This window comes from Meriones unguiculatus, chromosome 2 (genome assembly GCF_030254825.1).
Source record: "Meriones unguiculatus strain TT.TT164.6M chromosome 2, Bangor_MerUng_6.1, whole genome shotgun sequence".
Taxonomy (NCBI): domain Eukaryota; kingdom Metazoa; phylum Chordata; class Mammalia; order Rodentia; family Muridae; genus Meriones; species Meriones unguiculatus.
The window spans coordinates 141,974,258-143,127,690 of NC_083350.1; the positions used below are offsets into that span (position 1 = coordinate 141,974,258).

At 43.3% G+C, this 1,153,433-nt stretch overlaps 6 protein-coding genes, 1 long non-coding RNA gene, 1 other non-coding gene and 2 pseudogenes across 42 annotated transcripts; 7 read left to right on the forward strand and 3 right to left on the reverse strand.

Annotated features, from left to right (window-relative positions):
• The first annotated feature begins 25,148 nt into the window (after nucleotides 1-25,148).
• On the forward strand, nucleotides 25,149-25,814 carry LOC110556573 (60 kDa heat shock protein, mitochondrial-like; annotated as a pseudogene).
• A 50,203-nt stretch (nucleotides 25,815-76,017) lies between these two features.
• On the forward strand, nucleotides 76,018-86,009 carry Ttc14 (tetratricopeptide repeat domain 14). Of its 2 annotated transcripts, none has more exons than XM_021650418.2 (12): nucleotides 76,018-76,684; nucleotides 77,165-77,289; nucleotides 77,402-77,601; nucleotides 78,843-78,927; nucleotides 79,055-79,184; nucleotides 79,445-79,600; nucleotides 79,993-80,064; nucleotides 80,456-80,575; nucleotides 80,678-80,800; nucleotides 82,678-82,795; nucleotides 83,718-83,827; nucleotides 84,568-86,009. In XM_021650418.2, exons 1-12 carry the CDS (start codon nucleotides 76,527-76,529, stop codon nucleotides 85,475-85,477), a joined length of 2,307 nt encoding a protein of 768 aa, XP_021506093.1. In that variant the 5' UTR covers nucleotides 76,018-76,526; the 3' UTR covers nucleotides 85,478-86,009. The 2 variants fall into 2 exon arrangements, with proteins under 2 accessions (XP_021506093.1, XP_060234202.1); XM_060378219.1 differs by lacking the exon at nucleotides 76,018-76,684 and adding an exon at nucleotides 77,000-77,020.
• Nucleotides 86,010-86,765: 756 nt separating this feature from the next.
• Ccdc39 (coiled-coil domain containing 39) lies at nucleotides 86,766-127,196 on the reverse strand. The gene is made up of 20 exons (XM_021650417.2): nucleotides 126,986-127,196; nucleotides 120,080-120,199; nucleotides 118,081-118,227; nucleotides 117,078-117,236; nucleotides 116,031-116,123; nucleotides 115,809-115,937; nucleotides 110,740-110,931; nucleotides 106,342-106,445; nucleotides 105,495-105,627; nucleotides 101,367-101,561; nucleotides 100,400-100,564; nucleotides 97,767-97,904; nucleotides 96,142-96,350; nucleotides 93,189-93,312; nucleotides 91,728-91,887; nucleotides 91,234-91,340; nucleotides 90,502-90,642; nucleotides 90,213-90,389; nucleotides 90,059-90,132; nucleotides 86,766-89,085 (listed from the first exon to the last, which is right to left on the reverse strand). Exons 1-20 carry the CDS (start codon nucleotides 127,073-127,075, stop codon nucleotides 88,941-88,943), a joined length of 2,802 nt encoding a protein of 933 aa, XP_021506092.1. The 5' UTR covers nucleotides 127,076-127,196; the 3' UTR covers nucleotides 86,766-88,940.
• A 43-nt stretch (nucleotides 127,197-127,239) lies between these two features.
• Nucleotides 127,240-132,172, forward strand: LOC132652200 (uncharacterized). Its single transcript, XR_009589679.1, has 3 exons — nucleotides 127,240-127,319; nucleotides 129,521-129,586; nucleotides 131,752-132,172. It is a non-coding gene; the product is annotated as an uncharacterized LOC132652200 (long non-coding RNA).
• A 162,899-nt stretch (nucleotides 132,173-295,071) lies between these two features.
• Fxr1 (FMR1 autosomal homolog 1) lies at nucleotides 295,072-347,499 on the forward strand. Of its 6 annotated transcripts, XM_021650421.2 has the most exons (18): nucleotides 295,073-295,225; nucleotides 313,588-313,640; nucleotides 315,151-315,244; nucleotides 321,705-321,776; nucleotides 322,097-322,245; nucleotides 322,628-322,721; nucleotides 323,440-323,556; nucleotides 324,880-325,050; nucleotides 325,860-325,938; nucleotides 329,982-330,091; nucleotides 333,454-333,540; nucleotides 335,711-335,768; nucleotides 335,856-335,918; nucleotides 339,337-339,540; nucleotides 341,656-341,856; nucleotides 342,505-342,585; nucleotides 345,705-345,796; nucleotides 346,453-347,499. In XM_021650421.2, the coding sequence occupies exons 1-18, from the start codon at nucleotides 295,175-295,177 to the stop codon at nucleotides 346,621-346,623; spliced, it is 1,947 nt and encodes a 648-aa protein (XP_021506096.1). In that variant the 5' UTR covers nucleotides 295,073-295,174; the 3' UTR covers nucleotides 346,624-347,499. The 6 variants fall into 6 exon arrangements, with proteins under 6 accessions (XP_021506094.1, XP_021506096.1, XP_021506097.1 ...); XM_021650419.2 differs by having other exon boundaries at nucleotides 295,072-295,225; nucleotides 335,711-335,918; XM_021650422.2 differs by lacking the exon at nucleotides 342,505-342,585.
• A 7,203-nt stretch (nucleotides 347,500-354,702) lies between these two features.
• Dnajc19 (DnaJ heat shock protein family (Hsp40) member C19) lies at nucleotides 354,703-358,700 on the reverse strand. Its single transcript, XM_021650426.2, has 6 exons — nucleotides 358,562-358,700; nucleotides 357,679-357,730; nucleotides 357,532-357,605; nucleotides 356,609-356,688; nucleotides 356,092-356,162; nucleotides 354,703-354,861 (listed from the first exon to the last, which is right to left on the reverse strand). Exons 1-6 carry the CDS (start codon nucleotides 358,562-358,564, stop codon nucleotides 354,791-354,793), a joined length of 351 nt encoding a protein of 116 aa, XP_021506101.1. The 5' UTR covers nucleotides 358,565-358,700; the 3' UTR covers nucleotides 354,703-354,790.
• On the forward strand, nucleotides 358,563-966,350 carry LOC132652461 (uncharacterized). Of its 29 annotated transcripts, XR_009590060.1 has the most exons (8): nucleotides 817,859-818,181; nucleotides 818,330-818,397; nucleotides 898,139-898,413; nucleotides 913,112-913,225; nucleotides 935,638-935,828; nucleotides 937,958-938,153; nucleotides 942,209-942,268; nucleotides 959,893-966,342. XR_009590060.1 is itself a non-coding variant. In XM_060378221.1 (4 exons), the coding sequence occupies exons 1-4, from the start codon at nucleotides 358,563-358,565 to the stop codon at nucleotides 898,213-898,215; spliced, it is 399 nt and encodes a 132-aa protein (XP_060234204.1). In that variant the 3' UTR covers nucleotides 898,216-898,417. The 29 variants fall into 29 exon arrangements, 4 of the variants coding, with proteins under 4 accessions (XP_060234204.1, XP_060234206.1, XP_060234205.1 ...); XR_009590063.1 differs by lacking the exons at nucleotides 817,859-818,181; nucleotides 818,330-818,397 and adding an exon at nucleotides 937,678-937,756 and having other exon boundaries at nucleotides 897,980-898,413; nucleotides 959,893-966,344; XR_009590070.1 differs by lacking the exons at nucleotides 817,859-818,181; nucleotides 818,330-818,397 and having other exon boundaries at nucleotides 897,982-898,413; nucleotides 959,893-960,001; nucleotides 964,550-966,350.
• LOC132652626 (small nucleolar RNA SNORA17) lies at nucleotides 388,650-388,782 on the reverse strand. Its single transcript, XR_009590220.1, has one exon. It is a non-coding gene; the product is annotated as a small nucleolar RNA SNORA17 (small nucleolar RNA).
• LOC110556572 (small ribosomal subunit protein uS8-like) lies at nucleotides 478,977-479,339 on the forward strand (annotated as a pseudogene).
• On the forward strand, nucleotides 909,919-912,416 carry Sox2 (SRY-box transcription factor 2). Its single transcript, XM_021642036.2, has one exon. The coding sequence runs from the start codon at nucleotides 910,303-910,305 to the stop codon at nucleotides 911,272-911,274; it is 972 nt and encodes a 323-aa protein (XP_021497711.1). The 5' UTR covers nucleotides 909,919-910,302; the 3' UTR covers nucleotides 911,275-912,416.
• Nucleotides 966,351-1,153,433: the final 187,083 nt, after the last annotated feature.

Below are 1,153,433 nucleotides of genomic sequence, written 5' to 3' on the forward strand. Positions count from 1 at the left end.
CTCATTGGCCCTGAAATATTTTTCTATAAGTCTATTGTACACTTCTCAAAAATCGACTTTGTAGACCAAAGCATTGTGTCTCGGTATGAAAAGGATGGAGTCCCCTGTAAGGTTCTGCAACCTCTGAAAGCAGCATCCCAGCCTAGAACCCTGGGCCTGTTGGAAACAGTTACTATTTAAGCCACAGCATGGATTAGGAGGTCTAGCGTCAGACTTCTAAATACTATGTAACTTTCAAATGTTATTCTAGTAAACAACAAACCTCATTTTGCAGAAGAAGAATAGGGCTCTCTTAGGGTCCAAGTGAATTGAACCTGTGGAAAAACCGGAGACTAAACTCCCAGAAAAGGATAAAGGTCCGCAGGATGAGTGGATTTTAAAAAAGGGAAAGACAGCAGTCTTTATAACCCCTCATTTAAGGCAGTAAGTGAAAGAATATACTTCTAAAACACTGCATTAGTTACTTATTCATTAGCTATTCATTATCTAAAAATTACCACAAAATTTGCATCTTAACACACACTTATCTTAGAAAATGGATGTGGGTCAGTAATCAGGGCACAAGCTATTTCAGTTGTCTTAAGAACATATGGCAAATGGTCATTTATTAAAAAAAAGTCTAGTGAACATCAGCAAGAAAATCAAAAGACTGCACAGCTGAGTCATGGCTTGCTTGCTTCTCCCCAAGGCCAGCTCTGTTCTATAGATGCAGAAGCTCAGGAATTTCCTCTTCCCCCAGAATGTAATCTGTGGTGGCAAGTGACCCAGGAAGTGTTTCTGGTCACAGCCACACAGCCAAGTGTTACAGAGGCTCTTCTGGGTATCAGTAACAGGCGCCCAAGTTCTCCATCTTTCGGGCCCCACTCAGAATCAGAGGTTCTGCCCATATGCAATAGATGGAGAGTGTGGAGGCTACACGTGAGAGATCGGAATAAAAAGAAACCAAGGCTGCCTCTCTTTCCTCTGTGCCCACTACAAGAAGGCCTCCACCCCAGGCCTGAGTGGTTTTGAGATCAAGACTAAGCAGCTTCCTGAGATAACTGAATGTCAGAACAGGGAAAGTTCCATGTTTAAGAGGTTTTGATGAGGAAGTGGTTTGAAAATTTGAAGGACCGACCACCTCCAAACTGGCTCCAAGTTCCTTGCTGCTCTCTCACTTTACCACCAGGATGAGAAAGGCTGAGACAATGACCTTTAAGTATAGTCAAGATCTTAGTAAGAAAAGAAAACACCCACCTGGAAGTCATCAGGGTGGCCATGCAGTCTAAAAATACACTCTACTGAGTAAATTTCATTCCTGAAAACTATAAAATATAAGTAACTAGATTCACACACACACACACACAAAAAAAAAAACATTTTAGGGCATTTACATGGGCATTTTTTCATTTAATTTTAAAAACTGCATCAGTTATAGTTTTCCTCAAAGGAAAAACTATATCTGGTATTTATACTTCATTAGTTTTATTTAATTCTGAAATGTGATTTATTGAGTTGTTCATGTTCCTCACTGCCTGTATTTCACAGTCAAATTTGTATTTTAAGCTGCTCATAGTAAGGATATGTTTTTCTTTTATCCTACATTTATAAAATGAAAGAATAAGCATAGGTTTTATATTAACCTAAAACTGCACTCCATGAAAATTAAGGTCCTTAGTGGGAAAATCAGCAGCCCCAGCCAGCAATTAAATTATCACTGGTGAGGCACAAGCTTTGGCGATAAGGAAGGATACAAAGTTTCAGGTTAACCCACAGTTCCTTGAAGCAGCCATGGCCCCCGCACCACTTCTTCCCATGGAAACATGAAGTTACTTCCATTCAGAGAGATGAGTCAATTTTCATCATGCACATTCTTAACATGTTAACAAAAGGAACTTCCGTCTCAGTATTTGGCTCAGAATTTTAAGACTGAAAACCTCAGAGCAGGAAGTTCCGTCTACTCATTGTCTGGTGAGGAATTTCTTGGCTGCAGCATGGCATTGACGACAAACAGAAAGGGAACCAACTGTGTGAAGACAGGACAAGAATTTTGTGGCATGGTTTTGCAACAATTAACTCTTATGAGAGCTACCTGAAATCTTGCAGTGCTGCAAGTCCTTTCCAAGAAAGTTATCCAATCATCCTCTACTATACCCTCACACTTTTTAAAAATGTGTATTAGTGTATACTAATTACATATAACAATGTATATTATGACATTTCAATATATGTACAAAATATATTTTGATCATTTTAAACCCCATTTCTCCCTCTAGTTCTCAGATACCCCACTAATCTCTTTCTTCCATAATCTCTCTTCTATTTTAATATCTTTTGTTACTGTTTAATGTAATAATTTTATTTTTCATATTTTTTACTTTTATTGAAAAACAGATTCTTTTATCATAGAATATATGCTGATTATAGTTTGTCCCTCCCTCTAGGGCTACCAGTTCCCACCCACCTCCTTTCCCCACCAGATCCACTCTGTTGCTGTCTCTCATAAGAAGAGGTTTCTCATCTGTACAAAGTCCCAATTTATTTCTAATATCAGAGATCAGACCTCTACTCTTGCCTGATGCGTCTAAAACAAAAAGGGGGAACTGTAGAGAGCTGCAGAATGCTATGCCTTAAAGATGGAGCTGGTTTCCGCCCTCCCCCTTCCCGATGGTGAGTGCTCTCTGTCAGGAACAACTCCACATTTGGCTAAGGCCGAGGATCTGGCTTGCTTCCATGTATGTGGACCTATCTGCATTGCCCCCATGGCACGCCTGGGTTGGCTACCCAGAGGCTATTTAAGCTGTGGGCTGGCTTTCCCCGGGGTCCGAGGATTGTTCAATGTTCCTGAATAAACTGCATTGAAAAAAAAAAAAAAAAAAAAAAAGGTCAAAAAAAAAAAAAGAAGAGGTTTCTAAGAAATAATAGCCTAACAAGACAAAATAATATATAATAAGATGGAGCAAAAACTGTCATACCCATCAGAAGAGGAGAAAACAGGGAACAAGTGAGGAGCCTGCCACAGAGGGCTTCTGAAAGGCTCTGCCCTGCAGACTATCAAAGCAGATGCTGAGACTTATGGCCAACCTTTGAGGAGATTGCAGGAAATCTTATGAAAGAAGTGGGAGTTAGTAAGACCTGGAGGGGACAGGAGCTCCACAAGGAGAGCAACAGATCCAAAAAATCTGGGCACATGGGTCTTCCCTGAGACTGATAGTCCAACCAAGTAGCATTCATGGAGATATCCTAGAACCCCTGCACAGATGTAGCCCATGACAGTTAAGTCTCCTAGTGGGTTCCATAGTAAAGGGAAGAGGGACTGTCTCTGACATGAACTGATTGGCCTACTCTTAGATCACCTCCCTGTGAGGGGGGAGCAGCCTTATCAGGCCACAAAGGAAGACAATGCAGCCACTCCTGATGAGACTAATATTAGAAGGAAGGAGAGGGGGACCTCCCCTATCAATGGACTTGGGAAGGGATATGGGTGGAGGATGGGGAGGAAGAGAGGGATTGGGAGGAGAGGAGAGAGGGAACTACAGGGGGGATACAAAGTGAATAAAGTGTAATTAATAAAAAAAAGAAAAGAAAAAAACCCAAATCACAAAACAAAACAAAACCGTCATATCAAAGTTGAACACAGCAATCCAGAGGAGGAAAAGAGCCCCAAGATCAGGCACAAGAATCAGAGACATACTCATTCTCACATAATATTTATGCAGAGGGCCTGGTACAGACCCATGTGGGCCATGTGCTTGCTGCTTATTAAGTCTCATTAAGCTCATATGCACCTTGATTAGTTGATTCAGATGGCCTAGTTCTCCTGGTATCTTCCATCCCCTCTGGCAAAAATTGGATTCTTTGGGTGTTTTGATATGTAGTTTCTTAAGTTCTTTATATATTTTGGATATTAGTCCTCAATTGGATGTGGAAGTAGTAAAAATCTTTTCCCATTCTGGAGACTGCTGTTTTGTCCAATTGAAAGTATCTTTTGAATTACAGAATTTTTTCAGCTTCATGAAGTCCCATTTATTAATTGTTGATCATAGTGCCTGTGCTACTAGTGTTCTATACAGAAAGTCATCTCCTGCATCAATGTGTTCAACACTATTCTCCAATTTCTATAATGTTCAATGTATCTGGTTTTATGTTGAGATTTTTTGATCCACTTGGACTTGAATTTTGTTCAGCGTGATAAATAATAATCTATTTGGATTCTGCTATATGGAGACATCCAGTTAAACCAGCACTATTAGTTGAAGATGCTTTCTTTTTCCAATGTGAATTTCTGCCCCTTAAAAAAAAAAAGTATCCATAGGTGTGTGGAGTTATGTCTGGGTCTTCAATTCCATTGTTCAACATGTCAGTTTCTATGACAAAAATCATACGGAATATGGTTATTAGTTATTATTATAGTATTACTACAGCTCTGCAGTATAACTTGATATAGAGTATGGTAGCACATACAGCAATTCCTTCATTGTTCAGGATTGTTTTAGCTATCCTGTGTTTTGTTTTTCCATATGAAGTTGAGAAGTATCCTCACAAAGTCTATAAGAATTGTGTTGACTTTGGTAGGATGGCCATTTTTTTACTATGTTAATCTTACTAATCCATGAGCATGGAAGTATTTTCTTCTCAAAGACCAACTCTTTGTTTTATTGATTCTTTGTATTGTTTTCTTTGTTTTTATTTTACTGATTTCAGCCTTTGGTTTGATTATTTCTTGCCATCTACTACTTATGGTTGTAATTACTTCTTTTTGTTCAAGAGATTTCAGATATGTTGTTAGTTGCAAGTATGATATTTTTCCAATTACTTTATATAAACACTCAGTGCTATGAACTTTCCTCTTAGCATTGTTTGCATTGTGTCTTGTAAGTTTGGGTGTGCTGTGTATTCATATTGATTGAATTCTAGAAAAGTTTGAATTTTGTTCTATGTTTCTGCCTTGACCCATTTTTCATTCAGGACAAAGTTGTTCTGTTGAGTTTATAAGCTTTCTATTGCTTCTGTTGTTGATGTCCAGCTTTAATCTGTGATGCCCGATAGGATACTGGGAGTTATTTTAATTTTCTTGTAACTGTTAAGACTTGATTTGTGACTAAGTATGTTTTTAGTTTTAAAGAAAGTTCCATAAGCTCCAGCTAGGAAGATATAATCGTTTATGTTTGGGTAAAATTTGTAGATATGTTAGGTCCATAGTTTATAATATGTTATGTCCCGTATTTCTCTGCTTAGTGTTTGTCTGGATAATCTGTCTATTGGTGAGAGTGGGTATTGAAGGCTCCCATTGTCAATTTGTGAAGGTCAATATATGATTTAAACTGTAGAAATGTTTCTTTTTACAAACTTGGGTGTCCTTGCTTTGGAAGAATAGATGTTAAGAACTGAAATGTTATCTTGGTGGATTTTTTGCTTTGATGAGTATGTAGTGTCCTTCTTTCTCTTTGATTAGTTTTGGTTTGAAGTCTATTTTGCTACATATTAAAATGGCTATGTTAGCTTGCTTCTTAGATCTATTTGCTTGGAATAGCTTTTTTTCAATGCTTTACTCTGAGGTAAAGTCTATCCTTGATGTTGAATTGTGTTTCTTGATTGTGGCAGAAAAATGGATCCTGGTTTTGTATCCATTCTCTTAGTCTGTGGCTTTCTATTGGGTAATTGCGATCATTGATATTGAGAAATACCAATGACCATTCATTGTTGGACCTTATTAATTTGATGGTGGTGGTGAAGGTGGTGGAGTGTGTGTGTGTGTGTGTGTGTCTGCGTTTCTCTGCTTTTGATTTTGCTGGTGTGAGATTATTTCCTGTGTTTGTAAGGACTGAAACTTCCTTAGGTTGTAGTTTTCCTTCTAGCACCTTCTGTAGGGCTGGATTTGCGTACAGATATTGTTTAAATTTGAGTTTAATATAGAATATCTTATTTTCTCTATCTATGATGATTGAAAGTTTTCTGGGTATATAATAGTCTGGGGTAGCATCTGTGGTTTCTTAAAGTCTGTAGCCCATCTGTCCACACCCTTCTGGCTTTTTGAGTTTCCTTTGAGAAGTCAGGTGTAATGCTACTAGGTCTGCATTTCTATGTTACTTGTTCTTTTTCCCTTGTAGTTTTTAATATTCTTTCTCTTCTCTATATTTTTCTTTAAGAATTTTGATCATTATGTGACAAGGGGACTTTCTTTTCTGGTCCAATCTATTAGGTGTTATTTAAGCTTCTTAGACCTTTATAGGTATTGTCTTCTTTAGTTTAGCAAATTTTTCTTCTATGATTTTGTTGAAAGTATTTTCTGAGCCTTTTTCTCCTTCCTGTACACCTGATATTCTTAGGTTTGTTCTTTTCAGAGTGTTCCAGATTTCATAGATGTTTTGTGTCAGGATTTTTTTTTTTTTAGATTTAACATTTTCATTGACTGATTTATCTGTCTCTTATCATATCTTCAGTACCTGAAATTCTCTCTTCTATCTGCTGTATTTTGTTGGTGAAGATTGCTTCTGTAGTTCCTGATGAAATTCCTAAATTTTTTTATTTTGAAATTCCTTTGGTTTGTGTTTTCTTTTCTTTATGACTTCTACTTCCATATTCAGGTCTTGAACAGTTTTATTCATTTTTTTCCATTATTTGGATTCTATTTTGTTTTGTTGTTTGTTAGTTTTGGCTTTCTTTAATGGATTTATTCATTTCCTCCAACTGTTTATCCTTTCCTGGCTTTCTGTGAGGGATTTGTTCATTTCCCCCACTTTGTGTGTGTGTGTGTGTGTGTGTGTGTACACGTATGTTTGTGTATGTGTTTGAATTTCTCTAAGGAGTTTATTCATTTTTCTCTTTAAGGACCTCTGACATCTTTATACAGTTTTAAGGTCCTTTTTCTTGTGCTTCAATTAAGTTGGAATATTTGGGGCCTGCTATGGTAGGAAAGCTCTGGTGGAGACATTGCAGCCTTAACATTCTAATAGTTTTCCAATTCATCTCCTCGTGTACTGGTGGGTGGCTTAAATAGCAATGGCCACCTAGTTTCACATGTTTGAATGCTTGGCCCATAGGGAGTGGCACTAATAGGAGGTGTGGTCTTGTTGGAGGAACTATGTCACTGTGGGGGTGGCTTTGGGGTCTCCTATGCTCAAGCTACATCCAGAGATAATCTTTCCTTGCTACCTGCAGGTCAAGATATAGAACTCTCAGTTCCTTCTCCAGCATCTTGTCTGCCTGCGTGCTGCCATGCTTTCCACCATGATGATAATAGATTGTACCTCTGAAACTTTAAGTAAGCCTTAGTTGAATGTTTTGCTTTATAAAAGTTGCCTCCGTCATGGTGTCTTTTTGCAGCAATAAACCACGAAGTATGACAACTGGGCTCAAGCTGTCATCTCCTTTTGAGGTCCCATCGCTACGTGGTAAGAACCTTGACATCCACAAGGGCAGATCTGGGGTTCCTGGATCCCATGGCAAAGAATACATTTCCATATTCTTCACTGAAAATAGCCATACAAAACTATTTTAATAGATAGGAAAAAGCAGAAACAACAAAGCTCCTCATAAAAACAATTAATAACTACATAGCTCACACTGATATTGTTCTACTCGCTATACCCATTTAACTTTCACAGTCCTTAAACCTTCTGAATTATAGTCTATATCTTACCACCAGAGATACCACCCTCTTTTGCACGACAGCCACAGGTTGCAATCGAAATCTTCACCTTGGTAAAATGCCTGTACATACATGGCATAAGCCTTCCAAAAAAGCTCACAATAGTTTTAGGCCATGGATTCTTACTATATTGACAACGCATCTCAAGGCACCCCTACCCTACTTTCAACTCAAATGAAACTGTTAATGGATCACCATATTTTCATTTGGCCTCATTTCTTTGACATTTTCAGTAAGGATGAGGAAAAAAACAACAGTTTTAGCTCCAATTTAAAAAAAAAAAAGCTCTCTCAGCCAGTATTAGTAAAATTAGATATAAAAAGGAAACAATAATAAAAATATTGAGGCAATTCAAAGAATCATAAGGACATACCTTTAAAATATATATTATGGTGAAAAAAAATCTATATTACACTAAGCTGGAAAATGTAAAAGAAAGGATGAATTCCTAAATATATTTAAATATTTATAACTTACCAAAATTAAATCAAGATGAAGTAAATAATTTAAATAGATCCATAAGAACCAATGAGTTAGAAGCAGTAATTAAAACTCTTCCAAATGGAAAAAGCCCAAGAACTAATATCAGTGTTTCTCAAATTATTCCATATCAGAAAAAGAAAGGAGCATTTCCAAACTTTTTATGAGGCTAGCATTACCCTAGTACTAAAACCAGACAAAATATTCAACGACAACAACAAAGGAAAATATATGCCAATCTCCCTGACAACCATAGACACAAAAATTCTCAACAAAATATTTGCAAAGCAAATGGAGGACACATCAAAAATATCATATACCATGATCAAGCTCAAGGTATTTTTTAAGCTTTTCTTTTTTATAAATATTTTTATTTTTATTTTTTATATTAATTATAGTTTATTTACTTTGTATCCCAGCTGTATTGCCCTGACTCACTCCCTCCCAATATCACCCTCCCTCCCTCATCTCCTCCCTACCCCTCTCTAAGTCCACTGATAGGAGAGGTCCTCCTCCCCTTCCATCTGACCCTAGCTTCAAGCTCAAGGTATATACCAATAAGTGTACTCCACTACGTAAACAGACTAAAAGACAGAAACCATATGATCATCTCATGAGGTGCAAAAAATACAGCAATCTCTTCACAACAAAACTCTTGGTGAATCTGGGGATACAGAGGACATATCTCAACATTATAGCATATGCAAAGAATTCATAAAGCTAAATATTAAGAAAATAAATAGCTCAGTTTTAAAATGAAGCAGGGAACAGAGCAGAGTTCTCAAAAGATGAAATGCAAGTGACTGAGAAACAGTTTTTTCAGCGATCAAATCCATAGCTATTAAGGAAATGCAAACGAAAACTGCTTTGAGATGTCATCTTACCCCAGCTAGAATGACCAAGAAATAAATAACAGCAGATGCTGTCATGGACATGTGGAAAAGGGGATATTTATTTGCCACTAATGGGAATGCAAACTGATTCAGCCACTCTAGAATCTATGTGGAGATTCCTCAAAAAGCTGGAAATAGACCAATGGATCTACCACATGACTTAATTATTTCACTCTTGCTAGTATACCAAAAGAATTCCTATTTTCTATTATAAAGGTAGCTGATTGTCTATGTCCATATCTATGCTGCTTTATTCACAACAGATTAAAAGTGGAAGCAGGCTGAATACCCATCAAAGGATGGATGGATAATGAAAATGTGATAAATTTATGCAGTTAGACATCATTCAGCTGTTAAGAAAAACAAACTATGAGCCAGGAAATGGCAGCACATGCATTTAATCCCAGCACTCAGGAGGCAAAGACAGGCAGATCCCTGAGTTTGAGACCTGTCTGGTCTACAGAGTGAGTTCTTTTTTTATTATTTTATTAATTACACTTTATTCACTTTGTATCCCCTCATAAACCCCTCCCTCCTCCCCTCCCGGTCCCACCTTCCCTCTCCCTTCTTCACACATGCCCCTCCCCAAGTCCACTGATAGGGGAGGTCCTCTTCTCCTTCCTTCTGATCTTAGTCTATCAGATCACATCAGGAGTGGCTGCACTGTCATCTTCTGTGGCCTTGTAAGGCTGCTCCCACCTCAGGGGGAGGTGATCAAAGAGCAAGCCAATCAGATTATGTCAGAGGCAGTCCCTCTTCCCATTACTATGAAACCCACTTGGACACTGAACTGTCATGTGCTACATCTGTGCAGGGGTTCTAGGTTGTCTCCATGAATAGTCCTTGGTTGGAGTATGAGTCTCTGGGAAGTTCCTTGTGTTCAAATTTTCTGGTTCTGTTGCTCTCCTTGTGGGGTTCCTGTCCAGAGTGAGTTCTAAGACAGCCAGAAATATATGGAGAAACCCTGTCTTGGAAAAAAAAAAAAACATAAACAAGGCAGAGAGATAGAGACAGTGGGACAGTGGGAGATCACAGGAGAAGAGAAAGAGTGGGATGGTGGGGAACCACAGAGAGAGAAATTCAGATAGAGCAAAGAAGGGAGAGAAACCAAGGCAGAGAGAGTGGGTGAGAGTGGCAGATGAGTTATATCTGGAGCACCTGGCCCAGGTGATGACATACAATGCAAGTGATGACATAGGACATTGTCAGGACCCTAAAGACTCCTGAGGGCAGGCCACTTGAATTGTCTCCACAGCATAACATTCTTCCCTTTTTGTTTAATTTTTAAAAAATGAGCTAGAGAGGCATGTCAGGGTGAAAACGAGGACCATGGACTGCTTCTCATTAAAGGCTAGTTAAGGAATATAAATGTAGGCAGCTCTTGGCCACCATGCAAAGGCTTATGAAAGAGACAGACATAGAGAGGGAAGCATGAGCACCAAAATGTCCAGATTATGGTGAAGGAGAAGGGGAAGACCCTTCCCTGGAAATTTCAGGGTAGAGGGCAAGAATATGCCAGCCATGCCCAGCAGCAGATAAGAAGCAAGGAATGCTGGGAGAACCTGGAGCTGTCTGACCCAGGTCTGAAGCACACCATTCCAGTCTTTTGTTGATAATAAATGGTTAAAGGGTGAATAATCTTTTCTGGCTAGTTCTTGTGGACATTGGGGTGGCAATAGGGAGACAAAAGACTGACATGTTGGCCAAATTCAGGAAAAGTAGACTGTTTTGTTGCTGTCTATAATTAAGTCTATACTTAAAAGACAAACCAAAGAAGGTTTAAAATCTTGAGCTTGGAACCATGATAGTGGATATTATACTGGAATGTTTATCACTAGAGCTCTGATAACTCAGAGTTATCAGAGCTCTAGTGATAAATGTCAAAGCTCTATACAGTTAATATAACAGCAGCATATCAACAGGACGAAATATGAAGCACTTTTACCTATTTAGGATGCCTTAAATCACCTTAGACCTTCCAACCTTCATAACTTGCATTTACCAACCTTAAAACAACTTCTTAGATCCTGCAACCTTTGTAATTTGCATTTACCCACCTTTAAACATCTTCTTAAACCCTCAAATACTTTCTAAGAAGGTTTCCTTCATAGCTTTCATTTATCAACCTTAAACCATCTGCTTAGACCCTCAAACATCTTTTTAGATCCTCATAAGTTAAACTTCTGTATCCTTAGGCCTTTTTCTATTTGCCACGAGTCATAGGTGAGGCTGCTGTGAGTATTCATCATCCATTAGCTAAAGCAATGGTAAAAGGTTACATCTGAGGAATTGAACTGAGGGGGGAGGGGACAGAAATAATGTAAATATAGGACTTATATATGACATTATAAAAAACTAAGAAATAAGCCAGCATTTAAAAGTTTACTTCAATGATATTAAAGACGAGATTTCACTGATAGAAGCTGCAGCAGCAGTCCACATTTAACCACTGAGCCCTGGCTTTTGAGTCTGGTAATAAAGTAAACTGTATTTAGATCTGACAATGTGCATAGCAGTGACCCTCCCCCAATTACTTTCCCTCTGTAAAAGTCCCTGCTGTTATTTGCTGGATTACCTATTGTCACTTTTGTTTTATGTTTTAAAACTTCAAATTATGTTTCCTATTTGGCTCTTTTATCACTTGATGTAGTGACCACTGGCCGAAGTGAGGATAGATGTTGTACCATCAGGCAGCTAGCAGATCTTCAGTCCCTACATCTCTTTAAGACTGTGCCTCAGCCAGGCTTGGTGGTACATGTCTTTAATCCCCATACTCAGGGAGGCAGAGGCAGGCAGATCACTGCGAGTTCAAGGCCAACCTGGCCTACAAATCAAGGCTACACAGAGAAACCCTGTTTCAAAGAACAAACAAAGACTGTGCCTCTGTTTTTCATGGGAGGAGACTTCGTGTGCTGAAACCCCCACTAATTGGTCCTTCTAAATCTAACATCTATTTTTTTAATCTCAGAACATACTCTCTGAGTGGTGTGGACTACTGTTGCAGCTTCTATCAGTGGAATCTTGTCTTTAAGATCATTAAAGTTAACTTTTAGATGCTGTCTTTTTATTTATTTTTATAATGTCACATATAAGTCCTATATTTACACCATTTCTACACTTTCCTCCCCCCTTCAACTCCTCCTATTCCCCCCCCACTTCCTTTCAAATTCATAACCTACACTTATTTAATTATTGTGGTTACATACATACATACATACACACACACACCCTACTAAACCCATGTAGTGTAGCTCATATGTACATGTGCCCAATAATAACCACTTGGGAATGGATACCCTTATCAGGAATTTCATCCCAAGGCGAAAAAAATTATTTTCTTTCTCAAAGCAGCCATTGGTTGCCTGTAGTTCTTCATATCAAGGTAGAGCTTTGTAAAACTTCCCCATCCACACTGGCATGTCAACTGGTGATGTCTTTATTCAAGTCTTGTTTGGGTAACCACATTGTTGAGATTACATTGGTGAATTTATTTACCAGAATTTACTAACTTAGGAGCATTAAAACATATACTTCTGCCTGTACCCAGCACTCACGGAGGCAGAGGCAGGTGGATCCCTGTGAATTAGAGGCAAGCCTGGTCTACAAAGCTAGTCCAGGACAGCCAAAGGTACACCCTGTCTTGAAAAAAAAATACACCTAAAATATAAAGCACCTAGAAAGATGTATCTTTTTTTTATAAGTTACATTTTATTAACTCTGTATCCCAGCCGTGTCCCGATCCCTCATTCCCTCCCAGTCCCTCCCTCCCTCCCTCATCTCCACCGTGCCCCTTTCCAAGTCCACTGATAGGGGGGACCTCCTCCCCATTCATCTGATCCTGTTTTATCAGGTATCTTCAGGACTGGCTGCAAAGCCCTCCTCTGTGGCCTAACAGGACTGCTCCTCCCTTCGGGGGTGGGGAGACCAAAGAGCCAGTCATTGAGTTCCTGTTAGAAATAGTCCCTGTTCCCCTCACTTTGGGAAACCAATTGGTTACTGAGCTACCACAGGCTACATCTGAGTGGAGGTTCTAGGTTATATCCATACATGGTCCTTGGTTGAATGTCAGTCTCAGAAAAGACCCTGTGCCCAGACATATTTGGTCCTTGTGAAGCTCCTATCCTTTCCCCATCAGACTAACTCCCCTTCTTTCTTATGATTCCCTGTACTCTGCCAAAGGTTTGGTATCTTATGTATCTTTCTTAACTTAGAAAACCTTGGGACATGACTCTTGGCTGCTGTGTAGTTAAAGGCTAAAAAGAGAAGACAGAGGTAGGAGCATGGGCAACTGCTTCAAGCCAATCCTCCATACAACTGACCTAGGGGTGAGTATCTATCTGATAAGTCGCTCAAACTTTCTGTGCCATACTGACCCAACATTCTCTAATTTTAATTTGTTTTCAAATTATCTCCAAAAAGTCTCTGGAAAAAGCACAAAGTAACTTTCTTCCTATTGCCTGCTACTGTAGATCACTCTCTCAAAGACAGATGTTGACTATACAGATGAGAACAGATGTATATGCAGTATTCTCTGGGATTGATCAGAGAGCAAGGTAAGATTTTCCAAAACCCAAACTATTTACAGAGCAAGCACAGAAGTGTGTTAACTGTTCAGTTCCCTCTTGCCATTGCAGAAATTCTTGATTCATGAGCCACAAGCACCACCTTTCTCTAGAGCTTATTAGAAAAGCTAAACCCCAGAGTGTCCAAGCTTGCTGTGTTAGAAGCCACCATTCACTGTCACAATTTGGGAATTCTGTGATTCTAATGTACCTCTCCTAAATCACTTATGAGCTGCTTCCTCAGCAGTATAGGGAAGTGATATTTAATCAGAGGTGCCTGGGCACAAAGGTTCTGCCCTAATAAATGGATTCTTGCCAGTACCAACAGAGGGTGTCCCAAACAACCATCTTAATGGTCAGTACTGAACACACATCAGAAACCTTATTACTTTATAGGAACACATATTGAGTATGTGCATTCAGCCAATCGGCCTTTGCCAAACACAAGAGGACTCAGGTGGAGGTTATACCTGAGTTAAGCAGTTACTGAGTTATACCTCTGTGCCCGCCTGTCATGTGCAAGATCTGGGTTCAATGCCCAGTGCCAGAATGAGAGACAGAGACAGAGAGACAATGTAATACCACCAATGACCAATACAGGTATAATTATTTATAACAGTCCTCAAATCTGCAACTCTAGAAGAACCCGTAATTCTACAGTCACTATGGACCTAGGAACCTGAGTAATCATAACTTAAACCCAAACCTTTCACTTTTAATTGTGTGAACTTGAATAAAATCACTGTATGTTCCTGTATAAAAAGAACTTTTACATTTTTTCAAGAAAACTGTTCTGAGTAGCCAAAGATTATATGAATTTCTAAAATACTGATATTATAATGTATATTTATAATATTTTACAAGTAAATATTTTAAATCATGTAAATATATCATCTGAGAATATCTATCAAATAGCAATAATTAAGTTAAGAACATTTAATAATCCCATACAGTGTTTAAATGTACTTTTACAAATCATTTTTCTCTACTATGAGCTAAATTTGACATTTTGACTAAGACCGTAAAATTATATTCTTTGATATTGCCTCCAGTTACCTGCAGTGGAGATTGAAAACTAAATGGCTTCTTCCCCAATTCTCTCCCTTCTTCCTCTGAATGAACAATGGAACCTTAAAAAAAATGAGTAACCAGTAACCACTGCAGAAATTAACTGTTTCTTTTTCCTACACACTTGTTTTAAGTAAGCTTGTCATACCCATATATTTTATCTCGATGATCCAGTCATTCAAATGTCATCTATTACTGAACACATATATATGTCACTGTGTGGTAAGTGACGTGAGTGAAGAAAATATTCTTTTGAATTTAAGGGAAAAAATGAAAGCAAGAAGAGTAAAACTCTTAGTTCAAGCTTAAAGTCTTCTGAAACTGGTACACGTTCTTATGAAAGTGGTATAGCCCAGACTGAATTTTATATAGGATGTCCTTGTATCATTGAATCATACAAGCCTAGCAGATAACCACCAGGTCATCCAGCTTTTGCATCTTCTGCAAGATATGCAGATGAATGGAGAGAGTTTCAAAAATCTCTTCTTACCTCGGAAATGTCAAAGGTTGGGGGGTGGAGGTTCTAAGCATAAATATGCTTATAAGCAATTCCCAAAAAATAAATAGAGCCAGCTCTCAGGCCTTGTGTCTAGTTCCTCTCTACCTCTTTCCATCTCCTTCAAACTGACCTTTCAAAGTAATAGAAAAAAAATAATGAAGTTGATTAGTAAATAGGAATACTTAGGCTATTACCCCTAATATTTCAAGACCTTTTGGACCTGTTTTTATCCAAGCCCAGGAGACCACTGATTTGTTGTCACTCTCGTTTAAATGTATTGATTCTAGAGTTTGGTATAAACAAAATCAAATGCACAAGTAGCTGTTTGGGGATTCTATTATGCAGCGTAATAATTTTACAATTAAATTATATTTTACATATACCAATGTTTATTCCTTTTTATGTATGAGAAATATTTTATTGTATGATATATCACGTTGTCTACTTAGTTACACCTTCGTAAGCATTATGGAAAATCTCCAGCTTGGGGTTATTACAAATAAATCTGCTACAAGCACTGATGTGCAAATTTTTATGTAAGTGAATATCTTTGTTCATGTAGACAAAAGTCGAGGAGTAGAATTGAGGAATAGTTTAGCATATTTGTTTAACTTAAAAACTACCATTGTTGTTTAAACCATTGTTTAAACTATTTTACATTCCCACACATGACAGGTATAATTGTTCCAGTAACTTCCGAAAGTTAAGTATAACCAAAGTTTGTTGAATTCTTTTCCTTATTTGTAGAGTTGTTTTATTCAGTTTTAACCATTTTAAGTATATGCTATTCCAGTTATTATATTATTTTAATTCCTTGTATTTTGGCAATACAACTTTATTATTCTGCAAATTGGGGTTGTATAACAGAAGTTACATATGTAACTGAGAAGTAAGAACTGGTATGTTTTGTAAGTTATTACCACCAAAATGGTAAATCATTTATCATTGGCTTTTTTATTTCTCTTTTTCTAGAAAGGTTGTTGAAAATAAAGCCAAATGGTTAGAAATACAACTAACCAAAAAACAGATGCATAAGAATACCATTTAAAATTATGTATTTCTTGCATTGAAAATTAAAATTGTATTTAAAGTGATAAGTGTGGAGTTGGTAAGATGTGATGAGTTAACTTATTACTTATGGAACAGATCTTTCAGAAAACAATTTAGTCTCCACAACACTTATAAAATTTACATAATAATACTAGTTATATAGTTGTAAAGCTATAAATAACCAGATATGCACAAGAATTTCAACATTATTTATAATAATGGGAAACTTAAAATACACTATAACTCGCTGAAGAGGACAGGAACTCCACAAGGAGAGCAACAGAACAAGAAAATTTGAACACAGGGAACTTCCAGACTCATACTCCAACCAAGGACTATTCATGGAGATAACTTAGAACCCCTGCACAGATGTAGCCCATGGCAGTTCAGTGTCCAAGTGGGTTACATAGTAATGGGAAGAGGGACTGTTTCTGACACAATCTGATTGGCCTGCTCTTTGATCACCTCCCCCTGAGGGGAGAGCAGCCTTACCAGGCCACAGAAGAAGACAATGCAGCCATTCCTGATGTGATCTGATAGACTAAGATCAGAAGGAAGGACCTCCCCTATCAGTGGACTGGGGGAGTGGCATGCATGCAGAAAGGGGAGGAAGGATGGGATCGGGAGGGGAGGAGGGAGGGCTTATGGGGGGATACAGAATGAATAAAGTGTAATTAATAAAAATAAAAAATATATATTGTCTAAAAAAATACACTATAACTAATTTCATATCAGTTTTATTTTACCCTGAAAAATGAAACCGTGACTAAACCAATTACAATACATAGAGATGATATTTTGCTGCCTATAAAAAAACTATGTTTCGATATTATTCAGTTGTGTAGATAAGTGCTACTCATATAATGCTTAGACTAGAGGAGAGGAAAATAACAATTTTCCAAAGGAAAAGTGTAAATTAAAAACCAAGAAGGAAGCTTTTTTAGTGGTGACTGTCTTAGAGTGAACATTGTTGTGATGAAACACCATGACCAGAAACAACTTAGGAAGAAAGGTTTTATTTTGCTTACACTTCCACATCACATTCCATCGCTGAAGGAAGTTAGAGCAGGAATGCAAGCAGAAACCTGGGGGCTTAGAGAATTGTTGCTAACTGGCTTGCTCTATATGGCTTGCTCAGCCTGTTTTCAGTATCACCAACCCAGGAGTGGTACAATCTGCAGTGGTTTGGACACTTCCCCATCAATTACTAATTTTAAAAAAATGCCCTATGGACCTGCCTTCAGCAGGATCTTAAGAAAGTTTCTCAGTGGAGGTTCCCTTTCTTCAAATGACTCTAGCCTGAGTCAAGTTGACATAAAAGTTGCCAGCACAATACCTAAGCAAGTTACTGATGTAATCATATAATAGAATGTCATTAGTAATCAGTACATTGCTATATTTCTTCAGCAAAACAAAAGTATTTGGTTTTCCCCTGGGTTCATAGCCTATCCAGTCCCAGGTTCTTGGCCAGCTGATCAATGTCAAATATGGGTTCCATCTCATAGAGTGGTCCTTAAATCTAACCAGATGATGATTGGTTATTCCCACAACTTTTGTGCCACTAGTGTACCAGCAAATCATGTAGATTTGCAACTGCTTGCCAAAGCATTGTAGCTTGAAAGGTTTGCAGCTGGGTTGGTGTTTACCTTTCTCCTCTAGTAGCATGTAGTCGCTCTTCTAGTACCATGAACACTAACTGGTCAATAGGGGTGAAGACCCTAGTTAGAAATTGAACACAATTTCTCTGTGTTCAATGAGACTTGTAGGCAATGTCTTCAGCAATAGGGTGTTACCATCACATTTTGGTGAGTAAGCAATGGCCTTATCAATAGCCTGAGCTGTTAGGGTTTCCATGGGAACCCTTTGGCCAACAGCTCATTAAGTGTCTTGCTTAGCAATCATCAGAGAAGCTTCCACCTGCAATAGATGGCAACAAATATAGAGATCCACACAACTTCCAAAGAGCAAGAGAACTTGAGTCCTAAATGGGACATCTCCATCAAACCTCTCCCAACAGGGCTCAGGGAACTCTGCAGAGCAGAAGGCAGAAATATGCTAAGAGGACCATGTATGGATATAACCTAGAACCTCTGCTCAAGGACTATGTATGGATATAACCTAGAACCTCTGCTCAGATATAGCCCATGGTAGCTCAGTAACCAATTGGTTTCCCATAGTAAGGGGAACAGGGACTATCTCTGACAGGAACTCAATGGCAGGCTCTTTGACCTCCCCACCCCCAAGGGAGGAGCAGTCCTGCTAAGCCACATAAGAGGACTTTGCAGCAAGTCCTAAAGATATCTGATAAAACAGGGTCAGATGAAAGGGGAGGAAGTCTTCCCCTATCAGTGGACTTGGAAAGGGGCATGGAGGAGATGAGGAAGGGAGGGTGAAATTGGGAGGGAATGAGGGAGCAGGATACAGCTGAGATATAGAGTTAATAATAAAAAAAAATTAAATTAAATTAAAAAAATATGCTAAGAGTCAGCAGGTATGGAAAACACTATGGAAACACTGCCTTCCAGGTACAATAGGAACAATGCACATATGAACTCAGGAAGACTGTGGCAGCATGCACAGAGACTACATAGATCTAAGCCAGATGGGGTCCCAGCACTTGAGAATAGGGAGTGGACATGAGCTCCCACCACTAACAAAAAAGCTACCTCCCCTTGACAACTACTTGCAAAGGAAAAATTGGGGTTTTTTTTCCCCAGTGAAGTCCCACTGGGTATAAAAACCCCACTTAAAGACAGGCCCCTTATCCTGAAGTAGATAGACAACTCAAAATGAACTCAGTGGGATTAGGGGAGAATTTTTTGTGTCATAATGTTTTGTCTGGGCCTTTTGTACATTGCTGATCTTATGCTTATATAGTATTGTCTGATTTTCTGTTTTTATGGTTTTTATGTGTGTCTCTGCATGAATATGTGTTTCTCTTGCTTTTTCTTTGTTTTTTGTTTTGTTCTGTTCTCTTCTGCTCTGTTTTCTCATTGTTTTTACTCTACACTTCTCTGTTCGGGTTTTTTATTTGCCTGTTTTCTAAAGAGAGAAAGAAGGCATGGAGTTAGATGGGCAGGGGAGTGGGGAGGATCTGGAAAGAGAAGAAAGAGGAGGAACTGATCGAATATATTATATTAAAACTATTTTTTATATTTTAAAGCCTGAGAAGATATTAAGAGTTAAGTCTTCCTGTGAGAATTTGGAATTGGTGGAAACATTTGAGTAGTTAATGGTAGTATAATAATACACACAAGTAAAATACAAAGTATAGAAGCTTCACCAACTAGATATTTCTGAACAAGAAATTTCCTTTGGATGAAACTTAGTAGGGTTACCATTTTTCTAGATAGTAACTCACAGAAAGATGCCTTAGAGCAGTGGTCTCACCCTTTCTAATATTGTGACCCTTTAATACAGTTCCTCATGTAAATCATTTTATTGCTACTTCATAACTGTAATTTTAATACTATTATTAATTACCTGTGTTTTCTGCTGGTCTTAGGTGACCCCTGTGACAGGGCCAGACAATGCCCAAAGGAGTAGCCACCATTGTTTTAGAGGAAAAAGTAATACATATATCCCTAGTATGTAGTTCAAGGTTCAAAAGTTCAAGTCATGTTTGCAGAATACATTAATGAAGGACTATGCTTTCTATATCCATTTGCTAAAGGTCAACTGTTGCAAAACAATGATGCATTTCTGCCTTTTTCAAGCTGTGATTTTAAAAAAATGCCTTATATTGGTGATTTATAAGTAATGGGATGTTATTTCTCACGGCTCTAGAGGTTGAAAGACTGAGGCATTGGCAGAATTAGCATCTTTTGGAGATATTCTTTTTGCTATTTGGCCAGTACTTCTTGATGCCTGTTCATGTGCAGGATTAAATGCCTACCTTTTACTTCATTTACAAGGAAAACACGACGCCCATCTGCCAAGGTGAAGTGCTTTCACATGAGGCCTCACCTTTCATTTCTTTTTCTTTTTTAATTTTTAAAAATTATTTTTTTAAAATATCTGAGTTCTTAGGAGATTGGAGGGGCTCCAGGCCTCACCTTTTGAAACTGTCATAATAGGTACTGGTGTGTCAAAATTTAAATTGAAGGGACTCTATCATTTCAAAGTGCAAGAGTTAACATTTCCAAACTCACTAATTTGATATCAGGTATATTTTAAGATTTTGTTTCCTCTGATAACCTTTAAATTTCTTAGGCTAAATAGTTACTGATTTTCAAAGATTACCATAGGAGAAGTTAATTCTGTAAGATGCCAGTTGCTACCCCTTAAGATTATAACTTTCATTTCTTTTTTCCTATTATTTATTTATTTATTTAATCATTTACAACCTTATCCCAGGCCCCTCCCTCCTCTCCTCCCAGTCCTGCTCTCAGGGTCCCCTGTCCCCCATTTCCTCTCTCAGGGAAGTGGAGGGCCCCAAAAGGTACCAACCTACCCTGGTAGCTTAAGTCACAACAAGACTAACTGCATCTCCTCCCCCTGAGGCCAGACAAGGCAACCCAGCTAGAGGAAAGAGATCCAAAGACAGGCCACAGAGTCAGAGATAGCTCCTACTCCCATTATTAGGAGGCCCACATAATGACCATGGTGCACATCTGCTACTATGTGTAGGGGTCTAGGTCCAGCCCATGCATGCCCTTTGGTTGGTGGTTCAGTCTCTACGAGCCCCCTTCCCAATGGGTTAGTTGACTCTATGTCTTCCTGTGGTGTCCTCGACCTCTACAAAGAAGGGACATAAAAACCAAGAGTATATTGCCTAATCCCGGCTGTTAATCAAAACAATAACTGTAATTATTTGGGACACATTTTTGAGAAAAAGAGTGAGAGTGAGAAGGAAGAGGAAGGAAGAGGACAGAGACTACCAAGAAAGGCCTTTTGTGCAATTTAGGCTCCTCTACAAAGATATATCTGGTAGCCCATGACAGCTCAGTGTCCAAGTGGGTTCCATAGTAATGGGAACAGGGACTGCTTCTGACATGAACTGATTGGCCTGCTCTTTGATCACCTCCCCCTGATGGGGGAACAGTCTTACCAGGCCACATAGGAAGACAATGCAGCCACTGCTGATGAGACCTGATATACTAAGATCAGAAGGAAGGAGAGGAGGACCTCCCCTATCAGTGGACTTGGGGAGGGGCATACGTGGAGAAGGAAGAGTCAGACTGGGAGGGGAGGAGGAAGGGGGGATACAAAGTGAATAAAGTGTAATTAATAAACATTTTTAAAAAGATGTGTCTGTTGAAGCTTCTTCTCCAAATAATAATTGATGTCTTGGCAATGTCAATGGGAAAAATGATATTAAAAAAACTGTACTGCTACTTAATTCCTGAGTCATTACTAATTTTTTTAACACACATAAAGATACAAGTCCAACACTATTTTTTAGCAATTAAGAGATGGAAGATTTGGATGAATGTTTGACAATGTTCTAATCTAATGAAATTTAACAAAAACGAAAGTGTCTACTAAAAGAAAAAGTACAATGACACAACATCAACCCAGGCAAATTTTGAACCATGGGATAGAACTTAATTTCAAAGATTTATAAATAAATTAGTGGCAATGGTAAACTTCCTTTTACTGTTTTATTTATTAGTTACTCCAACACACGCTTCTGTATGGGAATAAGAATCATACCTTAGATAAGATGTAGGTCTCCTCCCCATGGGTAGGGAATCTGACAGAAGAGCCTCCACACAGATAGCTCTCCAAACACATATACCCCAAATCTATGGAAAGATGTGTTGGAGTTTGGGACAATTCTGCCTCCAGAAAGTCCCCTTTATTTGTGAATGAGATTCTACACTGATGTCTAACCTCTGTTTGAGAAGGTCCTACTGCTTCAATGTCACACCCATGCTGATAAAAAAGGGGAGAGGGGTTGCTCTATGCTTAAGAACAAAACTTTCTCTCTAGAAAGAATACAGAGAGACCTGGAGGAATCACACACATATGAGCAATTGTTCACGTTAACCTAAAACATTCTTCACGATTGAAATTAGCACCAAATAGTCAACCTACAACTTAGTGGGCCCCAAAAGCAAACAGCTAAAAAAATCTGCCATACTCTACCAGTGCTGCCCATTTACACGTCATGGGTTTCATACTTTAGATCTGATATTCAGTTGAGTTCCTATTTTGTTGTTAGAAGTAAGTGATGCCTACTTTTAACATGAAGTTGCTATGGTTAAATCTGTCTGAACAGAGGTGGGCCATGGAAGGAGGGTCCTCACTCAGAGTTGCCTGCAGCACACACTCTACAAAAATTTCCAGAAACCTCAGCTTACTCAGGGTCCCATGGGCAGCAGACTCTATAGGCATTTATATCACACCATCTCCGCTAATGAACTGGCATCACCTCCAACAGTAACCAGAGCCTTTCTACCCTCACAGCAATGTATATAACCCTCCTAATTTTGCTTCTAGAAGCCCGACTTCCTTATGCAAACCTGTAGACTTGCCATGGCACGCATTCTCATGTTCTGCATCTCTCAAATCAAATCTTTCTTTTGTATAGCATATTTCTCTGGGTTTCTTTTTAGGTTGACTCATATACATTTTAATGGTGTTTTAAACTTAAGAAACTTCTCTATGGATCTAAACGTACAAACAGAAAAAGTAGAAAAGCCAGGTAACACCAAGGTTGCTTAATAAAGCCTCAAAGTATCATATTATTTTATATTGACCTAAAATTATTCACAATATACATTGGTGTATGTGTAAACATACACACATATGTGTGTGCATACATATGCAACATACATTCACTCGTGTGTGTATACATACATGTATACCTTAAAGGAAGTTAAGCCATTCAGGCTGACAATGCCCCCCCACAAAAACCATAGATTAACAAAAACCCTAGTACCAGACGTGAGAAACCTCCTTTCAAAGGGTTGGTAAGGGTAGCCCAAGTAACTCCCAAAGTAATATTGATTAATGATGTAGCCCTTGTTTGCCACTCATGTTGAAGGGGGACCTTTTTGCTGAACAAGCTTAGGAGACCCAACTTGAATGACTTGAGCTGGGTCTTACCTGAAAAACCTCTTTCCTGAGGTCTAGGTCTAGCTACCATATTGTCAGAGGATATTATGCACACTGCCAAGGGAGGGAAGCAATTAAACAGTCCTATGCAGCTGCGGCTCCTACAGTTACCAGCATCACAAGATAACTATAAAGGTGAAAGACATGGTATTAACATCATGGTGACAGCCAACAACTTTCTAATTGGACATAAGGCCCACTCAGGAGAGAGGGAAAGCATGCTTGGTACCAAAAACCTAGCCAACTTTTCCAGAACTAGTGAGGTCACGGATCTCAGAAAAGAATCTGCTCCTGTCAATTTTCTATTCTTCACTAATTCTAAATCTTATCCTTATTCCCACAGACAAGTTCAGCTATCACTCCTCATTAAAGAAGTCTCTCTTTATACTAAATGGAGACCACCACAGAAAACCACAACTGTACACAGAGAGAGATAAACTGTGAGAAGCTCAACCTCAACAGATCCCTCTACATCACAGCTCCTATGTCTATACTCAGGAAATATCATGAAAGAAGCAGGGGAGATTCCAAGAGCCATAACAAGAAGTCTGTGAAAGCCTCTCTTAGAAATGGCTGCATAAACAAGACCAGAACAATAGAAATACCAATCAACATGTCGACGTGGATGGAGAAGCTTTCCCAGGGTATCACATCTAAACAGAGAACTATAGGCATCTATTGACTGATAGAAGGAGACTTAGCCTCTCCTAGGGCTGATCCTTCTTATTGGTTGTCCAGTGCAGAGCGGTCAGCCTTGAAATCATATACACACAAACAACAAAAACAAACTAAATAGGTTGTTTATATATTCATGTGTGTGCATGTGCAAACATATATTTATATGTTTATGTGCATGTACATATACAAACATACATATATGTATGTAACAAATATAATCAAAGAATAAGGGGCTACCAACTAGAGAGTGGGGGCCATGAGAGGGGTTGGAGGGAGGGTAGCTGGAAAGAAAGGGAGGGAGAAGTAATATAATTCTATTTCAATTAAAAAGATTTTTGTTAAGAAAGAAACATACGTATTCTTAGTGCGTTTGGCTTTTTGTTTGGTTTCTTCACACAGATTTATCTACGGGGCAGATCTGCCATCATCCACAACTGTGTACCAGTGCAGCTGCTGTGGTCTTGCAAGTTGTAAGAATAGGCTCTAGGTTACTCAACAATCTCTATAAACCTGGCTAAAATGGCTTCTTTCCTGGGACAGGAGTCAACCTGCAGTGGATGTGGGACTGTTAGCTCAACGGGATAATTAGCCAGCACTTTCTTGCCATGCATCCTGGTTTGGTTTCTCTTGTAATGATAAAGCATTATGACCAAAAACAATACGTGGAGAAGAGGGGTTATATGGCCTCTAGTTCATCATGTAAGGAAGCCAAGGCAGCAATTCAAGCAAGGCAGGAACCTGGAAGCAGGAGCTAAAGCAGAGAAATAGAAGAACCCACTGCCTACTGGCTTATTCTCCGTGGCTTGCTCAGCCTGCTTTTTTATGACATACAGGAATACCTGCTCAGGGGTGGCACCTCCCCAGGACTGCATCTCCTACAGTGGGCTAGGGCCTCCCACATCTTTCATTAGCCAAGAAAATACCCCCTTAAACATGTATATAGACAATATGATAAAGACATTTTCTCAACTGAGGTTCCCTCTACCCAGATGACCCTATTGTGTTGAAAAAAATTTTTAAAACTAAACAGCATACCATGTCACTTCATACATGTTCCGGACTACAGTACAGGCTCCCAAGCCACTATGAATGCATCTAAACAGAGAGCTCTGCAAAGTCAACTAAACTTCCCTGGTGTCACCGAAAGTAGTCAAGGCCATTCAGTCATGTTAGAATTAAAAATAAAAATGTCTCCTCTCACTCACTATATTAGTCTGACTCGATTCATGAACTCCCACCAGTTCCATGCAGAAATCTTTTCACTACTTATCATCCTTCTCCAAATGAAACCAGTGTCTGGGGCTTATGCCAAAGATATAAAATTTAGTGCAGATACCCAAGCCTTGTTGCTCAGGGTTGCATCAGTTACAGTGGGGCCAGAGGAAGAATGGTGATTATAAACAGAGACAAACAAGTCCCCAAGCAAGAAAATATGGTGTGACCTTTGCAAAGTCAATTGATTTAAAGGATAAATATAAAACTAGTAGGGTTAATTTGTTCAAAGTATTGCCAAGTTGAAGAGGCTGGGGATAGGACCAGCGCTGCTATTGTTCTTGCGTGCTCTCTTGCCAACGAGGGCTTTGAGAGGATCAGCAAAGATGCTAATACACTGGAAACAAGGGGAGGTATATGCTGCTATTGGTGCTGCAATTGCTGAACTGAAAAAGCAGTCTAAACCTATGACAACCCTTGAAGAAACTGCTCAGGTTGCTAAAATTTCTGCACATGAAGACAAAAAATAAAATAGAAACATCATTTCTGGTGCAATGAAAAAGTTTGAAAGAAAGTGTGTCATGGTGAAAGGTAGAAAAATACTGAATGATAAATTAGAAATTTTTTTCTTCATTTTTTTCATTTATTTGATTTTTTTACCACTTTTAATAGTCTTATAAAATGTTTTTAGATAGATTTTCTACAATTTGAAGCTGCCAAAATATCTTTAAGATAATTAAAAAAAAATAAGACTATTCTGTTGAAACCAGCCATTCTTCTACTACAGTTTCAACCAACATCTCTAGGTTTATATATGGAATTTCTTATGTTCGATTTCAATTTTTTAGGATTTGTTTTTGTTGAAAAAAAAAGAAACAAAATCAAAAAAAAATAAATAAATAAACAAGCCAAAACTGACAAAAAAAAAAAGAAAGAAAAAAGAAAAATTAGAAATTATTAAAGGCATTAAGTTTGATCAAGGATCAATACATTAAAAGGTCAAAATATGAGTTGCAAGATACCTATCTTTTGTTGTGTGAAGAGAAAATTTATACTGTCCAATTCATTGTATCTCCTAGAAATGGCCAGTGCTCATCGGAAGTTCTTGATCATGATCACTAAAGATATTGATGGAGAAGCTCTAAGCACAGAGCTGAAGAGGCGAAAAATTGGTCTTCTGGAGAGTGTTCTAGTCAGTTGTGCATCCTAGCCTTGGATTCATTAAAGCCTGCTAATGTAGATCAGAAACTCGGTATGAAAATTATTAAACGGGCACTCAAAATTCCTGCAATGACTGAGACTATAGGTGTTGAAGGATCTTTGATAGCTGAACAAAACACTGAAAAGTTCCTCTGAAGATGGTTATGATGTTATGCTTGGTGATTTTGTGAACATGGTAGGATCTAACAAAGGCTGTAAGGCCTGTTATATGGAATGTTACTCTGTTCACTATAATAGAAATTATAACCACAGAAGTTCCTAAAGAAGAGAAGGACCATAGAATGGGCTCAACAGGAAGAATAGGAGGAGTATTGAAGATGCTGTGTTCTAATTCCTAGAACATTGCTTGGGCATTATCAGTGACCTATGACAGGAAGTTCAAGGCAGGCTTCTCACCAATAACTTCAGAGAAGTAAGTTGAAGAAAATAGCTGAAGGAAAGGCTGGTAGATAATTATAACTCTCAGTTATCAGTTTCAGTTAACAGTACATCGCTACTGTCATTATCCATACCTACTTCATATTTTTGAATAAAGACATTTGGACATTCTTGATACTGGAAGCTGGAGGTCTGTACCAATGTCCTACTTTCACCGTACATCACTGAGGCTTCCCTGCTACTATTTATTCTGTTACAGGCAGGAGTTCAGTGCCTGTGATCCCCAGATAAGTAGTTCAGAAGTAGGCTTCCATGGGGAGTAAGAGAGCACAAAGTAGAAATGTGCCCAATCATGTGACAACCTTTGAGTAATAAAATTTTGTTTAAAGTTAAAATCATAAAGACGTCTAAAAAGGTGTTTAATGATGATAAATTCAGCCTGCTGAATATGTTAGTCCCACACAAATAAATAATCCCAGAAGGGATGTGCATTTTTTGTTGTGTTTTGTTGTGTTTTTTCAAGACAGGGTTTCTTTAAGCAGCCTTGGATGGTCTAGAACTTTCTCTGTAGTCCAGGTTGGCCTCAAACTCACAGAGATCCTCCTGTCACTGCCTCCCCAAGTTCTGGGATTACAGGCATGCACCACCATGTCCGGCCAGGAATGTGCATTTATAATTATAAAAGTGAAACTTGTTTGGGGAACTCATGAGCTATTGCTCAGGGATAGGTTATAAATTAACTCATTCATTTGTATAAAGCTATATCTGAAATACTCAGAACTCTCCTGAAGAGACATTAGTCAAAGCAGTTTTCAAGTAAAGTCCAATTTCCTATGTGTTTCCCATTAAAACCATATTACAATCTAATCACATATTATCCAGATTGTGTAGCCAGCCCTTTGTTGTTGTTGTTGATTTAAACAGGACTGTTGAGATGGATCAGGGGATAAGAAAGCTTGTTACACAAACCTGGTGACTTTTGCCCTAGTTAGGGTTTCATTTATTGTGATAAAACACTATGGCCAAAGAAACTTGGGGAGGAAATGGTTTATTTGGCTTACACTTCCAGGTAACAATCCTTCACCAAGGGAAGTTAGAGCAGAAACTGAAATAAGGCAGGAACCTGGAAGTAGGAGCTGATGCAGGGGCCGTGGAGGAGAGCTACTTACTGGCTTGCTCCCCATACCTGTTTTCTTACAGAACCCAGGATCACTAGCCCAGGCATGGCATCACTCACAGTGGGCTGGCCCTACCCCATCAATCACCAATTAAGAAAATGATTTACAAGCCTGCCTGCAGCCTGATTGTACAGAGGAATGACTGTGAGGTTCCCTCCTCCCAGATGACGTTAGTTTGTGTCTGGCTGATGTATCTACTGTCCAGCAGAGTTATGAACTAGGTGCTATTAGCATCTTAACTTTCAAGGAGAAGCTACAAACTGTGGATATCTTTCTCGGGCTCATAAATGCCGATGCTGGGGTCTGAGCTCACATGGGAAGTAGCCTATTCTGTTTACATTACACCAAAAGGGCCACTTAACGTGTTTGTAAGCTGTTGGGATGTGAATATTTATAGTGCGTAACAGTATTTAACAAGTCAATACTCTGTTAAAGCAAATATTAACCATGTTTAAGTTAGCCACCTAAACTTTATTTAGCATCAAAAGCATAAGTATTAAAGGTACTTTTTCTGTTGGCAGCATTTTCCAATCTCATCCGAAGCCCTTGCCAACAGCCAGCATCATGGTCCATTTTACAGAAAAGCCATTCCTGCTTTGGTAAGTGTGAAGCTTCCTGGCTGGCTCCTCTGGGCAGGCTTCAGCAAGAGTCTTACCCCTCAAATCTGAAACACCTAGAGTCTGTGCGACTCTTTTCCTGCCTGTTGGTCCAACAACAGAGGGGAGTTGCTGTTACTCAGTTCTAGTTGACCCGGGTGGCTACAGACTTAGCCAGGATCACATTATCACCATGTCTTTACTTACAAAATTAAACTCATATTGTATACCTATTGTTGTAATCTTCATGGCAGGAAATTTTGTTCATTTCCTTCAAAATAGTTTCATATATCCAAGGAAAATACAACCAAAAGTCTATTGCACACCAATCACTCTAGCATCTCAAAACCCTATCACTCAATTTGCAAATGTGCTTTGTGAAAGAAATCCAAAGAAAATCTGGAAGTATTTCCAAGACCTGTAGAACTGGAACTGATCGCAGGTGCTACATAGCTTTGTGGCTATTTTAACCTCTTCCCAAATGTCTGTCTGCAGCATAGTTTGTGATAAATAATAAGTTCACCCACACTCAAATAAGAGGGAAATCATGCCTGCCACTGGAAACCTGGCTGATTACCCAAAGCTAGTAAAGTCATGGCTCAGAGAAGAACTTACAATTTCCACTTCATAAACCAGCACAGTCTCTACACTCTAAACTCTAGGAAAGTGTAGGCTTCATCCCTCATCAAGAAAACATTCTTTGCAACAGATGGAGACCTTTACAGAGAGCCGCAACCAATCACAATGCTGAGCTGTTGAGCCCAGTTCCAACTGATTCATCTACCAACACAAGTTCCACACCCAAGGCTTAGGGACCATTGAAGAAGGAAGGGCAGAAACACCGTAAGAGTCAGAGGATCCCAAGTTTGCTGTGAGGTTTGTGGTGCCTTAGTAATGTCAGAGGCTACACCCATAAGGTCTCACCAATATGATAGCCTAAACATGAGCTGAACAAGTCCGAGAGCAATAGACATGCTAAAGTGGATGGCAGAAAAAACCCAAGGCCTCAACCATACACAAAGAAGTATGTGCGTCTAAGCTGAGAGAGGAAAAATAATATTCCCCAGGAGAGACCACACCAATTGGTAACCTGAAACCAAATGGCCATCCCTAAAAGCATAATAAAAATAATATTATACTGATTGAGCAGATTGTATTTGTGTATTTAGTAGATATTTGTGTGTGTAATAACACATGTAAGCACATATATGTGTGTGTGATAACAATTTTAAAAAGAGGACATGAATTTGAAAGGGAGAAGGAAGAAGTGCATGAAAGGGTTCAGAGGGAGAATGAAGAGGATAGTGTAATTATATTATAATCTCCAAAGATAAAAGAAACAATTAAAAATTAACAAGTTACTTATAATGGCTGCTTATGAAGGGTTAAAGACCCAAAAGCCTCAGGTGAGCTGAGACTCTAGTCGGGAAAGTTGATCTGACAGATAACCTGTGGGGATGTTAGGATGCAGGAATCTTCTGATAATAAGATCAACATGCTAGCCTCCATTGGTATCTCCTACTCTGAGACTGCAGGAGAGCTGACTTGCAACTGGAATCTTCCATCCTCCAAATTCTCTTTTATGCCTTCTAAAACTCCAAGGTCCTGTGCCACAGTGTACAAACTCTTCTCTCCGAGGAGAGATTGCTGCCCTTCACTTTCCTGATTAAAGGACAATTCTGCTTTGATAGAGGTTGGTCTCCTCTTTCTTTATTTCCATGTCACCTCAATTAATCTAACAGTATATCTTTTCAACTCTTAGGGGTGTCCTAAAAACACACACAGAGAGACACACACACACAGTAAACTGTGTATCAGGATCTGATGCTAGTCCTGATAACATGCCAAGTCTTCCATTTGAGGTGGGGTTTTTTTTGGGTTTTTTTTTGTTTTGTTTTGGTTATGTTTTTGTTTTTGTTTTTGTTTTTTGACAGCCCATGGTAGTTGACTGCTACCATGAGAGTGGGTGGAGCTGATTGGATGACTGGAGTATTGGGGGCAATGCCACATGCTCCCTAGTATGGCACTGTAGACCAAGCCCTCCATTGGAGATTTCATAGTAGGTAAGCACCTTTCCCAAGGCGGTCTGACAAGTGGTGGTGAATGCTCTAATTACTGTGGCCTGAGAATTATGCAGGAAGTGAAAGGCTTTGGGCTCTGCTCTCACTGAGAGCAGAGGTTCCACCTGGAAAGACTTCCCAAGAATTGGATGGACCCCCTCAGTGTGGGTAGCCTGGGAAAAAAGGAGAGGGGAGAAGAAGAGTAGGAAAAGGAGGAAGAGGAGGAGGAGGAAGAATAGGAAGAGGAGGAGAGGAGGAGGGGAAAGGAAGTGGGGAAGAAGGGAGGAGGAAGAACAGGGTGAAGAGGGGGAGGAGAAGGAAAAGAGGAAGGGGAGGAAGGGGAGGAAGAGGAGGAGGAAGAAAAGAAGGAGGGGAGGAGGAGGAGAAGGAGCCATAATGTACCTAAGATAGCCTGACAGGAGAGACGCAGATGGAGGCTTCAGGAAGAAAGCAGTGAGACCCTTCTTCTCAAGCAAGGCTTATTCTGAGGAACCTGAGAGCTTGTGTACCACAGACTGGTTAAGGGAGGAATGCCAGACTTCACAGTCAGTGACTACAAATAGCACACAAGGTCAGGAAAGGACATGGAACGACGGCAAGGTTAGAGTAATGTGGAGTCTGGCAGTCACAAAATTTCCCAGGAAGAGCTCTTAAAATCACCTCACTGCTCACCAGTCCTCAGATTCTGTGAAACTGATGAGTGCATTTTGCTCAGAGAAAATCCATTTATATTTTTAACCCTTTCTATCAACTTCTAAGCTATGCCCAATGTCTTTCAAAGGATTCTACAGGTAACTGTTTGGGTCACACACAGAGAACATATTAAAACGGGTAGGAAGCTGATTATCACCTTATGTTAGTGATTCCTTAAAGCACAGATTCCAAGACCATCTGGCCCCTTTGCGTTTTACATGTAAAGCACTAAGGTACACGGAAGTTGGAGGACTTCTTTGAAGGAACACAACTAGCTAAGACAAACCCTCTGTTATGAATTCACCCTAGTTCAGTTTCCCCCCTGCATGGTTTTGGTTCTATTGCAATATTAAATATGCAAAATTAAATATGCATTCTTTAATTATGGTTCCCTGTACTGTTCAAGATGTCATGAGCTAGTACTGTCAGCTTGTTTATTACATTTCTCTTATATGTTGAACTTCTGTTACTTATCACTTCTAAAAACAAAACAAAAACTGCAATATACAATAAACATATATCCATGAGGTCAGATGGCTCAAAAGCTGTCACATACGACTGATTATATACGGTAACCATTGCTAATGACTAACAGCAATATTACAGAAATATTGGGGACAATGAGAATGCTTATAAAATAAAGCAAAAGGTACTTGCCACCAAATCTGAGGACCTACATGATGGAAGAAGAGACCTGATTGCTACAAAGTGACCTCTGACATGTAAGTTCACACCATCATATACACACATATAAATAAAGAAATAAATGTACAACAAAATTTATACAAAAATTTAAATGCCCTGTTGATAGGGATATAAACTTGGATATCATGCAGAAAACTTGAGAAGATCACACTAAAACAACACCGGGATATAAAAATGAGTAAAAAGTATGGCCAAAGTATACATCCCAGCTCACTTAACCTTATTAGGACCTACATTCTACATCCATTTGTTTCTATTTTTAAAATAAGTTGAATCTGTTAAAATTAAATAGCCTAACTGATGCCTAGACATGAAGAAGGCTCTCAAGCTTTACACAAACTACTGCAATTGTTGATAATAATAGTCTAAAGCATAAGAATGGTTTGTGGGCAGAAACTGTGTGTGGTAATAGCAACAAAACCTTATAAAAATGCTCTAAGAACTACACATGAACTTGTGGAGAATCTAGCACTGGGTCTATATGGAGTAAGCCAATGTCTTTTTTTTAATTTAATTTAATTTATATATTTATTTATTACAACTTACTCACTTTGTATCCCTGCTGCAGCCCCCTCCCTTGTCTCCTCCCTGTCAGACCCTCCCTCCCTCTTCTCCTCCTATGTCCTTTCCCTAGTCCCCTGATAGAAGAGGACCTCCTCTTCTTCTAGCTGACTCTGGCTTATCAGGTCTCATCATCTTCCTCTGTGGCCTGGCAAGGCTGCACCCCCCCCCAAAGGGTTAAGTGGTTAAGACCACTGGCAGCTCTTGCAAAAAAGCCATAGTTCTGTTCCCAGCATCTACGTGATGGCTCACAATCATAACTCTAGCTTCAGGGAATCTCAGGCTCTCTTCTGGCCTCCAAAGGCACTGTAACCATGTGGTACACATATAGACAAAGACGCACGCACACACACAAACACACACACACACACAAATAAATAAGCATTTAAAACACTATGTTTGCCGCACTATGAGTGGCAAACCCAAGGGTTTAATTCAGCCTGTCTCCAGATCACAGAGAAAACACCAGGTGGCCACTGGCCCTTTAGTGAAGGATTCCCTTCAGAGTGACCTAGTGATGATGACTAGATGATGTGTTTAAGTAAAGTGGAATTGCATCTAATAATAGCGTCCAATTTGGACCAATTCCTTAGACTATCTATGATTGTGAAGCACCAATAATTTCCTAGTTTGCTTTCCTCCGTACTTGCCTACACCATCTTGCCTAGGGTGTCGGTGCTCACCTACTTCAGTCCTTCCTCCTTGCCTTGAATGCTCCTCCCAGAGGCATTTCTATGGTTGATGTATTTATGTCAGTTGTGTCTGAATAAATATTTTTTTATAAAAAGCAGTTTTGACTTTCTTCCCTAAAACAATTCAGCCTTTCATTCATGTACCCAAGCCCTCATATTCTTTTCTCTTCACAGTACTTTCTATTACCCAAAATCACATTAATAATTCATTTGATAATAACCTTAAGGTCAGAGATTATGGTGCCTCATTAACCACTTTATCTTCAGTGCCTGGGCATGCCAGCTATAATGGAAAATGCTCAATAAATATCAAGCAGATGAATTAATATCTCTGTGCTCCATCATTTTCTGATGTTATGATACTCAGAGGGTCAATGGAGGAGATTTACATGCTGGCCCTGTCAGATTCTGAATGGACTTATAACCTACCACTCATCTGTGTTCAGGCAGCCTGCCCATAATAGCACCTTGCTTCCTGACCAGAGGCATAGTTCACCCTTGCTGATGCTCATGCCCTCCCATTTCTTCCTCCCAGCAATGGTCTGAGATGTTTTCACTGATTTCCTTTCCTGCCCAGATTCCACATGTTTCTTCGTGTCTCATTATCTACTTTTTCTCCATGTAATATATTTAGCACGACTGAGTAAAACTTCCTGGAATCTTTGAACTTCTATTGTAATGGTCTGTATTTTTTTGTTGATGCCAAAATATAACTGATAAATATTTGTTGGCTAAAAGTTAACTCATTAGCATTAAACACTATGCTAAAGACTGCATTAAAATCCCACACCCTGTGAAGAAGGGGAATGAAAGCTGTCCCCTGCTTCTCTTGATCATAACAATTTTGTAAATGTTCTAGAATCCCTTTCTTTTTTGTGAGTGACAAAGACTACCTTCACAGCAGTCTTTTATCCTCTAGGTATTATCTATTCATTATAACAATGATAAGTTGCTAGCTACAACTGCAATGTGTCAGCTCAGATGGAAACTTTGGAATAATTATTGACAGTGCTTATTTTTTAAACCTGCAGTAATTAGATGATGTGCATACATAATGTATGGAAAGGGGAGAATGCTGAGTCCAGAAACTTCTTAATAATGGAAAATTAAATGGAAGCTTACCTAATATAGAGAGGTTGAAAATAAGCACTTATTCCTTGCAGTATTTTAGGAAAGGTGCTACAGGCCCTACAGTCATTTTCTAAAGGGGTCAATTCTTCACTGAACAATGAAGGAAGTCATAGCTTTCCAGTGAGTGACTTTGAAGACAATATAGTGGATATAAACCTTTCTTTTCATTAAATATCCCACGGTGATATTTATGACTTAGCATCCATATGTACACACAAACTAAAACTAAAAAGTTTCTAAGCTATCTCCTTATTCAGTTCAACCACAAGACTTAGCTCACAATTTTCAAAACAGTATTAAGAGCAATAGTCCTTTGTATTTGTTAACCAAGACAGAACATTTAATTCTCTGCAAAAGATTTAAAGTTGCTCTCTGCTAACCTTCTACTAAAATTATATCTATTTTTATATCTATTTTTATTAGGAGAATAGATTGGTTCCTGTGACTCTTTCATTAAAATAAGTAACTGCAAAGTAAAATATAATTGCAAAGAACCAAAGAATCAATGTGAAATAATAATTCTTCAGAGTACTAGTTAGTTAATTTCTTTGAGTTAGCTTCAATAGTCATAGATAACAAACTAGAAAAAGAAACTGAAAGTCAGGTAAAGACTAAGCTAGGTCACTTTCATTTTTCAATTTTATGTATCTTTCCCAGGAGGTAAAATAGATTTAACTGTGGGTTAGTTACGGTATCAAAGACTACACTGAAAATGTAAATTGATTTTGAGACAGAGCTTGTCTGGAGCTTAGTATAAAACCCAAGCTGGTCAGAAAAACCCCAGTTTTCCTGCTTCTACCTTATAGGTTCTAGGATTCTAAGCATGTGACATTCAAAATATTTTTTTTCTTTTTTTTTTTTTCAATGCAGTTTATTCAGGAACCTTGAACAATCATCTGACCCTGGGGAAAGCCAGCCCACAGCTTAAATAGCCTCTGGGTAGCCAGCCCCACCGTGCCATGTGGGCAATGCAGATAGGTCCACATACATGGAAGCAAGCCAGATCCTCAGCCTTAGCCAAATGTGGAATTGTTCATGACAGAGAGCACTCATCATCGGGAAGGTGGAAGGCGGAAACCAGCTCCATCTTTAAGGCACGGCATTACACAGCTCTCTACAGTTCCCCCTTTTTGTTTTAGACGCATCAGGCAAGAGTAGAGGTCTGGTCTCTGATGTTAGAAATAAATTGGGACTTTGTACTGATGTTCATTTAGGTGTCATCCACCCAAAGAGCATCAGACCCGACAGATACCTTTTTCTCAGAGGCGGGACCTGGGGCATCAACCCGCATGCAATCAGGCATGCTCTTCTCTGGGTCCAAAGCGGCTGAACCTGAGTGCAGTGCTTAGCCTCGCATCCTGAGCGTAACATTTTAGCTTTTTATGGTAGCCAACCATGCTTGGGGAGACTGTCCTGCTTCAATGGCTGTAAAGGCCTGAATGATCATGGCTGCATTACGCTGTTGTGAGACTCTAATCTTGCATATATACCACAAGCAAACCAAGGTGACCAACACCAGAAGGCCTGCTAACGCTCCCATGCCCGCCCATTCCTTCAGATGATTCATGGCTGCAGCAATCCATGATGATAGTCCTGTGGCTAGTCCTGTGTCCACTCTGGTAGAATTTACTGTGACAATGGCCACTCTCAGCTGCTCCATCGTAGTATCGAATTCTCCAGTCCAATTACCTAAAATATAGCTCGACAATTGTTTAGACAGATATTTTATTATAATTTATTCACTTTGTATCCCAGCTGTAGCCCCCTCCCTCGTCTCTTCCTAGCCCCACCCTCCTTCTCTCTTCTTTCCCTATGCCCCTTCCCTAGTCCACTGATGGGGGAGGTCCTCCTACCCTTCTATCTGACCCTAGCCTATCAGATCACATCAGGACTGGCTGCATCATCTTCCTCTGTGGCCTGGCAAGGCTGCACCCCCCAACACCAGGAGTAGGTGATCAATGAGCTGGCCACTGAGTTCATGTCAGAGACAGTTCCTGCTCCCCTTACTAGCGAACCCACTTGGAAACTGAGCAGCCTATGGGCTTCCTCTGAGCAAGGGGTCTAGGTCCTCTCCATACATGGTCCTTGATTGGAGTATTAGTTTCTGCAGATCACTGTGGGCCCAGGATTTTGGCTCTGTTAAAACCAATATGGCACCTGTGATGGGCTAACAGAGGAAATTGGCACCTGTGATGGGCTAACAGCCTGAGTTGAGGAGCTGGTCTCTCAAGACCCCTATTATGGCAGCGATGATTCACTTACTGATTGTAGAGGGGACTGATGAATTCTGAGAGAGAATGTTGGGCAGTCAATGCAGAAGAATAGTGGGTTCAAAGTTACTCTGCTACATTTTTTAATTTTTTATTTTTATATTAATTACAGTTTATCCTCTTTATATCCCAGCAGTAGCCCTCTCCCTCATTCCCTCCTAATCCCACCCTTCCTCTCTCATCTCCTCCCATGCCCCTCTCCAAGTCCACTGAGAGGGGAGTCCTCCCTCTCCATCTGACCCTAGCCTATCAGATCTCATCAGGACTGGCTGCATTGCCTTCTTCTGTGACCTGGTAAGGCTGTTCCCCCATCAGGGGAAGGTGATCAAAGAGCCAGCCACTAACTTCATGTCAGAGACAGTCCCTGTTTCCCTTACTAGGACACACACTTGAACACTGAGCAGCCAAATTGGCTTCCTTTGAACAAGAGACTCTACCCAATAGGGTATCAAAGAAGATGCTGAGACTCATGCCAAAGAGGCAGAATGCAGGGAATCTTACGAAAGAAGTGGGGGAGATAGATCTGGAAGGGAAGGAGCTCCACAAGGAGAGCAACCAAGAAACCTGGGCCTAGGGATCTTTTCTGAGACTGATACTCCAACCAAGAACCATGCATGGAGATAACCTAGAACTCCTGCACAGTTGTAGCCCATGGCAACTCTGTTACTTTGAAGTATAAATTCTTAACAACCAGTGTAAAATTTTTTCAGTACTGTTATCAAATATAGAACCATGCCATGCATGTTGGTTGCATATAAGTCTTGGTACTGTCATGAGCTTAGAGTAACAGAGGAAGAAGAAAAATATGAGACAGGCACAATGAGCATATTTCTTCTAGAACATTTTACCTGCCCATTTCTCTGCCCTTGGTGACATGCCACTCATCTTTCAGAATTCAAAAATCAAGTGTCATTTACAAGGATAAATCACTTACCCCAAACAAACTTCATACCTGATTTCATCTCTCCGGTTATGAAACTAAATGTGTCTGCATGGGAATTTGTTCAGCCTGTTTCTTGAAGGAGACTATGGTCTTTTACATAGAGATTTCTTTTTTTTTTTTCTTTTTTTGCTCAACAGCGTTTTTAAGGGGTACAATAGAAATCTTTAGATAAGCAAATTACTTTGACTCTAAGGTTTTCCATGCCACCTTAGGCAAAACAGGGTGGCACTTTGTCTACTGTAAGGGGAAGAAACAGAACAACTAGAAAAAAAAAAGTAACTGCAAAAATACTCAATTGAGTTATTACTGTGAAATTGTCACTGTCCTGAGTCAGAACCAAAGCATGAGTACTTTTAAAAATATTTAACTCATGTTAACTGTACATATTAATGAGGTCCAGTGTGCATTCCCACACGTGCATATGGTGTGTACAAATCTATTTGGTCTTTTCACTCTCCACACACATGCCATTCCCAATCTCTTCTATTCAATGCTCTACTTCAAATTCAGTTTCCGAGCTCCTGCATGAAAGAACATGCAGTGATAGTCTTTTGGCACCTGATCAGAAACTCTTGACTTGTATGTCCTTTCCTCATATATCTCCTCCTTCCTTTGGAGTCATAAGACAGTAGGCATGTTGTACTCCTGTTCAAAATCTATTATATATGCCTAAGAACAAAGGTAACTCATTACAAGAGACAAGAAAAACTACCAAAGATATTTTCTGGTTGCCTATTCTAAGAACAGATGGCGTGCTTCTGAGAAATATCAAGATATATGAAAGAAAACATTTAGGCAACTAATGTTCACGTGGGTGCTGATTTCTGGCTACAGAACATGCCTGTTGCTTCCTGACATCTGCGATATTCTTCTCTAAGTACCAGGGGAGAAAAATCAGAAAAATACCTATGACAAAATTAGACAGATTGTAGGTTTGCACACCAATGAGTTATTCTAGCTGGCATCAACTAACCAGAAACTCAAAGGATGACTTCAGATACTGTTGCATAACAGATATCATTCAAAGTACATTGACTGAAATCCAACAGGCAGTATTTGGGGCCTGCAACTTACATGCTGTGTGATTTTTTGTTAAATTTAGTTAGTTGTTTTATTTTCATCCTACAGCAATCAGCAGGTCAGGCATTTCTATATTATTTTACTGATAAAGAAACATTAAGTTTCTATGATGCTTAGGTAATTGTTGTCTTGACAAAATCTAGAGCAGATCCATCCATGAGAGATTATATAAGGGATTATGTTGATTAGGTTAACTGAGGTGGAAAGACCCACATTCAGGGCCATTTTGGGGGCTGGGGCCAAGCAAGCTGTGTGTCAGCATTCATTGTTCTCTGCTTATTGACTAAACAATCACAGGCACTTTAAATAGTGATTAGCAAATTTCCAAAACATACCAAGGCCCAGCATTGTCTGATGAAATAGAGCAAGACAAAACAGAGCAAGACAACTTTTCAAGGGAGATATTTAAATGAGGAGAAATGTGCCTGCTCAAGAGTAAGTTTCAAATGGAAAGAGTAGAAAAGTTTGCCATGGATTCTTAGGCTGAGTTTCATTAGCATAAAGGCAATCTCACTTTAGAACAGTCACAATCAGAAAAGGACTCAGGAGAACAGAAGGAGAGGCACACTTGCTGAGACACTAATCAGGAGATTCCAGGGCAGGCTGTGGACCAGGCACGGGCTCTTTCTTCTGTGTCTGTGAGGCTTCAAATCTCAGTCTGGCACTTTAATTGAAGCTCAGAGAAGAAATGGATGCAGTAAATCAAGGGCCACCAAGAGGAATGGGGGTTGAAGATGAACCTTTCTTGTCAGAAAATACTGGAAATCCCTTCAGTGGTCAACTTTCAGAGAAAGTACAAGACATCAAAGATTCCCAACATTCAGGCTCACATGACCAGTTACCAGAGTACTGGAAGCATTGTGAGAAGGCAACACAGCTTGAACAATAGAGTCTGAGATTAGGCCTCCTGAAGTTTCCCCTCTCTTTTCATTATGATCTTCATTGCCGTGTAGGACACTGAGGAAATCCAGATAACTGAGACAAGGCCTTTGTTTAAACCTCTCCTTGATTTGGAATTTCCTTTATTTTGGCCCAGAAACAGTCCAAGGCTTCCCATGTCCTACCCAGAGCAATAGGGTATGGTTCAAAATCATGAGCCCCTTATTTGGTTGTTAAGAATTGAGTTTATGAAATGAGATGCTATGTATTTATTCCTGAATGCCTGTGAGCTGCTTACTGGTGAGCTACCAGATAATTTATTAAGCATTATTTAAATTTGGTTATTAAAAAAAAACTGATTTAATACTAGAACTTGCATTATTCTCTGAGCTCTTTAGCTTTTTATAAATATATTTGTGTTTATATCTCTTTAATTATTCATATTATTCATAGACTTGTTACATTCTTCATTATTATAAGACTAATTTTATAACATTTTTTTTCTGGGGAAATGAGAACAAACAGGACAGGGTATGATAACAGATCAAAGAAATGGGTCTACCTAAGAGTAGCTTAGTGAACCAATGTTTTGAGGTAACTTATAGGAGTATGGCTAACTTGAGGGCAGCTGGGGTTTGTTGCACAGCTTGCAGGCAGCTCCACCAAAGGGTCACTCCAGTGATTGTTAATTGATTATAAAACCTCATGAAAGGGGCCTTGTGAGTCTTAGAACATTCTGAAGAGTTTTGTGAACTCTCTGGTTTTAAAAATCGAAAAAATTCCTTCTGCAGTCCAGGAGAGAATATTTCTGTATTAGTTGTTTTTCTATTGGTATGACAAAACACAAAACAAATCCAACTTAAAAGATAAAGGATTTTATTTTAGGCCATGTCAAGAAACAACAGCAGCAGGAGTGTGAGGCAGTTGTCACACCGTACCTACTCATGAGGTTGAAAGGGACAAATTCTGGTGCATACCTGTCTATCTTCTTCCCTGTTTATTCAGCTTTGGGATGGCATGGATGGTACCACCTGAACATAGGATGGGCCTTTTATTTTCAGTTGAACCTCTTAAAGAAGCCTCAGATACATATAGAGTATTGTATATATATCTAGGTGATTGTAAGCCCAGTCAAGTGAACAAAGACAATAGACAATGACAGATTCAATGCAGAGGGGAAAAAACTACCCAAAATGTCACCCATTCTTTAGTCTCCTGCATTGTTTCTACCCTGTTTTAAGATATCCCCTGAGCTTTGGAGGAAGTGAGATATGTATTTGGTTATTTTCTTCCATTACTGAGCATTGGGCCACTGGTCTACAGTAAGAATCACTTATTTTGACTGGTTATGAGTCTTTCATTGTAACCACTGCTCAAGGCAAAAATGAGGTTCCTTCGCCAAGACTGACAGAAGTAATAATCTGACCTATGAGTGTGAAATGCTGTCTTGGGAAGGAAATTTAACGGCACATGACATCCTCTAATCAAACAATACCAGCAGCCATTCTTCTGGGGTTTATTAAGTTCTGGGTCACAAGCTTTTTCCTTGGTTTATAGTACCAAACATGGGTTCCATATTATGAAGCAGGCTTTGAGCCCAATTTTTTAAAAAATGGTTTCACTGATAGTAATCATGCTATTATTGTACCAAAAAGCAAATTTTGCCTGCCCTGTTGAAACAGTAACATGCAGTCCATAGTGCAAAGAACCATTGTCAGAAATTCTCCCTGAGCAACTGACATAGTGCTTTTAGGCACTGTGAAAACCAGCCAAAGGGGAGAGCACTTCCAGAAGTGTTCCAGCTTAATTTTTCCATGCCCTACAGCAAGCTCTGACTTCAGTAATAGGGTCTTACCATGTACTTACAGCATTCAGCCAACAATGTGGCAACAGCCTCTCTAACCAGCATTACCTTGTGGTATAGTCTCATTTTGGTCTTGAGATTTTCATTCAATAAACACATGGCTTCAGGGAGTATCTTTTCCCACCCACTCAGAGTATCAGACCTTATCTTTGTATAAGAAACCTTTTTACAGAGTTGAGCAGAGTCTCTGAAGGTCCACAGCCATGCATACCAAGCAAGTGTCAATTAGTCTGACTAACTAAGAAAAAACTCAAAGTAAAACATGAACAAGGTCCAACAGAGCATAAAAAGATCCTATTACTTGTATCAGTTGTTTTTTGAAATGAACTATGTGGTTAAAGTAGCATGGATGGACTTCCATATCCTGAAACACTGCTTTGGGGCCAACCTTGCATCTCTTTGTTCCTTCACAAGCTCAACCTAGCCAGCTTGTACTGATCAGCTTAGCCCAAGGCCAAAGGGGAGCAAAGTCATATGCTCACCTTCATTCTAGCTTGTTGTAGCACCAGCTATACCTGGCTGCTAGAGAAGCCCTGGGCTGGACAAACAACCTCACCTCCAGGACAGAACTGTAGACAGAATACTCAGAGGAAACAATTGCCCAAGCTGGGAAGAAGCTTTCTTGCCTCTCAATCATTTATTCCTTTCACCTACTAATGAACTATTCTTCAGGCTTTAAAGTCTTCTAACGGCTTCAACACACTGAATTTGTCTTGCTACCATTTTTTTCCTAGGAAGTTCAGCTCCACATTTGCTTCTCAGTGACCTCAACATACCCCATTATCTTCTTTGCCTTCTTAAACCATCCCCTCCTGAATGCTTTTGGACCTTATATATTTTATCTACATTGTAATCTAAATCAACCCAGAGCCCCTTCTACCCAAACAAATACCATGTCCAACCATGAAGCCCAGCAAAGCCACCAAAATTCTATCCCAGTCCCAAAAGACCCTGTGGAACCAATATCTTCCTCAGCTCTCCTATGGATACAGTCCTAACTGGCTGGGTAAACTGGGAATCAAATACTGCTTCCAATGTCTAGTTCCCTCAATAATGTCTGTCCTTTCTCATCCTCCAACCCCTGATACTCACATGGAACACAGCCAGTGTAGCTAAGCATCTGTAATGGCTGGTATGAGCCAGTCTGTCAGGAACTTTCTTGATAGTGACTGATTATGAAACTTTGTCTCAAGAAAGGATAAATAATTATGTGACTCAATTTCTCTGCTTCCAGAGCACTCTGGCTGATCCGTCTTCCCCTGTGTCCCATAGCCTCACAAGACAGGCTATGAGAGACTCTTTGTTTTATTGATTGAAAGTCTCCCCAGTTTGAGCAATTCAGAAGGAGAATATTCCCAGTTCCCTTGTTACTTTCCTGGACCATTGTCAAGGGCTCCATTTTCATGCTGAGTCATAGATTTTTTTTTTCTGTTCTGTATTAAAGGTCAGACTTGAAGTGTATCATCTCTAGCTTTTACTTTGCTCTCTCTCCCTCTTCCCTGTTTAACTCTCTCTCTGGGTACTAAGTTTTTGGATGCCAAGAGTGGGGCTTCCAGCTCAGATCTAATACACTTATTTTCCCCTGAGCCCCTTTAGCTTTAAAAAATGTCAATCCAACACCTCTATCTCATTCTTCTTTTTTCCTACTTTTCCTGACAAATCAAGGGTAATACAGACCATAGCATTAATGTTTTTTCTCATTATAATTCCTCATACATGTGTTATTTCCATGCAAGTAGATGAGACTCAGTTGCATATTTTATTATCCACAACAAATGCCACACATTTCTTGCCATATCTTGCTTCTGGCTCTCCTATATGTGCTGCTGTCAGAGACTGCAGTATATTCTCCAGACCATCAGCCATTTGGGATGGCATCCTCACAACTTAGGTAATAGGTTTCACTCATGCTACATTCCTCTCAAGCTAGCTCGCACCACCTTTAAATGGCTCAGCTTCTGTTCTGTATATTATCACCCATCGCAGGGAATTATACAAGTACCGTTATAGCAAGGGGACACAACCATGACACACCACGTGGGATAAGGTAGCCATATCAGGGCTGTCCCTATGGATACTCTACCCTCAAACTTCAGTTTCAATTCTAGTTTCAGACCCTCAGCTTCACTTGCTTGTTTTGTCATCAATTACAGGGGTAATTGATCTGCTCCTATTCCAACTACTTTTTGTTGTGTTCTATTCAGGTGCCACGTGCTGTGTGACTTATTCTGAAGAGGTATGAATGATGAATGCTTATTCACAGGTCACTGAGAACAGATCCAAGAAGCTTCTCCACCCAAGTCTAGTTTAAGGTGGTGTATCATCAAAAAGTCCTGCCCAGAATGAGCAACTTCATGAAAGATACATCACTCATCACTGGCCTTCTCAGAAAAACCTGTAGGCAGTTCCACTGAAGGCTCCCTTCTCCACAATTGCTTATCAGTTATGCAACCTCCAGGAAGAACCCTGTGCATCTGGCACTTTCTGTAAGTTCCTGTAACTTTGCTTGTGAGTTTTGTGAGTTTACTGAGACTAATGAGCCTCTCTTCTCCCTGAAAAAAGAAATAAGCATGAGGAAATATCTACTAGTGTAATTAATTAATTTTTTATTATGTGTTTCTTTTTTATTTTTTTAAGCCTTTCTATTTTTTATAATTTTTTATTAATTACACTTTATTCATTTTGTATCCCCCCATAAGCCCCTCCCTCCTCCCCTGCCGATCCCACCCTCCCTCCCCTTTCTGCATGCATGCCCCTCCCCAAGTCCACTGATAGGGAAGGTTCTCCTCTCCTTTCTGATCTTAGTCTATCAGTTCTCATCAAAAGTAAGCCTTTGGGGAGACTGTCCTGCTTCAATGGCTGTAAAGGCCTGAATGGTCATGGCTGCATTACGCTGTTGTGAGACTCTAATCTTGCATATATACCACAGGCAAACCAAGGTGACCAACACCAGAAGGCCTGCTAACACTCCCATGCCCGCCCATTCCTTCAGATGATTCATGGCTGCAGCAATCCATGATGATAATCCTGTGGCTAGTCCTGCGTCCACTCTGGTAGAATTTACCATGACAATGGCCACTCTCAGCTGCTCCATCGTAGTATCGAATTCTCCAGTCCAATTACCTAAATTATAGCTAGACAATTGTTTAGACAGATTTGCAGCACAGGGAAAATTCTCATGTTGTATGCTAGTGATTCAAAGTCCAGCATACTTTCATTGACAGCCAAGTTGAGCGATTTGCCATAGGGTATCAATTTGCTCCTGCATGAGGTCAATCCTCTGATTGAACACCATCAAGCCTCCTTTTAGTTGAGCATTAATTCCTTTTTGTACATCTAAGGCATGAGCTACATTGGCTAAAAGGTTATTCAGGGTCTGAGCAGTCTGCCCAGTATGACTAATGCCGTGGTGGTAGGTCCAACAGCCGCCAATTAGATGGCAGTAACAATGGCAGCTGTAATTCCAGGATCCCTTTTCTGTCTGAAGAGAGTCATAGCGTGAGGGCATCAACGGGCACAGGCACCCAGCGAGGCATGCGAGTAACCAGCTAGTAAATTTACTAGCATTACAGCATTGGGCAAAAAAGCAAGTATCATTACCACAATTACTTGGCTCTATCTGGCTAATAATGAATAAAAATGGGGGATATAAACAAACAGGTGTGGGCTTATAGGAAATATTATGAGAAGCCTTAACCCCCTCGTTGGAACATCCTGCATCAGTTCTAGAACTAGCAGTGGTGGTGTCTGAGGTCTGAGTAGGTTCAGGAGACCATTGCCCCCAGGGGCGAGACGTGCTCCATGTAAATTGACTAACTCCATGTTTTCCTCCATTTTTGAAAGTTATTTAAGGTTCTTAAATTATTTTCCCCTTTTTTTTTTAATTTTTCATCAATTACACTTTATTCATTCTGCATCCCCCCATAAGCCCCTCCCTCCCCTCCCAGCCCCACCCTCCCTCCTCCCTCTGCATGCATGCCACTCCCCAAGTCCACTGATAGGGGAGGTTCTCCTCTCCTTTCTGATCTTAGTCCATCAGTTCACATTAAAAGTGGCTGCATTGTCCTCTACTATGGCCTGGTAAGGCTGCTCCCCCTCAGGAGGAGGTGACTAAAGAGCAGGCCAGTCAGTTCATGTCAGAGGCAGTCCCTCTTCACATTACTATGTAACCCAATTGGACTCTGAACTGCCTACATCTATGCAGGGGTTCTGGGTTATCTCTATGAATAGTCCTTGGTCAGGACAGTCTCCCCAAGCATGGTTGGCTACCATAAAAAGCCAAAATGTTACGCTCAGGATGCGAGGCTAAGCACTGCACTCAGGGTCAGCCACTTTGGACCCAGAGAAGAGCATGTCTGATTGCATGCGGGTTGATGCCCCAGGTCCCGCCTCTGAGAAAAAGGTATCTGTCGGGTCTGATGCTCTTTGGGTGGATGACACCTAAATGAACATCAGTACAAAGTCCCAATTTATTTCTAATATCAGAGATCAGACCTCTACTCTTGCCTGATGCGTCTAAAACAAAAAGGGGGAACTGTAGAGAGCTGCTTAATGCCGTGCCTGAAAGATGGAGCTGGTTTCCGCCTTCCACCTTCCCGATGGTGAGTGCTCTCTGTCACAAACAACTCCACATTTGGCTAAGGCTGAGGATCTGGCTTGCTTCCATGTATGTGGACCTATCTGCATTGCCCACGTGGCATGCTGAGGTTGGCTACCCAGAGGCTATTTAAAGTGGGCTGGCTTTACCCAGGGCCAGGGTCAGATGATTGTTCAAGGTTCCTGAATAAACTGCATTGAAAAAAAAAAAAAAACCAGCCTAAATCAGGATCCTAAATTTGTAACTAACAGGAAATCAGACACATAACTGTAAAAAAGAAGTGTTCATTTAAGGCTCTAAACCAAATTCACAGATGTTTTAATTTATTCATCCAGATGATGGTACATCAAAAAATAGTGAAAATAAACAGTTTTCTTTAAAAAGAAAAAAAAAGTAAGCCTTTCTTTTTTAATTTTTATTTTTTATTAATTACAGTTTATTTAATTTACCTTGTATCCCAGATGTAGCCCCCTCTCTCATTCCTTCCCAATCCCACCCTCCCTCCCTCATCTAAGTCCACTGATAGGGGAGGTCCTCCTCCCCTTCCAACTGACCCTAGCTTATCACATCTCATCAGGACTGGCTGCAATGTCTTCCTCTGTGACCTAGCAAGGCTTCTCCTCCCTTGGGGGTGGAGGAAGGTCAAAGAGCCAGCCACTGAGTTCATGTCAGATACAGTCCATGTTCCCCTTACTAGGGAATTCATTTCTTAAAGCCTCTGTTTCCAGACCATGTCTGATTTTTCATTTCCATGAACCCAATTTACAGGATATCTTACACATGGTAAGTATAGAAATGCCTGAATGAATGATGTCTACATTAACTGCTGTAATCTTGGTTTTCAGTTACATAGAAGGATAAATGTTTGTTTAGGCAGTTTGGAGTATATAATTCTGAAGAGATAATTACAAATAGCATGAAATATGATTCTAACAGAGATCATTTTTAAACACAGAATCTGTTTTTCCATGTTTTTAAACACAGAATCTGCTGTTAAAACAGCAACATGAAATCTCTACTGTGTGGTCGGGTAAGAATGGGAAGCAGCTAGCATGGGTGTTTTACAATTGTCTCTGAGTTCTTATGACACCAGCACACAGTCCAAAGATTTGCAATTCATGTGTCTTTCCTCTTGCTGCTGCTGTGTCTTAGTATTGGTATTAAACCCAGGGCCTTTTGCATGCTACTTCATGCTCAACCATAGAGCTGTAGCCCCAGCTTTTTCTATTCTTTTTATTGTTATTTATTGTAATATTAACTTACCCAGGCTAGATTAGAACTTGGAACCCTCCTGCCAGCCTCCCAGGTAACTAGGAGTACTGGCCTGCACCATGCAGACTGACTGAGCCAAGATGCAATTTGTAGGTGACAGAAGCTATATCATTTAGCTGACATTTTAGGGCTCAGGATTATAGGTGTTTCATTTTTACATATTTGTGTGTCCTCTCTGGGACATGTCCACTAATTATCTTACCCACTTGAGGTGATACAACTTTACTAGCTATTTGGGAAGAAAAGATTCTTCCCAGCCCAAGGTAAGTCTCTCCTGGAAAACTTATGGACAACTGGTCTGTACTCAAAACCTTCGGATACCATACTGCTCCAATTAACCTCAGTATTCTAGCATTTAATCAAGAAAGATCTCTCTGCTCTCTGAAACTCTTTATTTTAAACTGTTCCACTAAGAGCAGCATTAAGGTAATTTAGGTAAAAACAAAATTTAAATAAAACAAGGAAAGAGACTGTTAATTACCTCAGGGAAATGTGTGGACTCCTTCACTGTGTGATCAGTGACCATGTATTCTAACTGCTCCCTCATGAATATCTACTTATATGTTATGCAAGCTGTTCTTTAGAGCTGCTGGTTCAGAGACAGGGGGAGAGCTGCAAGACCGAAACAAGTTTGTCAAGTGAAGAGAATCTGGAAAGTCTTCACTCTTCTCAGTTCCTCTAGCAACCTTTGAGGAAAGGTATCAATAAATGTAATGACTCAGTTCTGTGAAACTGCAGCCCACCACTGTAATATGTGTTCAAAACAAAGAGAAATATTGATATTGCCCTTGGTTGCCCTCCCCCCCAACTGCCCTGCAGAGGCAGAAAGTAAGAAGGTAAGTTCCTAATGCTAAAGATATCTATTTCTGAAACAGGGCCCAGAGACTCTGAACTAGAACTGACCTGGTTGCTACTTCCTGAAGACTAGCTTTCATGGTAACAGAAGGTACCATACAAGTTTCCAAAGGAGGGAAGCCGCCAACAGTCCAACTCAGCCTTGACACCTATAAACCACATAAATGACCAGCGAGACATGATAACCCTAAGAATACAATAGGGGCACACCTATACTGGCAGCAACCAATAAGTCTCTAATTAGACTTAAGTACACTCAACAAGAGGAAAACTATGTCTGGTACTTATATTCAGAGGGAAAATAATTAATGAATGTAATATTATATATTATTAATTAATACAGTTTCAAATATAATATAATCTCAAAAATAAAAATTTAAAAAAATATTAATGTATCCTACAAGTCTTATACAGGTTGATCCAGTATGTAAAGTTGAAACAGGTGACTAAATTGTTCCAAACACCGTTAACAAGTTCTTAGAGAAGCTTTGTGTTTTAAGTGAGTGTACTTGTAAAGGCAGCTTGGATTAAACATCTGGCGGGTAGGGTGTCATTTTATTTTCTTATCTTTCTTTTTTCTTTTTTTTAAGAAAAAGCATCCTATTTTTTGCATACACACACACACACACACACACACACACACACACACACACAAGCTCTCAATGTTTGCCTTCTGCCTCTCCCCTAACTTGTGCAAGTTAATATCTTTTGAAGGAACTTGCTTCATTTCAATCTCCCTAGATCCCACCTGTTCTTCTATTAGCTACTAAGTAGGGCAGAAACCCTTCGGGGTGGGCCTCTGTGTTAGCATCTTTTCCTTCGTCTCCAGCTAGAACTTCTTGGTGTAAGCTAAGCACACCCCCGGGGCCCTTTCGGCCATCACTTTAATCTTGGACATATGTGCTACAAGGCTTTGAGATAAGCGCATCAAAAGCGTGTCTGCTACCTTTTTTTAATGGTGACTTTAACCTGGCATGTACAGGAGTGTATTCTTTAACTGAACATGATCAGGAATGGACCTATGACTACATGAATACATACAGGCTACCTGAATAAAGTTCCTATGCTTCCTCTGTTGCCTGAGAAACAACTCCTTTGCTCTCTACAAGTGCAGGAAATAGTCTGTCACGTCTTGACTGTGCTTGTTTGTCATCTCCAAAGAACAGCTTCTTTTGGTTGGTTACACCTCCAGCCCCAGGCTTGTCCTCTGCAGCTCCTAGGTGCAGTCATTCGTCTTGGTTTCTTTTTTGTCTCTAAAGCAAAATTATGCTAGCCACTCATTTCACCTTTCATTTCTTAGTTGTCCACTTTTATTAAACTGATATAAACCTCTGACGTCAGAGCACAGACTCCAGGAGAACTAGGAGATGACTGCCACTCCTTTCAGACCAGGCCAGAGATTTTTGCAGATGTTGGAAGGATACTATGCATGCACTAACACAGGCTTTGAGAGGCAGAAAACCGTTCCAGAAGAGATGCCCAAAGTGACATTCTCTCACACTTATCTAGGTCTCTGTCTAGTGCATTGATCCAGTGCAGGCTCTGGTTTTCTCTGCCTATACTTCCCTCTCTTTTTGAAAACACAGCCACCTGTCACCTAATACTTCAAGTTTTGCAAAACTGATTTAAAAAAAAAAAAAAAACTTTTCTTTCCTATAAGGGCAGAAAGAACTGATCCAGAAAAGTCTGTTACAGGCATAATAGGATTTCTGATGTAATTTTATTTTTTTCATACCTCTGTATTATGTCTGTGGTGTTACTGTATATGAATTGGTTCCAGGTCACTGGTTGGCAAACATGTACTCCAATTCTGGAATGGTATTTCACTTGCAGACTGCACTGTCTGTTGAGCAACTGCATTATTTGGGTCAGAGCAGGTGAATAAATAATGCAGGCCTACCACCAGAGAGTTTGTGTTTCTCAAAGAAGTAAGAGCACCACCCTCACTGTAGAGTATGTGGATAAGAAAGTCCAAGTATCTAAAAGGCACAAAAATCAACCACTAGCATTTTTTCTAAATTAGAAAGTTTTTCTTACTTAAACTGGTAAGTTGACACCCATGTTCACAGTACCATTTTGCACAAACATCCACAGGTAGATACAAACTATATTTCTTAATTATGAATGAATAAACAAATTTGGGTTTATATGTTCACAATGGAATATTATTCAGGAAGGGAATCTTAATGCACATTACAGCACAGATGAACCATGAAGACATTTTACCATGGAAAACAAGCCAATCACAAAAGGATAAATACAGTTACGGCTTCATTTATGTACAGTACAGTAAATAGGGTAATCATATTCAGAAAAACAAAAAATAGAATAATGATACACAGTGTGGTCCAGAAGCCATGGGAAGAAAGGAATGGGGAGTTAATGTTGAGTGGGTCTAGAGATTCCCTGGAAAAGATGAAAAAACACGGGAGACAGTAGTGATGATGGGTGTATAGTGAGGTGCATCTGATGCTACAGAAAACTGCACACTAAAGTGGGTAAAATGGTTTTGTGTTATTCCTATTTTATTGCAATTAAAGGTATATGAGGTTAGTGGTCAACCACAGTAACATTTCCTTCCTCCTCAAAATATATAAAAGGTGATGGCATGAGAAGTGGACCCTAACCATTTCTGCCCTTGGCTAAGTCTAGCCTAGATGTTGAACTGTCCAAGCATAGTAAGACAGACCACTGGTCCTATTAGAAGGAATCTTCTTTCTAAGAAGGGCAGAAGCAACATATCTCAACAGTTAAGAGCACACACCAGGCTTACAGATGACTCAAGTTCAGCTTGCAGCACTCACACTGGGTGGTTCATGACTGCCAATAACTCCAGCTCCAGCAATCTCTTCTGGACTTCATGAGCACTGTGCTTGTGCACAAACTTAAACATAAACACATACACATATAGACATGATTAAAATTAATAATTTTAAAAGAAAAGCTATTGTATTCTTTATAAAAGGAGAGAGAGCGCATGATTAAAGAGGCTGGCAAGATATCTCAGCAAGTGTGTCTGCCAGAAAGCCTCACTGCCTGAGTTCAGTCTCCCAAGACCCACATAGTGGAAAGAGAGCTGATTCAAGAAAGTTGTTCTCTGACTTCCACAATACATACCATGGCATGCAACACACTCTTTCTCTCTGTCTCCCAGTCTCTGTCTCTATCTCTCTCTTTCTCTGACACACACACACAAATATATTAACATAACAATCCAGACTGGCTTAAAGAAAAACAGGTCTTTCAACTGCTCATACAAAGAGCAAAAAACTCATCTTTAATTGATCCGTGCACCTTGCATATCTCATGCATTCATTAATTGCAGAACTGTACTTTAGAGCTTGTATATTTACAGGGAAAAAAAACACCAATAGAATGGAGATGTCTTTGACAAGATTCATCTGGAGGATGCTGAAACTGTGACATGTATTCCAGCATCTGCATAATACAGCCTCAGACTGCTTCAGTTGTTATTTCATCAAAACTTGCTCCTAGACAATTTCAAAACAGCTAGTTCATTTGGTTCAGCCTTTCAGACTGTTCCAAACAGGACTTCATTTAAGCTTACATTTTCACAGCCTATAAAGACTAAAGAACAAACGTTACTGCTAGATTTCTTAACCATTTTCCCAATTTTATTTGGGCCTTCCCCCAAAAAGAAAACTTCATCCAAAATCAGAAGGAAGAAATTTTAAGAGAATGTCACCCCATTTCCCAAAAGACGGGGTAGAGGCTTTTGATCTTCTGTTATGTGATGGAGGCTTATCATTAAAAAGGTGTTGGTTACAAGTTATTAATGGTCTTAATCAGAAAGGTATAGGAACTTTGACTCAGGGATTTCTCTCCTTCCTTCTCTTTCCTCTATCTTTCTTTCTTAGGTAAGGTGAAAGGATTGAGAAGGAAAAGGGGGTAATATATGAATATCATAAAGGAATAATTAATTGTTTAGAATAATTAAAGATATAGAGCAATAGTCAACCAAACTCCTGGTCATGTCAGGTACTACTCTAATTTATCACAGAAATATACATCTATGTTAAACAGAGAGTAAATGGTAAGAAACAATGTTAGCCTATTCAGATTTACTATAGATAAACAGCTAATGATTAACTACTTTGCAAATGTATACAAAAAGAAAAATTATTTCCAAAAACTTCACAGACCTACAGAATATGACATTTAAAGATGTTTATATTATTTTAAGGCTTTTCTCTCAATGAGATATGTCAGCTCCTGGCAGCACCCCATTTGATATGAAAGAAGATGATGAGCATCACAGAATCTTCATCAGGAGATTCAAATATGGCAAGCTAGCCACTGGCAAAATGAAAATGCCCTCACTTAGTAGCAGACAGAATGCTGTCCAAAATGGGCAAAACTGAAGGCGGGAAAGTTGACTGCCAAGCTCTGCCAAGACAGGGTAAGCAAGTTGTTCATAGTTCCTGCTTCACAAATATGTCTGTCACTTATACTGGACCAGAAGGCTAAAGACTGATGCTCCAATATTATTCTCAAATAGAGAAATTTGGGTGATAGTACAGCTGTCTATCAATGCATAGAGCCGCTTTCCTGAACTTCCTGCATACTCAGATAATACTATTCCTTCTCAAGTCTCTGATGGGGTTGAAGACTAGATAGTTATAGTCTCACAATTAGGCTTAGGTTATTTAGGATTTAGAAAATGTTTTTAGGTGTAAAAAATGTTTTAAGTTGGTAATGCAAGTTTGGATAGAAATTGAGTTAGATACAAAATTCTGAACCCACCAAGATAGACTAGAAAGTAGAGTTCTATCTCCAAAGATCACCAAATACAAATGGACTAACACTGTGAATATAATTCTTATATATGGTTTTCCTGATTGTTTTATAATTGTTCTTACTGTATGTGGTTTATTACTATAAAAAAAGAAAAATACCTTTTATTGGACTGAAAAGGGGAGAAGTTAGAGGAGGGTCATATACATTGTGTTTTTAGATGCTGATTTCAGTGCCCTGAGATGGGGTTACCTCCCTGCCAGGGCACTGTTATATATGTCAAACTATCTACTATATCTATGTGATATAAGGAATGTTCCCCAGTTATCTCTGATTGGTTAATAAAGTTGCTGACAGCCTGGACAAAAGAAAGGTAGGCAGAGTGAAGGTTCCCAGGTTTGGGGTCTGAGAAGGACCATGAGAAGAGGAAAAGGAGAAGGACAGAGACAAAAAGGTGACAGGAATTTGCTGTGGGATAACCAGGAGCATGTGGCCAAGAAGAGCTTGCTCTGAGGACTGGCCTGATAGAACAGATGCAGCTCAAATGAAACAAGTGCAAGTATTTAGGATTTTGGATGGGAAGCAGACAAGATAGCTTAAATGATCGATATCTGCCCAGCTCTAGTGTTGTAAGGCTTATTATAAATCTAACAAGTTCCTATGCCTTTCATTAGAAAAAAAAGCTGGTCTATGAATAACTAATGCCATAATAATTTCCTGTGTTAATTAATAAAACAAAATAATTAATTCATTTTACAATAAATTCTTTAAATACTAAAGACAAAAGTTGGAAAACATGCTAGAAAATGGAAAGATCTCCCATACTCATGCATTAGCAGATTAATGTTCTAAAAATGACTATATTATGTAAAGCTGCATATAGACTCAATCCCTACCAAAATTTCAACGACATTCTTCACAAAAGTAAAGGAAATACTAAAATTCATATGAATGTACAACAGACCCACAACTGGAATAATCCTGAACAGAAAGAACAATGCTGAAGGTTTTACAATATCTGAGTTCAGACTATATACTACAGAGCAATTGTAACATAAGCAGCATGGTTCTGGCACAAAAGCAGGTACATACAGCAACACAGTGAAACATAAAGTACAACAACTTGAACCAGGTGGAGATGTTCTGCTCAACCAGAGGCCACTCTGGCCACAAAAAGTTCAGGTAGGCTGAATGACACAGACCTCTCCCACTCTTCCAGTGCCCTCTGCCCTATCCCCAGTCTACTCACTCCTTGGGCAGAGACACTCCTGCCTGTCAAGAGGTGAAGTCAATCACCAGAAGTCCAGGTAGGCTACACACCTGCCTCAGTGCTCCCCTACTCTATCCCCAATACCCCATCCCTCCTCATCACCAATGCTCCTCAAATTATTTCACAAAACAGAAATAGAAGGAACATTGCACAATCTATTTTATGAATCCACAGTCACTCTGATACCCAAACCAAACAAAGATTCAACAAAGAAAATTACAGAGCAATTTCCCTTATAAACATAGATGCAAAACTACTCAATAAAATGCTTGTAAATCAAATCCAAGAGCCTATCAGAAATATTATCCACCATGAATGTTTTGGTTTAGATTAAAATGGCTCCATAGGTTCATAGAGAGTGGTACTATTAGAAGATGTGTCATTGTTGGAGCAGGTGTAGCCTTGTTGAAGGAAATGTGTCACTGAGGATGGGCTTTGAGGTTTCAGATGCCCAAGCCCATGCCCAGTGTTACTCACACTTCCTGCTGACTGCCAGTCCAGATGTAGAACTCTCAGCTACATCTCCAGCACCATGTCTGCCTGAAGGCTGCCATACTTTGTCATGATAATGATGGACTAAACATCTGAACTGTAAACCAGTCCCAATTAAATGCTTTCTTTTACAAGAGTTGCCATGGTCATGATGTCTCTTCACAGCAATAGAAACTCTAGCTAAGGCAATGACCAAGTAGGCCTCATCCCAGAGATGCAGGGATGGCTCAAAAATCAGCCAATTATTTAAAAAAAAAAACTGAAAGAAAAAAAATTACATGATCATCTCATTAAATGCTGAAGTGCTTGGTGTTTTCATGAGACTCCTAACAGTAGAAGTGAGGGTGTCTCTGACTCTTTTGCCTGTCCTTGAGAGCCTTTTTCTCCTACTGAGTCACCTGGCACAACCTTGGGCCAGGGTTTGATCTTGTGCCATGTTTGGTTGATATTCCTGGGAGATCTGTTCTTTTCTGAAGAGAAATGGAGGAGAAATGAATCTGAGGGGAGAGGCAAAGTAGATGCGGGAACTGGAAAGAGTGGAGGGAATGTGATCAGGATGTATTGCATGAAAGAAGAATAAATAAAAAATGAAACAAAACAAAAGAAAACCCAGAAACTTGATTTTAGACAAAATTACCAAAAGTGCAACTGCATAAAAGACAGTATCTTCAACAAAAGATTCTAGGAAAATTGGATATCCTCAGGCAGAAGAGAGAATGTCATGAGCTTTTGAAATCTCAAAGCCCACCCTCAGTGAGGCACCTCTTCCTGATTCTTCTCAAATAGTTCCACTAACTGGGAACCAAGTATTCAAACATATGAGCTTATGAGGTCATTCTCACTCAAACCACTACAAGGGAAAATAAGAAATTATAATAAATCTCAAAAATAAAAACAAATATTATACTTTTTTCTCATATGTTAGATAGATAGATAGATAGATAGATAGATAGATAGATAGATAGATAGATAGAAGATAGAAAGACAGAAAGCAATAGAAGAGAGAGAGGACAAGGAAAGTTTAAAGGGGTACAAAATAGTATGTATTATATATGTCTGTATGTATCAAAACATAATTAAACCATTATTTTGTGCGCTAATTTTAAAATACACAAATAAAATAAACAAAAAATTTTAAATTGAAGCAACCCAGATTGCAATCTATGAGCTAACAAAGTTCATGTGATCAAAAGTTAAATAGAATATCAAGTCAAATCTTGAAAAAATGAGAGTCTACTTCCCAAATTAACTGTACTGTGCTTTTGTGACAAACACATAATTCTCTCCACTTTAACCAAAGGCAAGACATGAACTTACAATCCTTGCTGAAAAGCTGAGTGACAAGGCACACTTAGGGTCATGCCTGAACTCGTGCTTTCCTTCCTTCACCCTGATATTTAGACAGGGAAAGCTTTAACCAGGTGGATTTTTAGATTACATTGACAGGAAGGATAAAGATTTTTATTGCAGCTGTGTATTTGCTGATTGTACAGAGTGAGGTATACAAAGTACTTCATCATCATATTTCCTCTACAATGATAGAGAAGATCATTTATTTTTAGCTGTCTACTGCAGTTCTTTTTCTCACCATTACTCTTAATAATGTACCTAAATATTAGATTTCAAAAAGCTCAGCTACACAAAGTTCATTAGCTTCGCAAAAGTTTGCAGACTGCTTCATGCTTCTTTTCTCTGTAGAAATAGCACGTCTCTAAAATTATCCAGCAATGAATCTGAAATTCCATGCTTAGAAGGGTGACTGGGGAGAAACAGATCATCTTCTGCAGCCTATGTAACAAGCTGAGCTGCACCAAGATGAAGGTTCCACATCTAAACTGATTTGCCTCCTTTCTCTTTGGTTACTGCTAACTGGAGACTTACATAATTACAACCATGACATATTTGTGGAAGAGCTGTGCACTTTTGCTCTTAAGTGGTCTTTTTCTTGGAAACTGGTATCCTTAAATATGCATTTCCATACTGTGTTAACAAGCTGAGATGTGGCAGCATTTTCTTCTAATCATCTTCCATCGTTTTTAGGGTCTTCTCATCCTGGTTGAGACACTAACAGAATTAGATATACCTTTCAAGGCGTGCTCATGAATTAACCACTGATAAAGCTAGTTGCCTCTGATATAATCAACTCTTATCAGTGGCATCACATGGGAACCAAATTTTTAATACATGGATCTTTGGGGGGACACTTCAACTCCAAACAAAAGTATTCATTCCTTGATCCTTATATATCATTTGTAATGCCTGCTATGTAAGTCCTTATTTGTCAATTCTATTATCTTGTTATTGTTTCTAAATAGCTCTTTTTGGTGGAATTCTCACTTGCTATGGGTCACACTCAATGCTTGATGTTCTTTTATGGATTTTGGATATGGTAAATTATACTGTGGAGTGGCAGAGTGTACACAGGACTAGCCACAGGACTATCATCGTGGATTGCTGCAGCCATGAATCATCTGAAGGAATGGGCGGGCATGGGAGCGTTAGCAGGCCTTCTGGTGTTGGTCTCCTTGGTTTGCCTGTGGTATATATGCAAGATTAGAGTCTCACAACAGCGTAATGCAGCCATGACCATTCAGGCCTTTACAGCCATTGAAGCAGGACAGTCTCCCCAAGCATGGTTGGCTACCATAAAAAGCTAAAATGTTACGCTCAGGATGCGAGGCTAAGCACTGCACTCAGGGTCAGCCACTTTGGACCCAGAGAAGAGCATGTCTGATTGCATGCGGGTTGATGCCCCAGGTCCCGCCTCTGAGAAAAAGGTATTGGACGGGTCTGATGCTCTTTGAGTGGATGACACCTAAATGAACATCAGTACAAAGTCCCAATTTATTTCTAATATCAGAGATCAGACCTCTACTTTTGCCTGATGCGTCTAAAACAAAAAGGGGGAACTGTAGAGAGCTGCTTAATGCCGTGCCTTAAAGATGGAGCTGGTTTCCGCCTTCCACCTTCCCGATGGTGAGTGCTCTCTGTCACAAACAACTCCACATTTGGCTAAGGCTGAGGATCTGGCTTGCTTCCATGTATGTGGACCTATCTGCATTGCCCACGTGGCATGCTGGGGTTGGCTACCCAGAGGCTATTTAAGCTGTGGGCTGGCTATCCCCAGGGTCAGATGATTGTTCAAGGTTCCTGAATAAACTGCATTGAAGAAAAAAAAAAGAACTGAGTTTTGTTCTGGTAGGCAATTAATTTTCTTGAAGATAAACTTGATCAATCTGAAACATTTTTGCAGCTTTGTTAACAGGCTATGAAATATTACAGTGGTACATTTAGCCCTTCTACTTGGTACTAAAACTAAGGTTATGGACTTTTGGAGTTCTGTAACAAATTGCCTGAGTACACAGTCAGATCTTTCTATATTCTGCAGACAGAATTCAAACACTCCCCCCCAAACACTATGAAACTTTGATAGTCAACTTACAACTTTCCTGTAGTTGTTCTTTCCCTGATCATTGTGCTTTTCTGGGCTTGGGCATTCTAGACAAGTATAGTTTAGCACTAAGCCAAATACTCAAAAGGATACCCATGCAAATTTCTAGTGATACCTGATTCACTATTTTCCTTTTGGTATTCTGCTCCATAAAATTCTAGTTGGTAAAATCTCTCACCTCAACCAAATGACATGCTGAGATAGCTTTTCTTGTTGTTAACTTGACTACATCTATAATTAACTAAAACTCAAGTGCCTGGGTACACCTATGAGGGCGTTTTCTTAATTAAATCATTTGCAGTAGGAAAAACCACCTTTAGTCTGGATCTTTTGAGGTGGAAACATGCACCTTTAGTCTGGACTATACATTCTGGTGGCAGCCTGCATAGGGGACATGCAAGAAGAAGGCTCTTTGCTCTTTACCAACTTGTCCTCACTCTGGCTGGCAAATCCATTACTTCACTAGCATTAGAACCTACTTCTTCAGGATTCTGGCCTGTACTAAAGACTTGCCTGTCCTTGAGAGCCTTTTTCTTATCCAGTCTCATTGAGTGAACTAGATTCTTGAACCTTCTGTTTCTAGACAGCCATTTTTGGACTTTCAGGCCTAGAGTCTGCAAGTCACTCTAATAAGTCCTAGATTAGTAGGTAGGTAGATAGATAGATAGATAGATAGATAGATAGATAGATAGATAGATGAATATATAGGTTCATTATATCAGCTCTGATCCTCTAGATAACTTTGACTAATACACATGCTGTCTGTGTTATAATTCTCTGTACCATGGTCTAAGTATCTATAGAGCTAAGAATACCACCCAGTGGCAGAGCATTTGCCTAGCACAAGTGATCAGGGTTTGTTTTGTTTTATTCTTATCTATTTGTCATTTTATTGTATGCAATTGTTTAATTTGCTTTGGAGTAAATGATGAATTTGGATAGAAGGGAAGGTATGGACAATGTCATCATTACTTTCCTATTGCTGTGATAAAACATTATGACCAAGCCAACTTAAAAAAAAAATAAAGCTGCTTTTATCATTTAACATACAATATTGTTGGAATCTTAGCATTTAGGTGTCACATGTCAGTGTTGGTCCTATCTGCAGTCTCCTGGAACCAGAATTGCTGTGGCAACTTGTTTGGGTTAGCTATTTGCTGATGTAAGCAATCCTTTTTTCATCAATTGATTTATTTCTTCACTTTACATCCCACTCCCACTCCCTCTAGTATATAATTGGCACTAAATATATATCCAGTGAAGAAAAAAAGAGAAGATAGCATATATTCTAATTTGCTCATATTTTAATCTAAAACATCACATGCAAAAGTGTTTTTAAAACTGTAAATCTATAAGAGAGGAATAGAGATAAATATAGGACCTTTCTTTTAGTATATGATTCTTTTTGTTTGGCTTTTGAGTTTTATGAATATATAACTTCAAAAATAAATTCCACACACACATACCAACATAAAAAAATAAAGCATTTAATTGGGATTCATAATTTCAAAGGATTAGAGTCTATGATCATCATGACAAGAAGCATGCAGCAGGCAGGTAGGTACGGTACTGGAGAAGTAGCTGAGCATTTACATCTGATCTACAAGCATGAGGCAGAGAGAGCTAGCTGGGAGTGGCTTGGGCTTTTGAAACCTCCACTCTGCCCCCAGTGACAAACTAGCCTCACCTCCTAATCCTTCCCAAACTGGGAAGGATTCCTAGTTCCACCAACTGAGAACGAAACATTCAAAGATATGAGCATATGGGGACCATTCTCACTCACTACCACATTCCACTCCCTGAACCCCATAGATTTACAGCCATATCATACTGCAAAATGTGCTTAGAATAACTTCAAAAGTCCCCATAGTATTTCAGAATCAAGACTGTTTAAAGGTACAAAGTCTCTCCTAAGACTCAAAGTAATATATTAACTGTAAACCCCTACAAAAGCAAAAAGCAAACTACATACTTCCAACATACAATAGCATAGAATATTCACTATAATCACAAAAGGGAGGAATCAGGGCATAGTGAGGGAATACTGAACCAAAGCAAGACTGAAACCCAGCATGGTAAACTACAAATCCTGTATTTCTATGTCTGATGTCAAAGGACGTAGATGGCTTTGCTCTTCCAGCTTTGCTGACTGCAGCACACTGTTATCTCCTGGGTTGGCTTAACTCCCTGTCTGCAGCTCTCCTTAGCAAATATTCCACAGCTCTGGCATCTCAAACATTGTGGGAACTCCAACCCTACCTAGGCCCCCTTTCACAGCTTCATGAAATGGCCTCTCCAGGTCTCCATGCAGGGACTCGGCTGCTGAAGGCCCGGCCTCAGTAGCTTTCCTTGAGCCTCAGAGGAATATTCCACAACCTCTTTACTCCTATATTGCTCATGACTATAAAGCCAGAACCACGTGGCTGATGCTGCTAAATTTGTCTGATTGCTTAGGATAGAACTTGAAGCCTTCCTTGAATTACATTTACATAATATTTGGTTTGTTGCTTTCCTTTGTTGTATATACTTTCTTTTAATTCCTTAGGTATTTGTGTGTGTGTGTGTGTGTGTGTGTGTGTGTGTGTGTGTGTGCAAGTTGGAAGCTTACCTGGGTGGGGTCTTGCCTATAGTACCACTCTCTATTCCATTTTGAATCAAGCCTCTGCTGATCTCTCTCTCAGCACAAGCCTTGATGCCAACATTAATTTTCCTGGTGTTCTTTTTTTTCTCCTCAAGCTGTATATTTTGTTCGCATTTGAAATCTCTTAATTCAGGTCTCCACAATCTTCATAAATTTCAGAAATATGGTCTCCAGTGCTCCTATAAAATGTCTCATTAAGCCCCACTTGCAGTATTAAATTTCTTTCCTCTTGTCCAAGTCCCAATGTCTTTCACATTCCTCCCCAAAACAGCATGGTCAGGCCTGTCAATAGCTGCAGCCCCACTCCCAATACCATCATTTGTCCTTGTTCCTTTTCTATTTTTGTGACATAACAGCATGAACAAGCCAACTTATAAAAGAAAGCATTTAATTTGGGACATATTTCCAGAGGATTAGAGTCTATGATCATCATGGCAGCAAGCATGGCACTGGAACAGTAGCTGAAAGCTTGCATTTAACCAACAGGAATAAGGTGTGGGTAAGGACAAAGGGAGGGAAATGGAAATGGAGAGGGTGAGAAGGAGGGAGAGAAAAGGAGGGGGAGAGTGCTAACTGGGAATGGCATGAGCTTCTGAAACCTCAAAGTTCATTACCAATGATATCTCCTCCAACAAGGCCACACCTCCTAATCCTTCTTAAACAGTTCCACAACTTGTGAACCAAATATTCAAATTCCTGAGACTATGATGGCCATTATCATTTAAACTACTACAGCCTGTTACCAGATACTCAGTCCAGCTGAAAATGGAAATCACAGCTTTTAAATTTTTATTTTAAATTTATTTTTTATTAATTACAGTTTATTCACTTATATCCCAACTATATCCCTTCCCTATCCCATTTTCCCTCCCTCTTCTTCACCCTTGCCCCTCCCCCTTGCCACTGATAAGGGAGGTCTTCCTCCCCTTCCAGCTGATCCTAGTCTATCAGATCTCATCAGGAGACCTGTCTTCCTCCATGGCCTGGCCTTTAAGGCTGCACCTCCATCATAGGGAGGTGATCAAAGAACAAGCCACTGAGTTCATGTCAGAGTCAGCCCCTGTTCCCATTTTTTCTATTTACAGTATTTCTGGCAATATCTAAAATAATGTTTATTAATTGTGGTTATAGTTCTATGTTAAGTGTTTGACTTAAGAAATGATTACCATTGAATCATTTGGGCAAGAAAAAGATCTATTAATAACTCATTATGGCCATGCCTTATACTGAATTTCCATAGCTATGTAAACTGGGTTTTATGGTCAAATGGTATTGCTACTTCAATGACTATACTGCAGATATGAGACATGGAAGAACAAGGCCAAAAGACTGCTTTAAGAAGACCTGGCAAATAAAAACTTACTAGAAGACAGTAACAAGATAGTGTACCAGCTACTTTTCTCTTGCTGTGGTAGAATACCATTAACAAGAGCAACTTAGAAAAGAAAATATTTTACTTGACTTATGGATCTAGAGGAAGAGCATGCATCATGACTGGCAAGGCATGACAACAGACAGAGGAAGGATGACAAAAGGATCAGGAAGCCAGATGATCACATTTTCATCCACACACAGGGTCCAGAGAGATAACAGGTAATGGGGTGAGGCAATAAACCCTCAAAGCCCTTACTCACAATGACATATTTTTTTTCCTTTAAGGTTCTTATCTTTTATTCTGTAAAGTAGACAGAAAATTTTAATTTACTCACTTACATACCCATATTTGTGAGTTTAAATTTGAGAAAAATTATTCAGGATGAAATAAACATTAGGAACAACCATTTATACCACATTCATACTATATAGTTCATACTACACATGTCTATGATGTGTTCATGACTGAATTTTGAACCTACAAGTATTTGGAATAAGTAGGTGTGTGAGAAGTATTAGAATGAACTAATTACAACTCTTGTATTCATGATAGTTACCATGCTAGTACTGAAACTGAATAAAGGGTGGATCCTCTAATAATAAAAATCACATACATACATACATACATACATACATACATATCAGAAGAGCATAACCAAAATACTTTCTTCACATGATGGATTTTTATTTTGTTACTGCTTGAGAAAGGAATTGAAATGTGGTCATAGGTAGGAATTAAATAGTTAATCAGAAATAGGAATGATGTTGGCAAGTCCACAAAATGGAGTTTGAAGACAACATGCTATGCAAAATAGAAATTGTTAAACATGGGTATGGCTTTTCAGAAACCATCATGGAAAAAATAAGGAATATTCTTAAATTCTATATCTTGCAAATAAAAAAGCATAAAAGCATTACAAACTTAGAATTTTTGCTGATAAGACTTTCAAATGCACTTGCTGCAATTTTAGAACAAAAGATTAAAATCTACAGTGTCACAATCCTGTTATAAATAAATATGATTCTACTTATGGTACTGAGTGCACAAGGGTGGCCCTCAGCAGACTGAATACAGCAGCATCTTGCCATTTTCTGTCTCCTCAGACCTTGCTCATAGCATAGTCTTTGGGCATTTCAACATCATGGGGCCTGCTCTGGGCAAGCTCCGAAGTAGAACACACATGGGATGGCTGCAACAGTGTCCACGCAGGTGAGCAATTACTTAGCACACTTCTGTGAGGATGTCTGCAGATAAGATTATCATTAACCACTGAGTTTTGAGCAACACGGATTCCCCTCCACAAGGTGTACTGGCCTCATCTAGTCAGTTAAAGGCCTTAATGGAATACAGACTGACTTTCCAAACAAGAAGGAAATTCTTCCAGCAGCCTCTAGAATACAGCATACATCTTCATAAAGCACTTTTAGTCCATTGACAATATAAACCACTTTTCTAGAACAATACCTTTGTCTGTTGCCAAACTTCTTAAATCTAGAGATGATACCACTGCCTCAAATATTTTACTTTTAGGTCTCTCTCATTGAACCTGTTAACTGAGCCTTGCTCAGACATATAAAGGACAGTAGATGTCCCTTACTTTACTCTAAATAGAATATATGCACGTGAATGTTGCATATAATCATCTATTCATGCAAACATTTATTTCACATGTGATATGTACCAGGTACATACTAAGATAATTATTGAGCGCAATATCATGAACAGAACAGAGGGAATGGTATTCATAGTTCTTAAATTTTTACTAGGGAGGACAGATAATCAAGAAAATAATTATCAGAGATATTATGATGGAAATAAATGGAGTAGTAAGAGAAAATGTATCTTTTTTTCTTTTTTTATTTATTACAATTTATTTACTTTGTACCCCAGCTTTAGCCCCCTACCAATTCCATCCTCCCTCTCTCTTCTCCTCCCATGCCCTACCCCCAGTCCACTGATAGGGGAGGTTCTCCTCCCCTTCCATCAGATCCTAGTCTATCAGGTCTCATCAGAACTGTCTGCTTTGTCTTCCTCTGTGACCTGGTAAGGCTGCCCCCACCTCTGGGGGAGGTGATCAGAAAGTATATCCTTTATGCTAAGGTGCAAAAAGAAAATAAAGTTAAATAAAGGAAGAACATTCTAGAAAATGTACCAACAATAGTTATGGAGTATGGGAAACAGAGGAGCATTTAAAATCAATAGAAAACTCATGCGACTACATCTTGATGTTGACTGATAGAAAGGACCAAGCATTAAGACATATATACAGAAGCCAAATCATGAGCAACTTTATGATGAATTCATTTGGGGAAAAAAAAAATAGAGCCCTCTCAGACTTGGAAACAAGATTGCAATCTAAGGAAGTGGAGCTAAGAAAGATCAATGCATAATGAACAAGAATCACCATTTATGAGGGTGAATGAATACAGAGCAGCATTTGCCTGTGTGTAAGTGTTTGGGAAATGTACAGTTCCAGAATGACTAAAGAACAGGCATAGAGAACAGTCAGCATATGATCATAACTTAGACTGAAACATAATCAATAACACAGAAGCCTGCCTGAAGAAGTCATCTGTTAACAAGACAAAGGAGTTCTCTAAAGCTTATGAAATTCTCCAGCCAGCACTCAAAGTACAGAAAGCCAAGGAGAAGAAATGAATAAAGAAAGGGGAATTACTGAGTTGAACCCTCAATTATCTTCCCATCAATGATTCTGCTAGGGCAGTTATTTATTTATTTATTTATTTATTTATTTATTTAATCACTTTGGGGCAGTTATATTCATATCTGTCTTGTATTCTGGGCTTCCATTCTTGAGATATTCAAAAATATTGAAAACTTCCTGGGAGGGCTGTTCTAAATATGTGCATCAACACTTATAAACATGTTTTGCACATTGTGTGTGTGTGTGTGTGTGTGTGTGTGTGTGTTATACATGAAGACAGAGTAAGCAGAACACTTGATCACTTTAGCAGGAATACCCACAGAGAGGAAATGAATGCATAAGTAACACTGAGCTAGTGAAGTTTTTCATGATAACATAATGGCAAATAGCATTTGTTTTTTGTGTTTTTTTTTTTTTTTCCATTTGCATTCATTCCTTTGTACTCCAGGCTCACTAGCAAACTTCTGACTACAGTTGTCTTTCCATGAGAGAATATGTTGGAATCAAAAATGAGTTTTTGATCCATACAGCAATGATATCTTACCATGAATACATTAGTAGTATGTTATCTAGATTGGTGTCCAGTCAGCTTGGTTAGTCTATACCAAGTATGTATGAACTGTTGGCCAAAACATACTTCAATTTTATGCTGAGGATGCATGAAATTACATGAATTCAAAACTAAGGATCTGTGCTCAGAGTTTGCCTTATAGAACTGCCACATTGAATTTCCTTACAGTAACTAGCCAACTCTGCCTTGAAATTCTGTGGCTGGTGTCTTTCCGAAACTACACCTGAAGGAACTAGAAAATCTCACTCACTTGCCAACCTTAAAATAGAAAAAATAGCTCTATATGATGTCATAGGAAAAAAATGTAGCAGCTTAAAGAGAGAAATGGAGTATTATATAAGACAAGGTTCATTTTTTTATATTTTTATTATCATTTATTACAATTTATTCAATTTGTATCCCAGCTGTGGCACCCTCCCTCATCTCTTCCCAATCCCACCCTCCCTCTTACTTCTCCCCTATGCTCCTCCCCTAGCTCACTGATAGGAGAGGTCCTCCTCCCCTTCTATTTGACCCTCGCCTATCAGGTCTCATCAGGACCGGTTGCACTGCCTTCCTCTGTGGCCTGGCAAGGCTGCACCCCACCCCAGGGGGAGGTGATCAGAGCCTGCCACTGAGTTTATACCAAGGAAAGACCCTGCTTTTCTTACTAGGGACCCCACTTGGAGACTGAGTCTATGGGCTATGAGCCGGGGTTTTAGGTTCCCTCCATACATTGTCCTTGGTTGGGGTATCAGTCTCTTCAGGGACCCCAGGACTCAGGTTTTTTTGTTGTTGTTGTTATTGTTGTTGTTTTGGGGAGGGTTTGTTTTTTGTCTGTTTTGGGGTTTTGTTTTTGTTTTGTGTGTGGGTGTTTTTTGTTGTTTTGTTTTGTTTTGTTTTGTTTTGTCTCTGTTGGTCTCCTTTTTGAGCTCCTGTCCCCTCCAGGTCTATCTTCCCCTTCCTTCATAAAATTCCCAGCACTCTGTCCAAAGTTTATCTGAGTCTCAGCCTCTGCTTCAATACCTCGATCAGTAGAGTATTTCAGAGGCCATCTGTGGTAGGCTCCTGTCCTGTTCCCTGTCTTCTCCTGCTTCCAATGTCTATCGCCCTTGCCCTTCTGAATGAGGATTGAACATCTTCCCTAGGGTCTTCCTTGTTGTTTAGCTTCTTTAGGAGTAGAGATTTCAGTATGTTTATCCTATATTATACGGCTAATATCCAATTATGAGTGAGTACATACCATGTATATTGTATAGAATATTAAGGTTTAGTTATCAAAGATCACCACATACAACACCTTGGGTTTTGAGTGACAAGAGAGCCATGGATGATTACGTTATTACCCAAATAGCTAGGACCCTTATGGCTAAAGTTATTCTCATTGTGATAAGTATCTATTTCATCGTAATGATTTTTCAAACTCTTAATCTTTTTTGAAACACTTAAACTCTATATTCTCATTTTATATGACATAGATTTTAACATTTTATTTTCTAATAAATATGAAGATACATTTAGCCTCCTATGAAATTTTTCTTGTCTCTTATGAACCACAGGAAGGCAAGCCCAGCTCAAATCTTTTCATAACGAAAGTCACAATGCCCATATGCGTAATACCTTAGTTACTCCAACCACTAACAGTGAAAGCCAAGTTCATATAGTGACCTTCAGAACTCTACCCCTGAAAGGTCACACGTTCTACCACAGAATTTTCCTTCCATTCCTCACATGTATTAAATGTGTCCTCCTTTAGACCCTCTGTCCTGGTTATTTCTTCTGCTTTTTCTCTCAGATAAATTGAATGACTAATGCCTTATCTCCTGGTATGTCTTGACTTAAACATCTTCTCAGTGAGAGCTTCCATAACTCTCATGTTGAAAAGGACTATACCAGTCTCCCTGCACTTTCAACACAGTTGTTCTTGATTCAGCTAATTTCCTATAGGAGGTATCACCAATATATGGCATAATGCACTTATGCTTATTGGTTACGATGTCTCCCTCTGGAATATAAGCTTCATGAAGGCAGAAATATTGGTGAATCTTTTCCATTATTATGTCCTTAACATTTCAAATAGTACCTAATCCCAAGCAATATTTGTTGAATGAATAGGCTGATGCAGTTCACAGTTTGATGCTGCATCTATGGACAATCAATGGTCATATCTAAAGGAGTGTTAAATCCTCTCCCTGATATATTGGTTCTTCCAGTGGGTTCCACTGAAAAGAGTGGTATACAAAACAACAAACGTATTTCTAATTCCTGGCATTCTCTTTTGGTGCTGCCATCAATAAAATTCAAAAATTACTATTTGGAACTAAAGGGTGATCAATTGTTCTGGTTTTAAAGCAACGTATAATTTGAATTTAAAATGATCATCAAAGCAATCTAGAATGTCTTGACAACAAATTCTAGTTATCATTTTACTTTTTCCATGTCTCTTAGGTAAAAGCATACTATGCTCTTTGGCATAGTCTTCTAAAATACTGTCACAAAAAATGAACTTAAGAATCTATCATGTACATATTTGTATGCATGTGTTTATGAATTGTCACAAACAAGTTTATTTTTAAAAAGCATATTACCCAACCTAACCCTTATCAGCATCTTTCAACTTTCTCCAATAATTATGGTGGAGTTAATTTGAGGTACTTTCATTTTATTTTCTAGTCAGTTATATAAACAAATAAAAACACCAAGGCTTCAGGTGGTCATTCCATTCAGTCAAGCACTGTATGTCTCCAAAAGTGTCATATAAATCATAAAGGATTATGTTATAAGGGGCTACAGAGAGTCACTTCATATGGCCAAGCACTGTAATTTCCAGGAGTACCATACACTGTGTCTCCCCAATATGTTGTGATATAAATATACCAATATTATGACTCCTTGCCCTGGACTATGCTTATTCTAAAGCTATTCAGAATTACTCAGCCTAGATTAAAACCAAAATCAGTGAATATTACTCTAGGGAAAAAACAAAAATATACTAAAATCTCAAAAATTCTAAGGTAATTAACGATGAACAATAGAATATAAATTTATTTGCTTTAAAATAATATCCTCATAATTTTTACCAGTCACTAAGAGATGAAGACAGTGTTAAAGACAGTCGTCCTGAAATAAGTCATAAATCCCCATCCTCGAATGCATACTTAGTTCCTGTGCTCTTTCAGACATGGTCACAATTTGATACTACAGTGATCTTATAGCACCCTCAAGTGGATTAAACTGACACAATTGCCTTTCTTGAGAAGTGTTCTGGTGTAGGAAAAAAGGTAGAATCCTTTCAACAAAGGCTCTTGGAATGAAACTGTACCAACCTTTACCAGATGGTGTATAGTTGGAAGTACTGTGCTAATAATGGAACTAAGTGTTTGAGGCTAATAATAAACAAGGTGATTGGGTAATGATTCTTTCCTTATTACTCCTTGTTCTTGAGTCACTCCACGGTGGCTTTGAATTGAGTGCTGAGTAGTACACAGCTACCAACATGGCAGCAGAACAGAACCCTCAACTCTAGTATCCTATGCTTAGCAGTGACGTTAAATGGCCCATTATTGGGAGAAAGATTCAGGGATATCCTTGGACATTAGACTATAATGAAACAGGGAAACAGAATGAGATACACGTATGTGTATATACATCCATATGTACTATTTAAAATGAACTGCCTCACAGGAATAACAAGTGTGACAAATTAAAGGGACTGGGAAACCTATATGATATCCATAAGATCTAGACCCAGGAGAGCTGGTCCGAGTCCACAGGCCTGAGAATGAGCAGTTGACAATTTAAATTCTACCCTGAGAAGAGGAGCAGATGAAATCAGATGTCCCAGTTCAAGCACTGAAGCGAAGGAAAGACACACATTCCTTTCTCCTCTGCCTCGTGTTCTTTCAGGCTCTCGCCATGTTGGACATCACTATCATAGTAGACTGCGGGGCTGTTTCACTGCCCTAAACAATGGTCAGTCTACTCTTCCTTCCCTCCCCAGAAGTCCTGAGAAGCAAAGAACTGTCTACTCTCTCTGTAGTTTTTCCTTTTCGAGATTATCATTAGTTGGGATAATCGGGTATGTAGCCTTTTCAAATTTGCTTCTTTCATTCATTAATATGTATTTAACCTTCCTCAAGTTTTGTTCATGGGCTGTTGACTAATTTCTCCTTAATGCGGAATAAGAAGTATCCTTCTGTCTGATAATACCATAGTTTATCCATCCACCAATGGAAAGACATCTTAGTTTCTAGTTTGGGGCACATATGATTAAAAAAGCTAAACATCCATGTGTAGGGTTTTTTGTGTGTGTAAAATTTCGGCAACTGAATGTAAGCTGAATGTAATCACTGGGTTTTATGGTAATACTGCTTTGGTTTTTGTGAAAGCGCTACAACTTTCGTCAAGTGGGTGTGCCATTTAGCATTCAAACCAACAAGTGAAAAAAATCTGTTGCTTCATATTATCACCATTGGTATTGCCAGCGTTTCAGAATCTGGTCTAATAAGCTTGTAGTGGTATCTCACTGTAGTTTTAATTTGCATTTTTCTGATACAATATGATGTAGCACGTCATATTTGTCATCTGTATATCTTTTGATGGTAGACAAACCGAAAGTCTGTAAATGTCTAGCTAATTTTAAAAAATCATTTTATTGGTTTTCTTATCATTATTTTAAAAGTTCTTTGTATATGCGTTTTGTAAATATTTTCTGCAGGTTTGTGGATTATCTTTTTATTTTCCTAATGGAATCTTTTGTAGGTTAGAAATTTTAATTTCTTAATTTTTTAGATTTATTTTATGTGTATGAATGTGTGTCTGGTGACCTTAGAAGGAAAGGCATTGGATAGCCTAAAAGTGAGTTACAGGTAATTGCGAGCCACTATGGGAATGGTGAGAACAGCACTGGGTTCTCTGCAAGAGCAGTAAATGCTCTTTACTGCTGAGGCATCTCTCCAGCCCCAGGAAAGTTAATTTCAATAAGGTCTAGCTTGTCACTATTTTCTCCATGGATCATGTCTTTGTGTGGTGTCTAAAGCCAATGTGCTCTGCGTTTTCTCTTGTGTTTTCTTCTTGGATTTCCACAGTATTGTGAACCATGAGCCATTTTAATTTTTTTGGAAGTGGTTCCTCCATACGTAGAAAAGTTTAACTGCATGGGGATGTTCTGTTACTGCAGTACAATTTGTTCATCTATTATCATAGATCAGTTGATGATATTTATAAAGTTGTATTTCTGGGCTTGTTAATTAGTGGCATTGAACTGTCTATTTCTTGTTCCTATAGAACACTGTCTTGACTATTACACTTTTATAGTAAAACTGAAGTTCTCCCAAATGTCCTTCCCTTTTTTTTATTACTTTATCTAACATAAATTGAAATGATAGTTTGGAACTAAAACATAATTTTTGTTTTGTTTTATTAGTTTTGATATAAAAAATCTTTCTGTGTAGTCCAGGCTAGTCTTGAGCCAGCATTCCTACTGCCTTAGCATCAAGTTCTGATACTTTAGGTGTGCAATAAGCACCATGCCTGGCTTGAAACTAAGAGTTGGTTATTACCAATTAGTAGTCTCTGTCTTTTCTTCTGCCACTTGAAAAATGAAGAAAGAGTTATGGAAAGATTGATAAATGTTTGACTCAAAATACTAACTTTAGAATTTGCATTATTCTAAAGTTTATAGTTTGTGTGTTTGTAGTTTTCAGAATTTTACCATTCTTGTAATTCATCAGGATACCTGAAACTATGTTCTTTCACATTTTTTTAAATATAGAAATAAACATGTTATGTAACAGTTTGAGGAACAGTATTAAGGAATGTCCAAAACATTGACTAAATTTTACTTTTGAATGTGTCTATGAGAATATTTTCAGATGAAAGTGCTATTTAAATACACAGTAAAGGAGACTAGCTTCTCCAGTCTCCTATAGGTTGATTTCGGCATCATAACACAAAGGGATATTTACTATTCAGCATTATGAAAAAATCAGTCACCAATGTAGATTATTTATATGGGGGGGGGACTTTTCTAATCATCTGCTCTAGCTTCCAAATAAATCAGAGACTTGGAAACTTATTAATAAGATTTAACTTATAAATAAGATTTAACAACTGGGCAGGTTAACTTTATTTTTTATTAATTTTAACTTTATTTTTTATTAATTATTTTTATTTTTATTAATTAGTTTATTCACTTTGTATCCCCTCTGTACCTCCCTCCTTCCTCCCCTCCCAATCCTACCCTCCCTCTTCCCCACCCGTGTCCCTCTCCCAGTCCACTGAAAAGGGAGGTCCTCCTTCCCTTCCCTCCGACCTTAGTCTATCAGGTCTCATCAGAAGTGGCTGCATTGTCTTCCTCTGTGGCCTGCTAAGGCTGCTCCCCCCATCAGGAGGAGGTGATCAAAGAGCAGGCCAATCAGTTCATATCAGAGACAGTCCCTGTCCCCATTACTATGGAGGCCACTTGGGTACTGAACTGCCACAGGCTACTTCTTTGCAGGGGTTCCAGGCCATCTCTATGAGTGGTCCTTGGCTGGAGTATCAGTTTCAAAAAAGACCCCTGTGCCCAGATTTTTAGGATCTGTTGCTATCTTTATGGAGCTCCTCCTGTTCCTCTCTAAGTCGTACTATCTCCACTTCTTTTATAAGATTCCCTGTACTCTGCCCAAAGTTTGACTATGAGTCTCAACATCTGCCTCGATACCCTGCAGGGTAGAGCCTTTCAGGGGCCCTCTGAGGTAGGCTCCTGTCCTGTTCCCTGTTTTCTCCCTCCTCAGATGTCCATCCTCTTTGCCTTTCTGAGTGGGGATTGAGCATCTTAGCCAGAGTCCTCCTTCCTGATTAGCTTCTTTAGGTGTACAGATTTAAGTTTGTTTATCCTATATGTCTAGTATCCACTTATGAGTATATACCCTGTGTGTCTTTCTGCTTCTGGTTTACCTCACTCAGGATGAACTTTTCCAATTCCCACCATTTACCTGCAAATTTCATGATTTCCTTGTTTTTTATTGCTGAGTAATATTCTATTGTGTAGATGTACCACAATTTCTATATCCGTTCTTCAACTGAGGAGCAGCAGATGCCCACTTATACTACTCCTTTATGTTAGTCTTGCTATTTCCCAGTGATGTGCCCTGATTTACTTGTCATATCTATCCTGTCCAGGCTGTTTCTGTTCCTCATGGCCAGCTCTTCTTGGTGACATCCTCTCTCTACTTCTTCCTTTTCTCTCTCTCTTTCTCTCCCCCCACCTTGAGATCCCTACCTGAGATCCCAAGACTGGGAACAGAAGTTCCGCCTACTCATCTCTCACCCAGCAATAGGGTGTTCAGGTTTTTAATTAATATATCAGAGATAAATGGGAAGCAAAGTTTATGCAAGTTGATCAATATACATGATGAAACCCTTGTCCAGACTGCAATTAGATCTTGAGCCCAGAATTCAGCATCTGAATACACAGAGCAGGAGACCAACTCCCAACAGACCAACCCATAAAAAGACACAGAGAAAACTTAAATATATATTAGGAAGCAAAAGAAACAAATTTGCAAAGGCTACGTACTGAATTATTTTAACAATAATCTCAAAAAGGAAAAATATAAAAACAGTAAAAAGTTCTTTGGTTATCAAAACTTCTGGGGAGAAAGGGCAGAACAGAAAATCCATAGAATATTTTTTGGGGGAAAGGCAGTGAAACTGTTCTATAGGCTGCTATGATGTGGAACACATGTATTTGTATATGTATTTTTCATATCGTAAAATATGAATTCTTTGCAAACCATGGAGTATCTGTGATATTGTATGTCAGTGTGGGTTCATTAACTACAACCAACATTCCTGGTGAAAAATTCTGATAATGAGGAAGACTATGCATAAGCAATACTAGGGAAATGTCTGTATCCTCTACTCACATTTGCTCTGAACCTAAAATTACTTTAAAATGAATGTCTTTTTTATTTGAAATTGTTTTCTTTAATGCAAAACATTCTGTAAGCTATGCTGCTAAGCATTTGCTTGAAATAAAAACATTTAAGTCATGTCTAAGCATTTAAATGCATGATTTCTTCCTCTTTGGCCTCAGTGTGTGTCTGATGCAGCTTGTTATCTTTATCTGTGTAGAGCCTGACAGCATTGGCCATCTACTGCTTTGGCTACTAGGGCTGTAGCTTGTTCCTCATTTCCCACAGCTAGTGCCCACTCTCTGCTCTGGTTTTCACCTCCCCAGGTCCTGTCTTTTTAGGGTGGGAGTGCTGTTAGCAAATATGTCACCAGCTATAAGTGGTGTGTCCTATGACCCCAGTCTCTGAGAGCTTCTCTAGTGATCTTGCAGCATCTCACACTCATCACCTCTATGTTCAGAAGACAACTGATTACAGTAAGGCCATCATCATAGACCAACAGGGTTGTTAGAGATAAACAGAAACAGTGATACAGGAACATAAAAAAATGATAACGCACATGTGAGCCTCTGGTGCACTAAAACTCAAGTTTTTTGTTACAGCTTCAGTATTAATTCTCTGAGAGTGACAGTGTAACTCAGCTGGCAGAGTGCTTGCTACATGCACAAAGCCTTAATTTTGATACTTACCACTGCAAAAACTGCATAATGGTATATGCCTATAATCCTAACACTCAGGAGGTGAGAGCAGGATTTAAGTTCACAGAGAGTCACCCTCAACTATACAGCTGATGGCTACCCTGAGCTACATGAGACTCTGGTTCAAGGAACCAAAACAAACATATAAACAAGCAATATCTACTTTCTTAAGTGGGGTGCAAAACATAAAAAGCTGAAAATAAAGAACAGAAAGTGCTAGAGTATTATTTGGTGTCTGCCTTCCTTGACCTCAGATGGGAATGAGGACTTGTTGACAGTTTGCAGTGGGATCAAGAACCAGAACCTATCTATATACATATGTATTATGAAGTTAAAAAAAATTACTTGTACAACCTTCAGAAATGGAAATACAGAATCTGTACATGCTATTTTGAGTAACTTTGGAGATCAAAAAATCTATACTAAAATACACTTCTGTTACTGCTCCATGTGCCTACCTTACTTCACCTAAATTTCTGTTCTCTGCTAAATAAATCATGAACTTAATCTTTTTCTGTGTTCCCTTTCTTTCTCTGCACAAAGGACATCAAAGGTCTCTTCTGGCTAATCTGCAGCCCTTCTGAAATAATGTGCTTATATATTTTGAATGTCTGTTAAGGGAAATAGCCCTACCTATTTAATATCATGTTGTGGTCTCCAGAAGGCATCTTGACTTCTCAAACTTTGCTTTTTAATTATATTGTCTCCTGCTTAGATTACACTTATGTATCTCCTCCTTCTCTAACTACCCCAGCAACTCTATCATCCTCTACCTAAAGAACAGGGATCTGAGTAGACCTTAGTGTCCTACATTAACTTACCATCATGTTATTGCTTTTTGTTTACATTCTTATGTCTATTCTACTTAGTTACTGAGACAGAAATATTTTCAGCTTTAGTCTACAGTGTTTGTTAAAGGATATAAATGTGTTTACTTAGAGGTGAAATTTGAAATCACAGAAAAAGTAGGCTTAGAAACAAGGCATTGAAAATCTGTTTGGGAGCCAAAAAATCTGGGCCCAGGGGTCCCAGTGACCGATGCGCCAACCAGGGACCATTCATGGAGATAACCTAGAACACCTGTACAGATGTTGCCCATGGCAACTCAGTTTCCAAATGGGTTCCCTAATAAGGGGAACAGGGACTGTCTCTGACATGAACTCAGTAGCTGGCTCTTTGATCACCTCCCGGGAGGGGGGGGGGCAAGTTTGCCAGGCCACAGAGGAAGAGGATGCAGCCAGTCCTGAAGATACCTGATAGTAGGGAAGGAGAACTTCCTGTCAGTGGACTAGGGCAGGAGAATAGGGGGAGAAGAGGGAAGAAGTGTGGGGCCAGGAGGAGATGAGGGAGGGGGCTACAGCTGGGATACAAGGTGAATAAATTGTAATAAATCATTAAAAAAGAAAATCTATTTGGGATATTCTGCATTCTTAATTTCCTTCACCATTTTCATCCCTCATTCAAACACACATACACACCACAGTTCATTAAATTACTCATATTACTTAAGTTTGTTGGAGGTTTCCTGTTTTTGCTGTTGTTGCTTGTCTGCTTGTTTTTTTGTTTTTATTAAATGTGTTTGTTTTATGACAGGGTTTCTCTGTACAGCCTTGGCCGTCCTGCACTCGATTTGTAGACCAGTCTGGCCTCGAACTCAGAGATCTGCCTGCCTCTGCCTCCCTGAGATTGAAGGCGTTTATAAAATTGTAGGCTGAGTTGTAGCTCAATAGTTGAACCCTTGGCTGGCACCCTCAAAGTATTAAACGCTCATACTCCCTCTTTATCCCTTATATCCAGTGCTCTACCCTTCTCAAGATCCGGTATTTGTCACAGAAGAAAATGCGTTCAAAACGCCCCTACAAAAAGCCTGGTCCTCTCTGGTGGGTGTGGTTCTCGGGTGAAGAACGAAATTATCTTTGGTGCTGCTGTTGCACTCAGCTTAAGGCCAGCACTGAAGCAAAGGCAGCAAACCCTGGCCAGAGTTCTAAGAAGGCCTACCTAGAGTTCTTCCCTCACAGTAGGTACAACAGGCATCCCTCAGACACCAGCCGCGACCGTGAAGCTCCTACCAAGCCACAGCCCGGAACAGAGCATGCGTGGTGCACTTGCACGCTCTCCTGGCTTGTGACAGTGAAAGCCTGCAGACAGTGGGGCACCTGGTGGACACGCCTCCAGCTGCTAGGTCGGTGTTAGGTCCCTGTCTCTCCGCTGCCCCCCAGTCCACCTGGAACCTTCCCCGGGAGACCGCCGCGAGGCAGAGGGCGCACGGACTTCCCGGACAACGCTGCGCCGCCCCAGCCGACGGCGGGCAGGGCTGTGGGAACCTCCTCCGCGGCCGTTCGCGCTCCCCCGGCGCGCACCCGAGCTCCGGCCGTTCTCGCCTAGGAGCCACACCACGATGTACGTATTGACCGCCGACGACCCTACAGGTCAACACACCTCGAGCCGTGCTCGAGCTCCACGCGAGCTTCGCGCCTCCTGCGGGTTTCCGTAGTCCCGCTGGGTCTCGCGAGACCGAGGCCGAACGCCGCCGCGAGCGCTTCCGGGAGGTTACCGAGTCGGGGACGCTTCCCTCGGCTTGCGGGAGCGCGGGCTCGGGAGCCGGAGCCTGGCGGGCTCGCCATGGACCGCGACTTGCTGCGGCAGTCGCTGGGCTGCCACGGCCCGGCGCTGCTGGCGCTGCTGCGGAGCGAGCAGCAGGACAACCCGCACTTCCGGAGCCTCCTGGGCACGGCGGCCGAGCCTGCCCGCGGCGCGGCGCCGCCTCCGGGAGCCGGCAGGTACGAGGGCCGGAACGTGGGCCGGGCCGGGCGCAGGGCCGACTGGAGAGCGGGAGCCCCGGGGCGTGTGGCCCGGCACTGGGTCCTGGCTAACAGGCCGGGTTGCTCCCTCTGAACCCGTGGCAAGGCTGTCACAGCCTCCCCGCTCACATTTCCAAGTAGGCGGCCAAGAGAGAATGGGCTGAAAACTTCTTCCGGAGCTCAGTGGGTAAAATCATTTCCCATCAAGCTCCGTGACCCGAGTTCGATTCCCAGGATTGCCGTGGTAGGAGAGGAGGATTCCCCAGCGTTGACCTGTGTGCACAGTGACACGCAGACGCCATACATCTGCACTAAGTAAATATGTGTTGAAAAGCCAAAATAATAAAAATAAAGCTTCCTCTAGGTTTACTGCCTGGAATGGAACCCGGGGAAGGTTGGTTTGGATGTATGAGAGCTTTGCTCATAAAACAGTTTTAACCGCCTGTTTTTCCTTTTAAGGAAAGAGAAGAGAGTTGACAACATCGAGATACAAAAATTCATCTCTAAAAAAGCGGACCTGCTTTTCGCCCTGTCTTGGAAATCTGATGCATCTACACCCTCGGAAGTACATGACGACAGTGACAGTAAGTTTAGTCTGGAAAGTGGTTCAAAATTGGTTGGTGGTTTTTTGCAGTTTACCAAAAGAGAGGAAACTCAAAATTATTCTGGTGATTTCAAATTTTTTTTTTCTGTCAGATCATTATGCAGTCATGCCACCTTTAGAGCAGTTTATGGAGATTCCAAGCATGGACCGGAGGGAGCTGTTTTTCCGAGATATTGAGCGTGGTGATATAGTGATTGGAAGAATTAGCTCTATTCGAGAATTCGGTTTTTTCATGGTGTTGATATGTTTAGGAAGTGGCATCATGAGAGACATATCTCACTTGGAAATCACAGTAAGTTGCTCCATACTCATCCCGTGCAGAAACTATGGGCATGAATTTACCTGTTGGTATACCTTCTGCTATTAAATATAAGAAGTGTAGTTGCTTCTCTTACTAAAAGCATTAGAAAGCTGGGCATTGACAGTGCATGCCTTTAACCCTAGTGCTCAGGAGGCAGAGGTAGGCAGATCTTTTGAGGTCAAGCCCAGCTCGATTTATGTAGTGAAATCTTGTCTCAAAAGCAGAAGTACTAGAGTGTTACATTTCCTCCAATTTTTTGTTTTTTTTAGGGTTTGGGGGACTCTGGTTGCAGGTCAGTTTTCTTTTTTACATCATAGAAATCTGTTAGTTGATATGATAATATTCATTGGTATTCAGAACATATCATCCAGCTAAATATATACGTAATAACTGGGCATTACATGTTTGCATATGAGTAATTTAGCAAAAACTCCCTAATAATAAGATACTTTACCTCAATTTGAAATATTTCACTTTAAAAAAAAAAACAGTTGATATTTGCTGTCATGCCATATACAAAGAAAAATACATAAAACTGGAGAATTCATATTTCATTTAGCAAATGCAAATATCTTTGTTTTCTTATCTTTGTTTTGATTCTTAAAACTAGAAAACAAGCTTTATTGTGTTTGGACACAAGTTGTAATTGAAAATCTTATAAAGTAACTGAGTGTTATCAGTTGTATAAAACCATCAGAAAGAATGATCCTATCTTTAATGTAGTAAGCTTGAACACAGGAGGACGATTACCACATGTTCACATCATGTATAAAAGCCAAAAAAAGCTGATTCTAAAAGAGAGTAGAATAGTGGTAACCAGGGTCAGAAAGGGTTAAGAGACTAGAAGGAAAGGAGACAACTAATGTCAAAGTACAGTTAGATTAGAATAAAAGGGTCCTGTAGCACAGTAGTATGACTAAAGTTTATAACTAGAAAAGAATTTGAAGACTCCAAACACAAAGAAATATTGTATTTCTATTACTAATTCTACCACTAGGATAATTGTACATTTGTATAAATGTATTGAATTGCCATCCTGTAAATATTGTGTAATTGTAACCTATAAATGTGTGTGATTATGGGTTGATTATAAAGAAAATAGTGTTAGACTTCAGACTTGTTAATGATCATGCGCAGTAGTATCACCAATTCCTCATGAGTAACTAAGGCAGAAGGAGGTACTGTTCTTCCAAAGTGAAATGTGTGCTGTTTTCAAATACTTCTCATTGCAGGCCCTTTGTCCCTTAAGAGATGTGCCTTCTCACAGTAACCATGGAGATCCTTTATCATATTACCAAACTGGTGACATAATTCGAGGTGATCAGTTTCAACATACTAATTAAAAATTTCAGATTAATGTTGAAAATTAATTTAATGGAGGTAGTGTTTGAAAAGTTTTTTTTTCACTTTTTTGTTGTGTTTGATCCTTTTTTCTTCTTTAAAGCTGGAATCAAAGATATTGACAGATACCATGAAAAGCTTGCAGTCTCTCTGTATACCTCATCTCTCCCACCACACCTGTCTGGCATCAAACTAGGTGTAATCACTACTGAAGAGCTTCCTTTGTACTACAGGTATTTGTCTTTTATCTGCTTCTAACAAAGTAGAACTGTAATTTTTGTATTGTCAAATGGGTTTGTATTTTTATAACCTTTAAATTACTTTAGGTTTGGTAGAAGGAACTATAAAATAATAGTGTACAACTTTAGTGTATTAAAATGGTGTTAGTATTTAAACCTCCTATAATAATGTCTTTAGTAGAACTGGAGTGTGCTAAAAGTTATTGTGCTGATGTGTCTGTGTTTCTGACTTTTTTTTTTTTCTTTTCACAAAGGAGGAGTGTTGAACTAAATAGTAATTCTTTGGAATCCTATGAAAATATCATGCAGAGTTCTCTGGGATTTGTTAATCCAGGAGTAGTTGAATTCCTTCTAGAGAAGCTAGGAATAGATGAATCTCATCCACCATCTTTAATGCGAGGCCTACAGAGGTAAAGGAGATCTGCATTCCCTTAAGTGGGAAGGGGACTGGATTAGCTCCGAGCTGCATAGCTGAAGAACATATTTGACCATACCAACAGGAATATGCTGAAAGTTGAATGAAATGAGCAGTCATATCTCCCAATCTGGACTCTAAGCAATGATAGGGATATGCCAGATGGCCAAGAAGTGAAGGGTACAGAAACTTTGTTTATATGCTGAAGAAAAATATTATTTAATATTATTTAATATTCATACCTGACAGTTCTAGGACTTTGCTATATAAATGTAATACAAATTCCCTGCTTGAAACTCACCATGTCACTGTTGTATCTACAAGAGACAGAATGAAGTCTATTTTTTTAAAGTATGTACATTTTTTTATTCTCATTTTCTTTCATAGCAAAAATTTCTCTGAAGATGATTTTGCTTCAGCATTAAGAAAGAAGCAGTCGGCATCTTGGGCTTTAAAATGGTATGGAAATTGTTCTAACAATGGCAATTATCTAGTATGAAAGTTTTGGTCAGGCACATGTTCACTCATTAAGAGTAAAATGTTTACAAATGAATGAAAACTTTTTTGACATATTTGTATAGGTATTATATTGGTCTTACATTGAAATCTTAGCAGACAAGCTTTGTTCAAATTTGTTTTCAAGAAATAATTAATGTCTTGATACCTGAGTTTAATAAATGTTTGCTATGAAAACCTGTAAGGGCAGGGTACTTTTTAAGTATATTGAGAATAATTTAAAAACTAAGTATTTGTCCAATTTAAAGGCCTTGTCTTTTAATGATCATTCATACTAACATTTTATTTAGATACTTTGTAAAATATTTGTGATGTTTTACAAATGTGTTTTCAGTGTGAAGATTGGGGTCGATTATTTTAAGGTTGGACGACATGTGGATGCTATGAATGAATACAATAAAGCTCTGGAAATAGACAAACAAAATGTGGAAGCTCTGGTAGCTCGTGGAGCATTGTAAGTGAATTGTGGATGTTAAGGAAATGTTTTTAAGAATGTGAAAAATAGGTAAATAGGTCACAAGATTAAATTTCTCTTAATTTTGTTTAATGTCTCTAGATATGCAACAAAAGGAAGTCTGAACAAAGCAATAGAAGATTTTGAGCTAGCATTAGAAAACTGCCCAACTCACAGGAACGCAAGAAAATACCTCTGCCAGACACTTGTAGAAAGGGGAGGGCAGTAAGTATGGGATTTCATTTAATAGTGAAAGCCAGATATGCAACCAATTCCTGGAAAACCCTGAGCTTTTTGTAAAGAAGTAGCTTCTTAGCACTCTTTGTTTCAGTTTTGGGTGGTAGGGTTTTTAGAATACAGTCTTATCCCTTTCCCTGCCTTCTCACTGAGGGAGGGAGTGTGTGTATGTGTGTGTGTTTTTAGATATTTCAGTGTCTCAGGGTTAATTTCTCTTGAGTGTTTATTTTTGTTACATAGAAATATAAATAAAAAAGTTCAGTAGAATAAGTAAGAGTTCTAGTCCAGAGTTTATATCAGAAGGTTTTGCTCTAATAAAGGACTTGATTTTAAAGTCATTTAAATAGTATATAATGTTATGAGTTGAGTGATTTCTAGTAAATTGTTATTAAGATTCTGCTGTTATATTCAGCTTGTAGCTCTGCTGATAAATCCTGCAAATTCAGGTTAAATGGAGTTAAGTATTGGGCAGTGTTGCTACACTGTTTGGCTGCATGAGCCTGGGAGAGTAGAGTCTAAAAGTGAGACAGACTAAAGTCTTATGCAACTTTAATAACTTAACAACTTGAATAAACTAAGCCAACTTTATTCAGAACATCAGACACTTTATAGTCTGAAGGTATTCTGGAGTCGGGCAGGGTCATATGAATTTAGGCAATAAACAGTCACAAGGGCAATCTGAGCTTGGGAATATTTTTGAATAATAAAAGCAAGCAGCAATGTGTAATAATTAAAAGCCACTTAGGATAGTAACATCATTGTGTTGTTTGTCTTTTCTTTTTGCAATACTGGGCATGGAACCCAGGGTGTCTTAAACATGCTAAACAAGCTCTCTAGCAATGAGCTACATCCCTAGCCCTCTCTCTGCTATTTCTGAAGAAAGATTGATCTCTTCTTTATCATAATCTGCCTGGCCATTCTTGTTTGGATGAGCATTCCACCCAAGCATTTGTGGGATGAGAATGCCCATAAGTTCTGAATTGATGAGATTTTAATTAGTGACTGGAGAAGCCTTTTTTATTGTTACTAAGTAAATAACTAATACCACTGAAATGAGGTTGTCTTATTCCTGGTGCGTTGGTATCTTCCAGCTGAGTGAATGGCTACATTAGCCAGTTAGACAAACACAAATATTGGTCATGATTGTACTTGTCCCTCAGCTCCCACATCCAGTCTCCTGACATGAAAGTACTCATTTTTTTTTCAGTAATAAGTTTTTCCTTCTGTTAACTTGAAAGAAGTATTTGGTAAAGTCCATTTACTGCCCTATGTCCAAACTTTGTTTTGCTATGTAGCCCTGGCTGGCCTGGAACTTGCTAGTTAGACCAGATTAGCCTCAAACTCATAGTAACTTTCTCCTGCTTTGCCTCCCAAGTGCTAGGATAATAGGTGTATGCTACCGCACACACCCAAAAATTCTAATTTATTTTTCATAGCTTAGACTTGTGATTATACAAAAATAATGATTGTAGGTTATTATGAGATCTACAACTGTTTATCAATTTCCAAAGACTTTTAATGAATTTCTAGGTGAAAATTTTTCCATAGAAAGGAAAACTTCATAAACTGTTTTTAAAAGCAATTTTATGTAATTCTGTGCTAAAGAGCAAAGTCACAAAATTTTTTTTAAGACAGCAGCTTATGTATTTTCCTGTATTTCTATCTTTCTAAGGAAAAATATCTGTATTGTTTAGGAACTAGTAATAAATTTTCATTTAAGGTCATCTTTTTAATAATTGTATACATGAGAAGGTAATTAGAAAATAATTTGCTATATTTACTTCAAATAAGTTCTGTCATAAGCCTCTGATGACTTCTGTGTGTATTTAAATCTTTTTATAAAAAGATGAATCTTCTGAATTTAGGTTAGAAGAAGAAGAAAAGTTTTTAAACGCTGAAAGTTACTATAAGAAAGCTCTGGCTTTGGATGAGACTTTTAAAGACGCAGAGGATGCTTTGCAGAAACTTCATAAGTATATGCAGGTGATTCTTTATTTCCTCTTTGAAATTTAATGGTTTTTAAAATTAATACTAAATGTCATTTTCTTTTCAGAAACATTAGGTTACCTAGGTATGAAGTATTATGAAAAGGAATAGCTTTTCCTAATTGGGTCTGCATTGCATTATAGTACCACTGCTTTTTTGTTTGTACTCAAAAGTATAAAATAGCCTTATAAGAAAATATCTATACTTAAATTCAGTGTGTGATTTTGATTGTTCCCCTTTGTAGAGAGCTTACCTGGTGGTTGTAAAATTATAAGTATTGCTATTATAATTGAACTAATTATGCAGACCTTTGTAGACTTTTGCTTGTCCTTTCCTGTAATACTGATGATGATGTTTTCTCATGCATTTTCTTCTGAATTGGACCATTGCTGCTGTGTCTGTGACATCTGGTGCTGCTCATCCCCATCCACAAACTGGAAAATGATTTCTTATGTAATCATGCATCCAACTGGGCTGTGCTATTTTTAAAATGGTTTGTATTTGTACATGGTGATTTTCCCCTCAATTCACCTCTGTGAAATGTCCTTATTTGAATTTTATTTGTAAATTTGTGTCCTGTTTACATTTTTCAATTTATATAAATGATTTTTCATATTTTTTTATCTTACTTGCATTCTGGGTCATTGATACTACTGCAATGGCTTCCCTGTTTTTCCTGGGATACCAACTGCAATATGGTCCTCAATACTGTTCTGGCCATTCAAATGATTAATGCCAAAATGTGTCCTTAATTTTTTTATTTGGAAAAATACAACTTGTTTAATACTGGCTGTATGGTGATTTGGTAATACTAAATTGGGTTTCTGGTTGGGGGGGCGGTTTTTAAATACTGTCTTTACCATATTCTGCTATTTTTATTTTTAACGTCTGGTTTTTTCCGATATCTGGGTTCTAAAAGAAATCTTTGGAATTAAGAGAAAAACAAGCTGAAAAGGAAGAAAAGCAGAAAACAAAGAAAATAGAAACAAGTGCAGAAAAGTTGCGTAAGCTCTTAAAAGAGGAGAAAAGGTAAACTATAATATTCAGTATTTTTAAACTTAAAAGCAACTACTGAGTTGAACCCAAAGTGCCATATGGAGGTAAAGTAAGTAAAAGCATCCCAAATGATTATTCTTAGCAAGCATATGTTCCATGTGTTAAGAAATTAAGCAAAGTAGATTTTAAGGCTGAAATTCTTTTTAAAAATTATTATTAAAATACAAAATAAGTAATTTGAACTGTTTCTAGGGGATAGGCTTTTAGAAGAGGAGCCATGCTTTTTAGATGCTGGTGGCCTTGTTCTCTAGATATTGTAAGTTGTGGAAGAGTATTAACATAAGTGTGTAGAGAACATCAGCATCCTGTTCATAAGCATACCGCAGTACATGGGGCCGTCCACTCCTAACTTCACTGAAGAACTGTTTGGCCCCAAAATATTAGTAGGGCTGAAGGGGAACAGGATGAAACTAGAGATAGCTAAATAGAAAATTCAGGCTGCTTCTTACAAGTTCAGATAGGTGTAAGCAACGCTGGGAAAGTCACTCTATCTTTCACAAGACCTAGGTTTGCTTATAGTAACATCTGTCTCTATAGCCGTCCTCAAAAGTCATGCTTCATGGTAAATTTGATGCTGTAATTTAGACTGTTAATGTTTGAGAGACAGCTAATAGAACATCTTCAAGTGACACAAAATAGGGTCAAATCGTGAGGAATATTTGACTGATGTTTTTGTACTTGATATGTCTGATGAGCCAACTACTTTTTTTAAGGCTAAAGAAGAAAAGAAGAAAATCATCATCTTCCTCTTCAAGTGTTTCTTCTGCTGATGAATCCGTTTCCTCTTCCTCGTCTTCTTCCTCTTCTAGTCACAAACGGCATAAGAAAAATAAGAGGAGTCGTTCAGAGTCTTCTCGAAGTTCAAAGAGGCCCTGGCCTAGGACATCTTCAGGTCACATCGATCAGAATAGGAAAGATGATTGCTACCCAGTTCCAACTAATACTTCAGCATCTTTCCTTAATCAAAAACAAGAAGTAGAGAAACTGCTGGAAAAGCAGGAAAAGTGTTCAAACGCACAGGGAAAAGAGAAAGAGAAATGCCTTCTCATATCTTCAGTTGAAGTACCAGATGATTTGGGAGGTAGGTCAGATCTTTACAATAGCTATAAAACCCAGGCAGGTACTAGCAAAACCGAAAAGCCATATAAATCAGAAAGACATTTCTCCAGTAGGAGAAATTCCTCAGATTCATTCTCAAGAAATTCAGAGGACAAGATGAAAGCATCTAGTTACCGGAGATTTGAAAAGGACACAGAGGGAAGAAAAGATTACTCCAGGAGGTGGGAGCCAAGTTCTGGGAAGTACTCTACTTCACCAGCAAGTTTGGACTACTCTTGGAAGTCACTTGAAAAACACAAAAAATGCACTTACTCTGGACCACATGCACATGATGTTAGTAAACATGAGCAGCGATGCCAGGTAAACACAAATCCGGGAGAACATGCGTATGAAAAGGGGGACAGTTGTGGGGAGAGTAACAAAACTGAGGCTCCAGAAGAGACACTGAATAGCAAAGAGCAATCAGAAAGCAGGGTTAAGAAAAATTTACCTCAAAATTTACTCAATATATTTAATCAGATAGCTGAATTTGAGAAAGAAAAAGGAAGTAAGCCCAAAAAGTGATCTGCAAAGGAAGTTTTTAGAAGTTTGGGATGCTTTAGTGCTAAAACAGTTCTGAGTCTAAAATTATTTGTAGCGGATTACAAGAAGCTCAGTTTTGTTTTAAGTTGCCAGCCCCTTTGTCAGTCAGTGTGGCCGGTATGTGGATACAGCTTTTAACTGTGACAAGTCAAACTCTCACCTACAGATACTTTCTGAGCACTTTGTTTCTTCATTGTATTGTGTTTTGTGAGAATCCTGGCCTATCATATCTCACTGTTGGAGAAAAATGTTTGCATTGAATATTTGGATTGTTTATCAAAAAATATTTTGTTCTGTTTTTTTGTTAAAAGCCCTTAGCTTTTGGTTGAATGTTCCTTGATACTATTTTAAATCATTTGTTTTTGGTATTAGATTTTTGTACCATTTTATTTTTATGTGATAAATTATGACTTGAGTTACCTCTAAAGCTTTATGTAAGTGGTTTGTGAACATTGTTTTCTTCCCAGCTTAACAAAATACCATAAGAATAAGACCTTGAAAAGTGGTTGCTTAATCAGTCTGTTTTCTTATTTCTCCATTATTTTTACTTAGTGGTTATAGTCATAAGAAAATTTTTAACTTTAAATATTGACAGAAGCCTTCTAGAATTCTAGACAAGACTAGATGAGAATAAAATATAACTGTTAGTGAAAATAGCAACAAAGAAGCACCCTATAAATCTGGTTTTCTTCTGTCTTAATATTGCACATGCTTGAGGAGTCAATATTTCTGAGTAGCAGAGGGCTGCCTTGTGGTTTTACTTTTCTTCTTATCTGTCACTTTCCTCCTTTATTGATGCCTTTCTCTGATTCCTAGTGAATACCACAGAGTAAATCCCAGGCCTGTGAGATGCCTCAGTGGGTAAAAGTACCATCCTACTCTGATAACCTGAGTCCAGTCCCAATACCCCATAGCGTATGGAGAGAACTGGCTCCTAAAGCTTGTCCTCTGGCAGCCAGACACACAAACACAGCACCATGTGTGTACCTGTACACACAAACAGCTAAAAAAAAAACATCTTGCACATTCAAAGAACCTCTCTGATTTACTAAAAACTGAGCAGTAGACTTTTGGAGATTTTAGTAGGTATCATAGCTGCTGTACTTCCAGTGCTCTTAAATTAGGGTTCTAGAAAATGAAAATGGCAGTTAGCTTTAAATCCTCATTGCCACTAGATTTACCCGCAGACATACATGAGGAAGTGGCAGAAAAAGAAGAGACGCATTGCATGTTGGTTTCAACTGGGAAAATACTAAAGCTTTAATGCTGAACTGTACTATTTGTACCAAATTATAGTGGTGGAAAACTACTGTAAAATCTGAAACTTGTTTTATAGTATAATAGAGAAAAAAAAACCTTAAGAACATTAGCATAAATTGCATAATCACTTCAACATTAGTTTTTGCACCAAGGAACTTTTTATTATTATTATTATTTTTATTATTATGGGGGGCCAGAGCAAGGGCGGTGATTATGTGTGCCACATACATGCAGGTTGGAGGTCAACTTGAGTTTCTTCTTCACCTAATGGGTCCCAGGAAAGAAATTTGGACTTGACAGCAAGTACCTCTATCTACTGAGCCATTTTGCTAGCCCAGTACCAAGAAATTCTTAAAGAATACTGTATGCTTAGCTGGGAGGTGCGGGAGAGTTATTGTTAAGAGTGAAAACTACCTTCCTACACACCCCTTGATCCTTGAGAATCTCTAGTGCACCTTATAACCTTGCACGTATCATCTTACATAACCCTTAGGGTAGAGCCTTGGGGGTTAAGCTACCAGAATTTAGAAAGTACATCTTTTCCTAGGACATACTAATTTAAGCAAACTACGCTAGTGTGAGCATCCAGTTCCTTGGGATATTTAAGGAGTCGTCTCAGGAAAAAATATCGGAGATTTAAACTGATCCTACGTGATGTCTTCAGGTAGTTTCTTTCACATTAATATATCCATAGTTTGTATGTACCCTGGCTAGAGTTATCTTGGTTCCCATGAGAAGAACTGTGGATTCGGACTGTTAACTCCAGATCTGCAAACAGAGGGGTAATCCTTTGTCTTACCATTAGCATTATTACATGTAGTTAGTATAGTGATTAAATGTAAACTTGGATGCTGGCCATTCCAGAAGTGACTCCAATAGGTAGAAGCTAGCTCTGTACGTGCAGTTACAACGTTCAAGGTCAGTGTGGTTTGCTTATATGTTATTTATGTGTTACTTTAAAAAGCCTGCGTTAATCATCTCTGTATTACAAGAAAATGCATAGAAAAGCATTCTCCCTAGCAAGAAACAAAACCTTGCCTTCGTCAAACAAAGTTTAATTTTTTAAGTTCCAAGTAACTTACAAACTAATAATACATGACTGAGAATCAAAACATTGGTGAACAAAATTATGATAGTATTAATCAGTTTTAGATCTTAAACATGTCATGCATTTAGGCAACGTTTCAACCAAAAAGTGCCCATGGTTTTCTTAGGCTTTCTAGTTACTAGAATTAACTATACCTTCCTATCTCTAAATTAAAGGTGCTCGTTGGTAGAAACAACCACTACTGCTTTTTCAGAAGTGGCTGAGCAGTGGTTCCGTGGTTGCTTACAGCAGTCGCTGCTGTAATGAATACTTTTCCAAGATTTAAGGAGGTGCTGATTACATACCGTAATGCTAATGTATCTGAAATCTAGCTTTATAGTATTATTTCCCACTCTAGTCCAAAAAGTTCAACGTGCTGGAAATAAAGTATTAGGTGGAAAAAGCAATTTTAAATACAGTATGCAATATATCCCTCAAGTGTAAATGTAATATGTTCAGTTCTTTCAAGGTCAGAATAGAAGCATTGTAGCAGCTTACATTGTACTTTATGCAAGCATATATAGAGATAAATGTATATGTAACCACATATACATGTACAGTGTTTTTCTTGCTAAATGTTTTCTTGAGGGAGTGGTAATGATGCTATATTTGGCTACATATTATAACCAAAACAAACTAACAGCCTTTAGCAGCAGGTCCACCCCACCTCCAAAAAAAAGAATCTGAGGATGGGATTGTTTGCTTTTTAAATTTTTTTAAAGTAATTTTGTAATCTAGAGTAAATGAAAATTTCTTAATTGAGATATAGACTAAATCTTATTCATGAGAGAATATTTGTTACTTCATAAAACATCTAACTGCAGACATCAGTGCTTTAACATGTGGCCTGGCTAAGGTTCTGCAGTTTTCCTTCTCTATAAATAAAGCAGTGGGGAAGAGAGAAAACTTCCTTTGTTCTTTTCTCAAACAGTTCTTATAGCCACTGTGCACAACTTTTTTCTAGTCTGTACTTCTGGTACTATTTTAGTAGGTCTGTACTGTTAATAAATGGAACCTGGAAAGAAGGAAGACTTAAAAATTAATGAGATTTTCATTTGTGTTCAAACTTTGTACAAGAGTCTTAAAAAAAAAAAAAGCTTATTTGCTGGGCTTTTTTCCTTTAGGCATGCCGGAGTTATTGCCATTACTAGGTGCCCTAGGACTGTTGCTTTCTGGCCAAGACCCTAACAAGCTTTGCTGTACCGTCTCATCTGTAGCTGAAGAGGTAGAACTTTCAAGCGACCTAGAACAAGAAAGGATTTACTATAAACTTAATGCAAAATGTACTTTAAATAGACCCTTTATTGGCAAAAGTATTTAATTCTGTACGTAATTAAAGAACTAGAAAAGCCACTAGTTTTAAAATTGTTTAAGAATTATTTCTTTTGAAAGGATAAGTATTTAAGTAAACAGTTCAGTAATATTTTCTATGAGAAAAATATTTTCAACTGTAATGCGTTTCTTAAAATTGGAAGCAATTGTTTGTAAGATGGCAACAAAGGGAGGAGCAGGTGCTTAAAAAATGATAAAATGATTGTCTTAACTGAAGCTAGAGAAGAAAGTGGGGTGTGTTGGCATGAAAAATGGTGAGATCATTTTAAAAATAGCCATTCAGTTCTGAAATAACGTTTTTAGAAAAAGTATAGAAATATTTTAATATATTTATGTGGGTTTTTTTTTTTAAGGTTAAAATGCTGTCTTTGAGGATCTCCTTTTTTTCATAAGACAGTTACACAGACTAATAAAAACTGGTAAATAGCTCTCAACTATAGGAGATTAGAAATAATAAAATCAGCTTTATCATTAATAAGCCTATCCACAAAGAGTTAGTGTCCATGACTTACCCCTACTGAGAGATTTCTGGATTGCATTAAGCTAAGTAAGACATCATAAATACAAGCTGGTTCCATGGAATTTCACAGAAGCAGCTATAATTACAAAATTAATTGTTCATGTAACTTGCCCTTTTACAGTTTAAAAAGATTTTAATTTCCTCAGAGTTGGAGTTTGGCCAAAATGTTTGTTGTATCACCCCAATTTCACCTAGCTTTGTTCCCTAAAATAGATTCTTAGTTACAGTGACTGTGTCATAATAGAATGTTGGCAGCCGCAGGAGTCTTGCTGGGCTGTGTGTCTGTGTAGGGAGGTTGCTAAAGGTGAACACTGTGGGTGCTGGCCAGCAGCAGCTGTGAGAGTTGAGAACCCACTTCTCTTACCTGATTGATGAAACTGAAGACTCTGAAGAAGATGCAGAGCTTGGGACTTTAGGTGTGGGTAGTTCTAACCCATTCTGAAAGAAGATTTTAATCATTAGTCCTACACATTTTGAAGAAGATGATACACAGACTTACTATATTATATTTTTATTACCTGCTCAAAGTATACTCGAAGAACAACATGGATTTCAGCATTTTCCATGACATTAAGTAACATTTGCTCAATGTCCTTGTGAAAGTGTTTAATCTCACGGAGTTTAATATCTTGTTCTTCCGGTGTTTCCTCATTTGTTTCTTTCAAAATGCGGATTTCTCTTTTGAGTCTTCCACACTGTTAATAAACAGCAGTCAAGCATTACATAAGCCTATTTTCCACAAGTTAAGCAAAGGAAGCTTGGGTCCATTTGGGACTTGAGATGTGACTACTAGGGTCATGTCAGTACCTGCTTAATTACTCGCTCTAATTTGGGCTTCTGCTCCTCAGTCTCCTTACGAAGTTGAAGTGAATAGGCTTGTTTCTCTGCTAATTTCTCTTCGGTATTATTTGCTAAGTGTTCTATAACTTCCAAAGTGTTTTCCATGCTCTGTAGAAAATAAAAAGTATAAATATACTCATGGTCAGAATAAAAAATTGACTTACTGCTTGCCATTTGCCAGCTGTCCCCTCAATTTGAATTAATGTTTTCCTATATGCACTATATTTACTGTATTAGTGGGTGTGAAGTATATTGACCCTGTGGATTGGTTTTGAGTATAATTCCACTGGGAACCTTTCAGATATTCACAGTTTGTATCATCCGCCACTTTCCTTTAACCAGGACCCACTTAGCAAAGCACATTCTCCTGTCTTCAGTGGCTTGCTTTAGTGGTTACTTTCACTAGATTTTCTGTTTTAAACTTGGTGTTTAAAATCATGATGAGAATTTTAAGGAATTCAGTGAGGTCACTAAGTAATAAGTCGTAATTATCTAGCTATGAGTGACAATAAAGTTGTTGCCTCCCTGCAATAGGATTTTAACTGATTTGCTTTATATTTCCTTCACTTGTTTTTCTTCTTTAAACGAGGTTTATGTTTCTAATGGCCTGCTTCCCTAAAGATACACTTTATGCAAGATTAAGTAGTTATAATAGTAGTTGACATTTATTTAGGGATTATTACAAGAGTTTAGATTCACCTGGATGTCTTCTTGAAGTTCTCTGATTTGCCTTTGTTTGTATCTGTATTTCTCATCCGCAGTCCTTTTTTGTTCTTCTAGTTGAATTTTTAATCCATATTCATCACCTATAAGAGAATTTTAATTTCTAATATATAGAAAGCTACCTTAAAGTAGTAAAGAAATAAACCTAACTTTTTTGTTATAAAAGGGTACATGTCCTAGATTCATGTGAAAAACACAGTATAGACATGTAATAGCCATTTCTTATTTAGTCAGCCTATAGTAGTAATATATATTTTCCAGATTCAAAAAAAATTCCCTAAAGAAAATGCCATATACAAAATAATAATAATAATGTAAATAACATCTCATACTGATTAAAACAAATAGGAACATAAATGATTTTTTTAGGTCCAATCATGACACATTTTTATTCTCCATGAATCATAATGTTCCTCCTCTACATTTATTTAACTGTAGTCTTTATCACATTGGTAATGGCTGCTACATACTTGATGGTGTCACTTTTTTGAAAGATTGCTTATAATTGTTGTTGCAGCTGTTCAGCACTTGCAAGGTGTTTTGCAGTGCATAGATTTCTTTTTCAGCTTTGTTGATCTTAGCATCCAAGCTGTCACCTTGCCTTTGAAGTTCTTCTTTTTCCTGAGCAGCCTATAAAATGCAGAATGGAGCTAAAGTTATTTGTCACAGTAGATATTGCTTTGAAGCAGAAAATACTTAATTCACAGCAATCTCTGCTCACCTTAGGGCCTGAACATGCTTGCCAGGTATCTACTTGCACTCAGTTTCATAAACAAGACCAAATCTTTAGGCTTTAAAATACAGCATATATAGGATACAAAACTATGTTGGAAATATAGCCAGCCTAAAATACCAGGAAGAAGGGATGAGGGGAGCTAAGCAGCTACCAGCTTTCTGGGATGAGTCAAAAGGGTAACTTTAGACTCTGGTGACTCAAAAGTTCTTGAAACTAAGAATGTTTTCATTTGAGAGGTTTGGAAACCCGATTCTTACTTGATTGAGATACAGGTAAAAAGGGACCAGAGTTATGTTCAGGAAAACAGTGTGGCTATATTGTCTAATACATTTATCACAATTTAAAAGAGAAATTGGGGCTCTTCCAGAGGGGACCCAAGTCTGCTTCCCCATACCCACATCATGCAGATCATAACCACCTGTAACTCCAGTTTATTCTTAATTATTTAATTATTCTTTATTATTAGTTTAATTTGTTCATCTTTATAAATTCCTGACTTTTTGTAGTTGTGTCTTTACATTCTAAAATAATTGTTCCTGCTCTTGGTACAATATCGGATTTTATAAATAACATCAGATGTTATATATAGATATTGTAGACTTTTTGGGGCGTTGGGAAAGTTGTTATTTTGAAACAGTTGCAACTTTTTAATATCTCACTTCATTGGACAGTATAACTCAAATTTGGTCAGAACAAGACTGTTGGCTTAAAAAGACTGAGTGTCTTGGGAATGACGTGTGAAGGATGCTAGCTCTTTGGTATCTTTTTTTAGTTTTGCTTTTAAGTAGAATCAGACATTAAAGTTGAAATATGGAAAACAACCTGGTATGTTCTACACATAGGCCAAAGGCTACTGCAGGACCAACACCAGGAGCTACCGTGGCCACGAATATGCTGACATCCTAACACGTAGGAACATGGTGTGACCTCATTCAGAAGTCAGGTCTTTGCAGATGTCAAGATGAGGTTACTATGTCGGGCATCAATACAACAGGACTAACATCCCTACAAAAACAGACACTATTTTTCTCCGTGCTCAGCCATGGATAATTTCTATTAAAAGCTAAACTAAGTTTAGTTACAGAAACACTTTGTTTGCATGTTTGAGATGTGAAGTATGAATATATGTATTTAATAATATGTAGTGAATGAATATATTTAATGCAATCGTAGATGTACATCAAGTAAATGGTACCTTTATTACGTAATAGGCCTGTGTTTTCTCCTCTTCTCCTTCAGGAGGCAGCATAACAACAGTGAGAATTTCATATCTGTTCTTAAGCTTTTCAATTTTACTTAACCGTTCTTGCAATTCAGTACTAATACAAAAAGAAAGAAATTAGAAATTAGTGTTTTTATTAAAGACCTTTGGACTTGTATTATTACTATCCTCAAGCAGGTTAAAGTGTTCTCCTGTTTTAATAATTCTGTGTGAAGGTCTCAGAGTTTACCCCACTTGAACAAGCTGGCTTGTCAGGTCCCTGGATGCTAGCAGAAGACATGAGAGGCTATTGTAACAGAAATGACACGGGAAGGAGCTTCCAGTCTGCATGGTTTTCTCCCACATCTCATGAGGACAAGAAGGGACCCAGATACTACACAAATAGTAGAGTTAGGTTACAGTTAGGAACCCCAGATATCTTCAAGCAGGAGATAAGCAAACAGCTAACTTGCTCTAAAGGGAAAAAATGACCTTTCACTCGCTATTCAAAACAGTAGAACAGGAAGGTAGTATCTCTATCTTTCTACAAGTCATTAAAAGAATTCACTTCCCAACATTTGTTGTCAGATTCTTAAATGGTAGTTACTGTCTCCTTTTGTTTCAGTAAACTTTTATGAGCTATTTTCAGGAGTTTTAGTAATACTAGTAATGGTGATGTCTGCAAGGCAGGATGGAGATTGACCCACCTGCTGTAACCTAGTGAAAGTAAACCACTTGATCAGCTTAAAAAGAAGTCTAAACCTACCATCTTCTAGAAGAAGCTGGTGGTAAGACATTTAGAATCAAAACTTAGCTTTTTAGAATTTTAACTATTCTATCAGAACATATTCAGTCTTGTGTGATCATAACTAACTTTCTCATCAGCTAAGGATGGTAGTCTAAGCAGAAGTTCATTCTTGCACCTCTCTAAACAAAAGCCAGGTATGGTAGCAAACACCATTAATCCTCCTTGGGAAGCTGATGCAAGACTGAGGCCAAAGTCAGCCTGAGCTAGGTATTAATATTCAGTCTCAAAAACAATATAATTTTTTTTTAAGAAAGGGAAGAAGCAAGAAAGACAGGAAACAAATGCTTTGGGAACAAGAAAAATATCTTCATGAGTTCATGAGAAAGATGCAAAGCAAGATTAAACAAAAATAGATACATGTAACATTACTGCAACATTATTACAAAGAAAATATATTTTATAAAAGCTGAATCAAGCTGGGTGGTAGTGGTGGTGCATACCTTTAATCCCAGCACTCAGGTGGCAGAGGCAGATGATCTCTTGTTCAAGGCCAGCCTGCTCTACAGAGCAAGTTACAGGACAGCCAGAGCTACACAAAAACCCTGTCCTCTGTCTTGAAAAAACAAACCCTGGGTCAAATAGAAACATAAAGTACAATTTTGAAACAAAATGAATCATCAGTTGAATACTGCACATCAGAAAATTCAACACTGCCCCCAATGACTTCATCAAGGAGGTCTTTGAATAGACTGTGAAGAAAAAAAAATACTTATTTTGCAAACTTAACCAGAATAGAGAAATCTAAGAAACATTATTTTATGAAGGTATACACACTGTAAAACCTGGTGATAAGAGCAAAGGGAGCCAAGGATCGTTTGTATACAGGTTAAAAATGCATAAAATACTATCAAAATCCAGAGTACACAAAAATAAGTTGACTAACTCCGGAACTAAATGAGGTCGGTAAACACAGAAGTATATAATAAAAGTTAATGTACGTGCCCAGTTAATAAAATTGAACCAAAATTTCAGCAAAATAAAAATAGGCTCTTTTAACATGGCGAAGGTCTCCAAACAGGGCCGAGGCATGGACTTCAGCTTGCCGAGCACATATGAAGCCCTTGTTTAAAGTCCCAACACCACAAAAAGTAAACAGTTTAATTGGACTACAAAAGCTCTTATAGTTAATTTTACAGTAAGAAAACCTTCCCCTTTGAGATCAGGCAAATACAAAGGTATCTGCAATTACTATTTTTTCAGTATTGAACTAAAGGTCTTAGCAAGTACAGTAAAGAAAAAAGCTGTATAGCTTGGAAAGAAGCAAAACTATTCATCCAAAAATGATATGTGAGGAGTGTCCAAAACATTAGTGCCTGTATGCATACTGTTAAAACTACAACCTTAGAATGTGCAATACTTAATACCTAGAAATTATCTGTGATATTCCTATAATACCCATAACCAATCGAAGATGGCATGCTTTAAAAGGAGTTAGTATTAACAAGAATAACACATGGCCAGAGATAATTTCATAAATGATACTAAAGCATCCGCAAGATAGTTGCTTCAGTAAGCATACCATTAGGACTAGATAAGGGAACTCTTTACTAGACTTTTGGTGGTGGTGAGTTAGTTGTTTTGTTTTTAGAAATCACATGCAAAGTAACAATTTTAAAGGCCCGGATTTGGCAAAGTGCTTGTCTTCCAAGCATAAGGACCCAAGTTGACCCCAGAATCTATACAGAAATGTCAGGTATAGTTCTAGGAACCTGTAGTCCCAGCACCGTGAAGATGCTAACAGGAAGATCTCTGGCGATCACTGGCCAGCCAGACCAGAACTGGCCCAGTGACAGACTTTTGTCTCGTGTGAGGACATTCCTGAAGGTGACCCCTGAGAGTATCCTCCGGCCTCCACTTGCAGGCATGCTCACAGGCATTGCATATATATATACAGGAATACATATGCATTAAAAAATAAATTCAAGTAGACTACTGATCTTTATAGGGATGTGCTTCAAGGATACAGGATGAACCAAAAGGAAGCATCTAGACTTGCAGCTCTATCTTACACTCAAGTCAGAAGACTTTTAGATGAGTCAGGCAAAGGTGGATATGAGGGTGGTGTCGGGGAGCAGATAGCTATCTTGACATTGTTTTGCAAAGTTCTTTAGCAGAGGAAAAACAACAAAAAAAAATTACTTCACAGTTTGCCGCTGCTGGTCAGCATATCTTATCTGTGCACTAAGCATGGATTTGTGCACCTTAATTTCTTCAGCTCTTTCTTCCATGGCTGTGCACAGCTCCTGTTTCCTTTTCTCTAGGGAATGGACTTCCTCTGCCCTGCTGTGAAGCATTTCTCGAGTGCGTTTAACCTCCAGTTTTAAAAGATTGTCGTCAATCATCAAATCCTGCCAACGTAACAAAAGTTTCATGTATTGAAATAAGTATTTCTATGCCAAAACCAAGGTATTTTTCTTTTTTACTGTGACAGAAGTCACACTTTAAAAAAACATACATTTTCCAATTAGACCACCGACTGTTATCAGCCAGGAAAAAAGACAAGAGTGTGGAGCTATGACTGCTCCAAACCATTTTTAATAATTCAAATTTAAGTTCAAACCTTACTAGAATATAGTAATTCCCACAATCAAAATGTCCTACAAACATTTTTATACTCCAAAGTATCTTCCACAAAATATTGTAGAAATATATCTGTAGTTTTAAACCATTTTGTCATGTGTAAAGTATTGCATAGAAGTCATCAAATCAATTGCCTTTCCAATGAAACAACATAGAACAAACAGCCTGGAGTGTAAAGCAGGCTGTTTCCCTGCACAGCTTTCAGGTGAAGAGATGACATCCCTACATCTCACATGCACAGAAAGATGCTCCTGATGAATGAGAAAACAAAGCAACAGACAAAAATCAATGGAACCAGCAGAAAAAGCAACCCCTTGTCCGATTTTAGCACAAGCTCCTAAGTATAAACAGTATAGAGTAAAAGCCCTGAGAATATTAAATGGTTTGTGTAAAAAGCACTCTAGAAAATTTTAAAGGCAAATGGGAAAATATTGGCAATATCAAAGCATTAATAACAAAATCATTTATAAATCAATTAAAAAGTGAAAATATGAACCCTTTAATGGAAAAAAATGGATGAAGAATATAAACTGGCTATTCAAAAACAAAAAAAAATGGAACACAATACAATGTTTTAGATATAAATATTTTAAACTTTAAAGAAATGCTTCTGAGTAAAAAGTACAAACTAAAATAATGTGATTACATATTTTTCCATCATGTTAGAAACATGATCCAGCCACAGTGGTGGTAAAATAAGTAGAGTGTTAAGCATGGCTGGTGGAAGACGATTAATGAAACTGTCTATTTGGCTTAAATAATAGTTTTGTGTCCTTAAAATACCCATTTCAACTTAATTACATAGATAGGAATTACTCTGAGCAACTAACTAGCAACTGTACAATATACTGTGGACCACAGCCTTATCAGAATATCAGAAACAAACAGCCCCAGACCGCAAGATACTTAAATAGATTATGCTAAGCTCATAAACTGTCCCCATAGGAAGTGCTGGAGAATTACTTTTTAAAGAAGAGTTGATGTTACAGGAAGCACATATCAAAACATTTGAAAATACAACATATAATAAAGAATTTTTTAAATAGGAAATAATATACGCATTAAACTCTTAATCTTGGATACAGCGGTTATCGTGGCTGATTTCCTCCTTAATTGTTTCACATTCTCCTATGATTTCCATGGAAGCATGTGGCTTATCAACTATGTATGCAGATTCAGCACACCTGTTTCATAGCTCTGGTTTTGTTCAATTCCTTCTCGGATCTGTCAACAAAAAGGCGCAGTTCACTTATTTTACTCATGAGAGACTGTTTCTCATCACTGTTTTTACTGGCTGACTTCTTAATGAAGTAGAGGTCATTCTGTAAAAAAGAAGGGAAGGTATATATGTTTTAAACAGTTAAATGAATTGCAACAGATATGCCTTGCACTAAGAATTTCGACCTCAGATCATTTTAAATACTCACATGGGTTCACACAGAAGCATTGTAATTTTTATCATTAATGGTTTGGGGTTAGCCTCAAAGCAATAATTCTAAGAAGTATTATGTGTGACTCCAATTTGGCCTGGTGTTCAAGGTGCTCATTGCTCAGGAGGGAAAAGGACTCTGCTAATAACTCATCACAGGGCACCAGGTGCTGGGTGGTAAAAATACTGAGGGTCTGAAGAGCATAGGACTATTGGCCAACAGAATGACTCTGAGCCCAGGTCGCCTAATCCACATTAGTCATCTGACTCTGGTGGGAAGCTAACTTGTCAGTTTCCTCATCTCTGAAGTGGGAATGGGACTGTTGTAAAATTAGGGACGTTGCTATGACAGCGTTCACAGGCAGCGTATACCTGTGAACATAGCAGCTTTATGTGATCACATCTGCCAGGGGGAAAATATTTGATAAGATTGAACTCCATCAGAAACATAGATCCAGGTCTTAGAGCCAGATGCCACTTCTCTAGTTTTAGGAATCCATCTTCCTGTTCAGGAATTCACCTATGTGATGTTAGTCCCTACTTGGTTCCTGAATCAGATTTTCTAATTCTAAGATATTCATATTCTTCTCCACTTCCCCATCCTCTCTTCTCTGCCTTTATCATTGTTTATATATCTCTTAAGTATCAAGACCTAAGATTGCAAGCAAATCATAAGAGGAAAAGCTTTGTTGACTCCATAAAGTTACCCCTAGGACAAAATAATGAAGTTAATGTCGTCTGTGGGACAGCTAGATGGCTCCGAGGGAAAAGGTGCATGCTATCTAATGATTCAAGCCATGAACTAAGTTCAAGTCCTAGATTCTATGTAAAGGTGGACAGAGAAAATTGATGCTACAGTACTGTTTCTCTGACCTCCACATAAACAGAGTGGCACACATCACAAATAAAATAACAAAACTATTAACAACATTTCAGCCTGAGGTTGGTTTCCCTTCTGGAAGGTAAGAGCTGGAATAGAGGAGACCCCACTCACCCGCAGAAGCCCTCGGCCTGACCACTGGTGGAAATAGCATACCTCCGTGGTTTAACCACCTTTAACCTGGAATTCACTTGCATTTCTGTGAGTATGTGTGTAAAACAGAGCTGGAATGGGCACGTGCACCAGCCGGCTTCATAGTGGTGAGAACAGCTGGAGGTGGTTAAGGACATGAAGACCACTGGGGGCTCCCCACAACGTGCAGCTAAAAAGCCTTCTCCTCGTGAAGCTTCACAATCATGTATTCGTGTTCTACTCCAAATGATCAACAGCACTGCGTGTGAATAAGACCCAGAGTGCATTGCTTCTGCTTTTCCCCTTCTTGTTAGCGAATGGGAAAACTAGCGCTCGGGAGCGTTAAAATAGCAATAGCTATGTTACCTGGACGTTCAGGCGTGCACCTGATCCCAAAGCCAGGGCCATTTTCCAGAAAATCGAGGTACCACTTGAAAACTATGTCATCAAGCTACAAACCATGAAGTCCAATCAAAAGCTGTCATTAAAATTTCATGTCCTTCTCGCAAGTGATTCGAGGCAATTCTACGTAAGACCACTAGAGGCCACTCATCACCAGCCTTTCTAACCTGCCCAGTGCTGACCTGGTGAGGGTCCATACCCCTCATCCTTGGCTCTTTCTCATAATTTAAACTTTAACAGATGTTTATCTTACACAAACAATCAAATCCTGAAAAGTTCAAAATTTCTTCCTTCTTACTGTAGTTGTTTAACTGTATATTTGAGTGGGAACAAATTAGACATAAAAAAAAAAAAGCTTCTTGATAGCCCTTCAAAGATAAAATTCAGTTACTGTGGCAAAAAGTGTGCTTTCCCAATATAGTTTTTGTTGTTTTTATTGTTTGGCTTTTTGTTGTTGTTGTTGTTTGAGACAGGGTTTCTCTGTGTATCCTTGGCTGTCTTAGACTCGCTTTGTAGACCAGGCTGGCCTTGAATTCACAGAGATCCGCCTGCCTCCTCTGCCTCCCTGAGTGCTGGGATTGTAGGGGTACACCACTCTGCCCGGCATTTTTTCCCCAATATTCTTAAACAGTGTTCTCTCTAAGAATTCATTAAAGTCAAATGGATCAGAGTTCAAACCCTACCTCTCCATACACTCACTGTGCAACCCTGAACGAATGTCTTAGCCTTAGCCTACTATAAGGGCAATCATCTTCTTTAGAAGAGATTTATGAGAGCTAAGCTAAACAAGATGGTAAAAACATGACCCAACAGTTGTACAGAGTAAATGCCTGAGTGAGCAACATGACGTTCTGAAAGCACGGACACACAAGCATTTCTTATGTGTGTGGGTAGCCAGGAAATCACTCTGGCCACAGCGGGAACATGATGAACACTCAGTAGCATGTGAAAACCACATGAGAAAGATGAGTTACATGGAGCTTCTTGATCTGCACTTCCAAAAGGGAAAGCGTGGACTTTTTCTCATCCAGTGACTTCTTAAGTTCAAGGATTTTTGTTTCAAGGGTTTGCTTCTCCTCTGAATTAATTTCGCCTTTTAATCGTGACATTCTGCGTTCTACTTGCTGAATGTAAAAATCCTGTTAATAGTTACAAAAAAAAAAAAAAGTTAGTGCGTCTATGCAAACATCAAGAGCCTCTCTGTAAATGTAGAAGCCGTAGATGGCATGTGCTCCTAACTTTGGTCTGGGCCCTATTAGTCACTAAGTCAACTTGGTCCTTCAGCAAATTAGGACAAAATCCTTCCTAGACTGAGAGGAGCAGCAGGACTGCTCGACAGTCAGGGTGCAGGACAGCACAAACTTCATCAGAAAACCACCAAGCGCCATTAGGGAGCTTAGGACATCACAGGATCTGGATGCATGAGGACTCGTAGGGGGCATTTTTCAAAACATACAAAAAAAAAAAAAAAACCCTGTCACAATAACCATGGTAAGCTCAACGTATAATGAATTGTTTTGATTCCATTCTAGCATCCTTAATATTTTGATATTGCAAAACTAAGAATTTTTTTTATTAAGAAATTAAGATGTACGGGGAAACAAACATGAACATGAAGGGGAAGGTAGGCAAAACTGAGGACAAGAGACTTCCGCTGCCTGTGGAGGTAAGGCTGGCGGGATGTGCTCAGATCTGCGACTTCTTTTGTTTGGCTCTGGGTTCCTTTAAAGTAGTCTTTCCTCCATTGTGGGAATGCCTGTCCCCTTTGCCATTTTATTTTAGATTGGGGTGGAGGCATAGCTTTTAGGGTTCTCTGGAGCCTCCACCATCCTCCCATGATGGACAGCTATCATCTAGAGAGCTGGCATATCCAGCTCGGTAAGTCAACCGCCACAATCATTAAAGTCCTTGCAGAAGGTATTCCCAGAGAGGAGCATCTACCTGACTGTACATAATTTCCTGCTGCTTCAGGGTTTCAAAATCCAGCTTGTGTAAGCGTTGATTAAGATGTTTCAGGGAGGAACGGGTTCCCTCGATCTCTGCTACCAAAGCCTTCTCTTTCATTGTCTCATTTTGTAACTCCTGAGATTTCTTAAATAGCACATCTTTCACTATGTTCAGCTGAATTTCCACTTCCTGATGAGAAATTGTAAGAATAACAGCAGTTATTTAAATTATAAAAACTTAAAATCTGTTCTTACATGAACATTAAAATGTAGGAGCTCACATGCAAATAAGACCCTCCTGCCAACATTTAGCCCTTGAAAGTAGAAAGTCTTTCCAGAGCTTCAGCCATTCCCCAAAGTCTCTTCTCTCTGGTGTTGGGAGACAAGGTTGGTAGTTTTCTATTCCTATGTCATATAACCTTTTATCCCGACTCCATCCAATATTGTCTTGGCCTCAGAACTAGAAACCCTGTGAATTCAGAGGTCACTAAATAGTCTTGAGGATGTAAAGGAAGAAATCATGCCATCCAATTTGAAGCTTCATAGGGCCACATTTAGCCATCATAGAGTGGATAGGGACTATGGGCAAATACTCCTTCTATGGTCTAAGTACTCCCCCAGTGGGCAATTTCAATCTACTGATATAGTGACAATATCATAGAGACAGCATACAGAGGCAAACCAACATACAGATGATATACGTAAGAGATGTCATTTTAACCTCAAGTTCACAGCTAATCAGAGTATAATTTACAAATGATGAGTGCTATTTGTTACTTATGATTTGAATATAATGTGCTTAATTATAAGTCTACATGCAAACTGGGTTTTAATAGTTGCTGTATTTGGCAGTAAAAAAAAATTTTTTTTTTTAATCCTGAAAATGTTAACTTCTGGCTCTTGAAATCCGCAAGGAACCAGTGCCCAGCAAACCTTGTGCCCAGCCCTTCACTAAGGCTTTGCATTCCTTGGTCTCCCTTCTGTGCTGGTCTCTAGGAAAGAGAAGGAAATCTCTCATCTTTATGTTTCTCAAGGGCACACTGTGACCTAGATGCTTCATGAGCAACACGTCCTAAGTTCCCTGTGACCTACCAACTCCAGACTAACTTCAAGTTACCACTTTCAAATACTGAAATAATTTTCACTCAGAACCACATTCCCCCTCTGTAGCCAATGAACTTCAATGTGCAACAAAACAAGCCCATGGCTAGCATGCGCAAATCCTCACGAATCAATAAGTAACCAATAACTGAATGTGGTGTTTCTCATGTGATTGTCGCTTCTCACTGAACTCAAGATCTTCTCAAAGATTGCTCAGCAGACTTTGAAAGCCTGGACCGAGTGGTGACAAAGTCCATTGAGTTTTTCCCAAAACAAAAACCGAGAGAAGCCCATCCTCTAACACAGCATTGGTTCCTCCCCACCAATACTCTTATTTTCAAGTTCGCCTCTTTTTCTCTGTTAATTATGAGAAAAAGAAAAAAGTCTTTTGTAGCCATTCACCACGTATGTCATGTCCAATCCTCTTTATAGCTTTATGGAGGCCTGGGCATCTACCTAGTATCATTTTCCTTCAACTTAAGAACTTCATTTCGCATTGCTCAGCTAGCAATATATTCTGATACCTACCATGTGTTTTCAAGTGATAGTTATTTATTTCTGTTTTCATTGACAGTTTCATACATTTATAGAAAGAGCTGTAGTCATTTCACCCTGATTTCTTTCCCTTATTCTCCTCCCTCTCCCACTGGCATCTTTCTTCTCAGCAAGTCTACCTCCTTCTTCACGACTTCTTGTTTGCTTGTTTGCTTACTTGCTTGCTTGCTCGCTTGCTGGTTGAGACAAGATCTCACTATGTAGTTCTGGCAGTCCCATAACAATGTAGACCAGTGGCCTCGAACTCACCTGCCTCTGCCTCTCCTGTGCTGGGATTAAAGGTGTGTGCCACTACATACAGCCTTCTATGGCTTCTTTTGGTGTGTGGTCCACTGAATTTAATTAGAGTCACTTGCCTGAGCATGAGTGGGAAGTTATTCATTGGCACATGAGCAACTTATCTGTGGCTATACCACTGAAGAGGGTAGCAGCTACTGCATTAAGCACTAATTGCCAGCAATCTTTCCAGGAGGGGTAGGCCTCACAGGTTCTCCCAATAGCCATAATGAAATGCTGGTGGACACACTTTTGTGAAAGTCTTGTACAGATAACTAACTGCAGTGGGCTCAATTCACTTGATTTCTTTTTAAATGCCACAACTTATATTATGCTGTGTAATCCAAATATCTATTTTATGTACTTTCAGTTTTTCAAAGATTTTTTTTCAGAAGTTCTCATAAATACCCATGTTTGTACAAAAGAAAACCATGTTCTTAGGAGAGGTGAAACAAAAGGCATGATTTGAACTCTAATGCCACTCAGGTTAAATGGCTTTGTTACTTGAGGATTCAGACACACTGAAGAACCAGGCATCATTGAGTATAAGCAGTCATATAGGAGCCTCATCAAATGCTCAAGGTTTGCCTCATATTATCCCTTTTCCTCCTCTATCTCCAAAATTACACAAAAATCAAGAACCAGGGCTGCCATTTTCAAGATTCCAAAGGAAAAAAATGGCAACGCAACCTCTTCCAGTCTCTTAAAAGTTGGCTTTACCGGCACACTGGAGACTGGTGAAAGAGGGGGCCAGTATAATTAGCGAGACGGCACATTACACAGGCCCCTTGCCACAAATGCTCCCAGCTTGTAAGAGGGCTGAAGCTAGGGCTTGGTCAGGGTCAGGTCAGGGTCAGGGTCAGGGTCAGGGTCAGGGTTAAGGTTGGTGATGAAATACTGACAGTGGGCCAAAGTATGAGGATGGGAGGATTTGATCACAAATCTAACAAAATGATCACAGGGCAGAATAAGGTGTAAAACAGGACACTTGTTAAAAATGTGTGCCTCATATATCCAAAAGTTACTCAAGTACACAACAAGGACATTTGCTCAACCATGTTTGTAGCAGCTTTATTTGTAATAGCCAGAACCTGGAAACAACCCAGATGTCCATCAATGGAGGAATGGATACAGAAATTGTGGTATTTTTACACAGTGGAATACTACTCTGCAATTAAAAATGAGGAAATCATGAAATTTGCAGGCAAATGGTGGGATCTAGAAAATACCATTCTGAGTGAGGTATCCTAGAAGGAGAAAGACACACATGGTATATACTCACTTATTTAGACATATAAGATATGATAAACATACTGATATCTATACACCTAAAGAAGATAAACAAGACCCAGTGTAAAATGATCAATCCTCACTTAGAAAGACAAATGGGATGGACATTGGATGTAGGAGAAAACAAGTGACAGGAAAGGAGCCTACCACAGAGGGCCTCTGAAAGACTCTACTGAAACTCATAACCAAACCTTCGGCAGAGTGCAGGGAATCATATGAAAGAAGGGGAGTTAGTCTGATGTGGAAAGGATAGGAGCTCCACAAGGACCAAATATATCTGGGCACAGAGGTCCTCTATGAGACTGTTTCTCCAACCAAGAACCATGTATGGATATAACCTAGAATCTCTGCTTGGATGTAGCCCATGGTAGCTCAGTATCCAAGTGGATTTCCATAGTAAGGGGAACAGGGACTATTTCTGACAGGAACTCAATGGCAGGCTCTTTGACCTCCCCACCCCCCAAGGGAGGAGCAGTCCTGCTAGGCCACAGAGGAGGGCTTTGCAGCCAGTCCTGAAGATACCTGATAAAACAGGGTCAGATGAAAGGGGAGGAGGTCCCCCCTATCAGTGGAGTTGGAAAGGGGCAGGGAGGAGATGAGGGAAGGAGGGTGGGATTAGGAGGGAATGAGGGAGCGGGATACAGCTGGGACACAAAGTTAATAAAATGTAACTCAAAAATATTAAATTAAAAAAAAATGTATGCCTCAGCACACTGAGCAAACATAGGTAGGGGAACATGGGCACAATAAAAACTTAAAAGGAACGGGCTACAGGGCATACTGAGGGCTCCCCTTAGAGGAAGTGCTCCTAAGACTCCACGGTCCTCTGATCCTAAGCATGAATTACTTCACTCAATTTGAAAACTGCTATACTTCTGTAAAACTTGAAAACAAACCTTACCTTCACACTTTTCTCCTCCTCCTTCAGCATGCTTTCCATGCTGGTAGCTTTCTCTTCAACAGATATGGTCTTCTCCGTTATCTTCTTTAATTTTTCCTTTACAACCTCATTGTGATGTTTAAGTTTTTGTAATCTAAATAGGGGTTTTAAGGAAATACAGAAAACATGCTTAAAAGATTATGGGGGTGGGAGGGCAGTTGCTTCTTTCCCTGCAAACATTTTCATTACCATCATGTACCTGGTAGGCTATAAAACTATTGCTCTGAGCCTCTCTGATTAAAAAAATAAAATAAAATTCTGGAGCTTAATAATGGAGCAAATGAGGTGGGGTGGAGCTCAGTGGGCTGGAGGAACACTGAGTGGTAAAATGTTCACCTAACATACATTCAAGGCCCTAGGTTTCATTCCTAGTGCAATAATAATAATAATAATAATAATAATAATAATAATGTTAACAGTTACAATCTTGCATGTATTTACAGAGATAATTGGTTTTTTCATTTTTTATTAGTTACAGTTTGTTCACTTTGTATCCCAGCTGTAGCCCCCCTCCCACCCCCTCCCAATCCCACCCTCCCTCCCTCTTTTTCTCCTATGCTCCTCCCCCAGCCTAATGATAGGGGAGGTCCTCCTTCTCTTCCATCTGACCCTAGCCTATCAGGTCTCATCAGGACTGGCTTCTTTGTCTTCCTCTGTAGACTGGTAAGGCTGCTCCCCGCTCAGGTGGAGGTGATCAAAGAGCAGGCCACTGAGTTCATGCTACAGAGATCATTGTAACCACTAATTTTCTAAATATAGATCATAAACATATTTAATATTCGCATACATTTATATGGGATTTTCTTACTTTGCTGCTTCATCGTGGATATCCTTCTTGACTCTGGAAATGTTTTTCCTCACAGCTTCTAACTCACTGGATGTTCTATTCAGAGTGGTTTTTAAAGTATCCAGCTGTTTGTCAGTAGACAGAAAAAAATTACACTTTCACATTCAATAAAATTATTTCATTCCTGAGAAACTTTGTTCTTCCTACTTTAAGTCCTAACCTTACAGCATCCATAAAAATAGCAACTTTGTGTGATTAACACACATCTGTAGATCTTCTTGGTTCCCACATCAAATCTTAAATGACTTTGTTTCATAACATGAGACAATGATATAGCCATATATAAGTTGAAAGAACATGTGAAAGCATGCAGTTCGTAGACCTGCTCTGGGGAGCATGTCACATGACTCTGGCTCAATGGTTCTCAACCTTCCTGGTGCTTTAATACAGTTCCTCATGTTTGTGGTGATTCCCAGCCATAAAATTATTTCTGTTGCCACTTCATAACTGTGATTTTTGCAAGTATTATGAATGATAATGTAAATATCTGATATATGGGATATCTGATATGTGACCCCCGTGACAGGGTCATTGGAACCCTAAAGGGGTCGTGACCCACAGTTTGAGAGCCAGTTCTCTAGATAACGTACTATGAATAGACAACCTGACAAATGTAGCTGATATGGAAAACCTCAAGATTCAACCCATCCTCTCCTCACTGCACCCACTCTACAGTGACACATACCTCACACCTGTCCTCCAGTGACTCACACCTCACACCCATCCTCCAGTGACACACAGCTTACACCCCTCCTCCTGTGACACACAGCTCACACCTATCCTACAGTTGCACATACCTCACACTTATCGTCCAGTGACATACCTCAAACCCATCCTACAGCAGCACACTTCATGTGCATCCTATGGTCACATTTCACACCACCCTCCGCACATTTGACTGTTAATCTAGATTGCTCCACGCAGAAAATGTAAGCTATCCACAGGGGGGGCGTCACTAGGCCATGGGTAACAGTAGTTCAGTAACTAGCTTTCTGAGGAACTCCACGCTGACATCCACGGTAAGTTCTCCTTCTCCCCAGCAGTGAATAAGAATTCCACCATCACAGAAAAACGTAAAACAACCCTAACGTGCACAAGAGACTACAAAAATGAGTGAATAAACATCCTAGAGAAATCTCGAGCATGAAAAATGGAACTTGGGTAATTACACTTCCTACTTTCCAGCTATAGCAATCAGAACAGCGTGATGCCAGCCCCCAGATGGACATGTGGACCAGCAGAACAGAGCAGAGGGCAGAACCACAGCCACACATGTGCATACATCAGCTGACTTCCCACAAATTGCCAACAGTCAAAGTGAGCCCCTCCAGAAACGGCTCTGGGGAAACTGGACACCTATATTCAAGATAATGACTTGCATTACTTAATAGAAATGATAAGTAACCGTACATTATTTCTCTTGGGTCATATATAGAATCAACTCAGCATAGACCAAAGCCTCGAGGTGAGATCTGCTACTTTTGGGCTGCTAGGAAAAAGACAGAAGAGCTCTGTGGCAAAAGCACAGGCCATACAAGCAAGGTGAAGAAGCAGGACTCCCAAAGTCACACTCCTCTGCAGAGCTCGGAACACCCACACAATGCACAGGCAACCTGCAGAACACTTCCAAACCACAGGGCTCATAAAGGGTTCATCTGCAAAATATACAAGCCACCCATGCTGCCCAACGGCAGTAAAAGCATAACAATTTAAAACGGGCAAAGGTGCCCAACAGGCATTTTCTGAAGAAAGTATCAGTAGGCAACAGCTATATGAAGACAGTCAGCACCACTGAATCTCAGTGAGCACAGCTCTCCGTCACCACCTCCAGTTAGAGCTGGGGCTGTGAGCTGCATTTGTCACACAAAGGCAGTGGCGGTCAGCACAAAAATAAAAAAACAAAACAGTGTGGAAGTTTTTCCACATACGGGAGACCTAGATGGGGAGGGGAGGAGAGAGAGAGAGAAAGGGGTGGCAAAGGGTGTGTATGAGTGTGAGTGAGTGGGTGTGGGTGTGAGTGTGCGCCTCTTCTGGGCAACACAGTGGAGCTGGCCCAGGGGCATGAAAGCAAGAGGGTTGGTCGTGCCTCCTGGCCTTGGCCACAGAGGGTGGTCTAGTTGGGGCAGGGCTGGAGAACATACCCTGGTGATGAGGCCAGGGAAAGCCAGCCATCTGACCATCTCAGCTACCACCCAGATCCGGGGCTCCGAGTCCGCCCACCCCAAAATCTGCATCATCTGTGAATGGCTGGCATGAAAGGGGCCGTCCTGCTGCTCTAAACCCGCAGGATCTCCGTGACACAGGGCAACAGCAGGAAAACCAGAGGATCCAATATTGATGGCATACAGAAGCCAGAGATCTCAAACCAGACCAACGACTCATTGCAATAAATATTTGCAAGTGAAGACGTGTGGACAGAGGGATGTACTGTGCGACACAGTGAAATACTACAGCTTCTGCAATGAGATATTTTCTATGGTTAGGGCTTTTTGTTTGTTTCTTTTTGTGGGTTTTTTTTGGGGAGGGTTGCAAGGGTGAAGGGCAGATATGAGGGGACAGGGAGAAGAGTGGGACTGGGATACATGATGTGAAACTCACAAGGAATCAATAAAAAAGTAAAACAACAAAACAAAACAAAAAAAGAGTGTGAAAGCCCCTCAGTATACGAAAATCTGAACTACCGTATGTTCTAGAAAACCCACTCCCATACACAGATGCAACCTATGTTAAAGAAATATCTAGACTCCACATGCCTTGTAATATTTCTCATAATAGTCAGGATAGGCAAACATCCTAGGTGTTCCTAGACAGATGAACAGACGAAGAAAATGCAATGTTAGCTTGTGGGGTGGCATAGAATAGAATATTATTCAGCCTCTAAAAAATAAAGAAATTCTGCCACTTGCAATACCAGTGACAAACCCTGTGTGTATGCTAAATAAACCAAGACATAAAAGGACAGATACCATGCTAAAAATGGAAGTAGCTTCAGTATCCAACAACTGATGAGTGAATTATGACGCATAGCCACGTGATAGGATAGTATTCCACACAGAGAAGATGAGGTTCTCAAAGAAACAGCATGCTGCATGATTGCATCGAGTGCTTAGAGTTCCTACTACATGGGGTCTAATATAAGAGATACAGATCTGGACAACCTAGAGGAACAGGAAGATCAGCAATGCCAGGTGTCAGGATGGGAGAAGGGATAATGAACAGTGACCAATGACCTAGAGCTTTGGGGGGGGGGGGGGGTGGAGGGCATTATAGTTAGATAGCAGGAACTATTCTCATAACTACACAGATGTCCTGAAAGCCACTCACTTGAAATCTGTGAGGGATGGGCAGGGCTCTGGGAACTACACCCCAGTGAGCAATGAGCTGAGGAAGACCGTGTCTTTCACTTATCTGCCATGGTTAAAGCTCTACAGCTCTCAGCACAAAGCAGAAATTGCTTTCTTTAGAACCTTACACAATTATCTCTTTGGACAGCAAAACTATCAGAGATGAAAGTACAACATACTGTATAATAAAATGATTTCTAGCATTCAACTTTTGGCCTAAGTAGTGGTAGTGTTGGATAACAGAGCTTCAGAACAGAAACATTAGGAAGGTTCTTCTATTGCTAAGAAAAGGATCATTAAATTTGCACTCTGCAATAGCCTAGTTATTACGGGAGCCTGTGAGAGAAGCTGAGGACAGGAGTCATGCTCTCTCTGTGTCAAGGCCATGCATCAGCAATCCTGTGGCCACACTCAACCACTGTCCTTTAACAAAGTGGAAAACAGCTTCGGAATCACTGGCAGAAGCTGTCAGCGATGTCACACATGTCTGGAAAGGCACCCTTCCACCCCGCCATCCCTCAGAACACTGCGGGAATACTCCTCCTCAGACATGCCCAGAGAAGTTCTCCTGATCCTGGCCTCATGCCCTCACAGACGCTAGATCTGGAAGGAGTGCTGGCAATGCCTAGCACGCATCCCTGCATAGGATGTGAGGTTTAAGGCATTCCCTATGGCCTCGCCATCCAAGGCTCAAGCAAAGTACACTAAAGTCCCATTATAAAGATGTAAGTGGACTGTGGTGGTCCATCCCCATTACATGGGAGGCAGAGATAGGCAGATCTCTGAATTCCTGGCCAGCTTGGTCTATATAGCAAATTTCAGGCCAGCTGGACCCTGCATAGAGTATATTCATCAAAATAGAAAGAAAAGGAAGAAAAAAGAAACATACACACAAACACACACAAGAAAAAAAAATTAGGGAAAAAAAGCCAGCAGGCCACTCCCTAATCAAATAGACCTTTGCCATGGACTGAGCAATCTACCCTGAATGCAGGGCAGGGTTTAGGTGACACACCTCATCCTTGAGCTGACTTCTGCTGGCTTCATTTCGCTGGTATTCGATCCTGCACTTTAACACTTTACGCTCGGAAGCAGCGATTCTTCTCTCAAATTCCGCATTGTTCCCAACCTCATTCTCCAGAAACTTGATCTTCTCCTTCACCAGGACTTCTTTTTCTCTTGCTTCCTGTTTTATCCTTGATAATTTCTAAGGATTGAAACAAATGCATCCATGTAACTATTTTTAATAAGTACCAACTAAAATAAAAGGAAATTTAGTTTTCAGTTTTAATATTCAATACTTATGTTTTTTTTAAAGTCTTTAAAATATTTTTTGCTGTTATTAGGAGTGTTTTATTGTTGTTTGGCACAGGGTGTCACTGTGGCCTTGGGTGGCCTGAAACTCTCTGTGAAGACCAGACTCACCTTAATATCACAAAGATCTGCCTGCCTCTGCCTCCGAGTTCTGGGGTTAAAGTGTGTAGCACCACATCTAGCTAAAGTAAGGTGGCTTGTCAATCTGTTACACCTGACTATCTATGAATTCACATTATTGAATGCCATTATACTTTGTTTCATCTCTCTGGAAGAGCTGAGGAGTGAGAAAATGATTAGGCCTTTATACAGAAGGGACTATACCTAAAAAAGAAACAACAACAACAAAATAGGACTCAATATTTTTCACATAGAATCTGAGGCCTCAGTGAAATTTTCCAAATACTGTATAGACAGACCTCCGTTTTTCATCTTTTAAAAATAGCATTTAACCAGACATGGTGGCACATACCTATAATCCCAGCACTCATGAGGGTACATGAAGAGTAGTTCAAGTTGCAGCAGCCTTGAGCTCATGGTTCAAGGCCAGCCTAGGCTACACAGAGAGACCCATATCAACAAAACAAAAATACATTTTTGGAATTGTTTTCAATGAAAATGTCCTCACTTGGGCTGTGTGATGGTCTTGAAATTACGATAGTAAAAGTAATGCTCAGAGTTCTGTATCTTATATAAAAGGAAAAGAAGGAGATCACAGCCCCTATCCAGCTGGAGCTGCTGCCTCCATCCTGAGAACTAGCCTTCATGGTAGCAAAAGGTGCTATGCAAGCTTCCAAAGAAAGCAGCCAACCAACAGTCCATCTATGAGGCCTATGAGGCACATCAATGAGCAGCATGGTACAATAACCCTAATGGTGCAGAAGTGTCACTCACACTTCCGTGGCAGCCAACAATTCTCCAACTGGACTTAAGGCCAACGAGAGGAAAATTGTTCCTGGTATTAGAAACCTAGCTGCCTACCCAGGGCTAGTGAAGTCATTGATCTTGGAGAAGAACATACAATCACTTTATTAAACCAGTATAATATACGTTCCAAATATTTGTCCTTATGCCCATAGATAAGCATAGTCTTCACCCTTCAGCAAGGAAACTTCCTTTTGTGACATATGAGACCATCACAGAAAACCACAACCAACCAAAATGTAGAATTGTGGAGCCTCGTCCACTCCCACACCTAAGGTTAAGGGAACATTGAGAAAGAGAGGGTGGAATTGTAAAGAAGCCAGAGCATCTGGGTGTTTGCTGTGAGATTGTGTCTCCTAGTAACATCAAAAGCTACAACAGGAAAGTCTCAGCAACATAACTGTCTAAACATGAGCTGAATGAGCACAACAACAGACATTCTGAAGTGAGTAAGGAAAAGACCATGAGGACCCAACCTTATATAAAAAACTATAAGCAACTAAGGAACACTGAGAGTGAGAGAAATAGTCCTTCCCAGGGAAGAGCGCACTAACTGGCTATCTGTTATCAAATGGTCAGTCCTAAAAACACACATATAAGAATCACCACACAAGTCAGGCACAGTGGCACATGTCTTCAATCCCAGCACTGACATGGACTCTGTTGCCTGGTTTTTGATCACTTCCCCCTGATGGGACTTCCCTATCAGGCCACAGGGAAGGAAGACAAACCCCGTCCTCATGTGAACAGAGGAGAAGGGGAGGCAGAGGCAGGCAGATCTCTGTGAGTTCAAGGCCAGGCTGGTCTACATACAAGTGCCAGGACAGCCAGAGCTATGTAGATAGACCCTGCTCAAAAATAAATAAAGAAAATTAAAAACTTAAAAAAAGATCCCCATACAGACTGAACAGGCTATAATTAAGTGTGTATATATATATATATATATATATATATATATATACACACATATACATATATGCACGGAACAACAATTAATGAAAAAAGAAAAGATGAATTTGAAACAGAGCAAGGAGGGTTATAGGGGAGGTTTTGAAAGGAATAAAGGGAAGGAATAAATAACGTACTTATATTACAATCTCAACAATAAAGGAAATAATTAAAAAAAACAAATGTGGGTAGAGATGTGTAAGTGTTTATTGTGGCTTAAATGTAGAGTGGGAAGGCTACTATGGGAAGGGAACAAAGCAAAAAGGGTTAAAATGTAAACAAAGAAAAATAGGCCAGCAAAGTAGGATTTTAGGGTCAGAATGAGAAGAAATTCAAATGCCAAGTTTAAAAGGGTCAGCTTGTAAACAATGCAGAACAGAGAAGACTGCAGACCTGGAAAGCAGAGCCAATGAGATTTCACCTGTGACTCGGGGCAATAGAATTAAAGGAAAGTTTTCCTAAGTCATATTTAAATTTCTCCAAATGAGATTCTATCAAGTAACTAATTTGGTTTTTTTTTTTCCTTTTTTATTAATTAACTCATAGGCTCCTCTCTCTTCTCCTCCCAGTCCCATGCTCCATCCTGCATCCCCTCTTCCCTATTCTAAGGAATAGGGAAGCCCCCTACCCAGACACCCCAGCTCATCTATTCACATGAGGACCGGGTTTGTCTTCCTCCCTGTGACCTGATAGGGAAGTCCCATCAGGGGAAGTGATAAAAAAGCCAGCAGCATAGTCCATGTCAGACATAACCCCCACTCCCCTAATTAGTGGGCCCACGTGAAGCCTGAGATGCCCATTGGGGTTATCTTCTTGGGGACTGTGCATTGTAGTATATCTATCCTGTACTATAGGACTAAAATCCACTTATAAGTGAGTATATACCATGTGTATCTTTCTGGGTCAGTGATACCTCATACAGGATGATCTTTTCTAGTTCCATCCATTTGCCTGCAAATTTCATGATTTTCTTGTTTTTAATGGCTGAGTAGCACTCCATTGTGTAAATGTACCAGTTTCTTTATTCATTCTTCAGTTGAGGGTGTTTATTTGTTTGTTTGTTTGTTTGTTGAGACAGGGTTTCTCTGTGTAGCCTTGGCTGTCCTAGACTCGCTTTGTAGACCAGGCTGGCCTCAAACTCACAGAGATCTGCCTGCCTCTACCTCCCAGAATGCTGGGGTTACAGGCATACGGCACATCACCTGCCAACTAACTGATTTTTAAGGTAGCATTTTTGTATGTTCTCCTTAAAACTTAACATTTTCTTAAAATGTAGCTTTATATGTCGCTATTGTGCTGGTACAACCAAAAGACTGTCAGAATCTCCTAAGCCTAAATGTTTCAGAAGCTCACTTGAAAGCCTTCTTCACCCTGGCTATTCAGCCACTTAGGCAGATAATCTCATACTCACAGCAGCATCCATGTTTCTTAACAGTGCTCTTTATTTGTTTGTTTGTTCATTCATTCATTTGTTCATTCATTCATCCATAGGATTTCTCTCTATGTAACATTACTAGCTGTCCTGGAACTCTCTTTCTCTGTAGACCAGGCTGGCCTCGAACTCACAGAGATCTGTCTGCCTCTGTCTCCCGAGTGCTGGAATTAAAGGTGTGCACTACCACTTCCTAGCAACAGTGCTATTTATGATTAAGTAGTACACGTGTTATTTTGGCAGCAAGATACAAACTGGAGAAAGGGCGAAGGATCAGAGAGAAGATTAACCTGAAGAGTCATATGCTATATGCAAATGCTGACCATAGCTGCCATCTTGGACCTGTTTGGCTTACATAAGGTAACAAACAGGACTTGATGTCTGAAAGTTAGAGGAAATAAAGAGCTAGACACTGACATCAGCCTCCAGAATGATGGGTGAGCAGGATGCAATATTTAACTTTAACTGCAGTCATTTTGTAGAAATGACCTGTGATTCCAATAGATCTTCAGAGGAGAGACTCGCCTCAACCTTCAAGGGCTGTTGCTATTGAAACCAGAATGGTTCTCTGTCATTTTCCTCAAGGAGGGATGGCTCTTCTCTCAATAAAACAAATATGCCAGCTGGATCTCAGAAGTCTAAACTGCCAGTCAGCTCGCTGCCTCTTCACGGGGTGCAAGAGGAGCGGGGTTAACACTTCTCCCTGCTGCATTTTCTCCCTCAGTTTCTTCTTTTCAAGCTCAGCCCTCCTGATCTCCCAACTGTGTCCGATATTGCATCCCTTAATGATTTCCCCAAACTTTCTCCTAAACGCCCCTGGAAAAGGAGATCCCAGGCCAGAATTACTACCACACCACCCCAACTCCCTTTGAGCATTCAGTCATCATTGGTGCTGTGGATCTTGCTGGCAGCCAAGGCTTCTCTTCTGTCCCTGTTTCCTTGCCCGCATTGTCTGCCACAGCCATGTCCACACACCTAGAATGTGGTGCCAAAGAGCAACATGTGAAATCCAAGTTACGACAGACAACCACAGGCCAGAACACTGGAAGTCTCGGTCCTCGAGGAGAATAACACTATAAACAAATGACCTCCATAGAGTCCCATTGCTAAATGCTTGACAGAGCTTGAAAACACATTTTCCAGAACCATTAAATGCTGCTGAAAAGTGACTTTCAAGCAACAGTATGATATACATTTTATTGTGTTGTGGTGGTGGCTTGTTAGTTGTGTTTGTTTTTGTTTTGTTTTGATTTGATTTGATTTGTTTTGTTTTGAGTCAGGGTTTCTCTGTGTAGCCCTGGCTGTCCTGGAACTAAGTAGCCCAGGCGAAGATCCGCCTGCCTCTGTCTTCCGAGTGCTGAGATAAAGAGCATGTACCATCACACCTGGCTATGACGTACATTTAAAATCAATGTGCTAAACAGGAGACAACAACCCTCAGCCTTGCAGGGGCTGAGCTAGCTCACCAGCGCGCAGTTGTCTATCTCCTGATCCCGCCTCTGCATCTGCTCGATAGTATTCTCCCACTGTCTGATGAGCTCCTGTCGTTCTAAGTGAATCTTCCGGAAGTCCTGTGAGGCTTTATCCAGTTCTAACTGCCAAACAGACAGATTACACTTCCATTAACCTAAATGTTTTTGCAAATATCACCTTGGAAGTTAGGAAGTAAAAAAAATCTCTAGACCAACCTGTGCACTTAGCGTCTCTGTGAGCTCATTGTCGAGAACCTTCCTCTTCTCATTGCAATCCATGGTCAGCCTTTCTAACTGCAGGGCCAGTGCCTGAGGTGGTGACGTGGAAAATATTTATAACTGGTATGGTATTTCCATTTTAAAACTGGTATATAGCATATCTAGCATTCTGTATCATTACATCTTATATAAACACTATCTAAACAATATAAAATAATATGTATTTTCCTTACTGTCTATCCCCAAAGAGTTAAGCTACTCTTTGTATATACCCCCATGAAAATGCACTTGTTTCTAAGATGGCTTTCTGTTTGGTTGGTTGGTTTTTGGTTTTTCAAGACAGGGTTTCTCTGTGTAGCCTTGGCTGTCCTGGACTTGCTTTGTAGACCAGGCTGGCCTCAAATTCATAGAGATCCACCTGCCTGTGTCTCCCCAAGTACTAGGATTAAAGGTGTGGGCCATAACGCACAGCTCAAAGATGGCTTTTAATGCAAATTAGGAGAAAAAAAGACAAATATATCCTGCTATTTTAAAATATTTAAAATAATGCATTTGGTATTTAATCTTCTACAGAATAGCATGTTTGTGACACTAACTTCATTATCACATGCAGATGAACTTCTAAGTGGATTTTACACAATGTTACAGTAACTTATCAACTGCAATATTATCTCAAATCAGTAGAACTTACATAAAATATTCAAATTAAATGTCAAGCAAAGTATCCAAAATTAACTAATAGTTCTAGTATGGCTAGAACTTTCTCCCCTAAAATGCTTTGAAAAATCCTCTGAAGTCATAACCCAGGTTTCCAGCGGGTCCTATGGCTTCCACAGATCTGCAAAGCAGAGGCAGCCGCACGGTGCAGGGTTTGGCTGCAGTCATTTTTCTAGAGAAAGGAGACTTGATTTCAACAGGTTCTTAGAGGAGACCCTGGACCCAAACCCCTCAAGGACAGTTGCCTTTAAAATCAGTAACTACAACTTCATGTTTTAAAAGTTGACTGGGGGGGGGAAGCCGTTCTAGCAATTTCTAACGTCTCACCCTGATTTTGTTATCATCTTGCTTCGCGTACTTCTCAAGGGTAAGGGAATCGTTGTCTTTGTGGGCAGATTCCTCTAACCAGGCCTCCAGCGCTTGCTGGTCCCAATTCATCTGACATTTCAAGCCATCCAGCTTTTGGGTAGTTTTAAATATGCCATTCTGATTTCCAAGGAAAGGGAGAAAACAGATGATGACAAAACATTATTTATTATGCAAACTAAAATAAAATATAACATTATACTTCCAAACAAATGAAGAAACCCAATCCCTGCTTTCCACATGTTCGTGACATAGTATGGTTTATTCTATCACTAATGTGCTTGTATTTTAATTCATCAGTTGTAAAACAGAGATGATCAGACAAAGTCAAGAACAGTTGGTTAAGTCAAAGTTCTTGTAAAAAAGCCTTAGGGCAGTTTTCTCATAGAGAACTCATTAGATCCCCCACCAAAACCACCCCAAATATGTGAGTATGTGGACTAGTTAAAATAGCTTGCTTGACATATGAGTCTGCAAGCAAGCCAGTACAGCGTGTTCCTCCATGGCTCCTGCCAATGTTCTTGCTTGAGTTCGTGCCCAGACTTCTCTCTCAGTGATCAAGAGATATCCAGATATGTAAACCAAATAAACCCTCTTCCCAAGTTGCTTGTGGCCGGTGTTTTATCACAGGGGCAGAAAAGCTAACCAAGACAGGTCCCAAGGTTAACCGATGAGTACAAAAGGTCAAATGTTAGGAGAACTTTAAACCAAAAGTGACGTCTGCACCACTAGGCAGGGCGCCTGTCCCAGGCGGGGGATGCCAGACTCCTTCCCCAAGAGGAAATAGCAACAAGCAGTGAAAAAATAATTAAGAGGAGGGATGTGATATTTCATCATTTCACTCAAAGCACAGCTGTGTCTTTTCATTGTTAAAGGAGAAAAAAAAACACATAAATAAATCACAGAGAAAAGGCTGGCTCTCCCTGGGGAAGGCAAGCCCTGGATTCCAGCGAGTCACACCCACTTCCTTATCACTCCTGCGCTCCCGAATGGTCTCCATTTCCTTCTCCAGATGTTGCATCTCATCCTTGACCCGTGCCAGTTCTCTTTCAGCAATGGCCTTAAAATGTTCTTCACTTTCGATTTCATTCTCCCTTGCTTTGTAAAGAGACTGAAGAATAATACACAAGATAGAAGTACTTTACATTTCTATACTATAAAATATAATATGCCACTTCACAAAACAGCCCTGACCCAATTGTTCAGATTAAGTATCATTAACTCCACCAGGTAGAATCTCACACCACCACCACCCCAACGTTAGCCTGTGGGTCCTCTGCAGTGTGGCTTACCACCCATGAGGAGGTTAGCCATGTCCTTCACAGAAGACTGCTGTCAGGAGGTCAGATATTATATGGCAGAAACTAAAGAAAAGAAACTGATAATGCTATAACTCATCCCTTACGGAAAAGTAAGAAATACTGGTTATTAGTAACTGAGAAAAGGATGTTTATATTGAGTTCATCACATACCCTACTTAAAAGAGACAAGTTCAAGATAGTTATTTACATACCAAGGGCGCACATCTCTTAGAACGTGTCAGTACAGAGTCACATCTTTGTAGCTAGCTCTGTCTATTAAAAGGCTGTCTTCTGGCAAGAGAGCCCTTCAGGGATGTGCTCTCAGCATTCATTTTACAGCAGCAGAGCTGCAAACCCTCGGGGAGGCTTACTGACTTTGGTCTCTACAATCCAGGTTTCCTGGTAATAAGATGTTCTCTTAGAGACTATCTGTCCCTCCAAATCCTAAGTCAGTAGCTTAGTGAGGAGCGGAGGACAAATGATTTCTCAATTACTCATCAAATCTTAAGGAATCCTAAGTATTGTTTAGAAAATTAATTAAATGTAAAACTTTTAATAGGGTTTATAATAAAATCCAATAAGGTTAGCAATTACCTTTATTGAATAGAAATTGTTTATAAAGCATGGCTTTGTTCACTTTAATGTAAGTAGTTCTCAAGAAGACACACTTAGTAATATTTTAAGTTGGAAATTAGAAAGTTCCCATGCTGCTGTGTGCTGGGGTCTGGGCTCCTGTGGAGTCTACACAGTCACTCTGTTTTAACTTAAGTGGGTTTGGACTAGTGTTGCTTTTATTTTATTTTTATATTTTATTTATGTGACTGTGCACATGACTACATGTCTCATGCATAGGGCTGCTTATGGAGGCCATTGCCCGGAGATCTGGGGAGCTGGAGTTACAAGCCACATTGCAAAATTTCAGCATGAGTGCTGGGAACTGAACACAGGTCCTCTGGGAGATCAGCAAACATTCTCAAGAGCTGAGCCATCTCTCTACTCCCAGTGTTGGCATGTCTAAAGGGAATTTTGCCTTCCCCCGTTATCTGAAAAGTCCCCCAAACGTAAGAACATCAAGTATTACCGTTAACATTTCAATTCCTAGAACCCACTGTGCTGCCACACGCGTGTAATCTCAGTACCTGGGAGTCTTGTGTGGGAAGAGCGCAAATGTGAGACCAGCTATATAGCAAGATGGTGTCTCAAAAAAATAAAAGTCCAGTTCTTGACCAATACTAAATACTAAAATACCAGGAAAAACCACAGGGGTTCTAGGAGACTGAAGATAATAAGCCTCTACCCAAAGTGAGCCAGAAGTCCATTCTGAACAGTTAACCTGCAGACGGAAGCTCTGCTGGGCACACATCAGCTGTGTTTGTCTACAGTCGTCACTCTGCTTTGGCCCCAGTGTGCCCTTCTTGTGCTGGACTCCCAGTTAACACTAGATGAGAGTTTGAGGCTGGCTTCTCTTTAAATGAGACTTTGCTGACAATTGATAAGACTAGTTAAGTTTCTCAGAACGTTCTGTCTATGCCGGTTTCAAAGCTATGTTCATAATAATTTTATTATATGGGTTTCCTGTTATATCTCTAACAAAATCAAATGTGGCATGCAATGCCCAATGGCTACAAACAATACTATCAACATGGGTCAGTATTTCTGTACCTGAGTAAATAAAAATTCTTGATTAACATTCTTAAGATGAGAAGACATCGAATTAATTCGATCTTCGTAGTCCCGAAGCTGATCTTGTAAGTTTGATTTTTCCTTCTGTAGTTTTGATAACTGTAAGTAATAAATACCATGATTAAAAAGCAAACTAAATATTCATTTGCTTTTGTATCATATTCAGTTTGTGATACTAGAGACCTGATGCCTTGAACAACAGAAATGTATCTGTCACAATTCTGAAGGCTAAGAGTTGCAAGATTTCTGGGGAGGGCATTTGCCTACTTTGAAAACAAATATCTTCTTGCTGTATCTAGACATAACAAAGAAATTATCTCTCACTTTTCTCTCCTTATAAGAGCACTAATATAATTTGTGATAGTGCCACCTTTGGGGTAGTTTGAATGAGAATAACCCCCATAGACTCATATATTTGAATATCTGGTCCTTAGTTAGTAGAACTGTTTAGGAAGGATTAGGAGGTGTGGCCTCAGAGGAGGTATGTTGCTGGGTGTTGGCCTGAGGTTTTAAAAGACTCATGTCATTTCTAGTGTGCTCTCTGCCTCCTGCTTATATTCTGAGCTTGAGTTTTTGAGATTTGAGACTCAGTGATTCTTGCTGCCATTGACTGTAACCCATATAAAACCTCTAACCTGCTAATCCCAATTAACTGTCTTCTTTAATAAGTTTCCTTGATCATGGTGTTTTATCACAGCAACAGAAAATTAACTAATGTAAACATCCCAGTGGAGATCCTATCTCCCAAACATCATCTCACTGGGCATTAGGACCTCAAATTAAGAGACTTGGAAGGACACAAACATCCAGTACGTGATGTCTGTCTTCTTTACATTTCCACAAGAAAGGCTTAAAAATCGACTGATCTTTTAAATATCAACAATGCTGCCATCTAAGGATTATTTGGGGGACATCAGTACTATAGCTTGTGTGACAGGATCTCCCCTCAGTCCGCAGTGTCAACAGCACTGCGTACCGGGGTGCACTTCTCATGGAGCAGGGTTAATTCCCTGTAGGGCAAAAGCAAAACTATTCCATGCCTACTCTGTGGGCTGTCATATCATCTTAGGTTTCTATCTCTATGATAAACACCTTGACCGAAAGCAACTGAAGAGGAAGCGGTTTACTTCATCTTTCACTTCCAAATAACAGTACATCACGGACGAACCTGGTGTAGGAATGCAAGCAGGGAAAGTTACTTGGAGGCAGGAACTGAAGCAGGGGCCATGGAGGAGTGCCGCTCACTGGCTTGCTCTTCATAGGTTGCTTAGCCTGCTTCTTATCCAACCTAGGACCACCAGCCCATGGATGGCATGACCTACAGTGACCCTCCTGCATCAATCATTAGTCAGGAAAATGCCCCAAAGGCTTGACTACAGGCCAAACTTATGGAGATATTTTCTCAGTTGAAGTTCCCACCTCTCAGATGATGCTAGCTTGTGTTGATGGGGGAGGCGGGGAACTAGCTAGAACACTTGGTAAATATGATCAGGAAAGCAAGGGGGCCAGTAAATGTTTGCTCTGCATACACACAAGCCAGGCATGGCAACATGCTCACAGAGATGGGAGGATTACCTAGATTCTTAGCCTAATCTGGGAGCTCCAGGTCCCAGTAACAGACCCTACCTCGAAAGATAGCATAGAAGGTGGGGAGTGACACCTAAGGCTGACCTCTGGCCCTGCACACATGTGCACACATGTACAGTATTCACCCACACCCGCCACCACACAGCCCAAACATGTGCCCCAAAAGAAAGAAGAATGATGCAAAGGAAGTGGGGTGGAACTGCAGAACAAGAGGCCTCAGTTCAAACACCGATGACACAGCCAGCAGGATCACTCTCCCAAATGCCCCTTCTACACTCATAAAGGTAAAATTGTCTGAGAGCTCAGGAAGCAGTGTGTGCGCACAGTTCTGGGCTAAAGTCCCCTCAGCTAGGGCACCTCCCTTCCATTAAAACACAGAAGAAAGTTTTAGAACTTTTACCTAGTGAAGAAAAAGAATACTAATTTATTCCTTTGTTTCTTACACTTTACTAAAGCTACGAATTAGCATTATTAGACCTTAATACTCCTGCATTTCCCTCAGAGTTTTACAGGCTTCTGCTTGCACTGGCTGTTGCATTAGCTTTTGGTCTTAGCTTTAATAGCATCTTTTGTTTACTTTAATATTATTTTCAATGTTTGTTTACTTTTCTATTTTATTTGCATTGGTGTTTTGTCTGTATCCATGTCTGCTCGCTGTGCACATGCCTCATGCCTGCAGAGGCCTGAAAAGGTCATCTGACACCCAGAATTGGAGTTACAGATTGTGTAAGCCACCGTGAGAGTGCTGGAAATCAAACCTGGGTACCCTAGAAGACTAGGAAGTGCTCTTAACTGCTGACCCATCCCTCTGGTCCCCCAATGTTATTTTTAAATTCATTTTGACTTACTGATTTAATTATGAAGGTTTGTACAGCTACACACGTAGCTGGATACAAAGAAGACCCCTTGAATTATTTTCTAAAGGCTATTTCTAGTTCAAGTTCTTGTTGATATAAAGTCTAACCCAGGATGTGTTTAGAGAATGATGCTTCAGTATATAAGATAAAGGATGACTTGAAAAAAAATTTTTTTTTTTTTTTTTGCAATTGCCTTTGTAAATTCTGTTGACTTTCTATTAGGGATAATGGTTTATAATTCTGTTTTATCTATTATTTCTGTTTTATCTAAGTTCTGTTGGTCTACTGTCAGAGAGTATGAGCTTTAAGATTTCTATTTGTATGGTATTTTAGGGACAGTAATGGTAAATGACAGAACAAAAATATTGCCATTGTAGCCATTTTGATATTATGGTTCCACAGCATTAAATGCACTCACATTATTTTACCACCACCACCATACCATCCTTTCCCACCACATTTTCAAGTTCCCATTTTGAATAATGAGCTCTTTAAACACAAACTCCCACTTCCTGGTCCCAGGAAATCACCATTCTGCTTCCTATACCTGTACACTGACTGTTCTAAGTCACTCATTAAAAAGATTGCACCATGGTCTCTGTCCAGCTGAGTGTTATTCATTTGAAGAGCATGATGCCTGCTTGCTTATCATTCACTTTCAGCATCAGGATCTTTTATTTTTTTTGGGGGGGGGATCCTATCACATTATTCATTCTTAGCATTTTTATGGATATCTTTCTACGATATGTGCCAAGGGATATATTCTCTCTACATTTTATACTTTATTGTATTGTTCAAGTTCTCTGTGCTTTGAACTTTGTCTATTCCACTTGTCTAATTCTGAGGAGGGCATTTAGTGAAGTCTCTCACGGCAGCACTAATTTGCCAGTGATGCTTGCACTAGAATTGGTCCTGCTTTGATGAGCTGGTTGCTGTATTGTTTGTTGTGATGGCTTCATGTCTTTCACATGAATCACCAGAGATGCCCTAATCACTGCATAAGGCCTCCAGAAGGAACCCTCTGCCTCTCCAATGAGAGCATAATGATTATCACTTGATAAGCCCTCACCGGGGTTTCTAAACTTTATCGCTTCTTTCATAAATACAAAAGGATATACAGCAGATGTTTGTTGAGAAATACAGCAACACATGAGATACCAAAACAAACAAACAAGATCTCAGAGGAAGAATAATGCAGAACTTAAAACCAAGAACTAAATACACATGGGGACATTTACAGAGAAAGGTTGGAAACACGATTAACCCCTGCAATGGTTTCATGAAAAGCAACAAGCAAAGAACTTGAATATACAGTTCATCACTGTGGTTGCCAGCACAAAGCAAACAACATGAAGCTAAAACTACAAATGCTTCCAGAGATTTTATTGTAACTTGTAAGAGAATAGAAAGTCCAGGAATGTATTATTTGCGAGTACCACTAGAGAATAATACAGCAATACATTCCAAATTAGGGAAAAATCAAGTCACAGGACAGGAGCCTACCACAGAGGGCTCGGAAAGACTCTACCTAGCAGTGTATCAAAGCAGATATTAAGACTCATAACCAAACCTTGAGCAGAGTGCAGGGACTCATATGAGAAACGGGGGAGTTAGTAAGACCTGGAGAGGACAGGAGCACAACAAGGACCAAATATATCTGGGCACAGGGGCCTTTCATGAGACTGTTTCTCCAACCAAGGACCATGTATAGATATAACCTAGAACCCCTGCTCGGATATAGCCCATGGTAGCTCAGTGTCCAAATAGATTCTCTAATAAGGGAAACAGGGACTATTTCTGACATGAACTTAAAAGCAAGGTCTTCGACCCCCCCTACCAAGGGAGGAGCAGCCTTGCTAGGCCACAGAAGAGGATATTGCAATCAGTCCTGAAGAGACTTGATAAGCTAGAGTCAGATGGAAGGGGAGGAGGTCCTCCCCTATTAGTGGACTTGGAAAGGGGCAGGGAGGAGATGAGGGAGGGATGGTAGGATTGGGAGGGAATGAGAGAGGGGGCTATGGCTGGGATACAAAGTAAATAACCTGTGATTAATATAAAATAAATAAATAAATAACAAATTAGGGAAAAATAATCTCCAAATTATCAAATGGGAAGATAAATATAGTCACTTTGAGATTGTAGTGCTATATCACACCCTGTTTGGGAATGTGAGCCAGGGTCTCTTAAAAAAAAATCTGAGCAAAACAAGTTAAAGGGGAAATACTTGCTTGAGCGGTCTTGAGAGGTGTTGGTCCCTGGTTGCTTGGACCTGTCATGTTTGGGAATGTGGAGTGAAGTGAAGTCACTCCTCTGGAAATGAGCAAGGAAAGACCTGGGAGCCAGGAACCTGCTTCCTGCATTTAGTCCCCACCTCCTAGGCATCCATCAATCAGCAAGTCATCAATAGGTTTATCTACTGATGAAGTTACTCCTCGTGATCCACTTCTCGGCTGAGGATCAAGCCCTCAACACATCAGCCTTTTGAGGGGATACCTCATATTCAAACCACAGCATGGAGGCACAAGACAGAATCTCATCAGAAAGAAGCACTAAGACGAGAGAGGTGGTCTAGGAACTGGAACCTCAGCCTAGCAGAGGAATCAGGGGAATCCCCAAGTCAACAGTGCATAGCAAGGCCTGTGGGGAGATTAATCCCTACTGGAATCTTCAGAGCCCCAGATGAGGGTCAGTACAAGGGAGGAGGAGATGGAGAGCCTTAAGCCTCTGCTTTGGGTTCTAAGCAAGGATGCAGACAGCTGAAAGCACAGCACTGTGTGACCTTCCTGAAATAACCAGAATGAACCCCAACCAGCAAGATAAATTCAGGAAGCATAAACTAGGTAGAATCAGCCACAGAGAGGACCGCTGTCAAGTTAAATATGAATCAAAATGACACTGGAATACACAGAAATACAACAAACAGATAATCTAAAACTAATAAAAACCACATTTTATTCTATTTGAATATCTTAAACTTACAAAGTTGCTTTGACAATGCCAGACTTTTGCTTTTTATTTGTTGGTTGGTGGTTTGGCTTGGCTTTTGGTTTGGTTTAAAACAAGATCTCACTATGTGACCCTGGTTGGCCTTGAACTCACAGAAGCCCACTGCCTCTGCCTTCCCAGTACTTAAGTTTAAAGGCACCATGCCCAGCTAATGTCAGTTTTAGTTGGACTTTGGTTTTCTTTCCACTACTGTATAGGTTTTTGTTTTGCTTTGTTTTGTTCTGTTGTTGTTTTTTTTTTTTTTTTTTTTTTTTTTTTTAAGCAGCTAGCATAGGTAATACAAAGTCCCATGAGACTAATATGGCAGCCATACTACAAAGCAACACAGTGAGTCCTGTCTATGTGCCTTGCAGGAATACTAAATTGAAAGAAGATTGTCTCCATTGATTTCTAGTTTGACAAAGACATACATCAGGTTGGCAGGCAGGCTCTATACCTACAGCTGGCAGCTATGACTCCTGATCTTTTACCTGACCTAGTGTTGACAGTCTCTACGGGGAAATGCCCAATCCTAAATGCCCAGACGAGGAATCAAAGCAGAGCACTCTGGTTTCCATTCTTTTCAGCAGATCCAGTAAGGGGGTGTGGGGTGTCATTCTCATTATTCATAGGGCGGAAAAGGTTCTCTTCTACTTTGCCAACTTGCACACATCCTTGGTTCTGGGGACCTCTTCCCCACACCGCAATACCAAATTCGTGGGACTTTGGGCTGGCTGCTAATGATGTGTGAACTTTGTGGAGCGGGTTGCAGATCTTTAACGTGAGGCTTAAACTGCCTGTATTCTAGTTGAGGCAAGCTTGTCTTAACGATGTCAAGTATTTCGACAGACAGTGACACCTTCATCCTCACTCTGAAACTCCGCAGTGCATACTTCACTGAAATGTTCCCCCTTGAAAGCGACTCGAGGCACTTTAAACATCACAGAAAGGCTAATGCTCCCGAGAAGGTGTGTTGCGTGTGCGCGTGCACGGATGGCGGTTACTGGGCAAACACCCAACAATGCACTTGCAACCCTTAACTGGATCGGGGAAGCCTGCTGGCTAGCACCTGAAACAGCTGGAGGAGTGAGATTCGGGTTTTACGACACTGAACAGAAACTGTTGTTTCCTTAAAACTTTCAAGTGTGTACTGTTTGGAGCAGCAGGGGAGGCGGGGAGGACGGGCTTCAGACCTAAGACACAAGGGTCGCAGATGAGCTGGGCAGCGTGGCACCCGGACGCGGGACTTGTCGGTCTTCCCTGCCCCCCGCCCCCGCCCCGATTCCCACTGGATACCCACCTGGTCCTGCATCCTTTGCTCAGTCTCACCTGGTCATCCATACTAGCACTGGTCCTCATCTGGCTGTCCTGGAGGAGCTCAACCAGTCCGTCCACCGTTCCTCAACCGCTCCTCTCCTGTCCGTCCGTTCCCTAACTCCCGCCCGGTTCTCCTCACCTGGTCCTCCAGCATCTTGTTCTCTTGATTGGCCACGGGGATGGCGAACCCATCTTCCCATTGCAGCTCTGACAGGAACTCGCTGCTCATAGCGAACGGACTCGAAGGGAGCAGAGCTAAGCTCCCCAAACCGCTCGCTGGAGCTCGCAGCCAGGAGTCTGCAGAGCCTACCTGATTGTTTTCCGCGGCCCTGGCAACAGCCAGGCGCCCTTAGTTACCAAACAGGAAGTACTCAGGCTGGTAGGCGGAACTTCCTTTAAGAACTCAGCGGTTCTTCTTGAAGCCCGTAGAGAGAGAACTTGTTTGCCTGACACTGTGAGGCTCAGCTTTCCTTGTAAGGATATGGTCACCCCTAAAACTTACAGAGGGTGTAAATCTGGGTGCTCGGTTGCTCCAGAGGACCACAAAATTGGGGAAATGGAAGACAGGGTTTCCGAGGTGCCGGGATGGTGGACTACAGGGTTTCAGAGTGGAGGACCTCAAAATTGCAGGGGACTCTGATACCCAAAGGAACTTCGAATTTATTATTGAGCCATATACGAGGGGATCATGGTCTGGGAACACGGATCCTGGCTGCCCCAAGTAGCGTGTTCTAGCATGGAAACTGTTTCATGACATGACAATTGCAGAAGAATAGGAAGACATAAATGAAGGCCTTTTTTTTTTTTTTTTTTTTTTTTTTTTTTTTTTTATGAGAACATCATCAGGGACCGCATAGCACAGTTGGGAAGTCAGTGCTACAGGTTTCAGATGCTATCTGATGATATTCTTAGCTTATGGGTTGGTGAAAGCTAGAGTATTACCTGGTAAAATGGGCAATGAATGGCTATTAAGGAGACCAGAGATAGCCGAGATGATTTGGCTCTGGGTTTCCAACTCCACAGCATCGAAGTTCTGATCAGATCAGTCATCCACAGGATGCCTGGATTGAAGTGCACCCAAAAGGCCGCTGACAAAGACAATGCACCAGCTCCTTTCCCGATGCCATTTGCTGAGTTGTGTGTGTTTCACAGACTGCTTTGAGAGTAAACCAAGAAGGATGCTGTGCATTGGTGTTTGAAAAGTTCATTCACTTCTTAAATTCTTTCTGGTTGGTGGGATCTTTGCCAGTTGCAATCCAAGCCCAACTGCAGCAATTCAGGCACCCAACCATTCCAGCAATACGGCTCCAGCGGCTCACTCTAGCCATTGCCCTGTGGCCTCTCTAGACCCATCTCTTACAGCTTCTGGTGACAAGGGCTAAAGGCAGTGATTGCAGCATCTTAATTATCCACAACAAGAGTCAGGGACAGGAAGGGGAAGACGCAGGATGCCAGTCGTCAGCTCTCAGGGCCAACCGTTAAAATGTGTGCGCTGTTCTCCAAACAGAAGCACAGTTAAAGGCAGCTAGCTCTAGGACACCTCGCACTATTATCCCGACAACCTCTAGTTCTGCAAAGGGAGCAGCTTAAAGATTAGCGGTCCTATGCAGAGCAAAGATACACCAGAAGTTCTCCAACTTCCTCCCCTCCTCACCATAAGCTCTCCTACCACAGATTGAGACACAACCACCTGTGTGAGGGCTTCTGACACTTGTTGGTCTATAGCTGAGACAGGGGATTACACAGAGTGGGCTTTCCTTCCTTCCTTCTCTCCCTCCCTCCTTCTCTCCTTTTTTCTTTCCTTTCTTCCTTTCTTTTTCTTTCTTTCCTTTTTTCTTTTTTCTTTTTTCTTTCTTTCTTTCTTTTTCTTTTAATCCATAGTAAACCCTACATGGGTCTAGTTTGTGTAGGTAGTGTATACACAAATATTCACTGTATTTAAAGACTAGTGACAGTTATCTGTAACAGACAGTGCAGCCCAGCCATGGAACACCTTACTGACTGTGCAGGTCTTTCTTCTGTTGGACTCTTTCAGGGCCTGTAAGTAGCTCTCTGAGTCTTTTGTGCAATGGGAATCCCAGTGTCAGAACTTAAAGCACTCTAGTCTTTGCTGTACAATGTCTTGGCCATTTGCTGCCATTCTAGTTATCAGCTTATTTCTGTCAGTTCCATGCTGGGATCTGGAGACAAAAGTTAACAAAATGTTTTGTTCATTTTTACCAGCTCTACAAGGAAAGACCAGGAAAACAAACAACTTACCAGACACTAAACTATTTATAAACATTTAGTGTTTAGTCTTAATTATATCTATATTATAAATGTGTGTTTATGGGCATGTATATACATATATAATTTTGTATTTGGGGTTTCCACAGATCAATGATACAGGGAAAAGTATACTGAAATACTGGCTTTTGAAACATTTTCAGAGCAGGGGACATATCCAAGACTTCTCCTATGTTAGATAATCCTCTACGACTGAGCTATGTCCCCACCAGGAAATTGCCTTTGATGATGGATAACACCACAGTAATTTCCAGCTTAGCTAATACTATCACTTTGCTAAATTTAGTTTTATATTTTTTTCCTTTGTTAATATTTTTTGGAATTTCATACAACGTATTTTGATCTTATTCACCCACGACTCCATTTCTTCTTACTGTTATTATTTAAGATGGGACCTTACCATGGCTTGAACTCACAGTGATCCTGTCTCAGCCTCCAAGTGGTGGGATTATAGGTGAGCACAACCATGCCTGGTCAGTGGTATGACTTTCGACCCTTTAAGTAACTTGTTTGAACTGTACTTGTTCATTCTGGATGATGTGCATGCTTTGTTAGTGAGCATGATTCCAGAGGCTGTACTCCAGAAGCCTCCAGAGTGCAGAGACCAGCACTGAGGATCTGCTTGAGCTCACAGACAGTTGGGAGAGCTGTTTCCCAGCCACCACGTCTTCAAGTTCATCTTCACTCACCTCTTCTAATCCTCACTTTCTTGAGAGGGAAATCTTCGAGATATGGCAGCCAGGGATTTAAGCATGGCACTGTGCACAGTGTCAGCCACGTCTTTGTTCTGCATCTTGGTAATGGTGGGTATGGTAAACTGGCCAATGTCAACCCTAATTATATCTGGGGCTACAAAAAAAAAAAAAGAAAAAAAAAAAACACGCTGTACAAGCAGACTGCATTCTGGGGACAGCATGTATCAGAAACATGAGCATCCCTTGGAAAGCTCTACGATCCCTAAGGATAGCTCATGAAGCAACAAGTTGTGTAGATCATCAAGAATGCTGTCTGCAGCCACAGTCCACCAGACCCCCCAGAAGGAGCTTGGTCCCAAGGCCTCACAAGTTGAGAGGCCTAGTTAATTGACTTCAGGTTGAATGAGTGAGTTCATTTATGAGTGAGAATCATTACCTTCGAATGTAATTTTGTTTCTCATAGATTTAATCCACTACTAAATTTGCCAGCTTTATCTTCAACATCTGTTCATCATGTTTGATCAGCCCCTGTTGTTTCTCAGCTGTTACAGCATCAGAAAGTGCCTGGTATCACCACTCACTTATTTAAAGTCTCTCCCTTCATGTAAACACCATGTTGACCTTCGTCACTGTTAGCTATGTTTCCATAATGGAAAGTACCTGAGATAGTCAACTTAAGAAGAGGGAAGGTTTATGTTGGCTCATGATAAGAAATTACATCCTACAGTTGATAAATCCTGTTACTTTAGGGCCTGGGGAAGGCAGTGCATCATTGGGATTGCCTGGTGGAAGCAACCATTCTCATTGCAGCTAGGAAGGGGAAGAAAGAAAAACAAGAGTGGCCAAGACCCAGTGAGTAAGGCAAGCATAGGAATGGCTTAGCAACCTGACTCCACTTGGCTTGGGCGCTGTGCAACTTTGTTTTAACAAGACACTGGGAACCAAGGACCTCATGTGCTATGTTCACACACTCTTTCCTGAAAAATGTCCCTAGCCACCTGTTAGAATGCAGGATATCCATCTGCACTGAGCTGTGTGTACCTTTATGTGAGAATAAGTTCTCCTCTCCTTACTACCACCAAACTGAGATGGTTTCCATATATACAGGTTCCTAACACATCTAGGTGTGAGGGTAGGAGGGCCGGCCTGACATGAACTGGTTTGGAGTGTGCACGTACAATAAGGCAAGCTCTGTCCTCTAAGTGAGATTTGAAGGAGACTCTCCTATTTACCATCCATTCCTATGCATAATTGGGCATGCCAATGACTAAAATTATGCCTCATGGGAAGAAGCCTGAACACTGAGCAAGGGCTTACATCATCCAAGCCTATCAATCAAAATACCCGATTACACCCCTAGACACTGAACCTTTTCTTGAACCCCATAAAATGTAGCCAAAAGCAATAATCAGGCCTTGAGTTCCCTCATTCATGTGGCCCAATGTCAGCCTTGACTATCTAACCTGAACTGTCACCTTGCTTCGAGTCAAGTCACCTTGCTGAAACTCCGCCTTTGTATCAGCTTTTTTAATGGCTAAGAAACTGGAAAAAGCTGGCCCAGACCCATTCACTGCTAACATGTTTAGCAAGCCAGCCAGGAATTGAGAAAACACATTCTTTCCGGTCTTAGTGCACATTTCCTCACTGCTTTCATTTTTTTTTTCCATTTTGATGCCTGTGTTCTAGTGAACTTTGTCAGTGAGCTGTTGGCCCTTTTAATTGTGCCATTTCAGTTCATGGGAATTGTTTTTACCTCTATGTGTTAGTTTATACCCTAAGAAGGAACTGTGTGACAAAAATGTATGTCCCTTTCATTAATGCCTTAAGACAAACTATGTGCTTTTCTTGACATATTATAATGAGAACTTTGGTGTCTTAAAAAACCCAGTTATGTTGTGTAAACATGTTTTTATCTTAATCCCAGGTATGGTACATGGAGCTACCTCAGATTGTCCACAGCGGCAGACTATTTGCCTCGTGAGTGCTCTGGCAGGTTCATGACTCTTCCAGCTGAAGATAGTTCAATTTTTGGGACCCTAGAACCAGAGCCCAGAGAGGAATGGAGGCACTCCAAAGAAGAAGGTGTGGCTGTTCCTCTTGCTAGTTCCTGCTCCTGCTGCTGCTGTTGCTGGTTTGTCTAGTGGTTGAGAGAAAAGAGACAAGAAGTTGGAGATGATATCCTGATGAGATGAAGAGTAGATTTCTCCCAAGAAACTCAATGCCCCTAATCAGCAGGAAGTAGTCTAAATAAGAACTCAACTCTCCCTCTCCCTGCTAACCTTCTTCCTCTCCTACCTGGTGTTGAAGTGCTGGAAGGGATTGGGGTTGAGAAAGGTGATAGATGTAAGAACCCAAATAAAAATTTTTTAAATACACCTACAACATAGGCCTAATTTTAAGATACATGTATGTGTGTGATGTGTGTGAGTACCCATGCATATATGAGATGGCATGCACTCGAAGGCCAGAGAACAACGTTCAGAGGTCAGGTCTCTCTTCACCATGGGATCCAGGGATCAAACTCATGTTGTAAAGTTTGCACAGCAAGAGCCTTTGCTCTCTGTGCTGTCTTGCCAGTGTAGAAATTATCTTTTTTCTTTAAAAAAAAAAAAAAAGTTTGTTTCTTGAGTCAAGGCCTCTCTATTATGTGCTCAGCTGTCCTGGAACTCATTATGTACACCAGGCTGGTCCCAGGCTTACAGAGATCTACCTGCCTCCACCGGAATTAAAGGGGTGGGGGGGTGGGGGGTGAGGGTGTGATCTACAGAGGTGAAAGGCAACTTTCAGAAGTTGATTCTTTCCTCCCACAAGATAGGTCCTAGGGATGGAACTCAGGTCATCAGGCTCAGCAACAGGCTCCTTTAACCACTGAGACATCTTGGCCAGCCAATAACTTGTCTGTTGAATAAGAATGTCCATGGGCTCAGGTATTTGAAATGGAACTCTTCGATAGGAGTAGAGGGACTAGGTGTGGCCTTTTGGAGGAAGTTTGTCACTGGGGATGGTCTCGGAAGTTTTCAAAAGCCCATACCCGACCAAGAGTCTTGCTCTCCTCCACTCAGCCTATGGTCAGGATGTAGCTCTCAGCTACTGCCCTAGCACCATGTGTGTCGCCATGCTCCTGCCATGATTAAAATGTGTTGAATCCTAGAAACTGTAAGCCCCCAGTTCAATGCTTTCTTGGTCATGTTGTCTCTTCACAGCAATAGAACACTGAGACATTGTCTTTGAATGGGGGAGTCCCAAGGACTTTCGATGAAGTTACATTGGAGGTGGAGGATAATTTAAGAGCTGACGCTTTTATTTATTGTCTTACCACACAGAAATGTACATTGCTCCATTTATTCAGAGCTTCTTTTCTATAGTTCTTAATGTAGTTGACCTGAGTAAACTGAGAGAACTTATCCACAGCAGAACTGTTGAAACGCTCTGAGCGTGTCTAAGCACATCTACAGAATGACACATTAGCCGGTGTGTGCCTAGTGCCCCGGGCGGTGCAGCCTGTTGCAGGATTGAAGATGAAGTAGATGCCAGTGTGAGAGTGCCACAATGACTGCTGTGCTCAATGTGTCTACTGGCTCTTGTCAGCGACCAGCACTCTGTGCAGGAGCGTCCATCACAGGCTCTGTCAAGGTTTCTCTGGGCACATTAATGTGGGCTCCAAGTTCTCGTCATGGAGCACTAACCTCACCTGTAGAGAAGCGACAGTATTTCTGATGGCATTGTTGGTATTGTCCCAATGTTTCAGTCATTGATTCCGGCACCTGTTAGCATCTTAATACTTGCTGAATTAATGAGCGGGTTGTCCTAAAAATGTATTTTTCTGATAAAAATGGCTATCCTTCTATTTTTACAAAAATAAACATTTTTGAAGCAGAAAAAATAGTAAAAAGACTTCTCTAATGACTAATTTTTTTTTTTCAGTACAGAGGATCAAAGCCAGAGCCTTCCTCATGGGTGATAACTGTTCCACCACCTTGCTACATCTGAGCCCTACGTACAGACTTTCTAATATCTTTCTCTGAAATACATAGTCACAGATTTCTTTTTTCAGTGTCAGCCACTTCTGTGTAGAGATACTATGTAACTGAGTTTAGTCCAAGTATGTTTGTGAGCAATGATGAAATCAAGCCAGAGTGAACTGTGTGTGTATCACGGTGGTGTGTGTGCATATGTGTATGTGTGGATATGTATGTATACATGGATGGATATGTATGTGTGTATTAGATATATATGTATTAGGTATATATGTATGTATATAAGTATGTGCATAAATCTATATGTGTATATGAATCTATGTTTGTATGTGTGTATACATAGTTTGTATATGTGTGTCTATGTGTGTACATGTGTGAATATGTACATACATATATGCCTATGCATGTATCTACATATGTGTATTGTGTATATGTGTGTATGTATGTGTATATGTGTGCATGTGTGTCTGGATGTATATGTGTATGTTTGTATAGTCAGTTGTGTAGACATATGACTTTAAACAACAGCTAATAATTTTCTCTGACCGTTTCCTAACACCAGGAACAGAAGAGCTGTTTATATCAAAGTATTTCCAACATCAGTACCCTGGAGTGTGAGGCCCTGAGTCAGCCAATCCCCTGCAAACCTGTGCTACTGAGCACTTCACTGCTGGCGGAAATGTGCATTCTGCCTCACTCATCTGTGGAATCCAGCAGATGGTGCTGCATGTCTGTATATGTAAGACACCACCACAAATGCTTTTTCCCTTCATCTCTTGTTGTTCACTCCAGTTTCATAAAGGTCTGCTAGTACAATGAAGACCATGATCCCCAACATCTGGGCCAAACATCTGGTTGCAGCATTGGAGGTGAGCTTGAGAAGTCCCTCCCCCAAATAACTGTGGACCAAATAGCAACCTAGCAGTCTGCTGCCATCTTCCCTTTGATTCCATGTTATGAATACCCCTGTGCAGGAAGCATGGTCTAGTCCCTCAAATGCCATGGCTGGAGAAGCAGCCATAGTCATGCTAATAATTAACAACAAAATAAAGGCTGGAGATTGCAACTCATAAATCAGTCTTTTACAGAGATTATATACGTTTTAACTTCAGGACTGCATAGAAATTCATAAACATGAACCAGTGATTAAGCTAAATATATATATATATGTGTTCATTATGAAGTCTCAGAGACCAAATCCTTTAGGAAAGTAAGGATGGTGTGCAGAAAGCACAGATAACTCCCATCACCTAGCAACCCATAATTAATTAATGTGACTTATTGACTCTAAACAGGACTAGGAAACATATAATTTAAGCCCGAAGTTATCTATTTCACTTTCTGTTATCTGGAGGGTTTGTAGCATGTTATTATTCACCATAGTCAAGAGGTCTTGTACGTGGCATCATATTGTAAATCAAGAATGAGCTGACATCGACTGCTTATAAAAAGTTATATTTTTCCTACTGCATTAGCATGCTGTCTTCTCTTTTGATTTGCTTCTCTGAGACATGATTTCATAAAGTGGGGTCTTTGAAAATTTCTTTTACTCCTTTTCATTGTATCAAAAGAAAAATGCAAGCAGTGGCTAGCAATGAGTGGCAGCCATGAGGTGGGTTTCCCAGTCTGCTCGCTGGGGGCTTAATGAAATGAGCTCATCCAATAGACAGTACTTCTTAATGGACTGAGGTTCAATACAGACACACTGAGTTGGGAGCTACTTTTCAGGTGACCATGTGCCCCTCTCTGTCCATGTCTTTACTCATCTCTTCACATAAGTTTTCTACCAACTAGTGAACACAGTCAGGATTGCATAGGTGAGGGGTTGGGTGAGACAGAGACAGAGGCAGACAGACAGAGACAGACTATTTCGTGGTCTATGTTAGAATCAGCCTTTCCTTCCTCTCCCCTCCCCCTTCTCTCTCTCTTTCTCTCCCCTCCCTCTTAGGATCTCACTGTTTAGCTGTCCTGGAACTTGCTAGGTACCACCTTATTCTCTGAGGCTTCTCAACATGAAAACAATCTTCCTTCTTGTCTTGGTTAGGGTTTCTATTGCTGTGATGAAACGCCATGACCAAACGAAGTAGGAGAAGAAAGGGCTTGTCTGACTTACACTTCCACAGCACTGTCCATCAAAGGAGGTCAGGGCAGAAATCTGGAGGCAGGGGCTGAAGCAAAGGCCATGGAGGAGCTGACTGGCCTGCTCCCATGGCTTGCTCAGCCTGCTTTCTTATAGAACCCAGAACCATATGCCAGAGGTCGGCCCACCCACAATGGTCTGTTTTCCCCACATCAATCACTAATTAAAAAAAAAAAATACCCTTCTGGCTTGCCAGATCTTATTGAGGCATTTTTTCAAATGAAGTCTCCTCTTCTCCGGTAACTCTAAGGTATATCAAGTTGACATAAAAGTATCCAGCACGGTTCTCAAGAAGCTTGCCATCAACTAGAAAAGTGACAGACGAAGCTGCCTCCGACCCGTCTCAAGCTTTGCACAGAAGACCTCTCCTGGAACTGCCACCTGGTGATTCTTTAATTCTCACATCTGAACACATCTGCTCCCCATGGCCTCTAAGCTTGGTTTAACCCTCACGAACTGATTGCCAACTGCCCCAAGCCTCATCTTTTATTCTCTTGTCCTGGAACTCCTAGTCCAGTTCAGCATGTTGTCGTCTCTTCAAGATCCCTTTCATGTTACCACGTGTTCACCAGCTCAGCTTCTGTCTTACCAAGTATCAGTGTTCTTACTGAACTTCTACTCTCTGGGTCCTCTATTGCATGACTATCAGTTTAGACCAGAGAGGCACTGGCTTATCCTGCTGTCCTCCCAGCACTAAGAATTGTGTAAACATTCATTCATTCGGTCGTTGGCCACCAAAAGTACATCAGGTACATTGTCTATTGTCAGTGACACACATCTGTGAAAAAAAAAAAAGACTAGAATTTGCCTCCACAACCCAGAAACATTTCCACCCAGGTGCTTGAGCTATGGAACGAGATCATGACTCTGCTGGAGCCTGTAATCTTCACAACCCACCCCAACGGCAGTGGCAGAATTTCTCAGAAAAGACATTCCCGTGAACACGGCAGCATTTTCAATAGGAGCCTGTGAAACTCTGCCGTCCCTCAGGCCTCACCTCGGTCTTCCTGAATGAGATGCTTTGCAGCAGGGATCCAGAAATCTGTGTTTTGACCCATTCCCTCATGTGCTGGTGACACGCCTGGCCCAACCCAGATCACTGCTAGAGAGAAGGTGGGGGATCTCTGAGTTCCCACGAGCCAGTGGGAAACCAGTCCCCGTTGCTGCAGAGAGATTCAAACTGCTTCCAGAACGTTTGTTAAGTACACACTGTGTGCTCACAGGATTGCAAGGCTATCAGGGTTCACCAAGTGGGGTGGGTGATTGATGGGGGTGGGATCAGGGACCAAGGAGCAACCTAGGAAGAAAGGCTCTTGCCTGAAACCAGGGCTTCTAGTAAACGTCCCTGTAGTGAAAGGGAGATTGAGAGGGGCTACAAAATAGTCCAACCTGATAGGCACAGGGTGGCATTTGCACAAGAGAGACATGAGATAAGACAGGAAAGATGGGAAGGTGCCAGATCATACTTTTTTTTTTTTTTTTTTTTTTACCTTACAGGCAGGAAAATTGAGTAGTTTTAAATTGGGACAAATGGGAATAAGTAACGATTTAAGCTCAGGGAAGGAAAAGGAGGAAGAGGTGCTATTCTGTGGGTGTTTAGAAGTAGTGTCCAAGGATGACCAAGAGGATGGTCTTCCCATCCTGCGGGAAGTCCCCAGTGTCCGGCCCCAAATCTTCCAGCCAAGCACATGATGACTGGCACATTGCTCACAACCTCCCAAGGATTACTTTGCAAATGTGTTTTTGCTTTTCGTTCTAAATGCTCTTATGTCATCCGGTCATCAGAGTTCCGTTAACACGGACATCAGGCAGCCAGATGTATGACTGTGCCTCATGAGCGAGGTCTCCCACTTCAGCACAGCGACAGGAAGAATGCGGACAGGAAGTGACCCATGTGATGTCTGGCACTTAGGACAAGACACACTGGGCGATTCGCTCTCGGCAGTTCTCTTCAGTGCACTACAGTCTTTTACTTCCTTCTTTGTTCTTTTCTGCATTTTCTTTACAGTGAGCATATTTTTTAATTTAAAATAGAAATTTACACTTATTTACTTATTGGAGGAGGGGGGCATGTCATGGGCCCATGCGTGAAGGTCAGAGGACAACTGGATATCTCCTTTCACCCTATGGCTTCTGGGGATCAAACTGAGGTTATGGGTCAGCAGGTAATGCTGACCATCTCATCAGCCTGGGTTACTTAATAATTAAAAGAAACATAACTTTTAAACATCCTTGGAGGTAATGGAGATGGTGAAAACCGCAAGCAGGAAACAAACCAACCAAGAAGCTAATGTGTGAATAAATGAATGGTCAGGATTCCAGGGCATGTGGCTTGTCATGGTACCATCACACCATCTATATGAACACACAGAGAAGCAGGACTGACGGGATGCTGCAGACGACAGACACCCCCTCTGCTCTGTGTAAAGGCCATCTGACAGTGGGCTGGGATGCTTGACTTTTTACTGTCAGGGGTTAAGACACCTGCAGAGAGCTGTGAACGATAGCTCTCTGCACAACACGTGGGTAAATTTCCTTAACATGCTTCCCATCAATTGGCAGTGTTTCAGCCTATATCTGGCTATACTTAAGGTAGCAGGGCACATCAGGGATTACTGCATGATTTCTTCCCTTGGGTGAGTAACTGTGTCTTCTTACTTGGGAGAATCATACACGAAGGAAGCCACCCGTCTCCTGGTCCAGTCTATGCCTCTTGGAATCTGTTCTGTCTGCTGTTGGCCTGCCTCGGGCCAAGCATCTTAGCAGTTCATTGGTTTTCTTCTCCAGCACTGACTTTGATTTCCTCTCATGTCCACAACGTTGTCTCACTCCCAACTCCCTTGTAAACTCCCTTGTTTCTCAAGTGTCAGTGAAAATTCTGAAGGTAGCAACCAGACTGTCCTTTAAGTTCATTGTAGGGTGACTAGGAAAAAGAGGAGAAAGGGAGAGGAATGAAGGGATGGAGGGAGGGATGGAAGGAGGGAGGGGGAGAGAAAGAGAGAGGGAGAAGGAGAAAGGAATGAAGAGAAGGAGGGAGGGGAGAGAAGGAGGGAGAAGGAGAGAGGGGTGAAGTTACGGAGGGAGAGAGGGAGGGAGGGAGAGATTAACCAACAGTTTTCTTTTATGAACAAGAAAATTGGCCGTTTTCCTATTAGCATATAAGGAACCTAAGACTGTCCCTTGTTGTCAAGGCAACAGCTGTTCCTTGGGTAGCTGCAATAGAAAGGAAGCCAGAGTGATCTCCATAAGATCAATTTTTTAAAATCACCAAATCATAGAATGAACAGAATCTTGAATGTCACCCAGCCTATTCCTGTGTCTAGTAAAGACCCGCTAAGATAATTTGAACAGCCCCCTACTCCCCAACCAAAAAAAAGTCCTGTTTTAAACACATCTGAAGAGCTTGAGTGAGTTTCTTTGTAATCATTTGTGGTGTCTTACAATGTGCACTACAAATAATGTTTTTCAGAGATTCTTCAGTGTTTCACATAGCAGCTGAGAGTTCTCTTCCCACTGTTCCATTCTCAATAAAAAAATAAAAACCTATATTGTTTCCTCTGCCTTCAGTTTCTGAAGATGACGAAAGCCAGCCCCTTTTCTCTTGCGGTCACTGGCACTGTAGGTCCATGTAGAATTCAATGCCATCTCTGAGGAAGAACTCAGTCCTGATTTCCTCAGAGAAGGCCAGTGTGTGAGAAGTGCTTCCCCACCCAGCTCTCAATACTTAAGCATCTGGAGGAAGTTATCCATGAAACCGTATTCCCCGTCAGGGTCATTTGTTCTTTGGTTTTTCACAACACATCTTGCTGCCAGGGTTGAGCGTTCATCTCTTCTGCACCTGCACCAACCAGCTGACTTTCCTGTCAGTACCCACTGCTTCTTCTCCCCTGCATTATTCTGTGTCCTTGCTTTTTCCTTCTAAGACATAGTTTTCTCCCTTCTGGGAGTCTGATGAGAAGTATCACAGGCACCGTTGATCCCGATGTGCCCATCACCATTAATACACACTAGGTATCTCTTCCTAACACATCCATACCTGTTGACCAGGCCCAACAAACGAATGACTTAGAACGAGGTACTCCCTTCTCTCACTGGGTTTCCCGTGTCATTTGACCTCAGCGCGTCGAGGATGCAGGCCTTGCCTTCTGAGCCTCCTTCTCTGTAAAATGAAAGGACTTGGAACAAAGACCAGCAACCTGCATTGATCCCTCGCCTTCAAGTGTCATGTCACCTGCTCCATTTCTGTCATCTCACCTCAGCTTTGTGACCGCTCTGTGGGGTAGATACTTATTGTCACCTTGTTTTACCGGGAATAAAACAGGAGTTTAGCATTTTTAAATTATGTTTTACCAAGTGGCTTAGTTACTTTCCTGACCAAGGTAATGTACAGAAGCATCACCTCAGGAAAGTCTGGCAGCAGCTCACTTCTTCAACCACAGGCAGAAGCAGAGAGGACATGGGAAACTGTGTGTGACATCTGAAACCTTAAAGACCACCCCAGTGACACACTTCCTCCAGAAACAACACACCTCCTAATCCTCCTCAAACAGGGTCACCACGGCAACCACGTATTCAGATGCCTGGGAATATGGAAGGCATCTTATACAAAACACCACACCAAGAGAACCTAGACAGGTTTAGGGGCAGGGGTGATTCAGCCTCCCATGCTCTAACCATAACTCTAGCTGTGCCACTTAGGCAAGCAGTTCTTATCTCTGTTCATACAGCCAAAACTGTTGAAAACATTCCCAGTGGCTGACAGGCTACAGAATCCCCAAGGTTCTCTAAAAATGAGCAATACTTTCTTGTGGAGGAATTATCAAAAACATTTTAGGCTATCTTGATATCATATACTCATACATTGGTAACAAAGGTAACAAATTAAAATATATTGCATATTTGTTTTTTAAAATATTTATGTATAAGCAAATAAACAAACTAAAAGAATCTAGGAACAAAAAGCAAGCATTGGTCTCTGGGGGAGGACATGGTTATTCTTTTAGGTATATTTATGTTTCCTTTTATTTTTTTTTATTCTTTTAAATTTTTTATGAGTGTGAATGTTTGCATGTATGAATATTGGTTCACTACCCGAATGCCTGGTGCTCATGGAGGTCTGAAGAGGATGTCAGACCCCTTACTAGAATTATAGATTGTGAGCCACTGAGTGAGTGCTGAGAACCTACCCAAGGGATGCAAGAGAAGCCAGTGCCCTTGCCTGCTTAGCGTTCTTGCTAGCCCTAGCTTCCCATTTGCGGTAACAGAAGTATATTTCTAGCAGCTCTTAGTTAAGAAGCAGTCAGCTGTGGGTGCAGCCCAGACTGTTGCCTAGCTTGAGTTTGAGGCTTGCTGTTCTATCCTCAGCACTATATAAAGTCGTATGTGAGTGCTCGCATCTGCCTGGAGCTTTGTAATTTCTAACAGTTGATGCTCACGTTACAGAAGTCTGTAAGGGCAGATCATGCGTGGACCAGATCTTCATGAAATACAGCCCTCCTAGTCAAGCTTTTGCTGAGAGAGTGCGTAATGGGCCACTTGATTTGCTGTAAGATGGCGTGTGATCTAGGCTTCATCCCTCAGTTCATTACCAAGTTTCCAAAAGCCACTCCATCAAATCTGTGCATGACAATGTACAATTAGTGCGTACACACATACTTGCAGATACCTCTTTTTAAAAAAATGACATCAAGACAGTGGTAGTTGACTCCTCCAAAGCCTATTTCTTTGACCTCTAAAGAATATCCATCGTAGGAAACTATTGTCTCTAGCCAATAGAGTCGTTATACCCAAATCTGAACCGGCATTTCAGCTGGCTCTGCTGACATGAGGCAAACAGAGCTGGCTTGTTACAGGTCTCTGGGATCCCCTCCCCACATTAGTTTAGCAGCACCACCCTCCACTGGAATCCTCTCAGTGCTCCAATAAGTAAAGCACTTCTTACACAGCAGTGGGGGAAGGGGTGGTCAGGGGCATTCAGGGAGCATCAGATAACAGTGACACCAACTCCAAAGTCCTGCCATCCTTCCAGGGGCACATTGGGAACTGCCCAAGTGAGACACAGCAGCATTGTCCCATCTTATCTGGTGTTGAATGGGGTGCAGCCTTCTTCGTGGTGAGGGTCTTAACTTGTTGCCAAAGAATTACCCTTTAGCGGGTTCAGACATTTGCTGAGTGCTGTCTCCTTGCCTCTGTTAACTGTTCTAGCTCCATCCTGCTCCCAACGGTGAACACTCTGCCCCCATGCATTTTATGAGGAGATGATCAAATCTGACTCCAGTTTAGAAACCCAAGTATCAAAGAGTTTCCCACACCTACAGGACCAGCTCTGTCTTCTCTTAGGGGACCCTGTAAGTCTTGGCTGCCTCATATCCCAGCAGGAAGGTGGTAACCACAAGTGGAGGCTGCACAAAATAGGCCTAAAGGCAGATTTTCTCAACCAGCTTCACCAGTGAATCTGGTACCTAGACTTTCTCTTGAGAAGGACATTCCTAGGGTTCCATCAAGGGACAAACTCAAGGGAAAGATAGCTCAACTCATGAGTCACTGTGGAAAAAAAAAAAGTGAGGCACATCCTAAAATCCAAAGTTCTCTCTGACAGTTGACAATAGTCAACCATCAAATATACAGCACTGGGCTCCTTTGATAGGACACCCACAGTGGGCACCTTACTTTTATTAAAGGCCATAAGTAGATGACATCATACTGTGTTATACAGAGTAGTACACAGACCACCAGGTCCTATACACAGAGATTATGACTGTGTGACCCAGAATAACACTACTTACAGTATCCAAAACTCAGTGTCAACATATGTAGAATGTATTCTCATGCTTGTACAACTTCTTTAAGAAGTGAAAGTAAGTAAGTCTAGCTGGGGAGTAAGCTCAGTGAAGTGTTTGTCTTGCAAACATGAAACATGAGTTCAGCTCCCAGAATCCATGTACAATGTCAAGCATGGTAGCATGCACTTATAATCCCAATGTTAATAAGTGAAAACAGCTGAAAAAAAAAAAACCCTAGGGCTCTCTGGACAGCTGGCCTTGCCTCATCAATGAGCCCAAGCCTTAGTGATAGACTCTCTGGAAAACAATAAGGTGCATGGCTCCTGAGGAACACCAGAGGCTGAACTGTAGCTTCTGACATGACATGGGCACACACCTGAACAAACATGCATCTGCACATGCTAGCATGGGTGCATCCACACGCACGCACACATGCCAAATAAAATAAAAAGTGAGTAAAGAGCTCAGCCCAGTGGGCAGCTCAAGTCTACTTCCTGTCTCCGTGCCCTCTTTGTGGACGAGTGGACTTTGCATGTCACTGGAGCAGACACTACAGATGGAAAGCAATGCTGCCATAAAGGGGATTCATAAAGACATTGCCCACTCAGTTCTTGGTCCAAAATGCTAAAATTGTCCCTCAATTTAAGGGCTTAGGAAATTAATGAACACATCTGAGGTTCTTACAAGTATTTATTTATGGGCAGCATTTCACTAAACTCCATACAGGTCTGATAATAAAGGAGGCAAATGGTTTTAACTTGAATTTTTTGAGTTTCTGTGCTTCCAAGAAAGAAAAAAAAAAAACTCAACAACAACAACCAGTCTGAGACTAAGATGTAATTAAGACCCATGATTTCTAATTCCCAGGCTTTGACTCTAACCCCTGAAAATACTTCAATTCAATGGCCCTTTGGTCTCTGGAATTAGATCCTGTTATCAATGACTTCCACATGGAAAGATCATTCCAAAATGTGTAATTAACCAAGAAAATGCAAATAAACCAATTTGTACCTGCTATTTAGAGGTAAGATAGACATGGCTTGAGTTCATTATTTCAAAATACGAGCCCTTTCCACTTCAAATATAGCTCGTGTTCTTCAGGGTTGTTTTTTTTTTTTTTTCTTTTTTTCCAGAAATAACATGTGAAGTGAAGTGTTTTAGATCATTTATGAACCAATTATCAGTACAGGATGAGAAAGAAATACAGGAATACAATAAGAAGAAACACCATCTTTTAGTGACCTTTGGCAGCTCGATTCAATAAACATTTTTCAAAACTCTTACATTTACAAGGCCCTGTGCAAAGAGGAGCAGGAGTCAAGTTCTATGCCCAGCATAGCTAAATGCGTGATCACACTTGTCCGGTGTTACTGAGTCAAAGCCACTCGTGAGTGGGTAAACACTTGTGTATACCTTCCTTGATGCAGACAGTGACAGCATAATCAGAGGTCTACAAGGGCACAGTCCAGAAAGGCCCCTTTCAGGGAGAAATCACTAAGCTGGACCTCGAATCTGCTTTGAAGTGACAGGCACAATTCTGAGTAATTTAATGGAAGCAAAACAAAGTAAGACCGCCTGCTTCATTGTTAGAACGGAGTCTGGGGTGCCCAGGCCCTCTCGTGCTCTGTCTCCCATTGCTCTGGTTCTCTTTGCATGTTAGCATCACCTCCCATAGGTGGGATTTCCATGTATGGTGGAGAACACGGCCATAAACAGCTCTCAGCTTCCGATTTAGTGACACAGAAAGAAAGAGCTTCTGGTCTACCTTCCATCAAGGAGGTGCTCCAGTTGGCTCCTCCGAGGTTCTTGCTCAACGTTAGACAACTCACTGTGGCCACATACATAAAGGCCTGTCATGCTTGGGTCATGTGGCTAGAGTCAGGGCACTACTGTGAAAAGCAATGGTTTCAACATTCTCAAAGGACGAAGGGCTCCAGGTGGAAGAAAAACTGACTTCCATCACTGCCTGTGAAGATGTGAGGTTGAGTCAGCCACCTCCACAATGACATGGTAAAGATGGCTGTTTCAGGCAAAAGAAAGAATTCTAGCAAAATCAAGAAAGGGGGAGGGTTTGGTATGAATGCGAAAAACAGGTGGGAGAGACTTAGGGAGGGGAAGAGGAAGGGTCAACATAGAGGAAGATAGAAGAAAGAGGGATAAAATAACACTAAAGATGTCTGAAAAAGACATAGAAAGTTACATTCTTTTATGCTCATTTAAAAGTATACACACAAACAAACAAATTTATGTGCACAAGCATCATTTGGGTGACAATGTTCTCCCAAACCATATATTACCTAATGAAACCCCACATGTGAGGCATGGGAAATGTCTGTTTGAGTTAGAAGAGACCAAGAAACCCCCAAAACAACATAGGCTATTGCTGCTTCCTTTGGTGCCTTCCAGAAAAGAAAGTAAGACCCTATTCCTGAAGACACCACTCACTTCAGACACAAGACTCGGAACAATCTGGCTGGGACTGACATGGAAGCCTTCCTGCCCAGGGATGAGCTTTGACAGCACTGAAATGCCCTATGCAGCTGCCAAGGGAGAAAAGCAATTACTAGTTCTGTCCACCCAGCTGTAATGCCTACAGACCACAACAGTGACCATCACAGGAAGATATGCAGAGAGAAGAATTAGCGGCACTTACATTCTGAAGGTTACCAACAGCCACCTAACTGGACTTAAGGTCCAATACTAAGATGGAATCCATGCACTCTAAAATTCGCCAGTGACCAGTGGCTGGTGATGCCTTGGAACCTGCACGAGAAGCCACCTTCCGCTGCCACTTCCCTAAAGCAGTGTAACTGCTACCCGAATTCTAAACCCTTACACTCACATTCACAGTAAGTGTAGCCCTCACGCCTCCGCAAAGAAGCGTCTTTACCCAGCAGACAGAAACCATCACAGAAAGCCTAAACTGACTGAAGGCAGAGATCAACTGATCATGGGGTACATGTATACAACGCAACTCCTGCACAGAAGGCTCAGGGAACCTCTTGGAAGAGGCAGGAAGAGCGTAAGAGCCAGAGGACCAAGACATTAATTACAAAAAAGTCTCTTTCTAAAGAAAGAAAGAGTAGAAAACAAGCAAGGAAGGAAGGAGGAAAATGGGCATGACGAAGGAACAGATAGAAAGGAGCTGGTGGATCTGAGTTGTGGGGAGCAGTGAGGAGTGGCCATGATCAAGACACATTGTATGAAATTCTCAACTAATAAAGATATCACATTACATATGTAAAAAGAGGGCAATGTGTGTTAGGGAAATGGGTATTGGCGAGACAGCATATAAGGGTACACAGCTGGTGGGGGTTGGTCACTGTGCATGCTTTAGATCTGTAAAGAAGTTCTAACCTGTTCTTTGTATGAGGTGCACATTTTAAAGGTTTTGAGACTAGTTAAACACAGTCCATACTCCTGTGGTGGTTTGAATGAGAAATGCCCCCCCCCATGGGATCAGGTGTCTGAACACTTGGTCCCCAGCTGGTGGCATTGTTTTAGAGAGGTGGCATTGTTATAGAACCTTAGAGGTGGAGTCTTGATGGAGAAATATGTCACTGTGGGTGGGCTTTGAGGATTTACATTCTCACGCATTTCCTGTTCTGTGTGTCTCTCTGTCTGTCTCTCTCTCTCTCTCTTGCCTGTTTCCTGTATATGGATGAAATTGAGATCAGCCAGCCTTCAGACCCTTCCACCACGCCATGTCTGCCATGTCTTCCGCACTGTATTGGACTCTCTGTTCGGAACAGTGAGCCAAAAGGAACTCTTTCTTCTGTATTTTATCACAGCAAGAGAAGAGTAAGTGATACAATGTAACAATAAGATGTATCACTACAATACATCTGGAAGGCAGGTCTGATCACACCTTGGAGGAGAAGCTGGACAGAAAGGTCAGTCGGGGAAACTAACTGTGTAAGAGGTTTGCGGTCTTGTCTGAAAGCATTCATCTCCTAGAGAGAACTTGTCTACTTGTGAGGCTTCAGAAGCACAGGTACATACATGACTGGTGCAGGGTGCACCTGAGTCCCTTCTTGTTGCCCCATATTGGATTCCTTCATAGGAATCTAATCCAAGAATGTAGACTGAGAATTTTCAATAGAAAGAGTCTCCGAAGACAAGTGACAATGAGGCTCCAAGTACGGTGCACCCAGAACTCCAGCCCCGGTTCCATGGTGTCTGCAAATTCCAAGTCTCATATATCAATTCATGTTTCCTTAGTTTACATTCATTTGAACTGTATGCTTTGGCTCAACAACTGAAAATATCCTGGCTAACATAAGAGATACTTGCCATTCACCGAGCACTTAACATGTAAGTGCTCATGGTAATGTGCATATTACCGTGCTTTTAAACCTATATAGCAGCCTCGGAAAGGAAGTAGGTAAGATTCCATATCTTATAAATGAAGAGGACATAAATTAAAGAAGTGAAAGAGAGTAGGAAAGTTAAATATGAAGTCTGGGGATGATGATATTTCTACAAGTTTCTACAAGTTTCGCTCAACTCCAAAACCTATGCTCTTTCCATTAACCCCTCTTTGTGCCATGTTGCTCCCAAACAGTTAGAAAGCAATACTCCAGTTGAAAAATAGGAAAGCGGTTTAAGGCAAGAATAGTGAGGATATGAAGGGAACTCAAGAAATACCCAAGAAACAGAAGTAATGGTTCCAGACACATGAGTCCTCCCCCCTACCCCATTGTTTAAAATGTTGAGACAACTATAAGAAATCTCAGAAGATTCTGAAAAATCAGGTTAACTTCAATAAATAAATTCTGGATGGAAAGGAACAAGTCATGTTTCTTCTTTAAGTGCTCCTTGACGCTCCAAGTGGAGCAGGCTTTCTAGTTAAGAAAGTGAGTTGTTAAGAACCCCAGACTTTGGGTCCCTAGAAGGTCACAATAAATACGTAGGCTTGAGAGCCATGTGTGTTATCGATGTTTACAGCCTCTTTAGGGGAGAAGATTGCTCACAGACACCACACACCGTAAGATGTAAGGCAGCACATGATAGATGATCTGTGTCCTGAAATATTAGCCCGGAAAGAAGAGCTCTGGGGCTGAAGAGGTGGCTCAGTAGTTAAGAGAACTTTCTGTGCAGCCCCCGGCACCCGCACTCTGCTCACCACCACTTTAACTCCAGTTCCAGGGGGCCCAACAGTCTTTTCTGACCTCTGTAGGCATTTGCACACACAAGGCACACATACATATACTCAAGACACATACACACAAAAACATAAACAAATACTAAAAGGAAGGAATAGACCTTTGCCCATGTGAATCCCTCATCTTGGAGTACTGTTCCTCTGTCTGACTTACGCTGCACATCTATTTGAATGACATTATACAAGCAGCGAATCTCTGTGAGACTTTGTTGGGTTTTTCATTCTTTGTGTTTGCATTCCTCTTCTATCTTGTTTAAGTATTGATTGTTTTAAATTAATAGACAAAGCACAGCTCTCGTTTTTTTTATCCTCTAGTAGAATAGGGCATTTTATAGTCTTTGTTGTCTGGCCTCCGGGTCTTTGAACAAGATTGTCATTAGAGGTCTTAAAAATACTTTATGCCACAGCACTCTGGAACCCAGAGTGCAAATGTTACACTTCATACAGACCTGGGCCAACTGTCACTCTTTAATCTACTAATCTTGGGCCTGGGTAGATTATCTTTGAGCTATGGTTTTTCCTTTGTGTAATAAAACGTGATTGGACAAATATCTCTCTCACTTTTGTGAAATAAAGTGTGAGTGAGGCAAATATCTCTCTCGAAGGGCATTTTAAGAATAAATGAGATGATCATAAAACTTTGAAATGCCTAAGACAGTCACTAGGTGCCTGCAAGTCTATTTCAGCCTGACATCTGACTAAACGCCTGTGCCTTCATCTTCGTATCACTGTTCTGTAATAAAGAACGTAAGATCTGGCGGTCAGCTGGGAAATGTCTCCTGCCCTAACACTAATCACGAATCATAGGAAGCCAGACACATGATTGTTGTCTCACTTGTTCTCCACTGAACACACTTCAAGATGCTAGAAGGAGATGTAGACATCCTTCTTCAACCTCACCCTGTGGACTGTGATGGGTTGTGGGTCCGGACGCATGGAGACACCAAGTATTTGTCATCCCCCAATGCATCTACTGTCCCAAACATCTCTCTCTCACTCACTCACTCACACACACACACACACACTCCCCACATATTAGAAGAATGTAGACTATTAAAAATACTCATATAAGCTCTGGGTCAATTTAGCATTTTATTTAGAGGCTTAAAGATGGAGTTTTTCAATCAGTGAGTCTACTAACGATTTTTCCTAAGGAAGAAAGCAAACATCTAACAGCCTGTAAAAACAAACACACGGTGTTATTCATCACGGTGAAAAAGTAGACACAACCTAAATACTCTTCAGTAGGGGCATGGATCAACAGTCTGTAGTGCAGTGGACAACAGTCAGTCAACACAATCATGTTTATCCATTTTTATCAGGACACAGGTGAGCTGGCCACATGGTTCAGTGAGTAAAGGCAGAGCCCAAGCCTGAGTTTCATCCCTGGGACCCACACGGTAAAGGGAACCAACTCTGCACGCCTTGCAGGCAGCTCTGCCACCCAACTAACTCTCCTCTACCTCTGCCAGGCAACCTCCTCCATGCTTCTCATTTATTCCTGTGAAGCTGGGGCAGAGCCCCTGAGAGTTTCCGGGTTCTGCTCCCAAAAACTTTGACCCACTGAGGCTGGGAATCTCTCTCTCTCCTGGAGGTGATGTTCGATTTGGACAAAACTGCTCTCCCACATCCTCCGCTCTCCACATTCAACGTGGCTCGCCTGCCCCAGAAAAATAAATGATTTCAAAAAGAGAACCACCCTCAAACAAAAGAACAGGAAAACACATGCAACCTAGTTCTCCAGAGAAAACCAGCACATGCACGCACACAGTTTGTATGTAATGCTGTGAAATGAATGAGTACATGAAAAAAATTGAAAGTAAACGCAAATATTCCATCTATCCAACCCCACCCAGTTCATGCCCTGAATTCAAGTAATAAGAACTTGGACAGTTAAAAAACACCTGTATATTAAAGTAGAAAGACTGCCTAGTTTCAGGAACGATGAGAATTTTTTTTCTTCTGTAGTAAATTATGCATATTTGCTAAGTTATAATGTTTTATTTATAATTAAAATTTTAATGAGATACACACACTTCAGTAAGAGAGCAAAAGATTTTTCCTTTGAACCTGTTATTTTTCTTTTTAACCTATATTCGCTGGTATTGCTGTTATTAAATCATCGCAGGTCTCACAGAAGGTGTTCTTCGTCCTTATTATGGGGCAGCTGGAGAAATACTGAAAGCCACAAACAGGAAATAGGTAATAACTTCCCAATGCCCCAGCCCTGCAAGTCACTTGGAGTCTGTCTCTTCCTGATCCACACTGTCAAGACAGCACCACTGAGAGTGGAGCATGGCTCCTTCCCCAGGATCCTGGAATCTGTTTATTTCCAACATTATCCAGAACTGTCCTAGCTCAGTTCCCGTCTCCTATCCCCTGGGTGACCTTGCATCCTGAAACTGTGGCCCTTCAGCCCTCTGGTTCATATCATCTGAAAGGGCAAAATCCAGCGGGAACTCCAGACTCGCATCTTATCATGTCTGTTTACTGCTTCAGCCTCCACTTCAAGCTCCTTCTTCATCTTCACAGGATGCCCTGGCAAGCTGCTGTAGTTGCTCCAGAAACCGCTAGAATGCCCTGTGCTATGGCTTATGCTAGAAGCGCTTCCACTGGGGACTTTCCTCCCTCTGCTCCCAGCACAGGCTTCTGGGTCTCCAGGGCACATCACGGGCTTTTGTGGTACATTCTGCTATCAGAAGGTGCGTTACTAGGATGATACAGAACCACGTAACCGCGAGTATAGCTAGTATAGTCTATCCCAACTGGTTTTTCCTCACTATGGTTACTTAGTCGCTGGTGTTCTTATTTGGTTGGTTTTAGGGCAATACCTTACCGATTTCTATAAATCCCACACTTAGCACAGTGTCTCGTATACAGCGTGAGCTCTGCCTTATGAAGGAATGATTGGGTGACACGTGAATAAGAATAATTCAAGTATTGATGCACAGGCTCTTGGTTTGGGGAGGGAGCTTAGTGGTAGAGCACAGCCCAGCTTAAGTGAGACCCTGAGTCCCACCTCCAGTGCTATAAAGAGGGGGAGGGGAGGGACTGGTTTACCCAGCAGTCCTTGGGTTAGCACTAGTGGAGCTCAGCCACTCTTGCCCCAGCAGCACTGATGGAGGACAGCTACCCTGGCACTGTCAGCTCTGCAGAGGAGCACATACTATCCTACAAAACATTCTGTCTAACCTGGAGATCAGGGCTCAGCCTAGAAGTGAAATAAACCAACATCAATAAAAATAGTCTCTAAGAGTCTTTAAAAAGCAACCCTCATTGTTAAGCAAGTGCATTCATTTAGCAGAGTTTGAAATCTCCTGGATTTTTCCCCCTGGTGGTTTCCTTACTGTTGCCTTTTCCTCAGGGAAGGTTGCTGCAGATTCTCCGTACAGGAGCCTGCTGTGTGCATCACTGAAGGAAGACTCCTAGGGCCAAATAACTGCCTGTTCCTCAAGGGCTGTCGTTCCCTGACTCCTGGGAAAGCGGGAACACATACTCAACTATGAGAAAAATGCCGTTCGCCCAACATTTGTGAAGCCTGATCTGTTCAAGCTTGGAGCCGAAGTAAGCCATGTCAGAAAACGCTGCCATGTGAATGTAGACACTGGGCTCAAGGTCAGAAGACAAAATTCAGATCTTCCTCCGGTTGCTCCATTTCCAGGGACCCGTTCTGGTTCTTAGAACAAGAAAGTTGAGCTAATGTCAGACACCTAACTTTGTATTTTCAAACACGTCAAATTCAATGCTAATCATTTTTGTATCAGAAATACTTAAGCTATGTCAAAGATTACCTAACACAAATTGGGGGGGAAGAAACACATTTTAATTTCACACCATCTAGATGGACATTTAGACATCTGGGACCTATTTGATCCTCAGCCATGAAAATAAATATAGCTAATTGGCCCTCTTGTCGATGTTCTTCTTCAATACCGTCTCTTCTTTTCCTTTCCCATAAGTAAGTGAGATTAAAAAGAAAAAAAAAAAAAAAAACTAATGGATATACAAGCATGGAGATAGCTCGGTATTAGGACCTCTGCGGCCGCCTGGCAGAAAGCTGCTCCGGCGACTGCAGCGAGCTATATAGACACATCTGGCTTACTTGAGCTCACAAAGGAGCCTTATGAATCGTGCTAAAAGGCACTGTTTGTACAAATGCAAATACTGTCCCATCTGCTCAGGACTCCCCACCACCACCTTTGGTAGCTTTTGTTCCAGCGTGGTAAAAGCCTGCTTCTTTACCCTGAAGTGCTCCTGCTGATGGGGAGTGAAGTGTAGGACAAGGGACTAACATCCATTATCAAACAAATACAGTGGCTTTTCAGCAAGTCATCGCAGGCAATGTTGCCTTTTTCTCCGGCATTGAGTTGAAAGTGGTTTGTGCTCATGCAAATAAGACAAACAGGTGGGTAGGGAGGGAGAAAAAAAAAAAAAACATACATGTGTTCCGCACGCTGCAGCCGGCTTTGTATCCCACACAGCACAGTTGGCCTGTAAATCTTCTACTTCCGTATCTCCTCTCAGAGCAGGAAGGGAGGCAGCCTTTTCGGATTTCCTTATTATGCTCTAAGTCCTGATAAGTTGAACGGAAAATTTTACTTCTGCCTCACGATTTCTTAAATATTTGACTTGTGGTGTGGGAGCACTGCTGTAATAATCCATGCCAACTCTTGAAGAAACTTAGCTCCCAGGCTTCTGGAAACAGTGACTTTCAAGGGCTTCAGGACTTGCTGGTGGGGACCTGAAAGGGAAAGTGTCCCTCCCAGTGCCATCTTCAGACCCTCACAAGTTCCCTTCACTCACAGCTGAGCTCTTCTGGACAGCACCAGTGACTCGGTGATAGCTCCAGTTTCAGGAGAAATAGACAGTTATATACATGCTCCACAAGATGTTGATAGCTGAGCCCAGAGGATGAGACCCTCAGACAATTGCTTCCGTCTACTCAGAGTGGGATGCTTGGCCCTCAGCCTGACGTTCTCACCCTGTTTTTAGATACAAATTTTTTAGCTTGACAAAACAGAGAGAAATTCAAGGGAACTTGATTCTTTCTTCCTAAAATCTGAGGTAGAACAGAATAAATGTAGATTACAAGCATAGACAAAAATGAACACTTTCCTTTAATACAAAAATATAAAGGTTTCATATAGCATTTCTTACCATTTCGTTTATGCCTGATAAATCTGTCATTAGTTGGCTTTTAAATAATCTAATAGAACAGGACTGTTAAAAGGTTCCCCCCCCCCCGGCTCTCTGGGGCTGTACTTTTCTTTTAGGTTTAGGTTTTTCCCTTCTTTTTGCAATTAGTGTTGGTTTGTGGGTGGCATCAGGAAGACAATGAAGCAGACATACATGCCCTTGGATTCAGGGGTGAGGTTGTTACAGATATTGAAGGGCTTCACATGGCTGGCCCACAACTGAGAACTCTGCGGAAAAGAACACCCTGGAATGGATGGTTTCCTTTCACACACCCCAGGAATGTCGGCAAATGGTTGGTTTCTTGCAGCTTATTTTCCTAGACAGTTCTTAACTTGCCTTCCCCAGGCCAAGTACTGAAGTGAATATTGGTGTCGCACAGTTACGCTGCTCTGTGGTTGTGAGCCCTCTGAAGGTATTAACGTTGCTGTCCAAACAGTTCGGTGACTAAAAATGTTATCTAAAATGAATTAATTATTTAGAACCAAAAGCCACTAAAGTGCAGCCATTATCTTGGCACAGTGTAGATAATTATATTTACAATCCTGCAGTCTATTTTAGAATGACTGACTGAGAAATGTAAAAAGATAAAAATAATATTGTTCCTAATAAGGCTACTTTTTATCAAAGGTGATTTCCTTTTATGTTAAGGCAAGATAACTTTTCACTCTTCCTCACTTCAAAGAGAAATGCATTATTCCAAATATGTTTTAAACTGTTAACATGAAATCCCTTATACATGAAACTATTAATATAAGGCTGGTCAGGAAAAAAAAAATGTCTAATTCTACTCATAATAATGTCTGGCTTTAATTAGACCCTGAAGAGTAAAGGATTTAAATTCAAATCTGCCCAACATTAATTACAGAGTTCTTAATATTGTACCATGTCTTTTTCGAAGTGTCTAGGATCTGCCCTGTGCTAAGTACAAAGAGAAATTAGCTTTGGAGACAAAGGCCCAGTTACCCTGGGCGTTGTAGGTACTGCTGCGTGTTACATCATTCTGGAGCCCTATCCCAACCTTCCGGGGCAGGGAAGAATTCTCTTCTGACCCAATGTGCTTGCTCCCTTTGCATGGGGAGCAGGGAGCTGCCCTGCACCCCATCAGCTCCGCAGCCCGCCCAGGGAAAGAAGTCTCCTTCTGCTATATCTGTTGAGGTCCCTCCTCAATCCTGTCAAGAGGCAGCTGCCGTTGGAGTATTTCTGAGTGTACCCCCTGAACAACAGAAGGGGGACCGATGAGGACGCACCTGCCAGGTGCCCCCCAGACCTGTTCCAAGCTTCATAGGGGGCTTCTTGTTTCAGTTAGTGAAGACGCCTTTCTTCATCCATATTCAGTATTCCCATCCATCAGTAGTTAATGTTTTTACTAGCGTGTTATTAATTATACACAATGGGGCTCATTTTAACATTTCATGCACGACTTAAGGTACTTTGATCATATTCACCCCATTACAGTTTCTTGTCCTGTCCTCCCACCACTGATCCCCTGCTCTGCCCCACTGGTCCCCCCTTTCTACTTTCCTGTCTTTTCGGGAATGTGAGTCAGTCGGTCTAGGATGGCGTACACGAGGTTTTACATAAGCAATCATGTTCATATCAGTCTTGTGAACCGTGCTGAAAGATGATGCCCTGAGCACAGCGAGCACTGAACAAGCTCCCCTTCTGGCTCAGTCCTGCCTCCTGTCCCCACGGCCCAGCCCTGGGCAGTCTTGATGTAGCTAGAACTTCTCTAAGAACTGACCGTAATCCCTGCTCCCTTTGCCTCCTGCCATTGTTGTGAAAGCTTAATAAGTAAAGGTCTAGAGAGAACGCCTTGGAAAAATACTGAACAGAGTTGGTTATTGGACTCCATTGTATGCCATTAATACACTTACATAACTTTGCATGGAAGGTGCTAAAATAACTTCAAAACTGTAAACCAAAAAAAAAACTATTATAAAACATACTTTCAATGTCAGGTGAACACTGTCAGTTCCGTTTTTGGTAAGGAGTCTGATAATTTCAAAATTATTGTGTTATATAAGATAAGCACACTTTATCCTTTTAATATTTTATTAATTTACCTCTTAGTTTATTTTAGGCAAAAAAATATAAGGAGCCACTCTGGTTGCTAAAAGCCAAAAATCAGCAACTCAGTGTGACTTGTTTTGAGAAACAAGAAAGTAGGTGATCTCGCAACATGTGACTCCCATTACTACAGGAGTCTCCTTCCTTGAGTACCAGGGGCCTGCCACACTTTTCCAACCCCTGTGTTCTGAGAAAAACAACTGAAAAACTGGGGGTGGGAGGCAGAAAACATGTTATAATTATCCTGATCGAGTTCAGACTTGACGGTGAACCTGAGACCTGAGGAGTTAGAAGGAACCCATCGGTGTGAACTCAACACAAAGCACACTCAATCTTGACCTTCACGGGTGGGAAGCCAGGACTCTGGCCTCCTCACCACCCCCACAGCCAGGATGACAAGGGTGAGAAACTGAGCTGTAAAGGCAATAAACTCCACATAGCCTGCTCTTAGGAGAAAGCTCTCATCAGCAAACAAAAACAACTGGGGCATGGCATGGCCTTGGATGGCATAGCCTTCCTAATTTGCTTCCAGGCCAGTGATGATTTGAAGCAGCAAGATGAGCAGAGAGAGGAGGAGGACTGGGCGGGGGGCCGACGCCATTTTCCACAAACAGAGCTCGGTATATTAAAAACGAATACAGTACAGACCAAATGGCAAGCGAAAACACCAAAGAACATGCGGCATTAGAACCGGAAGGGGTGGAGCAGCTTCAGCGGGCCTCGTGGGTCTCACACACTGTAGGGGCGCCCTCTGCTGAAGACTCGTGGGAACGTTTGGACACTTAAATGGCCGGAAGGCAGGAGAGGAAGTTCAGATGAGAATCATTAAAATACAATCAAAGTATAATGACACGTGTCTACGATAATGCCACAGCCCGTTACTTTGGTTGCTAAGTTTTTAAAATGTTTTAAACCCAAGGGGGAAAAAAAAAAACACACAACGAAAGGGTTGAAGGTAGTTTTCACAAATGCAGAGTTTGGCCACGTAGCGTAACTTTCTCGCCTGGGGAATCGAGGTCCCCAGGTGAATATACTTGGTCTCAGTTTCAAGCCAGCTTCTCTGTTCTTCAGGCAAGTAGAACCATCTGGGTGATTAATTGCTCCCAGCTGGTGAGCTATGGGTTCTAACCCCGACAAGCAGACTGGTCACGGGTTTGATCGGCCCCCAGGGTTTCCGGTAGGGCCACCTTTATCTTGTGTTGTGACTGAGATCATAAAATAGAAACATCCTCTGTCTAGAGTCCCAGGACCAGGACCTTCTTTTGTGTTGTTTGTCAGCTGGAATTTGACACCTTACCCCTTGCTGTCTATTTTGAGGGAAAAACTTAGGTGTGCTTAGGATTAAAAGCTCCTAATTGTCATCTAGCCAACGCGTTCCAAGACGGGTGCTCACACGTCATGTGGCTATAAAACAATTCCCACACATTTTTATTTCTATCAGTAAGATGAATGAAACCCGCGTGAGGAAAAGATGGCTTGGTTGGCAAAGTGCCTGCCGTGCAATCATGAGGACCTGAATTAGGACCCTAGTTTCCCCATAATAAAAACACTGGCTGTGGCTGCTCGTAAGTGTAAGCCTAGCTCTGGAAGGTGGGGTGCAGACACAGGAAACTCCGTGGCCAGTTAGTCTAGCCAAGTCAGCGAGCTCTGGGTTCACCAAGAGACCCTGCCTCAAAACGCAAAGGTGGAACATGGTCTGGGAATGCCAGCCGATAGCAACCTCTGGCTTCCACACGCTAACAACTGCACACAGCACACACATACAGAGTAAATAAAAGTGAACAAACGGGAATGAGATACGCTGGATGTGCAGTGGACGCTGACATTCCCAACTGGCCCACCCGTCATGAAAGTACGCCTGAGGAAGGCACGATCTCGGCAAGGCAGAGGACCGGCAGGCAGGCCCGATTCCCCGGCAGGCCGTCACAGCAGCAGGTGTCACGGTTTTCTGCGTGTGCAGACAGTACTGCAGGGGGCAGCACCTCACAGGATCCGAGTCAGCCTGCGGGTGACAGTGAGCTGCTAGTACAAGACAGCGATGCTCCCAGTCACTTCAAAGAGTGCTGGAAAGGATGGCGTTGAGGGTGAGTCGTAACCTTAAAAAGCCACCATCTCTGAGTGGGGTGATGGGCCTATCCTGAGCACTCCAGAGGCCTTGTTTACACAGTGAGACTCTGCCTCAAAACACACAAGAAAAGGTTGGGGCCGGGGGGAGGACGGCAGGGAAGGAAAAAGAAAGGATCCTCAATTTAGTGACTTTTTCTGAGGTTAATATTTTGGCTTTGGGGGTTTTACTGAGCAGATATATCTTATGAAACAAACTAATGTCATGATGAAGATTGGCAGGAAAACAGGATAATTAAGAAAATAAGTCTTTTTAGTTGTTAAAAACGATAACGGAATTTTCTGTCTCTAGGTCCTTTCTATTTTATGTGTATGTGCCTGTGTATGTTTTAACAGAGCTAATAATGCATGTTATACACACAACGTGTATTTAATATAATTATATACAAGTCAACTAGCTCTTGACAGTGGAAGTCCTTGCGCTTGACCTGAAACACCTGGGCCCCTGAGCCGCCCTGCTCAGGTATTTGGTCTGAGCGCTGTGAAACTGATGCCAAGCTGGTCACACATGAGATGCGTGGCCGGGAAGAGGGCCTGTGCAATCACAGTCATCAGAGGTGTCAGCACCCAGCAAAGGACACCGGGCTCTGGACACTCTGTGTCACCAGAGTCAGCTCTGGTCCTTAGGCAGAGCTGCCACCAGCAGCCAGAACACCACGCTTCCTCCACCACGTTTAAGGAAAAGAATACGAAGGCATGTGTGTCAGCGTGTGCATATACACATGTGTCTGTGGCTACATGTGTATGTGTATTTCTGTGTCTGTGCACATCCATGCATGTGCCTGTGTGTGTGTCTCTGTGTGTGCCTGCACACTGATGTGTATATATGTGCTGTCTGTTCCTATGTACGCACCTTGCCTCTGTCTTTGTGTCTGCATGCATGTATGTATGTGTGTGTGTGTACATGTAAACCCCTTGATGTGTGTCTGTACCTGACTGTTTCTGTATACTCGTGCCTGTGTGGAAGTGTTTGTAATATGTGTGCCTGTGTGTATGTGCCTGTGTCTGTGTGTGCCTGTTTGTGTGTACCAATGCGTGTGTGTGCCTCTGTATGTCTCCGTGTGTGTACGCCTGTGTATGTCTGTGCCTTTGTGAGTGTGCCTGTAAGTGTGTCTATGACTGTCTGTGTGTCTCAGTGTATGTGCCTGCGTATGTGTGCCTCTGTGTGTGCATATGAGAGAGAGAGAGGCTGTGTACGTGTGCCAAGCAAAGTTGAAGCAAGAAGAATCCTGTAGGACGCTTCGTTCTCACAGGGCTGGACCAAGCCTTTTCTGAGTTGTCCCCAGATGGCCTGGGAAGCACTAAGGAGCGGGAGCCTCACTCAGAGTCTGCTACGTAACACTCTCCCCATTTCACAAACTTCAGTCTTACTCTAACAGAGTGACTTACCCAGCGTCACAGAAGCGAGTCACTGAGATGGAAGGAAACGCTGCCACCATTGATCGCGACTGTCGAAGTAAGGACAAGGTGGCTCCGGGGGCGGCCACAGAGAGCACAGTCCACGCACGTGGTACACGGATGCCGCGGTAGTGGGGCAGTCAGTCAGGAAGCGTCTGAGGTCAAGGAGGCTCGCCCAACTCACGGGTTTGGAAAAGGCACGCTCTGTGGAAAGGTAAAGCCAGCCTCCTGCCAATCCCGAACTCAAAACAGATTGCGGGGGGGGGGGGGTGGAGTGTAAAAATTTAAACATAAAAACCATGAAAAGTTGCAATGAATTTTAAGTAGTCCTGCTTCTGTTCCTCTCTGATGAAACACGTGAAGAAATGTAGAAGTAATGAGATGAACGGCATTCCACATAATGAAAGGGCACGAATCCTCCCTATGAGAACTTAAAACTACGTGCTGCGGCCTGAGTGGGAGGGTTTCTAATGGGCACCTCTTTAACTGTGAACTCAAGTAAAAGTATTTTGCCACAGCAACAAGAAAAGTGACTGTGACACTTTTTGAAAAGCATCGTAAGACTAACAGACCAATAAGAACAAAACAACTGTGGTTTTGTATTTAATATGCCAAGTGTTCTCATAAGTAAAAAAAATATATATATATATAGGGAAAAATGACCCACTGAAGAATACAATTCCAATAACCAGAGCACAAAAACTCAAACCTAAAGCAACAGCAAGGTTCTAATAAAAAACAAATACGTCTTTCAATTTAAAAATCTAGTCAAGGCAAATAAAATGCCTTGTTTTATATTTATATTTAATTCTGAAGACCATTCATGAGAAATTGCTACTCATACACTTTAGATAGACATTAAAATCTTCCATTATTAAATTGAAAAAAAAAGGCTTCAAAAATTCATGAGCACCAACTTAAGGCCATTTCACTTGGCTTATAGGATTATAAAGTGACACAACTCTTTCAAAGTTGGGCTTCAAGTCCCAGTACCTCAAAAAAAAATTTTATATGCAGGCTGGGTTTGTACCTGAGTGGCAAAGCACTTACCTACCATGTGCAAGGGGCTGAGTTCAAACCCCAGCACTGGGAAGACATTCTCACAGTTTTAACAGTTATCTAGCCTCTGTACCGAGGTGCCACTCACACGTGCCCACACAAAGCATATGAAGGATGAGAAAGGTAGAGCAACAACAATGTTTTACGTAGCCACATTACCTCATGTGACTCAGACGATATGTAATGTATTATGTATGCTTTTATAACCTTGGCCTGGGAGTTGTCTCCTGAAATGGAAGAAAATGAAAACTAAAAGCCGTTACAGAGATGAGCAGAGATCAGCACCCCTTCTCTACTGATCTCTACTTCCTCAAGGGCCCCTTACTCCAACTTCACACATGCATCACAAATGCTCACTTATAATTTTATTTGTCTTGATTATTTCTCTATCAAGACACTCATTCATACTCTTCCTAGTTGTGTCCAAGGCTTCTGTCAGAGCACAGAAGGAAGAATCTCCCATCAGCAGCTGAGGTTCATGCTTTGTTTTTCCCAGAATTAGGTCAAAAGGCTGTTTGAGTAGCCAACCATTTTTCTTGCACGGTATGAATTTGTCTTTAAAAAATCATTTATTTACACTGAAAAATGCACAAAATGGCTTGGAAGCTCTCTTAATCTTTTCCTGGATGAGCCTGAGTGGAGGTTGCTTTTCAACATGCTTTTTTGGACCACTTTCCCCTTGTCAGGACTTTGAGACTGTATAGCATCATCACTGATGGTGTTCGTTTGGCCCTTGAAGGCATTCCTGGAACATCCTAGCAAACATGCAAGCCTCACTAGGAGTCAATAATTCACAAGAACTCATCTTAAATGATTGGGAGAGACAGACTTCAAAGCCCGCTGGAAACGAACTTTTACCTGCCGTTGACCAATAAAGATCCTTAGCCCTACGCTACAGCTGGGAAGCCTTTAACTCTTTCAGACAAGCAGCCCTCGTTTTCTCTCTTACCAGAGAGTTAAATACACCATCCCATACTCTGATAAAACTTAAGTTGTTCTGATCTGATAACTGTAAGATGTACTCTACGTATCTTAATTTGTACGTTTTTAATGCTGAAACTCAAGGCTGTTCAGATATAACAGGAGTACTGGAAATGAGGTACAAAATGCTGGAATTCAAATTAACCAATAAATATATTTTAATATATATCAGCAGGACTCTAGAGGATTCCATTAATGTTGAAAAATAGAAAGGATTTAGGTTAATTTGGTGAGAAGGCAGGTCAGAGCGTTTACAACAGTGGTATAGAATTGTATAGAGATGCAAAATTTTTCAAGAGAGCAGAATTTTTTCAAAAACGCTGACTCTAGCTGTCACAGCCCTGCCTTGGCTAAATCCAGTGGAGAGATAGGAGGACTTTCTAATTTGCTTTCCCTCTATTTTAATAATAGCTGTGCATAAGTAATTTATGAAAGGCCAACCAGGCAGTGGGCAACAGAAAATTAAACTCATTTTATCTGAAAGCAGGTGGATTTCTATATATCATTAGCATGCATAGAATTCTCACAATGTTATTTCTCATACTGATGGAATGTAACCAAATAATATATGAGTTTTTTGCTTATGCACGAGTGAAATTTTTAGATAAAAGTGCCAGCCCCAATGGCAATTTTCTGCAAAACGAAAACTAATTCTGCGAAGCTTCTTATTACTGGAAAGACTCATTTGGCTTGCATTAGAGACTGACATAAGTGACTTTAGGATTTTACTAACAGATTAGATGAGATGTGCCACACACTGTAATGTCATTAGAGAATGTAACAGCCCAGCAATGCTTAGGGCACTCAGTAAGGGTACCAATGCAAGGAAATTGTTTTCCTTTATGACATAAGCTTTTGAAAATTTTTCCCTGATTAGCATACTTTATTTTTATGATCATTTTTTGTGGCATTTAAAACAACTCTTATTTTATACTTCCCCCAAATTGCATGCAAATTACATTTTCTCATTCAGCTTGGTTCGCTAAGTGCATTATCTATGCCTTACTCCATGATATCACCTAGGTGGAGGGGGAGCGGTATTAAGAAAACAGCTTACACAATGCACAAGTCAGAATTCTCCCAACTCACAGCACAGGCTAATCTTCATGGTTCTCCAGGAATTTCTCCCATTAGTATCGTTCTCTAGCTCAGTGTTTGTGTGGGTTCTACTCTCAGCTTCTAGCTAAGATCGGCTCATTTAAAATGCCAAATGTACTATGAAGACCCCCATTGTTCTGCTTAACTGCTATTCTAATGCTCATTGAAGCACCACAGCTCTCTTTACTCTGATGAGTCTACCCTTGCCAAAAATGATGGGCCGAGCGAGATAGTTCCTGCTAAGGGAGACAAAAATTAGAGCCAAGATAAAATATTTGTCACCTTATGAAGAAGCTAAAGAAAACCTCGGAGTGTGCAGGGATGGTTTTCATGCTTGTTTGTTGTTGTTGTTTTTTTTTTTTTTTTTTGCAGTGGGGGGGTCTTTCCTAGGCTATTATTTCTGAGCACAAGGCTTTGCTTCTTCCTGGGTACAGCTTTGGGTGGTTTTTCTCTTTCTTTTTACGTCTCTTTAAAGATCTGGTAACATGTCGTCACCACAGAAGGAAATTAATGGGAGAATGAGTACACACAGTTACGTGTGCCATATACACGTAGTTATTGGCGATGCGGGAATGTTATTTGTGATGAGGGGTGGTCTTACTCTGTGTCCCAGGGGTGGAGTGCTAAGGTTGAGGGCCGAGAGTGACATGAAACTCCAGCTTTGTAACTTAGCTATCCTTCCGAGTTACACAAACTTGCCTTTGAGTTTTTCTTCCACATCTTTAAATGGAATGGTGGGTCCCCGACCTCTACCTGCCTGTGTAGACTCCATGTACCTGGGCCAACCCACTATGGCCACCCTCGCTCTGCGGTACAAATGAGGGGTCTAACAGGTTAGAAACCATTGCAGATCCGCTCTAGATGGCCTAGGTTTTTATAGAAAACTCAAGAAAGGGATGGTGAAAATGACCCACAAATCCCTTCTCCTTAAGGTGCTCCAGACCCAAGTCTTCAGTCTGTGGTGTGATCATGCCTTCTACCCTTTGAAACATGAACTTTTTAACCAACAGCCAGAGAGTGGAAGTCACTGAAATGTGTAATGTGTGCATGTTTCTACAAACTTAGGAAAAAAAAAAAAAAGCGTCTTACTTCTTTAAGAAAACGTCAGAGCATAAAAGAGAAAAACTTTGAAGTAAGTTAAGAATATGATGAAAATTCCGGTGGCTCTTAATGTCTACCTCATTCATTACCTGTGAAATTCGAGTCACTAAAAATCCACTACATAGAAGGGAGTCATGTTTCTTTAATAATTCAACCACACTCCAGGGCAGGCCAAGAGTGTTTAGGCCATACAATCAATGTGTTGAGAGAGAGCGCTAGAGAGATTGTAGGAGAGAGAGAGCAGGAGAGAGACGGAGACAGAGAGAGAGCAGAATGTGAAATTGGCTAAAGTGGTAAAGAGGAAGATGGATGTGGATCTGGGAAGAGTTGAGATGGCTATGATCAAAGTACATTGCAAGAAATTTTCAAAGAATTAATTAACATTTTAACTGAAAAATCTCCTACAGCAAAGAAAACAATGAATGTTTTCTCATTACAAGAACTGAGAGGCACACAGCCTCCAAGCAGTTGTTGTTTTAAACCTTAATGATCTGTTATACATAGCCAGATAATTTGGGGTGTATGAGTTTTAAAATTCTTTCAAATCGTTTTTACAGAAACGTGTGTGTGTGTCTGTCTCTCTCTCTCTCTGTGTGTGTGTGTGTGTGTGTGTGTGTGTGTGTGTGCATGCATAAGAGAGAGAAGTGAGAGACAGAGAGGTGGCCTCTCAGTGCATCCTCGTGCAATATGATGTGGGGTCTGTAAAAGTGGGAGTGCCTGAGCCTTTGGAGGTCTTACTCATCCTGATAACAGTGGGACCGAATTTAAAGAGGCTGAAGCATGGAGCGGCTAATCAAGCAAAGCTGCTTACTGGAAGGTTCCCTGATCTCCTCTGTGAAGGTGGGAGAGAGGTGGCCCGGGGAAGGGGAATTGTTCCCCGCCAGAACTAATCTCCTAAGGAAGCAGCATAAGGGATCAGGAGTGTTTTCCGAGGTGCAGACAGGACCCCTTGACTCACTCATGGCACCCTCGCTCCCCAAGAACTTTTCAAATGCTCTTACTTACCTAGCATTTCTTTCCTAAGAATAATGGTATCATCTAAACCTGAGTACAGATACTATATATGGACCCGTGGGTGTGGCTAGGGGATATAGAATTTCAAAAAAAAGTAATTTATTATATTATATTTCATAGTAAATAAAGGGCGGGCGAGTAGGTGTAAGACTGGAGGGGAGCTGGATACCAGATGCACTCCACTGCACTTGGGTTGTTTTCTTACTCAGAACACCAAACCATCTGCTTTGGAAGTGTGAGTGGTGTCTGAGCAAGAACCACAAGAGACCCACAAGCTCTGTGACAAATGACTGGTCACACAGGGGTAGCAGGGGACCTGGAGATGAACAAGAATCAGGGAAGATGCAGGGTGCTGAGTGGCTGCAAGGGGAACAGGTGTAAAGTGGTCCATTCCACCCTCCTGCAGCCAGCTGTTTTGAACACCAAGTTTACCAACTGGTCCGGTGTGTCTCAATTGTTAACCGTGTCTAGGAGAAACCACTGGTGTTTAATGGCTACGGGGGAATGCCCTGTAAACTAAGCAATACTGATGCTTTTACCCCAAGCTCTGTGGAAATCCCTAATAAGGCACTATACAGTATACCATATACCATATACAATAGACCATACCCTGCCCCGCCAGATGCTGGTCGGCAGAAGATGGTCAAGCATATCTATAACTTTTTCTGTCTCAGAAATGCCAGGGCCTCTTTTCTGGGCCTCACAGGCCCAAACTCACAGCAAGCTTTGAGTGATAACCACTCCTTATTAAACTGTAAGTTATAAATTGGCTTTATCCTTATTTTTTTAAGTGCCAATCTCTGCAGTTGTTCAGGGCTCTTTGTTCTTCATTATGGGTATTGTATATAGACCCTTTCTTCTCCTTGAGGAAAATGACCAATACCCGAGAGGGAATCCACGTGTTCCCATCCACGCCACAGCACTCAATTCCTCAATCACTTTGCCATGCTTTCACCATAAAATTCAAAGATCTCACATCCTGTAATACTCCATTTGATCTCAATCAAACTGAAGGAAGCATGAAAGTATTATCCCATCATTTGTCTCTATCTCTGATTTAGGGAGGAGTCTAATTATTGCCCTTTAAAAATTGCTTAGGAATAGTATGAAAATGAGTTACCACGTATTTCAGGATGCTTCGCTATGGCCTCATTGGAAACAAACAGCCTTTCCCTTTAAAATGAGGCAGTGAAGAAAGGTGGCATTTCTCCCCAAGTGGGACCGTGGCAAAGGCTTCTCATCGATTCATCGCCTGCAGATACAAACAACTTAGGCTGATCTCTGTTGTCTACAGAGCAAGGATAAAACGTTCCACCCAAATAGGTAATGACATTTTTGTGTCCATAAATGTGCATGTTCATCCAATTATGTATTTGTTGTCACTTAAACATCACCACCATTATTGGAACAGAAGTGCCAGCACTAATTCTTGCTGTCACATTTTCCAAAAATGAAAATAAGGCTTTTAAGTAAAATGCTAAGGTTTTCACTGTGAATTACGCATTCTTTGCATGGCCTCCACACAACACCCTCAGCAAAATAGCTAAACAAAGCCTACCAGGGTTCTGGTTTCTAATCTGGTTAAGAAATACATTATAGGATTTTTTTTTTCTTTTAACTTCACAGTTAATGGAAAAGTTTTTCCTTTCCTGAAACTCAGTGAAGAGTTCAAGAAAGCTTCTTTAACTGACACAGCCTCCATCTAATTGAAGTGCCATGAGCAGACCTTGAAAACAGTGTCGTTAATCACACAGCTAAACAAACTAGCTTTGATGGCACCAGCCAACCAGCCAAAGCCGTCCCCGGATGATCTCTGTGGAGTAGCAATCCATTAATAATAACCGAAGCAATGATCTCCCGTGCCACCTCCTTTCATGCAGCCCACTCCACGCCTAATCTCTCAAGGGAGCTATTAGCGACTCCAGTGTCCTTCGGAGAGGGCACTCGGCCTGTTCCAACACTTCTTTCCATTGTGACGTTATTTTCTTCTCTCTCCCTCTCCCACAGCAGAGCCTTTTAGAAATTAAAATACTTCTCCCAGTCACTCTAGCAGGTATGGAAGGGTAAAGAAAATAAGCCGTGGGTGGGAGAATAAATGAATCGAGGAGAAAAACGCCTTCACTCCCACAGTGTAACTCGAGTCCGGAAGCTCTCAGAGCCCAGTGGTGTACCGATACCAAAAGTTAATAGCGCTTCCTCTCCACCATCTGGTACCTAAAAAGACTTCATTTGTATGTCTCTAAATGGTCCAACTAAATACGAACATTTTCATAGCGCACACACACACACACACACACACACACACGAGGACGCAGTAGAGAGCAAGGTGGTGGTGACAGGGGAACACCCAGGCTCTTCTCTTGGCCCACCCGAGCACTCCACACAGGGGTCTGTATTCCACGTGTGTTCTTACATCCAATACCTTGCCTTGTGTGGGTGCTAAGCCAACGTTTTATATAAGCTCTCTGCCACAGGGGGCAAACCACAGATGAAATCAACCAGGACATTGCTAAGCCCCACAGCCTGCCCACGGGGCCTTCATGCCTGTCAGCACCACAGAATGATTATCACCGCTACACCTCGATTTTCCGCCAGACCACTATTGCATATAGGACCTCAGTATACTTTCCAGAGAATGGTTCGGTTCAGCTGCTACAAGCAATTGTCAATGAAAGTAAGAATTTGGTAAACGTCTCTCATTCGTTAAACTGTACAGATCACAGCATCCAAACCTGCTAGCTAACTGGTTGAATTTAAAAAAAAAAAAAAAAAAAAAAGAAAGAAAGAAAAAAAAAAGCTGCTTCCTCAGGAGTATGAAATGTTCGAGCAGTTTCAAATTTTTCACACCGGTAGCACATCTAATAGGGTAAGATAATAATACATAATAAATAATAATATATAATATTATAAATAATAATAAGTAACAACAACTATAGTAATAACCAAAGAATACTAGAGGTATGTCCATGGTTCATATCTGAATCAGCAAACACACCCATACCCAAAATTAAATTGGTTGGCCATATGTGTCTATGATTGCATGGTAGGATGAAAATTGAGATACTGTAGATTGTCGGCTTCCAGGGACCTTATTTTGCCCTGTGACCTTTCCATTGGCTCAGAACTATGTATCTGTTGGGGAAGAAAGGATGGCAAGAAGGAACATGAAGTACAAAGGGACAAATGAACAGGAGAAAATGGCTCAGTTGGTGATAAAAGGGCTTTTTGTCCAAGTTTTAGTTTGAATACCTGGGATGTGGTAGTTCATATCTATAATCCCAATGTTTCTTCCTGGAACTGGGAAATAGAAACAGAAAAAGCACTCAAAAGGTTGGAGGCCAGTTAGTCTCTATAAGAGCGAAACACACACACACAGACACACACACACAGACACACACACACACACAGTAGCGCTCGTGCACACAGCACAAAATAAATCCTGACATATGCCACACCCAGTTTAAACTTTCAACAGAAAGCCAGCCCTGACTAATATACATCTAATACTGCTTTTTTATCCTGAAGTTTTGAAAGCAAATGCCAGATATTGTATAATTTTATCCATAAATATTCAGTTTGTATCTCCAATAACAAAAAAAAAAAGCAAACAAGTAAATAAAGCCTATTTTCCACTCTCTCCTCCACCCATCTGTGCCTGTATGCCATGCATTAGTTGGGCTAGATTTATTTCTAGAAATATACGTACATCATTATCAGATTGTGCTGGCTATTTTTTAAGTCAACTGACATGGGCTAGAGTCATTTGGGAAGAAAAAACTTCAACTGAGAATAAGCCCCCACCAGATTCACCTGACAAGCCTATGAAGCATTTTCTTATTTAACTATTGATGTGGGAGGGCCCAGTGCATTGTGGGAGATGCCACTACTGGCTAGGTGGTCCTGAGTGCTATAAGAAAGCAGGCTGAGTAAGCCAGTAGGGTAAAGCCAGGAAGCAGCACCCCTCCATGGTCTCTACTTTAGTTCCTGCCTCTGGGTTCCTGCCTTCAGTTCTTGCCCTGACTTCCCTTAACGGACTGTGTCTCGGGGCATGTAAGCTGAAATAAATCTTTTCCTCCCGAGCTGCTTTTGGACATCAGGTTTCATCACAGCAATAGAAACCCTGACTAAGACACGGATTTAAAGAGTAAACAATAACTTCTTGATATCAGCAACTACCTAATCAGTCATGTTCCTTTGATCACCTTCTAACATCAAAGGTGAATTGTTTTGAATTCTATTTTCTGGAGGAATATGGATATCAATGTTATTTATATAAGGCAAGATTCTCAGAGAGATAAGGTGAACAGACTTACTGCCCTGTGCCAAATGCTGAAGAAACATCATTTAGACTAATAAAAGGAAAGGATCAGGGAAGAAAGCCTGTATGCTAAGTATTTAAGAAAAACTGGAGCGTGCCCCTGGCCCTGGAGAGCCGGGCTTCATAGACCAATGATAAGTGTCTTGGTCTGCTGAGGCCAATATGACCAGCCACCACAGACCAGCAGACTTCTCAGGGGAAAGCCATCTTCTCGCGCATCTGGAGGCTGAGCACCACAGTGGGTGTCTCACCTGATTCCGCTTCTGACCGGCCTCCTCATGTAGGAGAGCTAGGGAAGGAGCCATCACCTGGTGGTGCCCTCTTCTCAAAAGACACTAACCCTGCCAGCCAGAGCTTTCCCCAGGACATCATTTAACCTGCATTACTCCCCTACTCTCCAATAAACCCACCTGGTTAGGGCTGATCTGGTTAGGTGAGAAACAATAAGTGTCCTGTGGAGCCTCAGGGTTTAGGCGCAACCCTGAATTAACTACAAGGTTCATTTCTGCCTTTCAGTAGCAGCAGATAGTCTGGGGGAAACAGTACTTTTAACTTGCCTGGGTTTTTTGGCCTGTAAGTATATTTTCAATCCCCTTAGTTGGCTTTATAGTCTAGAACTGGGAGTGTGAGTTGACCAAAATTCATGTCTGGGTGGCCTCTTAGAAGATACAAAATAATATTTAATCACGTATCTATTCTGGTAGTGTGTTCTCCCTGGCTGCCCCCAAAGAAAGAGCTGTTGCCCTTAACAAAAGTTCTTTTGAGCCCCATGTGGAAGAAATTCTCCAAACTCCCCTCCCCAGGATCATTTGGTTTTAATCCTGCATAGAGCCACACTAACACAGGAAGGACCAGGACAACAAGCAGCCATCTTGATGGGTTTAAAACACCGTGCTAAGTACTTTACATGAACTTTACAGTTTATTTCTTTCAAAGCCCTTTACATAATGGCATTTTATAGATGAGAAAGCCGAAGTCACGTGTCTAATAAGTGAAAGGACCAAGAGGTGGACACCCAGTGCACAGCCCCCTAGAGGCACAGCTAGAAACATTAGACTCTGAATCTCTCTCCCGGTAATTAAAATACTAAATTCCCCTCACACATACAGCCCCTTGAAAGCAACATTTCCTTGAACTCTTGCCTCTTCACATGCGGATTTAAACTTTAAAGTACAGTCTGAGGGGGGGGGATGCTTCAAAACTAAATTCTTCAGAACGTCAACCGATAGTGACACTTCATTGTTTTTTTAATGAAAACAAGCTTTTCAGTTATTATTGAACAGCTCCTTCAAGCTACAAGTGCTGGATTTGACCTATTTTTCTGACTACAGTGTCTATAACTCCAAGTCAGGATTTAAAAGGAAATTATGAGACAATGGTTGATAATATTGACAAAACCCCATATTCACTAGAGATATGTTTCTAAGTTACTATTATGAGAAAGCTTTGGAAGAAGTTGTCCAACAGCACCTGAAGCAAAGCCTATTGATGACAACAGTGTGGCCATGTGAGAAATTATTAAATGAACTTTTTCCTCTCAGTTTGCCCAGAACTGAGTGCAAGAGGTGAATGAGGAAAATCAGGAAGCTACGGCTGCAGACCCATGGCTAGAATTTACTCGAAGCTGCAGCCAACGAAGGGGACCAGACTCTGCTTTTCCTCTCCGAAGTTGCCATATGCATTTGGGCCCTCAGAAACACCAAGGTTTTAACTTCAAAGAATCAATGGGCACAGAGATTTTTCATTACTGTTTTATTGCTATCATTTTAAAACTCTTATTTCCCAAGTCTTGGGAAATACAGAGTTGTTTAATCTGATCTCTTTTTTCTATTTTTTTTAAATACATTCAGACAGTGCCTTGCAGATCTGGGGCATCCGTTTCTCAGGGGTATGTTCCTGGGTCCTGGCTGAGGTTTTCACACTGAGACAGTGATAGTTTCAGTACCATACATACTTGCTCCCAAACCAATAAGCCAGCAGGGGCTAGATGTCCCACATGAGCTTTTGGCCTAAGATTTCATCGTTTTCTCTGGGTAGAAATCCCCATTTTTCTGTTTGCTGATGTATAGTTAAATTTGAAAGTGTGGTCTCTACTGACTCAGGGGGGAAAAGAAGATAGAAAAAAAAGAGAGAAAAATAAAGAAAACAGAATCATTATTAGTGTCTGAACCAGAGTCCTCTGAGCTCATCGGTTGAAACCTATATGCCTCCTTGGAGAGTTGAATTTCACATAAAAATACTGGTCTCAAGAACTCAATAGTCACAGGGCAGTGGTGGCATAGGCCTTTATTCCCAGCATTTGGGAGGCAGAAGCAGAAGGATCTCTGTGAGTCCCAGGCCAGCCAGTTCCAGGACAGCCAGGGCTACTGAGAAACCTTGTCTCAAAAAACAAAACCTTAACAGTCAAGAACTAGCCTGACAGACAGATGTAAGCTGCTCAATATGACCTTCTAAAAGTATCCATGAGCGTGAAGGACTTCCTAAACTGATCCTTGGGACTGCTGGCAAAGGCCAGAACCTCCCTGTCCATGGCATCCTGGGCATTGGCCTTTTGCCACTGTGTCATGCGTGGGGAACCCCACCCGACCCTGGGTTTCTGGGTATCACTGCTGTGGGAATTAATCCTCAGCCCTTCCTTAAAGGGCCCTAAACCTCAGATGGTCTGCCTGGCCCTGTTTCTAGCACAGGTGGTCTCCTTTCGAACTCTTCTTCGGTCTGCTTCTAAATCCTTGCCTTTCAAAGCCTTGCTCTCTCAAACATTGGCTCAACCAACATTTTCCATGTTGGTTCCTGACACTTCCTGTTACCTGGATGCCGCCTCCTCCCCGAACTGCAATGAGCTCACTTAATGAACTTAATTCCCTTCCCTACCCTACCCCCACCCCGTTCAGGCTGTAATCACCTACCCTGTGTCCTTTCAGAACTTTTCAACTCAATGGCCTCAAATTTCAGACCCTGGGGATGTTCTGGTGTCCTCTACTCTGAGGTTCTCCCTTGGCTCCCTCTCCACACACTGCAGCTCCTGCCCCAAACCTTTGCCTGCTCACTCTCCCACAGGTCTGCCAGTCTTTTATTAGTGTCTTGTAATTAGCTGCTTTCTATTACAGAAGCTAAAGCGTGGCTGTGTGGGAGTATGCCCCTGTGTCTGCTACTACGATCTGTAGAAGCAGATCCTCTCTTAGAGACTAAAACCATCCATCAACATCACGGCTCAGAGAATCTTACAGCAAAGAAACATTCTCCAGGCTTTGTGGCACACACCTGCAACTAAGTACTCAGAAGGTGGTCAGGACCATCCCAAGTTCAAGGCCAGTCTGTGTGCTAGGTAGTAGGACCAGGGGGAGAGAGAGACAGAGACAAAGACAGAGAGACAGAGAGATTTTGTTTAACCCAGTTTTTCAGAAAATTGTTTAACTATGACTCTCTTTAAAAAAATTTAAAAATAAATTAGAAGCAGTTAGTCTCACAGGACCCACTTCCGAGGGACACACCTCCCAAAGTACAAGGCAAGGATCAGAACTTCAGAGTGGTATACGGTTAACAGTGGGTGTTTTCTTCTTTTTTTTTTTCTCCATTAGTTTATTTATTTAATTACTTTGCAGCCTATTTGCAGCCCCCTTCCTCCTTTTCTCCCATTCCCACCCTCAAACCCCCTCCCCAACCCCCTCTTCCTCTCGTCCTCGGAGAAGGGAAGACCCCCAACATGGACTGCCTTGTCTGGCCTCAGTGGGAGAGGATGCAAAAATGGGTGTTTTCTAATGGCAATCTTTAACTCTACAGCCTGATCCTTTGGTAGGTACACCGGGTACAGACCTGGGTCACAGCATGATGAAGAAGCCCTTCGTGTGCTTGCTAACTGCCCAGAATGTTGTGTGTGTGCTTATATGCTCTTCCCCAGTCGCTCTGAAAAACAATGCTTACATAACAGGCTATATCTTCCCCAATTTTGAAAAGGAAGAATGTGGAGGCTGGAGAGATGACACACACTGCTCTTCCAATTCCCAGCATCCATGTCAGGCAGCTCAAAACTGCCTATTAATCCATGTCCAGTGGACTGGACACCTGTACTCAAGTGCACACACCCACAAGCAGACACATGATTAAAAACTAAAAATAAATCTTTTCAAAAATGAAGAGTGTGAACTCTTCCCCGTAGCCACACTGCCTGAATAAAGAGGTCAGTGAATCTCAAAGCCTGGTCCTAAGATGCTCATGAAACATTCTTGTCATTTTACCTGTGCCAGATGCATTGAGTCAAAGTTTGGGGATGCACAGCAAAAGGTGCTTTTGATATACTCCTCACTTGTTTGTCACGCACAGTAGCCTCCCTCCCTAGTGCTATTAACAGCTCTAGAAATCTGTTCTGCTGCACCCCCAGACATTCAGCGACTCAGTCAAGCAATATGTGGTAATGCTGGTGCCCTCACACCCCTACTCTGAATCCCAGTACAAAGATTACTTCCTACTCTGCCCTTCACATGTTACCTACTGGTCAGCTTCCTCGGTGAGACAACCCACGGCACCATGAAGATGAGTGTTTCTATGGTGAATACACTGGTTTTGTTGGCTATGGGTGGAACCCAACACTTCCAGTGGTTTAACTCATTACAAAAACGTTGCTGGGTTGACGGCAGTTTGTCAGTAAAAGACATTCAAGGAAAAGTAGTGTTTGAGGTAGCTAAGAAGACTCAGAAGGCTTTTGGCTTGTTGACTAGTAGTGTTTTGTTTTGAAGATTTTGTTTTCTTCCAAACATGATGCCTTTGCTGTCTTGCAGTTCCCCTCTGCACTAATGGTCTAGAGAAACCAGTTATTTTTTTTTCTCTGAAGCGCTCTGCCATGGAGAACAAAGAGCCAGCTAACTTTCTTCTTGTCTTTGCACTGTATGATAAGATACTTTACCCAAAACATAGGAAAAAGGGAGACCATGAGCAAAAGGACCAAAAGGCTTTTTCTGCCTCTTTCTCCTCTGCTTTGCTACAGACCGTCTCTACTGCTGGCTCCGGGGTGACTGCTTAATTACCAGTGCAACTGATGTCACATAGCCAGCTACTATGAGAATCCAAGGAAAAATATCAGTAAAGGTAGAAGTAAGGAAAGGAGTTAAGTACAATGATGGATAGATATTCCAATAAGCATCTAGTTTGGCATGTAACTGATGGCATTTACCCCACTTTCCATGAAACTCCTGTGTTTGGGCAGAAACATCAACGCCCAGAATAAAGAACATAATTCCAGCCTCCCTTGCAGCTAGGCTAATCCTGAAGTGAAACAATGACTTTTAAAACATAGATGGAACAAGGCAGCAGTTTCTGGTACTTGCCTTTGTGCTTTGTTTTCTACATCCCTTCATCACTCCTGATGGCTGGAATGTGAACATGGCAACTAGAGCAAGGACTGCCACTCTCAGGAACTCAGAGCAGCAAAACAGTCAGTGATCAGACAGCTACCCCATCAACCCTGAACTCATTTTGGTAGAGAAAGAAATATTCAGTCTTGTTCATGGCTTGATGATGAGGCTTGCTACCACATGTAGCCAAACCTGTACCAACAGAGCCTCTGTTCCCTGGACTCCACATACTGGTCCTGGATTTATTTTGTTATGAATCAATTATATAAAACTGACTCTATATTATAATTCTTTTTGTATACAAGTAAAAATATCTTATTTATCAAGCTGTTGAACATACAGCTAGAGTTGTGTGATTCTTCTATTCTTCAACAAAATAGCTTGAGGGCCTAAGGAGGTACTAGAAACCTCAGAAGAGACTGTGTGTTTCTCTATGATAAAGACAGCTTTTACTGCAGACTGCAAAATACACCAATTCCATTTTAACTTCATGATGAGATCACTGCTATTTGAAGTTTCTATTTGGCTTCTTCTATTTGTCTTAGGGTTTCGACTGCTGTAATACAGGACCATGTTCAAAAGCAACTTGGGGAGGAAAGGGTTTATTTCACTTCCATGTAGCAGTCCATCTTGGCTGAGGTTGGAACAGAACTCTAGCAGGCCAAGAACTAGAGGCAGGAAGTGAAGCAGACACCATGTAAAAATACTGCTTGCTTGCAGACATACTGGCTTGCTCCCCATAGCTCTCTCAGCCAGCTTTCCTATACCATCCAGGGCCACCAGCATCACCCACAATGGGCTAGACACTCCCAAATCAATCACTAATTAAGAAAATGCACCAGACGCTGGCCTATAAGCCACTCTTAAGGAGGCATTTTTTCTTTTTTTCAAATTCAGAGTCCCTCTTCCCAAATTGCTTGAGTCTGTGTCAAGTTGACATAAAGCTAGCAAGCACACGCTTTCTTTGTAAACGACATTATTTCCCTAATGGAAGTTGTGTTAGCTTATCAAAACTGAAAACTTGTAAGATAAAAACTCTCCCACCACCATCAGCTTTTCCTTTGTTTCTTCTGGCCTCTTGCCACTCCCAGGAGCACACAGCAAAGGCTAGCAAGATGCTGGGATCTAGAAAGTTCTAGGGAAGAGAAGAGAAGAAGGAGCTGCAACGGTTTAAAGAGGAGCTATTGGCAGGCCTGTGTTTTCAGAGCCATTCTCAGGGGCACCTTCCTCTGTGCTGGGTTCTCAGGAACTTTCCTGGGCTCTTTCTTCTTATGTAAATGTGAAAGTGCTCCGCCCCCCGCTTCATGCTTTATTATTCCCAAATAGCAAATGCATTAGGGCCTTTGATTCATCTGTGGAAAATGCATTATGAAGCAAAGCTTAATGCTCTAAAATGGTTAGTTCATGGGGTTTTCATTTGAGAAATATCAGAGAAGCATTAATTCGTGGTCTTCAATTGGCACAAGAATTCACTGGATCTCCTCACAAAGACTGGCCCCTCCCACCCTCCGCTCAGAAGTGTGCAGGAAACTTAACAGAAATCACAAGTCTTGAATGAACTTTTCTGTCCCCCTGGGCTTCTTGGGTGACAGTCTGGAAGGAACTATCCTTCAGGAGGGAAGTGTTTCAGTGGCCCAAAGCTCTTCTGTCTGGGCTTTTCAGGATGATTTTTCTTTTATACAGACAGGATATTAGGTAGCCCAGGCTTGCCAGGAATTCATTATATAGTCTAGAATGACCTTGAATATGATCCTCCTTCTTCTGCCACATCAAAGCTGAGATTGCAGGAGTGAGCCCCCAAAGCTGGTTTATACGGTGCTGTGCATGGAACCCAGGGTTTTACACATGGTAGGCAAGCATATTACCAACTGAGCCACAACCCCAGCCCTCAAGGCCAAGGGTAAGGCCTGGAAACCCTTATTTCTGCACTCATCAGCGGGGCTTTCTTTAGGACTTCAGCAAAAAATAGGATTCTTAGGTCCACATTCCAGGAATATCACTGAACAGCCCTTGGTGCCCATGATAACTGTGCAAAGATTGTTAATTAGCATGCCCCATTTCTCTATCTGCATCAGTATTATTAACTAGATATGCAGCGAATAATCTTCTCATGAGAAATAATTCCTCAAGAAAGAAAGAGTTAGAAATACTGGCTGCAAATCAAAACAACAACAATAAAAATCAGTGAATGCCAAAGCTTCTCAGATTGCCCCCTTTGTGAAACAAAATTAAATGTCACCTACAAAAATCCCCCAATAAACAAGTTCAGGATGAAAAAAAAAGCAACTCAGAAAACCATTTTAATAATTGACATTTGTCCTTCACTCTTTGATGCTGTGGCTCATCCTGCTATGAGCTAGAAGGGTGTGGTTCTTCCAATGTGTGAGGGAGGCAGAGACAAGAGGACCACTACAAGTTCAAGTGCAGCCTGGTCAATGTAGCAAGTTTCAGGCCAGTCAGCAGGGAAAGGAGACCCTTCTTGGGTAGGGCCAAGCAGCAGTTCTGAGAATGTACTTGCTAGAGGTCAGGCAGCCAGAGAGCCTGGCGCCTACTTTAACTAGCAGCTTGCATTCCTAAGACTGAATCTGACACCTAGAATCCCTGAGGTAGGGCCTTCTCCACTGACAGCTCATCCCTTTCCTGTACCTCACTAAGCCCCTAAAGTCACCTCTCCATGGTACCCTGACTCCTGCGGCCCCTCCTACTACAAAGGAGCTCTATCTCCTTCTTCCCTCCCAAGATCCCAACCAAAATAAACTTTCTAAATCTCACACTTCTTGTCCCATGATTTTCATTCTTCAGATTCACAAGACAAGCCCACAGAGCTACTGGCTTGGGATGGCTTTGGTGACCAGTGATTTTTTTTTTCTGAGACCACAGTTCCTCAAGATACTTTCTGTCACCACAAAGACGCCTCCCAATGTTTCTGCACCGCTAAGATGACATAAAGATACTCTATTTCAAAACAAACAATCAAAAGCCAAAACAAACCAGTAAGAAACAGGCTAGGGAAAGTCAGGATTAACCTCTGCCTGCTTGAAGATACAGACTGAAGTTAGTCTAGAGGGGAGCAATTTTAGAACCCTGGGTGTTATCTTAAACACTGCTCTCTCCTTAAACTCGGTTTCTGACCTTCTCTCTTGTGTTTGTCAGCATTAACTCCAACACAGAGACAAGTCCTTAAAAATCCCCAGAAAAGAAGGTCTTAAGTGTTTGTTTTGTTTTTTGGGTTTATTTTTTTGTTTTTGTTTTGTTTTTTCCACAAAAACAAGCTTTACAGAAGTAGAAGCTGACTTCTACTTTCCTGACTTCACCAACCCCTGGTACCCACAACAAGGATGGCACTACACACTGTACAGAAATGCCGCTTTTGTTAATCACACTTCAGGAAAGCTCGGGAGACCTTCACACACATACTCTCAGCTCTGGCCTCTCTCTCGATGTTAAAGGGATAGAGGTATCTTTCAGAGCTGTTGGAGCAGTTACAGAAGATTAAAACAGTTTTCTATACACTAGACAGATGATACATCAAGAGGATTTATAAACACAAGGTTGCACTGAGAATCTCATTCTGAGATTCACCCTTTTAAGAAGGTTAACACTGATGAGAGTGTATCACCTAATACTGACAGACTCCCAGGTTTTCAACAGTTTGATTATGAGAAAAGTTAGGGGCTAGAGGTGTGACTCCCCTGGTAAAGTGTTTGCCTGGCATGCATGGAGCCCTGGGTCCAGTCCTCAGCACTACAGAACCCAGGCCTGGTGGTGTACTCTTGTAATTCCAGCATTTAGGAACTAGAACTGGGGAATCAGGCTTACAAAGTAAGTTATAGTTCAGGCTGAAGCTACATGAAACCTTGTCTGAAGAAAACAAAGAGAATGAATGACGAGAGAGAGGGAGGGAAGGAGGAAGGAAAGGAGGTAGGAATGGAGGGAGAAAGGGAAGGAGGGAACAAGGAAGGGAGAAAAGTTGGCTTGTTGTACACATATTCTGAATGCAGAAGCAAAGTACTCTATGGTATTTTGGAAGTAAGTTGCAAGCTGAGGTAGGTTGGGGGGCCATTGTTTGGTTTTTCTGTTTCTTTCTCTCTTTCTTTTTCTTTATTCCTTTTTCATAGAATACATCCCAAATCACACCTTCTCTTCTCCCTGTTCCTGGTTAAAACATCTCCCCCAGATCCTACTCTATTTCCCTTTAGAAAAAAAGCCTTGAAGTGATGTCAATCACACACTGCATAAAAAGATGCAATAAGACTAGGTATAAACCTCATATCAAGGCTGGACAAGGCAGCCCAGGATGAGGAAAAGGGTCCCATGAGCAGGCAAAAGAGTCAAAGACAGCCTCACTCCCAGTGTTAGGATTCCCGCAGAAACCCTGCAGACAACCACAGCATGTATGCAGGTTTTAATGCTGAGCGTTGTGCACCATAGTGCACAAGGGTGCTTTCCCCATGTTTTCGTCTGTACTGGACCCAAGCAGGCTCTCACCTCTCTGCTGGCTGAATGGGTACACACTGATAACTTGTTTCATTTGCAGTTCTTCAAATGCCAGTGAAAGATCCATCCATATTTATTGCATTCTGAAGTTTTATGCCTTATTTAGGGAACTTGCACATTGTATCTAATGTGTTACAGATCTCCTAGGACTGGAGTTACACACAGCTGTAGGCTGCTACCTGGGTGCTGGGAATGGAAGCCAGGTCCTCTGGAAGAGCAGCCAGTGCTCTTAACACTGAGCCATCTCTCTAGCTCTTCTTCTAGGAATTTTACAATGTTTTGTGTTGGCATTGTTTTCTTTGCTTATTATATTAAATAATTCTTTTGGCCTTTCATTGTGAATGATAGGAGCAATTGCATTTTTTTTAACCCCTGAAATGGGTGACCTATTGTTTAAACACAAGTATCGAATATTCACCCATTGTACTTGTTTGGAATGTGTTTGTATTGTGACGGCCTCTCATATAGTACACACTGGCCTATTCTAGGCTTTGAGTTCTGCCGCACTGATTGCCTGATCTACGTTGCTTGAGTCCCTTTGCAATGTTAGTATATCTTGATGGACATAATTTACCTCCTGCCAAAAGGGAAAGTCTCCAGGCATCCTTCTCTCCCTTCAGTGCCTTCACGACTGTAACAGTTCCAAAGGAACCAGATATATAGCACTTTCTTTCTTATTTATACAGCAAATCCTACAGCTTACTCTTGTAACTTTTCTGAATTCATTTTAAGAGGTAATGCTGCCTTTAAGAAAATCATCATTAATGCTCACCATGCCCCAAAGGAAAAAGAAGACACAATTCTTTCCGAAGTTACCACCATGTACACTCCTGGCTGAGCAATCCTGAAAGCAGTGTTCCTTTCATCTTCCCTCTAAGTCATGTGACCAATAGATAGCCGCACTCTGATCCCCCTCCCTTGGAGAAAAAAAAAAAAAAACAACTGATTTTGAAATTAAAAAAGAAAGAAGGAAAGAAAGAAAGGAAATCTTGGGTCTGGGGTGGTAGCTCCTCTGGCCTCCTAAGGCACCTGCAGTTATGTGTGCACACACAATAATAAAGACAATGCAAACCTGTTTTTAATCCTCAGTATGGTGGCTGGGCATACACGTGAAATCCCAGCACTCAGGAACTAGAGTAGAGGCAGGAGGATTAGGAGTTCCATGTCATCCTTGGCTGCATAAAAGTTGGAGGCCAGCCCTGGCTACCTGAGAGCCTGCCTCAAAAGGCTCAAGTAAAAAAGAAAAGAAAAGAAACCTTAGTTAGTATGTTTAACTCCTTTTATACCTTTAGAGTGAGTTGGTGAGTTGTTTAGGGGGTGCTTAGCTGCCGAGGTGGCGCTCCAGTTCAAGCAATGGGTGGCTATATGTTTTCAGCATTGCACAGAAAATGTTTTTTTCTGCTCTTGTGACAAGAATGGTTTGCCTGGATAATTTGTGTGTGTGTGCCTCTAGTGAACTGACCATTGCACTCTGCTATGTGTGGAATTTAGCAGAGAATAACAAGAACAGAAGGAGCAAACCTGGATTTGATCATAACTAAGCTGCTACTGGGCCAGGGCAAATACTGTGTCTTTGGATAAATGAGGCTGAGCAAGATAGTAGTAATTATTCTAAATTTAAGGACAAACCATCTTCTGCCCAGTATGGGTCTTCTTTCTGACTCCTGAGATTATACAAACACTGGCTATAGAAGAGGTAAAACACACACACACACACACACACACACACACACACACTTCGGAAGTTTGGTATCTCTTGTTTTTTCATCTGAGTTTATACATCACTGTCCTCATAAGTGGCAATGTAACAGAAGGAAACAGTGCGATTTAAAACCCCTTTCTGAAGTGGTAAAAGTAATAACTGAATTTACATAGAAGAAAGAGCACTTTTTAAATTAATTAAAGGAGCGTTTGGTACATGGAAGGTCATATATTTTACACTTTGCAGATAATGAGGCTCTATAATAATTGTTACTGGCTTTCTATAGTGGGCAAAGCACAAATACAAAGTGTGCTCGGAGCCTGGCTGTAAGTAGATTATGAACATTTAATGTAGAATGTTATCATAACACTCAGGGTACCCAATCGCAGGCTCTGTCACCCACTTTCCGGCGCGCTTCTGAAGATCATAGTTAATTCTGCTGATTTATGGTAATGCTGCCGCCTATCGTCCACGGCATCGGAGACCACTAACAAGCTTAGGATAAGCCTGAGCTGGAATGGTTTGAGGTTTAAATTTCTGTAACGATTATAAAGTAGAAGGAGCAAAATCCTACTTCAGCAGAAAAAAAAAAGTTAGGGCATTTCCACTCCGTATCGCACCAATCCCCCGCTCCCTGCAGCTTCCCCACTGCAGCAAAAGTAACTTCTAACATTTCCAACCAGTGCAGTCTTCCCCAATGGGAGTGTTCCTGATTCAAAGACACCCCCTCGCCCCCGCCCCCGCCCCCGCCCCCGCAAGCTCTCCCTTGCTGAAGACGGTTCTGAGAGACACCTCCCCCACCCAACTTACCCTTTTGAAGTGATTGCTCTTTTCCAAACACATGCCATTTGAGAAGCCACCTATCTGAACATGAATTTATATTACATTCAGTCGTGGAAATCAGCGTGGTCGTCAGCCTCTTCTAGACAATCGACTGGCTCATTAGCACGTGGCCCTGGCACCCAAGGCCCTTCCTCCTTTGAAGTCAAGGCTTTAAAGCTGCATTGACGTGAGAGAAGCCAAAGCAAAAGGGCTAAAGGGGACAGGGCCCATCTGTGAAGTCTGCACCCCAAAGAAGACCACGATGAGCAGTCTCTGACAGCCACCAGAGGTAAAAGTGGGTCATTCTAAACATGAACAAGGAACAGGGGCACTGACTGACCATCCAAGACACAGGAGAGCAGTTGTTTTGGCCTGGAAAGCCAGTGTCATACTTGTGGCTGCAATGGCAATGCCCTGTTCCACACAAAAGCAGGCACAACAAGACTTAAATTCAAGCTTTTTTTTTTTCCCCACAAAATAAAGGCACACACCCTTAACACCAACAGCTGGGAGACTGAGGCAGGCAGATTTCTGTGAGGTTGAGGCCAGTCTGGTCAACCCATGGAGCTCCAGGCCAACCAGGGCCTGGAGTAAAACCTCGTCTCAAATTAATTAATTAAGTAGCACATACCGCCACAAAGCTCTTCAGCAAGCATCTTTCTGTGGCAAAGCCAGCCTCTACCTTGTGCTTCTTGGTAAACAGCCACAGTGACAATAGCCAAAGGGTCCCATGTGCCCACGCTCTGAGATAGGAGATGGTTTGGCTCAGGTGCACTACAATCCTTCCCCAAAGAACCAGAGATTGCCCGGTACCATATGCCTCTCTGAACTCTAATTTTAAGTCTTCATCCCACAAAAGGCTGCCCCTTCGACCATGGGAAGAATATGAGATAAAGAAAATGTGACCATGTGTGCCCATGGCATCGCTTCATCCTACCATCAAAAACCAACGGCAACTACCTCACCACTGTCATTACAAAATCACGACAAACGTTGCTTTTTTTTTTTTTTTTTTTTTAAGGCAAACCTTTGTTTAGACAAATAAGTAGATTTTCCTCGATGGTAGGCCGACTAGCAGACCTGAGGCCCTGGGTGCCAGCCCCAAACACAGCATGAATCCAGGGTGGTGGTCCAATCCTGCCTTCCTAGCACTTGAGAGGTAAAGGCCGGAGAATCGGGAGTTCAAGGTCGCGCTCTTCTCTATAAGGAGTTCTGGGCCAGCCTGGGCTGAGACTCTGTTGTGTAAGAGAGAACGCTCTGCGTGTTCTGACAGATGGCGTCTTTCGTGTCTAGGTATCTGCGGAGGCTTAGCTGTTGAGAGTTGTGGGGAGTGGAAGGCTGGAGCTCCAGTCAACCATGAAAGAGGAAGTGAGAGTGAGAGGGGAACGGGACGGTTAGCGGTGAGCGAAGGATGATGGCCAGGACAGCAAGGGAACAGAATATTATGATTCCCAGTCTACCACGTCCAAGAGCAGGCAGCGAGGGTAGAGTGAGTTCTTAAATAAAATGGGTGACGGCGTAAGCAAACAAACCAAAAAGAGAAAAGGCTGAAACCCGCGGAGGAAAGCCCGTTAGTAATCTCACACCTTTGGGAGCCGGGTGCCTAACGTGGAAGTGGAAGCCGAGTCCCCCGGAGACCCAGGCAGGCTCCTCGCTAGGGTTTGCTTTCAAGATGCCATCCTCCCGCCTCCACACTCACTACCAAACAAACACAGAAATCCACTACTGTTCTCCCCAGGCACTCCATTTTCTTCCAATCTGAGAGCCATTTGTGTGTATAATTGAAAATTAGCGGTGCAGCTGTTTGGAGAGAGTAATTTATCACCGCGCATTGTTCGCGCCTGACACTTAGACCTGGCTCTAACAAGCCAGTGCTTGCTGGGGGCTGAGCTACAGAGAGAGATTCGGGGCTGTAATGCTGCGTCTCCCCTGCGTTGTTGCTAATTGTAGCCTCTTTTTCTCCATTGAATTGGGAGTTGAGTAAAAGAGCCTGTTTGCTGTGTGGGTGAGGCTGCCAGGGCCGCCGGCTATTATCACAAGACACTCTTGATCTTTTGAAAAGCAGGAAATAGAATTTTTCTCCAACAGGGAAAGTAATTTGCGATGCGTCCATTAGTTCTTCATTAAAGCAAGATTAAATTGCACGGCAAATCACATCTGTGTTGGGATGATTAAAGGGTGGCATTTTAGAGGCCAAAACTAATTACTAGTCAGAATGAATGGGAGTGAAAAAACAGTCGTGTTTTTACATTAGATAGTGCGGCTTGTAATTAGATTCAAGCTAATTCCACTATTTCTTCTCCTTTAATGAGATGAGCCTGTCCTCATCTTTTTCTAGGCCATGCTAACAGCCCCAAATGTATAATTTTGATAATACTAAGAGTTTACTTTATTGAAATTTCTTTGCTACCTGCCACAAGTGACTTCTCTCCACCGTGCTTTATTCCCCAGAACACAAGCCTCTGGCGACCTAATTTACAGTGAAAGCCATTCTAAATGGGTATGTATGTACACTGTGGAGTTACTGGAATTAACTATCTGTAGAAATGTGTGCTCATCAAACCCTTCTAGGCTGGACAGTTAGGAGAAGCACGAAGGAAGGTGGTATAGAAGGAATGGAGTATCGGAGGCCTTCAAGTCCCCTGTGCTCTTGGGTGGGTTGTTTTTCTGTTTTTTGTTGTTTTTTTTTTCCCCTTCCCTTTGATACAATTGTTCTCATACCTTCTCTGTTCTCAGCTCTACCTACCATGAAAGCATGCTCTGATGGATTCCTGGCTGAGTTCAGTTTTTGTTTTCATTAAAAACAAACCTTAGGAATTATAAGAATCGCATTAAGAAACTTAAACTGTACAAGTCTTTAAACAGCTCTTGGTATTTCTCTGAGGCAGGTTAAGTTGGCTCTATTTTAGTTTTTTACAGTGGAAATTTTGAGGAGAAAAAAAAATCCCATGTCAGGTTTAGATGAATCATTAGATACAGTCATTAGCAAAAAAAGAAAAGCAAAAGGACATTGGCTTTGAGTGGGGAGCTCGGCCATCACTTGACCACAAAGCACTGACTGACTGAGCCTCAGTGGCGTTGGTCTTTCTGATGACAGATTCCTTGGAATCTCCAGACCAGTCATATGATATTCAAACCACTAACTCTTTGCCGCAAAGTCCCCCCGGACCATCAGGTCAAAGGCCATGCTTTCTTTCCCAGTGTCTTTTCAGAGCCTCAGACCCCATGATGGCGACAGGGCAACTAAAGAACTTCCCATGAGGTGATGAACAATGCATGGATGAATTGCATTGGAACTTTTTTTTTTTTTTTTTTGTTTTGATTTGTTTTGTTTTGTTTTTTTGCGGATCAAGTTTTTCTTCATATTTTTTTTAGCTAGATTTACAGAACAGCGGCTGTCTCCTACAATAGAACTGTAAGTATGTAGTGAGATAGAAAGACAAAGACAAAAGAATGCATTTTCAAACATGTGGATCAGTGGCCGGAATGCTTACCCAAACCGTAAAAACGAAGCATAGGACAAGTGTGGACGAGCTCCCCAAACCCCAAAAGCTGGGAGAGGAAGATGGAAAGTCCAAGGCCAGCTTGACCTACACAGTGGGGCACTCTCCCCCAAATAAAAAGAACAGACTCCATATTCCTGAAAGCCAGTGTCTAGACCAGACACACAGACTTCATATTATCATTTATTTGCCCATTTACGCTCTTTATCATCCATTCCCTGACTTTCCACACTGCAGTGTTAGGGTAACTATGACAGTTGTTGTTTGTTACCTGTTTTCCAGTCTCTGATCTTCTCGCCGTATCATAAAAACACACCAGAGGCCATCAGGCACCTGAAAGAGCATCATGGGAAAAAGCAGACAACATCAGGAGCTCAGCATAGTGGCCGCACAGAGCCACCGTCAGGTGTCCTGCTTCCTCTGTGGGGTGCCCTGGCCACAGGCATGTGAGCAGTAAGGGAGATGTCATTTGCTACTAATTCAAGAAAAGACCTCAGCCAGAGTTCATGCTGCGCGTGTATAAACCGAGTGTTACCCGGTTCTCATGTTAGCCAGCTCAGGACAGCATCAGAGTTTGAAAGGTCTCTCACAAAGGTCTCTCACGAGAAAGAGATCTGATGTCAACTTCCTCCCCTGGGAGGCTGTGTAGAGTGCCTCCAATGACTTGGAATGGTGCATGAGAGAGAGGAGATGCTGCCAAGGAATTAGAACTGAGGAAATTTTTATGGGCACTGAACTCAGCCTGAGTCTGCTGAGAATCGTTCTACCATGGAGCAACAGCCAAAGGTGCTTGGTGGTCACTCAAAACACATGGCAGTTGCTACCCTTATTGCTAACCTCCTTCTTAGGTTTATCACAGAAAGCCAATAGCTATTGTCATTGACATATACCTGTGTTCCAGGTACCTTTTCAAGTATTAGAGGTACAGCCAACTTTGGTCCTAGTGGAACCTACAAAATTTAGAAACACCCACCAACAATAACTTTAAAAGCGTTTTTTTTTAAAGGAGGCTTTTTAACAGCAAAATGGACTAGAGGTGTGAGAAGGCGGAGTGAACCAGACACATCTGCTGTCACTGCTTTGGTGAAGACCAAGGAGATGCAGAACTCAGCTGTACCTTTCTGTTCATTACTGATGGTTACCCACGCTGTTCTGAGCCGCAGGATCTCTACAGGAAGAACTATAGGAAGCGTGGAACCGAGCATCCTTTTGAGGGACAGGCTTCTGGCTGAAGGAAGAAGCCCACGTTCCATACAGGGCCAGATGAAAACAAGGTGTGAGAATGGCATGTGTGTGTGCATGTGCATGTGTGCATGTGTGTGTGTGTGTGTGTGTGTGTGTGTGTGTGTGTGTGTGTAGTTGTGTCCAAGACTTGGCATGCTACCCTGGGACCACACCAGGTGGCAGAGATTAGATGCTGCCTCTAGTTTTCCTCTGCTGGATGAAAATGCTCCCGCAGCCACCGCCCTCCCCTGGCTTGTACTGAAAGGCACAGGGCAGCTGTAGACAGCCCTTATGGGGATCCTTCTGCTGCATTCTCCCAGCGACATCCTGCTTTCCAGGAAATGTATCTGTTGGCTCCCAAGCACAAGCGCCACTCAAGAACCCAAAGCCCATTTGGATGTGATTATATTCCAATTATTGGCTTAATCAGAAAAATTGTGGACACAAATAGCTGTTCTTTGTGTCCTCAGAAACTAAGAGGACTAAACCTTAAATTGCAGCAGAAGGAACTTACTTTAGAAAAAAAAAATTAATACAGCTATTACATTGTCTGCCTGCAGGTAGGGGGCCAGAATTCAGTTAGTGCTGTGATTAGGGCCATGTCCATCTAATTTAGCCCTGCTTGTTTGGTTAGACACAAAATCAAAAGACTAGGATAAAATCCTTTGAGAACAGGCTTGAATCATTGTGAGAGGCAGGGAGTTTGAGATATGGGCTTTGCCATATAGCCCAGGCTGGCCTCAAACTTTTCTGACTACCTAAAGGCCCTCAGGGAGTAGAAGAAGCAAACATGGAAATGACAAAGATAACACCTAAGACAGTTGGAGGTTTTCTGTGCCAACTACAGCCTAGACAAGACATTGTCATCCTTGAATCTGTTGGCAAACATCCGGGGTAGATCTTGAGACCAGCCTATTCCAGACAGGCTGGGCAGAAGTTCCTATGTGTGGAACAACTGTTTTAAAGCAATGGAGAACGAACATGCCACTTGCTTTTCTATCCAGCTGCCTCAGCCTCCACTATCCTACTGCATACACGTGTAGCTTGATGGAGAAGGGAGGTTGAGAGTAGCCCACAGACAGAAGTCAAAAGTGTAAAACAGGCTAGCAGCCTCTTGTTCCAGGGGTGGCGGTTGTGGGGAGAGAGCGCGAGCACAGGCCACTTGCACCTCTAGCGCCACCTTTGCAGGGGCTGAGCACGGAAATCCAAGGTCAGCCGACACTACACAACAGGTTTCAGGACAGCCAGGGGTGCAGAGTCCCTATCTCGAGAGGCAAAAACAAAGGAGGCAGGGAAGGCTCTTCCCTTAAGAGCACTTGTTGCTCTTGCAGAGGACCTGGGTTGCTTCCCAGCACCCACATGACGGCTCACAACCGACCCTAACTATAGTTCCAGGGGATCCAATGCCCTCTAGTGACCTTCATGAACTTAGACATACCCTCGGGCACACACACGTACAGATAAATGAATAAACAAATAAACAAACATTAAAAAGTACTTTTTAAACAAAAAATAGAGTACACTGCAAAATGTGTGCAATATGGACTACATACATATTACACATATGTGGAGGTATGCATGTATGTGTAAATGTTTTGGTTTTTTGTTTTGTTTTGAGGCAAGTTTCTCCATGGAGCCTTGGCTGTCCCGGACTCACTTTGTAGACCAGGCTAGCCTTGAACTTACAGAGATCCGCCTGCCTCTGCCTCCCAAGTTCTGGGATTACAGGCATGTGCCACCGCGCATGTCTGTATGTGTAAAGTTTTATATATAGTGTCAAGATAGGATTTGGAAGATGCCATTATCCCACACAAACTCACTCATATGTAGGAAGGGAGCAAATACGGAAGCGTTCCTGTTGTTTTTTCACTTTTGAGTTGCATTTACATAACTTACAATTTCTAGAGTTATTTCTTCTTTCTTTATGAACACAAAGAAAGGCATGTGTTGCAGGGCCATGAACCCCTGGAGAAGCTGTGTCCAAGCCAGGGTAAAAAGCCAGGTCACTGTCTGAAGCTCCAGGGGGAGAGTTCCCCGGGGCAGATCCCCTGTACGGGACCCCTGCAGAGCTGGGCCTTCTGTGCACCCATGCCACACTTAGTCTGGGGACACGGCCAGAGCTGGGACCAAAACACATCAGCTTCTGATGTGCAGAACAGAGCAGAAAAGAACCCTTTACGGCTGCCCAGTGATGCCAGGGAAGAAAGCTCACCCTCAGAGCTGGCTCCATCCATTGCCAAAAAAGAAAAATAGTCCTTCCTTCTGAATGGCTTTTTTAAATGCCTGCACAACAGAACAAAGGAAGCAATGCACAGAACAAAAGCCGGTTCAACCAATGTGTAAACTGCCAGCAGAGAGAGCGCCGACGAATTTTCTTCATACTGTACCCAGATTCACAGAAGCCCTAAAAGTACAGGCAATCAATGTAATCACACATGAGAAGTTTGCTACAGCAGAATGCCATGTAGCAAACTCCTTAGCTCACGGAGTCCCACAACATGCCTCCTAGCATCTGGGAAACCTGAGCTGGGAGAATCAGGGAAACTGTTCAAATCATATCATCCAACAAGGTCTAAAAACTAAGTGTGGCTGGATATTGTGGCTCACGCCTTGAATCACAGTTCATGGGATGTTGAAAGACTGAGGGCTCATGGCCAGCCTGGGCTACGCAGAAAGACTATCTCCATAAAGAAAAGAAACCAGCCAGGCATGGTAGTACATGCCTGTAACCTCAGCACTCAGGGAGGCAGAGGCCAGTGGATCTTTGTGAGTTTAAGGCCAGCCTACTCTACAAAGCGATCCAGGACAGCCAAACTACACAGAGAAACCCTGTCTCAAAAATAATAATAATAATAATAATAACAAAACAAACAAACAAAAAATAACAAAACAAACAAACAAACAAAAACTAAAAAGAAAAGAAACCTTAGGTCTATGTATGTTTCTCTTAATATGTAATCTCTCCAAAAAGAGAAGGTGTGTCTCTGTGCATATGAAGTGACCATACTGACGAAGCTTCGGGTGTTACTTTGGTTCTGTTTACAGCTAAACTGCGTAGCTCTCCTGTCAGTTGTTGTTCTGTTCTTTCGGCAGCAGAGTTACAAAGCAAAACTGCATCAAAGTGAGGCGTGGGGGCTGTAGAGACGGCCCTGCAATCCTGAGGACTAGAATCGGGGTCCCAGCACCCACCGATAAGCCAGTCATCCCACGTAGGTTTGTAGCCTCAGTTCCAAGGCTATGTGGAGGCTACGTGAAGAAAGGAGGATTTCTGAGGTGTCCTGGCTCATGAAACCCAAGTTCAAGAAGAGATTCTGCTTCAAACAAAAGGCAGAAAGTAATGGGAGGGGAAACATGATGCCCTTCTGACCTCTGCACATGTACACAAGCATGCATATGTTGGCATATTCTCTCTCTCACACACACACACACACAAACATACACATATGGAAGAAAGCAGCCCATCACCTTACCAGCTATGAGAGAGACAACAAAGCAATTATTTATAAAAATAAGCAAGTTACCTACATTACCCATCAGCAAGAAATAAACATTTCATGCTCTGACTTATTTCCCTGTATGCAAATGAATTATTTGCTTCAAACCAAGTTTCTACTATGTTAATTGAATTATAGCACTGCCTGAATTTTTTTAATTTATTTTCTTTATGTAACTGCATGTGTGTGTGCCTGTACATGCCAGAGGGTCTCAGATCCCCGGGAGCTGAAGGTACAAGCAATTGTGATCCTACGGATGCTCCATCCAAATCTGCCACAGAAGCAGCAAGCAGTTTCTGCCACTGAGCCGTTTCCCCAGGCCCTTAAGAAAATGTAAAGGTAGCAATAGGCAACGAGAATGAGAAGAATCTTGACATCTTTTAACAGAGGATGCCACCAAAGAAGAATCTAAGTGCCTTTTAAGAAGAATGAAACGGGTTGGGGAGGAGAAAAGGGACTGGAGGGATGCCTGAGCATTAAGAGCTTCTGTTGGCAGAGGACGTGAGTGCCTTTACCAGTACCCACATCAGGTGGCTGACGAGTACCAGTAATTCTAGCCAGGGCATCCAACACTCTTGTTTGGCCTCCACGGGCGCTCCATCTATGTGCATACACGTATCCCCACACAAATGCACACACAAAAAAGAAGAGGAGGAGGAGGAGGAGTTATTGTTGTCATCACAACCAATGGCTGCTAAGAAAGGACAAGTCAGTCTTCTCCAGGGACAAGCCCCTTATAGATTATCCAATCCCAAGGGATCAGCCCTAAACACATATGCATACGAGCGACACTAACTGGACTTGGCAGGTTATATTTATATACGGATTTATATAGGTATGAATATGGAAGAATAATAATCAAGAGAGAAAAGGCCATGGGGTTGTGAGGGAGCCGGGAGGGTATGAGAGACGCTGGAGGGGAAGCATATGGTCTAGAAGTTACATAAACACAGTATGTGTACATGAAATTCTCAGAAAATAACGATTCTGTCAAACGTAAGAAGATTCAGATGGACCTGTACTGACTGAAAGTTGCTGAGAAATCTGTTGTAAAGTAAAAAAAAAAAAAAGAGCAATGCAGACACCACCAAGTATAATCACAGAACAAGAGTGTACATGTGACGTGGGAGTTTGTTCATGCGTGTACATGTCTTTCTCCCCACAGAAGTACAGAAGTTTCATGAGCAAAGAGGCTGAAACACTAGCACTCGGGGAGGCATGGAGAGAAAGAAAAAGGGACCCAATGTCACTACTTTATGTTTTCCTATGCACATGCATATTGCATTTTTATCATCAGTCTCTGTGTTATTTGCTGCCCTCTCCCAGATTCATATGTGGGAGTCCTACCTCACCAAGCATGGCTCCACTCAGAGTGAAGATGTAAAGAGGGTAAAATGAAGGCACAGGGTGAGGCGTTGATCTGACAGGGTGACTGCCCACGTGAGAAGAGGTACCAAACGGCCTCTCTCCTCTCTCTCTCTCTCTCTCTCTCTCTCTCTCTCTCTCTCTCTGTGCGTGTGTGTGTGTGTGTGTGTCTCCCCCTTGATGATAGACCAAGGAAATTCCACAAAAAGACAAATGAGAGACAAGCACACTCTACAGACTGGAAACAGCCATCACCAAAACAGAGCCCCCAGCCAGGATCTGATCTTACACCTTCCAACCTTCGGAAGCTTGGAAAAACAGTAAGTGCGGCTACGGAAACCGCCTAGCCTGTAGACTGTTACACGGCAGGCAAAGCTGAGCAAGACAGTACGTTGCTTTTGAACAAATGATGCAAACTAACTTGTAAGAAGGAATCCCTGACTGTTGTGGGAGGAGGAGAACAATGGTCCCCTGACCTTTCTCCTCTTAAAGGAACCTCATCCTGAAAGGCATGGAGCCTTTCAGCCGTTGTTCTAGGAAGACAAACATTGCTAACACCATGAAGACATTAGGTGTTTTACATTTTTTTCTTAGAAACCTTATGACCATAATCAACATTCCACACTTGCAATATCTGTGTTGGCACTGTTCTTTATTGGGTACAGGGGGCACACAGGATGGCTCCATTCCCACTGATCTCAAGACTTCTATCCCCACACTCGGAAGCCTTCAAAGAGTGTGTTCTCGCCTCTCTCTTTACAAAACAAACAAGCAAAAAAAAAAAAAAAACAACAAGAGTTGGGGAGTTCACCTTCATCGTTTTCCCTAATCTTATCAGCCAACCAAATTCCAGACAGCCCCATCCACAAGGCAGGATTCATTTAAGTTGGCTAGGATGTTCTGTGGAGTTGTTGACATTGTGAAGTTGAAGCTGTTCTTTGCTTCCACATGCAAATATGTAGACTATTTCTAGCAGAATGATCCAGGGCTAATAATTCAAACCTCACAGGGTCACCCGAGATGGTGGTGCTTCTCGGGTGTAAGATGTGGCTAAACAATCAGATGAAAAGAACCAGGGAAACTCACAGAGTACTTGACCAGTCACACGGCACAGAAAAGCCAGGAGTGCTCCACTGAGGTAATGAAAAGATGAGCTTCCAATCCTAACGCAGCCAGGCACTCAGCGCTCATTACAGGGTGCCAACCGCAACCGCGGCAAGAGTTCACTCTGACTCCATCTTCATCACAATGGAGCCCCACTTCTGAGCATTTATAATTCAGCCAAAATAATTTGCTGTCGGAGTGTTTCGGAAGACCTTTCTTATAACCCTTTCAGTAAACTCCAGCATCAGAAACTCTGAGCTCAGAAGAGCCTGCCACTTCCAAAGCGAGTCTCATGGGGTGTTAAGTTTTCAGTCACGTGGGCTTCATTCTGTTATATGAAGCCCTTCTAAATCACATCTTACTTTAGCGAATAGGTAACAATAGGAAATGGAAAGTTTCAAAACTGATTGGTTTGCCTATTTTTTTCATTAAGAGAATGACTAGAAAATGAATATAAAATGCTAATGCATGCTTGCTAGGAAGTTGTAGCCTGGGCCTGAAAATCTAGAAGATCTGTAGACTGTATTTCGCCTGAACTATACAGTAAAAGCCAAGTGCCTGGGAAAGTTTCATAACTTTTCGAGGTACTCAGGGAATTCTGGGAAATGCTACCAGGGAAATAATAAGCCACTTAACCCAAGACCTGCAAACTTTGTGCCTGAAAGCTCAGGTGTCCTCAGAGTGAAACAAACTCAACAGAGCAAGCAATGGAATGTATGACTCTGAATACACCACCAAATCCAAATTAAAATCCCTTCTTGGGAGGTTCCAACCATCTTAGTACAATTGTGAAGTCTGAGGAACACATGGGGCCTGTTTGCTCTTTGGCTTTTGTTCTGCGCATTTGCTACTTTTCCTGTTGCTGTGAACAAATACTCAACTTGGAAGGGTTTCCTTTGACTCTAGTTTGAGGACCCTCCATCACAGCAGGGAAGACAGATCACTGCAGGCACAGGAGGCATCTGGTCACATTGGGTCTACAGTCAGGAGCCCACAGAGCCCAGCGGGGTTCTCAGCTCTGTTTCTGCTTTGTGTTCAGTCCTCAGGGACCCCAGCTCATGGCATAGTGCTGTCAGAACTCAGAGTGGGGCTGCCCTCCTCAGTTAAACTCTTCTGGAACTGTCCTCAGAGACAGCTCAGGGGAGTGTTTCCTGGTTCTAAATCAGGCTGAGCCCACAGAAAGATGCCCATCATATTCTATGACTCCTATAGAACCATCTGCTGTCGTCAACAGCTGTCAATCACAAAACTAAGGCCAGTGGTCAGCAATGTAAACCCTGGAGCAGAGTTCCCCTTCAGAATGGAAACCAGGGGGCCACAACCCCTTGCTAAAAGCTGAGCTCCCGGCACCCTAACCTAGACTTGCTGACCCTGTGGAAGCCTGGCTGAATGCTGACACCCTTATCCCTGGATCGTTACACACCCTCTAGTCTGGCAGCCACTGAGACACTTGCCAGTAGTTGTAGATAATAGTCTCTCAAATGAAATAGCTTAGATATTAAAATAGCATTCAATTAGGCAGCAGACTGTGAAGGACACACAGTCAGAAGAGTGTAATTCAAAGGAGCCTCTGAGAAATGGCTGTGACACAGAAAAGAGGCCTTGCTGTCATGAGGTGACCAAGACCTCACTGTTGAAGGCCTATTCTTCTAAGAAGAGCACACTGACAGAAGGTTTTTGGCAAAAAAGCAATTCTGCATTGAGAATCAAGAGACTAAAAAACGTGAATGATCTTTAACTCGGTGATTCTCCCATAAAGATTTAAATTGAGGGGAGATTTAAATCTCTCCTGGTCTAGTGAGATGACTCTGTGTATAAAGATGCCTGCTGCCAAGCCTGACGACATGAGTTCAATCCCCAGGACTCGCACCGTGAAGTAAAAGAACCAACTCCTGCAAATTGTCTTTTGACCTCTCCACATACACCATGACACCTGTGTGCCCATCTCCCCCTGCTGAACACTAAATCACTGAATGGATGTAACTTTTAAAAAATGTAAAGCCTTGTGTTTACAAAGAGATCCGTTGCAAACTTAAAGTGGGGAAATTTCGGGGACATTTAAAACTGCTGTCAGCCATTAGTCAGGTGTTATTAGCTCTTTCTACTAAAGCTGATGATATGGGGAGCGTGTTGTGATATATCTATTTTACACTTCTACATTTCAATCATGCCTCTGTCCCCCAGTGCGCTGGTGACGGCCACGGCTCGGCCCAGAAGGGTGTTGAGAAACATCTCTGGCCTCTGCCCACTAGATGCCAACAATACACTCAGCTTCACTAGTAAAGTAATTCCCAGTGTCCTAGAGGGTAAATCCACCCAGTTTAAAACCACTGTTCTATGGCAATGGATAGGGTAGGGGCTCAAAGGGCTTGATTTAACACTGATAACAGTAACAAGTTACACAAAAAGATACAGCAGAAAAATGCACTAGAAAAGTTACAACGAAAAGGAAAGCGCTAAGACAGAACTAGAGGTGCCTTACAAATGCTAAAAATAAAAACGTGACAGGAAAGGACAGACCATTAATAAAGAAAATGTTCCATAGCATGACTTATCACAACTGTACCGCAATCCAGGGCATACATACTAGCCGTGCCAATAAAAATGAACAGAATGGACTCACCTTCAGTGAGAGGAAACCACAGCTCACATCAAATACAAGATCAAGCTTTAAATTTTAATATTTTTTGTTTTCATTATTATCCGTATGAATGTGGGTATTTTGCCTGCATGTAGGTCTTGCATTACCCAATGAGTCCAGCAGAGGGCAGAGGATCCTCTGAGATTTGAGTTACGGAGGGTCGGGAGCCTCTGTGTGAGTGCTGGGAATCGAACCTGGATCCTTGGGATGAATGATCAGTGCTCTAAACTGATGAGCCATCTCTCCAGCCCCAGAATTTTTAAAATATCAATCTTTAAAGTGTTTTGTTTTGCATTTTTAAGAGAGAAAAAAAAAGGAGTTAGAAAATTGCTTGTTAAATCTCACTGTTCAGAAAGGCCCTGACTTCCTTGGTTGATGATGGCTGTGACTCAGGACATGTATGCTGAAAGAAGCCCTTTTCCACCCAAGCTGTTGGTTGTGGTGGTTAATTACAGCAATGGGAACTCGAAGACAGCCCATAGGAACCAACAGAGCAGTGTGCAGCAGAAGGCACTCTTTCTTCTGAGATGGGCAGGCCTCAGGTAAGGAGAGGACTGTGTTAGTCATTTTCTCATTGGTAAAATACCAGACAAGATACTGGACAAGCAACTTAAAGGATGGCTTATTGTTTAAGAAGTGATACAGAACCAAAATATCTGGGCCCAGGGGTCTTTTCTGAGACTGATACTCTAACCAAGGACCATGCATGGAGATAACCTAGAACCTCTGCTCAGATGTAGCCCATGGCAGCTCAGTGCCCAAGTGGGTTCCCTAGTAATGGGAAGAGGGGCTGTCTCTGACAGGAACTCAGTGGCTGGCTCTTTGATCACCTCTCCCTAAGGGGGTAAGGGAAAGCCTTACCATCAAAGGCTCACATCACATCAGCAACAGGAAAGCAAAGCAGAGCAAAAGGAAATGCTGTCAGCCTCAAGGCCCGCCCCACATGATCCACTTCCCCCAGCAAGGCTCCACCCTTAGGGGCTCCACAAGTTTCCCAACAGTGTTCAAACACAGGAACCTGTGGGTGGTGTTTCTCATTCAGGCTAGGCAATGGCTCAGCAGCAAACATTTCTGTTTGTTTTGCTTCTTCTACTATTTATGCCAATAGTCTGTAACTCTGTAACTGCTACGTGTTCCGCTGTGAGTAATAAAGACAATGCAGAGCAAATGGGCTCTGTCCCTGTATTTCTTTTCCAGGGTTAATATGCAATAGAAGCTTAAGAGAGCTTCTAGTTTGGGTATTTGCAGACCAGAAAAAAAAAAAAAAAAGTAAGTGGTCATTTTGTGAAGATTTTTTATTTATTTATTTGTTTATTTATTTATTTAGCATACTCAAGGACAAAGGCAAATTGTGAGTAACCCTACAATACTTCATCTAGAAAAAAAAAACAAAAACAAAAAGAAGGGATTGAAAATATCCCATGAGTGATAAGTTCTACACTTTCTCATCGCTGCTTCACAGGGGAAAGGCTTTCATGCTTTTTGATCCAATTGAGGAGTGTGTATTTAACAGTACACCTAAGTAGCTGCAATGAAATTACTGCAGAAAAAGAGCCAGGAAGTTCCCTCTACTGAGAGCTGCTTTGGTAGGCCATCTCAGGTAGCATCAAGTCTTGGAAAAATCCAGGGGCCCTGGAAAGAAAAGAGCTGTAACAAAAAATAGAGCAGGAGGGTATGGAACAGAGACTATCCACACTGACTGGAGGCTAGACGCTGAGGCCTGGGACAGGAAATGGTTCCGGAGGACTTCGTTTTTTCTGGAGAAAGTCTGAGTTTTTGTGTGAGACCCATTTTTCTAATTCAACAAGCAAACAACTTCTGAGATCTGGCTAGACTGGCCTGCCTTGCATCAGACAGCCAACTGATGAGCTACAAGTCAGCATCTGGCTGTGTGTGTGTGTGTGTGTGTGTGTGTGTGTGTGTGTGGTGTGTTTAGGCATGGGGATGGCGTGACCAGATCGTTCACCCATGCTTGCCTTCATGTGCATGTGGACGCCAGAGCTCTCGCTGAGCCCAGACTTCCCTGATGGGCCAGGCTGGCTGGCAGCACTGTCTCGGCACTGGCAGCACCTGGCTTTTGTTTTAGGGTTTTCTGTTGAAAAGATCTGTAGGCACATCATTGTAGGAGCCAGACTGGCAGTTTTTGCCAGGCATAATTCTGTAGATAACTTTGATCTTCCTTTATGTCCTTTCACTTACCTTTCAGTGTTGAATATCAAACCAACGGCCTCCTCCCTCACACACCAGCATGAGTGCTCTGTCCCTGAGCACACGGAAGCCCCCAGCTTTGTTTCATCAAAGAAGTGAGACTGGCCTCCTCCGGGCGGCACCCTTTCCTCCACTCCTTCTAAAGGGAATCCCGCCTCCTTGGCCTTAAACCCGGTACATAATTCCTTTCTTCTGTTTTAGTAAAATATCGTAACATGTGTAATCCTCACACTTTCCTTGGTTCTTTTGTAAAATAAAGACAGAGAAACTAAAACGCATCATGTGTAACTAATTACTAAATTGTGCTTACACTTAAACAAACCATGGTTTCAATACATCACAGTAAGCACCCAGTCTTGAAGACAACGGTGCCCACTGCAGTTTTTCTGCACGTTATTTTGGAGTGTGTGGCCACAGTTCAGTTCTTGTTTGTTTGGTTTTTTTTGGGTTTTTTTTGCTTTTTTTTTAGGATTGATTTATTTATTTATTTATTTATTTATTTATTTATTTATGTATGTATATGAATGGTCTGTTTTCATGCACAACAGAAGAGGGAATCAGATTCCTTATAGATGGTAGTGAGCCACCATGTGGTTGCTGGGAATTGAACTATAGGACCTCTGGAAGAGCAGGCAGTGCTCTTAACCACTGAGCCATCTCTCCAGCCCACCCAGTTCAGTTCTTTAAAAACTCTTCTCCCTCATTTCTCCTGAGTAAACGGGTATTATTATTATTTTGCCATTTCAGATTATCCAGTGGTGCTGGTTCGGATAGGATGGTACTGGATGGTGCTGACAGACCCGTCTCCCACAGCTTCATCCCACCGCCAGCTTTTTAATCTCTAGCTATCCATACAGACACCATCAGAGGCGGAGCAGAAATCCAGGTACTGCAAGGGCTCTCAACTAAGACACAAAGTTAGCACCCGCCAGCTGACCCAGCAGGACTAATCCAGGTGCCAAGCAGCGGTGTGGCTCAGCTGGTAGCCCCGGGTTAAGCGGTGAGACGGTGTGCTTCTGAAATCCCGTCACCCCGGAGGTAGAAGCAGAGGATCGGATGTTCAAGGTCATCCTTAGCTACACAGTGAGTGTGAGGCTAGCCTGGACTACATGGGACTCAGTCTCAAAAAATAGATAAATAAACAAAGATGGTAGGTCTCTTTAAAATTAAAATTCCATAGCAGTTATTAACATTGTATCAAAAAGCCTATTGAATTTGAAGCAAAGTTTCAACCAGAAAACTGCGCTCCTCGTTTAGAATCGAACACAAAAACTCTAGGTCCTCCGTTTAGAGACGGCTGTAAACATTTGTAAATTTACAGATGAAAAAGGAAGGGGGCAGACAGTCGCTGGAAGAGGATTTGGGCCCCGCAGCTCTGTATGGACTTTCCGTCAACGTTTACTAGTGCCCCCTGGTGGCGGCACACAGAAGAGAACCCCGCGTTGAAACCCGCTTTGATCAGTAGATGCCTTTCCTTAGAAACGCACAGGATAACCATGCTACAATCCACAGAACCAAAGAAGCCAAGGAGCTCCCAAGGAAGGATCCATGAAACTCACTCGGAAGAGGAAATAAAACAGACATCTGAAATAGATTGAGGGAGGGAGCTGAGTCGGAGAGGGGATGGGCAGGGTAAAGGGAGGAGCTGGGTGGGAGAGAGGGTGGACAGGGTAAGTGGAAGGGGAGTCCGGGAGAGAGAATGAAAATCGGTAGGGGGCATCTCTGGGGCAGAAGAGGCTCCTGGGAGTTTATTGGGGTGACCCTGGCTAAGATTAACAGCGGGGACAGGGAGCCTGAAGTCAGCACCTCCTGTGCCAGGTGAGACTTCCAGCGGAGCGAAGAGGACACCAATAAAGCCTTCTACCCAAAATTTGTCTCGCCTACAAGAAGTGTAGGGGTAAAGACGAGGCGCAGTCTGGGGGGACGGCAAACCAATGACTGGCCCAATTTGAGACGCACCGCATTGGAGAGAGCCAACTATTCATGATGGTCTGCTATGCTTGCAGACAGGAGCCTAGCATAACTGTCTCCTGAGAGGGTTTCATCCTGCTGCTGGTGGAAACAGTTGCAGAGACCCACAGCCAGACGATAGCAGAGGGCAGGAGTTTGGTGGAAGAATCCGAGGAAAGATTGAAGGAGCCTTGAAGGAGCGGAGGAGTCAACACTCCATAAGAAGACCTTCAGAGTAAAGTAACCTGGACCAGTGGGGGGCTCAGAGAGGAACCACCAATAAAAGACCATGCATGGGCTGGACCTAGACCCCCTGCCCATAGATAACAGATGTGCAGCTTGGTCATCATGTGGGTCCCCTAACAATGAGTTAGGGGCTGCCTCTGACACTGTTCCCTGCCTTTGGACCCCTTTCCCTTAGCTGGGCTGCTGTGTCTGGCAGAAGATGCACTGGGACCCGCTGAGACTTGATGCATCAGGGTGGGCTGGGATTCATGGGAGGACCCCCTTTCTGTGAGGAGAAGTGGAGGGAGGAATGGGGGGAGTGAGGTGTGAGGGTGAGACTGGGAGGGGAGGAGGGAGGGGGCTGAGATCAGGATGTAAAATTAAAAAAGAAAAACGAAAAAAAGAAAAGGAAAGCAAATAAAGACTGTTCAGGACAGGCCATTCACCCCTCCTGAATCCTACCCCAGCTGCTCTAAATGTGTCAATAGGGATTCAGGGTTCTGCACCCACATCAGTGTCTCTACCACAATTCTGAACATTAATGAGCCGTGATGGACAAGGTGGTGATGGGACCACCATGATTTAACCATGTATGTCCTTCTCCTTTAGCCTGGCAGTATTTTTCATGCCTGCTTTCTTTCATACTTTCATTTTATCCAGGAAGGAAGAAAGGGATAGGGAGGATGAGTGTTACCACCTGACCTAGAGCTACCTTCATTTGAAGCTGCAGTGCCTATTTGCAACACCCTGCATCTTTTTTTTATTTTATTATTAATTTTTTTATCAGTTACATTTTATTAACTCTGTATCCCAGCCGTGTCCTGATCCCTCATTCCCTCCCAGTCCCTCCCTCCCTCCCTCATCTCCACCGTGCCCCTTTCCAAGTCCACTGATAGGGGGGACCTCCTCCCCATTCATCTGATCCTTTTTTATCAGGTATCTTCAGGACTGGCTGCAAAGCCCTCCTCTGTGGCCTAACAGGACTGCTCCTCCCTTCGGGGGTGGGGAGACCAAAGGGCCAGTCATTGAGTTCCTGTTAGAAATAGTCCTTGTTCCCCTCACTTTGGGAAACCAATTGGTTACTGAGCTACCACAGGCTACATCTGAGCGGAGGTTCTAGGTTATATCCATACATGGTCCTTGGTTGAATGTCAGTCTCAGAAAAGACCCTGTGCCCAGATATATTTGGTCCTTGTGGAGCTCCTATCCTTTCCCCATCAGACTAACTCCCCTTCTTTCTTATGATTCCCTGTACTCTGCCAAAGGTTTGGTCATGAGTCTTTGCTTTGAAAACACTGCTAGTTAGAGTCTTTCAGATGCGCTCAGTAGACTCTTGTCATACGTTCAATGCACATCCCATCTGTCTTTCTAAACGAGGATTGATCATCTTACCCCATGTCCGCTCTATTGATTATCTTTTTTAGGTGTATAGATTTCATTATGTTTATCATATCTTATACGTCTATATAAGTGAGTATATCCCATGTTTGTCTTTCTCCTTCTGGGATATTTCACTCAGAATGATCTTTTCTAGATCCCACCATTTGCCTGCAAATTTCATGATTTCCTCCTTTTTGATTGCTGAGTAGTATTCCATTGTATAAAAATACCACAATTTCTGTACCCATTCCTCCGTTGATGGACATCTGGGTTGTTTCCAGGTTCTGACTATTACAAATAGAGCTGCTATAAACATGGTTGAGCAAGTATCCCTTTTGTGTACTTGAACAAACTTTGGGTATATACCTAGCAGTGGTATAGCTGGGTCTTGAGGAAGCACTATTCCTATTTGTCTTAGAAAGCGCCAGATAGCTTTCCAGAGTGGTTGTACCAGTTTACATTCCCACCAGCAGTGGAGGAGGGTTCCCCTTTCTCCACAACCCCTCCAGCATGTGTTATCACTTGAGTTTTTCATCTTGGCCATTCTGATGAACACCCTGCATCTTGATGGCACATTCACCACGTGAGCTGAAGGAAACAGAAGAGACTGAATCTGTCTTGTTGTAATAAAAATTCTCGTTGCATGGTCAGAAGATACCATTGAATAGTTAAGAACCTATAGGACAAGGTAATTATATACAGATTACCAATACTGTGGGGTTGTTACATACAGACAAACAAACGGACAGGTTTAGCTACTATTGAAAAGAGCTATCTGTGTATAGGAGCAGTCTCACGTAGTAAACATTGTGAGGGTAAAACTACTGTGGACAGTCTCTTTACATACTGTCAACATTTGCATCCCTCAGAGCGGAAGAAAGCTGGGGAAAGTTTTGTCATTCCATGGAGCTAAGTCATGGATCCTGAAGATGGCCATTCCCTTGTCAAGCAGCAAATATTCTCTCAGGACTTCACTCACTTCGTATGGTTATTTATATTACTTGTTAATAGTGCAAGGAGGAAAAGAATAGTGATTATCATACCTATGTTCATTATAATTTTGTTCTATAATATTGACCATTACACCAATTTTACCCACTGGTGGTTTAAGGTTTTGCTAATTTCTGTAAATAAATTGATACTTCAAAAATTAAAAAAAAAAAAGAACCTATAGGAGTTCAAAAACCACACACACGCAAAAATGCCACACCATCATAATTCTGAGAAAGCATCTTCATCCACCTAGTTCAAACACAGAGAACCAGACAGAGCCATAGTCAGGCAAACCCTTGAGCAGGGACCTGGCAGAACCATGTGACTCAGGGATGTGCTCTCTCACAGCTGTTGGAGTGTTTCATAAATAACCGGACCACCAGAGAGACTCGATTGCCTCCTGTGTGCCGACACGGCCCCAGACTGTCAAATGTGGCTTCAGGCTGGATTTTCCTGCAATGATATGACTGAGATGAAGGAGGGAGAAGGCTTGTTGCTCATCTGTTTTTAAGGATGTGAATGTTGAGGTGCTTGGGTGCATTCTTAACTATTCATGCATGTTGGTATGTGTGTGCGTGCATGTATGCATGTGTGCGAGCCTGCATTGCATGCATGAGTGCATACTTATATACCTGCATGCAGGCTGGAGGACTGTTTGTGTGACATTCCTCAGACACTGTCCACAGTTCTGTTTTGTTGTTTTGTTTTGAGATGGGCATATTAGTTACTGTTTGTTTCTGTGGTACACGCCAAGATCAAAAGTGACTTACAGTAGGCGTTTATTCTGGCTCACGGTTCCACAGGGAGAGTCCCTAAGAGTTGCAGAAGCATGGTAGCCAGATCAGGAAGCTGAGAGGTTGTGTTTTCAAACATATTCAGAAGGCACAGAGAGCAAACATGCAGTGAGGCCAGACTGGAATCTCCCCAAGTCACTTCCAGAGATGCACTTCTTCCAGCAAGGCCGGAACTCCTAAAGGTCCCATGGCCTCTCCAAACAGTGCTACCAACAGGGACTAAGTGTTCCAATGTGCAAGCCTATGGGGGACATTCCTCATTCAAACTAACAGGTGTTTTTTGTTTTCTTGTTTTGTTATTTGTTTGTTTTGTTTTTTCAAGACAGAGTTTCTCTGTGTAGCCTTGCTTGGCTGTCCCGGACTCCCTTTGAAGACCAGGCTGGCCTAGAACTCACAGAGATCCCCAAATGCTGGGATAACAGGTGTGTGCCCCCAATCCTGGTTCCACCTCTGGTTCTTCCACTCTTTCTGCCTCTTCCTCCACACAGACTCCTGAGGCTTAAGCAAGGGGTGCTGATAGAGATGTCTTATTTAGGACCGAGTGCTCCACAGTCTCTCATTGCACTTTGTCCAGTGTTAATTCCCATTGCTGTGTTAATTCCCATCTACTGCAAGAAGGAGCTTCTCTGATGCGTTTTGAGTGAGGCAGTGATATATGGGTATCGTAGTCAGTAGGAGTCATTTTATTGCTATGTTTCTTTAGCAATAGTAGTAGGCGTTTCCCTAGGCATTTCCCTAGGCTCGTGACCAAGCTAGTCTCAGATTCTTGACCACTTTAGCGGAGTCGGGTACAGGTTCCATCTCATAGAGTAGGTCTTAAATATAATGGTAGCACCATGACATCTGTGCCTCTGTTGTATCAGTATATCTTGCAGGCAGGTCCCTGTTGTGGATCACAGTTTTTTTTTAATCTGTTGATATTAATGACTACCTTATTCTACTATCTTTGTATGTCTCTCTCTCTCTCTCTCTCTGTGTGTGTGTGTGTGTGTGTGTGTGTGTGTGTGTGTGTGTGAAGCCCTTGTGCTCTGTGTTCATAAGCACAGGGGCACAGGCGCATGCCATGTTCAGAAGATAGACTTCACAGCTCTGGCTCTTACAGTCCTTTCTCCCCTATTCCATGATTCCTTAAAGGGAGTGGGTAGATCATGTAAATGTCCCATTTGGGACCGTTTACTCACAGTTTTAAAATATGAAATAAGTATTTTTTTTCAGCCCCAGATGATCCAGAAGACAAAGAGTAATATCAGAAGACATGAGTTCCCTTCTTCATTTGTTTTTGCAAATTGTATTTGTTTGTTTGTTTGTTTTCCCTGTTTATCGAGGAGTGTGCACATGCCACTGCGTATGTGGGCATCAGAGTGCAGCTGGCAGGAGTTGGTTCTCTCCCTCCATTCTGTGGGTTCTACGGGTTGAACTTAGGTTGTTATTCTGGCTGCAAACACCCTTACCTGGTGAGTATCTTTCTACCTCCTTCTGAAGACAATTTTTGAATTATTTTAATTTTATTTATTTTGGTGGGATTTCATGTTTTTAGGTTAATATGCCAAGAACCACTTTCATTGCGTTTGTATGTATGCCTTGTTCTTATTCTCCTCCCTCCATCCTGCCCTCTCCTCTCTCCCTAACTGTTCTTGAATTCTGCAGCTCACCCATGTTTATCTAACATGCAGCAGTGGGATTAGAGCCAGACAACAGCAATGAGTGTAGAGACCTTGGTCCAGGGAGGCCCGTTTGCCTGGCATAAACTCTCCTAATTCTGGACAGCTACAAGGCGAGGGTTGGCCACTCCATTTATAACTATGCCACTCCACCCTGCACAAACTAAGAGCCAGTCAGAGTCAGAGAAACACATACACAGCATTTACTGGTTCTAAAATGCATATATCCAGGATTCAAAAAGTATCTATTTCTGGTCTTCACATATAAAATAGCAACATGGATTTAGTTTGTAGGGAATTTTCTTCTCACCGAGCTTTCATTTCGACAAAACACCATCGCTGCCAATGAGTAAAGTGTTATTTCATATTCAGTAAATCACAGTTGTGTAAGTGCTATGAAAAATACTTCAGGGGTATCTTCTCTAGTGTTCCTTAATTTCATGGTAGAAGCAAATTAAACAGTGTTTTTTATTGTATTTTTTATCTCAAAAAGCCACACATAATAATAAAGTATATATAACAGAATGTATATTTGAAATAATTTTTAAAAATTATTTCAAACAATGGAGCAGAAAAACTAGAGCAACACTGTGCCTGGCTGATGGCATGTTTGTTTTTTTAATGATATAGTGCCGTGTTGTGCTCTGTAACATGATAGATGTAAATCCCAAAATTAAACATCATCAAACTGACTCCGTTAATATTTGTTAAAGGATGACCACAGAATGTGGTAAAATCAATTAATATAATTCACCATGTTACAGATTGCGAAAAACAGGCTGGAGAGATGGCTCAGTGGTTAAGAGCACTGGCTGCTTTTGCTGAGAATCCAGGTTAGATTCTCAGCACTCACATGTGGCTCTCAACCTTCTATAACTCTAGTTCCAGGGGCTCCAGTACCCTCCTTTGGACACCGGTGGTATTGCACACATGTGTTGCACAAACATAACATGCAGGCAAAACCCCCTATACACAAGGAAAAGAGAGAGAGAGAGAGAGAAACAGCACTGTTTTCTGAAACAAGAGCCTTGTGCTTGCAGAGCGGTGATTCAGTAAGCCACACCCAGGCCAAGAGAAAACACCAGGACATCTCCTAGGCAGATGCAAAATATGGGTCTTGAAATCCAACATCTGACTGTGATAAAATGCATCACAGGCTAGAACTTAAGGGCCTCTTTGATCTAATATAGAGTATTAACCAATAAATAAGCCGCTGTAGGCAACAGAACACAGCTCTGTCTTTCATACGTGTTTGGTTTTCATTTTAGTTTGTCTTTGAGATAGGATCTCCCTTGGTAACCTGGTCTGTCTCAAGTCTGCCTGTCTCTGCCTCCTGAGTTCTGGGATTACAGAGGTCTGCCATCTGGATGCTATCTATGCACAGCATCCTAAAAGCTGTCCCTCTGAGACCAAGCCCAAGAAGACCTACTATGACCAATTTAGTTTGATATTGTATAAGGACCTCACGTTCCACAGCAGAGCACTTGAAGGAATTAAGAATTAATCCTCCCAAAATGAAAAAAACAAAGCTGTTGTTATTTACAGAAGAAACAATTATAACACACAAAAAAATTCTAAATTAGCAAGAGGTGATCTTAGATCATCAGTTTTGTGAAACTAGTAGAAATGAAATGAATTTATAGGGAAAAAAAAAACCTGTAATAAATCCTATATGTTTTCAATAGGTAGCTGTGAAAACACGAGACTGGCCTAGAACCTAAGACAAAAAAATTTTGAGACTCCTGTAAAGAAAACTATAAAACTTTATTAATCCGCATTAAAAGAAGGTCTAAATAGAGAGATATAGCATGTTCACCAAGTAGAGTGCTCATGGAATAGTTTTTCTTCAGTTAATTTATGCAATAAATAGAAAATGATGAAAAGCTTGGCTTTTGGCAAATTTTGACAGGCTGTACCTATATTTAATTTAGAAATATGTAAGAGCAAAATTAACAAGCACATTTTTAAAAAGAACAGAGTAGATGTGCTTCACGAAATAGCGAGGCATAAAAGGAGATTGTGCTCAAAGCCATGTAAGTGTTGATAGAGGAGCGGACCAAGAGATCAACAACCATACTCTGCACATATGTGAACACATGATTATCACAGGAATGGTGAGGAGGCCGTTGCATAGCAGTGGAAACACTGAACCTGTATCCTTAACTTACACCACACCCAGACTGAGAACCGAGGCCGGGGCTCCCTCGTCAGCACATAGAAGGATTCCATCACCAGTACAAAGAGGACTAAGGGCTTCTAGCCGCTTATCACGTTGTCATAAGTACATGAAGAACTGGGGAAGTGGCTCAGTGACCCGGTCTGGAGGGACAGTGTCCTGTCCTCAGTAACCCAGACTGCAATGCATAGTGACCTGAACCAAATCTCAGTCTGAAATTCTCAGCTAAGTCTCTGTGGCAGAAAAATGCCCCCAGTGGCTTTTGAAGGCCTCTGTTTAGATGCGCAGGACAGGACTCGGTCCCTCTGCACATAAGATGATCCAGAGCTTAGTGAGCTTAAGAAATCCCAGCTGGGAAGGGGTATCTCAGGTGAAGGCAGATAAGGAGGTTTTATTTAGAGTGCATAGTCAACTCTCCTGCCAAACAGACTGCCTGCAGATCTTCTTTTCTCCCTCTGTTCCCAAGCTCCCATTCCCCATTCTCATCCTCAGCTCTGCAACAAAACCCCTGCTGCAACCTTCCTTCCCCTCTGCCCACACCTCTGTGGCCCCCACAGGCCTTCCCCTCCTCACTACCCTCCCCACCTCACCCCTGGCTTGCTGCTTTATCCCAGCCCCAACTGCAGCAGGTGCCCCTCATAACCCATAGATCACTCCAGCCAAGAAAGGAGGTAGGCTGACGGCTGGTCCTCCCCTCCCTTCTGTTCCTCTAGATTCAACCCCCAGTCTCACTACCAGCCCTACAGCAGACTCTCTGTGGATTCTAAGGAGGTGAAAGAAGCATATTCTTGTTGAACATTCGGCTCTCCTATCTCCCATGGACCCCCCTCAGCCTCTCCCTATTCCTATGTGTAAGATCCCAATACCCCAAAATGCATTTTACCCAGATTCCCCACTGGCAACAGCTAGCAGGTCCAAAATTTCAAACTAGACAATACACAGGCACCACCCTCGGGAAAGCCAGAGAGGAAACAGAAACGCAGTAACAAAACAGCCACCCAAAGAAGGCAAATACAGAAATCGGCACCTAGGCCTAAAAGCAGACCAATCCCAGGTGCCCAGATGCCAGCTAAGAACACACTCAATAATAACCTGAGCGGAATGTGTTCATCAGAGTCCAGCTATCCTACCACAGCATACCCTGAATGTTTCTTTTGGTTTGGTTTAGTTGGTTGGTTAATTTTTTTGAGACAGGGTTTCTCTGTGTAGCATTGGCTGTCCTAGACTCACTTTGTAGACCAGGCTGGCCTCAAACTCACAGAGATCCACCTGCCTCTACCTCCTCAAGTGCTGGGATTATGGGCATTGTGCCATCATGCCTGGTGGCCCTGGATATTTCAACATAAATGAACCCACAAGATAAAAACCTTAAAAACCAATTTTGTGAAGATGATAGAGGTCCTTTAAGAGAAAAATGAATAAATCCCTTAAAGAAATCCAGGAAAACACAAACAAAATGTGTGAAGAAAATGAATTTATTTGTAAAAGACATCAAGGAAAACACAAAGAAACATTGAAAGAAATTTAATAAAACTGTTCAAGATCTTAAAGTGGCAATAGAATCAATTTAAAAAACCCAAAATTGAGAGATTTCAAGAAATAAAAAATTTAGGAAATCTAACAGGAACTACAGAGGCAAACTTCATGAACAGAATATAAGACATGGAAGACAGAAATCTCAGGCATTGAAGATACGATAGAAGGCATGAATTCATTAATCAAAAAATTTTGTTAGATCCAAAAAACTACTGACATAAAACATCCAGAAAATCTGGGACACCATGAAAATGCCAAACTTAAGATCAAAGGCCAGAAAAATATTTTCAAAAAAAATCATAGAAGAAAAATATCCTAACCTAACAAAGGAGATGCCTAGAAAGATCTAGGAGACCCGATAGGACACCAAGAAGATGGGACCACAAAACAAAGTCCAGTTGGCACATATAGAGACTTTAAAGATACAAAGCAAAGAAAAATACCAAAAGCTGCAAGGAAAACAGATGAAATCACATGTAAAGGCAGACCCATTAGAATTACTCCTGACTTCTCAATGCAGACTTTAAAAGCCCGAAGGGCCCATAAAAATGTCCTGCAGAATCTAAGAGAGTGTGGATACCAGCCCAGAACACTGTACCCAGCAAAACTTTCAATTGCCATAGATGGAGAAAATAAGGTAGTTCATGATAAAGACAAACTTAAACAATATCTATCTACAAATCCAGCTCTATAGAAGATGTTAGAAGGAAAACTCCAACATAAGGAGGTTAACTATATTCATGATAACACCAGGAATAAATAACCTCACACCAGCAAAATAAAAAACAGGGGGGCACACATACCACCACCACCACCACCACCACCACCACTACCATCACCACCACTACCATCACCACCACCAACAAAATAAAAAGGTTCATTGTTATTGGTCATTGATACCTCTTAATGTAAGTGGTCACAGATCCTTAACAGAAAGACTCAGACTAGAAGAATGGATTAAAAAACAGGATCCATCTGTCTGCTGAGTCAAAGAAAAACACCTCAGTATCAAGAATAGACATTACCTCAGAGTAAAGAGTTGGGAAAAAATATTTCAAGCAAATGGACCTAAGCAACAAGCTGGTGTAACCATTTTAATATCTGACAAAACAGGTTTCAAACCAAAACAAATCAAAAGAGCTGGGAAAAGACACTATATACACATCAAAGAAAAAATCCACCAAGAAGGCATTTCAAGTATTATTATTATTATTATTATTATTATTATTATTTAGTGTTTCAAGACAGGGTTTCTCTGTGTAGTCTTGGCTGCTCTGGACTCACATTGTAGACCAGGCTGACCTTGAACTCACAGAGATCCTCCTGACTCTGCCTCTAAGAGTGCTAGGATTGCAGGTGTGCGCCACTGTGCCCGGCAGCCTTTCAGTCTTAACATCTATATTACAAACACGTGGGTACTCAGGTTTATAAAAGAAACACTACTATACCTTAAGTCACATATTGACCTTCACACACTGTAATGGGAGACTTCAATACCAGACTCTCACCAATAGACAGTTCATTCAGACAAAACGAAACAGGAACGCTGGAGCTAACAGGCATTATGAACCAAAAGAACAAAGAGAAAACATTTCACCCAAACATGAAAGAATATACTTTTTTCTCATCTCTCATGGAACTTTCTCCAAAACAAAGCACAAAGCAAGTATCAGCAAATACAATAAAATTGAAATAACTCCATGCAGCCTATCAGACCACCAAGAACTAAAGTTGGATATCAACAACAACAGAAGCAACAGAAAACTTACAAACTTATGGAAACTGAACAGATCCCTACTGAATGAAAAATGGATCAAGACAGAAATAAAGAAGGAAATAAAAGGCTTTATAGAATTCAATGAAAATAAAATTACAGCATACCCAAACTTATGGGACACAATGAAAATGGTTCCAAGAGGCAAGTTCATACCACTAAGAGCCTACATTAAAAAAAAAATGGAAAGATTTCATACTAGCAACTTAACCTCACATCTGAAAGCTCTAGGACAAAAAGAAGTAAGCACACGCAAGAGGGCAGCAAGAAAGACTCAAACTGAGTCAATAAAATAGAAACAAGAACAATGAAACAAAGAGTCAGTGAAACAAAGAGTTGGTCCTTTAAGAAAATTAACAAAAGAGACAAAACTTTATCCAAACTAACTAAAAGGAAAAGAGAGAATATACAAATTAACAAAATCAGAAATGAAAAGAGGGACATAGCACCAAACACTGAGGAATTCCAGAGAATCACAAGGGCATACTTTAAAAACCTGTACCCTACTAGATTGGAAAAATCTCAAAGAAATGCATATTTTTCTTGATAGGTACCACTTAACTAAGTTAAATCAAAATTATATAAGCAATTTGAGTAGTGAAATAACTCATAGTGAAATAGAAGCAGTCATTAAAAGTCTCCCAACCAAAAGATGCCTAGGGCCCGATGGTTTTTAGCACAGAATTCTACCTGAGTTTCAAAGAAGAGTTAATGCCAATACTCCTTAAATTATCCCACAAAATGAAAATAAAGGAACATTGCCCAATTTATTCTCTGAGACCACAGTCACACTGATACTCAAACCACAACAGACCCAACAAAGAAAACTACAGACCAACTTCACTTATGAACATAGATGCAAAAATACTCAATAAAATACTTGCAAACCAAATCTAAGATCACATCAAAAAGGCCATCCACCATGGTCAAGTAGACTTCATCCCAGAGACGCACAGATAGTTCAATAAAGGAAAATCTATAAATGTAGTCTATCATATAAACAAGCTGAAAGAAGACAAGATCATCTCATTAGATGAAGAAAAGGCCTTCGACAAAATCCAGTATCCCTTTATGATAAAAGTCCTGGAGAGACTGGGGATGCAAGGGAAATATCTGAACGTAATAAAGGCGGTTTACAGCAAGCCTATAGCCAAGGTAAGTAAAATGGAGAGAAACTTGAAGCAGCTCCACTAAAATCAGGAATATGGCATGTGGGGAATGTCGAGGTAAGCCTTTTGGAGACCCTTGAGGAATGGCGAGCAAAGGGTCAGCGACTCCCAAGGCTCCTCGAAAGGTCCTGATCTGCTGCACACGGTGTTGATCTACTAGGGACTCCTAGCACACGAGTGAAGATTCAAAATGGATCCGAGGCTACGACGGTGACTGTTTCCCCTTCTTTATCTCCCGCATTTCCTTATAGTCGCACCAACCTGACTGACTATTACTGGTGCTTGAGGCTAGCACAGGATGATCTGACAGGCCTTTCAGTCATTTAAAGGCCTTTACACTGGACAATAAAGTGAGGTTTGCACCTTTGAGTCTGGTCTCCAGAGTATGATTCTGATTCCCGGGATTCGGGGAAGGGGCTCCTTTGCCACTCACTCTGTTCCCTTTCCCCTCAGTTTCTGATCCCCGAAAAGGCAAGGCTGTCCACTCTCTCCGTATCTATTCAATAGAGTCCTTGAAGTTCTAGTTAGAGCAATAAGACAACTACAAGAGATCAAGGGGATACAGAATGGAAAGGAAGAGATCAAAGTGTCTTTATTTGTAGAATATATGAAAGTGTATATAAATGACCCCAGAAATTCTACCATATATCTGATAAACACCTTCAGCAAAGTGAGTGGATGAAATTTAACTCACAAAAATCAATAGCTCTCCTATATACAATGACAAATGGACTGAGAAAGAAATCAGGGCAGGAACACCTTTCACAATAGCCACAAATGATATAAAATATCTTGGTGTGACTCTAACAAGCTAGTAAAAGAGTTGTATGAGTAAAGAGAACAATAAAGTCTTTGAAGAAAGACATTGAAGAAGCTATGAGAAAATGGAAAGATCTCCCACGCTCATGAATGGGTAGGATTAACATAGTAAAAATGGCCATCTTACCAAAAGCAATCTACAGATTCAATACAATCCCCACCAAAATTCCAACATGATTCTTTACAGACCTTAAAGGAGCAATCCCTAACTTCATATGGAAAACCTCAAAATAACTAAAACAATTCTGAACAATGAAAGAACTGCTAGAGGTTTTTCTATTCTCTAATTTCACATTGCACAACAGAATTATAGTAATAAAAACCTCATGGCATTAGCTTTATAACATTTGATAAATGGAATCAAATCAAAGACCCAAACATAAATTCACATACTTATGAACACCTGATTTTTTTGATAAAGAAACCAGAAATATACACTGAAAAAAAGAAAGCATCTTCAATAAATGTTGCTCGTCTAACTGGATGTCTACATATAGAAGAATGCAAATAGATCCATATTTATCACCCTGCACAAAACTCAAGTACAAATGGATCAAAGACCTCAACATAAAACCAGATACACTGAATCTGATAGGAGAGGAAAAGGGGAATAGCCTTGAACTTATTGGCATAGGAGAAAACTTTATGAACAGAACACAATTAGCACAATCACCAAGATCAACAATAAATGGGATCTCATGAAACTGAAAAACTTTTGTAAGGCAAAGAATACTGTCAATAGGACAAAACAGCAGCCTACATATTGGAAAAATTTTTTTTACCAACTCCACGTTCAATAAATGACTAGTATCCAAAAGATATATAAAGAACTCAAGAAATTGGATATCAAAAAGCCAAATATTCAAATTTAAAAATGGGGCACGGGTCTAAAAAATGAATTCTCTATAGAGGAAACTCAAACGGCTGAGAAACACTTAAAGAAATATTCAACATCCTTAGCCATAGGAGAAATGCAAATCAAAACTACTTTGAGATTCCATCTTACACTTGTCAGAATGGCTAAGAACAAAAACTCAAGTGACAACACATGCTGAAGAGGATGTGGAGAAAGGGGAACCCTCCTCCATTGCTGGTGGGAGTGCAAACTTGTACAGCCACTTTGGAAATCGATCCGGCACTCAGGGAACTCCGTGGAAGAAGAGGCAGAAAGAATGCAAGAGCCAGAAGGGATGGAGGATTTGAGAAGAACGAGGCCCTCTGAATAAACTGAGTGAGGCTCACATGAACTCGCAGAGACTGGAACTGCAAGCACAGTGCCTACCCGGTCTGCACCAGGTCCTCTGTGTGTGTGTTAAAGCTTTCAGCTTAGGGTTTTTAGAGGACTCCTGGGTGTGTGAATAAGGAGGTCTCTGATTCTTGTGCCTGCTCTTGTAGCTCTTTTCCTTCTGTTGGGTCGCCTTGTCCAGCCTCAAGGTGATGGTTTTTGTTTTATCTTGTTGTATTTTATATTGTCATGTCTGGTTGTTATCGCCTAGAAGCCCATTCTTTTTAAGATTTATATATTTATTATTTATACAGTGTTCTGTCTGCATGTATACCTGCAGGTCAGAAGAGGGCACCAGACTTCATTACAGATGGTTGTGAGCCACCATGTGGTTGCTGGGAATTGAACTCAGGACCTTTGGAAGAGCAGACAGTGCTCTTAACCTCTGAGCCATCTCTCCAGCCCACCCATTCATTTCTAAAGAGGGACAGAAAGGGAGTGGCTTCAGGTGGGAGGGGAAATGGGGAGTTACTGGAGGTAGTAGAGAGAGAGGAAACTGTAATCAAGAAATACTTTAAGTGAGAATAATCAATTCTAAATGAGTGAAAAAAATTTAAAAAGATGATAGTCTTCAAATATGTTAGTATGAAGAAAGATGACCAGAAGGGAGGAAGTCCAATAACCAAAAAATATAAATAAGTAGCTAGGTAGCTAGGTAGGTAGGTAGATAGATAGATAGATAGACAGACAGACAAGTAAGGAGAGAGATGGAAAATAAAACAGCCTATAATCCTGGGCTGGATTTTTGTCCTGAAAAAGACATGTAAAATACAATATGGGAACAATTCTCAGGATCAGAACATAGACTGTGGGTTACACAGTACGCTTGTGTCACAGAGCACAGACAGCAGGTCACACAGCACACTTGTATTAAATCCCATAGTTTGGTGTTGAGCTTCTGGTACTTGCTGGTCAGAGTGAACCACTCCTTTCTTTTTCAGGTATTTCTTTAATCTTATTTGTTTATATCGGGGCTGCATGTAAGTGCAGGTGCATCGAGAGATCAGAACAAGGCATCATATTCCCTGGAGCTGGAGTTACAGGCAATTGTAAGCTGTCCAACATGAGTGCTCAGAATGGAACTTAGGACATCTGTGAGAACACACGGCGCTCTTACTGCTGAGCCATCTCTGCAGTCCTCAAGTATAAACACGGTAATGATGTCCATCTTCCTCCATTCTGCCGTTATACCCATAATAATGGCAAATACTGAAAATCAGACAAATCAGTCATGTGGAACATGTCTTTATTCCCAGAACTTGGGAAGCAGAGGCAGGAAATTTTCTATGAGTTCAAGGGCAGCCTGGTCTGCATAGTGAGTTCCAGGATAGCCAGGGCTATAGAGAGAGAGACCCTGAAGATAAACAGTACTGCGTATTGTTGACGCTATGAGAAAATGGATACCTATTCCTGTGTGTGCCAGAGTGGAAGTGTGAGGCAGCCAAGTTTCCAGAGGCACACTGACAACACCCAGTAACCCAGGCTTCCATACAGGAGAAAATCACACACATCAGCAATTCCAAACCACCCAAAACCAGCAAATCCAACTTCATTGCTGACTGGTTGCAGACAAGTCATTCCTTCAGAGTCAACCAACAAAGATTCAGATGTGTAACAGCAGCTAAGCTAGACATGAACATTGGTGTTACAGAAACCTAAGTGTATTTAAGGAACTAAGTGAGTGCAAAAAGTTTCATTCTGGGTAGGTAGAGTTCAAAAGGAGACAGAACCGAACCTTATCTTTGTAGAGAAGTCAGCAATAAAGCAAGAAGAAATGCTAAAGACAAAACCCAAAATAAGCGTAGCTCTAAGGAAGATGACAAGAATAAGGTGTGAGACATGGGAGCTTCAGAGTTGCTGGCAAGCCTCTGTTTCCTCAGCAGAGTCGTGGTTCTGCAGACAGTTATTTAATTAGCAGCAGAATTTAACTGCATGTTCATACTCTCTTCTTGATGAGTGTAATTCAAATTGGCAGCTAAAATGAAAGCAATACTTCCAGAGCTATCTAGGACAAGCTAAGAGCGGACAGAGGAAGATGGTGGTATTTAAACGTGTGTTGTTTCTCTCTGTACTGTGCACTAACAGGCTTGTCTCAGAAAGTCCAGGTAAAGGTGATGAAGGCTAGGTGAGCATACAAGCCTGGGGGCTTCTCACTGGTTTACTGTAACGGCTTCATAAGAAGCCCCTCACTGTCAAAACAAATGACCACATCAAAAGCCGAACACCTTTAAAAACTAGAACACCATGTAAACGAAAGTCATTTATTACACGCGATAAATTTGGGAAGTGTCACACAAGTTGCAGTGGTGTAACCCCAGAGTCAAGGGCCTCAAGTTTAAGAACAGCTTGAGCTGCAGGGTGAGACCCTGCCTCAAAAAAAGAGAAGCACACAAGTCAATGGAGTACATTGTACTTCAAAACATACCACCCTGTGGATATAAAGTGAAAAGTGTCGCTGAAGGAAAAGGTCAAATATAACTGCCTTCAAGTTTTAAGGAACACATTGGTAGACTTTATGTAGGGGGCTTTTGAGAAATAGGACATAAATTATAAAACCATAAAGAAAACTAATGGTAAGTACTGATAAGCATGATTATATGAATATGGAAATCTGCAGGATGCAAGACACACTAAAGAAACCTACAAGATAAATTATAAATGGTGGCCTGGAAGAGAATGACGGACAAACTGGAACTGAACAAATTTTGCCATCTTGGTGGGATGGCAGAATGAGCAAACCTATTAACACCAGCTCTTGTCAATACTGGACCCCCACCCCCACCCCAAAAAAAACCCTGCTCATTCCCCAAGATGAGTTCTTCAATGAAATACATCACCCAAAAATGGATTAACAGCCCTTTTGTAGACTGAGTAAGCTGAAATTGATTACAGGAAACACAGACTAGAGCCAGGCGCAGTGGTAAATGCCTATAAGCCCAGCACTTGGGGAGGCAGAGGCAGGTGGATCTCTGTGAGTTCAAGGCCAGCCTCATCTACAAAGCAAGTCCAGGACAGCCAAGGCTACACAGAGAAACCCTGTCTCAAAAAAACCTGACGATGACGAAGAAGAAGAAGAAAAAGAAGAAGAAGAAGAAGAAGAAGAAGAAGACACAGACATAGGAGTAAGCAGAAATTTTATTTTATCATAAATTTTTACTTTATATCTTATAATTTTTAATATTTTAGAATTATGATATGAGTGGTTTTGTACAGATGTATTTATGTGCATCACATGCCCAGTGCCCAAAGAGTCAGAGGCTGAAATATAAGACATCAGCATATAACTAAGTAAGAACCAACTGGCGTGTTCCCTATAGCTGCAGAACAAGAGTGGCCTTCATAGTTACAAGTCGCTGAAGAAAAACGAATGAGCTGTGCAATACCAATTTTTAAAAATTGTTCGTGGAAAGAATAGCACAGGCAAAGTAAATGAGCCACCAAGAGCAAATGGAAAAACACACTCACTCATATCAAGGAAAACCTTACACTCCAAAACATGTATTAAGGGTCCATAACTCAATAAGAAGATGAGTAAAAGCACACAGGGGAACATGTAAGAAGAATATCAACAGGCTTTCAGAAACATTTGCGTGTGCACGCGTGTGTGGGCCCAAGCACGCCTGCCCCAGAGTGCGCACGTGGAGCTCACTGGAAACCGAGCAGGCACCGGCCTCCCCTCCCACCTTGTGGCAGCAGGGTCCTGTTCGTGCTGCTGTGTTGCTTCTTCCTGACGGCTGGTCCACGAACCTCTGGACCACTCTGTGTTGGTTTTTCAAAGTGCGGCCTCTGGGGATAGAACCCAGGTCCTTGAGGTCAAACAGCAAGTGCTTCTACTGCTTCACCATCTCCCCAGGTCAGCAGCTTTTGTATATTTGCCTGTTGTTGGAGTTGCTGTGAGGACAGGCAAGACGGACCGGAAGCCACAACACGGCACAGTCACACAGGGGCAAGCTGGCGTCCTCCACGTAAGTAGTGAGCATCTGGATTGCATGAATATGCCCTCGAAGTGTGCTCCCACATGAGCAGGACACTGCAGGATTATAGATTCTACCATTTTTCTAATAACAAACTATTGAAAATAAAACACAAGCCCCAGAAGGCCACTAAACATGCCGATGAGGAAAAACAGCACACACAGGCTGGCTCTCCAAAGCATCGTGTGATGGTCCAGGTCGTAAGAATCGAAATAAGGAGCTCAGTGGTTCAGAACACTGGCTGCTCTTCCAAAAGGACCCAGGTTCAAATCCCAGCACCTACAGGGCAGTTCACAACTGTCTGTAATTCTGGTTCTGGGGACTCTGACGCCCTCACACAGACACACATGGAGGCAGAACCCTAGTGTAAATTTAAAAAATAATAATAATAATTTAAAAAAAGAATCAAGACAAAAGAAAGACACACCATGGGGATAATATTAAAATAGCATTTGACTTTAAGGCATTTTATGTTCAGATGAAATGTATCATAAGATTCTAGAAAAATAACAAGTAGAAAGTATGTGTGACATTATAAAGAAGCATAATATTTGAATGCATAAAGAATCTTTTAAATCAATATAAGAAAAAGATATTTTTCAGCTTCTTTAGTTCTTTATATATACTGGATATTAGCCCTCTGTCAGATAAACAGTTGGTGAAGATTCTTTCCCAGACTGTAGGCAGTTGTTTTGTTTTGATGATGGTGTCCTTTGCTTTACAGAAGCTTTTCAGTTTCATGAGGTCCCATTTATTGATTGTTGCTCTTAGAGCCTGTGCTGTTGGTGTTCTGTTCAGGAAGTTGTCTCCTGTGCCAATGAGTTCAAGGCTCTTCCCCACTTTTTCTTCTAACAGATTTAGTGTGTTCGGTTTTATGTTGAGGTCTTTGATCCACTTGGACTTCAGCTTTGTGCATGGTGATAAGTATGGATCTATTTTCATTTTTGTACATGTAGACATCCAGTTAGACCAGCACCATTTGTTGAAGATGCTATCTTTTTTCCATTGTATGGTTTTGGCAGCTTTGTCAAAGATCAGGTGTCCATAGATGTGTGGGTTTATTTCTGGGTCCTCTGTTCGGTTCCATTGATTCACCATTTTGTTTCTATGCCAGTACCATGCAGTTTTTATAACTGTTACTCTATAGTACAGCTTAAGATCAGGGATGGAGATACCTCCAGAAGATCTTTTATTGTAGAGAATTGTTTTAGCAATTCTGGGTTTCTTGTTATTCCATATAAAGGTGAGAATTTTTCTTTCCAGGTCTGTAAAGAATTGTGTTGGTAATTTGATGGGAATTGCATTGAATCTGTAGATTGCTTTTGGTAAGATGGCATGGGAGATCTTTCCATCTTCTGATATCTTCTTCTATTTCTTTCTTCAGAGACTTGGAATTTTTTTCATACAAGTCTTTGACTTCCTTGGTTAGGGTTACTCCAAGGTACTTTATGTCATTTGTGGCTATTGTGAAGGGTGTTCTTTCCCTACTTTCTTTCTCAGCCCTTTTGTCTTTTTTATACAGGAGGGCTACTGATTTTTTTGGAGTTAATTTTGTATCCGGCCACTTTGCTGAAGGTGTTTATCAGCTGTAGGAGTTCCCTGGTAGAGTTTTTGGGGTCACTCACGTATACTATCATATCATCTGCAAATAGTGATAATTTGACTTCTTCCTTTCCAATTTGTATCCCCTTGATCTCCTTCTACTGTCTTATTGCTCTAGCAAGGACTTCAAGTACTATGTTGAAGAGATATGGAGAGAGTGGGCAGCCTTGTCTTGTCCATGATTTCAGTGGGATTGCTTTAAGTTTCTCTCCGTTCAGTTGGATGTTGGCTATAGGCTTGCTGTATATCGCCTTTACTATGTTTAGATATGTGCCTTGTATCCCTGATCTCTCCAATACTTTAAACATGAATGGATGCTGGATTTTGTCAAATGCTTTTTCAGCATCTAGAGAGATTATCATGTGGTTTTTTCCTTTCAGCTTGTTAATATGGTGGATCACATTGATGGATTTCCATATATTGAACCACCCCTGCATGCCTGGGATGAAGCCTACTTGGTCATAGTGGATGATCTTTGATGTGTTCTTGTATTCGGTTTGCAAGTATTTTGTTGAGTATTTTTGCATCAATGTTCATAAGGGAGATTGAAAGGCAAAGAGGATAGACATCAGAAGAAGAAGAAAACAGGAAACAACCTAGGAACACCGAGGGCCTCTGAAAGCCTCTGCCCTATAGACTATCAAAGCAGACACTGAGACTTAAGGCCAACTGATGGGCAAAGTGCATGGAATCTTAAGTAAGAAGTGGGAAATAGTAAGATCTGGAGAGGACAGGAACCCCACAAGGAGAGCAACAGAACCAGAAAATTTGAACACAGGGGTCTCCCCAGGAACTCATATTCCAGCCAAGGAACATGCATGGAGATAACCTAGAACCCCTGCACAGATGTAGTCCATGACAGCGTAGTATCCAAGTGGGTTCCATAGTAATGGGAAGAAGGACTGCCTCTGATATAATCTGATAGGCCTGTTCTTTGATCACCTCCCCCTGAGGGGAGAGCAGCCCTACCAGGCCACAGAAGATGACAATGCAGCCATTCCTGATGGAATCTGATAGACTAAGATCAGAAGGAAGGAGAGGAGGACCTCCCCTATCAGTGGACTTGGGAAGGGCAAACTAGAAGAAGGGGGAGGGAGGGTGGGGTGGGAGGGGAGGAAAGAGGGGCTTATGGGGGGATACAAAGTAAATAAACTGTAATTAATAAAAAATAAAAAAATATAAAAAAAAGAAAAAGATAGATTCCATCACACATATATACCATATAGGGCTAAATGGTATCTGTGATACCATTGTTATCTGCTCCTTTAATTTCAATGAAGTATATATAAAAAAAAAAAGCCAGCTCAACACAGACTCACAACAGGGTCCATCTCACTAGAAATCATGGTGAGGAAACTAAATGAGCACAGACTTGGGAAATAAACATTGTGTTGTTTGGAAGTATCTACCAACTGGGGAGTTGATGTGATTAGGACAATTTAGAAATATCCAGCAACATTTTAAATTGTTTTTTTGTTTTGTTTTGTTTTTTGTGTGTAGGCTGTTTTGCCTGCATGTATGTCTGCCTACCTGGTACACTGGAAGGTCATAAAACAGCACCGAGTGCCATGAAACGAGTTACAAGTGGTTGTGGACCACTGTCTGGGTGCTGGGACTCGAACCTTGTCCTCTGGAAATGGACAAGAGACCTCAACCACTGATCGAAATGAGTGAAATCCTGACTCAGCGATCCTGTATCTAGGACCTTATCCTAAGGACATAATTAAACAGTCAAACAAGGTCGCATGCATGAGCTTTCCAATTGCTGTACTACATGTCACTAGTCCTATGTGAGATTGAGTGTTTTTACTTTCCTTCTTAAAATAAATCTTGAAGTTTTTCAAGTTGCTTTTAGGCGTGTGTGTGTGTGTGTGTGTGTGTGTGTGTGTGTGTGTGTGCACGAGCCTCCATGAGTTATGTGCACCACATGAAGACCAGAAGAGGCTCTTGCACCCATGGAGCTGGAGTTATAGATGGTTGTGAATGAAGCATAGATGGCAGAAGCAGGCCATGTTCTTAATTACTGAGCTGAGCCAGTTCTCCTCCCCCCCCCTTTTACTTTCTTAATGCTGTTGTGTGTTGGGATTTTTGTTTGTTGTTGTCGTCGGTTTGGGTTTGTTTGGTTTTTTTGTTGTTGTTGTTGTTGTTTGAGACAGGGTTTCTCTGTGTAGCATTGGCTGTCCTGGACTCCCTTTGTAGACCGGACTGGCCTCGAACTCACAAAGATCTGCCTGCCTCTGCCTCCCTGAGCACCCAGATTACAGACATGTGCCAACACGCCTGGCTTGCTATGTGGGTTTGTTTAAGGCTTCACAACAAAGAAGTGTCTTTTGGGGCTGGAGGAATGGCTCAGAGGTTAAGAGCACTGTCTGCTCTTCCAAAGGTCCGGAGCTCAATTCCCAGCAACCACAATGGTGTCTTATAACCATCTATAATGAGATCTGGTGCCCTCTTCTGGCCTGTTGGCATGCATGCAGGCAGAATACTGTATAAATAATAAATAAATCTAAATAAAAAGTGTCTTTTTAAAAACTATTTCCATTGAATAAGACAGTTATAACACAGGCACGTGCACCCAGCCCAGTGAATTCTGGAGCATCTCAGGGAAGTGATCCATCAACTAATAAACTTCTCTGAGTTTCACTGCAGCCATAGATGACACCATCACAAACCTTCACAAGCAAGGCAGAGAGGATCATGGCCTCTGGGTGTTTGCATCTTCTCATAGAGGAGACAGAATATAAACATGTTAACTGAGAAAGAAGAAATATAATTGATATGACAGAAGGTGATGACGGATTTACAGTGTGTATATGTGTGTGTGTGTGTGTGTGTGTGTGTGTGTGTGCGCGCGCGCTCATATAGGTGCGTGTACATGTGTGCACATGCCTGTGGCACCTAGAGGACAGCATCAGGCCTTAGGTACCATCCACCTTTTTCTTTTTCCCTCTCCCTGACCTGAGAATAGTCAAGTAGACCAGGCTGGCTCACCAAGGAGCCCCAGAGATCGACCTGCTCCTTCTCCTCGGGGCTGGGATGACCCCTGTGTGCCAGCATGCCCAATTTTTTTCATGGGTTCTGGGCATGGAGCACTTTATCCATCGCAGCATCTGGCAAGTCCTGGTTTCAGATTTCTAGGGCTCAAATCTTGTATAAGCTCAGGAGGTAGATGTTTCTGGTGAAAGGTATGGAGGGGCCCAAACCCTCATGGAGAATGAGCTCGCACAGAGGATACACAGGGGCTTGGGGACTGGGAGGCAGCGTGAGGCGGACTGTGCATGGCAGTTCAGGTTTTGCTGTGATGACAGCAGAATCGTAGTCACAATTCTCAAGTGCCTTTCTGTGTGGCCGCAGAATATGGAGAGAGAGCAGAGGAAGGAACCGGGCATCTTTCATAGTTCTGCTTCAGCCAAGGGCTGGGTAGACTGGAGATATGTTATTTGCTGTGGGGGGGGTGTGTGTGTGTGTGTGTACACGCGCGCGCATCTGGGAGGTCAGAATACAACTTTCAGAAGTCAGTTTTCTCCTTCTACCTGTGTTTCTGCTGAGTGAGCACTCGAAGCCAGCTGACCTGACCTGCTGGTTTCCAGTGCCAGAATCACAGGGTCATGCTTTTGTATCTAAATCTTCTTGTGTGGGTTCCAGGCAGGCCCAGCAAGTACTTTACCCCAGGGAATCCCCTCATCAGCTTTTAGATTAGACAGAAAACTTGAAAATGAAGAAAGAGAATAATTACAAAAAACTACCCACATTTGAAAGACAAACGACCCATAGATGGCAGGACCACTTATTGTGTCAGTGAACGTGACAGGGAGAATTGGGTCTAGGAGCAGGAGATGCAGTCCATGGTCGCTTACACACCAAGTTTGCCACCTTAGAGGAAACGGGATGGCTTTTCATGAACACGAGGCCCAGCACGGCTCTCAGTCTAGAATCTGAGCATCGCGTGTTGGAGGAGTGCTAGGATTCACGGTGGAAGGGAAGAGAGCTGTGTGCTCAGAGCTGCACTCTCTCCAGCAGCCAGCATTCCGGTTAGCAGGGGAATCAGGCGACCGCTCCTGCAGTGTACAAGCGATGATAACGCACATTTCAAACACAGACAAGAAATGAAGGGAAACAGGCGAGACCAGGCAACAGGTGCTCGTCCAGTATTTGTAATTGTTCACCACTTGAAAATAATGGGAGGGCCAGGGAGGGAGGCTGCAGCTGTTTGTACCCCTTGGGACCCACGTGGCGGAAGAAGAGACTCAACTATCAGAAGTTACCCTCTGACCGCAGCATAAGCACCCATGGTATGTGAGTTCGGGCACACCCACAATAGGTAAACAAACAAATGTAAAGAGAGTGATAATGGTGGTACTGTTAGAGACGTGGCCCCATCAGGAAAGCTCTCACCTTGCGGGCATGAGGACAGGACCTAGAAAAAACAAACAGAACCGGGTGTGGTGATGACAACATGTGTGAGGAAGATGCAGACGCCACAGCCGAGCTAGGCGTGCGTTAAGGGCAGTGACAGGGTACCAACAGCTAGCCGTGTAGAGGGTGACAGCCTGCACCACTCTCACAGCGTACTGAAAAACAACGAGAAGGGAGACAGGAAGGAAGGAAGAAATGAAGGAAGGAAGGAATGAAGGAAGGGAGGAATGAAGGAAGGGAGGGAGGGAGGAAGGGAAGGAAGGAAGAAGGAAGGAAGGAAGGAAGGAAGGAAGGAAGGAAGGAAGGAAGGAAGGAAGGAAGGTCTCTGACAGTCATCCGCTTGGACTGGAACTCCTAGCAGCCCCTCAGAGGAGTCTGCTAATGTTTGAGGCTATAATTGAATTAACAACAGTCGGAAGTCTTTGTAACATCACCTTGTCGCTCAGTTACACCACTGTGTGCACTGTCATTCCTGTGGGAATCTTTCATGAGCACTAATGTAGTGCTAGAATTCTACCAGGTAGGGTAGTTCAGCCATCCAGCGTGAGACATCCGGTCAGAGCCGCTGGTGGTTCTGCTCAGTGGGAAAAGAAGAAGGGGGGCAGCATTGTAGAGAGTCTGGGGGGGGGGGGTACCAAATCCAGTCCCGCAAAGGAATCCATGAAGAGAAAGTTTTGCTCCCTCTTAAAGGTGCCAGTAACGTCCAGCCTCCACAGGATCTCTGCGGTAAGTTCACCACCTGCTTCTTTCATACTTCACATCCTTGAGGAGAAGGGGAGCCACAGGTGTGAGAGAGGCTGAACAGCACCAGGCACGCGCTTCACTCATGTGTGCTCATTTGGACTGGATCAGTCCATCTTCTGGCCAAGAACCCTAAAATATAACCGGAGAACGGGGAAAAGAAAAGATTACAGGAGAGAATGAGGGCGGCACTAACTCGCCCCGGGAAGGGGGCGAGGGTGGGGATGATGGACAGGTCACGGCCTGAGGAACATCTCTTGTCCTCTAGATGGCAGCAGCGGAACGAACTAGGAAAAAAAAAACTGTTTCCATAGAAACTGTCCGTATCTACTACACAAAAATAACCTCAGGCTGTTATTTGAAACAACATGTCTTTAAATTGTTTTCCTTAGGCACCGAGGTACTTCTGTGGTGTTTCAGTAGTTAAAAATCAGTATCCTCAAGATTGTTCCACTTCTAAGGCCACCAATATTTGACATCAATATGGAATTTTTTATTACACCAAGAATACCTCTGAGATCTGCTTCTTAGTCTCACAGGTTTACATCTGGAAGATGAGGCATCAACACTGAATGTGAAATATGCTTTGGAAACTAACAGAAACCCCTCCTATGGAAGGGCCAAGTAATTGCATGAATGAACAGAAAGCCAGTCTCTAGTCCAGCGGGCAGAACCCAGCACATTACAGGAAGGCTGAAAGCTGTCAGGGTTTTCAAAAAGGAACTTCCAGAGGACATCGCTTACCCATAAGGACAGCTCATTTTCATGCAGATCCAGGGTGGGTTACCAAGGATCTCCGAGGGTTTGGTATGTCAACCTCTGTATTCACAGATATTCCCCTCTGCCTCTGAATCTCTCAAAGATGCTGTTTGGATCCAAGATGGTGATCGCTGGAACAGTTTTATTAACTTGAAACCCTTTCAAAGTGACCCTTTCTTTTCTGTGACAGGGTCTTATGTAGGCCAAGCTAGCCTTAAGTTTGCTTTGTAGACAAAGATGGTCTTGAACTTCTGATCCTCCAAAGCGCTGGAATAAAAGGCATGCTCCACCATATCTGCTTTCTGTGGCCCTGGAGATGGAATCTAGGGCCGGGCCGGGCAGATGGGAGACAAGCATTCTACAAACTGACTCTGTAAGTGAGAACTAGCCAGGGTCTTTAGCTTAGCTTTGTTCGGCCAGGGACTTAGATGAACACGGCTCTGCTGCAGTGTGCCTGCCTGGATACGCGGCTCTGCCCTCCCTCCTAGGCCCTGCTAATGTCAACATGATCTGGAGGGTCGTTCAACAAGACAAAACTGGAATTCTAATATCTTCCCTTTGCTCCAATCATAGCATAGACCAGGCTGGCCTGGAACTGGCAGAGATCCGCCTGCCCTCTGCCTCCGCCTCCCTGAAAGCTGGGATGACAGGCATGCACACAGAGAGAAGGAAAATCAGAATGATGGCAGCGTTTTGTACAAAGACGGTTGTCCTGTGGTGTTAACAGTGAGCAAGCCCGAGACGACGAGTAATGGAGATGGCTATGCAAGTGGCAGGCGCAACAGATCCAGTAAGTAGTCAGTGTTCGTGCTCTGAGGAGTGCAGGACACCCTGCAGTGCCCTGAGAGCTGGGGAGCCCGACCTTCCTGTGACCGTGTAAGGTCAAGGTAAAAGAGGTGGGGTCGGTGAGGATGATGTTTAGCCCGGGGAGAACATGCAGGCCGGGTTCAAGCCGCAGCACCGCATCAGCAGTGCTGGCATCAGCCTTTAATCCCAGCACTCAGCAGGTAAAGGCAAAAAGGTGAGAACTGCTGTCATCCTCAACTGCCTCCTGAGTTCAAGGCCAGCCTGTGACAGGAGGCCCTTTATAAGCAAACAAACACTTGAAAATACATATACCTGTACATAGGAGGACACGAACACGGGCCATGAAGACAGGAGGACTGACTGGAGGCAGAGGGTCATCCAGCACGCACCGCCATGCCCTCACACTGACAAGTCAAGCCCTGTGTAGACTGAGCTGTCTTCTACGTTCTGAATCTTCTCATTTTTAAGACTGTCTACACTGCAAGAAAAATCCCATGAGGCCTCAACCCTACACAAAGAACTACAGGCAACAAAGGAATGCTGAGCTATAGAAATAGACTTCCCAAGGAAAAGCACGTGAGTTGATTGTCCACAACAAACAGTCAGCCCTGAAAACATACATACAAGTAACACTGTACAGACTGATCAGGTTGTATTTATGTATTTAGGGATATATGTGTATATACATATATGTCTACATATATGTATATGTCTACAGACATATGTATACACACACACACACACACACATATATATATCAATGAAAAAAAAGGCCATGCAGCTGGGCACAGTGACTCGTGCCTGTGATCCCAGTGGTCAAGGAGGCAGAGGCAGGTGGATCTCTGTGAGTTCAAGGTCAGCCTGGTCACAGAGAAACCCAGTCAGGACAGCCAAGGCTACACAGAGAAACCCAGTCTCAAAAGAAGAAAAAGAAGAGGAGGAGGAGGAGGAAGAGGCGGCCACAAATTTTGAAAAAGAGGAAAAAAAAATTGGAGGGTTGAGAGAGAGGAAAAGGAAGGGATAAATGATGTAACTATATTATAATCTCAAAAATAAAAGAAGTACTTTTAAAAACTTTTTATTGGTTCTTTGTGAATCTCACCTCATGCACCCAATCCCACTCATCTCCCCTGGGTACTCATCAGTACCCAGCCTCCATCCACCCCTGCAACCTCCCTGCTAACAGAGGAAAAATGTTTGGAAGCTGTAGCGTGTCAGTGTGCCCACAGTATACCCTTTGTCCACACTTTTTTGCTTGAAAATGTTCACCGCAATGAATTAGTCTGGCACGAGGCCTCTGGCTTCTGCTACTCTATCAACACTGGCGCCTCACCAGGACTCCTCTCGGATATCCTGTCGTTGCCCTGTAGCAAGGAGATTCTGTAGTTTTGGTTTTGCAGGACCCGCCCCTTCATGAGCTCCAGCAGTTCATAGATGGGGTAGATGTTGGGATGGACCAGCTCAGAGCCCCGGGTCTGGTCCTGAGAGGTATCTGTGCTGGTCAGCCCACCAGCTCTCCCGCTCTCACACCCTCAGGGCTGGCTCGCCCATGCCTACTCCATCAAGGCCAGCTCTCCTGAGGTTTGTAGCTGGGTGAGGGACATGGCCAGTTTCCCCACTCTCATGACCCCAGGGCCCGCTCTCCTACAATGCCCAGGTGAGGGGTAGGGCCAGTTCTGCACAGCCCTCAAACAGCGTGTTCTTGGATGGCAGCCCAGACCAGGGTCAGTGTCTTGCAGCTTCCTGAGACACCTGTTTCTCATACATTCTGGGAAATCACATGTAGGAAAAAAAATTTTTTTTTTTTTTTTTACAATTAAATGCTACTTTTATAAGCATAGGCTGTCCCTCAAGTCAGCTTTTGACGAATACGAAACCATTGGCAGCAGAGTTAGTAAGCATGTCCACTTGGAAGGAGCCTGATGTCTGAACTTTGACCTTTTGGCATCTCTGGATTTGGGAGAGGAGCTAAGAGCTGCAATCACAGCTGCGTGTTCTAGTCTTCTCTGTGTCCATGACACCCCCGTGAATGTGCTAGGGTACATCCGAGGGGTGTCTCCCTCCCCACCCTGCCTGTCATCTGCCTGCCCAGCCAGCTTTGCAAGGGCTCCTGCTCTGCTCTGTCCCCTCTGCAGGACCTCGGGCTGAGCCTGGCACAAGGAAGCAGAACCCAACGTGCCAGTGTGTAGGGCACGGGGCAGTCACGATACTTGATTCCATGGCTGCAGCTGCTTCTTTGAGTATAGCTGAGTTCCTTTAGGCCCTGCATTCTGTGTTTACCCATGATTCACCCTGTTCTCACTGCGACCAGTGACAGAAAACAATCTATTACAAGAATGAATTCTCTCTCTTAACCCTGCTCCCCACCTCTTCTTTTTTAGCGTGTGTTTGGGGTCTGGGGGAAAGAGGTGGTGGTGGTGTGGAGTATATGTGTGTGTGAAGGCTAGAGCACAGCCTCTAGCGTCATCCTCAGCCTCTATGGTGGCTCTCGACTGCCCATCACTCCAGCTCCAGGGGCTTTGACTCCCTCTTCTGGCCTCCTTGGATACTCACATGCACAAGCACACTCACAGATATACAGGCAGACACACGCACATAAAATAAATACATAAAAATTTTGTAAAAAGTTTCTTGCCAGCGGATGTTAATATTTGTCTTTATAATATTTAAGCATAGTATGTACCTATTACAATTCACACTCTAGGTTAAATTATACTTTTTGACAGATTAGGTCATTCAGAAAGTATTCGTTTTATGTTGTCTTTCCTGCACATTTTACTATGCTACTGAATAAGTGCTTAGGATATGGTTTTATTTTTCGGTCATTGAATAAAAGTGTTACATCTTTTCTTATTTTATTTTAAGACTGGGTCTCACAATACAGCCCAGGCTAGCCTCCAATTCATTATTTCCCCCACCTTAGCTTACCAAGTGCTGGGATTACAGGTATGAACAGCACACCCAACATGTAAGCCTTCACTTATCATTTCTTTGGGATTATTCAGTACATACAGTGACACACAGACACACACAATTTCTGAACCCGTGTGAGCCTAAAAGTAACCATTGTTACTGTGTCTTTCAAATTATAAGCACACACACACATACTAACTAACTAACTAAATAAATAAATAAAGTAAAAATTTTACAGGGACTGTCTCTGACATGAACTGATTGGCCTGTCATTTGGTCACCTCCTCCTAAGGGGGGAGCAGCCTTACCAGGCCACAGAAGAAGACAATGCAGCCACTCCTGATGAGACCTGATAGACTAGGGTCAGAGGGAACAGGAGGAAGACCTCTCCTATCAGTGGACTTGGGGAGGGGCATGGGTGGTAAAAAGGGAAGGAGGGTGAGAATGGGATGGGAGGAAGGAGGGAGCTACAGGGGGGATATAAAGTGAATAAACTGTAATTAATAAAAATAAAAATTTTAATTAAAAATTTTTTTAATTCAGTGGCTCCTGCTTGTGAGCTCACTCATTGTTACTCATTGCTGTTCCTCTGATTCATGTACTTATGTTTTTGCTGTGCCATACTTTTTCATTTACTATGGCTTTGTGGTATAACCTGAAATCCCGGTGTTAATGCTTTTTCTAGCACTGTTTCCCCCCACCTTGGGCATGCTGGCTCTCCAGGCTGGTGCCCATCTTTACCAACAAAGTCAATCAATCAAAAGTGGGTTTGAAGCTACGTGTGGTGGTGTGTGCCTACAATCCTAGCCCTCAGGAGCTGAGGAGGAGAATGGATAAGTATGAGACACACTTGGCATTCATAGTGAGTTTTAGGCCAGCCTCAGCTAGAGCGTGAAATCTTGTCTCAGTTACTATTCTATTGCTGTGATAAAACATCATGATCAAGGCAAGTTATTTTTAAAAAAAAGAACAATTTATTTGGGCTTGTGGTTCCAGAAGGATGAGAGTTCATCACAGTGAGGAAGCATGGCAGCACACAGAGTGCACCGGGAATGGCGCAAGGCTCTTACTACCTCAAATCTGGGCTGAGTGGCACACCTTTGATCTCAGCATTTAGGAGGCAGAGGCAGACAGATCTTTGTAAGTTGAGGCTAGCCTGGTCCACATAGTTAAGTTACATAAGGAGACCCCTTCTCAAAAATCCAAAGTAATATATAAAAATAAAACTTGAAAGCCTCCCTATGACATACTCTCTCCAGCAAGGCCACACTTTCTAAGCTTTCCCAAACAGTTCCACCAGCTGGGGACCAAGTATTCAAACATCTGAGCCTGTGCTGACATTCCCCTTCAGGCCACCACAGATCCTGTTTTACACACACACACAAATAAATACATAAATAAAAATCAAGCCCACGCCTGATCCTAGCACCTCTTGTACTTAGAAGGAGGAAGCAGAAGTCAGATGTCTGAGGGCAGCCTGACTCAGCTCCATGAGACCTTATGTCAAAAATAAAATAAAAAACAACAAAATGAAAAAGCAACCAAAGACCCATATCTAAAACCACCTTTAATGAGTGGGAGCTAATTGCCATTCACGGATTCCACATCTTTCAACAGGTGAAGGATGGACAGAGAAGATACAGACACATCAAGCCCAATGTTAGAGGATGAATGCCATCTCTCCATTTACAGAAAAATAAATGGTACCTCAGGAGGCCAATTGAGCAAATAAGATGCAGAAAAACAAGTGGACAGAGACAGGATGGGAAAGTGAAAGAGAGACATTACAGACAGGGAAGGGGAGAGTGGGGGGGGGAAGAGGGAGAGGGACATGATTAAACCACAGCACAGCACATAAATATGTGGAGATGTCACAGTGAGATCCATTTACTCATACAATGAACAATGGATTAGTAATTACAATCAAAATGAGTTATTGGTTAGGAGCAAGATTCTCTTTAAGAACAAATGAGTTTTTTAAATGGTGCTAATTTAAAAAATGAATTTAGCCTGGCATGGTGGTGCGTGACTTTAATCTCAGCACTTAGGAGACAGAGGCAGGCAGATCTCTGTGAATTCAAGGCCAGCCTGGTCTACTTAGAAAATTCCAAGACAGAGTTACGTAGATCAACCCTGTCTCAAAACAAATAAATAAATAAAACAAATGTTTAATTTAAAAATTCATTGCAACCAACAGGAATCTGTGCTGTATCCTCAGGTGTATCATTTTATTTAATTTTATTATTTTTGGGGGGTGGAATGTGTGTGTGTGTGTGTGTGTGTGTGTGTGTGTGTGTGTGCAGGTGTTGTGTACATATGTGCTTGCGAAAGCCAGTGGTCCACAGCAGATATCATATTCTACCGCTCTTAACCTTGGCTTTGGAGACAGGGTCTCTCGCTGAACCTGAGGCTAGGCTCGTGGCCACAAGCCGTGGGACCCTCCCCCAGCACGTGCTGCCTCCGGTGACTTTTATGTGGGTGCTGGGAATGAAACTTGGGTCCTCGTGCCTTTGCAGCTCCTTCCTGACTTAGCCCTCATGCTGGCCCCAGTGCCCATTTTTCAGGGCAGATTGTACCTGTGTTATCAATAAATGAAACCTTCAAAGAAATGATCTACAACAGTAGGGCTGACTTCCATCATGGGAAATGACAAACATCACATTAAAATAAAATAGCTGTAAGGGTTGCCAAGAGGTTCTTCTTAAATGTGTGAGTCTGCTAAAGTCAGGGACGAACACTGCCCTGGCCCCATGAACCCCTGACCTTCCATCTGACTGAGTTCCAGGAACACAGCATCACCAGGACCTTCCTGCTGTGGACAGGTCCATGCTCTCTCTGTTCCAACGTTACTACAGCTGTTCACTGGAGGAAGAGGAGAGAGGTCGGGACCTCAGCTTCCAAAACAAGTGCTTAGGACAAAGCATACACACGGTCAAGGCCTCATCTTGGTGACCGGATTCCAGTGTGGTTCTTCTGATCACACACATCTCTGCTTCCTCCTTTTTTCCTACTCACAGTGGAGGTCCTGCAGGTCAGGGCAGCTGAAAATTCAGTGATTTGATCTTCTGAAAATCGAACCAAAGGTCTACACTTTGAGAAAGAGCCATGTAATGGTATTTGTAGAAATACAGATATGTAGATACACAGTTATCTTCCTTTATGAGAGTCACTAGCTCTAACTGAAAGGAATAAAACCCTTCGACTTGAAAGTAGCTGTATTTCCTGGCACCTTGATAAGTCTTGGTATGGATAGAAAGCCCAAATGATACAGAATATTGATCCCCTAAGAACAATCTGTTTTATTATAAGTGAACGTGGCCAGCAGTTGCTTCTACCACAGGGTAAACAGCCCAGAAACCTTCAGATAGGCTCGGCTAGCATGTATGAAAGGGGCCACTGGACCACTAAGACATAAGACCTGTTGGCATGAAGGAACTGCTTTTGGCTTAATGACTCGATGTTTATGGTGACTATAACTGTGCCTGGATTATATCTTAAGGTGGTGTGTTTGTGTGTGCTGTATGTTCATGTTGGGGGCAGGGGCACACATCAGTTCATGTGGAGACCAGAGGGGGACTTTGGGTGCCAAGCCCTGTCACTCTTTAGCTCAATCCTGGGAGGCAGGGTCCCTCACTGAAGCTAGAGCTAGGATAGCAGCCAACAAGCCCTAGCGATCCCCCTGTCTCCACCCTTCACCAGTGTGGAGGTCTTAGCATCTGCCATATCCAACTTTTTTTAATATAATACATATAATTTTATTTTATGTGCATTGATGTGAGGGAACTAGAGTTACAGACAGTTGTGAGCTGCCATGTGAGTGCTTGGGGTTGAACCTGGGTCCTCTGGAAAAGTGGCCAGTGCACTTAACTGCTGAGCCATTTCTCCAGACCATACTCAACTTTTTACCTGGATGCTGGGGATTCAAAATCAGGTCCTCACACTTTCACACCACTTTTATCCACTGAGCCATCTCTCTGGGATCATGAATTGTATAGTAATGAAATTAATTTAATCCCATAGCACATAGTAGGTAGTCAACCAGGGAAAGAGAGAAGTTATGTTTCACTTTGTGTGCTATATTGTGGAAAGTGGAATGAACTGAGTCCCTAAACTCTCACCCAGGACTTGAAAGCTGGTATTCTATTTCACAGGTTCAGACACCCACAAACTTGGTTTCTACCATGCCCCTTGACTAAGATTTTAGAATGTGCTTCTAAAGTATGATAACCAGGTAGGCCTTGCCAGCTCTGGCTCTAGCATGGAGAGGGATTTTTTTTTTTTTTTTTTTTTAAGTAAAAGGAGTCTTCAGAAGTGTGTTTTATGAGAGCTTTTACACTGAAGGCTGAAAAGAGCAAATTCAGGGCTGAGTGTGAGAGCCTGCATAGACACTGGGTCATGGTCACACTGCAAGGGGCACTCAGATAAATGAAACAGGAGAGCCTTTGGGGCCTTCGAAGTATACGATTCCACAAACACGTGGTTATTTGGGCAGCAGGGCAGACTGGGGAATATTGTGGGCAGAGTCAGTGCTGAGGAAGGCAAATTTTGCACTTCTTGGAGACCACAGAATGTGTTTTCTACCCTCCATATTCTATAGCTTCCATTCTACAGGTGGAAAAGTAGAAGCCAGCACTGCCTGCAGTCCTCGGGTTGAGCCGCTCTAAAAGCAAATTCTGGCTTAGTGGAAACGCTTTGCATCATCTCTCAGTAGCAATACCTTATGTCTTAGTGAACTTTCTATTGCTGTGAAGGACACATGACCATGGGGACTCTTATAAAGGGAAAATTTAATTGGGGCTGGCTCACAGTTTCCGAGGTTTAGTCCATTATTGTTACGGTGGGAAGCATGGCGGCATCCAGGCAGATGGGGTGCTGAAGAGGTAACTGAGAGTTCTACATCCAGATCAGCAAGCAGCAGGAGGAGATAGAGAAAACACTGGGCCAGGCTTGAGCTTTTGAAACCCCAAAGCCCACGCCCGGGGACACACTTCTTTCCCAAAGGCCACACCTACTCCAACCAGGCCATACAATCTAATTCCACCCCTTAAGCATTCAAATATATGAGCCTCTGAGGGACATTCTTATTCAAACCACCACACACAGACACATTCTGTGAGCATGTAAGGATGTATGTAGGTAAAGTCATGCATGTTCATGCACATTCATGAATAATCAAGAGGACATATTTGGGTGTTATTTCTCAGGTAGTGTCCAACTTTTGGGTTTTGTTCTTAGTTTTGGGGTTTGAGGCTTTGGGGGGGCTTTTGTTGTGTTTTGTTGTTTGCTTATTTGTTTTAAGACAGGGTCTCTCACTGGTCTAGAACTCACCACATAGGCCAGACTGGTTGGCCAGGAAACCCCAAAGATTTACCTGTCTCTGCTTCCTCAGCTCAGGGATTGTAAACATATGCCACCATGACCAGCTTTGTGCTTATTGTTGTACATTTATTGAGCTGCCTGATTTTATGTCTGTTTTTTAATGAATTAAATTTGTCCTTTGACAACTTCATGCATATGTGTAACTCTCACACACAAGCTGCCTTACCTCCCTCACACTCCCATCTACTTCCCCTTCTCCTAGTTTTTCTTTTTTTCTTATCGCTGTGATAAAGACCATGTCAGAAAGCCTTAGATGTGGAAGTATAAATGCCTACTGTCACTTATTCTCGGCATTTTGGACAGCCATGAGTCTCCCAGAAGGAGAGGCCTCTCTAAATAAGGCTAAAAGTATCATTCATCTGTTGGTATAAACATGGATGTTTAGAAGAAGTTTGGAGAAGTGTCAGTTTGGCTGGGCAGTGGTGGTATGCCCTCACTAGAGCCTGTGGGCTCTCGGGCCATCGTGGGCTTTTTTTCTGCCTGTGTGTATGTCTGTGCTCCATGTGTGTGCCTGGTGCCTGAGAAGAACAGAAGAAGGTGATGGCATCAGAGTCACTAAAACTGGAGTTAAAAATGGTTGTGAGCCTGGCAGGTTGGTATTGTAGTTCATAAAGTTTCCTGCTAGGCAAGACCTCTGGTATCTTTTCTCTTCCCGGAGCCTGCTTAGCACCATCGGGAAGAGGATTCCAGCCTGCTTAGCACCCAGGATGGAGGAGGATTCCAGCACAATCCCAGCCGTTTCTTTGTATCTTGCAAAGGAGGTGTCTTTAGCAGTGGGGTCTTATGGAGTGGCTGGCTTTTTAAAAATGTGGGTTCTGGGGATTTAACTCAAGTCTTCATGTTTGCAAGGTAAGCGCTTTAGAGACTAAGTCATTTCCCCAGCCCTCTTCTACTTCTTAAATAAAATAGGTATTTCTTTAATATTGCAAAAATACCTTTCCAAAGAGGGCAGAGGGACTAAAAATTCAAGACATTTTAGATTTTTAAGTAAGTTCCCAACACTTGCATTTCTAGTTTGAGGCTTAAATGTGCCTTTTTTTTTTTTTTTTTTAAAGAAAATAGCAAAACACCAATGAGGAGATTGGTAGCAAAGGCTGCACTTACAACCTCACTGTAGGGCACTCCAACCTGGCCTGAAGCAAACCTGAGCAGGAAGGAGCCAAGGGTTAGAAAGCTCTGCCTCGAACAAATGGGATGGAACAAGCCGCAGCTTTGAAAGACAGCTGAGCAAATATTAAGGTCAGGGACCCTATCTCAGTCTTATTCTAAATTCAGCCCAACTCCTGGAAATCCAATTCTTTATTTCTTAAGACTGACAATGATCCTATATATCTGGAAGCCAATTCATGGATGATAAGGTGTTGTCGCATCAGGACTTAGAGCCTTTGATATTTGAAGGCTCCACTTTTTGATAAAAGAAAAGTTTTGAAGAATCAGGGCTGCTTTCCTTTGTTAAAAAAAAATAGAGTTCATTTTAGGAACTGTACTTTCTGTTAAAGGGACTGCGCTAAATTTCAGCACACAATGAGTCATTCAATGAAATTGTTTTCACCTCTCTGAAAGCAGTAATAGTCCAGTCATTTACTCCTGTCCTTGTCTTCTGCACCACACACACGACCTACTGAATGAGGCTTACATGCCTCATTTATATTATTTTTTTTATTAAAGCTTTTAAAATCTTAAATACATGAATGTTTCGCCTGCATGCATGTGCGCGTATCATGCTCATGCTTAGTTTCCTCAGAGACCAGAAGAAGGAACTGGATCTCCTGGAACTCAAGTTGAAGATGGCTATGAGCCACATGTGGGCACTCAGAACTGAGCCCAAATTCTCTGCAAGAGCAACAAATGCTCTCAGCCCCCGAGCCATCTCTACAGCCCTGTCTTGGCTTTTCTAAGATCCGGTTCTCCTCAGACCATTATAGGAAGAATAAAGCGCATGCATCCTTTGCTGTCAACTATGTGAATATTCATCCACATTGAGTGGCATAAGTAGACTCAAATTATTTCAAGTCAAATTTTTCTACAGAATTCTTACATAATTGTTTTTGAGGTCTTTTGTTATTGTTGTTGTTTTGTGGGTGTATGTGTGGTGTGAGCAGGCATACATGTGTGTGTGTCCATGTGGAGGCTGGGGGATGGTCAGCATTAGATATCTTCCTCAATCACTCTCCACCCTTTCTTAAGACATGGACCCATAGTGGTCTTGGAGCTCTCTGTAATACTATGCTAGAAATTTGTGTTAATATGGCCTGCAGATTATAGTTTTAAGTTCAGTACACTAGCAACCCTAAACATAAAAAATATAAACACGCATACAGACATGCAAACGATGAACACTAAGGTGATTGTCAGCTCGAAAGCCCTGAGGAGCATTTGCTTTTCATAATACGGATTCAGAAATTTGTTTTGAGAGTGCTGATGATATTAATAAGTAATAATATATTACTCCCATATATTGATCCATTTGGTTAAACCATATGATATTTCATTAACATCACATTAATCTTCATATCAAACTATGAAGTAAACTTCTTTTGGCTTTTAAGAATTACCTGGTTACCAGACAAAGAGAGATTTCTTGCAAACTATCTGAGAAAACATAAAAGTCTGGAGAAGAAACCTAGGACTCCGAGAGAGTCAAATGGCTGACTGGGTTTGTGAGTCAAGAAAGCAGCTAAGCCGGCACTGGAATCTGGTCCTCCGGGTTATCCTTTCAGTAATGTATGCTGTGAACCAATCCGATTGCCAGGCTCTCTAGTAACAGCCACAGTACTGTAGTGCCCCTTGCTTGAGAAACCGCAAGAAGGGCTAGGAGCTGGCTCAGTGGGTAAAGTGCTGTGGAACTGAGTTCAGACCCATAGGACCCATGTGAAAGCCAGACATGAAGGTACACACCTACAATCCCAGCCCTGGGAGAGAAGGGATGGGAAGATATCTGGGGCTTCCCAGCCAGCTAGTGTGATGGAAATGCAAGCTCTGGGGTCGGTTACAGATACAGTCTCAAAAAAGAAGTGGCCCCCAGAAGACATAGTCACTAAGTGAAAATCTCAGCGGCGGGGTGAGATACCTCCATAAGAGCTCTTGGCCAGGGAGTTCCCAGGAGCAGTCAAAACAGAATGAGCTATTTCCATCATTCTTGGTTGCCCACCAGAACTAGAGAGCAAGACCTCACTGCTGAAGACAATGCACTTTGATCGCAGGACGTAGAATTCCAGCTGAATTGACCTGGAAACTTCTTCCTTGGTAACCGGCTTTCACTGAGCTACCCATACTGCTAGGACAGGAAATGTAATCTTATTCAGGTGGTCTTATTCAGCGATGGACCCAGCATGCTACAGTACTGACATGCCAGGTAAGATGTACCCGTGGGTACCACAGTGGGATGAAGTGTATAGGGATAACCGACTATTCTATGATTGGATTTGAGGACTTCACAAGATGGAATTCATGTCTGGTACCAAAAGCCTGGTCAAAAGCTTGTGACTAGGCAGGCCCTAGGCCCTGGGAAGGAACCAAATACTAGGTTATTTTTCTTCTCAATTGACATGTCATCTAATTGCCTTCTAAATTTCTGTATTTATGTGTATACACTAACGATGCTCTCATCCTTGATCAAAGAAACTTTTAAAAATTGTTTATTTTTTATATCTATTGATTTTTTTCACATCAGGGTTTTTTAGCCATGGGGCTGTCCTAGAACTCACTTTGTAGACCAGGCTAGCCTCAAACTCGCAGAGATCAGAGATCTGCTTGTCTCTACCTCCCAAGTGCTAGAGTTAAAGGTGTGCACCACCACTGCCAGGCCTTTATCGAAATTTTGTAATCTTTTTTTTTTTTCAAGACAGGGTTTTGCTGTGTAGCCTTGCTGTCCTGGAACTCACCCTGTAGACCAGGCTGGCCTAGAACTCAGAGATCTACCTGTCTCTGCCTCCCAAGTGCTGGGATTAAAGGCGTGCACCACCACTGCCCTGCAAAAAGTTTTAGACAATATATTTTAATCATATTCTTTGCCTTTTTCCTCTTTCCAGACTCTCTACTTCCATATACACCAAAATTCATGCTTTCTCTCACTCTTGCTGTCTTTCAGTAAAAAAGGAACAAGAAACAAAAGCCAAAACAAAGACAAAAAAAAAATCATAAGACCAAAAACACGTGCACACACGCATGCACACACACACACACACACCAGCCCTCGTAAGCACATGTGTATGTGAGCGGACACACACAAAACAAACAAGACAAAGCAAAAACATAAAGTCTGTTTCTGTGTTGGTCAGGTACTCCTGAACATGGTGCCTGTCCTGGAGTGGCTGAAATACTCCGTCTCACTCCGTGAGAGAAAACTGATATTTCCAGTCTCAGCAGATATCAAATGCAAACAACTCAGTTCTGCCCACCATTACGGACTGTCGCCATCTCTGAACAGTTATTTCCATAACTGCCTGCACTTATTTCATAAAGTGCAGACTTGGACTTTGTTGGTGGTTGCGGTGAAACCTTGGATAAAGCCCAGCCTGGTGACCTGGTAAACTGTTTCTAAAAACAGCTTCTTGTTCCTGACCTATGGTGCAATTTTTATCATGAAACCGTTCTTGACAATTTACAGAACTCTGTCTTTTAGTGAATTGCCCCAGAGACATTCGTCCCACGGATGTCAAAGTTGGGCTTCTCTACTGTATCCACAAATGGCATCACATGTACAATCTGTACTTGTTTACCATGCTGCCATGGCGCGGTCCACAAGCTGAGTGGCTGGCAGGGAAATCCACACCTACCCAGCTATGGATCTAAAATTCTAAAGTCAGGATATTAGCTGGGTTGATGCTGGCTCTGGGCAGTGAGGGTTGGGACTTTAATACATCTTTTGGGAACAGAGGTGGAAATGTGCTCTTTGTGTGATTCTGAAGATTGTTTTCAGGTGACAGGAACAAACTTTTTGGGAAGCAGTTTATGACCATACTGTGGGGTATCTCTCAGCTGGAGGGGGTTTTCAGCAGGTATCCCAGAGGGATATTCACACCCTGGGCTGTCCCCCTGCTCCACACTGTGGGTTTTGGATGCAGCAGACTGTATGAGCCAATCCCTTATGATAAATAGGCAACATGGGGGCATGCAGAGTGCCAGAGAGACACTGGCTGGCTGGGAGAAGTTGGGGGAGGGAGGAAGACTACCCTCTTTGTTCCTCTAGAGAACAAATATAGACAGAAACATTCAACACGTAAGACCATCCCAAGGGAAAGACATAGATATCATAGAATTTATTTACTTATTTACTTAATTATGTTTTTTTTGTCACTGCATGGTTTCTCTCCGTAGCCTTGTCTGTCCTGGAACTAGCTCTGCAGACCAGGCTGACCTCAAACTCAGAGATCCGCCTTCCTCTGCCTCCCAAGTGCTGGAATTACAGGCTGGAAAGATGGTTCAGTGTTAAGAGCACTGGCTGCTCTTCCAGAGGCTCTGGATTCAATTCCCAGCACCCACATGGCAGCTCACAACTGTCTGTAAGATCCAGAGGATCTAACACCCTCACATCAATGCACATAAAATAGAATTAAATAAATTACTTTAAAAAATATTTTTTTAAAAAAGTTGCCTGGGGCTGGAGAGATGGCTCAGAGGTTAAGAGCACTGGCTGTTCTTCCTAAGGTCCTGAGTTCAATTCCCAGCAACCACATGGTGACTCAGAACCACCTATAATGTGATCTGCTGCCTTCTTCTGGCCTACAGACACACATGCAGGCAGAATACTGTATAAATAATAAATAAATATTTTTTAAAAATGCCTGAGCTGAGAGTGTGGCTCACTCACTTCGTAGCATGGTTGCCTAACATGCACAAAGCCCTGGATTCAATCCCCAGTAAAACATCAACTGGGCTTGGTGGCACATATCTGTTCTTCAGGACTTGGAAGGTAGAGACAGGGAGATCAGAAGTTCAAGGTGACCATTGCTTATACAGCAAAGTCAAGGCCAGCCTGGGTCACGTAAGACCTTGCTTGTCTCAAAAACAAAAGACAAGCTATAGAAACAAAACAGGAAAGCCGTGAGCCCTGTTGCCAACAAAAAAGACAAACCCAGGTGATGATGACCTGGGGGAGTATTATAAATTAATCATTTTGTGAGCTTTATAACACTCTTGTAAATAGTCCAACTATGATGCATTATTTTTTAAAATTTTAAGTAGCAAGCAGGTATCTTTGGAATGTACCTATATGTTTTACAGCATGTTGGGAATTTATTCTTATTTTAATGTACTGGAAGCCTCAGAAACTAGGTATGTTCAGCTCTTTCTCAACCTCTGAGAATCCAGATCCCATCTGTGGTCTGAGCCCATGGAGAGACACTTTCCCTACAAAGCTGCATGTCATACAGAGGAAGCCGGACAGAAGAGAATAGAGAGGGAAAGGACCCCCTTACAGCAGGAGAGGTCAAACATGCAGTTGACTAGACACTGACTAAGGGCCATGGGCTCAGACCACAGATGGGATCTGGATTCTAAGTACACCAAGGAGCTGCCAGTGTCTCGACGGCAGATGAAGGAGAGTGTTTGTCTAAGAAATAGTCCTCTGGCTAATTTGTAGAGAATGGAGAAGAGAGGGTAAAAGTGGATGCAGGAAGGAAAAGTCAGAAGCCTATTAGCAGTGTGGAGAGGTGTACAGGTCTGTCTGAGGTGATTTCCGCCAGGACTGAGAAATAAATAATGTCCTGGGCAACAGTCGCGTGTGAGAATGGTGGTAGAGTGAGAGGCATCAGTAATAACCAACAGATGTAAAGAGATAATCAGGAGCTGGGAATAGGGCTCAGTTAGCAAAGGGCTTGTCATGCACACTTGAGGACCTGAGTCTCTCAAATGGCGAGCAGTGCAAAAGTAGAGACAGGATTCCGGGGCTTGCCTGCTAGCCAGTCTGCCCAGCTCAACTGTTTCAAAAACCAGAGCGGATGTTCCAGAGTTTGCCCACAGTGGCCGGGGCCCTACCACATCAATCACTCAACAAGAAAATGCGGGAGGCAGAGACAGGAGGATCTTTGTGAGTTTGAGGCCAGTCCACAGTCTCGTAGTGAGTTCCAGAACAGCCACAAGTACGCCATACAGACACACTACCTCAAAAAGAAAATGCCCTCCATAAACTTGCCTGTAGGTGTTCCTAGATTCCTAGTCATTCTTAAGTGACTCCAGCTGTGTCAAGTCGACAAAAAAAAAAAAAAAAAAAGAAAGAAAGAAAAACCCAACAACCTAACTAAAACATTTATGAGTAAATTATTTTATTTTTCAATATTGGGGATCAAACTCATGACCTGTGTATCCTCAACATGTGCTTTTCAACTAAGCCACACCCCAATCCCAAATCCACCCATTGACAGCATGAGGAAAACTAAGACCACAGGAGAAGCTAAACACCTTAGTCCTGGAGGGAGCCACAGGCAGGGGTCCCCTTCACAGAAATGGGACAGTGTATGAATTGTTAGCTGAAAGCGTACTGGCACTGGCTTGTGTCCACTCTAGGAACCAACTGTTACATTTTGAGGGACTGTGTAAACTGTTAAATACGGCCATTTAGGAATTAGCCTGAAGTGGAAGTTTCTGGTTTCTCTAAAAACTCAGTTGTGTCACGTGAACATGTTTTTTGTTTTGATTCCAAGTGTGGGACGTGGGAATGTGCCGGTCATTTCCCCACCCTAGCACCCCTTCCATCCCCTCCCTTGAAAACCGCCCCTGTGAAAAGGGGAGTGATGTCTGTCAGTGTGGTTTTTGCTAGCTGGAAAAGATCCTCGTGTGGACTCTGAGAAGGGATAAACAGAACCCCACAGACACTGAGACACCTTTTGCATCCCTACACCTTGAAACAGTTTGGAATGGTTTGCTGGTTTTCGCAGGGAGAACCACTCCAGAGAACTTTTCTTGTGCTGCTTTGCTACTTTGATGGACTCGTGCGGTTTGGGAAGAGTCTGGCTGCTTTTGCTGAGTGGTACCATCTCTGTTCCTGTTGCTCCTGGTTTCCTGCTGCTGTGTGCTTCGCTGCTTCGCTGCTTTGCTGCTTTGCTGTTTGACTGGACTGCTGGTAACCTGACAACTTAGACTGGTATATCCCCAGAGAACACAACAACCATAATCAGCAGGAAGTAGCTAAAGAGTTCTACAGCCCCTTTCCCTACTAATCTCCTACTTAAGGTCAGGGCATGAGAGAGAGGTAGAGATGTTCAAGAATGTTAAATGAAGTAGATGTTTGAAAAGTCTAAGTCTACATTATCCATGTTTTTAAAAACAAAGTAGGAAATATGCAAGGCCATTATTCCTGGTCATTTCTTGTTAGCTCTGCCCTTAAGGTTACTCTCATGGATTGTCTTTGCAGGTTGGCAGTGTTACTGTACATGGAATCTACCTTCCTCTCTCCGTGACATGATATCAGTAACTTGAAACTAGCCAGGGGGACAGGTGAGGAAATCACCCCACAGTAAATGGTAATCTCCAAATGAAGGAGCTGGTTGTTAAACACTTACCAGCATATAACTCTGAACAAAAAGCTTTCTGATTGGATGAACCATGAGACAGGCCCTGAAGGCTAGAGAAATTTGCAGGAGGATCCAAGCAAGGAGCATCATACATGTCTGTGAAGATGATGTAAGGAAACAAATTGTCTTGTATGTTAAACTTAAAAATTAACAAAACAAAATTAAAGGGGCCTGGAGAGATGGCTCAGCAGTTAAGAGCACTGTTTGCCCTTCCAGAGGTCCTCAGTTCAATTCCCAGTAACCACATGGTGGCTCACAACCATCTATAATGAGATCTGATGCCCTCTTCTGGCATGCAGGCGTACATGCAGATATAGCACTCAAAAACAAACAAATAAAATGTTTACAAACTTCTAGAAGGAACTATGACTAGTTTTCTTTTTTTTCCCCAAGGGGTTACAGATCTCTTGCTTTTATTTATATTTTTTTAATTTTAAAAGTTTAGTTATTCACTTTACATCTTGAACACAGCCTCCTCCCTTCTCTCCTCCTGGTCCCACTCTGCCACCCTCTTCCCTCTTTCCCAACTCCCCTTCATCTTAGAAAAGGGGAGTCCTCCTCCCCAGCACATCAAGTCACATCAGGACTGAGCATATCCTCTTTCCCTGTGGCCTGGCAAGGCTGCCACACAAGGGGCAAGTGATCAAAAAGCAGGCAACAGAGTCTATATCAAAAATAGCCCCTGCTTCACTTGCTGGGGACCCACATGAAGACCAAGCTGTCCATTGGTTGCATATATGTAGGAGGCCTAGGTCCAGACCCTGCATGCTCTTTGGTTGGTGCTTCAGTCTCTGTCAGACCTCCATTGGCCTAGGTTGTTGACTCTGTTGGTCTTCTTGTGGCGTTCTGTCCCCTCTGGGTCCTTCTATCCTTCCCAACACTCTTCCACAGAACTCCCCACACTCTGCCCCACATTTGGCTGTGAGTCTCAGCACCTGTTTCAATTCACTGCTGGGTAGAGCCTCTCAGAGGAAGGTTATGCTAAACTCCTGTCTACAAGCATAGCAGAGTATCATTAATCGCATCAAGGGTTGGCCCATCAAGGGTAGGTCCCAGTTTGGGCCAGGCATTGAATGGACATTCCTTCTATCTCTGCTCCGTCTTTATCCCTGCACTTCTTGTAGACAGGGTAAATTTTGGGTGGAAGATTTTGTGGGTGGGTTGGTGTCTCACTCTCTCCACAAATAAAATGTTCACAAACTTCTAGAAGGAACTATGACTAATTTTTTTTAATATTTATTTGTTTATTTATTTACTTTTATGTATGTGGTTGCTGGGAATTGAACTCAGGACCTCTGGAAGAGCAGACAGTGGTCTTAACCACTGAGCCATCTCTCCAGGCTATGACTAGTTTTCTACACTGCTATGAAAGTGGTCTCTGAGACATCTAGGCAAGCAGAAACAAGCAAGGCTGAGTGCTGCATGCCCATGCACCCCTTCTTCAGAGGAAAGTGGGAATACCACAAATGCGTTAGCTTAGTTTTTCAACAGAGAACCAAAGCCAATGTTTTTAATGATGACATTTGGTGAGAGAGAGGAAAATGCAAGGAGAAGGTAGATAGGAAGTACCTTTTATTGATGCTTGGGAGTTTCCATTGGAACTATGCCATTGGATGTCTGTGAGTTCAAGGCCAGCCTGGTCTATACAGAGTTTCAGGACATACGGGGTTATATAATAAGACCCAGTCTTAAAAAAAAAAAAACATAGTAATTAGTAATTATTATAATTATTTATAATAATTACTTCATGCTTATTAAATTTTTATGACATAATAATTAATATATTTATTTATATATTTATACAATTATGTTTATTTATAGTACACCATTTTACTATATTATACTATCATATTAATATGAAATATAGTACGTTAATAATATATAAAAATAGAAAATATACTGTAATTTTATACAATTTACATTTATTTATATTTTATGTGTTTATGTTATTAACCTAAGAATTTAAAAAACCTTCCACTAGTAAGCCTATAATCCCAGCAGATGGGAGTCTAGCTAGAAGATCATTAATTTGAGGCTGGGCTGGGCTGTACAGGGAGACTCTGCTTCAAAAAAAAAAAATGACAAAAATAAAGAGGGGGAAATGCTATTTACATATTCTGATTGAAACCCAGATTTAGTGAGCTGGTGTGGTGGCACGCACCGGAAGTTTCAACACTAGCGTTGGGGGGGAGGGGACAGGTCCACGCATTGCATCATAAGTTCCAGCACTAAGGACTGGGGACTGATGTAGGAGGATCCCCGTGAACTCTAAACCAGTCTGGATTACAGGGTAAGCTCCAGGCCGGCCTCAACAAGGCAAGGAGAGCCTGTCTCAAAAAAGAAAGAATTCGAGGGACTGGAGATGGGGCCGGTGGACAGGAGCATTTGCTTCTCTTCCAGAGGTCCCAGCACCCACACTGGGCAGCTCCCAACTGCCTGCGGCTATGACTCCAAGGAGCTTTGTCGCCTCTGGCTTCCTGAGCCCTCAGCATTCACCTGCACACAGGCACACACAGGCACAAAATTAAAAATAATCATTTTAGAAATAATTGAATAAAGGGACAAAAAAAAAAAGAATTTGTGGTATTTTGTGACCTAAAAAAAGGAGAGAGAGAGAGAGAGCTTAACCACTTCACAGAAACATACAATGATAAATTCACACGTGATTCATTGGGGTTGAAGTTTCACTGACGAGCATCGTGGCGATGTGAAGGTTGGCCGTGATAATTGCTGAAGGCACATACTCTGTTTTCCATGTTCAGTGAATCTTTCATATTCCAAAGTGTGAAAGGTTTAAAGCGGGTGCTGGCTTTCTCTTTGAGCCGGGGGTGGGGGGTTGGGGGGAAGTGGAGGGGTGGGGGGCGTGGCAATGGCTGTACTATCTTGAAGGTTAAGTTACCAGTAGGAATCTAGTAGGAAGATCCTAATAATGGAATGCAGTTCTGAGCACAGCTTGAGGCATCTGTGACAGAGCTAGGTGCAACAGGCTGAGTGGCAACAGGCTAGCCGGAGGGCACAGGAAGTCGGGCACTTGGAGGAAAGCTGGCTGCTTCAGATTTGTTTCTTTTTGTTGTTCGCTTGGACACAGGATCTCACTCTAGAGCCCAGACTGGCCTTGAACTCATTAGGTCACCCAGGCCAGCCTTGAACTTGTGAGGAGCCTTGAACTTGCTCCTGTCTCAGCTTTCCGAGGGCTGAGATTACAAGCATGAGACACTATACCTGGATGAACATTAGACTGTGTTCAACAGATTGAGCCTTTAGGGAGATGGCTCGGTTGATACGTTGTTTGCCACTCCGTCTTGCGAACCTGAGTTCAGTGCCCAGAACCCATTAAAGCTGTGGTGAACTCGCAATCTCAGTGCTGGGAAGGAGGAAAAGGGGATCTCCACCGCTCATTGGGCTAGCACCAGAAAGTTCCAGGCCAGGCGAAGACCCTGTCTCCAAAACAAGGTCCCGAGGAATGATAGCGAGGTTGACCTCTAGCCCCAACGCGCACAGACATGCAACTGAACACGCGCATTCACATATAAAAATCCATGATGTGCCTCCTACACGACAGGTACTATTCTAAATTATTTATATGTACTTGTTTACCCCTGGCCGTACCTACACGGAGTTGGTACCTTGGTCCCCTTCGTAAACTCAGAAACAGAAACACACAGGGCGGAAGTTCTGTCCCACCGGGGTGACTACTCTGTATTTAGGATTTGGACCTGTGCAGCTGAAGTCTGTGAACCAGGACAGCCACGGATGATGAAGGAGCACCGTGTAAGGATGTATAAAGAAAACAAAGAAGAACAAAAAAAAAAAAAAACTCTGAAATGAAACATTTAGAAATCCAGAAAGAATCCGTGTGCGGTAGCTCATGCCGGAAATCCCAGCACTTCCAGAGGCAGAGGCAGGTGGATCTCTTTGAGTTCAAGGCCAGCCTGGTCTACAAAGCGACTCACCCACAGCTCACAGAAGCTTTTCTCCCTCAGGGCACTTCACCATAAAACAACATGGTGTGATTCTAATGTGTAAATTAAAAGGCATACTTTTATAACGTCGACTATGATGGCATATCTTGCCTGAAGATACATGAAATGCCACAATCCGGATATTCAGAGTACAACTAGAGAGAATTTTCTGTGGTTAATAATGGAATTCCATAAGAGTTATAAGAGACATTTTAGGATTCTCTTAGATCAGGATTTTTCTTAATGTGTTCTAAAATGTGATTCCACTTTCAAACCTGTCAGGATCTGTCAGACATGGATTTTTTTTTTCAGATATGGAATTTTAAAACAAATTTGCAATAGGTATGTATTACACATTTCATGTGTTCTAGTGATTATGAAGAATTTAAAGTTGGAGGAAGAATGATGCTTAAGAGCTGCTAAAGAAAATAATTAGCTTCTCATTTTGAGTGTCAGTGAGTAAATTTCTAGCTTTTAAGTTATTTGACTCCTAGAAAAAAAATCTCCACACGCTCAAGAAATACATTTTGATAAGGATAACAGTGGCAGGCTTCACTTCATCTGTGTATATGCAGTTCTTAAGAAATACCCAAGCATGAACTACATTATGCACAGTGGGGAATTGGAGATTTTCCTCTCCAAGAACCTGTTTGTCGTCATTAGCGTAACACTAGTCTATAGTTTAACCTTTATAAGAGAGCCCTATACAAGTAAAGTGCGTTGGGGTGAATTTTTTAAACTCTTATGACAGAATCAGAAGATGGAAAGTGCGTTTACATCCATGAAAGGGTTGGCTTTGCCCCCACCTTGATGGCGCGGACAACTGAACTAACACCTCACCCCGGGCAAGCGTTCTACCACTGAGTCACACTTTCACTGCCCTAGCTATTTCTTAATTCAATGAAGTAGACAATGGAAATGGACAGCCACACAGAATCTTTAAGTATGTTTGCATAGCAAGGTGTAAACTGTTTCAACAACAGTAAAGGGGAATAAATGAAGGTTATGAGTTACTAATAATAAATTCAAGTGCTGGCCTTGGCATGCAGGTGTAGCTTGGTGGCAGTGTAGTTACCTGGCATGCGCGAGAAGTTGGCTCTTGTTGATGTTGCCATTTCTGTCACACTGAGGTTGGAACCCACAGTTTGCAATAACGGTAGACAGCATCTTCTACTGAGTACATCCCAGCAGAGACTCTGGGTTTGATCCCAAACATGCAGGAAAAATTTTTAGTAATAAATGATGTGCTAAAATGTTGGCCCACATCTGGATGCAGCAGCTTACACCTGTAATCCCAGCACTTGAGAGGCTAAAGCAGAACTGCCATGGGTTCAAGGCCAACCTGTGTCACATTGTGAGAATCCATCTCCACACAAAAGAAACAAAAGTGCTGGCTTACAGATCAAAATGCAACAGGAAGCTAGCTGCCTCTAATTTGGAAATGAAACTGGATAGAAGGCAAGGGAAGCACTTGGACTCGTAGGTCAGCCTGCGGGCATCTTGGGAGAACGGCCTTTCTGAGCATGCTCTTTCCAAGAACCCAGGAAAGGAGAGCGGATTGGAGCTAGCAGCTGCAGGTGTGTCACCTTACAGTCTCTGTTACTTAGTACTCACGCAGTGGGCTGGATACCAACACTGCCTGCTCTCGGTTCCATGGCTACAGATCAGATGACCAGCCGCCTCAAATTACTGCATCCTGACTCCTCTACCATAACGGACCCTGCTCCTGAACTGTGAGCCAAAAGAAACAATCCAGTCACTGAGAAGTAGGTCCCTGAAAACGATGGTGGTCTCAGTGGTGATAACACCTAACCTCTTGTGATGTGGCTTTTGGGGGAAGGGAACAGGGAAAAGCTGGTGCAGGGACAAGTCATCCTAGCACCAAACTCTTATCCAATCAGTTCCCAAATGATATCTGCAAGTTCCTGGGTTGGCCAAGGCCTTTTCAGGAAGACTGCAAGGTCAAAGCTATATGCTTGTTGCTTTGCTTGTACATTGTTTTTTTTTTTTCATTGATGTATTGGTTTTGATTTTGCAGTACTGTGGAACCTAGTCTTAAATTCCTTATGTAAGCAGCCCAGACTGGCCTCAATCTCACCACGGTTCTCCCTCTTCCTCCTAAGTACAAGAATTATAGAAGTATGCCACCACGTCTAACTTAAAGTTATTTTTATAATCAAATTACAGTGCAATTTCTCGTCTGCCCTAGTAGTAATTATCAACAATGAAAAAGCAATGATACGAGAAACAGTGGGTTCCTCAGCTGGAATTGAGATGGTGATACCAAGCCCTCTGTCACCACCATGCACTTCCAACACGAACAGATTGGGGGGGGCGGGGGAGTAGAGCCCCCCCAATTTGCAGAGCCTGCACAGGGCAGGGTTAAGTTGCTGTCACTGCAAATAATGGAATAAATAAGAGAACAAGTCAAATATACTTGTTCTTTCTCTGTTTTTGTTTTGTTGTTGTTATTTTGGTTTTTGAGGCAGGGTCTCTCTGTGCAGCCTCAGCTGTTCTGGAGCTAAGCACTTTGTAGAGCAGGCTGGCCTCGCACTCACAGAGATCTGCCTGCCACTGCTTCCCTGAGTGCTGGGATTACAGGAGTGAGCCGCGCCCAGCTTCATGTACTTGTTCTCATAACATCTTGCGTGACAAAATGGAAGTGCCGACAGGCATTTCCTGAAGTCTGATGGTTCTTTCTAGGGCACAACAGCGTTTCAGGTAACACTTACTTTTATGTTCATGGCACATTGAATTCATTAGAGATAAAAGGAGATATACAATTGGTGGAATTTTAGGCTGAGGATTATGAAGACTTCTTTTTCACTAATAAAATATAATCCCAGTACTTCAAGGAAATTAAAAGTGGCATTTATTGTCCGTAAGAAAATTTGAAATTTTATGGGACTGGAGAGGAACTCGGTGGAGGGCTCTGCTGGAGGGCCCACCCTCAATTCACAGCTCACAACCGTCTGTAACTCCAGCTCTGGGGGCTCCGACACTCTCTTCTGGCCTCTGCAGGTGCCAGGCACTCACCTGGTGCACGGACATGCAGGAAAACACACAGGCATATAAGATAAAAATACATCTTTTTTAAAAAAATGAGCCTTTAGGACAGACTTTAAGTTTTGGAAAATGTGAATTAATAACCATGAATTTGATAGCTTCTGCAACAGGAATGGTGGCAATATTAGCACTTGTATAGCGAAGCTAATCAGAATTCAGAAAACTGAAAGAAGCCAGCAGATCAATACTCCTGGTAGTCAATGAATATTGCTATGAAGCTTTGTGAGATGAAAGATCTAGTCAATGTTTTAAGGCAAACTGGAGTATTTCAACAAAGAATTGATAGGTAAGATAGTTCCCAAAGTTTAAATCTGAAACCCTGCTAATAAAGTAGTGTGAAGAGTTATAACTGCTCTATAAGCAAGACATAGTATATATTGAGTCTCTGCATAGCTCCAGGAACTTGGCGCTGCTGACTTAGGTGGTGAGGGGATGAAGAAAAGACAGAGACAGGCAGACCCACAGAAAAGCTGGGATCGGATGGGATTGGGTTCTCTGCTGGAGAAACCATAGCAACCCAGAAACTCAGTATTTGTTCTATAGAATTAAACAGAAAGGCTATTATTCCAAAAAGCTCTCAGAAACGCAGAATACAGAAATAAATACAGAAACTCAGTATTTGTTGTGTAGAATTAAACAGAGAGACAGAATTACTCCAGCTGGACAGGAAGGCTGTGCTATTCCATACGGAAAACAAAGAGGCAGAGTTTCTGGTACACAGCTGGATCAAGGGGACAGGCTTAGCCAATCTGTGGAGGAGCCGTCCCTGTGGGGAAGCAGGGTTCAGGCTGTAGAGGTCTGGGGGTGTTGGAGGGAAGCTAAGGCGGGCATTTTCTACACGTACCATCAACACTCATGCTCGAACCAGGAAGGCTTTGCCACTTGCCTGAGGCTTTAGGACCCCTGGCATGCCCATGCCTATGTAATCACACGTTTACTTACACCTTCTGCTCCCTACAAGGCAGAGTATACTTCAACTCAGACGCTTCTCTGAAGAACTGAAATCCCACAAAATGTGATTTAAAGGTGAAAAATCTAAATCTTCAGAAATACCAGTAATGGGCTCAGCCCTCCAATTCACAGCTATGTGTGAGGCAACATTTGTCCCATCTGCAGCAGAGAAATCAGAAGGACAGGGAGAACAGAGGGACAGAGAGGGGGCAAAAGGGAGTTCTCAGGAGGAGGAGTGTCTTTTCCAAATTCCTGCAGCGTGGGACTTCGGGAGAATTGAGCCTCCCCTGTCTCCTTTGGGGAGGGGAGCGGTATTTTTCTGGCTTTCGGGGCTCCAGATATATCTCAGCACAACTAAATGATGTCCCTCTACCGCAGAATCCAAACCAACCTGGAACGGAAACCTCGCTAAACAAAAGCGCGAGGGCCCTCCAGCCGGTCTAGTCATATTCTGTCCAAAATTTCAAATCAGAGAACCTCAGGTTCCACAGAGGTCACCCACGATCTCATCAAACGTTCCTCCTCGGAGATAAGGAAGCTGCGGTCCAGAAACATCAAGCGTCTTGTTCCAGTTCTCACAGCGGCGAATGCCAGAGTGGACTGGAAAGCACAGCCTGCGCTCGAAACAACTTGACGGTCTGATGGCTTTCATCCTTGCTTGTCAGCTCCCCATCACTAAACTGCCACCGAGGTTTCCCCTCACCACAAGCAAAAGGGACACAGCATGCTAAAGAGCTAGTTAAAAAGAACCAAGGAACTCTATTTACTTTTAGAAAAAAGAAAAAAGATAAAAACTTTTGTTAAATGCTAAAAAGTTCATAATAGTCTAGTCCGTTGATATGGGCTCCTAGGTCTCAGTTACAGAAAAGCATTATTGGCAAAGTGCAGGAGCTTCAGCCTAATTTGTCAGATTACTTTCTTAGACGGAGCGCTTTTGATCTGCCCTTGCACAAAGGAACAAATGTGTAGACTTCAATGCTTAATAAAGTTGAAAGCCTCTCTCTGGGGTAACTGAAATTTTTATCAAAGACATGATAGACCTGGTTGCAGCTGCCACAAAGAAGGGCCACATAGAGCCAAGGGGAAAGAAGTTACCTATTACTGGTGATGCAGGGCCCTTGAACACGGCCATATTAATTGGAATCTATTGCATAGGGCATCCTACTGCATGCTGGGCCAATGACCCTGAAAGTGTTGAGTCTCTCTGGTGTACAAAAAAAAAAAGTTCAGATGTAAAAATAATCATAGGGATGGCAAATTATCTGTCCTTCAATGGGCACAGCTACGGTGAGATCTGGGTGACCAGAGATTTTCTTTTTTAAATAATGCCCTTTCAGTCAGTGTCCATATATACATCTTCTTTTTCAACCATTTGAAAACTTGTAATAATTTCACACAGAGCTTTCGGTGCCAAAACATTCTGAAGAACGGAGCTAATGATACACGGCACTTTTTTTCTTTCACTTCTGTGCTTTGGGAAATTTCTGATTAAAGGATGGGTGGACGTTCAAATTGGGATTTCTTTATTGGACCCCAAACGAATAACTTCTGTCCCAATGGCAAATTAGTTAGATCAAAAGCTGGGCTAATCCAGGCCCTGCTGCGGGTGCATCCACACGAGAATGCCACGCATGTGTGACTGGAAGCTTGTGCCCTCAGATGCTCAGACTGTTCCCGGCGTCACTCGCTGTGTAAAGAGCAGTCACTGCATTTGTCTTCAGGTGTATGCCTCTCCTGAACGTCATCACGGCCTCTTTCTCCTCTGCTTTATGCTATTAAAATGAAGTCATATGAGATAATATAGTGTCAGTGATAACCTTAAAACCTCAGAAACATTGCCAAGATGTGCTGACAGGAACAATCCTTTGTAAGGTTCCAAAATTTTGCCTAATTTTACAAATAAATTGCCTACAATGTAAAAGCAATGAGAGTGTAAACCTGCCTATCAGAGGATGGATGGCCTTTGAAAGCCTTTCAAGCTAACTTTCACTCACTCTGAGCTCCAAGCCCCTAATTTTAAATATGTCTGACTGTTCTCCTAAGCTATGTACACAAACTAGAAAGCTGCCTTGTTTACAGTACATACAATTTATATTTCCCATGAAGGATCAACAAACATATCAACTGGATATTTAAAATATAATAATTGAGTTAATATGATTGCCAGGTATGCTAGCACATATCTATAACTTCAGCACTTGGAGGCAGAGGCAAGAGTATTGCCACAAGTTCAAGACCAGCCTGATATACACAGTGAGTTCCAGGCCAGGAAGGAATACATAATAGTGTCCTATTTTATTAAAAACAAAACAACTAACTTAATAGGAAAAAAAGTGTGTATTTATGGAATATAACATGATATACATATATGTTTGTTTCTTGAGACAGGGTTTCTCTGTGTAGCCTTGGATGTCCTGGACTTGTTTTGTAGACAGCTTCAAACTCACAGTGATCCTCCTGCCTCTGCCTCCTGAGCGCTGGGATCAAAGGCATGTGCCACGACGCCTGGCATATGATATTTTACTTCATGTATACATTAGAATTCCCATTTACTATTCCAATTTGACAAATCAAGCTAATTAACACAGGTATTCCTCCACATGCTTGTCACTTTTGTGATGAAAGCGTTTAAAATCTTTTAAACAAAAGTTTTATTTTTCAAATATTTACAGGTGTAAGTATCAGTGTGTGGGTTTGCTCTCATGAATGCAGTGCCAGTGGCAGCCATAAGAGGACACTGGATCCCCCGGACCTGGAGTTACAGGTGGTTACAAGCCACCTGATGTGAGTGCTTGGAACAATTTCCACTCCCTAGAGACGCTCCAACTCCTACTCCCCAGCTGCCGACCACTGCTGTTCCGCTTCCACTCTACACCAAGCTGGGTCACAGACTTGTATTTCTCCGCTTCAATTATTTCATTTAGCAAAACGTCCTCCAGGGCTATTATTTGTGCTATTGAAAATGCCAGGACTTGCTTCCTTTTAAGGCTGAATAGTATTCCACCGTAACACACACACACACACAGTGCTGAAAATCCATTCATCACTTCCTGTATCTAGGTTGTTTCCATTTCTTGCCTGTGTTCACAGAGCTGCAGTGAAAGAAGGAGCATGGCTGCCTCTGCAATACATGATTCCATCCTTTTGGATATGTGCCCGGTTACAGAGACTGCTGGATCATATTTGGTAGTTCTATTTTCATTGTCAAGGAAACACCATAGCACTTAGTATAATGACTGAACTAGTTCATGTTCTCACACTGATGTTGAAGAATTCCCCTTTCTCCTGGTCCTTGCCAACATTTGTTACTTTTTGAAGGTTTTGTTTGTTTGTTTGTTTTTGGTTATTTTTTTTTTTTTTTTTTTTTTTTTTTTTTTGTCCTGCACTTGCTATGTGGCATAGTCTGGTCTCAAAATTGCAGCAATCCATCTGCCTCAGCCTCCAGAATGCTGGCATTACAGGTACTCTCCACCATACCTGGCTTGTCTTTTTTGACAAGAGCCACTCTAAGATGGTGACATCTTGTACTTTTGAAGCAGATGAATTAGTTTCAATGATCCATGCTTATCGGTGTTCACCACAGAAGCAGCCAAACATTGAAGTGATGGGATCAACCTCAACGTCTGAAAACAAGGGAATGAATAAAAAAAATGCTCTACACATACACGATGGAGTTCTATTCAGCTGTAAAAAGAAAAGAAAATCAGGCTATTTTTCAGGGGAAAATGTGTAGAACTGAAAATTAGCATATAAAATGATGGAAGACAGACTCAAAGAGACACCACAATTTTCTCTCACGTCTCAGCGGTATATTTTGTATAGGCACATAATTGTGTCCATGTATATGACAGGAAGGAAGACACAAAAGGCAACAAAAGGAATTATAGGGGTCCTTGAGGAGACAGTTGCTGGGGATGGGGGAAGATGCTTACAGTACATTGTGTGCTTATATGAAAGGTTTCCAATGAAAGCCGGTACCATCTATAATGAATACAGACAAGAGGGAAAAAGGACTCTGAGCGCCAAGCTAAGTGGGTAACTGGTAAGAGGTGGGAAGCAAGATGAACTCCATTACAACTGTGCAGCCGATTGACCGAGAGAACTTTCAGACTAGGAAAAGAACTCCTCCCAGAGGGGAGGCTGCAGAGCTGTGAATCGTGAGGGTCAGCAGCAGCTGGAATTCACAACACAGATCACCAGAGAGAGGACACTCCACCAGAGAGCTCTAGAAGCATGCCTGGGGCCCCGGAGTACTCTTTATTATAGATGGATGCACACAGGAACTCAGAGATGCCAAGAAAAGACACTTAGGGCTAGAGGTGTAACCCTCAGTTCTCACAGGGGCCAGTTCCTGTGTCCACTGCTTGCTGAGTATACCCACACCCCACACAGAAGCAGGAAGAGCGCTCACGGGAGTTCTGCCACAGAAGGAGTGCAGGACTGGACCTTGTTCAAATGTCCCACTGTCACCTGGCAACAGTTGACCCAGAAGGATCAAGTTGTTTCCATGTAACTTATCTACATCCTCAGATAGAGTTCAGGGAGCTTCCTGGGGATCATAAAATAAGCGGTTTCACACGACAAGATAAAGTGTTCTGCCTGTAGTAAAGTGCGTCAAGAATGCACTCAAGAAGTGGTGACCCCGAAGAGCAATAATAGAAACTTAGACAGAAGCCACAAGAACTCGTATAGAAAGATATCAAACATGTGCTTCAAATGTTATAACTGTATTTTATATATTCAGTAAGACTAACAAAAGAACAAGGGTGTGTGATAGAGTGCTGGTGTCAAAAACTTACAGTGCGTGCATATCACAGAGGAAAGGTTTGCGGATGAAAGAACCAAGGAGGAGAAACTAAATCACAAAATACAGAAGAGGGAGAAAAAATGGGCAAAACAGCAAAGAGTCTGTATCTGTAGGAGAGCTTCCAGCCCATGGCAGAAGTACAGTTTGGGCCTCCAAGAAGAGGAGAGAAGAGAGAATAGAAAAATGATAAAAAGGAACAATATCCAAATTTTTTAAAAAATCGATACATGTTCTAAAATTATATATCTAGTTATCTGACTGAATTATGACAGGAACAAGATGAAGCAAAGCACATGATACAATACACAGACCTCTCAAAATAATTAAGGGGGAAAAAAGCTTTAAAATCAGGCAGAGGCAAGAGCCACAAAACATACAAAGAAACAGATCTGAAAGATTACAGATTTTTTTTTTCTGAGTGTTGCCCATACAGTTTGAAAGACATCAGCATAGCAAGCGTAGTATGCTAGGATGAATAATGGTTGATCTAGAATTCTATATTCAAGATGCATATGTCAGAAATGAAGGAGCTTGAAAGCTAGGTTTGTTTGTTTGTTTGTTTTTCACAAACTTTGTATGAATGTCTGTGTATATGTATATATATATGTGCAGAAACTAAATGACGTCATCACCAAGACACAGAACTCCATGGTAAAAATGTCAAAGGAAATTCTTCCATCAGAAGGATGATGATAAAAGATGGAACTCTCACAAAGGAGAAGAGGGCAAGAGATGTTGTAGTCTAGAGATTACTCAGTTATCAGCGTTGTTATGAAAATCTCTTTAAGAGGTAATTACTGTGTTTGTAGGTGGGCACATATACTCACGTGTGTGTGTATGTGCGAAGGCCACGGGACTCCACCTTATTTTCTGAGACAAAGTCTCCCATGAAATCAGCTACTCACCTAGACTTCAGCTAGACTGACTCGACCATGCTCTACAAAGCTCCCCGCTGTCTCCACCTCCCCAGTCCTGGGATTACAGGCACACACTGCCTTTGTTAGATTTTTGTTTAAAATTATTTCTCCTATAATTACATCATTTCCTCCTTCTCTTGCCTTCCACTAAGCCCTCCAATATGCCTCTCCTTGCTCTCTTTCAAATTTATAGCCTCTTTATTCATTAGTTGTTGTTATATTATTGTATCTAAATATATATACAGATACATTCATAGTTCAGCCTTCTCAGTCTGTACGTTACTCAGATGTGTGTTTTTAAGACTGACAATTTAGTATTAGATGTCAAACTGGTGTGCTTTTCCCTGGCAAAGATTATTTTCCCCACTCTCAGCATTCCCTAGTTATCTGTAGGGTTGTGTTTTGTTTTGTTTTGTTTTGTTTTGTTTTGTTTTGTTTTGTTTTGTTTTGTCTAGAATTGAGGCATTATGGGATTTTCCACATCCACTTTGACATGTGTATTTTCCTCCTTGTTCTTGATCAGCTCATGTTTTGGCAGCCATGTTGGTGAGACTTTATGAGTGTAGCTTTTGACATTACTAGGAGTCACAATCTCACAGCAAACTCTCCCTCAAAACCCGGGCACTTACAATCTTTCTGCCCCCTTTTCTGCAGTATTCCCTGAGTTCAGGTGCAGGAGCATTTTGTAGATGTTTTCGTTGAGACTGGGCTCCACAACTCTGCATTTTAGCTGGTTGTAGTTTTCTATAATGATCTTCATCTGCTGCAAAAGAAGTTTCCTTCATGAGAGATAAAGACTACACTTATATTTGGGGATAGAGACAAATGTTTAGAATGTTGTTATGAATTGTACTGGTTTAGTAAAAACGTGGCTGTAGGTTCTCCAGGATCCAGGACTTCACTGCCTCTGAGTAGTTGGCGAGTTTTCCAGTGCCAGGTGTGGTCTTTCTCTTGTTGAGCAAATCTTAAGTCCAACTAGAGAGCTGTTGGTTACTGCCAGGATATGCATGCCACTACGCACACTTAGGGTTTTTGTGTCATGCTAATCGTTTTTGTGGTTCAGAGTTGGGTAGGACGATTGATTGCTTCCCTCCTTTGGAAGCTTTCTTGGTGCCTTCTGGTACTGTGAAAGCTACATAAAATCAAGCTATAACCACTCCTCAGCATATTCCTAAAGGTCTCAGCATCTTGCTCCACAAATACTTGCTCAGCTATGTTCACTGTTGCTCTCTATTTGAAATAGCAGGAAATGAAAACAATCTGAAAGTCCTTCAGCTAATGAATGGACAATGAAAATGTGATATACAGGATGGAATGTTATTCAGTATGGAATATTATTCTGTATGGAATGTTATCATTAACTACATAGGTAAGTGGATGGAACAGAAAATAGTATATTAAAGGAGGAAACGCAGATCCCAAAAGACAGATGTCACTGTCTCTCATTGGAGGCTCCCAGCTCTGAATGTTCATATGTAAGTACATATCCTGAAATACCTGCAGAAACCAGGAAAGTAAAGGGGGACCATTGGTAGGATTGGGGGTGGGGAGTTGAGAGTGGTGGTCTGAATGAAAATATCCCCCATAAACTCAAAGGAAATGTCATTATTTGAAAGGATTAGGACATGCGGCCTTGTTGGAGGAAGTGTGTCACCGAGGTTGGGCTTTGAGGTTTCAGAAGTTCAAGCCAGGCCCAATGGCTCACTCTCTCTTGCTGCTGCCTGCCTGCCAATCTGGATATAGAACTCTCAGCTAACGCTTGCTTCAGCATCATGTTTACCTGCACACTGTTATGCTTCTCGCTATGATGACAAAGGACTAAACCTCTGAACTGTAAGCCAGCCCCCATTAAATGTTTTTCTTTATTGGCCATGGTCATGGTGTCCCTTCACAGCAATAAAACTTGAAGCAATAAAGAGTGGAACAGCAGGATACCAAAGATCTGATCTGAGGAATGGAAAACAACAAAGAGGCTCTAATTAGGGATGGTGAGGGAGGAGAATAAAACAACACTAAGTCATAAGGACACTATTAACTATCTACCTAAACCTGTAATACACACAAGTCTGGGCATAACTTTATGTATATAGCTTAAATGAAATTTCGTCTGTACTGCCCAGGCTCTCTCCAAGAGCCAAAGATCAGCTAAGAAAACCCCAGCACGAAGCATGAGCAGCCCTCCTTTGAGGTTTTGGTCGGGGTTGTCCAAGAGAACTGCAGAATATTGCAGAGCATTGCTATTTTGCTGTTGCCCTTGGTTAGTCCCACTCCCGGCACCAGAGGGGGAAGGTAAGTTGCTGTTGCTGAAGACACCACACACTTCAGACACAGAGCCCAGAGGTCCTGAGCTGGAACTGGCCTGCAAGCCTCCACCATGAAGGGCTTCTACCAAGAGGCCGGGAATCACACTCCGAGTCTCACGCTTGTGTATCAAGCACTTTACCTAGAAGCCATCTCCCCTGCCTGAACAAGCAAAAATAGCAACCTATTTGGAGTCCATAATATATAAAAAGGTAAAATGCTTGACAAAAAATAACACAAGGCCTTGACCCTGTAACACACACACACACACACACACACACACACACACACACACACATACACACACACATGGTGCACAATAAGCTCCAGGGAATCTGCTTGTCTCTGCTTTCAGTGCTGGTCCAAGAATTATCTTTTTCTGGACTTGGGAGAAAACCTCTATAGATTCATAAATAACAGAACAAGCAGCAATATTTATAAGGTGTTTTCACAAACTGGCAAAAAGATAAATAATGCTGCAGATAAATTAGCAACAGATATTTATTACAATTCATAAGAGAAAAATGTGTAAGTACAAGTTCACAGCTAAAATAATTATTAAAATACTAGCATTATTAAAAATACATGGTGGTATGTGCCTGTAATCCTAGTGCTCAAAAAGTTGACATGGGCAAGAGGATCTTGAGTTCGAGTCCAATCCAGACTACATAGTGGGTTACAGACCAGTCTAAACGTCAATAGAAAGACACTGTCTCAAAAAATAAAATACATATATAATTACAAATATATATTATACATTCTAATAAAAAGTAAAAGAATGAGATTTTTCATGTATTAATGACAAGAACATAACAACCACTCCCAACAATGATTAAATAAGAAATTTTACAATTTGTCTCAGGAATATGAATTCCTATGGCTTTTGTAAAATAATCTAGATATGAAGAGCAAAGGGTAACACTTCTATGTTTATTTCAAGAGATTCAGAAAAAAATATGTGATAAACCCTTGCTATCTCAGCACTCAGAAGACTGAGGCAGGAGGATTGCTGTGAGTTTGAGGTCAGACTGGGCTCCAGAGCTAATATTAATCCTATATGGAGACATGGCCTCAAAAGACAAATAAGCAAGAAAGAGATGCAGGGAGGAGGAAGGGGAGGAGGGAGACAGGGAGGGAGAGAGAGAAAGAGAGAGAAAAAAGAAAGGAAGGAAAGAAGGAAGGAAGGAAGGAAGGAAGGAAGGAAGGAAGGAAGGAAGGAAGGAAAGAGAAATAGTTAGCTAAATGCCCTTTCACAGTAAAACCATGACCCAAGCTATCTACCAAGCGTGCCCCAGAACTTCACTGTACTCGCTATTTTCAACTTAAACTTTATGGTAAAGTTGGGCATGCCCAAAGGGGTTTCTTTCTATTGGTTCAATACTCTAAACAGGTGTTCCATGACCTAAAACTCAGCATGCTCAGGAGTGGGCCAAATCATATATGGGTATACAGCCCTCCTGAATAAAGTCCTTGCACTTCCATTGCTGGGGGCAGAACATTGGTCCCCCCCTCCTTGCCTGCTGCACATTCAGTCTTGGCTGTGCTTATTTCGGCTTCATGCTCTCCAAAATGCAAACCCATGGCCGTCAGTTACAAGACTGGGTGCAGAAGTGAAGTTTTGAACTAGGTCAAGAGCAGCCACAGCAACCCCAGAGCTGAGCATGGTTCATCTGGCTACTCTTCTTAAGGTCAACAAAAATGCCCCTACTTTTCTTATATTGAGATTGTATAAGAGGCTCCAGACAGGCAATTAGAGGAGGGACATGCTGCCCAGATTCAACAGGAAGAAGCAAATTTATTTATTCAAAGACACTTTGATCTCATACAAAGAAAATTCCTAAAAAGCTGCTAAAAACTGTATCAGTAAACAAGTCCAGCCAGAGTAGAAGCTGTATGGCCAGGGTGCGGCACAGTGGACAGAGTACTTGCCTAGCATGCATCTTCATCCATTCCAGTCTGAGCAGTGGTGCATACCTTTAATCCCAGCACTTGGGAGCGGGAGCTGGTAGACCTCTGGGAATTTGAGGCGAGCCTGATCTACAAAGCAACTGCCAAGCCAGCCAGGATGGTATAGCTAGCCCCTGTCTCAAAATAGAACAGAAGCCCTGGGTTCCATCCCCAGCATCACATGAACTGGGTGTGGGGCTTTTGCTGTAACCCCAGTACCCAGGAGGTACAGGTAGGAAGAAAAGGGGTTCAGTGTCATTCTCCACTACAGAGCAAGCTTGAGGTCAGCTTGGAATACATGAGACTGTTTCAAAAAGGAAAACAAAACAAAAAAATGCAATCCAAGATACAAGATCACAACAGATTGTTTTCTATGTACAGTGGGGATGTCTTATAAGTTCATTGTACATAAGGGCTGGAGTGATGGCTAAGTGGTTAAGTGTACTTATTGCTCTTACAGAGGATCAGGGTTCCCAGCATTCACATGTCTGCCAACAACTGTCTGTAACTCCAATCCCAAAGGGACCCAGCTCCTTCTTCTAGCCTCCAGAGGCAATATACAAGTATGTGATTCACAGATATATATGCAGGCAAAATACCTATACACCTGAAAATCAAAATCAAAACACAAAAACAGGTTAAACAATAGTAGTAAAGGCTGTGGTAGTGGAACAAGGACAGGCAAACAGTTCAATGGATTAGAAATGATAGAAATCAACTCTAACATATAGTCAGATGATTTCTTAACATCAATGCCAAGACCGTGGGTCAAAATAATACACTCTTTACAAATGGTCCTGGGATAACTGCATAGCTACATGTAAGAGAGTGAAGAATGTCAGCTAAAAATACAACTCAGTAGAGTTCTTGCCTAGCCTATACAAAGCCTTGAATTTGGTTTCCCCAACACCACATCCACCAGCTGTGGGATCCCAGCTCCTGGTGGTGGAGGCAGGAACTCAGAAGTTCAACCTCTGCTACAAAATGAATTTGAAGGTTGTCTATGATATTTGAGTCTCTGCCTCAAAAATAGAAATGATAGGTTAAAAATTAATAATTTAAAACCCTAACTCACATCAGAGAGAAAGCTTCACACAAATTATATCATCACCATAAATTCTAGATCTATATAACTCTTTGCATAAAACATGAGAGTGTTTTTCCTTTTTTATCATTTTATTAATTTTCGTTTCAGATTGGGTTTTGTTAGTAGCTACTTTGTAGGGGCAGGAGATGGCTCAGCAGTTAAGGTCACTGGCTGCTCTTCCAGAGAACTTGAATTCAAATCCCTGCATCTACATGGCAGCTCACAACTGTAACTCCACTTCCAGCCGCTCCAACACTCTCACACAGACACACATGCAGGCAAAACACCAATGCATATAAAATAAAAATAAGTCAATATATTTTTTAAATAAGTGGTTTGTTTAACGACTTGTTAATTGACAGGTTCCTTAGATCCAACAATAAACATACAAGTAACTAAAGAAAGTGGTTCACCTGGAACATTCTCAGTAGTGAGAAGGGATGGAATTCCCCAGCACAGGTCAACTTTCAAAGCTCTCACTGGGTTAAAGACAAGAAGCCACAATGAAAGGCTACGCATCGTGATTTTGAAATACCCTCCATAGGTAAATTCACAGTGACAGAAAAGTGAAGGATAGTGATGGGCTGGAAGTGGGTCAGCCAGTGAATACTGATGGGCACCGGATGCCTTCCTACACTTTACAGAGTTCTAAAAGGCACTGGGGTATTGACTGCACAATCACAAAAAAATACTGAAATGCATGCAGTGTGAACTGTAAACCCCTGAGCTATATGGCAGATGACTATTTCTCAGTAAGTCTGCCTTTTAAAAAGCAGGCATGTGCCCTATGCTCATGCCCCAGGCCGAGGAGTGCGGAAATAGCAGCTGATAACACTGTGTTTGCAGTCACTGATATTGGCAGTACTCAGTGCCACAAGGGCACACTGAGCCCCAAAGCTCCAGGCCCTGAATTCTGCAAGTCTCAAGGAAACACCGCCATTGTTTCTATAGAGATCAGCCACTATGACTGGTGGGGTCAGAATCCCGGGAGCACCAGCAAAGTCAGGGATCCTGGCACAGTCTGTTGTCTAGCCAGCCCACGGCCCCTGTAAATTTGAACAGACAGGAAAGGACTAGGTTGTGATGTTTTGCTAGAACACTTGTCCAGCATGCTGCAGGTTGTCAGGCTTATCAGTACGCATCCTTGACCCTGGAAAGGTCTTTCCAGCCCAAAGAGGAGAATTTTTAAGAACACAATGTCATTCAATATGCTTCAGTGCGTGACCATGAAGGTCAACAGAGTGGGAAGCTAAGAAAAACACAGAAAGAATGGAGCATAGAGCCAGGCCAGCTTTGTGGTCCATGTCCCCTCAAAAAAAAAAAAAAAAAAAAAAAAAAATGCATTCAGGATAGAATACATTCTTCCCGGGCCCTTGGAAAATAATCCAGGCTCTTTCTTAACTTTCCTTTTTCTGCTTAGTCAGCACAGTTGAATCACCTCTATAGTCTATAAGGTGAGACTTCAATGCCCAAGTTGCTATGTTAAGACCTCGACTTTCATGCAAATGAAGATTTCTTGCTGATGTGATGGTAAATGCCTTTAACCCTAACACTTGCGAGGCAGGGGCAGGCAGATGTCTGAGTCCAAAGTCTGGTGTACCAGTGAGTTCCAGGAGAGCCAGGGCTACGTAGAAAGACCCTGCTTCAACAGGACTCACTCAAAAAACAAACAAACAAAACAGATTTATTGTTGGGTGTGGTGGCACCATGCCTGCAATCAAAGCACCCAGGAAAGTGAAAGCAAGAGGGTCAAAAGTTCACAGCTGTCATCAGCTATACAGTGAGTCCAAGGCCATCCTGGAGCACATGAGACCTGTCTAAATTCAACTAAGCAAGTAAACTAAAATATAAAATACAAATTTAAATGAAAAGAGAGTCTCTGCTTCCTGCTCTACAGGACTGGTGCACGACAGACAGACCTCTGCCTATCCTTCCTGGGGAATCACCTCTTCACCTCACTCCTCACATTCTCAGCTGCTCTATTCACGTCTCTTCCCTGGAGTACCAGGGCCAGGGAGGAAAGGGAAGCAGAAGGTTCTTGACCAGCTGGTACTATTTTAAGATGGTTTTAGGCTCTGATTTAGCAGGTGCTGAAAGCTGAGAGAATCCTTCTTTAAGATGCTCTGAGGGTTTTTGTGTAGAACACCCTATGTCACCACAGCCACAGCTCTCCTGACTCAGCCATCTTCTTCTTAACACTCCTGGCATCTCTGCAGCTGCTAGAAACAGGAACCCATTTCTCAGAATTTATATCAGGCCTGCAGCATCCCAGGCAAGCCTGAGAAGGAATACTGCTATGAGAAGTTAATTATATATGTTCCTATTGCTTATATCAATTAACCACAGTTTTAAGATATCTGCAGGACAAAGGCTCTCTCCCTGGCAGGTCCCTTCTATTTTTTCCTTCTGTCCTGTTCTTATTTATGAGAAGGGAATTGCTAATCATTATTTTCACTACTTTCAGAAAGTGTCAGTGGTCCTGGTTTTGGTGGCTGAAGCTTAGTGTTCCTCTAGTCTCATGAAGAAGAATAACAGGAGGCCCACTGGTTCCCTGATTCTGAATGAGAAGGGTAATGATGGGGCAGGGATATAACTCAGATGACTGCATGCTTGCTTAGCATCATGAGGCCCTGTGTTCCCTCCACCTGCAACACCACATAAACCTAGCACTGGAAAGGTGAAAGCTTGAGGATCCGAATGAAGGTCAAGGTTGGCTACACAGCATGTTTGAGGCCAGCCTAGGCTACTGCACAGCACCAAGTCTCAAACCAAACACAAAAGATAATGAAGAATTACTTGTTGAAATATTGAGAGCTGCAATTGTGGAGATGGTTCAGTGGGTAAACTGACAAATACAGTGGAGCTGAATTTTGGATCCTGTCTTAGTGACTTTTCTATTGCTATGAAGAGACACCATGACAAAAAAAAAATTAACTGGGGCTTACTTACAGTTTCAGAGGGTGAGTAGATGCAGGCATGCTGCTTGAGCAGTAGCTGAGAGCTTATATCTGATCCACAAGAAGAAGGCAGAGAGAGAGAAAGACAACTGGAAATGGCATGCAGCTTTGGAAACTCCAAAGCCCACCCCCAGAGGCTTTTCCAAGAAGGCCACACCTCCCAATCCTTCCCAAACAGTTCTACCAACCTGGGCCCAAGTATTCAAAGACATGAGCCTATGAGGCTATTTTCATTCAAGCTGCCACAGCTCCTCTGCACCCTTATAGAATCCGGGTGCAGTGGCACACGTCAGGAACCTCAGGGCTTTCAGGAAATGGAGACCAGAAGATCCTCTTTGGGGAATCCAGCCAGCCAGTCTGGCCAAAACTGCCTCAAAAATAAGGTGGAGACTGATAAAAGAGGAAACCTAATGACACCTCTGCCCTCCCATGAGTGTGAACATACAGAGCACATGCACAAATATCAGGAGCCTTAAACCAAATCCAGTAGAAGGCAAAATTCTCAGACCTTTCTCTTTAAACCTAAGTTTTTTTTTCTGGGGTTAGCACATTTATTTTCACTCTATTTTGAAACTAAATAGAATGGTCTTTTAGGTGGTGAGTATAAGTTATCTATCTGCTTTCAAAACTGACAAGAAATTAAAAAATAATAATCTAGGACAAGAAACAATGATTTGGGGCTAATTTGTATGCCAAACTAATCATGAAATGAGCCAGGATGAACTCTAAAATAATCACTATTTTCAGATTTTTAAATTTCAGAAATGCCTCCATAATATACTCTCATATAGAATATTCTAACAATTCTAACATCCACAGGAACATAGCTATGCAGCACCACATTTTTACAGGAATAATTTCTGGTGAGCATAGTTTTCTATGGCTTGTGTTCTGAGCTAATAGTTTATCCAGAGAAATTTCCAAGGCAACGAACAGAGCTCATGTGAACAAGTCCATAATGTTCTGTGGTGGAGTAGATATAACGTATTCATCCAAACTAGTAATGAACGCTTACACTGCTTCAAAGTCTCAGACTTGATGGGAAACAGTGCAGCAAATAATAGATGGCCCTTCAGTCCTGCCCTTTTTGAAATAGCATCTCACTTTTTAGCCAAACTGTCCTCAAACTCACAATTCTCCTACAGCAGCCTTCCATGTGCTGGATTCACAGGTGTAGAACACCATGCCCTGCAGTCACATATTTCTATAGAATTAACAACAAGAACAACTGCAGTGTATTGGTAAGGCAACGAAATATTACGTTAACTAGCACTATATATCTGCTTGCCTCAAGAAGAGCTTTGATTGCAGGCACCCCGTCTGAGCCAGCACAACACTTTGTGCACAGACAGCACCCACAGTCCTTAAAAACCAGCTCAGAACAGTGCACCCAGCTCTTGCTTCCAGCGCAGTGCAAGCTGACTCTGGGGCAGTTTGTCCTTCCTCCTTTGCTTCACTTGTTCCCCAGTTCTGTCCCTCCCACACCTTTAATGTACCAGTAGCCAGTTGCTCAGATTGTCAGGACACACCTCTCCCATCTTGCTTCCTCTGCACTCAGAACCAGGGGGATGCTTAGGAGGTTTTGGCAACCACGGAGAGGGTGCTGATTTCCAAGCCATACGATAAGCCCCAAAGGTCAGGTTCGTAAGTGGCTCTCTTTTAAGCAATGACACTCATCACCAGCCCAGCCACAGCTGAATTTCATTACAAGGGAAGACTTCCATTACATTTTTATTGGCTGAAAGAAAACCCTACCATGCTTCGCTGCTTGCATGGTCTATAAATAGACGTTCTCATTCAGCAGAAAGGAAGCAGAAATATGATAAGTTTTACATAAGGTTCAGGGTCACTGTGGAACACCTGCTCCAAGCCTCCCCTGGAGCTACAACCAGCCTGAGCCACAACTCTCCACCTGGCAGCTGTAGAAGAAAATTGTAAGAGAACCAAGGTCCAAAGGCATCAGAGAGTATTTTTAGACTTCTGTGGAGTCATGAGCTGTTCTTTTTAGGTGTGGATTTCACATATTAAAATTCAGTGACTAGTTTTCCAACTTTTATCAAAACTCTTTTAGGGGTGGGAGGTGGTGGTCCACAGGACCCTCTGTAACCAGCAACATATGTTTGAGTTAATCCCAGCTTTACATTTGCTAGTGTTTCTACCTGTTTCCTGTGGTGCCCTCAGTCCTCCCAAGCTGCTAATTGTAAAGGTCTCTGGAGTCTGGCCTGCCACCCTCGGAGGAATGCACACCCGTACTCACTGCCAGTTAACACAAATGCCAGGTAATGAGTCAGTCAAGGGCAGCTGCAGATGACAGTCCCTGTTGGCGTCTAAGGAAACTTGTTGGACAATATCTCCTACAGGGTTGAATTTAATTTCACCATGCTAAAGAAAGCAAGCTTTCAGAGATTTTTGTAAATAGTTTTCTTGCAAGAGTATAACATGGCTCAGGCCTATCAGTTAAATGTTTTGTTTGTTTGTTTGTTTTTCAATGCTTCAGATGGGAGGTGGCTTGGTAGGTAAAGGCACTTGAAAGATTGGCAACCTGAATTCTGTCCCTGTAGCTCACACACACACACACACACACACACACACACACACACACACTAATAATAAGTAAATAAACAAAATGTTTTTTTTTAAAGACCTAGTTTAAAGTCTGAGTTTTCAGATTAAGATACAAGTCTTCAAACTTGGGATACTGTGCACTGTGCTCAGAACTAAAGTTGAATGCTTAGTGGACACAAGGCCTGGGTTCATTCCCCTGCACCAAACAATCTGTAATACAGGTGACTCTTCCTTGACAGGACCAAACCCAGTCCTCATCCTCAGGTGCTTTCTATGGGAATGTCTTTCTGTCTCTTAACTCTCATGATTAACATACTCACTAAAATTTCTAAATAAACTTCAACTGTACTTCAAAACAAAACATACATATCAAAAGTGAATGCGAATCAACTGTGAATTGTTTTTCCAAATGCACACACAAAAGTAGAGAGAATTTTAAAAATATATTAGTAAATCCAGAGTAGATTTTGACTGAAATTCTGGTTAACTGTAAACAGTCTAGTTGCCTGCCACATTTTACAACACTCGTGTTTTATAAGTGCTTTTTAAAATTTCTCACTGCGTTCTGAAACATTGGTTTAGTATTACTCAGCTTTATAAATTGTTTATTTAAGATGATTGTGTTATCTTCAAGACAGGGTCTCACTGTATAGCTCAGGCTGGCCTCAAACTCACAGAGATCCTCCTGTCTCTGCCTACTGAATGCTGGACTTAAAATGATTTTTATTGTTTCATAGTAAAAAAAAAAACAAGCAAACAAACAAACAAACAAAAACACCTAGCAGGGCTTGGCTGCAAACACCTGTAATTCCAGCACATGGGAGGCAGAGGTAGGAGGATCTCTTGTGAGTTTGAGGCCAACGTGGTCTACAAAGTGAATCCAGGAAAGCCAAGGCTACACAGAGAAACCCTGTCTTAAAAAACAAAACAAAATCCTGCATATTTCTACACAGAGAGATGAATGGGGTCGTCAGGTGTTACTACAGTAGGAGAGGCAATATGTTTAATTCCTTCACAGGGATCCTGAGGTTGAAGTTATAGTTATTACTTATTTTCTCTTACAGAGATGTGACAAATATTTGCCTCTAAACTTTGGAACACTTTCATTTATAGTTAAAAAAAAAAATCTAAGGCTTAGAGTTGGCTGTTAACTTAGCAGGCTCATACAGCATTTAAATGACAATGTAGAAGTCACTGTTTGGAAATTTCAAAGTGTGATTCCGCCTATGAAATACCCCCAGCCAGCTGGGAGAACAGGGCAGGAGGGTTGTGAGTTTGAGGTGAGCAGGGGCAACACAGTGCGTTAAAGTACTGCTTGGGTTACAGCCTGTCTGAAGCAAACAACTAGAAACAAGAACAAGATGGCAATGATAATCTTAAGATGCAGTTGGCTGAGGAGAGAAATGACCAGTTCATTCAGTGCTGAGATTGAAGTCAGGGCTTCCTTACTGTTGGAAAAGCACGTTGTCAGCTGGGCTACATGCCCAGCCCCTTGAGTGTCCTTTGCTTTAGTTTGGTTTGGTATGGTATTTTCTGTATTGTTCATGAATTAAAAATAAAAATATAGCTCGCCATGGTGGTGCACGCCTGTAATTGCAGCACTCAGGGAGGTAGAGGCAGGCAGATCTCTGTGAGTTTGAGGCCAGCCTGGTCTAAAATATCAAGTCCAGGACAGGCAAGGCTATGCAGAGAAACCCTGCCTCAAAAAACCGAACTAAATAAATAAGTAAGTAAGTAAAAATGTACTGGGTTCTTATTATCATAGGTAAGCAAAAGATCATTATTAGTAACCCAGCAATGACAATGCTTTCCAAATGGCAGGTCTTTATGTCATCAACTAAGTTTAGTTAGCAGATTTCAGAAATTTTTTTCTTTTAATTAGAAAAGATACAACAAAACAAGCAAACAAACAAAGAATAAAAACTAGAATGCATTCAGAAGCTAGGATCCGTGAGTGTCGAGAAGCTTCATTCCCTGACATATGTATGTGCTGGGCACCTTGAAACTGTGCTGCTGATTCTGGGTTCCGACTTTCAAGTCTGGAAAGCAGTCACGTTTGCTTATTGGTTGCTTTGAAATTGCTCCTAGACCTTTCCACGGGACAAGAACATTTCATGGCAATCAGATGTTAAACTGAAGGGACTCCGTTTATCATTTACATAAAAGTTCCACAAACTGAAATGAGCGTTACTGAAAGTCTTAAGATGCGAACTACACTGAATAATCCATGAACATGATGAACACGTCTTGACACGATGAACGAAATAAAGTTAGTGCTGGCCAAACATGTCTGGAAATGAAATACTGGACTTACTCTCCTGTTTCTATTTATAGACACCCATTACATCTGCTGAATGCCAGTAAATTGAATGAAAAACTGGTCTGTACCATAGACCAAACCACATGGTTGCTATGCACTTAAGATAGACATGCAGCTAACATAGTCCTTGATCCTAACAGTTTGTGATCTATAAGAGACACATTTTTATGAGGACAGAATCACCAATGCTCACAGGCACCTTTGCCTCCCACCAGTCTAATGTTTTCTCTTTCTCAGCAAAGGCTCTGCTGGGCTCATCTCTATGGTTTTCATCCTGTTTATTGCTTTGCAGGCATATGAGTGTCACATCTGCAGGTTCTTAGGCAAGGAGGCTGATAAGTTTCTAGATTGAGTAGTGGGTAGACACTGCAGGTGCCAGCCAGGGCACAGTGTTTCCCTGTCCATCTGTAGCTCTACCCAAGTTGATACAGGTAATTTCGAAAATGTATCAATAACTACACACACACAGAAATAATAGTAGCGAATAAAATGAAATGAAAATAAATGGATTATCTTAATAATTATGGTGGTGGTGGTGGTGTGTGTATGTGTAGGCCTGTGTGCCACAGTGGACATGTGTACATGACCAGGCTCCGAAGTGAGTGTCTTTACCCCCTGATCCATCTCACTGGCCCCAGTGAAATCCAGAGTTAGTAGGCTATACCAAACCAAACCAAACCAAACCAAACCAATGCCACTTGCCTGTTATACTTGTCTCTTTGCAATTCTCTTAGAGACTAGTAACAAGAATCTAACCTTCCTCATTGTTTTACTCGCTGCGCTCTGCGCTTTCCAAGTTAACTGAATATTTGACCTTTCTAATTGTCTTCCTTTCCAAGGAAAAAACAAATGTGAAGCCTGTTGAGTGTGCCTTGCTCTGGGCTGGGATGGAGCACAACCCATCTGTCTGGAGTCTTCCTTACTGTATGCTCATCCTTTGCTCCATCATCTGCCATGCTCAAGCTTCAAAAGACCAGAAACTGTATATCCTACACGTGCAGATTGTCACACAGAAGAAGTGTGATAGTCTTGTGCAGAGAGCCAAAGCTGGATGTTTTGTGACTTTTTCACTCTTGGATATTATCACTAAAAGGCATGGTGATATTCAGTGTAATCTCTGTTAATTGGTGTGCGTGTGTGCGTGCATGCGTGTGCGTGTGCATGCACACAAAGCAGGGGTGTTACTGAATCCTTTGAAACCACTGCCCATTTGGAATGGGGAGCACCTGCACAGCCCCAAGGCTCTGATCCTCTCCTGGACATTTTTACATTGATAATAACAGAAATATCTCAATGGCATCAAGATAAGCTTCACCGTGTTTTTGTCTAGAAAACTGGTGCCTTTGTGGTCATTGGTGTTTTGTGGTTTTTGCTGTTGTTTGTGTAGGTCTGAGCACCATACCTCAGGCTTTTGCCTCAACCAGGGCCTTTACATGAAGGGTCAAGAAGACAGAATTCATAGTTGTTCTCCAGAAATGTCATTTACTAAGCACACACTTTTTTTTTTCCTAAGAAGACAGTTATTAAAAAAGAAAAAATGTTTCTATATCCCAAACTCCTTGAAAACTATTTATAAAGCAGGAACAGAAAAAGAAAGACATAATGTTATGTGACCTTTAGAAAACCAACTGTGGAGTACCAGCCCTGTTCACATGCAGTGACTTCTCTCACCATTTTCCTGGACAAGTTGCTTTACTGGATCTTTTTTTGTGAGATATTTTAGGTCAATCCTCATTTAAAAAAAAAATATATATATATATACATACATACATATATATGCTACTAAAAAGGAGTATTTTATGGCTACAATGTGAGATCATATCTCAGAAAACGAACACACACATGCAAAAAAAAGAGCATTTTACAAATAGTATGGCTTTTTTTTTTTTTTTGAGACTAGCTATCACTAAATAACTCATGCTGGTCTTGAACTTCAAATTCGCCTGCATCAGCCTCCACAGTGCTGGGGTAACAGGCTACAGTTTACCGGTGAAGGCATTTTATTTACGCATAAGTGCTTCTCTTCATTCACTACTTTCCTCATGTGTCCTGCTCCCACGGCTTCCTCACAGCAGTGGCCTGTCATCCTTGCTGCATTTGTTTGCCTGTTGTGACAAGGTCTCATATAACCCAGGCATCCTGCCTCCTCCTCCCAAGTGTGGAAATCTCAGGTGTGCATTACTGCTACTTCTAAACTCATTTTTTTTTGGTAGAGAACAGAATGAAAAACTCAGAAAAGAAATGCAAGCAAGCAAACAAACAAAAAACTCCAGAAGAAATGTTCCTCTAACTCTAAAAAACAAAACAAAACAAAACAAACAAACAAAAAAACACAACAAAAAACAAAAGAACGATTCAGCACTCAACTGGAGAGGCAGGCTTCACCCCATGTCTGTCCCTGAATGGGAAGCACAGTACTCACAACGTACCTGAGTGTGTACTTAAAGCAAAACATTTTAATCAAATTCACATGCAGATTAGATGGGCTCTGGCCAATTTCTCTTATCATAATCGACCAGAACTGTGCTTCTGCCATGCTTTGTAGAGTTTCAGAATAATTTTCTTTGATGCACCTTTCATATCATTATGAAATATAGCCTTTTAAAAACATTTCAGAAAACCAATTCCCTATCCTCTTATGAACTTGGGAGAAAGCATTGGTCAGGAAAAGTATTTTCACTTATTTTTTATTTTTTGTGGCTGTGAAATTCCTTTTATATTGAAAATCGGGGGTACTACAATCAAATTGCCTATGTTTCTAAGTAATTTTGTTATCTCAAGTACTTTAAACAAGTCTAAAGTCTATATCATGTGTCTATATCTTTCAAAGTGCCTCATAGAGGAAAAAAAAATCAAAATTAGCTAAGGTGGTTAATGTCCAAATAAGAAGCATGTGGTAAAACTTTCTTTATTTCTCTTTCCTTCTTTCTTTCTTTTTTTCTTTCTTTTTCTTTCTTTCTTTCTTTCTTTCTTTCTTTCTTTCTTTCTTTCCTTCTTTCTTTCTTTTTTCTTTCTTTTTCTTTCTTTCTTTCTTTCTTTCTTTCTTCCTTTCTGTTTTTTTTTCTTTTAATTTTTTATTGTTTTGGTTTATAGGGCTAGCAAGATGGCTCAGCAGGTGAAGGTGCTGGCAGCCAAGTCTGGTTTGATTCCTGACCCACATGGTAAAAGAAGAGAACCAACTCCTGACAGTTGTCTCTGCTCACCACACACTCACCATGACACAAAAGTGCCTCCATGACACACACAGTCACTCACACACACACACCACTCACACACACATCATACGCATACACCATAGAAATACACACACACCACAGACACAATAATAAAAGAAAGATAAAAATTGAAGCACTCTTAGAAATTACTAATATAACAAAAATAAAGGATAAATAGAGAACCTAAAGGAATTATTAGAAAAGAAAGCAAAAAATGCACAGACCTAGGTTCCCTGGTGGAGGAAGGAGGGTCATGTGTTCAAGGCAGCCTGGTCTGTGACACGGTGAATTCAAAGTCAGCCTAGATATGCAATAACAAATAAAGTAAGTAAATAAATATGAAAACAAAAATAGCATAAATAAAATGGAGAAAATGAGTGAGTGAAGGAACATCATGGAAATAGCTCAGCTCAGAATGAATGAATTGCATAAAATATTGATGTATCAGAATTCCCAAGGAGACACTGCAGGAAGAGGAATGGTGAGTGGGGGTAGGGGGACATGGAAGCACCAGGCACCAAGGAGAAATGAATCACAAGAAGGAAGGAAGGGAGCTAAGCCTCCAAGACTTGTGTACTGATTATACAGAGACATGAGAGATGGCAAAATAACAGGTCAGCCAGTTGTGTCTGGCCAAAAAAGAAAATGGTTAGGATGGGCCTATTACATGCTTGTAAAATGCCTGGAGAATCAATTCTTTTGTTGGTAGAAATTTTTTTTTTTTATAAAAATTAGAACTAAAAAGGAGGGATGCATTTTTTTTTTCTAGAAGAAAGTGTGCTGTGTACTTGAGAGACCAAAGAATTAAAAATTGGTTTTGGGGGGTATTGGTTCAAAGTTTAAAGCACAAGCCCGAACAAAAGCCAGACAGGTGGAGACATGTCCAGCCACCTGCATTTTGGTTTTTCCCAAAACCAGCCTTACTGCATTCTTCTCCTGCCCACTAGAGATATAGGAAACCAGCCCCTCTCCCCTAGGACAGCCAAACAAGGGAAATCAGACCATTAATGGTTTTGGGGCCTTCCTATAGCCAATCAGTTCAAAATGCAACATACCATTTTGTGTTTCAACCAATAGATGCTTGCCAGGCAGTAATTCCCCTGATGGGAGGGACAGGAATCTTTACATCAACCACCTAACCTGAGCACGAGGCTCTTTGCTCTCCACCACTCTGCCATGAACTCCTGGTGATCTTTTGGGGTCTCACGAATCTGGCACAACATACTCTATAAAGTATCTAGAATGAGATGCATGACCCAAGAGCTAGTATCCCGGGGAATGAGGAGATGAGAAGTAGAACTAGGACCACTTCTACTCCCAAGGCTTAGTTCCTGGGGTGTGTGTGTGTGTGTGTGTGTGTGTGTGTGTGTGTGTGTATAGGCCAGAGGTCAGCATTGGATATTGTTCCTCAAGCACTGCTCTCCTTATTTTTTGAAAAAAAGTCTCTCTGGGCCCTGGGCTCACTGATTTGTCTAGGCTGGCCAGCCAATAGCCCCAGGGATCCTGTTGTGTCTGCCTCCTCCTGTTGTATCCCTCCTGGGATAACAGGCATGGTCCACCATACCTGGTCTTTCGACCAATAGTAACACTTACAGGTTACGCAACATCCCCAAGCCCAATTCTGTACTCAGCTAACTTCTTTCCCATTTCTTAAGTAGCACCTCCCATCTAACTTATTCATATTCCCCCTTAATTAACTGTAATTACACTAAGATGTTGTCATGTCACAGTCAAGAGCATGAACTTTAGAAGTGGAAAGATTGAGCTGAACGCTCATTTGGCTCTTTATTTGCTATATACTTTTGCTGCAAAATATAGCATAATACTGTCTATCATAAAGAGATAATGAGAGGGTTCGATGAAAACATATAGAAAGCTGCTGTTCTCTCAGTAAGCCTTGTATTACAACTAAGCTTTGGAAACCTTTTACTGTTAGAATCATATTAAGCACGAGACTCATTTATTTGAAATCATTATTAGTATTTTCTGCCTTTTGAAACTGTGAGTTCTGAGCCATTATTGAATCATAAAATTAATTTACTGGAGCATTCTGAACATTTTAAACCCTGAAAGAAGACAAGGAGTAAGCCCAAGTACTTTCTACTAATAAAGAAAGTGTTTTAAGTGATTTAAGTGTTTAGTAAATGTTGGGCTACGTGCTATTTGGATGTAGTGATGGCTCTCTCCTTTTAAATACAAGCAAACATATAGAAAGACACATTGAAAATGTAAATAACTGCTCAAAATCTTTTCTTTCTTTTTCAGATTAAGACAGGATCTCACTATGTTGGAATTAAACTTTTTTTTCTTATGCCTGCTCTAACTCTCTGATAATGTGATGAGGACTTGTCATTTATTCATTTATTACTAAGCTTCAAAGCACTAAGCTGGGCAGATTCTCATCTAGTTTAACTCATCTATACTATCCTCGCTACTTCCCAGCCATGTGCCCCATGCTACTTGCCATCTAGTCTTGCCTCAACCACTCCAGCTCCACCTTTGTCGTCATGGCAACTCCTAATGGCTTTCTCATTCATGGCATGGTGACCTTCTTCACCTGGCTCAACCTCACAGGCTACAACCTCATGGCCTTCTTCTTCTGCTCTCTCCTTTTCTCTCCCGACTTCTCTCTTCCCCTCTCCTCACTCCTCTTCCTCTCTCTCTACATGGGGTCCACACACTGAGACCAAAAGTCCCACTTACTGTCTGCTCTGCCCAGTCATAGCCTCTTCAGTTTCTTTATTAACCAATCAAAGATAATTTGGGAGTAATTTTTACTCAACATTGAGACAGGAAATTCCTCAATAGTAATGATAGTTCCAGAATCTGTTAGCATTTAGCTCCCTGCTGGTTCAGCGATTAACAATTGAATACACAGAGACACACCTTAATACAATGTGAATGAAGGTCACATTATGTAGTTTTGGAGCTCACAGAGATCTGCCTGCCCCTGCCTCTGCTTCTTGAATGCTGGTTCCTTCCCTTAACATCTTTGCTATAATAATAAATTGTGTATACATAAAAGTCCAAGACCAAGTCCATTTCCATTAGGAAAATATCTTAGTCTCAAAACTACCAATGTCCCAAAAACATTTTTCTTTATTCCCTGGAATCCTAATTCATTTTATTTAATGCTGAAGAATCAAATTATGAAGTTAATATGTTCAGTTCATAAAAGGTCTTCATAAAAATCTTCATATTCTAGCAGGACATGGTGACTCGTGGCTATAATCCCAGCACTAGGAACCAGAGGCAGGTAGATTTCCATGAATTTAAGGCTAGCCCAATCTACATAGCAAGTTCAAGCCAGCCAGGGCTATATAGTGAGACATTGTCTCAATCTACTACCTCCCTCTCCAAATAAATCATATGCTGAAAGAAAATACGTTCCCATCACATAGACCTTATAATTCCCCAGTGAATGGAATAAGAGACTCTGGTATAGATATGGCTTGCTTGTGTGGCTGGCAACTTTCTACTGGCAACCCTCTATCCTGAACTTGCCAGGGGCAGGGGCTTCCCCTCCTCCTCTTGACCATGTAATCTGGACATTTTGTTGCTATTTTTTACTCTCTCTCACCCCCCCTTGCATGGCAATCTAGAGCTGCTTCCAATGAACCTAAATTTATATACTTTAACTTGTCTTACCTGAGAAGCAGCCCAAGCTCCTCCTTTTTTATTTATAGAAAAAGGGAGGAATATTAGTTTTTAGGCAGCCTGCTTCTGGGTTGCCTAGCAACCTATGATGTCATCATGTGTCACCCACCACATAGCCACACCTGGCAGGCATGCTTATGTTGCTCCTTAAAAGGATCAATCCACCACTTTGTTACTCTCTCTTGTGTCTTGTTCACACTCCTTTCTCTGTCCAGGCACCCCTCTCTCTTCCCTCTATCATGTCTCACTCTCTCCTTCTCTCTCTCTTCATCTCCATCTAATAAACCTCTTTCATATAAAATCTGCTATGTGATTCCCATCCCGAAAGGCAAAGAGGATGGACATCAGAAGAAGAAGAAAATAGGAAATAAGTTAGGAACCTGCCACAGAGGGCCTCTGAAAGGCTCTGCCCTGCAGACTATCAAAGCAGATGCTGAACCTGATGGCCAACTGTTGGGCAGAGTGCATGGGAAATAGAAGTGGGAAATAGTAAGATCTGGAGAGGACAGGAACACCACAAGGAGAGCAACAGAACCAGAAAATTTGAACACAGGGGTCTTTCCAGAGACTCGTACTCCAACCAAGTACCATGCATGGAGATAACCTAGAACCCCTGCACAGATGTAGCCCATGGCAGTTCAGTGTCCAAGTGGGTTCCATACTAATGTGAAGAGGGACTGCCTCTGACATAAACTGATTGGCCTGCTCTTTGATCACCTCCTGATGAGGGGGGAACAGCCTTACCAGGCCACAGAAGATGACAATGCAGCCACTCCTGATGAGATCTGATAGACTAAGATCAGAAGGAAGGAGAGGAGGACCTCTCCTATAAGTAGACTTGGGGAGGGGCATGCATGAAGAAGGGGAAGGGAAGGTGGGATTAGGAGGGGAGGAGGGAGGGATTTATGGGGGGGACACAAAGTGAATAAAGTGTAATTAATAAAAGTTTAAAAAAAAGAATCTGAAAAAAAAATCTGCTATGTGCATCATCATTTTATTTGGTCCTAATACCCCCCACCCCTCTTGGGTGCAGACTGAGTGACATCCTAAGAACAGGGGTACAAATAAGACATGATTGCCCTGGAAACATCTCTTATTTTCTTTCTTTTCTTCTTCTTCTTTTCCTTCTTCTTTTTCCTTCTTTTCTAGACAGGGTTTTTCTGTGTGGCCTTTGTTTCCCTCAACTTACTTTGCAGACCAGGCTTGCCTCGAACTCACAGAGATCCGCCTGCTTCTGCCTCCTAGAGTGTTGGGATCACAGGTATGCACCACCATGCCTGGCTCCTGGAAACATCTTTTTTTTTTTTTTTTTATCAGTTACATTTTATTAACTCTGTATCCCAGCTGTGTCCCGATCCCTCATTCCCTCCCAGTCCCTCCCTCCCTCCCTCATCTCCACCGTGCCCCTTTCCAAGTCCACTGATGGGGGGGACCTCCTCCCCATTCATCTGATCCTGTTTTATCAGGTATCTTCAGGACTGGCTGCAAAGCCCTCCTCTGTGGCCTAACAGGACTGCTCCTCCCTTCGGGGGTGGGGAGACCAAAGAGCCAGTCATTGAGTTCCTGTTAGAAATAGTCCCTGTTCCCCTCACTTTGGGAAGCCAATTGGTTACTGAGCTACCACAGGCTACATCTGAGTGGAGGTTCTAGGTTATATCCATACATGGTCCTTGGTTGAATGTTAGTCTCAGAAAAGACCCTGTGCCCAGATATATTTGGTCCTTGTGGAGCTCCTATCCTTTCCCCATCAGACTAACTCCCCTTCTTTCTTATGATTCCCTGTACTCTGCCAAAGGTTTGGTCATGAGTCTTTGCTTTGAAAACACTGCTAGTTAGAGTCTTTCAGATGCGCTCAGTAGACTCCTGTCATACATTCAATGCACATCCCATCTGTCTTCCTAAATGAGGATTGATCATCTTGCCCCATGTCCGGTCAATTGATTATCTTTTTTAGGTGTATAGATTTCATTATGTTTATCATATCTTATAGGTCTATATAAGGGAGTATATCCCATGTTTGTCTTTCTCCTTCTGGGATATTTCACTCAGAATGATCTTTTCTAGATCCCACCATTTGCCTGCAAATTTCATGATTTCCTCCTTTTTGATTGCTGAGTAGTATTCCATTGTATAAAAATACCACAATTTCTGTACCCATTCCACCGTTGATGGACATCTGGGTTGTTTCCTGGAAACATCTTAACCAAATGATTAGAGATAATATGTCATATTAATGACATTTATCTGTGGGTGAAAGTGGTGAGAAAGGCACCTCCCTATGGTGCCTAAATGGGTAGTGTTTACCCCAAAGCACAGTTCCAGTTTAGTCATGAGAAAATGATTACGTAAAACCAAGTTGAAAGACATTGTACACCACTCTAAAAGCTGTCCAGGTCATGAAAACCAAGGGAAGAGCTGGAGGCACTAGTGCACAGCTGTAATCCTACCAGTTGGGAGATGGAGATAGCAGATTGAGGGTTCAAGGCCACAGGGCTACAGAGAAAGTTCAGATAGCCTGAGCTACACAATGAAATCTCTTCTCAAAAAAGAAACAAACAACACCACATGCTCACACAAAAGACAAACAAAACTGTTAAAGGTCAGAGGAGATAATGACAATAACCAAGTACAATTTGATATCCTTGACTGGATCCTAGAGCAGAAAAGAAAGGAAGGAAGGGAGGGAAGGAGGAAGGAAAGAAAGAAAAGTGTCTGTGGGTTGGGCAATCAGCACTTTAGTAAAATCTAGTGCCAGATCCCGCCAGCATATCAAACAATTCCTGAATGGGGAGTGAGGATTGAAATAATTAAAGCAAAGTACACTACACATGGAATCAGCTCAAGAGGGCTGTCAGTAAGACTGCAGCATGAGTTTATTCCACAATTCCTCTACAGGCAAAGCAAAAACAAGTCACATCAATACAAGAAAGAAGTTTGTGGAACTGCCAAACTTGTTTTCTAAAACTACTTCCCTATAGCAGATATGGTCCAAGGTCACACAAATAAGTTTTAAGGAACTTGGTGAAAGTTCCTCTTTTCTCTGTCTCAAGGTGAAGGCCAAGGTGAAAACATGTTTTTCGATAAATAACAAAGCAGCTTGACAAACAAGCTTAGATTTCTTGTTTTTTTTGTTGCTGTTGGTGGTAGGTTTTTGTTTTGTTTTGCTTTGGTTTGTGTTTTTTTTTGGGGGGGGTATTTTTTTGGTTTTTTTCAAGACAGGGTTTTTCTGTGTAGCCTTGGTTGTCCTGGAACTCATTTTGCAGACCAGGCTGACCTCAAACTCACAGAGATCTGCCTGCCTCTGCCTCCCAAGTCCTGGGATTAAAGGCATGCACTATCAAGCCTTGCTCTTGTTGCATTTTTTTGTAATTAAAATAACAACAACAAAACTTCTGAAATCTACTAACTAAACTTAGTTGATGACGTAAATGGGTCAAGACCTGCCATTTGGAAAACATTGCTATTGCTAGAGTCCTAATAATGACCCTTGGCTGATCTATGATAACAAGGGCCCAGTATAGTCTTTTAATTCATGAACATTGCAGAAGATACCAAACTAAAACAAAGGACATAGCACTGTCCCACTAGACTTCTTGGTTTTGACAACTCTACCAGGGTAATCAATCTGCTAATGTTAGGTTAAACTGGAAGGACACACAGGAATTCTATATGACCCAGCTGTTCTATAAATTTAAAGTTAGTCTAAAAAATATTAGTTACAGAATATTACTGAAAATACTATTTGATAAAATAACTAACAAAATTTAAGAACTGTAGAATAAAGTGAGCCATAATTCTCTGTACAGACGATGATATATTCAGAGCAATGTAAGAATGAGTAACTTTTTAAAAGGTTGACTACAGCATCCAGATTGGAAAGATGGTAAGATCATCTGTTTTCAAAGCCAGGCTTGGTGTTGCCTATCTGTAAGGCCAGCATTTGGGAGGTGCAGGAGGATCAGAAATTCAAGGTCAGCTTCAGCTATACAGTGAATTTGAGACCAGCCTGGGTTATATAAGATTCTGTCGAAACCAGGCGTGTTAGCACTGAGCCATGTAGAGACCTAAGCTAAGTAAACGAGGCCCCAAGAGTGACCCCGCTAGGCCAGGCTATGAAAGAGTCAGTCTCCATAGCTCCCAACAGTTTTCTTTCCTCCCATTGGGATTAGCCTTCCTCTCTCCCACCCTCTCTGTCTCCCTGACAGGGTTTGCTCTGTAGCTGTGGTTTACATTAAGCCTAGGATTCACTGTCCTCAGCCCCCTGGGTGCTAGGCACCAAGCCTTTCTTTCAGTTAACAGGGTGCAGCAGTATACCCTGTAATCCCAGCACTCAGGAGGCAGAGGCAGGCAGATCTCTGTGGATTGGAGGCCAGCCTGATATACAAAGGGAGTCTGGGATAGCCAGGGCTCTTGTTCCAAGAAAAAGCCTGTCTTGATAAGCCAAAAACAAAAATAAAACCTGTCTAAACATAGTCAAACAAACAAGTCTAAGGCTAGAGTTTAGCTGATAGAGTGTTTACATAGCACACACAGAGCTCTGAGCTTACCCCCAGGCAGCATAAATTGGGAATGGGGGCTGGAGAGATGGCTCTTTGGTTACTCGGAAGGCTTGCTGTCCTTGCAGGAGACCCAGGTTCAGTTTCCAGCACTCACATGATGGTGTAGCTGCCTGCAACTCCAGTTTCAGGGGATCCAGTGCTTTCTTCTGGCCTCAGAGGGCACCTGTAAACACACACATACATTCAGGCAGACACACATACACAATAAAATAATCTGTAGAAACAAATAGATCTGTTTTTTTGGTGTGTCTTGGCCCTCAGCACTAAGGAAGTAAAGGCAGAAGGATCAGGAGTTCAAGGTCACCTTCAGCTACAAAAAAAGTTAAAGGTCTGTCTGGGGTACCGGGGACCTTTTTGATAAATAAAGGAGAAAGAAAGGAAAAGTTGAGGAAGGAAGGAAGACAAAGAAAGAAAGAAGGAAGGAAGGAAGGAAGGAAGGAAGGAAGGAAGGAAGGAAGGAAGGAGGGAGGGAGGGAAGGAAGGAAGGAAGGAGGAAAGGAAGGAAGGAAGGAAAGAAGGAGGAAAGGAAGGAAGGAAGGAAGGAAGGAAGGAAGGAAAGAAGGAGGAAAGGAAGGAAGGAAGGAAGGAAGGAAAGAAGGAGGAAAGGAAGGAAGGAAGGAAGGAAGGAAGGAAGGAAGGAAAGAAGGAGGAAAGGAAGGAAGGAAGGAAGGAAGGAAGGAAGGAAGGAGGGAGGGAAGAAAGGAAGGAAGGAGGAAAGGAAGGAAGGAAGGAAGGAAGGAAGGAAGGAAGGAAAGGAAGGAAGGAAGGAAAGAAGGAGGAAAGGAAGGAAGGAAGGAAAGAAGGAGGAAAGGAAGGAAGGAAGGAAGGAAGGAAGGAAGGAAGGAAGGATGGAAGGAAGGAAGGAAGGAAGGAAGGAAGGAAGGATGGAAGGAAGGAAGGATGGAAGGAAGGAAGGAAGGAAGGAAGGAAGGAAGGATGGAAGGAAGGAAGGATGGAAGGAAGGAAGGAAGGAAGGAAGGAAGGAAGGAAGGATGGAAGGAAGGAAGGAAGGAAGGAAGGAAGGAAGGAAGGATGGAAGGAAGGAAGGAAGGAAGGAAGGAAGGAAGGAAGGAAGGAAGGAGGAAAGGAAGGAAGGAAGGAAGGAAGGAAGGAGGAAAGGAAGGAAGGAAGGAAGGAAGGAGGAAAGGAAGGAAGGAAGGAAGGAGGAAAGGAAGGAAGGAAGGAAGGAGGAAAGGAAGGAAGGAAGGAAGGAGGAAAGGAAGGAAGGAAGGAAGGAAGGAAGGAAGGAGGAAAGGAAGGAAGGAAGGAAGGAGGAAGGAGGGAAGGAAGGAAGGACAAATAAGCGAACGAATAAGGTTGGCAGCACTCACGCATGGCGCAGTGCGTGCACAGGCTGTGGTCCAAAGGCTTCCTAGTAGTCAGAAAATGAATTGGTGGATAGACAAATGAATCTGAAGCAAGAGTGGCTAAAGCTGTTTCATGGACTCTCAATCACGAGTAGATCCTGTAGTCTTTGCGTTTTGATTGGCAGATCGCCCTCCTGACTCCTCTCCTGCTCCCATGTTCTTGAGTGTAGCAGGCTCCCCTCCGGAAGAATGTCACAAAGGTTTATTCCACAATTTTTCAGATAGTACTAAGGCCCTTACAAGTAAGAAAGGTCATACCACCTTTATTTCCTGTCCACACTGGCTCGTAGTCCTTGTCACCTCAAGTGCTAAGACCCCATGCTTGCAAAAGTATGAAATCTTTGAACAGAGTGCAGTTTGATCTAATACTGGAAGTGTGAACTACCTTGAGGTGGCAGTTTGTACATTTTAGGTGTCACTGTTTATCTCAAAAATGTGAAGTGCCCTGAGCATCTCTGTTGAGCTCAGTACCACATCCCAATGCCTATTCAGCTGTGGCTCAGATCATTTTAACAGGCACATATCATTCAATCATATTTATAAAGGTGTTTATAGCTGGGTGTGGTAGCACAGGCATTTTGTCCCAGCATTCTGGGAGGCAGAGGCAGGTGGATGACTGTGAGTTCAAGCCCAGCTTGATTTACAAAGCAAGTCCAACACAGCTAGTGCTACACAGAGAAACCCTGTCTCGAAAAACCAAAAAAAAAAAAAAAAAAAAAATTTAATGAATATATAAATAAAATAAGCATGTGTATTTTGTAATTAGAATGTTTTATTTATTCTTTGACAATGTCACACATGTGAATACTCCATCTTGATCATAACCACCCCCAGGATAAGCTTGTTTCAATTTTTTTCTCTGCCAGATTTAGGCTGTTTACTCCCTCTGTCTCTTTCCTCTCCCTCTCTTTCCCTCTCTCATGCCTCCTCCCCTTATTGTAACTGTCAGTTCATTCCTATCAAGAAAACCCTTCATGGGCTGGAGAGATGGCTCAGAGGTTAGGAGCACTGGCTGCTCCTCCTGAGGTCCTGAGTTCAATTCCCAGCAACCACATGGTGGCTCAAAACCATCTATAATGAGATCTGATGCCATCTTCTGGGTTATAGGCATTGTATACTTAATAAACAAATAAATCTTAAAAAAAAAAGAAAACTCTTTATAAACAATCTTGTACCCCTACTGAGTCCATATGTAGGATAAATGCTTATAACTTGAATTAATGGCTTAAGTAGCACGAGCAATTAAAATATATATTGAGATGTCCAGCAAAATTATGCATCTGTGTATAATTTTTTATAATTTTCATCAATCAGAAAGGGGAAAATAGAGTTGGAATGATGTTCTTATATGTATTTCATCTGTTGAGAATTAAGGTGAGCCTTTTTAATATTTATTGGTCATTATACTGGATTTTTTGTCTATTACTTATATCCTTTCTCCAATTTTCTATGAGATTATTTTCGTATTATGTTTAGAAGAGATCTTCTTTACCAAGATCAAGTACTGAGATCAAAGATATAAAAATCATTGAGAATAATACAACTTGATCTAAACTTCTTACCAGGAGAAAACTTTCCATGAGCATAATCAAAAGATAGTATGGCACTGAAAATAGACCGTATGAAAGAAAAATGGTTGTTTCTCTAAATAAAATTCACCATTATTATTAATTACTATTGTGTCTATATATGCTGTATATATGTATGTATGTATGAGCTTTCTTGACATGGCAGTTTGTACAATGTCACTGTTTATCTAAAAATAGTAGATGGCTCAGCCATTAAGAGCACTGGTTGCTCTGGACACAGGTTCAATTCCCAGCATTTATAGATTGACTCACAACCATCTGTAATCCCATTCTCAAGAGACCCGACACCTTCTTCCAGCTGCTGCAGATACCAAACATGCATGTGGTGCACAAGTATACATTCAAGCAAAATACCCACATATATAAAAAATAATACAGTAAAAACAACTTTTAAAGAAAAAGTCTTTTAGACCAAGATGGCTTGATGACAAAAGTTCAACTTGCTCTTGAACAGGGTTTGCTTCTATATAAAGGTACAAGGAAAGAACAAACTTCACAAAGTTCTCTTTTGACCTCCACACGTGCCATAGCATGTACACCCACTACACAGCATATATAGACACAATAGTAAATTCATAATAATGGTGAATTTTATTTAGAGAAACAACCATTTCTCTTTCATATGGTCAATTTTCAGTGTCATGCCATCTTTTGATTATGCTCATGGAAAGTTTTCTCCTGGTGAGAAGTTTAAAATACTTAGGTTTCCAGTCTTGAGCAGTGGCTTCTGGGTGCTAAGCTATGGGGGATGTGATTTGAAAGAATGAAATCTCCATCATACAGTGGTAAAGTTGCAGGAATCTTTCTTGACAGCAGCAATGGGAGTGGAAACAAGGAGATGTCACTGGAGGGTGGAAGCCAGGACAGCTCCTGAAAGACTTCAGTCCAGGGTCTAGTTTATATTCTCATTTCATAGTCTAAAACCACAAGGTGGGGCGGTCAAGCAAGCAAGAGTTTACAAAAGCTCATGTCGCAGCCAGGAGGTTGTTAAGGGCAACAGCCCATTGTTTCAGCTCCTTCTCCAGGTCATTCTGTTCCAGGTGGCAAGTGAAGTCATGCTTGGCAAATAGGTGGTACAAGTAGTGCTTTAAGCAAGTCACTAAATAAACCAAAAAATAATTATCCAATAATTGGTCTTTTGTACCTTACTCCAGTAAGAGTGTGTGTTCGCACGTACAAGGTCCTAGGTTCAACCCAAGAATTATTAAGAAAAAAAATTATGCATACAACTGACTTTCTGTATTGGGGGATTCCATATAGTTTCAATCAACCTCGGTTCAAAAACAACTGAAAAATGCTGTGTTGGAAATGAGTATCTGCAGACTTTTCTTGTTAATATTCTCTAAGCAAGGTACTGAAAACAACTTTTTATTTGCATACTGTTTACATTGCATTGGTTACTGTGGGCACTGTAGAGATGACTTTCAGCACACAACACAGGGCTTTCCATGCCTCAGCAGGTAAAGGTGCTTGTTCCTGTAACAGCTCCCCAGACCTGAGGAACCCCCGACCTTAGCACAGCTGACTCCATGATGGAAGTACCATTCAGGTTGTAAAACTCCGCATGTAGACAGCACAACCTGCCAAAATGTAAACAAAGACCTAATTCATCAAAGCCCATAATTCTAAGAAGGTCTCTAACTATACTAACCTTGCTTTTTGGTTTCTGCAATTCCCAGGGTAGTCACCAACTGACTAATAAAGACTTCTTATTGGCTTAAGCCCGAGTCTGAGTAGTTTTCTCCAGTCGCAGTCACCAAGCCTGATGACCTGAGTTTGATCCCAGACTTCACATGGTGAATGAAGAGTATCTACCCCAACAAGTGTCCTATATGCTGCACCTGCCCCCCAAATAAATGTAATAAAAATTGTATCAAGTATGAAGGACAGCATGTATAGGTGACATGCAATACCTCCTTGTTTTGTGTAAGGTACTAGGGCATCTAAAGACTCAGGTGCTCTTGAGCGCACTGGACTCCATCCCCTCATAGGTACTATAGGCCCATATCAACTTCAAAAATATTCATGATTACTTTTATGCTTAAATTTTTGTCCCCACCAGAAAGATTTTTTTCTTTTCAATTTTGAGACAGGGTCTTACCATGCAGCCCTGACTGGCCTGTGTAGACTAGGATAGCCACAAACTCTGCCCATGGGAGATTAAAACTGTGAACAACCATGCTGATTTCAGAAAAGATTTTTGTTAGTTTTATTTTATTTTACTTTATTTATTTTATTGGTTTTTTTGAGACAGGGTTTCTCTGTGTAGCTCTGGCTGTCCTGGTACTCGCTTTGTAGACCAGGCTGGCCATGAACTCACAGAGATCCAGCTGCCTCTCCCTCCCGAGTGCTGGGATTAAAGACATGCACCAACATGGCCGGCTCTCAGAATAGATTTTGATGGAAGTAGTATAGGAAGATTATGCATTTGTTAAACCAATTCTACCCTCTGTGTTATAAAGCCAGGTTTGTACATTGATACTAAAAATAGCTACATATAGTCCAAGTCACACAGATGACAGGTGTGTTTTTAAGTGGACACAGCATGCTCCCAACACTCAGCATTACTGGTCACCAACCCAGGAGCTCGCCAAATACAAAGTTGACAACGTTTCCGAAATTAGTCTCTTAGGCCCATTCTGAAGGTCAGCAGTTGATCTGGTTGAAGTTATGCCTCTCTGGCCACTGATTAGCTCTTTGCAAAATTAGGCACAATTTGTTCTAAGAGCTGTTTTGAAAACTCAAAAGTTATTTCAGACTTCTGAATTCTTGATTTCTTGAGGAAAAAACATTATCATCTCAATTTAGACAAATTCAGTTTATTTCCAAGTGTACTGCTTTGGGAAGGTTTAAAATAAAGTTAGTAGGTAGTATATCCTTTTATCTTTGCAGAAGTGAAGAATGCAATTTCTCCTTCTTCTGTAACATTTCAAAATAACATTTCATGAAGACAACTTAGAGTAAAAATACTGGCACAAAATTGATCAAAATCTAGAGTTTTTATTGAGCTGTGTGTACAGATATCAAAGAAAAATGATCTGGGCATGGTGGCACACCTATAATCATAGCACTTTATCATATTCATCACATATCATATCATGATCATCATCATCATCTTTGTGTGTGGAGGCCAGAGTTGACATCATGTGTTTTCCTCAGTTGCTTCCTCAATTGTGTGTATGATATATGGTAGAGGCACATGAGTGCCACAGCACACATGGGGAGGTCAGTGGACAAAGTTCAGGAGTCAGTCCTTCCACTATGGTGTCAGGGGCTCAAGCTTCAGTCATCAGACTTTGGCAGCATGTGCTTTCCCAGAGCCACCTTGCTGCCCACATATTAGGTTAGTTTTTGAGACACTGTCACACACTGAGCCTGGAGGTCACCGGTTAAACTCTGCTGACGGGGCAGCAACCCCAGGCATCCTTTTGTGTCTGACTTGCCAGTGCTGGAACTACAGGTATTCATGCCCATGCTCATCTTTGACACCACTGCTGGGAAACTGAACCTATGTCCTCATGTTGGCATGGCAAGCACTTTACCAATGAAACCATGTTTTCCAGTCCCCCTTGACCTTATTGATTTTAGAACTGGGAACTGTTATTTCATTCCATAAGTTACAGTAAATGCTGTATTTTGACGAGCCGATACTCCAACTCAGCACCATGCATGGAGATAACCTAGAATCCCTGCACAGACGTAGCCCACAGCAGCTCAGTATCCAAGTGGGTTCCCTAGTAATGGGAACAGGGACTGTCTCTGACATGAACTCAGTGGCTGGCTCTTTGACCACCTCCTCCTGCTTGGACAGCTTTGCCAGGCCACAGAGGAGGACCATGTAGCCAGTCCTGATGAGACCTGATAGGGTAGGGTCAGAGGGAAGGGGAGGAGGACTTCCCCTATTATTGGACTGGGGGAGGGGCAAGGGAAGGGAAGTGGGAGGCAGGGTGGGAGTAGGAGGGCATGAGGGAGGGGGCTACAGCTGGGATACAAAGTGAATAGATTGTAATTAATAAAAATTAATTAATAACAAATAAACAAGTTGGTCTTACAGACAGACACAGGGTGGAGAGAGCAGAAACAAAGCACAAAAAGATTGTGTTCAGTCTTTCTCCTATGATGGGGATGGAGAGATTAAAATAAAATCAGCCAACTAAACAAACAAATGGACCAGGCTTCCCTCCACAATGATTAAAGGTTGTAACTCAAACAGAGAGCATCTCCCTCTCAGGCTCAGGGGTGCTGGAAAATGTGGCCTCTTCATTCCTGAATCAGTCAACAACAACAACTTGGTTAAGGACCTAGAACTTCAATGTAGGTGATTCCATCTTGCTTTTTATCCTGTCTATTGCAGCTGAGTACAGTGTTTAGTCCAAAGCAATGGTGCCTACACTTTTTACTTAACAAAAACATCACTGTGAGTTCAGTTTAATTTATTTAATTTATAAGTAAAAACATTAATAGTGCTAATTTCAATTTTTACTTAATTTTTTTAATCTTTTGTAGTGCTATTCTTTAGTGTAGAAAACTTGGAGAACATGAGAAAACTCAGAGGAAAACAAATCATAATAGCACTGCTCTGAGAGACCACAGTTAACATTTGGGTCAGAGCACCCATTGCCCCTTGGTGAAGGGATGAAACCAAGGCTAGGGAGTGCTCTACCACTGAGCTATACTCTCACCCCTGTGGATGTCAAGCACTGTGGTCCTCCTCTTCCCTGAGAGGGCTGTTGGCCACCAGCCCACGAAGGTAGGAGCAGCAGAATATGAGGAGCAGGGCTCAGAAGGCTGGCAGCAGGATGGAAGTGACCTCAGGAACCACTTCAGTGAGATGGTTTAAATTTATTTGGGGACAACAAAGGCTATATAGTCTTTGAAGAGTGGGTGAAGAGCTCCCAAGACGGCACTTCAAGGATGCTTGATTTGCATTAAACAGCACATTTTTATCATATGAACAAGAATACAGAACCTAATTATCCTATAGGAGCAGGGAAGGGAGAGCTAGCAGGGAACCGTGCCAAAGGCATCTATGCCTAAAGACATTCTCCAGATAAGGTTAGGCAGAGAGTAGGAGGTCCTGCTAGGGAGAGGGAGTCCTCCATCTAGCTCAGAAGGGCTATCCGGACTGGGAGGACTGCAACCTCAAGCAGAAGGGTCCTTCCAACAAGCACATTTTCAGTTATTGTATATATTATCTGCACAAAGTGACTCCACATATAGCACTTGGCAGTCTGCTTTATTCAGTTAGGTAACAGGAGGCATTTTATTGTATAAGTTAAAATATCTCTCCCCACCACCACTTCTTCCTTCTTCTCTAATTTTTGACAGAGTTTAATGGAACCTAGACTGGCTTTAAACTTGTTGTGTAACCAAGACAATCTTGAACTTCTGATATCCCTGCCTGACTTTCTCTCACCTCTGTAGGCCTTAGAGATATGTGACACCATGCCTAGTTTATGTGGCACCCAGGGCTCTGTGCATGCTAGGCAGGCACTCTATTACCAGCAAGTTACACCCCCATCCAGCATAATGTTTTCTGCAGGTTCATCTCTAGTGGTTGCTGAATTTTCCATGGCACAACACATGAAAATTAAATGTCTTATCTTCTGGTAATCATATATGTTCAATGCAAAAATTTAGGCAGGGCAAACATTTCAAAACACGTTTGTCAACCATAGTTCATATTGTTAGTACTTGGGCATTTATTTCTCAAGTACACACACCCAAATACACACACACACTGAACACTTAAAATGTGAGGCTGTTTTGTAGCTACTGTCATTTAAATAATGAATACCTTTTGAAGATGATAGAAAGAAACAAACCTATGTCACTGGTGCAGGGCATATACCTGTGATTTAAGTAATTGAGGAGATCGAAGCGAAGAAGTTTCAGTTTGAGGCCAGCCTGAGCAATTTGGCCATATATGTTAAAAATTTCCCTGGGGGTTTTACTTTGAAACCTCAAAGCCCACAACATTCCAAGGTAGCTCCGTCTTTCTTTGCCCTCTCTCAATGTGTAAGCACTCAGCTACTGCTCCAGTGCCATACCTGCCTGTCTGCAGCCATGCTTCCTGCCATGGTGGTCATGGATTCTACTGCAGGAGGCTTAGCATGAGCTTGTCAATCATATAACATGTTTTTATGTCACTTTAGTCAATCTATAGAACCCATCTTTAAGAACATTACAAAGAGTTCCAATGAATAGCTTAGTCTTTATTGTGTACATGGGACTGGGTTAATTACCACCAGGAAAGTTTTCCCCAAATTGTGCTGTGCTTCAATATGCCTAAAACAAACTACTTGGGATCAGACTCCCAAAGTTTGAACCAAACTACCTTCTTGCCTCCCACATATTATTCTGCTGCCAGTGGTGGTCTTAGAGGCCCACCACCACCCCTCTACTGCTCTCTGGAATTGTGAACTCCAAATTAAATGCTTTCTCCTATAAGTTGCCTTGGTCATGGTGTCTCTTCACAGCAAATAAACTAACTAAGACAGCATGGGCTTTTGAAACCTCAAAGCCCACCTCCAGTGACACTTCTCTTCCAACAAAGAGCCCAAACAGTTCTACTGATTTGTGACCAAGTATTCAAATATATGTGCCCATAGGGGCCATTCTCATTCAAACCACCTTCCTTTCCCTGGCCTCCATAGGCCGATGGCCACATAATAATACAAAGTACTTTTAGTCAAACTTCAAAAGTCCCCTTAAGTCTTTCACAGTCTCAATGTTGTTTAAAAGTCCAAAGTCCAAAGACTAAAGTCTCTTCTGAGCTTCAAGGCAATCTCTTAATTGTCTCAAGGTAATCCCTATAAAATCAAAAGCAAATTACATACTTCCAACATACAATAACATAGAATGTACATTACCATTCCAAAAGGGAGGAAAGTGGACATTGTGAGGACATACTGGACCACAGAAAGATGAAAACCCACCAAGGAAAGCAAAAAATTCTAAAGCTTTGTCCAGTGTGAAAGGGCTTCTCTGCCCTACTGGCTTTGCTGACTGCAACACTTCTCTCTTGGATTGGTTCCACCCACTAAGTGCCACTCTCCTTGGCAGATGTCTCATGGCTCTGGCATCTCCAACATCTTGGGTCTCCCATACAATCTAGGCTTCAATTTCACAGTGTCATGAACTGACTTCTAAGGGCCTCCCTGGAGGGTCTGCCCTGCTTCATGCCTGGCCAAATTCATAACCTTAGAGCAAGCGATTCTCAACCTTCCTGATGTTGTGGCCCTTTAATACAGTTCCTCATATTGTGGTGATCTCCCAAACACAAAATTCTTTTTGTTGCTACTCATAACTGTAATTTTGCTACTGTTATGAATCATAATGTAAATATCTGTGTTTTCTGATAGTTTTAGGTGATTCCTGTGAAAGGGTCAGTTGATCCCAAAAAAAGGTTGCAACCCGCAGGTCGAGAACCACTGCCTTAGAGGATGATTCTGCAACCCTCTTACTCCTTAATCTTTCATGACTCCAAAGCTTGTCCACATGAACAACACTGTTAGATGCAACAGCCTGCTTGGGTTGGAGCCTAGCCCTCTCCTTGAACACAGTTGTATAAACTTTTCCTTCTTGTTGCTTTTTAGGGACTGAAGTTTCCAGGCATTTTCTTTTTCCAAGTTGAAAGCTTCCAGGGTAGGTCTTGTCCCGAGGGCACCATTCCATTTATTTCATGCTTTGTATTAGCCTCTCCTTATCTCTTTCAGCACAAGCTTTGGTCCCAACATTAAATTGCCTGGTGCTCTGTACATTTTATATCTTTTTTTCCCTCTGTTTTCAATTTTTCATTGTACATATGGTTATTAGTAATAGTGATTAGTTATATTGAATCTGCCACATGGTTATTAGTAATCATTATTACTAATCACTATTAGTAATCACTAATAGTAATCACTATTACTAATAACCATGTGACAGATTCACTATTATAGACTGTTTTGAAATCTCCTCTATCAAAAAAATTAGTCCAAAACTCTTCAATTTTACCTCAAGTAGAATAGAGGCAAAAGGCAGCTACATTCTTTGCCAAAATATCACAAGAATGGTCCTTAATCCAGTAGCTTATATTGTTGCCCTCTGAAACCATTTGAACTGGGCCTCCATCGTGCCCATTGCTCTCAGCAACAGTGTCTTCCAAGCTCCTTCTAGGATGGCCTGCTAAACCCCACTTACATCATTCAACCATTTTCTTAGTCCCCAAATCCTTCATTTTTTCCCCCAAACAACACAGTCAGGCCTATTAGAGCAATGACTACTCCCTGATACCAACTTCTATCTTAGTTACTTTACTATTGCTGTGGTAAGACACCATGACCAAAGAGTTTCCTTGGGGCTTACAGTTTCAGAGGGTGAGTTTGTGACTCTCATGGCTGAGAGCATAGCAGCAGACAGGCAGGCATGCACTGGAATAGCTCAGAGCTTATATCTTGAGACACAACCATGAGCCAGAGAGAGCTAATTTGATGTGGGCTTTTGAAACCTTAAGTGTGCCCAGTGGCACACTTCTTCAACCAGGCCATGCCTCCTAATCCTTTCCAAACAGTTCCTCCATCTGGGGACTAAGTACTCAAATATATGAATCTGGGGGGTTGGGGTGGGGAGGGTTCTCATTCAAACTACCACAGTAGCCTTGGGAAAGTAATCATCCAGTACAGACTGTGCAGTTGCTTTAAGGTCATCCATCCTTCTGCATCTAACCCTTTACCCACTACTCTTATCTTTTTTAAATCCTACATATTTGGTCAATTTGAGATCACAGGGAAACAGGTGATTCCAGAGTAACCTCTGTGTTCCAAGGACTAGTTAAGGAACTAAGGGAGGACAAGAAAGTTTGGTGTGTAATGGTGCTTGTTGCCAGGAGACCTGAGTTCAATCCCTGGAACCTATGTAAAAGATGAAGACAACTGACTCCATAAAGCTTCCTCTAAACACCCGTACACTCACACAAGTGTCTGCAGACACATACAATAATAATAATAATAATAATAATAATAATAATAATAATAATGTCATTTTAAATTTATGTCATGTGGTATTATAGATATGACTATAGGAGCCATAGTTACCAATATTTCTGTTGGAAGCAGAAAATGAAAGGTTTACATCTTACTTCTGTCTCTTAGGACTATGAAGTAACATGACTCATAGATGTTAATTAGCTCAGTTATTTGATGAAAATTGCTCCACCTAAAAGGAGTAGTGAAGTGCTGGCTCTGAGTCTAAATTAAAATGTTTTCAGTATGCAAGATCTTGAAGAGGACCCGCTCTTATTTTTCAGAGTTTAGACCACCCAGAATTCTTTGTAGAACTTTCTGCAACTCTATTCCAAACAAACACACAGCATCTAAAACATTAAAGACAACAATAGAAAAGAAAGGGGAGGGAGAGGGGAAGAAAGGAATGGCAAAGGGGAGCTTCCTAAAGCAAAGTCAGAGGACACTCTGCCTGTTGGTGGCCAAATATGGTCCCACTTTGGAAGAATCTGACGGTTTCTCAAGTGGCTAAACATTGTGTTCTCACAATAGCGGTTAGCAAGTAGGCTTCTAGGTATACAGCCAAAAGGAACTTTAAAAACTTAAGCATGGACTTTCACAGCAGTGCTGTGACCCCCACAGCTTGTATCCTGGGACCCTTACTAGGGGCATTGAAGGAATAAAAATAAAAATGACAGATACAGAAACGAACATACAGTGAGCTGGGGGGTTGGGAGGGGTTCTGCTACCTCTGCAATTTAGAACCTCAAGGTGTTCACTAGGTACAGCTCAGGGGGAGGGATTAGCTAATCCCAGTAAGAGTCCCTAGGCCCCCTCTAGGAGGAGGAAGCCGAAGTCCATGGATAGTGTCTTCACTTACTGATTAACAGTGAAAACCTTGTCATTCCTCTTGAGCCTGGTCTATATGGGTAAGCTTTGCCAAACTGTGCTGTGGGTCTGAGACCTTGGAGTCCTTGACATGGACATGCCCATGTGACCAACACTCATCCACTCACTCAGGTCTTTCTCTGCTGCCTACATAGCGGCGGCTCTTATCTAAAAAGATTCATATTTACATTTTGCTTACGAGTGTTTGGCTAGTGTATATGTCTGTGCCCACATATGGGCCTGATAGCCTTGGAGATCAGAAGAGGGTGTTGGATACCCTGGATACTCCAGAGTTACATATGGTTATGAGCTACCATGTAACTGCTGGGAAGGAAACTGTCTTCTGGAAAACAAGTGCTATTACCTGCTGAGCCATCTTTCCTGCTCTATATTTGTGGTTTGAGACAAGATCTATGTAGCTCTGGCTGTCCTGGAACTTGTTACATAGAGCAGGCAAACCCTGAATTCATAGCGATCCTCTTGCCTCTGCCTTCTGAGTACCTGGAATTAAAGGTGTTTGCCACCCACCACACAGCCTTACTTTTAACAGCTAAAAGACAATATGACTCAACTATTGTTGAGGAGAGTTGTGTTGTTTTGTTTTGAGACAGGATCTCATGTAGCTCATGGTTTGGAACCGGTGATGTAGCTGAAGGTAGCACTGAATTCCTGATCCTCTTGCATTCTCCACAGAATTACAAGCATGGGTCACCATACTTGGCCTGCAAATGAGCAACTAACTAACTAACTAACTAACTAACTAACCAACCAACTAAATGGGCTTAAGTAGATGGTGTGTATAGCTCAGTGGCAGGTTGTATGGTTAGGGATGGCCCTTGTTTCAATTATTCTCTGCACCCTGGCCCTCAAGCACACTAAACAATATAATGTGGTATGCTTATGCAATGGCAATACTGCGACAAAAAGTGGATACCTAGTGTAAAAGCAACTTTTATTCTTCTGTGGCAGTTGTTGTCTTGGCTTACTGCCTCTGTCTGCTATCCTAGGCCTAGTCCTGGAAGCTCCTAGCCTCTGTACAAACGCCTAGGCCTAGAATGTTTTCAGCTTCTCTGGCTCATCTGGCCTTCACTTGAGTTCTCTCTCTGCAACCTATTACTGTCCTGATAAAACTACCTCCTTTCTCTATCTCTCTCTTGCCCCTTAAATAGCTTCCCTTTCCTTTCTGTTTTCCTGAGACTTGGGAGTACCCTATTCTGCCAAATCGTCTTTTCTGCCAATTAGACATCACTTTCAAACAGGGGTACTTCCTTCCATAAATGAACATTACCTTCATTGTCTGGGATTAAAGGCATGTACCACCACACTTGGATCTAAGCTTTTCTTTATCTGAAACTTGCTCTATACCAGGCTGGCTTTGAACTCAGATCTGCTTGCTTTTGTTTCCTGGAGTAAAGGCCTGTTTATATTCCAGCTGGATCACACAGAACTGGACAGTCTTTGGATGTGATCTCTTGCCAGAGCAGCCATGCTCTGAATTAAAATTCCTCTATAGTCTAGTAATATCTGCAATAACATGAACCTTGAAATAATATTCTAAATGAAAGCCAGCCACAAAAGCCCTCACATCGTGATTCCACTCATATTTTTTGAGATCAAGCTAGGTAAACCTATACATAGAAAACATATGGGCAGTTTCCTAGAGTCTGGGGAATTCAGGTGAAACGGAGATTAACAGCAAGGACAAGGGTTTTTTTTTTTTGTAGTGAAAATATTTTAAATTGATCATGGTGATAGTTGAACTGTACATTTTTAAATCTTATGTACATTTTAAATCTTATGTAAAGAAAATAGCAAGGAGGTGCTGGATATGGGGGCTCACATTAGTAAACCTAGCACTGGAGGCTGAGACAATAGAATGGTGCGTAAATCGGAGGCCATTTTGGGCTGCTTGGTGAGACTTTTGTCTTAAAACAGGTAACTAACTGTGTGAACAACCGAGCGGTGCCACACACACGCACACACACACACCTGAATTTGAGACCAGCTGGGCTACACAGCAAAATCCAAATAAAGCAAAGGAAAATACATTGACTCTCTTTGAAAACAGTCATTTAAGAATGTACTTACAAATGAGTTCAAGTGCTATTTCCAAAAGCCTTGCTTTTTGAAGTTGGTATTAACTTATCAAAACAAACTAAGTACGAGTGCCATAAAGCTTTCAGAACTGGCGTAGTTTCTGGCACAGCCACACAACACGGTTCCTGGAGCCTATCTGCAAAATTGGCTCCTGTGTTCCGCATGAGGGGGAAAACACACTTTCCCATTGTTTAAGATAAGTCCTTTGAAAAGTAATCCCAGCACTCAAGGTGGCCAGGGGCAGACGATTCTTTGGGTTCAAGGCCAACCTGGGCTAGAGGACGGTGACTCTAACAAAGTCCCCCACAAAACTCGCTCAGGTTCCCCCAGTCTTTTTGTGTTAAGGTGACTGTGCTGGGTCGGTTACATGCTGGGCCTTCGCGCGGGGCGAGGCCCGAGGACTGTGTGAGGCCTGGGGGGCAAACGCCGAACCCCGGCGCGGCCATTCCCAGGCTCGGCCGCGGGAGAAGGCTCCTCACTGGGAGGACCCGAGGCTCGGCGGCCGGCGGGAGGCCCGCGAGGAGAGGCTTCCGACCGAGGGCGCAGGCCCGCCACGCGCTCCCCAGGAGCTTGAGCGCCCGCCAGGCCGCGGCTCCTGACGGGAAGGCCCAGGGGGAGGAGCGTCGCCGGGCGCGCGGACCCTGAGGCGAGTGTGGCGCGCCGGGCGGGTCCGCCTCGCTCATTGTGCGCGAGGCGGGCGGCGCGGGCGTGGGCGTGGGCGTGGGCGGACCGGGCCGCCGCAGGGTAGCCGGCCGAGGACCCGCGCAGAGCGGCGCCGCAAGCGGAGAGCCCGGGAGCGGGCCGGGAGCGTCCCGCCCTCCCGCCCGCCCCTCCCCCGCGGCGCTCGCCCCTCCCCCCTCCTCCCCTCGCGTTGGAAAGTTTCTAGAATCTCTTCCCGGCAGCCTTTGCGGTTCCAACATGGCGGAGCTGACGGTGGAGGTTCGCGGCTCCAACGGGGCTTTCTACAAGGTACGGGCCGCGGGGCGGCCGGGGCGGGAGCTGGGCATTGGGAGCGGGGTCAAGGGGCGCAGGGGACCCCGGGGGCCGAGGCGCGGGCGCAGGCGACGGCGGAGGACGGCCGGCCTGCGGCTGCTGGCGTCTGCCCTCGGCGCGGTTTAACGGTCTCGGGGCCCGGGCTCCGTTATGTTTGGAAACAAGGCGGCGGGTGCTGGCTCGCCTCCTGCCCGGGAGCGTCCCGGGTCGAGGCCTCTAGGACGCGGCCGGGCGGGCCGGAGCCGCGGGCTGGGGTGCGGGCGCGCCGGCGAGGCCCGGCCGGGCGGGGGGCGCGGACGGCGGCGGGAGGCTCACCCCGGCCCCGGGCCGGCCGGCCCTGCCCGGCCCGTCTCCATCTCGGCTGCGGCGTGGTGGCGGACTCCGTGGCCTCTCCGGTGTGTAGTGCTGCCCCGGGGCCCTGCGAACCCATGGCGTCCGCGTGGAAACCCGGTCAGGCGGGCGGGCCCGGTGCCTGCGGCCTGGGGAGCGGGCGGCCCCTTCGCCCCTCGGCGTGGGAGAAAAGCGAGTTCTGAAGGGAAGGTTCAAAGGTGAACCGAGGCCAGGCGGCAGGTAGGAGGGACGCCTTTCACCACGGATCCTGGGAAGGTGGTATTTTTTTGTTTTGTTTTGGTTTTTTTTGTTTTTTAAAATTCTCTTCCACGATGTTCTTTTTGTTTCCTTTGAGAGGAAGCCATGCATTGCTGTGGAGTATGGGCTGGGAGACGGGAAGAGGATTCTGGAGTAGAGGAATTTGTTAGGGGGCTTCCATTGGAAGTGGGGGTCACAGGCTGAACGCGAAGTCCGAACAATTTATTTTTACCATAGTAACGGCCCCTTCTTTCTTTCTTTTCCTGAAGTGTGCGAGGATCTTAACAAATCAATACAAAACCACCGCAGCTGTTGTCTGTCAGTCATACTCTAAGCCAGCATCTCAAATGTTTGAGAGTCTTGGCTATTTTTATGAAGGCCTTCTTCTAGTACATGAGTATTGTGTGTACATAAAACGGTTTCTCACAGGGTTTCATTTCAACGGATCCTTATTCCAGAGGACTTTTACTGGATCTTCCGATTTCCTAATTTTCAGTGTTCTGGCTTTCCCTTTTTCGTTTGCTGATTAACTATGGATTTGATTTGTTATGCGGTAATAACATAGGTAGTTACTCGTGGACAAAGCCTGAAGAATTATTTTTTTTTAAAATTTTGAGATTGCAAATTTCCTCAGTTGTCTAACAAAGTAGTAATAGTGACTGTTGGAGTCTTTAATATGACCTATTAGCATGTAACTGGTTTCATCACGCATTCCAGGTTTAAAACATGTCAGACAAATGATCCAAGCAATATTTGAGTGGTAGTTACATTCTCTGCAAGATTTCACTTATGGTTAGCTGTGCTACAAGGAATGAACTTAATACTTTTCTTGCCTAGATGAAGTTCATTATTGTGTATTATCTCCTTACCGTATGGACAAGTTTCAGTTCTCACTTTTGGTACAGTTTTTAGGTAATAAAGATAAGCAGTTTTTCCTTGCACATTGAAAAGTGACTGTTTCAACAAGTTATTTTGCATCGTGTAGATAATGGAAAAATATTTTATGTCAGTCTGCAGTACAATATAATCAGTTTTATTTTCTGTAAAGTTTGGTTGCAATCTTTTGGTGTCTTTTCCCCAGTTATTTCACGAGGAAGGATCTCCTTGTTGAAACTATGAAATATTAGTGGTTGATTATGGTTATATTGAGGATTGAACTTAGAACTTTGTACATAGTAGGCAAGTACTTTTACCATCAAGCCCTTTTCTGATCCCCTTCTTTTTTCTTCTTCGAGAGATGTTCTCAATAAATTGCCTACGCTGATCCTTAACTCACTCTGTTTCATGCTGGTCTTGAACTTGTATTTCTCCTGTCTTAGCCTCCTGGCTAGATAGTAGGGTTAGGGACAGGTCTGTTTCACAGGGCCCAGTGTATCAGTCCCTTTTCATACTCCACAAATCTGATTTATACGTAGACTGGACTCCACCCATTTTACTTGGCAAAGGTTGGGAAGGACATTAAAGCTACATTTTTATGTATTTTGAACGTTTAGGATTTTTTTTTCTTCCATAATCAATTCTATGTGTACTTTGTAGAAGATGATAGTCTTCAAGACCTTGGAACATCAAAATGATAAAAGGGAAAGAGCCCTAACTAGAAATAAACAAATGGAAGTTCTATATATGCACTTCATTATCTTGTAATGGACTTGTGTAAAATCAGGGATTTTTTTACACAGTGAAATTAGCACATACATGGATTATGTCCATTCTCTTTCCCTTCTTCTCCCACTTCCCCCTACAGTAGTTTTATTACAGAAAAATGAGAAAGAACTCGTCAGGGTGGGAAGGTCTTTCAAGGGGAGGAGTGCCTTTTTTCTTTTGGATTTGGACCAGGCTAGAGCCTTCCCTATACATGCTTGGAAAGAAATCTACCACTGACCTGCACCTTCACCTCATTTTGAGACACGCTTCAAGTTGTCTGTAATGGCCTTGAACTTGCTATCCTTCTGCCTCAGCCTGCCTAAAAGCTGAGATTATCACCACACCTGACTGAAAAAATTCTTGTCCCATAGCCAGCTTATTATTTTCTGCCACTTCAGAAAATAATCCCAGGCAGCTTTTGTTTCCTTTTTTCTAAACAAACTTTATAAATGTTTTGATAAATGTTAACAATTGTGTGCAGTCATAACCACTGTGATGGATAGAATAGTTGCATCATCTTTTAAAATTCCATGGACCCTTTAGCCTCTAGAGTAGCTGATCTCAACCTGTGGCTCTCCACCCCTTTGTGTGTAGGGTTTCACAGGGATTGCATATCAGATACTTACATTATAATTTATAACTGTGGCAAAATTAGTTATGAAGTAGCAAAAAAATAATTTTATGGTTGGGCTCACCACAACATGAACTGTATAAAAGGGTCGAAGCATTAGGAAGGTTGAGAAGTACTGACCAGGGCATCTAGTCTTCATAGTTCTGCCCCAGCTAGAATTTCATATGTATGGAGTTAAGCAAAATAATATGTAGTGGTTTGAGCTTGGCTTCTACTTAGCATAGAGAAAGTTAATTTTTTTAATTTAGAAGATAAAAGTGAAGGAATTTTGGAAACGGAAGAACTGGAAGTTGTTTAGAATTAAGAGCTATTAACACTTTTATTTTGCTGTACTTTTTCATTTTAGTGGTAGTTTTCAGTGAAATTCTGAATTTACCAACTTTGTATTTCTCCAGAAATACACATACCACATGCGTTTGACTATGTCAGCCGTCATTTAAGAGGTATCATCATGCCTTGATCTTTATAGTCAGCCTTGAGGCACTGTTCTTAAACACTGATTAAATGGACTAAAATTCATAAATTTAGAGTCAGTGAAGAGTTACAGATTTGAAGGAAGTATCCAATGCCAGGATTGAAAAAAAATCCATATATACACAATAACATAGTAAACATGCTAAACAATATGCTAAACATATTGCTTTTGTTAACAGTGTATTTATAATTAAAGATGTCCCTTTGCAGCCCTCTATATTTAGAGATGGAAAAGCTGGGGAAGATGTTAAACACTTAGTGGAAGGGTATAATTTGGTATAAAATACCTGCTTCTGTATCTTTCTTACCTAAAGCAAAGTGCTTTTTTAGAAAATATAGTGAGGTGGAATGTATTACACTCTTAGCTAAAAGACTGAGAAAAAGATAAGAATGTATTTTATATAATTCATTTGAACAATGGAATAGTTTGCTAGTATACTTAGTTGTGCATCTCTTGCTGCTATCCTATTTTCAATCAGTATCCTTAGTTTTATTTCCTGTTGCAATGGTAAAATACTTTGAAAGAGCAACTTAAGGGAGAAAAGCTTTATTTATGTATTCATTCATTCATTCATTCATTCATTCATTCATTTTGGGGTGGGAGGGTAGGTTTTGAGACAGGGTTTTTCTGTGGTCTTGACTGTCCTGGACTCACTTTGTAGACCAGGCTAGCCTCGAACTCTCAGAGATCGGCCTTTCTCTGCCTCCCTGAGCGCCGGGATTACAGGCTTTCGTCACTGCGCCCACCTGGGTTTAAATTTTTATTAGGCTCACAATTCAAGGTTATGATCTATCTTTGAGGGAAGTCTAGGCAGCAGGAGCTTGACATATCTCATCATATTACATCTGTCCAGGGGCAGAGAACGATGGATTAATGCCTTGTGTGCTTGTGCTCAGCCCCCTTTCTCTACTCTTATGCAGTCTTATAGCTCCTCTGTGTCATCCATAGAGGGGAATCTTCCAGTTATTCAGAACATATCCTAATCTAGACAGTGTTTCATTGAGATTTTTTCCCAGGGGATTTCTAGATTGTCCGAAGTTGATAATTACGACAAACTTATCACATATTCCACCAGTCCCCCCCCAACCTTGTCCCCATTTTCATCATTAACGGGCTTTTGAACTGATGTATATGACACTAAACTTTGGGATCTCTGTTTTAAAAGGAACCCTTGGGCTCATGTGATCCTCTTATTTTAGTCTCTGGAAGTGAAGAGTGCAGTGACGCCTGCAAGTGTCATGCCCAAATCTGTGGCATTAACTTTTGTAATGTTGCATCGTATAGTTTTCAGCTGAATGTAAATTTTTGGTAGTTGAACCCATGACTTTAATGCTTTATGTCTGAGCTGTATAGTTTCATGTTAAGACAGGTTTAAATAGAAGTAGAGCAAGTCACTCAGTTTCTGGCTCCTCTGGAGGCATTTTTTTTTTTCTGTTGGTAGAGATTAAATATTTGGGGTCTGTCTATAGTACATGGAATTAGCTACATTTAGAGCTCTTATTCTGCTTTAACTGTGTAATTGACAAGTATTGTAATATTCCCATAATTCCCTATTTCTTTAGCTTACTATTAAAAAAAATTGAGATTAGTGAAGTTGTGCAGTAGTAGTAGGTATTTTATCACTAGTGAGATGTAAATTAACAGTGAAGGAGTGCTGAAGGCATAATGGCTTTTCAGTGAGTATAAAATCTTAGTTGAAAGTCAGGCTGGATGGCAAATGCCTGAAATTCCAGCACTTAAGAGGCAAAGGCAGGAACATCAGTATTCTAGGTCAGAAAAAGAACAATGGCTAGAGAGATGGATCAGTGAGTAAGGTGCTTGCTGCCAAGCCTGACAAACTGAATTTGAGTTGGGCGGTCCACATGATGGAAAGAGAGAATAGGCTCCGTGCAAGACACATACACACAGAGTAAATAAATGGTACAGTTTTTTAAAAGTTCCAAGTTCGTAGGCTTCACTAATGATACGACCTTGTCAATCTCCTCAACATTAACTTCTGATTTAGGATTTGAGGGAAAAATGGTAGCTACCATAATATTAGGGCTCTTTGTTAAAATATATAGACTCGGATATATTAAGGTGATTTTGAGTTGCACTTACTTAAAATGTGGCTTTTTTAAACGTTAAAATTTTAAGTGGAAATGAATGCTCTCAACTACTTCCAGGTTTTGAGAACAGGGTTTTATGTAACTTTGGTTGGCTCTGAGTTTGCAGTCCTGTGTTAACCTATGGAATATTGGGATTATAGCCTGTTCAGCCATATCCCATTTATAGTTTTAATTTTCATTCAGGAATAGTGGCTAAATGTAGCTGTTTGTATGGGAGAAAGAAAACTGGAATCTTTGTTAATTTCGAGACATAGTCTGGAATATCTCAAGATAGCCTGGAACATGATATATGTTTAGCCCAGGCTGTCCTTGAACTAATAACTGTTGCCACTTTTCCAGTGCTGGGATTATAGGCACGCACTGCTTATACCTGACTATTGGATTCAGTTTTTTTTTCCCTTTCCAATTCTTTCATTTTTTAAAAATTTTTAATTATACTTTTATTTACTTTGTATCCCCCCCATGGATTCAGTTTTGGAAAACAAGTGTTTGTGTGTTTTTTTTTTTATAGGAGAAATACATAATAAAACACCTGAAGACAAAAACTATAAACTGTCTAGAAGTATAAGTGACTTGGCTGTATTTTTCTTTATGTAGTTGTATGTTTTATGTATTTTGTTTGTGTGTCTTTTGTAAGAGAATAGCTTGACAGCCTGTAATTAAATGGTCTGTTAAGCTTCCACATGTATTTCCTGCATAGTTAGGGACCTCATGAGATATGGTTTTGTGTGGGGGTTTTGTTTGAGATAGGGTCTCACTGTGTAGAACTGACTGGCCTGAAATTCATTATAGATGGGATTAATTTGGAACTCCCAGAGATCCATCTGCCTTGCCTGTTCCTCTGGAATGTTGTGATCTAAAGGTGTACACTGCTATACTTGGTCCATGAGATAGCATTTAATTCAAACAAGGAACTGATGATGATGGTATAGCTTGTTCGAGACCATGTTGTTGTCTGGTGACATTTAACTCTAGAGTTTTCACTTCCAGTTGCTTAGTCTATGATACTTTTCTTTCCTTTTTTTTTGTTTTGTTTTTCGTTTTTTGAGACAGTTTCTCTTTGTAGCCTTGGCTGTCCTATCTATACTCTCTCTGTAGACCACCAGATTGGCCTTGAACTCAGCTATCCTCTTGCCTCTGCCCAGAGTGCTGAGATTACACGTGTGTGCCACCGTGCCTGGCTTTTCAGAGGTAGAAGGGAACTGAATCAGAGTCTCAGATTCAGGGTCAGGAGCCTTATCAATTGAGCTATCCAGGCCTTCTTAAACTTTCCTAAGCTTCCTTAAATGATAGTTTGGAGTAATGGACTATATGTAGCTGTATGTTTTTGTGAATATGGATGAATGTGTGGCAAGACACAGGTGTAGAGAGGCCCAAAGGCCAACTTTGTGCAGTCAGTTCTTTCCTTCAGGTCACCAAGCTTGTATGGCAAGTGCCTTTGCCTGCCGAGCCATCTTGTCGGTCTGATTTTAACTAGATTATAATTTAGTGATTGTGTTCTCTATCACACTATTAAGAATGATTCTTAATCCCAGCACTCAGGAGGCAGAGGCAGGACAATCTCTGAGTTTGTGGCCAGCCTGGTCTACAAAGCTAGTTTCTGGACAACCAGGGGTTTTTACACAGACAAACCCTGTCTAAGAAAACCAAAAAAAGAGAATGATTTTTAATTTTGTAGTGGATAGTTGTTAGGTTTTGTTTAGTTTTATTTACTTTTATTTGTAAAAGTTGCTGTATCTTATTTGTGTGTTGACTCCAGGACCTGTCTATTCAGACTTTTTAGATGTTTTTGTACATGTGCATTTCTAATGTCTCAACCACAGTGAAAAACCTTAGCACCATTGGAGGAAATCTGAGGTCCTGTCCAGCCCCAGAAGTCAGGTTGATTCAAGATTCCTAGTCAGTTTTTGCCTCCTTGGAACCTATTTTCTTTAACTGTTATATTATGGACTCCTCCTTCCCACCCACACATAGGTGTAGGGTCAGGCTGTTCTCAAACTTTCTATGTACCTGAAAATGGTTTTGTATTTCTAATCATTCTGCCTCTGCTTCGTAAATGTTGGGATTATAGGTTTGTGCTACTATGCCCAGCTGTATAGTGTGATTTTCTTAAGTACAGATAAGTAGTTTTCTAAAATACTACCTAGATACTAACACACTGGGAATGTGAAGGGGACTGAATTGGGATGATTGTTATAAAATGGTTTAGGCTGATTTCTGTGACTTTTGCTTTATAAGAATGTGCTGTTTTCCAAAATGGTAGCTGGCAGCTACTGAACTGAGATATACCAGTCAGAATTGAGATAGTATTCTTTTGAAAAATATAAAGCATAACAGATTGAAATATTTTTGGCCTATTGGGTTTTATTTATTTTACATGTTCTCATTTATTTTAATATGGCTATTTTAAGTACATGATTCATATTTTATTTCTTTGTGATAGTTACATCCTCCACGGTTGTTCACCTTTATGTTACTGAGAATGTGAAATACTTTGAGATATTTGAAATATACATACATATTTGTTTAAATGAACTGCCTGCTGTAAATTTTTTCTGTCCATGCTAGAAAGGGAACTCTGGACCTTTCCCATACTAGGTTACTGCTTTATCTCCAGCCCTGAAGTAAGTTCTTACGATTTGACATCTCAGTAACTTTCCTTTTAATATTTATGAATATCACGACTTTAAAAAGTTTTTTGTTTTTTTTTTATCCTTAGCAAATGAATAGGAACAAACTATAGCTTTTCTAGGGCTAGGTTTTCAAAATAATGCCTGGAATGTAAGAAAATTAAGTAATGAAAGCATAGCTTTGCGTGCGTATAGTTTATAATTAATGTCTACTAGATTGAAAGCCATGGTAAAATTGAACTATTTTCAAATCTCACATTGACTTAATAGCAAATTTCTGTTCTTTTTTTTTTTAACTGAAAACAAGAGTATTTATGGCATTGTTTTTTTCTGTTTTTTTTTTTTTTTCTTAATATTCTCTTTACTCTTAGTGTCCTTACTATTCTTTTTATCCTTAGTATATTTGTGCATCTGTTTTGGGAGAATGACTGGAGAGTTCTTGGTAATATTGATGAAGTTTGCAGAAGTAGCTTCAGTATATGAATAAGTAAAAGAATTAGTCTTGGTTTCCAGACACAGTTGATTTGTTCTGCTATCTTAGTAGTTATCTATAAAAAGTTAAATTGTTTTGATTCAAAATGAACATTTTAAATGGCTGTGTGTGTGTATGTGTGTGTGTGTGTGTGTGTTTGATCCGGTCATACGTTCTGATATTACCACAAAACTTCTGGCACACACAGGGTTAATTGGAATGTCAGTGTTTTTTGTTTGCTTTTGAGACAGGGTTTCTCTGTGTGGTCTTGGCTGTCCTGGACTTACTTTGTAGACCAGACTGGCCTGGAACTCACAGAGATCCTCCTGCCTCTGACTCTTCCTCCCTGATAGCTGGGATTAAAGGTGTATGCCACCACTCCCAGCTTCACATACCATTTTTACATGTGCAATTTATTATATCGGTGTGATGTACAAACTTGGTTCAAGCCAAATGTTTTTCTTCTTTTTTCTCCTATTGTTGTTATTTGTTCCTTCCATTTCAGGTAACTCTGTTTATAGCCAGGTAAATGTAATTCCAGACTTCCCTCTATGGCATTATGCATGGATACATATTCAGAAATGTTAGAGTTTTTCAGTATGCCCATAAAAAACTAGAGCCATGTACTTGACTTTTTATGTACAGTGTAACTTATAGCGATTATGTCATAATTTGTAAGAGTATAAAAATCAGACATTTGTCAGAAATCTCCCCTCTCCCCAATAATATGTTGTTTCTATTGGATAGATTTCAAAGAAAGCAATAGTTTAGGGGCTTAGGAAGATGGTTCAATGGATAAAGTACATGGAAATTTAAGGACCAGAGTCCAGAAAATCAGAAGCTCATCTAAATGCTGAGTGGTGGGGGTCGGGGGTGTGTGTGTGTGGGAATCCTAGAAGGTAAGTTGGCTGTCTAGGGTAGCTGAGTTGGTAAGCTCGGGGTTCAATGAATAAGGCAGAGAATGATGACGGTAACCTATGTCCCAGCCAGAAAAATGTTTATTTGCCCTTTGAATTTGTTCTTACACAGTTTGCCTGGTCTTTGGTCCATTTTTATATTGGGATGTCCTTTGTCAGTTACTGAGATATATATTATGGATATTAACCCTTTTAATGTAAAAATGCATGTCTACAAAGATAGTCATCTGGTATTTAAATAATAATAAGCACTAGGTATTTAAATATAGTAAGCAGCTCAACAGTTTGAAAGTTAATTTGCACATGTGGGAACTAAGTACTTGTACTGATCCACAGCTTTCTACTTCTAGGATAGGAATTAGAGTGACACCTGACATTTAGTTGTCTGGATTGATAACCCTCTGAACTGTTCCAAAAACCTGGGTGCTCTAGGAAGGTTCATAAAGAGACTCATAAGAGGGAAAATTATGACTTGCTTGTTTGGAGATAAAGCTCATGAGAAATCTTAGTTTACTTTCTTGGGTTCTCTTGTTTACTTACCACATGCTTCATAGTGGTGTTGATACAGTTTTAATAGCAAAACTACTATATTTCAATGTCACCATTTAGTGAAGTTTTCTTTTCCTTGTCCTGATAACGGCTTTCCCCTCTGTATTTTTAACTGCAGACAGTCCAGAAACATAAGTATTTGAGTCATAAATTAGTAGACACTGATTAAGGGAATATTTACTGCAGTATTTTGGGAGTATGGAGTAGCAACATTAAATGCTCCTCAGCATAGCTTTGAGTGTTTGAGGTTACATCTGTGTAAAAAGCTACAGTCCTTTGCAAGTTGTTTTTGTTTGTTTGTTTGCTTTACATAAAGTTGCTACCAGGTCTGGGAAGGCACTAAGACAATGATGTCAGTTGAGGTTTCCATCTGAACAAAAAAAACAAAACCCACTATTTTTAGATAGTATTATTCTAGAGGCATGAGTAAGATATTCATTAGACAGTGGATGTATGCTTAATTATATTGGTTTAATTGGAGCCCTGATTAGAAAAGACAGCTGTGTGTGTGTGTGTGTGTGTGTGTGTGTGTGTATACATGTATGCATGTTGGTCTGAAACATAAGCCATGGTCAAGAGGTCAAAATACTTGAGCCTAGGCTTAGAGTCCGGGAATAATTTGGATGTGGTTGCTCAAGCCTGTAATTCTTGGAAGGCTGAAGGGGACATTTCTGCAAGTTCAAATCCAGCCTGGGTTGCAGAGTGTGATCTCAAAAAGAACCCAGAGGAATAGATTATTTCCACATATGGATTTGGATGTTTTGTGAAAGATCCATGCCATTTAATTATAACCTAAAATGATACAACTGCAAGAGAAAATTGCTTATATTACTGAGGATTGGTATCTTTTAATACCTTACAAAATAAATTTTAATTTGGATACCCAAAATAGGAAATGCAGACCAAATAAGTTGCTTAAACCATCATTAAATAGGTCTCTTGCATGACTTTTCACTTACTCTGCAAGTATTGGTGCTTTCTTGCTTTTTATCAGAAGATATCAACGACTTTCTGCTAAGAAGCCTCAATCCTTTCACCACCTTAGAGTGGTGCTTCATTGGTTTACTGACTCAAGTGCTGCAAAAAAAATTGCATTCGAACCAAGGCTGAACATGCCTAAGTGGTGACATGTGGCTGTCAGCTATTCTAAGATGCCCTAATTTTTAAGATTCATCCTGGTTTTAGAGATGCTGAATTGTCAGAATTGAGCCTGGGAAGTTAGACAGGAGCTAGAAAGTGAACCTTTTCATAAATCACTAATTGCCCAAAGCCTGGCAAATCATCATCCAGCTCAGTCCACCAGCAGTTATCTTTTACTGCTGGAATGAAGAGAAAGTGCAGTAGTGTCTTAGTGTCTTTCCTAGAGAAGCTACTTTGTTTTTAGAACTGCAGTACTTCACAAGTTTGCTTCAGATTAGGAATTAAGCCTGGAATGAAATGTTTTTAATTACCTTAAATAAGAAACCAAATACGTAAAATTATTTGTTGTACCAAATCTAGAAAAATGTCAAAATTTTATATAGGTAACACTAACATGTGACAAGAGCCAATTACTAAACTTAAAAAAAAAATGTTTCATCGGTAGAAGGTAGTAATTGTGTCAGTCTGATAATAGTTTATCTGCTTGAACTAGAGGATAGATCCCTGGCAGGTCCTTTGTTTACTCTTGATGACTTAAACTTTTTTTTTTAATGGTTTATTTTTATTTTTACAATTAATACTTTTTTTAAGGGTCTCACTGTGTAGGCCTCTGGATATCCTGGAGCTTGCTTTGTAGTAGAGGCTGGCCTTCAACTCACAGAGCTCTGCATGTCTTTGTCTCCTGAATATTGAGATTGACATTGTGTGGTATAACACCTGGCTTGTTTTTATTTTTTTAATTTTTATTACACTTTATTCACTTTGTATCCCAGCTGTAGCCCCCTCATCCCCTCTCAATCCTGTCCTCCCTCCCTCTTCTCCCATGCCCCTTCCCCATTATTTTTAATTAATTATTGATTGATTTATTATTTTTTGTTTTTGAGACAGGGCTTCTGTATGTAGTCCTACCTGTTTTGGAACTTGTTGTGTATATCAGGCTGGCCTTGGGATTAAAGGCTTGTGCTACCATATCTGGCTTGTTTTTATTTCTAATTCTGTATATGGGAATGCAAATGTGAGTGCAGATGCCTGGGGAGGCCAGAGGTATTAGATTCTAGTGCAGCTGAAGTTAGAAGTGGTTGTGAGCTTCCCAACGTGGGAGCTGGGAACTGAGCAATCAATCTCTCTAGCCCCTCCCAAATTTTTATATTATAGTGTGTGTGTGCGCGTGCGAGTGTGTGTGCGCGTGCGAGTGTGTGTGCGAGTGTGTGTGCCAGGTAAAGGCCAAAGGACAACTTTAGAAGTCAATTTTCTTTTCCACTGGGAGTTGGGGGTGACTTCCCAAGATAGAACTTAGGTAGGCAGCCATGCCAAAAAGTGCCTTTACCCATTGAGTCATTTGCTTGCTCAACCAATGAGAATTTTTAACAGGTTGGACTTTAAAGATCACAGTACCACTCTAAGAGGCTGGGGAGTGCTTACTGATCCTGCTGAGGAGGACTTGGGTTTGGTTCTCAGAACCCAAATCCACCTGTAACTTGTTTCCTCTTCTGCCTCAGAGCTTCTGCACACATATATGGGGCACATACATTCATGCAGGTTCACACATATACGTGTATAAAGTAAGCAAATAGAGCTAGGAGAGTGGGGCATATCTCTGACACAGATTATGTTGCCTGCTTTTTGATCACTCCCCCTGATGGGACTTCTCTATCAGGCCACAGGGGAGGAAGATGGACTCAGTCCTCATGTGAATAAGATGAGCTGGAGTGCCTGGGTAGGGCCCTCCCTTATTCTGAGGGATAGGGGAAGGGGGATTTGGGAGGGAAGATGGAAGAGAGGAGAGGAGAAAGGTGCCTATGACCAAGATGTTAATTGAAGTAGTTAATTTTTAAATTACAAAAAATATAAGCAAATCTTTAACATGATACACAAATTACTTTTAAAAAAGTTAAGGATTAGGCTGAGCCCTGTCTTCCACTTCAGGAAGTTTTGCTCATCTCTTTTGCTGCTAGTAGATTGTTTTGCAAGAGATTTTAAAAGAGTTTTGTAGCATGGAACTCTAGGTTTTTTTTTTTTGTTGTTGTTGTTGTTGTTGTTGTTAGGTGTTTCTTGTTTTGCTTGTTTTGTTTTATACACAGGGTTTCTCTGTAGCCTGGACTCGCTTTGTAGACGAGGCTGGCCTCGAACCGCCTTCCTCTGCCTCCCCAGTGCTGGAATTAAAGGTGTGTGCCCTGCCAATTCTAGTGTTTTTTGATCTAGGCTACCATTTTTTAGCTTTAAGTTCCTGATTACATGTGGTTTGTTTGACAAGTGTACTATGGTGTTTTAGTTTTTGTTTCCCCTTTGCAAGGAGTGTAAATTAGTTTGTAGTGGATTGCACGAGAGGACTACATTTGGTGAAATCTTAACCAAAATTGATGGATTAGTTGAAATTGGTTACTTCACAGTCAAGAATTTTTTCTAAGTCATCAGATAATGCTCCAAATGGATTTTGGCAGTGGCACTGGGGCCTGGGAGCTGGGAGACACTGCTGCCTACATCTCCTGCAGAGTTCTTTCAGACCTGAGTTAAAGATTTCAACATAGACTTAAGCACAGGGAGACAGTAAGATAACACCAAAGTGTAGGTGTGAGCTTCCTAAGAGAGGGTCAGCAAGGGACATAAACAATTTTAATAGTTTTCAAGTTAGCTTGATGCTAAGATATCCTTTAAAGGGATGCCAAGGCATCCCTCTTCTGTTCCCTCTCTTTCATTGAAGAGGTTATAGGGTATCTATGGAAGTAATTTGGATGGAATTATAACCTGATTAGGTAAATTCATACATAAGGTTTTCATAAGGGAGTTCAGACTTTCATAGAGTAGAGTTTTTTTTTTTTTTATGACACTTAAAGAATTGCAGGTTTATAGCTGGAAAAGGAGAACGGTGATACTGATCATACATACCTTCAGGCATTAAGCAGTTTTTTTGGTTGTTGTTGTTTTGTTTTGTTTTTTGCTATTTGCAGGCAATCTTAGCAAATGTTAACTGGGCTGGAATTCTTTACTCTTAGTTGGCCAGAAACTTTCATCAAGCTGATGGCTCCTTCCACTTTTCCATGTCTTATTAATTTCCCTGTCCTTTTCTTGTGTCTCAGGTTTAGTGGCAGTGGTTTTCAAAGGATACATGTCTACAGCCTTTTTATTTTTTTGGTGTGAGGGCTGGTTGCTATGGAGGTCCCTAACTGATCAGAAATGACCTTGAACATCTGATACCTGATCCCTCTGATGCCTCTACTTAAGAGCTACAGATTTCTAATGCCTGATGGCTCTAGCAAGACTTCAGCTATATTGATCAGTATTTTAAACACTGACATTTAAAGTCAAATTTGTGTCAGGAACATAATTGTGTTTTCCTGTTTTGATAATTTTTTTCTATAAAAGTCTAATTTCTGCTGGTGTAGTATTGCTACCAGACTTAATTCTTTTTTGCTCTTTAATGAAAAGAGCTCTTGAAAGATGGACATTTTAAAAAAGGTACTATTTATAACCTTCCAGGGAGGAAAAGTTTGGGTTTGTGTTTATATATTGCTGCAGCTGTGTCTTTCTCTAAAATGAGAAGTCTGGAAGGTTTCTATATAGATTAACTCTTTGAGAACCAAAGTTTATAAATCATCTGTTCTGATTAACATCAGACTTTCAACTGTTGAAATTGTTAATAACATGGCTAGTGTGTGTAGGATCCTTCTTTGTGACTTGATGGGATGAAGTTGGAAAACTGTTTTCTATTTCTATTCTGTACTTTGAAAATTGTCTTCAGTGGCTTTTGTGTTATACTGTGTCCTTTCTTCAAGCCATTTATGTTTCTACCTCAAAACTGCCAAGAACCTTAGGTAGATATTTAGAAACTGAAATAAATGAGTCACAGAACAACCTGAAGTAGAGGGGGAAAAGCAAAGGTTAGAAGAAATTGTAATTCAAGTAACATCTTAAAAGTTCTATACATTAAACCTATGTTTTTCCTATCACAATTACTTGTTCCCTTCTAGTTAGTAGGTCTATCCTGATGTTCTTTTTGACTGAAGAATTTAGCAGGTTCAATCCCCCGCCCTCATTCTTTTAAATATTTTGTTAGAGAAGCATTTTTGCTTATTGGGTGCTATACTTTAAAATGTCTTCCCCCTGTCGTGATCATTGAGTTTTAAAGTAGGCATTAATAATTATCTTATCAGTGTAGTGTTTTTTGTTACCTGTGGTCTCCTCCCTCCACAGTTAAGTGTTTTTAGTACTTTTTGGTTTACTAAAGTATTTTTTCCTTCCCCACAAGATTTTCTATTGCTGTTGTGAGTGGAAGCCTCTAGTAAACCATTTTTTTTTCCAGATGCTCATTGTTTACATGTTACAGAGTACATTCATTGATTGTTAACTTGCAAACATACTGAATTACTAAGGTTCAACCCCCAAGACAGGGTTTCTTTGTGAAGCCTTGGCAGTCTGTAGACCAGGCTTGATCTGCCTGCCTTAGCACTCCAGCCCTGGGATTAAAGGTGTGTGCTACCATGTCCACCCTCTTCAGCATATCCTACCTGCATGGACCACTACAATTGGCTCTTCTCTTATTTAAGATAGATTTCCACAAGTTTGAGCCTTTCTAGGGCTCAGTAGCAGGTACCACGCCAGCAGCAGTTGCTTAGCAAAACTGTCTAAAAGCAGGAACAGCAAAAATTACTGGTCCTAGCTGGGCATGATGGTGTATGTCTATAATCTCAGCACTCAGGGAGACAGAGGCAAGTGGATCTCTGAGTTCAGGGCCAGCCTGGTCTACAAAGTCCAGCACAGCCAAGGCTACACAAGAGAAACCCTGTCTCAAACCCCCTCCCCAAATAAATGAATGAATGCATGAATGAATGAATGAAAATGCTGGTCCTATATCAAATGAATTTAAATTTTGTGGAGATCTGGCAATTTAGAAGTACCCTAGGTGTTTTGACTTTGGGAGATTGGATCAGAACATTAAAAAACTCATTACAGCCCAGAAACATCTTAAAGACTAGGTCCTTAGTTTAGTAAACTTCACAGGGGAAAGCTACTAGCAAAGGATATAAATGCCTAGCGTTGTGTTTTTTCTTAAATTTTGTGAAAAATGTACATCTAAATACAGTTTAGCACTGGTGTTTTTGGAGGAGATGTTGGGGTGCTCCTTAAACCCTGTTTTTCTGTTTTTGCATTTTAGAGTTGTGATTTGAATTAATCCTGCTAGATGATTTATACAGACACTTAAGAGGGATAAGATTATGAAGTGTGTTAAACTCTTGAAAGTTGTTTGAAGAACTAGGAAGTATTAGTTAAAGTTCCAACTAGAATTGACTTTTGATGGCAGGTGACTAAATATTTCTACACTTGGAAATTGTTAGTTTCAGAAATAATCATCAGAAGTGGCAGGGGATAATATGAAAGATTTGGTGGTAATGTTAGAATAAAGATTCTGACCAGAATGATGGTTTAAAGTGAATGTGTGTAATAGAAGTGAAATCGGTGAAGCAGACATGGGATGGGGAGCAGCAGACTCTTTAAATTTAGGTTTTTCTTGGAGAAAGGAACTTAAAGGTGGGCGTTGTAGTGGGCTTTAATCCTAGCACTCTGGGAGGCAGAGGCAACTGGATCTCTGTGATTTCTAGCCCTGCCTGCTCTACAAAGGGAGTCTAGGACAGCCAAGGTTATACAGAAAAACTGTCTGGAAACAACAGTAACAAACAAAAACCAGAGCAGAAAACCCCAAACACACAACAACAATCAAAACCTTCAGAATTACAGGGGAAGAACTACTAGTTGATGGTTTAAGTAGTTGATGGTTCACTTTCTGTTTGTTACTGGTGAAGAGACACAAATAAATGAGATAGTAAATTTGGAATTGAAGAAAACAAGGCCAAATTATAAAATAATGCACTTGAGGGCCAGGGGATCACTCAGCCATAGCTTAGTGTACAGGCCCTGGGAATGGGCAGGAGGAAGCTTCTGGTTGCTGAATCAGTTATATTCCTGCAGCTTGCCATATTGTCTTATAGTGAATAAAATCCCATCTGCTACTTTTGAGACAAAGATTTTTTTTTTCTGGGGTTGTACTAAGCTTGCTGTTTGCTTTTCCTTCTGTTGGTTTATATTTTGAAGTCTTTAATTTGTTAATTGATAGTAGACATTTAAATATTGCTCTTTTAAACCAACCGCTTTGTTACTTAACAGTTCCCTTTTTTGTCTTTGTCTTTTATGAGTTTATCTTGGCATATGCTTTAGTGTTAAATAGATTTTAAGGGAGCATAAACAGTAGGATTTCTTTGCCCAAGTATTAAGTGTATGTGTCTGTATGGCTAGTCGTCAGTGCATGTTTTGAAGTTGTGTAAGTGTTGAGAATACTATTTACTAATTGGCCAGTGGGTTAAATTATGTCTAGAAGCACCGGGCTAGTATTGAGGGATTTGCAGTTGTGTTTCACTTATTCTTTTAGAATAAAATTGTGGGATGTTACCTAGCAACAAGAGTCTGTGGGTCATTAGCTCTTACAGTACCAAATTACTGAACTCTTAGACACCTTGCTACTATTTCATCCAACTAATAATGTCTGTGCTTTAAGCATGAGTATTGTTGTGTTTGCCTTTTTAATTTTGAGATAAGTGATAACTTATAACCAGAGTTCAAGGGTATGAAGAACAGATTTTTACAAATGGAGATGAAAATCAAATTCACATCATAACAGTCTTTTCAAATTCTGTGGTTTGTAGTGGGTTTATTTGGAAACTGGAAATTGTGTGTGTGTGTCTCTTGTCCTTTCTGTCTTCCCTCTCTCTCTCTGCCACCCCGCTTATCTTCCCCTGTCCTGGGCTGGCTTTCAACTTGCTATGTAGCTGAGAATGACCTTGAATTTGTGATCCTCCTGGTGTTCACTGTCACAGTTTTGTATTGTGCTGGGCATGGACTGCTTTGAATATGCTAGGCAAGTATTATGCCAACTGAGCTATCTAGTCCTTGGTATTTTATTTTTCATCTTCTAAAGACAGGGTCTTGTGTACCTGGTCTGGTATTCAATGCGTAGCCAGGGTGGGCTGGAACTTAGAGCAGTTCTCCTGCCTTAGCTTCCACAGTGCTGAAACAGACTTATGTCACTTGGTCTTCTCTGATCTGTGTTCTGTCATCATTCTACAGTTTTTATGTCAATTACAGGCTTTTAGAGTTAATAACATCAATACTGATAAGACTTTTTCTTTATGCAGGGATTTATCAAAGATGTCCATGAAGACTCCCTCACAGTTGTTTTTGAAAATAAGTAAGTTACTGATAAATCTTAATTTTTAAGATGGGTTATGTTAAACTGAGTGTTCTTACTGATGCCAGCAGGAAAATGATTCTGCTGTTAAATGTGATTGCTTTGATCCTGGTGAAATCTAAGTCCAGTTTTGATAACCCTTCACTTTTCTATTGAAATTTACCTGTCATTTAATGTTGTTCTTTGCCAAAATATGATATGGATATGATTCAGTCAGCAATTTTTTACAGAAGTAGATGGTACAGGTACAGTTAAAGGCCCCTAATGTTGATGTTGTGGCATAAAAGGTTCTTCCTCCAAATAGTATTGAGTTTGAGGCTATTTTTAATTGTTCAATGTTAATGAGAATTGATATTAATTCTCTTGATATTCTAGAGGCTAGGCAATTAAAAGTGGGGAAGACAAGTACACGAGACTTCCTTGGGAAGGGTTATAAAAGGATCTTTTAACTTGAAGGTCAAAGAGCCGTTGAACTGAGTGGCTCTGAACTGCCTGAAGATATGTGTCTTAACAGCTGCTTCATGGAGAAGACAGGTGTTGATATCTTCTGTTTTTGAGAGCTGCCATATAGATAGTAATGGTACAGAGAAAAGGCATTGAAATCCTAGACTTTCAGCTGTCACCTTGCTCAGTGTTCCCGAGAAACATTTTATGTAGGATATGCCTCCCAGGTTTGAAGTGACCTATGGAAACTTGAGAATGATATTTGACTATAAAAACTTGTCAGGTAACAGCAGCTAAATTAGTGTATATTTCTACAAAGATTATGCCTTTACTAGATTCTAATTACATATTTTCCAGCTAAGTTTAGGAACTTTTGGGGGTTGTGTATGCTGAGATTGAACCTTGGCCCTGTGAGCATGTTAAACACAAAGAAGTTCCCATCTGCACATAAATTGTAAATTTAAAAAGTATCCTTTAAAAGCTATATGTTTTTCAAGTATGTATATCTGCACCACATGCATGTCCGTCCAGTCTCTTCAGAGGCCAGAAGAGGATGTCCGCTGGAGCTAAAGGCATTGGGAGCTTGCTTGCTTGAGTTTGTGTTCTTCAGCTCTAAACTAATAATAACATTTTGTACTTCTTTTGTGAGCATGTACATGAAAGTGACTTAGTTTTTATTTATAAAGTTTATGAAGTTATTTATGAAATTGTGCACCTTTTTTGATGTTATATGTTAGATTGCACCCCTTTGATTTCATAGCTGTGAATATTATTTTGAACTTTAGTCATTCTGAAAATAGCCCATTTTGTTTGCAGGGTATGCTATATTTGCCAGTCTTAGGATAAGTAATTTGAGTATAATGCTCTAAGTATTAATTATAAAGCTTATCAAGAATCATAAAGAAGTGTTGTATTTAGGATTAATAAATTAAAATATTAAGGTTCTTTTTTTTTTTTCTTTTGGAACATTCTGAATGATAAAACTATAGTACTAGTCAGATGATAGCTTTTCCATATTAGGGTCTGCTAAAATAAAGGTTAACTAATTCTTTTTCTAATCCTTCAGTTGGCAACCAGAACGCCAGGTTCCGTTTAATGAAGTTCGATTACCACCACCACCTGATATAAAAAAAGAAATTAGTGAAGGAGATGAAGTAGAGGTATGTGTATTTAAGTTTTCTGTATGGTGCCCATTTTTCATTCTAAATAAATATTGTGTAGCTGATGGATGGATAATCCTTTTCCTGTTTATTGTCAGTGACTGTAATGTAGTGTTACGGGAGACTTAAGTCAGAAGGACTCATGTCATTGCTGCTAAGTTTAGCTTTGGGCTTGATAAAGTTTTGCAAAATGATATTTTTTTAGAACATTAAGGATTCATAATGCATTAGAATTTTTGAAGAACCCTAGCACAGAACCATACAGTATTAATCACTAAAGCTAGTTTTAGTGGTTTGTGCTTTGCTATCTTTGGTTATGTATAATGTATATATGATCTGCTTTGTGGAATATTGTAGGAATGGTTAGAAAAATTAAGTAAAGAAAATTTTTAAAAAATGGCAAAAAACACCCTACTACTTAGTGCTCATACAGTGTTTTTACCCTCTTTCCCCTGCCAGATAAAAATGCTGTACTGCTTTGTTTGTAACTTGCCTCCCCCATACTCAGTAGGTTCTGCATGTCTGTCACTTCAGTATTAACTCTTCTTGATGAATATGCTTGTTGTTGCTGGATATGATGTTGCATGCGTGTAATTCTAGCCCTCTTTTGAGACTATGTTGGGACATGTGTGAAATCCTGTACTTCGAAAACCCCCCAAGTTGAGAAATATTATCACAACACAGTGCAAAGATACATAATTTTACTCATTTATAATTTTATTTTTTAGTTCTTTGAGTGTTTTGTGCAGTATCTGTTGATTTTATTTGCTGTTCTCCACCTACCCACCAAATTGTGTCTTTTCTCTTTTCCCTACTTAATAAAAAACAAAAACAGGCCTGGCGTAGTGTTGCATGCCTGTAAATCCCAGCATTCAGAGAGGCAGAGACAGAGAGTCAGATGGATCCCTGTGAGCTTGAGGCCAGCCTGGTCTAGAGAGTTAGTCCAGGACAGCCAGGGATACATGGAAAAACCCTGTTTTGAGGGTTTGGGGGAGATGGCCCTAAAATCCAAAACCAACTCTTTAAGAGCAATTTATGGTTTAGGATTAAATACTTTCAGATATGTGATCTTACACAGGAGAGTGGCTCTATTCTGAAAACCATTCCTCTCCTAGCAGCCAACAGTTTGCTGATAGATCTATGATGAAGGGTAGGATTGCTTTTCATGCTGGGATTTGGTGTGCCTTGGGCTTACATAGGTTTTGTGCAGCTGTCATAACTGCAATGAGTTTATGTGTACAGCTGTTCTGCTATGGCCAGAAGATACTGTTTCATTTTAGTCATTTATTGCCCCTGGTTCTTATATTCTTTCTGTCACAATGATCCCTTAGCCTTGGGAAAAGTAGGTACAGTATACATCTCTGTCTAGGGCTGAGCGTTTTGCAGCCTTGTATTTGTTCTTTGGCCAGTTGTGGGTCTGTGTTGATCACCATCTGCTACAAAGCAGAAGCTTTTGAGAGATGTGTTGGTTGATCTGAAGAAGGTAGACTTGAAAGCTAGGATATACATTTTTAAAATTTCAAGAAAGGGGTAGCATTCTTGTAGATTCCTAGATCCTTAATTTATTTGTCATAAGAGACTGGTGTGGTATTACTAACAAAGTCTTATTTTTGCCTGGTTTATAAGGCTGGAGAGTATATTAATCATTTCTCATGGAAATATGTAACAAACATTTGATTTTGTTTGGTCCAGAATTTGAGAGTACTGTTCATATTGGTAGGGAGGCATGGCAGCAGGGACTTGAGCCTGCTTTTTATGTTGTGTCTGCAGTTAGTTAAAAGAGGAGAATGATGATGTTCCCCCCCAATTGTATCCAAGATCCCATGCTCGATTTCCCAAAATAGTACTTCTCCTGTTCAGGGTCAGTCTCCCCAGCTCAGTTAATCCATTTTGGAATCTCTGTTAGGGCCGTATTTAGACGTTTGTCCTAGGTGATTCAGGAACCTGTTAAGTTTACAGTATTAGCCATCATAGATAATAAAACAGGTAGGTTCTACAAAAAGCTCTTAGAAGTTTTTGTCAGTACTATGAGCCCATTTCCTTAAGTAACAAATGTAATCGCTCCTCTCTTTTGCAGTTGACGTCACCAAAATAAGTACCAATAACTTAACTTTGTAAAGAGACCCATAACTGTAGTCTAGATGTATATGGTAGTTTGAATGAAAATGCTTCTTATAGGCCCAAAATATTTGAATGCTTATTCTGAAGTTGATAGAACTTCAGAATTGAGGTGGATTAGGAGGTAGACCTTGTAGAAGGTGTGTCACTGGCGGTAGGCTTCGAGATTTGAGAAGCCCATGTGCTTCCACTTAGTTCTCTACCTTGTGGTTGTTTCAACATGAAAGCTCAGCAGATACTCCAGTACAAATGCTCCCTGTCATGATGGTCATGCACTCAAACCCCCTGGAACCAAGAGCCTGAGGATTAAATACTTTCTTTTATATCTTGCTTCGGTCATAGCAATAAGAAAGTAGCTAATACAGTATACTCTTTCTTGAGAGATGGGGAGACCTGAGAATATAATGCCAAGTGACTTCTGTGCAGGTAGGAACTTGAGGGGAGGTAGTTAGGAGATACACAGTTATGGCAGATGATGCTACAAGTTTCCGTCTTTTTTTAATAAGCAAAATGCAATAATGGGAAGAAATGGGAGTTCTAGGTTCAGGGAGAGACCCTGTGGCAGAGTAATCTTCTTTTTGTATTTCATTGAACACGATTTTCTCAGAATTGTATCATTTTCTAGTATTGTTGTATGAGACCAGAACTTTTACTTTTGGCTTTTAAAATCTAATTCCAGTAACCATTGTGTTTTTCCCTTCTGGAACCAAATCAAGAAAGGAGTCAAGAAAAGAAAAACTTAGGTTAAAATATTCTCAAGTTAGAAAGGTCAAGTTTAAGAGATAGATGTACTTTAAAAACAAAAACAAAGATTTTGTTCTTTTTAGATGGCCTAGAATTTGAGATTTTTCTGCCTCAGTTTCCTTAGTGTTAGGATTACAGGCCTTATATTATTTTTGCTGTGGTTTCTCTATACTTTTTTGCTGTTAAGATACTATTGGAACACTTTGGTTTGAGGGGGGACAAAACTCCTTTTAAGTCAACAAAACCCACAACTCATTGGTGTGGTTACTTGAGGATATCTTATTTAACAGTCTGTTTTCCCTAGTCTATGCCTAGGAAAGCCTAGCCTTACTCTAAACCATCTGTGACATGTTTTACTTCATTTTCCATTTCATGATTTAGTCTTAGTGAAAATTTGCTGGTTTTGTAAAACATCACAGATTTGTTCATTCTTGAAATTTTAAGGAAAAAGTTTTAAGTTTAATATTGTCTCCTGTTACCCATTTAGATGTTCTGTTTGGTTCCTTGTTTTAAGCTTAGTTTTTTTGTTTGTTTGTTTTTGTTTTGTTTGTTTGTTTGTTTTGGAGGTAGGGGGTTTTATTATGTAGCACTGGGTGGCCTGGAATTTACTCTGTAGACCAGATTGGCCTTGCACATAAAGAGATATGCCTGTCTCTCTTTGCCTGTTGAGTGTCTGTGTGTACTACCTTGCCTCACTCCAATTAACGTGTAAAGTTCCCCTTTCTCTGTAAGTTCAGAGTAATACAATTTTAAAAAGGTTTAATGTATTTGGATGTTTTGTGTTCATGCATGTCTGTGAAACCTGTGTGCCTAGTGCTTGAGAGGCCAGATGAGGGCCTGTATCTTCTGGGACTGGAGTTATATTCAGATGGTTGTGAGCCACCATGAGGGTGTTGGGAGTCAGACCTGGGCCCTCTAAAAGGGCAACAAGTACTTTTAACCAATGAGTCACCTCTTCAAATTCCTAAAGCTTAAGTTTAAAAATATAAGTGAAATTATACAAAATTAATAAAAGTGAAAACATGCTTTTGGCATAATGTTGATGTAGTTGTTCCAGCTTAAGTGCCATCAATTAGAGTTGGGTGCCTCTTTTGATTTTTCCTTTTCATTTATAAAGATTTTTTAACATATTACTTGTGAGTTTTGTATTTGCCAGTTAATAATATTGAGGCGTTATAGATATTGTCATGTTTGCTTGTACAGATTTACTTCTTTATTTTTAACCACCAAACATACAATTCCTTGGTATGGATGTATCTACAGTTGAGATCAGAATTAATAAGCAAAATGCAATAATGGCCTTATGCCAAATCTTTTTAATAGGGTTACTTGCTAGACTGAGATGATGACTTAGTGATAAGAGCACTTGTTATACAAGTGAAGACCTCAGTTTGGATCCCAGCACTTAGGTAATGAGCCTGGCATGCTCTCCTCACCTGTCTATGCCTAGGAAAGCTTAGCCTTATTCTAAACCCCAGCCCAGAGGAGATGAGTGCTTGCTTACTTGTCAGCAGCCTCCCTGAAGAAATGGGAGTTCTAGGTTCAGGGAGAGACCCTGTGGCAGAGTAATAGGAAACACTTGGCCCACATATCACAGAAACACAAAGAATTAGAAAAGCTATCTGGTTGTTGTTGTTGTTGTTGTTGTTGTGTGTGTGTGTGTGAAGGTCAGTTGTGAAAGCAAAAGGCATCTTTATTTAACATTTTGATAATACCAAAACATACCATTCTTTAGTCTCCAAAAATGTTTGAATTAGTATCGAAGTTTGATGAGCTGAACTAATATTTACTGAATTTTTATTATTTCCTTGATTGATTTTGAAATGAAGTTTACTTTTTAAGTCCATGTAGTGTTTTATACTACGTACGAATCTAACCAAGACTTCACTCATGCTAGGCAAGTGTTCTGCCACCTCAGCCCCTATAGACAGGCTCTCACTTTGTGGCTCTTGGTAAAATCTGCATCCTTTTCCCTCTGCCTCCTGGGTGTTAGGATTATAGATGTTCCTTACCATGTGTGGCTTTTATTTTGCTTACTTCTATCATTTTCATTTATCAGCCAGAATACTGTTTGAAAGTAGGAGACAAAAGTATATTAGTGCAGATTTTTGCAGTGTCAGAGATTAAATACAGGTCTTTGTTCTTGTGAAGCTAGCACTTGATCTCCAAACTACATCTATAGACTGATAAGTGGTGTGTGGTGTGTGTGTGTATGTGTGTGTGTGTGTGTGTGTGTTGCTGGAATTGGAACAGAAGACCTCTGAAGAAATGGAAGTTCTAGGTTTAGGGAGAGATCCTTTGTTAGAGGAATAATTCAGAGTAATAGAGAAGAACACCTGGCACTCATACCACAGAAACAGAAGAATTAGAAAAGCTCTTGTCTGCTTGTAAAGGTTGGATGTGAAAACAACACACCTGAGATGTGTGCCCCCCCGCTGAAGGATAGGCTTGGTCATGTATTTGATAGTTCTGTGGAATGCAGTTTTTTTCTTTTTCTTTATGGATGCTCTTTTAAATCCTGGGATTCTGCAGATTAAGAGAGGGTGCCTTGCTGGGCAGGTAGATCTCTGCAAGTTTGAGGCCATCCTGGTCTACAAATAGAGTCCAGGACAGCCGAGCCTACACAGAGAACCCTGTCTTGAACAAACCAAAAGGAGCGGGGTTGGGGAGGGAGGATGACCACTAACTGACACTCTTTAAATATACTTCTAGAATAGATAGGAAGGCTTGTTGATTTACTGGTTAATTATAAGGGATTGTGGATGGCCAAATAGAAGAATTGTATTAGACAAGGTTTGGGGATAAGAACCTTTCAGTCAGAATGTCATGTCTTACCAGCACTTCAATATGCTTCCTGGTACAGAAGACACTCTACTGCTGTGCTTCTTAGACTGGGTATTTCAGTCATATTTCCTTTTAAACTTGGAGTAATTTTACTGGTTCTAGGAAGGACCTGTTTTGTATACCAAATTTGAGGATACTGAACTCAAAGGCATAATATGTCTGTCTAACTCATTCTTCGTTCTGTTTTTGTTTTAATCTGCCTTGGTATAGTGGTAGACACCTACAGTCCTAGTGCTCAAGAAGCTGAGACAGGGAAATGTAGTACAAAGGCAAGCCTGGGTTACCCAGCAAGATGCTGAGTAATAAATAGACAGATTGCCTACTGCGTTGACTTAGTCAAAGTCAGGTCAACCAACAGATAAGGAAGAACAAAGAAGAAGCCAAAAGCACAATCAGAATTTTGACGTTATTACCTGATTTAGTACTAGTAGTTGAAGTTTTAAAATGGCCTGGGGAGGTGGAGGCAGGAGGATCAGTAGTTCTAGGTCAGCTTTGTTACTGGTATAAACAGTTCAAAGCCAGCCTAAGCTATTAGGGACCCTGTCTGAAAACAAAGCAAACAGCAGCAAAGTATCATAAAATTCATTTTTTGTTGGAATTTTTGTAAGATACACATACTGTTTTAGATGAACTGAGTGTCTTCTGTTTTACTTTTCAGATAAATACTCGTAATACGTTGTACTTCATGTTTTTAACAGCTGATCAATTGTCTTGAGCCTCCTTATTTTAATTTTTTTTTTTTTTAATTCCTCAGGTATATTCAAGAGCAAATGACCAAGAGCCATGTGGATGGTGGCTAGCTAAAGTTCGGATGATGAAAGGAGAGGTGAGTGACTTTACCCAGGAAACGCTGGGTTGCTGTTACTGTCACCCCACCTCAGATACAGTTGATCAGTTGTTTCAGATTCGTTGTACTGTTGATTTTAATTGAGTTTTTAAGTGCCAAACACTAAGGATTCTTTTTAGAGGTATGCCTCAAGCCTATATGACTGTCAAGGTACAAGCTTCTAAATCTGGCATATGTAAATGATACTGATAGTATAAAGGTATGCTTAGTGTTTGTACATAAAGTAAGAGACGTTAGAACATCATCTAAAGGTCAGTACTTCAGTTCACATGAGCTTTTAAAAGAATTTTGTCTTTTAGTTTTATGTCATTGAATATGCTGCTTGTGATGCCACTTACAATGAAATAGTCACATTTGAACGACTTCGGCCTGTCAATCAAAATAAAACTGTCAAAAAAAACACCTTCTTTAAGTGCACAGTGGATGTTCCTGAGGATTTGAGAGAAGCGTAAGTAATTTATTGAGCTGCTTATGAGCTAAGATGTTTTTCTGTCTACAAAACAAAATCATTGCTTAGTCAACCAACCAAAACAGTAAATAAGGGGCTGAGAGATACCTCAGCAGATAAGAGCACACACTAATCTTTGATAGGACAGTGTTCAATTCCCAGCACTTAAATTGGTTGGTTCACAATCACCAATAACTCAATTCCAGGGCATCTGATGCCTCTGATTGGCACTGGCATTTGAGTGTGTATAACCACAAAATAATTAGAAGTAATAAAATCTTTTAAAATTTTAATGGCAGATACCAAAATGAAATAACTGAGATTGCATTGTACTTTTCCTAAATTTAATTCATTATTGAAGTCTGAATTAATTTTTCTTTAGGTGTGCTAATGAAAATGCCCATAAAGATTTTAAGAAAGCAGTAGGAGCCTGCAGAATTTTTTATCATCCTGAAACTACCCAGCTAATGATACTGGTAAGATAAGACTGTATTTTTAAGTTGATTAATGACCAGACTTCTTATTAAGTATTTCAAAGGCTTATTAAGTTTTGTGTAAAATGAATTCACGAATATTGTGTAAGAGACTTTTTAAAGTTTTTTTCCCTTGTGGTTAGTTTTTTTTTAAATTTATTACACTTTATTCATTTTGTATCCCAGCTGTAGGCTGTAGCCCCCCCCCCCCTCGTCCTCTCCCCTAGTCCACTGATAGGGGAGATCTTCCTCTCCCTTCATGGTTTTAAAGTCCCCCCTCCTTTTTTTTTTCTTCTTAAGCTATGTTTTCTCCTCTGTAGTAAGAAGGAAGAAATGATTGATTTTTGGTTTGCATTTTGTTTGTTTGGTTTGGCTGTCTTTTTGATAAAGGGTTTTTCTTGCTATACAGCCTGGCCATGACTAATAGCAGTCCTCTGGCCTCACCCTGCCATGTGTTGAGATTAAAGGTGGGCTACTGCACCTGGTTTATAAGTCACTTAATGACCATCATGTCATCTTGAGATTCTTAATGTGTAAAATCTTTGATTTTTCCACGAACACACATTCTGATCAGCAGATAGATGTAAGCGTAGGAATTTAGAAAGGCAAATAAGATTACTCTAGAGGGAGGTAAGAACCACGGATGGCTTCATTTAGAAGATTATCTTCAAATTTTCTTGAAAAAATAAATTTTTGAGTGATTTAATATGTCTGTTTATAGTCGGCCAGTGAAGCAACTGTGAAGAGAGTAAATATCTTAAGTGATATGCATTTGCGAAGTATCCGGACGAAGTTGATGCTTATGTCCAGAAATGAAGAGGCCACTAAGCATTTAGAAGTAAGTTGGTTTGCTTTTTGTGTCCCATGCACTTTCCTGTGTCTCACATTACTGTGAGCTAAGACATGAATATTTCTGGCTCACATCTAGAATCCTTAAGAAAATTAATTTTCATTTTACTAAGTTTTCTTGTTGGGGCTTAGCAGATAGGTGCCAAAGAGCTTTAGAAATTAGTAATTAGGCATACCAAGAAAAAGTACTTATTTTTCTTGAATCTGAATTTTACTAACCTGTCACCTGTCAGATGTGACCTTAGTTTACTGCAGCAATTCATAAGTAACAGGGAAGGAGGACTAAGGATTGACATCTTAACAGCATATTTTGTGTGACCTGGTGCTGCTACTTTGTCTCTCCTTGGGCTTTCTACTTTGTCTGGCTGTCACTGCCACTCTTATGAGGGTGTTCTTTCTACCTTTACTGTTTCCAGCTGAGTATGTGTTCACACATACTTGATCTTGAGAAACTGAGGCATTTTCATAACTCAGAATCAAGACTGCTCTTACTCATATACTGTTCTAAACAGAGTATGAGTGAATTTTGAAACAGCCACCTGAGTCGAAGAACTGCTGGTATCTTAATTCCTACCTGGACTAGAATTAAGTAGACTGAAATAATTTTCTTCTCTTCATTTTATGATGGGCTTCCTTTTTCTGTAAGAGATTATTTACTGACCTTATTAAAGTTAGTTTTTTTTTCTTTTGTCTTGAACTTAAAAGTACTCAATCTCTCCTTTTTCTTTGTTGGAAAATGTTTCCCAGTCCAGAACTTGTCATAGTATAAAACTGAAACTCTTGAAGAGCAGCTTCCTATTTTTTCTCCTTTCAGGCCCCACAAACAATTTTCAACTTTTTTTTTTCTTTTTCTGAGACTGGCATGCAATTTGTGATTATTATGTCACCATTCCCAGTTAAAATTTTCATACTTTAATTAAAAAAGAAAATTTTTTCCCAAGTCCTGAGACACACCCGAATACATTGCCTATGGTAGGCAAGCTATCAGCACATTAAAAAACCAAATTCCCATTCCACCCCCCAAAAACAAACCTTAGAAAACTTGTATACATAAGTGCAATTAATGTTAGTGTTTTCTGTGACTGACTTATTTCTTTCAGAGTTGTAATGATAATGTTTTGGGGGTTCATTCAGGTTTTCGTGTCACTTTTCCTCTTTTAGGTTTGAGGCTGCATTGTGTGAATAATCCACATTTTGTTCATGCATTTTATTAGTTGGTTGACAATTTTTTTCTCTATTTTTTGGTTATATTGGGAGATGGAATGAATAAAGTGTTATAAACGAAAAATCCTAACTTTGCTTTTTTTCCTAGTGCACAAAACAGCTTGCAGCAGCTTTTCATGAAGAATTTGTTGTGAGAGAAGATTTAATGGGCCTGGCAATAGGAACACATGGTAGTAATATACAACAAGCTAGAAAGGTTCCTGGAGTTACTGCCATTGAGTTAGATGAAGATACTGGAACATTTAGAATTTATGGAGAGGTAAGTTAATCTGCTTCCTGCCTTTGGTCACTTAATTTGGCATATTAGCAGTTCGTTTCATTTTTTTCCCCTGTATTTCTTTAGTAAAATGTTTTTGAAGTAAGAATTCACATAACATAATGTTCATTTTTGAAATCTTCAGAAGTAGCCAGTGTAATATCATCAGGAGGACAGGCTTTGAACCGTGCTGCCTAGAGTAGAGTTCTGTCTATGGAGTGGGCTTGGAAAGTAAACTTCTGTTGTAACATGATGGTGGTATCACCTTACAATTCCAGTTCATGAAGATTTTTCTTTGCACTATGTTTAAGGAAGCAATGAAAGAAAGTAATGGTCCATAAAATCATTCTAGTCTGCTAAAAAATTGTACCCATTAGAATTTAAAATTTAAGTGATCTTATCAGTGGTCTTTAAAAAAAAAATGTTTCTCTGGACAAGCAAAGCAACTTTGTCTTCAGGCCGGGTTTTACTGAGTAGAACAAGCTAGCCTCACTTGCCAGTGATCCTTTCTCTCTTGTTTTCACAATGCAGGTCAAATCTACTATGCTCCCATGTCCAAATAGGAACTTTTAAAATCTTTTGTGTTTTGTGGTGCTGTGAAACAGAGAAATCAGGCTTTTGCACAGGCAAATAGTTACTGCTAAGTTATTTAAGAAAGGATGTGACCTGAATTGTCAGGCTAAGCAGAACCTTGTGTCATAGCATTACAATTGAGAATTTTCTCCCTTTTCATATGTTACGGGTTTGGGGTTGTTCTGGAATGTTAACAGGAGTTTTGGTTTTTGTTTTTTGTTTTTCCTCCCTCCATCCAGAGTGCCGAGGCTGTAAAAAAAGCTAGAGGTTTCTTGGAATTTGTGGAGGATTTTATTCAAGTTCCCAGGAATCTTGTTGGTAGGTACTTGTATAAAAGTTAAGTGTGAATATTATCAATGTAAATTAATTTATTTGGATGTTTTATAATCTGCTTACCTTAGTGAAATGTGTAAGGTGAGCTTGTTAGAAGCAAACTCTTGTTTTTTTTTTTGTGATAACATTTTATGTGATAACATTTTTGTACCTTTGTTTTCATGCCTAGAAAGTAAGATGTATTTGTTTTGTGCCGTTAATAATTTATGTGATGATTTGTTGTTAAAGTTTTTTTTTTTTAAGTCTTATCTTTTGGACTCTTTCCTATATCTTGTTTAATGTTTTTTTTTCTTTATTTATATGTTCACCAAAATTTTAATAGTAAAGTCTTAAGGTGTTGGTGATAATTTTTTTCTTTTGTTTAGAGTGGAAATAAAAGTAAATCGGGGCTAACAATAGAGTAATAAACTTCTTTCTACATAGTTGGCCCTGAATAAATAATTGGTTGTGGCAAAAGCATAGAATAAGGTAAGAAGTCTTGGGGAGGAGAAAAGATGGTGATAGGAGGGGAGCTTATACTGTTTATCACCATCACTGACAATTAACTGTTTCATAAGTTACAAGTTAAATGACATTTTTTAAGTTTGCTGAGGTTAAATGGGGCTGCTGTTGATGTATGCTCTGTCTTTCTTTCTGTGTCTTTGAGAAGGATCATACCCCAAACCCAGGGTCTCATGTGTGGTAGCAAGTGCTGTACTACTGAACTATCCTATCTCTCTGTATGTCTCTTTCGGGTGCTTTTTGATGCAGATAGGATGGCTTTGGGTATATGTTAAGTACTTAGTGATTCCCCAAAATAGGAAATGTGAAGTTAAGTACTAATATCATATGGTGGAATTTACTGGCAAGTCATGTAGTTTTGTTTCCTTTGTTTTTGACCCTTAGGAATTTCTTTGAGCCCTTTGGGTTCCATTAGAAGGCAATTAACTGTCTATGCATGTGTAATTTCTCACATTCTGTAGAATAAAGTGGGGAAAGATTGAAAACACTATTGCTTTGTGGACGAAGGGCTGCTTTGTGGACGAAGGACTTCGTCTGCATCTGCATAAAAACCTGTTGTAACAGAGTCCATCTGAAACCCTGGTGCGGCAGGGAGGTGGATCCTGGGGATTTAATGAGCAGTTAGTCACCCTGGGAAGAAATGGATTCCAGCTTAAGTGAGAGATCCTGTCTCAGTAAACAAACAATTATAATAATAAAAAGGCAGGGACAGATATAGGAAAACACCCAAAATTGGCCATTGGCTTTGAAATCGGGATTTGTTGCAGAAAAATGGTTTCTTGTAGTTCAGCTATTAACACTTATGTAGAAGGCTTTTGAGGACATGTAGATAAGTATGATATATCGCCAGTAATGCAAACTCGATTATTAGGTTTTGGTATGTCATTATTCACTGCATAATGAATTACTAGAGATGAGTTCAGATAGTAAATTGAAGAGAGTTGTGTAATTTTAATAAACATGAAAGTACAAAACGTCATTAAATTGTCATTGGAAATAAGAGCTGCTTTTGAGTTTTTAAAAATTGGTGTAAAGGTATGCTTGAGCACACTCATGGGATCTCTGTGTGGGTGGAGGTCAGTGAGTTACTTCTCTGCTTGTACTTGAACATGAGTTTTTGTGATCAAATTCAGATTGCCAGACTTGTGTGGCAAGTATCTTTACCTGCTGAAACAACTTGAGGTCCTGCTTAAGTTTACTATCTTTTATCTCATTCATTCATAAATTGATTCATTCATTCATCTATTCATCCATTCATTCATTTTATCCTCATTCTTCTTGTACTAGGGTTTGAACCCAGGGCCTTGCCCTGCTAGGTAGGTCTTCTACCACTGAACCATAACCTTAGCCAAAAGAGCTACTTTGAAATGTTTGTTTTGTTCTTTTAAGTCAAATATTTACAGGGATGAAGTGAGAAGACTTTGGTAACTGTTCTACAGAATATCACTTAACTGAACTAAGGCTTCTTCACTTAAAAAAAAAAAAGGTGTTGATGGTAGTTTTTTAAAAAGGAAATAAAGTTTTATTCAGTTTAATTCTCCAGAGATAAACCTTGGACTTTCAGACCAAATATTTTACTGTAATAGAATTAATCATGGATAAAATTTCCTGGTTTTTCAGAAATCAAGAAATTGGATGTATTTGTCGCTCTGGTTCTTCATCTAGTTATCAGGGCATTGAGGGGAATCCATGCTATGTATCTTTTGTCTGCTATCCTGTCTTGTCTGGCTTTTGTTATTTGAATTGCTTATGTGCTCTTTAGAAAGTATACATTAGCAGGACCAACTTCACAGTGGTGAAAGTCTGGCCATTTCTGTTGCTTGTCATGTACAGTAATAACATATATCTCTCAAGTATTTCATGGATTAAGCAGTCTTTTGAAAAGTATGTTCTTAATCCAAATGAAAGAAAAGGAGACATGAGGAATAAAAGGGAATGAGGACCACTTGGTGGGTAAGTTCTAGAGAGGATGGATTGCCTTACATGTTTGAGGCATTCTAATATTTGATCATTCCCACCTGTCCAAAATCAAAGAAAAAAAGTATTTCTTGAACACTGAAAATGGATCAAAACCATTCACCTCTTAGAAGAAGCTGCCTTTAATCACTTCTTAACTTTGTCCCTTCCAACATTTTATACTCAATGCTCAATTTATACTACAGGTCTGCTTCAGTTTGTCAATATGCTCTGGAATTTAAACTGTGGAAATGATCATTTAAAATATTGAAGGTCTCTGGTGGTACTAAGTAAGACTTGAAGGTAGGTCCCTGCCAAGGACCCAGAAGGGCGATGGATGCTTAACTCACCGCTGGTGTAGTTCCAAGAAGCAAAAAGGAAAAAGAAGAGACGGGTGTATGTCCCACCAACCTCATTTGTTTTCTGAAAAGACATTTGCTTATTTTCAGCAGGGTGGAAGATGAAGCTGCTGCTTAAGTGTCATTGTGTAATTGTGAAAGTTGCTTCGTGCTGCTTCTAGGGCGTCTCTGAGAAGACAGTCGTGTGAATTCTGATGTCTGTTTAACCTGTTCAGTTGTGCTCTTTCAATTGAGGCTTATTGAGGGGGAAGGGGTTTGAGACTAGGAATAAAGGATTGAAAAAAATCCTGTTAGAGTGTTTGTACTTTATTACCCAGTTTACTTAGTGATTTGAATCACTTAGGTATAGTATAAATGAGTAGGAGCAACTTCAGTGGTGTTTTGCTTTATATAGTGGAAACTTTTTTTCAATCACACAACATAACTTTATTCTTTTCAAGCTTTTCTGAAAACGTCTTAGTGGACTTGATAACATGCTAGGCTTCTGTACTTAATAAGGGATATTTCTGTTATTTGCATGCCAAGAGTATACCAGATACTTTGAGTTACGTGTTGATTCTTCAGGTTGATCTTTATAATAGGGAAAGAGTATCTCCGTATTCCCTTTGGAATTTTTCTTTTAAGTATTGTATGTTCTGTAACTGCTGTTTGAGAGAGTGACAGGAAGAGTATGAGGAAGGTATGAATTTTGTATTTTACAGTATGTCATACTTAGCAAGGCAGTGAGGATATACATGTTATGTGCAGTTACATAAAACTGTAAAGTACTTAACACTTGGTGTGCAATTAGTATTTTCGTTTGTAAGAATATACATGTGTGTGGATGTATATATACATACATTAGTGAGATGAACAAAATGACTTGGTTAATCCTAAATAAAATTGTTTTTTCTTATGTTCCATGGATATGGGTTTGAAATGGATTGGAGTTGATATTTTAAAGTGTTAGAAATGCTTTTAATGCTTAAAAATGTGTAGGCTTGGAAAATTTCTAGCATGTGAATTACATTGGTCTGCTGCAATCAATAGGCTTTATGCATATGCCAGACAATAGGAAAAAGCTTCTCAGCAGTCTTGAGGTGAGGTCATTAAAAGTAAAAAGAATCGTCTTTGCTTGGTGTTACCATTTGATAGGAAAGTCATAAATAATCTAGATTGGTACTGGATGGATAATAAATCAGTTTTTAACTTACTTGTTTTCTTTTACTAAAGGAAAAGTTATTGGAAAAAATGGCAAAGTTATTCAAGAAATAGTGGATAAATCTGGTGTGGTTCGGGTAAGAATCGAAGGAGACAATGAAAATAAACTACCTAGAGAAGATGTAAGTGTTTAATGCAATTTATTTGCTTATTTTATGCTAGCTTCTTGGTTAGTTTCCAAGACTGAATATTTTTGTTTTTGAAAATTTTGTTTCTTTGGACTCTTATTTTACACGCTTAGACAACAAATCATCTTTCAGGTTTTGTGGACTGTGGCTTATAATTGGTCTGTCAGTACTTAAGCGAGTCCTTATAATTAAAAGTTTCAGTTTGAAATCTTATTTTTTTTTTCTCCCTCTTTTTAAGATTTATTTTTGTTGTGAGTGTTCTGCCTGCATGTATCCATGTGCACTATGTATATGGTTGGTGCTTGTGGGGGTCAGAAGCGTTGGACCTATGTGTTGTAGTTATTAATGGCTGCTAGCTGTCTTGTGGGTGTTGGGAACCAAACTGAGGTCCGTCGCAAGAAAAACTAGTCTTAAACACTGAGCTGTCATCCAATCCCATTTTAGATCATTTTTATTCTGAGTATAAAGCTGGCTGTAGAATTTTATGCTCAAGGAAGCAGTCCAGAAGCAACTCTTGACGCTCCTTGGCCTTTTTGTAGAATCTAAAAGCATTGGCCATTTCTTGATTGGGATGTGTTTTGATTTCATGTTGCTGTTCTGCTCTCCTGATGAAGAAGTCTCTTTTCATGTTGATATCTTGCAAAAAATTCTGTTATTAATTGCTTACACCCTAAGGTGGGTTCAATGATCAACTTGGTATAGCTGATTTGGGGCTTTAAAGGCTGGAAATAAACTGTTCCTAAAATAGTCAACCAGAATTTAAGACACTACAACTTTTTGCGCACTATTTGGAGAATTTGCTAATGCTTGGAAAGAATCAGTCTTTTAAGAGAGAAAGGTTGTAGACCCAGATCAGTGTTTTGACACCAAGTATTGCATAACCCAAGATTTTTTTTGTATTAGAATATGGAGTTGAGATACACTTAAAAATGAATTTATTTAATTGCTGTACATTGATTTTACAAGTTTCAGAATACTTTTTTCATCACACTTTTAAAATGTGTTGTATCCTATACCTTCTGATTGTTTTGTATTGTTTTTAGGATGCCTTTCAGATAAGGATTAAAATTAATGTCCGATATTGTAATTTTCATGCTTCTCATATACCTAGTAAACAACAATATACCAATCTGATCTCAAGGCTATAATAGTTGGAACTACTAAATAGCTCAAATACAATTTGTTCTTTGAGCCAGGGTTTCTCTGTCTGACAGAGCCCTGGCTGTCCTGGAACTCACTCTGTAGATCAGGCTGGCCTCAAACTCAAGAGATCCACCCGCTGAGTGCTGGTTTTAAGTTGATACTCAAAGCTAGTCTTTTAGCTTGTCTTGTTCCCACCAGCTTTTTAATATTCCCATTTCAGTGTAAGTTTGTTCTGCTTGGTGGGTTCTCCTTGATGTAAAGAAATTAAACTCTGTGTTGACTTGGCCGTTACTATTGTTTTTGGGCCAGGGTTAAGAAACATAAAAACAAACCTGTCCTCAAGAAACATAAATACAGCCTGTAATCCCAGTACCTAGGGAGGCAGAATCAGGTGGATCTCTTGAGTTTGAATCCAGGATAGTGAAGGATACACAGAGAAACTCTGTCTCAAGAAACAAAACAAAAACATCATGCCCCCATCCAAAAAAAAATATATATATATATATACACACACACACACACATACACATATATATCACAGGTTGGCTGTGTAAGATAGAGAGGAGACTGCTCCTTTATGTCAACACAAGCTGCTGCCTAGGTGTGCCTACCTGTTTTATGGGGGTCCCTATCTTATATGCTGCTCTAATAATAAAGTTTTTAGCTTTAAAAATTTTTGTGGGGTTAGGGCAGGTGACATGGTTCACAGTATGTAAGTACACAAGCCTGATGACCTCGGTTCCATCCTTGGAACCTATGTAAAGATGGAAAACAATTTCACAGATTATATCTATCCACCCACTCCAGAAAGCTCTGCATTTCCTCTTATCTGATTTCTGAGGATACTATCAAGACTTGATTCTTGTTTTTTACCTTTATGGTTGAAATTACAATTGGTGGAGTTTTGTGTGATGGATGCTTCACAGCTGTCCTGGTAACAAGTTACTTTGAAAATATATTCATATTTAGAATCAAGGTGTTGAGATAGGCTATTTAAAAAAACTTTGGAGGTATTTTTTGAGAAGAGAAATGGAAACTGGCAGGGAGTTTAGGCTTTACTATTAATTATTTTATTACTATGTTTTTAGCTAGTAGAAAGCCGAAGTATGTTTATAAGACAGAATATCTTAACCAAGCCACCTTGGTTTGCTTTTTAAAAATAAGATATTCTGTATGTGTGTGTACCCTCTGTGTGACTGTTGCCCTTGAGATCAGAAGAGTGCATCAGATCCCCAGTTAAATATGGTTGTAAACTACCATGAGGGCACTGGACCCGGGGTCCACTGCAAGAGCAATAAGTACTCTTTAACAGTTGAGTCTCTATCCTTTTTCACTCTACTTTTTAAAGCCTTTATGTTCTGAAATATAAACAAACAAACAACAGTCTGGGATAATTGGTTTTGTTTTGTTTTTGTAAGTTGGTGTATACTCTTCAGTGATTTCGTTATTTTTACATTGTGTAAATAATAATGCTCTATAGTCAAATATGTTTTTTCTATTTGTGTATATGTTCGAGTGTGCACCCATACATGTGTGCATACAAAAACACATGCCCATTTGCCACAGATTGTGTGTAGAGGTGCAGAAGCAGTTTCTGTTCTACCATGTGGGTTCCATGGATCAAACTCACCTAGGTCATTGGTCTTGGTGGGGAGTGTCCTTCTCCATTGAGCTGTTTCACCAGCCCTGGGAATGTCTTTTAATGGTCTGAAATAAATACACACTAATTATTATTATTATTTTTTAATTTAGATACAGAGTCCTTATCCCATTGTTTTATATAGAGCTAATAATGACTCCCTCCCCCTTTGCTTCAGCCTCCAAGTGCTGAAATTACAGGCATGTACCACTATGGTCTTATCTGAGCATTTATTATGGGGATAACTTGTCTAATATGTGTTTGACTCCCCCCCCCCCACTTTTCTTTTTAAGTATTTTTTTTAAAGCTGTGTCCACTATGATAGTTTTTCTAGTCTAAAATGACTATGGTTGGTTTCAGTGTTTTGTTGAAAAATTTGTTTGTATTCTCAGGACATTAGATTGATTATAAATCAGAAAACTACTTTAAAAAAACAATTTGAAATGTAAATTTTAACACAAACAAGCTTCTGAAAATCTCTGCATTTTTGTTTAGATTAATATCTGTGTGTCATAGAGAAACTTGCCAAGTTCTATATAGTGTCTTAAATTGAGGACATTATGCTTTCTTATAGGGAATGGTTCCGTTTGTATTTGTCGGCACTAAAGAGAGTATTGGAAATGTACAAGTTCTTCTAGAGTATCACATTGCTTACTTAAAGGTATGTATACAGTTCACAGCGCATTCATGTGTCATCCATTCGTGCTGCCTTTACTGCGTGAATGTGCTATACTTATGTAAATCAGGTGTCTACATGTTGAACGTGCTTATAATGTTCGTGTATTTAAATATTTTTAATTTACTTAAGTTTTGCCTGATTTTTGTTAAGAAACAGAATAAAATGTTCTTTGCCCTTACACTTTGGCGGGGGCAGTGTTCTGAATGAGCTTTTAAGGTTTTTTGTTTTTGTTCTTTGAGACAGGATTTTTCTGTATAGCCTTGGCTGTCCTGTACTTACTTTGTAGATCAGGCTGGCCTAGAACTCAGAGATACACCTGCCTTTGCCTCTCAATCGCTGGGATTTAAAGGAGTGAGCCACCATGCCCAGCAACATAACAAGTTCAGTGCCATTGTTAAGGTTCTTAAAAAAAAAAAACTATTCTTCAGGTTTGTAGAGTTAGTCATTAATTGCAATAGCTGTATGTTCTTTACTAGGGCCATTTTGTCTCTGTTTTTGCATTTTAGCCATCTGCACACAGGTGAAATTGGGTCTCTTTGATAACTGATATTTGAGTCAGCTGCCTTGTCTCCAATTGTTTTTCAATTCTGAGGGAGGGGTAAATTGAAGCCAAGTGCACGGTAACCAAAACAGGAATCAGCTCTACCCTCAGCCCCATTTTTTAGTTGAGTTGAAACATAATGCACAAGGACATGTAGAAAAAGGATTGCCTGTTAGTAAGCATCATGGCTGTTTGTTGGTTTTGTTGTTTTCATTTCTTTTGTTTTGTTTTGTTTTGTTTGTTGTTGTTGTTCATAGTAATATCCTAGACTGCTCTCTGTTTCTAGTATATTTTTCTTTCACTCCCTGATATCATTGTTGTACTAGTACTTTTTTATAAGTAGTTTAATGTATTTTAATAGTAAAGTTACAGGAACAGAACAGAAGACAGACAACATTAAAAACATGTACTTGCATGTAGATCAACTCAGAAAAGTATAGTGAATGGGTGGAATCTACAGTATAATAAAAATGTACAAACACTATTTAGTTTTTGTTAACAAGAAATTTACTTATTTTCTAAAAATCCAAATTCTAGGATTGTCAAGAAAATTTTAACAGGTTTATTTATACTTTGTTATAAAGTTGAACTGTTGAAGTGTGTTCACTGAAGCATTTTGCTTGCATTAATGCTTACATCCTGCATTTATATTAAAAATTCGCACACAAATGAAAATGGAAAAACTGCCAATAACTCGATTTCTGTCCTGCATTTTTCCATTCACAGTCATATACTTAGGTATCTTTTGACCCATGGGAAAATTCAGAACTACTGATAACAGGAAGAAGAGGGAATTTTTTTTTTAATTGAAATGTTTCCCCTCAGTGGACTCTTAAGCACAATCTTTGCATATACAGCATGCTTGCTGGATAAAGCATTATCATTTATTTGAATTCTGTCAGTCCTGGCCTTAAAAGCAAATGCTGCTTAATCTTCTGTATTCTAACTTTCAGCCAGTAGCATCATTTAAATGGATTATCTTCACATGTTGCAGAACATCAGTTTCTCATGATGAAGTCTTCTTGTCCATCTCAGTTATTAAGAATTCAAGATGTTGCTAATCTGATAGCAACATTAATAATACCTGTAACAGAATATTAACTGCCGGTTTAAAGAGACAGTATCGGGCCAGTGAGTTGGCTTAGTGCTTAAAGGTATTTGCAGCCAAGCTTTATGATCCACATTTTAGGAGAGAATCAACTACTTCAAGTTGTAGTTAGATCTCCATGATCACTTGCTGGCATACACCCTTACGTGTGCATGCACACACAAACACATAAAGGACAGTATTTGCTAATATTAAATATCAGTGTAATAGATAGGTTAAGTCTGATCTAGTTACTTGAAAGAGAAGTGTGTACTGTGCTTAAAACAATGACTTTCTGAATGCAGTTGTGCCTTATGAGATGATTTCAAAGATCACAGTTTGTTCTTTGGTGGATTGTACAGTTCTAGCTCTAGGCCAAAACAAACACGTATCAAACCTTTATAGGACTTGGGCTGGGGAAGATGGGTCAGTGGGTAAAGGTGTTAACCTCTGGTCTCACATGGTCAGATCCTGTACATGTACACCCACACAAAGAGCAGAAATGATTTTTGTTTTGATTGTAGGAAGTGGAACAACTAAGAATGGAACGCCTGCAGATTGATGAACAGCTGCGGCAGATTGGTATGGGTTTCAGACCTTCTTCCACCAGAGGGCCTGAAAAGGAGAAAGGATATGCCACTGATGAAAGTACCGTCTCTTCTATACAAGGTTCTAGGTCTTATAGTGGAAGAGGCAGAGGTCGTCGGGGCCCCAATTACACCTCCGGTTATGGTAAAGACAGCACTGTTTTATTTCTCTAATAGAGTGTAGTAGTGGTTCGAGTTTAGATGCTGTGTGCATTTTGTTTGTATTAGATCTAGTTTGTTTTTCGAGGGTGAAAGTTATTTCTGAGGTGTATGTCCTGTTGTGACATACTAGTGAAAGGTATATAGTTAACACATAGTATAAAAGCATAATTTTTTTAGCTGGTAGTTCATACCGAGTATGTAAAGAGTGCATAGGTTCATGGTTTGTGTTCCAACTAATGTGGTTCATTGCATTTCCTATAGAATCCTGGTATGGTACTGCTACCTCTTAAGAAAAGCACAAATGAAAAATAAACTGATCACTAGGTCAGCATTTCATATAATAAATCTTCAGCAGCTTTAAAATAAAATAAACTTTGCTGACTTGGCAGGTTTGAGTGTTTTACTATTTTGTGTGCAACTGTTTTGTGGATACATGTCTTGAAAATGAAGGTTTAAAAAGATAGTTTTATAATTTAACCTTTTATAATTAATATTTTTATAAGCTATATTTTCACTTTGAAGCTGGGGCCTAAGGTAGAACAGAACAGTGGATCCTGTGGCAGTTAACAATTCTCTAATCTTAAATTCTTGTTTATTCTTGTTTAGCATTGAAGTTGTTCCATCTTTCTTCATTTGGATTTGGATATTAGCAGTGACCTGATCCTCCTGCCCATCCCTCTTCATTTCCTTTCTCTGTTCTTTTCATCTTTTCTCCCTGTGTTCATCTTGTTGTGAGGAAATACTTGTGAAACGAGGCCAAAATAGGAAGCATTTTTCAGAAAGTAGAGATGAATGCAGGTTTGCACCATGCAGGTTCAGAATTAGACTTCTTGTTTAAGGAATCTAACGATGTTGTAGTTTACTGGTACTGTCTTTCATTTGTTGTACAGTGGGAAGGCTAAATATTTCCCCCACACACTTTTTTTAAGCATTGTAACCTTATGTTCAAGTATCTCATTTTCTTGATAGATTTTCATTTTCATAAACAGTATTGAAGTTTGCAAGTAAAATTCCGATTAAAATATAGTGTTGAGGTGTAAAATGATGTAAGAATTGTAAGGTAATACATTTCTAAAATTGTGAGTTCCAGTAATTAAAAAGAAACCATATATTTGCATTTTTAATCGTAAATTAACATTCAGGTATGGCTTTTTTATGTCATGAGTGGGAAAAGCCATTGAACAGTTTGATTAGTGTCTGAGACCTGTTTTTAATGAGGGAAGCACTCTGGTAAGATGGTGGAGTAGATATTAATATATGGAAAAATGGCAAAGGAAATCATCTGGATTGGGAAACTATATACATCCTTCAGTATGGCAGGCTTAGTTTTGTGGAAGCAGAGACATTGTATTTTTGAAGTAACTTGAGAAGAAAAGACCATTTGGATTTAATTACAGATGTTCTTGAGCACTTACAAAATGACTAGTCTGTAATAACATTCTGAAAGAAGTTCTTACTAGAACATTTCTAAAGTTGTGCTGATTTTAGTGTGAATCTTAGAAGTTTATCATACCTTGGTTATAATAAAACACTTTTAATGTAAACTTTTATCACATGCCATTTAAAATTATGGGAACCCTCTTGATAGGAGTAGTAGAAGTTGTAGAGAAAAGCCTGATTATGAAATTTGACTGAAAACAAAGTTGTGATTATGAATGTCATGGCTCATTTTTAAAAGCTTTTCTGAGATTTCTTTCCTTGTATTGTGCCTGTACTTTACAAGATTGAGATCTTGAAATGGCTGTATTCTTTTCAGCAGTGCAAATTAGTAGCTTTTAGCAGCCTAGAGATGTGACCATCACAGCCTTATCACTGTAAAGCTGACTATTGTCTCACTGGGCTAACCTCTTACACATCACCTGGACTGCCAGGTTGTTTTGATTTTAAAGTTTGATAAAATCTGCTAGCTTGACATTTCCAGGCTTATGACTGCCTGCCTCTATTTTTAAAATGCCAATGACTACAGAGTCCTCTTCCTGTCATCTTTAACATGAAGAAGATTTTTATGCATGAAGAGGATTTAAAGACCCATGAAGTAGTTTGGGCCCACCTATATATTTAAGGACAATCTTCTCTTTCTCTGATGTGGCCTTATCTTTGACTTTGTTGCGCGGATATTAGCCAGTTCATCAACTGTAATTTTGTGTGTGTGTGTGTGTGTGTGTGTGTGTGTGTGTGTGTTGTTCCACAAAATAATGAATTTAGGTTAAGTTTATGGAGTAACTTCCTTCCTTGCTTTTTTTCCTGGGTAAGGTAAAATAGTTTAGGCTTAATCACCTTTACATTTTAGCACAGACTTGCTTCATTATTCATGAGATGACAGTTGCCTACATTTCAGTTAAGTAGTCAGTTAAAGTGTTCTTGGCATTTGGACAAATAATTGTTAAATGGGTACTTTATTCTCTTCTTTGAGTTCTCATTCCTAATGAACACTTGAGTGAAAACATTTTTTTTCCTGAACTTTCTCTCTCTCTCTTTCTTTTTTTTTTTTTTTTCATGTTTTTCTCTGCAATTTGTATTGGAAGAGTTCCCTACATAATATCACTTCTGTTTTAGTGTCTAAGGAACACTAGTGTTTTACTACTACTGTTAAATGCTCATGGAATTTAAATATAACTGAAAACTTCAAAATAATGTAACCAACTCATTCATCAAAGCACATGACACATTTGGGACACCAATAAGATTTAAGTTTTACCCTTTAACAGACCATTTCATTGTAGATCTGTAGAAGGAAATGGTGGCAATATTTTCAGTGAAATAAGAGAAAGGGAAGAGTTTTGTTTTTAATTGTAAATTTAGGAATGAACATCTGGAGGAGACAGTCATGTGAATTTCATTTTAGTGGTCACATTCTGTTCTATTAGTTGTTAATTAGAAACATTAGCATGCTAATCTGAGACAGTAGTAAAATGTTTTATGTATTTTAACTGACAAGTAAACTCCCAGCATTAGGAAAGATTATCAGTTCTAAGAATAATAGAAACACTATTGCTTAAAACTTTTTGATTTTAAAGTTTGATAAAATCTGCTAGCTTGACATTTCCAGGCTTATGACTGCCTGCCTCTATTTTTAAAATGCCAATTTTAAAAATATTTCTAAGAATAATAGAAACACTATTGCTTAAAACTTAGTGTTTTTTTAAATGAGTAAATAAATTTTTGGGTATTGGGTAACATTTATTCTACTGATGATTTAAGCTGTCAGTTTAAAAACAGGCAGAAAGCTTTATAGTAAGTACATTTTCATAGTGTACATTTTCTCATTCAGTTGAATTTGATAATTCATTTTAGATTAGTGTGCTTATTTAATGATGCTTAACACACAGTGTTTTGAAAATTTTAAGCATTTCTGTTTATATGCACCTAATTGGCTTACATACTGTTTTTCTTCCTGCAAGGTACAAATTCTGAGCTGTCTAACCCCTCCGAAACAGAATCTGAGCGTAAAGATGAGCTGAGTGATTGGTCATTGGCAGGAGAAGATGATCGAGAGACTCGACATCAGCGAGACAGCAGGAGACGCCCAGGAGGAAGAGGCAGAAGTGTTTCTGGGGGTCGAGGTCGTGGTGGACCACGAGGTGGCAAATCCTCCATCAGTTCTGGTAGTCTCTTACATACTACTTCAGCATTCATGCGTTGTAAACATTATAACCTATAAGAATTACTTCCTCTCCCAGAGCCATACATTTTTGGAAGTTTGTGATTCTGCTTACCATCTTGGAGAAAATAGTAGATTGTATAGTGATTAATAGAGGAAACATTGTAGACTAATGCCCAGGGAAGGTGTCTTAGGAATATGTAGGTCAGAACTTTTAATAGGCTGCTTTCTTTCTTCTGCTTTGAGAATTATATTTATCTCCTCTCATTTTGGGATCTTTGGTAATTAGGTAATGTTTTCTTAAGAATTAATTTGTTACAGTTTGAGAGCAGAGAAATCTGTGGACTTAATTCTTAAGAAAACTATATTTGAATATAAAATAAAGAAGAATATAGAAGGACTCCAAAGGTGGCTCAGCAATTAAGAACAGTTGATGCTATATTATTCTAGAGTAGGGAGTTAAGCTGCTAGCACCCACTGTGGGGCTGCTCACAACCCTGTAACTAGCTGCAGGGGATCTGATGCTCCCCTGTGGCCTATGTGGGCATCTGCACATGTGTGTGTACATATCACATGATCATAGATACAGTGTAGAGACGACTAAAGACTTCATATGCTCAAGCATCTGTTGGCTGTGGTCATATGATTTTTTTTTTTTTTCTGGAGTGGAAATTGTTGGCAGAGTGTTCTTTCTGAGTAGAATGAGCAAGAAAGTAGGGTTTCTAAAACTGGGATATTTAGACTAGATTATTTTAAAACATTGCATATTAGCATTATTACTTTTATATCCTTTAAGAAGGTCATACATAATATTTATGATGATTAAATGTCTTATTTAAAATACTTTAAATTTTAGAGTAGTCTTTGTATATTAAAAATACATGTTAATGTACAAACATTGGAACAAAACAGCATAAAAGTAAAGAGAAGTTTTAAGCTCTGATTGGAATACAATTTTCATTGGTCCCTAAGTTTAATTTTATTTAGGAAATTTTAACTTACTTTTTTCAGGAAAGTAATTTTTGTATTAAAATGCACTGTATAATGTTACTGTTATAATTATATTTTGTGGAACTGCAAAAAAAATATTGTACCTAGTATTTATGAGTAATAGATAAACTTAGTATCTTTTGCAAAGAATAGCTTGCTAGCTGGTATCAAAGGAAACTTAAGAGTAACCGTGCTTAGGTGAATGTCTTCTGCATTTTGAATGTTGGAAGCAGTAGATGCACATAGGTAAGACGGGTGCTTTTCTTTTCGTTTGTATCCTGAAACTGTTTTTCTAACTTTACTCCATGCTTTGTTTTTAGAGTTGGAACACAAGTTAATGTGTTTGAACAGTGTCCTTTTCTTAACCAGTTATAATTTTAGGCTGAATTAGTTTATGCCTGTGAAGACTTGTTTTGGTTGCCTCAGTTCATAGTTAACTGATTTTTCTTAGGTCTTGGGTGCAGATGATTTATTTTCTTTAGAAATAGTTCACTAGTTCGAACAGCAGCAGTCACCGTAAACTTGTGGCTCTCTTAGAATAACTACATAGGAGCTGAATATTTCTCATTTTTATTTTTCTTCTCTCTGGGTATCAAAAGTGTGAATGTTATAGTTAGGGAGCTTGATCTCAGGAACCCCCATAGATTTTTTAAAAAATCCTTTATTGAAAGATGATAAGAATTTAACGTCATCTGTGTACACTGTACTATATTTATTGTACATTATCTCTAGATTATCTATGTCTGATACTGTGAAAATACCATATAAAGTTTACATGTATTTGAAGGACAGTAATAGAAAAATTATACAAGCATAAGACTATCCATGTTTGCTTTTGATCTCATCTGAGGATATACAAGCCTGACTATTCTCTATGAAAAAGTTTAAAGGAAGCATTAGGAAACTAAGAAGTAAGCTTATTTTTTGCTTTACAGTTTTTCATTCCCATTAAAATTGTATTTACTTTCCAGATAAATTAGTGTTAACAGAAAAATTTTTATTTTAGGCTTATATTTTTATTTGGGGGTATTGGAGTGTGTTTACAATTAGTGTTTGTAGTTGAGTAGATCAAATATTCTTAACTGCTGCCCTCTTAAATGAATATTTCTTGCCTCTGACATGAATATAGTGCTCAAAGATCCAGACAGCAATCCATACAGCTTACTTGATAATACAGAATCAGATCAGACTGCAGACACTGACGCCAGCGAATCTCATCACAGTACTAACCGTCGTAGGCGGTCTCGCAGACGAAGGACTGATGAAGATGCTGTTCTGATGGATGGAATGACTGAATCTGATACAGCCTCAGTTAATGAAAATGGGCTAGGTATGTAAGCATTTAGGGGAAAGTTCTGTTGGTGTGGTTGTATTACATTGATAATGGATGAAGGATTTTTGTTTTTGTGTTTTTAGCATTCACAAATGATTTTTTTTTTTTTTTTTTTTTTTTTTTAGTGTTTAAAGGAGGGAGATAGGTACTTGTCACACTTGTCAAACTATCTGAAACTGGATTTTATCCTTTCATACCATTAAATAAGTATAAATACTCCATTGATCTTATTGTACAAAAACAGAATTTAACTCTTTTAATGCCCACCCCCCTTTAATAATCACTACATTGCCAGGGTTGGGGAGGGGATGTTGGTGCTATCATTTATTATTATGGGGTTAAAATGTCATTAACTTTGAAATCCGAGATATGTTGGAGAGAAATCATATATTCTTGAATGATGATGGTAGTTTCAATTACATGGCAATTTGCTTTATTATGAGTTAAAACTCTTTAATTTCCAGAGAAGAATGCTTTATTTTACAAAAATGTATATAATTTTTGGTCAGTATTGTATGCTTGATCTTTGATGTTTAATTAGAAGTTTCTCTTTCCCTTCCTTAAATAAGGAAAGATTTTTTTTTGTTCTTTTTTGTTTTGTTATTTTTTTGTCAGAATAGTTGATGGTAAACTTTGCAATTACAGATGATAGTGAAAAAAAACCCCAGCGACGCAATCGTAGCCGCAGGCGTCGTTTCAGGGGTCAGGCAGAAGATAGACAGCCAGGTAACTTGAGTGGGCCTGTTGGTGTCAGGTCACAAGCATGAAAAAAAATGTCATGTGTCTGCATTCTAAATATAGTTACATGTTCACATGTGTGTATATATACATTCAGAGTTTGCATTGCATAATTTATTCAACTAATAGCACTGCTCAAGAAAATGCATTCTTCACAATATAAATGTTTAGTATCCAGTCTTAAGTGAACTAATGTTGTGTTTTAATTTTTTCCATGAAAACACTTTAAATATATTTATACTTTATTCATTTGGCAGTTTCTTCAAACTTAATATGGGGACTGCCATTGCAGGGACTATGGTGTGAATTGTGTTTTAGATTGATTGGCAAAACTAGGTGATTTTTGCATGGTGCCTGCATACTAAATCTAGATTGGGCACCTCATTTTGGTGGGAATTAACAGTACCCAAAATTTTTAAAAAATGTAGAAGTGTCTTTTCTTAAAAGAAGATGCATGTTAATGTTTTTGTGTTATTGTAGTGTGGTGCTTTTTCTTTGACACATACTAATCATTCAACTAGTATTTACTTAGCTTCATTCAGTATTTTATGTTGTCACAAGTTTTGGTAACTGGAAAGAAACTTGTTTGCTATGTCTTATTTTGAACACGATTAATTTCTATGTACAGAAATCACTGTATATTCACCATGAAGAAATTGTGTACAGTAGAAATAAACCCCTTTCAAACCAATCAATTTTTGCATTCTTTCCAAAACACGTTCTTTCATGTGTTTTCCCCTAAATGTAAATTGTAAGTCTTGAGTGCAGAGGTTGTAAAGACATTTGGGAACTCCAGTTAAGGGCATAACTTTGTATTCTGAAGTTTGTTTTAAAGATAGAACCACATGTAAAAAGAATTAAGCAATACCCAGGATAGTATCCAGAAAATCTGTTTTCCATTATCTTCCTTTTCCTTCTTAATGTTAGAAATGTATTTTATTTGAAGAAGTCATAAATTTTAGTTTTGACAGTGGCACAACAGTTAATATTTTCTGGCCCTACTTTGTAAGTGGCTTAATTATTAAGTATGGGCTCATTTACCTGGAATAAATTTCAGCATAACTTAAGCCAGTGATTATGGTTAAGTGTAGAGACAAAAATATCTAAACAGGATTTCTTCTAAAAGAGTTAGATGATTTTTAAATGGAAGTAACTAAAAGGACTAATTTGGAGTTTTGATAATTTTGACAGTGATGTGCTGTTGCATACTATATCTGATTCTGTTTTTACTGTTCTTAGGAACCTTTTTTTTTTTTCTTACCAAATTCCTTTATTTCCTGTCCCCACATTCTCCAAAGTTCCTTCCTGTCTTAGCAGCAGTCTGGAGAGACAGCTTCCACACAATAGTTGTTCTTCCTTTGCCTAAAATTTCTAGTTGCTCATATGTCTCTATAAATTAACCATTGAGTGGAAGACCACTCAGTGACACACAGTGCTGTCAATTGATTCTTAAGCTCAGACAGGAAATTCCAGGGTCCTGATTATGCCATAAAATTGCCTAGATTTTTATCTTTGAAATTTAAGGGCCTGTATTGTGTAGGAATGATAAAACAAGTTTCTTTACTGGCTCTCATATTTGGGGGCAAAGAACAGAACTGTCACTTAACTTTGGACTAATAACTACAACGTTTTTCTTCTGTATAGGAATAGATGGAAGAATATAAGAACTGTTTGTACACATTTATATTGAGCAGTATGCCTGTTTGTGCAACAGCATCTTAAAGTAGATGCATTTCTCCAGGTGTCACTGAGGTAGTAGCACTATGAAAACAAAATAATTGGACTCCCCCCCTCACATACACCTATGGTTATAGTCATTCTCAAGACAGTTCACTCTGTAGACAATGAACAGATTGTATTAATCCCCCAGCGTAGTACCAAATACATTTATACATTTCTTAACAGTGACAATAAATGAGAAGTCATTTAAAGGCTTCAGAATGGACATTCCTTATACTTTGAAAGGAAAGCAGTTTGAGATTTGAAATATATGTAGTTTTCTAATAAAAAAGTCTTGATCCAAGATCCTTAAATGATTTTTTAATTATTTAATTATAATCATTTAATAATCGTGTAATCATTTAATTACTAGAAAGTTATTTGATATTAATGTTAGGGCATGCACTATTGAGACAAATGAATTATAAGGCACAATTCAGCATTTCACTGTGTTAAATGATTTTTGTTAGCTGCATGTAGTGGTAATCTCATAGACCAATTCTCCCCCGAATAGTGGCTTTAAATAATATAAAACTGACTTGTTTTTAAATCATATTAATTGGGAGTTTCTTCAATCTAGTCTGTAATAGAAAATAATTATGTAAAATTAAGAATTTTGAGTTTCAAGTTCTGAGGCCAGTAAATAATACTAATACAACCAAGACCATTTATTAGAATGGTAGATGGGGTTTACGCTGTTTCCTAATTCATTACTTTATATGATTTATCTCACATTTCAGATCTAACAAAATAGCAAAGTTGAAGGGGCGTAACTGTCCACCCACGGGGTTAGGATTGTGGTTTATTGTCTTAGTTTACCTATACTCCCTTAAAGTCTGAACATCAGATAGTTTAACTGTTGTTCTAACATGAAATTTAGGAAGGATCCACAGAATATGACACTACCATCTCAATTGTGCTATTTTTTTCTAGGGGCAAAGGGACACACACAAAAACCCAGAAAACAAACATTTTTATTTATGATTTGTATCACCTTTGTCTCCCCACCCCCATTATTGCAAACACCTCTCTGTACTTGGAACATTGCACCTTGTGGTGCTTGTTCTTGGTGGTGGGTTGCAACGCCAAGTCTGTCCCACAATCTTAGATAAACCAGAAGGAGATAGCTGGATTCTTGGGGAAAAAGGAGTTCAGTCTAGTTTTCCTCCAAGTTCCAGCTTGAACGATTTTTTTTTCTGTTGTCAGTACTAAATAAAATCATAGACACATTTTTCAGTCTTTGCTTTTGTTCAGAGGTGGGTACCCAGCGTAGAATTTTGAAATTGGGTGACCCACCATTAGTTTACTTAATAGTGAAATTATTCTTTATCCATAATAGAATTTAGAAGTATTTTCAACACCTGTAATTTTTTTCTCATCTTTAACAGTCACAGTTGCAGATTATATTTCTAGAGCTGAGTCTCAGAGCAGACAAAGAAACCTCCCAAGGGAAACTTTGGCTAAAAACAAGAAAGAAATGGTAAGGAGAATTTAACCTGTAGGGTTTTTGTTATGGTTTTTATTATTTCCGAATTGTTTACATTTATTTTTTTACTTAATTACTGTATGATCAGTTGTTTCCCCTAAGAGATAATATTAATATTTAAAGAAGATCCTTGGTTCTGCATTAGGCCCCTGATAAATGAAGATATGCATGCTTGAGTCTGAGACATTTGCCAGATAGATAGCACTTTAGCATTTACTTGATGTGATAAACAAAAGTCTTGTCAATAGTGGGAATAGAACTTTTACATTTCAATTCCATTAAATGTTTTCAGTGATTAATACATAAATGTGAGTTTCAAAAGGTGAGTAAAATGGTTGATTGTTGTTCAACTTTCCTGTGTTGACTGTTTCCACTATTTATGTGGTTAACTTCCCAGTGTTTGTAATATTAGGTACAGGTTTCATTCAGTACAGATGCTTTCTTTGATGTGGCCACTCATAGGTACTGGAAATAATACAGTTTTAAAACCCTGAGACTGGACTGCATTGGTATTTGTTTTAAATTTAAAATGCTTTATGGCATATTAAAGTTGATCTTTTTTTTTCAAAGCTAATTTTTATGTAGTTATTTTCCTCCTCAGCTACAGATTTATTTATAAAGATGTTGAAAAAGTTGTTTCCCTTTGACAGGCAAAAGATGTGATTGAAGAGCATGGTCCTTCAGAAAAGGCAATAAATGGTCCAACTAGCGCTTCTGGCGATGAAATTCCTAAGCTACCGCGTACTCCAGGAGAAGAAAAGACTAAGACCTTAAAAGAAGAAAGCACTCAAGAAGCAGCAGTCCTGAATGGTGTTTCATAACTGAAGGAAGTTCCTAGTTTACAGTTGTTTTACATTACAGTTACAATAGTGCTTGTACAAGCTTGCCAAAGATAGAATACGGATCGCCAGTCTTACATCGCACTTTCAGTTCCTCCATTTGGAATTCAGAAAGGGGAGGGATCCTGAAGAAATCATATGTTAAACATACTTTGACACCTACTGTGTTAAAAATATATCATCAGATGTGCCTTGAGAATAGTATATGTAACATTAAAAAAAGTTGCTGGCTATAGGAAATGTTATTTTGTTTTCAAAATATGGCAGAGATTGGGGGAGGTGGGTGGGGTGGGGTCCCTAACATAATATTCTTTATGAAAGCATTAGCTGCTTTTGTTACATTTTTAATAATATGCAACCACTTCTTCACCTGAGGAAAACTAGAATGAAGCAGTCTAAAATATTTTGCACTGAATTGTAATTTCTTCATTAGTTTAGTCTGGAAACTGGTCTGTTTAATGTGTTTTTTAAATGCTGTTTGTAGAGGCAATTCTGCAGACGACTGGAAATACATGTTAATTCATCTGCAGGGACACTGGGTGATATTGGCAGTGACTGTTCTACATTGAGGCTTTGTTTGGTTTATTTATTAAAGTGTACAGTATTTAAAAATCAAACATAGCTTTAGTTGAAACACTAAGCTGATTAGTCATGTCCATTCAGACATAGCCTGAACTACTGAAAAGATCAATTTCCAGAAGGTTTATTCTGTATAAACTACATGTTTAGTCTTCAGTAGAGTATCTTTCACATTTTCTTTTACCCTTTTTTTTTCCTTTTTCCCCCCTTTTTTGATTTTCGTTGTTTGATGTGCAATATGTTTTTGTATGCAGGTAGTAAATAAACTTTGATCTTCCATTTGCTGATTTTTAACTTTCTACTTTTTATGCCATTTGTTTCAAAGTAGGACTACTTAGATTAGAGGCCTAGAATAGATAGCATTCTTCTGCTTTTCAGAAGCATTTATTCTTTCTCAGATCTAATATTAAAGTCTATTTAATCATTCGTAATGAACCCTCCAAAATCTCAACAACTCTCAAGTTTTGGCTATTCAATGGTTTAGGAAATATATAATGTCTTTGCTGTTAGAGAAACGTCTTTGTATTAAATTCTAATCGAAGGCAAGTTGTGGAAGATATGGGAGGCATGCCATATGCCTTTTAGTTGTTTATTAAAAACTTTTTAAGGAATTGTAAGCAGTTTTTAAGTAATAGGCCAAATAATGTGCTTTTTGATTGACAAGGAAGTGATTTTGAAGATTTTCATACCAATGACTGAAAATCAGTAATTAAAAGTTTAAAGATATTTCATTCAGAAGACTTAATTTTATGAAGAGATTTTTCAGGTGAAAGTTTAATGATAAGATATATACTTCCATGCTTGTAGGTCAAATGAAATATGTGTGGACTTAGGGTTTTGTTCCACGGGTTACATAGACCACTGGACAAGTGCTTTAATATTTGTCATTTGAAGGGTTTTTTTATGTGCATAATTTGTTAATTATGTCCATAAAAATGTTGAGCTTGCTTTATAAATGAACTGAAGGATAATTCACGTACAGACACAAAAGGGCAATTGCTCATCAGATATGTGTAGCCATAGCCTGTCATTTATGTTCTAATTAACATGCACTGATACTAGATTTTTTTTCTTAAACTCAAAAGTTCTGATAATAGAACTTTGAAGTTAGTTTTGTACAGTGAAATTCTTGCACTTTGTATAGAACATGCTATACCAGATTAAATAACCATAACCTCATTTTAAAACAAGTTAAGTAATTTGCTTTTTAATTACTTGGTTTTGTGTCACAAATATAACCATGAAGTGTTGGACAAAAAGAATTTTGTGCCTGATGGGACCTGAAATGTTTTACCACTAAGCTACACCCCTAGCCCACAAAGAATTTTCATTCCCAAGCTGGGAAGCATGACACTAGAAAGTGTCATGTTATCCATGTCAGGTTCCCCAAGATACTTTTGTCATAAAGGTTAAACTATCTTAAAAATCAAGTAGAGCTGAAAGACTTGAGCAGGATTTAGTAATAATTCTTAGAGCTCAGAGTTCATTACTGAAAATAACCATCTCGTTGCCCAATAGGCACAAAAGAATTGTCAGAAGTTTGTTGGGTGTTTTTTTTGTTGTTGTTGTTTTGTTTTGATCCTCTTGCAAATGGCTTGGTCAGAGTTTTATTGTCAGTACAACTCTGGGAATGAAATTTCTCAGAAGTAACGTGTTGATCTGGGTTGTGGCTGCAGCCCTGGTTATTAGATATTGAGTGGGATTCCTTGCTCTCGCACATACTACACAAAATGTGGAAACAGAAGAGTGTATTCTGGAAGTTTTTGTGTAGCTCAAAGCACTGAACTATGTAGACATATGGGGTTGCCTGTAAACTAAATGATTGTGAAGGAGGAGTGCAGATTATGTGAGGGTCAACAATGATCTGCTTTTCCTGATTTACTGGGACGGGGGGGGGGTAAGGTAAGAATTCTGAAATTCTTGGGGGGGAGGTACAAGCAGGGATGCAAAAAACTCTTTTAGTTCTAAATAAAGTTTAATGTGGAATTCAGCAGGATGTCAGTCCAGTGGGTTCTTGGGAATTTACCTGGGGTGCCGCTGAGTTATGAAGAAAAAAAAAAAAGGCAAGGGATCTTGATTAAATTTGGTTATTTTAAAAAAGAACAGGTGATAATACTGCACTTCTAAAGCAGGGGTACTTAAGAGAAGGTACTGAGTCATATGTGAGAAGCACTAGATAGACGGTTTATTCCTCATGTCCAGCATCATCCTTAAACCAGAACAGTTGCTTTAGCTGACTGTCATTGACATGGGCATTATAGCCTGAGGAAAGTCTGGAGAAGTTGGTATGTCTTCTGCAGACATTCCAATTTTCTTTGTTGCTCAGATAATTAATAATTCTTAAAGAATTAAGTCTGTGCTGTGTATATGCTAAGGAAAAGTAAATGGGAAACTTGCTATAATGTCAGTAAAAGAAAGTTAAATTTGTACCTAGAACTTGTAGAATTGGAAAAGGATAGGATATTTTAAAATCTGTCTTAATGTGCTTTTTTTTGTGGCTTGGATTCTCCCATACCAATTTTATTACCTCCTAGCATGTTTAGTCAGGGTGTTGTAATTGCTTCTAACCTATTTAATATATGGCAAGAGTTGGGATTTAATCTGTTAAAATTAATTTCAGTCTGATAACAGTCAGTCTTGAAGCAAGTGGTGTTAACTTGAAAGTATGCACTATTAGTTGAAACACGTCTGTAGCTTAAGCTTACTGTTATTTCATTGTAAATTACTACTCTTAGGGGTGAAAAGTGACCTCCTGACTTTTTTTTTTTATCAACTTACACGTTTTAAGTACAAGTACTAGAGTTTCAGTAAGGAGTTGGGTTTAGCCATCAAAACAGGTGGAGGCACCATCAAAAGGATGGTGGAGGCACATTATCATCTGTAATAAATACCTTTTTAAAAAAATTATTCATTTTTGTGATGTCAAGGATTGAACACAGAAAAAAAAGAGACTGATGTGGTACCTCACTCCTCTAATCCCAGCACTCAGGAGACAGAGGCAGGCAGATCTCTGTGAATTTGAGGTCAGCCTGGTCTACAAAGCAAGTCTAAGACAGCCAAGGCTACACAGAGAAACCCTGTCTCCAAAAACAAAATACACTTAATTTTGGAGGAAAGTTTAAGTAGCCTGTTGTAGCTTTAAACTTTCAGTGATCTTCAGTGCTGGGATTACAGGCATGAGCACCACACCCATCTTGCTGTACAGATTTATTAGGTGCTGACCAGGGTTGGCTTTGACTTGTCAATGCTTCGGTTTCAGCCTTCTGAGACCTGAGAATACAGGAAGGCCTGGACCACTTTTTCCCAAAGTCCATAGTCGAATTCTCTAAAAATCTGAGATGCTATAGTTTAAAAGCTCATAATTAGGAACCACTGTGTCAGTTATTCTCTATAATCAGAGAAGACTGGATAAGCTGATCTCTTGTTCTACAGATGGTAATGTATGGGGTCGTGAGTAACATTTTAGCCATGTCACCATAGCGTTGGGAGTATGAAAGTACTTAGTGGTGTGTGTTCGGCACGTCCATCCTTGACATTTCCAGTTAAGTTCAAAACAAATAAATCATTTCTTAATCAGCCTGGCAGAAATGGCAAGTATATTTGTTACCCAAAGCTTATATTCCTTTGGACTTCTGTGTGGGTTCTAGGGTAAATTCAGGTTTGCCAGGCCTTGCAAATGTGTATTTTATCCATCGAGGCATCTTGCCTTGCCGTGTTCCTTTTAAGAAAAGTTATTTTAATTCACCATCAAGGACTCCTATGATGGCAGCACTTGTTTTAACAGGTTCCAGATTATACCATAACACAACCTGGCCTATCCTTGGGTCACAGGGACTGGGAGAAGCACTAACAAATCATCTCTAGGGCAACAGTTGGCTCTAAGTACATAAAAGGCATTACTTCAGCAAAGTAAACTGGGCATTGATATCTCCAACACTCAGGGTTGTTCTTAGCCACTAAGCATATTAAATATTTTTTAACATAGCCTGTGATTTTTTGTTTGTTTGTTTTGGTGCTATTCTTTGAACTTGAGTAAAGTTGTAAATTTCTCATAACTGCTGTGTAAGGGTGATGACATTTAATCTCAGGTTCTGAACTGGATAAACTTTATAAGCCATCACCAGAAGATAAGCTATAATTTGTCATATCTGAGACTTCTCTGTGGTCTGGCCCAGAATTACTAACATTATTTGAAGTGAAATGTTGCATGTTGTATTTTAATCATTTTCATGTAAGATTTCAGGTAGGAGTTACCCAGAGAATGGCGGTACACAGGCTTAGGGTTTTGCCCGAATTATTTTTAATACATTTTTGTGTGAGTGTGGGATGTTTGTGCCACATGACACAGACAGAGCATGTCTTTGGGGATGTTAATTCCATTCTTTTTGTAGTAACTGAGTTTGTCAGGCTTGCAAAGTATGCTTACCAACACTGAGCCATTAACTGGCTTCAGGTTTTCCCTTGTTGAGCAGCACTGCAGTGTAGTCTCCCCTAGTACTTCTCTGTAGTTCAGAATCTACCAGTTTAAAGGGTCAGAGAGAACCATAGGCCTTCTGGAAAAGTTTTTAAATGTCAGTTTTTGTATCACTGTTTCAGTAAGTACTCCCAAAGGCCAGAAAATCTGACAAAAATCCACAGTGGTCAAAGATAAGTATTTCAGGATTAGTTGGTCTACTTGCCATTACCAAAGAAGTAAAATTTTTAGAGACAGTAAGCTAGGGCTTCTTATCCTAATAATGTTAACTTCAAAGGCAAACCGTGGCCATGGAACCAAACTACAAATGAGCATGATAAACTGGAAAACAGGCCTCCCAGGGTTCAATAATTGTTTCAGTAACCTTTCATTCTTCATAAAATATGGTGGAACTTAGAATTTCATTTCATTTATCCTTCTGTGTAGTCTTTCTCTTAGCTGTCTAGTACTGGATACAAAGCTGTCAGTAAAGTACTTGCCTTGTAAGCATGATCTGTGCAATATCCATATTAAAGTCAGGCATTGGAGTGCTCTCTTAATCCCAGCACTGTGGAGATAGGCAGATTGTTGAAGGTAACTGGCTAGTTCCTCCTTCCCCCATCTTAGTAAGACTTGGGTCCCAATGAAACCTTCTCTGAAAAACCAAACTGGATGTCTCCTGAGGAAAAATATTCAAGATTGGCTTCCAGACCCTGTGGCACCTTGCTAGGTCTATTGCTTTGCCACTGACCTACTCTCATCCTTTTGTCTCCATTTACAGTATTTGGTAGAAATTCTGGCTTGCCTAGCTTATGGCAAAACTGAGTTCAGCCCTCAGCACCTTAAAATATGTGTTTGTAAACAACAATTGAATGTTTAACACACATAACCAAGAAAAATGCTTAGATGGTTACAGCAGAAGTTCGAAAGGTTAACTGTAGAAGTAAGGAGCATGGAACTCTGGATCTGAAAAGAATCAGGTTTTCCCACTTGGCCTGGTCTCCTTGGACAAGTTATTTCACTAAACTTTGTTTCTTAGTGTTAAACACTAAGAATGCTTAGCATATTACATCAGACTTTAGGCACTTAATAGAACCAAGAATTCCCTTCTTACAGATCATATCCCAAGAGCCCCTAAATACATAACACTTAAATGTCATGCCTAGTAGCTTCCAATGAAATACAGATTCCTCAACTTGAAAAAGGTAAGCCTGCATGGCTGGGATACAGAGTTAATAAAATGTAACTGATAAAAAAAATAAAAGAAAAAGGTAAGCCTGGAGAAAAAAAAGTTACTATCAAAGAATGATTGGCTGTGCTCCGTACTAGGGAGGCTTTAAACGTTTTGACATACCTGTCTTATAAGAGGCAGGTACAGCATTTGACACTCAAAGTAAGCCTATAATGCTGAGTCCTTTCTGCAGTCACTGGATGACTGTGGGCACTGTGTAGTAGTAATACTGTCAAAAATATGCTTTTAAATCTTAAAACCTCTACCATATTAATCTTGCTCATAAAAAGATTAAAATTTTAGTGTTCTGTTATCTGTATTTTGCCTGTGTATATGTCTGTACCATGTGTAGGCTGTGCCCAAGTAGGCTGAAAGACTTACCAGATCTCGAACTGCCTACAGGTGGTTGTGAGCTGCTAGGAGAGTACTAGGAATCAAACCTGGGTGCTGTGGAACAGCTGACAGGGCTTAGTGGATGAGCCATTTTGTAATCCTGAAACTTATTAGTTCTAAAGGGCAAACAAAAACTTAGTAAGCATTACGCTTTGGATACACTCATCATCTGTGGATTCCTTAAGTACATTTGCTTGTTTGCTAACATAAAACCTACATCAATACTTGACATGCCTTGATGATTTCTAATGCGGTGCATGCACCAGTAGTGAAGTGCTGTGTTCCCAAAACAAAGATTATATATGCCAGTGTTGGTTTGTAGTGCTTCCAGCTTTAGTAGTTACGAAGCAAGACATATATTAAATACAGCGTGTTCAAACAAGCATGTGACTAAGGCCTCACAAGAACCTGTTCGTTCCCCTTGGAACAAATTTTGTATTTTATAGTTTAATGTCCTAGTGACACTGGATAACGTGGACTTTTTTTCCTTAGTGCAAGGGGGTTTGGCAAAGTTAATGCTACACAAAATCTATAGAACCTAGTTTTCACCACACTCCAACTTTGTAAGAACTTTAAGCAAGGATACAAAATAGAAAGTAACCCTTTATGACTTGTTTAACTCTCTGGCAAGCCCTCATTAGCTGAAAGTTGGGACAGGGTAAATGCCACAGGGACCACTGATTAGGGGTTTTACCTCCAGATGTGTGCAGGTCATTACATACCACAGTCTTGCCCTTCAGTCACTGGGGTTTACAATGCAAAATATTAGAAAACCCGAAGCTCTTTTCAAGTGCTGGGATTAAAGGCTGTGTGTAACAGTTTGCTCTGAATATTAAGCCTGGTTATAACAACTGTAAGTCTGAATTAAGTGAAAATCAGCAAAGTATTTAAGAGACTACTACTCTAAATAATACTTAGCGTTTTAATGTAGTTGGCTACAGTGGCAGAGACAAGTGGATCTCTGATTTCAAGGCCAGCCTGGTATGCATAGTGAGTTACAAGACAGCCAGAGCTACAGAACAGAGACCCTGTCATTTTTTTTTTCTTAATTTATTTTAATGTGTCAAAAATCTGGCAAGTGAATTAAGTAATTTCTTAGATGGAAGTACAGTGTTCAAGTACCAATCTGGACCAGTTGTACCTTTGAGTTTTACCTGCCAAAGATAAGACCTCCTGCTTCAGTGGTTACGCTGCCTGTCTCAGTTGATTGCAGTGGGGCATTCTCAGAGAAAGGCCTTAGCCTTGAGCAACCTGAGTATCAAATTTCTTTGCTAAGTAAGTTGATGAAGTGTTTAAATTTTATATTTATATCTGTTTGTAATCATAATTGCTAATACTTGTAGTAGTCTGAAATCCTGAAAATCTGAACAAAATATACCAAGACACTGATTCAGCTTATGCCAAGTCATTTTCACAAGTTATGCTCTGAAGCATTTTTATTACAAAATATACTCATACATAGACTAATGGGCTTAAAATTCATCACATTTACTTTATTTTTTAGCTTGTCCTTCTAGTAAGTCTTTAGCTTCATTGATTTTGGCTGCTATATAAGGAGATCCTCCTATAGAAGAAAGGGGGGGGAAGACACAGTTTATAACACATTCTATACTTGCAGTTTAAGGATCCCAGGGCTTAACAAAAATCATATCTTTGTTTTTTAAAAAGCAACTATGATAACCATAAAATAGGTTACTAATTTACAGGGTAAAATATTGGACCAATGGGAAAGGAGATGTTTCCACACAGAAGTTTTACCATTTTTAAGAAATCTTAAATGGGATGTGGCCCCTCCCATATACGCTTCTGAAACTCTCAGCCTATTCATCACTGCACATGTGAACATAATCCACTGTCTTCCTCACAGGCTTCTGAGCTTATGTTGGAAAAACTTACCTGCTTTACATTCTTTTCTGCTTCAGTTTTCCTCTCAATATTAGCTGATCCTTTCTAATGTCAAGATTTGGTGTTCTGCTAAGCCCATTAAAGAGGATGCTGGTAGAATGTGTGGTACAGGCTCTATCATCCTCAACAGAAGACCTCAAGTCATGCAAGCTAAATTTCTTACACTGTGAAGTCACATCCTAAACATTTAACCTGTCTAAATGTTATTACCCTTTTTTTTCCTACAAGCAAAAAGGTCTGTGAGTGACAACAGATTGCTTTTGTCATTTAAGGCTACTCTGAAGTGTATTAAAAGCAGCAGCTTATAGGTTTCCATATGTAATTATTCCAAGTGTCCACAATAAATGGAGGCTACTTTAAGAGTTTTCCTTAATAAAACTCAGACTTGGGTAGTTATGAGCCTAAGCAAAAACATAGCAAAACATAAAATATAGCCAAGAGTTAGGATGTACATCCTAGCACTTGGGACTGAGGCAGGATGGTCATGAGGTTTAGGCTAACTTTAACTACATAGCAAGATGTCCTAAAAACAACAACAAAATGTCTACTTGTACTTGTGGCCTTCATTATTGGAGGATATAAACACAGAACCTAAAAGTAGTATGAATGTTCATTATTACCACCACATCACAGTAGTTCTTATATTGTTCGCTAACCTTTGTTCTGGTGAGACAAGGTGTCACTGCAGCCCAGGCTGGCCACTGATCCTTTTTCCTTAGGCCCCAGAGTGCTGGGATTACAGGAGTATGCCACCATATCTGGTGGATTTCATTTAATACACTACAGTGTGAGCCACAACTGGGAGGCTGCTCACATGCACATTTAGACATTACTCTTATAACGTCAATAGTAATAGTAGTTCATCCAACATATTTAAGTGATTGCTTACCCTTGTCTGGGTGATTTAAGAGCATAATCCGTCGATGAGCATCCCTGATCTTTACTTTGTTGGCAGTAGGGCTGATTTGAAAAGGAAAACATACTTGTTGCTTTAGTTTACTTAAAATCACATGAACTACAGAAGGGCCAGATTAAACACTGAGAAACTAGTAAAGCAACAAAATTATGAAAAGCTATTTGTGAGCCTCACACAGATGTGAAATGCATTTTCTAAATCAGAAGCAAAAGTGCTTAAAAAAGACAATGCAGCTGAGTAGACAATCTTCATTTGCAAGAGCAGAATTTAACTTCAGCTCACTTCAGGTAGCAGTGAGCACTGTCGCAGTCTTACATAAAGGGGAGTGCTTCTATGGGAATGGTAGGCTGCAGGATGTTCATGAAGGGGTATCAAGCTCCAGTGACCAACATAAGAATGTCTTCTTAGGACAAAATTCCCAATTGCAATTCTCAAATACTAATGGGAATTATCTTACCCTACATCTTGCATTAATGAGAAGGAATCTTACCTCACACCTAGTATCAATGCTGCCTCCCGTTTTGTCATTTTGGGTTCAAACCCACCTCTATAGTACCCACCACTGAAGGCCTGAAAGGGAAATTGAATTGGAAGGAAAAATTAATGACATAAACAGCATGTAGGTAAGTTATCAGTAAAGTTTACAATACATTTCCGAGAACTACAAGTGTATTTCCCAAGGTATTTTATCTTGGTAAGTGGTAACCAACTTGTTTAACAAGTGTTAAATACCATTTCTTCCAGCCAAACTAGAACAAACTCTCCAAAGGATACAAATCAGGAATAAAAACATGAGTGAATGGAGACCATACTCATCCATATTTCCAACAAAAACTTGATCCTCATAAAACAGTATCAAAAGTTATCAAGAGAACACCTGGAGATCTTTTATCTATGTGGCTTAAGGCAAGCACTAAAACAAGGTTTTATGATAATGTAAGGGAAATGTATGATATGATAATGTAAGGTCCATAAGGACCTTAACCTTGACAGAAATCAAGCAAACTAAGGTTTTATGCTGCTGCCCAAGCTGTCCATGACTTCTCAAACTCATGAGCAGAAGCAGCTTTGTGTGCTTCACCCAGTTGAGGTTTGTTCTTAATCACAACAGGGGTATGGTTTGAATGCAGTTATAGCCACTGCAATGCTACCTATGTGACAGAGCAGATGAGGGAAGGGGGGTGGATGGACAGGATACTAAGGTCAACAGTATGTGCAGTAAAGTTAACTGTAAACTACCTTTCACAGTAAACCTGGGAAGGTCACCCACCCTCAGCTGTCACATGTGAAAACCAATTCCTAGTGTGGCATGACTGCAACTCCCCACTGAACTTCATGGGCCTGTGGAATTCAGGCTAGGAATGCTGCTCTAGGCTTCAAATACACAGGCAATACATTCAGCAAAATTCTTACAGATTTTGGTAGGCTCTGAAAAACTTGTTTTACTTGAGGCTCCACATGCTTCATGGCTTGTAAAACGTAACGGCCTAAAAACCAAAGCAATAGAATAAGCAAATTAATCCATCACCAGTCTTCTCCACCCCCAAACCATAAACAAACCTGCAAATCCTGCAGCAGCAATGGTCAGTCCGACTGCTACCACTGTACTGGCCTGGTAATGGAGGAAAAGAGCAAATTCTTAGTTCTCTAATTGCCACCTAGTCTGTGTCCAGAGTACATTACAACCTTCATTTCTGTGAAAGCTGGATTCTTTCCCCCTTTTCTGAGAGGACTAGGGTGTCACATATACTAGGCAGGTACTATACTGGTAGAATTATGTATTCAGCCTTTGCGAAAGTTCCACTTTTATTCTGAGGTGGAGCCTTACTAAGTTATCCAGGCTGGCCATGAATTTGTGATCCTTCTGCCTTAGCTTCCTAAGTAGCTTGAACTATACAGAGTGCAGCACCGCGCCTACTGGAAGAAAAAAAAAAATTCTGATAGAAATATTTTGCCTTTAAAACCACTACAGTTTGGCGCTGTGCACGATGGTGGCCTGCATTTATTTAATCCCAGCAGCTGTAAGACATTGGCAGGTGGATCTCTGTAAATTCTGGGACGGTCAGGACTACATTCTGAGACTATTTAAAAAACAAACAAAAAAAGCCAATGCAATTTGTATACACAATTTATTGTCGGGATGTGAGATTTTTCACTAAGAAGAAAACAGCACTTGAACCCCATTCTAGTTTAAATAAGACCGGGAGAAGTAAGATTCCTGCTGGATTAGGAAACCGTGCTTGCAAAGGCTCCCTGAAAGATTCCCATAGGGTGGAGGGGAGGACTGGCGTGGGGTTGAACAGCTCGACCTCCCAGGAGGCACAAACGTTTGCCTGCAGCAGAGGATCAGGGGTGTCGTCTGAAGACTGCGGGAGGCCGGGGCAAAGGTCTGTCTCCGAGCCGGCCAGCACCCTTTCGGAGCCCGTCAGCGCGGGCCACTCACCATGACTCCACTCCGCGGCCCGGCACTGCGTGCTCATGCCAGCGTGAGCCCACCGCCACAGTATGCCTGTGTAGAACGATGCGGCCAAGGGCGCACAGCCGCCAGTTCCAGCAGAGCGGCGCAACACGGCAGAGGCGCCGTAAAGCGAGTCGGAAACTGTCGCACAAGGTGCTGCAAAAGGGGTCCCGGCAACTCTAGCTGACTGAAAGGTCGAACGGGGGCGGGACTTGCTATGACCTCTGCTCTAGGTTCCTGATGTGGAAGTTTATTAGCGGCCCTAAAATGTGTTTTCACGCTAAAACGTATATACTTAACTTTGCTTTGCATAGATTATTCCATCCAGCACGTGAAAATAGTTTTTCAGGTGGGATATTCTCATGATACATTTTGTTTTCACTCCACGTCTTCTGTGCATCTTTTGCTACCCTGCTGTGGCCGGTAGATAACAAGAAGCCCCAAGACTGATCTTCATGGTCTGCAAAGACATCGTTTTTCTTCTGGCTTGGAACTTAGTTAGATCTATAATCGGATCAGAAATATATGGGAAACGATTTATTTCTAGTCTTAATTTTCCATCTCCTTTCTTGGGTCTACTTTAGGCTTACATGGATTTGTTCCTAAAGAACAAAACTGCTGTGTGTTCATTGTTTATTTTTTCTCTCCTGTTTTAGCCTGACTTACTATTTTTCTAATTAAAAGAACTGCGCGTACCTGTGTTTTCCAGAGCATGTGATTGGTTGGAATGACAACGAGCTTGACCAGAATGAAAGTGGCTAGGAGATGTCTTTCTGCATAAAGGCTCTATGCTGTGAGGAAATATAAGCCATATATCATCTCAGGGGAAGCGAGAAAATTAAGGTAGCTTAACTAACTGCTAATGACATTTCTTGACTCCATTTTATCTTGGCAGTCTTTGCCTGCTCCTCCCTAAGTTTTCCCCTTTGTAGTTAGGGATTCATTATGTGAATGTATCATATTTTGCTTCTTTTTAAAATTTGTTCATGAGTTGTTTCTGTGATGTAGCTGTTGTGAAGGTCGTTTCAGTGGCCATGGAGGCACAGAAACTAGGCTGAGACTGTTATTTCAGTTCTCTTGGTTTTGTGGGCAGAAATGAAATCCATGCGTCCTGTCTGTGATAACTCTGTTTTTACTTGCTGTCATGGTTTGAATCTGAACTGTCTCTCAGAGGCTCATGCATTGATGCATGAACATGCATGTGTGCATGTGTGTTGAAGGCTCAGTGCTTGTGGAAGGGATGTTTTAGATTAGGGCTTTGGGAGGTAACTGGATCTTGAGGGCTCTAATCAGTGGATTAATCAGTGATGGGTCCTGGCTTTGTGTTCTCTTGGGAGATGAAGGAGACTTAGCTGAATTGTAGTTATGCAGAGCAGGTCTTTGTCTCCACATCCTTGCCCACATTTGATATCTTCTTTATTTAATAGTAGTCTTGCTAATGAGTGTGAGGTGGCAACTCATTGTACTTTTGACTTGAGTTTCTTCTGATCAGTAATATGGAGTGCTTTTTTAATGTGCTTAATAAATATGTATATGCCCCTTTGGGGAAAATATTCAAGTCTTTTTGCCCATTTTGGGTTGGGATTTTTATTTGTTGAGATTCAGAAGTTCTCTATGTATTCTGTATATCACTTATCAGTTATAGGATTTACTGCTATTTTCCCCTTCCAAGTGATGCCTTTTTACTCTGCTGATAGTGTGTTTTGAGGTACAGCATTCTAACACTGTATAAAGTTCAATTGTTGTCTTTTCAGTTCTTTGTTATTTTTGTTATCTGGGCATTTGAGTCACAACCAAAGCCAATGTCATGAATGATTTGCCCTGGGTTTTCTTTTAGGGATTTTGTAGTTTTCAGTCTTTGATCCAATATGAGTTGCCTTTCCTATTGAACATTAGGCAAGTGGCTCCATCATTTTGCACATATGTGGGTAGTGTCCCAAGCATCACTTTACTTGCTAAGTGGTAAAGGTTAAGGTGAAAGTTCAGAAGCCACCTTGTGGGGAGAGTTCTAGTGGGTGTCTGACATCTTTTTTGTTGTTGTTCTTTAGGACAGCCATAACAAATTTCCACAAGCAGGTAGGTTTATGTAATGGAAATGTTTTCTTTACATTCTAGAGGCTGGACATGTGAGATCAGGGCACTGGTAGGGGTAGTTTCTCTCCTGACTAGCTAGCAAAATATAAAAATGAGAGAAAAGGAAAACTTAACAATCAGCTTTCAAAGAAAACACTTTCCTTGTGGCCATTGCTGACTATCGTTGCCTGGCTGAGTGACAGCTATGTGTAAGAAGTGCACTTGGCTTTGCTTTTCTGCTGCTGAAATCAGGTCCACATCTCATGGAAGAAGCTAACTGAACACTTCCAACTGATCACATGTTTGGCTTACAAGCTAAGAAGTGGTAACAGAAGTTAAATATCAAGGTTTCTTCTTTTGGCCTGGCCTATTTCTGGAGAAGGAGCCTCATTTGGAATGGTTTGATTCTGGGTTTCCTGTAATCATTTGGAACAAATTCAGGAAGAAAACAGAGAACACAGGTTGAGCTAGGACTTAGGAATGATCAGAACATGGCTGGAAGTCCACAGGTACGAGTGCACTCAAACATGCAGCAAGATGAACTTTGTTTTACTCACTTTTCTAACAAAAATAACAACAACAACAAAACAGTACTAAGTGCACTACACAGATCTCTCTTTTGATTGTGCTTCTAACTGAATCACCATCTGCTATTTGGAAATTGTAATTCGTTTTAAAATTTACATTTAAATAGAAATCATTCAGGACATACTGTTTGATCAGCATCTGCATAAGAGAATTATTCTTATGGTTTGGTCTTACTATTGACTTCAGTGCCTCAACTATTCCATGGAATCTCAAATGTGTTGCTAAAACCCTGGTTGCTATACAGAGGCAATGACTGTGTGCTGTTCTGTCCCCAGCTCCCCTTACCTACAGCACCTTTTACTTACCGAGCACATAGCTTTAACTGCCATGGTCACTGGGGCTTTTCTGTGTTCTCTTAAAGGAAAGCTGCCAAAGTTGATGAGTCCAAATTTGACTTTCTCTCCTAAACACATCCAAGCTTCACCAAGATCTGCCTGCATCCTTCTGTGATTCTGATTTTAATGGTTGATATACTGCCAGCTGACTCAAGGCCTGAGCACATATCGCCAGTCTTCAGATCTGATTGTGTAGCTCCCATACCATGTCCTGCTGTTCTTTGTACTTACAAAAGGAAACATGAGCAGCACACAGGAATTAATTTAGGAACAATTGGCAGCTGAGTTACAACTTTACCATTATGGAGAGGTTTCCATAGGCTTGGTATTTTTCAGTGGATGCAATAATTAGAGCTGGGTGGGTGGCCTCCTGTTGCCATGATGCATTGGACAATGATGACTAAGCTGGTCTTCTGCCTCCAAGTCTTTCCGTTTGTGAAAGGAGATGTTGAAATGGGTCATTCTCAACCACTATTATTATTTCCTCCTCTTTTTCCTTTCCTCCCTCTTTTCTCTTGCTCCTCTTTTACTCCTCCTCTTCTTTTTCCTTCATCTTTTCTTCATATTCTCTTCCCTTCTCTTCTTCCATTTCCTTTACCCTTCTCCCTTCCCATTCTTCTTTTCAATTCTAGGGGTTGAAACCAGAGCTTCACATATGCTAGGTAAACACTCCACTAATGAGATACACTCCAGCTTTTAAAATAAATTATCTTTTGAATAAGATAATTGTGTAGAGCACTGTTGTTGTTGTTGTTTTTAGTTAGCCACACTTTGATAAGTGGAAATGGAACCACAGTTATATAAAACATAAGAATGATGTCGGCAAAATAGAATCATTTTTAGTCCGCATTCCCCACAGGAATGCCAGTTTTGATTGTCACTCACAGATGAGAGTTTCTTTTTAAGAACCCAGGAGACTACAAGAGAAGAGAGAGTGGGGGAGAAAGAGAAAATGAACAAATGTGCAGGTAAACTGAATGGGAAAAACACCTCTCCTCCTCCAGTGCTTCACAGCTCAGTGCCGTGAGACAATGCTGGCCCTGAATTTCTTCCATGGGACAGGGTGAGACTGTTGTGGGTTTTTTGTCCTCCTCAGTGATGGGGACACTTCCCAAGAGGACATGGCATGGGGAGATGCTGGCCGTGGGTACAGTTTCAGTTACAGAAGATAGAAAGCTTCTGGGCTCACAGTGTGTGCCATGGTGAGTGTGGCTTCCCATACTGTAAAGTGTACTGGACACTTGCAAAGATGGTTGTGGTTTGAATGCCATGCCCCTCATAGTTTTGGGCACTTGAATACTTAACCCAAGGTTGGCAGTGCTGTTTGGGGAGGTTTAGAAGGCATGTTCTTGCTAAAGGAAATGCATCACTGGGGGCAGGATTTGAGAACTTAAAGGCTTGCCCCCCTTCCTGTTAGCTTTCTCAGCTTTGTTTTGTCTGTTGAAGCTGTGAGCGCTCAGCTTCCAGAATTTGCTTGCTAGCAGGCTTCTCCCTCTGTGATGGAACCATAAGCCCAGATAAATTCTTTCTTCTGTAAGTTACCTTGGCAATGGTATTTTATTACAGCAACAGAAAAGTAACTAGCTCAAGAGTGAATCATGTGTTTTTAACACATTTGTTGTAGCCATGTTACTTGATGGATACATTAATTAGCCTGATTTTTACAGCATGCACACATCTTAAAGCCACAAATCCTTAAATATGTTAGCGATCACATAACAAACAAACTCAGAGTCGCACAGTAAATCTTTAAAGAAACTGAATTGTTTGATACACACTTATACAATTCTTTTGTGGGAGGTTGGGTGGGGCTGAGGATAAAACCCAGGGCCTTGCACAGTGTTGACTTTTCACTTATGGAAAATTATTTAAATATGAAAATGCAACACCAGACACATTATGCTAGAAGAAATCAATATATATGTAACTCAAGTTAAGAAAGTAGAAAATACTCATTTGTTGAAATCAAATTACTCGTAGAAAGTTACATTTGATTTTGACTTAGATATGGGGTAGTTTTCTTGTATTTTGGCATGCTTAATTACAATTCAGTGGTTTAACTAGTCTCCTTTAGTTAGTTTATGTATAAATATAAATTACTGAAGATGCATACCTCATAATAGGTAGAGCTGGTGTCAAAATACCTAAATTCTGGCGTTAAGTATTTAAACTGTAATTTGAGGACCATGTGGCTATATAGTGTATTGTAAATGCACTTAGTTCATAGGGAGAAATTCCCAATACATTGTTCTATTTTTTTTTTTTTTTCTAAATGTGTCAGACCCATGAATGCTTGTTGGGAATGGGACTAGACTTGAGTTTCACACAAGAGACTTTGAATTTGGGCTGGAGGGATGGCTCAGTGGCTAAGAGCACAGGCTGCACTTCCAGAGGTCCTGAGCTCAATTCCCAGCAACCACATGGTGGCTCATAACCATCTATAATGGGATCTGATGCCCTCTTCTGATATGCATAATGACAAAGCGCTCATACATAAATGAATAAATATGTTTAAAAAAAAGAGACTTTGAATTTAAGAAAACAAGGCTGAGAGAGAGCTCAGAGAGGCAGTGTCCAATGTGGTGGTTAGCATTAAGGGTCACCTTGACAGGACTGAGAGAGGTCTCTGGGTGTGCTGGCTAACTTTTATGTCAACTTGACATAGGCTAGAGTCATTTGGGACAAGATAATCTCAATTGGGAAAATATTCTCACAAGATTGACCTGTAGGCAAGCGTGTGAGGCATTTTCTTAGTTAGTAATCAATGTGAGAATGCTCAGGCCTCTGTGGAAAGTGCCACTCCTGGGCCCATGGTGTTATAAGAAATCAGGCTGAGCTAGCTATTAGGAGTCATCCAGTAAGCATCATCCCTTCATGGCCTCTGCATCAGTACCTGTCTCCAGGCTCCTGCCTTGAGTTTCTGCCCTGACTTCCCCAGATGTAGTCCCTGAACAGTGGACTACAAGCTGTGAGCTGAAATAAACTCTTTCCTCCCCAAGTTGCTTTTGGTTATGGTGTTTTTATCACAGCAACAGAAACTAAGACACTGGATATGCCTACCAGGATTATCTTGGTTATGCTAATTGATATGGAAAGACCCATGGAAACTACAGGCAGCACCATATCCTGGGCAGGGGGTCCTAGACTGTGTAAAATGTACAAATCTTTTTATAGAGTGGACAGGATGATAATGTAAAGTCCTGAACCACCATCCTGTAGGGAGCTGTGGTGGGATTATGGAGATAACTTTGGTGAAGCACTTTGAAAGTTTTTTTGTCATTTCTTCTAAGCAAGTGTCAAGTGATCATAGAAGTTTACCTCTAAGAAAATGCTGAACTGTTAAGGTCTAATGCAATATAAAAATAGTTTGCTTGTTGGTATCTATCATCTGGCTGTTTTATCCTGAAGTGTCTATATGGGACCTCTGTTTATCCTTTGCCATCATGAACTTAATGTAGCTGATGCTAGCTGCTTAGTCTAGCCTAAGTCAAAGGAGAGATAGTCACTCATTTATTTGTCTATGCCAGCACCTGTCTCCTTGGCTGGGTGAGAGATATACGCCCAGAGGAGAAATATACATGGTTTACTGGGAGAAAACAGCTGCCCACCACTTATCAGGCTTAATCTCTTTTGCCTGTATTGTTTTATGTAAATGTTTTCTAACTTGTAGAAGGTATATTAGATTCTAGAGGGCTTCTCTACCCCAGCTAGTTCCCCAATAATTGAGTCAGAGACCTTTTAGATTTATAATAAGTTTTAAGGCACTAGAGCTAGGCAGATACCAACCTTCTAAACCATTTTGCTATTTTCCAACTACACACCCCATGTTACTTGCCATGATTGTTCCTGCCTGGGCTGCTTCTGTTCCATCAGGCCAGCCCTCATGGCCCTGTGCTCATGGTGCACACTGCCCCAGGGTGATTTCCTTCTCTCCTGCTTCCTGTCCTGATACATCTTCTCCCAAGCCTTGAAACCTAAGCTCCACCTACTTCTCTTCTGCCCAACTATAGGCTGTCAGCTACTTTATTTAATGAGCCAGAGAATATTGGCAAGCAAAGTTTACACCACATCACTTGGTGTAAGTGAGAATGTGGTCATCTGGGCGGCAACCAGATCCTGGGGGCTAGTAATTAGCATTCGGATACATAGCACCAGTCCAACCAATAATTCCCTATTTTTGTCTAAATAAAAAGGCTCTTTCTCTTATAGTACTAAGCCCCATATAGCAATAGAAAATATGTTTATTGTCTTTGATACTTTGGGGGGCCCTAGGAACTGAGGAATGCCTGCTTCTAGCATCCACTGAATCATCATATATACGTATATGTACATGTATATTTTTCTGTATATTGCTTTTATGTTTGTATGGGCATATTGTGGGTTCATGATATCCATGGAGTTCAGAAGGCGGCACTGGACACCCTGGAACTGGAGTTATGGATGATTGTGGCCATGTGGGTGCTGGGAATGAAACCCCCAGGCTCTCTTCAAGAGCAGCAAGTGCTTAACCACAAAGCAGTCTCTCCAGCCACTAAATATTTTTTTAAAAACATGAACAGAAGATTAATACATCTATAACTTAATCAGGGGCTTTCAGTCACCCTTCATTGTCCTCACCTGCCCCTGGACACTATGAGAGAAAGGGCTGGGAAGGTTCTCACCAGTGGAGACCTCTTTCCTCTCTGGCATCAGTTCTCAACATGTGGGTCATGACCCTTTTGGGGTGGAATGACCCTTTCACAGGGGTTGCATATCGGACATCCTGCGTATCGTATATTTACATTATGATTCACAACAGTAGCAAAATTACAGTTATGAAGTAGCAATGGGACAATTTTTGTGGTTGGGAGCCAGCACAATGTAAGGAACTATATTAAAGGGTTGCAGCATGGGGAAGGTTGAAAACCACTGCTCTGTGGAGAGGTACAGTAGGAATCATGGGCAGCTTTCACAGATTTTGGCTTTTTACCATTGTGGCAAACTGTTAATCGGTCCCGAAGGCCTTCCCAAGACTCATCAGCATCAAATTTGGTATCTTATATACTTCTTTTGTTTTAGGGAGTCTGGTTTTCTGAAAAGCTGCTCACAGTAGTCTCCAATTGACATGTCTGGCTTTTTCCTTCTTATTCACTTTTACGTGTTTTAGCACCTCACAGAGCTTGTTTATATGTTGATGGAAGTGATTCTGGTCTGCAGAAACCCATCTCAGTTTACAAAGATCATGTCCTGACACTGGACTCACCAAAGCCACTAAAGCTTCTTCCAGGTCCCCAGATCCCCACTGAGCAGCCATCTTGGCCTTTGACATGTGTTCACTGTGCACAGCCGTGCTCACACAGAGCAGCTGCCTTGGCCTCAGACACAGGCATCTCTGTACTCACACACTGAGTACTACTTATCAAACAGACATGCCACCCTGTACCACACAGAAGAAGACAGCCTCACCGGGATTTTCCTCACGGTCTCCCCTCTCAGACTTTGCCTCTGCATGGAGAACTGAGCCCCCAGGCAACTGCTAACATTACAAGCAGACACACTATCTCATACCATATAGGAAAAAGTAGCCATTTCAAGTACCGGCAGATAGGTCTAGAATAAAGCCCTCTCTGCATGGTCCTTAAGAAAGGGCTCCCTGTGAGAGGCTTCACTGAGGCTTGGGATGGACCCAATACTGTGTAAAGGCAGACAGCAAGATCTAGCATGTTACAAAACTTATGTTTCAAGATGATAAAAACAAGATGTCTCATATCATCACCAATATAGAAAAAAAATTCATATAAGCAGGAACCATAAGAGGAAGAAAATTAGCTGATAGAGATGTGGCCAGAAATGATAAAAATCAGGAGAGAGGACCTGAAATAACAATGATATGTTTTACAAGTGTACTCAGGGACCTAAAGAGAAACACAAGGAAGACCAAGAGAAAAACTGAGGTTATCTAAGGACCCAGTAGAATTCTAGACACAAAACTCACAGTGTGGAATGGGCTTCTGTGGAGCATGCGGTTTCCTGACAGCGTGGCTCTTATCCTGTGTGACTGTGGACAGGCACTACATGGTTCACAAAATGACTTTCATAAAGCTAAGGAACTGAGGTCATCAACTAAATGGTGAACTCAAGAGCAAGGAACTCGTCTAGGGGCTGGAGAGATGTCTCAGCGGTTAAAGGCTCTTCCTGCCAAGCCTGAAGACCTGAGTTCAATGCCATGGACCTATGTGGTGGTGGGAGAAAACTGACTCCTGTAAGTTGTCCTTTGACTTTCACAACCCTCATACTAAGTCAGTCAACCAATAGATAAATAAGTGTGGGGAAAAAACCCTTTAAATAAAAAAAAAAAAAAAAGAAGGAAGGCAAAAGAAACCAGTCACTAACTTGTTTTACTCATGGTGGTGCTTGAGGAGAAGAAAGATTTGGGATCGTCTAACACCTATCCCCCAGGGCTGGGGGGCTGGCTCGTTTGGCAAAGTGCTTGCCATGTAAGCCTGAGGATCTGGGTTCTGTCTCTAGAACTCATGTAAAAAGCTAGGCATGGTGACCTGTGCCTTTCACCCCAGCAGTGTGGAGGTGGAGATAAGCAGATTCTTGTCGTTCAGTGGTCAATTAGCTCAGTTTACTTGGCAAGCTCCAGGACCCAGTAAAAGACCTCAAAACTGGGAATGGTGCATGGTAACTGAGAAATGACCCCTGAGATTGTCCTCTGGACTCCAAATGCATTCTCTCTCTCTCTCTCTCTCTCTCTCTCTCTCTCTCTCTCTCTCTCTCTCTCTCTCTCTCTCTCTCCAAATGCATTCTCTCTCTCTCTCTCTCTCTCTCTCTCTCCTCTCTCTCTCTCTCCAAATGCATTCTCTCTCTCTCTCTCTCACTCTCTCTCTCACACACACACACACACACACACATCTAAAGTTAGTACGAACATAATAACAGTTGGGGCTGAAGTGATGCCTCAGAGGGTAAGAGCATGCGCTGCTTTTGCAGAGGATGACTTAGGTTCCCAGCACTCATGTCGATGGCCTCCCAGCTAGCTGCCTGTAACTCCAGCTCCAGGGGATTTGGCTTCAGTGGGCACTCCACTCAACATGCACAGATCCCCAGCAGACAAGCATGCAAATACATAATTAAAAATAAAATAAAATTTCAGAAAAAGTGTATAGAAGAGCTAGGATTTCAACAAATTCTTCCAGGCTGAGTTAACAAATGGCTCTAATCTGGGTGTTCCAGGTGTGAGAGCAGCTAGGCCAGTCCACCGCTCTTTTCAGTGGGCCTTTCTTGGACATGATGGGAAGGGGTCGGGGAACACAGATACTGGCTGGCTTCCATCAGCGTTTCTCATCACAGCTTTGATCGTCATTTCTTTCCGTGTTCCTTCCAGCCTGCTTTAGAGGTGCTGAATCCTTTGCCTGAGGACAGGACTTGCCCTTTCTCCCACTAGCCCACAGGCCTTTAGGTTTTATTCTGAAGGAAGAGCAATAACCTGATGGTGGGCTAAATTTGGGGGTAGAGCTAAACTCTAGCCAGGGCTCTGAACTACAGTGAAAGATATGGAGATCCCCAGAAAAAAGGAAACAAGGCTGACTTAAACACAGCACATGGGGGTGGGGGTGGGGGGAGGCTTTACTGAGATATCACCCACCTGGCATACATAATGGCTCCCTTTAGGAGCCCAGGTTAACAGGTTCGATCAACTCCGCCATTGCCAGTCTCATGCCGGAACATTGTGCTTACCCAGCTTCAAAGGAAGCCTGTACTTGGTGGTGGTTTGAATGAGAATGCCCCCTTCCCCCAGGCTTATAAGTTTGCATGCTTAGTCCCCAGTTGAACTGTCCGGAAGGATTAGTAAATGTGTCCATGTTGGGGGAGGCTGTTGCTGGGGGTGGCCTTTGAGGTTTCAACACTCACATCAGTACCCCTGTCTCTACCTGCAGCCTGTGGAGCAGGATGTAAAGCTCTCAGCTCCTGCTCCGTTACCATGCCTGTCTGTTTCCTGTCGAAATGATCACAGACTCACTGTCTGCACTGTAGCCATCCCCCGGTTGAGTGCTTTCTTTTATAAGAGCTGCCTTGGTCACGGTGTCTCTTCACCACAATAGAACAGTGACTAAGATACACCATTTAGCCTGTACTCACTTATTCCCCACATCTGCCCCTGTCCTAGGTTTCATTAACTCACTTTCTCTCTATACCTTTGCATGTTCTGGATCGTTTAGATGAGTGAAGTCCTATGAACACATTGTCCTTGGTGATTTGCTTTTTAGTGTAGTGTTTTTAAGGACCACCATGTTGTAACGCAAGTCAGAACTTCCTTTTTATTGTTGCATAATATTCCATTGTGTGGAGTTACCACAGGTTTTCCTTGTTGTTGTTGTTTTTGGCTATTTCTCTATTGACAAACATATGGGGTTTAGTGACTTTTAAAAATATTGTTGCTATGAACAACTGTGTACATGTTTTTTGCATGGGTTAGGTTTTTGTTTCTCTTATGTATGACATAGAAAGTGTACTTTGTCATGTGTGTAGTAGGCCTGTGTTTAACATTTTAAGGAAATGGCAAGCTGTTCTTCAGAGACCTTTAAAGCTCATTCTACTATAAGACCAGTATCTACACTGACAAATGTCAAAATCAACCCTTCAGAATCCTAAACTCATTCAGAACTCAGAACTTATCTAGAGGAGCAAAGAAATCAGAGGAGCAACTGAATGTCAGTCGGAATACTTGACTTTGGGCTCCACTCTGCTCCCATCCTTCTTTGTCAGCTCCACTGTAGCCCCAGCCACCAGAAGGTCTGTAGTCACAATGTAGTTATAAAGCAGTGATTGGAAGCTTCTGTGGCAGACTGCTGGGCCCCGGAGGCCCTGCAAAAGCCCTGTCCCCAGGCTGGGGTTGTGATCCCCAGCTCCAGTGTGTTCCTTGAAGCCAGCCATGGCTTTAACACCAGAGCTGCCTGAGGTGCTGAGACCAGTTGGAAGCAAGGAGCTGGACCCTTGTGGGTGACAGGCACTTTGAGACCAGTGCATTTGGCAAGAAGGTGGGAGTTAAAGCGCAGGTTGCTGAGGGTCCCGGTCATATCTCCCTTCCCCTCCCAGGACTGCACCATGCCTCAGTCACAGTCTGTGGCTCTCCACCTCCTGCCTCAGCCTGCCAAGGGCTGGGACTTAGCTATTTGACACTACGGCCAGTTTAGGAACCGCTGTTTCTTTAAAGAGGAATGAAACGAAGGGAGGGAGGAAGAGGGAGATGGAGAAGAAGAGAGGGAGGGGGCGGCAGGCTCACTCTCATGAAGAGAGCTGGTGCTTTGCCATAATTTATCAAGTAGCTTAAACCTCATCTGTTGTGATGGAGACTGGAAAAGCGTGAGGAGGTGTAGTTTTATAAGTCTGAGACAGGTAATTCCCCCAACCCATGTTTGCAGCGATGTGCATCTTTGTTAGATTAAACCAGTGCCTCCAGCTGGGCTAGTGGCATTCGACCGATTGATTGGTAATGAGGCCAGCTATTTCGAATCCCTGCCAACGTGAAATGGGTTAGACAGGGGTTGTAAAGACAATGGTAGTTTCCATTTATTGAGCACTTACTATGCCTAGGTTTGGACTAGCCATTCATTATCTCCATGGGGGGCAGGGAGAGGACTGACAAAACCAATAGGGCACTGGATTGGATGACCTCTATGTGACCTTCAGCCCCAGGACTGTGAAGACAGAGCAGTATTAGGCAATTTGTCTGACATAAATATGTCTGTTGGCTCTTAGCTCCATTATTATCTTGGAAAATGTTCTCTGTAGCTCTAAATGTGTAAAGCCTGAGGTTGGGTGGAAATGGCTGGTCCAACCAATGCTTTCTTTCCCTGCTCTGCCTTCCACATCCTTAAAAACTGCAACAGGAGAGCATGTCATCAGCCATCTGAGGGACTTCCACAGTAGAACCCTAGAAGAACACATCTCTTTTTCAGTGTCTTTGCCACAGAACAAAAGGACCCATTTGAAAGCACTTGAGGAAGGGCTTCCTCCCTTGACAGTCTTGCTGTGGCTTCTAGTAAAATTGTGACCTGCCTTGTGATTAGATTAAAAAAATAAATAAATAAAAAAAGAATGTCTGTCATCTTTTGCACTCACCCTGGTTATCCTGGAAGTTTTGAAGTCTTTTGCCAAAATACACCCAGTATTACTTGCAAACCTAGGCTGCAAATATGAATTTAACAGTATTGTTACTTTCTGATTTGATCCTGGGTTGTTTTTTAAGAAAGTACTATTTTATATGTGCACATCTAAGTTCCTGTCACTTGTTCATTCCCTTCAGTTCATTTTTTCCCCCAATAAAATAGCCAGAAAGACGTGTAAAACCATTAGCTCCAGACTAAACAAAACAACAAGGAAATATTTAGATTAATGCATTTCAATGGACATTTTTGGAGGGTTACAGGCACAGGAACAAAAATAAAATTGCTATATGGTTGCCACACTTCAGAAAAAGAGTCAAGTTTAATGATAAAAGTGCTGGCCTTAGAGCGCCAGCCAGAATGGATAGGGTCTGAATAGGATTTAAAAACCCAACTGTGTGCAGAAATTAGAGTTTTGCCCTGAATCATATGGAATTACAGTGCTGGGTGCGTGTGCCATGCCTACACAATAAAACCCAGAGGAAGCAGCTATTTCTGTTGGTTTTATTAAACCAACCAAGCAATTTAATTCTTTTGTTCAGGAGAGTTCTACTTCATTGATTAACAAAAGCAGGGATATAATTTTTTCAGCCTTTTTGAAAAGCCTGAAATGTCAAGCCTTTTAAAGCAGATTATTGTGCCTCTGTGCAGTGAATACAGCCAGAGTAACCTTTTGTCTACAATTAAATATTCTAGCATAAATATAAAAGAAAATCAGAGATGGGAAAGATTGACTCACAAGAGATTGGAGAGGTAGATCCCCACACTGATACTGAAGCAGCTTGCTTCTAATTAAATATGCGGCTGACTCTCCATGCATTTGCTTTCAGCCACACAGAGGAGAAGCGGCTGAGGAGAGGAAGGAAGGAAGCTATCACATCATCTCTCTGTCCACAGGCTTTCCTTGGGGCTTATGAAGGTATTTTAGAATTTTTATATTGGCATTTTTCAGGGGAGATAAAGGTGAACCCTCAAGGGCAGTCAGACCTCAGTCTCGAAAGTTTAGACTTGCTTGTTGTACACCAACCTGACTTTCCTAGCTCTCTTCTTCCTCAGAAACCAAGGTTAATAGCGACGACTTTTGTTTTGAGGGTTGAAGCAATCCAGTTAGGCTGCAGCACCAAGTGACCTTTTGTTATTTTGAATTGGGGCTACTTACTGATTTTCCTCTTCTTTAGCCTATCGCATGATAAAGTCTTTAATGCATATTTTGGTATTTGTACCTTAAGAGTATGAACCCAGAAAGCAAAATTCCAGTATCCTTTAGCTGTTTTTAACAAAATGCATTTTAGAAAATGATAAGGTTTGCAGTTGGACTCTTGGGTTTATTGATATTCATAAGCCTTTCATCTTCATGCACACTCACGCATCTTCAGAGAAGTACTTAAACATGGCACTCAGAAAACGCTGATGACACGGAATACGACTGATCCTCTTAGGGGCTGCTGCTTACACAGACAAACTGGAAAATAATAAGAACTGAAATCTCTACTCCATAACTTTGCCTTTCCATTCCAGGTCTTGACATTATAGAGAGGAGTGGGATTGCTCTGAGGAGCGTTGCCTGTTGCGTGTCTTATAGGCACGTAGAATCTTTCCTGTTTGTAGGTGAAATTTATGTTCAGTTGTGAAAATAATTGATTGCAGATAGGTTTGAAACAACATCGGAATTCAGTTGGCTTTTCCTTTGTGTATTTACTGTTCTAAGTGTACCCTGGGTTGTGATTTTGAATACAATCAGACACCTGGTGCCTTTTGGAAGCGTGCCACTGAGAAAGGCTCCATATTTGTAAATTAATAGTTTGTACTACTAAAAAAAAAAAAAAAAAAAAACCTTTGAGGCAATAATTGAATGTTAGGAATAGAGCTTAAAAAATTTCCACCTTGTAAGGTTTTCCCTCTTTTAATAAGCAAATTTCTCAAGTAACAGGCTCCACTGAAGGGAGGCAAACTCTCAATAAGTCTTAATATGCTATTTGCCTTTCCTCTTATTAGTATAAAGAGTATGTTCAATGCAGTGTTTAACGAGGACTGTTTAAGCCAGGGTTCAAACTTAGCCTTCTGTGGGAAACAGGGAAATGTCTTTGGTTGACAATACTAAATTGTTGAATGTTATACATAAAACATAAAGCCATATTAGGAATTAGAAATTTTTAAATGAAAGGAATATGTTTTGATGATTTCAAAATTTTAAATGTGACAGGCTGGCTGATTAAAAACATATTCCATAAGGGTAGCAGTCTTTATAACAATTTGCCTTTCCTAAGTGGTCTAAGATAGCCACTGAGGCTTTACATGTTTAAGGTGGATTTTTACAAATGTGTTATACGCATCTGTATCATACGCATATGTAAAATGTGATTTATAATTCATCTCCTCTGACATACACACATTGGTTGTTGTTCGTTCGTTCTTTCTTTCTTTCTTTCTTTCTTTCTTTCTTTCTTTCTTTCTTTCTTTCTTTCTTTCAGTAGAATTAGCATGCTGGTATCTCTGGGGAGAAGGTTGTTTTATATAAAAGGTCTTTTTTTTTTTTTTTTTCTGGGTGAGAGATACTATAGAGATCAAGTATTATTTCCCTGGCTAGTAATAAATAATAATAGCAAGCAAGCAAAGCAAAACAAACCAGGAAGTAAAAAAGCACCAACAGCTCCCTTTAGTATGATGAAATTGATCTTCAAACTCCACTGACAATTGCTAGGATTCTTATGCCTGACTTTATTGTTTCTTTTCCACCTCAAGTATGCAGTTGTCTTTGATATATATATTTATATCATACATAATCTAGCATGCAATTGGCCATGCCCTGTTCTTTTGAAGGAGCATGTATTTATGCTTTGATGAAGAGGATGAATAAACTATGGAATTATTTCTGAAGTTGTTTGCCTCTAGTGAGAAAAGGTGATTTGGTTATGCAAATTTAAAGTGACTCTGCTTTGCTGGCACATGTTTTTGTGTTCCCCTTTCACAATTTTACATTTAGTTAACGAAAAACAAAAGATGACCTGCCACCTCATCTGTGCATGTTATTATTATTATTATTATTTTTAGCAAATCTGAAATTGAAATGAGGCTCTGATGACTTTGGCTTTATTTATTGTTTTCTTTAAAGCAAGCCAGTGATCTATAATATTTATGCTTACAAACAAGTTAAATATTGATTACTTTAAAATGCCTAGACAATTTCTTATCAGATATCAGGGTTGTAACAGTGAGTTCCAACCACTGATTCAGCGTGACGCTCTGAGAGGGTATTCTAATAACGGAGTAAAACCCACCCAGAGCACTGCAGACGCGAACATGCTTTCTCTCACTTCTTTATCAATGCTTGGTTCTATCATTATTTTTCTAAAAAAGAAAAAAAACCCTCTTATTATTATAATATTTGGCTTCTTTTAAAAGGAATATTGTAATTCATGAGATTTAATTTTGAACATTTGTAGGAAAATGTTAAGTACTGAACTGAATGGCTGTAGGGGAGTCAAATTAATTATAAACAAGAGCTCACGTCTGTGTTCATTTACATTTAGTTTTAACGACCAATTTAAAATTATGATTTGAATTATATGTGTGTTTAGAAACAAGGTTTGATGATTACATGAAGAACAATTCAGGATTAGAATGATGGGACAGAGAACGGGAGACCTGGGCTGAACCACAGCACAGCGCACATCGCCATTTGCTCAGTGGTGCGGTATGACTAAAGCGATTTTATGCGGCATAAAGGAGGGCCTCAGACTGCAGGGCTTCCAGGATGTGTGCAGCGCAGGAAGATGCTGGGGAGAAGTGGACATGTCACAGTCTGCTGTCAGGTGCTACTCTGGCTGTGCGGGGCAAGTTCAGCTGAACAGCAGCTGAGAACATCAGCAGAGGACTCGATACGCAGGCAACCATGGCAGACCCTAATTGTACATTGCTTGCTTCAAAAACCATCCCAATATCTCCTTTTCCTCCAGTGTAAGCATCTTTGCTAATCCTGAAAACTTGGAGCCATCACATTAAGAATTTAAACCTATAGATTTTAAAAACTGCATTAGTGTTTCCCATGGATTAAATTTAATAAATAAGTGGATGGATGAATAAATAAATAAATAAATAAATAAATAAATATCCAGGACCTTGATTTGAGTGCTGAGCACATATGCCCTCCACATTGGCATTTGTGTCGCTGCCTTCTCCCTGCTTCTGAGTGCTCTAGGGGAAGAGCTGGAGGCTTATGTGATGGCTTCGGAAGCTAGTGCTGAGTGAGTTTCTCTCTAATGAGCTACTATCTTGACAAGGGACCAGATGTGGCTGGGTTACAGTGGGCAGAAAAGCTCAAAATAGCCTCTATAGGCTGTGACTCACTAGTGTGTATGTCCCCAAGCAATGTTTTTGCTCAAATGATGCTTAAAAATACAGATAATATTTTGCCTCCTCTTAACTCTTGTGATGATCAACCATGGATGCTCAAGAAGGAAGCACAGAGAGCGATGAATACACGTCAGTCAGGACCTGCAGTGGCCAGTAGCATGAGTGAGGGTTTCACTCAGGACTCAGTTGAACCATGGGAAACAGTAAAAACGTGTCTGCGGAACTTGTTGGTCTAGGTAGACAATGGAAAGGCTAGCGTTTGGCGTTCGTTCCTTGAAATCTTTGGGGCCTTTTCCACACAGGTGAGCTGTGGTGCTTTCATGTGTTTGTCGAGAGATAATGAGTAAAGTGTTATCCTCCGTTTCCAGTCTGCTGCAGGAGCAGGGCCATAGAGACACACAGCCTGCACGATGTGCTAGGGATGAGAGGAGGATTGGTTTTTGTGCTTCCTGGGCTTTTGTTTCTATGCTGTGAGTTTACAATATTAGGTCTTCATTTTTAATGTGTGTGATTGATTTTTTTTTTTTTTTGTGTGTGTGTGCATGTCATCACTTTGGGAGACAGATATGGCCGGAGGCTTGGAGTGGGGTTTGGGCTTTGTGAGGCTATGATTCACTGCGGGGAAAGAAAGAGAGGTCCTGGTGTTTGTTTGAGAAAACAGAAGAAAGGGAATTTATGTGAATAAGTAAAACAGAAGCCACCTTTTTAGGAGGTACCCGAGGTACAGAGGGGAAAGTCTACATCTCTGAAGGTGACAACCCTGTAGTCACACCCTATGGTGGAAAATACTCAGGTGTACAGTGCTCAGAAATCCAGTGCATTCATTGCCAAGTAGATTATATTCTTTAAATTATAAAACTCTTTGTCCGTTCCTAAAGTGCTGACAGCTGTTAAAGAAGTAATAATTATGGCGAAATTTGTACTTGCCTTATTTAACTGTTTGATAGTTTATATGTTTTCAAGTACAATTATATGTATTAATACATTTTAACCTTGTGCAATGTATGTTCTGTGTAGTGTATGTGCTTTTAGTGTGCATGTACACATGTGCCTCCAGGCCAGGGGTCAACATCATGTGTCTTCCTCAATCACTCTCCATTCTGGTTTTGAGGCAGAGTCTCTCCCTGAACCTGGAGCTCACAGACTCTGCTTGGCTGGCTGGCCAATGAGCTTCAAGGATCCACCTGTCTCCTGCCCACCCCCAACTGAGCTAGGCTTACAGGTCCACACCATAGCATCTGGCTCTTATGGGGGTTCTGAAGTCTCAACTCAGGCCCTCCTGCTCTCAGGACAGCCATTTTAATCCTCAACCCCTACAATAAAAATATTTTCTTTTCCTTTATATAAACAGCAGCCTCATGAACCTACTCCTTCACAGCCTGTTTCCTCAAGTAATAAATGAAACTCTTCTTAATCATGGGACCTGGTAAATAAATAAAAAGGATTCATGGCTCTGTGTTTATGTCTTTCACTGAGGCTGCTCTGCACACCACAGGAGCAGTTGCTATTAGATGCTTAGGTTGCTTCCAATCTTAAGCTCTCGTTTGAAAGTGTCAGCACACTTTTGCACGGCTAGTCAGAATGTGAAATGTTGCAGCCACAGTGGATAACTGGCCACTTCCCAAAAGTCAAGTCACTGTGTGACCCAGAAGTTCCATTTGTAGATATGTAACTAACTGAAAGGCTTGTAGGAAAGATTTGGACGCTTTCTGACTTGTATGCCGGTACTCACAGTAGCGTTACAAACAGCATCCTGAACATCAGTGGAAGAATGGATTGAGAACATTTGATCTGTGACTACAACATTATACTACTCAGCCCTAAACAGGAAGCAGATATGAACACATTCCAATCTGAGTGACCCATGAAGATATATTAATTGTGATAAGCGTGATCATAAATGCTTATGATAATAATTGCACAAGGTACAAGCTGTGCGTGGTGGCACATGCCTGTAATTCCAGCACTTGGAAGGCAGAGGCAGGAAGATCGCCTCAAGTTCAAAACCAGCCTTGTTTACATAACGAGCTGCAGCCCAGGCAGGGCTACACAATAAGATCCTCTGTCAAAACAACAACAACATTTTTATGAAGTGTTAAGGAAAGCAAGTATGTTCTTCGCAGGGACGGGAGGGGAACAGTGGCTGCTGGAGACTGCACAGGAAGCCAGAGGCTCCCTGTTTGATGAAGGCAGAATTCCCTGAGAAGATAAAAAATAAGATAAAAAAAGAAAAAAGAAAACAGATAGTGTTAGGGGATGGGGAGATGGCTCAGAGGTTAAGTGCAATGACTGCTTTTCCAGAGGACCTGGGTTCAATTCTGAACACCCGTGTGGCAGCTCACAACTGTCTGCACCTCCAAGATCTGATGCCCTCACACACACACACACATACTTCCAGGCAAAACACCAGTGCACATACAATACAAATAAATAAAATTAAAAAAAGAAAAAAATAGATAGTGTTGAAGGTCGTGTAATAATAGGGATGTAATCAGCAACGTTAATCAAACACTTAAAAATACCATCACTGGGACTGGAGAGATGGCTCAACAGTTAAGAGCATGTACTGCCCTGCAGAGAGCTCAGTGTCCAGAACTCATAGCAGGCAGCTCATGACCACCAGTAACTACAGATTGGCAGGATTGAGAACCTTCTTCTGGACCCTTTGGGCCCCTGCCTTCATCTGCACAAATCACACACACAGTAAAATGAATCATTTAAAAAAAATGTCAACATTGTAAATTTTATGTTATTTATTTTTTAACAATTAAAAATTTACCCCAAAACAGAGCAGAAAGAACTTTGTACATCCGTGACTTTTTAAAAAGAGTACATTTGCCTATCATCTGTCTACCTACCTACGTACATATGTATGTGTGAATGTATGTATGCTCATATGCTGCAGCATGGCATGAGTGGGGGCAACTGGCAAGACATTCTCTCCTTTCACCATGTGGGTTCTAGGGAATCCAACTCTGGTGCTCAGGCTTGGTAGTCAGCATCTTTATTCTCTGAGTGATCTTGCTAGTCCAACACTGTGACTTTGTGTACTTAGGTGCCACTTTCTTTCTTTCTTCCTTCCTTCCTTTCCTTTCCTTTCTTTCTCTTTCTTCTCTCTCTCTGTTTTGTAGCCTTTTGTATCTGTGGGTGGCCTGAGCTCTGCCTGCCTGTTTCTGGAGTGCTGGGATTCAAGGTGTGCATGGCGTGCCCAGCACCTACCTTCTTGATGAATTCTTAGTATGTTCAGGTGTGTGCATCTGTGCTTACCTACCTCCTCACAGCCTCCTACTGTACTGAGTCAAGCTTTCAGTTGCCATTTTTACTAATAAGAGAACTCTGTACCTGTAAAGATTCTCTGGGGAGATGGAGTTGAAATCCAGATGGTTCCATGTTTGTGAATGGAGGTGAGACACATTTGAGCTTTAAGCCATGTATTAACAGAAGCTGCCTCCTCTTCCTCCACTCCCATCCTCTCTCCCTCAAATCTCTTTCCTCTTATTTCTTCTCTTCCCTTCCCTCTCCTCCCTTCCTGTCTTTCTCTTTTCCTTCTCATGCTTCTTTAATCCCCTCTCCTCTTCTTTTCCTTTCCATCATTTCTTTGGTTTTTTTGAGACAGGGTTCTCACTATGCAGTCTAGGCTGGTCAGAACTTACTATGTCGCCTATGGACTCTTGCTGAGTGGTAGCTGTATTTAAAAAGATATCATTGACTACCTGATACAGCAAATGTTGTAAACAGCCTCAGCTAGAGAAAGGTTACAGAGACTGCTCACAAGTTGAATGTGGCATTTCTTCAAACTCTGTAGTTGCAATTTGGTGAAATTTCAACTTAATTCCTGGTTATTAATTAACCAAGAAGTTCAAAATGTGAAAGGGAGTTACTCCAGTAAGTGAGCGATTGCAATACAGGACAATGTGTCACCAGCTGTGGTTGCCAAAGGAGCTCAAAATGGGGGGGGGGGTCCCTTCATAATCAGAGGCAAGGGCAAGAAAGGCTTTCCAGAGAGGGTGTCTCTGAATTGAGTCCTTCCCAACAAATAGGGTCAGGCGGAGAGGAATCTTGTAAAGGAAAGGTGCAGGTTCTGAAGGACACTGAGACTGCAGGCGGGGTGGGATCCGTGCCATCTCACTGTTCCCAGACTTGGTTTGCCTGTGGAATTACTTTTGAACCAGAAGCTTGGGAAAGATGATCAAAGTCAAGGACAGTTTTTGTTTGGAAGTTCCTTTAACAACAGGGTTGGAGAGTGTAAGAAACACACCTTCCATTTCCCTTCTTTCTCTCCATTTCTCTGATGCCTCCCCTACTCTATTCCTTCTTCAAACTCTCCTGAAATCCTCTGCATCCCCTTACGGTCCTCAGATATATTTTGTATTTCCTCCCTCCCCTTTCTTGTAAATCATCTGTCTCCCCTGGCTGGTTTTGCTGGAGTGATTTTGTATAGCTGAACCTGTAAGGATGAGTGGGGGTAGGTCCTGTGTTCAGGTCAGTGTTTTCTAGATGTTGTGTTATACTGATACTGTGTGATCGGCTGCCCCAAGGTTACCACAGCTCTCTGGTGTGACTGGCCATTGCTAGCCTGAGGTCTGCTCATGTGTATACCTATAGCCATTTTCAGTGTACAAGGAAATGTGTATTGCTAAGCTATTTGAGAGGGGAGAAGAAAGGAGAGCAGAAAGAGAAGAGAGAAGAGAAAGAGGAGGGGGAGGGAGACAGAAAGGAGAAGGGGTATTATTTATGGAGCACTCTCCTTGGGTAAGTGTTTTACAGCTAGCACCTGCTAACTTTTCTCAAAACTGTCCTGTGGTGATTTGAATAGGAATGAGTCCCATAGACTCATGTGTTTGAATGCTTGGCCCATCGGGATTGGCATTATTAGGAGGTGTGGCCTTGTTGGAGTAGGTGTGGCTTTGCTAGAGGAATTGTGTCACTCTGGGGGTGGGCTTTGAGGTCTCAGGTGCTCAAGCTATACCCAGTGTGGCTCACAGTTGTTTCTGCTGCCTGGGAATCAAGATGTAGATCTCTCAGCTCCTTCTTCAGCACCACGTCTGCCTTCATGCTGCCTTAATGATAATGGACTAAACCTCTAAAACTGTAAGCCAGCCCCAGTTAAGTGCTTTCCTTTGTAAGAGTTGCCATGGTCATGGTGTCTCTTCACAGCAGTAGTCATGTCCAGAGCATGGAAAGTGGTGTGGGTGCTTTCCTGAACTGATTTCATAGCTATGGGGTAGTACGAGTCTGAGGTTGCACACCACAGTAACATCTGTGTTTATCTAGGCTGCATTTGTGAGAGCCTTTAACTGGCCATTGCAATGGTGATGGAGGTAATTGGTGCTGTTCACCAGATAAGCCCTCAAGGCTGTTTGTAAACTAGGGCACAGAACAAAAGACAACTTACAGACAGGTAGGCTGTGGCAGTTGATCCTCAGGGCCTAGCTGTAGGAAGCCCTTGGTATACTTCACATCAGGCAACTTGAACTTGTTCATGGAAGGTTCTCTACAGCTGACAGCAAACACATGAGCCTGCAGGCTGGTGGCACAGCACGGGATGACCAGAGCTTGCCATTCATCTAAGTTTCCATGTCTTACAACAAATGTTCATTTTAAAAATCTAAGAAAATAAATCTAATAATCGGAGTTGAAGAGAGAGGGTGCTCAGTCAGTGAAGGGCACAAGGAACCACAAGCATGAGGAACTGAGTTTATCCCAGAACATTTTTAAAAAGCTGCATGTGTGGTAGTATGTGCTTGGAATCCAATCACCAGGGAGGGGAGACAGAGACAGGAGAATCCCGGAGACTTGCTCTCCAGCCAGTCTAGCCAAATCCATGAGCTCAAAGCTATTGAGAGACCCTGTCTCAAAAAAAGGTGGACCTCACCTTAGGAATAGCAGCCAAGGTTGTCCTCTGACCTCCATATACTCCGACATAGGCATGCAAACAACAGTAATAATCTAATAACCTCTGACTACTTAAATATGGCAAGGTATGAATTACTTCCTATCTAGTACAAAGCCTCCACGGGAATGTGGCATTGCTTTCTGAAGCGCCAAGGACCTACCGATTCAGCATCTCATCACCTTTCACTTTAGAGAGCTTCTGGTTAGACAAACTGACAAGGTTCAGAATATTTGAGTGATGATCCCTTAAAACAGTTATTCTGACACCAGGTCTGGAATGGGAGGACCTGCCATGGAATGCAGTGTCTATCAGTTCAGTCAGATGATGGCTCATCTTCAGAGTCAACTGCAGCAGATATAGAACCACCCGGACGGAGGGCGCGGCTCTGGGTCTGTGTGTGGGGAAGCCCTGGGAGAGCTTTCACTGAGGGTTGCAAGACCTGCTTTGAATGTAGGCTGCACCATGCCATGACCTCAGGTCCTGGACTGAAGAAAAAGGAGAGAGGTAAGGTAGCAGCAGCAGCCCTCTTCTTTTCTATCTCCTGAGGTGAGACAGTGTGACCGGTTACCTCACATCTGCCATGCCTTCCTGTTACAACATTCTTAAGCCCTGGCCTTCCTTAAGCTGTATTTGTCAAACATTTCGTCACAGTGATGAGAAGAGTTAACTGCTAAGAAGCCCCATGTGGCTGTCCTTTGTGACCGCTCTTAATCATGGTCCTGTCCCTGTGTGCCTCAGTGTCTGTGGACTCTATTGGGAATGGCACAGCACTGCGTGCTGCTAAGGGGACTACGTTGTCTGACTTGAGTCTCTTCTCAGGGCTCCTCCGTGACTCCTTTGGATGGTCAGGTTGGTCAGTTTTTTTGGTGTCCTCTGTGGCATTGTTTTATGCAGGAGTTTGCTCCTCTGTCAACATGGCTGCAGAATCCAGAGCCTCCCCTTGTGTGAACCCGGAACTTCAGCTTTGTCATTGAGGGCTTGTGCATGTCCAACTCCTCCATCCTGTCCCCTGAAGCCTTGGCTGCCTGTGACACTCCTGCCCCAAAGCCTTCACCTACCCCAAGCTAGCCTGCGAAAGCATTTTCCCAGCAAACGTGATTCTCTCAGTAGAGCGGATTCTTATACTAGCTGCTAGGGGAATGAAGTGTTCTTCTAACCACCCCCTAATAATAAAGCAACAGAGGTTGAGAGTGATTTATTTTCTTTTAAAAAATAAATTAGAACAGGCTCAAGGTTATCTTGGTAATAATAGCCCTGTCTCTCTCCCTTGCATTCCAATATGCTGCTGAATGGGAGTGGAAGCCGAGACGTTACAGCTCGCTCAAAAGGAACCGAGCATGGGGTGCTATCTGTGCGTTGCAGGGGACAAAAGAGCTCAGCTACTCGGCCTGCTTCCTGACAGTAGTTATCTGGCATCTGCGGCTGCATTCCCATAGTCGGATTTTCAGCCTCCCAGCAAGCACACAGCGCTTCGGGCTGTGCTGACAATTCACAGAAGTATTCTTTGTGTGGAGCCGACATCAGCTTTCTAGAGACTCTGTCTTTGTGTTCTGACTCTATTTACTTGAGTTCAGACCTGGCTAATTTCATTTGAGTTACAGCCCTGTAAACTACCCATCTTAAACACAGATCTGATAAACCACTTTCTTGACCGAAATTTTCAGTGGCTCCCTACTACCCAGAGAATAAAATCTTCAGCATCCTCAATAGGTTTGTTCAGACACTGCTTTCTGCCTTTCCCTCTCAGTTCTCTCAGTTTCTTGTTCCATCCTATAAATGTGTATGTCATTTTTTCCTGCTTCTTCCTACTGTAAGTGTTCCCCCCCCACCCATCCAGATACTGACCAAACTTAGCCAAGCTTAGCTTTCCAAACCAGAGAAGGCCAGGCACCATCAAGGTATGTCTGAGGCTCTCTAGCCAGGCCAGCTCCACGGATCCACACATGTTTTACTCATTTCCAATGGTTCTTTAGCCCTCAAGCGTTATGTAACCTTTATTGCCTCTGGGGCTTTTAGGACCTTTTAGATCTCTTCTTTCCTGTTGCCACCAGTGACATGGACCTTAACCACTTGAACTGTGGGCAGCCAAGTTGAAGCTTTCTGTCAGTGTGAGTTACAAACTGGTTTAAAGGCTTAGTGCAGATTATAAATATCTCATTAGTGGTTTTTACTATTGATTATGTGGTAAAGGAACCAATTTGGTGATATTACTTAATCTAGGTCATATTGTTAGACTCATTTTACATTAAAAGCCCTTCCAGACTATTACAGAATTAAAATTATATATGGGCTTACCCAGTTGGAATGCTACTGGACAGCCCTATTTCAATCTATGACAGGGGCTCAGCTTTAATCACTTTAAATCGACACCATGAGTACTTCAGTTCCTCTTCCTTCCACTGACACTTTCTGGGGTCAGACACTCAATTTTATGTACTCACTCATTCATTCAGTGTCTCTGGGTCTGTGCCTTTAATCGCAGAACTCAGAAGGCAGAGGCAATCAGATATCTGTGAGTTCCGGACTAGTCTGGCATACATAGTGTGTTCCATTCCAGATAGGGCTACACACTGAGACTCAGTTTTTCTCCTTCTCTCTCTCACACACACAAATTCAGCGAATGTACAATACGTGTTGCCTTGGTGTTTCTATTACTGTGATAAAATATCATCACCAAAAGCAGCTTGTTGGGGAGGGAAGGTTATTTTTATCTTACACTTCTGGGGAAGTCAGGGCACGAAGTCAACGCAGAAACCTGGAGGCAGGAAATGATACAGCGGTTATGGAGACAGGCTGCTTACTGGCTTGCACTCCATGGGCTGCTCCATGGAGCATGCAGGACCACCTCCCCAGAAGTAACACCATTCACAATGGGAGGGGCCCGCCGTAGCAGTTACCTGCCAAGAACACGTATGCCCATAGGACAATTTGGTAGGATAATTTTCTCAACTGAGTTATCCTCTTTCAGAATGACTCTAGATGATATCAAGTCGACCTAAATCTGGCCAGTACACATGTGAAATAAAGTAGGAAGTGCTTTATCAGAAGAGGTCAGGACTCCTAGAAAACCGTGGCAGGAGTCATACGAAGTTAACTGGTTTTAATAGACATTAAAATGCTGAGGACAAGTGAGGATGGTGGTTCTCAACCTTCCTAAACCTAACCCTCTAATACAGCTCCTCATGTTGTGGTGACCTTCAACCATAAAATAATTCTTGTCGCTATTTCATAGCTGTACTCTTGCTACTGTTCTGAATTGTAACGTAAATAGTTTTGGAGGTAGAGATTTGCCAAAAGAGGGTTGTGACCCACAGGTAGAGAAACACTGAGCTGGAGGTTGGGAGTAGGTTTGCGGGGAGGATGGCTGCTTGAAGGCTCACTGCTTTTGCTTCAGAAAAATCCAGTTGAAAGAAAGTTATCCATCAAAGTTGGACAGTGTCAAGAGACCAAAGAAAGAGGAGAAAGCCGGGAATGTGAACAAGGACTTACATGTAGCAGCACACATGAGCACCCCTGGGACAGAGAATCTTTGCCCCGTGAAGCGTGAGGGAGTACTTCGCCGTGATAACCAGACAAGGGTAGCCTGGAGTATGTCTGGGCTGTATCAAAAACTACCAAATTGTCAAATGTCAGCTGTGAAACGTTTCAGGCACAGAATACCCGGCAGGCATTACCGATAGCTTTGTTAATCGTATAAAGCTTGGAGGGCCATCAGGGGCATCTTCTGGGCAAATGGCAGTCACCACCAACGTGGTTACCTTCATGTCAACTTGGGAGAGAGGCAGATATTCCTGTAGTGCTTGTTTTTACAACTCTGCTTTATTTGGGGGTGCTCAGGACTCAACTTCCCTTCCAACCTCCCAACATGGGAGAGAGAAGGTTAATGGGGAGAGGGGGCCCAAAACCCTTTACTCCTCCCAGCTGTTTAGAGTCCAGGGGTTCTTTTAGGGCTCTAGACCAATCTCCATCAACAGCAGACACAGCCAGCGATCTCCTCCAAGCCGCTGCGCCCTGAAGTGTCTCTCACTGTCTGCTCCAGACCATCTCCCGGGTCTCCAAACTGCGTCTTGCCGCACCCCAACACCACATCCCTCGCCACGCTTTTCTGTTTCAGCTCTCAATTTATAGCCTTAGAGACCTAGACCACGCCTGCGTGTGGAAGCCTGTTACCAGCTGGCAAAGGTCACTTGACAATTAACAGCACATGATAATTAACAGCTGTGCACAACTAAAATCCCACACCTGGGAATGAAAACAAAAACATCTTTACATAATATAACTGAATTTACAACGAATCCAAAACTCCCGTTACACACTCCCCCGCCTCAGTTGGGTTACTCCTGCAGGCCTAGAACTACAAAAATACCTGAATTTTCTAGTGAAACTGGATTTTTCTGTGAACTTCACTTATTTTGCTATGTGTCTTGGTTTCAAACTTGTGTGGGCAGGTCAGTGGCCTGGACACAGCCTGAAAAATGCCTGCTTTTAATTTTTATGTTTTTGTCTAGACGGCAAGGCTATAGAAGAACAGAACAGCAGGGTTACTAGCAGAAGGGTGATCAAGAACATAGGCAGATGTGTGGGCTGGCAGTGGTTCAAAGGTCGATGGTGGCTCTCGAGTCTCTTAAAAACTGTGTTTTATGGTTTGTTTGTTTGTTTGTTTTGTGTGTGTGTGTGTAAATTTTCAAGATTTAGGTATCTAAGGAAAAACTGGATGGAGTGGGCATATGAAGAAAGTTTTGTTTGTGTTTGTCTTTTTGGAAGTATGAAGCTGTCAACTTAATGTAAAGGAGACAAAAAAAATGTCTTGTACCCAGGTCTCTACTTGGGTTTTAGGTAATGGCCAAAGAACTATTAATTTCTGATTGTTAAGAGCTCTTATGACCCAAGTATTTGCAGTTAGTCTTCCTACTGAGTGCTTTCACATACACAGAATGACAAGTTTTATGTGGTCTGCATATCTTTTTTTTTTTTAATGCTATTTTAAATTGCCAATGTGCAGCCTCTGTGGATAGCAGTTCTGCTTTGAGGTTTCATTTCTTTAAAATAATACAAAAGAATCCCAGCTCAGAATAGGTCCTTGTTAGTAATTGACTTTTTGGCATCCAATAAAGCTCACTAGCCTGCGGTCGCAACATCAGAGTTAGCTGTTAAGGGGTGATTACTCCACTGAGCAAGAAAATAAGCGAAGACATGTAAAACAGTACTCCAATTTCACTTTTTTTTGTTTTACCCATAAATCAAGTACCTGAAGTCAGTGTCTGTTTATAATGTTGCCTTTCAAAGTCACCTGTCATGGGGATGCCAACAATAGAGAACTTTTAAGAATATTTAAGTAAACGGAGAAAGGAACCTGCTTTAAGATGAACCAAATAGTTTTGGTGTTCCCTTTTCTCAGGGAAAGCATACGTTTGATTATTTATTTGTTTTTAAATTGGTTCTTTGTGAATTTCACATCATGCACTCCAATCCCACTCATCTCCCCCTCCCCTCATGCCTACCCTCCATCCTTACAAGCCCCCCCCCAAAGGAAAAAAGTGTGTCACAGTGTGTGCCATAGTCCACCCTTTTGTCCACATTTCTTTGCTTGCAAATGTTCATTGCAGTGACTCTTTGGTCTGCTACTCTATCAGTGCGGGAACCTCACTGGGACTCCTCTTGGCTATCCTGTTGTTGCCCTGTGTCATGGAGATCCTGTCGTTTTGAACCTGTAGGACCAGGCCCTTCACAAACTCAGGCAGTTCATCTATGGGGTAGATGTTGGAGTGGGCCAATTCCAAGCCCTGGATCTGGGCCTGAGAGGTATCTGAGCTGGACAGCCCACCTGCCACCCGCTGTCACATTCCAGCTTACCAGCAACTCCTGCAACCAGGGCCGGCTCTCCCCTGCACCCAGGCGAGGTGCAGAGCCTGCTCTCTCTCTGATGTTGCTCTTGTGACCCTGGGGCCAGCTCTCCTACCTGCCAAGGACGGTGAGGTCTGAGGGAAGGGAGGAGGGCATCTCTCCCTTGTCCATGCCACCACCCAGCAGCCGGGAGGCAGGGCAGGCCCTCCTGTGTCATACCTTCAGGGTGCCTCACCTGAGATTCCTGAATTGTGCTGGCCCCCACTCTCTCCTAAGTACTGTAGCTGGCTAGGGATGGGGTCAGCTCTCCTGCTGTCATGTCCCTCAGGGCCAGGTCTCCTAGGATGCCCAGGTGAGAGGTGGGGCCAGTTCTGTATAGCCCTGGATATCAACCATGCCCCGGGGCTGCAGCCCTGACTAGGAATGTCTGCCTGGCCTGTGGTGGTAACGAATTCCTACTGCTGCAGGGCCATGGGCCCAGATGTAACCCTTGGTGGGAGCACAGGTCAGGACCTCGCCATGGGCCCAGGTGGTGTAACTGGCTCCTCACACCAGGCTGTTCTTCCCTACTCTCATGTCTCCAGTCTGCCCCTGTTCATTGTGCCCACATCCTCCCGTTTCTCTTCCTCTTCCATTTCTCTACCTCTTACTTGATCCACTTAGTGGTACCCGGAGTCTCTGGATGTCTGGAGTTGTCTCAAGAGTGGTCTCAGCCTGGCTTGTGCAGTGTGGCTCCAGACAGGGGTCATTTCAGGCATGGTCTGCCCCTCTCCCAGGCCTGTGCGGCACCAGACGGGTGATCATCTCAGGCTCACTTTTTTTTCGTTTCAGGAAATGTGAGGCTGCTAACCATTCAGATGATCCCAGGTCAGAACGCTTGAGTGTAGACACGGCCTCTCTCCTCCTTGCTACCTTTTGACACACTTGTCACACGGCAGCCACCTCTGCAATGCCTCTAGGGACAGGAAGCATACGTTTATTAAGAGTGGTTGGTACACACCTGTGATCCCAGCACTTGGGAGACAGAGGTAGGCTGATCTCTATGAGTTCAAGGCCAGCCTGGTCTACAGAGCCAGTTCCAGGACAGACAAGGCTACACAGAGAAACCCTGTCTTGAAGAACAAAACAAATAACAAAAAACAAACAAACAAACAAAAAAAGGTGAAGAACTGTTGTGAAGAAATCTGAAATGTGTGTTAGATTTCTTGCATATCGATAGGTTGGAAACTCCTTCCCATTTGCAGAGAGCCTTTGCTTTGGTCCCCGCTGTGTTTCTGGGCTTCAGTTTCCCCACTTGCAAAGCAGTCCTTATAGTCACATTTGCCTCTTACATACACTTAAATGCTGGTGTGGAAGACAGTGGCCCTTTGACAATGTGTCCTCAGAAATGGACACACTGGTGTGAATTTTATGTTTGCAGCATGAGAATGTGATAAATGTTGGAGAAGAGTAGCCTGTACTCCTCTTCTTCTTCTTCTTCTTCTTCTTCTTCTTCTTCTTCTTCTTCTTCTTCTTCTTCTTCTTCTTCTTCTTCTTCTTCTTCTTCCTCTTCTTCTTCTTCTTCTTCTTCTTCTTCTTCTTCTTCTTCTTCTTCTTCTTCTCCTTCTCCTTCTTCTTCTTCTTCTATCATTATTATTATTATTATTATTAAGCATCTTATTGTTCAGAAGATCAAAGAGCAGATGTTATTACTCAGTTCTAAAAATTTTTATTAACATTGGAAATGCTGCACAAATTAAAGTGATCATACACCAATTGCTTTTTTGCATAAATGGTGAAATAATGTCACCATAGAAATCTCTTCATAAGAAACCACACAGAGTTCTACACACCAAGAAAAAAGCTACACAAATTTCCAGAGTGTCTTTCAGTTCTGTTCCAAATGTATCTGACTTTTGTTCAGAGTTTCTCTCACAAGGAACAATATTGTTCCTTTTAGCTGCCATGCCATCTTGCTTGAAATGGACCCCTGTGACAAAAACCATACTAACTTGGGAGGAACCAGCCATTTGTGAACATGTGTGGGTCACCCCAAGATACAATATCTTGCCTCAGGGAGGTCCAACTTAATGATGGCTTGAAGACAGTTTGCCTCCATCAGAATCATAACAGATTTAGAACTTTGACCTTTGCCCCGGTTAGTGATCCGTGGCACAATAGGACCTTGTGCCGGGCTGTGCCACGGCTCCACTTGGTGACAGATAGAGGAGAAACCAGCTCAACTGCTATGATGGGGAGGTTAGGGGTTTTCTGCTACTTTTAGGGCAGAGGTCTTGATGGGAAAGGACTTCTAAGTATGAGCTAGTTATGGAGAGATGGCTCAGCAGTCAAGAGGCTTGCCACTTTTCCAAAGGACCCCAAGTTTGGTTCCCAGCATCCACGTTAAGCAGCTCACAAACAGTGTAACTTCAACTCGAAGAGATATGACCCCTCTTCTAGACCCATGGACACCATACACAGGTGGAATACACTCATATAGACACATACTTTTTTTGTTTTTATTTTCTGAGGCAGGGTTTCTCTGTGTAGCCCTAGTTGTCCTGGAACCCATTTTTGTAGACCAGGCTGGCCTTGAATTCAGAGATCTGCCTGTCTTTGCCTCCTGAGTACTGGGACTAAAGGCATGCACCACCACCACCCAGCCAACACATAATTAAAAAAAAACGTATTATACATATATAAAATGCCATAATGTTGTGTACCCCCTTCCTCCAAGATGGAAACACTCCTTTCTGCATGGAAGCTCCTTAAGCAAGAAGGTAAACAACTCTAAATAGCTTCAGGAAGTCCCTGAAACTGAGCAGATTCCCTTGGTCCTTTTCTCTAAAGCTTAACACAATAAAGACTGCAGAGAATCATATTCAGGCAAGCCAAACTGCAAAGAAGACTGAGATCAGACCAGCGTCCTAGACCGAACAGAAACTGGCTGATCACTTTGAGTGGATTTAGCCCAACTGAAGTGCCTGGAAAGGCCACTTTCCAACCTGTTGAGCTGCTTGCAGGCTGTGCAGTGTGTTCCAGGTTCCCAGCTTTTATGAGCTATCTCTGATGCTGGGTGGGCTTTGGTGATGCAGCTGTCTTTGGGTCATTTCTGCTTCTGTAAGTAACCTCTCACCCTTATTCCTGTAAGTAACCACAATAAAACTCATTGGTTTAGCAAGCTGAACTTTAGTGGTATCTGTAGTTTGTTTTACTATGGGATCCCTTTTTGGGGTGAGCAAAGATGTGTTTGTGCCTCTTTGACTGTAACTGGTACCCACCGCTCAGCCTTTCACTGCTTCTTTCCCTACTCCACCCTAAGCTTCCCTGACCTCAGCTCTCATAATTCATGTGAAAGGTTCTTTTTTCAGTATTTGTACCAGACCTTAGGGTTAGAGATGCTGCTGCTCAATTGGATGAATTAAGTGCAATGGGTTTAATTGGACCCCAACATAGCAGGGACCAGGTGGCAGCACTGAATCACCCAAACAAGGTTATCATGTAGTTATCACGACGGGCGGCACAGGAAAGCAATGTCCACAATGGCCTGACCTCTAATGGACAGGCCAGGCAAAGTGATTTTTATGACGGCATGACTGGTATGGGATTTGAGTGCTGGCTAATCAATCATGGTGTTTTTAGGCATAAAACAGAGAAGAAGCCTTCTGCATTTTTGTTTGATGTGTATAAGCGAAAAAGCAAAAAACACCTCAAACAAATGAAAGAAAGGCTACATTGGATCATGGAAAAAAGAAATCTCAGCCAGTGAACCAATTTCCAGACTTGGGCCAGTTTGCAGACCCAGAACCCCTTGAATGAAACATTCATTCTCTGAGTCCTCTAAGTTCTGTTCTTCTAGAGAACCCTAAGTAATACAGTCACCTCGAGCTATTTTTAAGCTTTTTGTGAAACCTTCATGCTGGCCTCTGTAGTACAGGTTTCTACCAACATGTATATGTTCCCATGATCCGTCTCCTACCTGGAACTTTCTGTCTTTAATCTTTTTATTATCAACCATTGTTGCTGGGGGTGAAACCATGGCTTATTGTGACTTTAACTGGTTTTCCCTGATGATTGCAATGTTGCTCATTTCTTCATGTAAAATCATATCTGTATCTATGTTTACACACACACACACACACACACACACACACACACACAATGCTTTCTCCTCACTCCCTCATCCCTCCACTCCATGGCAACCCATTGCTCATTGAATTATTTGCCATGGAGATTTTGGAGTTCTTATTATGTATTCTGGGTGCCAACTCTTATTAGATGTATGCACTGTAAATATTTGTTTCCTTCCTATAGCTCTTTCTGTACTCTGTTCCATGCTTTCTTTTGCTATGCAGAAGCTTTTGAGTTTCATGAAATCTTGCCTGCTTTTCACCTCACTTTCTGTGTTTTGTTCAATAAATACTTGTGTATTCCAATGTTTAGAAGTATCTTACCTGTTTTCTTCACATAAGTCCAGGCTTACATTTTGAGTTGACCTTTGTAGCTGGTGAGAAGAGTCCAGTCACATTCTTCTGCATGTGGATATTCAATTTTCTCAGTGGTATTTGCTGAAGACTTTCCTTTCTCCAATGTGTGTCCTTAGCACATTTGTAAAGAATAACTTAGTTATAGGTGTGTGGGCTTATGTCTAGGTTTTCTGTTCTGTCCCGTTAGCTCGTGTGTGTGCCAGTGTAATGTATTTTATTAATGTAGACTTATAGCATATTTTGAAGTCAGATTAATGTCTTAGTTACTTTTCTGTTGCTGTGGAGAGATACCATAACCACAGCAACTTATAAAAGAAAACATTTAGTTGGAGTCTTGCTTATAGTTTCAGGGGGTTAGTCCGTGATCATCATGGTAAGAAGCATGGTAGCAGGCAGGCAGGCAGTGCACAGGAGCAGTAACTGAGAGCTCACATCTAATCCATAATTTATTACGCAGAAAGAGTGGGGGAATGACATAAGCTTTTGAAACCTCAAAAGCAACCCCTGATGGGAAACCTCCACAATGGAAGTCAGCAACACCTCTGCATAGCCCTTCTGCAACAAGGCCACACCTCCTAATCCTCCCTAGTCAGTCCACCAACTGGGAACCAAACATTCAAATGCATGAGCCAATGGGGCCATTCTCAATCAGCCCACCACAGGTCACATAGGCTCCTTACACTTTAGTGTTGTTAATCAAAATGTCTTTGGTTTCTTGGGGCTTTTTGTGGGTTTCATATAAGCTTTAGAGTTGTTTTATATAGTTCTCTGAATAAGTATTTCCATTAGCATTTTGAATAGATTTCATTGAACCTGCCAATCACTTGAAGCTATTTTATGTGGCTGTTTTAACAGTATTGATTTTTCCCAATTCGAAAACATGAGATGTTTACCATGTCTTTCTTTTTTCAATTTCTTTTCACCAGGGTTTTTTAATTGTGTATTTTAGAAATCTATTTGGTTAAATTCATTGGTGGGTTAATTTTTTGGTAGCTATTGTAAATAGGATTGCTTCCTTGATTTCTATTTCAGGTAGTTTTTTATTGGTAGGTGCCAATGCTATTTGCTTTTGTATTCTGGTTTTATATCTTATAATGTTACTAAACTCATTTATTAGTTCTAATAATTGTGGCAGAGTTTTTAATTTAGGAGATTATGTCAATTTCACATAGTAGTAACAACTAGACTCCTCTTTTCATTTGGTTACTCTTTATTTCCTTTTCTTGCTTAGATTCTCTGGCTTGGCCTTCCAACACCATTTTGGATAAAAGCAGGAATTTCGGCATCCTGTCTTATTCCAGACTTTCAAAAGGAAAGCTTCCAGCTTTTCTCATTAAACACAATTTTAACTTTTGGCTTAGTATAAATGACTCTTATAGTAAGAGTCATTGGGCTAAATGCAGTCCTTGTATGCTTAATTTCTTTTGTAGGTTTTTAAAAACTACGTAGAGTTCAATTCTGTAGAAAGCTTTTTTATGTAGCGATTAAGATGAACATTTTTTTTTGCTCTTCATTCTGTTGATCTAATGTATGATGCGTTAATTTGTGTACATTGAACCATCCCTGTATTCCTGGGATGAATACCATTTCATTATGATGAACAACTTATTATTTATTTATTTGATATAACATTGGCTATTGTAACTCATCTAGAGATTTCTTAAAGTATATGAGAGGATGTGTGCAAGTCACTAAAAAGACTACAATTCACAAATAGTGACCTGAGCACCTCTGGACTTTGGTATTCACAGGCGGCCTGGTAGCAGCCTCCTATGAACAGCAAAGGAGGGCTATCACTGAATTTCTAGAGCAACTGTAAAATTTATCCAAAAAGTCTATCATCCAGTATTCGTTGCTATTATGAAAGAATAAAACTGACATGTCTATTGTCCTAAGAATGAATAAGCACCCTGTCTTGAAACCTGGCCCTCTGCTCCATCCCCACATTCCCCCCAAAACGAGTGAATAAGCTTAAAAAATTGTATGTATGAGTTATTTGCCTACATGGACGTATGTCCACTGTGTGCATGCCTGATGCCAGTGGGGGCCAGAAGAAGTCAGATTTCCCAGAATTGGAGGTACAGACAGCGTGAGCCAACATGTGGGTGCTGGAAACCTAACCCAGACCCTGTGTAAGAACAGCCTCAGCTCTTTTTATATGCTGCTGGCTTTGGTTGCCGAGATTTTTTTGAACATTTTTGCATTTGGGCTCATCAAAAATATTAGCCTGTGGCTTTCTTTCTTTTTACTGTGTGATTATGGGCTTACATTTATAAATTTGCTGTCACCAGTTTTCATTATCAGGGATTTACTTCTCAGAGACTGTTGATTCAAGGCTAAGATTAATAGTTTGTTTGTGTCTATGTAAATTTGTCTATTAAATAGTTAACAATTTTATAGTTGATAAAATTTTAAGTTTTAAGCTGAGATTTACCCATTAAGATAAAAATGTCCCAAATTTATTTGGTCTTACTTTTAGAACCACAAGTGGCCCCCAATTTTCTTAACCTTCAAAGCTTCTGGCCTCTGTGAGCACTGCACACTCATAATACACAAACATAGATGCAGGCGAAACACACATAAAGTAATTAAAAAAAAGAAACCCATAATGAGATCTATCTAGTATTACAGTTCACAGCTCAGTGTCCCTGCCCTGAAAGTCCCCTGCTCTGTGCCTGTGTGTAGCCCAGCCCCCATGCTCTGTGCCCACGAATCACTTTCTGTCTTTTTTATCCTGGCAACCTCTGGTGTTTTATTATTTCTATGGTTTCACTTTTCCAAGAGCACGAGATTATTTAGCTTTCCAAAGATCTTATAGAACTTAATGTTTTCATGTAGAAATGAGGCTGATTTCCATTCCACTTCCATGGCTGATAGGTATGGTATAAGTCAGCAGTGTGAAGAGGCCTCCCCGCCTCACCCTCCCAGGGCTACGTGGAGGCTGTTGTTGCCAGGGTGTGATAAGCACTTCCAGAGAAAAGAGTGTTTCCCTAGTAGCCCTTTCAATACTGTGCTTAGTAGTGGAAGGAGATGCAAAACTTAGTTTGGCTGTTGGCGACGAGAAGTTTGGCATAGGTGAGCAGATCTCTATGAGTTTGAGGCCAGCCTCCTCTAGAGAGTGAGATCCTGTCTCAAAAAAACAAAAAAACAAAACAAACAAAAAAACAAAACAAAACAAAAAAAAAACAAAAAAAAAAAAACAATAAAAAGTTTGTCAAAGTCAGCAGTGTTTCTTTTGTCATTTAAGTTTCAAGATCCTTAAGAGAGAGAGAACTCCTCCAGTGGTGAGGGACAGTACAAGGCAGAAATAAATGTTTCATTTGTACAGGTCCTGGGGTGGTACATGGCATACTTGAAGGACATGCAGACACAGACACACCCTTGGAGGCCAGGGAGAAGAGGGGTGAGAGAGGGGCAAGCTATGGGCTAGCTCCTTGTCATCTCGACAGTGTCCTATCAGGAAGCATTAGTTGGCGGGTTAAATGAACCTGCCTAAGTTTAGAAGGCTATCTGTGACGGCTAGGTCTATGTGAGCCGTAAGGGCAGGTCAGTGGTGGGTCAGGGATGTGGAATTTTTCTGTCTTGTGGGAAAATGGCCATTAAGAGGCAGAGAACATGAGGAAGATGTCTGGGAGGACCACAATGACGGCTCCTGACCAGGGAGTGCAGAACTAGAAATAATGTCAAGGGTTGCAGGGGTTGTTTCTCAAATGGGAAAGCCCAGCTTATATTTAAGATCAATACAGAGGCAACATACAATTGCAAAGGTTCATAACACTTTTCAAAAACCTGTATCGCCATTTATTTATTTGTTAAATCCCCCCCCTCTCTCTCGTGTGTGTGTGTGTGTGTGTGTGTGTGTGTGTGTGTGTATTTTAGCCCTGGTTAGTTGATTCTATGGGTTTTCTTGGACTGTCCTCGACCCCTCTGGCTCCTATAATCCTTACCCCACCCTTCCTGGGGGTTTCCCCAGCTCCATCTAATGTTTGGCTATGGACTCTGCAACCGCTCTCATCTGCAATTGCTGGACAAAGCCTCTCTGATTACAATTGGGCTAGGCACCAATCTATGAATATAGCAAAATATAATTAAGAATCATTTCATTGACCTTCCTTCCTTCCTTCCTTCCTTCCTTCCTTCCTTCCTTCCTTCCTTCCTTCCTTCCTTCCTTCCTTTTTTCTTTTTGGCTAGTCATGTTTGGTTCTATCCTGGGTCTCTGGGCTACCCAGCCTCTGGTTCCTGGCCATCCAGGCAGTGTCAGGTGTGGGCTCCCTGTCATGGTGTGGGCTTCTAGGTTATATTTTAAAAGTCTGTCATGTTCAGAGACAACTAGAGCTTGTAAAGGATATATGTCTTTGATTCTTTCACAAGTTCCTAGGGCTTTCTGGGGCTCCATCTCTCAAGTCACTCTTATATACCATGGTGGCTGTGTTCCTCTCCAATAGTAATACTAAACCCGACTAATATCGTATGGATTATATAGAGTTAAGTGGCTAATGTGAAGCCTCTGAAATTCTGATTATTTTTGGAATCAGGTAGCCTGGTGTGATATCAAAGCACCAGGATTGGATTTTCACTTGTGTGTGTGTGTATGTGTATGCGTGTGTATGCAAGTACATGTGTGTGTGTGTGTGTGTGTGTGTGTGTGTGTGTGTAAGTAAGCTTGCACATGTGCACATATATGTGTGGTAGCCAGAGAACAATCTTGGATAGTGTTATTTTTCAGGTACCATCCACTCTTTTTCATTCTTCTCCTTCTTTCCTTCCTTCTTTCATTCATTCTTTCTTTTTCTCTTTTCAAGACAAGTTTTCTCATTGGCCTGGAACTCAGTGACTAGAGCAGGTTGGCTGGTCATTGAGTCACCACATAGAGACTTTGAATATATTCTGGGGACTGAGCTCAGGTTCTTGTGTTTGCAAAGTATGCTGGTTAGTTTTTGATTCAAGCTAAAGTTGTATGAGAAGAGGGAAGACTGCCCTCTTCAGATTGGCTTGTGTGCATGTGTACAGGGCAGTTGTTGATTAATGGTTGATCTAGGAGGGCCCTGCCTGCTATGGACAGTGCTCTCCTGGGCTGTGTAAGAAAAAAGACTGAGCAAACCTTGGAAAGCAAGCCATTAAGCAGCACTCCTGTGTGGTCTCTGCTTCAATTTTTTCTTCTTCTTCTTCTTTTTTTTTTTGCCTTGAGTTACCTTCTTGGCTTTATGAAATAGTTTCACTCTTGATCAGTGGGTCTTAAGTCCAAGTAGGGTGCTGTTGGTTGCCTCCAAGGTATTTGTGCCACTGTTGTATCCAAAGGATTATCGTGCCATGCGGGTCATTGATGTTGTTCATTTCCTTTATAACTATGGGAGTCATCTCAGCATAAACTTTATACTCCCGGACTTGAGAAGAATCATCTAGTACCCATGACCACACATAACCCCTCTTTTGATTGGTCAGGTACTTTTTTTTTTTAACTTTTCTTTCTTTTCTTTTTTTTTATTAATTACACTTTATTCATTCTGTATCCCCCCCATAAGCCCCTCCCTCCTCTCCTCCTGATCCCACCCTCCCTCCCCTTTCTGCACTCATGCCCCTCCCCAAGTCCACTGATAGGGGAGGTCCTCCTCTCCTTCCTTCTGATCTTAGTCTATCAGATCTCATCAGGAGTGGCTGCATTGTCATCTTCTGTGGCCTGGTAATGTGATTCCCCCTCAGGGGGAGGTGATCAAAGAGCAGGCCAATCAGATTATGTCGGAGGCAGGTCAGGTACTTTTGTAGATGCATCTCCCACCCTTCTCTGGCCCCTCAGAGAGCTGCTCCCTCCACTCCAGAAGTCTTTCTAGCCCCATTTGTCTTCTCCCATTTTTCCTTCCTACATACATTCAAAACCCTGATTCTGTTCGGTTTCATTGTCCTGCTCTCAGCGTTCTGGTAATAGCTGGCTGCCAAGAGATTGCTGGATCGAATGCTGGGTCCACTTCCTCCTACCTGTAAGGCCCTCTTTCTCTCTCATCCCTGGCCTTGTACTGTTTTCTTCACCACTCTCCCCCTCTCTCTACTTCTCTCTCTCAATGAATGGGCATGTGTTCTGAGTGGAGTCAGCTCACTAAGCATGATGATTTTTCAATTAGTGCTCTACTCTTTTGAAATCTCATCCCAAAGAAATCGAGACCATTCATTTTCACTACGTCCCGTCTTTTATGCTCTAACCAGCATATTTTCCATTTCACAGTGCTTTATAATTCTGATTGATTTTGATTATATATTCACAGAGGTATTTTTTTTTCCTTTCTGTAAAGAGAAGTAGAAAGTCCTTCAGCTTTTTCTCGCCTCCTTAAAAAAATTTTTTTTTTCCAGAATGTTCTTGAAGTAGCTCCGTGCACACACAGGTGAATTGCTGTCTGGGGATGGCCTCCCACTAAGGAAGCCACAGGGTTTGCTTGAACTTCTAACTGCCTTTTCCTGGAAGTATTCTTTTCAGTTACCACTGTATGAGTCTGCGGGTTGCGGCCTGCTTTTGGCTCCGCCCTCTAGATGTGCAGTCTGAAGGTCTGTCCTTCCTTCTGTTTGGTGCTGGGGGATGCTCTTGGAGCTTGCTGAGGTTTTATGTTCATTTTCACCTGTGATACATTATGTTAGTAACAGCTTTAAAATCATGTTTTTTTATAGCAAAGAAGGAATTCCTGCCTGATGCCTCCGTTGTCCATGTACAAACTGCCTACAGACAAGCCTACCCGACGACACTACGGGGCTTTAGTGGTTAGGTCAGTGCTGCGTTAGATGTTTTTTGAGATGCAGAAACCCTTGGTAGTTTTTCCCAGCATCATTTTCAGATGTTTGGCTGACATGTGGTATAGATGTTGTATGATTATTTGGGGGTGGGCTGATATATATTATTATTATTCCTCATTGAAGGCAAATATGTTCTCTGATTATTCATTTCCAGATATGGAGTTACAAGTAGTACATTTATGATAACCAGAGGTAACAGAATTGACAAGTCAGCAATTGATGGGCAGTGAATAGTCACTGGCTGGATTAGCGCTTTGCTCTGCCTCTTATTCTTTCCCTTTTTAACGGTTCTAGAATTGGACTACGTTTTATAACCAGTACACATTTTTAATATGGCAGAGTTCCTGTCAGAATTTTGCATAGACTTTAGTACACCCTATCCCTCTTTTCTACCTCAACTTAAAACGAATTGTAAACTATGACGGCAGATACTTATGGAGAAAGTAAACCTGCCAGGGTTATTAGTGACAAGTTGGAGAACAGCTTGCTTTGAGCATTCCAGGCAGTAATTTTTGTCATGGTTTTGGAAGGAGATATCTTTCCCACTTTGATCTGAGGTGAAATAGTTCCCCTAAGCAGAGAAATGTGGTACAGTCTCTGATCTAGCAGCTAGCTGTGTCAACAAATGGTGGTGTCAGAATTTTCCTCCTAATATTACAAATGCCACAGAGTTACTCTGGGGCCCCTGAGAGAGTGTGGGGGCACCTCCCCTTTGATACAAGTGGCTTTGAGTCTCTCGGGGGACCCAAGGTTAACTGGTTTGAACTGAGGGTTTAGGAAGAGCCCTGTGGTCCAGGGAAGATGTGTCTTCTAAGCCTTTATGCTCTGAGTGCTGAACATGAGGCAATGCGTACAGGCACTGTGGGAGCAAAGGTGGGTGCGATACTATCCTTTCTACTCTCAAGGACTCAGCTAAGTGCTCAAATTTACTGATTAGGAAATTGTAGGCTCTGTTTTTATGTGCTGTTTGTGGAAGTGTGTAGAGGAATTTTAATTTAGAACATGGCTGCTCTGGCAAGAGATCGTATCCAAAGACTAGGTCTGTGTGATCCGGCTGATACACAGACACACCTTTACAATTCTCCAAGGAGAAAGAGGTAAGCATATCTCCGAGCTCAAGGTCAGCCTGGTATAAAGCAAGTTTCAGGTTAAGAAAAGCTGAGGTCGAGGCATAATGGTATACACCTTTAATCTCAAACAATGAAGGTGGAGCTGGTTTGTAGAAGGAAGCACCTATGTTTGAAGGTGATGCCTAATTGAGTGGCAGAAAAAAATGTGGTGAGTCAGAGAGGGATTTGACAGAATGGGATATGCCCAACTCTCACGAGAAGAGAGAGGAAAGGAAAGCTACTTAAGGGGCAATACAGAGAGAGGAGGCAGTTTTACTAGGACAGTAATAGGCTACAGACAGAGAACTCAGGTGAAGGCAGAATGAGCCAGATAATGAGAAGGAGCTAGAAGATCAGAAAAGATTGCTGGAGTTAGTTTGAGGCCAACCAGACCAATTCAGGGGCTGAGATAGAAGCCAGGTTGAGTAAGTTAGTTGGGAGAGGAATTTGAGCCAGAACAGCTGAGTTGAACCAGCCAGCTCAGAGCTCAGGAAGAGTAAGAAAGGGTGAGCTTATTCACGAGTAAGTCTCAGAGGCTGAAAGCATTCTAGGCCCCAATTAGATTGTACTGAGGCTAGAAGTTTCCAGGACTAGGCCTAGGTTAACAGAAGGAGGCAGTAAGCCTCCAAGACAATTGTAACAGGTGAATAAAAGTTCCTTTTACAGAAGCGTCCATAGTTGAGGGGCAGATGGGGAAATGCAAGGATAGTTATAGAATATTTAAAAAGTTAGAAATGGTGCCTTATAATTTTCAGTTCTTTTGCAGATAGTATGTAAAATTTCAAACTGTAAGAGAATAAAATAGACCTGCCTGTGGGCCTTTTATGTGGAAGTGACCCTGTCAGCACACTGCCGGGATTTAGAAAATCCTCTATAGATCTGTTATTATATAATAATATAACATAATTATAAATAATATAATATTATTATATCTGTTACTATATAATAATATAACATAATATAAATAATATAATATTACTATAATAACGAGGACTGTTATTCATATGAGAAATGGTGAAGAAGCTTCAGATGAGTATGCTGGGTGGTCCTCACGAATGTCACATGACCAATACATGACTTCAGTGTCAGCTTGGCCCCGGGAACCTAGCTGTAAGAAATCTAGTCACAGGATGTATCATTACAAACAGATGACTTAAAATCTGGTGAACACCAGAGAATCCAAATATAGTTTTTATTGAAAGAGGTATAATTTCTAGTACTGTGTTCCCATCACTAGAAATGTGGGTTTCAGACTTGTTTTCCTACAGTATCCCAAGACACACACTACCACAGTTACCAGGTACCTGACATAGTTGGGGAAGGGACTGGCTTTGCCTCCAGAGAGAACGTTTGCTTTCCCAGTTTTTCCTCAGACCATTTGGAAAGTTCTTGTCTCTAAATACCAATGATAAATACATGTCTGTTGGGTACTGGCTGCTAAAGATGCCTTCATGTGCTTGGCAGTTGTATCACACTGTCTCCTAGAAGCTGAACTTGGATAAGCAGGAGTTTACTCCTAAGTAATAATGCTTTCCACTTTTGCAAAGCTCTGAATTCTGCAAGGGGAGGCTGAGCATACAGGAAAACTATATATATCCCAGGTTCTGCAAGAGAATCAAGGGGTTGGTGATATAGCTTATAGATATAGTGAGTGCTTGCCTGGCATACTTGAGGTCCTGGGTTCAAATCCCAGCACCTCCTAAAATAAAAGTAGCTGAAGAACAAGTCCAGACGGAAGGCTTACAACTCTGTATTTTTTTTTTATAGTTCAGAGAGAGAAAGAGAGAGGGAGAGAGAGACAGAGGCAGAGAGAGAGAGAGGGAGGGAGGGAGAGAGAGAGATCTCACTGGCAGTCCAGGGCCCTAGGAAAGAACACTAGCTGTTTTTTTTTTTTTTTTTTTTTTCCGCCTTACTACCACAGGCTGACAGGTTAGTCAGCATCTCATGCGTCACTTTTAACTGTTTCACTGAGTCCTAGCCTCTCTTCCTTGTTCTTAGCCCAGTACTCTGTTCTCAGGCAGGGCTTCAGGGGGGCACTGTCTCTGTGTCAAGGAAAAAAACTATGAAACTGTACATTTCAATTCCTGCATCTTTCTCAGAGGATTTAACTGCTGCTCCATTGAGAAGTTGACCCAAAAACAGAACGGTGATTATTATAGTTGTAAAAGGTGTGTGAGTGGGAGGGTAGGTCACAGCAGACTGAGTTTAATTACTATCTGCTGCACTGAAGCATCGCTCGGTAGCACATTAATATGTGTAACTAATACATGTTAATCAAAAATAAGATGAAATATTAAAAAGGTGCTTACTTAACCCCTGAGTAGTTCTACTGGTGGCAGCCCTCAGATGGTTGTTCTCCAGGAGCACAATCGAACGGTAGCAACGGCAGGCTTTTGTTTGAACATGGAATCACGGTCATTTATTCATCTCTTACGCATTGCGTACGTCTTGATCTCTTTTATTTGTTGACTCTGTTGACAGCCCCGGGCTGAGATTAAACAGAAACTTTAGGAAACAGGTTAGGAATAATTACTACTGCTGAGTAGTTTTGTTTAAAATTATTTAATTGTAATGAACAATTTTAGAGTAGGCTACATGAACCACGACTTCAGAGCCCAACTTTGTTGAAGTTGTCTATTGGAACTGGGAGTCCTGGGTGCCATAGGAGCACGTGATCTTCAGATCGGGATAATTTTGCTTCCTTCTCTTGCCCCACTTTTACTTTCTCTGCCTCTTAGCTCAAAATTTCAGGTTATATATGGCAAACCCTCTCCCCACTCCTTAGCTGTGAACTGATGCTTTTCATTTTTACCCTTTTTGCCTGGTGTTGGCTTTACACTCGTTATATATTTTCTTTACTACATTGAGGCTGGCTCATTTTATAATTAGTTTCTTCAGCCTTATATCCTGAAAATGTGTTGAATTTTGTCAAGCGCCCTTTTCACAGCTGCTGTGACGATCACGTGACTTTTCAGCTCCCTCTTGGTAGTTTAAAAAAATATCCAGAACCATCTTCCTACCTGACAGCATAAGGATAGCTTATTTCATGCCTGTGGTTTTCTTGTCACCTTAATTCTTAGCTAGAGTCCACCCAAAGCCAAATATTTAATGGCAAGTGAAAGGAGGCCATCAAATGTCATTCTTTTCCTATGTGGGTATATGACTAATTTTTTATAATGTTTGAAGGAATGAATCCTCTGTGGCTTTTAGTGTTAGCTTCGATATGGCCACAGCACCTACCTTTCTGTGTTATCCACCTTCTCTATGAAGCTCCGCTTGTGTCTGTGTGAGTTGTACCCTGTTGTGACGCATACAGCACTACGACAAGCTGTAACTGTTATGTGGCTGAGTGAGTTCTCCCAGCTTTCACGCCATCTCCAGGATGCTTTGACTATTGACTAATAGTGATTCTTGACTATTTTATTTCCACGTGATTTATTTCATTTTTACATTTCTTGGTTTGTGTTTCTTGTGTGTATGTGTATGAGTGCATGCCGTCATGTGCTCGTGTGGTCAGAGGACAATGTAGTAGATCTGGCTCTCTCCTTCTACTTTGTGTGTTCCAGGAATGGACACTAGGCCATCAGGCATGGCAGTAAGCGCCTCTACTTACTGAGCTATCTTCCTGGCCTTCCATATGTGTGTGTGTGTGTCTTTTTTGAGACATGGTATCATTGTGTAGCCCAGGCTGGCTTTGAATTCATGGGCCTCCTATTTTTACTTCCAGGTGTTGGGATTTCAGGTGTGTGACACCACACTTGACTTATTTCCACAAGCTTTTAAGAGGACCTTGTCAATATTCACAAATAAACTGTGAGGATTTTGAATGGGATTATGTTGTCCTGTGGTTGAATTTATAAAACACACCCGTCAGTTTACTTAGAAGTCACTAATTCATATAAAATTTAGGGGCTTCAATTATAGGTCTCATAAATATATTTAAAAATTGATTATTCAATTTTAAATTTTTGGCACGAAAATAGCGTCTTTAAGAACATTCATGTAGCCTGGCATGATGGTGCATGCCTGTATTACCAGCAATCTGGGAAGCAGAGGTAGGCAGATAGAGCTCTGTGAATTTGAGGCCAGCCTGGTCCTCTGGCCTATGGAGTAAGTCCAGGACAGCCAAGGCGACACGGAGGAACCCTATCTTGAAAAACCAAAAAAAGAAGAAGAAGAAGAAGAAGAAGAAGAAGAAGAAGAAGAAGAAGAAGAAGAAGAAGAAGAAGGGAAAAGAAACAAAGAAAAGAACATTCATGTATCACTTATAGCAAATACATATAACACTAGTGGTTTTTCATATTCATGTATCTAGTTATCTTTTTTATTGGTTCTAATAACTTATCTTATGATAAGTTATTAGAGTCTTATATTTCTTATGTAAATAACTTGTGTATAAAAATGAACTTATTTCTTCCTTTTGAGTATATGTTTCCTATTTCTGTTCTCTTTTGTTCCATGTGCTAAATGAATGTGAATTCTTTTATTTTTAAATTTATTTTAAATTCAGTGTTCACATACAAGTTCCGCACAGATCTTCTATGTCCTTTCTAATGTGACATCTGTTTCTTTTATCACATACGGGTGGATGTATGTGAGACTCTCTCACTGTGTTGGAGCCGTATTTGCAGATCTGTGTGCTTTCTTTTTAAATTCTTCATATTGAAGATAGTTATTAGGTTGTCTAAATATAACATTGCTTTCAAAAGTTTCTCTCTCTCTCTCGTGTGTGTGTGTGTGTGTGTGTGTGTGTGTGTGTATGCGCTCGCGCGCATGTGTGTCTGCATGCACAAGAATGTGTTTGAGGGATGGGCATTAGAGAACAGCTGGCTGGAGCTGATTCTTACTTTGTATCATGTGGGGCCCAGGGACTGCACTCAGGCCATCCAACCTGTGTGACAAGCACCTTTACTCACTGAGCCACATCCCAGCCCCCTATTTCAACATTTTATCTTCTTGGCGAATAGAAACTTTATAGTTTATGAAATCTGCCTCTTTACTTTTTGGGGGGGGGTGAGATAGGGTTTCTCTGTGTAGCTTCGGCTGCCCTGGCCCCACTTTGGCCTCTTTCCCTTTAATAATGAATTTTATATTGAACTCTCTTTTATTGGTTGACTTGGTAATATATAAGGTAACATCGGCTAATATATAATCTCTATCGATTTTCAGTGAGATAAGCCAACACATATGCCGTGTCAGTTTCCTTTTGCCTGGCATGTGTCTAATTTCATGGCCTCGTTGGTATTTACAGTGAGGCCAAGCAGTCATGAGCATGGAACACACGTTTTGGGGAAATGACTTTTAGAGCTCTGCAGTTCTGTGTGGGATTCTCTTTCGAGTTAAGCTGTCCTGGTTTTCACATATGGACAGGGTTGTCTGTAGAATGCAGGTTCCTGATCACAGTCCTGGTGTGGTGGGACAGGATGTTCACAGCCAGCTTCATGGCCTATGAAAACGCCTTTGTCAGCTGAGCTTGTCTGTAGAGGGCAAGCTTGTCTGAGTGAGTCAAGTTCGAGTGAATGAGTGCTGTGTGGCTTCCGCATGGCCATGTCAAGGACCCCAGACTCATGGGAAGATGGCAAAGTCTTCCTCTCAGGGTAGGGCTCAGAGGGAAATGACATGGAACTTCCTCTGGTCCCTGTGTAGACGTTGATGGTGTGTGCAGAAAATGTCCGCCATAGCTTTCTTCCCCCAGACATTTATGTACTGCTTCCCTACTCTGCCTCTGTGTTTATCTGAATACAGTAACTCTGGCTCTCTGTTCAACATGCTGAGTATGGTGGCTTAGATGAGGATGGCTCCCATAGGCTCATATGTATGAATACTTCATCGACAGTTGGTGGAACTGTTTAGGAAGGATTAGGGGGGTATGACCTTGTTGGAGGAAGTGTGTCAGTGGGGGTGGGCTTTGGGGTTTTAAAAGCTGGTGCTACCCCAGAGTCTTTCTCTCTGTGTGTTCTGTTTCTCAGACCGCCCCATTTAAGCTTTCTGTTCCTATGGTGTCTGTCTTTTTTTTTGGTCTCTTACTGCCCCAGTCAGGTTAAGTTCCTGGAAGCAGAGCAAGAACGAGGCACTTGGTACTGGGTTAGGGAATTTTCTAGTCCACATAAAAGGGCCACTCATAAGCCTCCCATGCTACAGTTGGTGTAATACATTCCTGTAAGGAAATGGGAATTAGTAATTAAAGACCTCAGTAATCAGCAAGAACAGGGAGGAAGAAATGGTTGGCCTATTCAGAGGTCCTTTGGGATCTGTTTGTGGAGCAGTGCCTTTGCATCCTCATGTTTTCAGGTGTCTGTGGCTCTTTTGTTTAAGCCTTTTGTGTAGGCCTTTCTCCTATTCTTCCCCATCTTCAAGCCCAGATGGCCTTAAGAACAGATCTAGACCTTATTACAACATCCAAACCTTACTGTACACATCGAAGCCCACAGAAAAAGCTGTCTTCCGGATGGCTGTGTAGGGACACTCTTGCTTGTGCCCTTGAGTCATCAGAACATAGGCTGAGTTCAGGGAACTCAGCCAACAAAGGAGCTGCCTCCGATGTCAGATGTGCTGGTGGGGCAACAGACCCCCATGCCGTCTTCCTTCCTTGGGAATTTCAAGGAACTCAAGGAGCGAGCCAGTGTTGCAATCCCCTTCTTATCTTGGATGGTGCACACATGCAGTTCTGACACACATTATATTATTAGTTCCCACTTTCTCAATTTTAATTAAAAACAGAAATGAATTATTTTAATCTACCGTTTTGAAAGTCAGCATTATTGCACACAATTATCCTCTGAAATGGGGTTGGCACAGAAAATAATGATATTTAAAATATTATCTATACCATTTTAGTTTGCTCTCCTAGAAAATCTTAATTTAGCGTCGAAATCTTCTTTTTACACATGATCCTAAGTAAATGGGCATTTATCCAGTGGATCAAGAATCTAAGTGTTGACCTTTTAAGTATCATTGTTTGAGCTATCTTCTGTCATTAGAAGCCTTAAACTCTCCCGGCATTTGCAACTGGACAGTAGCATTTTAAAACCCGACATACTAAGGGTAGAGTTTAGAAACTACCCAGTAAGTATTGTGTAAGTCAAGCAGCCAGATGGGTCTGCAAATAGGCCTAGAAGTGCCCTGGTTTACTTGAGGGCTGTGCATACCAAGCAATTGAGCTTTCAGATTGTTCTGCTATAAGGATATGCTATGCAGTTATCCTATATATAAGCTAGTTTCATACAGATGCGGAAATTATGCAAAACAAAGAATGATTAATTTTGGCATTTAAGGAAGAGATGTCTTGACTAACCAATAAATAAGTGCAAATGTGGTTTCTCTAGACAGGCGCATCTGATTACAGCACAGGATTACGTCACCTTGCTCATGCTAAACCAACGGAACGTAAATTTCTGGGGTGGAACTCTGTCCTTTGTATTCTTTTATGATTTGACTGCAGTTGTGGGGGGGAGGGGCACACGCGACCCACTGCGTACACGGGAGTCTAAGGAAAGCTGTTGTGAGTCAGTTCTCTCCTTCCACCATGCAGGCCCCAAGGACTGACTCAGACCCTCAGGCTTGGCAGCAGGGGCCTTTACCCCCTGAGCCATCCCACCAGCCCCGTGGCATGGTTTTCAATAGATAATAACATCACACATAATTTGAAAAATGCCAAGACCTGCTGGGATTATATTTTTGTATGCTTAAATTGATTTCCTGTTCAGGCTTATCTGACACGGATTAATTAATCAATTGTGTGGGGCGTATGTGAAGATAGGTGTGCATAAGACCATGTAGAAGCACATACGTGTACGAAACATCAGGTGTGTAGTTCTTTCCGTCATCAATTGGATGTACTTAAAATAATTTTTATAAGCAATTTATTAAAACCTTACTGGTCAGTTTCATCCCAAAGAAAATTTAATGATTGAATTTTTGTTTGTTTGTTTTCCTCTCTGCTAACTTAATTTTTAGGTAAGCTTTTTTTTCACAATTGTTTGTTTTTCGTTTTATTATTATTATTGATTATAATTTATTCACTTTGTATCCCAGCTGTAGCCCCCTCTCTCATCTCCTCCTGGTCCCACCTTCCCTCCTTTCTCCCCCTGTATCCCTACCCTAGTACGCTGAAAAGGGAGGTCCTCTTTTACTATCTGACCCTAGTCCTGATGATCAGGTCTTATCAGGACTGTCTGGATCCCCTTTCTCTTTGGCTTAGTACAGCCATTTAGGTAAGCTTTTAATGTTAATACAGATGTCAGGATTTCAAATCACTGCTGCCATTGCATTGATTTTCCATCTTTTGTATTTGTTTGTTTTTTTTATAGGTTTCTTTAAATTTTTTTCTTTGCAAATCTTTAAAAGTTAAAATATAATCACACAATTTCCTTTCCCTCTCCTCCCTCAAACTGTCCATATATCTACCTCTCTCAAATTAATGGTGGTCTTAAATCTTACAAGATGCCAGATGACAGGCACAGTATGCACACCTTTAGTTATAGCTACCCAATAACTGGCATAGAAATGCAGGTTCAAGGACAGGTTGGGAAACTTAGCAAGACTCTGTCTAAAAATAAAACCAAGGAGGCCTGGGGATATGGATCAGTGGTAAGGACTTGTCTGGTATGAATGAGGCTCTGGGTTCAAGCCTTAGTACTGGAGAAAGAGACTGCTGGGATTAGCTCTTACAGATTATATGTATCTTCTTCATAGAGACTAAAGTCAGTTCTAGAGATGAATGTTTCCTTTGCAGGTGATCCTTTTGTGATAACTCCATTGGTCCAACAGATACCTTAGAGAAGTAAGTAGGCAGTGAAAGTCCTAGGAATCAGTCTGTGGATTGCTATAATGAAATATTTACAGTGGGTAATTCATAAGGAGCAAGAATTTACCTTTGATACATACTCTGTGCTTATTTGCTGTAACTACATATTTTGGGGTGACAGTGTAGTCTTCTCATTTTTCTCCCTCTTTCTGTTTCTTTTCTTTTCTTATCCTTTCTTTTCTGACACAAGGTCTGCTTATGTAGCCTTGGCTGGTCTGGACCTGGCTATGTAGACTAAGTTGGCTTTGAACTCACAGAGATCTGTCTGCCTCTGCCTTCCAAGCACTGGGATTAAAGGTGATCACCACAATGCCTGGTGCAGTATGGTATTTTGCATATGTGTATACCATGTGGAATAATTGGATCAAAATAAATGGCATATTTATCCTATTAAGTGTTTATTGGCTCTTCATGCTGGGAGCATCAGTGCTCTCTCTCTAACCTACCATGAAATACAAAATTACTGTCAATCCTAGTCACCCCGTAGTAGTGTAGGGCTTTAGAAATCATTCTTCTTGTCAGCCGTAACTCTGTATGCTTTAACCACCCTTTGTCTGTTCTCTCCATCACACTCCTCAGACTTACCGCTCTTGTGTAGTTTAATTTTTTGAGAATTTCATATTGAGTGTTATGTCTAAAACATTTCCACCCATCCTTCTTTCCATTGTAACTTCTCCTAGGTCTCCAGCAACCTCAAAAATTCATGGCCTCTTGTTGTTTATTATATATATTCACAGGCTTATGTATGAGTAAAACCTGCTGAGTTCATTTAACATTGTACATGTATATGCATATGATATAGTTGTATGTATTTAGGGGTGATCACTTAGGATTGTATAACCTATTGGGGAGCTTGTCCCTGTAGAGGACTGATTCTCTCTGTCTCCGTCTCTGTCTCTGTCTCTGTGTAGCCATTCATTGCCTGTAGGCTCTTCATCCAGGGATGGAGACTTATGAGACTCCCCCACCTACATTGTCACATCAGCTGGTGTTGTTATTGTGCACGTCTTCTTTAGACGACCAGGTTGCTGGGATTCATGGGTGAGGTCCCCTGACATACAGAACACATTGTCTCGCATCAGACATCCTAGTCCTCTGCCTGCTGCCATCTTTCTGCTCCTCTTCTGTAAGGCTCTTAGCCTCAGGTTGTGTTACATGCGTATCAACCAGGGCTGGGTATCCCAATGGTTAGCTGTTCTCTGAATGTTAAGGATCTTGCTAATAGTCTCCATCTGCTGCAAAAAGGAGCTTCTTCGACAAGGGGCGAGGACTACATTTACCTGTGGATAGAAGAAGAAGCATTTTGAATGCGGTTAGAAATTATACTGGTTTAGGAAAATGGTGGCAGTAGTGTCTCCTCTAGGGCCTCATAAGCCATGGGTATTTGGATAGGTTTACAATACCAAAGCGTGCATTTTCTTCTTTGGGCAGGCCTTAACGAGAGAGCTGTTGGTTACCCCAAGTTAAAAGTGCCACTACTGCACCATCTGCAGCCCCCTGCAGAGCTGCTGTGTTTGTAGTCCATAGGCTTCACATCTGGGTCGGCCTTTAGTTGCTCTTCTTCCTTGACAACTTGCATAGTTCCTTCAGAGGAGGCCTCCAGGTCAATGCCGGGTCAATTCCTCCAAGTCCCGTGTCTGAAATATCTTTACCACTCTTCTTTTCTTCTGTGAGATCCACTTTTTAAGTGAGAACATGTGGTATTTATCTCTCTTTTTGGATCTGGCTTATTTCACTTAATATAATTCCCTCAGGCCAGTCCTCATTGATAGCTGATATAGCATTCTGTTCTTCTATAAATCTGAATGCTAGTCTATTGTAGGTTTATACCACGTTTTATTCATGTATTCATCTATTAATATACACCCAGATTGAGTCCAAATCTTGGCTCTTGTGGATGGTACAAAAACCCATGCAGGAGCACAGATGTCTTTGTCTTGTGCTGACTTCATTTCTTTGCATTATCTGTCCATCAGTGGGATTGTTGGGCCACATTTGAACAAAACTTTGTTGTTCCTAGAGTTTGAGGAATCTGAAATGATCAAACCAGTAGATGGTGCTAAGATGGTGCTGTCTTCTCACTAAGAATGACCCTCATAGACTCATATATTTGAATGTTTGGTTCCCTGTTAGTGGAACTGTTTGGGAAGGATTAGGTGGTGTGGCCTTGTTGGAGGAGGTGTGTCGCTAGGGGTGGATTTTGAGTTTTCAAAAGCCCCACTCAGGCCCAGTCTCATTCTCTGTCTGCCTGCAACTTCATATCAGATATGAGTTCTCAGCCATATTTCAATGCCATGCTTGTCTGCTTGTCACCATGCTCCCTGGCCATGGTGATCGTAAACTAGCCTTCTGAAACTGTAAGCAAGCCCCGTTTAAGTACTTTCATAAGATGCATTGATCATGATGTCTCTTCACAGAACAACAACTAAGACAGCCATTAATCCTGTTAATGACTGATTACCCCTAAAGGCTCCACATTTTAATATAATTGTGTTGGATATTAAGTTCCAACACATGACTTTTAGCAGATATCAGTATTCAAGTTAGAACAATGGATATTCATGGTAACATGAGAATCATTAACCCCATGGAATTCTGGGATTTGAAAACCTGTGAAAAATTTGGAAGAAGGCTCTTCCAGTCCCAGATGCTGCAGGAGTCGTGGGTTACTGTGCAGACATGGCCAAGTCCAAAAACCACACCACACACAACCAGTCCCGCAAATGGCACAGAAATGGCACCAAGAAACCTGGTCACAAAGATATGAATCTCTTAAGGGGGTGGACCCCAAATTTCTGAGGAACATGCCGTTTTGTCAAGAAGCACAACCAGAAAGGCCTGAGGAAGATGCAGGCAAACAATGCAAAGGGGCCATCAAGGCCCTTGTGAAGCCTGCGGCCATTAAGCCCAAGATACCAAAGGGCCCCAGCCACAAACTCAGCCATCTGGCTTTCATTGCCCACTCCAAATTTGAGAAGTGGATTTGAAGCTACATGGTCAAGGGTCACAGGCTCTGCCAACCAAAGCCCAAGGTTCAAACCAAGGCAGAGGCTGCAGCTCCAGCTAAGGCCCATGCTCAGCTCCAGCTCAGCCTCCCCAAGGTGCTCAGGCCCCTGTAAAAGCCCCATAGGAAAGGCCTCTGCCAATGTGAAGACAGATGGACTGGTGTGACATACCTATCCACACACTATTTGCAGATGACCAGTGAGTGTCCTAAGCTGATGTGACAAATAAAGCCAAGGAAAAATCTGTTTAAAAAGAAAAGAAAAAAAAAACTGATTTGGAAGAAGAACAACAAAAAATGATACAGTAGCTTCACCCACCAGGTATTTCTAGAAGATTCCAAGGTATGATGGCTCTTTAGAAGAGACCTTCAGTCAGCTGTAAGGGCAGATCCTATCTCTTTGCCTTCATAGGTGTTGAATTCTTCTGAAGGCACCAAGAATCTTTGGTGTTAAGAGCTTACTATTTAAAATAGCATTCTAACACCGAGAATATTAACCTTATGATCCCCTCCAGGCTTCTATGGAGCACAAGTTTTATCTGGGTGTCTGTAACACATCCCCTGCTGCTGCTTACTTTTCTCTAACGAGTGACTATCCTTACTGATACTTGTATTTGAAGAGACTGGCACATTTACCAAGTTGTCCATAGAGAAGTCACGGCCCTTATGATCTGTCTAGGGTAGGTGCTGCTGCTCTATAATAGTACGCCTGCTGAGCCATTAGGGTAAAATTGTTTCACTGTACTAAAATTACAGGACTTCAAAAGGACATGGGATGTGCGTTTGAAAGATCTTGAAATGTAAGATAATGTACCACATGTTGGAAGGTGATCTGTCTCAATTCAAATACGCTCTTTAAAAGACAGAAATTAACATCTTTGAAGAATTTATTTTAGCGAAAGACACTTGCAGGAGATTGGTTTTACCTAAAGAATAAACAAGTAAGCTTATTTTAGCCTCTTTTTGCCTGTGATCTGATATTCACACAACCAAACATGTGGGCCTGAGGATGACTCAGTGGACCCTGGAGTTTTGAAAATAGCTGTGTGTTGAAAAGTGAATGTTCTAGGGCATTGTTTTCAAAGTGTGGGTTCCTGGCCCAGTAGCTTGTAGCGCGCCTTGAGTGTATCCTACAGATGATTTTTTGTTTTGTTTTGTTTCTTTACATTTTTCTGCTCCTGAAGTTTTCTCTGTAGCTGAGGACCTTGAACTTCTGATCTTCCTGCACCAACCTGCTAAGTGCTGGGGTCACGGGCGTGCATCACCACATTCAGTTTGTGTGATGCTAGGGACTTCCCACATACTGTGCAGACACCCTACCAACCGAACACTGTCCCAAAGTGGGAAGTCTTGATTTGTGCCACAGACCTGCTGACCCTCGTCTGGACGTGGCTCCCAGCAGCTTGTGCTACCGTTGTGAGGTGGCTCTGCTGCTCCCCAGACTTGGAGACTCACGGGGACTTCTGTCCTACTTTCTTTCCTGCACCTGCATAAAATACTCCAACAAAAGCAACTGAAGAGCTGGAGAGATGACTCCGTGGTCAAGAGTGTAGGCTGCCCTTCCAGAGCCCGGGAGTTTGGGTCCCAGCACCAACACTGATCCGCTAACAACCAACCACCTGAGGCTCCAGTTCCAGAGGATCCAATGCCTCTGGCTTCACTGGGCACCTGCACTCCTATTTACACGGCCACATACTGACACACGCACACCTACACACAATTAAAAATAAAAATAAATACATTAAATAAAAACAAATCAGCTTGTCATGGGAAGGCTTATTTCATCTCCTAGCTCAAGGTGCAGCTCTGCATTGTAGAGGGCATTAGAGCTGCGGGAGACACAGGAGCAAGTGGTCGTCAGTGACAGCGTGCCTGCAGGAAGGAAGTAGACACCAAAAGATGACCTGCCTGCCTGCTCATGGTCAGCTCTTGCTCTCCAATTACAGCATCTAGAAACTTCAGTCTGGGGGACGGTTCCGCCCACAGTTGAGGTGGGGTTTCCTACCTCAGTTAATGCCATCAAGATAACCCTCGGAGAGGTGCACAAAGGCCCACCTCGCAGATGATTCCAGATCTTGTCAAGTCAACCATGAACACCAGCCCTCTAAGATGATGGGTTGGGTCACTGGCATGAGGAGAACATTGGTTTGGAAGGGTTGGATGACGTGAAAACCCAAGCTGGTTTACTATGTCCCTTGAGGAATCCGTTTTGCAGATTGTCTGTGCCCATGCATGATCATAATTGCTCACGGTGGTAAAACAATAGGGTGTGCTTTGTGAGCAAATTTGCATGTAATTTGTGCACATCTGCTTTATCTTGTCTGTTTTCTTTTCCTCAATGAATTCATTAAATTTTAAAACTAAATATCTGGCTAACAGATTACTTTTGAATATCGCTTCCTATTCTACATGCTATGTAGATATTTAAAAATTCTATTTTATCTTATAGTGGAGTGAACACCGTTTATTAAAAGAAAGTGAGAGAAGTGAGAGCAGAAAGGGGGACAATTGAGGACTACCTGGGCTGGGTTACACATGTACACCTTACCAAAGTTACTTAGTGTTCACATGTGTCCATTGCATGCGTGAGCACATGTGATCATGCTATGGCATGTGCCTGTGTGGGTTAGAGGACAACATGAAGGAACTTCTTTTCTCTCCCTGTGTGGGTCTTGAGAATTGAGCTCAGGTCATCAGGCTTGGTAGAAAGTGCCTTAACATGCTGAATAATCTCCTAGGTCCTCTGGGTTCTCTTATCAGATAAAGATTTATTAAACAGTCCACTTTCAGGTTGGTCCCCACATGATGTCACAATGAGATTTCTGTGACTATCTTTTTAACCTCTCACACCAGATTTTCCTGAATATGTGAAAAATGAAGAAGTGTTTATTCTGCGGTATTCACAAAACATCTTTCTGCAGAAGATGCACAGGTCCTCATGGGCTTCTGTCTTGGTCTTGGTTAAAATTAGCAAGCACAAATTCCTTTTACTTGATGTTGCTTTAAACCCTATTTAAAGCAAAAGTCCCCAGAAACACTTAACCAAAGGTCTTTGCCATGTTAGGCCTTTGCTTGTGTGTGTTAACCAGGGATTGTTTACAGATATAACAGTGTAAGCTAGGGATCTAGCTTTTGAGACTTGTCCTGAATCTTTCAGATCCAAATTGCTCCCTTCAGTCTATGGACCCATGTGCCCAATTATTTAGCCCCCGCTTTTCTTGGTCAACATTCTCAACAGAGCTTGCTGTGGAGATGAGAGACTCAACAGCTTCCCAGTGGCTTGTGGCAGAAACAGCATGTACTCGGCCAGTCATTTTTTTGACTAACAGACCAGGGAGAAGAGATGGTCAATAATGTACATAAGAAAGGGGCTGGAGGTCTCTGTAATTTATCCTCTCCAGGCTGGACTCCTTGTCAATACAGAAATTATGATTTTTGTGGTCCTTACCATTTCTGTTTTTTTTTTAAAGATTTATTTATTTATCATGTATACAATGTCTGGGTACATGTACAGAAGAGGGCACCAGATCTCATTATGGACGGTTATGAGCCACCATGTGGTTGCTGGGAATTGAACTCAGGACCTTTGGAAGAGCAGACAGTGCTCTTAACCTCTGAGCCATCTCTCACCATTTCTGTTCTCCCACCATTTCTGTTTTTAGTGTGCTGAAGATGCATCTCAGAATGTATGACTGACATATATATGTGTGTGTGTGTGTGTGTGTGTGTGTATATATGTATATACATATATGTATATATATATGTATATACATATATACGTATATATGTATATACGTATATATGTATATATATACATATATACATATGTATATATGTATATATATGGACTTGTGTTTGTGTCCATCACTGCCAAACAGAACTAACAACCATGCCCACAAAACCTTCTGCTTTTATGTTTTTGTCTTTGTGCATACCTGGTGGGCATCCTGGAGTCTCCTGACAGTTGTCTGTGTAGAGACTAAGACCTTCCACTAAGCTCTTGATGACAGCGAGCAGGCCTACCTCACCTCTCTCTGCGGTCTCCTTGAACACTCTCTCAGACGCGGCCTCCACCCTCTCTCTGCTGGACGTGGAGGGTTTCTTCCTTTTGAACCACATTTGAAATAATTTTTCCGACTGTTCCCTCTTAATTTTGTTCCAGGCTCCCTTCCTCACAGCTCTAGAGCTTCTTGATTGCTTGTGTATACTCCCTTTGGCCAGTAGGCTTATGACACAAAATTGTCTTTAGAGAAGTTGCTCTGTCGTGGAAGACTGTTCAGAGGGGTTGTATCCGTGGCTGAAAGGAGAGCTGGGCCAGCTTAGGTAGGAGCTGAGAAGGAATTTTCTCAACTAGAATGTTCCAAAGTGTTTGGCTACATTAACTTGTCACAGGCTATAGTCATCTGAGAGGAAGAAGCATCAATTGAAAAAGTGCTTCTTCAAATCAAAGAAGGCAAATTGTGGGGCATTTTCTTAATGATTTATTGATGGGGAAGGACTCAGTCCATTGTTGGTGGGGCTACCTCTGGCATGGCAGTCCCTGGGTTCTATTTAAAAAAGCAGGCTAATCAAGCCAGGAAGAACAAGCCAGCAATAGCACCCATCCATGGCCTCTGCATCATCTCCTGCCTCCCTGACTTCCTTGAATGATGAAGAGCCATATGGAAGTGTCAGCCAAGTAAACCCTTTTCTCTACAACTTGCTTTTGGTCATGGTTTTTCATCAAAGCAGTCATCACCCCAACTAAGATGCAGAGTGAAGCGAGTCCCTTTCTAGTAAAACAGTATACAAGGAAGAGAGAACTCGGTGGTTCGTGCTGAGCTTCTGGACAGCCTCAAGCTCCATAACGAGGAGAAGGCCACCGTTGGACAGAGCCCAAGACAGGTAGAAGGAGGTTTTCTGTTCGATAAAGGGGAAGCAGAATGCTCGAAGCCCAGGGGCTCAGTTTGTTTCCCAGCTGGGTGTGTGCAGGGGGAGGGGGGGGAATGAGATTCTCCATCAGCAGTGAGCAGGGTGTGACTCAGTTTTCCGTTTTGTGTGGACTCTGTGAAGTGTTGCAGGACGTGCATGAGCATCAGCTCAGGAGTGGGGAGGAGTTGCTAGTTCACAGGAGGGCTTCCTTTTCTGACTGGAGAGTTCTAGCTGCAGCTTTTTCCCTGGCAGTGGTACCATGGGGCTGGACCCCCTTCTGTGCAGATCTTCCCCCTTCCCCCTCCCCGCTCAAGGGGCACTGTGTCCTTAGACGTGGGGTGACCCAGGTGATGAGGATGTCAGAGTTAGTAGTTCAGGGACTCATGAGGCCTGCTGGGGGCGAAGGCAGGCAGAATGACCCTCATCCCCGGGGTGGCAGGGGGGCTATTGGTCATTTTGGTGACAACCTCTTTCTGACCATTTTCTTCTTTGTCTCTTTCTAAAGAATTGACCCCTAAAGGGACGATAATCAAGAATTCTATAATACTTTGTAATATGTTATGGCTGAAGTCTTCATGTGTCTATGGCTTGATGTTTCAGGAATTCAATCTGTAAATATTCTGCTAGGGCCATGAGTATGAAGTTGTGGGGTGACCTGCATAAGTTAACATACATTTGCACAGACAGACAGCTTCAGAGGAATGCCATCCACCATTTTATATTAATAAAGTGAGTAAGAGGACACGTTCTTCAGTTGCTTAAGAGAAAACAAGTCTATAAACGGCGAGACAATTTTGTGCTTCAATGCTGTGCTCGTGGATAGGAGGGCTTTTTGCTGTGCCCGCTCAGATGGTTAGAAGCAGATGCTGACGGCACACAGCTCATCAGCCTGCTCTTCAGCACCCCACGGTGCGCCCCATAGACTGAGCAGAGCATGGAACTGGCTACTGGAATGTGTCTTCTGCAACTCTTCCTGACAAACCGAGTTTCTCTTAAGTTTTTCAGTGTTGGCAATTTGAATTTACTTAGTTCAGACCCAGTGAGCTCCTAAAAAATGCCTATAAATGTTCAAGGGATGTCATTCAAAAGGGACTAACTTCAGAATCCAGCTAGTCAAAGGAGTAATGCTAAAAATGGCAGTTAAGCTCCAAATTCCACAGCTCTCCAACTATGGTCTGCTCATTTGAGATACCCTCCTGCCTCCAAATACTTGGTGAGAGGTTGGTACATATTGGTACTATCGAGTAAAATAGACTGTAGGGAATGATGAGGCAGGAAGTGTGGGGTGTGGCTGTGTCGGGTGGTCTGGTGACGCCTTGTGAGTGTGAGTGTGATGTTTTCCCATCCCATCGTTTGCCTTTCCTTGCATACAGGTGTGCACTGAGCTCATAGCTTTGTGCAAATTTATCATGCTGAGACCAGGGTGTTATTTGACGAGAAAAGAGTTTGGAGAGGAGGGAAGTGTCTTTGCATGGAGGAATAAGGAAGCCTTGGAGACTGGATGGCGCACAGATTAGTCACCAAACCACTAGGTGGCACCATGATCTAAGGACAGCTTAGTTGCATTTCTGGGTGTAGAAACTTGTTGGGGGCAACTCACACCAGCATAGTGGGGAGAGACACGGGAACCCCAAAGCCTTCCTTTAGCTGTTGGTGAGAAACTGTTGCATATTTATTCAATGAATGACATAGCTGGCCAAAAGGCAATCCATCATTCACTGACTCAGTTGTTATCATCCCCCCCTCCCCTTAAGAGGGCTTGTTATCAATAAATGGGTAAAGTGGGTGTGATGATGAAAACATTTTGATCTACATCACAGTTCTTTCTTGGAATTTTCCTCTAAGTCTTTAAGAAGCAAAATAGCTTCGTGTCCACAGAACACTTTTTTAAAAGTCTTGGATGCCACAGAAGTGTCATAAGCAGAATACAGCGACAAGAACTGGGGAAGGAGTGGGCTTACGAGAGACCAAGCCTGAAACTCAGTCAGATGGAAACCAAAAGAGGAGAGACATCTAGCTTAAAACTAAGGGCTTGCCAGTGAGTGATATTTAAGTACAAAAGGCAAGCAGGATGGCAAGGCAAAGGTTGTGAACTATTAGGTATGCAGGGGTTTCTCTGGTGTGACAGGGGCAGTAGGCTGCTCTTAGCTTGGGTTTGAAGAGAATCAGAAGTGGCCTTTGTTAGTCTCTAGAAGCTTCTGTTTGTCAGAACGTGTGATTTATGCCCATTTTTGCCGCAACTAGTGTTGAGATATTAGAATAAAATAAAAGATAAATGAAAATAATTTATAGTTTTGTGGCTCACAGTTTAACCTGGGGGATTGTTAACTGTCCTGGGTTACTCTACGACCAACTCTGTTGTTTTCAACTCAGTTTGCAAATGGCAATTATGGTTAGAGTGAGGAATGCTCCTTAGAGGGACTGGAAGGCACTGCCAGCTTGTGGCTGCTTGGGCAGGGAATGGACGATCTCCTCTCTCTTAGGTTTTGGCTCTAGGCAATCAGTCAAGGATGATCTCTAAGGCAGTTAGCACTACAATAGAGAAAACACAATTATGGCCCCTAACTTCCTTGAGACTTCCTCTGCATGGGCTGGTAAGTCTTCAAAAGCCCCTGTGTATCTCCAGGGCCTTCATGTTAATGCCTTCTTCAGAGTTCTCTGAGTACCGTGTGATTGCAGGGGAGTTGTGGAGGGTAGCGGGTGGGGGTGAGGTGTCACTGCACAGGAGATGTTGGGGCCCACTGGATGTTGGGGGTGGGGGAGCCGTTGCAGAGGAGCTGTCAGGTGCCCAGTGCCAGCCACATCCTAAGGGTGATGCTCATGCAACCTTGCCTGCAGCTTCTCTCCACTTGATACTGCGCTTGGTCGAGAACACACGTGGGAGACATTTATCACTGCCCAGTTTGACCCAGCTGTTCTTGTTATAATGGTTTAGTTTGTTTCGTTTTCTGGCCCATGCTCTAGCTCTTGTCTCTGCCTTTGGGCATTTCTGTGACGCTTCTCTGAATGGCCCCTCTCCCTCTTACCCACCCACCCAGCCTCCCCTGAGCCTAAGTGTCCACACTCACAGGCTCCTGTGTTGTCATCTTGTCTTTATGGTTCTTGCTACACAGTTTGCTTGTCAGTACGATCTGGGGTCACATTTACCCTGTGCGCTTGGATGTCATCAACAACTTCTATACCTGTAAAACATCAAATCACTAACATTTGTGATGGGATGGAGGACTTCTGTATCTTATTGAAGGCAGCGGATCAGCATAGTCAGGACACTGGGGACTGAGGACAGGTGGGGTTCACCGGGTCTCAGGACCACATAGTCAGCAGAGGGGGTACAGTGTGGCAGAAGAGGAGGAAGCAGCCAGGTGATTCATGGAAACAGAGAAATCAGCAAATCAGCCCTTCCTGGTGGCGATGGAGATGTCCTCAACACCCTCCCTCTATTCTCTCTCCCCTTCCTCTCCTGTTCTAATTATCACCAGCTGGAGCCACTTAAGCCCAGCACCCTGGACCACTCTGTAGCATCGGTGAGAGTACAGCCGCCTTCAGGCACACCAGCCCACAGCATTTCTTTCTCTTGCTGTAGCTTATGTCTTAAGATTTGTTTCTCTGGGGGATGGGAAGATGGCATAGATCACATTATTTCTTAGGGATAGAAGAATCTGTTTCCATGTGGCCCTCCCCAGGAGCCAGCATCACTGGAAATCAGCCTGAATTCCAGCTGATATAACAACATTGCTTTCTCTATGATCTAAATTCCTAAAATGCAAGTATACATGTATATAGGTCTATCTGCATTCCCAGAGGAGACCCAGAGTAGTTCCGGGGGCCCACTTCCTGTTTGATATCAGTTTGTAAATTAGAGACTCAGATGCTGGGCCCAAAACACTTTTTTTTTAAAGTGTGCGTTAATTGTGGAAAAAAATGGCTTTCATTCTGACATTTTCAAACAAGCATACAACATACTTGAATCATGTTCACTCAGTCACCATTTTCATTCTCCCCCTTTCTCCTTTCCCTGGATAGTTAAGGCTATGGAAGTCATCAGAAATTTAGTTGATTTGTTCATTTTCTTTAAATATACTAGCTTATGAATGTTCCTGTCTGTTGAGCCTGCCTTCAAATTACCAATCTATCCCCAGGCTTCAGTGTTGCTGGTGGTGGAGTGAGAATGTGGACTTTCTGGCAGAAAAAAGCCCACACGGGCTGTTAGGGACTCAGTATGTCCCTCATAGATCATCCTACACGCACCATCCCAGTATGATGGAGGTGGGGCCTTTGAAGATAAACAGGACCCCACAAGGCCCTGAGAGTGAGTCTCATAAGAGGGGAAAAAAGAGACAACAGCTTCTTCTTTTTGTGTGAGGATACAGTGAGTGAGTGGCAGAAAGCTGGAAAGTTCTTACTACCTTGAACTTGAACTTTCCCTCCTTTGGAACCGTGAAAAGAACAGAGTTTCTGCCAGTGAGTTTGTTTTGTTTGGAAGCCCTGTATTGACCCTTTGCTGGGACACAACCCACAGCCCAACTTGACAGTGCCGCCTTAAGCTGAATGAGGGGTGACACGTCTGCCTTTGTTTCCTAACTTCCTATGTCTCCAGTTCCTGGTCTGTAAAGCGGGCTTCTATAGGAGCATCCACCGAAAACATGTAGATGATGGAAAACAGTCCCAGGGCACACATTAGCTCGTGTGTGCTGCACAGCCAACTGTTATGACGCAGCATCTAATGCCGCACACAGAAATGTCCCTGGTCCTTGTTCCAGAGCTTCTTGCACTCCCTGTGTGCAAACATGTCTGCCTTTCCCATGGGAAGAGACCTGTGCTCTCTTGTGTGCTGGCCAGGTGGCTGACATTCCTGCAGCCATATAGTAAAGAAAAAAATGCACTCAGCATAAAACCCACAAACTCTTTGCCTTTTGGATGGAGCAGCCCGAGCAATGCGGCTGCTGAGATAGAGCTGTTCCCTTTCCCCTTCCACAGATCTCCATATTCTTATTTCTTTAGGTTCCCTCCACAACCACATGGCATAAAATGTCTTATTTCTAAAAAATGGTAGAAAGCATGTGATCCCCAGCTAAGTTCTAAAATACACATCTTATTGGGCTATACTCGTAGACAGGAACCTAGCATAGTGGTCCGGAAAAAGGGAAATAGATGCAAAGACCCCCAGTCAAACATTGGGTAGAGCTTGGGGAATCCCAAGAGGAGGAGGAGGAAAGACCGAAGGAGCTAGAGAGGTTGAGGACACCACAAGAAAACCCAAAGAATCAACTAAACAGGGCGCATAGGGGATCATAGAGACTGAAGTTGCAAGCAAGGAGCCCGCATGGGTCTGACCCTCTGCATATAGCTGTGGTTGTGAAGCTTGGTGTTCTTGTGGAACTCTTAACAGTGGGAGCAGGGACTGCTCCTAGGGACTGCTTTTCCTCCCACTGGAAGGAAAAGATGAAGGGTTGCTTCATCCAGCCTTGATGAATGAGGGTTTGTGCCTAGTCTTATTGTAACTTTGTTAGGCCATGTTTGGTTGATGTCCCTGAAAGGCCTGCCCTTTTCTGAAGAGAAATGGAAGAGGAGTGGATCTGGGGGAGAGAATGGGATAGATAGATAGATAGATAGATAGATAGATAGATAAATAGATAGATAGACACATATTTTAAAAGGCCGAGTTGTGGTGGCCCACACCTTTAATCCCAGCATTTGGAAGGCAGAGGCAGGTGGATCTCTGTGAGTTTGAGGCCAGCCTGGTATACAGAGCTAAGTCCAGGACAGTTAAGGATATATGAAGAAATCCTGTCTTGGAAAACCAAAACTATTTCATTTATACATAAATAAAATGTACATCTTGGCACACCACCATCCTATTCACAGGAAGTTTTGAAAGTTTTTGATCTTTTGAAAGGTCTGAAAATCCAGGAGCCCCCATCACAACTCTTTGCTTCTCTTGTATGGGTGTTGTTCCAGGGCTTTCCTTCTTAGTCCCCTTTGTTCAATTTCTACAAATGTCTTTTTAAAAAGGTGTGTGTGTGTGTGTGTGTGTGTGTATGTGTGTGTGCGCGCGCGTGCATGCGTGTGCGTGCACCCACGCCCTGCATGTGTACGTGTGAAGGTCAGAGGATAACCCTGAATGCCAGTCTTGAGAGACAGCATGGCTCCTGGCCTGTACCCTGCCAAGCAGGTCAGGCGTGCTGCCTTGGGCACCTCAGGAACCACCCATTTCTGTCTTCCCAGCATGGGAACCACAAGCAGAAATGTTCCCAGTTTCTCATGTGAGTTCTGGGGATTGTGCCCAGGTATCACATTTACAAGGTCAGCCCTTCGTCAGCTGAGCCATTCATCCCCATGCCAGCCGGAGCTTACCCGGCCTTTCCACCTTCTGTACCCTACACCAAGAAAATTCTTCTTTCCTTTGCCTGGTGATCTCTTTCTATCCTCATACCCCAAGAACTCAGCAAATATCCCCATCCGCTTCCTCTGATGCTATGGCAAAGGTAGCCATTTTCTTCCCTAATCTAGTCTGTACTTTTTCCTGGTTAGTGGTGTTCACCACGACACATCTATTTGAAAATATTATTTTCACTTATACGTATGCATGTGTCTACGTACATGTGTGTATGCCATGTGAGAGTCCAGAAGAGGGAGTTGGATCCTCCTGGAGCTGAAGTTACAGTTGTGTGACCACAATTATGGGTGCTGGAACCCAAACTTCAATTCTGTGAAAAAACAATGCTCTCAACCACTAAGCTACCTCTCCAGCCCCTGGCACCTCCACAATTTTTTTTTCTATTGCTGAACATTTGTTGTACATAATGATGTATTTCATAACAATAATCTCATCCATGGTTGTCATTTCTGTGACGGTGTTCATTCTCATGTACCCCCATTTCTTGTTCTTCACTGTTGCCAGCCTTTCCCTCAGAAGCCTTGCTTCTGCTATCGTGTCTGTTTTTGTATGTGTAGAATGCCTGCCATTCTGAGCCTCACTTATTTTGTGTGACACAGTGATCTTTGGTTGTATCCATTTTCCAGCAAGTGATGTGATTTCATACTTTGTGGCCAAATCAAAGTCCTCTGTGCATATACAGTGTATTTCTGAGAGACCACCACCGCTGAGTCGCTAGAAACGTCTCTATATGGAACAGGGAGCACGTCACCTTGGAAAGAGCTTGGCATTCTGAGGCCTGACCCCAAGAGCTCCTTCTCAATTGTGTTTGGGCTTTAACTGTTTTGTGGAGAATTGTTAATTCTAGAGCTTCTAGAACATCTCCCTCCCATGAGAGAACTGTATCAATATCTGCCATCTTCTCCTCTTTCTCCTCTTCTTCTTCCTTCTTTTCTTCTTCCTCCTCCTCTTTTCTTCAATTTAAAATGTGTGCTAGATTATTAAATCAACTACCTGTTCAGTTTGTAAGTGTATTTTCAGAATGGAGTGGCACAGTAGGATTTCTTTGGGATAGTTCTGTCATACATACTTTTTTTTTTTTTTTATGTACAGAGCTGTGCCATGAAATCGTCTTGATGCCAAGTGCGCTCCACTCCTGTGTTGGTGGATAGACAGCTTGGATTTGAATGGACTTTACTGGGGAGATGCTCTAGGAAAGACTTTTCTGAATTCCCTAGGTTTCCCATTCATGGTTTTGACAGCCTGTTTGGGGTTCATAATCAAGGTATACAATCTGCAACAAAGTCAAGCATGTGTACTATTCCTTGATTTTATTTTCATGGTTCTACAGGTTAAACTCAGGGCCTTGCACATGCCCAGTGCTTAGCCAATAAGCTACCATCCCCAATCCTTGCATTTTTCAGATAAGGCCTTGAGGTTTTGTCTGGGCTGGCTTGGAACTTCTGAGCCTCCTGCTTCAGCCTCTCAAATGCTGGGATTATATGTTTGTACCATCATGCATGGCTGTATTATTTTTACATTTGGCTTAAAATTATCAAGAATAATAAAAAACAATAAAATAGATAAATAAATCAACACAGAAATTTTTATATGACAATCTAAAATCTCATAAGAATTATAAGGTAGTATGTTAGAGGTTAGCTTTTTTTTTAGTATAAAAACAATTCAAGAAGTATCACATTCCTTTAGAAAACCCTCCTCAAGAAAGAACTAGGCAGGTAGAAAGAAAATTATATTGTGAAAAGTTTAAAACTGAGGACAGGGTGAGAGTAATCAGAGAGAAGGAGGAAGAGCCCAGGGCTTGATGAGAAATTCCAGTGGTAGCATACATGGTCTTGATGTCATGGGCAACATTGTTCCCTCTGGTAGGCTACAAGTTGAGGATACTATCATTGGTAATAATGCTACAGTCCCTTTGAGGATGCTTTTGTGAACGCTCTTGTGGGATGACATTGCATCTTGTCATGTCCAGTTCTTGGGCTGATCTGGTGAGGAGGTCCTGAACCGACTCAGCTTATGAAGAGTTCTTTATAGTGGAGGGAGGGAAAGAGGCATTTGGAACTGGGGTATAAGAAGAGATGATCCGAAGGGATGCCACAGGAATTCATCACGGGTTAGAGGGTGATGAAAGGCCAAACAGCCTTTTATCTGAAGAATTTGAGTGTCTGTACATCAGTGCAATGAGTTGGGGTTAGATGACAAAGGAAGAAGAATATTGATCTGAAGGTCCTGGGCTTTACCCCAAGAAGACGGAAGCATCGTTCTCAGAAGGAGAAGATGCTATCTTTACTCTGGGACATGGATGGATGAGTGTAAGCTGTCTCTACAAATGCTCATGGGGTTTTGTTTCCACTGATCGATTGACTGCTTGCTTGTGTGTGTGTGTATGCCTGTGTGCATGTATGTGTGTGGGCAAGTGTATGCCATGACACACATATGGATGAATACAACAATGGAGTTAGAGATGATTTGGCTACTGAGTTGTGGTGTGAGCTGCAGGGGGGTCAGGCCCACTTGGAGAGAGCAGGAAGCTAGTGTGTGCTTCTGAAGGGTATGTGCTGCCCTGGCCTTGGTCGTCTTAAATGCTGTGAGGTAGGGAACTTTCCTGCACCACCACCCTCTTCCCAACTCTTCTCCACACCAGAGGCCTGGAAACAACAAAGTAAGCTCATCGTAGATCGAGGACCTTGGAAGCCATGACCCACAAGCCTTTGCTCCTTTGAGTGATTTTCTCATGTTGTGCACAGTAATTCGAATATGAGTAACAACAGTGAAGAAAAGATAACATCCATGACTCAAACATTTTATCTCTGGTTTGAATCTCTCCTTTGATCTTTAAGGTTTTTGACGCCTTTCCTTTGCTAGTCTAATGGCACTTCACCATGCGTTCCTGGCACTCTTTAATGGTCCCTATGTCAAGATAGGATTGCTGTCCTAATTATGTAGCCTGGAAATGTAAGGCTCAGTCTTAGTGCAACCTCTAACCTGCCGTACCCAACATATCACCATATTTTACCTATTTCAATCAATCCTTTCCATCTCATCTTTATTGGCCTATGCTGCTCACAGCCCATCCAAGTGTCTCTGCCATCACTCTTGTATGTATGTGTGTGTTGTCACATGTGTGTGGAGGTGTACTCACCCATGTGTATATCTGGGGAGGTCAGAGGTTAATGATAGGTCTCTTTATCTGTTCCCCTCCACCTTATCTTTTGAGACAATGAACCTGGAGCTTGCTGTTGCAGGGGCACTACTGCCCCTGAAATCCTCCTATCTCCACCCCTTCCGGACCCAGGAGGACAGATGTGTGCTACCATGCATGGCCTTTTTGTGTGCTGGGAATCTAAACACAGCCCCCACTTTTGCATAGTGAGCATGTTGACTAGATGCCGAGCACTGTCAGCCCTTGCAATCATGTTTGAACTAGCCTTCCCATAATCACTTTGCTCCTGCAGACTATATCCCACTCAGCAGGTAGGGACTTTTCTTTCTAGAGTCCAGTGTGATCATGGCTTACACATGAGGAATTAGGGATTGTCAGGATGCCATCACCATGAAGTGACAAGGTTTGAACTTACCCTGAGGACACTGCAGATGTAGGTGGTGTTATGAGAAAAACTGACTAGAGAAGGGAGAACAGCACAGTAAGCCCAGGTCTGAAAACAGTGGAACCTTCTGAAATGCTGCTAGAGGAGCAATGTGGACCTCATGACAGCTACCAGCCCTTTCTCACAGGCTCAGAAGAGCCTCAGTTCACGAGCATTCAGGAGGGACCGAGACAGTTGACATGGACACAGGCGCTTCCCACCATGTTTTCAGCTGTGGGACTGACTAGGTGCTGTGTGACTAATTTTGTCAGTCCTTCATCTGTTCAGACAGAAGCAGAGTGCTCAGAGCCATCAATGAGGAAAGTAGGTTGAAGAATCCTGACTTCAGGCCCGGTGGACTAGTCTGGAATTTGGAAGACCGCAGCCCAAGCTCACACACGTGGGGTTAACTCTTCAAGATATGGATCCCACAAGGTGTTAGCACCCTGGGTTGCTCTGCTGGACAGAGGCTGTGGTTGTAGTGATAGACACAAGGAATGCACCCGGAAGGTGGCAGATTTCCCCCAATTAAAAAAAAAAAAAAAGAAAACTATTTTGTATATTTGTCACATTGCGTTTATTTTTCAGTTCCACTCATATTTCTAATTCTATTTACTGTGATGGAAGTTTTGGCTTCTTTAAAAAGTCAGTCATGTTATGTAAATACGTTTTTGTTTTAATCCCAAGTGTGGGATCTGAGTTGGGCTACAGTTTGTTCACACCTGTTAATTGTCATGTGTGGGGCATGATCTTTGCCAGATGGTAATAGCCTTTTGTGTGGCGCTTAGGAGAGGGGTGTGGTCTAACACTCTGAGAGGATAAATATGAGAAAGAGAAGGGGTGAAGTTTGGTGATGGCATGTGGCGTGTAGCAGTTTGGAGAGACCAGAGATGGACGGTGTGGTGGTTTGGAGCAGACAGATGGAGAGAAACACTTTGGGCACAGCAGATTGAAGGAGACTGCTGGCTGCATCTGCTGTTGACAAAGATTGGTCTAGAGCCCCAAAAGAACCCATTGACCCTAAACAGTCAGGAGAAATAAAGCGGTCCCTCTCTCTCCATTAACCTTCTCTCTCCTACATAGGGCTGGGAGGTTGGAAGGGAGGTTGAGGCCCCAAACCCTAAATAAAGTAGAGTTTTAAAAATGAGTGCTACAATTTACTGTTTTTTAATTTCACATACAATATATCTTTTATTGCCTTTAACACATCTCATTGATATTTTCAGTGGTATCAATTAAGATTTTTTTCCCACAGTGTCCTCTAAGGTTTCAACCTTTGGAGAGGGCTTAAATCCAATCAGATAGTAGATAGACACCCATAACATCCATGGCCCTACTGTATCTATATTGCAGTTCGCAGCATTTATGCCTAGGCAAGAGTTTTGATGACTGTCTGTGTATGTGTACACACACACACACACACACACCTACCAAACAGCCTGCACAGCACCTTCAGCATTGTGAAAACTAGCCAGTATGGAGTAAACTTCCTAGTACTAATAGAAATTTTTTCTGATTTTGTGTCCTGGTACTTTGTTAAGTGTGTTGGTCAAGGTTTTCTGTAGTGTGTGTATAATTTATGTCTTTTGTTGTTCTAGATAAGACTTCAAACACTCCATTGGGTTAGTACTCCAGAGAGTGTGGTCCTCTTTGTCCTGTGTCTGGTTTTAGGGGAAATGCTCTCAGGTTTTGTCATTTAACATTATGTTGGTCATAGGTTTGTTGTATATTGCCTATGCTATGTTGAGATATGTTCTTTTCATCTTAGCTTCTTTAGGGCTTTTATCACAAAGAGATGTTGAACTCTGAAGGAATTATGACTTAGCACATGGCCAATGTTTTGAGGTAGGATTCCAGAGATATTGGAACAGAAACTGGAATATAAATCAGCCTACAATTTGAGTTTTTGTTAGTCTAGTAAGGAGTGAGGCTGTGCCCTTAGCTGTGTCTACAGTCCTAGCTTTTGTACCCATGGCTTCCTGAAGAATTCAAGTAGGTCTTGTGGCTCTTTCAGTATAGTCAGCTATTATTCTAGAGCCCTGTTGAGGTAGCAGTAACATGTTGGGGATGGGAAAGTTTATGGCATCAAAGCTAAGCATCAGTCTTCCAGTGGCCTTGCCTCTGCCCTTTTATCTTCAATTCTTTTTCTCCCTTTATACGAGACAGAACATCCAGAGAGAGCCAGTTAGGAAGGCGCCATTCTCCCATATTGGGTAAGACTGGATTAAGGTACAGGATCAAAACCATACTTACTTCTTTAAAAGCTCATTTTCTGTTATTAGTCTAGAATTAGGAAAATAACTGCCTCAGAAGCTGTGTGGTATAAGCTGATCTAACAAACTCGATGGCAACACGAAAACTTCCAAGCTTCATGATTCTTTGCTTGATTGAGTCTTCATCAGCAACACACTGAAGTGGCTACCAAAATTTGATTATTAAAATATAAATGTGGTTCTTTAAAACATCATAATTATAGGAAAGTATAGGTAAGAGAATAAAACCCTTTTATTGGTTTGTGGCACAGCGACTTTGAACACAGGACTGCGGTTGACATTAGGAAGGTTCTGTGGATATAAGATAGACGCATTAATCTTAGTTTCAATGTCTTTCCATGCAAAATGTTGCAGGGACCTCTGCTTAACACTCAGTGCATCAACTTACACACACACACACACACACACACACACCACGCCCACAGGTGAGGCAGTTTCCAGCTGACAAAGATCACCAGCCCCCTCGTGAGGCCGTTATCAGCTGTGTATAAACTAAAAGCATTCCCGCATCCAACACTTGGGATTGCAACAAAAATATATTTACCAAAACTTTTACTACAATGTTCCAGCTTCAATTAATCTAAGCACCTGAACAAATGAAAATGAAATATTATGATATATAGGTAATTTTGAGCTGGGTCATGCAGGGTGAGTAGATGTAGAAAACAAAATAGAGGAAGTTGGGAATTCCCCCAGATCCATTCATATGGATGCAGCTGATGGGTGATCGTAGCAGTGAGTTGTTAGCCAGCGCAGAATAGTATAGAGCAGTGTGGCACAAAGGACACTGGGCTAGAACAGGGCAATGGAAGGCAGGGTAGAATAGAGTGAGACGGAACAGAGGAGAGTGGGGGAGAGCGGAGTAGGGTAGGGTAGAGTATATCAGAGGAGCACAGGAAAGGTTGGGTAGGTCAGGGTAGAATAGGGTAAGGTAGGTAGAATAGGATATGGTAGAACAAAGCAAGTAGGGTAGGGTAAGGTAGGGTAGGGTAGGAGAGAGGCATTGGGAGAGTCTCATTGCTTCCTTCTAGTTTGGCTGCATCGCTCTGCCATGGCTGGCTTAACACAGTAACAGATCTGTGGAATAACAGATTGAAGGGAGACGTGGTCACTATGTCTTGGAAGATAGCCACAGGCAGTGCCAAACAGAGGCAGGACCAAAGAATGGAAACTCTTAACACAGCTCCTGCGTGAGATGAGCAGTTTTGCCCTAAGCAGTGCGGATTGGCCAAGGACAAGAGGGAAGGTTTCAGAGAGACCCATGGGACTTAGAGTCGTTAATGTGAGTATTGAAGTAAGGCGAATGTGATGCAAAGTATCTTTGGTTACACTAAAGGAACTGATGGCCAGAGACTGGGAGATAGGAAGGTGGGGATGATCAGAAAGATGATGAATTTGGTATGTGTTTGGACTTAATGGGCCATGATGGCTGGAGATGAATGGATTATGCCTGTAGACTTCCTTATATTTATTAAATAATTTAAAGATTTTAGGAGTATTTTTAAAACGAGTGTGTCACACACTAAACTTGTTGGGAGAGAAGTTAGTCACAATGGGAGAGCTCAGAAGGAAGCTAGTCAGTGTCATAAAAGAGTTAAAGGGCCACACATAAGAATACAGGAGAATCTGGAAGGTGGAAGCTGGAAGCAGTTCAAAATTAGTGCAAGTGAGAAGGTGGTGCTTAAGTTTGATTCATTCCTGGCCAAACTGTATTGTTTTATATGCACCACAACTGAAGTCAGCCTCCAAGGCTGAGGGGGTGGTAAAACCTGATAGTTCCCATCATTTGTCAACAAGGAGCATGAGCGTCCAGTACTGTGGTTCTTTGAGGGTCAAAGGTGAGAGACGCAGTCCTGCTGGTTTATCAGCTGGGTGTCAGAGCTGGGGATCATGGTCGCTGTCGCTGTGGCATTTGAATCTGTGGGCTCAGAAAGGATTTATTCTTTCACACAAAGAAAGAGTGCAGTGGTGGTGGTCAAGATAAAAAGAAATGAGATTTGGAAAAAAGTGGATTTCTGGGTCCATAAAAATAGCTTTTTATTCAAGGAGGCTTTAATGGGAATCAGTAGCATTGTTTCACATAAAGGGGTGGATTATCACTGAGCCCTGAGAGGCAGATGGATTTACAGTTTACAAATATACACTCTCTATGACATCACTAGACAGAGTAAAAAAAAAACAAAATGAAGATGGAGATAAGGTTATTTGTTATGTTGTTGTCAAAATGCTTCTATTTTACATTATAAATACATTATAAAGACTTAAGTTTAAATATTATACCTAGAAAGATTCCTATTTTTCCCTGAAATGATAAAGATCAACCCATGCCTCAAGAAACCGGAGGTGATATAAAGCAAATAAAAAATAAAATATAAGAAAGAAACCAGAGCTGCCTTCTTCTTGGTGATTTTCGTCAAGTCAAAACCTCTCATCATTTGGTTAGCACTTCTAGAGCTATCAGCGGGAGCCAAGCTTTTGGCAGAGACAGTCTCTCGGTTTGTACTGGGAGAGTTCCAGTGAGCCAGCACATACAGCACCAGCCCTCCTCTGGGAGTTCACGAACCAAGAGGAAATGCCTTCAGAAATGCAGACCTTCCATTTACTTTTATTTCATAAGACCACGGGTATTTCTTTTAAAACTCCAACTTGATGTATTCATTTTACAGCTCTGAAAGGTAAGGCTCAGAGATGGCAGATGCTAGTTATTCCCGGACCTGGCAACTAAACTGAAACAAACTACAGGATGCCAGCTGCATTTTCTGAGGCATCAGAGAAAGCACACACAGAAAAAAAGCCAGGGGACTGGAGAAGAGTGTTTGCTGTGGGCTGGCCTACTTCACTGAGGCTTCTGTGCTCTTGGAAGTTCAAGTTCACACTCACTGTTACATAGTGCAGAGCACACTCTCTGCAAGTGGGGGCTGAAGCCAGGGAATTGCGTTTGTAGAGTGGACAGGAAGAAGAGTGACGCTTGAGTTGGTCATCTGAGTTGGCTTTGGCCTTCTTTGGCTGTGGGCTTTCAAGAGGCCAGATTTTCAGCTCTTCTGGTTCCTTGGTGAACACTTACTATTCTGTGTCAATGTGATGGGCGTTTATTGGCCACCCAATATTTCTCTCTCTCTACCTATCTCTCTCCCTCTCTCAGTGGTAATAGGTTAATCTGTTAGGGATTTACTTCTCTACTATGTGAGACTATCACCAAGATGCTTGACCTTTCTCTAGCCAGTTTGTCAGAGCATGTCTTTGGGTTTCTATTTCCTGAGAGTATTAAAAAAAAAGATGGAAAAGTGCTTTTTTACCCTGGTTCCTGTTTGTAGTTGTTCCCCGAGGTCACATCCATCAGTTCTCTCTAGCCTTCATCCCCATTTCTGCCCAGATGAGCAGATACACTTTACACGGGGGTCACATCCAACAAAGCAACATGAACCGAAGACACAGATAGAAATGCTCTCAATGTACCTAACATCAAAGCTCAGTTATGCAGCTCACTATGGAAGCTTCGCTGTGGAATCTTGTCTTTGTTTCTTTTCTTTGCTATGAAGAGACTCCACGACCAACCCAGCCTGTAAAGGAATCACCTGATACGGGGCTTGCATACAGTTTCAGAGGTTGAGTCCATGATCACCCATGGGGTGGTACATGGTGGGAAGCATGGAAGCAGCCTGGCAGGCATGGTGCTGGAGCAGTGACCAACAGCTTACATCTTGGTCCATAGGTTGGAGGCAGAGGCAGGTGGGGGTGGCTGGGTTTGTTATGGTCTTTTTAAGCTTCATATACCACCCCCAGTAACACACTTCCTTCAACAAGGCAACACCTTCCAATCCTTTCCAAAACAGATTCTTAACCAATCAGGGACACACTTAAACATATCAACCTATGGGGGCTATTCTAATTTAAACCACCATAAATCTCATGACCAATACTTAAAATATTATACCAGGATTTGCCTGCCCTTGAAGTACCCGAAAACTCAAGGTATCTTTTTCCTAAATGTGTATCACTTCCATACCATTATAAAATAGAAAAACTGCTGCACTCATATATTGGTGCCAACCCAATATATTTTCAGCTCTTCTGGTTCCTTGGTGAACACTTACTATTCTGTGTCAATGTGATGGGCGTTTATTGGCCACCCAATATTTCTCTCTCTCTACCTATCTCTCTCCCTCTCTCAGTGGTAATAGGTTAATCTGTTAGGGATTTACTTCTCTACTATGTGAGACTATCACCAAGATGCTTGACCTTTCTCTAGCCAGTTTGTCATCGGAGGGCCTTCACCAAGCAACTGGTGGGAGTAGATGCATAGACCCATACCCAAACATTAGGCAGAGCTTGAGGAATTCTGTGGAAGAGGGGAGAAAGGATTTTAAGAACCAGAGGGGAAAGGACACCACAAGAAAACCCACAGAATTAACTGAGGGGGCCTCATGGAGACTGAACCAATAATCAAGGAGCCTGCACAGGACTGACCTGGGCCCTCTGCACATGCTACAGTTGTGCAGCTTGGTCTCCTTGTAGGACTCCTAACAGTGGGCACAGGGGCTGTCTCTGACTCTTTTGCCTGCTTTTGGGACCCTTTTCTTGTACTGAGTTCTCTCATCCAGCCTCCATATGAGGGGAAGTGCCTAGTCTTACTGCAACTTGATATGCCACAGTTGGCTGATAGCCATGGGAGGCCTCCCTTTTCTGAAGAGAAACTGGGGAGAAGCGGATGGGGGGGGGCAAAAAGGAGGTAGGGGGAGGGGCTGGGAGGAGTGGAAGAAGGGGAAACTGTGTTTGGGGTATAAAAAAATGGAAACACACACACACACACACACACACACAGTAGAAAGACCGGAAGCTGAAGCATGAAGCTTGGAGGCCGTCTCTATTCTTTAGTCTTCCTCTCAGGTCTCTGAACAATTAAAGTCCTAATATTTCTGTTTAAGATGCACCCTCTGGCTTTGGTTTTGGCTGCTCACAAGTTACATCAACATTTAGAGTTACTCTGAGGAGAGAGTAAAAAGGAAGCCTTGCGTGGGCAGATGCCGTCCTCACATGCACCTGCCTCAGGCTTGCGCGCGTGGATGCCAGCATTGCGTGACAGACTTCACTCTTCAGCGTGTCCTAAGGAGTAGAACACATCTTCTATGCAGCCTGTCTGCTGCCCCTACATTGCAGGTGCCTGATACAGTGCCTGCCTTTGGAATCCAAGAATCTGGGGCCAAGGAAGTTTCAATAATACAAGGTATTAGTATCTTGAATTATTTAAAATGTAAGAGCAAAAAAAAAAAAAATCCTTAGAGAAGAAAGGCGTGTGTGCAAGCTCTCAAAGATTTCTAAGAATAAATCAGAAATATCTATAAGTAGAAGTTTTTCTTTTTTTTCGTGCTGAATGATGGCAAACCAGGGGTCTGGAGCCCACAGGGAGGCCCTGTAAACTGTCACTAGCTCCTTCATGTTGTCTGCTCATGAGCAATGATGGCTGCTTTGGGTCTTCCTCCCCATTGTCCATGTCCTTTCTTCTTTGAGACGATGAAGACACTGTCAAAGTTACCCTTCTGAAGTGATGTTATGACCGCTTCAAGGCTGGTGAGGGTCAGGAAAGGCCCACTGGATGTTGTGTGGTTGTTTGGAAGGGGGCTCTTAATATACACACACAGATAAGGCATGGGTCTTGAACTCTAGCCTGCATGGGAGTTGGTGGTTAAGATGCAGCTCTTGGGATCCGTTATCAAGGCCCCACCCTACACATCCCTTTGACACTGGTTGGGGCCCAAGGGTTAAAACCACAGAAACATATGGGGGACATTGCCCATGAAACCCCATTCCTTGAAAATGACTCTCCAGCCCTGTCGTCTCCCCTCTCTCCCACACAGTAGAGGACGCGGGGCTGTTTAACTGACGTCTTCGCTTGTTATTGGGCAGAAGAGTAGGCTGGTCTTGTGAATGGAGTGGGGACTGATGACAGTGCATCTGTGGCTGTGTGCCCTTGGGATATCTCATTTTACCAAATGTCTAGGGAGAAGTAGGAAACAGAATCATGAAGCCATGCCCTCATGCGAGCTTCTGGTGTGCTGTTGGGATTGAAGATTTCCAGGAGGCTTTCTTTGCTAAGAGGGTTGGAGCAACCTGATTGCTCCACATGGGACATCATGTGACTCCGAAGGCAAAGGAAGTCTCCTGTGTTGGAGCTTCGATGGAGGTTTTCTTTAGTGGGATCTGGTTGGTCCTCCACTCCATTCCTCATGTGCTTCACTCTTCTATGCTCCAGGTTTGACTTTAGGCAGGGCCTCATCTGGGAAGCCATTCTAATGCTGGATTCTGGACCTTTGCAGAGTTTTTCTGTAAATGTGTTCACACAGTTTAGCATCTGAACTGAGACGTATTTGAGATGGACACTGTCCACATTAATTTTAAAATTATACTAGAATAACAGGTATACCGGGGGTTGTCTTAATTAACAAGGGTGTGTGGTCCTCCTGTCAGATGCCCCAGTGTCAGAAGAGGAACACTTGCCTGTCTCTCACATCAGCTGGCTGTGGAGGCCTTAGCAGCGGAGGCTATCCGTCTTTGGATTGCTCAGCACGGAGGTGTTGATGTGTTAAATGCTCGCTTGATGCCGAACAAAGAAGCACCCTCCCCCGATCCGTGCAGCCTGGCGGGTTCACTTTGCGTCCTTAGATTTAGAGGATTGATACGTGTGTTAGGTATACCTGGTCAATGCCTGCCCCTGCTCATTCTTAGATGTTGACAGATTTTGTGTGTGTGTGGTGTGTGTGTGTATGTATGTGTGGTATGTGTGTATGGTGTGTATGGATGGTACGTTTGCATACGTGTGGTTTGTGTGTGATGTGTATTGTGTGTGTATATGTATGCATGTGTATGCTGAAGATCATTCTCTGTCTCATGCAGAGGAGATTAATTAAATGATTACGTTTAGAGAGACTCCAAGTACCAACAAAAGGGACTCAAGATGACCTACTAGTGTTTCGTTCCAGTTACTAATCCCTCTCTTCAGCTTCATTTGAAAATTCTTATTTCCTGTATATCACACTGTAAACCAACAGTCTAAACATAGTAATAGCTTAATTTCTTTTGCCTTTTTTTATGGCAGGTTTTTATATAAATGCACTTCAAAATATAATCTTCTAAACTTGCAGATATCCATAATCATTTAGAAATGATAAAAAGTTGTCATATACTTGTAATTATATAAATTGTCACTCAAATTACAGGAAGCTTAGAACAGCTTCATTACTGTTTGGTCTTGTTTGGGTACTGCTGAGCGTGCTGTTAGAGCCTTGATGAATCAGGAGGGCTGAGGGATGGGAACGGTCACAGTGTTTAAGTTACATTACACTTAAACCCATCGAATTAACTATTTTCATAAACATGGTGTTCTTTTGTGAAACACATTTAGAAAGCCATTCTTTTCCACATTTTTCCTTCACGGAAGAACCGGAAGGAAATTCATTCCTGTGTGCCTTTGTATTTTTCATTCTTTGGCTTTCTCCTGATGCACATATATAATTATATGTTCGTGTTGTCATGGTGATTCAGGGCTAGAATTGTGAGATGGTTATAATCACTTTCCTGAGCCTGAAACACGCTGTCCAGCCCTACTCTATCAGCTAAGCCTGTAGGGAGTGGTGGCTGCCAACGCTTCACTTTCTGCAAATTAAAATATTCTTGAAGATACCCCTTTAATTGCCAGAGTTATCTCAGCATATAGCACATTTATTATAGAATTAAAAACACAACACCCAAGATTCTTAAATTTGAATCCCACCTTGTTCCTCATTTTTTTTTTTCTTTTTTGCTAAGTTAGATGCCACCTTCCTTTTTGGATAAGCTGGCTTTTCCTTAAGTATGCAGCTCCTTCAGGAAGGAAATATACAGTTTAAGTTTCTAAAGCATTATCTAGGTACTTAAATGTTGAAATGACAATAATCCATAAAATAACAGTTTCTGCACTTAACTGCTACCATTCAGTGTTCGTACTTAGTGACTATGGACATCTCTGTGGCAATGTCCTGTTTACCTTTTTTTTTTTTATCACACTCACTAATCATTAGTTATGAATGTGAACACGCATGTAAGGTAAGAGGAGAGATGGGCCCCCGTGTTTATATTCAGGAGACGGACACAGGGGGCCTGCTAACTGCAGCCCAGCTCTTAGGAGGCAGTCCCACAAACAGCCTCAGGATGCGGGCCTGTCACCCCAACTAACATAGCAGCTGCTCTCAGCCTGTAAGGCACAACCCCCATGGGGGTTCCATCTCAGATAGTTACATTACAATTCATCACAGCAGCTAAAATTACATTTATGAAGCAGCAACAAGCTAATGTTATGGTTGGGGGTCACCACAACATGGAGAACTGTATTAAAGGGTAGCAGCATTAGGAAGGTTGAGAACCACTCTGCTGGAGAAGGCTCTCCGATTCAAGGTCAGCTTGGACAATTTGGTAGGATCCTGTCACAAAGTAACAAGCGCAAAGAAATGGCTGGAAGGTATAGCTCAGTGGTTGAGTGCTTGCCTAGCGTGTCTGAGGCCCTCAGTTCCATCCCCAGGACTAGATGAAAAGCAGAGCTATGCTGTGGGACCAGGACATTTGATTAGATCTGACCTTTAACATCCTTGAGGTAAACCAGTCACAGCTCTGCCTGGCTTTTCTTGTGAGAGGAGTGAGTGTGTTTCTGTTACATGCAGGCGCTTGTGGGGCTGCAGTAGAGGGCAGTGGGATTTTGTCTCCATCCCTCCTTCTGTTCCTCTCCTTCTCTTCATCTCATCCTCTCCTTGGTTTGAGGAATCTTCCTACACCAGCCCAAGCACTTTGCTTCCTGCTCAGATGGGCCTGTCCATCACAGCATCTCCCTAGGGTGGAAAGAGGCACCTCTCTCTCTTTTCTCCTGCATGTATGTGATTAGAGTGACACTTTCCCTTCGAATTCTGTAAACACAAGAAGAAATTATTCAAAATTGACCGAGTCTACGGTGTAAATTAAATTAGGTGCAGTCTGCAGTAGAATTTACTTGAGCAAAACTTTAATGCATGAAACTAATTACACCAGCTTACATTTTCAACTATTTCATTAAAATATCAAGAAAAATATTTAGACAGGTATGGTTTGTCTTTGGGTCCTTTCTGTAAGCTGACTTTCACTCATCTCTGTGACATCTGGTCTCCAGAGGCTTCTCTGGCTATTCTGAGCCTGGACCTTTCCTGTCCAGCTCTAAGCCCTTGTTGCTTAGAGCAGGCTGAAATAGGAGTGGTGAGTACTAAGGACTAATCTGCCCTCTCTTCCTCCATTCTTCCTTTTTTACTCCCCCCTTACTATGTATGGCTGTCTCTGTCTTTCTCTGTCTCTGTCTCTGTCTTTCTCTCTCTCTCTCTCTCTCTCTCTCTCTCTCTCTGTCTCTCTCTCGTGTGTGTGTGTGTCCATACTGCAGTGCATATGTGGAGATCAGAGGATAACTTGAGGGAAATGGATTTTTGTCCTTGTACCATGTGGGCCTGCAGCTTGCACTCAGCTCATCAGGCAGCATGTACGTTTACCTGCTGAGCCATCTCACAGACCATCACTTCGTATACTTAGGAAAGAGCATCTAAGATGAACATCCAACATCATCATGCCTGGCTCACCACTCAGCTCTTGAGTTTCTAGTTGTGTTGTCTCCTGTGAACTACTTTGACATTAAGCTTTGGAACTTCCCATTAGTAAACAGATAAAGCAGTAAGGAGTCAAGAGAGTTGGTAGGATTTTAAGGAACAACTTTAGTTTTCATTTTTGTATGTTTGCTTGCCTTGTTGCTGTGACAAAATGCTATACAAAAGCACCTCAAGGGAGGGAGGTTTATTCTGGCTCATACTTGGACCGGGCAGGGCACCAGGTAGGGAAAGCTTGGCAACAGGAGCGTGAGGCAGACAGCCACACTGCATCTGTAGTCCCGGAGCAGAGAGATGGGTGCTGGTGCTCAGCTCATTGTCTCTTCTCATACAGTCCAGGACCCCAGCCTGTAGGATGGTGCAATCCACAACTAGGGTAAATTTTTCCTCCTCAGGTAAAATCTCGGCAATGCCCATAGCCATGCCTAGAGCATTCTCGATCAGTCTTGTTAATAATCAATATTAACAATCAATTATAGCCTTTAGCTGCATTAAAAAATCTATTGTGGTGCAATTTATCCTCTCAAGTGTTCAAACCACTGCACATTATTGTTCTACATATGTGCAGTATGGTGGAGCTGAGCTCCATTTGTCTGGCAGGATGTGAGTCCAGGCCTTTTGTTTAGGAGTTCTCTTTCCAGCCCCAGGCAACCTCTCTTTGGTTCTATGGAATTAACACTCCTCCCCACGATGCCACCTGTGACATTTCTCCCTCTGCGTGGATTATTGCGCTTAGCACAGTTTCAGTCACAACTTTCTTCTATGATGTCACACTACGTAGACACTTGTTTTTAAGGCTGAGTAGTATCCTATTGCATGTGTATGACACATTTTCTCTCTAGAATCATTAGCCAATGAATATACTGCTCCCACGCTTTCAGTTTCTGTGAATGACACTTTAATAAACAAAAGTGCTGAAGTTCTTGGAAATCCTAATTTCAAGTATGGGGACAAATGCTTTTGGTGAGACTTCTGGATTTTAAGGATGTTGTGTGTTTTGTTTTATTTTTAATTTTTGTTTTTTCTTTTTTGGAGAAATCTCCATGCTGTTTTCCAGAATCTGCAATATTTTTCATTCTCATCATCTGTATGCTAGAATTCCAGTTTTTTCACCTCTTTCCTAACAGTTGTGGGTTTTTTTTGTTTTTTTTTTTTTTTTTTGTGTGTGTGTGTGTGTGTTTGTTTTGTTTTTGCTTTTGTTTTTTGAAATGGCCTCTCTGAAGCATGAGGACATCACTGAACATCTTGTCATCTTAAGGAAAACTTACATGTCATCTCAGAAAAATGTCATTTAGGTGTTTTTTTTTTTTTTCCTCATTAAAGAATTAGAAGATAGAAGAGGTGGTGTGGCTAAAATGCCACACTCTGGAGTGCATTTGAAGACCCTGGGTTCTGGTCCTAGCACTGTAGAAATATCCCCATAAATAAAAAGTTTTTCTTCATCCTGTTGAGTTGTTAGTGTTTCCTGTGTATTTGAGATAATTCTCTAGCAGGTGTGTTTGGTAACTGCTTCCTTCCACTGAGTGGGCTGTCTCCCACTGTAGTGGCTCTTAGGACGGCCTAGGCCAGTGGTTCTCAACCTATGGGTCATGACCCCGTTAAGGGATCTAATGACCCGTTCACAGGGGCCGCTTATCAGATATCCCGCCTATCAGATATTTACCTGGGCAGCATTTGAGAAGGATTGATTTGAGTTCTTTAAACGATTGACACGTTCTTTTGTGAAGCCATGTGACTCTGGGATTTTTAATAAGGGATTCTGATTACTGATCAACCCCTTGACTACCAATGAGACTCGTTCAGACCTTGTACCCTCTCTAGTTGATTTGTTCAGAATTATCAGTAGGGCACATGCTCCTGGGAGTTTCACCAGTGCCTTCCAGATTGCTCATAGTAGTTTTGGTGGCTCTGTGTTTCTTTCAGCAGTTTTTTAATTACTGATCTTTGTGTCTCAGTTAACTTAAAGATTTATTAAATGTATTTTTTCAAGAATAAATCAGAATTGTGTTGATTTTGCTATTATTTATTTATGTCTACGTTAACACCTGCCATTTCCTTCTGTTTCCCTGGGGTTGCTTTGTTTTCCTTTTCTAGAACATCCCCTTTTCAGTGCGGGTGCTCGTTACTGTAAACTTCACTTTTAATAGGTTAGTTGTGCCCCTTGTGTTTTACTGTGTTGTACCTTTATTTTCATTTGTCTTATAGTATTTTCTAATTTACTTTATACTTCTTTGTTACACACTGATTATGCAAGACTATGCTTACTTCTCACAAAAAAATACGATTTTCTAGTTTTTCTTCTGCTGTTAGTTTCTAGTTTCATTCCACTGTGATTTAAGAAAAAAAAACCACACTTGTTATGATTAAGCCTTTTTACCTTTGTTGACTTGTCATGTGACTGGCGTGTAATCACATGGGCATGTATGTATCTGTGTTCAGTGAAGAGTAAGGTGCACTGTTGCTTTTAGGTCCAGTGCACACCTAGTAGGCACTTGTGATCAGGCCTGCTGCTTAGACCTGTTTTATCTTATCGACTTCTCTGGATTTACTCTGCATGATTAGAAATCATGTGTTCAAGGCTGTTGCAGTTCTGTCTATTTATTCCTCCAGTTTGGTCGGTGTCTGGTTTATGCTGTGAATGTTTGAGTTCATTTATATTTATATCTTCTTGATGGTTTGCCCTTTCTGTAATTATATAACAGCCTTCTGAATATTATGGCAGCTTTGGACTTAACATCTATTTTATCTGATTGCTTACACCCATCCTGTTCTCTTTTGGTGACTGCTGTTGCTGTTTTCCCAGTCTTTTCACTCCGTCCATGTAACACGCAGTATTGCTTTTCACTTGCTCAGCTACCTCATCCCTTCTTGGAATGGTTATTCCACTTGGCAGTCAATAGTAGGAAAGATTCTGCTGTTGCCATATTTTGGACTATTCTTGTTGGTCTGATTTTCTCCTGCCTTGCTCACTTTCTGCTTCGCTGATCCTTTCACACTGTTACACTGTGTGACACTCCACACCTACCGTCCGTCTTAGGTTTGGGGGTTTTTATAGGTACGTTGAAATGCATACCAAGTGTCTCTAGGTAAAAACAGACACGTAAGCTGATTACAGATTAAGTCCAACCCCCTTACACACATTTATTGTATCATGTGTCTTTGTGAGTGTGACGAATGTGCGTATGTACATGTATGTGCACGTGTGCATGCCTGTGTGAGCACGTGTGGGGGCTAAAGGAGGACATTGGTCATCTGGGGGGAGGTCTCTGCAGGTGTCACGCAGAGAAGCCACTTCAAAGAGATAAGAATGAAAACTCAATTCAGACTGATTTTGTCAACCTGGGTTAAGACTTTGGGGAGTCTGTATCAGGTGGTTTCTTCCCAGCAAACTTAAGCCCAGTATAATTTGGAAAAAAGATTCCTCGATGTAACATAATCCCTGATGTGCAAGGAAGTGTAATAACCTTCAAACTGTACTCAGGGTACATGTCATTTCTTCCAAGAAGAGAGGTTCCAGAGACAGGCTCCCTGTGTAGCTTCAGGGCCTAGGGAGGGTTCTAGCCTGGTCTCTGCCATACAGATAGAATAGGAGTCTGGTTGTGGGCAGTTGGAGGAGGCTCTGGCTATAAGGGTCATTTATTCTATTATGTATCTCCGGTCCTGGTTGTGGGAGCTTGGGGAGCCCGTGGCTATAGAGATAATGTAAGGGTCATTTATGTATCTCTAGTCCTGGCTGTGGGAGCTTGGGAGCCCCTGTCTGTGAGGGTCATTTAAATTACCAGCCCCTTCTGGTTCTGGCTGTAGGAACTTGATATGGCCTGGCTCAACAGAGAACAGAGCTCACCAGGCTACTACTCACTTCCGATTCCCAGATTTCTGGATGGAAGAACAGGGTTTAAATCTTTTCCACTGGAAAGACAATCCTGCATGCTTAACACTCCTGGGTTTTCAGGAGATCTGTGTGCTCCCATCGCATGTGTGGCTATGCCTGGCTCTCTGACGTACTCCCCACCCACCACAGTGTGCGTTCTCTAGTATACATGTTAGTTACGGTTATTTTCAATGATTTTTAAAAAACTTTTATACTAGAATTGAAGTAGCTTGAGCAGCACCACAGCAATACTGTGGTCGGCTTTGTGCATAAAGCGGAGGCTTTATCTTGCCTGTATAGTTTTCTAGGTAGGAGGCACCTTCCTTTCCTCGCTTTGAAGATGGCACATGATTGTTTCTGGTTCCTGCTGACAAAAGCCACTGATTTTTTTTTTTTAAATGGGATTCCCTTCTCTTTGTGCTTTCAAAATTCTCTGTCTTTGTCTTCTGACAATTTTATTGTCGAGTATACAAATGTGAATTTGTATATGTGTGTGTGTTTCTGGAGGCCAAATGTCGACACTGGCTTTGATCCTCGGGGACCATGCTTTTTGGGACAGGGTTTCTCACTGGGACCAGGAACTTAGCTAGCAGGCTGGTGTGGCAAGCTTAGCTTAGCAAGCTCCAAGGATCCTTCTGTCCCCATCTCCCCGGTGCTGAGATCAGTCCCGGGCGTCACTATAGCTTTCTGTGCAGGTTCTGAGGACTCAGCTCCGGTCCTAACGCTTGTACAGCAAGACTTTACCAACTGTTCCATCTCCCCTCATCCAAACGTGCACTTGTTACGTTTCTCTTCCATGCTGGGTATTTTTTTTTTGTGTGTGGGGGGGGAGTTCTTGATTATGAATACTCACTTCCTCAGATTTCATCCAATTTTAACTTAAGTTCTTTCTCTCCTTTTCACATTCTCACACCACCCCCAAGCTCTCCACTGCTTATCCTGCTGCAGTTGCTATGACAACATGCCACAGGCTGAGAAGTCCAAGGTAAAAGTGTAGCTTAGTTGGCACCTGCTTCGTAGTTCACAGGTGTCCTTCAGCCTGCCATGTCCCCATTGGCAGAACTTGTACAGGAGTGCTCTCTTGGGCCTGTCTGATAGGATGCTGACCTCAGAAGGACACACCACACTCTGAGCTCATTACTTCTCCTAAGTCCCGGATCTGAATACTGTCACAGTGCGGGCCACGATGCGCTGCTGTCTTTGTGCGTTAGCATGCTTGCTTCTCCAGCTGCCATCACAGCCTCTTGTGTTTGACTTTGATTCTGCCTTCTGTTTGATCCAAGCTGCCACCGCCCCTCTCTAGAGGAGTGTTCAGTGTTGTTACTGTGTTCTTCAGCTCGATGATCTCTGGAGCCTTAAACATAAAGTTTTATCTGTGGAGAGGCTTTTGCTTTCTTCTCTTGATAACAGCAAACACGCTTGTGAGTTAGGTTTTTATTAGCATGCATTATATTTGATAATGGGTTTCATTATATTTTCACACATGCATTTTGATCACATTCACCCCGTTACTCTCTTGTCCTCCTCTCACCATGGCTGACTCCCCTTCTTTTCTCTACTCCTCTTCCCTCTACTTGCATGTCTCTTGGGAGGAGTGAACAGCTGAGCTTAATCACTTGCAGGAACACGGATGGGGAAATTTTTACGGGAGCGTTGGCATCTTACCACATGGCTACAGGATTGAAGAAGATGTCTTCGCATTTCCCAGCAATGTCTTCCCATTTCTTGCTTATAAACCATCAAAAAGGGACGGGGCCTTGTGGGCCTCTCTGCACTCCATGGCATCATGTTGATGGAATCTGTCTCGTGCAGGTCTCCAGAAAGTACCCACAGCTGGTGGAGTTTCTGAGTGCAATGGCCGGGCCTCACTCAGAAGACAGCGCGCTACAACTGTCACCTCTTCCTCTAATATTCGTTTAGACTCTTTCCACCATGTTCCCTGAGTTTTCATGGAGCTAATGTAGACGTCTCACTCAGGATGGGACACTTTCTGTCCCTTATTCTCAGCACTTTGACCGGTCATGAGTTTCTGCATTGATTACTGCCCACTGCAAAAGCAAACTTCTCTGGCCAGGTATGAGCAGCCTATAGGTAAGAACAAAGGTGCTTAGGAGGAAGTTCACTAGCTACACCGTGCCCATTTGACAGAACAGCAGCTTTTCCGCTAGAGCCTATGACCTCTCTTGCCATGGGCTTTTGATCAGGTTAACAGCACTAGGTAAGAATTCCTTCCTGTGGAGTGGGCCTGGAATCCCATCAGAACCTGCTTACTCTGGGCAGGTAAGTTACAGGACTGTTTTATTAAGGTTGGTTGGTATCTTAGTTATTTTCTATTGCTTTGAAGCCACCCCACAGCCAAGGCAACTCCTAGAACAAAGGATTTATTGGAGGCTTATGGTTTCAGAGGGTTAGAGTTCAAAACCATCATGACAGCAGGCAGGCTTGGCATTGGAGCAGTAGTTAAGAGATGTTATCATTTTTAAAAAAATGAGTTTAAGACTAGTGTGGAGTTCATAGATAGTTTCAGGCCAGTTTGAGTACCAGAGTGATGGTGTGTGCAAACAAAACAAAATACAATTCCTTTTCTTTTTTATTTGGCATAATAAAGATTTTATCTTTATATTTATGTTGAAATAACATACACTCAATATCAAAGTGAACAGACATTCTGTTGGCTTAAGCTTTGTGGATTAGCTGCTTGCTGAGCCACTAACATAAATTCTGAGTACTTCTAATTATGGTATGCCAAAACTATGTGAAACTTTGTAAAATATTTATTTTAAAGGCATACAATTTAATGTTTTTAATAGTATTTATTCATAGGAAGGACACACACTTTCTAGTATCTTTAATACTGAACTGAATAAAATTATCTTATTTTTCTACTTTTCTGTCTTTTGGCTATGTTTTCAATAATACGTATTTTTAATATACACATAACACACAATATATTTTAATGGAATTTTTTCATACAATATCTTCTGATTAAACATACAAATAAAACAAACCAAACCAAACTCAAACAAAACAAAAACCTCAAGAAACATACATAAAACATCCCACAAAAATGGAAATCAGAATAAACAAAAGATCAGTAAGACAAAAAAAAATGCCCAAAACCAAGCGAAATGAATCAAAAGGTTTATAAAAACACCATTGAGTTTGTTTTGTGTTGGCTGAATACTTTCTGGGTATAGTTAATAGACCCAGTGAGACTCCTTTGTGAGAAAACTGATTTTTCCTTTTCCAGTGGGTATGAGTTACAGATAGCTTCTTGGTTAGGAGTGGAAGTCCGTGTCCACTTACCCCTCCCAGTGTTAGGAACTCTTTTGGTGTGAACCTGTGCATGCTGCCATAGTCTCTGTGAGTTCACGTGTTCATCAATCTTGTGTCTGGAAGACACGGTTTTCTTGGAGGGGTGAAGCTTCTAATGATTATGTCCCAGATTGACTTGTCCATGTTTGACAACACATGTAATAAGGCCTTGTCATCAGGCGATGTCTCCCTTCTTATCTCTAATTTCATTGATTTGAATCTTCGCTTTCCATCTTGCAGTTAATTTGGCTTAGGATTTGTCAATCTTGTTGATTTTCTCAAAGAACCTTCCTGTTTAATTGATTTGTGTGTGTATATGTGTTTGTTGGTTGTTTCTGTTTCGTGATGTAGCATTTAGTGTTATGAACTTGCCTCTTAGAACCATCTTCATCGTGTCCTACAAGTTTGGTTATGTTGTGTTTTCATTTAATTCTCAAAAGTTTTAAGCTTCCTTCTTTATTTCTGTCTTGGTCAATTTTTTTTTTTAATTTGGTACTGACTTGTTCAGTTTCCATGAGTTTGTATACTTTCTGTTGTTGGTGGTACTTAATGTTAACACATGGTGCTCAGGTAGGATTCAGGGAGTTATTTCAAATTTCTTATATCAGTTGAGACTTGATTTGTGTCCAAGTATCAGTTTTAGAGAAAATTCCATAGACTGTTGATAAGAATGTATGTTCTTTTGTGTTTGGGTGAAATGTTCTAGATGTATCTTCCAGGTCTATTTGCTTTATGATGTTATTTAACATCAGCATTTCTCTCTTTAATTTTTATCTGGATGACCTATCTGCTGTCAAGAGCAGGATATTGAAGTTGCCTGGTATCATTGTACGAGGTGCAATATGTGATTTTAATCGTAGTAGTGTTTCTTTTATGAGCTTGTATGACCTTGTGATTTGTGCATGAATGTTTAGGATTTTAATAGCCTCTTGTAGGACTTTTTCCTTGATGGATATGTAGTGTCCTTCTCCATCTCTTCTGATTAGTTTGCTTTGAAGTCTATTTTTTTTTTCAGATATTAAAATGACTACATCTGCTTGCTTCCTGGCTCCATTTGTTTGGAATACATTTTTCCATCCTTTCACCCTGATGTAATGTTTATTCTTGGTGATGAAGTGGGTCTCTTTTTTAAATTATTTTTTTATAACTTATTCACTTTACATCTCTATTTTAGCCCTCTTCCTCATCTCCTCCCAGTTCTTGCCTCCCTCTCCCTTACCCCCTCCCCCTCCCGTAGTCCTCAGAAAGAGGGACTCCTCTCTTACCATATGACCCCAGCCTATTAAGTCTCATCAGGACTGCCTGCATCTTCTTCCTCTGTGCCTGGCAAGGCCACTCTGCCAGGGGAAAGTGATCAAAGAGCGGGCAACAGAGTCCATGTCAGAGGCAGCCCCTGTTCCCCTTACTAGAGGACCCACATGGAAACTAAGCTGACTATTGGCTACATCTGAGTAGGGGGCCTAGGACTAGTCCATGTATGGCCCACGGTTGGTGCATCAGTCCCTGCAGGGTCTCCTGGGCCCAGATTTGTTGGCTCTGTTGGTCTCCTTGGGGGACTCCTGTCCCTTCTGGGTCCTTCTATACCCCTACTCTTCTATAAGACTCCCTGTTCTCTGCTCAAAGTTTGGCTGTGGGTCTCGGCATCTGCTTCGATCCCCTGCTGTGTGGAGTCTTTCAGAGGACATCTATGATAGGCTCCCTTTCAGTTCCCTTTCTTCAGCTGCTTCTGGTGTCTATTCTTTTTGCCCTTCTGAATGAGAATTAAACATCTTCTCTGTTATTTAGCTTCTTTAGGTCTGGATTTTAGTATGGTTATCCTGTATTATATGGCTAATATGCACTCATAAGTGAGTTTATACCATGTCCTCTGAGTCTGTTACCTCACTCAGGATGATCTTTTCTAGTTCCATCCATTTGCTTGCAAATTGCATGAGTTCCTTATTTTTTTTATTCATTATTAATTACACTTTATTCACTTTGTATCCCCCCCCCTGTGGTTCCCTCCCTCCTCCTGTCCCAATCTCTCCCTTCCTCCACCCTCTGCATGCATGCCCTTCCCCAAGTCCACTGATAGGGGAGGTCTTCTTTTCCTTCTCTCTGACCCTAGTCAATTAGGTCTCATCAGGAGTGGCTGCATTGTCATCTTCTGTGGCTTGGTGATGCTGCTTCTGCCCTGCAGACTATCAATGCAGATGCTGAGACTTATGATTTCCTTATTTTTAGTGGCTGAGTAGTATTCCATTGTGTAAATGTACCACAGTTTCTTTATCCATTCTTTAGTTGAGAGACATCTAGGTTGTCTCCAGATTCTGAGTATTACGAATAAAACTGCTATGAACATAGCTGAGGAAATGTCCTTGTTATATGGTGGAGCATCTTTGGGTGTATATATAGCCAGGAGTATAGCTGGGTCTTGATTGCAGAGTTACTCCCAATTTTCTGAGAAAGCATCAGATTGGTTTCCAAAGTTGTTGTACAAATTTGTACTCCCATCAGCAATGGAGTGTTCTTTCTCCACATCCTTACCAGCATGTGCTGTTACTTGAGTTTTTAGTCTTTGCCATTCTGACAGGTGGAAGATGGAATCTCAGAGTCCTTTTGATTTGCATTTCCCTGGTGACTTGAGGAAGTTGAGCATTTCTTTAAGTGCTTTTTAGCCATCTGAGATTCCTCTTCACCCCATTTTTAACTGGATGACACCTAAATGAACATCTGTACAAAGTCCCAATTTATTTCTAATATCAGAGATCAGACCTCTACTCTTGCCTGATGCATCTAAAACAAAAAGGGGGAACTGTAGAGAGCTGCGGAATGCTATGCCTTAAAGATGGAGCTGGTTTCCGCCTTCCACATTCCCGATGGTGAGTGCTCTCTGTCATGAACAATTCCACATTTGGCTAAGGCTGAGGATCTGGCTTGCTTCCATGTATGTGGACTTATCTGCATTACCCCCGTGGCACGCCTGGGTTGGCTACCCAGAGGCTATTTAAGCTGTGGGCTGGCTTTCCCCGGGTTCCGAGGATTGTTCAATGTTCCTGAATAAACTGCATTGAAAAAAAAAACTGGATTATTTGGTTTGTTGGTATTTAATATCTTGAGTTCTTTTGGATATATTTTGGATATTAGCCCTCTGTTGGATGTAGGATTGGTAAAGATTGAAGTGGGTTTCTTGAATACAAAAGATAAATAGGCACTGTTTCCTAGTTTAATCTATTAGTCTGTGCATTTTATTGGTGAATTGAGAGCGATCAATGAACAGTGATTATGGATTCTTGTTATTTTGTTGGTGTGGTGTGAATTCTCCTCCCTCTTGATTTGCTCTTTTGGGATTATTTATTCCTTGTGTCTTGGGTGTGTTTAACTTCTTCAGACTGACATTTTTTTTTCAGTTGCCTTCTGTAGACCTGGATTGGTAAGACAGAAATTGCTTCAATTTGGTTTTATAATGGGATGTTTTTCTTTCTCCGTCTATTGTAATTGATAGTTTTTGCTGGGTATAATAGTCTGGGCTGGTATCTTTGGACTCTTAGAGTTTCTGTGACATCCATTGTAGAGAATAGGAAGGATAATGAACATTTCCTGCCTGAGTCTCAGCACAGTGCGCCCACTGCGGGGGGGGGGGGGGGGCTGGCCGAAAGTGTTTCTTCAGATTGCAGCTGACACAAAGTAATGGAGATGGGCTTTAAAAGAACTGAGAGGGTTGGAAGGAGAGAGCTAAGCTGGGTCTGCACAAGAAGGCAGGGTCCAGAACTCATGTCTTGATCCATAAGTAGTAGGCAAAGATAGAAAGCATACACCGGGAATGGCAGGGTTCTTTTGAAACCCCAAAGCCCACCTCCAGTGACACACTTTGTCTTATTAAGAGTTACTATTACTGTGATGAAACACCCTGACCACAAGCAACTGTGGGAGCAAAGAGTTTATTTGGCTTACGCATTCAGCGTTACAGTCGACCAAGGGAATCCAAGGCAAGAATTCAAACCAGTCAGGAGCCTGGAGGCAGGACCTGAGGCAAAGTCATGGAGAAGTACTGTTTACTGGTTTGCTCTGCATGACTTGTTCATCCTGCTTTATTATGGAACCCAGGACCACAAGCCCATGGTGACACCACACTCAATGGCCTGGGCCTTCCAACATCAATCACTAAGAAAACATCCTACAGGCTTGCCTGCATCTCAGTGTTATAGAGATAATTTCTCATTTGAGGTTTCCTCCTCTCGAGTGACTATAGCTTGTGATAAGTTGACATAAAACTAGACAGCACACATCTCCAATAAGGCTACACTGTCTAATCCTTCTCAAATAGTTCCACAAACAAGGGACCAAACATTCAACTAATTAGCCCATGATGGCCATTCTCATTCAAACCACCACAGTTGGCTTTAGACATGTTCTCTTTCCTGCGTTTTAAACATGTTTACTGAATTCCTTTTCCTGATTCTGTGTTGATGACTTCCCATTAGGCAAAGTAGACATCTTTTTCCGTCTTCTTGGACTGAGCTTTTACAGGGATCTGGCCAGAGATTCTCATGGCCTTCACTAACTCTTAACCTGGCTGTAAACATAGTAGCTGTGGTCTTAGTCTACTTAGTCTGTTCAGAGCTGGTGGGAAAGCTGTGGTGTGTGCCAGTCTAGGCTACCATTTTCATTCTCCTCTGCATTGCTACACGAGGATGGACTGGCCTATCAGATGCTCAAGACTGAGAACACCAATGCCAGTTCCTCGGGTCAGTACCTTGTTTCTTTTCCTGTTGTTGTGGTGCAATGCCCTGATGGGAGTAACTCAAAGAAGAAAAGGTGTATTTTTGCTCACAGTTCTATGCTACAGTCTATCATAAAAGGACCTGCAGCATCAGGAGCTTGAGAGAGTTGGTTGTATTGCATCTGTATTACATTACATTACATCACATTACATTACATTACATTACATTACATTGCATTACATTACATTACATTGCATAGAGACCCTAATGCATGCTGTTGCTCAGCCCACATCTCACAGGACAGGCTCCCAATCAGGGACTGTTACTATATACAGTAGGTGAAGCATTCCACCTCAACTAACACAATCAAGGTTTCGATCCACAGGTATGCTTAGAAGCCCATTCTCCGGGATTCTCATTTCTGGTTTATGACGATTCTCAGAGAATAATCAATTCTGACAATTGTTATGGTCACAGCAGCCTTGGAGACATTGGGCACTGGGTCAGTATGGAGTCTCCCCTTCCTAGGTGGAAGTGGAGAGCTAGGATTTCCATCTGCTTGCTTCATGCTGAGTAGAAGGCAGCATCAAAGATGTCTGTCAGCTCAGACTGCCATCTCTTTCTTCCCAAAGGCCACATAACTGTGCTAGACTCAAGAGAGATCCAAGGTCGGGAATCCCATCTTCTAGGGAACTTCCTTAGAAAGTCTGGGGCCTGGTTGGACACATGAATGAATGCTTTCCCTCCGAGTAAACTGAGGCACCAGTGTCTGATCACATGACATTGCCAAGTGCAGGGTTTTCAGTGTGTGACTTCTCAGTTCTCTCTGTTGGTGTCCCAGAGTCTGAGTTGTCTTTTCTCAGGTTCTGGGACTTTTTGAGTAAGTATCAGAAATGGTACTTGTCTGAATTGCTGCTGACTATTGTGTTTTTGGTGAGGCAACAATCCAGGGCTCCATGTTCTATTTTTTTTTTCTATCAAAAAATTATTAAGAGGATTGCTATTGTGGCAGTGAGAAAACTTGTCAGAGGGAGAAATGGACTGAGAAAGGCTGATTGGCTGCTACTGCACCCGGCTACATAATGAGTTTTGGCTGGGCTTGCAGGAATATGGAAAGTTCACATAACAGCTATGAAAGACATGGAAGACATCAGGAATGATTTCAGGCTTTAGGTTAATAGAAAGGACAGGCAGCCATTCTGTTTATTGTGTATGTAAGTGTGTGCAAATGCCTATGCCTGTACCTGTGTGAGCAAAGGCCAGAGGAAGATGTTGAGTGTCTTATTCTATCATTCTTTATTCTCTTCCTTTGGGATAAGGTTTCTCACTGAACCTGGAGCTACAGTGCAGCCAGCAAGCACTGTGGTGTTCCTGTCTCCACCCTCAGGATGCTGGTATGTGGCCATGCATAGATTTTACATGGTCACTGGGATCTGAACTCAGGCCCTTATGCTGCGAACCATCTCCCTGGCCCTTCAGCTTCCCTGCCTAGACCCTATATGGTTAGTCAGCAAATACTACTTGTGTTTCCAATCAATTGCATCATGCCAATGATAAAATTGTTTCATTGATTAACCACATTACAATGAGCTTGGTCAGCTCTATTAACAGCCATATGTAAACACAAATTTTGGTTAGCACATATAAGCTTGGCTAATTCAGCCAGATCACACAACTGACTTAAATGGTCCAAACGTGATGACATTTTCAAGGAAGTCAATTCATAACATGGAAGTTCAAAATGCATCTCACACTAGAATACTATTTCTCAACCTGTGGTTAAGACCCCTTTGGGGGGGGGGTGTCAATCACGCATAGCATATATTTACAATTCAATTCATAGCAATAGCAAAATTGCAGTTGTGATGTAGCAACAAAAATAATTTTGTGATTGGGGTCACCACAACAGGCGGAACTGGATTAAAGTGTTGTAGCATTAGGAAGGCTGAGAAACCCTGCTCTAGATTAAGAAGCAGAGACCCCCATAGGACTAACCATAAGGCTTGATAAAATAGTTTAAGCAACATGGTAAATATTTGTAGTTTAATGTATCCATAATTGTTGCCATTTAATTTTATAGTAGATTAAAGCTATCCATTTAAGTTTTCCTTGCATTCTTTCCTTTGCAAAACTCTCTCTTAAAGAGTTAGTATAAATACTATTTTATTTTCAAATCACTCTTTCTGTTGCTAATAGAATACTAAAGCTAAGCTTAAACTTTCACAATAGATTTCGTTTCTTTGAAAGTGTTGAAGGGTTATGATATTAAGTGTTGGGCTCATTTTCCAACTCTATTTTATTTGGGATATTTAAGCCTCTACCTCCCTTCTACCAATCCTTTAACCCTAGGTATGAGAGAAAAGATTAGTGGAGAAAGGGGGCACAGACGCCTTTACTTCTGGCTGTTTGGGGTCAATTGGTTCTTTTGGGGCTCTACCAATCTCCATCTACAGCAGACACAGCAAGCAATCTCTTTCAAGCCACTGCGTTGAAATGTTTCTCCCCATCTGTCTCCTCCAAGATGCCACACCATCCGTCTCTGGTCTCTCCAAACTATCACACCTTTTCTTTCTAGGTTCTCGTATTTATATCTTTCAGAGTTGTAGACCACAACCCTCTCCATGCTGCATGAGGAAGGCCATTACCAGCTGGCAAAGCCATGCACCACAGGAGGCAATTAACAGCTGTGGACAAACTAAAGCCCAAACTAAAATCCCACACTTGGGATTAAACAAACAATATTTACATAACATGACTGAGTTTTTACAGAAACCAAAATTTCCATTAGAGTTAGTTAAGTAACCTCACTTAAGAATTAGATAGGCACAGGATTGCAAAACACAGGTGGGCTTGCTCATGTTTTGTGTGGTTATCTTAAGAAGCATTTGTTATTTAACATCTATGAAACGTGTTAGAAGTTAGTGTCAACCTAACTTTTTATTTTGCCAGGAAATACCTCACAGTTCTTGACAGCTATCTAGACAAGTGGGAAACAGCATTGTCTTGTGGAAATGAGTCCTCTTAACACCTCGGCACTCTGTACCTGGCTTGCTTTCCCATAGGGGACATTCTCTCGGGGTATCTGCAGGCTTAAGTTTTCCAAAACAAAAACTCTTTAGGGTTGGTCTAGGGTAGCCAGGCCTCTACTGCCTTTTCTCTCTTACACGAGGAAAGACTGTTAATTCTGCATCAGGCCAAAGCAAGTCTAGACTGCGGAATACAAAGGCTGGATGATAATCTGTTTATCCTCTATCATTTCTGTCTTTTCATGGATCATATTCTAGTAGGGGAAACAGATTCAAAGTAGCAAACACGTAGTATGGTATGAATAATAGAGAAAAACAAATAAGCAAAAAGTAAGCCTATGGCAGATGAGAAGGGCCGTTCTGTTTTTGATTCCAAGTAAAAATAAGAAAATGGAATTTCCCGTAGATTGTTCAAACACATTAAAAAAAAATCCCAGTTTCCCAGCTGCCACCTTAGCTTATGTATCATTGCCTGCGGTTGTGGCAGAAGCAGCTGGACCCAACACTTCATGCACAGGCCACACAGGTCATTAAATGCAACAGCCAGGGAAGAGAAGATCCACAAGGCTAGGGAGGCTGTTAAAGGTAACATAAAGGACAAGACGGAAGTTCAGAGTGAAAGTCAGCCTTGGGCCCTGAGCAGTTGGCCAGAAGTATGAGTCTGTTCTCTGCCTCAATACCAGGAATTACGAACTCCCCCACCCCCAGCAATGTAGGGTAAATTTCATTAATCCTATCATAAGTTTATTCATTAATCCAACAAGAACTCATTAGGCTTTTAGATCTGCGAAGATGGAGCCTCCAACTATAGTTCCTTCCATGGAGGACCTCATGGTCTGATGGGGCAGATAGACATGGGAGAGTTTACCAGGGAGAAGCATGCTGTGTCAAAGCTCTGAGACCCTTTGATGTAATGCTGAAACCCAGAGCTGTGCTCTAGGGCCTCAGTCTGATTTGACCGATTACCTTGAGTTATAAATGCATTTCAGCTCATTACAAATGAGCACGCACAGTTAAAATGAAATTTATTTGAAAGATGCTAGTGCTTAATCCTGAGCTGGCATCCTCCTCCTCCTTTTCTCCCCACCCTTCTCCTCTACCTTAGTTGTTATAAACTCAGGGATTCACTCGTTGCAGGCAAGTATTGCACTACTGATCTAACCGCTGCCTAGTATTTTCTTTTATAGAGATAGCCCTTTGGTTTTGACACACTATAAAACTGTGCAACATTTAAATTAGATCTTTAGATGTGACTTTGTATGCTGCCAGGTGAGAAGGGAAGGGTACTGGGGGTAAGACACAAATTACACAAAGGTGCTGATCAGGAAGGGGAAGCCGGCGCTGGATGGTGGTACACGTGTGTGTGGTCCGCAGCTGCACTTTGTTCTTAGTTCTGTGCCTCGGATCACGATGCTCTCACCACTGGGAACGGCCCTCATCCTGTAATCTGGGGAGTCTGTACTTTGGAGGACCACAGAAAGGTTCTGATGAGAGTGGTGGAAGAGTCACAGGTCTCAGTGACACTTGTGCTGGTTAAAGGGAGAAATTCAAGTTGCATGTGATTATTAAGCCAGGACCCGTTAAGCCATAGTCCCGTTGTGAGGAATGGGAGAGGCTTGGGGCTGGGAGAAGGGTGTGGCTCAGTCTGTAAAGTGCTTGCCTTGAACCTCTGAGTATATGAATGGAATCCCAGAACAGGTGTGGAAAAGTGGACATGACATGTGCTTGTAATATCAGCACTGGGGAGACAGAGAGAAACAGATCCCTTGGGGCTTGTAGGCCAGCCGGCCTAGCCTACTTGGTAAGTCCCAGGTCTCAGTGAAAGATCCTGTCTCAAAAATAAAACAAAACAACAAACAAACAAACATCAAATGAAGTGGAAGTTTCTGATTTCTTTGAAGACTCAGTTGAGTCATGTGTTGTTTTGCGGGAAGCTGTTTTGTGAGAGGGCGTGTGGTATTTTGCTGTGAGATGTCTCATGTGAGGGGTGTGACTCTGGTCAGCCAAGAACATCCATGGGTGAACTCTGAGGAGAGGAGATATATAGAAGCCCACAGGACAGTGAGACACGGCTTTTGGATCAACATCTTTGTGCTGTGACACTCGACTTTAAAGAGAGAAACGTTCCAAAGAACTTCTCGGGCAATCCAACTGAGTCTTGTGGCTTTCACTGAATTGTCCGATCTTCTGAATCGTGCTAATTCATGTTGCTGCTTGGTGTTGGCCTTTGGACTGGGCTGCTGGTATCTGGTTAAAGAAGAGTGGACTTATCCCAAGGAACTACTTCTAAAAAGGTCTACAACCCCCTTTACCTAATAACTTTCTTTCTCTGGTCAGTGGGTGGAAGGGAGGTAGGAACATTTAAGAACTCTAAATAAAGTAGGTTTGGTGAAAAATCTAAGCCTGCAAGAACCCACTGAACAAAGTACATGAGGAAAAGAAGCACATGCTTGGTCATGCACACATTGTACACAGATTATAAGAAGAGAAGGGGAAGAGCAGGTAGCTCTGTAGGCAGAGGAGCTTGCTGCCAGACTGACAATATGAGTTCCATACCTGGAACCCACACAGCAGAGGGATAGAGCCAGCTTCCACAAGTTGACCTCTGACCTTCACAGTGCAGCACAGCATATGCACACAAGAAAAGAGTAAGTAAGCCGGTTGTGGTGGCGCATGCCTGTAGTCCCAGCACTCGGGGAGGCAGAGGCAGGCAGATCTCTGTGAGTTTGAGGCCAGCCTGGTCTACAAAGTGAGTCCAGGACATCCAAGGCTACACAGAGAAACCCTGTCTTAAAACACAAAACAAAAAGAGAAAGAAGAAGAAGAAGAAGAAGAAGAAGAAGAAGAAGAAGAAGAAGAAGAAGAAGAAGAAGAAGAAGAAAGTAAGTAGATGTGATAGTGAGACAGAATGACCAGTGATGGGTCTGAGATTTGTTGCCTGAGACAGCGAATGCTACTTTTTACCAAACTGGAGATGAAGGAACTAAGGTTTGAGTCTCTTGAGCTATCTCCCTCCCTTCTCCTTGCATTCCCTCATACTGGCTTCGAGCATGCATGGCAGATAACAGGTTAGTTTTAACACACGGAACTGGAACTGGCTTTTGGATTGGTGCTAGGGAATGGCCGTTGGAGTCAGGAGTATCCCTGTTATGGAGGATCTTGAGTAGGGAGAGGTGGCCACTGACTGTGTGGAGATAGAAAACCAGAGCAGAGTCTTAGGGGGATGAGGACATTTCTCATCAAACTTGGAGGACTGAATTAGAGGACTAGACAACCAGGGAACTAGAGACCAAGAAACTAAGAACAGCTTTCCAGAAGGCTGAACTGGCCTGAGGTGAGGCCACAGGGTGAGGAAGAAAAGGGAAGGCATTACTCTTCTCCTAAATGAGCTCCTATACAGAGAAGGCAGGAGAATCTGTTCCAGAGCCACAAGAAACCACTCATTACCAGTGTAACCAGGACTGTGCATGACCATGGCACTTGAAGGCCGGGCATCACACAGGGGAAAATAGAAGTGCATTAATTTATCATGAGGCACTAAGGAATGGAGGGATTCAACTGTATTGTTGATTTGGGGTCTAGGGCCTTTGGGGTAACACATGAACAGAATTAGAAAAATTCGGAGAGATGAAGTTGCTTTTCATGTTGTTTTTTTCATTATGAGATAGAAGAGATTCTTCCTTAAGGTGTTTTGAGGGTGTGTTTTCACAGGCTAGTAGAAATGTTGGCAGTTCCGCTGAGGTCTGCCAGGATTTGTGCGAAAATACCAATCTCTGCATCATCCCCGTGGCGCACACACATGCACACATACATGCTGACTTTGAACGCTGGGCATGTGCATGTCATCATGGCACAGAGGAGACAGATGTCGAAGATCAGTGTGTCAAGGCCATCCCCAGTTTTATAAGGATAATGTCCTTGAGGAAGGATTTCCCCAGAGAACTGGAGACCATTCTAAGCCATTCTCAAAGAACAGATGATCTACTCTACCATCCAGTCTGAATCTTCATTCTCCATCCGACCTCTTTGGTCCTCTCCCAAGGCCAGGTCTCCCCAGTTGCTGAAGTCCAGTTCCAGAGCTCTCGCTGGTCAGCAGAACTCCCAACTGATTCTCTCTGGGCAGCTAAGCGAGACATACAGCTAACCTCACTTGGCGGCTGTCCTCTTGCTCATCCTTTTCTTCTCCCAGGTTATGCTAGATGCTTATACAACTAAAACCACAAGTCAGGAAGCAACATTTTCATAGCTTCTAAATGTATAAAACACAATGTTTACCACTGTAACCAGTTTCAACCACGTAGCTCATGATGTTACATTTACATTGTTTTGTGGCCAACACCATCCCACCACCAGAGATCTTTTATTCTGTGAAACTAAAATTATGTTTCCATCACTCAACTTGTTTTACACTCTTCCTCCAGCCCCAATGAACTGCATAGATACTTACTGTTTAGGACATTCATGAAAGGGAAGGCATACTATACCCATCCTTGTGCGTGTGTACATGTCTAGAGCACATACACATGCATGTATGTGGAGGCCAAAGGCCAATGCTGGTGTCTTCCTCTATTGCTTTCTACCTTACATTTTGAAAAAGGGTCTCTCACTGTGACTGGGGCTCAACAATACAGTTAGTCTGTCTGGCCAGTGACCCTCAGAGACTCTCCTGTCTGTGAATCCCCAGGGCTGAGATTACAGGAATATAGCCCAGTCCAGCTTTTTACATGGATGCTGGGAATTGAACCCAGGTCATCGAGTAAGCATGACTGAGCCTCTTGTACTTGTCTCTATGTGACTGCCTTACCTCAGATGTCAGAACTTCTTCCTCTCCAGTGCTAATGGTCCGTTGTCTATATGTATGCTATTCTGTCTTCATTCATCTTCACTCACTCTTGGAGTGCTCCTTCTCATTTGATGCTGTAGGTAACACTGCTTTGCATGTGGGTGTGGAGACAACTGTTGAGACCCTTGCTTTAAGTTCTCCAGGTGGCCAGAAGTACAGATGCCAGCTCCTGTGGTGTTTTCATGTTCTTGAAGTTTGCTCTCTGTAAATAGAAGTTTCTCAAAAAGTCTTAGTTTTCAGTTGGACATATTTTTCTTTCAGCAATGTATGAACTGAAAAATCAGGATTTATTTCTGGTTTTTACAACTTCAACCCCATTTTGCCACATTCCCAGATAGTAACATGTTTCCAGATGTTCTTGAGAAGCCAGGTGTAGAGGTACATACTTGTAATCCAGGTTTTGGGAGAACCAAGTAGGAGGGTTGTATGTCCAAGGTCAGCTTAGATGTAGCAAGACCATGACTCCTAAGAACACTGTTTTGGAGAGTCTACAACTTTGTAGTTGTTTTAGTTACTAAAGACTAGCCTAGTGCTACTCTAGTCTGTGCTCGCTGCTCCTTCTGTCTTCCTCCACCATGGGCTTCTTTGTTTTGAATATTATTGCTGAAATAGCATAGGTTTCATTTTCTTGAGTTGTACACTAGTAGAGGGATTATTTCTGGTTGTTTGCGTTATTTCTGGGTTTTGTTTGTTTACGTTTTTTATGTGTATATGTGTTGACTACATGTGTGTTTGTGTATTATGTACATGCCTGGTCCTCTGGAACTTGAGTTAAAGATGGTTGTGAGCCACTGTGTGGGTGCTGGAAATTGAACCTGATCCTCTGGAAGAGCATCCAGGTCTCTTATGTGTCTCTTCAGTCCCTAATCATTCTGGTTTTAAGGGTTTGAGAAGCCTTCACACCACATATGAACCCATAGTTGTAGGAGTTCTCTTTTCCATATCCTTTCCATCCTTTGTTATTTCTAGTCTTTTTAATAAGAGCCATTCTTTTCATGTGTTAGGGTGATAGCTCATTGGGGGCTTTTTTTTCATTCAGTGAGAGTGAGAGAGAGCGAGAGCAAGCAGGAGAGAGCATGCTCATTCACCTGCCAAGGCACATAGGTGAAGGTCAGAGGATAATTCTTGGGAGCAGTTCTACATCATGTGGGTTCTGAGGTTTGAACTCAGGTCTTCAGGCTTAGCAGCAGGTGACTTTACTCAACTGAGCCATCTCATCATCAGCATACAGGGCTTTGATTCGTGAGGTCAAGCAGTTGCTTTCATGTGCCTGTCAGCCTTTTGTGCACCTTCCTTTGTGCAATGTCTGTTTCAGTCTGTTGCTTATGTTTATTGGTTATATATTGCTCTTTAGTATGTTTTTCTGGTATAGTCTAGATGCCAAAGCCTTGTCAGATATGCAGTTACACGTATTTCCTTTCTCTCTCTCCTCTGCTGATTGTTTCTTGTAGCATACCTTAATACTTTGGAGCACCTCCCACCTTCTTTCTCTCTTTCTTATATAGGATTTCACTATGGAGACCAAGCTGGCCTTGAACCCAGAGAGATCCTTGCCTTTACCTTCTGATTATACCCACTATCCCTGGTCCACCTTTCAGCTCTTTTTGAGACAGGATAGGTAGCTTAGGCTGTACTAGAACCTACTATGTAGGCTGCAGTGGTCTAGAATGCCTCTTCCTGCTTCAGCCTTGCAAGCGCCAGGATTAAAAGTCTGGGGCTCTGACTTACAGGCGAGAAAACTAAGGCACAGAAGACTGAAGCCACCCACTGTCACTAGGGCTCAGAGAGTCCAGTTCCTGAATTTGTATTCCTAACCACCTCTCTGATCCATTTTTGGTAGGTGTGCTGGATAGATTTCATCATTTTGACAAAAGCTAGAGTCACCTGGGAAGAGGGAACCTCAGTTGAGAAAATGCCTCCCCTAGACTAGCCAGTAGTCAAGGCTGTGGAAATGTGATTGATGTGGGATGGCCCAGCCCACTGTGGGTGATGCCATCCCCTGGTAGGGAGTCCTGAGTGGTATAAAAGAGAAAGCTGAGCAAGCCATGGAGGGTGAGCCAGTAAGCAGTGTTCCTCCAAGATTTCTGCTTCTGTTTCTGTTTGAGTTCCTGCCCTTGAATTCCTATAATGGACTGCAATAGTGGCTTATAAAGCCAAATAAACCCTTTCCTCTCCAAGTCCCTTTTGTTCATGATGTTTATCACAGGAAGAGAAAGAAAATGAAGGCAGTAAATATCTTTTGGGGGAAAAGGTGGTAATCTTTATCTTCATTTCTGGTGGTTTTTACCAGGTCAATTCTTAGAGGCAAACTAGCTAGGTCAAGGGCTACATAGCATTTCTGACTCTTAAGACGTGTTCTATCACCCTCTGTGAGGTTCATGCAAATCCAAGTTTATACCACGCTTGGACGAGCCTATCTGCTCCCTGGCACCTACCAGTTAATAACCTTGAATTTCCTGTCTCTGAATGGTTAGGACAGTCTAAGGCTCCAGGGCTATCTGATACCCAGATGAAGGCAGTGCAGTCTGAGACAATGTAGAGGCACTGAGTACGGCAAAGATCACATCATCTTCTTGTTTCTTGATCCATGCATACGCGAATGTCCTGTGTTATCACTGTGCATGTGAGTGTACATTAAAACCGCACATGTCCAAGGCCTGGAAGCCACTATTCCTGTCACAGGTGCCCATCCAAATGTTTGACAATTGCACCATGGCCAATATTTATAGCATTTCTCAAGCTTTTACACAGTTATAAGCCCTTTCATATTAATAACCTTGTATTGCTCTGAGTCCCATGTTTCAGTGAACTTCACTAAAGTTCTGTTTTAATTCCAGGTACAGCTTAGACTCTAAGCTGCTTTAGGTTCCCAGCAGAGTTGCCACGCTGGTCAGCATCCCGGAGTGGAGAATAAACACGCTATCGTCCACAGTGCAGCGTGGGAAGCCGGTGTTGTTGCCGATTCTTTCCCAGTTTTGTAGTTTTTAAGCATGACTCGATAGAAGCCTTATCCTGAACACAATGCTGCCGTTAATAGTGAGTGAAATGAATGAAGCTGTGCCGAGGGGGAAGGAGTAGGCGGAAGGATTTCTAGCCGACCACTGCAAACCACAGGCTGCAATTATCTGCAGCTGAAAACAAGTCGCTTTTAATGTATCCACTCGGCCAACAGAGGGAGAATTATAGAGACTGCTCTCCTCTCCTGTCTCCACTCTGTCTTCGTCTCCATCTTTATGTAGTTTATCATCCATAATTTCAGAATGTATTTTGCCTCTTTAAGCTGTTTTATCTATAGGCTTATGAGGTCACTCATGTGTGAATTCCTTTGTTAGTCATCTCACCTTTTGCCTTGATGATAGAAAATTGATCAGGCCTAAAGTACAAGCTCAATAGACAACCCTCTTGGTCCTTTGTCTAGGAGAACAGCTACATTGAAGGCCACGAGCAGGTAGCTATTAATATGACAGGCGCTCTATCTCCCACTGTAATTTATAATGAAATACCTAATCTCCATTATTTTGATCCAAGCAGGCGATCCCATGAAAAAGTCTTTTCATCCAGTTCCCAATGGCTGTTGCATGAGAAATGGCAAACCAATAATTTTTGTCAAGTTTTTTAAGCCAACAGAAATGCTTTTCCACGGCTGCGGTTTCAAAAGGCAGAGATAAAGCTCATTCACCGCGATGAATGGAAAAGCCATCTGGGGTTTTCTTTTTGACTTCCTTCCCTTTTCTCCATCCTTGTAATCAAATTTGAGCAAAATGAAATGGGGCTTTCTATGAAAGTACCTTTTGTTGATCTGAACGAGCTGGTAATTTACAAAATACCCTTCCTTTGTGAGGAAGGCTAAAGAAAAAAAGAATCTGTAGCTTTTAAAGCTGGGCCTTAGTGGGACTCTAAATGCAATGAAAGCAGTCTGTGTGGAGAGATTGAAATGCATTTCAAAGCCAGGCCTGGCTAGGGGGGCACTGAGAACAGACCTATGAGCTTTCCGTAGGAAGGGAAAAAGTGAATGAAGAAGGGGAGAGAAGCAGGAGCCGTGGACTGGGACTTGGAGTCACCCCGCTTCTGTGGACTCATTTTGTCACCAGTGAGTGAAGTTGGGTGTCTGCGGCCTCAGGAGCCTGAGCAGAAAAGTTTGGAGCGCCTGTGACTGCAATGAAGGTCGCCTGCTGAGGGTGTGGTGATCCTCCAACTTTTTCTTTCTCTGCTGTGCTGGGATCTTGCAGAAACTGCCTAAAGAAAACCCCCGGAGACGTAAATTTCCTGACGACTAACTTGCTTTCCTCCTCTTTTTTTTTTTTTTTTTTTTTTGCCTGCTAGATCTCTTCCTGACACTGACCGCTCTTCACCCGTCGGAACCGGAAAGATGTGGACGTCTTAAGAACAGTAAGTAACCTGTGCTCTTTTCTTCCATCACTGCTCAGAGTTCATTGCAATGGAGCCGAGGTTTGATTGCTGGAGTTTGGAATAAGCACGCACCCCTTGAAGGGAAGGGGGTTTCCTGCCGTCTTTGCGCTGTTTTGATGTGAATTCTGGTTGACTTAGCGGTTCTTTACTGGTGACAATGACAGTTCTCTCTGCTGCTTCCTCTGGTGTTCTGCGTGATGCGGAGCATTGTGTCACACGCATGCATGCTAGCCTGGCAGTTTAAGATGCAATGCGAGCGTTGCAGGTGCTAGCTCTGGAGGTGCTTCTGTTTGCTAAGCGCCCCAAACCGTTGCAGTTTTAATTCACAGTCATCGTGGTTTCTCTCCATTTATGCACGAGGGGAAATTGTCATATCAATTATGTGAGCATATTTCCTCACAATAAACATCCAGAGAGAGGCAAGAAGTTGTTTTGTTACTAAGAACCAAACAGTTTTAAAGGCGACCTAAGCAAAATTTCTTGTCATTTAATTATTTCAACTAACCATGATTAAAATAACAAAGATAGTTTTCTCTTTGAGAAGGCGGAAAGTGCATTTTTAACTTCCTGCAAGCCAGACAGATATGTCAGATATATTTGAAACATTACACTTTGGATTAGAGCACACATCACAGGTCATTTTAAAAAAGGCAAATGTGAGGTTGGCATTTGTAAGTAGCCATAGTGTTATTTTAAGTTTGAGAAATCTCCCAGTTAGAAGCACAGTCAGCTCAAGGTGGCAGGAAAGGTGTTTTTATTGAAGATCACATTTCTAAAGGGGGGGAGGGCGGGGGAAGGGGAAGAGAGGAGGGGCGGAACCCCACAGGGGCAGTCTTCCCACTTCCAGAGCCCAGAGCAAAACAACCCAGTGAAGCCAGGGGGTTTGCTGACTGTTTAACCCTTTAGGCTCCTGTTTTGGTTTGTTTGCCTGTTTTATAGTGATGATGAAATGCAGTATACAGGACTCAGGTAGATTCACGTGGGTCTTGGAGACGGACATGCCTTGTCTCTTCTGACTGCCCCTCACTTGGAATCTGAAATCCCAGAAGTTTATCTCAGACTAGTCAGTTTTACACACTCTGGCGTTTATCTTTCCCAACTTCTCGATGCCACAGCTCTCTGCCTTGTGGTTCTGAGCCATTGCTGCCTCCTAATGCCTAACTTTAAAACAGCATGCCTGGCAAGCTGCCATGAGGGTGGCAGTGGGGTATTGGTCTGTGCTGGCACTTCAGTTTCAAGGGGCTTTACCCCTGATTTACAACAGTTTCTAGAAAGCAGACTGCACCCTGAGGGGCGAGGCTGGGAGCAGGAGGAAGAGCAAGTCAGCTAGTGCCGGCGGGGCGGTAACCTATCTCAGTGTGGTAGTGTGGTAATCTGTGTGGCTGGCCCACATCAGCGCCTGGGCAGCAACACTGTGCACTGTTTGCTGGTGTCATGTACAATCAATATTTCATTTTGCGCAGTTTGTCTCGAAGCTCATCTGTGAGCCCTTCTGCTGAGATGGAGATTATTTATGTTATGTGAAATGTCTCTGGAAAAAATGTACGAGGAACATGTAATCAAACCGGAAAGCCCACAGGGCTTACCTGTTCGGCCTATGAATGGTTAGCTGCCTGCTTAGTTTGTTGAGAATTTTTGGTGGCTCTTGTTAGTAGAACAGTGAGAGTTTCCTTTTCCCTCTGGTTTAACCAGTATTCTGCAAGACTTGCGTGCTGGAGAGCTTTTTTTTTTTTTTTTCCAGGGGAGTGAATGGGTCACCAGGAATACTGGAAGCAAGCAAGAAATCCTTTGACATAAAAACTGACACACTACATATTTTGTTCCTTGTAAAGCCAAAACAACCACCAATCAGCAAATCCTGGGGATGTAAGGAACCTAAGATCTGTGTGGTGTCCTCAAAAGTTACAGGGAGAGAGGGCAAGGGTGAGATGTCTGTGAGGCGCTGATGAACCTGAGACCTGTCTCAAGGTTTTGATGTCCCACTCTGTTAGTTAGGGCTGCTTGGAGCCTTGTGTCAGGAGCCAAGGCCGCTTTCCATTACAGGAGTGCCACTGAGCTTCCAGTGTTCTGCAGCTTCAGCTCCCCAGGCATGTAAGGGCCTGTGCTCTGAGGATCTGATGGACTCTAGGCGGCCCTGCCATGGAGTACTTGTTCTCTGATTTCAGGGTACAGGTGGGCTGGGTGGTCTTAACTCAGATGTGTGGGTGCTGTTCTGGGCTGTTCATTGGTACATTGACAGAATCTCACTCGTTTTCCATGTCAGGTAGGATGCTTCTGGGCAGATGTCAGAGGTGACCTCTCCTTGCAAACATGATGCTTGGTCAGCCACCTTAACTGGTGATGAGCCATGGGTTTCCTTAGACACTGACATCACTACCAAATCCAGAGGCAGCCAGGTTCTGATGGTAGTGGGAACAAAGCACACGTGGGTTTTGATCAACACTAAAATTGATCCAGTGACTCTATGACCCTGGAAGCATGGCAGTGGAGGAAAATGTACCAACTGCCACTGTGCACTAAAATTGCAATGGCAAGATGGTGGACCCAATACAGGAAATACCTTCTCTTGCAACCCCACCTCCTGGTATGTGTTTTCAGGTAGTAGCTGTAAATAATTAGGTCTGAGACTCAGGGATAAAGAAACCACATATATAAAAAGGCCACATATTAGTTATTTTTTGAGTCAAAGTTCTTTTGACTCAATGTTTACAAAAGAAAAATAAAAATGGAAAACTCCATCATTGCTGGATCTTGAGGTAGCACTTATTGTCTGAGAAAGTGCCAGATTGATTTTCAAAGTGTTTGTATAAGTTTACATTCCCACCAGCAATGGAGGAGGGTTCCCCTTTCTCCATATCCTCTCCAGCGTGTGTTGTCACTTGAGTTTTTGATCTTAGCCATTCTGATGGGTGTAAGGTGAAATCTCAGGGTTGTTTTGATTTGCATTTCCCTGATGACTAAGGACATTGAGCATTTCTTTAAGTGTTTTTCTGCCATTCAATATTCCTCTATAGAGAATTTTCTGTTTAGCTCTGTACCCCACTTTTGAATTGGATTACTTGATTTGTTGCTTTTTAACTTCTTCAATTCTTTATATATTCTAGATATCAGCCCTCTGTCAGATCTAGGGTTGGTAAAAATCCTTTCCCAATTTGCAGGTTGTCATTTTGTTCTGATGACGGTGTCCTTTGCTTTACAGAAGCTTTTCAGTTTCATGAGTTCCCATTTATTGATTAGAGCCTGTGCTGATGGTGTTCTGTTCAGAAAGTTGTCTCCTGTGCCAGTAAGTTCAAGGCTCTTCCCACTTTTTCTTCTAACAGATTTAGTGTGTCTGATTTTATGTTGAGATCCACTTGGACTTTAGTTTTGTGCAGGGTAATAAATATGGATCTAGTAGCATTTTTCTACATGTAGACATCTAGTTAGACCAGCACCATTTGTTGAAGATGCTGTATTTTTTCTATGGTATGGTTTTGGTTTCTTTGTCAAAAATCAATTATCTGTAGGTGTGTGGGTCTATTTCTGGGTCTTCTATTTGATTCCATTGATTCACCATTCTGTTTCTATGCCAGTGCCATGCAGTTTTTATTACTATTGCTCTGTAGTACAGCTTGAGATCAGGAATGGAGATACCTCCAGATGATCTGTTGTTGTACAGGATTGTTTTAGCAATTCTGGGTTTTTTGTTTTTTCATATGAAATTGAGAATTGTTCTTTCAAGGTCTGTAAAGAACTGTTTTGGTATTTTGATGGGAATTGCATTGAATCTGTAGATTGCTTTTGGCAGAATGGCCATTTTCACTATGTTAGTCCTACCAATCCATGAACATGGGAGATCTTTCCATCTTATGATATTTTCTTCAATTTCTTTCTTCAGAGACTTGAAGTTTTTTTTCAAACAGGTCTTTCATTTGCTTGATTAGAGTTACACCAAGGTACCTTATGTTATTAGTGGCTATTGTGAAGGGTGTAGTTTCTCTAATTTCTTTCTTGGCCCTTTTGTCTTTCATATACAGGAGGGCTACTGCTTTTTTTTTTTTTTAGTTAATTTTGTATCCAGCCACTTTGCTGAAGGGGTTTATCAGCTGAAGGAGTTTTCTGGTTGAATATTTGGGATCGCTCATGTATACTATCATACCATCTGTGAATAGTGATACTTTGACTTCTTCCTTTCTGATTTATATCCCCTTGATCTCCTTTAGTTGTCTTATTGCTGTAGCTAGGACTTCAAGTGCTATGTTGAAGACACATGGTAAGAGTGGGCAGCATTGCCTTGTCCCTGATTTCAGTGGGGTTGATTAAAGTTTCTCTCTGTTTAGTTTGGTGTTTAGGTATATGCCTTGTATTCCTGATCTCTCCAAGACTTTAAACAGGGATGGGTGTTGGAGTTTGTCAAATGCTTTTTCGGCATCTAAGGAGATGATCCTGTGGTTTTTCTCCTTCAGTTTGTTAATATGGTGGATCACATTGATGATTTCCGTATATTTAACCACCCCTGCATGCTTGGGATGAAGCCTACTTGGTCATGGTGGATGATACATTTTTTTGTGTTCTTGGATTTGTTTTGCAAGTATTTTATTGAGTATTCTTTTTTTACAATGTTCGTAAGAGAGATAGGTCTTCTCTTTTTTTGTTGGCTCTTTCTGTGGTTTAGGTATCAAGGTTACTGTGGCCTCATGGAATAAGTTTGGTAATGTTCCTTCTGTTTCAATTTTGTGGAATAGTTTGAAGAAAACTGGAGTTAGCTCTTCTTTGAAGGTTTGGTAGAATTCTGTGCTGAAACCATCTGGCCCTGGGTTCTTTTTGGAAAGGAGACTTTTGATGACTGTTTCTATTTCCTTGGGGGATATAGGACTATTTAATCTATTTACCTGATCTTGATTTAATTTTGGTAAATGGAATCTATCAAGAAAATTGTCCATTTCATTTAGATATTAAAACTTTGTGGCATATAGGCTTTTGTAGTATGACCTAAGAATTGTTTGGATTTCCTCAGTGTCTGTCATTATGTCCCTCTTTTCATTTCTGATTTTGCTGATTTGGATAGTTTCTCTCTGCTTTTTAGTTAGTTTGGCTAAGAGTTTGTCTATCTTGTTGATTTTCTCAAAGAACCAGCTCTTGGTTTCATTGGTTTTTTTGAAATGTTTTCTTTGTTTCTAATTCATTGATTTCAGTTCTGAGTTTGATTATTTCCAATCGTCTACTCCTCTTGGGTGTGTCTGCTTATTTTCTAGGGCTGTTAGGTGTGCCGTTAAGTTGCTTGTATGAGATGTCTAATACTTTCTGGAGGCACGTAGCACTGCTTTCATCATGTCCCATAAGTTTGGGTAAATTGTGCCTTCATTTTCATTGAATTTTAGGAAGTCTCTAATTTCTTTTTTCATTTCTCCCCTAACCAAGCTGTCATTGAGTAGAGAGTTGTTTAGTGTCCATGTGTATGTAGTCTTTTTGTTATTTCTGTTGTTGAGATCTATTGTTGTTGAGGTTCTGTAAGCATCTATTAGGTCCACTTGATTTAGAATCTCTGTAAGTTTCATTATTTCCCTCTTTAGATTCTGTTTAGATGATCTGTCCCTTGATGAGAGTGGAGTGTTGAAGTGTCCCACTATTAATGTGTTGGGATCAATGTGTGATTTAAGCTTTAATAATGTTTCATTTACAAATGCAGGTGCTCTTGTATTTGGGGCATAGATGTTCAGGATTGTGATGTCCTCCTGGTGGATTTTTCCTTTGATGGTAATGAAGTGCCCCTCCTCATCTTTTTTGATTACTTTTGGTTGAAAGTCTTTTTTTTTTTATTAGATATTAGGATAGCTACTCCAGCTTGTTTTCTGGGTGTGTTTGCTTGAAAAGACTTTTTCCAGCTCTTTACTCTGAGTTAGTGTTTATCTTTGTTGCAGAGGTGTGTTCCTTGGATGCAGCAGAATGTTGGATCCTGTTTCTGCAACCATTTTGTTAGTCTGTGTCTTTTTATTGGAGAGTTGGTTGATGTTGGTAGATAATAGTGACCAATGAATGTTAGTTCCTTTTATTGTGGAGTTGGTGGTGTTACTGTGTTTCTATGCTTGTTTTCTTTTAGTTTTTATTATTTTTAGGTTTTTTTTTTGTGAAGTTATCTACATCCTGTGTTTTCTTGGGTGTAGTTGATTTTATTAGATTGGGGTTTTCCTTCTTGTATTTTCTGTAGGGCTGGATTGCTGTATAGATATTGTTTAAGTTTAGTTTTGTCATGGAGTATTTTGTTTTCTCCATTTTTGTTACGTTGATTGAAAGCTTTGCTGGGTATAGTAGTCTGGGTTAACATCTGTGGTCTCTTAGAGTCTGCATGACATTTGCCCAGGCCCTTCTGGCTTTCATATTTTTTATTAAGAAGTTTGGTGTAATTCTGATATATATATACCTTTATATGTTACTTGGCCTTTTTCCCTTGCTGCTTTTAAGAATTTTTTTCTTTGTTCTGTAGATATAGTGTTTTGACTATTATATGATGTGGGGAGTTTCTTTTCTGGTCTAGTATATTTGGTGTTCTGTAGGCCTCATGTATGTTTATGGACATTTCTTTCTTTAAGTTGGAAAATTTTCTTCTATGATTTTCTTGAAAATATTTTCTGGATCTTGGAGCCTGGAATCTTCTTTCTTTGTCTATTCCTATTATTCTTAGATTTCGTTTTTTCATGGCATCCTTGATTTCTTGGATGTTTTGTGTTTGGAACTTTTCTGATTTTACTTTTTCTATGAGAGATGTATCAACTTTTGCAACTGTATCTTCAGTGCCTGAGAGTCTTTCTTCCATCTCTTGTATTCTGTTGTATTCTTACCTTTGTGGCTCCTGATTTTTTTTTTCTCCAAGTTCTTCAGCTCCAGGGTTTTCTCTGATTGTGTTTTCTTTATTGATTCTAATTCTTTTTTCATGTCTTGCACCATTTCCTTAATCTGTTTGAATGTGGATTCCTGTCTTACATCATATCTTACATGATGGCCACTAATTTTTAATTCGTTTCCTTTCTATATGCCTGTACTTGTGCCTTTATTTGTTTTTTTGTATTTGCCTGTTTGAGAACTTTGTTTGTTTCCTCTTTATGTGCCTCTAATAACTGGATAAGCATAGATTTGAGCTCATTTTCTTGTGTTTATGATGAATTAAAATATCCTTGATTTTTGGGGTTGCTGGTGAAGCCATGATGTCCTGATTTTTGTTGGATGTGTTCTTAAGCCGACCTCTAGCCATCTGCTTATTAGTAACCTTTGCTGTTTGTTTCTGGAGTCTGCACTTCAAACTGGGTCCATATATCTCTGGTGTCTGGAGTATTCTTCAGGAAGATGAGCGAGAACCACTGGTTCAAGAGTGGATGTTGGAGGTTCAGCTGCAGCTAAGGGAGGAAGCTTGCAGGCACATGTGCAGGAGTGTAGGCAGAAATGTGCCACAAAGACAGAGTGCTAGACTATGTAGATGCCTGGGAGGGCAGAGCATAAGCACAGGTGAGGGTGCTGGTGCCTTTCACAGTTTGCAATGCATATGCGCAGGTTCCCTGAATGCCTCAGTGACCCATGGGCCTTTTGTGCTGTCCCTGGTATTCATCTCTGTCTGGGCTCCAGGAATTGTTTGCCTGGACTCCACTGGGAGACCCACAGAACAGGAGCCTCAATGTTGAGTATGCTCTCCCAAGGATCTCTATGTTGCCCAGTGTGGGTGTGGGTGGGCGGGATCTGATATCTGGCTGCTACTGTAGAGGGACCCTGGATTTGGGGCTCTGCATCCACTCACTTGAAGGTGTACTCATTCACTTGTAGGCCTAAAAGGAAGGCACAGGGGTTCCCCCTATTCTCTACTCTCAGATTTGGGCCAGTAGGGGCAAATGAAAGTGTAGAAAATCCATCAGCTCAGTGGTGCCCACTGTTTGTCTACTGGTCAGGGAGACCCATACTTGGGGCAGTTGTAGCTGCTCTCTTGGTCACTGAGCAGGAAGTCTCATGCTTGGGGCAACCACTGCTGCCTCCACCGAGCAGGGAGGCTGTGCTTGGGGCAAAGGGAAGTGCAGGGGGTCGAATATTTGCCACTCTCAGCCTGTGGGGATGTCCACGGGTGACCTGGATCCAAACTGGCCCAGCTCACGGGTTGTCCACTCTTGCCCAGGAAGCCTCAATGTCGATGTTCTGGCTTCAGCAGCCCCCCACTCACCAATTTTGGAGTTTTGGATCCCATGCCCCTCAGATAAAGTGCGTGCTGTTCGCTGCCATCTTGTACTCCCCTTTCTTCATTCTTCACACAACTCTCATCTGTGTCTTATTCTGGTTCTGGAACCCCTTCTCTCCATCTTTAACTCATGTTTCAGCAGGCAAGAAGTAGTTCAGTTTGTCTCAGCACCCAGAACTAAGTGTGCATCTCAGCTTAACTTCCCAGACCTGCCTGGCAGCGGTTCTTGTCCTGCTTACAGGTACCAGGCATGCTGTGTGAACACAAACAACCCCACCACACGTTTTCCTTGAGGGAAAAATCACACAGGTCTTTTAGACACCATCCCGAAAGCATTTTCTTTAGTAGTGCTTTAGGCAGGACATGGACCCTCTTCCCAACAGCAGCACTCAGAGGTCTCACTGGTTCTAGTTCCTGTGGTGACCATATCAAAGGTTAAAACCCAACCCAAACCAAACAACTTATGTATGGGGCCAAGACCAAGTTCTTAAAGAACAGATTTGAACAGAAAGCTCATGTTAGAGGAACAAATACAGTTAGAACGCAAGAAGAAAATAGGAGAAAATGCAACTTGACAGGTAACACCATACTGTGACTGAGTTTGAGTCTTATGTGTTTGTGCATATATTACAAATTTCATCCCTGTGGCCCTGAGAGACAATACTCCAGAGTTACACACTAAACAAGCAAAGACAAAGATGGTGTCTGGGAAGAAAAGATGGCTGGAAGGTCTTGAAAGATGGAAGCTGCATCTTCAAGAGTAACCGAGTAAGTTAGATGTGATGGTCTGCTTTGAGGCAGGTGGCGTTTTCTGCATGGGCTTTCTTTTAAGTGACTCAATTCTTTGCTTATGCCTTTCATTTAAATAGTTGCTGTTATGTGGATCTTAGAACCTTGAACTTGATTGTCAGTCGCTATATGTCTTTTAGGAGATGATGTCATATACATCCACTGTATGAAGCTGCCTGTGTTGTCATAGCTCTGGTGACTGTGTTCTTGATGAATAACTGAAGGTTTAAAGTGAATGCCCATTGATGATGACAGATTCCTTGCACCATGCTCTGAGCCATGTCAGAAATGGTGATATTTTCCCTCCCAGTAAGCCAGCTGCAGATAGAGTTGTTAATGAGTATACATGCTAGACTATAGGAGGCCAAGAAGTGTGAACAAACCTTGATGATACTCAGTTGTTCCAGTTATGAACTGAGGAAAGGTGAGGTTCTCGGTTCTGTGGAATCCAGGCCCTCACAGCTCAAAGGTGGGAGCCAGCAGGACACCCGTAGATGAAGAGCTAAGCACAAGAAAGTTGGGGCTCCTCTTCTAGCTTTGCAGTGCTGAAAACCCAGACACAGGTCCTGGATAGATCAGAAATCCCTCTTACATCCCAGGGAACTACATCTTTAGAGATGTAAGCTTCCTTGGACACATAGCAGGTGCTTGCCTATCTACAACACAATCCTCCCCCCCCTTTTGGGGATTGTTAGGTGAAGCCAAAGAGAAAAATCACTTACATATCCCACAGAAAATTGAAGAATGAGTCAGACGTGATGGCACATGCCTATAATCCCAGCACTCAGGGAGACAGAGGCATGTGGATCTGTGTGAGTTCGAGGCTAGCCTGGTTTACAAAGTGAGTCCAGGACAGCCAAGGCTACACAGAGAAACCCTGTCTCGGAAAAAAAATTAAGAATGGAAAAAAAATCCTTGTCTTTTAAATTCTAAAATTATTTAATTTTATTTTATGTGTGTGTGGATGTTTCATCTGCTTCTATTCTGTTCACCGTACACATTCTTGGCCGTCCACAGAGGCCAGAAGAGGGTGTCAGATCACCTAAAAATGGAATTACTGGTGCTGTGAGCCACTATATGAGGTGCTGGGAATCAAACTCATGTCCTTTTGCTGAAGCAACAAGTAATCTTAACCACCCTGCCTGACACTGTTTTGCTGGATAGAGGGTCTCATGCAGCTCGGGTTAGCCTCAAACTTGCTGTGTAGCAGAGGATGACCTTGTACTTCTGATCCTCTGTCTTCCAGCTCTCCAGGCAGGCATGACAGGCCTGGTTTATGTAGCACTGGGGACTGAACCCATAGCTTCGCTCATGATAGAAAAGCACTAAGCTAGATATATCCTTAGACCCTGAGCAAATAACTTTTATGGTTTCTCAAAGACAAACAAACAAAGAAACAAACAAACAGCCAACCCTCAGCTGTCTATAGGATAGTGCTAGTCATCTTCAGTGTAGTAAGACAATACGAGACAAAGGCGAGGGGTATAAAGGGGGGAATGGGGAAAGAAAGCGAGAGCTGCAAATATAAGTTTTAAAAGAATTCACTCATAAAGGTGTTTATTTAGGGAGCTGGAGTGATGGCTTGAGGTTAAGGGGCACTGGCTGCTCTTCCAGAGGACCCAGGTTCAAGTCCCAGTACCCACATGGCAGCTCACAACTGTCTGTAACTCCAGTTACAAGGGTTCTGACACTCTTACACAGACAAATGTGCAGCAAAACACCAATGAACATAAAATAAAAATGAAAATAAAAATATTTTGAAAGGTGCTTATTTATTTAGTATACTCTCTGTGCTTAGGGGGTCAGAAATTTGTCTTTATAACCTGAACTCATACAGTTTTAGAGAGGCACTTCACTTTGGAGAGTTGCACTCTGAATCATCCTGAGGGAGGTGGTAGAGTAAGAGAGCAGCTTGCCCTAGGTGTGGGGACCGGCAGGCTCCTAGTGATAATTTCAAAGGTCTATGGATATATTTAATGTAAGAACATAATTGTACATTTTCAAAAAAGGATGCAAGAATCCCATTGTTTTAATGATTGAAAGCCTGTAAAGGAGGATTGGTTTGCTTGCTGGGTCAGTTATCCTCAGCACATTGGAGGCTCCGGGAGAGGTGTAGCCATCTTTGCTAGGATGCATCTGGTATTAAGGGAGTGATGAACTTTAACATACTTATTTAAAGAGGCTCAGTGGGTAAAAAAGCACTTGTCCTGCAAGTCTGATGACCTGAGTTCAATCCCTGAAACCCACCGTAGAAGGAGAGAGCCAAATTCTAAAAGTTGTCCTCTGACCTCCATGTGTGTGTATTGGCACACACACCAGGAATACCCATGAGCCTCACGCACATGCACAAACCATTCTCTATAAATACTACTAATAATAACGATAATGATAATGATAAAATTCAATTGAAAAATTAAAGAAGATATAGGTTAAAATAGGCAAAGAAGCACAAGCCCAGGCTACAGAGAAGAACAGGTTTGGGGGAATGTCTTACTTAGCAAATTTTTATGGAGCGTACTTCTGGATTTGATGACAGCAGCAGAAGATGGTAAACACAGAACCAGGCTCACAAACACTAACTCAGGTGTGTCCCAGTCTAGGGCAGAGGCCCGGCACCATCTTTCAGTAGAAATAAAACAAGGTTCTCTTTTGTATTGAGCAAAAAGTTGATGTTGCTGAGAGAGTATCATAGGTCACACCTCAAGGTGGGTAGCTGAGGAGTCATCCTAAAGACCATTTGATGGAGCTTTGCTGGGAAAGAAGAGAAAAAGTGCAGAACCAGAGGGGAGCTGAGAAATCAAGAGTTTTAAAACTGAGAGATAATTGCACGAAGGGAGTCTTTTTTTTTATTTTCCTTCATTTTATATATTTGATTGCACTTTTTCGTTAACTGTACATGATCCTGTATTACATAAAGGCATTTTCATAAAGCATGTATTTTGTATGACTGTATTCCCTTAGCATGCCTTATCCTCCCATTCCTCCCCATTCTCCCGTTAGCCCCTCCCTGACCTGCCCTATTGGCCCCACCCCACTCTCTTCTGTTAGCTCTTACCCACTCCCTTCTGTAGCCCCCTTCGTTCCCCTAGAAACTGTGGTTTACTTTCATGTCCAATATACTTACATAATTTTATGTATCTGTGTAGAAGCTAGGAACTGCATATGAGGGAAAACATGTAATATTTGTCTGACACTAAATTCACGTAAGTGAAATTAACTCTGCGACTAGAGTAACATGACTTCATTTTTTTGTTGAAAAAAAATCTCATTGTGTATGTACACCACAGTTTCCTTACTCATTTGTCTGCTGCCGGGTACCTCCACTGGTTCCATGATTCAGCTGTTACAGGTAGTTCTGCAGTAGACATTGATATGCCTGTATCTTGGTAATATGCTGACCTGGAGTCTTTGGGGGTGAATGCTCAGGAGTCATATATCTGCTATTAGTACATCTAGCTTGTGAATTTTGGATCTTTATGCTGATTTTCATGAAGATTGAATTAGTTTCTATTCCCTCTAGCAGGGTATAGTGTCCCCTATGTCCACATTTGTCCTCCTAACATTTGTTGTTTTGTCATAACTGCCATTCTGACGGGGGTAAGAAAGTCGCAATACAATTTTGATGAACGTTTCTCAGATGACTGCTGCCATTGAGTACTTTTCATGTGTTTATTGGCCCTTTACCTTTTATCTTTTGAGAACTCTCCATTCATTTCATTAGCCCAATGGTTGGGATGATGGATTTCTTATTTAGTTATTTAAATTCTTTGTATACTTTTAGATACTAACCCCCTGTCAGACACTAGCTAGCAAAGATTTCCTCCCATTCTGTAGGCTGTCTCCACTTGATTGTCTGTCTCCTTCGCTGTACAGAAGCCTTTAAATTCATGAGGTTGCTTTTGTTTGCTGGTGCAGGCGAGGTGCTTTACTACATGATACAGATAGTTCGTGTTCCTTCATGAGATCGTCAGTCAGGGTTAGCCACAAGAGGAAGCCTAGAAGAGGCCTGTGAAAACCAAGTCAACTAGAGTCACAGGTTCTAAAAGAACAGTAATGCACAGATGTGCGTGTATGCATGTGTGTTTTCAAGGGAGCCAGCTTGACACTGTAAGCAGGAAACCAAGAGAAAACAATTCATGGTGGGGTAAATAAGCAAGTAAGAGAGAAACTAGTCGATACATTTGGCTGTCATTAGCCAAGTTAACCCAAAGCAAGGCCAACACGTCAGAAAACTTCCAGCCTATATACGGGTGTGTCAAGGCAACAGGAAAGTGTAAAGTTTTAAAACTGAAATGTATTACAAGGTAAAACATGAGATAAAGATTGTGCAGTTTTGGTTTGGGCCTTGGATAGTCAATGAAGTTGTCACTAATGATAACAAGCTAGAAACAATTCAGTTCATCGAAGTAGCACAAGCAAGAGTATGAGGAGTCAATGTTGGGGTTACTTGTCCATGTTGAATCAAAAAAGATGCCATGGAGAAAATTTTTCCTAATGAAAGGAATTCATGAGGAAGCAGAGTGGTTGTAAGTGGTTGGCGCCATGTTGGATGTTGGCCTATTAAATAGTTGTGTTAAAAGGTCTGGCAGGGAAGATTGGACTTTTTGACTGTGGGGACTTAAGTTTCAGGTTTAGAACCTTATTTTACATTGATATGTTATTTATATGCTATGTTCTAATTATGATATGTTATCTATTTATTTGGGGGAGGGCAGCATGTGTGCCATGGCACTCCTCTGTCAGTCAGAAGATAACATGAGGTTCAGGAAGTTGATTTCCCCAAGAACTGATCTCCACGGATTGACTCGGGTCATCAGGCTCAAAGTCAAGTCCTTTGACCCAGTAAGCAAGTGGTTCTCAACCTTCCTAATGTGTGACCCTTTAATATAGTTCCTCATGTTATTTTCACTGCTACTTCATAACTGTAATTTTGCCACTGTTGTGAACTGTAATGTAAATAACTGACATGGAGGATGTCTGACATGCAACCCCGTGAAAGGGTCTTTCGGTACTTGAACAGAGGTTGTAGCCAATAGGTTGAGAACCATTGCACTAAGTCATCTCACTGGCTTTGTTTTTGCTTTAAATTTTTTTTTTGTCTTTAATTATGTGCGAGAATGTGTATCTGTGCGTAGATGGGTACACATTTGTGTGGTTGTCCATAGAAACCAGAAGATGGTGTCAAGTCCCCTGGAGCTAGAGTTACAGGCTCTTGTGAGCCAAATTGCATGGGTTCTGGCAACCCAACTTGGGTCCACTGCAAGGGCAGGTAGAGCTCTTACCTGCTTAACCATCCTCCAGCCCTGTTAATTCCACAGCAAAGAGAAGGTTTTAAATAAGAGTATGACTGAGAGATTTGTATCAGGAAAATGACCTTAACAACCAAACCTGGAACTGTGTAGAGGACACAGTAAATGAAAATGCTGCTGGGCAGCATGTAGCAGGTCAGTGAAAAGAATTTAGAGGCCCAGTGAAGCGATAGTGCTGGGAGAAAAACAGAGACCAGCTCACCAATACAACAGCGATTTACTTAGTGTTTATTGTGTGTTAGGCAAACATAGGGCCTCCAATCTCAAGGAGCCAAGTATGTGATAAGATCTGAAACAGGGGAAGGTACCAGCAGCAAAGGGACAGAGACCCAAGCTCCATATTGCCACTCTCAGCAGTCTGAAAGCTTCTTCTAATCTTTTAAGGACTCAGGCCAAACTGGGATTTGTGGCTTTGACACAGATTTTTTTTTTTTTTCAAGACTAGCCAGTAGGAAACAGACCTGGAGATTTCATTAAAGGTAATTTAAATATAAGTTTTTAAGCATGAAGGTTAAGAGAAAGAAAAGCATTCACAAAGAACAACACACACATATCCAAGGGTTTAGCTGCAAACTTCTCTAAAAGAGTGCCAGAAACTAAGACATTCCAACTGCAGGGCTGAGCTCCTCAAGGGACTCTCCGTGATAAACTGTCTTAGCACTAGCTGTGTATATAATTTTGGTGGCTCTCAGGTTACATTGCAAAAGGTTGCTAAGAAACCTTTTTCTCCTTTCACTTCATTTTCATAAGTGGGATAGAGGGTGCTCTGATATGCCTTGAATCTGATAAGGTGAAAGCGGGAGCCACCAGGTCAGCACAGGGGGTTAGGATGTGTGCTTTCTCTGTAAATTAGGTTTCTGGTGAGATCCCTAGAAAATTGCAGGCTTCCAGTTGTGAAGGGAGAAAGGCCAGAGGCAGTTGTTGATTGCTGCTTCACAGCTGGCAAAAGGCCACAGCCAGACTCCAGGTGAGGGCTCCGTTCCCTTTCTGTATTCTTTAATTTTCTATATCTTTTTATCCTGCCTCATGTGTACCCAAGAGGGGAGATCACACAGAAAGACATATGTATGGAGAACAGATAGATGATAGGTGATTGATTTTAGATAGATAGATAGATAGATAGATAGATAGATAGATAGATAGATAGATATTACTAAAGAAATTGCATACAGGGGGACCTGAAAGGAAGTGAGGTTTTGCAACACAGTTAAGTTAGAAGTGTTAGCAGGAATCATTGCACTGAAAAGAGAAGAATTGCAACTGCTGTGGACTGGAGACTGATTAAGAGGTGAGGAGTTAAGGAGGTAGAAGACATACTTTCAGAAGTAAATAGGTCCCAGTCACTGGGGCAAGGTAGTTGAAAATGAGAGTTAATAATGATTATGTTCTTGAACAACACCGAATGAACTTAGTAAGATGTGTGTGTGTGTAATTGAAGATGAGAAGTCATGAATTTGAGAGGGAGGACCTGGAGAGCCGGAGGGGAAAAGTTAAGAGTGGAGATGGTGTAAATACAGTAGTCACGTATGAAGTTTAAAAAAGTTAATTAAGAAAAGCAAAGAAGTAAACAAATAAATATTGGGTTTATATTTCAGTGTGACCTTGAGAATGTGATACTCTCCAGGCTTTCATTTCCTCCTCTGGAAGGTGGTGATGATAATGACTAATAACTATCAAGTAGTTATATAATAAGCTCTTTCCGCCATTTTTCTGATTCGTCACCATGGTGCGCATGAATGTCCTGGCAGATGCCCTCAAGGGTATCAACAATGCTGAGAAGTGAGGCGAACGCCAGCTCCTCATCATGCCTTGCTCCAAAGTTTGGTTCCTAACTGTGATGACGAAGCACAGTTACACTGGGGAGTTTGAGATCATCGATGAACACAGAGCTGGGAAAATTATTGTGAACCTCACAGACAGGTTGAACAAGTGTGGAGTGATCAGCCCTAGATTTGATGTGCAACTCAAACACCTAGAGAAATGATAGAGCAATCAGTTCGGCCTCATTGTACTCAGCTGGTGTCACAGACCATGAAGAAGCAAGATGAAAACACACGAGGGAAAAATCCTAGGATTCTTTTTCTAGAGATAGTAAACAAATAAAAAGCCTCCGTGGACTGTGAAAAAGAAAGTAGATATATAAGATGGCTGGCAAATATTTAAAGCTAAATAAATGTTAGTTTCTTGTGTCTTAAAAGTAAAGATAATTGTATTCTAAGTTTCAGCTGAAATGACAGTATCATTCCACATGGGAAGTCAGGAGAAAGACTCACATGTACGCATTGGTTTTGCACTTGACTGGGTTTGAAATGTAAATAGACCTTTTGGTTCATGGCCTGTAAAAAGCACAAGAAATTGAGAAGAGACTCATTTCATTAGATTACTATCTGATATGTAGCTGAGGTCATGGTGCTAAAAGGTGAAGCTATAGAGGGAGAAAAACACAACATTAAAAATAATTTGTTATCATTGTGTCTATGAGTGTGTGTATGTCAATCTCTGTGTGAGTGTGTGAGAGTGTATGTATGTGTGGGAGGGAATGTGTGTATGTATAAGTGTGTGTTGAAGTGGGTGTGTGTGCTATTGTGTACCTGACAGTGTGCATTAATAGGCTTTCTCCGCTGACAAAATAAGCCAATTCAAGTCAAATTAAAGTATAAAGTCAAGTTTATTGGGGATAGCTCTCTGGCACATTCACTGATCTCAGAGAAGGAAGTCAGGGAAGTCGCCTTGTGGATGGGGAAACAGGAAAAGGGGGACACAGAGAGAAAGCATGTGCACAGAGAGAGAGAGAGAGAGAGATGAGAAATGCAGGAAGAGAGAGAAACAGACAGACAGACAGACAGACAGACAGACAGACAGACAGAGACAGAGAACCAAATCCCTAGATTATGTAGTGAAGAGCCTCTGAAGGAGAGGAAGCTCAGCCCCTGGGCTGGAAAGTTCAGGCAAGAGGTTGGGGTGTACATTAGGCCTATGATCTTGGCGATTGGGACAAGGGGAGCCCCAAAATCAGGGAAAGGGGGAGGGATCTCACCCTCAGAAATAGACAAGAGGGGTAAATAGGCTGTTCATTGAGAGTGATTATGTGGAGTCCATTCAATCTGAGAGGCGGATATAAGTGGATTTCCTGAAGCTTTCAACAATCTTTTAAAGTTTATAAAAAAAGAGACAAATTTTAGATATGTTAGTATTATCACTGTTTATAAACTGTACCGAAATCCACACTGTACAGAAGGCAGTAGACTCACACCTTTTGTGTCATAGTAAAAGTGTGGGGAAACAATTTAAAATCTTGAGCTTGTGATTATGAGCTTGTGGATCTATAGTAGAGTATCTTACCAGAGTCAGACTATAACGTATCAGAATTTTATTAATTAATGTTAGATCTCTGAACTCTGAAATCTTAATGCAACAGTAGCATGGTAACAGGAAGAAATCTGAAGCATTTTTTTCATTCCTTTTTATCTAGCTTAAACCACTTTCTTATCACCATTTAAGCTTTCATGGCCTCCAACTTTCATAGCTTACATTTACCAACCTTAAAACACCTTCTTAGACCATCAAACTCTTTCTTAGCTCACCATAACTTAAGCTTTCACATCCTCAGATCTTACATAAGCTTTACACTTTTTCCTATCCAATGATTTATTTACCATGAGACACAGGTGATTAATTACTGGGAGCAGTCACTTGTAAAGCAAGTTTCTTTAGATAAAGGAATAGTAAATCGTTTCCTCGTTCATTAGTCTAGATTTCAAACACATCAGAGACCTGGAAGGGTAAATTGTATTCTAAATGGCCTATGTATCAATTAAAATGACAGAGACTAGTCCACAGTACATTGCCTAGACAGTTGTCCCAGGTTCCAGTGGTTTCCATGGCAACATGGGCAGAGGCAGTTTTGACCATCAGGCCCAGAAGATGAGAAGCTTTTTCTGTGGAAGAGGAATATGGGAGAGACTGACCTCACCTTGTCTTAGGCAACAGGGGGTGATCTACTCTCTGGTGTCCTGTTTGTCCACAGTTCAGGGTGGGTCCTAGCAGTGGGAAAGGCATTAGGGCAGTCTTTCCCAGTGGTCAGCACACCTGAATCTAGGTGGAGTCCTATGCCACTGTGCCCGTTATATTCTGGAGACCTTGGTTTGGGGTGGAGGTGGCTTGTTGTTAGGATTTGGAAGTCTCTGTCTGTCATGGTAAGTTTAAACATCTTAAGTGCTATAGTCATTAAATCTCTGACAGGCCTGAGGGCTAGTACTTAACAAGCGTATCTGAATTAAACAATTTTTGTCTGTTTTTAGTTATTTGCTTTAAACTACACCTTGTCAACCACATAAAACAGGAGGCTAAATAAGGCTTATTCCTATAAATGATTGTTTCAGTTCTGAGCATGACTTCAAATGTATTTCTGAACACATGAAAGGATTTGATCATTTATGAGGTGACTGACTACCAGCTTGCATTTCTTAATCAACTTTAACAGCTTGCAATAATCTAATAGCTTTGATGAGACTAGGACTTTAGGTTCCGTCCCTGTTAGGTTTGAGCCTTAAAGATCATAATTTAGAATTGAAGCTCTTCTCGTATCAAAACTTTTAATCACAGATACGCCCATAGAGACTGGCAACTTTACTGTACCCTCACAGGCCATTGAAGTTTTCTATATGGCTTAGTTTATCCAAATAGCTAAAGCTTAAAAGACAGAGATGCTAGACAAGCATTATAAAACAATGTATATCTTAATAACATTAGCAAAATGAGGCTAAAGATATTTTATGCCAGTGATTTTAATCTTTTTTATATAATCCTTTCAAAATTTTTTTTAAAAAAAGTTTTAAATCTCTCAATTTTGTTTTTGTAATATTAAAATATAGTACCTTTCTAAGAGTGAAGACATAGAGCATAATCATAATTTTCAGAAGGCAAAACCAAGTTCTAATACCAATGTAATGTCTTTAAAACCAATTACAGCATTTGGCTGTCAGCAAGATACAATCTTGTACATGAACACGTTTGGCAGTCCTTAGTTAAGATGGTGGTGAAGCCATATGAGATGGCTGCCAGCCATGTGGCTGCCCTTAATCAAGATCACAGTGAAGCTAAGACTCCATCTTCTTTATCCCGTAGTCAAGATGGCGACCAGACACATGTTGTTTATATCGCTTTTGCTACTGGCCCAGGGTGGAGTCATGAGGCCTTGGCAGCCAATTTGAAGGGACCAGGCTGCTCCATCACTGCCATAGTAGCCTCTGCCGATGCTGCCACTGGGGCTATGCATGGGAAGTAGGTAGGTAGGTAGGTAGGGTGGGGTTGGGTGGGGCTAGGCAGCCCCTGGAGCCTCATACGAGCTGTGGGTGTCAGTCACTGAAGCTGTGCAGTGATGAAGGAGGGGGAGGGGTTTGAGAGTGTAGTTTCCAAAGATCCTGGACGCACAGAGTTGAGACTGAAGGTGTCTGTGCAAGGTCTGAGACAAACTCAGTTTGAGTAAATTTCCCAGCAGGCCCAGGGGTATCTGGGGATAGACTTCAGACCTGGTGGCGTCCATCTTCCCAGCCTTTGCCGAGACCTGAAGCTGCGGGGGTGGCATCCCGAAGAGTCTGGGGTTGAATGGTTTTGGGGGGTAGCTTCAGATCAGACATCTCTGTAATCAAAGGCTCCCTGGAACAGATGGGCGTGCCCTGGTGTGGCCGTGGCTGGGGAGGGGGTTGTTCTGGGGATCTGGGACTCAGAAGACTGCATCCAGTACCTCTTAGGCTGCTGGGAAAAGGTTCCTCACCCAGCCTAAAGTTGCTCATGTCAGGCAGAGAGAAGGGTAGTGCGAAAGGAACAGACCCCAGTCCCCACATGTCCAAGATCGGCTTGGCCCACTCAACTAGGGGCTCAACTCTGTGTGAGTCTCGGCACCAAGTGTTAGTTCATATATCTTGATGCACTAGCCCACTCCCAGATTGCTTAGCCACTTGTGATGTTATCATTGGTCACCACCACTGGGGTCCTGGGATAAAAGGACCCCTGCCTTTTACTTATTTCTTTCCTCTCTTACTCTCTCTGCCTTGCTTCCTTTCATGGGGAGGCCCCACCATTTCTCTCTTTCCCTCCTTCCCCCTCTCCCTCCTTCCCTCTCTCTCTCCATCTCCATCCAATAAACTCTTTCATATAATATTTGTTGTGTGCATATGGAATCATTTTTATATAAATACTAACACCAAGATAATAGGTTTTCTCTGCCAGTAAAATAAGCCAAATTATAGTAGAAAGGCAGGTTTGTTGGTGATGACGCTTGGGTGGGTTCACTGATCTCACAGGAAGGGAGTCAGGGACATGGCCATGCAGATGTGGAGACAGAAAAGTGAGGCATACTGTGAGAAAATGAAAATGTGTGTGCAGAGAGAGAGGGGAGAAGTGTGGAGAGAGAGAGAGAAAGAGCCTCTGTAGTGAAGAGCCTCTGGGGGAGAGGAGGCTCAGCCCCTGGCCTAGAAACTTCAGGGAAGAGGTTGGGGTGTGCAGGTATGTTCTGTAAGAGGTAGGGCCTGAGGGATGCTGGGAGAACCTGGAGGCCAGGTCTGCTTTATGTTAAACAGGCATCTCAGCTGCTTGTCCCGGGTCTGAAACCCAATGTTCCTGTGTGTGCACACGCTTTTATTCATTGAACCATCTTGGTGGCACTAGGTGGACAATCTAAAAGCAGAAGAAAGGGTTGGGAAAGATTAGGGAGCTGTGGATGGACTGAAAAGACAAATGTGACAAGCAGAGAGCCATCAGAACAGGCTCTTACCTAGCTGAGGAGGGCTTTGCTCCACGCTTGCTCAGGCTTAGCTTGTTCCTCGGTATTTAGATCATAGATTGCCACTCAGATTGTCACTTTCTGTAAAGCATAACGAAGACCCAGGCATTGTCATGGATTTCAGCAGCTAAGAATTTGGTCAAAACCAAAGACACGAGTCTGCTAGGTGTTAAGGCATGAAGATAATTGCTTCTTCACTGCTGTGGGGAAAGGTAATAAAAGACCCTAATTTGAGGTTCTAGCGTGTCTGGGAGAGCTGAGCAGGCTTATACGTGTGGCTGAATATGAAGAGGAAGACACACAGAAATGGAGACCTGATGAGTCAGAGAGCAAGGACTGGAGAGGACATGTTTAGTCTTCACCGTGGTATTTCTGTCAGACCTCAGTGAGATGATGGGAAGAAGGAATTCAGCATGGGGCTGGTTTCCTAGAGGCGTGAGTGCCTCACACAACCTTGCCTCCAAAAACACATGCATGGGTTCGTGAATACACACACACATAGATACATATATTCACACACACGAACACACACATTCATACACACACCACATGAACACACACATTTATATACACAGACACACATTCATATGAACACTCACATTCATACACACATCATACACACACATGAACACTCATTCATATACAAACATGTCATACATATACTTACATGAACACCTACATTCATACACAAACACATGTCACAGACACATAAACACACATTCATACACACAGACACACATGAGCACACACAAACACATTTGTACACACGGATACACACACTCATATGAACACACATATTCATACACAGACACCTACTCAAACATATACATTCTGATACACACAGACACGACACACACACACACACTCAGACATATCACACGCAAATCAACCCAGCCCAGTCAAGACCAACAAACAAAAACAAAGCAAACACCAAGAATTAGTTCACGATCAGTAGCTTTAGGAGCAGGCACGGGCTAGGCTGCAGGGTGCGGCCGTGCTGCTGGAGGAACTGACCAGTGTTTCCCGGGTGGGTCACTGGAGGTGTCTGCCCACGGTTCTGGCCACCCTGTGACCAGGCAACTCTGGTGTGCATGGAGGAGAGCTGGAGAGAGAGCTGCCGTCTGGATGAGCTGAGCTTGCCACGTGGGCAAGGTGTGTGGAGGGTAAGAAGCGAGGAGGGGTGTCCGTTGTTATTGTATGTTTAGATGTTATCTGCATGTTTTGAAGCTTCCAGTGAGTTTTTGCTCAGGAGAAAATGAAAACCAGCACCTAGGATGCGTCATCTCTGAGATAACAAGCACCCAGTGGTCCTTATAAAGATCACCCACCTGTACCTGTGTAAGGACCCCTGAAGAGGTGCATAGCAGCTAGTGAACACCCATTACCCCTTCTCCCTACCCCCCGTGAGGAAAGAAAAACAAACAATCGACTTAAAGAATGGGATCATTTCAGCTCACAGCCCATGGCGTATCCGCCCTGGTGAGGGCGTTGAGCTGGCAGGAACTTGGGGCCTCTGGTCACACTCCATCCATCAGGAAGTAGCAAGCAATGGATGCTTGTCCTAATCCTCAGCTACAGAGTGCGCCCAAGGCCAGGGCTGGAGAAGTGACTGCTGGTAAGCTGCTCCTCCCACAAGTGCGAGGGTCTGAGTTTCATCTCTAGTACCCACCTGAAGATGTCTGGCACTGTACCGTGCTTGTGAGCTCAGTGCTGGAGGTAGATCGGCAGAAGGATCGTGGAGCTCACTGGCTAGCTCTCTAGCCAATCAGCGAGTTCAAGAGTTAGCAGGACGCCCTGTCTTAAAAAAAAAGAATTTAGGGCTGGACATGGTGGCACATGCCTTTAATCTCAGCACTCAGGGAGGCAGAGGCAGGTAGATTTCTGAGTTGGAGGCCAGCCTGGTCTACAGAGTGAGTCCAGAGCAGGCAAGGCTACACAGAGAAACTCTGTCTAGAAAAACCCATATCTATATTATCTATATCTACATCTATATCTATATCTATAAACAGTGATTGAAAAAGACATCTAATGTTACTCTTCCATTGCTGTGAAGAGACACCATGACCACACCAACTCTTATAAAAGAGGGCATTTAACTGGAGGCTTGCAGACAGTTTCAGAGGTGTAGTCCATTGTCGTCATGCAGGGGAGCATGGCAGAATGCAGGCAGGAGCTGGAGCGGTGGCTGGAGCTACATCCCAGTCCACAGGCAGAGGGAGACTCTGGACTCGACACCCACCCCAGAGACGAACTTCCTCCAACGAGGGCACACCCCCTAATCCTTTCAATCCTTTCAAATAGTGCCTCTCCCTGATGACTAAGCTTTCAAATATAGGAGCCTATCAGGACCATTCTTATTCAAACCACCACAGTCTGCCTCCGGCTTCTACACATATGTGCATACATACGCATTGGCATACACACATGCACATACATGTGATCATGTACCACACATGGCATACACAGGAAAAGTCCAAAAAATTAAAAAAAAATGAAATTTAAGAAAAAAGCAGGAGACTGTCAGAAGTTTATAGTAAAGCAAGATTGGCCATCCTTGGGGGCTGGATCCTGTCCCCGCTGGAGTTTCTGAAGGAAGCCTTAAAATGGAAAGAGGTATGAAGCCTGGGAGGTGGGGAAGCAAGTGGTGTGGGGAGGCCTGTCACGCCGGAGAAACGCTGGGGGTCGTGAGGAGTGCCAGGTGAGACCACACGCCACTGTGGCGTGTGGCACTCACGAACGCGGGCAGACTGAGTCCTACGGCTCAGACCGTCACAGCCTACAGGAAAGCCAACCCTCGCGAAGTCATATTAAATTTCCTCTTATTTCGTAACGACTTTCCCTGGGGGGTAAATTAAACTCGACAAATGTGTATTTAAGGAGAACTTAATCTTTGTTACTGCCTCCGGGAATGTTTCACACCCCCATCCCTTCCCGGTTGACAACCAATGAACCCTCTTTTCAGGCTGGAGCTCACCTGGTCTGCCCTGTGTGTGCTTCGTGGCTCCTATCCTCTTCCTGCACTCTCCAGTCTGCGTCCGGGAGGCACACCCTGTGCCCGGCCTCCCTTTTTGGGAGGCTGTGCTATAGCACAGTCCTAGTCTGTCTTTGCTTGTTCTCTGTTAGCGCCTGACCAACCACAGCATCCTGCCCTGTTGGCACTTCGCAGAGTTTGTTCTTATTTCCTCCTCCGATGCCTAACATTATAGTCCAGATTCTCCAGAATGCGGCCCCTCCCACATACCCTCCCTTTGGCTTGAAGCTAACCCGCACGCACGCACGCACGCACGCACGCACGCACGCACGCACGCACGCACGCACGCACGGAAGTGCTGCGCAGCTGGCTCACATTCTCAGCTCTTTAGGCTCCCTCTGTTTCTCACGGCTTCCTCTTTTTTGTCTTTTTAACCCGCCAGCACCCCGCCTTGTTCATGCTGTTCCAGCTCCAGTGTGCCCTCTTCTAACACTCAGTGCTGAATAAACTCCTTCCTTTTTCTTTACTGCTTTCCTCTCTTCCTCTTTAACTTTAGTTCTCTTGTTACTCCTACTAAATTCTTCCCCAATCCGTTAGCTTTTTTCATTCTTCAGCAGAAACCCTTCTCCTCCATCTGTCCCAGCCCCCTCAGGTCCTGGTCACTGCACAGCCTTCCTTGACCCTCTGCCGGCTAATTTCTCCTTGTGCTCTGCACTCCACTCCTGCTGACCCTAAGGTCCTAATGGCTTTCTTTTGGGCAAACTGGGTGTTTCTTTCATCTGTGGTCCTTATCCTTACCCCATACTTCTGAAGCAAGATAGAATTTTTTTCTTTTAAAAAGCCCCACAAAATGTCTTCCGGATGGGTTAGTGTGTCTGGGCTTTGGTGCCCATCTTTTAGATGTTTTAGGAATCATTTTGCTTATCTGGATTGTAAATAAATAAATAAAATCAATGTTTTCTTTTCTGGAACTCAGGGCTGAATGAATTTCTTTCTTTTTTCTTGTTATTTCAAAATCTTCCCTTCATTTTTAATCTTAGTTCTCGCTCTTTTGTATGTTTTGGTGTGTATGTGTTACATGTCATGCACATGTTTGTGTGTATGTCCACATGTGTGTGCGTACAGATGGAGGTATGTGTGTTCTTCCTCCTCGGTTGCTTCTCATCTATGTGTTTTGAGACAGGGTCTCTCCCTGGGCCTGGTTGGGGGGGGGTCACTGATTTGTCAGACTGGCTCCTGGTGAGCTCCAGGGCTCTGCCTGTCTCAGCCTCTCCTGCCATGGGATTACAGGTTGGTACCTGGCTTTTTACATGGGTCCTAGGGATCTGAACTCAAGTCCTTGTGTTTGTGTGGTGATCATTTTACTGACTGGGTCCTCGTCCTAGTCTCCCGTACAATTCGAATAGCTGCCCTTGTAAGTGTGACAACATTTCAGTTGGTTGTGAATGGTCAATATGTGATTTCCGAACATAACCATGGTTCTTTTTCTGGAGAAATGGCGTCTCAGTCAGTGCTGTTACCCACCTCTTCTCCCACAATCCCCCTAACTCTAATTAACTTAGCAGTGCGGCTGAGCAATGTGAAATAATGCTTTAAAATTTGTTCTTAGTTATTTAGGTTCCTGTAAACATACAACCTCCCCAAATTTGCATTTGGTTGGAAATGAGAAAGGTAAACATTTCTGAGTTAGGTTGGAAAGAATATAAGCTACCTTGTATTCCAATTAATTAAACAATTATGTTAATGATTCGGCCCCACATATAGAGCCCGTGCTTGCCAGCCCGTGTTTGTTCTCATGTTTGCATCACGAGCCACAAGAAGTATCGAGCCTTGGTGGTGGGGAAAAGGCTCAGAGAGAGGAAGGTTGCGCCTTTGTCACAAAGCCGGTCGCTGTCTGTGTCCCTTGCCAGATGTCAGCCTGCACCCCCAGGTGCCTCTGATTTCTCCTCACACGCTTCTCCTACTGCCTAATGACATTATTTAAATATAGATTTCTTAGTTCCTAAGAATGGAGCTGAAAATAGTGTTTTGACTAATAAAACAGAGAAGACAAAGAATTCAGAGACAAAGACAATGTGTGTACTGACTGACGTGTGTCACTTTAATAGCATAATTACTTGATAAGTACATCGCACGAGTCAGGTACTGCTCTTCAGCCTTGCGGAGCCAGGGAGTGAACTGGTGTTGAATTGCCGAGAGCACAGCTAAACATGAAGGTGATTCTGCACTCTGCGGCAGTTTAGGCGGCCTGTCCCTGTTGTATCACTCAATGACCCTTGTGTGGGTAGTGTGTACGTGAGGGTATGTGTGTGCACATGTGTGCCCAGGCTTGTACTTGTATGCACATGCGTGTAAAGGCTAAAGGTGAAGGCTGAGTCTCTTTCTCAGTCATCCTCTACCTTGTGTTTGAGATAGTCTTTCACTGAACCTGGTGTCAACTGATTTGGCTGGGTTGGTTGAACAGCAAGGCCCAGGGATCCTCCTGTCTCTGCCTCCCCAGGGCTAGGATTATAGATGCATGCTGTGCCTAGCTTTTCAAGTGGTGCTGGGGATCTGACCTCAAGTCCTTGGGTTTGTACAGCACATACCTAACTGACATAGCTATTTCCCCAGCTCCTAAGTGAACCTTTATATAAAGCAGAGAGTTTAGTGAGAATGCCTCACACTGACACGGGATGCTTTGTGACAGTGCTCTCTACGTATTTTTAAGTTGGATACATTTTAGAGTAAAAAAAAAAAAATGCACCCCCTCCATATGGATAACCAGGAAAAAATCATGATGTTTCAGCTTATTTAATATTCTACCAAGATTTTGCAACTGGCAATATCCTCTGGAACATATAGTCTCAGTACAGTATCCCTTGACTTACAGTAGTCCAAAGATGGTTTATCAAAGGATTCGATGAGGAAACACTGATTCGGCGGACTAAATGCCTGTAGAAAGACTAACCTAACCAGCATGATCCTCAAGAATGCAAGGATTAATGCAGGAGGTTTTAAGAGGTTTCCATCCCACTTCAACACACCAACCTGTGTGTTTATTGAGCATTATTTCATGCAAATAATCTGCCATAACCTGGAGACAAGCTACTGAGCAACTGTCTTTAGGATATGGGGGGGTTAGAGATACAGGCAGCACACAGTCCTGGCTTTATGAAATGTTATGGCCCAGTGGGTTGAGTTCTACAGGGTCTTTAAGCTCTTATTACAGCAGGAAAATAGGGAGAGGTCCCACCCAGGCCAGGAAGCACATGAGGGGAAGCCTCTTAGAGAAACCAATGCTCAAACTGATACTTGAATAATGACCATTGATGGCTAAGTGAAGGCAGATAATATTCTGAGAGATGGGAAGGGCGTATGTGGGGACTCAGTGATGATGGAATATGTCACACTCAGCAATACTGTTCAGTGAGAGGTGAGTGAGGAGCAGTGACATCGACGACAAAGAGCCTAAATCATGACTGTGTGTCCTGATGATGAATGAGACCTTGATTTTAAAGGGAGCAGAGGCCTGTGTGTTTTGAATGGAAAAGGGGCATAGTCATATTTGTATTTTTAAAAAAACTACCACATTTAGAGAGAGGTATCGAGCAAGGGTGGAGCTGGAAAACAAAGGTTGATCAGGAGACTTGAGCCATCTAGGTGAGAGATGACAGTGACAGAGACCAGGAAGCTGGGCTGCTGTGGGTGCCGAATAGGGGTAGAATTAGTGGGGTGTGATGCTTGGAGGTTGGCAGCCAAAGGCAAAGAGTGCTGTAGAGCAGGGAGGGGTGGTGTGTGGGTAAATGACCAGTGGAGTTCAGAATGTTGACTTTAGATTAGTCTGCGGGGCGAGGCAGCTTGCCACCGTGAGGAGGTCATTGGGGAAGTTTCTCATGGACCAGTTACAAGAACGGAATAAGGAAGTCTTGACATTGATGTTTCTGTGTCAGAACTATTTTCACCCCCAGGTGAGTTGGAATTTAGATGGTGGACGGTTCCCAGGTCTCCTGTCACAGCTGGGAAAAGAGAGGGGGGTGTGGTTGGGTAGTTAGCTTGCCAATGGATGTGCGCAGGCAGGGCCCTACAGAACCAGGTTGTCTGAGGAAGGGCCAGTCCTGAAAGCAATGGGCACAAGCGTAGTGAAAGTAAAGTTACGAGTGCTGAGTTTATCATCCGATGTACTCATGGACAGGAAAAGTCTAGGTGTTCTGTAAAACAGGAGTCAAGCAGATGATATGAGCTAGACGCCTTTCCAAAACAACAGGCTCACACACACGGAGTTAGAACACTCGTGGGCTGAGGCTGGGAACCTGGGCTGCTGTGGCTCTGGTACACGGGCGCTTTGGATACTCTCAGAGACCCAGTGCTAGCTGTGTTCATGAGGCCAGTGACAGGGCAGCATCCATGGTCTGTCTGGGGGTATCTAAGGTTCCCTTTCCATAGAGCACATTAAGTCTGGGGAGTGACTGTGTTAAAAGTGTCAATGTGCTTGTGAGTAAATGACTTGCTTTTTATGGGGAATCATGGGTAGAGTAGGGACTTACCAAGGCTGCCTACCAAACAGAGGAGGAGTTACAATGGTTAGTCTAGGAGATTTCATGGTCAGGAGAATCCTTCTGGGAGAGACTGACAGTAAAGGATCAATGGGGCGGTCAGTGGCCTTATTAAGGTATGATTCTGGAAATGCCCTTCCAGATGCTGGCCCGATAGAAAAATGCCCCGATAAGGAATCAGCTGGGCAGGGAATAGTCTCTGGAGCCAGGCTTAAAACACAAAACTTCCCTTGCTGGTGTGTGCTGGCTTGGGCGTGGAAGCTGGTGCTGATTTCAGCAAATGGGTGTCCGCAGGTGTCAGATGAGGTAGCTCACCTACCGGCTTGGGTGATCATACCCACGAATTCTTGTCTCTCCTTGCTCCTGTGGTGCAGGGGACTTGCAGCTGTGAGGTGTAAGCTCACACCCAGCACCGCACACAAGCTGTTGTTCGGGGATGTCAGAGGCCCGGGGCTCTTGGGCAGACTCTCCCTGTTGGAAGTCAGCTCCCACTCTGTCACTCACCTCTGTTAGTTCTGGATGTGTCATCCCCACGGAAGATCCCCACATGTGGCTTCGATACACTTTGGGGCAGGAGCTTGTCAGCCACCTGCCTTGGCACAGCTAGAAGGTCGGGGATTCCCCGTGCGAGGCAGTGGAGTCACAGAGCTCCCTGCTTCGCACTCTTAGGTAAAGTGGGGTAAGATATGTTCTTGTGCTCGTTTCCAGAAGTTCTCTTAAATGCCTCACCTTCAGCAAGCAGTCAAGATATACAGAATCCTCTCCAAGAAACATAGGGGGTGTGACCATGGCTGACATGAGAGGGTCCTGGCCAGGGCCATTCCAGAGCATGACGCGTACAGTCGTACACCCAGTATTGGGGACCATTCTCCCTGCCCCCCAAGAGTCATCTCTAACCAGTGTTCAGCCATCTGAGCACCTTTGCTGCCTGGCTTGGGCTGGTCTCCTAGGAATGCCGAAGGACACTCCTCCCATGTGACATGACCTTGATTACAGTTACACAGCAATCTCCAAGGACACAATGTGCTGCCTCTCCTGTCGGAAAACCTATTCGTTTGGCTTTTGTGGTGCTCTGCTTGGGAGACAGCTCTGGAATTACTGTGGGGCAGTGGTTGGCTCTCATCCTGCAGATTTGGGGCCTTTGACAAAAGGCAGAGATGATTAATGGCAGCAGGAATGGCCTAGATGTGTGTGGATGGTGTCACTGAACACTCAGCAGAATGAACAGACTTTTGGCTCCTATAATAATTTAAAAACTCCACATATTAAAGACTTTATGCTACTCTGAAAATGTCTCCAAGGGGTAAAAATTCAAACCCAACCACCATTACTCATCTGTTTCACCATCTAATGGCCTTAAAATACCCTCAGCTGTTCCATACACACAGCCAGAGAATTGCATTCAGAGCTGGGATTATTCATTAGAAGTGGTTCTGGGGCTGAGAAGGGGTTCTGAGCAGTGTACCTTAGGTCATCCTCTGATGGAAAATGGTGGCCAGAACAGTGTTCCTGCAGGCCCTGTTGTTAGTCCCCGTTACCGTGGGTGGATGGATGGCTGGGTGGTGGTGGCGGCGTTTACAATTACATCTAGTCTCTTAGATTAATTTTTCTTGGAATACTGCACTTCCTGGCTTTAAAATACTCTGAAATCATTTTAATAATTCACCTTCTTGCTTACAGATACACAGTTCTGCCGCTGCAGTGGAAAAATGACTTGCTTAGAAAGAATCTTGTCCTTTTATCCCAATTCTTGCTGATTCAAATTCCCCTTGTTGTTTCTAAGTTCCAAGTGTGGCCTCGATTACAGTCTGCTGGCCCAAGTGAGGATTTTGTAGAATTCTAATGCCACATGAATTATAAAGAGAATCGCGTGCTGATGTCAGATGGGAACTAAATGAACTCCACAGGTTTTCCCATCTTTTCCTCCAGGGTTGTGTATAAGGTTATGAGCGTTAAATACCTGATGAGGGGACGTATCATGCTTCTGGAAGTTATTTGACTGTGTAGCCTTCCTTTCACGGAGCAGCCTAAGGGGTCTCTTTTCTATGAAATGCGTTTTGAGAATCCTTGCTTCCGATCCAGTCACCATGACCTGAGTCACTGTAATGAGGGACAGGGAAGAGTCATCTGGGCATAATCTGCGATCATCCAGTGCAAAGAGAGTAAGGCAGGTGGGTAGTGAGAGAAGTTGGTGGTGTGGAGGGCAGTGCTTCTGGAAACAGCTAAAGATGTCCAGAGAAGCTGCGTGGGCACACCTTCACCCCCTTTGCCCCAAGATTTGCCAGTGGAGCCGGCTTGGATAAAGGGCCACCCAGGGAAGGAGCTGGTGTGTTTTACTGCTCCAGAAGCCAAGGCCTACTCATCTCATCTTTACTTATTGTCTTCCCACAGGACGGGTGGCTTTAGTCATTGACACAAAACAAGGGAAAGCTGACGTGCTGAAGTCCACCCGCCCTGTATTTTTGCTTGGCATTAAAATTAAATGGTGGGTTCAGGTTTTAGGATAGACTTTTCTCAAGTGACATGACAAGATCATGCCTTAGAGGAACATGGCAGGAAAGCTGGCTCAGGTTTCTGTAAGGGCTTACCTGTGGCTGCTCCGGCTTGAAGCTGGGAAGGTTGCTTTCTGATTTAAAAACTGCAAAGACTTCCTAGGTGGGTGGAGTCAGGGGACAATACTTACCCCCATCTTCTCTCACACCTGAGCCACCACCTCACCCCACATAACCCCAAGTGACAATCTTATGAACAGACTTTTTCTCTAGTCCTCTGGGTTATTTTCCTTTTTGTCGCCTTCATTTCCTAAAGCAAGCAAGGCTTCTCTTTTCACTTAGCTTGTTCTTCATTTGTTACCCAATATAGTTTCTGAATTTTACACAAAGATGAAGAGCAGGGCCTGTTTTCCTTATGATCCAGATTAGGTACCTGCATTGCAGTGAGGATGTCACTGCTGTTTCATGGAGGCAGCGTGTGACTCTTTAATCGTTTTATTCTACTACTCTATGTTGAAGTGGGTGCTGGCTGTAAAGGCAGCTTCCTTTCTCTGTGGCCATAATGTTTCAGGGGCTGGGATGGAGCAAGAGAGCCTTGTAGGAGGCAACTCAGGGGACTCCAGGCACCTCAGTTGGCAGTCCAGTCGTCATACAGTGTTTCCGAGACCTAAAAATTCCAGGAGGAAATTCTTCTGTAGGAGTGAACTGGATGTAACAATTATAGCCTTATTTACTATTTTGTTTCACTTTGTATCTACATGTCAAGTCTTCCTGAAAGAATTCCAGTTTGTTCACTAATGTTTGTCTCTTCTTGTCACTGAGGACATCTTGGTCCAGGACTTTAGTGAAATCAAGAATTAATTTCATTATCAATGCTACTGCTTTTCTGCTTGCAGTGGAACTTGAAAGGGAGATAAAAGGAGTGTTTCATAGAAGCACTAATATACCTGGTGGTAATTAACCGTTATTAAATCTTCATTTTTCACATTTCTAGGATTGGTTGGCTTTATAGCCTTAATATTTAGGCATTTTCAAAGTGGGTTGTCATGGGGTTTAATTAGAACACTATATATTTTCCTGTACCTCATTTTATTTGGGACTTGTGTCTTGTTAAACAGAGGTTAGTCTGCATGGTTCACGGACATTCAACTTAAAAAAAATACAATTTAACTGAGCCATTCCTACATGGTTAACTATAATTAAATGACTATGAGGAAAAGCTAAATGTTTCAGCCTGACATTAAAAATTCAAAATAATTTAGATTTTATACCATTGTTCCATATTCTTACTCAGCCATTCAAAAATGACAGGATTTTTACTTTTTTCGTATTTATTTAAGGAATAATCAGAGCAAAAGAAAGAGAATGCAGTCAGTAGCCACTACCTGGACAGGTACTTCTGGACTACAAGTCCTTAGTGCTCTGGAGAATTATGAAGCCAAGTCCCAGATTTTTAGGGAATCCCTGTTCTCTAGAAGGAAGTGTGGAGAGAGAAATGACTATACTCATTCTCTAGGTCTCTCTAGGAAGTGAGAGGGACAAATTCACATGCGAGAGCAGAGGCAGTGTGGGAAGGCAGGAGAAGCAGACCTGAGGAAAGAAGTAGAGAGCAAATGCAGTGTCTGTGTTATCATCACGATGGCTCTTCTAACTCTAGAGACAAACCTGCTCTGGTTTGACTCTATATGGAGAGACTGTGTAAGCAGTGTGGTTAACTGTCAGAGGGAAGCCCAGTGGTTATGATTTGGGTCCACATTTGACATCTGTTCTGCTCACAGAGGGTGAAGGGTGGCTAGAGCTGTTCCCACAACGGAAGGATTTAGTGAGAAAATGGATGCTCTCTTTGTGAGAGAGAGAGAGAGAAGGCTTGCGCACCTGCCTCACTGGGAGCGGTGGCAGCACTGTGCACAGGCCGTGTTCTCTGGGGACGTCGGCTTCTTGGCCGCACTCTGCCGCAGGTCCACAGACACAGTTCTGATCCTAATCCGGGCAAGCAGCTGGTCAGTGGCTGTAATGACCTGTCCGTCTCCTTCAAACTCGTAACTAAATACCAATCACGCACATATTTCAAATACTTAGGGTTAAATCCAGAGTCCTAAAATGAAACAATAAAGCCGAATTACCCCGCAAGGACTATAATGGCAGCTACTTCAGAAAGCTGTTTTATTGACCAAAGAATGCTTCATTACAAAACAACAGTTTCTTGTGATGTGGCGGACACTGCAGTACAGTGTTGGCTTTCTTCCAGGAAGCAGAACACACAATAATCTTCCTTTACTTGTGGTTTTATCCTCTGTGGTTTCAGTTTCTGCCATCATCCATGGTCTTAAAATATTAAGCTGAATAATTCAGGGGACACGCAATTGAAAAGCTCTAATGTGGGTGCTACTTCCAATACTGCAATGGCACCTACTCTTCTCCATTCCTTGTAAATGCTAATGTCCACCTGCCCAGTGTGTCGCTCTTGCCTGCCCTCCCCTCCTGTCTGTCACCTGGGAGCTGTTGGAATCACCAGGTGCTCCCAGTATCCCTCACTGTTTCTGTTACAGCAAAATGCTCGTTTCATTTCAGGATGGCTGCAAAGAGCACAGTGTGATGCGGATGAGCAGGTCCGCTCCTCGCGCTGGTGCAGTGCTTCCAAGCACGAGTGGGCTCCGCGCTCCGCTTTTAGTTCTCTACCGATGTTTTGAGGCGTGTCCCTAGGGCCAAGGAGGAAGGGATGACCTTGTTCCCCAGTGCAATGCAAAAAGTAAGTGTGGAGGAAGAGGGACCGAGAGACAGCATTGCCGTGTCTAATTTTTAATTCTAAGTCGACATAAGCAGAAATTTGAAGTTGTTCTGGAAAGGGCCAGACAGTGGCACTTGGCAAAGGAGCTGCTACTGCTGTGGAGAGACCATTTGACCCGTTATTAGATTTTTTTGTATAGAAGGGAGATAGAGACTATCCTGTCCATTTTACAGATGCGAAAAGTAAAGTCATTCCTGAGGGTTTATGGATAATTATGATAGGTCTTGGCTTGAACCAAGGCCTGTCTGACTCTAAGATGGTTGCATTTGTTCTGAAGACAGTAAGGTAGGAGGATAAATGGTCAAGAAGTAATGATAAAGCCTTAAATCTTCTTGAGGAAACAAGATGACCTGTAGTGCTTTGAATGAGCGATGTTCCCAGCGGGTCACGTTGGGAATGGTGCTGTCTGAGGAAGTTCTGGAGCCTTTAGAAGGTACAACTTTGTGGGAGGGGGTAAATCAGTAGGGGTAGGCTCTGTGGGCGTATACCCTCACTTCCTGTACTCTCTGCTTCTTTCCTGTTCCTGCCATCATGCCACGACTTCCCTGCCATGATGGACTGGAAGCCAAAATACATGTCTTTCTTCCTTGACTTGCTCTTGGTTATGCTGTTTTGTTACAGCACCAAAGAGTAACTGATACAGAAAGTGGTCCCGGGAGAGTGGGCTGTGGCTGTAAAGAACCCGATCGTGTTGTTTCGTGCAGGAGTGTGTCAGATGTTGGAGCTCTGGACTAGAAAAGCCATTGAATACTGGGAGCAGAGCCTAATGGGTCATTCTTCCACAAACCCAGAAGAAACTAGTGCTAAGAGAAATGAAGAAGTAGAGCTCAAGAGCAAAGCTCCAGGTGATTTAGAGGGGAACAAGGCCTGTGTTAGCCACCGAGACACAGGGCGTTCTAAGGAGGGTGGTTTCAAGACAGGGTTTCCCCGTGTAGCTTTGGATCACAACACAGGTTGTCCTGCTGTTGCTTCAGGCAGTGCTTTTATTGTCTTAGTCTCAAAGTGTGGGTTCTACGTAGTGGTGGGTGCTTGGCTAGCATGCATGAAGCCCTGGATTTGTTATTCCGTACTGAAAAGACAGTTACAAAATGGTGATTTTGTAATTTTATCTCTCTCTTTGCATTAGCTTGGATTCCTCTTTAAAGATATCTTAATAGCAACCTCTAATTATCCTGAAACACAGCTTGTAGAAGTAGGGAAATATGGAGGCATCATTCCTTTATTTGCCAGTTTTTACAGTAATGAGTTGGTACCTTCCCATCCTCCAGTGGGGGAGGGTGAAACTATCCTAGCATCATTATGAATGCACACACACACACACACACACACACACACACACACACACACACACGTAGCATATAAATAAGGGGCAAGCACTATGCTTTTTTAAGGCCAATGAGAGTTTATAGATTGATTCTTATGTTCTTTTTTTTTTAAAAAAATAATTTATTTATTTTTAATTATATGAATGTGAGACAGATTCGGGAGGGAGAGGGAGAAGGAGCACACACTTGAGTACAGATGTCCTTGGGGTCAGAAGACACAGCACCCTTGGCATTGTAGTTACAGCTGGTTGTGAGTGGCCATGTGGGTTTCTGGAAACTGAACTCCAGTCCTGAAAGAGCAGCAAGTGCTCTTAAGGGCTGAGCCATCTCGGCTCCTGTGTTATTGACAAACCTAGATTTTTGTAAAACAGGTGTTAGCGGCTCATTTACACACCTCTTTCTCTACCCAAAGTCAGTTATTTCCCAGTATCCTCTGGTTTCCTGTGCTGAGAAAGAGAACTTAAAGATCACAACCTGAGGAGTCTAGAGGGAAAACCTACACTGATATTGTAGTTGAAATGGAAAGCAATTTTTTTTTTCTCGGAGCTTTTCTTTCTATGTTATACTTTAGTTTTTCATTTATGCTAAAAAATTCCAGTTCCTGATAATAGAATTAGTAATAATTAGGAGCTGCTTCTTTCATGCTACAATGAGCCTGCAATAAATATCTGTACTCAGAAGTAAGAGCATTGAGCTAACCCAGCACCGACGGACACTTGCTGTTTCCCAGAATTCTGCTTCTCTTTATGATATGTAAATGACACACAGCCAAAGCCATTTTGTTTGGAGATATATTTTTATCTTAAGTGTTTGGGTGTTTTTGCCTGTATGTGTGTCTGTGCACCACATGTGTGCAGGGTCCCTTGGGGACCAGGGGAGGCTGTCAGATCCCCCTGGAACTGGAGTTGTGAGCCACCACACTGATGCTGGGGATTGAGCCTGGGTCCTCTGGAAGAGCAGCCAGTGCTCTTAACTGGTGAGCCATTTCTCCAGCCCTATCAAAGGCATTTCTGTGCAGCGTTTGTGTGCTCTGTGGTTAGTCCACCATGCTAATGTTCACTTCAGTCTGCCTGCTTTTATTTGCTTTAATTTTTAAGAGCGGTTTCTCCCCTTTTTAATTTATTTTTAATTATGCAGAATATCGCCATTCATTTGGTTCCAATTTGAAAACTACATTAATTCAACACTTCATTAATTGGAGTGTTTTTTATCTCCCCCGCCCAGAGACAAGTTTTTATTAGTTTTTCAGTATAAACAAAGCTACAATTACATTAACATTCCCCTTTACCTTTTGTGTAACTCCCCCCTCACACCGGTGGCACCATTGCACCCCCCACCTGCTGGTATCATCCAGGATGACCCTTCCGGGGAGTACAGCGGCTCTACTTCCTGCAGTGCGCAGCTTTCACAGTCATACCTGCCTGGTCAGCACACATCTGGGTTATTTGACTAAAATTAGTGCTACCATAGATGCGTCACTCACAGTCATGTAATACTTTCCTTGTTATCTTTGGAGCACATCTCACTGAAGGCTGGTGATGTCACCTCCATATAATACATAGGAGTCTTGTCCCCTCTGGCAGTGACAGACCTTCACTTTCCTAAGGCTCATCACCAAGTATTCCAGCTCCTGACCATGGGCCAGGCTGCCTTAAAGGAAGAAAGCTACAATGCGAGCTTGAGTGTTGCCTTAACTGAACCTTGTTATGTTACTCCAACACAAGAAAACACCAAGTTTATGTAAATCCCTGGTACTGGCAGGTTTAAAAAAAATTAAACTGCGAAACAGAAGCAAGTATACATAACATATTAAGTATGAAAAAACTATCAACCCAATACAATTTATATAATTACTTGTTAATAAAAAATAGCTTGGTTTTTTTCCTTTTTGGAAGGTAATGGCCATTTAACAGTTTGAATACAGAATCTCCTGCTGGGGTATATGCCTCCACATCAGTGTCTAATACAATCAGGACGTGGTGGGAGTTTCGTGATGTATGCTGGTGTCTTGTATGTACTATGTTGTGTCTCCTGTCATGTGGGTTTCTAGGTGTCTAGTACAAGCTATGGTGTGGTGAGTGTACTGTGAGTTTCTTACATGGATGTTCAGTACATGGTGAGGTATTCCAAATGTACTAGGCGATTGGTTCTTTGGTCATGGACAGAGGACAGACTGATGTAGTTCAAGCAAGACCATAATAACAATATTCAAAAAAACTTCTCGGAATATATTAAATAATCAGTCATGGCTAGAGGATGAGTGGGATGGTCCTGGGCTTAGAGTCATGCCGTGTAAACTCAGTTTCTACTCCTAGTTTCTCTGAGAGGACTGTCTCTTTCTATCCCCCTCATGGCAAAGATGACCCTTGGGCAGCTCCAAGCAAAGGTCATCTTTACAAATCAAAAGCATCCCAGGAAAATAAGAGGTCCTGTGTCCCTCCCAGTATCTGTCTCCCCACCAAAAGGAACTCTGGCTGTCCTGTTAGGATTATGTGTTCTTCTTCAAACGAATTACATAATTCTAACAGTCTCGGTCATGTTCCAAGTGTGCAGACAAATTTGTTTGTTGAAAGCCCTGCCAGAAATCCTGATGGAAAGGCCTACCAGGTAGATTAAAGGCAGAGCTGTCAATGCCAATGTGGGAGGTTCCATTCGCTGCTTTTTTTTTTTTTTTTTTTTTTTTTTTCTGCATCAGGACCATTGAAAACCTGAGTTTGGACACGGTTCATTAGCTTGTTATAGCTTCACTATACTCATCACACACATGCTGGCGTCACCTTTCTCCTGTGCTTTCAGTCACATTAGGGTGCTGAGGGAATGGAAATTCAGTCCTTGAGATGACGATGGGATATCCCTGCTCTAAGATGTCACATAGACATCACTTTAAATGATCATAAGAATGATAACTCAACAGCAAAAACACTCTCAGATGATAGACCTAGACTTCCTTAAGTCCGCTTAGCTGAGGGCAGCCCTGAAAGAATCCTTAATGAGATAAGTACTTTCTTAGTACAGTTTGCTAACAATTTCAGGTTGTTATTGTTTTTGTTTGTTTGTTTTTTTAATGTGCTACTAAATTGAACACCAAATCAATGTTTCACTGGCATCTAACATCCAATTTATGGATGTAAATATAAATGTAAAATTAATCAAGCAAAATAGTAATGCTGAATTCAGCATCATGCTCTCATGAGCATGGATTGAACTAACTTCTCTTTAAAGGTATACACACAATTATCTGGCCTCTATGTTCTGTGTGGTGAGACGCTTTGGGCCTGCCTGAGGCCTCGTGTAATGCTTGGGTCTGGGTAGGGGATCCATTTCCTGCTTCTAAGACCGTGGCTTCTATCTCTTTCCTCGTCCTTTTAGGTTACCCTGAGTGCTGTGATAAAATGTCATAACCAGATAACTTGTAAACAGCAGGAATTTCTTTCTCACGATGTCCAAGATCAAGATGTCGGGGGATGTCTAGAGAGGGCTAGTTTCCTGTGTCTTGGATGGTGGCTTCTGCCTCTTTGCTCACATGGTACTCAAGAGACCACAGTGCTCTCTTGACTCTACATGGAGCCACTAACCCATTGCTAATGAGGGCTAGCTTTATAAAGGCACTAACCCCATCACCCAGGCAAATGCCCCAGTTACACTGAGATCGATTTCACCAGGACACCAGTGTCCAAGTTGCCACGGCGCAGACAGAACTGTGCAGCACTAAAGCCGACTGTGCCCATCAGTGAAAGGCATGATTGCACCCAGCGTTCCTGCTGGAGATGACCACAGTCACTGCTTGGGAATCTCATGAAGGGGCAGTAGCTGGACTGTCGTCTCCACCACTTACTAGTTTATAAAGATATCGTCTTTGGGGTTGAAGGAATGAGAGACTAGGTGAATAGAGACGTTAATAAAGAAGAAAAAGTAAGTTTTGACTTCTAAGCACAGACCGCCCCACAAGAGCAGAAGTGGGGAAGTGGGAAAGATGGAGAATCTGTTGTGAGATGGAGATGCCAGGACCTTTTCCTCTCACCGTGCTGGGGTTGAAACAATGAACTGCCTTGTGTTGGGGCACCACGTAATCTGGTGTCCAGGGCTGATGGACATTCTTAATGGAGGGGCAGTCCCAGTGACCAGGCCAGTTTTTACTAACTGGTCACCTTCAAAACACTCTCTGTAGTTGCATCAGGCAGGAACTGGACATCAATGACAAGTCTTACAGTTAGAAAAAAAAAATTAATGGAAGAAATTGTCAGCAAAACACAAATTACAATGAAAATGCCAAAGGGACTGAGCTCCGAATAAGATGATATTCAGATCTTGTTCTGTGCTAATAACAACTGTTAAATGTCAAATCACAGGATAAGACTGACCTTGATGAAAGGCGGTTCCATGTGAATGTTTGCGCTTTCGTGGTAGATGGGAATTTTTGTGGATCTTAAAGTGTACAAATCCTCCCTTGTGTCACTTCCTGTTGGGAATCCCGAGCGTGCTAATATTGAAATCAATGGCAATCTCTAGAAGCTCCAATTGGTTGTTCAGTGCTCAGAGTGGTGGGCTCTGTGAACATGCTTTAAATGTAGGCACAAGATGGTTCGTGCCGCTGTGCTGTTCACACATATGTTTCTGTCAAATATTTCAACCACTGGGAGCTATCTTGATACCATCCTAAGCCAGAGTTCCCAAATTCCTTCCCACCCACCGCAGTCAATATGCCAAGTTTTAGAGCAGCATTTCAGAAGGAAATGCAATACAGCCGAACTGCTTATAAAGGCTTTTTCCTAAAAGCAGTGTGCATCGCATGGGCTTGAATCCCAGTTTCCTTGTGCTGGTAAAATAATGATGTCATCAGGCACAATGCAACTTTAGCTTCTCAGCCTGTATACACACTCAAAAAATTCAAAAGCAAAACCCCAAGTCAAATTGATGTTTAAGCAATGCAATTTCAGTCAAAGTGGTGATGATGATGATGATGATGATGATGACGATGAGGATGATATATGACTGATGGTTTTCAAAGCTCGCTTTTGTATTTTAAAATTTAGATTTATTTTTATTTCCAGCAGGTGTCACTGTAGGCAAATAAAAAAAAAATGACAGAGTTGCCACAGCTGTGGTGATGGCTCCTTCAGAACAGACAGGGCTTCTGTGCAGGCTTCTCAAGTCTGCTTTTATTTCTGTTGCTCGTGACATTGATCTCCTTGCACCATTTCTCTTTCTCTTGCCATATGCCCTTTTGGGAGACACTGCTCAGTTGAATGGACAGAGATGGCAGAGTGACAGGTGGGGATGGATGATTCTCCTTTGACAGTAGAGAGCCCTGAAATCTTGTAAAGCCTAACTAAGACATAGGATTTGAGTTCTTTAGCTTTAGGGGGATTGCTTCCAAAGGCTTCAGCAGTTTTTGACTGTTAACGTTTCTGTGCCAACTTTGTTACCAAACTTAAACTCCACTGTGAAAGAGAAGCTTCGTAGGCGCCCAGCAGTAGTCAGGGAACGAGAAGGGGTAGCAAGACAGTAACATTCTTGCTTACCTTGAAATAGAGATGTGGTGTTTGAGCTAGAACTGAATTCATGCAAGGAACATCTAACCAGACTCCAGCAAAACCATTTCTAAGCATGGTTTCTCGGGAAAACCCAGGAAGCCATCTTTTCTGCTCCTTTCAGTACGTACAGGAGAACACGGGGAAGAGGCACAGGGCTGGAGGAGCTTGGTCAGTGAGCTCTCCAGGATTTTAGTTTCCCAGTAACTCTGAAAGCCCTGGTGGGGTTTTTTCATAGCTGTGTCTGGTTAGTATCTATGGGTTAGGTCGAGCTGTTGGCAACTTGACAGGCGCCGATAGAATTTAAAGAAAGTGAACACACAGAGGTCTGGGCAATATTACTGAAGGTGTTTTTTTAAGCACAAAGGTTATAGCCCGTATGTCCACAAACAAGAAAGACCGTTCTTTTCTAATCATCCTGCAGAGTCTTAGGGAAATTGCTGGTTCCTGTGACTAAAGTTCTTAAGCTCAAAATAGAACCCCGTCTCCTGACTCACTTCTGTGCCCAGAACATGTTGCCTAAAATAAGGTTGTTTAGGGATCTGGAAATCTGGGTTTTATTTTTTTATTTTATTTTTAGTATTGCTTCCAGAGTTTGCTGGGCCCTGACCCTCTACCTGCATGATGCCCGGATATTCACGGATGCTCTCTCAGTTGGCTTCTTTCCTTGCTTCTGTCCCATGAGGTGAAGCTGTCTCTCATTACAAGAACGCAGGTTCAGATTCAGAGCTCAGTGCATGGGGGTTCCTGATCCTGCAGAATGAGCTGAGTGCTGGGCTTGAGTCTATCCAACTCTGAAAGCTGTCCTCTTAACCAGCAACAAAATGTGGCCTGAATTAGAGAATGACAAGGGACAGGAGAGCTCAGTGGTTAAGAGCACATGCTACTCTTCCAGAATTCAGTTCCCAGCATCTATGCTGGGTGGCTCACAGTCACTTGTAACTCCAGCTCCGGGGCATCCTATGCCCTCTCCTGGCATCTACAATCATGCACATACATACATGACATACATTTATGTACCCTCACATACACACAGATAAAAATAACAAAAGAACACATTCTAAGAGAACAACAGAATATCACTGGGAAACCACACACTCTCCTTGCATTCTGTAAGCTCTTGTGCAGAACCAGCTTGATCCTGCTTGTGGCATTCCACTGTCACCCTGCAGGATGACTAACTAGCTGTATTTAGAGTGGCGTGTGCCCACAGTCTATACTCTAAGCGGAGTTGGGTACCTAGCTACACATCCAAGGCAAGATTTGCAACTGAACTATGGTCTCTTCTGTAAAGACAGAGCGACGGACTCAGTATGGCAGGATCCCAAAGCCTAGTGCATTTTAAAAGAACCAGAAAGAACTAAGGACTCCTCAGTGCGGGTGGCAACACGCAAGGGCCTCTGCAGCTCAGGGCCTGTAACAGGACATTTGACCTGTGACTTGTGAGATGCTAATGGATTCCGCATTTATAGTGCCTTTGGATTCAGACTCCCCTTTCCCTTGGTGTTGTCCTCAGCCTCAGATTTCTTGTGTGAAAAGATAAAACATGAAAATGTCACCAAGCGCATCCTCCGGCTACCGTGTCCTTGGGACAGCTCTCACCGTTTGACAGGCCTGGCAGCCTACACTGTGGGCATTCCAGCCAGGGTGGGGGGGGGGGACGGGATTGCTCTGTCCGGCTCTGCAGGAGATGGAGGTCCCAGGCTGAGTGTGAGGTCCTCTGCCCGAGGCCACGCAGTCTGTAACATAGATGGGAGTTCAACAAGGGTTTTGGGAGGTCTCCTCCTATGGGCACATAAATGCCTTCATAGAGGTTGTTGTGAATAAAAGAAAAAATAAATGGCACCGGAAAGCGGCACAGGTGGAAAGCCACTGCTGTTTTTGGAACTGGGAAAGGAGTCTGAGAAACTGATTTTTAGGAATATAGGGAAGCACTAGTCTACTTTATGGAATCCTGGACATTTTGGCTTTCTCCTATTATCACCCTATCAGCCAACCAGTTTTCACTTACTTGGTATGCTTCTGCATTTTTTTCCTGTGTATGTGTGTGTGTGTGTGTATGTACAGTTGTGTATGTGTGTGGATGCCAGTGGTCAACCTTGGGTATCTTCACTCAGTTGCCTTCCATCGTCTTGGTTGAGATAGGGTCTCACTGGCCTGGAGCTTGCCGGCTTGGCTTGACTGGTTGGCCAGCATGGCCCAGGCACCCACCCATCTCTATGGTCTCAGCCTGCAATTATGACCATCCACACCTGGTTTTTAAATGTGGGTTCTGAGGATTGAACTCAGGTCTTTATGCTTTCCATCTCCCTAGAACCAAGATGTGTGTCTCCCTACTTGTTTTTCTCTTTTCCTCTGGCTTTCTTCTGTCTTTACTGTAAACCAATGGTCTGCAAAGGCCTCTGACCTCTCTCTCACCACAGGGTGGAGGTGGCTGGCTTTAATTACTCCCTGGGCCCACTCTCATCACCCAGGGTTGGGAATTATTGTTTGCAGTAGTATAGTCATGCACACACAATACATGACATTTACACATTAAAAACAGTGCATACAGGTCATATTAGAAATCATCAAAATGAATTTAAGAGTTCATGTAAAGATCACATCTACTTTTTAAAAGGAAACTATGGTAGACCTACTTTACACCCACGCTAGAAATTCTTTAAAACATGGAAACTGGGGGAAAGAATCACAGTTTGCCATACAAAGAACTGTAGCCAGCATTTTATCCTTTCTTCTTTTCTTTGCAAATGCAGGTTAATCCCACAAAGTCATCCTAAGTTGAATATATTCTAAGTCAAATGTAGAGGTCCTCTACCTAATCTAGTGAATATCATAGTTCAGGAACTGTGCAGTGTGCTGTTGGTGTGCTTGTGTGTCTGGCTGAGAGCTACAGATGCGTGCTGATGCTGAGATGGTGAGGAAGCCGTGCCGTGTGGTACAGACTGTTAGATCTGAAAGGTATCAGATTCCAGGGCTGAGGCACAGTTTTGGCTATTCCACTGGGCATTGTCTTTGTGGTACCATAAATGTGTTAAGTGGGAGCACTGTAAATTGAGCACTGCCTTGTATATTTTAATGTTTAGTTAATATGTGACTGTATTCTTTTAAAATATGCTTTTCCTTTATATTAAAAAAAATCTTCTATAGCAGCTAGGGCTAAGTAGAGGGAGAACTTAAGTAGGCAGGGCAGAGGAAGTATGTGGAGGGAGAATACTGCATACCTTAGAGAGAACCACATGCAGAACCACTGCTTTCTGAAATATATAAAAAGTGTTTAAATAAATTGTTACTTTTAATGGGGGGGGCACAATGCTTCTCTAATACATAGTAGACTACCAGATAAAAACTACAGTGCTAGGTACGAGTTACTTGTTTTTGATTTACTGATCAGTGGGGTCCCATAGACCCACCAAAGATTACAGGTTGCTGTCATTGCTCCTGTCATGCCTCCAAAACTTGATGGCAAGACCCTTTTGCTGAAGACACGGCAAACTTAAGTCATGGAATATGAGGAGATTGAGTTGATGCTAACCTGGGAGCTTCGGGAGCTGGAGGGCGCTCTGCATGCCACCAGGAGAACAAAGCAATAGCTACTCTTCCCTAGCTATGAACCCCTTGACTGGCACTAATGATTAGCCTGCAAGATATGTCTCAGGATGCAACAGTGGCATTACTATTATGGAAAAAAACAATTCCTTTCTTAATGAATTTAAAACCTGAGCTTCATGATGGAACTCATGCCTGGCACCCTTAGTAAGGCCAGGAGCCCATAGCTGGATAGGTCTTAGGTCCTAGAGGAAAACCTACTACTACTGTTATTTTCCAAATGGATGTAGTACTAAACTGCTTCCTAAGTTCTTATCTTTATGTCCATAGATTAATTGATATATGTGAATATATATACATGTATATAATTGATATATGTATATATACATATATATGTATATCATATATATTCCTCATCATAGGAACTTCTTTTTTTTAAAAAGATTTATTTATTATTTATATAGTGTTCTGCCTGCATATGTGCCCACATGCCAGTAGAGGGCACTAGATCACATTATAGATGGTTGGCGAGCCACCATGTGGTTGCTGGGAATTGAACTCAGAACCTTTGGAAGAACAGCCAATGCTCTTAACCTTTGAGCCATCTCTCCAGCCCTCTTTTTTTTTTTTAAATTCATCTTTCCTCATAGAATATTTCCCTACCACAGTTTTTCCTCCTTCCACTCCTTCCAGCCCTCCCCACCTCCTTTTTCTCCTGGATTCACTCCTCATCCATTTGTCTCCAGAAAAGAGCAGGCCTCCCAGGGATATCAACTAAACACAGCATGAGATATGATAAGACTAGGTGTGAACCCTCATCTCAAGGCTGGATGAGGCGACTTAAGAGTCCCAAGAGAAGATGAAAGAGTCAGAGACACCCCTGCTTCAACTATGAAGAGTTCCACAAAACTACTAAGCTAACAACCATAAAATATATGCAGAGGACTAGTACAGACCCATGCAGATACCATGATTGCTAGTGCAGTCTCTGTGAGCTCCTAAGTATCCTGCTTATTTAATTCTGTGGGTCATGTTATCCTGATGTCCTTGACCCCTTTGGCACTTTCAGTTCTATTTTCCCTCTTCCAAAGGGTTCCCTGAGCTCTGAATGGGAGGAACCCAATGGAGATTTCCAATTTGGGCTCTCTCTGCATAATGTTTGGCTGTGGGTCTCTGCATCTGCTCCCATCAGCTGCTGGAGGAAGCTTCATAGGAGCTTCTTTTTGCACTAGACAATTATTAACACAGAGATTCAAAACTGGCCAAGTTGCAGAGGATGAAAAACTATGGGATGTTCAGCCCTTAAATGAACATCTGTATCATATTCTCAACTTCTCAGGGCTCTGGGATCATTGTGGACAAAAGAATAGAACCATTTTAATATCCACAGATAGTACATGACCACAATGAGTGTCTTATGAATACCCTAGGGTTGATATACACGTGAGCTCACAGTGGCTATGACCACATGCACAAGACCTTCACAAGATCAAGCTAGCCACAATTCCAGCATGGATGGGGGAGAGGGTTAAGACCTTCCACCCCTAGAGTAAGAGATATTGATAATGGCTCTGAAGAGGGAGAAAGTCAGTTTTCTTCAGGCATGTGACTCCCAAAAGACTACCCAGGAGCCAGTAGATTGCCTTGCACTTGTGCACTGACAGGCATTATCATGTGGACTCAGAGGATTAAAAAAAAGAGGAGCACAAAAGATTAGGAAAGACTAGAAGGGGGAGGAATTAGGACGAAGGGAGGAATATGATTGGATATGATTAAACCACCTTATAAGCCTGCGCAAGACCAAGCCAGCCAACATCCCGACACGGGACAGACAGTGGCTCACAAAGCTGTACTCCACGCTGAGAGCTACTGACAGTTGCTGGTCTAGGGGAGGGAGAATCAGTGCCCCAGTGGACCATCTCATACCCTTGTGTCTATGAACTGTATAAACTAAACTCCATGGAATCTTTAAAAAATAAAATAAAATAAAAGTGTCCTAGAGTTAGAAGTGGTTTCAGGGAGATGGAACATGGATCCAGGAGGATTTAGGGGAAAGAATTGGTATGATCAAAATATATTGTATGTATGTATAAAATTCTCAAAGAAATAATACAAATGTTATAATAAGATATAATCAACGGTGCATACAAAAGGAAAAAAACTGCAGTAATTTAAGGTTTATGTTTTTAAGTGGATTTGAACTGTGTCTTATGTCTTATGATCTTATGTCTTAAGTCTTATGATCTGATGTATCTTACTCACTTGACAGTAGAAAAGTGACCTTCTTTTAGAACAACAAGGTGTTTCATATGCTGTTTGAACTGATAGTGATTTGGGTGTCTCTGCAGTGTACCAGGCATGTTGGGAGGTGCTTGGAACACCCCTGAAGAGGAAGGCTAAGGGATGGGTTGGGTGGTGAGCTGTCTAGACTGAGAGGGTCCATGTGCTGGGCACACCTCCCCCTGGGTCTTGTTGGCTGGTGTTTGGAGCTGATGATACGGTCACAGCCTGCCTGTTGGAGAATAAAAAGGTATGCAGCAAGGAAGCTCTCCAAGAGTCATGACGACTGCAAGGAGCTACAAACTAACCAGGAGGGCCAAGGTAATAAGTTCAGGTTTCTTTGTGGTAAGTGTTGGGAGTTTTAAAGGCCATGGGTGATGTCCTTTCTTTCTTCCTTCTTCCTTTCTTTCGTTAATTTATTTATTCACTTTACATCCGGATCATAGCCCCTCTCTCCTCCCAGTCCCATCATTCCTCCCTCTTCCCTCTATCCCCTCTCCCCTACTCCTCAGAAAAGGGGAGCCCCACCCCCACCAACCCACCCCAGCACATCAGGTCCCATCAGGACTGAGCACATTCTCTTCCCTTGTGGCCTGGTAAGGCAGCCCCAACAGGGGGAAGCAATCAGAAGAGAGGCAACATAGTACATGTCAGAGACAGCCCTCACTAGGGCTTACTATGTCCCCTTACTAGGTGGCCATATGAAGCCTGAGCTTCCCGTCAGCTACATCTGCATTGGGGGGGGAGCGGTTCTAGGTCCAGTTATGTATGGTCCTTGGTTGGTGTTTCATTCTCTGCAAGTCCCTCTGGGCCCTGGTTAGTTGGCTCTGTTAGTCTTTTTGTGATGTTCCTGTCCTCTCCAGGAAGTTCTATCTTTCCCTCCACTTTTCCACAAGATTCCAAACACCTAGCACAGTGTTTGGCTTTGAGTCTCAGCATTTGTTTTGATCCACTGCTGGGTGGAGCCTCTCAGAGGACAGCTATACAAGGCTCCCATAAGCAAGCATAGCAGAGGCTTGTTAATAGTGTCAGGGATTGGCTCTTTATCATGGGGTGGGCCAGACATTGGTTCTCTTAATCTCTGCTCTATCTTTATCCCTGCATATCTTGTAGGCAGGGTAAATTTTGAGATAAAGTTTTTATGGGTAGGTTGTTCCCCTACGGTAGGTGTTCCCCTCCCTCTACTAGGAGTTCTATATGGTTAGACGGTGTCCTCTTCAGTCGCCATGACTAGGAGTTTCAGGTAGAGTCACTACCATATCCTCCCAGGAGCCTACCCTGACCTAGGTCTCCAGCTTGTCACAGAGATGCCCACGGCCATGTTTTTTTTTTTTTTTTCTCTCTCTCTCTGCTGGCCCTCTGTCCTCCTGTCCCACTCTTCCAAGGTCTGATCTCCATGCTCATTTCTCTCTGTGCTCCCTCCCCTACTATGTTCGCTCTCTTCAAAAGCTTCCAATGCCTATTCTGTTTTCCCTTCTGAGTGATATTTATGCATCTTTCGTTTGATTCTCCTTGTGAATTACTTCTTTGAGCCTGTGAATTGTAGTATGGTTATCCTATATTATATGGTTATAATCTACTTATGAGTGTTCATTCCATGTGTGTCTTTCTACATCTGGGTGACCTCACTTAGGATGATCTTTTCTAGTTCCATCCATTTACCTGCAAATTTTATGATTTTTTTTCTTTTTAATGGTTAAATAGTATCCCATTGTGTAAATGTACCATAGTTTCTTTATCCACTCTTTGGTTGAGGGGTATTCAGGTTATTTCCAGATTCTGGCTCTTACAAATGAAGCTGCTATGAATATAGTCGAGCAAGTATCTTTGTTGTATGGTGGAGCATCTTTTGAGTGTATGCCCAGGAGTGTTATAGCTGGGTCTGGAGGAAGAGCTATTCCCAGTTTTCTGAGAATGCACCAGATTGATTTTTCAAAGTGGTTGTACAAGGATGCACTCCCACCAGCAATGGAGGAGTGCTCCCCTTTCTCCACATTCTTGCCAGCATGTGCTGTCTCCTGAGTTTTTGATCTTAGCCATTCTGATGAGTGTAAGGTGGAATCTCAGAGTCATTTTGATTTGCATTTCCTTAATTACTAAGGATGGTGAGCAATTCTTTAAGTGCTCCTTGGCCATTTGATATTCCTCTGTTGAGAATTCTCTGTTTAGCTCTGTACCCCCTTTTAAAACTGGATTATTTGGTTTGTTGGTGTTTCATTTTTGGAGTTCTTTACATATTTTGGATAAGAGCTTTCTTTTCCCACTCAGTAAGCTTATGTTTTAGCCTATTGACCATGTCCTTTGCCCTACCGAAGCTTTCTGATTTCAAGAGGTCCCATTTATTAATTGTTGATTTTAGAATCTGTGCTGTTGATGTTCTGTTCAACAAATTGTTGCCTGTGTCAGTGAGTTCAAGGCTGATCCCCATTTTCTCTTCTATTATTTACTATATCTACTTTCATGTTGAGGTCTTTGATCTGCTTGGACTTGAGTTTTATGCAGGGTGGTAATACAGATTTAGTTGCATTTTCTACATATAGACATCCAGTTATATCAGTACCATTTGCTGAAGATGCATTGTATGGTTTTGGCTCCTTTGTCAAAAATCAAGTGTCCGTAGGTATGTGGGTTTATTTCTGGGTCTTCAATTTGATTCCATTGATCAACCAGTCTATTTCCATGCCAGTACCATTCAGTTTTTATTACTATTGCTCTGTAGTATAGCTTGAAATCAGGGATGGAGATACCTCCAAAAGTTCTTTTCCTGTGTAGAATTGTTTCAGCTATTCTGGTTTTTTGTTTGTTTTTTTGTTTTTTGTTTTTCCACATGAAATTTAAAATTATTCTTTCAAGGTTGATTAAAAATGATGTTGTTATTTTGATGGGAATTACATTGAATCTGTAGATAGTTTTTAGTAAGATAGCCATTTTTACTACGGTAATCCTACCAATCCATAGAATAGGAGATCTTTCTATCTTCTGATATCTTCTTCAATTTCTTTCTTCAGAGACTTGACGTTCTTGTCATACAGGTTTTTTACTTGCTTGGTTAGAGTTACACCCAGATTCTTTATATTATCTGTAGCTATTGTGAAGGATATAGTTTGCCTAATTTCTTTCTCAGCCTGTTTTGTCTTTTGTATAAAGGAGGGCCACTGATTTTTTTTGAATGCATCTTGTATTCAGCCACTTTGTTGAAGATGTTTATCAGTTGTAGGTGTACTCTGGTAGAATTTTTGGGGTTACTTATGTATGCTATTATATCACTGTGACTTCTTCCTTTCCAATTTGTATCCCCTTGATCTCCTTCTAGTTGTCTTATTGCTTTGGCTAGGACTTCAAGTACTATATTGAAGACATACAAAGAGAGTGGGTATCTTATCTTGTTCCTGATTTCAGTTGAATTACTTTAAGTTTCCCTCCATTTAATTTGATGATGGCTATTGGTTTCCTGTCTATTGCCTTTGTTGTGTTTAGGTATGTGCCTTGTATTCCTGATACTTTCAAAACCTTTAACATAAGGGGTGTTGGATTTTCAAAGGCTTTTTCAGCATCCAATGAGATGATCATATTTTTTTTCTTTCAGTTTGTTTATATGGTGGATTATGTTGATGGATTTTCGTATATTGAACTACTCCTATATGACTGGAATGAATCCCACTTTATCATGATGGATGATATTTTTGATGTGTTCTTAGATTCAGTTTGCAAGTATTTTGTTGAGTATTTTTGCATCAATGCTCATAAGGGAAGTTGGTCTGAAAGTGTCTTTCATTTTTGGGTCTTTGTGTGGTTTAGGTGTCAGAGTGACTGTGGTCTCATAGAATAAGTTTAGCAATGCTCCTTCTGTTTCTAGTTTGTGGAATAGTTTGAGAAGTATTGGTATTAGCTCTTCTTTGAAAGTCTTCTAGAATTTTGTGCTGAAACCATCTGGCTCTGGGCTTTGTTTTTTCAATTGGGAAACTTTTAATTACTGCTTCTATTCATTTAGGGACTATAGGACTGCTTTAGCTTGTTTACCTGATCTTGATTTAACTTTGGTAAGTGAAATCTGTCAAGATAATTGTACATCTCATTTAGATTTTTCAATTTTGTGGAGTGCAGGTTTTTGAAGTAAGACCTAATGATTTGTTTCAGTGTCTGTTGTTTCATTTCTGATTTTGTTGATTTGGATATTCTCTCTCTCCCTTTTAGTTAGTTTAACTAGAGGTTGGTTTATTTTACTGATTTTCTCAAAGAACCAGCTCTTGTTTTCATTGATTCTTTGTATTGTTCGCTTTGCTTTTAATTTATTGATTTCAGCCCTGAGTTTGATTATTTCCTGTCATCTACTCCTCTTGGGTGTGTTTGCTTCTTTTTTTCTTTTTTTTGAACTCTCAGGTAAGCTGTTATGTTGCTAGTATGAACTATCTCTAATTTCTTTATGAAAGCACTTAGTGCTATGAACTTTCCTCTTAACACTGCTTTTATTGTGTCACATAAGTATGGGTATGTTGTGTTTTCATTTTTATTGAATTTTAGGATGTCTTTATTATTATTATTTTTTATTTCTTCCCTGACCCAGTGGTCATTGAGTAAGAAGATGTTCAGTTTCCATGAATGTGTCGGCTTTTTGCTATTTCTGTTGTTGAAGTCCAGCTTTAATCCATGGTGATCTGATAAAGTTCAATGGGTTAATTAAGTTTTCTTTCATCAGTTGACGTTTGCTTTGTGGTCTATTTTGGGGAAGGTTCTGTGAGGTGTATATTCTTTTCTGTTTGGGTAAGAAGTTTGTAAATATCTATTAGGTATATTTGATTCATGACATCTATTAGTTTTATCATTTCTCTATTTAGCTCTTGTCTCAACGATCTGTTCATTGGTGAGAGTGGTGTGTTAATATGTGGGAATTGATGTGTGATTTAAGCTTTGATAGTGTTTCGTTTACAAATGTGGATGCCTTGTATTTGGGGCATAGATTTTCAGGACTGAGATAGCCTATTGGTGTATTTTTCCTTTGATGAGTATGAAGTGTTTTTCCCTATCCCTTTTGATTAATTTTGTTTGAAAGTCTGTTTTATTATATATTAGGATGTCTACACTCCAGCTTGCTTCTTGGGTCCATTTGCTTGGAAAACCTTTTTCCAGCCCTTTACTCTGAGGTAATGTCTTTGTTGCTAAGGTGTGTTTCTTATATGCAGCAGAATATTGGGTCCTGTTTATGCATCCATTCTGTTAGCCTGTGTCTTTTTATTGGACAGTTGAGTCAGTTGATATTAAGAGATATTAATGACCAAGGAATGCTAGTTCCTTTCATTATGATATTGTGTTGGTAGTGTGTTTGTGTGCTTCTCTTCTTTTGGTTTGGCTATAGTGAAGTTATTTATATCCTGTGTTTTCTTGGATGTAGTTAACCTCATTGCGTTGGAGTTTTCCTTCTAGTACCTTCTGTAGGGCTGGGTTTGCACATAGATTTGTGGCCCTTTCTTTTGGGGCACTTGGACTAAAGCATAAGTGATAGAGATGGGGAAATGCTGGACTTGTCGTTCTTTGAGGATGGAATCTATGGTAGGAGATCTTGAACCTCAAAGGAAAATGGAAAAAAAAATCAGATTAACACAGAGTAACACAGAGTAGTTTAGTGTGAAAAATACTGAACTTCCTTTGACTTTGCCCCAAATTGTATTTCCTTCTGGTCTTTGAGCCTGCTGATCACCTGTACATACAACTCACAGACTAATACTGTAAAGAATTAAGTCACCCTGGATAATATTGTGAAGAATTGCACCACACCCATTATTTGTTTGCTCCAAAGTTTTTTTCAAAATGGCCTCTTGAGTGTGTCTCAGAGGCTGTCCATCCATCCTCCACAGCTGAGTGATTTTCCTGAATGTCTACTACCATATTTCCACCTCATCATGTTCCTTTTCAGTTCCTGGCTGATGTCACTGCTCAGATCGTTACCACAGCATCCCAGATGAGGAACATCTGGGGTGAGGAAAGGAGTGGGCTGTTCTGATCTCCATGTGCCTAGCTAGACAATTAATCATTCATGGTGATTTATGCAAGAACACAGGCATGCATGCACACACATTGGCACACACATGACATCATTTCCAGGAGCACAAAGACATCTGATCTTTAGGATGTCTTGAAATAAGAATTTGATGAGTCCATCTGTGCAATTGGAGGTAGTATTTGTGATGTCACGTGAATGACTCACTACAGTTAAACCAGAAGTAAATTTGCATAGTGTGAAAAGAAGAAGGAAGTGAAGTCAGATTTTGATAGAAGATTTGCTACAAACTTTGATGTGACTCTAAGTAAACTCAACTGAAGAAGATACCTCATTTATTCACGCACTCATCTGTTTATCCAGAAGGAAGGGGAGCGATAGAGAGGATGGAAGTTAAAGTAGCTTTTCACACTTCCCAGAAAATTTGCCTTTAAAGAATTTTTCCTTTTTACCCAATTAAAAAACAAGTTGGGAAGATAGAATTGGGATCTTCTTCTTAACTATTTTTGGTTTTGTGCTTTGATGTTTCCTCCCTTCCTCCCTCCATTTCTCCTTCCCTCCCTTCCATCCTCCTTTCCTCTGTCCCTCCGTCCTTTCCTCCCTTCCTCTTTTTTTGCCTTCCCCTCCCTCTCTCTTCTTCTTTCTTTCCTCAGTAGTAATTAAATGCTAGCAAATATGAGCTACTATGCTAGGAACTAGACATCAAGGACAAATATGAGTGTGATTTTCAGTTGTGGAATAGTGTCAATTTGTAGAATGATTGTTTCATTGAAAATAAGAGGTGATTTCCATCTTTATTCATTTGTTCTCTCTGGCTGTCTTCCCTGATTCCTACAAAAGAGGAAGAAAGAAAAAAATTTCTTCATCTTGTTTATGAAAACCAAAACAAACAAAACACAAAACCTCTGACACTTGAGTTCTCAGTAAGTGCTAGGCACAGTGGGTAATGTGTGGTCTGGCTTCCAACATCATTTTCATGGAGTCAAAGAGCAAGTCATTATACCCAGAGGCATTCAGGAACCCAGGCTTGGAGACAAGATCATGGTGGGTTTCATGGTCATCAATCAATCAAAATCCAACCAGTTGAAATCACTCCTCAGATGGGAGCAGAAGGTGAATGCCCACGGGACAAGGCTTTCTTTGAGGTCTCTTCCACTCAGACCATTCAATGTTTTCTTGCTTAGAATCACAGGGACACCTCTGTGTGCTCATTGCATCCCCTGACACTTGACACCCTTCACCTCAGCTCTCAATCTGCAGTCTGATTCATCTCACTCCTGAGCTCTGGAATCACCTCTCCCTGCCTTAGTCTTGTGCTCTCTGGCCTGCACATTGCATTCATTTAATACCTAAGAATCTCACACTTTCATGACACTCTTTCAAAGTGAGACTTTTCCGACTGATCAATGACAACAAGACAAGGTCAAGTCAAGGGGCCCTTGCCTTGTACAGTATATCACAACTCTTGCTAAGGCTATTGCTTTCCTTTTGTCTTGCCTGTTGAAACAGAGTTGGGGAGACTCAACATTCCCCAAGAAATAAACCTTTCAAAACAAACTCAGAAAACAAAATCAGTCATCTTGTGGCTGAATTTAAGGGTCCTTTAGCAGGATTACAGGGGATAACTTTGGCCCACATATTTTCCTGGTTAACCATCTATCATCAGCAAGCAAAGGACACAGTTCTATTCTGGCCCTAGAGCCTGGATTCCACTCATGAATACATTTGCTGAATGTATTGTATCAAAGATCTGAGATAGATCAAAAGTGTATAAGCATAATCCCCAAAGTGCTAAAAGACCAGGAGACCGGGAAAAGCACAGAGGGAGCTGTTGGTGGGAAGAAAGAGAAAGGTTTTTGAAGTGTCTGGTGGGTGCTAGGACCACAGAATATAGTCAGTTCCCACAAAAGGCAAACTCGAAAGAGAGAGATGGACTCTCGAGCCTACTTTCTGCCTGTGCTTGAATCCTCTTCACTTCCATGTGGGCCAGTTAACACAGGTGGCCAGGACTGTGCCTGTAGTGGCCAGTTCTCAGTGATGCAAAGGAGTTGTGTGGAGGCACAGCTGAAAACAGATGGATGACCAAAAATGACACATTCACTTGATATCTCCTATGTCACCTCCTGATTTCAGAGCCACAGTTTCAAAGGCTATCCCATTGGGTGTTTTGGATAGTCGTGATAATTAGAATAGGACTCACATGGATAGACCCTGCTACGCTGAGGGTTCCATGCTCAGCATTTCACATGTTGGGGTCCCGTGGAGCTAAGGTCTGTGTTGCACAGCTGTGCTTTGTTGCTCTTCATATGTGTTTTTGATAGTGTGTGGGAGGCATGCCTTAGTTTGAAACAATGGCTAAGTTTAGAGTTGTTTTCATGGTCATCACAGACTCTGGTTGAGAGCATCAAGTCACTTTCATGTGATGTTCTGAGACAGTAGTTCTCAGCCTTCCTAATGCTGAGACCTTTTAATATGTATGCATTTCTTCACATTTTTAGGCTCAGAACAATCGTGTGCTTTCCTTCATCTAAAAAGGAGCAAACTGTTAATAAGTTGAATGCTTGGTGCTCAGCGACTTAAAAACCACTTCAGATAACATGACAATCGCATCTTTATAATAACACCCGGCTGTTAATTAGCTGAACTCCCCAAATATGGGGTTACAGTGGGGGTGGTTTTGAGTGGGAATTATCATGACATTCTGCCTGTTTTTACAGGGTTCCCATGCTGTGCTCCTCAACTCAGTTTTTAAAATAAAAATTTAACAGTATACCAAAGCTCCCTTTCTTAAGTGAATGTTGACCTCAAAGTATAGTTGTTGCTAATCAAATAGTTCTATACATAGTGTGGTTTCCTTGGTGGGGAAAATACATGGGCATGGAATGTGGTGGAGAGGGTTGCCCTTGCTTTGGGCACAGAAGTGGAAAACATTATCCCCACCACACCTTTTGAGAAAAGCTAATTTTAGAGAATTCAAAAATACCCTGATGGGTAAAATAAAAAAAAATATTGAAAAAAGAAAGCCCTTGTCACTATTAGTGGCGGTGACCCCAGTTAACCATGAACAGTCAAAGATATCTCAAGTTGCCAGAGAAGGACCTGTGATCATTTTGCTGAGGGAGAAGGTTGGTGGTCTTGGGCAGTATCTACTATTTCCATTGGCAATCTTCCCTAAAGATCGTCTGGACCTTCTGAGCTTTGTCAGTGTGATTCTGTGGCACCCCACACTTGTCAACAGACATTTCTGGGGTATTTCAATGGTTCTGACTTTGGGTGAGACTTGGAGAATGCACACATGAGTATGATACAATATTTTTTTCCCCTGAGGGAGATACTTGTTTGGGAAAGATGTCTCTATGTAAACCTAAAATTACAATCAACGTATTTTTCACTGTGAGAGAGATTGTGTCATATATGGTGGCACACACATGTATTTCCAATGCACTGAAAAACTAAGGCGTGAGGCCAAGGCCAGTCTGGGACTATAGAGAGGATGCAAGAATGGTACATCAACTACTACAGACTAGGCAAAAAATTATTCATGCTTCACTGCTGAAGGAAGGGGGATAGTGGTACATGGCTTGCCAAGAGAAGTTTTGCAAGGAAGCGGTGCTGGAGAATCCAGAAGGATAAGGAAGAGTTTGGTGGGGGTTGGGGAAGAGCAGGAAGCAAGAAGGATGGACAGGCTTGGCTTTGAGATCTAGATTGTAACTACTGGTCTAGGTGATCTGAACAAGCTAAACTGTCAGAATAAAATGGGGTAGCACCGAGCAATATGTAAGTCCCTAGCAAGATCAGAGACAACACATTTAATGCAATTTGCCCCACACGAAGCACAAGACTCCTCCCTCACTGTTTCAGAGGGTTCGGTCCATCATTGTGGGAAAGAAAGTGGCAGAATGGGTTGTGTGTGATGGAGTGATGAGAGAGTGCTCCTCATGTCCTAACAAACCAGGAAGCGAAGGACACAGATGAGAATCGGGTGGACATCATCTTCAACACCTGCAGCCAGAGACCTCCTTCCAACAGCCTGGCTCTGCTTCTTGAAGATTCCATTGTCTTCTGAATAATGTCACACACTGGGGACCAAGAATTCAAAACGGGAGCCCCAGGGGATATCATAGAAGACAGATCAAAAGAAACATACAGGCCAGAAGATATGGAGAAGGGCTGTCTTCTGGAGATGACACAGCCATTGTACTCATGATCACATGACAAATACAGTTGCCCTCATTAGGCCTGTGCAAGATCGGACCTGTCAACTATCAATCATAGGTTGGGAAGGTGTTCATGAGAACTATTGGTTACAGATGAATTCTGGGGCAGCGTCAGTCATTCCCTTCATTGCATATCCACTAATGAGTTCCCCAGGATCCAATGGATAGTTCCAAATCCTTGCTCACATAAAGGTCTGGAGTTGGAGGGGGGCAGGCTGAGTTTATGTTGTGTCTGGCAATTTGAGGTTCAAGGTCTGATCAGGGAAAGTAGAAAGAGGCTAAAAGTGAAGCTGCAGGAGTGTGCCCAGAACCTACTATAGGAAACTAAAAGGCCCTTCATCACCATCATTTAGCCTTTTATTGTTTAGGTTGTACCTTGTCCTTAAAACATATCAAGAAGCAAGGGAGTGAGAGGATTGGAATAGAATTTTAGCAAAAGTACCATCATGGCTGGTGGAGAGCAGGCTAGGAGGCAGTGGTCAGGGGCTGAATGAATCCCATGCTTTCCTACCCTGGCTGAAGGATAGTTGGGTCCTCCCCAAGAGCCCTTGGGGTGAACCAGTCCTGATAGCATGTTGATTTCAGAATTCCAGCCTCTCAGAATTGTGATACAATTTTTCTTTCCTGATTTCTAAGCCACTAGTCTGTAGCTTTCTATGTAGCCCTAGAGAGCTGAGTCATGGTCCAAGGAACCAGAGACAAGTTATGACAAATGAGTGTTTGTGCTAGAGCAGTGGATAGAATAAAGAGGAAGAATATGAAAAATATTTCTGAAGAAGAATCAAGAGAATTCAATTCATAGACAGCAACAGTAGTTAAGTTCTAGATTTTAATCCTGGCTCTTTACTGCTCAGTGGTGTGGACCTGGAGAAAACATCCATCTTCTTTGTGCCTCAGTTTCTTCATCTGCGATGGTACTATGTGTCAGCTTGACTGGGCTTAGCTTTTCCAGAGAAGGTGAGATACCATGTCTGGGAGGATGTTTATATGACAGTCGATTTCTGAATCAACAGCCCAGAGAAAGAAAAGTCGAATCATCCTGGTCAGCACAGTGGGCTTCATCCCATCACAGCAAAAGGCAGAAGAAGGACACAATCTCTCTAACTGAGTCATGACAATCTTTTACTGTCCCCAACATCACAGCTCAGATTCTTAGGCCTTTGGATTGAAACCAAGACTTCTCCTGTCAGATTCCCTAACTCTAGACTTTGACTGAATGACATCACCATCTTACCTGGTCATTCACCTTGCAGGTGGCAAACTGTGAAATTTCTCAGTCTCCTATGACATTTCATATTTCACAATAATATCTCCAGATACTTACAGAAACACACTGGTTTTATTTCTCTGAAGAACACTGGCTGGCTAATGTGTGTAGTTAAAATTCATTGGGTTGTAACAGACAAGAGAAAGAATGTTAAGAACCGCAGATATTATATCTGATGGTATTGCTAATTATAGTAAGCACTAAATTAGTGTTCTTAAGTATGTGAGTTGTATGGAAATGAATTAATAGTAATTAATATTTCTGACTTAACCATCAGGTAAGACATTATTCAGGGAGAGAAGAAACACTGGTGGGAAATAGCTTTGAAAGGCAATATGATAAATTTAGTCTTCACTAAATTTAAAATATCCAAACAGAATTACATATGACTAAAATACACTGGCATGTCTTTCATGCTTACTTTAATAAAGTTCATTTTATATTTTTAAACCCAGTTTTATATTGTTCATTGAAGGAAGTATTCTCTGGAAATTGAAGTGAGGGCCATAGTGTTGTTAGAGAATTCTGCCCCCCCAACATTCAAAATTTCATTTGTTTAAAACTCTTTTTAAAAATCTATATTGATTTTTATTGACTATTGCATTGGAAATAGAGATACTGATTTATGACAAGTTGACCAACAATACTTTCTTAATTAACCTAGGATTGTCAACTCTGTTTGCCCCTTTCTTGGATGAGTGCTCTCACATGGCAGTCTACAATAGAGTAACTGAGTCACTTGAAAGCAGTTATCTGTCACATGGCCTTGTCATACTATTGTAATAGGTAAAATACAGAGACTTTGTTAAGTTTGCATTTCAGATGAACAAAGAATATTATCTGAATTTTTTAAAATAAAAGAAACATTTATTTTAATTAAAATCACATGGGATGATCAGTGTGTCTCACAGACCATTGCTCTTGCAAACACAATTTTGCAGTATCCACACTACTGAGGATCCAGAAGGTTTTTATGAAGCTGTCCTAAGGTGTACTTGAGGTTTATTTTAGTTGATATGGTAAGATGGCAGACATGGAGACAGCTGCTTTTGGAAAAAAAGTTTGTTACTCATAGCTCTCAAGATGAGAACATGGTGCTAGGTAGTGGTTGAAGAAACAAAGAAAACCCATGGACAGAGGCCTGAGAGCCATAGTGGTAAAGGGTGCTTAGGTGGGGATGCGCCTCCTTGGACATGAAATAAAATTGATGTTGGGGTTTATAGTCATAGACTATGTAACATGATTTCCATGTGCGTGTAATCAACCTTGGCTATTAGTTTGGCCCAAATTTCAAGATGTTAAGTAAACGATTACAGAATTTAAAACTACCAGGAGCTCTATGTCTTAATTAACTCCAACAACTATACCTATGGAGTGAGCTTGGGTAGCACTAACTGAAAAGAGGGCGTGTGCCCAAGGAACTCGACACCCTACTCCATAGATGCTTGCTCCGTCTTGCTCATTACTGCTCTAGTCATAGTAGCTAGGAATGGAAACCATCTAAATGACTTCCGAACACATAGCAAAAATGTGGTACACATATACTATGAAACGCTATGTCTGGCTTTTTTTTTTCTTGTTTATTTTTTTAATCCCTTTACAGCCCGATCCTAGTCCCCACCCCCCTCCCCTTTCAGTCCCTCCTTCCATTTCTCCCTCTCCCTCCTTCCAGAGAAGGGGAGGCCCCCAAGGAGCACCAATCCACCCTGGCACCTCACATCACAACAGGACTAAGGGCATCCTCTCCCAACGGGGAGTGACAATGCAGCCCAGCTAAGGGAAGGGACCCAGTGTCAGGCAACAGAGTCAGAGACAGTCCCTACTCCTATTGTTAGGTGAACCACACGATGAGCCAGCTGCACATCTGCTACATATGTGTAGGGGTCTAAGTTCCGTCCATTCAAGCTCTTTGGTTGGTGGTTCAGACTCTGTGAGCCCATGGGCCCCAGTAAGTTTACTGTGTAGGTCTTCTTGTGGTGTCCTTGACCACTCTGGCATCTTCTATCCTTACTCCCACTCTTCCACACAGGACTCCCTGAGCTCAGCTCATTGCTTGGCTGTGGGTCTCTGCATCTATCTCCATCAGCTATATCTGTTTTTTTGTTTGTTTGTTTGTTTGTTTTCTTTTTTCTTTTAAATGCAGGTTCTGGGACTCAAATTTGGATCTTCCTGTTTGTGCCGTCTGGGCTATCGATGCAGCCTGGGCTTTCTTTTCTCAATGCTTCTTCATTCCCCATGCTTTCATAGACTGCTGAGCGGGGCCCATTCCCACCATTCTCCCAGGGCTTTCTCCTCCAAGGTCTCCAGGAACTCTCACCTTGCCAGACAAGTAGCCAGTTGTGGCCGTTCTTTCACTCTGTTTCATTCCCAGATTTCTGAGTCAAGTTTCCCCACATATAGCTCATCAATTGTGTGTTAGCATTTTGGGAGTCGATGGACTTGCCGTAACAGATTAATGCCCCCTGGGACCTCTTTATCTCAGCTGTGCCTACTAATTTGGAAGCTTACAGTTCAAGAGGGAGCTCATGGTGTTTGATTTTGTAAGGATTTGTGTCAAGTAGTTGAACATTGATTTTATTATAGTGGGATGGGAAAGTATTGGTTAATCTGACAAATTGCATCTGAGGAAGTTATTTAAAACAATTTCCCAGGGGTCAGCAAGATGGCTCAGCAGATAAAGGCGCTTTTTAACACAAACCTGCTGACCTCAGTTTGATCCTGAAGCCCATGGATAGGGAAAGAGAAAGAACTGACTACACATTGTCCTGTGGCTTCCACACATGTATCAGGCACACACGCTGCCCTACACATCATGTTCCCCACAAGAATAAGACATGAATAAAAAATAATTTACTTACATGCAACTGTATGGTCTATAGGGAAAACATTAAAGCTGCAGCTCCCATCTCCAAGATGTAGTGTATTTGGTGGACTGGAGTTCAAGGCAGCAGGTGTGAAACTGAGTAAAAAAATTTAACTGGCAAGTGGTATTTTAAAAGGGAAAATATAAACTAAAAGAGATTTTGTTAAAGATCGAAGTCAACATTTTGCCCCAAAAATGTGCTCTTGGATGTAATGACTATGTTTGGCAAGAAGGAGTGGGCCCTGGGGTTGAAAGCATCAGATGGTAAAGACAGGCCTGTCAATCCTGAGAGAAGGGCTGTGTTCCTGTTTGGGAGGGCCCTGGTGTATGTACCAACAGAGCATCCTTAAATGCCAGTGTTCGCCAACACAAGCCAAGTAGATAATGATCATCCATCCATGGCTGGTGTTAGATAAATTAAAGCCTTCACCATTGTCTTTTACGTCAACAAACATTTATCGATGGCCTGCTCTGAACATGGCCTTGTGCTTCTACTGGGGATGTGCAGATGGAAATGTGCTTTTTCCACTCAGGCAGAAAGGCTGGCAACTCACCACTAATCAACATATATTGCAAATTCCACTAATTTCCCTTGGAGATCAAAGAAATGGGGAAATTTGGAGAAAAAGTTGGCCTTTCTGCTTCACAATGCAGGTCAGCTTATATAACCACAGCTGAATGTGGTATTCATTTCCCACTTTTCAAAAAAGTGGATGATGCTCATTTTTCATAATGACTTTTCCACTTAAGACAGTGATTTGTTCTGCGTTAGTCATGGCTATAGGAACTTCTTGTGGGCTCAACTTCAGTGTCATTAACACAGTGGTGGTTGTCACTGGAGACGAAGCATTTTTTCTTTCAGGTATCACTCATGACAAGGTGCAGATACTGGGGAGCCTAGAAGCTGTGGAATTCCCTGTGAGTTCAGTCCCTGTCATAGCTGTTTCTCCTGTTTTAGCCATTTTGTTCAAATTCTGTCTTTAAGACATTAGAAAACTTCTAAACAATGACCTTCTCCCACATTAGGTGAAAGCCCACTGCTGGACACTGACATGTCACCATGTGCTTTTTTTTTTCTGTAGCTTTGATCTGAATTGTAACCTTACACACATGATTGTGCAAACACTTTGTTCAGCACTACTGACTTTAAACTTAGCCATGCAGGACCTTTGATAACTCTCATGTATACTATGCCCAGGGCTGGTCCCTGAAAAGAGGCATGAATTCCTGCCCGAAGTCCTCATTTCCTTGAGTTAACCCTTTCGAGAGACTGTTTGGAGCAAGTGACATACTGGTGAATCTAAAGCTGTGACGTACGGAGCTCTCTAAAGCTGTGCTTCCCGTCCCATGCCCTAGTTTCCACAGAACTTTCTCCACCACTCTGATGAAGATCAAGCCTGTGATCCACTAAGCATGCCATTTATAATTATCTGTATGATGTCAAGTTTCCCGTTCAGCATTTACCTTTCCAAGCCAAAGATTGCCATTTCAGTAAGTTTCAGACTGCAGCACTCTGAGCCCCCTCAGCCATCCAAACCCAACACCCAGTGCGTTAGTCACTTTCCCTCCATTGCTGGTAGTTTCTCAAGTTTCTTGATTATATCTATCTATCTATCTATCTATCTATCTATCTATCTATCTATCTATCTATCTATCTATCTATCTACCTACCTATCTATCGACAGTGTGATGATTATGACCTCACATGGCATTCAGAAAGCATCTGCATTGGGCATTTAGAATAAACGAATTCCAAGATGCTTTCTTTTTTATGTTGACAGAAAATTCAGCAGATATCCTCAGGGAGTCAAAACAATGACTTGTAGGATGTGGCTCCTACAAGTAAATAAACATTTACACCCATGTTATTTACCATAAAATATGAGACCTTGTAGACAGCTGAAGTCTTACCTGCACAGAGTGGCAAGGTTTCCATGCCTTTATTTTACCTCTTTTGTTCAGCTTCAACTGGAAGCTTTCAGAATGAGTAGAATTGGGACTTTTGGAGGTTTATGAATATGTTAAACAGGGTTGGAATTAAGGTTGATTTTCAAAGAATGTCACTTTGGAGAAAAGGATGCATTTATCACCAAGCTGTGTAAAGATTCCTCTTGCTCTGTTTGCTCATGAAAGAAAAATTCTCTGGTCCCATTCTGACCCACGGAGATCTCTGTCTTCATGTTGTTAAAATTACCCTGTAGTTGGAGCATGGTTCTGGACAGTCTGATCCCATGGACCAAGACTTCTCTTCTAATAGCTTGAAGTCCAAGTGTTGCCATTATGTAGCCCATTGCTGCATATCTTAACTATTTGGACATTCATAGGGAGGATCAGGAGTTCAAGGCTAGCCACTGCTAAATAATAAGTTTGAGGCAGCCTAGACTACATAAAACTGTCTTAGAATGAAACAAAAACAAACAAACAAAATCCTTTGCTTGTCCCCTCCCCCAATCAACATGATACCAGAATCTCATTCAATTTTGCTTTTAACTCGTTTGAAACTTTTGAGCTTTAATTTTCTTTGCCAAGTGATAATCCATACAACAGGCTGAACTGAAGTCATAAGTCAGAAGGTCAGATATGAGTGCTGGCTTCTGCCTTGTATGTCTTGGTATGCTGGGAACCCAGAGTTTTGATTCTCCAGATGGGAGGAGGAACGTGTTCTTGGCTGACAGACCAGGAATGAATCCACTGCTCTGAGAATGGCCTTCCTCTTATTTCTTTATAACACACACACACACACACACACACACACACACACACACACACCCTGGTGACAGGTCTCTGACAGCATCGTTTGATATACAGAATTGTCTGAGAAACCGGAGGCTAGGCTGGGTGTGCCATGCAGGGTGTTGTACCTGCTGGAGGCTTGCTGAACCTCTGCTAAGAGAATATTTCTCCTTGGATGGTAACAGAAACTAGTTTATATGCAGTCCAGTGATTTATTTGTCAGTTCTACAATAAACAACAAATAAGAATGAATTCAGCTTGGATTGACTTCAATTTTTTTCAGAACTAGTAATTGTGTCAAGTTTTCCTTACACTGTTATTGGAATTTCCCACGGTCTGGATATCATTCCACACAGGTCTAAAGATTAAACCATTGATGAAGATGTCTCTTGTGTCATATGATGTGGTTGTATGTTTGTGGGAGTGGGTATTTTGTCTCATTGGTCTGTAAGAATTTCAGGGTTGGCTTTGATGGCTGTACAGTTATTTTTCCCCTTACTGTGCAAAACAGAACACTTGACAAATGCAACTTCAGGAAGGAAGGGTTTGTTTTGGCCACAGTCTGAGGGCCACAGTCTGAGGGCATGGTCCATCATGGCAGGGACACCACAGCAGCAGGCTCAGGGGGCAGCTGGCTACATGTCACCCACTGTCTGAAACTGGGAAAGGTGAACAGAAACTGGGTCTGGGTTGTAAAACCTCACAGCCCACCTCAGTAGCCTCCTGTGAGATTCCACCTTCTAAAGGTGCTGGCAGTTGGAGACCAAGTGTTCAAAGACAGGAGCATGTATCACTGGCATACTCTGGGAGCTTTTGTCTGAGGCCACACCACTCTGAAACCTCCTACCGTAGCCTGGTCCTCTTAGTAATAGGATGAGAGAAAGTAGAATCCGCTGCTTTCTGGGAATCTTCCTCAGTCTAAATTCATGCTACTGTCAAGATGCCTAATGCAAAAATTCAGAAAACACATGAGAGCTGCCTGATCACATTCATTGTTGTAGAGGTTGATAGTTTTAATGCTTTTTTTATTGGCTTCACTTTCTCAAGTTTATTAATTTGTGTGTGCTGGCCATTGAACCCATTGCATATTCAGCTCTCTCCACTGGGCTATAACTCAAACCCTTGTTTTCTTAAATTATATTTAAGAAATATAATAAAAGAAATATAATTTAAGCTATAGTCTCCTCCTTATTAATCAGCCCCAAGAGTAAGTAGTTACTCTGACTTTTTGTTTCAAGTATTTCTTGTCAGAATAATTCAGTGAAAACATGTTGGGATTTCTATTAATAGTTCAAATGATGCAAAATAAAACAAAATCAGTGGGGTTTGTTTAATTTATTAACAAATACATAATTTATTAATTAATGCATTTGAGCATGGCTGAATTAAACACAACTATAAAAGATTTTGATGCTACAAAAGGTATTTTTATTTTTTCCAGAACTTTTTTCTTAAATTTTTAGTTGACATGAAATTGTAATTACGTATAGGAAACCTATGTGTCAGTGCGGGTGTACACTGTACAATGCTCACATTTAGATAAATAGATCTTTTTATCTCTTTTAAAAATATAATCCAATAACTTTCAGCTTAAGGAAAAGAGGTGTTTAGTGCGAAGACGTAGTAAGGATGAAGACACGGGGAGGTCCTGTTCGCCTGAATGACCTCTCATCTGCTGCATCAGTGGGCTAGATGTCCCAGCCACTTCCAGCGAGACAGAAGATTTAGAAGATAGATGCTTCTCTCCTTTTTGTGCTCTTTGCTGAGAGGTTCTGAGAGTTTTGTTTGGGGCTGTACTGCAGATGCTTAGGGTCCAGCGCATACCAAACAAGTGCTCTTCCACTGAGCTGTATTCTGGTTTGATCCTAGTTGTTTTGCTGGAGATTTTCTTGTTTGTTTTGCTGTTGGTTTTTGAGACAGGTACTAGGATGACAGACATTTGCCATGATTTCCAGCATCTTGACCTTTGTATGTGTCTGTGTGTGTGTATATGTGTATACACATAGTGTATAATTTACTTTGAACACTTTATTCTTCATGTTTAAAGGACTAGTGTGGATTTGAAAGCCACTGGAGAAAAGTTTAAACTTGATTTAACATTTCTGTGAAGTCATAGCCTTTATCTGCTCATGCATTTCTGTTTTGTAATTCGGAGCTGGCAATAACATATAAAGTAATTCCAAGGAAGTAAAATGTGTCTCAAATTAGGTATTCTTGGCTCTGCTGATGTAAAATAATTTTACCATACTGGTATAAAATTATTCCCCAGATCTGTCTACATGGAGAGCAGCTATTCAGATCTTTATTTCATTGGAATATAACTAATTCTTGCTCTTATTTTTTCAAAGTCATTTCCTTTTGCCTTGGGCTATAAAAGTAGCTTTAAAATATGGTTGACCTTAAACAATTAAACCTCCATGGTTTCATTCTACTATCGCTTAGAGAGCAAAGAATTCTGAACTGATATTTATGGACGTGTTTTGAAAAGCTTCCAACTAGTTAAAAAACTGTGCTTTCCTCTTAGAACACCCCCCCCCCCAGGCTCCTCATGTGCAGTTTGGTGTACACTGTTACACAAAACACTTCTCTGGTGCCACAGCTTTGCTGACAGTGTGTGTGTGTGTGTGTGTGTGTGTGTGTGTGTGTGTGTGTGTGTGTGTTTATCACTGGGGACTGGAGATGAGCATCCAGCACCCTGTGGTCAAAGGTCAGGAATATTTGTGAACAATATCCAATTCCCAGGACACCCCAACTGCAGATACTCCAGAATATCCTTCACGTGGAGGACCGGAAGCCTGAATTAAACATATGGCTGGACTGGTTGGACATGAAGATGAGCTATTCAGAGACCCCGAAGCAACTCTTGGACTCTAAACTTAACGCAAAAGGCTAAATTCAGAAGACAGCATTTCAGAAAAGGGTCAAAATCTGGCCTCGGAGGGAATGTGTGTAATATTGTGAATGTCAGAGATAAGTCTGGGCGTTCCCCCCTTCCCTTTTCCTAATCACCTCAGCCACTGGGTAGGCTTCTCGTTAATGGAAGCAAAGCAAAATTCTGTCGTGAAAATATTGGATATTCCAATTAATAAATTCCAAATAAAAGTGGAATTAAGCTAAAAATGATAAAGAGGCCTCGAGTGGCTTGTTGATTAGGAGCTACCGTGGCTCCTCGTCTGGGCGGCGGCGCCAAGCAGGCAGCAGCTGCTGATAATTTGGTGCAAGTAATTGTAGAGCCAATAAGTTGAAGAAGTGCTTATTAAAAGGAACGGCTTTCCTATCTGCGTGTAAGTTCAATTGAGTAACGCACTCTCCATGCGGTCTGACACTGGGTAAATTATACACCTGATTTAAAAACACTCCATCCAGAAGAGCTCCTATTTTGCTCATCCATAAAATTTTTACTTTCTCCATCGCTACTTGCAGCAATGTAGGCATAATATCTATCAAATTAGGCTTGGAGGACGTCTCAGTCTGGCACCCCGCGGGCTGGAAACATGTGCTTAATATTACTGCAGTGCTTTTAACCCCATGAGTGCCCGCCCAGGCTTAGCCCACACAGGCACAGGGAATGTGTCTCGCTCTCTCTTCCACCCACTCAGGAAAACATCCAAGATTACGGGTGGGGATGGAACCTGGGTTGAGTCACTAGGTGGAGAAATAAGTACTGGAGTTTAAGGGAACCCAGGCGAAATGAAGTGTCCTGAATACTGTTTCCTAATTCTTAGAACCACGTCTGAAATGCAAACTTTGGAAATCAGACCCTTCCGTGTTAACTAAGAAGCCATGGGAGGCAGGGGCGTAGCAGAGAATAACAGCATGTTCTGGGGAACTCTTAGGAAGGTGACTGTGGGGTGTGTCTTATTTACGTATGTAAATTCCCAGATGACAAATTAATCCTAATAAACAGTTCCTTCCTTCTGTCTGATGAGTGCCAGGAAGTATGTGCACCAGATGTGAAATACACAGCAGTCAACACATATGCCTTCCTGCAGCCCAAAGCATTAAGCAAAAGGATCAAGCTTTCCGCAGACGACCAAAATAAGATGGAAAAACCTGAGCAATCTCAAAGTATTTGTTCTGATTCATTCACTAACTCGGGAGGACGGTGCCCGACCCAGAGACTACCCACTGCCCAAGGCCCCACTCTCCACCCATCCCTGCTGCCCTGCTGTAGAGCTAGGAATATGGGTATGCATATGTACCCTCAGCCCGAGGCTTCGGGGGCGTCTTCTCTTCCTCTTCTTATTTGATGACCCTGTTTGTAACCTGTGTCGATGGAGAATTTAGTGCCCATTTTCCTTTATTTAATCTTGATTTAAAAGGACTCACTGATGTCATGCTTTAGCTCACTGTGGAGTGCTGTGAACACTGATGTTCTTGGTTGGCCGACATTTTGTTGTAAATGCTTTGTACTCCTCCTGTCAGTCTGATGCTATTGGTTACTGGGACTTTAGCTCCCAAAGAGAGGGCTCTGCTCATGGTACCGACAAGCTAGATCCTAGGGCAGTGGTTCTCAACCTTCCTAATGCTGTGACCCTTTAATATGGTTCTTCATGTTTGGGTGACCCCCCCAACCATAGAAGTATTTTTGTTGTGCCTTCATAACCGTAATTTTTCTACTGTTATGAATTGTAATGTATATATCTGTGATTTCTGATGGTCTCAGGTGACCCCCGTGAAAGGGTAGTTTGACCTCTGAAAGGGTCATGACCTACATGACCTGCTGTTCTAGGGTCAACTAGATCTCAGAAACTAGAATAATATGAGAAAGGAGAAAGAAAAAGGGGGGCGGGAGGAGATAATAAATAAAAGTGAAGCGAGAGGGAGGAAAAGTGACCAAGGAATGATCTGTGGTAAGAAACAAATATAAAGGCAAGAGGAACATGAGAAACCAGGATACCAGAATCATAGAAGGAGGAGGTCCACAGAGGCACCAATGGGTTTTCCCTGGAAAACAGAGCACTGGATGAGGAAGGAAGTCAGAGGGGGCAGGGCGACGCTTCTCCTGACCTTTATGAAACAAATCCTTGGTAGTGAGGCAAGTGTTGAAGGTACAGTTTAATTCATAGCGCTTGACAAGAGGATGGAAGCTGGAAGAGTTGTCTTTGGGAGGAGAGAATCTTGATGTTGCCCCAAAGAAAAGGGTAGATTTGCCATCACTGTGAGTGAGTTAGCGTTCCTGTGGCTGCCTCAGGGGGCAGTTGTAAGAGGGCATCCTCAGCCGTACTGAGAGGAATGAACACTTCCATGTGCTCCATAAACGACAGGGGTGGTTCTTCTAGGCAAGAGATATTCAAAGACTCTGTGATGAAAGTTTCTCTGTATTTTTTTTTTGACCTCCCTGCAAGGTGCACTTAAGACCCAAATTACTTAGAGCCTGCAGTGAATAAAATTGCCATCTACACCAGCACAAAATGTTCTGACAGTCCTGTTCCTAGTACAGCTAGGCAAAATGACAGGACTCTGTGAAGAAGGTAAAGGAATTTACTGACCAAATTGCAAAGGTATTTTTTGCTACATCTTTGTGAATCATGGCAGATCTTACCCTAAACTTGTCCCAGAATACCTGAGCCAGCCTGGACTTACGTTTCTCTGAACCTAACCCCACATTTCTTCCCCTCCCTTCCTCTGGGAGCTTGGGAAATTAATCCATAGAATCTGTCTACATTCTTCTTATTCTATTTCTTGATTGGTATAAGGTTAGAGAGAGAACGACGAATGTAGTAAAGGCTCAGATGGCCTGTTCCTTGGGCATTTCAGTTGATGCATCATTGCTTATTAATTGGCTAAGGAGTGCTGCTCTAACTTGGAAAGGAAGTGCCTGAACTTTTTTTTTCTTTGCTTCTTCCTTTATTCCATTCAAATATGTCTTTCATTTCAGAGAGGTGCAGAATTGTTTTTTTTAAGCTCAGTATAGAAAAATAGATATATAGTAAATTATTTTAAAAAATAGCTTTTGACCAAAACAAAAAAAAAGAAAAAGAAAAAGAAAAGAAACAAAAACAAACAAGCAAAAAACAAAACAAAACAAAAAAACCACAGATATTTTTCTCAGACTAGCAACTCACTGACCTTGGTTTACTTTTCTCTCTCTGGCTGTGGGGAAGGAGAGACAGAACTTTCTGTGTAAGGACTTCAGGTCTGCTGATTAGAGGCACTTAAAACATTCTCTTTCCAGTGTAGATTTCTTTTCATCATTTCCCAAGTCTCATCCTTTAACAGTTACTGCTACTATTCTCCAATGCCTCTGCTGTGCTTGGTTTTCACTTTGGTTTGTATGTGTTGCTTCTTTGTTTTGTTTTCTTAGGACCTGGAAATGTAGACTATGCTGATCTTGACAATATTCTTTTGCCTTAGCTGCCCAAGTGTTAGGATTACAGGCATGTGCCACTACACAGAGTAATTTATTTACATTGTGTTTCATTTTAAATAACAGTATCTACAAGGTGACATAACTCATTCCCAATCATTCCAAATTTCTCAATTTATCAGCTTCTTTGGCCTCAATTTTCTCATCTGGAGATGGTTGACAGCAGTGCCTTTATGTCACTGAACAAAGCTACAGGATTAATCTAATCAGAACTTCATGCTCAATATAAAAAAAAATTAAAACTGTTAGCCTACCTGATGATGCAGCCTTGCCAGGCCACGGAGGAAGAAGATCCAGGCAGTCCTGATGAGACTTAACAAGCTATGGGCAAATGGCAAGGGTGGAGAATTTCCCCTTTCATTGGACTAGGGGAAGGGGATGAGGAGAAGAGGGAGGGAGGGTGGAACTGGAGGGAGTTGAGAGAGGGGTCTTCAATCCAGATATGTAATGAATAAATTGTAAAGAAAAAAATAAAAAACCTGTACTCCTCCTCCCCCCAAAAAACCTGTTAGCCTGATGATCAATGTGAATCTCAGTATTAATATTAATAAAGCAGAATAAGAAAACTAGTTAAACACCCAAGAGCATAGTGGGTCTTACCTACTTCACTAAGCAAATTCTAAAACTTGCTGATGCCTCTCCCACCAAATCAACTGAAGAGGACTGAGAGAGGAACCAAGGCACAGAGAAGACAGGACTTGAGGGCGCTGGAGGTGGGCATAGTCTAGGCAGACACAGACCTACTCCAAGGAATGTGCCTTGGAAGTGTCTGCATTATTTCAGTCATCGTCTCTATTCTTTGTGAATTATTTCCAAATATTTCCTTTGGTAGAAAAAGATCCATTACTGTTATTTAAAATAAAACATGCTAGAAACAGATTACAGGAAACCAGAGTAGTCAACAGAGAGAGGAGAGAGTTTATGGAGGGGAGAGGTAAAAACACCTTGCATTTATTAGACTTTCATGATCGGCTCTGTGATGAGGACCCTGAATTCCTTATTTTATTTAGTTCTCTTTACAAGCCTGAAAGTAGGTGTCAACATCTTGCTTATAGATTAGGAACCTGGAACACGAGTGAGGCTGAAATTGTCCCCAAGTCTTAGAACTGGCTGCAAACTACCTGAAGGTGTTTCAAAGACTCCTTGCTCCTATCCCTTAGCTACAGTGACATCTGAGACCAAGGGAACAGCTTCCTGCCTTGAAAATCTCTGTCAGGAACTATTGCCCTGAGTTAATTAAAGCAAATATGGAAAGAGTTCAAAATAGCTCACCTCACTAACTCACTAATCAAGCTAACTGTGCCCATAGCCCTGGCATCGCTTCACCACCTTCAAATGCCCCCCTTGCATACAGGTTACCCTTGTCACATGTGTCGGTTTCCCTGTATGGAAATGTACCCCTGGGTTCTCCAGAGAATTGTGGAAGAGCCCGAGCTGAGTTATCTTTGTAACTCTCCTTTCCTAAGCCCTTCCTTAAAAGTATGTGCAAATTCTACATGGAATGAACATTAATATTTAAAATAAAGAGTAAGTAACAGGTTTCATTTCTTATAGCTGAGAAATGCCTTTGTATCTAGTAATTATTAGTTACTTTAATTTTAATTAGTTATCAAATACTTGATAAAAAGTGATTTTCTGGTGGGGGGAGTTTTCTGTTGACTCACAGTTCGTGGAAATATAGTCCTCAGGCAGGAAAGACATGGCACAGCAGGAGGCCAACTCATCATTGTGTTCACTGAGAACCCCCACAGGAAATGGGTCCAGGCTGTAAAACCTCAAGACTGCAAGACTGTAAGTGAACTACTTATCCCAGCTAGGCACCACCTCAGGAAGATTCTACAACCATCCAAAACAGCTCGCCCTACTGAGGACCAAGCCCCCTCAGTGTATGAGCCTGTGGAGAACATTTCACATTCAAACCACACCACTGTGCATTACTAAAACTCTCCTGAGACCCTGGAAGTCGCCCGAGTGAAGACTCCCTGGCTCTGAGCATGGCCCTTTGCTCAGCTCCCTCTTGAGACCAGCTGGGTACTCATGGCACAGCCTGTCACTGGTCTAGTCTCAAGAATGTCCTAGAGATAATTTGGTCTCAGGTACTGACCAGGCCTGGAAATTAATATTAAAAGAGAAAATAAGTCACAGAAAAACTTGAAAAGATGGGCTTGAAATTAGACAAGGCAGAAAGTGAGGGTGGCAGCAGGCGGCAGAGCTAAGTTTGTTCTAACAGTGTGCATCAGAGCAGAGGGTCTTCCTGGGTGGGCTGAATTGCCTCAGGGACCACACCAGCTGATGGTTGTCAGATAGGCGTCTCCAGGCTTCTACCCTATCTTTATTCTTCCTGACTTGACATCTGTGTTTGGCTTGCATGATTCCAGAGGCTGCCATCCTCATGGATTCTCAAGTCAGGAAAGCAGTTCAGACCTCAGCATGATCAAAGTTGTGGTCCGTGTTCTATCCGTGTTAGAAATAGTCAGAGCACTCAAGCACGTTAGACATTTAAGTATCTAAGATGACTGTGGAAGTACTAATCTACAATCCCAGGAGTCAAGAGGCAGAGGTATGAGGATGACCTCAAGTTCAAGGCCAACCTGGTCTTCGTCTGCATGTTAGGCCACTCTGGGCTGTATAATGAGAGTCTGCCTCACAGAAAGTCAAGAAAGAATGAAGGCAAAGAGAGGGGGATGGTGGAGAGAGTAAGAAGAGAAAAGAAACATAGATACCCAGGCTGAAGTCCAGCCACAACTTTAAGGCTCACCAGAAATCGGGTGCCATCAGCTGTGGGATGATGTAATGATGTGATGGTACCTGAACAGGGCTCGGGGGTGCTCTGCTGATGACATCCTTCACTGTGCTGCCTTCTCAGACACCCATGAGAGCTAGCACACGCCAATTGTCTAGACAATAATAATAAATATTTCTTAAGTCCTAGGAAAGTATGCATTGTATACTCAGACCTTCATAGTGGTACCCTAAGCAGTAGTACTCAGCTTTCCACAGGAGCACCCTGAGCATTGTACTCAGCACCTCACAGGAGCACCATAAACAGTGTACTTAGCTCTTCTCAGGAGCACCTTGATACTAAACATTGTGCTAGGCCCTTGGCAATGCTAAGTCCTGTCCTGAGCTTTGCGCCTGATGAAGTTGGAGTTTTTCCGTTTGTTCGAACCCACAAGCACAGGTGTTGAAAGCAAGGCAGCCCTCCTGAATCAGGCAGCTAGAAGGTGAGAATGGGAATTTTTCTCCAGCTCCGATGCTCTAGCCATAAATCTGTATTTAGTGCCTTGCTCTAGGTCACAGTACTGAGGGCAAAGGACAGAGCTATCCTCACAACTCAGGTTCTTTACACAGAAACCTTAGCATGGCCAGCACACAAAAGCCATCTGCAGTGTTGGCACGGGGGAAGGGGCCGGAGGATGACTTGGGTCCTGTCTCACTGAAGCTGTGAGACCCAAGGCCTTTCCAAATCACTGCTCTCAGCAATGGCTAGAAGGGCCCTTCCTCTGCCTACTGCACTGGGATACTAGAATACTCAATTATAGCACACTGGATTTGTAAGAGTGCCATCATGATTCTCTTCAGCTCGTTGGTGTGCTTGTTGAAGGCATGGAGATGGTTACCAAACACATATTGTTGAACTGTACCACGTGCTGTCTTACCAACTGGTGCAAAGATCCTGAACTATGAATGAATGAAGAGAGCCCATTCTACCGTAGCCTGCACTTTCACAAGAGTCCCTCTTATACTTTTCAATAAACAGAATTGCAGATAAAGGGTTAGCCCTTGGAAGTTCTCCTAAAATGATGCGGCATCTAAGAATGAAGCGCAGAGAAGAGACTCAAAATGCTTTCCATGAAGGTCTCACTGTACATTTAGCTAAGTAATAGATAGGAAATTTGGTACTTTTCAGTCCTAGGGGCTTCAAAGGCAGAAGCTTGGCAAACACGCCTGCAACAGAACACAAAGGATGGGGCTTGTTTGCTGGTTATTATTATTATTTTTTATGAACCACTTTTTATGGTGAAAGAGATTACAGATTTGAGCATAATTTCTGAAAATTCCTTATGCTTAATTATAATAAACTTTGTGCTATTGAAGATACTTTTCAGCAGTGTGACAAGACAGAATTATCACAATGGCTCACAACTTTGGTGACAGCAATACTGGCCGTACGGTATAAGGAAAGAAAACACTGAATGAGTGTGTGTGACATGACAGTGCTGTGCTAGTCATTTAGCCTTGAGGGGCCGTTTGCTTCCTCAGAACAGCAATTAGGTACCACTATTATCCAGTTACCATGAACAGGAAGGCCGAGGCTCAGAAAGGATGAACAGCTTGTGCCTAGTCATGCAGCTAGTAAGAGTAGGCCTGACCCAGGCTTATTCAAAACCTTTCTGCCTAGAGTCTATTTTATCATGACATGATGAGGACATTCCACAGAAGGGTGGCTGTGCGGATACCCCTGGCTTCCTTGTCTGTCATCTGCCTCCATTTGCTACTCAGAGCTTGTAGGTCAAGGTCCTGAGGCTGGAGGGATGGTACAGAGGTTATGAGCACTGGACTTGAGTTTGGTGGCTCCTGGCACCTACACTGGGCCATCACAACCTCCTGTCGGTCCAGGTCCAGGGGATCTGATGCCCCCTCTGGCCTCCTCTGGCATCTGAACTTGAATGGACATCCCTCTCAGAAACACACACACACACACACACACACACACACACACACACACACACACGTAAAAGAATGAAAACAAAATCTTTTAAAGACAGTTATCTGATTACTGAGGGGGTGTGATCTTTTTCAGCCTCCAGTGTTTTTTAGGAGGCATTTTTTAGGTAGACATTTCTTGGGTACTAAGTATAGACTGCACACAATGCTAGGTGCTGATAAAGCACAACTATGATAAACTCTCCCAAGGCGCTCAGAGTCTAAAGGTAAACTGAGGCTCAGAGTGGCAGATGACCTACTCCCTGAGGGAGAAACAGGTGCTCCGAAAGGCAGCAGTGTAGCAAGACTGTACACAGAGACACTATCGTCTGTTCACAAAGAGCCTAGGGAGGTTTTCAGTTTCACCGGGACCAAATTCATTTCTCATCTATTTCGCAATAGCTTTTCTATACTCACCCCCAAAGCCATGAGGCACACTGTCAATCTCCTGGGACACAGTGACTCTGTGGGCAGCTTATCAGCTCTACTTTTAATGGAGAGATGATTGTGAAAAATTGGGAGGAATGAGAAGAGCTTTATGTTACCCTTTTCAAAAGAAGGGGATTTGCCAGGGCGCCAGCTCAGTCCATTGTTACTCTGTGTGTGTGTGTGTGTGTGTGTGTGTGTGTGTGTGTGTGTGTTTTCTCTACATCCTAGCAATGAGTTTGTATATAATGGACCCAAACCAAATTTAGTAAGACGCAATAATAATTGTGTGTGTAAAGAGGAAAGCCGGGGGGCTTGGCAGCACAGAGGAGTTCTAAGAAATGCACCTAAAGGTTCATTAGCAGACGTCAGGGAACATGCTTACCCGGATCGTGGTGCTGCAGGGCCGTTCACCCTGCACGGCCTCTCTGGAGATGCAGTAAAGAAGAGATGTGGGAGGTGTGGCTGGCTCCTGGGTGACATTTTGTATACACAGATAGAGACTGTAAAATAATAACAGGATGCATGGAAAACAAACAACCAATAGCACACATGTTTACTATTGTTAGTGAGCACTGCTCGCCCGGCAGAACCACGTGTGCAGCCCTCTGCGTGTGGCCGGCAGGGCAGCCTGTGTGCATAGCCAGCATCATGAGGAGCACGTGACCGAGGCACTGCTGAAGGACAGCACTAGGAGTTCTTCAGTGCCGTTGTAATTGTCACATATGTGGTCTACCATTCATGGAGACATCCTTGGTCAGCTTGGAACTATCTCCGTGTCAGTGCATTAGCTAGAGAGATTGACAGGTGAGGTCTCCAGGCTTTTGCTACGATTCATGGGGAAATGCTACCCAGCTAAGCTAAACTTAGTTGTTGAACCTGACCTTAATATTCAAATTTCTGCTTACAAAATAATTCAGTATTAGGCTGGGAAGATAGTTGAGTTTGAGCTACAGAACCCACATTTAATATATATAATGCTTCCCTTTTCAAAACAAGGGGATTTGCCAGACCGCCAGCACACTGTGTGTGTATAAATACTAAATATATAGGTCTTTCGAGACAGGGTTTCTCTGTGTAGCCTTGGCTGCCCTGGACTCAATTTGGAGATCAGGCTGGCCTTGAACTCACAGAGATCTGCCTGCCTCTGCCTCCCAGAGTGCTGAGATTACAGGCGTGTGCTACCATGCTTGGCTCACTTTTCTTTTCTTTTCTTTTTTTTTTTTTTTAATGCTAAGCATTGTCCTAGAGGTGGCTCAGTGATTAAGAGCATTTGCTGCTCTCGCAGAAGACCTAGGTTCAGTTCTCATCATCCATATCAGGCAGGTCCCAACCACGTGTAACACCGGGGTCTGATGCTCCTTTCTAGCTTCTGTGGGCAGTGTGTATGTATGTGGGACATATATGTATTTGCAGATATTCCATACATACACAATAAGTATAAATCTTTTTCATAAAAGTCTGAGCATGGCAGCATGCACTTTTAATCGCAGCTCTGAGGAGTAGAGGTGGGAGGACCCCTGGGGCTCACTGGTTGGCCTTAGTAGTCAAATTGGCCAACTTCTGTCTCAAAGAAGAAAGAGGGAAGCACCTAAGGCACCACACCTGAGGTTAACCTGTGGCTTCCACATGCATGCACACATGTACTCCTAAGACATGTCTGTGCACACACTACCCAGAATTCAACTCGGGACGGCTATAAACAGTGCGCTTATTGCACAGCTGCCCCTGTGCTGGGCTGGCACCCATCTCCACAGGTGTCACCTCGCTCTCATCCCTACCCAGAAGATGAGTGAGCCCAGCAGAGCTGCACCCAATCCAAGCCGCTTTGACCACCAGTTCTGGAGGCTATCGGAACCTGGATGTTCCTGTCCTTCTCTTGGCCACCCACCATGAATTACTGGCACAATATCAACCTGTTGCTTTTCGTGGGTGCTAATCTCCCCATTTTCTGTCCCTAAGAGCCTCACAGATGTTTTCTGAAGGGCAGCTTCCTCCTGCTCCTGTTTTATTTTTTGCTAGGATGTAGCCAGGTCTGTTGGGGGTCGTCATGACCACTGAATAGATTCTGGGTCTTGGTGTCAAGGTGTGTTGCTGATGGGCCGTCAGCATGTGTTTTCACAAAGTGACAGCCAGATCAGCCTTCTTGGGGACACCTGCTAGCAGCCTGAAGAGCTCTGGCTTTGTCACTGGCCCCCAAAGGCAGTGCCTTGCTGTGAGTTGTGTAATTTTTTTCCTTCTAACCCAGCAGAAAAGGGCAGGGCATAGGAAGAAAATGCAACAATTTCTTTGATGCATCCAAAGTGCTTGCCGGGTCTTGCTGAAATGAGGCCAGAGAGCTATGTATGCTGTGGCACGTTTCCACACGCCACCGGCAAAGAAAGGCTGCAGCTTGTGCCTTTCTGCTTCCTCCACAGGCGCAGAGGTTTTGGTGCTACCAAACCGGCAAGATGAAGCCATTCTTGTGTGATGTGGCAATCGCTTACATACGCTGACAAAAAGCAATCAAAAGTTTCAAATGTATAGGCTACTGAGCTACCGTGTTAGAAATACAAGCTGGGCAGGGTGGCTCATGTTTATAACTCCATTGCTCGAGAGGCGGAGGGAGATGGATTGCTGCAAGTTCACGACTGGCATGGTCTGTATAGTGGAAGTTTCCTGTATCGGGTTAGTAAGTGGTTGTTCTTCAGTGTCTCCAGCTTCTACTGGTGAAGGATTCACTGAGATGCCTTGTGGATTAAGGGAAACTTTTGTTTACTTGAGCTGCAGAGCATGGAAGATGGTCTGAGCTCAACACACCCAAAGCAGAGCCTGCTGGGCCAAGAGAGAAGAGCAAAAGCCCCTGGTAGTGACACTGCAGGGAGAGACCGATAAGCTGAGTGGTCTGCTGGAGCTGTGCCCTGGTGAAAGCCACTTACGTCCCGGAATCCCCCTCCTCTGTTCTCAGAAGGTGTCATTGAGTGACATCCAATAGTTTTTTTCTGGCTGGAAATCAGACAGCCTTGTTTTAACCATTCTGTCCAATGTTCAGGCCAGTGTCACAGGCCTGCTCTGTGAAGGTATGTGAGGGCTTTATGAAAATTTCAACCTATCAAACAATAATAATCAAAGGAAAAGAGGCTACCAACTTGAAAAGTGGGGAGCATGGGAAGGGCTTGAGGGGGGAGCCTGGAGTGAGGAAAGGGAGAGACAGTCATATAGCTCTATTAAAATTTTTTTTTGAGGCAGGGTCTCTCTGTGTAGCCTTGGCTGTCCTGGACTGTCCTGTTTTGTAGACCAGGCTGGCCTCCAGCTCACAGTGATCCCCCTGCCTCTGCCTCTCTGAGTGCTGGGATTAAAGGCATCTGCCACCATGCCCAGTTTCAATTTAAAACATTTAAAAAAACAGTTTCTACCTAAATGATGGGCAAGTTCTGAGCTAACCAGGTGAAGCCCTGTGCACATGTTCCCAGAAAGGGGACCGTGATCCCCAAAGAGTGTCTCAATTTGTTTTAATTAGAAGAACACATCAGCCAGCTCGTGAGTGTCATGGCTCCCTAGAAAGAAACATGGAACTCTCTGAATAAAATCATTCTTTCACAGTTGAGACATCCTCATCATACTTCCGTACCGGCACACGGTTATCAAGCCTATATATGATGGCTGACGTGTAGTGAAACGCATTGATGCGAATGGGAATGTCGGCTTTTTTAATTATGGAAAATGGTAACAAAAACAGAAGGCAGAAAGCCATGGTGTGGGGGAATTTTTTTTTCTTTAAATAATTAGGCCAGCATTTGACAGTTTAAAAACTCACATGATGCTTCTGTTGACTGTTGGTTTGTATTTTTTGTGGCATCTCCCTTGCTGTCCTGCCTCCCAGATAGCTTCTCTATTGTGGTTGCTGCTTTCATGTGGCACGAACGAGTATTTCTTGTGGAAGGATTTAATTACATTTTGTTTCATGGATATGCATGTGTGTGTATGTGTGTCCATGTGTGTGATCATGTGTGTCCATGTGTGTGACTGTGGGAGGGGGGCTGAAGGGGTGAGTTTCCACCACAGCTCACACCTGCTGGACAGACGACAACTTGTTGGAGTCACTTCTCCCCTTCCACCACGGAGAGCCCGGGGATTGAGCTGAGCTTCTCAGAGCCTTTTACTCACTGAGCCATCTCACCAGCCGACGTGGGAGGACTTTAAATAGTGCCTGTTTGTCTGCTGGCAGCGTAGCATCGTGGAAGATGCAAGTTCATGCATGGGACCTCTGTGCACAGGCTGTTGGGCTGGTAAAGAACTCAATTCTCTTGTGTTCTGAGCACTTCCTTCCGAGGAAAGCCTGCAGGGTTGGGAAAAACATCCTGTCCCCTAATAACTACATCCCAGGGACAATGGCTTCCTTCCTGAGTGCACAACACTAGCAGGAGACCCACGCTCGGAAAGGAGAAAAGCCTGGAGCAGTAGGGTATTCAGAAAAGACACCTGATTAAGACGGAAAGGTTTGGGGGATTTGTTTGTTGTTGTATTAAGCTTAAGAAGCTCTTACCTCAGTAAACACTCCCCCCAGTTTGCAACCGTCTGGAGCAGTCAACACGTATGCTCCTCAGACTGGAGGGCAGCATACATACATGTAATTGGCTGCTCTTTCCTCTCCCCCGGCAGCCTGCGAAAATGCCCCTGCTTCTGCCGAGCCATTAAAAGGCAGCGGCTGCACCATACTGTGATTTGGAAGCTGAAGAAAATGGCCAGGACTGACTGATATCTGATAAACAGTAACAGGAGTCCGTTTATTGCACCAATCGTTAAATAATGGTGCTGATTATAAGGCAGCTAACTGCAGATGCAGTAATTGTCTGTCATAAATCTTAGTCACTTGTGACAGGAGCACAATGAGCCGGAGCATCTGCTCGAGGGCAAATGACTTCTGATAAATATCAGCTCCACGAAAATGTACTTGGATGTGTCTCAATATTTTGGAGAGCCATTCATGTTGCCTCCACAAATGTGAAGTTATTATTGGTTTGTATTGATTTCGCCACCCTTTTTTTTTTTTTTTTAAAAGAGACAGAGAGTGACTCAAGGTTGCGTTGAATAGCATCTCAGCTCTCTTTATCTGATCTACTCATTCTCTCAAATGCATGTTTGAGTGAAAAAAAAAATAATTGCACTCTTTTCGGTAGATTGCTGCTCAGAAACACAGCCTGGGAAATTCAATATACAGCCTATAAAAAAAAAATAACAAAAGCCAATGTTTGCTAAAGGGAGAGGGAACATGTTTGGAATTTTACAGAGATTATTTTTCAGAAAAGACTTTAAGTCTTAAAATGCTAATCTCTAGTGAATTTTAACCACCTGAGAATGAATTGTATGGTCTCCTCTGATTCCTAAAGAAAAACAGCATTGTCATATTTATTATAAAATTTACCCAAAAGATAATAGCTACACATCAAGAAATGTTCTGAGGTTAAAACAAAAATACAATCCACTTGGGGAAGTTGGCAAGACATAGAGTGTTAGTAACACATTTTAAGAATATTTCTTCTAAAATGTTGATTTCTTGGTAAGCAGTTACTGTATCCAGGATGCTTAGAAGGACGAAACATTAAAAATTTATGTTTACCTGATGTAGAAGAAGCTCAGCCTTGTAGAGTTCAGACTTAAAAATGTGCTTTGAAGATGTTGAGAGTAATTTAATAAGGAAATATTGGGTCTGCTTATAGCTGATGATGGTAATCAGAGGTGCAGGGCTCAAGCCTGGTGTTTGTGAAGAAAATGATCATTCTGCAGCCTTTGAGAGGTCCAGGAGTGTGTGTGTGCATTGGGGGAGGGAGGGAGTGATCTAAGGGATGGTGGTGGCATATGATGTAAGGGACTGCTTTTCCACTGAGCTCTCCAGTGGGTGTCTTCTCTCCGAGTGGCTCTGCCTCAGGCTGAAGTGCTTGGATGAAGCTGCCCATCTCTCCACAGAACCTCACCAGCTCACCCATGAAGGTATAAAGAAACCTTTTCTAGAAATCTCACTCATGTTTCCTCTGGTGTCTGGCCATAGAAAGACAGCTCACTGAACTTCCTAATGGCTCCAGTTGGGGAGCACCTCCGAGGGTTCTGTTAGCAGCATCCAGGATATGGGACCCCTCTAAAGATCTCCTTACAACAATGTCTCCTTGACACTTCACTGAATTTCTTGGGAGATTATTTGACATAGAGCATGGTCTAAAGTGGGCCTAATCTTTAGAGGACATTTTGACGAGTTGTTTTGCCTGATATGTTTAAGGGATAGGAAAACCTTAATCTCAACTTTTTGTAAAGACTGAAGAGATCCCCAGACAAACCAGCCTGGGCGTGAGTCCTAGCTCTACCAATGAAGCTCTCGGCCTTTCCCAACTTCCACCACAATGGTGGCCAGAAACACAATTTTTATTAATGCTAGGGTTGTGGAATATGTCCTAGCTATAAACCACATATATGCTTGACTCAAAGGAGAGAAGCAGTGGACCCTGACAGCTGTCGTTAACTGATGACACTATGTTAGTGATATTACGTATTTATTAACTAATATCACCGTGTCAGGAATAAACTTCCCATGCTTGTCTGTGATTTTAATCCTCTTGATTTTTGTGTTGTAACCTAGTTCCCATTCCTGGGCAACCAAACCAAACCAAACCAAACCAAACCAAACCAAACCAAACCAAACCAACAAACAATCCTGTTGGAGAACTTACATAACTCATGTTTCTATTTTGATGGGTATAATTCCCTGAATTCAGTATAAAAATGAGGCAAATATATGTCAGACTACCTACATTATGCTGTATTGGATTAGAGGTGCCAAAGGAGCCGAGAAACAGCATTCCTCTCGGCCTGGTTAGAACTGGCTCAATGATCAGGTGGAAGGGACGGGAGTTAATAAACTATTAATAGTTAATAGTTTTTGGATACTTCGGCCTAAGGATGAGACCTGCGGAGGGCCTCTGTAGCTGAAATCCTAGCTTAGAGACTGGACCGGTGGCAGGCTTCTATGGCCCAAGGCTTTGAGTAGTTCCAGCCTCTTAGATTCTAGAGGGGACAACAGCATGATCAGAGACTTGAGTGGGAGCATTTGACTTAGGGGTGTGACATATTTGCCTGAGAATAAAAATCAGACACAGCGTGCGTTGGATATAGCAGGACTAAAGCTGACCTGCGTGGTGGTTGAGGGCCCTGCGATGGCGTCGTGCTCACAACGACACATGGCCAGTGCTTGTTAACTCTGTGCTGGGCTTTAAGCAGAAAAGAATCAAGACAGGTCCCCCCACCCCCAACACTTAGCCCAGGATAGCTTTGTCCTTACCCATCCTCCTGCCATCGCCTCTCAGGTGCTAGAGTTACCCACATGCCACCAGAACTGGTTTAACCAGTTTTTTTTTTTTTTTCACGCATAACTTGGCTTAATTAAGCTCAGTAGTAAGCACGCAAAATAGAAAACGTGACTCTCACCATTCAAGTAAGATGTCAAAGCTTACAAGTCTAAACTAGAGTTATCAAGCTGCGATGGTCACGGCTGTCACAGGGCAGCCAGCCTGCTTGAGTTTGAATCTTCCCTTTCCTAGTCACACCTGTGTGACCCTGGGCCACTGTGCAGCCTTTGCTCTTCAGTTCTTCACAGGTTAAATAAGAACAGTACTGATGCCGAGCTCACAGTGCGGGAGGCTCCAGTGAATTGAATGTGTGCATGTTTGAGCTCCACCTTTGGGGAAAGTATAAATAACACAGAGTTATCTGCTTTTACATTTATTTGTGTGTTCAGAGTGTGTGCACATGCCAGGGTCCGTCCACATGGGAATCATAGAGGACAACTTTTAGAGGTCATTGGTCTCCTGCCACCATGTGGGTCACAGGAATCGAACTCTGGTAATCAGGCTTGGAAGCAAGCACTTTATCCACTGAGGTATCTTTGCTGACACTTGTGCGCACACGCACACACATACACATTGCCAAGTCACTCCCATGTGTGAGAATTCTCATTTTCCTCTTTGCTAATGCTTGATTATTATTCCCCCTTTTCAATATTTTCCTGTCTCGTGAGTGAAATCCTATTTTTTTTATTGTTTGAAACTACTTATTTCTATTAGCTTAAATACTCTCACTGAAAATCTCGATTTTGTAAAATGTTTGTTATTTCATGGCCTGCATTGTCCAAAAACAAAAGCAAGGCGATTCAATCAGGAGGAAAATTTTCTGATTATGCTAGCACTCCTTTATCTGACCCATTTTGACGATAAGACTCCTTTATATATTTTGAAGATACACAGGGGTGTACTGTTGTTTAATGTATTTGAAAACGGGAAGGAATAAGCAAGTCTAGATCTATGTAGGAGTTAATGAGATTTCATCTCAGATTCAAACCCGGGCCTGCTCAGCCCCTCCTCTGTTAACCTGGAGCAGTTTCCCCGTGTCCTGCTGGGAAGCCTGGTGTTTGACCTTTGCAGCATCCTCCTTAGCCACCCATGTAGTGAGAGCCATGTGCGCACAGCTCATTTCATGTCCATGTTCACTGATAGTGGGGATATTTAAACCGTGGACGTGGAGAAACATTACAAATTAGAGCCATCCTCCCACCTGCCGCCACAGATCCAGTTGCTAAGTTTTTACCAATGCCCCACTCTAGGAGCCCTAAAAGATAGACACCTTAAATTTCTCAGTGTTGCGGATCAGGAGCGAAGCCATGGTGGGACCAGCCTCTCTGACATTGCCCAGACCAGCCTAACTCTGACCAAAAGTTGTTTGACAAACACAGAGTCCTGCAGCAGATGGGCTTAGCTTTCTTACGAAGCCATTGTCCTGAGGGTTAAGAACCTCACCACTACCTCCTCACCACTCCCCAGTGCTCACCAAAGCCGTTTCTCCAACCGCAATTAATATGTTCCTTGTGAGAACAGCTTATTCAAGCTTCTTTGTATTTGTTTTGGTAATCTTTATAAACAAGATCTATGGCAACACGTATCTAATGTAACCTTGCTAAAATATGACAAGAGTGTTGTTTGACTTAGTCTTAGAGTAATATCTCCTGGCATTACAAAGAAACCAGTCCTAACAAAACAAACAAAACAAAAACCTGGGGTCGCCTCCCTTTCCATCTGACCCTAGCCTAGCAAGTCTCCTCAGACTGGCTGCATTGTGTTCCTCTGTGGCCTGGTAAAGCTGCTCCCCCCTCAGGGGGACGTGATCAAAGAGCAGGCCAATCAGTTCATGTCAGAGACAGTCCCTGTTCCCCTTACTAGGATGCCCATTTGGAGACTGAGTTGCCAAGGTGTACCCTATTAGTGGACTGGGGAAGGGGCATGGGAGGAGATAAGGGAGGGAGGGAGAAAGGGCAGAGGGGATAAGGGTGGGACTACAGCTGGGATACAAAGTAAATAAATTGTAATAAATAAAAAATATTATAAAAAGAAAAAAAAAAACAAAGTGAGTAAATTGTAATTTATATAAAAAATTAAAATAAAAAAAAAGAAAAACCTGGGGACTGATGGGAACCAATGTCTATGTGAGGGGTGAGCTTGCCTCAGCCCAAGTGGCATCACCTGAAACTGTGGGGCCAGCAACCTTCATGTTCGTGTGTGTCTTAATTAAACAACAGGGAGGGCCTTGCAGTTCTGAAGACTCGAGCACATGGCTGGGTACAGGGTTTGTACACAGTACAGTTTTGAGGAGCCACCTGGGAGATGAACATTTGTGCACTGAAGTTTTCGCTGCTCCAGGATATTTTTCCAGGGTGTTTAAGTTCAAGGGACAGTTGATTTAAAAATAATTTACTGCCTCGGAATTATGTGCCATGTCATCGCTGCATCATTTTGGATGGTGTGTGACTCCCATCACGATATGAACAAATGGGATAAATGGAGGGTCTGAGCATGTGCCCCATTCCAGCATGGCATAAGCTGAGGCTGGCAGGCTGCCCGAGGGAATGATGGGTCTGTGTGGTTGCCATGGTTGCTGCCGGTGGCTGTCGACTCTAACGATAATAACGAGGACCAGTTATTAATCGGCATCGCAAGGCCTCTCACGCTTTTCTTACAATAAAAAAGAAATCCTCTGTTTCCGTGACTATTCCAATGGTGAAATAAGGAATGAATGGAAGATTACATGGCTTACTTCTTTCCATAAGTAGCCTGGCTATGGTAGGGACTGTGTTGTAATCCATCAGTTATCAAACTCAGCATTAGACACAGGTATTTTGAGATCAACTGAAGGTATGTCAACCACTTATTACTAACTATACTGGCAGCTGGGGTGTCTGTGAATATTAAACTTTAGACATATTTGAACACTTGCCCTATGACACTCTATCTTAGCTTTCTATTCTGTATGAACACCCTCCTCTACTCTGCACTTTCCCCATGATGCATTGCGCTACCATGGCTTGAAGCAACAACCAGATAACCATGGACTGGACCTTTGACCTCAAGAGCTAAAAAAACAAAAACAAAAACACCTTTCCAGCTTACCAGTTGCTTAGCTGAAATATTTTGACTCAGTGTCAAAGAGCTGATAAAGCTTTGATAGAGAAATGTTATCTAATATATGTAAAGAACTACAGTTTAGTGGTGCAGAGAGAGATTTAAAGGGAGAGAAAGAGAGAGAGATGAAAAGGGAGAGAGAGAAAGGGAGAGGCACATATACCCAGATATTTCCACTTCCCTGACACTAGTTTTTAAAAATAGACGAAAGATCTGAATAGACATCTCTGTAAAGGAGACAAATGGCGAACCAATATGTGGGAAGCTGTTCAACATAATTGGTCATCAGGAAAAAGAGAACTGACCTACATCTGCCACCAAAAACAAGAAAGGAAAATGTCCAGGCTGGAGAGAAGGCTCAGGGGTTGAAGGCACATGTTGCTCTTCAGAGGACCAGAGGTCAGATCCCCGCACGCCTCTCCAGGGATCTGACCCGGCTCTCCTCCAAGCACTCACATGCGCACACTGGCATGCAAACTCACATGCATACACTCAGTTAAAAATAAATAAAATTGTTTTGAAAAAGAAAGGTAAGTGTTGGTTCAAATATGAGGGAAACAGTTGTTTTTGGTTAGTGGGAATGTATGTGTAGAGGCTGTAAATTTCCCTCAAAAAAAGAGATCATGTTAGCCACAACACAGCAATCATGTGGTCCCATAATCCCTCTCCAGGGAATATCTTCAAAAGAACAGAAACCAGGATGTTGGGGGATATGTGATAGCATTTCCTAAGCAGAACTGGAATTAGCGTACTCTCTTATTTTATAAATTTACAGTTCATTTTCCAGCCATAATGTCTAAAAAGATAAACATTGACAGATACAGGCAACATCAGCAAAAGAGCTTTGCGTGCATATGTGCATGCATGCATGCGTGTTAATATATATATTAATATAGTAATATATATGTATGTATATACATACATACATGTATATATCAAATTTTGTCAAAGTCCAGCATAGGTTGGGGAGACTGGTTACACTGGCAAAGTGCCCACTTCATAAAGGTGAGGACCTGGGGTCAGATCTCCAGTGCCCATATATAAACCTGGCGTGGTGCTGCACGCCTGTGATCCCCTGTGCCGGGGAGGGGTTACAATGACCGGACCAGTCTAACTGGATGGGTGAACTCTAGGTTCAGCGAGAGACCCTGTCTCAGAAAATAAGGTGGAGAGCAACAAAGACACCCAGCATAGACCCCTGGTTTCTACAAGCATGCACATATATGCACACACACACACACACACACACACACACACACACACACACACACACGTGAGCATATACACACGTATACCCCGCACCCCAAATCCAACAGAGCCACCTCTCAAGCGTCGGAACTATCTTGACATTAACCTTTAGGTAAGTCCTTGCTCTTCTCCTGCTGTAGGTATCTGCGACAACAGGGGAGGGGCTGCCAGCCCCTCACATCAGTTAACAGAAGCACAAAACGGCCGGTTTCACCCGACAGTGTCTTCAGCGAGTTACAAGAGTTAATCTCCGTGCTTGGGTGTCTAATATTTTTATTCTTTTCTGTGAGGAAGTGTGAAATATACACAAAGTACTTGGACGACAGCGCAGTTAAGAAAAGAATGGTTGATAAAGAATGGTCATTTAGATGTGACTGGCAGACATTTTTTTTTCTTTTCTTTTCAAATAGAGCAAATAACACCGTCGGTGTGGGGGAAAGAGCTGCTGGTGTTTGTTGTCAGTGTGAGTTTCCAAGCTCAGCTTAGGATTCTGGAGAATGTGTATCCTGCACAGTGACCCCTAGGGCATCCCTTGGTGATAACAGGAGCTGAATATTGGAAAAAAGGCCGCTTTTCTTACTTTTGGGTTTCAAAATACAGTTAAGTTTCATGAAAATCTAAACCGATATGTAACGGGCATGCTATTATTTTAATAAATGTATATTTAATGTCTATTCATAATTTATAATAATATGAATATTGACAGGTACAGCAAGCAACATCAAAAGAGCTTTGAGATCCTCACAATGCTTTAACTAATACTTTTTAAAGTTTTTATTAAATTAAATTATTGTACGTGTGTGTATGAGTCTGTGTGTGCATGCCACATCATCTATATGGAGGTCAGAGGACAGCTTGTGGGAGTCAGTTCTCTCCTGCTGCCTTGAGGGTCTTAAGAGCTGAATTCAGACTCTCAAGTTCAGTGTCAGGACGCCGTTTCTGCTTAGGCTTCTCACTGGCCTGAGCTGCTCAGTTCCTAAGTGTATAAAGCAGTGTGAGAATGAAGTGCTTGGAAACCTTGTTTAGAGCCTTCTCACTTTCCCCCTGTTGCACTTTGTCCCCTAATCTAGAATTTCTTTCTGCTGGTCAGAAGCAGGGATATGAGAGGAAGCTTCTATACAGGTCCAGCTGCTAGAGGTGCCTCGCGGAGGGCCTTAGCACGCTGCCCGTGTGATCTCACAGGTGCCTCTTCCTGTCCCAGAGAGAAGACAGCGTCTCTCAGCACACATCCTGGTCCTCTGGCTCTTAGAAACATTCTGCCTCTTCTTCTGCAGGGTTCCCTGAGCCTTAGCTGGAGGGGTGGTGTCGTAGATGCATCAGTTGGTGCTTGGGGACTGAAGGAAGTTATTCTCTGCATCATGACCAACTGTGGATCTCTCTAATGGTCTCCATCTGCTCCAGAAAGAAGCTTCTTTGCTGAGGGGGTGAGAGTGTGGGAATAAGGGTATGTAGAAGGTGGTTAGGAGACAGGCTGGTTTGGGAAAGTGGCGATAGGGTCTACTCTTGGTTCCGTGGCCTCACTAACCATGGGTATTTGAGTAGAATTAGAAAATGCACCAAGTGAGGTGATCCAGACCCAGAAAGACAAATGCCACATGTTTTCCCCTGTTTGTGGGTCCTAACTCTTTACATGTGAGTGTATGAGCTGGAATAACTGCAGACACCAGGACAGGAAAAAGAGATGAGAGTGGGAAACAGCCGTCTCAGGTATTATGAAGGGGAAATGAAAAAAAAAAAAAAAGCTTTAGGTGGGGAGGGAGCAATAGTGAGGTGGGGAGGGGAGAAAGACGGAGACATAGCACTAAGGATGTTTGAAAAAGCCTCAGAGAATCATACTATTTTATGTTTGCCCTAAATCACATAATATATATATATAATATGTAAATGTGTATACATGTATATATAATTTAAATAAAGTCATATTGCTAGTGGCGATAAAGCTCCCCCAACACCATTTTTACAAATTAAATAACCTATCCAACAAAATTCCCAGTACAAGAGAAACCTCATTTTGAGTTTTTGGTCAAAGGAGTCCAAGAGATGACCCCCAAACAAGCTAGATCCTCACAGTTGTCCTTGGTTGTCTCCCAGAAGTTGACAGTAGGTTCTTGCTGCTGAAGAGACCATGTACGTCAAAGGAAGCAAAATGACCTGGATCTGACATCAAGCCTGCTCCCTGAGGACTAGCTCTCACTGGAAGGAGCAATGCAAGCTGCCAGCCAAGGGAGAACCACAGTCAACATTCCTACCCAGCTCTGATACCTACGAACCACAGTGATGCCCAGCAAGGCAGGATATCCCCAGGGGTGCAACAGTGGCACTTTTATCTTGGGATTAACCAACAGTTGCCTAATTGGACATAAGACCCACCCAATGGGAGGGACTTCATGCCTGGTACTGTAAGCCTTGTGCTTTTCAGTTTCTTTTCTGTCACACTAGTGAAATTCTAGGAGACTACAGAAGAGGAGACTCAGGGCGCCACATGTTGATTTTGGTGAAGGCATAACATGCGAAAGCCGGTGATTGCTCTCTATTTATAACATGTTATTTGTTTGTTAAAAAAAGCTAAAGACACAGAGTCTACAAAACACAGAGATCCTTTTCAAGAGAAAGAGAATATTAAATTAGTTGTTGCACATTTTCAACTATGATATTTAAGTTTTTCTGTGTTGTTTAATCTCTTATGATCAACAACATTCTTGGAATCTTTTGAGAAAGTGATTCTGTTCTTACTAAATAAACAGCTATAGAATATTGCTGTGTTATGCATCTAATCAATTGTAAACCAAAACTGCTTATATTATCCTTGAGCTTAGAGTATATGTGGCTTCTAGTGCAAAAACTACTGAAATTTAAACCAACTTAATAACAGAGTATAAAATAGTTTCCATAAATCTAGCAGTGCACCTCTAGATCATCATGTTTATTTTATTATTATTTATAGTATGTATAGAAGTATATACACATATACATTTACACTTTGGTTATGAACTACTCGTGTATATACATATGTTCACATGAAGAGAAAGACAGAGTATGGATATCATATCTACTTATCATCTATTAAATCTTATCTTTTGTTCTCAAACTAAATGTTAAGCGGAATGATAGTAAAGCAGTAACTACCATCTTATTCATTATACACTAGCTGTTCGGCACCTTCCTGTGAGCCTCACACATATTCATGCCGTCCGGTCTCCATAATCACCTTGTTTAGTGTTGGCACAAGTACTCTTCCTTTGCAAATGAGAGGAAGCAAGCATGTTGGGTGACATGCCCAAGGTTAGAGAGGTTGCAGGCAGCAGGGAAAGGGTTGGAGTGTAGAGTTAATCCCAGAGTTCCCTTTGGCCTACAGGCAGAGGCGACGCCATGTCCCCTCATCTGTTCTTCATGGTTGGCACTTAGAAGAAGCCTGGCACCTATCCACAACATCCCCTTAGTTTCTGTACTGACCGAAAGGCTCGATATCGGCAGACTTCATCCATCCACTGTGCAGGACCTTCATCCTCTGCTGTGTGGCTGACATGCTCACCTTTGTGGTTTGTGACAGAGGGAGGCCATCTTGGCCATTTTCCTTATTCAAGTACAAAATGAACCATACTTGATGGCAAGGGTGTTCAGAGAAGACCTCCAGGCAGATACTTAGTCATCAGTGCTCACTGTGGACATCTAGAGCCACAGGGAGATTGTGCCTTCCTGCTTCTGCTTTTGGAGGTATCTGAAAACATCAAAGGTCATCTATTCCTAACAACACACAAAAAGCCTCCTCTGGGTTCTTTAAGAATTTAGGAGCAGATTTTTTTTTTTGGACAGTGCTCACAAATAATTTTTCATTTGCCACCTTGGTTTTCTTCGTTTTGTTTGCCAAAAGCTGGATACAGTTGCTGTTCCCCAGGTGGTCTGATGCTCATGCCCCACCCTTGAACTCCTTCCTCTCATTGCCCTTGTCACTTGGGTCCCTTCACTTTATAGAGGTGTGTCCTTTGTGAAAGAAACCTGTCCTTCCATGTTTCCAGGGAGGCCCGGACGACATCTGGCCGGAAGTGCTTGCTTCTCCTGCAGGAAGGTCAAGTGTTTTTGGCTCCCAGGCAGAAAAAGGTGAACCGTTAGGTCAAAGGTTCCAAGGCTGGAACATGAACTGGCCCGGCTGGGAGCTGTGGGAGAAAAGATTTCTCAGCAATATGTTTTACTGCTCTTTCAGCTGAGCTGCCAGCACCAGGCCAGAAGGCAGGTGGCAATGAGGGCCCAGCCTGACTTGGGTGAGTCAGTGGCTGCTTCAAGAACAGCAGGTAACAGGGGGAGCCCAGTTTGGTTTGGGTGGACAGAATGGCTGCTTTGAGAAGAGCTGGCAGCTCGTCTCTGCAGATGGGCACTGCGGTGGGCAGAGCAGTGTGAGAAAAATGGCGGCAGCGATCTGCGCTGACACACGGATGAATGACAGAAGCCTGAGGCAGCCAGCAGTTCATGGCTGCCTGACCAGAAGTCAAGCCCAGCAGTCCAGTGGTGAATTCCTCAGGGAGGAAGAGGGCCCCTCTTTCCCCTGAGCAAATGACGAGTCTCAGATGGTCACAGGGGAGGAATAGAGTGAGAGAGTGTTTATTCTGTGAATCAGGGACTTGTAACCCTTGGCCGGTGGGAGGGGTTTCAGGGGTGAGTGCCTTTGATTTGCTGGGGCTAGAAGTGCCAGGGATACTTCATTTCCATGCAGCAGCACAGCCCTACCGTAAGAAGGGGAACACAGTACTTAATTATCCTATGGACAGTGAGGGTGGGGAATGGGGGAAGAACTCTAGGTATGATTCGAGGTATGGAGAAATGTCATTGGCTGACATCTCATTGCCATAGGTGGGTGTTTCTGGGAATTCCCAGGCACACACTAAACATCTCTTCAGGAAAGGGTCGGGCCTGTATTCTTTCCTGAGGGTTATGTGGTTCTCCTTAGAGGATGTGGGATTCCCCCAGATCAGGCGGGAGGAGGGAACCCAGCTAAGGAAGGAAGTCTGTCATTTTAGCACCTAGCTCAGGGGCTATGTGGTAATGGCAGACTTCAGTCTTAGCAGCGGGGTACAACAGGAACCTAACGCCATCACCATTGGCCCTCAGCCACTCCCTAGCATCTGAGAACATTGTGTCTTCAGTTATTGGTTTCTGTAGAGCCTTAAATAAAACATGAGATACTAACCTGTGACAAACTTCAGAGTCCACTATTTCCAGCTTTCTCGCCACAAGAGGCATCACGGCATAAAGAGGGGGAAAAATCAAGAAAATGACAAAACAGGGGGGTTCAGTGTCCATAGGCTTATCTTTGCATGGTTTCTGCAGCCTACTGTGTCTCACGTTTACTGAATCTCATAATGGCATACGGTTGGTTCAAGCTCTGAAGCCAGTAGACTTGCAATAAGCCCATCCCTGGCCTTTGTGCTGAGGACTTCGGAGGGTGCATGGTCCTGGGTGCACTGTTGGTGGAGCAGGCCGCAGGGTAAGCACCCAGCTCTCGGCTCGTGGAAGAATATGCCGGTCTCTGTCCTCTGCTTTGCTGTTCTGTTCCCTCCAGCCCTCCTTCCTTTGGAGATATGAATTTTCATATGTGAATTCTTTAAGATGAACAACTACATGGCTTTAGTTTCAGAAACATGTTTTATCTGAAGATTTAAATCAAGCATGTAAACAATTGCATATAATATGGAAAACACGTACGCATTTAGAAAGGAGACCATGAGAGGATGGTGTTGAGTGACAAAGATGGACAGAATGCATGTGAAATGACAGTTGGGTCATGAAAGAGAATAAAAAGCTATTTTTTTCAAGTTTCAATTTGCCACAGTTTTATTTTTGCATTGGATAAGCATATAAAAACATAGTTGATAATTAAGGTGTAAAACCCTAATCGAAGCCCACAGTTTCAGAATGGTCATTCCAGCTGCACAGAAATTCAGTGAGGCTCACAGGGTTTGGGTATGGGAAAGGAACAGTGGGTCCAAGGTGGCATCTCAGCACATCATAGAAGAAACTTCTATTTATACAGTTAATCTGCATGAATAATCATAACACAACTCTAGTCTGCTCAACGCAAGTGGTGGTAGTAAGTATCCATGCGCACATGTGAAAGTGATGCACGAAGTCATGCCCAGTGCAGGACGCTCACCTGGAGCTGGTGTGGGTGAAAAGGTATGAGCACGCTGTCTCACTTGACTCCAAGATTCCGGGTACCTTTGTTGACTGTGGTGATGTTTTCTTGGTAAGAAAAGTTGGATGGACACTTCAAAGTTTATAATACACGCACACACACACACACACACACACACACACACACACACACACACACACAGATGGTTTTTGGAGGCACAGTTTCTCTGTGTAGTTCTGGCTGTCCCGGAACTCACTCTGTAGACCAGGCTGGCCTAAATCTGCTAGCCTCTGCCTCCTGATGAGACTAAAGGTGTGTGCCACCACTGCCCAGCATATGGAACATTTTAAAACCGACGTGGTTCCCCAAAATATAGGTGCCAGGTTTATGACACACATATGCAATCCCAATAGCAGGAGGCTGAGGCGGGAATGAAAGGCTCAAGGCAGGTCTGGGCTACCCAGTAACAACCCGTCTCATAAAACAACCATACCAGTGGGGCAGCTAAAGTTGTACTTTGTTGCAAAATGTAGTCTCAAAGATCTTGATCAATAGAAGGGGAAATAATGTAAGCAGCTGATAATACTGTAGGTGGAAAATATGCTGCTATGTGCGACCAGCATGCAAGCACCCGGAACACAATTGAAAAAAAAAATAAACCGATATCAGACACTGGTTGTTTGCTACTTAATTATCAAAAGGGAAACACTGCTCCGTAGGGAAGAAGTTGCACTTAATTTAGTGAGCTGGGCTGTTGTTACAGGGCAACTTGTCTTTGAGATGCTTCAAAGTTACAAAAAACCTTCAAAAGTCAAATTTTTAATAGTCTTAATCCGTCAAACATATAATCCAAGTGAATTTTTCTAATTTAATGCATATATACGCATTAAAAACTAGACATGTGTTTCAACCTTACAATGATGAAACATTGCAACAAAGGCATAGTAAGACTGGCTGGGACAGTATCCACGTGCTGAGTTTTAGCCTGTAGAGCTTTGCCTCTGCATGTTGTCCCTGTTTTTAAAATAAATAACGTGTGGATCTGGTCGTGGTGACTTCAGGATTGTAGATTATACACACTTAGGCCTACCAGAAAAAAAAAACAAAAAACAAAAACGAATTGGAGTTTCGTTGGTGTGACAAATGTCAGACAAATATTTGTCTTTCATTTTTACTATTAATAGGGTGGCCATTTGTGCAATAAATAGTACTATTTTAAATATCTTAATTGAGTTTGTTCATTAATGTATGGCTTGTACATCAGAGATGGCAACAGTGTTTAGCTGCTGCTCTTTGGTGGACTGTCTGGTTCAGGCTCTTAGTGATGGGCAGTCATTCGTTCCCTCTGGAGAACAAGACAGAATCAACGGGATTTTATTTAATGTTTGTGTCGTTTGAGTTTTAGAAGTGGGCACTGAAAAGGAGACCCCTGTACTGCCTAGTCTGGTTTGTTCTTTGGCCTCTGCTCCAGTGACCCCCTTTTTATTGTGAAAGGGATGATTGTGTAAATGGGCCAAACTGTATCCTCGCAAAATGTATCCCTGAAGATCTTGCTCCTCAGTGGTACCTCAGAGCCTGTCTGTGCAGTCTTCCCTTGATGTCTTCTGGGGCTCGGGCTCAGAACCCCCCGAGGAACCTGAAGGTGTTCAGTTACCTTAAATAAAACGACAAAATGTTGGCCTGTTTATACAGAGGTTACAGATGCTCCCCCCCCCCATGGGATTGCTAAAACCCTTAGAGATGACTCCTAAAACACATAGAGTAAAGGCCAGAGAAATACTGATTTGTATCACATTGCTGGGGAAGAATCACAAGAGAATGACTCTCTGCGTGTTCAGCCTGGATGCTGTTATTTGTCTGTGAACGTGTTCTGATCTATGCTGGGCTTATGTTGGGTTGAGCGGTGGCTGCGGAAGTGGATGTCACGGAAAGCAGCCTTTACGGTGGCTATCATATTTCAGTGAGGCCTACTGAAACATGGGTGCCCGGACCCTCCCCCAATATGACTCGTGTCCTCAGAAGAAAAGCCGACGTAGACACCCAAAGATGCCAATGATGTGTGCCCAGTGGAGAGACCGTGTGAGGGCAAATGGTTGTCTGCCTACCACGGACAGAGAGAGACCTCGGGAGAGTCTGGCTTTCCTGGTCCCTTATCTCACACCGCTAGCCTTTAGAGCAAGAGAAAATAAATTCCTGTTCTAAGCCAGTTAGTGTATGGAGACTCTCGATAGGCCTAGCATGCCAAGATGGGTAGTTCTCTAATAATATTAGTAACTGGGTAACAATGTAATGTGTAGTAGAATGCTGTGTCTAACCAAATTTAACCAGTGTGTCAAGTGCAGACTATTAATTGTTCAGCCATCTGATTAGTTAAACTGATTAAATTTCACCAGGAACAGAAAGCTTATGTCTTGCCGAGGCCAACCAAATTGTATATTTAGTCTGCACTAATTATTTCACGTATCTGCTCAATACCAAGCCAAGTTTATTCTCCACAATTGCCCCTCGGTAACCTAGTCCTGACTGCTGGGCTCGCAATGTAAACCAAGTCTTGCTCCAAATGGCATTTCTCCTCTCAGTTGGTTTCCCTTTCTCCAGGGACTCTCCTTTTCCCTCCAGTTCCTAGTCACTCCTCGGTGCTGGGTTGCTAATGTCTCTCTCTGGTGGCCATATTCTTTCGTGATTTAAAGGAACATCGAGAGCATCTCCACGTAGGACAGGCTGCTCCCCGCTTCACCAAACCAATGTGTTCTTTTTGGTCTGGTTGAAACTCCTGCTGAACGAGGGCATCAATAGCAAATTTTAAGATCTTTCTTACCCCAAGATGTCATGGAACAGAGGAGCAAGCCCACACGTGAAGGGGCAGCAGGGTGGGCTGACAGCACGAGACTCCCCCCCATACACATCAGGACCTGTCATCTGCTTGTCCGCACACAGAAATGGACTCTTCTCAGCAGCATGCAGGATGAACTTAAACTGTTTGAGAGGCCCCGGATATCATGATCAGCCTTTTAAACCTGATATTTGTTGCTACATGCTTAATATTAGAAATTCAAATAACCATAACATTAATTCAAAAACATCATCTTTTGTTTTATTTTTTTTCTTTTTCTTTTTTTGAGAATCATTCCTTCAAGAGTACCTAATCAGCATCTCCTGAGAGGGTTAACTCAGGATAAAGTGCAGAAGCCACCTGTGTCCATGAGAATGACCTACAATTGAGTCAAATTGTTGAACCCCTTACATTTAAACCATCCGTGCCCCTTTTACAGCCGCTCAGGCATGTGTTTCAGGACAGACCACATTCACACATCTTTTCTTCTCTCCGCACCCGGCTGCCCTCCTGTGCGGTGTCCCCTGGAGCCCCTGGCTGGTGAGATGGCCATGGGGGATGTTTACGCTTCAATCCCGCAGATGCGCAGGGTAAATTTTCTCAAACACGGCAATTACCTATGGGAGGCACAGCTTAGAAATAGCACCCAGCTCTCTGAACGAGGTCTCCTGCCCAAGCTCTCTGGCCAGCACGCTGCATTGTGAAGTGTCATAGGGTCTGAACTCCAGCGACTACCCGAGAGCCTTTTATCAACTGCGATCAAGTCATTCTCAAACATGAATAAGGGTTTTCATCTTCTGGTTCATGGGGAACTAAATACCGAAAGTTAGTAAAACGTGTTTGAAGTTTCTCTCATTCTGTGCACAAATATCGTCTTTACAGTAACTCCAGAACCCATCTGAGGAGGTGGGGAAGTCTAGGTTGTTTTTTTTTTTTTTTTTTTACCTCCTATTATAAGCAAAATTGTTCCAGCAACTGCATGCCACCTGGGAGCTTGTTAGGAATGCAAAGTCTCAGGCCATCTCTCCAGACCTGCTGAATCTGAAGGAGCATCCAGCGAGATGTTAGGTGTCTTGTGTACAGTCGTCTAGGACGGCAGCAGCGGTACTCGGGACCTGACACACGCTGAAGAACACCTCGCTTGAAGAACTTCAGTTTCATCATTAGATCATGCTCTATTTCTTGTGATCATGTCATCATATCATCATTTCTGATGGAAAAGAATTCTTTTGCTAATATTAATGAATTAATATTAAATAAATTAATATTAATGAATTAATATTAAAGGACTTAGAGTGGCCTCCATATGTTGGAAGATTGTGCAATGTCCTGCTTTGCCCAAGCTGCTCCTGGTGCCAACACTGAGAATGCTTGGGGGCCTCTGATCAGTATTGTTTTCTAGTCATTCCCTCATAGCTCTGGGATATGCTGCAGGGGATCTTCTTTGAAGAGAAACAGGCTCCAAATAAGTAGCCAGGGTTTCAGTGCCCTTCTAGAGTGGAGAAAAAAAAAAAAAAAGGAAGCCAGAGAAATAGCCAGGTGTAGAGGAATTTTAATTCAGAACAACATGACTGCTCTGGCAAGAGATCACATATAAAGACCTTCTAAGTCTGTGTGAGCCAGCTGGAATAAAAACATGCCTTTAATCCAGGAGACAGAGGCAAGAAGAGATGAGTTCAAGGCCAGCCTGGTAAAGATCAAGTATCAGGTAAAGAAAAGCTTAGGTCCAGGCATGGTGGTACATGCCTTTAATCCTCAAAATAAAGGTAATGTTAGTTTGTAGAAGGAAGCACCCGTGTTTGAAAGTGATGTCTAATTGAGTGGCAGAAAAAGAAAGTGACAAATCAGAGAAGATTTGACAGACTAAGATATACCCAACTTTCATGAGAAGAGGGAGGAAAGGGAAGCTACTTCAGCGGCAATGCAGAGAGAAAGAGGCAGTTTTACTGGGAGAGTTTTACAGAGAGAGGTTGAATGAGAGAACAAGCTAGACACAGGTGAAGACAGAAGGATCTAGAGAAGAAGAAGGAGTCAGGAAATTAGAGCAGATTGTTAGTTTGAGGCCAAGCAGAGCAATTTGGGAGCTAAATTGAATAAGTCAGCTGGGAGAGGAGTTTGAGCCAGGAGTTTGTACCAGCCCAGTAAGAATAAGAAAGGGTAAGCTTATTATTAAGCACTAAGTCTCAGAGGCTGGAAAAAATTCTAGGCCTAGGTTAGATTGTCCAGAGGCTAGAAGCTTCCAGGACTGAGCCTAGGTTAGCAGAGGCAGTAAACCTCCGAGACAGCAACTGAAACAGGCAAATAAAAGTTCCTTTTACAGCCAGGCATGCTTCAGTGAAAATTAGGGAAGAGTTCTTTTGTCTAGAAAGGAAGTCCCGCTCATGCTGAGAGGGAAAACTGGCCCCAATACAAAGCTCTCCCTGTAGTGTTAGCTTGGGTTAGAATAATCCAGGAATTTGGAGGTGAGCTGAAGGTCAGAGGCATTTTGAGACTACAACTTGGGAAGTCAGTATGTATGATCAGTGTAAGTTTAAGTAATATTAAGAGTGTCACCAACGTTCATGCCAGGACTGGTAACAGAAGCTACGGCAGTGGTGCACATACATTAGCTTACCATTCTAAATTCACTCACTCACTGTACCACTTTTTATAATGTTTGTTCGTTCTCTGAGAGTTCCAAACCAGTTGGTTATACTCACTGCCCCCCCAACTCTTCCTAAACCTGTCCCTTCCCTACCCACCCTTCTTTGTGTCCTATTTTTTTTTTTAACCCATGAAGACCAATTTGTGCTGCTTAAATATTCTTGGATGTGTGATCTTCCACTGGTGAACAGTGGACATACCCAGTGGCTGGTCTTGCAGAGAAAAATTACATCTCCCTTCCAGAGCAGCGAACAGTTGCCAATAGCGCCATGGATAGAGTTGGGATCACTTGCTCAACTTCCCGTCTCTGTGCTGGTATTTGGTCTGGCTTGGGCTTCCACAGAATTTGTCACAACTGCTGTGAGTTCACATATGCAGCTGATGTGCCATGTCCAGAAGACAGTTTCTTTGTAGTTATCCACTACCTCTGGATCCTATGTTCCCTCATTATGTTCCCAGTTCTGCAATGACCCCTGAACCCTGGAAGGCGTGTATCCTATATAGGTTCCCTTTAGGCTGGACATTCTATGGTGTTTTATCCTCTGCACCTTGGCTGGTGGTGGGTCTCCATGTTAATCACCGTCTGCTGCAAACAGAAGCTCCTTGGATGGTTTTTAAAAGAGGCATTGATCAGTGGATATAACACTAGGCCACAAGAAGTCAGTTTAATACTATGTCTATTTAGCAGCTCAATAGCAGTAGGTCCTCCTCTGGGGCCCATGGCTTATCCATTCGTAGGTTCTTAGCTGGGTGATGGCGCCAGGTCTGCTTTCCATCTTGTGGAGTGGGAGTTAAATCCAATCAAGAAGTAATCACTCCCAGGATGTCCATGCCACCCTTGCCCCAGCGTGGGTGTGTCTTCCTAGGCCAGCCGTTATCGTAGCTCACGGGGGTTATAGCTGGGTATGACTGAGTAATTTCCCCTCCAGTGCCTTGCAGACCACCTTCTAGCACTATGAAAACACTAATTGCCATTAGGGATGAAGCTTCCAGGCCCATTGATTTCATTCCACATTGATTTCATCATGTGCTAGGACTCAAGAATGTGATGTCTTCAGTAATCCTTCCATAATCAAATTTTGGAGGGGAACCAAGATCAATGTCAATGGCCTGTGAGGTTTGAAGGTTTATGGGACCTCACTGGCCAAAAACTTTCAAAGTAACATAGTCCTAGGACTGGAAGTTTTAAACACCACCAAAAAAAAAAAAAAAATACATACTTGGTGGTGGTGGTATACATCTTTAATCTCAGCACTCAGGAGGCAGAGGCAGGTGGATCTCTGTGAGTTTGAGGCCAGCCTGGTCTATGGGGCAAGTTCTAGAACATCCAGGGCTACATAGAGAAATCCTGTCTTAAGAAACAAAAACAAAACAAACAAACAAAATCACCACCACCACCACCACTACCACAAACATATGGTAGCCTAGTACTATGTGTGTGTGTGTGTGTGTGTGTGTGTGGTGTGTGTGTATGAGGAGGAGTGAGTTATAGCAGGGCAAATAATGCCACTACTAGATACTAGTGTCTCACTGGAACATTTTAAAATGGCAATTGTAAGCAATATGCTACAGATACAACAGAGAAAATCCCTACCTTATGAACCTAGAAAAGAAAGAAGGTAAATGATATTAAAATTCTCAGTAAATTTCATACATACTGAAAACTAAAAATGGCTTGAGAAAGAATGATAGGGCAAACATGGATTTTAGGAGCACTGGGGAGTGAGGAAGATGAAGATTAGTGTGTACTTATTAAACAGAGAAAGAATCACCGCATGAGAAAGAAAGACAGGAGAAGGCCCATCAGCAGGCAGGTATGGCGGGGGGGGGGGTTCTAGCTGTGAGAACCACTATGGCAAACACCCAAATGTAAGGCCTGCAAAATGTGATGTTTAATGCTCCAGAGCAGATGGGGAGGGGTGGAGAGGAGATGAGCCCAGAGACCAACAGGCGAAGCAGCATGTGGCCCTCTAAGCCATTACAAAGACCTGAACTGAGTTTAATGTAAAGTCATTACATGAATTTGAATTTTATCAAATTTGAAATGAGCTCTGTGGAAGCCACATTGGAGACATGTTTGCGAGGCTGGGAGGCCCACGGGGAGAGTTTTAAAATGATGGTGGCAAGGGCAGGGAGCATTAGTCATGCAGAAAATGAAAAGCGGCAAGTTCTAAATTAACATGGAAGCACAGACTTAAGTAGGTTCCATATGGTGATGAGTCTAACGTGGGGCACAATTAGAAGGGATCCCCAGTAGTCCAGACTCAAGAACAAGTCTTCATAACAAGCCACAGGACATCAGCCGGCTTATGAGGAGACGGGAAGAAACCAGTAAAAAATTCCGATTCCCAAATGCAGAGGGACACAGTTTGCACTGCCATCAAAGTTGATGCCTCCGGTTTATCCCTGTCTGGAAAGACATTTTCCTGTCTTCTGCTCATTTCTCAAGATGTACAATGGCAGATTTGGCCCCTGCCCTCAAAGAGAAGAGACAAACTTATCTCTGTTGTGATTCAAAATGAGCCTAGGATACTGTCCCTTTTAAGTGAGTGTTTTAAAAATGTACGTATTTCAGAGAGACTGCTTCTGTGAAGCAGAATTCTGGCAGGATCTGTAAGGGTTATCTAGAGAAACCGAACGGATAGAGTATCTATAAAAACATACATACACATGCACACACACACGGATATTCACATTTGTATGTGGGCTTTATTAAACTGTGGTCTAGCTAGCACAACAATGGCTGTCTCCCAGTAGAAAGCCCAAGAACCCAATAGTTGGTCAGCCCACCAGGCTTTATGTCTTAGCTGCTCTTCGGTATATGCCAGAATCCTAAAGAATGAGGCTCTAATACTAGGAAAGAAATCAACTTGCCAGGAGAGCCACCACAAGCAAGCAAAGAGTAAGGCTTCCCTTCTTCAAGGTCCTTTATAAAGGCTGCCACCGGAGGTGTGGCCCAGATTTAAGGTGGGACTTCCCACCTCAAATGATCTGGATTCACAGTGAGTCTTCCTAACTTGAATGATCAATCAAGAAAGCGCCTTCATAGGAGAACCTCATAGCTTCAGTTTTGGCTCATTGCAGATATGCCAAGTGGACAACCAAGAATAGCCTTTGCAGACACAGAATCATAAAAAAGGCAATTATGTTTGTAGTTTAGCATTATCTGTGATCACTGGGATGTCTTTGGTACTCTTTGGTTTGATGAGTCTTGACTAACTGTTCACATGTGTTTGGTTGGCGCACAGTGAAGCGTGGCATTTGTGCTTCTGTTTCTGGGAAGCATGTGACCTGTTAAGCAGAATTGATATGGCAGGAGGTGGTGGTTGTCAGATTTCATTCCGGCACTTTCCAGATGTTTCTTACTGGAATGTTAAAGGGATCTGGGAAAGCTACTGCTGGTGTGGGCGAAGATACACGGAGCCTCCCGATTACTGCTTGGCTTGTGGGGCCAGGGGGAAGTACGCCAAGTGAGAATCCCTTTGGGGGATGCTTCTAGAAAAGACGAGAGAGACTGTGGGGATAAATTCTGGTTCCTGGAGTGAAAAGAGGAGAAAGCAAAAATGAGGTTGAACTGCACCTCAAGAAAGAAATTCCTAAGGCCCTCTTTGGCAAGATTTGAAATCCAGCCCAACTCTGAGGGCAGAAGGTAGCAGGTGACCATAATGACCCCCTATCCCCGCTGAGACTTGAGTCTCTCTGGAGGACTGTTGGTTAGCCTTTTCTAAGAGGAGAAAGTACACCCAAAAGAAGAAAAGAAAAAAAACACACACCTCACCTCTCACATGTGACAGGTTCTGTGATGATGTCCCCGTTGGGTTGATCCTTATTTTAAAGGTAGGAAAAGTAAACCTATTTCTGTCTCTTTACCCCCGTGTGTGCGCATGCATTTCTGTGCATCTGTGCACATGTACTTTCATTTTGCACATGTACTAAGACCTGCAGAAAGTCATTAGTTACTTGAGGTATTTAACCACCCAACTGTAGAACAAAAGTTTCAATCCTCATGGTGACGTCTTGTCATCTGAGACTGTCTGAACAGCCTACCGATGAAAGAGAATCTCAGGTAAGTTAAAATATAAGCTTTATTGTCACTGTTATGAGTCTGTGCCCCCACCTGAATTATTCTGCCTTGCAGAAGCAGTCACTCTGCAAATGCAGCAATTCTTTACATACTCATCTGAGTTCATTTTGACCCACAACAGAGGTTTGTCACATATCTCTCTTTGAGAGCAGTGGCCAAAATCCATAGTAAAGAAGCTTCTTCTCCCCTTGGCTTGACCTTGTAGAGCAGTTGGTATGAGAGATAGCCCATTAGCTCACGGTCCACACATTCGTGTCCAAGGAGCTGTGGGCTTTCACCAAGTTCCCCTGGATACAGCAGCTAATGACCCAATCGTGAAGTATGAACATATTGATACTGATATTGCCTTCTTGGTGTTAGATGCTCTTCTCACTCACACCCTTGCTATTTCAGTCTTATTGTCATTTTAATAAGCCTTTTCTCTTTCTCTCTTTCCTTAAGATATAACAGAGTCTATGGACTCTTATAGGATTTTTTTTAAAAGGTCAACTTTTGTAATTCCCCAAAAGTAATCATAGGAAAAATTTTGCCTTATAACTGTATACACATAGAGAGCTAGCACCCCCTAGTGTATTAGAAACCCCAGAGATTTTGATCTGGCCTTTAATAGCCTAATAACAGTAAACAGCAGTGCGTTCCATTGGACAAGTTGCTGACTTTCTTCACTGATGTTCTTACAGTGTATTTAGGTCCAGGTAAATTATTTTTACAAGTTAATAAATATCAGAAACAAGCTAAAAGGGTGGAAATCGTATCTTCAGTCCTAAAAGCAAAAACTAGAGAAGTCATTGTCATTTGAACTGTTCATATTTTAAGGCTGCAGCCAACGTAGAAATTTGTGACCTTACAGACAGCTATCTAATTGCCTTTTCAAGAGATTTTAGTAACTTCCTAACTGTTTATGGGAGGCTCTAACAGTGAAAGTGTCTGGATCTCTCTGCTTTGGGGGACTGTTAATCTTGCTTGTTGCCTAATGAAACTGTAAACGGAAAATTATAGCTTCGCTCTAGAGAGTAAGAATGGCTTATTCCAACAGATGGCATCAAAACACCGTCTACACTGCGGCCGCTGATTGTTAATTGTGCCTGTGAAACAATCCTTTCAAACAGAGTCATGCATTTTATCATCCAGATTACAGCTCTCTGCTTTTGGATTTCTCAATGTGTGTTAACATTTTCTGTAAGAAAGTGTAAGATTTAGTGATTGCCTAATTATCAGATTAAACAACAGAACAACAGCCAACTCAATCATCTTTAGCAACCGGGCACCAGGGAGACGGATAGCCACCGAGCACGTGTTTAGAGACATGCTGCTTGAGAGTGTTTGGGTTCTTACTAAGTCTGTATAAAGCGAGAGGCACGGGCCAGGTCTAAACTCCTCAAATAGAAACAGTATAAACAAAACACCTCAAGCACATGACAAATACAAACTGTACTTTAACTATAGCTCACTTTGGATGAAAATGTATGTAATTCACCTAGACGTTTTAAATGAAAAGGAGCTGTGTGAGGCACGAAGAAAGGACTGTTCTTTGAGATATTTAGAACTTGTAGTTTCAATGAAATCCTGTTAACAGGTGGTGTGAGTTAGATGACATCATGGGAGAAAGACCATTCCAGAAATAGTCTTTTGTGGTGTGTGGGTATCACGATGATGTATTGTCCATTGGTCCTTCAGCCTGGTGATTTGGAACTGGGACTGTAAAGTTTAGAGATGTAGAAAAGAAAGTAATTAGCATTTGTGTCAACAGAAAGTAGCATTTGGTTTATGGGTGTCATGGCAAACTGTGCGAGTATTATATACATATATTATATATTATTATATACATATATTATATGTATATTAATACATATAATATTATTATATTATTATATCTCACAACGAGCACCTATGAAAGTGATGGCTGCCACACTCCTGTTTCCATGTCCTGTCGTGGCCACAGTGACAGGAGAGTGAGAGAGTAACCCCACTTTCTCAGCTGGACATAGCTCTATCCCATATCTATGCCTGCAGGGCTTTCCAGCCTATCTGTAAATCCCTCCAAGGGTGTGTTCTACTTGGAAGGCTACTCACTAAACCTTATGAACAGTTGTAGATTCCAGAAGGAGATACCCCACACGGAGAAACATGTGAAATTACTCAAAAAACATTTAGAAATCTGCCAAACTGTCTCTTTCTGCTATTTGAGCCCACGATAGATTAGAAAAGCCAACGGCTAGAGGTGCTGACGGGGCCTGGTGCTGATGTCTCCCTCTGAAGTAAGAGGAAATCAGAGACATTCGGCGAGTGTAGTGGGAAATCGGTTAACAATAGGCTGCCCCAGCACATGCCATCTCACCCACGGCCCAGGCTGAACTTTCCAGATATAAGATGTTTTATATCAGGCGCCCCCTGGAAAGATGAACCAGAGATACGGTCTAGCATCTCTAACCTCGATAGAATCATTAGAAGAGACAGGGAAATAAAAGGGCAGTCTACAAAGGAACTGACCAGTAACTCGCCATGAGTAACGGGGTCATGACAGACAGGATGGAGTAAGATCCATCACACATTGGGGAGACTAAGGAAACAGATTAAACCAACTTTAGGGTTCTGTATTGGGTCAAAACAAAGAAAGGCTGTGCATAGAAAAACTGATGACATTTGAGTGAAGTCTCACATTCAGTTAACAGTTTGACACCAATGCAATTGATTGATTTTAGTCATTATATTATGGGTATATAAAAGAGGTCTATTAGGAGCTTATATAGAGACTCTATAATTCACAACTTTTAAGTAGTTAAAGTAAAGATTTTCAATCCTATAATGTCCCTGGTATCTACTATTTGAGTCTATTTAATGTACAAAGCATTAAAAAAAAACTATGGTATATATCTGTACAGTATAAAGTAATTGTCTAAAGCATGAGCATAAGGAAAGATTATTTTCAACATGAAATATTTAATGGAAGTCAAGACACATAATAATATTTGGAAACTAAATTATCACATTTCAGTAACTTTTGCTAAATCTGTTTTATGAAAACTCAGATTAATTAGTGATGTTGTTCAATGGATCATTATTCTTCCACTAGAACTGTTCTGATTGGACCAGGCTCTTGAGCTCCTCCTTCAATTCTCTATCCAGAGGTAGATTTTGGACATCTGAGGCCAGAGAGCAGCCTTTGATTCTGATGTTGTGTAGGCATAGGGATTTGAGTGAGGGCTTCGAAAACCTTGTCTGCTTTACAAACAGAAGTGAAGTATTTGTGTACTAAGAGATCAGTTCATGTTAAGTCATAGGTCTGGACCCAGGTCCTTCTGGGAGCAGTCTCTTCTTTTTTCAAATAAAGTTCCAGGCAACACTTTAACCTACATCTGTGTGGACTGGCTGTGAATTGGTTTCTTGAATTGTTGAGAGCTTTTGCATCCTGGAGTCCCCCGCCCCCTCAAAAAAAGTAGGCTTGTTTTTTTTTAATCAGCTATCGTTTAGCAAATGAGCTTGAATTTCTTTGAGCAGATCCTTGCATTTGTTGGCTGGGTGGGTGGGGCTTGTAAGCAATATTTGTTTCCTGCTATTGCAGTTTAATTTTTAATACTATGATAAATGCCATGTGACCAACTTGAGGATAAAAGGGTTTTTTTTGTTTGTTTTTGTTTTTCAAATTTTTATTTCATTTGTTTGTTTGTTTGTTTTCTTGCTGATCCAAATCACAGTCCATCAGGAGAAGAAAGTCTGGGTGGGAACTCAAGACAAGAAATGAAGCAGAGGCCATGGAGGGTGCTGTTAACGGGCTTGCTACCCATGGCTTGCTCGGCTGCTTTCTCACAGCTCTCAGAACCACTTTCCCAGGGGTGCCACCACCTACCATGGGCTGAGCCCCCCCACATTGGCCAGTAATCAAAAATCACCCCCTCAGATTGTCTCTTGGGCCAATCTGATAAAGACATTTCTCTCAATTGAGGTTCCTCCTTCCCAGATGACTCTAGCTGTGCCAAGTGGACAACAAATCAATCAGCCCACTCACCACCATGTGTTCAGGCCGGGTGAGACACTGTGGAGGCAGAATTGGACTAAAGTTCTTCTGTATAGCTCAAGATATACAGTTCTTCTGAATATCTCAAGAAACTCTTTAAAGCCCCAGATCAAATGACACCTATGGTAGCGTATCAGCAAGATTACTTGGACTTCAGGGTTGAGGCCAGTGTTTTCCATCCTTTCAGATTAAATATATATATTTTAATGTTAGATACTTCAAAAAATCCATGCAAAAAGATAATTATTTAATTATCTTTTGTGATTTTTGTGTGTGTGTCTCTACATATAGAAGCCAGGTGTCAATCTTGAATAACATTTCTCAGGTACCATTCATCTTGCTTTTAAGAGTGTCTTTCACTGGTCAGATACTCCCCAGTTAGGCTAGCTCAGCTGAGCCTCAAAGAATGTCCTGTTTCTGCCTCTGCAATGCTGGGATTAGATGAGCCACCACACCCAGCTTTTTAGATGGATACTGGGAGATGAACTTGAGTCCTCATGCTTTACCCACTGAGCCTTGATACATAGTTGATGATTGTGATTAGAAAAGCACCTGTGGCAAGGGACAAGCATTATATTAAGTTGTTATTTTTATCACACAATAATATCTACTTAATTTTAGAAGGTAATTGCAGACGTAAGTGGGTGGCATGTAGTTTAATGCATGCTTGCACACATAGGACTACATAGAAATTACCAGCACTATCTCGTGGGTCTGGTATTTAGCCTGGGAGCCACTAGTCTCAAACATAAATGCAACAGAAGGCTGGCTTGCCAGAATCACCATCGGAAACCTGCAGTAGGGCTCAAGCCATTTAGCCTCATAGACTGGGGCCTGGGGGTGAGGCTAGGGGCTGGAACATGACCAAGGAAGGCCATGGAGAAGCAGAGATGAGATGAATACCATTGACTGAGCCCCAGGGGAAGACTATACTGGATAACTAGAAAAAAAATAATTGGTTAAATGAGGCAAGCAGAGATTATGGAGATTATTAAAATCTAAGCTCAAGAGTTGTACACTCCTATTAAGGCAAAGCGTGGGAGCAGGACCCACAGAGCAGGGTTGTAATCCTGGTCCACTCATTATCAGACTCTGGCATGTTAACCTTGGCACCTCAGCTGTCTTCATCAGTGCAACTGGGATAATGACATGTACCACTCGGGGAAGAGAGCATCTGTGAAACGTCCTAGTGAGCTTGCAGTCTATTTGGGCTGAATCTGGAATAGAGAACTATCTAAGACTATTGAGCTGGGAGTCAGCATGAGGAAAGTGATATATTAAAGGAGATTAGGTTGGCAGCCAGGTTTGGGTTGGATTAGAGTCGGGGAAAAAAACACACACACAAGAAAGCTGCCCCAGGGACCCAGGCTCAAAAACTGAACAAAGGGTCCAGTGGAGATTGAGATGGAAACTGACTGAGTTTTTAGTTTGAGAAGACATCAGGGATGAGATGAACCTGAAATAGTTTTGAAATTTTTGACAGCTACAACATATGGATGAACAGCTAACACTCTGAAAAGGGAAAAGGCAGAGGAGCTGGGCTGCAGGAGAAGGGTACGAAATGGGCACAGGGAATGGCACATGAGAGCCCATGGTTATGTGGGGATCCGCACTGGAAAGGTGCAAAGGCAGTGAAGGGGAAGCTTGGGCTGAGGTGACAAGGTGTGGGGGCGGGGGCGACCGAGAAGCCTGGTGATGGCAGCCAAGCTATGAGGTGGTTTGGGTAGTTTGTAGGAATTATACGCAAAGGAAGACCAGGGACTTGGGGTCAAATCCATGTGATACTTCTCTTGAGAAACTGTTTTAAAGGCTGATCGATTCATTAACTTGAAGGTATTAAGGATGGAATTAAAATTTAATCATCTATTGGGACGTTCATCTTACAACAATGCTTTGGTCCAGAATTCCCATGGGTCAGATCGATAGACATGCTACCTTCCCTTCTAAGAGAATGCCTGAGAGCTCATTTGTGGCTCTCCTTTCAAGGTGAGGTTTACAGGAGACTCTCTTTGGGTTGTTCTTCATGGCTTATGGTATAAATATGATCACAAGGCTAGGATTGACTGGCTGAACCACGTAGGAGCCTTGTTACTTGAGAAGCCCCTCGGCATTCAGGATTCAGGATTCAGCCTCTTCCCAGCATTACAGTGGTACTCAGCTCCCGTAAGCTGCACAGGTTTGGCCTCCAGGAGACAGGCTCATAGGCTTGCTCTGAGCCCTATTACTCCTTCTCTTTGAGCCCTTTTCACATTCTGCATCTCATCTACCCAAAGACTGTCCCGGTTCTCCAGCGTGAAAGAGCTGTACTCTCAGCCGTGTGCAGTGCCTCTTACATTGCACAGTGTGTTACACGCTTGCCTCCCACGCATGACTTCCACCTCCACGGCAGGGGATGAGTCTGACTCAAGGGCGCCTCCCACACAGCATCTGGCCTTGTCCCGCACATGCTGATTGCCGAACTGAGAAGAGGAGGATGTTTTCCCAGACACGTGTCACTGCATCAGGAGGGAAGGAAAGCAGCCAGGGAAAGCAGGGATGTGAAGGAAGAAGCAAGAGCGACTGGAGACTAAGAAGTAGCCACCGCTGTAGGGGGCCCGGAAGAAGGCAGTGAGTTCTTTGCAGCCTGGAATCTCTAAGGCTAGAGGTGAGGGCTGAGAACACAAGGCCCTTATGGAGAGGATGGGGTAAGAGACTAAGTTTTTGGAACATGATTCAGTCAGGGTGACCTTGCTACCCAGGATGGAGGCAGTAGGTTTGAAAGCCTACAGAGGCAGTGTGGGTCACAGAGAAGACTGAAAGGAAGACCATCCATCCCAAGAACAAAAATATGAAGGATTACTTTGGAAAAGAGAAAAACGATGTCAAGCACAATTAATCAGTTTCCAAATTATTAAACACATAATAATCTGTAGCATTTGGCTACAGCCATCAAGTCTTCAGATTTGATTAAGAAGCGACTTGTGGTAATGCAGGCAGTCAGCAGGTAAGAGGCAAGAAATATGAATTGGTGACTTTCAATATCCTAGCCTGTGTTTTGGTAGTATTCTTCAGTCTCTAGGGATCCACAAACCTCATCATCCATCTTGACTCACATTCCCTGTCAGACGGGCGAAGGATGTGAAGCTCATGCCTGGACTCCTGTTGACTCCGAAGCCCCTGCTGTGCTTCTCAGTGGATGGAAAGAGAGGGCTGGTGTGTTTTGGTTTCTATAGCTGCCATGCACATAATACCTGACGGGGTTTGGCAGAAGCTCTGTGAACACAGGGCTCGTGTTTTCTTTCCCGGCTGCCTCACACACTGTGTGGACACCGTGTATCTGCTGATGTGTGGAAGACAAACCAGCTGCTGAGCAGGTTTGCCTTGGCAGCTACTGGTTCTAGATAGTTCCTGAGGAGTGACTTGGTAGAGGAATTGGGGATGGAGGAGATGGCTAAGGTGTTAGAATCTAGGACAGAGCTAGGTGCCTCTAGCCTCCTGGGCCTCAGAAACTTTGGGCCAAACTGTTGACTAACCGCTACTCAGGCGATGAATTCTTTTTTTTAATTTAATTTGATTTATATATTTATTTATTATAATTTATTCACTTTGTATCCCCACTGCAGCCCCCTCCCTCGTCTCCTCCCAGTCCCACCCACCCTTCCTCTTCTCCCTCTATGTCTTTTCCCTAGTCCCCTGATAAGAGAGGACCTTCTCCTCTTCTAGCTGACCCTAGCTTATCAGGTCTCATCAAGGTTGGCTACCTCATCTTCCTCTGTGGCCTGGCAAGGCTGCACCCCACAGGGGGAGGTGATCAAAGAGCCAGCCACTGACTTCACGTCAGAGACAGCCCTTGTACGCCTGACTAGGGAACCCACTTGGAAACTGAGCAGCCAGTGGGCTTCCTTTGAACAGGGTTTCTAGGTTCTCTCCATGCATGGTCCTTAGTTGGAGTATCAGTCTTTGCAGGAACCTCTGGGCCCAGGTGTTTTGGCTCTGTTGTTCTCCTTGTGGAGTTCCTGTCCCCTCTAGGTCTTTCTATCTTCCTCTTCTTCCATAAGGATTCCGACACTCTGCCCAAAGTTTGACTATGAGTCTCAGTCTCTCATTTGATACCTTTGGTGGGTAGAGTCTTTCAGAGGTCCTCTGTGGAAGGCTCCTGTCCTGTTCCTTGTCTTCTCCTACTTCTGATGTCTATCTTGTTTGCCCTTCTGAATGAGGATTACACATCTTCCCTAGGGTCCTCCTTGCTGTTTAACTTCTTTTTTAAATTTTTTAATTATTATCATTTATTACAATTTATTCAATTTGTATCCTGCCTGTGTCCCCCTCCCTTGTCTCCTCCCAATCCCACCCTCCCTCCCTCTTCTCCCCGCTATGATCCTTCCCTACTCCACTGATAGGTAAGGTTTTCCTCCCCTTCTATTTGACCCTAGCCTAGAAGGTCTCATCAGGACTGGTTGCATTGTCTTCCTCTGTGGTCTGGCAAGGCTGCACACCCACCCAAAGGGGGAGACGATTAGAGAGCCTGTCATTGAGTTCATGCCAGAGAAAGCCTGTGCTCCCCTTATTAGGGAACCCACTTGGAGACTGAGTCTATGGGCTACATCTGAGCCAGGGTTTTAGGTCCTCTCCATTCATGTTCTTTGGTTGGGGTATCAGTCTCTGCAGGGCCCGCAGGGCTCAGTTTTCTGGCTCTGTTGGTCTCCTTGTGGAGCTCCTGTTCCCTCCAGATCTTTATATCTCCCCCTTCTTTCATAAGACTCCCTGCACTCTGCCCAAAGTTTGGCTATGAGTCTCAGCATCTGTTTTGATACATGGCTATAGATTTTAGTATGTTTATACTATATTATATGGCTAATATCCACTTATAAGTGAGTATATACCATATGTGTCTTTCTGCTTCTGGGTTACCTCACTCAGAATGATCTTTTCTAGTTCCCACCATTTGCTTGACATTTTCATGACATCCTTGTTTTTAATTGCTGAGCAGTGTTCCATTGTGTAAATGTACTGTACTTTCTGTATCCATTCCTCCATTGAGGGACATCTGGGTTGTTTCCAGATTCTGGCTATTATGAATAGAGCTGCTATGAACATGGTTGAGCAAATGTCCTTATTGAATGGTGGGGTATATTTTGTCTTGTATAGTATCCTGACTGTGGTATTTTGTTATAGCTGTAGAAACACACTAGGACAGTGGCCATCTCCTCAAGCCAAGAAGAGGGGTAACAGAAGGAATTTACATTTCTAACACCTTTATCTTGAGTTTCTAACTTCCAAAATTGTAGGAAAATAAAACTTTTGTTGTTTAAGGCACCCAGTCAGTGATGGCTTGTCATGCCAGTCCTGGATATTGTGAGCACTGGCTCAAAAAGTAAAATGAAAAAGTGATTGAGGAAGACATGTGATATTTACATCTGACCTTCATATGTGTACGCACATTTGGCCACACATGCGCACATGCCTCCACATAGAGATCAATAAAGAAAAACTCTTTAATAATGGTGCATGGCTGGTTCTGGCTAATGCAAAAAAGGGAGCCAGCACTGAACAAAAGATCCCATCAACTTATATAGTTTTATGTCCCTAAGTTACACGTTGATGAATCAAACACGTTTCACAGAAACAGAAATCCTAAGGTCTGATTGTTTGGACAAATGTAGAGCTTTACAATGTAAACTATTATCATAGTTACCCTGAAGCAGACCAAGCAGCTGTTAGCCAGGAATTATGCTCTTCCCGAGCAAAGAACTTCGAGTGCTGCTTTAGCTAAAGTCTTCTTTATGGGACTTCACCTCCTAAGCACAATTAGTAGATCATTTATAACACAATGTGTTATTCTCAGTTTCTCTTCTAACAACCCAAACATGGTGAAATTCTGAGTAGAGTTTTAAGTGGAAAGAGAAACACTGCTCCCAGGATCTAACCCTGGTGTTCTGAGGCTCAGGAGTGTCATATGTATGTATAAAATTAATTACTAATGCAGGTCTAAACCATCAGAAAGTCAAAGGCCTCTTTCTGAACCAATGATGTCTTCAGCTTTGTCAGGCAGATAAGTCGAAACAACTTCTAAAATTCTGTTCCACTTCATTTCAGGCTTCAGCTTCAGAATATTAACAATCAATTTATGGAAACGTTGCATCTTGTGGTGTAAACACCAGTGTCCTTGGAAAAAGTATTAAGGGATCTCTAAGCTGCCTGTGGCCCAAGCCTGTTCCACACAAGCTACATGGTTTTCACCTTTTACCCTGAACATTTCATGTGCCTGGAATCTTCTAAGGCCCACAGAGAAATACTTGACATCATGTCACAGAAGCACTAAAAGAACCAGACATGTCCGACTATCTTAGTTACTGTTTTATTGCTGTGAAAAGACACCATGGACAGAATTGCAAAATAAAACATTTAATTAGAGTTTATTACAGTTTTAGAGGGTTAGTCCATGATCATTATGGTGGGAAGCAGATAGACATGGCACTGGAGCAGTAGCTGAGAGCCTTACAACCTGATACCTGGGAAGCAGAGGAGAGAGAGAGAGAGAAAGAAAGAAATATGTTGGGCCAAGCATGGAGCTTTTGAAACCTCAAAGCCTACTCTTAGTGACACCTGTCCTCCAACAAGGCCACACCTACTCTAGCAAGGCCACACCCCCTAATTCTTCTCAAACAGTTCCACTAAATGGTGACTAAGGATATGAGCCTATGGGGGCCATTCTTATTCAAACCAAAGTGACTTGGAACTGCAATCTCAACACGTGTGAGGCAAAGGCAGGGGAATTGCTCTAAGTTTGAGGGCAGCTTGGCCTACAGAGAAAAATGGAGTCAAGAACATCAAATAAAACAATGCAATAGAAGCAATATCCATAAATTTATAATTTTATAATTTGAAACCTCTGAGGAAGAACCACATTTACTAATGATGTTCTGTTTCTATCCTGTCTTGGCTCTTCTTAGGCCTTGGGTAAGATGCAAACACTGACAAGATAAGCTTGCTTCCCCAGCCTCACAACCTAGGGTGTGAGGCTTCGTCAACCTAGGGTGTGGTTTTGCGTGAGTTCCATCGTGAATAAAATTTTAATTGCCATTTACAGAGGAAACAAGTTGGGTTCTTCTAACAGGATACTTTCTAAAAGAACCAGATAGAGACTTCAATAATTGAGAACTGTGATATTTCCAAGTTTGTGTCATTTGCAAATGGAATCAGCTTTAGGTTTCCATCCTTCTCTCCTGCTGAGCAGAAGGGCAGATCCCACTCTGAAGGACTCACATTTTAGACTTTTCAATTTTGAAACTATGTTTTATAGACATTTTGAATAGAATTGAAATGTGAAACTGGCCTATTATTAAGTTTTAAAATATGTAGAAAAGGGGACAAGACTGTACATTTATTTCTTTTCATGGAAAACACTGTCTGTGTGCCAGTCTTCATGAGACCATGGGAGAAGTAAACAATTGTCTAATTAGGAAGTAGTGAAGAAAGCATTGGTTTTACTTACAGTCTAGAAAAATTTTGTTTCCCGTGAATGCATCACTTAGTATGAGTGCTCTGGGCAGTGTCTGGAAAGGTCTAAAAATAAAGCAGTTATGCATGGCTACAATGTAGCTGGCTTACTATTGGCTGCATTCTGGTGATGGCTTTCAAGCTGCCTCTCTCACCATCGCGAATGTAGGCCTAGGGCTTCATTCTGCCAATCACATCTGGAATCCAATGCAGAATCCCATCACCTCACAGACTCTCACAGTCCTGGCACAGCATTTTTACTGGAAAGGCCTGTTGGTTGTCTAAGGTCATTGATTACTGGGCACAATGTTGCTAATTTACTGAAGTGTTAAAGCGTATGTGATCTGTCACCTTGAACCCTAGAGTCAAGCAGGGGACAACAGAGGTGAACTGCTGTGCCTGGGCGGTCGAGCCAAGTTCTTGGATCTGCTCGTTTTAATTCCACAGACGCCAGGAGAAAGACCACTGACCTAAATCATGCTCAGATTAAACCAAGCTTTATTTTTTTTTAACATCAGACCCAAATCAGGGACTGTCTACCCCTAAATCAGGCTTCATGAGATCAGCCGTGAGCTAACTTTTCAGACCTTTTTAATAGGATTTTTTTTTTTTAAAGCAAGCATGGTTACAGAAGCAAGACCGAGCCGTTAGAATTTTACAAATCAGTTAAGGGAATCTTCCCGGATCATTTGTTACCGACTGTCTCGTGGTTATGGTGACAGGGTGGGACACAGCCCAGCTATGAGAAACAGCAATTCAAGTTTCCCAGTGGACGGAAACTTAATCTAGCTACAGACTCATGATGGCTTCCAGGAAGAAAATGCACGTGCTGGTTCTTCATTCAGAGCAGGCATCCTTACAGAGGACCCCGACAGTAGCAGCAGCCCTTCTCAAAGGCCAGGTCCCCAGCACTCCTCGCTCCTGCAGAGTGTTATGTTTGCATAGTCTGTTCTTATGAGTCACCTCAAGACTGTGGCCAATGTTATGCTTCATCCTCCACTAAGTGTCTAGTCAATTTCCAGGACTGGAGAGATGGCCCAGTCAGTACTGGTCACACCTACAGTCTGGTGACTGGTTCCCTGCAGTCCGTGTGAAAACCTGACCACAGAGGACCTGTAATCCCAGATCGGGGGACGTGGACACAGGTGGCTCTTGGGTGCTTGCTGGCAAGCCTGCCTAACTGAGTCAGTCATCCCCAGGTTCAGAGAGAGACCCTGTGTCCAAAATTAATGTGCAAAAATGATTGAGAGACACATCTGATGAGGACCTCTGGCCTCCACATGTGTGTATGCACCTGCATACACATGGGTACAGACAAACATTGTATATATGGTATATGACCTATATGTATGTTTGTGTATATGTGTATATATTCATTACACATATTCATTGTATGTAATTAATACATACATGTATAATATATGTTCATTGTACACACATTACTATATATAATATTGTGTATTATTTATTTCTAAAATGAATACAGCCATTTTGCTATCTCTGTGCTATGTAATGGTCCTAAAATTCTAGATGTCAACCAGCTTTCCAAGCTTGAGTTAATACACTTGCTTGCTGGCTGATTGAGAGCTCATGTTTTTCCCCTAGGAATATGCTTCTCTACATGCCAATAAAGGCCAGTGCTTATTTGAGCTAATATTGCCAAAACACTGCAAATGGCAGCTTTACCAATAAACAGAATTAGAATAATCACCGTCAATACCATTTTCACCTGTCTTGTCCACTAGTTTCTAAGGAAGTGGAGGCCTTGTGCACATATGGCAGAAAATGGGGACTCCTGTCATTTGCAGGACCATAAAAGATCACAGGCTTCAGTAATGCCAACCTTTGGGCCAGCAAGATGGCTTAGCAATTAAAGGTATCTTCTGTGCTCACTTGACAAACCTGGCTTTGATCCCACATTAAAGGTGGAAGGACAGAATCAAGTACAGAGTTGACCTCTGGCCTCAACATATGCACTGTGTCAGGGACACCCCACCTCCCAACAATAAATAATAATGAACACAATGAAATGATGTCAAGCTCAGTGACAGACTGGGCAGTTTTCTTTTCCCTGATAAAAGTATATTCACTGTGCTCTAATGCAGATGATCACTAATGATAATTAACATTGTTCTTTGGATTCAAGAGTGCTTCACCGGGGGCTTGAGAAAGTGTAGGAAAAAATATTTCTGAGAAAATGTGCAAGGATTTGAATTTATGAAAAAAAGAAAAGGCTGTGAAAGAGGTACAGGCACACATGTGACAAAATGACCATGATGAAATTTACTTTAAGGTTAGAATGTAGTGAAAACGTGTCTAGTCTGTGGCTTCTTGGCATGGAGTTAAGGAAGGGGCTGGCTTGAGTTGGAGGCTTGCACTTTGAAGCAATCCCAGGTGATCATCCAAGACTGGAAGCTGTCCAGAGTAGGCTGGCAGCAGTAGGGAGGAGAGGGCATCCACTGGGCAGCTGGGAAGTGGCATTGCCGGTTGAGGGTGCTTTGCAGCAGAAGGCGTCTTCATGCCATGTCATCAGGAAGAGGTTGTGAGCATCACAGCCATTGTGATGTGTGCCGCTAGACACTACGTTGCTTATAAACATAGCCTTATGAACATTTAGCCCTACTAACCTTGAAAGAAGTGATTCTCATTTCCCAATAAGAAAAAACAAAAAAACAAAAACAAAGCTTTGCAGAAAGTTAAGTGTCTTGTGCATGACAGCCATGCACAATGATAGCCCATGTCTGAGGCCTGAGCTAGTTGCACTGAGGTGATGCTTGGGTCTGCAGTGAATCAGGAGGCCCAGGTTATGAGAAGCTGCTGTGTAAAAATAGAGGTAAAATATGTGCTTGTTATGGAGTGAGTCGTGTGATGCCATCACCCTCTCCACTACTCTAATATGTCATGCTGAGTACCAACACTGCCAAGGCAGCATCTGGGTATTCTGCACTTTGATCATTCTTTCTTCCAAGGGTTTTGTGGCCAGGCCCTTGACACATCCGGAAAAATCTGCTGTTCTCCTTTCCCGTGTTCACAGCCTGCGGTCTGCAGGAATAGGGACTGCTCCTGTAAGCACTCATTTAGAAGTTGCTGGCTGGGACTACTTAACTTAATAACTTAGCCACACTGAGCGGCAGAAGAAAATCGGGAATTTATTTCCAAGAACAAACAGACATACATTATATTGCAATTTAAAGAGTCGAAGCAACTGTTAGTTTATTTTTCCTCTTCTTTTTGGTGGTTCTTTTGTTTCTGGTTCAGGAGATGCTAGCCACATCCAGACCCACCAGCAGACAATCGGATAAAACCAGTGTCGTTCCTTACTCAACACCGAGGTAGTGTAGCCCTTCGTCAGCTTTGTAAGGCTTCTCCTTTCGACTCTTCAGTCAAACCCTGTTTGCATTCTGTGACACATGGCAGAATGCCTCTCAGACTATGTATTTTTTTTAATTACATTTAGAAACAATAGTGACTATTGTAGCTGAGCAACTTCATAATCATGATTCTGAGATTTAAATTCTCTCCCCTTTGCTCTGGCTGTGTATCCACTCACGGGTGTAGAAAACAAGGATATTTTATTCTTGTTCTGATACGTCCTACTAATACATGTTTATGGAAGAAAATTGTCATAGTTATTAAAAGAGTCTATGACATTTTCTAAAGAGTGTGAGTATTGCCTGCACAGGCTGGCTGAATTCCAATTCATGTAATTACATTCGGCTGTCTGGTTACCTTAGCGATTTTCTCTCTTGCTCCCTGGGTCCTCACGGTGGTTAGCTAGGCTAAGATATCCCTGTTTGCTATCCCTAGCTTTACATAATAGGAGCCGGGGCATTCTTGTCTTTAGAAATGTATTTTCTATCTAGTTGAACACACTTAAAATGTATGTTTTTGTGGTTCGTCAAACCTGCCTTTTTAATCTGATTTTTTTTCTTTTTAGAATAGAGTGGGCCATAAAATTAGGTATTAAATTATGATCCTTGATTTATTTCTGTCCTTTGTCAAATTAATTATTACTCTGGAAAGCTGAGCAATTTCTTATGTTTATTTAATCTCACCTAACTCTGAACCTTCATAGAATTTCCAGAACTTCTGTTATTTTCCCTATAGCCTATAGTGAGGTAGAAGCACTCGTGGGTTTTGTGTTAGGCCTTTGACAAATCCCAGAGTTCTCCACTGGAGGGACATCCCAATGGGAACTTTGTGAAATTGCTCATGAAGCCACGTGAGGGTGGCATTCTCTTCAGGTCATTATTTGCTGTTGGCGATGGGGCCTGGGTTTTGAACAGTAGTGGGAAGTTTATTATGCAAGCTCACAGAATTGTTTCATTAGAAAAATTTCGGTTTCTGGGCTTTGGCAGGCTGCCATGGAGACGGCTGCCTTGGGCCCCATTCTTCTTTCCCATTCAGTCTTGGAAAACCTCAGGATCCCAGGAAGCCTGACCAAGGTTATCACAGGTTGCTTTAGGATGGAATGAAGGCTTCCTGGGCTCCCTGAACTTCTGAAAGGGCGACGCAGAACAGAGTTCAAGTGTGATCTGCTGTGCAGCAGATAGACAGCAGCAGTTGTAGGCCGATACCACAGCTGCTGGTCCCTCTTCTCACCTTTCTCAGTCAAGGAACTACCCTAGAATACAGCTACCTCACAATAATATTCTATAGGGGTAACCTTGGACTGGTTTCACATGGTAAGGTGTAAGAATTAATATCTGCACCTTTTATAAGGAAAAAATATTTCTACATGCCCCGTAATGGATATTCATGTGGTTACACACACACACACACACACACACACACACACACGCACCATCATCTCATTATCTCTACATAAAATCTAGAATTTACAAAGGAGAGAATACATATATTTATCTTTCCAAGTCTGGCTCATTTTGGTTATCTCCGATACCTGAAAAGATGCTCTTTCGTTCTCTAAGCCTAGTCTTGGAGAACCACTGACACATGCGTAGAGCTTTGTAACAGCAAATGATTTCCATCCCTTGATACTGTGGGCCATCTCCATGCTGAAATGCCTTCAATACATTTGGTCTGGCTGATTCTGATACATCTTTCTAGATGAAGGATGAGGGAAAAGCCTGGAGACTGGACCAGGTGCTCTTCCCTCAGCTTCTGGCTCCTTGGCATTTATTTTGGCATTTGTCCTTTTTTTTTTTACATGTAGAAATTGCATCTGTCTTTTTAAATCACTTCTAGTGGGATGGGATGAGAATTTCCAAGATGCCTATGTGTTCATAGCATCCCCCACAAAGAGCCACCTCTCCCCTTTCTGGGGAGGTGCCCTTCCCAGGGCCGTAGTCAGCAAAGGGGAGGTACAGGCATCAGTGAGCTGGATGAAACCACAGCAAGGAAGACCCCTTCTTGCCTGCACCTCTTTTCTGCTTTCCATGTGTTAAATGCATGCAAGTGTTTGCCATGGAAAGCTGAATCTGAAGGCTGGGGATGTGGTTCAGGTGGTAGAGTGCAGGTTCAATCCCTAGCACCCCCTAAAATCTGTCATGGTAGCATAATGCTCTGGAGGTGGGGATAGGAAATTTAGAAGGTCAAGGACCTGGACCACATAGTGAGTTTGAGACTAACCTAAGTTAAAAAGGGACATGATCCATGAAAAAGTTAAAATAAAAAAAATTACAAATGTGTTGTACAATAAGAGCTTAACTGGCCTCTTGTTCAACCCTTAGAGTGTTTTTTTCTAAAAGACTGACCTCAGGTTTGAGATAAGCCTCAGCAGTTAAAGACTTCATAACACTCTTCCAGTGGACCCAAGTTTTGTTCCCAGCATCTACACCAGGTAACTCACAAAAGCCTGTAATTCCAGGTCCTCAAGACTGACTCACTGTGCGGATACTGGGAAAATCACAGAATCAGAGTGACATCATCCATAAATGTGGCTATTATACCCCTCAGGAAGCAATGCAGCATTCTCAGAAGGGGGCTGAACTAGGCAGGAAGAGACTAACAGAATATTCCAGTCATATATTTGATGCTGACTGGGATATTTTTCAAGGTGCTACTCTGCCTGATTGAGATTCATCTCCATTTTTACAGAAAGGTGAAATTTGGATGCTGTGCTGGGGATAACAGCAACCGTAGCAGACACAATAGTGAGACCAAAAAAACTAGGACACACAACCGTTTGAGAGAAGGAAACAACCGGAAGAAATCTGTATGTTCCCAGGCGTCTGTCCCTTCCTAACAAGACACTGAGTAAACAACAGTGATGGCGGGCAGCTGTGAAGGCACACATCTGAAATCTAGAGAGGGAAGGAGCTGGCATTTTAATTTTTAAAAGATTCTTTGCGAGCCTTCGTACCTTACCAATAAAGGTCAGGAAATGAATGTGTGCTGCTTGCCTGCCAAGGAGGAGGGCTTGTATTGCCACATCCCTAAGACAGGACACAGATCTTGAAACTGAGACAACATGCTGTGTTCAAATCTGGTGTGTACATATGTGGGGAACATCTCCTGGAGTTAGGGGCACAGAATTTAAACCTTCCACTAGCTTCTCACTGACAGGTGAACGTAGGAAAACTTGTTCCATCTTCATGGAAATCATAGTTCTCCTTTGGAAAGTAAACTAAGATGAGCCCATGAGAGTTTTACAAAGCTTACTTAAGTGACGACTTATACAAGGGATGATAAATAATTAAGTTCTTGTTTGTATGGTGCATCTCATGGAACAAAACATGCCGCTTAGGCTCCTCAGCTTTCATGACATGCGTGCTGACTCCTGATAACAGCAGCAGCCATTACTTAGAGACTGAGGGAAAGACTTGCACACACAGCCCTTACCTACCACAGTAATGACTGCAGGAGGACTCCCTACAGGCCAGGACAGAGCTGCAGGGGCCACTTCACTTGCCCATAACAATATCCCTAGAATTAAACAGTTTTAGAAGCTCAGCTGAGCATCCTAAATTGAAGTTCACAATTTTAGTTATACCGAGTTAGCAGAACTACAGTTCAGACCAAGTTTCTCAGCCTTTTAGCTCTCCTTATCTCAATACAGTCCTTCATGCAGTCATTGCTGATGTGTTGGGAGCTCCCGTGAGCCGTCTGATCTCTGTGTTTAACTAACATAAGAATTAAAGGGGCTGACAGGATTGTTGGGTAGATAAAGTACTTGACTCACAAGCATGAGGACCTGAGCTTGGATCTACAGTATGAATGAAGACGCCCATCGTGGCAGTACAGGCTGTAATCACAGGGCTTGGAGCCATAAACAGAATTTTCCATCCTGTCCAGACAGTCTAGCCAACCCGCGATCTCTGGTTTCATTGAGAGACCATGTCTCAAAATTTACAACAGAAAGTCATCGAGGAAGATACCCAATACCCAGCTCTGGCTTACACAAATGCAATCTGGAGTGCTTACATACATACACACAAATGTATACGCACTGGGACACACACACACATGCATACATGCACACATGCACACACACATTGAGAGAGAGAGAGAGAGAGAGAGAGAGATATTTAAGATTTCTTGTAAGATCTCAAATCATTTGAGGACAGGTACGGTAGAAATCTCAAAGCAGCTATTTTGAAACACCACTTCACCATAAGAAACATCTGTGATTATGGTAGTATAGCTAAAAGGTGAGCTCATTCTGATGCTGGCCTTGGGAGTGGAGCTGAATAGTGGTTTTGAGGAAAAGTTGTAGAGCAGCCAGTTTCAGTAGCAACCTTTGATTTCCTAAGTTGGAGCTAGATAGTGGAGTGCTTGCGTTAGTAGTTCTTTTTACCTAATCTGTGTAAAAATGTCTCAGCAGAAATATTTTCATGAAAGACTAGAAGATTCACACAAACATATTAGTACATAAAAAAGCATTTCGGTGTTTTCACCGCCTGCGTCACACCAGATGTGGAAGGTGGTAGGCCTGGAAAGGCGAGCGTGCGTTCTCTAATAGCCCTAGGACTTCCATCTTGACTCTCCGTGGAGACATAGCATCTGCTTGGCCCTTGGCTTGGGCAGACGGTTTTGTGGAAGGACTCTTACGGAAAGCAAAACAAAGAGTTGAAGATGGAGCTCAGTTGGTAGCGTTCCCACCAAACAAGCATGGAGTCCCCAGCGCTACACAAAATGGGCAGTGCGTGCTTATAATAACATCATTTATGAGGTGGAGGTGGTGGGTCGTAAGAAATCCATGTGTGTGTGTGTGTGTGTGTGTGTGTGTGTGTGTGTGTGTGCGTGTGTGTGTGAGTGTGTATGTACACACACACATGCAACAAAGGTTGATGTCAAGTGTCTTCACCATTACTCCTTATTCTTATCTTTTGAGACAAGGTCTCTCATTGAGCCCAGAGCTTCCTGATAGCTACACTGACTGGTCAGGAAGTCATAGGGTTCTACCTCTCTCCAGCCCCAGCCCACAGCACTGAGGAGGTTACAGGGCTGTGCAGCCGTGCCTGACTAGCTTCTGCGTGGATGCTAAAGAGCCAAACTTGGGCCCTCATTCCTGCACAGCAGTCATTTTACTGCCTGGGCCACCCCCTCGGGACCAGCTTTTTGCAGTGTTTAAATGTGACAGAGACTGACTGTCCCTCCAGAGATAACCAGATATCCACATGTTTCAGCGAGGTGCCTCTGTATTTCCTGTGGTATGTCAGGTGACTTTTTTCCTTCCATGTTAAGGCAGATGCTCCATCGTGAACTGAGTCTCCAACCCCCACGTGAACTCAGGAACAACCACAGAGTTTCCTCAGAGCCTCGAGTCCTTCTCAGTGGGTTAGTAGAAAGTGTAGGGCCAGCATTTGCTCAGTACATTGCCCTCACACAGCGGGGCTTTCATCTTTGGGGAAAATGGATAGTGGTTTGCTCATTTGGAAAAATCATTAGAAAGAGCAAATGATCATCTAGAAAAGGAAGTAGTTGGTTCTGAGAAGGCAAAATCTTAACCAGCCCCTTGATTTGGTTACTCTAACCAGGCTGTTTTCCACTCTAGAGTCATGGAATGGTACTCACTTGTTTGGTTTTTTTTTCCTTCTGTGCACCTGCAAGAAACTAGTTTCCAGGCCACACTTGTGCTGAGACCCAAGTATGTAGTAAACTGGGTGCAGTGACTGTGCCCTGCTATGTGGGAGGCTGAGGCAGAAAAATCCCTTGAGCCCAGGAGCTGGAGGCAAGCCTGAGGTTATAGCAAGACTCCAACACTCAACTCCTTAAAAAGTGGTTATGGTCGCGTGAGTCAAAGATCTTCAGTGTGCGTCACACAGGCTCCATTGCCCCTTGCTTTTGTGCGTGAAAATGTACTGATGCCCACGCCACAGTGTTGGAAACCTGCCTTCTCAGGAATCACTTCTGACTTGACTCTCACCATATGTAACCTTTTCCAGATGACATCATTTGTTCTTTGTAATTTATCCAAATTAAAAAAAAAAAGGAATGATTTATTTTAACCAAAGATGAAAGCGCCATTGTTTGAAGAATGATCCTGTACCTTTACCTACATGGTTATATTTCATTCTTCTCTCACTGACCCGTCTCTCACTGACTCAAATGCACCAGAGTGAAGCAAGAGCTCAGGTCAGCTCAGAAAATGGCTCTGTGTGTGTGCGCGTGTGTGTGTGCATGTTTGTGTGCGTGTGTGTGTGTGTGTGTGTGTGTGTGTGTGCGTGTGCATGTTAGGTACTAAAACCCTCGTTTTAAAGGTGCTTAAAGATAAACAAGACCTGCTTCTGCTCTCCATGGCCTGAGCACAGGGCATAACGGTGCTGTTTTCCTTTCCGTTCATTGGTTTCCAGGCAGGACGTCTCCATGTGTCTTTCATCTGTTGTCGGTCTCCTTTCCCTCCTGCACGATCAGTCATTGACTTTGCCAATTTGACCTCTAATTCCTTGAATTAGGTCTTTCCTTTCTGTTTCCAGGGCCGTGGGTTCAGTCCAGCTACACGCCACATCCCGCTTGGTCCTCTATAGTCATCCTCGTGATCTCAGCCTTCTACTTTCTTTCCTTTCAACTCATTCTCCTCAGAGCTGCCTGGCTGGGTCTCCGAAAACATAATCGATAACCTTGTCTTACTTGACTACACTTTTCACACTACTGGAATAACCTCCAGCCAGCATCTCAACCATAAGAGTCCTGCGCATCCTCTGGTGCCAGGCTCACGTGACTTTCCTGGACTGAGCCCCAGCTGCTGTGCACAGCCACGACGGCCTTCCTGTGTACTTGGTCAGTTCATGCCTTACCAGCTGCAAAGTGTTTGACTATCCTCCCTGGCTGAGCAGTGGCTAAGCCTTCCCCACCCTTTATTTACACATGTTCCTGCAAATCTGCTCTTGGGAGAATTGGTTCACTGTGGAAACATTGCCTCTTTGTTTTCTTTTGTTTTAACCTGGAAAGTTAACTTCCATGGCAGTCTGTTTCAGGAGTCAAGATAATACAGAAAAACAGACTCGTTCTTGGTTACAGACAAGCTCCTTAGATCCAGGGCCCTGGCTCTGTGGTTTCCCACCCATCTTTATTCTCAAACTCTCCATGTGGATCTCAGCGTCAGGATGGCTGCAGAAGGGGCTGGGCATCTGAGCGGTGGTGTTGTGGGTGCACTCTTGGCCGTGCAGCTGGTTAAAGGTAACAGCAGTGCCACTGCAGATGCCTCCTCCATCACAGGGTCAGGGAGAAAGGCTGTCTGTAAGGGGTGCTCACTGACAGTACTTTTTCTACTGATTTTTAAATTTTTCACTTTTAAAGTACGGTTTTTGTTTTATTTCTCACAGACTTGTGTGTGTACATGGGCTAACATGTGCGTGTGTACCTGTGTGTGGGAGCGCACTTGCAGGTGTATGGCTGTATGTGTGGAGTACAGGGGACAACATGGACTGTCATTCCTCATGGGCTGTCTTCTTTCATGAGTGCTGGTTCTCTTGCTGGTGAAGGACTTATCTGAGCAGCCTAGGACTGGCCAACAAGACCCAGAAATGGGATGACAAGCACACAGCACCACCTTCCGCTCTTATGTGGGTTGCGAGGACCAAAAGCAGGTCCTCATGTTTGCAAGACAAGCATTTACTACCCATTGAGCCATCTTCCCAGCAACCAGTGCTGTAAAGCAGTGTTTCTCAACCTGGGGGTCGCGACCCCTCTGCAGGTTGAATGCCCCTTTCACGAGGGGTCGCCTGTCAGACATCCTGCATATCAGATATTGGCCTTAGGATTCACAACAGCAGCAAAATTACAGTTATGAGGTAGCAACCTAATAATTTTATGGTTGGGGTCAGCACGACATGAGGAACTGTGTTAAAGGGTCGCAGCATTAGGAAGGTTGAGAAACACCCCCCCCCCCCCCCCCCCGCTCTGAAACATCACTAGCTTGGAAAATGTGAGAAGACTGAGAAGATCTGCTCGGTGAACTAAGTGCGGTGTGACTGCCACAAGTGGCACTCAGGCATGGGAGAGGCAGCCATGCTGCTCACGCTGAGGCAGCCTCGAACACGGCCTGCACGCCGGCTTTGAATACTTAGTACAAACACTGAGGAGGGCTATTTATCTCATTAATACTTTGTTAGATTTGTGTCGGGCTGAAATAATTCTTCGACTGTGTTGGTTAGGGAAAATGTACTATCTGAACGGATCCCACCTCTCTGTTGGCCTCTTCATTGTGGTTCCCCACAACATTCATAGTCAGGGATGCGCTCCACACTACCTTCCTGTTGGATGGTGGTGAAGTGTTTCTCCTACTTAGCAATCAGACAGAAGTCACCTAGTTAGCTCTCAGGATAGGGGTGGTTCTGCTCAGTGCTAAAGCCTTTGGTGTTCTCTGAGGAGTAACATTGGATAGCATCATGTGGGTCATTTTATGGCTCTGTAATTTTTCTCTGTGTGTATGTGTATTTGCTTGTGCCCGTGGAGGAGGCCACAGGACAGGTTTCATTCCTCAGGTGCTGTCCACCTTTCTTTTTGAGACAGGGTCATTTACTCACCTGGAACTTGCCAGTAGGCTGGCTGGCCTAGCTTCCCCAGGAAGCCACCAGTGTCCTCTTCCCCAGTGCTAGAATTACAGCACTCACCAATGCACCTTTTAACAAGCGTGTGTTCTGGGTGTCGAAGCCATATTGCTCCTCTTGCTTTGCAAAGGGCTCGCCGACTGGGCATCTGCTTGCTCTCTTGCTAGCGTCTGTATACCCCCAATACTGCTTAGGAAACTAGATCAGGATCAGTTTGCCGTCTTCCCCTTTAAGCACCAGACTGTTCTCCTGTGCCGTCTCCACACTGTCTCATTTAGTGATTTACAGCCCACTGAGTACCCTGCTCGTCTACAAAGCAGTCAGAAATTTCAGTTACAAGTTCCCAGAACCCCTTGGTTAATGGGAAAGAATGAGCGCATATCCACAAGTGGGTGGTCAGGATGAGAATCCCAGAATAGAATCATAAGGCTTAATCCGCACACTGCAGCATCCACAAGCCTAATTCTTTTCTTTGAAGAATCACAAGATGGCCTTAGGGTCATTCAAAGTACCATCTGCTAGCCACATAAAGGGGAGGGATTATTTGCACTTGATAAATACTGGAGTTTCACTGTGTGTCGATGGCCTCACTGGTACTAAGTTTGCACAGCCTTACAGAGAAGCCACGCCAAGACCTGGGTTAGACGGAGCACAGTGTGCACAGCATGCATGGAGTAGCTCCTGCAATTTTTTTAAAAAGCAAAATGACTTATAATTGTCCAGAATCTTAACTTTAATTTTTGAGCAAAGCACTTGACTTTCTATTCACTGATTTCTTGCACTTTCAAACATCAGCACCCTTTAGTGTTCAATTTTATTAATTAGGTAGGAACATTTAATTTTAATTTTTTTAATATGCTTACTTTTTTGAGAACATGGTCTTATGTGGCCCAGGCTGACCTCAGATGCTATATGTAGTCAAGGATGATCTTGAACTCTTGATCCTCCCATCTTAGCTATGATTACAGGCATATGCCATCAGTCCAGAGTATTTCATTTTTATGGGAATGAGAAGTAAATACTTGATTTTCTGAAAGCTAAATTTCTAATTATAATGGGCAGCGCTTCAGTGCCACGGTGAACAGACTAGACTGTAAGTAGCTGAAACAATGTGGCCCAGAAGCCAGAGCATTCTCCGAAGGCCAGGCTTTTTGAGGAGGGTTCCCGACTGCAGGAGCACAGTGCTGTGGAAAAAGATGAGTAGCTGAAACCATTCCTGAGTACCCAGGAAGTATTCATGAATACAAGACACGAATGCATCTTAGCCTTGCTATTCCCAATTAATAGCCTGACTAGGCACATCTCTTACTTAAAAAGGGCTGCCTGAATGGAGGTTAAGTTATGTTCCGTTTTCCCAAGTACCACTCTGGATGTGTTTTTATATTTTGATTACTAAAAAGCATTTTATTTCCCTTTTTAAAAAAGAAAATTTGCATCGGTTGCTGAATAGCTCACATCATGGACTAAAAAGCTCTAAAAGTACGAACAAACAAAGCCCAAACAGGAAAATGGCTAAGTTTTCAAATGAGTGCTGTGAATTGAATTATTCAAGGCTAGACTGCATATTCAAATATGAGTTATGCATTTTGACAAAACATTGTTAACATTCCTGTTCGCTGTGAATAAGTATTAATAATACACAGATTGTACCTAGGGAGCACCCTGCATTTCAGCTGGAAAATATGCCAAATGTACCATTTTTTTTCCCCTACGCATTCAGAATAGGGCGTGTTTTTACATCTACACTTAAAATATATGCTACTGACCATCGTCCCTATGCTGTCTCAAAAGGAAGCATTGTAGAGAGGGATTGTTTTCTGGAGCTTACACATTTTAAAGTATCAATGACACTTAAAACATTTTGCTTTCTAGTGAAAGGCTTGAGGATGAAAGGAATTAAACCATCAAACAATAACGACAACAAAACAAAGGGGAAAGCAAAGTGCAGAACTCACTTCAGCACAAGCATACGGGATTCTGCTGGGCAGGCTACCCAACCTCCCTCGACCGAGGCATAAGCAGGCTCTAAAGTTCCAGTGGCTCAGACAGCTCAGAGAAGCCCATGAGTCCTGAGCTCAAAGTCCATCTGTTTATTTTGAGCTAATGTTCAGTCATTGATTCAATAATTACTTATTGACTTCCTTTTACGGTTCAAGCCTTAGAGAAAAAAATGAGGTCTGGGGCCTCGTGGTGTTTGTAAATTCTAGAGCTGGGAGAAAACTAGTTAGTGGATGGTGCATGCAGATTTGACAGACAGAAGCAGGGGTTAGGGGTACACCATTGGGCGCATGGTTCAAATCTTGGCTGTGGAGTCTTGGGCAAGTCATTTAATATTGATGTGCTGAGCATTCTCCTACGCCGGCCACTGTGTAGCTTCGGTCAGAACACAGTCATGTGACACACCATAAAGGCTATGTGCTTGCTGTGACAATAACAGGTAACCACACCTGGATCGAAGCATGGGGGTTGGGGAGAGCTTTCCCAGGAAAAGAATACTCAAACTGAGATCTGCTGAATGGCGAGCCTTTGGGTACATGGAGGGCTAGAGGGGTAGAAGTTGCCGAGGCACTTTCCTTGTAGTGGGAAGCGTGTGCAGCCTGAGATGGGGTGGGGATGTATGTGGTACCTTTGCGGGCCCAAAAGAAATGATAGGTGTTTGGAAGAAGGTAAAGGGAACAGAACTGCAAGAGAGGAAGGTCATGTGCCTACAGTAGAACGCTGAGCTTGTTCAGATGGTGTGTTTGTGTGTGTGTACATGTGTGCACCCATCTACATGCATGCATGTATGGTTTTGCTTTTCCACAACTATCTCTTGCATGCTAGAGGGTGAGAGAACAGTATTGTCTGTGTTTCTCTGCTCAGCCTTGAAAATAAAATCCCCTTAGAAGCAGCTGGACATGTAGTTAACATTGTGTAAATGTTAGATGTAAATTAAATAGCCTCTTGATGCTCAACTTATCTTTTCTAGTACTGTAATCCTCTATTTGTGTTTAGGTTCCATGGCTGAAGTACTGCAGCTAGATGGTTTTTTTTTTTTTTTTTTTTACACTACTTGATAGAAAAGAGGTGGGGTGGATGGGAACTAATTAAACCTCAGTAAGGAAAAGAAATTTCCGTATCTCTCCTAATGGGATGAATGTCATGTTCAGATTCCTATTTTATGTAAAAATCCATTATAAATATGTAAAAGAATTCACCAAATCTTGATTTCCTCAATTGAAAAATGACCCCAAGCACCAACTCTGAGAAGAGGAAGCTTTAGATTTCTTGATCTTTGGCTCTTTTGTTCTCCCTGCACGTGGTTCCTTAAACCAGCAGAATAATTTGGGAATAGTAGATACTGAAGCAACTAATGTCTCTTTTCTGTAATCTGCAGAGACTTCAAAATGCGCACAAATCACAAAGTGCCGTTTCATATTATTTGTTGGCAAGGATAAAAAGAAGAAAGGAAATTACTTTGTAAGCATGTGGATCGATCCAGCTTTCATAGATATTTTTCTGCTGTGTGAAGCCCGGGGGTTTATGCCTATCTGAGCTTTATTTGACAATTACCACTTGCCAGCATAATTAAACGATAATTTATAAATACTAAGAAAGCATAATGGAGAAGGGCAGATAGGTGCTTATCAGGGCAGTGGATAAAGCTGATCTGCTTCCATGGCAATTTCCATCACTTATCTTGGTTGTTAACTGGTCTCACTTTGTATATGTTTTGTTAGGTTTGGCATTTGTTAGTGTTTGATTATCTTTCACGTAGATATCTTTTCTTCCTATCCCAAACTCTTTCTTTTGCCATTCTTATTGCAGATACAATATTTATGTAACATTGCCTGTATTTTAGCTCAGGACATAAATGTAGTATTTAGAGTTGCATATATTACTGGAAAAACTCTTAAATTAATGAGTAATGTTTCTCTGTCCCATCCTTATTTCTTAGTCATTTTCTGTGTGATGTGTGTATTTTCTTTTAATCGGTTTTTGAATCACCTGGGCTTTGCAGTTAATTACATTCCATAGGGTTTCTTCATGTTGTTCCCAGAGTGCTGGCAGATTTGTGTGTGTGTTTGTGTGTGTAAGGGGGAAGAGAATATGCTAGTCTTATAGTATGGCTCAGAGGGCTTGGTAAGCATGAGTTTATATGCAGCAAGGAAATGTCGCTAGGTTCCTACTGAATATAGAAATTATCCAAAGAAAGGATTCTGTAGGGAAGACAGCTTTTGTCCTTCTGGTGTCTCTCCCGAAGCTTCCTCACTTATTGTAAATATTGGGTTGTCTCTGCAGTGCCTTCTCCCAGAAACCAGCTAAGGCGGTGGGGAGGCAGGGTCTATCTGAGCCGAAAATGTCAACAGAATGACAAGTTAGAAAAAGGATCCATGCCTTTAGAAAAGCAGGTCCGGGAAGACAAGCAGTGTCGAAGGCAGCCCATTGGAGGTCAGGGAGATCTCTCTCTCACTCTCTCTCTCAATTAAATAATTTTAGTGTCTACTGATTAGGTGGTGATGGTTTGAGTGAAGTGTGTGGGAATGGCTTATCAGGAGAATAACAAAATAAAGGGCTTTGGTGTTTCAAATCGTCAATTCCACGAATTATTCAGCATTTTGTCCTTATAAATAGCAATTATTTGCCTTTTTCAGAACTGAAAAAATTATCTTTCATATTCAAATATTTAAATATACCGTGCTGTCACTGGGGCAAAAAAAAAAAAAAAGTCCTAATGTCAGAAGAGATTTTTATGCAAGGAATAATTTGAAAGTGGTGGATTAGTTTCCACCTTTTGAAACACAGTGCTTTCTGTAATCTTCAAACATTATTTAGGATAATGGAAGCCATCATCCCCGTCCTCAAACGGTAGCACTCCCATTAGACTTTGCAGCTACCTCTCATTTTTTATATTAAAATACAAGGCTTAAAAGGTATTATCTTACTAAAGGGGGGCAATTGTAGAGATGATTTGATTGAATAAAGGAAAAAGCTGTACAGGGCCTTTTAAGATCAAGGATGTATTGACGGAAAGCTATCATTACAGACAATTAATGTTCTCCAAGGGAAGAAATTGATTATGGACAAAGATGGACCCTAAGGAGCAGACATGTCTTAATGCTCTGAGGCCTTGAGGATTATGCGTCTGGTTCACAGCATTCGGATTTAACCCTTTGTGGTGACTAGAACACTAGGCGATTCTTACAGAGGGACAAGAATCAAATTAAGTTGGGAGGAAAAAAGAAAGAGAGAGAGAGAGAGAGAATGGGTGCTTTGTCAAGAGGTCGGCTGTGGCCTGCACTTGGTTCGTTAAACAATATCCAAATAATTAGATTTGCAGTGTCTTTTCTGGACACTGCCCTTCGGAATAGACATAAACTGAAATTTTCAGAAAAACTAAATTGAAGAGCAATGGCCAGTCTGTGCATTGTTGAGATGTGGTGATGTCCAATAATTACAGTTAAAGACGCACTTTCCTAAGGAGCCCCCGAACTTCAGCTGCATTCATGTTTCCAAATAACAAACCCTTTAACTTTGCCTGTCCTTCCTATAGATCTCATACAAAGCATCCATCATGTCGTTAGCTAGGCCTTCGCAGCCGTGGATCACAATTGGGTACTTAATAAGGTGGCAACCCCACTGGGGACATTTCACATAATTATTCTTAGCAGAAAGGAAATTGTTATGGATTTCTCCCCCCTCCCCCCTTTTTGAGTTTGGCAAAATTCCAGGTGAATTAGTTTGGACTCCTAAAAACCTGTTCTGTGTCATTGGTGAATTTCACTCCCTACCCAGGCTGTGGCTTCCCATTCCTGTTCTGTCAGTAGAGCGAGTCTCACCATGGGGCTGGCTTCTCCAGTCCAGGGGCTGCCAATGCTGCAGGGGATTAGGGATACTGGTTTCAGATGCTGGCTTTAGGCATGGGTGAGCTTTGAAAAATCAGTCTCTCTCAAGACTTCACTCTCTGGTAGTGTGTTATGATTCTTGCCAAATAATTGGAGAGATTCACAAGTAAATAGCTCGTCTAGAGTACTCAGACTTTAAGGAGAAGTTAAGGGAAAAGAGGTTGAACCCTGGGCTCTAATTTTAGGCTTGTAGAGTTGAAAATCGCTGTCATTAATTAGCCCACATCATTAAAGCCATTTGTTTTTTAAATGTGAACAATTTGATGCTATCTCCCAATGTTCTTAGACCTTAGAGCTTTTAATTCACTGACACTGAATGAACTCACCCCCAAACTTTAAACTGTTTGGAAAGGATCCTATTAAAGAAGCTGTGGGCAGATGAGCATGACATATGGCCCTCCTCGGTCACGTGACAGCCCTCCTGTATCATCCGTTCAATTCCAACTGCTTTGGTCTCCCAGCGCCTCTCAGAGCCTGGCACTGGCAACAACTCACATTACACATTTGATGATGAGTGGCTTTTTCTGAAGACAAACACCTCCACGGATAAGGACAGTGTTCTTCATGTGGCTGCTAGAGCACAGGGGTTAGGTGTGTGGTGCATGCCTCTCAAAACAGAACCCAAAGGAGACAGAGAGTTCAAAACCAACATGGGCTACACAATGAGACTCCAGCTCCAAGGGAAAAAAAACCTAAAATACAGAACATCTGAAGGCACAACCCAAAGAAAAGTTCTGACTCATGTGCCACTTCATTCCTGGGAAAAATAGAAGTCATAACGGTCAGTTGCTCCTGAGAGAGTCAGAAAGGCTTTTAAGCGTGAGTGTATGTAAAAGAGTGAGTTGAGACAGGCAGTGGCTAAGTCAAAGCTCCATTAAACAACTCTTTCTGGTGTTGTGAATCTCATCACCAAGGAAAATGGCAAAGCCATTAAAAAAAAAAAAAAAGGAAAAGCAAGTGAGTATGTATGTGGGGGTAATAGCACACTCGAATTGCAGGCCAGGTCCATGTAATGGAGTCCAGTGGGAAATCAAGGTCCGGAATTTAGGAGAAAAGTGAAACATGGCAAAGGTAACACAGAGAAACACATCAGACTTTAGCTTGGAAACACAGAGCGAAGACAGAGATTCACTGCTTTTATGACCTGGGAACAGGCAGAGTGAGAACCTACAGAGAAGCTATCAGGCTTGGTCATCAACAGTGTACTCCAAGCCAGAGAGTTGAATCTGCTTGGGCTTAAATACCAATTACCAAGGGAACTGTATGTCCCCGGGGAAGCCATTTCATTTCTCTGAGCCTACACCGATCCATCTGCAGACTAATAATAGTACGTTAACAAGCTTGAAGAGATGGCTCAATCTGTGAAGTGTTTACAGGCATGCCGACCTAGGTTCACTTCCAGAACCCAAAGCAGGGAAAACCGGTGTGGTGGCAAGTGCTTGCAGTGCCAGTGCTGTGGAGGCAGAGACAGGCAGAGCCCTGGTACTTGGTGGTCAGCCCGTCTAACCTAATTGACACATCCAGGTCAAAATAAGAGGTCATGTCTCAAGATGAAAAAGAAGAAGAGGGGGAGGAGGAAGAAGAAGAAGGGAAGATGGGAGAGGAGAACAGGGAGGAGGAGGAGGTGGTAAATGATACCCTGAGAAATGATGCTCAGGTTGACCTCTACCCTACAGACACGTGCACACGAGCACACACACACACACACACACACACACACACACAAACATATGGGGAGAGGGAGAGGGAGAAGAGTGACAGGGAGGGGAGAGGAAGAGGGAGAGATTTGTTTCAAGTGTCAACTGTGGTGTGCATGAAAAATGCTTATTTTATCAGGCACCTGTGAAGTGATGGGGCTATAATCAGATATTATGGTCAAGGCATGAATAAACAAGGAGCCAGAGGGTATAAAGGATTACAGCCCAGCATTTGGAGACAGGGAGTGAAATGTAGGTTTTGTGGATGAGCCAGAGATCTAAGCAGCATGAAGACTAACATTTAGAAATCCCAGTCACACAATCTGTACCCTTTACATGAAACCGCTCATGCATTCTGCCCACTAATTGTCATGGGCAGTGATATCATTAGGACATGTCTGACATACACAGAAGAGAGTGGCTGGTCTCCTCTGTGGTGCACTGGCCGGGAAGGGACTAGAATCAAGGAAAAATTGACTCAGGATCTTTCTTGTCTGGTGTGTTGGAAGAAGACAGGGACAGAGCCATGATTTGATTCCAAGCCCAGCTGAGGCTCAGCTACCTGCTGCTTACCCAACTGGCATCTATCTTTTCTGGTTCCCGATGGCAATGTTTTGGAGGGGTTGGTTTGCACGACTAGAAGATTATTGAACTTTGTGGCCTCATGTGGCTCTTTGGGACCCCTGGCTTTCGTAGCCAAGCCACCCTGGAAGGACTTCATTTAGAAGCCCCAGAGCCAAGTCAAAGGCCTGTGAGGTGTGCAATCTGTGTGAGGCATGTGTGAGATACACGCCTATAAGCCTGTGCACTATAGAATGCAAGCATGGGTGGGTGAGGAAAACTTGCTTGGCTTGTGGGGGTAGGCCCTCATCTAGGCCAGTGATTTTCAAGCTTCTTAATATGGAAACTCTTCAATACACTTGCTCATGCTGGTGTGACCCCCAACCATAAACTTATTTTGTTGCTATTTCATAAATGTAATTTTGCTACTATTATGAATCATAATACACATATCTGATATGCAAGATATCTGATATGTGACGCCTGTGAAAGGGTCGCTTGACCTCAAAGGGGTTGTTGACTCATGGGCCGAGTAACACTGATCTAGCTCATTAGGAATCAGGGTCCAATATACCGAAGCTGCCACCAGAGAGCAGAGACTTAGGACTGTGAGGAGTTGAGGAGTTTGGGGCATGGGGTACAATGAAGCTGGAGTCCCCGCCTTGTCTGACATGGTTGGTACTTTAGCATCCTGATGTGACACATTGCTTACACTTTCTAGTTGATGCTGGAATACACAGACCTACACGTCTTTGGTTAAACACTGTAGGGCACATAGAGTTCTATAGAGTATGTTGTGCTTGATATGAACGGGTGTCTATGTTGCCAGTTTCGATGTCAGCCGTATGATAACCTTCATTCTTAATTCACCATGTATTCCTTCTACTTATGAAAAAGGAAGTTGGGCTGGGTGATGGCTCAGTGTGTTAGGCACTCAGTGTGCAAGCTCTGAGACCTGGGTTGGAATCACCAGAACCCACACAAAAGCCAGGCATGGGAGTGTGCGCATCTGTAATCACAGCATTCCTGTAGAAGATGGGAGGCAGAGACGGGCGATCCTGTCTTGCCGTGAAGAGACCCTGTCTCAAACAAGGCAAGTACCAACACTGAGATTGCAAACGTACCAGGGCACACACATACATGCACAGGCACTCGCTCAGAAGAACACACATATGATTAAAAAGAAAGGAAGTTAGCTATCAAACAGCGTGCAGTGTGCGGCCAGCAGCCTCATTCACTTCTATTATTGTGTCTCTTGGTCTTGAGTGGCTGAGCTCTGTCTCCAGGTTGTGGGAGTTTACCCTGGCACTGGTACATGAGGACATTGCCTACTGACAACCTCCTGTGGCTCAGTGACTGGACTCTCTCTCTCTCTCTCTCTCTCTCTCTCTCTCTCTCTCTCTCTGTGTGTGTGACTATTGCTTAGCTGTCATGTAGACTTGGTCATGGAATAGATCAGTAGCTCCTAGCCACAGCTGCCAATAGAATTGGATGGAGAGATCCTATAGGCAAATCTAACTCATGTTGCATGTACCCAGGATGGTTATGGTTATGACCCAACACAAGACTGTGAACTTATTTGAAAATTTTCAAGAATTGGGTGATGATTTTGGAACTTGTGTGTGAACTCCGTAGATGATGATGTCATACCGCAAAATCCAAAGGTTGGACACACCTGGAACTTCGAAGTTTATTGAACTCCAGTGTCATTCCCAGTTCTTAATCAACCTGAGCTATGGGCTGCACATTGGAATGCCTAGGCTCTTCTTGAGATATAGGCATATCATTTGGTATGAAGAGTGGCAAGCAGGTTGCCAAGAGAGATTGTTGGGCTTGAGGTTTGTAGTGTCTGAATGTCTGATGTGGCCCTTTATGCCCAGGCTTCCGGCTTAGGGACCATACTTTGAGAGCTGCAGGTCTAGAAGTTAAAGATGGTGAACTGAGCTGAGAAATCAAAGAGCTCCCTTTGAGCCTTTGATTTCTCTTCTTCTGAGCCTTAAAGAAAGCCAGTGTTAGGGCCATTCTGGTGATATCCACTTGTGTGCCATGCTGAGAGAGCCTTGGTCAGGAAGTGTGGGCAGGGACTCCTGGGCTTTAATTGGTAAAGAATTTCCCAAGGATCTTGCAGGTGGAAGTTTTGATTCAGTGGGGACCTTAATTCCTCCACCTCCTTAATAATGCCAATGCTGTGCCCAGGGGCCGCCCAAGGCAGCCAGGCACTAAGAATGTTTCTCAAGCTACCATTCATGAAATAACCTGAGGGGTTTACTGAAGTCTTTTACCTTCATCTGAGACCAACTGATTCAAATTCCTCAGCAAGCTGTCTCTTTCTTAAACTGTGTGTTAACGTGGTTAATTAATATTTATTGAATTATGTCTTGAGCCAAGCTCCAGGCAACATGGGAATGAAGGCTGCCTCTGAGCTGAGGAGATGGCTCAGAGGGCATGGGGACTGGTGTTCAAATTCCACGGCATCCATGTAAACCACAGGCTGGTATGGCAGCCCGCTTGTAATCCCAGTGCTCAGAGGGGCTGAGATGAAGGATACCCAGGGAAATCTGGACTCTCTGTCTAACTTAGTTGGTGAACTCTGGGTTCATCAAGAGACTCTGCCTTGGTAAATCAACTGGAGTATAATTGAGGAAGACACCTGATGTCAACCTCTGGTCTCCAGAAGCACTTCCACTTGTTCTCACACAGATGTGATGGTGTGTATGTACATGTATGTAAAACACAAAACACACATGCACACACATGAGCACACACACACGTACACAAACACACATGAGCACACACATACGTACACACACACACACTGTGTCTCCTGATTTCGGGGTACTTAATATTTTATCCAGAGAAACAGTATGTATTATTTTTGTTTTAATATGATCACAATTGTCCCTAAGGACACAAAGCAGAGTCAAGCACCCAAGTTCTGAAATAAAACCCGAGGATGAAGCAGATCAAGCTCTCAAAGAGGATTGCTACAAACACAGGCCAACTCAGACTCCACAGCGAGTCACAGGGAGGCCTCGGCTACAGAATCAGGCCCCATCTCCAATTCCAAAGTTAAAAAGCACAAAGAAGACAAATGGCTTTCGAGACAGTGAACACCCTGATCTCAGCTTACTCTGGGAAGGTGGTGGGAATGGGATGTGGCTCTTAGGGTCAACAGGATGAAAGGGAGGGAGACTTAGTGCCCAACAGTTACAGCACTGACTCAAACGCATCACTAGTCCATAAAGGAAGAATGTGGACATGGTAATCAAGTCCCCTAATGGAAAGAAACCATCTCTAAAACTCACAGGGGTGAAATCACAGTGACTTTCTTCTAATTGTGCATAGTCTTACCCATAGCTAGAAAGTAATAAAAAGATCAAAGAACTGTGCTCCGTTTGCAGTGTTCTCAGACAACTTCTGAAGTTTATACATAGCGTAATAAAGTCTTTTGGGTGTGTTTGCATGATTTTCCAGAAAACCTAAGTATGTTATTAAAGGAGCAGGAGAAACTTGAATCATGAAAACAAACAAAACCAAACCAAACACAACATAACACAACACAACGAAAATCAAAGAATAAATAGACTTTCTGGGGAGCTGTCAGCCCAAGTCTTCCGGTGGTGACTGAGTTATTCCGGCTGTGTACTCAGATAATAACCCTGGGAGCATTCTTTCCGTGTGCATTCAGAACTCCCTCAGTGACAGAGGGAACTAAATCAGAACAAACCTGCAGGCACAGGCAGCTTTCACCTGTATTTTTTTTTTTTTCAAGCTGAGAGTACTCCTTAATTACGAGTTGTTTTTTTTTTTAACACCATTCTCAATTGGTAACATATGTTGTTGTCAGCATGTATTTAGCACCTGCAGGAAAAAAAAAATGAACAGCAAGAGACGCATGACAGCACATAGGTGGGACACCTACTGCGTGGCCGTGAACACTGTCAACAAATTGTACTTTGTTAATTTCTTTTTCTTATTTAAACACACACACACACACACACACACACACACACAAGAAAAAATACTTAGGACTGCAGGTGTTTAGAACACCAAGGCAGGGTGAGGGAGGAAGGCGAGCCTAGTGCAGCCTGGGGCGTGGGAGCTGGGGCTGAGTTTCCATGCCTTTCGGCATCCCCTGTGCCTGCTTCTCTCTGCTCTGGGTGAAAAAGGAAAGCGGTCTGCACACCGGAAGGCTTGGCTGTCCTGTGAGGCATTTGCCACCAGAGTCAGACTCTTCTCCACTGAGCAGCTGTAGGAGTTTCAGACAGACAAGCAGCCCTGGCAGTGCAAGCTTCCACACAGGAAGTGCTGGAGAAGCTCCTTCTTAACCCGCTAGTTCCCTAGCCTTAACATGAGGGCTGTTTGTTTTGGTTTGCTTTGGCCCTTTGTTTTGAGACAGGTTCTCCGGTAGCCCAGGCCAGCTTTACATTGGTTCTGCTGCTGAGGTTGACCCCGAATTCCCCACCTTGCTGCTCCTTATCCCAAGCGTTGTGAGGACAGGTGTGTGCCACCCCGCCTGGCATCTTGTTTTCTAATAGATCAGATGGGGTTGTGGTAGGGAGGTGGTCCTGCACTTGTGCCAGCCTAGAGTTCAGGCTTGTCTGTCTGCAGGTCTGTGGCTGCTCTTCCATCCCAGTGAAGGTCGGCTCTCTTCGCCGATGGTGCTCCCTGAAGCACTGTGTGTTTCCTAGACAGACCGTATTTGCTGGGGTGGTGCCCACTGGGGTCCCCCACCCCTGGTTTCTCAGGTTCTTTTAGCTGGGGAATGAGATTTTCCTGTTGTTTTCCAGGACCTGATAACTTTGTTTCCTAATTCTTATAAGCCTGTTCTTTCAAAGAGAGCGGGTAATAGTTTGTGTTTGAAGAGAAACCCTCTCTCTACCCTGTCGAGATGAATTTACCAGATTGAGAATGAACACTGAGCTGGACATGGCAGTGATATCTGCATCTAACTTGGCAAGATGACATGAGTCCAAGAGGTCAGCACCACTGCTTTATATCAGCACACAAGGAATGGGGTGTGGAGGGGGCAGCTCTGTCTCTTAAACAAATAGTAAATGAGCAAACTCGGTGTGTGAGGCTCTATAAAATGTGAGCGGTCTTGTTTATGAGCTCCTTTCTCGCTCCGATGATAGACTGGAGGCCTTACGACTGCTTTTTAACAAACTGCAAAGAAACTCACAAACCAGAGTATTGTACCACCACAGACCAGACTCCTCTGGTCTGAGGCTCAGACCAAGCTCCAGTTCAGCCAGGTCTGTGTTGCGCCCTCGCACCCTGGCGGGGGCTCTCCATTCACGCTCTGGCTGCTGCTTGTGGGGAGCGCCTGCACTTCTCACAGCTGAGAGGAGACCCTGGAAATGACACATTTTCCACCTCTCAGCCTCGAGAGCTGGAAAGCACTTCACTCCCATCCCTCTGGGACGGAGAATCTGTTTGCGGTAATCACTCGCAATGTTGACAGAATGTTCGCAACCGTCTGCTCAAGGGCAAGTGTTAACTCTATCACATCCTAATATTTTAAGCCCACTGATCCCCGGGCCCAGGAGACCTCCCGACGGAACTCTCTTTGGGCTGTGTGTCAGCCTGCTGTCAGTTATTATCCCACCGCAGCAAGGCCTGATGCACCAGCCAAGGCTCAGCAAGCGAGGAGAGGCCTGTGATGAGAAGTGTCGCAGCTGGCTGTGCCAGGCAGGTCCTGTCAGCTGCAATACAGCCGAGGCCGCCTGAGGCTGGCAGAGTGCTTCTGCCATACGTATATCATGTATGTATATGTGTGTGTGTGTGTGTGTGTGCTTCTGCCTTTAAGCTCATTTTTATTAACGGGCTTCCTCGCTTGTTGGTAGAAGGCATGCATTATTAATATGGTTTTCTAGAAATGTGAGCATTCCCACTGTGTACACGTAAGTATGTACAGATGTGCACATAGGCTTAGGTCACCAGACTCTGCCAGAACTACTTCATAAAAGGGAACAGGTTTTCTGGTGCACTGCTTTCTAATAATAACAGCCAAGGATAAGTTGTTTAAGTACTCATAGTATTCGCTTATTTTTACATGTATCACTAACGCAGTTGCCTTCGTACTGTCTCAGAATCAAAAGCATAGAGAACAATTAGGGGGAAGACGTGATCAGCAGTGAAAACACTGGAAAGCCGGATGGGCTAAGGATATTGTGTTTTCCGAGTAAGCTATTTGAAACTTCCCCGAGTGTCCCAGCCACTGGGAAAGAAGCATGCCGAGGGACCCCACCTCCCTGAACGCACCTCAGGCTCTCATCTGCTACAGATGAGAGCCTGAGGTGAGGCAGACGCTTGCAGGGCACTGAGGGAGGGACTGGGGAAGCCAGCACTAAGGAGCAAGTTCTCAGCTATACGCCCTCCCCCCCCCAAAAAAAAGGAGCAAGTTCTCAGCTATAGCCCCCAGGTTTCCTGGGAGGCTTCAAGTTTCATTTATGAGAGATAGAATTCACCCTGTGGCTGTTTCCGTGCTGGGCATTCTAGGTGTGGAGCAGGTAAAGCATGATCCGTGAATGGATTAATGGATATGGTCTCTGCCTGCCACCATATTACTAGTCCCTGCGCTTTTGTCCCAGGTGTAGCTTAGAGCAACTGGAACAAATCATAGACACTGGGGTGGGTGCCATACACTCACACCACAATGTCCTTATTACCCAGCTCCATCAGACCCCTTCAGTAGCTCACGCTGTTATTACAAACCTCACAGAGTGAAGATGCGAAGGCTTAGAAATGTGAAGGCTTGGCCAAAGCCACCCAGCTAGGAAATGTTCGCACTTGAGCCACAACCCACACAGAAGACTCGGGGCCCATTCATTCAGCTAGACTGACTCCGTGCCAAAACAGCCATTAACACTCGCCCGACTCTCCCAGGTCACACAGCAGAGCAGTGGTATTGTGCATCTTCATCTGGACCCCCACGAGATGCCACCTTCTCACTTACTACTCACGCATTTAGTAAGTGGAAGTCCTGTGCTACCGAAGGAATTTGGAGATTCGGCTTGGCAGGCAAAGCACTTCTGCATTGTTCACACACGCATGTTTTTGTGGGAACTGGGAGAGTGTGAAAGCATGCCATCTGAGAAAAAAATGCACAACTGGCCACGTTTGGATGGGTTTGCAAGTTCTCTCTCTGTGTCTGTCTGTCTGTCTGTCTGTCTCTCTCTCTCTCTCTCTCTGTGTGTGTGTGTGTGTATGTGTTACTCTAGGAGTAGGTTGCCATGTAACAAAAGAGGAAGAGTCTACGTTATCATGTGATGGAAGTTCTGAAGCCTCTCAGAGAGAAGGCATGGTGCTTCCTTGGAGAAGTCGAGGAAATGAAGCTTGCTCTTTTAAACACTAAAGACTTAGATGCCACGCATCTCACCTGGCAGACAGCAGAGAGTGCTCCATTTTAACAGCTTCATCTAAAGATGTATTTCTAGGCACTGTGGTTTTGGAAGCCGGCTCCTTCCTTGGCTCTGTAATGTAGTTAATCCCTGCCATCCAGATGACTTTGCATCTTGCTGGTCGGTGTCCACTATTCCCTATTTTAATTTTTATTGTGATCTGTGCCTTTCTGTATGTTTGAGTATGAAGGAGAGGGATCAAAGGAGAGAGACAGAGGCTGGTGTAATAACACAAAAACAGGCAAATAGACATATGAGTCCATGTACTGGAAGCTCTTAGACATTCTGGGCCTGTGCACTCGGGTACAGGAGGCCTCAGAGCTTCAGTTTCTATTTAGACAGGAACAGCCCACTCTCAGGGTCACCAAAGACCAAGATGGTACAGAAGAGGAGTCAGTGTGTTATCCGGAACATCTTAAATGTGCAGCAATGATAACTCCCCACTTCTCTGCCCTTCATCTTGTTTACTTTCTTGCTTATCTGTAAAGCGGGTGCTATTCTTAACCTTGCACCACACGAAAGAGAGTTGAAAGGAATGGTATCTTGGTTGAAAATTACTTGGATATAGACTTCCTTAATATTAAATTATATTTATTTGGGTCATATGATCTTGTTTTTATTACTTAATTTGAGGTTGAGGTCACGCGCGCACGCGCATGCACACACACACACACACACATACACACACACACACACACACACACACACAATTCCTATAATTAAAGTAAATAGGTATGGGACCAGTAAAGCTGAGTGAAGGTGCTTGCTGCCAAGGCTGATGACCAGAGTCTATAAACCATGTAAATGGGGGTGGAGGGGTGGGGGGAGGGGGGAGAGAGAACTGATTTCAGTAAGTTGTCTTCCGGCCTCCATATATATTCTATGGCATGGTATGCATTACCCCCCACACACATAAATAAATAAATGTAAAAAGATTATTGAAATGAATGGGGTGTCAAAACTGTTGGCTACTTAAATATTTCTATACGTAAGGCTTTTAGCTTGTGCCTGTGCCTTGGAAGAAACTGGCATTTCAAGTTCCCCTGTGCTGTGCGGAGCTGGAGGAGCTGGAGTTGTAACTCCCTGTCCTTTACATGCTCCCTTTGATCCCTCCAAACCCTTGGGTTTAGTTGGGGAAGTCAATCTCTGTCCCAGGTGCTGAAAGGGCAAACCAGGACTATTCATAATCAACCACTTTAACACTCAACCGCAGATAATGAGTGCCTTGAAGTCTATGCTTCATGTCTTATGGTGGAACTTGTAAAAACACTCCCTAAAAAATCCATTATTAAAATTAAAGAAGATATAAATATCAAACACATGTTAATTGCCTATAGACTGCCCGGCTAACATGAATTTGAGGGACTACTGTTATCTTAATGTTCAGGTTCATCTCTGGGGTAAAGCATCATTCCGCAGAAGGTACATTTTTGGCTACAACACTGATAAATGAAGAGATTTTTTTTTTTTATAAACAATGGCTTCTGAAAGTTCAGAGTACTCAGCTATCACACAAAGGCCTTCTTAGGGAATGTCCAGTTGCTATTAATTCTTACTTATACAGTTGTGTATCCAAGTTGGCTAGGAATTGTCTTTCGTGGGGTGGCCTTAGCTAGCAGGAAGACAGAGGCAGCCCTCACCTGTGGCCTGTGGGGTGTGGAATGTAGAATGAAGAGCAAGTCCTGACATTCGGGAGGAATCCTGGGTGGCCCTCAAACTTCTCTGGGTGTGGTTTTACCTTTGGGGAGAAGGCTATAGTAGGGTGAGGTAGCTGGTCAGAATGCGTAATTTTGGGTTGGCCTAACCACAATTGCCATGATTGTCAAGAAAGCTGAGTGGCTGAAAGCACCTTCTGAATTTCTGAGGGCTGTCATGGAGAAGGGGAAGTGACTTAAGTTCCCCCCGGGGACATTGAGGTGGGTTGCAAGCTGTGGGCTTCTCTAAGTAAGTCTTGTCTCTTGCTGTTGCCTTGCTGAGAGCCTTCCCTGTGTGGCTCCGTCCGGCCAGCTGCTTCTGTAAACTCTCCTCTGTCATGTCCCCCGGCCCCCATGGCTGCTCAAATGTGATTCCCCTGAGCTCTCTTCCTCTCCAGCTGCATCTGTTCACCTCCCCTGCTGATCCATCCACTTCCTCAGCTCAGGGACAGCACGAGGAAATGATTCCAGCAGCTAAACAGCTTTTATGCAGAGAGAATATTTAAATATTCCCAGTTTGCATGATTCTCCTCACCTCATGCTATGATCAGAGGTTAATGGAGATGGTTTGGGGCTTCTCCCTGTTGGTAGAGACCGGAAGACTTTCAGAAACGAAGGACAAGCCCTTTTAACATCCCCTCCCCCTAAAAGTATGAATTTTCATACAGGAGAACATTTTATTCTACAAGATTCATATTTAAAGTCAAGTCAGTTTGCTTTGACTCAGGCTTTAGCCAGGTTAGATGCTAACCTGACAGTTATTACCTCCACTGAATAGAATTTTGTAACAGCCATTATGTTCCATGTGTTTACACCACTAAAATGTTTTTGCTATGTAGATTGTATTTTATTGTATTTAGTGCTTAGTGGATATTTTGCTTCTTTTGAAACACTAATATACATGTAAGGCATGAAACACTGTAGAACGACCTGCATGGCAGGCTTGTGCACAGGATGACCACAATCTCACAGTGCCCAACCCATGAATGACACCAGGCAAGCACTAATTTACATATATGTCTACATGTCTATTTATATACATGTGCTTCAAGCGTCTGTCCAGTATACACCTTTATCTTTTAATTGACCATGTGGAGTCCCCTTCAGTGTTTCCTCATCCCTCTTCTCATTCTTCTTCCCTTCCTTGCTTTCTTCTTTCTCTCTCTCCTTAAAAAAATATTTCCTCCTTTCCTCTCTCCCATTCTTCTCAAGCCCTTTAGTTGTTTCCCTTTCTCACAAAAGATTAACGGTATCGAGGAGACTATGTTGTGCTTATTTTTCTTTATCTCTTTGAAGTACTTTATGATATAATCTCCTTGATAGACTTCATAGGCTCAGGGTCTGCACAGCACTTGGATAGCTTGCTTCACAGTAGCAAACATTTTTAAACATGTCAGGTCCTACAGATTCCTGGCAGCACTGGGCCTTTTTATTTTTATTTGTTTTTGCATGTTTTGTAAGTTCTTAGTAGTGTGTTTGTAGAGCAATTTTGTTTAACCAGCGAGGCTGTAATTTTTTCATTTGATAATTTTACATCTATCAACTATCCTTATACTACTTATTTCATGGAATCTGGGCAATCATATCATCTATTCTTTGCAAAACAGTAGATATTTTAAGCAGTAACTCAAACAGTATGTGTTAGTTAAGTGACTATTTTTGTGCTCAGTATTTTTCTGAGAATATGAAGGATGTAAGAATACAGTGTCAAATGGCATGCTTCCTGGTTTCAAGGATGTTCAAGAAGTCTATCTAATAAACAAGTAATTAGTTTGTAGAGAGTGTGCATCATGATGTAACTGATATGGCAGTGAGGATGTGTGTAAGGCTATGTACCATCCCATCCAATGGGGATTATTAACCAACGAGGAGGGTGCTATTATAGAGTACCATAAATGAGCTCTTACCAGTTCCTTGTTTTCTCTCCAGTTCTCTTGGACTTCAGTCTTTTGAATTATTCACCAAAGTGACTGTGCAGCTTTGGTCTCCTTTAACACCATCAACTTCTGCGATGCCATGGTGTGTAGTAACATTTGTATTTTCTACACCAAGGAAGGGAGATTTATAGATCTAAAGGCAAGGAGACTAGAACAGAGTCAGCCATGCTTAGAGAGCCCCATAGAGAGCACACATTATCTTTGAAGGTAACCTCTTATGTCCGCTCATCACAGCTTTTACATGCTTCTTGCAGGAAGTCCTTGGAATAGCCTCATGGGAAGGTATCTGAGGACAAAGAGAGAATTTTAAAATAATTCATCGCTTTCTCCTGCATTTTTGTGGGCAGCAGAAATCCTAGCTATTATTATTTTTTCATCAAAATCTTTCAGAATGGCAGCAATGCAAAAAGGCCGTGGATATAGGGAGCAGAGTTTTACTGGTTCTGTTCTCTGCTGGTTTTGACAGTTTGCTTTTGGACTTTTTATAAGCATTCAACAGCTGCTTCTATGTTCCGCTGGTTGGTGGGGCTTAGCATCCTTCAGGAAATGCTCAGGTTACATCTTCACCTTCTAGCTCCCTTTCTCAAATTTGATTGTGTTTGCCCATGAGCTGCTTGGGGCACAGGGTTCTGTTCTACTCATCTTTGTATTCACACATGTATAACACCAGGCTGTCACCTGATAGGCAAACACTTACTTGTACGGGAAGCAAGCCCTTTTGGTAATCTAAGAGATTACCAAAAGAATCACAAGACACCAGCATGCTCTCAGTGTCTGCCCAGCCCCACACTCTCCAAGACAACTGCTGTCTCTGGGGGTCAGGATGTCCACCAGAGGGCACTGTTTTTTTTAAGAGGCGCTTCAGCTTTGTTTCAATACCAAGATAGGTACCCAAACTTCACCATCCATTCCTACCTTCAAATTCTTAATGGATACCATTAATATATAAGAATTATAGGAAAGTGTGATTAAACAACAATTGTAGCAAGGTTAGGTGTAAGTTAAGACACATCACTCCAGACAACAAACAGGAATGTGATAGCACCCGGGTGCCTCAGGGCAAGTTCTCCTCCATGCTTCTTCTTTCTCTATTTTCTGATGGCCAGAACTAGAAGAAGTAACATGTTCGTTAAGTCATAAAAGTTCCACATGTGCGCTCTCAAAAGAAAAGCCTTAAAATGTAACCTTGGAAGTTCCAAACTAAACACATTCTATCACAAGCCCAAAGGGAACTTCAGTGGAAATTTGTATTGAAAGAGAATGGCACATCCAGTTTGCTGCTGTCTATGTTCTGTGGATGTGTGCGGAGGGTGTTGCGTGGGTTTGTGACGGTCTGTGCATGTGTGTTTGCACGAGTGGCACAGAACTTGATGGCTATCAAGCGTCTTTCTTTAGCACACTCTACCCTATTTTTGAGGCAGAATCTCTCTTTGAACCCAGAGCCCAGAACCCAGAGCCGGTTGGTCTAGGCTGCCTCCCAAGACCCTCTTGTCCCCATGTCCTCTTCCCTGGGATCACAGGTGCACACTGGCGTGCCTGGCCTTTCATGTGGATGTTGGGGATCTGAACTCGTGCTCTCCTGCTTGTGTGGCACCGTCACCTCACAGACTGAACCCTCTCAGCAACCCTGATGCTAGTTCTGAATGCTATACAAACTACGTTTTGTAACGTTCCCTTTTCCTAGTTCCCTGGACTATCTTCAGGCAGAAGCAAATGACTCCCTCAGCATTAGTATCAAACAATTTGAGTGAGTCAGCGAAGGGGCTACACATGAAGGCAACGCTGCCCCCCTCCCCGCCATGGCCAGGGAGCTCCCAGATGCAAACCAAGTAGAGCCCAGAGTAAGTCTCCAAGGCTGCTGCAAAGGGGGAGAGGCCGGCCTAGAGGGCGAGTCTTTTCCTCTTTTCCTGAGTGGAAAAACCTGAACCCTGAGTGATGAAAGGGTAGGTCCCAATAGACCTCGCCTACAGTGAACAAACAGAGCATAAATAAGGACCCTCAGAGACTCCTTGCAAGAATCCTTGTGGCAATCTGTTAGTAAACTCGACTTCGCATCATGCTTAAAGATTTTCTTTTAAGTGGGCTTTTTTTTTTTTTGTGGCAGGCTTCAGAGTCATCTGTGAAGTGTTTAATTAAGCTCAGTCTGATTAAAAATGTAGCTTAAATATCTGTTGATTTTGTGGCAAGCTGTGGATGTTAATTGTCTTGATTGGTTTTATTTTCTATTCCCAGGACAACAGGGTCTTAACGTGCGTCGCTGTGGTGAAGGAAGGAGCAAAAGCATAATTTTCATAAAGAAACATGTATTTCCCGAGTTAGCCAGATGGTAAAAGACCACAACCATGAGAGACAGTGAGTCTGAAGGAGAGAACAGGAAAGCCTAGAAAAGAAGCCAGAGTTTTCCCACCACCACATACTTCCATCTAGAAAGTTGTGGCCAGGCTTGGCTAAGCTGTCTTCGGGCTCCAGAGCCCTTCTATCTGGCTTCTTACTCAGTAATTCTGGCCTCTATGTATTTCTTAACACCACCACTTAAATGATATGTTTCATTCTCTAGAGGGCTTTAAAACTTTTAACAAGGGGAAAATGTTTTGTTTTGTTTTGTTTTTTTCACCTGTTTGATGTGGCAGATCATTTATGGAGCCAACATGTTGACACACTATAAAATGTAAAAAAAAAAAAAAAAAAAGAAAGAAAAGAAAAAAAGAAATGAAAGAAAAAAGAAAGAACAAGAAAAAAAAAAAAAGGCCTAATAAGGTTAATTGTCATTTGAACCTGCCTCTGTGGGCTGCAATCTGCAGGCTTTGATTGCTTCTCTGGGAGAAAACTCTGCCCAGATGGTGAAGTCCTCCAGGCCCTGACCCACAAGAGGCCTGGGGAGATGGGGGACAAGGTGTTTCTCACAGACTAATTAATTTACGACTGTAGCACCTGTTCCAGAATAGATAGGGCTGGAAGGGAGCGCAGTCCCTGGGCACAGTGGCGTGCTCATGGGTAAATGGATTTCAGCTGATTGTATTAAGCTGGCGCTTTGATCATTGAAAGGCGTTAAAATGGAAATATGTTTTTTTTTTCCCCTAGCTGTTGGCTTCCATGAGTGTGGTTTGTATTATTATTATAAATGGTGGCAGGAGAAAAGACTGTTTTTGATTACAGCATATCCCACTTAAAAATGCACAGCGTATTTCTTTTCGCAGCCCAGGATGTGTGTTGTCATTACATCGCACCTTTTAAACAATTCCGCTTTCTTGTTTCCATTTTATTCCAGCCAAATTACTGGCTGGAAATCAGACCCCAGCACAGATTCCTTTTAGCTGGAACATTTTATTACGCACTCACACCTTTAATTCGATGTGTGTAATTAGGCTTTAATCAGCTGAACACTATTTGCGAAAAAAAAAAATATCAGACACTTCTTTAAATGGGATTCTGGTGAAGTCGCGCTAGTAAGCTTTGGTGGCAAGTGAGCTGCGTGAATCAATCTTGTGTAAACAAGGCTGGGTAGTAAATGGATTTACAGTGTGAGTCTTTCTGCACTGTTTCACTTTATTACCCCTTTGATTCCCAAAAGGATTAGAGGTAATTTTTTTTTTCATTCCTTTAGATGCCATAAAACGGTTTCCCTTTCCAAATTCACACTGTGGTCTCTCACGTCAGGTGTTTGGCAAACACGGGGAATTTATAAGGCCACACGCTCTGTGCTGCTTAGGAATGGCCATTCCTAGGCAGGATAAGGGTAAGGATGCCAAGCCTTGGATGCCAGGGCCTTACAGCAGCGGCTTCCACCAAGGTTTTGAAAGGTCAGCGTGTTGAAAATGAAGATGCAGGACACAGGTAGCAGGACGCTCATGCCGCTGGTTGCTTCACGATGACCTGAAGGACTTTAAAGGCAGCACTTTGCAGTGGTTCTCAGCCTGTGGGTCGCGACCCCTTCGGGAGTCGAATGGCCATTTCCCAGCCATCACAGATCATATATGTACATTATGATTCATGCGAGTAGCAAAATTATAGTTATGAAGCAGGAACAAAAATAATTTTGTGGTGGGGGGGTACGAGGAACTGCATTAGAGGGTCACAGCGTTAGGAAGGTTGAGAAGCACTGAGTTAGAGCCCAGCGCACTGCTGGGGACAGATGGCTTGGCTCTTCCTCTTACAGGCAGCATCACTCAAGAGCAAGCTCAACAAACCCAGCACAGTGTCTCTGAGCCCTCTCAGCCCTTAAAACTGCCTGCTCTGGGAAGGGAATGGAAAGCATCACTGTCTGCTTCACTTGATTTTTCTCCCCTAAAACTCCAAAAGCATTTAAATTTAAAATAAAATTTCAGTTTAGCCAATGTATTTGTTTGGTAAGTGTTCTTTGTAAACACCAAAAAAGAAAATGTCCGAGTGAAATAATTTACTGTTTTCATTCCCAACCCTCGCTCGCTGGCAACCTCTGGGGGATTTTAGTGCCTGCCATGAGCTGAACGATGCTTGGGCAGTCCTGGGATTTGTCTCTGTAAAGGGCACAGCCATTGCCATGTCTAGACCAAGGGAGCGAATGCACCTGGCATAATCCTCCTCTAGGTAAAGTACCAGGCCATAGGCTTGTCACTGAGAGCGACAAGAAATACTGCTGAGCTGCCTTAAATCTGGTGCAAGACCTTAACTATTTCCCCATAGCTCAGCTGGTTTCCCTGACCAGAAAGTCAAATGTTGAATTATTTTTACTTGCATTTTTTTAAAAATTATCAGAGATGAGATCATTTTCAAATTATTAAAAATCGGGCTTTTTCTAATGATAAGACCTCAGAAGAAAAATAATATTTGTATTTTTCAAAACCAATTTACCCTCTCTATAGTTTCCTGCTTTTCTTTTTAACATCATTGTAGATATTTGTGTTAGAATAAAAACAGTCTTCCTATTTCTGAATTTTAGACATCAAAACTTGTGACCATACAGCAGGGGTTGTAAGATTCTGTGTTCATCACCGTGGCCTTGATGCTGAACCAGGTTGGACAAAGTTCATTAACTGACTCCACTGTGACTCACATTTCTCAGTTAATGCCTACACTTACCATTCAGCTCCATACGGATGAACGTAAGCCGGAAGCAGGGATAGACGGGGGGAGGGCTTTGTATCAGGATAAAGAACATTAGTGATTGTTATGAGCCTCAGAATTATTGGAAAAGCCATGGGCTCTAGACTCAAGCAGCAAGGGCATAGACTTGTTTGTCTTCTACCTGTTAGCCACTGGTTCAGTTTGTGTTTCTGAGAAAGAGGACGTGAGAAAAAGCTAGTTCCTGAAAAAAATTAGATCATGCGTACGTGTGGGCACAGAACAAATTCTAATGTTGTCAGTTTTTTGATACCAGCTTGCTCGCTAAAGAGGGCTTATTGGACACTATCCAAATTGTACCATGCTTGGTTTAAATCACGTGCAATTTATATGTGCTTAACATGTGGACACCTTCATTAGGCCAGATTGTGTATTTCTGGAAGTTTTCACATGAGGTCTGTCTCTCTAGAATACTTATCCGCTCCTGATTTAAAATTAGAAAGCCTGGCTTTGCAGCGGTCACGGTGTCAGCCGTGTCAGGCGGCCTCTCGTATGCCTCACTAGATGAGGTGAATACTGGCCAGCTTCCTCTTCCTGATCCCCGGTCTTCATAGCGTTCATGTTTGTTCATGCTGTTCCTTCCCTTTGAAATGCTATTCCTATCTAGACCGTTGATGTGGAAATATATACATCTCCCCTTATCTGTCAAGGAAATTGGGAGCTTAATTTTATCCTCAGCCGTTTCTGCCAATGAGCAAAAATAATGGAAAGAAACACTGTTAAATTGGGTGTGACGATACAGGATTATAAAGGAGAGAAGCGTGTTTATTTATTAGTTTTAAATGAATGACTTTCAATCACTTCAGTCAACATTTCTGATATGAATATTTTATGTGGAATGATTGCTATTGTGTTAGTTAGTTTCAAAAATCAAAACCTATTTGCAAAACACCATCAAGTCAATATATCTTATCATAGTATTTGCATTACCCCAGGTCTTACAAATTAGTTATTGTGACTGTAGTTTTCTATTAATGTGGATTTACTGATTAATTTATTTACCTTGTGAGAATTCGTAAAGCAAAGTACTAGGGTTCCATGACTAAGAATGAAGACATGGATTCTTGGTTTTAAGAAACAATCCTCAATTGTGCTTCTTCCTACACCCTGGATTCTACATGGCCATAAGTACCTGATAGAATCAACTCTAAAATAACCGCTTAGGAAATGCATTAGGAACATTTTATAGTCTAGATCCAGAACCGAAACCTGCCTGTTTTATGAGTGCTCCTTCCTCACTGACTGTTTCCTCATCTGGCTCAGGGCACTGGAACCCTTGGCCCCTGATGATTTTACTTTCTCTCAGGATAAGCAATGAAAATAAAATCAGATCCCACTGTCTCTCAAGTAGGCAAGACTTGAAAAATACTAGCCCATTCTGGAAACGGAATGAGAACGGCTAGGAGGCACCAGCTGAGCTTTTCTGGAAAGCCGTCTGACATCATGCACTAACAACCTCAGGACGCTCCGTGGAAGCACACACCTGGCACCCCTTCTGCAGGCTCCCAGCCAGTCACCAGTGGGATGCAAACACTGTGACGTGTCCTTCTCCTACCACTACCACACCTGAAAGAAATAGGCTCAAGTGAACAGAGAAGCTGGGACGTGGATGAAGAGGGGAGGAAGAGGAGAAAACAATGCACACAGTTCCTCAGCTAAACGTGGGGTCTCCAACAATGGTCAGTATATGGAACTGGTCAAAAGCAGCATTTTTTTTTTTTGTTACTAGAAAAAATTAGAGGCCATTTAAATGATCTATAATATAAAAATTAAAAGCAATACAGGACACCATAAAACACATCATATTTCAAACCTGAGTTCATGGTGTACTAGACCAATTACATATTATTATTCAAGCTTTTGTAAAGTAGTGGCCATAGGATTGGGTGGGCAGTAAGGAGATGTCCACAGGCCAAGCTCATCTCACCTTAGGCTAAGACTCCATAGGTCTCTCAGTAATCCCGGATAAATGCAGGAATTCACACCTCCCTATCTTGAAAGGCTTACAGTTAAGAAGCCTCAATAAATTGCCATGGCAACTGGCATCCTTTAGTGGATGTACATGTTTCTACCCCAAGAAAATTTTAAATTAAATATGGAAAGGCTATGAGAATCAAACCCCAAGATGTAAATATTTTCACAGAAAAGAATCTGTTTTTGTGAATTTATTATCTTACCTGTTGAGCGTAACTAGGTCTGAGTCCATGTATCTACAAATTGATATTGATCTACTCTAGCCTTGCAATTTCAATGTAAATGTATAAAATTGTTAACTTGATATGTTAAACTGAGTAAGTTAATTGATATAGTAAATTGAGTTAGGTTGAACATTTTAAAGTGAATCCTAACTGAAGTTTATAATGGCAACCAAAACAAATTGTATAAACATTGTGATCTTTTTATTTTTTCGGGCTTGCTAATTAAGTCAACTGAAATGCTTTAAGATGCTGAGTGTGTGAATGTAGTTTTAAATATATGAATGTCCTTAGGCATCTATAATTAGGATCAGACACTACCAAAAACCGTGAGGAACAATTGCTGAAGTCTGCTGAACTTAAACACAGAATTATAAATTTCTTATACTCAATTTAAAAGGAAAGAGAAAAGCTAAAATCTTAAATTTCTAAATTTTATATCAAATACAAAGTTTGAACAGAAAACAAGCCCCCAGCAGATACAACTATTCTATTTAGAAGCTTGCTCAAGGGTACCTCAACAGGTATGAGATTAGATTTTTTAAAAAAAAAAAAATAATTCAGGACAACAACATTAGTATTTAAAATTAAGTTTTAAAACAAGAAGCACCGGTGGTAATGAGAAGCAGTTTATAATAATAAAAATCCAGCGGAGGACATGCTGTGCACACACAACAGCACGGAAATAAGCCCCTAAACAAAAAATCCAGAGAGAACCAAGAAATACTGTGAATGGAAGGCTTTGGCTAAGGGCACAAGCTTTCTTAAGGCCTTAAATAAGCCTCCATTCCCCTGCGGTGTGCCTTCACATCCCGCACAGCCAACAATGGTGCTTCTAGATCTCAAGGAAGTTGTGTGCTAAGCAACTGGAAACATTTTACGTCAGAGTGCGTCTGACACACCCAACACGCCAGCCCTCCTAGCCTAGCAACAGGGTACACTTGGGATCTGCTCCACTTACCCAGGGATAGAGTGGCTGATGGGACCGCCCCACGCCCACACTGCCCAGCACTGGAGAGGGAGAGAGGTCAGAACTGAACATGTCTTTGCTGACGTGGTTCGCTTTCGTGTGATCGTGAACCTGAGGCATTGTGATTTGGACCGATTCACACAGCATCGCCCTACACCCCAGGCAGCTTTCCCATCACAGCCTGTAGCTGATGGCCGCTTACCTCATGACCTCACAGAATGATCTTCAGCTTTGGCTTTTTGTTGTTGTTGTTTTTCCTTCTGACTTTGGAAAACTTACCTCATCTCTCTGAATGGCAGTTTCCTCATTTGTGAGGTAGAAACAATAATGCAGACTAGTTCCCAGAGCTGTTGGAAGATCGAGTCTAAGGTTTGGGAAGACCCTTAGCTCAGAGTATGAGACAGACTAGAAAGGTGGAGGCTGTTGGGTTTGGGAGGACACAAGGGCAAAAAGAAGCCCTTTCCTCTCCTTTTCTCGAGTGTCTGCTAGAGGGGCTTACCAGGAGATGGGCTGTGCAGGCTCTGTGGGTCACTTACTTAGTTTTCACCATGGTTTGGTCGTGCCAAGCCGCAGGGTTCTGGGAGAGTCAGTATGAAATGAATATGATGCACTTAATTAGGGTGCTGTCTCCTCCTTCTCCTCTCTCAGACCCACTGTCAACCACTAACTCAGCTTGCTTACTCTACGCTGTGGTACCAGATATCCGAAGATCCGTTGGGGCATCCTAGTCATGTTAAATGTGGAAATGGCTTATAGCCAGATGCTGGTCTCCACTGAGTCAGTCCTGTGGCATGCACTTTGTGTGTGAGTTATGGCTGAAGTCAGGATAATATGCAGATTCTAGCCAAACCAGAACCAGTCAGTTCTGGGAGCTTGCATTTGTAGGTAAGAGGGCACAGAGAAGTTCTCCGACCTGCCCCAGGTCACACAGCGTGTCATCTTCAGAGTCCTGTGCCTGTGTCCAGGGCATCCTGTCACAGAGGCCTGGCAATCAACGATACATAAAACCCAGAACCCAGGTGAATCCACACAGAATCCCTCAGAGAGCCAAAACCTTGCTGGAACTCTCCAAAGACATGTTTCGATGAAAAGTCCTTTGCTTCTCTCCTACCACCCCGCCCCCTGAAGCCCCATGATAGTCATTACATTGGCTATTTAATATAAAGCAACAATTTGGGGGGGGGCACATCTTTAGCTCTCCCCCAGTTGCTTTTTGTGCAGGTGGACTGTTCAGGAGCGGCCTCTCCCCAGCCCATCTGGTGGTTGTTTAGCTCCATTGAGGTTTAGGATCCATCTCTCGGTGTAACCACACACCAGACAATGAGCAATTGAACTTGATGTTTGCCTTATAAAAAGGTGTAATCTCCTCCTGAAGTGCGGGATGTTTCTCGGGAGTTTTTTTTTTTTTTCTAATTTATCTGTCATCAACACGATGTGGGCTAGGCTCCAAGCCCGACTGCAGTCTCTCTTATCACTGTCGTTTGATGAACACCTGTTTCCACCATAGAAACATATCTGCTGAGATGCAGAATTAAAATAATTTCAACAGTGTGGGAATAATTAGGGACCTTTTTTGAAAGGTCCACCTGTTCCAAATATCACGGGGTATTTACTCCTCTGCAGTCTGTTTCACTGTATATTCCGTATGCTTCCGTGTAAGGACAGACATCATTCAGGCACCTATACACTCTATAACAGTTCTCTGTTATTCCATTAACTAGGACATACCTTCGATGTCTAGTCAGTTGTTTAAGACGGACTTCCCTGTATTCTTTGGGTCGGAGGAGGAAGTACTCCACAAATTCTTGCAGAATGAAATTTTTGGACGCTCTATTATTGATGATTGGTTGTGCCCTTTGTTAAGGGCTTGCCACCACGAAAACAACCATGATTATGTGGCTCTGAAGTCAGTTATAGTAGATGCTGTTTTTAAGGAAAAGATGCAGGGGTTCAGAGAAGAATGGGTTCTCGGTCGACGATGGTACGTTGCAACATTTCGATTAATAAATGCGATGCGAGAGATTGTTTCTGTGAGTCCATCTCTCCGTTCCTTTGAGTTGAAGCCCTCCTCCCTCAAGTGTACCATCAAGCTCCTTACGTGGTATAAGCCGGGTGGTCGGCAACTTCAAAGTGACATCATCAGGAACTGCGGGCCTCCACTTTGTGGGGTCTTCCCCAGGGTCCATCAAGCTGGGTGAAGGCTCTCGCCACACGGGCTTCGGTTTACATTGGGTGCAACCCCACATTTATACAAACACCCAGGAGAGCAAGCTCACAGGTGAGAGGCAAAGTTATTGCAGGAGAATCTGGTACAATATATTTTCAGAGTGTAAAATCCAAAGCGTCATTTTTTTTTTTTTCCATGCAAAGAGGTAACGCACCAGCTGCCTGGCTGCCTGTGCAAAGTGGCCCATGAGGCAGTGCACGGCGGGGACATTCGGGACAGCAGTTCTGTACACAGGACTAATTACTCCACGCCAGCGCGTGAGCAGTAAGCATGGTTTTACAGTTAGGATTTAATTCCGTAAAATCCTTTATTGGGTACCTTTAGAAACACAGCAGTTTCAGATATACCATACAACAGGGAGTGGAGCTGTTCAAATTGAGCAAATGTAAATTTCAACTTGGGCAAATAAATTAATAAATGGCAAGTGAAACCTACATTTGTGTCATGTTTGCGCACTCCCAGGAGGGGAGTTTTCCAAGCAGGTGAGTGGATAGCAGTTTCATGGTCACTAAGGAGCAAGATTCTTGAGTCCCGTGGCCTAAGATCATGCAGTGCCGTCACCTACCTCACTGCTACCCATGGGGTGGACAGCCACGTGAGTCAGAATGACACCTCTCTCCCCGTGGTCTGATTCCAGAGACCTGGGAAAACAAAGCATGTGCTTTGGCAGATCTGGAATTTATCTTATAATGTCTCGGCAAGCTGTGCACAGCCACCAAGAGCCCCACGAAGGAGGAGAGAGGCCTGAGGTGGACAATGCCAGAAAGGACCGTTGCTGGCTCTGAAGGTGCTGAAAGATGACCCAGCCAAGGAGGGGAACATGCAGGAAAGTCAGGGCACCGGGTTCTGTCTGACCTGTGGCCATCAGGGCAGCGCTGTGGCTCTGCCCTCCTGTGATTTCAGCCCCTGGAGTAGGAAAGCTGGCGTTCCATTGCATTGCCGTTGCTTTCTGTCTCCTACGTGGTTACAGCAATGTTGGGGAACCACCATGATTTTCCGTCGGCTTCTCATACCTCATATTTCACATCTGGAAAGCGATATGCCAACATTTGCTTCTTCCGGGTGGTTTCTTTTCCTTTCATTTTCTCAGGTAAGAAATAGTGAGATAGTGTATAATGTGGGCGACTGCTTTAAAATGATCAAAATTTCAAAAAAAAAAATTTCTGTAACATCAGCAGAACTGTTTCTCCCATAGCCAAGGAGGAGCAGGGTGGTTATATAAGACTCTGGCATTTCAAAGTCTTCTCCAAAGCCATGTCAATTAATAGCTAAAGGCTGAAGAGGACAGAGTGCGTCCAGCTTCATTAAAAAACATATTAAGACGTCTCCATCAGCCAGAGGATGGGCTCCAGCTCATGACCTGGACAAGATAAAAACTTAAGAACATAATGGCTATCACCAAGGTGCTAAGGTAGGAAATGTCTCATTAGAGGCAAAACTAGGTTACTTACCGCAAAGGGAACCTTACGTATTATTTTTCTAAAAAGATGTAAATTAAGATTTTGTTCGGGGGGCATTGAGAGCTAAATAATTTTAATTAGGAGAAATGAGAAGTGGCTTAAGTATCTAACAGTTAAAAATAAGTTAGTAAAAAAATGACTTTATGACAGCATTCAATACAATAACTGGAAATGTTTGAGAAATAGCCACTGAGGCAAGCAGGTGAGATACTTGGAGCTATGCAGAGACAAGGGTCTAGGAGGGGCAACCTGGATGAGTTTCACCAACAAAAGCACGCACTGGCCGCTGTGTTGCCCTTTTCTCTTCCCTCTTTTTTAATGTTGTAAATCGCACATCATTCCACTTCTATTATTTTCCTCAGTAGCACAAACAAGAACTTGCACCAGTAGTATTTTTTTTTTCTTTAAGTAGTATTTTCTTAACTGGCAAGTTTATTCGATGTTGGCATTTCTTCATTGGTCGCTACTTTTTCTCACATCTGACTTAACCCCCTAGTCTTGGTGGCTGTGTTGGTGAGTTTTTACTGCCAACTTGACATAGCTTTAGAAGAGGGGACCTCAGCTGAAGAATTGCCCAGATCAGGTTGGTCTGTGGGCATGTCTGTGAGAAGCTGTCTTAACTGATGATTCCTGTGGGATAGCTCGGCCTGTGATGGGAGGCCTCATCTTTAGGCAGGTGGGCCTGGTTTGGTAAGAAAAGCTAGCTAACAAGCCAGAGAGCAAAGCCAGTAAACAGTGTCCATCCAGTTTCTGTTCCAGTTTCTGTTTGAGTTCCTGCCATGAATTCCCTGTGGCAGACATGGAAGAATAAGCTGAAATAAGCCCTTTTCCTTTTGGTTGTGGTGTTTGCCACACAACAGAAAGAAAACTAGCCCAAAAGAGCTAGCGGCTTCATCCTTGGTACTCCCTGGGAAGTGTGAGAAATACAAGTGACTAAAATCTAGTAATGTTTTTTGAATTTATAAACTATGAGGTAAGAAATTCATATAAATATCATGCCCAGGCCTGACTTGTGCAGACAAGACTATGGAAGAGAGAGGTAAAGTGGGGTTCGATACCTCACAGAAGAAGTAAGACATGAGCAGAGGGACAAGAGGAACAGGAAGGCCTGAAGACAGAGAGATCGTGGCTACAGCCGTACAAGGCACAGGGCTATGTTGAAGAGAGTGAGCACTCCTGGGGCCTCAGTGGAACTTGGAGGTGGAAATCACAGAAGTTGGGACAAAGAGTGAAACAGAGAGCCAGGTGGAAAGCTGAAGGTCTGTTTGTGCAGTGCCCAGGGGCCTGAACAGGCGAAACTGGTTTGTCTTGACATACTCAATTAAAGACAAATTTTGGAAGAGTTGTCTGACTCCTGCAAGAGACTGAGTGCTTCTCTTCACACTCATGTTTTAGCGTGTTGACACATAGCTGCAGGACAGATGTTGTCCCCATTGCTCATGTTTACTGTGCTACAGTTTGGAAAGGTTGTTTTAGGTAGCCTGCACTTTGGTCTGGTCAGATCCCAAAGCTAAAGTTCAAAGCAGGACTGTTCACGCTGAGTCAAATCCACGACCCAAGACAGTGCTCTGATTCATACTGTCTGTCCTCCCCAACGCTCTTCAGCCTGGGTCCGGTGTACAATTCTCACTCTTCCTGTCTCTTCTATGTGGAAAAGGGACAACCACGAAGTTGGCTTGTGTCTGTTGTTATTTTGCTTGCTTTTTTGACACTGGGCATTGAACCCCACAGCCCCCAGTGCACGCTTTTCATGGTCTTTACAATTTTCTAGATGACCTTGAACTCACTCTGAGGGCAGACCTTTTAGCTTAGGGTGTTTCTACCTCAGCCTCCTGAATAGCCTGGTACGGCAGGCATCTGTGCCATAAGTCTTTAATGTAATCGTTTGAAACTCTACTTATTTGTGCCAGTTCATGTATTGCCAGTGCCTGCTTGGAGTTTTGGTTGAGATATTTTTTTTCAGCTTCATACAGATAGATAATTGCGCGAGGTACTTGGAAGGACCGTGATAACAATTTGGACCCTCCAGCAGCGTCTGCCACTTCGCCCCTTTCTGCTGTGCTCTCAGGTTGAATGTGTAGCTCTTAAGCATAGTGTGTTAGGTATGCTGCGTGATTGAATTCTTCCGAAGCTACACGTGTATGTGTCTGGGCGCGGCAGAAAACAGGCGTCATCTGAAGCGCCTTCTCTCCCCGAGGTGTGTCATCTTCTCTGTCTCCACGGCTCTCTGATCTCTCAGCCGCCCACACCCCCTTCTCTTGGACTCTCCTTAGCTGTGTGTCGTTAGTGGTGTGCTCTGGATTTTCTCCAAATTGGCAATCTTTTTTTATATAGAAAAAGGAAAAAAAAACTGCTTGCTGTTCTTGAACTGGAGCTTCAGGAGTGTGGTGAATAATGAGGTAATTATTCCCCACGTGAGCTTTCCTGACACCCAAATGGACTCGTGGGCATGTGCTAAGCCTCCCCCTTTTTCATCATGAAAGGTAGTGTTTTCACTAAGACATGAGAAAAATTTAACAACGAAAAATTTTGCTAAGTAACAAATCGGGAGATGCCAAAATACAATTATATGTGTGCGTGTGTCCCTTTCTTTTGGCAAATGTCATACCTGGTAGAAATTTCAAACTCCAATTGGGTATTTTGAGTTTGATCAAGTAGTTGGTGGTAGGGAAACTTTCAGAGTGGGTGGAGTCGGGAGGACATTGTGTTAATTCTACAACTGAGCAGACAGTACCAGAAACTTCACAGATCACCAAGGACAAAACCAGAAGTGAAACTGCCCTCAACATTGCTTATTCCTGCAGGTACGTGATGGTCCCTGAGCGCAGCCCTACATGCCTTCTCCCAGCACAAGCTGTGCGCCGGCTCCTTTTGAGTTTCCTCACTGCGGGACTGTTTTATTGCACCACGAGGGTATTCAGACACTCCTGAATAAGGGGGGCGGGGGGGGGGACGACATTACTGGTCTTTAAATGTCCAACCTTTCCCATCAAAGAGCTGGACTTTGCCTCACAATGCGAGTGACCCCTGAGTCATTTCCAGGGGCCAATATATTTCCTGGTTGCTATGCTATTGCCTCTTCTCAACTTTCAAAAGGAAATGGCCCTGATAGAAGGACGGTGTTTGGCTCACTTAGAACACTCCTCCACCCCAGCCTGTGTGGGTCAAGACAATTAATATCCAAGAGAATGGATGATCTTGTTATTGATTGTATGACTCTGAACTAGAACACAGCATCAACAATTTATAAAATAATGCTACTTAAGGTGCGGGGTTCATTTTGATAACATCTGAAATACACATCAAAACTATATAAAAGAAATCTGAGGAATACAAGCCAACGCGTTAAAAGCTAGCTCAAATGTTTATACTTATTACAATAAACCTGATGAATTAAATGTCAGATCCTTAGATTGAGTCTCAAAACACAATCAAGTTTCTGATTGTTTATAAGACATACACCTAAAATAGAATAATACAGAAAGAATAAGCGTAATGGAAGGGGAACAAAACTATACAAAATGCAAAAAAAATGTGAACGATGAGATCAGAGCAAACATGAAAAGCCACATAGTTCCATTGTTAATGTGTTCACCACAGAGCACTAGAACCTCCATACCTCACAGGCAGCTACACATGTAAACTGGAATGCATAGACCAATAAGCTTGAGTTCTAGATTTAAAAAACCAGTTAGGGTCGGTTTTTGTGTACCTTTGGAAACAAAACCACAGAGACAGTGAGCATGATGAATGAATGAGAGCCTAGTTGAACAGTGGGGGACTTCACTGACTGTCAGAGCTGGTATCCCCCCCGCATCAGGCTGGGGACGTGTCTCAGTGGAGACAGCACTTGCCAAGCTAGCCCGAGGGCCAGAGTTTGCATCCCCAGAAATCATGTAAAAGGCTGGCCTGGCCTGGCAGCCCACTTGCCCTCCAAGTGCCTGCACAGTGGAAACCAGAGGAAGCTGGCTTTAGAGAGAGCCTGTGTGGGATGTGATGCAGGCACATTGGTGAGGCTCTCCAACCAACCCAGCGTCAACACACACATGCACCCCTTCACATGCATGTGAACATACTCACACATACACATGACGAAGTTATGAAAGTCGCTCATGCCCTAGGTCGCGAGAAAGCTTAAAGTTGAAAAAGAGCCATTGTTCTACTTTTACTGTGGTGCAGTGAAACCAGAAATTTAAAATACAATCAAACCATCAGATAAAGCATTGTTGAAAAATGGTTGTCAGAGAACTGAAAGCCTAAGTGATTATTAAATCAATGTGCACCAAAATGTTCAGGTTACAGTTATTAATTTACACAGGAAATCTCGTAAGTTTAGGTAATGTTATTTTTAAGGATGGAAGAAATAATAAACTAGACATTTGCATGAAGAATTTTATTTTTATTCAAAACGTTGTTATTGTACGTGTTTATTGGGTGCACGGTGGTAATTTGATATGTGTATTCACTGTGTGAATCCAATCGGGGTAATTAGCATTTCCATCTCATTAAATGGCTAAAAACATCCAAACAAGCATGAAATAGACAAAGATATTAATGAACAACAAAGCAGGAACTATTGAAATAAAAAGCAGAAAATGATGGTATTTAAATCTTGGAGTCTGTCTTTTCAATAGGCCAATAAATTAAACAAACTTTAGTCTGTGTGGATTGGGAGGAAATAAATGATAAAGCACAAGTATATATAACAGTAGGGAAAGAGATGATAATTGTAAAAATATTTTATAAATTAAAATTATATAGTGTATAATTCTATATTAATAAAAAGCAAAACTTTAATGAAGACACTATTTTCAGGGAAAGTGTAAGTAATTCAAACTGTTAAAAGAAGAGAGCTGGGGTTAAAAGGAATCTCTAGGCTTATGAATAAGTGTTTGTTATCAGTTCATCCAATAACTTTTTAATTTTCTTCCACGTTTGTAAAATTATATTTATTATTATTGAGAGTGTGGATGGCATGTGTGGGGCCAACTCTGTGGGGCCATCTCTCTCCTTCCATATTTGCCTGGATCCCAGGACCTGAGCACAGTTCATGAGTCATCTAGCCAGGCCTGTATTGTTTTTCTCCAAACTCTCAACCATAATTTGAAAAACTTCTTTTAAAAAAGTACTGTTTTGTCTATGTTTCTCTAATTACAGATGTAATGAAGATTTTAGAATTTGTTTCTTGGCCATTTTGTATGGCTGATAAAGGTTTTAGAATTTGTTTATTGGCTATTTTATATGGCTGATTTCCTCTCTGTTCCTCATTCAATTTTTTTCTAAAAGTCATGTGATCACTTACCTCTGTGTCCACATTTCTCTTAGTTTAAAACATACTTTACTTATTTCAGTGTGCCTTTAGTCAAATAGATATCTTTAATGTTAATATGTAAGACATGCAAATATTCTCCCCCACTGCTGTCATGGTTAAGAACATCTGTGAACCTATGGGACTGCGAAGAAATGTAGCTGCATTTTAAAGTACTGGAATATTTTCCTAGTCAACATTTAAGTCCCTAACACATCTGGAATTTACTTTTGTAGATGATATTGGGGGGGGGACGACTGAGTTTTAGTTTTTTGTCCTTTCACATTTGCTGACTCCAAAACCATTTGTAGAATATTGCTTATAACATTATTTAGAAATTGTGCCCCATTAGTTCCCCAACTCTTAAATATATTCAGCTGTTCCTTGAGTCCCATTGAGCTATCACACACTCTTTCAATTATTATTGCTAGGAGCTAATATTATTTAATAAATAAACCCATCAACTTCACTTAAAAATGTTTCACTGCATGTTACCTAATCGTTATTTTAGAAAAAAACTCACAAGAATATAATGAATTTTATTAATTTTCGGAGTAATTTAGAGATAATGTTTTAAATCATATAATCTGATAACCGTCTATCACTATTTCAGTCATTTTTATTTCCATTAATATAATTTTTTAGAAAACAAACAAACCACGTGAGCTAAGAATGCCAAAATAAATTAAGAATTTAAAAGTACCTTTCTGCTGGGTGGTGGTGGCACATGCCTTTAATCTCAGCACTCAGGAGACAGAGGCAGGAGGATCTCTGAGTTTGAGGCCAGCCTGGTCTACAGAGTGAGTTCCAGGAGAGCAGGGATACAGAGAAACCCTGCCTCAAACAAACAACAACAATAAATAATAATAATACCTTTCTGTGTTCTTACTTATTCCTTTCCACAGTCTTAAAATATTGTATCAAACATGGCCCAAGTATGTATATGATTATATAACTATCATTATCTGGCAAAATAAAAATACATACGCCTTAACAAAATGATAAAAATTTCCTCTAACATCAAATTATTTAACATGTATCAACTTAATCAGCCCTGATCATGGGGTATCGATATGAAAACTGTAATTCAGTAAGTATGTTGAGGTGGGCTGTTTGAGTCCTCATGTCCGGATAGGGTAGTTGTCTGTTTTTGTTGGGGTGTTTGAATCGTATGTTAGGGTAGGTTATTTGAATCCACATGTTGGGGTGGAGTAGTTCTGTGCATATGTTAGGGTGGGCTGGTTGAATCCACATGTTGTGGTTGGGAGATAGAAGCAGGAAGGTCAATGAAACTCAAATGGAGTGTGGAGTCTAGAATACTTGACATAATAAATGAACATAGCTCCTGCCCACACCCTCCTCTGTAGACAACTCACTTGGGCTCTGGACAGAGTTTGGATGAGTTCGCTGAGCCTGTTGTCAATTCTCCCTGAGCATTCTGTGAGAGCAGAGCTTTGGGCCTTGGTAGTCTCTGGTAAACCAAAGAGATCTGTATGCCAGGATGCTATTTCCATGGGAACCACGATGTTCTCTGAAGAGAGTACTTCTTACTCCAGTAGTGGACCAAAGCAGTGGCCGGATAGCTGTGCAGCCAGTGTTTTAGAGTCCGTGGACAGCCTGAGGTCCTTCACGTCACATTATTTCACAGGGATAGACTTTACCCTCTTTGAGACCAAAAGCAGTGATAAAGACCTGTAGTATTATCATGCCAATGGGGTAGATGAAGGAGCTGCCCATCTACAAAGCTGTGCAATTCTCGACTCTTGGCTAGAGAGAAGCACCTCAAAATTAGCCACACACCTCATCAGGGCATCTCAAGGTGGAGCCAGAGCCATTGCCTTGCTAGCGACTGCCAGATGAGGCTGCAGTTTCCCAGCCCACACTTTCAGTAGCAAGCAGCCATGGCTCACCACCAGTTTCCAGTTTTCTGAACCCAAGGCCTGTGAGGGGCAGTTATTGAAGACTAATGGCACAGTGCCTGCTCTGGCGTAACTCCCTGAGTCTGCTTTCCTTGATCTGTGTCCCTAGGGTTAGGATGAAGTATAGTAAAGTAAAAGTACCTCTTTTCTCCAGTGCCCAGAGACTTGATGCTGTAAGCATAGAGCATGGCCTGTCATTGGGATTTTAATATTTCTGAAGTTGACTAATGTGTAGTGGAGGTGAAGAACTACTGTCCCCGTGAGAGAGATGGGTGGGGAAGTGGTTGTAGAAATGGAAGAACCTACATGGGCCCAGGGGAAGATGAGAGGGCTTTAAGTTCAGAGGACCAGGCTGGGCTTTCCTAGTGAGGAAGCTGCAGAAATAAAGAGTGCTCAAGGATATCTAACAATTCTGGAGTAAGGGAAGGGTTAGAGAGAAACGTTGGCTATATAGAATTGAGTACATCTAATGCTGTTCACCGCGAGGAGCTAGGGCGAGAAGGGGCGTGGGTGCCTGCTGAGCTTCTGGGCTGGAGAAGGGCGGGAGAGAGTTGGGTCCCTGTGGACCTCCCATGTGGCCGTATGTGATGGCAATGGACATGCAAAGCACCTGGTATATTGCAAGCAGCACAGTATACTGCTCACTTGTTTGTGGTGATAGTGTAAACAGACATACCAAGAATCTAGTCACCAGGAAGCCAAGCACATATAATTATGTGCGGAGCATAATGCTTGATAATGATGATGATTGATAAATGACTATGTTCTCAGCTCGTGTATTCACTATACTGTATTTTTATCATTATTTCAGAATGTTGTAGTCTTCCTACTTGTGAAGGAAAAGTTTACTGAAAACTAGACTGTGTGTTATGTATGGCCGAGCAGCCTCAGACCTCTCTTGGCACCCCCTCGACATGTCTCTAGAGACCTAAGAAGTGCCAGGCCCACTCCCTTTCTGCTTCTGCAAAGGTGCTCTGTGATTTGTGTGCAATTTTGCCTCTCTACCCTTAAGGAGCTGTGTGGCTTTAGTTGTAGTTATCTTGGCCGTATTAGAATACATTCCTGTATGACTGTGGACAAATGATTTAACTGCTTCATGTACCATATATCCAATGGGGTTTTCTATCTGATAGTATCTCTAGACAACGGTATTGTCTAGCTTATGGTATCTTATGATACTAACTTATGATATCTGATGGTATCTCTACAGTTAATGGTGTCGTTGTAAAAGAAGCTTGATCTTTCCTTAAAATGCAGGCTAACCTGCTTTTCTCTTTGTCATGGTATCACCTTGAACTCTGGGCTCTAGTGAAAAGGTTCAGAGCTTTCACAGACACTTAAGCATGTTGCTTTCCACTGCTGTGAAAAAATACCTGAAGAAATCAACTTAAAAAAGAAGAGGTTTATTCAGACTCTCATATGCACAGGGTTTAGTCTGTGGCTGCTTGGCCTTTGAGTGTCTGGGCTTCCAATGTCACAGTGCAGGACAGATGTGAGGACCACACTGCCCATCTCACAGCAGCCAGGGAACGTGGAAAGAGACAAGCAGACAGAGGAGGAGTGCTCGCTTGAGGGCTGAGATGAAAAGGGCTGTGGGTAAAATATTCCCTTTGAAGACACGGCCCCTACTTCCTCCTCAAGGCCACACCCTCAGTGATCTACTTCCTCAAGCCAGTTCCTAAGTTCCTGCTTCCTTGAAGCAGCTTACTGCATCGTGAACTATCACCCTCCTTAAAAGGAGACAGTAACCCTCCGTTCCTCAAGTGGCTCCTTGTCAAGTCTTTTGTCACAGTAGCTCAAAGAACGACTGACACAAATACCAGCCTGTGTTCTTCGTGGAAAGTACGTGGAGGGGCAATAAGATTGACAGGCTCTGCGGTTTAGGTCTCTGGGAGGCATCAACACTATGTGATACTGTGTCAGATGGAAGGTGATGGAGAACGCGCCATACTTCAGGAGAACCTGAGCCTGTGGTGAGCTCCAAAATCCTTTGCAGAAGGCTGGCAATGCATCTCAGTGGGTGAAAACATTTACCACCAAGCCTGATGACGTGAGGGCAACCCCAGGATCCACATGATGGAAGGAAAGAACTGACTCCAACAAGTTGTCCTCTGACCTCCATGTGTGTACCGAGTATGGCACCTGTGCACGCAACACACTCATACACACACACACACACACACACACACACACACACTAAATAAATACGTGTAATTTAAAAAACAAAAATCAAACCCCTCAAGGCTCAGAGTTGTATATGGAAGAGGAGGCAGAAAAAAATTATAAGAGCCCGAGGTGATGAATGACTCCAAGGAAACAAGTGTCATCCAGTGCAGGCCTGACGCACACAGGAACTCACAGAGACTGTGGCAGCATGCGCAAGATCTGGGCAGGTTCAAGCCAGACAGAGTCCCAGAACTGAGAGGGGGAAATGGACAAGGGCTCCACCCCTCACCAAGAGGCTCTCTGCAGGTGATTTTTAAATCAGTTTTCCCCAGTTTCCTGTGTGCATCAAGCCCACTCCAGGGCAGGACGCATGCCTAGGCATAGTTGGCTAACACAAAAGGAGTGCCAAGGGGTTTTGGTGGGGTTTTTGTTTTATTTTGGCTTTTTTTTTTTTTTTTTGTATTATTGGTATTTTTGTTGGTTTTGTTTTTCTTTTTTGTGGGTATCTTTTTCCTTTTTATTGATTCTTTGTGAATTTTACATCATGCACCCCAATCCCACACATCTCCCCATCCCTCCATATCTGCCCTCCATCCTTGCAGCTTCTCCCCAAAAGGAAGAAAAAGATAAAATTAAAATAACAACCAAAAAAAGAAAGAAAGAATTTCGCCCTGGAAGCTGTGGTGTGGCATGAGCAGTATATACCCTTTTGCCCAAACAGATTTACTTGCAAATGTTCATTTCCATGAGTCACTGGTCTGGTCCAAGGCCTCTTGATTCTACTACACTATCAATACTGGAACCTCATGTGTCTCCTCTTGGATATCCTGCTGTTGTCCTGTGTCATGGAGATCCTGCAGCTCAGGGTCTGCAGGACTGGCCCCTTCGTGAGCTCCAGCAGTTCTCAGATGGGGTAGATGTTAGGGTGGGCCAAGAGGCCTGGATCTGGGCCTGGGTGGAAGCTGAGCGAGCCCACCAGCTCTCCTGTGCCACGTCATCTTCCACACTGGCCCAGCTTTCACTTTGCCTGTGCAAGGAGTGGGGGGGGGGGGCAGCTCTCCTGCTTGTGGTGGCTGATGAGAGGTGGGCCTTGCTCTCCAGAGCTCACACCATCGGGGCCAGCTCTACTGTGCTGCCCAGGCTAGGTGCAGGGTCCCTCTCCCAAGTGAGGGACAACGACAGCTCTCATACCCTTGGGGCTGCTCGTGCATGCTGCCCAACTCTCCCAAGTGCACCAAGATGGTTCCAGGGGGCAGCCCACATCAGGGACATCGCATAGCCTTTGGTGGCCACGGACATTGACCGGACCCTGCTGCTTCAGGGTCACACACCCGAGATAACTCTCTGTGGCAGCGTGGATCAGGACCTCACCATGGCCTCAGTTAGCAGGGCAGCCTACTCCTATCAGGCTGATCCTCACCCTCCTCTCCTCTCCACTTCTGCCTCTCTTCTCTGCTTCTCTTCCTCTCACGAAGCCAACCACGTCATCTCCCATTGTAGTGTCACCCATCATACAGCGGCAGATATGCCTCCAAGTGTCTTCAGTGTGGTGGGCGTGTCTCTCTCGCTTTTGAAAGAGAGAAAACACAAAGTTGGGTGAGTGGGGAGGTGAAAAGTATGTGGGAGAAGTTGGGGGAGGAGAAAAATGTGATCAAAACATATTGTGTGAAAGAAATGTGTGAAATAAAGAAGGAGATATTTGTCATATTTCTACAGAGAACTTGGCCAAGTTTGTTCAGAACACATACTCATGGAGTCTCTAATGCCAAGCTCCAAGCCGGGTACTTATCTCATCTCTTTAATCCTCAGTAATACCTTGGGCCGAGGACCTACCCGACTTCCCCACATGCGTTTGAATCAGTCATAGGAAGACTGTGTGTGGAGTGGGGGGACGGGCAGGGAGTAACAGTCTGGTCCTGTAGGGCACCAGCCACTTTCTTTAAAGACACCTCGCTTCAGACTCCTGGCAACTCCCCGAAATGGGCATTCTTCCCCTGTTCGCTCTAAATGAGAAAATGGAAACGGGAAGATGCCCAGTGAACCTGCTTCAGGTGATGCAGTTTTTTTTTGGGGGGGGGGCATCTAGGCATGCTTTGCCCCTCCCCCCACACCCCTTCACACCCCTGTGCTCTGCCCCACGGCAGACCCCTGCCTGCCCTTCACGGTCTTCAGAGCTACTGTTTACGGTTTGTGAGCACCTGCTGCCGAGCAGACACAGGCATTAGCGGAGTCACCCAGGCTGCCGTCAGCCCTGCTGCCTGCCTTCTCAGAAATCTGGGCTTGGAGACTTTTGTCACCCAGGGGCTAGAACAAGGAGACACCATGGTGATGCTGTGAGGCGCATGTGCCATAACTGTGCATAGCATCTGTAAGACTGCTAAGCACAGAGGTGCGCGCCTGCTTATCTTCTCCTGCTGGCTCTTACTTCCTTCAACCCAGGGGTGATTACGGCCCCTTCCCTTCTATTGTGAGCCTCTGGGAAGAAGAGGGCTCATCTCGGTGCCCTGTCTGAGAGATCCAAAAGGAAATTCACAAAAGAATGAAGAATGGAGGTGGCATTATCACCTCAGGCCTCCTTGGGAGAAGCCGCTGCCGTGAATCCTCAGCACAGCCTGGCCCTCTGGCCCTCTCACATGCCCTCTGATTTTCTCCGAGGGACGGAGATGAGATCTTGATGACTTCCCCAGCTGCCCTGCTCAGAGTGGTTTCACGGGTCATGGCTGAGCTAATCTGGGGAGAGCAGATCAAAAGTAACAGAAATGTGTCTGCAGTGAGCTCGCGACTTAGAAGTTTGAACAGCATGTGTGTGCGTGTGTGCGCACGCACACACACACACACTATATGGAGGTTATTTTGATATCTACTCTGAGTATTCTGCTACTGTATTTCTTATGTGGGCCATAAGAGTGCACGTGAGGGACATGATGATGAAAGCAGGTCTGATAGCCCCTGAGGTACGACAGTGTGCTCGGCGTGGAATCCAGTTCTGAGTGAGACTAGAGTGGGGGCAGGCAGAGAGAAAAAGGGGAGAAAACCCATGCGAGTCACGTGTGTTTACAGGAAAGTAGACTCAAAGCCGTTTAGGAAACAACGGGGACCAATAGGAGGGAGAGGAGAGAGAGACGGGTCAGATAGAGGAATATGGGTGACATACAAGACACACTCCTGTGGAAATATCCTGGTGTTGCGCGGGACTGTGTATAAGAAATATAGCCGGCAAGGATTTAAAAACAGGATGGCTGTTGATGTAAGGCGTAGGGGGAGAAGCTCAAGCAAAATAAAAGGAGCAGAGACCTAGAAAGGAGAGAAGGGAGGCACACACACACACACACACACACACAGAGAGAGAGAGAGAGAGAGAGAGAGAGAGAGAGAGAGAGAGAGAGATGGAGAGACAAAGACAAAGACATAGATGAGACAGGGACAGGCAGGCCACACAGAAAGAGGCAGAGAACGCAGGGGAGGAGTGGGCAGGGTTCCCATCAGTTCTTGCCTCTCTGTGAAAAGGACCCCCATGTTTGGATTTTAACAGATGAGGCATATCTTTGGAACCAGCCTCCCCCGAGTTTCTGCAAACACACTGTGTAATTAGGTGTTCAGGGGACAGGACACTACTGTTGAGGAAGCAGGACAGGAAACCGTGGGCCAGGAGCACAATCCCCTGTCTCTGCTACGTATGCTGATTGTGCCTGGTGACTTCTAGGATGATGGTTTCCTGAGACTTTTGGAATATAAATGTACAGAGTTTATGGCTACCAAGAGCTAGATAAAACAATTCCAGCACTGGGGCTGCTGAGGCAGGTGGAGCTCTGTGAGTTCAAGACCAGCCTGCTCTACATGGTCAGTCCTAGGACAACCATAGCTACATAGTGAAACCTTGACATGAAAGAAAGAGAGGGAGGGGAAGAAAAGAGGGAGGAAGGAAGGAAGGAAGGAAGGAAGGAAGGAAGGAAGGAAGGAAGGAAGGAAAGAAGGAAGGGAAAGACCATGTTTCTTGTGTTAAGAGGATGCATTTTAGCTTGAAACACGTTCAAACACATTCAGAACCCAGTATGACAACGTGTTTTTAATGATCAAATCCGATGTTTGTATAAGCATGCATGCCTCTCTGCTTCCTGTCTTAGGGTAACACTTGGAAAAACACTCCTTGCAAGTACCTTCTAGATTTGCCTCCCCAAGCTCTACATTAGCTTAGGGTGTTTGATGAACTCCAGCAGTAGAGCGGAAGTGGTGTTACCCCTTTTCTTCCTCCCCTTCATGGCGTTCTGCAGCTCCCCAGAAGGTAGCTGAGGTGTCGCCATGGTTTCTGGAGTGGGCACCATTAGAACATGGGTCTGTTGCTTTAGCCCAGATCCCCATAGCCTGAATCAGGCCCCTCTGCTCTGCAGCTCTCTCTGTGACAGAGGTAAGTCTGAGAGGTGGCTCAACACCAGCTCCTCGAGTATGGCTCTACCTGGTACTTGACTCCTTTGTGGTCATCATCACATACATTGTGTTGAAGGAAATCATGTGATGTGAAACATCCTGCCACCCCCAAGACACTCTAAAAAGCCACCTCTTTCCTTTGTTCCGAGCTTGCTTGGGAGCCTCCTTGGCGGGGGAGTTTGAAGACTGCAATCTGAAATGGCTCCTCTGGCTGCCACCTCTCATCCCTCCAGGCTTTAGGGGGAAGCTTCTCCTTCCCTTTAACGCTCTCCCTCCAAGATCAAGGCTCAGTCATGGCTATGAGGTCATTCCATTCTAATAAGCCTCATGCCTGACGGGCATTGTGAATTGTGGCCTGCCTCTTTTCCAGACCAACCATGCTGTTGTCCCTGTTAACGCATACCACAGGAACTGAATGCCAAAGATCTGGCCAGTGCCTCCCCAACGTGTAGCCATAGATATACTTTGTTGCATTATACCACTGAGCTTTATCTAGAATTTGAAACATTCTAGGTTTGAATATGTTCGTGTGTGTGTGTGTGTGTGTGTGTGTGTGTGTGTAGTTGTTAGTGGTAGTGGTGTGCACACATTCTCGTGTATGTACATATGTATGTGCCTGCCCATGTGGAGACCAGAGGTCAGCGTTCCAGGTTTTCCTCTGTCAGTCTCCACCATATTTGTTGAGGCAGGGTCTCTCCCCAGACCTAGTGCTCACTGATTATGCTATGAGGGCTGGCTATCGGCCCCAGAGGGCCTCAGAGCCTCCTGTCTCTCCAGTGCTGGGATTACAAGTGTGTGCTGACAAACCCAGATTTTCACATGGGTTCTGAGGGTCACGCTCCGGTCCTCACGCGTGCACAGCAAGCACCTTGCTACCTGAGCCATCTCCCCAGACTGAAAATGCCCCCGATCTCCGTGCCTGAGCCAGACCCTTGGTAATCTGCCCAGCTGTCAGTCTGTTGCCTTCTGATGCTAGACAGTTTCCCATGGGCCTGGTTTAGCATGTGATTCTGCCCTGCTTGCTCCAAGGCCCCGCGCTTGCTTCTGACCCACCGACCTCCACCAGTTACCAGCATGCTCTCCAGAAAGGCTTTCTCTGCTAGCCTGATTGCTTCATCCCTGTGTCTAGATCTGTCCTCCAAGCACCCGGCCCCGGCAATGTTCTGCCTGTTGGTGCCCGGCTATTCCTGTATGATAGTAACGAAGTGTGGGGTTCACATCAACTCCACTCCCACCCACTTTTCTGAAAATATCATTATTTCGTTTCTCGTTGTGGCTGAAAGCACTTCGTGTACAGGCATGCCCGTCCTTTGTCTGTCCCTCTGTTGGTGGACCTGCAGGCTGGCTCTGTTTCTTAGCCGTTGTGAATGTAATGGCAATAAACACCAGTGGGTAGGCTGTGCTGGCTTAGAGTCCTTGGGTTCTGAAGAGTGAAGCAGCAGGGCTGTACGCTAGTGCTCTTTTTAAATTTTTGAGAGGCCTTCATGCCGATTTCCACAGGGGCTGCCCCCCGCCCCCGCCTTGGGCGCATTCACTTTGTTCCTTGCCAACTCACTGCAAGTGTTTATCAGGTCTAAGGGGTCTCTGGTTTTTAAGAGAAAGCCTCTAACAGCTTGGCCCTATCTAAGGAGGGCCTTATCTATGGAGCACTATATTGAGTGGGAACCCCGAGAGCAGCCTCCCTTGTCTCGATTGTAAACTTTTGCAGTCGTGCTCTTCAAAGCATCGCCCAGCGATCCTATGCGTGTCACTGCAATCCTCTGTAAAGCCCTCTTTTCTGCCTTTAATTCTATTAATTTGTGTCTTCTCTCTCGATTTCTGCTCAATTTGTCTAGGAGACTGTGACTCCCGTTTGTCCTTTCAATGAGCCTACTCCTTGACTTGTACTGATCTTTTGGTCTCCGCTTCATTAATTCCTACCCTGCTCTTTATTTCTTGCTGTCCTCTACTTTGGAGTTTGGCTTGTTTTTCTAAGGTCTTGAAGTACATCATTAAGTTATTTACTTGAGACATCTCGGTTTTTAATTTTTTTTTATTTCATATGGATGTTTTTGCCTGCATGTATCTGTCTGCATATCATGACCATACAGTGCCGTGGTAGCCAGAAGAAGATTCAGAACCCCTGGGCCCAGAGTTACAGGTGGTTGCGAGTTGCTGTGTCAGGGCTGGGTCGTATGAAAGCACAGCCATGCCTTTACTGTTGAGCAGCCATGGTGAGCATTCGTAGCTGTACACAGTCATCCCAGAGCTGCCCCTGTGGTTCCCCAAATGTCCTGATAACTTACACTTTCATTTTTATCTGAGTCTAGAAGAGTCTTTTCCATTTCTTCACTGACCTCACTGATCATTCAAACTGTATTTTTCAGGCTCCAATTACTGTTGTACTTGGTGGTATCTATGGCTAATGATTTCCACTTTTATTCCATCGTGATCTGGGAAGACACTTCCCCTCTGTTGTATTTGCTGACTTTCTTTGAGATCTATTTTAGGGAAGGTTCTGTGGGCTGCAGAGAATTATGTCTATTCTATATTTGTTGGATGGAGAATTCTGTACATAATTGTTAACTCTATTTTTAAGTCCATCAGATTAAGTCTGAAGTCTCTTTATTGGTTTTTAATTTGTGTAGTCTACCTAAAGAAGAAAACAGACATTAAAATCACCCACTGTTATTGCACCATAACCTATATGATCGTTTAAGCCCAGAAGTATTTATTTCATGAAATTAGGAACCCAGTGGTCATTGCCTAAAGATTTACTATAGTTATATTTTCTTTTCAAACTTTATTTTATTCATTCTTTGAGAATTTTTAATGTAGTATATAACTATTTTGATTGTATCTACCCCCTTGCCTTCAACTTCTTCTAAACCTCCCACTGCTTCCAACTTCCTGTCCTTTGTGTGTTCATGAGTCAGTCAGACTTTCCCATATGCTCACTGGGGTATGGCCACACCATGCCACACACCAGAGTGTGGACCACACACCTCGGAAAAACCAACCTTTCCCAGGGGCCATCAGCTGCTAAGAGCTAATTGCTGTCTTTTTAATACAGAGTGGCTTGTTGTTTTTTTTTTTTCTCTCTCTTCTAATTTTGATTTTACATGTGCTAGGCCACCTTGTAAGAACTTGAGTCTCAAGCAAAAACAAGTCTAGCAGTGGTGCGGCGCCGCGTCACCAAAGCACTTGGTCACTGGAGTCAAAAAGGAGAGAAGTTGGAGTCCAGTGTAAGAGGCACAGGGAAACCTCATCTATGAAAAGGAGGCAGGTGAGGCGGTAGTTAGGTCATAGCACTTGCCTAGCATGTGCAAGAAACTGTGCTAAATCCCCAGCAACGCAAACAAAGAGCAATAGCTATGCTGATTTATTTTCAGCTTTCACTCACTTTATTGATTGACCGAACTCTGTGCTTTAACTCTTAATCTGTGGCTGTCTTTATTGGTGAGGTGTGTTTTCAGGATCCGAGTTTTTATTTGTTTGTTTTTGGATATTCGAAACAGAGTTTCTCTGTATAGGCTTGGCTGTACTGGACTCAATTTCTAGACCAGGCTGACCTCGAACTCACAGAGGTCCACCTTCTTCTGTCTCCCTGAGTGCTGGGATTAAAGGCATGGATCTGGGTTTTTAATCTATTCATACAGTCTGTGTCTCTTTATTGTGAGATGAGGCCATTTACACTGAGATTATTACTGAGAAATGGTTAGGAATCCCTGTGATTTTGAATGTTGTTTTCTATTTTTATTAAAATTTTCATCCCCTCTTATCAGTATTAATGGTTTGCTGGTTTACTGAGTTGGACATGATGGATTCCTTCTCTGATCTCTCTTTTTTTATCTACTCCTCTCAAGACATTTGTTTTTTTCTATGCTTTTTATGGCCAACAGTCTGTCTCTCTTCTCTGAGTAAGTGAGCCTTTAAGTATCCTGGCTTGGTGGTCATAACTTAGTTTGTATCTATCTTTAAATGTCTTTATTTCCCTGCCAATTTAAAAAAATAGCTTCGATAGGTATTGCAATCTTGGTTGGCAGTTGTGTTCACGGCTTGAAATAAACTATTCTCTGCTTCTATGGCATTTAGATTGCTCACAAGAAAGACCTGACATTATTTTAATGTTTCTGCCTTTGTGGGTAAGTTAGCATCTTTCTCTTAAAGATTCTGACTTTATTTCTTTGCTTTATGTTTTGATGTCTTGCACATAATATGCCATAGAAAGTTCTTTACTGCTTATGTCTATTTGGGGGTCTAAATGCCTTTTGGGTTTAGATGTTCATTTCTTTATCTATATTTGGAAATCATTCTATTATTTTATAAAATGGATTCTTGACTCTATTTGATTCTTTGTTATATGCTGTGTGGCTTAGGCTTGTTCTCTTGATTATATTACAGACTTTGCACATCTTTCTTGCTTTTTTTCACAAAAGAGCATACTCTATTCTAGCCTTAAATCCTTATCAATATTAAGTGTTTGATACTTATTAGTCAATTAATACATTACTGGTTGGTATAAAAATATAGGGTTGGTATTTAAATGATAATATAATAAATTCACTCACTTTTCATTTTGAGTCATTTACAGATGTTCTTACTTGATTTATGGCAAATAAAATAGAATATTGTTAGTTTGGGGTTGGAAAGAATACCAAATTTGTGGGCTGGAGAGATGGCTTACGCACTTGCTGGTTCCTGCTCTTCCACAAGACCCAGGTTCAGTTCCCATCACCCACATGTCAACCCACAACTGTCTCGTAACTCCAGTTCCAAGGTATCCAGCACGCTTCTGACCTCCTCAGGTCTTAGGCACACATGTGTACACATACACACAGGCAAAACAGATACATAAAATAATAAATAAATCTTTTAAAAAAGTAATAGAGCCAGATGGTGGTTGTGGTGCACACCTTTAATCCCAGCACTTGGGAGGCAGAGGCAGGCAGATCTCTTCATTTGAGGATAGCCTGGTCTACACAGTGAGTTCCAGGACAGCCAAGGCTACACGGAGGAATTCTGTCTCAAAACACCAATGAGAATAGTGATGATGATGATGATGATGATGATGATGATGATGATGATGATAATGATAATGATAGTCAGTTTGTATATATGTCAGAAGGGAGGAAAAAAAACACAAGGGGAGAAGTAAAAGAGAAGACAGAGGAGGAGAGAGAGATAATTAGTTTCAATTTAGCAATTGCTATTTACTTCCCTCCTCCAGAAAAGTCAACTGTATCTTTGGTGATTACAGAGACCATCCTATTGTGATAGACAATGGATGGCACCATGAGGAATAAATCTAGTTCCAAATTTTAACCATTTTAAGGACCCAAATAATTGGGATCTGGAGAGATGTTGCTTTCCCAGAGGCCTGGAGTTTCATTCCCATCACTCAAAGTGCACAGCACTCAATTGCCTGTCCAACTCCTGGGGTCCTGTGCCAATCTGCTGGCCTCTGCAGACACCCACTGACATGTGTGCAGCATTTACACACATGCACACACATACACAGAGAGAGGGAGAAAGAGAGAGAGAGAGTACACAGACACACAGTAAATGCTTTTAAAAGCAAGTAAGTCAAGAGTCAGTCTTGAAGTTTGAACAGACTGGCTCGGGTGGCTGATGTGAGAACTGGTGTGGGTACAGCAAGGGGAGACAGGGCCAGAGAGACTTGGCATGCTTTGTTCCAGGAGGCTGACCTCAGGTCATTGAATTGTTTAAGGCTTTCTTTAAGTAACTAGGAATTCCCAACTATCTGTTATCTGGGACCATCCAAAAGTTAGAAATATGGGGGGAGGGTGTTATTGAAAAAAAAACTGGAAATAGTATTAACCATTAACTCATCCATTCAGTGTTATTTTTATTAAAACTGTTTCATATGATATATTTTGATCATTTTCTCTCTCCCCCTATTCCTCCCAGCTTTTCCCATTTTCCTACCAATTCAACTTCAAGATCTCACCCTCGCCCCCAATAAAACAAAAATACCCCAAAAAATGAAACAAAAAGACCCCCCCCCACACACACACACATACTCAGTCCACTTTGTAACGGCCCATTACTCCTGCGCATGGAGCCTACCTCGGGAGTGGGTTGGAATACCCAGGGACACTCCACTGGAGAAAACTGCTTTACCATTTTCCAACTAGTATCACTTGAAAACAGCTTCTCAGTTAGGGGTGGGACTTAATGCCCACTCTCCCGTCTCAGTGCTGAGATTTTGTCTGGTTTCAACCTGGGCAGGTCCTGTGTGTGCTGTCACAGGCTCTGTGAGTTCAGATGTGCTGTTAGACCTCTTGTGTCAGGAAGACACCCTTTCCTTGGAGTCATCTTCCACCTCTGGCTCTTGAAGGGAGGGGCTTGATGAAGACATCCCATTTAGGGCCAAGTCACAGGCAATGTTCTTAGACCAATTGCTCCTATATGGTGGGCTGCTCTCTGTGACCAGAGACAGATTATAGCTGAGACCTGTCGACAGAGTTTTAATCCAGGCTTCAAAGATAGTGAGTTTGGACTTTTCCAGTGGTCCTTGAGCTCAGGGGTCCAGTAGGTTCAATATATATATATATATATATATATATATATATATATATATCAGTGTCTAAAGACTTCTTGAGTGACTTCTCAGTTTTCACCTTCTTCAGGGCCAGAATTAAACAATTAATGTGGGTAGAGTTGTTTCCACACAACTGGAAATGGGCTGTGTGACTGCCTCTTGAGGTCTTGTGAAGATAGACAGGGTTCCCCTGGTTGATCCCTAGGAAATCCAGAGGCTGGCCCCTCAGGCTAGACTTCCCCCAGAGGCTGCTGTGCAGGGCGAGGTCAGCCAAGTCTCTGTACTTAATATCAGATCTGCTTTATCATATCTTACATAAGTTAGTAAAATCTCCTGTTTCTACTCTGTATTTTGAGATAGAGTCAAACCATGTAGCCTAGGCTATCCTTGAATTCCTGGTCCTCTTGCCTTCCTGATCAGGATATTGGGATTGCAGACATATGTGCCACCATATGTAGATGCATTTTACTTTTGAATGGAAATTTTTTTCTTAAAGCTTGCAAAATCATATGCAATTTTCTGCCCTAAGCCATCTATTTATTTTGCCATTTTCACTAGAAATTTTAATGTTATGTGGATGAAAAGCTATATTATTCAATATTGAATTGTAGAACTATATAGGGTTTATAATAAACACCTATATTAAACTCATTTTAAAAGAGGAGTCAGGAAAGCACCTAAGAAATACAAGCCATTTGAAAAATAAGGGTAAGAATTACCAGATTGTAAAACATATCCCCTGTTTTGGTGAGACCCTGTTGTTTTCTGAGTGTGCAGCAGCTCAGCTGGCCATCACCTCTCCAGCTTGGGATCCTGCCTGTTTCAGTGGTCTCAGAGAAGCCTCAGAAACTGGACAAAGAAATGATACAGGACAACAGAAAATCAGATGACTAACAAGATCAAATGTCCGTCGCTGAGAAGATGGGGGTGGGGCACGAGCAAGATGCTTGCATGGGTAGAGGCACCTCCCATCGAGTCTGAATGCCTGAGCTGGAGCCCGGAGATCCCTGTGGTGGAAGAATGTGCAGGTCCTGTGGTCCTGCGACCTCCACATATGCTCCTGGGCACACCCGTGCACAAGTGCACGCATGGTCGTGTACACACACACACAACAAATAAGGAAGTAAATAAATAAATAGTATATGACCAAAATGTAAGTAAAAGCAGAAAGATCAGGAGGAAATACTAACTATGATGGAGGTATGTTATGTGCATATACTACAATTTCATAATGAAACCCATTATTTAAGTGATTAGTATATGCTAGTAAAAGTCTAAACTGTGAAAAGATAAACATTCTGGTATACATCTAGATGACTAGTCAAGAAGTCTCAAAATGAAGACATAGATAGGACATTGGGGTTACAGGAAGACAGCCATAGAGTGTACACGAACCCTCTTGTGGGAGCAGAGCATGAAGAACTGGCTCTTGGTAAATTTCAGACTTTAGGTAAGCCATATAAAATTTAAAAAAAAATGACCAAATGGGCTCAAAGGGACTGATAAACTACAGCTCTGTGGCGATATAAAAATCAAGTCAATAGCAAATGGCTTCTAAATGCAGTAGGAAAGAAACAGGCCCAGGTTGCTCAGTAAGCACCCTAACTCACAGAACACAGAAACTCCATCTCTACAGAAACACATTCTGCAGATGAGGACAACAGACACTGCCCTCACCACCCATTTTGAGATTGACAGAGATTTGATATTAGGAATAATTTGAAAGGAAAAACAAAAACATCTCACCAAAATATGCTAACTTCTCAATGGTGGATTCTTGTCACTTGTAGATTGATTTAAAAAAAAAAATTAAGGCTGCTGTTAAGCTGGGAATGCCTAGGATGCTGGATGTGAGTGTGAAAGATTAGAGAAAAAGAAAGAAAGAAAGAAAGAAAGAAAGAAAGAAAGAAAGAAAGAAAGAAAGAAAGAAAGAAAGAAAAAGCTACAGCAAAGCATCTTGGTCAGCAATGAAATGCCCGAGCCTTCCCTTCACCATCAGAATCTAGAGACTAATAACCATGCTCAAAACTCCATCAAACTACCAGCAGTGAAAGGAAGGGAGAGATCAATAAAAAGAATGAGGATTAGGAAGCAAGAAAGCCACAGGCCCTCTTCACAGGTGACGCGGCACTCTGAAAATGCCTCTGAAAGCCAATGTTACGATCAGCAGGAGAATTTGGCCAGGTTGCCAGGAGAAAAACCATGCAAAAAAGGGCAATGTACATCTTTATGCAATTAGAAATTATACACATCAGTTCCATTCTTTTAATATAAAAACACAGCCGTGCTGAGATACAATAAAAAATGTGGACAACTGGGTTTTTTTCAAGTTGATAACAGTGACACATAATTAATATTTCAACCATACACATACATGAATTCTATGGGTTAAAAAAAAATTACGCTTCTCACCAGAACATTTAGTATTGTCTTCATGACCTTTGTATAGGTAAAGATGAGTTATGAAAGTTTTGAGAAGTACAAAGTAAAATACTGATAGATTCTTTTATACTTAATTTCTATTCATCTAATAAATCATTTCAAAGGTGGAAACTTGTCATTATTTAAAGCACATGACCCATTCAAGATGAGTGTTTTTAACTAAAAATCCTAAAAATTAATATAATCTAATTTACTCTAATTTAATCAAGTTTTTAAGTTTAAGAAAAATAAAAACCTCACTGAAGTATGCCACACTCCCAAATAAATACTATAGCAAACTGCTTTTACCTGTTGCTTAGTATAAGACAAATATTTTAAAGTGATTTGGCTGGAAATGCCCAGGATCTAAGGTTGTAAAAATCCCTTCTAAAAACCAATATGAAGTTAGCAATTATTCAATGGAAAAATGACTCTAAAAGACACCTAGACGTTCCAAGAAGAAGCACATGAATAGCTTACAGTGAGAATCAGTGAGACAGCCAGGAACTTGTCTGATAGCACCAAGTGCTTCTCATGCCTGAAGCAAGCAGCACACTTCAGTATTCCTGACAGAGGCATTGGGGTGCCACTTCCGTCTAAAACAAGGCCAACATTAGTTGATATACTTGAAAATAAATAAGCAGCTCGAACAATTCACCCCTTGCTTGTGTCCTAAGAAATATCTCCATGTCTACAGTGGAGAGACATAGAAGAGTTTTTGAAGCCTAGCACCAAATGTAAACAAAGGAAAGGAGGGACCCGGGGAATGACCGTGTCGGTGTATTTATGCAACGGTATACAGAGCAGATAGGAGAGAGGGCTGCGCATGCACAGCATGGATGAGAGCCACGATATTTTGAGCTCAGGCTGGGGAGATGGCTCGGAGGATAAGAACACTTGCAATGCTACCATGAGGACCTGAGTTCAAATCTCCAGCACCCACATAAAACACTGGCATGGTTGCATGCGCCTGCAACTCCTGGACTGTGATAGGGGATTGCAAAGGTATCACTGGTGCTTGCTGGCAGCCAGCCTCGCTCCAGGTTCAGTGAGGGACCCTGTCTGGTGGAAATGGGTCAGAGGGTGATAGAGCAGGGCACGGGATGCCCTTCTCTGGCCACTGCACACATCCTCATGGGCATGTGCACATGTAACATACCCATGTCCACATATAACATAGGATACAAGTGTTCATACACAACATGCACACATATGCACAGGCAACAACACACACAAGGCACACACACACACACACACACACACAATGTCAAGCTGGAAGTAAAAGATTCACAGAAGTTGGGAAGAGTAAAAAGGAGAGCTTGGTAGATCAGAGCTTGCCAGGTGCCTGAATGGAAATTCTGCACTGACCCCTCTAATTGTATAGGTAACAGCTTCATAAAATTGGAAAGGGGGTAACAGGGGAAGAAATGCCAAGTCACGGGGACCTTGCCAAATGCAGGCCACTGCAGAAGGAAGCCATGTCCTGGAGTGGAGACAGAGGGGGTACAGGCTGCAATGACATTACGGGGCAGAGCGAGCCTAATTAAGGAATGTCTCACCTGCCTGCTGCAGAGGCCCCAGAGCGGATCTCAGAGACGCTGTGTGCAAGGGCAGGCTTTATTTCATTTCTTCTCTTGGTAAAAGGGAGCACTTTCTGGGCTAGATGTTGGCGCTCTCCCCAGATCCTGGTTCTGTGATGGGATGCTCTGAATGAATGAAAGCAAGCAATTGCTTTCCTGGAAGTCAGGGAAACATGTCTTTGCATGAAAGGGTGGGAAATGAGCCTTGTGCCATCGTTTCACTCTTGTCCTCCACTGGTCAGTACCATGGAAGCTGTCCATACATCTAGTCACCGTTATGTATCCTCAGCAGCCCCAGCCCAGATCCGTGATACAGCTCTGCTGACGGCAGGTTTGACAGATAAAACGTGATGAAGTTAGCGTGTCTGGGTTTCCAGCAGTTTTTAAGAGCACGGTGCTTGGAAGCTATTTTATTTGCAGTAAGACTGTACCAGGGGTCAGTGGTGCCAAATGACAAGAGAGGTCAATCTCTGGCTGTTCTAACTCTTAACTGTGAGCATTTGGGGAACCCTCAACTCACTCAGCCTTGGTCAGAGAAGCTTCTTTGTGCAGAGGACAAGAGTTAATCCAGAGACTCCTAACTGGTCAAAGTCCAGAGAGTAAGCGATTAGGAGTTTGCAGCTCCGAACAGGACATCTGTACGATTAAGACCTCCGTCATTTCAGGCTACTTGTGCCATGCATGGGGTAATGTTTGAAAGAAAGAAGAGAACGCAGGCGACATATTTCACAGTTTTGAGCCTCTCTCTTCTGAGTGAACTGGGGATGATTTGTGGAGTGGACATACCTATTTCTTGCACACACTGCCGACATGCCTGCGGCTCAAGTGAGCTGCTGATAATGTAAAGAATAGTTGTCCGCAGCTGATTCCTTTATGGCCCGTAAAAAAATGAGAAAGACATCTGTACCTGGTTATTTCTATAAACAGGCACATGTTCAGGAAAAATCGTGATGGTCTTGTAACATTAATCTAATGCATTTTAGATATTTTAGTTTGGTGAATATATTTAGTATCATGTAAAAAACTATGTCGAGGCATTTTCACATACAAACATGAAATTTATTGTAAAAAATTATTTAAATCAAATTTTTAATCTAGGATTTTGATTTATTCTGTCTCTCAGCTATATTTTTGTGTTGCCCTTGAGAATGTAAGCCCCCAATTCCATTGCTAAGAAAGCAACAAAAATACTTTGTGTGCCACCAGACCCTCTGGGAGCATAAACATATAGAGTCACAAACACACATTCATACTCTCCCTGTGATGTGTTAGGCTACAATGCAGAAAAACATTTGCACCGTTTCTTAAACCAATATTTCTTTTTCCTTTGACATGGTACCAGAGTTGCCACAAATGACTGTTGCTTTGGGGGTTAAACCAAAACACTAAATTATGACAGAGCTTTCTGAACAGGTGACAGGTGACTTGAGTTGGGCTTCATTCAAAGTTTTATTATCAAATCATACGTCTTACTGGACAAGGAAAGAATGGCTTGGTTTTATTGCTGAACAATATTTTGTGTAGGAAAGAAGAAATTCTTTTGTCAGTGTAGGCTCCATGTTTGAACTTTTACATGTCCTTATCTGTATCAGGGTAAATATGTGGTTTTGAGATGAAAGGCTCCTAAGGGTTTTATTTGCTTCATTTGTCCTAAAATAAATTTCTTTCCCAATGTTGTGTCCTGTGTACTGTGCTTCTGATTTCAACTGTGAGTCTGGGCTGTGGACATGCGCTCACGCGTGTCTTGTTTATGCTGTGCTCTTAATGTTATTATCTTTTCTAAGAAAACAGAGTCTCTGTTATTCCTGTTGCAAAGCACAGAGGAGTTTTTAAAAGTAGAAAATATGTTCTAAATTATTTTTTGCCTGTGCTTTATATAACTTTAATCCATGGCTTTTAGTTTATCATTGGCATGTCTGGCAAAGAAAATCAAATTTTAAGAGTAAAAAAAACAAAAACAAAAACCAGCTAAACAGACAAACGAAAACCCAGCTGAATCACAACACTGTTCTTGAGATCTGGTGACACTGTGCATTCCTTGAACCCAGTTCAGGAAATGATTTTCCTCACGTGCCCTGCGGAGGGTGTGAGTGAATGGAGAACAGCAGACAGTCGCCAAGCTCTGAGCTAGCAGACCCCTGCACAACGCTACAGTGGCTGCTGCACTTAATCATGATGGGAAAATTATTTTAAGGGGTAGGGGAGAGAGTTGGCATTCAGAAAATTGTCGAATACAGCAGTTTATAATGACGGTAGTTAGGACCCAAAGCTAATACAGAACTTTCTTTTTTAATCCCCTTTTCCTTAACTCCAGGATCTAGGGGTCTTAAATTTGGATTATGAAAGTGAGAGAGGGTGGGGGTCTTAGAGAGGGCTTAAAGAAATCACCTACAGAGTGGAGGTTAAAAAAGTTCCCTGTGTGTTTTGAATTCTTTGAGACTATCTGTCCTGTACAAAGCTGCCATTCTTCTCTCGTCGGCTTTCTCTGCCCCCTCACACTCTTTCTTGAGTCTTTTCCCCCTTCCCAACCTCAAGGTGACCTGATCCTCGTGGTGGGTAAGTGACAACGAAGGACCACCCGGCTGGCCCACCGGGGCAAAGCCCCGTCCCATGGAGTTCAGGAAGCCCCCCATTTAGAGCGCTTTGTATTTCTGTTACAATTGTTCTCTCAGCCCTAGATGAAAAACACACAGGAACAATGGAGCCGAGTGAGATTTAAAATATCTGAATGCATAATAATTTCACCCAGACTCAGGAAGAAAACAAAACAAAACAAAAAAAAGCTCTAAAGTAAATAACAAAAACCACTCCTCAGAATGCGTGAACCTAAATTTTTGGTCAGTTTGGAAGCCTTTCTTTTCTCTCTCTCTCTCTCTTTTAGGTTTTCCATTTTCTAGGCCACTTGGCAATAAGACAGCATTTAATTATCCGTAACCATGAATGCTGTGGGAAGGGAATACGGGTTGTGATCTAGTCAGAACCAGTCTGAGGCCAGAAATTGTTCCTTTTCCTTGACGCTGATTTTATCTGCTCTGCTATTGATACCGTGTCTTCATTTCCCTGAAATTTTTCTTCCTCGACTGTTTTTGGTGGGTGCTCCTGGTCTTCATCATTTTCTGTCCCCTTCATTATTTTCCTTTTTAAAAGTCCCAGCTTCATGAAGACACAGTCAGTTTCTTCGCAAGCAGAAAGGGAAAGGTGTTGGGGGGCGGGATGGGGAGGGAGACCAAGACTGAAAACTATTTTGTTCAGAAAATAATTACCTAAAATTGGATGATTTTTTTTCCTCCAGCAATGTGAATTGTAGTCACATTAATGAGATCACATTTTACAGTAGAAGGGACTTTTAGAGGAAGCATGATAAAAACAGGCTTTGGTGAAACTCCAAAGCTTCTGGAAATACGGCTGCTTCCTGTGAATAGAATTCATATTAGGAATCTGTTGCTCTCCCCGGTTCTGAGGAAGTGCCCTGCCCCTCTGGTTGTCCATGGCTGGCAGCCTCTTGCTATTTTTTTTCCAGTAATATTGTAGTACTCTAGCACTCATTTTAAAGATAGATGGATTCCCCCCCAACCCATAAAGAAGAACATTGGGGGTGGGGGGAACACTGGATGTGATTTCAAAAAATGTCAAAATATGTCAAACGTAGATACCACTCAAGGGTTTCATTAGCTGAAGCTTTAGTGATAAGTGTCATCTTGTCAAAGACCCACCCATCTCTTCCAATACATTACCAAATGTACTAATTTCCTCGCCAAGCTTGCTGTTTATTGTATAGCTGAAATTGAAAATGGTCGGTAATGGAGTGAGCCTCAATCCAGGACCAATTCTGAATCTAAATTACTTGCTTCTTTCAATAGCATCGACAGAGCCGAGCTCCGTGCACCTTGTACCTAATCAACCCTCACCGTGACCCTAAATTCAGCAGTCTTCAGAGATTAATAATAAAATCCTCAGTTCAAACAATGATTTGCCCCGAACAAGCTGCCCATTTCTTATGCTGAGAATGAGAGAATGTGACATTATTTTTTAAAAGCTCTTCGTGTTGTGGCCCACCGTTTATTTTTGATCTCTGACCTCAGATGCAGCTGATTACAAATCACACAAGCTTGACGATTTTTTTTTTTTTGAGACTGGGGGTGGTATTGGTGGAGAGACCCTTTGTCAGTATTTAGCATGTGGGTCCCTCACTCCACACACACCTCGAGAGCTGTGGTCTTCCTGAGTGAGATACTTCCTAGCGATATTTGGAAGTTTTTAATAAAGGAACGTGGGAAACACGCTCTAAAAAAAATTCTGACTTTGTACTAATGACTCAGACTAGACAGTAAGAACAAACTCTCAGGAACAGTCAACAATAGGATTACTTTCTCAAAGTAAAAAAAAAAAGTCTGTCTTTTTCATCAGTTTAGGTTACAGCTACTGAATGAAATGATCAGGTACTTTTACCCATCTTTACCACAAAAAAACATTCATTTATATTCAGTATCAGAGGACATGGACGGACACACACACACACACACACACACACACACACACACACACGGTATCTCCAGCTTCCTTTTGATCAACTAGTGTTTGTGGTTCCGGGGACAGAGGGCTTCCATCTCTGCCCTTCATGACATTGGAGATTTGGAGAACAGCCCTGAAATGAAGCAGTAGAGAAGTCGTCATTCAGATTCCTAAATATTGCTTGGATTCCTCAGCAAGGGTGGTCCCTGTGCCTGGTGGAGGAGGGAAGACAGGAGCCCTCAACCACCTCAAAAGATGCCCGTGTTCCTGAGCTGCTTTCAAAAGGATACTCTCCCCAGGGATGAGGCTAGTTGACAGATCAAGTCTCCATGAGATTCTTCTGACCCTTGAATGCATTTTTTAATGCCCAACAGCAATAATGGCCATTTAAGTATTGATTATATAATATGTCTGCTGAGGTGGCAAGCGCATTATTGTTCAAGAGGCTGGGGGATGAGAAACTAGGTTATCTATGGACTCTCTCAGCCAATGAAAATTTTCTTCAGCAGAGGTCACACACAAAGCTATCTCAGACCTTGTTTGACTGTATTCTGTGATTCCAGCTTATAGCTAATACAATGCAATGGCAGGCATGTCCCAAGGCTTTTGAGGTGGCCCCATGTTTATCATGGTATGGGCATAATTACTTCATCACCACCAGAGTGACAATAGTCTTATGGAAGTTGCCTCCTGAGGAAGGCTAGGGAAAGGCCATGGTGTTGCCCCATTAGCATACCCAGATGCTAATTAGGACAATGAATTGGTGAAGCGGACACTGAAAGGCAGGTAGGACATAATCTAATACTTTTCCTTTCATCCGAAAAACTACAATACATGGCATAGAGTAAGTCTGCTGTGTGTAGCACTGGCAGTGGGGGCACTGAGCTTTTATTACAACCTGAATTACATCCCCTGTGTGGGGATGCTAGACAGCCGATCATGTATTAAGAATTCAGCTGAGATCACAGGCTCCGCTCACCTAACCCTTGTGTGGTGTGGTGAGACTGACTTTTGGTTACTGTATATCAAAGCGGGTCTAGCCGGCTAAACAGCGATTGATCCTTTCTCCTCTTTCAAGTCCTCCCTTCAAAAATAGCTTTAAAGCAATCATCTAATAAGTGTCAGAATAGAAGACAGGAATGTCAGTGCAAGCGCTAGGCAGATGTCTACACCAACTAAATTTTCTGCAAGAGGCTCAATGACCAAACAAGATTTTTAGAGTAAACACTATCATCTCTTAAGAGGCATGAAATACTGAGTGGGCTGCACGGATGTGAAAATGATGCAAAGGCTCAAAGTTAGGTAAGGCTATGCAGAGAATTCTGCTAAGGAAAATTCACGGTGATTCTATGCACATACAAAATTAAGAGCAAGGATGTTCCCTGTACCCCCACTCACAGGACCTATGATACATTTATAAGACTTATCCATAAGACTGCCTGTCCATTGCCAGACAGAGGTGGTAGAAGCCAGTGGGGAATATGCTTCTTGTCTCTATGCCTTGGGTACAGCTGTCAAGATAGAGTGTCCGTTAGCTTGGTCAGCAAGGCATTGTTCCTGGAAGTCTCTCCCGTGATCTGTACTAGGCATGACCATGAGAAAGAACTAACCCTGCCTTATGATAAGCCACAGAGCCACAGAGATGTAGTTTATGACCACACCTGAGATGTCATTGAACCAGATCACAAACATTAGCCACATATAAAGTACATATAGAAGGAAACAGAGCAAAGGACTGCTGAGTAAGACTTCACATGTATAGTCTGTTACTTTTAAATTAATCTATCATTGGTGTGTGGTATGTGTGTGTGGGGTGTGTGTGTGTGTGTGTGTGTGTGTGTGTGTGTGTGTATACATATATGCTGGGACATGCATGTAGAGGAAGGACTCCATCCACAGTGGAGTCTTCGGCTCAAACTCCAGTGTTGAGGTTTGCATAGCAAATGCTTTACCCATCACCTTCCTGTTACTTTTTGCCACATACTTAGGCAGCAAAACACAAATAACACATCAAAATCGGACATTCTCAGCTGGTAATATTTCAGCATCTGTTTGAACGAGTGGTTTTGTTTTAGAACAGAGTTCATTTAAGAAAGAAATAGACTCATTTAAAAAAACCAAAAAAAAAAAAAAAAAACTATGACATTTTTTAATGCTGGCCAAAATGTTACTTTTGACTCCTACAGAACAGCTAGATTCCCCAACCATACTTTGTACTTAAGCATCTGCTCTTGCCTCAGAAAGTATCCTTCCCATTTCATCCTTCAGAGATCTGCCCTTCTGTGTACTCTCCCTTTTCAGATCCTCCACAGTCGTCAGCCTTCACTTGGTATGTATTTCAGTCTACCTCACGTTACCAACACCACCTTTACACATAAGCCAAATGCTCCTTGGAGTTCCTTTGTTTTATCCCAATTTACTATCTCCCTATCTGAGCCCCTTCCCCAGCTTAATAGGTATTCCTTGATCATTGAATAGGTTTGAGAGGTTTATTTGGGTGTGCTCAGGGATGTTCTGAAACACACAACTGGCCTGGTTTGGGATACTGAAGAAACAAAGAAACCCTTTCAGCTCCAGGAGCGCAGGTTGGGATGCTGATACTTTAGCTACTCTTGGGGGGATTCACTCTCTCTTGGCCGAGGACCAAAGCCTGCCTCCTGCACACCCATCACACACAGCTAATTTCCACTCTCCCCGGGGACCAAGACAGAAAAACAAAAGAGGAAGGAAGTAGGCATTTCAGAAGAGTAACCCACCCACAAAGATCCAGTTGAAAAGGGGAAATGAGGAGGGGAGAATAGAGATTGTGTGTGTGTGTGTGTGTGTGTGTGTGTGTGTCATCATCAAGGAATGCACAATTTAAATTGTGTTTTATCATCCATCCCCTCTGCATGGTTCCAGTGGCCCTCTGGACTTGCAGTCTCTGCCGAAGACAAGCCTCGTGCTAAAGCTCGCTGCCAGTGGAGCACTGGTCAGACACTGTCAGTGTTTTGCTAAAGATGCTGGGCCACTTCACCCCCACTCTTTTCTCTCGCTCCCTGTATCCTGGTATCTGTGAACCAGGAGATCCTTCTGGAAGTTCAATCAGGGAAGAGTAAGAAAAGGAAAACCTGGAGTCTCCAACAGACTATCCCCATGCTGACCTCTGCTCAGCTTGTTTCTACCTTTCCACTAGTCTTTCTTAAAGACAACTGATTTAGGCTTCAAATAGGTGGAGAATTAGGGCCTAGATCCATCACAAGCTTGGCTTTTGTAGTCTTAATTTCTTAATCTGTGTGTAAGCCAGAGCTGAGCCAGGCACGGTGACATTCTCTTTTAACCTCAGCATTTGGGAGTTGGAGGCAGGAAGATCATGTCATGGCTTCATAGCAAGTTCAATGCTAGTCTTGATTACACGAAACTGCCTCAAAAATCAATCAATCATCAATTGATAATGTATTTATAATTTATAAATAAAAAAGTAAAACAGATGTGAGGGTTCCTATAATAAACTTTCATGGTTATTCTCTTCGTGGTCTTCTAGCCTAGGTGTTTTTATTTGTGTCTAGATGACCTCATGTCTGGTATGACATAGGTCATCTCTGGTGATCTTTCTAAAACTAGAAATCAAAGCAAGGCATGCTGTCACAGAGCCTCTCCACATCTTTAAAACTGCAGAAACCCACTCGATCATTCTTCAGTAGAAACAATTTTTTTAAAGTCATTGTAGCCTGGGAGAGCTGCTGTGATCCATCTGGACAGAACCTATAGTCTCACAGGTATAACCTGTGAGAAGCAGTTTGTCTAACTGCTGTTAGTGCTAGGTTCTCCCTGTGTAGACCTTTCAGTTACTGAGGCTGGGCTTGGCCATGTGACTTGCTCAGCACTAGGACACAAGCATGCACCATTTTAGTGGATCAAGCTAAACACAGGCTTACATGTAAGGGCTGGCCCTCTCCAACACCACTGGCCCCATGTGGAGGGTAGCTTAGCCTTTTTGGAATGCAGAACCACTTGAAGAGAGAAGGCCAGCCATGGTGGACACCCCAGCTGAGCCAGCCCTGGCCATCCTGCAGGTGAAGGTGCACATTTAGGCAGGCCTACAAGAAAGAATTCAGGTGAACAGCAACAGTAAGCAATGTCATCACAGTGTTAACACAGATGATTTATATAGTAGTACCTTTGGATTCTACAAAAACAGAAATTTTATTTCTATGTAGTAATATCTCTTTCTCTTTCTTTATCCCTCCCTCCCTCCCTCCTTCCTTCCCTCCCTCCCTCCTTCCTTCCTTCCTTCCTTCCTTCCTTCCTTCTTTCCTTCCTTCCTTCTTTCCCTTCCTCCTTCCTTCCCTCCTTCCTTTCTCCCAGATAGAATCTCACATAGCCCAGGCTAGCCTGTAACTCACTGTGTAGCTGAGGATGACTCTGAATTTCTGATTTTTCTACCTCTGCCTCCCAAGTACTGAGGTTAAAGGCATGTCACACTACGTTTTGTTTATACCATGCTGGGGACCAAAATCAGGGCTTGATGCATGCTAGGCAGTCCCTCTAAAAATTGAGCTGAATCTCTAGCCCAGAAGAATTCTTCTCCATCATCTCCCACCTTCTCACACTGCTAACAGAGTCCCCATTTACTGGCCTGTCTGTCCACGTTTCCTGGTGTACATTATCAGGCTGGCAAATCCTGAGGGCTTGATGAAAGTAAAGGGGATACTTTCAGAGAAATAATAAAAAAAAAAAAACAAGCCATAAAAACTACAAAGGTGGGTGCTGAATCTAATGTTTTTCTGATTGGAATTTTAAAAAGAAGTGAATGGGCTTTGCTGCTTTTATGGAGGTGAATAATGGTTTTTATACGCTACACCCATGGTCTAATCTACCAAAGAAAATGTCTGAGCATAGAAAGATTTAGTGTTTAGCAAACAATTAAACACACTCATTCATCTACTAAGTCACTGCTGAAGAGGCTGAAGAGTAGAGCTCTCCCACCGCAGAGGTGGGAAGAGGCAGGGCAGCGGGGCCAGCCAATAGTCCGGATGGGAAGTGAGTATGGTATGAATGAAGCCTTCCGTTCAATGCACCCCACCCACAATACAGTTTTCCCCTGATGCAGTAAAAGTCCATTTCTGGAAGATCAACCCATAAAAATAATCCACTATAGGAAATAGAGCATTAGTGGAAATAAATCAAATTGCCATCACTGGGAATGCGGCTCAGTCAGGTTGGTTAGGTGCACCCATTCATGTGGCCACTTACGCTAACAGCTGTGAGGACTCAGGCGAATGCAGAAGAGAAGGATCATATTACAGCGACTATAAAAATAACTGTGCGCATATGTGTGTGTGTGTGTGCATGTGCGTGCAGCTGCAGAGAAACTATGGGTCAGTCCCTCCTTACACTTCCACCCTCCGTTTGATCTTACTATTTTTTTTTTTTTATCATTTAACATTTTAGGACTCGGTAGATGTGATGCTATGAAAGCACAGCAGAACAGCGATGCTTCTCACTCTAATCCTCTACCTGAGGCCGACCACTGGTGGTCCCGGCTGCTCCATCACAGAATCCGGGCAGCATGGCACCATCTGCTTCGGGATGTCTCGTTAATCAATATTCATGAGGCTGCTTTGCAGGGGTTTTAGACTTTTTCTCTTTTAAGAAGTGGTTCTGGTGACCTCACTGGATGGGCTTGGTGTCTGTCGACAGAGACAACCATCCTCGTGGCCATAGTGCCGGTCATTGTCGGGGTGGATTTAACGTGTCCAAGTTCTCATTTATTTTCAAAGGGACGTTGAATTTCTTCATCTCAGATTTAGTTCGTATACAGAGTAATAGGTTTTTGTGGAAATTTCGAGAATAATTTGTCCCACAATCCCTCTCCTCGGCCCCAAGTCCTTTCTTACTCACTTTTATGTCACATGTGCCCTGTTAGTGTCCATCCTTAACACCTCTCTTCTCCAGTTCTGGCTACCTTCACACACACACACACACACACACACACACACACACACACACGCGCGCGCGCGCTTTTAAAGCTAGGATCTGTATATTGACAAAGAACAGGTGACTTTTGTCCTTCAGAGCCTGGGTTACCTCTCTTATATAATACTTTCAAAAACCATCCTTTTTTTTCTGGAAATTTCAGAATTTCTTGGGTTTTTCGTTGGTCATTCGGTTGATTTGGGTATTTTTTTGCCTCAGTAAAATTCCTCCCTATGTGGGTACCACCTGTCCGTTGATGGACATCTGGGCTGGTCCCATTCTCTTGGTGTGGCGACTACAGCAGCAGTGACTATGGATGTACAAGTGTTCATATATCACACTCACGCCTGTGGCCTACAGACAAATCCTAGGGGCTGGTCCCCTAGACGCTGCTGGAGTAGAAAGTAGGGGAAGATCTCAGCGACTTACCTCCTCTGGTGGGTCGGAAGACTTTCCCCCACTGCCTCCTGGAGGGGGTGGGCTGCAGAGCTCAGAACACTGCCCAGCGAGGCACACACCTACTTCAGCTCAGTCGAGACTGCGCACTGCGCTTCTCCAGCATCACGAGGGCAAAAGCGCTCTCCCGGCCCTTACCCTGCTCCCGATGCCACCGACAACATGTGTGTTAGCTTCCCATGTTGAGGTGGGTCAGAATCACACAGATTTATTTCCTTTTACAGTCAGCATGAGATTCCTTGTCACGTGGCCCAGCAAGTAGTCAAAATTACCACTCAGCGATAGGGATAGGTGGGAAAGAGAAACAGGACTTTCTTCCTGGCTTTGCCGGATAGACCTGACAACGTGTATTTCTATGTAAGGCCCAGGACATGGTATTTGGATACTTGCGTTCACAGGTCTGTCCCTGCACACAGCTGTGGGGTTTGCTGTAACACTCGGCGCATTTCAGCTGTACGTTAGTGTAGCATAGTGCTCGGGGAGCCGCCATCTGAACACTGGCATCCTGTGCAAACAAGCATCATCTCCCCTTCCCCCACCTCCTAGCCCCAGCCCCACAAGAAGCATGACATCCCCAGCACTCCCACACTAGGCTAGTGAAGAAGCCATTTCTAAGCAAGATCGGGAGCGTTTGTCTTTCCCCGTCTGGCTTGTTTCATTGAGCACACAGTTCTCCAGGTTAATTTATGATGTATCAAGTAACAGATTGTCCTTGTAAGAGTCCAACATTCCATGATCTATCATCTGCCCATTTATCGTTTTTCTGTATCATCTATGTGTCTGTTAATCAGCCATCTATCCTGTCATTTCTATCACCTCCATCTTTCCATCTGCGTATCTGCCTCTATATCTGTGTATCTATTTATCAACTATTTTTCTCGCCAATCACCTATTATTATCTATCATCTGTCTGTTATCTATTTATCATTCATCTGCCATCTATCTGCATATCTATTGTCTATCACTCGTCTACCTATGTTATCTGTATATCTCATGTATGATCTGTCTACCTGCTTATTTACAATAATCCATCACTATCACCTCTCCTACTACACATTGACAGTCAAACATACCGCATTTTCTCTACCCACTCTTTTACAGAGAGGCATGGGCTGCTTACATTCATGCCACGGAAGTAACACAGACATGGCCCTCTCTCCCTGACACGTTTCCTTTGTCCTGTTGGGTATGTCCCCTGGGGTGGCGTGACTACAGGCAGACATTCTACGTCAGTTTCGAGTGTGTCGTGTTGTCCCGCTTCCCGTTAACAGTTGTGCCGGTGCACATCCACAGCACTCGTGTGCAAATGCTAAGTGTTCCTTTAAGTCCGTATCTCACCAACAGCTTATTTCATCAATTTGCATTTCCATGTGACCATACCTGTGGGCAATTTGTATTGTCCTTTAGGGACATGTTTATGTAGGTCCCTTACCCAGCTTTAAATCAGGTAATTTGTTATTTGCTGCTGTTGTTTGTTTTTGCTTCCGTCTTGGGTTGTCTTTCTTTTTGACCTTTGACCTGTTGGACCACCTTGAGTGTTTTGGAGTCTGACCCTACAAACAGTTTAAGCAATGTCCCCTCCTGTACCTTTCATCTTTTCCTTCATTGATTGCTAGCTGCTCATCTCGGTCTGATGCTCTCTCACATCCACGGTTGTTACCCACTCTTTCCCCTGTCCTGTGCCCTATTCATGCAGTTTGGGACTTTTCTGTGTCACAAGAAAAGGGTTCAGCTACGTTCTGCATGTGGCTGTCCTGTTCTCTGTACACTCCTTCCATGCTGTGTGTTCTTGGTGCTCACATAAAACATCAACAGGCAATATATATATATATATATATATATATATATATATATGGTTTATTTCTGGTTCCTCTGGTTCATCCTGTCTATCTGCTTTCCTGACACAGCCATACTGTTTTGATTACCACAGCGATGCATTATTTTGAAATCAGGAATTGCAATGCCCCTGCCTTTGTTCTTCTAGCTGGCGACTTCCCTGTCCATTCAGCTTCTTTGGTGGCTCCATATGAATTTTAAGATTATTTTTATATATTCATGAGAATAATGCTGGAATTTTGATAGGTGTTGCAATCAGTAGATAGCTTCAGATAGCATGGAATTTTAACAATATTCTCCCAGCTGGTTAATATAGAATACTTTTCTGTGTCCTCCGTTTTTTCGCAAACGTTTTATAATTCAGCACACAGACCTTTTTCCTCTTTGGTTACATTTGGTACTCAGTACTTTAATTCTTGTTGTATCGTACATGGAAGTACTTCTTAATTTCATTTTCAGATAGAGAGTTTGTTTTATGTAGAAATGAGCACGATTTTTACATGTAGATCTGTTTTGTGTGAGTTCACTGAGTTTGTTTAATAACCCTTGCAGATTTTTGTAAAACCTGTGTACACACATGACATGGTCATACACAGATGTTTGGCTTAACCCTGCTGCCTTTTTTTTTTTTTTCTCTTGTGTAATTGAATTCATTCCAGTTCTTACTACTGTGTTGAGCTGTGGGACAGAACCCTTTCTTTGAAGCAGACTTTAAAAGGCTAGCTTCTTATGACCCCCATTCATCATGTATTAATTGTGCATTTTTAATCATGGTCTTACTGTGTTGGGGTAAATTCCTCCCATACATTTTTTTTTGAGAGTTTTCATCAAGAATGAATGTCAAACTCAAGGTAAAGATGAAGGGGAGTTGCTCTTACTCTGTTAAAAGGATTTGCCTGCTTGTGTACCCGTGCACCCAGAAATAGATTTCATTTGATATGAGACACATCTGCTAGCAGTTATGCTTGCTCATGTCTTGTTGAGGTTTTTACATCTAAGTTCATTAGAAATACTGGCCTGTGATTTTCGTCATCGTCATTGTTGTTTTGGAAGAATTCAGAGGCATCCAGCCAACTGGAGATTTTTTTTTTTTTTTTGCTTTTTTAGCTGAAAATTTTATGAAACTGAGTCATTCTTCATTGTTTAGTACATTCCAGTGTTCTATTTACTCTTGACTCACTGTTGGTACACAACACACACACACACACACACACACACACACACAAAACAAAAAATAACAAAAAAAAAATTAAAAAAAACCTCTAGCGCTTTGTCATTCTTTCTACATAGTTAAACTTGCTGCTGGGTAATTGATCTTAATAGTCCATTTTGGGGTTGAAGCAATAGCTCAGCAATTCAGAGAGTGTCCTGTGCTAGCAGAATATCCAGGTTTCATTCCCAGAACCCATGCTGGGCAGTTCACCTATAACTTCAGCTCTCCGGAGTCTATGCCATCTTCTGGCTCCATGGACAATCATGCACATGAGCGCATGTATTTTTATACAAGATTTAAAAGAAACAGTCCATTGCCATATTAAAGTGTTCTGAGCTTGGCTTTAGTGTCTTTTCATCAAGAGGTTTTCTGCTGCTGTACATTTCCATGTTACCGATTAGCAGCCTTTATTTCAACTTGAAGAACTGGGGCTGGAGAGATGTCTCAGTCCCTAAGAGCACTTGTGACTCTTGCAGGGGACGCAGGCTCACACCTTATAACTCACTTATAACTCAAGCTCCAGGGCACCCTCTTCTGGCCTTGCATGGCCATTGCACTCACATGCACATACCCCCACACAAAAAATACACGTACATACACATAATTAAAAATAATAAATAAGTGGACCTTCAACTTGGGGTATTAACTCCCTTTGGCACTCCCTGAAGTCAGGTCTTGGGTAATGAGAGCCTTTGTTTGTTGGTCTGAGAAAGTCTTTATCACTCCGTTATTTTCTGGGGCTAGTACAGGAGGACTCTTGGCATCAGTTTACCTTTCAGTACTTTGACAATCTCATGCTACAATCGCTCAGCCTAACAGTTTCTCCTGAGAAGGCAGTGACTTTCATTTCTCTTAGTCTTTGATTTTCCATAGCATAATTACCAAACACAAAAATATGTGGCTTTTATCTTCATCAAATTGGCCTGTTATGTGGCTCTGAGGTCCCCAGCTCTAAATACCCACACTTCTCCCAGAAGTCTCGAGTTTTGGTCACTATTTCAGGCAAACTCTGCATTTTTACACTCTCTCTTTTTATTCTGGAACCTCCATTGTGTGTATCCTGTCTACCTGAAGGGGCAGTTCAGTGGGCACCTCCATTGTATGCATTCTGGTCTACCTGAAGGTGACACATCAGTACTTTAGAACTCATTCAGGTTCCTTTGCTCTCTTTAAAAAAAAATTGTTTTATAGGAAAAATTCTCAGAGATGATTTCATCCAAGCTGCCTCCAAATTCATAGACTGTTTCCTTCGCTTAGCGTTGCTGGCTATAGCTGCTGTCTACTGCATTGTTCATCTCATTGTGGTGAGCACAATATACTCACTAGCTGGGACTTCTGTGCTGGTACGTCTTTTTGATATCTGTTTCTGCTGAATTTCTAGACTTCTGTGCTTTATTCCCCTGACTTCATTTGTCTGTGTGGCTGTTTTTGTTTTATAATTTGGTAAGCTTCCTTAAAGTAATTGCTTTAACCTAGCACACATGAACACCGAGTTTGTCCCCCAGCCCCACATAAAACTCAACCTGGTGGATCACATCTGTACTCCCAGCACTCAAGATGTGGACGCAGGGAGATCTGAAGTTCAAAGTCATCCTTAGCTACATAGGGAGTTTGAGGCTTGGGGGTGGCATTATTTTTTTTTCAAGCATTTCACAGATCTTTGTCCCTTTGGATCTGGTCCCCAGCATATTTGTAATTCCTTTGGTGATGCCACTTTGGCCTGACTCTTTATGATCTGGGAACTCTTTCATTGGTGTTTCTGCATTTGGACGAGTAGGCAAACTTTCTGTGTCTAAGAATTCTGTAAGGGATAAACCTCATCCTGCCTGTTCATGGCCTTGGGAGTGCTTCTGCTACTTTAGTCCAGCAATACAGACAGAGCCTGTAGATGGTTTCAGGTATCGAGGGGGGTCCATAGCTCACAAGTCACAGACACAGGCAGGTTTATGATTCTCCTGTGATCCATCACAATGAAATAATGGGGCAACTAAGGGTGTGAGGCTCCTTCTGGTTCTTCATGCACCTATAGATGGCAAACTATGACCAGACACATGGATGGGTCCCTGAGCAGTCTAATAGGTCCCCAAGTACATAGGTCCCCTCTGAACTGTGCCAAGAGGGGCTGGGACCAGATCTCAGGATTGCTCCAAGATACGCATCTGGGCCCAATGTCAGTATGGTTATTGTTGGGCATGCACAGAGTTATTGCTTCCCCCAAGTTCTGGGTAGACAGAACTATGTCCAAACTAGTAGAGTGGGTTAGGAGCCATGTCACATAATTAAAAATGAAGTCTGTATGAAGTCAAGTTCTGAGGGCCTGTAGATGAGGACAGAGATAGGTCCCTGACAGAGTAGGGTTAGACTCTGGAAGCAAGTCACAAGGGTAATTCAGGGTCCCCAGCTGGACTGAAGGCAAAAGACTTATTTCCAGTAACAGTCTTATGTTCCTGGACCCCTCGTAAGCAGTGCTGGCACTGAACCATAGAACAGAATTGAGATCCACACTGAGGAAAGAGGCTGCCAGGCCCACCATGGTATCATGAAAGAGTGTACTCCCCCAGACTGTAGTGAAGTAGGTTATAGCTGAGCTATTCTACCACGTAAGAAACCTGCATTTGATCTGCTGTCAGCAGCCCTATGATGGGGCCACCGACAGGTGGGTCAGTTAGCAGACAGGGCTGACTCCCTGGAGGACAGAACCAGGCTGCTAGTGGAAGCAGTGCTCAGCCAGAGACCACAGTGTAGACCTGAGCTCTTCTCAAAGCCACTTTCCTTGGTCCCAGGGTTTTCCTCACCGGGCATTTCCACCCTGCGCTTTTTCCTGTTGATGGCTGAGTGCACACTGTCGCAGTGGGGATAAAAGCTGCACGTCTATCATTCTGCCACCTTGCCAGCATCGGTAAAAGAAGCTTTTTGCAGGGGCATTTTCAAGCCCTTGCCAGTTTCCACATGACCTCCGTCATCTTGGATGAATAGTTCCAGTGCTGGGGAACAGCTCCCCTGCTAAGACAAGAGAACAATTCTGTAAGTCAACTTCCCACCCCTGGACAACTGCCAAAGAGGACAGGTCGAGTTTTGGTTTCAGGGTGTTCATCCCATGATCACTCAGCCCAGTCTTCCTTTGGTCCCATGACAGCGCAGGATGTCATGCCAAGAGCGTGGGACCAAAGAGGCTCAGAAATGAAAGAGACAGGAAGGAGCAGGGGCCCAAAGTTGCCCTTCAACGATGCATCCTCAATAACCCAAGGCACTTCCATGAGGCTCTACCTCTGAGCGTCCATCTCCTGCACGGGCCTCTGAAGGGGTTTAAGATGGAGGCTATTGTAGCTCTCTCCCCCCACAGCACAAAGCCACAGACTCACTATAGTTAGTGGTGCCTTGCCGAAACTCACAGTGTGTTAGGGGAGGTGGAGGTGGTGGCTCATACTGGTGGCAGAGGTGAAAAGAGTGGCTGTGATAGTGGCTGGGGTGGTTGGCTTCATGCTGATGTGATCTCACACTGGGAAAATAAAGCTTGGGTTGGGGTGGTATAGGTCAGGCTCTGTTAACCATGAAGTAAGAAGCTTTGATTTATTTATTTTTCACTTTTAGCCACTGTTTTCCTTCCTTTTAAAAGACGAAGCAATCCAGATAGCAAGGCTTTGCTCTGCAGAGCCGGCAGGCTACTTAGATTCGAATTCAGGCTCTCCCCGTTCTGCCCCATCTCACTGTTGCCTGGAGTCATAACTCAAGCAGAAAGTTTTCAATCCCAGGGATGTGGGGGTTATGACTGTCAACAGCTGCTTCTCCAACATTCTGCACATAAAGCTGGTGTCTTACCATCTGTTCAGGTGCAGATGATGGTGACCAGAGTTGGCGTCAGACTCCATACACTGAACAGTCAGTCCACAATCCTGTCCTTAGTTCAGACCCCATCTCAGGCTAGCCACCAGCATTCAAGCACAGTGTGTGTGTGTGTGTGTGTGTGTGTGTGTGTGTGTGTGTATGTGTGTGTGTGCGCACGCGCTTGTGTGTGAGCATATGTGTGCATGTGTGTTGTTATGTGCATGTGTGTACACTTCTGTGGGGGTATACATAGATGGAGACCAGAGGTCAACATTAGATATCTTTCCCTGTGGTTTCTGCTTCGTTTTGAGGCAGAGTCTCTGAGAGAACCTGGAGCTCACTGATTTGGTTAGATGGGCTGACAAGCCCCAGGGACCTACCTTTCTCTGTGTCTCCAGAGCTGGGATTATAGGCCTCTGCTAATGCGCCCAGCTTTTTTCATGCGTGCTGGCACTTGAACTTGGGTCTTCATGCAAGCACACCAAATACCTTACTGATCAAGCCAAGTCCCTGACCCCCAGCCAGCACACTTTAAAGTGGCTTTTTACAGACACGTGAATGCCTTTAATTTAAAATGCTTTCTCTAATCTAGAAATTATCACTGGATGGTCCTTGGGCCGAGTTCAGCATGGAAGTTGTTCTGTCTGCCCCAAACAAGAATGCCTATCATCAGTTAAACAAAGAAATGAATTTGTGTTATACTGAATGCATTATGAACATATAAAAATGTAGAGGCGTGTTGTTTTCAACGGATCTGGATTTTTTTTCTTTTTTGTCAAATTTTACCATGTCAGCCTCATGGTCCACCCATTCTCTGTGGATATGGCTGACACTTTCCTGTGGGTCACAGTAATTGTCGCTGACAATGGTTACTATTTGTCACTATAGTCAAGAGTTTTGAAGCCTTGGTCCATTTCTGTCTCTTCCTTTGCCTGTTTGGCTTCATTACACTTAGGGCTGATAGCTGTGGCATTAATCCTGTTTCTCTCCAATACCAAAGGAGAGAGTGAGAGAAAAAAAACAAAAAACAAAAAACACCAACGCTTTCACTGTGCATCACGGGCCATGACATTTCATGTTTGTGATCTATTCCATGATCCTTGGGCAGTTTTTGGTTTTAGTTTAGTTTAGTTTTTTTTTTTTCTCTCTCTCTCTATTAGGTGTGTGTGTGTGTGTGCGCGCACGCGCGCGAGCCTGAGGAGTTCAGAGTTGCCATATCCATGGAGCTGTGGTTCTGTGCCCGCTGGAATGGACATGGGAAACTAAACTCCTCTTTAAGAGCAGGATGTGCTCTTCACCATGCAGCCACCCGGGGGTAGTTTCTGTCACCATTTAATGAGGAAAGAAACTCTGGCTTGGATGTTGGTAATTTGCCCAAGTTTATAATTCATAAGGACTCATAATCCAGATATTTCTGCCTCCGAGCCTGTGGTTGGATCTACCACACTGCTTTTGTGTGCTTTCTTAACACACAAATGATAAAATCAGCCCCTAACATGCTTCCTTCATCTCTCAGAAAGGCAAACAAATATTGATTAAATGCACCCGCACTGTTGAAAATTAAGCAGTCGGTTTGAAGCACTCCAACTCTTACACATTTGTGTCACTTGGCGGTGGGCTGGCTTTAATAATATGCTTCATGATTTCCTTTTGCACTTGCTAGTTCAAAATCTCCAGCGTACAGGTGGGAGGATGGCAGAGCAAAGAAACAGCATCAAATCTCTTTCTTTTCTTTTCAATTGAACTTACTGTGACACACAGGAGCTTCATTCTGAAAGATGGCGGGTTTCTTAAATGATGGCTGATTCCGGCACATCTGCAAACACTTGACATGTAAGGAACCCATGCGTCTCAAGCGTGTGAGAGGAGACGTTATCCCTGAATCTGAGGAATTAAAGCCATGTAAATTCAGTCCCCGATAGTGTGGCTTCTGTGCTGCATGGGAAGGCCTTCGCTGCTTTTCCGTTCAAGGCTCTTATGTCTCAATTTTGTAGGGCTCCCTCGCGCAACAGTTTTCCTGGTGGCGTTACACTTTTGTTCTTTTCAGTTGTGCCCTCTGGATTGTTCGAATGTGCGCGTTTGTATGCTTGTATGGATGGATGCATGATTATGCATGTGTGTATGGATGCATGTGTGTGCATGTATGTATGAACATATGTGTGTGCATGTGTGTATGGAGGCATGCATGTGCATGTGTGCGTAGATGTATGCCAGTGTGTGGAGGCCAGAGACCAGCCTCAGGTGTTGTTCTTCAAGTGCTGTTCACCTCTTCTTGAAACAGAGGCTCTCACTGTCCAGGAGCTCACCAAGGAAGCTACACCGGCCAGCCATTGAGTCCCAGGGATTTGCCGTTCTCTGCCTCCTTGGAAGTGGGATTATAAACTTCAGTACCCCATCTAGCTTTTTGTGTGGATTCTGAGGCCTGCACTCACTCAAATGCCCATGCCTGTACAGCAAAGATTTGCCCAATGTCCAACTGTGCCATCTCCTCATCCCATAAGTTTTTACGTAAACCAAGTCTCTTCACCTGTGGCCTAGCATTATTATGCAGCAAGCGTTATAATAACAGAGTGTAGACTCTTTTACGATGTACCAAAGGCCCATGGGGCCATTGCCTAATGGTCACAACAAGATCGTAGGGGAAGCAGGAGTCACATGCGCATCTACCAAGAGAAGACTGAAATGGCCAGAAAGACTACAATCTGTTTGCTGCTTTCTTCCACACACGGATGCTTTTAAGAGCTCAGCAAAGAGAGAAAAACAGCCGCTTAGCTGTGCGCTGCACAATTTATTGTCATAACCCTTCTAGCGTGTCACAGCTCAAATAGCAGCTTGGTTGAACGGGAACAGACAGCCAGTTCAGTGTCTTTGGAGACAATTCAAAGGCTTTAAAGAGTGATTCTCCTCAAGGGAAGAGAGTGATTTTGTGGCCAGCATAGGTGTTTGAGCTCAGTCAGAAACTGTTTGAGAGCGTCCTGGGAATGCACAGGACTCTATGCTTCCCAGCATCTTCCCATTTGTCTGGTTCATAGGTTTATGCTCTGACAACTACTACAAAGCGTTTCTTTCTGAGCCTCTGGAAGCTGTAAGGGAACTTAATGCCCTCAATCTCTCTCAAGAGCATATACCCCACCTGACTTCCCTCTGGACGAAGAACTCACTATTAGCCACTATCCAGGGAGCAGAGGCCTCTGTCCTTGGGAGATATGGCCTACTAGGAGCTACTAAGTCTGTTTCCAAAGGAATGGCTGCCTCCAAGACTTCTCTGAACTTGCTATGGATTTCCCACCTCTGTGTCTGGTTATAAACACCAGGAATGTTCCTTCCTTCATCTCTTAACCATATCTCCTCCTCCTCCTGTTCCTCCTTCTCCTCTTCCTCCTTCATCTTCTTCTTTCTCCCCTTCTCCCTCTCCTTTTTCCTCTCCTCCTCTCCCTGCTTCTCCTCCCCCTCCTTTTTCTTCTGTTTTGTATTTTTTATTTTTGAGACAGGGTTTCTCTGTGTAGTCCTGGCTGTTCTGAAACTTGGTAGACCAGAATGACCCCAAACTCAGAGATCCACCTGCCTCTGCCTCCCAAGTGCTAGAATTAAGGTGTAAGCCATCACGCACAACCTCTCTCTCTCTCTCTCTCTCTCTCTCTCTCGCTCTCTTTGTTTAAGAGAAAGGTTTTCTCCGTGTAGCCTTGGCTGTCCTGGACTTACTTTGTAGACCAGGCTGGCCTCCACTGTGCTGGGATTACAGGCCTGCACCACCATGCCCAGCTTCACACCTGGCCTGTTAACCATACTTTCAGTTGCATCTCCAAATCAAATTACTTACTCAGATATCACACATCGTATGTGTGTGTGTGTGTGTGTGTGTGTGTGTGTGTGTGTGTATGTTTGTGTGTTGGTTTGTACGCATGTGTGTATAATGCATGACAACATAAGGTGTCATTCTTTAGGCTCTGCTTATCGTATTTCTTAAGACAGGGTCTCTCATTGATCTGGACTCCCCAGGCTGACTGTGGTAGCTGCCCACAATGCCCCTGTCTCGACCTTTCTAGTTATGGGATCATAAACATATACTACAACAGATGTATTTTTGTATGTGAGTTCTGAGCATTGAAGAGGTCTTCATGCTTTTAGGACAAGCACTTTATCAACTGGACGATTTCCCTAGATGTTGCGTTTCTTATTAAAATCACTCGAAGAGGACAGGGGGATGAGAGGAAGAATTTGTCAAGGGAGGGTCTGAGAGGGTGAGCCAGAGGAGGGGTGAGTATGAACAAGACACATTGTACATCTGTGTGAAGTCATCAAAAAATAAATAAAAACCACTTTAAAAATAAATCATCCCTGCCAAAGACTGGCCTGCCAGTGCTGACCTCCAGGCTTGTGTGCCGTCAGTTCACATTAAGTGGAGGCCAGGAAGCTGGCAAGTGTTGGAACTAAATAGTCATGGATGTGCTTCCTGGGTGCTGAGGGCTCCAGGACAGCCTTTGTTTTTTTTTTTGTTTGTTTTTTTTTTTTTTGGTAAATGGCTAAGAAGGTGAACACAGTGTTTGTAAGCAACTAGTCCTAGACTTCAATTGGTATTTATTTGTCTTTAAAAATATTTTATTAACTATTTGAGAATTCCGTACAATGTGTTTTGATCATATTCACATCCAGCTCCTCCCCTTGACTTGGTGCAGATTCCCTCCACCTCCCTGCACCTCCAGTTGCTTGCTTGTTTGCTGTTATTCAGTACCCCATTGGTTCTAATTTGTTCTGTTTATATACCCCTGAGTATGGGGCCGTATACTGGGGCATGGTTGACCTACCAAGAGCCATACCCTTAAAGAAAATAGACTATCCCTTATCAGAAGTAAATAGCTCCTCAGTTAAGGGTAGGAGCTCATGAATTTCTTCCCTCTCCACACTGGGATATTAACTAGTTTGATTTTGTGCTGTGAGTTCATGACTGTAGAGGTCCTGTCATGTCCAGAACACAGTGTGTTGTTCTGGTCCTCCCTGACATCTGGTTCTTACAAATTCTCCCTCGTCCCTCTTCCCTGGTCCCCTGAGCCTTGCAGGAGGAAAGATATAGATGTCCCGTTTGTAGCTGAACACTTCACCCCGGCGTGTGAGTTTCTCTGTTACCCACCATCCACTGCGCAAGAAAACATATTTGATGAAGCAGGAACACCACACTAGCCTGGGTTCTGAATTGGTCTGTCCCCTGGGTCTTCAATGACCTTTAGAGTTAATTGGAGGAAGGGGACTTCCTAAGTGCCTGGGCCCTAAGCTAGAGTCACATCTGGTCTCCAGCCTGGATCTTCAGCTTCCTTCGAAGCCTCTACAAGCTATGAACTCCCTAAGCACTAACCTGTTTATGTAATCCTTTTTAAATATTTTTTCATTAATTCTTGGACAATTTCATGCATTGTATTTTGATTACATTTATCCTTCTCTCCCAATTCCTCTCAGATCCTCCGTCATTCCAAAACCAACCAATTCCATGTCCTTGTTTCTTTTTAAACCCATCCAGCCCAGTAGTTCCACCCATGTACTTGTGGGTTTGGAATAATCTACTAGTTCTTGTTCTACCTTCCAAGGGCCACATACTCTCTCTCTCCCTTTATCTCTCTCTCTGCCTGTTTCTCTGTCTCTGTCTCTCTCTCTCTCTCTCTTTTTTCTCTCTCTCCAGTCAGCTGTCAATAACTAATAGCATCTCAGCATTTACTTTCTAATTATGATAAATGATCCAAGATTTTCTTTGTGCATGAGAGAATCTTCTCAAAGTACATGGACTTAACACAGAGACCCACAACTAGACAATGTGCAGGGAGTGAGAGACTTTGGAGCCTCAGCCCTAATGGGATGTCTTTATTCTATCCCCCATTCAGGGCTCAGGTGCCTATACAGACTGTAAGAGCCAGAGGTGTGGATGACACCAAGGACACAGCATCTTCCAGGCACAACAGTACTTATGCCCATATGAACTCACAGAGACTGTGGCAGCACCCACAAGGCCTGCACAGCCTCAAGCCAGATGGGGTCCCGGCACTGAGAAAGGGAAGTAGATATGAGGTCCCACCCCTAACCATGAAGCTATTTGCAATTGACACCTCTGGGAAAGGGAAACTCAGTTTTCTCCAATGGAGTGTCACTGTGTATATCAGCCATAGATAAGGCTCAGACCCTTGCTCAGAAGCAGTTTTTAGAGAACTGCTTCATTTTGATCTCCTTTGGCATTTGTTATTTTTTATCTTTTTTTATTTTGATTTTCATTTTGTGTTGTTTTACTGTTTGTTGTTGTTGTTGTAAGAAACAGAATATAAAGTTGTGTGGGAAGACAGTGCATACAGTCCTGATGAAACCTGAAAAGCTAGATCAGATAGAAGGGGAGGAGGACCTCCCCTATCAGTGGACTAGGAGAGAGGCATAAGGGAAGAAGAGGAAGGGAAGGTGGCGTTGGGAGGAGATGAGGGAGGGGGCCACAGCCAGGATACAAAGTGAATAAATTGTAATAAATAATAAATTTAAATTATTTTTTTAAATTTAAAGAATCCAGGCAAGGTGGCACACACCTGTAATCCCAGCACTCAGGGAGACAGAGGCGGTGGATCTCTGTAAATTTGAGGCCAGCGAGGTTTACAAAGCAAGTCTAGGACAGCCAGGACTGCAAGAGAAGCCCTGTCTTGAAAAACAAAACAAACAAAAAAAATTTAAAGAAAATATGAATAATAAAAACATAATAGCAGTCAGGTTTTGTTACAATTGGCTGCTACCTGAGGCATTTCAACAGCAGAGTGTCCTCACGGACAGCACTTAGAGTTGGCATAGGCACTCACCATGGCCCCAGCGTTTGACATCCTGTCCTCGGCTTTCCTGCAGTACCACCTCACACAGAGCTAGGCCGTTCTGAACCCCTGGATTAGGATTGCTTTCCTTTATACCGAGCAAGGTTGGAAGAGACCAGAACCCACAAGGTGTGTGCCCGTTGACAACAATGGCTGCCATCCGGGTAGTGAAATCCTCTCCTGTTGCCCTTAGTGTGTAGACTTGACAAGGAGGAAATTTCACCAGGATTTAAGAGTTAAGTTGTATTAAGATTTGAGAATCAGGAGCTGGAGAGATGGCTCAGAGGTTGAGAGCACTGCTTGCTCTTCCAGAGGTCTCGAGTTCAAATCCCAGCAACCACATGGTGGCTTACAGCCATCTAAAATGAAATCTGATGCCTCTTCTGGCATTCAGGTATACATGCAGACAGAACATTGTATACATAATAAAAATAAATAAATCTTTTAAAAAAAGATTTGAGAATCAGTCTGGGGATCATTTTTAATGCAAGTTGAACTCAGGACATTCATGTTTACATGTAAACTTGAAAATCATATAAAAATGTAAGAGTTTATATTCCTAAATTTACATAATCAGTGATACTAGAAATGTTTTGGCTACTCATAGGCGTGGTTTTCTGGAGGATGCTTGCTTGGCAGCCAAGTCTGAATCCCAAGAAGGGACACTCAGCAGGCATTTCCCATTCCTCATGACTGTACTTGTTACCCAGCAGCGGCTTGCTTACAGAGGCTTTTCCTTCGCCCTACCTGTCCTGTGCGCGTTCCCAGTGTGCGTGCGGCTTGGAGCAGTAGCAGTCTGGTTGACTCTGGGAAGCAGAGTTGTGAATGTGTACGTGTGTGTCACCTTTACCCTGCGTTCTCTGGTGAATGCTCTGCCTTTACATCACAGACACGTTCAGAAAGCCGCCTTAAATTCTCTGCAAAAGGGCTAGAGGTGGAAGATGCCACTCCCCTGCCTCTCAAGCCTACACATAAGCAGCTTGTCCCCGTCTTCCTTCTCTGGAACAGACAGGTGGCTCTAGGCTTCGTTAAAGGAAGTCGACTGCCTCCAGCAAGCCTGAAGAGCCCCATTTGAAGAACGCGATCAGCAGAGGCATCTAGTCTGGTATATTCTCTAGTGTCCAGCAGCTCGGCCCAGACACATGGCACTTCTCAATCCTCAGCTCACACCTGCCCATCAGCTGGTTTCTGCTTAGAGAATCACTGTGGGCATTTGTAAGTAACAAAGCAAAAATGCAATTAGGAAGAAAAGGAGTGTGGGTACATTCCAGAGATAAAGAGGTATCCTAGACTGATTTTTTTTTTTTTAATCTTTATGGTTATTGGTCAGAGATCGCTTTTCTTTTCATGAAAAGCACTGCCATCCAAACAGGGCCAATGCCAATCTGTCCCAGATACTAATAGTGGGGAAATTGTATGCAAATAAGGACAGGCATCTACCCATAGCCTCTGGGTGGGACAGAGGCTGTTATGGTGTGTGCATGGTTTAGGACCCTTCCACCTGGGCAGAGAGCTTTCAGGAAAGAAAAAACCCCCAGAGCCTCTCATTCAGCAGACAGGCCGGTGATTACGGAAAGCCTAGCCCTCTTGAAGTTTAGTTTTCTACTTCCTTTCTTTGAGCATAAAGCAAAAAGAGGTTTTTCTGAGAGTCCTAATAGAAGCTTTTGAATGATCTGCCGAGGTAGCAATGGGGTGAATGGACTCCATCAAGATTGGCCCGAAGTACGAAATAATTATCGAAAGGATTCCATTAGAGACGAAAGCTATCTAGACTGGCAGGCAGAAAAGGCTGACCCTTTCCCGCTCTTAACTTATTCTGATGGATGGCCTGAAGTTGAAATGACTCAAGTGTATCACAGATCCTCAAAGAAAAATATTGAACATAGAGGCATATAAGCAAAAGCTGGGAAAATAGACTCTTTAGTTAAAGCCTGGAGGGAAAAGTATATTTTCTTACTTTTCTGTTTGAACTCACAGGAGTGGAGGCTAAATGGAGTATCTTCTCATCAAGTAAAAATTAGTTTTAATAAAGTAGGGAAGATTGCTTCTACCATGTACAGTGTGGTCACAAAAGGAAATCTACAGGTGCCATGATTTACACCTCAAGGCCTAGCAGAACTCCTTTCCTTTGGAGGTAACTGGAGGTCAAACCCTGCCTATTTTTCCAAAGAACACGCGAATGTGCTTCTCCCATCTGGAATCCCAAAAGCCTACTTTGCATTGCACACTTAAGTAGCCAGTCTGCAACTACATCTGTCCACATTTGTAAAATACACAGATATGCACATGCCTCGCCAGGGGAGTGTGCGTCAGCGACAAAAATCCCTGTGGTTTTGGAAGAGGCAACAGGGGCATTTGCTTCTGGTTTCTCCAGAGCACTCCGGTGCTACTGAGTACAAGTGTGGGTGTCAGGTCAAAAATAAGGGGGTCTGTTATGAAGAGAAAAAATGCTGATAGTAAGCAAAGGTAGTGCGTCATCTGACCTGGGGGCTGGCTGGAGGCAAGGGAATCAAAGCTAAAGGGAAAGTAGTGAGACAAGTGTGCCGCCCTGGGAGGTGATGCCAGGTGGTCCACCAGTGAGGAAGAGGGAGAAAAGGACTTATTTTAAAAGCTCACACACGGTATGGCGATGGATAAAACAGTCCATATGGCTTACGTGTTCACATCAGACTTGAAGTATAATGGTTAAAAACTGGACCATTTAAAAACCACGTGACAAGTATTATGAGACGATGAGAAACCTGGAGTCTGAGCAGTGTGTCAGCAGCCCCGAGGGCCCCATCATTTGTGTCATTCTGCATGAGGATAAGGAGCAGCCTGGATTCAAGACCCAGAGGACCCTGGGCTCTGGAGATGAAGTTTCCACCGTACTTCCCTGAAACCCCCAAACTACGGTAGCTTATTGCCAAACATTATTCTTACTTGGATCAGTAGATTGGTAGTGGATAAATATAAGTTACATTTAAATTCAGTTAAATAAAAACATGTCCACTTAAACCTTTACCCCATGTGAAGATATAAGCACTTGGTGGTATTAGATTTACATTAGAGTTGTTGAAATATCACATATGTTAGTATAGAAAATGACGTTGAAAGGTTTGTTATTGTGATTTTTCTTGCAAGGAAATCTCTAAAAGTAGCATGCCCATATCTAACTGGAAGTGTGTGTGTGTGGCATTTTCTATGGGGCATACAGCTGCTTCTCAACTCTGAACAGTAGACTACTCTAATAGTCACAGATTCAAGTGGCTGGAAACAGAAGTCTCTCCTGGGGACGTTTGGGAAGGTAACTCTGTGAAGGCCCTTCTATAGATTTAAGTTTCCCATGACCCAGCCATCTAGCAACTGATCTCTCAATCAGAGGCCATGAATTGAGAGAAACCAAGCTTGTTCTATCCCTTAACTTTGAGGTATACTATTATATTTTTACGTGTGTTTTACACACACACACACATCTCCTATTTGTATATATGTATCATCACATAGTGGGAAAAAAAGAGGCAAAGCATTCAGATCACAGTGAAGGTAGCACTACTGATTGCTTTGAGGGTGAGGCATCCACCATGGTGACATATTACTAGGTTTATGTACCATTTGCCAGACAAATGTACTTAGATTGTATAGAAAATGTCCTGTTTCACTTAAGGCCCTGTTGGACAGAAGCCACCTGCCCAGTCAACTGCTTTCGGGGTATAGTTCAAAGACAGCAGATGATGGAGGGATGGTTCCCTTCAGCTCAGAAAAGAAAAAAGTGCTTTGACCTGTGTTTGCAATGCATTCAAAAAAAAGGTATGTCACTGGTTTTTTTGTTTGTTTGTTTAGAGACAGAGAGACTATGTAACCCCAGATGCCCTAGAACTCGTTATGTAAGACTAGGCTAGCATTGAACTTGAGATCCACCTGCCTCTGCCTCTGCCTCTCAAGTGTGGAAATTAAAGATATGAGCCACCATGCCCCACTGTAGTTTGTTTTTAATAATTTACATGAATAGAAATTTAGAATTCTAGCATCACCCAAGGTTTTTCAGGTCTGTGATCTGATCGGGAGTCTCCAGCTGGAGTTAATAACTGGAAGAGCAGGTTCGATCCAGGTTCCAACATGCAGACCATCGGTAAGCAGTGTGTGTGGCTGCATAAACACACCACAGAGTGTCCCGTTTGCCACCAACCTGTGGGTTTGCCAGTGAGCCTCCTTTTATCAGAGAAAAAGAGTGCCTGCTTTATCTAAAATTTTTCTTATCGCACCCCTGGTCTTTGCTCTTGCTATGTTTCATTGACTTTTTACTCTGATCAAATAATTAATATTATTTCCATTTTACCTGCTAATAATGAACACTCGAGTCCCTCTAACATCAACCTGCCTGTCAAGGGGCTTCCTGGTTGTGCTCACAGACATCTCCATAGTCAGCTAACTAAACACTTTCTTCACTGCGCAGCCTCTGCTTGGAGCAAATGAATGATCAGCTGGTGGCCATCTTTTTGTCTTTGGAGGAAACCTTTCACATCAAAAGTATCTAACTGGAGACTGAAGGAAACAGCCTGACTTGTAACTACAGTGCAGTAAAATCTTCCCTTTTGTGGCTGCAAGGATACAAGTTAGATAGATGTCAACATCAAACAATCTGAAGTTTCCCTCTTAACATAATTTCCCTGTTGACATATGGAGGTTAGGGCCGTCATTATGCTAAGAAAATGAAGGAAGAGTTTCCTGTGATAGAGGGAAACCTTGGGTGAGACCTTGAATTTCTGATTGTTGTTTTTCGACTTAGGTGTCATCTCACAGACACTGGCCAGAATAGCCTAAGAAATGTATGCTCTCCTCTTTGGTGCCCAGCACAATGGCAGTAGTTTACACCCCATCTCAGGAAGACCAACACCAACAGTCATTTCCAGTGGTGCAGTATGACGTCAGTAAAGCAGATAGAGAGCTGGGGAGATGGTTTGTCAGTAAAATATTTGCTGAACAAACTTATAGACATTAAGTGATGTCCTCAGGATCCACTTAAAAAAGCAGGCATGGAAGCTGACACCTGTAGTCACAGTGCTGGGGACTGGAATGCCAGGTACGAAGACAGGAAAGACTTGGAGCTCACTGGCCATGCTGGTGAGATTCAGAAACAGTGAGAGAAGCTATTCCAAAAGAGCTATGGATGAAGCCACTTGATAGTGATCCCTGACCCCTCATCGGCAAGTACATATTCACATGCATACATGCACACACCCCTCACAGTAATAATAACAAATAAAATGGGCGAAAAAAAAGCTTTTTTGCTTACATTGTGATGTCTGTGAGTGACTGAAACATTTAAACGTTTGCTGTGTGTTTAAATTACAGAAGGACCAAAGAGTCATTACACAATAATATGCCATTCATTGCTTGCAAATCATCAATGTTCCACATGCTCTGGAAACAAACAGCCATATGTGTGGGGGACATTTCCATCTTTTGTTGCTCAGACTCTTGCTTCTGTCTTCCTTGATCCATCTTACTTAACACTTCAACAACTATTTCTCCCATGTGTGATCTTCTTGCCGGTTTTGCACATGAAGCAAGCAAGTGCTAATGCCTTAAATTAAGACAATATCATCAGCTGTATGGTGGCTCGGTCCAGTCAGTAAAACTCTTGTCTTGCTAGCATGAGGAGTAGAGTGTGAATCCTCAGGACCCATACAAAACAGATGGGTGTGGTTAAGCGCACCTGTAATCCCAGCACTGTGAGCATGAGGTTCAGTGAGAGACCCTGCCTTAAAAAAACAAGGCGGTGCAACATGGAAGAGGACACCCAGCCTAGACCTCTGGAGTCCAGATGTATGGGTGTGTGTGTGTGTGTCACACTGAGGGAGACACAGACACAGACATAGGGAGACTTAATCCAATTAAAAAAAAAAAAGCAAGTACATCTTTAAATTACTCTTGCAAAAAGACAGCAAGCAAGGGGAAATACTCCTCCCCACTGGCATGCTGCTATGTTTTTGTTTGAATAAAGAATATTTTCCCCTGAAAAAATTATTTCCTACTCTTCTGTGTTTCTGTGTTCTCGTTTGTCAATCAAAAGGCACGGGATGTTCCACTTTCCATGATTGCCATGGGATGATGTCAGACCATGACTACAAGGCTCCTCCATAATTAGGTTCTTCATCCTCATTTTTTTCTCTTGTGTGTGGTCACTTACTGAATGATCACTTACTGAATGTGGTCAGATCAGCCTGCTTCAGTCAGCTCTCTCCACAGATCTTCCTTCTCAGAGGAGGCCAGTTTCATGAGCTGAGTTTGGATCATGATGCCCCATTCACCAATTCTAGCTCTATAAAGCCAGTTTACTCCCATTATAATTCTTTCTTCATTTTTGGAGATTTTAAAGATGTTTATTGTTGGTGTTGAAGGTTGAAATTAGGTGAGCATGATAGACTCCCATCCTCTCTCTGAGCTGCTTTTTGAAAAAACAGAAAACAAAACAAAACAAAACAAAAAAACATTTTGACAATGAACTTGCCTAAGTGGATAGGGAAAAAGCTCACAAGACCTCATCCCTAAACAAAGAACTATAGGCAACTGAGGAAAGCTGGGAGCATGAGGTGTGGCCTTCCCAAGAAAAGAGCACCCCAGTTGGCTGTTCATTACCAAATTGTCAGCCCTGAAAATATACATACAAGTAATATTGCATGGGGTAAACAGGTCATGTTTTGGAATGTGTATGTATATACATATAACTTACATGCATGCAATGATGATTAGTGGAAAAGGATGCCACAAATTTGAAGAAGAGTAGGGAGAGATGTATAAGAGAGTTTGTATAAAGAAAAGGGAAAGAAGAAATTATAAATTGAAAAAGGGGGAAGGAAAAATAAAGGTACATTTTGAATTAATAAAATTTTCTAGATTAAAATTTCTGAAGTCTGTAGAATAACATGGGTAAATTTTTTACTGACCCCTGATACTAAGAAATATCATAGAATTACAACATCTAGCCATAAAGATGACTTTCTTCCTGCTACAGGAAATGAGACAAGATGTCCCTAAGCCACGTACCTTGCCCACTATTACAGTTCATATGACCAGAAGGGCTAGCTCCTTACTATGGTGGTAGGAAACTTACTTCATGTCAGCCTCAGTGGAGCATGGTAGATCCAAAGTTTTAAAAGATCCAGACTATATGTAGAATTCATAAGAAACCTGTAGGGTAGCAAAGTAGAAAAACATACAGATATAACTAAACAGTAAAGAGTTTTACATCATAAGGATGAGGCCGGCAGGAACATCTCAGGCTTGGGAATCAGACATTTGGTCCAATTCTTCTTCCCCAGATTATCTCTACCCCAGAGCCACCCCATGGAAGCAGGGACCTTGGGTATCTCCTGGCTTTGCCCCATGCAGGTGAAGTGAGACGGACAGAGCACGTGCCAACAAATACCCTCCCCCACAGAGCAGTACTGCATCCGCGTGGAGGTCTCCGCTCTGGCCAGTGACCGGAAGGTCTGCTATTTCGTTGCCAGTCAGGCTTAAAAGCACTCTAGGGATATACAGCTATATAAGCCTCCTGTTTTGTTATATGTAATCAGCAAGGTAGCGTTCTCCTCTTTGTGTGTCCATTTAAGGTTTGCGTTTTGCAAATCACAAATTTCAGGGAACTAAAATCTAAGCACTTCTGCCATGTATGACACCTGTGCAGTGTGACTGGGAACATAGGACCTACAGCACTTGAGAAAAAGAATATTCGACGAGTTTCTTTTGTGGGTCATTTGGCTTCAAGGATGCAGGCACTACTAAATCTTCAAACGTACGTGATCATAGCTAAAGAACTTGAGATTTCCAATAAGCACAGACACTAGTATTACATGCAACATGGGAAAAAATTCCCAGTGCTCACTTATGGTTAACTTTAAAAGGACTGAGCTGAGAAGCCATCTGTAGGCCATGGAAGAGGAACGAGGAAGTAGTCAAAGGAAGGAGACCTGTTTGTATCTTTGTATGTAAAACAGATGAAGAGCAGAGGAAATAATCTTCACTCGCTACTGGCCCACGCTAAGTGTTCAAACCATTTCCTTTGGTCTCTTCTTTATGATAGTATTGGTAGAGTATAATTGTTAACTTCATTTAGAAATATCTACAAAAACCATCCACTCGATAGTATGTTCATATTGAAGACTAAAAGAGAATTTTGAAAGAGAAAAGTAGGAAAATATTAAAAGGTGGTTATTTTAAATAGTGTATTATTGATATAATGAAAATGAGTAGACAATGCTTTTTTCAAAATTTTTGGTAACATTTAATAACAAAGTTGCGTTCATGTTGACAAACATTCTCTGGGTTATAAGATATGGACACTATACAGTTTAGCATACTTTGATGACAATTCTAATATCTAATATGTCGACTGATAGGAAATAAAAATAAATTGTTTTACCTTTATCCAGATAAGGAAGAGACTGTTAATGGAAACTTAGAAAAGTTTAAATACTTTGGATAATTTTAATAACCTCTACAGTTCCTACGTTGTATCTACTTGAACAGCATGTGAATATATTGATTTAACTATGAAAATTTCATATCTAATTATCCATAGAAAATATTTAAAATGCATACAACCTATGGGTTTTAAAACTTAGGATAATAAATTTTATACAACATTTTATTCTGAGGAGCTCAAATTTTAGAAACTGTTTAAGAACCGCTTACTGATGCTGTCCTGTGGAATGTGCCCTGGCTTTTGGGACATTTTCATTATTAAATAAATGCATTTAAATATACAACTCTTATTTGCTCATGGACATCAGAAAAGTAGTTGTGTTTCATAAATTATGCAAGGAACTTTAGTCACCATGTATTTTAGGATACCCTACTGATAATTAGAAGGCTTTCCTAAAATAGTATCAGACTTTATAAATGGTATATTGTTGAAATGTGAAAAGAAGTTACGAAGTTTGCCAGTTCCAGCAAAACCTAATTCTTTAAAGGAAAAGAAACAGCAATGCAATGTAAGTGGCCGCACTGCAGAGTTTAGCATTGTAAGACATTCAGACGTGGCTTTTTATGCTGGTCTGAGGTGCACTAGTTAGTCTGCGCGGTACAAAAAATTTACTGACAAAATTAAGCAATTTCTTGCCTAATGTTGTAGAAATCACTGCCTGGTGTTGTGTAACCCAAAAAGAACAGCCCGGGAAAGCTACTTCTGGCTACCAAACAAAAAACTAGTAAGTGTGCCTTTGCGTGGCCAAGTTGGAAGCCCTACCCTGTATATGAGCAAAGCATTTTGCATCTTTTCGGCGATTTTTTTTTCTCTAAGTGCCTTTTAGTCGTCGTAACAATCTGAGTTCAGATTCCTAAGAAAGATGCCCCCGTTTCATTCGTTGCCTCTAAAAGGCTGGAGAGTATGTTTAAACAGATATATTTTCTTTTTGTCTAACCTTGTCTGGAAGATATAGGAAAACTAATCTGCCTTATTTACATATGGCACAATCTATCCAGTATTCAAGGGTCTGTCAGAAACAGGAACCTTGTGCATTTCCATGGTAACCGATGGCATGCTGACAGTATCTGGCTTGTTGCAGCTTCGTCTAGGCAGGCCGGCAATTAATCAGCCATCTACATGCACAAAATTCTTTGTGAGTGAATGGCAGGGCCTCTGTATGCTGTCTGTGCTTTTACAATTCCGTATTCCTGCCGGGCAAAGTACTTTTTTGTCTCTTCTATTCATTTTCCATAGCTCGCCAAAACGTGCTAGAAAAGAGTGTGGGGGCTGGGAGAGGAAACACGTCCACCTGTAATTTCAAAATGACATTATTTCTTGCCAGCCTCAAATATGCCAGGGTGTATTCTTTCCTTTATTCTGCACCTCATAGCGAGTTTGCTTTTTATCTCTTCTCCCCCTGGGTTTCCTTAGGTTGTGCTTGATGGCCCCGTGTCTTGAGGTCCTTCATTGTCAGCATAAGTAGGACACACCTACCGGAGCAGGTATGTGCCTGAGCCATGGCAGGCCTGTGCCATGCAGCTGGGAGCTCTTTATAGCCCACATCTGCTTCGGTCCTCTGAGATACGTGGCTCTGCTCTTACTCCCATTTTGCAGACTGAGATACAGATAAATTGAACAATTGTTCAAATTGGATTTGCACGGTAAGCTTAGTACCAGGCTGCTGACCACAGCCCCAACACACACACGCGCGCGCACACACGCACACACACACACACAATCATTCTGCTTCATGTAGTGTGTCAAGGTGTAGGACTCAGTATCGTTTCATTGAAAGTCATCTCAAGTGTCTCTTCATTCAGAAGCTTTCATTATCTAGAGTCAGGTGGGAAAGTGAGGCATCCACGGGTCTGAGGTGATTAACAGAGACCTGGGTTTGGATCAGTCCAGGGACTCTGACCACGTCGTCTGGGGAAGGCGCTCTGCAGTCTTTCTCTGTGAGATGAACACAAAGATTTGATGATTTTGAAGGGTCCACCCAGCACAGGGATTCTGTGATTCTCCATTTTATTTTCTGAAATGTTACTTGGGAAAGCCAAAAATAGTAAGCAAGCAAAAATTAATATCCACAAGTTGTTCAGTCATTTGTACTTGAAAGTCGACGGACTGAAATTGATGAAATGTTCTTTTCAAAATGGAAAAGAGGTTTGACAGTTTGGTAGCTGATGCCTCTCAACAGGTCAGCATTCACTGAAGTCACATTTGGATAGTCCCATCTGCACACACCGTACTCAAAGCAAAACATGCTCCCCTTCAAATTTCAACTCGAGCAAAGTGTCTCGAGAACACTGTGCTACAGCTTGGTGTGACAGTTCTCAGATGGTTTCACAGGTGGGTCTCCGTGTCAAAGAAGGCGACAGGCAACCAAAGCGTGTTTACGAAGTGAAGAAATCCGAGGGGAAATGCCGGTTTTCTGTTAGTAGCCTTGTTAGGAGCATGAATATGCATACACGTGTGTGCTGCTGCCTTTCTGACACATTCTTCACTTTGTGCTAAACTTACTATTTCAGGATGCAATTTCACTTCACACATCTTCTTTTCCCTGGAAAGCTGAGAGTCAGTTTGAACAGGAATCCTGTTTCAGTAGCATGGAAATAGGCTTCCTTCTGCAGGCGTCTCACCACTCCTCCTTCTTCCCTCTCCCAGGGGATGAGAAAGTCCTAATCACCACACCCCACTTGACAAAAGACGCATTTTATAAAGTTTAATAGAAATTTGGTTCATTATGGCATCCTGTTGAGGGTTGGTTTCCATTGTCAAACTTTAGATATGCGTGCTTTGCAAACGTAAATAAATATGAAATTATTGACGCATGAATCTTTTTTTTAAAGCTTAAGTAACCTTAAAGGATGGCCTGAAAACAAAACAAAGCACCTGGAGAGGGCTTTCGGAGAAATAACAACGAGACAGTGCCTGGGATAAGCGTTTTTCTGCTTAAAGCTCCCAAGAAGCGAGAGACACGCCTCCTGCCCTCCTGCCCCAGCATGTCTGCTGCTCTGTGCGTGTTGTGCAGGCTTCCCATTCACCTCCTCTGACTTACTGGTCTACCCCCTCAGTATCCAAGATGGCAGCCCACACATTGTAACCCACTGTAAAATTTTAATGGTTTTTAATGGAATGTTCATGAATGTGCGCAAAATTAGAATCATGCCATCCTTATAAATAAGCTTCTTCTCTCCACCCCATTAAAAAATGTGTTTCTACAGGAAGTATATCATTTTAGCATAGTAACCTAAGAGTATGTAGTCACTGAAAGTTTGTTTCTAGTGCTAGAAAGATCATCCTGAACCTTCTCTACCCAGACCAAGTGCTCTGGAAATATCTTCTCCTAAACTCTCTTCTCCCTTCTTCTTGGTGGACTTGGGCATCTTTTAGTTAAGGAGAGTTTCCATGCACTGTCCATCAGTCATCCAAACAAGTATTAACTGTCCTCTGTTCTTTTTTGGGGGGACAGAGGGTGATAATGCCAACCTCCTGGGTTGTGGGGATAGTCTCTATAATGGAACTTTCCCTTTTTGCTATCTAATTTTAATATGAAAACATCTGAATAAGTACATTAATGACTAGTTCTCACGTGTAACTATGTATTGCCTATATTTCTCATTTTCGTGACTGTCAAGTAAAAACAACCATGTTTAGTTCATAGCTTTGGTGTAATGAAATAAAATGTGTACTTTACATACTCAACAATGGTCTTAAAAGTATGAGAAATCTCAAGTGGTGAAATTCAGAGAAAGGGCAGTGGAATGGGGCAAAGGGTAGGAAGAAGGAAAACGGGGGATGAATCTAATGGGCAGGATCTCCTTGGGAGATGACGGACGTGCATTGGAACAGAGGGAGTAGCATGCAACGCCCTGAGTACACAAAAAAATCATTAAAATAAATATTTCCCATGAGCTGGCATGAGAATTAGAGTTCAATAAAGGCATGATTTTAAAATAAAATCTATTATTAAAACTTAGACTGTTTTGAAAGGCAAAGAACGTGGACATCAGAAGGAGAAAACAGGGAACAGTACAGGAGCCTGCCACAGAGGGCCTTTGAAAGCCTCTGCCCTGCAGGATATCAAAGCAGATGCTGAGACTTATGGGCAACCTTTGGGCAGAGTGCAGGGAATCTTATGAAAGAAGGGGGAGATAGTAAGATCTGGAGAGGACAGGAGCTCCTCAAGGAGAGCAACAGAACTAAAAAATCTGGGCACAAGGGTCTTTTCTGAGACTGATACTCCAACCAAGGACCATTCATGGAGCTAACCTAGAACCCCTGCACAGATGTAGCCCATGGCAGTTCAGTGTCCAAGTGGGTTCCATAGTAATGGGAACAGGGGCTGTCTCTGACATGAACTGATTGGCCTGCTCTTTGGTCACCTCCTCCTGAGGCAGGGAGCAGCCTTACCAGGCCACAGAAGAAGACAATGCAGCCACTCCTGATGAGACCTGATAGACTAGGATCAGAAGGAAGCTGAGGAAGACCTCCCCTATCCGTGGACTGGGGGAGGGGCATGGGTGAAGAAGGAGTAGGGAGGATGGGATTGGGAGGGGAGGAGAGAAGCAGCTACAGGTGAATAAATTATAATTAATAAAAATTAAAATTAAAAAGAAACTAAGACTGTTTCACCTTGTAGTCCAGACTGATGTTTCTTACACCGTCGGCCTATGTCCCTCATGAGTCCTGGAGGAGAATGATCTCATTTGCAAATTGCAGAAGAATGAGGGTCTGTTTCCCAGATGTGTGGACATTGCTAAAGTGTTCACTGCTAAGACTAAGGTAGTAAACTTTGTGTTATGTGGGTTTTAATCACAATGAAAAAATAAGACTGAGTAGTTTCTTCAGACCATAGAATGGGTGTTGGTACCATTCCCATGAGTCCTTTCATAGTCATTATCTTTGGTGCTGTTGATAGGTATCTCACAGTTGTCCCAAAGTTGATAGAGTTGGAAAGCATTGGATCAGAACTTAATGATGATATATTGTATCAAATGATGTCAAACTGTATTTAGTCTCCACATTCAGCCACCTGTGATGTATGAATAGCAACGTCCTGTGACTCAGGATATCACTTAGGAAAGCGTCAATATGACTCTCGTACATCCTACCTCTTGCTTTTAGATACATCAAAATTCAGTGCAAAGCACACTTAACTGGGGTTTTATTTTTATTTTTGTTTTTACTTTGTATGTGTGTGCCCATGTGCCTGCCCATGCGTGCAAGTGTGCGGGTATGAGATTATGAGTACACATGTTAGTGTTAGACATTGTTTCTCAGGCACTGCGTACATTGTTCTTTGAGACTGGCTCTCTCTGGGTCTTGGGGCTTACCACTTAGGACAGGCTGGCTGGCTAGCGAGCCCCACGGATCTACCCGTCTCTGCCTCTGCTGTGCTAGGATGACAAGTAATAATACCATACCCAACCTTTTTTATTATTTTATTTTATTTTGTTTTATTATTTTTAGACAGGGTTTCTCTGTGTAGCCCTAACTGTTCTGGAACTCACTCTGTAAACCAGGCTGGCCTTGAATTCAGAGATCAGCCAGCCTCAGCTTCCCAAGTACTGAGATTAAAGGAGTGCACCATACCTAGCCTTTTATGTGGATGCTGGGAATAGAACTTGAGTGCTCTGCTGTGCTGTGCAGCAAGCACTGACAGAGGCGTCTCCTCGGCCATCTTCTTGATGAGTGCACACTTGAGCAGCCAGTAGCAATCATTCTGCTCTTCAAGACCTCTGGTTCTTCCACCCTTGGCTGTGATCTTCAGCTTCGCCTTCCTTCTCTGTGAAGCAAAATTGAAAGCCAGGACCGTGCCTGGGCTTACATAACATAAATTTCCAAGCACAAACCCACGAAACCAAGATCAGTGCTGGGTCTGAGAAATAGTGCTGGTGATCTGTGACTGTGTGGTCAATTGAGCTCCGTGCTTCCCGTAGGCACCTGTGAATTCTATGGACGCCTTCTCCTTATGTTCTCATTTGATCGATACTAACTTGGAGAATGTAGAGAAAATCTAGAAAAATACAGAACCCTTCCCCCAGTTCTGAGATACCAGGTTCTCAGCCACTCCCCCTGGCAACACATTTACCATTCCGCACTTCCCACGTGTTGTTGGCCCAGAGAGGGGATGAGAGTGGAAGGAATGGCCTAGGAGTTTAAACATTTGCCCTCCTTTCCTTAGACTACTTCTCCTCCCCTGATTCTTTGTCGTCCACTTACCTTTCTGATCCCAGAGTGGACAGAGCTCAACCTCCCCCATGTGACCCTCGCTCACAAAGCCCCAGTGGGTTCATTAGAAGGAAAGTGTTCAGTCACTAATCTGTCACCTAGGAACAAACCAGCACAAACAGTCAGTCACCCGTGATATCAGCCAATTATTGCCCATGACAGTTTAGATCACAGACCCTAAACCCCAGTGTTTAGAATCCAGAATGAGATGAGAAATGGGAAAGGAATCCTCCGTGTCATTACCATTCTTTCCTGTTTGGGTGGTACTCCTTATCTGTGCTACTGTGACGTCATAGCCATCGCTGCCTTTATGCTATGCTGAGTCTTTCCTCCTTTTAACCAAATGCCTTTTCGTTCATGAGATCACAAGTAAGAAGGCGGTTGGTCTTGTGTGATATCTTTGCTTGGCTGCCTAGCAAAATAAAAGCTCGGCAACCATCCCTCGTTCCCCGTAAAGAGCATCCTGCCTAATAAAAGCCACAAGTGCAGACCTCTGGGTTAGTGAATTCTAAGGAGCTTCTTAACCTATTGTTTCTATTCTAACTAACTAGAATTTACCTAGAGTATGGATCCTTCCCTAGCCTGAGGGTTAGGCAGGTGGCCTCCACAGGCTCAGTGAAATCTGCACCGGATCAGGCTTCATCCCCACATAATCTTCCGGTCACTGATTCAGGAGCTTAGGAAGCTTATGAAGGAAGGTGAACTTCTTCCTCCTAAATTCGAGAAAGTGTGTCAGTTCCCAGGGAGCAGCCCAGTGCCTTTGACTGTATAACTAGAAGAATGGTGCCACCACTCGGGCAGCGAGTTCTTTCCACAAAGTACGTTAAGAGCAGTTCTTTGCTGGCACTTAGAAGAACTGGCTTTTTCTGTGTAAGATGTGTGGTTGCAGGGGTCTGTCCCCCTTGCTAGAGTTCAAGTTCGCTGAGAGCAAGGACACCATTGTCTAGCTGGCATGTAGTTCATGTGCTATATACAGCAGTAAGATGTGTGCCCATAGAGAGAAAGCCTTACATCCCACAGCGAGGTCAGGGGAGCCTTTCAGAAGAAGCAACAAGGAGATATGCTTAGAGGGTGGCTGTGTTTTGGCTCACAGATATGAAAAACAGATATGAAAGATACCTCTCTCACCGTGGCTATTGCACTGACATTTTCTCGTGTTTTAATCCCTTGAAAGCTGATGTTCTCTTAATAGCAGGTGTCTTCTCAATAGCATATATATTTTTTAAAGTTAGAATTCAATAGATCTCCTTAGCCTAAAGTCAGTCCGGGAAAATGGAAGTTGTATCTGTGTGAAAGGCAGATGCAGGAGAGGGTGGTAATTCTTCCCTGTGTAAAGAGTCAACCATCATTATAATAGTACTAGCTGGAGAGGCACTCGGGTGCAAGCTCGTGGTGATGGAGCACCTAAAGAGGATCAGGGCTTGGTGTGAGAAAAAGAGCCTTGATTCCCATCTATCTACAAAGCAAATGAGGATTCAAGTGACCTTAGACACTAACTGTAGATGGAAGGATGAACCCTGTGTAATGAGCTAAATGGATTTGGGCACAACCCTCATCTCTGCCACCACCACTCTGGCTGGTGACTTAGGTTAAGTCAGATAAGCTTACAACAATGATGTGGTAAGATGATGCAACAGTCACTCCATAGGGTTTTTGTAATTGGTAAATTTAGACAGTGTTTACAGAAGGGACTGTCGCAGACTCTAAAAGTCTGGTCATCATTCTTTGTCTGATTCATCCAAGTTAAATGTTGAGTTTTGTTCCTTTGCAGGAAGACACCCAGTCCTTGAGCTCATGTGCCAGATTTTGGCATCTGCACATCTGGAAGCAGATATTTAAACAGAGTAGTAGCCACTGAGGGAACGTGGCAGCAATGCAGAGTTTGTTCCGCCTAAAGAATCAAGCCTTGAGTCCTGAGGCTCAGAATGTCCACTTTTGTAAAATGCTTAAAGCAATTTGTTCTCTTCTTCTGCCTGTGTGCTTTCCCCACGCTGACTGAGGATTCCGGAACTGGCTGATGGCCCACATGCAGAACACCTTAGTGCAAAGTCTGTTTGGGGAGGTAGTCAGGCCAGCCACTGTGACTGGAGAGACCTCACTGTGGAGGAGGCAGCTGGAGAGTGAGGAACCAAGCTATTTGTCCCTAGGTGCTCAGAAACAACAGAGCACAACTTCTTCTCATTAGGACAGACTCCACGAGAGCCCTTTTTCTGCTGCTCACCAGCTTGGTGGTCTGAACACGGCCTACTTCTCAACCCTCCAAACCCCTAATAGTCCTGGCCTAAATTAAGTACCTTCTGTTTGTTGAGTAAATGCTATAGAGGGTAGTAACTTCAGTCATTTGTTTCATTTTCTTGTGCTGTGGTCCCTTGTAACTGTGGGTGTGATTACATAGTCCTTAATAACTGAAGCTGTTTTCTACCATTAGCCAGGGTATGTGTGTTTCTATCATCCAGCTGCCCCAAAGACTGGCATACAAGCTGTCATCTCCACTGTTCCCTCCACAGCTTCCTACATCCGCTGTCAGGTAATCTAGAAAAGCATGACTTTTACAACTTGTTCCCTGGTTTGGATGATGAATGAGATGGGTTAAACCATTTAATTCTCTCAGTGGCACCCCAATGTTGACGCTGAATGAAAAGGGTGTCTGATAAATTGTTTGTCATCGTTAAGGCTTATTTCTCATACGGGCTTGATGGCTCCCCGCCCCCACCTCACTCATTTCCAACACACAAAGGTAAGTAACCATTACAAAGAATGCTCAACAAATAATCACTGAAGCCGTCTGGTACCCAATATGTGGAGATCAGTGTATAGCATCATCAGAGGGGATGCCTTCCATGACTGAAGCTATGCTTCACTTGCATGCTTCCTCCACCCTCAGCACAGCCCCTTCCCTTCTCTCCATGGCCACTCTTGTGGCAGCTGAGAGCCAGTCCTGAACCTCCTGTGATACCAGTTTTAAAATATCCGTCCAACACAGAAATATATTTTTAATAGCAATGTCACACACAAACATAAACTTCAAACAATACAATTTATCTGACATCCGGTTTTCTTTAATTGTACAAAATTACAAACATATCCTTGTATTGTTCACGAGGAGGTTGGATTATGAATATAGAAGCCCCCACTCATGTCACCTCTGCTGTTCTTCTCTCCAGGCACAAGTCTCTTCTTCGACTGATGCTATTTATATCCACTTCATAGTCAGTACTTGAAACATATCGATAGCTAATAATTGAACAATGGTGGATGGATGGATGGATGGATGGATGGATGATGGATGGATGGATGGATGGATGGATGGATGATGGATGGATGGATGGATGGATGGATGGATCACTAGAATATATTTGAACATGCAGGTGGAACCCATTAAGTGAACATTAGTGTAAAATGTGTTGCTTATTACTTGATAGGCTCATTAGCTTTCCGTGGGCTCTGGCCTCAGCCATTGGCCTCTCACCCTGTTGTGTCAGCAGGCACATCCTGGTGTGAACACATAGTGGGTGAGATCCTTCCTTATCCTTGAGATGCTGGAACGACGGGGTCTCAGTGTTTCTCCAAGGGCAAATCACTTCAGGGCTAGACTTTGTTTCCTCTTTAGAATAAACATAGAGGACCAGGCATGGTGGCACACAGAGAACCTGGCTTCTGGAGATAGTCAGTGGTCAAGGTCATTAGTCTGGGGTGGTTTGCAACATCCACCCAAGAATTCTAAGCACAGGTCAATGGGCCCATTCTGCCAGGAAATGGGGAGTGCACCAAAGGGGCCATGTCATGGTGGGATACTGTGGCCAGAGCATCTATTGCTGTGGGCATCCAGTTCTGAATGTCTCATGGTCACACTTGATCCCATCCAGCTCAGCATGGAACACCTCAACACCACTGGCCTGACCTACAGCTAGGTTTAATGAGGGATGAGTGGCAGGTCCTAAGAACAGTAAGCCTGACATTGCCAAGAAATGAAGTGTCTGGCTGGGGAGGCTCTTGCCAAGTGGGGCCACCAGAACCTGAGGTACCACTACTCGGGCCACCAGAAGCTGAGGGACCACTACTGGGACATAGAGGCTGATTCGTGTTTTTGTTTCTTTGTTTTGTTGTTGTTTCCTTGCTTTTGTTTGTTTGTTTGTTTGTCTGAGACAAGGTTTCTTTGTATAGTCTTGGCTGTCCTAGAACTCACTCTGTAAACCAGCCTAACTTCAAACTCAGAGATCCACTGGCTAAGTCACTGATTCTTAAAACCTAGCAACTTAATTTACATTCTATCTATTTTATTTAGATTCTTTTATCTCCAATCTATTTTATTTAGATTCTTATATCTACTACTCTTCTCCACTCCAATCCCTTCCAAACCCCCAACACCAAATAGGAGATGCAGAAGGTTAGAAGGGAGAGAGGGCATTGAGATCTTTTTAGACTGCTTCCTGCTGACTAGGGGCATTAATTTCCTTGGGGCAAGTCCAATCTTGATCTCATTAGGATGTCATCTCCAAATTCTTCTTGTCTCTTTTCTCTCCACCACTTGACAAACCAGCAACAGCAGGACCCAGCAGGAGGAACAGCCACACCCTCGCCAATGCACCTCACCCCTCTGGGATCTGGTATTTATACCCTCTCCAGAGTTCCCAAAATTAAACTCTCTGCAGCTGGCACAAACCACGCCACTCCTAGAAGCTGAGACAAATCATAGTTAACAGCTGTGGACAATCTGCAGCAGCCCTATATCCAACACCTGGGATTAAAACAAAAGCATGTTCACATGACATAACTGTGTTCTTAAAAATCCAGATCCATGGAAAACGTATAAATATCTGAAATAAATTAGCTGCTTATTTATTAAGATGTGCTATATATGTAAAATGTACACTAATTTTGAAGACTTAGCTAGAAAAAATTATATTTTATAATTACATTTTATATTTTATAATATACATTATATTTTATTCTGGTCATATGTTAAGATTACATATTTGAGCCAGGTGTGGTAGCACTAGGGAGGCAGAGGCAGGTGGATGTCTGAGTTGTGTCCAGCCTGGTTTTCTGAATTCAAGCCTCTATGCCATTTCCTCTCGTGTTGTGTACATTCTACTAAAAGGTCTCATTTTAGCTCAAAAATGCCAAGCTTTCAAACATAGTTCTAACCATCAAGTTAATTTATCCCTTACATACCTGTTTAGTAAGGACAGTTTACTTGCTTATACCACCCAGGACCATCTGCCCAGAGGACAGTTTGGGAAGGCCTGGGAAAAGGTCTTTGTTACTAAGCTGGTTGTTGGCGCCGCAGTGTAATCTCTCCACACTGTGCTGATGAAAAACATGTGCAGGAAGAAGGTCACCATCAGTTCCTGCCTTGTTCTTAGGAAGCCCACCTTCGTTTCTGACTCTCCTCTCTCGTCTGCCAAGTGATATGAGACGAACTACCAATGTGTCTGCCTTTGTGTTTACAGTCATGATGTTGGCTGCTATGTACTGAACGGGTTAGGTTTGGCATCTGAGAACAAACCAACAGAAAGACAAACCTACGGCAAACACCGATGAAAACCCTCCAAGTGCTAATAGTCCTGGGCCACAGATCCTGTTGAGCTTATTCCTGCTCATTATGACCCATGGAGTCAGTCCTTGTGACTCCCCTGAGGGCTTGCCCTGCATCCATGCCTTTTATACTGTCTTTGCTTATTGTCCCCCACACACCCTCCAAAGGGCTCACGTTTTCTCTTGCGAGCATTCCCTTTTCTCCACACTTAGCCCTTTCTTTTTATAAAATAAATACTCTTACCCACTCCCACCCACGGCAGGCATTATACCCCTGTGAGCGCTGAGTACAGTTTTGTGCTTGTCCACACTCCCTGGAACACAGGAACAGACCTATTCTGGGCTAATTAGGATTGACTTGAACGTGTGTCAGCAGCTGTCACTGTTCTTTTTGAAAGGGGCTCATTTTGTCCTTTTCAATGAGCCTCAGGAAAGAGCTTTGCCCCTCCGTGTCCTGTGGTCCCAGCTCTAGAGTTTGTTCTCTGGGTGACTCCTGGGGTGCAGTCAAATTGCTGCTGTGGACTGTGATCTAGGCTCGACTTTCTGGGACAAGAATTCAGTCTTTTTCAAACTCCATATTTTTACCTGTCTCATAGTCTTGTCCCATCTCATCCAAATGCATTCCCTTTTCGGGGATGCTTCCTCCTATCTCCCATGGTTTATCTTTCAAGAGAGATATTTCTCAATTTCTAATTTTAAAAACTAAACATTTATTTAATGTGTGCATATGCACACACCTCTGTGTGTGTGTGTGTGTGTGTGTGTGTGTTAGTGCATGCCTATGCCTATGTGTGAATGCCATGCTATGTGTGGAGGTCAGAGGACAGCTTGGGAGACTTGATTTCCTCTTTCTACCAAGTGGGTCCTGGAGATTGAAGTCAGATTATCAGGCTTGGTGGCAGGCAGATACCTCTAGGCATGGGCCCATCTTGATGGCCCAGATGTTTTATTTTATTTCCTTCTTCTTTTTTCTTTTTGATGTGTGTATGGTTATTTTTCCTGCATGTCTCTGTGTGTACTACAGTGTGCCTGGTGCTGGAGAAGGCCAGAAGGAGCTGTCAGATCCCCTGGACTAGAGTTACAAACTGTTGTAAGCCACCCAGACGGGTACAGGAAATTGAACCCCAGTCCTCTAGAAGAGCAACAAGTACTCTTAATTATTGAGCCATCTCTCCAGCCCTGAGCTGTTTCTTTGGAGGAGGCTTTCCAGAGAGCCTAGGACACAAGGGCTCCAATGGAGTTGAATCATTTAGATAGGGCCAGCTACATAGTCTGTTTACCCCAGGCGAAGTTGGAAAGGTGAGGATTTTATACTTAAAAAAAATATTAGTTAGAATATCAAGACATAAGAAGAGGACAATATTAATCAAGTGCCAGTTTCAGGGGGACAGCATGGACCCTCAACTGTCAGCAGTCAACTGACATTGGGGCAGACAGAATCAGCTCACCTCATCAGCCCGTTTGCCTGTGACAATCTATTCAATAGGCTTTTATGAGACATGCGTAGTTTTAATCTATTTCACAACTGTAAGTAACTCAGTTCCTTTATAGATTTTCCTGTGTGGGGGATGCCCTCGCAGAGCTGTAAAGGCTGCTGCTGCTCCTCAGGTGCCTGCTCTCCTTCTTGATTTTGACAGTGTGTCAAAAAACTCGACTGTAGACTAGGGTGGTTCTCCAAGAGATCGGCCTCTACTTCCCAGCGCTGGGTTTATAAATTCACGCCATTGTGCTTGGCCTTTCAACAGAAGCAGCATCGCTGGCAAAGCCGGGGCATTGCCAAACGAGCACCTCCACAGTCCCTTTTGTATGCGTTTTCTGACACCTTTTATTCTTTCAGCCAATGTTGCCTGGACCTTGAGTCATTAAGATTGAAGTTTTAAGGAAAGCAGAGTTCTCTTGTGGTCATATTTTAATAATAGCATCCAGCCAGAACTTAAATTTCATTTGTTAATATGTACATTTACAATGCTGAGAGTTTTAAAGTCTAAAACACCAGAAAGGCATAAACACAAGCGTGAATAGTCTGGTGAGATCCCAGACCAATTTCCTGCGTGTTTGGGGGCAGCCTGCGGTAGCTCAATTGATTGTAAAATATATTTAATGCTAATCTGATGGCATCATTACAGGGCCTTGTGTTCTTGCATGCATATTTTCGGACCTTTCTCCTCCTCCACCTAGGCCAGCCACCACTTAGCCCGGCAGGGAGCTGAGTTTCTCTGCTTATCTGCTAGGCTGGGGAAGAGGAGTGGTGTTGATTTTGCTGTATGTGGCCAATTATCTTGACCTTTATGATAGATCCGGCTGTGGAAGGACCAGGAAGCCGAGTGTCCCTCCTGTTTCCATCTCCTCCTCAGAGCGAGGCACACAGCGATCTTGACGGTTTGTGGTCTTGTACTCCACTCCCCGGCAATGCACATCTTGAGACACCGTGATTAGCATCCCTAATTCCTAAAAATTGACTTGCCTTGTTATAACTAGAGAGCTGTCGCCTAAAATACTTCCCCTGCTGTTGGAAAGGGTATTATTTTAGTGCCCTGGGGATAGGAAAAGTTTTCAACCCACCAGTGCAGGGATTAGTTTTATTTTAAAGTATTTAAAGTATTTTAGATAACTTAGCTAAGAGTGAGCCAAGTTCATCGGCCTCCTAGGAACCTTTACAGATGTATTCTAAATCCTTATCTGACAACAACCTATTAAAAATACACATAGCATGGCTGGGGAGACGGCTCAGCAAGTGAAAGGTGCTTGCTGCCAGGCTTGAGGACCTGAGTTTGATCCCCTGGAACCAATGTGGTAGAAGGAAAAGAACATGAGTCATGACACTTTTACTATTCCTCATCACACACAACACACACACACAAATGTAATAAAAATTTTAATGTACATCACCTTATATATTTGCCCAGTAAGCTCTGACTCCTAAAACGTCAAGAAAGTCAACATGCCTCTGTGTCCAGCAGACACGGAGGATGGTTTCACTTGGACAAACAACTTCCAATTTGAATAGGATTTTTGCCCGAATCATCTTGACTTAATCATCTATCTACTGACCTTGCTTTTCATGTCCCTGTCCAAAAGCAAATAAGACACTTCTCTTTACTAATTGAATGTTCATAACGGCTTATAATAATTTTAGAGGGATGGACACTTATGTGAGTCCCTTAGACTTGGGTTAAGATTTTTATCTTCAAAGAGGCGTCTTTCCTTTAGGGGCTCTCTGTTCCTTTGTTCTTCACTGGGGAACAAGGCAGACTGGTTTTTGTTTAGACACAGGCTGAATCACATGGCTTGTACGTTGTCTACATTTTACTAAAATGATAAGAATATTGAACTGGGGATGAAGGGATGGTTCAGTTGGTAGAGTCCTGGCCATGCAAGGATGAGAACTTCCATTTGAATCTTTGAAAAAAACAAAACAACAACAACAACAAAAACAGGCATGGTGGTAAACACTTGGAATCCCAGGGCTTCCAAGATGAAGCATGGGATTCCCTGGGGCCTTGGAGTGAGTTCTGGGACAGTGATGCATCCTATCTTTAATTTAAAAAAAAATTAAAAGGTGACAACTGGGGTTGTCCTCTGACTTCTACACATTTGCACATATGCATCTGTATACACATGAACACATGAACATGGGAACATGGATATAATCATTCAATTAGCTGCTAAATTCTCTTAACATGGTTAGGTAACCTAACTGGCCTTGTCCGTGGTTACTGACATGTTCAGTCTTAATCTGTGAGGGTGTGAGGGAAAGCCATAAGGCCAGATGTATGAAGAAAGCACCGGATGCCGTTAGTAAAAGCTACTCTTAGAGTTCCGTCCTCGTACATAGATGAGACTCCTTTTCCCAAACCCATCTTTTTATTTGTTCTTTTTTTTTTTAAGAGAAAACTTAGACCCAGGGCAAACAAGGCTACCATGGGTCAAACAGCAGTGAACCTTTTAAGCACTGGCAGAGGGACCCTGTGGTTATTCACCCTCAGTGACAGTAGCTCTGCTTGCTACTTCTTGATGCTTGCTGCTGACTTCCTGGTTGTACCCAGAACTCATGCCGCAGAAGGTTGATAACCTGACTGATAGTTCTACAGGTTTAGGTCAGTCTTCTGTGTATCTACACACTGGTACAGGTCAGGTAGGATGGGAGAGACCAGTTCTTGAAGAGGCTAAGCTTAGTGTGTTTGGGTTCCTTGGAGTTGGGGTGAAGGGAAGACCTCTTGGTAAGACCCTGGGCTATTAATGAAGGGTACAGCATTGAAACCAGAGGCACTGTTGGCCGCTGCTAAAAGGAAGAAAACAGCTGGGGTGGGTGGTGCTAAGGACATGACTCTGTGCCATCTGCATCTGCCACACACCCTTGAGGATCTGACTCTGGATTCCAAGGATACTCATAGATGCCGGTTGTATGTGGTGACCCACCTGCTGTTTCAGTGCCAGGAACATGGAAACCAGAGTCCAAAAGCAACTGGCTTGCTGTATAGGTGAGCTCTGGTTCAACCGAGAGACCCTGTCTCTTTAAATAAGATGGAAAATTATCAAAGAAGACTCTGAAAATCAGGCATGAGCTCTGTCACAGGTGCTGCAGGAGAAAACTTATTTGAACATGCGTACATAACACACAGAGAGAGAGAGAGAGAGAGAGAGAGAGAGAGAGAGAGAGAGAGAGAAGGAAGTAATTATGAAAATAATTTAGAATATAGATTCTCAGTCTGGGGATGTGGCTCAGATGGAATGCTAACCTAGCACTCAGGAAGTCCTGGGTTCCACCCCAGCGCATGCACCAAGCTTAATAATGCGTCTCTGTAATTCCAGCACTCAGGCAGCAGAAACAGGGAAATAAGTTCAAGTTCATCTTCAACTATATAGTGAATTTGAGGTCAGCTCAGGCTATGTGAAACACAGTGGTGGACCTGACTGGGGAGAGGTATGTAAATGTTTCTGAAAGTTTCAGGGGAAATAAGAACAAAAACCTCTGGGAAGTAAGTTTATATGGAAATTTCTAAGATCTATTAAGAACTAACTTTAAAAGCTGGGGAGATGGTTCCTGAAGCCATAGCTTTTCTGTGTAAACACGAGGGCCTGAATTCTCTCTCCAGCACCCACATTTAAAAAAAGAAAAGAAACAAGAAAAAGAAATAGCCAGGCAGCTTGGAATTCTAGGATACACAAATGCACTTTCACATACACAGGTATACATACACAAAAATACACAGATAAAAAGGCAGCCAGGCAGGCACGCACACACACACACACAAGACTTTAATAGAATTAAAAAATAGGTCATAGCTCTGAGGCTCCTTTAGGATCAGAGGGAAGCCGGGTACAGAATCTGTTTCTAGGCCACAGGAGCAGCAAACACTCTGTGATCTGTACCTTGAGTATTTCACTAGCAAGATGTAGAAAGCTCTCCTGTTTCATTGGGGATGCTTCTCTCTCCAGGGGAGGAAGGAACCTTCTTACCTTACTCAGGAAGTAGATGGCTGCACAAGAGCAGCAGAAGTGCAAAGAGAAATACCTAGGATGTCCTGGCAATTCCGTCCTACAGCATGCCCTCACAAATACCTGAAAACAAGGTCTGGGGGTGTGACTTAGTGGCAGAGCATGCTCAGGGTCCTGGCACTTCTCCCTTCCCCACTAAAAACTGATAGCAGTGAAAGCCACAGTAGTCAGTAATACACAACTCAAGTGCCCATCAACCGGAGAGTGAGTAAATACAGCGTGAGCGACAGTGGAATATTATTTAGCCGTGAGAAGAACAGCGCTGTGATTCACAGTACTCTGTGGGCCAGTCTTAAAGAGTACTTTGTCCAGTGAAATAAGCCAAACACCAAGGAAGAAACACGGTACCATGACACTCATGTGAAATATGTAGAACGGACAAGTCACGGAGGTTGAAAGTACATTAAAGGTTATCAGGGAAGGGGCAAGAAGGAAAAGCTGCTGCTGAATGGGTCAGAGTTTCTGTTGGGGAGAAAGACAAAGGTGGAGACTGTGAGACCCACTCTGATTAGCACCTGTCAGCTCAGACACTTAGCAAAGGCGCCTGTGGTTCGGGTCAGGGAGGCACAGGATATGCCAAGTAGCTTGAGTGAATCTTCTTTGGTTTTGTTGGTTGGTCTAGGACTTTTTTGGGGGGGGCGTGGAGGGGAGCTCAGGCAGGCCTGACACTTGCCTAGTCTTCTTGCCTCCATCCCGTGGTGCTGGAATCACAGCCTGTGTTGTCACGGAGGATGAGCTTTCTGTAATGGGAACACAGCATTCCTGAGCTCCGTGCTCTGCTCTCCACAGACACAAGGGACATTGTTGCCAACCAAAAGAGATAAAAATAATTCTAAAGTTGTCAACACGGCCAATTTTATATTTTGGGTATCACATTATATTACATATGCCAGAAAGAAATAGAGGAAATACTTCAACATGTGTGATAGAGAAAAAAACAAGTCTCTACTGAGCTGCAGAAATGGCTCAGCAGCTGGGCATTTGTGGCTCTTGTAGAAGACCTGGATTTTTCTTCATAAGCACTTACAAGTGTGTGTAACTCTAGCTCCAATGGATCCAACACCTTCTTTGGGCCTCCATGGCCACCTGCCAGGACTTGCACGTGTATACACATTTTAAAAATTAAATTAAGGATACCATCAAATGGCAAAATAGTTAACAGGAAAAAAGGCATGCTGTGTTGTTAAATGAGAAGCTGATATATAGCTACCTCAATTAAATAAGTATGTATGGTAATTTTTTTAAGTACTAGATGGCTGGAGAGAGAAATGGCTCAGTGGTTAAGAGCGCTGGCTCTTCCTGAGTCCTGAGCTTTGACTGCTAGCACTCACATGGCAGTTGAGAGTCATCTGTAACTCTAATTCTAGGGGACCTGACACCATCTCCTGACCTCTGCAGGTACCCGGCACACATGTGATGCACAGATATATGCAGACAAAGCACCCATACACACAGAATAATAATAATTTTAAGTATTGGATAGAGGGAACTATACCAAGAAGTTAGTGATTCCCTTAAGGAAATGAGGATTATTTCTATTGCCATGGTTTACATAAATACCCCTTAAAGGCCCAGTAAGTTAAGACTCAGTGCTCTCAGGTACATGGGGAAACCCTTAAGAAGTGAGGTCTAATGGAAAACCCTCCCATTACAGGGGATGGGCCCTTGGGGGATATTGCTACTCTGGCCTTTTTGACTTTCAGGATTCCTGGCCATGAGGTGAGTAGTGTTCTATTCCACAATGAGAGGATAGAGGCCGAAGAGTCATGAATAAGCCAGAGTCAGCCTGTCCTCTTCATCAATGATCATGACGGGTTCACAGGTTACATAATAGAAAGCTGACTGACCCAGGTCAGGCCCTGTATCCCTCTTGTGAGACTGGGAAGCAGCCCTGGCCTCCGAAGCTCTCAGGTGATGTGGAGGCTGGGAGCCCAGCCCCCATCTGGATGCTGTCAGCCTGAGCTGGGCAACTGGGCTCAGGTCTAATGCAGTGTTGCAGTCTAATGCCCTGGGTGGCTGTGTCCTTGCAAGGCCTGTGAAATGCTGTAAGTTAGCTGGGCTAGATGAGAATGGGACCTCACACACTTACCTCTCAGCTGTGGCTAAGTCACCATATGAGTGAACCAGAAATCATTCTGTCTAGCTGTATCAGTCACCACACGTTAAGCAAAAATGGAAAATAAAGAACTTTCGCTAAAAAAGTAATAATAAAATAAAAATCCATGAGCTTATTTAAATCACACTTATACAAACAAGCAAACAGTTAAATCACATTTCCGTATACATTTTCCAGGTACTGTTATCACTTGGTACTGGTGAAGGACAGGTCTTGGAATTCCCCAGATAACCAAAGCCACAGGTGCTCAAGCTCCTTATGGGGCAGCATGGTATTTCCATAGGACCCAGACAGCCTCCCATGGTGCTTCTAGGCGCTTTAGATGACTTATATGAACTAATTCACCGTAAACACTACACATGGCACTCCTATACTGTTCTGTTTGGAAAATAAGGACTAGGACAAAGCAGTGTTCAAAGATGGCAGAGTGCAGGCAGGAGCCCCAGGCTCGGGCCAAGATGGGGGTTCACACATGCTGTGTCCGCATGTCATGCTGTTCTTGGGGAGCTGGTATAGTACTCAGGGTGTGGCAAATCCAAGAGTTACTTTTGAGGTATTTCTGACATTTTTTAAAGTATTTTTGACCCGCAGTTAACTAAATACAAGATACAGATATGGATGACCAACTGTAGCTCCTCCATAAAATACAAAAAAAAAAAAAAAAAAAAAAAGCCACCATGTCCTAAGCTTCATTTCTGTTGCAGTGACATCATACCCTGACAAAAGTAATTAGTACAGAAGGGTCTGTCTTGGCTCACAGTTCCTAGTTGGAGCCCATCGCATCAGGGATGTCAAGACAGGACCCTGCAACCGCTGGTCACATCGCATAGCAAGGAGCAGAGGAAACAGACGGAATGCACGCATGCGTAGGTCAGCAGGCTGTCTCTCTTCTCATTCAGTCCAGCGCCCCAAACCATGGAGAGGCACTGTCCACTTCCAGGCTGGGTCTTCCCACAGCAATTAAGGCAGTCGTGGCAACCCTCCAAAGGCAAGCCAAGGACCAACCAGATGGAGACTCCTCAGACTCCGCAACTGAGACTCCTCTCAAGCCATTCTAGATTGTGTTGGCAAACTAACTTCCATATATGGCTATTGAAGGTATGAGATACAACTGGAAACCTTTTAGGATAAGGGCACATTCCTTGCTTTCACAGATTTTTATTACCTTAATTATAAAAGGCAGTATTTGTCTAATGTAAGCAGTTTAGAAAATACAGAAGGCACCCTCTAATAAACAGAAATACTGGTATGCCCTGCACCCAGAGATCCTGCTGTGAGACTGCAGAATCCACCCTTTCTGACCGCCAATATATCGCACCTTTAACACATTTGCTTAAATTATGTGTGTGTGTGTGTGTGTGTGTGTGTGTGTGCGTGTGTGCTGTCATAAAAAGGAAGTCTGGTGGGTGTATGCAAAACAGAATCTTACTGTATCTGAATATGTGTGTCATTGATGGCTACCACAGATGAGCATTTTTCCTATGATTATCGATAACATGAAATCATCCTTTTAGATAGTTCCCATCCTTACCTTTTGTTCATCTTCATTGACTGAGCGAATCTTTTTGCTGTTGTTGTTGATATGTTAGGGTTTAGTAGATTAAGAACATTCGTGAAAGCCCATTTCTCACTCTCCGTATCTCTAAAATCTAAGGAGAATGGTGAGCGGCGTGATTCGACATGGCCAGCCTGTGATGAAGGCGGACAGGGGTGCTCCCTCGTTTAAAACCCTGTGAGTTGTGTCATTTCTCTTTGCTGTCCTTCACTTCACACATCAGATGTGACCATTTCAATATCTGAAGAGATGAAAATAGCCCGGGCCTCACATAAGAAATGTATCGGAATTAGTTCTACTCATCATTAACAGAAATGGGTTTGGGACAGAGCAAGAGGCAATTGAAGAAGGGAAAGTTATATTAGTCACTTGTCCTGCCTGACAAACAGCCTGACAAAAGCAACTTCCGGGTTTGTTTTGGTTCATAGTTCAAGGCGGCATCCATCCTGACAGGAAAGTCGTGGCTGCTGGAGCTGAGGCAGCTGGTCGCATGCATCCGTCAGGAAGCAGAGAGATGGGTGCTACTTGACCTGCTTCTCCAGACCATGGGGTGGCACTGCTCCTGGTTACGGTAGGTCTTCCCAGCCCAGGGAGCCTAATCTAGAAACCCTATCACAGACATGCCCCAGTATTTTTTTCCATGGTGAGCCCTGTCAAGTCAACAATTAAGATTAACTGCTGTACAAGCAGTGTGATTTTTGGAAGGTCCCTTCGAAAGGTCCGGATGACTTAAGTAATGTGTTGTTTTTCTGTGACATCCTTGTTTTTCTTTTCTCTTTTTCTTTTTTCTTTCTGTCTTTCTTTTTTCTTTTTTTTCTTCTTTCTTTCTTTCTTTCTTTCTTTCTTTCTTTCTTTCTTTCTTTCCTTTCCCTCTCTCTTTTTAATGGTGAATAAAGAATATATTTAGCATTAACCAGCTGGACTCAGTTTAGATGATCCTAATCTTGTTGGCAACATCCAGAGCATCATAATCAGGAGTGAACGGAGCATACGCCTTTTTCTCTCTGTCAGACCCTATCAGGGTATTGACTTTGACCACATCAATGTCATAGAGTTTCTTCGTGGCCTGTTAGCTTGTTAGCCTTGACATCCACAATGAACACAAGTGTGTTCCTGTCCTCTATTTTCTTCAGGGCTGACTCGGTGGTCAGGGGAAATTTGATGATGGTAGAAGTGGTCAAGCTAGTTTCTCCTGGATGCACTCTTTCTAGGGTATTTGGCCTGCCTCCGGAGCCGCAGGGTCTTGGGCCGCCACAAAGTGGGTGACATGTGATGTTCTTTTTGTGGCTGTGGACGTCTTTCAGCACTGCCTTCTTAGCTTCTAAGGCCTTCACTTTGGCTTCGGCTTTGGGAGGGGCAGGAGCTTCCTTTTAGCTTTTGGCGCCACCTTGGTGAAAAGGGACATCCTTGTTTTCCAAAAGCAACAAGAGTTGGAGTAAAGCTCGGTAATTTTTGTTACATTCTATTTAATCAGTTGTTGGGGTGTGTGTATGCTATGGTGTGCCTGTGGGGTCAGAGGGCAGCTGGCCAGAGTCAGTTTTCTCCTTTTACCAGGAATCAAACCCAGGTCCTCAGGCTTGACAGCAAGTGACATTGCCCCCTGAGCCCTCCCACCAGACTGAGACTAAAGTTTGATTTGTGTGTCACCTGTGGCTGGATACATCTGAGCCCCAGGGAGTGGAAGTGATGATGGACTCTCACACTGGCCCCCCCACACACACAGAGGCTGCAGGGGACTGACAGTGACAGAGATGCCGCTACATATCAGAGGCAGAGGGCCGAGTACCAGGCCACACCACTTGAAGGGCACTGCAAGTTGTCTAACTCTCTTTTCATGTAAAAATTAAATAACATGCTATTTTACCCATGGGTTTGCAGCTCCCTTGTTAGGCATGGTCATGTAAATGTGAAACAAGTTTGAATACTTGGGTGTAAACGCCTTTAACAAGCAGGGAGGCTTAAAATCTGAAAGGGCCTGGGTTCTGACCAACCTCTGGCAGGCATTTATCATGGATTATCAGATTGGAATTGCTGAAAATCCCCTTGTGGGGTGTGTTGATTTGTATGTTTTCGCCTGGCTGTGTAACAGAGAGATGCTGTTTCTGGCTTGCCAGATGTGATTATAGGCCCGCCCAGGGGACTGTATTAATACCAAAATGACTTGGCTTTTCATTAATCAATTATGGGCTTCTTTATTTAAGGGATGCGGGGAGCGGGTAACAGTGGAAAATCTATAAGGCTTTCAGGTGTTTTCATTAAACCTTCCTAAAATGGGAAAATAGCAGCTACCTGGCATGATGAGGGGGCAAAATCTATCATTTTTAACTCTGAAAGAAAATTATGGGTAGCTTACCTCCTAAAGCAGTGGTCATTGGGTCACAAGAGGTACTATGGGAGAATGGATTACGCCTTCCGGCCTCTTGTTAGTCTGGAGAGGCTTAGGTGCTTGCATTGCTTGGGTGTCATGCTGAGGGTGCGCAGTGATGAAGGGCCTGCCAGGTGTATGCGATGCTGAGGGTCAGCAGGAAGGCAGCACTACCCAGTAAACATTGCCCATGTTTGTGGTTTGAAATTGAAGTGTCCCTCCGCACCCCACAGGCTCACATGTTTGAACACTGATTCTCCAGATGGTGGCGCTGTTTGGAAGATTGTGGAACCTTTGGAGGGCGCAGCCTGGGGAGAGGAAGGGGCGGCGCTAGGGCTTTGAGGCTCTGTAGTCTGGCCCCCGCTTCTTGAGTGTAGATGCAGTTCGATCAGCTAGTTTCCTGCTCCTGCCTCCATGCCCTCCCTGCCATGATGGACCCCGTCTCTCCGGAACTGTGAGCCAAGATAAGCTCTCCTTCAAGCTGCTTCTGCCAAGCTGTTTGATCATAGCGACAGGAAAGTGATGGACAGTGGTGGCGGTGCTTCGGACGGAAAGCTCAAGAGTGTGCGGGCTGCTCCTGAGACCTCACCAGCTTACGTCCAAACTCTTTGCAGGAGGAAATATCACTGATTTGTCTTCTACAATCTCACTTCTGGTTGATACCAATATAGCAGGGAAAAATGAAAGGTTGTTCCCATAGTGACCATACTTTATTAAATTAACAGTGCAGCTTCACATTGATTAGACTGTTCAAGACGCGAAAAATAAGGACTTGGGGCTGGGAAGGTAACTCCATCAATAAAATGCTTGCTGACTTGAATTAGGCTCTCTAGTGTTGTGTAAAATGCCAAGCACAGTGGTACATACAGTAATCCTGAAGTTGGGGGATCTCTGAAGCTGACTGGCCAGCAGATCCAAGAGTTCCAGTTTCAGTGACAAGGCCTTATCTCAAGAAGTAAGGTAGACAGTGATTGAGAAAGACACTCAACATCAACCTGTGGCCTCCACACGCGTGTTCGCACAAACATACACACATGTATGCCCCACCCCACACACAGAAAACAGGGTGTCAAATGCCCTGGGTGTTATCAGACCTGCTGCACAGCCAGAACCAGACAGAGCTAAATTCAGCTCAGCCTTTACCTAGAAATCACAGATTTGAAGTTGGAGTCAAAGCTAATTAATAAAAGAGAAAGCCAGGTGCAGGATCAATATATGTTTTCTCATGGGAGTTCCCAGGACAGGGGGCCTTAAAAAGGAGTGGAAAACACTGTGAAGTCTGAAGCTGCTTGAGAGCATTTGCTGCTTGCTGAGCAGGTGTTGCTTGTGACATAAAAGGCAGCCCATTCCCAGCCCAACACTGTCAAGTTCTATACTCTGTGGGACAAACTGTGAGCTTTGGAACTAGTAGAAATTGAGAGAATGAAACACTAAGAGTGGCCTGGCCAGACCTACCTGCTCCCAGTGGTGAGATGGGGAATACAGGGAGACCATGTTTATCCATCTCTCTGGCATCAGTATCCATCATGTATCTACCACGGGCCATCTATCTACTGCCTATCATCTGTTTATATATACCTATCTATCTCTAATCTATATTATCTGTAATACAGATATACTATATATATATTACATGTATGTATGTATGCATTCATGCATGCATATATGTACTGTGCATATTGCAAACAGACAGGATTGACTTGGGCCTGCATGGCCCAGTCTTGCTCACCTCATCTGAGCAATATGCTTCTAGCCCACACTCTCCAAGAGCCTTTATCACCCCCCTCTCTGGAGAATGAAGGTGGAATGGGTGGATCCCAGAAGCCTGTGCTGGCCTAAGGACCTGTTGCCTACAGTTTCAGTTTGTTTTCCGCTTGGGGAAATATTGGAAGCAGGCTCCTAAGAAAACAGTAGTCAGAATCAAAGCAGTCTGCATAGAGTCATTTTTCCAAGTAGAAGGTAGAGAGCTCACCAAGAAAGCTAAAGAGACAAAGACAGAAGTAGCTGCTGCTTCTGAGATGGGGAGGTGCCTTTGCAATCATTTTCTGGGTCAGCCACGGGCATGTCTGTAGTGTTTTCTTATCCTGTCTCTGCAGGTGGCAAACAGGTTTCTGAAGGACTGAAAATGATGGCCAGAGGTAAAGCATTTCCAACCATCTCACACAGTGAGCCCCTTGTCACCAGCCTTAGGCAACCTCCATTCAGTTTTGAGGGACTGAGCTCAAGATGCTGTTCATGTGAGTCCTGCTTTTCAGTGACGTCAGGAGAGACTTGCTAGTGATATGGGAACAATTTCCTTAGACATATCCCGCACTTACTGGTGATGCCATGTCCTGACTCAAAAAGAGTGACAGCTTACCCAGAAGAGTAGTGAATGAGGAACATCTGGAAAGCCGCCGTAGGAAGACAGTTTGAAACTGTGAATGGTCCCAAAGGGTTGCAGCCTCCCAGAGCCCCGAAATCTCTCTTCTCTGCATCCCAAAGCTGAGGTTTTTCTCTGGCACTCTGGAAGAAGGCACACAGAGGAATCCCCACCCACCAAAGTCTCCACACTTGCAAAGCCATTCCCACCACCTGACCATCAGCTTCCCAGGGACAGGGTTCCCGCAGATGCTCCGTCCACTGAGTTAATCAGGCTGGAAACAACATCGCCTTCAAGAACTCTCCATCACTAGCAGCTTTTCCTGCAGTTGGGGATGCATGCAGGTCCGAATTGGCTGTGTTTTGTTTCTACACAAAGACTGGGGAAAAGGCACAAGCAAGCAGGAGGGGAGACGTCAATGTTAGGCTTGCATCTGCTTAATTTCTCAGGAGACTGCTATTAATAGACTGTACTTTTAGAAGAAGTAAATTAATTTTACACAATGTTTAAGGAATATTGCCTATGCAGGATCAAATGAAGGGAAGGATCATTTTGCCAAAGGCAACTGTTATCGAGGCTCTGAAATTAATTGGATGCTTTAATTGAGGTAGATTACTCGCTAATCCTTGCTTGAATACAGTAATTCTCCTATTAAATTATCTTTGAATAATTACCTGGAATTTCTCAGCTGCGGGGACTGATGGCTATTTAATTGCACTGTGATGCTGCTGTATAATTACTTAACAAGGTGTCCTGTAATAGTTTAATTCCCCTTTTACTGAAAAAAGGTGGATGATAAAGTAACTACAAATACCTCCTTTTAGAAAAAAAAAACAAATTGCTGTAAGGTTTTTTTTTCTTTCAAAGATTATTTATTATTTGAAAATAAATTAAATTATTTCTAAATTTTTTTATTTATTATTCAGGTACTGATGACTTTTTAAACAGAGCCAAGCCTCTGCAACCATTATACATTAGATAACATTTCAAAGGACTGGAAAGTCATTTTTAATTTTTGCTTATCATGAACATCCCATGTCTTGTCATTAAGTATCCAAGACACCACTTCCTTCTCTTCATTTTACTGCATATTTTATCTAAGGTTTTCAAATTAAGTGTGTGTCCATGAAGTGAAGCATTAAATACTCCTAATATATGCCCATATGTCATGTGGTAATGTTGTGACAGAAAATTAAATGGATCGTCTGCAATTGTTTGGCCATTACTTTATGAAGCCCATGGCGTCCACCAACACAACTGCTTTTGGCATTTAGCATATTGCCATGGACATGATTTGAACATCAGCAAATACCAAAAAAGAGATCACTGGACTTTTACCAGGTTTATCGAATTGCCCTGACAGCAAGCCCAATCTGATGCTAAAACAAAACAAAACAAAACAAACAAACAAACAAACAAAAATCAAAAATAAGGGTGCTGATTTTGACAATCTTTCTTCTTTACGTCACTTGGGGATGTGAGATCTGGTCAAATTGCTGGCTGAGTGTGTGGTAGTACACATCCAAAACTCAAGCATCAGGAGGCTGAGGCAGGAGGATGGCAAGTTTGAAGCTAGCTTGGGCTACATAGTAAGACACTACCCACCTTCCAAAGGGGAAAAAAAGGTAAAGGGAGAAGAAAGGAAGAAAGGGATGGAGGAATGGATGGGGGGAGGGAGAGAAGAAGGGAGGGACGGAGGGAGAGAGGGAAGGAGGAAGGCAGGAGGGAGGGAGGGAAAAAAAGCAAGAGAACACAGCCCAGTTGGGATAGTGACTAAAAAAGAAACTGCTGATGTTCCCATGCAACACGTTTGTCCTAGAATGACAGAGTCTATTACCTAAAAACCAGAGTAGCACACCTGGGAAGCCTGGTGCATTTGTTAGGGTTTTCTAGAGGAACAAACGACATACATGCATGTGCCCTCGCAAGTCATCATCCTGCTCACATACTGTGGCAATCCCAGTCAGGAAACAGGACAGCCCCCCTGACAGGGTGAGTCCCGACTCACTCCATATGCACGCAACTTTTCTTTCTTAGCTACTTCAGTAAGCAACAATAAAAATAGTGTAAGCTTCCTGTGCACACTAAAATTTTGTATTTGTTTGAGTAACGATTTTAGATAAATGTCTGGGTTGTTTTTTCTTTTCGTTATGTCTTTCATCCATAAATGTAGTATCATCTTTTTTTTCAAAAGCCCTTAATTTTATTTATGCAAAATATATCTCTGTTCCCATAATCAGTGGGTGTGGTGGGCTAATGCAACTCTGTGTGTAACTTCAGAATCAACTAAGTTCATGGTTTAAAATAGAAGTAGTCCTTTAGTAACATGAATAGTCTAGTTATTAAGAAGGGACTTCATTTTCTTGTGTGGCTTTCTTCAACTGGAACCATCTATCTCAGAAGTAATTATACAGGAAGTATAATTTTCCCAACCCTTATATCCGCTCACCCCTAAAATAAAGTAAAATGAAATTTCTTCATGTTGTTCCAAAGAAAGAAAACAGCATCTCTGTCCCTCATCTCAATAATGGATCATCTGCCAGAAGACAAATGTCAAATTGAATGGACAAGACAAAATAGACACATCTTCATCAGGACCAAGCCACCCTGTCCTGTGGGGCTGCTTGCGTACAGTAGAATGGCTCTCTGTTCAGTGACAGATCGATTCTTCATTGGGATTCACATTTTGCCCATCAATGAGAGACCACAATTAGGTCAAACTTTGATCAATCTTCCTGCCAACAGACCTGGAATCACATTTGAAGCCTCATCTGAGCTCACATTCTTCTTTTATTCTAACACAAAAGCTGGGACCACGGTGTCACGGAAGCTTCCTTGAAATTGTTTGTGTTTCGCTGGTGATGTGAGATGTGGCAATTCTTTCATTCCACACACTGGATGGGCTTTCCCCCACTGTCATCTACAGAGAATTGCTTAACCTTCTCTGGCCTTGTTCTCTCGTTGGTAGAGCCAGGGTGTAGGCTGTAATGAGTAGTCACCAAACTTTATTGTACTTAATGATAAATGGGGGGGGGGGGCTGCTTAAAAATGCATTTTCCTGGGACCTGCCTTTGGGATTCTGGGTCAGTTGATTTGGCTTGGGGATCAGCATTCTTCACAAGTTCACCAGAGCATACTTTTGGTGAATATGACTTTCGATGCAGTCTGATGTATCAAATTCTAAACTCCCAAATGAAATCAGGAATCATAAAGCTGCAAGTTCTAAGGTCCAAACTGAATTATTCACAAGCTGGCCAAGCAAGCAATGCAGACTTTAGATAAACATAGGTATATGTTTATATAGATTAAACAACGAATCTCTGTCAGGTAGGTATATAAGTTCAGAAAAGCCTTATTTTAGGCCTTTCTAAGTATTAACTCACTGAGACTCGAACCATATCAGCAAGAAGTAATATGCTGATTTCATAAGTGTGGGTATTGAGCCACGTAGAAGCAAAGTCAGTAGCCAGTGGGATTTGATGAAGAGATGTGCTTGGCAAGGCCACCAAGATGACCACAGGAAAGTACAGGCAGGCCTAGACTGAAAGAAGCTTACAAATCTGTACATTACTCAATTCTCACTGAAGTCCAGTAAGGCCCTGGCTTCTCACTTAGCATGACATTCTGCAAGTCCCTCTGTTGTCTCAATGACAAGCTCGTTACTTCTTTCAGTTACACTATTGGGTCTCATGCCGTTCCATGCTTTTCTTATTCATTCACCTACAGGTAAGTCTTCATGATCTTGGCTTTTAAGAAGAGCATTGCTTTGAACACAAGCATCTGGCTGTCTTCTCAACATACTGAGCTTGGTTCCAGAAGCCAGGCATGGAAAGATAGATACTGCATGACCTAATTATGTGTTATGTCTTAGAAAGATGAATTCAGAGAAGTAGAGAGTCATGTCCTGGTTCCCTAAAGAGAGAGGATAGAGGTGGTTGCAGAAAAGAAATACAGTGAGCCAAGCCTACAGTTTTAGTGGCACAGAAGGAGAAAGCTGGTGATTCACCTCAAAACACATTGTGTACATGCGAAAAATTGTCACAATGAAACATAATGTTGATGTCATTAATAAATACTAACAAAAATATAAAGAATTATTCCTACACAAAATATTCCCTCTAAATGAGATAATAATAAAACTCATTTTGATGAGGAAGTACTTAAATTTATTTATAAAATTTGGCCTACTATATAAAAATTTTATTGTGTCTATGATAGTCCTGTAGATTGATGGTTACAAAAAACAAGAGGCATTAATTTTCAAAACTAGGATGAAGAAGAAGAAGAGGAGGAAAAGAAGAAGAAAAAAGTAAAGAAAGAGAAAGGAAGAAAGAAAGAGAGAGAGAAAGAAAGAAAGAAAGAAAGAAAGAAAGAAAGAAAGAAAGAAAGAAAGAAAAGTTGCTCCTCTAGTCCCAGGCAGGAAGCAGATTTCCAGATCCAGGCTGGTTTTGTAGTTCTTCAAGGGTCTGTTTTCTTCATTCATAATATGAAGGCTGCTATTATGGTATTTAGAGCACAGAGGTATGATGAGGATTAAGCAACAGTAGTCTTATAAAGCTTGACCAATTGTTTGGCATATGGCAAAAACTCAGTAAATAAAAGCAACAATAGAAAAGAAGTGTTGGTTTTAAGGGAACTTATCACAGGGCAGAGAGTCATCTTGAATACTAGCAAGAAGGTAGTCCTTCTCATGACCTCCTCATTTCTCCATCTTGGTCAGCCTCAGTATTATCTACCCTGAATCCGCTCCTTTCCCAAGCCAGATGTCCAAAGATATCTACAGCTACCAACAATCTTAAGTTCAATAGGGCATTTTGTTTTGCTGAAAGATTGTTGAATAAATGCTTCCTCACAGACAGTCTGACAGGCAGATAAAAAGCTGAGCAAGTGGACTATGAAAGCTCACTCGCATCCCACTGTGAATAACTCCTAGTATTTTGGTGAGATTTCTGTTGACTTATTTGTATGACTTGACTTCAATTTTGGTTGTCTCAAGTCTATTCTTAATCTCTGGCTTCTCCTCCCTCACTAACACTTTATTTCAGAACTTTACTCACTTGAGATAAACAACATCTGACTTCTAAAGACACACGTGGGGTCTAGACAGTCTCAGCTCACAGTCCTTCTCTTCCCTCCGAGCATGTATCTCTGGTATCATTTCATCACTTCCTTTTTCCTTAGTATGTTCTGTGCCTTTACTTAAGGTGATGGGTATTGGCAGTGCTTCCCCATCAGCTCTGACCATGACTCACACGTGTTGAGTTAGAACTGTAAGATAGAACAGCATCCCCAAGGTTTGAGGAAAAATTGCACCACTGCCATCCACAGAGCTCCATCGAGAACATTCCATCAGTGATCTCTAAGAATGCCTGTCTCTCCAGCATCTTGGCATACAGTCTTACCCTCTTGTGAAAACCACTTGGGATTTCCAGCTGATGGAGCTGAAGAAACAAGCAGAGGGATTCTTTCTGCCTCTGCTCAACAAAGAACATTTTCATTGTGATCTGGGTTTTTGTTAGAAGGAAGAAGAAGAAGAAGGGAAGGAAGGAAGGAAGGAAGGAAGGAAGGAAGGAAGGAAGGAAGGAAGGAAGGAAGGAAGGAAAGAAAGAAAGAAAGAAAGAAAGAAGTCTACAATGCTACTATATAAATGTCCCAACAACAGATTCCCTTCCTGTGTTTCCAACAAAACCAGCCACTCAAAAAAGATACAGGTGCCGCTGAGGGTGCTAGAACAGTTGGGGACAGAGCTGATCTGCAATCGAACGCTCACAGGGAGTGCAATTGGTGTGCTTTTTCTCCCACAGAGCACGGTTTCAGCAGGAAATTATACAGGGCCTACTTGCAACTGCTCTGTACGGCCCTGCCTTGGAGCCAGCCAGGTGAAGCGAGAGCACCCGTGTCGGACCACAGCAGATTCGGTGCGCCCTTTGTATCTACCTTGTCCTGCCTCTGCTTTCGCCCCTTTGTGTGTTTTTAATGGGGATAAGTGTGAGGCACATGGAGTGCAATCACATTGTGGTCTTAAAAGGATCTCTGATGATAGAAAATATGTCAATTTATTATTTCCCTCAGGACAGAGAAAAAAGTACAAAGGTTCAATGGATGAGAAAGATAATGCTTGTGCACTGTATAACATTTTCCAACAAAGGATTTTAAGGTGATTTTCCTTTTTAAAAAAATACTTTAGTCCCATTTTGTAGGTGGGGATACAAGAAGATTTTGTAGTGACTAAAACATCCTGGCGTTGGCCCCTGCATAGAGTCAGCGTAGGCCTCTATGGTCCTTCCCCAGCTTTTTCACTCCCTCTACTGGAATTTGGTTCTTCACAGCAGAGTTACACACAGTAAAGGCAAGCACTGTCCTATTGTGCACGGGCTTCCATGTGCCAGCACCACAGTTCCATCGAATCTTCAAGCTGAAGGCTACATCTGTGATCAGGGCCATCTTCTGTCCCCACCATTCCCGTTTCCTTAAATAGCAATTAGACCAGTAGAGGCCGGCTGCTCTTGCATGGGGAAGGCTGCTGGGGAGCTGAGCCAGGGGGTGGCCACTTGTTATTTGTCATGAGGGTCATTCATAATGAATCAACAAAGCATTGACAATGGTTTTCTTGTAAACTGAACAAACCTTATAAATGGTGTGTGGTCTCCCCTCCCCCATGAATTAGTTCCTTTGTCCTGAAATGTGTGGTTAGCCCAGACACTCATTCTGCTTGGCTGGAAGAGGGGCAGAGCCTGGGGAGGCGCCCGGGATGCACAAGTCGACATTTCACATTTTGGCTTTCTGTATCAGGGGATATCTCACGAGAACCGTGGGAAGTTGGAAGGAAGACATAAGCAAAATCAGAAAACTTTCTAGACTCTCCAGTGCTCTTTTCAGGGCTCGGTTACAATGTATAAACACGAAAGAAATTAAGAACGTAAGGAAGAGATTCTTAACCGCTTTGTACAGTTGCCTGATAATTGTCTGTCTTTTCAAGCCCTAAATAAGGAGGGCAGAGTGCTTCCGGGGGGCTCTACCTGCTTTAAGTGGCTGCCCTTCGTGGAATGCTAGCCTCTGCTGTTACGTAACAGTGGACGCTAGGCAGCGGAATGAAAGGAGCAGTGTCTTGAAGCAAATGGGCAAACATCCTTCACTGCTGGCGTCTTCTTTGGCTCCTGAGGCAGGGGTAGGGTGGGGTGGGGTGGGGTGGGGGGCAGGGAGGGTGGTTTCAAAGTGAGGTTCTCTGTTGCCTAGAGCCCACACAACCAACCTTATCATCAAGATGGTGAGACAAAACGCTCAGCACAGATCTGCAGAGAGGCTCTGCAGAGCCCTGCGTGCTCGGCCACTCCTGTTTGTCTTCCTAAAGGCCAAATAGTGATGGCACAATTTCTGACACGCCGTCACCAGGTATACTGTGTGTTGGAATGTGTGTCACAGGCTGATATCAGGGTGCTGCATGAGAACAGCAGGGTATTCGAAGCTTGACTCTGCGCGTATGTTTATTTGCAGAAATAAACTCTGCGTGTTCTGTGTACTCCACTTTCGTTATAATTTTATATAATGGCAATTTTTTAATTGAAGTGTTAGAATGTGTCTTTCTCCTTTAAAAAATAATAGCCGAAATAATTGGTGACACCTTAAAACAAGTCAGTGGTGAAGGTCACGTAAACCCATGTGATATGTATATGCAACCCAGAATTATTTAGGGTCATTGTAGCCGTGGAGTTTTCAAATAAATTATTTGAATATAAAAGTAGATTATGTCTTTCCCCTGTGGCTGGCCAAATGTCTTTTCAACAAAGGGTAAAATAAGAAGGCTATTTTTTTGTGTAAAAGAGTGATCTTTTTAGTCATGCTTGGCTGCCTTTCAGGACGGTCTCCGTTTATAATGAGATATTTTTTAACTCATCTGAACCAGAAAGTTTAATAAATTGATAGTACATTTTACATAAAATATTACAATTTGTTTCAGGAGGCAAGAGCTAAGGTGAAGGGAGAACAGATTACTGATCGTTTGGGTTTCTAGGTCATCATCTTAAGCTAATATTTATATTGGGCCATATCTAGAGTAGTAAAAATAAGTGTATATTTATTTAGTTTATTATTTCATATTTCTTGGCAGTTCTTCCGATCTCTACTTACTGTCTGCTTTACTTGCTGTTCAGATCCCAGTTCAGCCTTAGCTGAAGCCGCTTGGAGACCCAGTCAGAATGGTTCTCCTGGCCATTTTTCCCAGACTTCTTGACGTTGACAGGTAGGGAGAAAACAAAGGTGTTTCCAGGTTGCCTTTGAAGTAGATTCGTCTTATATGCCAATGTGTACACATTAACTTTCTCTTACCAACATAGTAAAAGGAGAAATCCCAGGCTAGACAAGCTCCCTCTGTGGTGAAAGAAATGTTTCTGAGAACTGAAAGTACATTTTGACATGATCATTAACATAAGAAAACATGTTCATGTTACTCTCTAGTGTTTTAACACTCTCTAGATTCAATTACTTTTCTATTATACCTGATCTTTTCTTAACTTCTAGTTAAATATTTTTTTTTTTTGCAATTACAAGTAGAAAAAAATTACATGATACATCTTAACCTGGTATCAAAACTGAGTTGAGCAGTGACTCATCTCCGGTCGTATTTCTCTAATGACACATCACTTAGGTATGTGTGGATTTCCTTTGAGCCCCTGATTTTCTTTTTAATTATTCGACAGTGAAAGCTCCTTTTCCCCCCCCCCAATTAATTTGACTTTCTCAGATTTTTTTACAGTAAAGCATGTGTCATATCTCTCTTGAAATTGACCATTCTTTTCAGAAACAGATTTTTTTTTCCCTCTCTTTGGCCTGGGGTGGTACACTGAAAAAAGTCACTCAGCTAAAATGAATTACTTCATTTCCAAGTAAAAACAGCGGTGTTTTCATGCCTGTACTTATTATTATTCTGAGAATGTACTAATTTGTTACATCCAAGATGACGGTTCGTTGGGTCTGTGAAAGGGGCAGTGTGCCAGCTATCAAAGAGAAGTGAAAAGGACTCCATTCACGGAGCACAGAGCAGGGACGGCTCTGTGAGTATCAGGGGGCACACCGCCGGCAGAGTCACTCCACTCTCGGGGTGGGGGTCTGAATCAAGCAAAAGCTAGGATTTTACTGAATGTCTGGGTGGGCAGCCGGAGGAGCAACTGGTCATCGCTTTATCCCCGCAGGCCCCAGCTGACATGTCTCGAGGGTTTTTAATGTTTGCGTGCGTTATTACTTTAGTATTAAGCTTAGATAATTGTCTGCTTGCCCTGAGCTGGTTCATAGCCAAATACAAGTGACTAGGGGCATTTTTTTATAAAGTAAAACTGCAAAACAGAATTATAGATATTGCTGTGGATTTTCTGCTGTTGTTCTCCCTCGTGAGATTTGAATGATAATGAAGTTTGATTCTATACCTTTATTTAGCTCTGAACCAGGGTGGTCTCATCATTTTGTTTTACGTGCACAACGCCGCCTGAGGTCATGAGTTGTAAATCGTAGCATAAAGAGGCTGAAAATATATTCAGCACTTTGTAGTTTCCGAAGGCGCATTTAAGAGCTTCAATGAAGAGTCGGGACCTACATGGCAGATTTTCTGGCCTGAGCAGTCAACTCGCTGATGTAGACAGCAGATCTGCACAGCAAGTGAAAGGGCAACAGGAGCACTTTGATATACGCTCTGCGGAGGCGCATCCTGACCCATTTTCTGTTGTTGTAAATTTTTTTTCTTTTTCCTGCTTTATGGCAAAATGGTCCCTACTTTCTTATTTTTTTAAGGAATATAACACAGAAAAAATCAATTTAAAAAAATAATTTCCATCTGCCTTGTACGATTTAATAAAATGGAAAACACATTTGGATTGATGAGCAGAATTCTATTTGGGGGGCATAAAAACTTCTCTGAGAACACTTACTTTTTGCTCGGGATGCATTTGCCAAATTTCCTTTTTAATGTAGAGTTTTAATTTATGGTCCCTTTTTAATAAAGGGGCATATGCTTTAAAACAACATTTAACTAGCAACTGTTTGGAAATAATGGCCAAGTTACTTTATATGAATAGGTTGTACTTGATGACCTAATGTGGCTCGGGAGTTCTTCCCCAGTGTAAGTGTTCACACTTCCCAGGAAGCAAAGTGTCTGCCTTTTGTGTTGCTCGCGAGTTACAGGTTTGCATTTCTTGACAGCTTACCTCAAGAGTGAGAGCTGTATGTGTTTTTCTGTCTGACTCTATGTGGAAGGAAACTGGCTAAATTCGCAAGGAAAACAACTGCAGTTTGGGACTGTTTAAGAATAACACAAACACACAGCACCGTGAGAGATTTTAAACGAACTAGGTTACCAAGCTGGCAGCTAATTTTTGTCTTTCCAAAATGTTGGATATTTAACCCTCAGAATAATTAAATATTTGTAATAAAGTAGTTAATTCAAGCAGTTTATTGCTGTAATTTGCAAAAGTACATTGAGCTGCTTTCTTTTCAGCTCATTGATGGAGGGACAAACATTTCTTTAATAAGACTACAGCACATTCTAATTTTGCGCCAAACGCTTAGATAAGGATCAGGCCCCCTCTGAGTCACTGAGCTGACCTATGACATTGAAAGTGCTGGAGCTCTTTGGCAAAAGAAGAGCTGGAGTTCATTATTATGCACAGGACTTCCCGGTTCTGAAGGGCTCTGTGCTGTCTCTCAGATAGACTTTGTTTGTTGGAAATGAGAAGTGCGTTTTGGCAGCAGCCGACCAGAGCCAGAGCTACTCTGCAGGCCCGCTGGTGGTGATGCAATCCCTCATTAATCCTGCTCTCTATTAGCAAACTGTACAGGACTTACAGATGATTGAGCGTCTTCATTGAGGCGCTGTGGAAAAGCTCCCCAGTACAAGGCCTACCTCTGGGCATTCATCTCTATTAGCCGCAAAGATTAATGGTGGAAATACTCTTTTGCACTTCGCTTCATATAAAAATGCAATATAAGAGCCCAAAACTTCGATGTAACTAGATCTGTGTGTCAGAGGAAGGGCAAAAAAAACAAAAACAAAAAAAAAAAAAAAACAAAAAAAAAAAAACAGTCACCTGAAAAAAAAAAGAAAGAAAGAAAAAGAAAACAAAACACTTACTTAATCAAACAGAAAAGTTTATCAGGCTAAAAATTCTCTCGGGTGCTCTTGCTGCAGAAGTGAATGAAAACAAGATGTCATACAAAGTATGATTATTCCTGCCACCCCTGTCTGTCACAGCCTGTCTGTCCAGATGTGTGTATGGGGGGAGGGATTGAGAACAAGTCATGAGCCCAAGCTCATTTATGTCCAAATTGTTTTTTTTGGAGATTGGAGCTGCAACATCCCAATGTGGAGGCCTTCATCACAGAATTGTGATACCAACATTAGAATGTACTTAGGGAAAAATCAAACAGGTTGGGAGTGTTTTTCACTGTTCCTACATAAGTGGAGATGCCCTTAAAGTCAGAGTAGGCCAAAAGTTGCCACCACCAGGCCTTGTAACGTGAGTTTATCCTTACCACCCCTTACACCCCAGCCTGCTGTGTTCCCAACACTATGTCTGATTCCTCCTTGTAAATAGACCCAAAATCCTGTCTAGAGATGTAGTTCAGGAACAGGAGGAGATAAGATTGTTTTTTTCATCTGTTCAGTGTCTCAATATGACAAGGGAGAATCTCTGTGGGCAGACTACTTAGTTAAGCCGTATGATCATCACACTTAAGGCGTAGAGTAGAAAAGGCTTTTTCTAGGGCAGGCAAGAGGCTGCTGTGGTGGGGCTACGCTCCCCATGCTCCCCTTGGGACTGCTGGCAGGCCTGCACAGGTCTCCCACCGTGAGGTCTGTAATGCCCCATTAGAAAATCTGCAGGCTGCAAGTGTTATAGGACATATTTATCTCCTTGCATTTACGTTCTTGTTGCTTAGGGATGTGGCTGTATTTTCTCTGTATGAGTGTTTGTTTGAGTGTCTATATGGGCGCCATGTATGCCTCTGGCCAGAAGAGGGCATCAGATCCCCTGGAACTGGAGTTAACAGATCTTTATGAACTGATACATGGGCGCTCAGAACCAACCCTGGGTCCTCTGCAAGAGCAGCAAGCGCTCTTAACTACTGAGCCGTCTTTCCAGTTTCTTGCATACACTCTTGAACTGAATAAAACTATGGGAAGCTAAAGAAGTCGTCCGAGGACTCACAAATTATCAGTAACATAATTTGGCTTTCAATACAAATCTTCCTTGCCACCTTTTTATTTATAGTCTACAGTGAAGAGAAGCGAGAGATATTTATTGAGAAAAACTTGTAATTAGACCAGCTCCCAAGGTGTTCTCCATTTAGGAGTTCTGAATTAACTCCACGGGAAGTTGAACAAGAATTATCATGTTGAAGCAAAAGCCTTCTTTAAGAGTAAGCACGGGAGCTGGCTTAGCACTTAACTGCATTTGCTGCTCTTCCAGAGGACCTGAGTTCAATTCCCAGCCTCCACCTCAGGTGTCACACAGTCACCTGTAACACCAGCTCCACGGGATGTTAGGACATCTCTACTTGTACACATTCCCTAAAACACACACACACACACTTAAAAATAAGTCTTTAAAAAATACATATGAGAACATTGCTTGAAAGTTAACTTGCGTTAGAATCTGGGTTTGCCCAACTCCTCCAAGCTGAACCAGAGTCCAGTCAAGGCTCAGAAGATCAAAATATGGCAGGCGCTTGTGATGTGGTGACCACCTTTTTGTTCATCGGAAGTGGGTAAGAGGACAGCGTAGACTGTGTGTACGAAATACTCAGTCTTCAAAAGGAAACCTTCACAATAGCACATGTTTGTATCCTTAAAAAATCCACCAAATAAAAACTTTGAAGTCACCTGTCCAAGCTGAGACCTGCAGACATAAAAAGCCAGTCCGTCCCCCATGGAGGGCAGCTTTTCAGGCGTGCATGGCTTGATCTTCCTTTATTCTCTATCATCTGAGGCTTGGTCCGGCAGTGATAACAAGTGACAGTTTGTGTTTAAGAAGATTTCATACAACAAAAGTATCATTGCATATGAAAAAAAAAAATTAGTATTGGAGCATGTTTAATAAGTGGTTTTAGACACAAGGAAATGTAGATCAGTACGGTTTCCATTCTATGTGTCATTGCTGTTGGCTGCCTGTTTGGGTGTGTATATGGATACTGCTGGTGTGGATGCACACGTAGGTGCAGTATTTAACTTTATGGAGGTTACCTGTGGTGGCAAAGGGACTGTGCAGAAGCAGCCGACTTCTGGGTCTCAAGATGAAGATGTGCACATATGGATGGTGGCTAGAGGTCAACCTAGAGGATTGTGCCTCAGGGTCTGTCTTCCTTTGTTGTTGTTGTTGTTGTTGTTGGGTTTTGATGTTGCTGCTGAGACAGATTCACTGAAATCTGTCGCTTGCTAGTTTTGCTGGGCTGCTGGCCAGGGGCCCCACAGACCAACCATTGTCTGCCTCCCCAGTGCTGGGATTACAAGCACGCAACACCATGCCTGGGTTCACATCCAGGTCACATCGTGCCTACATTTGCCGACTGAGCACTCTTCCCAGACCCCTGGTCTTGACTTTTCTTGCTTAGTTTTTCAATGTTTGGATGTTAAGGAGCATAGAATTTCCCACCAGACCATTGCAATTTACTTGCAGATCAATTCTATACTCCTTTAGTCTGTTTTTTCTGTTACTACTACAATTAACTCATGCACAGAGCAACACAAATTAAGCCCCAGTGGTATACACCTGTGGTCCTACCCCAGAAGAGGCTGAGACAAGAGGATTTCTGGAAAGCAGAGATCTGAGGCCAGGCTGGGTAACATAGTGACACCTGTCTCAAAGCCGGGAAAACAAAACCAAGAAACCATCACAAATTTATTAACTCAGAGTTCCGGTTCGGAGGTATGTGAAAAGCTTTCCAGGGCACATTTTCCTCTGGACACTCTTGGGGGAACTTCTCCCGTCATCCTCTCAGCCCCCCCCCCCACAAGGGCTTCAAGCAGCCTTTCAATGCAGCACCTCAAACTCTTTCCCGTCCCTTAGTATATGACTTTGGTATATACTAAGTATATAGTTTGGTATGTAGTTTGCTCTTCACTGCTGTGATAAAGACCACGACCAAAGGCAACGTGTAGAAGAAAGAAATTATTACTCATACTATTAGGGTAAATTATGACACTTCTCTGTTATGCTGTGGTCACTGAGGGAAGCTAGCGGAGGAGCTCATGCCAAGGCCATGGAGGAGTGCTGCTTACTGGATTGTTCATTGTGGCTTGCTCAGCCTGCTTTCTCATAGCACCCAGGACCTCCTGTGAACAGGTGGCAATTTCCCACAGTGGGATGGGCCCCTCTCACACCAATCATTCATCAAGAAAATGTCCTACAGACTTGTCTAATGGCGGCATTTCTCAATTGAGTTTATTCTTCGCAGGTAACTCCAGCTTTTGTCATTAACACAATACTAACCAGGACAGTATGTTAGGTACTCTTCTCGTTGCTGTGACCAAATGCCTGACAAGAAGCAACTTGATGAAAAGAAGATCTTGTTTGGGCTCAAGGCTTGAGCATATAGCCCATCAGAGCAGGAAAAACCTGATGAAGGAAGCAAGGGCTACATGCCTGATTCTCAGGCCAGAAATCAAGGCTGCCCTTAGTGACCTACACAGTTCCAGTTAAAGACTCCAAGTTTTTCAAAACAGCACCACCAGCCAGGTAACAAATGTTCAGACACCAGTCTGTGGAGAACATCCTACATTCTAGCCATCACTGCCAATCATCCCCTGCCCCAGCTTTGTCTGTGTGCCTTTCATGAGGACCCACGTGGTTAACTGGATGAACTAGATAGCCCAGGATGGGTTTCACCATCTCGAGACCCCAAATCTGATCACTTCTGCAAAGTCCAGCTGCCCTGGCAGGTAATTTCACAGACTAAGAAATTGAGATGTGGACATTCAGCCTGTTACATCTGTTGAACTTGAGAGATGACCAGAGAACAGTTTCTCTGTTTCCTGGGCATCAGACAGTACCAGTGGCACCCCATTCCTGGGTCCATGTTACAGGCATCTATGGTTGTTAAAGATCCGGAAGGTAATCCCCTGTGAAAAAGGGCTGAGAACCACTCTTGTGCTGCCTTTTGTTCTGGAAGGTCCAGCTGGCTTATGGCCAAGATATATGACTGCTTCAAACTAATAGTTGTTTGAAAGGCCTAAGCAAATACATATGTTAATGGTTCAATATTTGCGGGTTTAGGTTCCCTTTATGGTACTCTAAACCAAAGGACATGAAGAACCCCCCCCCCGCCCTGTTATACCAAATCTGAGCACTATTTGAGTTATTTAAATTGATTAATCTTATCTTCTTTGGATCTTTTGTTTTCAGTTTTTCCTAATATACTTGAAATTCCAATCAACCTCTCCCGCACCATTTCAGATGCAATTGGACCACACTAAATGTAGCTTCCTCCGCCTCTGGAGTTATCTTGACAGAAACTGGCTTAAGGTGTGTGGAAAGTACTTCGTACACTCCTAAGTATCTAAACCCCACAGTTAGCTTTTATATTTTATGGAAACAGCAATTGAAACATTTGACACGAAAACTGCATTCTGCTCCAAAAGTTAGCTTGGTTCTAAGTCACTTGTTAGATTTTGTTGCTGTTTTAAGGAATGGTAGATTGATTTTATTTTTAATTACGTGTATGTGTTTGTGTCAGTACGTGGCTATGTGCACAAAAGACTTATACAAGATCAAGCAAGATTCTAGCATAGATGTGCAAGAGGCTCATGAGCCCCCACTCCTGAGGAGGCTAGTGAGAGCTGATGGCCTCTGAAGGGGGATGAGTTGATTTTCCTTAAGTGTGTGGTTCCTGTTAGGCTGACCATGTTCTGGGGGATGGTCCTACATCCATGAGTACAAATGAGAAGCAATGAGTTATGAAAGGAAGGAAGGAAGGAAGGAAGGAAGGAAGAAAGGAAGGAAGGAGAAGGGAGGGGGGAGGGGAAGAAAGAAAGGAAAGTTGGGAGGGGAGGGAATGGGCATGTGTGGGGTGGGTCTAGGCAGAGTTAGAACAGTAGGGGTAAATGTGGTAAAAATGCATTGCACAAATTCCACAAATAATAAAATATTGTTAAAAATAAACAAACACTAGTCTAACAAGTAATATTTTATCATAATACCAAATCGTTTGACCATGGGGTGGGTGTGTATTAAGACTGGAATTCATGCACGAGAATTTTGAGTAAATATTAAAACACATACAGAAGGTATTATATATCAAAGCAAATGTTTTGAACAATAGTTCCTTAGAACTTTTAATAAATTGTCTCATTTAGTCTTCACAACTGTTTGGGATAAGCGCATTTCATTTTACAGAAGAGAAAAGTGAATCCTAGGCAGATGTTAAAAACTCTGAAAATTGTGAATGATGAGCATAATACCTGCAGGCACCGCTAAGCGTGATTATTAATGGGCCTGGGCTGCTTTACTTTTTTAAAATTATGAATTGTGTCTGTGTACCACCATTCACAATAACACATTGATTCATGTTTGCAGACATCCCACTTAGATAGTAAATTAACATATATTTTATTACCGATCTATACATAGAATTTCACTTTTTTTTTTTTTTTTTGGTTTTTCAAGACAGTGTAGCCTTTGCTGTTCTTGAACTCACTTTGTAGACCAGTCTGGCTTTGAACTCAGAGATCCACCTGCCTTTAGCTCTCAAGCACCGGGATGTACCACTATGCCTGGCCACAATTCTGTTTTTATGAGTCAATGTTTCTTAAAGTGATATTTAAATTGGCAAATTAGAATTTCCTATTTGTTTGTTTGTTTAAAAAGCATGTTTCCTGAATTTTGTTTTATATCACCTAAACCAATTCTCTAGAGTGTAGCAGGCCTGGCCTTTTTTGTTTATTTGTTTTTTTATATCTGGTCTTATTTTGAGATATGCTCTTACTTTGTAATCCTTGAACTCATGGCCCCATATATGTCACACCTACTTTGTAAATAAATTCATCCGCTTCTTTGAGATAGAGAAAAGTTCCATTTGCCCCCTCTGGAACCTGATGCTCACTGTAAGGACCGTTAGAGAAACAACGTGATCTCCAGGCAGGCACAGGGCAGTGAGAACGGCGTCCTCTGTATTTTACTCTCTTCTGTGCCCTTGTGTCCACGTGATCATCCCCAGTCCCTTTCTTCCCACAGGGACTGCGACCTGAGGTTCCCACCAGACAGTCATCTTGCCGACTTGGAATATGAGACCGTCTGTCACCAAGTCCTGGGAGGCAGGATCCTCTTCCTTACATGTTAGAGAAGACTCGCTGTAAGGAAACTGGATATGGCTAGATTCTGTAAATCCGTTTACTCCGAGTGAATATAGTTTTAAAAGAACACTATGAAATAAAGCACCAGTGTATTATCATAATAAATACTTATCTATTTCATAGCTTAACATGTAGTGAGTGTGCTCAGATTCTGTCCTGTAGAACACACACACACACACACACACACACACACACACACACACACACACAAATAAATGCAATTTAAAAAATTTTAATCACACAAATTCAACCAGTTAAGCTACTTTACTGGTGATGTAGATTAATAAATAGCTCATTGTTGCTACCTTGTTCTCCACCTCATGCTATTTTTCAGTTTGTGTTTATTTTTTAATTATTGAAGCAAATGTGTACATGTAAGCAAATCAAACAAAATGAGCAGGTGAAATATGCAGTGAAAATCAAAAGGGTTCAGGTTGTTATGTCAGACAGTCAAAGTCCTCAGGCAATACCTGCATTACCTTATAGATTTTTGTCTTTGTTTATGTGTGTGCACATGCTGTGTATATGTAAATTAGTATGTGCAATGTGCGATGTCATATAGAACAAATGCATATCCTCTGCAAGTGGGGCACAGTGAACTGTTCTGAATTCGCTTTTAGGACAGTGCGCATCTCTCAGTTTCTGAAATTCCCTGGAAATAGTTTTCCAAGGTTCTTAACATACTTTCCATAAGTGTTCAGACATTAACTCTGCAGACAATAATGCCTGGGCCTCTTCCGGAGGGGAGACCTGTTTGCCCAAACGTCTCGGTACAGTCAGCTCCCTATAACATGAGGCTGTGTTGTGTGATAGGTGATCTTTCCTACCAGGTTCTATGGAAACATGCTTTGATGAGCTTACTCTATTCTATAGGAAATTACTTTCAGGTAGGTCAGCATAGCTCTGTGGGTTTCATACCCCCAGAGTGGATCCAGGCAGTAGCTCTAGGGGCAGAAGAAACTAAGAATCTCTGGGTTGATAAGCTTTGGGAAGAACTGTGCCTCTTGACTCACTGTCACCTGGGCAAGTGTACTAGAACGGCACAGTACTACAACAGTGCCCCAAGCTCAGATGTCAGTCACGATCTTGAAACGGTCACGTGAGCGTCTGTCCTCTCTAACTGGGTGGTTCTGCCTCTCCCTCCTCAGGTGTGAGAATATAGCACCTCAGAACCCAGAGGATCGTTCATCTGCCCTTGCTGCAGAGGATGCAGTCAGGGGGGCAAACGAAGACACCTGGGGGATGATGCTGAAGGGTCCTGAACACACGCTTGTTCCCATGCTATTTGGGGTGGAGCTTTCCCAGTTTGTGAATATGTCCACCATCACAGGAGCTTTCCAAACCCCCTTTTTTAGGAATTTTCATGGGAGCTGTGTCATGTAGGAGTACTTTACCATTAACTCATTTTCATACCTTCTTTCTGTCCCAGAGGATGAGAGAAGGGTCAGACTGGACACACTAAGCTTCTAAGCTTGGCTTGGTCTTTCTACCAGCCCCAATCTGAAGCTAACCAGAAGTACACCTAAAATCACCTTCCTTAAGCCAAACATGCTTCTAGCACCAAAAAAGTCAAACGAAAGAGGGTCTGAGAACTCCTAATGCCCAAAGGTTTAAGCAATCATGTGTCAAGATAATTGGACAAAGGCCAGATATTTGTTGGTTATTATCTCTCAGCTGGGAATTGAAGGCCAGAGGTCAAGTGGAGCATCCTTACACCAGAGTCTGATTGGTAGTGACAATGGTCACTCCAAAAGGGAAACCCGTATTCACAGGTTTGCCGGACATGCAATGGCTGTCCATCCCCAACTAGAAATGAAAGGCATGCTCCTGCAGTACCAGCCTCCTGTCCGAGAAGTCAGAAACAGAATGTTTTCATTGTAATACTCAGCTCAAGAGTGCCTGGGTGCAGGTTTGCCGTAGGAGGGAAAGCGGGAAAACACAAATGCCTATAAGACAACAAATGCCACACCCTGGCGATCTTGTTACTAGGGCTTTTTTTTTTTTTTAACGCAAGGTTTCTCTGTGTTGCCATGGCTGTCCTAGAACTCAGTCTGTTGACCACATTGGCTTCAAACTCACAGATTGGCCTTCCTCTGCCTCTTGAGTGCTGGGATTAAAGGCGTGCACCACCACGGCCCGACTCCCTACTATGCTTTCAAGCTGAGAACATTTCTCAGGAAAGGAAATTGCTATAATCATTTGAGTCTCCCTAACAACTTTGTTTCTAGTTAGAAAGCTTACAAGTGGCCTACTACTAGGCATGATGAGTAGGACTAACAGATGACCATAAACTATATGGTGAATATCGAAGCTATGTGACTTAGCAAGCAGAAAGGCCTGCATGTCTGCAAATGTAAAACATGGAATCCTGCACACAATGTGACTGGCAAACATTTTTTAATTACTCATTCACTCACTTCATTAATTAACATCCTGACCGCAGTGTCCCTTCCCTCCTCTCCTCCTAACTTGCCCCCTCGCATCCACTCCTCTTCCCCTTCTCCTCAGAAAAGGGAAGGCCTCCCATGAATATTAACCAGCATTGGCGTATCAAGTGGCAGTAAGACTAAGTGCATCCTCTTCTGTTGAGGCTAGACAGCCCAGTAAGGGGAAAGGGTCCTGAAGGCAAGCAACTGGATCAGACACAGCCCCTGCTTTCACTTTAGCAGTTTCACATGAACGGCAAGCTACACAACTGTTACACATGTGTAGAGGGCCTAGGTCAGTCCCTTGCAGGCTCCCTGGTTGGTGGTTCAGTGGCTGGCAAACTTAAGGCATGACTGAATCCTTTTTTCCCCTTTTATTGAAGTTAGATTATTTTATCATACATTATATACTGATTACAGTTTCCCCTCTCTCTACTCCACCCAGTTCTTCCTCACCTCCTCTTTGGATCTACACTAGTTCTGTTCCTCACTAGAAAATAACAGTGTTCTGAGAGATAACAACCAAACATTAAAAAATAAAATATAACAAGATAAAGCAAAAACCATCACATAGAGGCTGGACAAGACATGTCAACAGAAAAACAAAACAAAAAGAGCCCCAAGAGAAGGCACAATAATTAGAGTCAGCCATTTATAAACTGAGGAGTCCTGTAAAAATACTAAGCTTGAAAGCTCTGATATATCCTCAAAGGACTTGGTGAAGACCCTTGTAGGTCCTGTGTTTGCTGTTTCCATCTCTGTGAGCTCATATGCCCCTTGCTCAGTTGATTCAGAGGCTCTTATTCTCCTGGTGTCCTCCATCCCCTCCGGCCCCTTCTGTTTTCTAGGAATTTGACACAGTTGGTAGAGTGTTTGGCTAGCATGCAGAAAGCCTTTAGTTTGATCCCTCGGCATAAACCAGGCATGGTAAAACATACTTGCCATTACATCATTCTGGAAGCAGGTAGAAGCAGGAGAATCAGTCTCAGAGAGAGACAGAGAGAGGGAGGAATAGGGAGAGAGAGAAGAAAAGGAGGGATGACAGTTGTCCCACTATAGTTGTCCTGGGAGGAGGAGGCAGAATAGATAGATAGATAGATAGATAGATAGATAGATAGATAGATAGATAGATAGATAGATAGATAGATAGATAAATAAGTCTTGCTCGCAGGAATGCCTAGTCATGTTCTTCTTGTTATTTCAAAATCTTACTAATAATAAGAGACAGCCTTCTTGCTGTAAGGCTTTCTTTTTCTTTCCTGAGTCTTCCTACTCTGCTAAGATCTGAGCTCACATAATAACTGTGCCCTTGCCCTAAATTACTCAATAGGGTTCTTAGTAATTACCACCAGGCTCAGATCTATTCCACCTGAGCCTGGAGATACTGCTGCACCCACCCAGCCAGGCTGTGCAGTGTGACAGTCCCCACATCATGCTTCCCATTGCAAAGTCTAAAGTGTTCTAAGTCCCAACAGCTTACATCTCTTTGCTACAGTATTCGGCAGTTATTCTCCCTTTCGGAGACAGAACAGAGTTCAGAGTGATGCCATATCCTGATGCTTTGTAACTGGAAGCAAGTCAGACCAATAGCATCAAGTGCTTTGGGCTTAGTGGAGCGTGTGAACAGAAAGAAGGCATTACCAATGCACCAGCCTCTTATTAGGCATCATTTCATCATCTGTAAGCTACCTGCGGAGAGTGCTATGAAACAGTGGTGTGGAACAGCCCCTGGAAGGTCGGGTCAGAACCTCTGTTCTGCAGCTCGAGAAACAGGCCCAGGAAGGGACACCAGCTCAAGCAGTCAAGGCGGAACCACCAACTCCTTGTTTGCTGTCTGATGAGATCTATATGCCAGGCAGCGCACAGCCAATTCCCCACGCTCAGAGTACACCTAGAAGCCAAGCCAAGACTGCTCCAGTTGTGTGCACTCCAAAGCAATGAAGCCCCTCATGAAGATGCACTCCCACCCCACTCCACACTCCATCCACAGCTGAAATGTCACCCATTACTTCAGACCCTTCCTCCCCAGCGCTGCAAGAACACACTCGCGTGTCCTGACGGCAGTTGTCCCACTGCAGCTGAATTAACAGTGGGTTGTTTGTTTTTGGTTTTGTTTTTTTGTTGTTGTTTGTTTGTTTTTTGTTTGTTTGTTTTTGTTTTGTTTTGGTTTGGTTTTTTTTTTGTTTCTTTCTTTCTTTCTTTCTTTTTTTTTTTTGTAGAACACCAAGAATTGGGTCTAAAGAGAATCTCTAAGCATGAAAGTCAGCTTCACTTTAACTTCTAGGTGCTCTGTTTTGTCCCTGCTAATGTCAGGCCTCTTCTGAATCGTCAGTTTGACCAGGTCCATGGGGCTCAGCCCAGACTCCTGGGGCTATATTTTCTGAGACCCAGCTGTATGTGTTCATACATAGCCCTATGGATATTAAGTATATGTTATGAACGAGAGCAGAATCTTTGTATCCCACCCCAGACCCCAATGACATTCAACTTGAGGTCTTCACTTCTTTGGGAACTCAATTTCTGTCGCTTAGAAGTGACATTTTTTTTATTGTCCATTAGAGTGACCATTTCCTCTCCTATTAGTTGAAACAGAACAAACGAATCTACTCAGAAGTCAGCCAAAACAAATAAAAATGCCTGCGATTCACTGTAGAGAGAAGAGAGGGCAGGAGAACACAGGGACTGACCAATGGTTGAAGAGCAGCCAACAAAGAGAATTGGAAGACACAGTATTCTCAGTCTGTTTAAGGAAATACACATACATAGCAGACAAAGGGCAAAGCCATGGGAATTGGGCAGTGAAGAGATTTTTCTCAGCGGTGTAGGACAGGTGAAGAAGTCAAGAAGACGATGCTTGCATTGGAGCACAAACTGAGACAGCGGACAGGGGTTGAAATGCTAATGCAGGACAAGGAGGGTTTGAAAGAGAGCATAGCTGTGTGGATACAACCCACACAAGTAGGAGAGTGGGAGGTATCAGCAGGAATGGAGGGACTGGATAGATACACCAGAGAGGGCTGTAGACTAGGAAGTTGGAAACTGAGCGGTCTATGGCAGGCATCCAAGACCAGCTTTTTTACATTAAAAACCTGCCTCTTCTCATGGATTGAGAACCTCTGTGCCTGGCTGTAGAATCTGGAATTTCTTGGGAGGCAAAAGTAAGGTGGTTTTTATCTTCCTTCTGGACTCCATGGCTACATCTGCAACATAGTTCCGGGTCCCTTTGTAGGTACCGATCTGGCTCCGAACTTAGCCCTCCCCCTCTTTCAGCTGGGTCTGTGTGCTTGAAGCTGAGACCCATAGCACTCTTTGGTCAGAGCTTAATGAGAAAAGAACATGCCACCAACCATGTTTTCTCTCTCCTGGATCAACAGCTGAGCTGACTTTCCATTTTACTCTATGATGAACTTCCTATGGGACAGACCCCTTTTCCTAACAAGATTCATTGAAAGAATCCTCCCTGCGTTGGTGTGACATGAGCTTAAACTGCCATTTTCTAGTTTTCCCAAGGCCCCATCACTTACGTGTGATGTGAAGCATCATCAGGTACAAATTAGAAATCACCATTGTCTCCCCAGCATCCGTCATCTGTGCTATCATCTCTGTCTGCCCCTCGCTGCCTTGGACGCTGTGGGCTTTTCAGAGCACAGATATGTTATGTGTATGCAAAATATCTCTTTCTCCATGTTTGCAATTAACCATGTATTCACTATGCAGCAACTTTTGAAGAAGAGTTGGAACCAGATAGAAATTGACTGAAAGGTTCCCAGCCTCTGGCAACTCCTCCTTTACACCCTTACTGCAAAACCTGAATTTGATAGCAAGAGAATTTCACTTTGCTAAAGAAAAAGAAAGAAAGAAAGAAAGAAAGAAAGAAAGAAAGAAAGAAAGAAAGAAAGGAAGGAAGGAAGGAAGGAGAAGAAAAAAGTTTCTTGATTCCTTTTTTACTGGATCTCTCTAACTTCAAACTATTCGTTATCTTAGGAACGACTAGACGTTAACATTTTTAGGAAGATGTATTACTGGTGCACCTGAATTCATGGAATTGTGTTTCTCTGTATGATGTTTCTTTTATATGGAATGGAAAGATAGTGAATGGAGCCAGGGACGGAGGGAGAGAGGGGGAAGAGGCTAATAGATTTGTGCTAAATTTGTGAGCTTGCAGGAATTGGGGTACCTGTTGCATTAACAGTAACATGTTTTCATAATTGCTCAAAGAACAGATTGCTAACACTGTCATCACACACACATGCAAACACACAGAAATAGTTGCTGCTGTATGTATGTTTTTATGCACTACCAAACCTTTCTATAATGGATACATACATCAAAATTTCACATTGGTACAGGTAAATTACTTGTCCATTCAGAAATTTAAAACTATGATAATCCAAATGGTTGCATTATTTCTGTTGGCTATTTCAACGCAAATTGAATGTATCATAACCCACAGACAGTTTTTAATCTACGTACTTCCTGCAAAGGGTAGTCACACTCCATGTTCACAGTCCTTTTCTTCTCGTCTTCAAGCCCACACCTGCCCCCTCACCCCCTCCTCCTTGGCTCACAGCATGGGAACAACAGCTACAGCTTAGTGCATTTTGCTCATGGAACGGTGCCAGAAGGCCGTTTGAAGGTGTTTTAGAAATGAAGACATCTGGCAGCTGGCAGGCTTGCAGTTCCTCTGCCAAAGACAAGTTGCAAGCTGCCGGGATTCTCAGCTGAAGGTCACGCCCCAGGTACGAGAGCAGTCCGATGGGGCTGGGGTACTGGAAAGCCACACACTGGCAAGTGGGAATCGTTCGCTCCATGGGGTCAGGCCAGATCAACTCCGAAGTGGGCTGCCCACCAGGTCTCCATAACCCTTTAAAGGAGGTGAAAGAAAAATGACTGAAACTCAGGAAACTGACAGGGCCGCAGCATGCCGGGAGGAGCCCTGGCTGGTAGACAAGAGAGATGCAAGTGAGGGGAAACACAAGCCATGTGTTGGACAAACAAGCTCTTGTCAGCTGAGAGACCCAGCCTTCCCAACAGCAGTGGCCTGTGGCTTCTGGGCTCCTGGCTCTCCTGAGTTGGTAAAATTAGCAAAGCAACAAACCTCCTTCAGACCTGGATGGCTGTATCATCAAACGATGACATTCCTGTAGTCAACTTTGTTCCCTGGTTTAAAATCTTGGCTTGTAGCTGGGTGTTAATAAACACGCCCCCCCTCCCCCGTTGCTCCTGGTTACTTTCCCAACCCACTGGTATCTGTGACTTTCACTTGCGTGAAATGAGGCTGTGATCATTTCGTTTTGTTTGGTTTATTTGAAGTTTGGGATTTTAACGCGTGAAGACGAGAGTTTCCTGAGATGATTAACACCCACCCAATGGCCACGGAAAGAAATTGCTTCTTGACAGTCCCTCTCCAGAAGATGTGGGCATTTTAAAAGTTAGGTGGGCCATATTGAACATACAAGCCATGAGATTGACATGGATAAAGAGAGACCACAAGATATGTATAGCAGACCCCGATGTCTTGTGCAAGGCTCTTTGTTCAGGCCTGTGGCTGGTGCCAGCTCTCGAGGAAGAAGGAAGCGATTTGTTGTAGGGGAACAGTTGATCCTTTTCTCACCTCAGCTGGTCTCAGAGTCCCTGGGCGAAGAGCCAATCAATCCACAAAGGCCTGATGGTATGCTGTCAACCTTCAGGCCTTCGAAAAAAAAATTACAGGAAGATTTGCATACTAAAAAATAAAAAATTAAGTTTTCTGGTTTTTTTTTTTTTTTTTTTTTTTTTTAGACAAGGTCTCACAGCCCTGGCTGTCCTGGAACTTACTATATAGCCAGGTCGACTAGGCTAACCTTGAACTCACAGAGATGTGCCTGCTTCCGCCTCCCAGGTGCTGGGATTAAAGGCATGAGCTATCACAACTGGTCCTCAACTCCTTTTAAAGAGAACCCCAAGCCCAGGCTTCACTAACACAGTAATCCTGGTGGGCTCCAAGCAACATGGAAGGTGTCCAGGGCACACACACCCAGCCTCTCCCTCTCGGCTTTCTCAACTGCCATCCAGGGAGAGCAAAGAAGGAAATGTTTCCTTGCCTTTGGTTCTGTCAAAGATGCAGAAATGAAAACAGACAGCAGGCAGACTTTTCTTAGACAAGCCTGCCTTCTGGGTGCCCACTTCAGCATGTGACTCTAAGGACTTGGGCTTCCGGGGATCATAGCTGGTCGTCTGAATCAGAACCAAGATGGGCACAAGCGGAGTCTCTGTCAGGATGTCCACTGCGTGGGCATCCCCTGACTGCCAGTGCTGGAGCAGCATTTAATATTAAGTTGCCTAACAATGGCCTTTGAGTTCATGAACTGTCAATTACTTAGTGCTGTCTTTATGAGGTTTTTCACTGAATCTTAACTATGGAAACTGAACACACGATCCATTTGGTTCTTAAGAAAACTCTGTCAACACATGGCACGTGCTGGCACGGGGGATGTCTGGCAGGGACTTTGGTGGCCAGATGTGAAGTCAATGAGGCAGTCACTGCTTGTCTCCCAGGGCCCTGTATTTAGTGAAATTTCTCCCTGAGAAGAATTTCATAGTTCTCGAAATCATAAACTATGCATGGTACCTGCAAACTGGACTTCACGCCATTTAAACGGAAGACTAGGGATGATTATGATGGCTTAGAAATGGGCCGTGGGAGGAACAGGGAAGACTCGTTCACCCTTCCCAACCTCTTTAAAATTCACTTATTTGTCTGTTCCGTTTTGTCAGGTGAGGCCCAAGAGTTTTCCATGTGTGTCCCTGTGTAGGTCCTTCTGATGTGCCAGCAGGACCTAGCAGAGTATTTCTGTATCATGTGTTGTACCCTTGAAAGTGATCTAACAAAGGATTGTGAAGGCTGGCTGTTACTGGTCCTTTCTTTACTCACACAATGCTCATCACTGTGCAAAAAGGAAGAAAATGCCAGATATCATCTCCAGTAAGAAGTGTCAAAAGGGAGTTTAGAGCTTTGGAAGCACAAAGAGTTTGAAACATGCATTTTCAAAAAAAATCAATTCTGTGTGTGTGTGTGTGTGTGTGTGTCTGTGTGTCTGTGTGATGTATATGTGTGTGTATATGTATATGTGCTGCGTATGTGTGTGAGGTGTGCATAGGGCCTGTAAGTATGCATGTACATGTGGGTGTGATGTGTGTCTGTAAATGTGTAGCGTTTGAGAAGATTGTGGTATATGTGTGTGTGTACATGCTTGTGAGTCTATGGGTGTGGTGCATGCGTGTATGTATGTGGGTGAGTGTGTATGTGGTATATGTGTGTGTACGTGTGTGCATGCTGGCAATAGAATTTCAGGGACTTGGTTTAGTCTTTTCAATATTCAATTAAAAATAAAGTCAATGTATTTTGAAAGGGAAATACCTATAAATTGAATAAATGGAAAGAAATCTGCATGTGGTCATTTAAAGGGTAACACTCATCATCTCAGACTTGGGGAGGCTGAGGCAGGGGCATTGTCATGAATCCCAAGCCATCCTGGACTGAAAAAAAAGATCCTGTCTCAAAAACAGAGAAAGAGAAAAAGAGAGACAGAAAGAGAAAGAGATAGAAATTGGACATTATAGATTTAAAAAACAGGGTAAACCACATGTTTTAACCTTGAGAACATTCTATAGCATCCTTCCAAAATCTTCAGAGTACCCACTGTGTACATAGGGGCTCGATTCCATTCTAAAAGGAATAACAACATTTATCAGAAACACATGTTGTGTTTTTATTGAGACCATTTTTTATGAACTTGTAAATCTGAAAATATCCTTTCACGTTGATACTTATCGGTAGATGCAGCCGATTCTGGGTGGTTGACGAGGATAGTGTGTGCCGTGTTGTGCAATGGTTTCATGGCGTTTGTCTTGATATATCTGCGGACCAAGGGACCAGGTGAGACTTCATTGCCTTAGTTTTCAGGTTCAGAAGGAGTAAGCCGCTCACTGACGAACACCCCACAGGGCTAGGGTTGTAGCTTATAGCAGAAAGCTTATCAGGCATGGGCAAGTCCCAGGACTCAGGCCCAGAGCAGCAAAGCAAGAAAACGAAATGAAGTACAGACAAACGAGTGGCACAAACACTTCGCTTGGCACTCCGCCCCACATGTCAGTCCACAAGGTGGCCACGTTCTCTTCGTGACTGTCATTGGTGTTAGATACATCCCTGAACTTCAGTAGCATCACTAAGGCTTTCGCTTTCAATCTGGGGTCCCTCAATCACTTGGTTAATTTTGTGCACACACCATGTGCCGTGGAGGGCACTGTGTATGGCGGAGACTGCAGCTGCCAAGCTCGTGGGCTGCCGAGAGGACTGCCACTACAGGAACTAGCTCACTTGCCTCCACTCCAGAACATGCTGCCCTGCAGCCTTCGGTCAGCCTGCCCGACCCACAGACAGCCACGCAGCTGCCTCCTGTCTTTACTCTTCACTCAGAGGCCATCTTCTCAGTGGAAAGATACGTAAAAATAAAACCAGAAGAGGAGTGTTCTGATGGGAGGACAGAATGAAAGCATTTTAGAAGCGCATTCGGAAAGAAATGGTCAAGGAATTCACTATCTATGTGAATGAAAATGTCAACCAAAGAATGTGTTAATTTATTTTTAAAAATCCCATGACCGGAAACAGTTTTATCTCATGTCAAGGCTTACCTCTTTTTTTGTTTTTGCTTTGAATAGTTTTCCTATTGTTATTCTTACATTTTCTTCTTTTAATTTAAAATAGATTTTTTTTTCATACAATATTGTCTGATCATGGTTTCCCCTCCCTCAACTCCTTCCAGATCCTCCTAACCTTCCTACCTACCCAAATCTTCTTTAAACACACTTTTTATTTCTTAAGTGACCATTACTTGGTCCTTATTTATTTTTAGTTTGGTTTTGCTCATTTTTTAGTTATGTTGTTTGAACTTGTTAGTTATAACATCTGTCTAATGCATTCTGCAAATACCCTCCCCCCCCCACACCTCATGAACCTTATCATGTTAGCTTTGTGAATGTATTTCTAGTAGTCATCATACATGGGGTTTAAATGTTATGTATTTGAATAATTGGTCATGTAACTTTTAGGTTTTTGCCTTAACCCCACTGCACTGTACACTCTGATCCATTTATTTATTTTTATCTTTTATTTATTCTTTGACAGCTTCATACATGAATACAGTATATCTTGATTATATCTATCCTCAACTTTCCCCAGACATCCCGAATATGTACTCCCTCCCCAATTCATGTCCTCTCCATTTTCACTTTGTAACCACTGAGTTCAATGAGTGGTGCCTTCTAGAATGTTGGCTGATCTTTTGGCCTTTACCGTGTATAGACCATGTGCAGGTAATCATAGTTACAGTAAGTCCATGAGTGCAATGGCCATGTCTGTTCTAATTACTTTTTTTTTCCTACTTGCTTGTTTCTCTGTCCTCCGGTACTGGCCTCATTTAATTTCTTAGTAGGCCCTGGTGTTTTAGAAAATATTTTATTCCTATCCTCTTTATGGCCAGTGCTCACTCTCACTTTCCCCCATCCCTAACCCTTCCTCCCAACCCTCCCTTCCTTTCTCCTACATGTATTTTCCCCCATTCGTTCCTTTGTTTTCTTCTGCGACCACTGAGTTTAAGCAGGGATGTCCTTGTGACCGTGGGTTTGGTGCTATCCATTGGAACATGATGGGCTTCTCAGTAGGTACACAAAGGAAGACAACAGTCACAAGATCTTTTTATGTCTTGTATCCTCCTCAGGTCCAGAGTGGATGGAGATCTGAAGAGGGGAATTCTCAGGCCCTTCCAGTTTTCATTTTCATCCGTGCCGCCTAGAGTGGGCCCTACAGGCTGCTTACTGGGCTCCCACCCCAGACCTTTGCTTTTCTCAGGGTGCCCTTGCCCTGTGTGGTCCACAGGCCTTCAGCAGGCCAGTGTGTACGCAGCTCTGGGCCTCAGGCCTGCCTCCTGGAGTTAGGGATTAGTCAGAAGCCAGGATGGATAAGAAGTGGCCAGGAGAATTTTGCTGAAAGCTTTTTGAAGTTCTTCATTCTTGAAGAAAATATAATCCCAAACTTACTTTCTCTTATGGCAGAACCAAGCGACAACATGGTTCTCAGCCTCTTGCACTGCTGAAACTCCTGCCTGGCTTTATAGCATCGGTATCACATGGGTACTGGGTACTGGGAACTCAGTACCACATCAGTGCCACTTGGTACTCTGGGTGCTGGGAACTCAGTGGGTACCAAGCAGACAACCACATCTGTGTAGAAAACATCTGTGAGTAGAGAAGAAATTAAAAGTGATAGCACACAGTGGAGGGAGACTGACAGCTTCAAATAGTGGAACCTCCCCCAAAGGGCTCATGTGAGCCTATCCTTGGAGATGGTGAAGGAGAAAGCCACATTGACACAGGAAGAAAGAATATGGAACAAGGGCTCAAAGCCAGGGTGTGCCTGGAAAGTTCTAGTGTGAGAAGGAGCTGGGTAGAGCAAGAAACGGATGAGCAGGGGATCAGTTTGGAAAGATGATGGGGATTTGGCTGCGTAAGACCTTTTCAACACGGTCAAGTGCGATGTTTTGTTCTGAGTCAAATGGAAAGTCACTGGAAAAGTCACGGAGGTGGCATGGTCTTGGATTCATTAGATAACTGTAGTCACTAGGCTGTCTCCATGGTCCACAATCAAAGGCAGCCTTCAGAGCAGACTCCCACTAAGTTAGGAAGAGGGGTACGGACAAAGAGGCAGGCTGATTAAAATTAATCAAACAGGATGGTACAGAGAACTTGGGTTCTATACCAACAGTGGGCATGGTGTAATCTCAGTACTTGGGAAGTGGGTGTGAGAGGATCAGGTGTTCAAGGTCATCCTTGCCTGAATAAGAAGCTGCAGGTCAGCCTGTCTCAGCTAAGTAATTCAAATTTTGAAAAGAATGCCTCAAGTAAGCACCTAGTAAATGACAGCTGTGATTAATATCCTCTTCATCATGGCAACAGATAACAGTATTACTGGTGAGTGGACAGAGAAGATGAAGGAGCTAAGATGAAGAAGCTGACATGGGGCATGCTTGGACCTAGCACTTGGGAGACTGAGACTGGAGGATCATAGGATTGAAGCACCCTGGTCTATGTAATCAGAACTTGTCAAAACCAAAACTAAAAAAAAAAAAAAAAACTAATAAAAATAAAATAAAATAGTACAACAGGGCCTAATCTTAAGTGTTCATCTCATACTATTTCTCTCTCACACATCAGAAGCTGGGCTTGAAGAGAGACGCCGTTTTATTCTGTACTGTCTCTGTTACCTTAAACTGTACCTAAAACACAGCACGCACCCGCTAAATGCTTGTTGCATGCATCCCTTTTGCTGGTGAAAATATGAGGCCCAGGGCTGAGCACGTCACCCAGCTGAAGCTATCACAGCTAGCTACATTTGAATCTGACTCTCGTGCTCTCCCGGGCTGGAACATTCCAGGGGCAGAGAACCTGAGCTCAGAAACACACCGAATGCAGATCGCGGTGTTGGGGAGCCAGGATGATGCCTGAGGGCTGGAGTGAGGAGCGGGAGAGTGCTTCCGCTCTTCTCTTTTTCCCAAATCATTGCTAACACCCTTTTGAGAAAGTGACATTTGGGTAGTCAACGTGATTGTTCTATAATGAAAACCTTGAAGTCCTGAAAGATCCTTACCAATCCAAAAACCAAGTCACCCACTGGACAATGAAACAGATGAAAACGGCCGCAGCATTGACCTCCCTCCCACTGCGCACACTCTCAGTGTGGTTTTTCAAGGACTCTCCATTGAAAACATGCCAATAGGACTCTTTGAGGTAAAAAGTTAAGTGTAACTGTAGCATTACTTTTAGAAATTTCACGGTAATAGGACTTTTCTTTATACAATTAGAGATGACCTTGAATCTCTTAGTCCTCTGTTGAATACAAACTTGCTGCAGCGGGAGCCTGAGAGGTTAAGATGTCTCTGAAGTACTTACCCCAACTGCTTAGGCTGTGGCTATGGCTCTGCTTTTGCATGAGCCAGAAACTCACTTTTTATACCATGTGAAAAAATACATATATGAGAATTTTGGTCCAAAACAAGCAAACTAAGCTAGCCGTGGGGGTCATCATTGTGGTCCCAGGACTCAGCGCCACAGGGATCAAGACGATACAGTTGACACCAGCCTGAGTTACAAAGCAAGGCCCTGTCTCAAAAGAAACAAACAACAGCTAAACAGACAAAGGAAAAAGAAGAAAACAAAAGTTGCTGTTTTGTATATTGACTCTAATGTATAACTCCTACAAACTTCTCATTAACTGCAATTGTAGACAGTTCTAAATAGCCAGAGATTCTACAATGCAGTGACCCATCAAAGCTGGTTAGTTCTGGCGCCATCACTAGAGGATTCCTATGAAAAAATATCCAGAGGGTTTTTAATTTCTTGCTTGTTTGCATGTGCACACATGAACAGCACAGCTTGTGGAGGTCAGAGGACAGCTTGTGGGGGTCCTGGGGACTGAACTGGTTCATCCGGCCTAGTGACAAGAGCTTACACCTTCTAACCCATATCACTGACTTGGAAGTGTGTCTGAGTCGGCGCGAGGCAGACTTACAACGCGCCTGTGCAGGGGAAGGCAGCATCACTCCCGAGCATGCGCTGTACCGCCGAGCTCTATGGTCAGCAACCAAATCTCTCTCCTCCCTTTTTCTTAGAGATGTCCTTATCATTTGATGTAGAAGCCTCACGTCTAGAAGATTATTCTAGAAGAATAATCCGAAGGAAGGTGAATACTACACGTTACAGTAATGTATATAACGGTAGAAATAGAAGAAGCCTGGCTATCCAGCAATGGAGGGGTATTTACACAGGAATCTTATCCACTTCCTATAAGAATATGTAATCATTACACCAATAGTGTAACGTGCTGTCAAAACGTGTCGATGAACAGTTCGTCCTGCCACCTCAGCTAGTGTCATGTTCGCGATACATGGGTGAAGCCACCACAGCTTTAAGGGTGTGACAACACGACACGTTGCGAAGACCTTTGGATTGATTCCTGGGTTAATCACCAGTCCTACTTAACTGACCACCAGCTATACTCTGTCACCCACTACTACCATCTGTATAAGGCCAAGGCATTTCTTCAATGAAAGGGCCTTCTGCCACCCTTTTCAAGCCCTCGTGGAAACCCTTTTCCGGCCGTGTGAGGTACCCCTACCTTTCAGAGTTTCTCTCTGCAATAGAAACGTGTTTTTCAGCTCGGCAGCCCTGAGAGGCATCCCCTGTATGAATGGGAGTCTTTGTGTCACAAAAGTAAACTCATCAGCCTTTATGCCACGAAGAAGAAATGTTCGCCTTCGGGGGTGCACACATGTAAGCCACCTCTTTAAAAATCAACCCCCTTCAACAGCACCGAGTGCGCCTCTGTGTGGGACGCATCCATCAATGTCCATTAATTGCAAGAAGAAGAGCCCAGATTCCAGTGGCAAAATCTGAAAAAGTAGATGTACAAAGAAAAAAAAAGGAGAGCATCTGTTCAGTCCCTGCGACTAGAATTTAATTCTACCTCTGCGCTGCTTTTGTGGGGCTGCAGCGCTGGAGCAGAGCGCATAAGCATGGCCATGCAGTGTCAGCAGGTGCATGCCACCAAATTACTGCTTTTCATTTGCATATTCATCTGCTAAGAAGCATGTCATTATCATATCAAAGGGATACTAAGCAACATCTAGCTTGGAGAGATGTGGCATAGCTTCAATAGGAGCAATTAATGCAAGATGAGGACTCTCTGTCATGTCTCCCAGGGCTCACTGTAATCGGGCTGATTATTGGAGACCAATAAGACCAGGGCCCAGTTGGCACCAAACAGGGGAAGAACTGGAAAGAGGCCGTTTGTCCTCTCCACTGTACACTTGACAGCAACAGGAAGCTCTGGTCACTCCAAAGGATGCTGTTCATTACTCACGCTGCAGTGGACTCCCATCTGTTTCTGTTTTTAAAGAATGACCAAACGCTGCCTCTAAGCGGTTATGAGTTAAAAAAAAAAAAATTAATCTAGGCTCGTAAGAGCACATCAAAAGAATAGGAAAGAGGTGTTAGAATTGCATTTACAAATGTGCTTGGCACTTACTAAATTCTATTTCTATAAGCCCCATCCTTCTCTTTCAAATACTGCTGCACCTCCAGAAGCTGGGTGGTGTCAGACTCTGGGCATGCAGCTCGGACCGGTCCCCGATCTCAGCTGACACACAGACACGCAGAGGCGTAAACCGGGAGACGTGGATAGAACGCTGACTTCTCAGCTGTTTGGGAGGTGAAGGGGAGTCACATTTAAAACTGTGCTCTGGTTTCTTGGGGCCACCCAGTAGCATCGTCAAGAGTCAGAGTTTCCAGCTCAGCCCAGCTCTCCTTCCCTTTTTTTTTTTCCACCCTCGAGAATGCTCACAAGCAAGGTGCCAGCTAGAGCACATTCTTAAACACCTGAACGGCAGAAATCTGAACAAATCTTCCCATTGCATGGTTTATTGTCAGTCTTGTGTTGGATGCACTGGGTGTTCTAAGTGTACGTGTAAAACCTTGTTTCCCCCAGAGTGTTTGGAATAAGGTGCCGTGTGCACGTGTTTCAGCTCATTTAGTCAACAGATATCTGTGAACATTCACACGTCAAGTGCTTCTGTGGCACTGAGGACATAGCTGTGAACAGAGAAGCCTCGTGCAGCCCCGGAGTTCATGTCTGAGCGTGGGCCAGTGTGTGAATAGTCTCCCGAAGCAAACGCTGATGGGAAGCCCATAGATGGTGATTACGCAAGCATGTCATCTACACCTTATTGTACCGACATAAGCCATGAGAGGAAAACAAAGTTAACCTTAAAAAATACACACCAGCGGGGTCAAAGATCTCCTAAGGGAAAGGAGGGCTGCAGAGGTGGCTCAGGGTGAAGAACTGTTGCTTCTCTAGTGAAAACCTGGGTTTGGTTCCCAGCACCCACACAGCAACTCACCAACCCCCATAACTCCAGGATCTGATGCCCTCTTTTGCCTCAGTGGCCACCAGGCACATACGTGCAGGCAAACACATAAAATAAAAATACATGAATCTTAAACAAAATAAAGCAAACCACGACAAAAAGACTTGTAAACAGTCAGTAGAATTGGAACCAAAACTTGAAGTAGGAGAACATTTTAAATGAATGTTCAGCCTTCCCAGCAGGCTGAAACCGACCAATGAAGGGTAGCCTGGGTGCCAGCACCTTCGCTGATCAATGGCATCATAGATCCAGGAAGACATTTTAGAAGGCAAGGGTTACAGAACACTGCAGACCTGGAAACCTAAAACTCAAGAGCTCACATTCTGACTAGCCTGTGTGGGAAGGGGCCGGCTCAGACAGAACCCCAGGATTTTCTGCTGCCTAATAAGCATTCTGCTCACAGTACACATACCGCCACTCGATACCCAATGGCACACTCGAACTGCCTTTTGCCACTGACCATGACTGTCAGAAGTTGGGTGATTATGATTTGTCATTCTGGGCCTGAAATCAATTTCTCCAATGCTTCTCCTTAAACTCTGTGCTTAGAGTTGATGGTAAGACGAAACGTATCACAGCGAAGGGTCGAAAATTTTTCACAAGGCCACAGATGTTGTTTCTTTGCCTATATTTTACCACTCGCACAGATTTTTTTTTCCTATCTTTGTTCTTATACTTATGAGGTTTTGTTGTTGTTTGAGTTTCCGTGGAAAGATAAAACTTTGACTTCAACTCATTCACAAGCATTTTCATTGACAGTCAAGTGGCGCTGTGGTATTTGGAAGACTAAGAAAACAGTATTCTGTAGAAGAACTGACATGTTATGGCATAATTCACATAGCCGCAGTTACCTTCTTATGTCCACAAAGAAAAAAAGAAAGAAAAAAGAAAAGCTATGAAGGAATAATCACTCTAAACAAGCAGATAAGGAAACAGAAGAATTTATCACACACACACACACACACACACACACACACACACACCATATTTACTGTGTAAGAGAGAGGGGAAACCGCAGCAGAGGAAGATAAAAATCGTGCGCTCGGTAACAGGGAAAAGTAGGTGGTGGGCTGATGTTAATTGCGCAGGATCTGAAGAATGACGGGCTCCATACGTGCTTGCACTAGACTAGACTCACTGATGTCACGTAAGAACTAGAAGTTCTTGACTGCCTTGGCATAGAAGCTAAGTGCAGAGCGTTTATTTGAAACTGCTATGAGACCCAGTGAGGCAGCTCAGCAGGTAAAGATGCTGGCTGCTCTACCCAGTGGCCTGAATTCGATTCCTGGGACCTACACGGCCGAGGGAGAGCACAGTGTCCCACAGTTGTGAACTCCACATGTGTGCCACGGTGAGTGTGGGTTAGGGTGATGGCTACAATTAAATAAGTTTTTAAAAATGTAAAACTAATCAGAAAAAAAAAGCACAGACCACGAGGGCATCCGCAGAACATCAGTAGGCTATAGGTAGGTTACATGTGCCTGTTTTAAAAGTAAGGAAATTTCAACATAGAATAGGTAGATTTCTTTATTTTCTTATTTTTCAGGGAGGTCTTGGGATTCCACCAAGACACTGTCAGAACAAAGTAGTTGATGCCCCATTAGGTTGGGCTATTCTGCTTCCACAGTTGCCACCAGCCCTATTGAGCTGTGAAATTTAGCTCAGTCACCTTCCTGATCCCCCTCAGGCTTTTGAACTTTTTGTCTCTGGCATGAGGAGTGTTATTTTGAGCCTCCTGCATATCGTCAAAACCCTAGAGCATCCCCAAAGGCATAGGACACCATCACATTTACAAAGCAGTGAGCGTCTGCTCTTCGAAGTAAGAAGTGTCTGCTCCGTTGTGCGTGTGCGAGTCTGCTGGGCTCTTTTTGTGAAGCTATTGTTGGAGATAAGGAGGAAACACTGTGAGAATCGGGAAAGTTTACCACAAACACCCTCAAACTTAACTGCTTGTCAGAGGCTTGGAGGGGATGAGTTCCATCCCAGGACACCCAAGGTAGGATTTCCCTTGCTGAATCCAGGTCTGGGTGTTTTGGTTTGTTTTGGTTTGTTTTGGTTTGGTTTTTTCTTGTTGTTGTTTCTTCAGGCTCCTCAGCTAGTTTTAAAGTGTAGTCCAGGATTCAAACCCCCTATTTCGGATATCAAAAGACAAGATAATTCCCAGATTGTGCTTAATTCTGTTTTTATTATTTTAAAAAATACACAGAGCCAGACACTTGGCATCACAAAAAAAAAAAAATAGTGCATGTATTGAATATTTTCATTTCAAATGTGCGCAGTTGGCTGCACTGAGCAGGCAAAAACACTAATAAAACTGAGTTTGAATAGGCTCAGCTCTGTGTCAGCGTGTGAAGCAAAGCAAACGTGACATCCTCCTCCCCATGTGTGGTGGCTGTCATGTGGTCTTCCCATGGTTAAATTTCAGTATCATGTATCTGAGATCCAGCCAGGCCTCCAACTGTGAGGACCAACTGAGAATTAGCACCAGTTCTCATGAGCCAGCCTTGCATCTTTCCTGATATCTTAAGTTTGTTTTAGCTGAAGCACAGCTCAGCTAGATCAGTCCATCAGATACTAATGAAAGGAGCTTGGCTACCTTCAAATAAGCAATCATTCTTATTTAACTGATCAAATGGTTATAAGGATTCTGGTTTGCGTGTGGCCCCTCTGTAGTAAAATTGTACTACTGTTTTTGATTAAATTGTTGGGGGAAATTCGATGTCATTTTTCTGTATAACAGTTCGAATATGGAGGGGACTAGACAGGAGCCTACATTGGAAAGCGTCATAATTGACTCGTACCAAAATACGCCTTAATTTTTGCTTAAAAATAAACTCCATGCATCATAGATGAGTATCTGCAGAGGCCTCGTTTGATCAGAAAAGCATGTCAATTCCTTCCTCCTTTGGAATTTGTTGTTTCCACCGACATGAAGTCTACATAAAAGCAGGTTTGATGGTTGAAGCATCACTGCCTAAAATGAGAGCATTTGCCTCAGACATGACTGTGCGATGTATCGAAACACCACAAAGATACTGTGAAGCAAGGCTTCAGATGGTCTAGCTCCCTGTGTGAACAGAGCAGGAGGAGTAAGTTTTAAAGTTTGTGTCATCTATTTAGAAGCCTGATTTCATTTCGATTACAGATATTTATTTAGAAAGCCTTTGCGGGATAAAGGCTTGGTGTAGGAAATACAAGTGTAGTGATGAGGACTGGTTCCTGGGCTGGAGAAATGGCTCAGTGGGTAAAGAGCTTGCTTGCTTTGTAAGCTTGAAGAACTGAGTTTGGACCCCCCCTGTGGTGGTGGCCGTCTGTCACTGATACTATGGAGGTGGAGAAAGAGATCCCCGGAGCTCATAGCAGTCTAACAAGTTGGCCTGGTGAAGAAACCCTGCCTCAAAAATAAGGCAGAGGGTGACTGGCGAAAAATGTGGTGTCTAGTTCCCATTATCCCAGGAACACACATTCACATACGCATATACCACACATGCGCGCACACACATTAACACATGCATGCACAACACACACATACACCACTGTACCACACATACACACACACATATGTACATACACACACATGCACACAGGTACTGGACCATTTTTTGTCAACTTGACACAAGCTAAAGTCACATGAAAGGGAAGGCACCTCAAGAAAATGTCAACATAAGATCAGGCTATTCACAAACCTGTAGGCCATTTTCTTGCTTAGCGGTTGATGGGGAAGGCCCAGCCTATTGTGCATGGTGCCATCCCTGGGCTGGTGGTCCGTGGTTCTATAGGAAAGCAGGCTGAGCAAGCCATGAGGAGCAAGCCAGGAAGCAGCACCTCTCCATGGCCTCTGCATCAGCTCCTGCCTCTAGGTTCCTGCCCTGTTTGAGTTCCTGCCCTGACCTCCTTCAGCGATGGACTGCAATGTGGAAGTGTAAGTCAAATAAACCCTTTTCCCTCCAACTTGCTTTTTGGTTATGGTGTTTCATCACAGCAATAGAAACCCTAACTAAGATGACACACATATATACATGTACATACCACACCCACTACTTACACTACATATGTATGTACATTATATATGTATATATTATATACATATATATACATTATATATATATACACACACACACAATAGCTACACACAAACATCATTATACCACATATACAAACACACACATAACACATCCATGCACATATACAATTGTCTTAGTTAGGGCTTCTGTTGCTATGAAGAAACAGCATGACCTTGGGAACGCCTAATGAAAAGCATTCACTTGGGCCTGGCTTACAGTTCAGAGAATTATCATCATTATGCGAAGCATGGCAGCGTGCAGGCAGACATGCTGCTGGAGAGGCAGCTGAGAGTTCTACCCTGGATTGGGAGGCAGAAGGCAGAGAGAATGGTCCTGGCTTGAGCTTCTAAAATGCCAAAGCCCACCCCCAGGTGACACACTTCCTCCAACAAAGCCACACTCCAACCAGACCACAGTTCCTAATATTGCCACTTTCTATGAGCCTATGGAAAACATTTTCATTTAAACCACCACAGCAGTGCATTCAGCACATACATCTACAATAAGTATAACACACACACACACACACACACACACAGAAATATGAAACGTTCATTCACAAATCCAAACTGGCATGCTCAACCTTCAGACTACTGGCCATATAGGGCCCCACATAAAACTATAAACATAAAACATTCTGTGATATTTTTTGTTGTTGCAATTTAAAAATTTTACTATATGAAGTTGCATAAAGCCATTTTCATGTAACTATATTATATACTTTGAGCTTATTTCCCATTTATTTGTCTTTTTTTTTTATTATTTGACCAAGCCTATTTGGAATGTGAACTTTGTATGTGACAGTGTCCTGTCACCTGTTACAATGTCAGCACGCTGGACATGCCTGCATGCTGCATGAAAGCAGAGGAGACATCATCTGGGACACACAAGGACCTTGGGAGAGCTTCTGAGGTTGCAAGGATTGGCCCTGTCCAGCTCTCCTATGAGGGGTGAGGAAGAGAAGCCTTCGAGAACGTGTGAATGATGACAGTTGAGGGAACCTGGTAGACCAGGGCATGCTGGGAAGTGTGCACAAGCATGAGGACCTAACTCTGGACCCCTGTCGGCCTGTAAGCCCGGTACTGGGGAGACTGAGTCAGAAGGGGACCCGCTGAGCACTGGCCAGGTGGTCCAGCCAATTAGTGAACTTGGCGCCCAATGAGAGACCCTGTCTCAAAGAGAAGTCAGTTGGGGCCTGGTGCAAGATAGCTCAGTAAGGGAATGTGCTTTCCCCTAAGCCTGGCAACCTGAGTGTGATATCTAGAACCCACGGTTTAGAGGGAGAGAAATGTCTCCCACAAGTTGACCTCCGGCATGCCCATGAACACTGTGTGCCATCTCACACACAAAATAACACCCACAAGTTTAAATTCTAAGGTGGAAAGTGCTAGAGGGGAAGCATTTGATGTTGATCTCTGTCTCCACGTGCATGCACACAGGCTGTGTATGACATCCAAACATGCTCACAGAAATACACACACACACACAGACACCACACACATGCATGCACACCTACACACACGCGTGCAGACTCATGCATGCACACACACACACACACACACACACACACACACACACACGATACCCATAAGAGGAAGGAGTGCTCAGCTCAATGTCCATCCTTCACTGGGACATCTGCCATCACTCCCTCCATGGCTCAGGGGACTTCAAGGAAGAAGACGCAGAATGAACGTAAGAGATGAGGGGTGAGGAGCCTGCTCTTTGATCACCTTCCCCTCAGGGGGGTGCAGCCTTACCAGGCCACAGAGGAAGACAATACAGCCACTCCTGATAGACTAAGATCAGATGGAAGGAGAGGAGGACCTCTCCTATCAGTGGAGTGGGAGAGGGGCATGGGTGGAGAAGAGGGAGGGAGGGTGGGATTGGGGGGGAAGAGGGAGGGGGCTACAGGTGGAATACAAAGTGAATAAACTGTAATTAATAAAAATTAAAAAATAGAAAAAAATAAATCTAAATTCTTCCAAGGAGAAAAAAAAAGAAAAAAGAAAGAAAGAAGACCAGGAGTTTGCCATGACAAGAAGCAAGCGTAGGAAAGGATATTCAATAGTGCACATTTGATGGTAACATGCTTGCCTGGCATACATAAGGCTGTGGTCCAGCCCCAGAGGGTACCGTGCCTCCATCATAACCAGCATGCATGTGTTCTTTTCTGCCTGTTTGGGTCACATCTTTGAGATTTTCCCTTTTCACTGCATATTGCCAAAAATTTTAAGAATATATTATATACACATACATTAAATTTTAACATCTTATCCTGGAAGTGGATGTGACAAAAAAAAGTTTTCAGAATCTCAAATATTAGCCAGACATGGTGGTACAACACGCCTTTGAGCCTCGCATTTTGGTAAGCAGAGGAAGGAATATTTCTGTCAGTATAGTACATAGTGAGCTCAAGAACAGCCAAGGCTACAAAGGACCCTGTCAAGAAAGAAAGAAAGAAAGAAAGAAAGAAAGAAAGAAAGAAAGAAAGAAAGAAAGAAAGAAAGAAAGAAAGAAAGAAAGAAAGAAAGAAAGAAAGACAGAGAGAGAGAGAGAGAGAGAGAGAAAGAGAGAGAGAGAAAGATAGGAAGAAAGAAAGAGAGAGAGAGAAAGAGAGAGAGAGAGAGAGAGAGAAGCAACACCAAATCTTGATGACCTTTTAAATGCTTTCTGAACTCACAGGCACACTGGGAAAGATAATTCTTTGTCCCATGAGTCTGAGAGGTTTGAAGGAGTTTTAAAAACAAATGTAGACCAGGAGGCACAAGAGACCTTCACACACTCATCTTCTCAAGTTCACTTAGCTTAAGACTTTAGGACTTTTGCTGCACACTGAAGTCCCGCTCTTCAGTGTCCACTTTCCTCGTTGGCTTAGCTCACTTAGGCGATTGATTCATTTCAGTTGATCAATTCTGGATTTTGATGAAACCAAACTATTCCCTAACCCTAACGCCTGCCCACTCTACTCTAGACGTTTACGTTGGGGTTGTATTAACGTATGGATCAGTTTGAGAACAAACAGCATCTTAACACTGAGTTTTTAAACCTAAGAAATTAAGTCTTTCAACCAACAAACAGATTTTTTTCAACCATACTATATTTTTTCGTTAAGTTAACTCTAAAAACGTCTCCCAGATTGGGCCTGGAGAAATGGCTGTGTGGTTAAGAGTACATACGAGGAACGCAGTTAAGTTCCCAGCACCCACATGGGGTAGCTCATAGCTGTCTGTATTCCCAGCTTCAAAAGATCTAACACCCTCTTCTGAACTCTGCAGGGACTCCACACGTGGATGTTACATACATACATACACACACACACACACACACACACACACACACACACACACTTGAATTTGATTCAACCATAAAGAATAATCCTATGCCAGCCACAGGAAAAAGTGAATGGAACCAGAAATCATCTTGTTTCATGAAATAAACCAGATACAAACAGTTAGACATCATGTTTTCTCTCAAATGTAAATGCTAGGCTTAAAATATAAGTTTATTTGTGTTCATGTGACAGGACTAGAAAATGGACTATGAGGAAAAGTGGACAAAAGAAGAGAATGGGGTTATAAGAATAAATTCTGTGTGCTTTCTCTCCTATGTGGACTCTAGATTTAAAGATGATGTATTATTGCACACAAACACATACACGCACACAAACATGAATAACATGAAGCAGAAGGACTTTGGGGTAAAGCAGCGGTCTAACAGAAGCAGGGTAGGGGAGAGGAGAGGGGAATGGGAGAGAAGGGTAGTGAACATAGCAAAGCAAAATGGCATATGTGTGTGTATGTATATGTGTGTGTCTATATATATGAAAATATCATAATTACATACATTATTTTGTATGCTAACTGAAAAAAAAATAACAGAAATGTTCATTACCAGATTGTTCCTATTACCAAGGAATTAAAAAGAATTCAACTGTAGTGAATAGGTAAATAAAATATGATCTGTTTAAATAGTAAAATATGCAGTTAAGGTGAATTCAGTCCACGTGTCAAGGTAAATGCATCTAAAATATAGTTTCGAGTACAAATACAGGCATATCTGTCCTCGTTTCCTTTATGTTGTGGTACTAAACACTATGAAAAGAACCTGGGGAGGAAAGGGTTAAGTCCATTGTGGAGAGAAGTCAGGGCAGGAGCTCAAGGCAAGAGCTTGAAGCAGAAACAGAGGAGGGGCACTGCTTACTGGCTTTCACTCTGCTTTGCTCTTAGTTCATGCTCTGCTAACTTTCTTATACAGCCTGGGCCTACCTGCCTAGGGATGGCACCACCCTCCATGGACCTGGCCTTCCCACACCAACCATCCATCAAGACAGCCATTCACAGACAACAAAGGCCACAGGCCATTCTCATCTAGGAGATCCTTTAGTTGAGGTTCCTTCTTCCTGGGTAACTATAGGTTGTGTCTAGTTGGCAATAAAAACTGACCAGGACAGAGTCATACAGTATTTTACAAGCTGTAATTGCACACACACACACACAAGCAAAAGACTGGTAAGACAAAATATGCCCAAACAAAATGATCAGACAAAAAGGCTATAGAAATTCCATTTAGTTTGTTTTGTGTTGGCCTTCTATTGCTGGGCATGGGGCCTGCCCTTAAGTATGGTTAATATGCTCAGTGAGACTTGGTTGGAGCAAACTAATTTTTTCCTTTGTAAGCCGTTGTCAATTGGGGTTAGCCTCTTGGATAGGCATGGAATTCATGTCCACGTTCCCATCTCAGCACTGGGACCCTATCTAGCCTGAACCTGTTCAAATCCTGTGCATCCTGCCACAGTCTGTGTGTCTTCATATGTGTGTCAGTCTTGTCGTCCTCTGGCTCTTACAGTCATTCTGACTCCTCTTCTATATATCTCTCTGAGTGGAGGGGTTTGACAAAGACATCCTGTTTAGTATGGAGCATCCCAGAATCTTCCAGTCTCTGCACATTGTCCATTGTGGGTCTCTGTGTTAGTTTTCATCTGCTGCAAGAAGTTTATCTTATGATGGGGCACTGATCTATGAGCTTCGCAGACTGTTGTTAGAATGTGGTGGATTTTTCTTTTGGTGAGTACCTTAGTTTGCTTTCTGTTACTGTGATAAAGTGCTGTCTTAGTCACTCGTTTGTTTTCACGTGGTAGAGAAACAACATGACCATGGTGTTGGAGTTGTTGATAACTACATCTGGATCCAGAGGCAGAGAGAGAGAGAGAGAGAGAGAGAGAGAGAGAGAGAGAGAGAGAGAGAGACACTGGGCCTATATTAGGCTTTTGAAGCCTCAAAGCCCACCTGCAGGGATATACATTCTCCAACAAGGCCACACCTCCTAATCCTTCTCAAAGAGTTACGCTTCCTGTTGACTGAGCATTTAAATATATGAGCCTATGGGACAATTTTTATTCAAGTCACAACAATGAGTGGTGATAATCTCTTCTGATTAGTTGTGGTTTGAAGTCTATTTTTGTCAGATATTAAAATGACTACACTTGGGACTGCAGAGATGGCTCAGAGGTTAAGAGCAGTGGCTGCTCTTCCAGAGGTCCTGAGTTCAATTCCCAGCAACCACATGGTGGCTGACAACCATCTGTAATGAGATCTGGTGTGCAGGTATACATGCAGACAGAACATTGTATAAATAATAAATACATAAATCTTTTTTAAAAAAATGACTACACTTGTGTGCCTCTGGGGTTCATTTGCTTGGATTAATTTTTCCATTCCTTTATCCTGATATATAATGTTTATCTTTGATGGTAAGACGTGATTCTTGGATGCAACAGAAATATGGATACTATTTTCTATTTCAATATGTTTGTCTGTGTCCTCTTATCAGGAAATTAAGGTCATTAATGTTGAAAGCTATCAGCAAGCAATAGTTTATTGACTCCTGTCATCTTGTTGTTATGGTGTGGGGTTTTTCCTTCTCTTTTGACTTACTATTCTGGGATTATTTATTCCTTGCATTTTCTTGAATGTGGTTTAACCTTGTCAAACTGAAGGTTTCCTCCTAGCGCTTTCTGTAGAACTGTTATTTGTAGATAGATACTCCTTGAATTTGGTTTTATCATGAAATCTTTTCCTTCTCTGTCTATTGTGATTGATAGTTTTGCTGGGTATAGTAGCCTTAGATGGCATCTGTGGTCTTTTAGGGTTTGGTCAATATCTATACAGGCCCTTCTAGCTTTCAGAATCTTTACTGAGAAATTATGTGTTATTCTACTGGATCTGACTTTATATATTACTTGGTGTTTTTCCCTCATATAATTTAATTTTCTTTCTTTTTCTGTACATTCAGTGTTTCCATTATTATGTGTTATGGGGAATTTCTTTTCTGGTCCAGTCTATTTGATGTTCTGGATACTTCTTATACCCTGATAGGCATCTCCTTTAGGTTAAAGACATTCTTCTATTACTTTGTTGAAAATATTTTCTGTGCTTTTGACCTGTGTTTCTTCTCGTTCCTCTATTCCTATTAGTCATAGATTTAGTCTTTTCATAGTATCCAGATTTCCTGGATATTTTGTACCTGGAATTCTTTTAGCACTTACCTTTTCTTTGACTGAGGTATTCATTTCTTCTACCTTGTCCTTAATGACTGAGATTCTCTCTTTCATGTCTTATGTTCTTTGGTGAGGCTTAGCACTGAAGTTTTGTTTGACTTCCTAAATTTTTTCTAGTTTTCTTTATTTTTTTTTTTATTCAATTTTGTGTTTTCTTTAGTGATTCTATTTTTTTTGTTAAATTTTGCTTTCATGTCATAAATTATTTTCATTATTTCATTGCACTGTATTTTCACAGAATTCATTAAGGGAAATCTCTTAATTCATATACTCTTTAAGGTACTTGAACACATTCATAATTGCTATTTTGAAGGTCATGTGCTTCAGCAACATTGCATTTCTCTGGGTCTACTGTTGTAGGGTTGCTGGGTTCTGGAGGAAACATATTGTCTTGGTTGTTAATGTTTGTGCTTTTGCTCTGGTGTCTCAGCAGCTGGCATTATGATGTCTGAGGTGATACTAGGCATTGGTGTCTGCTCTTGTCTTTGTTGGGTGGGTATTCTATTCTTTGGGGGGGTGGCCCTCTTTGGATATGAGGAAAGTATGGTGGCTATGGGGTCTCTGGTTGAGAGTGTTTCTGGAAGTCAGTGTGTGGCAGAGATAAATAGATACAGGCTAGCAGAAAAGGCTGAGAGGGTCTGTGAGTAAGAGCTACACCAAGATCAGGGGTCCCCAGAGAATTGGAGGTGTGGTGGGAGGAGGCACGTCAGCAAGGATGTTGAGGTAAGACAAAGAATATATCTGGAGAGGCAGGAATGAAGCACTAGGAGGACCCTGGGTCTGCACCACCAGTTGGAGTCTCCGTTTTATGGAGTTAAGGTAGGAGGAAAGCAGGTTCCTGCAGGGCTAAGAGTGAGAATGTAGGACTGTAATGGAGGTCAGGAGGGATAATGTGACTCATCTTCCAGAGTTCCAGCCACATGTGGCCACGGGGGTTTAGAAAGTGTTTCTAAGTCTCGACCACTGGAAGAGAAACCTGAGAACATCCACAGGATGGCCGTAAGGCTTTTTAAAGCATCCAACACTCCCAACTTGTTATACAGCCACATTCTAAATTCATAATGTTGACTACCTTTGAAGAGAATAAATAGTAACGGAATTAACAAGAATCACACAGGGGGGATTTAATGAGATGAATTACTTCATTGAGTCTTAAAAGACTGTATAGACAACAAATGTGTTTGTGTGTAAGAATATGTGTGATGTATGTGAGAGTGTGTGTGTATGTGAGTGTATGAATGTGTGTGAGTGTATTAGTGTGTATATGTATGAGTGTGTGTGTGTGTGTGTGTGAATGTATGTGAGTGTGTGTGCATGTGTGAGTGTGTATGTGTGAGTGTGTGAGTATTTGGAAGTGTGAGTGTGTGAATGTGTGTGAGCGTGTGTGTATATGTGTGAGTGTGTGTGTGCATGTGTGAGTGTGTGTGTGCATGTGTGAGTGTGTATGTGTGTGTGTGAGTATTTGGAAGTGTGAGTGTGTGTATGTGTGTGTGTGTGTGTGTGTGTGTGTGGTATATGCATGCAAGTGTGTGCATGTGCCGGGCACCCATGTGTGTGCTCAGAAAGACCGAAGGGGACATCAGTGGTCCTACTACAGCATTTTGAAGTTGCACATTAGAATCGATTGACCCATTGTGATTGCAGTTTGGGCCTTGAGTTCTAGGCTGCACACTCCTTGGCAGCTGGGCCTGTTGACACAGGAAGCTGAAGCGAGAGGACAGCAGTTCACAGCCTGCCTGGCCCCAGAGTTAGTTCCGGGCCACCATGGACAACTTAGTAAGAAACCACCTCAAAGCAAAAAATCTGACAGGGCCCAGAGATGGAGCTCCATGAAAGAATGCTTGGCAAACATGCATGAAAACCTGGGTTCGATCCCCAGCACCCAGAGAAACGAAGAAAGGGGCGTTTGTAATAAAACACAGTACAAAGGAGAAGTGCCGAGACCCAAGTGTCCAATCCCACCAATTTTCCTCATCCTACACACAAGCTCAATCCCTTGTAACACCCTTTAATTATCCACTAAAATAGTCATTTTCAAGTTCAAAGCGTGTAAAACGGACCAGGGCCTGTGTGTGAGGCAGTGATTGACAGTAGCCCTCTGAGGCGGCACCCAGAGCTGCACAGCTCACACCACTTTTGCCTTTGTAACCTGAAAGCATGAATTCGAGTCTTGTGAGCAGCGCTTGTCCATTTGGGACGTGCGCTTCTTCGGTGGTCGTGAGTTCGTAAACGCTAGCTAACGGTGTGCGCGTGAGGCCGCTAGCTGGTGATATTTCAGCATTTACATCGACATGGGAACTCCAGTGCGGTCCTAATTTGGAAAATCTCAAGGAAGGCTTGGCGGTGTGACCTGTTCTTGAGGCAAAACGCACCGCACTTAAGCGTTTGGAAAAGATGGCCTGTTTTCCTGTCGCGCCCTTTGAAATCTCCTTCTTGCGGTCCTCAAAAAATATTCATCGTTCCTTCAAAGCAGGGGTTTGTTTTTGTGTTTAATGTGCCGGGTACTGAGGCTTTGTAAGCAGTGGGGGGTAGCTGGTCTTCCTGGGAAAGTAACCAATGAGGCTTTGGCAATGGCTCGTTTGCTAGAGTGCTTGCCTAGTCTTCGTGAGAACCTGCCTCAGGGACCCAGGATGCTGGTGCCCACCTGTAACCCTAGCAGGAGCTGGAGACAAAACAGGGTGGATTGGAAGTCTATGGCTAGCCTGGGCTACCTGAGTTCCTGCCCCCACACCTGCCCCAAAATGTAAAAAAAAAAAAAAAAAAAAAAAACAGTTAAGTTTTGGAATTTGTATGACCCTGTAATGGCACGTCCCCTTTATCCTTGAGGACAGAGTGAGTTCAGGGTCAGCCTGGGCTATGTGAGGCCCTGTCTAAAAAGAAGGGAATGAGGCGGGCAGTGCTGTGTGGGAGCCAAAAGCTATGGCAGCACCGGCCTGACCAGATGTAATGAGGCCTGGAGCAGCGAAGGGGACTGTCACTGTGCGAGAACAGTTTGGGACTGAGCCCTGAAGATTCAGATCTGCCCTGTAACGAAAGGAGTACTGAGGAGCTTAACCTTTCTGCACAGGGACTGCAGGCCAGTCCCTATGACTTGCCACGTATTGCCGCCGTGGAGCAGAGATAATGAAAACCCTCACCAAGGGTATGGGTATTTTTTTTTTTGAGAAGGTTGATTAAATTAAAAACCCATTAAATAATCTCTTACTGCCCCTAGGGTCTCATAGAGGATCTACAAAAACTGAAAACCGTGGAGAATATTCTTTTTGGTTCTATAGTAACTTAAATAGGAAGATAGGGAGGAAGTACACAACCTTTAAAACAAAACAAAACAAGGGACCCTAGCAATCTTATGTGCGAGCAAAATTTCTAACGTGAGAACGATCCATATTTCTGTAGCTTTGAATAAAATGTCTTAGAAATTCTTCATTTCTGCTCTGCTCATCCACTGAAGAAAATCATTCATTGTTTTGAGACTTTGAAGGATTTAAAAAAAAAAGCACACATTATTTTTTAAAAACTAATAGTTGAATTTCAGAGAGCTAAGGGTTCAGTGAGACTAAACAGCTCCGGTGTTTGGAATCGCCGGCTGCTTCGGGTTAGGCAAGAGTTACTCTGTTTTCCTTTCCAAACCGTGCTTCTCTCACAGTAACTAACACGTAAGGAGGTTGATAGCCTTGTCCTGCTGAAGGCGTTCTCGGGCTTTCTTGTCAGGCGCCACAACACATTGCGTCATCAGGCAGCTCCGGAGCCTGGCACCTCCCGGGCCGCTGGTCTCACCCAGCCGTTTCGGAGGCCCTCCACAGCCCATCTGATAGACGCGGCATCCCCACACTAGCTTCCCCAGGCAGCTCCCCTCCAGTTCTCTCTTCCTTTTCCCTTTCGGTGCCTGTGGCGTGAGTCCAGGAGGGGGAAACGGAAGGAAACTGATCAGTTTTCCATATTGGTATTCCCCTGAAGCCCACCAATACAGCCTCTTCAACTCCAATAACTAGAACCAGACTCGGTCCCTGGTGCTGCCTAGAGTCGCCGTCAGAAGCTTGACAAGGGAGAGGGGGGGAATGGCTCTCCTCCTCTTGGTAATTCTTCTCCCGTTCCTGCTGTATGGTCAAGCATGGTGGTTGTGTCAGTCCTCCGGCTCGGGAGATCAGTCAAGGGATGCCCATTTCTCTGCAAGGAAACAAATGATTTCTTCATGCTGTCACACCACCACGACCCAGTGCTGAGAGCACACATCTTGCAAAAGGAAACTCTGGTGAAACCCAGAGAGCGTGTTTCCCGTGTTTCCTGATGACCAAGTAAGCAAGGATTCTTCATCCCTTTTTTTTTTTCTTTTATTTGCATATGGACACTCACATTTTTGTTTGGGGGCATGTCAAGTAGCAGATTAAAAGGCAATTTTCACACAAAAGCTGCAGAGAAACATGATGTTATTCCCTGGCAGCCATTTGATTGTTCTTCATGGTGGAGGCACCCCCCTCCACCACCACACACACACAGCTCCACCTTCCCTCACGGAGCCCTGCTCACTGTTCTTATCTGTAACCGGGACGATGCACTGCTCCCTCTTTTCTCCTTCTTGGGGGTTTGTGCCGTTTCTTGATGTTTGTGACAGGCCACGATAGGGGAAAGCTTTTATCACCGTGGGGCTCGGAGGCCTCCGTAAATTGAAAATTGCAAATGAAATCCACTGGGCTTGAATTCATCAGCTATTATGTCAGATGACCTTTGCCAGCTGCTGATAAAAATGAGAGAATGTTAGCTCTGATCCAATTTTCAGCACTAACCATTCCTTTTCAAATCCATTCACAGTCAGGCAGCAGACACACGGCAAGTGCAAATGATAGGGTTTCCAGAGACGCCATTGTGTTGCAGATTAAGAGTTTCCTGCCCCTATTTCGAGAGGTCGGCCCCCAGGCCCCTGTCTGTATCTACCTATTGTCCAATCAGTTTCAATATCTGCTTCAGAGGACATGTTAGCCATCCTTACAGATAAGTGCTTACAGGAGAGAATGTTGGACTTAATAGTTTTGCTTGGGTGGCACCAAGGGTCACAGTATAGCAATATTGACTGGCACACGTTAGTTTAATCTGACACTCGGAAGAATGGAACACGAGATCCTTTCAGGGTTGCTGATCTCGGGGTGATGTTTTCTTACCAGCTCTGGTTTTATAAAATTCATTTTTGCACAATGATTTATATTCATGAGTCAGAGATATTCTAAAAAGTCTACCCTAGTCAAGGAGACACAGTCTAACCTTGTCTAACAGTGGAGGGAGTCAAAATTATGAAATAGGGAGAAATGACCTGGGTGTGTTCTCTCCTTGCAATCTGGTCAAAGATATTTGCCATCGGTCGTATTTTGAGATGAAGTAAGTGACTGCCCCAATGAGTAGAGAAAAAAAGAGGCATACCTGTGATTTGGGTAAGAAGGCATGAAGCAGGGAAGTAATACCAAGCGGTCAAACCACATCCGTGAAGCACAGGAGTCTTCGGCAAATAAGACAACCAAAGCTGATTATTTCTGCCTTCAACTGATTGTATTCAGAAGGGGGATGATGCAGGAGTTCGCAGGGGGAGTGAGGGCATCCCCAACAAAAGCCAAGTCAAGAAACTGAAGGACTCTATCTCCCTAGAAATAGTCTCAAAAAAAACTGATAAACTAAAAAATATAATATCTGTATTTCTCTGTTTCCACAGTATGCAGTTTCACTTTGTCCCCCCCCCCCAGCCATTTTATTGGTTAACATTGCACAGAAATGGCTATCTGTGTGTTGGTGTGCATAGTGGTGCCTTTGACCATTGTGGCATTGTGGAACTGCAAAGATTGTGAGAGAACTAATTCCTACCAGACCCTAGGTGGAATGAATCCAACTCCCCAAGCTCCCTTCAATGAAAACCAAAATGTGAGTGGTGTGTGTGTGTGTGTGTGTGTGTGTGTGTGTGTGTGTGCGCGCGAGCACATGCATGTGCATATCAGTAGTTTAAAACTTTTTCCTGGTGCTTAGAAAACAGTGCCCTATCCTCTTGGGATACATCAGAATGTTTAACAGTGGAGTTCAAATCATCCCTGATGCACAGAGTCAATTCTTGTGAAATAAAGTTTGGAAAGACTTGTAGTCTAATTGTAAGCAATGATTGGGTCCAACATTATCAGAAATAGCACCCAGGCCCCCACCGCACCCCAACCGATAAGTAGACTCCAAGGTGGCTATGATTTACTCAAACGCCATTCTGGGTGTTCTTAAGCAAGAGGTACCCATTCTAGATTCCCATCCACGTCGAAAACCCTGACAGAGGGCTTCCTGGCCCGGCACACCTGCCCATCTGAACCCTATGGCCAGTGAGAACACTGCTGTACTCCTGGCTGGGTCAGCCAAACCTCTTAGTGACAGCATAGACAGTGGCTTATGCTGACACAGTGAAGTCTGCGCCTCAGTTTAGCAGCTGCTCAGTGCATGGCCACCTATATCTGAGCAATAGGACTTGTCTCTGGGCTACAGATTCTTCAGATCGCTGGCTTCCCTTAAGGCCTTTACAATAGCTGCCACAATTTCTAAAGGCAAAGGCATAAACGATTTAAGTATGAGTCGGCATTTTGGGTCTTCAACTACATGGGACCAAAGTCACTCATCCTGTACCTACCTCCCCGGCTAACAGGTCCCTGTGAAAAGGAACAGCGGAACCCACAGTTGCCTGTGCCCTAGGGCCTGGCTTCCTGCCACCTCAATCTGCATGCCCAGATACATGAGGAAATCAGAATGACCTGTTAAGTCTTATGTCTTCATTATTGACTCTAGTATGAACTCAGCGTGACAGCCAAGCCAAACCTGCCTGGGAGGCAATCGTGCCATTGATCCTCACGTGGGCATGAATTCCCAATTTGGCTGTGAAGAGGAAGCACATGGATACATTGTCATTCCTGACATTTTGTCTAGGGGCTCAAACAGCTCTGAATAATTGTACCCCTCCTCCTGACTCTTCTCTGTGTCCCTTCTTCAAAGCCCCTCTGTTAAAAAGCATTAAACAATTTTCTGTTAGGATGGGAATGATCTGGTTTGTCCTAACTACTAAGGAACTGAAATTTCCATTCAGTTTTAACTAACTTGAAGAAGTAGTGGCTGTGTACTGGGGGAGGCGGCAACTAAACTTTCTTTTTTTCTTCCTGCAATGTTGTCAATATTTCTTACCTGCCACGGAAGACTCTGTTTTAAGCACTACTTCTATGTGTTTATGCTTGTGTGTGTATGAGTTCATAAATATGAATATGTACGTATGTGTGGCATTTGGGGGACACTCTTGAGTTGGTTCCTCAGGTTGGAGTGGGGGTAGGGGTGGGGTGTCTCTTGGTGACCTGGGAATTGGCTGAGATGGCCATGCTTGTCGGCCAGCAAGCCTCCAGGGCTTCAGCTGCCTCTGCTTCCCGTGGCTCTGGAAACTTCCAGAGGTTCTAGGGATTTGAGCTCAGGTCCTCAAGCTCGTGAGGCAAGTCCTTTATTCACTGAGCCATCTCTCTGGCTGTTCGGGTGCTTTTTTCTGAATATCAGGGTGCCCTTTCTCATCCTCAGCCTTGTCTATGTGTCTGCAGCCTGCTTCTGGGTGGGAGCTGTGCCTACCCAGTGACGTATTGTGGCTAAAACACTTGAGGAGAGGAACTGAGAGGCAGATCTTTTCGGAGAAGACATCCGTGGTGGTTGTTCTGTCACACAGGCTGACTCAAGGAGCCCTGATGTTGCTGTGCATGCCGTCTCTTAAAAATAAATTTAGAGGGCTGGAGGGATGGCTCAGTGGCTAAGAGCACAGGCTGCTCTTCCAGAGGTCCTGAGTTCAATTCCCAGCAACCACATGGTAGCTTATAACCATCTATAATGGGATCTGATGCCCTCTTCTGATATGCATGACAAAGCGCTCATATATATAAATGAATAAATATGTTTTTAAAAAAATGAATTTAGAAAAAAAAATCCCATTACATCCCTCTCCTGGCCCACTAGGAAACGAAAGATGGAAATGTAAGAACATAACGATCTTCCCCTTCTCTGAAGTAGGAAATCTGGGACACGTGTTTCCCATCTGCCTAAAGAAGAGCGCAGGTGTGCATATGAAGGGAGAACTCAGTCAACACTCTCTTAACAATTAGTCAACCAGACTGAGAATATTTTAGCCACGGTGGAGAGGGCCCATGATCCCAGCATTCAGGACATGGAGGCAGGAAGACAGAAGTTCAAGGCCATCTTCATGGGAAAAATAAGTTTGAGGCAAGTCTGGGATACGTGAGATTTTATATCAGAGAGAGAGAGAAATTCCAACTTTCAGAGTATGTTACAAGGCTACTGTGACAGTGCTGAGTTCTCCCCTTCTGGGATCTCCACCATCTTACCATCTGCTGGCACAGCTAGAATGGAGGCTCTGGTCTGTTGTGTCTGCTTCTATCTCCGAAGCTCCTGGGACTGAGTCAGGTAGCCTTGTTCAGGCTCTTGAGGAGCAAAGAAAGATATAAAATGCCCTGAAGAAGGATATGGCTAAAACTAATGCAGGTAAGAACAGACGTAAGTAGAGCCAAGCAAAGCACGAGAGAGCCAAACCTGGAAATGACTGACCTGCTTCGGTTAATGTTTAGCCAACACAAGGCCCAGAGTGACCGGCAGTGATTCTGTGCGTTTAAAGAAGCTAGGCGCCTCCTCTCGTGGGAAATCAAAACCAGCTCTTGGCGCCTAAAGCTGGCAGGCAGCACGTCAGGTGACCTCACAGGACGACCCTCAGTCTACTCTGCATGCTGCTCTGAAGACATCTTCTTTATTTTATGGGAGTTCTTTACCCTGAAGCTACGAATTAAAAAATCATTTTTAAAGCCTTAAGCTTGTGATTAAAACCAGAGAAATTTTCTTTTTCCTTTTTTTTTGTCTTAGGTTAAAACCACTCTGTCTGAGCATTGCCTTTTTTCCCCCTAAGTACCCAACTCTTACCATGTCAATGTAATAGACTGATAAATAAAGGTTTTTGTTTTATTTTTTTTTTCTTTTTCCATGCTGGTTGGACTCCCCAGATGTCTAGAAGCTTTTGCTAAGAAATACCTCTTAAATCTTCTCCCAGAAGCTGCTAGAGCCCCAAGGTTTGATAAATCCACAGTCACAGATGCTATTTTCACAAATATAAGAACAATACGGTTGTCCTGATACCGTGTTCCTTTAGCCCACGCTACTTCTTTGCCCTCACTTATAAGTATGACTATGTTTGTCTTCAGCCCTAAGCAGGAAGTATTGATTATCTATTGCTCATTTCTTTAAATCCGATTCATTCCTTAAGAAGGATTTCAGGCCAGTCCCTTGAGATTGACAGCATATCAACATAAGCCCTGCTAATCACCCCTGGATCCCTGGCAGAATTGCGGGGCTGCTTTTGGGTTCTGGCCCAGCCACCAGCTGCCTCCTGCAGACCCAGATCCCAGTGCAGAGCCACTGCCTGGATCACTGATTGCTCGCCCCAAAGATGCTTCCTTCCAGCACCCAGATCCCCCATAACCAGATTTCTTACATGACAGTCTGCTCCACAGAACATTTGATCAAATTTCCTTTTGCCAACTCTCTTAGGGGGAAAAGAAAGCATGTAGCCACGTCACATTTCATGTTCACTTGCTGCTCAGAGAAAAATAATTCATAGCATGCAATTCATGGAAGTGATGATGATTATGACTTTCTTGTGGGAAATATTTATCCAAAATTTTCATTGAGTTCTCCTCAATGTTGACACAAAAGGACTGAGCACAGATTGCTCAGTGTAGGTGAGGTTTTGTTTGTTTTGTTTTGGTTTCTATGTTGGTGCTTTGCTTTTTTTTTATAACAACTTCCTTTAGCACAGGCACTCTCCTTGCTCTCACTTGTAAGTACAAATATATTTATGTCTAGTCCTAGCTGGAACTGATGGATGCCTGTACTGTCAATCACAGATGGCCAGAGGACCTCCAATACATGGACTTGCCTTGGACACCCAGGTTACTTAGAATGTAGGGGGTGTGGCTAGGCTTAGGGCTAGGAAAAAAGGAAGGTAGGGTCTAATGATATTGTGCTAATGTCTCCATGATCTGTAACAATGTTTCATTCTTTAAATTAGTGCCTTTATTCAAATCCTCCTGGCCTTTGATTCGTAAGACCCCAAAACATAGATTTATTTTTCCAGTGCTTCTCTGCTCCTTTACCTTCCATGAATACCTTCCATGGGTTAAACAGTGTCTTCCAGACCCTGCAGGACAGCTGCATGTATGAACTCAGAGCATTTGTGACAGCAAGCATGTGCAAGAGGTGTGTAAACTCAAACCAGACAAAATCCCAACAGATTGGGAAGTGGGCAAGAAGGCCCAACCACAAATAAGGTGTTATCGCAACTGGTTACTCCTAAAAAAGAAAGAATCAGTTTTCTTTAATCAGTTTTCTGGCAGCTTGACCACTCTGCATGAAAAGGTCACAACCCCAACCATACATGAGCAACACGAACTGTATTTGATGGATTAAAACACACACACACACACACACAAAGCTGGGTAGTGTCTTAGTTACTTTTCGATTGCCAGGTCAAAACACCATGACCAAGGCAACTTAGAAAAGAAAACATTTAGATGGGTTTTAAAGTTCCAGAGGGTGAGTCAGTGACCATCATGGCAGGAAACATGGCAGCAGGCATTGTATTGGAGCAGTAGCTGAGAGCTCACATTGGATCCACAAACACAAGGCAGAGAAAGGGCCAACTGGGAAGGTCATGGTCCTTAGAAAACTCACTCCTTCCCCCTCACATCCACCCCCGCAGTTACAGACTTCCTCCAAACAAGGCCACAGCTCCTAATTTTTCCCGAACAGTTCTACCAGTTGGTGACCAAATATTCAAATACATGGGTAGATGGGTGTCATTCTCATTCAAACCACCACCTACAGGTTGGGAAGTGGGGGTGGATCTGTGAGGGAATGAATGGATCGTGTAAAATTCTTAAAGAATTAATAAGTGTTTTTAAAGGAAGCATTCTGAAGATGATTCAGGTATAATCAGTCATAATGCCAAACATTTAGAATAATGTTTTAATTTTTAAAAAATACTTGTGTTATTTTTTTTGAGAATTTCGTACAATATATTTTGATCGTATCTTCGTACCACTCTTTCCTCTAACACCTACCCCACCTCTCTGATGGCCCCCTTCTGAAGCTAAACATGGCTGCTCTGAGTTCAGGAATGCAGAGCCCCTGTCATGTCCAGAAGATGCGGTTGCAGCCCAGTTGTCTCTGAGCTCTCTCTCACAGCAGTTCCATCACCACCCAGGGTGCAATGAGAGTTTTGGGAGTCAGGGTGTGATACAGCCGTCCTGTTTGTGGATGAGCACTCCGCTGACAGTTATGCTCTGCACTTTGACCAGTTAGGAGTTCCTGTGTTAGCCACTGACCTCTCAGATGAGGACAGAGAGCTGCACTAATCTGTGGGTGGAAAGAGAGGACACTAGAGGGACACCAAACAGAAAGTCTGTACTGCTTAACCGTGACTTCTTACTTCCCTTCTCCCCAGCATTTAGTAACTTCTGTTATACTTTATATTCCTATGCATCTGCCTATTCCTGATTACTTTTATTTTTATTTATTTATTTTACAATTTATTCATTATGTATCTCGATGAAGCCCCCTCCCTCATCTCTTCCCATTCCCACCCTCCCTCCCTCCCTCTTTCCCCCTATCCCCTTCCTCTAGTCCACTGAAAGGGGGAGTTCTCCTACTCTGCCATCTGCTCATAGCTTATCAAGTCTCATCAGAACTGCTTGGATCCTCTTCCTCTGTGTCCTGGCAAGACTGCATTGCCAGAGACAAGTGATCAAAGATCAGGCACTAGAATCCATGTCAGAGACAGCTCCTGCTCTCCTTACTCGGGAACCCACATGGAGACTGAGCCGCCAATTGGCTATATCTGAGAAGGGGTCTAGGTCCTCTCCATGCATGGTCCTTGGTTGGTTCATCAGTCTTTGCAGGACCACCTGGGCTCAAATTTTTTAGCTTTGTTTGTCTCCTGTGGACTATGCAGAATCATACAATATTTGTTCTTACGCATCTTGCTTACTTCATGAAACATGTAGAGGAGAACTTTATTCCTCTTTATAGTTGAATAATATTTCATTGGACACAGGGACCACAGTTTGATCATCTGTTCATCTATTTGGTGGCACTTGACTTGAATGCCTTTGGCCACCTTGAGCTCTGTTGCTGTGTGATCTCACACACGAGTGCATGTCTGGGTTCCTGTTTTCAATTAGTTTGGGAATATGTACAAGGATTAGGAGTGGAATGGCTGGGGTGTGTGGGAATTCTGTGCTTAGCTTGTTGATGGACCTACAAACTGTTTTCCCAGGGGCTCTCTGACACCATGGCCCATTCTCCAGTGCGCTCCCTTACACTCGCAGAATGCCACTGTTTGGTTGCTCACTCACACGTCATCTTAAATGCATCTCTTCAAGTCCTTTGCCCATTTCTTTTTTTTTTTTTTCTTTTTAGGGATTTATTTTAGTGTTAATTGCATGTATGTAGAGTTGGGGTATGTACACGTGAAAGCAGTTACTGCAAAGCTAGAAGAGGGCAGGCATTATAGGGAGTTTCGAGCTGCTATGTGGATACCAGGAAGTGAACTTGGGTGCTCTGGAAGAACAGCTTTTAAACACTGAGCTTTCTCTTTAGCCCATTTCTTTTTTCTTTCCATTTTTGTTTGTTTGTTTTCAAGACAGGGTTTCTCTGTATAGCCTTGGATATCCTGGACTCACTTTGTAGACCAGGCTGGCCTCAAACTCACAGAGATCCACCTGCCTCTGCCTTCCCAAGTGCTGGGATTAAAGGCATGTGTCACCACCACCCAGCTCATTTGCCCATTTCTTAAACCTAGCCATTTGGTTTTGGTTGTTGAACTGTCAGAGTTCTATGTATATGCTAATATTAAACTGCTACATGTTTGGCAAATATATCTCCCATTTTATATGTTGTTTTTTTCATTTTCTTAGTAATGCCACTTGAATCAGAAAAAGTATTTAAGTTTGATGAAAACTCTAATTCATCTATTTTCTCTTTTATTGCTCACATGTTATGTGTCAAAGCTACGAATCCACTGCAACCTCAAATTCATGAGGATTTATCCTGTTTCCTTGCATGTGTTGTGAAGAAGAGCCCAACCTGTCCTCTTGCACATGGCAATCCGGGTGCAATCTGGTTGCCTTCTTTACTGAGAGGCTGTCACTTCTCTGTTGACTAAGCTTGATTCTGTTGTTCTAGTTTCATTTCTGTCGCTGTGATGATCACCCTGACCAAATCCAACACAGGGTGAGGAAGATTTTATTTCAGCTTACAATTCCAGATCATGGTCCATCACTGAGGGAAGTCAAAGCAGGAAGTCAAAACAGGAGCTTAAAGGCCAATCTTATTGCTATTCCACACATATTCCTATGACCCGGGAGTTTATTTCAAAGCTAAAGAGGTGAAGCAGGAATCATGAAGCTGGCTGGCTGACAGGCTACTTACCTTTCTTATACACCTGCTTGGCAACGGCGCCTCCCCCCCACCCCCATAATGATCTTGCCCTTCCTGCATCATTTAACCGCCTTCACAGACAAGCCCACAGACAAATCTGATGAGGACAATTACTCAGTTGATACTTTCCTTCCAGATGATTCTAAATTGTGGCAATTTGTCATTTAAAACTAACCATTGCCACTTGTCAAAAACCAATTGTCTGTAGCTATCTGGGCTGCTTTCTGAACTCTCAATTCTGCCCCACCGCTATGCGTATCTATTGGCAAGCTAGTGACACACTGTTGGCCATGTCTGTCTGGAACAATTTACTGAATATAATTTAGCTTTCCTTTGCTAATTTAGTGACAAGTGAGCCTCTTGCCCAACCATGGTGCATGAAAGGACCAGCATCTGAATCCAGGCGTTGGGTCTGGAGCCCTGTACATAGAGCCCTTCCCTCAAAACTGGGTTCTTTGTCTAACCAGGCGTTATTTTTTAAGCACAGGTTCTGGCGGGGTTAAGCCATTAGCTCAAATAGCTCAAATATTGCCTGACTGGAGGACATACTTGAAATCAGTTGTCTAGACTGGAATCTTGGAGGGGGGGAGTAAAAAAAAAATCGGAAAAATCAGAAGTCTCAGATCCATCACTTCATGCCTTTGCAGTCTCGTTACCTTTCCTATAAGTGGGCTGTTAGAGGAAAGTGAGATGATGTTAAGGAGTCTGTGTACTTGGATAGTCTGACGTCATCATGCTTGTCTTTCTCCTAATGTGGAACAGAGAGGGGAAGCTCAGGGTGAACTGGAGACTCAGACCATTCAGCCACTCAGACAGTTCTTTTCTGTTGAATCATTCATACATAGTTCATCTGCTGCGGTTCCTATTTTCTCAGTTATGGTCCCCCAGCCCTAGAGGTCATTACTAACTTACAAGGTTCTCATTTTCCAAGGAATAGCGATTTATTTAGAATTTTAAAAGCAATCAGTAGAAGCCCTAATTGAGTTGACCTAGAAACCCTGCTTCTGAGAATGTGCACGGAGGCAGTGATCCCAGAGTGCTGTCCAGGGAACAGTTACACAGGGGACCAGTACAGCACCGTTCACACTTGAAACGGTCTACATCTTATCCCAGCTCAGAAAGCTGATTTCCACACGGACACGGGGGCACACTTTGTTAGCTTAGTGCAGCTCCAAATTCCTAGAGTCAGTACCTCTCAAATCCTTTCCACCTGACAGTTAGACAATGTCAGTGAAGGCTGTGGGTTCTGGGGACTGGAAATATGATAAAGTGCTTGCTGTGTTGTCGTAGAACTTGAACTCATAGAAAAGCTGGGTGTTTCAGGGCAGTACTGGGGAAAGGTGACAGAGATAGGAGGATCCTGGAGGTCTGTTGACAGGTCAATTCAGTCAGAATGGTGAGCTCCAGAGACATGAGATGCTCTGTCCCAAAAACTAAGGTGGAGGGTAGACGAGATAACCCAATGGGTAGTAGTGCTTGCTGCCAAGCCATTAGATGACTTGAATTCAGTCCTTGAGGACCCACATGCTAGAAAAAAAGGGGTATTGTCTTCTGACCTCTACTTGTATATCATTACACACACATACACATATACACACACCAAGTAAGTAAATGTCCTTAAATTTAAAAAAAAATAAGATGGGGAACCATAGAAGACACCCTAAGTCAGCCTGTGACCCCTGCATTCACAGCACACACATGCACAAAGAGTACAGGTTCTGGATTCTAAAATCCAGGTTCAGGTTCTTCCCAGCTCAACTTGGCCCTGTGACCTCACTGCACAGACCCTTATTTCCTTTATTCATAAAGTGGTAGCTGCACTGCTGCAACTTTAACAATACTGTGAGCAGATCATGAAAAAAGAAAAATACCTGTAGAACACATGCTGAGTGTCCAGAAAGTTTAGAAGAAAAAAAAAGGCTAGCATGGCTCAAAATTGGTGTTTAAAGAATCAGCTAGGACGTGCCTGTGTAATAATCCCACAAAAGAATCAAATGCATGAACAAACGCCGCTCTGAGATGTGACATTTACCATAAAGCTTCGTGCCTGTGATAACAGTATTCAGTCTTGGCATTTTGGAGTTGTCGTTCAGTGAGGAAGGACCAGGCATCCCTGTGGCTGATGTTTCTGTGTGTTTGACGCTTGTAGTTGGGTCAAGAAAGTGTACGGTGAAAGCTGGCACTCAGAGACAGACAGGAATCCAAAAGAAACCCAGATTGAAGCCACTCTTCTGTTTTAAATTTTTACATCTATTTATGAAGGGTGCACATGCCATAGCATTCATGTGACGGTTATAGGACAACCCTGAAGGGAGTTGTTTTCCTCCTGTGGGCTCAGGGGAGAGAAGTCAGTTGTCCTTTTACCTGCTAAGCCATCTTGCAGGCCCATGAATCTTCTCTTCTTAACCATAGTCCATAGACAGGGAATCTATTAACTTGGCCCCTTAATTCGGACAGAAAGAAGATGCTGTGTCTTGTAGTCTCGTTCTTGAAAAGAGAACACGGAGAATTATGTAGGCAGCCTGACATTCATCTTCTACAGTGAGCGGTAAGGTAAAGCGAAGAAGGCTACGCAAAGAAGCTTCATTTAGACTGGTGAGTTAGGAGTTCACCAAGGAAGTGTTAGCCAATGCCGCAACATCCATGTATTTCTCTGGCCATTACTTCTCTCTCTGTAGAACATGGCATGGAAGACCTCAGATTGTGAAGGAAACACTTCAGTGTCGCTGGTAATGATTTTTATGAGAAAATGATTTTTCTTCTTTCAATATCAATGTATTCTTGGAAAACAAATAGTTAAGCATGGCTCTCATGACCAAGCAGATCTTTTTATTTAAAGAGGGATAATGCAATACATTTTCTGCAGTGTTCTCAGCCACATGTTGGCTGTGACTAAGCTGTATCTTCCATGTGTCAGTCACGTGAGTCATGCCTGGGCATGGGCATGACTCATTGCAAAGATTTCAGCAGCGCAGCTGCATCAGTGAGGTTGCCTTAGGTCGTCCTCAAGTTAGCCTAGTCAGCTTTCCTGGGCTTGGCAATAAACATTTGATCCATCTGTCCTATGTCTCTAGGGATGATTTGTCAAAGCCAATGGTACTCAGATATGTGAGAGCAATTGTTTGCTATATAAAGTGTAACCTGGGGCCCTCCCTAAAGACATACAGGGTAAAGCTTGGATGGGGTGTAGAAGAGCACTTTGTGAATGGGTCTGACAAGGTAACCCCATGACTGTGTCCTGTGTGAAAAGTTGGAGAAACATTATAGAGTATGCCAACAATCTCCCTCCAGTTCCGACATTACAGTTTTTTTGGAATTGGCTCCAAGAAGAGCAAGGGCAGCCTGACCCCTGACAGCTGCTTTTCTCTTATGTGCCATAGCACTTTAGTGTTTGGCTATGATATTAATTTTTACTTCAAAATACTATTTATTGTACGAAACAAAGTATGAGATTTTCACCGAAGCATCTTCCTATACTGTCCTCATATCTGCCATTGTCACAGAACTGTGCTCTTGTTGAGAGATTCATGCATGCAGCAAAATTTAAAGCAGGCTGGAACCCACATTAAAAAAAAAAGTTGCATGTGGAATCCAGCACTTGTAGATCCTGGCACTGGAGAAGCACACACAGGCAGATCACTTGTGAGCCCTCCGTTCTAGTGCAAGAACCTCTTTTAAGACAGTGTGGATGGTGCCTGAATAGTGACATCCAAGTTTGTCCGTGTGGCCTTTACACACCCCTACACACATGTGCAAACTCATCTTTGCATACATGTACACGCACATGCGTAGCTGGGCACAAGCACACACATACAGCAACAAAACATTCGAGGCGTGCCCGGTTTGAAGAGAGCTGCCTTATTGCAGGAATCCAACGGGAGCACTCTTAATGTCCTACGTGACTGTGTGTACGTATGGGGGTTGCATAGACTCAAGAGTTCCGAGAAACTTAGGGAGCAAAGGAGAGACAGGCTTTGCAGGCAGGAAATGCTCTTGCAGTGCGGAGCTCCACGATGCTGCCCCGTGCTCACCCAGAACTCTCCAGAGTGTTAATTTATTTGTACAGTCCCTGTAGAAATTCATGCCAGAGAGAGGGAGGAGAGGTTGACAGCCAGAGGACAGGATGCCAAATGGCTCGTCCTTGGCAGTGGCGTCTGGATGGGCTGGCCCGCCTCCGGGTTTGCTGGCCAGCAGCACTGATGCCCATACAGGACGCTATATATCCGCTCAGGAGGCCAACTGCTGTGTGTGTGTGTGTGTGTGTGTGTGTGTTTTGGTAAGCTATTATCTCTGGGTCAAGCATTTTCATGGCATTTTTTCATCTCTTTTGGCATTAATTCTGTGCTTGCCCACCCCACCTTCCCACCCACTGCACCATTTTGGCTCTCTGATCAAAAACATCATGCATGTATTAAAGGAAGAAAGTAAGATTTTTCTTAATTCCAAAAAGACTCAAGCAGGCTGAGCACTGGCACTGCTCTAGACACATCATCTTTGTCCAGACAAACTAATAACACGAAACTTCCTATTTCTTCTTCTGTTTGTTTAACTATTGGGTTTTTAAGACAGGGTTTCACTGTGTAGCCCAGACTGGACTTGCTTTGCAAGGCTCACTCTCATAACCGGTCAGGTTCAACTTTCCAAAACGATTTCCTTGAAGAAGCTCACACTCTAATTCAGCTTTAGCTAGCATTTATGTTTCCCATATGGTCCTTTAACATAAGATGCTGAGAAATACAAGACTGAATAATTAATAAAAACTGTCTCAAAGAACTTCTAGGTATGTGTGTGTCTGTGTGGTATGAATGTATGGGGATACTGGAAGAAAATGTTGAATCCCTTCTCAGCTGTTTGGTTGTGCTTTGGTTTTGAAACAGGGTCTTTCACTGGCCTGGAGCTCACCAATTCAACTTGACTTGCCAATCAATGAGTCCTGGCTATCCTCCTGTCTCCACTCCCCCAGCACTGCTGTGACAGATGTTGTAGTAAATAAAAAATGAGTGTTGGGCTATACATGTTTATTATTGACCCTGAAATTATCATGGCATTATTATCTAACCTGCTATCACAAATAAGACACAGACACCTGTTAAATTTATAATTGCCTTCTTTAATCGGGCCAGGGAGATATTTCATTTACACTGTCTCAATTTCCTCACCATCCATCTCGCAGCCCCCATCCAATACCATCTACCTTAATCCTCCTCATCTGAACTATCTTCTGTCCATAATCTTATAACTATTTGCTTTTATTCTCTATCTGGCCCTTTCCATGCCATCACTGGAGTCCTTCCTCCAGTGGTTCCTTGTCCACACTAGCCCATCACAGCCTTCTCCTTCCTCCTCTCTTCCCGTGATCCTCTCTGTTGGAAGCCTGAAACCGTAGCCACGCCTACCCCATTCTTCCCTGCCCACACATAGGCTGCTTAATCAACCAATCAGCTATGTCTAAAGCAGGTTTACAAAACAAAGGTGTAACCAGATCTTGAGGGCCAGTAACACACATCTGACCAAGCTCCAGCAGACAAAGGTATCATATGTCCAGATTTTGCACATCAGTGCTGGGGATCCAAACTCAGACCCGCTTTACAAGCTGACCCATCTTTCCAGGCTTCTGGTTTTGTTTTTTAGTGAAGAAAATTTTATTGAATACTTACAAACAAGCATCAAGAATACCAAAGACCAAGAGATTAAGGCCTCTCTACTCTTTAGAAAGTGAGCCAGGCTCATTTGTGACCAGCTAAGTGTCTCAGCCTGGTCAGTTTCCAAGGCAGAAGCACCCATGGGGATTTGGGAACTATAACTGCAAACTTCCCCGTCTCTGTTTGATCGATGAGGAAGCCGGTTTGGCGACGGTGACACACTAACTCTACTAGGTCATTGGACCAGTCTTCTCTCGCTACTTCTTCTTTATGGCTTCACCCAATCGGAACGACGCATGCCGGGAAGGCTTTTGAACCACGCCGTGGTATCGTATCACAATGAGTGATCCGCAAGGCTGGATTCACTGTGGTGAGCAGCGAGAAGGAGTAGGCACCTGCAGTCCCAGACGGTCAGAAGACTGGGGCAGGAGAGTCAACGCAGTTCTAGCCAGGACAGCACAGCGGGCTCCTGTCTCGGCAAGTGAAAACATGGTGAATGAAAGTATGAACAGATCTGAGGAAGAACACAATTCTGAAGGGAGACTGGGCGTAGAACACAGGCAATAAAACTATGGCCATCCCATAACTATGTAGGAAATAAAAGGATCCGTATTTTGTCTGGGGTCCTGCTGACATTACAGGGACTTTTGCTCCCAACAGCTGACCCCGGAGAATAGCTCTCACATTTATACCAAACAATCCAAGCTCATCACTCCAGGTCCCTCCTTCTCCAGTTTTTACATCCCGGACACGCCCCAAAACCCGGGCTGCCTCCTGCAGCTACGAGCAACCGTGAGCCCTAGAGACCAACTAGCCCAAATGAGACCAGCTCACCTGCCCTTTCCAGGCCTTCCTGTGAAAGTGGAAGAGGTTTTGGCTTATGTTCTCACCATGCCCTCTCCTGACCAGCCCTGGTCTCCCCAGGACTGTTCCAGGGGTCCATAATGTAACCCTCCTGTTTTCATGCTGGCTATTTCTGTTTGCAGATTACCAATACTGATAAGAACAAACCTTGATACAGCTTTTCATCTATGCATTTTTGGTCTCACACGTGTTTGTATTTATTTTATTATTTACCTTAATTGGTAAATAATAGCTGCACATATTTCTGGGGCACCGTGTGATAATTTGGTATATACTGTAATTCGTAATTCGTAATGATGAGCCTGGGTAATTACCATCTTCTCTTTAACATTCATCAGTTTCTATGTCCAGAAGCTTCCAACTCCTCTCTTCTAGTTGTTTATAAAACATAAAATAGGGGCAGGGGGTTGCTCTATAAGCAGGAGAACTGAAGGTCTGGATCATTAGCACCTACCACAAAGCCAGGTATTGGGGCACATGTCCATAACCTTATCACTGGGAGGAGAGGGAGAGGAGAAAGTCAGATCCTGGGGTGAAGGACATCACATTAGCAAGCCAGCCTTGAAAAAATGGTGAGGTTCAATGACAGAAAGAGACCTGTCTCAAGATAGATAGATAGATAGACAGACAGACAGACAGACATATAGATAGATAGATAGATAGATGTAGACAGTGATTGAGGAAGACATCCTAATGTCAGCCTAATGACCACATGCCTGTACAGTCAATTATAACACACACACACACACCACATTATTATATATGATTACCAAATCTTTAAAACACCACAGTCAAATGCCAGAAGAGCAAGGCATCACATAAGTATCAGCCTGAGGTCTTTAAATAGTCTAAATAGCCAATGATCACATCTCTTCCCCATTCTTAGAAATAAACTGCTCACCCACAGCATCGCAGCACCACATGGACAGGAATCGCATACTCTAGGCTCCTGCTCGGTCCTGTATGCTTCTTTAAACTGCACCCATATCTGAAAGACCTGCCCTTGACCAGGCAGATGGTCCAAGCCTTGATGGTGAGAGTTGTGGTCCCGGCCTCTGCTCCTCCTCAGGCAACCTATAAGGCATGCAGAATGACATCCTGAGTCTGAAAGTACATCAAGAAGATCTCCTGAGATTTATATGCCTTTCCCAGGTGATCCCAAACTTGGAACAAACACTGCTCTTCAGTAGAGATGAACATTTTCTGAAAAGGACCAAATAGTGAACACTTGCAGTTTTGTTGGATTTAGAGTTTCTGCTGTAACAACTCAGCAGCCACAGGTTACACAGAAACAAACCAGACACCCGTCAGCTATGAAATATTTAGATGCCATATATGCCTACTATATACGTTATTAACTGAAGATGACCCAGCAGGCATGTTATCATAGTTAGGGGTTTGACTGCTGTAACATAACACCATGGCTAAAAAAGGCAAGTTGGGGAGGAAAGTGTTTATTCAGCTTACATTTCATCAGCACTGTTCATCCCTGAAGGAAGTCAGGGCAGGAGCTCAAAACAGGGAAGGATTCCAGAGGCTGGATCCGAGGCATAGGCCACAGAGGGGTGCTTCTTACTGGCTTGCTTTTGACGGCTTGCTCAGCCTGTTGTCTTAGAGAACCCAGGGCCCCCAGCCCAGGGATGGTACTACCTACAATGGGCTGGGTCCTCTCCCACAGTAACTAATCAAGAAAATGCCCTATAGCTGGATTTTATGGAGGCATTTTCTCAGTGAAGGTTCCCTCCTTTCAGATAACTCCAGTTTGTGTGTCAAGTTGACATAAGACTAGCCAGCATGCACATTTTCCCTCGTAACCCAGGGAATGTCGGCTACACTATTTGTTATACGTGTGTTAGGAGGATGGAACTGCTATCCTCATCCATCAGTTCATCTATCTGTCTATCTATCTATCTATCTATCTATCTATCTATCTATCCATCCATCCATCCATCCATCTATCTATCTATCTATCTATCTATCTATCTATCTATCATCTATCTGTCCATCTATCTACCTTTATTTTGATACAAGGTCTTACTGGGAGACCTTGCTGAGGCCGGCCTGGTTGCTGTCTTTCTGCCTCAGCCTCCCAAGTAGCTGGGTTGATAGGCCCAGACATCAAGCCTGGCAATTTCCTTAACACTGGTGTGAAAATTTTGTGACACTGGGCTCTAAGCATGTCAGTCACTTTAGGTCCTTGGGTTGGTTAACATGTACCTACATACTAAATACATGCTATAAACGGGCAGGATGAGCTTGCTGTACTCCTGCTGTGTTCTGTTGTTGACATCCAGTAGTTATCTCAACTCCATCCAAACAAGGGAGGGCACTAAGCATTTCTCTCAGCAGATCTTTACTGTCACTAGAACCTTCCAGAACTTTTCTTGAGGAGATTGGTGGAAGGCCAGGAGGGCCTCGCTAGCTTCTGCCATGCCCACAGTTCAGCTTTGACCCTCCAGAAGCCTCTAAGCAACTCCTAGTGGCTCCTTGGGTTGTCGCTACTAACAAGTCTCTCATCTTGATTTTTCATTCAGGGATAAATGGATATAATATTGTTTTAGTTTGTGTCTCTGGTTGTACTCGGAGGAGGAAAGGGGGCAACTGGTTGGTGTCAAAGTGAAAAAGAAACTGGAGGCAACCTGAATATTATGTACACGCGACTAAGTTGCTCCCCGGCACAGCCTGCAGCAGGCACCACAGTTGGATACCCGTGCATGATGACAATGTCCCCACTCACCCACAGGGAAGCCAAAGCTCTGGCGGGTTAAATATGGCAGCCAGGCTCACACCGAGGTTGGATCAGGTCCCCGGGATCCCAAGCTTAACCTTTCTAGACATATTACAGACATGCGAAGCCACCACGGTGAAGGCGGGGTCAGGATCGTGACTCAGTCAATCACCATATGCAGAGATCTGGGTTCCCATGACACGTAAACTGGGCAGAGTGGCACATGGCTCTAATCCCAGCACCTGGGAGGGGCTGGTGGATGGAATAGGGGGTCAAGGACATCCCTGGCCACACAGTGAGTTTGAGGCCAGTCTGGGCTACATGAGACCCTGATCTCTGTCTCTGTTTCTCTCTCTCTCTCTCTAACACACACACACACACACACACACACACACACACACACACACACAAATTTAAGACAAAATGTTTCCTTCCAACACTCACCCTTAGCTTGACAGCTTGTATGGCTTGACTCTTGGTCAATAGTCACGGAAACAGGTTAACCCCCTCCTGCTCATCCTGGACAACTCCCAGAGAGCACTCGGGCTGGCAAAAGCTTTGTATGCCTATCTCATAAGAACAGTTTCAACTCTGGACTCTCACTGGTGATATTTTCAGAATAAACTTAAACATTTAAAAACTAGGTGGTGCACGCCTATAATCCCAGCGCTTGGAAAGGCAGAGGCAGGAGGATCTCTGTGAGTTCAAGGCCAGCCTAGTCTACAAAGGAAGTCCAGGACAGCCAAGGCTACACATAGAGACCCTTTGGTTTTTTTAAAAAACCAAAATAAAAATAAAACTAGGTGGTTATCATATCATTTAAGTTAGTAAATGTGGCTTTTTTAATGAACCTTTCTTAGTAATTATTGTATATACATGTAAATGGGTGTAATGAATGTAGGCACATACATGTATATCTACACACACACACACACACATTGCCAGCAGATGAGCATCAATTAAGCCAAATGTGAGTTGTTTTGTTGTTGTTCTTGTTTCTGTTTTTCTTTTTTTTTTTTTTTCTCCCACACCTGGTAGGTTTAAACCCCTACAGGTCATCCTGTCAAAATACAATTTTAGCTCTGAAATAAAATAAGAGAACAGACATAAACACAATCCATTAGAGCTCCCTGCCAGTGTTGGCGGATAAAAAAAAAAAAAATACTGTGTCTCAGACAGAAATATCAATAACTTTAACGCGTGAGATTTGTTAACGAGGAAGAAAACAAGCAAACTTGCTCTCCGATGACTGTCACTAATATTTATTCGTCCAGTGACTGTTAATCAAACCAAGTTTACAGTCCCGTACAGCACCTGTCACAGGTGCTGATCGCTAATCAGCGATTGCGGCAGTTGATTCTACTGCTGACAACTCGCAATTTTCCACTGATTCAGCTATTTTGTCAGGTGGGAATTATGGCATACCACATGTGACAAAACACATCACCCTTTTTCCCCCCTTTTTCTCCCTTTTTTTTTTTTTGCATTTTTTCAGGCTTCTCTCTCCTGCTTTCTCCCCCTTTTTAGACAAACAATATCTGGGAACTCAGAAGTAATAAGGCGGAATGCATAATTAATTACCCAGCTTGCTCTAATTAGGGATGAATAAGTTGTGTCCCTCTCACAATCACAAATGTGGTGATGGGTAACAGCAGTTTATGCTGTATTAACAGCAAATATGCAATCCTTCTGAGAGCACTTTTGTTGATGAATTTGATGAATGTGACAATAATTAGCGCAGACAGATGAGAGCTAAATTACTACTGACAATGTAATGCTATCCTGCTCGAGGGCCTGGGAACGTGGCAAGGACCTGGGCCTCTGTTCTAATTAATAGTCTTTTTTGTCCTTTTTTTTTTCTTACCCCTACTGGCAAAAAAAAAATAGGAGGGGGGGTTTACCGGTAATTGTTTTCCTCAAAGGCTGCAGGGAGTTATCAGGGTAATAAAGTTAATTAGCAGAACAAACATCTTTTCACTGCCTTACCAGTCTGAGAAAAAGAGGGTAATTCAAGCTGCTGGAAGATACAACTATGGCATAATGATAAAGGAAACTTTAAACAGGGAACCTACAGAAGGAAGAAAGTGTCTCTGGCTTGAAGCATCAGAAGAATTCGATGGCTTGTGCAGAGGACTTCATGGTATGGTTTTGAGTTTTTGGGGGAAAAAAGCTAATTGACATGGAACACCACTGTTTCTTTCTTTCTTGTCAGTGGTGACAGATACACTCGCCTGCACTGAAGCGGCCTTTTCTTAACATCTCGAGCAGGAAAGTGGGCTCAGGCATTTCCAAGGATAGCATTGACTGTGGAACGTTTGTCCTGTAAAAATGTTATACTGTCTGAATATTTGGAGAAAAGTAAGAAATGGCTAAGCAGTTTCCACCAAATAACACTTGTTAATTCTCATGTGCAAATTAAGTTTAACTTTAGGATCGGAGGCACAACTTATTTGGTAAGGAGCTTGCGAAGCATGCAGGAAGCCTGGGTCTGATCCCCAGCACCACTTAACATTGGGCCTCTAGGCCAAGTCATCCCAGCACTTGGAAAGTGGAAGCAGAAATGTCACTAACTCAAAGACACACTTCCCTATGTATTGAATTTGAGGCCAACCTGGGCTACATGAGACACTGTCTCAGTAAAGGGGTGGGAGGGGAGGTAAAAAGTGCATGCTATTTTAGTCTACATTTGTAATCTCAAAAATTATTCTTTATTTATTATGTTACACGTACAGGTGTTTTGACTGCATGTGTGTCTGTGTGTCATGTACATGCAAAATGCCTGTGTAAGCACTGGATTCCCTGGAACGGGAGTTTCAGAAAGGCATGAGCCATCATGTGGGTGCTGGGAATTGAACCCAGGTCCCCTGGAAGGGTAGCCTGTAGTTTTCACCACTAAGCCATCTCTCCAGCCCTTCAAATGTTATTCTCATTTAAACATTTCAGTTTTACCTCTCGTGTCTGTTGCAGCATTTTGGATAGACAAACAACTGAGCTAAAGGTGACTAGTTCGGTTCTCACTAACACTAAAATTTTATTCAACCTGCCCACATTACTTGACATGAATAGACATGAACATGGTCAAGGGAATCAGCGTCCACCGGGCTCTTTGCAGACTTGGCAAGTTGGTTTTCTCCCTGTAAAGGCTTAGAGCCTTTTTTAACATCAAACGCTTGAAACAATTGCTTAATATCAAGGAAAGTGCACCTTTGAAGAGAAGCCTGAAGCCTTCTAAAACGGCAGCCATGAGAAACTGTCCTCGGTGTTCTTTGCAGTCCATTCCATCACAGGACTCTCACATGTGGGTGCTTATTGTCATAGCACATAGATGGCTGTTTAATCCATAGTCAAGAACATATGAGTAAGTGTGGAATCCCTTCTGGGTTTGACGGACAGCACGGCACCAGGCTGGCTCTGCAGTTCAGAGCCCTTTATCTGCAGATGTCTACCTAAACTAGGACAAGCTCCTGGCAAACAGCCTTCCTTCCTGTGTCATTAAGATTCCCCTGCTGACTTTGAACTAGAAGTAGATCTACTGAGCTCTTTCTTTGCTCAGTGGCCAACATGTCTGTCATCTCTCTGATCTCCTGAGCTTTGCCCTGCCACCGCTAGTGACACAAAAGAAGCCTTATGGGCTGGAGAGATGGCTCAACACTTAAGAGTGCTTGCTATTAGCAGGGCAAGGTAGTGTGCACCTTTAATCCCAAAACTTGGGAGGCATGGGCAAGTGGATCTCTGTGAGCTCGAAGCCAGTCTGGTCTACATAGTGAATTCCAGTACAGCTAGAGCTACATAATGAGACCCTGTCTCAAAACAACAAAAAAGAACATTTACTATTCTGTAAGTATCCAAGTTCAGTTCCCAGAACACACATGAGATGGTTTACAGTTGCCTGTAATTCCAATTCCTTGAGATTCAACTCCTTTATCTGGTCTCTGAGAGCATAGCATGCACATGCGCACACACACACACACCAAAAACAAATTTTAAAAGAAAACACTTTTCCTTTTGGAAACCATGGGGAATCCCATACCAACAGGGAAGGGTGGCACAAAGTCTCAAGAATGTGCATCCTGTCACTAGACCACATGTCACTACTCAGAAGCCAGAATTGAAGGGTTGACAAGAAGTTCCCATAACAATGACTCAAGTCAAGCCTTTGGGATTTTCCTAGTTGATTTATCAGAAAAAAAAATTGGCTGGATAATGGCACTCCTAATTCCACATAAATCAAGAACATATAGATACACATAATTCAATCTGGTTAATTCCAGCCAATTGAACATAACAACAAATATATTAAAGTGAGATAAAAGGTACAAACACATTTGCATAGTTAGAAAACCATGACTCTGGAACTAGGGAAGACTATGGATTTGTAATATCATTGTGTAAATATTTTACTCATATGACTGATTCATGAAAGGACACAGCATTTTGTGCAGTTTGTTCATTTGGATTCTACTTCTGAAATGAGATTCTACTTTACATCTAAACAAACACACATAGACACACACAGGGAGAGAGAGCGAGAGAGAGAGAAAGAGAGAGAGAGATTCACTCACAATTTGATTTGCTATCCTTAGCATTAAAAAACACTAAGCAAAAATTTTAGCATATAATTGGACATTATCTTTAATAAAGACTCTAGACCTACAAGATACCATTGTGCTGGCTAGTTTTATGTCAACTCCAATGTCGTTTGAGAAAAAGGACTGTCAACTAAGAAAATGCCACCATGAGATTTTTTATTTAGTGATTGATGTGGAAGTGCCTAGCCCATTGTGGGTGGGGCCATCCTTGGGCAGTTGATTTTGGGTGCTATAAGAGAGTATAGTGAGAAGCCTGAGAAACAAGCCAATAAGCAGCACTCCTCCAGGACCTCCGCATCAGTTCCTGCCTCCAGGTTCCTGCCTGCAGTTCCTTCCATGACTTCCCCCAAGAATGAAGTTTGACCCCAAAGCTGTAAGTTGAAATAAACCCTTTTCCTTCCTAAGTTGCTGTTGGTCGTGGTGTTTTATCACAGCAATAGAAACAACCCCTGTCTTTCAACAGCTTATCAACAGTTCGTATTTTGCTGCTATGTGAGTGAATGAATACTGACTTAGGTATTTACATACATGTGCATATGTGTGCACCTATGTATGGTAGGTATTTACATACATGTGCATATGTGTGCCCCTACGTATGCAGTCCAGCATCAACCTCGGGCGCCTTTGCTCGGGAGCTGTCACCTCATTTGAGTGTTTGTCATTGGCCTGAAGCTCATGGATCAGGCTGGCTGCATCGCCAAGAGGTCTCAGGGATATAGTTGTGTCTGCCTCCCTAGCCCAGGATTACAAGTGCACACCACCAGGCCTAGCCTCTTAAATCTGGGTCCTAGGGGCCAAACTCAGATCCAAGGGAAGCATTTTTACCCCCTAGTAAAATTTAATGGGTTCACTTTCCAAAAGAGAAAACCTATGAGAAATCCTAATGTAAGATTAATGAATTTTTTTCCTAGAAATGAACTGGAATCTTTTGAAAGAAGAATACATAACACAGGACATTTAACTTGTATCCTCTGAGGCCTACATGGGTGTTCTCATCCCCAGCTCCCATGCCACAGCCTCCTTCAGTGGAGAATAAGGAATTTCTTCTACTTGATCTTAGCCAAAAGGCAGGATGTGATAAAGAATTTCCTTTTGGAAATATACAAGATATATATGATATAGTGGCCAATGTAGATGTTCTCCAACTGAGAATTTACACTTGCCTGTGTGCTCTGACGTACCAGAAGCCAGAAGGAACGAGTGTTCAGAACCGCAAGCGGTTTCTCTCGCTGGACAGAGACCAAAATTATGCCTTTAACTAAATAATTACATCAACCATTAGCCTGCTCGCAAGTCAAAAGGGCTCCCTGAGCGTGAATCTGAGTTAGGGGATTGTCTGCCATCAAGGAAGGTTCACGTCTCTCTTCTTTTTAAAAAGTTTGATTACATTTTCATTGATTAGTTTGTAGGTGGTGGGGTGCTCACGCCACGGCGTGAATGTGGAGGGCAGAGGATAACCTCCTTCCAGCATGTGGGTAGTGAGTACCAAGCTCAAGGGTCTCTACCTGCTGAGCCAACCCGCCTGCCCTTTCTCCTCGTCTCTCAACTCCTGAGTCACTGTCCCCAAGTCTGACAGATTCTCAGGCCCAGAGGGCTCTGGGCTATGCTTTTTTAGTTCGGAGGAGTGTTCCATGCATAACCAATTGTCAAGTACGGAAAACAAGCCATGGTCCCTCTTTTTCAGATCACAAAGCTACTTGACTGTTGTTGGTCGTCGGAATTCCGCCTGGCTTTGAGACATCGCTAGTAGACACTAATGACAAGAGACAGCATGCAAAACAGTGTTTGTACACAAGGTGGTGATGTTAGCAGCTGCCATACTTTTATCCTGCTCAAGAACACAGGAACAACGGCGGACGGTCTCCCTGAGTGATGGCCAGAGGGCACTTTCAGTCATTTGTCAAGATAGCCAGTCAGCAGGTGTCAGGGTTGCAGGAGGGAGAGAGGGGGCTCACAGACAGCAGATCAAGCCCAAAGGGAAAAAGAGTTCTTGCCCACAGTCAGGGCTTGGCCTGTTACCCACTGACTGTGGAAGCCCACAGGCCCTACTCCTAAATGCAAGCTCATGTTTGTACTTGAAATAGATCCATTTCCAGGGAGATTTCCCTTACATGGCCTCCCCTCAAAGGCCTTCCCTGCCTGTTCACAAAGTTTCCTATCCTTCATGCAACCTTGATCAGCTGAGGCCCCTTTCCCTCTCTTATGAACATCACATGTGGAAATTCAGCTTTTACTATACTAGTATATTTCAGAACCATTAAGACATCAGGGTTTTTGTTGTTGTTGTTTTGTTGTTTTACTCACAAGGTAAAGTGCTTGTCATGCAAGCCTGATGACCTGGGTTCGATCCCTGCCGCTCACACAAAGGCTGAAGGAGAGAAACAACTCCACAAACTTGTCCTCTGCCCGCGGCACACGCACATCATATATATGCAACGTAAGAAACAAAAAGCATTAAAAGAAAAACTTGAGTCCATGTCGTAATTTCATTTATGTCCTAATCAACACTGAGGTGTAAACTAACATGCCAGGTCATGTTGATGATGACTGCCCAGACATGAGTAATTAAATCTATTACATATTAGATGTCAAAATCCATATATTTAGTAGCAGCATGTATCTTTTCATGTATTTCTTCTGGAAAGTGGATGAGTGTGACATCAGGGAACAGGATCTGGTGGACACGGTGGACAGCCTGTGTGCCCTGAACCAAAACTCACAAGAAGATGTGTTTTCAGCTTTAAGATTCTCTCTCCACGACGAAAGGAGTAGCAGGTTGCTATTTAAAAGCCAGAAAGAGAAATAACTGTTGGTAATGGAAGGGTGAGTCTGAAACTTAAATACAAAGGAAATTAGGTAAGCGGTAACGGGTGCTGTCTGTACACCATGGCCCTGGCTTCTTGTCCCCCATCTGTTCTGAAGTGTTGATGTGCTTGGGCATTCTGTCAGCCACCTCTCACCTGGGAGAAGTGATATCTTATCAAGGCCCAGACAGCTCCCCTTCACCACAGACAGATAACAGGGCCTTTCAATTTATCACACGGAAGTCTAAAAGAACCATGGGAACGATTGGTCAGCTGACAGCTTGACAGACAGCTTGACAGCCCTTAGAGCATCATGGGAAATGGCTGTCAGCTAATTTTCAGAGCAACCAGAAAGATAACCTTCAGAATGGGGAGGAAAGCAAGAATCTGAATATTTGTATATGATCCAGCAGCAGGACAACAGTGTTCAGCAGTGATAAGTGTGTGAACCGGACAGTTGGAAAGAGAGTTATCAAACCCGAGAGGTTCCCGGGTGCAGGAGTATGCCCCCATCTCCTTAGTGGGTCTCTTACTTTTTATTCAGTCATTAGAAACATACATAATCTGGGCTCGTGACACAGGCAAGTATGCAGCTGACCACTGACAACGCCCTGGTTTTAGTCAGCTGTCCTTTGAACCCTACTGCCCATGTGTCGCTACCAAAACATAGTTTGTTCACTATACCTCTAAGCCAAAAGCCACTTCACACAGAGTCCCATGGATCAGATCTGAGTTAACTCGGCCCTGGAAGGTCACAGCCACCTTTCTCCTGGGAGAAAGCAAGTAAAAGAAGCCAGCTGAAGAGCTCTGAAGATCGCATCTGAGCCTAGATTTACTCACGCAGTCATGCAGCAACAAACACTGAGTGCTTACTGCACCTAAGAGTCTCTGCTGGATGCATGAAGGGGAGGGGGGGAGAAGACAGAGGATGAAGAGGATGAGAGGAGGAAGGAAAGAAGAAAGCCCAGGTTTCAGGGTGCTCGTGGTGGTTAAAAGCCAGAGCAGTTAAGTGCTCAGTAGCTGTTAAGAGGTCAAGCCCGACCAAAGCTTCTAGCTGCTGAGACCTGTACTGATCTCCTGTCTAAGCCCTCGTGTGCGCTACCTAATGCCCTAACCGGAAGAGACGAAACCTGAAGAGTTGGTACTTCAAAGAAAAAGGAAGCACTCCGTATTTACACATCTGCCAAGGGCCACCTAAAGTCACAGCGTGATTTCAGAAGCAGTGCAGAAGCAAAGGCATGCAGGTGGAGTCCCCACAATTGGAGGGGACCCTGGCATCACCTCAGGCCCTTAGAGAGTTGAGCTACTTGTTTTCAAAGCAAACACTCAAACTCCTTTTATTTTAAGATAGTATCCACCATCCTGAAAATTCAAAAGAGTAACACAAAGACCCCTCGCTGGCAGTTAGCAGTTTGCTACATTTGTGGTTGTCATACCTATTTCCTCTCCACCACATGTGTATAAAAACATTGTATTTTAAATCATATTAATAGTGAGAAATGAGGCAGGATTCGTGTCTGGCTTATGTTTGTACTCCTTCATAAAGTGATGCCTTTATATAGTAAACATGAGAGACAATGGATGACATTGAACGTAAGCCTCATGGCTGACTTCTAAATTTTTGTTTGTGTGTAAGCTGACGTATATCATCTTTCTATAACATGTCTACAATCTTATAAAATGTTCATTGTTTGAGCCCACAAGGTGGCTCAGCAGGTAAAGGCCTACTGAATAATCCCCAGAAACCACAGGATGAAAGGAAAGAACCAATTTCTATTGCCCTCTTTCTTATACACAGACACAGTGGCACTAAAGCATGCCCCCACAAACTGTGGCAGTAAAGCATGCCCCCCACATAATTAGACAGACAGATAGATAGATAGATAGATAGATAGATAGATAGATAGATAGATAGATAGATAGATAGATAGATAGATAGATAAATTCTAATCCCAGCACTTAGGAGGCAGGCAGATCTCTGAGTCCCAGGCCAACCTGATCTACAGAGCGAGTTCCAGGACAGTCAGGGGTACACGGAGAAACCCTGTCACTTTCTGAAATGTCTGCTCAGTCAGTCTGTGGATAAAGAAATGATAGTGGCAATGTCACATGAGGTTACAGAAATGCTTGGGGGAGGGCATTGCAGGGTCTTTGTCTTGCTCCAGGACAAACACATCAGCCGTTCATGTTAGACGAGAAAAGCAAGGATCTTTCTGGAATGCATTCCAGTACTGTTGCCACCACTGGCGCTATCTGCACTGGCACCATTCGACCGTTTGACACTTTGGGAATAGCAATCCACTTCAATGGCTTTGGATGCTCAGACTCACATTCCAACACGGTCTTCCAAATCCTGAAGCGTCTTAGCCAGACAATCCAGATGGGTTGTGAGAGTGCCTGGTGTCCTCTCACGGCCGGGGGGGAGCCAGTCAATGACTTAGCTATTAACAGTCAAATGTTCTCCATGTAATTCTTCACAAGAAGACACAGTGTTTGAAGGGAAGTGTGCATGTGCAGGGTGCCAAAGACAGACGAAAATGTCTGGGCACCGCCCAGGCAGATTTAATAGGTGGGGGTGACCGTAAAACACATTGTACTTATTTCAAACTGGGAGAGCAAGATGTGGGAGGGAGATGCATCGTAACTGATCCATGGACCAGATCCAAGGGGCCCCAGAGTGGCTGACTTCAGAATTCTGACTCAGAGCTGCGGTTAACATGTCTTTTCCTTTCCCTGTCGAAATAAACTCACGAACATGGAGCCCTAACAGATCCCAGATGCAGCTCCTTGCTCACCTGATGTGAATTAAGTTTCATTGTTAAAGACTAATGTAGTCATTCAAGCTGACTAAATGGGTAAATAGAAAGCTGGCACTAAATGGCTCATTACATATTTTGTAGTAACAGCAAAATTTGCTGTCTGGAAAACTGGATCCATCCCTGGAACTCCAGTCAGATTCACACTTTCACAGAAAGACATTTTCAAGCTCACGGTCCCACTGAAATCATGAAGTGGGGAGACATTCATGAGGGCCCCCACACTTTCCTGAGAGGGTTCATTTTTGCTGAGGGATGGAGATGTTTTCTTGAGAGGTGTAGCCATGGATAAGGAGTCCATGTTCCTGTCAGGAACCCCTCATTCATGCTCCTGTAACCAACCCTAGTTAAGCTAATTGAATCACCAGAAAAGAAAAAAGAAAAGCAGAGGAGGCTAGTTGGAAAGAGGGGGATTACCAGAAGGGAGGTTAGTGGGAATGAAGGTGATCAAAAGCCATACGTATATGTGTGAAAAGTCATATGGAGCCCATCACTATGTATAAATGTATAAATGTATAAATGCTCCGAAGGCCACCTCACTCTATGCTGTGATGCTCTGTGAGGGGCCGGAAGTCCTGTCTCTGGCTACCAGTTGCTGTGGGAGCTGTGGACCGCCACACGCACCCAAAGTAGAGGACGTTGGTGATTGTTTGGCTCAGAGTACGTGTCACTTCCTAGATCCTTCCCTGCCGGGCCACCAGCCATCTCCACGACCGAGATTAGAATATTAGAGTTTGTTGTTGTTGTTTGTTTGTTGTTTTGTTTTGTTTGTTTTTAATGTCAGTTCTGTCTTCTCTAGAGGCATAGACACGGGGCTTCCAATGGGATTGACTCTGCATTGTTTACCTTCTTTTTCAGATATCTGGCCAAATTTACTAGGTCATGGCATTTTTCAGCCCCTAAACCCTTTCTTTTTATCTTCTTATATTGTTGTGTGTGTATGTGTGTGTGTACACGAACATATATGATGGGAGATGGGCATGCCACAACACATGTGTAGAGGGCAGAGAACAACTTTTTGGAGTCTCTGCTTCAGCTTTTATGTGGATTCGAAGAACTGAAGTCAGGTTGGCAGGCTTACATCATCGGGTAATGAGAGCGTTTACCACTGAACAATCTCTCTGGTTCTAAAAGCTTTTCTTTACAGTACCCCACACCATAAAAATGCTATGACATTAGGTCATTTTTAATTATTAAAAACTATGAGCAGGAGAATGAAAAGTCAATTTAATAATTCAAAAATCATCTGGGACTGTTGGCTCATGCCTTTAATCCCAACACTGGGGAGGCAGAGGCAGGCAGGTCTCTGTGAGTTTGAGGCCAGCCTGGTCTACAAAGTGAGTTCCAGGACATCCAGGGCCACATAGTGAAACTTTGTCTCAAAAAAGAACAGAAGAAAATGAACAAAAAAAAGAAGGCTTCAATATTCTGCTGGATGAAGTAAATCAAGCCTGAGGCATTCAGAATCGTCCTTTGCTATATCCAGAGCTCAAGGCCATGTAATTCTACATGAGACCTTTTCTCAATTTATTTTAAGTTCAAACTGTTCCATACTGTGTTAGTGTTTATGTCACCTTGACAAAAGCTTTAGTCATCTGATAACAGGCAACTTCAACTAAGAAAATGCCCAGAAAACTTGCCTGTATAGCTGGGCACAGTGTCACACGCCTGTAATCCCAGCACTCTGGGAGGCAGAGGCAGGCAGATCTCTGTGAGGTCGAGGCCAGCCTGGTCTACAAAGGGAGTCCAGGACAGCAAAGGCTACATAGAGAAACTCTGTCTTGAAAAAAAAACAAACGAACAAATGACTGGCCTGGAGGCGCTCCGTTGTGGAGCCTAATTATCTTGATTAGTGTGTGATTCAGGAGTGCCAGCCCACTGTGGGCGGTGCCATCCCTAGCTGTCTGTCAGTCCTGGGTCTTATTAGAAAGCAGGCTGAGCAAGCCATGAGGAGCAAGCCAGTAAGCAGAGTTTCTGCTTCAGCTCCTGCCTCCAGGTTTCTGCCTTCAATTCTCCTGTTTAATTCTTAAAGGATGCTTAGAAAAGCTCTCCAATTGTAGCTCTCTGAATACTAAAAAGTAACCACATCAGAGAATCTACCTGTGCTCCCTCTGTTATGTGATTGAAATTTTCTCTTTTTACAGCTAAAAAGATTTAATTTTTTTCCAATAAAAAAAATTTAAGTGGAGCAAAAAAAAGGAATATGATATGGCTTAAACATTTGCAATTAAATTATTTAAACTGAATATTTAAATATCCCTGCCATGCTTTTAATGTGAAAAAGGGTTTCTGGCTTTTTATGAAATACTCAGTTATGAGTTATAATCATTCAGAAGTATATAATAAAGTTTCTGAATTTGATATAGTGAATAATCACAGGATTATAAAAAAAAACTTAATCTATGGGCTGGAGCAATAGCTCAGCGGTTAAGAGCACTGGCTGCTCTTGCAGAGGGACCAGGTTCAGTTCCCAGCACCCACATGGTGATTCACAATCACCTGTAACTCTAGCTCCAGGGGATTCAACACCCTCTTCTGACCTCCACAGGCATCAGGCCCACATGTTGTACACAGACATACATATAGGCAAGACACTCACGTGCATAATATAAATTAAATAAATCTAAAATGCATAAAAATTGAAATAGCCATTCATGGCTCAGCACTCACTGTAACAAATGAATCTTCATCAACCACCCTTTAAATGGGTGAGAGAAAAGTAGTGAAGTTAGGCCTACCTGATCCTTTCGATCTTGGTGCTGTTAGCATCCCTGCTAGGGCCCTCTTCCGGGGTAGAACAATAAGGAGAAGGAAAGCTCAGATGGACAGGTACAGTCATCGCTTATCCAACTAGCCATCGGATCTGCGCTGGAGCAGGTGAATGGTTGAGCTCCCACTCTCGGTATAGCCACTTTCCATCGTTTTGGAAATTTGCAGGCTGTGCTTTTCACAACTTATGCGTTCTGTGAGACACCCTGTCTCAAAGAGCAAAATGGAGAATAACTAAGGCAAACATCTGAAGTCAACCTCTGGTCTCTACATACCCACTGAATATATGACTATATGAACCCACAGGCACATGTATACACACAAACAAGTACACGCGCGCGCACACACACACACACAGGTGCACACTCGTACATGTGCACACACTCCCACAGGAGCACACGAAGGCACACGTGCACACAAGAAATCATTTGTTCCTCCTCTCAGTTTTAAAAAAAAAAAAGTTTTGTTTTTCTGCTATTTGTTTTCTCCCCACCTTCCTAAGCTTGTTATTGTTCTCTGAGACTTCATGAAATGGAGACGGTTGTGCCTTGCTCTTGGGTTTCCCGTGAAGGTTAGCAGCCCTGCCAGCACACTGAGACTGTCCCGTGCACAGATGGTGCCCCTTTGACTAGTATCGGAGCCTTTGCTGGTTGTTCAGCACGTCAGCTAGCCCCTTTCCTTCAGTTCAGGCTTTCTCTGGGGAGGGTTTGGCTGTCCTGGAACTCTCTCTGTTGGCCAGGCTGGCCTCAAACATATAAAGATCCGACTTTGAAGTATAATACTTTGAAGTATCATGTGTTTGTCATTTGGAAAATAGCAGTTTGCCTCAAATCTCTGTGACACTGATATATTTCATCATGTAACATTTAATAATCAAACCACGCTGATTATGGCCTCCAAGAATATCCTCCCCAAATCTGCTTACTGCTTAAAGGTCTGTACCAGCCTCTTTCATGGACTGCATTCTGACCCCAGCGTGCACAACTGCTTTGTGGGTAATGTCCTGTAGGTCAAACAGAACTCTGGGAGAGACGTGTACTCAGGAGCTACTAAAAGCAGCGACTTTCATTGTTTCATCAGTGACATTAAGATTGGTTTTTGATTTGGGGTCTATAAGTAAACAATTCAAGAACTGTTGGTGTCCTGTGCTTAGAAGTGCCCTGCCTTTGGCCACCAGCCCATCCCAATGCAGTATAGAAAAGGTGGTGTTGGACTTCATACACTAAAAAGGCATCAGAGATCCTCAGAGCACACTCTCAGAAACAGTTACCTAAAATCATCCTCTCCTTCCACCGATCAAATATCTCCTAAGCAATTCAGAAAGAGTAGCCAAAGCCAACAGGAAAGCTGAGTGGGGGAGATATCACTTTGCTCCTTGATTTGTGATTCCCCCTTACACTACAAAAGCTGAGCAAAATTTGCATTCTTCACACGTAACAGAACTTGCGTTCTGTTCTCTTCTTAAATCGTCTGCCTGGAGTAGCATGGCCCCTCATCTGTGCCTGCAAATCACTATACCGTCTAGAAAGGCCTTTTGCAATACCTTAAGAGGAAGGGAGAATAAACAATACGGTTTCCTCCATCTGTAAATTAGTCACTGTGTACACACTGCTCAGCAGGTAAAGTCATTTAGGTCGATAGGGTGTCTTTTACTAATCAACCTCTACATTAATTTACTAATTTCTCTGTGCCTCCCAAAGTGAGAACTCTATTCAGACATGTTATTTGTATTTCCTCATTTGAATAGATTATGAATATATTATGATGCAATTAAATATACACAGACTGTGCACACTAGATCTTTGCCATAACTAATTCAAGAATGAAATATCGTATGTTGCTTTGAAACCAACTGTCATGACTAACTGACGGAAATGGGTTCTCCTTGAACCTGAGAGGAATTCCTTGAGTGTGGACCATTGTACACTATTTAATTCTGAAGCTTTCTTCTTAAAGTAAAATTTAAAAGTTATCCTAACTAATCCTTTTTGAGTAAAGGTTAAGGACTTAATCCTCTGGCTTTATAAATCCGCAGTGTCTAACAAACTGCATACTTGTTTTGCTCTATTCAAATGAGCTCAGAAAGATTTTCAGACGAGAAGGCTTGCAGCTTCGGTACGGACGCCTTCTGATCCATGAACCTTTGTTTCTGAGTTTTTAATATGTCACTGCTTTGTTAATTCCCTCTCTTCCTGTTTGCAGTCTGCTGGTGAGACAGTGGGGGACCTTTTGCCAAATTTTATTAGATTATATCACAGTACAAAATAACTTTATTTGGAGTAACAATGTAACTGAAATGTTGGGGCTAGGGCGTGGCTCAGTGACAGGATACCTGCCTGGCATTCAGGGCACTGAGGTCAGATCCTTGACTTTGCAAAATAAGAAGGAATTTAAAATAAAATGTTCCCGAAGTCATTCTTCTCCCAGAGGAGTGGTGGTGGGTGGGTAGAGAGGAGCTAAGGTATACCCACTGTTTCTCCACAATGAGTCCAGCCAAGACCTTCCCACACCTTGAAGCAGGCCTTCCAGGTAGGGTGGGATTTTCCCAGGCCCCTGGATCTTCCTCCTTCTGGCATTTGAGAACACCTCGGCAAGGGTGTGGACTTGCATGCATACCCCTTCCTGTGCCTATTTAGTCTTGAGGCCTTTGCCAGCTTATACCAGAGAGCTCATCTGAGGAAGGCATCTCAAGTAAGGGTAAATTGCTAGGAAGGGCCAAATGAAAGTTCACTAGATGGCAATTTTCATAAATGACTTGACGGATACTCTGACGTCCAGTAAATCCGCAATGACAACTCCTTAAAGGGACTGCCCCAACAACATTGAAATACTGGCTACTGAGTAGGCTTTGGGGTTTGTGTTTTTTGTTTGTTTGGTTGGTTGTTTTTTTTTGTTTGTTTGTTTTGTTTTTTCATTTGTTTGAGAGAAGGTATAAACTTGTAGCTATATGCCACACACTTAGAGGAATAAAATGAGTCCTGCAGATCTGCCAGGTGCCTGAAGTCCTGGCGCAGCTGTGAAACTGGACTTTAGTCAGAAATGAGAATTATTGTCATGATTTCTATGAGGGAGTTGGGTAAAACAGTATGAGTGGTTACGTAAAATGAAACTTGGGGCTTATGACAGTAAAAGCCTGAAGAATGTAACTCTCCGGTAACCTTCTTCATGCCCTCGAGGATTTAGACACTCTGGCCTGGTCTTCCTTTCCCAGGAAAATGGTTTCTTCTGTGGATTACCTGTAACTGTGGGCTCCCTCCACTGCAATTGCCCTCTTTTCAGGATGAGAGTAAGATTTGTGTGAGAATGGCAAGATGATGGTACAATAGTCCTCCAGGAGCCAGTCAGCAACCCCCAGTGACCTCGTGTTCTGAAATAAGGGTCCTACCCTGGTCTCACTTTTCTGTCAGAGCAACTGTGAAAATATGATAAAAATCGAAGCTGTTACCTGAGTTCATGGGAAATTGGTGGCATTTCATTTAAATGTTGCTCTTTTCTCTCAGTCTGCTGTTTGTTGTTATTTTTTTTTTAATGTGATCCAATCCCATGGCATTTTAATAAAATTTTCTGCCTTCAGGAAATTTTAATGTAATTTGTATTATTGACCTGAGAATCCGGGGACATCAGCAGCAGATGGTAAGCAGCCTCTGAGTGACGTTTTGTTATTTCTCACAGAGGTTCCCCCACCATTTCCGGGCAAGGTAGTCAATTGTGCTAAAAGTGCTCTGTCTGGTGGATTGAAGATTGTGGTACTTTCTCCTATTCTTTTAGGCTTCATAAAGTGCATAGACTTGTGCTTTTGTGTCTATTTAAGTAAGGAATGTCCTCCTTTCTCTGAGTAGCAGGGAAGGCCAGTTCCTTCTCACGAAGCTGAGACCAGTGAGGCTGCGTCTAACATCCATCATTCCCCACAGTTTCGTTGCTGCTTGAAATTTCCAGAGGGATCTGCTGGCAAGAATTGATGGATCTGGGTGCGGTGGTGTACACTCAGCACTCAGGAGGTAGAAGCAGGAGGCACAGCCTATGTTACAAACACACAAACTCCAGCAGTGTGCACCATGGGCTTCCAATGGGCACTTAAGAAGGCAGCATGGGTACAAGGGTGGATGAGGGTGGGAATGGCCAGGGAGGCACCCTAAATGTGTACATGTAGGTTGTTTTCCTGACAAGAGCAAAGCCTTTAACCACTTTCTTCCCACCCATTTTGCTTGCTGGGCACTTCCCCGGAAGTCTACCTGGTGCTGTGCCCTTATGCATGGGTCCCTGAGGTCCTCAATGACTACAAAAGAGTCACACTGTAAGTCTTGATCCTGCCAGCCTTGTTGTTTGTACGGCTACTGGTTCTTACATTTCTTCCTTCTGGGAGCTATGCTGGACTGCTCGAATAAGACACCAGATTCTCATTTCATTCTCCTGATGTGTACGGGGTGGGCGTTTTTGTTTGTTTGTTTTGTTAATAAGCTAAAATGCATGTTTCCATACTATATTTTGAAAGTTATGTAAGGAATAAATGTATTGGTTTCATCATGTTCATATTTTGTTTCAACTGTATTTTATGTGAGGGTACATGCATTACCCAGTGAGTGCGGGCGGGGCGGAGCAGAACTGCAGAAGTCCCTTCTGTCCTTCCACTATGTGGGACCCAAGGATAGAGCTCAGGTCGTCAGGTGTGCCTTTACCCACTGAGCCATCTCAGTGGCCCTGTTACCCTTCTTTTAAATTGACACACTAAATGATGAATATTACACACATGGTGGATACCATGCTTGTTATAATACACGCACACAAGAGCTAAGTTAAGTCAGTTACACATTTATCATCTCTCTGTGATGAAAACTTTCTAGCTTTTACATGAATGGTTCATTATTGTTTTCTACTGACAATAGCACACCAGAACCTTGTGCTCCTGTCCGACTATAATTCAATACATATTAAGGACCCTTCGCCTGCTGTGGTAGCTCAAATAACAATAGATCCCATAATCTCATATGTTTAAATAATTGGTTCTCAGTTGATGGAACTATTTAGAAAGGGTGAGGAGGTGTGGTCTTGTTGGAGGATGGGCTTTGAGGTTTCAGAAACCCACATTATTTCCAGTTAGTTCTCTCTCTCTCTCTCTCTCTCTCTCTCTCTCTCTCTCTCTCTCATCAAGATGTAAGTTCTCAGCTGCTCCTGTCTGCTATCATACTCCTGGCCATGATGATCATGGACTCACCCTCTGAAATCATAATCCCCAATAAACTCTTTCTTCTATAAGCTTCCTTTGTCACAGTGTCTTACCTGGCAACAGCAAAGTGACTAAGGTACCCTATATCCTCCTCCACCCCTCCCCAGTCTCTGGAAAACTCCATGTTCTGCTCCTCATCCATGACACAGCATCTTCAGTTCCATGCTTAGGTGGCATGCATTGATCGTCTTTCTGTGCCTGGCTACTTGAAATAATGACCATTCATGTGTGGCCACAAATGACTGGGCACACAAGAGTCCTCTTCCCCAGCTCTTCCTTAGCATCTCTTAGCTTTGTCTTTTTGATGGTAGCCATTCTTACAGGAGTGAGAGGACATCTCACCATGGGTTTGATTGCATTTCCATAATAGTGATTTTTTTAACCATTTTTTAAAATTTAACTGTTGGCCATTTTTATATCTTCTGTTGGGGAATGTCTGTTTAGGGATATTGAGCATTTTTAAGTGAGCTTTGTTTTTCTTACTGAGTTCTAAAATTTTTTCTTATTTTGAATATTAGCCCTAATCAAATGTGCAAACATTTTACTCCCAATCTGTAGATTTTCTCTGTATTCTGATTATTTTCTGTATCTCTGCTTTGAAGAAGCCTTTTTATATAACGTAATCCCATTTCCCCATTTGGCTTTTTTCCCCTATATTTTTGTGGTGTTGTCAAAATAATCTTTGTCTATCGTAATATCTTGAAGCTTTTCTCTAGTGTTAACTTTTGGTGTCTTCATAGGTTTGTGTACTATGTTTAGGTCTTTAATCAACTTTAAATTCATCTGTATTGAGTAGGGTCTTTGTTCTAAAACACATGGATATCAAATTTACTTCTTCAATGCATGTTCCCAGCACCTCTGTTGAAAAATCAGTAAATTATACGTGTGAGCTTACTTGGAGTTTCTCCAGTCTGTTGTCCATGTGTCTTTAATTTTTGGCTTGAGAGAGCATCTCACTGAGTATCTCTGGCTCCCCTGGAACTCACTGTGTAGACTGGGCTGACTCATAGAGATCTTCCTGCATTCAGGAGACAGAAGGAAGCAGATTTCTGGAAGTTCCAGGCCAGCTTGCTTCTACACAGTGATTTCTTGCTCTATATAGTAAGATCCAGGCCTGCCAGGGCTGCACAGTGAAACCTTTTCTCGAGAAAATAAAATAAAATGTCTTTGGGCAGTATAGATATTTAGCAATATTGATTCTTTCAATCCATGAACATAATGTATCTTTCTATTTTTGTATCATTTTCAGTTTCTCTCATAAATGTTTTATAATCTTCATTGTCAAGTCTTTATGCCTCCAGTTGAATTCATTCTTAGATTTGTTTGTTTGTTTGGTCTATTGGTTGGTTAGTTGGTTGGTTGGTTGGTTTGGTTTTTGTAGCTGTTAGGAGATGACTTTTGATTTCTATTTCAGATAGTTCACTAGTAGAGTCTGCACTGTATATGTTGATTTTACATCCTGCAACTTTCCTGAATTAGTGCATTAATTCTATTTACTTATTTTTCTCAGGGAAGTCTTGAGGGCCTTAACAGTGGCAAGTGGGCTGCTCTGCTCTGCTTGCTTTGCTGTTTTTCTTGATTGTTCTGGCTGGGACTCTCAGGCTATGTTGAATAACTGATTTAAAAAAAAAATTAGCAAATATAATAAAAAAGGAATTTGAGGAAGATTTGTAGAAACAAATGTTTTCCTGTACAAAAACTTCGCAAGTATTTCATTTTCTTCAGACGAAAATCGAGAACCAAATAGTTCCCACCATAGGCAATCGGTGTTGCTCTGGCTCAGTCTCTACAAAATTAAAATGGCACCCAGCTCAGTGGCATGTTCTTCAGACCTGACGTCAGTCATTCTAAATAAGCTGTGTTGGGCAGGTCATGTGGGCTCACGTGCATCAGTATGAGTTACGATCTCTTTCTACAAACAATGGAATTTTGAATCATCTTGGATCAAGGATATAGAGATGGCATCAGACACAGAGACAATTCAAAATTAAGACATTTTTCTTTCTTTTGGCCATTGAAACTGTGCTAGAGAATCTGTGTCTAAGGCTCAGGGTCTAAGTCCAGCCATCTGCATAGCTAATCTCTCCTATTATAGGTTTCCATGCTATGCTTTTTCAATGCACTCATTCATCAGTGAGTTTCATAGATGGAAAGTGTGATACAAGGATAAAAATAATACAAATAGTTTCATTATTGAATGACAGCTCTCAGGAGGCAGAGGCAGGTGAATCTCTCTGAAGTATGAGGCCAGCCTGGCCTACATAATGAATTCCAGGCTAGCCAGGGCTGCAGAGTGAGCTCCGACTCAGAGAGAGGGAAGGGATAAAAAGATTGAGGTGGTTGAGACGTGGAGAACTTGCCCAGCAGATCTGGGCCTACATTCACTTCCAAGACCAGAATAGGAGAGAGAGAAACAGACAGAGATTAAGAGCACAAAGCCTATGTCATTGTGACACATAGTGAGGGGGTTCAAGTCACTTGTTCTCTGCAGAAGGACCTTTTCCTGAAGAATGTTGTAGAGATGAGGTGTTAATGTTCATTGTCACCACAAAAATAGTTGGATGCCAGGAGACCAGTAGCCCAGATCTGGTCACCTCTGCTAACGTTCTGCGTTGGGAATCTCTGAAATATGCAGGCAGGGTCTGAGCCATGAGGGGGTGGGGGAAAGCTGGACCTAACATCCGAGTGCTCTAGAGCTGTGAACATGATTTTGAAAATGTAAGTGCAGTGAATGATTGAATGATTGAAACACCGCTCACAAAACAGAACATTTGTCCCTACTGCCCAGGTAAGAAATGGAGCCTAAGACAGCTAGGTGACCTTCTTCCCTGAGATCGTGGGCAGGAAGTGAGAACTTTATTTTTTCCATTTGGTTAGATTTGAATTATGCTAGGTGCTATGGAGGAATAACAGAAACAAAACACCTTCCCCTTCATCAGGTCTTTTTAATCGGTGCTGTATATATAGTCATCATATAAATGAAATAAAGACGTCATCTTTCCTGAAGAGAGTAAGAGTACACAGGGAAAGATGCTTCTGTCCTAAGAACAACAGGAGGTTCTCAGACATGGGCTCTCATGTACCATTCTTTGAATTATTCATATACATATAAAATGCATATACATGCAAAGCCACAAATGTGGTTTTAAGTATCTTATGTATAAAGTAAATGACTTCATGTCTTTTCGTGTGATTATACACACGTGTTTCATGCTTGACTTCGTAGAGGGTGGCTTAGATATTTTCCATGCCAATGAGATGTGGGGTGACTTAGAAGATGATGCTTTCCCTTTCTGTGTAGAACTGATGGGATGACCTCAGGGAAAGCTGTGTGCTGTCTGGTGACAACAGCCATCATTTAGAAGTGCTTTCTTGGCATCTCGAAGCCACTTATATGTGTTGCATGTGTAGACCACAGGATGAGAGTAAGACAAGACAGCAGCGGCCCAGAGTTATAGCCACATTGTCCTTCATAATTCCACACACTTTGTAGCCATATTGACAATCCATGTTTCCCTGTTAGCACTAGAACCATCACCTGGGGTTAATAAATAATCACTACAATTAAAACAAAGTCACAAGTTGGGCATGGTGGTTCATGCTTTTAATCCCAGTTCTCAGGGAGGCAGAGGCAGATGGATCTTTGTGAGTTTGAGGCCAGCCTGGTCTACAAAGTGTGTACAGGACAGCCAGGGATGTTACACAAAGAAACCCTGTCTCAAAAAAAAAAAAAATCACAAGTGTATTAGAGAGATGGCTCAGCAGCCAAGTAGCAGTCAAATGCTATTGGACCTGAGTTTGGTACCCAGCACCCATGTCAGGTGGCTCATAACTACCAGTAACTCCAGTTCCAGGGGTCTGATGGCCCCTTCTGGCCTCCAGCGACACCTGCACACACACATGCACAAACCTACACACATACACACACAAACACACACACACAAATACACACACATAAATAATACATTTGTTTTTTATTTCAAAAGAATAACTCCCATTAACTCTTGCATATATTAATTTTTTTCTTTATATCCACCCTGGTTCTGAGAACCTGATATTTTACTCAGTGTCTCCAGGTGGTACAGGACCCAAGCTGGACTTGAGCCGGGTCTATCCATTCTGAGCATGCTTTATCAAAGTGTGCAGGCAAAGACAGGTGAAATTCATCTCACACCAGCACCTGCTAAGGCAGGGTCTAGACTTAGCCTGAAGGGTGCAGGATATGGTTTCATACTTGACTTGGGCTTCAGGAGACAGGGTATGGAGAAGAAGCGGGACCAGATGTTGAGCCCACAGACTTCAGTTGGGGACACAAACTTGCCTAAGGCTGGGAAGTAACAAGGCTCACCAAAAGACCGACATCAATGTCCAGACTAGAGTAAGCTACCTTGTTATTTAATATCTGAAATCATTACCTCATGTGACCCAGAAGATCAAAATCCACAGTCATGCTCACTTAACCCCAGGAACTCGGTGCCCTATTAAATAGGAGCAAGATAAGACTCCCTAAAACCTGCCTCCATCCAGCCTTCATTTCAACCAGGTTTCTGACATGCAGTTTCTCGGTTAAAGCATCCGTGACGAAAATATGGCTGTATATCTTCTCATTATACAGAAGGAAGGATGTCAGAGAAATCTGGCACGACCAGTGTTTGCCACAGCCTGACACGCATTATCTTTGGACCACGCTACTCTCCGTCCATGGTTTTTCTATGCAGTTTGTTCATGTGCATATTTAAATGACGTGCACTTAATTGAAATTACAGTGTGTTCAAGCTGTATCTGACACTGACTGGCAGTCCCCGCGAAGAAATGCTTGAAACCTATGAAGGGCCATTTCCCAAATAGCACAGATGTAACTAGACTGACCCTGCTATACTTCAGAAGATTAAATCAATGACACTGCCCTGGGAGTTCCCCATTCAATAGAGTTGGGATCATGTCTCCTTGGCCTCCGAAAAGCACAACTTCAGAACCACACACGACATAACTGACATGGTACCAGCTGCTTCCTCATCTTCCCACACAAACACTTCACTTGCAAATACAAGGGTCGTGAAAATAACTCGTAGAAAATGATTCACTCCTCACAAGCGTAGGGATTTCTTTCTCGTATAACCCACTATTCATGCCATGGAACCTGCACTGGAGTCCACTCTCTCTTTTCCATCTGGCTCTACGTCACTGGGGACGGCCAGCTTCCAGTAACAGGATGCAGATGCAAACCTGCAGGGGGAGATTCCGGACAGGACCACAGCCCGAACAGCTCAAGGGCCCAATGTGATGTTAGACAGACTACGCTTTTATAAAACAGCGTAACTTATCCTCCGTCCTCCCCTCATGCACATGGTTTCCATTTTATCCTGGAACATGCCATTGACCTCTCTGTGCCTTAAATTCCTCTGCTGTAAAAATGCAGTATTAAGCTTTGGTTACGATGCCCAGGCCAGGCGGTGGGCAGGTGACTACGTTTTCAGTTAACACTGGCCATCGCCGAGTTATTATTCCACAGTTAACGTACATGTCATTTCTGGCAACTGCTAAGAAACACTTGCATACCGCTAAAGACTATAAAATAAGTTGTAAATATAATGAGGGGAGACTCTGTATCTATCTTATCACTTTTACAGTACTACCTTAAAAATAACGCAGTGGTGCTCCTGCTAAAATGTTCCGTTTGTTCAAACTACATTACATGGTGTACCAGGTGTGCTCTGCAAGGACCCTTCAGTCCAAGGGTGGAACTACAGCTCAGTTGGTGTGAGTGTTGCCTAATGTGCACAAAGCTTAGATTTGTTCCACACACACACACACAAACTGGGAACACACACCTGTCATCCGGGCACTTGGGAGGGAGTGGTAGAAGAGCCAAAAGTTGAAAGTCGTCCTTAACCACACGAGGTGTTTCAGGCCAGCCTGTGGTACCAGAAACCCTATCTCAAAAAGAAAAAAAAAAATTTCCCCCCATGGATCAAATCAAATCTCCCTATAATGCTTTGTTACAGAGACGATTGTCCATTTTGCCCTCTTCACATTTTTCCTAGTAGCTACTGTTTGTCCGTGCAAAGTATTTGGGGAACACATAAGAGCTAGTATTTGTGGAAAGCTCCTGATCCTGGGCTCTCTGTGTTTTTGTATGTGGTCCCACCTGGTCTTCTGAGACAGGAGATTCTCTTTGTGTCTCAGCAGCATTTGTCAGACCCTAAAACCAGGTCAGTCTCTCTTGGGCCCCTTCCCTGTTTCCGTCTGTGTTCTGACTACTTTGGGCTGGCTACTGTAATCTAATGCCTAGCAATCTGCCTTTTCAAATCATCTGAGAATCATCTCTAGAATATGACATCAACAGCACACACACACGAAAACACTGACAAAATTTTCTTTATTGATGACTCAAATTAGAAGGAGATTTCTGTGTGATTCTATGGGATTCTGACAGCATTTCTGCAGAGGAGAAATTCTTAGGTAACAGCTGTGGAGAAACCTCCATAAATGGTTCGTCAGATGTTCTTGTGGTTTCCATTAATGCAAGTGTTCTGCACACCCCAGGGATGTGGACTGTGCTCCGAGAAAAGGAGCGAGCTGCCAATCAAAACCCCACAGGGGAGCTTAGGAATCAGACTCCCGCAAACGTTGTTTGTTTCTTTTCAGCCTGAACTGCATGAATTATTTCATACAGAACTCCGAGCCCCCATCGATGCTGAATAGGTCATCTGAGTGGCAGGTGATTTGTTGCCAAAGTCTATGACTTTCCGGTTTGAAATAGCAGTTTTATGTGGCCCCTGCAGTTTCTTGGCCTCATTATCAAATGAAAGCTCGTTCAACCCTGTTTTAGGTGAGGTATGAGGCACTGGGTGTTTCTTCTGCTGGGATTTTCCTCTTGAAAGGGACAGTTGCAGAGGGGGTTTGGGAAGAGGCAAGCAGGGCGGGATCATGCCACAACTCCCAGGCTAAACCACCTATCCTAAAAACCTGGCTTCACATTGTTGCTCTCCTGCTTTCTTGGTGGGTGGCTACACAGGATTGCTTTATTTCTCTGAGACCTAATTTCTCTTATCTCAATGGCAGCAATGATGAGGAGTATGAGTCGGCATCTCTAAAAAGCACAGTGCTTACTAAACCCAGTCCCACCATTCTGTCATCAGTGGACAGTTACACACATGTCCCATTCTACTCTGAGTGTGCACTCTGTGATAGCTGTCAGAGCTGACGCCATTCATTGAAACAAAGACTATACTTGTGCCCTGCTTACCAAGACCAGCCCAGGGCTGTTCCTCCCCAACTCAGCAGCTGTATCATGTGAATGGAAGCTCACATGCCCTCCAGTATCTTCTATAGCTACCTCAGCCCCCAGGAATCCACACGGCACATCACTGCAGACAGTCTCACTAATTTCCAGTATCCTGTACTCTACATCCAAGGCTGCAGAGTCACCTACGTTTAGGTATGAGTAGAACATAGACTATGCATGCATGATGGAAAGAGTTTGTCTTCAGAGGCATGAAAGTCAGACTCAGCTAGCACTGCCATTTTCTCAAAAGCACTGTGGCAGGTCAATGCAACCCACTTTTCAATCTAGGCAGATGGAATATTCTTCAACATTCTCCTGTCTTTCTGTTCCATTGTTCTTGAATTTTATTTGTTGGTGTGGGGAGGTACACAGATGACACAGCACATGTGTGATCAAAGGAGAACAGGTATGAGAGGGTTTGCTCCTCTGCTGGCCTCACCTTGCTAATAAGGAGGCAGCATTCATCCTGAATTGCCAGCAGCGTGTGTGTCTCTAGGCAATCCCCTACAGATGTTCCCACAGGCCAACCTTACCTAGAGGACTCTTCATTGAGGCTCCCTTCCCAAGTGATTCTACATTGAGTCATGTGGGGAGTGGATGAAGTCCTGACGGAATGTATTTTGTTGACCTGAGTATGACCCTGTCAAGGACCCCAGTGCCTTAGACCTATGGAAAGAGTAAGGCTTCCCTGGGTCAGGCGCGGGGGAAGGGTGATGCCTTTTCTTGGTTTGAGTGTAGATGTCAGCAATGTGTGCAGAAGTGTCAACCTTAGCTTCCTCCTCCTGGATTATTGCAGAGGCTGCTCTCCACAGAGAGACCTCCCACCAAGATTAGCAATCCTATCCGTCCTCATTTGTGCTGTAGGTGAATCGGGGTGACTTTCGGGGTTGCTGCTGGTTCATCTCCACCTCCAGTTTGTCCTGTGTGCGTCTGTTGTCTCTTTACTCCCAGCCATCCCAGTTAAGTCAGTCCCTAAACTGTGCAGGTTGTGGCAGAGTCAAGTTGACAATTAAAAGCTAACTGGCACATTGGCGTGTTGTCTATAACCCTGGGGCTGGGGGCTGGGGTAGATAGAGACAGGCTCAACTGGAGTACATTGCCTGGCCAGCCTAGCCTAGTGGTGAGCCACAAGATCTCTCACAGAACCTGCCTTAAAAACTAAGGTAGAAAAGTAGTGCATGGTGGTGTAGGCCTTTACTCCCAGCATTGGGAGGCACAGGCAGGAGGATCACTATGAAATCAAGGAAAGCCTGGTCTACAAAGCAAGTTCCAGGACAGCCATAGCTGTAGTGCAACAAATAAACAAACAAAACCCTGTCTCAAAAAAAAAAACCCAACTAATTAATTGATTGATTGAGTGATTAACTAATTAACTGATTAAGTAAGTAGAGAAGAATAGAGGAAGACACCTGACTTGGAACTCTGGCCTCTACACACACATGCACATACATGCCACCTGCAACTGTGCACACACATGCATACACAAGTAAAGTACATACACTTACATGCAAACATACATACAGGCAAAGCTTAATATTTATTAAAGCGGTATTCAGATAACCAAAATTCAGAAAGTACTGGTCCAAACCACTTGTTGGGAAATGTTAGCCCATGCTAACCAATACTATTTGATGTAAGAGTTGGACCACCCAGCAATGTTCCGGGAATTAAAGTACCCAAGGGAGTAGGAAACAGGACAGTTGCTCTGCAGTCAGAGTTCTGCCCCATTAAACTGTAGACAATTGTAGGACACATATTCCCCTCTGTCATTTCACACCCTGATTTACTGTCTTAGTGGAGCAGATTGCTATGAGAAGGAAAACAAACTGGAAAACTACTGGAAAAAAAAAGCCAGACAACAGTTTTATTCATTTGTTTGGTATAGAAGGTCTTTCATGCATGCCATGTGCTTCAGAAGACCTACAAAAGCTATCAATTTGGATGGAACATTTTTATTAATTTCTGCATTATTTTAAAAAAACAAAAATGAAGAGATAATGTTAAAAGTGGGTAGAAGTTATTTGTAGTGCATATAACAAAAAAAAAACCCTGTTTTTTCTACAACTTTTAAAAGTTTCTTCAATAATGCACTAAACAGATTGCAAAAGAACAGTAGACGACAAGGGTCACAAGCCCAAATCACAGACCAGAAAAAGAATGTGTGCAGTTGGGGGTATGCAAGTGGAGGCTAGAGTTCAACTTTGGGTGTCTTTTTCACTTGCAAGATCTCTCAGTAAATCTAAACCTTACCAATTTGGTTAAACTGGTGTCACAGTTAGGATTTCTATTGCTGTGTTAATACACCATGACCAAAACAACATGAAGAGAAAAGGTTTTATTTCATCTTACAGATTGTAGTCTATCAACCAGGGAAATCAGAGCTGGAACCTGCAGGCAGAGGCTGATGCAGAAATCATGGAGAAGGGTTGCTCACTGATTTGCCCTCTGTGGCTTGTTCAGCCTGCTTTCTTGTAGAACCTAGTGGTAGCACTGCCCACAGAGAGTTGTACCCTTGTCTTAGGTAGGGTTTTACTGCTGTGAGGAGACACCATGACCACAGTAACTCTTATAAAGAAAAGCATGGGGATACAAATTGAATAAAGTGTAATTAATAAAAATTAAAAAAAAAAAAGAAAAGCATATAATTGGGTCTGGCTTACAGTTTGGAGGTTTAGTCTGTTACTGTCATGGTGGCATGCAGCCTCTACATCTCGATCTACAGGCAGCAGGAAGAGGCAGTGACCACAAGACCGGGCTTGAGCTTCTGAAACCTCAAAGACCACCCCCGGTGACATACTTCCTCCAACAAGGCCACACCCTCTAATGGTACCACTCCCTATGAGCCTGCGGGGACCATTTTTATTCAAACCACCACAGCCCTCCCACATCAATGATCAGTCAGAAAACTATCACACCTGCTTGCCCATACACCAATCTCGTAGGGATGTCTTCTCAATTGAGGTTTTCTATTCCCAAATGACTCCAGCTTGTGTCAGGTTAACATAAAACTAGCCAGCACAACTGGTTGACCAGCAGTCCCCAAGGATCATCTTGTCTCCACCTCTCCAGAGCTGGGATTACTGGAGCACCATCATGCCTGACTTTTTGCATGGTTGCTAGGGATCCAATTTCAGGTCCTTGTAACAAGCTCTTTGCTGACTCAGCCATCTTCCTGGCCCCATAGATAGCTTTAAATACATAAAGATAAATGTTAAATTATTTTAGTGGTACCCACTTGCAATCCTAGTGTTTGAGAGACTGACACATTAGGATGGGGAATTTCAAAACTAGCCAGGCCCACAAAGCTAGGACCTTGTCTCCAAAAACAAGTGTTTGATTACTCTCATAAGAAATTAAACAAATAAAACTACAAAAATGTCAATTTTTAACTGATTGACAAGACATTTGGTAAATACATTGATAAGCACATTGTATGTTGTAAACACAAGGTCAAAAATAGGCATGTGACTTATAGTGTGCAAAAGAAGAAGATGAAAATAGAATTCGCATGGCTGTCCATAAATTTTTATCCTTTTAGAATCAGAATATATGCTGAAGTTACCTGGTGTTTGTGTTGGTTCTGCAGAGGTACACAGACTTTTATCTTATCAAGACAAGTCTGTGCTGGTTCAACAGCACATATAATACACTTGAGACAAGGCCAATATGCACACACTATGTAAAGACAACACACAAATGCATGACCAGCTCCATGGCTAAGGATAGAAAACATATGATCAGTTCAATAGATGCAGAAAAGATCTTTGACAAAATTCAGTATCCCTTCATGACAAAAAGCCTCAAAAAATTACAATTAGAAGAAACACACCTCACCAAAAAATAAATAGATAGATAGATAGATAGATAGATAGATAGATAGATAGATAGATAAAAGCAATACATAACAAACTTATAGCCAACATTATTCTAGATGGGAAAATACTGAGATCATTTTCTCTGAAACATGACAAGGTTGTCCATTCTCTCCAGTCTTATTCAACATTGTGATGGAGGTTTTAGACAAGAGACATGTATATATGAACAGGAAAGACGTCAAAGTATCTCTATTTGTAGACATGACCATATCAGTAAAGACATTGCAAGCCTCTTAGATCCTGTAAACATTTTCAGCAAAGTCAACACACAAGATTAGATGCTAATAACCAAATATTAAGAAACATCAGGGAAAAAAAAACTCATTCATAATAACTTCAATAAATAAATAAGTAAAATTCTAACGAAAGGTATAAAAGTGCTTTACAATGAAAACATTAAGAAAGAAATTTTAAAAATAAAATAAAAGATGGAAAGATCTCCCATGCTCAGGAATTGGCAAGATTACTATTGTGAAAAACAGTCTACGGATTCAATGTTATACCCATCAAAAGTCCAACGGCCTTCTTTATGTAAGTAGAAAAGACAATCCTAAAATTCACAAAGAAGCACAAAAAAAGCAAGCAAACAAACAAACAATCCCAAACATCTAAAACAATCCTACCTAGAAAAGGCAATGCCAGCGATATCACAATACCTGACTTTAAATTAGACTGCAGAGCCACAGTGACGAAAACAGAACAGTACTGGAAGAGACATGTAAGCTGATGGGATCAAATAGAGGACCCTGAAATTAACCCAAAAACATGTAGTGGAAAAACATACCTTCGTCAACAAACAGTTCTGGGAAAGTTCGATTTCCACACAGAGAGGTTGAAAGTTGATCTATATTTACATCATGCACAAAAATCATTTAAAATTGCTTGAAGACCTTACTTACCATTAGATATGAAACCCTGAAACATCTAGAAACAGGAGAAACCATAGTCAAGGACTTTGCCCTGGGATGGACAATAATCCCGAGAACTGAAAAATGAGATTCCGGAGCATTAAAAGCTTCTGCACAGCAAAGTACACAGTCCCCAGAGAAAAGAGATATGTGTAGGTGTGTCCAACCCATGGCCTGAGCCACACTCAGCCCAAGGGTAGTACAGATGTGGCCCAATACAAAATCATAAGTTATTTAAAAGATTTTGAGATGGGGTGGGTAGAAGAATGATTTGGGGGGCAATTTTTTTGTGCTTGATTGCCTCGTTCTTGAGTGTTGAACTTTGTAGATGACATCATTCGCAGCGTCTAAAGGTTGGATATGCTGTGTACACAATGGCAAGAAATCTTTGCCAACTACATTTTAGGGTGTGGAGTTAGAACATATAAAGAACTGCAAAAATTGAACTCACACAATGGGCCATCCCAGTCAACAAGTGGGCTAATGACTAAATGGAGAGTTCTTGAAAGAAAACAAAAAACAAAAAACAACAACAACAACACACAAATGGACAATACATACTTAAAATAATGTTCGAAATTCTCAGCCATTGGGGCAGGAGATACAAACAGGAGGTGCGTTGAGATCACCTCCCCCGGTTAGAATGGCCAGCATGGAAACACATGACAGCAAAGGCTAGCGAGGGTGTGGGAGCGCCAACTGTTTGAACCACTAGAAGTCAGCGGAGAGGTTTCTCAAAACCTAGAAATAGAACTTCCGAGGGAACCAGCGCTGCTGTTCCTTAGCACATCCCCAAAGGGCTGTAAGCTAAGATGTCCCAGAGACATCCATTCGTTCATGTTTGTGCTGCTTTACTCACAATAGCCAAGATAGAGAATGAGGCTGGCTGTCTATCAACGGAAGAATGGAGAAAAAAAATGTGGTACATGTACTCAAAGGAATTTTAGGCAGCTACGAGGGAAAATGAAATCATGACATTTGTAGGAAAATGTGTGGAGCTAGAAACCATTACATTAAACAAAAATAAACCAAACTCAGAAAGACAAGTGCTGCGTGTTCATTTTCATGTGTGGAGCCTAGATGTAAATTTAGCTGTGTGTGTGTGTGTGTGTGTGTGTGTGTGTGTGTGTGTGTGTGTGTAAGTGGTGAGAGGGCAGCAAGAGAGGGAGAGGGTAATGAAATCTATATGGTAGGAAAGCAGCAGGGTGACCACATGTGTGGAGCAAGAAAATCAGCCCGAGAGGGCCACAAGTGACAGAAAAGAGCAGCAGGGGAGGGGAATGAATTAGAACAAAACATGATGACATATCTGTATGAAGATGCCGTAGTGAGACTCATCACTTTCTATGTGGCTGGGAACCATTTTAAACAAACAAAAATCCAGAACCTTCTGCCGCGTCTGGATTTGCATTTTGTTACTACACCATGATGGCTGCAGAACTTTTCTGTGATAAATATCTGGGGGGAAAAGGTAAAGATAACCAGTTGCCACTGAGATGTTCAGCAGGTAAAGGCCCTCACAGCCAAGCCTCACAACTTGAGTCTAAAGCTATGAACCAGCACAGTGGAAGGAGATACCAACTTCTGAAAGTCATCTCCACATGTGTGCCATAGCACACTCACACCCAGACACACACGGGGGGGGGGGAGAAGGAGAGAGAGAGAGAGGTGGAGGGAGAGAAATCATTTTGGAGAACAACAAATAATAATAAAATAAATTTTAAAAAATTACAAATACAAAAAAAATCAAGCAAATGTTAAGGTACTTTATGTACATATGTAAATACCTTTTTTTTTTTTTTTTTTTTTTTTTTTAAGGATTCAGAGAATTGAGAAATTTTCCAGCAGTGATTTCCAAGCCTCTTGACACTGAAAGCTAAACTATGGGTTGGGACAAGTGTGACCAGGGCAGGACTCTGCAGTGTGTCCTAGGCCTCGTTCCCTAGCATATGGTTGGAGCAAGCCACAACATACGGTTGGAGCAAGCCCTTGGGACAGAGTGACCCAAAAGATCCTGAGGTACCACCAGCAGCCAAGCCCAGGGCCTCGGGCCTTACAAGCTAGGGAATAAGAGAGCTGAAATGTGGTGTGGGCTGTTATGACTTGACAGGACCATTATGATCTCTTAGTCTGTTTGGGTTGTTGTGACGAATTACCATGAATGATATCGGGTAAACATCTAAAGTTTGGTCCTCCCAATGGAAAGTAGACACTCAGGATGCAATCATGACAGATTTATAGAGTTTGATGAGGCTCCTGTTTCAGGGTTTAATGCTTCTCTGGTCCTGAAAGTGTGGAGAGGGGCATGCCTGCTCTCTGTGGGGCCTCTGTGACAAGGACACTAAACCTCATGAAGGAAGAGTCCTTGTGCTTCCCAAAGACCTCCTAAGACTATCTACTGGGAGTCAGCCTTCAACAAATGGCTCCTGAAGAGACAAACTTGCAGATCTGACGGGTGGGGCCTCTAGTTGGATACGTGGGTTCTACCCAAGCTGTTTCTCATGCGCCATAGGCTGTGTGTGCTGGGTTTGTTTGGGATTTTTGGTTTTGGGTTTTTTGTTGTTGCTGTTTTGTTTTTACTTTCTTGTTGTTGTTGTTGTTACTGTTTTATTTTTGCAGCACTAGGAACCAACCCAAAATGCCAGAAAAGATATTTTACATTTATAGTTTTTATGTTTTAATTCAGATTATGAAAGTAACTTTTCAGCCAGGTATGGAGGCACACGTTTGAAAACCTAACTGCCAGAGGAGTAGGTGTGTGCTTGAGGCCTTCCTGGGCAATTTAGCCAGATCCCCTCAGACAGAGATGGAGGAGTACAGGAGGGAGGAAGTTGGGTGGGGGGCTGTTAGGTGATGGGAACTTTTCTTACTGAAAAAAACTTCAGAAGAATGTTAGAACGCCATAAATGCACCTGCCATTCAGATTCAGCTAGCAAAATAACAAGTCAGAGACCTGCCTTCATGACAAAAGGCTTTAGGAGCAAGTATTGCCCTGTGGCTATTTTCCACAAAGCGCCTTCGGGCAACAAAGACCATGGAGCACAAAGTCTGAAGGATTTACTACCTTCCCCTTTCAGAAAAATGCAAGCCCGTTTCTAATACTCCGAAATCGTCTCTTGATTCATGTGTGTACTTTTGAGAAGCTATATTCTTGATATGCCTTAAGTAGTCAAAACCTTACTACAGGGGCATGAGAGGCAGCTTAGCAGTTGCACAGAGCCCTGGCTGAATTCCCAACACCCACGTGTTGACCCACAACTCCCTGTAACTCCAGCTCCAGGGGATCTGCCTCCCTCTTCTGGCCTCTGTGGGAACTTCACAATGAGGCGCAGACACACAGGCAGGCAAAACACTCCCACACATGAAAGAAGTCAACTCTACACAAAGAACTTCAGGCGACTAACGAGCATTGAGAGTGGGAGAAATTGTCTTCCCCAGGGAAGAGGATGCCAATTAGTTACGGTCAAGTCCTAAAACTATATACATACATGTAACGGTGTACAGACTGAGCAGGTCACATTTATGCATTTAGGGATATATATGTATATACACATATGTATGCAACAGTGATTAATGACAAAAAAACAGCCATAAATCTGAAAAAGAGAAAAAAAAAGGAGTTGATGAGAGAGCTTTGAGAGAGGAGGAAAAATGATGTAATTATATTGTAACCTCAAAAAATAAAAGAAATCATTTTTTAAAATACATCTAAAATAATTTTAAAACCATACCCTAGCTACTATGTTCCCAATTCCACTTACACTGGCATTTTACATATAATGAACATTCATTACAAAAGATCGCAGGGCTGATATTTTAAATTACACTATAACATCCCATCTAAAACACCACTGTCATCCATTAGAAAATACTTAGTTTATTCCTCTATTTTCTGACATTTAGATTTTTAAAATTTTAATATAAATAACATGAATATCTTTGAGTGAAACTGTTTCTGAGGCCTTTATGTGTTTATCTTTTTTTTTTTTTTTTTTTTTACTGTTGCCCAGGCTGCCCCTGAGCTCTTGCATTCTCATGCTGGCCTCTCCTCAGAGCTAGGGTGGCAGACACCTTCCACAGCATACTGTTTCGTGGAAGCCCCTAAATCATTGGTTCTCAACCTGTGGGTTGTGACCCTGTGGTGGTCAGATGACCCTTTCGTAGGGGTTGCCCAAGACCATTAAAAAATACAGATACGTACATTGCAATTTGTGGCGGTAGCAAAATTGAAGTTAGGAAGGAGCGATGAAAATAACTTTATGGTTGGGGGTCACCACAAACATGAGAGACTGCATTAAAGGGTTGCAGCATTAGGAATGTTGAGAACCGGAGTCCTAGAATAAAGTGGCTGGGATCAGGGTATATGGATGTCCTGTAGAGTCCCAGTCAGCATGTTGACCCTTGGTATCACTGTCCCTTGGACCTCCCACGGTGTCTTGAGGAGCCAGAAGAGGCTGGGGGGCTGTCCCAGGGAACACTGCTTTTCTTCCTGTTTGTGCAGACGGCATGGTTCTTCAAGACTTGCCTATATTAACTCAGTCCTCATAGCCATCCCCTGGGAAGTTGCATTTCTCCCTGCTCTAGTGATGGTGGGGTTCAGACATACTGTGTTCCTGGCTGAGGACGCTCCCTTATTTTGACACCCCTCTGTCCTTTTAAGGGTTGTCCGATATTAACTTTACAGAAAACGTGCTTTCCTCTCAGTTTGGTGGCTTCAAGTTGGGAATGCTGTCCCCTTCGAGGCCTGCGGAGGAGGAAGCTTTGGTAGTTTGCTATCTCGAGCCTCCATTACCCTCTTTCCAGGCACCACCTGCTCTCAGGGCCTGGTTTCTCATCTCTGTAATTTTTTTTTTCACCAGCATCCCTGTGTACCCATCACACTGGTACTGACGACGGTTGTAATGATATTCCTCTCCTAGTCATCAACACAGAGGCAAAAAGAAGCTTCTGGAGCCCCCAGCAAAAATGGTATCTCCTGCTTCTAAAAAGGACACTCAGACACCCCTTTTCAGTTTGACGTTGTAATTACTTCTCTCAGAGTTCTAGCTAATCTTAAACAAATTTACACCAAAACCTCAGTGATAATGCTAGCCAGTGATCTTCCAATTATTTTCCACTGGGTAAGCCCCACTTCTTAATTTGTTAATTAGCAAACCTATGAAAATTAATTAAAACTGGCATCAAGCTCCAAAATTACATACCACTGATCCTTGAGTATGAAATCTTAATAAAACTGTTGGAAAAGGTGAACTCTGGCTGGTTTTGATAGACTACACACTTGCTTAAGGAAGGAAATAATAAAATCAATGAAGGCCCTTTCCAAGACATCTACAGAATCTTTCTATTAATTTTTTTTAATTAGCTTGCAAGATAATGGGTCTCGTCCTGACATTTTCACTGTATATCACTGCAGTTTGCTCAACCCCCATTACCCTCTTTTGTCCTTCCTCCCCTTCGTGCACAAATAACAGGAACCACATGATGGTCCTCTCTATGTTCACATCATATGTGTGTGTTTAAATCTAGAGTCCAAATGTGAGCAAATGTGTAACATGTGTCTTTCTCTCTCTCTCTCTCTCTTCCATTTTCTCACCCTCATTCCCCAACTCCCTCCCTTTGGGTTCCTCCCAGACTTGGTTCCCTTTCTATTTTTTATGTGTCCATCTTAACACCTAGATTTCACATGATAGAAAACATGCAGAATTTGTCTGTCTGGATCCGTCGTATTTCACTGTCAGTCGGCATCTCCATGGGCCTTCTCCAGTGGAAGTCTTAGGACCGCCCTGTGGCTCGGAGGATGCCAGCTTCTTCATGTCCCGCCGCTTGTTTTAGGTTTGCGGGATGGGCTGATGGTTTGTTGTTTTGTTCTGAAACAGGGTCTCACCAAAAAGCTCAGGCTGGCGTTGAACCCACCATCCCCCTGCTTCGGCCTCCTAGATTACTATGGTTTTCGCAGGGCTGTCCATCCTGATAAGGGGGGAAGCAATCTTCATGCACCAACTTTGCATGGAGACTGAATGTGGCCATAGCCTGGAGAAAAGACCTTCAGGCAAAGGAAGAGAGAAGAGAAATGCAGGGTTGGGGGTGGGGCTTGATTGACAAGAAAAAAAAAATGACAGTCTTACTAAGTGTCAGATGCAGGGTTGGGAACCATCATGTGGTTCCTAATATTTTTGTAAAAAAATAACTATGTCGCTATGTGTTATTGTTAACTTCATTGTATGAGCTGCAAAAATAAGATTTTAAAGGGATTATCTGATAGACAACCCTTTCCGTCAATCCCTCTCTGTCATTGAATGCTCACATTGTATGGGGAGAAGGGCCGGGTCATCTTTCCTAACGTCTAATGCAAAACTTAATACACATGGTCACTGGAGGGAAGGGGTGGTCATTAGAGCTGGCTCTTGAAATGGGAGGAGGTCATGACAACGCTGGCAATGATGGGGCCATGTTGTGAACTAGAGTTCACGCCATGTTAGGCTGTTTCAGATAACCATCTCATGTCCCACCTTCGAATGAGGCAGCTCCTCCCATTGTTTGCAGATGAGAAACACCCAGTCACCCACATTCTAGTCTTGGCATCACACTGCTAATATGGTCTGAGGTTTTTATTTATTTAAACAGTCTAATTCCAAAACCAAGGCTTTTTTTTTTTTTTTTCCAGCAAGGATTCACATAGCCCAAGTTAGCCTTGAGTTTGCTGGGTAGCTGAGGGTGACTTTGAATTCCTGACCCTCCTGCCTCTACCTCCAGAGTGCTAGGATGACAGGCATGTGTCATCACACCCAGTTTATGTGGTGTTGAGGATCTAACTCAGGACCTTGTACATGCCTGCTGGGTAAGCATTCCACCCATTGAGCTATAACTCCAGCTCTAACACTCAGCCTTTTAACCACTGCTTGGAGAACACAGTCACACAAGCATTTGCACACAGGTACACAAGAGTACATGCATGATCATATAGAAGTATGCGGTTTCTTTTGTTTTATTAGAAGACAAAGTCTTGCTTCATAGCCCAGGCTGTGCACATCTAACTTTATAACTTTTTAAAGAATGCAAGTTTTTTTTTTTTGGGGGGGGAGTGGAGCAGTAGTTAAGAGAAGGTTTCTCTGTGTAGCTGTGGCTGTCATGGACTCGCTTTGTAGACCAGGCTGGCCTCAAACCCACAGAGATCCGCCTGCCTCTGCCTCCCAAGTGCTGGGATTACAGGGTGCACTGCCACACCCTCTAAACCTTTTAAAGTGAAAGAAAGGCTCCGTGCCTAGCACCCAGGGGCTGAGGACAGAGAATCCTAGGCTTAAGGTCAACCACGGCTACAGAGCAAACCCTGTCAGAGACACAGGGTGGGAGAGAGGAAGGCTAGATCCCAATGGGAGGAAGGGGAATTGTTGGGAGCTATGGAGACTGACTCTATCACAGCCTGGCCTAGCGGGGCAGAACGTCACTCTTCAGGGCCTTGTTGTCTTGGGCTTAGGTCTCAACACGGCTCAGTTCCTTTCTAGCGTCTCATCTGTTGGTGTAAATATTACCAAACTGGGCTTTTTGGGGCGATGAAAATTATCAGAAAGACATGGAAGCTGGCGTAACTAACTGTAGGGAAATGTCGAAGCCGGCTTAATTAATGCACAGTTGGAACGGATGAAGCGAAATGTGTCCTACTTCTCATTTCAACTATATTAAAAAAAAAAAAAAAAACAAGTCAGCGTTTGCAGGTATGGTAGCACAGGCCTGCAGGATCCGGAATTCAAGGTTTTCAAGGTTGTGTTCAGCTACGTAGCGAGTTGCAGGGCGGCCTGGGCTACCTCAGACGTTGCCTCAATGGCCTCTTCCCCAGAAAGAGTGAATTGTGAGATTATGCTACCCAGGGCACCGAGGCAGTTGTGGAGAGCTTACAGGCGCTCAGAAGTAACTGTTTCTTAAGAGTGGCACCCTTCCGCACCTGCTGATCTGCATAAAATGCTTTGAAAACACGGCCGCTGCCTTTTATTAGGGGCTGCTTATGCAAACTAGACCGTTCCTCAAAGGCAAAACCTGTTTTGTGAGAAGATCACCGCTCCCACTGTCTCTTCCTACTACTGTTTTCCTATTTCTGTGTGTGGTATTGTGTGTCTGTGTGTGCCTCCACAGAACCCACTGTACACAGTGTCAGCGCTGGCAGAGCACAACCCCACAGTAGCTGCACCCACAGTTGTCTCCGTGTGTTCGGAACCAACACGGCTTTCCGAATTCCTGCCCTCTGGCTCCTGCATCAGATCTGGTCCTGGGGGAGATTTCATTTCATCAACCTGTTTGGAGGTTGTGGGGCACTTGGACCATGCCTCCAGGGGAATTGGCAAGGGACTAGTGAGAAAGAACATATTCAAACCCCAAAATCTCAGACTTGAGATTTAAAATCTCATCCTGAGAATGGAAGGTGTGGGAAACAGCTCTCTCCTTGTCTCAGCGCCTGCCTTGGGGAGGGTGGGGAGCAGTGACACAACCTCAAAGTGGCTCCAGGCTCTCAGTCACAGGAGCTTGTCACCTGTTATCTTTCCTGTAGTAAACAGAGTGGCCCCCCCGTCCTGAGTCCCAGCCAATGGCATGAATGCATCCTCAGAAACCCTCCCCACTGCCCAAGGTTTATTAGTCCCTGTTTTACATGAAATAAAACGGTGACCGGTGACCGCAATCTACCTCAGCGAAGGATGATGGAGACTGGCTTTTTATTCTGAGCTGTAGCACTGAGGAGAGAAGGGCCTCCCTTCTCCCTGAAGAATTCACAGTTGGACCTCTGGACTGGAGTGCTGGCTAGGCAGTCACCACAGAACTGCTGCAGTCACCACTAGAGCTCACCCAGCTGCTGCGGTTTCCTGGTTGCCACCTGACTGGGTCTCACTGTCCCCTGCCCTGGTGCCGGCAGCCCAGCTAGAAGAGCGGTAACTGATTTGGGGGAAACTTTTTCCCGAACCCCAGGCTGGACTGAAGATCTTGTGACACAGATCTTGTTTCATGTTCACTCGGGACACCTCGATTCATCCTTTTTTTGCCCAGAGACCAATGCTGCAGGACCTGGAGAGTAGAAGAAGCAGGGCTGCATCTCAGACTAACATCACTGACTGAGAATGGAGGATGGCCCGAGCCGAAAGGATGGAGAAATGGAGAGATTTGTTTTGAGCTCATGAGAGACAACAGAAGATTAAACTTGGAACAAGAATACAAGAAGTGAAACTGATCTTAAAAATGGAAAACTGCTAGGTTCCTGGACTGATAAATGAGAGCCCTTCATTGAAGCCTTCTTGGTTGGGGGACCACAGTGCTGGTGGTGATGCGGCCGATGACCCCCTCACTTGCCAGAGATAGTAGTGGACACAGCCTTACAGGAACATGATGAACAGTTTGATGCACAGTGAAACTTGGGTACCAGAGTTCCTGTGGACAATTAAATGCACATCTAAGAGCTGGGATGTAGCATTGCTGGTAATGTTTGTGTAGCATACATGAAGCCATGGGCTCCATCCCCAGTGCCACATAAATGGATTGTATTGGTTTATGCCTGGAATCCCAGCACCCTGGAGGTATAACCAGGGGGACCTGATGCTTGTCATTATTCTCAGCTGCATACAGAGTTCAAAGCCAGCCTAAACTACCAGAAACTGGTCTTAACAAACAAGTAAAAAAAATTTTTTTTTAAAAGAGGAAACCTCATATCTAGAATTTAAGGGGAAAAAAATCTGAGCTTGCATTGACTTTCATAACCAAACTAATAAGGACGCAGATATTTCAGAATGCTGGACCATGGCCCCCAAGAGCATGTAGGAAGGGAGTATCCTCTAAAACTCCTGGCAGCCAAGTCAAGCAGGACAGAGGTTGGGACCAGAATGCCAAGAAATGTGTGCAGAGGAGACAGCCAGCACCCAAGCAGAAAAGCACATTTCTTTGCATTCTACCTTTCCTTCCTATATATCCCTGGCTACCTCCACCATATCCTATCCAGGATTGCTTTGATGCCCTAGTGAATCATTTTATTCCCACCATACAAAGGTGCTCAAGGATATCAAGCATAACCTATGTCACATGCTACCATCTCTGCTTCAAGGCCAAAGCTGAACCTTTGGCTCCTGCCAGATTCGAAAGCAATTCTACACTTAACGCTTCATCAGTCTTTGGAATAACTTTTTTTTTTTAATTACTGCCACTCAGGACCCATTGCCGACCTATTAACTCAGAATATCTAGTGCTAGGTTGCATAAGTAGTCCTAAGTCAAAGGCTTAGAAGTCAAGGGCAAAGATATTCCTCCTCTCACAGGCACAGGCACTTCACCCTCACTTCCTCAAAGGACTGTGGAGTCTATTTCTCTCTGCTGTGACAAAGGTACCTAACAAAGCCAGCCTAAAGAAGGAAGGGTTGATTTGGGGCTGCAAGGTTTGGCATGATGGTTTACTCCATCTTGTCCGGATGTTGAGGAGGCTGTTCACATTGTATCCAAACTCAAAGTGGCTGTTCGCACTGTATCCGAGGTCAAGGCCAATGTTCACACTGTATCCAAGCTCAAGGCCACTGTTTACACTGTATCCAAGTTCAAGGCCAATGTTCACACTGTATCCAAGCTCAAGGCCACTGTTTACACTGTATCCAAGCTTGAAGCAGCTGTTCACACTGTCTCAGAAAACAGAGCAGTGAGCTGAAGCTCAGCCGCTTTCTTCTTTTTATTCAGTCTAGGACTTCAACCTGTGGGATGTTGTCCATTCAGGATAGGGCTTCCACCTTGCCTAGAAAGTTACCCATAGTCATGCCCCGAGCTTTGTCTCCTTAGAGGTTCTAGGTCCTGAAAAGTTGATAATAAGTATCATAATCCAAATTTCTATGAAATAACATACAAAAGCATGTAACTGAATAGACGCCCAGAACCCCCAACCGACTCTCCAAAAGACCAGTGATAGAACCTGTCAAGTGAGAGCCCTCTGAGGAAGCTGACACTCAGGCCAGCCTGGATGGTCTTGTTATACATCTTATTACATGACTCACACCACCATCCTGGTGTTACCACACTGAAAACTCAGTGGAAAACACCAGCTCCAAGGCCTGGAGTGCTCAGCCCTACAGATTAAGCTTTTGTTGGTTGGCTTTGGTTGGTTAGTTGGTTGGTTGGTTGGTTGGTTTTGGTGTGTGTGTGTGTGTGTGTGTGTGTGTGTGTGTGTGTGTGTGTGCATGGACCCATCATTGGAGTGGAGAAGCCTTAGACCTGGAAGCAGTAGCTGTTCTCGATAGGAAAGGAAACACATAGAGTAACAGTCCCTAGAGAAGATGCTGGGAACTGAAAACATTGAGGAAGGCATCCGGGTCACTAAGGTACGTTCAAACAAAGAGAAATCAGAATAACACAGAGATGTTTTGACTAAGGCACCTCAGGTTGCTTCTGTGGGGATAAATGCCTTCCTCCCCCATATTTAAGACTCACTCTCCCAACCTTCACTAAGAACCAATACTGTATGCACAGTGACTCCTCCTAGCACAGGAATCTTGGAGCTCAACAGAACTGAGTGTCCATCCCAGACCTGCTGTTTGCTGAGTAAGCAGCCTTGAGAGTTGCCTTCTGCAGTCCCAGCTTCTTCTCTTTGGAACTGTTTTTGTATTTATTTACTTATTTATTTGGGAAAGAAGGGTAGAGAGAAAAAGGGTGTGGGCACGTGTTTAGGTTAGAGGATTACGGAGTCTCCTCTCTCCTTCTGCCATGTGGGTCTTGGGATGGGACTCAGGTCCTCTGGCTGAGCAACGTTCTTTTGCCAAGCCGCATCCTGTATCTGAGCTCGAGGATATAGTGCAAGTCCTATCTGCTTATTTGGAGTGACAGTGACAGTGACAATGTTTGCCTCCTAAGGAAGCAATTTACATAAAGTGTTTATTCAAGTGCTTCTGACTGCTGGGTTTTAGTGGGAAGAGGTGTTAGATACTATCACAGTTACAAACTAAACAGGCATCTCTTGGCCTGGCCTGCAAAAATGTGGCTGTTTCTACAGAGAATTCCATATTCCAAGTGATTGGTTTTGAGAAGATGCTTTTATGCAAATTCTCAGATTCTTGCTTTTAAGGTCACCTATAATCCCTGGACTCATCAAGGCTAAATCCCAAGCATTGGGTGTTAAAAAAGGCCAGTCTGAATTACAAGAGAACCTGTCTTAAAAGTTAAATAAGAGCTGGGCAGTGGTGGGGAACGCCTTTAATCCCAGCTCTCCGGAGGCAGAGGCAGGCAGATCTCTGAGTTCAAGGACAGCCTCGTGTACAGAGTGAGTTCCCAGACAAACCCTGTCTCAAAACATACACACACACACACACACACACACACACACACACACACACACACGGATGAAATAAACAGTGGAACTGGGGAGACGTCTCAGTTAGTAAATTGCTTCCTGCACAAAAATAATAACCTGGATGTGAGTTTGGATCCCCAACACCCACCCACAGGGAGAGGTGGAAGAAGAGCCTCATTACCAAGGAGATCTTGGTAAAGTGGTGACGTGGAATGTGAACTGAGTGTTAAAGTCACTAATCAAAACAGCCCTGATAGATCTGTGCACTATAGCTTCAGGGTTAACCTGACATGCCTAGGAAGAAGGGGACCTCAAGGCAGCAGTGTCTTGGTTGGAGTTTCCATCGCTGTGACAAAACACCAGGATGAGAAACAGCTTTACTTCATCTTAGAGCTCACGGTCCCTCACCCAGGGAAGTCAGGGCAGAAGCTGAGGCGGACGCCGTGGAGGGGTGCGGCTTGCTGTTTCATGCCGCATGGCTCACTCAGCCTGCTTTCTTATAACACCCAGGACCACATTCCCACAGTAGGCTAGACCCTCCCACATCAATCACTAGTTAAGAAAATAGAATGCTAGCCGGGTGTGGTGGTAAACACCTTTAGTCCCAGCACTCAGGGAGGCAGAGGCAGGCAGATCGATGTGAGTTCGAGTCCAGGACAGCCAAGGCAACGCAGAGAATTCATGTCTCAGAAAAAAAGAAAATACATATGTGTCTACATGCTAATCTCTCTCTATATATATATCTTTCTCTCCACCCCCCCCCCCCCAGACAGGCTTTCTCTGTGTAGCCTTGGCTGTCCTAGACTCACTTTGCAGACCAGGCTAGACTCGAACTCACAGAGATCTGCCTGCCTCTGCCTCCCTGAGTGCTGGGATCACAGACATGCGCCACCACATCCCAGCTACTATAGGTTAATCTTCTGGAGGCATTTTCTCCAGTCAGAGCCCCTCTTCCCAGCTGACTCTGGTTTGTGTCCAGTTGCTACAAACCTAACCGCCATAATCGGTTTGGCCTGTGGTATGTCTGTGGGCATTTTCTTGATTGACTGATAATTGGCGTAGGAGGGTCCGGACCACTGTGGATGCTGCCACTCCTGGACAGGTGGCCCTGAGTTATATAAGGAGGCAGACTAAGCAAGCCTCGAGGTGGAAGTCAGCCGGCACCATGTCTCCATGCGCCCTCTGCCTCCAGCTTCTGCCTTCCCTCCTCAATGGACTGTACCTCGGAAGTATAAGCCAAATAAACCCTTTCTTCCTTCCCCAGGTTGCTTTTGATCGGTGTTTTACCACAGCAATAAAAGGCGCTGGTAGGAGGCTATAAGGACTCTAGTGTACCTCCAGAAATGGAGGCAAGAGAAAGACATCCATTTCTGGAGGTACATCCCAGAAACACATGTGTACATCTATCATACATACATATATATATATATATATATATATATATATATATATATATATACATACATGCATATAAACAGACACACACACACACACATGAACACATGCAAAAATAGAATGCATGGTTTACACTAGACATGTCCTAATAGTAAGGACTAGGACTCTGGACTATGAGGAATGAGGAAACGCTGATGAGAGAGGCTGCGCTAGAACTGTATCGTGAAGAGGATTGGGGGTAATGAGGGGAGCTTAAGGTTGCTGCAACGAGTAAAGGATTTACAGGGAGGTTTTCAAACCTGGTGAAGCAGGGGCCGGAGATGGCCATTTCCGCAAGCAATGACATAGCCAGGAACACTTTTGCAAATGAGTGTTTGCAAAACACGTGTGTCTTTAGAGCTCACCTGTAAAAAGTGCATGTGATCGTTCACGAATTCCACCTGAGGAGCGTGAATACTCAGTGTGTGACCATGTTCAACAAGGCCAAGACAGTTTAGATTATAAATTGCTAATGTGGGCCCAGGATGCAGCTCAGCAAGCGCATGCTGACAAAGCCCTGACTTGGATCTCTATTACGGCATAAAACGGAAAGGGCACACCTGTATCATCCCCACAACTCGGGAAACTTGAAGTGGGAAAATCAGAAGCTCAAGGCCATCCTCAGCCTAGAGTTCAAGAGCAGCCTGGGCTGCTTGAGACCCTGTATCAATAAAAGAAATGAGCCGAGTTCCTTAACGTCTTTTAGTATTAAGTGGGACGTTCTAAAGCATTTAGGTGCTCAATAAAGCCTGTGTCTTGTCTATAAGTGTATTTGCTTTTCTTGGGCTTGACTTTTGTTTTGTTCCACTTTAAAGATGTAATCAAATAGGAATTTTCCATAGCAGAATATTTACTTCCAGGGGTGTGGGGGTGGGACTTTAATTGTGTAAGTGTGTAAAAAAAAAAAGTTTGATCAGGGCCTTTTCTGTGAGAATGTAATCCAATTCATGTTTACATGTATGAGAACACACCTTTACATGTATGAGAATACATGCCATGTTTACAGTGAGCTTAGATTTGGATCAGATTCTTCAGAGCTTGTCTTTCAACATATCCTCTGGAGGAATGTATCAGTTTTTTCACGGCAGCATCTGCTGGAGCTTACTGAGCTGGGGTGTCTTGCAACTCTCAAGAAGGTTGAAAAATTGAGAACTCGCACCTACTCGCAGAATAAATTGGCTGTTCAGAACCTGTGTTGTCACTCCAGTGTTGAGGGATAGTTCAGAGAGAAAGTCCAGGTCCCAGGGAACGGTCAGTCATGGGAGTGTTATTATACAGCTTATCTGTACACAATGTTTAATTTTTTTTTCAAACGCAAAGAACGGCCACTCGCTTGAGACAGGCCCAGTACATCCTTTATCCCGGCTCCTTTATGCTCCCCTTTTAAAGAAGCTGTCAAGTTCCCTTTCTGCAGCTGACAGGAAAGGCCAAATCTGCGATGCTGCAAAGCAGGCACAGAAAGAAAGTTTTTTGTGTTGATGTTTTTACCAAGTGAGCTAAGGAGAATTTTAGAATCATGTAATTTACTCCGGAGGCATTTACTGTACATAGCTATAGTGATGGTAATTTCCCTCATTGTTGGGCTGAAAAGATAACCATCAATCAGTTGTCAATTGGTCAATTGCAGAAGTGATGAAAAGAACCCAGTTGGAACAATCACTTCTGTGGCTACCTAGACCATTGGGAGGCTTGAGAAAAGCGTGGGAACTGGATTTCGCTTTTAAAAGGGATTGGGCCAGATCACCAGAAAGGTTAATGGCCATCCCTGCCTGGTAAAGAGTGCCTTTACTGTTATGAATTTTCAAGCTGGAAAAAAAAAATTGAAACATAAGGTTAAAAGTAAAAAATCGTTCATTAGGGTGGTTACCAACCCCCACCCCAACCCTGAAAATTAATGTTCTTTTAATAGAGGAATAAATAGTAGCTCCCTCATAACAATTGAAGTTTGTAAGGATGACTCTGTCATCTTAGCCTGATCCTGGGGACTTTGAAACAACTCACTTTCCAGGTATTTTTTTTTTTTTAAAGTAAGGCATGGGAAAACCAAGTTCATTTTGGACATTAATTTTAAACAAGCATCTGCAAATAATTTTGCCGTTAAAAGCCTATTCACATAAAAGTTAGGGTAGCAGTAGGTTTAAAATTTATTAACTTGCATGACAGGGAATGACACCTTGGGACTTACTGCTGGGGAGGAGACGTTATGTTAATTTCTGCTATTTCTAAGAATAGCAATGTTATAGATTTATTCTGAGAGAGTCCCACACACATAGCGTTGTTTTGGGGGGGGTTTGTTTTTTGTTTTTTGCTTTTTATTTAACTGTGGTAGGTAATAAAAGGGATTACAGGCCCCCAAAAGGACACAACATCATCACTGTGCAATCCAGCCCATGGTTTCTTGGATACCGTATTGTCTATTCTGTTCCGCTATGTGAAAAATGTTGAATATCAACAATGGGTTTCAGTGCTGTATTGTTGAGTTTTGTATGAACTAATCTAGCTTCACTAAAAAAAAAAAAAAGAAAGAAAGAAAGAAAGAAAAAGAAAGAAAGAAACGAAAAGAAAAAGAAAAGAAAGAAAGAAGAAATAAAAGAAAAAAAAAGACAGCTTTGGACAAAAGTCCACAGCCAGTGTGTTCCAAGCCCCTGCACAGGGCTGGCTGTAGCAGGGGACATTCTCCTGCTGGCTCTCTCTGTCCACACTTAGCTGGCTCCTGTGCTCAGGTGCACGGCCACACCCTTGCACCCAGTCTTGAGCCTCTTAATGGCGAAAGTCCCAGGACTTGTCAGCTGGGACAGGCCTCACCCCCAAGAGCTCTGTGCAGTGCTGAGAAGGTAAGCGGTTGATTGCTCAGCTCCTCTGCCCTGGGTGGGCTGGCCCAGCTCGGAAACTTTGTGGAGAACCATGGATTTTTAACTTTCACTTCTCTCTCCTCTCTCTCTTTCTCCTCCTCCTCCTCCTTCCTTATCCTTCTTCCTCTAGCAAACCTGACAGATTTCTCCAGAAAAGTGGCCATCCGTGGAAATGAGGGAAATATTCTTTCTATTCCAGTAAGTAATTGACTTGTAACTAAAAAATTGAAGTGGCTGCCGTGTCAAGTGCGGTGCGAGCGGCTGCTGGTACAGGTGCAGGTTGCTTTTTAGCATGGGAAGAAAAAGGGGCTTAACCTGTGATTAAATTTCAAGTCAATTGACCTCATCATGATAGTACATAATTCTCCCTTGCCTCCCAAAAGGCCCAGGTTCCTGTTTTGACCCTGGTACTGACACCTGTGCTTTTAATGTCTCATGGTGCAAAGGAGAGGGTTGCTCTTTTCATTTAAAAATACAGCGAGTGCAGGAGAGTTCAGAGTAAATACCAGTGGTGTGAAGCTATCTTTGAAACAGGGCTCAGTGGGGGTTTTTGTGAGCTTTTTTTTTTTTTTAATGTATTAACTCTACGTTCATCAAAATTATTTTGTACTTTTTTAAACTCAGAATTTATAGGCAATTTCATTAGCTGCTAGGGATGCAAAAAGTCTGGACCAGTGAATTTTTGGCAAGTGAGGGTGTGAGAAAGTTGATGTAAAGTGCTTTTGAGTGCTCAGCTCCGATATACCCCATTTCCCAAGCTGGACATGCCTCCATCTCTGCTGAGGTTTTGAGCTCTAGAATGAATAGCACCGTTTCTCCGAGTTTCTGCAAATAGGAGAGAAGTCTATTCCATGTACACTGGATGCCCCGCTTGAGTTTTGGAGCCGAACAGCTATGGACTAGGCAAAAGCGGAATAAATCAGTGACATCCGAAATGACCACTCTCTGTTCTTTTTACATAAACTGGTTGCATGCTAAGGGTCCCTGTAAGATTCAAGCAGCTACAGGCTGCTGTGTTTTCTTCCTTTTCTCAACATTGGAATTAGAAGAACAAGCTGATGATGGCTACTCAGCCCCATTTTTGGTGCCCGGCTGTGATGCGCTTTCTGAAGCCATCTCTGACCTTCCGCTTGCAGCAGCAAGCCTGAATTTTCCTCCTTCCTTGCCCATCACTGTCAGTCAATTATAGGATTGAACTGAACCAGAAAATCTGGTACAGTCTGGTAATTAGTACAAAGGGTTTCCAGTCTAGTGTGAAGCCGAGATGCAGGAGCCCCGGCAGCCCCAGAAATCATTTTGATTGGACATGGACATTGCTTTTTAGTGCTGCCTGGTGGCTTCCTAAAGATAATACCTCCTGCCCTACAGGTCTTCCTTCAAGTACATTACAGGCCTTTTTGAAAGTCATGTGTGTGTGTGTGTGTGTGTGTGTGTGTGTGCGTGTGTGTGTGCGTGTGTGTGTTTCTTTTTTTAGAACGCACTTCTCCCATTTTTAGACTGTCATTTTTGCCTATCAAACAGACACATTTTGACTTGCCCAACAAAGAACCAAGTTATCAACACCCGCAGAAGCTGACGTTTTTAATTCAGGCTTCATTATGGCTTTGAGTTATGACAGTGAAGTACAAAGACATTTTAAGGGTTTTTTTCGTTATTTTTTTAAATTCAGCGTTGGGATGTTTATCTTTCTTTTGTAGTCACACTTCCCTCTCTACCTTTTTTGTTGGTAATATATAATTAGCATTATCAAAACCATCAGCTATCATCCCCTTTGACTTCTGACCTGTATTGTTTTTTTAGTATGTCTCAAACTAAAATAAGAAAAAAAAAAAAAAAAAAAAAAACATAACAGATCTTAATTAACTATTTCAGGTTTGTTAAAACAATGACACGTTTTCAGATGTGGATCTCTTAAAATAGAATAAGAAAAGGTAAATAACAGATCTCACAGTAAAATAACAGCAACAAAATTAATCTCGTGAAAATTATTTTGTGAACGGATACTAGGTGAAGTGTGGTTGTGCTGTGTTTATTTCAGCACAAATTTTTAACTTATATCCTGAGGATGTGGGTTTCATAGCCATGCTGCTTTGGGATAAATTGTGGGTGCTTTAGAGTGTTGGTTTGTTTGTTTTCTTTTTCTTTTTTCTTTTTCTCTCTCTCTTTTTTTTTTGTATGTGTATGTGTGCATTTGATTCAGAATCACAATGACCTAATCCTATATCAGATAAAATGAAAGAGTTTGGTAACCTCTCAATGTGGCTAATGCCTACCTCCAAAAGATAGATATATGTCTACGTAAGAACAAATTGGAAGATGCTGGGTACAAAATTGCAGAACCAGCAGGGTCCGAACTAAGACAAGCAGAAAATACAAGGTTCTTCATTTCCAAGAATCTTGTCTTTAGAAAAATCTGTGCAGCAATTCCTCAATACACACGTGTGTCCTGAATCCTCTAAAGGAAGATTAACCCGTATCTGGCTGCAGTGTTAAGTGCGCGTTTCATTCTGTGTACCATCTTAAGAAAATGGCTGTTACCATCCTGCTGGTGATCCTTATGTCTCTGACTTTACCACGCCTGCTGGAGAGCCTCACATCTGACTTTCCTATTACATTTCAAGAAGGTTAATGTTGCTTTTATAGCTCCGCCAGGAGTAAAGCATTTTCCCAGTAAACATGTCGTGATTTCCAAGGCTGTTTGTGCAACAGCATTTCTGTTGGAATAGTTCTGTATTCATTTCTCCATTGTTTATTAATCATAGCACAGTGTTATGCTTTGAGAATAAGCATATTTATGTAATTAACACTTTTTGTTTTTAGCCAAACCTTGCTCATTAAAAACTAAGAGGGTCTCAGAAAACAATATAAATAGGCAACTTCCCTGGAACGATATTTACATTCAATTTGAACTTGCTGTCAAGTTTCCATGTTCAACTGTATCCATAAATCCTCTAAGCACATTCTGGTAATATTTGCCTTATTTTTTATATAAATTTAAGCTCTATGTTGAAATGACAGAGGTGTTTGCTACATGTAGTTCAACATAGTTTTGTACTCCAGAAAACTGAAGGCTATGTGGGTCCGTGTAAGATTCCAGGCATCACAAGCTTTAGTATAGACATGAACATTCTTTTATTCCATTTCATTCTTACTCCAAGAAGCAAGAGTAAAATTGTTTTATGTCTTTATTTTTCAATCAGCATATAATGTGTCATATACCACCGTAACATGTTTCAACAGAATGTGTTTTTATAGGTCTCCCTTCAACCCCGTGTCCTCTACACCCCCTTGATCCTTGTTTCCCCTTGTAGCATCCCCTATCCCCAGAATCTTTTCTGCTTTCATGAGAGTACAACTTCCGAAGAACCTTAAAGGTTATCAAGGCTTGTGGTTTTCAAACTAAGTTTTGCTGTGGACACTGAGGCTGTAGGGAACAGAGGTCGATAGCCGCTTGGTCCCTTGAGCCCAGAGGACCTGTGCCATTGACTGCTGGGCGTACATGAGAGGTACAAGGTGAAGAGTGGCTGAGAGCACCCTCTACATAGGAATGTACAGCATACCCAGGATTGTCCACTGCCTCAGTGACATTGTCAACTTTGTTTCTCAGTCTTGAACTATGGTAGACTTTCCCCACATCACGGGTCATTGTGTAGACATCCTATTACTACAAAGCACACACTGAGAGAAAGTAGTCCTGTGTGCAAAATCAAGACATAAGCCCATATCAAAACCAACCCTTTGTTCCAGCAGTACTATTATTTCTGGGTACATGGTTGTGTTACTAAAGTTTTGATCCGTCTTATTTCCTGGGAAAGTAATATTTTGGAGGTATTTTTTTAATATCTGAGTGTGTTTATTAAAAGGCACAGAACAGAAAGGTGACCAACATAGGCATTTTAAAGTACATGGCTCATTGATTTTTCACTAGGAGGGATTTTTTTTTCCAAAGTGGAAAAATGCAATTAAGACTTAAGTTCAAATATAGAAAACCTAAAATTAGAGTAAATTGAGGTACAAATTTTTCCCAAATGCATTTGATAAAATACAATTCCCACAAGCTTTGCCACATGACAGGATAACATGGTTAAAATACTAAGGAAAGTAGAGCGTGCTATGTCTTTATCTAAGCAATTCATAGTGAAAGTCGGAAAGCACCAGGGAAAAATTGTGTGTGTGCATTCTAGAATATATATATTAGAATGTGCATAGTCATTTTGTATATATGTATATATCATCCCAAACTATGTGTTCCACAGGTTTCATTACACACATGCACACACAGCTTTTGTGCAAATTTACCCATTTTTACTCTTCGAGCCTTATGTTTTATTGAACACATTTTGGGAACTTTTTGAATTGAACCTTTGAAGACAAGCAACAGCCAAAACAGAACCCTATCAAGTAATTTTTATGTTACTTCTGTCAACTGTGTGTGTGTTAACCCATCCTTTATCTTCATCCTGTAGCAAGTAAATCTCATTTATTTATTCACTCAACAAATATTCAAGCGCAGAGCTCAGGTGCTGGGAGTCCAGGAGTCAGGGAGGCAAGCAGAGCCCATCGCCTTCAGTGCTGGCAGGTCTGGGGAGTGGTGCTGCAGATACGAAGTCAGGAGCAGCTTGAAAAGTTCTGGGTACTTTTGACATTTATAGGTTTATCTGGCTGTGTTTGTTTTGTTTCCCCTGATTCCAAATTAAGAGAAAAGGGAAGGTGGAGTTGGGAGTCCCTAGCGGTGCAGAGGGCTCCTGAGGACTACCCATGCTCCAGGAGACGCCTCTGAGGGCCTTCTGTGGTGATGCACAAAATGCGCACACGTGTTGTTTAGAAAGGAGAGGTGAAGGGAAGGAGGAGGGAAAGAGCAAGCGCAGCCCACTTCCTGACCTCATTCATCCCTTACTAGGCTCCTTAGCTGTTGTGTTGTCTTCCAGACACAGAGAGTCCTTTCAGGGTCCTTCCGAAAAAGCCTGCATATCTTACTTGTCTGTCGTAACTCAGAGTGTCTGCCGGTTAGGTCCGTTTCTTGGTGGTACCATGGTCCCTATCTCAGAAAAGTGTTTTCTCTGACTGGCCATCCAACCTTCCCTCTCAAGCTGTAACCTTCACTGGGGACAGGGGGGCTCCATTGGAGTGGCGAACAGCACAGACCGTGAGCACAGTTAACCTGTGGTCTTCAGACCATCTTCATGTCTCTGGCACAGGAGAACAGAAAATGTGGTACTACCCAGAGAAGCTTCTGGAAGAGGCAGGAGAACTCTGCCTTCTTGTTGGACTGATCCACCCAGAGGCAGAATATCTCCTCCTGTGTGCATGCTTTTGCTCAAAGACATGAAAAGCTTTAGAGACATGAAAAGCTGTAGAGATTTTAAGTCGAAAGGGGAACGTGCTCATAATCAAGAGGAAATGAGTCCCTGTGTCCAGTCTAGCACCTGTCTGTGTCCACGGTAGTGTCTGCCTGTGCTGTCACAGAGTTCCTGTGTCCTCTGTAGCATTTGTCTGCACTGTCATGGAGTCCCTTGTCCACGGTAGTGTCTGCCTGTGCTGTCACAGAGGAATCAAATGGGAATCTCCCAGCCACCCTACCTTCTTTGGATGTTGTGATTAGATTTTGTTTGTTTGCTCCCTCTTATTCATCTCAGTGTTTCTATCCATGGAACATTGTTAGAAAATATGAGGGAAAGACTTGGGAAGAAACTTGGCGGGGGGCGGGGGGCAGAGGGAGGCTCAAGGTAAAACCAAGAGTTCTGTCTACTTCCATCTAGTTAGCTTAGATCAATTTTCTAATCTATTCCCTTGGGCCATCTACCTATTGACACATGCTGGGCCTCAATGTGCTGGCTTCTTTTTACTCTTTTAATTAACTTTTTAAATCAATTATGGTTATTTGTATAGATTCCTATTCTGTCTTCTTTTTGCCTTTGCATGGCTTGGGGTTTTGCTTTGTTTTGGCTTTTTGGATTTTTACTTTTTTGTTGTTGTTGTTTCCACTACCCACTGTTGTGAATTAACGGTATCTTCCCTTCCACCTCTTGAACTAGAGAAACTATTAGCTAATAAGAGGCTAAGTGATCCTGAGAGTATAGGGGCGCTGGGATCCCTGAATTATTTAAATTGAAAAATGGCTGGTTTTACAATCAGAAAAACTCAAGTGGACTGTAAGCCCTACTTGACCGTCCCCTTCTCTGGATGATCCCGTAATGACAGCTGGAGTTATCTGCCGTCCACATCACTGCCCACAACAGCTGCTGCTTTCTCCACTAACCTCTTCTGCAGCTCTGGGGAGATGGAGCCTGTTCGGGACTAGGACCCTGGAGGATGGGAAACTTTAGCAGAATGTGAAACTGGCTCTAGTGGCATAAAAGCTCAGTGAAAGGCAAGGGATCCAACAACACGGGCCAGGAGGGAGCCCCCACCCCCAGAATGAAGGCCCAGCAACTCACATATGGAAGGCTAGAGGGAAGCAGATGGAAGGCACAGAGCAAGGGCTGGGAGGGACTCAGCACAGTTGCCTGCTTTGTAAGGTTTGCAAACTCCCTGCAAGCACCCCTGGATTTGTTTTTAATTGTGTATGTTCTGTGTGGTGTTTGGGTATGCACACTTGTGGAGGCCAAAGGTTGCCACTGAGCATCCTGGTCTATCACTTTACACCTTACTTTTTGAGACAAGTTTTCTAACTGAGCCTGGACTTCAGTGATAAGGCCAGACTGGCTGGCCAGTGAGCTAGGATTACAGGAGAACACTGGTAAGCCCAGTGTTTATATGGATGTTGGAGATTGGAACTCAAGTCCCTGTGCTTGTCTGGTAAATGCTTTACCCACTGAGCTATGTATATGGTCCCAGATTTTCTCTTGGCAAGTGATTTACCCTGAGGCCAGCACCTAGTCATTGTCTGAAATTCATCACTGCCAACAGCATTAAACCATAGATGTTAATAGACAGACACCGGTCACACTATGGCTTGAACTCATCAGTGAGACTTTTTACTTCCCTCACTATGACAACAAGGAATTCATTCATGTATTCACATACATACAAGAATTACACACACACACACACACACACACACACCTACATCTTAAATACATTTTTCAAACTAGATCCATTGTAGTACAAAATAACAAAATAAGATTGTGACTCACTTAGCTCAAAACACTAATAAATCAGAATATTGAAATTAGAAGTGTACCTCAAAAATACAGAGTAAAGTCCAGGTGACTTTAATTTGAAAATACTAGGTTTCCATAAAATCTCTTATTCTTCATTTTATATTTAAAATTTAGGAACAAATTCCCGCCAATTAAATTCAAAACCGTAGTCTTTTTGTTTTGTTTTGTTTTGTTGGAAAGTAGCCTGTTCCCTCTTTCACAGCCCTACTTTAAAAACATTTGTCAGGAAACTTTCAACGCTGTCATCGCCATGACAACCACCCGCCAACAGCCCTTAGCTGAAGGCTGGCTATAATCTCCCAACTCTATTCTCTTCCTCCAAGCCTTGAATTCAAGCTTCATCTTAGGAATTGGGGAGTGGGGGGCTAGTGTTAAGGTTAAACTACCCAACCAGTAGCCCCGTCTTCGCGTGCAGCTAACAAGCTCAGGTAGCAAGTGAAGGAGCAGAGTGAAGCCGTGTGACTTCACACAGATGCTGCCATAATGACAGCTTAGACCACAACATCCTTGAGCAGCTGGATAAGCCAGCCTTTCCATCTAGCCATCTAGCATGCTTCAGCCCTTATAATCTCATTTTTTTCCTAAGTTCACATGACGTGTTTGTATTTGATTTTTGGTGATGGAAGATTGATGAAGTTTTTTTAGGACAGTTCCTTTTTTCTAGTTTGGGTTCAGACATAGCATAGCATGTGATACCTTGACTCCATTCTCCAGCTTAAGAACATAAGGCCCTTTCTACTCCCACACCAAAGTGCCACAATAGCAGAACATGGGAGGCCCTTTTGAAGGTCCCTGGAGCCCCCCCATTAGGTATGTACTGGTGGTATACTACTTATAGGAGAAACTAATTTGAGGCTGGTTCTTACATGACTTCAAGGTTTCTTACTTAAGGATACCTGTGACAGGTGGAAGTCGCCCCAGGGTGATTTAACTCCAACACTGTCTCCCAATGTGACAGCATATTGAGGGTAAATGAGCAAAAGCATCATGATTTCAAGGTTGACCTTGAATTTGCTGTGACTAATCCTTAACAGTCACCTGAACACTGAGAACTTCAGATTATTTCATATTTCTTGCAAGCTCAATGTTAAGACTGGCCTCGTGAAATTAAATGAGCACACAGAGACAGACAGAGAGACACACATATATACTCACACTTACCTTTGGGACTGAGGAGATGGTTAGGAGAACTAGCCACCCTTGTAGAGTTTTTGTTCCTAGTATCTGCATGGCATCTTACAGCCATCTATAGCTCCAGTTTCAGGGATGGGACCAATAGCCCTCTTCTGTCCTCTAAAGGCACACAGTGTACACACATGCATGCAAGCCAAACACTCATACACATAAAATAAAAATAAATCCAAAGCTGGGCATGCTAGTGCATGCCTTTAATCCCAGCACTTGGGAGGCAGAGGTAGGAGGATCTCTGTGAGTTTGAGGCCAGCCTGGTCTTCATAGTGAGTTCCAGGACAGTCAGGGATACACAATGAGAACCTATCTCAAAAAAAAAAAAAACAACAACAATAAGAATAATAATAATTTCAAAAGAAGAAAAAGAAAAAAACACTTAGGAAGAAGGAAGTAGAAACTTAGAAGACACCAGTGAGGGAAGGCATTATTATTATTATTGTTGTTGTTGTTGTTGTTATTTTAATAATGATAAAAACAAAAGTGCCACAGCCAAGCTTACAGAGGTAATCACAATAAGCCCTGAGTTCTGGGAGCTCTCCTGAGGTGTGAGCTGTGTGCCTCTCAGTGGTCCTCAGGCGTTCCCTGTGCCTCCTCCATTGAAAGCTGTCTTTCCAGCCTGAGTCTCCAGGGAGCCACAGTGCTGGCAACTGTGAGTTAACAGTGTGAGTTAAAGTGGGTGCCCAAGAGTCATGTGACACCACAGGGTGTTACCAGATGAACATCATTATACAATCAGGAGAAGTTTCGTCGTTTTACTAATTGTGCTGTTGGTGTGTGTTAATTTCGACTTTACAGTGAAAACACAGCTACTTTTAAAATTTTTAGTGTCCAAAATGCAACCATTTTTGGTTTTAAAGTCTGAAATTGAGAGTGTGGCCAAATTCATTATGTCAGGAACACTGAGGATAAAACTCATGACTGTACTCTGAACTCTACTGTCACAGAGACACAGGGGCAAAGAAAGGCGGGGGGAGGGGGGCTGAAAAGAAAGGGAGCTCTGGTTATATGGCAGGAGTATGTCAGCTTCTCAACCCGACATTCCCAGACAGTCTCCATTCCCCGCTTCTGCGCTGCGGTCCTTGGATGCTCAATGAGCCGGAGGCAAAAGGGAGCTGTAGCCTCTCCACAGCTTCAGAATTCTTGTTAAAGAGAAAGAAAGAGAGAAGGAAGGAAAGAAAGAAAGAAAGAAAGAAAGAAAGAAAGAAAGAAAGAAAGAAAGAAAGAAAGAAAGAAAGAAAGAACAGTTGAGGGAGATGGCTCAATGCGTAAAACACACAAAAGGTGAAGACCTGGATTCAATCCCTATTGTCTACATAAAAAGCTAGTGTGTATTTCTAATCCCAGCACTAGGAAGGCAGAGACAGGAGGATTGCTAGGACTTAAGAGCTCTAGGCTCAGTGAGAAACTCTGTCTCAAAAAAATAAGGGGGCTGAATGTGGTGATGCTTGCCTTTAATCCCAGCACTTGGGAGGCAGAAGCCAACAGATCTCTGAGTTTGAGCCTGTCTACACAGAGAGATCCAGGCCACATAGAGAAACCCTGTCTCAATTACTAATTTAACTCATTAATTAGTTAAATTAAGTGAAGGCCAGCCAGGTGGTTCAGTAAAGGTACTCGCTGCCAAACTCAAAAAAACAAGTCCAATCCCTGGAATCTCTGTGATGGAAAAAGGAAACTGACTCCCACAGGTTGTCCTCTGACACTTCCTCAGGCACCTGGATACACATCATGCACACACGAGGGCAATAATAACATTTTAAATTAATAACAAGGCGGAAAGCAAGCGAGGAAGACATTTGACATCAAACTCTGGCCGCCACACACGTGTACACACACATACAAGCTCACAACGTATTCAGTCCCATACATCTCAGAATTTACCCAGCACGGCCACTACCCACGCCTCTCTCTGTCTAGACAGGTAGTCAAATCATAGCAGAAAGTTCCCACGAATATATATATTTAGATGAGATCCTTAAACATATTACAGACGATGAGGAAAACAGGAAACTTTTTAAATTACAGAGTGTCCAATGGCAGCTGTTCATCTGAACCTTATTCCAACCATGTAAGAAAGGCTCTGGCTGCACCCCCATTTTACAGATGAGCCACTGTGGAACTGTGGATGAAGAAAGCTGTCTGAAACCTCAGCGCCCCGTGTGGGCCTCGTTCTGGAGTTCTTACCCTAAGACAGATGGAAAATTGACCAGGGGTCACCCTAGCTATTCACGGACAGCTGTCTATGTCAAAAGAATCTTCCATTCTTTAGGTGGAGAATCAAATTAGTATGCTAATTGTGTCCTGTGTCAGTTCGTAAGCGGGCATTATATTCACAGACACAGGGAAGAGCCTTACTATGCCGACACCAGCATGCCATTTGTCCTCTTTTGAGGCATCACCACTCATTCTCATGACCAGTTTGAGACTTTTAGAGTTTCTTTGATTTAGGGGGGAAAAAAAGTTGGAATAAATAAGAGCGCCCTGCTCTTCCAGCATCTCTAAGCCCAAGCTTCAGTGAAACTTGGAAAGTAGGGTCCCACTCCCTCTTAGAACACTTCTCAAAATGGAAATCAGCCTGAATGAGTAGGATAGAAAAAGAGGCGAAGTGTATCCAAGAAGCCCTGGAATATAGGAGCATAATTGAGATTTGGCTTTGGCCCAAAATGGTTACAGCCATCTGTCCCATTTGTTGCAGACTTCTCAAGAAGAAATTTCTAGCTACCTAAGAGCAGCCTGCGATGGGGCCAACTCTAGGCTAACCCTCCCCCCCCCCCCAAAAAAAAGCAGCCAATCACTGTGTACTCACCATCCATTGCTTGTGTCTATTCCCCGGGTGTTCTTCCAGATCTTTCTTCCACTCCCTTCCTACCTGGCTGCCACTCCTTTTCCCTCTTCTGCCCTTGCTCACAACAGCCTTATCCCTCGTGCTCTGTCCTGCCTTCAAAGTCCTCCACACCTAAGAGAGACAGGGCAGCTCTTGACAGCTTTTCTATTAAGCTGTGTTTTCCAAAATGCTGGGCATTTAATGGAGACAAGATCCTTTAAGCTGGGAAACTGATCGTGGACAGTGGCTCCTAGAGACAGCAATGCCTTCTCCAGGCCTCTGTATGGACCCAGTCCTTTTCTGATCTGCATCCCCCATGCTCAGCATTTGGCAGCTCAGTGATGAAGGCGGCCCAGACAAGACAACAAGGCCCAGGGCTGAAGATCTTTGAATGGGAAGAGGCTGGATTTGTTTTGAGCCACCTGGCTTCCGAGGAGGCCATGAAGGGCGCTGAGAATAGACAGCAGAGCCCCCTCATTTGAATTCTTCCAAAAGCCACTGTGAGTTTTGAGAGCCTGTGGGCAATGACAAGTCTGATTTTGCTTAGGTCCCTTTCAGTTAGTTGTATTTGAATTTCAACCACCATCAAATTGACATGTAAATCAATCACTTATGAAGCATTTATTTAACACCTACTGTGTACTAGAACACTGCGAGGCAATATGGGTATTCCAATTGGAAATCTGGCTTCTGCCCTCAGGAAGCTGACACACCACTGACAGAAGCAGAGAGAATCTGTTAATTATATAGTTCAATAAAAAGGAAAGGTACCAGGTTCTAAGGAAAGTCTGGGGAGGGACATGGTCTGATAGAAAAGATTAAGCAAAATGTCTCGGGGTGGGGGCCATATTAAAGTGACAGCAGAAAGTCAAGCAGCAGCCAGCCAGGCAGGAACCTCACGTAAAAGGAGGCTCAACCAAAATGCTTCTCGAACTGTGCGCGGAGCTGGCCCCCCAGGCAGACTGAGCTGCCGAGAAAGGCCGTGGCTCCCTGTTTTGGCGTCTTGAGGTTTCCATGACAAGCTGCCTGTGCCACGCTATCACCTCATGTGCGAAAAAACACTGGCACGGAGAGAGACAGCATTTCATACGCGCTGGCATCCTCGTGAGATGCACAGGCTGTGATATGATCCCTCCCTGCTCTTCTCCGCATGCGCAGCTGGGTGTTTGTGCGTCTGATTTATCCACGTGCGTGCCGGAAAGCAACAGTTTCCAGTCTGGAAATGCCCACCAATGGGACTTCTTTGGCTCTGTCCAGAAACCTTGGGTGAAAAAAAAAAAAAAAAGGCGGGGTGGGGGCGTGGAGATTAGAAAAACAAAGTGAGTCAAGGAACGCAAATGCCCAGGGAAGCCTTCTCAACGGGTCTTCAGGAGTAGCCACCTGCCTCTATACCTCGGCTCTGGCATCCCCTTGCCCCATGAACCCACCTCCACTGTGCTCTCCTGGCTTCGGTTTATCACCACTAAATCTTCTCCCAGCTGTTCTAATAATAATTGATTTACTTATCTGACTCATCTACTTCTTGAGGGAGGACTCTCTTCTTAAGGGCAAGACTCATGTTTTAATCATCGCCGAATCCCCTGGTCCCCAGCAGAGCGCCTACAAAGGAACCCATTGAATGAATTAGTGTTCAGACACGATGGCAACTTCTCTGCTTCTGGAAAACACAAAGCTTCTCATTCTGTGTGCCCAGGAAACAAGGCTGGGCTTGTATGGAGGAAGCTTCTGACCCAAGCTAGGCGCATTCTTCTCCGCTTATGGATAAGCCTGTGCCGTGGTTTAGCTGGGCTGCTGTTCTTTAGGCTTCCTTTGAAAAACCCCTTCAAAACTAAATAGTCCGGTCGCCGAGTTCCCCGTTGACCACACCTGCTCCGGAATGGAACAGTTGAAATGTGATCTCCTCAGTGCAGCTTTTGTGTTAGAAATTACGTAATTCCCGAGCTAGACGCGAGGAAGGAGTGTGTGTGGCTGGCAGATCTGGCCATCAGTAAATACTTAATACTTACCTGGTTTTAAAAGGATGTGCCGGGCCCCCAAGCCTGCTGACCTAAGTTTGATACCCTGGATCCAGAGAGAACTGACTCCCGCAAGTTTTCCTCTGTCCTTCCTAGGAGCAGCCTGACACACAAGCACTCGTGCGCGTGGGCGTGCTCGGGCCCACACGAGATTAAGCCCTATCAGGACCAGGACATCTTTTTTCCAACCAGACAACACCTAAAACCTATATGCGAAAGTTAGTTAAAGCCAGAAGTGTGTTTAAGAGCAAGCAACAGCGGGCCTTGGTGGTGCACACCTTTACTCTCGGCGTTTGGGAGGCAGAGGCAGCTGGATTTCTAGGAGTTCACAGCTAGCTGAGCCTACATAGCAAATTCTAGGTCATTCGGAGCTACACAGGGAGATAGGATCTCAGAGAGAAGTGGGGGTGGGGGCAGGGGGACAGGGAAGAGGGAACACTGAGTGAAATAAAAAGAAGACGCTTAGGATTTAGAAAAAATGCATTAGCAATTCCAAAGAACCCCAAGCTTTTGCCTTCAGCTCCCCCACCCGAGCTATCCTCTCATCTCCCCAGGCTCCCACAGCCTCCATCCCGCTGTCCACTCACACTTCCTTCGGCTGTATTCTTAATTCCCTCTCCAGTGTCCCCACTACACACTTCTAGCTTTCTCCTCCCCACCGGGCCCAGTGTCCCTCACACCTCCCCAGCTGTCTTCTTCACTTTCCGTCTCTTTCTCTTTTTCATTATCTTTTCTCTCCCCTCCTCTCCTCCCAAGCGTCCTCTACATGATGGCCCCAGCTTTACCCTCACAGACCTCCAACTGCCCCTTATGTTTTCCCCAGTCTCCCTCTTACTTCCCCCAAACTTTGCTCTCTCAACCCTTGAGCATTTTTTACAAACAGTCCCCCAGCTTCCTCCCTCACATGTATGCACAGTCACCATTTTCACACACACACACACACACACACGGTTGTCATGTATACTTGCTGTTTCTTGAAATAACGGATTTTTAAGAAGGACTGGGACTCAGTGGTAAAACAAGAGAAGGTTTCCTTCAGGGGCACTCTCTCCTTTTCTCCCTCCCTGCCGTGGTCCCTGAGCCCCAGTGCCAGCAGGGCTTGCCTTTTCACTTTGACTCTCAACACCTTGTCTTGCTCAGTGGCTCAGTCAGCTCTACCCTGCTTTCGGGAGTAAGAACTTTGAAATGGGCCTTCTTCAAGAACGATGGAGGAGTGTGAGCCTGTAAACATGGCGTCCAGGAGACTGAGGCAGGGGGATGGTGGTTTGGAGGTCAGGCTGGACTATACAGTGAGACCTTGTCACCAGCAGAAGAGAAGAAAAACAAACATTTGGAGGCACTATGGTGCACGCCAGTAATCCTGGTACTCCAGAGGCAGGAGGATCAGGAATTCACAATCATCCTCTTCTAGGAAGGGAGTTCACGGCTAGCCTGAGCTAAAAGAGCTGCAGCTGCAGCTGCTGCTGCTGTTAAGAGAGAGAAACAAGGTGCTGTCCCCGTGTCTGGCCTATTTCAGTGCCCCCCACCCTAATCCACCGCTTCTTAATTTTAAGTACTTGGTAAAAGGAATTCAGAAAATGTTTTGTGAATGGAAAAAGAAAAAAAAGTTTTCCTTCTGAGTAATAAAAGCTTATTGTCTTTTCTTTTTGCTTTTGTTGTGTTTCTTCGGTTGCATTGCTGTACTTTGTTTTATGACAGGGTCTCACATAGCTCAGGCTTTTCTCAAATTCCCTGTGTAGCCGTGGCTGGCCCTGAACTTCCTCTCTTCCCCTGACCTGACCTCCAGAGTGCTAGGGTGACAGGTGTAGCTATGGAATCTAACCTTTGTCTGCTTTATTCTGCGCATCTTCCCCCCCCCATCCTCCCCTCTGTGTTAGAGAGCCTGTCTTCCCCGCACCCTTGCAAAGGACACTCTTCCCAAGCAGTGGCTTGGAGTCGCTTTTGGCAGCCCCATCCTCATTCTCTCCTCATTGACACAGTGACATTTCACGGTAAGTGGGTCCTGTTCAGACCTCTCTAAGCTCTGCTCACTTCACTAGCTCCCAATCGCCAGCCTCTAGGGAGGCCCTGCGCCTGCTTGCTGCTATTCTACCCTTGTCTGGCTGGTTAGCCTCAAGCACACTCAGGGAATATGAGACCTGGGGCATACCCCCTTCTTGCCCGTTTTCTCCCCCAGAAAACCCAGTTTGCCTTTAGAAATGAGAGCTGGAAAGGCAACAGTGAAATCAGCTTCAATCAGTAGCTTCCAAATGTCTTTCGTCTTCTGTTTATTTTATTTTATTTTTCCTATGCCTGTGGCTCTCAACCTTCCTAATGCTGTGACCTTTTAATATAGTTCTTCATGTTGTGGTTACCCCGCACACACACCATAAAATTGTTTTGTTGCTACTTCATAATTGTAATTTTACTACCGTCATGATTCATAATGTAAATATCTGTGTTTTCTGGTGTTCTTAGATGACCCCCTATGAAAGGGGTCATTTGTCCTTAGGGGAATCGTGACCTGAAGGTTGAGAACATCTTGTCTATACATCAGCTCCCTCCTTGCAGATTGCAAAAAGGTGATGCTGACGGTTTCCAGCCAGACACTGATATGTGGTCCTCGCTACATCCTCCCTCAGAACCAGAGTGATCCGCGAGAAAACTGAGCGAATGAGTATCTGCCATCCCTAAAGCATGATGGACACATTTTGTTTTGCAGAGGGAACTCACCTGGGACTGGCTGTGAGCCTGGAGGTCAGGGGTTCCCTTAGCACCCCAGCCCTTAGCAGGCACTCCACAGCACCTGCTGCTCAACTGATCAGCCTTCGTAGCCCCCTATTTTTCCCCAAAAGACAGCATTTTCAAGACTTTTCTGATCTACAATGAAACATGCGTTTTCTTAAAGCGGTGGAAATAGAATAATTCATATTGCGAGGTTATTTGCCCCCAGCCAGGCCCTCATCTTGCTCTCCGGGGCTCTGATAATCACCTATTTCAGAAGCCATTAGCCTCTGTGTGTTCTAAAGGACTCTCCACCGAGACCCTGTGCGCCTTTGTGTTCTTAGGGGAGGAATGGTGTGCGCCGAAGTAACAGACCTCTGTTGACCAAGTAAGGACGTCTTTGATGCACAAATAGTACATTAAATGCTTTTATTTGATAGTGTTGAAATTAAACAGCGTGTGGAATTCCTGCCCAGGTATAGAACATGTAAAAACCTTTTGAGAATATGTCTGCCCATTCAAACGTTTAACATTTATGAAACACAGCCATATAAGAAAAATACACATTGAAATAATGTAATAATCAAGGCTTGACCACTTGCAGGGGGCCAGTGGGAGCCAAGTTTAACTTATTGATTTTAGAACTACAGCTAGAAAGAGAGAGAGGGAGAGAGAGAGGGGTGAAATATTGCCTTTACTGTTTTCAGATAATAATGACTGTTGTTGCAAATTATAAAATTTAATTAGCTATATAAATGCCAGAGGAACAAACGGTATGCCATTGTCTTGATATCTTTCCAGAAATTAGTCTTTTAAAATAAATTTGCCATATTAATCATCTAAAAATATTTTTGATCACTGAATTAATGGTTTTAGGCCTGTTTTCAGGTGCTCATTGCTATAGGTGATTGCTTCTTAATTACTACATGGGCTCTGTATTCACTCATATTAATTCATGTTTGCTGGCACAGTCCCAAAGGCAGCCTGCCCTGGATCTTCTAATTACTTCTATAATTGAATTTGCCCACTTTTTCTAACCTATTTTTTAAACTGACTGTGTTTGTTCCAGGTTTATTGTGTCTTTTTTGTGTCAGTTCCCCGCAAGCCGAGTGTACATTGATTCTTTCCTCGTTTCTCATTAATTTTCAAGAGCTTGGCCGCATGTCTGTTTTTTCAGTCTGTCAGACCTATTGCAAAATGGAAAAAAAAAAAAAAGAAAGAAAGAAAGGAAAAAGAAAAAAAAGGACTTTTATTATTAAAGGTTAGGTAAAATAGACTGAAGTTAATTAATTCATTAGTAACTCTGAGCCAATTACTGAAGGCTTCTCTTATTTATATACTTGTTAACAAGACGGAAACGAGAAAGGCCAATTACAGGCACATGTCCTTCAGAATTTCAGCCACCTTGGCGCTTACACTCTCGGCGACACCTCCAAAAGCTCCACGTATGGATCAGATGTGTGAGGTCACTTAAAATAATGTTGGGGTAGGGGCAGCTCTCCAGCCTGTTCTGTTTAACACCGGTGAAGGATTTCCCCCAGCTGTTCCTCCTGATATGTCTAACACTTACTGACTCCTTTTAAAATTTTTCCCAAAGAGTCTTGCTCAGCCTCAGAAAATTGCAGAAATAAAAATAAATTTGATGTTTTTTTTTTATTTACAGAAAATGTTTTTTAAATTTATATTTTGTTTCTTCGCAAGTATACTTTAATTCTTGAATTGGGGTAACTAATTAGCAGAGTCAGACATTAGAGCCCTTCTAAATATGTTCTATTTGATTTTCAAGGCATAACGCCAAAGCTGTGTAATATATGGAAAGGCAGCTTTTTCTAGATTGTTCTTAAATGATCAACAAAGTGAAAGCTTCGCTCCTCACAGGGGCATCCGTCGCTGTGTAGCCCACGCAGTGCCGCGTGCTCTGCCCTTCACTAATGTCTCTCTAGGGCCTGCTCTACCCTGCCTAGGTACTTTGCTAAGGTCTCCAGTGTCATGAGGCAAGGGAAAAAGGATTGATCCGTTTCCTGCCCATCTATATTCTCTTCTCACATTTATGTCAGCATGGAGAGAAAAAAAATCAACAAAAAGTCAATTGACACTAACGTTTCCATAAATGTACTGGTTGTTGGAATGAAAACCAGTGGGAATCATGGGAATTTTTTTTCCTCTTTTTTTGCTTTATATAAACAAAGCTTATCATGGTTAAATGACACTGGGGGGATGGGGGGGACACACATGGTACCTGCAGTTTCCTTTTTTAAATCTGTCCTAAGAATGTTAAAATGTGATCAGTTGTTTTTGCATCATAACAATTATAATCAAAGTGTCAGAAGAAAAAAGCTCACCCATGGTTTAATCCAGGTCCTTGATTCTTTAAAAGACAGAGTTGAAAATCTATAGACTCCTTAACCTGGGAGCTTTTTCTCAGTACCTTCTGTGTTCTTAGAACCTTTCTTGTGTTCCTCCCTCTCCTGTTTACAGCTATTCTAGTTTGCTTTTCACTTTCCCCCCTGCACTTAAATAATTTGTGACCTTTTCTCTGCTGAATGAGTGACTAATGCAGGAGAGTCACTGTGGTTTATGTACTTTGTAGTCCCAGAACTTCAGCACAATGCCTGGCAGACAGGTCCTCAGTAAATATATGTCAAAAGTTGCCCTTAATCCCCTCAGCATTTAATGCTCCCCCTCCCGCCCTTACTTCTTCTAACCCCCCCACCCCCCGACACACACACACACACACACACATCTCAGGTCTGGGTTGATTAAAGAATCTCTTGCTTTAAAACCTATCGATGTATTTTAATTTTCTTCAGTAAATGCCCTAAACTGGTAACAAACTTCCCATTATTTCTTCATTATGAAGCTGTCCCTGTCCCTCCTCTAAGATTAAAAATCTATACTATTTTTTTCATCAAATCAACTGTTTTTCGTTTTTTAAATTACTATATGAGTTTTAAACTGTGTGTGTGTGTGTGTGTGTGTGTGTGTGTGTGTGTGTGTGTGTTTACTGATCTCAGAGGTATTGCTTTAGGGCCAGAACCATGCAGGCCCTGGTCACTGTGCCTACTTCAGAAACACTATGTAAACCAGAAATAAGTTTCCTGACCCCAGTACTTGGCATTATGGGGTTTTACATTAGTTCTTCTTCCTAGCTTTCAACAAGCCAACAGTCCTGTTAATATGTGAATGTTTATATACTTCCTTCCTCTCTCTTACCTCCCTTTTTTACTCTCCCTTCCCCTTCCTCTTCCTTCCTCCTTCCCCCTTCCTCCTCTTCTTCTGCCTTCTTCCATACTCTCTTCCCACTCCTGAAATAAGGTAGTTTTATATACAAGATCTTTTCACAGCTGTTATTACAGCTAAAACTCACTGTTAAATGACGGGCCCAGGACCACACAATACTTGCCTCCCTGTGAGACTAATAGGTCGTTGGTCTCCTTTTCTGAATGAAGTCTCGTCCCCATCCCCCACTTGATGAGAGTAGATGGGCTAATGTCTCAGTGGTTTCTCAGGTGGCTTCTGTATCGCTCATTAAAATGAAGAAGATGTGTGCTTGAGCAAGGTACTGCTGTTCAGACGTCACTGTGCACACAGGGTTCCCTCACCCTAGGAAGAAGGGGTGCAGGTCTTCTGAAACTGCTGCCAAGCAGGTCATACCTGAAAAATATAAGTCTACTACACAGAACTGAAGTCCTACCATTCAAAGCCCTCACCCTTCAGTTTGTTCCCGGAACCTTGGGCACACTGAGTCTTAGCCGAGGATAGTGATGCCTGTGGTGGAATCTCGGCGGAAGCCAGCTGGCCTATGGGAAACTGACTGGATACTCCGTGCCACCGTGCCACTTCCTCATGAGTCTTCCCAAGCCTCCTCTCCCCGGAACTTTCCAGTGAGCCACAAGATGGAGATTCACATACAGACTCTGCCTCTGACCTGAAGCCTTCAATGTGGCAGCCATCATCATTCCTCCTATCCGCCCTTCTATTCTTCTTCCTAGCTTCCTAGCTTCCTAGCTTCCTAGCAGCGGAAAAGAACCCCAAGACACCCCAAGCCTGAGTGGGTCCCTCAGCTCTGGTGCTGGTCTGTGCTGTTATATGCCCATCCAAGCAGTTTCGCCTGTGATACACACAGCTGCCAGGAAGGAATTTCATATTTAAAAAAAAAAACTTAAAAACCTTCCATGGTACCCAACACGTAAGAAGGGTTCAGACCAGAGGAACTGAGTGGATCTGAAATGGCTGTTTAATCCCATCACAACACAGACTTTCATTCTAGCTTCGTGAACAGCCAGACTGAAGCCCAGACCTTCAATCTGTGTGCATTTGAACATTTTTCTTGCTCACAGTATGTCTAGTCTTATCGCAGTCTCCCTGTTCACCCATCTTGAAATTAAAGTCCATTTGTTCACCTAGCTGAAATTAATATACAGTGATAATAAGGAAGTAGTAATGCTATATTAAAAAAATAAAAGCATTGGTTTCAGGGCTAGAGAGATGGTCAGCGTTAAGAGCATTTGCTGTTTCTTGTGGGTACATGGTAATTCACCACCATCTGTACCTATAGTTCTAGGGAATCCGACACCCTCTTCTGGCCTCTGTGGGTCAGACGCACACATGACACATGTACATACAGACAGGCAACCCACTTGTACATACAAAATAAGAATAAAATATGTTTTAAAGCACTGGTTTGTAATTAAGCCTGGCTTTGACTCTAGTTCTTTAGTTCATTCTCTCCTGACAATGATAATTCAGTAGTTATATTTGGGTGGGTTGATTTGTTTTATTTTGTTTTGACTTCTTTGGATTTGGAAAAGGCTTTGAGGCAAAACTTCAGTCTATAGACCAGGCTATCCCAGGCTATCCGAGGCTAACCTGTAGTCTGTAGTTGATCCTCCTGCCTCCATCTTTTGGGTGCTGGGATTATAGGAGTAAAGTTAGCTGAAACTTTTTTACTAGAGAAAAGTATATACAAAACCTTATCAAAATGATGGTCTGGTGTTCCTTCAGCTCTGCACATTAACATCACAACATTATCATGGTGTTGTGAATGGCTTTACATGCCCTAAATATCCCTCCTTACAAGGCAAACCTATACATTTTAATATGTAACCAAATGCTTTACACTTCTATTTAATCTAAACATGTGTTTGATGCCTATTTAATTACTTAATTATTTTATATATAAAAATTTTGATGAATGAATTTTTTTTTTATTTTACCCACTAGGAAGATACTCCCCAAAAAAGGTGTGTGTGTGTGTGTGTGTGTGTGTGTGTGCGCGCGCACGCGCGCTTGTTGTGGAACTGTGCATATGTATTCAGTGTGTTTTCGTGTGCAGGCAGGTAAGTGCAGAGGGCAGCTGAAAGCCTCAGGTGTCACTCCTCAGCCCTGCCTGCCTTGGCTGTTGACACAGTGTCTTCCTGGCCTGAAGCTCGCCCTTGCTCGCTGTTTGCGTTGCAAGCATCAACATCTCAGTCTGACCCCCAGGATCTATGTAAAGTGGCTTGGTGTGGTGGTGTTCACCCGAAACCCAGCACTGGGAAAGTGAGAGCAGGTAGATTCCTAGAGCTAAGTGTTCTGCCAACCCCATACTTGGGAAGTTCCAGGCCAGAAAAAGCCTATTAAGTAATCATAATAAATAAAGTAGACACCACACACACACACACACACACACACACACACACACGCAGAGAGAGCACACATATAAAAATGAAAATAGAAAACAGGGCAAACCCTGTTTTAATAAGGGTGTGTATGGAAAGAAAATTAGCTGCTGGTATTGGGCCCATTCTTCTAGCTAGCCAGTGACATTTGTGCTGAGTCTCTAGAGAGCCTCGCAAACAATGGCTCCCAGAGCTTAGAACAGGAAGGAGGTGGGTTCTGCGCAGGAGGAGTGCGACGCAGAGATGCCGCCGCCGCCGCCACCGCCGGTGCAAACGGAAAAGCCCTGGGACTCGGACTCAAGTACGTATGCACCTTATGTTTCTCTGAATTGCGGGTCTTAATTGCTAGAAATATTTTTATGAAATCAGTCTGCGCTTCCTTAAGCCTTGTGGGGTCTGGCGCGCTCACTCTGAAATCTCACTTGTGCTACAGCTTTGAAACATCTTGAGCGATTCAAACTAGAAGAAACTGTCCGTTGTTTGCAAACGAAGTAGCCAGCCAAGTAATGTCTTGGAAACAAAGGTCTTACTTTATGTGAGCGGAAAATGTTGCTTTTCATTATAAGCTGAAATAAGAACTGACTTGGGGACAAAGAGGGAACAGACGCTGGAAGGCACGCTGGGGAAGCGGCCCCACAGCCCGCAGCCCGCGGCCCGCAGCCCGCAGCGGCTTCTGGTACCTCGGCCGGTGGAAACCGTCTCACAGGGTGATCAGATCAAGAAGAAGCTCTTGGGGATTTGGCTTCCAGCCTCCAGAAGCAGACGTTTCGTTTCACATTATGCAGTATGAATGTTTACTGTCATTCTATGTCACATGGCGAACACTGAGGCCTTCAGCTAAAATTCTCTCTGTGTGAGTTTTGCATCGACGCTCTGTAACTGAGGGATCTTGTTTGCAGTACCACTGTAAAGCCGGGTTACATCTGTTAAAATGCATTTTTTTTTTCACATTTTGGTGTATCTGATAGCAAAACATTAACTCTTAGAACTACTAAGATGTCTTCATTCAATTAAAATCATCATTTGGTTTCTAACAAATATATAAATTATGAAATTATTAACTCATAGTGTGTGAAATGAATTATTAAAAAGCGTTAACACAGGCATCATGAGATTAGGGAGATGACTCAGTGGGCCAGGTATCTGCTGTATAAGCATGAGGACCTGTATGGGTCCCCAGCACCCATAGTTTCAAAAACAAGACTTGGTAATCGGCACCTGTACATCCAGTGGGGGCTGACGGTAAAAGGAATGTCCCTGGGACCTGCTGACCAGTCATTCTAGCTGATAAGCTGACCAGCTTATCATTCTGATAAACCCCAGCATTATCGAGAGACCCTGTCCGAAAAAAATAAGATGAAGCACAATAGAAAAGGCTATTTGATGCCTCTCTGCCACGCATGGGTGCACAGGGGCACACAACAAGCAAACAAGCAAACAAGGGACTTATTTTAATGTGTGACTTATGATCATGATTTCAGACCTTACCCCTAAGCCTGGTCTGTGACAGGCTGCCAGTAGGAAATACTCACCAAGGCTGTGCAGCATTAGTTTTGAAATCTCTGGCATTTCCTTTCTCTTTTAGCCATAATTTATGTTTTCTAGCAAGCTAGGCGCTAATTCCTTTGCAAAATTTCTTGCATTGGCACAGCCTGCCTGCTGAGTTGCTCATCAATTTCCTTAATTTGTCTCTCGGCGTGATCCTGACCCTGAGGGCAAGCCATGCCACATGGTCAAAATAAAGGTTCTGTGGCATTCTTCATGGCTCTGCTCTCTGAGTGTATGCTGACAAAAAGAAGCAGAAGCAGGAAATTTGCTTCCAAGGGGCCTGGCCTGTTGTAGGCACCATGCAAGTATTATTAGTGGCAGGCCGAGAGTGGTCAAAGGGCCTGGCTGGGAAGCCACACAAGCTACATTCAAACTTGCCTTTCTGTCTCACCCCCGTGTAACCCCAAACAAGGTACCATATGGGTTTGTCGGTTTGTCGTTTGTGGTGGTTTGAATGAGAATGGCCTCCACAGGCTTGTGATATGTTTGTATATTCACTTCCCAGCTGGTAAATTGTCTGGGAAGGATTAGGAGGTGTGGCCTTGTTATAGGAGGTGTGGCCTAGAGGTGCCTCAAGTTTGTCGATCAGTTATAAGTCCTCAGCTGCTGCTCCAGAACTATGACTGCCTGCTTACTCTCCCCACCGTGACAATCATAAACTAACTGAAACTGTAAGCAAGCCCCCAATTAAATGCTTTCGTCTGTAAGTTGCCTTGGTCATGCTGTCTCTCATGCCAGTAGTACAACTAAGACACCATCATTAAATCAATCCCTCTTTCATTTAACTTCCAAGTTAACTTCCAAGTTAAACGAAAGTTTCTGCTGCCAGGGAACTCCCTTCTGATAAAGGGAATGTTGCACTAACTAAACTTTTCAGTCGGATAATTATTATAATCTTAACTCTGAGTCTTGTGGCACTTGCAAAGAGTTCCTCTGAAATGCTTATAACTGGCCATGTGCCTAGTTGACAAGGCTGGCCCATGCAGCCACAGTTGTGAGCCTAAGAACAGAACGATGGGCTGGTCTGAGATTGCTCCTGGCCACTGCTGCAGTGTCTGCGTCAGACCACTTTATCAGGACTTAAAAGTCCAAGTAACATAGGCATCTGTGCTCAAAGTCATGACAACTAGTAGGAATGTTTTGTTGTTGTTGTTATTTAAATGTTGGATATCAACGTTGGATATCAGGCTGGCCACCAACTCACAGATATCCACCTGCCTCGGCCTCCTGAGTACTGGGGTTAAAGAGACATACCAACCCACCCAGCCAACTGGCATGGATTTCAGAAGGGCCTTCGGGTATTAGCAGTCAGGATCTGTGCCATTCTAGTGCCCTTAAGCCTGTTCTGGACTAACCATGGCCATCAAGCTTACATGTCTGAGCACCGAGCTGGGATGAGGATTTTGACTTACTGGTCATGCCGTCCACATACCAAGCCAGCCCCAAGTGAAGTCCAGCCCAGGTGGATTCACCTGAAGGATCGAAATCAGGATTATCTCTTCAGTTTTATATTTTCTTTTCTCTCTTTTTAATTTAACCCCTCTCCCAATATCAATAGGAAGAGACCGTAACAGAGTGTGTTAAAACACTAATGTCCAACATTTTGGCTCTAGGACCCAATTCTATCGCCGAGACGATCCCAAAAGTTCAATAGGATTTTTCCATGAAGGCTGGGTGGTCTTCCTTTAGTCTGTTGCTCTGCCACCTGTGGCATATCTTCTAAGGGCACCTTCGGTAGGAAAAGTGAGAGCTGAAGAGCCACAAGTCCTGGAAAGGGTCTGTGGCATGTCCTGCCCACTCCAATGACTAACACACAACCCCAAAGGCCCCTCCAGTTTGAAGGTAACTAGGAAGCGGCATCTTTGCAAGGACCCGAGAAGAAGAAAATATCACAGTGTGGCAAGAGCTGTGAAGCCTCTAACTTCTCTGAGGCACTGAGCTACCTATAATGACTTTATAAAATGATTATACATTCTAATAATCAAGCGTTTCTCCCTGGGGGCTGCAGAGATGATTCTGAGGTTAAGGGTTTCTCCCTGAAACACACACACACACACACACACACACACACACACACACAAGTGAATTCCCAGTCGTTACACCTGACTGATGCTCTCTACCTTCTGCTGGCTCTCCCGGCATTTCTAAGTGCAGGACTTCCATAGGAGAGACTCTTAGCACTGAAGTGAGGAGACGTCAGCATCATACAATAGGGGCTGGGCAAGGAGGAGCAACCAGGATGGGACTAGGGGACTCTGGTCCTCAAGGGGTCTTGATAGAAAATATTTCAAGGTCATGCATCAAAGAGGAAAGAATGGGGCTAAGAGATTGTTGGGAAGGTACTGTTTTTGGCAAGCTTGAGGGCCTAAATTTGATACTCAGAACCATGTTTAAAATAAAAAAAAAAAAAAAAAAAAAAGCTTGGTAAAAGTGTTTGTCCTGGGCCTGACTGCCCGAGTTCAATCTCTCAAATTTACATGGGCAGGAGAGAGGAGGAGAAAACTGACTCCAAGTTTTCCTCTGGCATCCAATCCACACATATGTTGTAGTGCACAAATCATTTTTAAAGGATGGTTGTGGTGGTACATCCTAGTGTTTGGGAGTCTGAACAGGCTCTCAGTGTGGGACTCACTTGCCGGCCATCCTAGCCTACCTGGTAAGTTCCAGACTAGTGAGAAAGCCTGCCTCAAAAGCAAACAGCAAGGGATCCTGAGGACCAACACCCAAGGTTGTCTCTAGTCTCCACCTATACATGGGTGCACACATGTACATCACATGCATGCATGAACACACACACATCCAGGGGTGGGGGAGACTCACATACACACACAACAGGGAATGGTCACCAACTGAAAGCTTGTCTTAAAAGAGCCTCCCAAGTCTCAGCAGAGCAGCTCCCAGTTAGGGGAAGCAGCCAGCATCCCCACCCCCAAGACTCTGAGGAACATAAGCAGTGAGCTAGGACTTCCTCTCACTGGTCCTTAGGCTTAATCCTGGACCCCAGTCTCCTGCCAGGTTAAAGTAATTCTTACGAGCTCTTGGCCAAGAAGCAACAGAACCGGTGTTAGGCCTTCAGCATCTAGGTGCCATGTCATTTTGTGCTGGCTTCTTCTATTCAAGGTAGGCTGAGTAACAGTAGGTCTCAGGGAGCAGAAAGAAAGTTCTTCCTCTTCAGAGGAAGGAAAAGCAGACCTTTGCTGCTTCAAGCAATGCCCCTTCTTCTACTTCCCATGTGACCAAACGCTCACCTCAAGGTCAAGTAGTACAATGCACTTTCCTTGACTCTCCCCCAAATACGCACAAACACCCTTGCCTCTCTATATTGGCCATTCACTGCATTGACAGAAGATGTGTACGTGAGTGTGGTGTGTGTGTGTGTGTGTGTGTGTGTGTGTGTGTGTGTGTGGTATCCACCTAAACATGTGTGAGATCTCCTCATTTGGGACATGGAAGATGGGATGGTTTTACTGAGGTTAACGATGATGACCTGTGTGGAGAAAGCTGATCAGACTACAGGCCCTGCCTCCACTCTGTCCAAATGAAGTCCCCAACCTCTTTAGCCTCGAAAGTGTGGGAACTGGGCCCATGCAACCATCCCACAAAATGAGCTGAGTGCCATTCCACGAAGTGCCCTCGGGGCATCCAAATGCATCCAGACAAATCAAGGTATTTGGGGCTCAGCATTTTACAGGGCCGGTGTTAAAACAGTAGCCGAACGGACATGCATATGCGTTCAGATCTCCAATCTGTCAGAATGCATTCCCTTGGAGCAGTGAGCAGCTGACTCTCCAGTTTCAGCCCAGCCTCTGCCTCTCTCACCCGTGCACACTGGGATTCAACCTGATAAATGGTGCAGCACAAAAGACAGTGGCTCAGCAGGCCTCTCTGACTCCAGCGTATTCTTTAACATGAATTTGCCCAATCTACGCAAGAATGAAAGACAAGAAGGTGGAGAAGTCTGGGGTACTCTAGAGCCAGACCTGAGCCTGTACAGGCTGACCTGGGGTGAGTTATTCCGATGTGCCTCAGTTTCCTCAGGACCCAAAGGGGGAGGTTAAAGATGCTATCTTGGTAAAGTTTTCAAAGTTTAAGCAATGTGATTTTTTGCAACACACTCAGAAAAGTGTTTGGCACCTAGCGAGAGTTCTGTTCTCCAGGAAGGACGTCAAGGATGAGGGAACGAGAGCAGAGAGAAGAAGGAGCCAAAGCTGCAATAGTAAAATGGATAGCAGGCACAGAGTGGCGTCATTTCTCTCTCTAGTCCACATGCCAACCCCTGACCAGTGTCCAAAGAGGGCCTGTGTTTAATCGCCCTGAGGAGTGTTGTCTACTGGGTATGGCGTACAACTGGAGATTCTCCCTTCCCTTCTTCCTCCTCCTCCCACCTTATTCTCCACCTTACCCTACCCTATGTGTGTGTGTGTGTGGGGGGGGTTACCAAAAGGTAAACTCAGGTGTTGTTCCTCAGGTGCGGTCTGCCTTGTTTTTAAGACATTGTCCCACTAACCTGGCTTTCACCAACTAAGTTAGGCGTGCCGACCAGCAAGCCCCAGGGATCCTCCTGTCTCTGCCTCCCCAGTGCTGGGATTACAAGCCCTTGTCAGGTGGGTTCGGGAGATCAAACCTGGGTCCTCATGCTTGCCAATCTCCCCAGTCAGGTCCTGCACGTCTGGCAAGCTGTCGGGCAGTGCTGACACTGGCGGCTTAAGACATCACATCGAGAAGCAAAGGTTTTGAGCTCCCCCTGTCCCCGAATGCCACAATGGCTCTTCCTTGAGGGTGAGAAAACTCTACCAAGGTCTCTCCATTTACCGAACCCCTTCCATCATGCTGGTCACACATCAAAAAATATTTAGACTCTCCCTAGGGGAAGCTGGAGGTGGGCCTTGAGGGCAGATATGATCATACTACATCGTATACGTGTATGAATTTCTCGAAGGATAATATTTTAATTTATAAGAAAAACATTTAGAAGTAATTACTGCTCTAGAGGGAGCAGCACAGATAGTTTTGAATTACATGAAATGCTTTTAATTCTCAAGCACTGAGGCTTGTCTCCTTAGAACAAGAATTAACTCTCCCTTTCTTATCATTAGTTATAAAATAAAGGATTGAGATGTTTCTGAGTGGGGTAAAATAGCCCCATCTACTTCCTAAACTGAAGGAGTGAAGGCAAGCAGTCTCCCGCCTGACTTACGCATTCCCGTGCAGCCAGGCCTTTAATTCCAACTTCATACACATCTCAAAGGACACAGGACCAAGATGCTCTGTTGATACAAAAGTCATTGAAGTTTTTGTTTGTTTAAGAAATTTGACTGTTACAAAGCTTCTAACAGGTGTTTTCTTTCAGGTCAGAGCTGGGCCCCCACAGACACCTAAATTGGATATTGTACAGATTTGAAAACTGTAAATTTGGCAAAAAAAAAAAAAAAAAAAAAGACATGATTTACCTTTCCATTTCACAGCTTCAGATTAAATTAATTTTTAAGCTTCTGGTCCAGCCCATGCATGCTCTTTGGTTAGTGGTTCAGTCTCTGTGAGATCCCACGGGCCCAGGTTAGTTTACTCTGTAGGTCTTCTTTTGGTGTCCTTGACCCCTTAATTCTTACTTTTAATTCTACCAACAAGTTCACAAGCCAGAGCCTGCGCTAGGACTCACCCAACTTTCTAAGTGCTGGGCACAGCGCAGGCGCAGCTGGTTGGGAGGCGCTAAGCAACCATTTGTTGGGAAGACCGCTGCAGCAGGAACCACACTGCGGTGGGTTCTGCAGCCAGAGTCTGAAACCACAGGGCAGTTTCCATGCCTCTCTGCCAGCTTCTGCTCAACCCCATCCTAGCCATCTTCGGCCTTCGTGGTCAGTGTCACACAAGCTCCACCCACTAACGCAGATCTGCATCCAAATTCACCCCTTGTCTGAGGAGGCGCACATCCCAGTGACTCAAAAGCCTCCATGCTAGTGTGTGACTGTGGTCTCCTCTTAAAGGGAATGTGTGTTCCACAGCCCTGCCTGTTATTAAAAGTCCCGTTCTGGGATAAATAAGGGGTTAAGACTTGAATACATAAATTGGGGATGGCGAGGGCACAGTTCATGCCACATGATACTGTCTTAACCACTGAACTGTGTGACCTCGAAGCGCAAACGCAGCCATATAAAACAAAGACAGAGAAAATGGCTTAAACTTGCAATCCCAGCACTTGGGAAGCAGAGGCAGGAGGATAGCTGCGAGTCTCAAGCCAGCCGGGTTTACACAGGGAGTTATGGACCAGCCGGAGCTACTTAGCAAGACAGTAAGGGTCTGTCTCAATTAAAGAAGAGTAAGGGGTTGGAGCAAAGGCCCGGTGATTAAAAGCACTTGTTGCTCTTGCAGAGGAGCCAGGTTCAGTGCCCAGTACCTACATGTGAGGCTGCCAAACATGGTTACCCAGTTATATCCGGCATCGTCCTCTGGCTTCCGTGCGCATCAGGCATGCTCTGAAACACTTGTATACACACACGTAAGACACACAATCACATAAAATAAAGTTTTTTTTTTAACTGAAAGAAGGAAAGTTAGGATGGAAAGAGGAAGGAAAAAAGAAAAAAACATACATAGCAATACTGCAATTGTTATGGCTATACATCAGCAAAACTCTATCCGCAAGGGAAGCATCAGCCTACAGGTAGTGTTCATTTCTGTGTCAGAGCCTCACCTTTGGATTTTGGCACAGGAGGAGAAGAAAAACGGAAAATTTTAGGCATAGCTGCTTTCGATTTTGTGTTCTGGTCCTAATGATTCACATTTAATCCTTAATGTTTTATCTTTGTATCCAGATGGTATCTGAATAGTTTCAATTAAGCATCTCCTGTCAATTTCCCGACAGTGACCCTGATAATCAGCACACAGTTTGTTTTGCAGCAGAATTAGAGAGAAAGATGTTTGCCCTTAGCATTGTACCGCACACTTGAATCCTGAGTAAGTGTAGCAAACGCCGACCATCATTCTTCGGCTTTTTAAATTGCTTCTAAGGTGCATGCATAGTTGTTCTCATGAAATACATGTGTTTCTTCTGTATAATGAATATTCCCGAGTGTCTTCCATGGTCTGTATCAGGCTGTGCACAGTTAGCCCTGGACAACACAAGTGTTGTCTCCAGGGTCTTCCTCTGCTGTAGAATATACACGAAGAACATCAGTGTCATGCAGACCCTGAAGTGTCATGCCACTCCTGAAGGCTGCCTGGAGCCATGTATAGCTCTGAGTACAGCCCAACAAAAATGGGAAATTTACTTAGGATATGAAATATTTACTTAGGACATGCTATTTTTCTTTTCCTTCCTTCCTTCCTTCCTTCCTTCCTTCCTTCCTTCCTTCCTTCCTTCTTTCCTTTCTGTGTTCTTTCTCTTTCTTCTTGTAACTCAGTTGCACTGTTCTCAAGTGTGAACTTTGTAGATGATAATATGGTCATTGTATTTCTGTGTCAAAAGATTGGATACACCTGCAGATGATAATATGGTCATTGTATTTCTGTGTCAAAAGATTGGATACACCTGCAGCATAGAGCAATCTTCATGTACCATCCAAAGAGCTGCATATACCCGGTCATTTGGGAGGAATGGCTTCCTTCCCCTCTACTGCACAAACAGTATAGAGAAGGCAGAGTTTTTTCTCACGCTACCTTGGACAGAATGAGTCAGGGGCTCCACATTGGACCATGGGCGTAAGAGCAGTTGAAATAGCTTTCATGGACCGCTAAAATGATAACTATGCCCTAAAGAAAAGCTATCAATCAGGGTATGCATGACCTAGATTTTGAAAATGTATCAGGGGTCAGAGCCCCATTTAGATTCATGTCAGTGTGAACTTACTACATTGATGGACCTCTGAATTCTGAGCATTCCTCCTGTGGATATAGAGGTACCCAGATTCAGGGCCAGGTTCTGCTCAGATCCTGAGGGAACCTAGGAGTATGCTGCAATAAGAGGTCTAATAGGGGGTGAAAGATGGAGTGAGCCTCTTCAAGACGTCAGAGTTAGATGTTGGGGCTCATTGGCTTCAACAGAGGTAGACCAGGTCACTAGATCACTTACTAAGACTACCCTAAAATATTTAGAATCTGAAAGAAATACCCACTGGAGGGCTAACATACATGCAATGTAGACATGAAGACCTGAGTTCTATCTTTAGCACATACATAAAAAACTTGCTGTAAGGGCTGGATGTCACTGTTCCCAGTGCTGGCCGTAGGGAGTCAGGTGGATGCCTGGTACTCACTGGCTTGCCAGTCCAGCCAAATTAGAAAGCTCCTCGTTAACTAAGAGACTCTTTCTCAAGAAAAGAAAGAAAAGAAATGATGGCTAGTGAATGAGAAAAACACAAGCCCTACACACACACATTTATACACACACACATACTCACACCCACACTACGTACTCACATCCACACCACCATTCATCCATACCACACACACATACACACACTCACATACACACCACAGACATACACACACACTTATACACACATCCACAGCACACACACACACACACATCCACAGCACATACACCATTCACACCACACACACACACATCCACACCACACACACACACACACACACAAACACAAGAAAAATACCCCTTATATTACACCTATTATAAAATAGGTCTAATTTATTCACAAATATAAATTAGACCTATTTTATAATAGGTGTAATATAATAGGTGTAATAGGCACCTTTAAGGCTTTTCCGTTTACACAGAGACTTTCAAACACTGCCGGTCACACTGCTGTGCATAAGATGCTACCTAAAATGTCCAGTTTGTGCAGTTTTGACAATTCTAAGTATCAAGTCTGAAGAAATGCAATTGGTTTGTGTGCGTGTGTGATTACAATAATTCTGTCTCCTGGCTGATATGCCTCCACCCTTCCATAATGCAAGCCCAAAGCTGTCTGTGTACCTGCAATTGCTTATGTAACTCCAAACAGTTGACTTTGGCTTTGGGTCCCTGAGATAAGAGTCCACAAATATAGTAACAGCCATCACTGGCTGGCAGGGTGGCTGCAGCACTCAGGAGGCTGAGGCAGGAGGCTCCGGAATGTAAGAATGACAAGGGCAGCTTAGCGAGATTCTGTCTCAAAAACAAAATACCAAAATACCAAAACAAGAAACCAGGGCCCGGGGAGAGGGCTCCTAGCTTAAGAGCATTGTCTGCTCTTCGAGGGGACCCACGCTCCATTCCCAGCACAAGCACCTCTAATTCCAGTTCTAGGGGACTCAGTTCTCCCTGCTGGGCTATGCATGTGGTGCACAGGTGAACACACAACTGAAACACTCACATATATTTAAAATAGAGAAAGAAAAGCAAGAAAGCACCACTAAGTTGTTTTAATCTGGAAACTATCAATGCTGTTTTCTTTTCCATACCAGGCTAGTAACTAGGCAAATGAACCACATCCCCCAGTTCCATTATTGTTTATTTTACTTGTCTTTAGCTTAAGGCAGGGCCTCACTAAGTTTCCCAAGCTGCCCTTGATCTCACCCTTCGGCCTAAGCAAGCGGTGAACTTGTGATTCTCCTGAGCAGCTGGGACCACCGGCCTGTGCCACCAGATCCGGCCGAGAAACTCTTTAAAATCTCTTCTGTGTCCCGTGTTGTGTCTGTCCCATACCTCCAGGCCTCCTGCCTGACACTTGGAAGCTTATGTCTTGTGCTAAGAACTGTCTCCATGTTGTTTGAATGTCTAATTTCTCAAAGTTCCTTCTATATTTACTCCAATAAAGGGAAAGATTTTGCATCTTCCCAGAACTAAACAAGAGGATAGAACTAAATAACTTTTGTTTTCTTCTCAACACTTTGCAAACTTACACAGGGAAATAAAGCACTAGACAGTGTCAATAAGGAATATTGACAACATTAATAATGATGGCAATGATGGTAATGATGAATTAGAATGTTCCTCTGAGCATGGTGCCAAAACCCGGGGGTAAAGCCTCTCCCCGAAGAGCAGGGTTCCACAATCAGAGAAGGGCTCTCCTCCTGTCTCACCTCTTCTTCACAGAGGAACAAATACTACTAATGTGCGCCTCACCAGGGGAAAGCCACACTGGCCTATTCAATGGCCAATTAGAATAAATTGTAAATTAGCACAAATACGATAGGTAATACAGAAATCAAAAGCTCTCCAAAGAAGCGGAACAAAAAGCCGAATAAATAAGCTTAACACTCCATTGTTTGTGGGGGAGAATGATGAAATTATCATCAAAATATTCTACGATTTGAAAAGAAAGATAAATTTTTTTTGTGTGTGTGCAAAAAGATTTTGTAAGAAAAAAGAAACTACCTAGAAAAGTAAGACTTCTATGACTAGCATTAGTTCTTGTCAAAGGCTATCGGTGCTTTTCCCTTAGCAGGTGAAGTTATGCTTTGTGTATGTCTCACAGAACTAGTCAATGGAGATTTGTCGAGCTAACCATATTCAAGGGAATGTTTACACGAGGATTTGGACATTAACACTCTGTCCACTGTGTCTCCGAGAGCTCTCTGATCACCCAGGGTCTAGACCATTGAGGTACAGGTTTTCTTTCTTTAAAAGCAATTTTAGGGACACAGGCTTGCTGCCTAAACACTATGTAGTGAGACCAAAATTCGGATCCCAAATCTGGGTCCATCTGCTTCCCTGTGAACTCTGGGTAAGCTGTCTCCGCACTCAGTGACACGGGTCCCTGGAGCTCAGGGGGGGTCTTCATTTGGCCAGTGTAGCTTTCAGACAACCCCTTCTCTTATTGATTTGTTTTCTCCTGTCTCTTTTCTCCTTCTTTTGTTTCCTTATCATAGCTTCAGGTTATTACGTGCGAGGTATTGATGGGGATGGACGGTTCTGGTCGATGGCTAGCTAATGCATCCCTAATCCTGCTATTGTTGCAGAGTTATGCTTTACTCTGCTCTCTGATGGGGGAAAGGAGCAAAGCTGTTGATCCTAGTTTTATTTGTCGCAAACCCATCCATCAATCAAGCGCACGCATGTCTGAATGCCGAATGACATGTGGCTCTCAGCTGAAAAAATTCGATAACACTATGTTGTCAGGTCTCTTACTCTCTCTCACTCTCTCTTTTTAATAAGAAATACATTTGACTGAAATAGATAAGGAAGCACTACTAAAGACCTGAAGAGAGAGTGACATATAGACAGAAAAGGTTGTATATCTTTGGTGTTACTAATACCTATGAGTAAATAAAACAGGAGGGGTACCTGCCCCAGAGACACACAACACCCTAAGGCTAGGCCGTGCTCAAGGATTGTCACTGTAGGATTACTTCTGACTTTCAAATGTTAGCTAGCCATTTCACTGGTAGCTACCCTGGTAAAAATGCATGTCAGCTGATGAAGAGAAGGTGATGCCAGGACAAAACATTATAAACAGACCCCCATTGATCAAGTGTGGCAGATAAATATCATGAAATATTTCTGTGCATGTATGAGCTCATAAGTTCACAAGTGTCTCCTGTTATGAGTGAAAGCATTGGGATGGGTGAAGCTTTAATTATTTTAAACAGGAAATATATGTGCATGTCATCTAATAGTGAGTTAACTTATAATTACAGACTAAAAAATGGATTCTACGGGTCCCCGCTATTCAAATTACTAAATTAGGTACTTTAGTACATACGAAAGCCTGTCTTTTCTGTTATATCCAATATTCTATTCATAGCTATTTCAAGTTAATTGCATTTGGAAACAGTTAAAACATTTAAAAAAACAACATTGGTATAATATAATTTTAGAAGTGAAATTAATCAACAAATCAGAACATTTTTAAAGCTGTTTTATTCCTTTGTCATATATTAGAGAAGTGGTTTTTAAATGACCTTAAAAGGCCCATTTTTTAAAAAAGCCACAAAATGAGAGTCTTGAACTGGAAGACACGAAAACCATTTGTAACCTTGAGTGTCCTGTGTCTAAGAATGAGCCTTTCCGGATGCTCTGCTCACAGGGAGGAGGTGGGGAGGGGGGAGGCAGGGGTGGGTGGAAGACAGATAAGTGAATACTGGGGCCTTTGGGTTTGTTGGGGAATTCCATGCATACACACACACACACACACACACACACACACACCCATTAGCCCTGCCCTCTGCTCCATAGAAGCCAAGGTAGGAATGGTTCCTGTTGACTTGGCTTCCATAGATCTAACTAAAGTTGAGCCCACAATAGAGCAGCTTGAGTGAGTGGAACTCCTTAAATCCCTAACTCCTAAGTGACTCCTGAAATTAAGGGAAAGCTCTGCAATTGGAAACCATGGCAGGAGGCAGAGAAAAAGAAAGAAAGAGATCAAGAGAGGGATCAAGTTTACGTTCTAATTCTCCTTACTTTATTGTTCTGTTGAGATGTTTATATAACATCTTCAGTTTTTGTTTATTGAGGCTTTGGGGAGTTGTTTTATACAGTTGGTTTTTGTCTGCTTGCTTTCTGGCTTGCTTTGGAGATAGGGTCTCAGTATGTAGCCCAGGCTAGCCTGAAACGCTCTGTATGGGCCAGGGTAGCTGACACCTCTGAGATCTGCCTGCCTCTGCTTTCTGGATGCTGGGATTAAAGGTGTGTGCTGCCTCACCTGGGTGTGTAACATCTCTAAAAAGATGTTCTGTATTAGCTCAGAGCAGCGGCATGTGCCCAGAATTCTAGTACTCAAGAGACACCGTAAGTTTGAGGCCAGCCTGGGCTACCTAGCAAAATGTTGCCTCAAAAAGCAAAGACAACTGGGCCGAGCATGTAGTTCAGTTAATACAATGTTTGCCTACAATGCCTGGACCCCTGAATTTGATCCCTGACATGCGTAAACCAAGCACAGCCTGTACACCTATAGTCCCAGCATTCAGAAGGTAGCGAGGGCCAGAGTCTTACAGTTACCTTTTGTTTTCAGCCTGTCTTGCTTTCCTTCACCATGATGTGGAAGCTTCTGGGAGTTCAGCTTCTGCTTTTATAGAGCATCTGAAGCTACCATAGGGTCCAGTAGGGACTCAAGTTTCTCTGGACTGGCTGTTCCTCTTGACACTACCTACCGCTTACACCATACACACCATACAGAAAAACACATGTATGCATAATACACACACACGCACATACACATACACATGCTCACACACATGAACGTGCCACACGCCACACACAAACCACACACACCATACACACAAACACATATATGGGTAATACATGCATGCACATGCATGCACATGCCACACACACACACCGTACACACAGGACACACACAAATGCACACATGCCACGTGTCACACGCCACACACACATATCATACATACACAGGTTAGTGGGCTTTTCACTTGAGGCAGAGTTCGGTGCTCGGCCTGTTTCTCTGTCCATGCATTTTACTATGTATGCACTGTGGAGCATAACTACAAGCCCGCCTGCTCTTGCCTCCCCTCCACCCCACTACTCAGCCACGTCTTCCACGGAAGTTTGTCCTTTATTTTGAGTTAGTCTGTGGCACTTTCCTTTCCAACAGGATGAGCTCCCGTTCCATCATCCATCTTCCTGAAAATGGAGTAAGTTCACTACTGATGGCTGAATGAGGCATTACATTTTACAGTAGATAGTGCACGCACATACATAAAAACATCGTTTTCTTTACCTTCTTGTGTGATTTAACGTCGTGGCTATTGTGGACGGTGCTGGGGTAAAGCAGGTGCGCATGCGTCCCTCTCATGCGCTGACTTCCTACCCGGGAAGGGAATGCTGGGTCATATGGTAGATGAGTCTGCATGGGTTGTTGAGGCCTGATTCTTGTGGACACTGAGTTAGCCTATTATAATAACTGTGTCTGTAAACAGAGTCTATAATGTTCCCTCCAACAGCTAAAACTCTATCACATGTAAAAGAAAACCGGTACAACAGTTTTACCCAGAACAGCCCTTCAGGATTTTAAAAGCAGACTAAAGAAAAACATTTCTCTGTCATTAAGGCTGTCACATGGTACTGTCCCAGTTCAGTCTGAATTTTCCGAATTGTACCAGACAGTTAAACAGACAAAGTGGACTAGCATAGAGCCTCCTGGGAACACTCTGGGAATTCTTACATAGCTAAGGTTTATTTATTTTATGTTCTGGAGATGGGTGTCTTGCTTGCATGGGTGTCTGTGTGTCATGTGCAGGCAGTGCACACAGAGGCCGGAAGAGGGCAGTGGAACAGCCATGTCGGTGCTGGGAACTCAACCTGGGTCCCCTGCAAGAGCAGCGGGTGCTTTTAACCTCTGAGCCATCTTGCAAGCCTTCCACTCTGGGAATTTAAATAAACAAAAAATGCTCTTGTGCACACGGCTGCTGTGGTTGTAAAATTAGATTGAGCGAGAAGACCTGAATGCCTCGATCCGGCAGGGTGGTGTGCAGGCAACAGTAGGTGTGCTGCAATTCACACAACCACACAGAAGAGTTTGAAAAGTTTTGCCGGAAAGAGCCTTGAATGTGAACTGCCCCCTGACCCTTGAATGTGCTCTGAAGCACTTGTGCCCACAAACACACAGTGATAAATTAATGTAAAGAAATCTCTAGAGATAAGGCAGGTAAAGAGCATTGTGTGGGTGGGTGGGGGACGCGCCGTCCCCCCTGCTTCCTCCATGCATGTGAACTGGGTGGTTTTCTACCTTCTTCTTATCGCATTGTATCTTCTCCTTTTTTCAGCAAGAGGTATGTCATTATCTACGTATTATATATATTTGAACCTTTGAAAATAAACTGAATAGAGAATAAAATGATGTTGGAATTTCGAACAAATGATAATTTTTGTCATTGCAGCAAAGATAGGATTTGGAGTTGAATGAGAATGGGCTCACAGAAATGAATACTTGGTCCCCAGTTGGTGGGACTGTTTGGGAAGGATTAGGAGGTGTGGCCCTGCTGGGGGAGGTGTGTCATCGGGGAGGACTTTGAGATTTCAAAAGCCCATGCCATTTCCAGTTAGCTCTCTCTGTCCTGTGCTTGTGGATCAATCAAGCTGTAAGTTCTCAGCTGCTGCTCTAAGCCACACCTCCTTGCCTGATACCATGTCCCCCACCATGATAGTCATGGAGCCTCACCCTCTGGAATCACAAACCTCAGACAAAGCACTTCCTGTAATAAGGTGTCTAATCATGGTATCTTTTCACCACAATAGAAAAGTAGCTAACCCAGATGGGTGCTGGAAATGCAGTGTGCTGAGGCATAGCCTCAGCAGTGGCCATACATCAGGCATTGGGAGATGCTATGAGTTAGAACATGAGAAGCCAGGTGCCTGTTATAGTGATGAAAACTCAGTAAGCTTGCTGAGACTTTATGAATGTTCTTTTTTTCTTATGTGGTAGTGCTCATGTGAATCCCAGCACCCTCCTCAGGAGGCTGAGACAGGAGTGAATTGTTATTAGCCAGAGTTACACAGGAAGACAATAAATTAAAAAATAATAATAATAAGTAAATAAATAAATAATCAGTTAAAAGTAAAACACAGAATAAAGTTGATCTTTTTTTCAGGGCCTAATCACCCAGCATCTCAGGTTCAGCTTTCAAGCATTTGGAGTTTCAGTTTGTTCACATAAATTACAGGTTTCTTGACAGAGAGGACGAACAGGGCAAGCTACTGTAACCCTATTGTGTGCATTTTCCAGAGAGCATCCTTAGAAGCACTTTCTTTTCAGCAATGCCACCCCGGGGGTACCCCCTGGGATGGTGGGCCGAGCCTGTCATTTCAATGGATAGAATGTGCACTTGTCACTTTGGGAGGTACAGCTCTGTAGACAGGGTTACCATGGAGCCCAGCCCCCAACCCACCACATTCCTAGCAAGCATGCTCACACTGTTTTCTTTTCTCTGTCTTGTTTTTGTTGTTGTTGTTGTTGTTTCTTTTCTTTTAAAAAAAATGCAGGCTCATATTGAAATGAGTCTGAGTAGACTAGGGGTATAGCTCAAGGAGTAGAGTTCACAAAGACTTAGGTTTCATCCTCTGACACATACATTAACCAGGCCGGGTTTCACACACCTGTGATGCCAGCACTCAAGCAGCAGAAGCAGAAGGATGAGGAGTTCAAGGCCAGCCTAGGTTTCATGAAGCCCTGTGTCACCAAGAAAGAGAAAATATCAGCAAAGTTCAAAGGTACTGTAGTCAAATAGCACAGGCCTCCTCTCGGAACACAAGCTGTGAATGATCCCCTGGTGTCAAAGGACCCTCTCAGTCCTACAGTGTGAATAGAAGCTTGGGCTGTAGCTCAGGGCTGCGGGGTCCTCCTGCATGTAGCTTCTGATTGGATGATACTTACTCATGCTTTCGGATAAGAAGGAGGATTGTATGTACAACATAGAGGTTTTACCTGGGGACAATGGCAAGTGGAGGAGAGGATAAGGCAGGTCCCACGGTTGTGGCTGAAGATGGCAAGAGCTCCAACAGCCACAAGGGCCATCCATTCTCCTTTCCCCTAAGCACAGATCTCTGTAGGTGACAGAACAACAGCCAAGACTGTGGACTCAGGATGTCACGTGATAAGAAAGGCGCTCAGGGCTTGGAACAGAATATATGAATATGGGATAGTCTGTATCCTAAAGGCATGTTAAAAACGGAGAGGAATCAGGCAAGAAACGGATAATCTATATAAAATGTGGTAAGTGTCAGCCCACACTAGGGGTGTTTGTTCTCAGGAGAAAGTGAGACCTGACAGGCGAGTGCTACAGGTGTGCAACAGATGACACAGAGAGGAAATACCAGGGGCTGGTGAACCCTTCTCTGCAGGCGGCGAGGGGAAATGAGGTGGAAGAGCAAAAAGATGAGGAGAAAGAGGAGGGAAAGGAAAGTGAAGAGAAAGATAAGGAGCAAGACAAGAAGGAGAAGAGAAGGAGGAGGAGAAGGAGAAGAAGAGGAAAAGAAAAGTAGCAAGAGGAATAGGAGGAAGTGGGTAATGAGGACAGCTTCTGAGGGAGCAGGGAAGTGGGCTCTTGATGTATATTTAGACTTATGTATATTAACAGGGAAAATGCACCAGCTCATACTGAACCATTCCCATACGTGAAGAATTTGTTACAGAAAATAAGTGGAGAGCACTTACTCAATAATTCATCTCAGATCTCTTTAGCTCTCATTCTAACCCCGTCTTTCTGAGTAATGACTAAATCAGCTTGACATCTTGTTGAAATGATGCAGCAGTCCACATGCTGGGGAAAAACCCTGATTGTGCCGAACCTATCTCAGTGTCCCTATAAAGTCCTCTAAATCTGTGAGGGATAGGATATCTAAAAATCTCTCTTAAATGTTAAAGGCTTGGGAAATAGCAGTCTTTTGCCATCTTATCTCTGTAGAGGAAAAAAAGAAGTCTCGCTTGCTCCAACAGGTTATCAGAAATAACAAGGAAAGAAAAAACACTTGGTAGTTACTCTTGAACACCAAGGCCTTGAGTTTGGAAGTGCCTGACACTCCAGTAGCTACCAAGTCTGCTTGGAAGTTGTGATTGCTGCTCTGTCCATCACTTCCAACCTTTGTCTATCTCTTTGTTTTTCTTTTATCCTATCTTTTTATTGTTTTGGAAGTGGGCATAGGAATCCAGAGTGTCATACATGCTGGAAAAATCACTGAGCCTCAGCCCAGCCACCATGCTTCTAACTCTTTAACAGCAACCACTTGCTATTAGCAAGGTACCACAATTTACTCACACAACCACGTTGAGGGTGTGTCTTAGTTATGGTGTCTATTTCTGTGATAAAACATTGTGACCAAAAAAAAAAAGCAACACTGGGGGAAAGAATTTATTCTAGCTTATTCTTTCATATCGTAGTCAATCACTGAGAAAGCCAGAGCAGGAATGCAAACAAGGAAGGAACCCAGAGGCAGGAACTAATGCAGAATCATGGAGTCTTGCTCCTCCCGGCTTGCTTAGGCTTCTTTCTTATATCACCCAGGACTACCTGCCTGGGCAGCACCACCTACAGTGGGCTGGACCCTCTTTCAGCAAACATCAGTCAAGAAAAAGTGCCAGAGGTTTGCTCATGAGCAAACTGGTAGGGGCAGTTTTTTCAGTTATGGTTCCCTGTTCCACAATGACTCAAGCTTGTGTCAAGTTGAGACAAAAACTACCACGCACCGGAAGATCACTTGAGCCCAGAAGATTGAGACTAGCCTGAGCAACGTAGCAAGATTCCTTTTCAAATTGTAATAGTAATTAAATAAACAGAGGTTAGCATGGGGCTCAGTTGACAGCGTACCTGCGTAATATGTCCAAAGCCCTAGGTTCCATCCCCGGGACAGCATACACTAAGCATGGTGACCCATGCCTAAGATCTCAGTTTGGAAGGTAGAAGCAGAAGAATCAGGAGTTCGGGTCATCACTGACTACACAGTGAGTCTGAGGCCAGCCTAGGATCTGTGAGACTCCTCAATAAATAAATGATATTGACAACCACTAATGGCAGCTGTTAGTCCAGATAGTTCTGAGAGCAGGCGGGGCTTGCTACTCTATATGAAAACATGCAACATAGGGATGAGATCTGCAGTCGAGAGAAAGGAAGTGAGGACGGTGAAAAACTTCCCCCGTTCTCCCCTCATTGCTGTTTGGTGTGATGCTTTTAGTTGATGACACCTGCTAAGCCCTCCGAGCTTTGAAAGGGACTTCAAAGACCTCATCTTGTTTATTAATCATTGCCAGCTATGCGAAGCGTGGCTAGAGTGAAGCCTCCAAATGGTCAAGATACCCAGTAGCGTTCACATGCTCCCAGAATACAGAAGTCCCCAGGCCTGCCTGCAGGGCTGTCTGAACCAGCTGTGACACAGTTCATTAACACCCGTGCTTAACAGATTCCAACCTCTGGTGCTCCAAATCGGAAGTTGCCTATCAGAAAAGATAATGAGCATGGCAGTGTCAAAATAGGGAGAGGGGCACATGGCTGCTCATTAGGAAACAGAAGAACTCTATCTCCCACAGCCTCTGAAGGGGCCACCCTGCCCCCCACAGCACACTAACCATGTTCATCACTGTCACCCTGAGTCATCAAGACAAAAGGTCATCTTCAAAGCAGAAAAGGAACCCAGAGGTCCTAAGAGAACTTGAACGACAGAAATTGGCCTGTATTGTGGTCCTAACTGCCATTTATCAGTATTGAGAACTTGCATCAATTATTCAGCCCCTTGTGTTGAGGGCTTCTGCTCCTTGTAGCCATAAGTGTCATTTGCAAAACTGGGAAGAAGAATCCCCTAAGTCAATGAAAATGACAAATGTCATCATATGCCTGGAATGTGGTTGCTGACCCATCAATAGTCATTATTCAGAATGAAAAGTTCTCAACATTCCACGGAAGAAGATTGCTTTCTGCGTGGTGAGAGCCAGTCCAAGGTCAACACTGAGAGTTTCCTCGGGAGGTGCTGGTTGAGCCAACAAATGGTAGCAGGTGCCGTGGCTAAATGGAGGCAGAGATGAAAAGGTCAAATAGTCACACACTGCAAAATCAAGAAGAGTGTGCATGGATGATACAGACCAGAGGGCCAGGAAGAGGTGGCCAGATGGAGAGTGGGGTCTCTAACGAGAACAGGCTTCTATGGCCTGGGGTGCAGCTCAGTAGTGGAGCATCTCTCTATACCCCCAAGGCCCTGGGTTTCATGTCCAAGCACAAGCAACAAGCCACTGAAGACTACCAGGGGTGTCATTGCTCACAGTGAGCTGGGTCCTTTCACTCTAGTCATCAGTCAAGAAGACGCCTTTACAGACTCGCCTACAGGCCAATCCTGGGGAGACAGTTTCTCAATTAACGTTCCTTTTAACTCAGTTGCGGTGGCTCACGTCTTAAATCCCAGCACTCAGGGGGCAGAGGCAGGCAGACCTCTGTAAATTCAAAACCATCCTGCTCTGTGCAGCAAGCTCCTGGACAGCCAGGACTGCACAGAGAGGCCCTATTCCAAACTAAGTAAGTAATTCGTTCATTTAAAATGAAAAGATTTCCTTCTTCCTACGTGACTCTACCTTGTGTCAAGTTGACAGAAAAGCAAGTCAGCACAGATATCAAATACATAGTCAAGAGGAAACATCACATGTCCGGCTGGCAATACGGCTAGCGAATAAGACATCTCCCGCCAGGCCTGTTGATCTGAGTTCAGTCCCAGGGCTCTATATGGTAGAAACAGAAGACAGACTTCCACAGTTTGTCCTCTAACCTTCACACACATGCCATGATGGGTGCGTGCACACACACATACACACACACACCGTTCATACATGTGTGCATAATAATGATTTAAATTCTAAGTGTAAATTTACTGTTTGTTTTTCTGTTTGTTTGTTTTGAGACATGCATTTGCTATGCAGTTCAGGTTTGCCTTTGTCTTGAGGCAATCCTGCCTCAGCCTGCCTACCGCCATCAAACCCAACAGTAGAGGAAACTATCATAAACATTTTGTCTTGGTTCCCCCCCCACCCCATGGACTTTTTCAAAACTGAGAGGATATAGTTTCTGTCCTGAAGTGTATGTCTTGTTACATCACAGTCATTTTGTGTCATCAAAGGTGTTTTAGGGGCCACTTGAAGGTTATAACTATTATTCAAATACAACACATTTGGGCTCCAAAGGCCACTAGATTGAGTGGGGATCCTGGCCTGCCACTCCCCAACTGTGGAAATGTGGGCCATTTACCCACAGCCTTAAACCTGACTCCCCCCAGCAAGTGTCGATAGCGTAGGATTGGCCCCATTGTGGCTGCAGTGTGAGGGTTAAGTGAGTTAACACCTGGAAAATGCACGCGTGCCCATGGCAGACGCTTAATAAATCTTCAGTATTGCTGCCACTCATGTGCCTGACATTAGGCGCTGAGATTGCTTTCGGTTTGTCAGTTACAAATCATTCTGCAGGAAACATCTTTGCGGCAAATGGATTTTCAAAGAGATTCTTCATAAGCTAAACTCTCCAGCTGCTTATTTTGTTTGACTGTTCTTAGTTATGAAGCATTGACTAAGCTATTTGCCTGGAAGCATGACCCTAGGCCATCTTTTTTTTTTTTAAGGAAGAACAATATATATATATTATTTATATTGATTTTTTTTCATTGTGAAGTGCTATATACAAAGTTATTACACTTAGTACCATTACGTTTTACAGTACTCCAATATGTCTTCAGACCACAGATCCCAAAGATTGTCACATACAATACATGGAATGAAAAAATGGAAAAGTAAGCGTTGTTAGCTTTGAAATCTGCCCCCCCCCCCATTAAAGAGAAAAGCGTCAGGCTGAGGAGATGGGAACAAGTGCTTCCTGGGCAAGCATGAGGACCTGAGTTCAGATCCTCAGTGTGTCAGTGCACCCCAAGAATCCCGGCACTGGCAGGTCCACAAGCCTAGCCTAAACAGCTGATGCCAGGTTCAGTGAGAGATCCCATCTCAAGGGAATAAGTGGGGAAGCAATTTAGGAGGACACAGGTTATTGACACAAACATGCATGCCATCTGACCATGCCTTGGGGGTGGACAGACAGAAATCATCAAATGGGCAGAAAGAGAAGAAAGCACTGGATCCAATCAAAGGGTATAGACATCTAATTCCTTCCTAAGACATCTAGATTTAAGCAAAGCTTCAACTGTAGGAAGGGAGGAAGGGCAGAGGACAGAGGGAGGATGTGACGAGAACATATTATACAAGGACAAAGTATTGTCAAAGAATAAGTGAGTGTTTTAAACCTCCATTGTGAATTCATGAAATGAAAATGAAACCTTCACTGCCAGTTTCTACTATGTCCAAAACATAACAGAGGCATCCTGAAGGAGTTCCAGTATGGCAAGGAGACTGACAGCAATTCCCAAACACAGAGCACACAGATCACCCTCGCCCTTCGTGAGACAGAGGAGGAAACTGAGATTTGGACACACAAAATAATTTGTCCAAGTGTCCACAGGAGGGACAGGCATGGCATTCCAAGCCAGGTCCCTGTCCCTGGGCCCACTTTCCTTCCACAGACTTTGGTAAAGCGAGCATGTGACACTGTCATAGAAGGAGACTCCAAAAGCCACAACAGAACTGCAGTGAAGACCTTGACAAAGAGCCAAGGGCATGCCATCAAGCGCATTTCACAGCAGGCCTCAAGTCCTCCTCTCATCATCAGATTACTTGGCTGCCTCAGCCTGCCCAGGAGAGCCATGGTGAATGGCTTAGGCATGCATGCCCACAGGTCCATGAAAACACACAGGCTGGCTGATTCAATACGAAATGACGTGTAGAGCTGCCTAACCAAAAACCACAGACTTCCAAAACTTCCTCTCTTTTCCTCTCAAGCACTTTTTTTTTTTTTTTGGTCACATTTGAAAGGTAGAGACAGGGATTTTTTTTTTTTTCACCATGATGGCACTGAAAGCAAAGAAGGACGCTCCCAAAGCTGGAGCCAAAGCTGGAGCCAAAGGCCTTGAAAGCTAAGAAGGCATGCTGAAAGGCATCCCCAGCTACAAAAAGAAGATCCGAACATCACCCACCTTCCTGTGGCCCAAGACCCTGCTGCTCCAGAGGCAGCCCAAATACCCTCGAAAGAGTGCACTGAGGAGAAACAAGAGTGACCATAATGCCGTCCTCAAATTCCCCCTGACCACTGAGTCAGCCATGATAAAAATAGAAGACAATCGTTATTGTTCGGTAGGCTGCTCCATTAGGTTTTACATGGGTCCTTGAGGTTCCGTGGTGTTCCTTCTCATCTGCCGCTAATGACCAGACTCTGGGGATATAAAATTGTGTCCTCTGAGTGCTCTACTAGGAAGTGTTAAGAAAACATGCCTGCATGTCAAAGTGCCTCACCCTGAATTCAGTACAATCAGTGCAGCTGCTCCCTGGAGCTGCTGGGTCTATCTCCCTGACCCGGATGCGCCAGGCCCGGGATGCCTGGAGTTCACTGATGTCAATGAGGCCCACATTCCTACCTCTTCCTTCCCGGCTTCTTCCACAGAGCTCCTCTCTGCTCTGTCTACTCTCCTTTCTTTACCTCTCACTCTTAGCCACACACCTTCTACCCTAAAGCGTCTAGTTTTCAGGAGCTATTATAACCTTCCATAAAGACAAAGAAATATAATTAGCAGATATTGTGGCTTGAGGGGGAAAGTACCTCCTTGGACAGCTACACTGACCAACAGCCATGTCCCCTGAACAAAAATAATTAGTTTTAAGTCTGTCTTCAACTTTCAGTTAAGGGACAAATCTTCAGCCCTGTGTCTGCTCGGCACTCTAGGTTGAATTCACAGACCATAGTACTATTTTTTTTTTTTTTTTTAGAATGACAGTTATCTCATCTCTTCAGACAAAATTAACTCTATCAGGAGTCAAGAACCAACTCACAAATGGTGGTTGGGTGCTTGATCTCTAGAACGTTCACAGAACATCGAGAGGAAGGGGAAAAAAAGGCTGTGACAGGTTAAGGTCCTTTTTCCTCCCTTCCTTTGCTCTCTATCATCATTTCAGTGTTCTGTATTTCTGGAATGTTCTACAGCTTATAACAGTAAAAAATCATGGGATCTCAGCTTGGTCTCACAATAGATAAGAGGCACAGAAAAAGGAAGTGTTAGAAAGGCATTTTATAATTTTTAAGTTGTAAGTGTAGGACTTGAAAGATCAGCTCAAAGGTTAAGAGCTTATATCACTCGTCAGGATGACCCAGGTTCAGTTCCCAGGACCCATGTCAGGCAGCTCACACCTGACAGGGATCTGACACCCTCTTCTTGTCTCCATGGGCAATGCACGTGTGTGCACAGACCACACACATACACAGACATACACAAATAGATTCGTGATTAAAATTTGTGAAAGCATCTTTAAGCTATAAATACTAGTAGTTATTATAATCAAGAAGAGGTAAGGCTCTGGCTGTGGTTCTCATACAGGAGCACCCAGGTATTTCTTCCAATGGCAGGCTGAGGACTCTGGTATTTAACTAGTATGATATTAAGGTTCACTATGTCATTGCTGAGATGGTTCCTTATTCCGGACTGTAAGACTGGATTTTCTAATAACCTGCAGAACATAAATACTTCGTTGATAAAGTAGTTTGCCAGGCAAATTTTTAAGAAAAAAAAATATCCAAAACCTATTCTTAGGCAATTAGGAAAACATCTATGAAGGTCACTCTGCAAACATTTCACTCTGTCTGTGAGTGGGCTAATGACATACTCTCACATGCATGGGGTGGCAAACACCCAAAGTCACTCATCAAATTATCATAATTGTAAAGTGTTGGAGATGATGAAAATGCCCTTTAACAAGAAGTCACATAAGTGAAGTACGGTGGGCTGATGCCTCAAAGTATGAAGCCATGGGGGACGGGTGGAGAAAGAAAGAAGAAGCCCCCATCAAGCAATCCAACCCACCATCTGTGGGCTTCCTATGGCCCAGGGGAACTACAAATGGAGGCCAACACAAAACATACTTCTTAAGAGTTGGAATTTCTTGTGATTTGTTTTACTAACTCAGTTACAACATGTGTGACCATGTCAAAAGGTTTAACACTTACAGGAGTGTGAATTAGAATGCCCTCCATAGGTTCTTGTATTTGAATTCGAGGTCTATAGTTGGTGGAACTGTTTGGGAAGGATTAGGAGGTGTGGCCTTGTTGGAGGAAGTGTGACACTGGGGGAAGGCTTGAGTTTTCAAAAGCCCCGTGCATTCTAAGTAATGCTCCTGCTCTCTCTCTCTCTCTCTCTCTCTCTCTCTCTCTCTCTCTTTCTCTGTCTCTCCTCTCCTCCTCTTCCCTCCCCTCCCTCACTCCTCCCTCACTCTCTCTTTCCCTTTCCATCTTCTCCCTCTTTCCCTGTTTCCCTCTCTCCCTTTCCTTGCCTGGTACTTGTGGGTCAAGATATAAACTCTCATCTCCTGCTCCAGCACGGTGCCCACCTGCCTGCTGCCATGCCCGCTGCCATAATCATTACAAGCTCTAACCCTCTGGAACCATGGATTCTCAATTAAATGTTTTCTTTTCTCAGTTGCCTTGAGTGTGGTGTGTTAGCACAGCCACAGAAAAGTAACTAGGACAGCATGCCTCTGAGAATGCATATAGAAAAGCTCTCCAAAATATTATGTTAAGTTTTATAGGCCCGAATTAGGGTGGGGGATGTAGCCCAATGGTAGAGCACTTACCTACCACGCACCAGGAGACCCTGAGTTCTAGTTCAAATCACACACACACACACACACACACACACACACACCACTTCTCTAGAAAACTGCACAAGAGAAAATAAAATCCCTGTGAGGAGAGCACAGGGTGAATGAGGGGAAGAAGTAAAGGAGGAGAGGGGAAAACTCTGAATATGTTTTAGATTTTGAATGGCAGAAAATAGACTGCTGAATTGGATCAAAACGATTAATGTGGACGAAAGCTCAAAGGCTCAGTCAGGATGCAAATGCAGCATAACCTCTTTATAAATATTTTTGGAACCAGAGTAACAAATTTCACTAAAAAAAATAAATAAATAAATAAATAAATAAGTCGAATCAGCAATGAAACCCTTTCATTATATTCGTAAGATGAAAGGCAATGTTGGCACACAGGAAAGAGATGTGAGGGTCGCTGTAAGTTCAAGGTCTGCCTGAGCTACATAGGGAGATTCTGTCTTGAAAAGTAAAGCAGAAGCTGGGCATAGCGGCACACACCTTTAATGTCAGCACCGGGAAGGCAGAAGTAGGCTGATCTCTGTGAGTATGAGGCCAGCTTAATCTGATCTACGTAGTGAGTTCCAGGACAGCCAAAGCTACACAGTAAGGCCTCAGAAGAGTGGGGGGTGGGGAAGGCAGTTTTCCATTTTTGACCCTTTACACAGTTGTAACCACGTCATCTCGTCACCATTATGTGTCTGATCAATTAGGAGAATGATCATCATTAGATGATTATTAGGGAATAATGATTCTCTTAAGCATTTAGGGGGCACCGATAAAGAACCAAGAATGAACTGGATCCTTTTTTTATTTTTTATTTTTTTTAACTTAGTATTGAATAAAGCAGACATCATCTCTGACCTCCTAGGTGGTTCTGGTACTTCAGCTATTAATGAAAGGGGGAAAAAAAGCCTTTTTAGCATGATACATGTGGCATTCGCTCAATAGCTGCTTTCCCAGCTCCGTGAAACAGTAAACATTCAAATGAAAACAGCTGGGGCAGCTGGATATGATTAAACGTTACATGAAAAGGCCCTGGGGCCCACACTGCTTACTCGCTCCATACATGAGTAAATTCTGTTTCGGCGGGTTATGGATGTGTAGAGCCGGTGTGGACTGCCTCCGCTTCTGCTTATTTCCCTCCCTCCCAGCAGCCTTCCTCAGCACCAGAAGCCGAAAACACAGGAGCGCCTTCAGCAAGATTCCAGATTCAATAATTAGTGGTCGGATTCAACGATAGACGGCTGCCTATGAGCCGCGCTCTATTTTTAGGGAGTTTTCAAGATGTGGCTTAGCGCTTGTGGGAAAAGGACCGCCCAGTCCTTGGGGTCCCTCATTAGCATAGCCGCTCTGTTCTGAGACGTGCCCTCGTACATCTCTGCAAACTACAAAGTGCGCTTCGGTGGAAAGGGACGTGGGGGGGAAGGTTCAAAGAACCGGGAGTCGAGAACGGAGAGGGGAGGCTGCTGAGAGCAACTTCAGCCTCGAGAACCTCCTTCGCTCGCCAGAGACGCCGTGCTCAAGATACACGGTGCTCTGCTGAGACAGCCGAGAGTCCAGGCTGGAGGCGAGAGAACAGACTGGGACAGGCTGGAGCGGCTGACGCAGACCTCCGGCGACCCAGAGGGAGCTGTGCGGAGGTCTGCTTCCTGAGGGGTTTGGAGCATTCGCGGCTCAAGAGGTACAGACCTGGTATTCCAGCCACTTCAGAGGCCAGGGCAGAAGGAAGATCACAAGTTCAAGGCCAACCTGGGCAACATAGTAGATACTAAGGGGCTGAGGGTGGAGTGCCATCATTCAGTCCTGAGTACTTCAAGAAGGAAAGCAGAGAGGGAGAGACTGTTGTCTAGCCCTTCTATTCTCAGTGCTCAAGGAAGATAAATAAAGTACATTCCATGTTCAGGGTTTTTATAAACACTGCCATGTAGTCACGCTTAGCAGGTACCCATGAGTTTCCCCCGACTAGGCCTGTAAAGGGACAATATAAACTGGAAAATCCCGGATTTCTCTGCTCAATCAAAGAGAGATTTTCAAATGTGGTTTAGACCTTCTAACAACCCATGGAAAAGGGAACTGGCCTCGTTCTATGCATCATGGCGCTTCTTTGTCACTTCTCTCTTTTAATCAATTGGTTATGTTTTATTAATTAATTAGTTAATGATTCATTAATGATTAATTAATTGAGTTCGAGTTCAGAGTCTCATAAGGCCAGGTCAGCCTTGAACTCCTGATCCCCTGCCTCCCGAGGGTGAGCACGGCAGGTGACCGCCACCCCAACTGCTTAGAGACACTGTTTCTCTCCACCCCCAGAGCGGTGGCTGCAGTTTGAAGCAACTGTCTGTCACTGACTTTGTCCATAGAGAATCACCATCTTCAAGACCACACACTCTGAGAGGCCTAGCATACGCCAAGCAAATCACTGGTGAGGACTGTACCTCACGCACTGAGGAGAAATGAGCTGAAGAGAGCACAGCTGGGGTGTCCCACATGTCACATGCACAGCGCATGACAAATACGGTGACTAGAATCATGGGTACATCCAAAATGAAGTCACCAAGATACCCGAGCAAGTCCTGTATGTCCTTAGACCAGTATCTTCACATGGGGGGAAGTCCTGTCGTGTGAGCTGAAGAGAACAGGAAGCTCATCATGCTTCAGGAGGCTAATCCGGCAGGGGCAGTGCACCCTGGAATCTCACTCTTGGCACTCAGGCTGCAGAGGTGGGAACACTGTGACTTCTAGCCCAGCTTGGGTTACACGGTGAAATGTGTTTGGTTTCTGGATTTGGGGTTTTGGTTGGCTTTCTTATTCATATTATTATTATTATTATTATTCCTCTTATTTTATTTTTCTTTTATTGGAAATAAATTTTTTTCGTAAAATATATTTTGATTACAATTTTCCCTCCCCCAATTTTTCTGAGTTCCTCCTCCCCTCCCCTCCCCTCCCATCTGGCTCCATACCCCTTCTGTCTCCTGTTAGAAAACAAACAGGAATCAAAACAATAATAAAAAATAATATCTAATAATGATAAAATGATATCATATACATCATATGCAAACAAATCAGAATGGAACAAAACAAACAGAAGAAAAAGAGCCAAAAAAAAAAAAGAGCATAGGCACACACATTTGCACACACAGGAGTCCCGTAAAACCAGAAGCTATAATGTATATGCAAATGACCCTTAAACTTTAAAAAACAAAAACAAAAAAAAACATGCTTTGACACCACAGAATGTCCAGAGACGCCACTGAGTTTGTTTTGTGTCAGCCCTCTACTGCTGGACGTGAGGCCTGCCTGCCCTTAAGAGTGGCTTGTGTCCCCAGTGAGACTGTTGGAAAGAAGTAATTTTTCCATTTGCAAGTGGTTATCAATGGGACATAGCTTTGGGGTTAGGGATGGGGACTTGTGACCACCTTTCCTCTCAGAAATGGGACCCTCCCTGGCACAGATCTCTGCAGGCCCGTTGCTTGCTGCCACAGTCTCTGAGTTCACATGGGCATCGGCCGTGTTATGTATAAAAGGTCTTGAATCGTTGGTGTCCTCCATCCCTTCTGGCTCTTACAGTCTTTCTACCTCCTCTTCCACAGAGTTCCCCGAGCCCTAGCGGGACAGATCTGATGGAGACATACAGGTTAGGGCTGAGTGTTCCAAAGTTGCTCGCTCTCTGTACATTGCCCAGCTGTGGGTCTCTGAATTAGTTCCCATCTACTTCAGGAGGAATCATCTCTGATGATGACTGAGCAAGGAACTGATCTAGGAGTATAACAGAATGTGTCATTAGGTGCATACTTCTTTTTTTTTTTTTTTTGCTATGTTTAGCAGTGAGATGTTTTCTTTAAAAAAAAAAAAATCTATTCTGACCACATGGCTTAATTAATGTGTTTTATTAACTTTTTCTCCTCACTGGATGTTTACTACTAGACAAGCTATTTTTTATAAATATGAGCTATCTACAACTAAACCTGAGGCGCTGGGGAGATGGCTCAGTGCATAAGAGAGCTTTCTATGGAAGCCACAGGACCTGAGTTCAAATCTCAAGCACCCACATAAAAGTCCAGCTTGGCTGTGAGTGCCTGTAACCACAGATCCAGGGCATGGAGACGGGCAGATTCCAGGAGCTCAGTGGCCAGCCAGCTTAGCCATTTTGGAGCTTGAGATTCAGTGCCTCAAAAACTAAGACAGGAAGTGATAGAAAGAGACACTGTATTCCTCCAGTGCCATTCTCCATTTTGTGGGGGCCTGGATTTCAGAGGGGGGCTGGAACCTGGCTTCTGGAAGAAGAAGAAGAGGGGTTCTGTTTCTCTTGGGAGTGGCTAGAGTGCTTTAGGCTGAGGCCCAGGTGCAAGGCCAGGGTGTAGAAAAGGTTTTCCACAGAGCGTTACAGTTTAGCTCTTTTAGAATGAGATCACCTGTGGCAATGGAAACTCAGGTGTTCCAAAGCCTATAGTAATACCAAAGTATTACAGTCCTTGGTTAAGCTGCTGAGCACGGCAGAAGTGTGGGTGAAAGCCCATGCTTTGGTGGGCTTGCAGCCCAGAGACGGGCCCAGCATGGCCCAGGCCCATCAGGCCAGAAGCCAGGCCCACTGGGAAATAAATGGCAACTCTCAGGTGGTCATGGAAAGCTGATGGTATCTCGGAGCACGCAACCAGCCAGCAGCACGTTTATTTGAAATCAGGGATTTAAAAACCTTGGGAAGTGAGGGTGAGTGTGTTTGATTTGCTGGGGTTAGGGGTCAGGGATACTTAATTTGCATGTAGTGGTACAGTGCATTTTCCATGTAGTAGCATGGTCCTATCATAAGAGGGAGAACACAGTACTTAATTCTCCTATGTTAGTGGAAAATCTTCAAGTACAGTTGATGGTCACTCCTGAACACTAAGATCCTTAACAGGGTGGGCCATTTCTGGGAATTGCCAGATGATTACTAGAGCTGTTTCCTTATCAGGAAAAACTCTGGCCTGTAATCTTCCCTGAGGGCTATTTGACACTCCTTGCAAAAGCTGGGGTCACCCAGATCAGCGGAGACTTTTAGAACCTCACTGAGAAAAGGGAGTCCACCATCTTAGATTAAGTGCAAACAAATGGCTATCCGGAGATGTTAGACTTCCACCTAACCCAGCAAAGCCCCACACACCAGCCTCGACATGCATGAACATGCATGAGTGCATCCACCCACACATGTAACATATAGCACACACAGAGAAATTAATTAACTGCATTTTAACAATAAAGATGGGCCCAATACAACGAAGGTCAGTGTACCAATAAAATCTTTGTTTTGTGAGACAGGGTCTTTTTATGTAGACCAGTATATAGACCAGGCTGGCCTCAGAGTCACAGAGGTCCACTTGCTAGGACTAAAGGCTGTGTGCCACCATACCCAGACTGAAAAATAGTCTTTATAGAATGAAATTATCAAGATTATCCCGGGAATCACTTCCCAACGTTATTATTGGTAACTTTAAAGAGCTGATAGTGATTTGGGGCTCATAAATACGTAATGCAAGTGAGGTTCTTTCTGAAAAGGGAAAGTTCAGGAAAGCGTTAGGGCTGCTTGTTTGCATGTGGTTTTGTTCTCGGCCTGTGGATTCAGGATCTGAATGTGTTAGCCCAAAATAGTCTAAAGTCAAGATCCTCCTCCCTTAGCCTCCCAAGGGCTGCTGTTGCAGGTGTGACCCACCATGCCTTATGACATTTAGAGTCTCTAAGGAATTAAAATTTTTTCTAATACTGTAAATTCTTCTTTAAATTAATTTATGCATAATTTTATATGTATGTGGCCAGCGTGAGTTTTTGTGTAACACTTGCATACAGGATTTTGTAAAGGGCAGAAGAGAGCACCAGGTGCCCTGGAACTCATATTACAGACACTTGTGAACTGCTGTGGGGATGCTGGGAATGAAACACAGATCAAGTGTCCCACTAAGCCAAGTCTCCAGCCCCTTAAAGAGAAATTCTGCAGTCCCATAATCACATAAATTGTAGTAGAAGGAAATTGGAATATGAAATCTGAAATAAATAATCATGCTACCATGACTGGTGGGACAATCAGTGAAAAATACAAATCATGCTGGATTTAAAAAGCCGGGTGCTGTGGCGCATTCCTGTGATCCTCACCAATCAGGGAGGCAGAGGCAGGCAGATCTCTGAGAGTTCAAGGACAGCCTGGTCTACAGTGTGAGTCCAGGACAGACAAGGCTACACAGAAAAGCCCTGTCCCCCCCATAAAAAAAAAAAAGAAAGAAAAGAAAACCCGAAAACAAACAAAAAGGATGAGCCCTGGCTTTCATTCCCACAACCAGAAAAAAAGGAAAGGAATGAATGTCTTGCTGGGCAAAGCATGGTAGTCCACACCTTTTACCTAGCAGTAGGGAGGCAGAGACAGTTATATCTCTGTAAGTTCAAAGCCACCCTTGTCTACATAGTGATTTCAAGGACAGCCAGGGCTACATTGGGAGATCCTGTCTCAACAAAACAATAAAATTTTACCACTACTTCCGGGACACACTTTAATAAAAATTCAGTTTTAGATTTATTTTCTTTTACGGGCTGGATGGTTTGCCTGCGTGTATCTGTGTGCCATGCGCACGGCTGCTGACAGTGGGAGTCAAAGGGGACACTGGATCCCCTGGAACTGGACCTGTGGGTGGTTGTGAGTCACCGTGTGAGTGTTGGGAACTGTAAGAGCAACAAGCGCTTCAAGTGCTCTTGGCAAGGGTTTTAGAAATCAAGGAATCTACCCCGTTCTTCTCCGAGAGCAACGTGCAGGGGCGTCCGGCAGTTCTAAGACAGCTTGTTGGAGGGGTCCACCATACGTGGGAACTCCGAGGCCTGACAGCAAGCTCTGTCCTTTGCACGGCGAAGCCTGTGACTTCTCTGCTGCGTGGGGTTGACTGTGCTCCTCAGATGAACTGCAGAAGAAGACTGTGCAGGCTGCTGGGGCATTCTCTGGCAGGCAGGCAGGCAGCACACTGTTGATAATGAAAAGGCCTTTGACGAGGGTACTTCCCAGAGGCTGCCTTCCTGCTCCCCCTAGGCCTGAGTGGGAGGCCACCTCTGCACAGGATTCTCATTCCTCGAGCATTACGGAACTCTCTAGCCTTCCATGCTTGACACAATCCATTCTCACAAAATGTCTGTGAAATTTGACAGAGACAAGAGAGTTTTGAGTTTCCTAGACATAAAGGCTTACCTCCACTGACCCAGACAGAAAGTTTAAACTGATATTAAACTCTGACAGAGTTCCCTCCCAGGACCCATATCGTGGAAAGAGAACTGACTCCCAAAAGTTCTCCCCTGACTGCCACAGGCCTACTATAGCATGCACTGTCATGTGCAAATAGATGATAGATGGATAGATAGATAGATAGATAGATAGATAGCTGTGATACCAATAGTTTGATCTGATTGGATGGATAAATTTAATCATGTATTGACCTTGACTTTATTAGTTATTAAAGTTAAGAGTCCGTAGGGTGGTAATTTTTTACTTAGGAATAATTTAATAATGCAAGTGTATATCAAAAATAAATGACTACAATTATGTCATTTATAAATATGTGTTTTACTGACATCCTTTTTTTTCGCCAGTGAAAGCTTTCTAAAAGTCAGTAATGAATTGTTTGTTACCATATGTGCATGCCTTTAAACATGTAGGCAAAGCTGTGAAAACGCCTCAGCCTGCAAACCAAATCACATTTTGCCCTGTTTTCTTGTCATCTGTCAGCTATTTGACACTGTGTGATGAGCTGTGAACCTCTGTTGGCAATAGTTTTCTTAAAGGGGAGATTAATGACAATTATAACGTACAATAAAAGGAGTGTATGATAATTTGCGTTAAACATGACAACTCATGAGAGAGTAATTAAGAAAATAATAAGGCATCTTACTCTGCTATTAGTCATCAGCATTAAATATATTTCATATTATATGACGCTAAATATACATCTTGACTTACTGGATTCTAAGCCTTTCTGGGGCATTTCCTGACATTGCAGCAGTTTGAGGAAACATTTGCATTCAGGTATCAGAGGGTCAGCAGTAAGATCTCAGAGTTAAAGCTCTTCAGCTCAGCTTCTGTTTTCATGAGCAACGTGGGTTTTAGATAAATTTTCCAGTATAGTTTTTATTCGGTATAATAGAAATGAATATTCATGGTTGGTCGAGGGTAACGTGTTTAATTCTTGACCATGAAGATCTCATACAAATGTCCACCCACGAGGTCCAGCTCCTCCTTAAGGAGTGTGTGTGTGTGTGTGTGTGTGTGTGTGTGTGTGTGTGCGTGTGAATTGTAGTGCTAGGGATGGAACTAGGGTCTTGAGCATGCCAGGCAAGGGCTCATCCACTTGGGTACAGCCCCAACCCCCTTCCTTTCGTTTTCATGAACATGGGCTCCCACCCATGGTCCATCACTCAAGGTGGAAGTGAAGCTCACTGGTAGAGCATTTGCCTATAGCGCACAAGACCATGGTTCCCTTCTTCAGCACTAGAGGAAAAAATACCATATAGTGAAAAAATGTTCAAATATGTGGAGTTCAGTGTGGAGAGGAAAGTCTTCCTCCTGCTCCCTCCTGCAAGATTCCCTGTCGACTCCTCCCACGTGTACGCGCCGTTAGTCGGCCCATGCACTGGGCAGCTAGCAGCTCTAAGCTTTTGGTGACAACACAAATGAAAAATTTATCAGTCTCTTTCCACGGAAGTTGACATATATTCATGCACAAGGTCATCTACAAGAAAAAAAATCCCTAGAAGCAAAATTTGAAAGCTGTTTCTCAATTGCCCTGGACGGGGATATACCAGCTTAAACTCCTCTAACGCAATTCCTGGTTTTCCCAAATGTCGCCCAAGGTGAACCAAAGCAGAGGGTTTTGCCAGTTTGTTAGGTGAGTAGCTGCATTTTGCTGTAGCCCTGACTGCTGCTTCAGGAAAGCAGGCGTGAGCATCCGTTGATATGATCAGAAGCCATTCACACTTCCTTTTCTGGGAAGTAACTGCCTCTGTTTCACCCATTGTTCTTCGATGGCTCCTGGTTCTCAGTGTACTAAAGAGCCCTGTCCCTTATTTGATAAATCACAGGTCTTCGTTCCTTGAGTCTTTGCAGAAGTGCTTCTTGTTGTCTGTCTTGTTTTGTTTTTCAAGCAGGGTTTCTCTGTGTAGCCCTGGCTTTCCTAGAACTCAGTCTGTAGACCAGGCTAGCTTCAAACTCGGAGATCCTTCTGCCTATGCCTCCTAAGAGCTAGGATGAAAAGTGTGTGCTACCTAGCCAGGCTCAGGAGAGCCATATATGTGAAGTCATTGCTGGAAAGCTTTTTCCTACTCTAACACTCTATATGCCTAAGTTTTACTATGGAAATCTCTAAAGCCGCCATGTAGTCATCCTAGAGAGGAATCCCCCCCTTCTCTCTCCATCTCTCTCTTCACTTTCTTTCTTAACATCTCCTCTTGGGTAAATTCTTGGACCTCCTCCTAAACTGTTACTTTTAGCACTTTGAAGAGGAAATGAACTATTCTAGTTCATGGGCTCTTCTTAGCACTTAGGACATGGAAAAGATGAAGGCCAGGTAAGGGTGCATCACATCGTCATTAGCTCTTGGAGCAGATGGCTCCTGGGTGTGTAACTGCAACCACACCACAGCCATGGATATGACTGACACCTGCCTGTCACCTCAACTCTCAAGAGACCTAGGCAGAGCTGGGTGTGGTGGCGCATGCCTTTGATCCCAGCACTTAGTGAGGCAGAGGCAGGAGGATCGCTGTGAATTTGAGGCCAGCCTGGTCTACAAAGAGAGTTCAGGATACCCAGGGCTACACAGAGAAACACTCAAACAGCCAGATAGAGAGAGAGAGAGAGAGGAAAGGGAGAGAAAGAGAGACGAGAGAAGAGAGGAGAGAGAGAGAGAGAGAGAGAGAGAGAGAGAGAGAGAGAGAGAGAGAGAGGCTTAGACAGGGGTAGAATGATTCCAAGGCTAGCTTGGACTACCTGGTTAGACCCTGTCTCATTAGGAGTGTTCATATGGACACATACTCAAAGGAAGGGGAGAGTATCTGATTCAAATGAAAATCATATCATCCTGGGAAACTTCCTGACAGGCTGTGTGCTCACAGCTTCCCAGCCCACACACCCGCTCCTCCAATGAGCTCACAATGAGATCATTGTCATTAACAACCACTGGACATTTAAATACTGGACATGATGCACACAGCCCCAGAAAGAATATTTTTCCCGTACAACCAGTGCTGCACAAAACCATGTACAGGAAAAATAAAGGGTCAAAATCCAAGACATGCTATAGGACTTTAACATAACCAACATCCAAAACTTCCTGGAAGAGTCATTGGTACCTCATGAGAACACCATCTCCCCATCTCCCTCCCACATGCTGGGCAGTATCTGATGGAAACATCCCTGCCTCCCGGGAAAGGCTTTCAGAGAATCCCTCACTGCTTCAACACTACGTAAAGCTGGCCTGTCTGGCGCTACTTAAATTGGAGCATCTCACCAGAGGCTGGCTAAAAGAGTGAACAGGAGACTCCACTGTCCTGAAGCCAGGCTAAGGAGGTGCTCATTCGCAGGACAATTCTTCCAGATCCTCACTAACATCCTGTTTTAAGACAACAGTCTTTCATTCAAGAATGCTATTTTTACCATTCAGTTATTTTCCATCTTGATTTCTTATGTAACAGCTAACGTATACAGACACACATGCACACAAACACACACACTCACACACTCACTCACACACACAAAGTAAGTAAATAAATAAACATTTTAAAATTAAAGAATAGTGGGCTGGGTGCATGGGTGCAGTGGTGTACACCTTTAATCCCAATACTCAGGAGGCTGAGGCACGCGGATCTCTGTGAGTTCGAGGCCAGCCTGGTCTACAAAGTGAGTCCAGGACAGCCAAGGCTACACAGAGAAACCCTGACTTCACTAAACAAAACAAAGAAACGAAACAAAATTAAAGAATAGTTAAGGGGCAGGAGAGGTGGCTCAGCAGTTAACAACTCTGGTTTCTAAGGGATCGATATTTGGGGAGCTCCCAACGGCCTGTAACTCCAGCACTATTGAGTCTGGCACCCTCTTCTGGCCTCTGAGGGCTCCTGCAGACACGTGGCATAGACACCCATATACACATAAACAAAAATAAATATTATTTTTTTCTTTTTCTTTTTTTATTTTTTATTACTGTTTATTGACTTTGTATCCCAGCTGTAGCTCCCTCCCTCATTTCCCCCCAGTCCCTCTTCTCCTCCCATGTCCCTACCCACCCCTGTGCCCCTAGTCCACTGATAGGGGAGCTCCTCCTAGTAAGGCTGCCCTCCCCCCCACCAAGAGAGGTGATCAAAGAGCCAGCCACTGAGTTCATGTCAGAGACAGTCCCTGTTCCTCTTACTAGGAACCATGGGCTACATCTGAGCAGGAGGTCTAGGTCCTCACCATACATGGTCCTTGGTTGGAGTATCAGTCTCAGAAAAGACCCCTGGTGCCTAGATTTTTGGTTCTGTTGCTCTCCTTGTGAAGCTCCTGTCCCTCTCCAGATCTTTCTATCTCTCCCTTCATTCATAAGATTCCCTGCACTCTGCCCAAAGTTTGGCTATGAGTCTCAGCATCTGCTTTGATACCCTTCTGGGTAGAGTCTTTCAGAGGCTCCCTGTGAAAGGCTCCTGTGCTGTTCCCTGTTTGCTCCCTTTTCCGATGTCTATCCTATTTGCCTTTCTGAATGAGGATGGAGCATCTTCCCTAGGGTCCTTCTTCTTGCTTAGCTTCTTTAGGTGTACAGATTTTAGTATGTTTATCCTATATTATATGTCTAAAAATGATTAAAGTGATAAATTTGTGTTATGACAAAGACCTCCATGGTGACATAATTTTCAATAACCAAAGATAAAACACGGCATGTCTCTATTTTCTAATGTGAAAGTGTTTTGCCTGCATGCGTGTACTGCACGAATGCCTACTAACTAGAGAGATCAGAAGAGGATGTCAGCTACCCTGAAACTACAGTTGCAGGCAGTTGTGAGATGCCGTGTGGGTGCTGGCAATTGAACCAGATCCTCTACAAAAGCAGCCAGTGCTCTTCATCCCCAGGGAGTCTCTCTCCAGCCTTTGACTGCAGTTTCTTCGTCTGTCATCTTGGGTCTATGGGTGGCCTCTCTCTTCTTTGTGTTTTCCTTCTGTTATCCTCCATGTTCTTCCTCTGAATATGCAGACCTTGAGATGTGTTCTCAAATGTAAATTTACACTGTACAGTGGTTGTTTTATAAAGAAGTGTATTTTAAGTTTAGATCATATCATATTTTATCACCTACATTTTCTCCCAGGACTGAGTCTGAGGCTTCTCTGCAGCCTCTTCATCCATCACTGCTCACCTGGATAGTATTCTGTTGTATGCATCTTCTGTAGTCAGCTTATTAACTCAGCTGCTGATGAACACTTCAGGTGGAGCTCCACCTTATCTGCTGTCAGTGGCTAACATAGCCATAAATGTGTCCCTACCGAACTTCTACAGGATCTCCAAGAAACTTGACTGGGATTGCACTTTGTGTTTGATGTATCTTACTATTGCCAGTTTGCTTGCAGATCACATGTAACACTGTAGATGTCTCCTCTGCTACATCACATCTCCAATACCTGGTAATATTCGCCTTTCTTATCACTGCTAGTTAAATACATAGAAGGTGGCATTTTGTTAATCTGCATCTCATGTCTTTACAGTGAATGACAATGTCCATGTATTAGCAATTTATTTGGACTTCTTCTGTAAGTTACCCATTTGTCCTTATAAATTTTTCCCTTGGGTTTCCATATTGAATAATCTAGGAGTTTGTGTAATTTGGACATTTTCCCTCTTGGCTTTAAACATTATAGACACCATTTTCTTTTTAATGATTTTATTAGTATATGTTGATAGACATAATGGGCTTCGTTATAATTTCATCTATGCTTATTACTGTTACCTATATTGCCTTGCATTGAAAAATCGTTTTGTTTTTTTGTAGCTTAATCCATTTACCTTTTTTACTTTGAATTGCTGCTTTGAGATTTCATTTAAGAAACATTTTGCTCTCCTCAGTCAGAAAAACTGTACTGAGCAATTTTGTCTCAGCCATTTGTAGTATTACTCAATGCCGCCAGCATTTGTGATTCCAGTAGCCCTGTTCCTGCACTCTTCGTTCTGTTTTCTTGGTCTATTTATATACTGTAAAGTCAGCAACATGATTACCACCATGTCTTGTGGAAGGTTAACAATAGAGTATGAAAGACATATCTTGTTGGTCACATCTTCTGTATATTCTGTTTAGGACATTTCCAGCCTGTGGACAGCATATAAATTTTATTTGTGTTCCTCAGAAACTCAGCTAGAGGACTGAGCATTTAGATTTGTCATAGAGCACTTGCTCCTCAACTGTGAAGACCTGGATTCAGTCCCCAGCATTGAAAACAAAATCCATCCAGAATTATATATTGCAATCACGTTGCATTGTATGTGTCTTTTCGAATTGTGGAATAAATCACAGGTACAGTGTTTCTACTTCAAATATTATTGCTTTCCCTTATCCCTAATGAAAGCAAAAGAATAAGGATTTATATGTGTTTCTTATATTTTTTCAGTGTAAAATTTTATTAATCTATTTAGTGTGTTGTGTGCATGCATGTGTATGCATGGGCTCAGGAGTATGTGTGTGTATGCATGGATGTGTGTGTGTGTGTGTGTGTGTGTGTGTGTATTCCATGGCACTCCCTTGGAGTCAGAGGGATTATTTCTCTCCTTCTACCATGTGGGTCCCGGGGATTGGGTGAGATCCTTAGTTTGAAGGCTTTCTCTCCGTGACCCTACTTCTCATTTTAACACACAGTTCAGGTCAAGTGCAGCGGGACACACCTGTCGTCCCAGCTGCTTCGGAGGCTGACACAGGAGCACTGTCCGGAGGCCAAGGCCAGCCTGGTCAACACAGTAAGATACTGCATGAACAGGGAGCAGAAACTACAGCTTCACAGTGCCTGTTCCCAACCACCCCAACCCATGCCCTCGCAGAGGCCACCGTGTGCATAGGGTGGTGCATAAGGAAGGTGCTGGGGAGATCTAAAGCCTGACTACCAGGTCATCCAAACCTCCCAGAGGATCTGGTTTGAGCCCCCTTCGGGGCACCTCTGTTCCGTGTTTCTAGAGGAATCCTCAAAGAGAGCACTGACATCAGCGGCTGTGGCAGGCTCCCACTGTTGGTTGTTTTTCCCCACGATGCACGTGTGATGGTCAAAGGACAGCTTTCCAGAGTCAGTTCCCCCCCTTCCCCACTCGTTTCTGGAGAGCAAGCTCGGTCCTGAGGCTCGTGGCAAGCTCTTTTACCCACTAGGCTATCCCGGAGACCTGGCACTCAGTGTTTCTAGAGTAAAGAGTGAAGACGTGACAAGTTCTCTTTCCAGTTTGTCTGAAGGACAGTTACAATTCTTTCTTTAAATGCAGGGCAGGTACAGTGATAGAGAAGGCTCAGTAGTTAGACTCCTGCTGCTTTTTCAGAACACCCAAGTTCTGTTCCCAGCAGCCACGTGTTGAGGATCACAGCTGCCTGGACCTCCAGCGCCTTCTTTTAGCCTCACAGATTAGCCACACACATTTTAAGAACACAAACAAATAAAAATACTTAGATGTGTGTCTCTCTGTATGTGTGAACACACTATTTAGCATGAGGGCTACCCTCTCTTTTTTTCTTTTTCTAGACAGGATCACACGTAGCCCAGGCTGCCCTTGAAATTTCTACATGGCCAAAGATCACCTTGAACTCCTCCTGATCCTCCTACTGATTGTGGAGATTGAGGGTATGAAACCCAATGCCTGACTAATGCAGCTCCGGGAATCAAACCCAGGGCCTTGTGTTCCGCTCCCCTCCTGGCCCTGATCTCAGTTCTTTAGCTGGAGAGCCGGAAATAGGATGCTATTTGATGAGCCAACAGTTTAGTCTCCTCCCTGTTTCACACAGCACCTGCACCACTTTGCATTCCCACCAACAGTGTCTAAGTGGTCCAGCTTCTCTAAGTCAGACTCCTGCCAATTGTACTCAGCTCCACACACATGCTGGGGCATGCATGGGCCCATACACATGCATATGCATGAGTGCATACACGCATATGCAAATAAATAAGTGTTTCGCCATCTAAAGAAGAGGAGAAGGAAGTCTGAGGAAAGGCACTGCCTTTCTCCTCAAACAAAATCACAAGTCTCCTTAAAGTGGTCCTCTCACTTCCAGAAACTACTCCCTCTGTTTCTCTTCATGGACCTGCAGAAATGCTTGCATTTTATAACTGAACTAAAATAGAAAAGAAAAATAAATATGTATTTCCGAAGCTGAACCAAGTGACCGAATCATCTTCGAGCCTAAACCCCACAGCATTTTTTATATAAGACAAAGGAGAGACCTTGGTTATAGACACGGAATTTCACGGGTGGCTGAGTAAATCTGCTGGCTGCTTCAGTGTGAAGAAAAGATCAACCAGGCAGACACTGTCCACTGTGGGGTGAGAGACGGGAACGGAAGCTCATCAGGTGTGGCTGGCTGGCCCGGTGCCGGGGATCAAAAGGCTATGCCACCATGCCTGGCTGCTTTGACTCTGCCATTGCAAGGCATCGCTTTACCATTTCCCATTGAGTTTACGCATTCCCACTTACCCGGCCTGGAAACGCTTCTTGACCATGAGCTCACTCTCCAACCTTAGAGTGCATCTTCTTTTTTCCAATCTTATGTTTAAGGTTTTTTGGGTTGTTTTGTTTTGTTTTGTTAGGATTTGTGTCAGTGTTTACCTGGATGCATGTATGTGCACCACATGGGTGCCTGGTACCTGTAGAAGTCAGAAAGGGGACCAGATGTCCTCCAATCTGATCTATGGACAGTTGTGAGCCACCTTGTGGATACTGGAGCCAGACCCTGGTCCTCCAAAAGAGCAGCAATGGTCTTAACCTTTGACCTGCCTGTGTAGCCCTCTGCCTTAGATTTCTCATCTCTGAGCTAACCAAGCCATTTTCATTCCGTCACACCTACAAAGCCCTATTTCTCTAACTGCATTTTAGTTCGTTGCTGTCTGCTCATCTTTCTTCCCACTCACTCGGAAGGTTCTTCCGGGACACGGTCTTTCTTATATTTTGTACATCTACTGTACAACGCTCAGCACGAAACAAACAATAAACACTTACTGTCTCAGTCAGGGTTTTTGTTGCTTTGATGAAAACACCATGACCAAAACCCAAGTTGTGGAGAAAAGGGTTTATTCAGCTTAGGCTTCTAGCTCATAGTCTATCATTAAAGGAAGTCAGGACAGAAACTCGAGCAGGGCTGGACCCTGCAGGCAGGAGCTGATGCAGAGGCCATGGAGGAGTGCTGTGTGCTGGCCTGCTTCGCCTGCTCAGCCAGCATGTAGAACCCAGGACTACCAGCCCAGAAATAGTGCCACCCACAAAGGGCTGGGACCTTCCCCCGCTGATCACTAATTGAGAAAATGCCTTACAGCTGGATCTCAGGGAGGCTTTTTCTCAGCTGCAGGCTCTTTTCTCTATGATGACTCTAGTTTGGGTCAAGATGACACACGAAACCAGCCAGCATACTTACAAAAGGCGAAAGGATCCTTACTAAATCGCCATAATGTTTTCTAATATCTAGATGCAGATATTAGGAATCGATCTAATACCTACTGTTTGCACCTCTTTTCTTGTCCTCATTCTCTTGAGAACAGAGAACAGAGGATTTCCCAAGCGACCTTAATAAACAGAGTATCAACATTTTGACAGTTACTTCTCCACAGCTTACTGGCGAACTTTCTGCAGTGCTGGGAATATGAACCCAGAGCCTCATGCGTGCCAGGCAAGTGCTCTCTCCCTGAGCCACATTCCCTTCCAGACTTTTGTGTATACATCTACACTCCCAACTGGATGCATCTTGAATGAGTCCCACAAGATGGGTATGTAAGGGACATCTTGGCAAACAAAAACCTGAGTGCACGGCTCCAAACTTCGGCTTAAATGGTTGTATTTATTACACTGAGGTTGCAGTAAATGGCTTGGAATATGCAAAATAACTTAGACCAAGGAGCCAGCCCTTCCTTACCTGAAGAGTTAGCAGTGGAAAGATCTGTGAGGAGGCACAATGGCTATAAGAGTCTCCTGATGCGCAGACTTCTGGGGCATGGACTCCAGCCATGGAATGAGTTGGGGAAAGAGTTGTAGACACTGTCTAAACTGCTGTGAGCTAGGACGGTGAAAAAGCAGAGCCATGGGGGGAAGGGAGGTGCTCACTGTCTAAAATGCTGTGAGCTAGGACGGTGAAAAAGCAGAGCCATGGGGGGAAGGGAGGTGCTCACTGTCTAAAATGCTGTGAGCTAGGACGGTGAAAAAGCAGAGCCATGGGGGGAAGGGAGGTGCTCACTGTCTAAAATGCTGTGAGCTAGGACGGTGAAAAAGCAGAGTCATGGGGGGGAAGGGAGGTGCTCACTGTCTAAAAGGTTTTTAAGTGTGATTGTGTTTTTGTTGGCTGTTTGCCTGCAACATAAAATGAGGGCGGTGTGCTGTAGGGCCAGCTGGCTGGAGAAGGTGGAATGAATGGAAGCTGGGTCTCGGAGCCAGGACAGGGCTAGAGATGCCATCTCTCCTTGGTGCCTCTGTTACTGCAGCCTTCATCATCACCCTTTTCTTGTGGTTTTCATGACCAGTTACACAGCTGCTTGTGCTGACTTTGCTGTGGATATCACAGAGTTAGAGAATTAGCTAACCAGCAGGCAGGAGTGGAGAAAAGTGACAGCGCTTAGAACAGTGCAGCTGCACAGGTGATGTAAGTGTGACAGGAACTGGCTTTGCTCCTTGATGTGTAGTATAAATAATGCCCCTTATAAATAAAGGTCAAAACATGGCTGAAAAGGAAGGTAAGAGAAAAACTACATCAGTGTCTCTCTGTCTCTCTGTGTTTTTTTTTAAGGCAGGTTCCATACAGCCTTCAGCTCAGTATATAGTATATAACTGAGGTAGGCCTTGAATTTTCTGGGTTTCTGTTTAGCCTGTGGCCTGGTTCCTGGCTCTGTGTGTGTCAGCTGCTTTCAGTGGAACAGAAGTCCACAGGTCTTGTTTTAGGCTCTGGTGAACTCTCATCTTTTAAAAGAACACAATCTCCTTCCGTGTTAATACTGACGGTAGCCCATATTGGTTAATGAGCTTGCTAGGATTCCATTTCCTATTGGGAATAAAAAGTGCGCCAGATCCTTAAATATGAAGTAATATGTAAGTCCAGCATGGTGACACACTGTGTGAAGCCAGTAGGAGAATTATTATCTCCAAAATGTTGGGAGAGAACTGACTGAATTCCACAGTGCAAGGACTCAGCTTCCATCAACTGGGCATCAAGAGGTGTGTCTGTCTGTCTGTCTTGTTGGTAAGTGTGAGAAAGGGGGCCATTATTTATATTACATTATACTGCATAGATATATAGAGGGCAGCTAACTAGTAAGGTCAACACAGGGTTGAAAAGGAAGTTAAAAGAGAAAGCATAAAAGAGAAAAGTACAACAGTTTTTCTCAGTCTCTCTCTATCATCTATCTATCTGTTTATCTATCTGTGTGTGTGTGTGTGTGTGTGTGTGTTTAAGGCAGGTTTCATGCAGTCCAGTCTGGCCTTAAATTCAGTATGTAGTATGTAGCTGAGATAGGCTTTGAAGCCCTGATCCTTCTGCATCCACCTCCCATGTGCTGGGATTACAGGTATGTACTGCCACCCTCAGCTAGAGGGCAGGTTTCTGATAAACTGCCCTGTCATAATCTTCAAATTATTGATTTTATTGGTAACAGATGTTCAAGGCTACTCCTCATATTGTGAGATTCTTCCGAGTCTTTTTGCTCTGCCGTGGTAAAGCTAATAATCATTTACACTCATAATGGCTTCCTATGATCTTCGATTGACAGAACGGTCCAGAGTTCCTCTAGGGAATGCTTTAACCCAGTGAGAACAGCAGACTGCTACGATGATGAAAATGTTAACTGGACCTCTTTCATGAACACATCTAAACCCTCTGCTCAAACTCTGTCTTGAGATACATGTCAGTGATAAAGACAGAGAAACTGAAAGCTAGGAGCTTTTTCAAATAGACTCAGGGAGGAGGTTAATGAGGCACTGCTATGTATCGTTGGCCTTGCTATTAAACCAAGTTCAGACCTCTTTTCCTTAGGACTATTTTAATGCCCTAAGAGTCTATGCTACTAATTTCCCCTTCTAGGAAAGAAGGCCCACCAGGTGTGGTGGTGCACGCCTTTAACCCCAGGACTCAAGAGGCAGAGGGAGGTGGATCTATGTGAGTTTGAGGCTAGCCTGGCCTACAGAGCAAGAGCAAGTTCCAGGACAGCCAAGTCTACACAGAGAAACCCTGTCTCATCTTGGGAAAGGAGTGTGTGTGTGTGTGTGTGTGTGTCTGTGTGTGCTTATTTGTGGGCCCAAAGTCAGAAGTGAATATGAAAAATTTAATATGAGAAATTCTTAACAGATGAGCGCTTCCTTTAAAGTTTTGTCTTAAGTGTAATAATAATAAATATCAGTGAGGAGAAAATCACTATCACCCTTTTATATCAATGCCTAGCCCTGTCTCAAAGACAAAAACACTCTCTAATTCTTCTCCATCATGGTATGTGTCTAGCTAGTAGAACCTAAAATTCAGCAAAGACTTTTAGTCGTCGACAAGAATAACTCTATCACATATAGCTAGTCTTAGGGAGAAAGATGGACCTCTGCCAATACTAATGAGTTCACGGATGTTGTGGGAAAGGCACTCCATGGTTGACAGCAAGGACACAAACATGGCCACAGCTTGTTTCCTTTCTCCGAAGAGCTTATAGCACAGAACTCAGAACTTAGAAGTAAGCATTTGATGTTGTTGTCAGTCACCTGTTCATTTTGGAGGATTAATTTATGAGCCCTTTATTTCAGATTTTTGAAAAGCCAAAGGATGGGTCAAGGCTAGGACACACCTGGGAAAGATGAACCTGTATCAGAACTCTTCATGAAGGATGAGGAAGGCAGCGGGCTGGCTCATGTGGGGACAGATGAGAACACGAGAGAGGAAAGACTTGGGGGCTGGCTGCAAACTGTGCATTCCAAAGAGACATGAACAGATTCCAGAATAGTCTGACCCTATCCCACCAAGAACAGAGTCCTCTAAGTAGGAAGAGGGTACCTGCAGCCAGGCCGCCTCCTGCTCACAGCACACGCTACGCCTTCCCGCCTACGCTCCCACTTCGGGGGTTGTGCTAGCACAGCGGTTCTCAACGTGTAGGTGACATGTCAGAGATCCTGCATATCAGGGATTTACATTATGATTCATAACAGCATCAAAATTACAGTTATGAATTAGCAACGGAATGATTTTATGGCTGGGGGTCACCACAACATGAAGAACTCTATTAAAGGGTCACAGGGTCAGGAAGGTTGAGGACCAGGGCTCTAACACAGTCATCTCAATACCTGCTGTTTCTGATATGCTTTACTCTGCTTTATCCAGGTAGGAAAAGCAATTCCCCCACGAAGGCCAGGTCACCATTAAATTATTCATCACGTCATTTAGAAAATGACTTACTTTCTTCCCTTTCCTTTCTTCTGGACCTGAAAATATATCAAAATAGGACCCTGAAAGTATCAACTGAGCCCACTTCAACAGGCTTCAAAACCAAATGTCAAGCTTACAATTTAAAAACAGTTTCTCCTTCCAAGACTTAGTCCTATGACTGGTGTCTATCTATAGGGAACATCACCCCTTACAGCACCTACATTTTCAGCTAAATTCCGAAAGTTCTGTTTGGCCATCAACGCCTCCTTCCGTTCCCCTTAGGCTCACAGTACTCTCTTCTCTGTTAGTGTCATGTTCTTTTCCTTTATTCCCCTTTCTCCTTGGGTTTGGTTTCGCATTGTCTGTTGGCTGTTTGAGGAACGGGTTCGCTCAGTCTCCTTGCCTTGGCCTTCAGGGAGCCACTACAGCCTCGGCAGCCATCTTAATTCTAGGGCCTCCTTCTGCCTTCTCTCTCCAGATCTTCAGATTATGAGTGTTGAAGTCTATAACACACTAGGTTGCCACAGTGAGCCCATTAATAAGATATCCACCCTCCACAACTGTGACTAAAAGAACTGCTTAAGTTTACTCCGTGCGTTCCATCAAACCTGTTTGAGAACAGGAATTTGTATCACAATTCTTACCCAACCTTCTCCACAACTGCCTTTTCTTATATCTTTCTTCTTCTCCTTCTTCTTCCTCCTCTTCCTCCTTTTTCTTCTAATGCGCTCTCCATTTTTATTTTTATTTTATGTGTATGGATGTTTGGCCTGTCTATATGTCTATGTACCATCTGCATTCCTGGAGTCTATGATGGTCAGAAAAGGGTATTGGAGCCCCTGAAACTGAAGTTTTAGACCATCGTGAGCCATCACGTGGGTGCTGAGAATCAAACCTCTGCAAGAGTGGCCAAAGCTTTTAACTGTTGATCCATCTATGGTGTTTGTTTGAGAACGCCCCTCCTTCCCCACCCCACCCCCAACCCCAGGCTGATAGATTTGAATGCGTTGTCTCCAACTGATGGAACTGTTTGCAAAGGATTAGGAGGTGTGGTCTATGCTGGAGGAGGTGTGTCATGGAGTGGGCTTCAACATTTCAAAAGCCCACGCCGTTCCCAGTTAGCACTCTACCCCAACGTGAGCTCTCGGCTGCCGCCCCATGTCTGTCCGACTGCCGCCATGCTCCCACCATCATGGTCGTGGGCTCTAACCCTCTGGAACCACACCCCCCAAAATACATGCTTTCTTTTCTAAGTTGCCTTGGTTATGGTGTTTTATCACAGCAATAGAGAAGTCACCAGGACACACCTCTCCAAGGCCCTCTCACAGCTTCCTGTGACAACATGGAAACTTCAGCCATCAGTGGTACATATAGGTCAAGCTGCCTACGAGATGGCGTTTATGACCCAAACATTCTTCCTCCCTGTGGATAGAATGGAGAGCACTTTTTCAATTTTCCCCCTTGTCTTTGCCCAAACCTATTGGAACTGAAGCCCCTGACAAAGGTAGCATATCCCTTTTGTAGCAGAAACAAAAGAAGTGTGTAATGAGTTGGTAACCATGACTCTGTGTGTGTAGATGATAAAGCTTGGCTCTACCCACCTCCTTTATCTGTTGGGGCTAGTGGTCTTTCCATGAGCCATCACTGACCAGCATGTTCCCCCAGAACAGGTACTTTGGAAGACAATCTTGCCCTTAGCAGACCAAGGAAAGCAGCTGTGAGACAGGAAAGCCCCGCCTCTGGCAGGTGACCTGTGTGCAGGCTGCACTTGAAGAGTGAAGGATCCTTGGGTATATTACACGGGTGCTTGACTTTCAGTGAGTGGGTGGTGCTGTAGGAATCACAGTTTCACTTGCCATGCTGCTGCAAGAAGCGCAGGCAGGGGCAGTTTTTCAATAATTCAGCACTGTGGACTGGGTTCGAGTGAGACTTTAAATGAAGTTTTAATTTCTGAGGAAGACTCGATCAGTGAATGCCACAATTGTGTGGTTTTAGCAAATGCTACCTTTTTTAAAAAAAAAAAAATCACAAATCATGGCACCTTCGGGTGCCCACGGGGCTGGTCGCTGGCTTCTTTCTTCCTCATTTGCTGTGTCTTTGCTTTCAAACATAAGATTACGCGTGATGTTTACTTTTTGATATGCAATCCCAAATCAGCTGCAGAAAATATTTAAAACGTGTGCTCTTAAAAAAAAAAAGTCAGATCATTTATTCATTTTTAGAGAAAAAAAATAACCACATTTATCTCAAAATTGTAAAAATCGGAACACTAATTTTACTCTTTCTCAAAACTGAAATAGCAAACAGTTTATGTAAGGTGCTGATAATTACCTACATTATTATACTGCTGTGACAGATGTTGGGGGGAAAAAAGCCTGAGATGCCTACAGCTGTGCACCCCATGACTTCTACTGCCAGCTCACACAGAAGGCTAACAGATGTTCTAAACTGTCACTTTGCCTAGATGGCTTTCAAGTCTGAGGGCCCTCTTCAGCGAAGTCTGTCTCGGTTTCACGGATATCCTCCCAATTCCTGTCTGTAACCGTTAAGGTTGGTGACACTGATCAATCAGCCTGTTTTCCTGCTTCTTCAATAAATAGACATAAACAGGCTTTGGAGTGCACGTGGATTATTAAGCAGTCTATGCATATCGTTCTGTAAAATCCTTTCTTTGAACACACTTTTCGGTTATCTGTACACGGGTAAGCTTGCCTGGAATCTTGGGAAGAAGCAAGAATTTTACTGAAATCGTGTGCACCTTGAAGGCAAAAAATGTTGACAATTCTAGTGAGGACACTTTTCATTGTTTTTCCTATTGGATAAAAGTATCTTGCTCTGCTTACTTCTCACTTAATAACTCTGCTCAGGACAACTGTTAATTTTGCAGCCTCTTAGGAAAACAACGGAAGAGGAAGACAAGTGACACTCAGGAGTGACTCTGAGCGCTTCCTCTCTTCTGACAAACTTTTCAGATCCTTCCAGCAGATCTCTGCCCCGAGCAGAGGCCATCGCTGCCTCATTGGCTGTTGCGCTTAATTTTAATGGGCTGGAATCCTGTAAGACACTTATCTAATAGTGTAAACCTTCTGCTAACAATCAGGTGTCTGGCCCATCCTGTTTCCTCGTCGTTCCTCGTCGAAATATAACTCTAAACAGCACATCTCTCCAGGTTTGTTTCTGAATTAGTCCCTGCACTTAATTATGAGGAAGAGAGGGATGCCTCCTCCTTCTTTGTTATAAACTAAGCTCTCAGTAATCCCAAACAAAAGAGCCAGTTCTAGAAGATACAGGATTTGCTCGCGGGATTATGGTCTCATAGATAATGCGGTGCAGTCAGCAGACAGGAAGCTTTATTTTAATTCAAATAAGCTGGTAAACACAGCACTGGCCAGTCTGCCAGTGAGAGGAGCCGGTCCCTGCCTGGCAGCTAGAGTGTAAAAAATCGATTAGACCTTGTTCACCATAGGTTTAATTTTATGTGAGATACAAATTAAACTCCCCACAGTCCCTACTAAAAGAGCAATGTTTATGTTATGTTTCACTGTCTTAAAATAACGGCTACTGACCTTGAAGGGTGGTTTTGATATAAGTAATCACCCATGGGTGGGGGACAGGGGTAAGTTCATTGAAAGCAAAATATTCTGTTGCCTTTCTGAGAAAATACAAACAGAAATGTTCTCTAGTTTACAGTCCTTAATAAGGTTAATTAGCAATCATATGCCCTGTAGTTTCTGTATTTCCCTACCACCTCCCAACCCCTTGCCTTCGAAGGCTGGAGCTTTAAGACTGATGCTGCCTCAGGCCCGTACAAACCAAATCATGGAACTGTGACCTTGCTCAGTCTAGCCTAAGGGAAGCCTGGGACGTAATGGCCTGAGGGAAAGCACTAAAGTCCCAGCACCCCATAAACTGGGTGTGGCAGCTCAAGCCTGCTACACCACCACGCCCCTGCCTCCTGCCGACCTAGCCCAACAAAGATAAAGGCAGGACGGTCAGAAGTTCAAAGTCATCTTCATTGTTATAAGTAGTATAAGGGCAGGATGGAATGCATGAGATGCTGTCTCAAAAAAAGAAAAAATTAAACATAAACCCTATGCCCAACTTTGGTGTGAAGAAACACACACAGACTGGTATATCAAAGATGCTAAGGAGGTAAAGAATCAAGAGACAGTCTCAGTTCTAACCTGCATTGCCGAGGCTGAAGCAGTAGCTCTGAGAACTTGAGGCCAACCTGGGCTACATAGAGTGTTCCATAACAGCCAGACTTCCATAGTGAGACCCTGACTCCAGATTACAACAGAAGAGTCGGCGGTGGGGGACAGTGGTCTGCCTCCCAGGGAAGAGCAAGGCAAGGACCTGAGTGTTCAGCCAGCTTCCTCCTGTGCTCCCAACAGTCTGCATGCAGTGACACTTGCTGGAGTCCATTTGGCTTCAGTCTACCGCATTCTAAAGACCAGACTTGGGTTTCAGAATTGGGTGAGAAAGCCACAGGCCTTTCGCCCAGCATTCCCTTCTATGCTATAAAGAAAAGGGGAATAGAGTAATTCCAACGTCAAGATTAGTCCAGATTCGAGGTTAGTTCCTTTCTTGTTCATCCTTGTGAATAGAATGCTGTTTATTCTTCAAAGAGGAAGGGAGTATTGGGAGCCACTGTCGGGAGAAAGCAATAGAAACTCTCCCTACCTTGTTCCATTGGATCACTAAGTCCTTTCCAGACAAACCCCAAAGAGCACACTCCTTGTTGTTTGTTTTGGTCAAAATCTGCTATAATACTTTCTAAGAATATACCTACCATTCATGAATGAGGCTGAAGATTTGGCTTCACTGAGAGAATGCTTGCCTTGGCACCCACAACGCCCTGAATTCAATCCTTAGCCCTGGGTATCCTAGGTATGGTCGTGGATACCCGTAATTCCAGCCCCTGGGAAACCGAGGCGGAAGGATTAGGCTTTTATGGTCGTCCTCAACTTCCTAGCAAGTTCTGGATGAGATAGGATCTTGACAACAACACCGAGTACATTAGTTCCCCAAGCCAACTGCCCACTCTTGACCGTAGAACCAGAGGAAGTATGCGCTGACATTCGGGTGCTTTTCCAAACATCAGTGTATGGAGACTGCATGTATGGAGGTCTGCGACTGTATTTGTGGGGTTAAATTCTACGCACTTTGGCTCCGAAAGCTCAAGCTTGGCAGATGGAACTGGTAACTTCAGGCGTACATAATGCAGTCAGGGGCAAGTGGGCACGTCTAGAACCCCAGCTCTTGAGGCAGGAGAGGCAGGAGAGGCAGGAGGTTGGGTTTGCGTTTGTTTGTTTGTTGGTTTGTTTTGCTTTGGTTCTTGTTTTGAGATTTTCCTTCTTTTCTTTTATGTATATGAGAGCTTTGCCTGTGTGTATGTATATGCACCATGTGCATGCCTGCTGGAGGCCAGAAGACAGTGTTGGATCCCTTGGAACGACAGTTTAAACTCCCATCAGCCATGTGGGGGCTGAATATTGAGCTCGGGTCCTCTGAACAGCAGCCAGTGTTCTTAACGGCTGAGCTATCTCTCCGGCCATAAGGGGCCATAGGAAATTTAAGGCTGTTACATAGCAGGTTTGAGCAAGGCAAAGATACACATGACTCTGTTTCAAAAAAAGGGGGAGGGGTTTCTCTGGAGAGATGGCTCAAAGGTTAAGAGCAGTGGCTGCTCTTCCAGAGGTCCTGAGTTCAATTCCCAGCAACCACATGGTGGCTCCCAACCATCCACAATGAGATCTGGTGCCCTCTTCTGGCATACAGGTGTATATCCAGAGAGAACGTTGTATAAAAAATGTAGAAGACATGCATTTTGAAAATGCCTTCAGTTGCATTATTCTTGAAGTCCAGTGGATAACACTCATATCTCATTCCCACAGCAAAGCTCACTTGCCTTATACACGATCTCAGCTTCCCGTGCTTGGCACCAATAACAGTCTGGTGGCACATCCTGCAGCCCTGCTTTCTCTCCAAGCCACTGTGACTCAGGGTAACACTGAGGTGAATTAATATATACATAAATGTAAAAACTTAGCCAGGCGGTGGTGGTGCACCCCTGTAATCCCAGCACTTGGAAGGCAGAGGCAGGCAGATCTCTGTGAGTTCAAGGCCAACCTGGTCTACAGAGTGAATTCCAAGACAGCCAGTGCTACAAAGACAAACCCTGTCTCAAAAAACAAACAAAAGAATTAAAGAAAGAAACTTACTAACAGGTTCATAAAATGTGTAGCACATTTTAAATTCTTAGTAGTTTTCATTGATATGGCTTTCAGATTTTCTTTTTTTAAGACAAAATTTCTCTCTGTAGGCCAGGCTGGCCACAGACAATTCTACTCCCTCAGCTCCGAAGTGCTCAGTCTATGGACATGGCCACTATGCCCAGTTTAACATATCCGTCTTCTAAGCTAGTGATTACGCTAGGTCCTTGCACACACTAGGCAAGATCTCCACCATAAGCCTCTTTGTTATATTTTGGGTTTGTTCCTTTGGGGTTTTTGTTTGTTTGTTTTTGGTTGGTTGGTTGGTTTTTTGAGACAGGGTTTCTCTGTGTAGTCTTGGCTGTCCTAGACTGGCTTTTTAGACCAGGGTTGTCCTCGAACTCACAGAAATCCACCTACCTCTGCCTCCCTGAGTGTCAGGATTACAGACGTGCACCACTGCCCCCAGATTGTTTTTTGTTGTTGTTTTGTTTTGTTTTGTTTGTTTGAGATAAGGTCTTACTTACCCCTGTTCCTGGCTGGAACTCTATATATAGACCAGGCTGGTCTTGAGCAGGAGGCAATGGTTCATCCTGCCTCAGTCTCCCTCTCCTGAGGGAGGAACTATGCCTGGCTAAAGTTAACACTTTTTCAAATATACAGATAACACATGTGACTGTTTGAACAATCTCAATTGATATATGTAAAGTGACCCTGAAGGGGGTCCGCAGTGCCGTCTCCCAATAGACCTTGCTTCTGCTCACTCTCCCCCCTGGTTATAAAGCACACCTTTCTTGGATCCATGTAGTCTGTCAATGCCAGGGACTTAAAAGAAGGCCAGAGTGTGTGAGGGAGATGTGAGGTGTGAGGGAGGGCTGGGCTGAGCAGATGGCCTCCTTACTGCCTGCAGGCTTCCGGCTGCCCACTCCTGGTTCCAGGTCAGATTTGCTGACCTGAGTAGCCCTCCTCTCTGAGCGAGCCAGTCTCTCCAGCAAGACTTTCCATCCCAGCTCCTCTTTCCCTGGTGACTGTTATCCAGTCCTCCCTAGAGAATCCCAGGTCTCCTGTCCCAAGCCAGGCTGGCCACACTGTGCTCAGAGGAAGAAGTATTCCAGACTTTGAGCCTGGAGTTTGAGGTACACACACACACATACACAAACACACACACACAGACACACACACTTGCAGGTGCGCACCCCTCCTACTCCCCCCCCACATACATGTTGAAGCAGCCTGTGGGCCCACAGAGGCTTGTGGAGAGCAGTAACCTGGAAAGCTATGGCCTGCAAATGGCTTCTGAACCTTGGAGAGGAAGCCTCTTCTCTCAGATCTGGGCCCGGCCGGCCGTAGGGGGCCACACAGGGCTGAACTAGGAGCCAGGTGAAATGCTAAAAAACAAAAAACAAAAACAAAAAAAAACTGGCCACCCCAACCTCCACTCCCCAACCAGGGGGAGCTGGGTAAGGCTGGCCATAGCAGGGGCAGGACTGCCTAGAAGATTCACGTGGCTCCTGGTGACACTTGCTTCTGGACCGTGGAGAGCACTCAGCCTTTGGACAGTTGGATTCTAAGCCCTGTCTTCCCTCCAGTAGTGTCTAAAAGGGATGTTAGTAGCTTCCCTTCAGTCACCTGCCAGAGCATGGCAGCAAGTGACCATGCAGTTTGGGTTCAGGTCCAAGGGAACAGGGGTGATGAAGGGTGCTAACGCCTAACCTCCAACAGCGGCTAGTCCTTTTCCTCCATGGTATGCCAGGAGGCCTTCCCCGAGGCTGCAGGCAGGTTGCAGGGCAAGTAGCCAGCAGGCCACTGGAACCCTAGTTTCCATGGGGAGAGTGTGGATGAGGGCTGGGTGCAGTGTGCGGAACGGGCTTATGGAGAGGGAAGCCGCAGGCTTCACCTGATGGCCGGTTGTAACCTGGAGTCCATCTGTAATGCTTCTCACCCTCAAGGCTCTGACCTCTCTGTCCTCCTTCCCTCCCTCTTTCCTTCCTCGTCCTGAACGGTTCCTGTTGAGTGCGATTCACTCACATTCTGAAGAAACGCCACCCATGCTCCCCAATGGGAGACTTCTCATCCCTCAGTCCCTTTGTCCCTCTTTTTCTTCCTCTCTCTCTCTCTCCCTCCTTCTCTCCCTCTCTTCCACCCTCCCTCCTTCCCTTCCTTCCTTTCTTCCTTCCTTAAGTTGCTCCCCACTGGCTCCAGATTTCTCACCTTCGGAGGCAGTGTGTCCCTTGGGCTGTCACTTGCCAAGACATTACCTACATTCATTAGTTAGCGCATGTTGATCTTCCTTCTAGTTGAGTGTGAAGCCTGTGAACCACAGCTCTGGGGACTTGGGGGTGATGGACACGCTCACACACATGCACACACACGTGTGCGCACACACACAAACACATGCTTTGATAATTTACAGGAGACAGCAGGCAACTAATTTTAAACTTCTTAGGGCTGGGATGGTACAGATTCAATTTCTGAGGGATACAGAATGACTCGCCCTGAGCCTGAGCCATAGGTCTAGTCCCAAATTCTTCAGTGGAGAGAGGTCATCAGCTTGAGTTTTCTTTCAGTCCATGTGAAACTGGGGGAAAAGCTTTGACTACATCCTAGTTGAGTCTAAATGGTGAAAACCTAGGGAGAGCAGGACAATGGTTCACTTTGGTCTCTCCAGAGTTAGTTGCTATGACAGCTTGGGCATTCAGTTCATATTTGCCTTCCTCATCCTCAGTTATTTGACTTGTTCCTACAGACTATATGGTGCCCCACCGGCTCCCACAGTCCCCCAGTAGAGAATACCCACACATATCTTAGCCAATCCTAAAGGTCCATTTCGCCTTCACACACTCATACAGTCTCATTGTCTTTTCTTGTTGGCAGTACTGGGGATTAAACCTAAAACCTCATTCATGCTAGGAGAGGGCTTTACCATTCAGCTGCTTTTACTTCCAGCACTGGGAAGCAGAGGCAGGTGGATCTCTGAGTTCTAGGCCAGCCTGGTCAACAGAGTGAGTTCCAGGACAGTCAGAGCTACACAGAGAAAACTGTCTCAAAAATATCACACACACACACACACAAACAGAAATGCTTGACTTTTTAAAGTACTGCCCCAATTTTTATTCTTTCCAGACTTATATTAGGCTGTTTATCTAAAAAAAAAAAATGCAATAAATAATTTAAGCCAGGTGTGGTAGTGCACCCTTTAATCCCAGCAGTCTTGAGGCAGAGGCAACAAGGCCAGCCTGGTCTACATAGCGAGCTCCAGGCCAACTGGGGCTACATTGTGAGAGCCTGTCTCAAAATAAGTAATTAATTCAGAAATTAAATTATTGGGAAATAACATCTGAAATGATTTTGCTGCCAAGGTCTTAGTTCTAATACTTAGGTAACCATCCTCCCCAAATCTCTTGTGAGAGGTCCACTTGAAAACCAGTAACAGAATTGCTTCCAAGAGGAAAAGATAGAACATGGTATCCATTTTATTAAGGATTCATTTGGGTGTTTATCTTTTATTTTGAAGATTTGTGGGAAGAAAGGAAGTAATAACGGGGGTGCGGCGGTTGGAAAATTCACTGAAAACTTGTTTTTAAGAGGAAAGGCATTTTCCTAGACTATTGTCTTACCCCAAATAACACCAACAGCCGAAGTCAGGAGAGCAGCTGACGGTGACTAGGCTCTTGAAGACCTAAAGAGCAATGGCATCCATGTCTCTAGAAAGGTAGCCAAAACTCGCCTCTTCCCTGCAGCATCCCTTAGTCCCCGTGGGGGAGCTCTGCTCAGGTCATTCAGACTTTCCTTGAGTTTAGACGTTGGGTTTCCTAAGTGAGAGGAAACAGAACTGAAAGGTGGGGAGCAGCCATCCATCCTGAGAGTCCGGGGGCCCTGCAGCTTGGTTTTGTCCCTTACTCCAGTCCCCAGACCCTGAACAGGAATGGCCTAGGAACAAATCAGAGAGCTAAGAGTAGGATTCATTGAATACTAGAGACTGGTTCTACTCAACCGAACCTCCCAGCCTGGGATTTTCAGGTTAGCAGAGGAAGGCCAGCTAGAAAGCAAACACGCCTTGCCCCTACCCTTCCTGTGTGCACACGGAGGGTGCTGGCAGAGAGGAGGAGGCACACCCCGGCATAGAAGTCCTTGTTGATGAGCATGTGTCTGATTCATCTGGTAGCATGGTCAGCTAGCCTGGGGAGAGGAAAACAGCATTTCCTTAAGTCCTTGGAACTGGGATTGCCTCTTCTCCCCCCAGCCCTCCTGTCACCCAAATGCAATTGCCTTCAAGCCTCTACTGAGCCTGAAGATTTGGGGTTTCATAAGGTTACTGCACCACTGATACAATTGCAGATTTTTAAAGCCTTCAAGAGACAGATGTTTGGGCTGATTAAGAATTGAGGAGGAAGCTTCCAGCTGCACCAAGGAATAATGTATTGGACAAATATTTTAATAAAAAATATGAAGAGATCAGCCCGACCTTCCAAGGTCTTCTGCTTTAAAAAAAAAAAAATCTTTATCAAACCCCTATTCTATGGGCTTCAATAAACAGAACCCATTACCTCACGGCATCTTTTGTTGGCCCCATACAAGAGAGAACAAAATGGTTATTCAGGGGAACGCTTTGGATTTTATTGTGAGTAGCCTGCACAAAGAGCCGTGTTATTGTATTTAAAAGAACCATCTGTAGCAGAAACAATGGCATCAAATTATCTTTGAATACCCACTGAAAAACATAAAGCTTGTTTTTTTTTTTTTTTTTTTTTTATTCTTCTGTACGGTGGGGGACAGAGCCTGTTAGGATAACTGACTTTTTTGTTGTTCTCTGGGTGCATTCTTCCCGCTCCCCCTCTCTCTCCCCCTCACCCTCTCTCCTCTCTCTCTCTCCCTCTCCCTCTCTCTCTCTTTTAAAAAATCAGCCATTTGGGGTTTTAAGCCATAAACGATTTTTCTTGTTGCAGGGGATTGCACAGGCAAAGCTGGGCTAGGTCTTGGAGGCTGTGTAAGGCGGTGCGGTAAGGCTGATGGAAGAGACTGATCGAAGAAAAGCTGAAATGGATTCTCCGTGCCTTGGATGGAGGAAGAGGGGGAAGTAGGGAGCTCCTTCAACTCGTTCTGTCCGGTGAGGAGTGATGCAGCTTGGGCTGACAAGAGGCTCCGGGAACCCTCACGTTCAGGGCTTTTTTACCTGCCAATCAAAGTGCTACAAGACAACACCCTGATCTGGCATGGACGCGTAAGTAGCTTGCAAGCCAACTTTGACATTCAAGGCTAGCTCCCTCTCCCCACCCCCCAACACACACTCCCTCACTCACTTTCTTCCTCTCTCATTCTGCCTCTTTTTTGTGTGTGTTCTCTCTCTCTCTCTCTCTCTCTCTGTGTGTGTGTGTGTGTGTGTGTGTGTGTGTGTGTGTGTGACCTTTAAGAGATCTAGATGCCCACCCTGTAAATGGCTGTGTGGCAGTCATTTAACACAGGCCGATTTAAGTCCTAAGGTGTTAAGTTTTGAAATTAAGGGCTAATTAAGATCTCTTTAACAAATGCAGAAATGAAGTGACATTTTATTCTCTTCTGAGCACTTAGTTATAGGTCTGAATGCAATCAAGGTGGCTTCAGTTGGGGTGTGTGCATTTCTTTTTAAGGGAAAACTAAGAAACAGATCGGCGAGTCCCGCATAGAGGAAACCCAGTAGTAAAAATTTCGGGGTTTTCATCTTTAAGCTGTTACATTCTAGTCTTGCAATCCCACTAAGAACCTCGAGCAGGCGGTTGTGACTTGGAAGGAAAGGTACAGCTCCCGAAAGGGCTCGCTTCGGCCGCCGCTGGGACTCTGGTGGGGAGGGGTCTGTAATTGGGGTGAGAGAGAGCTTGCATCAGACGAAGCGAGGCAGGGGACATGGCGAGCCCCGTTCTTTATGCCACCGGAATAGAGGGAGATGGGAACGCAAGGGGGCAGGATCCTCGGGAGATATTACCTGCGAGGGGATGACAGGGGCTGACGAAGCTGGGAGGGCCGAGCGGAGCCGGCCGGGGCGGTGGGCTGCTCTCTGGCGCCCTCTCACGACAAGTAGGAGCAACGTCGCCTTCGCCGTCCCACGCTCGGGGACGGGTTTGGTCGCCGCTGCCGCGGGTTTTCGGTTGTCGCTGCTGCCGCCGCTGCCGCCGCCGCCGCTTGTTTTGTTTTTGCTTTGCTTTTGTTTTGTTTTTGTTTTTGTTTTTTTTCTCTGCGCTCAGTAGAAGAGACAGGTATCTCTCAGCGCAGAAACTTAGTGCACGTGATTTCGACACTCGCTTTGCCCCTCCGGCCCCGGGGAGAGGACAGAGGTGGCTGTTTGGTTCGTGGAGGGAGGCCCTGTGGGGGGCGACAGTGCGGGGGGCGGGGGCCGCGTCTCCGCCCGGGAAGGGCAGTCGGGGAGGCCGGCCTGCGGACCGTGCCTCCTGACCCCCGCCGTCGCGATCCAGGGAGGCTCCCGAGCGCCTCGGTCACCCAGGCGCGGTGGCCAGGGGCCTTCGCCTACGCCTCCGTTTCCTTCTTTTTCCTCCTCCTCCTCCTTCGTCTTCTTCTTTTTTCTTTCTCTTTTTATAATTTAAAAATGTGATAGATAAAGGTTAATCTTGGGCTGAATGATGGAGCCGTGATTGACAAGAGAAAAGGTGTTGAGGGCAGGTCCTGCGGTCTTATTTACAGCCCACGGCTGGCTGTAGAGCCTTTGTTAGAACTGGAAAACTAATCTAGTGCTGATCAAAGCACCACAGAGTTAAAGGACGGTAAATGACTGCTAATTTCATTCCAGCCTCAGGCGACCCCCGCCGCTGTAATTAAAGACACGCTATTTAAATACAGGTGAAGGCTAGTTTTGTTTTGTTGTGTTGTTTTTTTTTTTTTTTAAGTTGGGGTGGGTGTGCTTTGGTTACAATTTTATTTGGATTTCTCCCTGGACTAGGATGGTTATATGCGGCCCAACGCGGGGTTTTTTCTGGTTAGAATTGCTTTCTGTCGTTTATACCTGACTTTGAGGAACTGCCCCGTTTTAAGAAAGTAGGGGAAGGAAACAGACCAGTAACTGTTTAGCGGGGAATTTAAATATTTGGGTCTCTTTCCCCACCCCTTCGAATTAACAGAAGGGCCTTCGACACAAATGAAAGTGTTGGAAACTTGTGGCAGGGTTAAAGGGCCAGCCAGAAGGATAAGCGTCCGCTTTTAATGCACTTCTAAAGGATCGTGTGAAAGTATGGAAAATATATTTTTAATTAAATAATTTCCACATACACACACACTGTAGCCGCGTATTGGCTCAGAAACCTTATAATTTTACAACCCATAGAACATCAAAGCCCTACATTTTCGTAGTTGGTTAAAACTGATACCCTCTCTACACACCGCGCACACACACACACACACCCCAAAAGAATTTAGCCTTTAATCTCTTTTTATCCGCAAAGACGAAAGCTCTCCGCTCGACCCCGCCAGCGGCTGTCGCGGTAGGGCCGGGAGCAGCTCAGAAGAGAAGCGACTCCGCGGGCTGGTGCCAGCGCCCCCTATTGGACTCAGTGGGAGATGCACGGCGCCCTCCCGAACCCGCTTCAGCCCGCGCCCCGGGCTCAGAAGAAAACTCTTTATTGCCCTCAAAAAGGGAAGTGGGGGAGCGGAAACAAGTTTTTATGCCCTCAAAAGATTACTATAATTCAACAAAAACTAAAGAGATGGTATTATTTTCCATTCCAACTCTTTAAAAAAAAAAATGACATTTCCTCCTTATACCCCAATTCGCCCTCCTCCATCCCGGTTTGGTCTGGGGTCTTCTTTTAAAGGCTATGCGGTGGCGCCACAGAGAAACAATGAGAGATGTTTCTCCTGCTTGTCCGCTTTTCACAAAATAACACCAGAGCGAAGGGTGCCTGGCTTAAACTCCAGCCGCTTTTCAGATGCGAGGTCCCCAAGCGTAAAGTGCTGGGGTCTCCGGTGAATGAAGTAACTCGTTTCTATTTGGTTATTAATTCCAAAATTTAACTAAAAGTCCAATCCCTTCTTCAGAGTATTTACCTCCCTCCCCCCTCAAACCAACCTTGATCAAACTTTTCCCTCCTGGCAATCGGTTAAATCCTGGCTATTGTCTACCAAACAGGTGTCTTTTCGACTTTTAGATCAACGTGAAATTTCAGAGGAGGTTAGTCTATGATAGATCCTATTGGACAAGAATCCAAGTTATCCTGGAAACAGTTTTTAGGTTTTTGTTTGTTTGCTTGTTTGTTTTTTGTTATTTTTGCTTTTAATACTTCCAAACCTGTCTGTGGGAGAAAGAGACGTAACCTTTGTCAGCGAGGGAGGGGAAAGTGGCCTTGTGGTTTATTCAGAAAGACGGACTACGAAAAGAACACGGCCTCTAGAGTCACAACAATGCGGGAAATGCCGGCTTGTTTAGTTTAAATTTTAAAAAGAAAGAAAGAAGCCATCAAGTGCTAAGTGAGCAAAACGATCATTTCCTGCTTCGGGGGGCACGCCGGCTGTTTAACCTTTAACGGCCAGGCAGGGCTTGCTGTCGGAAACCAGCTCAGGGTCTCCTAACAGAAGGGCTCTTTTTATTATTATTATTATTATTATTATTATTTGCACGTTTAATGCCGTAGCTCTGCGAGTCTGCCGTTGAGGGTGTGTTTATTCCACCCCAAGATAAGCCGGTCGGAGATGGTTTTTAAAGGGATTGCTCCTCTCATCTGCTCCCGGGATCGGATCTCGGAGGAGGGGGGCAAAAGACAAAAACCCAGCTTTTGAGAAATCTACCCGGCAGTTGGTCGAAATGATAGGCAAGCAGGAGCTGCTTAGGCACCTCTATCTTTTTCTGCGCGAAGAGGCTAGGCCTGACTGCTTAGCGAAATCGCAACCTAAGGACTGGCCTTGTGACCCCACGCGCACCGAGGAGACTCGGGGACGCTTCTTGGGCACGCTGGGTACCCAGCGCTGCGGCCAGCCTGGCCCCCGCGGAGCAGAGCCGTAGAGAAGCCAAGATAGGCCCTGCCTCGGAAAAACGGACTGCACAACCGGCCCTGCGGCCCGTGGAAGAACTGGCAGTGGACGAGCCTTTCCTCCAGAGTGCGGACAGGAGACCTAGGCAAAGGTCAGCGCCGGGCAGGCGTTGCAGCCCACAAGCCCGCCACTTTGCGGGGTCCAAGGAGGAGAGCGCACTGCCAGCCGGGCTGAGCAAGAAGCTGCAAGCCAGTGAGCGAGCCGGGCCCAAGCGCGCCACCCAAACTCGATGGCATTGTGATTCAGCAGCCGCAGGTGGCCCAGCCCCTGCCCCAATCCCACGCCTCGGGACTGCGGCGAGGAGGCGGCCCCCTCCACCTTTGGAGCCTAGGAAGGCAGCCAAACCGGGCCTGAGTCCTCCGAGAAGGCAGAGCCTCCCGGGGCTGGCATCCGGCCGGTTCTCCCTAGCCGCACTGTACCCTTTAGGGGCGTGGCAGGCGCTTTGGGTCTGCAGTCGCCGCGTCCAGGCTTGAGCCCCAGCGGGCTGGCTGGGCGCCCTGCTTTGTAAAAGCAGTGAGTCTTTTCGATATCCTGTGAGCCAACCAGCCGGGTGGGCCAACTTAGCTTAGGTCCACTGAGTCCAGGCCAAGTCCTCAACCCTTCCTTCCTTTCTCTCCCCCCCCCCACCTCCCAAGCTTAAAATGCCGAGAAGCGGGGTGTGTGGTTTGGAGTTGGGCAGGCTATTTGGAGATGGGGCGGGGGCAAGGCTCATTAATAAGAGCCAGGTTCGAGGATGCGCTTTCGTTCATTAAGTTTACTTCTTGTGTTCGTTTTTTAAACGCTGAAACAAACAAACAAACAAAAAAAAAAAATAAAAACCACAACCTTCAGTTCCTGGGATCCAAGTCCCAGACAAAGAGCCAGGGAGAAAACCGGGCCATGCTGAAAGGAGCTGAGCTACAGATACATAATCTCTGCCAGGCTGTGGCTCCAGAACCAGGGCCCAGCAGCTACGTGGGCTGCTGAAGGGCGCAGATTCCACAAGTACAACTTGACACCATTGAGCCCACGGGGCTTGTCAATAATCTGTGAATTAGGTGTGGAGACTGTCACCATGGATCATAACAGTTTCTGAAGGACTCATTACAGCATAGCGTGTCAGTGATCTCCAAATTAAGGGGAGGGGGGGTGAAAGAAGGAGTGGGGGGCCGCCAACAAAAAGCCAAGAAGGGCGAGAGGAGAGATAAAAGTCAGAGCCCCAGCTCAGAAGAACCCTTTAAAGATTATCAGGCCAGCCATCTGAGAATTCCGTGGGGATGGGTTTGGAAGCCCAGCTCTGAGCCTGGGCTGGGAGGGACGCTTGAGGGCCAGCAGAAGTGGACCTCAGGGAAGGATGACTTCTCAGACATTGCTTTTGAGGTTACAAGAGCTTTTTTGGAAGCGGCTTCCTGATGTCAACAGAAGGCCTGAAGGATGACAGCCCGCCCAGAATGGGAGCCCACTGATTCAGAGCCCCGTTAGCACGAGCCACGGGCAAACCTTCCAGAAGCAGCCATGGTTCCTTTTAAGGTCTGGGGGTGATTGTGGGCGACTTTCACCACGCAGGCTTGCTTTAATTTCTTGTCATGCTACAGGTGGAAAGCTACAGCGTCCCTGCTTCTCCTGTGAAAGCAGTCCAGTCCTTCACAGTGAAGCAGATCTCCTCCCTTCTGTGGGGCTTGCATTTGGGGGTGCCCTGAGACCCTTACGTTCGGTTGTTGCTCGTGTTACATTGGTCTGAGCTTCCGGAAAGGAAGCTTGTGAGTGACACTGAGCAGAAAGTTACACGAGGTCACTGAGGAAGGAAGAAAAGGCTCCAGGCCAATAGTTCCAGCCACTTGGACTTGGCTGCAGCAGTCACATGGCACCGGCCGCATCGCTGTCACTTAATAGGGGTCAGAGAAAACCTCAAGGAAGGCTTGGTCTTGTTTGCTGTTGTTGTTGTTGTTTTCCTGAATAAAATTATCGCAGCTAGAAAAATTTAAGTGAGCACCTATCTTTTGTTTAAATTGGGGAAACAATCATGGCCACTGGACAGAGGAGGACATAGGCCTTTGGTAAGATGAATTGCCCAAAATAGTTTGGCTGTCAAACAGGTGTCTGCATAGGCTTCCTAGCATTGACTTGGGGGTGCAAAGGGACTCAAGTCTCTCCCGAGTGTTTGGACTCTGGTGATGTCAGCCCTCCCCTTCCTGATTTTTGGGATCAGAAGGGGAACTTCCGTTTTGGAGCAATTAGGTCATTTAGCAGGTAAACTACATTTTCCCCTGGACCGCAACAGCAGCGGTGGGAACAGAACCTCATGATCGATAATTCAAGAAACGAAAATGAAAAATAGTGAAGTGTGAACCCTTTGCCCAGAAAATAACTGGTCTGGTGTATCTGAAAGATGTAGAAATACATGAAACACTGTCAGTTGTATGGTTTTACAGACAGCCCAGAAGACTGAAAAAAAAAAAAAAAAAAGGGTGTGTGTGTGATTTTTAAAAAATAATATAGTTCAAATCGAGAGAGAAATATGTTAAGTTTCTAACTGTCAGGCTCTGTTTTTAAATGTATTTACTTCATCAGTGAGAATTAGGTGGAGTGAGCACGATGCTGAGGGCACAGACCTCCCTGCATTCCCCAGGTTTCAAGGGTCCTTGCAGCTCTTGAGTGAAATTATTTGGCAAAATTGGGTCTGGGCTTCGACAGCCCCTTGTCCATTTACTGTGTATAATACCACTTCTGGAAATTAAAGGCAAAGTCCTGGAAAGAGACACACACACAAGAAAAAAAAATATGATTGAGTAATTTTAAGTGACTGGTCTACCTTGTCTCCATATGTTAAATAGAAAGGGATAGAAGTTTGTGGCTGTTCTCTGTGGCGTCTTGAAAGGTGGGTTATGGTCCCTGCCGATAATCTTCACACTTCCTAAGTCTAACATTTGACATAGAAAGAAAATGGGGTGGATATGGCACAAATAAAAGAACAACCATTATCCTCAAAGTTCTGCTGTGAAAAATAAGGTACCCCTATAGACTTTCCAAGGAACAAACTTTATAGTACACAGGAGAGGGAGTTTCCTAGTGATGGGATTTATTTTCCCACCCTTACCCTAACTTTCCATATCTTAACTTTTCTAGCATATTATTTTTGTAAAGTGTGTGAATTTTATATACTTACTTATTTGGATAATAAATCTATGTGCATTTCTTTATCTTCGTTCATAAGTGTTTCCTTAGTCTTAAAGCTCAGGTCCTTTTAGAAGCTCAGGAGCATCCCCGCCTGCCATGGGAGTGACTGGGCATTTTTGTGACTTACAGGACAGAGGGAAACATTTTTTACAAAGTAGCATATTTTTGTATTCTTACTCCATAGTTCTGCTTCCCTGAAGTATTTGGGGATAGTCAAATAGAATCTCACATCATAGGTTCATCCGCCTATCTGTAAGCCTTGGGTTTCATACTCTTCTGCATCTTTGGCTTTTAAAATCACGAACTTTTCTATAGTTTCTGTACTTCACTTTTTAGCTTCATTTGCCTTTTGAATACCAGGGTCCGATGTCATTTCCCTCCCTGCAGATGGATCCCTGCTATGGTCATGTTCAGAAGAGATGGTGAGAAGGTTAGCATTTAGAGGAAAGAGGAACATAACAAAAGGGGGGGCACTTCCTTTGGGTAAAGCAGTCTTCTAATATATTTAACCAGTTCCAGAATTAGAAAGTCTTTCTGTACATTTTCTCCTATTTTTCTTGCTTCTTTTACTTATGTAATGAAATTAAAACTTTTGGAGCCCACAGTTGACATTTTTCAGAAAATTGAGTTATCAAGGCAGTAATTATTTCTCGGGGAGATAAAACTCTCATAGCCCTAACTGTCAAATAGGGCCCTTTTCAGATTTTAATTACAAAATAAAATTAGTCTGCTCTTCCTTGGAATGGTTGGCGAGTGGTTAAACAGAGCTTTCCCCAATACTGGTGGTCGTCAAACTCTGCTAATTAGCAATGCTGAGAAATTCCAGTTAACAAGGGCATTCTCGGAGACTCTGCAGGTCCCCCGCCGTTAGCCTTCATTTCCATAAGGAGATTAGGAGAGGAGGGGACCACTCAAATGCAGATGCCGGAGCGGAGCGTTTTTAACAAGCATCATAATAGTAAGAAGCTTGGCTAGTTCTCGCTAATTACTGCAACTTAAACCTCTATTTGCCACTAAGAAGAAAAAAATAAGTCCACAGTCCGCACCTCCACAAAATTGTCAGTTGGCTTCAGATATAATACTTGAAGAGGGATAGGGGGCATTTAGGAAAGAAAAACGGATGTAAAAGATTTTTAAATAAAATTGGGTTATACTTAGCAGTTAAGGCTTCTGGCTAGGGCCAATAGCAGAGCAAAATAAAATCTGATTACTCCAGGAATATGCTAATCACTAATGCTGGTCTAAAAGTGTATAGCTTTTTGCTGCCCAAGAAGGGAAGTGTTACATTCTCTTTAGATGAAGCATTTCCAATTTTCATAAACTATGCCAGTGGCAACATTTTAAATTCTCTGAGGATGAAGCATCCTGTTCCAAGTCTTTTTCTGATTGTCTGCTAGTCAATAGTGTATTGTTGCTGGGACTGTAGTCAGCTATTACAACCCCAAAAGAGGATTGCCTCTGTCGTGGGCCGGGGCCGTTAGAGTTGTTATTATACTTAGGGCACTATGATGGTGCTGGATTGAAATCGGTTGGCCAGTGAGCTAATTTTTTTTCAATATGTTCTAAAAATATTCTAATGAGAAAATAATTTTTGCTATCACCATCTTCTTTAATCTCATTTTCATTGTACATTATTATGCATAAACACCAGCCACCGTTAGTTTACTGCCTCCGATAAGTACAGTAGGCTTAATTAAAATAAAGCTGCAAATAAATGCTACAAATGATAACACGATTGTAATATACTCCCATAGTTTATTCATATGATAAAGCAATTAACAAAAGACCTAGCCAGACCCCTCACCCTCTTTTAAGTACATTATTATAGAGTTCAGGTGCAAACACATGCATCTGAGAATTACAGACCATCCCAATGGGGGAAGAAAAAAAAAATCTGCTTCTTCTTACTAGCCTTGAAAGAAAGATATCAAGACTAAAAAAAAAAAAATGTTACTTTATCATCTTCCATTATCAGTATTTATCTTAATAAATATACCATTGTCCACATCAACTCGGTTTTTTTTTCCTTCAAACTTAATTATCCATAAGCTTTTTAAGTTTTCAGAATAATGCTATTAAGCATCGACACACACACAATCACAAAGTGAAGGCTAGGCCTGCCCTTCGTGGCGAGCGGACAATCATAATTCATTCATACGTTGAATCTCATAATTTATACCTATTTTCCCCTGGTTTAACCTCCCACTAATCTGGCGGTTCTATGTACATTTCTAAGTTAAGCAAATTAAATTTGATTCTTATGATTTGGTCCCACGGCTTATATGATATGTTAACTTTTCTTTTGTTTAGATTATGGGTAATTAGTTTGATCTTCCATCCTCCTCATTTTTTTTTTAACTTCAATTATTTCCACACACCTTCTTTTAAAGGTAAAAAGGATGGTCTTGGGAAAGCGAATCCGCCAGCAGGGGGCGCAGCAGCCACATCCCAGAAACTAGGCGCGCTGAAAAGTCGGTGGCCGCCTTCCCCAGCTGAACCTTTGCTCTGGTCTCCAGAGATTCGTGTTGAGCGTAATAGTACACCCCGATTAAGCTGAAAACAATGCTTTTAATTTGAAGAGTCTCAAATATTTACGCGTTTCTATAAGTCCTTTCCGGGTTCCCAAGAACTAAAGCAACCAAAACTTAAGAAGAAGCTGGGGCGGGGAAGAGGGTGGAGCAGAGAAGAAATTAATTTATTTCAAGTTTGCAAAAATTCTTCACCACAACTTTTCTGGGCCTAAAGTGGGTATATTTAGCTTTTGAGCGTGACAATAGCGGCCAAGCCTGGGAGGGTAGGAACTGGAGGCTTGGGGGTGGGGGGAAGCGGGGGTGGGCAGAGAGGAGAATAAACAGGGCAGTTTGTAAGGACAATGAGCGGAGCGTGGCCGGCAGATACCCTTCTCAACGTTTTCTTTAGGCCGAGTTGGGGTAGAAGAGGGGAGGAGGGGCCGGGAGAGTATTGCAGAAAAAAAAGAGAGAGAAAATAAGTAACCCTGATGGTTTAAGCTCTCTATTTAAAAAAAAAAAAAAATGACAACAGGACTTTTTCCCTTCTCTTCCCCCTTTTGTACCCAAGTGCGTTTTAGTCACAAAGGTTCCAACAAGAGTGGAAGGAAACTTAGACGGGGCTTTGTTTGACTCCGTGTAGCGACAACAAGAGAAACAAAACTACCTATTTGTAACGGACGTGGTGCCATGGCTCTGGGTTTTTTTTTTTTTTTTTTTTTTTTTTTGAGCGCCTGCCGATTGAAATCTTTACGTCCGGACAATGGGAGATCGGCTAAAATTACCCTCTCGGGTCTTGGGCGGGCAGGGTCCTCGAGCCCCTACCCCCGCCCCCAGCCCATTCTCCTGCAGCCTGGGCTGGCTGGGGCCCGGGCTCCCCGCGCTCGCCGCCTGCACCTGCACCTCGGAACCCCGCGAGCCTGCCAGGCCCCACGACCCCTCGGCCCGGCCCTCGCGGCTCCCACTGTGCCAGTCGGCAGGGGCGATGCCGGCCGCGCTGCTCCCATCCCGGGAACGGGGCGTGGGAGGGAGTTGGGGAGCGCAGCCCAAATGCCACCTCCGCGCCTCGCGGCGGGACGCCAGGAAGTTGCGTGACCCTCCCCCACCGCCTGCACTCCGCAGCCCCTCTCCCTCTCCCTCTCTCTCTCTCTCTCTCTCTCTCTCTCTGCACCCGTTGGATGGGACAGACCGGTGGAGGAGGGAGTCGGGGTTGGGGACACGTGCTGCGGTCCCTTGAGCCACACCTGGGTCGGGCTGGGAGAAGGCTGTGAACAAGGCCCAGCCCTAGCCTAGCTCTGTAGTCGGTCACACGGGCAAAAAGACTCAAGTTTGGGAACGGGGCAGATGCCCGGCGAGCCAGGAGGGCACCGAGGCCCGAGGCCCGGGGCTGACTTCTGGTCTGTACCGTGGGAAGAGGGGGTAGGAAGAGGGCTTGGGACGGAGAGCCGCAGCGCCGTGGCTGTGGAGGAGCGGAGGAACAATGGCACGCCACCTCCGGCCCCTGCCAGCTTCCTGAAATACGAGTTGGACGGTCGCCCCGAACCACCCATCGTGGGCCCTGCCCCACCCCGGCCCCGGCTCCCCGCGCCCCCATCCTGACTCATGTACCCAATATTCCGCAGCAAGGGGGGAAAGGAGCTGTCGCCCCTGTGCCGTTTTACCCACTTCCTTCGAACAGGCGTGCGCCGTGACCTGTTGCTGAGGAAGGGAGGGGGGCGCACAAAGGTCCCCCCGCGGCCGGCTGCGGGCTCCGGGCCCGCCTCCCCCGCGCGGCTCACGGGGCACCGCGCTCCTCCGGGCTCGGCTCGGCGGCGCGGCAGGCCCCGCCCCCTTTCATGCAAAACCCTCCGGCGAGGCTGGGCTCGGGCGCAGGAGCCGGCGCTCGCTGATTGGCCGCCGGAAACCCATTTATTCCCTGACAGCCCCCATCACATGGATGGTTGTCTATTAACTTGTTCAAAAAAGTATCAGGAGTTGTCAAGGCAGAGGAGAGAGTGTTTGCAAAAAAGAAAAAAAAAAAAAAGGGAAGGAAAAGTACTTTGCTGCCTCTTTAAGACCAGGGGCTTGGGAGAAAGAAGAGAGAGAGAGGAGAGAGAAAGAAAAGGAGAGAAGTTTGGAGCCCGAGGCTTAAGCCTTTTTTTTTTTTCCCCAAAAAAACTAATCACAACAATCGAGCGGCGGCCCGAAGGAGGAGAGCGCGCCTGTTTTTTTGTTGTGTGTGGTTTTTTTTTTTTTTTTTCTCTTCGTCCGGTTGCACTTCTTCGCCCGTCTCGAGCAGCTCCGCTTTTCTTTCCCCCGTCAACTGTTTTCCTCCGGCGGATCCTCGGCGCGCAGGGCGGCGCACGGCCGACGCCCCCGCGCGCGGCGTCCCCCGCAGTCCCGGCCAGGGCCGAGGGTGTGCGGCCTCCGGCGGGCCGCGCCCGCGCCCCAGCGCCCGCATGTATAACATGATGGAGACGGAGCTGAAGCCGCCGGGCCCGCAGCAAGCTCCGGGGGGCGGCGGCGGCGGCGGAGGAGGAGGAGGCAGCGGCGCGGCGGCGGCCACCGGCGGCAACCAGAAGAACAGCCCGGACCGCGTCAAGAGGCCCATGAACGCCTTCATGGTGTGGTCCCGGGGCCAGCGGCGCAAGATGGCCCAGGAGAACCCCAAGATGCACAACTCGGAGATCAGCAAGCGCCTGGGAGCCGAGTGGAAGCTCCTGTCGGAGACCGAGAAGCGCCCGTTCATCGACGAGGCCAAGCGGCTGCGCGCCCTGCACATGAAGGAGCACCCGGATTATAAATACCGGCCGCGGCGGAAAACCAAGACGCTCATGAAGAAGGATAAGTACACGCTCCCCGGAGGGCTGCTGGCCCCCGGCGGCAACAGCATGGCCAGCGGGGTCGGGGTGGGCGCCGGCCTGGGCGCGGGCGTGAACCAGCGCATGGACGGCTACGCGCACATGAACGGCTGGAGCAACGGCAGCTACAGCATGATGCAGGAGCAGCTGGGCTACCCGCAGCACCCGGGCCTCAACGCGCACGGCGCGGCGCAGATGCAGCCCATGCACCGCTACGACGTCAGCGCCCTGCAGTACAACTCCATGACCAGCTCGCAGACCTACATGAACGGCTCGCCCACCTACAGCATGTCCTACTCGCAGCAGGGGACCCCCGGCATGGCGCTGGGCTCCATGGGCTCGGTGGTCAAGTCCGAGGCCAGCTCCAGCCCCCCCGTCGTCACTTCTTCCTCCCACTCCAGGGCGCCCTGCCAGGCCGGGGACCTCCGGGACATGATCAGCATGTACCTCCCCGGAGCCGAGGTACCGGAGCCCGCCGCCCCCAGCAGACTGCACATGGCTCAGCACTACCAGAGCGGCCCGGTCCCCGGCACGGCCATTAACGGCACACTGCCCCTGTCGCACATGTGAGGGCCGGACCGCGAACTGGAGAAGGGGGAGAGAGGTTTCCAGGAGAGAAACAAGGGGAATTGGGAGGGTTGCAAAAGAGGAGAGTGAGGAAAATCTGGTATGCTCAAAAAGGAGAAATTAAAAAGAATTTTAATTATTTACCCGCAGCAAAAATGACAGCTGAGGACCACCGATCCCATCCAAATTAACGCAGAAACCGTGATGCCGACTAGAAAACTTCTATGAGAGATTTTGGGACTTCTTTTTGGGGGGACTATTTTTGTACAGAGAAAACCTGAGGGCGGCGGGGAGGGCGGGGAATCGGACCATGTATAGATCTGGAGGAAAAAAACTACGCAAAACTTTTTTTTTTTTTTTTTTAAAGTTCTAGTGGTACGTTAGGCGCTTCGCAGGGAGTTCGCAAAGTCCTTACCAGTAATATTTAGAGCTAGACTCCGGGCGATGAAAAAAAAAAGTTTTAATATTTGCAAGCAACTTTTGTACAGTATTTATCGAGATAAACATGGCAATCAAATGTCCATTGTTTATAAGCTGAGAATTTGCCAATATTTTTCGAGGAAAGGGTTCTTGCTGGGTTTTGATTCTGCAGCTTAAATTTAGGACCGTTACAAACAAGGAAGGAAGAAATCTATTCGGATTTGAACATTTTTAGTTTTAAAATTGTACAAAAGAGAGAACATGAGAGCAAAGTGCTGGCAAGACCATTTTCGTGGTCTTGTTTAAAAGGGCAAACGTTCTAGATTGTACTAAATTTTTAACTTTTACTGTTAAAGGCAAAAAAAATGTCCATGCAGGTTGATATCGTTGGTAATTTATACTAGCTTTTGTTCAGCCCACCTTTCCGTTTTGTTCAGATAAAAGATATGGAATTACTGTGTTTGAAATATTTTCTTATGGTTTGTAATATTTCTGTAAATTGTGATATTTTAAGGTTTCCCCCCCCCTTTATTTTCCGTAGTTGTATTTTAAAAAGATTCGGCTCTGTTATTGGAATCAGGCTGCCGAGAATCCATGTATATATATTCGAACTAATACCATCCTTATAACAGCTACATTTTCAACTTAAGTTTTTACTCCATTATGCACAGTTTGAGATAAATAAATTTTTGAAATATGGACACTGAAATTATGCCTGAGTCTTTTATTTCTTTGGCTAGCCAAGCTAATGCATAACTTCTTGGGAAATTAGAGAGCTTGTTCAGCCACCAAAGTCTTGTAGTTACCAGCAATGTCGGTTAGTGTTAAAACTGCAGAAGAAACAGGAGGTGGCTGGGTGATTAATAACGGGGAACTGAAATGCGCTGTCATTTCTAGAACAGAAACTAGAGGCATACGTTCTAAGTCCACCCCCTCCTCTGCCGAGCGGCGTCAATAACTGCCGTGTGGGCTTAAGCTAGCTCGTAGCACTTGTTGCCAGAACGACTCAATTCTGAAATTTTTCGTGTAGCTTTAAGCAGATGGGGTATTGAGCCAAATCAGAACCAGGTTGGCTGGGTTTGTTTTCATTTTCCTCACGACACAATGGCCCTTTTGAAATGCGGTTTATAGGGGAAAATGATGCTTCTTGTATCGGAATAATTACAAAGTAGACACGCCGAGCGTTCCACCCGGTAGGCGCTTGGGCCACTCCGGCCCTGCTATTGTGTGAGGAAGCAAGTTGGGTTTTTCTGTCTTTTTTTGTTTCCTGAGTTCATAAACTTTATCCTCTACGTTTTTCGTGTTTGGGATGAGGGAAAAGCAAAGACCGGCTTGCAAAATTCCCTTGCTTATCGTGGACTTTTTATTTATTTATCCCTTCCCCCTCTTTCTCCCCCCCACCCCGGATCCCACTTCTTAGTTTGGCGGCGCGGGTCCAAGCCTGTAGTCCCAAATCGGATAATCTCTGCAACCGGTTACACGCAAAAGAAGCCAGGCAACAGACATATCACAGAAGAAAGCTCTCCACTCCGAGGTAGATATTTCGCATTGCGCGCCTCTGATCACATTTGGACATGATTGTGCTTTTGATCTGTTAACTGTTTTACTACAGTAGAAGAGAGAGGGGGAGGAGAGAGGGTGGGGAAACGAGATTGGATTTGCTGTTTTCTTTTCGCCCCAGGAAAAGTAAAGAGAGGCTGGCCACGTCCTGGGCCGGAGCGGAAAAGTTGGGGGAACCGCCGTGGTCTTTAAGTTAACCAGCGGGTTTTGCTGCAGACAAGGCCGCTGGCCGGGCTTCCCACACCCTCCCCACTTCTCCTAGCCTCGCTCATCTTCTATCCAAAGGCACCGAGGACCAGGAACGGGCGTCCTTACGAGTTCTACACTTGCTTCCCTGTTTCTAGAGCGTCCGCTCGCTGCGCCTCTGCTGAAGTTAAGATCCTGTGGCGCCTTGCGCCCTGCAGCCGGGTACCGGCCGCAGCCTGCGCTCTCAGCCTCTAGGCCTGTGTCGCCACTTTTGCGAGAAAGTAATTTCTTTCTTGTGGAGCTGCTAATGTTCCCGTGGAGGATTATGAAGGTCTCGTTTTTCTGTGTTTATATTTCTTCTCGGTCGCTTCACTTCAGGTGGACGGTGGACTGTTCTTTATTTTCGTTTTTAGGGTAATGTTATACTGGGAAGGGACATTTATTCAGTTCCCAATCCAAGCTAGGCATTTTCCCCTCTAATTAATGCAGAGACTCTAAAAGAATTTCCTCGGCCAGGCCAGCCATTGTGATGCATATAGGATTATTCACGTGGTGATGAGCACATTCGCCAGTTCTTGCTCACACATAGGAATAAAAGAAACTTTGAATAAAGATCCAAGCGATGTGTTGGGGGAAGAGGGGACAATATCCCCGGAATTCGAGCCAATGGACAGTACAGAATGTATATATTTGAAAGTAAATATATCTTAGGGGTATGTATAAAGTTTATAATAATTGACCTGACTCATCCTCCAATTTAAAGAAACAAAAAGACCCAGTGGATCTGACCCAAACCAGACACTGGGAACATGCTCAGGTTCTAAGATGTTTTTGCTTTTGCAAGACAGAAGAGCACATTTTTAGAGCTGAACTCATTTAAGTCATTATCACTGCAGAAAAAAAAGGAACCCCATTCTCCCCCCCTTATCCCACCTTATCCTCAAACCAAATAGTCTAAAAGTAGAAGCCAAACTATTTTCTTTACAAATATAGATGCTTTTGATAAAGTGCAGCTAAAGAGAAACGTTCGTTGCATTATCCATTTCCTTAAAATGGTTCTCAAGATGCATGATTGCATCCCTAAGTTAATATTGCTGAGCAAATAAATTTAAAGAATAATTCAATTTTTGAGAAGAGGGATAAAGTCATAATTCTACCAAGAGACGGCTTGCTGCTGTTACTGGATTTAACCTCTTCGCTAGGAATATTATTCTGGTCAACGAGACTTAATTTTCAGTCAAGAAGGTGAATTTAAATGTTGCTTTGACTTTACACACACACGAGAAGTGTGTAACAGGGTGAGCATATGATCTGTTCCTGCTATGTCTTCTCTTCCATACCAGCCCCCTCCATATCTTAGAGTGTTAAAATATTTTGCTGAGCGGGAGTAGATTAACAAGGTTCCTTTGCCAATACCGGGAAGCTGGTGTCACGGACCATCCCCTGGGAAAAGGGCTCATATTAACCACTAAATGAATATTTGACAAGGGCTCACTCGGAGGTATTATTACTATAAATGTGTCCCTACTGGACTTTTCAAGGTCAAAGAGCAATGCTTCAATTAATTATTTAGACTGCTAGTAGATTTGGATGTAATAGCTGTACTTATTTCTGGAAAGCGACACATTCTTGCAGTAGGAAAATCTCCCGAGACTGTCCATCAGAAACATCTCAGATGGAAAGGTGTGTGGAGCCCTGGCACTCCAGAGCTGACTTCTTTTATGAAACCGTTTTCTGGGCCAAAATCTTTCTCTCTTTCTTCCCCCCCCCCCACACCTATTTCAGGGACTATTTTTGGTTTAAAAGGAAAACAAACAAACAACATAATTTATGTCCATTTCATCACCGTGTATGGCAAGATCTTTAGAGTTTGTGATTGGGGTGAGGTGTGTGTGTGGGGACTGGATGGTATTTTACATAACCTCTGCCTTGTCTAAATAGCAAAGTCATAGGATTTCATAGACCCTCCTTGACAGGCTTTGAACTTAGGCAGGGTACATATTCCTGTTTGGCAATAAAAGCAAAGGTTTGAAATGGAAGACACCAGGCTTAGTGTGCCGAGTTCTAGTAATGACAGAGTAAGTGGGGGCACCAGGCAGTACCCCCTTCTCCTATTGGTCTGAACAGGGGGGTGCATTCCTGCCATGTTACCGGTTTCTCTGTGACCCTAGGTAAAATGGTAATCGAATGATTTTGAGAGTAGGATTCCTTCACAATAATATAAATTGAATGAATAAGAGATAAGCTGGGTGTAGTAATTACAGCCCAATTCATTCAGCTTTTCAGAACTTTTGTTGTAGGCGCTCCATTGACTGGGTTTGAGCTGCCAGTTTTCTCACATTAAAAGGAGCTGATCAGCGCCTGGGGGTGGGGGGGCGAGGGCTGCTGCTAAACTGCATGGCTATGGGGTCTTCATTTAGAACCATTACAAGAGCGAAATTAAACCGTGCCTTTGTGGGCACCGGGTTTTTACTTTTCAGCTGCTCACAGTCTATAGTTAACTGCTCTGAGATTGAGGTCTGACTGTGTGGCCTGATCACCTGCTAGTTGGCATCTCTTATCTAATGTCTGTCTATCTATCTATCTATCTATCTATCTATCTATCTATCATCTATCTATCTCAGTTGTAATTGAAAGCATTTTTCTCTCTGCACCCTCCCCCATTTCTTGCTTTGGAAAGTTTTGAAAATAGGCACTCATATTTTTCTTCCTGGAGTTTCTTTTGCATAGAACTCTTTTAGCCAAGACTTGAGCTCAGCATTTCTCATACCCCAACCCTACTATTACTTTAAAATAATTTGCATCTCTGTGGGGGAGGGAAGGTTACTTTATTTTTGTTTGTTTTTGGCTGCCTTTCCTCACTCTTGGACCTAAGATTTCTTTATCCGGCTTCACCTGGGTCTGGGGTTGGGGATTGGCTTCATATTCTTTGCTTTCTTTTTTTGACCTGACTTGAAAGATGTCTGACTTGCCTCTCCCTAGGGACCCTGTCTAGGAGATGGATCCCTTAAAGAAGGGAGAAACTCTGACCTTTACTGTGAGAGTCTGGAGAATGTCCAAAGGCACACAGCCTCTGAACAATTTTTAAAATAAAAAGCTCAACAGAGCTTTCCAAAGACAGGGAAATGGCTCGAACTGCAGGATTAAGTTGACATCTTTCATAATTAATTTCTATTAAAAACTTTCCCGGAAATGTGTCCGTGACACCAGCCGGGAGCCTCCTCTCTCCTAGGGATGATGCCAGCTCTGGTATTGTTATTCTCCGCGAGGATATTTTCCTTCTGTGGCCTTTAGAAAATAATGGACGACTCGACTTTCTTGTTTTGACTAAAGAGACTTCTCTTGGGGAGACTGGCGTACGCAGGTAAGCAGGGATTTCTCTACCCAGAGCCCTCTTTCTGTGTGAGGTTCCGGATGGATTCTACTTTATATTTTGGTAGAACAGGAATAGTTCTAACTTCTTGGACGCTGGCTGGTGTCAGTTACTATAAGAAAGCAAGCGGTAATCTTTTTTTTTTTTTTTTTTTTTTTTTTTTTCTTTTGAGGGACGCAGAGATTTATTTGCTGTTTCTGGGCCAGCGTTTGGGCTAGAGGTAGTTTTTCCAGTTGGCAGCCAGGTCAGGTGATTCAAAAGCTCGGAGGGGCCGTTCGTTTTTATGACCCCATCTGCTTGTCTATAGCAAGTCAAGTGGGCACGGATGTATAAAGATTTCGGCGCTTTGAACCGCTTCTGCCTCCTTAGGCCCAGGTTCGGCAGGGCTGAGCTGAGAGCTCGCCAGCCTCCTGCAGGCTCCCTGAAGGGAAGGGACTGCAGGGCCAAGGCCTGGAGACGCGGCAAGCCGAGCCAGTGGCTGACCTGGACTGGCTAGGACCTGACGTCACCGCCGCCAGCCCCCACCCCCCACCCCCAGAGACTCCAAGAAGATGCTGAGGGGTTTCCAGTCTCTCTGCCCTCCCGCAGCCCTGCTCTGAAAGTTGCCCGAAATGCTGGTACTGCGTCGCTGTTATAGAGTCCTCTGCCTCCTGCGCGGGAGTAGTGCTAACCTCCTGGCCTCAGAGATGGCTTTAGAGCCTCTGGACCCTCCAAATCAGAGAAGTTGGTGTCTTCTTGACATTTCACCCGAATCCTTTGCCTGTGGCCAAGACTTACCAGGTCCTTCCCACGGAGGATCAGAGGGCACAACTGTGGGAAGCTTTGAGAGTTTCTCTTTGGGTGGGGGCGGGGGCCGATGCAGGCTGTAATGAGCCAGCCCACCATTCCCTCAGGTGTGAAGTAGAGGTGGCTGTCTGAGACCACCTCCTACATTCGAGCTGGAGATGTCCTCTCTTGTCTAGCAGAAGGAGGTGAGAGATTAGGGAAGCACGTGCCAAGTCAGCCTCAAAGCTGGATACAAAGACCATTTGGGGCCTTTTTTTTTTTTTTTTTTTTTTTTTTTTACTGGTCCTAGGCAGTGACTTTAGGCTTGGGGGAGGGAGTCACTCTTCCTTCTCACCTCTTTATCACCTGTTCTGACTTAGGATCAGCCTGGGAAGTCACTTTGAAACTGCCATCCCTGTGATGGAAGAATATTGGAAGGAAGAGTAAATTGGCACTTGAAACTGGAGTTGCCTCCACCCCCCTCCCCAGAGGGCAGTGAAATGGTGACTGTTATGAGGAAGCAGTGACTCCCCCCCCCCCCCCGCATTCCCACCACTGGTGGCCAGGCCAGAGAAGGGGGCGATGCCCCTACCCCTACCTTGTGATGTCAGGATCTGCAGCCGCTCTGGGAGGCCTATCCGGGAAAAGAAACACCAGAGCATTCCTGGACAGGCCAGAAAAGTTAACTTCCATCAACACTCCCGAAAGGTTCAGTTTTGGAGGCACCTGACCTCCCCCACATTCAAATGGCTGATCTCTCCCATAAATAACCCCAGGTCTGCTCACACACCCCTCACATACATCTGCAGCAGGATTCTTCCTTTACGTGTGCTCAGGGTTTGTCCTGAGATCAGAATGACTTGGTCAGCTGTGGGTTGTTTGTTTGTTTGTTTGTTTGTTTATCTTCAGGCTCTTATCAAATTAGGCCAGAGGCCTTTCTAGACCGAACCATCTGTTTCAGCCTTTCTGAGTCTCAGCAGCAGATTCGGGCCTGGACTTCTCAAGTCTCCTGGCTCGGATGTCACGGTGGTTAGAACTGTTGATCCCAGCTTCCCGTTTCCAAGTTCTCCATATCCACCCCTGAACACTTACACAGCTTTAAGCCAAAGCTGCATTAGACCCACCTCAAAATACAACAGATAACGTGGTAGAGTCAAACACTGACTGTAGACATTCCCCGAGAGAGTGAAGGATGGGAACTGTTTAGTGGCTGGATGTGTCTAAGATGGAAAAGGCCTTTGGTGTCTCTGTAGGAGCATGGCCCAGGATTTATTTCATCCCTTAAATCAGTTTCATATTTTTTAATTCCCTTTCAAGGCAAAGGGTCTGGAAACCGGACTTTATATTCTGATGTGGGCCCAGGCTATCAGAGTAATGATTCAGCAAGAATCAGCCAACAGCTCCAATCTGGGTTATTGTGTAACATGACAGTCCAGTCAGAGTGAAGCAAGCCTGTCTCCTCAAGGTTTCCTTTTCTATTGTCTCCCTTTCCTCTCTCCTTCAGAGAAGGTACCTCAAAATCTAGTCTCCTTGGGAGTGTGTTTACTCTAGCTTCTGGTAAAGTAGACTAACACTCTCCCGTCAGCTTTCTAAACACCCTCTCAACAGCTTTGTGAAATAGTGCAAAAACATTTTGGAGTCCAAGATGGCAAAGTAAACCTGAGCATATGGAGGGGAGCCTTGGTTGTGAGGAAATGGATTTAAATGTTTAGCTCACACTTCAGGCCTCACTGCTCCCGTCTTCCCCCCTCAGGAGGCGGCTCCTGGTACTTGGGTGCCCTACCTCTTTTAGCAAGCTGGTTCCCCAGCATAAATTATGAATATATATCCAGTGGGCCCCTCTGCTGAGATTAATTCAGGGCCTAGTCTCTCTTGCATGTTTCTACTTTGATTCTTATAGAAAGTTCTCTCTGCGCTGTAAGCAATGTCATTCCACAAACTTACTATTTCCATATGAACTATGGAGGTAAGTTTCAATGAGGGGGGGAGAATCAGGTAATCCCCTCATCTCCTCTCCCCCCTCAGCCCAGGAAGCTTTCCAAGTTAGGACACAAAATATTTCATGGTTAGTCGTGTGAGCTTCTAAATTAGCTGCATATAAAGTATTTTAAGATTTTTTTTTTTTTTTGGGCTGTCACTGGCTGGCAATACTCATTTTGTGTGTGTGTGTTGGTTTGAAAAGCAGGAAGAAATGTAATGAATTGAGTGCTGTCAGAGATGTCTTCTGTTTGAACAATCTGCGATGGGCTGAATGGCAGGGACTCCCTCATCCAGTGCAGGTGCAGTAGAGCTGGGAAAGGGGGAGGGGCCCTCTGTTCCATCCAAAAGCAGCGTTTCCCACAATAGACCACACACTGGTGGCCAGCGTGACATCGGCTCACACTTACATACTTTTCCCCCATCCACAGTTCTGAACCGACAAAGTGGTCATACAGTGGCCTCACATAGGTTCCTTTAATGAACATTCTGAGGTTCCTATGGCCAGCATTGAAATCCATGGGCCCCGGGAGGAACAAATAGACTTTTTCATCGTGAGTTCCAAACTCAAATCTATCGCTGTAGATATTAAAAGTAAGCGGATCTCTCTGCTCTCTCCCAATATCAATGCCCGTATGGCCCAGATGTGCCAGGATCTGAGAACTCTAAGTTAAAAGTTTTTCTGAGACTACTTAGGTTCCAAGCCTGGGTCTTGCAAGTCCTGTGAGATCAAACAGGAAAGGAGAGAAGGCATGAATTTCGTGTATTTGTTTAAATGTAAAAGGACCTCTAGTATTTTATTATGCAGCATGAGAGGGCTAATCCTACAAATGAAGGCACGTTAATCTTGCTGAGCGCAGTCCTGTCCCCTTTTGAATTGGTTTTACTGGGGAGAGGGGTGGGGAGGAAGAGAGGGGGTCAGGAAAGGCGGCAACTGTTTTAAAACTCTGGACAGAAATGCGACCACCCTTTAGCTGCCCTTGCTGGCAAGGAGCAGACGTTAGAAGAGTTTTCGTTTCACACTGGTGTAAGCTCCGGCCTGGGTGCCTCAAGTTTTAAGGGGAGTTATTTAAGAGTGAGAGGCTACTAGGAGCTTTGCAGTCCGGCCGTTCTTCTCGTACTTTGCTCCCCTCCCCCCGCGGCTTGGCCGGATCTTAGTTTTGGATCTGAACATTTAAGGGGAGGCAAGATACATCCCTCAGCACCACCCTAGCCTGTGACATGAGGGTGACATCAAGGTGGCCCAGCTAATAAATGGTTCCCATTTGTGCTGAGGAAAATTACTGCCTGTTTACTTACAGTTAAAACACATCCCTCTAGCCAAGAAAAACATCAACTTTCCAACGCCCCTCCCCAGTAAAGCCTGTTTATGATTCCCTTAAACACTTCGGTTGGACCGGGAAGGCCCCCTTGCTCACCTCTGCATGGGTAAGAGTGAGAAGCTGGAGTGCGCCGGGTGGTTCTGAAAGGCACTGATTGTAAAGGCCAAATTCTTTAAAACCCCGAATCACGGGAGAGATGTCTGAGAGCGAGAGTGAGACCACTGGCCCCTGGCCTCACGGTGCGTATGCCTATGGCGCCTACTTAAAGTGCAGGCCTAGAAGAGGTGTCCCTGCTCCCCCATCCACAGCACCCGCAGCTTAGGCGCTAACGTATCTTCCGGCCGGTACACACCCACAATTAATCTTTCTTATTAAAGCCTCCATTCGGTACCCAAGGGGCAACTCAAAGCTATTTAGATTTCCTTGGTTGGCTGCACAGATTTAAGTGGGCAAAGAGTTATAAACCTAATAACAGAGGGCGCGCGCGAGAGGGATTTGAGTAGAGAAGACGCAGGAATCACGAAGGGGGGGGCAGTGCTGGAAGGATGCTGTGGGCCTTGCCCACGTCTGGCGTCTGCCTCGGGTTGCAACTGGGGCTGTGGGGAAGGCAGCGAGCCTCCCGCGCGCGCGCCACGCGCAGCATCCTCCAACCGCACCTGCATCCCACCCCTCTGCTCAGCCCGCAGGTACTCAAGGCGCCCCTTCTCTCCCAGAGAGACGCCATCCTCAAACATCCCCCAACGCGGGAACTTGCACAGAACCAGGAAAGGTTTGCACTGTTTGGGATTAATTGAGAATAATTAACACTGGACACGGTTAATCACCACTTCGCGGCCCTCTCCCTCCTTTCGGGCCTGTGGTGTTGGCCTCTTTTGCTCCGGCTGACGATGCGGGTGGGTTTTGCTGGTGAAAGTGAAGACGTCGCGGTAGCTGTCACCCAGTTCGGCTGTACTTTTTAAGCGCTCGCATATTGTTTGATTACTAATTCGAGTTAATATGATCTTTATGGCAACATAACAGTGGATAATTGGCCTTTTTTTCTCAACAACAATGTAAATCACAATCGCTTTATTATTTAATAACGTCAAACGCTTCGTTGGATTGGCCCCGACAGAGAAGACCTTTTCTTTCTAGACAGTATTATGGGGGAAGGACAATGAAGATCTAATTGTGGAGGTTTCATAAGTTGGCTCCGGTAAATGAACAGCTTCGATACGGAAGTCCCAGCAGATGCGGGCACCGCTAGCTGCAGAGACGCCACCCCACCCCTCTAGCCACCGTCCAAACGCCCTGTTGGAGGCTTTCTGGGGTGGCCGCGGTCCACAGAGCCTAGCAACCACCTGAAGTTCCCAGTAGCAATTAGAGCTCGTATCAGGCGCTTTACATTGGGGATTTATCATTAAGGCAGCCAGTCAGCTCACCAAATTAACATGACTTGCAAACAGCCACAACCCTTTGGGCGCCCTTACGGTCGATTTGGCTGCGGGACACGGAGAGCTTGGGTCTGCGTTTTGTTTTGGTTGGTTGCTTGGTCGGTCGGTTGGTTGGTTGGTTGGGGTCTTATTTTGTTTTGACGTGATTTTTTTTTTTTTTTAAAGAACGGGATCGGTATTTTCAGGGTCTTGGAATACAGTTATCCCAGACAGTTTGGCAAAGGGACCCGAGCCATTCTTTTACAAATGCCTGGACTAGCCGAGAGTACCCAGAGACCCTCTCAAGAGAAAGACCACTCTCGGAGGGAAGGTAACCCCGCTGCTAGCATGACTGCCTCACCACCCTTGTCCCCAAAGGCCCAGTCCTAACGGCGTCCGCCGCTGCCTCCGCTGCGGTGGGAAGGGCGCGGACGCTGGGGTCCTCCAAGAGGCGAGCCCTAGCCCCTGGAATCCGGGTCAGGGGAGAGAGCCCCGGAGCCCGCGGAGGTTTTGTTGTTGCGCGAGCCCGCCTCTCCATTTTAGTGAACTAATACTGCCTGTCGGGGAGAGGGACAGCTCGCCCCCACCCACCCCTCCGCGCCCTGCTAAGACAAACAGGAGGTGCGAAACGCTCCTCCGCACACGCGCTCCGGGGCCCTCCTCCCACTCCGCGCGCCAACCGAGCAGCTGTGTCCGCGTCCCCAAACCGGACCCGGGTGACAACTGCCCGTATTCCCAAAACCGTCCCACCGACCGTGGCCAACGGCGTTCACGTTTGTTGTTGTTGTTTGGTTGCTTGGTTGTTTTGGTTTTTTGTTTGTTTGTTTGTTTTTGGTGGGTTTTTTTTTTTTTTTTTTTTTTTGGCCCCCTACGCCCTAGGCCAGTCTCTGAGAACCTAAAAGAAGTGAAAAGCGTTGAGGATTAAACAAACAAGCAAACCAACAAACAACTCATCTTTGCCCACACCCGCGGTTTTTAAAAAGTGGTATCTGGGTACGAGGAGGGCGTTTGGAAAGTTTCTGTCAACAGGAGTCCGGCACATTGCTATTCCTGTGTGTCTGCCGGCTGGCCTCCCGGCCCGCGGCGGACAATGCCCGCATTGAGGCGCGGTGGCCTGCAGGCAGCGGGAGGCTGGGGACCGCGCAGCCTTCCTCCGAGGGGCCCGCAGCTGCGGGAGCACAGGGGTGGCAGCAGGGGCGGGGAGGCCGGCCGCCGGAAGGACAGCCGTTACAAGTACCATTTTGCCTCTGGCCTTACCCCAAGCCTGGCTTTGAGGACCCAGATACAGGACTGCCTGAGACCCCGGGGGGCGGGGAGGGGGAGGGCGGGGTGGCGCCCAGGACGATGAGTTTTGCATTTTGTTTCGTTTTATTTGCCTCTCCCACCCCCACCCCCCGTGCACGATTTTTACTTAGACCCAGAGTTTCTGCAGCCTGGGCGGCCTAACCCCCACAGTCTTAGCTCTTGGGCACCTCGTCTTTTGTTACTACCTAAACCTCGGGCTCTGACGCTAGGCAGGCCTCCGCCTTGGTGCCAATCTTCGTCTCACCGGAGCCCTGGCACACCACACTCTCTCGCTAGGAGTACGGCAGCGCAGAGGGGGCGGGAGAAAAAAAAAAAAAAACAGGCCAGAGACTCGGGGACATTCTTTTCTAAGCTCCAGTATTTTCTCCCTCAGAGCACACACCAGCACCCAGGGCCTTGGCCGAGGCACCTCGAGGCCAGGGGAGGCCCCTCGGAAGGGCGCCACCGAGGCTGAAGCGGGCGTCTCAGGGTTGAAAACGTGCACCCTGCCGGTTGTGGGGACCACGTGCTGCGCCTTCGAAAGGTGACAGCGGGCCCCGCCGCGGTGCCAGGCGACCGGAGATGGCGCAGGGAACGCCGCAGCCCCCCTCGGTGGCGCCGGGGGGCGGGCGCTGCATGGCAGAGCTGGCCTCGGCTCTGAGTGGAGAGAATTATCTGGAGCGTGTTTCATCTGGGGCTGCGTAGTCAGCTTCTGCCTTATTTGTTTGTTTGTAATCTCATATTTAGCAAGCCAGGGACTGTGGCAGCGAGGGAGAAAGGAAGGGATGGAGGAGGGGGCTTCGCGCTAACCACACCCCTTCCTAATGAGTTAATTTCCATATTTGCGTCTCCCGCTTCTAGCGCCCTCTCTTTCCGGGCTCTTCTGCACAGTTGCGTCTTGCGCAGCTCAGACACTCTCCACTTAGGGATGAAACAAACAAACAAACAACAACAACAAAAAAGCCCCGGGTAAGAGCAGAAAATTGGTCTATTGATGACATTCGCTCCGATTGTTGATCTTGGCATTGCGGGCAGCCTGTTAGTCCCCACCCCACCCCCAAGTGGGTCGCACACGGATTGCAGAGAGTTCGCGGACTCCAGACAGACGCTGACGCCCCTCCCGCTTCCAACTGTCCGACCGCCGCGTCTCCTTCCTTTCTCACAACTTGGCTTTTTTTTTTTTTATTGCTCCTCCGAATAAAAGCAGTGGAAACCTAGCCTACCCAGAAAAGGATGGGAAATCATCTCAAACAAATGAATCAAAAGTGAAAGTTTCAAACTAGATGCCCATCCTGGGGGAGAAAGATCTAGTTTGGGGGCTAGAAAAAAAAAAAAAAAAAGGAATGGTGGACAATGGTGGGAACTGGCTCTACCAGGGTGGGCACCTGTGGAAATGGAGGAAGGAAAGAGACGAAACGCTACTGTTATCCACATGCTGGCTCCACGAAGATTCGTGGCAAAGAGAGTGAAAAAAGTTTTTGGAGACACGGGAACTCAAGGCCACGCATCAGGATTGTCTATACAGTTCAGGAAATCGCTGCAAGGAACAGACCTCCCCAAACTGCTCACCGCCCCTGTCCTTCCCCGTTTTGGTGGCTTCACTCCTCTCTGGCTGGAGCGTCCAAATAGCTCTCCGGTCAAAGAGAACTGTCCCAAGAAACTCTTCTTTCCAAACTGGGGGGTGGGGGGGAAACTTAGGCCGGGGGCTTTAATCAAGATTTGTAGCTCGGCGAGGGGCGAGGACAGCAAACACCCCGCAGGTGTAGCCGTAACTCCACCATCCGGACTCCAATGTAGATTACTCTGGCCGCGTTTGATCGGCTCTTTGAAAGCCTTTAACAATTGCCTGTGACGAACGGCCCGGGCTCAATGTTTTTTGTTGTTGTTGTTGTTGTTTTGTTTTTTTTTTGTTTTGTTTTTTTTTTTTCTGAATAATGCCCTGAGCGTAAGTCCTCGGGGTCTTTAAAGAGCTCCGGTTTGGGAGTTTTTTTGGAAAGGGGACCGTTTTTCGGTTTGGCTTTGAAGGAGAAAAAGGGGGGGGGGGGGAACGTTGCATTTTAGTTTATACCTACCTCGTCAACTTTCAGTTGCTAACTGGCATCACTCAAGCCAGGCCAGTGCTTGATCCCTGTCACCTCTGCGTGCTGCCTTCCAGAAGCTGCGCACGGCACACTCTTTGTGTCAAGAACCGTTGCTCTTCTTTTCAATAAGGCAACGTGTGTGTGTGCGTACATGTTGCCTTTAATGAAATGACACAGTTACTAATTTCTGTCTCGTCAGCTGCAGCAGCACTTCCTGCTCACTCCGGCTGCTGAGGGAATTAGAGTGAACAGTGTTGTTATTATTGCCACCTAAATTCCGTCCTAGGATCCTCTCCGTTCTTTCTAAATCGTATCTGTTTAGTAAGAGTTTGACTTGGACGTCAGAGTTTCCAAAGTGGAACTCTTAGTTTGCCACCGCCCCTTCCAACACCTTGGCACCAAACCCTAACACCAAAATGAAAAAGAAAAAAAAAAAAAAAAAAGGAGGAGGTACTTCTGAACTTGTCTTGTTTGCATACAGGGTTTGCTTAAGGGGAGGGAAGTGAACTTTTGTCTGAAACATACACTTTGATTTCACCAAGTGTCAACAGTTGCAGGGCTTATCATGCTAGGGTGAGGGGCACACATTTGAATTAAAGGCCCACTCCTGCCACTTCAGAGTACGAAGGGCTCCTACCCACGAATGGCTGTTAGAGTTGCCTGTTGGAAAAGTTTTCTCTGTACCAAGTCTCGCACTGGGAGATGGGGAAAGCCACTGTTTATCATCCAGCTCTGGACAGGAGCAGACCCCAGCACGGAGGGGCTCACAGCTCTGGCCAGCGGGAGTGGGGGTGGGATGGGGGCAGGGGACTGGCTCTTCACAGCAGCCCCCTTTGTTCTCCTGAGCTCTCCCCTGATTTCAAGCTTCACTCGAACATCCCAAGTTTGTGTGTTAATGACGCTATTACCATCTGGCTTGCCCTACTTTCCAAAAGATATAAATCTCCCAGCTTGACTGCCCACATTATCATTTAAGTGCCACCATAGCCAGAAGGAAAAGATGCTTTCAAGGCTCGGATTCTTGTGCCCTGACTGCCCTGGCACTACTCTTCGACTGTATTTATAGACTGCACATTCAGGGCAAGAAAGAGTACGCCTCAGAGCCTGCGTATCCCCACAGCTGTCCCTCCAAGCCGAAAAAGACCTGTTACCTGGAGGAAGAAAGACGCCAGATGATTTTCCCTTAAAAAGATTTTTATTTTATCCGATGCAACCCAAATACACACACCAACCTCCTTTGTGTGTGTGTGTGTGTGTGTGTGTGTGTACACGAGCGCGCGTGCACTTCCCCTAGCTCCCTCCTCTTGGGCTAGTAAAAGTGTCAGCACAACTCCCGACAGCCATAGCAATGTGCCCCTCCGTGGCCTTCCTTTTCAGCAGGAGAATAGGTTGTTTCTCTGTGGGAATGGGAAGGGGGGGAGTGAAGAGAGGTAAAAGAGGCCTGTGAGGCAACTCTTGGGATCTGGACAGCCCTCCCAAACTCCCACTTTTAATGGCGCCTGTATGGGTGTGTGCTCTTCTTTCGATTTACACACTCCTAGCTGCAAGCCTGGATCCTCCTCTGTCTTTTGATTCCTTCCTAGGCACAATCATTGGTGGTTTTTGTTTTTGAGCACAAAAGCTAGGAACATACAACAAAAGTAGCCACGCTGGCTTTTGCAGGGTCCCACGAAGCCCCCACTTATCTGGCCTGGTCGCTGTGAATGGAACTGGGCGTCCTCTGCCTCTCAGCGTGCGTGGGCTGAGGGTTCAGGACCCTCGATGATTTGAACAGTTCATACCTCCACTTTCTAGATTTCTGGACTCCGTTAACTTACGGACAGTCAGATATGAGTGCTTCTGTTTGTGCATCCTCCTTTTTACCTCGAGGCAGTTATCATTTACATCAGCCCAACCTACAGGTTTGAAGAACTGGAAGTGTGAACTTCTGGGATTCCTATGGAAGCTCTTAAAATCACAGGAATTTTAAGATGTGAGAGTGGGAATGCAAGGGTGCACACTTGCACGCACAGATAAACGCCTTAAAATTTTCATCTTTAAAGAACAATATTTATATGTCATGTGCCTAAATATTTCCACCACTTTGTTTGAACTGAGCACAGACTGCACAAAACAGTTACTAATTTATAGCACACCGGGTAAAGCTGTTTGCGTGCAAGCCTTTTTATTCCCTTCTCAGTTCATTTTCTTGCCTTTTTCTTCCAAACTAAAAAAAAAAAAAAAAAATCTTGTTTAGAAATTTGTATCCCCCTTTTCCTTCTGAGAACATTACTGAGTTGATATGAACAAATTGCAGAGGATATACCATTTAAGTAAGATGCACTTTTAATCACTGGTCATTAAAATGGCTATGTTAAATACACTCAATTACATGCATGACTTAACTCTAACAGCACTTCTTATTCTCCCAGCTGCTCACGTATTCCTAAACGGTAGTCTGCGGTGGAAACTTGATTATGCTGAATCCATACATTTCCATGGATTTCATCAGCCTAATTAATGCCTCAGTGTGGTCCTGGGGTCTGAATGGACCTTTTACTGTCGTTTGAGGTGGAAGGCAGTGTTGGAATGTAGAAGGTTTTTTTTATTCCTTCCTTCCCCCCCTCTCTCTGTCTCTGTCCCTCTCCCCCTCTCTCTGTCTCTCTTTTGATTACTCTCTGGTACTTTGGGATTTCACTAAGCAAGGTAGGTGGGTAGCAGTCATTATAGAGAAAAACTATTACACTGCAAGGAAACCCTCCAAATGTCAGAGGGAAAAAGGCTTGTTCTTTATTTGCATATTCTTGATTTCATAGACAATCTCCAAATATTTGGTAAGGCAGAAATACTGCCGAGCTATTGTTTCCCAAAACTGCACTGAAAAGGGAAAGTTGGGGATAGATTTACAACCGGTGGCTGAACTCATTTCTTTTGCTCATCAAAGCTGCCTCTGCTCTCTCCTTTCTTCCTGCTCCGTCACTTCTAGGCTGCGTTTCCCCTCCACTGCAACTTTCATCTCTCCCGAGGAAGCACTCAGGGCGTGTTTTCACAAGAAACCCAAATCACCCCCCAAGTGGGGGGACTCCATTCTGTCTTTTCAGGTGTAAATTTACATTTGAATACATCTCAACCTCACTGACCCCTGCTATCCCGGGCCCTGCCTCCACCGAGCGGCTGCCAATCTACAACCCCACAACTTGCAAGGGCAGGCAGAGGTCGAGTTTCCCAAGCCCCGCCCCTAACCCAGAGACCAACAAGTGCTCGCACTTCTCGGGGGACACCTCCTGATATGGCCGTTCTTAGCGAGGTGTGTAAAGGAGAACTCCTTTCAAGTTGTATTTTCTTGGTGACCAAAAAGAGTACCAACAAAACAAAACAGAAAAGGGCCAAAGAGGTGGAGATTGGGAGTCTTTAAGAAGTGTAGCGACTCTGGCAAGTAAACGTTGAAACTTTTCCTTCTTTTTGAGTCCCCAGGGACAGAACGCTCCCAGGAGCAGAGTCTGTGCCGTTGGCCTAGAACTTGGAGTCTGAGGGAGAACATCATACCTGACACCCTATCTGGTGGCTGGCACCAGAGGATTTCAGATGTATATAACCTTGGAACATCATGTATATTATGCTGATGTAATGATTTTTGTACTTTGAGCATATGTTTAGGGCTTGGAAATTAGCCTTTTGCATTGCCTTGCTTGGATAAGGACAGGAATTCTAGAAGAGACAATGTGCCAGAATTGGTGGCACTGCCTGGCATACAGTGTGGGCCATTTAGACAGATCAATGGAGACTCAGATATGTCTGTAGAATGAAGCTAAGACAAAGCGAAGGGAACAGCCATAAAATGCATGTGCAGGTGGCCAGACCCTCAGGAGGGTGGAAGATGTATGTTCACTTCCGTAAGTGTATTTGGAATTTAGGATGTGGGAGCCAGAGGGTCAAACGTTGGGGATTTGAAGCCAGCCTTGGCTACGTGTAGGAACACTGTACCAAATTTAGGGAGGCAGGGATAGTCCTCCAAGCATCCTACCCCACCGCACCCCTGCACCTTATCTCAGACTGGAGTGGTATTTAGTCATTCCCTATAATTACAAGAAAGGCTAGCTAACTGATCAAATGTCCAGTTCGCTGTCTTGATCCGCATCAGAACTTAGCCAGTCACAGCTGCTATGATGCACCTGGCCCTGACTTCACCTGTCCTACTTCCACTGGTGACACTTGTTTCTAAAATAGTGACTTGTTACCTGTGTGGGCTTTGTCCCTTCCGTCCCCTTGCTGTTCTAGAAAAGCCTGTGAACCATGATCATAGATGAACTCTGCTGTGCCCACAGTCCTACAGCAAAGTTGCCAAGAAATATTCTGAACTCAGTTGATACAGTGCCTGCCTGACGTGCACAAAACATTGGGTTCAATTCCCAGCACAGCATAAACTGGGAGTCATGGTGTATGCCTGCAATCCCAGTACTTGGGAGGCACAGTTCAAAGCTAGCCAGGGCCTGAGTCCCTTTCTCAAAAGACTAATTGGAATGTTGGAGACATTTGAGAGCTTGTAAACGGATGCTGATCTGAAATACTGGCCTTTTGCAGAAGCCCAGGTTGTTCTATTTTCTTTCAGACCTCAGTGGGTGCAGCACACCAACCCTGACTCCAGAAAGCTGAGCAAGTTAGAGGTGGGGTGCTTCATTCTCGGACCAAACACCTTAATGATGGTAGATATAGGAAATACAGACTCCAATAGCCTCAGTTTAGAATTGACAAGTGTCGCATAGCCAAGCTTTAAAACTATAAGCTGATTTTTTTTGTGTGTCACTCTGCTTGCTACTGTCTGATATCCTTCTAGTTTTTTATTTTTGTTATTGTTTTTGTTTTTCCAGACAGGGTTTCTCTGTGTAGCCTTGCCTGTCCTGGAACTCCTCCCCCTCCCCCCTCTGTAGACCAGGCTGGCCTCAAACTCATAGCCTGTGCTTCTGGAGTGCTGGGATTTAGGGTGTGTGCCACCATCACCCAGCTATCTCTAGCTTTCTTATGCTTAATATGGATACTGTGATGTAGCCACTGGGCAATTGTGCTGTTTGCTGCACAGACTCTGACAGAGTCATCAGAGAGCCTTTTTACCTGTAGTATGTAAATGATTTGGAATATGAGGTAGTCCTATGCCTTCTTAGCAAGGTTTTGGGATAGTTTAAGATGTTTTCTGAATAATCGAAGTCTCGAATAGGATGGATTCCAGAGTAGGTGCATCCAGTAACAGGTTTTGGGTGGAAAGCAGCGGGTCACAGGGGGGGGGTCCAGTCACGGGTTCCTCTTCTCAGAGTGGCATGCTAGCATCCCTGAGGCAATCTACAGCAAGGCTGAGTGTGTCTCCAGCAATGGAGAAGTTGGGACAAAGGGCTGGTAGTTGTTAGGTTGTTTACAGAGGAACATGGCCCTGTTTTTGGAGCTGCAACATTTAGATACTGTAGTACCCTGGCAATGGTCACACAGGCAGGCTTTGAAACTGTTCAGCACTTAGTTTCTGGATTCTACTTTTAAATCCAAATCTGAATTTTTTCATTGGTTCAGGAGAGAAAAAAAAATACCTAATTTGAAATCCTGTTATAAAGTCTTTGAAAGCCAACTTAGAAGAGCTTAGAAATAGCTCTGAGTCCCACATCTCAATATGCTGTGCTGGCTCCCGTGGTTGTTTCTAAGAGAAGAGAGCGAACACCTGGTCTCTAACCAGGAGAAAAGCGGATTCCAGGATCTCCGTCTCTCAGTGGGGGCAGGCCTCAGCACTCACAGAGATCAGGAAATTTAAAGCCGGTTGGGTAGATCTGCTCTTGTCATCCAAACAGCACATTTTCCAACTCGGAAATGCCAGTTCGTGTTATTTCTGTGGCTAGGAGTTGCTTAGGATCTGTGACAGCTGAGGTTTTTCTATTGATTTTATGACAATGTCGTTCATGGCGCTCCCAGAACTGAGAAGAGAGTCCAGTTCAGCAAGATGATTCTTAACTCAAGTGCTGTGCCATAACCAAAGTATGGAAGTCGAAATTTCAGCCTGAGAAAGTGCAAAGGGGGATTCAATTTTGAACCTGAGCTATAGCTAACTCAACCCTCAGAGAAGGGATGGGACTGGCTGTTTAATTCGAATACTTGGAATCAACAATTGGATGCATCAACATTGAAAGAAATTATGTCTTATATTTTAAGTGCATATTAAGGAGATGGAGAGATGGCTCAGCAGGTAAGAGTACTCGCCGCTCTTGTAGAGGACCTAAGTTCAATTCCCAACACTCATGCCAGGCAGCTTACAACTGCCTGTAACTCTGCTCTAGAGAATCTGATGCCCTCTGCCCTCAGCAGAGCACCAGAGATTCACATGAGTGTGTATACACACACACACACAAGATGAAAATAAAGATTTTTTTTTTAAGAAACCCCAAATGCACTGTAGCTGGTTTGTGAGCCTGAGCACTATGAGGGCAGCTGTTAGCAGCCTGAAATGTGTGGAAGCCAGGATGGAGGCACCAAATGCAAATCACTTTCAGAGGTCTTCAAACTCCTGTTTAGTTCTTAAACTTGGTATGCACACATTCTTCCAATGTATCTATCCATAGGGGAATATATACCATCTTTAGCTTGTACTTTTTCTTTCTTCTTTTTTTTTTTTTTTTAATGATAAAGCACAGGCAAGCACACTGATGTCAGGAGAAGTCCAGGCCCCAGGATTTCAAACAAAAGAAAACCGGGGTCTAGAAAAACTGTAGGTCAAGGATGCTGGAGACATGGGCATGGATGCTCAGAGGGAGCCTCAGGGCAGGTGGAGGAGAAAGCAGCACTGTTGGGCCTGTGTTATGACAGGGAGAAAGAGCCAGAGGGATCAGGGGAGGCAGGTAGAGAGCTGGCAGGTGCCCCAGTGGTCTGGGCTGATCAGAGCCCAGCTGGAAAGCTGCATCCTGAGCCGTGGTCTACAGCTTGCCCCACCCCATCACGCGCATCTGCTTACATCTCCTTATTTGTTGCTGAAAGCCATCCAGCTCACTGCAGCCGCGTCACCTGCTATTTGTCAGCCCGAGTCATTGCCGGCGATAACTCTCCATGACATTTCCCTCTCTGACACTTGCAGTTTGGGATTAAAAACTGGATGCGGTAAGGGGCTGGGGATGTAGCTTATTGGGTAGAGTGCTTTCCTAGCATACAGGAAACCCTGGATTTCCTACATAAACCAGGCATGGAAGCATGTGCCTGTCATCCCAGGACTCTGAAGATTTAGACACAGGATCAGGAGCTCAAGGTATACAGCATGCTGGAGCCTAGCCTAGGCTGCAAGGAGCAGAACTTTTGGCTGGAAAAAGCATTCTCAGCCTCGCTCATCACGCAGACAAGGTCCAGGCTAGCAGGAGGAGGAGCACCCATGCCATCTTATCCCATCCCTGAGTAGGCCGTGTGAGTTCTAGGCCGTGTGAGTTCTGGAACCTGGCCCCTCCTGCAACACTCCTCCCTTCTCTAGGGCCTTTCACAGTCCCATTACCTCGGTGGTTGTGCTATGCTTGATGGTGAGGGATAGGAAAAATACATGTATCTGTGTAAATATGGATATATATGTTTGTGTTCATGTGGGCATGTTTAGGGAGGGCGTCCAAGTTCCATTCACCCATCACCTAGGTACCTCTAGGTCCTCAGAGATGCAGTCCCCTCCCTAAAATGTCCTTGAACAAACTGGGAGGGAGGCCCTGAAATTATTAAGGTCTTTGGTATGTTTGGATTTGACTATCGTAAGTCCAAAACTAGGATCCTAGACTTGCTCTCTTCGCCTTCCTCTGCCCCCCTTTTCATACTGCAGATATGGTGGCCAAGAGTGTCTTGGAGACAGGTAGGCTGGGCAGCAGGTTGCCTTTTCTCGCTGAACCATCCCATTGGCCCAATAATTTTGCTTTCAGACATGAACCTGAAAAGGGGTACTGGGAAGGGAAAAAAGACCAACTGTCAAGTTTTCTCTCACGTGGAATCTACTTTTAGACTATGTGAAAGCAAAAGGGGAACTATTTAACTGGAGGAAGGATACCAATGAGGGGAAAGGATATGGAAGAGGGTACAAGTATGAGCAATATCCTATATAATGCATGTGGGTAATATATGGTACCAATATGTTATAATAAAAGATGTCCTGGGAACCAGGCATGGTGGCACATGCCTGTGATCCCAGCACTTGGGGAGGCAGAGGCAGGTGGATCTCTGGGAGTTCAAGGCCAACCTTGTCTAAAAGTTAGTCCAGGATAGCTGAGGCTACATAGAGAAACCCTGGCGCAAGAAAACCAGAAAAAGATATCCTGTCTTAAACAGTTTTCCAATGGCTTATGAAGAATGCCAAAGGGAGGCCTATTCTACTGTTGATGTTTTGGAACAGACTAATGAAGTTGCCTGCACCAAGCTCCTTCCAATAACAGGGCCATGATCATGTCAACTGGGGTAAAGGGATCATGTCTGAGAAGGGGAGGGTATGGGCCAGGCCATCTCTGTTGGCTTCATCCCTGATCAAGGACAAGCCCAGAAGGGACATTCCCACCCCTTCATCCCAAGAAAGCCTTTGCCCTCTTTCTTCTTTCTGTTCAGATCTAGACTCCCATTCTTGTCTCCATTTGATTTTGAGACAGGGCCTCTTGTAGCCAAGGTTGGCCCAGAGCTCACTATGTAGCTGAGAATAATCTTGGACTTCTGATCCTCCAACCCCTACCTCCCGAGTACTGGGATACAGGCATGCACCACCACACCTGGTTTACACAGTAAAGCAATGAACCAGGACCTTTACCCTCAAGCCAGACCTTCCACTGACTGAGCTACAACCCCAGCCCCACTGAGCAGAGTGGTGCACCCGTGCAATAAAAGCTGTGGGGTGTGAGGAGACAGGAGAATCAGAAACTAAAGGTCATTCTAACCAGAATCCCAGACTAGCCTGGAATACATCAGATCCCATCAGGAGAAAATGAGGAGAAAGGAAGAGAAGGAAGAGAAAGAGGAGGGAAAGGAAGGGGAGGAGAAGGAGGAAAAGAAATAAGAAATAGTCATTCACCCATTTCTCCTCTGGGGCCCCCTGGAAAGTTTTCAGAATTAAATCATCATCTAACCAAACGTTTTCAAGGTTCTTCCGTCCTGAAGACAGAGAGCGAAGCTGGAGTCAAAAGGCGGAGCAGTAAGCCAACACCATCAAGTCAGCCAGTGTCTCATAGCTCGGGGCTGTGTGGACAGTCTTTCCTGACACCGGCAGGGGATACGACTAAGGCCACAGCCCTTTGTTTGACATCCAATTAAAAACCTAACACGGAGGAGACTGTTGGTCACTGTTTATTAGCCTTAGCAACTCAAGGAAGAAAATGAGAGAAATAGTATCAGCAACATGACCTTGCTGTGTTCCATACAGTACACTTCCTGAGAATTCTGAAGCTTTTCAAGGCATAGGAGTTTGTTATTTCACGCCTGGTTCCATGGAGTCTCCACTCAGGTTTATTTCCAGGAAGAGTAACTTAAGTGGTTTTGCATTTGGTACTTCAAGGACTCCCAGGCTCTGAGCTGTCTGCTGGTATTTGGGGTTGCTATTCCCTGTTCAGTGAGGAACCTGGGCAGGCAAGGGAGGGTGCCGAGCTAAGTCCAAGGGTGGATTTCAACCAGTGGGGCCTCTGGAGTTCAGTCTTTGCCCCTATAAGTTTATGTGTAGGTTTTACTGTGTGTCACACACAAGTGTTACAACACACTTGTGGATTTTCACCATTGGAGAACACTCAGCTTTATGAGTTGCTAAATAAAATATCTCTATCAGCATAAATCTTTATGCACAAAACTGAAAAAATAAGGACTGGGGTATAGTTCAAGGTCATGTTTGGCTACCAAACAAGTTCAAGGTCATCCCAGAAGGAAGGAAGGAACATGAAAAGTGACCTTTTATCTTCTGAAGAGGATTTTACAACCAAAGAAGCTAACTGGCAGGTCTTGAGAATAAGGGACTTATCTTTTAATATTTTTTTTTTCTTTTTCAGATTGAACTTAGAAATTTTATTTTGCTCAAGACCCATTTAAGAGAATCTGATGTGTTGCTTTGGTCTGAGAGTTCAGACATGTCTTGCAAAACTAAGAAAGACCTCATTTTCCGTTTGCTGGGTCCTTCTATTTTGTCAGCCCTGGGCTCTATGAGAAGCTTGCCAAGAGGTCCCGGCGCTGGAAGGACCATGTGAGTTGTCTCAGACAATGGGTGGTACCATGGTTTTAGTGACTCACACAGCGGAGAACCACATTCTCTCTGGGAGATCTTAGCAACGTGTATTTGGTAACATAGCAAGGTCAGCTTGAGCTCTATCTGAGGCTTTTCCTTCTGTGACTATTCTGAGCAAAAGACAAGGAAAATTATTCCTGAAGTATATTTTGTTTTCTTTTAAAATTAAGATGAATTGGGCTGGAGAGATGGCTCAACGGTTAAGAGCACTTGGCTGCTCTTCCAGAGGTCCTGAGTTCAATTCCCAGCAACCACATGGTGGCTCATAACCATCTATATTGAGATCTGATGCCCTCTTCTGGCATGTAGGTGTACATGAAGATAGAGCATTCATATACATAAAATAAATAAAAAATATTTTAAAAATTAAGATGAATTAATTAATGGGACCTGTCTGTAGTTCTAGTCCTAGAGAGGATGAGGCAGGAGAATCTCAAGACTGAGGTAAGCCTGGTCCACACTGCAAGACTGTTTCAAAAACAAAACAAAAATCAAATAATCAGCTGGGCATGGTGGCATACACCTTTAACCTCAGGGTTTGGGAGACAGAGGCAAGTAGATCTCTGAACTCAGGGCCAGCCTGATCTACAGAGTGAGTTCCAGGTCAGCCAGGGCCACACAGAGAAACCCTGTGTCAAACAACCCATAGCAAAAAGAAAACAGATAACTTGTTTAAAAGATGACTTAGCCAGATGTGGTGGCACATGCCTTTAATCCCAGCACTTGAAAGGTAGAGGCAGGCAGATCTCTGTATGTTGTGGGGCATCCAAATGCTCATATCAAGTTCCGGAACACTCAGGGATACAGACTAGAGAAAACAGAAAGACCCCGTTTTAAAAACACCAAACACACACACACACACACACACACACACACGATTTAGTGGCTACACAGATTTATGTGCATTCTATTCCAGGAAGCCAGGGGTGATTATAAAACAGTAAAAGTAGGTCGCAGAAGAATGTGCATTCAAGAGCAGCTTAGAATACTTATCTGTCACTTCTGTATCATTTTTGGTGTGACAGTTACTACCTTTCGGTAATTCATCTTTTTGGGAAGGATTAGACTCAGTATGAAATGATACATACTTACTTCTTTTTTAAAATTTATTTTTATTTTTATTAATTACAATTTATTCACTTTGTAACTCTCCCCCCCCCCCCGTAGCTCCCTCCCTCCTCCCCTCCCAGTCTAACCCTCTCTCCCCTCCCATATACTATATTTACTTCTTTATTTATTTTGTGTAACAGGCTCTCCAATATTCCAAGCTGGCCTTGAACTCCCAATATAGCTGAGGACTGCCTTGATCTGGGAGTAAAGGTGGCGTTAATTCCAGGAGAAAGATGCTATATAGACCGAAGACTTTTTTGTTTTTGTTTTTGTTTTTAATCAGATAGCTGCCAATGCTTCTTTAAATGTCAGTCAGCTCTCCTGCTCCAGTGCTTGATGGGGTGTATGTAGGAATGTTCCTAGACACTGGCGCAAGTGAGTGGGCACAAGGCACACGTCAAGAGGTGGGGAGGGAGAGCCTTCCAGATTCCTCCGGTAAGGTGGCAGATGAGAAGACTGAGGGTGATCAGAACAACAACACCATTGAAAGTCCATGAAGTCATTTCCCAAAAAATAACCTCTCGGCCCTCTGGCTGTTTCATCCTTGCTAATGTTTCGTACAGCTGAGACTCGAACCAAGCATCTCACCAGTGTTAAACCCTCACCGCCAAATCTCACCCTTAGCCTTCCAAGCTGAAAAAAAATACTTATTACGATTTTCATTTAATTTCATGGCACATCTGGGAACTATTTTAAGGAACTTTGTGTTACAACCTGTGACCAAAAGGCAAGCAGCCTTTGTGTGCATTTGCGAGGAGGAATTTGAAACTGACTGTGTGAGTATTTGCGTTGCCCGGGACTTTATGGCAGGTCGAATTGGTAGAAATACGAAAGAGCATTTGATGATTTTCAAAGCTTCAGTATTCATTGTTCTAAAATAAAGTTGTTTTCTTTTTTAACCTCTGTGTATTCTTGGTTATGTGTAAAGTATTTCTAGAATGTTTTATTGTTTAAATTTTTTTTTTTTTTGTATCTAGGTGTTTTGTCTGCACATATGACTGTACCATGGGCATGCCTGGTGCCCATGAAGTCAGAGGATCCCCTGGGACTTCAGTTATGGACAGGAGTGAGCTGCCATGTGGGTATCGGGAATTGAACCTTGGTCCTCTGAAAGAACGGCCAGTGGTCTTAAGTGGATGAGCCACCCCTCCAGCTCTGAGTGCTGTCTTTGATGTATGTATTTTTTTTGTGAAGTCATTTGTTACAAGATAAGGTACGCAATGACAAGTCTTTTCCTTCTTTTCCTCGTTTTATTATTTCAGGGGAGTCACAATGGGGAATTTTCGCTCAAGAGGAAAAAGTACCCTGAGACCGTTTTTGAAGAAGAAAAAAAAATGTTTGTTTGTTTTTTTTTTTTTTTTTTAAGAGATTTCCTCCAATGGTGGAATATATGATGGGTCTTATTTCAAAGCTGATTATTCTCTGAGAGGAGCAGGGCAATATTACGATTTCAAAGACAGTTGCATTGTTTAAAAGGTTTGCTCATGCCTCATTCATGTATTGTCAGCAATATGAAAAAAAAAGGAGGAGGAGGAAAGAGAAAAAATTGACACACAACAAATATAAAAACAGTATCTGCTTCAAACATCAAACTTTGTGGTTTGAAAAACATCTTTTAGGACTTTATCAATATACAAAGTATAAACAAGTCAACGGCATCCTCTTCATTCTTTTAAAAGTTAACTGTGATACACAGCTCTGGGGGTAGGTTTTAACATATTTTTTCCTATTTTTTTCCTCCTCCATTCAGTAAGAAGGATAAGCCTTTAGAGTACTCAGTCACCGTGGTAACTGCCAAAAAAATTCTCCTGAAGTTTGAAGAGGTCAGCTCTTGGGGTCGACAACTCTGCCCTCTCTCTGAGCCCAAGCAATGCTCGTCCTGTGGTTGGAGTGTCAGGCCAGATCTGACCGTGGGAGGTGGTCCATTCCGGCTCTGATATAAATTTTTTGAGTCAGTTCATGGCCTAAACTCTCCAGGTGGCCTCCAAAATCAATTCTGACCTCCTGACCCTGTCTCACAGAGGCATAGCATGCACCCCAAGTAAGGATTTAGCTAGAGACGACAGCATTTGCCCAGTGTTATTGGGGACAGTATAAACACTTTACAAGGCAAGTGAGGCGTTGTCAGCCTCAGAAATCCTTAAAACTGGTGGAGCAAAGCAAAGAGCTCTGCTTTCCAGAGTTAGAAGTGTCAAAAATATCTGATTCAGATTCCCCGCCTGACTAAAGTCTGTTCTGTGTAAATCGTAAACCGAACATTGTTACTCTTTTATATACTTTGCTACAAATATGCAAAAAAATAGGCAGATCTGCAACAAACTAGACATAGCGTGGGTTTCATGTGGTAGAAAAAGAAAGCTAATTATTAAAATTCATTAATAAACAAAGAACTTGTAGCGTCGTTAGGTAGGAAAGGGTGCGCCTGTTTTGCAACGTTTCAAAAGGGGACTTTTGACACCCTCTCAGGACAAATCAGTGGGGATTGAAGACCCATTTTTTTTTCCCTTGCTACTTTGTAAAGCAAATAACTAACAGCCTCCATTTGGATACAAAGTAGTTAAAATTTGTAAATAAGGAAAGTAACATCACACAGCGCTAAAAAAGAAAAAGTGACAAAACCTAACTGTCTCCCAGCGGAGTTTCATATAGTCAATGGTTTAAGCTATCTAAAGACTGGGGAACAAAACTGCTGTGTATAAACCCTTTGCCATTCTGCACCCACGCATGCGTGCGCACGCATACACACACGTTTTTCAGAACGCACCACTCAAGTTTCACTTTTCCTGGGAGAGCAGGGGTGGGGCCGCTCACTGAAAGAAGTACAGAAGGGTTCTGCTTTGACCCTCCCCCCAACCCCCCAGCTTTCCCCTCATCCCTGTTTGCTATTTCCCCTTAGCCAGCTCTGCAAAAGGCAAGTCCCTTCCCCATAGGAAGCAGCTGCCATGCCTTTCCATCTGATTCTTTTATGAAAATGAGATTCTAAGTCTGGCTGAAAATCCTTTGGGGTGCAGGCTGAGAGGGGGTGGATGCTCTACACACACACACACACACACACACACACACATTTCCTGCTCTAAGGCCTGGGACTTACTTGGCTTCTCACTCCATTAAATCCCTATTATAAAACTTATCTCCACAAAGCCTATTATAGTATTCTGAGAACAAACTGGACCATGAATAACTTAGTTGGAAGTGTAGATTATTTTCTCCTGGAGAAGAGTTAGACATGACAACAGCTTAACTTAGAGAATAGTGATTAATCTTAAATAGATGGATTCAGAGCTTAATAAAGAGCACTTTTGGTGTTCCCCCTTTACACTCACAACCCACTTCATTGTCTTCCGCCTGTCCCAGTGATGCCGCTGTCCTCCAGCACAGCACAGGTCTGACAGGACAGTGTCCCTCCAGCTCTGGATCTGTGGAGGGCACTGTACTCAGATGTGTGTGGGATCTTGCATAAGTCAATTTCCCAATTAAATACAGTTATTAGTTTTTTGTTTTTTGTTTTTTTTTTTCATGGAGTCTATCCATGGTGGTGTATCCTTGAGTCACGGCACTCCAGACGTGGAAGGCAGGCAGATCTGTGAGTTTGAGGCAAGTCTGGCTTATGCAGTGAGTTCCAGGATAGCAAAACCCTGTCTCAAAAAAGGAAAGAAAGAAAAGCTTTGGTTGTATTTACGGAACGTACTATAACTTACAGAATATTTTTTTTACATTTAAATTAAAGATGTATGTATGTGTGGATGCATTTCTCTCTCTCTCTCTCTCTGTGTGTGTGTGTGTGTGTGTGTGTGCAAGTGTCTGGGCAGGTCCGTGTCGTGCAACATAGAGAAGTTAGAGAACCACCCGTAGAAGCTATTTCTCTCCACCGTGTGGACCCCAGGAGTATTTGTATTGTGAGACTCAGCAGCCATCATCTTGACTTACAGAGCCATCTTGCTGGCCCTGGAATACCTTTTCACTCCTAGTTTTGTTTGAGCCCTAAAATGACATTAGGAAAATGCCAACATGAATCTTGTCTGGTGATAGCAAGTTGTGCTTAAATGGGGCATTAGCTCAGTGTATTATTGTTCTTTTAATTTATTTCTATTGTTACTTTAGACAGGGTCTCGTGTACTCCAGGTTGGCTTTGAACTCACTAAAGATGACCTTGGACTCCTCCTCTACTTTTGCTTCTCAAGCTTTGAGGCATTTGCATTTGTCACCACACCTGCTTTCTGAGGTGCTAGAGGTAGAAGCAGGGCTTCTGTGTACAGGACAAACAGGCACGCTATCAGCCGAGCCCCAGCCAGCAACATAGATTATATAGTTCAAGTGATTAGCATGCAGAAAATGTGCTTTTTATAATCCTGTGTTTTCTGTTCCTCGATATCAACATTTTGTATTAAAGAGTAGTAAAGTTTTTGTATCTAGACTAAAAAGAAAAAAAAAGTTGGAAGACAAGTGCTGATAGTAAAATTATGCTGATGGCATAATTAAAGAAAGATGTGGTCAGGGGTACATTGTAAGTCCCAGCAAAGAAGAGAGAAGCTAAATAAAGAGGAGGAGTACATAGGGAATCCCTGAGTTAATTTTTAAAAAAGACTTTATTCAGTACATGATTTCTTTCCTCCCCCTCCTCCTCCTCCTCCTCCTCCTCCTTCTCCTCCTCCTCCTCCTCCTCCTCCTCCTCCTCCTCCTCCTCTTCCCCCCCCCTTCTTCTTCTGAAATGGGGTTTCTCTACCTGGCCTTGGCTGTCCTGGAACTCTTTAGGTAGACCAGACTGACCTTGACCTCAGATTCACCTGTCTCTGCCTCCGCCCATGCTGGGATTTAAGGTGTGTGCTATCACTACACATGTTGTATGTGATTTTTATTTTTATTTTTTTTTGGGGGGGGTTTCAAGACAGGGTTTTCTTGTTTTAGCTTTGGCTGTCCTGGAACTTGCTCTGTAGATAAGGCTGGCCTCAAAGTCACAGAAATCCACCTGCCTCTGCCTCCCTGAGTGCTAGGATTAAAGGTGTGTGCCGACAATGCCCACCCAGCTAATTAAATATTTTCGTAGATTGATTAATTAAGACACACTCTCACTTTGTATCCCTCACTGGCCTCAAACTCAGTATATAGAGACCATGCTGGCCTCCAATTCCCAGAGACTTTCCTGCTTCTGTGAATTGAGCTCTTGCTTTGAGAGCTCAAGACAGTTTTGTATAATGAAATCACTACATGAATTTTTCTTTCCCCTCCAGTTCTGATCAAACTCAGGCCTTAATCCTGCTACACAAGAATTTTTACCTCTGTGCCCTTTGGTAAGTTTTGTTTTTTCCTTTCTTTCTTTTCTTTTTTTTTTGAGACAAGGTCTCATATAGCCTAGGCTGACCTAAAACTTCTGTGTCCCAACAATTCACTATTTAGCCATGTTTAACCTTAAATTTCTGATCCTTCTGCCTGCTTCACAGGCTTCTGGTTTAATCTGGGGCTGGAAATAAAACCCAGAGTTTAGTTCTTGATAGACAAGTACCTTCCTTCCTCACTGAGCCATGCTCAGCCCTTCCGTTTTTATGGACCGCTGTCTTTTAATATCTTGGCAAGATTGAAAAACAAAATCATTTACTACTTTTGTTCTTCTTGAGGCTTTATTCCTCATTTTTAAAAAGTTTGCAGTGCCCTGCATGATGACACATGGCTTTAATCCAGCACTTGGGACACAGATGAATTCTAGGACAGCCTGGTCTATATATGTGAGGTCCTGTATAAACAAACAAACGAACAAACAAATGAGTTAATAGAATAAAAAGGGGTGGCGGTGCTTGCAAAATGCTACAAGGGTCATATGTTTTGTTTACTTGTGTTAAATTAGCCCTTGTGTTAATGTAGCGGTGATACAAGCCCTTAATCCCAGCACTCTGGAGGGAGAGGCAGGCAGATCTCTGAGTTCAAGACCAGCCTGGTTTACAGAGCGAGCTCCAGGAGAGCCAGGGCTACACAGGGAAATCCTGCCTTGAAAAACAAAACAAAAACAATAATAACAAAATAAAGACAAACAAAATGATGCCAAGGTTTGCTCCATTTTAGTTTGTTTACCTGCCCAGGGGGTCATATAGAGACAAAATTTCTGTAACCCAAGTTGGCACCTCATTATTTACAGCCCAACTGATTGTAGAACTCTTGATCTTGACTTTTGCACCTACCAAGTGCTGGGGTCACAGGCCTGTACTACCATGCCTCGCCTTAGGCATTTTATATTTTATTTGTTTGTCTAAGATGGGGTTTCTATCTGTAATCAAGATGACCTTGAGCTCAGTCCTATCTTCCTGCTTCTGTTTTCTCACTGCTGGGATCACAGACCTGTGTGAACTTTAAAAAAGAGAGGAAAAAAATACACGTATGTAAGAGGGGTGCATCTCAGTGGTAGAGCGCTTGTCTGGCATGCTGGAGACCCTGCTTTCATAAGTCAAGAAAGCTTCCTGCCCCAGGGAAATGACAACAAGAAACAAACGAAATACAGGGCAGCTTGTGTTCTGGGGCTAGAGTGCACAACAAAATCTCCCTTTCAGTTTAACAAGTCTGAGAACCCTCAGAATGCCCAAACTCCAGTCCTCAGTTGGCAGTCAGTGTCACAAATCTTGCCAATTTCCTTCTGATACCTTTATAATCTTCCCAAGTTAATTTTAGGAATCAACTCTGAAAAGAAAGTAACCCACTTGCTATATAGGATTTTGTTTTGTTTTGTTTTGTTTTTTAAGACAGAGTTTGTCTGTGTTGCTTTATCTGTCCTAGACTCCCTTTGTACACCAGGCTGGCCTTGAACTCACAGAGATCTATCTGCCACTGCCTCACTGAGTGCTGGGATTAAAAGCATGCACGGCCATGCTCACTTTATATAACATAAATTTTTTAAGATTATAATTTAATTATACCATTTCTCCTCCTCTTTCCTTTCTCTAAACCCTTCATACATCTCTCTCTTTTCTCTTTCAAATTCATGGCCTCTTTTCTCACTATTGGTTATTGCAAGTATATATGTATATACATATATTCATATATGTGCATTTTTTTTCCTAAAAATAGAATGTTGCCTCTATATAATTATACTTGTATGCATATGTTCAGGGCTGACTACTTGGCAACTGGACAACCAGTCGGTGTGCTCTTCCCTTGGGTGGACCACACTCTCTCTCCCAGCTTTCTTCGGGTGCCTATAGTTCTTTGTGTTGGGTTGAGGCCTCATGGGCTTTTTTCCTCTGTTTGGCATGCTCACTGGTGTCGTTCTTATTCAGCTCAGGTTTGGGTAGCCATGTTGGTGAGCCTTTATGGGTGTAGTTTCTGAGGTTACTGGGAGATTCAATCCAACAGCAAACTCCTGGTTCTCTGGCTCTTACACTCTTCATTATATAGCATTTGCACGTAAATAATTAACAATACTTTCTGTGCTCCCTGGTGGAGAAAATTGGATTGGATCTCAGAGTCTTCCATCCAGTGCCCTGTGAGTATCAGACACACACCTCATCTTCCAGCAAGATCTTCAAGGGGGGATGGTTCCTTTTGAGCCTCTCCCCACTCCCCACCTTGTTTCGCTTCTTGGGACAGGATGTCCTGCAGCTCAGGCTGGCCTTGAACTCGGTATGTAGCCAAGGCTAACTTGGAACTTGTTTTCTTTCTGCCTCTACCTCTCAAGTGCTGGGATCATGAACACTCATCCACCACTGTGCCTGATGCAGATACAGTAAAAGACAAGAGAAGCAGAGAATTAAAGCCTCATAAACATGGTCCAGAAGCTTCAGAACTGTCCTGTCATCATCAAGATAGTCAATGAATTCAAGGGATTTGGGTGAAGTAGAATGAGATGTGAGGAAAAGGTTATTTTCATGGGTGCCAATTTTCTTACTGTGAAATATCTTTTTCCTTCTTTCTTTTCATCCTTCCTTCCTCCTTCCTTCCTTCCTTCCTTCCTTCCTTCCTTCCTTCCTTCCTTCCTTCCTTCGAGGTGAAGTCTTATCTAGCTCAGGCTGGTCTATCGAGTGCACTGTGTAGAGGCTGACTTGAACCGAAGTTGCTCCTGCCTCTGTCTTGCACTTCCTCTGCTGTAATTACAGGCATGCATTACCACACCCAGCTCTGACCATGACATCTTAAGTCAGTAGAAACTAACTCACAGCTAAAGTCTGAGATTCTCTCAAATAGAAGCATGTTGAACTGTGTTTCAGCACCAACTCAAAATGTCTGAGGCTAACAGTGAAGATGAGCTACAGGTCTTGGGAAGGTACAGGAAACACACCTCCTGTCCCATAGCTGATTAAGAAAGAGAGAGCACTGGGGAAGGTCTGGAAGTATGTTTAAGGTCAATGCAACTTGCTCGGCTCAGAGTCTCATGGTATGGCTGGGCCCTATGAGGTTTTTACTAACAGGCTACTTCCAGTCAGGAGACAAATGTTTTTGAGGACTCAGAGAGCAAGGTGTTACGTAGGTTCTATTTATTTAATTATGTTATTTATTTACTTACCTATTTATGTTTTTTCAAGACAGGGTTTCTCATTTCTCTGTGTATCCCTGGCTGTTCTGGACTCACTTTGTAGACCAGGCTGGTCTGGACTCACAGCAATCTGCCTGCCTCTGCCTTCCTGAGTAGTGGGATTAAAGGCATGTATCACCACACTCAATATGTAGGTTCTATTTAGAAACAAAAACAAACAAAAAACAGCTACAATAACAAGGGGAAGGTCACATCTCCTACACTCAGAAATATTAACAAAGGGGTATTTAGGTCTCAGTCCAAAGCAAATCAATTATTTAGGCCTCAGTACCTACTTAAGGGCTAATTGTTTTTAAAGCTTGTCTTAAAAATTACAACTACTGTACATTAGGAATGCCCAGTACCATAATTTTGAACTTGATTATGACCCAGAGAACAATTCAGACATTTCAAGAAGCATGCTTGAATGTGACATGTGGAATAATAAGAGAGAGAGAGTTTTATCAATTCTCCAGAAGGATGTATCTCGGAAAGGTTGAGGTACGGCTGTAACCATAAATAGAAGGATAGATAGACAGAGATGGATGATAGACACAGAGATATGTAAACACATAGAAGTGGTAGATATATAGATGATAGACAAGTATTTATAGAACATCAATAGGGAGATGACAGGTGCTAGATAAGATATAGCTGATTAATATATGATAGATATCAGTAGATGCACAAAAGAATGGTGACTAGATGAGGAGATAAGCAGATAGAGAGATGGATAGAAAAGAAACAGAAGAGAGATAAATAAAGTGGATGGTGGAGGGCGGACACGATGGTATATGCCTTTATTTCTAACACCCTAGAAGCAGAGAGAAGTGGATCCCTGTGAAATCAAGACAGAGTGAGTTCCGGGCCCTGTCTCAAATAAGTAAGTAAATAAGACCTTATTGCATAGATGCTCTTACTTTGCAATGTTTCAGGGAGACTGTCTAATACAGAACTGATGATTCAGGGACATCAGTTTCATTCCTTGGTTGGTCTTATCATTTAGGGATTTTGTTGTTGTTGTTTTTACTGTTCATATCTTTGAGGGCTCGATGCATGGCATCTTTCCTTTTAATTTTAATGCTGCCTCCCCTGCCCCCCGTCCCCTCCCTGGAAATAGGATCTGCATGCTTTGAGCTCTCAAACTTTTGCCGCTTGCCTGAAATGGGTCTGTAAAGGTCTGGAGTATTCCAGATTGGTCTTGAATACACTACCCAGTGAAGCTGGCCTTGAACTCAACTCACGGCCCTCCTGCCTCCACTCCCTGAATACTAGGGTTATAGACAGGGACTGTGATGTCTAGCTTTCACTCGGTGGTTCTTTGCATTTATTTTATTATTATTGTGTGTGATGTATATGCAGACATGCGTAGAGGTCAGAGGACAACTTTGTGGAGACAGTTCTGTCTCTCCACTCTCATGTGGGTTCCAGGGCTAGAGTTCACACAGGGACTGTGTGTCCAGCATTTACCTTTTGGGAATTGCCTCTTACTCTCTCTTTTTTTTGGGAGTGGTGTGGGAGGGGGTTGGACACCAAGTACATATAGAAGGCTGAGGAGGTCAGAAAAAAAGCATAAGATCCCCTAGAGCTAGAGTTGGTGGTGGTTGTAAGCCACATGTGGCAAAGAGCTTTTTTTTTTTTTTTTTTGAGACAAGAGTTCTCTGTGTAGCTGGCTGTCCTGGAACTAGCTGTATACACCACCAGGCTGGCCTTGAACTCACACAGATCTGGGATTAAATGTGTGTGCCACCATCCCAGGCCAGAAAGAGCTTTAAACTGCTGGGCCATCTCTCCTTGACTGCGTCACTGCTGTGTAACATCTTAGTGAGTCTGCATCAGAGCCTGGCTCGTTCTGCCGATGGTCAGTTAGGGTGTTTCCAGCCAAAGCAACTGGCAGTATTTTACCGTAGCATGCGAAAGAAGTGACATGACCAAGATAGGTGCAGATAGGTGAGGTGATCATTTTATGAACGATCAAAGTGAGACTCGTGGAAATGTGTAAATCGCTGAAGATCAGGCACTGGGTAAGTAACAGGACTCAGGAGTACATTAGGTAACATAGGGCTTAAAATGTCCCCAAGTTCCCTGGCCCTCGTCTTACCATAAGGCATCCTGCTTCCTAAATAAGCAGCCCACAGTCACCTGTCAAAGCCCTTCCTGGGGACCAAGCAGAGAGACAGACCAGCACTGCTAAAAAGAGGAAGTGAAGTGAGATGCCACTGTTACGGGCTGACACGGTTTGAAAGCAGCCTCAACCATCCTGCTGGGGAGCTTGGAGGATGTCTGAAGAACTTTGGCCTTGTTGTGTAGCATCTGCAGTCTAACCAGGCTCTGCTACTGATACCTGCTCACCAGGGGGGTGGGGAGTGGGCTTGGGAAACCCTGAGCTGGCAGATGCTTCAGCTCAGGAGCCTGAGGCCAGCCTGCACAATGAAGTAAGTAAGACCCTGTTGCTAAAACACAACAAAAAACAAATATTGAACTGTTCTCTACCTTGAAGTTCTGTATCTCCATCACACTCTACCAAATAATGCAAAGGCAATCAAAACTTCAGTAACTACAAGTGTCTATAAAAGCCAACTGTAGTTGTTTTCATTTTGCTTTGTTTGGAACAGGTTCTCACTGTGTAACCCTGACTGACCTGGAACTCACTCTGTAGACCAGGCTGACCTCAGACTCGCAGACATCCGCCTGCTTTCTGCCTCCCCAAAAGTGCTGGGATTAAAGGTGTGCACCACCACACCGGAGAAAACCAGCTGTGGTGATGTTCAGTTTTTGTGCTCTTTCTGGTTTATTTATAACGTGGTAAGCTCTGAGGTGAGTATGGTCCTCTCTCTAGACGATGACCTCAAATGCATATGGACTCTGTGGGAATCTGTGTTCCTCTTTTCATTAATTCATTAATTAATTTACTTTATACCTCAATCAGAATTTTCCTCCTCTTCTCTCCTCCCTGTCCCTCCCTCGCACTTTCTTTCCCCTATGCCCTCTCTCCTCAGAGAAGGGAAGACCTCTGATGATTATCAACCCATCTTGGTGTATCAAGTTGTAGTAGGCCTGGGCACATCTTTTCCTAATCGAGGCTAGACAGGCAGCCCAGGTTGGAAGAAGGGATCCAAAGGCAGGCAACAGAGTCAGACAGCACCTGCTCCTGCTGCCAGAGATCCCACATGAGGAGCAAGCTACACAGCTGTTACATATGTGTGTGTGGCCTAGGTCTGGTCCATGGATGTTCTCTGGTTGGTAGTTCAGTGTCTGTGAGCCCCTGTGAGCATAGGTTATTTGATTCTGTAGGTTTTCTTGTGGTTTCCTTGACCCCTCTGGCTCCTTCAATCCTTCCTCCCCTCTTCCATAATGATTCCCCAAGCTCCACCTATTGTTCGGCTATGGGTCTCTGCATCTGTTTTCCTCAGCTGCTGGGTGAAGCCACTCAGATGATAGTTATGCTGGCCTCCTGTCTGCAAGTATCGCAGAATATTTTATTCATAGTGCCACAGGTGGGTTCTCTCTTAGGCCATGAGACTCAAGGTAGGCCAGTCATTGGTTTTGGCTTTTTCTTCACTTTCTGCTCCCTCTTTATCTCTGCAGCTTTCATAGGCAGAAAAAACAAACAAAAAAAAAAAAACATAAAAACTGCGTGTCAAAGGTTTTGTGGCTGGGTTGATACCCTCATCCCTCCATTGGAAGTCTTGCCTGGGTGCAGGAGGTGACCATCTCATGTTCCATATTTGCTATTTCTAGGACTCTTAGCCAGGGTCACCGTCATAGGTTCCTGGGAGTTTCCATGATCCTAGATTTCTAGCTTGCCCCAGAGATGGCTCCGACTGATTCCAGTTTTCTTTCTCCTGCCATCCTCCCCATGACCAATCCCTCCAGCTCCCCTTCCCGATCTCCCACCCAGTTTCCTCCCTGGATTCTGTGCTTCTAACCAGTAATATCTGGATCCAAAGGCCCAGGAAGTAATTGTCTATGTGCCTTTATTGGTGGTGTCAGTGCTGGTCATTCACTGTGAAAATACAGAGAAAAACTAGAAAAGTGTCTGCCTACTTTCTGTTTATTTGTGACAGGGTCTCAGTGAACTAAGGCTGGCCTTGAACTCAAAAATGACTTTGAACTTGTGATCCTCCTGCCTCCACTTCCTGAGTGCTGGGACCCCAGGGGCATGCTACCATGCCCAGCTCTAGGAAGGTAAACTTTGGATTTTCAGTCTCAGCTAGGTTGTCCAGTGAGTGCAGTTGAGATTTCCGCTTTGTCAAACGAGGGTTGGCCTGTTGTATGTGTTGGGAGCTAAGGGATGTCTGTCTGGAAGATGCACATCATGGTAATCCACTGCCGGAAGGGAGATGCTGCCAGTGGAAATGTGGAAAACACACTCATTGCAGCGCCAAAGCATGGGTGGAAAACACAAAGCTCCGTGAATGGTGAATGTTAAAGACATTTCTCGGCTGTGGGTGGTGGTGCACACCTTTAATGGCTGCACTTGGGAGGCAGAAGGAGGTCTCTGTGAATTCCAGGCCAGCTGTGGCTGCATAGAGAGACCCTGCCTCAAAGAAAGATAGATAGATAGATAGATAGATAGATAGATAGATAGATAGATAGATAGATAGAATGACCAAAAGCAGAAACAAGACATTTCTTGGGTATCACTACATCAGTTCACCGTCTGTCTCATCAGCTCACAGCATCTCTCAGGGTCATGGCAACATTAAGAAGCTGGCACAGAGCTTGTCCATGCCTTCAGCAACTAAACCGCTAACTCCAGTCAGCTCTACTACCAATGGAGTATAAAGTACATGTGGCCTGCAGTCTCAGCCAGAGACCCTTCCGTGTCACCTCCACACACACACGCGTGCACACACACATACACGCACTTTAGTCATCTTGGCACAATCTGCCTTGACGGCCAGAGCAGGTGTGTGATGTGACGCCTACTCCTTACTAGTCTGTTTTCAGCGCTCACAGATCTTCCAAGAGGGAATGGGAAACTGTACTTCTGGGCATGTTTTCTCTACTACACAGAGCTCAGGGTCCGGTAAGTCTCTGGCGGACAGAGGCAAGTTAGGAGTTTGGGGGGTTCCTGCAGGTGACAAGCCAGTTGCTTTGGGGTTCTTGCAGCTATCCAGAGAGCAAAGGCTTCATGGAAGGACACCTACACCCACCACAGGCTGTCTGTGCTTCTGAGACCGGCTGTAGTTTTCACAGCACCTGACTCGTGCACCCCGGTACCAAAAGAATTTTGAGCTGGAGTTTTCTCCAAACTGCTTGGCCTGAAATACTCTGAATTTTTCTCTGTCCTTCAGATGGTAACAAGGTGTTCAGGTGGTCTGGCTCTTTGTTGCTTTCTTAATTCTTTTCTTGAAAAGAGGGTTTGACTTTTATGCATATTGGTGTTTTGCTTGCATATATGTCTGTAGAAGATGTGCATGCCTGGGGCTCATGGAGGCCAGAAGAGCATGTCAGATCTTCTGGAACCGGAGTTACAGATGGTTTTGAGTCAGATCTAGCCCCATAATTCTTGTTTTGTTGTGCTTTTTAAGTTCTAAGGTAGGAGGAGGTGCTGGAAAGATGGCTAAGTGGTTAGAACACTGGCTGTTCTTGCAGAGGACTTGAGCTCACCTCCCAGCACCCACAAGGAAGCTCACAAACATCTGAGACTTAAGTTTCAGGGATCTGAGGGCCTCTTCTGGCTCCATGAACAGCAGGGACTCATGTGGATACACATATATACATGTAAGCAAACACTCATACATGTAAAATAAAAACATGTAAATCTCTTTTTAAAGAAAGACAGTTATGCCAGGTGATGGCAGTGCATACTTTTAATGCCAGCACTCAGGAGGCAGAGGCAGGTGGATCTCTGAGTTTGAGGCCAGCCTAGTCCAGAATTCCAGGACAGTCAGGGCTACACAGAAAAATGCTGTTCAAAAAACAACTATATATGCGTATACATATATATATAATCTAGATAAACATTGGTATATACTAAAACTATAAATTAAGAGAATTCATGTGAATCAGCAATAAAAAAGAAACAGTAGAAGTAGATCACAACTTTTAAACCTTTAACATAAAAACACCTAAAAGTCTCACTTTGAAGTCTTTGTTCTTTTCTTTTTTAATCTAATTTCATTTTTTTTTTAGTATTTTGGATGTAGGTGTTTTGTGTGCTCATATAGTTCCTCAGGACTGGGGCAGCCATTGCTCATACCCACTGAGCTACCTCCCAGTGCTGTGTTTGTTGTTGTCTGAGGTAGGGTCCTCACCTTGGAGCTGAGGCTGTCTGGAACTTGCAGTGATCTTTTGGCCTCAGCCTCCCAAGTTATGGAAATCAAGGCATGAGCCGCCATGCCTGGCTTTCCTTTTTTCCTTTTTCTTGTCAGTTACTACCATTAACTTAAATAGAAGTTCATGTTATCAGTTCCATCACCACGAAGCTAAGTAAATGTATGTGAAGGCAACCTCTATTTTGGTGCTTTGTTGATTAAGTTAAATAAGAAATCATATAAAAAAAAAAAGAAAGAAAGAAAAGAAAAAAAAAAAGGGCACAGTAGCACATGCCACATGCCTGTAATCCCAGTCCTCTGAGAGGCAACTGGATGTGAGTCTGAGGCCAGCCTGGTCTAACAAATGATTCCAGGAAACCAAGCCTACACAGGGAAACCCTATCTCAAAAAAAAAAAAAAAAAAAAAAAAAAAGAAACCCGTATTAAAATTTGCCTTACAAAGGTAGTATCATGGAATTAAGAACCGAAAGGTCATGCCTCCAGTATTAATTTATTGTTACACTGTAAATTTTTTTTTGTTTTGTTTATAACAATGAGTTGTGGGTTTTTTGTTTTGGTTTTGGTTTTGGTTTTGGTTTTCAGACAGGGTTTCTCTGTGTAGCCCTGGCTGTCCTGGAATTCACTCTGTAGACCAGGCTGGCTTTGAACTCAAAGATCCCAAAGTGCTGGGATTAAAAGCTTGTACCACCACCAGCCAATTTTAATAATAAATTCTTAACCCATTTATTTTCCCCTTTCTTTTCTTTTCCTTTCTTTCTTTGTGTGTGTGTCCCAGAGACAGAGACAGAGAGTCATTGTGGCCCTGGCTGGCCTGGGACTGGAATAATATGTAATATTATTACATATTATATATACTTGGTCTATATATACATACACACATTGATAGATAGATAGATAGATAGATAGATAGATAGATAGATAGATAGATAGATATTCCTGTCAGGCCCACATCCACCTGTGGATGAGCATCCATGGTCCTCTCTGCTGTAAAAGGGAAAGAGAAAACAAGCAGAACCCACCAGAAGCCTTGTGGCTAACATCCAATCGCAAGACCCTCTGAACTAGCCCAATAACTGTAAACCATCACATTGCCGTGGTTCAGGCCAGAGATCATAAAAATCCAAGTCCCTTTTTAAACTGTAAAATGTCAAAATGGCTGTTGTTTCTTAATGTTGAGAAATTATATTCTGGATGAGTGAAAATAATGATATGAATTTCATTTTAAAACATTCTGAAATGGGGATGTAGAGAGTGGGGCCAAGAACCTGAGCGCTATCAGTTCTTAGGTCTCAGGCTGAACAGTGGTAAAGGACCTGAAGACGTAGGGAGGGCCCTAGAGTCATTACTGCAAGCAAACAACCCACAGGTTCGTGCTGTTAAGGTAGAAGACCACGCTTGGTGTGTAGAAACTAGCTGGCCAGTCAAACGAGAGTTTTAAACAATTTGGTTTTTTATATTTATTGACTTTACATCCCAGGTGTAGCGCCCTCCCTGTCTCTTCCTGGGTCACACCCATCAAGTTGTTTTTTTTACTGAGATATACTTATACTGAAAAGTGGTTATTTATTGCAAATTCAAATTTAACTCAGTATCTGGTTTTTGGTTTTTGGGATTTTTGTTTGTTTTGCTTTTGTTGTTGTTGCTGTTTGAGACAGGGCTTCGCTGTGTAGCCTTGGCTGTCCTGGACTCACTTTTGTAGACCAGGCTGGCCCCCAACTCACAGAGATCCGCTTGCCTCTGCCTCACCAAGTGTTTGGATTACAGGCGTGTGCCACTGTGCCCAGCTGTTGTTTGTTTGTTTGTTTGTTTGTTTTTTAAAGGCTTTATTTCCTCAACTCCTAGGGATTAGATGAAGGATTCTGTGACCTGCTGGATCTTAAAGTAGGAGGTCACCATTATGACTCCAACAAACAGCAGGTGCTACTCTCTCATCAAAGTGTGTTCCCACAACAAGCTGAGGATGTAGCCAGAAACCTGCTCTCCAGATGAGGAAACTGAGACCCTGGCACACTGAGCTAGACAGCTGTGAGGGCAAGAAACAGGCCTGGAAGTCAGCTGAGATCTGCTCGGGGGTGAGAGGCTGGAAAACATTACACTAAAATCACAAATGTCTGAGGCGTGCCCTGTGGCTCAGTGCGTAGGGTGCTTGCCTAACATCCCTGAGGCCTGTGTTGGACCACGAATGCTTTGAGAACCAGGCACAAGAGAGGAGTGGTAAACAGCTGTAATCCTAGCATTTGGGAGGTAGAGGCAAAAAGATCAGCCATTTACAGCCATCATTGGGCCGGAGAGAGCAGAAGGCTAGGTTCTGGCATCTCTCTCTTAGGCAACTGGTTACATTGTTTTATAATATCACACTAACAAACAAAAAAAGAGATAGAAATATTACGACGGCGTCACATTAAGATAATCAGAAGTTTGTCTTTTGATTGGGTCGTGTGTTTTTATTTAAGAATCAAAGCACACCCGGGCTCGTGCTGGATGGTGTTTGCCCACCCTCTGTGTAGGAGTGACGTTTGATTTGCACTGGGAAACTCTTGGGAAACCCGGAACATCAGAACTTCCCTGGCCAAAAGGCTCAAAGGAGCCCACCACATCCCCAGTGGGTCCGGCTGCCCCTCCCCGCTTTAGATGGAAGGCCTTCCTGGGAGGGTTGAATTCAGGCTTGCTCTCCCTGGTCATGGGGGCCTTTGCTTTCTTTGGCCTGCAGAGCCCTGTGGGACATAAATGCTATTATATAACCAGCCCTTCCCATCGTGCTTTCACCGGCCTTTGATAGGCCTTAGAAGGTGATTACATAGCTTCATTTATTTCTTTGAATACTCAAGTTTCACGGTCATTAAAGTAATCACAGACTCATCTCAGTCCCCATGTCAGGAGGCAGTGCCTCCTTCTCTCCTTTAACCAGGATCTCTCTCTTTCCTCTTCTTTGGTCATCTCTGTGCTGCTCTCTAACCCCCTTTTCCCCTTCCACCTTCAACCCTGCCCTCCCCCCCCAAAAAAAAGACTATGATAATTTAAATAGCTCTTTTGGCAATGAATCACGAAGTTTATTCAGCTGATCTCCCAAGACACGAGGAGCTGGGTCTTGGCACTGTTCAGAGCAAGCAATAGCCAAGAGCCTCTCAGCGAGGAAAGGGTTAATCGGGTGAGTAAAGGCTATTTTTAAATCTGGCCCCTGTCTGCCAGGCTTGAAAATCCACCCAGTACTGCAGAAATCCTAAATTGCACTGCCCTGCACCCCACTGAAAGTCTTCAGTGCGCTGTAAGACCTCCTCAGCATGGGGAAGATTGGGGGTGAGCCGCTGGAGGAGGGGCGCAGGCTCGGCCTTTGTGCTGCGGGCCAGTCGCGGAGGTCCTGCGGAGAAGGCGCGCGGAAGCCCTCGAGGCCCGCAGGAGCAGCCCCGCACAAAAGCGCGTTACATGCTTGCAAATCGCACCACCGCTGTTATTTTATTTACTGTGGTCGGCGGGACAGTTGTTTTCTCTTTGCAAAATTTTTCAGCTTCGTGGGCTTTTCCCCTCCTCTGCAGCCGCGGTCACTTGTACTACGAGGCCACATGGAGAAGTCTGTGTACTCCCCTCCAACCCCCTCCCAGCCCCCCCTCCCCGCTCCCCCATCTTCCTCAAGGAAGGGGAAAGATCCTGCCTGGGCAGGAGGCCGCGGGAGGATGCGATCGATGAGTGCCTCGGCTTTGCTTTCTCTTCCAGGGAGACAAGATTGGAGAACTGTGTGTTTGAAATAATAACTTCTATCAGGCCTGTGTGTGTGGTTTAGGTCTATGGTTTTTTTGTTTTTTTGTTTTTTGTTTTTTCTGGCTTTATTTGATTACTTTTCGTTAAAGACGGTGTCCTTGTGGACTTACTTATTGGGATGAGTAAAGGAAAAAATAAAGGTCGCATGTACTCCATGAATCAGTTTTGCATCTGTAAATGCATGAACATTCTTTCCCACTGATTTTTTTTTCAACTCTGAAATTGATATAAATATCATATCATTATGGCAAGACCTATGTTAGGAGCTTAAGGTTTCTTTGCTTGGAAAGTTTGGAGAAGGAATGCTACCAAAAATAGTTATTAAAAAACCCCAGATGGGTGGAGTGGGGGATGGCCTGCTCAGAGGGCAAAGGAGCTTGCCACACAAGCCTAGGAGTCTGAGTTCGATCCTGGGAACCTGTGTGATAGAAGAGACGTCATTGCACAAAGTCATTCTCTCTCTGACCTCCTCCACAAGGGATTCATGGCGTGTCCACACACACTGAATAGTGCATACATTTTTTTAAAGTAAAATAAGATGGAAAGAAACATCTGTGATTGCAAGTTCGTTTTGTTATTCTTGTGTAGGGACTTTACTGCGGTTTACTTATATTCAAGACTCTCAATGTAGCGGACTGGCCCGGAACACAGAGATCCACTTCCCTTTGCCTGCCTCTTGAGTTAGGCGATGAGCGGATGAAAGGCATGCATTGTTATGCCCCCAGCTGTTTGTGTTTTTTGTTTGTTTGCTTGCTTCTTTGAGACACGGTCTGGCCATGTACCACAGATGGGTGCCCTCCAGGTATTCCAGAATAGCTATCCTCCTGCCTCTGCCTGGGATCACAGGCATGGACCACCACATCCATGCAGGTTTTCCCTTGTTTGGTGTGTGCATGTGCCTGGGAAAGAGACGGGGTGGGGTGTGAAGGCTGGAGAGACGGCTCAGCCTTTAAGAGCACTGAGTGCTCTTCCAGAGGACCCGGGTTCGATTCTAAGCACCTGCTTTGCAGCTCACAACTATCTGTAACTCCAAGAGAGAGAGAATGGGCATATGTGTGTGCATGGTGTGTATGTGTAAATGTGTGTGTGTGTGTGTGTGAGAGAGAGAGAGAGAGAATGTGTGTTTGTGTGTGTGTGGCTACTCTAGGACTCATCCACGGCCACAGCTTTCAGGACACTAACTTGTCATATATCTTTAGTTTGTACACACTTGTGCACCTACCTAGTAGGGGTCCAGGGTCCAACCCCATGGCTAGAGGGAAAAGGTTGCTTGTTATATCTTTTAATTGATAATGTTTATGTTGCTCATTGCTGCCTAATACAACCCTCTAAAATTTGATTGCCTGAAACAACAACCATTTTCCCATTTTTTAATGGTGATGTTGATTGGGGCCGCCTGAGCAATCCTTCTGTTACCAGTACAATCATTGGTTGTCTGGAATCCACCTGTTCTGAACCTTCCGAAGATAGAGTGCGCAGGTAGACACTGGTAATGCTTACAAGCTATCAGTGAGTCATGTTACTTGATCGGTCAGACAGAAAGCCATGCTTCTCCCTACGCACTTTCCCTGTGTTTTTGGCATCCCACAGCTCTATACAGGCTAGAGCCACATTAAATTAAAGGAAACTTCTATCCTTTGTAGGCTTAAACCTTGAACTGGCAAAGGTCCTCTTCCATCATATTCTATGGGGCAAATCAAGTTGTGAGTTCAAACCATATACAAGTGGAAGGGCCAAAAAGGGATAAGGAATATGTCACTTTTTGGCATCAATACACAAAAAAATAAGCATGAGCATACAGTCAGAGAAAAGAGCAAGGCTAATGCTGTAGATTAGTCCCATGCTAGCATCTCTATGAGAAGATTCTGAGAATGAACGCAGACTCACAGAATCAGGACTGCCTTTGGCCTGCTTGGTAGAGTACATGTCTCGCTTGGTAAATGTACAACTTTCGTTTATTGTTTGAGGTGATAATACAATTACATCATCCATTTCCTCCCTCCAAACACTTCCATGTACCTCCTCTTGCTCTCTTTCAAATTAACAGCCCTTTCTTCTCATTAATTGTTGTTACATATATGTGTATACATATATATTTGTATACACACACTCATATTCCTAAATATAACCTGCTCAGTCTGTATAATGTTACACATATGTATGCTTTCAGGACTGACCATTAGGTGTTGGACAGCTAATCCATGTGTTCTTCCCTCGGGAAGACTTTCTATAGCCCCTGGCATTCCTTAGCTGCCTGTAGTTCTTTGTGTAGGGCTGAAACCCTGCAGTCTGCCCCGCAACCCTCACCCCCATTCATTTCGGTATGTCCATTCTTACCATCCTTGTTCAGCTCCCACGTGGTCAGTCGCGTTGTTTAGACTTTATGGGTGACATTCTCAGAGAGGCAGCCTCACAGCAACCCCTCTCCCCCAATTCTTTGGCTTTTACAATCTTTCTGCCCCGCCTCCTTAGTACTATTCCCTGAGCCTGGGGGGTGGGGGAGGATGGCACTGTTTTATAGATGTGTCCGTTGGAACTGGGCTTCACAACTCTAGTTTGATTGGTGTTGGTTATGGGTCCCTGTAATGGTCCACCTCTGTTGCAAGAAGAAGTTTCCTTGATGAGGGATGACGACTACTCGTATGAGGCTAGACCCTGAAGAAGAATATTATGTTTGTTCATTAAGGTTTTTGTAACTGGGTGTGCTGATGCATGGGTGTTATATCATCAACTGGGAAGTAGAGATCAGTTTGAGGCTATGCTCAGTTAGCATGCATGAGGACAGCCTGAGATACATGGGTCCCTACTTCCCAATGAAACAGAACCAAAAGGCAACAGACCAGGGAAGGAGAAACTGCCCATCTTTCTCTCTCTCTCTCTCTCTCTCTCTCTCTCTAGTTTATGTAGTCAACTTCTCTATGGCCAAGTCGGAGATGCAGCTTTGTTGGAGCAGCTGAGTGGGTCAAAGTGTCTCGGTACCAACTAAGAGTCCTCCACTTAGTCGATTTTGTTTGTTGTTTTTAATCTGTTCTCTGTGATGCCAGGGAAGCATTCAGGAGGTGTTTGAGCAGGAACTCAGGCCCAAGCCAAAGCTCAGGAAATAGTTCTGGTCCCTGAAGTAAAATAATATATGAGCTTGCTTTGGATGATAGCATGCCCAGATGGAGCAGAATGAGCAGAGCCCAGTATTCACAGTTCTCTGATGGGAGCTGGAGAAACAGCAGCCTCCTTAGCAAAAGCTCAGGTTTGGTCCCTTCTCCACAGCTCCCTGCTCAGCTGTCTCTTCTTTGAGCTTCCTAAGCATAGACAAAGCACTCATTTCCCAAGGACTCTCACAAAACTAAACGTAGTGCTTGCATCAAAGGAGCTCAGAGGAGTGCAATCAACCACAGAGCAGCATACAGCTGCCTACCCTTTGCCACTTAAGCCTAAATCTCTCCATTATTCCAGGCAGGAACTTTTGGGATCTCAGTTTTGTCACCTTTCTGAGTCTTTCCTAGGTGGGGATTCTCAGAGTAGTTGACAATGTAGAAAGGGCAATGTCTTTTTTCAAAGCTGGTTCCAGAGGTCTGAACCCCAAACCCAAGATGGCCAAATGCCAACATTTCCTCATTTATTGTAGCACTTTTTGTTATTGTTTTCAGAGATGGAAAACGTATTTTATTATTTGAGCTCACAGTTTGAGGGCTTACAGCCTATTATTATCAGGTCGTGACGTGGCGTGAGTGAGGATCTGTAGCCTTGGCTCCCCTGTTAACATCACAGAAAAACAGGAAGGAGGATTCTCACACCATTTTTTTTTTCTGTTCATTTAGGAAATGCTTTTTGCTGGTAAACACAATGGATTTCTATATTACAAGCATGAATATTCCCAGTTCATGAAAATTCCCTGCTGTAGTAGCTTGGGCAATGAAAGAAGACTTTGTGGGATAGTGAAAGTTGAATTTATCTTATTGCCGTCCTACATGTCTGCTCACCTGTGGTTCAGGAACTCTTCCCGATAAAAAGAATCTTAGGAAAAAAAGAAAAATAAAAAGAATCTTAGACATGATTGTAGAAACCTGGAGACAGGCTCAAGAGCATCCATGTTGCTGTCCAGTGTCTGAAGTTAGACAAGAACTTGGTGTCCTATTTTTTTTCCCCCAGGTATAATCTCATGAGGCCAAGGCAGCTTAAGATGGCTTTGAACTTCTGATCTTCCTACCTCTGTTTCCCAAGTGCTGAATTGCAAATATATACTACCATGCCCTGTGTATGCAGGGCCGAGGTTGGAACCTGGGGCTTTGTGAATGCTGGGAAAGCACCCTACCAACTGAGCTATAGTCCTAGTTAGTCCGTGGCTCTTATTTTTCCTTTTTTTTTTTTTTCCTTTTTTTTTCAGAGCAGTGAACTATCTTCCTACTCAACTCATATTAGAGGCTCAGGAGAGCCCCGGTTTCTACTGAGATACACCTTCTGGCATGAAGCACCCCAGTAAACTGTCAACTAAGGTTGCTTTTCATCTGTTTGCCAATTTGAATTATGTTGGAGGTTTCTCTTGGATTCTCTTTGGTCCTTTGGATGGCTGAAAATTCTCTTGGCTCCATGGCATATGGTTTGCTCATCTGCTTGGGACCATGAAAATGCATGTCAAGAATGGTCAAGATATCCTGAGATCTCCTTGGGGCACAAATCATCTTAGAGTTTCTCCTGAACTTTACAGGGAGTCCTGGAGGCCACTGAGTTTGGGAAGGGAGGATTAAGGCTAGTGGGTAGAGCAGCTCCTCTGTCAGTTCTGTGTCTCCCTAAAGCAAAAGGGAGACACAGCAGTTCCTGGGAAAACCAGAGAGCCTGAGGGGTCCTCTGGGCGGAGCATCTAGAACACTACCTGGGGCGATGAGGGACTGTGGAGGAGGGGGAAGGTGACAAGGTCACCCTGTTCTCCTAGCCCGCCTGCATTTTGTTTGCCATCTTCTTGCCTCCCCTTTCCCAGTGTGGGGATTGGCCACCATCCATGGCATTGGCATTGCTCTTTCTAAGTGAAAGTTACCAATTTTAGAGGAGGTTTAATTTTTTTCTATTCTTTTTAAAAATGTGTCATGTGTCTTTAATCATCCTATGGACTCCAGCATAAGGTTGGGAGTGAAGGCTGGAGAAGTGGTTCAGCAGTTAAGAGCATGTGCTGCTCTCGCAGAGAACTGGGGTTCAGTTGCCAGAACCCACATGGTGGCTCACAACCACCTGTAACTCTGATTCCAGGGAATCTGCTACCCAATGCTGACCTCTGCAAGCACTAGGCATGCATATGATGCACACACAAACATGCAGGAAAATGCTGGTAGAATAGCCGTCGACTCAAAAATAAATAAATAAAATCTTTTTAAAAACTACAATGCAGCCAGGCATAGTGGCACATACTTTTGATTCCAGCACTTGGGGAGGCAGAAGCTGGCAGATCCCTGTGAGTTCCAGGCCAATCTGGTCTACAAAGTGAGTCCAGGGCAGCCAACGTTACACAGAGAAACCCTGTCTCAAAAATCCAAAGTAGAGACATGCTGGTAGATAATAAATATAAATAAACAAATAAATAAATAGATAGATAGATAAATAAATAATATCATATATAATATAATATAATATAATATAATATAATATAATATAATATAATATAATATAATATAATATAATATAAATAAATATAAGGAGCTGGAGAGATGGCTTGGTGGCTAAGAGCACTGTCTGCTCTTCCAAAGGACCTGACTTCAATTCCCAGCACCCACACGGCAGCTCACAACTTTCTGTAACACCAGTTCCAAGGGATCTGACACCCTTAAACCAGTGCACATAAAAGAAAATTAATTTAATTTTAAAAATAAAAGGAAGAGAAGTGTTAGAGAAAAATTCAGCCAAGATAAGGGCTTTGACCTGGCTGAGAAAGGACAAACCTGGAGGCTATAGCAGGAGGAGAGAAAGTTCAAGGCCAGACTGGACTACACAGTGAGAAGTGGCGTCAAAAACAGACCAGATAAGGCATTGCAAAGTCCACAGAAGGCAAGAGTTCTAGTTGACCCAGACCCGATAGATAATGCCTGTGTCCTTGGGAGAATGATACTTGAACAGCAGGAGAAAACCAAGTGACCACCTGAGTTCCCAGTAGTGCAAACAGGAAGCATAAACACCCTGAGGTCTGGACTGTCCTGGTGACAATGACACAGGGACCCTCAGCCCCAGTTCCGACTAGGCCCAGCTTCTTACAACAATCTACTGGGCTGCCATGACTGTGGTCTCGCTACCTGTGTGCTCTCCTCCTAGGAGGGTCTGTAGGTTAGGACAAAGCTGTGGTCAGAAGGAAGCTTGATGGGACAGAACCTTGGCCCCTCATCTTTGGTTGATGTCATTGTCTTGACTCCACAGAAGTATTTCAAGAGAAAGATCTGGACTTCAGCGCTTTCTGGGTCGCTATGGGCGGCTGAGAGCAGGTTTCCCTGAGCCCTGAAACTCATGGCGCTCCATTGAGGGTACAGATAGGCCTAGTGACTCTGGGAAGAGGTCTCCTTCGGGTTTTGAAATAAAATAATGTTCAAATAGAAGCTCAATGACAATTTTGTTAGAGTTTAAAAGGAAAACCCCAGGTGTGTGTGGGGGAGCGGTACCTTTCAGGTTACAGGCTGGGAGGTCTTTTGCAAGGTGCAAGCAGCCACGTGGCATGGAAATGGGCTTTAGAGAAGGAGTTAGGAGGCCCAAAGTATCAGAAAAGTTATTCTTAGTTCAGGCTAGAAACTGGAAGAAGAGGAAGAAAGGGAAAGAGAAGGCTGTAGTATGCTGTCTCCAGGAACCTCAGGGCTGCTCGCCTTGGCTTCAGTGCCTGCACCAGGGTCAGTAATTCTGGGAAAGGAAAATATGGCCTCTCAATAAAGGAAAATGGCATCTTCAGCATGTCTTGAGGTAGACCTGCCTTACTACGGTGTCCATTGTCCAGGTGGTTGACAATCACCATTCATCTGGAATGTTAGGTCTCCACCTAAGCCAGAGGCTCGGCTCTGTCTCTCTCCTCTAATTTTGTATTTTTGTTTTGTCTTGAGACAGGGTCTTGCTATGTAATACCAGCTGGCATGGAACTCCACAGGTGTACCAGGCTGGCCTCAAACTCAGAGACCCCCAGGCCTCTGCTTCCTCTGTGCCAGAAGGATCGGAGGCTTGTGTGTGTCAGCTCATCATTGGATTGTATTCTTTCGACTGGTTTTCCATGAAGGGGCTGTTCTTGCTAGTCTAATACCCCCATTCCACAGAGGACGAAGCAGCCTGCCAGGAACAGGGTCTTGAATGATATAAGGCACATTCTCTGCAGCGGGGACACGTTCCCATTTGTCTTTTTTCCCCCCCTTCAGAAGGGATCTCATGTTGCCCAGGTTGGCCATGAACATGTGATCCTCCTGTTTCATCATTCCAAGGATCCAGGGTGACAGGCCTGCCTCACCCTGACAGATTTCATGATGACATTATAGAAAGGGGGAGGGGGCTGGAGAGATGGCTCAATGGTTAAGAGCACTGTCTGCTCTTCCAAAGGGCCCGGGTTCAATTCCCAGCACCCCCATGGCAGCTTACAACTGTAACTCCAATTCTAAGGGATTTGAAACAATCACACCAATGCACATAAAATAAAGAATAAATTATTTTTTAAAAAGTAGAAGAAAAAAAAAGACTTAAACTATCTTCAAGGCCAGGTGAAATACCTATCAGTGCCTAAGAGCTTTACGTCACATTGAAAATGCATGCCCACAGTGCACTTTGCGGAAGCATGGCAGTGTCGTGACGGACAATGAGTTGTAACTAGCACATTTGTTTTCCACAGGAGCTCTCAAGAGAATAGGGTGTGTGTCTTTCCTCTTTCCATTGCCCACCCCTGCCCCCAGCCCCAAAGGATGCTTTCACCTTTCAGTCTTTTTTTATCCTGAAGCTTCCCAGACTGTATTGGAGGGCAAGGAAGCGTTTGGCCCACAGCAGTGAAAGAACGGTGTGGTGCCTTACCTTCTTGTTATCCACTTGGGGAAGAAGAGCTATTTCTGGAAATTAAAAAAGAACAGAAAAAGGAAAAGAAGGAAGGGAGGAAAGTGTACAAAGAACCCTTCCTGTAATGCAAGGTCTTTTGTTCTGTGGACAGACTTAGTTCAGTCAGTGAGTCTGGGCCTAGCACACTGTGTCAGTGCTGTCTGTCAGTGGTGACAGTCTCGGTAGAACAATGGCAGGGCAGTTGGTGTCTCCTTAATACCCTCAAAATGCTAAGGAGCCTGGGCCCTACTGCCCGCCAAGCCTCTTCATGCCAGCGCACACCTAATCATCCAGGACAGGAAAGCTGGGCAATTAATTTGACCTGAGCTACATAGTGAAACCCTTTCTCAAATCCCCAAAGCCAAATCAAACCCAAACAAACAAACAAACAAACCAGAAACAACTGAGATGGATCTACCTGGCGAAGACCTCAGCCCCTGAGTTCCTTCCCAGGTTGGACTTTAATGTATGACTGTCTTTTTTCCTGTGACGGGGGCGCTAAAAGCAGGACACATACATCCACTTAAGAGTTGCCTTTTTTGGAAGGCTGTGAAATAAAGAATTAGGAAAGAGGAATCAGTTAACCGAGGGGGTGGTGGTGGACTTTCAGAAGAGGGTCAGGGCGGTGCAAGCTCCTTTCCGATCTTCAGTCACAGTGCTCCACACGTGTGTGGTTTCCTTCCCAAGAGAAACATAAGTGTTCTGGAGAGAAAGGAAAAGAGAATCAAAGCCGTCAGAAACAGCCCTGCCAATACTGATCTCTTAGAGCTGAAAAAGAAAGTTCTACCTGGAAGAATTTGAATGGAAAAGAAGGAAACTCACGGTACACTGTTATGTGCAAGACAGAGTGAGAAATTATTATACTTGTCAAGATGGGCATGATGGCACATGCTTAAAGTTCCAGCACTCAGGAAATAGAGATGGGGGGATCGCTAGTTCAAAACCAGCCTTGGGTACAAAGTGAGTTGTAGGCTAGAAAGGGTGGAGTGTGGTGATGCGCTGTCTTTCAGGTGTGGCATGACCCTGCACTCATGGAGTCAGCCATGGTGAGCTGCAGAAGACCTGCACAACACGGGGTCCATGAAAATCTACTCCAGGCAAGGAAGTAAGGAGGGAGAGACCCTTTCTTCACTGACATAGCCACAGGTAATGTGCCCATGTTTCTATAAACTCTCACCCATAATCCTGTAAGCCACCTAAATGAAACTCTTGGGGACTCTCTACTCCTCTCCTTCTTCCTCTCCCTCTCTCTCTCTCTCTCAGTATGAAGGAAGGGGGATATACTGGAATTGAAACCCTCATGATTTTCTTAGTAAGTCTTTCTCCTTTGTGTTTCTTTGGGACAGGGTCTCACTCTGTAGGCCTAGCTGGCCTACTGTGACTTACTAAGTAGCTCATGCTTTCCTGAAACTTGCAGTCATCCTCCTGTCTCTGTTTTCTTAGCCCCGGTAAATCTTTGTAAAGGGAAATCAATAAAAGAGTATTTTGGTTTGATGCTTGAGTACTTAAATCTTTGAAATGCTTCAGATTTTATTCATAAGTCAGTAATGGACTAGATGTGGTGCCAGCTAGTTTTAGATCAACTTGACACAGCTGGAGTTAACTAAAAGGAGGGAACCTTAATTGAAAAAAAAAAAAGCCTCTATATATTCCTGCTGTAGGGTAGTTTCTTAATTAGTGATTGAGGGAGGAGGGCTCAACCCATTGTGGGTGATACCATTCTTGGGCTGGTGGTTTGGGTTGTATTAGAAAGTTGGCTGAGAGTGCAGGGCATAGTGGCACACACCTGAATCCCAGATCTCTGAGAGTTTGGGGCCAGCGTGGCCTACAAAGTGAGTCCAGGACAGCCAAGGCTACACAGAGAAACCCTGTCTTGGAAAAAAAAAAAAAACTGGCTGAGAAAGTTAGGATGAGTAAGCAGCGCTTCTCCATAGCCTCTGCATCAGCTCTTTCCTCCAGGTTCCTGCCCTGCTTGAGTTCCTTCTGCTCTTGATGATGAACTAAACCCTTTTTCTTCCCCAGGTTGCTTTTATTTGTTTGTTTTCTTTTCTTTTTCTCAAGGCATGGTTTCTCTGTGTAGCTCTGGCTGTCCTGGACTCCCTCTGTAGAGCAGGCTGTCTCTGCCTCATCCTGGGTGCTGGGATTAATGGCATAAACCACCATTGTTGGGCTCCCCAGGTCGCTTTTGGTCCTGATGTTCCATCAGCAATTGTACCTCTAACTGAGACACACACACACACCTGTAATCAGGAGGTGAGGCTGGAGGACCAGGATGTCAAGGTAATCTTTAGTTATTTAATGAGTTTGAGGTTAACCTGGACGATAACAAAAAAGAACAACAACAAAAAAGAAGCTTCAGAGCACTTGTTTATTATACTCTAGATCCCATTTATTTAGAAAACTTGTATATTTATGTAAAACTCCAAAATCTGGTCTAAAGGGCCACTTCATATGGTAAAGGTGCTTGTTGCCAAGCCTGGTGATCTAAGTTTCAGTCCTGGATACCACATGGTAGAAGAAAAAAAACCCAACGTTCACAAGTTGTCCTTTGACCTCCACAGGTGAATACACACACACAAATAAACAGAAGCTTAGTTTGGGATTGCAGAGTTGGCTCCGCAGTTAAAAGCCCTTGCTGCCCCTTGCAGAGGACCCAGGTTTAGCTCTTAGCACCCACATGGCAGCTCACAAGTGTCTGTAACTCCAGTTTCCAGGGGTTCGGAGACCCAGTACACAGATAGAACATGCATGAGACAAACTAAATACATCTTTAAAAAACAAAATAAAAAATAAATGATTTTAAAATCGTCTTGTCTTGTGTGTATTCTTTTACTTAATTCCCACCACCATGAGATGAAGGGTTTCTGTACCCATTTTCAAGGAGAGAAAACTGATGTTCATGCAATAAATACCCAAAAACTGGTTGATATGGAATGAAGAAACCTCCTGCACTTCATGTACAGAATCTTCTTCGATCCTTCCAACACGCAAATCATTCTTTCCTTCTCCTTTTCCAAACCGGAGGGACCTTATTGCCCTCAGTTAGAATCATATGTCTTAAGATATTAATGGTTCATGAACAGAAAGAGAAGTGTTTTCGAAACCACCCATCCTTCCAAAAAGCAGGGGTGGGTGACCCAGGAGCAGGGGTACTCTAAAGAATGCAACATGCTTGCCTCCCATGCCACGGTCCTTGCTAAGAGTCAGGAGCCAAGTGAGAAAACAAAAGGTAAAAACTAATTTTGATGTAAGTCTGCCTTGGTGGCCCCTCTTGCTGAGTCTATGCAGCCTTCACGCCATTAAGCGGTAGATGTATATTATGAGCAGAAAATTCAGAAACAAAACTAATTAAAAGTGTTCAGAGCAGAGATGGTTTTGCCTGTTTTCTTCCTCTCCTTCTGTGCCTCTTCCTGAATACAGGCAGACACAGATTCCAGCCCCCAGATTTCTCTCTGCAGAGTATACTTTACCTTTCGCATAGGACTTTAAAGTCTTTAAACAGCTTGAGACTTACAGTTTGCCACAGGAGCATGAAGCAAATTCCTGTTTCTAGTTTTTGAACCATGAGCTGGAGTGTAAGAACCCCTCGCAGGAAGTCGCAGGTGGTGGGAAAGGGGAAACAAGGTCATTTTCAACCATGCACATTGAGCTTGAACCTTTAAAGTCAATTCTAAATTTAATTGAAAGCCGAGGGCAGAGAAGCCAAGATCGGAGCGATGCGGTGATTTATTCTGAAGCCTGTAAGAAGTCGTGCGGCTGATGTGGGTGAACTGGGGCTTTAATAAAATGGCACTGGGGAAGCCGCGGGGAGAGACACAAGAATGGGAACTGGGCTAGATGAAGGGTCCCCAGGCCTGAAAGGGAGCCAGGGTCTGAGCGAGCACTGTTTGCCCAAACTCGGCTGTTTTTCTACCACGATGGATGCACTTAAGTGATCACATCAAAGAGAAAACCCGGGGTCCCATGAAGCCAAACTCAGTACACAGTGAATTTTGCATGAAAACCTCAAGTGTCCAAATTGCAGAAAAGACCGGAGCAGAGGGTGATGAAGACTGTCTAATAGTGTTTCTAGCTGAGATTTAGCTGAAGAGAAATGATCTTTTATTGAGGTACCCAACAGCCATGCTCCCACAGATGTCTAGAGGTGTGTATTCCCTACAAATGATATTGGGCTGTTTCTACAGAAAATCCCTAGTGAGTCCTCAGAACCAAATCTTCCCTGATAACAGTTCAGAACAATCTTTCCAAGTTTAAGGGGGATGGGAGAGGGGCAGAAAGCTACCAACAACTTTAGGTAAGAAAGAATGGCGTTGACCCTCTACCTTGTGGGTTCTTCCGGAGCTGACAGGAGGCCGGTTTTCCTTCCTGAGGTGGGAATGTGCTCAGTCCCTGCTCTCCAACACTTCACTTTTGAGAAAGGGTCTTGCTGTGTAGCCCTGACTCACTATACAGACCAGGCCGGCCTCAGACTTGTAGTGATCCTCCTACCTCTGTCTGCCTCCTCACTACCGGGATTACAGGTCTGAGGCCTTTTGCTGACTCTCTCTTTTAGATTCATTTCTCATACTATGCAATCCTGTAACTCCAGTACCAAGAGGAGCTGATACCTCAAGCCTCTGAGGGCAACTGTATTCACACAAAGCTGCAGACCCCCCTCCACGCACATAATTTAAAATAATAAAAATGAACTCCCCCCCCCAAAAAGATAATGTTTGAATGATCCAGAAAGTTAGCCCCAGGCAACCAATCTTGCTGGAAACTAATGTCCCCTTTCAGCCTTTGGATATGGTTGTAGTAGTCCTCTCCTTTTTGGATACACCCACCCACCCACCGAGGACACACTGCTGGGGGACTCCAGCCCTTGAGGAAGTTTCTTCAGTGTTCTCAGAGCAAGGCCAGCCCCACCATCTGCCGAGGGGTTGTGTTTGCTGACAATTCTGCTTTGAAAGGTGCTTAACCAACACGGCCACAGTAAGCTGGAGCTTCACAGCAAAGCGGGACTTTGCAGAGAACGGGCTGCAGAGCATGAAGGCTCTGAGCCAGCTGCGCCAGCGGGATGTGCACGCTCAGCGATGTGCTTCTGGCATCTCTATTGGTTTACTCAGAAAGCCTTCTTGGAGACTGCTGGGCAAGGACTGGGTTCCCCAGCAGGGAGGAGGCTCAGGGGGTGATCTCCAGGTTTAGGGTGAGGAGGCTCATGGGACGGTGTAGGCTTAAACTTGAACCAGCTTCGAGGGCTCTGTGAAGATCTACTTACGACTGTGTGACAGACACATCTCAGTGCTTCACCGGCAGAGCTCAAGGAGAAAATGAGCCAGAGGGTCTGGGTGTGGAGCACAGAACTCATGGGTTATGGATTAAATTAGTGATGATGGGGTAAAGACTCCAACTCCTCCAAAATGTTGTTATTACGCTTGGTGTTTGTGCGTGCGTGTGTGCACACATGCACTAGTGCACACACACACTTCTGTGTGAGCTTGTGTAAGTCAGATGAGAAGCGGAGTCTCTGACTTTGTGGGCCCCAAGGACTGAAGTCAGATTGTCAGCCTTGGTGGCAAGCATGTTGACTCACTGAGCCATCTCACTGGTTCATCCTTGAGACCTCTCATTGTAAAACAAGGGAATCAACAGGAATCCAGTCCTCCCCCGACTGCAGTTCCTTACAGAAAGAGAGTGAAGCCCAGACACAAACAGCTCAGGTTCACCTGGAGACACTGGCAATCATATGAGCAGATGGAGAAGGAAGAGAAGAGAGGGAGAGCTGTCTAACAGAAGAGGAAGTTGGAAGCAAGTACAAGGCTGGGCTCAAGGACACACCATGTCTCTTGTTTCTGGTGTTGTTTTTGTTGAGAAAGGGTCTCATGTAGGCCCAGCTGGCCCCAAATTCATTAGACATTCAGAGTTGGTCTTGAACTCTGATCCTCCTGCTTCTACTTTCTGGATGCTCAGAGTACAAGTATAGACAAGCATGCCTGGTTTGACCTGTGTCTGTCCCCTGTCCCTAAGTAAGAGAGGAAAAGAGGAAGTGGAAAGGTGGCCTCATTGTTGTGGATTCTAACTGGCTTTGTGTACCAAATACTACTGGTCTTGGTTACTTATTATTTGTTTAGGTCATAGGACTGGGATCTGGGGACACTTCAAAGCTAGTACATGCTCTACAGCTGTCCTGTATGCCCATCTTGCATTTAGTTTCTTTTTTGTTTGTTTGTTTGTTCGAGACAGGGTTTCTCTGTGTAGCGCTGGGTGTCCTGGAACTCACTCTGTAGGCTGGCTTTAAACTCACAGAGATCCTCCTTCCTCTGCCTCTGAGTGCTGGGATTAAAGGTGCGCGCCTGCATTTGATTTCTCAATGTGATCATGATGGGCTGCGGATGTGGCTCAGTTGGTAGAGTTTATGAAGCCCTGGATTTGATCCCGACACTGCAGAGATTGGTGTAGTGGGAAACACTCAGAATTCTAGCACTGGGGAAGTAGAGACAGTGACTTCATGAGTTCAAGGTCATCCTACACTGTGAGTTTATGGGTAACCAGGGCTATTTGAGTCCCTGTCTCAAAAATAAGGGCTGCAAAAATGGCTCAGTGGGAGGGGAAAAAAGCTCGCTGCAAGTTTGATCCCTGAAATGTGCACTGGAGGGAATCAGCACTGCAAAGCTGTCGTCTGACCCTCACATGAGTGCAGTGACATTTGTGTGCTGAAACTTATACATATACACAATAATAGATAGATAGATAGATAGATAGATAGATAGATAGATAGATATTAAAAAATAAAGTCAAGCCCAGCATGGTGGTGCACACCTTTGATCCAAGCACTTGAGAAACAGAGGCAGATGGATCTCTGTGAGTTCGAGGCCTTCCTAGTCTACATGGTGAGTTCCGGGATAACCAGAGCCACATAATAGAGAGACTATGTCTCAAAAAAAAACAAAAAAAAACAAAAAAAAGAGTTCAAGTTCATCTTAGGGAAAACAGAGCTTGGAGACAGTCATTGAATCAGATCTGAGCGATACATGGGCCTAGAGAGCTGGGTCAGGACTCTAGGCCCCTGTCCCCCATTCTTACCTCCTTCCTCACCCTGACTCCCAAAGTCATGAACCTGCATGACTGCATGAGAACAGTGTCAGGATCTCACGAATGCTTACCACACACATAAAACTTAAGCAGGACGCATCTCCTGCTTTGTTATGGGCTTTGCCACCTGCTTGTCACAGGCTACCTTCTTCACCTCAAGCACACTGTAAGAAATGAGTCCTGAGTCTAACTACAGAACTAACTCATAAATAGTTCAGCTTCACAAACAAACAAGTCTAGCCTCATGAGCATAAGAGAAGTCGCCAGCCCCAAGTCCCCATTGATCTCCAACCGCACGTTGCTGGCTGCTCAGGTGCCTTCGGGTCACGCAAGGGTCATACTGTGTGCTCATTTGAGAGCTTGTGGGCCACTACTAGCCCGTTCAGCTTCCGGGTTAGACCCTCAGGTTGTTTGTTTGTTTGTTTGCTTGCTTGACCCAGTTATTTTGTTTTGATTGTAGGGAGAATTTGAAAACACTCCTAGGTTTTAAGCGCGTGGTTTAAATGGAAATACTTGTCATAGCTCTTTTGGAAATCATAAAAGTCATGCGAATCCTCCAGTTCCACAGCCAAGATGGGTTCTTCCATAGGACTACAGGGGAATGGGACAACAGTTTCTAAAGATTAGTTATTTATTTCTTTAACGTGTAAATGTTATGCCTTGATGTGTGTACGTGTGAATGCCTGGCACCACAGAAGTCAGAAGAGGGCCTCAGATTCACTGGAACTGGAGCTATGGGCGGCTGGGAGCCACCGTGTTTGGGTGCTTGAAATTAAACCCAAATCCTCTGCAGGAACAACTGCTCTTAACAGCTGAGCCAACTTCAGCCCCAGGAGAGCAATTTTTTAAAAGTTGTATTGATTCTTTGTGAATTTCACACCATGCACCCCAACCCCATTCACGTCCCTGTGTGCTCATACCTGCCCTCTGCCTTTGCAACCTCTCCCCCCAAAGAGAAGAAAAGAATCTCATGGTGGGAGCTTCAGTGTGACACACAGTATGCTCTTTTGCTCAGACCATCTTCACTTGCAAATGTTCAGGGCAGTAAGTCTGTTTCTAGGCCTCGGCTTCTGCTACTCTATCAATATTGGATCCTTACCAGGACTCCTCTCAGATATCCTGTTGTTGCCCTGTGTCATGAGATCCTGTGGCTTTGCATCTGCAGGACCCGCCCCTTCACTGGCTCTAACAGTTCAGAGGTGGGGTACATGTTGGGGTGGGGCAACTCAGAGCCCTGGGTCTGGGCCTAAGAGGTGTCTGAGGTGGTCAGCCTGCCAGCTCTCTCATCCCCACACCTCCAGGGCAAGCTCTCCACGACTACCCAGGCTAGCTCATCCCATACCGTAGCTGGCAAGGGCCTCGACCAGCTCACTCCCTCTCATGTCCTTGAGGCCATTCACCCTCACACACACGCATGCCAGCAGGGCCTGCTCTGCTATGAAGCCCAGGTGAGGCACAGGGCATGTCCTGGAGAGCAGTTTTCAATCAATACCCAGGAGATTGGTTTTTATTTATTTATTCAGTTTTGAGACAGGCTTTCTGTAGTCTAGGCTAGTCTTGAACTCCCAGTACTCCTGTACCTTGGAGGTAGAGGTAGGAGGATTGCTGTAAAAGTGAGGCCAGCCTGTTCTACATGGCAGAGAGGGTTACTCAGCAAGACTGTCTCAACAAAACAAAACAAAAATGTGTAGAAACAGGGTCGTAGCTTGTTCAGTCATTTCCATATTCAAGATCATGTTGGCCATCTACTTGCTGTGATGGAAAAACTGAGACGAGATGGGTAAGGGAGGAAGGGTTTGTTTTACTATAGTGTCAGAAATTTGAGTTGGGAGTCTTAGCCTCAGTCATTTTGGGCTGTGCTAACAGAAGACCCAGGGCCTACAAGAAGCACATAGAGCAGCAGGTAAATCTGTGAGTTATAGGATATGAAAGTCAGATATCAGATATCCTGCATATCTTAAGAGCCATAACAGTGAATTGTAAGTGTAATTCAAAATTACACCTAGGAATTAGCAACAAAATAATTTTATGGTTAGGGGTAGCCACCACACAGGGAACTGTATTAAAGGGTAGTAGCAGCATTGGCAGGGTTGAGAAAGACTGAGATAGAGTGGGAGGAAGAGGCCAGGGACAAGAAACAACCCCCAAGGACACGCCCACTTCCTCATTAATACCCAGCAGCCTACTCTATCCCCTCCAGCCACACCATGGTACCGTGAATCCACGACAATAGAGCAGAGACTTAACTTACAGGAGTTAGCTATCTGGTGTGAAGTCGATGTTTGTTCATATCATCCCAGAAAAATTCACAGCATATCTTGTCACAAAACCCAAAAAAAAAAAAAGAAAGAGAGAGAGAGAGAATGGGAGAGAGAGAGAGAGAGAGAGAGAACAAGACATTCCATGTTCTCATTCTTTCATTATATCCTAATGTCAGAAATTAATCTCCTCCCTCTTTGGATCTTACCCCACCCCAACTTGCCCCCCCCCCCTTTTTTTTCTTTCATTTTGTTTCTTTGTGTAGCCCTGGCTGTCTTGGAACTCACTCCGTAGACCAGGTTACATAATGATCCTCCTGCCTCTGCTTCTCCAGTGTTGGGGTGAAAGGCAGGCAGCACCACACCCAACCTGAATGTTACTTTTCCTTCCTTAAAATACAAAACAAAACAAAAATAAAAATTAAAAAAAAAACAAGTTTTTATAGAATCTTTGTGAATTTCACATCATGCACCCCAATCCCACTCATCTCCCCATCCCTCTATATCTGCCCTCTGTGCTTGCAACCTCCCCGCCCCACCCCACCCCCCCCGCAAAAGAAAATAAAAACTAAAAACAAAACAAACAAAAGCATCTTATCTTAGAAGCTGTAGTGTGTCACGGTATACCCTTCTGTTGACACATTTTCACTTGTTGCTTCTTGCAGGACACGGAGCCACTCGGTCCGTGTGACACTCAGCAGCCTTGCTCACCATGGTTGACCATTGGGTTGTGCATCACACCCCGTTCTTCCTTCTGAGAAGAGCTGCAAATTTACCGTTAGATTTCTAATACGTATAGGACAGTGTTCTGTTTGTATAAATATTCCAGCGCACGTCTACACACCTCTACACACAACCAAAATTCAAAATACAGGAAAAAGTCCAACTATGTTCATATCCTTAGCGTGTCCTTTGTGGCTTATTTTAATGTACACCACAAGACCTTCTTACTTTTTCTACGGGGACTTTGCTTTCTGGGCCTGTGTGCTCTGTCCTCAGCCTGGCCTGCTCCTCTCACACCAGGAGCCAAGCCAGGGTCCGTGTCCTGCAAGCAGGGCTGCTGGTCAGCCCCACAGTGCTCCATCCCTGCATCCCCTGCTGCTCTCTGCCCTCTCCCCTTTTCAGGTACTTAGCCCTCATCTGGAGTGTACACTTCTGCATCATAGGCAGATCTCCGAATCACTCACGCATCCTTGTAGAAAATGTTCCGCCTCACAGGGCCTGCTTGATAAGTATTTGAACCAAGGAATAAATAGGCACCCATAGCTTTGGAGTGCTTTGTTTGCTTGTTTTCTGTTTTGAGACAGGGTCTCGCGTAACCTGAGCACACCTCCCTCTACTTGTCTGTCTAGCCAAGGCTGGACTTTAGTCCCTGATTCTGCCTCTACCTCCTGAATGCTGATATTCACCACCATACCGAGTTAAATCCCGTGTTGGGATTAAAACCAAAATCTCGAAACCAGAGAGCCTTGTACACACCAGGCAGGCCGTCCACCAACTGAGATGCACCACCAGCCCTATAACTGCAGTAGTTTATCGACAGTATTGATTTTGTTGTTGTTAAATGACCTTGCTTCATTCCAATTGCTTCCATCAGTGTATTTGTCCTAGTTACTGTAAGAGGGTGGGGAGCCCTCTGTGTGGAACCCTCTGTCTAACCTTTCTCTTATCATTTTTGAAGAACTTTTCCTCTTGGGTTGTTAGAAAACACGCTTCTGATTTTTCAGCTCTGGGCTGAAGGACAATAGGCTCTCTGTGGGAAGACCTATTCGTCTGGGTGACTCAACTCATCGCTGAGTCCTCTCAGATCCAGCACAGTATCGTCCTCAGCTGTGCCTGGCTACCCCGTGTCACCCGCTCCCTCCAAAGAGCAAACCTGTTGCAGGGATAGAAAAGGGCGGTCACCCAGCATTACAGGTGGGAGAAAAGAGTCAAGATTTCCCTTGGAGATCAAGACAGCTTAAACATGTCAAGGAAAAAAACAAAACAAAACAAAAAAGCAAACTCAAACACAGGTATGGTAATATACCCATAATCATAGCACTTGGGAGTGGAGCCTAGCCTGGGCTGTAGAAGGCTAGCCTGGGATATATAAGAGCCTATCTCAAGAAACAACAAACAGGCTGGAGGGATGGTTGAGCAGTGACTAGAGCCTGCTGCTCTTGCAGAGGAACTGGGTCCAGTTCCCAGCATCGTCCTGATGGCTCACAGCCATCTGTAACTGCAGCCTCAGGGGATCTGACGCTCTCTTCGGACCTCTGAGGGCACCTCATGCACGGAACACACAGACAAGCAGGTAAAACACCTTACGAATAAAACAAAAACAAAGGAAAAAACTAATAATGAAAAAGAAAGAACAGCTAACTAACGAAACAAAAAGTAGTATTTTGTGGCAAACCACACCTGTGATCCCAGCCCAGGGAGGCGGAACGGGAGGACCACCTGATCACTGTTCCGCCTCCCTGGGCTGGGATCACCTGGTCTTATGCAATGCTGGGGATTGAACCAGGGTTTCATGCATGGTGGGCAAACATTCCTCCAACTGAGACACATGTTCAGCCTGATTCTGCTTCTCAATTTTTTTCCATTTAAGCAAATTTGACTACATTTCTTTATTTGCCTATGTGCCTGCACACACAGGCACACAGAGCATCTGTGGAGGTGAGGGGACAAACTTTCAGGATTTGGCTCTTCCACCATGTAGGTCCCACGGGTTGAAGTTAGCAGTCAGGCTTGGCAGCCTTTCCCCCTGGAGCATTGTTGACCATTCAGTTGTTTTGCTTTTTTTTTTTTTTTTTTTTTTTTTTTAACCACTGTGTTATAGAAGTTTTTCAGAAATGACTTTCATGTTATCAAGCCAGATGTGGCCACACAGCTTATAATCACAATATTTAGGAAGTAGACACAGGGGGGATTAGGAGCTCAATGTCATCCTTTCTACTGAGCTACTGGAGTCCCTATTTCCAAAACCGCAAATACTTACATACATGTACACACACATGTACAAATGAACAAATATCTTAATTCCTCAGAATATGAGCAGAGTGACCTCAGAGCTCAACGCTATCTCCTTATCTGGAAGAGGAGAAGGCCAGGGCTCTTAGGAGTTACAGTCACATAGTGGGTCACAGTGATAGCCCAGAATAGAGTATCATTGCTAGCACAATTAACCCTTCCAGCGAGCATCATACTTCATACCTGCAACCTCAGCACTTGGGGGACTGAGGCAGGAGGATTGTGCTTTGAGACCCTTGGGCTACATCGTGAGACCCTGGCATAAAGATGTTTTTTATATATTTATTTATTATAATTTATTCACTTTTTATCTCCAATGTAGTCCCCTCCCTCGTCTCCTCCCAGCCCCATCCACCCTCCCTCTTCTTCCCCTATGCCCTTTCCTCAGTCCCCTGATAGGGGAGGACCTCCTCCCCTTCTATCTGACTCTAGCTTATCGGGTCTCCTTCCTCTGTGGCCTGGCAAGGCTGCTCCACCCAGGGGGTGGTGATCAAAGAGCCAGCCACTAAGTTGATGTCAGAGACAGCCCCTGTACCCTTTACTAGGGAACCCACCTGGATACTGAGCTGCCAGGGGCCTCCTTTAAACAGGTGGTCTAGGTCCTCTCCATGCATAGTCCTTAGTTGGAGTATTGGTCTCTGCAGGTCCCCCTGGGCCCAGGTTTTTTAGCTCTGTTTTTCTCCTTGTGGAGTGCCTATCCCTTCCAGATCTTTCTATCTCCCTTTTCTTCCATAAGGATTCCAGCACTCTGCCCAAAGTTTGGCATGAGTCTCAGTATCTCCTTTGATACTGAGTCTTATCAGAGGGTAGAGTCTTTCAAAGGTCCTCTGTGGAAGGCTCCTGTCCTGTTCCTTGTCTTCATAAAGATGTTTTACAAAGAGTGGAAGAGAAAGGTATTTGTTTAGTTGGTTCCAGTCTGGGATTAAGATACATTCTAAAATCACAGCACCATGGCACCACATCTGCCCTCCAGCAGCCTGTTATGATGGTGGCACTTAAGTCCTTGTGGAGACATGGACTTAGGAAGCAGCCTAAGATGACAGTAAGCTACGTGCCAGGCTGAGGAGGCCAGGGGAGCTCCAGGGATAGGGGTGGGATCCCCAGAAAGAGAAAGAAAAGCTGCTCAGGACTCAGCCAACATATGCTACATTTCACTTTATTTATTTATCGTATTTTCTTGGACAGAGTCTCATGCAGCCCAGACTGGCCTTGAACTCCTGATTCTCCAACCTCCCCCTTCCAAATGCTGGGATACAGGGGTGCATCATCATGCCTGGTTTCAGATACATTCTAATCATATACCAATATTCAGAAATCAGGAAACCATGAGATAAGGCTGCCCAGCACAGAGGCCGAATCCTAAGATAAGATATCTTCTTCCCATTTTTGTGGTTATCTCCAGGCTGTTCCTTGGATAGGGGATTTTATGATCTTGTTCCTGGAATTGGTTCAGGACAAACTGGGCCCTCAGTGCTCTCCTGAATGACACCACATTCATTATGTCACTGGGCATTAGTTTCTACCTGTGACTGGCAGAGAAAGAGCAAAGGAACAACGGGATGCTCAGTGCTCTTATGAACAGCTAATGGACTTTCTCAGGGGTTTCCTTCCTTCCTTCCTTCCTTCCTTCCTTCCTTCCTTCCTTTCTTTCTCTTTCTTTCTCTCTCTCTCCTTCTTTCCTTCTTTCCTTCTTTCCTTCTTTCTTTCTTTCTTTCTTTCTTTCTTTCTTTCTTTCTTTCTTTCTTTCTTTCTTTCTTTCTTTCTTTCTTTCTTTCTTTCTTTCTGTTCTGTTTTTCAAGACAGGATTTCTCTGTGTAGCCTTAGCTGTCCTCACTCTGTAGACCAGGCTGGCCTTGAACTCAGAGATTCACCTGCCTCTGCCTCCTGAGAGCTGGGATTAAAGGCCTGCACAGCCCCCACCGCCCCACCCAGTCTGAAGTGAACAGATGAAAAATCACTGTGGGAGAGAAGTTTAGGAGGCCCTGACGCTCCCTGGGGCTCTATGGGCAGTTAATGGTCCAGGGGAGCGGGAGAGACATTGTCCTTCAGCGCTGTTGGCTAGGGTAAGGTGCCCATTGTATTGTAAATAAGCTCTCACTCAAGCACCTGTAGGCACCATAATGAAATTCATGGCTTTACCCTCCACACCCCAAAGGCGCTGACTGGGAAGAGAAGGGGAGCCAGTGAGAGTGGGAGGGGAACCGGACAGGGTAGGGGTGAGTCCGATCAAAATACATTAAGTACATATATGAAAAAAAAAAAAAAGTCAGAGTGCTTACTACGGCCCCCGGGGTACAATAGATAAAAAAATATAACCGGAAGCCAGGTGTCATGTGACACACCCTTGACACTGCAACACTCAGGAGGCAGGAACAGCAGGAGTTCAGGGTCATCTTCAACTACACCGCAAATTGAGGCCAGCCTGAGCTACACGGGACCCTTCCTCATAGAGTAAATAAATAAACGTAACTGGGCCGTAGTGTACGCCCAGGAGGCAAGAGCCTGAGCACAGGTAGTAACCGGAGCCGAACTCTGCACAGGGGTTCAGTGAGCTGGCCGGGTGTCTTCTATAGCCTTTCAACATAAAACTACCGATCCTAAGAGCCGGGCGTGGTGGTGCACACCTGTGATCTCAGCACTCCTGGAGGCAGAGGCAGGTGGATCTGTGTGAGTTCGAGGCCAGCCTCGGCTACAAAGTGAGTTCAGGACAACCTAGGCTACACAGAGAAACCCTGTCTCAAAAATATAAATAAAATAAAAACAAAAAATAAAACAAACCTTTCCCAACCCTAATGCAAACTGAAGAATATAATTAAAAAAAAAAAAAAAAAAACATTCGGGAAACCCAGGTTTAGCCCTCTGGAGGTTGAGACTGTTGAGAGGTTTAAGGTCAGCCCGGGCTTCTGAAAGAGGCAGTTTCTCTTGTTGTAATGTTTCTACTGTTTACGTGCAAGCCTTACAAACAGGAAGGCAGGAAGGGAAGGGGGAGGGAGTAAGAGAACATGCTTCTTCTCCATTTTATCCCACCAATTTGTATATTTTCATCAGGGGTCTTCCTTCTGAGTGTCCGCTTAGCAAGGGCCAGTGAGATGGGATGGCTCTGTGTAAGGATGCTCTGTTCGCTGGTAAGCCTGATGACCTGGGTTTGGTGTCCGGGACCTGGGGTTGGAAACTGAGAACCTAGTCCTCCCGAGTATCTGCTTAGCGCATTCGTCATTTTCAAGGCTGAACTCTTGGATAACTGGCTTCTAGAAAACTCTCAGCATGCACTCTCGTGCAGCTTCTTGTTTGTGCAACAACGAAAGTTAAGTCTTCAGAGAGGTGTTCTCTGAAGAATAATTACTAACAACGACAAAAAAAAAAAAATACCAACTATCTAACCTCCATCTCTACTTTGATCCGGAGACATTGAATGTTCTAGTTCCCTAGGGGAAGTGACAGTGAAACTACAGTTGGTGTCTTCACATAGTGGTCCTTTGTGACAGTCCTTCGGGCCCACACAAATGACTCATTGATTAAAACCACCAGCAGCAAGAACTTCCTGAACTTAATTTTTTTCTCTTTTAATCATTTTCTGTCTGGGAGCTAAAGTTACTTGCTGTGCAATTTAAAACTAAAAATATATGAGCTACAAACTCCGGAGCGCAGCCTCTCCGGCTGAGGCAACGTGTGTGGGTGCGGTTCCCATGTCTCAGATCCCAGGGTGGTTTGCTACTTGAAGGGAGGGGCTTACGTCAGAAAACCTGACAGTCACAGGATGGCTAGAGAACCAAGGTAGGCATGAATCCTAGCACTTAGGAGGCTGAGACAGGAGGATTGCCACAAGTTCAGGGCAAATAGACCCTGTCTCAAACAAACAAACAGGAAGAAGAAAAAGAAGAGGAGGAAGAGGAAGCAGCAGGAGCAGAGGAAGAAGAAAGAAGAGGAAGAGAAAGAAGCTGCCAGATTAGGGGCTCAAGTCTGTCTCTGGCATAAATGAGTAGTGGAGGCCCCCTGGGCGATGAGACCTTGTCTCAAACAAAACTAAACAGAACAACAGCAATCATAAAGCCCTACCCCTCCCTAAAAGAGAGAACTTTTGGAACTAATCAAGAGGTTGAGTTGCCTTTGCCTTTAAAAATGATTTCTAAAATATGTTCGTTGCAACAAAAAAATAATATGGTTGGAGCTGTGCATCTCTCAGAGTGACTGACAGATTGGAATTTGCTGTGAAAATAGATTATTTTCCCTCAAAGAGAGTAAAGTTTTGGTTTTTGAAGTCAATCAGAAAACTAACAATTTGGACAGATGAGGAATCAACTCCTCTCTCTGAAACAGTGTATTTCTAATGATTTTTATGGACACTATAATAAGAATTTGGAAACAAAAGCTGAGTATGGGTGTGTTTTCAGCTAGGAGACTGAAAAGAAATAATGGCATGAAATAAAGTACGTTTCTTTTTTTTTTTTTTTTTAACTGACAAGGTTCTCACTTCTTTTATATTGTGTGAGATAAATGAAAAAAATCTGTTAATAGTTTCGTTCTTCTTACTGGCTATATTTTTTTGTGGCTAAAACTTTGTCATAGATATATGGGTATGTTATTTTTTTTAATACTGTAGCAAGTTGCGATGCTTTATATACAAGTTTTCTAAACACCAAAAGCTTCTAACGTATGTATTTATAGTGTTAAATTTAAGCCTGAAGAAGTAATGGCTGAAACTATAGCACTTACGTGGCCGTGTGAAGGCAGTCTGAAAGTATGAGGCCAGACCCTACATAGTGTGTTCTAGACCCTGCCTCAGAAAATATAAATAAATAAATAAATAAATAAATAAATAAATAAATAAATAAATAAATAAATAAATGGAGACATTAAATAAAGTCTCTAGCCTGTGTGCATGGTGCTAAGAATTAGAATTCAGGTCCTTATGTAGGGTAAGCAATCACCAGTGAGCTACAGTCCCAATTCCTAGAATTAATGGTTCTAACGATAAAACGTTTTGCTTTGTATGCTAATACAACAGATGACGGAGTGCCATAGCTGTGATAAGATACTCCTAGATATCTTATCTAGGATAAGGTGACTCCTAGAAGAAAGTGTTTTGGGGGGGCCTATCATTCCAGAGGGTTGGAGTCCACAATGGCGGAGAACAGGGATAACAGGTGGCAGGTGGCTGGAGAGCCGCTGAGATGAGAGTTTACAATTTGAACCACAAGCAGGAGGCAGAGAGCATGCTGGGAATGGGAGGAGTCTCAAAGCCTGCCAACAGTGACACATCTCCTCAAATATGGCCACACCTCCTAATCCTTTCCAAACAGTCCCACCAACTGCGGTCCAAGCATTTAAACACTTAAGTCTGTCGGGGCCATTCTTGTTCAAATACACATTAATTCTGTGTTGTTGAGATTGACAACTAGGGCCTCCCACAGGCTAGACAAGAGCATTACCACTGGCTATATCACTCAACATGTATCAGTTAAGAAAGCCAGGCATGCCTCGGGTAATTCTAGCTACCTGAGAGGCCGAGGTAAGAGGATCACAGGTTCAAGCCCAGCCTCGGGTAGAGAATGAGTTCAAGTCCAGTTACGAGAAAACTGCCTCAAAATAAAAAGAACAAAGAGAGGACTGGACGCCAAGCTCAGTGACACGGCAGCTGCTGCTGGCTCCCACTTCAATGTTCTCATCAGATCAAGACGCTAAGCTTTTGCATTCTCATCACATCTCCAGAAATCCCTCCCCTCTGTGCGACAGACTCCAGGCACAGCTTCTGTTCCAGGGGGTCTGGGTCTAGTTTGCATGTGTCTGTGTGGGTCTTGATACCTCAGCCTAATTCACTGCTATTACCCAAGCATTCCCCAATACCTGGGAGTAGTTGTACTCAGTAACTTTTAGTGTTATAAGGAACGCATTCTCAGAAGATGGAGATATGACAGAGCCATAGAGTCAAAGATGCCAGGGAGGTCCTGTTAGCAATCAGATTGCGTCTTGCTTTCCCACAGGACATGGGGAAGTGGACACCAGGGACCTGAACAATTAGCTCTGGAAACAACTTGCTTTTACTCAGCCTCTGCCTTTCATCTTAGCTGAAGAGGCTCCTTGGCACACAATAGACAAGAATATAAAAGCATCATTCTATCTCATATCATTCTGTTTACTCAGTGAGCCCAGCATCCGCCTAGGCCTCAGCCCACACATCCTCTATAATAAGAGTTAGGAGATGTTGGGCTCGCCCAGCAAGGTTCCTGCTTCCATCTCTCCCCGACACACCTCAACCAGCAGCTGGAATTCACCAGTGAAAGGCTCTGTCTATCCTGAATCGTCTGGGGAGGTGACTCCCAGACTTCAGTGACTCAGGTCCAAATCATGTCAAATGTTCTCAAGCCATCAGGAAGCTCACTTAGAATAAGGGAGAAACTGCAGTCCTCATGTAGGGAGGGTCAGAGGCACATTGAGGGAGTAGTCATAGCTACCGTGACTGGACACAGGGCCAGATTTGGCATCTTGAAAAAGGCAGTGAAACAGACCCACCCTGGTGCCTCTGAGTGAATCAGTGCACTGTACTCCACCAAGAAGAGCTTCTCCCTTCAGCTCTAATTCCTGCCCCGAGGATCCATCTGTACTTTGAGGGTCTGCACACAGGACAGATATCTCTCTGTGCCTGAGGACCTTCTTGCTCAGTCCTGAATGAATGACCCTTTCATAAACTGTGGGGTCCTGCAGACTCATTGGACCCTAGCTGGGAGAGGAAACCTAACAGCAGAGAGGTTGACACATATATAAAACCTTTTATCCTTTCCTCTCCTCTCTTCTCCTCTTCTTCCTTCCCTTCTTCTCTCCTCCTTTCCTCCCCTACCTCCTCTTTCTTTTCCTTTCTTCTTTTCTTTGTTATGGTGATGAAACATTTTTGTGTGTGTTTGTTTGTTTTGTTTTGAGACGCGGTCTCATTCTGTAGCCCAGGTTGGCCTCAAACTCATGGTCCTCCTGCTTCAACCTCCCAAGTTCTGGAATGACAGGAGTTTTCACTAAATATAAAAAGGAAATCTATCATTTAAATATAAAAAGGAGATTTCAAGGAAATCTCATTGACATAGCAAGTTTAAGGTTAGCTTGAGCTGGCTGCATGACACCCCACTTCTATCTATCTGTTATCTATTCGTATTGATATAGATAGATGACAGATTGATAGATGATAGATAGATAGATAGATAGATAGATAGATAGATAGATAGATAGATGGCTTAATGGTTAAGAGCACTTTTAAGCATTAAAAGCTATCACCTTACCATTTAAGGTGATAGCTTTTAATGCTTAAAGCTGCTTAAAGATGCTTTTAATGCTTAAGATGCTAATCCAAAACACAATATTACAGTTCTCAGTATCTCCTGGTTATCTTTTAAATAAATTAAAATTTTAAATAAGGAGCCTGAGAGAGATGACTTAATGCTTTAGAGCACTTGCTGTTTTCCAGAGGACCTGAGTTCAGTTCCAGCATCCACCAGGCAGTTCACACACTACCTATTGTGAATTCTAGCAAGAGGACCTGATGACCTCTTATGGCCTCCTCATAGACCTGCACGTGTACACAAATCCACACACAGGCACACACTTATATACATAATTTTTAAAAGTGAAATATTTTTATAAGTCTAGTTAGGGCACGGTAGTGAAGGTCAGTTGTTTAGTATTTGCCTTGCACACCTGAGGCACCTTGAATGTTGCTCCCAACACTGGAAAGCTTTTTCAGATTATGTGAGGGGTTTGGAGTTTGATGCATGTGTGTGTGTGTGTGTGTATGTGGGTGCGGGGGGATCACATTAATTCCTCTACTAGAGACAAAGTCCTAATGAGTTCACAAGTAAATAGCATGAATGTTAAATTTCCTTGCTACTGAAATCAGGCGCATCTTGACTGAAAAGAAAAGAGCTGCTGGGAGTGAGGGTGTATGGTTAGTATTTCAGTGCTTGGGTGGCAGGGGTGAGTGGGTTAGTATGAGTTCAAGGCCAGCCTGGGCCACATAGGTCAAATCCTATCTCAAGAAAGAAAGAGGAGGGCTGGAGAGATGGCTCAGAGGTTAAGAGCACTGGGTGCTCTTCCAGAGGTCCTGAATTCAATTCCTAGCAACCACATGGTGGCTCACAACCATCTGAAATGAAATCTGGTACCCTCTTCTAGCATGCAGGTGTACAGGCAGACACACATTGTATACATAATAAATAAATAATTAAAAAAAAAGAAAGAAAGAAAGAGGAAAAGGAGGACAAATTGTGGCAGTTGTGACCTGATGTGTTAGCCTACTGCTTGGGAAGCATAGGCAGAGGGTCAGGAGTTCAAGGCCACCCTTGGTCAAATACACCAGCCTTGTATAAACAAAATGAAACAAGCAAAGCACAGAACAAGAGCGTGATTGCACAGGTGCTTATGAGGCTGAGGCATGAAGACCACAGGTTTGAGGCCAGTGTAGGCCACATGGTAAGTTCTGGGCCAGCCACGACTACATAATAAGACCCTGTTTCAAAACAAAACAAAGCAAAACAAAATATTGTGATCATTGCTTTGTTGCATGAAAAACTTATGCCATACATTCCCCAAGCTTCCCTCTCCTGCCCTTTCTCATCCCTTTTCCTGTTAGTCCTCTTTGATCCCCTAGGCAATTTGGGCTCCTGTTTTTCATGTTACATGTGCACACGTGATTTTATGTATCTATATAAAGTAGCCTATATCTGTGTAAAATTCAGGAACCACTGCGGGAATCGGAAGAAGCCCTGGCTGAGTGAAGTCCCGAGTGAACATGTATTGTATTGCTGACGTGGCACAGCCAAGTGGGGGACACCAATGCCTCAGCCCATGGGGAATGCAAAGCCTTAGCCAGGAGAGGCTCAAGAGGGATGACAAAGTCTCTTTAGGCATCTGAGGGTGAGTCAGTGACTAGTGTGTGCAAGGACTAACAGCTACAGCTTTTCCTTCCTGATGTTTACAGCCTGAGACTGCTCAACTACAGAGACCTACTGTGGCGACCAGACTCCGCCAGTGCTGGACCTAGTAAGCGGCTGAGGTTCCAGGTTACTGGTGGTGCCTTCTGTCAGCCTACGGACATCCCCAGTTTTGCTGAATGTGTGTCTATGTAGCTGTCTTCTCTTCATACCATCACCATGCCTGGTCAGGGTTCCAGGAACCAAGTCACCAACACACACACACACAAACACAGATACACGCAGACACAGATACACGCAGACACACACACACACTCAGGCTATAAGGGCACAAGTTCGTAATACTCGCTTTTGGGAGGCTGAGACAGGAGAATCACAAGTTGGAGACCAGCCTAAGCGACTCAGTGATTTCCAGATCATTGTGGGTTACAGTGGAAGAAGTAGACAGTTTATTTATTTATTTTGCCTATTTGTTATTTACTTTTACTTTAAAATATATTTTCATTATGTGTATGCCGCATGTGTCCCTGTGCTTGCTGAGAACAGAAGAGTGTACTAGATTCCCTGAAGATGGAATTACAGGTTCTTGTGAGCAGTTGGATTTGAGTGCTGGGAATACAGCTGTAGTTCTCTGGAGGAGCAAGTGCTCTTAACCAGTAAGCCATCTATCTATCTATCTATCTATCTATCTATCTATCTATCTATCTATCTATCCATCCATCCATCATCTATCAATTTGTCATCTTTCTATATCAATACGAATAGATAACAGATAGATAGAAGTAGGGTGTCATGCAGCCAGCTCAAGCTAACCTTAAACTTGCTATGTCAATGAGATTTCCTTGAATTCCTGATCCCCTGTGTCTACTTCCTGGGTGCTGAGATACCCAGAGTATGCCATTGCACTTGGGTGAATCTCTGCCTCAGAACAACAACAAAGCCAAAGATAAATAAAAAGAAGGGCTGATTGCAGAACCTAGTGGTAGGGTGCTTGCCTATCATATTCAGGGTCCTAGACCCAATCCCTACTGTGGTAAGGAATGAAATGATTGCTTAATTATAGAATAAAAGTCAAAATGAAGCTAAATATCTGGACTCAATGCTATCCATTAATATTACTCGCAGTCACCACACCGATCAATGGACTCACTATTGAAGCTCTTCCTTATTTTATGTATCTTTTCTCCAATACTTTTTGTAATATTTTTCTTTATAAAAGGTCTGTGTATCCAGCCAGGCAGGGGAGAGTTCACCTATAAATCTAACACTCAAGAGGCAGTAGCCATTGAGTAGCAGAAGGGAGGCCAGCATGTTTAAGCAGCAACTTCCGAGTCAGCCAGGGTCCAGGGTTGTAGAGTAGAAAAACAAGAGAAGATGGTCCACTGCAGAGTGGACATGGCAGTCAGCTCGCTTTCTACAGACGCTTGGCAGCAGGACGGGGCGGCTGAACCGAAGGTGATGATAAAAGAATGCCCTTCTCTTCCTGGCACACACTCTTGGAACAAGTAGATTGTGGGATGGCAGGAGGCAGTCTAAAATCTGTGTGTCAGTTTCCGTACTACGTGTCACTGAGTCTAACTGAAAGCCTCCATTAAAGACTGAGAAAATAACTCTTGTTTTCCAGATCTGGGGTTCTGAGTTTTCTGGGTTTTGCTTCTTCTTCAAGTCCCCGCACAAAGGCTGGCTTCCCGCTTGTGGACCCCTGTGGCCCCTGCAGATCCCTCTCCTACATTCAGCAGCTAGCAAGCGCCCTTCACCCTCATTCAGAAGGTCCCATTAGAAGACAGGAACTGGCAGAAGGAGATTCTGCCAGTGGGAACGCACAGACCCACACACTGTGACTTCTCAAGAAAAGCCCTGCGTTTCCTCTGAGCTTGTTTTCAGCCCCATTGTCAGATGATTACATGGTCTTTTATAATTTCTCATGTACAGAATGGAGCTATTTGCTTGTGGATTTATTTGAAAGACACAGGCTTATGCAAAAGAAAAACAGAATCATGGCGAGGCAGAATGATATTTCTGGGTAGCTTTTCTCAGTTTGCCTTGTTCTTTTCTTTCTTCTTTTTTAAGCACACCAGGAGAATATAATTTGCAGCAGTGGCTCTTCAGAGATGTGAAACAAGTAAATATCCCAGTAATTCAGTCGTAATGCTATACATGAAGCTGTTATTCATATAATTATACTTATCAATAACTTAATTCATTTTGATATAAAGAAGAATGTTTCTACATGCATTTTGTTTTCAGGGCACACACACTGCATTACTTCATTTTGACAATATTCCTTTTAATTGTGTGAGACAAGATGTGTGGTTTCTGGAGCACCTTCAGATATCTACAGCCTCACTTTCTGCTAATTCTCCTGAAATCTGAAAGAAGTTAAAGGGCCTTGGGCTTCCCACCTTGACAATCCACCCCTAATCCTGTGTCTATCCTCTTTCTCTGCCCTTTAGCATTTTATTTCATTTTTAGACTCAACGCAAGATCCCTTCATCCACCAAATTAAGTGACCTCATCACTACCATCTGACAATCATTTTCCAGCCAATGAGATGGCTCAGCAGGCTCAGCAGGCGGCTCACAAAAGCCCAACAGTCTGAGTTCAATGTTTAGAACCACCATTTACAAAGCTTTGTGCAGCTGGGCCTGGTGGTGCACACCTGTAATCCCAGCACAAAGGGAGGCAGAGGCAAGAGGATCTCTGTGAGTTCGAGTCCAGCCTGATCTACAAAGTGAATCCAGGACAGCCAAGACTACACAGAGAAACCCTCCCTGTCATGAAAAACAAAACAAAACAAAAAACCAACAAGAACTCCCCCCACCCCATAGTATCTTGCAATCTTACATGTCAGAACATACAGATGTCCCAGGTATCGACAAAGTGTTACAGAGGGCTGCTTGCCTTCTTATTGCTTTGTCTTTCACAGATGGTCCTGCCCAGAACTGCATATGTAACCCAGAGAGAGCTGACTGCCTCAGTCACCAGAGCACGTGGATAACAGGTGTGTGCAATCACCCATGGCCTGCAGCGTCATGTCAGATCAACTCTGTCTATAGTATTTTTCTTTTTTGAAGATGGAAATGTCCTGGCCACTGCCAGTACCACTCAAAACAAATGTGGCTTCTCTACCAAATTAACTCATTCATTCCTTTAATCATTCATTCATTCATTCATTCATTCATTCATTCATTCATGTGTTTATTTTACAAAGTCTCATGAAAGCTCAGCCAGGCCTTGAAAATTCTTTTGCTCTGCCTCCTGAGTGCTGGGATAAAGGACATGTGTCACCATGTGCTGTGCTGTTTTACTTTTGGGAAGCAGAGGCAGGCAGATATCTATGAGTTCAAGGCCAGCCTGGTATACACAAAGAGGTTCAGATCAGCCAAGGATACATGGTGAGACCCTGTGTCAGAACAAAGCAAAACAAAACACCCATCCCCCCACCGCATGAAAACCCAAACAACAGTTTTCACTGAGACGATTCTTGGCCTTTTGGGTAGAATTCATTTGCCAGGACGGATGAACCCCCTTCTTCTGCTGGAGCCAGCTCAAGGCCTCCTTGCGGATGCTGTGTTTGGCTCAAGGCAGCTCTTGCTGTTTCTTTTCCTCTGTGGTGAATACTGATCTAGAGCAGCACATAGAAGTCCAGGCCATGGGTCCCAATGCTTGAGTTGTATTTGATGCCTAATGTGTTTTTCCCTGGACTCCAAACCCAAGGTCTTTCACAACTCATATTCCTGCACTTCTGCCTTTCTTCAGGATTCCTTCTGTCTTGACCTTGTGGACTAAGCAGTGAATGGCCATCATAGTTTTCGATAATGCCAAAGGATCTGACATCTGTAATCCAGCATTTGAGAGGCACCTGAGCAATGGAACAAGGCTGGTCTCTAAAAATAACAACAAAACACAACAAAAATTTACAGTAACAACAATAATAACAACAACAACAGCAAAAACCTGCTTTATTTAGTTAAGGAGACTCTGGCCTGTAATCAAGCTCTGCCAGACCAGAGGACTGAGCAATCACAACCCCAGGGAGGTGGAGGCAAGAGGCTCAGGAGTTCAAGGCCATTCTTAGATACCTAGGCAGTTCCAGGCCCAACCTGGTCTACATAGACCTTATCTAGAAAGAACCCAAAGAAACAAACCAGATATACTTTTCCAAGAGATGGAAGGAGAAGCATGGAGTGAGGGAGAGAGAAAGTGAGGAAGGAGGAGTAGCACCCAGAGGTTTGTGGGAGGAATTCCCTGCATCTGGGTAGGGGTCTTGCAAGAACAGGACCTGTACTTGGGAAGAGAGGCCAAACTATGGTGTTAGAGAGCAGAGAAGCACTTAGCATATGGTAGCATAGAAGGAAAGTCCACAGAGGTCGAATGTGACAACAAACAGGAGATTTTAAATTGCAAAGGGCAGGGGAGATGGCTCAATGGGTAAAAGCATTGTCTGCACAGCCGGACATTAATTTGACCCATGAAACTACATAAAAAGCCTCATGCAGCAGTGAAAGTTGTAGATGGAAAGCTTGCAAGCAAGCTAGCCTGGGGTATGCAAAAGCCACCAGAGAGACCCTGCTTCGAAATAAGGGGGACCGAGACAAACAATCCCGGAAAGTTGTCCTCTGAGTTTTACACTTGTGCTTTGGCCCCCACACATCCATTATCACACCATAAACACACACACATGCATGCAAGCACACAGGCACGTGCTCAAGCATGCAAAATTGCCCTTCCTCTTCCTAGCTATGCTGTGAGCCCTGAAAGGTCAGAGTTCATCTTGTACCTACTTAGAGAACAGCAAAATGCCTATCAAACTGTAATGCTAAAGAAATTTGAGGAGTAAGTACATGAATTCACAGACATTCTCATGAAAGACAGCACAGGCAGCAACAAAACAAAAACACTCACTGATTTTCTAACCATCTCACCCGGCTTTCCACCTCTCCATTCCAGCTCACACATGTGTCTCTGCGAACAGGTGTGTGATGTCTGAGGCTAAATGATTCATGCATCTAATGCTCACACAAGCTCCTCCCTGTATCAGCGGAGACCTGCTGAGACATACAGACATGGCCCCAAACTGTGACATATACCGATTTTACATGTCCATGTACGATGAAGAGTAATTTACAAATTGGATACAGAAAGCCAACAGCTCACAGAAACAATTAACACTGTATTGTAACAAAACTCAGGTGAATAGGATCTCGCGTTGCATCTCTCTTATTGTATTATACATATCTTCCAGCTGATTGCAGACAAGCGAACTGACAGAAAAGGAGACCACAGGTAAGGTCAGAAAGAGGGAGATTGCTGTGTGACCTCTCAATTGCTATTCAGAGAAATAGGAGAAATGAGGGTAACCTTTTGTTATTGCATTACCTGACAATTACAGACATTAATGTTGCTCCCTTTCCTTTCCTTTTCAGGTTCTTTCCTTTTCTTCTCTTTTTGGAACAGCGTTTCAAGTAAGTCTGTTGTCCCGAACAAGAAGGTAGGTAACTGCAGTTGTTCTAACAAAACAACCACAACTATTATGCTGATGATCATCACACAAGGTTCACAGTCTAACTTCCTAACTACCATCCTAAGGCTCTCTCCCTAAGGCTGCTCACCTGTGGTGTCTCTCAGCCCAAGGTAGAGGCCAGCCTTTCACAGAAGTCTCCAGCTTGAGGGTCAGGATCCCAGAGAAAACTCTCTTGCTGCGGCTCAGATCAAGGTCATCAGTGAAGTATCTTTAATTGTCTTGAGGATGTGAGGAGCAGGACACTGCTCTCAGTCTCTGCTTACATACTGTCAGGTAGACGTCATGGAGTTCTAGAGCTGTGTCTGGTTGAGTGTGTGATGTCACTGGGTTCTGCTTATCAGGTGCAGCCTTGGGTGTAGTGGGGTTTTGACTAAGCTATTTTATATATATTTTATTTATTATGATATTTATAATAATATATAATGTATTATATAATATATAATATATAATAAAATATTATATAATATTATAATATGATTTATAATAATATTTATTATTATAAATTTAAAAACTATGTTCATCATCACCATGCTGGCCTCCAACCTACTATGTAGCCTAGGGTTACCTCAACACAATTTAGGTGATATCACCTAAGAGTACGCAGTAAAAACCTGACATTTAGAGACTGGTGATGTGGCTCAGTTGATACAGTACTTGCCTAGCATGCCTAAAGCCACGTGTTTGAATCTGGGGCACCATATAACCAAAGGCAGTGACTCATTTCCATATTCTCAGTACTCCAAAGGCTGAGGCAGAACTGTTGCAAGTTCAAGACCAATCCAGGCTACACGGTAAATTCTAGAACAGCTTGGGCTATAGAGTGGGACCTTGAGTGGAGGTAGGGCTGGATGGGGTGGGGTTGATATGGCTGTGACACTTGTTCTCTTCTGATTGCTATAAAGATAAATATTACTGCTGAGAGTGAGGGAATCCTCACTCTTTAAACTACTGCTGCGTGTACTGTGTAAGCACAGAGACAGTATTTCATATACGGTCTTGAGTCTTTAGGTCATAGAGACATCTACATTTTGGGGACTGGATCTCTTGTATTCCATGCCAACCTCAAACTTGCTGTATAGCTAAAGGTGACCTTGAAATGCTCATCCTCTTGTGGCCACTCCCAAGAGCAGGGTATTACACAATCAGTCACTGTGTCTAGCAAAAATACATTAATTCAGGATTTTAAAGAGAATGAAGTATTTTGAGAACAACATTGACTTAAAGAGAAAGGGGTGGTGGTGGTGCATGCCTTCAACCCCCACACTCAGGAAACAGGCAGGTGGATCTCTTTGAGCTTGAGGCCAGCCTGGTCTACAAAGCAAGGCCAGGACAGCCAAGGCTATCTCAAAAGACCAGGAAAAAAAGAAAGAAAGAGAGAGAGAAAGAAAGAAAGAAGAAAGAAAGAAAGAAAGAAAGAAAGAAAGAAAGAAAGAAAGAAAAAGAAAAGAAAGAAAGAGAAAAGAAAGAGTTATTCTCAAATGTGGGAGACTGAGGTAGGTGGATTGCCATGATTTCAAAAGCATCTTCTTAGTGAATTCGAGGCCAACCTAGGCTATTCACACACACACACACACACACACACACACACACACACACACACACACACACATTTAAATTTAGGTTCTGTATATGACAGAAAACACTCTGTGTTTGCCTTTCTGAGTGTGGCTTATTTCCCTTAACATAGTGATCCCCAGGGGCATCCATTTTCTGGCACATGTCATCATTTAACTCTTTTAATGGCTGAATAAAGTTAAAATTTCTTTGTGTATCTGTGACAAATTTTCCTTATCCAGCATTTGTTGCCTTTTTGCCTTTATTCCTTAAGTTACATTTAGTGGGGGTAAATGGGTACCATCTCATGCACGTAGAGTTCAGAGGACAACTTATTAGAGTCAGGTCTCCCCGAGGGTCCTGGGGATGCAGCTCAGGTCCACAGGTTTTGGTGCCTTCACCTGCTGAGTCATCTCACTCCTTTGTTTTCCTGGCGACAGTCTTTCTGACTGTTCGAGATGTAATCAGCTTTAATTTGCATTTCGCTTATGGCTAAGGGTGGTGAGCTCTGCCTTTCTTCTCTGTTCAGTTCCTTGGCCCATATATTGGTGAGGTGAATTGAGTTTTTCTGTTTTGTTTTGTTTTTCTAAATGTATTTGCTTAGTTTTTGCCATTCTTTATATGTCCTGCATATTCATCCCCCATAGGGAAATACCATAAATTTACAAACTCAACCTAAGGAACAAAATCTTATTTTACTGAAAATCTCAGCCAAAACTTACTTGCTGTCTGGATTGAAGGAGATTTTAAAGCATGATTATTTGTACATGGGATTGTTTGTGTGTGTGATTTTAAAGCATGATTATTTGTACAAGGGATTGAACCCAGCACCTCAAACACCCTACCATCGAGCTACCTGCCCTGTACTTTTGTTTAGAGGCAGTGTATAACTAACTACATTGGTTGGTCTGGCCTTGGACTTACTCTGTAGTTCAAGGATCAGGGGTTAAAGGTCAACTTCGGCTACAAAGCAAGTTTGAAGTCAGTCTCAGCTACCTAAGAAGAACTCAAACTGTCCCGAGATATTAAACCAAACTAAACTGAAATAACATAAAGTGATAATATTCAAACAGCTGGAAACACAGTTCAGCTCAGAGCAGTTGGCTGTGATCAGCCTGATTTCAGTTCCCAGCACCTATGTGTGAGTGCAAACCCCTCTCCCACACACACACCTAGAAAAACCAACACTCAGCTCACTCTGTAAAATAGAGGCAAAATGAATTATTGTTGTTTTTTATGGAGGTAGGGTCTGAGCCTCAGGCTGGCCTGGAACTCATGGCACTCCTCCTGTGTTAGCTTCCCAATTTCTGGTGTTAAAGGCGTGAAACACCACGTCTGCCTGAGTTTTCTCATTAGTTTTGTTTTTGTTTAAAACTTTTTTTGTTGTTGTTTTAAAGTTGCATGTGAGGCACTCACCATTAAGCTGACCACTCAGGAGGCAGAGGCAGATGGATCTATGTGTATGTGAGATCAGCCTGGCACACACAGTGAGTTCTAGGGATAGTCAGAGCGGCAGAGAGAGAGAGAGAGAGAGAGAGAGAGAGATCCTGTCTCAAAAAAAAAACACTTTTTAAATATTTGTTTGATGTGTGTGCCTGTGTGTTGTGGATATAAGCATTTTTTTTTTTTTTTTTAAATCTCAGGTGTGTGGGATGGTCCACAGCAGCAGACTGTTTGCCTCTTGAGGGCTCTGAGAGGAGCTCTTTGCCAGCTGCAGATAGTTTAAATCTGAGGACTCCAGGGAGAGAATAAATGCCAGAGCCCAAAGAGGGTGGAGCAGCTCCTAGAAAGAACAAGGTTGCTGCTGCTGTTTCCGTTCCCCCCCCCCCCCCGTGGCTCCTGCTGCTGTTGATGCAGAGAGACAAAAATTTGGAGATCTCCTGAAACAAGGATTGGACTGGCTCCAAGGAATCCAATGAACCTAGCCGGCAGGAAGCAGCTAAGAGAACTGTGCCCCCTCTCCCACTAACCTTTTCTCTCTCCTACCTGTTGCTGGGGTGTTGGAAGGGACTGGGGTGGAGTAGAAAGAAAAAGATATAAGAAATGTAAATAAAAGAGTTTTTAAGAAGTACGCCAATACGTGTGTTGTGTATGTGTGTGTACGTGTGTTGGGGGCTTGTGCTACAGTGGGACTGTGAAAACCCGAGGGCAATATGCAGGTCTGGGTTCTCTCTTTCCACCATCTGGGTCTCGGGGCTTGATTTTAGGTTGTCAGCAAATACCTTTACCCTCTCTGATCCTTCTTGATGTCACTTGTCATCTTCAGAAAGAATTTTGAATTTTGCTGGTCTTAAATTTTGCTGTTGTCTTCCTGCCCCTGGCCTCCTGAGTGCTGGGATTGTAAGGGCACAGCATCATGCCCTCTTGGATAGTGAATTATTCAAAATAAGGTGCAATAGTTTCAACTACTTTTTAGCTATTTCATCAAGAACAAGAAGAGAAGAGGTCGTGGAGTTTAGACGGAAATGCTAGCTGCCCTGCTTTTGTCATTAGGCATTGTATGCACATATGATTATTGCATTGTATCTCATAAGATATTTGGTTCTCAGGGCGATACAGTGAGACCCTACCTTGAAAAACAAGAAACAATCAAAGAACACATTTGGACATGACTTGAGGACTCAGAAGTTGAAAGCCCATGCTGCTCTTGCAGAAGACACACATTTAGTCCCCAACACTCAAGTGGGACAGTTTCAAACCCCCTGGATACAATGTTTATGTGCAAGAACTCATACTCAGATATATAATCATAATTAAGAAAATATTTAAGAGTTTAATTTATTAAAACAATAAAAGCACAATATTTGAAAAATAGAATCTTTTCTTCTAGTTTATCTTTTTGGGTTTTCCTTGAGTCAGTTTCTCTGTAGCTAAGAACTGGCTATAAGGCTGAAGATGACCTTGAACTCTTGATCCTCCTGCTTCCACCTATGGAGTTCTGGGACAGAGGGGAGCGTGGCCACATCTAATTTATGCAGTGCTGGGGTGAAAGCTTGGCGCTGCTGGGCTAGCACCTTATCCACTACACCCAGCCCAGCCCTGAGGCCGAATTTTATCGTTAGATGCTGAATCATTGCATCAGGTAGGTATGGATATCTCCAGAGAGGAAGTGCTCTGCTCAGCCTCATGTGGCCGGACAGGTGGGACACAGTGATGTGACGCAGGCCTTTAATCCCAGCACTCTGGAGGCAGAAGCAGGCGATCTCTGAGTTTAAGGACAGCCTGGTGTACTGAGTGAGTTCCAGGATAGCCAGGGCTACACACAGAAACCCTGTCTTAACCTCTCCCAGCCCCCCAAAAAAAATTTAGACATGCTCTGTCAGGCTGCCTCAGAAAATGGTACCCTATCAGGCTGACCAGTCCCTATGTTACTCTCTACTAAAATCATTCCTTGGGTGTTAGTGCAAATGCATAGGAGACCTAGTCACTACAGCTGCCCTCAAGGAGGACCTTGGCAGGGTCTTCTAAGCATCCCTGTCAGAACAATGAGTGGCTGTGTTGCAGCTCTTTTCTTTTTTCTTCTTTCTTTTCTCTTTCCTTCTTTCTTTCTTTCTTTCTTTCTTTCTTTCTTTCTTTCTTTCTTTCTTTCTTTCTTTCTTTCTTTCTTTCTTCCTTCCTTCCTTCCTTCCTTCCTTCCTTCCTTTCTTTCTTTCTTTCTTTTTTTTTGAGTCAGGGTTTCTCTGTGTAGCCTTGACTGTCCTAGACTGATTTTGCAGACCAGGCTGGCCTCAAACAGAGATCCACCTGCCTCTGCCTCCCTGAGTGTTGGGATTAAAGGCAGGCACCACTGCACCTGGCTGGCCATTTTGCATTTCAATCACAGGTTATGGGACTCCCCCTGCAGGGACTGTTGTTAGGTTGGCTCTCAGATTCAGTGTCTTTGTCTGCCAAAAAAGCAAGCTATGAGTCTTTGCTCATTCTTTCTCTCTGCAAGGATGAGAGGAGAGAAAAAAAAAAGAAACAACAAAACTTAAGCACTGTTGCTGTTTAGTACTGGAGGAAAGAGCCCCATGAACTTTACACAATCCAGTTTCTACTTGCAAAGTCTATGACAGGAAAGGGAGAGTGACATTTGCACCTAATCCTTGAGGGGAGGTCACACTGGACAGCAAACAGCAGAAGGAACACATACAGTGTCTCATGGGTACAAGGAGCAAGTGGAAGGCATTTGACAACCATTAAGAGCAGTGGTTCTCAACTATCCTAAAGCTGCCACCCTTTAATACAGTTACTCATGTTGTGGTGACCCCAGCCAGGAAATTGTCTTTGAGGTTACTTCATCACTGCAATTTTGCTATTGTTGTGAATCGTAATGTAAATCTCTGACATGCAGAGTAAAAGACTCTTCCTGTGCAAGCTTGGTGATCTGAGTTGGATCCCTGGAACCCATACAAAGGTAGGAGGAGAGAACCTACTATACAGTTGTCCTCTGACCCTCTCCCACATGTCATACTATGCACACACACTCAATACAATAATAATTTTTATACGTGTGTCTAAATATGTTTGTAATGTAATATTATATATACCTACATATGTGTAGAGAGCTTTTTATCTATATAATTCTCACACAGAAACAATAACATAATCCATAAAGCTGAGTCTCTGGGCATGGGGTGCAAAGCTGTAAGGGAGATACAGGTAAAGAGAGGTGCAGGAAGAGCGAGGTGAAGGAGGAGGAGCATTAGGGGCAGATGGTCACTGGACTGTGACGCACGGGGACATGGCAGCACAGAGTCTTGCTTACTTTAGCCTAGTGACAGGTTGCTCTGCTGGCATCTGTCACATGGCACAGGTGGCACTTCCTTGTTCCTTATTCAGATGAAGAAGGGGAAGGGCAGAGGCTGAAAGCGTATGGGAACTAAAGGCACGGGCACTTGGGCTGCCATGTGCGCCAAGAGTGAACTGCTGATGAGAATCCTTTTTTGCAATTACACTCCAATAACAATCTAGAGAAGCTTCTTCCTGCAGTGGATGGTAATTAGCACAGAGGCCCACAACTGAACAAGACACAGGGAAGGAGAGACTTGGAGCACTCAGCCTTATTTATCAAACCCTTTATCAAATCCTGCCCCTCAAGACTCAGGGGCCTATGCAGAGGAGGAGAGGCAAAGACTGTAGGAATCAGAGGAGATGGGTGCCTGCAAGAAAACAGCATCGTCTTCCAGATGTACCCGGCCTGATGCACACATGATCTCACAGAGACTACGGTAGCAGGCACAGGACCTGGCCAGGTCCAAGCCAGACAAACTCTCAGCACAGAGGAGGGGAAATGAGACCCAAAGTCCCACCCCTGGTCAAGAAGCTATTTACAGCTGACAGCCTCTGAGAGAGGGAAAATCAGGCTTCTTCAATGGAGCGACACTGAGTGGGTGAATCAGCCACATGCCAGGGCAGGCCCCATCCCAGGTGCAGCAGTAGTGGGCTCACACAGCAGAATAGACCCAATGTGTTTCATCTGCTTTTGTTTGCTTGTTTTTTTCATTTTGTTTTGATTTATTGTTTCTTTGTGTATATGTGCTTGCTTTTTCTCTGTTCTCCCCCACCCCCCATGCCAACCCTCCCCACCCGTTAGGGTTTCTCTGTGTAGTCCTGGCTGCTCTGAAACTCTCTCCGTAGGCCAGGAACTCAGATATCCTCCTACTTCTGCCTATGGAGTGCTGGGATTAAAAGTAGGCGTTACCACTTAACAGCTTTTCCTCTTCCCCCTCCTCCTCCTCCTTCTCCTTCTCCTCCTTCTTCTTTTTCATTATTATTAAGGAACTCGGGGCAGGGACAGAATATAACCAATATATATTGTATGAAAAAAATAAAATAGGATGGTGCAGTGGTATGTGCATAGGGGAGGCAGAGTCGGTCCAAGCTTGTGAGTTCCGGGGCAGCCAGAGCTACCACAGTGAGACACCATCTCAGAAAACAAAGCCACCTTTAGAAAAAGATGGAGAGGTCCAACTTCTTAAAAAAAATTTTTTTAGATGTGTTTTTTTTTTATGTATGAATATTGGCCTACGTGTGTATGCATGCATGTATGTACACATGCTCTCAGAGGTCAGAAGGGGTGCTGGATCCCCTGGAACTATGAACGGTGATGAGGCACGTGTGGGTGCTGGGAACCGAACACCACTCCTTGGCAGGAGCAACAGTGACCTTCTAGGCGCTGTGATTAGCAATGTGACCCCTGTGCCTGTCCACTTCTCTCTCTCTCTTTTTTTTTCTTCTCTTTTTTGGTTTTGCTTGTTTAGCCTTGGATGTCCTGGAACTCACTCTGTAGACCAGGCTGGCCTCGAACCTCACGGTGATCTGCCTGCCTTTTCTCCCATCTCCCACCCCTCACCCAGTGCTTCACTTCTTTTTTTATTTGCTTTCTGAGACAGCTTTTCACTCTGGTCCTCAGGCTGGCCTCAAACTCGTGGTAATCCTGCTGCCCCCGTTTCCCAAGTGCCACCGCATTTTGTTCCTTTTTGTTCATTCCTGTCTATCCAGGGTCAGTCAATGATAATGCCTTAATATGTTTTGAAAACATATTTGTTTATTCTTATTGTCTATTTATGTCTGTTTGGTATGTACACAACATGTCTGTGCACCATGGGCTCTGGTATCTCTGGAGGCCAAAAGAGGATGTCAGATCCCCTGGAACTGGAGTTAAGGATAATTGTGAGCCACCATGTGGGTACTGGTCTTAAACACTGAGCCATCCTCCGCCCCCGCCTTACTAGACTTCATCCTCCTAAGTTTCTATGCTGTTGCCTGTCCTTGCCTGGTATCTTTTCCTCATTTTCTTGTCCTCAGACTATTACAGGTTTTGTTGTTGTTGCTGCCCCCTGTCCCTCAGTCTGACACTGTTATTACTAAGCCTTCTCTTTTAAACTATTTTAAATGACACCCTTAATTTATTTATTTTTTCTCTGTATGTGTATACACATGAATGCTCCACACAGAGGTGGGGTGACAACGGAGGAAAGCCCTCACCTTCCCCCACATGGGTCCCAGGGACTGAATTCAAGTCATCAGGTTTGGTAGCATGAGCCACCAATGTTCTCTGTATCACTTTCCTTGACGTTTTAATTTAATTGATAACTTAGTTATATTTCCCTGAATGATCTAGAGCTTGGTGTGTAGACCAGGCCAGCCTGAAATCTGCCTGCCTCTGCCTCATGAGGGTTGGGATTAAGGGCCTGTGCCATGAAACTGAGCAATGGGATCTTGTTTGTTTTTGGAATGTTTTAAATATTATGAGTAGGTATTGCATTTTTTCATATTTCATTTAAAATTATTTAAAAATATATCTAAATTATATATTTTCTCTATATTAAAATTAAATATTTATAAATGCATATACCTGTTAACATAGATTATGTAACTGATTTTCAAATATTGAAGCTGCTTTGCATGCTTAGGTAAAAAGGCAGATACTCACGCATCTGTATATCTTTTATATATAATATATATTATTGAGTTCTGTGTGTTAAAAAAAATTGTTGGGTTTTTGATGATTGTTTTGTAAGAATTTTCACGTTTATTTTATGAGAATTCTTGGTTTGTGGCTTTCTTTTCTTATCCTCACTTCCTTCCTTCCATCTTTCCCTCTCTTTTGGTACCAGAGTAATTCACACATCCTCAGATGAATTGAGGAATCCATTACTGATTTTTCAAATGTGTTTATGTATTTATTTACATACTTTTTGGGTGTTTGTTGGTGGTGTTTTATTTGTTTGTTTGTTTTGAGGCAGGGTTTCTCTGTGTAGCCTTGTCTGTCCTGGATTCACTTTGTAGACCAGGCTAGCCTCAAACTCACAGCGATCCGCCTGCCTCTGCTGCCTTGAGTACTGGGATTAAAGGCATGTCCCACCACATCCGGCTTACATACATTTTTTGAGACAAGGTTTTGCTATGCTCCCCTGGCTGGCCTGGAACACATTATAGAGCCCCCAAACTCCCAGCAATCCTCCTGCCTCTGTCTCCACCAAGCTGGAGTTCAAGGCAAGAATGGGCTGGTCAGCTGTGTTCATCATTTTAAGATCTCACTGCTGCTTGGGATGTAGAGTGATTGGTCATGCTCATGCTGTCTTGAGACTCCAAATCTTACTTCAGTGCTCAGGGAGGTCTCTCCCGGCCCCTGGGCTGGAGTTTTTCACTATCATATGGAGGTCTGCCTTCTCTCATGGTCTCCAGAGACATGGCAGTGGGTACCCTTTTACTACTGGATCCTGGGAAAGATCCTGAGTGTCTACCTCACCTTCCCCAGACTAACCAAATTGGAGGAAGAAATGCTTTATTTCTACCAGTGTCTAAGTCTAGGATTCCTGGCTGTCTCTGCTGACCCCGAGGAAGAGGAAGGGTCTTTACTGTCCAGTAGGGGAGAAAACAGCAGGTCCTTATCTGACATCCTCCCTTCTCTGGTTCCTCTTTCCCACTGTGGAGGAGTGACCTTGCCCTCCACTGGGGATGTGCTGCCAGCTTCCCTGTGGTGCTTGGCCTGAATGAAGCAGCTATTATCTGAATGTCCTTACTGAGTTGACTTTTCCTGCTTCTTTGGCAAGAATCAATGGGTTGGGCTGTTTTTGTGGGCTCTGTGGTTTCTGGCTTGATCCCTTTCTTCCTAGGCGAAAAGATTCCAAGGAATCAAGACCCCAGCTGACCTGGAATTTGCTGAACAGATGAAGCATCTCAATTTTGTGGTTTATGGACTCTTCCTGACTCTACCTCTTTAGATTTATTTATTTATTATGTGTATGAGTGTTTCGTGTACATGTATGTATGCATGTATGTATGTACGTGTATCATGTGCATTTCCGGTGCCTGTGAGAGTCAGAAGAAGACATAGGATCCAATCGAACTCCCCAGTTGGTGGTTCTAAGTCACCATGTGGGTGCTGGGAACTGAACCTGGGTCTTCTTCAAGTGCAACAAGTTCTCTTCATTGTTGAGCCATTTCTCCAGCCCTCCTGTTGGTTTGAAACAAAGTCTCATGCTGTAGCTCAGTGAGGTTCTCCTCCTTACTGGGGAGCTGTTGGCCATCAGCCCAGGAAGGCAGCAGGAGCAGAAGGTAAGGCACAGAGCTTGGAAGGCCTTGAGGAAGGCAGAGATCAAACAATCTTGGAACAACTTCAGGGAGCTAGTTGAACTTTAATTCAGGAGAACAAAGGCTATAACCCCTTTGGGAATGGGGGGGGGGGCGTTCCCAGAATAGGTGTACATAATTGGTAGGAGCTAAGCACTTCGAGGATGCTTGATTTGCATTAGACAGCATGGACAGGAACACAGTACCTAATTATCCTATAGATTCAGGGAGGGGAGAGCTATCAGGGAGCTGTGTCAGAGGCCTTATATCAAATGTGCTTAGGGACATCTATGTCTAAAGACACTCTTCAGATGAGGTCAGACAAAGAGCAGGAGGCCCTGCTGGGAGAGGGAGTCCAGCATTTAATGCCGAGCTTAGAATGGCTACCTGGACTGGGACAACTGCAACCTCAAACAGCAGGGTTCTTCTAACACTCAGAATGATCTCCAACTCAAGGTAATCCTCCTGCCTTAGCTTCTTGAGGACTGAGGTTACAGGCCTGAGTCAGTATATCTCACCACAGGTTTCTAGGAGGAATAGGAAAAAGTCTGTGGTGGTTTGAATGAGAATGGGCCCCCTAGGGTCATCCCACTGTTGGTGGAAGTGTTTGGGAAGGGTTGGGAGGTATGTTGTCTCTCTCCCACTCTGTGTGTGTGTTGTGCTTGTGGATAAGATCCCCATTACTGCTCCAGCTCCATGACAGTCCACCTGATACCATGCACCCCATGATGATGGTCATGAACTTGCCCCCTACAATCCCTCCCCAATTCTTTCTTCTATAAGTTGCTTCGGTTACGATGCTTTATCACAGCAGTAGAAAAGACAAACTATATATCTACACATTTTCCCCATTCTTTATTTTATGTATATAGGCATTCTGCCTGCCACCTGACCTGACCTGTGGAGGTCAGTCAGCTGGAATGGAGTTAAATTCAGGTGTGAGCCGCCACGTGGTTGCTGAGACTTGAACTCAGGTCCTCTGGAAGAGCAGTGAGTGCTCTTAACCACTGAGCCATCTCTCCCATCTCTTATTTATTTTTGATAGGACCTCATGTAGCTCAGGCTGCCATTGAGTTCACTGTGTAGCCTAGGCTGGCCTTGAACATAAAGTGATCCTCCTGTCTTAGTCTCCTACATACCCAGAAGTAGAAAGTATTTCTAAAGATATGGCATGTTTGCCAATAACAGTCCATGTGACAGAGATAACCACAGAAGCAGTACATACAGGTTGGGAATACAAATGAGATTCAGGGCGCCAACAGTGTCACTTGTGTAATAGTGAGGAGCCTGTCTTCTGCTGATAGGAGGGAAGCTTGGGCAGGCGTATTGTGCAGACTGCTCTGAGCAGATGAGGAAGTTGCTCTCCCCTGAACAGTTCTGCTCTCCAGAAGTGTCTGAGGTTAGCGGATGTTGTATGTTGATGCCATCCAGTATGAAGGCCACTGAACACAACACTCAGTTGGCCTGGTGCAAATCAGACTCTTCCTGAGAGATGCCTTTTCACCCCAGACACAGAGCCAAAGTACGGATACCACCAAAGTCCAACTTCTTTGAACGTTAGTGGGGGACCAAGAAATCTACACCTCTGTTGTGGATATAAACATGTTTTTGTTTTGGTCCCAGGTGTGGGATGTGGGACTGATGTGGATGGTCCACAGCAGCAAACTATTTACTACATGCGAGCTCTGAGAGGAGCTCTTTGCCAGTTGCAGATAGTATAAATCTGAGGACTCTGGAGAGAGAAAAAAATGCTGCCAGAGCTCAGAAAGGAGTTGAGAAAGAACAATACTGCTACTGCTTCCCCCTTGCAGCTCCTGGTTGCTGTTGTGAGACAAGAAGTTGGAGATCTCTTAAAACGAGGATAAGACTGGCTGCAAAAAAAAACCGATGACCCTGACCAGCAGGAAGCAGCTAAGAAAGAACTGTGCTCCCTCTCCTACTAACCTTTTCTCTCTCCTACCTGGTGTTGAGCTGCTGGAAGGGATTGGGGTGGAGGAGGGAGAAAAAGATATAAGAAATGTAAGTACAAGACTTTTGTTTTGTTTTGTTTTTTTTAAAGTATGCCAACACAACTCCACATGAGGCTTCTGGTCACCATGCATGGCTTTCTCTTGTAGGCATCCTTGGCCACCCTGTCAGAGGAGCAGTTTGGGTGGCTCCCATTGTGGAGCACCTTCTTTTTCTACAGCAGGGGTTGTGAGGATCACCTCTGCCTTCCTCTTAACCCTTTCTTTTAACCCTTTGGTAGACTGCTGGTCAGGTTTGAAGAACTTCCAGGGCACATTAGTTGGTTTTATATTAGTATCTCTCTAAGAACTCCAGCACGACATAAATCTTGCTACATTTGCCTTTGGGTGACTAACATAGGAGTTCCTTACTCTTCACATCATCTCTTGAGTTCCTTAGCACCTTAAAAACTCATTCATGTGATGGTCTAGATCATTCTAATCTGTTAGAGCCTCTCCTACTTCACAAAGATCCCATCCCACTATGGAACTCAGCAGAGCCATGAAGTTTTCTGTTGACTCATTCCTTTTATTAACTCCTCTGTGACCATAGTTCTGCCTGGCCCAGCGAACTGGCCTCAAGCGCAGCTCCTCTTATTCCTAATTCCCTCAATAGTACCTGCCCCTCCTCTATGGCCCTTCAGCCTTGAAGTTAATGGGAACTTCAGATGGAGATAACCAAGTGTTCCTAAAGGCTCTCATAAGCCATTATGACTGACTGGTTTCTTTCGTACTGTCCCAGGTTATACAGCCTTTGCCATAACTCAGTTTTTCTGCCTTCACAGCAGTTAGCATGACCCCACCCACTGCCGTGTCCCATAGCCTCACAAGCCACTCTGCATAACTTCTTTCGCTGCTTGTTTAAAGGACTTCCCCGGTTTCAGTAGTTTAAGTGTCGAGCGTTTCCTGATCAACCTCTTGTACTGATCTCTTGCTGGACCACAGCTAATGCCCCAACATGCATCATGCATGCTATGCTAGATTATAAATTTCCTTTTTATTTATTTTTTCTTTTAAAGGTCAGCTCTGAAGAGTCCCTTCCATCATTTTTACCACCACCCCCCTCATTCATCTAACATATTTGCCAGATTAGAGGCTAAGATGGAGAGTACATCATCTCCTTTCTTGCTGCCGTTCCTCCTTTGATAGAAGCAAACTCCTGGTTGGCTACCATCTTGGCCTTCGGATGAGTTTCAACCCGCATACTGCAACGACCTGGGACTTCTGATCTTCCTGCCTATGCTTGCCGGGTGTTTGGATTACAGGCATGTATGACCAGGCCCAGATGTGAATCTTTTGTGTGTGTGTGTGTGTGTGTATGTATGTGTGTGATTCAGTAGAAAAAGATAGCATTGTATACTCTTCCAGAAGACCCAGGATTGATTTCCAGCATCCACACAACTGGCCATAATCCTTTGTAAATTCAGTTTCAGAGGATCCAAGACCTTCCTCTGGTCTCTTCAGGCACTGCACACTTGTGGTGCACACACATACACTCAGGCACACTTATACATCTCTCTCTTTCTCTCATTTTGTGTGTGTGTGTGTGTGTGTGTGTACATGAAAATGTACCACATCTTGCTTGTGAAGATAAGAGGGAAACTTCCAGAACTCCTTCTTTCCTTCTACCGTGTATTGAACTCAGGTTGCCATTCTTGGCAGCAAGCACCTTTACTGGCTGAGCCACCTTGGCAGCCCCACCCAGCTGTGAATCTCCAGGAAAGGTACTTTTATGGTCACACACAGCTAGCGGCAACCATATTGGATAGCTAGCTTTCAAAGGGAAGGCGGAGCTGATATGTCAGCTGAGCATATAGCTGAGACCTGAAGGGCGCGGGAAAGTTGGAAGTTTCAAAGGAGGATGAAAGGATATTGTTAACAAAGAAGATGTGGTCATGACTAGTCAGCACCTCATGTGATTTCCACCTGACAGATTTAGCTACAGAAAACTCGTCTCTTCAAGATGCTGCTGCGGGCCGTGATGATGGCACACACCTATGAGTCTGGTACTTGGAAGGCAAGGGTAGGAGAATGGTGAACTTCCCACCACCCTGGTAACATGGTAACAGTGAATCACAAGGTCAAGGCCAGGCATGGCATGCAGAGCTTGTGAATTTAGCACTGGGGAGGTTTAGGAGTTTAAGTTTTCCTCAGTAGCACAGAGTGTTCAGGGACAGCCTGGACTTCAGGAGTCTTTGTTTTAAAAGCCAATAGCAAAAAAAAAAAAAAAAAAGAAAAAGAAATCCAAATCAATCAGTACATAAACAAATATTTTGTGACAACAGAGCTCAAGTTGCCTGGGGAACAGACTCCCACATTCTTGTTTCCTTTCTAGTTGAAATAGATATCCATAAAAAAATAAAATAAAATAAAGAAATAGATAGCCATGAATATTAGTAACTGAAGTCACTAGCTCAAGGTCCCAGGTTGACCAGCTAGAACACCCTGGTCCTCCAGTGTGTCCCTCTAGACCAGTGGTCCTTAACCTTCCTAAGGCTGTGACCCTTTAATATAGTTCCTCATGTTGTGGTGACCCCCAGCCATAAGGTAATTTCATTGTTATACAGTTACTGCATAACTGTAATTTTGATACTGTTGTGAATCGTAATGTAAATGTCTGATATGCAGGATCTCTGATATGTGACCCCATGTGAAAAAGTCCTTTGACCCCAGAGAGGACGTGAAGCCCAGGTTGAGACCCACTGCTCTAAACCTTTCTCTTTAGCCCAGCTCTCCTTCTGACATCCTGTGTCTGAGTGGCTCAGAGTAACAGGCAAATGTCCCTGAAGTCAGGCCTGCTCTTCATCCCTGACCAACCTTGGCACAGGGCTTTAGGGCATGAGCCTTCCTGCTCCTTATTTATAAAATGCAAACAGAGCCTGGTGGGGTGGCAGGTACCGTTAATGCCAGCACCATGGAGGCAGACACAAGCAGGTTTCTTTGAGTTTTAGGCCACTTTGGTGTAGATAGTGAGTTACAGGCCAAACAGAGCTATAATAATGAGATCTTTCATCAAAACACATCTATATGGGCTGGAGAGATGGCTCAGAGGTTAAGAACACCGGCTGTTCCTCCAAAGGTCCTGAGTTCAATTCCTGGGAACCACATAGTAGCTCATCAACCATTTATAGTAAGTTCTGGTACATGGGCAGAATGCTTTGTAAATAACAAATAAATGATATTTGTTAAAAAAAATACACATCTATACTCCATCACCCCCATGCATACACACACACACACACACACACACATACACACACATACACAATCAGATGCAATAAACAGGAAGGCTGACCCTGGGCTCAGGAAGACTTTAACTATCCGTGTAGAGTTTGAAGGTGACTCTTTTAGCCCCTTGAAAACTCTGCCTCTTATTACTCCGCGACTTTGTCTCCAATGGTGCACTATAGTGAACTTGATCACATTCCTGGTTGTACCACTTGAGTCAGTTAGTAACTCCATGTTGCCACTAAGAAGGATACAGTCTATAGTTTCTCTCTTTGAGGCTGTCCTGTGTAGCTCTGGATGGCCTAGAACTTGCTATGTAGACCTGGTTGGCCTAGAATTCAGAGATCTGCCTGCCTCTGCCTCCCAAGTGCTGAGATTAAAGGTATGCCCCTCTATTTCCTAAAGTTAATTATTTCAGCATTTTAAAAATCTTCTGTAACGAATTCATTCTTAGTCCTTAAAAACAAAGGAAAGGCTCAGAATGTAGCTCAGTTAGTAGAACCCTTTCCTAGCATGTATGATGCCGCAGATTCAGTCTCCCACAACTCAGAAAACCAGGCATGGTGGTACATGCATGTAACCTGAGTCATGGGTAGGTGGAACCATGAGAATCAGAAGTTCAAAGCCATCCTGGGCCTGGACAAAGTGAGTGTGAAGTTAGCTTAGGCCATATGAGACTCTGTCTCGAAAAACCATAATTAAAAAAAAAAAAAATAATTTTTTTTTTTTTTTTTTTTTTTTTTTTTTTTTTAAGGCAGGACAGAGGGAAGGATGCAGGATGAGGCAGGTAAATGGTAAATGCCTGTCATCTCAGCATTGAGGAGGCTGAGACAGGAGGACTACAAGTTCCAGGCCAGCCTGGACTATACAGAAAGATCTTGTCTCAACAACAACAACAAAACAAAAACAAAACAAAAAACAAATAAAAAACCCAAACAAACAAACTAAGGAATACGGGCAGTAGGAAGCCATTCCTCTTTTTTCTGTCTCCAGGAAGAGACTGCTTTTCACAGAAGCCATGTGTAGCAGACATCTGTAATGCCCAGAGACCTTGAGATGGTGTAAGAGAGGAAACCATCCACTCCCCGTGTCCACAGTGACTGGGTTCCAGGCAACACGGCCCAGTGTGGGACTCTTCCTTGCCAGCTCTGAGATAACACAAGGTCGTAGAGGTGTTGGGTCCATGGTCGTTCCCCAAGTGTCTGTTCTCTCCATCCCTGCTGGCTGGAATCGAGCAAGGGAGAGGGGTGCGGGTGCATTTATTTGCCTTTGGAACACTAGACTGCAGGCCTGTTTGTTGAGTCTGCTGTTGCCTTTCATGGCTCAGTCTAGTCAAGAGTTGTTTTGGCCCAAAAGGGGAGGCGGGGGTGGGGAGGTAGCATAGGGCCAGGGTGGGGTAAGACATCTGCAGTGCCCAACAACCCAACAACCGTTACCAAGGCCTCCCCTGGCTCTGCCCTTACCTGCAGAATGGTAAACAAAGCCCCTGGGAGAACTCGGGCAAACTGAACACCTTGGTCAAACACGAAGCCAGCCATTGCCAGGTGTGCTTGCTGAGCTGACTCTCCATCAGCATGCTGTCATGCAGAAAATGTTTATCTAATTTGTCAAGATAATCTTTCCTCAAATAAGCCTCGGGCCTGCTCCTTGGAACAGCCTGAATTCAGTCTGTAGAATGTAACTCTACTTTTTTCACTCATTTTCCCTTTAATCACTGTGTCAACTTTTCCTGGCTTTAAGCAAACTGAAAGTAATTATATCATTCTTAAGTGAGTAATCTTTTGACTGGGTTAGCCGATTCGTGAGTTACTCTAAAATTCTTCTAAACTGGGCAGTCCTTTTCCAAACACATTTTCTCAGATGTTTCGCAAAGTTTGGCTCATCAGTGACCCACGGATATGTTTACTCTGTCACGTTCTGTGGACACGCCATGGCTATATTAGGAGGTTTGAAAAGAAGTTGAGTGTGGAAACATGAGAAGGGGGAAGGTAACTTCACCTCCTAATTTAGGCATTTCTTGGGAATATTACAGTCTTGGTAGATAACTCAAGCTTCAGGCATGAAGAAAGCCTGATTAATACTTTGAATCATGGGTGCGTTACCGAAGGATGGCTTGACAGAGTAGAGCAGTTGCTGCTTTCTTTTCACTGTGTGGTTTCCTCGCCGCTGTGTGGGATCTTGTTTTAAGATCAGAAATGCTAAAGGTTCCATCATGTTTCATGGTTTTACTCTTGACATTCTCCCACAGAACTCATGGTCTGTTTAAAAATAGAAACCTCAGCCATCTGGCTATCTGACGGTTTCTATTTTTGTTTCTCTTTGCATTCGCAAAGTGTGTTGGGTCTGAAATTCTCCATGTTCTGCCCTCTACTTAATTGTGTATATATACACACACATACTTTCTCATTTAAATCCTGCCGTTATCAGTCTGGGTTTGTTTGTTTGTGGTTCGTGGTAGTGCTCCGTGGGGAAGCCAGCCTTGCTTAATTCATGCACTGGCCAAGTCTGTGTTAAATTCCAACTCTAAAATTCATTACCCAAAGTCTCTGCAATGCCAACTGTAAGGCATGGCTCATGACTGGTAGCACCCACACGGACTCAGGGTTTTCACTGAGAAAAACTCACCTCTTGCTCTCACTCGGATGGAAGAGACAAAGCTATGCATGGGGTCAGAGGCAACCTGAAAGCTCTTCCACATTGCCATCATTTTACGTGCTGGAAACTGGCTCAGAGATTGGAGACTTATGTGGGTTGTGTGGCCGCTCAGCGGCCTCTCAGGGATGTCCTCAGGTGGACATGCTCATCTAACACGCTCAAAGCTCTGGGTTCAATCCTCTGAACTATGAAGATGAGGTATGCGGCGGTAGGCATAGCCATGATTTCACCACTCAGTAGAAACATGGGTCTCAGGGAAGCATGTGACATGTCAGTCACCACAGTGATCTTTGGGAAGCTCCAGATAGATCTTCATATTTCTTGAGACATAGCCCAGACAGACCGTGATATACAATTTAGGGAGGCTGTGCACTCCTGAATCTCTCCCTCCATTCCCCTGCATTTACACGCGTGCACACCAGATGGTTTTGGATGCTGAGGACTGAAGTCAGGGTTTCCGTCTTGCTAGGGAACCATTTTGCTGAGAGAACCGTATCTCTAACACCTTCCTCTTTTTATAGCCCTGGCAGGCTTTGAACTTCTAATTCTTTACTCCCTTTGCCCAAGTACCAGGATTAAAGATAAGAGCTGATGTGATCAGCCAGAGTTGCACATAAAACAAACAAACAAACAAACAAAAACCCAATAGAACACATTAAACACATGGTACACATGTGTTTAAAAAGCCCAGATGTAGCACTGACAGCAGCTAAGGCTGGCAGAGAGGTATGGAGACAGAGCACTTCAGTCGCTTCCGGAAGATGGTCTACACTAATCTTCCTGTTACCATCAGATCCAATAGTTACAGCTTTTGCTATTTATTATATTCGAAGAAACCCTGTGTCTACCTGAAGCATGCCTGTTGTTGTCCCTGTACCCTAGCTCTAGCGATAATTGCCTAAATTTGGAAGACTTAAGATGACCCTGAGTAGGTGAATAAATAAATTATCAGTGGTGTAGGCAGACAACAGGATAAAAACAGGTGAGCTGTCATGCCTGGAACAGTCATGGGTCTACTTGGTGCCTATTAGTGCTGGTGGCTCATGCCTACAATACAAGCACTTCTGAGGCTAAAGAAGGAGGAGGGCGTTGTATTTGAGGCCTACCTAGGCTACACAGTGAAGTCCAGACCAGCCTGGCCTATGGAGTAAGACCCTGTCTCAAGAAAACCAAAACCAATCAACCAAGTTAATATGGTAGGCCGCGCTTGTAATTTCAGCTCTAGTAAAGCAGAGTCAGGAGAATCACTCCATGGCCACTTTGGCCTGTAAACATTCTGGGCTACCTGCGGGCTTACGTCAGAAAGCCAAAAAGCACCCTCCCCGACACACTCCAGGGTTAAAAGAAGCACACAGTATCTACCAAGAGAGCTGCACCTGAAAGGCCTACCTGGAGATGATAGCAGGCCTAGGACGTTCTGAAAACGTAAATTAGCTGAGCAGTTGCCAGGATGTGCCAGGGGAGGGAGGGGTAGAAGGTAGAACGTGGACCTTCCAGTAAAGCTAATACCACTACCGGAGTGATGCTACCACACTGAGCACAGGTCACTGCACCAAATCCCAGAGCGCCAACCCAGGAGAGACCCTCAGTGAAAGCTGAAGTCAGGCGGCATCAGTGTGTTGGGATAGGTCCATCAAAGACAGAAAGAAAGGAAGGAAGGAAGAAAGAAAGAAAGAAAGAAAGAAAGAAAGAAAGAAAGAAAGAAAGAAAGAAAAGGCCAATTCCTCAGGTGTAACGGGTGGGAAGGCACGGAGCAGGGGTGTTTCCCTCTGTACATCCCACTGAGTCTTCCTGTGAGTCTGTAACTATTCTGAGAGGAGAAATCCGGGGCCTGGAGAGATGGCTCCTTGGTTAAGGACGCTGTTTACTCTTCCAGATGACCTGGGTTTCATTCCCAGAACCTGCATGGCAGTGTAAAACCATCTGTAACTTCAGCCCCAGGTAGTCTGTGATCCCTTTCCAGCTCCACCAGGCACTGAATGCCCATGGTACATGGTACATGGTGCAGGCAAAACCCTCATACACATAAAATTAAAATATATAAAAAAAAAAAAGAAAAGAAAAATCTTCTATCTCTTCTCTCTACCCTGGCCCACAATTTATAAGCTGCTTTATTTATTTATTTTTGGTTTTGTTCTTTTGTTTTGTTTTGTTTTTTTTAAGGCAGAATTGAGGTTTTATTAAAGATATTTTTAACATAAGCTGTAAGCATGAAGATTAAGAGAAAAAAAAAAGATTATTAGAAAGGACACATCCCCCACAGCACGGGTATGAGCTCCTCAAAGAGAAGTCACTTCTTGCATTTTAATTTTTAACAATAATTAATTTATTAATTAATTTTGAGGCAGAGCCTCACTGTGTAGCTCTAACCGGCTTGGAACTTGCTATGTATACCAGGCTGGCCTCAAACTTAAAGAGATTACCTTTTTCCTCTTGAGGTTTGGCATTAAAAGTATGTGCCACCACAGCTGGCTCTTGTTTTTAAATGTGTGGGTGGCAGGTGGGAGTGGGGAGGTGGCCAGGTAGTGTCTTTCTCTGTAGCTCATGTTGGCCTGGAACTCCGCAATCCTTCTGCCTCAGCCTTCCAGGTGTTTCCATTATAGGTCTGAGTCACCACACCTGTTTTTTTCTTCCCTCCCTCTTCCCTCCCTTCCTTCCTTCCTTCCTTCCTTCCTTCCTTCCTTCCTTCCTTCCTTCCTTCCTTCCTTCCTTCCTTCCTTCCTTCCTTCCTTCCTTCCTTGCAGGCTCATGCTATGTAGTACTGGCTGGTATCCATTTTATAGCCTAGGCTAGCAAACTCATGGTAATTTTTCTGCTTCAGCTTCCCCAGTACTGTTACAGAGGAAGAATGCTAGACGTTCTGGGGAGGAGAGAACTGTTAGTCTCCAACCTCAGGGGTGCTGAGGGCAAGGCTGTGTGTGAAGGAGAGGCATTCTTTGTTTAGCCCACGGAGAGCACTTGCTTTGAATATGCATCGCTGGCCTGCAGGCCGATTAAGAGTATTTGACTCAAAGCCCAAAGTGCTCTGGAGCAATACAAAGGGAAGCAGATCCACAGTGGTGCTTTCGGGTGACAGTTGCTCTGTGGTGGAACTGTCCACTCACAAAATTGCCTGAGGTGCATGCCAAGCGGCTTGGGAAGTGGTGGAACAGCTGGGGTCGCTAGCCGTTCTCAACCCTTAGCTTATGCTCATTTGTTGGTAGCAGCTAAAGGTGCGCTGTGGCCTGCTGTGTGCCTGGCACTTTGCATGTTTATTCACTAAATGCTCAGTTGATGGGGGCATGGAGGGTACAGTAGTTCTTCATGGAGGAGCACAGGAAGTATATTTTCACCAAGGCTATGCTTATTCCATTCTGACAGAGATGGTGGAATGTTCCTTGATGGTAAATTAGTCATACTGAAGGAGGGAAGGGGACTCTGTGTGTGTGTGCTTTGTGTGACCATGAATCTGCTTGCATGAATATGTATTCATGTATACATGTGTGCACATGTATGGAAAGAACAAAACAGGCAGATAAGCAAGTCTAGGCATTTCCCATTTCCAACTCTGGGGCATTGAAAGTGCTGGAGGAGGGCAGCAGGCAGGTTCTTGACGGCTCAGGAAGGAGAAGCCACCCAAGGGAAGGTGTTTAGAGATGAGACTAAGCAGCTGAGATCAAAGAGAAGTGGGCCATGCTGTGGCTTCTGGTAGGGAGTGGTAATTGCTCCTCCCATTCTGCCCCCATCCCTGACCTTCACCATCTGAGCATACCCGGTGCACACACCTGGCACAAGACCCAGTCAGGGGCCCGGAGGGCAGCGGCAAGCAAAGGCAGTGCCAGGCTTGCTGCTGCCCCAGGCACCTGGTGACATCACAGCAGCGCTGGCTGGGCTCTGGAGGCTTCTGGAGGCTGCCAAGAGGCACCTGGAAGCTTCCCTTTGATGCTCAGCTGCTCCTGGCCTGGTTACTCCCCAGTACTTTGTGCTCTGGCCATCCAGGAAGATAAAGGCACCTCATCCAATGATGCAACCAACACCTTTGATTCTGAGAGCCTCAAACATCTTACAGCCACAATGGCTTTTAGCTTTCCAAGCAAAGGTCTATATGAGCCAGGGTCTCTGGATTCAGTCTCTGCTTAAATTCTGCTCCTTTATGAGGAGGAGTACCAGTAGCCCACCCAGGCTGGCCTCTCTCACATCCTAGTTGGTCCTTATATTATGGGGTGGCTTATCTGAAGTCATATGGAAAGGAAAACAAACAGCCAGAATGAGATCTTCTGGGCCCTGTCTGTCCAGTGTTGACCAGGCATATCCTCCCTAAGTTCCTTGTGGGCCTGGTTAGAGAGCTGAGCAGGTAAACAGGCTTATTACGGGATGATGCAAGCTAATGGCCAGACTATAAAGGTAGAAGGAAGGGCATTTCAGATCTCCATACAAGCACTCTGTCATGTGCACCCAATAAGTAAGATTAAAATTTCATCTTAAAAGTCAGTTATGGACATTTTTGTTTGTTTGTTTTTGTTTTTGAGATAGGGTCTCTTGTATGTCAGGATGGCTTCGAACTCTGTAGCCAAGAATGACTTTGAACTTCTGATCATCCTGCCTCTACCTCCTTAATGCTGGTTCCTCCTGGGGATGGAACCCAAGGCTTCACACATGCTAGGCAAACAGTTTACAAACAGCCTCAACCGGCTTTGTAAATTCTCAAAGGACATCTTATGACCAAGCTTTGGTGATCCATGCCTTTAGTCCTTGCACATGGGAGACGGAGGCAGGAGGATCTCTATGAGTTACAGGCCAGGTAAAGCTACATGGCAAGATCCTGTCACACCTTCCCCCCAAGAAAGAGGAGCTTTTCTGGAATTTTCTCTAGAAGAGCTTTACATGTAGCTCCCTCCAAGGACCTATATGTCCCTGTGGGAAAGGAGAAGAGTTTTGTTTAAAATGTTTTAAGTTTTTTTTTTTTTTTTTTTTTTTTTTTTTGCACCTGTAGGAGATAGATACCCTGTTTGTTTACAGGCTCCTTCCAGAGACACCGCTAATGCATCCTGAAAGAGAGGGGAAAATGGTGGAGTTTGAAGAAGATTATCGACCTGAGATTAGCTTGCTGTGATCTGCCAATGTTTTCACTTATTTCCAAATCATAGATGGTCGGGTCTGTTGAGCAATCGGGAGAAAATCACACGCAAACACAGTCTAAGTACTGATAAGAATCCTGAAGGTAAACAGCGAATTCCTGCTAATGGCTAAGTCACCAAGGTGAGATCCAGTCTAAACACACACCCTGCCGAAGCAGGGTTGCCTCAGCTCGGGTTACACAGGCTCAGGGGAAATGTCTCCTTTATGCTTGTCAGGTGAAATTAATTGTGTATCTCCCATCAATCATTCCTGCCAGAGACATTCTCACAGAATCTTAAGGAACGCTTGGTCCCACCTCCAGCTCCTCCCCAGCAGGATGAGTTTGGGTTGTGCCCATTAACTAAAAGTTCCTGGGATTTTCAAGGAAGTCCCAGCTATGGTTTTTCACTGATAAACCTGGGAAACTTACCTTCACATAAAGGGACGCTTGGTGTGGGCTCTAGTTTAGTTACGAATACTTGACTGCATGGAGTGTGTCCAAGACTGCCCAGCAAGTTAGAGCCTTGCCAGTTTGAGCTGTTAAATATTTTCGTGGAATAATTCAAATAACTCAAGGATCTGGCTGAAAATAGAGAGTACAACTGAAAATCAACCCATGCCTTCACCATCCCACCGAATCATTTAGGATTTGAATGGATTTCATTCTATATCTTTTTTTATTTTGTGTTTTCCTTTTTAATTTTTTCAGTAGCATATGTTAGTTATATGCAAAAAGTGGGTTTCGTTTGGACCTTTTCAGGCATTTATACATTTTGATCATCTCAATCAGCCCATTACTTTCTCTTGCTCTCTCATTCTTGTCTCTTTTCTCTAAAACAAGCTGTAATTCTTAACCCAGGCTGACCTCAAGCTGGAGACAATTCTCCTGCCTCAGCTTCTTGAATCCTGGGCTTACAGGCCTGAGACACCACACCCAACTCTTGTTCCCCCCCACCCCCAACTTTGCATTTTCCTGTATCAGCCTTTTGTTAGACAGGGCTTCCTTCTGCCTCTACCTCTGAGTGTTGGGATCACAGGCTTTTACGATACCTGGTTTGGGTTACTGGGATGAAATCCATGTCACATACATACCTGCACATATATCTGTGTACTGTGTAGGCACCTGCTGTAGGCAGAGGCCGGAAGAGGACATCAGCTCTCCTGGAACTGGAGTCACGGGAAGTTCTGAACCACCAGGTGGGTGCTGAGAAGCAAATCCAGGTCCTCTGAAAAAGCAATAAGAGCTCTAACCACTGGGCTGCTGCTCTGGCATGTATGTCATGTACACAGACTGGTTCTTTCCCTGACTCAGTGGTTCCTAAGAAACGGCCAGTGCCAGTTACCTGAGGGACTTAGCACACGTGACTGAATTGTGTGTGAATCACCAGCTTTGGGCTTTCTTTCTATCAGAAAAGTTTCCTGTTGGCAATCACCTCATACTTCCTTTCTCTCTAAAAGAAAAGAAAGAAAGTTTAGTAGAGATAAGGAATTTACCCAGGCTCTGCTACCAGGCAGCAGCTGAGACATCAAGCCTGCCTGCTGGGGAAGGCCTCGCGGGGGTGCACCAGTCTGTGTTTCTCTTGGTCTGAGTGTTGGTCGCTGGCAGCCACTTTTATATGAGAGGAGAGAGCGGCTTCCCAGAGAATATCTGTCTTTTGGCTTCTCGCACTTAGTCCCCTCAACCACAGAAATGCCAGCATTGCCTGAAAACCATGCCGTCTATGTAGTGGCCCCAAGAGCAGTTTTAAAACAGTGTTTAAGTTCTCCAGTGAAACACACACGAGGTAATTGCCAAGGCAAGTGCTCCAAAGGAGGTATCATTTCCCACAGAAAGCCGCTGTGCCTGGTGCTTAGTGTGGGCTTGGGTGGTGGAACACTTGCCTAGAGTGCAGAGCACACCCTTGGTTCAACACTCGAGCGCCACAAAACAAAGCACTACACGGGACGGCTCTGGGGAGATGGCTAAGACTTTGAAACCAATGCGGGCCTGAGTTCCGATCCTCAGAACTCACCTAAAAGCCAGGTTCTAGCCAGGCTCTGGGGAGATGGCTAAGACATTGAAACCATGCAGGCCTGAGTTCCGATCCTCAGAACTCACCTAAAAGCCAGGTTCTAGCCAGGCATGGTGGCGCACACCTTTAAAGCCAGCACTCTGGAGGCGGAGACAGGTGAATCTCTGTAAGATGGAGGCCAGCCTGGAATGGACAGAGTGAATTCCAGTTCAACCAGAGCCGCATGGTGAGACCCTGTCCCATACAGAAAAGAAGCAAAGCAAAACCGAACAGCTTCGTTCTGGAGAGGTGGAGACAGGAGGGTCCCTGGAGCTGCCCAGCCAGCCAGCAAACCCTGAGCCAGTTAGTGAACTTTTAGGTCTAGTGGTAGTCCTTGTCTCTCAAAATAATTTGGAGAGTGATTAAAAAAAATATAGCCAATGTGTATCTTCGGCTTTCACATACGGTGTGTCTGTGCACATAAAACACGTATCCACACGGAGAAAAAGAAACCAACAATAAAAACTTTACAAAAACAGAACTTTCTTCATTGGTTACGTTTGGCCTCATCAGTGTCCTGCCCAAGGCTACACTGCTCATTGGTTTTAATTTTATTGTTTTGGTTTGGTTTTTGAGATAGGGTTTCTTTGTGTAGCCCTGGTGCCCTGAAACTCACTCGGCAGACCAGGCTGGCCTCAAACTCCAGTCTGCTTGCCTCTGCCTCACAAGTGAATGTGCCACCATTCATGGTCTTTTTTTTTTTTTTTTTTTTTTGTAACAATCTTCTACAACTTTGGTCACAAGTAAGCAAGATGACCTTGAATAATCGTCCTCCTGCCTCCACGTTCCTGAGTGCTCAGATTACAAGAACGTGCCACCATTTCTGGGGCAGACCCCGGGCTTTTTCTTGTTTAGGCAAGCACTGTACCAATTCAACTACAGGCCCAGCGCTTTATTCTTCAGTCATCTGGTCTGATTAACATTCTGCAGCCTGACTGTGTGTCAGAACCACAGAGCTTGCAGAAGAGGTCAGTCATGGCATTTCACCTACCTAGCTTTGGTTGTATTTTGCATTGGGGGCAGAGCACAGGAATTGGAGGAGGTGATTGTTGCAATTTGCAAGTGTTTGGCCTTCTGGGGCTGTGTTGAGGTTTCTGAAATGCCTTTGCCCCTCGAGGCACCAGAGCTTGGTTTGAAAAGTCCCCTAGGCACTAGAAATGATGCCTGGTGTCAGGTGGGAGACAGGAAGGCATTTTAGCCCGGAGACTGGGACAGACGTAGTGTTTAGGGTTGCTAAGATTGATTCAGTACAAATATGGCTGTTCTTTGAACAGTTCCTTCAGAAAACAATCCTATAAAATCATCTGCACAAAATGCACCAACATACACAAGGATGCTAAGAACAAGAGTTTTAAAAACCAGAACGAAGACGCCACAAAGCTAGCTCAGTAGTCAAGAGCACTTGCTGTTTTTTCGAGGACCTGAGTTCAGTTCCTAGCAGGAGGGTCAGGTGGCTGCCACCTGCCTGTAACGCCAGCTGGATTCAACACCCCATTGACACCTCTGTAGGTGTCAGCACTCGTATGCACATATCCTTATGCATACACACGTACATACATAATTTAAAATAAAAATAAGCCATGAAAATGGAGGAAGGGAGGAGGTTTGAGATGGAATTTTGTTGGCTAGGCAGGGTCACTTCGTGCTTGAAGCAATCCTTTTCTGTCAGACTCCTAAGCACTGGAATTACAGAGTTATAACTGTGAGTCACTGTACCAGGCCAGAGATTTTTGTTTTTTTTTTTTTTTTTTGGTAATAGCAATTATACCCGTAAGTAGGTAAACAACTCAAGAAAAGCAATCAACCATTCTATTCGTTCGTTCATTCATTCATTCATTCATTCATTCATTCAGGTTTTTCAAGACAGAGTTTCTCTGTGTAGGCTTTGCTGTCCTGGTCTTGTTTTGTAGACCAGGCTGGCCTCGAACTCACAGTGATCTGTGTGCCTCTGCCTCCCCAAGTGCTGGGATTCCATGGTGTACCATGGTGCCTGGCTACAATCAACTGCTGATATGCAATTGCTTAAAAAGTTGAGTCTGGGCCTACACATGGTAGTATACTCAGAACTCAGGAGGCAGAAGCAAGCAGATCTCTGGGAGCTGGAGCTTGGTTTACACAACAGGTTCTTTTCTGATATATATATATATATATATATATATATATATATATATATATATATCAAGGCCCTGTCCTTAAAAAAAAAAAAAAATCAGTTTGGGGTACTCAGGACGTCTCTCAAGGTGCTGTCCACTTGTCCACTTAGCCTGATGACCTGAGTTCAGTCCCTGGGATCCACGGAGGAGGAGAAAGAGAACTTACTACTACAAGTCACAAGTCGGCCTCTAACCTCCACACAGGTGCTGTGGCTCCCCCACCCAAAATAATAAGTGTTTTTAAAAAAAAAAAACAGGGTTTTTGTACAATAGAAGACTCCAGGGTCAGGTGTGGTGGGTCCTGGCAGTTGGGAGGTAGAGGAAGGAGGCTCCTAGCAAATTCTTTCAACCTGATTTACATAGTGAATTCCAGGCCAGCCTGGGATATAGCCTGAGGTGTTGTCTCAAAACAGCATGCCCTCTACCCTCTTGGCAATGTCCTAAATACATCTTTTTGTGGGTGGCAGGATTTCACCGTGTGGACCAGGCTGGCCTCCACCTCACGGAGCAGCATCTATGTGCCTTAGCCTCTGGAATGCTGAGTCTAAAGGCCTGTGCTACCATCCCCAGCCTGCTTTATTTCTTCGGAATAACAACCCAGACCCACGCAAACAGTGAACCGTCTCTCAGGAGAGAGAGTAGAGTACACGTGGCCTCTGCCAGTTTACATGAGCCTCAGAGTTATCCACGCAAAGCTTAGTCACAGAAGTCAGAAGGGGACACTTATCCAGCAGGTGAAATCAGTCCCAAGTCCAAAGAGAATCAGAGCCACAAAGATAACCATTATCTTCGGAGGGTGAAGGTGGGAGGAATTAGTTATTCTTACTATTATCTACTTTTTTTTTTTTTTGAGCCAAGGTGTACCTCACTTTTGCAATGTAGTTAAGGATGACCTTGAATTGACCTTTGTGGCCCCATCACTGTTTACTGAGTGAGACCCTGTCACAAACAAACACAGAAAGAGCTTTCCTGCCCACAGGTGAGGTGTAAGCTCCCTGGCAGTTGGGGATAAATGAATGCAAATAGTTCAGGCTGGACTCTGGACCTATTCCTCAGAGCAGACCCATTCTAAGGCTGAGCTACATTCCCCAGGCCAGAAGGAATATTTCCAACTAGATTTTTTTTAGTTCCTTGGAAAAATCAATGTGAAAGAGAATGCAGATTTCTGCCAGAGAGGCGATTAAAGTCTTGATTACCTCCAATTAGTATTTACTTACCAAGGTAAGGAGGGCCCTGGGCCGAATCAGACTATTGAGTGGGTGGGTGGGGGGGTGAGGGGGGGCATTCTGGAAGGTTCTTGATTGCCTCTACTTCCCGTTTGTCGGTTTCTGAGGGGTGGTCTTCACTTGCCAGCTTCTGCCACTTTTTTCTGTGGTACATATGTATGTCTATGTGTATTTATGTAGATAAGCATGGGTATGTATGTACTGGCGACTGACCCTAGGACCTCTCAGTTAATAGGCAAGTTTTCCAACATCTGTATCTCCATCTCTCTTTTCACCTTCTGAAAAAGGGTCTCATTGAGTCATCCAGGTTAGCTTTGAATGAACTCTGTAGCCCAGGTAGGCCTCAAACTCTCCATCTCCCTGTCACAGCTTCCTGAGTAGCTGGAAGGGAAGGCAGTACCACTAAACTATCTCTTAAATTCTGTATGTGTGTGTGTGTTTCCTGAGGGTGTGTGTGGTGAGAAAGGTATTTGTTTTCTTTCAAGACAGGGTCTTATTCTGTAGCACAGGCTAGCCCATGGCAAATCCCTGCCTCAGCTTCTCAAGTGCTGCAGCATCATTTTGAGTTGAAATGTTTTTGTCTTCCTCTATAGTCAGCCTGCCATAGGCAGTGAAATAATTTCATTTGAAAACAACTATGAGATCACCTGGTGCCTGGGGAAGCGCTGTTGGGTTTCAGGCTGGAACTGTCACGTCCCTGCACAGGTCCAGTTTAGAGTCTTCTCTTCTCACAAGGAGAGGGCACAGTTACAATGAACCTCTCAGTTTTAAGTTGCCTTTTGAGCTTAGGAAAACTCTCCTGCAAAGTTCTGCCTTCTCCACCACCCTGGGCCTGCTACGGACAAAATCCTGGGTTTGGAGATGCAGGCAGGAACAGGCTTAAGAAGGTGTCTGAGACTGTTCGACCACAGCACACTCAAGTCTGACCTTGAGTAAGTCATTTTCCTAGAGTTAGGGAATCAAATGACACCTGCCTCTGGGCTGTATGGAGGAAGTTGTTTAGCATAGTCCCAGGACACAGCTAAGGGCAAGCATTGTCATTGTTATTTATTTAACTCCGTTATGTTAATTATCCGCCTAACACCAGAGTTTCACCACCCAGGGACTGGGAGCGTAGAAATGTTGAGGGAATGGGCTGGAGATCTTCTGTGAAGGAGACTTTAATACAGAAAGAGATAGATTTTTGTTTGTTTTTTGTTTTTTTGAGACAGGGTTTCTCCGTGTAGCCTTGGCTTTCCTGAAACTTGTTCTGTAGAACAGGCTAGCCTGGAACTCACAGAGACCCACATGATTCTGCCTCCCTCCTGAGTGCTGGGATTAAAGTCATGTGCCACTACCGTCTGACTAAAGGTGATTTTTTTTTTTGGAGGGGGGTGTCAAGATAGGGTTTCTCTGTGTGACAGTTCTGCCTCTTCTGGAACTCACGTTGTAGAGCAGCAGAAAAGATGTGCACCACCACACCCAGCTCTCAGCTATTTTATAAAGACTTTAAGAAGTCATACACATACGTATTCAAGTTTTTGATCCTTTCAACTTACTTGTTCGTGTGCGTGTGTGTGTGTGTGTGTGTGCAGACATGTGCATGCCATGACACTTGTGGAGATCTCAGGACAATGTGCGGGAATCCTTGCCCCCTCCTGGGTCCTGGTGCTTGAACTTGAGCTGTCAGTCTCCCAGGCAAGCGTTTTTACCCACTGGGCCACTTTGCCAACCTTCTTGATAGAGATGTTAATTAATATTATGGTTGAATTTTTTTGCTTAATTTTTCAGACAGGGTATCCCTCTGTAGCTCTGGCTTTCTGGAACTCACCGGGCTGGCCTTGAACTCAGAACAGTCAAAAGCCTGGGTACTACAGGTTTGAGCCTCGGCATCTGGCTAAGGAGGAATAATATACTGCAACTAAGATCATTTGGGTACACGATTGACCACAGGAAGGACTATTACTAACAACAATGACCATTTATGCTAGGGTGCACCTTGTCTTCCCGGCACATGGGAGGTAGAGTCAGGAAAACCAGGAGTTTGAGATCATTCATAAAATACTTTGTTCCATTCACCAATTTTTGTTTTGTTTTTCAAGACGGGGTTTCTCTCTCTATCCCTGCCTGTCCTGGAACTCAATCTGTAGCCCAGGGTGGCCTTGAACTCAGAGATTGGCCTGCTCCTGGCTCCTGAGTGCTGGGATTAAAAGTGTGCCAATCTACTATATTAAGGGCTTTGTTGTATGCCAGGCTGGACTTGAACTCACTGTTGTAGCCCAGCCTACTTCAAACTCATGAGAATCCCATTGCTTTGGTTTCTCGAGTGCTGGGATGACAGGCATGTTCCACCCCATCCCTCATTATGTTTTCACTCATTCATCCATTCTTTCACTTATTCATTAACTCATTCAACAAATAAATATTTACCAGACACAGAGTACTGAAGAAGGCTGTGACGGTAAAAGTTGTAAGAGAGATTGAAAAACCCCTGTCCTTGTGGGCTGACTTCAAACATAAAAAGGTGTATAGGGCATGTGCCAAATGCTGTGAAAATGTAGTCTGGCCGGTGTGCTATTGCCACAAACTGTGGTGCTGGGGCTTAAGCCAACGCCTCCAGCATGCTAAGCAAATGCACTACCAGTGAGTTGTGTTCCCATCCTTCATGTAATAGTTTTTTGCTGTAGTAAGACAGGGTCTCAGTAAGTTAGTTGCTCATGCAGGCCTGGGATTTTTCAGCCTCCTGCATGCACCTCTGGAGAGACTGTGGTGTTCAGTATGTGGGCCCAACTTATTTTCTGCTCTTCCCAGGGACGGACAGATGCACGAACTTCCAGTGTTTCTGCCTTTCTGCCTGTGGGCCACAGTTTCCTCTAGCAAAATAAGCCTCTGTGTACTTTATATATTCGCACTGTTGGGAACTGAACTCGGGGACTTGGGAAAGCCACGGTCCTAGAACCACACGGTTCTGTGGATCTGGCCTGCTCAGCACTGTGTCCCTTGGCCACATTGCCTCCTACTGGAGGCTACTTGAGTTCTCCTGCTGTGCGCTTTCTTGCTGACTTCAGGTCCTTCACCAGGCCTGAGGCTCCCGGGAACCCAGGCCCACCTCAGACTCACTGACTGGCTGAGGCTGACTTTGAATTCCTGACCTCCTACTTCCATTTCCTCGGAGCTGGGTTTGTAGATGTCTGCCACCACACCCAGCTTTCAGATCTTGGTGCTTAGAGTTGTTGCCTTGGCCTGTGGCAAAACTATGCCGGGGATCTACTACCCCCCTCCCAGCCCCTCTCTTTGCAGCTCCCCTGCCTCATTCACTCCTTTTCCTGCCCTTGCTCATGTGACTTGGGGGTGGGGGGAGGCTCCTCTCCTGCTGAGCTGTGACCTGTGCAGAGTATTTTTACTAAATTAAACAGGGTCTCGTGGTGTAATCCTGGCCGGCCTGGAGTGCACTATGTAGATCAGGCAGGTCTTGTTTTCGGACTCCCAAATCCTGGGATCAAAGGCACTACTGCTACGCCTACCGCTGGTTTTTACAAATATTTCTTCTTATCACTTTATTTCATGGGTATGAATATTTTGGCTGCATGTATGTCTGTGCACCATGTGTGGCCCTGGTGCCCATGGAGACCAGAAGAGGCACCAGACCAGACTCTCTAGAGTTACAGACGGTTGTGAGCCTCTGTGTGGGTGCTGACAACTCAATCCAGGTCCTCTGCAAGAGCAGCCGGTGCTCTTGACCACTGGCCATCTCTCCAGCTCCACAATCTCCATCTTAAGTTTTATTTTGTGCCAGGCCAGCCTGGACTGAATAATAGGACCCCATTTCAATAAACAATGAAGTTTGTTTCATGTCTGTCTGAAAAGTTTGTATGTTGCACAGTTTCATCTTTTATTTTTTTTTGGTGGGATACAGGAGGCTGAGGTGGAGACAGGGTTTCATGTAGCTGCACCCGGCCTGGAAGATGCTATGTAGCTAAGGCTGGCCTTGGATTTCTGATCCTCCTGCCTCAGCTCCCGGAGTGCTATAAATCTGTGTGTCATCACATCTGGCATGCAATGTAATCGTTCCTGTGGCTCGTCCAAGTAGGCACATTCTGCAAGTGGCAGGCAGGGAGCAGGGACCCCTCTGCTCCACCCTTTCCCTGCAGAATGCTGCAACTCATCTGCCACCCCCCCCCCCCCCCCCCCGCTGTAGCCTTCAACCACCCAGCTGTCCCTGGTTTCTGGGGGCCTCTCACTGGAAGCAAGGCTCAGCTCATGACAGTGGGGCTGTGCTTAGTCCGGTACAGATTTCTGTCCTTCAGGCCAGGCAAAGGCCAACTGTGATGATCCTGGGGAAGCCTGTCCCCTTTGTAGTTTTCAGCCCCGTAAATAAGGGTATTTAAAACTGGACTCAAATGGAAGCTCAAGGGCATTTTTATTAGTGTTTAAAAGAAAGACCCAGAGAGGGCTAGTCGTAAACCCATGCAGCTGCCCATGCCCAGGGGAGGGAAATGGAGGAGAGAAGAGAGAGAGGGGGGGGGTATGCCATTGAAACAGACCAGAAGGACAGACACATGACAGATAAACAGCCACACAGCAGGAAGGGAGGCTTTGGAGAGAGTAAGGAAGCCCAAAATGTTGCTGAGGTGGTTAATGCCAAAGGGAGGGGGGAGGAAAAGTCACAAATGAGTGGACTTAACAATCCTACATGGCTGGAAGCTTCTGCACTACATGAAGGGACTCTGGGAAGGAACAGGTTTAACATCTCATTAAGAAACTAAGTATTCTTAACTCTTAGCATGGCTCAGAGTGAACCGGCCTTCCTGCAGGTGGGCCTTGATGCGAGGGCTCAACCCCTTCGAAGCAGAATGTCCCCATGTTGGCTCTAGATTTTTTTTGAAGATCAGAACTTTTTTTTTTTTTTTTTTTTTTTTTTTTACCTTAATGGTAGTGCAGGCCAGCTATCTCAGTACTTAGGGGCCTGAGGCAGGAGGATTGTCATGAGTTCCAGGTTAGTCCTCTTCAGTGTGACTCTGTCTCAAAAAAACAAAGCAAGGCCAAGGTTGTACCCAGCTAGCAGAATGCTCCTCTGTCAGGTAGCCCAAGCAGGCTTTGGGTTTGTAATCCTGTTTCAGCCTTCCAAAAGCTGGATTACAATCAAGTGCTGTTTCTCTTACATACTGTGTGTAGGGGATGGAGAGTTGGCTCAGTGGTTGAGAACACTTGTGTCTCTTTCAGAGGACCAGAGTTCAATTCCCAGCAACTACTTTGGGTGGTTCACAGCCACCTATAACTCAAGCTCCAGAGAACCTGACACCACAGACACACACACACACACACACACACACAGGAGTAGCTGTGTGCGGTGGTTCATGTCTTTAGTCCCCAGTATTTGGGGTGCAAAGGCAGGCAATATCCCTGAGTTCAAGGCCAGTCTGATTTGTATAGTGAGTCCTGGGTTGGCCAGAGCTACACAGTGAGAGTTTCTTTCTAATTAATTAATTAATTAATTTAATTCAATAATTTTTTTTGTCATACCAAATCTGACTCAGCCCTACTTATATTTCTCTATGAACAAGGAGGTACCCCCCCAATAGGTACAGTACTCATCAAATTTAGAACATTTAATATCAATCAATACCATCATTGGCATCCACTTTTACAAATCATTCTCCTAATGTCCTTTACAGTCCTTTAATGTCCTTTTCCCCAGCTAGCAGACCCAGGTGACCATATGTACTTCCCATGTTTTCTTGTTATATTTGTCTGTTTGCAGCAGAGCCACCCTGAACAGCTCTGGAATTCAGTATGTAGATCAGGCTGGCCTCAAACTCACCAAGGTCTGTCTGCTGAGTGCTGGGACTAAAGGTGTGCTACCATTTCTGTTTTTCAGGCAGTCTTCTGTAACCCAGGGTGGCCTTGATCTCACTGTGAACTTAAGCAGGACCCTGGGCTCCTGACCCTCCAGCCTCCACCTCTAACTACTAAGGTTACAGACTTGCACTACCATGATTGGTTTTGTGGATTGAACCCAAGGCTTTGCACTGTTAGGCTAGCCTTCTCCCCCCTGAGCTGTATCCCCGTCCCAAAGAGAATTTAAGTGTTTTATATTCAAAGACATCCTGCTCTCTTGTATTATTTAAAATTTTTAAACTTTTATTTTATTTATTTATTTATTTATTTTTTGTGACAGGGTTTCTCTGTGTAGCCTTGGCTGTCCTGGACTCCCTTTGTAGACCTCGAACTCACAGAGATTCTTCTGCCTCTGCCTTCCTGAGTGCTGGGATCACAGGAGTGCACCAATGCCCCCCCCCTTTGAAACTTTTTTGCTTGATTGTTTGTTTTTGAATTTTCTTTTGTGCTTCTGAGAGGTTGTGCTTTTCGGTCTGAGCTGGCCAGGAACTCATTCATTCTGACTCTCCAGTCAGAGGTGCCTGTCTCTATCTCCTGAGTGCTGGCATTGCAGGAATGTTCCCCTACCCCCCCATGCTATCTGTTTTTTTTTTTTTTTTTTTTTGTGCTTTCTCTAAGGCTCTGGACAGTGTCCCTCAACCAAATCCAGGAACAGTTCTGTTAGTTAAAATCTAGGCTACAGCTTGCGTAACAGGCCAGACCTGCAGCTTGCCCTGCTTTGGACCAGGGAAATTTCTAGGTCTCAGGTATTTTTTTTTTTTTTTTTTTTGACACAGACAGCTCTCCCACAGCCCTTACGACACCAAACAAACAAACAAACAAACAGACTTGTCGGGGTTTTTTTGTTTTTGTTTTCCCTTTTTCTTCAGTTCAAGTCCAAAGACGTCTGTCTTTTTCAGGAGCAGCTCTGAAAGTTGGGCTACATGGTTTTGGATTCCAGATGTCTCGCCTCTGCAAGCTTGCCTTTTCTCCTGCCATTATCTTCTGCAAATGCTTGGCTGACAGTCCTTTTTATCTGAGAGGCATTTTGAATATAACATGACTGTTTAAAGTCTCATGCACTTTAGAAAATAATGGCCAGAAGAAGAGACTGTTTGCCTATTTTTTTTTTTTTTCCAAGCCCTGAAGTTCAACAGTCCCAAGTTTCCAGGGCGGCTGCTTAATTTTGTCTGTGTCCTATCACTTTAAAGTTAGGCTAGCGCCAGAATTTTTTGAACTCCTTCCCCAGCTCACACTGCACTGTCATGGTTTCTCTGACACACACACACACACACACACACACACACACACACACACAAGCACCACTGGGAAACAGGGGTCGCAAAGTTGTGACAACAATACCCATGGCGTTTTTTGGCTTCTTGCTACTCCTACGCACTCTTTCTTTCTTTAAAGTTTTGAGACAGATGTGGTAGCAGGAGCATGGAGCAGCTGCTCACCTGACATCCACAGGCGGAGGAAGAGAGCATCCAATGAGCTGTTGCTCACTCCCTTTCTTTAGCTGCTTAGTCTCCGTCCTGCTGAGGGCGTGTCTTCCCACAATGCAGGTCTAGAGGCCTACCTCCCAGGTGATTCCAGAGCTTGCCGAGTGGACAGCAGTAACCATCACAACAGGGTATTATGTAGCCCAGGCTGGTTTTGAACTCACTTTGTAGTTCAAGCTGGCCTGGAACGTGAGTTCCTTCTGCTCCAGCCTACCAACCGGGAATAGGCTACCAAAGACAGTTTTACAGCACACCAAGGGAGGAAGCCTAGAGCCTTTTTCATGCTAGGCCCCCACTTCCAATTCTTTTCATTTTTAAGCAGTAGGTGGATGGGGGAGGAGATGGCTCAGAGACAGAAGCTTGGCTAGCATGCTGTGGGTCCTAGCTTTGGCTTTTAGCAGGGGACAGGGGACAGGGGACAGGGGACAGGCAGGAACTGGTGGCAGATTTTAAGGTGGCAGGAACTCCCTTGAAGCTAAAAGGTGCTTTCCGTGTGGCTGCTACACGCAGGTGTCTTCGGCCAGCTTGTGCTTCAGGTCTGTTGTTTACAGACCTTCATGCTCTTGGGTTGCACTGAGAGATTGGGGCTGGGTTTGGCAGTAGGACACGTGGACAGCTCAGGCTATGTAAGGTCAACCGGGACCAGTAGTAAAGTCCCATCTTCCCTTGGGAAACTGAGATAGGAGGATCAAGGTCAGCCTGGGCTAGCCACTGAGTTTCCAGGCCAGCCTGAGCTATATAATGAGATTCTGTCTCAAAAAACAAAACAAAGGAACAAACAAAAAGTAAAAAAACACAAAACAAAAAACAAACAAAAAAAAAAACAACCCGAACAAATAGAAATCATCAATGAATGATATGATATGAGAGAACATGACAGTGCTTTCTTTGAAACACAAAATATTTATTTATTTTTAGGATATATTTTAAAACTTCAATTAATTATTTTATGTGTATGAGTGTTATGTGTGAATGTATACCTGTGTCACATTTTTGTGCAGTGCCCAAGGAGGGAAGAAGAAGAAGAAGAAGAAGAAGAAGAGGAAGAGGAAGAGGAAGAGGAAGAGGAAGAGGAAGAGGAAGAGGAAGAAGAATGTGGCCCACTGGAGCTGGAGTTACAGATGGCTGTGAGCCATCTTGCTGCTGTTGGGAATCAAATCCAATCCTCTGAAAGAGCAGCCAGTGCTCTTAAGCCCTGAGCTATCTCTCCAGCACCAAAGTACAAAAACTGAAAAACAAAGATAAAACAAACAAACAAATAAAACCCTCCAACCTCCCCCAACTTTATAATAAATAGAACTTTAGTTGAATTCATCAGGACAGAAATTAGTTACGCTAACAATAGGAGGAATGAAAGAATGATGTCCATCAAAGGTACTGAGTACAGCTGCTAAAAGTACTGAGTGCAGGTGCCAAAGGTACTGAGTACAGATGCCAAAGGTACTGAATACAAATGCTACGCTTGTTTTTTTATAACTCCCTCTAGAATCTGGACAATGGCAATATTTGTTCGTTCATGTTTTTGTGTTTCTAGGTGGTACTTTTCTCTAATGTTTCTTGCTATTTTTACCTATATCATACGGTTATTTGAGTGATTAATTAGAACTGTAAGAGTCCTAGTGTAGGGATCTGGCTCAGTGGGTTAAAGTGCCAAGGCTGAGGATGTGCAGTGGGTCCCGGTGACCACCATAGTTGACGCAGAGAACCAAGTTGTCTGTCTTCTTACCTCCAGACATGTGCCATGGCGTGTGGGTACATGGGCGCCTACAAGAAATACATACATGAACATCGAAAAGTAAGCCTGGCTGAGCGTTAGTGGAGCGCACCTTTAATCCCAGCACTCGGGAGGCAGAGGCAGGTGGATCAGTTTGAGAGCAAGCTCCAGGACAGCCAGGGATACACAGAGAAACCCTGTCTTGAAAACAATCCGCTGCCCTCCCACCAAAAAAAAAAAAAAAAAAAAGTGCAGAACAATGGTACAGAACAATGCTATTGAATGTGTGTGTCTTGATGATTTCTCTTCCCTTTGGCGTGACAATTGGAAGCAGCAAAAGCAGCTTAAAGGAGAAAGGGTTTATTTAAGGCACATTTCCAGACTGCAGTCCTTCCTGGCAAGGCGGTCAGGCAGCAAGGCGGTCAGAAGCAAAGAAGTGAACACACACCACTCGGATCGTTACACCACTGACTTTAGCCCAGGTCTCACCTACAATTAAGGTGACGATTCCCCACAGTCATGCCCAGAGGCCCCTCTCCCAGGGAATTCTAGATCCTGTCAAATTGACAATTAAGTCTAACACCACAGCAGGGTGGTGGCGGCCTTTAATCCCAGGACTCAGGAGGCAGAGGCAAGTGGATCTCTCTGAGTTTAAGGCCAGCCTGGTCTACAAAGCAATTCCAGGACGGCCAAGGCTACACTTTTGGGCTGGCAGAGGCAGGCGGATCTCTGAAATTGAGGCCAGCCTGGTCTATAAAATTAGTTCCAGGATAGCCAGTACTGTTACATAGAGAAACCTTGTCTCAAGAAACCAAAAGAAAAATATTTACTTTGAGGAGGCCAAGAAGCTTTAATCTTAGTGGAAGCAGAGGAAGACTTGAGTTTGAGGCCAGTTAGATCTACGTAGTGAGTTCCAGTAAAGACGGGACTGACTACATAGTGAGATCATGTCAAAACCCCTAAATGTTGTTAAGTGCCGGGATTAGATATGAACCCCCAACACTCAGCCTTGCAATGTTGGCTCACAACCTTACTTTTCAGCCACATGTTTCTCAGTTGAGCTTTAGACGTTGGTTCAGATATATCCAGTGCGTCTGTTATTCTCTTGCCCCAATCCCCTGGCCTACTGATGTCACCTACTGCAATACTTGCATGCTCCTCCTGCTCCGCAGACACTCAGCTCTTGGCCCTTCCCCAGTCCAGCTTCCATACAGCAGACAGCATCGTCTTTTAGAAGTACAGACCTGGTCATATTACTAACTTGCGTTACCTCTTGGCCCTGGACAGCAAATGTGTGGTGCTGAGGTTTCCTACCTTTTCTTCTTCAGGGTCAATACCATTTTCACAGTGACTAGCACATTGCCTGGTACAGAACAGGCACTGGATAAGCTGAGTGGTAGAACCCCGTGTCCTGCCAGATATCACTCAGATACTAACAGCAAGGCAGGGACTTCAGGCCTACTCACTAAGTCTGTGTGCCTGGAAAAGATTCCTCCCCTTCTGGTTAACCTCAATCTCAACTATTAAGTTAGGATACTACCTTGAGGGACTGGCAAGGGCCCAGCAGTGAAGAGCACTTGCAGAGGACTTGGGTTTCATTCCTAGTACCCATGTGACAACTCACAACTGTCTGGAAACCCAGTTCCAGGGGCTGATAAATTCTAATGGCCACTATGAGCACCAGGCACACAGTCGCACACAGACATACATGTAAGTAAAACACCTGTAAATATAAACAACCTCCATCCATTCTAGTGGCATGGTATAAATACAAACAGCCTTCCATCCATTTAAGTGACACGGCGCATCTTGGTGCACCACGAGGGCACAGTGAAACTCCCGTGGAGGACTGCAATCATTCTTACAAATACTACCCCTCATTAATCAAGGCTAGAACTCACGATTTGAGACAAAAACCATTAAAACTTTGAAGAATCAAAGTAATTCATCGCCGCAAATAATTAAATGGCAAAATGAAACTGTAAAAGGATGGAAAGCTGGCTCTGAAAAGTAGGGACAGTAATGCTGGACAGACCATGACTCACCTTTAGGCACAAGGCTGTACACCGCTGAGGAAGAGTTGGCAGCAGCTTCCAGGCTGGCATCACCAAGCACCCCTCCTTCCCTACTGTTCGTCCCCTATGCTCATGGATTCAGTCCAGCCCATCCTCTGGTCACATACCCTTTACATATCCTAAGCCTATGTAGTTTAGGGTATTTATGTGACAGGCAAACCAGAGCTTCAAATCATCTAACAAATAAGGGCTCTAGTGACGATTCCCCACAGTCATGCCCAGAGGCCCCTCTCCCAGGGAATTCTAGATTCTGTCAAATTGGCAATAAAGTCTAACACCACAGCAGGGTGGTGGCAGCTCACACCTTTAATCCCAGGACTCAGGAGGCAGAGGCAGGTGGATCTCTTTGAGTTTGAGGCCAGCCTGCTCTACAGAGTGAGTTGCAGGGCAGCCAGGGCTAAAACAGAGAAGCCCTGCTTCAAAAAACCAAACCAAACCAAACCAAAACGAAACCAAACCAAACATAAAAACAAGACTAACACTGCAGTCAGAAATACTGATTTATTGTTCAAAGATGCATTTCTAAGGTTTTTGTAATAGCAAATGTGAAGGTAGTCTGAATATCTAATCTTGAAAAATGAGAAATTTTCAGAATTTATTACTTGAGGCTATATGAACTATACAGTCAAATGGTATATAACTTTCAACCCCCCTCAACCCCGTAGTCTGCATGATCATTATGCAAATAGGTACATCCCAGGGTTTTGGATTATTTGTTGTTGTTGTTGTTGTTTTGTTTTAAAATAATAATGCCACTTCTTGCTGTTTTTCAATGAGAAGCTAGTGAGCGTCTTGGGAAGCCCAGCTGGTTATGAACATTCTGGCCTGTTGCGTAATCTCCTGTGTGAATCAGACCTCTAGAGGAGCAGGGCGAAGTGGCGCACGCCTGTAGTCCCAGCACTCTGGGAGGCAGAAGCAGGCGGATCTCTGTGAATCTGCACAGCCTGGCCTACGAAGCGAGTCTAGGACAGCCAAGGCTACACAGAGAAACCCTAGCTCAAAACAAACAAACAAACAAACAAACAAACAAACAAACAAAATACAAACAAACCAAAACACAACAAACAAACAAACAAACAAACAAACAAACAAACAGATGCTCTGAGGGAGCAAACCAGCTGATAGCTGCAGTTGAAGCCTGGAACCCTGCCTCTCTTTCTCTCTTCAGATCCCAGAGCAGTACGGAGTCTTCCTACCTTTGCTCATGGACAAAAATATTTTCCTCTCTCTCATCTTGTTGAGGCTCCGGCCCAATATGTTGTTCCTAGAGGCGAGTGTAGGAAGCAACAAATGAAAGCTGCGGTTGATAACAGATCATCTCAGGCACATACACACACCCAGCTTGGAAGTCGGTGAGTTGCAATTCCACACTCTTTATCCTGTGAAAGTGGCATCGAGTGAGGCGGCCGATGTGGCTCAGTGGGCAGAGGGCCTTCCAGAAGTAGGGAAGTGGAGGCAGGAAGGTCAGGAGTCTACATTCATCCTGAGCCAGCCTGGGCTACATAAAGCTGTGTCACACACACAAAAAGAGGTATAAACTATTCCATTGTTCTGATCTCATTTTTGAGCATTCATTGCTGGAGACTATTGGGATCCTGTGGGGGTCCTTGTGCTAATAGCAAACAGAATTCCAGTTCTCCACCCAAACCAAGAGTCCACTTTCTTCCAGCAACCACACTTAGGGATATCTCCAAGTTTAGTTAGTTATTAATATGCCTCTTAAAAGTCTCGTTTCCTTCCTCCTGTCCCACACCTCCAAGTTTGGGTCTTTCCCACAGCCTCTGAGAAACTGAGGAGAAACCGCCCTTGCAGACAGAACAACTCGTAATTGCAGGTTCTCTCTGCACTGTGATGAGGAAGAAGTTGGCAAGATTTTGTTTTCCACAGAGCTGACAGTTCTGTTTTGTTAGACCTCTTTGGTCTGAAATGTTTTGTTGACTTGCTATTGTGTGAACCAAGCTCAGACCGGTAGCACTATAGTGACTGTTGGGGGGGGGGGGGCAAAGAATAAATGAAAGAGTGAAAAGGATAATTAAAGTGCAGGCCAAGAGACGTGACTCTGTGCCAGCTCTGTGACCCACAGTGCTACGTGACCCTGGGCCAGACACAGCAGCTTGCCCAGGCCTCAGGTTCCTCCAGTGTGACTGACACCAGGAGGCCAGGTAAGGCTCAGACATGGTTCTGACACCACACTTGGTGTGAAAGCGTCCTCCATTGCAGTTCAGTTGGTGCTACTGGCTGAGCCTTGTGCGGCCTGCATTTGCTTCTGCCGAACTTCACCGGTGTGAAAACCACAGGAATGCTAGTGGAACACGGAAAGGGGCACCCAGCCCACCTGAACCCCACAGAAAGACACAAATCCCATGGCACTTCCTTCCCCAGGGGCACATGGCACTCCCCTAGCCTCTGTGCTACACCCCACCTCAGCTGCTTCGCCAGCACGGATGAACCAATGCTGCCCTGCTCCCTCAGCATTTTCTTTATTCTTCGAGGCATATTTTATGTGCTCTAGTTTTTCGCTCTTTTCCCTCTCTTCTTGTTTCTGCTGTTTGTCTCTTCCTTGCTGAGGGAGCCAGTGCCCAGCTCTTCTTTGGTGGAAGGTGTTTTGATTCTAAAATTCACATTTAGTGCTGGGGCTGAGGTTCAGGGACAGAGTGCTTGGCTAGCAAGTCTGGGTTCCGGAGAATTCACTCCCGCAGACCCGTGCTGCTTCTCAGTTATTACTTTTACTATGTCCATGTAGAGCATGCTGTGCGTTGGGCTCCACTTCCCATGTGTCTGGTGTATTTCCTGGCCATGCTTCAGATAGTGCTGACAGTGATGGACAGTCAAGTAGCAGAGAAGAAAGGTGGCAAATGGACTCTTTAAATAATTATTTACTAGTTTGTTTCATTAAAGAGTCATTATTGACTGTGCTAACTCTCAACACGTAAGTACTCCATGTAATCATGTAATGGTGTGGGAGGAGGAGCCTGGAAAAAATGTTTGCATTTGTACTGCCTTCGTCTCGTCTCGTCTCGTCTCCTCTCCTCTCCTCTCTTCTCTCCTGTCCCTCTCTTGCTCCTGTCCCTCTCTCCCTTTCTCCTTTCTTTGTTTTCTTTTGAGAAATGATCCATGTAGTAATTCTCCTGCCTCAGTTTCCCCAGTGATATAGGATTACAGGTACAAAGCTATCATGCCAGGCCCCACTTCAAATTTTTCCTTCCTTCCTTCCTTCCTTCCTTCCTTCCTTCCTTCCTTCCTTCCTTCCTTCCTTCTTTCCTTCTTTCTCTTTCTTTCTTTCTTTCTTTCTTTCTTTCTTTCTTTCTTTCTTTCTTTCTTTCCTCTATCTCTCCCCTCTCCTTCCCTTCTCCCTCTATTTCTTTTTACTCCCCCCCCCCAATTACAGTTCACTTTCTTTTATTTTTCAAAATGCTGGAGATAAAGCCTGGGGCATCATTAGAGCCAGTGTTGTGCCCTAGCTCAGGGTGTGAAGAGATGGCTCAGAGGTTAAGAGCCCTGGCTGTTCTTTCAGAAGTTCTGAGTTCAATTTCCAGCCCGCATGTGGCAGCTCACACCCATCTATAGTGGGATCTGATGCTTTCTTCTGGTGTGCAGTCATGTATGCAGACAAAGCCCTGAAATATGTAAGTAAATAAATCTTAAAAAATTTTTATTTTATGTGTACGGATATTTTGCTTGCTTGTATGTCTGGAGGCCAGAATAGGAGTCAGATACCCTGCAATCGGAGTTACAGACGTTTGTGAGCTACCACTGGGTGCTGGGAACTGAACCCAGGTCCTCTGCAAGAGCAGCCAGTGCTTGGAACTGCTGAGCCATCTCTCCAGCACCCAAAATAGAAATGTTAATAAACAGTCTACACACAATAAAACCCTGCAGTGTAAATGCAGCTGGTAAATATGTGAATGGGTCCTGAGACCAAACTGAGAATACTTGTCTTAGTTACTTTTGTGTTGCTGTGGTAAAACACCACTACCAAAAGCAACTTTGGAAGATGGAGTTTGTTTGGGCTTACAGGTCCGGAGGGATAAGAGTTCATCATGGCGGGGAGGGATGGCAGCAAGTGGCAAGCTTGGGAGCCAGAGCAGGAAGCCGAGAGCCCACATCCTCAGCTATGAAGCAGAGATCAGCTGGAAGTGGGACAAGCATCAAGCTATCAGAGCCCCTCCCTGAGACCTCCCCCACACTTCCTCCAGAAAGGCTGCACCTCCTAAACCTCCCCACACAGCACTCTGAACTGGGGACCGAGCACAGAAATACAGGAGCCTGTGGGGGACTTTTCTGTTTAAACCATCATACTTATCATTCAGTTTACTATTGGGACATGGCTGGAACGTAATATTTCCGAGTACAGATGCTCAGAAAAGCAATGACTACAGGTGTGGAGTACCGTCTGTGTTCTCAGCACCACCTGTGTTCCCAGCACCACTTGTGTTCCCAGCACCACCTGTGTTCCCAGTGCCACCTGCGTTCCCAATACCACCTGTGTTCCCAGTGCCACCTGCATTCCCAATACCACCTGCGTTCCCAATACCACCTTCGTTCCCAGCACCACCTCAGTTCCCAGCCACCTGTGTTCCCAGCTCCAATTATATTTCTAGTGTTTGCCTGCCTAAGGCAGGAAAGTGGAAATTTAAGGCCAGCCTGGGCTGTGGTGTGAAAACTTCACAAATTCACAAACAATTTAAGAGGAAGAACTATTGAGTCAGACACAGAGAGAGAGAGAGAAAGAGAGAGAGAGAGAGAGAGAGAGAGAGACATTGGTGGTGGTGGTGGTGGTGGTGGTGGTGAAGGGCTCTGGCAGGATCGAGCACGGCAAACACAGACCTGAGCATGACAAACATGGCACCGACAGATTTTTCCTTGTACCCTTCTCCCCTTGCTCAGCATTTCTAAAGCTAGCTACTAAATATTCCCTTATTCTGCTACTGACTCATTTCTGAGACTGCTTGCCAAGGTACAACTAGCAAAATACCACGGTCCAGGAATTTGTTATTCATCATTTTCATTATCTGGACTAACCTAATTGAAATACTCAATCAGAACTCACCAACACATCCCAGCTCGTTCTAACACCGGTTCTAACACCCCCCTTTTCCTTCTCGAAATTAACAGTTGCAAAGCTACATGCTATTGTTTCTGCCCAATTCAGATTCAGAGTGTCTCTTTGCCTTGCTTAATAAAGGATCTCTGCATCTGGTTTGTGCTTAGAAATTGGTGTTTGGGTGTGATCTTTGCCTAATCTGGGTTATGGAGGGGAGTATCCTGAAGTACAGGAGTCCCTTCAAGAGGAGAAAGGAGAAGGAATGTGTGAGCATGTGTGTGCATCGTGCATAAATGCCTGTGTGCGTGTTGCTGTTGTTTTGTTCGTGAGACAGAGTTTCGTGTGGGCCAGGCTGGCCTTGAACTTGAAAACAAAATATTTGTATTTTGTGTGTATTGGTGTTTTGTGCAGTTATGTCTGTGCACCATGTGCTTGCAGTGCCTGTGGTGGCCAGAAGAGGGCGTGAGAGCCCCCATGGAACTGGAGTTGCTGACAGCTATGAGTCATCTTATGTGTGCTGGGGCTCAAACTCAGGGCTCCTGGATGGGTAACCAGCGTTCTTTAAGCTCTGAGCCATCTATCCAGCCCCTAGGCCTCAACTCTGTCACTGCTTCCTGTGTGCTAGGACTACCAGCATGTGCTTCCACACTGGAGTCCTTACCTGTTTTCTAGTCTCTAATCTTTTTGGGGTTCATTTTACCTCCTACCTACTTTTTTGCATAAATTTTATGTTCGTGTGTTTGTGTGTTTGTGTGTATGTGCTGGTCAAGGCCAGAGGACAGTTTGCAGCAGTCAGTTCTCTCCTTTCACCACCACATGGATCCTGAGAACCAAACTCTAGCCCTCAGAGTTAGCAGTCAATGCCTTTACCTGAAGAGCCATGTCACTGGCGTGCACTCTTTTTGGAGACAAAATCTTACTTAGTCACCCAGGCTGTCCTTGTGCTCACTACAGAACACAGGATGGCCTTGAACTAAGGCTATCTTCCTGCCTCAGCCACTAGTTTGCTAGAATTACAGGTTTGAGTCCCCATTCCAAGCTGTATTACTTTAAAAACAAAATAAAAAATGTTGAAGTGTTTCCTTCCTTCCTTCCTTCCTTCCTTCCTTCCTTCCTTCCTTCCTTCCTTCCTTCCTTCTTTCCTTCCTTCCTTCTTTTCTTTCTTGACAGCATCTTCCTCTGTCTAGTCCTGGTTGGCCTTGAACCCACAACTTTTTCTCTCCAGGTACTGAGATTACAGGCGCGCCATAGCCAGCAAGGATCCTATTTTATTCAGGTAACATGTCCAAGCAGCCAGCAATAAGGCCCGGCTCCTTTGAGTGAAGAGGCAGTTTCTTACAGGTCGTGTTTTAGCAGCAGATCTGGGTTGTCCTTCTCATTAATGGGCATGACAGTTTGACGGGGTCTTGGCAGCCCTTCTTAGCTGGAGGCGGCCCTGGAGGAGAGGAAGTGAGCTTTTCCTCTCCCCCAGGCCAACCCTCCTCTGCCTTCCTCACATTCTTCTGCTGTCTGGCTCATGCTGGAACTGGCCCTGCCGTCTCAGGCATCTTGGATTCTGGCACTGTCCCCAGGTGAGTGAGCGTCTCTCACCAAGGTGTCACAGGGAAAGCCCGGTGAAGACCTGTTTTCCTCGAGGGGTGGTGGGGCTGTTGATTCTGAGCAGCTGAAAGCAAGCTGCGAAGGCTCTGGTTCAGGGACTGTGGCGTGTTAATATTCTCCATACCTTGAGCAGGTCACCAGCACGTGTCTAATGCAAAGTAATTTATTCTGCTAGTGTTTGGTTTCCTGCTGCCAGGAACTCCTGGCATATGGCGTTCCCTTAAGACTTGGAGACAGAGAAGGAATCCTGGGCATAACAGGGCATCCGCATTCATTGACGTGTTTAGCATCTTAGCTAAGTCTCAGTCCCAGCGGCCTCCCAGCTGTGTGATGCCAAAGTACCTTCTTGGGCCTGCTGCAGCCACTACAGTTATGCTGAGACTCTGAGAGTTGCTGAGCCCTGGCTTGGTGACATGAGAAAGATGCTTGTAAGCATCTAATCTCCTGGAGCAATTCATTGCAACTATGTGTCTAAGGAGTCTCTCCTTAATTTTTTTTTTATTATGTTTTTAAATTTGTGTTCATGCGTGTATGAATGACTTGTGTGTGTGTGTGTGTGTGTGTGTGTGTAGTGTATTTGTTCAGGTCAGGGCACACCTTGTGGAGGTCAGCTTTCTCCTTCTAGCTGGTGTGTGTGTGTAGGGGGTTTTCTTTTTTCTTTCTTTTCTTTTTTGATATGGAGTCTTGTGCATCTTAGGTTGTTCTTAAACTCCTTGTAGTCAAGAATGCCCCGGAATTCCTGATTCTCCTGCTTTCACCTGGCGTTACAAGCATTATTACCACACCTTGTTTCTGTTGTGCTGGGGTCGGGACGCAGGACTGTGTGAACACAGGACCGTGCGCTCTATCCGTTGAGAGGCTTCGCCAGCGTTTTCTTTTGTTTTTGAGACAGTATGTCATTGTACCTCAGGCTGGCCTTTAGGCCGGTAGCCAAGGCTGTCCTTTACCTCCCCATCCATCCCCCTGCCCCACCTCCCAGGGTGTTAGATGACAGGGGAGTATTAACACCCAGCCTTATGCATGTATTCCCATCTTCTCCCATTTAATGGCATTCCTATGAAGTTAGTGCACTTGACAGTTAGTCCCTAGGCAACTTGACAGGTAAAAGCCCTCTGTGAGCGGCACTTAGTCCCACACTAAAAACTGTTGTAGTGGGCTCATCAACATCTCCTGTAGCTGGACACAGCAGGGAGGTCTGGCCTTGGCCTTGGGGGGGGTGTTGTGCAAGGTGACAGTAAGGGTTTGTCTCAAGTATTTGCTTTATAATCACCACTAGACTTGAAGATGCTGTGGGACTGTGTCATTTACAGAACTCCTCTCTGTGCTAGCCACGTTCATGCCTGGCACACAGTAGGCGTTCCAGCAGTCAGAGATCCAGCGTGGGGCTGACAGTTTCCCTGCTAGAGAATAGAAGGGATGGAGAGCAATAGAGAACTGGGCGCCAGTAATGCCCAATGGATGGTGCTTCTTATGTGTTTGTAGTGGCAAGCTTCCTTCTTAGGGCCGGGAATTGGTTATTTTTGCAGGGCTGGGATTGAACTCAAGACCCGGCCCGTGCTAGGCAAGTGTTCTCCCATTGAGTTACACCCCTGGTCCAGTCAGGAATAGCTCTATGTACTATTCCAGGGAGTCTTTTGTTGAGCTAGATATTAACCACAAGATAGCTTGGCTAGTGCAGGCTGCAAGCCACAGGTAGCTAAGAGCTTGAGGGCTTTTTCTTCTTTTCTCTCTCTTTCTTCCCTTTCTCTTTCTCTCTCAGCAGGGTCTCAGTCTGTAGTTCTGGCTGGCCTCAAACTCACAGATCTCCGCCTGCCTCTGTCACTTGAGTGCTGGGATTAAAGGTGGGTGCCACCATTTTTGTTTTTCTGCAGTGCTCAGGATCCTCCCACTGTTGTGGGTCATGCTGGGCCAGAGCTTTACCGTTGAGTGACGTCCCCATACTCACCTTGGCATTATGAAACGTGAAGAGACTCCCCTTGTCCCCAGCAGAAATTCCCTCTTTCTAGGCTGGTTTTCCTCTTAGACCCCAGCAAACACTTATGGACACCTCGATGTCAACAACTTTAGACACAATTCTGAGAACAGCATTTGTGACTGAATCTAGCACGCATTATTGCAGTTTGAGCTATCCACCAAGAGCCTTGCCTTACTCTACTCAGGCCTCTGGAGATGAGGCATGCAACTCATTCACTCCTCCTGAGCATTTTATAAAGCGGCAGACCTGGGATTCGAGCCCATCCTTTTCCAAAGCAGCATTCTTTCTTTTGACATAGGGTTTCATATAAGCTGTTTTCTGAGTACTGGGATTACAGGTTCAAATGTGGTACTAGGGTCGAGCCCAGGGTTTCATTCATGCTCTACCAACTGAACTATATTCTAGGGTCACAGGGCTGTACTCTAGCCTGCCTCTTTGACATTTGACATTTGCCTTGGAGACTTCATCCATCACTCTACCTTCACTGATACCATCCTTAACAAATGACAAACTGGCTGGGCCTGGTCTTTTGGCCTATGATGCCAGGAACTCCTGAGATTGAGGCAGCCTGAGTAACATAGTAGAATCTTATTTAAAAACAAAGAAACAAACAAACCATTCGGGGATGTAGCTTAGTGGTAAAGTGCTTATGATGAGGTCCTGGATTTGATCCTTAGCATTGGGGTGTGAGGGGAGGCAATGACATACCACTCCTAGCTGCCTTCATGGGCCATGCTGTCTGGCCTCTCCCCTCACTCCTTGATAGAATGGGGTGATAGCTGTAACTGTTTGGCTGAGATTTGAGGCCCCCAAATGCAGGAGATGATGAAAACATTGCAGTAGTGGAGGATTGACTATGTGTAACAGACCTGCTCCGTGGCGCTTAGCAGAGGCTTTCTGCCTTGTGTACAGACAGAGCTTAGGGTTAGGAATCTATCTGGAGCCAGAATTTCCAGCTTTGGCTCTCAGGCTGGCCTGTGAGGGGAAGACCCTGCATGAGAATTGGCAGCATCTTCTGGCTGTAGTCCAGACACAAAGAGGGAGAGGCAGGGTCCCTTGCTTGCCTGCATTCACCTGCTCCTGGTGACAGTATCTATTCTGTTGCTGACATCATCAAATCCCAACGTCTTCAGGATTGCAGCAAGGACTAAGTGCCTGTGGCTCCCCAAAGTAGCCTTCAGCCCTCCATGAGAACATTGGGGCTGCCATGGTATCTGGCTGCATAGAGTGACACCGGGTGACCAGTCTCTCATACACCCAGATTCTATTTTTGGCTTTTTTGAGACAGGATTTTTCTGTATAGTCTTGCCTGTCCTGGACTCATTTTGTAGATCAGGCTGGCCTTGAACTCACAGTGATTCCTCTGCTTCTGCCTCCATAAGTGCTGGGATTAAAATCGTGGGCCACCACTCCCTGCTTCTTATTAACACTTTCAATCTTCAAATATTTGTCTTTATTATTGCTAATATACATGTGAATGTGAGTCTGTGTGTGAGAATATGCACATGAGTAGAGGTGTCCACAAAGGCTGGAAATCTTGGACTACCCTGAAGCTGTAGCTGTAGTTAGAAACTACCTGACATGGCTGCTAGGAACTGACCTCAGGTCCTCTGGGAAAATAGCATGTTGCTCTTAACCAAAGAGCTCTTCTCCAGCCCAATAAACGTTCTTTTCGGTAGATGTCCGTTCTATTGGTTTTGCTCCTCTGATACAGCCACACTGTAAGTCAAGCTGATGCAGTGACACAGCTGCAGGAGAGTGTTTTCAAGGCAGCACAAGCATGCTCAGCGTGGTGCTGGGTACTCGTGCCCTCCTGCCAGGCTTAGCTTGGTGCCCTGGCAGAGAGACAAGCCACCCAGCCTCTAAGAGATTCCCAAACAACTGTCCAAGATAACACAGCTAACGTCATTTCAGCTGCTCCTGAGGGTACGCCAGGAGGATCACCAGTCCAAGGGAGTTCGAGGCTACCCTGGGCAAATCAGTGAGACTTTGTCTCAGAATCAAAAGCACACACACACAAAGGGCGTGGGTTAGGGCCTGGAGTGCAGCTGTGTGGGTAGGGTTTTGCCTAGCATGTAGGAAATGAGGATTGGGGGTTAGGGTATAACTCTGTGGGTGAGGACTGCCTGGCGTGTAGGGGACTCTAGCTTCAATTTCCAACACACCAAGCTCCGATAAGATGAGAAGACCACGTGATTAGGAAAGAGTTGTACTGAATTTTGAGCCCTCACCAGCCACTTGCAAAGACCGTATGCTGCGGTTTAGGTGAGCGCCCAAAGGCTCCATTTGCTAAGGTCTTGATCACAATGGGAATGTTGCTGGCCGGTCATGGACTCCTTACACAGTGAGGTCTTTGGGGGTCCACTGGGAGTGTCCCCTGGTGAGAACCATTTTCTTCTCTCTTTCTTTGCTCCTGGCTGATGCTACAAGGCAATGGTTCTCAACCTTCCTAATTTTGCGACCCCTTAATACAGTTCCTCATGTTGTGGGGACCCAACCATAAAATTACTTTTGTTGCTACTTCATGGCTGTGGTTTCGCTACTGTTCTGGATATCCTAATGTAAATATCTGTGCTTTCTGCTGGTTTTAGGTGAGTCCTGTTTGCGTCGTTAGACCCCGAGACAGGTCATGATCCACTGCTATAAGGAGTGTCTTCATCATGTATCCCCACTGTCGCTCATGGTCATGCCTGTGCCCCAAAGTCATGGGGCCACTCAGTCAGGTTGGAACCTCCAAAACCACAAACCAACCAAACCTTTCCTCTCTCTAATTTGATCATTTCAGGTGCTTTGTTATAGTTCAGAAAGCTAACAGTATTACTTCCAGTCCCCATTGCTATGTTTGGCAGAATAAGGGCAATGAAAATTTCAAAACAAGGAGCCATCTGTTAGGCTTATACTAAAAAAAAAAAATGTTAGAGACTTAAACAGAGTAGATTCTAAGATAAAAAGGAAACTGTCCTGTGGGTGTATTGTTCATAAGCTAACGTCAGCTTCCCAGAGTTATAAAAACACAGCTGGTGGGAGGGTGGAGGTGCCTGGGAGCAATCAGGACTTATCAACATGCCAGCCCTGCTTGGACATTTGCCATCATTAGAGAGTATTAGTTTCAGTGTGAAAGATGGGCTTTAAGAAGTGTCAGCAGCCAGGCAGTGATGACACAAATCTTTAATCCCAGCACTCCAGAGGCAGAGGCAGGTGTAGCTCTGTGAGTTCAAGGCCAGCCTGGTCTTCAGAGAGAGAAAGAGAGAGAGAGAGATTGAGAGTTCTACAATAGCTAGGACTACACAGAGAAACCCTGTTTATACACGCACACACGCACACACACACACACGCACACACACACACATACCAGCAGGGGTAGCAGCAGTAGCAACAAAGGAAGGAGGAGGAGAAGAAGAAGAGGAGGAGGAGGAGGAGGAGGAGGAGGAGGTGGAGGACCCCGAGGGAAGCAGGCGTGTAGCACATGAGAAGTTCTAATGAACTCTAGCAAAGAATTCTATCAAGAGTAAGAGCTGCACCTGCAGAGACGGCCCAGTAGTTAAGAGTGCTTGTTGGTCTTGCTTGGTGCCCAGTACCTACAAAGTCCAGTTCCAAGGGTTCCAATACCGTCTTCCTGACATTGGTGGTCAGAGGCATGCATGTAGTACACCTATGCAGGTGCAGATAAAACACTCATATACATTAAAAAAAGAGAAGGAGGGAGGTATGCATGGATAGTGTCTACAGAAAGGAGGGAATTCCCTGCTGGACAGTGAGCTTCCCTCATCAGCCATCAAACACTTCAAATGAGTGTGTGTGTCTGTGTGTGTGTGTGTCTGTGTGTATATGATTGTGGGTGCAATTTTTGTTCTGTGTTTTGACGCAGAGTATCACCAGCTAGCTCTGGCTCACCTGGAACTCATTACATAGATCAGGCTGGCCTTGAATTCACAGAGATCTAATTGCCTTTGCCTCCTGAGTGCTGGGATCAAAGTGGCGCAGCATCAGGTCTGGCTAGCGTGTGCAACTTTTAATCCCTTTTCCATAAGGATGTAATCATCAAGACCAAAAAGTTTATGTTTATGACAGTGCTATTTCAAATAAGGGAAATTTGGAGAGAAAGTAAATGGATGTAATGGAATATTATGTAGCCATTTACAATAATTTTTTAGACATTTATTTACCTTTATTTTACGTGCACTGGTGTTTTGCCTGTGTGTATGTCTATGCGAGAGTGTCAGGTCTTGGACTCACAGACAGTTGTGAGCTGTCATGTGGGTTCTGGGATTTGTACCTGGGTCCATTTGGAAGAGCAGTCAGTGCCCCTAACCCCTGAGCCATCTCTCTAGCCCCATCTACAATAATTTTAAGCCAGTCATACAGACCTGAAATTTCATCCTTTGGGAGGCTGGGGAGGAGGACTTTGAGTTCAAGGCGCTCCTGGGCAATGTAGAAGACCCTGCCTCAGAAGAAGCATAATTAAAAAAAAAAAAAAAGAGAGAGAGACATTTCAAGATTTTTTCCCCCCTTTGTAGTGGTTTGAATGAGAAATGTCCCTATAGTCTCTGGCACTTGAACATTTAGTCTATAATTGGTGGCTCTATTTTGGGAGCTTTAGGGGTCATCTTCTAGCTGGAGGAGGTATGTCACTGGGGGTGAGGTATTGGGGGAGGTAGAAAGGTAGGGAGATGGGGGTGGGGCCATTGAGGGCTCCAGGCTTTGGCCTGTCCTCAGTTTGCTCTCATGCTTTCACTTTCAGATGCGAGCTTTCAGCTTCCTGCTAGCTACCATGCCTGCTGCGAAGCTGTCCCCAGCATGGTGGGCTTGAACCTTGGAATGTAAGCCAAAATGAATTCTTCTATGCATTGCGTTGGTCCTGGTGGCCTGTCACAGGAATGGAAGAGTTAGTAACACAGCCTCTGTGGGAGCAAGGATGGGCTTCATCTAGTTGGCAGTTCTGCATTCTCCTTCAGCACAGTGCCTCACACGGTAAGGGCTTTATTTATTGGAGAAATGAATATAATTTTAAATGTAGGAAGAGCATAAGAACCCCCCCCCCAAAAAAAAAAACGTGAAATGCAGTTCCTCATTGTGAAAGGAATTCTGACAGTGGTTCGGTGAGTAAAGGCACTTGCTGCCAAGATTGGGTTAAATCCTTGAGACCCACATCGTAGAAGAAGAGAAACAATTCCAGCAGATTTTCCTTTGATCTGCACACATGTGCTACAGCATGTGCGAGATACACAGACATACATGAAATAGACAGACAGATAGACAGACAGACAGACAGACAGACAGACAGATAGATAGATAGATAGAAAGACAGAGTAATAAAAAGAAAATACTGGCAGGTAGTGGTGGCACACCTTTAATTCCTGCACTCAGGAGGCAGAGGCAGGTGGATCTTTGTGAGTTCCACACCAGTCTGGTCTACAGAGTGAGTTCCAGGACAGCCAGGGCTACACAGAGAAACCCTGTCTCGAAAACAAAAACAATAAACAAAAAACTAAACCAAAACAACAACAAAAAGAAAATACCTGACGAAAGCACTCTCCAGAAGGAGGAGTTTATTTTGGCTCACAGTGGAGGCTTCAGTCCACAGTGATGGGAAAAGTGTGGTGTTAAGAGCGAGAGGCAGCAGTCACGTGTCAGGTGTCACGTGACATCCTCAGCGAGGAAGCAGAGAGATGAGGGGCTGGTGCTCAGCCTCTTCTTTTTATCCAGCTCAGGACCCATTCCTTGAAAGGCACCACCCACATTGACGGTGGGTTGCCCTTGGTCAGTGAAAATCAGCCTGAGAACCATCACAGAGACACTCAGAGCTGTGTCTCCTAGGTGATTACAAATCTAATCCAGCTGACGATGACGAGGAGGCATGTCAGCCAGTTTAAATTGGTAGCATGGTTTGGATAATTGAGCAGAAAAAGGATGTTTGTGAAGCAATACCAAGATCTGGGGGCTGGAGGGTTGGGTGGATTGGTGGTTAAGAGTACTTGCTGCTTTTGCAGAGGCCCTAAGTACTTCCGGGGTCCACGTCATACGGCTCCCAGCTGCCTGTAACTCCAGATCCAAAGGACCTGAGCCAGACTGGCTCTAAGATTGAATTGTGTTTAAAAGGCCTCATATTGTCAAATCAAGCAGCCAGATACAAGTAACGAAAGAGACCTGCGGTTTCATGTTCATTGGTTTTGAGAGAGGTTCCCAGGGAGGCTGGACTGGCCTTGAACTCATCACGTGGCTGAGGATGACTTTGAATTTCTCACCTTCCTGCCTCTGTAGTTTACGCAGTGCTGCGGATTGGATACAGGGCCTTGTGCACGCCAGGCCAGCGCTCTACCTACTGCCACACCCCCAGCTCAAAGACATCTGGTTTTATCCAGATCTTTTCATTAGGTTAAGCAGGAAGGCAGCTAGCAACACGCGCGTGGGAAATTTGCCATCTTGGTTTAATGAATGGGTTTCTGTGGTATGTTGAAACACTTCAACTTCCTTAACCCAATATCTGACGAAGGAGCAAGGATAGAGAAATTAATTTACCGCACGCTAATTAAAGAAGGGTGTGCACTGTATATACGGTGAAAGTCTCTGGAATAAATATTTGATAAACAGTTCCTGGCAAATTAAAAACCCGAAATGTTAAATTAAATGCAAATTAAAAATCTGGAATGTTTAAATTAATTAAATACAGAAAATTGCATCAAGTAGCATTACAAATCTGAGTTAAAGCAGGGAGCCAAGCTCCAAAGCCTCACATCGCCATTTGCAGTCTTCATTCACCTGTTGGGAATAAATAAGCGACAGCCGCTCCGCATTATTAGTGAATTTACATGTCATGCCGCACAGTTGTTCCTGGGGAGGTTTGGGGGAGGAAACTAAGCAGGGAATGGAACGGACTTCCTACCAACGTGGACAAAGAGCGGAAAGATTTATTCAAACCCGGAATCCTCTTCTATCTTGAGATAAGCATTGCTAAGTTTGTGTGTGCAAGGTGCGGCCCAGGTGCACCGATCCCCACAGCCTACTGGCCCAGCAGGTGTCTGGCTGAACCAGAAAAATCAGCATGCAGACCAACCGGGCCTCCGGTGACCCCAGAGACAAGCCTTAGGCTGTGGCTCTGCTGAGGGAACACTGAGGCGTCCCATCCCCCATAGGCCGAATCCTGTGCTCCTGGAAAGGGGCCTGCCCGAGGCAGCGCACAGAGGCTTCCTGGATCTCTGAAGAGATGCTTTCTGTCATTCTCCTCTTGGTTGATGCAGCAGCAATGTTGTTTGGCCCTTTGTGGCATTTTGGTTTATTTATTTGCATTTGCTGTGGCCCTGGGGACAGAGCATAGGGTCCGTTGTCAGGCGAGTCCTCTGCCCTGAGCTACACTCCAGACTACCCAGGATTTTGAAACCAGGAGCCAGCGCTGTGGGTGGGCTAACAGCCGGCCCAGTGCCTTGCAAATTGATTCTCACTTCTGCAAGTTAACCCGAATTCTAAAGGTGCCTGAAACCACTCAAATGGGCTTCCCCCTCTTCCTTCCTTCCTTTCTTGTTTTCTTTCTCTCCCCCTCTCCCTTCCTTGTCCTTTCTTTTCCCTCCTTCTTGTCTTCCCAGTTCGTATCCATGCAACATGCTTTGTGGTCAGTCAGTGGTCAAAGGCCAACTTGCAGAAGCTGGGTCTCTCTTTCCACTGCCTGTTTCTGGGGGTTGGTGGCAGCTGCCTTTGCTGGCTGAGTCACCACACTGGCCCATTATCCCAATTCTTTGGGGGGGGGGGGGAGGTACCACATGAGGGACTGTGCATGAACACATAGTTGGCATTTGGAAGGGGACCAGGCAGAATGGTCTTCTGCAACACAGGTCTGGTAAGAACACAGGAAGGAGGTGCTTTGACTGTCTCAGTCCTCTGTGCCCAGCTGAGCCTGGGCCTGCAGCTGCAGTTCAGTGAACTCAGAGGTGGGGTGCAAGTCAGTGAACCCAGAGGTGGGGTGCTCAGCATGGAGGTGAGGGTATATTTCTTTATAGGTCAGGTAGGTGGTGCAGGTTGTCTGTGGGGCCGCAGCCTGGTCTGCTGTCTCTATGAGGGCTGGGCTACCCTCAAAAATTGATGACTAGGTCCCAGGGAAGGAGAGCTGAATCACTGTTTAAAAGTAGAGTCTTAAATGGTCAGTAGTAGTGACCTTACCCAGCATGCATCAGGTTCAAGGTCAGTTCCTAGTACTACCCACCCACCAACCCACCCCATTCACACACTATCCACCCCACCCAACCCCCACAAATACACACACACACCACAAATATGGAAGAAGGGGGAGAGAGAGGGAGCAGAAGTTAGGTAACATGACTTCTGCAGAAGGCAGACTACACCTCATGCCCATCTCTGTGCGGGAAGAGTATTCAACTCCCACTCTGTGAACAAATGCCAATTTGTAGGTCCCACTGAAGGATGAATGCTCTAAAGAACCTTACTGACCATGAAAAGTAGTCTAGAAGACAGCTTCCCCCGGTGCTTGCTCTGTGGACATCCTAGCAGAAATGCCAGGCAGCGTGCAAAGCTTTCCTGACATCCTGGAGTCTTTGGCCTTGGCTCTGATGTTATCATTTTGTAAATTTTTGAAATTAAGCATACTGAAACCTGGCTTGGTGGCACATACTTTTAATTCAGGCATTCCTGAAGCAGAGGCAGGCACATCTCTGTGAGTTCCCTGACAGCCTGGACTAGAGAGTGAATTTCAGGACAGTCAGGGCTGCACATAGAAACCCCGTCTCAAACACACAAACAAACAAACAAACAAACAAGCAAACAAATTAGGTATACTGTATAACATCCTCAGTCCATGGATGAGTGATGTGTAGAGAGCTTTTAAAGTTAAATCCCATTGGGTCCTGTGCTTCAGGTTGCTCTCTCTATCACCCCCAAACAGAATGTGGGCCCCCGTTCAACACATTTACAAGTATTTTCTTTTACTACTCATGAACCTCTGGGCTAATCAATATATCACATGATACTAATACTTAACCTGGGAAGAGCAAGGTAACTGAAGTTGGCTCACTTCTTCAAGGAAAGAACAATCTAGACACAGTCCTTGCCTAAACAGCATCTTTTTATTGTATGCATATGTACATAGATTTGTGTGGAACACATCCTCAGTTCTACATCTACATTTACATCTGACACATATGGAAAACAATATTCTAAAGAAAAGTGAACATGGTGCGTGCTTGCTAAGCAGTCTTTGCCAGGAGACAGAACATTCAGAGAGACCTGTGAGAAAAATGGCTCAGCCCTGGGGCAGATGGTGACATGTACACCCGCATGTCACCAGGTTCAAGATGAACCCATTGCTTTCCTTTTCTCTTTAGGGTAAATGATATTCTGTCTTCTTCTTCTTGTTGTTGTTGTTAGAAAAGATGTCTCAGTATGTAGCCCTGGCTGAACTGCAACTCCTACCAGGCTGGCTTAAAATTCAGAGATCCACCTGCCTCTGCCTCCTGAGTGCTGGGATTAAATATGTGAACCACCAACCACACCTGGCCCTAGCGTGAAGTTTTTGTTCAAAACAAAACAACCCCCCAAAAAAACTCTGTTTATGCTGGGAAAAGAATTTAAGCTGCAAGTCAATACTCTAGAATAATAGAGACGAATCAAAAGCCAGCAACACTTCCCAATGGGTCTGACCAATTTTCCCCTGAAACAGCAGGAATCCTTGTATTGATATAAACCATAAGGGCCAGCAGGGTTTGGCATTTCAGCCTCTATAATTTACTGAGAGACCTGATATTTCTGACAGATGTCATGAAGCAGTGGGCAGGAGGCTGGCAGGTATGATGATGATGATGATAACTGTGATGGAGGTGGTGGTGATAATTTTAAAGATTTATTCTATTCTTTATGTACATGAGTGTTTTGCCTGCATGTATGTATGCTTGGTGCTCAAGAAGGCCAGAAAAGAATGTCAGATCCCCTGAGACTAGAATTATAGATAGATGAAGGTTGTCATGAGGTTACTAGGGAATCAAATCCAGGTCCTCTGCAAGAACATCTAGTGATCTTAACCAGTGAGTCATTTTTCCAGCCCTGAGGCAGGATATTTTTATGGCAATTAATTGGATTAAAGGGAGAAAATACCCCATATGTTGCAAAGACTCAGAAGAAATAATATAATTTTACGGCTGGGAATGTAGCTCAGTGGTAGAAAACTGGCCTGTGATACATGCGTCCATGTGTTGGATGGCTATCACTCTCACACGTCTCCCTCGAAAGAAGATAATCCAGGTCTACCACATGGTTCTCTAAGTCTGTTTCTTCTTCAGCTTAATACTTATTCTTGAAGTTTGGGGGTGTAGCTCAGAGGTTGAGGAGTTCTTTGTGGTGGGAAGGTAGAATGCCCCCAATAAGCTCACATGTCTGAACACGTGGGTCTCACCTGCAGTACTGTTTGGGAAGGTTCTAGAAACTTCAGGAAGTGGAGTCCTGCTAGAGGAAGTGGGTCACTGGAGACAGGGCTTGATGGTTTAGAGCTTGGCCATGTCCTATCCACTGTCTACTTCTATACTATGATATAAGATGCATTTGCTCATTTACCTCCTTTTCCTGCCACCGTGAAGTTTCTGCCAGGATGGGCTATAAGCTCACGAACCATAGACCAATCATCCCTCTCCCTTAAGCAGCTGCTTCTTTTTTAAATTTCTCAAAATATATATTCATTATACATAAAGCATTTTCTTGGGACATTTACATTTCTGTATATAATTATTCTGATCATATTCACCTCCATCACTCTCCCTGGTCTTCCTCCCTGTCCTCTGCCCCGCCTTCTACCTTAATGTCTTTTTTTTTTTTTTTTTAAATGACACAGTGAGTTTCATTTGGGTTGCTCAGTAGAAGCATGGATGAAGGGCTATTTACAGGAGCATGGGTACCTTACGAGCGCCTACACCACACCACCTCTTCCTCCTCTGACAACTCTGAACTGCCTATAGACCCATTACAGGACGTGGACAGGCCCTGTGCTGGGCGGGTAACCATGCATGGTAGCTGGGAGTTCATGAGTGGAAGAGTCAAGTCATGGCCAGAAGCCAGTGTTCTGAAGCACTCCACCCCATAGTCCTGTTCTTTTGTTCTCTCTGCCTCCTTCTCCAGTGTTCCCTGAGTCTTGGAGGAGGCGGCTGAGCATCTACCATATGTATTCTTGCCACAGCTGCCAATGAGTTTCCGTAGTAACCAGCACCTGTTTCAAAAGGAAACTTCCCTGCTTCTGGGATGACTGTCTTGCAGTAGCTTGCCCAGAGTGCTCGCTTAACAGCTGGCTCAGCCTCACTGCATCTCCACAGACAGCACAGGCTGCTTCAACATTCCTCTTCCCTAGTCCGGGTCATCGTTGTCACCCACCTTTCCACTATCCTCATCCGGGATGTATGACCTCTGGGGCATCCAGGGTTCCGGTCTCTTCCAATCGTCATGGCCCTTTACTGTTCGGCCAGATGGAGTATTGTTCGCCGCCCTGTTTCCAGGGGCCCACAACAAACCAAGTAAGAAGGTCCTCAATAAAGGCTTCCTGGTGGGGGAAACAAAAGCTACACCGACCAAGACTATCCACAGAATTAATGTATGCACATAAACATAAGTCATTTAAGAGGACAATCCCACAGATATATCATGTCCATTTAGCTAATCAACAGCAGTGGCTTTCCCTCTAGAGCCTGTGACCTTCCCAGCCACAGGCTGTTGAGTGGGTTTGCAGTACCAGCTCCGCTTCTGAGGAGCAGGCAGGCATCAAATGAATATGAGTCGTCTGTAGATGATGACAGCTGGTGACCTCCATCACAGAGCCTCCACCAGTATACCACCGGGCTCACCTCGCCTGACAGGGTGTAGTTGCTGCACATGGGCCCACAGCTGGATGAGACTGTGGATGACATCCCTCCCTCCCCAACCCCCCAGCAATGTGCATAACACCTTCTGCCACCACGTGGGCTAGCCAGCCGGAAGCATGCTTCCAACCAGGCCCAGATGGACTTCTTTCTGTCCAGTGACCAAGGCATGGGGTATCTTTGGCAATAGAGCCCTTAACATCTAGTTCCGGTGGGCAGCCAACAGCAGTGACCATTGCTGTATTTTTTGGGAGACTCAGGAGTCTCCGTTACCAATAACTTGTAATCAGGGGGCCCACTTCCGGCTCTGGAGTTTTAATTTAATAGTGTAAGATCAGCTTTACCCATGCACACAGGATACTGGGTTGCTTTTTTTGTGACATGTTTGGTTACAGAAATGAGAAAAGTAAGGGAAAAAAAGTAGACTCGGTGATTGCAAGGCAGTAAATCCAACCCTAAGTGCTGGGGGTGTGGTGTGGTGTGGTGGGATGGGAGTGATGGATGGCTGGGCTCAGGCCCTAATGCTAGCATTGGGAGGGTAGTATTTAAAGGTTGGGAATTGGGAGGCTAGCAGCCTGAGCTACACAGTAAGATCCTAAAGAAAAAGACAGAAAGATTATATTAGAATATACAATACATATGGTCCATGTGTATGTATTATTTATCTACCCATTTGGTATATTATATTATGTCTGTACATACCCTTAACGCTCTCCTTTCTAAAAATCACTTTCTGCTGCAGTTTATTGCTTTGCAATATCTGTGCAGAGACAGCATCCTGGGAGAAGCCAGTGTTCTGGGAACTGGAGCTTTGTACCTCAGTCACATCTATGACTTATTGCCACAGTGTCCCTTCCTGGTCTGCTGATTGTATTCGGAGACATTTCCTCTAGGACAAAGCCACCTGGGCATGACAATCTAGGGTTTCATGAGAGCCGACCAGCTCTGGAGACTAATGGGAGCTGGTGCTGAGAAAGGGTGTGTCACCTGCCACCCAAGTGGAGATGAAAAGACACCAGTCTGGTGGTTTCTCTTCCCCAGCACCATACTCCCTTTATCTTTGCGGCAAACCCTGCAACAAAGCCAGGGCAGAAGCACCTTTGATTCAGTGGGTGGCGGAGGCTGTGACTCAGGCTCTGTAAACAGGATGCTTCCTGAGCTTTAGGGTGACCCTCCCATGGGATTCACCCAAACAAACACTCGGGCCCCTGTGTGCCTCTGCTTGCCTCGGGAATTCTGGCTACCCAGGTGTGGATGGTCCAGTCATGTGAGCCTTAGGACTATGGCTGCAAAGTTAGAATATGCTAACCTCCTGGGAGTGGGAGACCATCAGTTTACCTAAGGAGGGGTAGACCTGTCTGCATCAGAGATGGAGCAGGTCAAAACTGTGTGTTGTCAGGGGCAGGTTTGAGCCTTTGAATAGCTTCTGTATCCTTTCTAGGCAACATAGAAAGATGCTGTCTTTTAAAAACAAAACCCAACAAAATTGTAGAATCCAATATAAGGGGTTGTTAGGTAAATTATAACATGTCTACATAATGAAATGTTTTATAGTTATTAAAACGAGGAAGGAAGTAGCTGAAGTGTAATTGCAGTACTTTGGAGGCTGAGGCAGGAGGATTGTGAACTCAGGGCTAGCTGGAGCTATACATCAAGCCTCTGTCTTAAAAGTGTGTGTGTGTGTGTAATGATTCTGAAAGTATGCTATCATTTTATGCTATGTTTGAAAAAAGGAAAAAATATACAAAGGGCAAAAAGGTAGACACACATGGAAATATATTCTGAAACAATAACATGGTAGCATTATCTGTGTGTATTGCAACTCTAAGGAATGTAATTTCCTTTCTATTTGGATTATCAGAATTTCAAAAACAGACAATGTTTGTTACTTCCTCTTCCCCCTCTCTTCCTTCTTCTCCCTCTTCCTCTCCCTCTTCTAAGCCTTCTTTGAGACAGAGTCTCACAAAACTCAGGCTGGTCTTGAATTCACTATTTAGCACAGGATGACCCTGGACTTCTGACTCTGCTTTTACCTCCCCAGTGCTGGGGTTTCAAGGGTGTATTATCACAGCCTGTTTTATTGGGTTCTGGGCATGGAACAAAGAGCCTCATGATGCTAGGCAAACATTCTACCCAGTGAACTACATATCCAACCCTGTGTGTTACTTTTTATTGATAATACAACAACATGCTTAAAAATATATTTATTTTTATTTTATGTGTATTAGTGTTTTGCCTGTACCTATGTATGTACAGCACATATGCACTTGGTGGCTGTGGAGATCAGAAGAAGGCATTTGCTCCTCTAGAGCTGGAGTTACAGACAGTTGTGAACAACTGTGTGGGTGCTGGGAACTGAATGAAGGTCCTGTGAAGAACAGTAAATGTTCTTAAGCATTGAGCTATCTCTCTGGCACTCTCTGTCTGTCTGTCTCTCTCACACACACAGACACACAGACACACCTTGTCTCTTAGCAACACAAACTCTCTAAGGAAGCACAGAGCCTTGCTGTATAAGCATGGACATTGGAAGTTGGGTCATCAGGCCCAGACATGAGCAGGCTTATAATCTACCAGCTGCCATCCCCACCTCCTCATGTGGGGGTTCTCTGGTTTACTTAAATCCATTCTATCTGTCCTCCTGCATGACCCAACAACCCCACGCAGGTTTCCCCTTTCTCTTTGTTTGAAAAAGAGCAATTAAATTGAAAAACCAAAACCAAAAACCAAACAAGTGTCTCCTTGTTCTCCTATGTCACTATCCATAGCTTGTTCTTTTCTTTCTTCCTCTACCTCCTCTTAATTTTATGTACTCATTTTTCTGAGATAGGGAATGTCTATGTAGCCTTAGTTGGCTTGGGACTCACTTGTGACTCATTACGTAGTCTAGGCTGGCTGTGAAGGGTCATTGATCTTCCAGAATCTGCCTCCCAAATGTTTGGATTACTGGTGTGCACTGCCTCACCTGCCTTCACGATGCCTTTTTGTTTTTTTTTCATTTTTTATTATTATTAACATAGAGAGACAGGGTTTCTCTGTGTAGCCTTGGCTATCCTGTACTTACTTTGTAGACCAGGCTGGCCTCAAACTCACAGAGATCCACCTGCCTCTGCCTCCCTGAGTGCTGGAATTACAGGGCTGTGCCACCATACCCAGCTCCACAAATCAAAATGTTAATAATCTGCCAGCCTCAAGATGAGCTCCTGGGCATTTTCAAGTCATCTGCTGTTCCCATACTTCTCTCCCGTCTCTCTCTCTCTCTTTTTTTTTTTCCAGATATCCTCCATCCTTGATTTCTGCAAAGACATAGTCACAGAATTGGTTATTGTGAGGCCACCTCAGAGCTGAGGCCCTGAACACTGGAATTGAATTTAACTAGTGTTTTCCGTTCAAGTGTTTAGACAATGTGGTCCTTTCCCTGCACCATTTTAAAGGTAGTAAACTCCACTCACACAGAAAGCATTTTGAGAAATATTTATCTCTTTTAGTTGCCAAAACCAAAAGGATGGGAACACCTACATAGCAGAGCCTGACACTGAGCTGGGAACTATGATGGAAGCTGAAGAAAGAAAATGGGTGGAGCCCAGATAGCCCAGGCCAGCCTGGCTCCTGATGAGAGGCCTTCTTCCCCTCACGATGTAAGGATGGTGAGATGGCTTGGCTCATAAAAGTGCTTGATACACAAACTTGATGACCTGAGTTTGACCTCTAGAACCCACATGGAAGGAGAGAACCTACGATCAAAAGTCATCTTCTGAGGCCAGGTGTGGTGGCACACGCCTTTAATCCCAGCACTCAGGAGGCGGAGGCAGGTGGATATCTGTAAATTGGAGGGCAGCCTGGTTTACAAAGAGAGTTCCGGGACATTCTGGGCTACACAGGGAAACCCTGTCAACAAACAAACAAAGTTGTCTTCTGACCTCCATGTACACACTGTGGCACAAGTGCATTTGCTCATAAACAGTCATAACAAACAAACAAGCAAATTTAAAATGGCGTGCGGAGATAACCCAGTCAACGAAGTGTTGACAGCTCAGTAGAGCTGCTCTTGGTGAAAGAAGAGCGGTGAGCAGGCCCAAGAGTATGAAGATGGGAGAGTTGAGGTGAGGTAGAGTGGGTGCAGGGGTGATGCCTTCCCTCTCCTGGCCACCTATGGTAGACCAGAGAGCTGTCCAGGAGGTCAAGAGTACAGGAGGGTCATCACTGTCCCTCACTAGTTGTAGCACTCAGGAGAGCACCTCACCTGGCCAACACAGTGGAGCTGATGGTAAAGGCAAGGGGGAGCCAGCCACAAGGGTATGAGAATAGGGCTGATGTTCCAGCCCCTTGCAGGCTGCAGAACTTGGGAGTGTGGGCCCCTCACCTCAACTGTGCAGCACAGTGGAGCTGGCTCTGGAAGGGTGGGTTCAGGTGAGCTGGCCCCTGAGGGCGTAAGAGAGGAGTGATGACCCTGCCTCCAGCCATGGTGGCATTGGGTGGCCTAACTGGGGCAGTCCTGGAGAGCTGACCCTGGTGGTGCCAATGTGGGAGAGCTGGCAGCTGGACAAGTTCATATACCACCCAGGTCCAGATCCAGGGCTTTGAATTGGTTCATCCCCAAATCCCCATCCTCTGTGAACTGTTGGAGCAGGTGACAGGGCCAGTCCTGCTGACCCAAAGCTGCAGGATATCTGTGACACAGCAACAGGATAAGCAGGAGGAGTCACAGTGAGGATCCAGTATTGTGGTGTGACAGAAGCCAGAGACCCCAATCCAGACCAATGATTCATTGTAGTGAACATTTGTGAGTGAAGGTATGTGGACAGAGGGGCACACTGTGACACACTACAGCTTCCACTACAGATGTTTTCTGTGTTTTGTTTTTTTTTTTGTGTGTGTGTGTGCTTTTTGTTATCTTTGGTGGGAGAGTTGCAAATGTTGGAGGTTGGATATAAAGTGGTAAGTGGGACTGGGGAGCATGATGTGAAACTCAGAAAGAATCAACCAAAAAGATAAAGACAAAAACAACAACAAAAAAGTGCTGACAGACACCTAAGTTCAGAGCCCTAGCATTTGTGTAAAAAAGCCAGACACGGAGATATGTGCCTGTAATTCTCGTACTGGACATGGAAACAGGTGGGTTCCTGGAGCTTGTTGGCCAGGCTGTTTAGCTAATTGGTGAGGTCCATCTTCAGTGATAGACCCTTACTCAAGAAATAAGATACCTATGGCAGCTCAGTGTCCAAGCAGGTTCCCTAGTAAGGGGAACAGAAACTGTTTCTGACATGAACTCAGTGGCTGGGTCTTTGATCACCTCCCCTTGAAGGGGTGCAGTCTTGCCAGGCCACAAAGGAAGACAATGCAGCCAGTCCTGATGAGATCTGATAGGCTAGGGTCAGAGGGAAGGGAAGAGGACCTCCCCTATCAGTGGACTAGGGGAGGGGCATGGGAGGAGATGAGGGAGGGTGGGATTGGGAGGGGATGAGGGAAGGGGCTACAGCTGGGATACAAAGGGAATAAACTGTAATAAATAAATAAATATTTTTTTAAAGTGGCAGAATGTAAAAAGAGGAAGAGAGAGAGAGGGAGAGAGAGAAATAAGGTGCTGGGCTGGAGAAATACATTAGTGGTTAAGAGTGCCTCTTTCTCTTGAAGAGAACCTGAGTTCAGGTCCCAGCATCTACGTCAGGTGTTTCACAGTTGCCTGAAATTCCAGCACTAGGGGATCTGACAATCTAACAGCACATGGGTACCACACATCCAAACCATTCCCCCCACACTACATGTACTAAATCAACAACGACAAAAACTTATGTATTTTATTTTAACGCCTTATTTTGACTATTTTGACGCCTTATTTTGGGTTATTACTTCTGGTCATTACACATTATACCATATGTGTTACAGACTTGAAGTCATATTAGAACACTATTTGGCATTTTGTTTTTGTGACAAAACTTATTTATTATTATTTCTGACGCTGGGGATTGAACCCAGGTCCTTGTGCATGCTGAGTAAACACTCCACCCCTGAACTCTACCCCCCAGCCCTTAACTTTCTATTATGGCTATGGCTCTGATTATGGCATAATTAGTCATTTATTGTGAGGGATGTTACTCAGGGCTTCAAACATGCTAGGCAAACCTGTGCTACCTCCCCAGCCTGTAACAACAGTGTATATGTTACAACTGTGGTTGAAAATTTACACAGTTCCACATGAATTATTTCCCTCGACAAATCCCCAGGGCTGTAATGACCGGAGTGAAAATAGATGGGTGTTTTTATGGTGCTTAATAGATTTTGCCATATTGCTTTCCAAAGGCTATAACAATGAACTTGACACCGGCAATAAATGTGTGTCATTTGAAACGATTATTTGAAATGAATTATTCACCAGCCATATGTGAAGGCATGCTCCAGGACCCCAGCCTGCCACCACCTTCCCTGATGACCCATTCATCCATGAGAAGTGAAACAAGGAGATGAGATGGTGCGTGGTGGTGAATGGACTCTGCCGGATCCAAGAGCAGCAGTGGGCTGTATTATGGAGGATGCTCATGACCTGAGTGACTCTGTAGATCTGGTAAGACTTTGGAGATCACACAGAAAGCTAGTGAACACTGCTTTTCTGAAAAAAATAAAAACAAATCAAAAACAAAACCATTGTTTTAATGACAACATATATAGGACTTTTCCTCCTGCCTTGTGTTTTCAGAAGCTTATCTTTTACACCAGTCAAGGTCTTGTTCTGTTTCTTGGAGAAATGTACGAGTCCACGCTGTGATGACAACCCCTTTCATCCACACACGTCAATGAGCTCTAAGCGTTCAAAGCTCTTTTTTTTAATTAAATTTTTATTTTTTTTAATATTAGTTACAGTTTATTAACTTTGTATCCCCGCTGTATCCTGCTCCTTCATTCCCTCCCAATCCTACCCTTCCTCCCTCATCTATTCCCTACCCTTTTCCAAGTCCACTGATAGGGGAGGTGCTCCTCCCCTTCCTTCTGACCCTGTTTTATCAGGTATCTTCAGGCCTGGCTGCACAGTCCTCCTCTGTGGCCTAGCAAGGCAGCTCCTCCCTTGGGGTAGGGCAGGGGGGGGGGTGTCAAAGAACCAGCCATTGAGTTCATGTCAGAAATAGTCCCTGTTCCCCTTACTAGGATACCCCCTTGGATACTGAGCTACCATGGGCTACATCTGAGCAGGGGTTCTAGGTTATATCCATACATAGTCCTTGGTTGGAGATAGTCTTACAATGACCCCTGTACCCAGATATATTTGGTCCTTGTGGAGCTTCTGTCCTCTCCAGGTCTTACTAATTCCCCTTTCTTTCATATGATTCCCTATACTCTGCCAAAGGTTTGGTTATGAGTCTCAGTATCTGCTTTCATACACTGCTTGTTAGAGACTTTCAGAGGCTCTCTGTGGTAGGCTCCTGTCCTGTTATTTGTTTTCTCCTACATCCATTGCCCATCCCATTTGTCTTTCTAAGTGAGGGTTGATCACCTTATCCAGGGTCCTGGTTCAAAGCTCTTGTCTGTGCCTTTTCTTATGTTAATCCTGCTGATCAGCCAAGAATGACCAGAGCGGCATCCTGACTTCATCTGGCTGACAGGTGCCTGAGGTACCAAGAGAATGATAGTGCCAGTTCTGGGTGGGTGCTCTGCCTGTTTCTTGGCTCCGGGCTCTTTGCTGGTATGGTTTTAAAGAGTCATTAATCTATCAAGCCTCCTGCCTCAGCCTTGGGTGCTGGAATTATAGTTGTGAGCCGCACAAGGCATGAGTGTTTGATTATTTTTGGTGATGCCTTTGAAGGCCTCAGACAATAGACAGTGTTCTAGCTGTGAGCCCCAAGCCTGGCTCCCTGCTCCCCAGCGGCATCCCCAGGCCCACTGTACTTAAAAATAAATATTTTCAACCATGTTTACATGTTTAGAATGTTTTCCCTTTAAAGAGGATTTCTTGTAAGATAGTCTCAACCTTCTTCTTTACAGCAGCAGTGAGATGCACTTTTCCTTTATGCCTGCTTTTCAAATAGTATAGAACACAAATTAACCCTTTCCCCATTATAAAAAAAGAAGCATAATATCTTCACCAAGCAGTATTTGGAAATATAGAAAATGAAATGTAAACAATGTCAGAGGGCATCTTTTTATGTACACTGTCTAATGTAAGACACTACAAAGACTGTATTTAATTAGCTGTCATCAACCCCTGATCCACATTTATCTTTTCTTTCTCTCCCCCTCACTACCTCTTTCTTGCACTGGAGCCTTCCACATGTTAGACCAAGGTAACCATGTCGGCTTCTCTTCCTCTCCCCTCCTCTCCCTTCCTTTCTCTTTTACCCCACCCTTTCTTTCTCAAGCCTAGCTTCCTACAGCTCTTACAGGGCTCACCCCCTAAATCCGCTCCCGGGTTTGTGCCCTCTTTCTGCTCATCCTGCACTCATACGCTCCCCTGGAAGTACAAAGGGAACCATATTGTATGGCTCAGGCTGTGTAGTAGCTGTCGGAGCATCTTAAACCAACACAGACACCGTGACTTGTCCTGATTCAAGTAATTATTTTTTGTCTGTACCATTCCGCATTGTCTCTGCAACCCAAACTTCCTGATCCTTTGGCGTGGGAGAATGGGCAGCCCAGATGTTTGTTGGTACAGGGCTCATTCTCAGCTTAAACAGAAGATACAGCCCTGTCTCCAGATCCCCCCAACACCACACCCTTTTACCTGCATCCACCAACAGAAGGCATTCCTGGAGACCGGAGGGTGGCTGCAGTGTCTGGAACTGGGCTCGGTCACAGGTGTCTGGTCTCTGTGTCTTTTTCATATGCACTGGTTTACAGAAAGGTGGAACAGGTCAAGGGAAGGGTGCTACTGTTAATCTGCCTGGCGGAGACCACACCTGAACCAAAAGCGAGGTGCTGGAGCAAGCTGGAACTTGAGGGCTGTTCGTAACTTAAACAGCAAGCGTGGACTGCGGCTGTCGCTCAGTGGGAGAATTAGCCAAGAAGATGCAGAGCTCTGGGTTTAAGTCCCAGCACAGGAGGATAAGCCAACCAATTAACCGACCAATCAACCAACCAGCCAGCCAACCAGCCTTACATGGAAATCTTATACAGAGCTGTTTTTAAAGGCATCCAAAGCTCAGTCTGTACAACTTACTTTATTTAACACAGCTGATGTTTCCTTTCTTTCTTTTTAAGACATATTTATTTCTACTTTTTGGTGCATTGTCATCTTGCTTGCATGTATGACTGTGAAAGTGCCAGACCCCCTAGAATTGGAGCTATAGTTAGGTGTGAGCTGCTGTGTGGACAATGGGAATTGAACCAGATCCTCCGGAAGGACAACCAGTTCTCTTAACCACTGAACCATCTCTCCAGCCCCTGGCTGATGTTTCTTGAGGGCCAAGTCCATGGTCCATGTAGGTTTTTTATTTTTTATTTTTTGCAGCTGAGTACATGCTATCCCCAGAGAGCATCTTGCAGCCTGAATTGTAGCTCTACGCCTACCTAGCCATAGGCTGGATTGTACTGTCACACCCATTCAGATGAATGACAGAGCCATTTTGGGTCCAGATTGCACATGGTGAGGCTTGCTGGGCACAGTGAGCCTCCGTTCTCACCTCTTTCCTCCCACTGGTAACTCACAGTAACATGGCTAAGATACTTACCAGTTTCCTCCTGCTGGCACATGGCAGGAATTCAGTGAAATTCATATCTGGCCTTAGAAACTGTTGCTAGATGAAAATTATAAGCAAGTCTGGAAGCAACCCTCAGATGATTTTGAGAGCCTCACAAATTAATTATATCTAGACACCCTTGGCTACCTGGGCCTCCTGCTCCTCTTCATTTCAGTTGGCTTTGCTGAACATTTTCAGCCATCCTGCAGTGTGCTGAGCCCCGTAGTTAGCAAAGCAAATGGGTTGTGGGCAGCTTTGGTGCCGAGGAGCCCTCCATAGAGCAAACCCACCACACGCCTCCCGCTTCCTCCTTGCTTCCCTGTCCTGCATGGCAGAGTCCTGTCCAGCTGATTTCTTCACACGGAACCTGGGTGGTTTTCCTCGCTTGGCTGTGGGCAGACACTTCCCAGCCTCTGTTCCCGTCTCTGTCTCTTAGAGCAAAAAGACCTATGGACGGTCCACCCGAGACCTAAAGGCAAGTTCCAGTGTCATCACCAAAGTGAGACGGGGGTTTGCTGTGTGATTAGTTTTTCAGGGGAAGCAACAGCCCAGACTGAGAGGTGGGGATGAAAGTGGACATGATTTTAGTCCCCCTGCCCCAGGCGTCTAGAGTTGAGGGGATGTCACAGAAGGCTGCCATCAGGACTGGGGCCTGCCTGCGGTTTGCTGTTCAAAGTTTTAATTGAAAACTTGGCTTGCATTTTCTCATTTTGACCCAAAAAAAGAGACTCTGCATTTGAAGACGAGCCATTTGCCTTGAGAACAGGCACAGTCCAGGCTCCTCTGACTACCGGCACATGAAGGCTCTGGTGACCACATAATTAGTTTGCTGTTACTGAGAACTCATCTTCAGAGACCATGAGATGTGGTTTGTACTAATGCTGGTGGTTCTGTACCAGCAACCTAGACCCCAGAGGCCCACATTGGAGGACAAAGACCTAATTTCCAATGATGGAGCTATGGGGAATTTTGCTAACTGGGGAACAAAGCTTGGCTAAGCTCATTTTCTTTGTATTTTGCTTAGACTCCAACCCTTGGACTAAGTTCAGGAAAAATATCCTTCCTAGAGGACTTAGAAACTCCTTAAAGCTCTCAGCCCACTCAGCCTGTGTGCTGCCTCCATCCACGCTGGATATGAGAGCTTGATGGATTGTGTATGTTATACTGTTGTTTCCCCCAGAATGTGTTCCTCAAAAGCTGAAATACTTTTTGTTTGTTTGTTTGTTTTAAACAGGCTAAAAGGAAATAAAACTATCTGTAAATGCTTTCTGTAATACTAAGTGTTTTATTTTATTTTTACTTTTTTTATCTAGAGACAGGGTCTCACTTGTAGGCCTGGCTGGACACCTTTTGTGTAGACCAGGTGGGTTTTGAACTTACACAGATTTGCCTGCCTCTGCCTTCCAAATGCTGGCATGGAAGGCATGACCTTGAACCTCTGAGGATCCTCTTGGCTCAGCTTCATGAGGGTCAGAAGATTATAAGCCAGATGTTTTGTTTTTTACATTTCTGTAGTAAAACACTTGGATTAAGACATACAGCTCCAGAAAAGGAAGAGACTGATAACACAAAAGGAAATTAAGAGGGAAAAGAGAAACGCAAGTGATAGGGAAGGAGATCAGATTGTATGTGTGTGTGAGAGAGAGAGAGAGAGAGGGAAGGAGTGAAAAAGGGAGAGAGAGAGAGAGAGAGGGAAAGGCCTTTTGCAATGTCATAGGGACAGGCTAGAGGAGGCCTTATGCAGCTTTGGCATCCTAACTCTGTTTCTTAGTAACAGCCTCCATCACACACTCAGAACAAACCAGAGCTTTAAAGAGCATTGTTGTCTGCACCCTTCACAGCTACTCATCTTGAAGTTTGTTGAGGACTGTAATGCCAAGTCTGTCATTTTAGAAACCCAAGTGCTGCAGTTTAGGGAGCTCTGTGCTTTTCACGATCACACTCCCACCAGCAATTGGCAGACTGTGTGGTCCCTATGCCCAGGTCTGCTGTGTGCTGTGTAATATCTGGCTTCTGCCAAGTCTAGGTGAGGAGTGCCCCTCGTTCACGTTGGGGAACCTGCTGACCAAAGCTCAGTGGAGACATTTTGCAGTTCAAATGGCCTCTCCCTTGACTCCGGCCTCAGGAGATTTTGGTGGCGCAAACTCTGTCAAGAGTTGGCATCTTAGCTACCTGCTCTGTACATGACAGTAGCGTGAGCCTAGGAGCTCACAGTAGCCCGTCTGTGTTTCTCAGAAGTCTGCACCGTCTCCTCACCAACTGGCCTGTTTCATGTTTTTCCCGTGAGCCAGAGTCATTCATTCGGTAATGCTGAGGACTGAACCCAGGGCCTTGAATATGCTCGGCAAGTGCTCAACCCTGCATCCCACCCTCAGCCGCCTATACATACTGAAGTTTCCTATCCCAAAGGGGAATCTTTTTTACCTTTGTCATCGGTTAAAAATGAGATTAGCTAAATAAGCTGTCTGAAAGAGGCAAGGAATAGAATTAAGCCCTCACCCAGCAGTCTGCTGAGGAGGAGGAATGCGGAGCTGACTTAGTGTCCAGGAAAGCTATGAAAACAAGAAGAATGCTTTTGAACGCATCACGCATGCATCTGCAATATCACAGACCCCTCCCACCTTCCTTCCTGCTCCTCCCGTCTGCCCCCACCCTGCCCTGGGTAGGGCTGTATGCTGGTCTAGGAGAGCTTAGATGTCTCCTATACAGAAGGCTGTCCTCAAACTTCCACAGAAGCATCGGAAAAGCTCATGGTTACGAAACAAGCATTTCCATGCGCTTTGTTGGGTGGGCTTTCTTCTTCTCACATAAAGAAAGCAACACTTATTTCTAAGGGCTGGGGTCAATTTCAGTAGAAAATGTTGCCTTGCCATCCACGGTCATGGTTTCTGCTTAATAGTGTTTAATTCAGGTTTGGATCATTGTAGGCAAAGAAACTGGCAAGAGGAATTTTCCTATTTAAAACAGTCACGTATTGGGATAGGGAGAATGCCAAGGCACTAAAGTGTTTGCCTCACACACACCGGACCTGAGTTCTAGCATCTGTAGAATCCACCTGAAAGTGCTCAGCTTGTGATGGATGCTTTTAATCCCAGTGCCAGAGAGGTAGAGACAGGTACGGTCTGAGCGCACTGGCCAGCTAGCTAGCCCCACCACCTGGTGAAAAACAAGCCAGTGAGACACACTGCCTCACAGAACAAAGCAAATTAATAAAACCAAAACAAGAGGGATAGCTGAGGCTGAGCTCCGACCTGCACACCCGTGCCCGCAGGAACACATATGTAAAACAAGCAAACACACAAACACCCCGCTCTCCGAGTACTCTTTCTGTGAAGGGATCTTAGTAGCGACCTTGCAGGAACCGCCTAGTTTGCCAATGTCATTTCATCTTTGCAGCATTGAGCATTTCTCTCTCTCTCTGTCTCTGTCTCTGTCTCTCTCTCTGTTGTGTCTGTCTGTTAACATTCATCTGGATTTTGTGTGTATGTACAAGGGCCTGAAGAGCGTATGGGAGCCTCTAGAACTGGAGTTACAGGTGCCTGTGAGCCCGGCCTGGTATTGGAAAGTGACCCTGGGGTTCTCTGTAAGAGCAGCCAGTGCTCTTAACCTCTCACCCCACCTCCAGCTCCTAAATCCCATCCCGTAGGACAACAGTGTCAACAGATTCTGTTCTCTCTCCTCTCCTCCTCTTCTTCTCAACATCGCTGGGCACTGAGGCTGCACAATCACTTTCTAGCTTGTTGCCGTGCAGGTGAGTCCCAGCGGATGGGACAAAAAGCTTGGTTTTGATGTTTCGTGCTGTGCAGAGGAGGCAGACCGTGGCCAGCACCTGATTCCCTTCAGGACTCTGCTGAATGGGGTGCCGGACCTGCTCGTGGAAGCTACACGTTTTTACACAGGAAAGTGAGACTCAGGTATGTACAGCCCCTGAAAAATCTGTTTTCAGAGAAAACAAGCCTCCAGCCAGCTGCCTTTCCGATACAGGTGGTCCCTCCCTCCTTCAGTTTTTTTTCTCTCTTCCTTTTCTTTTCTTTTCTTTCTTTCTTTTTTTTTTTTTTTTTAAACAGATGTGCAATTGCAGGAATCTGGCTGTTCCATTAGTGAATAAGCTGCTTTGGAGAAAATGTAAACTGGATTAAGGCTGGATTTTCAAGGAGAGGCTAGGATGTGAGCCCTGGAGGTTGGTGTTTGGTTTTCAGGTATGTAATACCCTTTTAGCGGTCGGTCAGGTGCTCAGCAGCTGATGCGGAAAGAAGGCCAGAGCTCACCCATCACGAAGGAGGAACCAACGCAGCGCTGTGGGATGCAGGGGCTCGAGGGTCAAGGATCAAGTGTGCAGGCATCATGGGCTGGCAAAATCGTAAAGAAGGGGAAGTCTGTACCAGCATAGGTCTCTGGTAGCTTTGGGGGTACCGCATAACTGTCCTTGTCTGCTGAAGTCCGAAATGCATGATTGGAAAAAAAAAAAAGCCGAATATGTAACAAAGCTAGTGGTGGTAGCTCATTGGAATTAAAGTACAGTGAATGCTAAATCTAGAAATGCGTCTTCAGTGGAGAGAAGAGCAACTCAGTCCATCACCGCAGGATATGCACATGCACCCGTCAATAGGCTCTGTTTTTTTCCTCTTCTCCTCCTCCTTCCTTCCCCCCACTTCCTTCTGCCTCTCCTCCTCCTTTTCCCCTTGTTCTTCCTCCTGCAACTTCTTAGTTTTCTGAGACAAGGTCTTCTATAACTGGTACCCTTTACTTTCTATGCCACATATGCTTGTGTATAATATTTTGTCTTTCTTTTCACATTATCCTTTCTTCCTTCCTTTTTTTTTTTTTTGAGACAAGGTTTCTCTGAGTAGCCCTGGAACCAACTCTGTAGACCAGGCTGGCCTTGAATTCAGAGATCCACCTGTCTCTGCCTCCCAAGTGCTAGGATTAAAGTTGTATACCACCACTGCCCACTTTATATTATTCTTTCTTAAAGAACACTACTTTTATACGAGTATCATATAGTGGTCTGAAATTAAAATACCATCCACATTGAAGTATGGGATACGTGGCTATCATTCCAGCACCCAAAGGCTGAGGGAGGAACATCGCTGCCAGTTAAAGCCCAGCCTCGTCTACACAGTGAGTTCTAGGTCACCCAGAGCTACAGAGAAAGACCCTTTCTCCAAAAACAAAACAAAGCTGGGCAAAATGGCACACGGCTGTAATCCCAGCACTCAGGGAAGCAGAGGCAAGTGAGTGTTTGTGAGTTCAAGGCCAGCCTGGTCTACAGAGCGAGTCCAGGACCCAGGGCTATATATACCGGGAAATCTTGACTCAAAAAACCCAAAGCCAAAGCAAAGCAAAGCAAAACAAAACGAAACAAAACCGTGCTCTCTCCAAATCTTCTTCTGGAGTTGGGCTGGAAATGAAGCTTTTGTGCCATCAAACCATGAGTGTTGAGGGTTTCACTAATTAAGTAATTAATTGATATTATTATTACTGCTACTACTACAGTTACATACTTTATGTATAAGTATACATTTGTGCTATTGTATGTGTGTTGGACCATGCGCACATGAATGTGGGGGACCTCAACGTCCAGAAGAGGGGGCTAGATGCCCCAGAGCTGGAGACATGTATGGCCGTGAGTCCTTAGATGTGGGTGCTGGGAACTGCACTCGCTGCAGGAGCAGCGCACTCCTTTACCCTTCTCCGGCCCCCTCTAATTTCTTTCTCTGAATCCCTTTTTGCAATCCACACGTGCCTTACTGAGTGATATGGAGGGAGAGGTCAGTGGGGAGGAAACTCAAGTCTCCCTACAGATGACAATTCAGTGTTTTGAGGTAATATCAAAGAAGACAGAGAGAATTTTTAAAAAGCTAGATTCAAAATATCCAAGGTCTTGTGGCAACGCGCTGAAGCTGCTGTTGCTCACCACTGCTCTGCTCTCAAGCCAATCGAGGGTGAGAGGACAGCGTGGGAGTCACCTCCCTTCTGTTTGTTTTGTAATCGGTTGATTAGTTGGTTTTACGTGAGGGAACGAAGAGTACACAGCTGCACAGACACGCCGTAGCACTCGTGTGGAGGACAGAGTTGGGTCAGTTCTTGGCTTCTGTCTTGCTACGGCAAGATCTCTCTGGTTTCTGTTGCTGTTCTCTGCACTCCAGGCCAGCTGGAGTTCTGGGACATTCTCCTGTTCTCACCTCCCATCTCACTAAAGGAATAAAATTTTTTTTTTTTTTTTACTTTTTTACTTGGGTTCCATTAGGCTCATACAGCTAGTGTGTATATTCACTGAGCAATCTCCCTGACCCCAAATTTAATTTCTAATAATTATTTAGGAAAAAAAAAAAAAGTAGTCCTAAATAGGTCTTAGATTCAGGAACTGTGTATCCTAAACCAAACTATTTTGTTTTCACTAGAGTACTTAAGTATTTAATGAAACTCCAGGGGACTGTTTTGTAAATTAAATAACTCCTTGTAAGTATTATTTTTAAACCTCTACTTAAGGTGTCCATTTCATCCCTACTGGATGTGAGTGCTTTGAAAAAAAAATGCACATGTATTCTTCAAATATAATGTGGTTAACCAGAGTGTCCTGTAGCTACTAGCTGCTGCTTAGAACACGGTAGCTATTTTCGTGCTAGCTTGCTCTAACAGGCTTCTTAAATCATCTACAGGTTCTTACACCTGTCAAAACATGGCTTGTTTCTTGTGCTGTATTCCGCTGAGAGTGAGGGTAGGTGCTTTAGAGAATGTACTTGCATGGAGCTTGAAGGATGATTTGTAGTAAGACCCAACTCGACCCTACCCTGCCCTGTCCTACCCTCTCCTACCCTACCCTACCTTGTCACTTAGCTACCACCGAGCTACAACATAATGTTTCTTCGGGGGAATTGTGGGCCTGGTCCTCTGGCTTGCCCATCTGTTGGATTGAGGCACACAGCTTGAGCTGCATGTGTGACTGTGATGGTTGCTACGGGGGTATATGGTCAGACGCTGTGGCTTTTGTTAACGTCATAAACTTTTGTCCGTTGGGTTAATAGTCAACCCAGGCACATGGCCCAGGCAGAAGCTCTGTGATGATGTTAATTTTCCTGTTGAGCTCTCACCCTCTGTGTCTCTCTCTCTCACCAGGGGTGAGCATCCCGCCCTTTTCAGCTGGTTGCAGCTGTGTGGTGGGTTCATTTCAGCTGGCTGTGAGCACTAAAAGTTTAATTTATTTCAGCTCAAGTAGCTTGCTTCCTGGATGTGTACACATAAATGGCTTCTAGAGGGAGCCATGATATTCAGCCAAATGCTGTATTCTCTCAGTAACTGTCAACAGAACTGGACTTGTTGGGAGAAAGAGTCCTCCACAAATTTCTTACTGAACTTAAACGCAATCTATTATTTGAGTGAGATGAAATGTGTAGTGCTTTGGAAACTGGATTAAAGGCAGCACGAATTGCAGCACAGAAACAACTGTTAGCATCAGTGGGTGCAGAGCCAGCCATTGGCTTGACCAGGGCTTCCTTAGAGCAACAGACTTGGGAAACTGATCTGTGGTTCAACTGAACAACCCTGCAGGGACAGGCTGGGCTCTGCACCAGCTACTAGCTAGCTAGTTTAACTCAACTGTGGAGAAATAGCAACGTGTAAGAAAGACAGCAAAGCCGGGAAGCCTCCAACACCTTTCGCTTACCACCGTGGTATCCATCCTGTGTCCTCTGCCCCTTCCCCAGCCTTCCCCATTCTGATAGATTGCCTTGAGAAAAACTTGACCCAGTTCCTTATAAATAGGGAGAAGTTGGGCACCTTTCCAGGTCTCTAGAATATTCCTTAGCATGGGAGTGAACTTTTCAGAGGCCCAGCATAGATTCTTGTTTCAGTTACGCTATGTGACTTGTAACTTTGAAAAGCAGTGTTTGGTTTCGGTTGCTGTGTTGACGCACACGTATGTGCACAAACACAGACAAACACATAATCACACACATACATTTAAACATAGATACAGATGTCCACTGCTCACATCCACATACACATGTTTACATATACAAACACACCACACCCACATATAGACACACATCTATAGACACAGACATACACACACACCCAGACACACACAGAGATATTGCAACAAACAGCGCTTCCATTTGAAGACACACTGATGATACAAGAAGGAACTTCAGCCTTCAGGCTACTGCCAGGAGGGAGGAGGAACATTTTCTGAGCTGCACAGAAGGCTACAACCCATGTACAGCTCCTGGGTGTGTTTTTCTCTTTTACTTATTCACTTCCTTTTAGAGACAGAGTCTCACGTATCCCAGGCTGACCTCAAACTTGCTGTGGAGCTGAAGATGACCTTGAACTTTTGTCCTTCTTGTCTGCAACTTCTCAGTGCAGATTCTGAAAGTCTCTTGTATGCTCTCTAACAGACCTGCATCTCCGGCGACATCTGAGAATCAGCTCCAAGCATCTGTGCCTAACAGAAATCAAGACGGGATCCAGTGAGCAGCCTTCTTGGCTCACCTCTGTACATTAGCTGGACATACAACCCCAGCTTCTCCTGCTGCGTTCGTGTCCTTGCTGGGTTGCAGAGAGCCACAGGAACTGGACGTCCGTCACTGCCCCGACCATGTGTGTTGGATCAGCTTAGATCCAGCTGAGGTCTTTGCCATGTTTAGAATGCCCTTCTCTGAGGTTTGAACCAGGAGGTGTAGGCAAATTTGGCATGTTGAATGGAAGTTCTTCTGTAGGGAAGTTCACTGGTGCAATGAACGGCAAATATGGCTTTGTAGGATGACACGGTAGCGGGCTTGTGGGAGCCGGTGGTGTGTGAGGCACAAGCGCGGCTTCCTCTCTTCCACTGGCCTTGCTTCAGGTCCATATAGTTTCGATGTTCACCTCACATTTTTTGCAAACACAGTCATGTGTAAGCAAAACGTGATGTTTGAGTGTGCTTGATTGCTCCTTAATACATCAACTGTGTTGGAAGACTCCTTGTTTTCAAAACAAGTGCTATGGCAGAACAGATTAGAATCTGAATTTGGCAAACATGTTTATTTTATTAAAATCACTTAAAAAAAAGTGTCTCAGTATTTAGCTCAGACAAACTTCAAATTTATAATTCCTCTACCTCTATTCCCTTAGTGCCGGAATTACAGATGTAAAAGCACCATTTATTTATTTCAGACAAGGTTTCATTGTAGCCCAGGCTAGCCACAAATTATGTAGTTGAGAATGACCTTGAACCCTTCATCCTCCCTGATGTTGGGATTACAGACATGTACCAGCACACCTGGCTTGTGTGGGGCTGGTGTTCAAATCTAGGCTCTGGTGCCTGCCAGATAGGCACTTCACCAAGTAAACCACACCCCCAGCCTTTGGTCAAATCCTTCTGGTGAACAAGTCATAGGAATTTATCCTCTGCCTTTAGCACAAGCGAGCGCCTCTTTTATCATTGCTGATGTTCAGAGTCCTCTCTGAGGCTTGCAAAGCATGGATTGCTTTCTGGTCTCATCACACAAGTTCTTCCCGGGAGACACCTGTCTGTCTCCTCCATGTTCATTAGTGTGTTCCTACCACACATGCCAGAAACCCCATTAGACCACGTGCACTAACTCATTTAGTCAACTGTGTCCTCCAGTCTCAGACCTTAAGCTCCATGTAAGCAGAACCTTGGATCCTCACTGACTGTGGAGCATCTCTGCCTCCTGAGCCGACGGCCGGTTTCGCTTTAATGTGTAAAGCGCAGGACCTCTTATGTCAGGTGGATAACAGGGCAGCCAATTTAGCTCCAGACAGCTCAGTGTTGCAAACAGTTATGAGGACGCCTTTGGCCTTGGTGATGGTCACCCTAACTTCACCTGCCCCTACAGTCCTGCTGGTCAAAGTCATGTTACCACAGATGCTTGGCCTTCAGGACTGCCTGATGCCCCAGCTGTCCCCTTAGTGTCCAGCCCACCTCCACCTCAGGTGTTTCTCAGATTTGCCACATTTATAGGTGTGAGGAAAGAGCTGTGCAGTGACAGTCCGGGTCCCACTGCCATGTGTGCTAGACTGCCAGGGCCAAGCCCTTTTCAAGTGAAGGAAGGATGGCCTAGGAGTTACGGAGATGAGTAATGATCAACTAACCTTGCGACAGGCTTGGATTTCTCATATCTAGAAATAATGAAAGCAGATCGTAGCATTTGGGTGGATACTAACTTTTTTTTTTTCAAGAAAAAAACTTTTTTTTTCTTTTGTATATTTTTTCCCCATCATGTTTTATTACAATGAACCGAACTGCTTGACAGTCTGTGAACTCTGTTGTGAATGGGTTTTTAAAAACAACTTTAAAAAGTTTTAGTTTATGGGGTGGTGAGATGGCTACGTGGGTAAAAGTGCTTGTGGTCAAGCCAGAAGACCTGAGCCCAGTCCCTGGGACCCAACATGATGGATGAAGAGTAATGACTCCTACATGTTGTCCTGTGGACTCTACCTGTAAGTCTTGGCGTGTGTGTGTGTGTGTGTGTGTCTGTATACACAAATGTAAAAATTTATTTTTAAAGTTTTAATAGGCAGAAAAATTAGGCATACCTCCTGCCATGTATTATTTTATTCATAGGAAGCAAACAATGGACCATAGATTAGGCTGTTTTCCAGTTAGCTTTCGCTCCCTCTGAGAACATGTTAGACACCGGATGTTGCTGCATCACCGGTGACTTTTCCTCACACTTGCCCACCCCTGTGCTGTCATGATCAGTCCAGTGTGACTGGCATATCTATTACTTTAAAATCCACCAGTCATTAAAAGAACATTTTTGTGAGCATATACTAGCTACACACGCGAATGGAGCTTACACACATATGTATTTCACACACATAATGTATTTTGATTGTGTTTATCCCATTTCCCTCTCCTGTCGCCCTCTCACTGATCCCCCTCTATAGTCATGCCTTCGTGTAAGTGGGGATGTGAGTGTCATTAGGATTGCTTACAGGAGCCTGGGTGAAAGGCTGTTTACACCCATACCTTGCCAGTGGCTTCAGCACCAAGGAAAGGGTCTAAAAGTTGATTTTTCCTTTCCATGGCGTTCCAAATGCTCTAACGCATTGGCATTGCTTCTCGGCCAGAGTTTCTTTCTGTGCCCCAGGCCATTAAAGCTATTCCTGCTCCCCAATCACACCCCTGCACCCTGTGTTTATCGCCTCTCTTCTACCCCTTTCAGCCTCTGTAACCACCATTCCACATTCCAGTTCTGGAAGATCGAGGCTTTTAGCTGGTGTACATGAGGGCGCGAGACCTGTGTCCTACCGTCCCTGACGTATTTCACTTACTAACGTGCCCTCCAGGCTCACTCATATTGCTACACATGACAAAGCTTCATTATTTGAAGGCAGATTAGTATTTCACCTCGCACAACTACCCACAGCACATTTTCTTATCCCTTCACCCGCTGGCAGACAGAGCGACACCACATCTTAGCTCTATGAGTATTGTTACAGGTACTATGTGAGCTCAGATGCCTGTAACACACACACTGGCTTCCTTTTCTTGAGAGGTGTGCTGAGCCATGTGGTAGTTTTAGTTCTAGTTTTTTTTTTTTTCTGACTTGTTTATGTATCAATGAATGCTCTGACTGAACATACACATACATGCCAGAAGAGGGCATCAGACTCCAGTATAGATGGTTGTGAGCCACCACGTGGTTGCTGGGAATTGAACTCAGGACCTCTGGAAGAGCAGCCATTGTTCTTAACCACTGAGCCATCTCTCTAGCCCCTTTATTTCTAGTTTGAATAGGAATTTCCACATGCAGGGGCTTGCTATCTTTTAAGCATCCTCTCTAAGGTTTACCTCAGTCCCATCACGTACAAGCCAGGTGGAGTACTATACGCCTGGAATCTGGGGACTTGAGAGACTGTTGCAGAAAAACTTCCGTAAGTATGGCCAGATGGGGTCAGATGGAGACTTTTTTTTTTTTTTAAGGAAAAATATACTGTCTTTCGTACTCCTGCCCTCCCCCATCTCTCTTTCCTGTGTCTTAAGCTCTGTGTACAGCGGGGTCCCTTGTGACCTTGTCTCACAGTTGCCTGGTACTGCCGGAAGTTGGGGGACAGAAAGGGAGACACCATCTATTAGTTACCAGTGGCCAGCTCAGTGGTCTATCAAGATACCTCTTAAGGTCTATGTCTGTCTTCTACTGAGACTTCTGCTCCGCAAGTGTTATCTCTATCACATGATAACTGAGGCAGGTCTAGAACATTAGAGTTTAACTCAGTGCTCGCAGGGAGCAACCGCCAGTCTAAAGGAACATCACTGTTCACAGCCTAGAGCATGTGGTTGAATTAAACTGCTTTCTTCATTTACAGCTTTAGGCAGCACCTGGTGCTTTCTTGGCTCTCAGACATCTGGGATTCAGGGGCAGGTAGCAACTGAGTGCAACTATCATGCCTTTCCCAGAAGGCTCCCACACCTTCCTTCTTAGGGCCCTGAGCTTTCTGCGTAAACCACAAGGCTTTGCTATCAAGAAGACAAGCGGAGGGAGAGAAATATATTCAGGTTATAAGTTTAGTTTAGGGCAGATGATTCAGCTCACTTGGTTAGCCACGTTTTCTTAGGAAGGTAACCCTACCTGCATACCCCTCCTGTGTTCTTCCGGAGAGTGGCTGCAGACCGTGCCAGGAAAATGAATGCACTTTAACATCTGCTCACACGGAGCCTGCACAAGAGTGGGTAGTCTCGTGTGAGAGCAAGGGGTGGCCCTTTGTGAAGCAGCTGCAGGGTAAGGAGAGTCGTAAACATGCTAGTTCGTGCTTTGTTTCCGCTGTTTGAAAGCAAACTCAACTACAGATGCTAGGCTGTGTGCAAACATGGGTATTGATAGTCAGATTAGAAATTCAGCCGGGGAAAGTGTGAGCTGTCAGCAGAAGTGGCACAAAAACCTCACAGGTCAGCTCTAAGAACATCAGGAAGGTCAGAGCAACAGCTGGGCTGAACCCACATCTGTAAAAGCTACTTTGATGTCCTTGCCACCATTGTCTTGGAAAGTGAGGCTGGGTCTTTCAGAGAGGAATAACTGAAAGTGAGATGATGATGATGATGATGATGATGATGATGATGATGATGACGATGATAATGATGATATGATGATTTTTGAGACAGGGTCTCTTTAGGTATCCTGTCCTGGAACTCACTAGGTTAGCCTTGAACTCACAGAGAATTGCTTCCTCCTGCCTCCTCAGCACTGTGATTAAAGACAAGTGCTACTGTGAGACATTTGACATGCATGACTGACACTTTCACAGAAAGAGGCCCATGCCATGGGAAGACCATGCAAAGACATAGAAAACAGCTATCAGCAAACCAAGACAGAGCCCTTAGCAAGACTAGGCTACCAATGTCGTCATCTTGAGCATCCAGTTTTAAGAATTAAGAGTAATGGATGTGAATGAGTGACTAAAAGAGAAGTGAGAAAATAACTTCCTAGTTTTTAGTCTACCCAACCTCTAGCACTTTGTTACAGTAGCTCTAGAAGACAAGGTTGAGTTTATTTTTATGTTGTTTTGTTTTTAACCACTTTTCTCTTTTTGATTCTCTTGCATTTGTTTTTGAAGACTCAGTGTTGCTCTGGACAGGGTCTCATGTAGCCCAGGCTGGCCTCGAACTTGCTGTGTAGCTGAGGATGATCTTGATTTCTTATCTTCCTTCCTATACCTCCAAAGAGTTGAGATTACACACGTATACCGGCATATCCATCTTTCCTTTCCTTCCTTCCTTTCTTTCTTCCTTCCTTCCTTCCTCCCTCCCTTTCTTTCTTTTTTCTTCCTTTCTTCACTCTCTCCTTCCCACTCTCCCTTTCTACTTCTCTACCTCCTTCCTTCCCTCCCTCCTGTTTCTCCCCCCCTTCTCATATTTTGCAAGGGTTTTGAAATATGGCCCAGACTGGCCTCAAACTTCTGATCTTTTTGCCTCAGCTTCCTGAGTGCTAGGATTACAGGCTTACGCCCACCACGCCCAGCTGTTTCAACTTCTTTCCTCAACTTGACTCTGAATGTGACAAGTCTCTCAGGAAAGATGACAAGGCACAAGAGTTCATGTCTGTGTTGAAGAGCTAGATGAGTCAAGTTGGAAGCCCAGAGAGCCTACAGAGCCCTTCAAGCTTAGCTGTAAATGGAAACAAAAAGTAGGATGATCATTATAATTTGGGGTGAAAGACATCAGTGAACTCAGATCACTCCACCTGGTGGGATCGAGGAGCTAAGCTGAAGTAGAGTAAAAAGCAAATGATGTCAGTCTTAATGCCGGACTCTAAATGATCAGTCGTGAGAGGTGGAGATGGTGTCACCTGCCTGTAATTCCAGCGTCGCAGAGGCAGATGTAGGAGACTGCTGATAGTTTGAGGGCAGCCTGGTCTATGTAGTGCGTTCCAGACCAGCAGAGCAGCATACCGCAACCATGTCTCAAAACAATGAACAAATAACAACAAAACAAAGGAAAAAAGTGAATTGCATCTGTGCTAAGTGCATGAAATGAAAGTGCTGAGGCAGGAGGAGTCAATTGGATGAAGAGGTTGCCCCCAATTTCGGATGCTGATAACCCGTTCTTTATGGTATTCTTGTCTGCAAGGATTCTGGCAGGAGCTGTTTTGATAGGCAGTGTGTTTTTGTTGTTGGCAGGGTGCAGCAATGACTCACCCAACCCAGTTCACGGAAGGTGGCACGAGGCATCTGGAAAATTTGAAGGTTGAGTTAAACTACTCATTCTAACCAAGGAGACTGAAGACCATCCACAAAGAAGGCCAGCCTGGTTACCAGTGATGCCCCTCTTCAAGGGCTTTGCAGAATCACTGGAGCGGGGGGAAGGCTTTTCTCCAGTTTTGGCAACAACCAAGCTCAGGGATATCCCTACTCCATCCCTCCCCGGCCCTGTGGATGTGGCGACCACATCAGTCAGAGCTGGACTCTCTGGCGCATAATATCGCTCCCGTTCCAACACGGACGCTGGAATTAAGAAAGAAGCCGGCTCATCAGATAAAACAGATTGTAACAGAGTCTTTCTCGGATTTTTGAAGTAAAGAGGGGAGTGCTGGAGGTCAGTCAGGCCTCAGTCCCCTGTGAGCTATTTCCTGGAGGTGGAGGGAACTCCCTCCCATCTCCGGGCTCGCACACAGGCTCACACAGGTGCCGGGATCCCAGTGGCTGTGGGATTAGCTGTACCCAGAAGGCTCTGTAATGAGCTGATACCTGAAGCCTGACTTGAACTTTTCTACTAATTCAGTAATTGCCGCTGTACCTCAAATTGGCCCATTTCCTGCAGTTACTCAACACGCACTTTCAGTCAAAGAGGTTCACACCTGAATCTAGATTCTAATTAGCACCTAAGGTAGAATTTTTTGTTGTTGTTTAAAGCTTATTAAAATAGGGACTTTTCCCAGCATAAGATTTCACTGTTCGACACAGGCAAGCATGTTTTTTTAAATAGATCAATCTGGATTTTGCTATCTTAAAGGCAACAGCGGGCGGGTGGCAGGCAAAGCCAGGACCAACATGTCACTATGTAAGACAGTGACTTCACCAAAAATTACTTTAGTGTCTGGGACTGTTGGCTAGGTGTTCTCAGCAGAGCCAAAGAACGCTGCTTCCAACTTTCTACTCACAGAAACCATTTCAAGGGGAGACAGGAATACATTTAGATTAAAAACAAATTGGCGTGGAGCCATTGGTTTTCAGAGCTGCCCCTGTGTCTTCCATCCTTCCTAACTACTGATATTTAAAGGGCAGGAACAGCACTGTTGGGCTGTTCAGCTAAGATGCTGCCCTCCAACTTCAGAACAAAATCTAATGTGACAAGACCAAAACCACCTGAACCCTCAGAGCGTGGTTTCCAGGATTCAGAGCTGCCTCTGGCTTCTGTTCTCTGCACTGATCGGTTCACCTAGGAAGAACTAGCTGCTTGGATTTATAGAGTGGTAAGTGGGCTGTCGTTCCCCCCCCCTCGCTGTAGCAACCATGACAAATGATTGGCATCTCTTTTCAGATCTCAAACGCGAAGCTGTGGAACTGCCTAGTACTGAAATCTGATCTGAGCTTCTTCAAAAAGGAATCTTTCAATATGAGGGGGTAAACAGACGCCATCTTGGAAGTTTCGAATTATCCTCTAAAGCTTCTAGCGCATGACCTAAAGGATCTTTTTCTGGTCTCCGTGCTTAAATGAAGAATTCACAGCCAAGTCAGTTACACATCTGTGTAAAGTTCAGTAGGAAGTTGCAGATGTATGTGACGTTACACAGGGAAGTCAGAGAGACAAACAGCGTGAACGCAGGGCAAACACTCACGGTGGTGGAACTGGTTAAGCAGACCCTGGACAGCCAGGTAACAGGTACTTAGCACCACTAAGAGCGCTAGGCTGCTCCTGAGGATTGCAGAACAGAATAACTCGAGGTGCACTTTCAAAGAGAAAAGGCGGTAGACTAATTGCTTTATAATTCTCTCTGTCTCTCATCTCGTGTGTGTGTGTGTGTGTGTGTGTGTGTGTGTGTGTGTGTGTGTGTGCGCATGTGTGCACACATGCCCGCCCATGCACGTGTGTTTAAAGAAAGGCTAACTCTAAATACATACATGTGCTTGGGTAGGTAAAATTTCAAAAGGCGCTTAGAAGACTATGGTAACGGTAACTTTTTGGAAGAGGGGCTGGGCTGGGAATAATCACTCAGGGGTAAAGGTGAGTAGCTGCAAATAATTTTCTTTTTACCTTTTAGCACACTCTATTTTGATCCCATATAAATAGTGACGCTTGTGTGTGTGTGTTGTGCTGAGGAGTAAACCCAGGGCCTCAGGCATGATAGCCACACCTCCTCACACTGAGCCATACCCTCAGCCCTGTGTAATTTGATTCTAAGATATGGATAAACTTTTTGAAAGCAGATATAAGAGGACCAGTGTGACAGTGCAGTGCGCAAAGGAGACTGCTATGCAAAGCCTAATGACCTGAGTTCAAGCCTTGGGACCCACAAAAGAAAAGAAAGTACTGATTTCTGCAAGTTGATCTCAGACCGCCACAGCCACTCTGTGACACGCCCATATGCTCTTGTGTACACACACACACACACACACACACACACACACACACACACACACACAAGAATAAATAACTGTAACAACAAAAGCATACAAATGGTGGGACAGTATTAAAAATGACAAAGCGCTATATTACTCGTTATCACATAAGCATATCAGGTAGTGGGCATCACAGAGGTACAGGGACACCAGGTTTGACATATCGCCATTAGCATCACTGGCAGGGCTGTGGCAGGACCACTCTGGTCATTTCCACCCATTCTAGTTGTTGGCCGTATCAGTACTTAGAATGCCGCTTCTGACAGGGTAGCTCCTTCTTTCCGCCCCCCAGAGCTAACATGTTCATTTTCCCACTCACGACCTGGAACTGGACGCTTCTCCAGGAAGGCTTCTCAGTGGACCACAGGCACACAGATAGATACGGTGTCTGGGCACAAGGGATGTTTATTACCACTGTTTATCACTGTTCAGTAGACTTCCCGGTGCACAGAGCTGTTTGTTTATGCTTTTTCTTCTCTTTTGAGACGGGGTCTAACCTGTGGTTCTTCCTGGCCTGGAGCTTGCTATGTAGACCACACTGTCCTTGAATTTACAGGAATATGCCTGCCTCTGCCTCTGGAGTGCTGGTATTAAAGGCTTACACAACCGTGCCCCCACCTCTCCCCCAACTTCTATGTGAATGCTTGAGAATAGCATACGAGTTCCTGCCAGCTCTGTCACTGTAGAGTCAAGGTTATAGAACTTTTTGTAACTTTGCTGATTGTGTGTGTGTGTGTGTGTGTGTATTTAATTCTGAAAATTTCAATTCTCAAAGACACCAATGTAATGTGTAACAAGTGCAGAGAAAGAACACGGACACCGCTGTTACTGATCTAGTCACTGAGCTGTTCTTAGAAAATAAAATCACCTGCTCACCAGCTGCCTGCCCCCTTGCCCTCCCTGCCCCTGAGCTGGCCTCAAACTCCCAATTCTCCTGACTTAGTCTCCCTAGGGCAGAGTGCCAGAATTCCGAGCACGTGCCAACATGTTTGGCATGCCCCTCAGCTTGACGGAGCAGGCCCGGCTCCTCCACACAGCTCATAATTCTTGCTCTGATCGCTTCGCTTGCCACCGCCCGAAGATGGGGTACCACTGTGCCTCGGCCCAATCTCCCGCCACTTCCCACGAGCCCATGATGCCTCCCATGAAGCACTGCAAAGTGCAAATGCTTCAAGCTGCTCATGCTAAGGGCTGCTGATACAGTGGTTAGTGAGCCATGGGCGCAAGTTCAGGTCTCTCCCTCTGCCGCTGCAGAGTGGGTTCGAAGCTCACGGAGGCGGGGCCCGGACATAGGCAGAAAACACTTAGAAGCCATTTATATTTATTTATTTTTAATAGAAAGAGGGGTCCCCTGAACTGGGTATGGAGATTTGGGAATGTCTGAAGACCTCAGAGCATGCCTGCCTTATATGCAATGATGGTACCCATCAAGGCAGGTCCAATGCCTGGTGCCGGGAGGACATGCTTCTTCATATGCGTAAACTAAAGCGCTGGGGTGAGTTTAAAGTGCCGAAGGGCATAAGCTGCTTTAGATGAAAGCAAATAAGTGATAGCATTATCTCACAGAACTACTTATATATGAGAGATGCCTGATAGATGGGCTCAGCATGGGAAGGAAGGAAGGAAGGAAGGAAGGAAGGAAGGAAGGAAGGAAGGAAGGAAAGAAGGAAGGAAGGAAGGAAGGAAGGAAGAGAGAAATGAAGGAAGGAAGGAAGACAGACATTTGTAGGTTCACATCAGGCTGCTAGTTGTGTATGTGAGCAATGCACACTGCTGTGGTTTATGGCATCATCACGGGCACGCAAATCATCACTCCCCGAGAGCTGCACGCTTATCTCTTCCTTTCTCTTTTCTTTTCCTACCGTGGGGATCTAAGCCTGGATCCTTGCCCTGCCCAGGACATTTCCTTTTTGTGGTATGTGAGCCTGTACCAGGGCTGAGATTTACTGCTTTGGGGATCATTCAGAACAAATGTTCCGAACAGCTGCCTGCCTCGGGCGAGGTAATTTTGGACAAACTCATCGGGACTTCAAAGAGAGACATTGACTACACTGTGAACGGGGGATAAAGGCTGACTTAAACGAATGCATTGCAATTAGTGGGTATTTACTTTATATGTTGCCAAGTTCTGATAGCTTTCTCTTACCCTTGGGGAAATAATATATATGTCTAACCCTGGAGCTGGAGAAATGGGATATGTGCTTCCTGGAGAGACAGGTGTTGTGAACAGAGACCCAAAGAGCGAAAGGAAGAATAGTCCACGGGAAGGAGAGACAAAGAGCGCACATCAGACTTTTTTAGAGGGCCAAGCAAGGGGAGCCTGAGCCCTGTTTCCTGTTCTTGCAGAGGAACCGAGTTAGTTCCTAGCACCCATGTCTGGCGTCTTACTACCTCCTATAACTCTACTCCCAGAGGCTCTCTTCCCCTCTTCTGGTCTCCTCCTGTCCCCATGCCCGCCCTTGCCCAGTGCTCCCAGCCCCATAGTTAAAAATAAATCAACTTTTAAATCTGTTTTCTTTGAAAAAAAAAAAAACTTTTAACCAAAGTGTGTGTGGGGGCGGAGTTAACATTTCATACTGATACATGTAGGAAAGCCACTTACCGTTTAAGAGAGCCTTGGAACAGCAAGCTGGGTCCAAGTTAAATGGAATCCCAAGTGTCCTATTCATGTGAAGAGCTAATCCTCGCCGGCACTCTGAAGGATCTGGCTCAACAGAGAAACTGAAGGCCGTGATGTTTGTCAAAAAAAAGAGAAGTTGGAGCAAGTCAGTCCCAATTCAGCCGAGAACGAGCAAGGACCCTCTTCTAAATTTTTTCTTTCATTTTAATTTTTTTTTTTTAAAGATTTGTTTTTACTTATGTGTCTGTGTGGGTGAGTGCAGTGCCTGTATAGGTCAGAAGAGGACACTGCATCTCCTGGAGTTGGAATTACAGGTGTTTGTGAGCCAAGCCTGTTCATGGGTGCTGAGAACCAAACTTAGTCATCTGCAAGAGTAGCAAGTGCTTTTTGAATGATTAAATAAAACAGAGTGAGCTAATGGAGAGAGGATGTTATGTGATATAAGTGCAGGTTTATTGGGAGCAGCGAGGGAGGAGGAGGAAGAAGGGAGAGGAGAGCAGGAAGGGGAGAAAGGGGCGAAACCAAGATGTCTGGGTCACACAGTGAAGGGTCTGAGAGAGAAGCCCGCCCCTAGGTAAAGGACCACCCCTGCAGCAGGTAGGGGCTTTAACACTCTTAGCTGCTGAGTCACCTTTTCAGCTGTGTATCTCATGTTTAACTGCGCATGCACATGGGTACTGCGTGGTGTTTAATTCTCCTTCGTTTTTTGTTGTGCTTCGTCTTTGGTGTGGGAGACTGAACCCAGGGCCTTGTGAGCCTTAAGCACACACTGTCACTGAGCTGTATCCTTGTTTCAGTTATATATATATATATATATATATATATATATATATATATATATGCTATTTATATATGTATATATAATATTTATGTAAATATTTAATAGTTATATAATATATTTTAATATTTATATAACTATATAATTATTAATATATATAAATCTATCTATCTATCTATCTATCTATATTGGTGTTTGGTTTTTTTCAAGACAGGGTTTCTCTGTGTAGCCTTGGCTGTCTTGGACTCCCTTTTTGGACCAGGCTGGCCTCGAACTCACAGAGATCTGCTTGTCTCTGCCTCCCCAAGTGCTAGGATTACAGGTGTGCGCCACTGCACCTGGCTCCAGTGATATTTTATATACTGCCTACAGTACCTTCAAAGGAATCAGCGAGTTTATCACTACAAACCCTTCTTCATTTCTTTGTGGAGAGGAAATTTTGAAAAGCACAATAGATTACAGTTAAGTATAGCCAGAGCACTGTGTGTAAAGTACAGTAAAATTTCTCCTTCTCTGACTGTAATATGCGGGCAGCTATCTGGCCCTCCATGCAGCCTTCTGTTTGTCCTGAAAGAATGAAGAAGCTCCATGCTAAGAAGTTAACTGACTCGCAAAGGGGCAGAAAGAAAATTGCACCCCACTTTGTGTCCCTGTTTATTTCATACGTTACACAGCTAACCAATAAGCGCTCACTGAAAAACCCAGGTCGGGACCCAAATTTCAAAGCGGCTCTAGACTGAAGAGAACTCGCTGATTTGAATTTTTTATTTTTATTAGCATATATTAATTACACTTAATAATGGGGCTCACCACGACATTTTCACACATGTGCATCATGTATTTTGATCGTGCTCACTTCATCACCCTGTCGTGTTCCCCTCCCACTCCTGTTCATCTCCTTCCCCTTCCACTTTCATGGTTTTTTTTTTTTTGTTTTTTTTTTTAAGTGTGACCCAGGCAGCTTAATTGGGGGCTGTTTATGGAAGCCTGGGTGAGTATCAGTTTACTGTTACTCAGATTTCAAAACCTGGTTAATCTAGACAATTGCCAGCTTTGTGTGTTATCACTTCTTCCTGAAATTTGGGCTCAACGTTCTTTTTGGATGCTCAGAACTGCTCTGAGAGATGGCAGCACTGTAAAGCATCCACTCAAAAATCTCCCACACCGAGCTGTACCCATTTGAGCTATACCCAAGAGAGTTTCCAGACCTGTGCTCTAATATTTCCATTGTAATTCTCTACCTGGAAAAGCTCCCTCTCTGTCACAGCATCATCTCTGAGGTGGCTAGGCGATCCTCAGGGGAGGCTGTGATATTTTTCTGTTCCAGATTTTTCAGTACTACCAAAGCTTGCTTGCTGACTCTTGACATTTTTCAGGGCCGGGGAGCAAGGCTTCTAAGAGCAAGGGACTAATCGTTTTAATCAATCTTAAACCACTCTGACATGCGCTAATGGTGGAAACGGCAGGGTCTTGTGGGTGTGTGGCCGGGTGTGTCTCCCGAGATGTTTACTTTGGTGGCTTGTCTGTCTGAAAGTCGGGATGCCTCAAAGCTTCCTGAGGGTCCTGAACGTGACACAACACGCAGCCAGCAGATGCCAGCCCCAGGGCCAGCTCTGAAGCCTGCAGGGAGAGGTGGGCTGCAGGGCAGGCAGGAGCTCAGTGAACGGTAAAGAGGTGCAGGACCTGCAGCCTGACTTCGCCTGGATGCCCTGAAACACGGAGGGGTGCTAACGTTCAAGAAGCAGTGGTAGGATTCCCGTGGACGCTGAGGCTAAATTTCCGTCTGCTGGCCTCATTCCGCTCAAATCAGGTTTGCTCAGCTCGCTGGCTGACAAAGTAGCTCCACCAGGCTGGGCTGCTCGCCAATGAAGACATTTTCTAATTTTTAAAAACATATCAGCAAAGGAATTTATTCTGAGGTGAGGATGAGTGAAAGGGGGGTGTAAACATAACTGAGGAAGGCAGCACTTAAAACGTGTGTGTATGTGTGTATATGCACACGCACACACGCAAACACAGATGCACGCAGAAATATACACCTACAAAAACAGAGACACAATCACACACATTAACAAGGCACATATGTGCCTATGCACATATATAACAAATGCACATATAGTAGTCAGACATACACAAGTACAAAGTGTGTATATATATGTATATATATGTACACTCATACATACATTCACATATATAAGCATATATACACATACAGGTTAAGGATTGATTGGAACTGATCCATTTTCTTAACTCAGTTCTTATATTTTTCCCTTTATTTCTAAAACAATTGCTTCTAACAAATTTTAAATTTAAATTTTAAAATTTAAGTTTCAAATTGTTTGCTTCCTCTTTGATTATTATTATATTAGATGATTTAATATAACAATATAATGATTAATAATGACATAGTTTTATACTAGGTGATTTACCAGTTTGTTGTGTGTTTTTTTTTCTTAGCAATCTTCTAATGATTTATTTTTATGTGAATAAGAATTTTGTCTACACAAGTATCTGCACCACCCATGTACCTGGTATGCTCAGAGGCCAGAGGAGGGCATCAGAACCCTGGAACTGGATTTATAAATAGTTGTGGCTCCTGGGAACTGAAGCTGGGTCCTCTTAACTGCTGAGCCCTCTCTCCAGCCTGTCCCCCACCTCCATTACCTATTTTAAAATAGGGTCTCACTATGTAGTTCTGGCTGGCCTGAAACTCCGTATGTAGACCAGGATGGCCTTAAATTCACCGAGATCTGCTTGCCTCTTCGTTGAAAACACTGAGATTAAAGGTGTGCACCCCCTCTCCGGCTGTGTATCTGTTTGAATAGACTTTTCTCAGCGCTTCCTGGCCCTTTCCCTCTGTTGTGCTGGACACAGAATCCCAACTCTATGCATGATGGGCTGAGTTCCCTTTGCTGTTTCATGTACACACAATTTTGAAAGTTGCAAGTATAAATGTGAATGTGCTTCTAGACATTAAATCCAATACCTTATGTGTCTTAGGTAGGCGCTCCGTCAGTAAGCTATACCCCAGGTGCCATTTCTATGCATTTAGAAAAGGGTGAAATAATAGACCATGATTTGCAGACTTTGAGGTTGTCTTTGATTTTCTATACCCACACCCATCACCTGCACACAGGCACGAATGTAATTAGAGGACATTCCTTTCTTTCTTTTTCTTGCTTTTTCTTTTTGAGATAAGGTCTTAATGTATAGCCTGGCTTGCCTGTTACTCACAGAGATCCACCTATCTCTGCCTCCTGGAGTCCTGAGGGTAAACATAGGTGCCAAATCAAGCCTTCTGTGACCTGGAACTGAACCCAGGCTTCCCACATGTTGGCAACAGGAGAACCAAGTTCTAATCTCTAGACTTCAGAGAACTTCAGCAATTTCTAAAAGGTAGAATTACTGGGTCAGAGTAGCAAAAATGTTAGCATCTCTCTCTCTACCTATCTACCTATATTTATCTATCTATCTCTCTAGCTATATCTATCTCTCTATAAGTTCATCTTTATCCTTTTCTTTTTAGACAGACTGTCCTGCTGCCCAGGCTGGTCTCAAATATTCTAAGCAGCTGCTGAGGACAGCCTGCATCTCCTGATCTCCTGCTTCCTCCCCAAGTGGGGGATTACTGAGACATCATTGCTGGCTGTGGTTTTCCCCTATGCTGCTTTGAGACAAGGTTTCTCTGTGTAGCCCTGACTGTCTTGGACCTCACTATGTGGTCCAGGCTGTCCTCAAACTCACGGAGATCTGCCTGCCTCTGCCTCCTGAGTGCTGGGAGTAAAGGCTTGTGCTCCCAAGCCTGGCATTAAGACTTCCCTTTTAATCGATAAGCCGATAAATCACAGCACTTTGTATTGTGTGCCTGCCATGAACCTGAGGTGTGGTGAGTATAACCCCTTGCTTTGTAGGGAATGTGACTGACCTCTGCTTCCTGGCCTTTTCAGAAGAAGCACATTTTAGCCAGTCTTTGTTTCTGTGATGGCAACAGAGCTCTATGGCAACCAAAGGCTTTAGTCTTCTGCTGTAAAGATCTTCGTAATTCAGAAGTTGCAGTTGGAGATCTCCGTCCATGCTGGTGGTAACAGCTGACGGGTTTCCCACGTTGGCTGTCTCTCCACTCCAAGGCTTGGTTAGAGTATGAAAGAAGGTTCTGGCCTGGACACCTGCAGCACAGCTGCGGGCCCAGGAGGTTCTGCTGCCTTGGGGGTTCAGCATGGTCTGATTAGACTTTACTGGATGGTCCTAGGAGGTGGGACACTAGCTTGCAGCTGAGGCTTGCCACAGCAGGGGCTCCAGTGCAGGTGGCCTGCCACCACAGCTGGGGTGTGGCCACTAGGTCATCTTACAGTTGAATGCTACTCGGAATTTCCCCGCTCTAGGAGGAGTCGGGAGGAGGGCAGTGATGTGGGACCAGGTGCCTAAGAAGCTTCCTGGAAGGCACTATGCTAACAAGAATGACAGGAGAGACTGTGAGGAGGAGAAAGAAATAAAAAAGGTGACACAGAAGGGGACAAGGTTGAAATACGGGTACACAAGAGAAGAAAACAGACAGTGAAATAGTAAAGCTGGTCTGAGCCACTGGCAGAGAGGCCGCACTGTCTGTGGGGGAAGTCAAGCCTAATCCTTAATAGACTCTGGTGAGCTTATCCCAGGATTATCTACTCTTTGCAGATGAGGAAATGAGAGTTAAAGCTATCGGCTAACTGATCCCAGCCCGGGATCCCATGAGGATGGGTAGGCCAATGCATGACAGACTGTCAAAGGCCAGAGTGGGACGAGAGCATGGGCAGATCTCTGTTTAATGGGAATCGTCACTGCTGCTGCTGCTGCTCCCCCTCCTCCTTCTGGTCTCACCCTACCACACTTCCTGTAAACCAATCTTCCCCAAACTAAGGCTTTACAACTTCTGGTCTCACTGCAGAGACACCTGTGTTTCCAGTACCTTGGTGTCCAGCATTGCCATGAGTTATGTGATCAGGATGAGGTGGGGACAGGTGGACTTTTATTAATTGTTTAGAAAGTATTTAGATTCTGCTCATGAGCAGAACAGTGTGCTATTTGTCTTTCTGACAATACAAATGATGAAAAATTTATGTAAGAATCGGGGACCTTCGTTTCTTTGAGGAATGGCTTTCTTCAGTGCTGAACTCTCCTCCGCCTGCCTGCCCGAGGTACCTCTAAGCGTCTGAATCCAGGGAATCAGCAAGTGTCATATTCTCTTTTTCATTTTTTAAACCATGGATGCTGTCTTCTATTACCACGAGCTATGCAGAATTTCCCCCACTCAGAAGGCAGGGACAGGCTGATCTCTAAGTCTGAGGACAGCCTGGTCTACAGAATGAGTTTCAGGACAGTCAGGGTTATACAGAGAAACCCTGTCTGAAAAACAAACAGAAAAACAACAGCATAAAGAATATAGATCCATACAACATTTTAAAAAATAATTTCTTTTTAGTTCTTTGAGAGTTTTGTACAATGTGTTTGTATTCAGCTGTTTCCCTCAGTTCTTCTCAGAACCACCTTCTCACCCAATTCTGTTTGTTGTTGTTTGTTTGTTTTGAGACTAACTATGTAGGTCTGGCTAGCCCAGAACTTGGTAAGTAGACCAAGCTGGCCTTGAACTCCCAGAGATTTGATTTCTCCACTGTTCTATGAATCTCGTATGTGGTGTCTTCAGCAATAAAGTCTTAACCATCAGGCTCTGGAGAGTAACCAAGAGCAATGGCCTGTAATGTTTGGTAGGTCTGTGGGGCTTCACTGGAAGATTTCACACTCACATTCACAGATGGAAACACATACAACAGCAACAAAAAAAATTTAAATGTAGAGAGACAAAAGGAAAAACAGACCCATAATTTTACCTCAGAACATATTAAAGTGTAGATATTATATATATTGTACATATAATAATTATTTTTATTAACACCCTACCCACAATGCCTTCAATATAGGACTTAACACTGGGTTAAAGAGCCATTGTGGTAGAGCATCATGTATGCCAGGAAAGCAATTTATGTAGTATATATTTTATTTAAAAAAAGTATTTTTACATATATGAGTGTTTTGGCCGTATGTATTTATGCACGCCACAGATGTCCCTGGTGCCCATGGAGATTTGAAGAGGGCCTCGGGTCCCTGGAACTACAGTTACAGATGGTTGTGAGAGATGGTTGTGAGCCATCATGCGGGTGCTAAAAATTGAACCTGGGTCCGTAGCAAGAGCAATCAGTACTCTTGGTCACCAAGCCATCCCTCTAGCCCCTATGTTTTATCTTTCCGAGACAGTCTGACTATGTATCCCTGGCTGGCTGGCAACTTCCTATATAATGCAGCTTGACCTCAAACTCACAGATATGGTCCTGCTTCCAAGGGATTAAAGGCGTGTACTATCTCTCCTCGTACATGAGCTAGCTGCTTTTTGAAGGACTAATTTTTAGGTCTTTCAATCTGCTTTTATTTATTTATTTATTGGTTTACTTACTTATTATGTATACAGTGTTCTGCCTGCATGTACACTTGCACTCCAGAAGAGGGCACCAGATTTCATCTTAGATGTTTATGAGCCACCATGTGGTTGCTGGGAATTGAACTCAGGACCTTTGGAAGAGCAGCCAGTGCTCTTAACCTCTGAGCCATCTCTCCAGCCAGACCTTCAATCTGCTTTCATGAAAGTCTGCTTTAAGTCTAATCTTAAGTGTTTTCAAAGCGATTACATGTTAAATCAACAACAAATTTCATGAAACAGTTTGTTCATGTGTTGCAGAGTGCAAGTTTTCTCTTCTTCTTTTCTTTTTTTGTGCTAAAAGGAAGCGGCAAGACATTAATAATCAGCCATTTAGCATCAGGCTTCCATCCGACACATCAGAAAACGACCGGCATCACAATAAAAAGAATTATACACATCTTAGGAAAAGCAAAACCCACGTTCTGGCGCTGAGAAGCTCTGCCATGTTGAGTTGTGAAACAGTAGAATCTGCAAGGATGAAGTCAGGGCTCATGAGGCCATGGTTGCCACCCAGCTCCAGTCCTTTGGGATCCCCTAGCAAGCCATGGCTTTCTTTTAAGCATTATTCCTTTTCATGTGTGCTCACGAATACAGTGTGTATTCATCTATGAGTGCATGCATACTCACGTATGTAGTACACAGTTGCATAAGCGCCAGAGGTTCATGTCAGGTGTAGCGTTGGATGTCTCTCTACTTTATATATTAAGGAAAAGTTTAATCCAGAGCTTGCCAGTTGGTCTGGTCTAGTTAATTATCCCTCCCTTTGCCTCCCAAGTGCTGGGATTACAAGCAAGCCACCTCTGCCAAGCATTTATATGGATGGGGTTCTGAACTCGGATCCCCATGTTGTGTGGCGAGCATTTTACCCTCTGGGCCACATCCCCAGCCCCAGCCAGAGCATCTTCATTCCTTACCTGTGTCCTTCCTGGTAGAGAAGCCACATCTAATATATCTGCGAGGGAACCTGCTTAGTGTCAGCTTCTAATGGGAACGCATATCCCGGCTTTGCCCCGTTTTCCTCACCTTTATCGTTCAGATTTCCCAAAGATAAGTTTTAACCGCTGCCCACCCTCTGAGTAACAGCTGTGGGCATTGACTTGGGGTGTTGGGCAATCTCTGTGCAGTACACACACGGTTTTCAAGCTCAAGCAGGGAGGGAAGAACATTCTGTAAGTGCATTCCTGTCATGACTCACTTTGTGTTTGAAAGCGTGACCAGGACTGCCATGGCACACGGCAAGTTGAAACTGCTCTATGGATTTGCCCCCACTGTTCCCAGGATGTTTTGTTTGCATTTCCTCAGAAGCATCCATCTAACTTTGAAACTCCTCTTCCTCCTTCAAAGCCCCACTCAAATACCCCTTCTTCTCTGCAGCCTTCCGTTATCTGTGGCTCTGGGTTCCCATAATCCTTTGCTTATTTTGATGCCTCTGTTTTGATACACTGCTTTGCCCTTTCAGTTTAAGTGTATGTCCCCTAGCTTGGCCCTAAGGCGGAGCTCCCTGAGGGCTGGGAGAGTGGCTGTCTTTTCTCTTTCCTGGTATCGAGATGAGGCCTGGTGAACTCGGCTGCTTTTAGGGCCTTCTTACCCCTATGCCAACTCTGTCCCCTTTGTTCTCAGCGGTGGGGTGCTGAATCTGCACTGATGCATAGAGACTGGTGTGTCCTCTGGGGATGGCTTTCAGGGCTGGGTGGCTTCCTGGGCATGTCAGTCATTGTTAAGCGCATGGGTGGGTGGGGCTGGGAAGAGACCGACATTGTACTCTGCTTCCCCTTCCCTCCACACGCTAAGGATGGTGGCTTGCTCTCACCCCACACTGGTCCTCCCCAACCAAATGGGTTTAATCTTTTACACGTTCCACTCATTAAGTGCCCCCTAAAATAATAATTAAGCACCCCATTTTAAAGGGAAGTGATCCCTGTAAACAGCATCTCCCACGCATTGCGACTCTCACACTGCCGCTATTGTGACAGCTAGTAAAAAGGCCCGAAACATGTGGGTTTCTGGCTTTTGTTTTTTTTTTTTTTTTTACCTTGAGTGAACAAAGGCTCCCTCAAATGAGATACCAAGAATCTCAAAGGAACAATACAGACTCTTATTCCATGTGTAACTGTATTACAGACACCCAGGAAGGGTATCCAACAATAACAAGAGAGTCTGGTTATTGTTAGAACTTTTCAGCAACTTGTGAGATGGGGATGGCCAGGAATGTGCATGAGTTGTTAAGGGTGGACGCTGTCATGCCAAGGCCAACCTAAGCAAGCAACACTGGCACCAACCGAGGAGAGTCCCCCAGCAGCTGTCTGCAGAGCTCCAGCGTGCAGCCAAACCTCTTTCCTAAGGATGTGTTCTACCAACTGCCTCTAAACAACATGACTTTCATCCCCAACTAAAAAGCCTGTACGTAAATTTCCCAGGATTTTTGTTATTTATTGGTCAGAGACTTTAGTTTCTGTCATCACCAGATTGGAGTTGGCTGGTTTGTTAGTGGGTCCTCCTCCCCTCTCTGTACTCCAACAACAACAACAACAACAAAACCCCTCCTCTAACTACATCTAACTACCACAGAACACCCAGGGACACTAACCTCTCTCTGGTTGGCTTGGTGCCCTAGAGCATCATGGGAAAGACTTTGGCAGTTAGGATTCAGATTTTGACAGTTGTAGCTGATGGGCTAGGCTTGGGACTCTATTGACTCAAGTTCCTGAGAAAAAAGGCGACCAAAGTAAGGAGCCAGGCACCTTAGGCTTGACTCAGCTGTGGGATTGAGTGCTGGGGAGATGTGGAATAACCAGGAGCTGACATTTGACCCCACTAGGAGACTGCCATCTGGGAAGGGGTAGACTGTGCTTTGTAACGAGAAGGAGGTATAACTGAAAACAAAACCAAAATATGGTTTGGGCTCCTGTCATTTCAGAGTTGGGCCCTAGGAAAAGGTGTGTGTGTGTGTGTATGTGTGTCACTGCTGGAGGAAGAGAGTCACTGAGACTGGGGCCTAGGCAAAGATGACAGTACAGAAATACAATCAGAAGAGGAGTGGACTGCAGGCCTGGAGCTCAGCGGGAGCAGTGCCCCTACCAGGCTGAACTCCAGGTGTGCCTCTTGTTTCTAAGCTCTGCTTGGAGGGGGGTTGGGTTTTGATTGGAAGCTGCAAGTTGTTCATGATAGTGCACACCTGTTATCTCAAAATTCAGGAAAAAGCAGGAGAATCAAGAGTTCAAGACCAGGTTCAATTACATGGCACTTTATCTCAGAAAGAGAGAGAGGGATGGAGGAAGCAAGAGAGGCAGAGACAGACAGAAAGAGAGAGAGGGGGGAGAGAGGGAAAGAGGGAAAAAAGGAGAGAGAAAGAGATTTAACATTTTTCAGACAGGATCTCACTTGGTAGTCCTGCTTGGCCTTGGAACTCACAGAGCCACCTGCCTCTGCCTCCTGAGTGCTGGGATTACAGGAATGCACCATCATCCACAGCCTCAAGAACTTACATTTAAAGAAAGGCTAAGCTCTGTCTGCAAATATGGGACATAACTACCGATACTACAGAGCATTTCTATTTCACAGTAACACTAACAGCAAAAGCTGTGGTGATTCAGGGAAAGGCTTTCCTGGGAAGGCAGAGTCTGAAAGGAGATCCTACTTGGGAACTTAGCTGTGGAAACACCTAGGAACCGAAGCTACTTAGAACTGAGATGCACACCGATTCCATTGATTGACTATAACCATTGTGCTTCCTTTGTGCCATCCAGGATCTTTTGTAGCTTTCCAGTGATTGTCATCCTGAGGCCCCGACTTGCTGCTGGGCCCCTGTTCCTTTACTGTCTTCCCTCAAGATGGCTGCCTGAGAATATCATCAGTGAGCCCATGCACCCAGCATTGATATAGATGGAAGCCAGAAGCCAAACGGCAAGTGTTTATATTTGGAGGAAGAGTTGTGTGACGGTGAACAATAACTGCCAGCCGGATGGGCTCTAGCCTCACCTGTAATACTGGTGTCTGGGCGTGCCTGTGGGGGTTAATTGGGTTCATTGAGATGGGAGGACCCACCGTGGGTGGCAGACACTGTTCTGTGGGCTGGGGTCCTGGAGGACATGAAAAGAGAGTGTGCTGAGCATGCATTCACGGGTCTGCTTCCTGTTTGTGGATGTGATGTGACCCGCTGCCCCAAGCCCTTGCTGCCTTGACTTTCACACCATGATGGAGTATGTCCTTGGGCTATGAGCCGGAGTAAACCCCTTTTTACCTAATGTTTTTGTTGGGATATTTTATCACAGGAACAGGAAAATTCAACTAAGACAGATTGTGCATAGTGAAAAGTTACACCTTGGAGAAAATGGACTTCCAGGGGCACTAAGGCACTAGTATGACTTTAGCTTGTGTTGGCAAAAAACCCAACTGAGAGAGAATTTCAGTTTCTTCAGGAATATGTGCATATATATATATATATATATGTATACACACACACACATATATATATATAACAATGTAAGATTATATTTATGATTGTGAGCCTAGACTTTAATGGCTGAGCCATCTCTCCTGCCCAACAATGTAAGATTAAATGTGAAATACATTTGGTTTCATAGATATTCTATGTAACTAATTATATACCACATTTTTAGTGTTCCTGCATTTTGACTTCGGCCTGTCACACGAGGCTACTCAAAAGTTTCAGTTTCAAATTAGCACCCAAAACTTTCCGATTTAGTTTTGTGATTTTGGATTAGACCTGTTTAACCTGTGTACATAAATGCTGTTAAATTGGATATGTACATCTGGTTGTGGCAACACATGCTTGCAATTACTGGGAAGCAGAGACAGAACAGCCTGGGCTGAAGAATGAAACCGTATCTTATATATATGTATATATACATATATATAATATACATACATAATATACATATATATGTATATATAATATACACACACATATATATTATATATATATGTATAATCTCACACCTCTGCCTCCCAAGTGTTGAGATATGGTATATATACATATATATGCAAAACAATAGATGGTTAAGAGAATTTTCAGATAGTTTCTTATCTTCACAATGGCTATCTTGAAAACTGAGGTCAATACATCATGCTTTCAAAAGTTAACATCCTAGGCAGGCGAATTTTATTTTTCTACTCACTCAGGAGGAAGAAATTCACTATGAAAAGAAAATCTTTTTCTTCCAGTGTCATCATGGCCCATTGCTCAAATGCAGCGAGCATCAAGTGACAGTGAGAAGTAAGTGGTAATGGTCCTGCCAGGGCTGACACTCTCCCAGGGTGTCTCAGGTTCAGACCAGGGAGTATCCAAGTGGCTCTCAGAGAAATGTGACCTATCAATTATTTGCTAAAGGAACGATGAAGCGTGTGTCACCAGAATCGCCCCCAGTCTCCCTCGGTACCCAGTTTTAGAGATGTGAAGGAGATATTTTCAGAATTTGCTTCATGTTTGGTCCAAGATATATGACTGCATCTATGTATCTATAATTATATCAACATATCTATGTCTAGAAAGGGGAGGGGGAGGATGACAAGGTCATGTACTCCTGGTTGCTTTTAAATCTGTTGTGTAGCCAAAGATGACTTTGAGCGTCTGATCCTCCTGCCTCCACCTCCCAAGTGTTGAGATTACAGCGTGCGCCACCGCGGCTCATTACTGCTGTGCTGGGGATGGAAGTCATCGGGGCTTTGTGCATCTCATGCACACCTGCTACTTCCCCGCCCCCACCTCCGTGCTTTGCTTCAGTCTTGTGTAGCCTGCCTCTTTGCCATACAGAAGCTTTCCATTTTCATGAGGTCCTGTTCATTGCTGGTACAGACCCATTCTCGATCTCCACATTTCTCAGGTGTGTCAGTCAAGAAGGAAGGAGTGGCTTTTGCTGATGGTATGCTTTGCTTGTTGAAGGCATACTCAGCAGTCATCCTGCTAAGACAAAGAACAGCAACAAACCCAAGTGGCAGCTGGATGATTTCTTCACCTGTGCAGCCATCAGCATAGCCCAGGTGGAATACATTTCTCTGGCTTCAGAAAGTTCCCTTGTACCTGTTCATAATCGTCCCCATACACGCCAGCCTAAACTCTGTCTTTACAATCATGCCCCATTCTTAAGCTTCCCATGAATGGAATAAAAATCCGTTGTCTTTGAGGACTGGCTCCTTTTCCTTAGTAGAGTATTTTTTAAATTATTTTTATGTGTATGGATTCTTTGCAGGCATGAATGTCTGTATGCCAGGGGTGTGTCTGGTGCCTGTGGAGGCCAGTAGATGGTGTGAGGTCCCCTGGACCTGAAATTATAGATGGTTGGGAGCTGCCTCGAGTAGGTTCTAGGTAACACATCTGGGTCCTTTGGAAGAGCAGCCAGTGCTCTTAAGCATTGATCCATCTACAAAGCCCCTTATCAACATAGTTTTAAGGCTCACCCATCCTTCTGTATAAATTTATCTGTCACTGGGGAGCTATGGTCCGGGTCACAGATGTCTCATGGTACATTTATTTGTATAGTTTGGTTTTGACTTTTGCTTGTTAGGAGTTACAATTCAGTGAACATTCATGCACACATTTTAGTATGGACACGTAGTCTTCAGTTCCCAAGGCTGGACAGCTAGAAGTAGAGTTACTTGGCATTATGATAAATGAATATTTAATTGAATAAAAATGCCTTGCCGAATCATGCTGCAAACTACTTGTTTCGTTTACATTCATAATGTAGATGAGTTTCCCTCCAGCATTGCATGTTCTCTGTCTTTTTTTTTTTTAAGCACAGATTACTAGTGGCTGGGAGTGGGCCACGTTATTTTAATTTTCATTTTGCAGGACCGACTACTTTTCTATGTGGCTTCTTAGCACCCACATGTATTCCATGACAATATATTTATTCAGGTCCTTTGTCCATATTTTCCTGAGCTTTTGCTCTTTATTTCTGTGTGAGTTCTTTATATTCTGAAAACAAGCTATGTATCTCTCTGCATATGACGTATTACCTCTGTGTCATGCATGCAGAGATACTGATTTGCAAGTATTTTCCTTACATCTGTGGCTTGTCTTTTAACTACTTCCATATTTGAAGACTAAAAGTCTTTAATTTGTTAGCTTTTTGGTTTGTGGATTGAGAGCACACACTGAGTTCAAGGTCATACAAATTCTATCATTTTCAGGAACTTTTACAAAAACAAGATGAAATTTTCTCAATTATTCTGAAGACTAGATGGAGCTAGTGTCCTTTGCTGTGGCCCTCTTAGGCCATAGTCAGAAGTAATGGTAGGTTCCATCTTTACAGTTGCTGGGTCCTCTTGTTCAGTGTGTCCTTTGAGGGCAGCTGCATGTGACCCCCAGAGCTGGTTAACAGGGGCCTTGGTGACTGTCTCCTCTAGAGCTTTTTGAAGGTCTCTGTCACTCAGCAGAGTTAGGGCAGGCTTCCTCTGAGGATGTCACAGTTGTTTTCTAAGACAGGAATTGAATGCTTCTTTCAGGAGAGCATTCACTGGGTTGGGAAAGGGGGAGTCTGCTCAATGAGCCTGGAGAAAGTGGCCCCTATAGACAAAGACTCTGACATGGGCATGCTTTCCCACATGTCTCCTCACTTGTGGGTATAATTTCTAATCACATTGCAACTTAGTTAGCTATAAGACACACATCAGAAGATTGTCAGCCTTTTTGTAAAGGTCTGATTTGTTTTTACTTTACGTAAAATAAAGTTACATATTTACTCCTCCCCTTTCCAACTTCTACCTACCCCTTTTCCCAAAGGGAAGCTATTCTGACATTTGAAACCAATATAATCTATTAAACATCTTTCCTTGATGCAATCCTCCAACCCTTCTTATGTTCTGCTCCCACATTCCCTCTCAGAAGGGAGGGAGTATGGACATGTAGAGCATGTGGCTACCACAGCGCTGTTAATACCTAAATATAGAAGCAGAACCTCCTAGTCCATCTCCTTGCTGCTCCATTTCAGAGCTGACCACTTGGTAATGGATAACCAGTTTGGGAACTCGTCTTGGCAGTGGTCATTAGCTGCCTTTGTCTAGGGTAGGGCACCGTGAGACTCTACCCTTCTGTGTTAGCATGTGTGTTGGTGTTGTCCTTGTTCAGGTCTTGTTTAGGCAGCTATGTTGTTGTATTTGTCATTGCTAAGAGACACAGTCTAAGAGAAGACACAGTCTAAGAGAAGACACAGTCTAAGAGAAGACTTTCAGGTCCTCCAGCTCTACAATCTTAGGTTTAGGAATTGACTTGTAGATTCATCCACTGGGGCTGGCCGCCTCACAATCAGTTTGTTCTTTATAGTTTTACCAGTCGTGGTTTTCAGTTCTTTGTCTGCTGCAAAGAGGGCTTCTTTGATGAGGGAAAAGTTTTACACTGTTAGGCAAAGCTGTTGCATGAGCTTTTGGTCTGAAAGTATGATTTATTTTCAACTGACACTCCATGGAGTTCAGTGCACATGTTCAGGTGACACACACACACACACACACACACACACACACACACACACATTGTGTAATGACTAACTAGTGCTCACCAGGTCCGTCATCACAGATATTCTCATAACTCTTTCTACCAACTACTTGAAAACATTCAATTAAGGCCGGTTCTCTAGAATGTTAGCACACATTTCTCCCTCGAGCCCAAGACCCATGCTCTGTCTGTTCCTCCCCAATGTACCCTCCAGGCTCTGGGAACCAGAGCACTGGTCCGCACTTGTTTGCGATCATCATTTTGTCTTGGCAAGAGCACAACTCCCAGGTGTCCTGAGGATCATTGTGTGGGTTTGAGCTCAAAGGTCCCAATGCTGTCATTGCAGAAGTATGGCTGTGACTTTTTCAGTGCTATCACTGGTCAAAGTGTGTCATCCTTGGCCTAACACAGGGAGGTATTAAGGCGGGTGAAGTGTGATGGCACCCAGGAAGGTGAGGCAGGCTCCATGTTGAGGCTATCCTGGGCTACCCACAAGTCCCTGTCGCAGAAAGCAGAAACCCCTAGAGTTAGATGTTGTATGATTTTATCCTTTGGATTTTAGAACTGGAGAGCAAATATTCTGTCATTATAACATCAGAAATACACAAGCCACCAGCAGATCCTGTCGGTTTGTTTTGTCTTAAGAGTACATGGGGACTCTCTCTGTTGCCCAGGTTGGCCCTGGACATGTAGGCTCAGTGACCCTTCTGTCTCAGCCTCACGGGCAGCTAGCTAGGACTGTTGGCAACTCGCTTTACCTAACTAGATGGGTTCATTTTTTTTTTAAAGGTCTTACTGTATAGCCCAGGCTGGTCTAGAATTAGCTATGTAAATTAGGTGAGCTTTGAACTTGAGACAATCCTCCTGTCTTTGTCTCTGGGACAGCATGTTAAGATTATAGGTATGAGCCACCATGCCTGACCATATCAGACATTAAATTAATTCACCAATTTAATTTGATCTGCGTATTTGTTTTGCCTGCATGTGTGTCTATATACCACGTGCATTCCTGGTGCCCAAGGAGGCCAGAAGAGACTATCAGCTCCCCTCAGTGATTGGGAGATGCCCTGTGGGTTCTGGGAACCAAACCCAGGGCCTCTGGAAGAGCAACAAGTGCTCTCAAACACTGGGTCATCTTTGCAGCCCCAGATCCGATGTTGTCATAATCGAATTCAGGTTCCATGGGATTTGTGGGAGCTGGTGTGAAGACTGCCTTTGGAGTGCTTGGGATTTCTCATGTGACCGTGCTTTGGCCTGTCAGAAGGACAAGGTGGACCAGGGTTGCTTCGAGGACTTGTGAGCAACTCTAATCCTAGGAGATGCGGAGAAAGGAGGTCTGGTTGGGCCTGGCAGGCGAAAGCGTGACTCACAGATGCCATGAGGCTTTTTGTGTGAACCTGCGTCCTGAAAACTGCCGAGTGAACGTTTTGAGGAGCAATGATCTCCACTGTATTTACATTGTTCCCTTCCAGAGGGAAGATATTCTGCCGTTTGAAATCAATGTAACTTAGGAAACACGTTTCCTCATCCGCCATGAATTCTAAGGCCACAGCACTCACACTACAAACAGTTGCAGATACCTGATAGATTTTTTTTTTTTTTGCACTGGGGTAGGTGAGGTGAAGTCATATCCTATGAAGTGGACCTGAGTCCAGCTGTGGTGTTTCAGGCCCACTGAGCGCTAAGTGACAGAAGGGCAGCTTGAAGCACATGTTAATTACCAGGCCGAGGACCCTCTGGTGAATGTTTGCTGTTTCTGGAGGAAACAAAAGCCTCCTCTGTTCATGGGAGTTCTCTCTTCAGAATTAAGGAGAACCTTGACAAGTTTTCCAATAGTGCTTTGCAGAAAGTTACAGAAGCAAGATACAGTGCTACTACTTTAAACTTCACATAAAAGCTTATGAAAGTACAGAGTTAAATGTTCCTGGTCCCCAGTGCCACTTCTTCCTGACACCCCCATCTCTCACCCTGCACAGATCCATGCTGGTGGCATTACTGATAATCAGGGTCACTCTAGGCCTCTTCTCTTTTCTTTCTTTTTCTCTTTCTCCTTCCTCCCTCCCTTTCTTTCTGTCACCAAGCATGCGCACACTTTCAGCATTTATTGGTGGGATATGTCAACAAGGTCGACGCTCTTCAAGTCATCTTCTCACTTGCTTTTTTAGTGGTCAAACAGAAACGTCTTCCTTTGGCAATGTCAGCTCTCGGTGGCCTCAGAACACCACCGGAAATGCATTTAATAAACACCCTAGCAAAAAAAATTGTACATTTGAGAATGATAAAAATGTATATATATACTCATTATACACTATTATACAACTTTGCTTTCTTTAGTCATCCTCCTCTAGACATACATGTATTTTCACACATTCCTATAGCATATAGTAAACTGTTACTTAGGAGGATTTATCTATATGATCCGATGGCCCCAATGGTTGTTTCCAATAAATTTTGTTTTCTGTGATCCCTATACTCTTCTCTTGTTTACCAACAAGACAATTTGGGCTTTGGGAATTGTGAACTCGAGTGACCCAAGGGGCAAGATCAGGAACTGAGAAAGTAGATGACTTTATGTTTTTACCATTCCTGTGTGTGCTTTATTTCTGCTGATGGCTGTTAACTTCACATCTTGTTCTTTTTGTCTCTCTCATGCACAGATAGATCTAATAAGAGCTTGTCTATAACTGTGTACGTTGTTGGAACATTTTTGGAGAGCCCTTGACAGCAGCTACTAAAAATGTAAAGGTTCTTACCTTTTGACCCTGTAACTTCTGCTCTGTGGCATGGAAATAGCACTGAGATCTGGAACCAGCAATCCTCTTATGCTACTGCAAGGTACGTATATAAACTCCACATTTACTCTAACGAATCACAACTTTCCAAGGCAGTGTAGTGAGAGGCGCAGGAAAGATGAATTATGTATTATTAACTCTTAAAAAAGTTCTGTGGTTGTTATTTTCCAGGGAATAAAGAAATGCACAGGCAGATCAGGGATGAGTGCTGTGGATGAGGGGGGCGAGGGGGTGGTTTTAAACAAACAAAAGCATATTAGCAGAAATGTAAGCAAACGAAGAAAAAGGTTTGCCTTTTGAAGGTGAAAATCATCAAGGGAGGAGGATAGTGGGGTGAGGCCGTGGAATGGAGAATTTGTGTGTTCTTTCTGGGTGAGGAGCATGAGGAACCCTTGTGTGGGAGACCCATCCATGGTGAATCACCGTCTCCCTCAGCCTTCCTCCCTCCCCTCCCTAAGCTCTCAGCCACACTCCTTGGAGGTGGCCCCTGAACCCCCTTTCTTCCTTCACTTCCATTCCTACATCAGCAGAGGGTCCTAGGCCTCCTCTTCCAGACCCTGTCCTTCCTCCATCTCCCACTTGCACTGCTGCTTCTGGGTCACTGGTGACCTTATTTGGTTTGAGCTCCCAGCCTTTGATTTGTGAGTCTCCGTAATCGCCCGCCTAGGCAATTAAAAAATTCACTTATACTCCAGACCCAGAAAACAGACACAAGAGCAAATAATCCTTGTTCTTAGAGTTTCTCGATAGCCATTGTTTTATCACCCCGTCTTCCCCTGCCTCCTCTGTGAGGCAGGGTCTCACTGTGTAACTGGCTGCCGCTGCCTTCTGAGTGCTGGGATTAAAGGCCTCATGCCTTTTTTTTGTTGTTGATTATGTGTCCTTCTGTGTTCTTTAGGTGTGTATCCCATAACAGAACTTTATTTTATACTTACAGTTCTTATAAAAATGTGGGTTCTTATTTTCAAATTTCCTAATGCAAATGGTGAAAAGTCATGCTTGGTGCTGGCTTTGTATTTTCTCACCCAGTGAATGAAGACACGTGACTTGCATAGACACAGGTATCTCTTGGCTTCCAGCAGGCCGTGGGTTTTGGTGAATTACTGGTTACTTCTTAAAGGCGCATCTCCGCTTTCCTTGCTAGGCTCATTCACACTGCTGCTAACTGGGAAGTTAGCACCCAGACTCTCAAGGCTTGTCGGGATATTCCCAGGCTCTGTCTATTCTTGCACATTCCTGCCACCCTACCTGACTTCTGAAACCCCTGCCTGTAAGCCTTCTCGGTTCACTCGGCCATTCTCCACTCCCACAGCATTGGATAGACACTCAAGCTGCTGAACATGCTGTCCATGCCTGGTTTGTCTGCTTTTCCCTTTCAGTGGTAAATCCTAATGAGGCAAGAGATGGACCTAATTAATTTCACCCATAGGGATGCAACGCACATCAACAGAGGAGCAGGACACATCCACGCGTAAGCCCACCTGCTGAAAAGTTGACAAAACTGGGTTGGATGGCTATGGGATCTCAAGAGATAGCTTGGATTCGGAGTGCTGCAATGAGCAGAGGCCAGGCCTACAGACCGAAGACAGGCTCTTGTCATGTTTCATCATGGCCGTTCTAGGGTTCAGTGGGGCGATGGTGGTTGATTGCTACGTGGTATGGGAGCTTTGGCTCTCTAGAGAAACAGTTCAGAGTTGTTTGAACTCTTGGTTGATGGCGGTCTGTGTGAGAGCACCTGGACACTATCAGCAGTGAGAGGGATGAAGGACACTCGTTGGGATACAGGAGGAGAGAAAAGCGGAAGATCGGAGACAAGAGTATTGTTTTGGAGTCCAAAAGAGGAAAAGGCTTTGGGAAAATGATGCAGGGGTCACCAAGATGAGGGCAGAGAGTTAAACCCTGGATTTAACAATTCTGAGGTCCATGGTGATGCTATTAGCTCTGAGTTCAGCATAGTGGTGTCATGATGTGACGCCGAGGGGCCTTTCAAGAGGCTTGGCAAATGAGACAGGTAAGTCAAGTCAAGAGGCAAAGACTTTAATGGTCCTTCCAAGAAATTGGTAGAAAATTGGAACATTGTAGCAAAGTACTAAAAATCCACAGTTCCATCATGATAATCAGAAACTGCTGTTGGCCCTCGCTGGGCTTTCTAGACTTTTCCATGCATTTTAACCGTGGAGACTAAATGAGTGAGTGCAGCTTTGCCTCTGCGTTGCAGGATTTGGCTGCAGCATCTGCCCCAAATTAATTGCCACGGTTGATTTGGCTGATGTAATTGGCGAGACCCTGTCTCCTCACTGCTCGCTGGGTATTTCTCCATATGGGGTTATTTAATTAGACAGAAATAAAACTCCTCATTCATTCATTCAGCAGAGATTTATTACTTTGTCCATGGTGTAAACTGTGCTTGCTGCTGCGGGGTGGGGCAGGCCTATGACAGACATACCACCCCTCAAGCTGGAGTGGCCTGATTTACAGAGGGGCTTCACTTCCACCTGGGTAGTCACAGGTACCGACCCCTCCCCACACCCTCCTTTTTGACACGGGCACACTTCCAGCACGCATTTGTACAACTTCTCGCTTGGCGATATCTGTCTTCAACATTAAAAGCTCTCCAGAAGTGTGTCCCTTCATGGCTGCTTTTAAACCCCCTCACAGTCACAGCAGTACCAAGAACATCTTTAAAATTAAGCTTCCTCCTTATCTGACATAGTTCCAGAAACAAACAGAAATCCAAACAAAAAAACAAACCCTTGATTCCCTCGGGTTTGTTGGGTCTCTGATCTGAGCTCCTAAATCCATTTCAACATCTGTTGTCATTGCTATCCAGAAAGTTCCTGCCAATTTAAACACAGCAATAGCATGTGAAGTTGTCCTTTCACCCCAGATAGGATCATTTGATGATTTGCTGAGTTGCCTGAACCAGTACAGAGGAAAAGGCTAGAGGTCTAAAAGACAGCAGAGGTGTCTGAGATGTGCTCTGGTGGTTGTGTTAAGGCAGGGAGCCCTCCGGTCGAGGCATCAGCCTCCGAGAGTGTGCTACCATGCTCGCACAGTGCTTGTATATACTGGAGGTGAAGGCTCCTGCGGCTTCCGGACCCATTTCCTTACAGGGCAGAAAGCAAACTTGCTTCAGCAGAGGAGGGTGGGATAGGAGGAGGTGGCCACAAAGTCTGGGGTGAAGAAACAGGGGACAGGAAAGCTCAGATGCCCAGAGAGTGTAACGCCACAGGTTGCTGAGGACAGTGAGGAGGCACTTGATCTGTGCTCCGGGAACCCTGTTCCGGGGCTTGGTGAAATCGAGAATTTACAATTATTTGATTAATTTGATGAATGTTCCAAATTAGAAACTCTGGGTCAGGGTTTGTTTCCGACCTAAATTATACAGTGCAGTTGTCTACAGTGATCAAATTAACCAGCTGATTGCCAAATCCCCCCTTCCCTCCGTCCCCTGTGGACGCAGCTTAAAGAACTAATAGCTCACTGGACTCTGCCCCAGTCTATTTTCGGATAATTGATGCCTTTGTGCTCTTCTCCCTGCAGCTTGGTATCAAACACTGCTGCTTTGTGCAGAACATGGCAGTTGGCGATTTATTACCCCAAAATGCACTCTTTCTCCTGTGAAAGCTTATCAATCCGAACTTTGGAGGCCATTTTCCAGACTCTGTCAGGAAAATGCTGTTTTATGGCAATGGAAAATATTTGATTCTTTGTGTTTTTTCTTCCTGAAATAAGTTATTTGAAGGGTTTGGGATACTTAGTGATTCTCATTTCTCCCTTCACTACTTTCAAGTATATCTGTGTTTGCTGGAACTCTTCCTAAAAGGAAGGATCAGAGAACTTAAATTAACTTCATAAAGACTTAAGGAAAACAAGCTACTAGCGAAATGATGGCGAGGAAACATTTCCTTCTTTACTGCATGAATGGCTCCTTCCTAAGTCAGTCCTTGCTGCGTCTGAGGCTCTGCGATGAGCGGAGGCTGTTACCGGAGCTAACTCAGGGCTGAGGTTTTATGAACTGGTATCAGTGCTGCTGTGAGCTTCCTTTAGTTGCTCTTTTGTGTACGCGCATGTCTGTGTACAGGAGTATACAGGTGTATGTATGCACACGTGTCTGTGTGCCTGCTGGAGGCCAGAGGTCAATATTGGCTCTCACTACCTAGTCTTTATTTATTTTTAATTTAAAGCTGGCAGCATCTCCTGCCAGCCTGAGGCCTACCATTACATTAGGCTGACTAGCCTAGGAGGCCTGGGGATCCTGTCTGTGAATGGCAAGCATGTGCCACTCTGCCTACTTTTGTCTACCTGGGTGCCGGAGACTGAACATGTCTGTGTTTGTGAGTAAGCACATCACCAACCACACTATTTCCCAGACCTCATTCACCGGTTCATTAAAGAGAAACAAGCAAGCTGCTTCACACTGACTTTGACCCTCCTCAGTCCTCACTCTACAAGGCTCTGCTGCCACAAGATGTCTGCTCTTAAAGAACTTATGTCCTGTTTTGGTTTGCCAGCAGACCACTCCAGGGAGAATGCTGCTTCAGTCTGGGCATGGCTCTAACACAAGCGCATACTGATATTTGACCACTTATGTCCAAAATGTCTTTGGCATGGAAGATTTGTCGCATGTGCCTATGACTAAGTTTTAGAAATGGCAGCATGTGTCTCTTTGCTCTTGGGTTTTGATTTGGTTCCTGGTTCAAGTCTGAGGACTGGCCAGAATGAACAAGCTGAACTTGGCATGGCTGCTTCATCATCTGTGCTTTCTAGTTTTGACCCCCGACTCTAATAGAGGAAAGCTTCAGGGCAGAGGAGCTCAGAATCTAGTTTTTTTTTTTTTTTTTTTTTTGTTGTTGTTGTTGTTTTGTGCTTTGTGATGTGTCTTGGTTTGTGGCAACATCTTACTGTGTGGTTCATGCTGCCTCTAGTTCAAAAGATGTTTCTCCCTCAGCCTCTCACGAGCCGAGATCTTAGGACACTGAGTTTAGTTTATTTTCACTCTCCTTTTAAAATATGTATTTATATTTTTATTTATATATATTATTCTATAATATATATTAATATATATTTAGAAACTGAAAAACCTGGAAAGCTAAGGTTTTGAGAATTGCTATTTGATGCATATCTATGGCCTGTGAATCTGCTACACTTAGTCTGCAGTTTCCTGTGCCCCAAATCTCAAAAACTGAGGAAGGGGCCAAGTCTCCACAAAAGGACCAGGATATTATGGAGGGAGAGACTCAGAGGCCTGACAAGAAGGGAGGTGCAGTATATTTTGATGTGTTTTGAATGGCTCCTCTTGTCTTCTCTCTCTGCTCTTATCTTAAAAAGCAAAACAAAGCAAAACAAAACAAAACAACAGCAACAACAAACCAGCTGTAAATGAATTCTTTCACATGCTGCAGCTCAAATGCTTCAAGCAACAGTATGAGTGTACAAGGGATGTACAAAGGGTGTATGAGTGTGCAAAAGGCTGTTTGGTACTTTAGTAGCCCATCATGCCGGGTCCCAAGGACGTCTGTCACCCCGTCAAAGAGCTGGCTCTCATGAGGAAGTTCATTCCCTATTTCTACTCGTACACAGTAGTTTCAAGCAGAATATTTGCACATTTTAGATCCATTAATCTACTGCTTACGGTTCTGAAATTCAGTTGTCACTAGCATTCTCAGAGACTGAATTTGTTTGTCTCTGGCTGCAGTTATTCAGAATTCCCAAACTTGGTGTCTTTCTGATGCTGGACTGGCCTTTTGGCAAGCAGATATCTGTTGGTGAGAAGCTGGTGAGTCGGTGACTCCAGACAGCATCCTTCAACTTTGTGAGGAAATTAGCATTGTTTATTTGTTCTCCCAACTCGAAAGTATTTCACTCAGTGGAGTGTTTCCATAGCTAGAAAATGTGAATGTTCCTGGTGTATTTGATTTATGTATTGTTACTTCAAGTTATTGTCCAAAAGCAACCCTTCGGAGAAAGTGTTTATTTTGGCTCATGGTTCCGGGAAGAGTCCGTAATGGCAAGGTAGGCACAAAAGCAGGAGGTAAGAGCCAGAAGCTGGCTGGCCACATTTTCAGCCATGCATAAGGAGCAGAGAGCAAGCAAAGGAAGCCAGCGGAGGTCATAAACCCTCAAAGGCTCAAAGCCCAGGGATGCACTTCCTCTAGCGATGGGCTCCTCTCCTAAAGGCCCTGTACTCCCAAGAGCGCCACCATCTGGGTTCCATGTGTTCAAATATATGAGCCCATGGGGGACATTTCCCACTTGAACCACCCCTCCTCAGCTCTCATAAAAATTCTTCTGAGTCACTTTTATGAAATCATGGTGTCTCTGAGTACTGAAAGCAGAGAACAGAAAATTCAAGTTTTGAACAGAGCCGTAAAGAAATATAATGAGTTTCTCAAATCAAAGCAGTTTTTCTGTTTCTGTCTGTGCCACCCGCCAAGTCCTTGTTTAAAAAATTCTTTGAGGAAGACACTCTGACCAACCCCATGTGAGCTAATGGAAGGGAATTCCTGTCACTTGTTAAAAGTCCACATGTTGTTAATGATGGCTTGTAATTGCAAAACACATTTCCCTCATGGCTCCAGGTATTTTTCTGAGACAGACAACTTTCTGTCTCTCAGAAAGCTCCTTATTAGAAAGGAGAAAACCTGACTTTCCCTAATTGCTCCAAGGTTTCCCTCCATATGCTGCTTGCTGGTAAAGCTCTCCAAACTTAATACACTTTGATAACCCTTTCATTGTATGTCCCTTTTGCATTCCTTGAGAAAAATACTTCATTTAGCTGTTTTTTTATTTAGCCAGACTTGAAGGTGGAAGGAAGAGGAGGAGCCCTTCCTTGCATTTTTGTTGAGTTCCTTCCTCTGTGTATTACAGAAGGTCATTCACATTTGCAAAGGGATCTGAGGTCTTAGAAAACTTGTTTACCTGAGGAACACTCATGGCACTAAGTGTGACAGTCTATGGCTCTTGGCTGTATTTCTCTCTCTTTCATGTTCTTCTAGGTTTGAAAAAAGGTATTCAGCTTGTCACTTACTTGAAGGAGAGGCTCTGTCTGGGTATTTAAGAACTAGGAACTCCTTAGCAGAAATGAACATAAGAGAAAACCCAAACTTTCTATTGCTGAGACATAGCTGTCAGTCCCAAGTCTGTCACACACATGTGTTTGCTCACACCAGTGTGTCCACAGGCACAGCACAGAGTGTGAAGTACTCCGTTAGGTTGAGTGGTACACCCCAGGAATACCACGACTTAGGAAGTTTAGTGCACGATTGTGATAGCCTGGGCTACATAGTGAGATACTGTCTTTTTCTTTAAATACTTATTTTATTTTTATTCAATGTGAATAAGTGTTTTGCCTGCATGTATGTCTGTGCTCCGCATGTGTGCAGTGGCTGCATAGGTCAGAAGAAGGCATCAGATCCCTTGGAACTGAAATTAAAGTCGTTTGTTAGCTACCATGAGGGTGCTGAGATTTGAACATTGCTTTCTGGAAGAGTAGCCATTGTCCGAATGGGCTGATCCAGTTTGCAGTTCTCAAGATATTTGTCTTAAAAAAAAAAAAAAAAAAAAAAAGGTCCGGAGAACTGTCTTGGCGGTTAAGGCTAATTGCTCTTCTTGTTGAAGACCAGATGAAGGACTCCATTTTGGTTCCAGCACTCACAACATGGCTCACAGGGGCCTGTCACTGTTCTGGTGGGTTCAACACCCTCTTTTAGTCTTCTCTGCTTTTAGTAGTAGACATGCATACATTTAGGCACACACATATAACATATTAAATTTTTTTTTTAGTTATAACACCCTTTCCCCACAAAAAAGAAAAAAAAATGATGTTTATAAGTGTTTACTCAGAAGTCGTGGCCTGTTATCAACTTCAGCTCAACATCGTCTTAGATCTGTCTTTAAAGTCCTTTCAAATTGCCAGCCAAGTGTGGTGGTACACACCTTTAATCTCAGCTTTCCAGTGGTGGAGGCTGCTGGGTCTCTGATTTGCAGGCCAGTTTGGTCTACATGGTAAGTTCCAGGCCATCCAGGGTGTAAGGTTTGATTGTGAATGGCCTCCTTAGACTCATATATTAAATACCTGCTCTCCAGTTGGTGGAACTTTGGGGGGAAAGATTAGTGGCTGTGGCCTTGTTGGAAAAGGTATGGTCACTGGGGCTGGGCTTTGAGGTTTTAATATGTCTGTGCCATGCCCCATCTTCCTTCTGCTTCCTACTTGCCGTCGGAGATACAAGAGCTCAGCTGTTCCCACCATCATGAATGTGTTCTACCTTCAGGAATGCCTACCCTCTGAAACCATAAGTCCAGTTAAACTCTTTTATTACATTGCTTTGGTCATAGTGCTTAATCAGAGCAATGGGAAAGAAATGCACAAAGCTACTTCTTCAGTCCCTGTCTTTAAGAAAAAAAATCCCTTAAAATATGAACTTGTTTTTATATATTCTTATCCCTTTTTTTTTAATTTAGCAATTTCTGTGTCCTGACCAGTGAGACAAATTTATTGTGACTACAGACTTCTTTCTGTTATTCTTTATGTCTGTTCATATACTCGGTCTGAGAACTGTTGCAGTGTCTGTTTATATGCGTTTTCCAGTGGCAGGTACTGATCCCTGAACCAGGGCCTCACACTTGCTAGGGGCCTGCTGGCGCTTCCACCAGCACACGGCACAGGCATATTTAGTATGCTTTCCACGGTTGCCACTTGTTTTTGAAACCAATTCTTGGCTTTCCAGCATAGCCTTAGCCACAAACTCACTGCAATCCTCCTGCCTCAGTCTCTGGAGTGCGAGAATTACAGGCACGAGACGCTACGACTGGCTGTACATTTGTTTTCTCATTATTGTTTTTAAAGATTTATTTTTCACAATGAATTAAAATCTATATTTCAATCAGTTCTTTGAAAGTTGCATTCAGTCGGGTTTGACTGTACTCACACATTCCTCCATTTCCCAGATCCGCCTCATCCAACTCAGCTGTCTTAGTCAGTTTTCTACTGCTGTGGTAAAGCACCACGACCAAGGCAGCTCACGGGAGGGAGGGTTGTCTCACAGTGCAAGCTCTCAACAACCAGACTGCCGCGCTGGCCCCTCTGGGTCCTTCTTTGTGGGGATAAGGGTTTCATATTCTATTTATAGATTTTCAGCAGTTATTTAAAAATCGTACCATCAGCTTATCTGCTCCCTAATTATTGTGCCCTATTTCTTCTATCTTTTATTTTTAGTAGGTCTTTCAGATTCTTTTCATGTTTTTGTCTGTGATGAGTTGTGTTAGTTTCTGGGTTCTTATTTGTCTTTTACTTTTGAAGACAATTGAGTTAGAATTCTGAGTGCTAATGAGGAATCTATATGCTCTTTTTAGGTAAAATGTCCTTTCCCCCCTATTTACTGTGACATTTGGTCTTTAAAACTCTTGTTTCACTCTCAACTGCCTCGACTATAAATTCTTTTGTATGTTTACATTTTCAATACGTTGTTTATACCATTTTAAATATTTTGGCGTTAATCATTATAGATGATCTTCCCGTGTCAGTTAATCTGCAGCTGTCATGTCACTGCCTGCATTTACATATGGTGGGAAATTGAAAGTTAATCCCCAGTTTTTTTTGAGTGCGATCATGTGTGCACACACGATGCACACATTCTTGGGACAGAGCTGACACTGTCATTTGCGTGTTGAAGTAGCTCACACTGTCTCCGGGGCACCTGTGCGCATCTCTCAAGTTCACCCTCAGTCCCACGCTCAGAGCTCGGACACTGCGAACATCCACAAGCGCTCCAAAGCAGGAAGTTGTCCTCACTTTTCTGGCAGGCTGCTTGGGAAGCGTCTCTCCTACCTCCTGTGGGTTGCCTTCCTGTGGGTACTTGCAACCTCCTGCTGACATCCTGATACCCTCTCCTCTAGGCTTAGCCTCACCAAGCTCCAGATTCACTCCTGTCCTGAACAAAATGTCTGTGGATTGCATTGCATCCACCACTGCTTGGGCCATAGGATCATTCATTCCCCAGCACATCCACTAGTACATTTGCTTGACGCTAGTGTATTTGTGAAGACTTCACCGGGGTCTAGCAGCATATTGAGGACCAGGGACATACAGTTGAAGAGGCAGCCTACCAAGCCAAGGTCAGCTTCAGTTCTCAGGGACCCTTTTACCTTGGGGGCAATCCCTAGTTGTACTGTATTCCTGTGGTTCTCTGTGCCTTGGGCCTACCTCTTCCAGCTCTGTAATTTCCATGCTCACTCGATGTGGAGAGGGATAGTGGAAGCATGGCAGGGTTGTTATCTTCTGTTTATAGATGTATATTCCTCATAGTAAACATAACTTGAGCTTGTTTAAAGAGGAAGAAAGCCCTTACACCCTTACTAATCCTCAGCCTCTGTAACTGCCTGGACATCTGAAACATATATTCCCTATTTGGGAGTGCTATTTGGCAGGGCTCTGTAGAAGGAAAGAACTGATAGAATGTGCATCTCTCTATTATAACGGGGATTTGCTAGGATGGCTTGCATGAGAAGGGGTTGGATAGTTCAGTGGTGGGCCTGCTGGAGTGAGGATCTGGTATCTGTTCAGTCAATGAGGCCGGATGTCCCAGCAGCCTCAGACTGGAGCAGAGGGCCTGAGAGTTCCCTGGAGAGCGCCTGGTACTCAGTCCATGTCAGAAGGCTGACAAGGGGCCTTTCTCTATGAGATGGTCCTCCCTGCCTCAGTTTATCTTATCTGCAAACACTTCCAGGGAACAACTCAAAGGCCCAACTTCTAATGATTCTAAATTCTGCCAACTTGACCATGAAGACCAACCATCACAGGACTTGATTTGCACTTACTACAATCTTAAGAAAATTACTAAAAACACTGAAATTTGATACATTAATTGCCTTAAAAAGTATTTTATAAAGTATAGCTTTGTATTTTGGTGAATTCAGGGTAACTTGATGGTAATATGGAAAACATTAAACTTTTCTTCAAATTCACATAGGTTACATATGAAAACTGTATTGGAAGGTTTTTTTTTGCCAAGCCCCTAAGATTTTAGAGTTTTAAAATGTGACTAAGACCCGTAATGGGCAAACCTCACCAGCATGGCATCTGGCAAAGCAGTGTGAAAATTTTAATTGGATGGATTATTCTCTCAGATAAAGTTAACGTCTCAGACCAACTAGGTTAAAATAATTACAGAGAGATATATTTTATAAATTAACATTAGGTATTATATGAGTGAAGCAATCTATTTATTGCGTGCATATGAGGTCTCCAGGAGATAAAGGGCTGTTCTCAGTGATGCGGTCCTCATCAGCCTCTTTGTATCAGTGTCCTCACTGCTGATCTTATGATTATATGGAATCTTCAACCCCACAGCACAGTCACATGATGGGGACAGGACCCAGGATCCTACCCATACTAGGCCAATGCTCGCAACTGATGGGCAACCCAGAATGCATAGAGGTGGAAGAACAGGCAATGGGTAAAAGGCAACATATCGATAGTTTATATAGGTTACTGTGAAATTCACGTGTAGGCCAGGCATCCACTTGTTTTGAGAGATGCCCCACAGTTCTTCCTAGGCTCCATTTTATTGGTGGAGTGATGGTGACACCTGTCTGGAGGACATCTGGGACACTTGCTTTCCCTGCCATGGGCTCAGTGAATGGTGTCCATTCCTGTGACACGTTACTGCCTTGACAATGCTTGAGGACCTCACCGGTCAGGAAGCTTTGGGGCTCACAGATGAGCAGAGCTCTCTAAATGTCAAGGGGAGTATGAGGGAATTATCCTGATGAAACCTGAGGTCAGGGTCAGATTTCTGAAACTGGACAAACACGGTTTGAGTTAGAGGAAAATATTCCTGTATACATCTTGAGAGAACAACTTGCAAGCTGTGGAGGAAAGATGTAAATGATGGAGGCTGACTTAAGGTGACCTGCAAATGCTAATGGAGACTTAGCTACAAGGGAATTTTAAAAATTAATTTGAGTGTTGTGTGGTGTGTGTTATGAGTGTCGTGTTTACGGAGGGGGCAAGTGTATTGTGTATGTATATGTTGGGTGTCTTTATCTCTGTCTTGTTGCCTTGAGACAGTCTCTCACTGAATGCTAGCCAGTGAGCCCTCAGGATCTGGGATCTGCCCATCTCTGCCCCTGCTGCTGAAGTCACAGGAACAAGCAGCCATGCCCAGTTCCACTGGTGGATTTTGAATCTGTTTAATGTTTTTGTTATTTCCCTGCTATGAAATTTCACAGATCTTGAATATGAATGGTCCACCCAGCCATCTTCTTTAAATTTTCTCCATACATCCTACTGTTTTTTCATAGGCAATTTTGTGGAAGACAAGGTGTGTGTGTGTGTGTGTGTGTGTATGTGTGTGTGTGTCTGTGTGCGCGCATGTCCATGTGCATGGATGTATGTCCATGTGCATGGATGTGAATGGCATGTATCAAGTATATTGTGTTACTGACATGGGGGCTTAGAAATGCAGATGAAACTCTGTGCTTACTGTTAAAATTTCACAACTGCCCATGAACAGATATAGAAAAATGGGTACAAAGGAGGAGACTCTTGGATGAGGTGACTGTAGTCTTGAGCCTTCACTCATCTATGAGATGGGGACTGAATTGTTTGAGATTGATAAATGGGAAGCCCAGCTACCAGGCAGTGTCTTAGAGTGTGGCAGCAACAGGGGGCTTTTAGAGACATCCCAGCAGTAGCTGAGGCTTAGGGTGGTCCTGATCTGCTATGACTGGTTTCCCTGTAAAGAGAGAAGGATGGGACACAGGTGTGGGTAGTTTTGCTAACACAGGTGAAGAGAGGTCTGAGGCTCAGACTGCTGTAAGGATGCTACAGGTGGCAGCTTCAACAGCAAACATTTTATTTATTACAGTTGAGAGGTTGAGAAGCTGAGAAAACAGTGTGTACTGGCTCTTGGGATGTGTCTTCTTGGAGTTGTCTTTATGTTGCACGTGTGTGTGTGTGTGTGTGTGTGTGTGTGTGTGTGTGTGTATGAGAGAAAGAGAGAGATAGAGAGAGAATGTGTAGTTGAATCTATTTCTGTGTTCAAAGGTCACTACTCCCATCATAGGAATCCCACCTTCACTACCTCATCTAAGCCAAATAATTTCCCAATAACCTTACCTCCAAATATCATCACATGGGGGTTTAGGTCTTCAGTGAGTGGATTTAAAAGACTACAAACATGTAGCCTGTGCTTGCTCTGGGACATATGTAAGCCTAGAAAGAAACTGCCAGAAGAAACTATCACCATGAGCTCCTATCCACAACTCAGAAAATTTATTTCTGTTGTTCAAGACACTTTAGTCTCAGCCCTGAGAAATAGTATAACTGAAGGATTTGATCTCTCTGTATTTGTATTTTCTTACAAAAAAAAATTAGATCTATGATGTAAAGCTAAAGCTGGGTAGTTATTTGACATCAATGAAGTAGCTTATTTGAATGAAAAAGACTGCAAAAGTAGAACAGTAATGATTCATGGGAGCTCTTAAATTTTATTTTTTAAAAAGCCTGAAAGAAAATACAGGTAATAGCTTGATTTAAAGCAAAAGCAAAAGACAACTAAATGCATTAAAACTGGTTAAACAATGAGTAATATTTATGAGGAAAATTTTCAGTAAGATACTGTCATTTTGAGATGGCTCCAAGGGAATTTCAAATACAATATGACCTTTCTCCACCAAATTCAATTTGCACCAACCCTCCCATTAACACACACACACACACACACACACACACACACACACACACACACACACACACTTACTGCATAAATTAGGTTGCACTGCACTTGCTAAATACTTAAGGCTTGACTTAACAAGCGATTTCGGGATGCAGAAGGTGGCCAGCCCTGTAGCTCCCTTCTAATGCATGCATAAACTGTGTTGGTAATCAGAGTTGTACAGGGAGTTCACTTTGCACCTCCTAGGGTGCCAATTTTCAGAAACGGTGAGAACCCAATAGAAAAGTCTCACCTAAGATTCATCTGTGATCTAAATGGCAGGGGAAGCCATTATCATTCATTGTACATGCACGGTTGGCCCAAGTTGTCAGCTGAGCACCTCTGGACTACAGGGAAGGATTTTGCTGGCATTGAGAGTCCTGAGAATTGATATGGTCAACCAAGGTACTTCATTATCCTGATCAGAAAATACTCCCTAATTAATACACAGGACCCGATGCAATAGCCTGGGCTCTGGAAGCCCTGTGGTGGGGCAGGTGATCAAGGACCACTAAACAAACATCTGCAGCTAGAAATCAATTAAATGAGTTGGGTGTGGTGGCCCATCCTTGTAACAAATCTTAGCTTGGGGAGGCTGAGATAGGTGGACTCCTGTGAGTTTAAGGTCAGTTAGAAATGCATGAGATTCTATCCCAAAACAAACCCAAAACATAACCTGTCAATTAAATGGTAAGGTATATGGACTTGTCTGACAAAAGCCTTTTAGAGAATCAGTGTGAGACTGAGGAAGATAATGGAGGAGGTGAAATATGAGCCAGGAATTGGAAGTGAAAAATGTAAAGAGGCCATATAGAGGCATTTGAAATGAAAGCATGTTGAAGCAAGGGTGCATATGTTTATGTGTGTGTGTGACTGTATGTGCATGAGTATGCATATGTGCATGTGAGACATTTGTCTGGGTTGGGAGAACTCCAAGGAAAACATAGTTGCTATTCATGCTGTACTTAGAGTCATCTCTCTCATGGGAGAGACATAGGAGCCCATTTACTGTAGGATTAAGAAAGTTAAGTTTAATTTTTCCTAACCACCAATGTGAGTCCTGTGGGTCCCATCTTGGCAATAAAAGAACTACAACTTAGAGAGGCCACAACTATGCATAGGAAATTTCCAAGACTCGAGAGTCTTCCTTGGCTGTCTGGCATCCTGGACATCCTACATAGTTCCACATAGTTGTCATACCACCAGTGAGCTTAAGGTAGGGCTCACTGTGACACACTCTGGAATGAGATGGAGGTTCATCTGAGCTTAGGCAGCATCTTGCTCAGCATTTCTTCCCTCTCTGCAACTTGTCTTGCTTTTCTCACACTCATGAAAGTTGATGTCCTGGGAATGCTCTCTCAGTGAGCCCTTTGGAAAACATCCCCATCTCATGTTCTGCTATCTAAGGCACTACCATCTTCAGACAGGCCCTTAAGTTGTGGTTATTGCTCATGGATGTCTGTGCTTCAGAAGAGGACATGCTCTACAAGGTAGACTGTCAGAATGCTGTGCTTAGAGACCAACAGTAGCAGCAATGACGGTCTCACTATCACCCAGCATGTGTGAGTCAAGCACCCAGATCTTCCTGACCAAATGTGGCTAATTATCACAGTGCTTTCTAATGAGGAAGATGGGAGAGAGCATATTACTGCTGATAACCACAGACAGGTTGCAAATGGCACCACTGGGATAGATAGCTACGCTTGGCTTCACAGCTTCAGAATCTAAGTTGTGCTTATTAGAATGTGGACCTGAACGGAGAGGTAGCTTGCTAGGCTGTTTGCTGCATAGTTACGGTTCTGCTCAGCTTGGAGGTGTAACCGTATTAACAGAGGCAGAGCTAGTAAGATGATGAACCAGCCTGCCTCCATCTTAGGCTTGAAAGTCAATTTATAGTAAACATAAACTTGGCTTATTTCTGCTTGTGATTAAATTTGTTTCTCAAGGATTGGGCTATACCCTACCTGTAACCTCAACTACAAACTGCCTGTTCCAGGAAAGGGCAACCATTCCTTGGTTTCAAAAAGTTGTTATGACTACCTGTTGCTATGACTACCTTGCTCTTTGCAATCATATGTTTGTCTCAGGAGGTTATTATGACTAACTTGTTATGCTTGTCTTCCTAATGTCCATTGCTGATCTCTGAACCCCACCTTAGGGGGAGGGTGCACAGTAAAGCTTGCTTTAATTAGTTGCTTGCTTAATTAATTCGGCCATGGTGATTTGAGTTGGTGGTCTTTCTCCTTGAATCTTTGGGATTAACAGGACCCTTCTGAAGAATGCCTAAGCATTAGAGAATGTCAAGGTGGCTGGGTAGTCTGAAGTAAGGAGGAGATGCAGTGACCACGTGATAAACCAAGTGGAGAACCATAGAGAGTAATCAGAGATTCCATAACAAATGAGCTGTTACACCTGAACAAGCCAGGGCTCATGGCCACCATAGCATAACAGGAGGCAACAAGAAGCTATGGTAGGTTCTAAAGCAGGGGAATAGAGCCATACTATCATTGGTATAGCTGAGATAAAATCTTGGAGGCTAGGTACTGAGAGGAGGTTGTTGCAGAGATGCCACTGGTCTGTTTGTTTTTCTGTCCTAGCTCTTGGTTTGCTCTTAAGCTCAGTACTAGAACTCTGGAGCCCTTCATAGACCTTACCCTCCCTTCATCTTACGGTGTCCAGCCTCTGGCTAGGTGCTCAACACCCTTGCTTAAGTCTTTGGCTTATGCAGGAAGGATCATGCACTGAAGTCAAAGTCTTTTTACTTTAGGACTCTGGTCTTTCAAGTATCTACACCCATGTGGGGTTCTCCCACCCTGAATCTAGTGGTGTTCCTTGTGGGAGATTTCTAGATAGATGAGGCAATGGAGATGCACAACTGTTACTAAGGCAGACTTCCTGCCTAGTTAGATTTACCTGGCTGGTTATCTAATGTGGATGGAGAAGGAAATAGAGAAAAGCTAGTGTTTGGGTCTTTTGTGTTCCTCAGAGTTTGTGCTGCTCTGGGTTAAGGGACCAGGCTTCTTCTTCTGATAATGGGCCTTTGGGTCTTTCCTGCTTGAGTTTTAAACATCCTCTAAGACTGCAGAGTCTTTGCAGAATTTTATCTTTGAAGAGACAAGATTAAGGTTGATTGCTTTAATGAGGATTTCAGGGAGGAAAAGGATAGGTGGAGCACACTGTTGGAGAAAGGTAGAGTGGGGAGAGAGGAAAGAGGAGAAAGAACAGAGAGAGAGAGAGAGGAGGAGAGGAGACTATCAAAGCTATGGTATATCAACCCTCCACATTTGGAGAAAGAAAAAAAATCTAAACAAATGTGTGGCCATGCCTTTGAGAAGTAAAACAAAAGTTCTTTGTAATCAGGAAGGAGTGTCCATTTCCATTCTGGAAATAGTTGCCTCTGGATTTTCTTGAGTAGAGAAGTGATGAGGAAGAAACAGCCATTTATAGAAGTATATCCTGACCTGGGAAATTGGCTTCTGAATGAAGGTTGATTACTCAGTCTTAAGCACTGGAATTTAAAAAAAACAAAAAACAACGATATGGTATATTTCCGTAATGTCATTGCAGTGAAAAGCATCCAGGATTATGCAGACCTGGGTTCCAATCCCAGGTATCACAGAGCAGCTGCATGAGTTTAGGTATGCCCTGAAGTCCAGGCTCCATGACCTCACCTGGATGCTGTCTTAGAGAAGCAGTGCCTCGGCTGATTCCTATGCACTGGGAACGAGCACCAAGTGCCCCAGAGCTGAAGGCCAGGACTCAGGGAGCAGAACTATAGTTCACTGAGGTGTGCCTCACAGATACACCTGCCTCCTCTGTCCTGTGTCCTTAGCCACAGTCTCTCAAGGCACACATCATACTCATGTCTCAACCATGATTGTCCATGAGCATGCTTCCCTTGACACTCCCGGTGTCTGTCTTGGCTTTCAGAGCCTGGCATGCAGGCTTGAAATGTGGTCACCACATAGAATATTCTTTTTGCTCAAGTGTTTACAAAGATTCTAGGTAGAATCTTGAAAAGACTGAATCCCTCCATTATTTCCTCCCTTCTGTCTCTCCTTCCTACCCTCATTCTCTCCTTTGGCAGGTTCTCTTTACCTTTTTTGTTTGTTCGTTTGTTCAATTATTCTCTTTCTAATTTTGTTTATTTATTGATTTATGTTTTTGGGTTCTTGTTTGTTTTCGGTTTTTGAGACAGGGTTTCTCTGAGCTCTGGCTGTCCTGGAACTCACTCTGTAGACCAGGCTGGCCTTGAATGACAAAGATCTACCTGCCTCTTCCTCCCGGGTTCTAGGATTAAAGGTGTGTGCCACCACCTCATGGCTTGTTCGGGGATTTTTCAAGACAGCATTCTCTTGTAACCCAAACTGGCCTCAATGAGACACACCATAGTTAAGGATGGGCTCAACTTTCTTGCCTCTATCACCTAACTGCTTTGGCTACTGGGCTCTAACTCTTCCAGCTTCATTTTGTTTTGTCAAATGAGAGTATAACAGCATCTTGTTACTATTTTCTAAACATTGAGGGAGTCAGACCCCCTGGAACTGGAGTTACTGATGGTTCCAAGGCACATGTGGGTGCTGGGAACCAAACCCAGGTCCTCGCAAGAGCAGCCAGTGCTCTTAACTGCTAAGCCATCTCCTCAGCCCAGAACCCTTTATTCTTCAGATAAAGATGTTTTTGTTTTGGACATTTTGGAAGGGAGGTAGAAGCATTTAATAACACTAAATAAAGTAGGTTTGTTAAAAAGTAAATCAAAGTCAACATGTCTTCTCATTGGTATTGGACATGCAGCTGAGATTAGGTAGCACTGTCCAGGTATGAAGCTGTCAAAGTATATATTAATTAAAAACAAATGCTTTCTTCCATGCAGGGCTCGGCCTGAGGCCCAGCATAGACAGGTGCTCGGCCAGCACGTGTGATGGTCACACTCATTTCTATTGAAATTGTTAGCAGAGAAACACCTCTTATAAGGTAAATTTTGTTACAATTTCTATATTTAAAGAAAATAAGATTTTAATTTAAAAACTAGTACATACTGTTGGAAACATGGAAAATGTTGACTCCTTATCTTCATGGCCAGCACTGTTGGAAGGCACCCTTGCAGCAAGTTTCTAGGGGGCAGTCTTTTGTAGACGGTGCTGACATGTTATCCTTGAGGGCCCTCTGCACATGAGGGTCCTTGGCATGGTCTACAGTCTGCGTTGCTGTATTGAGTGTGGGTTGGTCTGCCTTTCTGATCAGGTGAGAAGGTGTCCATAACACACACAACTCCAATAGCCACAAATCTGAACAGCTACAAGAAATGGGAAGGTATCCCAGCTCTGAGGTAGGACAGAGTCCCAAGGCTCCCCTGAGGGAGCCCAGGAACCACACAGCTCTGAGAGGAGACCTTCTCAACAGAGACACGCAGCTCCTGGGGGGTGGAAGGGGAAGGGTTATCCCAACTTCTAATGAGCTGAGGAGCATAGAAGCCTGAGCACTACTCCTTCTCCAGCCAATACAGTCCCCAGGGAGGGTTGTCCCAATCCCTGATGAGCTGAGGAGCCAAGAGCCTGAGCTCCACTCCTTTTTTTTTGTTTCTTAAAAGAGATTTATTGGGGGGATGAATCCAGGAGAGAAAGGACAAATCCAGGAGTGGCTGCCTCTGTTCCTGGCGGCGGTAGCAGGCATTCTGGGGCAGGAAAGGTGTCAGTTCCCATAGGCTGAGGCAGGAAGAGTCACCATGGACAGCTCCTGCTGAGGCCTTGCTGAGGTATTGCCCTCCATTTTGTCTCCTGCCTCCCCAGCCCCAAGGAGGGAAGGAGGGGCTGACTGCCCTGAGGTGGGAGAGGATCTGGGAGGGAACCACTTGCTACTATGGATTTAATTGGCCCCTAAACATAGCTCTTGGGGGGGCGCAGTGGGCTGTTTAGACTCCCCACTGGGGCAAGGAGGGAATGGGTAGCCGTGGGTCACCACAGATTGTGGGGCATAAGGACAGCTTGGGGTGGCAGGTTGCCTCAGCTCCAGCCTTACAGTCTGGACATGTCCACCCTACTCTGCAGAATGCAAAAGAGGTAAGCTTAGCTGTGGGCCCCTATGCTTGCTTCAGTCTGAGCTAAGTCCTGCCTCAACATGGCCCTGGGTGTGATAGTGTGACCACACCTAGAGCCACCATCTGGTCTCAACAGCCCTGCTGGTCAACCCGTGTTTTCCAGGAAGTTTCCCTACTGTTGGTTTCTGTAAAGCCTGTAGGGTTCAGCAAGGTCATGCTCACATCTGGGTCACCACATCTGCCTCACCAACTTCTAGAAATGCTGTCTTTCATTTTGAAACTTCAGTTATGGCCCAGGAGCTGTGTCAGTCACTAAGCTTCCCTGCTTCTGGTGGAGTGGTGACTGGGTGGCATGGCCCAGATCAGCAGCAGCTTCTGGGATGCTCCCTTCCCCAAGGAAAAAGCATGATATGTTATTCTTTTGAGTCACTATGAGGAGCAGCTTCTAGGCTGGCTCCTCCTCTCCTCCCCATCTTTATCTTCTTGAGGCCATAATGTGCTCACTCCCCTGCCCCCACCACTTCTAGATTCATTTCTAAAATCAGATATGACAGCTCTCCAGTTGCCTTGAACTCCGTCTCATGATTCTCCAATGCTGTACGTTTGCCTAGAATATCTCCTCCTGGGACACATCCTTCTTAGCCGGTTTTACAAATCCAAATGCTACCACGGCAAAGCCTTTTGGGATAGAGCATTTGTTCCCCTGTTTTCTGCATCCCATACCTCATGGTAAGCTGTAATCATTTGTTGACACATCTGCCTCCTCCCAGAAGATCACAGGACTGGATAAGACACTGATCCCCAGGCCCAGCACATAGCGGGTGTGCAGTCATGGGCTGCAGGACCACTAGTGCTTATATAGTACATATAAGTTATATTATATACTATATAATATAAGCACTATGTATAAAATATATTATTATAGAATGCTTTTACTCATGTGAGAAGTGGCCTCTAGGCTCTGAGATTTTGTGAATTTTCTCAAAATAATAAAGTTGAAGAGGAACCCTCTCCTGACCTGTTGGAATGCACAGTGAAAGATTTCATTGCTCATCCAGTTCTCTGCGCCATATGGCTTTCTCTTCACAGACTGCTCTGTTGAGAATTACTTTTGCAGGTAATTTCCTAATGATTGTCTTGGGATAAACAAATTTATCAGACTTGTTTGGCTAATGTATTCAAGAAGGATCACAGGGGAAAAGTTTAATCATCGAAGAAGCCAGCCGGTGTCTGTCATTAGAAGAAGGGTCCAGGGCTGACGGGTGCTGAGCTGCCGTTGCTATGACTGCACATACTTTCCGATCCCTTTGTGAGGTCAACTGCGGCTCCCAAGCTGATTGGTTAAAATGAGATTACCCCGCTGACCAACTGTGGGGAGTTAATTTCATCAGAAAGAGAAGGACGGTGGGAAAACCTGCCACTATGCCACAGAGGAATTTCCTCAGCAGTCCGCAGAGTCCAAGTTTGCTTTTATTAAATTGATATGTTCTGTCTAATGAAACAATGTAAGGAGACAGACAGTGGCATTAGTCCACTTTGTATATCCATGGGAACTTCAGTCTGGTGTTGTCAGAAAAGTGCCTCTCAGAGTTAACCATTATTTCCCTGTAATGCATCCACAGAGCCAAATGCTGTCGTCACATGCATTTATATAATTGGAGATGGGTGACTGTGCAAGGTACAAAGGCGGCCACAATGGCAGGGATCTGCTTGCAGGTCTTCAGCCTGGGGGAAATAATGGGCGTGGAAACCTTACACAGAACTACTGATCTCTGGACAGATCCTCGCGATGGAATGAGGAGCCCCGTGTTGCGCAGGAGTCTCCTGAGAGGTTTTTCACCATCACCCTGGCTCTCCACTTGGCATAGCCTTTGTTCTAGGAATTAATCTCACAGCTTCACTGGCTGCATTTTCGTTCTGCACAGGGAAGACACAGAATGAGCTGGGCCCGAAAACAAGGGGAGCGTCAATCTTCTGGCTTCACTGGCTGCTGAAGCTAGGTGGGTGAACATAAAGGGTCACCACCACAGAGGCCTAAACAGGAGCTGAGCAAGGATGTGTGGACGTCTCAAGATGAACAAGGCTGACACTAATAGACATACTGAGATACCTAGGGGAAAGCCCAGGAGGCCTGCACATTACACAGAGAACTACAAGAAACCAAGGAATGCTCAAAGGAAAGCATATGCCAATTGGATACCCAATACCAAAGATTAGCCCTGAAAGCCTATATATAAGTAACTTTATCCAGACTGAGGAGGTTGTATTTATATATTTAAGAATATGCTCTCTCTCTCTCTCTTTCTGTATGGCTTTCTAATGATACTTAAAAAATGAAATCCTCTTGCTGAGGTACACCAGGCTATAGGCTGAAGGCCCAGCTCCTGGAGAGGGCTCTGAGGTATATTTCCTCGAGGCCCTTGATGTGGATTTGGGACTTGTGTGCATGTGGGAAGTAATGAATTCAGGTTGAACAGACAGGCATCTTGCTAAGGCATCTTTCTGTCAGGCAGGAAGCTATAGGAGTCTTGGGAGAGAAGAGATCATAGGCTGAATGACTCAATCTAGCTCTTTTTCACAGGGAAGAAGGATGGTGTAAACACAGACAAGCATTGTGGCCCCAACATCCTGGGTGTGTCACAGTATTGCTGCCTTCTGCTGAATGCTTGTCCTGTTTCAATCTTAGCCTCTGCATGCCTCCTTGGACTCTCCTATGAGTACAGGTGTTTTAGTATTTATTGTCACAACCTACAGTAAAATCATACCATTTAGAAACTGGGAAGCCAGGGCTCCAACCCATTTCCCTGGTGATATTTTATGCACAGTGTCGACATGTTGGACCTGGCTGTTCTCACGGAGGCCTTCTTTGCTACTTCATTCATTTGTTAGGTGGTTACATAAACTTAACCATCTCAATAGAATTTCAAGTGATGATGCTTACCCTTAACATTCCATTAGCTCCAAAGACTACTCATTTTGAGTTCTGGAAATAACTTTGAGATGACTCTTCTCCCTGTCAGTTAGGGGGTTCTCATAGTGTTAATTCCTAATGGTTAAAATGGATAGTTTTGGGAAGCTGAGCTGTGTAGAATCTGAGGCTTCTTCACTGACTACATTCCCATGCTGGGAGGTCCCTAGGAAGTCAATAAAACCAGAGAACATGGGAGCCAAAAACGGGATTCCTGCTTCAAGTTTCTCATTTTCTTCTTCATTTTTCAGTTTTGTGGTTAGACATGGGGCTCATGCCTCTCTTCACATGTGCTCTGCTGCTGAGCTATTTCTGATTCCTCTTTCATGGTCCTGTCGAACGCTGTCTTCTGGGCATGACATGACCATTTCCCTCTTGAAGGCTCAGCTCCTGTGCTTGGCCCAAAGAGGTGCAGCTCCTGCTCAGCTACGTAGAAGCAGTTGACAGTTGCTGAGGGAGAGACACTTTTCTTTGGCACTGCAGCCAGCCACTTAGCAAGTTGCCCATGTTACTGAAGGTAACCCCTGTTAAGGCCATTGCTTCTCAAGTTAGACCTGGGTAGAATCATTTCTTGGTACTGTAGTTGGTGCCCTTTCTAGGGCAAGTGAAAGTCTGTTCATCTCTCACAGGAAGCTCACACAACACATGCTTTTTTCATTAGTCTGTTTATTGGCTAAAGAGACTGAACACTTTTTGTCCTTGAGAGATTGTGTGTGTGTGTATGTGTGTGTGTGTACATGCAGGAAAAGTGATAAGTCTATTTGCTAATTTTATTAAGCTAGTTCAATGAACAACACCTCTATAACAGGATGAGGGAGAAAGACTGACGGAGGAGATAGGTTCCAGGCAGGGAGTGTGTGGGAGGGGGCAGGTCTGGGTGTTATCTCACTAGAATGGCTGTTACAAAAATTTACAAAGAGGTGTCCATGTCTTATTTACTTTTCAATCGAAAAAAAAAAAAAAAAAACCCACGACCAAAGCAACTTATAAAAGAAAACATTTAATTTAAGGGCTCACAGTTTCAGATGTTTAAAGTCAATGCACCATTACGGTGGGGAATGTGGCAGCAGGCAGTCATGCTGTTGGAGCAGCAGCTCAGAGCTCACATCTGTTTTGCAAGTAGGAGACAGACAGACAGACAGACAGACAAATACACACGGATTGAGAGGACAGAGAGAGAATGCTGGCATGGGCTTTTGAAATTGCAATGTCTATCCCGATTTACACACCTACTCCAGCAAGACCACGTTCTCCAATCTTTCCCAAATAGTTCCATCAACTGGAGATCAAGTGTCCAAACATCCAAGCTTATGGGAGACACTTTTCCACGCCTCATAAAGTATAATCTCACAAAGGCATTAAGCAGTCTTCTACTGAGGTTTTCACATGATAGCATTTCAACCCCAGGCTGCTGAGTTTGGTGAGGACATTGTACAGTGACAGAGAGAGGCTTGGAGCTTGTCTTCCCATGGTTTGGCTTCTTAACTCTTAAGATTATTGGGCTCTGTATTGTGGCAGATCACATCACATTTAGCTTATGTTTCTTGGAAAGAGTATGTGGTTGTGGGAACAGATGTTGAAACTTTAATTCTGGTAGCATAACAATAAAACCAGCTTGTCTCAAAACTTATTATCTAGTCCTGCATGCTAACTGTTTCAGTTCAGTGCTTAGCAGAAAGATACCATTTATTATTTTCTTGGTGTGTGTGTTTGTGTGTGTGTATGTGTGTGTGGTATGCACATATGCATCATGGCATATGAGTGGAGGTCAGAGGAGGACTTTCTGCAGTCAATTCTTTCCTTCCATTGTATAGGCTCTAGGGCTCAGTCTTATGCTTGACCATGCATACCTTTATCTGTGGACCCATCTTGCCAGCTCAAAAATACCATTTTGATCATCATTACTAAATCTGGCAAAGCAAGATTCCCCCCAACCCCCATTTGAGGAGAAGGGGAAAGGAACAGTATTGTGGATGAAAGAGACAGCAGGATGAAGATGGACCTATTTTTAGGTGTGGGTCACTGCTACCCAGCGTAGAGGAAGAAGCAGAATAAAGAGGCCAAAGGGAGTTCAGGGTTAACTGCATGGGGCTGCAGGGCAGATGGAAGTGGGAAGCACACTTCAGTGGAAGAACTAAAGCGCTATTAGCAAGCCAGGGCTCAGAGATCATGAAGAAATGCTGCCTGGCTCTGGCTGCACACAGCCTCTTGTCACGGGTTTGGAAAGCGATGCTGCTAGGGAGAAATGGAGGACCCATGGAAAAGGCAGATGTAATGAATAACGGCAAAAGCAGAAATTGAAATTTATTCGCCACACGGAGTGAACTAAAAAGCTGAAGGGTCTGGGTTTGAACTCTGCTCTGGCCCAGCTGTTGAAGACTGAAAAGCCAGTTTCCCCCAGCTCTTTCTGCAAGGTCTAGGGTGCTCGTATAGATGTCACACAGATTATGCTGCCACAAAGGTGAGAGCAGCTCAGGCCCTTGGGTGTGGGGCACCAACTTCTGCCCACGTGAGCAAGTCCTTTCTTCCCTGTGTATTGAAGATTTTTTTTTACATAATCAATGAATGAATTTCTTCAGTGTATAGCTACATGCTATTTTATTTTGTTTTATTTTAAAATCATTATTGAAATATCAAATGATAAATATTTGTTTTTTTCACCATGTGGTGTTAAAACAAGCTGGCTTCCAGCTTGAACAGCTGTAGGGTGAGGGTGCTGGGCAAGGAGCCCTGGTACTCAGCTGTCACCTCTCCACGTCTGCAGTAACACACCTTGAAGATTTTCGGTGCCGCTGACATGGTGGGTGAAGTCAAACGAACAACGCGCTTTCCAGCTCCATTTCCCTTGGACAGGACATTTAACAGTCCCCAGTCCTTCTGTGTTGTGGCTGACCAAAAAGTTACGGCCAGCTCTAAGGTATATGCTTATTGTTTTTCTTTCTGAGTTATTCAAAGTCAAAGGTATGCTTTTTCCTTTTGATTTTCTTAGTTCTGAAAGTATCCATTGAGAAAAACAAAACAAAACAAAACAAATCAGAATGAAGTCTGCTGTTCATAGCTACACATTTTCCAGCCACTGGTGGTCAGCAGGGTTCCTTCCCCAGCCCTGTTTTATGTCTTCTACTTTGGATTTAATGCTGTGTATTGAAGATTTTTTTTTTTTTTACATAATCAATGAATGAATTTCTTCAGTGTATAGCTACATGCTATTTTATTTTAAAATCATTATTGAAATATCAAATGATAAATATTTGTTTTTTTCACCATGTGGTGTTAAAACAATATTTTAATGAATAATCTTATCTATACATGTTTTACATGTGTGTTTGTTATGATTCTTAATAGTAGAGTTTTGGGGCCGGGGATGTGCGTATTTGAAAGTTTGGACAGACACTCTCCAATCACCTCTTTGGATTTATCAGCTGACCCAGTGTCCTCCCCAGTACAACATGTTCTTTGTTGGAGCCTGACCTATAACAGGTGATCTGTTCTCTCACTGGGAGGTCAAAGCTCTCCACTCACGAGGACAGTGTGTTTGTCCCCTAACAGTATCCTCAGACAGTGTGCCTCTCTGCCTCCTACTTTCTTCTTGAGGCAGTGATGTGTGTCTGTATGTGCATGTGAGAGAGAGGGAGAGGGAGAGGAGAGGGGAGGAGAGGAGAGAGGAAGAGCACAGAAAGGGAGAGGAGAGGAGAGGAAAGTGCTAGGTAGTTCCCTAAATTAGAAAATGCTGGTTGGTGTCTCCTACGCAGATATGTACCCTGCCAACCTAATTTAATTTTTGAAAATTCCACAATTGAGTTCATTTCATTGCTTAACAGTTGTCTCATCAAAGCATAACTGAGTCTTATCAGTCATTTGTACCGTAATATGAATTATTTCCTCCCTAAGCAGATTTGCTGTGCAAAAGTCAGGGAGAGGGGTGGAGGAGGAGAAGGGGGAAATTACTTTAGTATGGAGACTAAACATTAACTGCTTTCTGCTTAGCAGTTTTAGTCACTCTGCCTTCAGAGAGATCTCTCTGAAGGGAGTCGCACCTGGCCATTCTTCTGCTTCATACATTTCTATAGTCTTTCAGGATTTCAGGGCGAGTGTATTCTTGGATTCTGACCTTTTACAACGTGGGTCTTCCAGTGTTCAGGGACTCCTCTTTCAAATCCTGCCTCTCAGAGCCACAGCCATAGGAGCTGCCTGTGTGTCGGAGTTTGTCATCCCCTGATTGGGCACACGTACCCAGCACGAATAGCTTTCTATTGCATGTGTGTATGGCAAGTTTCTAGCTCTGTCATTGCCTCTTTCAGGCCCCTTTTGCAGTTTTCCTAATTTAAGTTCCCTAATATGAGCACTGATGCCCCTGGCATTTTAACTCTCCTTAAAAGGCTGCTGCCCTTTGGCAAGGGAGATATCCTCTCCCTTTCCACTGGCAGTGGGCTGGAGAGCTGGCCCTGAAGGGGTCATGAGAGCAGGAGAGCTAGTCCTGCTCCTCATTTCCTGCAGCCCTTGGGAGAGCAGGCCCTGTACCTCACCTGGGCAGCACAATAGAGACGCACCTGATGGCAGGGACCATGAGTGAGCTGGCCACAAGGACATGAGTGTGGGAGAGCTGGCCCTGAAATGTGTCTGCCCCAGCAGTAATGTGGGCGAGGGAGTGCTGCCCTCCCTTACTCTCATCCCTTGCCACCTATAGCAAGAAAGAGAGGGTCATGACCCTAGGATCAGGGGAGTGGGAAAACTAGCTGTGTTCCATGTTCCTTACCAGCTGCAGCACTCAGGAGGGAAGGCAGAGCTGGCCCTGGTTGTGGGGACTGGCAGTGAGCTGGCCCCGAGGGCGTGAGAGTAGGAGAGCTCAGATACCGCTCAGGCCCAGATCCAGGGTTTTGAATTGGCCCACCCCAATATCTACCCCATTGATGAACTGCAGGAGTACACTAAGGGGCTGGTCCTGCAGATCCAAAGCGGCAGGATCTCTATGACACAAAGCAACAGCAGAATACCCAAGAGGAATCCCAGTGAGGTTCCACTACTGCTAGAGTAATGTATACCCGTGTTCAAAAGGGTTTGCTGTGAGACACACTACAGCTTCCACAGTTTTTTGTTGTTGTTGTTGTTTTCTCTGTTGGAGAAAGGTTGTAAGGGTGGAGAGTATGAAGGGAGGGAAGATTAGTGGGATTGGGGTCCATGATGTAAAATTCACAGAGAATCAATAAAAAAGTTAAAAAACAAACAAACAATACAAAACAAAAGTCCAGTGCCACTGGGGGTTTAGTTCCTGTATATAAGCGTCTTGTTTATGGACACTCCTTTTTTTACATGCTTTTTTTTAAGCCTCTAATGAAAATAGCTCATAAAATGCTTTCAGAATGATAAATGACTGGATTGTTAAAAAGAATCTGTTAATACTTGTCAGATTTAAAGAGAATATTGGTTATAAGGAAGTAAAGATTGAGAGCTGGGTATATACAGCTCAGTGACAGAGACAGTGACAACTCAGTGCCCAGAATGTGCAAAGCTCTGGGTTTCACTCCCAGCACCACACACACACAGATCTCTCTCTCTCTCTCTCTCTCTCTCTCTCTCTCTCTTAAGAAAGGAGTAAAACTAAAATGTAGTCACCATCTACGTTACTAGAGTTTAATATTCACAATGTGATTTGTGTTTAAAAATGTATGATGGCTTCAGTTGCTTTAGAAAATAGAGAGTGTGGGTTTTGTCTTACCTGTCCCTGCATGAGAGCTCTCAGAGGAATGGACACTGGCTTCAGGGCTCCCTAGCATAAAACTACATGTGGATATTTGCACACACACACACACACACACACACACGACACACGTCTGCACACAAACACATGAACACTGTACTAGTTAGGCTTCTATTGTGATAAACAACATGACTGAAAGCAGCTCTAGGAGGAAAGGGTTAATTTTGCCTTACAGTTTACAGTCCTTCAGGAAGGGAAATTGGCAGGAACCTGGAGGCAGGGCCACAGAGCAGTGCTGCTTAGTGGCTTATTTCCCAAGGCTTGCTCAGCCTGCTTTCTCATACAACCGAAGACCACCTGCCCAGGGGTCAACCATTAATCAAGACATACCCCACGGAGTTGCCCCAGGCCTGTCCTACAGGGGCATTTTCTCCATTAAGATCCCCTCTTACCAGACATGTCTATATGTGAGTCAGCTTGACAAAAAGCAAACAAGCAACACACACACACACATACACACACACACACACACACCACATTCAGAAACATGCATACACATTACAAACACATACTCACATAGAGACATACATGCACCTGCACACGTACAGCACACTCTCTGATGCTGCCTGTACATGGATGGCCACATGGAAGCCAGTCTCTCTCTCTTTTTTTTTTATTGCTGATGAAGGATTTAAGCACCTAAAATAAGGATTTATTTATAAGAGATGAAGGTTTAGAATGGTACAGTGGTTTTCACTAGTTTTCAGCAACATTTTCTTTTTTTTCTTTTTTTTCTTTATTAAGTACACTTTATTCACTCTGTATCCCCCCTGTGGTTCCCTCCCTCCTCCAGTCCCAATCCCTCCCTTTCTCCACCCTCTGCATGCATGCCCCTCCCCAAGTCCACTGATAGGGGAAGACTTCCTTCTGATCCTAGTCAATTAGGTCTCATCAGGAGTGGCTGCATTGTCTTCTTCTGTGGCCTGGGAATGTGGAAGCCAGTCTCTTGACTTATAGTAAAAGGCACAGCTTAATCTTGTTTTCTTTGGTGGCTGTTTGGAAGTGAGGAGCCAGAAGTGCTGCATGGCCCTGCTCTGCTGAGGTGGCACCAACGTCACTGAACTAGTCGCTCTGTCGTGGGTGACAAGAGTTGTGTTGAGTTGGGCAAGGCTGTTGTATAATAAGGCCTTGGGCAGCCGGAAGTGGGTGTCCCTCGGTCACGTCCTGTGCAGATGCTGACGCTTGGCCAGGACAGATGTGGACATGGATGGCCCCGGCATCCCTGCCTCCCAGTAGCTGGGATGCACCCATCACACTCCAGTTCTCCAGCCAGCTTTTTAAAATGAGTAGCTTTCTTGCCCTTGAATTTGGGTGCAGTTTATGTGGCTTTTCACCTGAAACTCAAGCAACTAGAACTCTCATCATCTTGAGTTAGCAAAATGTGGTTCATCTCAGCCCCAGGCACACCCCATGCTGTTTTGGGAGTAGGCCAGCATGTTCTCTTTAATATCATGCAGTATCAGTGAAGCTTCTCTGTATTACAGTGTGTATACGTGTGTGTGCTTGTGTGTGTAGGTGATATGTATGGCCTTCATAGTGGTAGGATGCTTGCAGTATCAGGGTTCAGTTAAATTGATGTATATTATCCAGATGACTTGATTTTGAAGCTGAGTAGGATCCAGCGGGGTACAGGGGCCCGGGTGGGGAGGCTCAGCATTGGGCTGGTGCCACCACGTTGCGGTGACAGGAGAAGGAACATCCATAAGCCTAGAAAAAGTGTAATTCATGTCTTTGGCCAAGAGTGTGTTCCTGTGTCACAAAGAACTCTCCAAGCTGGTTAAACAAGGCATGGGCCCTGGAACAGGAAAGTGAAGGGTCTGCACAGGCCGTGCAGAAAGAAAGAAAACAGGGCCATCATGTTCTGGGAAAGCTACCCAGCCCTTCTTAGGAAAAACAAGAATTGCCATTATAAGTGTGATTCCACTTTCGCCATTGCATTGGCACTGGAAGCGACTCACATCCAACTGGGATGACTTGCAGAGAGAAATCTGCTAACATCTATCCAAATGAAACTGCACACACGAGTTCTCGGAGCATGCACTGGCCCCACCAAGAAGAGTACCCGCTGAAGTGCTGTTTGTGGCACACTGTTCAGAACTCTGACCTTGGAGAGTCTACTCCCTGAAGAAAGTGCCAAGCGCCTGCACACCAGACCGAGAGGCACTTGAAAAGAACTGAAAGGAACTCAAAGACTCATGATTTAGAAAGTCAAAGTGTGGAAACTTGATTAGTTGGCTCTATGTGTGTGTCCTGTACACATGCAGGCGTGGAGAGGCCACGTGGTCTCTGTCAGTGAGGAGAATGAGGCAGCCTCGAGAGAAGCGTCCCACTTCATGCAGTTTTGTGGTTTTCAGTGTTGTGGATCACCCTGATTCTGCCGACCTTTCTGAGAAAACGTATCGACGCTGTACCGCTGATTGACACAGTAACTGACTTTAAGTTAGAAGGTAAAGGGTGAATTCATCCGGAATCACTTCATCCTGTGACACCCTATTCCTTCTTTCAGCATTTACCAACATCTGAATAAATCTGATGCCTCAGGAAGACCAGGAATCCTTTGTGTGCTCCCTGGACCGCTAGTCTCCAGAATCAAGTGCCCACCCTAGAGCAGATGGCTTTGGAGGAGCCGGCTGACTTTAGATCTTGTTTGCATAGCTCACAGGGTGCTCCGACTCAGCTGAGCTCCCTAATGTGTGGGGACCTCGGCTTCCCCACCTCTGCGGTGGAAGACTGTTGTCACACCACGGTTTGATGTTGGCCGCTCCGATGTACAATGGCATTTCTAGTTTTTAGAGACCAAACTTACTAACCAGCATCTTTCCTAGGGCCCTCAAAAGAACCAGGCAAAGCTGGCTAAGGTTACCCCTGTCCATGTTTCACTTTGACACCCCACCTCCTCCTGAAAAGTCTCTGGCCTGCTGTTTTCTGATATCTGTCTCCTGGGCATCAGTCTTTAGGGCAGACTCTTTTGTTCTCACACACACACTCAACACAGTCCTGAGACTGCTACTCTAGGCTTTTTTAGGTCGCCTTCCCTTGCAGTTGAGAGAAAGGGGGTGAGTTTGATGGTAGAGTTTGGAAGCTCCAGCATCTGGATCATCAGGGGTCTGGTAATAACGTCTTGTCCAGGAGGCAAATTTGTGTCCAGTGCCCAGGCCTACGTGGGGCTTCTCTGCCTTCCCCTGTCCTAACTCAGCATTCCTGCAGCTGCGGTGGATTCCAGAGCCCTTGGCTGACTTCATCCGAGAGAAGCTGGGACAATTTACAGTCGAGAGAAGCTGGGACAATTTACAGTCCCAGGCGTATAAAACATGCCCCTGCCCTGCATGGTGTTTACTTAAGCAGCCATCAGGACCTGCAGCCAAGGGACTTCAAAGGCTCTGGGTCGGGTAGTTTACAGTCAGTCTAAGAAATGACAAGAAGGCTCGGGTTTATGTGTGTTCACATACTTTAATGGAGAAATATTCATACAGAGTGGATTGCTCAGTTGCTATGGGGAGACAGAATGCTTTTGGAAAATGTTTTTCTTTAAAGCCAAAGATAAATCACTTTTCAAGGTGGAGTGGAAGCAGAAGGGGAAGGAGCCCAGACCTGGGAGGCTGGATTTCCCCAGACATGACTGCTGCTTGTGTACCCACAGCCCAAAACAGCTGGGGAGTGTGAGAAACCGGAGAAAGGGCTCTTTTGCTTTAATCCAACCTGCCGCTTTCCTGGGCCCGTTTTACTGTATTTCTGGGCGGCCAAGGGACAAAGGCTGTTGACTGATACGTGCAATTACCTCCTTTAATACTGCTCTCAACTGTCGGCCCTGACTGACAAAAGTGGATGAGGTTTAGTTAAGGTCTGAGAAAATGTTCCATTAATAAAAGCCATTCTCATCCTGGTGCACCCCCCGCACCCCCCGTCCCTCAGGCCTTTTCATCTAGTTTCTAGAAAGATAAGGTTTGCTGATGGAGAGTTAGGAGTGGTGCATGCTGTGGACATTGGAGACGCTACAGCCGTCCTGTAGATGCTCTCCACAGCCTATGTGGCCGATTTGCACCTGGAGTGGAGGAGGATGAATTCGGATCACAGGGCAGGGTTTCCCCAAGAGCCAGAGGTGGTTTTAAAAAGTTGAACCAGGTTTTTCTTGGTGTCTGTCCTCCATTGGTTTCTTGCAGATAAAAAATAAAGAGCAGGGAGAGGTTTTCCTCTGGCTCGATGTTCTTATTCCCCTGTTGAAGAAACTGTAGATAGAAACCTGTTCCCACCCAGAAGGCAACAGGGCAGGCCGGACAGATGCAAAAGCAGGGAGGAATCGAGTGAGGTGGTCACTGCAGCCACCAGGTCTGCCTGTCCACACTGATGACAGACGAGGCCCCTGAAGGACACACGATGCCTTAATGACTAGTGTCCTTTGGAAAGCAGAAACAGACCCTGTAGGGAGATGTCCTAGGAGGAAATGAGTGACCTGGAGCTGGGGTGGCATCCCTGTTTGACAAGCCCACCTGGCTGGCCTCCATGCAGGCAGACCATTGGAGGCCACCACATCACCACAGCTTGGTAGCTGTGGCCGGAAGGCCCCACAGGCTACACAGGGTGTGAGGAGCCAGCCAGGGAGACTGATGAAGGTAACGCGGGACAGGAGGAAGACTCCCCCCCACCCCCCATCAAGCTCAATGTAGCTTCTCTCTGTCAGGCTTCCGTGGTGCTACACTCAGTTTTTATTGTGCACTATGTCACATGATGATGTCTCCATGCTGTATGCAGCAGCAATCCCGTGGCAAAGGTTATTAGGGAGTCTGAATGAAAGCCAGGGCCTCTGAGAGAGTGGAACCTGCTTAGAGCCTCAGACCCAGGATACAACAAATGCTTTTCTTTCAAGTTTCTGCAGATGTGAAGAAACTGTCTTCTCTGAGGAAAGCCTGCCTTTCCCTTGCTCCCCCTTTGCTCTCTGTAGGGGCCCTGGAGACTGGTACCCAGGTTCATGTGGCAACTGCAGTGGAACCTGCAGCTGCTCTGCCATGTGGAGAAACATGCTGAGGTGGGAAGTTGGGAGCATGTCTGGGAAAGCACACAGCTTCTTGTCTCAGGTAAGGGAGATGAGTGCTCAGGGAGGCCAGGGTGCAGGCTCCCCTACATTACCCCCAAGTGTCTGTATGAAGTTAAGTATCTGTTTGCAGCTCAGAGAATGGGGTACATGGACCCCGAATTCTGGGAAGGGAGAAGCATAGAAATCTGTTTGTCCTTAACCAGGGTTTGAAAAGATAGGAGAGAAGAGAATGTTCGGCCTTACTGGAGATATAGCTGTCCCCAAAGAAAGGGATGTAACGTGGATGCCAGCAGACCCAAGAGGCTGCCGCAAGGGCGCCTGATGTCTTCTTCTTCATGGAGTCCCTTTTGTGACCACTCTGTTGCAGGCTTAACTAGAGTTCAGAACTTCTTGTAGGGCGGGAGGATTTTCAGACCAAAGGGTTCCCTACCTGGCCGTTTCATGGCACAGAGAGATCATTTCTAAGCAAGGGACAGCTCTGAGGGAGCTAGGGTCCAGTTAGCTGCATCCTCGGGGGATGGCGGGTGTTGTGGCCTGGTGACGTGCTTCTACATATAAGTGGGTGCTGCTGCTGCTGCTGCTGCTGCTGCTGCTGCTGCTGCGATGTGACGCAACAGGAAGAGGTGATGATTGGCTACAGCAGGTGGTGAGGGGCTCAGCTGCTGTCACAGTGACTCAGTGTGCACCTCACACCACAGACAGGATACAGCCAACGGGATCTCCATAACAATGCTGCGAGCAGAGGCGAGCTTAGAGTCACACTTGAGCCAGGACTGAAATCTGGGCTGCAAGTCCCTCTCTGGGAACTTCTGCTCAAGTCAGCGGCGAGTCCAGAGTCCATTACGTTTTGTCTCACCTTGGAATCAGGCCTGCTGTGGAGACCATAGTGTGTGAGATGCATACATGTGTGTAGGTGTGCACTCAGAGGCCAAGTGATGGCATTTGGCATTCTGCTTCATCACTTTCTAATTTTCCTGAGACACTGGTGTCATACAAGCCCAGATATCCTCCTCTATTGTTCCTCCCAGCCCTGGAGTTGCTGGAATGTGTGACCACACCCAACTTTCATACTGATGCTCACATCCAAACTTAGATTATCCATACTCTCAGCCGCTGAGCCATCCCCTGGTCCCCCATCGCTGAGTTGATGATGTGGTCAGACCTTGGCCCTGCTCGTCTACCTGAGGGATGTGTGTTCTGTGAGATGGCAGGGTAGGGAGGAATAGAGAAGCTTGGGAATTGAGAAGAAGCTGAGGGTGCTAGGCAGATGGCAGAGTGTGCTTGGATTAGCAGTCTTCTGAGGACAGAAGGGAGGCTGACAGCCCTAACTGCCCCAGAATCAGTAGTGAAATGTTTTCTTGAATGGACTGAAGAAGTCTCCATCTTAGGGGATAAGGTGAGCTGGCACTGGTACTGGGAGGGGAGCATTTCTGACTCTCTGTTGAGGGGACTTCCTTCAGTGCTTTCAAAAAGCGGGCAGAGAGGCAGGGCTGGCAGTGTGCCCTGGGTCACTGGGCTGAGCACACAGCAGGTGTGGTCGCTGACCTGAGGGAATCAGATAGGCTAAAGTCAGGCTAAAGTCTGGTGTCAAGAAGTGCTGACCCACTGCAGAGAAGGACCAGGTGCACTGGGAGAGCGCATCTGAACTATGCAATCTTGGTGTTTCTTTTCCGACCCAAAGTTAGGACCTCTTTATCTACAGTTGTGAATCTGCTAAGCTTCCAGCTTCTAGATTCTGGAAAATGGACCAAAGTGATCCCTCACAGGTAGAATTTGGAGACCTGTAAGATTTTGTTGGCCTTGGCAAACATTTGTTGATAATTTGTCACCTGCTTGTTTTCTAGATTCCTCACGGAATTCACAGGAGCAGTGGCAACCGGTTGCATTCCTCTATGGGACAACACTTTCTCTTCAAGATAAAGTCAGGCTTCCAGGAGGGTCCCTACTCTGGGGCTCACAGGCACGTGTACATCTTCCTCAGCGACACATTTCTGAAGATGAGTGTCTGAGAAAATCCATCAAGTACACATCACCTTACTTGACAAGACTAGACTGAGGTCCAGAAGTATTTTTTGCTGAAAGCTGTTTTTACAGTAGGAACAAGTGTGGCAATGTCTTAGCTTTACAGCTGCCAGACCGATACCAGTTTTGATCTCTATGGGGTATCAAGTGTGGACGTTGGCACTATGAAGAAACGGTTGAGATCTTTGTCTCCTCCCTTCTGTTTCTCATCAGTTTTCCTCCCAAATGATGGTAGTGGTAGCCGAACATCAGTGATCAGCACAGGCCAAGCATCCCATTTTGCAGATGGGCCCAGTGAAGCACCAAGACGACATGCCTCATGAACTGGGGATCGTGGAGCCCAGGACATCAGCGGGCATGACCAGAATGCTTTGTCTAACACATGGCTTGTCCTCAGGGGATAGCCTGTGCTTTGCTGTATACAGTGACCTTACAGAGCCCTGTATGCTCCCAGGAACCACATAGCTGTGCCAGTCTCTGTCCACCCTGAATTCTAATATCTCCTGGTCGTGAACCTCACAGTCCTAATGCCAGGTGTCCCCTGTAAGAAAAAGGATCAGCACGTTGCTACCTCTGCCACTGCAGTTTTTCATTTGGCTGCATGCCGCCTTCTTGCTTGGTCCACAGGCGCACATCCTCTTTGTTTTTCAGACATTTCACAAGTGCTACCGCTTCCCCATATTCTTGCAGTTCCAGAGTTTCGTGGGACTTGTCAGTTTTGTTGAACAATGGAAGGAAGGACAGAAAATCTTAAGCTTGAAGATGGGTACAGTCCTGTGGGGTCCTAAGATGTGCTCATAGCCCTGAGAGTGGGCTCTGATAGAATGCTTGTGGTACAATGAAATGTCCTCAGCCACTCAGGTCTTTCCTGTGGACATCTGATTGCTGCTGCTGAGAGCCAAGCCCAAGTCCAAACCTTTTTTATTCCTCTTATGCCTCTTTGTTGTTTTCTGATCATTAAGAAGAGAAAAGATTCAGATCACCCTCAGAAAGGAAGGTTCTGATGATGCACAAAAATTGGGGTCCCAGGAGAAGAGAAGTGGGCCATTGTAATAGAAGAGACTGTGGCTCTCCCTGAAGATCTGTACTCTGGTAGGGAGGCTGCAAGGGGCCCCTTGTTCATGGAGGCATCAAGACGCTCACTGTTTGGGCCTCCTTGCTGTGCACCTCACCTTGTGTCCAGACGCTTCAGCTTCCCCGTCCCCATAGAAAAGGAATGACTCTCCAAGCAGGTAAACCCTACCCATTTGACCAAGTAGCCAAACAAGGGTATGGAGGTGACTCCCTCAGTTCTCATGAATGTGGAAAGCCTTGACAGAGACACGTGGGGTCAAGGCAGAGAGGAAGGACAGGAAAGGAAAACAGTAGAGGCAGAAGACAGAGCCCATGTTCAGAAAAGAAAGGCTGGAAGGTATACTGTGGGCACTGGGGCTGTGCCAGGGCATGCCATAAGAAAAGCACTGAGGCTATGAAGCCGAGTGCATGTGGCTGGGTTTTGATGTGAAGGTTCACCTCTGTGTCCCAGGGTGCTTGAATCTACCTACCCTGGAGTCAGCTCCCTGCCTTTGGGCCCACTTCCCTGTCTCTAAGACTAATGTTAGAGGCCCTGGAGCCTTTTTCTTTTTTCTTTTCTTTTTTTTTTTTTTTTTTTTTTTTTTCCCTTTCAGACACAGGGCCCTGAACCTGCCTGAGCACTCTCAAGTGATGTCAATCTTCCTGGAAGATTTTTCTCTTGCTCCATTCCCACCCTTGCCACCCAGCTTGTGTCTCTTTTCATATTTCAGTGATTCCCAATGTGAGAGAGTGTCATTTCCTCGCCCCCCCCCCGATGCTAGCATACAGTGAGCATTCAGTACAGTTTGATGGTGGAATGTCCCCAGTCTAGCATTCATGTGTTTTTCAGGCAGTGAAGAGTCAGTGGAGTGTGACTCCAGAAAGAGTAGCGGGCAGTTCTCCTGCGTTAGTCTCCGAAGGTTGATTCAGGCTTGTTTTTAGAGCAAGCCAGCACTGTGGCGCTCACCCCAGCAGCCTGCAGCCTCTTGTGCCTGCCTGTCCCTACACCGCATTTTCTCCCTTTGTCACTTTGCTCCCCTTACAAGGGGTAGGGCAGCCTCTTGGAAGTTTTGCTCTATAGCACGACAAATAGATAGAATATTTGAACGGCACTGTTCAAATGAGTCTTCACGACCGCAGTGTCATTGCTCACACCTCCACACTACGCATGAGCTTTTTTCCAAAAGGGTAGTGTGGAGCCCGAACGAGGCACGGCTGAAGTTGCTGGGCTCTGTCAGTCCTACGTGCGTTCCACATCTTTTGTATCTGAGCTGCTGGAACCACTGCATTTCTTTGCAGGAAGAGCTTGAAGTGGGTGTGTGTGCGCATATAGGATGGTACAGGGGTAGCAAATGCTCAGTGCAGACAGCTGGTTGGGGGCCTGGCCATGCAGTGTTAAGCTTCAGCCGAGCTGATCCCGGTGGGATCCATGATCTGAACCCTTGCTTCACAGTTCCCTTTGAAGAGTGTGGGTCCTGAGGACCAATCCCATGCTGATGTCTTGGGTCGGTGTGTGGGAGCGGTGTCCCTCCAGGCCTTAGGCCTTAGCATCTGTGCATCTTGGAGCTGAACTTTAGGACTAGATTCCTTTACCCTCCAAACACTGTTAGGTCCCATTTTCGTCTTTGTTCATTTCTTTCGATGATATGAGCATGAGGGTGCACCCAAAGCCGTGATCCATTTTCAATGGTATGCTCTGAAAGTGCTCCTTCCACTTTAGACTGTGAAAGCCATTTAGAAGCCATTCCCACAAGGCTCACCCACGTCCACATACAAAGTATCTGCCCACAACAGGCGGGGTGAGTGCCTTCCTAGTGTGGTAGCAAGGGGGAGTATTCTGTTATTCAGCACATTTGACTGTGCGTGCCGTCCCGGGAGCCTCAGGCATAGGCTGGTGATGAAAGCAAACTAGGTCCTCAACACTGCTGCCCATAAGACGTTCACAGTCTAGTGCAGTTGACAGGTGTGCAGCAGTAGTACCAAAAAAGATGTGTGTTTGACGTGTTGAACCTGGGGAAGTGAGCGCACGTGGGCTTTCAACGGAGCGTGAATGAGGAATGGTAATGTTTCCCGGGGTGGGCTGTTGACGAGCTGGCATGCTAGGGAGGCGGGGCCAAGCACACAATGACGGACAGGAAACACTAGAGTGTGCAAGCCACGTGTGCCAAATAGAGTCTGTTAGTTTAGGATCTGGATGTGTTAGTATGCGTTCAGCTGCGAGGGCAGGAGGCAACATGTGACAAGCCTGCGTGCGTGAGCGTACCCTCATGTTCCAAGGTGGGCCAGTCACAGATTTCAGTGGCTCGACTCTGTCATTGAGGACTCAGTGCTGTCCAGCGCTCAAGGGACCTGGGCCCCGGTAGTTTCTTTTCTTAGTATATTGTGCCTTGGTCATGACAAACAAATGTGAGCTACTTAACTGTTCATCTTCATTAGTATCTTTTCCCTCAGTGAGGAAAAGCTTTAAGAAACCCAACACCAGCTAGATTCATCCTTAGGACCGAGTGGTAGAAGTGGACCCCATATCCAACTCTTCAACCGTTCACTGTCAAGGAGTGTGCACCCACCATGTCTTAGCCTTGTCTTGAATGGGCGTGCCTAGGATATACAGGCCTGTTTCTTCTGAGTCCTTGCCCAGGTAGAGCGTGCTAGAACAGAAGCAGGCCTCTGGCAGGGATCAGGAACTGGGGGTTGCTGAGGAGACTGTTTGCTGGGGTAGATGATGGATGCTCTTGTAGAGGGGCAAGCCACAGGGCCAGGGTCAGCCTGTCATATCAAAGGAGAAAGCCCCATTGGCAGTGTAGAGTTTGGTTTTGTGACTCAAGCTGGAAGCAAATGGCGTCATGAGAACCCAAGAATCTCCATGGACTACTGCCTCTCTTACTATTAAGCCACATGTTTCTGGGTGAATGGAGACATTTTAGGGCAGGGAAGGACCCAATGCAGAGTAGGGGCTTTCTACCTGCATTTGTTAATACCTTCATGAACTGTGGCAAGCCCAGACTTCTTGGGGAGTTGAGGGGACTCCGTGGCCCACTGAGAGGGACTGTGGTGATCAGAATGCAAGGCAGAGCTGGGCATGCCTCTTGGAACATCCAACATGCAAGTTGGATGCTCAAGATGTTCATTTTACAAATGTGGAAACTGAGACCCAGGCAGGTGGAATGATCCTTCGAGCCTGGGCTTGCTCTTGCTCCTCTGGTGTGTACCGGGGTCTCTCTGGTGAGTCTTGTTCTGGGCCACTCAACAGGACCTCTTTTCTCATTCTTCACACCAAGTCTATTGTTGGGCATAAAAAAATTCTAGACTTTAAAATAGAGGGGATACATACAGGTGAGCATGATGTTTTTGGCTCCTTCACTTGGGTCTTAGCTTGGATGGGATCTTTTCCTTTCTCTCTTTGAATCAGGCTTTTATGAGGAGAAGGCCCGAAACCTGCAGGGCACTGGGAACATGAGAGGAAAGGAGGTGTTCTTTTCATTAAAAAAAATTTTTTTTTGGGGGGTGGGGAAGTGCTTTTATGAGGATTCCAAGGCAAAGGAGACTCCAACTCAGACTAAACTCACTAAACGCAAGGGGCAGATGCAGTGAATTGTTCAGAGGGAGATTCTCTTGCTATATTTTTCTCGGCATGCTACATTTTCATTTACCCGACTCTTCATCCCTTCCCTGTCTTCTATGGACTGTGTTGCTTTTTGCCATGAACAGACATATACCATGGTGAATGAAACCGTGACAACGTGCCTCTGCAGACAGAGCATTTCTTGGAACAGAAGGCACAAAATAAGTGAATAAAAGATTGTTGGAAAACACAAGGGCGAGGTCTGAACACTAAGCTCTTTCTGACAAGGTACTTTAACTGGACTTCTGGCTACTTTTTTGGGATCTTTTATCCACCACACTTCTCTACCCTTATTCCGCCCTTCCAACCCTCACAACACTAGGTCGGAGAGAAGGTTAGAGGGAAAAATGGATTACTTCCTGCGGATGTGCTTTGGGGAAGTTTGATCTTTGCCATCAGGCTATTCAATTTCTTCTGATTGTCTCTCTGCACACGACCGTTTGATAAACAGCAAGCAATCACAACAGCAACCAACAACCAGCAGCCTCAGGAACAGCAGACGACACATGCCCCTCTTGTGGCTCTAGCATTTAAGACGACCTCTTGAGAGTCCCCAGAATTCTAAATGTCATATACTTACAGAAACTGTCTGCAGCTGGAAAAATCATACCCCTGCCAGAGCAGGAGGAAAATCATAGTCGGCTGCTGTGGACAGTATGAGGAAGTACAATATCTCACACCTGGGATTAAAATAAACTATTCCCATTACATGTCTTGTGCTTTCCTTACTACATGGTACCAAATAACCCAAAGTCTATGTCAACTTTGCTTTCAACAATATTAAATTATATATGTGTATATATAGATACACATTTTTTTTTCCTGGTATGTCAGACACACTAAAGCTACGAATGTTGCATGTAGAAGGTGGGAGGAGACTGAGCTAAGTATTGATGAGGGAGTCTTTGCTACAGCATCATAGATGATTTGTTTCCACAAAACAGTGAAAAGAGAAAAATTGTATGTGCACACACATGTGACTGTGTGAGACTATTTTAGCCTGGAGAAACATGGAAAGAAATGTAACAATTACACAGAATTTGAGTTGATGTGGGCCAGGTTGGGAGGTGCTGAAGGGGTAGAGATGAGTAGAAACAGGAAGAGCAAACACACTTTAAGAAAATAGTTACAGTGACCGGACAGCTCAGCAGTTAAGAGCACTGGCTGCTCTTGCAGAGGACTGGTGTGTGAGTCCCATCACCCGTATGTCAGGTCACAGCCATCTGTAACTCCAGTTCCAGGGGATTTGATGCTGCCTTCTGGCCTCCTCAGGTACTGCATTGGATGTGGTGCACAGACACACACTCAGGCAAAACACCTGTATGCATAAAATAAAACACTGAAACAGATGAGGTCTGCCTGTGTTCCTAAGAGGATCCTGGTCTTGACTAGTGGGCTACACAGCATTGTGAAGGAGCCTTGAGGACATGCTATATATTTTTTTGAATTGAAGGTGCTGGCCTGCTGGAACTGCTGTCCCCTTTCATTTTCATTTCACCTTTGTCGTTTCCCATCCACTGCTTGCATTCTCCTGCCATCTTCATGTCAGTGATGGCTCAATTATAATTGGAAGTGTGTATATAATGTGCATAATTATATACACAATTATAGTGAGGTTAGTTAGAAATTACACAGTTTGTTGTGAAGTATAAATATCCACCTGAAAAACTCCATCTTTCCATCTTGTCATGATGCAAAGGGACTCTTCCGTTCTGGGGAGGGAATGCCAGCTGATGTTTTAAACTCATAGCTTACAGATCCTGCCAAAAGCCAGGACTGCTTCTCTGGTTCCCCAGAACAATTTGCTGTTTTCTGCTCTGAGATAAATACTGAGTGGTTCCTCCAGGAACCCCCTCCCCCGAACACATACATACTGGTGGCAGGAAAACACTGGTGCTTTTTAGTCCTTACCATGGTCCAGGAGAGCAGCAAGTACAGGTTTGTGAACACATCACAGAGTAGGAAACTGAGGTGCAAAGGCAGTAAGGAATCCTCTCAGGGTGAGTCTGCTGAGCCAAGTTTTTTGATTGTGTTACTTGCTGCCATAGCTACGATCGTCATAAAAAAAATTCCTTTTTATACATAAGCCATGCAGGGAGAGAAAGTTGGGTCTTTCTAGCATCTTTTAGTTGATTCTTTTACAATTTCATACATGTATGTAATGTATTTTGATCCTCTATCTTCTCCCATCCATTTTCACTCCCTCTGTATCTTGTTTCTTCCAGTAAGCCACCTCCAGCTTTATTTTTTTTTTTCCTTTTATGACCCACTGGATTTCGTTTTGGTGGCTGCATGACCACAGGTGTGGAGTTACTTACTAGCACATGAGTAGCTTAGCGATAACCATGCTGCTGAAGAAAAACGGTTCCCTCTCCCCCAGCAACCATGAGCTGCCCATCTTGCATCCCATCCGTGCTAGAGTGTCGCTGGATTCAGTCTTTCGCAGATTGTGGGCAGATGACATGAAGTCAGTGCTGTGACTTCATGAGGACAGCAGTCATGTCATATGGAGGAGACAGCATCACAGGTCTCCCATCCTCCATCTCTTAGCACCTTCCCAGCAACTCTGCAAAAAGTTCCCTGAGCCTTGGAGGGGGTGCCACAGACATCCATGCTAGGACTCAGCACTCAACAGTCACTAATTCTCAGCACTTCAGCAGGGCATGAGTCTGCAATAAGCATTGACCTGTTGACCTTGATTATTTTTTAAACCTGCTTTATTTAGTATTATTAAATGCTTCTACTTCCCTTCCAACCCCCCAACACCAGGTAGGAGGGAAAGAAGGTTAATGGGGGTGGGGTGGAGTTCTCTCTGCTACTTCCCACTGGGTAGGGTCATAGGATTCTTTGGGGGGCAATACCAGTATCAGTTGTCCAGAAATCCAGAAGTCCAGGTAACCAGCAAATCAGCAAACAGCAAATGTAACAGCAGGATGAACCAGCAGCAAGCAGTCCTCCACCAAGCAGCTGCGCCTTCTTCCTGTGGGCTGTCATATTTATACCCCTTAAAGTCCTCAGAATTCAACTCATTCCACCTAGCAAAGACCACGCTCTACACAAGACACTTACCAGGTGTTAAGTGTCTAAAATCCCCAACTTGGAATTTTAATGAAAACATGTTTACCTATCATAAACCAAAACATCTACAACATTGCCCACTACAAAGACACCCTTTTGACCCATGCAGAGACCGGCACTAACTTACGTGGTGAGTTTATGGCCCATTTGTGTTGAGAAGTGATGTGCAGATTCTGTTGCTCTGGAGACTTTCATCTTTCTGATCCTGCAGGCAGGAACAGTTTGTGCACCACCCAAATGTCAGGCTTCTCTGGGACAAACGTCAACCTTTTAATAGGCTCCCTCTAACAGCCTCCTTCATCCACTCCAGAGAGCATCTGGCTTTGTCACTGTCTTGGATTCATTTTCTGCTACTGTGATAAAATACTGTGGCAAAAGCAGCTTAAGGGAGAAAGGGTTTATTTCAGCTCACTGTTAACAGTCCATCACAGTAGCAGGCCACACACCACAAGGAGAATGACGCAACTGGTCACGTGGCATCCACAATCAAGAAACAGTAACAAATACCTATCTCTACTTAGTTCCTCTGTTTATACTGTCCTAGGCTCCAGCCGAATGGTGCCACCTGTGGTGGGCAGGTCCCTCTAGCTCAGTTATGAAATCAAGACAACCACTCATAGAGAAGCCCACTGGCCAACCCTGTCCGGACAATCTTTTCACCCAGACTCCTTTCCCAGCGGATTGTAGATTGTGTCAAATTGACAAAACCGCCACAATCAACCAGCTCCCAGAGTACTCCCTCTTAAAGACACATCTACCACTCTGTTGGGGCAGTGAGTGGTAGCGCTTTGTGTGCTCAAAGTGCAAAAATACTAGTAAGATGGGGGTCAGGAGAGGACTTGATGTAAACAGACTTAGGGCTTCCATTGCTGTGAAGAGACAGCATGACCAAGGCAACTCTTATAAAAGAAAACATTTAATCGGGGCTGACTCACAGTTTCAGGGGTTTAGTCCATTATCATCATGGCGGGAAGCACGGCAGCATGCAGGCAGACATGGTGCTAGAGGAGCCGAGAATTCTACATCTTCGTCTGAAGGCAGCAGGGAAAGACTGTTCCACACTAGGCAGAGATTGAGCACCTGAGTCCTCAAGGCCCTCCCCCACAATGACACACTTCCTCCAACATGGCCGCACCTTCTCCAACAAGGCCACACCTCCTAATAGTGCCACTCCCTGTGAGCCAAGCCTTCAAACACAGGAGTCTATGGGGGCCACGCCTATTCTCACCACCACACAGACTAAACTTATTCCCCCCAAGGGTAGTATCCTTTTGTGCATTAGCAAGAACTGGAAAAATCTTCCAGTGCAAAGGCACACTCATAGTCGTGTCCTATGGCCTGTAATTAAAAAGGCAGCAGTGGTTTACATAATGAGTTCGAGTCCTGGGGCAGCCAGTGCTATGTAGAGACTGTCTCAAATAATGCCCCCTTGCACCACCCTTCTCCCTACCAAGGAGGCAAGGTGGACTTTTCTTCTTGGTTTGGGCCCTCCACCAAGCCTGAGGTCTCCCAGAAGTAAAAGCGTTTGCTCCCCTTGGAAGCATGCACTCTGACACACGGATTTTCTCTGCGTTCCAGGGCCATGGGTCCTAGAAACTCTTGCTACACCAGTGACTAATTGATGTGTTGACTTCAACTGTTTCAGCAGAACAGAAGGCTGATAATTTCTGCTGAGTCAACCAGGAAATCCAACCACACTTTGATCTCTCCCTGCTTAGTGGAAAACTCTTGGGTATCTGACCAGATAAACTGGAGAGAATAGCAAAAGAAGCCACAGTGTGGGACTTGATCACAATTTTATTACCAACTAATTTTAGGGTAAACTTGATGCTTAAACCATTGTGATCTAATTTTTGAGATTACTGTGTATGTGGCCACACTATTCTGTATTATAGGAGATCATTCATAATGTATTCAAAATTTGGATTGAGGCCTGGAGAGATGGCAGCTAAGAGCACTGTGTGCCCTTCTGGAGGACCCAGGTTCAATTTTCAGCACCCACATTGTGGTCCACAACTGTCTATAAGGCCAGTTCCAGAGGCTCTGATACCCTCTTCTGGCCTCCACATGCACCAGGAACACAAGTGCTGCTCATACTCATAGGCAAAATACTCATACACATAAAAACAAAAAATCTCTATCTGGCATGTTGATACATGTAGTTCCAGCACTCAGGGGGCTGTGACAGATCTCTTTGAGTTCAAAGCCAGCCTGGTCTATATAATTGTTATGGGATTTTTCTGGAAATTGGGTGCTCCAGAAAAGTATAACATTAAGAGAGGTAAGAGAGAGAGAGAGAGAGAGAGAGAAACTAACCAACCAAAAATTGAATCCACAGGTCTTGTCCAGGTAGCCACACCTGCTGTGAATTTATGACTCCACTTCCCAAGTCAAGTCCACAAGTGCCCTTCTCCATCTTCCACCTCTTACATTCTTCCTGCCCCACTTCTGAAATGTCCCCTGGGCTTTGGAGAGGGAATCACTGGAGGTTTCATTTTTGGTTGAGTACTCAACACCCGTTCTTATCACTCTGACCAGTTATAAATCTGTATTGACTACTGCCATATATACTTTTTTAGTATATATATTAGAACCCATAATATCTACATATACATATCTTCTCCGTCAAAGGTGGACAGAAGCCCTCGGTTAAGGGCATTTCTGTAAACATTTAGAAGGCAGTCTGACTACAGGTATGTTTAGCAAAAACATCAGTAATACATTTCCTTACCAGGACCTGTACCTCCTCAGCCACAGGCTTTTGATCCAGTTATATAGTTCCTGACGTGAATTTCTTCCCATGGAGCAGGTCTCAAATTCAACCAGAAAGTGCTTTGTTTACCACGGAACAGTCTTGCCATTATTGCAACTGTGAACGTATCTTGCCTGGCAGCTCAGTATTCATCTTAGTTACTTCTCTATTGTGGCGATGAGATGCCATGACCAAGGCCACTTACAAAAGAAAGCGTTTCATGGGGGGCTGGCTTACAGATTCAGAGGGTGGGCCCATGACCTCCATGTTGGGAAGCATGGCAGCGGGCGGGTGGCCTGGCGCCGGACCAGTCACTGCCAGCTTACATCCTGATCCATTATAAGTTGGAGGCTGATAGCAAGAAAGACTGGGCCTGGTATGGGCCTTAAAAAAAAAAAAAAACCTCAAAGCCCACCCTTGGGACACACCTCCTCCAACAAGGTCATGCTTTCTAAACAGTCCACCAACAGGGAACCCGGCATTCAAATATGCGAAAGCCATTCTCACTCAACTTGCCATAGTTTTCGTAGCACTCAGGGTTCCTAACGGAGGAAAACGGTTGATGACGATTTTCCCCGAGCAGGCTGCACAGTGCTTCCGCACACTGTGGAGTCTGGCCATTCGGGAGTAGAATTCCAGCTTGTTTTTTTCTGTGTCCTGTAGCCAAAGTGTCTGGAGTCTTCAGCAATAGGGTCTTACTGTCCAGTTGTGGTGGGCATCCGGGAGCAATGGCACTAGCCTGTACTGTTTGGAAGACATCAGCGGCTTCCCCGGGCTTTCCTTACAAGCAATAAAGGTCGAGTATTATGGAAATAGTGTAGGTGTTTGAATGTTTCCTTCCAGCGGTGCTGGAGACAACGGTGTGTGCGGAGTGACCAGTGCTTGCTTCCCATCTGCAGGCCAGGGCGAAGCTCTTCCTCCACAGGGCCCCGGGTGCTGAGCGGACCAAAGTCAGTCATCAGAGCTGTGACCGTATGGTGGGATTCGATTCTAGCGTTCTTGTTTTATCATGTACGGCAAAACGGAAGAGGATCCCTCCCTCTCCGGTGTCCTTGTGTCCGGAACGATTAGACTTGCAGCAGCAGGTTTTCCCACAGCAGCGACTGCAGCGGGACCTTCCCCCCTCCCCCACCTATTTGTGTTACTTATGTTCATTTAAATGTGGGCAGTGGGGGAAGCTTCTGTGCATGGCCATGATGCTCCTCTCCTGGGTGGATGGGCTGCCTGCTGACTAAGGCTCTACCATGTTTCCAGAGACGCTTGCGCTCTTGAGTGGGGGTGCATCTGTGAGCTGGGTCTGGCGTGCCGACCACAGCTTCCCCTGCTCTGCACACCAGCTCGGGGTCTCCCCAGGGTACATTTATCTGATGTTCTTTTCTCACAAAGAAATAAACTAAGGCTTGTAGATCTCAGATGTGAGTTTCAAAGCATTCTGCTCTCAGGCCCAGAGGCCAGCCACCAGAGGCTCGTGTATGCAGCTGCTGGGGGAATGTCCCCTCTGCTCAGGAGTCAGTACAAGTGTATACGAGGCTCGCAGTGTTACGATGCTGATGGCAAAAGTGTCACAAACCCACTTCTCTCTCCCCACGTCTCCACTGGCATTCCTTTTCTGTTTCACACTAACTTCCATCCGGCTCAAGGTCCTGTAGCACACCTTCCTGTTGAGGGTATTTCATCTTTGCTTTATGACGTAGGCACAGTCAGAAACCCATTTTGTCCTGGGATGGACAAAGCAAAGCCGATGAGCATGGTCTGGGCCAGGACCAGAGCCTGGGAAGGATCATGTGCAAAGGAAGGAGACAGCTTAAATTTCGTTAGCTTTAGCATAAGCACGCCTGTGATTATTCACATTCTCAACACAACGAGTTCATAACTTTTCATCTCCTGCAGGTGATGCTTGCACACAGTGATTATGGTGGCATGCAAAAGACCTTAGCTACACACAAACTCGACACAGGTCTGAAGTCAAATGTGAACTAGACTTTAATGAAAAGCATTTTCAAAATGATGCCTGTGTATTTGATCTAAGGGAGTTATTGTGCATGTGAGAGGGCCTGCATGTACAATGTATTGTCTGAAGGAATATTGCCAGGGTCCTGGGAATCGCTGTGTGCCCCAAACTGTCTTTGTAGGAGGGGAAGCTTCTGGCTCTTTCTTTGAGAAACAAGTATCCACACGTTTCATGCCTCCAGTTCTTACCCCCTAAACCTCAGTTACGGAAAACCACTATGGCCGCAGTGTCCTGTCTCGTCTTTTGCCTCTTCAGCCCTTCGCAGTCCACACTTGGAGCATGGCTCCTTCCCTTCTGACTGCACAGAGCAGAAATTAACTCAAGTTGTTAGAGGAGGAAGAACTAAATTGTAGCAGGAAAAAAATAGGCTGTCAAAAATCAAAGGAGGAGGAGGTTGTTCTAATTTTGGGCACTGCAAATACTCTGTGCCTTGAAGTTTCTTGGTGCCTGAATGCTCCATGGCCTTGTGGCCTTCGCTCCAGGCCCCTGAGATTAATCAGCTTTGAAGGAAGGTAGACCATCTTCAAACAACAAAACAGGAAGTAGGACACCCCAAATCTGGGGACAGTCACTGTAAGACTGGGGCCTGACAGGCAGCACATTCGAATTTTGTAAGGTCAGGGAAGAAACGTTTCTATTCGGGGATTCTTTGGTAATGAGAGAAGGAAGACTGCGTGTGCCGAATGAGGAGGAGGTAAAGTCAATAGCTTTTCTTTGCTTACATTAATGGCTAAGACATATGGACTCGGAGGAAGGCTCATCAAAGTGGCTTTCAGAGGGGGACAATTCTTTTTCTAAACTTGTGTCCTTGGTGAGAGATGAAGGGGAAGTTTTGGCTCTCTTTGTTTCCAAGTGTCAATCATGTCTGTTTTGTAGATGGGACAGTTGTTTCAAAGACTGAACTTGTTGGTGAATGAATCGTGGCTTGTGGTGTTGTGTTTGTGGAAACTTTGCTGTCTAGACGCTGAGAACACAGTCATTAAAATGAAAATACTTAGGCTTCAGCCCTTGGGTTAACAGAGGGGAGATTCTTCAGTCCCTCCTGGAATCTTCGTCACTTGGCTTTAAGATGGTGTTCAGCCTGAGCCCACTTGGCTCCTATGCTTATAGGCTCTATGTCCATAATTCAGCTTCACGATGGTGGCAGTGATGTTATATAATTGGATTTTTCCTTCCTTTCACCTCCCACAGGGACCCCAAGTGCAAAATGAAAGCCCATCATGGCATGGCTTATCTAGGAAACACTATTGAGGTCTCGGCTTGGTGGCTGTTGTTGCTTTGCTCCTCCTCCTTCTTCCCTTCTCATCCTCTTCCCTCCTCCTCATTCTAGTCTCCTATTTTTCCTCCCTCATCTCCTTCTTTTTCTTTAATATATTAGTTGAACAAACTATTAAATGCCATTGTGACATTTTCTTTTTTGAGACAGAATCTCATGCAGGTCAGGCTGGCCTTTAACTTGCAAAGTAGCTGAGCATAACCTTGAACTCCTGATCTTCTTGCTTCTTCCTTCTAAGTGCTGGGATTCCAGACCTGTGCCACAACCTAGCTTTTATTGTGACATTTTCATACATGAATACTGTACACTTCGATGGGTGTTTCTTCACTATAAAGCTATTTTGTTATCCATTCAAGTTCCCGTAGAGTAGAGGGAATTAAACTTGATTCCTAGACCAGACCCTGAGGAGTGAAAACTTTCTGACTTGGTTCCTTCCTTGATTTGGTCCATCTGGATGCTGAGGCAGCTGGAGGAAGGCAGAGAAGGGAAATGTGAAGCAGCTGATTGTTCGTCCTACAAGTGGCTTTGCTCAAGGAACTTTGTTTAGGTACCACAGGCTGGGTCCTAGGTTGTGACCTTGGTGCACTCAGGACCTCTTTTGGTACATCTTCTGGTGGTATGAGGGAAGATCAGTGTGGTAAGAATACAGAAAACTAGGAAGACTTTAATCCTAGTGACTTCAACCATGGAGAAATGACAATGACGATGGGAAAGAGATGTGTGACTCTTCATAATCCACCCTGAAAGCCTGCTGAATTCCAGCTACTCATTCTCTAAGAGACCCTCCAGAGTTTCCCAGGTGTTCACATCAGGATCCAATGAGAAGAGATGGCTTCGAGTGTCCAGCAGCCTCATAAGAGAAACTTTGGCTCCTGCTGTGATCAAGGAAACCAAGAGAAGCTGACCCAACACAGACACATTGACCAGTGAGAGGAGTCGCTTCTGATGGAGGGCCAGGAGAATTATGCCTGAGGACCAGATTGCCCCTGAGTTCCTTTCACTTCAGAACGGAAAGCGTGAAATCTGTGGCTGCTCCCGTGGAGCCTTCACACAGGGATTGAGCTAAAACAGTGCTGGAGAATTTCTTGTGCTGGGCGGGGCCGCTGTCTCTTCGACACACCTGTCAGCTGATTGGACCTAGACTAGGCACATGCTCAGTCTTGCGTTCTCTTCAAGCTGGAAGGCTGGCCATACCTCCTGCCTCTACTTTCAATTTTCATTGTACTTTTTAAAAAATCTGGAAGAAAATGTCAACAGGCAGGATGAGCTTTCCTCATGAAAATACAATTTTCATCATAGCTCCTGTTGGCCCAAGATCTCCTTGCTGTGTGAAAGCTCTGGGTTTGGGGAAAGGAAACAAGAGAGTCTGGGCTTGAGGGTACTTAGAGAAACACATTCCCCTGTCCGGTGGAATCAGGATTGCTGGGGAAAGCTGCAGGCACCACCACCCACAGTGTGTGGAGCCTGAAGAACACAGGCCTTTGCGGCAGGGTGACTCTTGCTTTCATTACTCAGGGGCTGTCACGTTTTGGAGATGTTGATTTACGTGCTGCTCCCACACATTAGTGGGTGCTATCCCTCAAGCCCAGGGCAGTAAGGCAAACAGATCTAGGGACTCTGCCATGAATGTTTCTAATTTAGTCTTGGATGGGGGTAAAGAGTGCCTTTCTCCTCCTTCTCTACCAACTGGTATTGCTGTCACATCTCTCTAGGGTTAGCGTAACAATGCTGCCGCTGCGGAGCACTTACGGTGTGCCTGCCAGACAAGGGGCTGTGTGGTTTTCACTGGTCAGTTCATCCAGGAAGCTCACGAGTAAGGATCTGCCGTGAGAGTCTGCCAAGAAGAAGGGAGACAGAGTTTGGATATAGGTAGTCTTGGTTCTCTTTCTCTCTTTTCAGTCATGTATGTATGGAAATCTGCATGCCGTGGTATGGCATGTCATTCCTATGGGTTAGAGAGCACCGTGGGTGTAGGTCTTGGGCTTCCATCTTGTTTGAAACAAAGGTTGTTGGTTGTTGTGTATTTCAGGCTAGACGACTTGTCAGCTACCAGGAATTCTCCTGTCTCAGGAATTCCATCTCACAGTAGGAACAATGGGATTACAGCCATGTGCTACCATGCCTACCTTTACAGGGGTTCTGGGGAGCCAAACTTAGGTTCTCATGTTTGCACAAGCACCTTATGCACTGAGCTATCTCCCCAGATCCCATAGATAGTTTCCAATGTTTTTTTTTTTTTTTTTTTTTTTTTTTTTTTTCATGGGTTGTTAAGCTGATGGCCCCTGGAGCCTCTTTCCTCCTCTGCCTAATGGCAATACCAAGAAAGGGGCAGCTGTGGGACAGGCAGTGTAGAGAAATGCAAGGTACAGCGCCACCACCTTGCATGGCTTGGCAGGATTTCTCATGGCTCAACTCCAAAGCAAGTGAGCTATTGCGCACTCTCCCACCAGGCTCCGGCCAATCAGAGGGAGCATTCTACATTTAAGCTTTGGCATTGCATCAGAACTTGAAACCACAAACGGGCAAATGTACCTTCCGTCTTCAAAATACCATGACAGCAAGAAAGAGGAACAGGGGAAACGTAGGAAGACCGTGGTCGCGAGCTGAGCCATTTTGCCATAAGCAAAAGTCTGGAATGCTGTGTGTGGAAGCCCTGGGCCACGGCTGTCTCAGAGCACCACCAATTTCTCCAGAAGAAATCAGCGGCCGTATGCTTATAGTGTAAGCCTCAACTAGTCTCCAACCAAGCTTGAATTAAATAATCTCCTGGTTCAATGCTTTAACAAGTGTGATTATGGAAAAAAAAAAAAAAACAATTTAGAGAGAAGAGTCTGTGGTTGGAAACAACACCTTACAATCAAATGACGCTTTCTTTTTCTTTTTCCTTTTTGTAAAATTTGAGACAGAGTCTCTCTATATAACCTGATCTGGAATCCCCTGCTGGCTTCAAACTTACAGAAATCTGTCTCTGTCCCCCGAGTACTGAAATTTAAGGCAGGAGCTACCATGCCTGCTCCAAATAAGGCTTTCTGTTTAGTCTTCCTGATCATTTTCCTCTGCATCATGGGGAACATTAATCATACAGTTTGAACAAACTCAGTGAAACTTTTACAAACATCTGATACATAGAGAGAGGGGCTTTTCCTCGCTCCAAAAAGGAGACACCTGGAAACCGATTACTTATGGTTGACACTGGAACTGTTCTGTTCTGTGTGAGCTAATTCTTCCCTTGAGAAGGCAGTATGGATGGCCAGAGGCAGGGGTGTGAGAAATGCAATGTGATACTTGCTTCTATGACTCAGCATAGAGAAGTGTGTGTGTGTAGATGCAAACAATTGTGTGTTTCCAGAAGTGTTACCCAGAAGTGTTACTGTACTGACAAAGCAGACTCTGGAGAACTCCAGAAAGTATTGAGAATGCTGGGCTCTTTGGGACAAGAATGACCCATTGTCTCCCCTACCACAGATGTTTCAGGTGAGTTTATGCCAGCTCCCATTACAGTGGTTCTCAACCTGTGGGTCATGACCCCTTGAATGACCCTTTTACAGGGGTCACATATCAGATATTCTGGACATTAGATATTTACATTACAATTCATAACAGTAGCAAAAGTACACCTGCAAAGCAGCAGTGAAATAATTGTATGGCTGGGAGTCACCACAACATGAGGAACTGCATTATAGGTTTGCAGCATTGGGAAGGTGGAAAGCCACTGCCCCAGTGACATGCATTTTGCAAGCACATTCCTTATTTCTAGGAGATGGCGTATGAGGATTATCAGGGCAACTTTCACAAATACATCTACGGTTTGCTGGTATGAGGTGATTTTGGACATCAAAACATGGTTGAGTCCAGTAATGGCTAAAACCTGAAGTTTATTCGGCATCTCTGGCTCCAGCTTATCGTACAGAGAAACAGTAGTAGATCTGTAACGCCCATGGATATTCTGCAGCCAGTTCTGGCTCATTTCCCATTCACTGGAGACCTTTGATGCTTTCTCTCTCCAGAGCTCCTGATGTGGAGGAGGAGATGGTACCTTGTTGGTTTGGTGCTCATGTTTAGTGATTTAACTCTGTCAGGCCCCCTCCTTCCCCCTGTCTTCCCACTTCATAGATCTCACAGGTGTCTGGTCAGACCTGTCAGGTGGGTCTCTTTGCCTGTCATTTGGGAAGCCCATGGTCTTACCTGGGCATGGCTGATTGCACAAAGTGGAGCGGGGGTTAGCTTGACTCACAGGTGTGAGCAATCAGTGCAGATCAGCGCTAATCCATCAGCTCTTAGGAACAAGAAGTTGCCACAGATGGGGTAGGAAGATGGGAAAGCTTGGAGCCAGTACGTGTCCGAGTGGCAGTCAGTGGTTTACAGGGCTGAGGGATTTTTTTTTTCACTTGCAGAGTGTGGTCTCAGAGGCTTTTACAGTGACAGTTCTTTATTAAGGCTCCATGGTTCACAGTGATGGGAGACAAATGAGAAACTGATCCCAGCTTGAGGCAGCTCACAACCCACAGGAATCAACTTAGGGTAGGGTCATATACCATCCTCTTCAGGGCTCAGACATCATCCTGTCATGCAGTGTCTGTGACCTTCGGTTGGGCTCTTGTTTGCACCGAGCATTATTCCCTCGTCCACAACACAGGCCAGTTGTACTGCTCAGAGTCAGTATCAAATGCACCTTCACTCTGATCGTTAGGCTGAGAAAGTGATAAAGCTCGTGCTAGGTGATATAGTGAGAAGGGGCCACACCCCTTCAGTCCCTGTGACCCAAGGAGCTTTCAGGAGGGCAAGGGGTGACAAACTTGAGCCTTGAGGATGGACAGAAAGCCTGATGATTCAGCGTCCAGTCCATGCCTCTGTCAAAGTGTGCATTAGAGGGAACTAGTGGACCCCGGAACATTTTTTTATCTCCAAGTAGTTTTAATAATGTAAACACAGAGAAGGTGCATCCAAGGTGTGGGCAGCCTGCCAAGGACCTGCTAGTGAGCTGATACATCAGCATCAGGATGACACGCCGGTGAGTCGCCGTGGCTGACAGAAAGATGGACTGAGAACCTGATGACCGCATCATCAGGCAGAGAGCGACAGTCGAGATCACGGCTGCCCTCCATGAATGAAAAGACCCTAGAAGAGTCCTCTCCCCTTCCAGACTCCCAGCGGCCACGGACATAAAACTAGGAACGTGCAATAGCATGTTGTTAGTGGAAACCAGAGAGCCTGTTCTTTGTCTTTATCTTAGGCAGTTAATCTCACTCAAAATCCGCAAACAAGAGCCT

Bases quoted from the DNA above. Each gene is read 5' to 3' on its own strand.
- Ttc14 (XM_021650418.2), top strand. From the start codon at position 76,527: ATGGACCGCGACTTGCTGCGGCAGTCGCTGGGCTGCCACGGCCCGGCG. The intron at 80,801-82,677 runs GTAAGTATGGGA...TTCTGAATTTAG, and splicing joins CTTGTAGAAAGGGGAGGGCA to GTTAGAAGAAGAAGAAAAGT. The intron at 83,828-84,567 runs GTAAACTATAAT...ACTTTTTTTAAG, and splicing joins CTCTTAAAAGAGGAGAAAAG to GCTAAAGAAGAAAAGAAGAA.
- Ccdc39 (XM_021650417.2), bottom strand. From the start codon at position 127,075: ATGAGCAGCGAGTTCCTGTCAGAGCTGCAATGGGAAGATGGGTTCGCC. The intron at 106,446-110,739 runs GTGTGTCACCTA...ACTGACAAACAG, and splicing joins GAAGTCAGCTCAAGGATGAG to CTGGATACTTTAAAAACCAC. The intron at 89,086-90,058 runs GTAAGAGAAGTG...TTCTTGTTCTAG, and splicing joins TCTTCAGTTTCATCAATCAG to GTCGCTTGAAAGTTCTACCT.
- Fxr1 (XM_021650419.2), top strand. From the start codon at position 295,175: ATGGCGGAGCTGACGGTGGAGGTTCGCGGCTCCAACGGGGCTTTCTAC. The intron at 333,541-335,710 runs GTATGTATACAG...TTTTGATTGTAG, and splicing joins ATCACATTGCTTACTTAAAG to GAAGTGGAACAACTAAGAAT. The intron at 339,541-341,655 runs GTAGTCTCTTAC...ACATGAATATAG, and splicing joins CAAATCCTCCATCAGTTCTG to TGCTCAAAGATCCAGACAGC.
- Dnajc19 (XM_021650426.2), bottom strand. The intron at 357,606-357,678 runs GTTTGTTTATGG...TTTGGTTTTTAG, and splicing joins TGCTGCTGCAGGATTTGCAG to GCCGTTACGTTTTACAAGCC. The intron at 356,163-356,608 runs GTAAGATTCCTT...TTTTCAAATCAG, and splicing joins GCATTGATACTAGGTGTGAG to CCCTACTGCCAACAAAGTAA.
- LOC132652461 (XM_060378220.1), top strand. From the start codon at position 898,252: ATGGAGGAAGAGGGGGAAGTAGGGAGCTCCTTCAACTCGTTCTGTCCG. The intron at 898,414-935,637 runs GTAAGTAGCTTG...TTTCTTTTTCAG, and splicing joins CCCTGATCTGGCATGGACGC to ATTGAACTTAGAAATTTTAT. The intron at 935,829-937,957 runs GTGAGTTGTCTC...TTTTGTATCTAG, and splicing joins CCCGGCGCTGGAAGGACCAT to GTGTTTTGTCTGCACATATG.
- Sox2 (XM_021642036.2), top strand. From the start codon at position 910,303: ATGTATAACATGATGGAGACGGAGCTGAAGCCGCCGGGCCCGCAGCAA.